This window comes from Manis pentadactyla, chromosome 11 (genome assembly GCF_030020395.1).
Source record: "Manis pentadactyla isolate mManPen7 chromosome 11, mManPen7.hap1, whole genome shotgun sequence".
NCBI classification, from domain to species: Eukaryota; Metazoa; Chordata; class Mammalia; order Pholidota; family Manidae; genus Manis; species Manis pentadactyla.
The window spans coordinates 114,876,572-115,935,149 of NC_080029.1; the positions used below are offsets into that span (position 1 = coordinate 114,876,572).

At 42.9% G+C, this 1,058,578-nt stretch overlaps 8 protein-coding genes, 3 long non-coding RNA genes, 1 other non-coding gene and 1 pseudogene across 38 annotated transcripts; 7 read left to right on the forward strand and 6 right to left on the reverse strand.

Moving 5' to 3' along the window:
* Nucleotides 1-46,076: 46,076 nt before the first annotated feature.
* On the reverse strand, nt 46,077-350,452 carry AAGAB (alpha and gamma adaptin binding protein). Of its 7 annotated transcripts, none has more exons than XM_057488917.1 (10): nt 350,267-350,451; nt 335,977-336,167; nt 335,735-335,858; nt 335,321-335,410; nt 332,338-332,421; nt 310,888-310,970; nt 309,970-310,069; nt 305,837-305,941; nt 305,310-305,372; nt 302,411-304,686 (listed from the first exon to the last, which is right to left on the reverse strand). In XM_057488917.1, the coding sequence occupies exons 1-10, from the start codon at nt 350,337-350,339 to the stop codon at nt 304,637-304,639; spliced, it is 963 nt and encodes a 320-aa protein (XP_057344900.1). In that variant the 5' UTR covers nt 350,340-350,451; the 3' UTR covers nt 302,411-304,636. The 7 variants fall into 7 exon arrangements, with proteins under 7 accessions (XP_057344901.1, XP_057344900.1, XP_036788145.2 ...); XM_036932250.2 differs by having other exon boundaries at nt 305,323-305,372; nt 309,970-310,066; nt 350,267-350,448; XM_036932249.2 differs by having other exon boundaries at nt 305,323-305,372; nt 350,267-350,446.
* Nucleotides 186,123-331,333, forward strand: SMAD3 (SMAD family member 3). Of its 3 annotated transcripts, none has more exons than XM_057488915.1 (9): nt 186,123-186,854; nt 272,686-272,879; nt 273,049-273,180; nt 274,518-274,592; nt 277,480-277,530; nt 286,949-287,161; nt 289,149-289,286; nt 291,738-291,882; nt 331,156-331,333. In XM_057488915.1, the coding sequence occupies exons 1-9, from the start codon at nt 186,649-186,651 to the stop codon at nt 331,316-331,318; spliced, it is 1,317 nt and encodes a 438-aa protein (XP_057344898.1). In that variant the 5' UTR covers nt 186,123-186,648; the 3' UTR covers nt 331,319-331,333. The 3 variants fall into 3 exon arrangements, with proteins under 3 accessions (XP_057344898.1, XP_057344899.1, XP_036788150.1); XM_057488916.1 differs by lacking the exon at nt 331,156-331,333 and adding an exon at nt 292,899-292,959 and having other exon boundaries at nt 186,128-186,854; XM_036932255.2 differs by lacking the exon at nt 331,156-331,333 and adding an exon at nt 294,354-298,867 and having other exon boundaries at nt 186,131-186,854.
* Nucleotides 340,407-344,021, reverse strand: LOC118935701 (deoxynucleotidyltransferase terminal-interacting protein 1-like). Its single transcript, XM_057488919.1, has one exon. The coding sequence runs from the start codon at nt 341,401-341,403 to the stop codon at nt 340,450-340,452; it is 954 nt and encodes a 317-aa protein (XP_057344902.1). The 5' UTR covers nt 341,404-344,021; the 3' UTR covers nt 340,407-340,449.
* Nucleotides 350,453-350,583: 131 nt separating the features above from the next.
* Nucleotides 350,584-583,739, forward strand: IQCH (IQ motif containing H). The gene is made up of 21 exons (XM_036932248.2): nt 350,584-350,653; nt 358,193-358,315; nt 360,064-360,158; nt 368,083-368,200; nt 429,514-429,634; nt 438,660-438,788; nt 459,209-459,285; nt 461,113-461,151; nt 479,723-480,274; nt 480,975-481,041; nt 491,359-491,442; nt 495,276-495,451; nt 500,796-501,068; nt 505,752-505,943; nt 521,533-521,653; nt 525,264-525,550; nt 556,471-556,641; nt 565,342-565,464; nt 571,732-571,793; nt 576,555-576,663; nt 583,265-583,739. Exons 1-21 carry the CDS (start codon nt 350,603-350,605, stop codon nt 583,364-583,366), a joined length of 3,072 nt encoding a protein of 1,023 aa, XP_036788143.2. The 5' UTR covers nt 350,584-350,602; the 3' UTR covers nt 583,367-583,739.
* LOC118935699 (tyrosine-protein kinase Lyn-like) lies at nt 385,386-386,841 on the reverse strand (annotated as a pseudogene).
* LOC118935702 (uncharacterized) lies at nt 393,282-460,124 on the reverse strand. Its single transcript, XR_005033960.2, has 4 exons — nt 460,033-460,124; nt 420,080-420,395; nt 396,315-396,381; nt 393,282-394,101 (listed from the first exon to the last, which is right to left on the reverse strand). It is a non-coding gene; the product is annotated as an uncharacterized LOC118935702 (long non-coding RNA).
* Nucleotides 583,740-601,523: 17,784 nt separating the features above from the next.
* On the forward strand, nt 601,524-606,900 carry C11H15orf61 (chromosome 11 C15orf61 homolog). 2 transcript variants are annotated; one of them, XM_036932355.2, is made up of 2 exons: nt 601,524-602,119; nt 606,678-606,900. In XM_036932355.2, the coding sequence occupies exons 1-2, from the start codon at nt 601,670-601,672 to the stop codon at nt 606,759-606,761; spliced, it is 534 nt and encodes a 177-aa protein (XP_036788250.1). In that variant the 5' UTR covers nt 601,524-601,669; the 3' UTR covers nt 606,762-606,900. The 2 variants fall into 2 exon arrangements, with proteins under 2 accessions (XP_036788250.1, XP_036788251.1); XM_036932356.2 differs by having other exon boundaries at nt 601,545-602,015.
* Nucleotides 606,901-618,550: 11,650 nt separating this feature from the next.
* MAP2K5 (mitogen-activated protein kinase kinase 5) lies at nt 618,551-876,183 on the forward strand. 15 transcript variants are annotated; one of them, XM_036932260.2, is made up of 24 exons: nt 618,557-619,267; nt 624,918-624,966; nt 646,209-646,276; nt 659,976-660,045; nt 663,726-663,766; nt 664,747-664,814; nt 670,891-670,939; nt 677,775-677,839; nt 706,441-706,480; nt 717,314-717,382; nt 717,475-717,556; nt 734,365-734,426; nt 740,052-740,100; nt 743,351-743,410; nt 763,933-764,006; nt 764,968-765,018; nt 776,183-776,254; nt 796,576-796,605; nt 807,719-807,784; nt 814,912-814,938; nt 815,250-815,282; nt 836,653-836,714; nt 839,704-839,749; nt 875,776-876,183. In XM_036932260.2, exons 1-24 carry the CDS (start codon nt 619,133-619,135, stop codon nt 875,878-875,880), a joined length of 1,473 nt encoding a protein of 490 aa, XP_036788155.1. In that variant the 5' UTR covers nt 618,557-619,132; the 3' UTR covers nt 875,881-876,183. The 15 variants fall into 15 exon arrangements, with proteins under 15 accessions (XP_057344903.1, XP_036788166.1, XP_036788169.1 ...); XM_036932271.2 differs by lacking the exon at nt 836,653-836,714 and having other exon boundaries at nt 618,552-619,267; XM_036932262.2 differs by lacking the exon at nt 807,719-807,784 and having other exon boundaries at nt 618,559-619,267.
* On the forward strand, nt 771,592-772,840 carry LOC118935705 (PRELI domain containing protein 3B-like). Its single transcript, XM_057488921.1, has one exon. It carries the CDS (start codon nt 771,599-771,601, stop codon nt 772,181-772,183), a length of 585 nt encoding a protein of 194 aa, XP_057344904.1. The 5' UTR covers nt 771,592-771,598; the 3' UTR covers nt 772,184-772,840.
* An 18,052-nt stretch (nt 876,184-894,235) lies between the features above and the next one.
* SKOR1 (SKI family transcriptional corepressor 1) lies at nt 894,236-904,214 on the forward strand. 2 transcript variants are annotated; one of them, XM_057488922.1, is made up of 8 exons: nt 894,236-896,432; nt 897,530-897,620; nt 898,536-898,643; nt 899,111-899,227; nt 900,592-900,666; nt 900,912-900,986; nt 901,499-901,564; nt 902,070-904,214. In XM_057488922.1, exons 1-8 carry the CDS (start codon nt 894,237-894,239, stop codon nt 902,162-902,164), a joined length of 2,823 nt encoding a protein of 940 aa, XP_057344905.1. In that variant the 5' UTR covers nt 894,236; the 3' UTR covers nt 902,165-904,214. The 2 variants fall into 2 exon arrangements, with proteins under 2 accessions (XP_057344905.1, XP_036788272.2); XM_036932377.2 differs by having other exon boundaries at nt 899,156-899,227.
* Nucleotides 904,215-907,577: 3,363 nt separating this feature from the next.
* Nucleotides 907,578-907,684, reverse strand: LOC118935788 (U6 spliceosomal RNA). Its single transcript, XR_005033999.1, has one exon. It is a non-coding gene; the product is annotated as a U6 spliceosomal RNA (small nuclear RNA).
* A 301-nt stretch (nt 907,685-907,985) lies between these two features.
* On the forward strand, nt 907,986-920,522 carry LOC130679619 (uncharacterized). Of its 3 annotated transcripts, none has more exons than XR_008992647.1 (4): nt 907,986-908,188; nt 912,281-913,494; nt 918,346-918,954; nt 919,390-920,522. It is a non-coding gene; the product is annotated as an uncharacterized LOC130679619 (long non-coding RNA). The 3 variants fall into 3 exon arrangements; XR_008992646.1 differs by lacking the exon at nt 919,390-920,522 and having other exon boundaries at nt 912,281-912,417; nt 913,444-913,494; nt 918,346-919,109; XR_008992645.1 differs by lacking the exon at nt 919,390-920,522 and having other exon boundaries at nt 918,346-919,109.
* Nucleotides 920,523-934,626: 14,104 nt separating this feature from the next.
* On the reverse strand, nt 934,627-938,231 carry LOC118935753 (uncharacterized). Its single transcript, XR_005033979.2, has 4 exons — nt 937,911-938,231; nt 937,612-937,661; nt 937,415-937,453; nt 934,627-934,991 (listed from the first exon to the last, which is right to left on the reverse strand). It is a non-coding gene; the product is annotated as an uncharacterized LOC118935753 (long non-coding RNA).
* Nucleotides 938,232-1,058,578: the final 120,347 nt, after the last annotated feature.

The window sequence follows — 1,058,578 nt, forward strand, 5'->3', positions numbered from 1 at the left end:
GACCCACATGAGCCAATCAGTATCTTCTACAGAGCATTTGGACTCAGAACAAAAGACTTCAGCTAAAGCTGGCTGTCTTCACATCCAAAGGCCACGTCAAAACACAAGCTGCTGACAGCCATGCTTTCCCCCACTGACGGGAAGGGCAGATGGAGCCAGGCAGGGGCTGTAAGCAGAGGCCGAGGAGACAGCGGAGAAGAGCAGGGCAGGAGGCCGAGGGGGCCCACTTGAGCACCCACGGGGCTCTCAGCCCCGGCGCCACCCTTGCCTGAGGCCAGCTGGGTCCTGCTCTGGGATGGCAGGGAATACTCCAGGCCCCCTTTCAATAACTTCCACAGCCCCCCACCCCCAACACTTTCTTTTCCTTGCTATGCCTAGTTCAGGTGAGTTTCTATCACAACTAAAATAATCCCACCTGTTTTAAAGGAAAACACAGTGAGATCTATTTTTATGTGACTGTCTACTTACTGAGCCAGCAGCCTCACCTTCCTTATTTCATTAAATCCTGATGATAACTCCAAAATGTGGGAATTATTATCATTTCCATTTGTCATTGGCTGGGTTCGCCTGCTGAGTAGCCATGCAGGACAAAGCTGACACCTGGGATAAGCTTGGCTCCCATCCCCACCAACAGTGGGTGATTGTCCTTGTAGGGTCACACGGAGAGAGAAGTCCCAACACTGGCCAGGCCATGGAAGCCATAGGGCCCCATAGGGGAAATAGCGGGGGACCTGGCAGCTCCAGGATCATCAGTAAAGCCTCTCAGGTATAGTATAGGCATGGCTGTGTGCGGGCAAGTGGGCTCTCCAGAGGCAGAGACCAGCTGCTTTTGACCTTTGAAAGGCTTTTAAAGTTCATTCATTTGAATTCTATGAATGTATAGTTTTCAAAAGAAATGGGATCATACTGTGTGACGTACATCATTTGTTTTTCCACTAGATAGATTATGGACATCCTTCCACTTGAATAGAGTTCTATGTCATCCTTGTTAATAGTCGCCCAAAGTCCACAGAATGTACAGCTCAAAGAAAACTCAGGACTGGTTTCATTGTGACTGTAGATACAAGAATTCAAAGTGAAATATTAGCAGAAGAAATCCAGCACTACACTGAATTAAAAGAATAATACTTCCTACCACAATAGTTCATTTCAGGAATGCAAGGATGGCTGATACTGAGGATTCTAGCAAGTGTTCATTACATTGACAGACAGTGGGGGGAAGCCATGTAATTCTCTCCATAAATAGAAGAAAAGATCTGCATGCGATTAGAAGGAATCCTAAACATGGTTAGAAGTACTCACCAAACCCCAACAGCAAGCAGAGGGAGAGACGTATTAAAGGCATCCTCATTAAAGCCCAGGGTGCACAGGGCTCCAGGGGCCAGCAGCATGGTTATTATTCCATGTTGTCCCAACTAGGTGCCCAGGTACAGCGAAGGTGAGTGGGGCCCAAGGGCAGTGCTGAGAAGAGCTGGTGCATAAAGAGGGTTGACCTGGGTGACTGGCGAGAGAAGGGAAGATACCCAGGCCACCCAGTGCATGGGACTGTGGAGCTATGGGACGATAGGGGCTGCAGGGGCTGGAACTTGTGTTCTTGATCTTCCACCCAGTGACCACTTAGGTCCCGGTAGCTAAGAGACCTGGGAGGCCCCCTTGGGAGAAGCCCACTCTTCCCAGTCCTTTTCCTCCCTGGGTCCTTCAAGCACAGGTGAAGTTGCTGACACTTCTGGGGCAGGCTTGAGTGGGGAGTGGCAGAGAGAACAGGCAGTAACCATGGGCCTGCGCCTTCCCTACTCAGGCTGTAGCACATTAAATGAAAGCAGCGGCGTGGACAACAAGGTGATCCCATTTTTGTAAAAAATGTCATTTATATGTGTGTATTCACATGGGGGAAAATCCAGAAAGATACACACCAAAAGGTTAACCAAAGTGATCTCCAGGTAATGGAATCCTAGTGGGTTTCTTTTGGCTCTTCTGTATTTTCGAATTTTTCTGTAATTATTGTGCACTGTGGAGAGGCAGCATAGTGCAGTGGTTAATAAGTCAGAATGGGGTTACATCCTAGCTGCATTACGTTGCGGGGACTGTTGTAGGGAAGGTGGGCAGGTCACTTGTCCTCTCTGAATGTCAGGCGGTTTATCTGCAAGAGGAAGCCGAGGTGAACATTAAGAGCCTAGTGCACTGCAGTAGGAAATCTGGCAGACCCCAGCCAGTAAGTAGATTTAAAATCACTAGTAACGGGGCCTGAGAAGCACACAGCCCTAAGGGTCCCAACGAAAACATTGAACCTGATTCTAGTCATGAGGAAAAATCAGACAAATTGAATAGAATGCAAATGTCTGGCCTGGATTTTTAGAATTGCCAATGGCATGAAAGGAATAAATAAAGAAAAAATCTGGAGAACTATTTTAGATTAAAGGAGATGGAAAAGGGTGATCCCTGTTTGGGGCCTGGGTAGGGTTGGGAAGCACGAAAGGACATGATTGAGACAGCTGGGCAAGTTTGCATATGGATAGTACGTTAGATAACAGTATGGCAATATTAAATTTCCTGAGTGTCATCACTGTATAGGGATTCTGTGGGCAATGCCCTCACTCTTAAGAGATAGTTGCTGAAATACTTAGGGGAAAATGCTATGATGTCTGCAACAACTCTCTACTGGTTCAGAGACAAAGTAAATGCAGCAAAAATCAAATTAAATTAAAATAAATGCCCAGCAGAGGGGAGATCTCAATAATCGCCAGTCACTGCTCCACGGTCCTAGAGATGCCTCTGCCCGCCTCCTTCCTAGAGGGCCCCTCTTCCTTCCATCCCTTCCCGGAGCCCCCTTTCCCAAAGGAGGTGTATGCGGGGAGGGCTGTGGTAGAGTAGCAGGGATCAGACCACGCCCACCTCCTTGAAATAAGAGGCCTCCCCAGACTGACTCTCCAAACCGCTTCATCCCCACCTCCCTCCATCCATGCACTGTGGATCTTCATGCATTATATACACGTGCCACGGGCTGTCACTCCTCCAGTTTGCTCACATAGTTCCCTGGCCCCAGCACACCATCCTTTCCTTTCCTTTCCTGTCAGTAAAATCCAACTTACCTTTCAAAGAAAGCCCCCTAAGTGCTCAGAGACCTACCTCTCTCCTAGCCCAAGGAAGGAGAATCCTTTCCTGGGATGACCAGGTGTTGTTATTCCATTCTGCAATGCCCTAGCCTTTCTGTCTCCTCCATGAGCCTGGGAGCTCCAGTTCACAAATATCAGGTCACAACCACTCCTGTATCTCTAGGCAAAACTGAGTGCCTGAGCCATAGTAGACACTACACATTTTTTAAAAATTGAAGTATAGCTGATATACAGTATTATATTAGCTTCAGGTGTACAACATAGTATACCTGATTCAATAATCATATACATTGAAATTGCTCAACATGGTAAGTGTAGTTACTGTCTGTCACCATACAAAGTTATTACAATATTATTTACTATGTTTCTCTGCTATACTTCTCATCCCATAATATTTATTTCATAAGAGGAATTTTGTGCCTCTTTATCCCCTTCACCTTGTTCACCTCCCCATCCCTGCCCCTCTGGTAACCACCAGTTTGTTCTTTGTATTTATGAGTCTATTTCTCTTTTGTATGTTTTGTTTTCTAGATTCCATATGTAAGTGAAATCATATGATATTTGTGTCTGGCTTATTTCACTTAGCATAATACCCTCTAGGTCCATCCATGTTGTTGCAAGTAGCAAGATCTCATTCTTTTTTATGGCTGAGTAGTATTTCATTGTATATATGTATCATAGCTTCTTTATCTGTTTATCTGTCCGTGGACACTTAGGTCGCTTCCATATTTTGACTATTGTAAATAATGCTGAAGTAAACATAGGGGTGCCTATATCTTTCTGAATTAGTATTTTCATTTTCTTTAGATAAATACCCATAAGTGGAATTACTGGGTCATAGTTCCATTTTTAATTTTCTGAGGAATCTCCACATTGTTTACCACAGTGGCTACACCAATTTACATTCCCACCAACAGTGTAGGAGGATTCCCTTTTCTCCACATCCTCACCAATACTTGTTATTTCTTGTCTTTTTGACACTAGCCATTCTGACTGGTATGAGGTGACATCTCACTGTGGTTTTGATTTGCATTTCCCTGATGATTAGTCATGTGTCTGTTGGCCATCTGTATGTCTTCTTTGGAAAAATGTCTATTCAGTTCCTCTTCCCATTTTTTAATTGGGTTATTAGTTTTGTGATCATTGATTTGTATGAGTTCTTTATACATACTGGATATTAACCCCTTACTGGATATATCATTTGCACATATCTTCTCCCACTCAGTAGGTTGTCTTTTTGTTTTGCTGATGGTTTCCTTTGCTGTGCAAAAGCATTTTAGCTTGATATAGTTCCATTTTTATTTTTTCTCTTGTTTCCCTAGCCTGGGAAGACCTGTCCAGAAAAAAATTGCTAAAGCCAATGTTTAAGACTTTCCTGCCTATGTTTCTATGAGGCGTTTTATGACTTCAGGTCTTAATTTAGATCTTCAATCTACTTTGAGTTTATTTTTGTGTATGGTATAAAAAAGTGGTCTAGTTTCATTCTTTTGCATATAGCTGTCCAGTTTTTCCAAGACCATTTATTGAAGAGACTGTCTTTTCCCCATTGTTAATTCTTGCCTCCTTTGTCATAGATTAATTAATTATCTATATAAGCAGGGGTTTATTTCTGGGCTATCTATTCTGATCCATTGATCTGTTTATATTTGGTGAGCACCATACTGTTTCAATTACTGTAGCTTTGTAGTATAGTTTTAAATCTGGGACTGTTTTATCTCCAGCTTTGTTACTCTTTCTCAAGATTGCTTTGGTTATTTGGGGTCTTCTGTGGTTCTACACAAATTTTAAGATTATTTGTTCTAGCTCTGTGAAAAATGCTATTGGTATTTTGATAGGGACTTCATTCAATCTGTAGATTACTTTGGGTAGTATGGACATTTTAGAAATATTAATTCTTACAATTCATGAGCATGATATATCTTTCCTTCCTTTTACTAATTTTGGGTGTTGTTTGTTCTTTTTATAGTTACTTTAGGTATAAGATTATAGATTATTTGAGATTTTTCTTGTCTCTTGAGGTAGGCCTGTGTTGGTATAAGATTCATTCTTAGAACTGCTTTTGCTGGGTCCTAAAGATTTTAAACTGTTGTGTTTTTCTTTTCATTGTTTCCTGGTACTTTTCAATTCCCTCTGTGATTTCTTCATTGACCTATTGGTTGCTTAGTAGCACATTGTTTAGCCTCCATGTATTTGGTTTTTCTCCAGTTTTATTTTTTTTTGTAATTGATTTCTAGTGCCATACTGTTGGGGTCAGAAAAGATGCTTAATATGAGTTCAATCTTCTTAAATTTATTGAGACTTTTTTTGTGGCCTAACATTTGATTCATCCTGGACAATGTTCCATATGCCTTGAAAAGAAGGTGTATCTACACATGTTTACTGACAAAAGTTCAGATGCCAGTAAAAATCTGTTACCATTTTGGAGACTAGTTGAATACACATTGGTATATTCATTAACAGACTGCTGTGCCAGGGTCAAATGGATGTCGTGGATTGGTTTGGAATAATCCAATATATAACAATAAGTGAAAGACGCCAGGTGCACTCCTCTGAATGCAGTAAGCTACTGTTTGTGTAAGAAAAAAGGTATAACTACTTGTACTGGCAACGCTTGCCTCAGGGGAAGGGAAGAGGGGGCTACGGAATTATGGAGGAAGTGACAGTTTTTGAGTTTGTGCTGTGTGCATGTGAACATATTTAACAAATCATGTGATTTATATTTATAATAAAGTGTCTACTATTTTGGGGAAGTTGAAGAAACCCCAGAAATTGGGTGCTGAGGAAAGAGGGGAGAAGCAGGTGAGCCTTACCCCCGGAGCAGAAGAGAGGCTGGGCTGCCTGCCTGTGGCCCCTGACAGCAGAGGGGTGCAGCAGCTTCCCAGAATCCTTGGTGCATCTCCCACTTATGTGATATCCCATCCTCTGGGCCCTGCAGCTTATGTTATCTGCTTCCATGGCTTTGCCAGGCTTGTCTTCCCTGGAATTATCCTGCTTCTTCACATGCTCGGTCCTACTCAGCTGCCCAGGCCCCACTCAGTCCCTGCCTCTGCCCTGGCATTCCCGTGGCTCCTAGCCAGAGGCCTCCCTCATGCCATCTTGCTCCCTCAGCCTTCAGGGTTTGCTCCGAAGGACTCAGAGCTGAATAGGCCCAACTATGAGAGGAGGAGAAGCCAAGAAGGGCATCCAGAGAATTTGGGCCCCACTGGCCTGTCTCAGGCCCAAAACCTCTGCTCATTCCTGGTGCTGGGACAAAGGGCTGGCTGCCCCAAGCCTACATTCCCAAGGACCACCCAAGGAGCAGTGGAAATGCTGTTCCTCCTGGGACCCCTTTGCATGGGGAAGGGACTGGAACATACATAATAGGATGCATGTGTTAAAGAAAAAAGTTATTCTGACACTTGTTAAAAAGGTTAAAACAGTAAATAAGGAAGACTTTAGTCAGGACTCTCATGCTAGATGTTAAAACTATTGCAATGAGTACAAACATTGGGCTCCACTTTGGATATAGTGAGGATAGCTGGGGATTTGCAGTCAACAAGCAGAATAAGGGGATCAGTGGGTAGAAAATACTGAAAGGAAATAAAGGTGGGAGATTCTCACCCAACTGACTGAGCAGGATTTTTGCTAAAACTGGGCTAGGCAGGTCAAAGGCAGGGCCCAAAGATGTGGCTCAAAAGAGAGTTCATAGGAACTTGTCTGGAGTTTGGTAAAGGAAAGAGTCTTTGTTATGTCACGGGATCATGGAAATTCCCTTTTGCAGGTGCAGAAATGGAGGCTCAGAGCAGTCGCTCTTCACCTGAGGTCTGCTTTAGTCCACCTCAGCCCCAGGGGGCTCAGGCCCAAAGTTCCTGCTGTATCTGCCCATTGCCCACAGGCTATGGGTGAAAAGACCTGGGCTCTGGCCCTGATGTTGCCTCCAACCCATTGCTGTGTGACGCCGGTTAAATCTGGCCCATCTCTGGGCCTTTCTATATGACCCAAGAACAAAGCCACCGCCGTCCTCTGGCCAAGACAGTGGAGCTCAGGGGAGCTGGGTGGTCCAGCCTGGGATTGGCAAGGCAGTAATTAGCTGAGAGCTCCTCAGGAATGTTAAGTACCCAGTGCTGGAATGCAGCTCCTGCTGGCTACAAGTAACCCCCCACTATTAGACAGACCCTGCGGTGAAGATAAAAATCAGGGTGGGCAGGCACAGGGGAATGTGTCTCAGGAGCCCCCTACCAGGCCACACCTTTCTCTGGCTTCTCCCAGGATCCCCCTCCTTTTACCGCTCTCTCAATCAGAGGGCTGTGCTCAGAACAAGGCCTTGCAGGTGTGGTGGGGAGTTGCTAAAGTAACCCCCAGTGATCCCTGCATCCTGGTATCCATGCCCTGTGTAATCCCCTCCTCCAAGGTGGGTAGGCTTAGTGACTGCTTCTAACAAAGAGGATACAGCAAAAGTGATGGAATGTCACTTTTGATATTAGGTTACAAAAAGACCATGGCTTTCCTCTTGGGCACCCTTGTGCTCTCACTGAGTGAAGCCAGCTGCCATATTGCTAGCTGCCCAATTGTGAGGCCCATGGGCAGGACTCGAGGGAGGACTTTGGCCAACAGCCAGTGAGGCCAGCAAGGCCAGTGGGGAACTGAGGTCTGCAGCCCAGCAACCCACGAGGCACCAAACCCTGCCAGCAAGCACGTGAGTGTGCTTGGATGCAGATCCGTCCCTGGTCAAGCTCAGATGACTGCAGTCCTGGCTGACAGCTTGATTGCAACCTATGAGAGACCCCGGGGCAGAGGGCCAGCTAGGCCACGCTCAGGCAGGCTCCTGACTCACAGAAACTGTATGGTGATAAGTGTGGGTTGTTTTAAGTCGCTAACTTTTGGGGCAGTTTGTTGCACAGTGATGTAATACGGCACATACCAATCAAGTGCCTACAGTGTGCCTAGTCCCTTTCCTGTCATTCTTGCCCCTGCCACACCTGGGAGGTCAGCCTAGTTCATAGATGTGGAGAGAGAGACTCAGGAGTTTCTCTTACTTGCCCAAGGTCATCGGGCTGGGAGCCGGGACACTGGAATGCAAGCCCAAGTCCAGGCTTTTTAACCACAAACCCTATTGGAAGACAGGGCATTGCTACCTCAGGCTCAACAAGGCTCTTTCACCTTCCTCCTTCTGCTCGAGCTTCCTAGTCAGGTAGATATTATGACTTTATTGGCCGGACGAGGAAACTGAGGCCCAGGCGGGAGATCGACTTGTTTAAAGTCCTTCAGAATGCTAGTTGCAAAGACTTGATTGGAACCCAGGTCCCTGAGTCAGGGTTCAGGATCTTTATTTAGCACACACTAGGCTCCCTTCCCCAGGCAGTCCTGCTCACATAGAATCCCATGGGGTGGGGATTCGAAGAAGACAGACATTAGTGATTCTCAGCCTGGTTTCCTTGGCTCAGAACTGGGTAAGCACCCTTTGGGAGGGTGCTTTGCCTTCTATTCTTTGGGGTCTGAGACCTTGAGTCTGGGCCCAGCCCCTATAGACCCTAAATGGTCTTGGGGTCAAGAAAGGGAGTTCATCCTCGGATCCCAGGAGGACACAGCCTGACCATCCTCAGACATCCCATGTGGCGGAGCCACGAGTCCCGGCCAGGCCAGGGTGGGCAAAGGGTCTCCTCCATGTGGTGGGCCAAGACATATTTGGGGCTGTGCTGCCTCCACCTCTTGTTGGGACCTGGGACTGTTGGATTTGGGGGGCTTGGGCCCAGACAGAAGGATGGAAACATACACAATCTCACAGAGGCCTCACCAATCCAGTCCCAGTGCACTGAAACCCGCATCCTTCTCAGGCTGCAGAGAGGCTGTGTCTGGGCGGTACTGCATGGTTCCTGCAGGAACCTCTTCTAGGCTGGGACACCCAAGGGCGTCCACATTTCAGTCACCAGAATGCTTTAGAGGGAGAACAGCTCTCTCCAAAGAAGGCATCATTCCCTGCTTCAAGGCTGAGGCCCCAGTCCCAGCAGTTGGGTTGGGGGATCATGGACTGTCTAAGCCAGGAAGGAGCTTGGGGACCATCTGGCTCACTTCAAGCTCTCAGGGCCAACTCCACCAGTTTACACCTAAAAGCAGAGGTCTGGGGAGGATACCCAATTTCCCCAAAGTCACAGAGCCAGGTCCAGGGTTAGAACCAAGAGTTTCTGACTCTCAGCCCAGTGTGCAGGGCCGTAGGCCAGTGCTTCTAAGCTTCACCTTGTATCAGAATCATCTGGAGAGCTTGTAAAACAGACAGCAGGGCTCCACCCTGGAATTTTCTGATTCTGTAGGCCTGGGTGGGGCCTAAGAATTTGCATTTCTCCCAAGTTCTAGGCAGTGCCGAGGCTGCAGGTGGAGGACCACACTTTGAGAACCAGTACACTAGGCTGTCTGACTCCTAGATGTCTCCTGATGGTCCCCCAAAGTGCGGACCAAGGGCAATTTGCAGACTCCCTGGGTGGCTGTCTAGGCACCATCTCCTTTAGGGAGTCGGGAGTGGTTGGAGAACCACAAAGGGCAGTGCCCTGTCTTGTTCATCTCTGTCGCAGTTTGCCAAGAAGCGCCCATATTCGCTGACCCATAAAACCCATGGAGAGAAATGATACACTCCAATTTTATAAGGAAACATTTTTGAAAAAAAAATTGATTTCCTTTTATCATAACCATACTGAAAGTATTTAATTTTGTTCAGGTAAATCAAATATTACATGCAACAATATTTCTGTTAAGAGCACTACCAACGGGATGTCACTGAGAAGTGAAAGGGTTATCTCGACGATGATGTTTTCTGTTTCCATACCTGGCCACTAGGAGCTGGTTTTAGCCATGACTGCATTTTAACCTTTTGCACAAGAGCTTCTGTCCTTACAGGTGATGCTTTGGATATTGGGTGATTGGTGGATCTATCGATAGGGACATAGATTCATATGTGGGTGTAGATCTGGATACAGATACAGCTGCAGCTAGAGATGAAGGTGTAGAAGTGATGTTCCCTAGGGAAAAAGAGTATGTTCCCACCCTTCTCTTCCCTCTGCTCAGAAATGTGGATAAGAGCCAACTTGGACACATCAGGATGGCAGACCAACAAAGAGGAAGGGGCCTGGGTGCCTGGACAACCCTGTGGAGTGGGGTCACCGTTCCAGTCCTGGACTGTCTGCCTCTGGGTGGTCATAGGAGGGAGAAGTAAACTCCACTCTGCCCTGGCGCTGACCAATGTGTCAGACACACACGTCCCCCAGCAGACAGCAGGCTTCTTAAGGGTGGGCAGAGAGCCTTCCTCTTTCTCCCCAGAGCTCTGAGAACAGGGCCTCGCTTGTTTCAGTTCTGGTTCTGCCCTTTATTGGCAGGTGACTGGGGCAAATGACCATTTCTATAAAATGGGACTAAGAAACATTGTCACAAGATTGCCATCAAGTTTAGTGGGATATTGTGTGGAAAACACTTAGCCTTGTGCTGGCACATAACAGGAGCTAAATCATTGGCGGCTGTTATCAGCTATTAGTTTCAGAAATCAGATCCTGTCCCGTCCCACCCTGCTTTAATCATTGCTCCCTATTTCCCTTAAGATAAAGTCTAAACTCTCTACCATGACCTGTAAAACACTTTATGCTAATCCTGTCTACCTCCCTAGTCTTATCACTCATGTTTTGAACAACACAGCCGGATGGAGTAACTGTGGCCTCTCATCTTTCCCAGGGAGTTTTCCTAAGGTTGAAGTGAAAGACAAGCAATTTGCTAAGTCCAAATGACCCCTGAAAAATCCCTTCAACTGCCCGTAGGTACAGTGCCTAGACCTAGTACCTCTCAGTAAGTCCAGAAAGATTTTCCTCCAGTGTAGAAACAGATGGCTACATCTCCAGTTGACATAGTACCTGGCTTGTGTTTTGGGGCCTCATGGACCAAAAAGATGTGTCTTTAATCAGCGGAGTCACATTCGGAATTAAAAGTTCATGTGATGCTTCTCTACTGTACTTTCAGTCCTTGTAACAAGTGCTGTCCTCTTACCTCCAAGCCTTTGCCCATGCTGTTCCTTCTACCCCCAATGCTCTTCCTGCCTCCCCCGCCCCCTCACTTGGCCTGGCCAATCCTTATTCCTCTCTCGGGCTTCTGTGCAGGTGCCACTTCCAGGAGAAGCCTTCCCTGACTCCCTCCCACCCCCAGTCCTTGGGGGGAGTATATTCCCCGGGGACTCCATGCTGGTGCAGCCATGCCCCCACCGTGTATTACTGTGGGGATGCCCGTGGCCTGGGCAGCACTGGTGCGCAGGGGGCGTCCAGTAAGTGCTTGGAATGAGTGGTCCCAAAAGGAACCCTGGAAACGGTCAGGGATGCCCTTGCTGCCATCAGCTGGCATTCTGGGAGGGCAGGCAGGGGACAGGGGCACTGGGGGGCCCCTCTTTCCCCTTCCTCCCCGCAGACCCTTCTCCTGCCCAACAGGGCGCCACCGGCCTGTCCCACACCCTCTCTGCCGCCTGCCCAGTGACCTAATTATTGTTTTTTCTTCCAGCCCCGCGGAGGGGAAAACAGAAATTCCTGGTGGATGACACAGGCCCGGCGGCCGCCTGAGAGCCGAGCGCCGACCGGCCGGGCCGGCTTCGCCCGCCGCGAACCCGCCGCCCGCCCCGCCACTGGGGCCGCGGAACCGGTCATCAGGCTAAGTACAGGGGGGCGGCGGGCGGGCGGCCCGGGAAATTGCCGGTTCCCGCTGAGCCGCGGGGCCTGCGGGCGCCCCGAGTCTGGGGGTCCGGGGGGGGTGCGGGCCGGGGTCCGGGGAGCCTGGGGGTCACGAGCGGCCCATTGCCACTGGGCGGCCCCTGCTGGGGAAGGAGCCGGGCCGCGGGCCGCTCGGGCGGCGGGAGGCGCCGGGCGCGGGGCGGGGCGGGGACTCCCAGCGCTGGGCCCAGGGCGCGGCCCGCGGAGCGAGGCCAGGGCCCCGCACCGCCCGGAATCGCTGCCAGGGCCCGAGGGTGGGGTGGGGGTAGGGGTGGGGGCGGCGGTGGCCTGACCCCCGCCAGGGGGTCCCCTGTCCCCACCCTGCCCCACTCAGAAGGAGCACTGGGTTTCTAGCCAGACCTCGTGGGGGGTCGCGTGCCCCACTCTGATGGACCGCTTAGTCTGCTCCTCACCGTCTGTGGACCCTTGATGCTGGAGGGAGCCTCAGTTTCCCCATCCGTGAAATGGGTTAGCAACAGCTATGGCTGAAATGAGATGTGCGTGACCCTCCTCTCCTTCACGCTCAGCACATAGGGGCTGCTCTGTTTTCTTGCACTTACTCAGCAAAATGACACTCAGTCATGCCTCTGTCAACAAATACTGATTACACTCCTACTATGTGCCAGGCACAAGGTTAGGCTTTGGGGTTATAGTGATGGATATGACAGATAAAATCTAACATTCTCCGGGTGGACAGACAGTAACCACAAGATATTACAGTGTACACACTGTACAGAAGTGCACACATCCCACAAGATAGTGCTTCAGATGGTAATAGGTGTTGGGGTGTGTGTGGAAATTAAATGGTAAGGGGAAAAGGCATTGCAGCAAGAGGAGGGGTCGTTCTATGTGAGACTCACTGGTCCTGGAAGGCAAGTCTCCAAAGTGTCCTTCATCTGAGACCTGACTGAAGTGTGTCAGTGAGCAAGGCAATTTTCCAGGGGAAGGCTTGTGGACAAAGCAGACAGTGGGTGCAAAGGCCCTGGATCTGCTCCACCACCCTGTGCTGGCAGAAATAATGTCTCCAGCTCCTGGGCTACTGAAGCACAAGGTCACCTTTTCTTCACCAGTCCTCGGGCAGGAAGCATGAAGAGCAGATGTGGGGTCAGACAAACCTGATGGTAAATTCTGGCCCTGTTACTCACCAGCTGTGTGACCTTGCACAAGTCACTTAATCTCTCTGGGTGGTAGCTCTTACATCTGTCAAATGAGGAGAACAATGGTTTGCTCCTTATAGGTTTGTGGGAGGCTTCAGTGAGGTGACACTGGCACGTTGCAAGCCCAGACTCAGGCATATTTATGTGCTCAGATGAATGGTCTTTGGATCCTTGGGAAGACCTCAGTTTATTTTTCTGAAAATTAGGTCTACCTCTAACTTGGAGTGAAAAGTGGGCTTACCTTTTTCCCACTTTGGTGGTGACAGGGACACCAGTAGTAGAACTGTGAGCAGCTCAGACAAACTGGAAGGTGGTTCCTAGCTGGGGTCCGGCACTGGTCACCCTCTGGAACTCAGAGCCCCATCAGTAGGAAGAGAGAGAGGCAGCTGAACACAGCTCCCACCTGGACTGTCCAAGTCTCAGTCGGGCATTCAGTGAGGTTCAGAAAGGAGACCTCCAGCAAGCCCAGATCAGGACAAAGCCGTGACCTTGGCAAAGTTCACATTTCATGTCTTCATTGCCTTCCTTCAATTCCCTCTCCCTGCCTCCCTGGGTAAGCTTGCCCTTCCTTGGGCAAGGACAGGAGGTCATTCACTTCACTCACAGTCACGGGAGGATTTCAGTCCTTGCAGACAGTTCTAGCACACTACCTCATTTGACACAGGGGGATTCTGAAGCCCAGAGAGGATAGGACTTTGCCAGAGAACACACAACAGTCCTGAATTATGAAAATGTACACCAGCAGATCTTTGATCTAGGGCTGTTTCTTTATTGTACTTCGTGGCCAAGTTCTACCCATTTTACAGAAGGAAGAAACCGAGGCCCAAAGACTTAATGTGAGTCAGTAAAGGCTATCACCCCTGTTCCACACATTGAAGGTGGAGCAGCACACCAGACGGCCTTCTGGAGCTCACATTCTAGGGTGGAGACAGGCAATAAACTCTTGGACACAAACCAGTAGGTCAGATGGAGTTGAAAGGTGAGGGGTGGTGTGTGATAGGGATGCTCTTTTAGACTGGGTAATGGAGCAGTAGGCCACAACCAAGGGGAGTGTGCCCCGTGGAAGTGTGTGGCGGGAGACTGCTGAGAGAGGCGGCCCAAGGTGCAGAGATGGCGAGGCAGGAAAAGGCTTGGCATTTTCAGGGACTAGCAAGGAAGACAGTGGGGTGGGAGGAAGTGGGGAGTGAGGGGGAGGACAAGGAACTGGAGAGTAGAGGGGTGGCTGTGCACGCCCCTTGTGGCCCCAGAGTTGCCCCACTTATTCTGTGTCTGCCTCTGCTGGAGCTGTACCCTCCCAAGGTGGCCAGACATCTGAGGAGTGAATTACAGAGCAGGCTGTCAGAGTCACCCCACTGTTTCCCTCTTTTTAGGCTCCCTCCACCTTTGTACCCCCTTCACCTGTTCTAAAAAGCAGGATTAAAAAGATCACAAGAAAGCTGACCTCCCCTGAAAGCAATTTGCAGCCAGAAATTTATGGATTCCAGACCAGGCTCCACTACTTAGCAGGAGCTGGGGTGAGCTACTTACACTCTCTGAACCTCTGTCTCCATATCTGCAAAACAGGGCTGAACATACTCACTCCTCAACAGCTGTGAAAGCAGGTGTATGCCCACCCTCTGACAGCAGGTACACTCCTCGGTGCATGAGCCAGGGAAATGAATTCGCGGCTCCAAAAGGCACTGACAGGTGTTCCTAGGGGTTGGTCCTAACAGCCCCCAAATGGAATCAGTTCTGATGTCCACTCGCGGAAGATTAGCTAAATAAGCCGTGGTGTCCACGTGCAATGGAATGCACACATCAGCACAAGCAAACTACTGGCAGGGGCAACAACATGGAGGAATCTGACCTTTCGTGAGTGAAAGAAGCCAGGCACAAAGATAGGTCTGTATGTATTATTTCATTAGTAAGAAGTTCAAGAACAGGTAAAGCGAATCTATGGTGAGAGAGGCCAGGATAGCAGTTACCCTTGTTGGGTGCTGACTGGGAGGGGGCTTGAGGGATCTTCTGGCATGTCAGACGTGTTTTATATCATAATCTAGTTGTTGTCACATGGGTTTATGTGCATGTCAGAGTTCACTGGACTTGAGTTCCATGAATAATACATGGGTGCGTGTCGTGCTTTATGTAATGTTTCAATTAAAAGGCACAAAGGAACCCCCCGCACTGCCTAGACAGCTGGAGCAGAGTAAGTGAGAGCAAGAACGCCAGCATGCCTCCTTGCAGTGGGCGCCTGCGGAGGTTCCTTGCTTCCCCAGTGGCTCCCTGAGGACCCAGGAGTGCCCGCTAGCCCCCAGGCCCCTGCCTGCGTGTCCCACCTGGAGCGAGCATCACCTGCGGTCAGATGACACTTCGCTGTTAGAACTGAGGGATGGCACGGGACTGGGCTGTTTTTTCTTTTTATTCCTTGATTATTTTTTTCTGTTGCTTTGTTTCATGATGAGAAAATTATAGCCTTTATCATGATTGAATGTGGCAACTAGCCGGAGCGCAGGTCCCTAGGCCTGGTGTGTGGTGGAGACCTGGATTGGGGGACACGCAGCTTTCCAGGCCTGGGACCTATGAGATGGCATGGAGAGTACCCACTCCCCTTGCAGATGGGCAAGATTCCCCAGAGAGGGGCTTGAGGACCCCAGGTTCACCTACCAATGGAGTGGCAGAGACCTGACCCCCGATACCTCTCATTGGCCCACATCCAAATGCCCCCGGGATCAATTGGCTGGGGACGCCTTTACCACCTCCACCCTTCCACCCTGTCTCAGAGCCCAGAGAGGGGAGTGACTGCCCCACGACCACACAGGAAGCCTACAGCAGAGCCAGGCAAAGCCCTGGGCGGAGGGGCAGGCGGGAGGCTGAAGGCCTGGGCCACCAGTTGGTCTTGCCCCTCGTGCCCATGGGAGCAAGGTCACTCCTGAGCAGAGGCTGGGATGTCTGCTCTGCAGAGGAGGAGCATCTACAGTGTTAATGGAGGGAGTATGTTATGATCAACTCACGTGGGGGCAGGAGTGGGCTTTCCCACTAGGAGCTGTGCGCGGTGAGCCCCATCGTCTCAGCCCCTCCCATCTCAGGGCCACAGTCTAGGACCCACCTCCCCGTTGTGCCACTCTTTTCTTGCTTCCCATAAAAATACCCAGACTGTCCCTGCTTTCAACCTGAGTGATCTTGGCCTGACTCCTGCTGTAACTAGGTGTGTGGCGGGGTGTCCTGGGGGAGAAATTCCAGCGGTGAAGGTGACCCAGCCCTGGACCAGCTGCAGGACTGGTCTGCTCTCCCTCCTCACCTGCCTTCCGGTGTCAGGGTCAATGTCACCTCCGTGGCCTCTGCCCCCGCCCGACCCTGTCTCAGAGCCTGTGCTGCCCCTTTACCGCCCCCATGGCCCCCTCACAGTTCTCTCTCCACGGGAGGGACCGCTGCAGCCACCGGTCCCCACAAGACTGTAAGCCCCTCGAGGGCAGGAACTGTGTCTGTTCTCTTTGCCGCTGGGCCCCTGGTGCCCGAAAGAGTTGTAACAATACATCTTAGAGAGATGAACAGATGATGATGAGTAAGAAATGCTCTGGCGGGGAGGCAGACAGTGTGTGTGGAAGGGCCAGGGCGGGGCGGGTTGGTTCTAGGGCGTGTGTGCTGTGGCAGGACCACTTGGGCTGAGCCTGTGTGGTGGCAGCCCCTTCAGGGGAGCTGGCTGGACGGCGGGCGGGGCAGGGGGGCCTGGAAATGGAGGCCCTTCCCTTATGAGCTGCAGACCTGACTGTGAAACTCGGTGGTGTCCCTGTGTGGGCAGAGCAGCTCCTGGGTCCACAGAAGCAGGAATGGAGCCCCACTCAGCACAGGGCTCCACGCAGAGCCGGGGAAGACATTCCTCCTCCTTAGGGAAGGGAGGCAGCCCAGGCCTTCTCCCTCCAGACACTGTGGCCCTGGCCTGGGACTTTCCCTTTGGGTATCTATCCCCAAGAGTCCCTAGAGAGCCTCCAGCCCAGCCCCCAGAGAGGGCCAGAGGCCTGCCCTTGGTCACACAGCAGGGACAGGACTCCCTGCAGCCCTGGGGTACCTGGCTCCCATGCTCTACTGAGTGTAAGGGCCTTATTCAGGTTGGTCATCCCAGGACAGATAGCCTTAGCCTTGGGTCCCACACTTCCTCTGGTTAAAGTGGGAGCCCAGTGTCCCCATGCAGTCCTGGGGAGCGGGGCTACTGCCCTCAAGGGCACCTTCTCTGGTAATGCCTGCAGCCCTGTCTCCTCACCTGAACTATGCTCAGTGTACATGGGGCCTGGCTCCAGAAATCCTATCCTCTGGGCCTTGGCAACCCCACAGCAGACTGGACCATTCCCAGGGCAGGGCCTGTGCCTCCTTCTCAGACTGGAGACTCCTTGCTCACGGGTACCTCAGGTCTCAGCTCTCTAGCCCTTTGGCACTGAGTCTCATTTCAGAACCCCCAACACCCCCAAGAATGAGCAGGTACCCCCATATACACCTCCTTCTCCAGCCTCTCTGTAGGCTGGGGGTGCAGGCCTGGGTCAGGTCAGGGCGGGTTCATCCTTCAGCCCCTGGGAGCTTCCTGGAACTCCTGTGCTCGCAGACCATGTCTGTTTGTGCCTGTGTCCCCTGTGCCCCTGATAGAGCCTGACATAGAGTGGGCTCTTGTGACATGAAAGAGGTGACTCAGGGTATCATTCAAGGGGCTCTAGGAAGAGAATCCAGGCCCCCTAGTCCCCATCCCCCCAACTTCCCAGGACCCACAGTCTGAAATTCCACGGAGGGGGGCACATTCCTTGACAGTCTCTTCATGGGAATAACTCAGAGGGTTAGTTTACTCTGCTCGTAGGCCCAGAGGCCTCACGAACTTCTGAGAGTCAGACTGCAGATATGGGTGGGAAGGGGTCTGCCAGCCTGCTCCTCAGCCTCTGGTGGAGCAGTGCTGAGACCCCAGAGAAGGGGGTGACCTCTGGAGACAGTCTTGGGCTGCGGGGGCCCTTGGGGCCGGCGGGAACAGTGAGGCCTGTCTGGAAGGAAGCCTCTGACAGACGCTTTATCAGGCCCTGTCGCCTGCGTTATCTGTGGCTTCTCAGCAAAGAAGGAGCCACAGTCCTCAGCCGTGCTCAGACCACTCCAGGCTTGGAACAAAGCAGCCGAGTCAGCTGGCCGCCCCATGGCTCTGCCGTCAGCCCCGTGGCTCACGTGGGCTGTTCAGCGGGGCGGCTAGCCCAGCCCGGCGACTGCCCGTCTGCTGGGACTCCCCCGCCGAGTCCTTGCCGCCACAGGGACCACCTCCCTGGGGCCTGTCTGCAGAATGGGGTGGGGCGCTGGGTCACCCCAGCCCCTCCAGGGCCCTGCTGAAATGTCAGCCACAAAGGAAGGGACACAGAGGGGCCTGTCCGGGAACAAGGGCCAAGTGTTGGCGTGGGATGATGGCCGGGGCTGGGCTGGTCAAATGTTTACTTGGAATGGTTCAAGTGGGCACCCTCAGGCCACGGGGGCAGCCAGGCGCCTGGCATGGGGCCCTCTGCCCACCACCACAGAGTACTACAAGGATTCAGAGCCACCCCACATGGGCCAGAATCCAAAGGCACCTAGAGGGGGCTGACAGACCCCCGAGGTCTTTGGCATCGTTATCCCCTCCTAGTCCCTGCCCACTAGGGGGAGAGCTGGGAGGGCAGATTCAGCCTTTCATTCTGGAAGCACCTGCTTCTTTGTCTTCCTGCAGAGCTACCATGAATGGTTGGGCAGGTTGTACACTGCAAAAGGACACCTTGCCACTGAAACAACTGGACCTGGATCCTTGCTACTGGGCAAGGGGCCCCAGAGAATGCTTTTTTGCAAGGGTCTGCTAAGAAGGGGTACCTTTGTGTACTAGGCACTGGGGATGTTAAGATGGCAACATGGTTCCTTTGTAGTAGCTCATACTCCGTTAGGAGTAGGGTTGCCATATATATGAAAACGGCTTGAATTTCAGATAAACAGCAAATAATTTTTTCTTTATTGAAGTACAATTATTCCCATACAATATTGCAATGTGTAAGTTTCATGAGGGTTGGACGAGCTCTGGTCAAATCCAACTCCCGCCAACACACCTCAGCGCATGGGACCCTAGGGGTCATGGAGGAAACGTGGGAGCCAGAAGAGTCCAGTGTGCCTGGAGAGAGTCCAGTGTGCCAAGCGGTACCGGGAGAGGTGGAGTGTGGACTTGGAGGCTGGGTGCTCTGAGCGAGATGGGGCGGCTGCAGGGTTTGAGCAGGGCCTCCCTCGGTGTGACAGGCTCCCTCTGGTGGCCGCGTCGAGAACAGGCTGGAGGAGCCGAGCTGAAGCAGGCGAGCCTGCGAGGTTATTGCAGCCATCCAGGCGGAGGACCAGGACGCTGAGCGTGCAGCCGGGAGAATCGGCTGATTCTAGACGGCAGAACTTTTTGTTATGGAAAACGTCAAACTGTGCAAAAGTAGGATAATTCAAGGAACTCCCACGTCCCCATCACCCACTTCAACCCCCATCAGCTCATGGCCAGTTTTGTTTCACAGAAACGTTTTGCCCCAGCTGGATTATTTTGAACTAAATCCCAGATATCATATTATTTCATCCATAAATATGCCAGTATGTATCGCTAAAAGATAAGACATATTTTGAAGCAGCAGCCAAAGTCTTTGAGCTCCAAGACCTCAAGCAGCTATTAAGAGAGAGGGGCCCCTGTCCCCACAAAGCCCATTGCTGTGCAGTTCCTCCCTGTTTTAGGATGATTTCTCCTAACACTTCCCAGTTTTTCCTCCCCTGGGATGGGTCTCCGGCAGCCCCCTCCCTCCACTCCGGGCTATATGCTTTCCCGGTGAGCTGCTCCTCAGGCTGGGGTCTCGGGACCCGGCTGCCCTGACTCGCCAGGAAGCTCTGCCTTCCCCGCAGACCTCGCAGAAGCCGCTCCTCTCTCTGGGCCCCCTGATAACAGGACTGCCCAGTGTCTGGCCCCAAGGCTCCCTAGGCCCTCAGAGGTGATTGCGCCCTGGCGACTTGGGAAATGCAGGCGCCCCAGGTGCAGGTGAGGGAGCCACGTGGGAAGTCACAGGGCGAGTCACAAGGACACAGAGTGGCAGCAAACCCCAGTGAAAGCAGGGAGGCTCTTTGCTTTCCCGAAGGCCACCCTTCTAGGAGGCAGCGCTCTGCCTCTAATGTAGTGGGGGACTTTGGTAAGGTCCCTTCCCCTCTCCGGGCCTCAGAAAGGAAGCAGTTGGTCATGCAGGCTTCTGCCTTCTCCCCTCTCCTTTCCATTCTGTCCCCGTGAAGCCCTGGGATGGGTAGAGCTGACGGACAAAGCCGGAGAGGCTGCTGGGAACATGCTAACTTCTGAGCCATGACGTGGGCCTAGTATCCCCAGAAGAGGAAGGCTGGGTACAGAGAAGTAAAGACACTTGACCAGGGCCCCCTCGTTTGTAGGCAGCGCAACCAGGACTGGAGTCCAAGGCCAAATGCTCAGCGTTGGTGCCCTGGTGCCCGCATGGTCTTTGAGGCCCTACCCCAGGGCAGGGTCCTGCTCAGCAGGCCCGATTCCGCCAACACAATCCAGGCTCCAGGCGTTCTGTCACCTCGGAGCCTCCTGAAGCCTGGAGCTCCCCCCGTGGCCCTGGGAGGCTGGTTCGCCTGCCCATTCAGCTCACTTTCTCTCCGTGAGGCCTTCCCGAGGGCTGGGCTCAGTGAGCACCGGGCACCCCAACACATTTCCCTCGCTGAATTCTCACAGTAACTGAGCGAGGTGCTGTGCCTGTTTTACAGATATGGACACTGATGCTCAGAGAGGTGCAGTGACCTTCCCAAGGCCACACAGCTCTGCAGCGGTGGACACAGGCATGAAACCAGAGTTCTCTGATTCCAGGTGCTCCTTCCACTACATTGCAGGAATTGGAAGACAGCAGTAACATGTCTAATGACCCAATGCCGTTTTGGTTGTCCTGGCTTCAGCATTCATTTTTGCAAATAACTCCTTTGTATCATTTCACCTTTGTGATCACCCTTGATCTTTCTGATAACCATGGAAGGCCGGTATGACGAACATTCTTCTGCTTTTATGGGTGAAGTGCCCTAGGTGCCCCTGGGCAGACTTTAGAAACTTCCCTAGTCTTCTCTAAGGCTTGAGTCACTCGGTTAAGCAGCCCGGAGATGCTTGCGTTCTTCCAGCGCCCCCTACAGCCCATCAGGGACATCGAATCGCTTGGCCCGATTATTTAAAAAGTTTTTCTTGAAAAGTTTTCTTTCCCTTTTTAACCTATTACCTCCCTCAAGTTTGCGTATCTGGGCCTTCCTCTCACAAGTCTGGATCCACCTTCTCCCTCCCTGTTTCACATATTTAGCAATAGTTAAAACATGTTAGTAACTTTGTCTTCAAGAAACTAGGATAATTGTAGAGGCTTAAGAAACAGGGGAGGTTGTTAAGCTGAGAACAAGAATGAGTTGGGTTTGCACCAACCTCGGGGGACTCTTTGGAGTGAGGTCTGTGTCTCCCCATCAGATTAGACTAGGAGTCCTCCAGGGAAGAGACTGTGAGATCTCCCCCCCGGGTGGGGGGGACCCCACCAATGACTCAGGGGAGTGGTGGGGACTGCGTTCTGGGCTCAGCAGTTGTCACTTCAAATGGCTTATTTTGTTTCATTGCCCTACTCCCCCACAATGACCAAATATTTCTGAAGCAAATCCCAGATGTCTTATCATTCATAAATATTTGATATTATCGCTAAAAGATAAGAATTCTTTTCCAAAAAAAGCACACTGCCCTTACCACACTTAGAATGTGTGCCATATCACACTTACTGTCATCAAATATTTAGCCAGTGCTCACATTTCCCTGATTGTCTCCTGAATGTCATTTTTTTTTTTTACAACTTGCTTGAGTCAGGATGAAATAAAGTCCACACACTGTGACTGGTATATGTGTCTTTAAGGTACTTTGCTTGGAAATCATTTGGAATAGTTTTTCTCTTTGTGATTCGATCACTAACTCAACACAGATTTATTTGCTTCATTTTGCTTTGGTTTTTATGAATTTATTTAAAAATTTAAAATGTTATTTATGGTTCCAAAGTCTATCATACAAAATATATTCAGGAAGGTCTAACTTTTTATTTGTGTTCCCTTTACCCAACTCCCCTCCTCCCTATAATTGTTAATTTTTTAAAAATCATGCATTCTCCTTACATTATACATGTATGCTATATACAATACATACACGTATACACATATTTGGATCCCTCCCTCCTCTTCTTAGATAAAGGTTAGCATACAATCATGCTTTCCTCCACCTTGCGTCATCCATCCTACCGTCTTCCCCACAGCCATCTGTCCAGATCTCCCCACAGCGGTCTGTCCAGATCTTCCTTGTTCATTACAGCCGAGTCCTGCATTGCACTGATAACCCCAGGCCCCTGTTGATGGACATTTTCCTTGTTTCCAGTCTTTTGCTGATACAAATAGAGTTGTGATAAAAAGCCTTGTGCTTCCATCTTTTAGTACACCTGCCGGCAGAGATTCCCAGCAATAGGGTTCCTGAGTCACGGGTTGAATAAACAGGGAATTTTGCCAGCTTCTGTCAAATTCTCCTGCAAAGGGATCGCACCAATATGCATTCCCATCGGCTACCAGGGAGACCCCACAGCCTCCCCGGCAGAATGCATCGCCAAACTTTTGGATTTTTACCAATCTGACAGGTAGGAAATGATACCTCCAGTAGTTGCAATTTGCATTTCTTTTGTTTGAATGATGTTGATCATATTTCCCATGGTTGGGGCTAGTTGCATTTCTTTATCTGTGAATTGTTTGGTAACAGTTTTAGCCCATTTTTCTAGAAGGTTGCTGTTTTTTTTCCCTCTCTTAGAAGTTCTTTATAAATTAGAGACCTGAGTCCCTTGTCTGTGATAAAAGGTCAGATATTTTCCCAGCTGGTCATTTGTCATATTTGTTTGTTGATTCATTCATTTTTTTTTTCTCCGTCTCAAGCCACAGGACTCTGGGGATACCCAGTTGTGAACAGGGTGGCCCTGAGGGACTGAGCCACCAGGTGCCCAAGATAGATTCACCGATCCTGGACTCCTCCCCCTCAGCTCCCCCCTGCCCTGTCCTGTCTGTCCCCAGCCCCCTCTCCTGCCGCCCAGACACTACCCTTCTGCATCCCGCCCTGCTCAGGCCCTCAGCGTCTCCCAGTGTGGGCTCAGTGAGGGCCAGAGATGAGCTGACTATCTCTGTCTCCCCCACTTCCCGCACACCTGACACCTGTGGGTGAGGGAGGGAATGAATAGATGGAGGAATCATGGCAGGGTAAGGCAGCCTCTGAGCTTGGGAAGCCCAGTGACAGGGACACTTCGGGAGCAAGGCGTCTTTCCTCCTCACATTCTCTTCAGACGTAAATGGGGTCAGAACTGGTACTCTTAAATTGCTAACACAACATATATGATGGCTGCTTCATTTTGCGATTTAAAAGAATGCCTGCTTATTGTAGAAGATGGGGAAATTACAGAGAGCTACAAAGAAGGAAATAGAAAAAACCTGTTGCCCTGAGTAAACAGTTGTGAACATTTTGGTGTATGTTCATTCAACATTCTTTTTTTTTTCATATTTTTTTTTTATATATTTTATTTTACATATACATGCACCCCACCTTAACATTATAACCTATTTCCTCATGGCATTAAACTTCAGCATATCATCATGATTTTAAGTGATCTTGTAAAATGCCACAAAATGGGTATATCACATCTTACCACAGCCTCTCTGTCCCTCTGTTTCCTCATCTGTAAAATGGAGATAAGAGCGTCCTTCCTAAATTCCTTATAAGGGGTTCTTGTGGTTATATGCATGGTAAGCACTCATTGAGGGTTAGACATTGTCGTTAGTATTATTACTATTATGTCTTAATTGTTGATATTTAAATTCTAATTTTATTCTATTGCAAATAATGAACCTCTCTACTCAGGGGAGTTTTGTAGGGGGACATCAGAAAGGGTGCTGTACCCCAACCCCCAAACTAAGTTCAACAGTGACAAAGTGAGCAAGGTGTGCTGGAGAGACCCCTGGGCTGAGAGTTAGGACAGCAGGCATTTGCCCTGGGAAGGCTGGCAGAGGGCCGTCCAGGCAGGCGGGGCAGCATGGGGAACCTGAGGGCCCGGGCCTTCTCATGTGCTTGGCTGGGCAGCAATTCTTGTCCCTTCTTATCAATGGGGCAATTGTGGCCCAGGAAAGGAAAGCGGCTTGTCTGATGGCAGGGGTGAGAACCAGCTTTGCATCTCCTGACTCCCTGACCAGTGCTCCAAACCTGCCCACGGGCCATCCCACTCTCCCATAAACCATCTGTGTGCTTGATGGGAGGAGCAGGAGGTGAAGCAGAGGAGCGGGGAGGAGGGGGAATTGGGGGCTCATGGACGCCGCACGTCTGTGAGGCCCTGCCTACCCAAGCCTCAGCTGCCTGCAGGGCAACCTAAAGGGTCCCAGGAGGTCGGGACCAGACTCAGCTCTGTTGGTCTCCAAGTCTTCTCCCTGAGGTTCCCCAAATACAGACCCTCAGGCTGGTGACTGGCAGGTCTCCCAAGGCCCCACCCTAACCTCCCAGCCCTTCAGTCCACACAAAGGCTGGAAAACCAAGGGTCTATTCCAAGTTACCATCCACAACACATAATTGGGCTATAGCCTGCCCTGTGTTTATTTTTTAAAAGGAGTGTGACCATGACATCCAGTGCTTCTGCTGTGAGGAAGGAGCCTGAGGAGAAGCAGGAAGGGGTTGGGGGCTTGAGCAGCATGGGGGCTTCGGGCCTTAAAGGCCAGGCCAGCCTGAGACACAGGCACTGAGAAGCAAAATTTGAGGGCTCTTGAAAGTTCTCCAAAATCTCCGCTGCTGCCTATTACAATTCAAGTTCCACCATTAAAACGGATTCTGTAGTATCTCAAAGGCTTTCTAAGCATAAAAAAATGCAAATTAATGATTCTTGGAAGGGGACACCTGCACCTTTTATGGTCTGAGCTCTAGAGCACTGTCTGCAATGGCAGGCTCCTTGCTGCACCAGTCCAAACGCTTCTGTGTAATTCTCTCTTCCACGTACTGTGGAGCTCCCCCTGCCCCGATGTTTACGTAAGATAGTCTGAGGAACAGGAGACGGCAGCCCCACAGTGCTGCAAGGTCCACACTCCTGGCCTTGTGAATGAATGTTCTACTAACAGGAACCGACATTCTCCGAAGGGCTGTTGTAAGTCAGACGTCAGAGTCAAACATCTGGGTGGAAAGGGATCTCAGAGGAGTCGATGCCATTCCTCTTGTGGGGGCAGAAAGAGTGGGGAGGGACTCAGCCATAATGGCTGGTGGCAGAGCTTGGACTAGAGCACAGGTTTGATTCCAGTCCCAATTCTTGGGGGCCATTTTGTGCCCCTCCATCAAAGAAGAGCGAGGAGACATTTGGAAGCAGCTGTTGGGAGCAGGGGCAGGCTCTGAGCCAGGCACCGGGGTGCTGATGACGGACTCCCCACCCTTGAGAGGTTTCCACGGGATGTGATCAGGAGCAGGGACTCATCTGAATCAGGGTGGGTGGAGGGCTGGCAAGGGTCTATCCAGAGAGCTTTGGAGAACAGGATGGAGAGAGAAACATTGGAAAGTTTCCAGAAGGAATTACATGGGAGTTTGAAGGGTGAATGGGACCGCGTTACCAGGAGAGGCAGAGGAGGTGTGTTCCAGGGATGGGGAGAGGCAAGGGCACAGTCCTGGGAAAAAGAGGCAGGTTTCTCCTGCTCCCAGGCTGCGGTGAGCTCCCGGGGCTGTAGCCAGAACCCTAGGGTCCAGTGCAGATCTCCTCCCACCTCAGAGCCCAACGATAGAATCTATAACCTTCAGTGGGCATCTCCATTTACACAGAGATTTGTTGGACACGGTGGATTTTAATCTAAAGGAACAATCCTCTAACAGGGGAGAGGCAGGCATCGTGACAGACGGCGAGGAAACCCTTTCTGGAGCAGTGGTGGGGTAAGTGCTGTGTGTGCTGGCATGGGGACAGGGTGGGTGACTCTGTCTTACTTGTGTTGACTTTCAAATTGCAGTTTAAGAGCCATGCTCTCGTGTCCAGCTGCTGAGGTGACCACTGCCTCCTCCCTCATCTTGACCACGTCACCCTGCTCTCTGGGCCTCAGTTTCCCCACATGTAAGGAGGCAGCTGACTCCGTGACTATGGCCTGGGGCCTGTCTTAATTAAGCCCAGGCTCTTGTTCTCACGTTGCCTGGATGGGAGAGGCGCCCTCTGGTGGCCGACAGGGGACAGGCTTGGCTTGCTCACACATTGAGAGCATTCTTCCTCTGTTCAAAATCTCATTCCTGTCGCTCCTCTGTTGAACAGCGTAAATATCAAACTCCTGGCCAGGGCATTTAGGGCTCTCCAGAAACGGATGCCTGCTTGTTACCAATGGCCCTATGGCCTCATTCTTCATTCTTGTCCTTTCCTATTCCACACCAGGCAAACTATTTGATCCTTTCCCATCTCCTAGCCTCTGCTCTTGCTGTTTCTTTTCCCCAGTGTCCTACCCTTTCCTTTAGTCTCTATAGCATCTTTCAAGACAGTTAAATACCATTTCCTCCAGGAAGACTTCCAGGATTTTTCCACTTGGGTCCAAGATCTCCTTACTCTGAACTTCCAGCTAACTTTGTCTACAGATGTCTCTTGGAACACAGAGAGTTCATGTTTACCCACGTAACTCCCTTCCCTGAGGACTGGCTCCAGGTCTGCTTTGTATCTGAGTCTTTCCAAAGGCGGAGCCCTCACCGCTGGCATCTGGGCTGAGCAGCCGGGCGGTAACTCCCGCTCTTCCCGTCTACCTCCGCTGAGCCAGCAGGGGCTGCCCTTGTGAAAGGAGGTCTGGCAGTAGATGAGAAGGACATGAGCTTTAGCCCAGCCAGATTCCTATTGAACTCTGCCCCTCAGCAGGCATAGACCTGCCCAGCACACAGGCTCCAGCTGCTGAGCTGAGTGTGAGAGGCTGGTCTCTGGGTGCCCAGAATAAAGGGCCAGAGTGAGTTCACTGCCCAGCTCATTCCTTTAGGGACAAAAATAAATAGCTGCAGCCCTAACAGTAGTATATCTCTGGCTATTTGTAGAAGTCTGCTATTGTCAGCTCTTTCTGCTCTGTAACATGAAATTCTCACACAGCCCATTTATAGATGAGAACACGGGATCAGAGAGGCTAAGTAACTTGCTTAAGGTCACACAGCGCTCTGTGGGAATGCTCAAATGCAGTCCCTCTTTCCAAGCATCTCCAAATCCTGTGCAGTTTCTGGAATACTCTGCTATCACTGTGCCTTGCACATAGTAGATGCTTGATGAATTCCTGGATAATAAAACACAGACATAAATATATATATAGAATATATAACTAGCCCTTTCCCTTAGTATTCCAGTCTGCCTCAGGCATAAGTGGGGAGAGTCTCAGAGCTGGGACTGTCTGAGAGGAAAAGGTTCCGGGTGCTGAAGGGGGAGGTGTGCCCAGGTCACAGGACCGGAGGGTGCATTTCCTCAGTTTGGGTGTTAGGGAGTAATGGACACTGGGCTTGGTGAGCACTGGCATCTGCTGGTCCACTGTTCCAGTTGATGTGTGGCTCACAAATGTCCCATAACTTCAGGAGCTAGAGTCTGGCTGCAGGGTAAGGACCTGGAATTAATCCAGTTTCTCTGAGAAGCAGACACCAAGGCAGGGTTAGATGTGCAGGAGGTTGATTAGAGGACGTCTGTGAGGGGAAAGGAGGAGAGAGCTGTGCAGGCTGAGGGAGCCTCAGACCAGGATGCTGATCTGAGCAGGGGGAAGGGGGCAGGTGGGGAAGGAAGGCAGGCTGAGGGGGAGCATTTTTGACTATAGCGCAGTTCTAAGGAAGTTCGGCAGGGCTAATGGGGAGTCTGGCCAAGGAGCCTGTCAGAGGGGTTCCTGCCTCCCCTGGGAACGGCCCTCCTTTATATTCCTGCTGTGATCAGTCACTGACTTGTGGGAAGGGGGGCTTCTGCAGGCCCAGGACGCAGTGGTGTGCTTAACGGAAGAGCAGGGTTGTGGCTGTTGGCGAGGAAGCCCTTTCTGAAGTAGTGGTGGTGTGAACGCTGTGAGTGCTGGTGTGGCTGGGGGAGGGCCTGGCCTCTTTCTCAGTCTTCATTCTGCTAATTTCAACCTGTAGCTAGTTTAAGAACCATGTGCTCATGTCTGGTTGTGGAAGTGGCCACTCCCTCACTCTGTCCTCTTGACCATCGTCACCCCACTCTCTCAGCCTCAGTTTCCCCACGTGTAAAATAAGAGGCGGACTTCCTTGTCTTTAAGACCCAGAGCCCAGTCGCTGAAGCCATTGGTTAATCATGCTCCCCAGTGACAGATTCGCGAGGGGTACTTTTGTGGCCACCACGGGCCACCGGCATCTCAGGACCTCCTCTCAGGGAGCCCCGCGGGCAATGGGCGTTGGTGGAGGAGGTGGGGTAGTGTGAGGTGTAGGGGGCACTTTCTTGCTGAATGTGTCCTCTCAGCGTGACACACCATCACGAGTCCAGGAGCTGGGCTCTCGCCTTTCTCAGTGCTGGGGTGTGCGCACTGCCTGGCCCCGAGGAGTGTCTTGGCCGGCCTCCCCGCGCGAAAGGCTGTGTCTCCCCGAAAGGCTGACCTCTGCTGGCCGGGACAGGCACTATGCCTGCACGATGGCTGCCACCCCAGGGCAGGAACATGGGGATCCGTCTTCCCATTAGCCTGGAAGCTCCTGGTAGGTAGAGACCATTGTAGTTAAACAGGCCGGGCTCTGGTCCTGGGTTTGGGTCTGGCTCTGCTACTACTTCCAGCAAGTTCCTTCCTCTTCCAGCCTCAGTTTCCTCATCTGTACAGTGGGTGGTATCACACTGGGCTGGTGGGCAATAAGCTGTGTGATATGGAGGTTTGGGGCTCAACTTTCAAGCTGACTTGAATCCAGCTTGTCCAGTGACTGGCTGTGTGACTTTGCTCAAGGTAATCTTTGGAACCTCAATTTCCCCATTTATAAAAGAGGTAAAAGAAGAACTTCTCTTTTGCTTCCAAAAGAGCATGTTAAGAGTTCATTCGCAGAATGCACAGAGAGCTCTGAGGGCAGCGTCTGGCGCCACATCCTTGTGATGGGGCTGTGCTGTGCGACACGCCGCTCGGCACCCTCATTCCTCTTTCCTCTGCCTGCTCCCGCCCACCCAGTGCGGCTCCTGGCTAAATGGGCCAAGTAGTGGCCAATGTCTGGCCCACACTGGGGACTTAGCCACACATGAAGACGGGCAATGCGTTGCAGAACTGCCTGGGTGGCCTCAGCCTCACCCATTCAGCGTTATGAGCGTGCCCTGCCTGGCAGGTGAGCCCCCGCCTGAGGGGTTCCCAGGCACTTCCATGCAGGGTGGGGCGTGTCCTGCCGGGTCACTGTAGGCCTGCGCGGAACCTGCCTCAGTGCCTGGATATCTGGATTTCAGTTCAGTCTTTGCTTTACTACTCACTCCTTATGTGTCCCCCCAAACTAAATCAAGATGCCGTGAGCTGCGGAGGGAGGAGACTCATAGGAGAAGTGAGAGGAGAGAATCGTCCCCTAGTTAGGTCTGGGATCCAAGCATGAAGAGGCGATGGGCCCTGGCGCAGCCAAGGGGGTGGGAGGAGCCAGGACCTCCTTGGGTCCAGACAGGTACTGGGGTGGAATCAAAGTCGCCCAGTGGGCCCAGGCCATGAAGATGGGCCTGATGTGGCCTCACAGAGCCCCCAGGAGCAGCAGAAGGCCCCTGGGTGAGCAAGAGGGTTTCCCTCCGCAGGAGTGGGGTGAACTCAGCAGCATGTTTCTGATGTGCCCAAGAGTGTGGCACAGAGGGCAGGACCTGGAGAGGCTGAGGTGGAGGCCCTGTGTGGTCAATGGGCACCAATGTCCTATGTCCAGACATCTCAGAGGAGGACAGCAAGACAGATGACTAAGGACTAGATTTTCCTACTGCTCCCCCGCCACCTTAGTACTACATATTCCCCACCCCCACCCAAGAATTGAGAAGTAGCCCTGCCTGAAATTCAGTGACCTCCATCCAAGTGAAATAGGGCTCAAAATAGAAATACAGTCCAGTTAAAAAGGGAAAGTTCTATTTCTCATATACCTCAGTTTGTAGTCTGAGATTCATACCTGCTACTCACGAATAAAGGGGACATCATACAGGTTCATACAGGTGAGAAAAGGTGGCTTTCAAAGAGACTTAAGCTAACATTAGTCTTTACATCTGCAATACTGGATAACAAAACTTCAACAGACCTATTAGGGAAGAGATTTGTGATCCAAGAGTCTTCATCCAGCCAAGATACCACTAATTATTTCAGGGCATCTTGGGGTCACATGAAACCTGAACAAAATACTCAGACCAAATAAAAACTGGATTAGAAGGGAGATCACAAGATAGAGGATGAAAAAGTGTACAGGAAACAAGAGAAAGGAATGGCTATAGTTAAATCTAGATGAACGATGACTTAATCATTTGTAGTCTTAAGTAGGGATTCTTGAAACAAAGAAAGCCACGGTGTAAGGGAAACGACTATTTAAGAGTCAGAAATGAAAGAATTGAAGTTTGCATTATCCCCAGTATGGTAGCCACTAATCATATCTGGTTCCTTGTGCTTAAATTAATTAAAGTTAAATAAAATCAAATATTCAGTTCCTCTGTTGCCTTAGCCACTTTTCAAGTGTTCAGGGGCTACGCATGGCTAGTGACTACTATATTGGGCAAAGCAGATATAGAACATTTCCATCATTGCAGAAAGTTCTTTTGGACAGCACTGGTCTAAGTTATCAGCATACCCATGGGAGAAAAAGGACATTTTAGAGAGTAGAAAATAAAAGTATTCTAAGATCTTCCAAAATGATAGAAGAGAAAGAAACAAGCAAAACCAGCAGCAAAATTGAAAAGCAGAGTTGAATTTCTCAATAAGCAAGTGATGATGGCTGGTGGTGATAGGATTTGAAATAAGGAATACAGAAAAGCTTGACCAAGCCAAGAGAGGAAAGGGATAAAGAGGGAGAAAATTTTAATCAGGAGCAAATATGCACTTAAGCAGGAAAAATAGAAGTTCATTAGCTGTCACAATAAGCGTGATCAGGATGACCTCCCTATTAGAAGTCAAAGACATCATTTCCAGTAAATCTCTGCTGAAATATCCCCTGGGACAGATCACCTGAACTGCTGGATATCTTAAAAAATATTTTTTTAACAACATAGCTTATATGACAGAAAATAAGGGAAATGTCAGTGTTCAGAGGCATCAAGAAATACTGAGTCCATTGAGCCAGCATTTCCCCAAAGGTTATCTGCCTCTGGTGACCCAAAGTCTGGGTTTAACAGGCAACACAGTTCTGGGCACAGAAGATAATTCCTGAGGCCCAGTCAAGGTGGAAATAGGTTAGAAGACCGCAGCATAAAGCTAGGATCCCGGAGTGCTAGTTAACTAGGGGAGAAGAGTGCAGAAATTTGTCTATCACTTCACTGGAGTTGGAGCACAGGAAAGAAGGGTCTTCCCTGAGAATTTCTAGGACAAGCCCAATTTCAAATGCGTGTGGTGCCAGAATTTATCCCGCCTGTACTTCCCCCTTTGCTTCTGTCCTCAAAACACAACACAAAACAAAACAAAATAACAACAACAAAACTAAACATGCAGTTCAAAGTGCTCCCCAGATGTCTGATGAAGCGGTTGCAGATGCTCCCTGGAGGAACACCCTTTATATCTAGGCTTCAAAGAATTCTCACAGACAAACTTCCAAGGAACAGGAGGTCATGTTGAAAAAAAAATCATTAAGCAGAAGAGGAAATAAGCTACATGAAGTGAGAGTCAGCAGAAACAATATCGCTGAATCAGACCGATGAGTAGAGATATTGGAATTATCTGTTATAGAAGTTAAAATAACTATGTGTGGTTTGCTTAAAGAAATTGAATAAGTGATGGAATGTATGACATAAGAATGAGAGTATCAAAAGTGATCAGATGAATTTGAAAAAGAACCAGATAGAATTTCTAGAAATAATAATTAGAATGGAAATTAAATCCAATGGATGAGGACTGGTTCTAGGAAAAATGGAGTAAACACATTCTATCTTGTCTCCTACTGAATGTGATTATAAACCCTGTATGGAACGTATGGACCAGCTTACCTGAGGACTTGAAAAGTAACTAGTAGCCGATAGATTGGGGAAGGAAATAAGAATTTGAAGTACAACTGAACTGGGATCAATTTCTCATTTCTTTCCCTTCCAGTTTTGCCTGGCCTGGAATTAAAAACAGCCTGAAACTGGAAGGACACACCAAGTGCAGGTAGAAAGAGATAGAAAAGAGCAGATAGAGCTCTCTTGCTGGTCTGAAGAGCAGGAAAGAAGCTCCTAAGGATCAGAGGGAGTGGGAAGCATTTTTTCTTTGCCTCCTTCATCTCCCATCCCAGCCTCCAGGCAATCTTGCACCAGTGATAGGTGGCAATAGTGGTTTGAACATGAGCCAAGTAGGTTAAACATTTTTGAGGGAAAGAAAGTCTGTCTACCAGAAGATCTGTGAACACAAAAGCATGGGCAAATTCTTGTTGCTTTTTTTCCCTTCCCTATCTTCCCATTGCTTAACCCCAGACTCAGATGCACTCATAAGGAGTGCATAGCAGAGCTGGCAAATTAAAGCCCTGGGCTGGGAGACTGGGGAGGAAGGCCCCAGGGAGCCAGAAAGTGTTGGAGGTAATTGTGGAGAGGAGAGAGGAAGAGAAGAGAGCCATCTCATAAATGTGTGTAAGAACTTCTGGAATCACCTCCAAACTGTGGTTGCATGAATCTGATCCTTAAGAGAGTCTGAAAGGTTTTAAGAACTGAACTATGAGGCAGACTGCAACCCAGATCTCAGACAGGCCACTGGTGTTGCACATGCAGGACAAATTTGAATAGCCCTGCAAAAAGCTTTGAAAAACTGGACTGATATTGGAGCCAGAGCCCATAGAAAGTGAGTTGAAACTTACAGCCTGAACCTAGCCTAGGCTTACTGTCTGTTAATATTTATATTTTTAAAAATCAACATTCTCTTTACTACTTAAACAAAACCCAGAGTTGGATAACATGATGTGCAAAATGTCCAGGAAATAATCTAAAATGACTTGGTGTATGAAGAACTAGAAAAATCTCATTGCACAGTAAAAAGGCAATCAATAGATGTCAATCCTGAGAGAACATGGAAATTGAAATTATCAAAACTTTAAAGTGCCTATTATAACGCTAAGAAGTAAGGGTGAACATTGTGGCAATGAATAAAAAGAAAGTCCCAGTGAAGAAATAGAAGACATAAAGAAGAAACGTGGAAATCATAGAACTGAAAAATACAATTACCAAATTTTTAAAATAACTGGATGGTCTCAATAGCAGAATGGAGAACACAGAGGGAAGAGTCAGTGAACTTGAAGACAGACCCACAGAAGTTATCCAGTCTGAACAATGGGGAGAAAAAAGATTTAAAAAATTGAACAGAATCTCAGGAACCTGTGGGATAACACCAAAGTACTGAACATTCATGTCACCACAGTCCTAGAAGAAGTGGAGAAAGAATACGGCTCAGGAAATAATAACTGAAAAATAATGGCTAAAAGCTTCCCAAATTTACAAGTTTAGGAAATTCAGCAAACTTCAAACAAGATTAACTCAAAGAAATCACCTCCCTGAAGCATGATAATCAAGTGTCTTTAAATTAAAGACAAAGAAAAAACTCTTGAAAGTAGTCAGAGAAAAAGCACATTATCTATAGGAGAACATTTGTTTGAATGACTGTCAATATCTCAGAAATCATGGAAGCTAAACGGAGGTGAAACTGTTTTTGAGGCCCTGAAAGAAAAGAACTGACAATCCAGAGTTCTATATGTAGTGAAAATATCCTTTAGGAATAAAGGAGAAATAAAAATATCCTCAGATGAAGGAAAATTTAGAGACTGTTGCCAGCACATCTGTTTTAAAATAAATACTAAGTTCTTCAGATGGAAGGGAGATGATATCATAGGAAAACTTGGAACAACAGGAATGAAGGACAAACAGCAGAAATGGTAAGCATCTGGGTAAATAGACTCTTCATCTTTTTTTGAGTTATCTAAAATATGATTGACAGTTGAAAGCAAAAATAATGACGTTGTTTGATGAGGTTTTTAATGTGATATGATATGTAAGACAGTTATAATATAAAGGAAGGAGAATAAAGGGATTTATATGATGGTAAGATTTCTAAATTTTATATAAGGGGGTAAATATTTGCTCCAAATAGACAGTGAAAAGCTAAGATATGTATACTGCAATCACAAAAAAAAATTATCAACAAGATAGAGTAAAAAATAAAGTAGGTAAACTGAAAGAAGCTTAAATAACTCAAAAGAAAGAATGAAAGGGGGAAACAGGAACAAAAAACACAGTGCAAACAGAAAATAGATAGTCAAATGTGATTTAAATCCAAATGTGTCAATAATTACATTAAATATAAATGTATTAAATATACCAATTACAAGACAGAAATGGTCAAAATAGATGAAAAGAAAACAAACTATGTTGCCTATAATTATGCTGATATAATTAATGATAGGTTAAAAGACTAAGAGACACTAAAAACCATTGAAGAGTACTCTTTAAGTGGGCAAATTTATGATATGTGAATTATACTTCAATAAAACTGTTAAAAAAGATTAAGATACACTGTGTAAACACCAATCCAAAGAAAACTGGGGTGGCTATATTAATATCAGACAAAATAGACCAGAGTAAAGAAAAGGATAAAGGGACACACATATAACAATAAGAGGGCCAGTTAACCAAGAAGACATAAAAATCCTAAGTGTGTATGCACCTAATAACAAATATGTGTAGCAAAAACTGACTAAACTAAAAGGAGAAATGGAATACTCCACAAAAAATTATGGTTGGAGACTTCCACAGTCCTCTCTCAGTAATTAATATAACAAGTAAATAGGAAAAAGCAAGGATACAGAAGAACTAAGCCATAAACCAACTGGATTCAATTGCCGTTTATAGAGCATTCCATCAAAAACCAGCAGAAACAAATTCTTTCCAAGTGTGCAAAGAACCTGCACTAAGAAAGAGCAGATCTTGAGTCCTAAAACAAGTCTTAGTAATTTTAAAGTAATTGAAATCGTGCAAAGTATGTTATTTGATCACAAGGAAACTAGAAATTTATAGCAGAGAATACTGGAAAATCTTTAATCATACTGAACATAAAAAACACACTTCAAATAATTTATGGGTCAAAAGGAAGGTCTTATGGGAAATCAGAAAATATTCTGAACTGAATAAAAATAAAACATACCAAAATTTATGAGATACAGCTTGAGCAAGGCTCAGAGGGAAACTGATAGCATTAAGTGGTTGTGATAGAAAGGAAGAAAGATCTCACATCAACATCTAAGCTTTCACCTTCAGAAACTCAAAAGAGAGAAGAAATATAAACCCAAAGCCAGCAGAAAGAAGGAAATAATAAAAATAAGAGCAAAATTCAATGAAATTGAAAACAAGAAAACAGTAGAGAAAGATAAATGAAACAAAAGCTGATTCTTTGAAAAGATGAATAAAATTATTAACATCTAGGAAGACTGTCTAAGAAAAAAAAAAAGACACACGTTACCAATATCAGGAATGATAGGTGAGTTATTACCACAGACCTTACACACATTAGCAGGCTAAAGGGAATAATAATATGAACAGCTCTACAAAATGAATTGACAACTTAGATAAAACAAATTCCTTAAAAGCTGCAATTACCAAAACTCATCCAAAAGAACTAGATAACCTGAAGAGTCCTCATTTATTAAAGAATTTGAATTTATAGTTAAAAACCATCTGAAAAAGAAAGCTGCAGACCCAGATTTCACTAGAAAATTTCTACCAACTGTTTAAAGAAGAAATCAAACCAATCTTTTGACATTTAATGTCTTACAGAAAATTTCATTTTATGAGGCTAACTTTATCCTGATTTCCTAGTTCATTTTGTGAGGCTAACTTTATCCTGATACCAAAACCAGGTACAGATAGTACTACAAAACTAGACAAAGAAAACTACAGATCAATATCCCTCATGAACAAAATCCTTGACAAAATGTATCCAGCAATATATAAAAAATAAGGGAGTCTTGTCTCAGAAACGCAAAGCATTGAAGATAAATCAATGTAAGCCACTATATTAACAAACCAAAGATGAAATTCTCATGAACATATCAAGGAATGCAGAAAAGCATTTAACTAAATTCAACATCCATTCATGGACATTCATGAAATAGTCTCATAACATCCACAAAACTCTCATAAACTAGGAACAGAGAACTTCCTTAACCCGATAAAGAGCATATAAAAAAAAAAACACCCTATATCATACCTAGAGGTTAATACCGAACGCTTTCTCCCTAAGACCAAGAACAAGGATGTTCATTCTCCCCATTCCTGTTCAACCTTGTCTTGAATGTCATAGTGCATTAAGGCAAGACAAATAAATAAAAGGCATACAAGTTGGAAAGGAAGATATAAAACCATCCCTATTTGCAGATAACATGATTCTATGTAGAAAACCTCAAGGAATCTACAAAAAATTTAAAGCTTGTAAGATAATTTAACAATGATACAGGTTACAAGGTTAGCATACAAAAATCAATTATATGTCTACATACTAGCAATGAACAATTAGAAACTGAGGTTTAAAAATGATATTTGCAATAGCACCAAAAAATGATGTAATTGGGTATAAATCTTACAAAATACTTGCAGAATCTGTGCTGAAAATAATAAAACACTGAGGACAGAAATCAAAGGAGATTAAAATAAGCAGGGACAGATGTAAGATGTCAATGATCCCCAAACAGATCTATAAACAACACAATTCCAAAAAAAATTAAATGCTGGCAGATTTTTTTGTAGATAGATACGAGTTGATTTTAATATTTATATGGAACTCAACTAACCAAAATAATTTTGGGAAAGAATGAAATCGGAAGACTCAGTTACCCAAATTTAACACTCAATTTAGAGCTAAAATTGACCACATTATGAGACACCATAAAAATCACGTCCAAACACATTTTGAATAATTTGTATCATGCAAATTACTAAGAAAACACTTCCTGAACATACTGTAATAAAGTAAGAAATCAGTAACAAAAAGACTTTAAAATTTAAACATTTGGAAATTGGTAAGTTCAGTTATAGACAACTTGTGGATCAAAGAAAAATTAGAAAATACTTAGAACTGAAGGCTAATGAAAATATTACCTACTAAAATGTGTGAGATGCAGCTAAAGTGATACTTAAAGAGAAATTTGTAGCCATAAGTGCTTATATTAGGAAGAAAGGCTGAACACTACGAGCTAAGTAACCTATTTAAGAAGTTAGGAAAGGAATAGCAGAATAAATAGAAGAGGAAGAAAAGACCAGAACAAAAAGTAAATGAAGTAGAAACTAACACAATAAAGAGGACCAGTGAAGACAAAATTAGGTAGTTGGTTTATTTTAAGTTACTGATAAAATTAACAAATTTTGTTTCAGGTTTCTGGAGGATAATGGCAACCACCAATATCTTAACATCTCCATATAGCCTCCAAAAACCATAAAGACCCCCAAGAAGAATTAAATAATCTTGCAGCCTAATAAACTTCTGTATATGTGAAAGAAGGGAAAGAAAATGTTTGAAACCAACAGAGCCACCTCCTGAGCCTATGCTAGGGCAGAGGTGGGGGACATTGCAAGGGAAAGGGGAGACTGCATCGGCCAGTGGGGGCGGAGCTCAGACCAAACAATTCCCAGGAGGTAAGAGTCTCACCCTGAGCAAGGTCACCCTTAAGGGTCAGACTGCTGTCTATTGGGGGATTGAAAAAAGGGGCTTAAGAATGTGGAACCAAATGTTGCAATCTTATAAGGCACCATTTTTTGTGGGAGAGTCCTAGGAGAAGGAGGTGGGGTAGCACGTTCTGGGCAGAGGGGGTATGGGTATATTAAATGTAACGTGACATGACATGACATGACATAACATAAAATAATATAATACAGCACAGGACAAGAGTTTGTGTAAGAAGAAGCACAAACCTTTGAGGGCAAGATGGCGGAAGCAAGTGGCCAAGTAATGTGAGAGAGATAGGGGCCAGGTCTCAGGTCTCAGGGCGACAAGCCAGTCTGTCTAGAATAGCAGTGGGAACCCACTGAAAAGTTTGAAACAGAGGCATGATGGGAATGATGTATTAAAAAGATCATTCTGACTGCTCTGGGGAGAATGACTCGGTGCTGGGAGGGCAGACAAGAAGGGATGTGGGCAAATCAGGTCAGCAGTGTGGCTTTGGGTATGTCACCGAATTTCTCTGAGCCTTAATCTCTCACCTGTGAAAGTGGGATAATAATGCTAATCACAAGACTGTTATGAGGATAAGATGAAATCAAAGGTACAAAATGCCTGGCACAGAAGAGAAAGTGCAAAATCTGCGGCACTGTTTTAATATTTTACTTTATCTTAGACAATGTAAAGTCTCTAAAAAAACAGTTGATGGTGTCTTGTTTTCCTCTTCTCTCCCTCCATCCCTCCTTGGGACTTCTGCTTCCCACTGCACTTCAAGAATGTCTGTGGTGGGAACTGAATGTGACTGGCGTTTCAGTACAACCAAGTCATGGCCTGGATCAGAAAGACAAGTGGAAAGCGTGAGGGCACATGACCCAGATAAGAGCAGGATCCTTGGGGGTCCCATGATTCCCAGAACTGTGTCCCAGATCTGAGCGCTGCTTCTCCTTGCCGCTGGTTGAGAAAACATTGCCTGGAGACAAGGGATGGGTCACCACACTGGACTGTGTATGTGCTTCCCCAGGGCTCCATCGAATTCCTCTGCACTGAACTCAGTTGGAAAGGAGAGATTTGGATGCTGACACAGTTAGGAATGATGCTCTGGGAGATTTCCCCAACAGCAATGTATACAAATGAGAGTTAAATTTCCTTCCTTTGAAGAAAAGAAATATAGAGACAGGCAATCCAGTTCTGCTGCAGTGGGTCCTTAACGCTGTCAGGGGCCCAGAATCTTTCCTTTTCTCAGTCATTCATGGTCTGAGTTGGCTGCTCTGCCTCTCGCTGCAAACCTGCAGTCCCGGGAGGGGAAGGTCCAGGTGTGTGGTGGCTGAGCCTGCCTCGTTTACAGGGGCTTTCCTGGAAATCTCAAGCAACAATCTGCCCTTCAATCTCACCGACTGTGTCACATGGCCACCATGGGAAGGGTGCAAGGGAGGCTGGGAAATACTCTACAAGGGCGCCATAAATGTTCCCAGTTAGGGTCCTGAGGTGGTGTCAAGACTGCATGGGCAGAGGCTGGCAGGTTCCTCTGGGTAATTTTGGGACTATTGTCTCAGTGGACAGTGGTCACTATGGAGGACACATTTTCCTTTCTAGAATGTCTGGCTATATGGACATGAAGAGCAGCTTCCAGTCACAGAGCTGCAGTCATCAATGTCAGATGGGCCATCAGTAGAGAGAAGAGCTGTCTGGGGGAGGAGTCACTGAGGCCCTGCAGCAGTTGTGTACTGACTGTACCAGGGCCACCAGTCAGTGCCCACTGAGGGCGTAGCCACAGCCCCTAAGGAAAATGCCTGTGTGTTGCAGGCTAACTCATTCTGTCCCAAGTGACTTGGTGCCACCATTTGCCCCTAGACTGGACTAAAGGCTGGCCCAAGCCACAGGCTTGCCACCCTCCCATGCCCTCGCTCAGAAAATGACCTAGCCATTCAGATGGCCTGGTTCAGGAACTTTGCCTGTGTGCAAAGAACTTTCACATAGGAGCAAAACCACAGGAAGGAGACACCCGGGGAATGTTCTGCCGCTGGGTGCCTGGGCTTGTCCTCGATTCCACGTGGTCTCTTAGCCTGGCCCTGGGGGCTTCAGCTCAGACCTCCATGAGCTTCCTTTGTAGCTCTTGGTGGAGTCATGCCCGTCACAAAGTCCCCTGACAGGGGCTCTGCTCTTTGCAACCTCACATACTGACCCTCAGCAATTTTAAATCAAGGTCAAGTGCTTCATATAGAAATTCAGTTATTTCAATAATGGACTCAAAGCCAAGCTTTTGGGAGTTCATCCTGGTGGGGGTGAAACGTCTGACACTGCTGGACACATTCTCGCAAATTCATTTACAAAGTTCAGCATTGAAAATAGAATTATTTGTGCTTGCAAATATGAATATAAATTTTAGCAGAACACAGCAGCATGGCAAAAAACAATATTCATATCCAATTAGGAAATTCATGGAGCAGAAACAAACTTGAAATTGGTGGTGGTGCCCATATAATTGAAAATTGGGCTAAAACAAGCTGTGATGGTATATCAATTGAAACAGAAATTGTAGTTATTTGTATGTACACTTGCACACACACACACACACATATACATACATACAGAAAGTGTAACTACATTACAATGTTTTCATGGCAAACTGACATTTAATATACAACGTTTCAATAGGGCAGCAAAGCCCAGACTAAGTTGTGGGCAGAAAGGCATCTGCCTCAGGTGCAAAGTTTAAGGGGCCACCAAAAGTGCAGTGACCAAGATAAATAATCTTCTAATGCAGCATTTAAAAAATAAGAACTAAAGCAAAAAATTTTGTCCTTGGTGAACAAAATATCAAATTTTACATAAAGGCAGGATAAACAATATTGATTTTTCTTTTTGCCTCAGTCACCTGTCCGAGTAGGCACAGCCCTGCCTCACAGTGTGTCTTCTCCTTTTGCTCTCTGACATCAGCCAAAGTTTTCAAATGTTTGAGCCTCTGAAGAATTACTTTGCAAGCCATCTTAAGTGTTCACAATGGATTTGAATATTCTGTAAATGCATCCTCGAAATTTTGTTCAAAAACAACTGAAAATCTTTCATCAGAGCGTTCAACAAGTGTGCCCAAATAAACTATAATGTTTGAAACTTCTATTAAATTTTAGGTATTTTAAACAAAGCTTTTAGCAAATTTCAGTTATTTTACACTGGACAACTGCTAAGTTCACCCTTCAAAAGCAAAGGAGTTGCTGAACACAGTAATGAGAGCTCAAAGGGGGGCCAAGATTTAACTTAAAAATTCTATGCTTTTTCTCTGGAATGTTTTGGTTTGTGCAAAGAGTATTTTGATGGAGCTCCTACTTGTAATTGGGCAAATCTACGTTTTGTGCTTGGATTGAAGGCAGACAGAAGACTTATGGTCTGCAGCATGTACAACTGGCAAAATATTTTTTTTAAGTTACAAAGTCAACTTAGGTGATGAGATTTATTTTCTCATAATCCTTGTTAAAGAAAGGTACTCTAAATGGAGGTTTAAAAGATGCTACTGGTAAAAATATTTAGGCTGAAATAGTTAACTCTTCCTATCTAAAGAAATTAGAATCAAGAATATCCTCCATGTTGCCTCTGCAGTTAAACTATATTCCCATTAAAAATATTGTGATCTACAGAGAAGAGTCTATGAAAGGTGGCAACGATTTCCATTTTATCAATCATAAGATGTAATTTTGAAGATGATTTCTAGGCAATTCTTTGAGGGGGGTGGGGGGAAGACCAAATTAAAAAAACAAAACATTCTTTGGAAAAACACCATTAGAAATAGATAGGGCTAAGCAACTGATTAAAGTACATAAATATCTAGCAAAAGTATCATTCATTGCAAGTTACTTATAAGGCTCTGATGATAGATGCAGAAAGGCTTTAAAACTTTTTAAAGTAAGCTTTTAGTTTTAGAAGAACTTCCTATTTACAGAAAAGTTGCAAAGGTCGTACAGAGAGCTTCCCTGTGCTCCCTACCCAGCTTCCTCCGTCAGCCTGCCCCACTGGTTATAATTCATGAACCAGTATTGACACATTCTTATTAACTGAAGTTCATAGTTCATTCAGATTCACTCGTTTTTACTTACTGTCTTTCTTTTTCTTTTCCAGGATCCTATCCAGGATATCACCGTACCTGTCATTGTTATGTCTCCTTGGGCTCCTCTTGGTTGTGACAATTTCTCAGACTTCTCTGGTGTTTGATGACCTTGGTAGTTTTGAGTGCTGGTCAGGTGTACCTCTCTACTGAGCTTTGCTGGTTTTCTCGTGATTAGACTGGGACTAGAGTTTTGGGGAGGAAGACCACAGAGGCTAAGTGCATTCTCATCATACCAGAGAAAAGGTACATACTTGTCAACGTAACTTAGCACTGTTGATGTTCGCCTTGACCACCTGGATGAGGCAGTGCCTGTCAGGAGTCCCACTAGTAAGGCACTCTTTATCCCCTTCCCGTTCTGTACTCAGGAAGGAAGTCACTATGCACGGCCCACACTTAAGGCTTGGGGACTTGAGCTCCCCCTTCCTTGAAAGAGGGATATCTACACAAATTATTTAGAATTCTTTTGCACCAGAGATTTGCCTTGCATCTCTCAAAGATTCCTTTTCTCTGTTTTGTTTACTTCTTATTCTGGCATTTTGTCAGGTTTTTTCTTTGGGAAAACCTCTTCATTTTGTCTGGCTCTCTGTGTCTGTTCCTATGTATTAGGTAAGCCAGCTATGTCTCCTGGTCTTACATAGTAAGCAGCCTATGGTGCCAGTAGCAAATACCCCTGGTCACCAGAACCAGGGGCTCCAGGAGGGTCCCTGTGTAGGCTGCCTGCCCTCCTGTTGTGGCTGGGCCACAACCTCTGTGAGTGCCCTGGTGCATGGGGCTGGGCCTGTGCCCAGCGGTCAGCAATGACTGGCTGCACCTGTTGTGGGTGCACTGGCTGACAGAGCTGGCTCCTGTGTTGCTAGTCACAAGCATGGCTTCAGACACTGCAAGTGTGCTGGTGGGCAGGCCCAGTCCTCAGCCCGGCTGTCAGTGATGGTTGGCTACGACTTCTGTGGGCGCCGGTGGGGAGGGAGGGCTTACCCCGGCAGCCTGCGGCAGGGGACACCTGGCTACATCTACTGCAGGCATGCTGGGAGGCGGGGCCAGCTCCTGCCCGGTGGGTGGCTTGGGTGCAGTGAGTCTACAAGGGAGCTCTGGGGTGGGGCGGGTGCTACTGGCACCTTAGATGGAGCATGTCCCAACTGGTTCCCACAGGGCTAGACAGCTGGGCTGAGGAAGGGCAAGAAAAATGGTGCTCCCCATACCTTGTCCCCTGAAGAAAGCTCCTGCAGGTCCCCCCCACCTCTGGTGCACCCGAAGTTAGTCAGTAAATCTCCTTTATGTGTAACCCCAGCACTTAAACTGTTACTTCTGTGCCAGGTCCCAGACTGAGTGACACAGCAGAGACCTGGCCTCCCACTGCCCTGCAGCTCTCCCAGAGGTAAGCCCTGCTGATTTTCAAAGCCAGATGTTGTGGGGGCTCATCCTCCTGGTGCAGGTTCCCGGGGCTCGGCTTGCCTGGCATGGGGCTTGGCCCCCTCACTCTGGTGCAGCCTTCCTCCCGCTGTGGGTTGACATGCAAAGGTCGGGGCAGGGAGGGGAGAGCTGGGTCCCAACCACATATGCTTTTGTCCTTCTCAGGGTGGCCTTCTGCTGATGTCGTCCGCTGCGGAGGCTCTGTCCTGCAGTCTGCAGGTCATTTCAGAGTGCGTTACATCACACGTCGTTGCTGCCTCAGTGTGTCTGTGGGAGGAAGTGACCACAGGAGCCTCCTACCCTGCCATCTTCCCAGAAGCCTCAGCAATTGTATTCTAAATACTAATTTATTTGATTTTAAGGAAGGAAGATTAGGTGTCAAGATCTCCAGCCTCACACTTAACCCATACCCTTGGAAGACGGGGACCACACCCCCAGGACTGTGGGCCACGGCCTGAAGAGGATGAGACACGTTACCGAGGGTTCTGGGGCGACCCCCGTAGGTTCAGCGAGCCCCGAGCAGCCTTCTGGCAGGTCACAGTCCCTGCAGGAGCCCGTCAAGTGCAGCCCTAGAAGGCCCTGAGAGATCAAGTTCAGCTCTCCAAACTTAGAGAAGAGGAGCTGAGGCCCAGAGGCACCTCAGGGTCACACAGCCCTGCCCCCAAGCACCAGCAGGCCTCCCCAAAGCCTCCATGACACCGAAAAACTTACCCTGAAACCGACAAGGCACAGCTCCAAACCTGGGCCCCGTTTCCCTCCCTCCCCAGGACACAGCGGATGTGGGAGGAGAACTCCCGGGGGGGCCAGGCTGACGGGCAGGAATGGCTCTCTGTCGCAGTCTCACCCCAGCGAGGCAGTGTGGGTGACCTCTAGGGCCTGCACCCAACTCCCAGCAACTCTGTTCACTTGCTGCAGGACCTTGGGCAAGTCGCTTACCCTCTCTGCCCTTCAGATGCCGTATCCTTAAACATGGGCAGCAAGAAGACGCCCCTCGAGGGGCTGGCACAAGGGTTAAAGGCTATAATGTGCATGAAGGGTTACCATGCTGATGTGGAAGGCAAGCAGCACAGAAATTATAGCTGCTCTTACTTTTTCATTATTACTAATAAATTACTAATTATTTATCACTAATAAATGCTTTCCAAGGGGCACCTCGGTTTTGAAAATAAGTGGTGCAATCATGAAGGCAGATGGATTTACAATTTATAAAACCCCCAAACTCAGCCAAGCAAAGAGGAAGGCTTGTGGTGGCCAGAAAGGTGACCAGGTAGGTCCGGGCGAAGACACACAGTGAAGCGGGTTTGTTGGGGAAGCCCATTAAAGAGCAATTGAATGGAGTGATTGTTGTGGGTGGCCTGGGCCCGCCTTCCCCACCCCAACCATTCATGTCTTCAGCAGAGGCTCTGGGCACTGCCTGGCCCCACCGCGAGATCCCCTCCCTCCCTTCTACCCTGGTCCCGGCTGGGAGGGAAGAGGCCACCTTGCTGGTTGGCTGTAAAGGGAGGTCTTGAGGAGACAGGGGCAGATGGCAGCTGCATGCATGGAGTGCCGTGAGCATGGACGAGCCTTAGTTACCCAAGGCCCAGCTCTGTAGGCTCCACACACACCCACACACGCACACGCCCTCCCTCTCTCTACATGTGTTCCCGTGTAATCACGCTAGCATGTGTGGTAGGCAGAATGATGGCTCCCAAACATGTCCACATCCTAATCACAGGCCTGTGAATATGTCACCTTACATGGGACTTTACAGATGTGTTTAAGGATTATGAGATGGAGAGATTATCCAGGATTATCCAGCTGGATCCAATATAACCACGGGGGTCTCTATAAAGGAGAGAGGGAGACAGGAGAGAGAGATTTGATGCTGGCTTTGGAGATGGAAGAAGAGACCACAAGCCAAGGGGTGCAACAGCCTCTGGAAGTGGTAAAGGACAGGGAAACAGATGGTCCTCTAGATAGCCTCTCGAAGGACGCAGCCCTGCCAACCCATTCTGGATTTCCGACCTCCAGAACTGTAAAATAAAACAAATCTGGTGTTGGGGTAGCCACACTGGTTTAAGCTATTAAAAGTTTTAATGCACCTCTGTGTATTCAGCTCCAGATCGAGAAACAGAACATTGCCAGCACCCTCAAACCACATGGCACTCACATGTCACCCTCTTGATTTTTGCCTCATCCACCTACCACTACATGACGCTTTTGGGACTTTTCTTACACTTTACATTTCTCTTTAAATATTTACACCATTACTTAACTGCATGTATTTGAAAAGAAACTTTTAATCACTTTGTTGGAAGTTAAACACCATTATTTAAAGCCATTATTTATGGTATTTTATTTGAAGTCAAGTATAAAAATAATTGTTTCTGAATTTCAGCTAGACCCTGTGAACCTAGGAGCTGCTCTTTCTAGGGGAATTAGGGGGATTTGAGAGGCATTAAGGACTGACTCCCACCAAGCCCAGGCTTTCACTTGTATCCATCATAAAGACTGGAGTATTAATGAAAAAGAACTTTAGATAATGCTATTTAATGCCAAGTCGGCATCCACTGCCACACTTATGTCCCAGGCCACCAGCATTTATCCCATACCTTCTAAAACAATGGGGGGCTTATTTCTGACTCTTAGCAGACTGGCTTGAAACTCATTAGCTGTGCTAACACCCATGTGCTGACTTAACCTCTTAGCCATGTGTGTTCACCAGAAAAGGATGAAAACAGTCTATTCTTTACTCATGGTAATCATGTTGTACAGCATTGCTGGGAACACTGAATTTGCAAATACAGAGCCATTATTCCCAGGAACATACAGGGTTAGGTTTCTGAGAGCCTCTGATCACGTTGTCATCAATTAATCAATACATAACTTTGTTTTAGGTGTCTTTCTGTTTAGACACCTTGTTTATGCTATCGATTCATTGACAAAAGGAAGCTTCTCCGTCTCACCAGTTTTCTCCGGAAGGGCACCGCAGCCTTGTGGCATTTAGGAACACTTAGGCAGCACTTCACCCAGCAGCTGCTGTCAACAGAAATCACCAACCAAAAGCACAAAAATGCAAAAAGCATGGCACTGAAGAGACCACGTGAAGGACGCTTGTTCACAGTGTGAGCTGACTTAAGCATGCAGAGGGTCACCTTCCTGGACTTTCGCCGGGAGCCGGTGAGCAGGGCCACCCAGATTTTTGCCACCCTGTGCAAATCTGCAACGACCTAGAAAGAATGGTGAGTATTGCTTGGGAGTTAAATTCCACTGGGTAGGCCGATTCCCAAATACACAGCCAGTGGGCAATGAGGATCCACCTCCCTGAGGTCACACCGACCTCCCTGGGTTGTCACAGTGGTTAACAAGGCAGGGGGCAGAAGCCCTCCAGCAGCTGCCCCTTTGCGGGGCCTCAATCTGGAGTCCTTATGGCTGTTGCTCTGCTGCCCACTGGTTCTGTGACTGGAGCAGTGAGGTACGCACCTGAAAATGGGGTGTGGTGAGGCCGAGGGCCAGGGCGGATAGGGAGGGGCCCAGCACCAAGCTGGCACACAGAGCCTTTGTCGAATCTGAGATAAATTTCCTGCAGCACCTTTAGTTCAATCCTCCGGAGCCCCATGAATAAGCCCACTCCTGTGCCAGGGGTGGCGGAGGACATGGAGGAAAGCGGGGTGGGCTGTGCCCCGACAGTGAGGGCCTCTTCCTCCCCATCCCAGTGCTGGCAGGTTGGGCCCAGGTGGAAAGCTGGGCACAAATGTAGGGTTTTATGTTTAGGATAAAAGGGAGGCAGGGAGGTTTGCAGAGCAGGACGGTGATCAGGATGGAGTGGGTGTTCAGAAGGCAGCTTGGTGGTAACTTGGTCGAGGGGGCCAGAAACAAGGTTGGTGGAGGCGGTGGGCGGTGAAGGTCAAGAGAAGGTAGGTGCTGAGGCCTCTCAGGTCTTTCGAAGCTGGTATTTCTCCCCGCAGTGGCTGCTGCTTACACCAGAGCCCCCAACAGGGGCGGGAACGGTGAGCACTAGGGCCCTGCTCCTCGCCCCGGGGCTTCACCAGCCAAAGCTGCAAGCGCCAGGCTTCCCAGCACTCAGCAACCACTCCTCTGTGAGCTAAAGTTTTCATTAAGAAAAATGGTCGCTGAAGAGCAGTGGCTGGGTGGTTTCACCAGCACTGTGTGGGAGATGAATGAGCCAGACACAGAGGTGTGACGGTGCCTCCCTCCTGGGTATCCAGCTGGGGCAGTGCACGGCCCGCACACACGCATGCCTGCCTAACGCCCAGGGCGCAATGCGTGCGCCACCTATGTCAGCATGGGCAGATGGACGGGTAATGCACGACACACCCGGGAATGCCATGTGCCACACCCACAGGCTGACACATGGCACTGCATAACCAGGGCTTGCGAATCACGCAGCCAGTTGACATTCCAGCTTTACAACTTACTAGACAAGTTACTAAACTTTCCCAAGCCTCAGTTTTCTCATCTGTAAAATGGAGGCTAGTGAAAGAACATTGGTCAGATGTCTTTTGAGGGGGCTGAACGGATCACCCATGTGTAGTGCTTAGCGTGGGTGCCGGCACTGGATTCCTGCTCCATCGCTGTCAGCTATGTTACTTCTCCTTGTTGACGGTGAGGACCTACTCCTTACAGACAGATCCGGATGCCTCCTTCTCAAACTCCTTACTCTGACTGCCACCCCTTCACAACCTCTATGTGAAAAAAGGCTTAAGGTGAGGGCCTTAAGGTTATCTGAGCAGCTTTTGACCACTTACCTGAAAATTGTGCCCAGTGGACTGTTCGTGTCTCACTTTGGTAATGGTATGTCTGTCATTTTAGAGGCTCAGTAAAAGCTTCCTATTATAAAATCCTGCAGAGAGAGGAGAAAGAAACAGGGCTGAGAAATGAAGGAGAAGTGTCTGGAGGGGGATCTGCTTCTGGTTTCAGCCCTTCCTGAGGCACGTCCTTGGGCCCCTCCTAAACCACATTCAGGGCCTTCCAGCAATTCCCCTTTTTGATTTAACAGCTTTAGTTGGATTCTGTTACTTGCAGCCCAGAGCCTGGTGAATGAGATGTGGCTCCTTCCCTCCTGGAACTCAGTCCAGGGCAAGCAGGCCGTGACAGGCCCCTGGGGGAAGTGCTCGGGTGGGGAGACACACAGAGCCAAGCTTGGGTGGAGGGCAAAGGCCCCTGTCCGAGGGAGTGACCTCTGAGGTTAGGGAGGCGGGAGGGGACAGCAGCCAGTGCAGGGGACCCAGTGCATCAGGCACCTCAGAGATAGCCTGGCGTATTTCATACATCAACATCCATATTTGCGTCTTGATATCATCAGCAATCCCTGCTTCTTGGAGGGCTTCTGTCTAACTCTGAGGGGAAAGATATTTTCCCAGCCTGGGTCAAAACACCTTTGACTGAAATCAGTCAAAGAGAGAAATAAAGTGGGGGAAACCTGTTTATTGCTTACAAACCGTTGTCCACTTCTGCTTGCCCATGTCTCTCATGACTCGACTGCAAAAAGGGGCCCCACCCAACCTCTCAGGTCCAGATATGCCCTTGCTGCCCTTTGTCATTAACTATTGCTTTGGAGATGCACTAAGGCCAGGCAAGAGATTCTGGAAATGTTGCAATTTTACCCACAGGTTCACAGCCCTATGCATTTCCCCCCGCATGGTCATGGTGGGGAAGGGGCTGTGACCCCCCCACTCCCAGGGTGGAGACCAAGGCTCAGACGTCCATACCTTTTCCTTCCAGCAGATTCTAAGAAATACTCAGAGCCTAGAACCCTGGGTTGAAGTGATGCTGGAACATCTATCTGAGGCTGTGGAGAGAAGGGGAGGAGGCATCTGTGTCCTCCACGGAGGCGTTGAGGACCAAGGGCACCCAGTTCTGGAGGCAGTAAGTGGGAAGGCTTCCTGACTTGGGGGCTCAAGGGAGGCCTGGGTATTGACATAGGGAGCAGGCAGCTTGTGCCTGAGTACAGGGCAGAGCTGGGCCTGCAGGGCATTGATGGGGGGTTCCTGGTGGAGCCTTTCTGGGCACTGAAGGTCTCTGGTTGGATGCATTGCACTGGGGTTTGAGGAAGTCACAGGGGGCTTAGGGGAGCCCTGATGGCCTGCTGCATTTCCCTGTGCACTTGACCCTAACCTAAATACATTTTGTTATCTACATCTTAAAGAGACAGAGATGAAAAGGGAGAAAGTGACATGCCAGGCACTGTGCCAGGTGCATAGAACCATCTCATTTCATTCTTTCAATCATCCCATGAGGCAAGTATTCTTATGCTCATTTCCCAGATGAAGAAATCAAGACTCAGAGAGGTGATGCCACATGCCCGAGGTCACACAGGTGGTAAGTGGCCACGGAGCCACATGTTGTGGTGAAACTACTCTAGCTTGGCCCTCATCGTGGCAGCAGACCTCCTGTCTGAAACAGGCTTTGCTGCAGGGGGGAGCAGAGCGCCCGGAGCAGCCAGGAGAGGCGTCAGCAGGCCCACTAAGTACTCACGAGCTCATCATCTGGCACAGCCCTGGTATGATCAGCCTCTCTCTTCCCCACTTCCCTTCCTAGCTCTGCTCTTCACAATTTATTCACTCTTAGTTTACACACACTCCTAACAAAGGGCGTAGTGGAAAGATCATCGATCCATCAGAGGTCCTGAGGCAAGTCATTAGTATCTCTCTGTGTCTCTTGCCCTATCTGGAAAATTGAGACAAAAATAAGTGCTTTGGGACTGGGGTTTCCTTTAGGTCAGAGCATCTTAAAGCCTGGTGTCCTTCACAGAATGACATTTTAACACACTTAATTCCACAGTACAAGAGCATGTGAAAGAAGAGAAGATAACCTCTTATAGGTCTGCAGGATAGCATCTCTTAAAAAAAACAACTATGTGTAGAACTGAAAATTTATAAAATACCTCCCTTTAACTTAATTTTTTCCCCTGTAAACTGGGAAAGTCTCACTATACGATGTCACAGGCAGGACACCGAGGACCGGCTCATCTGCAGGTGCCGGTCTGAGACCTCCTGGGCTGGAAATGCAACACTAGTGCTCTCGCCCTGCCTGCGCATCCCCTTGCTGTATGGCTTTGGTAAGTCACTTACCTGCTCTGGGCTTCTGTTTCTCCCTGTGCACTGAGGGGTGAAGGTGGACTAGAGATCATCTGAGGTCCTTTTTAGTTCCAACCTTCAAAGATGGACTTGATTCCTGCATGTCAGTGTCACATTCAGGATCCTCCTGGACCAGGGTCAGATGAGAGCCATCCTTCCCTCCAGCTGCCCATCTGTGGCTCTGCTCCCGCTCCACGGGAAACCATACATGGAGCTCTTGGGCCAATTGGAAAGGCTACACCTTCCCCTCACTGGAGAAACCTTCTCCCCAGTCCAGGGCCTCAAGCCCCTAAACAATTGTCTAAGGGGGATCCAGGCTATTAAAATAATTTACATAGTAATTAACAAGGTTCCATTAGCTGATTCCTGGAGTCAGAACGCTCTGCCTCCCTTTCCCTTTAGGGGTCTGTGGTCCCAGGCTGGGACTGGGTTTGGCTGGTGGAGCAGAGAGGGGAGGAATTTTCCACGTTCACGTGTCTCAGCTCCGCATCCAGGGAAGAGAAACAATGGCTGTGCGAGGGCGCCAGCTGGGTGGGTAATGAGGTCTGGGGCAAAGAGATGTCTCGTGAGCCCTTGGGGCCTAAAACCCCAGGAAGAAAGGCAACTGAGTCTTGTGTCAGTTCAGCCCAGGGCCTAGTGCCTCCATGAGCTCCTCTTTCAAGATGACACGAAATTTCTCACGTTCTTCTGGGCCTCCTGTCCACAGATTATATGACCATAATAAGGTGCAAAGCTACACTGGCGATCACCTTTCAGCCTCTCAGCAACCCTGGGAGGGAGATGTTATGCTTTCCATTGTGGGATGAGGGACTGGAAGCCCAGAGAGGTGATGAGACTTTCCCAGGGTCACACAGCCTGGAAGTGGCAGAGTGGAACTAAAACTGGATCCTCAGACACAGTCCAGCTCGTCCTGCTTGGCCAGTGGTTTCCAGACAGCTCTGTGGAGGCCCAGGGGACTCTAGAGTGGTTTGCCTCAAGGAGAAGGGGTCATTGAGAGGACTGGCAACTCCATCCCCAACTGCCCCCCTCCTCCCTTCAACCAGGGCAATTATTTACATGTTGGACCTCTAGGCAGGATTTTTTTTGGATGCCACAACTAGAAAAGCTTTTAAAACCACTGACTTCTCCAAAATCGTCCCAAGAAGGGACCTGTTACAGGACCACTTGATTCTCCAAGGGAACTCTGAGGCTCTGGTCTGGGGTCCTGTACCCCCGGCCCTTGGCTTCTCCATCGGGCTCCCTAAAGGTTAAGCCTAGGAGCCCCTGCCTGCCCACGCCCCTCTGGTTCCCCCTTCTCCCCACAAGCCTGGCCAGTGGGTGCCTTTCTCGCTTGCTGTGCCCCCTACCCTGCCAGCAGCCTTCTCCCTCCTCCGGAGGGGTTTCTCTCTGCCTCTATTGTCTCTATGAGTGACCAAGGGGAGGGACAACACAGGTGGAAAAACGACAGTGATTCTGGGGACTGAACAAAGTTTGAGTGATTTTCCAATACTTACTCAATAAATATTTATAGAGCTATAAAAGCCAGCATCTGAGGACAAAAAGGTAAGCAAGCCTGCGCTTGGAGAGCTTATGGGAAGCTGTGACATAGCAGAGGTACGTCAGGTAGTTCGGCCGCAGTGGCTCCCCACAGGCGACACACCGCGCCCAGCGGGTTCCAGACCCGCAGAGGGGCAGGGGAGGGGGGGCTCCGGGCGAGGACGGAAGGCGGAGCTACTCCGAAGGGGAGGGGCACTGCCCAGCTGGGGGTGGGGGGCACGTTCTGCTAGAGTGACCCATGGGGAGGGCGGAGGCCGAGCAGAGGGCTTAGGTTTGGTCACAAAGTAGGGGGGGTCCTGGGGAGCTGAGGGAGGGGGCCGCCCCGACTCTGCGGTTCTCTCCACAGGCCCTCGTCCTCGGGGCCCCTTGGTCTGCGGTAGGGACCCACAGGGACCCGTAGCCCAGGAACAACCCCGTGTGGGTGCCCTCACCTCTGTGCTCTCCCTGAACCCGGGCCTCACCTGCTAGGCCTTGCTCCTGGCTGGAGGCAGGGCCTCTGGGGCTGAGCGGCTGCCTTCCCAAGACCTGGGGAAGAGGCGGGGAGAGTTGCAGCTCCCCAGACGGCAGCTTCTCCTCTGGGGCCTCAGTCACTCCTTCTGACAGTAATGGGGTGTCGCAGATGCTGGCTAAAGCTCCTTCCAGGCTGGAGTCCTTCACACACAAGGAAAGTATTTTCATCTGGCTCCTCCCAGAAGTGGAGCCTGAGACAGGATTTGAGAGCCAGTAGTTTGTTTGGGAGGTGACCTCGGGAAGCAGCCTGGGGATGGGGGAGGGGAGGGAGAGGAGCAGAGAATCCCCAAGGGCACCCGGGAGGCTGGGTGACACATGCCTTCGAGCTGTCCTGTCGGAGGGGCAGGAAGAGGGCCTCCATCCCCCAGCTTCTGCCTGTCTTTTGAGGAGGACTGCTCCTGGGGCCACGAACTCCCCCGCACTTCTACAACCTACGGGGCAGCACCCTCCTGCAGCCAGGGAAGGTCTTCAGGCAGAGGGTGGCACAGGCTTGCCGTCAGAAGCCATTGGCAGGAGGGCGACGGTGTGTACCAGCAGTCCTTCCACAGGGAGGTTGGCCGGGCATGGACAGTGATTCTTCAGAGAATAGACCCAAAGGGATGGAAGTGACTTTTTTCCCCTGGGTCACACTGCAAGTTAGCACCAGCTGAACCAAGAAGCCAAGCCTCTGGACTCACCACCCAGGGCTCTTTCTGCACCCGCCCCCTCCCATCCCCTACTTCCATGCGAGCAGGTCCCCAGATCCTCCTTGCCCCTCCTCCCTCGCATGGTTTAGTTACTACTTTGGTAGCAGATATAGACGCACCTTGATAAACACCAAATGGCTTAAGAGCATGAGACTTTGAGGCCTCCACTGAAAAAGACCTCATCATCTCCATCTTGACACCCCAGCCACTGATCCAGTGTCCAACACATAGTAGGGCCCCGACACACAAAGGGTGAACTGATGTTCTGGCCATTTGCTATGTGGCTTGGGGCAGTTCCTATGCCCTTTTGGCCCTCAGTTTCCTCGTTTAAAAAGTAGGCATGTGATGTCCTCCGGCTGTCATATCAGATACTCAGCATGAGGCATGGCACTGAGTAGTTGCTCAACAAATGCTTGCACCAATGGAGAACATTTGGAAAACTGCACAAGGCTCTCACCCAGAGGGAGGAGCAGTCACAGCAGTTAGGTTGGTGGCTAGGAGGCACTGTGAGGCAAAAGATCCATCCTGCCCCTTCGGGTCTGAGGTCGGGTAGCCACTCAGCACCCCCAACGCACCCCCCACCCCTCACCACACATTCCCGCGTCCCTGAAGCTCATGAGTTAGGCTTTCTGCCTCCTGTGATTTCTCAGCTCCCTGCCAGCCAAGCTGTTTTGCAGACCCAAGTTGGTAATGACAGATTCTTCTCCCCTGGCCCTCCACTGGTGAAACCACGGAAAGTATTTGAAACATGCAGCCTGGGAATGTGCAGGCTTCCATTCGCCTGGCATGGCAGAGGCCAACCGCCCCTCGGCCAGCGCTTCTGACTAAGATTTGTGTGGCTCAGGTTTCCCAGGAGCTTGTCAGCTCGGTTTTTCAACAGCATTTATACCTCTCTTTATGCCTTCAGAAAATTAACCCTAAAGCAGGTTCTGAATCCTACAGACCCTGGAGGCATGGAGCTCTCCCACTTAGAAGTGTGGTTTGGGATATGCCTGGCTTGGGGGGCGGAATATGCTGCTCATCAGCGTTCCTTGGGCCCAGGCAGCTGGAGTCAGAGAATTCTCCCTGAAAGGGATGCCCGGAGGTCTTCCATATCTTCTGCCTCAAGAAAGATTTGGTTAATGCGCTCCAGACCTCTGCAACTTTGATGAAATGTCCTCCGTGGAAGTGAAGGAAGGGAGGGAGAATGGAGAGACCACAGACTCTGGGCCTAGATGTCCATTGTCCAACTGCTTCCACTTGGTTTCACCCATCTGTAAAATGGCAATTTTAACCCACCTCTGGGTTATTGTGAGGTTTAAGGGCAGTGTATAAAAGCACAATGCCTGGGCACAGTACAGCACAGAGGAAACAATAGTTTCCTCTCTTCCTTGTTTCTTGGTCCCTGAGTCTATTATCTCCTCACAAAGTTGTGTGGCAAATGAATAAATGAAGGTCTTTATACATCTAAACACCTTCTGCTCTCAACGATCCCCTTCTTCTCCTCACAAGTCAACAGTTCAAAGCCATGAGACAGATATTTACTGAGCATCAACACTGGCGTGATGGATCTTTTACTTGTGAAACGTGACTCTGTACAAAGAGCAGAGCTGGGCCTCCCTGAAGCTCAGGCCCCTGCCCCGCTGTAAGGGATTTTCTGGTCCAGTGAGGGAACAGGGAAATGACAGAGTGGATAGAATGTTGTCTTCTGAGGAATGTTCGGGATGATTTTGTTCCCTTGTTTTGCAAGTACTCAGTCACTCCTGCAGTAAGTGTTCACTGAGGGAAGAGGGCCAGGCCACTGCTTACCACTGATGGTGGTTCTGGGGGCTTTTAAAGCAAGCCCTTTCCATTTCACATCCTTCTACTTGCTGTGAAGTCACAAACGGAAGTGCTTTGGACACTGAAGGGCGTGAGGTTACCTCTGCCTTGAAAATCCTTCCCACCTCACCCTCTGGAGAATACACAACCCAGCCCAGAGAAGGTGGGCACCCTTTCTCTGAGGTGCCTTCCCTGACCCCCTGAGTCTGCTCCTTCTCTGAGCCCCTCAGCACTTTAGTCATAATGGGGGTTCTGCCCCTCTGTCCCCCCAGCACTGCGTGTGGTGGGGACTGTTTCCAAGCCCGCTTCTGAGGAGACAGAACACGAGAGTTGCGCACCAAAAGGGAAAACAGAGTGCTTGCATTGGGCTCCCTAAAAGGAGAGCCGGAGACTGAGATGTGGGTGTGTGTGTTTGCTGGGGAGTGTCCTCGGGGGAAGAGAGTTAGGGGAGCTGGATGGGGCAGCAGGGATGCGGTCTCCGCTGGAGCCCAGCCTCAGCCTGGTCCACAGGGGGCTCTGGAGGGGGCTCTGTGCCTCAGATCATGACCTGACCCTCTTCAGTCAAGGGGGCCAGGCCCTGAACCCCTGAGTCCCCTAGTCTGACATCAGAGGACAGGCAGGGTAAGCTCCCGGGTGAGGAGACTCTGCTTTAGCCAAAGGCAAGTCTCTGAGGAAGAGGGTGGCTGTGAACTGTAGCCACCAACACTCAGAGCAGCAGGGGACACGTGCCCCAGCCGTGGGTGAGCGAGGCCCCCATGAGGGTGGGGCCCCCACAGCATCCCCTGAGCAGGGGCAAGGGAGAATCAGGAAGGAGCAGCCCTCTCTCCTCCAGCTGTTTTCCAAGATGGCATACGTGTTCTGCGTGTTTGTCCTCTGTCCCTCTGTCTTTTGTAAAAGGACTCGCAGGCAGAGACAAAAGCTACATGCGTATGGTGCAGGGGTAGGGCCTGGGTCCCTGAGAGGCCTGCAAGGGGGAGGGGGCTCCGGCCCTTCACCACTCCTCTCACAGAGTGCCTGCCTCCTTGTCTGCACCAGGGAACCAACCTACTCCCCACATCCGGGGCCAGCAAGGTTCTGCATCCTCTGGGTGCTCGTGCGGGACCACAGGCCCAGCTGGCTGGGAGGATGGCTTTGCCTTCCTGAGCCTTACAAGCAGGGGCTTCATCTAATTTTGATTTTCCAAGTGCTTCTCTCAGTGCCTTGGCATTTAATAGGTGCCTAATAAGTATTATTAAGTAAGTAAAATAATAAATCCCTTAATTTTTCTATGAGGTCAGGGAAAGGGTCAAGACCCCTCTGATTTCACTATTGGCCAAGGGTGCACTGTGTCCAGGTAAGGCCTGGGCTGTCCCTGCTTTTCCCACCCCAGCACCCCCACTTCCACCAGGGCTGAAGCCCCGCTTGGTCCCACATGCATCCTGCATGCAGGCCTCAGGCGAGGGTGGCCAGTGGGACCGGCCAGGACGGGGAGCTCCCGCTGGCCTGGTGCACCGGCGCCTCGGCCGTAATTTATATGAAATGTGACTCCATCACTCAAAGCCTGTGCCTGGCCTTAGTCGGGGCAGGTACTGATGATACAGGCTCATTTATGCAAGATTATCCTTTTATCACATTTCCAGACTCATTTATGAGGCTCATGTTTCCCCCCGAGGGCGTCATCAAGCAAGTTAAGTTGTACTATTTCCCTCCCGCAGAGAACTGGCGGGAGCCTCCCTCGTTGACGGATGAGGCCCGCTGCCTTTGCCAAATAGGGTCGGCGTGATGGATCTTTTACTTGTGAATATTATAGCTGGAAATTAGCATGTTTATTGAGGTAGAATGTGTTTGTTTACATTCCACTACCCATGGCATTACCTCTTATGACCTGACTTATTTAGTTGAGGATAAGCACAAATGATCCGCATTTTGGCACCCACAAAAAATTAATGAACTTCCAGATATAGAAGTCAGCCTTAAGTAAACACACCAGTGGGGTGGGTGGGGGCTGGGAAGGGCTCGAGGGGTTTGGGTGGTGAGCAAGGTGGATTGCCTGGTACTTCAGGCTGACCTGCAAGGGGCAGGAGGGTGGGAGGTGGAGGAAGGGCCGGGGCTGGGGGGTCAGGGGATTAGACATCCTGTGCAGTCCACAGGCCAGCACCCAGCCGTCTCTTGAGTGGAGGCGACTATGGTTGATGGAGGAGGGAGAAGAGGAGAGAGGGAGGGCACCATGACTGCGAGCAATTTTCTCAGGGATCCTCCTGGACAATCTCCGTGTCTTGATCCAGGAGTGAGAAGAATAGTCCAGGGCTGCAGATGGAGGTGGGTGAGGGGAGATGCTTCGGCAAGGATGCTGAGGACCCAGGTGAGTGGTGATGGGCCCAGAAGGGCCAGGTCAGCCCCTGGAGCCCGTCCTCTCCTGACACTTTCCCCTACAGCAGCTTTGAAACCCAGCTTCTCTCTCCATTTCTGGTTTGTTGGGAGGCAGCTTAACCTGGGGTAAAACACTCACTGACCCAACATCCTCGTGTTTTAGAAGAAGAATACTAGGTTCAGAGAAGAGGAAGGACTTGGCCAGTGTCCAGGAGGCAGAGGGAAACTAGAACCCTGGCTCCTGGGGCCCCTGCTGCCTGGTACTTTAGGCTGACCTGCAAGGGGCAGGAGGGTGGGAGGCTGGCCCATGTCTGCCTGAGGCCGGCCTTCTGAGAAGGTACAGAAGTGAATCCTCCAGGGCGCTGCTGCAGGGACCCAGGAGTGCTTTGTGCCCTTTGCCTGGCCAGTGGAGGCCTGAAATTGCGTCCTTAAAACAAAGTACTTCTGTAGTGTATTCCTTCAAAGAGCAGATTCCCCTGGGAAGCGGCCTGGGTCTTGGTCACTGCCATCTCAGAGGGCGGGAGCAACTTTCAGGTAGTGAGGGAAGCACTAGAGCTCAAGGTTGAGGGTCGAACCCCAGGAATAGCTAGACTGAGAGACAGAGGAGCAAATCTTCCCCTGCATACATTTTTCCAGTGAACAGACCCATTCTCGCTGCCACCAACTCTGCCATGAAGATGGGGGGGCCCCTAGACCTGGGTTCTCCTTTGAGTCCACCTTGTGCTAGCTCTGAGAGCTTTGCGAACTGGGGCACCTCATTCAATGCCTGTGGTCTCCACTTGATCAGCTAGAATACGGAGACAGGGGGATTCCAACACCCTCCCCTCAGTGTTGCTGTGAGATTAGAAGAGGAAAGCCCCTCATGTGCTTGGTGCCTCGGAGGCACTGGGGACGTGTCCACGAACGAGCGGACATTCGCATTATTAATCTCCTTCCCAGATGAGGTGCTGCAACTTGCCCTGACTTTCCGACAAGGGAGACCTGGTGGAGGCGATCGACAGGGACAGGGGAGGGAGACCATTTCCCTACACACTCTGCACCCCTTTCCCTCTTTGGGTCCCGACATGGACCTGTGGGCCTGTCCCCTGGAGCCTGAAGAAGGTGGAGCAGAACACAGTGAGGAGCCACAACTGGATTTGCATCCATTTCAGCCACAAATCTCCTGGGCATCTGGGGAAGCCCAGCAGTTCTAAGACCTCAGTCTCCTGATCTGTGAAATGGAGCCAATCACTGGAACCTGGAAGTAACCAGGCTCTCATCCATCTTGTCCCCAAATCACCCACTGCCCAGCACAGTGCCTGGCATACAAGTAGTGTTCAGCGGTGGCTAGATGATGGACTAATACCCTGGACACTGTAGATTAGGGTTCAGAAAACTTTTTCTAAAGGTTCAGGTAGCAAATATTTTAAGTTTTAGGAGCCATACAATCTCTGTTGCAACTACTTACCACTGCCCTTGTGCAAAAGCAGCCAGAGACAAGATGGAAACAAATGAGTGTGTCTGTGGTCCAAGAAGACTTTACTTTTAAGTCAAGTTGTAGCTGGATTTAGCCACAGCGGTTTAGTTTCTGTGCAGTGAGGCCATGGCAGTTTTGAACTCAGATAGGTGGGCTCATAACCCAGCACCTTCACTCTTTAGCTGTGTGGCCTTAGACAAGTGACTTAACCTCTCTGAGCCTCCACTTCCTCTTCTGTAAAATGGAGAACAGTGACTTGTACATTTTTGGGATTTCCTCCAACGTGCCTACAGAGCTGGGCTCAGAGAAGGAGCTCAGGAAAGACTTGCAGATTGCTTCAGAACACTAGTCTCTGACAATAGTAACAACCCCTGGTGAGTGGGCTGCACTTTTCAAAGTACAGTGCATTTCACACGCGTCTCATTTCCTTACCCCATCTCCTATGAATAGGTACAGTATTGTTATTATCCCTATTTTACAGATGAGAACCAAAGACAGAAAGATTTAGAGACTCTCCAAAGACTGTCTTAGCCCATTCGGGCTGCTATGGCAAAACACCATAGACTATGTGGCTTATGAACAATAGAAATTTGCTTTCTAGTCCAGGCTCAAGGCACCAGCCAATTTGGTGTCTGGTAAGATCTGCTTCTGCATAGATGACTGTCTTTTTACAGGAACTTCATATGGTGGAAAAGGTGAGGGAGCTCCCTTGGGCCCTTTTTGTAAGGGCACTAATCCCACCTATCAGGGCTCTGTCCTCAAGCCCCCATCACCTCCCAAAGGCCCCCACCTCCTAGTACCGGCACACTTGGTGTTAGGTTTCCACAAGTGAATTCTGGAGGGACACAAGCATTCAGTCTACGGCAGTCACCCCATCAGTAGGGGAGAGGTCAGGGATTAAAACCAGACACGTCAGCAGCAAACCTTCTCATTTTTCACCACACCCAAGCTGTCAGCTGTCCCCGGTCTGTCTACGCCTGCCACGGCCATGAACAAATGCACTGGCTCTACAGATGCTTGGGAAGTGTGTAGATCGGGGGCTTAATTTCTCTGCGAGGAGAAGCTACTTCTTAGCCTCAAGTTTTGAGACTTAACAGGGTAGCAATACAGGGATCTTGGCTCTGTAGTGATGATCCTGAGGCGGGTGAGCAGACGGGGCTGGAGTCGGGGTGGGAGTGGGGTGACATCGCTGTAGGCTGAAGGATCCCTCCTGGTGCACAAGGGATGGACAGGCATTTCTTACCAGCTCAGAGATCAAGCTTTAATATTCTGATAGAGCAGGAAGCTCTGCCTCAGTCCGGGATAGCGTTTGGGAGCAAGTAACTAAGACCCAAAAGGCTAAGGCTTAACAGAAACAGGAACAAAACCAAACCAAACATAAAAGGTGATGTCTGTTTTTCCCTCATGTACTATGTATTATGAAATCCAGGGTGGTCTGGGCTGGGGCGATAACTCCCAGATGTCATCAAAGTCTCTGGCATCTTCTATCTTTCTGCTCAGCCAAGTGGCTCTGCAAGTGGCTTCCACCCCCAAGGTTACCTCATGGTCACAAGATGGCCACTGGAGCTCCAGACATTAGGATCACATTCTCGATGGAAGAAAGAAGGAAGTGGGGAGATTAGAATGGGTCCCAGAAAGCTAGGTTGGCTCCCTTTTAAAAAGCAAATTCCTGGGAACTCCACCCAAGGAAGGAACAAGTTTGGCTTTTGTTTCATTAGGGTGGACCAACTTCAGTCTCTGCCTCCTTACCCTCATTGGCCAGGTGAGTAAATTAAGGCCCAGGGAAGAAAGCAACTTGCCCAAGATGGCACAGAAAGTTAGGGACATAACTGAGACCAGACCCCAAGATTTCTGACTTCAAAGCAGATGCTCCTTCCACTGTCCCTACTGCTTTACTCTGTGACTACACATCTGGCCAGATACTGAAGCTATTAGTATTTATTAAGCATTAACGGTGTGCCAGATACTATGCTAATGGCTTTCCAGCCTTGTTCCATTTAACCTGGTGCTGGCCATTCGAGGTAGGCATTACTATCATTCCCATTTTACAGAGGAAGAAGCCGAGGCCCAGTTAAGTGAGGTGACTGCTTCAGGTCAGAGAGCTCCTAACAGTTGGAGTGGGCTTGAAACCTAGGTTCCCAACCTGGGCTGTGAGCACTCGAGTGCCTGTGATTAATATGACCTGGGTACATCGCCAGTGGGCCGCTGAGCCAAGGTGGGTCTCTCAGCGACCCTGTACCTGCAAGAACGCCTCTAAACTGCCCCCGTAGTCAGGCAGCAAGCCTTCCACAGACCGAGGGGGCTCCCAGCATCCCACCCACCTGGCCAGGCTCCCTCTCTGAGGCTCCTCATTCCAGCCAATTACTCCTAATGGAGTGATATGAAATGTAACTAACTCGGGGAAATATCTGTATACTTTAATTAAATCAGTTCGCAATTAGCCATCTGAGTAATGAGGCTAAGGTGTTTTATCTCCCTGTGAGCCGGCGGGCCAGGGGAGCCCAAGGCAGAGGGGTTTTGTGCAAATAGCATGCACCCAGTGACAGACTCCTCAGGGGTAGGGAGGCAGGTGCAGGAAGCCCCAGGAGAGGATTTGGCCCAAATTTACTACGATTAAATAAATACAGCACCTCAGAGAGGAGCTACTAATTTGTGGGACTAAATTTTTAATGGCTATAGCCTGTTCTTCTTATTAAAGAAATAGTTAGGGTCTTTAACCAAACACCTTAAGGCAAAGTGCTAAAATTGCACATGTCCACTATGTGACCCCGAAGTCCCCAGACATGGTAAATGCCTGGCTAGGCAGGCTGGCCACTGTCCAGCAATAGGCTCCCTAAAGGCCCCCAGCTGGCAGGGACAGGACCAGGGTGGGGGGGTGAGGCATTTGCTTTGGGTGCAAATTTAAGTGGGTGCCGAAGTATTTGGCAACCAAATATTTTAACACAATGTATTTTTTTTGTGTGTGTGAGGGCATCTCTCATATTTATTGATCAAATGGTTGTTAACAACAATAAAATTCTGTATAGGGGAGTCAGTGCTCAATGCACAATCATTAATCCACCCCAAGCCTAATTTTCGTCAGTCTCCAATCTTCTGAAGCATAACGAACAAGTTCTTACATGGAGAACAAATTCTTACATAGTGAATAAATTACATGGTGAACAGTACAAGGGCAGTCATCACAGAAACTTTTGGTTTTGCTCATGCATTATGAACTATAAACAGTCAGTTCAAATATGAATACTCATTTGATTTTTATACTTGATTTATATGTGGAACACAATGTATTTTTAAAAAATCAAAATCAATGCAAAAAATAATTGAGAAACAAAATCTAAAAATTTTACATGAAGACTGCGTCAGTGACAATGCCATGCCAGGGTGAACCATATTGGAATCTGAAGCAAAAGGAAAAAAATCAGTAATACTGACCTGTCTTTACCTAAAATTTTTATATTTTGTTCCTCAGGGACTTTATTAATTTGGATTTTTAAAAACACTGCATTAAAGTACTATGTATCTTGATTACTGCATTTTTTGGCCCCCCCTTGGGTTCCCATGGCTGAGTGCCTCCCTGGCTCTGCCCGTGGGGTTGTCTCTTAGAGTCTGTGTTCCCCTTGGTAAAATGACCATCGTGTTTGCCCCTCCAGGCGCCAGCTGGGTTCTTAGGGGCACTAAGCAGCAGACTTTACGGTGGCACTTGGAACCCTAGACCATGAAAGCAGAGAGCAGTCTCATGATTGCTCCAGTGAGACCCAGAGAGCAGAAGCAACTGGCTTGAGGTCACACAGCAGGTTTGTGTCAGAGCTAGACTTGAGCTGGGTTCTCCTGCTTCCCAACAAGGCTTGTATTCAGTAGAGGAGAGACCTCTGGGCTTTTCAAATGACCTAGGGTGAAAGACATTGAAGGCAGAGCCACTCTCCCTGAGGGGAGTCCCCAGTAAAATGACCCAGGTGGAGGGCGCAGACTGGCTGACGCGGCCCCCACACAGGACCCTCTGCTCTCTCCTAGTGACTGATGCAGAGGTGAGACTTAACAGCCACCGATCTGGTTCTGGCCATGAAGACGTAGCAGAAATCATTGGGCAGGGCTAATGCGGACAAGCTCAGCGGATGCCCCTTGGCCCTTTGCACCTGTTCCTCTTCCCCCTTCATGTCTTGAGGGTGCCCCCTGTGCCTGGAGGTGAGCAGCTTCCTCATGACCTTGAGGACAAAAGCCACATGCTAAGGATGGTGGAGCAGAAAGAGAAGAAGAGCCTGGGCCCCAGGGCCCCTTTAACCCTCTGTCCTGGCCCTGGGCTGCGTGCCCCACCCCTTTTCCAGTGAGTTAAATTAATGCGCTCGTCTCAAGCCACAATTAGCTGGATTTTCTAATGCTCACAGCTTGAATGTGATCCTTGAAGTGCCAGTACCCACGGCGGAAAGAGCAACTTTTGGAGAAATCAGTTGGTATTCACATGACTCACTCCTTGCTTCATTCAGGCCTTTCTCCCTGTCACCTCCTCAGAGAAGCCTTCCCTGACCACCCTATCTAAATAGGAGCTCTCATCATGCTCCATTCCTTTTCCCTGCATGATTTTTTTCTGGTTCTTGTTAATCACTGCCTGATGTTATGTTACATAATTATTTGTTACTTCCTCCTCCACCCTTCTGTCTTGTCTCATGGCTGCATCCACAGTGCCTAGAAGAGTAGTTAGCTGGCATATAGTAGACCCTCAATACATATTGTTGAATGAATGGACATATTCTGAGCCAGTTGGGCTCTGAGCATTTGCTTCTGTTACTGACATCTGCAAGCTCTCTGTGACCCCTGGAATTAGAATTTTTGCTTCCTCTATGCCTCAGGCTTTCAGTACTGAGCTGTGAAGTCTCATTATTTACTCCTCTGCTTTCCTGCAATGGATATCGCTGGACACCCAAATCCCAACCAGCCTGCCCATGGGCTCTGCCGCTGCCAGCCCTGGCTCATTGGACACCCACCCTGCCCAGGCCTGGTGGGGACTGGGCACTCTCTTCCCCGGACATCCTTCTCCATCCTCATTCTCAGTATCATCATCCTTGTGGGGTCCCAGGTGGTGATGACACTGTGTGACGCTGTGCAAGAACCCCCGGCTCTCCCGTTGATAATACATCAAAAGCCATTACCTCCTGGTTCTGATTTCCAAGATGGGAGCCTGCCTCTAAGAAAACAGAATGAATGGGTTTGGTGTGCCAGACTCCATTAACTGGCTACCCGAACTAATCAACAGCAGGAATTCAAGGAAATTGCTGGAGCAAATTGAGAAACCAGATTATTTGGGTCTCTTGATTGAGATTGGAAGAATAATTGTTTGAGGGTTCCATTTAATAAGCTTTGTTTACTAAGCCCAGATCCTGTTTTGATATTTCTGCCTTATTATTGGGGGCATGGCTGCACTAAAATTAATAATTTTGATGTTGTTGCTGATAGGGACCTCAGAGCTCACCCACCCAAATCATTTCATTTTGTAGATGGAGAAAATGAGGCCCAGAGAGGGAAAGGTGGACCCCCAGGCTCTCCAGGGATTAGAAACTCCCAGGCAGGGTGCTTCTACTTCTGAGAACACCAGCGAGAGGTTTAAGGAGCCCCAGAGGGTATCATTCTGATTTGGGCCATCAGTGCCTCCTGAAGGAGTTCAAAGAAACGCATCTCATCAGTTAAGGAAATACTTGGATAAATATGATGGGAGGACAAATATGATGTCATTGTCTCCAAGTACCCCGTTGGAAGGTAAAAACGGCCGCCACCTGGGTACCCCTTCTGCCAAGGAGCCATCTTTTCCTTGTAGTCACTGAGGGTGCCATGGAGCCAGAGAATGACAGAGAATTGCTGCCTGTGAGGGACCATCTGGAGAACCTTCCGTTAGGCCTGGAGAGGGGCTGGAATTGCCCAGTTCTCCAGCAGCCAGAGTAGAGTCCGGGTCCCCAGAGCTCCCAGTTAGGGTACCGTTCCCAGCTCCACCGCCCGTCCCCTGGGATGTCGATTCGGGAGGCAGCGAGGGCAGACCCAGATGGCTGTCCCCGAGGATGCCCTCAGGTCCTTGGGGGGACCGGGGAACACGGTATGCAATAGACAGACAGGCGGGGAACCAGAAGACACACAAAGACCATGGCTACGTGTGGTCAGGGAGGTTTCCTCGGGGAGAAAGGGAGGCTGCATCTGACGACAGAGCAGAATCTAGTGAACAGAGGGGTTTTGTTGTCAGTGGGAAGCCAGTGGGTGCATGGGAGGCTTTTGGAGGAAATCTATTCCTTCTACACAGTTTTTTTGGAGCCCTTATTATATGCCAGGTTCCCTACTTATGCCATTAATTTTAATCCTCACAACAACCCTATGGAAGAGGCAGTAGTTTTACTTCCATTTGGCCATTAGGGAAAGAGGTGCTGAGAAGTTAATATGCCCAGGCTCAAACAGAAAGTGGTAGAGAAAGAATTTGAACCCAGGAGTGGCTTTCTCCTTCCGTTATCAGATATGCCAATTATTTATAACTGGAACATTGGGAATGTACTGTCACAGACAGGTTTGTGGGTGGGCTCACAGGAAAGCGGTGCAGGGTGCCAAAGATACCAGGGCCCCCATTACAGATGGGCCCTGGCTCCCATTTTCCCGTGAAAGCTCTTCCAGGATTCATAGAAAGCTTCCTGACCCCTCCAATCATTCTATGCATTTATTCTTTGACACATAAGACCAGCACCTTCTCTGCTTTCACGTGCTATAGTAGATATTGGAGATATAAAAGTAAATAGGATGTGTTCCCCTCCTTCAAAGGGCTATCGAGCAGGGACTAGATCTGTCCATTTTCTTCTGTAGCTCAAACCATTACTCATATCAAGTGCCTGCATTGTCCCGACCTCCTTGGTCACACATCCCAGGGTCCTTAGTGGGTCTAGTGTCACCTCTATCCCACACTTGCATTAATACCATCTCAGCTGGCATTGGTACTTTTAGCAGCTGTACCCTATCTTTAGTTAGGAATCAGTTTAGAGATTATTAAAACCTCAGGGATTTTAAACAAGAACCTGCTGTCAAGTATCCCCCATCCTATGCTCAGCCAATTGATCCTTTGAATTTAAATGGGAAACTACATTTTTTTTTGTCTGTTAAATTTCACCTTATTGCACCCAGCCTCTTTTTTTTTTTTTGGCTCTAAATACTTTCCAACATATATTTTGTCACTCAATAGCTTCTACAGTGCCTGGAAATAAGAAATGCCTGTTTGAGAGTCTCATTCAGGCAGCAAAAAGCAGAATAGAACAGAGATAACAATGGGCCTTACAATATTTTGCCAGTGACCTCCTTCCAGTCAGTTGTTCCATATTGCTTATGTGGGGTTGATTAACCATCTGTGAATCTGTGTATTTAAACTCTCATCTTCCCCATCTCTCCATTTTGTTCACAGGCTAACAAGAGAGACTTTGAAAATGTTATGAAGAAATCAAAATGCATTCTATCTAAAGCATCCTGTCAGAAGGGAAACCAAGTGAGTTTGCTATGACTTTTCTTGGTGACTCCCCACTAATTCCTAGAAGTCACTATTTCTTTTTTTTTTTCTTTCTAGCTGCTGATAAACTTGGAGGATACTATCAGTTACAAAAGAAAGTTCTACAAAGGGAGGCAACAACCTTGCAGGTCAAGGATGACATGATTCTGTCGCAGCAGCAGATGCAGGAGGAGGTGCAGACATGAAAGAAATAGCAAAGGAAGCTTCATCAGGAAGGGTGTGCCAGGAACAAAGCCACATGACAGAGCAATTTAAAAATCAAATTTTGAGAAGAGAGTAGAAACAGAATGAGCTGGAACATTAGATCTGACCTCAGGATCGAGGCCATGGGAGAACATGCCCACTCAGTACTGCTAGGGATCAAGTATGCAGCCCTGCATTAGAGGCAGGTTATACCCAAGAAGACCTCACCCAGTACTGGTTCTTCTGGTAGCTAAAGGTCTGAGAGGGAACATGAAAAGCAGCCGGAGCTGTGGGGCATATTTAGGAGCTGTTATACTTGCAGTCACCGGAAGGACTTGGCTTTTTAAAACCCAGGTGCCTCCTAAAGTCCTGGTTAATTGCCACCCAGGCATGGTGCCTGCAAATCCCGGTACAACCACAGGGGGGCAAGGGAAGCTGGAATTTGCCATAATTGATATAGGTTGGGTTTTTTTCAAAACATGCCACCTGGTGGTTACTATTGGAATAACAGGACCAATGTTAAGGCTAAGCTTCGGCAAGGATAACACTGCCCATAGGATAAACCACTCAACTTGCAAGAAATTGTGCCAACTTGCTTTTCAGCTTGTAAAGTCACATAGCTATACACAATTCCAGGTGGTGAAAAAAACACTTGTGGAGGGGAAACAAAGAAAATTTAAAAGAAAGAAATTTAATAGTATTTGTGTGTAGGGGGGTGAGTGGAGGGGATTCTCCAGATAAGACAGAAGACAAGAGGGGGAAGGATAAGAAGGAAATGAAAATGGACAAACTCCATGAAATTGGAGGAGTTCATGATCTATGCCTCAGACCCAGCTAATCCTGTCACTCTTAGGGGCCTCCCTCACTTTACCATTTAATTTAATTCCACAGGCCTGTATTGAGCATAGACGTGCTTTGCAGGAGGTAGGCAGTCCTGAGAGATCAGAAGGAGCTGTTCTTACCTCTTCAATAAGTTACCCAGAGAGTTTGGCTCCTGAATTCTGAGACATGCTTGGGGTCTTGGGGAAGATGTCTTCCTACGGTATGCAGTCTTTAAAAATTTTTGTAAATTATGGTAAAATGCACAGAACATAAAATGTACTACCTTAGCCATTTTCAAGTGTATAGCTTAGCAGTATTTAGTCCATTCACATTGCTGTGCAGCCGTCACCACCATCCATCTCTAGACTCTTCTCATGTTCATTAAATACTAGCCCCGCATTGTTCCTCTCCTCCCAGCCCCTGGCAACCACCATTGTAATTTGTGTCCCTATGAATTTGACTATTCTAGGTACAGTGTTTGTCTTCTTTGTGGCTGACTTACCTCCCTTAGTATAATATGCTCAAGGTTCATCTATATTGTAGCATGTGTCACATTCCCTTCCTTTTTAAGGCTGAATAATATTCCATTCTATATATGTGCCACATTTTGCGTATTCATTCATCTCTTCTGGACACTTGGGTAGCTTCCACCTCAGCTCTTGAAAATAATGATGCTGTGAACCTGGCTGTGTAAATACCTGCTGAGTCCCTGCTTTCACTTTTTTGGAGTATATACCCAGAAATGAAGTTGCTGGATTATGTGATAACTCTTATTTTTAATTTTTTGAGGAACTGCCATACTGTTTCCACAGCCTTGTTTGTAATGTTTCCACGTTCTTGTGAGGAAATGCCACCAGGGACTAGAGCATAGAAGAACCTGAACTTCCTTGGTGGACTGGAGGAGGTAGGAGCCCAGAGAGTGAGTTGAGGAGCACAGCTACTCGTCTTGACCCTGGGGGAGTTCGGGGTCCATACTGAGGACTCATCAGATATGTAAGGAGATTCAAGCTTAAGTACTGAGGAAAGACTCACAAAACCTGTCCTCACAGACCTCGCCTTGTTGGAGAGAGCTTCCTCGTGGTGCTAAAGGGGCAGTGCAGCTCACTCCTGCTGTTATCCGATGCCACCTGCAGGGGGCAGCCTGGCACAGAGGCAAGTGAAGCTTTGGGATCCACGCTCTGGGTTTAAGTCCTGGGTGCCTGTGGTCCTATGACTTTGGATGTGTTCTCTAGTTTCTTTGAGACCCATGCCTTAGTCCACAAGGCGGGTGATGATCATGTCAGCTCTTACTGCTGTCAAGACGACATGACATGGAAGTGGTACAGTGGCACTGCGAACATAGGGGTTCCATGGATGTTCCCTTTCTTGCTTCCTTTCGGGTCCTTTTTCAATTATTGACTTTGGTCACGTGCCTTCAGAGCTCTCTCTCCAAACTGCCCAGTGGTCTTCGGGGATTGTTGTCACCAACGGTGACACCACCACTGATTATTTCCAGTTGGATTCTTGGTCCACAATCAGCTTAGACATCGTTTTCTTGGGCCCCCTAATCTGATGGCTGATCAGGGGGCAGGGATGAACCACTCCCTCTCCGAGCCAATTGCAAGGCTCGTATTCTCGGCTGCAGATCTCCTCCGGCTGCAGACTCTGTGAGGGGAGGTGTCCTGCCCAGGTGAGCCCAGCGGGCCCGTCCCGGCCTTGTCTGGCCTTTGTTAGATTGTGTTCCAACCTTAACGTTACTTAACTGAAGAGGACTTTGGGATGTTTGTGTGTGGATGAGTGTGCGTGTGTATGTGAGTCTGTGTGTTAATAGCAATTTGTGATAGATGCCTTTGGCGCCCACACATTCAATAACACCCACACTCACAAAAAAAAGAAGGGGGAGGGGAGTGGTTTTTATGGGAGATAACATAACTGCTTGCAATTTGGCTATTCATTGTATCTTTGGCATTTTATGTACTGCATTAGCGGAGGCAATTTCATGCATATGGATATAATGCATTAAGTGGAGGCATTTAAATATAGTGAAACTAATTTTATGATGATTAGTTGAAGGAAAACATTGCATTCGTATCATCTATATAGAAGCCAATTTGCATGAAAATGCCCAAAGTTGCTATGCCAACATTTTCTGTGCTGCTGGTCGGGGTCGTCTCCGAGTCAAGACTTTGTATTAAAAATCGGTCTCCAGTGCCCATGTCTTTTAATTCATTGCAAGCTGTAGGCCATTTGCTCACAAAGCGCTCGCAGTAAAACAAATGAATAGCTAAAATACTCATTTGCATGATTCCCATTCGAAAACGATTCCCCTGAAATTAAAAAAGCGTGTTACTCGGTTGTGAAGATGGATGGGCCAGTGAGGCGGGCAATTAATATTTTCGGCGTTCTCTTTAAAGCCCTCCCAAGACTGAGAACAGCACATGCCAGACAAATTGGGCCCCACAACAGTTTCAGGGCCTCGGCGGCAGCAGCTTGCTTCCACTGTCTCCCCTTTATTGTCTCACTTACATTATGCAGTAATTAAAACTATTTACCATTCCTACTTATCCGCCATCTGCTACCGCGGAAGGTTCCTCTTCTTTAGAAAGCCTTCTTAAAGAGCAGCAAGAAGAGGGGAAGGCTTGGCACTCACTGCAGGAAGGGGCTGCAGAGGCCCTTTCCCCTCCCCTGGCCATGTCCACCTGTCCCTCTATGAAGGGAGTGATGGAAGACGCCGTGTGTGTGGTGCTAGGTTTCTGAGCAACGTGGTTGTATATAGTGGGAGTGTTAGAGCACAGCTTCCTTCATCTCTTGGGGAGTCTTGGTTTAGATGTGGGGTGATCCATATGTCTAGGGGGAGCCTAGGCCTGCATCCTCTCATAAGTAATGACCAAAAAGGGTCTGGGCACTTGGGCCATGCAGTTGGAATCTAAACACAGCCACCCACTACAGTTGTACAAGTCGTTTATTGCACAAGTGTGCCCAGCCCAGGGGGTTGTAAAGGCTGAAGTCCATCCTGTGATCCATGTGCTAACCTGGCATCCTCTGAGGCCTAAGAGTGTGCCTTCTTTTAATTCACACTCAGGAAAAGCTAGGCCACCTAGCTGTGGCCTCCTCTGAGAGAAGCCATTTTTGAAAGTAACCAGTTGCTACCATTTTTGTGTGGCAACTGATGCCTTCAAGGCTGTTCAACCATGGGACCCGGCCTTGCACAGGCTTAGCATTTGTTGGCAGAGGCTGACCTAGGATGTTCAAAGAGCAGCGTTGTCTGTGAACATCTCCATTTCCTCCTGGGTCCAGCCCCAAAATAAGAGGAAAATGCAGCAGGAAATGGGGACTAACTCTCTCACCAGGACAAAGGGGGTACATTCTAGAGCCTACAGACTTACAGACGAGGTATGCTCCGGCAGAACAGGGCCTGCATGGAGAATGCTTTCTGCTGCTGCTTTTCAGAGCCCACCCCAGTGCTGGGCACACAGCCGGTTTCCCAAAGTACTTGTTGAATTCTTTCAATAACGGAGCTTTCAATCTTGCTGTCACTGCCCCGTTCACCCAACTTCATCCAACAGACTCTAAGCTCATGCCTCACCTTCTCATTTTATTGGTCTTTTTCTGGTACTTAGCCAAAGGGTATGGATCTGCTTTGAACGGAGCCCCTTGGCGGGACCCTTCTGGCTCCATTCCTCACTGGAGGGCTTGAGGCCATGCTGGCCGGCCCTCGGCCTGAAACACCCCTCCCCGGTATTATCATCTCTGGCAACTTCCCTCTGCTTCTTCACCCTCCTAGCCCCCGGGACCTTGCTTGCCCGGGTCCACAGGGACAGCTCTCTTGGCCTCAATTCACTTGCATGGCTTTGAGTTGGTTCGTAGCCTAGCCGTCACACCTCCATCCCCAGGTGGCTCTGGGACCTCCTGGCACTGGCAGATGAGAGAGGATGCCTGGCTGTTCCTAAGGGAGATGTTTTACTGAAGAAGTTGGTTCAGGTTCCACACAGGAAAGGTCAGTTTCAAACAGGAGCTTTGTCCAACACTAGTTGGATTGTCTCTGGAGTTAGTGAGTCTCACGTCATGGCCACTGAAGATGTGATGGCATCTGGGAGTCACACATCAGAATCTCCACCCCCGGCACAAAGGCCCTTGCCAGGCACTGAGAGCTCTCCTGCTGCCTAGACTGACTAGAGATTCAGTCTCACTAACGGGGCAAAGAAGGAAGGTTAGTGGACAGTGTGGGTTATATAATTAAAATAAGGGAATACACATGTGGGAATAAAGCAAGCCTTAACTTAAAGCACAGTTCTGTCTAGGGCTTGGCCACAGTCAGGAAGGGAGCACGGGGTGCCTTCCGGGGCCTTTCACATGCTATCCACCAGCAGCTGTTTATATAACCAACAGCAAGCCTGCTTCCTACCCATAGCCACCCTCCACCTGGGCTCCTTCAGACTGACCAGAGATGACCAGCATGCTGGAAAGGATGCTGACCTTGGTCATAGCCCTGGGTTGGACTCTCCCTCTGCCATCCATTGTCTGACCCTATGGCAGTCATCAAGTCTCTTTGCTAGTCTTGGTTTTCTCATCCATTAAATGGGGTTTCATGTTTGTCTGTCTTGAGATAGGTTGTCTTGGGGCCATTAGTTAATATATACATCACGTTTCAGGGCCCAGTTTGCATCCCCAGAGCAGAGGTGTGCCCTCCTGGAACAAAAGGGAACATCTTTGCACCCCAAGAGCAGCCCTGCAGGTGTAAGCAGTTGAGATATCAGTGATTCTTACTTGCCCCTGAGCATAGTCCAGCCCTGCAATTCAGTGTGAGGTGCTTGAAAAAACTGTGCCCAGCCTTGCTGAGGAAGGACAATGTGATTATCCCTACATCTAACATGGCTGAGCACCCACTCTGTGCCAGGCCTTGTGCTAGGCCCTTCATGCGAGTGGCCTCCCTCCACTCTACTCACTCATGGTCCTACCGGTGGATAAACTAGGGCTCAGAGGATCCATGTTGAGTCCAAGAGTCCTGCTCTTTCTAACTTGCTGTGTGACCTCGGGCAGGTCACTTGTTCTGTCTGAGCCTCTATTGCCTCATTTACACCCCACATCTGCTCTAGTACCCCCCTGCGTGCACACACACTGCTTTTCAAAACATCAGTTGGCACTAGGCAGCATCTCCCGGCAAATTGTTATAATTATTATTGTGAAGCTTTGTTATTAAGAGTGAGTGAGAGAGAAGCATTCCTAGTCCCTGAAGAAGACATTAGTCAAAGTAAACCAGGAAGCTGGACTGGAAGGGAGGGAGGAAAAGGGCAGAAAATGCAAAATCAACCCCACGGAAACCTTCACCTTGGAGGGATTGGCTAGAGGCAAAGAAGGGGAGAAAGCCAACTACCCACTTAGTAACCACCACTAAAGATCAATACTGGACCAAAATAGAATCCCACGTAAGAAATGATGTGGCTTCACAGCCCCAGAAAAAAAAAATTTAACATACAGAAGCCATTTAAAGCAGAAAAAATATTTGTATGTAAAAGCAAATATTTTAGGTAGGAGTTGAATACCAAATGATTTTGGGTCTCTGTGGGGAGTAATGAGGCATAGCAAACACACAATTCTATATGCATGTGATATTATCATCGCACGCCTCGGAAAGCTTTTAAATCACAGAAATGCAGTTAGGGACCATTGTACAAAATAAACATCCCACTTGGTGTCTTGCCTGCCCTAAGTTCCTTGATCTAGAGCAGCCCTGCCAGATTTTTACAGCCCCGTAAATTAACGTGGTGCTGATTTGATTGAGCTAAATTAATAAGACTTGTGCTTTGCAGCAAAATAACTATTACAGTATGTTGTGGGGACGCACTGCCGATAAGGAAATTGCTGCCTTTAACAATCCCACTGAAGTTTCATGGAGGATTTCAAAACCGATTTTAATTAAAACAAAAGCCGATGTGTGGCAATAATGTGGGTGTTAAGGAGAGAAAATGCAAAATGCCTTTTAAAATCCATTTAAATATGTCTTAAGGACTGGATGATCGATGTGGTGAAAGCCAGCGGCTGACACTGCGCTGGTGCACGGCCTGTGCTCCCTGCCTCTGCGACACTGGCTCCCGGGGCCCACCCAGCAGGCCTCTGCGCTGGCTCACGACTTCCGGGTGAGAGGTCATCCTCAAGTCGGGGCTCCGTGGAGGAAGACCTCCTTCTCAGGAGCTTCCTCCGTCCCAAGGACTGTGATGAACCCCGTTCTCCTGGCCGCTCGAGGGTGGAGCAGAGGCGGGCAGGCCCACAGCCCCCAGGCCTGGCACCAGCCTCGAGAAACAGGCTTCCCCAGCAACTTGCCCACCTGTGACCAGCTCCCTGGCTGCTGCCAGTGCTCAAGGCAGCCTCTGGGAGCCCCGTGGGGCGGAGGATTTAAATAGAAACAGCAGGAGCATGATAGCAAGATTGCAAGTGCCCTGAGGAAACCCGGGCAGAGTGGTCAGGCCAGGGCCCTGCAGACAGGGCCGTGGGCAGAGAACTAGGCCTGGCTGCTGGGGCCGGCTCAGGAGGCTCAGAGCCAGAGCCACTGTGGGCCTTGGGGCCAGAGGGGGCCCTGAATCAGGCAGGGAGTGTGACTGGGGCAGGGGTAGCCCTGCGAGTTTGGTTGGTTCATCTGCGAGACCCGCTCTAAGCCTCCACCTTCAGCCTCCTTAGTTTCCACAGCTGTAAAATGGGAATTGTGATAGAACTGACTTCACAGAGCTGCTGTGGGGATTAAATGAGGTCGGTGCCTGGTGCACAGAGGCTTCAAAATGTTAGTTATTGATATAGAAAAAAACAGGAACAACAAGACTGCCTTCCTTTTTGGGTGTCATGTTTTAGATCAGAGACAATTAGCCCATAGCTGAGGTCCTGCTATACACAAACAACACTAACACAAAGACCAGACACAGATATTTTGATGCCCTGTATGTCCCGGTTGCTGTTCTGAGTGACTTTTTCCTATGCACTGTCTCATCAGTCCTCACAACAGCTGGTGAAGGGAAGCAGCCAAGTCACACAATATAGTAAGTAGTGCAGCTGGGATTCGAACTAGACCTGGGTGACCCCGAAACCCTGCTTTGAACCACTAGGTCTGCGGCCTTTAAAAAAAACATACATTTTTCCACATGACCCAGTGCATACACACACACACACACACACACACTTACAACTAAAGCTTCACAAATAATACCGTTATTATATATGATGCATATAATGTTTTTATTCTATTTCCTTTGTAAAAGAAATTGCCCATGACTCACTAGATTTTTTGCAAACGATTCTTGCGACTCAACCATCAGTTTGGAAAATGCGGAGACTTTCTATGTGTCATCTCCTCTGACCATCCCACCTGCCCTGGGGGTGGGGAGTGGTGTGCCCATCTCACAGGTAAGGAACTGAGATTCCGGAAAGAGTGACTTGGCTCATGATTGCTCAGTGTCTCAGCCGTCCCTCAGCCCCTCCCCTACACCACCTGCTCCACTGGGGCAGCACCACATCTGCCCGGTTCCCTCCTAGTGTCCCTCTACTTCCTGGCATGGAGTAGCCGTCCCTCCCCCAGTAACTATTATTCGCTGACCAAGTGAGTAAGTGATGGGGCCAGTGCACCAGTTCCGGCCCCTCAGCCAGTGCTCAGCCCACCAGGCCTGCTCCAGGGTTCTCTCTGGCCCCTCCGTGAGGAGGGGTTCTCCTTGTGCCTCACAAAGGCAGGGCTGGCTTGGCATCACAGACCTCCACCAGGGCAAGGCTCCGGCTGAGAGGACTAAAACTACTTTCAGGGAGAGAGGAAGGGATGGGCTGTCCCAGGGGACCACTGCAGGGGGACCCACGGCCCACCACCAGGGGAGCCTCGAAGGAGGAGGTTGTGGCCATTCAGAAGAGACAGAAAGGGACGTTCATGGGAGAGCAAAGGGAGAGGTGGGACGTGGTTGGTCTCTAGGAGCCTGAGGGAAGGGGGGTCAGGTCCACATCCTCGAGGGATGGAGGCTGAGGTGTCCTCACGGGCTGATGAGGAGACAGTTACGAGGCGGAAGCTGCAGACCACATGGGACTCTGCCCTGGACACGGAGGGAACTGGGTCTGCCCGTCCGCTCTGCTGGCCCAGGGCCTGGGACTGAGCTGTGGGATCTTAACAAAGCCAATGAGGGTCCTACGGATCCAGACAGCAGCCAGGTCTGGTGAGAGGCCGGGGCAGAGGCTGGAGGGAGAGTGGGACTGAGGAAGCGAGCTTACACGCCCTGAATGTCAGGAGTGGTGGGGAGGGCACATCAGAGCCATGTCGCAGAAGACCCTGCGGAGGAAGACGGAGAGGAAGGTGGACAGGAAGAAGACAAGGCTCCCTAGGAGAACGTCCGGTCCTGCAGGCCCGAGGGTCCTTCCTCACAGGGGGACCGCCACCTCCCTTTACCTGGGGACACCAGTCTCTTGGCTATTACGTCCTTCACTTTTCTCTTGAAGGGGCCACTCTGTCCCATTGTAGAAGCTTCCATTTGCCCAAGCACCAATGTGGAGGGGACTCCAAAGGGATGAACCAGCATGGACAGCTGAGTCCCCACCCCCAACAATAAGGTAAGGGTACTTCATCCACGCCCTGACTACACCATGGCTGCCTCATTCCATGGGCCTCAAGATAACTTCCTTCCCCAAACGTGCTCACAGCAACTGGGCTGTGCGGTCCAGGGTCATTCATTCCCTCCCACTCATCTCAGAGCAGAATGATGAATCTTGCCACTTTGGAGCCAGAATACCTGAGGCTTCTTCCTGTCTGGCTGGACGTGGGCAGGTTATTTCAGTGCTCTGAGCCTATTTTACCCATTTATAAAATGGGATAATAATAGTACTTAGAGGGCTGTCCTGAGGAGCAAATGAAGCCATGCAGGTGAAGAGATGGCACCTGGTAGGCACTGACAAGAGGTGGAATAATTGTTTTGTGCTATCTTCATCCCTCACAACGCTAGAGTAGGCAGTTGGTAAGACATAAGCAGGAGAAAGGGGTCACCCCATCAAGGGGTCACTCCCAAGAAGACTTTTCCCTGGCCAGCCCCTAAGCCCTCCTTAGTTCCCAGTTCCACAGTCAAGGACACCTAGATTGTCAAGGGCCCAGGACCACAGGGGCTTCCTTGACTTCAGGACATGAACAAGGTCTGAAGACTTTGTCCGAAAGTAACCCCACCTCATTAAAATAACATCTAAATATAATTAGCAGTGTGGTTTTTGGTGTTGCTGTGGACTTCACTTACGTACTTCTGGGTAAAGTTCCTGCTCACTGAGAAAAAGGTTATGTAACCTACAACTGTCAATCAACCTGTCAGTCAAAGGACATAAGACACAGGGCAGGACTTCCTGCCATCTTGCGAATAATTAAAGCCCACCTAACCCTAATAGCGGGGCTGCTTCACTTTCCAGACAGCGCGTTCTCCTGTCTTAAGAGTGTACTTTTCACTTTAACCCCATACATGCCTCGCTGCTTTTTCTTGCTATCTGGTCTCTTGACTGAACTCTTTCCTTTGAGAAGACAAGAATCAGAGGGACACAGTAACACAGTCACTGAACAGCGACTTGTAATGTCCGCGCTGTGGGGTGAGAGGAGGGGCGCTGGGGTAAGACCTGAGGAGGCCCAGCGCCTGCCTTCCAGGAGCTGAGGGTCCAGGGAGGCCGACAGAAGGTGGAAGTTGGAGAAGCCCTGCCCCGGGCCACTGCTCACACAGCTGGGTTTCCTTACAGCGGTGTGACCTGCAGGGACAGTCATGGGCAGGGGACTTGACCAGCACCCGTGGCGTCCTGCTGAATAGCTCTCATTTTCTGCTTTCCGCTGTGTTCTGGAGACTTTGAGACTCAAACTCAAAATGTCAGCCCCCAGATTCAGAGCCTCCCCTAAGAAGCCACAAAACAAAGCTCCCAATCCCCTGCTTGCGACTGGCACCCATTCCCTGCTCCAGAGCAGCAGAGCAGAAGGACCTCTGGGCACAGCAGGCCAGCTCTTCTCTCTTTAGGAGACCGAGGTCTGCCGGGGATTGGCTGGCTCAGGTGCTGCAGGGGATGCACTGAGACCTTGGACAGGAGAGACCGGGCTGAACTGGTCTCTCAACTCCCAGGCTGGGGGCTCTCTTCCCCCCTTCACAGCTCCCTGCAGTGGGTTGAGAGGCAGGAGCCTTCCTGACCAGGCGCACTCACTCTCCCCCGAGCTCTTAGGCCAGCCACTGATTGGATGTTTCTTTTCTGCTCCCTGATTTTATCTTTAAATCACCTTCTTTCCTCCTTTCATCTGAAGTTTTTGTCATCTACCTCCTTGTTTCTTAGCCCACATTCCTATTTGGACCCCCTTTATCCATTCTTTCATTTCTTTTTTTTGCACTTTAAGCAATTTATTATCATTTTTACTTTTTCAAATTGGAGCCACTCTTTCAATTGCTCCAAGTGAATCCCTCTCACATGATTTTAGATTTTTATTTCCCAGATTCTGAGAGCTTATTTTTTAAAGATGCAGTTGGTTTTATTATTCATAAACTCACCATTTTCAAATCTTGAATTCCTTTGAATACCTTTTTTAAATTTATCCTCTTATTCTCATTCTTCATTTTGACCTTTTATAATCTCTTATCCTACTTTGACTTGATTCTTTGCTGTCTCCATCTCTTGCTCCCTTTTTGTAGCCCTCTTTGCCTGGGGATGGGTGTTCATGCCAGGAAGCAAGATGAATGAACGCAAGAGAGTCACAGTGAGGAAGGTCCACACCTGGGACCGGTTGGAGCCTTGGCCCTCCGCTGTCTTTGTAGCTGTCAATCTTGCATGTCCACTCAAGGAGGGGGCTTCAAATCCTTCACAGTCAACTCGGTGTGGTCACAGGACTGGTTCATTGGAAGCAAGTTGCCTCCTGGCCATTCTCATCAACTGAACCTCAAGGAGAGCTGCACCTCTTAAAATCCACCCTTGTTCATTGTATCAAGGCCATGGATCTTGAGCAACCCTGCCAAGGGCATGATGCTTGTTGGGGGTGCCTCCTGATATGGATCGATCTCCCACTTCTTTCCCCCTCCCTGACCCCAGTCCATCGTCTCGCACGCTGACCGCTGCAACAGCCTCCAGATGGCTCCATCCAAACCTCCTCTGACTGTGTCCAACACTCTTCACGCAGCCATGGCCATCTTTCTCGGAGTGACATCCATGTCATCCTCCTGAGGTCAGGAGACTCAGGACCATCCTCCACGGAGGACATGAATAATAGCTCAGGGGCGTGGGTAGGGCCCGTATTCAGTGGGCAAGGGGCCCTGGTCATCCTCAGCAGGAACTTTTGACCAACAGCCACCACTCCATCACCCCTACCACCCATTGGATTGTATCATCCCACTTCCTGTTATGGTTTCTCTAATTGAGAAAACGTGCTAACCTAAGGTTGTGGAAAAAAGCATACAGCAGATTCTGTTTTCAGTAATATGACAAGTTGGGATATTTAGATAAATCCTCATGGAAGAAACAACTAGAAATGCTGAATAAAATGAAAAATATTTTCTTAAGAGCATAAAAATCTGACAAGATAGTAAGAAGTTACAAGGCTGAAAGCTAAGTGAAAGTGGGAATTCTGAGGGCACTGAGGCTACCTGGGCTCTGTCGGCATTTGTACAACCAGCAAACTTAAGCTTCAGTTTCAATATTGCTGAGGGACTTAGGGGAGAGAAAATAAAATCCAGGGCTCAGCAAAGATGGGGAATTTAATAGGATGCCCTCCCTCATGAAGGTGAGACTCCAAAGGGAAATGCTTAGGGTATGTGTGACCCAGAAGGAAGACTGCCTCACTCATCCCACACCCAGGGACTGCAAGAAAAGTTACCTTGGGTCTGAGCACAGTAGTATAGGGAGTAGGGGTGGGGATGCATTCATGAAAAATGGATTTGTAGTCCAAATCCACATCACTTGAATGGTCAGAATGACTGTAGCCATGAATTTAAAGTAGTCTTGCACTAGTAATGTCTTTAAGTTACCTGGCAGAAGTAAACACTGGCCTTTTCATTGCAGACCTCCAAGAATTACCAAAAATAATTTTCCAAGGCTAAATGAACAACCCAGACAAAAAAGAAGCAAGTACAGAAGGAAGTAAGGCTCTGAGAATGAGAACCTGAAAAAAAAGTTTGCAGAAACAGATATGCAAGATTTCAGACACTGAAACCATCAGATACAAGATATAAAACAATGACGTTTACTATTTGAAAGGAGTAAAAAGACAAGGATGCTGAGGATGATAATATCTGCAGGAAATAGGGAAATGTTAAAAAAAGAAAGAGACTTAAAGTCTAAAAAAAGAAGGAAATAATAGATTAAGAAATGAATAAGAGAAGAGTTGAAGTAAACACTCAATGGATGTGTATAATTGCAGATTATAATTATATGTGCAGCTTAGACATTGCTGAAGAGAGAGTCAGTGAACTAGATAAATGTAGCAGAGAAATGAAGATGGGGAATATGAAAGAGAAGAGATATGGGAGACAAACTGAAAAGATCTAGAATATATCAAATCAAAGTTCCAAAAGCAGAAGAGTAAGAGAATGTGGCAGAGTCAGTAATTCAGGAAATAATGACTAAGAATTTCCAGACCTGAAGGAAGATATTGATCCTTAGTATTAAGAAGCTCAAAAAATCCTATGAAGGTCAAATATGTGAAATTCACATGTGGATGCTTCAAAGAAGTTGTAGAATATGAAGGACAAAGAGAAGAATTTCAGAGCTGCTAGAGAAGGGGAAAAACAGGTTACAATCTATTCAAAAGAAAAAAAATCTAGATTAGCAGCTGACTTTCAACGGCAATCATAGGAGCCAGAAGATAGTAAAAATATTTTAGCATTTGTTGTTTAAAAATAAGCACTGACCTAGAATTCTGTAGTCAATGAAAACGTCTTTGAAGAACAAAGTAAAATTAAGGCTTTTTGAACAAAAAAGAAAATTGCCATTAGCAGTGTATCACAAAAGGCAATGTCAAAGGTTGTACTACAGGTAGAAAGAAAGTGATCCCAGAAATGAGGAACTGAAGTGTACAAACAGATAAAGAGCACAGAAACTGGTAACTACATAGACTAAATAAACATTAACTTCTTAAAGCTATAATAATTGTGTTATGTGTGATTAAAAGAAAAGACAAAATATGAAACAACAATATTTAAGTCAGGGATCAAATGGATTGAAAGCATTCTAAGGCCCTAGTATAGACCCGAAGGAAAGTAAAGATATTAATTAATGTTAGCTATTGATAATGTTTGAATACATGTTGTTGTAATATCTAGGTTAACTATTGATATGTTCAGAGAATATACCTTTTGAACTAATTGAAGGAGCTTTTCTATGTGGTCAAAATATTCCATTAACCCAAAAAAGACAAGAAAGGAGAGTAAAAGAAACATAGAACCAGTGGAGCACATAGAAATCACAAAACAATGTAGTAGTAATAAATCCAAATCTATCAAAAATTATATATGCAAATACTTACCAAACGTTTGTATAGCTATATTCATATCAAACAGTATAGTCTTTAAGGCAATAAAAATTATTAAATATAAAGAAGTCCTTTTGTACAACCAAAAAAAAAAAAAAGCAAAATATAGCTACATGCAAAAACATGGATGAAATGTACACACATGATGAGTGAAAGAAGCAAGACACTAAAGAATCATTACCGTATGATTCCTCTAACATAAAATCCAGAAAACAGTGACTCCCAACTGGTGGTACAATTATAAAGAAAGGAGAGAAAATACAAATCACAGAAGTCAGGTTACATCTTAAGGGCAGTTGTAATCAGCAAGGGGCACAGAGGAGTTCTGGGGTGCTGATGAAGTTTCGGTCTAGTAATTTGGGTGGTAATTGCTCAGGTGTTCATTTTATAATTATACTTTACATTGTATATGTATATTTAATGCATGCATGATTTATTTCACAGCTGAAAACAGTTGGACATTCTGGGTCCTAGATCCTTTTCCATCTTGCAGTATCCATAAGTGCCTTGATATTCCTCCCGTCAGGAGATGGGCACCAGTTCTCCTCCCCTTGAATATGGACTGGACTCAGTGACTTGTTTCTTTTAAATAGAATAAAGTGGAAGCGACTTCAGAGACCAGGCTACAAAAGGCACTGTAAATTCCTCCCTGTTTTCTCTTGGATCTTTTGCCCTGGGGGAAGCCATGTTGTGAGGACACTCAATCAACCTATGAAGAGGCTCATGTGATGAGGAACTTAGGCCTTCAGCCAGCAGTTAAGCGAATAAGCCTTCTTGGAAGCAGATCCTCCAGCTGTAGTCAAGACTCAGATGGCAACAGCTCCTGCCACAATCCTGACTACAACCACATCAGAGACGCTGAGAGAGAACCGCCCAGCTAAACTGCTTCCAAATTCATGTCACACAGACGCTGTGAGTCAGGAAATATTTGTAGTTTAAAGTAGTTGAGTTTTGGGGTAATTTGTTACATGGCAAGAGGTAATAAATACCTGTCACTAATTGTCTGTGTGGCCAGATGGCATTTCCTCTCTGGGCCTCAGTTTTCTCAACTGTATAGTGGAGAAGATGGACTCTATTATGAATGGCAAATAGATGTCATCTTGCCATAGAACTGCCGATCGATTAGAGGGATTTGGACACTGCGCCTGAGACCAGGGTAACAGTGCAGCAACTGACTGGAGGAGAGAGGAAAGTGGCGGCTCAGTTAACGTGTGTATCTTCCTTACATTGAAGGATACTTAATGCATGGAGGGAAATACCATCTCCATTTCTTCCCCTGAGTAGATCTAACTCTTTTGGAAGCCCAAGCTCTTCAGCACATCAGTGATAGCAGCAGCCAGTCTCCTGCTAACACAATGCCTTCTGTCCTCAGAGCGTCCTCATGCCTGAAATCCCTCAACTTGGAAGCCCTGGCCAGGGCTCTGGAGATGAACTTGGGTTCAAATCCTGTCACTTACTAGTTATGTGATTACTTACTTACTTCGGCAACTTACCTCATTTCTCTAAGCCATGGCTTCCTCACCTATAAAGTGGCAAGCTCTCTAAGGATTGGAAGGAACTCCTGGCAACTTGTCAATCCATTGTCAGGAGTCATTGGCTCATACACCAAGGGCCCATCCTTGAGCTAGTGGTGTTTAGAGGGATATAGAGAAGTAGTCTAGGGTTCCTTCCCTCAAGGAAATTTGCTGTCTATTTGAGGAGACAAGTCTTGGACACATGCTACAATCAGAGAGCCTTTCAAGCCAGGACAAGTGCAGTGTTGAATGGTCTGCTGTGACTGTGCACCTCTCGTAGCTCTCAGATGGGCTCCCCAGACCAGGAGCACCAATGTCACGTGGGCACATGTCAGAAATTCAGACCTGTGGACTCTACACTAGGGGTGGGGCCTGCGAACTGTGTTGTGACCAGCCCTGTCCATGATTCTGATGCACATTCAAGTTCGAGAACCTCTCTTTTAGGAATTCAGGGGCCAGAGGCACTGGGAGAGGCCTATCAAGGATCTGGAATTTTAATTGTAAAGAGTGGTGAGAATTGGGATAGACAGAAGAAAGGGTGAGTGGGCAAAGGCAAGGAGATGGGACAACTTGGCGTGTGTTGGGCCCCATGTGGAAACCAGATGATGGAATGGAGTTCAGATGTGGGGAAGATCAGGAGCTAGGGTCAGAGAGGGAGGGCCAAGCAAGGAGGATGGCCTTGATGAGCAGGCCCCAGGGGGGTCACTGCAGGTTTTTGAGTAGGACAGTGAAACTGTCTGTCACCTCTTTAAGACCCACAGGCTAGAGTCCTTCCCTAGGTCTCACTGGGCTCTTAATGCAGAGGAGTGTCTCCATTCATCAGCGTCCCCTAAAGCCAGGGAGGCCCTGCTATGAGGCGAGGAGGCTGTAAGGCAGAAGGGAGGCCAGTAGCAGCTGCACGGCCTCTCTCCTGCAGGGGACCTCTGAGCCCCACCTAACCCTGGCCTTGTGCAGGTACTGAATTATGAATGGAGGTTACCCGGAAATAATTGCAAACATTATTGCCCCCCACACATGTGTCCTCTACGGGGCTGTGGCAATAGATTTTTTGCTTTAACTCTCTGGGTGGTTATAAATTAGAGCTTTCACATTAACAGTGGGCCAGCGAAGCTGGGGAGAGGGAATCCTGTTTGGAGGCCCTAAAAGGGACAGACCCCTCAACTGTGTGTGTTGGTTACCCTCAACTTTTCCTTCCGTTTGATCTATTCCACCCATCCCTATTAAATAACTAATTATTTAACATCTTTTAGAGCTTTGTTATATATTAGAACAGGCAGGACACAAATGAGTGCTTTTAATAATATAAAAGCCCATTAGCTTCATTTACTGTTAATGTTAAAATAAACATGAGGCAATTTAGATATACTATTCCAATTTCACGGAAACTTTGATGTTTTTCTTCTCTAGTCACATAATTAAGGGAAAAACTACTAATGATATTAAGTTTGTACAGTGTTAATGACAGAAACAGGCACAAGCTGAAATTGCAGCCATTAATATGAAAAAATAAAATATTTAACAGGGGAGATAGATGAGTGCAATTTTAATAAACCAAAATGAAGAAAATTAATTTTAGAAAGTTCCACAGTCTTTCACATACTACCATTACACAAGCTGTCTAATGTATTATTTTTGTGGTCTGGATTATTTATCGATGGTCCAGAGGAACACCCTGGTTTTTGCGTATTGTTCTCCGATGATGAAGATTTTCCCTTTATTTGTTTAATTCTCTTCCTTTTCCCTTTGCTCTACTGCCATTCCCCAGATGGAAATAGTTTTATTTACAGTGTGTGCTTTGACAGGTGGCCCTTACTAACAACCTGTAGGTGAGACGCAAGGGGTGGCGTAGTATAACCCACCGAGAGTCTAGCAGCGTCTGCCCACTGCCAGGGGCGGGGTGGTTACAGGGGCTGAAATGTTGGGGTTGCCTCACACGTGACAATTGGCTCCAGAAGAAGGAGCCCCTATGCTTGGGGGAGGACAGCCACTACTCTGTTTCCAGCTTTGCTCTCTGGGTCTGGATCTTGCCACTTGTAGTGGATTGAATAGTGTCACCCCAAAATCCAAGTCTACCTGGGACCTATTTGGAAATAGAGTCTTTGTAGATGTAATTAAGCGAAGGATTGAGATGAAATCACACTGGATGAGGCCCTACATCCAATGAAAGTGTCCTTGTAAAGGCAGAAAAGACACCTAGAGAGGAGAAGGCCAGGAGCAGACAGAGGTAGCGACTGGCATGATGTTGCCATATGTCAAGAAGTGGGTGGGGCCAACAGCCGGAAGAGAGGAGGGATTCTCCCCTAGAGCGTGCAGAGGAGGTGTGGCTGTGGTGACACCTTGATTTAGAACTGTAAGAGAATCCGTTTCTGTCGTTGTAAGCCATGAAGTATGTGGTTGGTCGTCACAAGGGGCTGGGACACCAACACGCCGCTGAAGAGCAACACCTCGGCAACAGGCGTGTCTGACCTGGGCCAGGAAGGCCATGAGACGGTTCGGGGCCAGGGGAGAGCAGCAGGAGGCCGGAAGGCCACCGAGTGAGGACACGGGACCAGAGGAAGGGAAGTCCAGGCGGACGGCGGACCTGGCACCTGCAGCAAATGCCCCATAAGCCACAGACCCTGGCGACAAGAAGCCATCAACATGGACTGGCCCAGAGAGTCATGGAGGAGTCCTGGGGCCCGGAGGAGCTAGTAGGCAGGCACCGGAGGCAGTGACCCGGGCCCAGGGAGGTAAGGCACGGAGCCTGGCTCCACCTGGGGGGCATAGGGTGGACCTGGGCGTTTGGGAGCCAGTCCGAAGCCCTTTTGTCCGATGAGCAGCGTGTGAGCTGATGCCCGGTACCGAGGGCTTCCGGAATGTGAGGCATCAGTGCTCTGCACAGACCCTCCCGCTAAGTCTTCACCAGGATCCGGGGAGATAAAAATGTTTTAATAGCCCCATGTTGTAGATGAGGAACTGGAGGCTAAGAGAGGTGAACGAGGGCCTGAAACGGCACAGTGAGTGAAGCTCAGGAGTTGGAATCTGAGCCAAGGAGGGGGTCCCCGCCCCCCACCACCCCACGAGCCGCCTCAGCTCCACCTCATCAGTGAGTCCCGACGAGGCTGCCCCGCGCTGGGCTCTGGGCGGCGAGGAAGACAAGCGGTGGCCACACAAATGCTGGACCAGTAACACGAAGGCCGCTCAGAAGCGGCTTCCCACGGAGACCTTTATTTTCCTTCATGACAGGAGATCTGAGGTAGGGCAGCTCCATGGCTTTTTACTTCAGTGGCTTAGCCTGTTTTCCAGGATTTAGGCTCCTTCCATCCTTATCAGGATTACGCTCCTGCCTCCGCTTCAAACCCACCCTCTTCACTCTGCGAACAGGGCTGGAGTTGCACAAGCCCTTCTGCGTTGCCAGCCTCTCACTGGCATGGTCGGCCCACCGCGGGTGCAGAGGGAGACCGTCGGGCTGGAAGAGGGCTCCCAGTCGGTACCTCCAGTAAGGCCTTCCACCCCTCCCGCCCCGTGGGGGGCCCCGCCTCCGGGCCCCAGGCCCACGTGCAGCAAGCCCCCTTCCCACCCCTTCTCACCGTGGGCTCTGAGCTCCAGGCAGCCCTCTATGTGGGTGCACACGATCCCGACCTCTTCCCTCCCATCCCCCAGCCCCTAAAGTGCTGTCTGCCGCCTGCAGCCACTACCTCCCTTTTTACCCTTTCAGTTACCTAGTTAATAATCTTCGTTAACAATTGGTAATAACAAGTTCTACTGTTAACGTAACTAGTATGGTTCCTGCTCCTGCCTGGGCCCTGCCTGAAAACACTTCTTTCTGCCGCACATCCCCAACGTGTCACTGATGTCGCGGCTCGTGGTCACAGGGTCGCTGCAGCAATTCCAGCTGACAAATGTTGATGACCAAGCCCAGAGGCAGAAAAGGACCTCTTTCCTTTTGTCCCAGTCCCATGTAATTTATTATTTATTTATTGTATTATTATTATTATCTTTGGTATCATTAATCTACAATTACATGAAGAACATTGTTTACTAGACTCCCCCCATCACCAAGTTCTCCCCACAAACCCCATTACAGTCACTGTCCATCAGTGTAAGATGCTGTAGAATCACTACTTGTCTTCTCTGTGTTGCACAGCCCTCCCCTTGCCCCCACCACCACATTATACATGCTAATCGTAAGGCCCCCTTTCTTTCCCGCCCCCCTTGTCCCTCCCTTCCCACCCATCCTCCCCAGTCCCTTTTGCTTGGTAACTGTTAGTCCATTCTTGGGTTCTGTGACTCTGCTGCTGTTTTGTTCCTTCAGTTTTTCTTTGTTCTTATACTCCACATATGAGTGAAATCATTTGGTACTTGTCTCTCTGCCTGGCTTATTTCACTGGCATAATGTCCTCCAGCTCCATCCATGTTGTTGCAAATGGTAGGATTTGTTTTCTTCTTATGGCTGAATAATATTCCATTGTGTATATGTACCACCTCTTCTTTATCCATTCATCTACTGATGGACACTTAGGTTGCTTCCAATTCTTGGCTATTGTACATAGCGCTGCGATAAACATAGGGGTGCATCTGTCTTTTTCAAACTGCCAGTCCTGTGTCTTTTGAAGCACAAAGAAATACTCCCGCAAGTTCCTCTCGCAAACATCTCATATTTTATTGGCCAAAAGTAGATCACATGATTCCCTCCTCAGCCAATACCTGGTGAGGGAAGTGGGACGCTGTGATTGGGTAGACTCGTCAGGCTCCCTCCCACTGGGGCACGGGCCGTCTCCTGACCTGGCAGTAGGGGCGTTCGCTGAACAAAATTGGGGTCCTGCGAACAAAGAAGGGGGATGGGTCCAGTCAGCGGTGACTGCCCCACTCTCCCGCCCTCCAGCAGAAGCCCGCAGTTAGGTCTGGGAGTTGGGTGCCGACCTGGGGAAGGGAGGCCTCGAGAGCCCGTGGGGTGTGAACTGAAGCTGAAGCATGGGGTGGACTTTACCAGGGGGCAGGGAAGGCAGGACTATTCCAGCGAAAGCTGTGGCCTGAGCAGCAGCCTAGGGTGGTGAGAATGTGGCACCGCTGGCAACAAAGGCGTTGGGTGTGATTTGAGCAGAGGGGGACCCGGCAGCCGGAGGGGCGTGGCCTTCCAGGTCAGCAGGAGTGCAGCAGGGAGGGCCTCGCCGGGTACGTGGGGGCCAAGGGTGTGCGGCCACAGTGTCTGCCTCAGGGTGGGAGGGGGTGGAGCCAGGCCTGTGGTGTGGAAGAGGGGCCTGGGGAAGGGGCGAGCCCTGGTGGCAGGAACCGCAGCTCCCACCTCTGGCGCTAGGGGGCTTCCTTCCTCCCTGCCCTTTGTTGATACCGGTGAACAGAAACCAAAGTGAAAAATACAGGCCCTGTCCCCAAGGAGCTCACAGCTTAGGTTTTTCTTTTTTTCCCCCCAATTGTGGTAAAATATACATAACATAAAATGTATCATTTTAACCACTTTCAAGTGTACAGTTCAATGGCATTTGTCACAACCATCACCACCATCCATCTCCAGAACTTTCTCATCTTCCCCAGCAGAAATTCTCTAAGTGTCAAACACCAGCTCCCCATTGCCCCTTCCTCCTGGCCCCTGATAATCAACATTATACTTTCTGACTTGATGTATTTGACTATTCTATGTACCTCCTATAAATGGAATCATAGAGTATTTGTCCTTTCGTGATGGCTTATTTCACTTACCATAATGTCTTTAAGGTCCATCCATGTTGCAGCAGGTGTCAGGATGTCATTTCCTCTTAAGGCTGAACAATATTCCATCGTATGTATATACCACATTCTGTTTATCCACTCGTCTGTCAGTGGACACTTAGGTTGCCCCCACCTTTTGGCTATTGTGAATAATGTACATGGGTATACAAATATGTATTTGAGCCCCTGCTTTCAATTCTTTGGGGCATATACCCAGAAGTGTAATTTCTGGATCATATGATAATTATATATGTAATTTTTTGAAGAACCACCATACTGTTCTCCACAGCAGTTGCACCATTTTAACATTCCCAAGAACCGTGCGCACGAGTTCCGATCTCTGCATCTCACCAACATTTGTTTTGTTTTTTTGACAGTAGGTACCCTAATGGGGTGAAGTGGTACAGCTTAGCTGTTCAGCCAGTGCAAAGCCATGGGAAAATTAACCTTTAGTAATACAGTGGAAACATCAACAACCATAATGGGGAGGCAGGTGCCTTGAAGAGAGGGGAAAATAGGAGTGTGTGAGGAGTGAAGGATGCCTTCTAGGCAGAGGACATGTCCTGCGGGAGGGGAGCCTGGCCTTGGATACCACCTGGGGAAAGACTGAGGGAGCGGGGATGGGTCGTGGGTGTTGTGGCCCAATGGGGAAGGCCATGAACTCGCAGGTGGGGCCTGTCCCACCGAATAGCATCCCCACCTCACCCTGGCCCAGCTTGCACCCTTTCTGGGGTCTCATCGTTCTTGGCCCCTCCCCATACCTCTTCTTTCTCCCTCTTCTCTAGTGCATAGCCCAGAATTTGCACACACTAGGACCTGAATGAGTGTTTGCCGGAGGAAGAAAGGATGGGTAGAAGGATGGTTGTGAGCCCTCCTGCTGAACAGAGAAGGAAACTGAAAAGGGAGTGAATCTCATTCCACAGAATTGCTGCCCAGGCCGGGTTTCCATGCTGCACAGCGACAGCACCCCAAACCCACTGCCTCTGTCAGCCCCCTCCTTCCTTGGCCGTGCCGGCTGATTGTGGCTTCTCAAAGGAAAGTCCCCATGCAGAGAGGATGCTAGGATTTTCCCCATGCCAAGACATTGCAGGAAATAACTACAGGAATTCACTTAATTAATTAATAACAGGAAATGATTGAGTCAATGACTTTCACTTGCATGTATTATGTAACTGCTCCTGAGTGCATATGAGCCTGTGGGGAAGCCAGGGTGAGGTGCCCCAGCAGCTGGGATGGTGGGCACAGGTACCTGTCTCCTCCATTCTGCTGTCCGTACCTGGAGAGCAGGACTTCACTGGTGTCACCAAGGCATTTCAGCTGTCATGTATAACAAAGTGGCTGCAGTGTGGCCAACAATTGCCAAGATTAATCTGCAAGCTGAAGGGAAAGGCATTAACCAATTCAGCTGTCGGTCAATCCAGCATAATGAACATCCCAAGGTGTCTTGTTACTAGCACACTGTTGCTGCCTTTACTTGGTACTATTTACATTTTTCTTAAACCAATTATCGAGTAGGAATGCTTCCACAAACACAGGTCTGGGGAAGGCTTAGTGTCCTTCTATCAGTGAAGGGCTCAAAGTCTCATAGATCTGAACCATTTGGTGGTTTTGAAGACGTGTCCACCTCTGCTAGTGATATGTTCTTGTTGAGCTATGGTGAGGAGGTGGGCCAAGCTGATTTTAGGATGTAACAGTGACAACACGGGCGAAGAGGAGATGAGAGGCGTGATGGCAGAGGTACCTAGCTGATGCGTCCGAAGACCAGCTTCTCTTTCAGGCTGTTGCCAACCCAGAGAAAGTCACGTCACCCACTTTGGTCTCAGGTTCTAGTGGATGGGTCAGTGCCCCAGTGAACATCCCCGGGAAGTACTGTGTCGCTATGTACTTGCTGTTCCCCACACCAAGCTTTCTCAGCCTTGATGCTGTTAGTGTTTGGGGCTGGTTAATCCTTTGTGTGAGGGGCTGTCCTGTGAACGGGAAGACATTTAGCAGCATCCTTGGACCCCAGATGCCAGCAGCCCCTTCCTCCCCTCCTCACCCAGATGTGACAACCAAAAATGTCTCCAGACCTTGTCAAATGTCCCTGGGAGCAAAATTGCTGTGCTGAGAACCACTGATCTATACAGGAGTGTGTGGGCTCTGCGTGTGGCCCTCACTCATTTCTCAGCCATGAAGCATCTCCCTGTGCCAGGTGCCAGGAATCAAAGTTGCATCCTTCACAGTGCTTCTCATGGTGTTCACAGCGTAACCGTGGAGGCAAGTCATCAGGGCGACGGCGGTGGAAGAGCCTGGGGTGCTCTGGGAACTGAGAAGGGGGCTGGGATGAGAAGGGAAGGGCGCTGAGCCAGGCTGAGTCTTGGTGACAGAGACCCGCCTAACGTGAAGTGAGATGGTGTCCAGCTCCTGTCCTAAAGCCTTCCATGATGCCCAACACTAGGTCACCTCCTTTGATTTGACGCATTTGAGGCCCCAGTTAAAATTGAAGAATATGTTCTGGAATCATGGGCAATAGACTCTTGTCCGTCATTAGCATCTTGGGCCGGGCTAGTTCAGTGGGACAAGCTGCCGCTTGCTGGCATCCTTCCAGGCTTAGCTGAATGGCCACCTGCTCCGTGAACTTCCTTGGACAGTTTACTAAAAGTGGTCTCCTTCTCATCTCCTACAGCCTCGAGGAATTGAGACCCGTAAGGTATGGAGAGAGTGGTGGAGAGCAAGACTTGCACCATCTGTAGTGCTTGGAAGGGGCGTCCCAGGTAGGACAGCGCACTGGGGACTGAGTCCTAAGTGGCCAGACACAGGAAGTCTGGCTTTGGGGAGCTGGGGCCTGGGGACCAGGAGGAAAGAGGAGAGAAAGGTGTCTAGTCTAAGCTGCATCTTCCCAACAGTGTTTCTCTTGCTGGTCCTGATGGTACCTGCAGGCTTCAAATGCATGCTTGATTCAGTTGTCATTCTTGAAAATGTGGCCTGTGGGCCAGAAGCACTGGCATCAAGCAAATGCAGACTTGAGGGCCCAATGCTAGACCTAGTTAATGTGTATCTGCATGTGAACAAGATCCCCAAGGATTGACCTGTGCTATCAAGTTTGAGGAACACTGTTCTAGAAAATAAGAAATCCATATTTATGTAGGGAGGCCATTTATGTGACTCCCCCTGTGCTAGACATTGGGGAGGACATAAAGTGGGGCAGCTGCTTCTCCCCATGGTTTTCCCTGCTGGCCGGAAGCCAAGAGTCCTACAGCCTTCTCCCCTGGCACCCCACCATCTGAAGGGTGAAGTCCTTGGCCCATCACTCAAAACCCTTGGCAATCAAAACCTCACACCCCTTTCTAGACCCTTCCTCCAGGATTCCCCTCTGGGTGCCCTGGGCCCTTGCCAAATGAAACAAGCAATTTCCCAGTACACACACCTTGCCTTCCAGACTCCAAGTCTCTGTCCAAGTGGCCCCTGTGCTTGTAAGGCACCTCCCTGAGTCTGAATCTTGCAGTGCCCACTCAAGGGACACCTTTTCCTGGAAGCCCATCCTAGCACCCCTGCCAAAGTGAGCCCTATCTCCTGTGATCTCTCCCAGCCCATTGCCTGCCCCCCTTTAAGGACTAAGTTCTGTCTCCCCTGTGCTTAGCCATTTCCGTGGCCTAGATCCATGGCAAGACTGAAACTGCCTGAATGCAGGAAACAAGCGCAATCATGCTCTCGGAGCATGGCCAGAGGAGAGCTCAGTGACAGTTTGTCCACCTACCGACTGACTAGGGACAGAGGCAGGGGATATCTGGCCCAGTGACCCAGTGAGGGGACCAAGTGGGTGTAAGAAAGGGGAGAATGGAAACTGACACTTACTGAGTATTAACTACTTATTGAGCACATCACATGTTATCCAACTTCATCTAGGTTTGAACTTGTAACCTCCTTTACAAATAAGCAGTATAGCTCAAGAGATGTTAAGCCACTTACCTAAGGTCACACAGATAGTAAGAGGCTGAGCTGGACTTAAAAAAATCTGTCTCTGAAGTCCATGTTTATTTACTGTGCTGTGAATTGCTATCGGGGAACCCAAACTTCTGGTTCTGTTATGTAAGTCAGTGTCAAGTAAAGATTTGTTGAGCTGAAGATCATTTTTAGGTCATCTGGTCCAGCCACTCAGTTTTACTGATGTAAACTGAAGTCCACGGAGCAGAGAAATGACTTATCAAGGTTGTGGCAGAGCCAGGACCAGACCCCAGGTCTGGGTAATCTCAAGGCCCAGACCCCTTCCCCTGCTCCAGACCCAGGGGAGCGAGAAAGCCCATGGGCCTGGGTAGTCAGGAGGCCATTCCAGAGGGAAGAGCCCTCGACTGGGTGGGGAAGAAGGGAAGGAAGTTTTACTGGGCATCTACTTCATGCCAGGCAGTAAACACATGCCATCTCATTTAATCCTTGCAATGACTGTTTGGAGTTTATGATGTTAAGCAAAACTGTGAAAGTCTTTGAAATGCAAAAAACAGATTATTGCAAGTCTTGAATAGTGTGCCTTTCTGGGAAAGCTGTACATTTTATTGTCTTTCAGGTGTTTTATAACCATACAAGTTGTAGAAAACCGATATCGAGAGGCAAATAAATTTTGTCTGTTGGAATGCAAATAACTATTGTCCCGACACTATTGACTGGTTTTGCAACTATTTGTAATTCATTTCAGATTGTCTATATGTGTGCTCTTTGAATTCTTTGAGCCAGTTTTTAACACTTTACTGCGCCCCTTTTTAATGAGTGGGTTAAATAACATCTTTTTGATACTTGCGTATCTTTATATTTGCATTAAAGTGGTTATTCTACATTTTAAGTATTATCCTTTAACATAGATAATTGTTAAAAACAAGACAACAGGCCCCAAGTGGAGTTGCTTATGCTGGGCCCCATGCCACCAAATGGAGACTGAATCGCAGTTTTGGCGGCCCGGAAATGAATTTACACTGGTGGATCAGGAATCACCTACTCAGCACTAGTTGTGTGATCCTCCTGATAGACCCCCTGCCCTCTCCTTGAGGAAAATGATCTCGCTACAACCAATCAGCATTTTGCCCAGTATGACTTCCTGTCCCTGCTCCCTTCTGCCTATAAAAGTCTGTCATTTTGTACAGCTCCCTGGAGCTCCTTTCTTTCGCTACATGGGATGCTGCCCGATCGATGAATCATTGATTAAAGCCATAAGATCTTGTTGAATTTTGTTTTTTAACATGACAAAACTTCAGATTTAATGCTCTGCCCTGGCTCACAGCTTGTAAGAACTACAGTTTAATTGCAAACCTTATATTCTTTCCCTACCCACATCCCCAACTTACATCCTTCCTTCTTACAGCTCCTGGTTTGCAAGGCATACAGCTGTGTGGTCCCCTTAACTTCTCGGGGCTTCAGTGTCCTCAGTTCTCACGTGAGGATCTGAAAGCTTCCCTGCTTCTCTCAATTAGTCAGTAGAGTCGTGGATATGGAAGCTCCATGAGAAAAGTGAAAGCCCCATGCACACGTAGCATTGATAAAGGAGGCCCATGGTGCTGTGGACTTGGGGTTATAAGATCCGAGGGCAAATTCCGGCTCCACCACCTGGCAGCCTGTGACCTTTTTCAAATCCCTCACTCCCGTCTTGGAGTCTCAATCCCCTCAGCTGTCTAACGGGCTTGCCTTGCCTGCCTCGGAGATACAGTAAGGATACAGGGAGATAATGGATGCACAGGGCATCACAGAGCAGTTACACTTCAGTGTGGTTATGTCTGTGCTCGTCACTGTCCTCACGCCAGCCAGGGTAGAAGGGTGGTCTGGGCAAGGAGCTCCTGGCCCCTCTCCTGACCTACTTCCCAGGGGACAAACCAGGGCCGCTGAGAGCAGGAGCTCCTGCCTCAGGCTGTCTGCCCCTCACCCTGCTCTCTACATCCCTCAGCCAAGCCAGCAGCAGTTGTCAAGCCCACCTTCATCCAGAGGCACTTTCCCAGCAGTCTTGGTGCAGGGACACGTCTTCCCAGGCCCTACAGACACACGCTGAGCCAGTGCAGGTGTTCCACGATCATGTCATTCACAAAACTCCGGCTTCTGCTCATATCTACTTCCCACTTACTTATAGCTACTGGATGATTCTGGAGCCCCGCCCAACCTGGGCGCTTCCCCAGGATAACTTTAAACCAGGTGTGAGTTTATTTAAGCTCACCCAGCTGAGGAGGTGTGGGGTTCCCACTTGGTGCTGGTATGAAAAGCACACGGAGGGCCTGGTTTCACCAATCCCCCCACCCCCACGCCAGGAAGGAACATTGTAGAGCCTCAGGGTCAAAGGCAGGCAAGAGAATATGAAGGCCAAAGAGCTCCAAATCCAGGTGCTAGGTCATCAGAATCACCTGGGAGCTTTTAAAAATCCAGATTTGAGGACCTAAACCCCCTAAATCAGAATCTGAAAGGGCAAGCCGTGGCAAGGCTTATGTTGAAAATCTCCCCAGGGATTTTGGGTGCCCAGCAGCCTGGTTTGGAAGCCACTCTTCTAAAACAACCTTCTTTCCCTGAACAAGGAAGAGCCCATAACACAGAGGTGTTAAGTGTCGAGGTCACTCAGGCCTGCAGCCACTTGTGGGTCCGTTGTTCCAAAGGGATAGCTGCTTAAGGGGTTGGCATTTTCTTGGAGTGCAACTGCTTGCAGGAGCTGCTGCAGGGGGTAGAGGGATGGGGAAGGAGGTCTTTGCTGCATTCCAGAACAGATCTGGCTGTGAACAAACGAGAAAGAGCTTTAGCGTAAGCCCAGCTGAATGGATAATTAAACAGATAGCAAAATGGAATGCAGCCCCACACACCTCCTGGGAGCTGGCTGGGGGAGATAATATGCTTTCCTGTCGTCAGAAGGCACAGGAGGAAAAACAACTGGGCCTGGCCGTTGGCCATTTAACAATATTGCTTTTGTAAACAAGTTGAAAAATCCAATAACTGTAAAACTTATGGCATGTCCTTTAAAAGCGTATCGCCGTTTTTGCCATAAATGGGTGAGCATTTCCGACTGAAGGTGTTCTAATTAAACAGTCCACATCCCCAGGGCAGCGAGGTCATCCTTCAGAAGGAGGGTCTAATCCCTTTTGATGGTCTCAGGACCAGAGGGAGGGGGGTGAGCTTAGGGGAGGTGCCGCCATGGAAGGTTTTTCTTTTGTTGGTGATCGTGCTGTATCATAGCTAAATAACTCTCCTCCTTCTCCCTGTAGTCTCCAAGTAGAGGTACCCCTAAAGAACAATCCAGCTCAAACTCCAAGAAGCAAACACTTAACATGGAACCACAGCAATGAGTGCCCGCCAGGGGCGCCTCATAGAGGCCATAGGGAAGAAGGAAGGACTGTTTAATTCATCCACAAAACAACCTTTTGGTGGTGGAGGCAACACGACAGTACAAAGTCCAGGTCACAGTGTTGACGGGGAGAGAACACACGTGCTGTAAAGGAAACCAAGGGGAGAGAGCCACGTGGGGCATCAGTGGAACGGAGAGTGCAGGCTGCGTGCTTTGGGGGCCGGGAGTCTTCGTGGAGCAACCACAGAAACTCAGCACTGAATGGGATTCCAAAGGCCATTGGCTCCACCAGCCAGCGCCCACTTTCTACCACTCCCTGCCCCGTCTACCCGGAGCTGAGCCAGACTCGACCTTACGGGTCAGGGGCACAGGCCTCGGCAGGACTGTCACTGCGAGTTCAAGCGTCCCAGGGCCACCCTCACGCTTACCAGCTGGCTACTAATTCGGGAGTTCCCACAGCCATCTTCAGGTTGGTAATATGCTAGAAAGACTCACCGAGCTCAGGGAAAAGCTACATTTAGGAGTACAGTTTTTTTTTTAATTGTGGTAAAATAAGCAGAACATAAAATTTGCCATCTTAATAATTTTTAAGGGTACGGCACAGTAGTGTTAAGTTACATTCACACTGTTGTGCGACCAATCCCCGTACCCATTCAACAACAACTCCCCATTTTTCCCTTCCCCCAGCTCCTGGCAACCACCCTCCACTTTCAGTGTCTATGGATTTGACTGCCCTAGACACCTCATGTAAGTGGAATCATACAGTGTTCTTTTCTATAATTATAGTTTTATTATAGCAAGTTGTTACACATCTGAATCAGCCAAAGGGGAGACACAGAGGGTGAGGCCTGGGAGGGTTCCAGGTGTGCAGCTGCTGTCTTCCTCGGGGATACGTCACCCTCAGCATCAGAGGTTGACAAACTCAAAGCACATTGCCATCAAGGGCAGCTTCCCTGCTCGGTGTCTAGAGTTTTTAGTGAGGCTTCGTTACTCAGGCATGACTGATTGATTCATTGGTCCCGTGATTGAATTCAACCTCCGGCCAGCCCCTCCCCCACAAGGCTGATATCACGTGATTGAAAGTCCCAACCCTCTAATCACATGGTTGGTCTTCAGATATAGCCAGTCCCTGAGTCGTCTCATTAGCATAAATTATGGAAAGACCCACATGAGTCCCCTTATTAGCATAAACCGTCAGGTGTGGGTGGGACCCCTGTCACTCAGGAACTTCCCAGGGATTAGAAATTACCTCCCAGGGGACAAAGGTCACCCGAATTCTTTCTTACACACCCTCCCAACATGGTTGCCCTTATCCCACCACTCCCATGGCTTTCCCAGAAGACTACTGATCTTTCCACTGGTGAATATCCTGGGGACCCAGTTCTGGGCCTGGTCTGATCTCTGTTTGGGCTCGGGGGAGTCACTTAACTATTCTGTGCTACATGCAGTTCCATGAGTGAAGGGATGTTTGTCTTGCTGAAAACGAATTCCCAGGCCTGGAACAGTGCCTGTCATGCCCATAATAGGTGTTCAATCAAATGTCCTTTGGTTGAATGAAGGAGTGAATGAACATACTTCCATCACTTTGCTTCCACCATGAGGACTGTTGCAGAGGCTGATGTGTGGGGCCCCTGGGGAGCTGTGAGGCACTAGGCGGAGCTGAGGGGCAGTAACTCATACTCTTCCCACAGCTGTGGTTGTGGCCGGGCTGGCCCCTCCCAGGTAACGGGCAGCCCTGCCAGGATCATGCTTTGATTCAGGCAACTGTGAAGGGGAAGATGGCTGGGTCTTGTAATCCTCACAGGGAGCCCAGGGGTCTTTTTCTAAAAGCTCATCAGGACCCACTGCCTCAGTCCAGTTTCCAAAAAGGCCTTAGTTTCCTGGAGAAAGGGTGGGAAAAAACAACCTGCATTTTCTCTTAAAGGACAAGAAACAATAGGAAAACATGTTGCCGCCAGATATTTGCCAGGACTTTTTGTGTCAGTTACCCACTCAGGCCTCTATTTGGCAGATGAGGACAGTGCAGCTCAGAGGTCAAGACACTGCAGCCATGAGGTAGCCAGTGGGAGGGCAGGTGTGGCTGTAGGGCCTGCCCCTCCAAGGGCCTGGGCTGGGCGGGGGTGAGCAGACGCTCTGTAGCCCGTTGCAGAGCAGTCCCCCAAAGGTATGTCCATGCCCAGGAACCTGTGAATGTGACCTTATTTTTAAAAATGGCTTTGCAGGTTGTAATTAAGTCAAAGATCCTAGGATGAGGTCATCCTGCATTGTCCAGGTGGTCCAGAAATGCAATCACAGGTGTCCTTTTAAGAGATGCAGAGGAGACACAGGGAGAAGAAGAAAAGGCCATGGGATGACAGAGGCAGAGCTGGGAGTGAGGCAGCCACAAGCCAGGAACGCCTGGGGCCACTGGAAGGTGAAAGAGCAGGGATGGGTCTCCCCTCCAGCTTTCAGAGGTGTTTGGCTGGTCAGCACCTTCACTTTAGGCTTCTGTTCTCCAGAAAGGTGAGAGAATACATTTCTGTTGTTTTAAGCCACCAGTTTGTAGTAATTTGTTACAGTAGCCACAGGAAACTAATTTGAACACCCTAAACTGTGCACCACACTCACTGTGGTCTCCCCTCCTCAGGTAGGACTAGGAGGGAAACCGAGGCAGGCCGCCAGGCAGAAGGGACAGTGAGAGACGATAGCAGGTGGAGCTGTCAGTCTAGCCCACAGCCTTCTTCTTCCTGGTGGGGGAAGGCCCAGCCTCTGGTGTCCGCCTCCCCTGTGCAGTCCCACGCAGAGGGAAGAGGCTGCCTCCTGAGTAGTCTAAGCCAGTCACAGTAAGCGTCATCTCCTCTTCCAGTGATTGGATAAGGGGTGGGCAGGTGACCTGTCCTGGCCATGAGATGTGAGAGGAAGGGTTTCCTGGATTCTTACAAGGGATGTAAGGAACCAGACAGTCCCTCATTTTCTCCTGGACCTGTGGCGGTGGATGGAGCCCTGGTGGCTACTTTGTGACCCTGAGGACAGTAAGCTGGCTCACTGAGGATGGCTGAGGACAAAAGGAGAAAGGAGAGTACCTGGCTCCTACAGTGTCTGGTAGCTGACCAGCCAGCCCTGGAGCTGCCCTGCCCACATCGATTCCTTCTTGTTGAGATTTCTGCATGCACAGCCCAAGTATCTCCACTCAGTTTTCAAATGTTTTTTTGTTTTTGTTTTTTTACCAAATCTTATAGTGAAAACATTTTACTTTGGAACCCAGTACACACAGTCATGTAGGGAACTGACACTACTCAGAAGGTAGTATGTGCGACACATTCTGAAATATTCTATGTTATTCTTTTTTTTTTAATCGCTGGTAACAATCTAGTAAACTGATTTCATGACCCACCAATGGTCATAACACTCAACTTGGAAAACACTCTCCTGCAAATACAGAAACAGATGCCAAAGAGAGAGAATTAAAGGAAGCAAAACATCCCCCAAACCCTGCCTCAGACGCTGAGATGTTACTTTCCTTTCTCCTTTTGCCCTCAGCCATCCTCTGAGCTGCCCTCATGATCACAGGGGGGCTGCTAGGGCTCCATCCACCTCTACAGGTCCAGGAGAGAAAGAGGGACTGCCTGGTCCCCTACATCCCTTGTCACAGATGTCACAGAGGTGGCCTGGGAATAAAGAAAGAGGGATGGAGAGGGAGAAGCAGGGAGAGAGATGGACAGGAAGAGCCAAACAGACAGAGCTGCTCACCCACTGACACTCATGTGACACCCCAAGCAGGGCAGAGAGGAGACAAGTGAAACCAAGGAGAGAACATAGAAGCCTAGGGAGAGGGCAGGGCACTGGAGAGAGGCAGGGAATTAAAACTGAGATGCAGGGACAGAAACACGCACGGGCAGGGAAATGGGGATCCTAAGGCTGAGGTTCAAAGAGACACATCCCAGCCAGAGCAGCGGAGGACGGAGCTGGACCTGGGCAAGAGCAGTGGTCTTGGGGGGCAGAGGCCAGGTTCTGGGCTGGGATCGGCCACTGACTGGCTGTGTGGCCGTGACTGAGTCATGTGGCCTCTCGTGGCCTCTGCTTCCTTCCCTGAGAAATGGGGTAATAATCTCTTCCACACAAGCACGCAGAAAGTGTAGTGGGCCTTTCTGGTCTCTGAAGAGCTCTTCTCAAGGACCCCTGCCCCTGATGGGATGCAAAGTTTTAACTGCCACCCACCCAAGGTATCCCCAGTGTCCCTCCCCCACTCCTCTGCCCAAAGGAGGGAAACCCATTTCCCTGGGAACAGCTGTGTTTCCTCAACAAACAAATGTTCCCTTAAACCGTTTCTGAGGAAGAGCGAATGGTAATGAGCGAACATCTGGCCCATCGGCACACTTTCGTTTTTGGCAGCTCCGGAGCCCGCCAAGTGACTATTCCCTAATGTTCACCGCGTCCCGGCACCTGCTATTCCCAATCAGGCTTGTACCAGTGCGCCTCAATTAGGAGCAGATGCGAGGCTGAGCCAACGAGGAGGGAGAAAGCCCCTCCCTGGCATATCCCTCTGCTCAGCTCGAAACCCAGAGAGGTGGTCTGAGAAGAGCAGCGGCACCGGCTTCTGCCTTTGCCTGCCCTTCCCTTCCTTCACTCCCTCTCCTTGGAGCTCCCAGGCGCCCGAGCTGCAGCCTTTGGGGATACAGCTCTGAACGGCACATCCTTGCCCTCGAGTTGCCCACAGGCTCCTAGACAGACACACTTCCTTCTTATAATACAGGGCTTGGCAAATTTGTTTAGTAAAGGGCCAGACGGTAGATACTTGGCTTTGCAGGCGATATGATCTCTGTCACAACTATTTATTCTGCAGTCATAGCACAAACACAGCCATGCGCAATACATAAATGCACAAGCAGAGCTGTGTTCTAGTAAAGTGTTGTTTGTAAAAATAGTGGCAGGCTGGGTTTAGCCCATGTGTCAAAATTTGCTGACCCCTGCTACACTAGAAAACCCTAAATCGAGGTAGTTACATCTTGGGGCGTCTGCGTTAAGTGTCCCTCCCACGCACTGTATTACATGAGTCCTACCTGCCCTCTCCCCAGCCGCTGAGGGCACAACCAATTGGATCAGAGTGACACCTGACCCAAGCTGGGCCATTCCAAGTCTCCCCCAGTGTAAAAATTGGGCTAAGAGGGGGAGTTTGCATCCAGAGCTGATTTCACTGGGGGCTGAAGCATGGCGTCTTCCTTCTGTCCCCTGGACAGAGAAGCAGAAAAGGCCCATCTGCAGAGCATGCAGATGATGGAGAGAGGCTGTCTGGGTTCCCAGGGCCCTTCCAGACTCTGTCCTGTCCTTTCCTGAGCCACATCCCAGCCCTGTGTTCCCCCAACCCCCCTGGATCCTTATTAAAAGGTCTGCTTTTCTGTTTATGCCGGTTCAACTTGGTACCCAGCTCAACTAACCAAAAAGGCATTCTGAACCACTTTCCACCTCTGTGCACCATTCATAAAACTATTTGGGATTTGTGCCAGGGCTTGATCGTGCAGGTATGGACCTTGCCCATCAGCAGCTGATGGGTCACATGCCTGTAGGGTAGGTGGACATCCTGTTCCGCATGCTGGCATAGCCTGCAGTGCACTGCTAAGGAGCACATCACTGGCCAAGGAGCAAGGGGTGGGGAGTAAGAGGAGGGAGAATGTGAGGGCCTTGCCAGGGGCCAGGCCACGTGTACGCTTTGGAGAATGAATTGACTTTCACTGGGCAAGAAAATAAGGAGAGGTGGTCTGAGTGTAGAGCAGCATTTTCCAAGTAAGTTTCATAGAACATCATTCCCAGGAGGGGTTGTATGGTACCCATCCTTGCTTGCCCATAGACCCCCAATTCCATCCAGCTGATAAATGTGCCCCTTAAAACTGCTCAGTCTTCCAGGCTCCCTTGCAGCTAGGGCCGTTATGAGACATACTTCTGGTCAATGAGAAGTAAGCAGAAGTCTGCAGGGGGAGCTTGCAGGTTATAAAAGTTCAGGCTCATCTTTGCTCTTTCTGTTTCTCCTTCTTTCTCCCTAGAATGTAACTGTGGTGTCTGAAAGGGCTGCAGTCATTCTGCAGCTATGCGAATGGCAGCTACATGTGAAGGATGGAAGAGTAGGAGGCTCGAAGGGGTCTGGGTTCCCAGCGCCAGGTCTGAGCCACGCCATCAGCCCTGGACTGCCTATTTTTATACTGGTTCCTGGCCACTAACAGGGGGCTAGTGGGCGTTAGTTCTCTCACTTGCAGCTCAACATGTTTGTAACTAATGAAATGTTTTGTGACGAAAGGAGAGTGTTGACCAAATGTTTGGGCATATGATTTCCATAGTCAGAAATTCACAAAATACATTTGATTATTAAGACTGTGAGAAATCTTAATGTAAAGACAACTGTTGAACCCAATGTTTCCCAAAACGCTTGTCTACCAACAGTCTCCCCAGCTCTTTCCAAGACACCAGTGGGCATCCCATGCATCATACTCTGGAGAAGAAGCCATAGAAGGAAGAGTATGGGCTTTGGAGTCAAGGAAGATCTGTGTTAAGTGCTGTGGGCTTCACCTCTCTGAACCTGAAATTTCTACTGCACACAGTGAGGGAGGGTCACAGAGATGAAAGATAACCCCATAATGCACCTGAGTCTGGACCTAGTTCCTCGTCAGTCATCAGCGATTCTCATTAACTACTGATTATGTTTGCAAAGAATGTGGTGTCAGAGACAGAAGACCTTGGCCGGAGTAATGGTTCCTCCACCTCCTTCTGTGACCCTGTGGAAGTGACTTCACTTCCCGGAGGCCCCATGTTCTGAACGATGGCATGGAGGTTATAGGGTCCACTTCAGCTGGAGGAGGTAAGTCAAACAGCCTGGCACAGACAGAATGCTCACCTGCCATCAGAGGTGTGGCTGAGCCAGCCATGTCCCCAGAGCTCACCTACCCCTGCGGGGCAGCTGTACCCCCACTCCCTGCAGAAGACTACACACCCGAGCATTTTAGCATAGGAAGAGCGTTCACATAGGAAGTCTGGCAGGATTGCTTTTGTATTTTTTTTTTTCATTGTGTCAGTTGTCTGCTGGCCTCCCAACCCACCTGTCCATCTTCCTCACAGAGCGCCCTCACTGAGCCCCTCTGGGACTTCCCAGGGTAGCCCCCGAGCTGCAGCCCACTCTCGCCGTCTCCCCCAAGTCTGCAGGTTCAGCGACCTTCCCAGCCTTTGCCTGTACAGGTGCCCCAAATCACAAGGCCCAGGTGAGTTGGGGGTGCCTGGAGGGGCCAAGTGGGGCCTTGGAGAAATCACTGCCCTCCGAGCCTCAGTTTCCCCCTCTTTAAAAGGAGAGGTTTGCCATGTCTGGTCTTGAAAATGGAGATGAGAAGACGATCAGACTTGCCTCACACGGCTGTGAGGAAGATTATGTGAGCAAAATCTGTGAACGTGTTTCTAAGTGACAACATGCTGTATTTATTGGTCACAATCATGTATCTTTTGTCTTCCCAGCTTCTCTTTTGAGGCCTTTCCTTGTCCTTAGGTACCCTCAGAACTTCACTTTCTATTTAACGTTTATTTCATGCTAACTGCCAACAGCTGCTTTCCCTACACACTCCCTCGAGTGCTACCAGACTCCCCTTGGCCCTGAGCATCTTCTGTGGCTCCCGCCGGGCCTTCCCTTGCAGGAACCGGCCCCCTTCCCCACGGGCAGCATTTCCAGTCTTGCCTTCCTCTGCAAGCCTTCTCCCCCACCGTAGCGCTTTTTCTTTATTTAACAATACTTGGTCCTTTGTGTCTACCACGCTGCTGGCTGTGCTCCTGGGGCCGCTGCAACCCCGCCTGCAGGCTGGCGAGGCAGGCACCATCTCGCTCATCGCAGGCAGCAACACAAATCCAGAGCTTACAAAGAACCATGCCCACGGGTGCCCAGCTGGCCAGCGACCGGGGCCAGGCTCAGATGTGGATCTTTCTCTCCTGCTCCTGGCACTTTCCACCGCACCCAGGCTGCCCCTCTTGGGCCTTTAGGATGAGGTTCTCTTTCCAAGTGGCTAATTCCCTGGGGGGAAGTGGAGGGGGAGTTTGGGAGAAGGGAGGGGCTGGCATGAGAAAGGGGTGGTGGTCTTTGACTTTTCCCTGGGAAGAGAGAGCCCAAGGCCACACGAGCACACCTCTGAGCAGCTCTGAGAAGGCAGCGCCCAGACCCGAGGGAGGGAGCCTGCTCCACGGTGGGCCAGCCCTGGGTGGGCGCCCCCCTGCTCCATCCCTCCTGTCCAGGCTCCCTCCTCTCCGAACCTCCTTGTGACCCTCTGGGCAGCAGCATGGAAGGCCCTTTCAGGAACAGGCAGAAGGTGGAGGAGAGAGCACAGGAAAGAAAGAAGAGAAGGATCCTTGCCCAGGGTCCCATGGAAGCCCACCTTTCCCCAGCTCCCTGCCTCTCCTTTCCCCGCTGAATGTTAGAGGCAAACGGCTCCCTCAGGAGGCCACTGTGGCCGGCCACATTCTCACCACCACACATCCCCAGGCCACCTGCTTTGGCTGCAGGCCCTGGACACGAGGGGCCAGCAGGCTGCCCTGTGTCTGTGTCATGTATTAGGGGCTAGGCAGGCAGCAGGGACAGATGGTTGCAGCAGATACGTGCAGCATCCTAAGAGCCTGGTCCCCTCTTTGAGAAACTCACCAGGTTTCTGTGATTGGCCCAGGGTCTCCTCTACACTTGGGTCTAAGAAATGTCACAGGTCTTCACTTTACAAAATCAAGCTCAACCCGAATCCACAGGCCTCCTCTCCCCTGTTCATAAGGGGCATTTTTGTGTATTTCTACAGTTCCCTACCTCCCACTCCCCTCTTGGATCAGACAGGAAGTCTGGTCACATGGTATCTAGGGACACAGGGCAGGGCCTGGCCTGCAGTCTTGGCTGTGGCCGTGCACATTGCCACTGGCCTTTGCTCTGCAGACGACTGTGCAGGGCTTGGTCTCTCTCCTCTGTCCCTTGCATCACGGGACTTCTGCTGAGCGCTCCGCTCTGCTGGCTGCCCCCAAAGCCACCAAAGATCCCTGTCCATTCCCCATAAGCCCCTTCACCAGCCCATCAAAGCCTTACAGAGGGGAGCAGACGCAGGACCCATCCTTGGTCCGTGCAACCCTCTCATCTCTCCAAGCAGAGCATGGTACCCATCCATCCCTTCCAGCTGCTGTGTTACCATCTCTCTGACCCTCAAGACATTCCTGTCCCCCAGGTTCTCCCCCTGCCCCATGGGAAAAGCCAGATGCAGCCTCAGGATGGACCCACCTGGTGACAGCCCCCAAAACATGCAAAGGCTGTCACCCTGCCTGCCTCTCCTCACCCTGGAACTCAAAGGCCTGTCTCCTCTTCCTAGGGAGCGGGAGAGAGATGATTTCATTCTCTTTCACCACAAAAATATGATATTGAATTTTTTTTTTCAATAAATCACTGGTAACCTAAGGGCTTAGGCCCTTTGGACCCACCTACCTGCCCAGACTCCTGATTATGCAGAGGGAACCATTTCTTGTTAGCCAGCCAGGTGCCCAGCCACCCAAGACAGGCTTAGCGCTCAACTCAGATTGGAATTTGCTCCCTGTCCTTTGCTAAGGAAGACATTGAAGTGAGTTTGCACCCATTACTCCTCCTACAGTGTCACGTCCCAAGTGAAAGGGTGGGAGGAAATCAAAGGCTTAGAATCCTGAGGGCTTTCAAAAATCCTGCAAGAAGCAAGCTCACAGTTGGCAAGCGGCCATATAATGCATCCTCCACTTGGTAGACTATCTATACATGGGGTGACCAAGTGAGCTGTAAGAAAGAGGGGTCATTAACAATTATGCTGGTGACAGGTGTAAATCAGGCTTTTCCAGGGCAGTCTGGGACACGTGGTCACCCCAGTAACTGAGAACTGGGACCTGTTATTTTTATCTCATAGCTCCTAGGAAAGTCTGGCTAAGTTTCCTGGGCTCCAAAGCAGAAATGAAGAGAGTGAGCCGGAGAAGAGGGAGGTGATGTGCCCAAGGCCGGGCAGATGGTCGGCGGCAGCCTCCAGCCTTCCAGCTGGGCTCTGTCTGTCCTCTACAGCCCTTGTCCCTGGCCGGCCCCTCGCGTCACAGGTCCGTGCCTCCCCTGTCTGCCTAGGGGACCTCCAAGGGGTTCAGTTCTCAGGGTGAAAGAGGGACACTCCTGGAACTCTGAAGGCAGAGGACACAGGTATCTTTACGGTGTAGGTGAGGAGAAACCCTGGCCCGAGGCAGGGGCCCGGGCGAGACAGGGAACAGCAACAAAACCCAGACTACCGGGAGCCTAGTGCTGCACTGCGCCATAAGCACCACAAGAGGGCGCCATCATACCAACAAAGACCGATGCCTTAAAAAGTTCTAAAGCTACAGTGCTAAGAAAGGACTTTGATTTTTGTTACTTGTTTGATTGTTTTAAGGTTGTTTTTTTTAAACAATGTCATACATAAAGAAAAGTTGCAAGTGCAGTGCAGGTAGTTTTTCCCTGAGCTATTAAGTTGCTGAAATGATTCCCCAAGTTCACCAGATTCTTTAGTGTGTATTTCCTATAAACAAGGACATACTCCAGCCCCACTCCAGCCCTCAAAAAGCAGAAAATTAATGTTGAAACATCTTGCCACCTTATCTGCAGCTGCCTTTCATGTTTTGCCAATTTCCTTCTGATGTTCTTTGTAACAAAAGTATCTGGATCAGAAACTTGCTTGCACTTGGTTTTGTCAAATCTCTTTCATCTCCTTCTAGAACAGTCCCTCTGTCTTTCTTTGACTTTTAGGACCCCCACACTGTTGGAGGATGTCCCTGGCTTTGGAGTTTTCTGTTTCTTATGAGCAGACTTGGGTCCTGCATCTTTGGCCTGAACTTCTCAGTACTGTTCTATGGCGCTGGCTTGTACTTCCAGGTGAGGCATGATTTCCACTTGTGTTGTTCCTGATGCTGTTCATGTCGATCACTTGATTCGGGTGGTCTCAGCCAGACTTCTCCATTGCAACTGATAATTTTGCCCTCTGTAATGCTCAGTATTTTGTGGGAGGTACTTTGACATCATGGAACTATCCTGTTCGATTTATTTGTTGATTTATTCATGAGAATAGACTCATGGTTTTTTATTTTACTCAATGGGTTATAATCTGTTACCAACACTATATAATTTGGTGCTCAAATTGTTTCACATTTGCCTATTGGGAGCCCGTTCAGGGTGGCCCCTGTGTCCCTTTGACACATCCAAATCATTCTACTCCCTTGCTTTCTGGCACCACAAGATGTTTGGGCTCAATTTGTACTTTCTCTGCCCCCGTTCTGGAATCAGTCATTTCTCCGGGCAGCCCTGGTTCCCAAAATGAAGACTTGTATTTAGAAACCAATTGTATTTTGGGCTGTAGGTGTGATTGTTGCTGTTGGGGTGCTGCGTGCCCCGGGCCTCCCAGTGATTAGACCTAGGGAATATACATGTGTTTATACATACTTACATGGTCATATCAATACATACATGTGCATATATGTCTATCTACTTATCTTGAAAACCAAGAGCTGAACCTGAGCCTTCCAGTTCCAGTCATCACCACAGTTCCATCTAGTTCTCTCCTTTTCTGGACTTGTAACTCACTTTTCTGAGCGAGGAACCTGTCTCCTACTTATCTGATCAATCCTGTATGAGATCTATGCCCATCTAATCTCCACGTCTGACACCACCCTTCTAGGACGCCCCCTCACCCCGCACAGGCTCTGACCCCTCTCTCTGGGCCACCCCAGTGCCCCTCCCCAAGAGGGCACCTGCTATGCGGCCCCGTCTAATGGCTTTTGAACCGATGGGAAGAGGAAAGGGACAGAAGAACAAAGAGGAAAAGCGGAAAAGCTTTTTTATCTAATTAGCTGTTTTTTAAAGCAGTATTCTGCTCTTATTTCATGATCTTATTTCATAATCTCACATTATATATTTTTGAGGATATTAATGACAGCTTTTGCTTGTTTGTTTTATAATTTCTTCTCCCTGCAGAGTGTGATTCCTCCAAATTGCTTTTTTATTTGTTTGGTAGATTGAGAGCTTTTCCTGTTAGAGGCCCTCTTTGGCTGTCTGGGCATCCCTGGTCCAGGCTCACGTGGCCTGGTGAGGGGTACCCAGAGAACCAGAAGCTCTGAGAGGGTGGGGGTGGGGGCTTGCCAACCGTGAGAGCTCCCATGGGGTGAGATGCCTGTGCCATTTAGTTGGGGTACTCCTGATGTCAGGATCTGTAGGCCACTCTTCTTGAGCTGCTCTGCCTGGAGGGGGACACCTGGCCGCCAGGGCTCAGGGGACTGAGTCAGAGCAGAGGGCCAGGGTGGGGTGGTACTGGCATATACTCATTCAGCAATCCAGAGCGGAATGTACCCCTGTCCTCAGCTCTTACTGGTGCCCACCCATCAGGAGACCCTCTTACGTAACCTCCTCCAGAAAATAACCCCTAATCTTTTTTGGGAGGTTGAGGAATGGACACCTAGGTATTCAGAAAGGGAGAGAAGCTGGGTCTGTCTTTTGCTTAAACAGACTTTCTGTCACTCCCTCTTTTAGCCCCTGTCTTCACTGCCTTCTCCGGGGTTCCAGAGCCTACCCTTCCTGAGCCTTCTAAAGGTTCTGCAGTGTAAGCCAGGCAGGCTCTTGACCTTTCCCACGACTGTGCTGGGATTCCATTTTCTTGGGTTTCTATCTTGCAGTATTTTGTTGCCGTTGTTTCTTCTCCTGTCCTCCCAATCTTTATACTTTGTAAAAAGTCACCCTTTCCAGGTTGTTTTTTGGTTAAGACTGAGGAGGCAGAAAAGGAGACCTGGTGTCTCTTCTGCCACCTTGACTCATTCCACTGTCTGGCTGCTGTGACCCACTGACTTTTTGGTTATCATTTGTGTCATCCCAGCTCCCCCTGTGAACTGTGACATTCTAGCCAGACATCTGGGCAGATATGTCTTTTCTGCAAAGGATACGGCTAAGAGGGGTATGTGCCACCTTGCCTTCCATGATTCACTCAACACTCCACAAATTAGAGTGACCGCAAGGGCCTATTGACCTCATGCTGCCCGAGAGATCTTTCAGCCCGCTGCTCCTCGACTCCAGGCAGCCCCTTTGAGGAACAGCATGGTGCTGAAGATGGGCTCGCCTTTGGGGTGGTCAAGAATGCATTCAGGTCCAAGACCAGCTGCCCCCTTGTATGCCCTTGGGTAGGATTCCACCTGCCGTATGTGCCAGTGTAAGAGGAGAATGAGTACCCCTCTCCTTCTGCTCCCACATGTTTTTCAGCACCTATGTGGTTGGGGCCATGTGACTAGTCCCAGCTGATGACTTATGGGCAAAAACGATATGTGTAATTTTTTAGCTTGATCACGTAATCACTGATGCAGGACCCTCCAGAGCCCTCCTCCCTCTGCTGCAGGGGTCCGTAAATAGTGTTTCAGAGTGGTGGCTGCTCTTTCACTTGGGGGTCTCAGAGTGAGAACAGGGATGACACGGAACAGAAGTTCCAGCCAACTGCAAAGTCGTAAGACACAAACCTGGTATGAGCCATGGAGAGAAGAGGAGCTCTTTGTCATTGCAGCATAACCCAGCTTCCCTGACTGATGTATCCCCTAGAGCTGTTGAGGACTCAGTGGCAACACATGTGAATGTGCACGGGGCTCTGCCTGGCAGTCAACAGGTACTCACAGAAATGTGAACTCTTTGGTGGCTCATGGAGATCTGAGAGAGTGTGTGATGCAGGCAGCCTCGTCCACATCCAGACATAAGAGTCAAAGGTCACTAAGGGGGTCAACAGAGCCACCTTAGGAATAAATGAATGCATATTTATTCATCTCCCAACTCACTGCTGGGATCAACTGATGTGCACTGACCAGCTACTGTGTATGGCAAGACCAGAGCTCATGATCAAGGACAGGGAGTCACAGTCTGGTTGTGATCACGGACACAGGGACCATCTCATGAAATGAGGCAAGTGACAGGAGGACAGAGTAGTAGTTCTGATACTTTTGGGTGCTGGGCCCCTTGGGGACTCCATGAGAGCTGTGGGACTCCTTTCGGGGAAATTGCACACGAGCATCTGTGCACACACCCACATTTTTGCATCACTTTCAGAGGGGGTTCCAGGCCCAGGTTAAAGTGCTGAGCCCAGGGAAGCACAGAGAGCTGTGCAGCCGCAGGGCACCTGGAAATGTGGCTTTGGGGAAGGCTTGCTTCAGAAGCCATTGGAGCTGAGTGGCCATGAAGCCTGGGTCTCTGCCCCCAGGAGCTCACACTCTGCGAAGGGGGGAGAAAACCCAGCACCAGGTAAAAAGCAGCAGCATCTGGGAACCTTGGTTCTGGTTTGGGTTTTGGGGAGAATTCAGGGATGACAGCTAAGCGGGGATGGCACGTGGGGGTAGATTGCCTCGTGATCAGTCTGAAAAGCCCAAGTCTCCGTGTGGTCACCTTATGGACCTAGTGGCTGCCGCTAACCCCACTCCACGAGGCCAGAAACATAGGCCCAGAAAGGGGAGCAATTTTCTCAATTCATTTCAATTGGACGAAGCTTCCCTGATTGGCTCCTGTGTGCCCAGCGCGGGGGCAGGTGCTGGGGTGTCTGAGCATCACTGGGGACCAGAGGTGTAAATGCTAAACCAGCGGCAGGGATGAGGGTGGGAGCGGGAGTGCCGGTGTTCTCGCGGTGGGTGGGGTGGGCGGTGCTGAGATGCTCCGGCCCTGAACCCACCAGTGTATGAGTCCCTCCGGGAGGAGGCAGGTTTATGGAGGGAGTCTCTGGGCAGAGGGAAGGTGCTTCTGGCAGGATCCATGGCTGGGTATGGGCAAGAGAGGGCACATAGGACACAGGACGGACTGTGGGGACCCCTGGGCATCAGAGGCTCAGTCCCCACAGTGGGAGGGAAGGGGCTGTGGAGGCCAGGGTGTGCGGCGGGCATGGTTCGGGGACCTGGAGTTCTTGGGCAGGGTGCCCCCACCAGCCCCTCAGCCAAGGGTGCGGCCCTGGGGCTCTCAGTTGCTTCTCTTTCCCATTCATGTGGTCTGGTTGCCTCTGCAATGCCTCTTCCCACCTGAGATCACATCTTGTTGTCTATCTTCCTGGCCTGATTGTGAGCAGAGCACGAGGACCTGGAATTAAGCCCAGGCTCCAGCACTGGACTCCGGGCCTTGGTTTCTTCACTATAAAATGAGGATAATACAAGCCCTTGCCCTGTCTGTATACACTGGAGTCCTGTAAAGCTCAAATGTGAACATGGGTATGAGAGGCCCTTCCAAATTTGGCAGTCCTGTGAGAATGCAAGTTTGTTTCGAAGTTGAATCTTACCTTTCCCAGGGAGCTAGACAGAGCAGGTCATTGTATCCCCATTTTAAAGATGAGGAAAGTGAGGCACAGAGAGGTTAAATGGCCTGCCCAAGGTCCCTCAGGCAGTGAGTGGCAGAACAGGGTCATCCTGTGAATCTGACACTAGTCTCTGTTCACCAAATCAATTCTCTACAAAGCCCCATGAAAAAAAAATCCCTCTGAATTCCACTCTACTAGAAAGACTTCAGCCCTTGGGGTCCACAGTTATGGGGGCACACGAGCAGGTAAGGTGACATTGCCCAGAAGTACGAATTGGAGGCTGTGACTCTATCCATCCTGACACACGAGTTCAGGGACAGAGTGAAGCCCACGAGGTGCTGGAGCTGGCATCTGAGACAGTGTGGTGGACACAGTTAACTTGGCTGCACATTCCAGCAGGGTCAGGCCCTTGCTGATCATGAAATGGGACTTGCCCTCAATTCCATGTGCCAAGGAGCCAGTGACTCATGGCACCCTTGGTCTGTGGTTATTAAATATGTCATCCCTCCATATGCTCCCCAAACTCAGCCACCTGTGACTAAGCCTGCCTTAGTCAACAAGCAAGTCAACAAGCTGGGGACATTTGGTGGGTGAAAGCTGTCGAGGATATTGGGGGGCTGTGGGTTTTCTCTGGCACAGGAGCTGGGTGACTAAGGGAGGCACACATAACCATAGGAACAATCCCTCCTACTTATGCAGTCTTGATAGTCTTCGGAACATTTTTGTACACGTGATCTTGTTGATTCCTGCAGTCATCTATAAGCTAGGCAGGGCAGCACCATTCACCCTGTGGTTTAAGAAGGCAGAGATAGCAAACGGGTTGCATCCAAGCCACTCCTTCCTATTCCCTTGCTCAGGGCAGACATCATTAATCAATCATATCATTCTTGCTTTCCACTTGGGAATCTTTACCCCTGCAGCCCTTCAGGCAGCCACTACCAAAATCGATTGAGGATTGCCACCCCTTCTGTAGTGGGTGGAAGGCAATCACCTAATCAGTGGGGTGACCTGGGGCGATTCTTGTCAGAATTTTCATGTGAAAAACAGGAAGATGGACAAGAACTCCTACATGTCTGTGGAATGCTCTGTCGACAAGTCCCATCTCATCCTTCTCTGCCCTCTTCAACACCATTGTAGCTCTGTCTCTCGTTTCTTCTGCATGGACCACTTGACGGTCTCCTCTCAGGGCTCTAGCACATCGTGGAAACTTGCCAGCATGCTCTCCCCAAAGTTCTCTGCTCAAGAACTTCCAGAGGCTCTCCACAGCCTTCCCAAGGTAGCCCATTGGCACAGTGTCCATGATCTGGCCTTGTGCTCATCTCCAAGCTCAATTCCCAGATGTCTCTCCACCCACCTTATGTTCCAGCCAAAGTGAATGCTTGCTTGACCCTGTTTGTGGTCCATGCTATCCCACCACCGGGTCTTTGACTGTACGGTTCCCTCACCTGAGGGGCCTTCCCTCACCCCCATGCCCCACATCTACTTCTCAAAGCCTTTTTTGTCTTCAAGGGCCATCTTAGCAAATGCTGCCCTCTCCTTGACAGCCTCACAGACTCCCCACAGTAGGTGGTGCTTGCACATGTATGCTCTCTCTCCTGTAAATGTCAGTGTACGATTTCTCTTTTTCTCTTTCCACATGCCTACCTCTCCCCTCCCTCAACCTTCTGACTGACTTAGGAAATTCCAGGTGACTCACAGCCAGCACCATGTGCGAGCAGGAATGTGATATGGTCTATCCCCCTTCCTTCCATAAAGGATAAAATTCAGGACAGAGGCGTTTTCTGAAACCTACTGTGTGCAAGGTGCTGAGGGGGCCACCTGGCAGGGGCCAAGACACCCATAGGCCTCTGTCCCTGTGCTCAAGCTGCTTCTGCTCTGTGGACTGCACTTCTACTCCCCCATGACCCCATCTAGATCCTCCCAGCTCAGCGCCACCTCCTCTGAGAAGGCTTCCCTGACTGCCCCACCTGGAAGGGACCTCTGTCTGCAGACTCCATTAGCCCCTCAGTTGTGCCTCTCATGGAGTCTTCAGCTACCCGACCTCCCCTGAAGTCACTGTGTTCGGATAGCACGGCCCCTCCTAGTTCAGGGAGGTCTTTGAGGTCAGGGTCTGTTTTTGAGCCTCCCTGACACCCCTGAGGTTAGACATACTGACAGACAGGTACCCACAAAAGATCTGTTGCTCCGAACAAACAGCAAGCATCCATCATTAAGCAGAGACTTAGGGGAATAAGTCTCGAGATGCCCTTTTCTGAGAGGCTATCTAACCCTTACCCCACATACTGAGGGAAAAGGCCTGGGAAAGCAAATTGGACCTCAGGGAGCAACTGAGAAAGATTTTGGCACCCTCTCCTGCCCCGGCTGCTCGAATACCTTCATGATGAATTCAAGGGAGTGAAAATAAAAATCCAAACCCTGCTTGAGTTATTTCTAGGCCTGGAGCCAGCTGTCTGGGCTTCCCCACAACTGCCCCACACCTGTGATAACCGAAGGGCCTCAGGCCGTTCCACCTGGAGTAGGGAGGTTCTGAAGAGGCCAGCCGGGTCGGGACAGCTGTGTGGGCCTGTGCAGGGAAGACGCAGCTCCGGGTCCGAATCCTGGCTGTGTCACTTACTAGCTGGGACAGCAGGTAAGTGGCTTAGTCTCTCTGAGTCTCTAGTCCCTTGCTTTTAAACAGAGCTAGTAATCACAAAAAGACAAATATTGTATGATTCATTTACATGAGGTGCCTAGAGTATAAACGCATAGCCCAAGTGGAGGGTGGCTGCCGGGAGCTGGGAGGAGCGGGTGGGGGGCTGTGGTGTCCTGGGCAGAGGCTCAGCCTGGCCGGAAGACAGGAGCTCTGGAGCTTGGGTGCACGATGTGAATGTAGTTAACGCTATTGAGCCGTACACTTAAAAATGGTTAAGATGGTAAATTTACTTTACGTGTATTTTAACACCATTAAATTGTTTTTAATCTAAAAAAAATGGAGCTAGTAAGAGGGTTTGCCTTCTGGGTTGTTGTGGGAACTAAATGATTTCTTCCATCACTGTCTACTGTGTGTGATGTGGAAAGACACTCAGTACACCCGGCCCTCCCTCCCCAGCCTGGCCCTGAGCGGGGAGGTCCCCATGGCTGTGGCTGCCCGGCTGCGGGCAGGGCGTGGGCCGGCGGGCTTCTCAGCAGGAGCGGTGAGCACGCAGAGGCCAGGTGGCCAAGTGCAGCATGCAGGTGGCCTCCGATTCCCTGTTAGCCAAGGGTTTGGGTGGTTGTAGAGCCCATTGTGCTTGCTCGTGTCCTGGGCACTGTGCCCCGGCACCCACACCCCATACAGACCAGGTCACCAGCTCCACACCTGCCTCCTGCCTTGGCGCCAAGGCCCTGACCTGCAGGAGCTTTTGGTCCGTCGTCAAGGCAGACGACAACTGCGGCATTTTACTGTTTTATGTTGTCGTCTCAGGCCCCTGGGAGCCTTGGGCGGGCGGGCGGCCTGGGAGGGGTGCAGAATGGAAGCGGGGCTAGAGGCCTGCCAGCCCTCCGCCTCTGCCAGAGGCTTTCTTCCTCTGCTCGGGCTGCAGGACCCCTTTTGGGGTCCTTGGGTGGTGATGACAGTGCAGGGAAGTGCTTGGAACACCGCAACCCCTCAACCAGTGGTGATCTGTAGACATTGTGAGTACTGAATGGCGTGTGCATAGTTTGTTTTGAGAGAAAAGGATGGGAGTTGGGGGGACGAGGGCGTGCCCCAACCTCAGGGGCTGGCCCCTTCCTGGGTTGAGGTGCCTTCCCAAGCTGGGACCCCTGCAAAGCAGGTCTAGGGGCCAGAGACCCAGCTCCCTACAGCCCCTGGGGAGCCCCCAAAGGACCTGGGTGGGGAGGCACCCCAGCCCCTGAATCTCCCGCCCAGGATGCTCTCTCTCTTTAGCGCAAGGAGAGTGCCCTTCGGCCCTCTGCCCACATGGTCTCTGGCTCTGCCTACCCTGCCAGATGCAGCCGGCAAGCTCGCCCCATTTCCTCTGTCCTGGGGAGTTCCCTCAACCATAGGCAGTTCTCAGGAAAGAGGAACATCTGAAGCTTGTCAGTAAGCAATTTAGATGTGACAAATTCCCAGGAACAATACTGAAAAGCCCATCCCAGGACAGCCCAGGTCTCACCGGACAGGTGAGGGTGGAGCGCACCGGGGCAGTCAATTCTCCACCTCCTGTGAACCTTCCAGGAGAGGAATCCAGGACGCTGTGGCCGGGTGAGGTTGTGGTTCAAGTGAGCCTGGGAGCCAGGACGAGCCCTGGTACTTTCCCATTTGCTGATGACAGTGATAATTGTACAGCCACCACAATAAGCATAATAATAAAAAGGAGCTAATATTCTAATATTTACTGTGCATTTGCTGTGGGTTACAGCACTGTTCTAAGGCACAGGAAACTTGAGCTCAGAGAAGCGAAACAAAAGCCAGAAAGCTGGCGAATGGAGGCTCGGGTTTCTGGAGCCCACCTCAGCGCCTCTACAGACCCAGCAGACACAGGATCTGAACCTCCTGCTCACATGCTTCTTGTGCGCGTCAAACGAGTCAGTGTGTGCAGAGGCACTCAGGACCCTGTAAACGGAGTTATTAAGATTAGTAACAGTCTCCCTCTCTAGGTAATCTGAGAACCAAACACATAACCAACCCCTTTTTCTTCAAGAGTAGTCAGCGGGGTCACACCTTTCCAGAGGAGGCCAAGGAAGAGGCTGGTTTCAATGAGAACAGTTCCAGAGCAGAAGACACAGGCTGAGCTGAGACCAGTCTGGACTCACTGAAACCGTCAGCATGGCTTTAGTTTGGGCATAACTGGTTTGATCCAGTTAGATTTAGCCAGAATCTGTTTTCTGGCTTACTCAGATCCAATCAGATCATGTTAGAACCAGTTTTTACCCTGACCTGAGATTAGCTAGAACTGGCTTATTCTGGTTAGAACTGATCTGAGGCTGTTGTGACTGGTCTGAAGTAGCCAAACCCTGTCTGGCATGGTCATAACCCCTGGTTCTGGTTTTCCCAGAGCAGCTTCAAGAACATGTGAGAGGTTGGGCGCAGCAGGATGAGAGGTGGGGACGTGGAAGGGCAGGTGGGGGCAGTGAGAGGCAGGCCTGGCTCTGCGTGGGGAGGGCCTGGAGGGCCAAGCTGGAGAGCACATGACGTCGTGGCCATCCTCACACCACGCACAACCCTCCAGACTGCTGCACTGACCACATGCCCGGGAATCAATCAGCCTCCCCCCCAGTGATTAATGGGAGGGAAGTTTTCATCACTTGTTCTGGGTAAATCGTTGCATATGGAAGCACATCTTTGATTTTATGAGTTCTCACTGGAGCGTGAAATTTCTTGGAGGAAGTTCCCTGAGGAATGTGGAGCCCCTGCAGGCCCCCCAGGTCCCCAACAACACACATATCCTGTTCTTTGCTTCTTCCTTGCCTCCTCCTTCCTCCTCTGCCTGCCAACTTTGTCTCTCCAGGAGTGTCCATTGCATCTTCCCAGGCCAAAGGGCTCCCAGGGCCCAGCAGTAAGGAGGGAGGAGGGCAGGTGGAGGCCGTGTTCACCAAACCCATGGCCGATTGTGCTTTGTAGACAACAGTGTGACGGAGGAGGGAGAGTTGGCCAGAGCACAGAGACGAGCTTGTCACTTTCCAGAACCACATATCATCCACAGAGCCCAGGCCAACCCTGGACAGGGAGGTGGACCACCTAAGGGGTTTCCTACAGAAGCAAGTCCACAAAGCCATGGGTGGCTCCAGATATGAGCACAAAGTAGACAGAAGCTCTAGGGGAGATCCTTCATAATGCACATTAGGCTAGACCCTTATTTTTCCCAGAGGCTCTGAGTGGGAGGGATTGCTCCAGGCCACACAACCAGGGCAAGGAGCTATTTCAGCTCCCAGTCTAGAGCACGGCCTCCCTCACTAGGTGATGTCTGCCCTTAGGACTGTCCCATCCACCCTGTACATACCTGGAGCACCAGCCCGACACCTCTTGAAGCCCCCCTGGGCATCCGGGGTCTTGGACCACCACAGTGTTTAAGAGCGCAGTCCCTGCAGGCTCTGGAGCCAAACAGAACTGGGTTTGAGTCTGTGACCCTGCTGTACTGGCTGAGCAGCCTTGGGCTAGAATCTTTCCCTCTTGAGCCATAGTTTACTTGTCCACAAAACAGGGATAATACTAGAAGTCAGCTTGTAGGACTGTTGGGAATTTTAAATTAACATAATATATGCAAAGTTCTTGGGGCTGAGTACTTCTGTTCTGCCTGTCCCCCCAGTGTAGCTGTAAGAATCCAGAGATGTGAAAATGCTTTGAAAACTAACTCTCCTGGTAAACACAGAGATGACTGCCCACTTCCTGCTCCGGGATGCTGCTAGGAGTGTGGTCAGTGGTCAGTGGTCAGATGGCCTCCAACCGTCAGCTCCTTCAGCTGGTCTCATCCGAGGTCATGCCCTCCCCAGGGCAGCCTGCAGCCAAGGACTGAACAAGGCAGGGGCATAAAGAAAGCCATGTGGGTCCACCATGGGCTCTGGCTGAGGCTTCGTCATCAGACCTACAGCCGGGTTGATCCCTTATAACATCTTGCACCCCACCTTCACCTCTGATGGCTTTCAGGGAACCCAAGCTGCAAAAGCTACATAATAAAAAGGTTTGCCTTGCTAAAATGACTGTCCTTGTTACACAGAGAAGGCAACCCCAGGGCCTGAAGCACCCATCCCTGAAAAATGGGCCCTTTAACACCTGGCTCAGATTCCTAGACATCTGGAAATACAGTTCAGTTTAGATAGAGGCTCTCCAAGAAAGTTTTGTTAGCAAGGAGGGAAAAAGGAAATGCAGGATGGAGGGTGAGAAGAGCTTCGTGCCCTGGATCCCACCTCTTTCTAGAAGGCCCCTGTGAGTGGGAGTGTTTCATGTACAGCAATGACAGTGGTCCCCCAAGGCCGCTGATCAAACCACCGACCTCTGCTGGCGGCCACAGAGTTTTCACAATTCATGGCAAAATTAGAAAAGTTGGGATGATGCATTGAATCTTAGGGAAGTGATTATGCTGATCATAAGTTTTTGCTGTTAACATGATGACTTACTGCTGATAATAGTTTGTTTTCTTTAATGTCTTTACTTGACAAAAGAACAAACAAAGGAAGTTCTGCACCCTGAAAATCTAGGTCTGGGGCCCAGTGACAGGTCCCAAATCACCCCAAGTAGGCTCCTCATGTGCTGTTGGCTGAGAAGCCTGACACCAGAGGAGGAAGAGGAGACTGCTGACCTCGGCCTGGTGGACAAAGTGGGGCCCTGGGCCCTGGCCACGTCTGGGGCAGCCGACGGCTTGCTGACTGCCCTTCTTGGGACCTCCACCCCTGTGTAGATTGAGCTGTAGGTCTGCGAGTGACCTTCTGACTCTAAGGAGCCCAGGGTGGAGAAGTCAAGGAGGAGGGGCTGCTAACGACCAGCAGCCTTAGGTGCCTGCCCCTCAGCTGTCTTCCTCGGTCCCACCAAAGAAGCAAAGAGAGCCAGTGTGGGTCAGCAGCACCCCCTGGATGAGCCTTGAGGCCCCCATCATCACTCCTGGACTAATTGCCATCCCACCCGCCCACCAGGTGCCCGCGCATGTGTCCCCAGCTCTGGGGCCTCTATTAACGACATGTTGCAGCAGCTTTACGAAGCGTGGCTTGGAACAATTTTACACCTCATTTGATTTATGTTCCGGGACTCGCTCCTCTCTCAGAGGCTCCCTCCCTCTGGAGAGCTGGCATGTGTCATCCGCTCTGGCTTTCCTGCACTCCCACAGAGCCAGCCCTGCGCCAGGAGGGGCCAGCCTCAGACCCTAGGTCTTGAGCAAACAGTGTCTATGATCTGGTATTTCCTCCTGGGCTTTCTCTCGAGGTGATGTCCAAGCCGGGACGTCTGACTGAGAGAATCCCCGAGCAGGAAAAGTCCTTGGGAATTGGTCACGAACGCCTCATCTTGCATAGGGGAAATGGAGCATCCCCTCCGGGCTTTCAAGGCCCTTCTGAGGGTCCCACGGCCAGTCTGTGGCAGGCGCCCGCCTCCCCCCTTGGCAGTCTGCACAGGGAGTCACCAGGTCAGCTGTGAGCTGTCCTTCCTGGCAGCAGGACCTGCTGGGCTGGATTCTGTCCAGGCAGTAAACCTTGACCTAGGCTGAGGAATGGAAAGCTAACAGATCATTTGGTCCACCTGCCTTTTTACAGAGGGAGGGCAAGGAGGCTCAGACACAGAGAGAGATTCCCTGCAGGCGCACAGACAGTAGGGCGCTGAGTCGGGGCTAGACTAGGCTTCACAACTGCAGGATTTCATCACCTTCTCCGTAAGAGGCAAGATCATTTCTACAACCACATCGTCTCATTCATTCCCTTTTGAATGAATGCTCCCAGGAGCCATGCTTGGTGTTTGGCTTAGAGGATGTGAGGATGGACCAGACAGTGAGGCACCCAGGCTATCAGAGCCCCCAGCGTGGTGAGGCTGTGAAGACAACATGTTGGCCTCAGCAGTGGACGCCCTCTCTTTGTTTGGAGAATTCCCCTCCTAGTGAATCTTGGTTGCAGGCCAAGCCCACCTCCCATTAGAGAAGCTGGCGAGGCCAGCAACCCACCATTCCAGCCTCCCCTGAGGTACGTGACTGCGGTTTGGCCAATGAGACGTCCCTGTCCCAGTTTGAAGTCAAGCTGGTGCCACAAGGAAAGGGTCAAAGGTATTCTCTGTGGCCACAGGGCTGGGGCAGGTGTGGTAAGATCTGCTCCGGGGCAGAGGCCGTGCCAATGGCATTGGTGGTGCCCCTCAACTGGTTCTGGAGCTCCATGTTTCCTGCTGAGTTCCTTGGCAGTGATGCCCCAGGCCAGGTGGAGGGCATGGGAGGCTCTTAGTGTCCCTAAAAAATAAGCTTTTTATTTTTAGAAATTTACAAACACACACTAAAGTAGAGAGAATAGTGCAAAGAAGCCCCATGTGCCTGTCCCCAAGCTTCAACACCCAGGAGTCACCGTCCTGCCATTCTTATTCACCTCCCCTCCTGTAGACCCCCACAGACATTTTTTTTCTCAAAAAAATCTTAGGAGGTTATTTTTCAGTTTTTAGATTTACAGAAGAATTTGAGTAGATAGTACTAAGAGTTCCCATATACCCGTCCCATACCTAGTGTCCCCTACTATTAACCCCTTACATTAGTATGGTGCATGTATTACAAGTCATGAACAAATACTGATACATTACTATGAACTAAAGCCCAAACTGTATCGGTTTCCTTTGTTTTTACCTAAAGCCTTTTTCCCGTCCCAGGATCCCATCCAGGGTACCACATTACATATAGTTGTCCTGTCTCCTTAGGCTTCTGGGGACTATGATAGTTTCCCAGGCTTCCTTTGTTTTTGACGGTCTTGACAGCTTTGCGGAGTACCGAGCAGGTATATTGCAGGTGCCCCACTACTGGAAGTTTGCTGTTTTTCTCATGATTAGACCAGGGTGGTGGGCATGGGGGAGGAAGATCCCAGAAGTAATAACCTATTTCATCACTCCATATTAAGGGTACTATAATAACGTCGTATAATCAATGTATGTATATTTGGTCTGGCCCCCAGTTCCTGGTACCAAGCTCCAAAGACCCTTGTAATTTCCTGAGTGATAGGAGTGTTGTTTGTCACAATATTCAGTCTTGAGTCCCTGCTTCCTGACACAAGGGCTTTAAGACCCTTGGAATCTCCTGGGTGATAAGAGCGTCTTGTGTATGCAATGACTAATGAGGTGGCTGGGCGCTGGGGGCCCCTGCATAGCTTTGGGATGGGGGCGGCCGCCAGACAGACCAAGCCCTGATTGCACTGGTCTTTCAGCCCTACCCCACCTCCATCCTCTGGGATGGGGAGGGGGCTGGGGACTGGGGACTGGGGATTGTCTCAATAACTAAGCTCCACGAGGATAGAAGTTCCTTAACAGGAGACCTTGCCCTGTGTCTCTGTTGGCTTGTATCCTTTATGGTGTCCTTTATGAAACTGGTAAACGTTAAGTGTTCTCCGTAGTGCTGTGCGCCGCTCTAGCAAATTAATAGAACCTAATGGGGAGGTCGTGGGAACCTCCACTCTGTAGCCCCCGGTAGGTCAGAAGCACAGGTAACTGCCTGGGGCTTGCGACTGGCCTGTGGAGTGGTGGGTGGAGGGCGGTGCTGTAGGTTGGAGCCCTTAACTGGGAATCTGGTGCTGTCTCCGGGCAGATAGCATCAGAGTTGAGGCGAGCTCTCCGACCCCCTGCTGGTGTTCCAGAATTGCTTGGTGGTAAGTGTGTGTGGGAAGACCCCCTCCCACACACTTACACACACTGGAATTGGGTTCGGGAACCTGAATGGAGTTATACGACTGTTACTGCTGTGTGTGATGTTGTTACTGTTATACATATATGTAGGGAAAAAAATACACCATTGCATTTGGTATTGGAAGAGTGGGAATAACAAGCCATTATAGCAAATTATTGAGCCTGAGGAGAGGATCATGGGAACCCTTGATTGATAGCCAAGTCAGACAGAAGTGCGGGTGAGCTTGACTCCCACTATCTGCAGCTGGCGTCTGAGGTGGGGCAGTCTTGTGGGACTGAGCTCTTAACTTGTGGGTTCATGTTAACTCTGGGTAGTGTCAGAATTGAATTAAATTGTAGGACACCCTTTTGGCGTCCACAGAAATTTAAGAACTTTGTGGTGTGGATGACACTCACATTTGATGTCAGATGTGCCGTGAGCAGAGAAACAGTTTTTCTCTCAGACTTCCCTTGTTTTTGATGTCTAGACAGTTTTGGGGAGCGCTGGTCGGGCATATAGGAGGATGCCCCTCTAAGGGAATTTGTCTACCGCTGTTCTCATGATGAAGGCGTACGGCTTCCAGGGAGGAAGGTCACAGCAGGGCGGTGCTGTGCTCGTCACACCGTACTAAGGGCTGAGGTTCGTTTGGTTTCTCCATGGCGGAGTTACTCATGTTACTGCCTTTCTGTGCTGTGCTCTTTGGAAGGAAGTCACTACGCACAGCCACACCTAGAGAGTGAGGAGCGGTGGGTGTCCCCCTCCTCTAGGGCGCAGATCTGCATAATGTATTTTAAAGCAACTTCCAGACATTCTGTCATTTCAGTCATAAATACTTCAGTATAAATCTTGAACAGATATAGACTTTAAAACCACGCCAACAGCTCCATTGCCACCCTGCCACCCAGCCCCACCAGCAAGGATTCTCTAATATCACTTAATATGTTCAGTTTTCCCTAATTGTCTGAAAATGTATTTCTATGGTTTATTCAGATCAGAATCCAAACAGTATCGACCCATGGTATTTGGCTAAAACAGTTTTCAATGTCTGTCCATCTATAAAAGATGTCCTCCCCTTTTTCATTTCTGTTTTTTTTTTTTCTTTTCTTTTTTTTGCCTGTTTCTTGAAGAATTAGGGTCAGTTCTCCTAGAGAACTGTCTCCCTTCTGGTCTTGGCTGATCGCTGTCTCATGGTTTTATTTAACATGTCTGCTGGCCTCTGCATTTCCTGGAAACTGGTTGTTTGCCTCAGAGGCCCTGTCAGCCTCAGGGTCATCACCTTGGCAGACTGCCTCAGAGGTGGCCCTTCACGTCAGGGCACATGAATGTCTGGACATCCTCCTTTCATTGGCTGGCTGAGATTGATCAGGGGTTAACATGTTGTCAACATTTCTCATGCCTTTAGCAACTGCTACTGATGGATACCTAGACCAATAGCCTCTTGATAAGTCCCTTTCCTTCTTCAAGAAAGATCTGTTCCTGTTGCTTGCAACTTAGAACTCTGATGGGTAAATCCTGGGTGTCCAGGCTGGTGTTTCTTAACTCAACCTGGCAAATGCCTAAGTAAGTGTCTACCCCTGAGATGGGCATAACATGGGATTTAAGAGGGAGGACTTTGGATCCAGACCTGGCTGAGATGAGGTGCCTCGTCTACCACCAACTGGCTGTATGCTCTGGGCAACTTTCCTGTTTCCTAATGTGAAACCTGGCGATGCTGCTGATGACAGCACTGCCTCACTCATAAGCTTACAATCAGAACTGAAGTAGTTAGTATATGCTGAGCCCTTAGAACAGAGCCTAGCATGCAGGAAACATTTAATAATTGTTATTGATATTACAATAATACTGATAATTTTTAATTTTAGTTTATTTCCTAGTTCTCTCCTATTCCTATCCTACAACCTCTCCTTGGGTAAATTTCACCCCTTCCCATGTCTTTGGCTATCTTCCATTAAATACCTCAATGCCAAGAACTAACTTACTGAAAGATACACCACTGATATAATAGCTTTGTTTTGTTTTATTAAAGGGGGGGCAATCTACAGTAAATGTAAACACTGACTGTAAAGACATATATCTCAATGTCAGAATTGTTAAAATGGGAAGTGGCTGGAATTTGTGCTCAGCGCTGAGAAAATGTGAAATATTCTGACAAGATCCTGAGCCACACTAACCAAAACAACCCTGTACCCTGAGGTTAACAGAGTTCGGGTTATGGCCCTCCTCCATACAGGGCTTGATTTTCATGTCTCTGAGCCCGAAGGAGAAGGACACGTGAAGAGGAGCCCCGGCTGTGTGCCAGGTGCTCTGGGTGTTGGAAACTGGACGCTACCAGGACAGAGAGGCAGATTTGCCCCTGCCATCCTCGGGGAGCATTCCCTGCTGGGAAAAGAGCTCTCTCCTCAGTAAAGGGTGTCGGTAGACATGGTCTCTGGCTTGGGACCTCCAAGATGAAGCTGAGAACAGCCCAATGAGTCACTGAGTGGCCGTTCCCAGATACAAATCTGAGGGATTTGGGCACTTTCTATAACAGAGTTTGCTGCACTGTAATCGGTATTAGGGGTCTCTTTAGGACCCCTACTGTAAGAGCGTGCAGAGAGAAATCTGTGGGTAAGGGATGGGAAGCCATACTGGGACAGCTGGTGGCCACCCTCCAAAACTGTGGGTCTGCTCAGCGTCTACAGGATGGCAGGGAAGGCAAGTCCTCCCAGTGTGAGAACTTTGAACAGGGCACCTAGACGTCTATCTTGCCTGGAAGGAAATACAGCTAGAGATTTGGTTCTATGTCCATTCATGGACACGACTAATGGTTTGGTCAGGGGCTTTGAAGGAACACAATTGGAAATTTGATGACAAGGAGGTCTAAGAGGTATTTGGAGGGACCCCTCCAAATAGGCTCAGAGATGAAGACATTTATGTCGCAAATTAGTGCTCATCAAAGAGGATTTCAGCACAGCATGATCTTAACAATATGGTTGACAAAGATGACCCATTCTGTCTATGTCAATGGGCTCACAAACACAGTGTGGATGGAGGTTTTGCATGGGCCCAGCAACATGGACTTCCACTCACCGAGACCAGTCTGGCTACAGTCACTGCTGAATAACCAACCTGCCTACTAACAGCAGAGACCAACACAGAGCCCCCCAAATGGCACCACTCTCCAGAAAGTCAATTATATTGGGCCACATTTTGGAAACGCTTTTTACCCCCACTGAAATAGATGGGCATTCTGGGTCTGGGTTGTTTTCCCTGTCCACAGTGCTCCTGCCCACATCGCCCACATCACTGTCCATGGACTTATGGTATATCTTATTTACTGTCATGGTATTTCACACAGCATTGCTTCTGACCAGGGAACTCATTTCACAGTTAATGAAGTGCATCAGTGGGCTTGTGCTCATAGAAGTCACTATTCCTACCATATATCCCCCTCATTCTAAAGCATCAACCTAACAGAACAAGGGGAATGGCCCATTTGGAGGCCTGGATTTGGAGTCAGACAAACCACGGTATGAATTCTGCCTCTGTCAAGTAGATGTGTGTATTCGGTAAGCTGGAGCTTTGTTTCCAGATAAAGCAGAATGCACATAAAAAATTTGGTAGTTATTATCATCGCTCTTAATGAATAATTATAGGTGTTCCCAAAGAGTTCACATCGTAGATGTTCATCACAGTGTTGTTTATAGTAGTACACTAATTGTGTACACGAATCCTCCACTAATTGAGGGTTATTTAAAAATTACAAAACAGTTGCACAAAATACTATATAGTTTTTACTAAGTGGTTTAGAGGAGTACTTAATCAAATGGAGAGGTAGTCATGATACACTGGTAGGTGAAAAAAGCCAATTATAAAATAGTATTTATTGTATGATGTCATTTTAGTGTTTTTTAAAAGATATATATTATGCATAAAACTATGCTTGAATGATATAAAATATAATGGACATAGTTGTTCTCTTTGGGAAGTGGGATATTAGGTGATTTTCATTTTCTCCTTTTGCTTGTCCGTATTTTTCAAATTTGTTTTAATGACTATATATGACACTTATAGTGTTAAAAAAGGTAAAATCCCCCCAAAACTGATGTTATTAATATAGAGAGTGAAGGGAGGGATGAGGTGAGCTCTGTGCCCTATCCCAGGCAGGCTTAGCCTACATCTGGCAAGAGACTGTAAGGAGATTTCAGCCACATCATTTCTATGACCTCCAGATCATGGCCCTTTCTTGGCATGACCCCATCCCTACCCTAGCGGCTCCTAGGATGGTGGGCCTATAATGGCATGGAGAGAATTCCCTAACCCTACCCACTGATAGGATGGGAGAAGGTCACAGCAGCGGCCTCCATGACCAAGACCAGATACGCCACAGTCAGGGCATCTGACAAAACTGTGGCTGACTGGGAGAAACCAGCCGGACCCAACACCCGGGGCCTGCGTCTGTTGGCAAAGGTTCACAAAGACACTGGACTTTAGTCTGGCAGATTGAAAATATTTTTCAGTGGAGCCCCAGTATTTGACTGGAGAAACAATAATATTCCTTCTCTGGATGTCAAACATCCGGATAAATAGAAGCCTTTTTTTCCACTTTCCCTCTTCCCTGATGTTACAAAGGATGCTCTGACATAGGTTTTTGGAAGGGACTCACCTCACCAGGGTGAGGGCCAACTTGAGCCACAGGGAGTGCTTATTTTTAAATGGAGAGGGAAATATGTGGCCCATCACAGGTTTGCTCAAAGGGCCTGGCTTCCTCAGGAGAGAGGGTGTGGGCTAATAGGACCTGCCTTCTCCAGCATGGAGGACTGGGAATGTGTGGTGGGTGTCCAAGCCCCTTCCCTGGCAACAGGCTGGGACAGGGCAAGGGCTGGCGAGGAGCCTGGCAGGGAGAGCGTATCCCCCCCCAAGCAGGAGTTGTGGGTGCAACGGGAGTCAGGGGTAGAGAGGGAGGTGGAGGGCAGACATTAGTGGAAGAGCTCCCATTATTTTCACTGAACTGGAACCCAAGAACCACCAACCCACAGAAGGCCGATCTCACCGAGTACCTGGATAAATCCAGGGCATTTGGCTAAACCCAGAAGTTAAATGAAGGCATTCCTAACAACTATTCCCCTAAATATAACTGGCATTTGGGGGATCCACTGGAGAATTCATGGGAAAGAAGGTAGAGTGGAATATAATCCTAAACCCTTCTCAAGTTGGAAAATGAATCATGAAACCCTTTCTAATTCCATGGGTTCCATCGAGCACCTCCATTCATCCAGTGACCCTGAGCTGGGGTTTCTGCCATCTAACACACTGCCTGTGTCTACATTACAGGCACAGCCTGCTTCCTGACACACGGCTGCTCTGCCTGAATATCTGGACCCTTCACCTGGACCAGGGAAGAAATACCTCTTTCCAACACTTCATCCTGATCTGGCTCATCTTGAGCCAATGGGCAGCTCTGTGGGCCAACCCCTGACTTGCCTTTCCCTCTGATGGGACATGGTGGCCTTGCCCAGCTGGTGTTATACCTTCCCTCTGTAATAATCATACCTTCACAGGAAGACCCAGCATACACACAGGAAGACTCACTAACATACCCTTCGATCACAGATGCGCAGTGAAGACTCAGCTACTTTGACTTGATAGGATAAACTTGAGTCTCTTCACCAGGGATCTTGGAAAACCCAGTCCAGGGCCTGCCTGTTCATAAGGACCAGGTTCAGCCCAAGCCCTGGTAATGCCCGGAAATCCTGACTCCTTTGCCAAGGCTCCGTCACTGAACCCTGCTGATTGCATTGCCAGTCTGTCCTGTGTTCTCCACCTTCACCGCCGCTCTCTGGCTAAGCCGTCTCTGTCTCTTTGCTACCTAGCCTCCTTCCCCTTTCTGCTCTGGCCTCCATCAGCCCGACAGCACTTGCCCTGGTCCGCCATCACACGCCGTACAGCTGGGCTCTGCGCCCAATGGCCCTGCCCGCTGCCCGCTGCCTACAGCTCATCTGCATGCAGATCCTGTGGATCAGAGCTGCCCACGGCGGCCTTGGCTCTGCTTCTCTCTGCGCCCACCACTTCCCTGCATTAGGAACGACCCCAATACTGTTCCTACTGCCTGCCACACCTTTCCCTCACTGGGCTGGCTCGTTGTTACTCTTTATCCATCAAATCCAAGCTTCAGAGAGGCTTTGTCTGACCATCCGAGCCAAGGAAGTCCCTCGTGGCATTCTCCTCCTTCCGTCCTGGCACACAGCGTACTTTAAAGTGGATGTCTAAGTGGCCATCCTTTGTTTAATATGTCTTGACCACTAGACCATGTGCTCTATTAGGGCAAAAGCCATGTCTGCATTGTTCATCCCTATGTGATATCACCCACGTCATAGATGCTCAGAAATATTTCCTTAGTGAGTGAGTAGATAAAGGAAAGAGAGAGACCAGGGTGCAATAGGCAGGGGCACCAGGAGGCAGTGGGATTTAATGTCAAGAAGATGCACCCTGAGGTCAGACAATCCTTGACTGGTACTTGGGCTCAATGGCATTCTACCTGTGTGACCTTGGGCAAAGTCCTTAACCTTATTAAGCCTCAGATTCCTCATCAGTACAATAACAGTTATAATGATTTCCTTGCTAGGTGGTTTTGAAAATTAAAGGTAAAGTATTTAGAGAGTCTGACCCAATGCCTGGGGTAATAAACAGGTCTATTCATTTACTGAAAGACATGTTGATACAGTGGGCCAGACCTGCGCTGGGGCCTGGGGGCTACATGGGCCCTGTACTCAAGGAGGGTGCCATTTAGAGGCTCTATAAATTGCAGCTATTCATAGTAATAGTACTATTGCTACTACTACTAATAATAAACAAGATGTTAGGAAATTCTCTAGCCGGAGTGAATGAGCCAAGCCCCATGGAAGCCTGCCTCAGAAAACCAGGAGACGAGAGAAGGGAACAGGGTGTGAAGAAAAAATACAGGAGCGAGTGTGTAGTTTACTATAAATTGTCCTTTGATCTTCCTTTCATGGTTGGCTTAGATTTTCCATTTAACTGAATTCAAGAATTCTATGACTAAAGTATTCATTCACTGAATGGATATTTATATGTAGGCTGCTTTCAGGAGGGAGAGGTTCAGGAGTGAATTTGACACAGTCTGCCCTCAAGAGGCTTACAGGGGAACAAAATACACACAGAAATCCTATCACAAGGCAGACTTGAAAGAGATACAGGTGACGGGTAATGGGGATTCTGAGACAGGGGCAATAGGCTTCATGGAGTGGTGCCATTTGAATGAACTTAAGGACACAGGAGAGAGAGGGAAAGAATGTGACATAGGGAGAGAAGTGTGGGATATGGAGTCAGGGGACCTGTTTCCAAATCCGGCTTACAATTTGCACCTAGAAAAGTCAGAGTTTCTCTGAGCCTCTGTTTTCTCATCTGTGAAATAGAGATAATAATACCTCTGCATTGTTGTGATATTTTGTGGTCAGTTCACACACACACACTCAGGTTTCCTGGGAAATGTCAGAGACATGGGGGGAGAAATACCCTCACCACTGCCCTCCCTCTGCAATGGAAAGGGAGCCTCCCCAGGCCCGAAGGACGCGTGGCTAATGATAGTGGATGGTGACCTCGCTGATGGCAGTGGTGCCCCAGCCTGCCTGGCTCACTGCTCCACACCTTCCACGTACTCCACCTGAGATAGGAGTGGACATCCCCCAGTCCCAAACCACTCCCATTCAGGATTTTCAGGAACCCTCAGCTGGGCCCGGCATCTGAACCAGGGTGAGCCAGGAGCCCAACTGCTAGAGATGCCAGTGGGCTGAAGCCTGGCTAGCTGATCACCCAACCCACTTCCTCTGCTTCCTGGGCTCCTAGGAAGCCTCCATCCTTGTAGCTGGGCAAGACCATGCAACATAGTTCGAATTGATGAAAAGTGATAGGCGTGTGCTCTTTCCAGGCCTGACGAATAAAACCCTTCCCCACTCTTTCCCTTGGTCAGCCAACGGCGATCCCCCAGCGTGGCCTTAGCAGCCACCCACCAAAGTCTCTGCGTGGAAATGATGCCCCCACATCACCAGCCCTGAACCCCGATCTAGAACTCCCCTAGACTGAGATAAAGCACGAAGTAAACTCCCTTCATGAATGTCCGCGATAGGTGTGGGTTTCTTTCTCACGGCAGTGATAATACCTAACTAATAGAGCAGAGGAGGGGTGTCCCGGCGGAGGGGGACCGAAGCAGGAGGGGCCAAGCCTCAGAGAAGGCACCATGTGGTGGCCGAGGTGCCTACATACCAAAGGCAAGGTCTGTGGGGTGTCAGTGGGTCTGAGGGTTAGGAGCTGGGCAGAGGGAGGTCGGAATGGAGGGAGACGGGGCCCGGGGCTGTCAGAGGCAGTGCGGCTGTGCCCAGCCTGTCCTCCCGAGCGGAGCTGGCTGGAAGGTCGTGGCCATTGCCCTGCAGCTGGGTGCCTCATGCCTGCCTACCATCCACCCTCTAGGCACGGCCCAGCGACTAGGACCCCACGTCATTCCCTTGGGCCCTGACCGCTAGGCGCTCTGCAGCCGGACGGTCCAACCTGTTCTACACGTGAGGGAAAGCAGACTGAGAAAAATGAAGGGGCTAATTCATAAAGCCCAAATAGATCTTCCCACCTGGTCCTGGCCAGGGAGCACAGTTTCCAGCAAAATCCTGCCTCTTTAATGCCCTGGCCAGAGCTCCCCTTAAAGGACTGCTTCTCTCTCCCCACCCCCCTCTTCTGGCAAGCTAGATTTCCAAGCCTGGCCATTGAGAATTAAAAGGAGCTGGTTTCTTCTGGTCCCAAAGCAAAACAAACTGGTTAGTTTTCTGTCAGTCCCAAGGCAGCTCCTCACTGCCCTGGGGCCAAGCAGACACTGGCCAGTCTGTGTGCAGGGTTGAGGCTGCAGCACCCACCGGTCGGTAATGACTTCTCGGAGGGAGCTGGCCTCGGCTCAGACCGCCCCGGGGTGGGGGGAGAGGAAGCTGAGGACAACACTGTGCTTCTCGTAAAGGTCCCGTTCTAAAAATAAAGGCACAGCTTAGTGAGTCTCTGCAGGGATGCTTGTTCGAATGGACAGGTTTATTAGTTAGTCTGGGTTCTCCAAAAGAACAGAATTAATAGGAGATATATGTGAGTGGGGGGGGGGGCAGGGGAGTGTATCTATATGAACTAATAGGAGATATATATGTGTTTATCTATAAATATCTATACACACACTTACATACATTAGTAATTGGCTCATGGTTATGGAAGCTGAGGAGTCCCAAGATTTTCAGTCAACAAACTGGAGACCCCGGAGAGACTATCGTATATTTTAAGTGTGACTCCAAATCTCTAAGAACCAGGAGAGCCAAAGGTGTAAGCTCCAGTCTGATCTGAGTCTGAAGACAGGAGAAAACCGATGCCCAGCTTAAAGGCAGGCAGAGAGATGGAATTCTCCCTTACCCTGCCTTTATGTTCTCTTCAGGGCTCGGCTGGATTGAGTGAAGTCCACCCACTTTGGGGAGGGCAATCTGCTTTGCTTAATCTACTGATTCAAGTGTTCATCTCAACCAGGAACACCACACAGACACACCCAGAATAATGTTTAACTAAATGTCTGGGCACCCCATGGCCTGGTCCAGTTGATGCGTAAAATTAACATCACAAGAAGGATGGGGGGCCATGAAGTTCCTGAGTAAGGCAGCTAGACTAAGGAAAGAGGGCGAAGTAAGCTTTCTCCTTACAAGACCAGCATCCCACTGACAAAGCTTTCAATTCATGACACATTTGTTAGGATAAGGAAGGTCCTGAGGACTGAAAACTAGTCTCAAGTCTAGTTAAACAATAAAGAGAATTTTTTGGTTCTTGTACATGAAAATTTCAAAAGTGTGAGCTTCAGGCAAGGCTTGATCTAGTGGCTCCAAGGATCCTGTTTGTTTCTTTCTCCTCTGCCTTCTATGGACTCATTGGGTTGTCACAATTATCAAGAAAATAATATAGAATGTTTAGTTAAATTTCAATTTCAGATTAACAATCTTTTTTTATTTTTATGCCTCATGCAGTATTTGGGACATATTTATACTAAAAATTATTGTTTAACTGAAATTCAAATTTCACAGCTCTCTGTATTTTTCTGACAATCATATCCTGAGACTAATGCACATTCTGTCTCTTTCTTTCTTTCTCTCTGGTCACTCCTATAGATGAGAGAGAGTAGTTCTTTCCAGTAAACCCCTCCTTATATCTCCTTGGGCTGAAATGCCTATTTTTGAACCAGTTTCTGTGGCTGGGGAATTAGATGGACTGATTGGCTTGGTAAGGAGGCCAGAGGCCTTTTGGGGAAGGAGAAGAGGGAGAACAGATGCTTGGGGGGCATCCAATAGATGTCCTACAGTGGACTGTGCAGGATCACAGAATCCAAGCACCTCAAGGCTATAAAGGTCACTCAGTCCAGTCTGTGGTACAATGCTTGAGTCTCCCTTGTGATATCCTGGTCTTTGTGTTCTTATCTCTACTGTAGGGATCTCACATACTTCCAAGGGGCTGATTCCCTCTTTGGTCATTCTGACTGTTGACTCTAGCTGAAATTGTTTGGTTTTTATTGTACCTTCCATTCATTGGATCCTGAGCTCACCAGAGGTTATCTATACAGCAGTTTTCAAAACCTAGTCTGGACGAATAAGCACCTGTCTTACACCAGGTGCTGGGCTATGTGCTCTTACATTGTTCATCCCATTTCATCCTCCCAGCATCCTGTGAAATAAGCTAGTTCCTTTTGGTAGGCACAGAAACTTGGAAGTTAAGCCACTTGCCCCGATTACCCAGCTGGCGGCAGAGCTGAATTTGAGCACACAGCAGTCCTGAAGTCCTGCCCACTCGCTGCTCCACCACGGAGAGGAAGCAACCACCTTTCAAATATGTGACGGCAGTGTCCCAGCTCCCTTGCTCTCTAGGGACCTTCAGTCCTTACAGTTGGTGTCCCAGATGGAACATGCTGCTCAGATGGGGTCAAGGGTCAAAGAATTGTGGAGGAGGAGAAGAAAGTGGCCCACAGAGCTTCTTATGCACATCACCCATCAGTCGATCTCATTCACTGGTCAATGGAAGTTGAGCACCTGGTATGTGCAGACAGCACGTGAGGCACTGAGAATGAAGAGAGAGTGTGCAAGAGGGTGAGAAGATGCAGTCTACAGCTCATGGCCAAGAAGGGGAATAGATGTGGAAGCAGGAGTTACAGTAAAATGGGAGATATATATATTTGTATATCGTACAATGCTAGGGGCCCAATGATGGGGAAATCGTGGGGAAAGGGCGCTCCAGTCAGGAAGAACAGCCTGAGCAAAGCCCAGTGCTGAGTTCCCACACCCAGAGGATTAACGGAGCACCGAGATGTGAAGGTGCTTGGTTGAAAGACTCCATGCACATGGACCAGTGGAATTCTATTAACATGAAGGATCTTGGCTTCTCAAGGCACCCCTAGCCTGGGCCTTCTTTCCTGAAACCCCAAATTTTTTCTGCAGAAAATAGTCTCTCCATACATCTCAACAAATGAGTGATTCATTCCCATAGAGGAGACTCATTTTTGGTGTTTGAAAACATCATAAACGGGCAAAGGACACAGGCAGTTCACACAAAAGGAAATTTGACTAGTAAACAGACATGAGGAAACACAGTCAACCTGGCCAGTAATCAAAGAAATGCAAATGAAAACAACTGAGGCGCACATTTCCACCCATTAAATCAACAGCCAAAACAAAAAGGGTTAGATGATTATATTCCATTCTAGTGAGGTCTGGAAGAAAGTAATAGCTCCGATATTGCTGGAAGCCGGACCAGCTGCATGATATGCAGGGCCCTGTGCAAACAGAAAATGCAGGGCCTCTTATTCAAAAATTATCAAGAATTTCAAGACAGCAACCACAGAATATTAAACTCAACATGGGGTGCTTCTGAGTTCTCCTTGAGGGATGTGTAATGAGTCCAGCCCTGCTTCAGGAGAGGAGGCGTCCCTTCTGCCTAAAGGCAATCCCTTCACCTGTGTTTGGGACCTCATCTCCTACCTGATCAGGGACCTTATTATCAGTTGTCACTTCTCTCTTGGAGTTCACCCTCTTCCTCTCAACCCAAGTTTTCCCATCAGCATTCAACAAACACACAAGTCCTCCCTTCTGAAAACACAAAACAAAACAAAACCCTCCCTCAAACTCCCACTCCACCTTCTCCAGCTATCCTCCCATGTCCTGTCTCAGCCACACTTCTTGAAAGGGCTGTACAGACATGCCATCCCCATGTCCTTATTTCCCATTTATTTCTGCCCCCTGGTCGTCTCTCCATCATAACAGTTCTTGCCAAGGTCACCACTGATCTAAACCTATGTGCTGGGACTTCACGGCAGTATTCGACATTGGCAACCACTCCCTTTCCTGGAACATTCTTCCCCTGGCTTCGGTGACATCGTGTCCTCCTGGTTTCCCTCCGGTATCTCTTTCAGCCTTCTTAGCCAGCCAGCCTCCACCTGGCCGTGAGAGCGGGAGTCCCTCGCCCACCTGGCTCACACTCTGTTCACCCTCAACCCTTCTCCTTGGGCAAACTCGTCCTTGCCTGTGGCTTTAGGTACCATCCGTATTCTGATGACTCAGAAGTTCACGGCTCTAACCCAGCATCCGGGTCTTATTTTCAGACCGCAGTCCAGCTGGGTTGACAGCTCCTCTCGCCTATCTCAAAGACCACTTGAGCGCTGTATGTACAGAACCACGCCGGTGCTGGTCCTCTTCCACCGTTCCCTCCATCAGTGAATGGCACCATGATTTCCCCTGTTTCTTACACCAGAACTCCCTCAGTTCTTCACATTCCTTTCTCCTTCCTCTTCCCCCACACATCGTAATCAAAGCTACTATGAAGTCTTGTCCATTTTACCTTCTCAGTATTTCCTAAGTGTGTCTGCTTGTCTCTATTTCTATCCCTGCTCTCATTATCTAAGCAACTATCATGTTTCGTCTTGACCGATGCAACAACTGCTCTTTGGTACCTCAGACCCCTTCTCAGACTCCCTTCCCCTACATACTGCAGCCAGAGTGAGGTTTTCAAAACATGCATCCAGTTCCAGAGGGTCGCACTGGGGCTACCCCATTCAGGATAAAGATTGACACCTTTCTTGTGGCCCTCAGGTCCTGCCTGGTCTTTCCCCAGGTTCCTCCAGCTCTTGGAACCCCAGCTGTTGTGGTCTTCTGACCTCTGCCAGAAAATGTTTGCACATGCTGCTCCCTCTGCCTGCAATGCTGTTCTTTCCTTCCCTTTGGTCTAATGAGCTCCTAGCCATCCTTAACTCCCCAGTTCAATCACTTTTTCCTTAGGAAATCCTTCCATTAACCATCAGGCAATTAGGGTTCCACCACAAAATACTTTTATAGCTCGATGTCTCTCTCTCCTTAGTAATGCTTAGCATGGCTATAATTTTATCCATCTGTGCGATGACCTGAGTCTCTCTCCAATGACGGAGGAGGGCCTATGAGTATAGATAGTATGTTCTTCCTCACCATTGGAATCCTAATAGTTAATCAATGTCTGGCAAGAAGGAAATGCTCAATAAATATTTGGTGAATAACTTTTAACAATATAGTTTGAGAGCTATGGAAATGTTCATATGTTCTGATCCAATAGTCCTTCTTCCTGGAATTTGTCCCAGAAAGTAATCCAAAAAATAAAAAGAAAGAGAATGTTTTTTATGTGAAATCATTAACCACAATTTTTTTCTAGTAGAACATTTTTTAAAAACCTAGAAATGTCCAGCAACAGGGAAAATGTTAAAGAGTGGAAGATCCACAAAGTAAACAACGCAGTCATTTAAAAACAATTATGAAGACAAAGTAGCAATATGGAACACAATTTACCATATTACAATTGTTTTTTAAAAGCTGAATGCAAAATTAGAGTTTTACAACTATGTAAAAATGTTTTATGCATGCAGACAAGTACCAGATGGGAAAGGAAAAATAAATGAGTTGGTTTGTCAAAAAAAGTAGATCATGATTGAATTTTCCATTTTGTTTTGACTTCTCTTAGTGCAGTTATATTGTTGTTGTTTTTTTTTGGTAGGTTGGGAACTTTAATTTTTTTTAATTTTTAAAATTTTGGTATCATTAATGTACAATTACATGAGCAACATTATGGTTACTAGACTCCCCCCATTATCAAGTCCCCACCACATACCCCATTACAGTCACTGTCCATCAGTGTAGTAAGATGCTATAGAATCACTACTTGTCTTCTCTGTGTTGTGCTGCCTTCCCCATGCCCCCCGCCCCCACATTTTGTGTGCTAATCGTAATGCCCCCTTTCCCCCTTATCCCTCCCTTTCCACCCATCCTCTCCAGTCCCTTTCCCTTTGGTAACTGTTAGTCCACTCTTGGGTTCTGTGAGTCTGCTGCTGTTTTGTTCCTTCAGTTTTTCTTTGTTCTTATACTCCACAGATGGGTGAAATCATTCGATACTTGTCTTTCTCTGCCTGGCTTATTTCACTGAGCATAATGCCCTCTAGCTCCATCCATGTTGTTGCAAATGGTAGGATTTGTTTTCTTCTTATGGCTGAATAATATTCCATTGTGTATATGTACTACATCTTTTTTATCCATTCATCTACTGATGGACACTTAGGTTACTTCCATTTCTTGGCTATTGTAATAGTGCCACGATAAACATGGGGGTGCATCTGTCTTTTTCAAACTGGGCTCCGGCATTCTTAGGGTAAATTCCTAGGAGTGGAATTCCTGGGTCAAATTAGTTATATTGCTTTTGCTCAAATGATACTTTAATGTATTCTGAGTTTCATCTAGCTATCACAGGTTGAAGAAACCAGTCATGTTAAGCTAAAGCTCCATCAAAGTACAAATGCCTAATAAATAATGTTATTTTAGAATGGCTTTATTAACCACTTTTGAAATAGATTCCATGATAATTATATCCTATGTTTATAGTATTTAATGAATATTCATGTACATGTCTTTTTGTGCACATATATTTTTGTTTACCTTGAGTAAATACCTAGGAATGGGATAGGTGGACTATATGGTTGGGATATATTTAACTTTTTCTTCCCCACTTCACTGTGAGCCAGTTTTATTTATTTTTAAAACCATTTCATGTTTTAAATAATAGTTGTATATTTTTAAGGTGTGTAGTTACCATTTTTGTGTGTGTGGTGAGAAACCTGAAATCTACTCTCTTGGTAATACAGTATTCCAGTATTCAATACAGTATTATTAACTGTAGTCACCATGTTATACATCAGATCTCTAGACTTATTCATCCTACTTAACTGCATCTCTGTACCCTTTGATCAATATCTCCTCATGTCCCCTACCTCCACTGGTAACTGCCATTCTACCTTCTGCTTCTATGAGTTTGAATTTTTTGGAGTTCACATATAATGTGATCATGCAGTATTTCTCTTTCCTTGTCTGACTTATTTCACTTAGTATAATGTCCTCTAGGTTCATTCATGTTGTTGCAAATGACAGAATCTCCTTATTTTTAAGGATGAGTAATATTCCATTGTGTGTTTATATCATCTCCTCACATAGTTACCATATTTTCATGAAGAGAGAAATATATATATGTATATATATACCTGACATATACACACCCACAAGGATGACTACAATAAAAAAGATGGATAATAACAAGTGTTGGGGAGGACATGGGGAAAGTGTACCTCTTATGCATTGCTGGTAGAAATGTAAAATTATGCAGCTGCTTTGGAAAACATTTTGGCAGTTCTTCAAAAAGTTAAACATGGAGCTATCATATGACCCAAGAATTCTATTCCCAGGTATTAACCCAAGAGAAATGAAAACATACATCCACACAAAATTTGTACATGAATGCTCATAGCTGTATTATTCATAATCACCCCAAAGTGGAAACAACCCCAAAGTCCATCAGTGATGAAGAGATAAGTAAAACATGGTACATCTGTGCAATAGAACATTATTTGGAAATAAAAAGAAATGAAGTACTGAAACATGCTACAAGGATGAACCTTGAAAACATTATATTAAGTGAAAGAAACCAGTAGTAAACAACCATATGTTGTCAAATTCCATTTATAGCAAATGTCCAAAATGGGCAAATCTGTGGAGACAGAAAATGGATTAGTGGTTGCTGAGGGCTGGACATTGAGTGGTAGTGGTGGGGAATGGGGAATGATAGCTAATAGGTATGGCATTTCTTTTAGGAGGGATGAAAATGTTCTATAATTAGATTGTGGTGATAGTTGTACAACTGTGAATATACTAAAAACCTTTGAGTTGTACACTTTAGGTATGTGAATTATATGACGTGTAAATTATATCTCAATTAGACTGTTGAAAAAATCAATTGACTGTGTATGTGTGGGTCTACTTCTGGGCTCTCTCTTCTGTTCTTAATACCAGTGCCACACTCTCTTGATTATTGTATCTTTATAGATTTGGAAACTGACTAGTGTAATTTCAACAACTTTCTTCTTCTTTTATAAAATTATTTGGGCTTTTATGGGTCTTTTCTAGAATTAGTTTGTCATTTCCTACAAAAAAACCAACTGTGATTTTGACTGGAATAGCATTGAATCTATAGCTCAACTTTGGGAGAATTAACACCTTAATAGTATTGAGTCTTCTGATCCATGAAGATATATAATCTCCATTTGTGTAGGTCATCTTTAATTTTTCTATGCAATATTATGTAATTTCCAGTATATATATCTTGTACATCTTTTATCAAATTTGTCCCTAAGTATATCTTATTTTTGATAACACACAACGTTTGGAAGAATTATATCAACAGAAATACTGTTGATTTAGAATGAAAAGAGGCCCTTTGGGCTCTTCAAATTCTATGAGCAGAAAGCAGGCTGACAAAACTACTTAGCTGCAAATATGTGCTTATTTTCATTAAAGGATATTTTTGTTTTTTTTAAATTATAACTTCCAGTCATTTATTGCTATATATAAAAATACAATGATCAAAAATATTTATTTTGTTAATTTCCTAAATTCACTTCTTTGTTCTAGTAGCTTTTCTGTAGGTTTCTTATAATTTTCTACTTAGATAATTGTGTCATCTAGCAAATTAAAAGAGTTTTATTTCTTCCTTTTCAATCTGTATGCATTTTATTCCCTTTTCTTGCCTTATTGCATTAGCTAGAACTTCCACTTCAGTGGTGAATAGAAGTGGTGAGGATGCACATCCCTGCCTCATTCCAGGTCTTAGGGGAATGAATGCATTCAGTATTTCATCATTATGGTCCCCAAGATGGCTCCAGTGATCCTCACTTACTGGTATTCATGTCCTTCCTAATGTTTGTGTGTAGGAAGGTCTATGTGACCAATGGAATAATGAGGGAGTGACAGTGTGTGAATTCAGAGACTAGATAATAAAAAGCTTCTGTCTTGGTCCCTCTCTTCAAAATTATTTTGGGGTAAGCCAGATGCTATACCAAGCCATAAAAGTGTTGGTGAGCATGTGAGAAAAGTGGAACTATCATGCAGTGTTGTTGGAAATGTCAAATTGTGCCATACGAGATGCCATACCTAGAGAAAGGCACATGTGGCAAGGAACTGTGGCCTACTGACAACAGCCAATGAGCTCAACTTGAGCCTTTAGCTAATAGCCATGTGAAAGATGCCACAGAAGTGACACCTCCATCCCCAGTCATGTCTTTGTGACTGTAGCCCTAAGCAAATTGACTGCAACCTCAGTGAAGATCCTGAGCCAGAATCACCCAACTATAAAACAACTGCAGACTCCTGACTGTCAGACACTGCATGCAATAATAAAGCTTTGTTGTTTAAGCTGATAAGTTTCCAGATACTTTGTTACAAAGCAGTAGATAACTGATACAGATTTTGGTGTCTGGAAGTGAGCTGCTATAAAACAACAACTTAAAATTTCAGAGTATTTTGGGAATCAAACAATGGGGAGGAGATGAGAGGACTCTGAGGTGACTACTGGTGAAGGCTTCAGGGAAAGTGAGGAGCATGTTCTTGGAAATTGGAGGGAGGGGGACTCGTGACATGTACTTGGAGAAGTTTAGCGACACTGGTACCTGCAGTTATATGCAAAGTAGAAAATGTACCCCATGAACTGGGTGACTGGACTAAGAAGATTTCCACCCACACTGTTGAAGGTGCTGCCTGGTTCCTTGCTGCCTATGATAAAATGCTAGAGGAGAGAAAGAAGCTATAGGAAAGGCTGTTGTTTTTGTTTAAATGGAGACAGGATTTGCTGTTTATAGATTCCCACCTCTCCTGATAACAACAATGCTAAAATTAAGAAATGGCTTCTAAGCAAAGATCAAATTCAGGGATCTCTCAGGGTACCATGGTCTAAAGATGAAGCTGAGGGAGGGTATGGCTGTGAAATCCCTTGTTAACACTTCAGAAAGAGCAAAGGTGGTACACAAAAGCACTGTTCTATCACACAGTACCTTGAAAGATTTTAGAGGTGTGACTGGCTAGAAGTGAGACATTCAATGGGACAAGATTCTGGAGGCAGACAGTTGAATAAGGTGTCAAGTGACACCAAGAGGGGTGTGTGGATTAGGTAAAATGTCCAGGGACTCCCATGAGAGTAGAGTTTGTGGTAAGAAACAGGGACTTTGGTTTAAATCACAGTTTTGCCACTTACTGGCCTTGTGACCCTAGGCAAAATACTTTGTCCCTCAGTTTCCTTGACAGTAAGATGGACATCACAGCACATCCTTTATGGAGTTGTTGTGAGGGCTAAATGGCTTATGTGAGCACCTAGAACAATGACTGATACAGAGAGGGATCCGTAAGTGACAGTTGTCATTATTATTCGGAAAGGTGAAAAAGCCTACATTTCTTGTAGAAAAGCTGGATGTGGCCTAGGTTGTACTGTGTAGGCAGCAAAAGGAACTGTAGCTTTAATTTGCTGTCACAGGCCACAGAAACTACTACAGGCTACCTAGACAGAGCGTTAACCCAGAGCAAATGTGGGACTAGGTCCTAGAGCTGTTAAAGCATGAGACAAACAAGTGACACAAAGAGCTGAGGAGTGACAAGGAGAGAGTGACTGCTATGGTCTGAATACACTCAGATACTCAGAGCTAGAGGGGCTTTTTATGAGCTCGCCCAAAATCATGACTGTTGTCAGAAGCTGCAGTTTCTTCCAGGGGAAATAACACAGCCAGTGGTGGCTTGGTTAGACGTAGCCCAAAGGAACCCACGGTTTCCTAGTGCCCGTAGCATAGAAGTGGGCCTCAGCACCCCCTGCCTTCTCATACCAGTCTGGGCAAGGATTGCTAAAAAATGGCTGCTACCTACTGGCCGAGAAAGGATGAAATAATAGTAAATGTTAATATAAATGTTTATATTTTTAGCTAATATTTATTAAGCACTTACTACATGCTAGTCATAATTAGGATACACCAGCTTAGGCCAATAAAAATGACAATTTCATATAGGTGGACATAATAAATTTCTTTATGTAATCACGATAGAACTCTATGAAGTATATACTATTATTATCCTCATTTTACAGTTGAGGAGACTGAGGCACAGAGAGCTAGTGACTTATCCAAGAGCACAAAGCTGGTAAGTGATGGAGCCAGTTTATAAATCCAAGGGATCTGACTCCAGAGCCCGTGCTTGTGAATCCCTTTTCTAGACACTGACATGGCCGTGCCCACAGTCTTAGGGGACTGGCCCTTGCACCCCACTCTGACCCCCAGCGTCAGGGAACCAGCTTCCCTCAGAGAATTATATCAGTCGCAAACGTCCTGGGGCCTTATCAGAAAGAGAGCACGCTGGAAAGGCCCTGCTGTCTCCTGCCGGAGGGGCTTTGAGACAATGGAAAAGCACATGGGCACCAAGCATCACGGTGGGGACAATGTGCTTCTCCAAACACCAGCCACCAGAATAACAAACACCTCTGGCTTACACAGCACCAAAGTCTAAATATTGAACTAGAGCATCCGTACCTCGCCACGTGTGGTGATGTTTTGGGGTCAAAAGATGGCGGTTGCTATTATCTAGATTCCCCAGAGGGAAGATCTCAGGCTGTTTCTGCAAGACTTCTGCCGCCTCTCGAGAGCCTGCAGTCTGAAAGAGGGTTTGTTTGATGTGAGACAGACTGGGGGACCCCCAACATCCCACTGGGATCTTTACTGGCCTATAGAAAAACAAGAAAATCAGGACAACGTGGGGAATTTTTCCTAAAGCAAAAAGCATTCCATTTAAAGAATCCTTTTTAAGACGCCTGGCTTCCTTTTCACGGTTCCTGTGCCCTCTGTGCTACTCCTTCCTCCTCTCTGTACTCACCAGCTTCCTCTTCTAGGGCATGCTCTGCATTGCACAAGACCCCAGTAGTGGCTTCTCCAGAACCACTGTTTCATGACTTTTCAGTCTCAATTTCCATTGCTAACTTCTCCTTTATCTCAATATTTCTTTGCTACATTCTCTGGAAAGAATATAATTGCCTAACATGCCTCCTTTATAGCAAACCTGTCCCACGTTCCTGGCCAGATGATAAGACAGCTGCCTCTAGGCCAGGTTGTCAGTTGGCTGCCATGGGCTCAAACACAGCTGTCCTTCGAGCAGGTGGTCGTAGTGGATCAGTTCCCCTTGGAAGGGATTTAAAAGGCAGGTCCTCTGCTTGACATGGCTGGCACAAAAGTCCAGTTTGGAGGTTTTGCACCAAAACTGGATCTGCATTCGTCAGTCTTGGAAGGTGTCAAAGTCAGGGCTTGGGAAGGTGCACCTGAGATGCATGGGATACCAGAGCAGAGTCAGGCTCTGGCCTAAGTAGCCAAGGGGCAGACCAAATGGGCAGCAGTCAGCCCAAGGGGGTGTTTGCTGAAGCAGAGAGGAAGACACAGATTGAGATGTGTTTTGGAAGAAAATCAGTAAGCCTTAGTGAAAATTAATATAGGATGAACAAGAGGGAGGCTAGGTGGTAGCATCATTCACTGAGAAAACACACAGGAAAATGGTTTTGAGAGAAGAAGAAGAAATGGCCAGTTCCATCCTCACACATGGAAGCATGAGACATCCTGCTAGATTTACCACCACGAAGTTGGCTGTCAAGTGTGAAGTTTAGGAAAGAAGTCTGGGTTGGGAGGATAGACATGAGAAGAGTCTTCAGCATGTTGGTGGCTGAATCCATGAAGTGGATTATATGACCCTGGGAGAAGTGGAGCGCATGATTGACACTTGACAAATGCTTGCTGGAAGAACGAGTGAATGAACGAGCAAATGAATGAATGACCTGTCCAAGCTTGGTGTTTGACTTCTTCCCAAGTGACAAAGCCACTCACTGAGACCCTGCGCTATGACAAAGCAGAATGGTGAATGGAAGGACTATGGGCTTTGAAGGCAATACTTGCGAGGTCTAAAACTTACCAGTGTGTGCCTTTGGGGTTCACCCTTAACCTCTGGCAGCCTTCTCCTCATCTCCGAATGGATGTAATGATATTTACCACATCAGGCTATAGTGAGTATTAAACAGGATGGCAAGAATAGAGTTCCAAGCCCAGGATTTGGCATGTCTAGTAGGCATTCAACAGCAGTTAGACTCCTGCCTCCCCCTGAGGCGAGATTTGAGATACTGGAGAGCGTTGTGGGTAGGAGCATAACAGACTCTGAGGATGTCGTACTCCTAGCCAGTGGCCTCTCAAAAGGACCCACTGACTGTGTAAATAATCTCATGTGGAGCTAATGTCAAGAGTCTAAATTTGAGGCCTGGCCCCAGCAGCCCCCCTGCTCCTCACCCTCTCTGTGACAGGCCACACTCATTCATGTGGTCTTACTCCCCACTGTGTATTCCCCTCTTGCAGGACTCCCACAAGTCCCTGGGGTGGGCTCAGGGTAAGCCCATCCAGGGGTGATAGGCCTGGGGATGGGCCTACCCTCAGCCCATCCCCTGCCTATAGCTATCCATGCACCTGCCACACTCCATCTGAATGCACCGTTTCCAAGTCATTGAACCCTTCCCAGAAGACAAGAGCTCCCATTCTGGCATGCATACCAGAGCTACAGAGTTAGAAAACACACAGGAATGGGTGTTACCTTGATTTAATATCAAACATTCAATACTTGGACATTAGTTTACTTCATATAAAGGTTACAGAACCCTATTGGGAGAAATAAAAGATGAAAATTAATGGAGAGCACCTCCACTCCAGGCCAGAAAATTAGAAATAGCAAAGGCAACATTTTTTTCCCTTGAATTCTATATAGATTTAATGTGCTACCTATCAAGGCTCCTAAGGGATACTTTATAAGAGCTTGAAAAGTCTATAGTGATATTGAGTTACCAGATTAAATGGTTCAAAAGGCTAAAGCTTTTTAAAAAGCTTTTAAAGGGTCTGATAGTAATTAACCTACAAGATTTCATAACATATTACAAAGTGACAATTATCCAAACCATATGGTAACAATGGAAAAAAATGATCACTGGAAGGGATTAAATGATCCAAAATTAATTCAGTATATAATAAAACTGTAAACCCAACAATGAGGAAAGTAATTACTATATGATAAATATTTTGGTGGCAACTATAATTAATATGGAAAAGTTACACCTTATGCCATTTTCTGCAACAAATGACAAATGAGATTTTATGCATGTTGGAAAAACAAACCTTAGAAAAGACAAGAAAGTGCAATTCCACATTTATCATATTGGACAAGAATCTGTCACCAGAGACAAAAAAGATTTTCAAATTAAACTTTGGTTGAATAAAATACGGTATAATCACAAGAGGAAAATCACAACCTGGAAAGAATAAACCACTAGTACATCTAAAATATATTAATTTTTGCTTTTTCACAAAAAAGCTAAAATCAGTGCACAGATTCCACTAAGTAAGCAACAAAAAAGATGAACAGTTTATACAGGATGTACATATGGTAAATCAAAACATGAAAAGGTACATGACTCCACCAGAAATGAGAGAAAAGCAAACAAACCAGTTCTAAGGTATTAGCACATGTTGATCAAACCTGTCAAAATAATTAAATGGCAAAAATCCCATCCTGGTAGAGCTGTGGGCCACAGGCGTACAGAGAAGTGGGGAGCAGTGACTTGGGAGCCAGACAGCTGGATAAAATCCTGGCTCCATGATGTGCCGCTCCTGAGACCGTCAACAAGGTGATAATCACGCTGTCTTGCTTTCCTTGTCTGTCAAATGAGATTTAAATGAGTCAATATATATAAAGTGCTGGGAGCAGTGCCTAGTACACGGTGAGTGCTGCTTATGTGGTAGCTATTATTATTTAGGTGCTGGGGTGGGATTCTCTCAATTGTAATAGAAAAGGCATGGACTTGGGAGCTAAAAGGTCATTCATTCCACAGATCTTTACCAAATGCCAGAAGCAGGTGCAAATCCAGTTCTGTTCATTATTAGTGATGTTATTTTGTGAAAATTGCTTAGCAATACTGAATCTCAGTTTCCTCCATCTGTAAAACAGAATAATAAAATCTACTGCTTCATCTGGTTTAAGGTGTGATCAGATACTACACAATAAAGTACCTATGGTGGGTGGCATGTAAAAGTCCTAAATGCATTCTTAGATGGCTCACTCCTTCCCCTAGAACTTCAATCCAGTGCAAGTGCCCTTATCTGTAGTTGTGGAATTTGTTCTCAGTTGCCTGCCAGCTTGGCCAGATTAAGACCTTCAGATGGCCCCAGGCCCTGAAAACTCCTGATGCCGCCTACCTCCAAAATATGTAAATCAAAATAACATCACTGATCCATAAAATCAAAGTTAGTGTTTTTATATGCCACAAAACTTACTTGTGTGCTGCAAACATAATCACTTATTTCTGTATTTTTTCCTCTCATTCTTGCTTACATTTTTTGGTCCCCATTTGCTATTGGCCTTTTTTGGGTGGTTTAGCCAGCCTACCAGGTGATCCTCGCCTGCTGCCAAATCGTCCCCACGTGGGCACTATGACGATCTCAGAGTTCTCCCTCCCCAGGCGTGTTTGCATTTTAGGTGGTGGGGAGCAGGAGTTTCTGGGGACTGCAAGTCTGACGCAGAAGGGGCTCTCAGTAAATATTTGCGGAATGGATACATGAACCAGCTCAGAAAGGTGGAATTTTAGCTGCTGGGGGAGGCAGAGGGGAAGGCTTTCTTTGATGGAGATGCAGTGATTCGGGATCTTCAGATCACACTAGGTAGGTGCAGGGCTGATATGCAGATATTTAACAGGTAGAGCAGCACTAGTACTGATTGTTGGCCTGGAGACCCCTCCTGGGCTCAACATCACCTCTTTGCTTGTGGGCAGTGGGAAGCCCAGGGGTCCCGAAGGGAGGGGGTAGGGAGAGAGGGGCTCTGGGGCTGCAGGCAACTGCTATTCACCAACAGGTTATGAAAGCACTTCAGTATTCCAACAACCAGCCGGCCATCAGCCCGGGTTAGGAGGTTGCATGGGAATGAAGAGACTTCTGTCATTTCCCATCTATAAAACAAAAAAGTCAGGTTTACTAATCCTTCAGATCCACTGCAGCTCTGACAGCCTGTGATTTTAACATGGCGATAGAAAGACCTAATTCAAACCCCAGCTGTTATTTACAATGTGACTTGGGTCCAAATCAATTAACTTCTCTGAACCTCTACTTTTCATTGATTTAACAAATATTTACCACTTTTTATGTGCCAGTTCCCAGGAATGCACTGGTGAACAAGCCCTAGTCCTTGCCATCCTGGAATTCACTGTCTACTTAGGACTCCTTGGATGCAAGTGACAGAAACCCACTCGGGCCAGCTTAGGCAAGAACGGTGTGCATCATCAGAATGTAGGCAAGCCTGGGGACCCCAGAGGGGAAAGCAGTCCGACTGGAACACCACCAGCCACTCTGCTGCTCTCAACCTACCTGCTGCGTCATTCATTCTCTGCCTCCCCTCCCTCCCCCACCTCCTTCCAAACTTTATTCTTACAGTCCTCAGTTGTCTATGACTTTCAAGACATCCCAATTCCAAATTCTAGAGAAATAGAATCTGAGTGGCTCAACTTGGGTCATGAATCCATTCTTAATTCATGGCCTGAGAGACTGGCTCATGTGCGTGGGAGAGAGCGTTTTGGGTCCCAGAGAAGGGGGGCTTGTGGATCCTGGTATCCGCTCCCCAGCCTCACAGGGTAGCTGTGAAGATTAAAGCAGATTCTATGGAAAGCGGCCTGTATGGAGCCTGGCAGATGCAGACAGAGCACTGTGTTGCCAGGCCGTGTCTGTGGCTGGTGCTTGACTCTGAGGGAGGATTACAGGTAATGTCTTTCATGTCTCCAGTTGCTTTATGCCCATTTTTTCCAGTTACTTCCTCCCTTTGCCTTGATCATGGGCTCCCCCTGGCTGAGGTGACTTAGTATGTTAGCTGGGCACACATGCGCCCAGGCTGGCCAGCACTCACGGCCCAACGCCCGCCCCGCACCCGTGGTGGGCGCCTGATGTGCTAAACGAGTGATTGGTCTATGGCTGGGGAAAGGGGAGTCTTTGGATCTGTCTCCTTTTCAGTGAGGTCTTTCCCCTTTTGCTTAATATCCAAGGGACCGGGAGCTCAGCAACTCTTAAGAGTTAGAGGGAGGGACCAAGGACCAGGTTCAAGCCCTCCCACCCCAAGTCTAATTTGATGGCTATCATTGAGCCGCTGACGTCACCTCTCTGGGCCTCAGTTTCCCCCTTGGCAAATCCACATGGACACAACGGCGGTGAGAGGGCTGGTCGAGGGCAAAGATGGGAAAGGCCTTCGACAAGACCACCGCGGCCCTCCCCACCTTCCCCAGTAGGCTCTTGCTGAGCAGGCCCCTGCGGGCCAGAGGGGAAGAGCCAGAGGCCTTCCGCCCATCTGCTCCGCGCCGTCGGGAGCCCCTTTGCCGCTGGCCCGCAACCGATGACTTCACCGGCTGTGTGGTTGAAATCCGAGCCCTCTCGCTAGGGGCTGAGCAGGAAGTTTTCTCCTGCGGTGGGAGCTTTTGTTCTGCAAGCCTTGATCCTTAGGCAGAGGCATTTCCAGCCCGCTGACGTCAGCCCCAACTCCAGCCCAAGCCCATCCGACCTGCAGTGGGGCTGAGAAAGGCCTGCCAGCAGGTCTGAAGGTGCAGGATTTCAGGCACCTTCTTCCCACATTAACTATCTGCACCCTGGGTCAGCTCCCATTCCGTCCTCTCAGGAGAAAAGCCCTGGAGAAGCTCATTCATGCTGAAAGTAGATAGAAAGGCAGGTGGAAAGTAGTCCAGCCACTTACCGTTAGCTGACTGCCTGGGGCTGGGCATTTGATCTCACTGGGACTCAATTTCCTCATCTATAAAATGGGAATAATATTGCCTCATATTCGTGGCAGGGAGTATTAAACATAAAACATTAAAAACTGTTCAATACATGGTAAATGCTCAGTAAAGATGAGCAACACGTTTTATTGTTGCTATCTCTCCAGCGAAGAGGAAATGAGCTGTGTGAGGCACCAAGGAAAGGGTCCAGCTCAAAAACAGAAGCCCCCCTTGCGAAGAGATAATCATGCTTTTCAGCTGCAGGAACCCAGCTGTGCTTTCCTTCTGAGAGTCACAAGCCTCCACAAAGGTGACTTACTAGTTTCCTAGCAGTCTTAACAATAGCACTGAATGCCTCACAGTTCTGGAGTCTGGGAGTCTGAAATCAAGGTGTCTTCAGAGTTAGTTCCTACCATGGCTGGGAGGGAAGCCTCTCTGCTTGGCTTGGGGATGGCCGCCTTCTCCCTGTGTCTGGTCACAGTCTTTTTTCCACACATCTGTGTCCACATCTCTTCTTATCAGGGCAGCAGTCATATTGGATTAGGGCTCTACCTCAAAGACCTCATTTTAACCTGATTATCTCTGCAAAGACCCTATCTCCAAATAAGGTGACATTCTGAGGTATTGGTGGTTAGTTAGGACTTCAACATATAAATTTGGGGGACACAATTCAGTCCATGATAATGACTGAGGGGGAGAGAACAATGCTTAACTGAAAGGTATCAAATCTTTTAATGCCACAACAGAGAGAGAATTTGGAGCCGGAAGGACTTCTTGAAGTCTGTCAAACCTACGTGGAATGAGGCTCTTAATTCTAATAATGCAAAATCTTAAAAGCATCAGAACCTAGTTGTGGAGCCCAGATAGTTAAATTGCTTATTTTCTGCTCTAAACTTCCTCCTACCCATTCCTATTTTCATCTGCCAAAATTACATGTGAAATTCAAGATCCCCCACAGAGCTATGCCATCCCTGATTCCCTTGGCAGTGGAGTTAGGTAGAAGGAGCCCTGGATAGGGAGTTGATGGACTTAAATTCCAGTTCAGGCACTCTCTGTGAGCCCTGTGGCATATGACCTCTGCTCTCTGAGCCCCAGTCTCCTCAGTTATAAGCTGTGAGTGTGTGCATGTGTGTGTGCACTGGTAGGGAACCGGTGGCAGAGGGGTCAGACTCTGCGACTCAAACTGAAGCGACACGGAACAAAACTGGTACATCTTTGAGTGTCAGTTTCACATGTAAGTAAGAAATTTAGAATGTAATTTTAAGACTCCAAAACACACACAAGTACGTGACAGAGTAGAATGCAAAATGACATGATTTTTAAGCTAAAACATGAGGCTTTAGAGGAACTAAAGAAACACTGCGCTTGTGATGGCTGCTCTGCACTCCACTTTGACCCTGATCCCTGTGGTGTGAGCTCTTTCCTGTGTGCCAGTAAGGGTTCTTCATTGGAAAGTTTTCAGACTCTTTGGACTAGGTGTTGGCAAAAATATTCCAGTTCAGAGCCCATGGAGCTCTGGATCTGAACTCCCTCCAGCTCACTAAGAACCCCTTTCATTCATCACCTGGTTCAAGCCATCTCTTCGCTGTGCCTGCACGGGCCAAGCCAGGAGGAGAGGTCTGTGCCAAATCAGAAAGGACGCGGCAGGGAGAAGAGGTGCACAGATGGCGGGTGGGGTAGCAGAGGAAGTGGAATTAACCACTGGAGGAAGCAGACTCTGGCAGCTTTGCGGGGAAATATCTCGGGGCTTCCCCCATCTTCCAGTTCCTCTGATGGCCAAAACGGCAGGAATTTGAAAGTGAGAGTCTGCCGTTCCCCCAGGCTCCAGCCCTTCCTCTCCTTCACTGCGTCGCCCCTTGAAGGTGGTGTCTGTACTCACCTCCCACTCATTTTTCCACCACTGTATTCTAGCTTCTGCCCCCAGCACCCGCCTGGACTTGTTCTCCATAAGGTCCTGAGCGGCTTTTTTCTGCTAACAACAGGTAGTCCTCCCCCGCCCTCAACCCACAGTCCTCCTGGCTGGACGCTCTGGCTTGGGGGTCCCTCACTGCCCTTGGCTTTCCTCCTTCCTCCCCAGCTGCTCCTCAGTCACCCCTGCAGCTATTCCTCTCTCTGGCTGCTCCTCCTGCACACCCTCCCTGCGCCACCTCACCTGCTCCGGCAGTTCAAGCTCTGTCGTTACAATGATGGCAGAAGCCTCTGGTCTCCTTGTCAGGCCCAGAGTTCTCCCTGGAGCTTCAGGTTTGGCCACTTGGCTTCCCCCTGATATCCCACAGCCTTTAACTCGGCAGGCTCGTACGGAGTCACCGCGTTGTCCTGGACCCTGTCCTTCCACCTGTGTCCCAAAGCACTGAAGCCAGCCTGGGGGCTACTCAGGGCCCATCCCTCCCCCCCTGTCCTCCTCTCATCTGTAGATAATTTCTTAGCTTCCATCTCATCCTCCTAACCAGACGTAACTCTACAAGGTCAGGGTTTGCAAATTGCACCTCTCCACAAGCTGTGCAGGGCTTGGCTCAGCGGGGCACACAGTAGGACTTCAGTAAATATGTGTGACTTGTTCCTTAAGGGAAGTTAGGGTCAGGTTCTGGCCTTTTCTTCAACTTTCTGAGAAGAACCACCAACAGGGGCCAAGGGGGTGATCCAAAGACCTGGGATTTTGTCCTTGTTCTGTCACTATCTGTGTGACTCTGGGAAAGCCACAACCTGTCACTTAGCCTCAGTTTCCATGCAGTAAAATGGAGCCTGGAGGAGTGGATTCCTTCTCAGGGAGGGAAGGCCAACAGGGGGCACAGGTCCCTCACAAGGTAGCATGTGGTGGCAGGAACATGCTGGAAATAGGACAGATAGTCCTGCTCTGTCTTGAACCAAACCAATCACCCGAATCACCAAGCTCAAGAGGCAGGACAAAGGTGAGGCCCTGTGATAGATTCATAAAGAATAACTAGGAAACAGCCCAGGACTTAGGATCAGAACACAAAGGAATCTAGCCCCTCATCCACACTGTCTCTCCGTGCCAGACTTTTGTCACCTGCGCAGGTGACTGTCCTGTGTGGTTAGCCAGCTAATTAACCCATCTCCACCCCTGCTTTGTAGTCCATGAGCAAGGATTGGCTTTATCAAACCGGCTTGCAAGCCGAGCTGAGAGGAGTTTATTTCCCCGGGTCCAGCTGATTCCAGATGACCTAGTAAATGGAATTTTTCAAACTAAAAACTGAGGATCTGTGTGCAGATCCCCCTGGGAGACCTGACAGGAGCAGCCACCTGGAGTCCCCCTCCTAGATGCATCTCAGACTCCACACCTGGCACTGTCCAGCTCAGCTCCGCTAGGCAGGTTTGGCAGGGAATGGCCCCGGCTGCACTGCAGTGGCTCTCGAGGAGGAGGGGGATCTTTGGCAACACCTGCAGACACTTGGGTTGTCACAGCTTGGGTGGGGGTGGCGGTGCCACTGGCACCTACTGGGTAGAGCCCGGGATGCTGCCACACATTCCACAGTGCCCAGAAGGGCCCCACAGTGAAGAGTTAGCTAAATTATCTGTCCCAATACATCAATAGTGCCAAGTCTGAGAAACCTTACTATCAAGTCAGACTGCTTGCTTCACAGCCCAGCTCTACCTGGAACAACTCACCTACTTTCCATGTGCCTGAGTTTTCTCAGCTTTAAAATGAGGATAGTATTTCTATCTATGCACAGAGTCGTTGCAAAGAATAAATGACCTAAGTCATGTAAAGCACTTGGAGCTATACTTGCTATACAATAAAGCACTCAAGAAAGCCTGGCTATTGCTGTGTTTATCTGTGGGATGATACGGGGCTTAGCTGTGCTGCTTTGGATGCAGTGTCGGTGCCAGTCTTTTCAGATAATAACGCATCTTGTCATCACAAGTGGCGGAATCAGGAAGTCCCACGTCACCATGGGGACTTGGCCTCTGGCAGATGCACCGTGCGTCCCTGTGCTCTACTCGCTGATTTCAGGGCCACTGAGCAGTGCCTCTGAGACCTCCTGGGGCAACGACCCTGGGCCGTGCCTGGATGGGTTTAGCGGCCTCCTGGCCTGCCTCTCCGGACCCAGATCCCGAAGCTGCTGGCCCCCTCGTGGCAGAGTCCCAGGCAGCTCCGACTCAGCTTTGGCCGGCGGACCGGGTCTGGGCTCCCTGCTGGTCTCTGCCTGGCACTCTGGCCCCAGCTCGCCCCAGTATGGATGCTGGCCGCGTGAGAGGCAGCCTCGCTGGCTTTCTGTCCAGCAAGGAAGGCCACTCGCAAAAACTGGGGAGTGACACATTTCTGTTTTTCTAGTTTTCAGCCATACCTCACCTATACCTGGAATCTTCAAAACACCCAACAAACAGAAGTAGCTGTGTTGGAAGTTGGCGAGAATAAAGACAGGAGAGAAGCACTTTAAAATGTTGAATTATAAACATATCTAGCCACTTGAGATATATATATATATATATATATATGTATATAAAGCATTGTGGTAAAGGGTACTGGTTACCAAAATATAATCGTCTCCCCCCACCAAACATGCTTTAATTATTTAGGAAGAGGGGTTGGTAGGGGGAACAGGGAGAGAGAAGGAGAATATTTAAAAATCTAGAATTTGTATAAAAGGAACACCAACCCTTTCATGGGAGAATTATCTAGCCTCTCCTTTTAAGGAAAAATTTCTATCTTCAAAAGGAAGAGATTAAAATGTTCTAGCACTTAGGGAGCAATCAGCCTTAAAAATGATCCCAGAGGAACTTGCTCCCGGAGTCTTGCGGTTGGAGGGGTCAGCCGGCGTTCTCCCAAGCCAACGGCAGCTCTGAAGTGCTGGGCAGTCAAGCTTAAGGAGCAAGACATAGTCCTGCTCCAAACCTGCTCCTCTGTTCAGCAGACAGACAGGAGGGTGACTGGGCCTGCCACCCCTGCGGTCATAAAAGACTGGCCTGTTCCGTGCAAACTGACTGTTCCTCTCTTTAGGAAATTGGGCATTTGAAGAAGCTCCTCTCACCCCATTGGATTCTGATGATGGGCTAAGTGCCCATTTTCTCACTAGTGGGCCATTAGCATGATGTTCGAGATTCAGTCATCCACTGCATGATAAACCGATGCTCTGTTTTATCAAACTGGGCTCTCAGAAGAGCTGTGAGAGAGAAGAAGCTGCCACTTTCCCTGGGAGATCATGCCTTGAAGACCCCAAGATCTTGGCCTTTGTGGGGTCAGGAGCTTGGAACAGGGGCTGGCTCTCTTGACTCTAGGATAACAGTACTAAAGACCTCTTTGTTAATCTACTACCTCATTCATTCAGGGAATATTTATTGAACATCCACTAAGTGCCCACAGGCGTTATTCTGGGCACTGGGGTTATAGCGGAAAACAAAACAGAAGCCCTGCCCCCATGGAGATAATATTTTAGTGGAGGGAGGAGGCAAGTTGTGTGGGGAAGAGGTGATGCCATCTTAGGGAGTTCTTGGAAGACCTCACTGAGATGCTGCTGTTTGAACCAAGACCTGAGAGGCGAGGGGGTGCTGAGTAGGCACCAGGGGAAGGAGTGCTCGAGGCAAAGCAAACCACCAGTGCAACGGCCCTGAGGTGGGCGAGAGCCTGGTGTATTTTCAAAACCAGGGGTGGAACAGGGCAGACATAGGAGATCAGATCAGAGGAGTTGGAGGGGCAGATCATGCAGGGCCTCCTGGGCCAGTGCAAACAAGCCCTTTGGATTCATTTCCAACTGAGACGGGAAGCCACTAGAGAGTGTTAGGCAGAAGAATGACACCCCAAATTTTATAAAAGACTGTTAGCACATTTCTCAATTGTATTATTAACCCATCTTATAGGTGGGGAAACTGAGGTTCAGAAAGGTTAAGAGAGTTGCACACAAGCACACAGCATGAGCTGCCAAGACTCTAAGTCCAAGTCCTCTCCCTTCCAGTCCAGGGTTCTTTACATTCTCATGTGTACTTTGCAAATGTGCTGACCTCTGCTCCAGCCTGAGGAGCTGGAGAGGGACAGACAGGGCTGGCTCTTCTTGCATCTGACTCGCTGGGCGCCCGTTCTACAGCATCATTTGAGAGCATGTATGGAAACTGCTCTGGAAATGATCAAGTGTTGCACATATGGCAAGTGGTATAGACACTTATTAAGAAGCTCTTAATGATCCCTCCTAAACCCAGTGCCTGACAGTCTTCCATTTGAGCACTGGCTTGAGCATTGCTGGTAGCTGTTACTCATCTAAGAAGGTTCTAGAGCAAGCTGCTCATATGTGAGTCTGTTGGTTCCATCTATAGGCCATCTTGCCCCAGTTCACAGACCAGGCAGCCTGTGTAATGAAGCACTTACACAGCTGGCTATCGGGTTACCCTTTCTATTGGGCCGCCCAGCACTGTACCTGGCACGCAGAAAGGGCCACATGCCTGTCAGTCACCTTAAGCACTGAGCCTTGCCCTCGTGTGTGAGCCCCAGCTGCTGGCCTCGCTGCTGCGTCAGCCTTCTTATCCTGTGAGGGCTGGGGGCTGCCCGCAGAGCCGCCCCGGCTCAAGGCCGCTGGATCCTGCTGTAAGTAAACAGCCAGCCTCAGCAAATCCAGGGAACAGTCCCGTGTAAGGAGTGTGAAGAGCACAGCCATAGTTTGGGTCTGAAGCCCAATTTTGCTTGTTTTCTAGCTCGCTGGGGGGTGGGGTGGGGGTGGCAGCAGCGGGCCCAGTGGAGGGAAACCCCCATCCGCCCTGAAGAGATTGCTCACCTTTCATTGCAGGTCAGCTTCTCATAATATCATCCCCAGAAGGGTTTTTCTCCCCCATGTGGATTTCATAGAGGGTAGATGGACTTAACACTTGCAGCCACGAACAGCCAGAGTTTTGGAGGCCTTCAGTACCCCCAGCCCATCCCCTCAAAGCAAAAAAACAAGATAGGGAGAAGCAAAATTAGAAGGAAAGAAAGACTAAAAGTTGAACAAAACCACTCACGAATAGCCTGGAAGAAAAAAGGACTGCACCGTATCATGGCAATTGTGGACAGTTTGGCAGCTGAGCCAGTGATGACTCATTCCTGGGCTCTGGTTGCGTAATCCTCCCCAGCCCAGGCAGGAGAATGAAACTAGGAAACTAATGCAGTGACATTTAGTAGCAAAAAGGAAGCCCACACAACATTTGTGCAAGGCCATCCAAAAATAGCGGGCTCCTCCAGGCTTGGGTTTGGAAACTATGCATTTCGCTTGCAATGCCTGAGCCGTGGCACATTTTTCTTAGACCACCCACACCCTAATTCAGTTCATTTCAATTCAGCAAATATTTATTGCAGGCCTACTGTGTGCCAAGCAATGTGCTAAGGATTTGGAAGTGGGAAATCCAGGGAGGAGGGAGATACTATAAGGAAAACATGAAATGAAGAATGGGTTTTGGAGCCAGAGAGCGATGGAGTCAATCCCCAGCGTGGTCCCTTAGTAGCTCTGAACCTTGGTTTCCTTCATGATGTGGGGATAGCAATGCCCACCTCATTAAATTGTGTAAGGGTTAAATGAGATAAGATATTTAAGTTCTCAGCATGCCGGTTAGCACACAGTAGGGCTTCACCTTATAGCAGCCACTCCTGCACACTCTGGAAGCATGTATGTATGTGCACGTGGACCCTGCAGGACCGAAAGTGCCACTGGAGAAGCACAGAGTCGTACAGGGCCTGGTCAGGGAGATTGGGAGGTCCAGTAAGGAGGAAAAGGCCTTTGAAATGAGGCTTGACTCATTTCAGCTGAACTAAACTGCCAGCCTGAAGAGTGGCAGATATTTCCTCAGTGCTTACTAGGTGTCAGGCCTGGTACCAGGCCCTGAGGACAAAAAGACAAAGGAAAGAAAACCATCTTTGCTTGTAGGTATGTGGCTTGAGCAAATTGTTGGGCCATCCAGTGCCTTAGTTTCCTATAAAACAGCAGGTGCAAGTAGTGGCTCACTTAGAGGATTGTTGTAAAACATAATAATGCTTACCATGCACTTAGCATAGTGCCTAGTGAATAAGAAGAGGTCGATAAAGGTAAGCTACCCCCATCATTATCATCACCACCCTACCAGCATCCTCACCACCATCATCACCATCACACATCATAGAAGAGAGTGGGGTGCAGCAACCTCCAGGAGCAGAGGGGAACGTGGGGAATCAGGGAAGGCCAGAGAAAGGAAGTGAGTTTTAAAGGACATGTAAGTTTGCCAGGAGGATTCTGGAAGGAAGAAGTGTTCCAGGCACTGGGGATGATATGAGAAAAAAACATGAATGTGCAGGAGATAAATGTTGAGGAAACAGGAAACGACTTGGGCAGAAAGTCAGGCTGAGAGGCTGACATGAACAGGGAGAGGGAGGACAAGTGGGAAGGGGTTGAAAATCCTTCCTTTCTCCGAGCTTTCCAAGGGCTTTCCTAGCACATGTCAGGCAGTCAGGAAGCCCCAGGCCTGGATGTACGCACTGGCTCCCTCTGAGAGCCTTTGCCTTCTCTCGACTTCTTTCCAGGAGATGTCGGACACAGGCTTCCTGAGAATGCAGTCATGGTTGCTGTCACATTTTTATTGAGAATACTATCCCTTAAGTTGCTCAGAGCTCTTTGCATACAGAAACCTCAAGACAAATTCATCTTAGAATTCAGCCAGGAAAAAGTATTGATAAAAATGATTTCTACCTTTTATTGGGAGTTTACAATATGTCAGGCTCTGTACAAACTGCTTTACATGTATCAGCTCATTTCATTCTCCCAACCGTATGAAGTAGGCACCATTATTTGTCCTGTTTTCACACATAGAGGAACTGAATCACAAAGAGGTTAGCTGATTTGCCAAAGCAACATAACTAATAAATGGCAGAGCCAGGATTCAAATCCTGGGAGTCAGGCTCCAGAGCTCGTTTTCTTCATTCCTTTGTAACAATGGAAAGCTTTTCTCCTTTTCGTGTTTCTGTTTTCACCTTGGCTACCAGGAGCCTCAGTTAAGTTGTGTAATAAAGTGTAGTACCTTCCTTTAGCCCAGATTTCCTGCCATAATTATTATTTTTTCCCTTTAAGGCCCTCCAGCCTCCAGATTCAAGCAACCAACCCAGGTTTTCTTCCCCCTATACTCCCTTTTGTAATTTGTGTTTTGGCTACTGTGGACTCCTCACTTTTTCCAGACTTGTTTTGCATTATTATCCCTCCATGCCTTTGCTCATGCCAGGCCTCCTACCTGGGATAACTTTCTTTCTTTTAATGACATGGAAATTTTATAATCTAGTGAGTGCAAAGGGTAGTTACAAAACTATCTGTATAGAAATACAATAAGCTCCCATCTTTAGTAAATAACAGTCAAACATACATATGAAAACAACCCTGGAGAGTCATGCATTAAAATAACATTATTTATATCTGAATGGTAGGATAACAAAATAGCTAATTAATTTTGTTTCCTTGATGATCTCTACTTTCTGAATGTTCACAGAAAATATGTATCTGTATAGTGAATTGTTATTTTTGAGGAAATTATAAGTTAAATGTTTATTTTTAATTTAAAATTTTTAAATTGATAACTATTTCAACCATTTGTAAGTGTACAGCTCTGTGGCATTAGGCATATTCACATTGTTGTGCAACCACCTGGGATGACTTTCTAATCTCACTCTCAGCTTAGCCACACACACTTTCTTCCCAGGGCCAGAGCTATTTTCTCCTTCCGTTTAAACCTTTCCCCATCTCTCCCCCCTCCACCACTAGGAATGATGGCTCCTTCATCTCCGCTTCCTCATTTCAGGGGCCTCTGCGTGTCACACATATCATCCTGCAGTAGTGGCCAGATGAGCAGGCTCTAGTCTTCATGTCCTATATTTGACACCTGTTAGCTGTGTAACCTGAGGCAAGTCACTTAGCCTATCTGTGCCTCAGTTTCCTCACCTTTGAAAAACAGACATTATTAGTTCCAATTCACAGATGAGGAAATCAAAGTTAATAAAGCTTAAGATGTTTGCCCAAGATCCCGAACCTGGTAATTGGTGGAGCCCATTTAAAGCACGTGGTCTGGCACTAGGGTACAAACGCGGGGTCTCTACCTCCCTAAATAATAAAGTACTGCTGTTTATTAGTCAGTTCTTATGTGGCAGACTCTAAGATAGGCATTTGATGTGATAACACATTTAATCCTGACAAATAGCCTTATAAGAAAGGTTATTATCCCATTTTACAGATGCAGAAACCGAGGCCCAGAAAGGTGAAGTCATTCGCCTAAGTCCCTCAGCAGAGCCAGGATTTGGTGACTATAAAGAATGCCTTCTTTTTTCACCATACTATACAAAAATGGTTGATTTCTAAAGTGTATAGCTGAGGACTAAAATGATGAGTCAAATTTTACTGAGGACAGAGAAGGCAAGGTTTTAAAGCATTCAAAGAAAGGGGTTCAGTGAGGACTTGAGAGTACGGGGAAGCCTTCACAGAAGAGGTGAGGCTATCTGAGCCCTGAAAACTGGCAGTGGAGGACCTGTCCTACCCTGAGCCACTGGGGGTGAGGCTGGGGGTGCCTGTGAGCAGTCAGCTCCTAGTTAAGACTAGGTGAGGCCGTAATAGGGTCAGGGCCTGGATCTACTACCTAGGACAGGCGGCTGATGGCCAAGGCCCAGCCAGAGATGGCCAGTGTTAAAGCTGAGCTCCATCCAGGAGATGCCAAATTAGAGCAAGGAGGACCCTAGGGTCCAGAAGCACACCTACCAGGTGTTGACCAGGCAGTCAGGTGTGCAACTGGGGAGTGTGGGAAGATCCCATAGCTGACTCTCAGGGGGTCTCCCTCTGATAGTCACAAAGCCCCTCTCTGGAAAGCCACGGCCCTCACCCCTGTGAGCACCCCTCTGCCAGCCTTTATGGCTCTTATTTGCCACAGGGTGAGGTAGAAGGAAGGATTCCAGGGCTAATGATGGGTTACCACATCCAGTGCCTAGCTCCAGTAGAGAGACTGCAAGATGGAGCTAGAGGGGACAAAGGAGGCAGGGAGTCCAGAACTGGGACGGGGCAGCACTCCGGGGGGCAGCTGTTTATTTACAATCGAGTCCTTCCCGGGAAGTCAGCGTCATGTCTTCTGAGAGCCAGTTCTCCAGGCCCTGCCTGTCCAAGCCTCGCTGGTGTTGCTCTGGTTATGTGCTGGTAATGTCACTGTCCTTCTGAGGACATGCTTGGTGACTCGGGGTTTGCCTGGCCTTCCCACTTGCCAGGCTTTCTTTCTCTTCCGGTGTGCCTGCACTGGGCTCCACGTATGTTCGCTCTACAACTGGCATTGCCGTTTTGCCTTCTTTTTCCAAAGGGAAGGGGGACGATCATGAGTGACTACTTCTGCCATTCTTTGAGCCTTACACTGTCAGGACCGGCCTCGACCGATTCTTACGACCATCCTTCGAAGCAGACATGATTATTAACCACTTTACAGATAAGGAAGCATCGGTCACACAGCTGAGCACTGGCTGAGCTGGGATTTGAGCCCAGGCAAGCCTGCCTGATTCCAAATCTATTGCTCCAGAGTTTTCTCTGGGGGTTGTGGGAAGCGGAGGGGAGGCACTGTCTTTACTGGTTTAATCCTGTGACACCCACACTTGTGATCTACCACATCATTCCCTATATACTTGAAGCCATGAAATTTACCAAACCTAGAGATGTAGAGAAGCTAAAAAACAGATGAACACAATGCCATGTGGTGATGGGACTCTGAGAGGATATCTGGTCCAGGTTGAGGGGAGGCTTTTAGAGGTTACATGAGGGATGGGACAGCTAAGCAGAACCACAGGATACGTAAGAGCTGCTCAAGAACATGGAAAGCTATTTAGGCAGAGATGAGAGTCTGTGTAAAGGTCTGGAGGTGTGTACTAGAGCCTTTTAAGAGACACACTTGTGGTTTAGTATGGGTGGCCCTGGGGAGTGGTAGGACATGAAGCTGGTGGAGATAGTAGGGTCCTTTTAAGGAATTTCAACTTTGTCATGAAGCAATAGGAAGCCACTGAAGGATTTCAAACACAAGGGTGATGAGGTCGGACTCATGACATATAGGTTATGTTTGAGTTGAGCTCTGCTCTCTCAACTTTTGAAAAAGCAGCTGTGACACTGTGGACAGCACGTGGAGCTCTGGTGCTTCATTCTGAATGTGACCTTAGGCAAGTCACTTCCTCTCTTGGGACTCAAGTTTTCCTCATCTATAAAAACTGAAGAAGACCAGATGGTCAGTGGGACCCTTTCCAGCTCTCACATTCTAAGAAACAAACAAATAAAAAAGAAACCTCCAGGGGAGACAATGAGGTTATGAAATCTCTTTCTGGCTTTCTTATTCCTCTTGTGTACTTTACAGAACCAAGAAGGCTGTTAGATATGAATCTGGAGTTCAGGAGAGAGATCAGGTGAAAGAGAAAAATCTGGGAGCCTTTGGAATAGATAGTTGAGACCATGGGGCTAGATGAGACGTCCTGGGGAGTGACTGCTGTCATTTTACTCAGCCTTCTTAAGTAGATAATAAGTGAACCTTCTTCATAGGATTGTCATGGGAATAAAATAAAATGGTGTTGAAGACCTCAGATCTGTGGCCAGGTCCAAGGGGAACATGTCTAGCAGGGAAACAGCAAGCTCTCTGCAGTCGGAGCAAGGAAACCGTCAGGGTGTAGCTGGAGCAAGGGCCTGGGTTTTATCTTGATGGGGCTGGTATGTCCAGACCTCCCTCTAGCTGGGTGCTGGCTATCTGGAGTACTCATCAGTAAGACAGCCTAGATTAAAGGATCAGGGTCCAGAGGGCACCTGGGAATCTGATGTCTGCAGAGATGGCGACCCCACTCTAAGGGGGTGGAGTTAGGTTTTACCAATAATGACCTGTGTGCACTCTCTCTTCCCAAGTCTCCGTTGCTGCCAACCATCACCCTCCCTTCCCGACTGCCTACCCTTCGGTAACAGCAAAATAACAGGCGCCAGGCACCTAAACCCGTCAGGCTAAGCACCTGCCATTCATCATCCCATTTCATCCCCACAACAGTCCAGTGAGGAAAGTTATCTTGTTACCCATTTCTGAGAAGAGGGGTAAGGTGGCAACACTCACTCTCTAGGTCACCTCCTCCAGTCCGTCTCATGGCTTAATGTATCACCTATACTGAGGGCCCCCATATTTCTCTTTCCAATCAGACCTCTCTTCTGAACCCCAGGCTCATATTTCCAGCTGCTTTCTGAGAAGTCCCACTTCAGTGTCCAACAGGAACTATAAAATATGTCCAAAACGGAACTCCTGATCTTGACTCTGTCGCAACCTGTCACCCTCCCCTTCCCCATCTCCGCTAATGGCAACTCCATCCTTCTAGCTGTTCAGGTAAAGGATGTAGGCATCGCCCTTGAGTCCTCTGTGGCTCGCAGACCCCTTATCCCTCAACCTCCCTCCCCTCGCTGCGAGGCCCAGGCGTGCTGCTTCAAAGGAGTGGCCCACGTAGGCAGAGGGCAGGGGCAGAGCCTTCCGGGAAGACGGGAAAGGGAAGCCACGAAGGGAGGTTTCTCTTCCCTCGGGGCCGCAGGAACCACCGATGCTACAACGAATACAGACAGACACGGCGGGGCAGGCGGCTGCACGCCTTTACGCAGTCGTCTCCCTGGGGAAAATCCATGCGGGGCCCTAGAGCAGCAGCACCCTAATGGAAGGACGCCCAAAAGAGGGAGAATCAGAGAAATCGAGAAGGAAGAACAAACTAAGAGAAAAAAACGCCCGGCCCGCGCAGCTGTTTTCCGCAGACGAAGCGCTCACTCAGGCAAAGGCCGCGCGGTGCGGCGGCCCGGGGACCGCTCTGCCCCGGGCATGCGCACTCAGGGGCGCCCGCCCGCCGCACGGCCCGCGCAGCACCTGCGCCACCTGCGCGCCCTGGGGTGTGTGTCCCGTGCCTGGCCGGTCGTGGAGAGGCCCCGCACATTCCTTGACTCTGGGGGCTCCCTAAGTGCAGCGTCAGGCCTGGTTGCACAGATGGCTTTGCTGCATGTGATGAATAGCCATCTGCTGGCTGGGGACCCTGAACCCTCCGGCCTCTTGGCGGGAGAGGGTGCCTCTTTCTGTCCTCCAGACCCAAAAGGGCAGAGGGCTTACTTTCTTCTCCCCTCGGTGGAACAGAAATGTGCATGCAAAGCCAGGGGAAAGGCTCAGCTTGCAAGTTGGGCCACGTGGATTCAGGTACCACTCCTGTCTCTCACTTGCTGTGTGACCTTAGACAGTTACTCTCCATCTCAGATCACGAACTTTAAAGCAAGCCGTGGTAGATGAGATGAATTCTACCTTTCCTCGAGGCCAGGGCTTGTGTCTTATTGTTTCCCGTGGTCCTTGAATTGAGAGGAGGGAGAGTACATTCAGTTTAAGAGTGATTGTCTCTGTTGTAATGTGTTCCCGTTGGTGTGTGTGTATGTGTGTTATTTGAACCAGATGTTCTCGTTCCATGTGCAAAGTTATAAATGGCCCCCATTGTCCAGCTGGGGACACAGAGCAGAGGTTTCCCACAGCTGCCAAATGTGTCTTAAGGTTCAGTTAAACCCCAAGCCCAAGAGACCAAACCACAGCCCTCTTGGCTAAAGTAAAGCTGCCTCTGAGTTCTACTTCCTGAAAACTTGCCTGCACCTTTGAGGAGGGATGATGTCCCAGATTTGTGTATTTGCCCAAACCAGCTCATGAGAATGGTTGAGCCTCAAGGTCAAGGCCTGGGAGAGTGAAGAGAAGCTGTGTGGGAGTCCGCTGGGACTTCAGGGAGGAGGCCATTCTACAGATAAGGTCTGCTGGGGCAGGTGGGGTGGAGGAAAGAGCTTTTCAGAGCTTTCGGTGGAAGCCATCTGAAAAACAGTGCACCTCCCAGCCTCAGCTGCAACTGCCATTTGTAAGTGCCTCTCCAGTGCCAGGCATTGTCCACTATGAAGGGTGCCGTTGAGCTCGTGGCTGTGGGCAAAGAGGGGCTCGGCACAGCTGGATCCTCCTGAGAAGCATACAGAAGGCCTCTGAGAATTGTCTGCAAGAGAGGTTCAAATAAGTTCAATAGTTTCCCAAGGTCACACAGCTGGTGAAGGAGTCAGCCCAGCAGGGATTAGAACTCTCTGCTTTCAGAGCCCATGATTTTCCCACAATACCACAGACCAGGGTCTAGTTAGGACTGTGGTTTGCCAAGGAACTTAGGGCCTATCACCTAACCTCTCTCTGGAGGTGACTCGGTTTCTTATCTGAGCAGGGGCATGAGGAAGATATCTGCCTGCTTCCTGCCAGGGATGTCTGAGGAACTAGGCAGAAGAATCACAGGAATGGGGGAGGTGCTCACAGCATAAGAGCATGAGTAGGGCAAAGGATGGGGTGGGGTGCGTGCAGCCCGCTGGGAGCAGAGACTGAAAGTGGAATGGGGGGGCCCTGCCTGATGGGAGACTCTGGGAGGCCAGGCTGCCCCCCTTACTTCTCTCCTCCCCTCCCCTAGGCCACAGGGCTCCCTACCCAGCCTTCCCTCAGATCTGATCACACCAACACCTGGTTTGCATCAACAGTTCCTGGCTACTGAAGGGAGCCTCTCACAGAGATTTACCTCTCCCTATTACATAGGGTTTTATAGTTTACCAAGTATTTCCAATCATTTTTTATTTTGCTCACCTCCTTGAGGTGAGCAAAAAAACATTATTATCTCAACTTTAGAGCCACGTGGAAGGGACCCTACAGACCTCATCCCAGCCCACTCCCTTTATAGAGGCAAATAATGAGGCCCAGAGAGGGGAAGCCACTTGCCCAAGGCCACACAGGTAATGAATAGTAGAGCCAGGATGAGAAATGACTCTTCCAGCTCAGGGGTGCTGTTCTTGCTGATACAGTATTTGACCCAGGGTGTCCAGACCCCTACAATGTCCCTTGGAAGTCGCCGTTTAAAACAAATCCCCTTAACAGTGTTTCTCCCAACATCTGTCTTTTCCTTGTGAAAGTCAAGTGAACGTTAGGCAAGAAAATGATGATGCCACAATTCTGACCCGTCTTCCTCAGTTGGATTTTGTGACAGATGGAGGCTTGATGGATGGGGAGGGAGGGATGCAGTGGCAGCAGGCCTTCAGTTCCCATGGTGCCCTGCAGCCACAAGGTCAGGGATGGTTGACCCGGGTCCTTCTCATTCTCCATCTCTCCATTCCCTTCTCTCTTCCTGGCCTGAGGTTACGGATGACCACACTACTCCTCTGTGGCCTGCAAGAACGCTCTTCAACAGGGATCCATTTAATCACAATCGGAGGGCAGAAAAAGTGGACTCAGAAATTGTTTTAATAAGTAGAAGCCACAAAGAAGACTGAAACACATTGACTTTTATCAACAGATCCTCCATTACCCAGGAAATTTCACTACCCTGTGTCACCCACTCCCTGAGCTTTCTGCTTAAGAGAGTATTGACTGAGACATACATTTTCAAAGTCTGGCCTCAGAGGAGTGAAAGGAGAAAAATCCAAATAATTCAGAAACGCAAGAGACTTTGCTAAAGTTTTGCTCCCTCTGATAGATTTTGGAGGGATGCCGGAAAAAAACAAATTAATTAAGGTAGTAACAGGCCAAGGTCCAGCCTGAAGCAAAAGTTTTGTGGATGAGCTATATAAATGTTAAGCATCTAAGGGTTTATTTTATGGGGAAAGCCCAGCAGTATTTTAACAGCAGCTCAAACAGGTACTGTTATAATTCTATCATATGCACCAGACCAGCGTAGCAGCTGGGTCTTGGTTCCCAGCAAGGACACTGTGTCCTTGCTGTCTGACCCATTTGAGAAATTCCTCTTGTATTTTGCAATTTGAAATCTTTAATAACTCACTCCCTTCCTTTCTCTCTCTCCTACCCCTTGCCCAATAAATTAGCCAGATATGTGAATAGACTTCATAACCATCTCATCAGATCAATGCTGTGTCAGAGATATTAACTACTGCCTTTTGGAGGAAGTAGGCAACCATCTCGAGCTCAATTTTCCTCCCCAGTGTGATCTTTAGTATTCAATGGCTCCCTATTTCTTAGGAAAAAGCTTAGACTTCTTTGCATGACATTTCAGGTCCTCTAAACTGAGACTCAAGTTATCTTTCCAGCTTCTTTGCCAACAACTCCATGTCATGTATCACGTGCCCCAGCCAACCTACCTTGTTTTTGGCCTTTGCTGTCTTCCCATCTATTTACTCAAATTCTCCCCAAAACATACGAGGGCCAGAGAAACAGATACTCATTCTCATTGAAATCTTCCTTTTCCTTCCCCGGGCCGCAGTGATATTTCCCTGCTTCAACAGTGATGCTAATGTTCTTGGCCACTTTTTTTACCTTTCGTATTACAAGTATGACCAATTTAATCCATCATCTGCATATACTTTTTCCTTCAACCACCTAGTAAAAATAATGAATTTTCCGAATGAATGGATGCATGAGTGGATGGCTGGATGAATTTGCAATTAGCCCTTCACAAATACGCCATGGCAAGGCAGGAGCAGAATGATTTGCTAAAGGGTTTATCGTTCCATACACAGAAAGGTAGTCATAACAATCTGTGACCTGAAGGTTAGCTCATGTAACAGGCCAGCTTCATTAGGGGTTGTTAGCACATCAAAGCAGTGTTTATTGAGCCTGGAAAAGTGACCAATTGTGCTTAGGTTCCTCAAACTTCTCCAGAGCTAGGTGATAACATCTGCTTTCTTTTCAAGAGAAAAATAGTTTCCTTTCCCTGAACACACAATATCTTTGTTCCTCTGTTAACTAAGATGTCAAGCTGCCTTGAGTTATTTAAAGAGACAGAAAATGTCTTTGTTCCTTGGTGATATTCCCCCTGGATCCCTTTCACAATAAACAGCTTCACCATTATAAGATGTATTTGCTTACTTTTAAAAGGCACCACTCTATCCATCTCACTCCATTTTCTGAGTGCTATCTTTATGTGGAATTGCTCTGGCCCCTGTAAAGTCATTTCTGTGGATATCACACTTCTTTAATGTTGATGTGGAAAGACCCCAAGCTTCATGTCCCTCTCCCTGGGGAAGAAACTAACACCAACCCCTTCCTTTTTTTTAAGGGCTAATCACTCCACTTTGCAAACATGCCATTTAAGCCCCAGTAGTTGAACGAAAGGATGCGGCTGCTTTGCTGAAATCAGATAAACAGGGTGGCTGCCCTGGTTACCACAGCGACAACAGCACACATTTTCCAGGATAAAGAGGGCCACATCTGGGAGCCTCAGACCCTTGCCTCTCCCCTCTTGCTGAGGCCTTTTGTTTTCTGTTCAAATAGGAGTGGAAGAATAGTTTCTACTTCTGACTTCCGACTTTGGAGATCCTCAGTGGAGGAGCAGAGGGGAGGGAGCCCTGAACTACAGTGGGTCTGGGCTAGTGGGCAGGGAACTGGGCTGGAGGCTTTGATGGCCATGAGCAAACCACCTCCACCTCTCTGGGCCTCAGTTTCCCCAGTTATAAAATGAGGGAGGTTCATTAATTGCTTTGGTTTGGGTTTCCCCAGAAGCTAACCTTGAGTCAAGGATTTAAATTTAAGTAGTTCATTTGAGAGGCGATTCCCAGAAACTGGGGTCAAGGGGTGTGGAAGTGAGACAGAGGGGGAAGGGAGCCAATACATGCCATGCTGTTGGGCAGGTCATCACCATGGGCACCTGGGGCTCAGGCCTGGTGGAGACTCTGGAGAGAGTGTGGGAGCACCCCTTGGAGTCACCCTGCCTATGGGGTGAAGACCTGGGGATTTAGTCACCAGGTCCTCATCCTTTGTTACTAGAGGGCTGTTCCCAGGAGCACTGGCTCTTGGGCACTTTGGGCTTTGCCCCGTGTACTCGCAGGCACCCTTCAGTGTGGGCGTGAGTGCTGAGCAGGTAGCAGGAGGGCACTGACTGCACCTGCTGTGATCATTCATCTTTAAGTCTCCTCCAGCCCTAAAAAGTTGCAAGTGTACCCTTGAGCATGTAGGTGAATTTAGGGCCTCGGGATGATGTGCAAAACAAAAGGACCACATCTTCTGTGCTCAATGACCACCCCCTGGCTCCTTCCCCCTCCTCTAGACTGTGCCCAGGGGCTGGCACCAGAGTTTATCTCTCACTATTCAGAATGGCAAGTTCATCCCCTGGCCAGAGGAGAAGGTGGTATTCTTAGAGACTCCATCCCACCTTCCCCTCCCATTGCATGCAGATAATTGACCCACTGTCCCACCCCAGCTTCCAAAGCTGTCCATAGTCTGGTTCCAAGATATCTGATTTTCCTTCATTTTCCAATAGAAACTCTCATTGCTGTCAGGCTTTCTCCCTCCCCACTTCTGAAGAGGCCATTCCTACAAATACCCCGAGCATCTTTCACCTAATGCATCCTTCCTAATTCAGGCCCCAACTTAAATTTCACCTCCTTCAGCAAGTGCTTCATGACCACCCTTGGGGTAGAACTCTCTCTCTTCTCGGGGCATCTGCTGCCTGTGACAGTTACCTAACTGTCACACAAGTCTCTGGCATTTTTTAGAGACATGCCTCAAACAGAAATATGCCTGATCTTTCTATTGCTTGGCTACTTATCTTCCAGTGCCTAGCAAGTATTGCAGAGATAGGAAAGAAAGAGTGTGACAATTAATTCAGTTCAGCAAGTATTTATTGAGCACCTGAGTATACAAATGCCATGCAAGGAACAATAGGGTCACTGAAAGATAAATAAGATGCCATCGTGACCCTGCAGGATTTGAGAGTCCAAGTTGTCCTAGGTAATAGAATGTCAGAATTTGTAAGGATGGCCTTTGGAGATCACCAAGTCCGAGTCCCTTCCTTCACAGATGAGGAATCACAGAAGAAAGATGACTTGCCTAGAGTCACATTGCTAATGAATAATGTGAATGTATTTACTCACAGTAGAGGGTCCTAGACTTTCTCTCTTACCGTTCGTGCAAGTTCAGAAACAATCTTCTTTTTTGCCTTTGTCTTTTCTTCCACCTTGAAGGAAAATGAAATTTAAGGGCTTCTCTTTATGAAGAGAAGGGGCAAAGAGTAGAAATATCAGTTATGTAATAATCATTTCCCTTAATCATGCAGCCATTGGAACAGAAAGATGATTAAGTTAAACACTGCATATTTTTCCCCCTACGGTCCCCCTAATTGGTTCTGCCACTGTAATTGATTTGATGGGTTATTTTTACTCAGACTGAGCTGGGTTCCTCTGCTGGCTTGTAGATTTGCTACTGTTCCCAGAGTCCAGGGCGCAGTTGTCCAGATGCCCAGATGTGGGCTGGTTTCCGCTTGAGGAGGAGAGCAGAGGTCCCCAGCCTGACCTGGGAGAGAACTGAGCTTTTGGTGTGCAAGAGTGAGTGTGTTTAGAGAGTGACCCAGGGAGAAAGGATAGAGAATCTCAATGTAATGCTTCATGGGATCAAATTGGGAAGGAGCTAGGAAAAATTTTAACATGACATGAAACTATGTTAAGAACTTTATTTTGAGGACAGAGGGAGTCTTGCATGGCTCAGGGCAGAGAAGTGGGGGAAAATACTTTGCCTAAGGGGCCTTCTACACTTCTTGTCTATTCCAAGCAGCCACCTCTTCCCACCCCTGCAAACTGCTTCCCAGAGCACATAGAGCCAGCATTCTCTGGTGGCCTGCAGCACTGGCCACCTGCAGATGCCTCTCCACATCTGCACATGGCTCAGTGCCTCCCCCGTGTGCAGGCTCTGAGTGGAGAGTGAGTTAGCAAATACTTGAAATCCCATGGGAGGTCTTCAGAAGTGAGAGGGGACCCTTGAGAGGGAATCCAGAGGCCATGGAGAAGGGCCATTTCAGTGGCCATGTGTGACCTTGGGTACCACCTAACCTTTGAAGCTCAGAGTTCTAATCATCTTTTAACATGGGTAACTATAGTTCATCCCAGCCCCTCACTAGGTTGTAGTAGAGTAATGACAAGCAATAATTACTGAGCACATACAATGTACCAAGCTCTGGACTAAGTGTTTCCCACATATGATCACATGCCGTCTTCACAAGGCAATGGGGAAGGTCCTATTATTATTATTATTTTTCCTTACAGATAAGGAAACCGAGATTCAGAGATATTAAATAACTCTTCTGTGGGCACACAGCTCACAAGCATGGCGCTCAGGCAAACTAAGCCCAGCCCTGGTCTCTTAGCACTGTAATACTCCATTCAGTATTCTATGCCAGAAAAAAAAACCCAAAAAGTCCTGAAACTCCTGAATGTACAGAAGCTGTGGAGCAGAGTAAAGTGAGACTGTTACCAGTCTCAGAGTAGCAGAATGCTGTGGAAAGGACGTGGAAAATGCAGCTCCACCACTTGCCAGTCTTCTTACCCCTGGAGCATCCCTCCTCATCCATCTGCTCACGCAGTTTGTTCTCATGAGTGTGAGACAGCCCATGAAAGCATCTAGCACAGGGCCTAGTATGTACACAGGGAACACCCAATAAATGGCAGCTCCTTTCCTCCCTTTAATCAGCGGGCTGAGCCCATAGAACATCCACGTCCCCCCAGCTCTCCCGGAAAGGGGAATTTCTCCTGTGCATTCAACTTGGAGCCACGGGTGTGTGACTCTCCAAAGCAGGGAATGAGTGATGGCAGCAGCTCACGCAACCCTTGCTCAGCAGCGCACAGTGGTCTGAGCAAGGCCCTCACGGCCGCAGCTGCTGCTGTCCTGGCCACATAGCCTCTAGGACGGCCGGGGAGGCCCACGCTGGAGGAGGCTAAGGAAGTGAGGTCACAGCCTCTGACAGCCGTTCGGAAGTTGGGAGAGGCCTGCCAGCGCCTGCCAGTCCCGGGGCCTTCTCGAAGTATTTGTTTCATGGTTCGACTGGAATTTCAGGCAGGAATGTTCAGCAGACTGCAGTGGGGCGAGTGTAAATTCCAGAGGCTGAGGCAACATTTCACAGGGGAGTTTTTTCCTTGTCAGCCTCCGAGGCCCAGCAAGGCCCTCCTGGGAGTGGGAGGCACTTCTTGAGCCTGGAACAAGGCCAAGACTGCCTGGGAAGCAGCTTCTCCCACGGGCCAGGGCAAATAGTGGGTGCACCTCGTATGTGCCTGGCACTTTTACACAGATGTAACCATTTTACGGTTCCAGCTGGATTCGACATGCAGACAGAAGTCAACTTTGCTTCTTTTTCTCTGTTCTTTTTAGACTGCTCTCCTTCCCATCCCTAAATAAAATCTCAGGCAGGCCCTTTCAGGCTTCAGGACAGTCTTGCCTCAGTACGTGGAAAATCTAGTGTAGTTTAATATCAAAATTCCACGCTCTGATCTAATTAAAGCTATTCTCCTCTGTAGTTGGCTTTCTTCACTCCGCCTCTGCCCCACTGGCTGCGGCTTTGGCCCCTGAAGGGCAGGCACAGGGTCAAGGCGAGGCGAAGGGGCGGGAAAGGCCCCCCAACACCGGGAAGGTGTGGTGTTGCTCGGGCATCCGTACCGGTGGTGGTGGTGCCCTGCTGTGGGCCATGCCTCTCTCCCCTCCACTACATCCCACCCACCCAGCCCAGGGCTTTCCCCGGAGCACCGCTCTGTTAGGGTCGCTTCCCACTTCCACGCGTGGTCTACAGTGGAAGGGACCCCAATCTGGCTTCTGGTGGCCTTGCAACAGTGGGATGCTCCCTCCCAGAAGGGCTCCTCTCTCCCTGTCCAACCAGCCTCTCACCTTCAGATTACCAGGCATGCATCCGATATCAGTCCCTGGGTTCCCCAAGTCCCGAGCTCACATATCAGTCTCTCTGAGGGTCCTCCTGAAGCGCCTCCGCCCTTCTCCTGCATGTCCAGGGAATGTGACACACTTGCAACTCTCTTCCAAGCATTTCTCACAACTGTCCTCTTTCAACTCCTTTTTGTTACCGTGGAGGTGCTGGCACAATATTCCACGATCTCTTCGCTTGTCCTGCACAGATGGCCCAGGCCCTTTATGACGTGGTGGTTCCTGGCACCTCTTGTATTATTTCAGGCCTTTGGGGTGTCAGCTGAGATAAAAATAGCACCTCGTTAGGAGAGTTCCCCAGTGTCATGATCGTGATGTGGGCACTCTGTGTTTTGAGTACTGTATATCTGCATTTACTGCCACTATACAGACAGCCAGGGCGCATTACTTCATAGCTATTCCCATCTTATAAAAGGAATACCTGAGACTCAGAGAAGGTAAGTGACTATCCCCAGTCACAGAGCTTGTCTGTAGTGAGTTAGGGTTTGAACCTGGATTCCCAAGTCCATCCTGTTTCCACAGCACGAGTGCTGGCCCTCTCCCTTCTGCCCTGTCCTGTCCAGAATCCTCCACTCTAGCCACAGCCTCCTGTGCTTTCTCACTGTCTGGCCTGTGCTCCTGGAATGGCCCTGCTCCAGCCTGTATTCTTTAAGATCCAATAAAGATTTCATCTTCTCCATGACGCTGCTCCAGGTAATGTCTCCCTCCCTCATAAGAAATTCTTCAGAATGTAGTACTTATCCCAAACTTAGTAATTTCCATTCATACACATCTTTTCGTTTTATAAGTTGTTAACCAATGTATCACTTGCACTTAGTACAGAAATCTTAAGCAAACAGCTTGATGAATTTTACAAACACACATGCCTGTGAACCACCACTTGGATCAAGATAGAGGTCATTTCCATGCCTCCAGAAAGTTCCCTCCTGCCCCTTCACCATGACTATCTCCCCAAAGTACCACTAGTCTGACCTCCATCACATAGGTTAGTTTTGCCAGCTTTTGACCTCCATATGAATGATACATAGTATATCCTGTTTTACATCAGGCTTACTTCACCTACAGGACTCATCTATAAGATTGTTGAAAATAGCAGTAGTTCATTCTTTTTTACTGCTATATAGTATTATATGAATATACCAAAATGTTTCCATTCCACTGAGGATGGATGATTGGATTTTTTCCAGTTGGAGATGTTATGAATATAGAAGTGTTCTTGCACATGTCTTTAATGAGCCTAGTCTCATTTCTGTTGGGAATATAACCAGGAATCAAGTTTCTGGGGGATGCTGACACACTTTCAGTAGTGGATGCTGTCAGTTTTCCAAAGGTTGCGCCAATTTACATTCCCTCCAGTGATTTACTGGGGCTCTGGTTGACCCACATCCTTGGTAATACTTGGTGGTGTCAGTCTCAAATTTTGGCCATCCTGATGGGAGTATAAGTGGTATGATATTATATTTTAGTTTGCATTTTCCTGATAATTAAGGATGTTGACCACCTTCTTACATGCTTAGTGGCCTTTGGATATCCTCCTGTTCAATTGATTGCTCAAGTTTGATTTTTTTTCTAAATTGAATTATCTTTTTCTTATTGACTTGTTGGGAGTTTGTTACATATTTTGGATAATATCAGATATTTGTCCTGAACATAACTTCCTACTCTCTGTATTATTTTTACATATCTCTTCATTGTCTCTTTTATTGAATAGCTTTTAATTTTAATGAAGTCCAGCTTATCAATTTTTTCCACTTCTATTGTTTTTTATGATTAGTTCTTTTTGTACCCTGTTTAAGAAATCTTTGCCTAACCCCAGGTCAGTAAGACATTCCCCTGTGTTTTCCTATAGAAGCTTTATTATATCTCATGCCAATCTTTATATTCTAACTACATGTAATATGTCACTAAGCATACACAATATCGCTTTGTATATTTTTAGACTGTATACAAATAATATATAATAACATAGTACTAACTGGCGAGTGCTGACGTGTACTGAAACTTGGTTTTTGCACTCAACAGTGCATTTTTGAGATTAATCTTTGTTGATATGTGTAGCTCTCATTTACTTTCACCAGAGCCAAGTTAATTACACTGTGTCCATACAATACTATCTGCTTACCCTTGTTCCTGCTGATGGACATTTGGTCATTTCCAGTGCTCATCAGCACAAGTAATGCTTCTGTGAAGGCTTGTGCAGGTGCCTGCTTGTGTAAGAGGGTCTGTGGGATGCATACCTCCCAGAGGAGGCTGTGGTTTTAGAGTTGGAGAAGCTCAGCCCTGAGAGGAGGTGCCTCAGGGCTGCTGGAACAGGACTGGGGAGACAGATGGGCAGGTGGATGCAGTGGGGGTGCAGGGTAGTCCTGGCTCTGCCCCCCACCCGTTTTAGCCAGAGCAGATTTATGTTATGACCTGGGGTTCTGTTTAACTCTGTATTTGACAACTGGGTTCTGCTTTTTTAAAAAAAAAAAGTCTGAAAACAAGAAATTGAGCCAGGGCATTGTTCACCAGTGTTATAGGAACAATCGTACTGCGTCAACTGAGCAAAGGTGAGTGATTCTCCTTTCAGCCCAAACCAGTCTGCTCCTCCCCTACTGTGCACTGTTATCACGGTCCACCCTTCTTTGTCTTTTCTCCAGCTCACCTCTTTATTTCTGTGTCCTCACTGTCAGGCCCAGTAAGCATTTGTGGACGGGCTCATTGATGAATAACCTTTGAATAACTTGGCACCAGAGTCATCTCATATCTACACATTTCAAACAGTTCCCCAAACACTTTCAATCTATCCTCCCCTCCGAACCAGCCAGTCAGAGCCTTGAGGGGTACGCAGTGGGGGAGTGACTATTCCCACCTCACAGAGGAGAATACAAAGGCTCAGGGAGGGACCTGAGGTCACATGACTGGTGGGTGGCAGATTCGGGACTTGGATGCATGCCCTTGAAGCTCGGCACTGTGCCCATTCCACTGTGTGGCCTGGAAACACAGCTTCATCCCAACATTAATTTTTAACTAACCTGTGCATGCATTGCCCTCTGTAGTTTACAATGTGCTTTCCCTTACAGGGTCTCTTTCAAGCCCCACTACCCTTCTGTGGGGAAGATGCTATTATTTTTAACCCCCAGACCACCTCTCTTCAAAGAGGGGGAAACTTGTGCTAGGGGGTGGAGGTGCCTCACCCAAGGCCACACAACTGGCGAGTGACAGCTGTTCTCAGCATCCAGCTCTCAGCTTCTCCACCTGCCAAGCCCCACCTTTACTCCCTGCAGCAGGACCCAGCCACATCTGGGGGCAGGTGGGCTCTTCAGCAGCCCTCCAGGTCCCCCCCAGGAGCCTGAAGGCCTGGCCCTCCCAGGCAGCCCGGGAAGCAGGGCTGGCTCTGCAGTGCTGAGTGGCTCCACCCAGGAGGCCTGGGGTTGTTTTCCTTATCTAAATAAACTCTGCACCAACATGGCCACATTACTCACAAGTAAGTTATTTGCTATAGCATAGCCCAGGGATGGGGAAGTTAGTTCACACTGGAATTGTATCTTAACCTGGTAAAATGAATGGGGAAGTAAAGTTTTGACCCAGTTCAGTAAAATCCAAAAATTAATTTCCTGGCACCTCACGCTCCATCTCAAGTCGGGGGGGGGACACTTTTGCCCGGGTCAGTGAGTCCCACTGGAGGTCAGGCAGAACCCACCTGAGCCTGGTGAAGCGAGTGAGTGGGCTCCAAGCAGCCAGGGACTCTCTCTCCCATAGCCTGTCTCTCCCCACTGGACCCTCCTGAGGAACGGGAAGATGCCCATGAGGGCAGGGAGCTGTGTTTTATCCTCAGGCCTTATATAAAATGAGTGCTTGAATCAAAACCTGGATCTCTCCCCACACTTGGCTAAATTTGTTCAGCTTCTGGAGTTGGACCTCTCCTAGGAAGGCCCTGGGATCAGAGAAGGAGTTTAAGGAGCTGCTAAGTAAATGAGGATATACATAAATCAGCTCAGTGCCTGGCATCTGGCATCGTGCAGCGGATGTTATTGCTATCGTGCAGGGAGTAGGGACTCAGGTGGGTGCTGGGAAGCGAGATGATGCTAAAAGCAGTGGATCCTGGCCCACCACCTTGTAGCTTTTCAAAGGCTTTCATGTCCACTCTCTCAGGTGTGTTTATTGTGTCATTTTATAGGTGAGGGCCTACCTCTCAGAGAAGCTCTGTGATGTGCTTGAGGTGGCAATGGGGACTCAACCATGAGCCACGGAAATTGGGGTTTACATTGCCAGAGGACTCTTGGACATAAGATCTCAATGGCATTCCTGGCAGAGCTAGAAGGGGAGACTTAGCCCCTGACCCCTGGATCAGCATGGCTTGGTTTCAGAGGAAGGTTTCTAGGAGGCCACCTCCTGTCCCTGGACATGATGGGGTTGGTCCCTACTGCGCATGGCATCTGCCCGGGGCTCTGCAACTGCAGTGCCTGGGCATGTGGTCACAGGGATCCCTTGCTCCTCTTTATCACCTTGAGATGACAGAATGGAGCTTGGAGAGGCTGTGTGGGCCTCGCTCTGAAGACCTTGTCTGCTCCCCTCTGCACGCCTACAGGGACTGCCACTAGGACAGGGCTGGGAAAAGACTGAGACGCCCTGAGAGATTCAGCCTCCTCAAATGAAATTCAAACAAAAACAGTTCTAAGTGTTCAATTCTAACACTGAAAAAGTGCCACCTATCCATGTGTGCCGAACTCAAAATAGATTCCTTCTAGAGATTCCAACTGCAAAATCCTGGATAAATGCAAGGAAGCTGAACTTCTCTCCTTGGGCAGAGAGTGGGATGGGATGGGGGTGGCTTTGCTGTTGGCCTAAGCTCCTACTTGTTCTGCCTCTTGGGTTGCCTGGTCTGCCAAGGGGGCCTTGGGCATAATAGGGGCTCAGCCCATGACTTCTAAATTGAATGAGGTGTGAGCACTTCCCAGAAGAGCACTGAGTCCAATCAGTACTGTGTTGGGGTGTGGGCCCAGCCTGTGCCAGCCCGCATGCATGCACATGTATGAACACACACACACACACACACACACACACACACACAGAGAATGTGCATGGGCTCAGCAACCTTCCTTAGTTCCAGTCTGAAAGGACAGCACAAAACAACACCTTGTTCCCTCTCATAAGTAATATCTGTGTTTGGAGTCTCCACATCTGGCCAGGTGTAGACTGACCTCTGATGCTGACGGATCCATATGGACAGGTTTCCCATAGAAGGCTCAGTTCCTAACCTTGAACCAAAAGGCTGGAATACTGGGCCTGGAACCCCACACTTCACAGAAGATGACATAGAGGGATTTTAGATTTTCCTGCTGCAGTCCTAACAGATGCATTGTATGGGTAACACATTCTTACATAAAACTGGCCTAGATCTGCTTAAAAAATAACAGCATTGGCAAAAATGAACTTAATGAATGCACAACACACCACAAAATCACAGAAAGTGGGGTTTGAATTTGAAGGCGAGGGTATCATTGTATGTTAGATATCAAGCTGAGGTAATATGGCCTCAGTTGGAAAAATCTGAGTAGAGGAGAGAGAATTATGAAAATATGAGTCCATGTCAGCTGCACCCTACAGAGCTAAGCTTCAAGGACGGAGGGTGTTCATTTGTTAGTGTGCATGTGCATTCATTTTACATTCATTGATTCAAATATTGAGGACTGCTTTGTGTCAAGTACCATCCTGGACACTTAGTGACATTCATTAGATAGACGAGTTCCTGCTCTATCTTTCCATGTCAGTGGGAACAGAACTCCTTTTTTCTGGCTCCTGAATTAAATGGCATGCTATTCAACAGCAGGAGAATTCTCTGGTGGCATTTCTCCTATAAAATGCCCTGAACGAGTGTGGCAATGGATGCCAGGGCAATGGGCCCCACAGGCTGACCAACGAAAGTGAAACGGTGGTCATGGCACCCCCGGTGGGCCCTGGACTTCCTTTCTTTCTGCCACCTCTTCTCCTCCCCTTCTCCCCTGCGCTCCCTGGGTGGCCTTGGCAGGATCAGGCGCTGAGAATTGAGCTGTTGATGAAAGCTGACAAGAACTTGTAGTGCCGCTCTCCCACAGTCATTTGCATCCAGTTAGGGGATTCCCGAAGACCAGAGGAATGTGTCTCCGTCGTGGAATTAGAAGGGGAGAGCTGGGAGAGTCTCAACAGCAAACAGGCTTCAACTACAAGAATGATAAGATTCCAAGGCAGGAAGGAATCCAGTATCTGTTTGCAATGTCTGCCATTTGTAACGCAAAGGAGGGTCCTTGAGTCCTGTATTTATAGTACCCAAGGCCGGCCCAAACCTTCATTTCACAGGCGAGAAAGCTGAGACCGGGCGTGTCAATAACTTGCAAGAAAGCAGCAGGCGCATGGGTAGAACCAGACCCTCCAGATGCCGGGCCTCCAGCCAGTCAGCTCTCCTGCCACTGAGCCAGGCTCCAAGCACTTCAGGGGAACTTCTTCCCCAAGCTCCTCTGCATCTGTGAGTGAGGTCTGGGAGCTGGGAGCTGGGGATCACCCTGTACCCTGCCTGCCCTCTGTTTCTTTTGGCCCCGGTCATTTCCTAGTAACTATTTGAGGACAATAAAATACGGTGCAACTAAAGCTAAATCCAAACCAGAAACAGCAGGAGGTCCAGGTTTCCTGGATCTTAGCAACTGGCACCTCAAACCAATCTTCTCATAAATCCTTCCCTGCCTACCATGTGGAATAGGCTTTCTGACATCCCTTAACCCACTGGCCAAATGAGCACTCGGCCGAGAGCCTGCAGTGTGAGTCAAGATGCCACATGTGAGCTATGAGACCTTCAGCACATCACTTAATCTTTCTGGGCCTCTGTTTTCTAATTACTAATAATTCATCCAGCAAACATTTATTGGGTACCTTCGATGTCCCTGGGCATAGGTGTTGGGGATAGAAAAAGGAGACAAGGTCCTTGACTTTTAAAATCTAGTATAATGAATGGGTTAGTTAAATAAACAAATAAATGCACAAATGGGTTCTGGGTATTAGCACAGAACAGGGGGGAGTGGGGGCTTAGTCCTACCCTGGGGGTCAGAGGAGAAAAGTCTTCATGAAGGGGGTGATGTCTGATCCTCGTCTTGGATGAGGAGGAGGTGTTTGTTGAAAGTGGTGTGGAGACTGAAGGGGTGGGAAGGACACAGAAGGCAAGAAGGAATAACATGAGCAAAGGCAGGCGGCATGAAAGAATCAGTAACATTTGCAGTTAGCCTGAGAGAAGATGTGATGTGGGCACTGCCAGAGAGATAAGGCCAAGATAGGCCAGCCAGTGCCCTCCATCCCTTGGAAGGACCTTGGACTCTTGTTCTCTAGACCTGTGTTCTCCACAGGGTAGCCACTGGCCGCTGTGGCTACTGAGCACTTCAAATGTGGCCCATCCAGATTGAGATGGAAGTGTAAGACACATACCAGAGATCAAAGACTTTGTACAAAAACAAATGTAAAAACAGAGATGATTTCTATGCTGATTACATGTTGACATGATACTCTGGTAGATAAATAAAATATATTACTAAGCTTAACTTTACCTGTTTCTTTTTTCTTTTATTTAACGCAGCCTCAAGAAAAATTAAAATTACTTATGTCACTCTCATTATATGTCTATGAAAAGTGCTGTTGTAGACACTGGCAAATCATTGAAGGCATTTACTAAAAAGCAGGGGAGATGCAGATTCGATGTGTGCAGAATGCTCACCCTGGCAGCCAGTAGAGAAGGGAGACAATTAGAAAATTATTGTAATAATCTGTGATAAACAATGATAGGAGTCTGAATTAGGTTGGAGGCTGGGTGTTGGGAAGTAGATTCTACAAGGTTTGAAGACAGATTGGATGTTGGGGGAGAGAGGAGTAAGAGTCTCTAGGTTGCTGGTTGGGTGGCTGTGGACCACAGTGGTGCCCTGCAGGAAGGAGTGCCGAGAAGGGGCTCCATGAGGGGCTGCCGAGTTCACTAACTTGAGATGATTGCGGGCATTGAATGTCCGGTTTGAGCCTGGAGCGCTGGAGAAGAGTTTGGGCTGGAAACTTTGATTTTAGTTTATCAAGAGTAGATGAGACTCGAGGGGGAGTACGATCACCCAGGAAGAGGATGTAAAAGAAAAGAGGCAAGTGCTTGGCTTCAGGAAACAAACACCTAAGAGAGGGCAGGGAAAGAGGTCTGAAAAATACATGTTTTTTTCTGTCTGCCAACACCCTATGACCCCTTACCCTCTGCAACTCTATGCTCCATGCTGAGAGGTCTTTTAGCAGGGACATTTTTTCATTGGTTGATTTCAGAAGAAAACAAAAAAGCCATGGCTAAAGCTCAGCTTTCTGTTCCCCTTGAATGGAGCAATGATGACTAGGTGAGGATAAAAGAATCTGTCCAGCTGCAACCTCACTTCACAAAGCCAGTGTGGTGAGGCCCCGCTGGTGCAGTAGCTTTTCAGGGGGCCATTTGGTAACGGCATCCAACGTAGCAATTCTCCTTCTAGGGACTTATTCTGAGAAAATAATCTGGGATGTACACAAATGCTATGTGCAGAAGGCAGCACTTTCTATAATACCAAATAAAATTGGGAGCAACCTAAATGTCCAATTGTGGGAAACTGGTTTAATAAACTGTGATAGAGCCATGTGACAGAAGGCTCTACAGTCATTCAAAATGAAGTAGTAAATGTATATTTATTGACACAGAAAGATGTTCACAATACGTTCAATGAAAAAGCAGGTGACTGCAGTATAATTATCTCTAGTTAGTCGGTGTTCGTCTTCCTCATGGTTAAAGCCACGGGCTGTGTAGCAGGCTGCCTGACCGTCCGAGTAAGGTCACTCACTGCTGTCACCTCCCCATGCCTCAGTGTCCTCTTCTGGAATGGGGATGATGATAACAGCCACAGGCAGTTATACAAACTGAGTTCATCTAATCTGTGTAAAGTGTGTAAAGTGCTTAGAACAGGGCCTAACAATCCCAAGACCTCAACATGTGTTTGTCTTTATTATTATGTTAAAAATATCTTTATTGAGATAAAATTTGGCTATCACTCAACTTAAAAATGAGCAGATCAGTACTGTTGTACAATCAGCACCATCATCGATTTTACAACATTTTCATTAGTCCAGAAAGGAACTCTGTACCCACTGGCCATCACACCCCACCTCTACCCCTCCCCCAACCCCTGGCAACCCTGCCTTTACCCCTCCTCCCCCCAGCCCCTGACAACCAGCAATTTACTTTCTATCTCTAGTGATTGGTCTATTCTGGGCATTTCATAGACATATGTGGCCTTTGTGACTTGTTCTGCCACTTAGCATTATGATCCCAAAGTGCCGCAGTGCAGGTCGGTACTTCATTTCTTTCTTATTATCCGTATTATTATAACTTTTAAAACATTTTCCTACAGTGAAAGCACTTCATTTTTGTAACAAAATAACCAACCAAAGTCCGCTATCTTGAAGCTGGTGTCCCTCCCCATGGTTAGGTTGAGTTGCTTGGGAGAAGGGTTATTTCATAAACCCTTGTTTCTTTAAAGGTTATTTCATCCCTTCGATGTCTGAGTTAACCACAGGACGTTTGTTTCCAGATGCTGGGTTGATACAAGGGGCAGAGTATTCTAGATGTGTGTGTGCTTTTGAGAGGTGAGGACTCTGCCTCTCCCTTTACACACCCAGGGCCTGACTACTGGGGAGCACTCACAGGCCCCCTGGAGCCCCAGCCACTTTCTCAGACCTGGGCAGACGGTCCAAAGAGCCAAAACTTGTTCCCTTCCACCCTCTAGGAACCACATTCCTTATGCTGGTGAGGCCTGACTTCACTTCCCTTCTACACATTGTTTTCTTTCTTTTTTTTAAAAAGCTTTTTCTAAGTTGAGGTATAATTTTGACACATATATTCCATTCATTTTTAATGTAAAAATAGCATGCCAATATATTGAAAATAATCTAAAGACATATAATCTCACTGGCTTTATAGAACTATATTTTCAATTTGGCACACCACTGTGAGGTGGCTGTCCATATACATATGTGCTTTTAAACATACATGCAATTATAATGAACCAACAATTTTCCAACCACTATTTTTTGGGTCCACACTGTAAACTGAACCTGGATTGAGGGAGACCCTGGCTTGAGCCAAAGCTGTGTTTGTGACTCTTATTATCCCAGAAAATTGGAAAGGGAAAACTCAGTGACCTCTACAAACATACATACACAGAAGATACAAACACAAAAACACATGAACCCAGGGAGAATACTCACACAACATATACCCACTGGACTTAAATATATAGGCCTGGACACTAAAATCAAGTGTGATTTGAACAGACAGGCAGAGGCCTGGGCAGACAGAGGTATCACTCACACACACACACACACACACACACACACACACACACACACACACACACACACACACACACACACACACACACCTGAATCTCAATAGCACCTGGGTATACAGAGGGAGTGACCACACCAGGACATACACAGTGGTAAACACACAACATATACCCACTGGACTTAAATATATAGGCCTGGACACTAAAATCAAGTGTGATTTGAACAGACAGGCAGAGGCCTGGGCAGACAGAGGTATCACTCACACACACACACACACACACACACACACACACACACACACACACACACACACACACACACACACACACACACACACACACACACACACACACACACACACACACACACACACACACACACACACCTGAATCTCAATAGCACCTGGGTATACAGAGGGAGTGACCACACCAGGACATACACAGTGGTAAAATCAAACACACACACAGCCATAACCTACCAGGCTCCTCTCCTGGCCCCCACCTCCCAGACCTGCAATTTCTGAATGGGGTAGGAGCTGTTTGAGTGGGAACTCAAAAGAACTCTGTGAACCCTGCCCTGGTTTCCAGTATCTGCAGGCCCTTCCTGTCCTGCCCCACAGCCCTGGCTGGGGCTGGCCTGCACATAGCTGCAGGGGGCTGTGCCAAACCTGAAGCCCAGTCCTCTGCCCCAGTTCTCCCCGTGTCAGACCTGGTCCCTCAAAGTCACTTCCATGGACACTGCCTGCACTCGGCTCCTACAGTCACAGCCCCCTTCTCCTGGGGACACTGTCGACAAGACCAGGAACCCTGGTGGGGCCTCCAGGGACAGAGGAGCCAATGCTGGGCTGGCAGTCAGGGATCAGCAGTCCGATTCAGAGAGCAGCGGCTGAATTGCCTGCATCTCTGGCTCCCGCTCTGCCGAGCAGTCACAGTAACAACCCTCTTGTGGGGAACTTGGGAGCGTCAGATAAGACCCCATCCTGAAGTCCCCAGCTCAGAGCCCGGCTTACAGCAGACCCACAAATGGCATTAGTCCCTTGACCTCAGTTCTCTAAGATCTCAGAGGGGACACACCTGAGCCTGGGGTTGCTGGGGCTTGCCAAGAGGCAGGCAACCTCCTGTTTTCAATAACTTTTAGTTCTCCAAATGTGAGGTATCATGATCCCTGGGCTGGAAGGTGCTGGAAACCAAAGGCTGTCTTTTGAGCAAACCAGAGAACCATCAGTATATGGACTCACCATATCCATGTGTTGTGCCCTTTGCACAATTGCAGCTCTGGAGCGGAGGGTGAGGCCATCACACTCCCCATCACACCCTACCTCATCTTTACAGATCCCTGATTTCCCTGACCGATTCTCCCCTTTACCTCTTGCACTCCCACCCTCAAATGCCTATTCTACTGTGCTTAATGCATATTTTTTTCCTGTGTATTTTCTATGGTAAAATACACATAATAAAATGTGCCTTTAAGCCATTTTTAAGTGTATGGTTCTGTGACATTAAGTATATTCACACTGCTATACAACCATCACCACCTTCCACCTCCAGAGCTTTTCATCTTCTCCAGTGAAACTCCACACCCATGAACCACTACTTCCCCATTCCCTCTCCCCCAACCCCTGGCAACCAGCATTCTACTTTCTGGCTCTGAGTTTGGCTTCCCAGGTGCTTCATGTAAGTGGAGTCATACAGTATTTGTATTTTTTGACTGGCTTTCGTTCACTTAGCACAGTGTCTTTAAGATTCATCCACAGGTTGAAGATTCGCTCATCACAACATTCATTGATCACATGTGGTAGCATGAGACAGAATTTCCTTCTTTTTTAAGGCTGAGTATTTAATTGTGTATATATGCCACATTTTGTTTATCCTTCATCCATCAATAGATAGAGTTGTTTCCACCTTTTGGCTCTCATGAATAATGCTGCTCTACACATGGGTGTACAAATACAGATCTGAGTCCCTGCTTTCTTTTCTTTTGGGTAAATACCCGGAAGTAGAATTGCTGGATCGAGTGGTAATTTCATTTCATTTTTTTAGACACCGCCATCCTGTTTTCCACAGTGGCTGCATCATTTTGTATGCTCGCCAGCAAAGCACAAGGGTTCTAATTTCTCCACATCTTCTCCAACACTTATTTTCTGTTTTTTCTTCGATAATAGCCATGCGAATGGGTGTGAAGTAGTTCAGTGTGTATCTTTTTGTATGACTTCTTCCAAAATGTATATAGTTGTTTTATATACATGTCATTTTTTTTAACATAGGTAACATGTTATTTATTTTATTCTCTGTGTTACTGTTTTCGCTTGGAACTGTTTTTAAGATCCCTCCATTTGTTCATGTACACAGAACTCATTGCTTCTGCCTTTTGCTTAGTACTCTATAGTGAGCAGCAACCACGTTCATATATGTTGAAAATACACATGAGGCAGGCTCATGACATGGGTTATTTGATTCCTTACAGCATTACTAAGAGGTAGGTGTTATTATTATTCCCATTGTATGGATGAGGAAACTGACACACAGCGGTTAGAGGATTTGCCCAAAGCCACACAGCTGAAGTGGTAGAGCTAGAGGTCTAAGCCCACGCAGCCTGGTGCCACGGCAGAGCTCATGTGTGTGAGGTGCTGCACAGAGCTACAGGCAGAGGCACTCTTGACAGTTCTAGCCCTGACTAGATCCTGTCTTATCCCCACAGTGCAATCACCTCCCTTCAACAGATGACACCTTATGTCTGTGTAAAATGAAGACAGAACAATTTTAACACTCTTTTTAGATTCACCACTTGTTGATTAAACACCCTTTAGCTAATGGAAAAATAATCAGAACTGAAGTCATATGTTTGTTACTATCCAGTATTCCACCTGGGAGCCACTCCAAACACACGAAAACTCTTTGGCAAGTCCGTTTGTGAGGCAATTCCCTGATAGGATTACAGCCTCTGCCTCCAGCCCCATCCCACGTCTCTTGAACTTTGCACTTACCCTGATGAAAAATTAACTGGGCTAATGTTTCCCTTCCAAGGACGACCTCCGCAAAAGCCAGCCTGGCTGGGCTCCAGGAGACCAAGCACCAGAAGAGAGTTCCTATCCATCCAGAGCCACCTGCCCATTCACCGCCCAGAGCCAAGGGAGCAGGCAGGGGCTTCTCGGCACCGGAGGAATCCATTCCTCAGCCCTCCGCACTGCTCTGTGAAACTGGGCTAATTCTCTCAACTCCTCTTATGAGAAACTGAGGCCAGAGGAGCAAGAACTAGCCCCGAAATGGCACTTGTTGGACTCACATGTGGGTCCAGCCTGTTTTTCTGCGTGCCCAGCCGTCCACGTCCCGTGGGTGCTGGTAGATGAAGGAAGTGCAGGAAAGCATGTTCAGCTATGCTAACTAGCTGCTGAGTAACTACTTCCTCTGCTTAGGAAAATGAGAGGGCTGCACAAAGGGGCCTCCCAATGCCACAACTTTGGAGGGCTAGCTACTGCCAGGCCCCCGCCACTACATTGAATCCTCAGATCTCTCTCAAACTCTTAACCTCCCCAGAGCAAATTCTCCCTTTACCAGATATCCTTTCCACCTGTGTGAAATGAGGGGCTAGTGCTGGAGGAGAACAATTTTAATGCTCTTTCTATTCACCACTTTGCACAGTAAGAACTCTTCACTTCATTCTTGCAGCTGAGAGAAGAGATACTCAGTAAGGTGAAGGGAGGGCGAGAGCCAGGACTGAAAGCCAGGTCAGTCACGGATGCAGCTTGAGGCCCTTTCACTTGACCTGACTGCCTGTCAACAACAGTTGGACCTGCTTGATGTTCAGGTTAAATCGAATGTTTTACTGGGAGATGATGACCATGATGGCCCCTTTCTCCCAGGCACCCCCTACCCCACCTTGGTGCTTCTCTAGGCAGTCTACTCCTTAAGGCTAGGGGCCTTCACAGTTCATTTCAGCGTTCACAGAAATGAACAAGAGGGTTGCAACACGGAGTGGGGGGTGGGGGGGTGCTCCATAGGTCCATGTCTAACTGAACTGAGCCCCCTCATCCACACCGTTCTGCACGGCACTAGCAGTGGCCCCAAGGTGTGGTTCCAGCCCTTCCTGCACTTGACTGCAAAACTTTTCACATCAGATTTCCACAGTCACCTTAGGAGGTTGGGAGGAAAGCTATTTCTAGCCCCATTTTATAGGTGAGTAAACATTTCTTGTAGTGTCACAATAGTGCACCTGTGTAAAGAACAGTTGTTTTGCAAAGAGCTCTATGAATGATGTCATCTTTGCCTTCTGCAACTCTGTAAGGCAGTTAGTGGGCTCAGTGGCAAGAATGTGGACAGGCCTTACAGAGCATTAGGTTCAAATCCCAAATCCCAGCTCTGCTGCCTAAATCCTAAGTATCACAGTCTCTCTGCACTTCAGATGCCATACTGCGAGTGGGAGGTATAGGGACATCTACCTCAAGGGTCGCCATGAAGATTAAATCAGAGGGCAGTAGTTGAGTTACCTGGAACAAAGAAAGACATCAATAAATGTTGATTGCTTTCCTTTCTTCTCCTTTTTGATGAGGGCTGGGAAGATGGGAGTGAAACCCAAAACTACAGTGGCTGTGGGCTAGCAGGAGAACCAGTCAGGAACCCACCAGGTCTGTTAAGCCCTAGTTAGGGTTCAAAGATTTTCCTTTAAAGTCCAAGCAGGTAGGGAGTTAGAAGGAGGGGAGGGCAAAGAGCACCACCCCCCGCAGCAGCAGCCGACAAGCCTGTGAGAGGCCATCAGTCTCCACAAGGCAGAGACCCCTGCAGCTTCTGGGCTGACTTTGTGGATTGGGCCACACCTCACAGGGCTTTGTAACTCCCCACACAACTCCAGGCAGCTTTATGGTTTGCAGATAACTTCTTTCTCACCACTGGGGTTTTCCTGCTGTTAAAAACAAACAAAGGCCTTAGACATCCAAGTGAGAATCAGGTGGAGCAGGGGAAGCAGGAGAAAGGCCCTGGGGCCTGGGGTAACTCTTGAAAGCAGCTGAGGGGTTTGTGGGCAAATGCCCCCAAATTCTGCTGGTGGAGAGAAAATCCCCAGAGCTCCCCAGTATCCTGGTTTCTTTGCTCCCCCCCGAGGCTAACTTTGAATACATGAAGTTCCTGAGCAGCTTTTTGCTCCCCTTTTTGTTGAGTTCACAGCTTTGGAAACAAAGCTCTTTCTCCTTCGATGTATTGGTCCTCGAACTGCGGGTTTTTCTGAGTGGTAAGATTCCAAACACCCTGTAATGTAATTTCCTCCCCCCAAAGATAAATTTTAAAGCGCCGCCATTCATTCCTTCATGAATTCAACAGATGTCTTTGAAACCCATTTTCTGCTGGGCCCTTGATTCACAAGACCCAAGGGACCCCTGGCTCCAGCTATCCAGGGAGTCACTGGGGTCCCCAAATCTCCACCTCTGAGAGCCCACTTCTCCCCCTCCCCCCTAACTCCCTACTTCCACAGAGTCCCGGGGCTCTCGGATGGCCGGTGTGATCTCCCCGATGAGAGATTTCAAAAAAAGAAAAATCAGCTCCAGGGTGGCCGGCGCGTCCCAGGCTCCTGACCCGCATTAGCGCTCGCGCGTCCAAGTGCGCACCCCGACTTCCTGGGCCTTGGCCTTCGGTGCGGCCATTCTCGGACCCGAGTGCTCCCAGGGGTGCACCGCCAGCCGTTGGCCGGACGGTGCTCATTCGCTGCGAATCTAACCTCTCGGGCCCGCCACTCCGACTGAGCTTCCAGAGCGTGGGTTCCGAGAGAGGACGCACGGCCCAAGCCCAGCCCTGCCGCTTGGGGCCCCTCTCGCCGCTTCTTTCCCACGACTTCCTCCCGGCGCCCGCCGGCCTTCGGGTCGGGGCCGCGCGGGGTCCTGCGCGTTGCAGTCAGGGCCGCCGCGGTCCCCGGTCGCCCACGTGGGCGTGCTCAGCGCCGGCGGGGGAAGGCCGGGCGCCCTCCCGGAGGCCGGGGGCCGGCAGGGCGCCCGGGGGAGGAGGCGGCGGGGCGCGGGGGAGGAGGCGGGGAGCCCCGGCGGCAAGGGGGCGGTGACAGCGCTTGGAAAGGAGGCTGCACGCGGATTTGCATGAAACACAGACTGGCAGCGGGCGGGAGCGGGAGCGGGAGCGCGGCGCACGCCCCGGGCCAGCCCAGCGCGCGAGCGAGCGAGCGAGCGAGTGTGCCGGGAAGGAGGAGGGCGGCGGGGAGGCGAGGCTGCTGGGGCGGAGGGATCTGCGCATCAAAGCGAACGGGGCGAGCAAAGTTTGGCTGGGGGTTGGCCTTTCCTTCCTGGAGGCGGCACCCAAACAGCTACCCCGTGCGGAAACCCAAACTTTCTTCTGCCACTCCGAGTCTCGCGGCCGCCGCCTCCGACCCGCGCCCGGGGCCTCTCCTGCCCCGCGCCGCTGCTGTCCGCCCGCTCGCCTCCCCGCCGTCCTTCTTCCCGCCGTGGGAGCTGCTCGGGGCGCAGGGCGGCGCGCCGAGCCCCGCAGGCTGCAGCGCCGCGGCCCGGCCCGGAGCACCGGCAAGTTCCCCGAGAGTTGAGGCGAAGTTTGGGTGGCCGCGGCCGGCTCCGGAGGAGCTCCCCTCTGCGCCCCCGGCATCCCGCCGAGCCCAGCCTCGCCGGGGGCGCCCCTCGCCGCCCGCGCGCCCTACCCAGCCATGTCGTCCATCCTGCCCTTCACGCCCCCGATCGTGAAGCGTCTGCTGGGCTGGAAGAAGGGCGAGCAGAACGGGCAGGAGGAGAAGTGGTGTGAGAAGGCGGTCAAGAGTTTGGTCAAGAAGCTCAAGAAGACAGGGCAGCTGGACGAGCTGGAGAAGGCCATCACCACGCAGAACGTCAACACCAAGTGCATCACCATCCCCAGGTGGGCGCCCCGGCGACCCCGGGGGCGCGGTGGGGCCGACCGTGCGGGGTTGGAGCGGGCGTGAGCGTGTGTGTGTGTGTGTGTGTGTGTGTACGTACCGGGGGACCGGGAGCGCGGACCCGCAGGCGTAGGGGGACCCCGAACAAAACCTCTGAATTTGCAAAGATTCAGAGCCCGGGGCTTCCACGCGGGACTCTCACTTCCAGACCGCACATTGGCTTTTCACCTCCGGGCAAGTGGGGTGCCTCTGGCAGTGGCCGCCCCCACTCCGGCGAGCTGCGGGCTAGAAGTTGAGGCCCGCTTTGTTCGGCTCCGCCGGCCGGAGCCCCTCCTCCGCCGCCGCCTCCCGCCCCCGCGGCCCGCGCTCGTGGAGGTGGTGGTGTCTCTCCCTTTCTTTCTTCAGTCCTGCCTCTCCACTTCTTTCCTCCTCAGCAGGAATGCAGTCCGTACAGCTGGGACTGTGGGTGAGGAGCGGGAGCCTCGTGATTGACAGATTCCTTCTTCCTTCTCTCTTTGCCTTCGGGATTAGCATTTTTATCGAGTATTTTTAGACTCGCTTGTGCCAGTCTCCCGCCCCCTCCGCACACACGCACTTTAGTTGCAGAGCAATGCTCTGACTTTCAAATGAGAGACAAGTGGCAGAGAGTAGGGGCCTCTCCCCCGCCTTCGTCACAGTATTTTGGTCTTTTGGTCTGAGATTGCGGGTAGGTGCTGAGAAGAGGGAGCTTGGAGCTGATGAGATAACAAAGCGCACCCCAAAGTGGGCCTCGCATCGGTGCTCGCATTCCTGCAGAGCCCTCCTTCCCAAAGCGCTTTGCCATCTGTCTGGACCGCCTTTATGCTCCACATCGCGCTAGCTAGGTCAGGCGGGAGCTCACAGATGGCTGATAGAAAGGGTCAGTGACTTCTCTCCACTTCCCTGGGCCTTTTCTTAGCTTAGACACCCCTTGCTGGGAATTGGTGTGTGTGGGGGGGTGGGGGAGAACCTTGGCCTCCTGTCTTCAACTCAGTCCCCTTTAAAGTTTGATTGTACTCCAAGGCAATGTGTGGTGGGGGGTGACTTTGGGGTCCCAGGCCTCAGAGAAAGGAGTAGAGGGTTTCCAGGGCCTGAGCCCCGCACAGATTGTCATCCTTGCTCCTGGGCCAGGAGCGGACTCCATCCTTGGCCACCTGCTTGGGGCAGCTGTATGGGGGCTGCCAGCCGTGTCAGGCAGGCACAAAGCAACATCTGTCCACAGGAACCCAGGGCAGGCCTCCTCTGGAAATAAATGCCACATATGGTGGGAGTGCTGACTTAAAAAATAATTTTTTTTTTTTTGGTGACTGGGCGGATCCAGTCACTAAAGGGAGAGAGAAGGCAGTGTGCTGTCTGGGAAGTAAGTGTGCTCTGGGTGTGTGATCAGGAGCCAGAGTTGACTTCAGAGGAGGTGGTGTGTTGTAATGATTGGTGAGCCCTGGATTGTGGTCCCAGCTCTGGTTCTTAATTCGTATTTATTCTGTTGTTTGTAGGGGAGGGGGGTGGTGAATGAGCGATATACTTATGCTGCTTGGGGAGGTGTTTGCAAAACCTGCCTTTTTTCTTGCCTGGGCGCACTGAGGACTAGTGCTTTATGCCTTGAAATAGAAAAAAAAATGGCACCAATTATAAAACAAGTAGCTGTATAAAGTGTTTTACAGTGTTCAAAGTACTTTCACATGGTTTTAATGAGATCAAGAAAGAAACTCCTGGAAACTGGACAGGGCCGGTAGGCTTAATAGAGAGGCAGTTAGTCTCATTTTTGAAGTTTGCAAAGCTTTGGAGGAGAGAGATGTAAGGACTTGACATGGTAGAGGTGGGGTTGCGAGCCCACGGGTTCCTTTTCCTAGCGGCCGAGCTGAGCTGCTCTTTGCGTTGACGGGTCTGAAGGCGTCCTTCGCTGACTGCTAGAGCACTGTTAGCCGGTGTGGGGAGCAGGCTGTGGGTCTTTGCTGGTAAGGTGGCTATGGCTACTGTTCAGTCTTTGTGCTGCTGACAGCTTGGAGGAAAGGTCTTGCTTTGCCTTGCCTTGGTAGGAGTTTGCCCTCTGGGGAAGCAGACCTCTGGCTGGCTTTTTCCTCTTCCAAATCCCCCAAGGCCAGAAGCATATGAATGCTTTCAATGTTTTTGAGAGTTCAAGTTAACTTGCCCTTGGCCTTCTCATGACTCTCCTAGGCGTGGGGCATCTCCGACCTGCCCGGAAAGGGCCTACTGCTAAGGCGGATTTTTTTTCACCTTTTCTCAGTGAGGGAAGCCCAGTTGTTTGGGTGGATCCAGACAAAATGGATTTCCATCCCTGGGTCTTGTGCCCACGCCTCTGGGTCACCTTGTCTCCCGTGGCAACAGCTGCTAGTGTTTGGGTCGTGGGCAGAAAACTAAAGGCCACATCTTGGGGATGTGGCTAGCTGGCCTCATGCTAGTGATATCAGTGTGCTTGTTAAGCCCCATAGATTGTGGGGTTGCTTGTCAAATTGCTCTCTCCACACTGCCTTTTATAACAAGGAAATGTTTAACCTAGTCGTCCCACTGCATGAGGGTGGGGGTGGGGTGGGCACTGGGTGCTTAAAAGTACTTTGCAAGCACTGGACCTTGGGGTTTAAGGAGCCCTCAGTCTAAGGAGATTTTGACATGCATGTTTTGGCCAATACCTAATCATAAGCAGCAACAGCCCCATTTGGCAATTATAGCTGTATACTGGGGCGTTCCAGACCACATACCTCTTCTCTGTTACACCAGCTCTAACCTGTCTCAGTGATCAGGAGAGATGGAGTGCTACAGGCTCACTGATAATCAAGAATGTAAAAAAGGCGGGTGGCCAGGAAACGGTAAGAGTTTGATTCGGGATACACCAACCGAGGGGCTGTCAGGAGACTCCGAGGCCTGGCAGGATGGGCAGAACTTAGACTTAGAACTCATACAGCATCTTGCTTGTCACCTGCTTGAGTACCTGAGTAAAGCTGCAGGTATCTTCCTGACCAGTTTATAAGAATGAAGTCACAGCATTTTGCCACAGAGGGGCAGAGAAGGTGTGTGCATCCTCTGTCAGTAATGAGGAGCCAGGCACACTTAAAAATGGTTGTTCTGATGGACGCTGATAACCTGTGCTTCTACCTGTGGGATCTGTGCCGTGGCCCAGTTGTTGGGAGCTGGGCCAAGCTAAAGGCCTGGTTTGTTTGGAAGGGAGTCTGAGCTTTCTTGTGTCAAAGCCCCAAGTCCAGAGGAAAATGGGTGATTGAACCACATGCCAGGTCTGACACACGTTGTCTCCTCCCTCTCCATGCATGTGTTCTTTTAACACGGCCTCTTCCCCTTACCTTCCTGGCCTTTGCCAGCCTATCTCAATTTAGGGAGAAAGGGAAAAGACCCTCAGCTTTAACACTCCTTCCTCCGACTCCGGGGACCTATCTATTACCAAGCCTGCAGGAGTGGCCTCTTCACTACCCTCTCGATCTCAGCATCTCCCAGCTTCCCACCTCTCTGATGCTGCTCAGAGTCCCATTCTTGTGTGGCCCATTGGAAGCAAGCCCACTCCCAGCTGCCAGGAAGGTGGCCGGCCCATCCTCTCTTTTCTCTTGTTAATCCTGATTAGGGAGTTCCACACAGGGCCTGGGAAGAGAAGGGACCTACAGACACTGGTAGCTGATGGTGGAGCTGGCTTAGATCTGTGGTAGAACCTAGGAGCCACTTGATGTTCCCTTGACGTTTGGGACCTTGGAGCTTGCTGCTTGCACCTTGGGGTTGAATGTTTGGGCCCGTGCATGTTGCAGACAGTGCCTTGCTCACAATTCCTAATCACATAGTATAGGGTTGGATTTTGTTGACTCATTGATATTCATTGGCCCCTTCTCATGTCTGAGTCAGTATTCCAGGCAATGGGGAGATAAATTTGAGATGGCTTCTGCCTGTGAGGACCTTACACTGCAGTAAGGGAAACATTACTAGGGCATTATTTTCATGTCTAATTGCTGTTTCTTTCTTATTTCCAGTCATCAGAGGAAATGTGAGCTCTGGTGTATTTGGGGGAGGTGGGACTATGATGTTCCGTTTAAATATTGTAAAAGTCACTATGTTAGAAAATAGGATAATGGCAGCAATTTCTTTTCTCCAGAAAAAGCACAGAATTCAGGTCCTGGGTCTTGCCATTTTAATATTTGGATGGATTTAGGAGTTCACTTTATGTCTCAGAGCCTTTATGTTTGCACCTGTAAAATCAAGATTACCTTCCACCTTATGTCTGCACCTGTGGAACTGTAAAATCAAGAGAGGCTGTCAGATATGTATTATGTTTAGCCTTCTGTATGTATCATTCATTCATTAGGACACTATTCAATCATTTATTAAATATCTACTATGATGAGTAAGGCAGGGCACCTGTTCTCAAGGGGCTGTCTGTCCAGAGCAGGAGACAGACTTGCCCAAAGATACAGAGCATGAGCTGCAACCAGGGAATGTACAAAGTGCCCAGGGGCATGGCGGACAGATGGTTAATTCTGTGGGAGGAGGAGACGGGTTGGTGTGAGGTGGAAAAATAAAACGAGGACAGGAGTTATTATCTGAAGGAAGTTTCTGGACCACAGTATGATCATTTGAACTTTTGGGTATGAGGTGATAGTTGCCTATAAGAATGAGGACATCTTTACCTTCTACCTTTTACTAGAGCACTGCTAGGAATTTACCTTAGAGCCTGCACCCAAGGACCAGTGACCTGTGTACAGTATTTACCCCACCATAAAACGTTCTTGCTTTGAAGTAAAAAGTAATTTAGTATTGCAAACCTGAAATTCAAGTTCCCTCAGTGGGAACAGTGACTTTGGATATATTAGCTCAGTATAACAGAGTGCTGATAAAAAGTAGACAACTTGAAAATGATTGTGGATACTTAGAGTTTCAGAGCTTTGGTGTGATCTAGCATTTCATTTCTCTGGTTAACACTTGCTGAAAATAAATCCTATAAGCCTGAGTTTCTGATTGGACCTAAGAGCTATGAATAATATATGTTTAAAAGTTATTGCAAGGACGTAAAGTTCTATTTTTATTTTTTTATTAAGATGTCATTGATATACACCCTTATGAAGGTTTCACAAGAAAAACAATGTGGTTACTACATTCACCCATATTATCGAGTCCCACCCATACTCCATTGCAGTCACTGTCCCTCAGTATAGTACGATGCCACAGAGTCACTACTTGAAGGACATAAAAATTTAAATGACAATTCTAATGACAGAAAAAAATGAATATGGTAGACATTTAGTTCTGATGAGAAATGCAAGAAGTTGATGAAATTGAGAGAATCTGATTCAAGCTTATCATAGGAATCCAACTAAAATGAGTTTTTGAGAAATAAATATTGGTTTAATAATGTAAACTTGTAATTGCTGTATTATTTTAATGGAAATAAAATTAACACTATTTAATGGACTTGAGCAACCATTAATTTTCAGTTGTTAATTTATTAGGGGATTTTAATGCCCGTTGATGCACAATACAGCCATTATTCTGCGTGAGCTCTTTTATGAAATAAACAGGACCAAGCACTGCTGGCTTTCAAAATTGAAATCAGACTTTATTACCATTACCTTATTCTCCCACCTTTTTTATCCACCTCTCTTCCATCCTCCCATCAGTGCAGTAAAGTTCTCCAAGCTGGAATGCAGCATTCTCAATCAACAAGGCTCATGAGTTAGTCCCAAGTAACATTTGTCCTTGTCTCCTTTGATGTACTGACCTATTTAAAGAAAAAAATGAACTCTGTCCTCTTTCCCAAATCCATCTCTGATAGTATTGGTTGGCTGGGAAGGGAACTGCCCAGAAAGGATGCTCATGAAGGCAGCCTGCTGAGCACCCAGGGGCTGGGAGGTTTACAAGCCTTTGGCAGACAGTGAGTAGCTGGTGCAGTGGGGGATGGGACTGACTCCTCCCTAAGGAGGGCAGGGTTCGTCTACTGACCACCGACGGGTCCCTGGGCTGCGGAGCCTTCAAGCACAGTGGTTCCTGGAAACAGTCGGAACTATATTAACTCCACCCCACAGAAATTTGGTTTCTAATTTTATCCTATTCCAGGTTGTAGAACAAAGATCTCAAAAGAACTGCCAGGTTCATGTTTATGCTCCCTTCAGCACACCTACCTGAAGCCAAACCGTGTGCTAGGTGTCAGGGACAAGACAGTCAACGAGGTAGTCACCCACCCCACCCTCTTGTAGCTTCTAGTCTACTGGCTGCCAACACGGATTCTTTGGAGTTGTAATAGTAGTATATGTGTTCACATAGTTAATTTGTAATACTGCTTTGTTGGTGCCAGAGTGCCCCAGCTCTGAAGTTTATTGACTCCTGACAAAGGTTGTTTGTGTGTGTACGTGCGTGTGTGTGTATGTAACATTAGTCTTTGTTTTGACATAATTAACAAATCTGTGGCACAAGCCGCACTCTTGCCGTTGATTATCTGAGGCCTCTCCTGTAAACCACAGCCTGCCGCGGTGGCACACTGCTGCAGAATGTTTTGACAGAGAGATTCAGTTTAAAATGAAAACACACTAGAAGCCTATTAATTAAGAACTTTGGCTAATTCTGGACTAGGCTAAAGTTTGTTTAGCAGGCCTTTCTTTTCTCTTAAATGCTGTCAAAGAAAACTTTAGTTATAAACAAGGTTTTTGGGGTCATTTGGGAGGCAGGAGTCAGCAGACCTGGATAAGTTCTAAACTTAGCTCTGTTTCTGATTAGCTGTGTAGCCTGGGGCAAGTCACTTAACCTCTCTGGGCCTCAGATATTCTCAACTGGAAAGTAGATGAGATAAGCTTTATTGGAGGGCCTTTCTAACTCTAAAGTGGTTTTCATGCAAGCATTTTTAGAAGCTCCCAGTTGCCCATGTCCAGTTGATCAAGGAATCACAGATCTTTTTAACTATTAATGTCCTAAGACCCTATCAGCCTGTGCCAATTGACATATGTAAATGAATATATAAAACCAATTCAGTCATTTATTTTGGTCATTTTGTCTCTGTCTGTTTCTTGCCTCTCCCTTACGCTGTGGGTCTCGTTCAGTGAATTTAACTACAAAGGGATATAAAAATAACTAAATACTAGGATAAAGATGCGGAGGTTGTGTGTCTTGAGATGCAATGAACAATTTTTCTTCCTTTGTTGCTATTTTTGGATATTCTCAGAGTAGGAAGTTTACTTAAACTAATGACCACAAATGCCTAAAAATGGTTAAATGTAAGAAGTAGGCATTACAGATGATACCTGTGGAAAATGTTTGCTCATATGTCAGAGTTTACCCGGGAAGCTTCCTTTATTTATTTTCAAGCATCTATATAAAGCAAGGCTATCCTTTATTGCATAAGCATGCACCTTTTGTTGGACAGCATGGAGGTTACAAGTTTAAACTCCAGCTAGAAAATGAAAAGTATTTCCCCCAATAGTCCTTTTTCTGTAGCATATGGTTCTCCCTGCTTGCCTCTGGCCAGTTTTTCTCCTGAATGTTTGCTGGGAGTTTAGGACTGGACTATTGTTTAAGAAACACTGTGTAAGGGTTTGCCTTTGAAACCTACAGAATTATAAATCTGGTTGCTTTTGCAGCAAAGTGTTGCATCACAAACTGCCAAGCCAAGTTGTAGCTCTGAGGTGTCACCATTTTTTTTTTTTTCTTTTAGACTGGACTTTTGAAAATAGTAATGCTTTTTGGGTGTGTGTTTTTTAAAGGTCTGTTTTTACGCTGTCACAGCTCAAAATGCCAAAAGGCATTTTTTCCTTAAAAAATCACCTCTGGGCTAAGCCCAAATGTGGAGTAATGGATCCAGAAAGGACTTTTTGAGTAGTTACAAGTGGCCTAAAGCAGTCGCTGATGATGGAAACTGGGTTTTTCCTTTAGCTTCGAATCTTTCCCGCTGTACACCTTCTCTCACCCTCATTGAATTCAGACTGGAGGTGAGCCTTATTTCTCTGTGTGCGTGGGAGGGCAGGGTGGATTGCTTTGTTCTGCTACCCCTTTAAATTTTGTGTGTAGATGTTTATCTCTACTTAAACAGATTCTCAAAATAAAACCTGGGAGCAGGGGCAGGGGGCACGGGTAGACAGGAAGAACTTGGAAGCAAAGGCCTCGAGGGGTCTGACAGAGCTGGGTTGGAGTCTGACAGTTGCCAGCCACGTGGCAACCTTGGGCACATTTGCTTCCGTTATTGAGCCCTTGTTTCCTCATCTGTGAAATGGGAATGGGGCCCCCACCTCACATGAATCAACCCAAATGAGGTAAGATAGATCCAGCACTTGGTCAATATCTGCAGGTGCACCTACAGCATATAGTAGGTGCTCAGTAAACACTCCATTGACCTTTTCAAGGGGGAACTGTGACTGATGGTGTTGATCAGTTCCAGTAGGGCACCCCGCCCCGCCCCCCACCCCCACCCCATCTGTTGCCCTCAGAGCTCACCATTTGGAGAACCTCAGTTTATGTAGTAACAATCTACCTCCAAAGCATGCACACCAAGAGCACACAGCCATGCCCCTAGTGGATTTAGGGCTTGGCAGCCTATTGAAAGAGAACCAGCTCATACTCCTAAGTGGTTCTGCCCTCCCCCCACCTTCTCTATTGTCATTTTAAAAATTGTTTGGCTGACTAAAAATAATAGTATTGAAAACAAACTTTGGTGAATCAGTGCTCCTGGGGCGGGGGATGGGTAAGATCCCAAAGAAGAAATACTGTGACTCATGTGCCTGTCACCGATAGCCTGCCCGTAAGTGTGTGGAAGTGCATGATGTCTATTGTTGCTGGTCTTTTTTTGAGGCCTGGTTGGAAAGCAGTTCCTGCTCTAAGTACCACCTCACCAGTTAGCTTGGCTGTCAAGGGAAAATGGTCAACACCAGAAACCCATGGCTCTGAAATGACCTGGCCATGAGTAATGGTGCCCGTGGCCCTCTTAGGTGTGTACAGGAGAGGACTTCATGCTTAGAGAACATGCTTGGGCCCTCCTGGACGTGCTCCTTCTCATGGTGCAGAGCTGTCGGGCCAAAGGATGGGCCATCTAGAGCCTGCGCCATCTCCTTCCAGACCACACTCTGGGCCTTGATCCTGTGGTTCCTTGCCCCAGGAGTCTCGGGCCTGCTTCTCAGTCCCATGCGGGCCTCTTCCCCAGGCCTATCTGCCTAAGGAAGGGTGAACTGTGGCAGCCATGGCCAATGTGTACCTGTGGGGGGCCTGAGGGCTGACAAGGTGTTCCAGGCAGGGGAATGGAGGAATAGGATGGATTTCAGATTTGTGGTGTCTGCATGGGTGTGCATGGAGCCCCTGTAAGCATGCAATGTTGCTGGGGGTGGCCTGGGATTTGGGACCAGCACTTCCTGATTATCACATTCCATTATGAAACCAAAGGGAAACCAAGGGGTCAGAGAACTCTAAATTCAAACCTGGCCTTCCAGGGTGTATTAAAGTATTTGTGAAGGTAGGAGGAAAGAACATATTCTATTTATTAGTTTGTGACTTTGATTTCTGTCTTTAAATGTGACATATGGTATGTGGGCCTTCATATGTACTCTTGCTGGCAGACCCACCCATGGTAGGGGCAGGCCTGTTTGTAGCATCATCCTCTCAGTTGGGTAGCCACAACTGAGGCCCAGCCCAGGTGGTGCCTTTATATGGACAGAGTTGCGGGGACTTCCTCAGGGGCTGACTTCCCTCACCTTGAACCCACGCAGCTCAGGCAGAAAGTGATAGGTATCGCAGTTGTCTATCTAAAGAGTAGAGCAGAGAGCTGTCCAGCTAGTAGCACATTTGTTTGTTGGGTACATTTATTGGGCACTGACTGTGTGCTTGGGGCCTCCGGGGTGCAGAGATGTAGAGATGAAGTTCTATCTCTGAACTGCACAGAGGCAAAAAGGGACACAGTGACCACAATTACAGTGGGCTCACAGAGAAGACAGTTTAGTGAAAGTCAAGCACAGTGTGGATTGGGAGCCCAGAGAGAATGCACTCTTTCCAGGGGATTCAGAAGGCTTCACAGAGGAGGTGGAATCCCGAGGATGGACAGGAGTATGGGAGTGAGGTGAAGGCTACATGGAGCCCTGGCCAGATGGAGTGTGGAAGGACCTGGTGTCTGGGGCAGGCAGGGCGGCTCAGGGTGGCCAGAGGGGAATCGGAAAAGGATGTCGCCAAGGGCTTCAGGCGGCCAAACTTGGTGTTTTGTGAGCGCCCAGGAGGTTTTAAAGTAGGGAAGTGGCACGGCTAAAGCCACCGATCTGTGCGTGTTTCATTTCCTCCCCCACCCCGTAGCTGGTAGCAGCAGGTTTTCTGCTTGAATTATCCAGGTCAGAGTCATAATCCCTTACACCACCATGTGGACAGCTTTAGGCTATGTCTGGACCAGGGTGAAAATAGTGTTTTGTTGGCCATCAGGAGAGAAGACGAGTTGTACAGCCAGGAGAGCTCTGGGAGCCCAAGTGTTCAGGTAATTAGCCGGTGAGTCATGCCGGCCTCTTGACATGGATTCCCTGGGAAATTAAGCCGAGTGTTGCCTGGCTCCGTGCAGATACCTGGTCTCCCCGAGCACAGGCCTGGAGATCAGGTCTTGGCCTCTCTCTGGGTCTTCCCAGCGCCTGGCACAGTGCCTTTATGTGGAATGTCTCTGGACAGTGTTTTTAATTCCTTCATTGATGATCATCTAGGCCAGACTTTCCAATTCCAGAGCACACTGCAATCAGCCAAAATACCTAAGCTCTCTATTGCAGACTCATAGAATACTATAAGTGTATTAAAAACACATTATATTCTTTAATAAGGGAGTAAAGAGGTCTGTGTAAGTCAGTGTTGTTCATTTATTTTATTACCAAGAGCAAACAAATCATGTTAACCTTTGAGGGATTAGATACAATTTACCTTATCTGGTTAGAATAAGCTTTTTTTGTTGTTAATTTAAGTTTATAGGTTTTTAGAAGACAAAGTTATATGTCCATGGACTGATTCTAGTTCGTGGACCATTTTTGAAGACACTGACAGAGACCTGTTTCTGAAGGGGCAGCATGCGTCAGTGGAAGGCTCTGGTTTACATTCAGGAGATCCATGTTCAAATCCCTGCTCCTCCACTTACTGCTTTAGTGACTCCTGCCTTGTCAGTAAAATGGGAGAAATGATACCTCCCTTGGTAGGATTATTGAAGTTATTTACTTAGATGAGCTATGCATTCAAAGCACTTTGCACACTGTAAAGTATTATACAGTGTCACCTATTATTTCTTTATGAACCGCAACTCTCTAGTATGCTAAAAACCCTTTCTGACACAGGTGGGATTAAGGCTCACAGGTTCATACCCAGATTTTTGTACAGACCTTAGAGAAAACCATAAATGGTGCACAAAATTCAACAGGAATATGAACTCAGCATGCGTGCTCTGGGGCCTGGGGCCAGAAGCCCAGGTGAGATGATGGTCTTGGTCTTGACCCAGGGTTTGGGTCAGCTGTGTGGACCTGTGGCCAATCACCTAAGCTCTCTCACCCAGCGGTGCTCTTGGTATGTGCCGTATGGACTGACTACCAACTGTAGGCCAGACACCAGGGCAGGCCATGGCTTACCTGATTATTGCTACCCATTGGCAGTACTCTGGGAAGGATGAGTTAGCATGTTTACGGAGGAGGGGCCTGAGGCTCTGGGCGTGTCAGCAGCAAAACAGGAATCCGAAGTCAGGTCTCTGGTTCCTGACCCCGGTTGTCTCTGCCCTCTGCGAGAAAGGACTACCCTTCTCATCCTCGCGCGAAAGTCCATGGACTCACTTAGGTGAGTTGCTTTAGGTCTCACGATAGGAGCTGGGGCTGGATTTGCCTCCAGTGCTCTACCCCTTCTGGAATCTAGGGTGACTGTATAATTTATTGAACAAAAAGGCATTTTTAAGGGTGAAAAGGGTCAGTGCTATTATTAATTATGGTCAGAAAGTGGGCATAAACCTGGACTGTGCAGGCAAACCTGAGTAAATAGACACGCTGCCTTTGTGCCACTGACCTCGATACCTGACCATGGTAACCAGGACGATTAGATCAGCCAGTCTATGTGCCGCCGCTAAAGTGTGAGGGCTGCTGAATCATGCTACTGTAAGGGAAGTGACCTGCCTAAGGTCACTCAGCAAGTTGGCAACATGGTAATTTGAAACTGGATGAGACTTTAGAGATAATCTAACTTAGTGAAGTTAGCCTTCAAGCTTACTTAACTGGGAACATTGGCTCTGCTGATGGCTGCTCTGGAGGAAAGAGGAGAGAGGTGGGGGGTGGAGGTGGGATGCGTCGGGGACTGCTGGGGTGAGAGTGAGAGCATGGTAGGGCATTCACCTGGCTTTAGAATGTCTACATCCTCATCAGGCCTTGTCCCTGTGAAATCCAGGAGATGCCACCAGACCCGGTGCAACTTTGGTGAAGTTTTATGGCCAGGAGCAGAGACTTTTTCTGTGAGCTGACCTCTCCTACCCCCTGCTCCATTTTAGCTGAGGCCTCAAAGATACTATGGGCCTGGAGTTGGTGGAAGTTTAGTGGATAATTCTTCTGCTGAAGAATTTTGGAAGGCATTGAGGAAGGAATTAAAAATAACAGCAAGCATGCCTTTTCTTTCTCTTTGATTGTGGTCAATGCATGGAATGTGCCTGGACCGCTGTGGAGCACGTGGCCCCGAATAACCCCCTTTGCCCATGGAATTCTGTAGACAACATGGAAAGGCTTTGAGCTGTTTCACTCCTGCTTGATGTTCTCAGAATCTGTTTCTGTGCTTGCCCAAGCCTCAGCCTTCTTCTCTTGCCCCAAATAATTTGTTGAAAGTCTGGAGAAGGGCTTGAGTCCTCTGTATTATAACTAAACTGTTGCCGTGGTTGAGGCCCACTCTGAGGAGCTCCAAGGAGAGCAGCAGGAGTGACAAAGAGGACCAGTTACAGGCTGAGAAAAGCGAAATGTAAATTCAAGCTGGACTTGACACTTGTGTGGAAAACTTCAGCTGACACTGCGGTGCGTTGGTCGTTGTCCTTTGTGGCTGTGCCGTGTCTTATAAATAGAACAAAATGCATTCCCCACCCCGTCCTTTTTTTTTTTTCGCCCCGCAGACACAAGGAAGCATGTGTGTGGATGAGTATGAACAGGCAGTATTAATTATTTATGTTCCAGTTCATCAGAGAGTCATCGTGGGAAGTGGGCCCTGGGCTTCATGGAACTCTCTAGGCCATCTTGTGGGTAAGACTGGAATCTGCTTTTGTGTCTCTTGAGTTTCAGCTCTTCTGCCCCTTACCACCCTGTCCTCTGCAGCGGAGGCCATGGGTCCCTCATGCCTGGATGCTGCAGTGAGCCCTTGGCCCCTTCCCTCTCTGATCCATGTCATAGGCTGTATCAGGGGCCAGGCTTACTGTATTAGGATGCTTGTGGCTGCAAGCAACCTGAAAACTCAACTAACAGCTTCAACACTGTGGCGGTGTGTGGTCTTCCCTAGGAAATCGAGGCAGGGAGGTTTCAGGCATCAGCAAGGACTCGGGAGCCCTCCATCTTTCGCTCTGCTATCTTCAGCCTAATGGCTTTTGTCTTCAAACTTGACACCTCCTGGTCTAGCGACTGGGCATAGATGCCCTTGGCATTGCTCTCTTTACATAGCTGAATCCAGGGGGCATAAAAGGCTGCTTCTCTAGGAAGAAAACCTTGCCCAAATGCCTCCTGGTACCTCATTGGCCAGTGTTGTGTCACATGCAGTCAATGGCAGAAATAATGGGTAATAAACCTCTTGAAGTCAAGGACCGAGGGTATTTTCTTTGACTCATTATGGTACTTAGTACTGTGTTAGGCACTTAGTAAATTTCAGTTAATACTTGTGGATTGTTGTTTTTCCTTCTCCTCCTAGTAGACTCCTGAATGCTTTCTGATGTCTTACTAATTTCTTAGGTTATGGTAGTAAGCCATGCAGAGACCAGTTTCTGCCCTCATGGAGCTTATAGTCCAGACAAGATGGAGAAACAGTTATGTAACTGTGTTCAGACCATCTGACAGGGTGGCGTGGACCATTCCTCCAGGGCTTCATTGGAAAGGGTGTGAAATTGGGGCTCAGGGAGACAACTCCAAGTATGACTCCCAGAGGAGACCCTCAGAGTGTCCAAAAGCCAGGCCAGAGGACAACATATTTTACAACCCAAGCCAGGTCCTTTCAGGCAGTTCACATTTCTGTCTCCACATCTCCACCAGTCTTGTTTTCCTATTGACAAAATGAAGATAAAATAAAACACATAGTATTTTATCCAGCTAGAGCTGGAGTATGGTGTGGAGGCGGGGTAGGGAGCTAAGAGCCTTCTGCCCCTAGGGGAAATTTTCTAAAGGTTCTTGCGGTATTCTAGCTTCAAAACCATGTGCCGTTTAATTGAATGTTTTGTGTCTTTGTGCATTTCACTGGCTTTGAATTGGCTGGAAACTTTCTCTGAAGGCACATAGAGGAAGAAGCAAGAATTTTATAAATGTTTAGTGGTCAAAAACACAGTGCTGGCCAGTTTATGTAGTTTTTGTTGTTTTCTGATGGAATGGGGAATACCCGGGCGTTTTCCTATCACCATCAGCTAATAACTGGCTTCAGGTCTGCAAATGCTTTTTCATTCCAATTCTGAGAAAACATAGCCTGTCCAAAGCCCCATGTTTTATTTCCCCATTGACCTAGGAGCTGGGATTGCTCGGGACCCTGGGGAACATCTCAAAACGAATTAAAGATGTTTGAGGTTGCCTGTTTTTCTTTCTTGATTGAAAGAATTAGTTTTTGCTTTTATTAAAAAAAAAAAATCTATCACCACTGCTAATCAAGGAGGTGGGCGTTGGGGGGATTGCAAACTTCAGGAAACACATGACTTGTCTCCCTGCTCTCCTCGTGGGGTTCCCCACAGACAGGCACCTTTGAGCATAGGCCTGGAATCTAAGAAACTACTTGCCTTGAAAATTCTTGAGTTCCCTGGAGTAATGGCCAGGTGAGCCTGGGCGTGAAACCAAACTAAGTTGGCCCAGTGTAAGGCTGGTTGTGTTTGAGTAGCTTCAGTTGAAGCTGAAGTTAATGGCCCAAGTTCACCACTCACGGAGGGAGAGTCAGCATGTGGGGAGACGGAGGCCCTGAAAGCCATTCCAGGGTGCCCCCAGCCCTTTGTTTAACCACGGCTGTGGACCAGTGGTCTCAGATGTTTACCATCGCCTGTTTATAAGAGGGAAGTGTGGTCATATTTCTATCTCTTGTGGGCTGCACGGTTGCCTTACTGGGGCTCATGTGGGAAGTGGTTACCATTGGGAGGAGGTGAAATAACAGTGCTCACAAAGGGACTTTGATCCAAGAATCTCTCAATGTCATCTTTAGGCCACTATGTATTTTATTTTATTTTTGCCTGTTGGCCTCAACTTCAGTGATGAGAAAATCGAACCACACGCTGGACCTTGCTCTACGCAGCTGGCCTGACTCAGAACCGCAACTCCTCTCCTCCTCCCCCTGGCTGTCCTTGTGGGGTCGGCGTCCTCACCTGTAGTTCTCCTTGGAGACCCTCAGCTCCAGCTGCTCAGTGGACATCCATGCCCAAACATCCCAGCAACCCTGGAACTGACCTGGAGCCATTCCTTCTGTCTTGCCAATGGGTTTCAGCTCCAGGCAAGTTCGCTATGGATTCAATGTGACCAAAGAAAATTGACAGCAGAATGCTCTTTGGGGTGAAAGGGTTATACCCAACTTTATTTCCAGGTGGCAGGTCAGTCACTAGAATCCTATTCACTTAGAGCAAGTCTGTATGCAGCAAGCTGGTCTCTGCCTTTGGGCCACTATGTCTGCACAGCCGTCCTCTGGGCCTCTCTGCCTGCACAGCTGTCCCACACAGCCATCCTCTGGGCCTCTGTCCTCACCGCTGCCACCACTCCAGCCTCTGCTCTGCAATCCTGCATCCTTGTAGCCCTGCCACCGTGTCGTGCTCAGAGCACTTGGTGGAGCTCTTTTTATAGAGTCAACAGCCATGTATTGCCCACAGGTGTGCAGTGAGCTAGTCAACCAGGGCCAGGTGAGAATCCTGGCCACAGGAACTCTCATTTTATCCACACTTCCCATCTTTCCCCTCCCCCCCACCCCCGGGCCTCAGCGTCATCGTTACCCAATGAGGCTGAGCCCTCTTGGTCACTCTGGAGCCAATCTGGAGACTGGCTTTATGACTCTGGGAAAGTCCTCTTGGCCTCTCTGGCTATCACTCTTTGCATCTACAAAAGGACAAGCTTGAGAGAATCTCAAACGTCTACATCAGCTCCAGTATTTCACAAGACCTCTCTGTGCTCTCTTCCTTAGCTTCTTGCCTTTTGCTGTTTTCTTGATGCATGTATTTTTCCAGGGGACACATCTATATTTTCATATGACGTGGCCCTTCTTAGTGATCTTGTTTAATTCATCAGGTATTTACTGAGCATCTCTAGAGGTGGTGGTGGTGCAGCTCTGGTCCAGGAGTGGCAAATACACTCTGGGTTTGGACAGTCATACATACTCCTGCCCTCCTGGCGCTTCCAGGCTTGTGTTGACATGAGGCTAACCTGATGAGAGTCTATTCCCTATTCCCGGGCTAGGGAAATCAGCCTGCCGGCAAAGAGGAGCTCTTCCTGAAGCTCAGCGCACACGCTTCCCGTGCTTTTCGGCACCAGCTGCATTCCAGCCGTGGTGCTGTAAAAATAACAGGAAGGAAGGGAAACGTGTTCACAGGTTGGTTAGAGATTTTGAAACCAACAATCAGTTCTCTCTTATCCGCAAGAAACCAGAACCCACTTGCTGGCTTTTGATCTCTCAGACCCACAGCCCGACAGAATGCCCTTTCAAAACCGGGGTAGATTTTCTTTGCTAATGGCTTTTTCCATTAACTGCAGCCAGCCAAGTATATTCTTTGAGGATTACGAGTTAACCAGCACGCTCAGGGATCTTCAAGAGAAGCACCATCTTTGCCTTCAGTTGTTTTTTGGCCAGTGAGGAGACAGAAGCTTCCAGAGACAAGCAATCGGGGGATGGCTGCTGAAAGCATACAATAAGGAAGCAATGAGCTTTCCTTTGACGTTGCTTTTGTCGGAAGTCTGCTACCAGAGGGGCTTCTCTGTGGTGTGCAAAAGAGAGCCCCAGAGGTGGAACGCCTGGCTCATTGTGAACCAGCTTCGTGACCTTGGATGAGTCGCTTTGCCACCCCAGCCCCTGGTTTTCCTCTACAAACCAGAAGCGTTGGCTTAGCAGGATTGTGAAGTTTCTTCCGCTTTTAAGAAATTCTAATTCTTGAGCTTGCATTCAAAGAAATGACTGTTTCTCATTTGGATAGTTTTGGATCATTGTACAGACATTCCAGGGGCTAGAGATTGGGGCTCCCAGAAGACAGGATGGAAAGAGGTTCAAGGTGAGCTGCGGCAGCTGGGTCTCCTGCTTCGTAGTGGTTCACATTTGGTTGTTGTGTTCCCCATAGAAGGTTCTCCATCTTGGCTGCTTATAAAAATTCTGATGCCCAGACTACACCTCAAACAAATTAATTGAGAATTTCTGCAGGTACGGCCTGGGAATCAGTTTTGAAGTTTTCCAGGTGATTCTGGTGTGTAAGCAAGATTGAGAATCACAGCCCTAAATCTTATGTAGAGCTGTGGTCCAGTGTTACAGGCACCTGTTTTGAGGGAAAGTGATAGTGGTTGGCTTAAAAAACATAAAAAGCACATGCACCACAGAAAGGTTCTAGCGTCCTGAAGTGTGTTGGTTTGGTGGTCACAGCTGCTGCTGGCGAGCAGTAGGCCTGAGGGTTGGAGCCCTAGTTCTCCTGTATCTCTGGGTCGGTGGTTTCTCAACATCTCTGAAGTTGTGGGACCATCTGTTGGTTATTTCAGCTCAGGAAACTCAGAGCACTAAGTGGGAGTGGAGAGGGCAGGGGTGGGGCAGGAATGGATTAAACAGGCCATTACACACACCCACACTTTTTCGTGACACTTGAGAGGCTTCAGCCAACGCTGGCATGCCCTGGTGTCAGATCCTTGGCAATGTCCGTGGGTTCTAGGGGCTGTGGAGGCATGCATGCCGTTCAGGGTCCCTGCCTTTGCGTGACAGTGTCCTGCCACCTCGTCAGCTGTAGCATCTAAACACTCCTGTTTGCACCCCGTTGTTCGTGGTTCCCTACAGGGAATTCATCCCTACAGCCTGAGAAATCTGATGGGGCACAGTTGTCTGGGTTAAACGTTAATGGAAAAGCCAACCTGGGAAAGGGCAGCTGAATTCGAATACCTCTTTCAGGTGGAGGGGAGGGCATATTGTGGTGGTGGCAGGGAGGCCAAGGTGAATACTAAGATTGGTGTGAAATGAGCTGCTGGAGGAAAGAGAGTTAGATCAGGAGAGCAGGTGGTTGGGGATGCGGGGTTTGAGGAGCTTTTTTTTTTTTCTTTCATATATTTTTAGAATTTTGGTATCATTAATATACAATCACATGAGCAACATTGTGATTACTAGATTCCCCCCATTATCAAGTCCCCACCACATTCCCCATTCCAGTCACTGTCTATCACGTAGTAAGATGCTAGAGCCACTACTTCTCTTCTCTGTGCTCTACTGCCTTCCCGGTGCCCCACCCCCCATGTTATCTGTGCTAATCAAAATGCCCATTATTTCCCTTCTCCCTCCCTTTCCACCCATCCCCTCCAGTCCCTTTCCCTTTGGCAACTGTCAGTCCATTCTTGGGTTCTGTGAGTCTGCTGCTGTTTTGTTCCTTCAGTTTTTGCTTTGTTCTTAGATTCTACAGAGGAGTGAAATCATTTGATACTTGTCTTTCTCAGCCTGGCTTATTTCACTGAGCATAATACCCTCTAGCTCCATCCATGTTGTTGCAAATGGTAGGATTTGTTTTCTTCTTATGGCTGAATAATATTCCATTGTGTATATGTACCACCTCTTCCATTCATCTACTGATGGACACGTAGGTTGCTTCCATTTCTTGGCTATTGTAAATAATCCTGTGATAAACATAGAGGTGCATATGTCTTTTTCAAACTGGGCTCCTGCATTCTTAGGGTAAATTCCTAGGAGTGGAATTCCTGGGTCAAATGGTATTTCTATTTTGAGTTTTTTGAGGAACCTCCATACTGCTTTCCATGATGGTTGAACTAGTTTACATTCCCACCAGTAGTGTAGGAGGGTTCCCCTTTCTTTGCATTTGCGCCAGCATTTGTTGTTCCTGGTCTTTTCGATGTTGGCCATCCTAACTGGTGTGAGGTGATATCTCATTGTGGTTTTAATTTGCATTTTCTGATAATTAGTGATGTGGAGCATCTTTTCACATGCCTGTTGGCCATCTGAATTTCTTCTTTGGAGAAGTGTCTGTTCAGATCCTCTGCTCATTTTTTAATCGGGTTATTGGCTTTTTGTTTGTTGAGGCATGTGAGTTCTTTATATATTTTGGATGTTAATCCTTTGTTAGATATGTCATTTACAAATATATTCTCCCATACTGTAGGATGCCTTTTTGTTCTACTGGTGGTGTCCTTTGCTATACAGAAGCTTTTTTAGCATGATGTAGTCCCATTTGTTCATTTTTGATTTTCCCTTGCCCGAGGAGATGTATCCAGGAAAAAGTTGCTCATGTTTGTATTTAAGAGATTTTTGCCTATGTTTTCTTCTAAGAGTTTTATGGTTTCATGACTTACATTCAGGTCTTTGATCCATTTTCAGTTTACTTTTATGTATGGGGTTAGACAGTGATCCAGTTTCATTCTCTTGCATGTAGCTGTCCAGTTTTGCCAACACCAGTTGTTGAAAAGGCTGTCATTTCCCCATTGTATATCCATGGCTCCTTTATCATATATTAATTGACCATATATGCTTGGGTTTATATCTAGGCTCTCTAGTCTGTTCCATTGGTCTGTGGGTCTGTTATTGTGCCAGTACCAAATTGTCTGGATTACTATGGGCTTTGTAGTAGAGCTTGAAGTCAGGGAGCATAATCTCCCCCGCTTTATTCTTCCTTCTCAGGATTGCTTTGGCTATTTGGCATCTTCTATGGTTCCATATGAATTTTAGAACTATTTGCTCTAGTTCGTTGATTGAGGAGCTTTTAAAATAACAAGGTTTGAGATGCAGGTGTAGACATACACATCAGGTGTAGGTTGCTATTTTTGAGACAAATGAGGAATCCCTCAGTCAAATATTTATGAAGCAGAGCAAGACACTCAGAGAAATGGAACATGGCCCCTTTCCTCAAGAGCTTACAATCTTACTGGGGGGTTGAATATATAAGTGTGGGACCATAGTAATAAAGGCCTTCTGTGGTCACATTGAGTGCCTGGGGGTTCAGAAGTGGGGGCAATGGAGAGTGGGATGGGGCAAACGCATCAAGGCATGTGGGCCTGAGCTTGAAAAAGGGAGACACACCACCCTGCTGGAACTGTGTGTATCTTCCCCTTGTGACATGGTGCTGAGTATCTTTGGGGGGCAGCCCTGGTGGGCATCCCATTGCTAGCAGGAATGAGTTGATTTTCTTTCCCCCATCAAAATTCTCTGCTTTCAGCAGTAAATTTTCCTCTTGCTTTCCTCTTTTCCTTCAAGGGAGAGGTGGTCTTTGCCAGACCCCTGCTTTGATGATTACCATCTGCGTACCTTAATTTCCTGCATAGTTTCAATTGGAAAGTCTTTTCTCTCTGGACCCAGAAATAGCATGTAATATGTCCTTGGTTCCAGTAGCTGCCCGGCACCCTCTCAGCAGTGGCTGCATCTCAGGTATGGATGGAAATGATTATCTGTGCATCAGAAAACTCAAGTTCGTCTTGTGAGCAAGTTACGTGATCATCAGTAAATGCAGGACTGGCTTTGTTAGACCCTGGCTGTGGCCGAGGCTGTTATTTCTCTGTGGGTAATTATTCCAGGCTTCATGGTCATGAGCTGAGTGTAATCAGGGGCAGATAAGAAAGCCATATATAGAGCAAAGTACATATTTCTTAAGGTGGGCGGCAGAGGCATTATATATATATGCATGTGTGTGTGTTTGTGTTTAAAAAAAGAACTGTATTTTCTGGGCAGGAGAACTTAAGTTTCCAGTAAACATCTCCCTCCCTTTTTACTTTACCTTTTAATTTTGTCTTTATGGTCTCTGTGCTTTGAAATTGTTTTGCTGTAATGCCAGCCCTGCCTGAAAGAGGCAGAGCAAGCCAGTCCCTTTGGAAGCCGTGGTTTAGATGAGGAGAGTTCTTAGAGTTACTGTGGCCCAGTTGATGAACAGCTCAGACATGATTACTCAAGCCTCATCTAGAAGAATAAAAATAGAATCCTGGAGCCTGAGTGGGGAGGGGATATGCATTTATTATTTGTGCCCCATTATCACAGGAGGAATCATCTGTGTGTAATTCTGACCTGGAGTTTCTCTGTTCCCCGTTTGCCTGTGTTGATGCCTCTGCTCTGGAAGTCAGAAAGGCCTGGCAGCCCCAACACTGGAACTAGTTCTTGGAGGCTGGGCACACACAAGGGGTGGACGGGCCTCTCCCTGTAGACTTGATGGAGCACGCCATTCCTCTTTCTGAGTTTTGTGAGCCGCAGGGAAGTGAGGTGGAGTGGGCAGGGCCCGGGGAAGCCCACCTAGGAGCACTGGGGCAGAGAGGGAGGCTGAGGCAGGTGGAGGGCACTGGTGGGTGAAAACTTGTGGAAGAGAGGGAGGTGAGCAGGGAAAGCTGGGGAGAAAACCCCACAGAAACAGCAGAGCTGTCTGGGGCCTTTTTGGTGGTGGTGGGCCTGCAGGGGAGGAAACACAGTGGCATTTTGGGGGATTTTCATGCCCCTCTGGGTTCAGTGCTTCTAGGAAGGCTATTTCAGAAACCCCCCTCTGAATGGAGGGAGCGGCCACTCTGCGGGGACAGGGAAGGGAAGCGGCTTCCTGCAGCGGCTCCCCCAGGCAGCCCCTGGGAGCTCGTGGCCTGGGCAGAGGCCGCCTCTCTCTGGACTAACAGAGCCCAGTGAACCGAGAAGGAGGGCCCTTCCCCAGGGCCCCTCAGCCTGCCAACCTGCAGCGTCCCCAGGAGACCCCAGGTGAAGCACTGACAGGAGGCTGGCAATCCTGAGGGGAGCACTCCCAGCAGCTCTCTCTTGCAAAGTGGGCCTTTTTCAGGGGAGGGGCTGGCTGCTTGGAGCTGTGCTGGGGAAGCCAGGCCTGGAGACCCCAGAAGGATGAGGGAGGCCCACCAAACGCCTGAACTCACTGCCGCCTTCACGTCAGCTCCGCCTGCCAGGCGACTGCTGCTACCTTGCTGCTGTTTTAGCCGATTAGCCTTGTTCCCTTTAGGCCTCTTGGTGATGTTTGGAAAACAAGCCAGATTTCCTTCTTTCTGAGAACCCCTTCAACCTCATGGTGGGATGACAGGTAGCATACTTTATGGTTTGGAGAGCAGTTTCCCATTGTTCTATCTTCACAGCGGCCCTGAGAGGAGGCCAGGGAGGTGGTCTCATCCCTATTTTGCAGGTTGTAGGTGACGAGGGACACTTTATGTGTGAGTGGAGAAGCAGGTACTGAGGCCATCCCTCCAGTTCTTTGGCAGAGTAGTTCTTGTACTCCACTGTTGCCTCAGCAATAAATGAATGTGAATGTGTGTGAGCGTGCGTGCATGCGCGCACGCTCATGCGTGTACTCAGTATATCCCTCAGAAGATAATGGATTCTTTTCAACAATTCTTTCTGTCACTGGGAAAGGGAGCACCACCGTCGTGACCTGTAAAGTTTACAAAGCATTGTCACGTACATGATTTCATTTATCTCCCTGACAATCCTTGGAAGTAGATTCTAGTCCACTTGAGAAAATGGAGACCTGGAGATGCAGAGTGACATGGCCCAGGGCACCGGCTGGTCAGTGGCCCAGTGGTAAGTGGGTAGCACTGGCTGGATGCTGTGGATGGGGGGACACAAGAGTCCAGTGGGGCGGTCGGTGGTGTGACCAGTGGTCAGAGGAATGGGATTTTGTTGTTCTTGCCTCTGAAGCCACACAGGTCCTGGTGCCAGAGTGTGGTCCTCTGAGGGCCTGCTCATGTGTGCCCTGCCCCAGATGGATGCCAGGGCCCGTGTGTAAGGAGGAGGCACAGCGAGGTCAAATGAAGGTCCACCCTGAGGGAATGGTGACAGGTGTGAGGATTAGAAGAAATGATGGGCACGATGTTCCCCAGGTGTTGTGTCTTCTGGAGCTTTGGAGAAGGAAGTGTGACAAATTGGCTCTGGAGCCAGTACCTGAGGTGTGCAGTCTCAGAGTTAACGACCAGCACTTAGTAGGTTGACAAGCAAACTTTGAATCTTGGACTGAGAGTTCCATATCTGTAGTCAAGCTTCTCCTCATCCTGCTTTTCTTAGGGTAGTGAGCAACAAGCTTGTCATCCTGTCTCTCGTTCTTGTCTGGCCCCTCGAAGTGGGAAGAACCTTGCTCCCAGCCCAGGACCCCTGGCTTTGCAAGCTGACTGTGGACTCCTGGGCTTATCACTTAGCCATTCTGAGTTGCTGTTCCCCTATCTGCAGAATCCCCACATTGCCTCCTCGATGACCATGGTGCAGGTCAGGTGGGTGACAGACACGGAATCTACCTTGAAAGTTAGTGGGCCTCATGGATAGAAAGCCTTTAGGGTCCACATCTCAGCTGGGCCAGGCTTGCCAACCCTATAAACCTCTCCTTCGCCTCGTGCAGGAGGTACTTAATGTGAGTTCGTCAGTGAGGGCGGACATCCGAGCATATCACTGTCCTGACCACAACTTCTAGGGAGACACCAGGCCAGGGGTCAGCCGGGGGTCTTCTGTGCGTCCCTCTCTCTCTCAATCCTCCCAGCAATCCCTCCAAGTAAGAGAGTCTCACAAAAAGTCACCAAGGCCCGGGTGCTTAAGAGGAAGGATGTGAGCAAACCCGGGACTGAGGGGACAGGCAGAGGCCTGCTCTGCCTCCGAGCCACCCGTGGAGGTCTGCTGCTTAGAGGGGGAAGAGGAACTGAGTGGCCGTTCCTGCTGACTTAGGGTGATCTGTTGGGCCACAAGTGTTGTGTGTAGGTGAACTAGACTAGCCGATCAGAGATGGTTGGGAAGCTGGTTACCTGAGGGAAAGAAAGGCAGCTAGTCATTCCTATCTGCCTGCCTCTGGCAGCGCCTGAGAGCAGACTGACCGGCGGGAGGACCACCTACCAATCCACTGCAAATTCTGATGCCTTTCCCCCTTAACGGAGGCTCAGAGAAGTCAGATGGCTTACCTGACACGATACAGGAAGGGAACTTGAGCCCAGGTTGTGTCATTCCTGCTCCAGGGCTCTTTGTGTGACACCAAGGTGCTCCCCAGACCCAAGCGTGGCCAGCACTTTGCAGTTCTCTGAACCTTCTCCTGCCAGTCCCGCAGGAGGTCCTCAGCGCAGAGTGGACTGTGGTGTCGCAAGCCCAGAGAAGTCTGTCTGAGCCTTGGGCAGGTCAGAACACGTGTCATCCTCCAGCCAACAGATGTCATCCTATTGTTTGGGTTGCGACTAGAAGTGACGTCAAGATGGGAGGTGCAGCCCTGGGAGGAGAGCAGCTGTTGCTCCCATTCACCCTGCATGTGGGGGTCAGCAGTGTCATCATCCCATTTGGTGGCTCCTCCTGGGCAGGGCTGAGGGCATTTATCTGGTCACCTTCTAAAGTAGACTCAGCACAAAATAATCTTATTTATTGTTTAAGCTCTGCTCAAAATTGCTACCCTGAGGAGAAGGCTGTGGCAGGGCAGCGCGCGTGTGATACCATGTAGCTCCAGGCCTGCTGGGACAGGTCCCGGTGACTGTACAGAACTGTGTCGGGGGCAGGACTTGGGCTTTAAATTCAATAAATACCTCTTATTTCTAATGTAGCCAGGCTGGTCAGAGGATCATAATTACCTGAGATCTGCTTTGCAGGTACATAGGGTAACACATGGGGCTGCACTCACCCAGGGAAGATGTGGCCACATGTATTTACAAGTGTCTCAAGGGAGCCTTTGCCAGTCGGGTTGCAGCCGACTTGATGTGTACCAGAACTTTTGGAGTCAGAGTTGCTCCTTTTCTGCTTTCCTGGACTTAAATGTGCTTGAGTTTTAATCTAGCTCCACTCCCCAGCCTCTGGATGGTTGGCAGAGCTGTATGGAGGGGTGTTGAGAAAACTGCTCTGTGTGTCTCCTCTACTCTTAATACTCAGTGAATCCTTCTGACACTTCTGGTCATTGTGTGTGTGTGTACGTGTATGTGTGCACACTTGATTTCCCCACACCAAGCAATTCTCAGAGTCTGTGGACACCAGCTGAATGGTCTACAACTTAACTTGATTCTGAGACTACCTACCCAGAGATAACATCAGGCTAAGGGCTCAGACCCACAAGACTGCCTTCCACCCCACCATCACCACTGCAGATGCCAGTTCCAAGTCCAGGTTTCACCTGTGCTTCTGACCGACAGGCTCGATCAGAGGATCCCAATACCCCCCTAAAGTTCAATTAATTTGCTAGAGTGGCTCACAGAACTCAGGAAAACATTTTACTGGTTTATTATAAAAGGATGTAACTCAGGAACAGCCAGATGGAAGAGGTGCATGGGGCAAGGTATGTGGAAAGGAGCTCTGAGCTTCGATGCCCTCGCTGGACATAGAGCTCTCCCTGTAACCGCGCATTCTCACCAACCTGCAAGCTCTCTGAACCCCGTTTGGGTTTTTATGGAGGCTTCATTACTTAGGCATGATTGATTAGCTATTGGTGAATGACTCAACTCCAGCCCCTCTCCCCTTCCCAAAGATAGGTGCAGAGATGGGGTGCTGTGGTTGAAAGTTCCAACCTTCCAATCGTATGGTTGGTTTCCCTGACAACCAGCCCTCCATCCTTAGGGACTTTCCAAAAGTTCCCTCACTTACCTAAACTAAACTCAGGTGTGGTTGAAAGGGGTTTGTTACAAATAACAAAAGATACGCATTTCACCTTTATTGCCCTGGAGCTGTTTCAGGAACTGGGAACAAAACTAAAAATAGTAAAAGATGGACCAAGAACTATGGACAAAGACAAAATATATATTTATTATAAATCTCAGTATCACAAGGAGCCTCGGCGGGGTGGTGATAAGTACAGTGAGGTCTGCCTGTGCTGGCTGCCAAGTCTTGGGCAAATCACATTCCTTCTCTGAGCCTTAGTTTCTCCAGCAGTTAAATGGGGATAATGGTACCCATCTCTAAGGGTAGTTGTGAGATTGAGCTAATGCAGGTACAAAGCTTGGCTCAGTGTTGGTCGTCTTGCTAAGAGCTGGTACGTGATTGGCCCTTTCTTCCCTTCCCTTGGCGTTAAAAGGTGGCTGGTTGCTCACCTAACCTGCTTTACTGTGTTGACAAAGGAGCTGTCACACAGTGTGGTAGCCTCAGGAAAGTTTAAAAATGCTGGTGAAGTCCCTGGGGAGTAAGCATTTTAATCCCGATCCTTGTTGTGTTTTGGTATTGGAGCCTTGAGCCAATGTTTCTTAGACCCTGGGCCTCTCACTGTGGGGACTTGAGCTAATTTGGCATCAGACCAAGCAGCCAGCAAAGGAAAAGACAGCTGTGGGAGTGTGTGTTGAACTTGTGCTTGACACATCCAGGCCAGCTTCATGGGCACGTGGCATGTGCACTCACAGAGCCCTGCACTCAGGGAGGGCCCTGTGCTTGGCTTCATGTCTGTTGTCTGTATCTGGAAATTCTTAATTTTCTTTGAGTGAGTGTTTTGTATGTGAAGTCCGGTGAGACCGTGGAGCATGTGTATAGTAGAAGCGATACACACATTGTTCCTTTTCTGTCCTGACAGGCCTGACACTTTCCATTTGAACCAGAACTTGTTTTGGATGAGAAAGAAGGTGATGTCACTCTTAAGAAACATCGATGGCCAAGGAATCCTATGATATGCCTTCTTAATTGTGTTCTTTCCCCATGTTAGCCAGCCACTCACACTGAAAATGACAACATACAAGGAAAAGATGAGCCAGAGTGCCTTTTTCTTTCAGCTCTTTGTTACTCGTCAGTAAGCAGGTGGACAGTATTGGTAGAATGTGTGAACATCAAGAAGTAAAACAGTTGAGGTCGTTTTATGCCCTGTCGTTTTAGCTCTGCTAAGTTACACGTGCATACGTGTGTCCAAGCTACAAAATGCAAACTGTGTAGTTTTGGTGATTTCACATACTAGTTAAATGCACTCATGTTTGTATTTAAAGTTGGCATTGTGCCATATAAACATGAATGGCACAATCCATGCTAATCATTTATAACTTTTCTTTTTCTTTTCTTAGAATCATATTAAGTAGCAAAAAGCACCATCAAAAGTCAAGAAAGAGACTGTGGAAGGAATGGGAAATGTATTTTAATACCGTTAATGGTAACTTTTTCCTGCGTTTTACCCAAAGGGCTTCACATTTTCATTTTGTCCTGGGCCCCACAAATTAGAGAGTCAGCTCTGGCTGGCATCTAGGGCCTGGAGGTCTCAGGCTGGTCTTGTACACGCCGGCTGTTCCCTAGATCCCTGGGCTTCTCCCACTGTGTTCTGGGTCACAGAGCCGAGGAACAAGGATGGACCTGTGAGCGCTGACACTTGCTCTGAAAGATTTCAGGCTGTTCCAGGAGGCGGTGGGTCCACTGATAGCACAGTTGAGGAACTTGAAGCTGCAGACATACCCTTGTTGCAGGTGATTTGGGGCCTACTGTACATTCACTCTTGTGAATTTTTGAGCAGCCGAATGCAGAGGCATGAGCCAACATGGGAGGAGAGATCCCTACTCTGGTTTGGTCTCCTTGGGCAAGTCATTTTCTTCCAGGATCAGTTCCCTCAGCAGGTGAGCCTCAGTTGTGGTGTAGTTGTTAAGAGTGTGAGCTACTTGCAGGCTCCATTCTTGGGTCAGATCTGGTCTCTACCTCCTACATATGTATTGTACCTTGGGCAGGTTGTTTTATTAGAGCCTTGGTTTCCCCATCTGTAAAATGGGGATAATAGTAACTACCTCATAGGGTATTAAATCAGTGTAGGGGAAGGAGTTAACATCGGGTTTGGTACATGGTGTTGAATAAATGGTAGCAGTGGTTGGGGCCCTGGGGGAGGAACTAATCCCTAGAGACGCTAGGACCAAAGTAGTATCATTTGGAAACCCCAGCTGTCAGACTTCCAAGCACTCTTCCCACTGTGTTTTAAAAGTTACTGAAATGAGAGAAATATTATGGTGCTTGGGTCCCTGTCTTCTCACCCTCTGTCACCCTCAGTCATGTAACCTTTGACCGTCCCTTCCCTTCCCTTCCAAGCCTGACTTCTTTCACCTGTAAGATGGAATGGTGATGGGTCTGCTTGCCTCACAGAACGAGGCCCAGTTGAGATGACACATGTAAAAATCTTTCTAAAACTTAAATCCAAGGTGCCATGTTAGGAGGAACTCTATGGTGAGTCTTCAGAACTGATTTCAATCTTGCTCACTCTGGTCTGAGAGGCTGAGGGCCGGTGACTTTGCGTGGGCCTCGGTTCTCCATTTGTGAGATCGGAGCCCATGACTTGGATGTAGCATGAATTCCCCCATGAGCAGGTTAAAATGGAAGGAGAGAGGGAGGGGGAGGGAGAGGGAAAGAAGGAAAGAAAACCAGCAGAGTTTGGCATTGTCCCCTAACTGGAACCGCAATCGCAGGTCTCAGGGTCTCAGGAAGGGGTGCAGCCCAGCCCTGCGGCTGAGAACCATCAGATGTTGGGAAGAGACAGGCCTGAGTTACCGTGGCAGGGGTTCCTCACCACCCCCTGCCTCCTGAGCCCCAGGAGCTTGTTACTCCCTGGCTAACAGCTTGGCAGCACAGAGGCAAACCACAGAGTACATTTGAGGCCCAGATTGGCTCATTTCGAGGGTGGGGCCACATTTTTCTCCTGCCACAGTGAGCTAATTAAAGAAAACAGGCTTTGGGAGTTGGGAGAGAACTGGCCCCAGAGCACTGGGGAGGATGGCCTGGTTGTGGAGGCCTCCACTGCCCCGGAAGACAGGTGGGAGCAGGCTTCTGGGTCCCATGCACCCCCCAGTGACGCTGTGAGGATCCACTGCTGCTTAACTGGGAGACCTGGTTGGGGAGGACTTCACCAGGATGGGAAGGGCATCTTGGTTTGTAAGGGGCCAGTGTGGAAGATGTTCAAGCTACTCAAGAGGATGGGACAATGTTGGGAAGTGCTTCACAGTGTGGAGTTTTGTCCAAGATTGTAGACAGGGCCTCTGTCCTAGGAGTTCTGCAAGTGGTGATAATTCACCTCCCTGTAGACCAGCCTTAGGGAAAGTGGGAGCAACTTCTGTGTTCCCCAAGAGTGAACCAATACTCAGAGAGGCGGCCTAAGCTTGTTCAGAGTCTCAGAGCTAGAAGGGGAAGAAGGACTGAGGACCTCTGCCTCTGGATTGAGCGTGCTAATTATGTGGAGGGGAGAGCAGACATCAGGTGCTAATGTCCTGCGGCGGCCACCGTCCTCCAGGAGTGGCGTCCACCTCTGGCAGCTGCATACTGTTTTATGGACAAAGTACATTGCTGAAACACTGATTGTGTAAATTGAATTATCGTTTTAAGCATGCCAGGAAAACCATTTAAAGGAATCCTGTTGTGAGTCATTTTGAAAAATGACAAATTACACTACAATGATTTTCTGTTTTGGTAGATTTCATGTGGCAAGATGGCTTAAAAGTGGGGTCCCGCTGGTTTTTCTAGCTTAGGATTTTTTGTACTGCATGAAGATGGTGCTGGGAAGGGGTTCACACCTGCTGGAGACCTGGGGGAGGGTATAGTGTGGGTGTAGAATGTTTTGGTTCATATATTCAGGGAAATTGGGACCTAGGTGAGACCTCAGGCCGCCCCCAGACCAAGGATTCCCAAGTGAGATGTGATGATGCACCACTCAGAGGCACGCTTCAGGGGATTTTTATTAGAGGTGATAATGACAGTGGTAATGAAACCAGTGCTAATTGAGCACTCACTGTGTTCCCTGGACCTTACATAGATTATCTTGTGTAATTATTACTAATAATTAATAGTACTCAAGTTTGTGAATGATTTATTTACCAGTTAATTCAAAGGCATATTCCTCTAATACAATGGAATATTTTTCAGCCAAGAAGTGAAGTGCATGCCTCAACATGGATGAACCTTAAAAACATAATGCCAAGTGAAAGAAGCCAGACACCAAAGGCCTTGTATTGTATGATTCCAGTTACGTGAAATATCTGGAATAAGCAAATCCATAGAAAGCAGATGAGTTGTTACCAGGGGTCAAGGAGACAGAATGGAGAGCGACTGCTTAGTGGGAACAGGGTTTCCTTTGGGAGCGGTGAAAATGTTCAGGAACAAAATCAATGTAATTGGTTGCACAGCATTGTGCGTAAATTAAATACACTGAAGTGTACCGATTAAAATGGTTAAAATGGTACATTTTTGTTACGTTTATTTTAGCACAATATATATTTTAAGAAGCATGTTCCTCTCATGGTGTCCCTCTCACTGAGCTGAGTTCTGGCACACTTGTGGTGAATGGGAGACAAAAAGAAGGGGTCATTTTTGTGGGCACCGAGGCTGAAGCAAGTCTGGGGCTTTCCCAGGCTCTACCTTTACCCAGGAAGGGCTAGTGACTTACGCAAGGGCACAGAGCAAGGCACTGGAGTTGAGACTTGAGTTCTAGCCTTTTCACTTTCCCTTAGGAAAATCACAGTGGAAAAATGGTTTGTTTGATTGTTGGTTTTCTTTTTTTTAAGCTCCTTTATGTCATTGGGTACATTCTGGGCTGCAGAGGTTCAGCTGTGTTCCACTGGCTGTTTTGTGCCTTCCTTGGGCACCTGGGGCATCTGTCCCACGCTGTTGGAACAGCCCCTGGATTAACTCAGCTGTCAGGAGGCCCTGGGGCTGTTTGGTGGAAATAGCCAAAGACGTGGGCTGAGTCCCTGTGCGTGTGTCTAGAACAATTCCAGTTGTGCTACTCAATTTCGACATTTAGCAAAAGGAACCAATTATGTGTAAACACATAGGTTTGGTGTTTGATGGGAGACTTACCACATGACACTGCTTCTTCTTTTCTTTTTGCCTGTGAACATCTGACACTACAGGAAATAAGGAACTTTCCAGTACCTAATCTGTGCTCACTCTACTTTCAAACCCTCTTGGCCCCAGCACAGGGTAAATGAAACTGAAGCTTATAGTAATATTTATGTATGGGAGTCAATGAGCTGTTTAAATGCTTGGATGTCAGAAAAGGCTTCAAGTTGAGCAAGCACCCGAGCTCTCCCCTCCTCTGGCCACGGAGCAGGGTGGCCTGCCTTCTCCCGCAAGTGAAGCTCTAGCACACTGTCCTGGCTGGTGTGGTGCAGTGATGGCGACGCCATTTAAGAGGCGGAGCTGTAATCGAATTAAATCTATTTAATCCTGAGGAGAAGGTACATTGCGTTTCAGAATCTTGGAAGTTTAGTTATAGTCTTGGTGAGATCCATGGACAAGGCCTGAGTTTTATCATTAGCAACATGGCCTTAGCAGAGTGGCCTAGAGTTTCTAAGTTGTGGCTTCCTGACCCTGAAATGGGAATGACGTCCCGGCCCGGCCTAGGTCACGGAGTGGGCCTGAGCATCTGTGAGATGGGGGGTGTTCAGCTGTGCGGGTGGCCATCAGGCTGTCACTGAGGTGTTTTCCGAAACCGAAGGCCGGCAGGGACGGGGAGAAAGAATGAACCAACACAAACTGGGCTGTGTTGGGACTTGGGGGGCAGAATGTGCCTTTTTTTCAGGGGCGCCTCAGCTGCGGGAAGCACAACTTGGAATGCACAGGTATTTATTCCTGCTGTCCAATCAGCAGGGTTGCGAGGCACCTGCGCTAAGGCAGTGTGAGTAAAACCCAGTTCCTGCCCTTCAGGGGGTCACCGTCTGTGTTTCCACCGGTCACCTCAAGGCCCCATGTCGAGAGTGAGTGCGACTGACCTGAGGAATCCTCCAGGCTTTTCAAATCAGAGTCCTGGGGGAAATGCTGCAAGACAGCGACAGCGAGTGAGTGAATGTGTTGAGAGGGAGAAAAAAGCCGGGAGAGCAGGGTGAGTCAGATTTACCCAGTTTTTTCCCTTTTGAAACTCTTTAGGCTCAGACGCACAGTAAACCAGGCACTTGCTCAGAAATGTGCGAAAACCACTTAAAATGTGTGACATGTGGCCCTTTTCAAAGGATGCCTGACACACCCGGTCTCTTGAGCAGAAATGGATCTGTGAATGTTCAGCTCTTTGCTCATCTGCAGGAATTCTGTGATTGCCCAAGTGCTCGCTCGGGGCCAGCCCGGGCTGCCGTGTGTGTGGTGTGTAGACACAGGCTGTGTGGGATGGAATCAGTGCCCTGGAGAATTCTGTTCAGCAGGTGGAATTCTGAACTTCTTGGTGGTCCAGGTTGGTCTGCTTCAGGCAGTGGCCTAGAAGGGGCTGGGAAGAACTGGACACCCACATTTCTGTAGGCAGCATATGTGGTCCCCTTAGCTTGGTAGTTAAAATCCTCCAGAGCCGACCTTGTTGTGGTTGTACCTTCTGTATGGGTCGGCTTCTCCTACCAGATGGGGTCCTCATAACCTCTCCCCAGCCTGCTGTGCCTGCACCCTTGCCTCGTGTTGGTCCACCTTTACCTTTTGCAGCATGCATTCCCAGACTCCTCTGTACCTTTCTGTCTCTAAAACCCAGAATGAGTTCTGCCTCCTCTGTTGCGTTTTCCTTGACTATCCCAGCTTACTCTGACCACCTCCCCTTTCTCTCAGTGGTCCTCTGAATCACTTTCGGGGTCTGGCACATCGTACATATTCAATAAGTATTCTTGAAAGTGTTACTATGGCCCTTGTCCATGATAGGTAACTTGTCTGTGTGTCATTCATCCACCCAGGTATGGTTGCCGACTTCCCTTGCACAGGAGCCATGTATTAGGCTTGTCTTTTAAGTCCTCCCCTCACTTCCCACCACCCTGTGGACGAGGAGTCTTCCAAGACCTAGGCATGTTTCCCTGCTGCATGTGGCTTCCCACAGGCATGCAGCCCCCTTGGGACTCACTTTATGTCACACAAAGTGCTGGTGGTGAGGTCTACACTGCCTGTATTCAGGCTGCCTTGGTGATCAGGAGAGAATGAGAGTTGGGAGAAAGTTTGGGAAGCCACAGGCATGAGTGATGAATGGTCGTGGAACTCTGATGTAATGGCCAGTGAGCTGTGAGCTGACAGTAATGCTGTTCTCGCTGGGGCCTCAGGGTGGTAGAGAGCTTGCATATGCCACTGACCTGGAGCGCAGGAGCCCTGAGTTCCACTCGCCCTCCCTGAGGTTTCCTTAGCTTGACTACCTTTTCCAGTGGTGACACTGGTGGTGATGGAGCCGTGAGGGGCGGGAGTGGCCGGTGGGGACTTCCCACTCCTGTGTGGCTGGAACAATGAAGAAGGCTCCTTCCAGCCATGAGTGCCTCTGGGCTGGCCATTGCAGCTTTGGTGTCCCCTGGAGTGATCACCCTGGACCTCTTCCTTTGTGACTAGCTTATCGCTAGATCTCCATAAACACTTGCTCTGACTGATGGGAGGAGCTGTTTGTGTTATCGAGGGTCGCAGAATCATTTCACCTTTTCCAGAGGGGTTGACATTTATGGGTATTTGGGGGTGATGGCACCAAAGGAGAGGCAGGAAACCTGGAGAAAGGAAAGGGGCCGGTAGCTCAGAAAGTATGTGTATCAGGCCCCTACTTTCAAAAGTGCCTGCCTCCACCGGTTTTGTGGTGCTGGTGTTCAAAGGCAGGAAGATAGATAAGATCGGGTTTCAGGATTTTCACCCTCCCCCAATTTTTGCCTGCTGAGAGCTTTTACAGGGCAGGCAGGCAGGGACTGGCTCTTTTTTCCGTTTGTAACCCCCGTGTCTAGCACAGTGCTGCATATCTGAGCACACTCACTGAGCATTTGAATGAATGACTCCCTGTTCTCCCCCTGGCAGCAGGGTATCAGGGTATACATAAAGTCATGCTCATTTGATGGGTTAAGAAATACTAGCAGGTCTGATTACAAAAGAAGATGGGGTTTTAGGAAGAAGGGATTGCCCTTTGAAGCTGTCCCCTGTATCTCCATCCTTCTGTATTTTGTGGTCACCCCTCAATATTTCTGAATTCAGAAGCATCTGTGACTGCAAAGGAAGTGGAGGCCCTCTTGTCCTTGGTTCCTAGGAGGGGCTTGATTGTGTTTTACACATAGTAAGTGACTGAAAATTCGTACTAACTGTGGGCAGTGCCCTTTATCCTGTTGATTTCCATCAGTCCCTTCTGTTTGGGCAGGTGTGGTAGGTAGATAACCTTGGTTAAGGGACTTGGCACGAATCGCCAAGCTGACAACAGATTGCTGGATTTGTGCTATCTTGCTATCTTGTTTCCTTGGTGGTTATTGTACACAAGAAAGTACTTCCCCTGTGGGCTTCTCTTTACTGAGACCTTTGGGCATAAATTCATGAACTGCATTGCATGAGTGAAACCCTGTCTGTTAAGACCTGGGGTCTTGCTGAAAGCTTCCTCTCAGAGCCTACCCTCCCCATGTCCTCAGGAGACTTCCTGCGGTCTCCTGAGACCCAGTTCTCTCCCCCGACTTTGGGTGCTTGCTACCTGCTTCTCATCTGAGAGTTGCTGGGAGATGTGCAGACTTCTTCGAGAGTCTGGTCTCGTGGGTGTCCCGGTGGCTGCTTTTCTGGTCTGCTTCCTGTTTTCTCGCAGGGGCCTCGGTGTCAAGCTGCCCACTGCTCCGTCTCACCTGAGCCCTGCTGCCTATGATGCTCTATAGGAGCCCAGAGAGCAAGCCCTTGTCTGGAGTTTTTGTCTCAGCTCTGCTCTTTGACCTTGGGCAAACTGCTTGACTTCTTGGATCCTCAATTTGATTCTTGGAAAACAACCATGTTGGCCAAGGTGCTCTCTGAAGTTCCTGCCATCTGTGTCCTTCCTGTCTCTGTCCTGCAGTGGGAACTCCAGCTGGAGGGGCAAGCTGGGTAAGGTCATGGCCGCTCCTCTGTGGCCACAGTGAGGATCCTGAGCCCTGCCCTGTAGGCAGTGAGTCCGGGATGCTCAGAAGCCACTGGGGTGGAAGGCTAGTGAGTGGTGTTATTCAGGCCTGTGGAATGCCCAGGTATGGCTGAGCTGGGGCAGGGCTGCTGAGAGGCTGTGGCTGTAACTGTGGGCAGAATTTCATAGCCTGGAAGAATGGCTACTGTATATACCGGTGATAAATATTACTCACCCTGGCAGCAGAAGGAGTTTTCCTGTGCTGCATTTTTGACACTTCCAGAAAAGGGAAAGCCTTCCTCCCTGATGGGGCACAGGAGGGAAAAATCGGAATGTGTCTCTGGGCCCAGGTGCCAGGAAATGCTCTTACCCTGATGCCCTGGCTGGAGGTCCCATGAGATTTGCAACTGCCAGCAGCCCATCTCTTGCTGAAGCAGAGGGTCTGGGAATGCCCCGTTCGACATCCCTGCTGGGCCACCTCTCTGGGCCTTGCTTGACTGAACATGTCCCGAATCTATGTTTTGATCTGCCCTGCACCCCAAAACCATCCCGGCCATCTGCTCCTCCTCCTGTTGTCCCTTTCCCAGTGAAAGGACCACCATCCCCAAGTTGCCTGAGTCAGACTCCAGGATATCATCGTGTCCCCTTCACCTCCCTCTCTGCCACCATCTGGTCCATCACCAAGCCCCTGTCAGAGCTGCCTCTAGAACATCTGTGTCCATCTGTTCCCATCTTGACAATGGCTTCCTCATCCAAATCAGGGTCTCTCTGACTTAGCCTTCTTCCTGGCTGGGCTCTAAGCCTGCACACACCTCTTTGCCAGGCCCATTCTCCACTGGCAGCCAGATTGATCTCTAAAAAATGGTCATCTTTTTTTTTTTCTATTTAAATTAAACTTTATTTTGAGATAACTATAGACACACATGTACTTTTAGAAATAAGAGGTCTTGTGTACCCTTTACCCAGTTTCCCCCAATGGTAACAGTTTACAAAACTGTAGTACAATATCACAGACAGTATACCAATATTGATACAGTCAAGATACAGAACATTTCCATCACTACAAAGACCCCTTATGTTGCCCGTTTTATAGCCACACCCACTTTCCTTCTGTCCCCACTCTTTCCCTAACCTCTAGTAACCACTGACTGTAAGCTTGTCATAAAAAATGGTCATCTTAACATCTGCTGAAAACCATTCAGGGGCTTCCTGCTGCCTCGACGGCTGAGGGTCCAAATCCCTAACAAGCCTCCAGGATCTGGCCCTAGCCTGCCTGTCCACCTTCTACCCCCAGTTGGGCTCTCATCACCATGCCAGCCTTCTTATAGTTCCTTCCTCAGGGCCTTTGCACATGCTGTTGCTTCTGCCTGGAATGCTGTTCCCCAGTTTCCATCTGGCTAGTGAGTCAGATCTCAGCTCAACTGTCATCTCCTAAGAGGGCCCTCCTTGATTTCTCCCTCCATTTTAATGATTTCCCTGATACACCCTCTCATAGCACCCAGTTTTTTCCTTCAGAGACCTCGACAGCGCAGCGTGTAGTTAGAATTCTGTTTGTGTGGTTGGTTACTGTCTGTCTTCCCCTCGAAGGCAGGGGCCGTCTGTTTTGTTCTCCACTCTGCCTGGGGCCTAGGACTGAGGAGTTCAGTAAGTATTTGCAGGCTTGAATTTTTTGTGCAGGACATGTCTGTTTGTGCCTCCATTGCCCTGGCACCCTATCCCAAGGTCTGTCCCCTACTCTCCAGTCCCCATGAGCACTGACTCTTCCTGGCCTCTGGCCTCAGAATGTATCAGTCCCACATCACAGTCTTTTGCAAGGTGATACTTCATCTGATTACTTAACTCACACTAAGGTGTTAAAGGTGCTAATGACATAGTGTTTATAACCTTGGGGATGCAAAATGATGGTATCGAAACATATTCCCTGGGGGTTTAAAACTCTTCAGTAACTTCCCAGTGAGTCCAAGTAGTCCGTTATCCTTAGCCAGGTTGACAGGACCATCTCTGCCCAATTTGGCTTCTGCCTACTTCTCCGGCCTTAGGCCCCCAAGCCTGAGTCACCTCCCTGTCCCACCCAGCACCCAGCACAGTCCCTGGCATGGGAAGGCCCTCAATAAATGTTTACTGTGTGAATTTGAAAGAAGTAGATTTTAATGACTCATAATTTAACACAGCTTGTGTAATTAGTCAGACTTTGGGCCTTGGATGCCAGAGGAATGACAAACGGAATTTCAGGCACAGTGACCATGGTAGTGCCTGGAGACCAGGAGAGGGGTGGCTTTATTTGGGTAGAGCGGGGTGGCCTTACAGAGCCCCTAAATCCAGCTTTCTCCCCACCCGCCGCACCAGTCACACCACGAAAGAAGCCATTCCTTCTACCCGGGATGAGATTCATCAACTCTTTGCTTTCCAAGGTGCCAGGGGAGGGGAGAGCCTTGTGGCCACAGCCTCCTGCTTGGCTGGTGCAGTTTGTGGTCATCTGCAGGTTGAGGCCAATGAAGTAGCACAGGACTGAAAACAATCCCTAACAGGAGAGTGGTTTCCCAGGCCCCTCGCTCCCCTCTGAACCCTGTCGAGGTCACATTGGTTTGCACCACCCAGTCATGGCCCGTCTGGCTGTCGTTGTGGCCCCGCCTGGGCCTCCCCTCTAATCCCTGCCCCTGCCCCCCACCAGCCCCTGCCTTGTGGATGTGGCCTGAGGAAGCAGGAACAAGGAGGGAGCCATGGGTGCAAAGAGGGCACCCGCTGTGAGTAAAGGTACATGGGCGGTTTTGGCTTACTTTAGTTTGGGAAGGGAGGATTATCTGGGGTGGGAGGCTTGCGTGGCACTGCTACCTGGTATGGAAAGTCGCCCCTCCCCCGCCCGGGTGGCTGAGCCTCCAGGGCACTCCCACTGTCTCCCCCTTCACCCCCTTGGATCTGCCCTTCCTCTGTGCCCACAGCGATCTTGCTGAAAGAGGAGTTGCCCTGGCACCTCCCTGCTTAGAACCCGGCCCTCCTCCCAGTGCCTCCGGGGGAATTCCACTTGTCCCGTGGGGCCTGTGCCAGGCCTGTGTACTGTTCACTCAGCCTCGCCCTGGGCGGCCCCGGCAAGGAGCTTTCCAATCTGGCAGCTGAAGATGCTGTGAGGTTGCATGTTTGCTGCTAATCCACATGCACACTGGCATTGTCTGTGGCGTAAATAATTTCAAGAACTGCCCTCGTGGGAGACGTCTTTGAAAATCATTAGAATTCAAAATGACTGGCTCCTTACCCATAAAGGTGCAGAATAACCACTCTGACTTGGGGCCTGAACACCTTCCCCACCTGCCCCAGGAGAGTCCTTGCCTCCTTGCTTTGTGCTGAGCCTGGAATGTTCCAAATCTATTCAACTAGCTTCCTCCAAAATATAATTCCATTCTTGATCTCCAGGAAATAGCTTTCGGGCACCCTTCTCCTTCCAGCCACTGTGAAGTGTTCTTCCCCTGAGTCGCCACAGCTGCTGAGCACGCCTAGTTCTTAGCACGCACCGCATGTCAAAATAATCTGTTCTGGGCCTCCCCTTTCAGTCCCAGACAGTGAAACCTCCAAGGCAGGCAGGCGCTCTGTGGAGCCAGTCTCGGGGTCCGAGGCTGGCAGGGTGCTGACAGCCGGGCACTCAGTGTGCCTCACTCATCTGGACCACAGGATGGCCCCTGCCTTGTGGCGTGAGTGCTGGGCTGCACTGGTTGTAAACTGAGCTTTTGGTCCTTGCATGTGTCTTATGGTGTATGACTTCATATATTGAAATAAAACAGCTGTATTTTATTTTCATTTTCAAAGAAAAAATAGTGGAAATCTAGAGATTTCACTGATCCGAGGTTAAGATAAATTATGCAGGTCAAAGAGCTGTTACTTACTTTGAATGTTACAAAAATCAGGCCTTGTTTGACATAGATTTATTTTCATGGCTTGGGCCTTATCTCACAATTGGGGTCTCCTCGAAGGCAGGGGGCCCAGTTCATGCTCACGTTTATGTCCTCTGAACCTACCACAGTGCCTGATAAAGTGGTCACCTAATGAATACTTTGCAGATGAATGCATGGGGTGAGTGTACTCTTTGGAATTTTTAGAGCTTGGTGATTAGACAATTCCCATGGCTTGTTAATTTGTAAGACATGATTCCCATTGTAAATTCTTTGTGTGTGGGAATGTGTTTGGGGGGACTGCTTGCCTGGACTGAAACGTGCTTTGTGGTAGTTTGAAATATTGAGTCATTTTGCTCTGACTGAGGCAGGGTGACATTGTGCAAGTTACTGTAACCCCCTGGAACTGTTGACCCTCACTTGTACAATGGGTGGGAGGTGGGAGCTGACCACGCGGCTCTCATGCTGCACGTGTAATTCTCATATTGTCCTCTGGTGACTAGACATGGACTGTGTCCCCGAGGGTTCATGCACAGAGCTGGAATTCTCCCCAGTTTCTTTGACTGCTTTCCAGTGGGTGGAATGCCTGGTTTCTCAGTAGCAGAGAGAAATGGTAATGTGGGGTTAGGAAAGCAAGCCCAGAGCCATTGAATAATTAAAACACACATGCACACAAAGAAAGAAAAGCGAGAGGGAGAGAAAGACGCTTAATGGACAGGGGATGAGTAAAACCCAATGGACTGAGAAAACCCCAGAGCTGAACTTCACATGACCCCGCGTGCTGCCTGCAGTTGCAACACCCGCGTGCCCCCTGCACACTGCCGGCCTCTCAGTGATGTCAGCAGGCCTCGGCCCCACAGGAAGCAGGGCTGCCATCAGCCTGGTGGAGCATGCAAAGCCTGCGCCCCCTCCACGGCCCAGTTCCTACCCACCTGTGTCTCCAGATAACAAGAAGCTAGTCGGAGTAGGGAACCAAGCCTGTGCTTCTCAGAAAACAAACCCAGCCCATTAGTGATGTCCATGCAAGACAAAGAGGACCAAGAAGGCTCTTTAGGGGTTCTCCGCTGGAAATCAGGTTTCCTTTAGGGATGGCATTACCTTGTGCATTCCGAGCTCTTCTAGGTCATCAGTTGCTGAATGGATCAATGACCTCATTCATTGCTTGGGTGTGTATTGGTGAGACTCTGGGGGTATATGAATAAATAAGACATTGTCTCTGCCCTTGGACTTCTGTGCTGTTGGGAGATGAGACTAATACATATGTAAAGGTCTAAGGGCTCAAATCAAGGATCCATGGAGCACTCCAGGAGTCACCGCCTCTGCCAGGGGAAGCAAGGCCAGGAAGTACCGAGCTGATTTCCCATGACTCCAGGCCCATAGCAGGATGTGTCAGACAATCTGGATTTAGAGGAGGGTGGTTTTGGAAAAACAGAAGTGTACATACATGAACAGAACGAGATGGTGAGACGGTGTGGTGGGGGAGGGAGGGGGTGACAGGATGCTGACAGGACTTCAGGCTGTCCCTCTCCCTGGGTGACGGTATTCACCTTACATGTTGCTCTGAGGCTTGAAGGACACAGCAAGAGGGAAGACGGTAGTGTTCCTTATTATTAGTTCAGCCCCTCTGCCCTGGGCTCATTGAGCATCTGTGGTGCATAGACCCAAGCGAGCTGTCCCTGCCCTTGAGCTCTCTGGGTTCAGAGGGGAGGTATACTATACAGCGATCGTGTAGGCCTAATTAAATTATTACATAATAGTTAGCTGTATATGATCAACCTCTTCTCTAAGTCTTCTGTATTTTGGGATTTACATAAAAATTACAGGTAACAAAGTTCCTCACCCAGATATCTGTAACATTAGCATCTTACATTACCATGGTACATTTGTCAAAACGTGAGAAACCAGCATCAGTACATTACTGTGAATGCAATCCCAGACTTTATTTACTCAAACTTAAAAAAAACCCAGCCTTATTAGCATATAATTCATCTACCATAAAATGCACCTTTTAAAGGTATATGATTAGTGATTTTTAGTATGATTTCTGCAACTATCACTACTATCTAATTTTAGAATATATGCATCATCCCCAAAATAAACCCCATACCCTTTAGCAGCCATTCCCCATCTACCCCCCCATCCTGCTCCAGCTCTGGAAACTTAATCAACTTTTTTGTCTCTATAGATTTGTCTCTTTTGGACATTTCATATAAATGGAGTCATGTAATTTGTGATCTTTATGATTGTCTTCTTTCACTTAGCATATTTTTTCAAGGTTCATGTAGCATGTATCAGTATCTCATTCCTTTTTATGGCCAAATAATATTCTGTGTGGCTGCATCACATTCTGTTTATCCATTTATCAGTTGGTGGCCATTTGGGCTGTTACCAACTTTTTGGTATGAATAATGCTGCTGTGAACATATGTGTAAGTTTCTGTGTGGTCATATGTCTTCATTTCTCTTGGGTAGATATCTAGTTGTAGAATTACTGGGTCATTTATTAAAAAGTTAAAGACATTATGTTTAACTGTTTGAGATATTGCAAAGTTCTCTTCCAAAGTAGCTGTACCATATTACAGTTCCACCAGCAATGTATAAGGTTTACAGTTCTCCAACACTTGTTATTGTCTTTTATTTTAGCCACCCTACTGGGTGTGAAGTAGTATCTTTATGGTTTTGGTTTGAATTTCTGTAACGGCTAATGATATTGAGCATCTTTTCATGTGCTTATTGGACTTCTGTATATCTCCTTTAGTGAAATATCTAGTCACATACTTTGCCCATATTTTAATTGGATTGTCTTTGTATTGCTGAGTTGTAAGCATTCCTTATATATTCTGGATAAAAGCTCCCTTACCAGATACATAGCTAGCAAATATTTTCTCTCTTTCTGTGAGTGCTCTCACTTTCATGATGGTGTCCTTTGAAGAACAAAAGTTTTTAATTCTGATAAAGCTAAATATATTTTTTACTTTTGTTGCTCTTGGTTTTGGTGTCATATCTAAGAAACAGTTGTCTAACCCAAGGTCACGAAGATTTACTCCCTTGTTTTCTTCTAAGAGTTTTATAATTTTAGCTCTTTGATCTTTGATCAATTTGGATTTAATTTTTGTATATGATATGAAGTAGGGGTACAATTTCGTTCTTTTGCATATGGATATCCAGTTATCCAAGCACTATTTGAAAAGATGAATCTTTCACCATTGAATTGTCTTAGCGTCCTTGTCAAAAATCAACAACCATAAATATAGGAGTTTTCTTCTGGACTCTCAGTTCTATTCCATTGATCTATATGTCCATCCTCATGCCAGTGTTGATTACTGTAGTCTTGTGGTATTAATCAACTCCTTAAATGCATTGTTTCATCAGCTACCTTGTTCCAAAAATGAGTTTTGGTAACTCTCAGAGGTATAGTATAAAAAGGATAAACAAGGAAATAAGGAAAAGGAGGGAAAAAGGATAGGGAAGCAAGATGAGATCAAGGGTAATGTGAGTACATAGTATTTCATATTAAAATTTTGTGAGATTGTTGATTGACCTCTAAATTTGACTCTGAGCTCCTTCCTAGCAGCAAAAGGTGAAAGAAATGTGACCTTTGCCATGCACGACACTAGTGTCCATAAGATTCAGAAACAAAACGTTTTGTAGAGAAAAACCCAGTATTTTCAGTGACTGCAACGCAAGAGACTTTCTCCTGTGGGTCCTAGGAACCAGAGCTTCTTAAGCACATATGTATTTCCTTTGTGTTAGCTCTGCCTTTTTAATAGCTCTTTGAAGGCAGGAGCTGTGTCTGTCTTCCCTCACATCCCATTGTATAGTACCTAGAGGAGGACAGGGAGGTGCTTAAAAAATCTTGATTGAATTTTTTGCAATTCAGAGTGTTTATTACATCCTTTCATGTCATCTCTATCACCAACTTGAATTAGCCAGGACTAATTTGGAGGTCAAGAAGTGGCAGTGGTTGCCCTTTCTTGGTGGCATCTTAGAAGCCGTTTCTTGAGTTCAGCTTCCTGAGAGCTGGCTGAACAGTGGAAGATGGTTCTGGAAGATGGCAGTGACTTTGGAGAGGAAGGAAGCAGCGAAGCTTCACCAGCCTGGAGCCCACCTATCCTTCCACCTCCTCCCTGCTGGAGGGTCCTTCTTGCTTGTTTACTCTCCCCTACATGCCTTCCAACTTCCCTGTCTGATGGAAAAATCCAGCATGTGTGAGGGAGGTCCTGGCCCACACTGGACATTTTCTCATAGAATTGGGGCCACTGCCACCTCTGGTTGTGCTTGGCACAGGGACAGCCACTCTACAGAAAGGCCCACCCAGATAGGCTCCCTTCCTGAGGGGCAAGGAGCAAGCCACCTTAGCTGAGGACATGCGCCACGTTGGGTGGCCCTCTCCATCCCATTGCCAATAAAGGCCTTTACTGTTTTTGATAGCAACTTTTTTTTTTTTTCACATAGATTTGAACAATCTCTGGTGGAGGTTCTCATTATTCCACAGTTTACAGATGAGGATTGGAGGCTTAGAGAGTGTAAGACTTTGCTCTAAGTTGTGCAGCTAGTGACATGTAAAGCTATGACTCCAGCCCATGGAATCCTGACTTTGACTCCATTTTCTCCTTCCTTTTCTACCTGCTGGCCCCCAGTCTTTATCTAACTTGGGAGGTGTGAGAGGCCAGAACTCTTTCTGCCCTTGGGCACCTTTGGACAGGTAAGGGCAGTTTCCTTTAAAGTCACTTTTGCATCCATGCAGGAGGCCATCAACAAGCAGCCTCCCAGGGGTCACGCTCTGCACCACTGGCCCTGTGCCAGGAGCCTTGTAATAATATAATAATACAGACGTCTGACTACTGCCTATAGCTTACAAAGAATGTTCCATACCCGCTGTCTCATTTGAACCTGGCCCTAGCCCTGTGAAGAAGGCAGGGTGGGTGCTGCTAACCCCATTGCATAGGGACACAGACTTGCCCAGGGTCACTAGATGGTTAGCTGTAGTCTTAGACACCAGGTATCTGACTCCTGGCCCAGTGCTCTGTCTCAGCCTGTGTGTATCAAGTTGCACTAACAAGCTTAGGACTCCTGGAACTGCAGCTGCCGTGCGTGCCTCCAGGAACGCCTTAGCACTTCATTGTCTACATGACGAGACCATAGGAAAGTCCTTCCTCCCACGGAAGTGAAGTCTCCCCCACAGCCACGGATTTCTTTGTATCCTTCCAGCACCTGGCTGGCTGTGTTCTCAGAACAGAGCAGGCAGACTAGAACCAAATGCAGACAGAATGTGGCCTCCCTCCAGAATCTGCTGATGGAAAGCGATGCTCAACAACAAAACCAGGTTGTTTGGGCTCCACCTTGGAGGTCATCCAGTGGCCGTTTCCAGCTGCTTGGCTCTCCAGATCTGCTGTATGCTCAGAGGTGTGCTGGTTGCCCAAGAATCCAGTAACAACCAAAAAAATCCATGGCCCCCTTTGGGGCACTTTTGCCATATCTTCACTGTGCCCCCACTCCGGGTGAGAGACATAGGTCCTCTGAGCCACAGTTTCCTCATCAGTAAAATGTGGGTGAGGATGTCTGGCTAGCCTCCCTCCTGGAGTGATGGTGTAGCTGAACTCAGATTCAATGGCCTGAACTCTTTCGTCCATTCACTCAGCTTATTTTACTGACAGCTCACACTCTGCCAGGCTCTTAATCCAGTAGTAAACAGCAACAGCACCTGCCTCGAAGAGATGCTTGTAGTCTGGGGAACCCAACAATCACAAATGTCACATTACAGACCATGGGGGCCGTGAATGAAGATGACAGGGAGCCTGAGAACTGTAGACAGAGACCTGATTCTATTCAGGGAAGGTGTGGTAGTGTGGGAAGGCTTCTCCGAGGAAGTGACATTTGAGCTGAAGCCTAAAGATGTGAGTAGGAATCACCAGGAGGAGAGGTGGGTGATGAGTGGCCTGGGCAGAAGGAAAAGCAAGTACAGAAGCCCTGAGGTGGGAAGAATGTTTAGCCACAGAGGGAAGTCCTCCTGGATGACGGTGCACATTGCTCTCAGCATCTCCTATTCAGTTTATTTCTGCAGGTCTTTTTGGAGCAACTCCTAAGGTGCCACGTTCATGAGCAGGTACCTGGAGCAGCCCCCAGATAAATCAGGACATGATGGTTGGTGTGAGGGCCTTGAAGGCACACACCTGCTGGACACATCTCCATAGCCACAGTGCTGGGCACAGAATAGGCAGAAAGCCCGTTGGACACATTGCTTTAGGATGTGGATCTGGACCCAGCCATGCAAAGCAGCTTAGAAATCTTCTCCACAGACTAACCATGTGGCCTCAGGCAAGGGACCTGAGCGTTTGCATCTCGGATCCATCCTGGTACCTGGGGATAATGGTAGTACACATCTTCTGAGGTGTGTGGACATTGCCGTGGTCATGACGGTTCCGTGCTAAGCAAGTGCCTGGCTGGAGAAGCACCTGGTAAGGGGAGCGGCTGTGATTATTATAATTATTATTATTAACAGTCCTGCAATTCGTCTTGAAAGTAAGTGCCATGGGAAGTCAGAGAAGAAGAAGTGAATGGCTCTGGGAGTGCTCCTTGAGCCTGTGGGAGTTGGGTGTCCAGAAAGGAGGACGGCCCTAGGTAGAAGTCCCGGAGTAGAGTCAGGAGACCTGAGCAGCAGGGAGTGAGGATGACCCTTGGTGTCTTTGTCCAAGGATATCCATGAGGCATGGAGGAAATGGATGTTCAGTGAGCTGGGCAGGTGGCTTTTCAACTGTGGGGATACTGACCCAGCTAGCTTTCTGTATCATGGCCATGGAAAAATCTTGAGAGTGGAGATAATAGCATGTCCCATTTGGAAGACAAAGGTCAAGAGGTGAGAAAAATGGATAAATGCAATGTTCATCTCAAAAAGTAGTATATTGCTTGGAAATCCCCATGCTTACTTCCTCCAGGAAGCCATTCTGGGCTACTCCACCCAGTGCTCCTGGGCACTCCATCTCCCCAGCCCCGGAACACAGACTGGGTGATTGTCATTGCCTCCCCATTTGGAGGGTTGGCTCCTTGAGGTCTGGGACCATAGCTGGCCTGTCTAGCCAAGTAATTGGGAAGAATAGAAATACATTTTGTAATGCATAAAGTTCAGGGAGGCTTCCCAGGCTGAAAATGCTGGCTAGGATATAAACTCAGGTCTTTTACCCCAAATCCAGGTGCTTTTTCACCACACTCGCCCCACTCAGGTGGTGACCTTGGGTTCTACTAGACCATGAGGGACTGGGTGGCACAGTTTTCTCCAGTCAGATCAGGAAGGAAGAAGAAAGCCACTGTCAGAACCAGCAGGGGCCTCAGACCTCCTAAGTCCAACTCCTTCATCTTACAGAGGAGGAAGCCGTAGACCCCAAAGCAGAAGTGGTGGTGAGGCCAGCCCTCAGGTTCAGGCCCCATGAAGCCCGCACTGCAGAGTGGCAGTCCCTTTTTGATCTTTAGGAAGTTACCAGGTCTTCAAGTAGGGTTTCAGCAGGTGGTGCCGAGCGTGAGACTCTGGTGGGTGTGAGGATGGGCCCCTTCCTGCTGGGAAGCCCTGTAAGCTCAGGCCAAGGAGATGTGGTTTGTCAAGCACAGATTTGCAGACTTTGTTCAGAGGCCCTTGTGAGCTTAGAAATGCCTGCCAACCTGATCCAGCAGGGATGTCTTAGAGATGGCATAAAAAGCAAGTGATAGTAAGCACAATGTATAGCTAGTCTCTGGTCAGAACTCCTTAGTAACAGCCTGAAATTAATTTTTTCAGCCTTCCTGGGGGGGATGCTGCCCACATGGCTGACACAGTGATGGGGGCGTCGAATGCACAGGAGGGTGAGAGAGCATCTAACATGGCACCCAGTGTGCGAGCTGCAGGGCAAACTCCTCTTTAGAATGTTCTTTGTGAGGATCAGTGTAATGCGAAACTAAGGTATTCTCTGATAGTGAGTGGCAGTTCTTGTTTGCTTGATTTCTGGTGGTCTTTGATATGTGACAAGCAGGTACTATCCCATCTTTGAGTATGGGGGGAGGTCTGGGGCCAGCAAATTCTGATCCCAAAGCTGTGTCACTTTTATACCAGACCAAAATCTTAGGGGGAAAAGATCTATTTGTTACAAAAAGCTCTGGAAAGAACTCTGCTTGGAAAATGCCTTTCTCTAGGAGGTTTTCATCAAGTGTAGGATGCAAGTCACCAGTTTACAACAGCCAGGTAGGGCTTTGTGCTCTCTCAGCATGATGTGGCAGGCCCAACCCTGACTGTCTCATGGGGTGAAAATGCGGGTTTCCTGAGCTGTCTTTTAGGACACAGCCCAAATGCTGACTTCTCAGTGGTGCCTTTCTCGGGAGCCCCAGCCAGGTGAGGTCTGCCCTTTCTCTGAGATTCTATAGCTTTTCATCATTGTCCCCCTTGGGTCCAAAGATCCGCATCTCCATTTGTGCCTAGCACAGAGCCATGTACAAATTAAATGCCGGTGTGTACCAACAAACCTTATGGAGTCCCTGCTCTGTGAGATGGAAACCAGGCCACCAGGCGGATGAGTGTGGAGTTCAGATCCACATTTGTGAGTTGTTATCATGTGGAAGAGGCCAGGTTGGGGAGTGTGTGAGGGTGGAGAAAGGTCCAGACCTGCAGCTGAGCAACAGCTATATTAAAGGGGTTGGCGGAGAGAAGCAAGATGGTGCACAGTGACACTGAAGCTGAGAGTGACAAGACCCTTTCAGAGGGGAGAGGGAGCAGCAGGGCCAGATGTTGCAGAGAATCCAGGGTGGTAAGGCGTGAAAAGCATGTGTTTGGGATTTTGTAAGGGGGAAGTCACTAGGGACTTTAGTAAGGGTGGTCTTGGCTGAAGCCCACGTGGTGAGTCCCACAGTGAATGGCAGGTCCATGGAGAAGTGGACATGGAGGGCCTGGGGGGCATTGCGTCATTTGTGAGGGAAGGAGAGCCACAGGATAGGAGATGGAGAGGAGCCTGTGTTAAGGGATGGGGGTTGGGGGCGGGAATGGGGTAGAGGGAAGAGCCTTGAGTACTAAATGGAATTGTTTATTAAGTACATACAACTCAGCCGGGGTTCCATGTATCTCAGACTTGCCAAAGACATCCATAAATTTAGACCAATACATACTCAGGGGAACAGGGCAAACAGATTATTTTGTAAGAAGTTTATAGTCCAAAGGTAAAATTGCCTAAGAGAGCTTCTGAAAGTAAAAGTCAAGGCAAATTGGTATTCAAGTGAAGTAACACAGGTTGGTTTTTTCTAGTAATTTCAAAGGGTAAAGACTTTTGGATTTAGTAAGCCTCTTGCATTACACTAGGAATGGGGTTTTTTTGTTTGTTTTTTTAACTTTGCTTCTTTTTGCTTACTACTAGCCATGAGTCCCTGGAGTACCCTGGAGTAGTAGCCTTCTGGAAGAAAGGAAAAGAGCATGGGGCAGATCTGCCCTGAGCTCCTTAATGTGACAGTGAGGCATGTGTCAAGAGCCTCTGGCAGTCCAGCCACGGCTTGGAGCTGGACAGGTGTCAAGAACAACAGGTCTTTAATCATTCCATGTTGTCTCTTTGGATCAATGTGTGAGTGGTTTTAGAGGCCCCCGTCTGTGTATCAAACTCACTCTAAAGGTCTAAGGCATGGCCTCTGTCCTGGTGACATTAGTATTGGAGAGCAAGGCCTGGCAAAATGTCCACATTTAGGATGGCTCACATCACAGGGCTAAGACTAGTACCTGCCAACAGGGTGGAATAGAAAGGGTAGGTAGGTGGGCTGAGAGGAGGCGGGAGGCTCTGTGGCATGGGGCTGCCTGGGAGTGCTGCTGGGTGGGGTGGGATTCCCATTTTGGGCAGGCCTCTTTATCTTACAGGTCAGGAATCAGGCCTGGAAAGGTTAAGTGGATTTCTTAGGCCCTGTGCTGGCTCTAGGACTTCACCTCAGACCTCCCTTTAAAGAAAGTGTATTTTGCTATTGCAAAAGGGCCTTGAACCCCCACCTGATAGGTTGGAGCTCTGTCTCCCATGTTTTCAGGCAAGACATGATTGTATCTATAACACAGTTAATTATATTTAAGAACTTTCGGGTCTTTGTGCAGCGGGGCCTTGCCAGTTCCTGCAGCCCCGCCCCCTGGGTCTTGGCCGAGGGGTGGGAGGGCAGCTTGCTGGCCAGCCCCACTGAGCCACACCCTGGCGTGGAGCCTGGTGGGGATTTCCACGAGGCCCGTGTTGTCTTCTCCTCGTTTCCTGTCGGCTCTGACGCGGGCTGGCTGCCAGTGAGCACCGGTGGGCACCCCCGACCCGGGCTGCTGCTGGCCTGCCCTCCCCGTGAACCCAGGTGCTGTGGGCAGATCCCCCTGACCCCCGTGCTTGTTTCCCCTGCAGGTGTGCCTGTGGGCCCTGTCAGGCTGGGGGCTGGGTGGGCAGCTCCTTGGGGGCCCCTGGGAGGCTGCAGGCGGGCCTGGAGGCGGTTACCCATTGGGATGGGAGGTTTTGTTGAGAAATAAAAGCCTGTTCACAGGGCAGTTTGTACTGGGCATTTAGGGTTATAAAAACCCGGCGTGGCCTCAAACGGCTCTCGTTATCTGCTGACAAGAACATTTGCAGAGAAAACAAAACAGCAGACTTTCAGCCCTTCAGTTTACACATATAAGGGAATGATTCCAACAGCATATCTGATTTCTTTAGGTCTTTCTAAAATGTCTATAGATGTCTTTATCTGTCCACTTCTAGTGCCTCCATTCCTTTTGTGAGGATACTCTGCTTAAAAAAAAAAATCTCCACTGATAGGCCTTCTACATCTTCACGTATTTTTCCTCCGGGACTTACCATGCTAGACAGTTTACAAATCTTACCTTACTGAGTTCTTTACCCCTACAGTAAGGCTGTATTGTAAACACCTGTGGCTGTTCACATTTCAGGTAGTTCCAACTAAATACAATTTAGAATTCAGGTCCTCAGTCACACTAGTCACATTTCAGATTCTCGGTGGTTACCTGTGGCTGTGGCGACCACATCAGACAACATGGAGGAGGAGATTTTCGTCATTATGGATAATTCTAGCATTGGCCCGAGGTCTGAACTTCGTAGATGAAGAAACTGAGTCTCACAGAGGTTAAATTGACGTCACCACATATAGTCAGTAAATGGCAGAGCTGGAGTTTTAACCCAGATCTGCCGCCTTCCAGAGCCTCTCTATCTTTTTTATTTTTTGTCAAAGCATGTTTGTTATAAATATTTCTGTATGTCCATATACTAATCCTTTGTTGAATGAGCAAATGAGATATTTTCATTTTACAAAAAAGAAAAATGAAGGCTTTGCCTTTAATTTTTCCCTCATTGAGAAGAGAGATTGGTGTGCGGGCTCCGGGGTCATCAGGTAGCCTGGGGCTGCTGTGGGGGCCTCTTTCCTGCGCCTCCCCTGGGCCCCATCCAGCGGCGGTGGCCGCGTGCTGTCGGTGTTCTCGCCAGAGTTGGGGACCGAGGGAGCTTCCCTCACAGTAATCCTCTGACTTATTTCCTATTTGAAGATTTGTGGATGTTGGTGATCTCTTGGTTTTGTTTTTATTTATGATTGTTATTATTATTGCCTTTTGTTAGAGCCAAAAGAAGTCTCAGGAACTATATTCTCATTTCATAACCAAATCTACAAGGCCCAGAATGGTGAGCGGACTCTGGGGTCATGCCGCTAGCTTGGAGCTGAGCTGAGCTGGCTCTTGAACTTTTTGTTTTCAAGCCATGGTTCATCTGATCATCTTAAGAAAGTAGTCACTCCAGGGACACAAAAATTTTCTTGTAGAGAGAAAAACACTGCAGTGATGTTCCCTGTGGCCTGAGACAGCGCCGTGGGATGGAAAAGAAGGAGGCTTAGGGTTGTATGGATCAGCGTTTAAATCCTGGGCCTGCCACTCAGAAGTTATGGGGGTTTAGGCAAGGACTTAAGCTTTCTGAGCCTCAGTTTCTTCATCTGTAAAATAGGGGTAAAATATCTCACTGGATTTGTTTTAAAGATTAAGTCGCAACATGTGTAAGAGCTTTGCAGTTCCTGGCATACTGTAAATGCTCATTGAATGGTAGCCATTGATATCATGGCAGTATTATCACCTCCCTCCTGGACTCTAATTTTATTTTGGCACATAAGGCACCCAGATATGCTGGATGCCACAGAACTGGAGAAAGGATAAGCTTACTTTGAAACACTCTTTTATTTACATTCCCAAATGATATGCTCAGTGTTTATCAGCAACCCTTGGACTTCTTTGCAAGGTGGAAGACCTCTAAGTTTAAGGTGATGTGTCCAGCTGCTAATCTGGAAAGGCATAATATATACATCCCCGAGTGTCCAGGAAGTCCAGAAACAGAGGGAAAATAGTATATACAGTTTTCTGTTGAGATACTGTGTAGAATAAGACCGAAACAAATCACTAGGAAATAGGTTGTCATAGATTTTATTTTAAGGCTTTTTTTGCTTCTTTGAAAGATGACGTGCTGGTGGCTGTCCTGTGGTATGTGGGTGACATACCCAACTGTCCACTTACACAGCTTGCTACTCTGCAGAGAGAATTCACTTCAGCAACAGGGCCCGGCGGGCTGGAGGGATCCTCTGTCTTTAGAAAAAGGATCTTGTTGTCTTTAGAGAAAGTGGGTAGGAGAGTAGACAAATACTTTCTGGAAATGTTTTCATAGGGAACTGGGAAAAGAAGAGGTTTCTGGTTCTCTTTGGTTAATGAGAATATTTGTAAATCAGAGTGCCTCATTCTCCAGTCACAGTTGATCAGGGCCTCACTTGGGACCATGTTTGAATAGAAATTAAACATGGCTGAAGGCGAAGTTTCCACTCTTCATTTCAGCTTTAAAAGGTAGACCTCTAGGTGTGACCTTAGAGCACCTTGAAAAGCCTCGCAGTGCTATGTCCAAATGAGGGTGCATCCAGAGGGGTTGCAAGGAAAGGTGTGACACCAGAGATGGCCAGAAGATGGCCTTGATCTTGGTGAATTTACCTGGGAGCAGGGCCTGGCCTTACCTGTTCAGAAACCTCATTTTGTCAGGCCCGGAGTCAGAACTGCTGGTTCCCACTAGCAGGACGCTGAATCAAAGCCACTAGTTATTTGTTGAGAAGTATAACCACTGTGAGGTTATAACCAGGGCGTTTTCTCCTTGTGGGCACCCCACCCAGGAAGCCAAAAGGTCAGAGGTGTGGGTGGGTCAGGATAAGGGGAAGCAAATGCTTTGAGTGGCCTGGGGCCCCGGTGGCTGGGCACAGGTCCGTGTACAGGACAGCGCTTGCACGGGCACCCCTTGTTCCCCCCACACCTCTGAGCCTTGCAGCTTCTACTGCTGACGACCCACCTCCCTGCTTTAGGGATTAAGACCTGCTCCCATCTGTGTACAGAGAGCCTGTCTGAGGTGGCAGGGCCCACCTCTGCCTAGATCCACGATACCTCCTACTGAGATCTCCCTGCAGGGCGTCTGCTCTTCTTCTCCAGGTCCCACGGATCGTGCGGATCCTTGATCTCACTGTTACTGAAGGAGCCAGAGATCAGTCCTGGGACCTGGCCCCAAGCCCACTCCTCCAGCCCACCCTGGATTAAGGCAGTAGGGACAGGATGATATAAATTAACCACTTTTTCTACTTCCTTAGGCCTTTTCATTTTACTAGCTCAACAGAGACATCTGCAATGGCTTGCATCCAGAGTGCGTGGTATTTATTTTTGATTTGAAATATGAAAAGCATTTTTTTAAAGACAACTGACTCTCTTGAGTCACGCCCAGGGGAGCCAACGGCCTGAAATGCGAGCTGGTGCTTTGCTGGAGGAGGGTAACAGGGGAGGCTGCTGCCAACTTAGCTAGCACTGGGGTTAGATCACTGCTGGGGTGAAGGGCGCTGACCATAAGAGCAACATGTGGGCTAGAGCCGCTGGCGGCGGGGTGATTTACTGCAGCCGCTCGCCTAACCAGGAACCCCACACACTGGCTTCCCACAGGATGGGACGACTGCATGGAAACCCACACACGGGCCCATGTTGGGCAACTGCACTTGAGTAAGACTTATCTTGTTAGGCGGGGGTTGCGTGTGGGGGTCACTGAGCCGCTGTACATTTGATGGGCCTCCGGTGGGTCCCTAGGGGGCTGCTTGGTTTTCTTCTATTGCTCAGTCCGCTTTTACCAGCAGTGTGGTTTAAGAATATACCTAACTTCTGTTTGTTCAGCCCTTTACAGTTCACCTCCGCGGCCTTCTGTGAGTCTCAGCACCACGCTGCAAGGTGCCCAGGTGTCATGGTGCTCATGTTACGGATGAGAGATTGTGATTCTCGTCCACTATTGCTTCGTGAGTGGGGGAGCACCGTGCCTGGGTCCTAGCCTGGGTCTGGGACGTCTGCCTCCAGTCTCCAGCCCACAACTACAGATGCAGATTTCCCAGCTTCTCCCTGGACTTTAACAGAACCACTGGGGTGCAGTATGAGAATATGCATTTTAAAGATGCTTCACAGTGGTTCTTAAGGATCTTCACACTAAAGTGGCCTAGTGGCTGGCCCTGCTTCCGTCACCCATCTCAAACGTTAACCCTGTATTCTCCACTGAAATTACCTTAATTTTGTACTGTGTGTTTAGGGCCAGTTTTCTCATATGGAATGCCAGCTCCAAGGACAGGGACCTTCCCTGTCCTGACCCTGGTTGTATCCCCCTGCCCTTTGTCCTGGTGCCTTGAACACTGCCTGGTGTACAGTAGGCCCTCAGTAAATCTTTGTTGGGCAACTCAGTATCTTCCTCAGCTCTATGGTTCCTGTGAGAGTAGATGCTAGTGTCTGGCAGGTTTGGTTTAAGTTTCTCTTCTGTGTAACTTTGCGCAAATGGTGTGGCCTTAGAGAGTCTTAGTTTCTTCACACACGGAATAGGGCAGCAGTCTGCCTCCCTTACAGCTTCCTGGTGAGGACCAGATAAACTCCCCAGCAGGCACACATGCTCGGGGCTTTCCTGCACAGGCGGCGTCCAGCAGAGGTGAGCTCCTGCTGCGCCTCCCCAGTGTCTTGGCGTGAGCGGCAGGCTCATCATGGCTAGGTTTTTCCACTGCCTTCACATGGGACCTATTTAGCTCACAGGCAGACAAGGTGTAGGGCCAAACTCTGTGCCACGGGCTAAACACTGGCCACCTTGGGACTCAAGTCAAGACCAGACACCAGGATAAACCTAGGTGCCCAAACCAAGGGTGCGCACCAGAGCCAGGCTCATGAATGGATGAATAAATATTTACCCTGTCTGAGGTCAAATGTGAACCGTCTACCAAGCATTTTGTTTTTTTTTTTTCTGTCTTCTCCCTCCCTGCCTGCTGTCCCTCCCCCTTTTAAAAAAGGAACCTGACAGGTTGAGAGGTTAAGTGACTGGCTTGACACAACCAACCACTGGAATGTCTTCCAGTCTTGTCTGAATCCTGTTCTGCAGGGCGTCCTCCTCCCTGAAGCCTTCCCCGATTGACTGGCCTGCCGACCTTGCCCTTCACCGAACTCTACCTGCAGGCAGCCTTCTACCTGAGCTCAGACAGCTTAGATGAAAGAGGATCATTCACTCGTGCTGCCTCCTTCCTCCCCTGTGCAGACAAATCTCATCTGGCAAGTTGTGTACTCCTGTTCTTTCATTATTCATGTCGTTTGTACCCTGTCTTGTAAGCTCCTTCAGATGCAGGGCGCTGTCTTTTGTTTCTTTTTAGGTTTGTCTGTACACCCATCTCCTCACCTGCCCTTCCTACAACACACACTCATCCAGCCCGTTCTGTATCCAGCTCAGGGCCTTAACCCCCCAGGATGCTAAAGGAGTCTGTGCCTAAGCTTAGAGAGGATGGCCCGAGCCCAGGGCACAGCGTGGGCTGGGAGTGTCAGGGAGGCGGTTTTCAGTGGAGTCAGGAGGAGCTGAGCCTCTGAAATTTGGGAATATGCAGACTTGCCAATGAGTGCCGCAGAAAAAATATCAGGCCCTCGGGGTGCCCCAGCTCTTTATTTCCAGGTTCCTGCCTGCACCCTGTCCAGGAGGTTCAACAAAATAGAATTCACCTTCCCTATCACACAGCCCTTTTAAAGTATGACTAATTCTGAGTTCACTGAGCCTGAGCCAGACATGGATATGGCTGTGCATGGACTCCATTCTGTGGTGTGTCATTTCTGACTTGCTGGGAAATCCTTTAATGGTGGTGCGGGGTGGGGATGGGAAGCAGAGCATCGCTGAGCTGGAGTTCTTCTAGGATGTGTACAATTTAGAGGCCCTGTGCGAACAAGGAACGTGCACTACGTGCTTTGTTCCCGGGCAGTGGAGAGGAGCCTGGACCTGAGTGAGAGTGGCCTGGGTTCGGATCCCAGCTGTTGCACCTGACTGTCTAGTAGCCTTAGGCAAATCACTCAACCTTTATTGAGCCTCCATTTCCTTGTAAAATGTGGGGCATTTTTCACGTAAAATGCAGGGAGTGAAATTTACTTCATGGGTTGTCCTAAGAATTGAATGAATTGGTGCATACTTTTACCCACTGATATGGTTCCTGGCGCCATGACTACTTGATCATGTCTAAGAATCTTAAGATTTATTCCTAAGATCCCTAAAAGTTATTTTAGTGTGCACTGTGTATTAAGTGCTATGGGAGCTAAAAAAAAAGAGCTGATGGGTCCTTTCTCCAAAACGGGATTGTAGTCTACAGGGAGAGACTTATGCCCACAGCAATAACTCTGGATTGTTTAGCATTAGTATCCTAGAGTAGTCTGATAGAAATATAATGCAAGTTATATATGCAATTTGAAATCTTCTGGACACATTAAAATGAAAAAAAAAAGGTGAAATTAATGTTCAATAATGTTTTTTAACACAGTATATCAAAAATCATTTCAGCAAGATTAATGAGATATTTTATGTGCTTTAAAAAATCATAGGACATCTTCGAAATGTGTTCTCTAAACTTGCAGCATATCTCATTCTGGACTGTCCACATTTCACGTGCCCAAGAGCCACATGTGTCTGGTAGCTGCTGTAAGGGGCAGCACAGCTCTGGGGTGTATTTGTTAGTCAGCTAACGTCACCTGCACTTTAGAAGGGAAAGATGGTGACACCGAAGTGTGACTTGGTTCCATTCCACAGCCGCTAAGGAGCTGAGTAGGGCTGGAGCTCGGGTCTTCTCTTCACTATGGAGCAGGGAAACACATTTGCTGAGTGTCTGCTGTGTCTCAGGCCCTGGGCTTAGATGCTCTACCTTTGTTTTTCCATTGAACCCCCACAGTAGCCTTATGCGGTGGACGGATATCATGAGCATTGCACAAATGAGGTAAAAGAGGCTCAGAGAGGCCAAGTGATTTATCCAAGGCCACAGAAGGAGGTGGAGTTGGAATTCAGACCCAAGGCCTGCTGCCTCCAGAGCCTCCCATGCACCTGTCCTCTTTTCTTGACACAGAAAGAGAATTTGCACACAGCCTGGTATTCAAGGGAGCTCCAGGGCAGCGTGGCTGGCCTGTTCAACAAGGGCTTCAGGACATCGGTTCAGAAAGCCTGTGCCTGCTTTTGCTGAGGTTGATATGTGTGTTAAAACAGCATTCTTTCTACTCACAGATTCTGTCTGAAAAGGCAGACTCTTCAGTCCTTGGGGGGCAGGACTGGTGATAGCTAGTGGGGGCTCTGTGGTTGTGGGTGGGGAGCTGGGGATGGGCCACAGTTGTAGAGACCTGTGAGCTGGGGCCTGCTCCCATACCAGCTGAGAATGCCATATACTTCAGGAGCCTCCAAGTAGCAAAGACTTTTTTGCTTGGGGAACCCCCAAGAATTTAGGGAGCCTGGGATTGAACAGATTCTTGAATGCGGGCATGCATTCATGTAGTCACTCACTGGTTCACCAAATATTTATTGAATATGTGCTTCTTGCAGGAATTAGTGGGTGTTACCTTGTCTTGCACGATGAAACCTTTCACCTCTGAGGATCTACTCACTGGCATGGTTGAGCCTCACGGCAGCCCTCTGCAACACCCTCTGCCCCATTTCACAGTGCAGGAAGTTGAGGCCCAGAGAGTGCAGACCTCTTGCAAGAGGTCAGATGGCTACTGAATGGAAGATACGAGACCTCAGAACTAAGGTGTTTTGATCCTTTTGTCCATCTGTCTGTCTAGCCAGCAGCCAGTCACTGAGCTCCTGGTTGCCAGGCACTGAGCTACATTCTCAGATTTTTGTTTTTGTTTTCAATGTGCTTGTTTTGTTTTATTTTTAAGGGCAATCACAATACTAGTGGTTGTTGAATAGTGGCTGATGCCTGTTGCATGCCAGGCACTGGGGATTCCTCCCAGTCCTCTTGTAAAGAGGAGAAAACTCAAGTGCGGAGACATGTTACCTCTGGAGGGTGCATGGCTTGGGTGGGGCAGGGATACCAGTCCCGGCCTCCGTCCAGAGCTCTGCCCTAGCTTCTGCCCCCACTGCCTCTCTGTCTGGGGTCCAGTGCTGGTCCCCAAGGGAAGCCCAGCTTGCTGGCACCTCCTTATTGTGCCCTGTCTGGCCTTTAGTTTTGATAGCTGTAATGTGGGGCAGTCCACCCTTCTCTGAAATCGGCCTGCCCTGCTGAGAATGCTGTATAAACAAGAGAGAAAGACCAAGCGTGTGCACCAATCAGGGTATCTTTGTGTTCCTCCTGTCTGCTCCTCTTCCCTCATTGCTCAGGACAAGCTCTGGGTGTGGTCCCCCCTAGGTTGGGAGCACCCTGGAGCAGTCCTGTTCCACGGAACCAACAGCGTGAGCAGACCTGCAGAGAGCCCAGTCCAAACCGAGGGCCAGCTGAGAGGTCCTACATCTTAGAGACATGGGCCTTCATGGGAGGAAGGTGTCATGGAGGATAACTAGCAAACCATTTACTTATGGGGGGAACTGAGTCCTAGAGCAATCAGCTATTTCAACTTTGCCTCGTAGGTCCCTGAGAGTGATGGCATCTCCCTGTCTGAGCAGCAGGTTTCCATGCTGGGAACCTCAGCCTGGCCCTCTCAGTACTTTACAGGAAGTGGACGCTGAGAATTACATGCTTGGGTGAATGACTCTGTCCTCACCACCACGGCCCAGGGGGCTTTGAGAGGAACAGTGTCACTGTTCAGCCCTTTTCTGAGCTGGAAAATCACACTGAGAAGGTACATTCACACTGTGTGGTGGTTGGCCCCCTTGGGCATCGCATGCCTTTCCATAGGCAAGATGGAGTCAGACCAGAATTGGACACCCTGTGCTTTTTGGGAGGGTGCAGGGGCCAGGACTCCGAGGCCCAACCGTCCGACCCAAGAAGCAGGGTTCCTGAGGCTTGGCAATAGGAGGAATTCTGGGGAAAAGAGCCCTGGGTAGAAGGCCTGGGTTCTGGTCATTCCCCGTGCATCTATTAGCTGCCTGACGTGGGGCACAGCACTGTCTCTGAGCTTCCGTTTCCATGCTGGGGAAGATGAACTCACAAACAGGCCTGGGCCGCTGCCTTTGCAGAACTGCTGCGTGAATCCAGTGAGGCTCTAGGCTTCCCCGTACTGAATAACCAGGAAGTGTGACCTCAGGGTGAGACAGGCCTTTTTTTTAAATCATCAGTGAGCTGCTGACACCCCCCGTTCATCACTGTAAGGCAGCGTCATTGTATTTTCTCTCATTGTTTTCTCTCCTGATAAACTACTACTTGAATTGAGCAGAAATCAGCCTCCTTGTGACTTCTGCTCCACCCTTTAGGACAGCCCACCAGTAAGTCTTCTGTCCTCTGGGACATTGTGCCTGGTCACTTGGACTCCTCCCTGCAGAGCATCATTTGGTCTTCTTCTGACCCGTGTTCTGCCCCTCCTTACCCTCCTGATGACTCCCTTTAAATACTTGCCCAACTTGTTTATGGCCCATCCAGGGTCACACCCGGGACAGGATGAAGTAGCCCAGCCAAAGGAGCAATGACCATGACCCCCCGGGTGCAGGGTCTCTGCTTCCTCTCCAGGCAGGTCGCCGTGACAGTCTGACTTTCTGGAAGGGTGAACTTGATGGAATTTGCTGAGCTGCTGGTAGGAATGGGAAAAGCCCTCCCGGACCTCTAATCTGTCTTCTTGCCAGAGGAAAACCATGTCCCATTCCGCCCATTTGAGTACTTGCAGGCTTATAGCTGTAATCTTCCACACTGTGACCTAAGTTTGCCCCAGATGCCAATATTATATCACTGTTTTTTCAGAAAAAAACTTAATTGGAATTTTTAATGCATTTTGGGGGGTGGGCTGTGTTTCTGTTTGCCTCTAAAAACAATGAGAAGGAAAACAAAGTATGATCTTATTGCCAGGAATTATGCAGCCAAATCTGAAATTAATTTACAAAGTCATTAGTATTTTCCACTTGCGAACCCAAAAATGAATGTAAGTGCAGTTCCTTGTAATTAACTACAAATTAGAAAAGGGTTGGGAGAACTTTTCAGGGACTGATACATAAAACTCTCGCAGAAGCAGATGGGTAGAGGGGGCGGGGGGGCGGGCACCCAAGAGTTGCTTTGGTTTTCACTCAAGTCTGTGATTTTGGGAAAGGTTCAAATATTCCCCAGAAGAGAGCACTTTCCCAACAATTTAAAAACTGGCAGGGACTTTTGGAATGATCTGTTCTAACCTCCTCATTTTCTGAATGAGGTAAATGAGAGATTCAGAGAGGGGAAGCGACTTGCCCAAAGTCACACAGCCAGGAAGGCTAGAGCTGGGGCCAGAGCCCCACGGCAAGGCTGGGGCCGCCACTGTCTGTCTCCCCGGTGCTGGTCTGCTTGAGCTTCTCCCGGCAGCACTTGAGATGTGCTCATGGCTGAAGCAATGCTCCTTGTTAGAGTCAAGGTAATGGAGCTATCCGGTCAGGCAGCCACTGCCACGCACGCGGGGCTCAGACGTGCTGGTGGAAAGGAGAACGCGGCAGTTTCCCCCTGCCTTTAGGGAGTCTGGCTATTCCCAAAGCTCAGTCCAAGCCAGGGCCCGGCACTGCCTGTTCAAACTGCTGCTCTGAGAGGGAAATCAGCCTGTGGTTAATTAGTAGTGAATGTGTGTCAGTGTGGAGATGTTTGTGGCAGGATCTCTGCCTGCAACTCCCTAAGCTCAGACGCACTGGGGCTTTAAGATGCCATTGAGTGGAGGTCAGAGGCCTTTTGAAGTACTGTTCCCCATCCATTCGAGGTGAAGGCCTGTGATGTCATCACTTCTGCAGTGTGTGTGTGAAGGCCTGTGATGTCATCACTTCTGCAGTGTGTGTGTGTGTGTGTGTGTGTGTGTGTGTGACACAGACCCTGAACTGGCTGAGCAGCTCTAAGCAAAGCCCTGCTGAATCTGTTGCTCTTCTTGCTAACAGGTTGTTTTAAAGGGCTGGGAGGGACCTTTCTTTTGAGTTGCACAGCTCTCTTTCCTGGGTGGACACTTAACCCCACCCCAGGCTCTTGGGCTTCAGTTCCTTCCCCTCTGACCCCCCAGTTCTGTGGTGGTCACAACTCCTGCTCTCAACCTGAAGTTCAGGTATTCAGAAAAACTGTATTTGCACAGAGTTGTCAAGGACTGTTATACTGATGGTAAATATTGTGTAAGCGGCTATGCCAGGCCCCGTTCTAAGCGCTATTAGGTGTGTTTTAGCACCTGCCACTCACAGCAACCACATGAGAAGGGGCAGTGATGTCTTCATCTTACAGACAAGGAAACTGAGGTTTAAAGAGGGGAAGTTTAATAAGCCCGATGGGGAGAAGATCAGAACCTGAGCTGTCTGCCTTTCAGAACCTCCCAGTGTCCTGCTCAGAGGAGCAGGTGTCACTGGCCTGGGAGAGTGGTGTGGAACCTGAGGAGGTGTCGGGGACAGGACAGCCTAGTTTGGGAACAGCAGGAGATGAGATGGCAGGAGATGAGAAAGGCTGCCTTGGGGAAGGTTCCTTGTCTGTCCCAGGGATGGGCAATCCGGGCTCTGGCAACGTGAAGTTAAGATGGGCCTCAGTGAGGCCCAGCCTGCCTCTCTCAGCTCCCCCGACTGGCTGCATGACTTTGGACCATGGCTCTGCCTCTTGGAAGCTCAGTTTCTTGCTCTGGGAGAAGAAGGGGTTGTAACACCCTTCTTCATAGTTAAGATGAGAGAGCTGATACCGGAAACTTCTTGAAAAGTGCCTGGTACCAAGTAGGCCCTCTCTAAATAATAGTTTTCATTTTCTCTTCCACTCATTTGCATTTTTTAAAAAAGAATAACTCTTTTTTCCTATGATAACAAAAATTTTAGAAGACAGAGACAAGTTAATATGTTGCTGTATATGCTCTCAGGCCAAGAATTTCCCATGTGTTTACATACCAAAGGACTTTGAACTTTGATTTTCTCAGCTGGCCTGTGCTGATGCAGACACCCTCTCCAAGACGCCAGGGGCAGTTCCCTGCCTAGGTCTGTTGTTGTTGGGGCCTTGTGTGTGTGTTTTCGGTGCATGACAAAAATGTGAAACCTAGAAGTCACGGGTAAATTATAACTTGCCCACAGACCTTCCCTTGGAGTTAGCAAAGGTTCATATTAATCTGTATTCACTTCAGATATCTGTAATGTCTTACTTCTTTGCTAAGAAAAAAATTAAAAGATGGCTGGTGTCGTCCGGTTTGCCCCTGCATTCTTCTCCCTCCCTCCTCCCAGGTATTTACCCTTGAAATCGGTGTGTGTCCTTCCTGGCCAGGATTTTGTAGCACATTGTTTGTAAAGCCAAATAACCCCATCGGAATGTGTTTGAACCACCAAAGCAGATGATCAGCATTTGGGAAAAGGAGCCTGAACACCCAAGGCCAGGGGAGAAACCTCAGAGAGAGAACAAATCCACCTGCTCCCAAACTGAAGTTCTGAAAATCATAAATCCGTTGCCTTTGACTTAGCACTTGACCCCACCCCATGCTTAACTGCAAATGCAAGCTTGTAGCACCTTCAGCTCCCAGGGTCATCTGGCCCTTTCATGTGAGTAAATAGATTCCGGACTCAGTGTTCTTAGAGCAAGTGTTTTGGCCTTTTTCTTTGATCACAACTGTACTGTAAGTAAAGGTTAAACTCACTCATGCCTACCCTACCTCCACACCCACCCAAAAGCAAGCTTTTGTTTGCCTCCTTGCCTGCAGTTGGTACCGATTTTAGCTTCTGCCACTCGGGAATTTTCTTTCATGCCATTATTTCCATCACGTCCAATTTTCCTGGGTAAAACTTTGCATACCCGAGTTATTGGATTTTTTTTCATCAACTTTTTAGTCAGTGACTTCCATGTCCTGCAGTTTTAGCTGCTTTCCATTTTATGTAGTTAGTGTTGAACTTTTTTCTCCAAGGTTTTCTTCCATCCTGAGTTGATTTTGCATTTATTTTTTTCAATGTTGCCAAGAAGATGGGACTCTTCCATCCACTTATTTTCAACAAATGTTGAAGGTGTGTGATTTTAGCCATTGCAGTTTGGGGTTGATTCTTTCTCTCAAGTCTAATTTGTCTTGGTAATCTAGCCCGGATGCTGTGGAGATCAGAATGGCAGGTCAAAATGTCTTGCTTGTTTCTTAAAGAGTCTGGAACAAATTTGTAAACTATTATTCTCCCTTTGGGTTTCTCCTTTCTGAGTGTTGCCAATGCTTTCCTTTTAGTGACAGAGAAAATGGGAGCTATTAGAGGTCAGACTTCTCCAAGGGAGGGCCAAGTTATCTCCATTGTCAGATTCCAGGCTTTCTGCCCTATGACCTCCCAAATTCACAAACACTTAGTGCCTGCACCCTGGGCCAGTGTCACAAAGGGCAGCAGCAGGATGGTACCCTAAGAAGCATAGTGGATGGGATGTCAGAAGCCCCACACTGGGGACAAGTCCCCTGTCCTCTCTGGAATGGCCTCTCCATCAGTCCACGGGTTTGCTGGCCAGAGTTCTGGCTTTATCCTGCTCTGGGTGGGGACACGGATGCTTGGGGTGTTAGGAAGCCTCTGTTCCTGTAGGAAACCCCCTGCGTGGGTGGAGCAGAGCATTGCTCATGGCCCTCTGCTCAGTCCCAGACCCTGGGATCTTGCTCCCCCGCATGACATCAGGGCCAAGCCTGCCATTGCAGCAGAATGTGCGGAGAGAGCAGGGGGAGCCTGCTGGCGAGCATTGCTATTTGTTCTTTTCAATCATGGCTGTGCTGAGTGGCTCCCTGGGACAATTGCACCCAGGGGAAGCGAAGTCATCTGTGTAAGTAAACATCCACCTCCCCTCGAAGGAAGAGCCTCTGCTTGGCCTCTCCAGGCAGCTGGAATGCTGCTGCTCTGTGGGGCAGAGCATTTTTTTGTTCCTCCGTCTGTCCTTCCTTTGATTTCTAGCTGTCTCCTTCAATTAGGCCTGTGACTTTTCAGATGGCTGCTTGTATATATACAAGTCATGTCAGCTTCATAATTTGTGTTTGTCTAGATCAATAAGAACGGCCCTGGCCAAAGGCCAGTTGAGAATTTATATATACCCCTCAACCCCTCCCTTCCCTACAAGATGTGAAAACTCCACCCCATTAACCCTCCAAACCAAAGCTGGTAGTTGACTTGATCAGGGAAGATGTAAAATACAATTTCTTTTGATGTGTTTTTTGTTTAATTTGATCAGTGTTTAAGCAACTGTAGCTGATTCCCTGCCCACGTTTCAAAGCAGACCCTTCACTGTGCCTATTCACAAAATTACCTTTGAGAGACTGAAGTGTTGGGAATCCATTTAGACACAGATTGTGCCTTAAATTAGCTCTCCATTGCCCGATAAAATGGGCTTGGACTTCTCTGAGGCTGCTACCAAAGGAAACTTAAAAACAGATTCTGGCTGCAGCAATTCTTGTGTGATGTGCTCACTTTGGAAAAGAAGAAGGTTAGGGATTTAAGTTCACATGGACCTCAAGGTTTTTAAGAACCAGATTTTCTTCTATCTGCTCACAGGGGAAAGAATAAGCCTCAGATGCCCTGTGCTATCCAGTTACGTCAGGCTTTCTCATAAAATGTCAAGACAACACTCCTGGGCTTCCTGCCTTGCCCTCCCCCCTTGCACACTGTCTGCTCCCGCCAGATTGTTCCTGGGGGAGAAGGCCGGTCTGTTGCCCTCCCCCTCACTGAGATCATTCCCTCCCTGGCCTTCAACCCATTAAAGACCAGGAAGGGAATCCTTTGATCTGAGGTTCGGTGCAGAGCTGCTGTGTCGGCCTAGGTGCAGGGCAGGTGCCTTAGGACATCCTTAAGAGGGCAGCAGCCCCAGGGTCCTGGAGCTGCCCGGGTGTCGGCAGTTGGTGTGGAAAGCAGCTCATTTCTCCTGCAGCCCTTCCCAAGGCGGTGCCTCTCCATGGCTCCTGTCTAAAGTGGGGTGTGGCCCCAGATTTGCTAAAAGGCCCCTGAGAAGGTGGGTAAACAGATTTTTTTTTTTAATCCTGACCCATCTTCACTCAGTTAAAGGTTTGGGAAGTCGGCCTGAAGGCGTGGGTAGAATCTGTGCTTCTGGCTCTGACAAGTGAATGTGTTTGATCCAAGTAGGTGGAAGGTTCTGGAAGAGGCAATAAGCACAAATTGATGACTTCACTCACCCTAAGGGCTGCCATCCTCTCTCCTTCCCCAGCCCCCACCACAAGCTGGGAGAAAGGTGCGGAGGCCTTTGTTTTCCCTTTCTCTTCAGGTAAGAGAAACAGTGCTCGGCCAGGGAGGATTGGTTATCCCTTTTCTCTCCGCACCTCTGCCTGCCCCGGCCGTGCTGTGTAGTCCTGGCCATCTCTCCCTCGCTTCCCCTGGCACTCGGTTCTGCAGGCTGCATGAGCTCCGCAGGGTGTTTCGAAGGCAGCCTTCGTGGAATGGACTCTGCCAGAAGTTTGCAGTCTTCAGCTTGGGAAGCTATGGAGAGAGCAAGTGGCCTTCCCTCTGAGGGCTTTGGGTACAGAATCCTTGGAGTGAGCCAGGCGGGTCTAGGGCTGGCAGAGGCTCAGGTGACCATGCACCATGTCACCTAAACTGGGACTCTGAGAGGGAAAGGGGCTGCCGTTAATAATGACCCCAGGACAAGAGGTGTGACTTGAAGTGCCAAATGGACATGGGGTTGCCCTACAAAGGCCAGTCCATGGTCCCTTCAGGTTCCGCTCTGTCTTGTAAGGAGTGCTGCATCCCCAGTGGGAAGCGCAGGCCGGAGTTGCGAGCTCAGATGCTCACAGGGACAGGCGGCGCGCGGGAAGTGGGGCCCGGTGAACGAGGACAAAGCAGGACTGAGGTGTCTTTCCCAATCTAAAGGAGCACTGGCGACTGAGCCTCAGCCAGTGGCCAAGTATCGCCAGACCTGATTTTTTTTCAAGAGAAGCCAAAGATCTAGATTTACATATGAAATCTTCCAGCTTTTAAAAGTTGGCAACTCATTTAAAACTTTGAAAAGCACTGTGTAGGCCAAGCACAACATCTGTGGGCCGCTGCCTGTTTTCGACCTCCGGCCCAGACCAATTAATTGGTGGCTGTCTTCTGTGTCTCCGAATTCCGGCAATGGGAAGTTTCTACGGAAGTTGCCCGGCTTGACCACACGAGTGAGGTGGGGAAGAGGAGAGAGGAGCTTGACTTGGCTTCTGTTGAGCGTTCATTTGCACCATAAATATTTATTGAGCACCTGTTATGTTCAAAGCACTCTCTCTGTCATGCCGTCACGTGTTGGGATGAGCTGAGTCTTACTCATGCTGGTGGATGCGTGATATCATGAACTGCTGTGGTTCTGTGCCTTTCAACTGGGATTATAACCGGGTTGGATGCAGTGGGAGGAATCTTGGGGGATATGGAAGGGGTGTACCTGGGGTCTAGTTCTCAGACCCTGAAAAGTTCACTGGATGGCAGCTTAACACCTCATCTGAGAGAAGACCTGGGATGAGGAAGCCGGAACCCAGGGAGCCCAACCAGGGACACTTAGTTCTGCAGGGTCTCTGAGGGTCCCTACTAGGACTGGGAGGCAGAAGTCACTTTGGAGCAAACTGGATTCCTCTCCGTACACGGCAGAGCTTTCTAGTAGAGCTCTGTATTCTGTGGTTGTTGGGTTAAGTGACCTCTAAGCTAGACTTTCATATCCAGAAAGTCTGCTACCTTGAGGCTGCCTCCTGTACACCTACTAGACTCCTAGGCCTTACACCCTTTCTGGCTCTTAGCTGTTATTTCTGATGGGCTCCCAGCAGGTCCTGGCGTATTTGTCCCCTCCGGTAGCTGAACTTGCTGTTAGGTGCCCCAGAAAAGCCTGTACAGCTCTGATTAAAACAGACTCAGTTCATCTGGGGTTTTGGAGGAGGAATAGCATACTTAGTCTGCCCTTGATGCTGTGAAACGTCACATTTCAGGTCTCCTGCGGCATGGATTTTAAATTGGGGGCAATAATACTTACCCACAGGGTAGTTTGAGGCAACTAAGACACCAGAGAGCTTAAGTAACTCGCTCAGGCCCACACAGCGGGATCGGGTAGACGGCTTCCCCTGCTCTTACGCATTCTGCTGAACTGTTTGTTTCTTCGTTTTTGTTCGTGTGCTCATTCTTCTGTGTATCTTTTCTTTCCCGGATTGTTTCAGGACTATCAGCATTCAAATGTTGAGTAGTTAGGTCTTTTCCCCCCCGTGTACTTGGCTACAAGTAGGAATTCATCACCATCTGTGAACGTTTACTGAGCCTCCATGGTTTGCGTGGAATTGTACTAGAAACGACCCGGGGCTGGGCTGGCAATAAACTAGGTCTTTATGCAGAACTTTTGAGGACATATCACCAACGGGTTGGAAAGAATTTCCTTCAGGAATGGCAGCCCTCTATTTTTCACCTTGTTAATGTTGCCCCCCACCTTTGCTTCCCCCTAGTGTCAATCTTAAGTGCGTTAAGTGCTTTTTCTGCTCAGTGTCCTAGATAGGAGCGTTCCAAACAATGTCCCTGATAAGCATCCCTCCCACCCTCAAATCTCAGGCTCCTTGATGGACAGAGATTTGACGACTGGTTTGTTTTGGAATAGGAGGAGTCTGGTGGGCTGAGTGACTGTAGAGGCTGCTGGCATCTGAAAAACATAAGAAAAACATGGTGCTAAACAACCATGAAGCTGTAGTAACCTCAAAATTTAAAGGAGATTCAAAAAAAAAAGCCCTCACAAAATAGTCCTGTGATGCTTGTGAAGAGGCCCATGTGGTTCATGGGCCATGAGCCTGTATGCAGGACAGAGGTAGGCATCCAGCACCTAGCAGTTCACTCCTCGGTTTGAACACTGTGCTCATTTTCCCTGGCACGTGCCCTTACTCAGTGCAACATTCCTGGCTAGACCAGACCTCCAGGCAGAAGAGCCAGCCCTCCGTGCTCTAGCCCCGGCACCACTGAGCAAGGGGTGGGGGCCCCTGTGTATAATTCATTCTGCAATGCTGACTTGAAATTTGGTGACCCACTTTGGGATGCTTTGCCCTTCAGGGTTTTTCACTGATGACCAGTTGTTAGGAGAAGTGTCAGCCCAGGAGTATTTTTCACATCAGGTAAGGGGCTGCACGAATAGCTAAACAGTTAAAGACATTACTGTAGCAGATAGGCCAGAACTACTTTTTCAGTGGAATCTTTAGTGTGTATATTTGTCACACTTTTTTAGAACATAATTATGCAGCCCATTCGTGTTTCAGTATTGGCTCTTTTCAGAGTTTGTCATGCAATGAGCAGAGGAAGACATTTTTGATACAGTCGGTTGGAGCAACTTTTGCTTTGCTTGCTTTGCTACATTTTACAATCAGGCTTCAGATAACTTTCCCATCAGAGTTTAGGGAGTGGTTTGTTTGCTTTAACATTTGTATTGAGGTATAATTGACATACAATAAATGGCACATATTGAAAATGTAGAATTTTGATGAGTTTGACATGTATACACCCATGAAACTCTCACCACCAGCAAGATAATGAACATGTCCACCACCCCCATTTCCTCCTGCCCCGTGATTATCACCCTCCTGTTTGCTGCCTCCTCCTCCTGACCCTGTCTGCAGACAGTCCCTGATCTGCTTTCTGTCACTATACATTAGTTTGAATTCCCTAAAATTTTATATTAATGGGATCATACAGGATGTACTCTCTTTTTTGTGGGGGGTGGGTCTGGTTTCTTTCACATAACATCATTATTTTCAGATTCTTCATGTTTTTGCATGTTGCAATCATGAATTCCTTTTTATGGCTGGGTAATATTTCATTGTTGGATATAAACAGGAGTTTTGATCTTAATGTCTTAATAAGCAAAGAAATTAAGTAAGCTCAGAGTATCAGAAGCAAGTGATCCATGTAAAATTATGTTAATGGGGAATGTGTACACTTGTGCTTTCCTCTTTGTTATAAGTTTCTTATGGAGAAGTATTTTCTTTAAACAGGCTTTGAAAGAGCAAATGTTTGTATAGAACTCATTTGGCCCTGAATTTTCACTTAATCAAGTAACTCAGTGAGGTACTTAGTGATGTGGTACTTGCAGAGCACAGAAGAACTTTGTTTCACAGCCAGCAGTTGATTTGCCCACAAGGTTCTGTCAGCAGGAAGGGCACCACATACTACACGTGATGGAGCTGTGGTACTTTTAGACCCGGAGCTAAACCATCTTTGCAACAACGTTGAAGTCCTGCCTTCCACAGTCTTCTCGAGGCCTGGCCCTGTTTCCCAGCTGTGCAGGATATGACAGCAGATAAGCCTTTTGCTGCCCTGGAGTCTTCTGTGGCCAGGCGTGGGGATGTAATCTCAGGCTGCAGTTTCTGCAGTTTTGGGGTTCCTGTTCAGAGCATAGCGTGATGGGGGGCGGAGTGCAGGCAGGAAGTTAGCCTTGTGGATTCCCTCAGCCTCACAAAGCCACGCACAAGGTGGTGGCTGGAGTTTTACCAAACCTAGTTTTGTTGCTGGCATTTGGACAGTCCCCAGCAGGAGCCAGAACCCAGTGGTGTTACTGGGAAGTCGGAAATGTGCTCCTTTTGTCATTGTTCAGTGAAACTCCCCTGAAAGAGGTCTCCTGTGTGTGAGAAAAACCAGCAAGCCTCTGATTAATTAATAGTCACAGATTGTCAGAGAAGCAACCTCAGACATTTCTGGTGCAACCTGCCCATTTTACAGATGAGGACTGAGGTTCAGAGAGTGGGAGTAACTCACACACAGTCATGAATAGCAGAACTGGGACTTGGAAAACCCAGGCCACTGCTTTAGACCTTCAGTCTCATGATCTGTGAGGGTAAGAGTTTCAAGAAGACTTGACCAAATCTGGTAGGCTTGGGAAAAAAGTTGTTAATCTCTCGAACTGTGTTCACAGCTGCTTGTGCCATTAAAAAAAAAAGGCAACATAACGTGTGCTTGGATAATGTTTCTAGAATGTTCTCACATCTCACAAGGTCCTGACCTGGGCACCAACTTGTTCCAGGAAGACCTTAAAAATCCAGGGGTGGATGATCAGCAAGCAGCCATGGTGGGCAGTGTTTCCTGGCTCGTGGAAGAAAGGTGATGGGTGATTCCTTACACTGGTGTAGCACCATCTCTCATGTGAGCCCTTGACAGTCTTCCCAGATACACTCTTCTTCCTGGCGAGGGAACTGGCCCAGGGAAACCTTGCCTAAGGTCTCCCAGGTGGCAGAGAGAGGAGCCAGGTCTCAGTTTCCAGTCTCATCTTGTCTCTTCCATGTCCCCCTTCAAGGCAAGTGGGTGTGCAGGGCAACAGCATGACACAATGGGAAGGCCTCGGCTCTTGTGCGTGGAATTCAGAGTTTCACTCTGCTCTCCTGCTTGCTGTGTGACCACCTGGAACAATCTTAACCTCTCTGAACTTCATTGTCATCTTTCGGAAAATGGGGCCCTGTTCTATAGGATTAAAGTATATAAAGTATTTAGCAAAGAACCTGCTTATAGGAAGCAACTGGTTGATGTGACCTATTTAATGATGGTGAGGCAGGGAGGGGAAAAGCTATTTATGAAAAGAGTCTGTAAAGCAAAAATTAGGGGAGTTTTGAACAAGCTGTAGGTGCCCTTGGCTCTGTTCTTGCACCCAGAATCATAGCTGTCTGGTCTATTAGTCTGGGATCCTTTGCAAAGTTAAGAAAACTGAGGTACTCACCAAGTGCCTTGCAGATAGTAGGCCCTGAATAAACAGACTGGCCGACCAAGTGCTCTTCCTGCTTGGAGCAGCAAAGTGAGCCTGCGCACATCCCACACACTGTATGAATGAAACAGGATACAATCCTGGAAGAGACCAGATTTCAGACCCAGGGCAGGTAGTTGGTCCATGGAGGGGAGGTCTGGCTGGCGTGGCTGCACCGGCACCAGCTTCCAGAACAGTGCAAGAGTGAGTAGGGCAGGCGGGGACCTTTCTCTCTGATGCCATCTCAAGTCCTGCCCACCCATTGCCCCACGGGGTTTATTTTTTTTAGTAATTGGCGTCCTGGGAAGGAGAGAGAATGGGCCCATTCCCTCTGCCAGGAGAGCCCACAGCCACTGGTCTCACATTCAGACATTTTCAGGGGCTTGGGGGCAGCGGTACTTCAGTGGAGAGGAGTACTCCTTGCGTCTCTCCCCCTGCTTCCGCCTGATGGAGGGAACAGGGAACACGGGGATGCTTCATGGAGGGTAATTCAGGGGCCTGATCTCGCCCGTGCGTGGAGCGGCACCCTGGTCACAGCGAGGCAGAGCTTGAGGGCGCCCTGTTGTGGGGTAAGAGGACCTGGGAACCTTCCTTCCTGCTCCTCCAGGCCCCTCCCGCTGCCCTGCTCCTTCCAAGGAGGCTGTTTGAGAAGTCAGTGATTCACTTCCCGTCTTCCGTCCTTGTTTAATGTTCCCTCCATTGTTAGCAAACAATCCAGGCCCCAGTGGCAAGGGGTGCCCGCCGCCTGGCGATGAGGGAGGAGAGAGCCGGAACTGTTTACGGCCCAGCCGGAGAAGGCCCAGGCTCACTTGAAATACAGGCCGAAAGGGCACTGCGGCCCCCCAGCTGGCTGCTTGGGGGCTGGGAAGGGCCAGGGTGCCATTCCCCTTCACAGAAACCTCTCTGGGCTTCCTGCTCTTCGTGGGAGTCCCTGCGCTTTCTTGCGGTGTTAGCTTCTTTGTTAGCCCACAGCTGGGTTTTCCCTTTTGGGTCACAGTTCTGGGATCATGGATTCCTGGCGTAGAGAAAAGAACACCGGCATCCATTCAGAAGGATCCCTGGGTAGTCGCTTCTGTGTCCTCCTGTGTGGGAATACAAGAGCGGGGGATGAAATGGCTGGTTTTTGGAGCCCCCTTCCCCCAGCTCCAAAGCCCTCTGGTTCCTAAGCCTGGAATATACCACAAGAGGTCATCTGTGTTCACTCCTGGTTCCGGGTCAGGTTCCGCCAAAGCCAACCGCAGACGGGGAGCCGTGTGTGAGCCCTGTCATTCACCGCATGGCCTCCGATCTCTGAGGTCAGCAGTTCTGCACGCTCCCTCACCTTTCTGGTTGGAAGCTACCTTCTTTCTCAGGGAGTTATCTGGTACCAATTAATTTTCTTCATATCATGTCACAGCTGTGACTTGCCACTGTTTTGCTGAGATTACTGTTAGATTTGGGGTTTGATTTGTAGAAAGAGTCCAGGTTCTGAAGTTTCTGTCTAACCCTCTCTATTCCATTTATAGTAGGGAAGAAAGGAATTTTTGTTAGTAGTCCCCATTCTTGATCATGTATTTTCTCTGCTCCTATTGATGATTCAAGTTTGTTTTCTCAAAGGCCCTATATGCTTAAATGCAGTAAAGGAATGGCAGCAGAAACACTGCCGCTTTTAAGGTACTTTCACTGAAAATTAGCATATTCACGGGCATGTGGAATGTCAGTTCTAGAAGGCAAGGAGACACTAGAGGTGGGTTGGCTCCATCATTTTATAGATGGGATGACCCCTACCTACAGACCCCCCTCCCCATTGTTCAGCATCGCCGCCAGTGTGAAGAGCACAGACACCCCAGTGTCTGCATGCTTTCTCTTTGGGTAAATCCAATGCTGATAAAAAATCTCCACTCAACAACTATATGTTGAGCAAATTTATTATAAAGCCTTCTATCTAATGCCTACCTACAACCCTAGCCATAGATGACTTTGCCTTTCTCTCTGGTCTGGCAAGTAAAGTGGGCAGGACCTCTTCATTCAAAACCATTTTAGTTTTCTGCACTTCCACTGGCTGCTTTAGCCCCACTAACTTGCACCTGTGCCTGTCATTCCCTTGCGGTTTGTACTTGCACCTCTCAAGACCAGATGATTGCTTGAAGAGCAGTCCTGGTATTTGGTCTCTGGCAGGAACGAGCGTCTGTGGTCCCTTTGCTGTAAGGCTTGATTGATGCCGTCATGGGTTCATAGAGCTGGAGTGCACCTGAGGGTTTTTTTGTTTCCTCCATCTTCTGACTGTTGATGCCCAGAGGAATAATTCCACTATCATGACCTACTTGTGAGCAAATGTAATATGCAAGCCCTGTGCTCCATATAAGGTACAGAGAAAGTTGAGTTTGGTCTTCTTGCCCTCAAGGAGCTCCTATCTTAGCTGGGAAGGGAAGCCAGAAACACAGGGAAGTTATTTAATAGCACCAGACCTTTGGTGCTAAGTGACGCTGAGTGTAGGATAGCAGAGACTTTTAAGACTTTGAGGAGGAAGGACTGAGAGAGGTTATTCTGCAGGAAGAGCCATAGATGGGACAGTTTTTGAGCTAGAGGCATAGATGGGCCTCCCATAGGGCTGATGCAAGCCTCCAGACACACATATCTGCATGCCACCACTGGCTGAAGATCTCTGGCTTGGAGGTGCAGAAGCCCATGCTCTCATGCTATGGCTGCGATGTGTTACCTTTGCTGCTTGAGTGACTTAAGCAGTTTGAATTTCTGTACCTGTAAATCAGGCCTCAGAACATCTGTCTGCTTTCTGGGAAGTAAGAGTCTAATGAGGTGGTGAGCGGGCGCTACTGGGAATCTTGGCGAGGCCTGGGTGGGCTGGGCATGGGAGAGAGTTGTAAGTGACTGGGACCCCGGGGAGGGAGCCTCACCTGGAAGCCTTCCTGTGCTCCTGCTTGGAGCTGCTTTGGGATGCAGCTTTTAGCCAAAGGCCATTTAGTTGATGAGGCCAGCTTACGCAGCAGGCTGTTACCACCCTGAGTTGCAAGTGTCTGCCTGGCTTCTCTGAAGTCCTCCCTTCTTGTTTATTTGGAATTCCTATCTTCCTGCCCATAGGGGTTCTTTGCTGTCTTAGGTGAAATTGCCCCCAATGAATCAGAACCTTTTGTTTAGGACAATAGGAAGTCTGTCCCCTTAGACTGAAAGGAATGTTAATTGGCTGCTTAACTGTCCTGAGGATACCGGTGCCCAGAATATACAGGACATCCATTCTTTGTTACCCGTTAGATGGAAAGTGCTTATGTAAGCTTGTAAAGCTTTGGTCCAGAAGGAAGCAGTGTATTTGTGACATGTTAGAGATTGGTGTCCTGCAAATAAATGCCCTATTTCTGCACACAAAGTTAGCTGTTTAACTTCATGGTCCTAAACTCACTTTTTCTAGAAATGTGGTTATTTCCCACCTCTCACTTACTTCCAGCTCCCCCCTGGTGGCTGAACTGAAAGGTTTGAGGATTCTAAAGGCTTTGGGGCCTATTTTAAAAATAGGGAAAGAGTTGTAAATGTGGTTAAGACTGAAATTCCCGGATGTTCCTGTTCCAGCTTCTATTCTGTGGTGTTTCACTAGGAATTGTAAAATTGGCGCTTGAGGGAGCCATGCCCAGAAGCTGCCCCTCTCAGTTCAGGAGTCAGTGAGCTGCCCAGCTCGCCCTTTGCATGCGCTGCAACACTTGTGACATTGTTTTATCTCTCTGTGACTCATAATTAAGGAAGTCAAAACTGTGCAATTAACACAAAAACCTCCTGATTTGCCCTCTTCACCTCCGCCTCCCCCAGACTCTCCTAGTCACGAATCCTCGCCTGCCAGTTTCTGTAAGTCTTTGAAAACTGATTTGTTTTGATAGGGCAAGGCAGCCAGTTATCATCCTCGCCTGGTTCCACTTGTTTAACCCCAAAAGTCTGTGAGAATCTTCTCCAAAGAAAAGAAGGGAAACCTCCCCCCACCCCCCAAACGTGCAGACTGCCCACAGGAAGTGATTCACGGTGCTGCCTTGAGGCAAACCTGATGGGGCAGGAGGTGGGAGGCTGGGAACCGGGTCTGGGAAAAGACTGCCCCAGCGAGGATACTCAGACCTTCATGGCTTCTGCTTTGTGGAAGAAAGTGAAAAACAGAATGACTAAGAGTCCTGTAATAGGAATTGTTTGTGTAGTGAAGTGAGCTAATATTGAAGCTCGTTGGCAGATAAGACAAGAGAAAGAGCAGTTGTCAGGGGAGGTGATTGTTCAGTGCCCTGCCCTTTTTATTTTTTTAAGAGAGCAAATCTATTTCCCAGTCTTAAGGCATTCATTAAGCAGAAGGTTGAGATCTGTATTTCAGTTCCCCTTTGTCACTTCTAAGCCCCGGTTTTCTCTTCTGCTGAGCAAAGCGTTTAAGTACAGAGAATTATCCACCAGTCTCCAAAAGGGCTGCTTCTTTTCTTCTTACCTTTCCCTTCAAAGTTGGACTTCAGAGGCTAGTAAATCTCTTTCTCTAACTGGCCATTTTAGTCCCTCCCCCACCCCCATGGAGCTTCACATTGTCATAAGACAGAGGAATCCTTTCTGCCCTATGGGCTTCAGCCTGACATTTTATTTTTTCTCCCAGATTGAAAATACAAATTATTCTGTTTCCCAAAAGCAGTTTGGAAACCGCCTCCAAGTGTCGGCCATGTGGAGAGGCCTGCTGCACAGCAGGACCACAGGAGGCCGAATCACCCAGGAGAATGGGAAGAGGTAGCTAAACACACCTGGATTCCTGACTGTGTTTCAAATTCCCTGTGTTTTAGGAGGTGAGATTTGGCAGTGGGGCTGTAATAAGAGCTGGGGTGAAGTGTGCTTTTTGCCTTAAGCCCATCAGAACATTGCCAATGGCTGTGAGTATCTGAAGTTTCCCCAAGCGATCACTTTAAAAACAAACAAATAAATAAATGATCTTCAGGCTTAATTGCATTCCCAGTGAATGTTAACTGTCGGAGTGAAATGGCCATCCAGAAAGTTCTGCGAAGCCTGGAAACTCTTCTTTCCCCTTCCTCCTGTAACCAGAGACCAATCCGGGTCTTGGTCCTGTAGGCATCTTTTCTTTGTACCTGGAAACCTCTGTGATCCTGCCGACACCCCAGAAAAAGCAATCCCCATCAAGCTGGTGCTTGAAAACAAAAACAGTCTGTGAAAACCAAAGCTGTTAAGTAGAAAGCTTTCAGAGGACCCCTCCTCGTCCCCTGCTCCCTTTCCTTGCTCCCCCTCATCCTCATCCTTCCCTGCCCAGCCCTCCTCAGATTCAACTACCTTCTTTGCACAGGGGAAGGTAAGGGCCAAGGCCAATAATCTCACCAGAGCCTAAGGAGAATCTCGGATGATTCTAACACAGTGAACACTGTATTTTACGGTCATGGGGAACCAGTTTAGGGGTGGAACATCCAGGTTCAAGGCTGGGCACTGCTTCTGGCTGTTCTGGGCAACTTTGGGCAAGTCACCCAACGTCACATGAATCTTTCACCTATAAAGTGGGAGCAAGGAGACCAGCGCTGCAGGGTCCCTGCATCCAGTAAGATACTGAGTGAGAAGTGCCGGGTAAGCGTCTGCTCTGAGGTATAAATTGCTGCTGTTTTGCCTGACCTGTGCCCACCCCCAGAGCATTTCCTTATCCTGTAGGTTCTCAAGGGGCACCAGGCAGTGAACTTGCCCTTTAGGGAACCTTTGGCAATAGCTGGAGACATTTTTGGTTGTCACAGCTAGGTGTGGGGGTGCTATTGGCAGTGGGTAGAAACCAGGGTTGCTGCTAAACACCCTGTGATACACAGGGCAGCCACCCCCTAAACAAAGGATCACTGGCCCCAAAGGTTGGGTGAGCTGAGGTTGAGAAACAGTGGGACTCACCTTACTCATAGGCTGATGTTGAAACGTTCTCAGTGTCCATGTGCTTTACAGATGATTATAACTAAGCTGAACTTTCTCCATAAATCGGCCTCTTTGTTTTCTAGAAGTACTTACTCTGTGCCCACCCTGGCCCCTTGGGCAGAAGGCAGCTCTGAGGTCCAGGTGATCTTCATGTGTTTTCTGTGGGGTCCAGCCCCCTGCAGAGGACAGGGCAAGGTGATCCTTGGCTTCCTCCTTCAAGGGACCTGAGAAAACTAGCCTGGGGAGGAGTACTTAAACACAGTGGGGAGGAGGGAAGGGGAGGCAAGCTGTTGCTCTGGAGCTTGGGGCCTTCAGCCCAGGGTGTTATTGGGTGCCCCCCTAATTTGGCAGCCTTAAGCACCAGATATATCCATATGGCAAGTTCAGATGGGAATTGAATTGTTCTTGGTGGAAGTGGTTCAGTGACTAGTGTCAAGGGTTGTGAAATCCCATTTTCAGCTCCTCACAGACCAGTCTGAATGGGAACATGAAAAAGTGTGCTTGGCATACTTACAGAACTTGCCGAAAAACTGGGCTAAAGCAGGGGCTTGGTCACTGTGGCAGAGTTTACAGTGGAAACCTCAATTATCCAGAGCCAAGACCCCTCCACAAACTTCACCTAGCCAGATTGCTTCATTGTGGCTCCAAAAGACAAGACCACGCTGATGCTGGAAGCGGTGCTGTTCATTTAAACTCCAACCATCAAAGGAAACCTTGAAAGTATCTGGGAATAGTATATTCAGTGTGCAGCTCCATCTCTTTTTGTTCGTAACCTTTTATTTTGATAACAATTTCCAACCTCAGAAAGTTACAGTGATAGAACAGGAATGACATCCTTTAACCAGAGTCACCAATTGCTTCGTCCCATTTTTTTAAAAAACATTTGTCATCCTGAAGAGGGAGACTTTCAGGCAACTTAAGATTCGATACAACAAAGAAAAAATTGTGTTTGTACTGGACGGACCAGGCAGGAAAGTGGACTCACATACATCTTAGAGACGTCACACAGTGGGGCAGCAGCTGGGAAGCTGCCTTCTCCCTCTGCCTTTGCTGGGTGACCTTGAGGAGCTTAATCCATCAATCTGTTTCCTCAGCCACACAAAGGGAAGGGATTAGACAAGATGCCTGAAAGATTCCTGAGTACCAGCTGCCTAGTTCTCCCGGGTGGGTTGTCCTTTGGTTAGCCGGCACTTCCGCTCACCAGGGTACTCTGCTCCCTGAATGTTAGGCCTCTCTGGGTTGTCACCTGCAGCTCAGAGACTTAACACATAAACCCCAGGCGGCTCAGCCCGGACCAGAGGATGCTTTGGTTTTGGCTGTGTTTACCGAAGGGAAAGGAGCCAGGGCGAACCCCCAAATCAGATGCCTCTCTTAGCAGGGGTGTTTTCAGGGTTTTTATGATGCTTCTCAGTCAGATCACTGTCCTGGGCTTTGGACATGGAAGAGAGAAAGGCGCATTCTGAGACTTGGGTTTTAAGGAACAGCAGAGGGCGGGAGGGATCTCAGAGCAGACCACTGTCACTCCAAGGCCAAGTGGAACCCCTGCAAGGCGTCTTTTCAAGAGTTTTTCTGCCGCCTTAGAAAGTCTGCTGAGTGAGCACCCAACCCAGATTTGAAGTCACTCAGGCCTTGCTTTTATTTTGAACCAGAACAAAAAGGAAAAAGAAAACCCACATACAATGCAAAGAGCCCGAAGAATGGACTCTAGAGATGTTATTGCAGGTGAGTGAACCCAGGGAGAGAGCGGGCTAGCTGGCTTGTTATCGAAGGGAGAGAGGTGAGGTCTCATTCCGCAAGTGTGTGGGGGGCGGGGGGTGCATTCAACGTGCAGGTGGACGGATCCGCTGCAGCATCTGTTCTGGGAAGTATGCGTTTGAGTGAGGGTTTGTGGTTTTAACTGGCACCCCCTAGCTGGAAACAACCCCTTTTCCTTACACAGCAGGTATTGTTGGGGGAGGGGGCGGGTTGGAGGGAAGTAAAGTTACAGAACAAATTGAGTTGAAAGGGATGCCAGAGGTTTGGTTTTTGAGTTCTAGTGTAATACTTTGGGCCCCTTCAAAAAAAATCAACATTAGTTGAGTATTTGGGGTAAGTTCACATTTTATGCAAATCAACTCTGAAAGCCTAAAGGTAGATTCTCCATAAATGAAAACGAAGTCCTTTTGCAAAGGTTTAGTCCTATCTAGGTATTGTATTCAAGGTCAGAAAACAGCATGATGCCCCACTTACAGTCAGGGAAAAGAGTGAGTCGCCGAGCCTGGCTTCATCTCGTAGCCACCCTGGTCTCAGCGGAGTCCGATGACCTCATGGGGTAGGAACTTCTGCCACTGTCGTTACGATTGCCCAGCTGGCCCGTCGAAAAGGAAAGCTTGTCTCTGAAATAAGCTACAAAGTTTAGTGATGCGTGTGTCAAATGACATACAGTGTTTAAAAATTTACTTTCTGTTCACTTCTGTGGCTCAGGGAGCTGGGGCAGCATGGGTGTTCAGTGAACTATTTGATGACTGACAGGAGGTTAGTTTCCTTGGCAGGGGTGCCGCCTGGATAGCAGAAAAAAACACTGTTTACTCTCCTCCTCGTCTCAGCACTGGTCTGGGTTTGAATTCCGGCCCTGCCTCTAGAAGTTAGATGACCCTGGGCAAGCCCCTTCAGTGCTCTGAGCTAGGTGCAGGCAGGGTGTGCCAGGGTTTTGCTGTTTCTGTGTTCCCACATAGTAGCAACGTGTCTGCCCCATCTGGAGAGTATGTGCTTTGCTCCCGATCTTCTTCCCAACCCCCAGTGGGTTGAAATACCAGAGTCCAAACCCACTGGTATTTCACATCAGCCCCAGACGGCCGTGGGCAGCAGACCACTGATAACGGAGGATGTGCGTGGCACGAGGCAGACTGCTGTGTGATCCTAGGAGGGGATCCTGGCCTCTCTGACGTACTGGGTGCAGTGAGACAGGACCTTTACAAGGTCTGCTTACTTACCCACACAGCGCTGCCCTCTCCCCTCAGGGATCACCTGGCAGGCCCCGCCTCACTGCCAGCTTGGGACCCTGGCACGCCCGCATCTTGGCTGCGGCTCCCACCATTTTGGAACACTTCACAGGTCCCACTTGGAGCCAATGGGAGGAAACCTAATTTCCTGCTCCAGGAAATGGCTCGGCTGGTGAAGAATATATTTAAAGATTAAACCCTCTGTCAGAGAGGCTTGAGAGGGTATTCTGGAGGAAGACTTGGAGGTCTCTTGTCAGGAGGCTGCTGGGTATGGGAAGAGATCTCAGTCACAGACGGGGAGGGCCCCAAAGGCAAGTCCCTGGGACTGTGCGCTTTGCCCCAGCAGCTGGGAGCGGGCTGTGAAGAAGGGCTGGATTTGGGGGGAAGGGTGGGTCGTAAATAGACCCTTTTCTGCAACCAAACATGTTTATGGTAACATCAGCTCAGAATTAAGACCTTTTTACCGAATTTACTGAAAATGGGCTGGGTGCCCTGTAAAGTTTAGGAGGGTGTGTACTGGACACATTGGCTAAATTAAATCCAGCAGCTGAAACTCCCAATTCACTATTCTTACTTTGGTAAGCATTGGTGTGTATTTTGAGTGGAACAGAGGGGAAAAGAAGGAATACTACCAGACTAAACCAAGAGGAGGGGTCACCAGCGCATAAGAGGTGAATGGGATGCCCTCCTGTCATGGGGTTGGGAACTGTATGGACCAGATTTCTGGAAAATACTGCCAGGCCAGACTGGTGGTCACATGCTGGAGAGCTGGGGAGCGTGACCATCTCTCTACCACCACAGCCCAGCCTGGCAGCTAGGGGAGCTGGCCTGTAGCCGCAGCCCGGTACAGACAGTTGTGTGATCCTGGGAGGGGAGCCCAGCCTCTCTGACATACTGGGGACTGTGAGCCAGGACCTTCAGGAGGTCTGCCTCGTAGACCCATGCAGCATTGCCCTGGGGCTGCTGTGAGGTAAAGAACACAGAAGCCTTTCAAAAATTAGAAGCACCAGACCAACTGAGGCTTCATTGTGGCCCACCTGGCTGTGCGCCCAGCTGCCAAAGCAGGAGGGCAGGCTGGTGTTTTGAGCTCCTGTTGTGTACCTTACCTTGCCAGGTATCGTCATTGTAATGGACAATAACGACAGTAGATAGCTGCCATTTATTGTATTCTAACCATAGGCCGAAGGCTTTCTGCACAAAATATCAGTTTGTCCTCCCAACAGTTGAACAAAGGGGCTTATATTTCAGGTGAAAGAAAACTTAAGACCATGACATTAAGCAATTTGATCAAGTTTGTACAGTTATCGAGCACAGAGTCCGTATTTGAATCCAGGCATATCCAAGTTCAAAACCCCGATGCTCTTGTCTTTTTATCTTCTTGGATTGCATCGCACATATGTAAAGTGTACAATTTGGTGCGTTTTGACATACGTATACACCTGTGAGGCCACCACTACCATATAGATCATAAACATAACCTTTGCCCCTTGATAAGCCCCCACACCCCACCCTCCACACCCACCATCCCCAGGCAATCACTGATCAGCTCTGTGTCATTCTAGATAAGTTTGCCTTTTTCCTGTGAATTAGTCTATGATTTTACATAAACAGAGTCATGCCTGGCTTCTTCTACTCAGCATGATTATTTTTCATTTAATCCATGTCATTGTGTGTATCAGTCAGTCATTTTTTATTGCTGAGCAGCCTTCTCTTTGGGTATATCATGTTTTGTTTATCCCTTTGCCTGTTGACAAACATGGAGCGGTTTCCACTTTAGGGCTATTACAAATAAGCTGCTATGAAAATTCATGCATCAGTCTTTGCACGGGACAGATGCCTTCATTTCTCTTGGGTAAGGACTTAGGAGTGAAACGGATCCTGTAGTAGGTGTATGTTTTGAACTTTTTAAGAAACTTTCAAACTGTTTTCCAAAGTAGTTGCACCCTTTTTTTACACTGCCACCAGCAATGCGTGAAGTTTTAGTTGTTCTGTATCCCTCCAGAATGTGGCACAGTCTTTTTTATTGTAGCCATTCTAATAATCATGTAGTGGTATCTTGTTTTAATTTGCACTTCTCTAATGTCTAGTGATGGTAAGCATCTTTTCATGTGCTCATTTGCCATCTTTAAATCTTTTGGGGTAGTGTCTGTTTAAGTTGTTAGCCTGTTTTCTTGTTTTTTTTTTAAATAGTTGTTTGTTTTTATAATATTGAGTTCTCAGAGTTCCTGATAAATTCTGGAAACAGGTCCTTTATTAGATACTTACTTTGCAAATATTTTCTCCAATTTGTGGCTTTTCTTTTTCTCTTAACAGTGTCTTCCAAAGACCAGAAGCCTAAATTTTGATGAAGTCCAGTTTATCAACTTTATTTTTTAATGGAATATGCTTCTGATGTGGTATCTAAGCAATGCTTGCCTTTCCCAAGGTCACAGGGAGTCTCTCCTATGTTTTCTTCTAGAAGTTATACAGTTTTAGGCTTTATATTATGACCCACTTCAGTTAATTTTTGTATAGGGTGCAAGGTGTAGATTGAAGTTCATTTTCTTGCATTCGGATATCTGTTTGTTCCAGTACTATTTGTTGAAAAGACTGTGCTTTCTCTACTAAACTGTCTTTGGACCTTGGTCGAAAATCCGCTATTCATATATATTTGACTATTTCTGGACTTCATTAGGTTCCTTGATCTGTTTATCAGGCTTTTCGCCCCTACCACACTGCCTTGATTGTTAAAAATTTAATTGATTGTTCACTTTTGTAGTCTGAAAACTCAAGAAGTGTCTCTTAAATTTGTAATATATATTATTTTTTTTATTGCCAAGAGTTTTTTTTTTAATAGTCTGTAAATGTTTCCTGTTTCAGGATTGTAATAGCTTGTCTCTCTCAGAGCAGTTTTTGCTTTATTTTGTTTATAAGTTTTCTCTGCTCTGCATTGTCTCAGATTTCTGTCCCTCCCCCCCAACCCCCAACACACACACACACACATTATTTCTGTCTCTCTACCTCCTATCAGAGGCTTTCTTTAAATGACTGGGGATTCAGGCTGTGTATTCATGCTGTGAGTGAGGTGGTAAAAAGCTGACAGAATGCTTTATGTATGGGCACACATGGAAGGGGCTTGTTGGCTGGTGGGCTTCCCTGTAAGATGGGAAGGCAAGAACAGGGCCGTTTTGTCGGGGGTCCCCAAATGTTTGTATAGCAGGTCTTTTCTTGTGCTGGGCTGTTTAATTTCTCCACAAGACAGACCGAGGGTACGGGCCTGCCGTTCACTGTCCTGGGTACCCAGTGAGCAAGGGAACTTTGACAAAATCTTGTTTGCAGCCCTCGTCTGACCCCACCCCGAGCTGTGCCCTGGGGAACCCCTCTAGACCCAGGTGCTCCAGTTCATTTTCTGCGGAGAGCGAACACGTCTGTCTCCCAGGGCTGAGGGTGTCCTGCCTGCAGGGGCTTGGGGAGGGGAGTTGGGATCTTCCTGCCTCCTCTGCAGACTTCCCACCTGCCCTCTTGTTCACAGCCTCATCTTGAGGAGTGTGGTGCCTCTGACACCTGAGTGTCTCCCAGGTTCTGGGGCACAAATGGGAGCACTGTTGTTGTGAACTTCCTGACAGGTGCTTCGTTGCTGCTAAGTCTGTTCCCTTTGGCCATCTGCTTTCCACCTGTTTGCTCTGTGGTCCTGCTCATTACCGTGAGCAGGACAGAGATAAACACATCCATTCAGTTCCTTGTATTTGAGCAGAGGATGATGCTTCTTGCCTCCCTCTCCCCCCCCACGTCACCCCTCCCCAATACCCCTCCTCCATGTACCCCCCATGCCCCTTCTCCTCCTCCTTCCTCCCTGCTCCTTCCTCTGTGCCCAGACAGGAGGCCGCATGTAACACAGAAATCGGGGGATGAGGAGTCAGGAAACTGAAGTGCTCTACACGCAGATGGGGTTCACCTCCTGTCCTACTTTACCACCTCCTCAACTCTCCCCACCTGCTACAAACACCCCTAACGACCACATCACAAACCGCCTCACCTCAGAGCTTCACGTCTCCCGTGGCTGTCCCGTTCCTGCCCCCCGGACACACACACCACGCCGTTTTCCCTTACATGGCCCTGAGCAGGTGTGAGGCCTCGAGGGCCACTCCCCACCTCTGTCGAGGGAGGTGCCTGGCCCGGGCAGCCTGGTTCTGGAGTTCAGGCTGTTGGGGCTGTGTATGACTGTCCCCCCTCATCCGGAGTGCCCAGTGCCCTGTCCCCTCCGCCTGCCTTCCCTAAGGCTCAGGCCTGTCACTCATTCTCCTCTGCTCTTGGCCCCTTGGACTCGGAGACCCTTGTCTCACGCCGTCCACCGCCACTGTCCCTCTGAGCCAGGTGGGGCCCCCTCCACAGTCCATCCCTCCCTGCTGTTGGCCTGAGCTGTTCTCCAGGGCCCCCCTTGCAGTGGCAGCTGCAGACGCCCAGCTGGCCCTCTGCTGGGGCTTTCGTCACGCTCGAGGGAACGTGGCCACCTCCTGGTCGGTGGGCATTCCATGGCTTTGCAAGAGAACAGGAAGGGATAGCTGGATAATTCCTTCGCCACTCATCACTCCCCACCCACCCTCTCTCCCTCCTCAACGCCAGGACTCACCCAGTTATCCGGGGCAAAGCTCTGGAGGGTGGCTTTGGCCCCGTGGAGTGATGACACTCATCAGCTGATGCTTCGGAAAGCACTTTCAAGTGGCCACTGAGCTGTGGGAGGACAGGGGTGGGAGAATGTTCCCATTTCACAGATGAAGTGACTGAGGGCCCCAGAGACCCTGTGACTTGCCCCGTGTCTTACAGAGGAGAGTAGAACCCCATCCTGACCTCAGGACTCACCTCCGCCAGTCTTCCTTCTGTACCCAGGCCTGGTAATTACTGTTTTTTGGCTGTGGGGGTTCCTTGGTCTGGGGCCCCACAGGAGGGAGGTAATTACATCCTTCAAAGATGCCCTTAGTCAGCAGCTCCCCAGTCAGTCCCTGTGCCCAAGCCCAGCTCTGACCTTTGTCTGTCCTTCCCCATCTCCAGCCCACTGGGGACTTTGATTGGCTTCCTTTGTTTCTCTCTCTGGTTGGTGCTTCTGGCTGCATCTGGCTCGCACTCCCTCCGTCCCACTCAGAGTGCCTGTAAATTCTGTTTATTCAGGCAAATGAGCCCTTAGTTATACAGGGCCAGGAAGGGGGAGCTTGCAAACGCCGCTCTGCCAGCCCTGCCCAGCTTTTAGAAAAGTTGGGCCCACTGACTGGTGGGACGCTAGGATGGGCCTTCATGTAGGCGGAGCACTACCGCCACTGGGTCCTCCTCATTCATGAGCACCTGTCTCAGTCACTCTGAGTCCCCACCCCCACCACCCCAGTCTGCTTTCCACGCAGCCAGCCGGAATTATCACGAGGCCTGTCTCCTTTGCGCACACACATGCTATGCTCAGCCCTCTTAAACATCTCAGGCTTCCTATGGCTTTTAGAAAAAAAGGTGGAACCTCTTACCATGACTTCCAAGGCTCTACAGAGTCAACCCTGCCCACTCCCCTAGTCTCGTCTTGCACCCACTTCTCTCTCTCCTTCTGCCCTTCCCAGGGCCTTTGCATATGCTCTTTCTCTACTTGGAGTGCCCTCCTCCCATGCCCCCCTGGCCCATTTAGTTCTTACTTATCCTTCAGACTTTCTGGTCAGCCACCACTGCAGAGATGCCCTGTCCAGCCCTTCAGCAAAGCAAGGTCCACACTCATGGTCATATACTCGTGGTTGCCGGCACTTTTCCTTCAGAATACTTGCACAGTTTGTCACTGTGGTTGTCTATGATTATGTGATTGATGCTGGTCTTGCCCACTGGACTGGAAGCTCCATGGCAGCATGGGCCACTCTGTGGTCTGCTTTACTTTCCCCCACCACAGTGTCCCTAGTACCACGCATAGTAAGTTAGAGCTCATTCAGTATTTGTCAAATAAGGATGATACTGGATGTCATCCAAAATCTCACGTCCCTTCAGAACCTCCCACCTCCCCTTCTCACTCTTGGCCAAGGGTGCTTCTTGCGCCCCTGGGCCCCTGGCTGTGTGTCCTATAGCACTGTGCCAACGTTTTTTTCATATAGATTGCCTGGTGATCTTCTAAAGAGGAAGGTTCTGATTTAGTAGGCTGAGGTAGACTCCAAGATTCTGCCTTTTTAACAAGCTTCCATGGATCCATGCTGCTGGTCCAGGGACCACACATTGGCCTGGCCTGAGAGGTGGGGGCGCCAGGTCACAGCTGCTCAGAGGCTAAGTCACCACAGAAGGCATTGTTTGCACCGGGCACTGTCATTTTTGGTGCATTTGGCCCAGCCAGGCTGAGGACTGTTGCAGAACTAATCCAGATATGGTCGCAGGCTCGGCTCCTGCTCAGCTTGCATGCCACCCCTTGGACCTTAGCTCTGAACTAGGAGAGAGCTGTGGGTGGTGACCCCTGGGTCAACCTGTGAATGACCCTCACACTGAAAGGGATTCCCAGATTCCCTTTGGTTTCCCTCCTTCCCTCATCACAAGTACCAGCTTAAAGAAGGAGGGTTTTTTCTTGTTTCCTGATGTGTGGGGGCGGACCTGGGTGAGTGTCCAGGGCTGTCAGAGCCAGCCTGTGTGCCTGTTGCCTTCTCAGTGTCACCGTGGCCCTTGCATTCATAACTAAGGAACTCTGATTTCCTTGCTTAGCCCTGTTCCCCTCTGCACGTCTCCACCTGACTGACTCACGGATCTTTTCAGAGCACGATTCAAGTGCCAGTCCTGTCATCTGGGGACAGTGGGCTGGGGGGTTGGAGAGCTTGCTCCAGGGCCTGGTAGGTTCCAGGGGGGTGCCCTCAGTCTTCCTTGGTGGGCCCCTGAGTTCTCTCCGGGGCCCCTGTCCAGCACTGACAGTTGGTGATTCTCCCGTGTCCTGGCTCTCCGTCCCGGAAGAAGTGAGGGGAGGGGAGAGCTGTCTGAGCCCCTGCCAGCAGGCGCCCTGGGAGCAGCAGCAGGCTGAGCTTCGGGAAGGCAAGCCAAGCCCCCTTTGCTGTCTCTCCTTGCCCCATGCCTCCTGGCAGGTCCCTGGATGGCCGGCTGCAGGTGTCCCACCGGAAGGGGCTCCCCCATGTCATCTACTGCCGCCTATGGCGATGGCCCGACCTGCACAGCCACCACGAGCTTCGCGCCATGGAGCTGTGTGAGTTCGCCTTTAACATGAAGAAGGACGAGGTCTGCGTGAACCCCTACCACTACCAGAGGGTGGAGACCCCAGGTACCTGCCGCTGCGCACAGGCCCTGCAGCTGCCCGCACTGCCTTCCCCTCCCCCCGCACCTGCCTCCTCTTCCCAAGGGAGGGTCTGCCGTGCCTCTGGGGGTGCGAGGGCCTTGGGGCCAGCCTGGCGGGGACGCTGACCTGCCTCTGCTCTGTCTCCTCCGGACAGTTCTGCCTCCTGTGTTGGTGCCCCGCCACACGGAGATCCCGGCCGAGTTCCCCCCGCTGGACGACTACAGCCACTCCATCCCTGAAAACACTAACTTCCCTGCGGGCATTGAGCCCCAGAGCAATATTCCAGGTAGGCCCATGGGCCGTGCGGGCTGGCCAGGGGCCGGGCACCCGGCAGCCCAAGCCTGGTCCCTCAGCCCGGTCCCTGTCGCCGCCTCCCCGTGCACAGCGCTGGCCCCCGACTCCGAACCGCATCCCTGTTGGGAGAGGACCCGTGGCCTTGGCTCCCTCTCACTAGTGATGCTTTTCTTGGCACCGAGGAGCGGCGGCGTGACCCTTCCGCCGGGCCTCGGTGCAGTCATTTATTTTGGAAGCGGAAATAGCAACCCTGTGTTTCTCTCACCGCCCTCGCGGCCGCCGGGACTGGAGCCTAGGCAGGATCCCGGACGGCCTGGGGGCTGCAGAGGAGGTGGGGGAGCCGAGGGCTGGGCGGCGAGCGCAGAGAACTGGCCCTGTAAGTAAGCCCGGTGAGGGTAGGACCTGGGCGGGGTTAGGCCCCGCTGGGATTTCACTGCCCCGGGAGAAGGGGCTCCACTGTCAAGAGTGCAGATGTTTTTAGAGGCCCCTCATTTATATGCAAATAATGTGTGAATCACCAGTGCTCTGGCGTCCAGGAAAACTGCTTGGCAGCCCTTGGGCCGGTCGCAGCGGCAGGGGCTGGGGCTGCCTGGGCAGTGATCGCGCTGCGTTCCTTTCAGAATGTTCTTTGGATAAGCCTCTCACCCTGAGTGTACGGCCCTGAGGTTGACCACAGGCCTGTGCCCAGGGCTCAGAGTGTAAAGAGAGACCCATTGTACAGGTCTGGCCTTTTCAGATCCCTCCCGGGTGGCGCAGGTGTCTAGGGGGCAGGTCTCCCACCTTGTTCATTCAGCACACCTTAGAGCTAAGCTGGGGTGGAGGGGGGCTCATTCAGAGAAACAGATCACAGTCTCTGCTGTCACTGAACTTGCAACCCCCTTGGCCAGCTGAAGAGGTGTCATCTCCTAAAGAGATGCCCAACAGATCTGCACAAGTGTAGACAACAGAGGCAGAGGGCGGTTTGAGGTGGTCGGCCTTCAGCAGAGAGTGGATGAGACTGAGGCAGCTCTACAGCCTCCCTGGAGGGGTGGGAGGAAACCTGACCTTGAAGGACGGGAGAAGTTAGCCTGGCAGAGGCTCTCTGAGCAGGTCTTTCAGACCTGGGAGTTGGGATGGCGGGGATGAAGGTGATGATCGGGTGGGGAGCCTGGAGGTGGAAGGGCATAGGGACAGCAGGGTGCAGGAGCTGGCGCCCTTGCTCTGAGGCGCAGGGTTCCTGTAGCACCTGCTACAGGTGCAATCGGCTTAATTTGTGCCGAGTTTGCAGAGGGGTTGCAAGAGCCAAACCACGGATGCCATTTAATGAACCTCCTTCCTTCTGATCCCCAGAAACTCCACCCCCTGGCTACCTGAGTGAAGATGGAGAGACCAGCGACCACCAGATGAACCACAGCATGGACGCAGGTCAGGTGTCTCAGGGATGTGCTCTTAATCAGGACCGAATGCCTTCTCCCTCCCTCCCTGCCTCCCTCCCTCCCCCCCTCCAGTATTTATAGAGCAGCCGCTATGTGCCAGGCACTGTGGCAGGTGCTGAGGATCAGGAGGAGCCTGAGGTTCTCACAGCTTCTGGGGCAGACTGACAAGACACCCAGCAGCTACCGTGCCATCTCACTTCCACCCTGATGGAAGGTGCGTCAGGGGCACAAGGCAGGGCCCCTAACCCAGCCTGGGGAGGTGGCAGTGTTGGTTTCTTTTGAGCTGAGTCTCGGAGGTGTGTGGGTGTTGGCCAGGCCATCAGGGCAGGCCGGGGGGTGTGCCAGGCATGGTCAGGAGAGCCTGTTGCAATCTGGGGACCCTGAGAGCTCAGGGTGGCTGGAGCACACTCCTCCAGAGTGGGGGACAGGAGGCCCTGTCACTCACGGCTTCAGTGTGGCTGGGGGCTGATGGGGAGCATCTGTGCCTCCAAGAGAGTTTGCTGGCAGTGGGGTGGAGGGTGGGCTCGCGCCCCTGAAATAGCTCAGGAGTCTGAATGGAGGGAAGGTCTTTACCAATGGCCAGTGGAGGCCCCTGAAGCATCAACTGTGTAGTGTCCGAATGGGATGGATATGTTCCTGCCAAGAGGGACCCAGCCTGGTTTGTCTCTAGCCACGTCTCCAAATGTTCCCGTGTTACTTGTTATGGGACCAAATTGGCTGCAAACCAGCAGCTTCGTGCACCGAACCCCAGCTGCCACATAGGCTATATACTGTGCTGTGCATGGCTGGGTGAGGAGGAGGAGGGAGCCAAGCAGAGGCCCTGGTCCGTGGAAGGCGGGCATGCCCTGTACTCACACAGACGCTAGATGCAGTGGAGAGCAGGAGCCACCTGGCCTTGCACACAGCCCAAGAGAGTGTGCAGTTCCTGAAAGGTTGAAAGAGACGTGCCTGTTATTATAAATGTAGTTGCCTGACACCTAGCCCGGGTGTTGTGTGGCACTAGTGGGTTTAGCACATACCTTGCAAACACACACCCCTAGATACGTGGCTGGCGGTGTGAACCCAGCCGGGATGCATTGAAGACCTGCCAGTATTCGATGCCAAGTGACCACTGCGAGCCTGCAGCCATTAAATTCTGGCATGGGAAGTGGCCAGCTAAGCCAGCAGCTCTCTGGATGTTGTATTTCTTCTCACTTCTCACTCTTCCCTCCTTGCTGCTCTTCATGTTTGTAGAACCATTACTGTTATAAAGAGAATGAAGAAGAGGGCCTGTGTGTGGGATGAGCAGCCACCTTTTCTCCCTCTCAGCTCTCGATTCCTCCCCCTCCTCTCTCTCTTTTCTGCCCATTTTCTCTCTCCTCTCTCTTCACTTCTCCTCCCATCAGCCTACTTGCAGAGCCCTGCTGAGTATATTAGTGATTTACCCAGTGGACACTGGCTTTGTGGACCCCAGCCAGCCAGTGGATGTCTGGGTGGGGTCTCCCATTTATTCAGTTCTTCACTCAAAGTTGTGCATTTGGAAACCTGTCTAATTGCTTATAGACTTGGCTTTCCTGTCAGTTGTGTCTCAGTTGGGGTGCAAGGATCACCTTGTCTAGCCGTGTGTCTCCCCTGACACGCAGACGTTCCCTTCAGACCAGTGAGAAGGCCCCACCACCTTCCTGAGTCTTCATGATTGGACCACCACAAAATAAGAAACCAGCATTTATTGAGTGCCTACTATGTACCAGTCATGGTTTAGGCATTTTTGTATTTCCACAAATCACACAGAAGATGGCATTATCCCCATTTTTACCTCAAAGAGGTCAAACCACTTCATCAAAGTCCCATAGCTAACACACGCTGGCATGTCTGGGCCCCATGGCTGAACTGGAGGCCCTGCTTCCTACCCAGGACTCTTCTACAGCCCTTGGTAGGTGGCAGCTAGGGGACAGAAGGAGATCTAGGGCTCATCCCTGGCCCTCAGGGAGCCTACAGCAGAGCTGGGGCGCAGGAGCAGACCACCACCAACAGCTCCGGGCAGCATGTGCCTGGCGCCCGGCCGTGAGGACTGACCACTAGCTTGCGGCTGGAACTGGCCTTAAGGGGCTGTTAGTGAATGAATAATTCCCCATGGCCCGTGGGTGCAGGGACAATGGAGGGAGAAACCCAGTGCCTCCCTGCAGAAAGGCAGCTGCTTGGGTTTTTGGAAGGCTGGTGCCGTGTGGGTTTTTCTTTCCCTCGCTTCAGGGACTGCGGGGTGGAGAGGGAAGGGAAGGGAGTAGGAGGAACTGGGTGGGCTTGGACATGTTTCCACGGGCAGCATCATGTCTTGCACAAAATGTCAGTCGGTCACCAAGTTGTGGGATTTCTGAGGCAGCTTGGTGAGTCTCCAGAAACCTGGCAAAGGGCTGGACTGGTGTTCCCAGGTGCCTGAGCCACTGAGAGCTGTAACTGGTGAGGTCCGGGCAGCCACAGGCCCCACTTCTGTGGGAGGAGGCTCTTTGCTGCCTGAGTCTCTGGGCAGCTGGGGAGAGGGCCTTCCCCGCCCCTCATTTTCCTGGGAGCAGGGTTACCGGGGCGGGTCAGCGTACCCTAGCTGGGAACTCGGCAGCCCTGTGCAGTGGGTCTTGGTCAGGATCACCATACCATCGAGTCATGGAAGAGACCTCTGAGAACATCCACTCATCCATTCATTCCGCAGATGGAGAACCAGGGCCCTGGCAGGGAAGGACAGGCGGCACACGGGTTAGGCCTTCTCCTGGGCTGTGGAGGCTTGGCTCAGGGTTTTCTTGCTGCTGTGCTGAGCTGCTCCAACTTGATGCAGGTGCTCGGTGATATGGCTCTCTGGGCCAAGAATCTTTCATGAAGGCTCACAACTGTGTCTCACCTCACAGGTTCTCCAAACCTATCCCCGAATCCGATGTCCCCAGCACACAATAACTTGGGTAAGTATCTCTGCCTCCACCTGACTGCAGCCCCTGCTAGCTGCAGCCCTGGCTGGTGGCCGGTGTGGGGAAAGGGGACCTGAGGATGAGACTCCTCCCGCACCTCCCACCACCATCGGCCCAGCTCCGCCTGTCAGGTTTCTGGTTACAGTGATCCTGGGGTCACCCACCGAAAGGGAAACCTGAGAACAGTAGTGGCAGGAAAGGCAGCCACATGCCGGGTTTGTATTTCTCCTGGGTGCCAGTTAGACATGAGTGAATGAAAATCCCCCAAACCTTGTGTTCAGGAGGTGAGGGGCTGTGGTCAGCCCAGCATACCTGTGTGGTTCGAAGCAAGGCCATGGGCAGCAGTATGGACTCCAGCCCCCCCGACTTTGGTAGACTTGTTCCAGATATGCTTACTTCAATTTTATCTGTGCATTTCATCTTAACAATTATGTACTTTTTATTTGAAACAGCAACAGAGAAGGAATCAGAAAAAAAAAAAAAGGCACAGTTGCCCTTAATCTCCGTGTCCTGACACACTGTTTTTGTTCTGTCACGGTCCTTCTGATGTCTGGGGATCGGGCATGTATATCTGGGCCTTGCCAACTGAGATCAGAGTGTATATCCATTTTCTCATTCTTCTCCTTTATGCTGTTTTGTAAACACACTTCCATATTTAGATCCTCATTTATTATCCTGCATTTATCGCATGCTGTTTCGGAGCAGCTGGACCTTCGTTGCCATGACCATCCCTCAGTTGTTGGATTTCTGGGTCAGTTTTTCGGAAATTTGCTTTTCTATTCCAGGAGTGGCCTTCAGCTCCAGCGTGGGGCCTGCAGAAGGGCTCAAAGCAAATGAAATCTCCATTCAGTTTCTATTGAGGGGTATTTTTTTATGTGCTGCTTTGGTCGTTTTTAGAAAAATGTGGGTTTGATTTTGTTTCTGCTTTTATTGCTGAGGCTCAACTTGTGGCTCAGGGAAAGGAAGAGTTAACATCAGGGCTTGTTGTATCAGAGCGGGTTGGCCTGGCCCTTGTTCCCGGTCCTGGACAGATAGCCTCAGGTGAAGACAGTTGTCATTTGGAACATGAGGAGATGCCTGAAAAACCTTTAGCACAGGCTGAGGAGTGGGCAGTGTGGAACGGGGCTTGGGCGCGTCTGTCCTCACATCTTTGTAAAATAGCGCTGTGAGTGTTGAGCTTTGCTAAGGGAAGGTCAAATTCCCGATGTGAGGGACCGGTGGAGTCATTAAAAACAAACTCTGAAGGCTAGAAGCTGCACTGACATTTGAGAAGTTAAAGGCTATGATTGTGATTTGACTCTGAGCTTTTAGGTGGTTTAGATTTAATTTCTGAGCCATGTTACCCCACCACAGCCAGGGCCACACTCCCAGGCACCGAACTTTAGAGCAGGCACCTGCCTTTGAGGCCCCACTGCCTGACCCAGGGGTTCGGACCAGAAGCTGGTGGCTTGCCCGGACTGTGCCTCTAGATTGTGTGCACAAAGGAAGGCAGGCTGGTTCTTGCCCTTGGACCCCAGGCAAAGGGCCCTGTTGACACAGTTCTCCCTTCCCTGCTGACTCGCTCCTCAGACCCCTCATCTGAGGGTGGGGAATTAGGTTATTTCTTCCAAAGGAAGGAACAGCCCATGAGCCTGGGGGGCAGAGCGTGGGTGTCACTCTGCTGGGAAGATCTGAATGGGGGAACGAGTCAGGGTTGGGACTCACGGTGAGACACGGGCGCTGACAGGCCTGGCTTCCTGTCCACTTGATGAGCCCTGGCACCCCCGCCTTCAGCCGTCAGAACTGCTGGCTTCATCCCTACCCATAGCATCTCCTAGGCTCCTGGCATCAGAGCTGTAAGGAGACAAGATGCTGGTGGTGATGACGGTAAACATTTCTTGAGCTATTTATTGACTGAGTGTTGTTCAGAGCGCTTCATGTGCTTTAACCTGATCTTCATAACAACTGTGTCAGGGAGGGGTAAGTAAGTTTCCCTTTTACAGGTTAGGCAACCAAGGAACAAACTGGTTAACTAGTTCGGCACAAGGCACACAGCTAGTAAACGGAGAAGCTGGCTCTGAACTCGAGCCTTCAGGCCCCAGGGCATGTGCTTGCTCCATAGGCATCAGGACACAGCCTTGCTGGCCCTAGACCCACTTCCCATGCCCCCATCTCAGGCGAGGAAGGCTCAAGAAAGGCATTTACTAACTTAGAGTTGGGTATGTCAGGTCAAAGGCCCAGCGTCTCCTACGGCCACTGGGTGGGAACCCTGCCTGCTTGCCTGTTTCTTCCTTACTCACTCACTTCCTGCCTGATGCTGTGTGCCAGGAGGTCAGGGATTCGAAGACGAATCACAGACCCTGCCATCAAGGTGCTTCAGGACTTATTGGAGTAAATAAGGCAGGAGTACAAATAATTCTAAAACAAGAGGTAGGCACAGTGGAAGTACCCCGAGGGCTCAAGAGGAGGCAGTGATGACATTCTGGGGGGTGCAGGGTGGGGGCGTGCATCCAGGCTTGCCAGTGTCTCCTACATATTCATTCAGTCAGGCAGCTTTGCTAAGTCCCTAGCGTGTATTGATGCTGGGGGTCCAGAGCTGGGGAGACACAGGCATTCACAGTCTGGTGGAGTGGCAGCTGGGGGTGTCTGTGTCCACCTGTATGTGTTGTGCCTGGTGCCCACAGAGCGAGCACAGGGGAGGAGCTGAATAAGCCAGGGAGAGAAGTGCTGGATGGGGTGGGAAGACCTCACAGTTGCAGTGACGTGTGTGAGCTCAACCCTGAAGGACAAGTAGGCAGAGAAGAAGGGAAGGACATTGCAGATGGAGGGAATGGCTTGAAAGGGCAGGGTGGGCTCTGAGGGCAGTTGGCGTTGGGTTACTCGGCAGGTCGGGAGGGACAAGGGCGATGATGAGGGGGCTGGTGGGCTCTGGAAAAAAGAGCCTGAAGGCTGCGTGGTTTGGCCCTTCTTGTCTACAGAATACAGCCATTGGCGGGTTTTGAGTTGGGAGTGCAGGGTTATCTGATGACAGCTTCATAAAAATTAATATGACCACTGTGTGGAATTTAAATTCTAGGGGAAACAACTGGAGGCCAGAAAGCCCGCTTGGAAGCTGTTGCACCGAAGGAGGCTGCAATGAGTGCTTTAGAGAAATGCAGCGCGGCTGGGAGACGCGTCTGCACATCAGGGGCCTGAATCCGGGTTCCTTGGCCGGCTTTGACTGGGAAGAGGCCTGCTACCCGAGCAGGACACCCAGGAGCCGGGACGGGTTTGGGTTAGGAGGTGACAGTGAGCTGCCTTTGCTTCACGGTGTCCAGGATGCAGCTGCCTAGTCGGGAGGGAGGCCGCGGCTGCACGTGCAGATTTGGAAGCCATTAGCGTGTGGGACAGCCTTTCCCCAAGTGGGGTCTGAGAGCATTTTGCATCGAATGAGCTTGGGAAGCCTGTGCTGTACCCGCTCCTGGGGCCTCCAGGGCACGCTCATGGTAACGCTGTTGGAGCCAGCACTTTGCTGATGGAACACTTTTCTTTCCCAGCCCCATTCACCACCCCTCGTTCTCGTTCTCGAAGCACTGACAAAGGTTGGGCACAAGTCGTGGCATGGAGGAATTCAGTGGGGAGGGAGGCCCAGTTCAAGAGGGAAGGAGGGCCAGAGACAGACCGATGGGGCCGCCAGCCCGGGGCAGAGGCTGAGGGCCAGGTGGAGGCTGGGCCTGGGCGCTGAAGGACCGCACGCCGGGGGCAGGTCCTGCAGAGACGCAAAATGAGACTTGAGGAGCTCTTGGGTTTGGCCTCTGGGTTCAAGGGCATCCCTTAGGGAGCAGCTGTGGGTGAGGTGGGGGCTGAAGTTGGTCAGCAGCGGGGGAAGGGCAGCGGAAAGTTGGGGGAGTGGAGGCTCTGCCTCGACGTTCTTCATGGCTGGTGTGTCCTAGTGGTGGGACGGCAACAGGCACACAGCAAGTTCTTCCCAGAGAAGATGGGGCGTCTGATTACTTCTTGTAGGGAAATTATTACACAAAAAGAAATGGAGTGCAGGACATCTGGCTCCTTCCTCATTTCCTCCCCACTCCAGGCAAAAGACTGAGCCTCCTGCCACAGTAAAGCTACTTCTGGGGCCTCGTCCAGAGCCCAGATGGGTGAGGGAGAGCCAGCTCAGCTTCTCGCCAGAGGCAGGCTCTGGGGAGACCCAGGGCCTTTGTTTTGCAGGGAAGGGATGCAAGCAGGTGATGTTCCTGTTATTACGCAACGCAATGGGCTAGTGAGTCACCTGGAATTTCCTAAGCATTTAAGTCAGAAGGATTGGGGCAAATGGGAGGAGGAGAGAGGTGGAGAGAGAGGAAAAAGATAACAAGCTGGATCCTGCTGGTGAGTAAGTTGTTCTCTGCTTCAGCGTGAGACATTTTGGGAGGGGCCTTGACCGAGGGAAGTGAGGAGGTACCAGGAGTGCCCTGGGGCAGCCTCTGGGCTGGAGTTGAAGGACGTGATGGTTTTCCGGAGTGCCTAGGGACAGGCAGCACCTTTCTGTCCTGCCAGGAGAGAGGGGCAGGGGGTGGCAGGGCAGTGGGAAGACCCCTGACCCCTGAGAAAGGGCGGAGTCAGGGTCACAGGCCCGACTTGGTTCCAGCATCTCCATGCTGCTGCACAAGACTTTTCCCAAGGCCTGGGCAGGCTCTAGTCTCCCGTAAGCTTGGGCAGTTACAGGCATCCTACTGGCAGGAAGTCGGTGCCATCTGTACCCTGACCCTCCTGAGGGTCCGGCTCTCCAACTTTGCCACTGTTCTTGGTTGGGGTAGACTGGCCCTAGGCTGAAAGAACAGAGCTTCTTTCTGTGTACACTGTGGTTTATTGTCTAATACTTAATGAGATAGGTTGAAATTGATGCCCCGGAACACAGCTGGCTTGGGCCCGAAGGAACTAACCCTCAGGTGCACAGGTGGATCAGACACAAGGGGCCGATTCTGCATGCGGGGTGAGGGAATGTTTCACAGCCACCTAGCTGAGTCCTGAAGGTTGAGTGTGTGCAGGTGAGGGAGACACGGGCAGCCCAGGCAGTGGGAACAGCAAGGACTGAGGTGTGGCAGTGTGAAGACACATGGGGACTGGTGTGGGGTGTCTCCCTGGTTGAAGCAGAGCTGCCTTCCACGGGAGAGGGGGGACAGAGGAAGGCAGCTCATTCCTGTTTTGACCTTTAGCCTTGCAGCCTCTATGCTCCAGCCTTTGCCTGTGCCCTGCTTTCGATTTATGGTAGAAAGTTAATCCCCACTCTGGCCTCTCCCCTTTCCTTTACCGGATTTGGATTCTTGCACATGGTTTTAATAGGCATCCTTAATCCAAGTGTTGCCTTCTGGGTTTTACTCTGTTTTCTTTTCCTTAAACAAAATAGAAAGTCTATGCCAGCTTGGAATAGGGTTCAACACTGCAGCCAGCCAATGCGTTAGGCTGGCAGGGGGCCAGTCATGAATTAAATGCTCCATGCCCCTCAAGAAGTCTGGCCGACACCATACCAGCAGCAGCAGGGGGCTGCGAATGGCTGGAGCTGGTGGTTCCTGTGTCACTGACACCTCTGCTCCAGGAAGGGTGATTAGCCGCGACGCAGCAGTCAGCCAGGAGCAGGGCTGTCTGATGGGAAGGTCCTGGGCACGCTCTGTCGTCTGCCATACCAGTTGTACCTAGTCCTTGGCCCCAGAGAAGCAAAACCCCTCTCCCGGGGGGGCAGGGCGTCTCTGCCCTGGAGAGCTATTCTCCCAGAGGAGCCTTTGAATGGCATGTCTTCAGGACCTTTTCAAGACACAACTTTATGAGAAATTGCTTCTGCATTTGTTGGGAAACTCTTGATATTAAGGCTGGCTAGCTGCTTGGCTGGCTTGATTGATGTGGGAGGAGAGGTTGCTACCTGACAGGTTTCTTTAAAGATTTAGTGCCAGGACAAGCTTTGATTCCCCTGCAGAACTAGTAAGCATTTTCTGTCCATAACCAGAGCCATATAGCATATGATGCTCCCATTTTGCCTTGTCTGCTAGGAAGCTCAGAGCCAAGCTGAGTACTCTTTCAGTAGCCATCTCCTCATTGTTAACTTGTTTATAGACTTCTCCTCTCCAGGGTCCTGATTTTTTGTTATTCTTACAATTAACCATGGTTTGGATAAGTCTTTCGGAGGGAAAGAAATGAGAGCTTATGTGCAGTTTAAAACTAAAATGCCATCAAGGCAGACCCCACAGATGGTGGCCATGCCTTTTGGTCTGCGTACGGCTGCTCGTGCAGAGGCCCTTGGGGAAGCAGCCCCCGGTGATGGGAGGGAGCAAGGTGCAAGGCGGGGCTGGCTTCCAGTTGTTTGCAGAGGACAGTAAATTCATGACTATGGGTGCTGCTCCTGTTCCTTCCTGCTTCTGAGCACCAAACAGCTCGTCCAAACAGCACTTTCTGATATGGCAGCCTTCAGATTTCACCTTGGGCTGGCTGCACTGCTCCCTCCAACTAGCATCTTTTTAATTATGTGTCAGGTCCTGCGTCTGGTGTTTTCCACCACGCTGTCCAGCGTGTGTGTCTTTGAGTGGCAGGGATGTTTGGTTAGGGGCTCAGATCTTCTTGGGAGGGCCTTTTGGCCTAGGACCCCAGCTTCACTCTGATTCTATGATGCCTTGAAGTTCCCACTTTCCCAAGCACGGTTCTGGTACAAACCATGTTACCCAACAGGTGGCCTTCAGATTTTCTTCTTTTGATGGGTAGATGGTGTTCCTAGGAGCCTAGGTCTCTCTCTTCTGCTTGGACTAAACTTAGATGGTGCTGGACAAGGCTTCCTAATTTGAGAATAAGGACTCTGTTCTGTTCTTCACTTTGCAGGGGAAGCCAGGGACAGGCCAGATCAGCCATGCCTGCCTCTTCAGGCTGACCCATGCCAAAAGCACAGTGACCTAGGTGGTCTGTCTTAGATGTCTTCTAGTGCACTGCAGTCATTGTTCAGACTAGGAGCTGAGATCAGAGAGGGAGGTCATGTTCCCAAGGTCACACAGCAAGGTCAGCAGATCTGCCCCTGGGCAGCGGCGGCCAGCAGCCCTTCCCCAGTACCTCTTGGCTCTGACATGTTGCCTGACCACATTGAATACTTGGATTGCACTTGGATTTCTGGAGGGTTTTTTTTTTTTTTTTAAAGGTTTCCAAAGCAACATAGCTCACATTTTAGTGACCACATTGTTTAGAATATAGCTTATCTCATTGGAATGTCATAGCATCGAGCAGAGCCAGAGCCGGATGTGGCTGACACGGCTCAACCCAACCTCAGGGACACGGGCCCTGGGCCATGGTCGCTCCTGCCCTGTCACTCCACCTTTCCCGTGAGAAGGAGCTCAGAACCCCTGCCTTCCCTCGTCCTCCCTGGCTCCGCCCTGGGAAGTGGGCGCAGGGGGAAGGAAGCTTTGTCGCTCTTGCAGTGGCGGTCAGGACGGGAGCAGGAGGTTCTCAAGTTACTGTAATTGTTCACACCATTTATTGAGTGCTCGAGGAGTGCCCTGCGCCTCATACGAATGATCTCAGCCCAGCCACAAGTAGCATCCAGTGGTACAGAACAGAAGATTCTCCACTCGGGCGGCTGGGGGTGGGGGGCGTGGAAGCTGACAGCCGGAGCTGAGCTGGCTGCCCGCAGTCGCACAGCTGGTCTGCGCCTGCGCAGAGAGTGAACCCCGGTCCCTCTGGCTCTGCAGCTCGTGCCCCAGGACCTGGTTAAGCATCTCGTGCAGTGATTTTCAACCAGGAGATATTTTGCCATGCGGCAATGTCTGGAGACATTTTTTACTGTCCCAGCTTGGAAGGGTGAGATGGATACGCGCTCCTGGCTTCTAGTGGGTGGAGGCCCAGGGGGCTGTTAAATATCCTGTCTTGTCCAGAGTCCATCTGCCATCAAAGAATTATCTGGCCCCAAATGTCAGTGATGCCAAGGTCGAGGTGTCCTAACCCTCCAGCCGACGTTTTTTGGGTCTGTTGAGTGCAGGGGGGCTCCCAGTCTGCGCCTTCTCCCACGTGGGGCGGCCATCTCTTACCCTTCAAAGGGATCAGGGATCGGAGGCACAGACCCCAGCAGGAGGTCAGGGCCCTGTGCCCTGCAGGGGGCTCCCAGGCCTCTCCCAGAACAGCTTCTGATTCTTCCCTCTTGGGCTTTACACACTTTCAGAGGTCTGGTGAGCAGAGGTGGCTGGTGGGTTCTGGTTGCAAGAAGTTGCCTGGTAGGCAGTGAGCAGGAGTCGCGGGCTAGCGCTAAGACGTGGCCTGCCGAGCCCTTCCCGGCCGTCTCCCCGGCTCCCAGAGGGATGCCGCCAAAGTAACCAGTGGCCCCACATAAGAGCCAGAGAGAGTGATCCAGGCTGGAGGTGCGAGACGGAGGAATGAGAATAAGCAGACGACCCCCTGATTCTCCAGCCAACCAGTGATTCTCAAGTAGGCAGTAAGCAAGCTGCAGCAGAAGTCCGCTTCCAGCCGGGGCGGGAGCAGTGCAGTGCAGAGGTACAGCCGGGGGCGCTGGGCAGAGTGCTGGGGGTCCTGGTAGGGTGCTGTGGCCCTGATGCCAGTGAGGGTGACGAGGGCCTGGCCCAGGGCTCAGAGCGCCAGCCTGCTGAGGTGAGAGGGGATGCACGACGACGGGGTGGGGGGGGGGTGTCGGGAGCCTGGAATGGCTGCAGGTGACAGACGGCCAGGGGAGTCACAGGAAAGGTGATGTGGGATCACGGGAGGAGAAACCTCTATTTCAGGGGTTCCCAACTCTTATGAGAAAGAGAACCGACCCCTCAAAGATGGCAGTTTTGCTTTGAGGAGCCCTTGGTTGAGGCTACAAACTGACCACTAGGACAAATTCAGAATTTGCTTTAGATGAGTCGGTCTCTGCCACCTCAGTAGCATCTGGACACGTTTGGAAGACAATCTGTAATAAGAGACGTGGTCCCATGTGGTCACTGCGCTGGCCTTGTCATTTTTCAGGCTTGGACTCTGCTGCTCGGCAGGTCAGGAGTTTGCCTCCGACCAGGCAGAGCCCAAAGCTGAGCGTCTTTTTCAGGGCTGAGGTCAGCATGGGCTCCTTAGGGGACCTTGGTGAGGCCAGGAGGGGGCCGTGTAGGTAGGGCAGCCCTGGTCGGTGCCTGACCCTCCTCAGGGTTGGCCCAGCACCTCTTTGAAGACTGCTTCAACCCAAGGCCAGCCAGGTGGCCAGGGCCTCGATGAGCTAAAGCTACAGGAGAAGTGGTGAGGCTGGTGGAACGCCTCTCCCAGCACCTGTGTATTTTGTCCCATTGGATTCTGCAAGGTCCAGACCATAAAAGGCATGAGGGCAGGGGGACAATAATATCCTCTGAGAGGTAAAGACACTGTCTTCTGGAGCAGCCAGGGGGCCCCACAGAGGAGCCTGAGGCTTGGGGCCTCCCTGATCCAGGGCCCTGGCCTGTCTCCTCAGACCTGCAGCCCGTCACCTACTGCGAGCCGGCCTTCTGGTGCTCCATCTCCTACTACGAGCTGAACCAGCGCGTCGGGGAGACGTTCCATGCCTCGCAGCCGTCTATGACAGTGGACGGCTTCACGGACCCCTCCAACTCGGAGCGCTTCTGCCTCGGGCTGCTCTCCAACGTCAACAGGAACGCGGCCGTGGAGCTCACGCGGAGGCACATCGGTAAGGGGCCACGTTTCCCCAGCGCAGCCTCTGCACAGAACCCGCCGGCCAGCCTGCCGGGAACTGGGGAGAGGACTCACTCCCCTGCCCCCACCCCAAACTCGGTTTGCCTTGTGGAGAGGCCAGATGGGTAAGAGCTCAGGTTGCTTGGTCATTTCCACTCAGAGGCACAGATCATCTCTGAAAATTTGAAAGCCACAGAGGAAAACATTTCATTTAAGGGGACAAGAGAGGGAAACCTATGAGAAAGGCAACGTACGCAATTCTCTTAGCAAAAATACTGTGAAAGTCCTGACAGGTGGATAAGGAGGTGGTGAGTCTTGGAGGAGATCCTTTATATGTTCATTTCCTAGATGATCATTCTAGGAAACTTAGAAAAGATAGAAGGACGAGAATTGCCTGATGCCAGACAGCACAGTGCTAACATTCAAACAGCCAGAACGCAGTGAAAGCTCACTTAGTTAAGGGAAGATGAAACTGTTGTCTGTGTTACTTGGTTTGCTCATTAAATTACCGTGCTAAGGACACTCACAATTTTGCCATCCAAAGTTACCTAGCAGGGCCATAGTGGTAGTGTAGAGGGGAATTCTCAGACACTGTCTGGAGGTCGGTCCAGGGGCTCCTGGGCGGACCCTGGGTGGGCAGCAGGGGGCCTGGGCCCACATGAAACAGAATACTGCTGCTCCTGCCTGTCTTGGGTGTTCATAGATTTCACCCAAGAATTTTTAAGAAGTTTGTAAGCCGTGGGTCTGGGCTGGTAATGCTCATTTCCCAGGGAATAGCCTGATGCCCAGGGAGGAACAGAAGCCGCTCAGGGAGTGTGACACAGTTGGTGACCCACAGCCCCCTGCCGCTGAGCTCATGTCCTTCCCAGCCTCCCCATTTGTTTTACTTTAAGAAAAAAATGCTGATCCTAGGTGGCATGCACAGGTGTTTACTTAATCTCTTTATATTTGAAAAAGTATTTCAAAAATGACCAAAACAATCTTTGGTAATTTTATTTCTGTCGACCTGGGTTTTCCCACCTCCACCTCTGCCTGCTGCTCTTGACCACGTGATGCAGCGGCCCCTCCATGCGGAGCCTGGGCCGGCCAGCACCCTGAAAGCCATGACACACCAAGTCCTATAGCACCGAACCGAGAGAGAGATGGGGAGCAGGGAGGGGTGGGGCGGCAGTGGGGCGAGGAGACGGGGAACCCCAGTGGCCTGCGGGTTGCTCACCGGGTTTCCATTGCACTTAATGTCATGTCCGTGACCTCTGGATCCATCTTCCAGCCCTCTGGGCTGCCTCCCCAAAACTGGGAACAGAGACCTTCCAGGCAGAAGCCAACATCTCCTGGCTGAGCAGAGAATTCATTGTCAAGAGCATTTATGTAACTGCTTGAATTGCAGAGCCAATTTAAAAATAATTTCTGTCCATCTGGAGTGTATTGAAGAGATGAAGGAAAAGTGAATGATGTAAACCTATGGAGAGTTTTAGAAAAAAGCATGCAGGGGAGAGAGGGCCAGGGGGTGGCATTCAGGCATCCCTGCAGCGAGGGCCTGGGGGGTCTGCTGCCTCAGGGGGAGCAGGTCACTGAATGGATTTCCGAACAGTGGGGCGGGAAGGGGCCTAGCAGAACAGTGACAGCTGCCGCTCATCAGGAGCTTACTGTGCGTCTCCCAACAACCCTGGGGGGCTGTCATCCCCATCTCAGACTGACTGCAGCCCAGCCGAGGCCCAGCGGCAGAGGCCGTCCCTGAGATCCACCCGGTGCTCCTTCCTCACCCCTGCTGCCTCCCCAGCTTCAGGAGGCCAGCATCACCCGTCAGTTCCCCTGGCCGGGTTTAGGCTTAGGCCTGGGTCCCGTTCGCCTGGTGAAGCTGGCAAGGCAGCAGTCACTTGGAGCATCAGCTGCCGCTTGGCTCCTTTGCTAGCCTCAGCCGGCCCCGGGGCCATCGTGTGTGGGCCAGAGGCCCTGCTCCAGCCTGACCCGCATCTCCGCAGGGCGAGGCGTGCGGCTATACTACATCGGAGGGGAGGTGTTTGCGGAGTGCCTCAGCGACAGCGCTATCTTCGTCCAGTCCCCCAACTGTAACCAGCGCTATGGCTGGCACCCGGCCACGGTCTGCAAGATCCCACCAGGTAACCCGCCCCTGCCTTGGAGGCTGCTCTCCGCGGCGCATGCCTGTGGTGCAGGAGAGGTCTCTTCTTTCTTACCTTTTCTCCTCACCCGCGTCTGCGCTGCCAACCTGGAGGTGCTGTGCCTGGGTTTTCTCTGTGCCCAGCTGGAGCAGATACTGCCGAGCATGAGACAGATCTGCCGATGCCCTGTGTGTACCTGCTCTCTGCCCTGTGTGCAGAGATGCTCAGGCAGTTTCCCTCTGTCCTGCCACAAACACCCACAGCATGCAGGCCACTGAGCAGGGTGCTGTGGGGGCACGGAGGGGTGCGTGAAGCCCTGTCCCCACAGACCTTACAGACCCCCTGGCGTACAAGACAAAGGCACAAAATGGGCTTAATACAAGAAAAATTGCCAAGCACTCAGGAAACAGCACAGATAAGGTGCTCTCGGATGTTGGAGGGGGGAGCTCATTTAAGTGTCGGGATGGATCAGGGAAGGCTGCGTGGAGGAACAGGCATTTGGGCTTTGAAGGATGCGTATGTATTAAGCACAGGGTGGTGGTAGGGTGAGGACCATGAGGGTGTTCCAAGCAAAGGCCTAGAGGTGACAGAGGGCAGAGCATGTCTGGGTGGCACTTTGGCTGCAGGAGAGGCTGTGTGAACAGCAGGGGAAATGTTTAGAAAGCGTGACGGGACTATGACGTGAGACAGTTGTGCTTTTAATCCAGGAAACTGCTAGAGGTTTTCTGAACGGGGCTGATATATCCCACCTGTACTCCAAGAAGGGGTGTCAGGCTGTGTTCCAGCGGGTGGCTCGGACAGGGCCAGGCCTGGGCAGCAGGACCAGGCAGGAGGCTGATCCCATCGAAGGCCTGTTTACTTAGAAAACGGAGGCAGAGGGCCTGAGCCAAAGCCCACTTCTCACCCGCACACAGCCCCTGGGCCTGCAGCCGCAGCGTGCAGACTGTGACTGACGGACAGAGCGGGTGGCTGAGTCTGGCTGCTGCCTCTGGTGCACATGGAGCATGTCTTTCCTGCCTGCTAAGTAGCAGATGACAGTGGAGCTGTGGGGCCAGGGGCAGGGTCAACTTAAGAATGTAGAAAGTGTGAAATGGTAACAGTGCTGTGCGTTTCCAGAGCACTGTGTGGTTGCATTTACAAAGTACATTTTTATCTTTGATCTCGCGTTGTCCTCACCAGTTATTCTGGCTCTTCAGGTGAGGCAGTGCGTTGAGGAAACAAGTTCAGAGAGGTTAAGCACCTGCTCAAGAACACACAGTATGTGGCCGAGCCAGGATGAGCTGAGGACTGGATGACTCCCAAGTCTAGGGCATCCCTGCTCCTCAGCTCCTCGGGGGGCCAGAGCCCACTTTCTGCCCTGCTTTGCCACACTTACCCCCTTGGAGAAAACGAGAAGATGAAGCTCAGTTGCATTCTTGGCACTGTGCCCCTGTTCTCGGTGAGGGCTGAGCTGGCTCTGCTGGTGTCTGTGGGTTCCTGGGCTGTCAGGGCTGGGGGCACCTCTGAGGCCAGTCTGTCATGTTAAAGGAGAGATGGGCTTGTGAAGAGAAAGTGACCAGCCCAGAGTCACACAGCAAGATGAGGAGCCCAGCGCTGGATTAGGAGTTCCTTAATAAATGTCACCTCGGCTCACCTTCTGGGCATTTCCAACATATGCTTTTGTCTTTATTTTTCTGGTTGGCACATTCTTGGCACGTGAGTGGTGGGACTTCAAACAAGAGATTTACTGTAAACTTTATTTGTGCCTGTCTCTGGTTTTACTGCCTTGGAGAGTTAGACACACACCTTCCCTTTGCTGCAGATGTCGTCCCAACCAAGCCTTGTGCCCAGAGGCGAAAATATGGCCCAGATCTCTCGCTCCCTTTTGGCCTCAGCACGAGGGGATGGATGCATCAGAGCAGCCTGGGTGGAAGGTGCCCTGGGACCCTCTGCCAAGCTTCCTGTTGGGATGGCAGGCCAAGTAGACTTTGGGCTGGCCTGTCCTAGCCAGCAGGCCCTCTGAGGGCTCCTGGTCCACCAAGTAGTCAGCCACACTCCACACAGCTGTGCGCATGCTGGCTTGGGTCCTTTCTCTGTTCCCTGGAGTCCACTTTGGCCCCTTTGCCCAGGGCAAGGCCCACCTCTCCATCTCCCTTGTTCTTGGTAGCCCGCTTTGCAGTCTTCCCCGGCATTCCCATAGCTCTGGGAGCTGGAGCTTACAGGCCAGTGTTGAATTCTTCCCCCGTCACCTATGTCAGCTGCAACTCCCCATTGAAGTGACGGCCCCTCCAGGGCAGGGACCAAGCACAGTGCTGAGCATGGGCTATGTGGCTAATGCAGGGAATGACCGTGTGCCACTTCAGCTGTGTGTGTTACTCTGGTCTGGGTGAGCGAGGGCGGCTCTTGTCAGGAGGGGAGCACCGGACGCGTGTGCTCCTCATCCCACAAGCACTGCTTTGGTTTTGTTGGCAGGATGCAACCTGAAGATCTTCAACAACCAGGAGTTTGCCGCCCTCCTGGCTCAATCTGTCAACCAGGGCTTCGAGGCCGTCTACCAGCTGACGCGCATGTGCACCATTCGCATGAGCTTCGTCAAAGGCTGGGGAGCAGAATACAGGTCAGGCCCGGTGCTGCGTATCACAGGGGCCCACCTGCAGAGTGGGGGGGTCCTCTGAGCTGAGCTAGGCTAACCCTTGCCCCAGAGAGCAGAGACCAGGGGCGAGAGAGGCCACGGCAGGACAGGAGGGGCAAGGCACACTAGATAGGTCGGTCCAGTGCTTCAGTTTCTCAAGAGCCATAAACACATGTTCCATTTCATCCTCACCCCAACCCTGGGCGGGGACGCTGGCATCATCTCTGCTGTACGGACAAAGGAACTAATGCCCCGGGCAGGGAAATGACTCGCCTGAAGTCACAGTGTCAGTGGAAAAGCTGAGCCCCGAGCCCTGTCCTCTAGGCTGCTGCTTTGTTGTTCCTCTCGGACAGGTGGCTTTTGGGCCCCCCTCTCCAGGGAGGTTAAGTCTTTACCTCATTGTTCCTTCCCTCCTCTCAGGCTCCATCTGAGACCTGGGGGACCCTGAAGATCCAGGTTATTAAAACTGAGAAGCAAGGAAGGGTGGAGGAGATTCAGGTAGTCATGAGGAAGCAAAGCTTACTTGTTCAGGAAAGAAATGATTTTTTTTTTCAGCATTTCAGGTATTGATTTAAACAAGGCACTAGGCGGGGTCTACCTGGCCTGCTCTGGTGAATGTCTCAGCCCGTTCTGGTTTGGGTTCAGAAAATCCAGCCCCTTTTCTTCCCACACCTGGCCAGGAGTTTCCCAAGAGGTAGGGCTGTGTGTGCCCCTCTGCTCCACACCCCCCCCCCACCGGCCCCCAGCTACCGCAGCCGATGCAGGGGTGCCCACACGTCAGCCGGAGCATCTCGCAAGTGACTCTCCCCTTCTTCTCATTTTTCCAGATGTTTGGAATCCATTTTGTTTTGCAGTCATTCTGCACCCAGGCCAAACCCATTTCATTATTGGCTCTGGGCCACCGTTTATAATGAAATCCAGATGAGCATGACTTATGGAAAGTCAGATTCTCATTAGAGGATTTCACTCTGTAAAATCTTCTTTTATTTACCGTATTTTAGCTGCTGTTCCCTGTGTCTGCCACCACCCCCATGCCAGGGAACATAGCGCCTTGGTCTGCGGGGTCTCTAAACGCCGGGTAAGTGACCAGTTGAGCAGGCAAACTGGTCAGACCTCCGCAGCTGGGACGGTCTGAGGGAGCTGAACGCAGGCCCAGGGGCCCAGCCCAAGAGACTTTATAGCCCACCTTTCAGCCCTGGCTGAAATCATTCAGAGGACAAGAGGGAAAGGTTAGAAAATTAATTTTTTTAAGTGAGGAAGGGAAATACTTAAAGATGGACCCCAACGGAAAAGAGCCAGTGGAAGGTCTGTTTGCCCTTCTTACCCTCAGAGCACAGTCCGCACAACCGCACTCAGGCGCCCAAGGCCCGCACACCCATTTCCAACCCTCCGCTTGGGAAATGTGCGGGCCCAGCAAGGAGGCGGCCCTCCACCTGACCCAGCACTGCAGCCCTCCAGCTCCCGGTGCTGGGAAGGGGCCCCTGGTGGCAGAAGCCTTTCTGGGGACACCCTATCACCACACAGGACATCCCGCCGCACTCCCGGTCCTGTGCAGCCCACCTCGTCACGGCCACCTGGCAGCCCCACGCAGCAGTCTAACAGGAGGGTGCGGCTCCTTCCCAGAACCGTCCTGCCCTCCGCCTGCCTTTGGGGCCAAGGAGAGTAAGGTTTCATCCCTCTGTCTGTGAGGTGGCCGAAAGCAGGGCCCAGGGCCCAGGCCCCAGGCCTCTCACCTCCAGCTGGCACCAGCACCTCCGGCCTCAGCAGATAGCCTTTGCTCAGTGGAGGCCTTTGGGAGCTCGCCTGGGAGCTGCGTCATCAACCAGCCTGAATTTAGACAAAGTGCTTTGGGGAAAAGAAACGTGTGGTGTGCCTTGGTTTTTTCCAGTAATTGTTCCGTGGCTCACTCTGCTCGTAAGATTTTCCAAAATAAGGCCATAGATGGGAATTATATCAGCACATGGGGAACTGATGGCATGTGGATTCTGTCGGTGCTTTGTAAAAAACACCCCTCAATCAGACAGATGCACGTCATCGTGGCCTGCTGGGGCTGCGTCGGAGTCTGGAGATGGGGAAGCCCTAGGTGCCCATTCAGGACTGACGGGATCCAGGGAGACTTCCGCTCAGGCTCGAAGTTCTCCATTGGGAGGCCTGTCATGGAAACTGGTAGACTTTGGGGTACCCTGGAATTGCCTTATATATTTAACTCTTTAAGTGCCACCTCTTTCCTTGTCAAGAGAACCTGATGTACTCAAAGTTCTTCCCGGTGGGAGATGGTTGACCTGGTAGTTTCAGCAAGTTATTAGCACCTCCTTGAGGGTTGGGTCTGGCAAGGCAGGACACATCTGTGGCTCTAGGAAAGACTGTCACCAAAGCAGGACAAGGTGTTCTGTCTTGGATGCATCCTTCTGGACATTTTTTAAGTCCCCCACCCCAACCTTTCCTGTTTTTTACAGGAGACAGACAGTGACCAGCACCCCCTGCTGGATTGAGCTGCACCTGAATGGGCCTTTGCAGTGGCTTGACAAGGTCCTCACCCAGATGGGCTCCCCAAGCATCCGCTGCTCCAGTGTGTCTTAGAGACATTGGGTGTGAAGGGGGAGGGTAAGGAGGGTGGGCTTGGGGGAGATGGCCGTCTAGGAAGTGGAGAAAATTGAAACTCAACTCACTATTGTCAAGAAGAAATTTTTCTCCCTCAACCAAAGCGGCACCAACCTGTTTTCCAAAACACAGAGGCAAACCCAGAGATGGATTTTATGAACAGCTGCATCTGCAGAACACATTTTCCCTTTGCATTTGAAGGGCAAGAAATGGGCTTCTACTCTGGAGGCTTGAGCACACAGGTAGCATTTTACCACCTGCCCCTTCCCCCAACCCTCTTCTTTTTAAATGACAGCAATCTAGGATGTCACCACCCAACAGGAAACGGGCCTCTGTTCAGGACTGGAGTGTGGACTTCACCTTGGGTATTCTTCATAGCGGAGAGCCTGCAGGCGAATGAACAAACCTCATGCCCTGGCCTCTGGCACTTTGGACAAATGCCTCTTCAGCTGAGCACTCCCGAGCGCCAGGTGCTGGCAGACCCTGCATCCGGGAGCCGGACTGACCTGGGGTGGGGAGGGGCTTGTCTGTCTCCTCCCCTCTCAGAGCACACTGATTGGTGTGTGTTCTGAACACGCATGCAGGGCCAGTGAGAGAAGTTGATGAGACACCTCTTTAAAAAAATAACCTTTAAATTTGTCCTCTCACTTTGAATAGTTGGAAGCATCTGCTGAGACTCAGTGTGTATCAATGTATAGTTCATATTATCACGTTAATCTCAAAGAGATCTGAATTACGTGATGATCACGTGAAGCAAGAGGCAGTTGTCGCATGATGGCATTTGGGCTAAGGCAGCACTACATGCGTGGGTCTCCAGTCATCCTGAGAGCTCACCCCATACTCTCATGCATTCGGCTGTACTGGTTTATGTAGTCAGTTGCATTAATTAAATGAACTTTATCATATGCTCCTGTAGATGTTCCGTATTTTAAAAAGGCATCCTGAGTTGGTACATTGACTAGGAAAACAGATGCAACCCAGCAACTTCTCTCCCAAGGTGAGCTTTTCCAGGCTTTCTTGAGAAGACACCTGCCAGCACTTTTGGAGACTGAAATTAACAGAAGCGTATTCACCAGAAGGGAGAAAAATCTCAGGCCAACATAGGCAAATGAAAAGGGCTATTAAATTTTTTTTTACCCCTTTGAAAATTGCAGGCTTGGTGCCAGGAGGTCTGTCATCCTTTCCCTGGGATGCAAGATTATCGAGCTCATGGTGGAGGATCCTCAGTGACAAGTACAGCAGTTATGCTGTGTAATAAGTACCGCTCCCAGTGGCAATTAGTGAGACAACGATTATAAATTATTTCAACTGGAAAACAAAAAGCCCACTTCTGTTGCTGGCCTTCTGCAGAATACAGCAGGCAGAGCTACCACGGGGCATTGGTACTTTGTTCTTTGTTGCTGTTTTTCTATGAGATGAATTACCCTGTTTTTTCTTGCATGGATGTCTACCAGGAAAAATAAAGGGATTTCCTATGGAAGTCCTGTCTTATTCTAGGTGACGAGGAGGAAAGTATAAGCTTTTGGTAGGTATAAGCCTCAACTGTGATGACATCTCTGATGCTCTGTGACACTGGGGCTTCCTGGTGCCTCGCCTGCGGGATCCTACACCTCTGAGGCTCAAGCCTTGAGGTGTCCGAATAGGCAAGCTGCTCTCCAAGCCTCCCAAGGACACGGGAAGGAATGGGAGGAGCACCTCACCAGACCTGTGCTATTCTCACAGGGCAGTTGACAGAGAACCCAGACAATGCAACACCCCTCTCCACCCGAGGGTCAAATGCTGCTGGTCAGAAATTTGTGCCAGGTGTGAAATGATTTGTGGACCGCTGCTTACAGATACAGAGAACTGTCTGAACCTCCTGACGTGCACTCATGCTTCCAGTCAGGTCTGAGACTCATTGTATGAATACTTCATTTTGGCCTCTGCTGGAAATGCCACCTCCCGCCAAGCCCTGGGCAGCGGCTTCTGAGGGCTTGCAGTCTCCACCTGCTACCTGACCCCCAGCACAGCTTCTATGGCACCAGCTGTCCACAGGTACTTGGTCATGCTGGGCTACACGTGGACAGCGTTATGGAGCCCTCAAGGCTCAGAGCGGAAGGCTGCTTCTGGGAGGCATGAAGTGTTTTGTGTTTTCCCAGAAGCTACCTACTTGGTCCTTCTTCTCTACAGACTACAGTGCTGGAGACGTGTGAGGACATGTTGGTAAGCCCACCTTTGGCAGCACTGAAAATAAGTTTGGCAGTACCTGGATGTTAGGACTTGGTGCTGTTACCATCATGGGAGCTACGCAGGTGCTCTGGGGGCATGTGTAATAGTAGTGTCTTTCCTCTAAGTCACAAAAGTAGATTTAGTTTTAAAATCCTGTTGTATGAATGGCATTTATACATTAAAAAACCCTTTTACAGGACAGTTGAAAGAGGCAAGAGGAAATAAGGACAGTTCCAGAGGGGTGGCAGTACCTGGTGGCCAGCAGCACCAGCTGCATTTGTCTGGGGTGCACCCTGTGCGTTGCTCCTCTGCGCTGGGCTCCCCGCCACGTCACCTCTACCCTGTGGCTTGTGCCGACACTGACCTGAGGGTAGCCGGCACTGGGCAGAGGTCCGCGGCCTCAGCGACTCTCCCGGGAGCCGACTTCTATTCTCTTCCTCCCAGTCTGAACTTTATTTAGTAACTTAGATCGTTGCGATGCTAATGTCGGTAGCTGCCCCAGCAGGTTCGGTTTCGGGCCTGGGCTGGAACATCATCTCCGCGGGCCACCTTCTTGGCAGGCTGTAGACCTGACATTTCGGGACAAGCCTAGAGGCAGGAGCGGGGACTTTGACTCTCCTCTCCTAATTTAGGAAGAGCACACATGAGGGCAAGGCTGCTGGCAGACTTTTCCATTGTCCTTATGTTGTCTGTGTTGTATCTTTTTATTGACCGTGGTGATTATTTTTTTTTAATCATTGTTAATGTATTGGAATGAGCTGTCACATGTAGGTCGCGCTTGGTTTTTGTTTTTCTCCACCTCCCCTTGACATCCTAGGGTTTGGATATATTCCAGAGCGAAATGTTTTACTCAAACCACATTAGGTGGCTTTCTTTTGAGTGGCGTGTGCGTGTCCTGCATATACGTGAGGAGGCTGGGGAGAAGGCAGATGCGATTCCCTCCTCAGCCCCAAGCTGCCCGCACTGAGGCTCCGTAGCAGCCTCCTCCGGGCTGGCACGCACATCAGGCCCCTCTCCACCGTTCTTAGGAGGAGGGTTCTGCAGACCGCCCATGGGACTGTTTACCAAGGGGGGTCACCAGGAGCAGGAGAGGGCCCGGGTTTTGTTCTGGACCCTATGTCTTATTGTATGACTTTAAGTGGCAGAGTTGGGTGTTTTCCCAAAAGTTACATGAGGTCCCCACTTTAGAAGAAAACCTCAACACAGCTAAGTTGTGCCATCTTTCTGTGTGACATAAGTGGTCCCTTCTAGAGCCCCTTGAAGTTACAGCCTTCACGATGTATATCACCCTTTTAAGGAGTCATCAGCTGCTTCTCAGTGGGGTGGGCAGGCAGAAACATACACAAGAGGACATGGATGAAACAGGATGAAGCATCCCTGATGGAAGGGTGTCTGTCAGCAGGGAAATGATATACTGGCAACTTTTCAGAAACACAGCTATCACAAAAAAACTCACCTATTGTGTAAACTGGATTGAGAAATTGATTTTTTTTAAATGCTGAAGTAATGTACACACCCAAGCATTCTGGTGTTTTTATATTTATGTAATAATTTCTTAAAACCATTTAAGACTGGCAACTATTTAATTTTTTGAAGAAAGTTGGAAAGGTCTTTCCTCCCAAGGACAGTGGCTGGGAGTTGCTGGGGCACAGCCACCTCTGAATGGCGGCGGAGGGTGCAGCTGACTTTCTGGCTCAGCATCCAGAAAGCCCAACCCAGGCTGGCCACGCAAGGGGCAGCACGCAAAACCAGGCAGCTCCGAGTCAGACGGAGGCCCTCCCCTGGCTCCTTGGAAGCCGGCCCTCCGCCTTCCCAGGGCTGAGCGGTACTCAGAGCGCAGAGCCCCTGCCTACCTCCAGGGGGCCGCCCCTCACCCACTGTGGCCGCCGGGCTGTCCCGTCTGCGCTCTGGCCTCAGGATGTCTGCGTCGGGGACAGGATGTGTAGGCTGCTGATGACCTTCACTCCTCAGCCAGCCTGACCTTTTCATACCTTTGTAAAAAGCATGTATGTATTTATAGTGTTCTAGAAATTTTTCTAACTTTTGTATCTTAAGAGCAGAGCACCCGTCTAAGCATTGTACCCCTATTGTTTAAGATTTGTGTCCTCTCTCTCCCTTGTAAGTGCCCTTCTAATAAACTTTCCAGTGAAAAGCTCCTGCACTCCGAGCTCAGTCTTGATGATTTACAAGCAACCCAGCAAGGTCCCGGGGGCTTCAGAGAAGGTCTCTAAGCCCAGATGCCCTTTGACCAAGGGTGTGCCAGGCCACCTCCTGCCAGGCCTCACGTGTAGCCAGGTGCACTTCCTTGCTCTCAAGCCAATGTGCAGAGCCAGCAGGGCCCCCAGGTCAGCTGAGCGGACGTCTCAGAGCCAGTGCCTTGCTCCCCACATCGAAGCACCACACAAGTCCCCATCCACATGGTCTCTGCTTGTCATTCTGCACTCACCTCCCCTGTGTTTGCAGGCCTTTGGCAAATGACTGGATGCTACCAGCCTCATCTTCCCACAGGCCTGGAGGTAGTTTTAGATTCATAAATAAGTAGGTTTCCACACTTTCAGATGGCTCTGTCAGTGCCCGTGACCATTTTAAAACTCCCAATGCAAAATGCTTCAAACTACCTTCCTTGGCTGAACCGTACACTGACCCCAGACGATCGAATTAAGAAAAAGGATGATTAAAATGAAATGCAGCATCTGGCGGAGGCGGAGGAGGATGTAATGGGGCTGGAGTAAGCCTTCAGAAGGAAGAGTGCTGTGGAAGTGGCCCAGCTAAGGGCCTCGCCAGAGCCCAGGTGCTCCTGCGCCGGCAGGGAGGCAGCTGTCACAGCACGGGCCCTGCGGGCCTCTACGGGTAGCCTCCCAAGTGCATCCAGTCCCTACCTTTGTGATTTCCATTTGGGCAGTTCTGCCCTCTGGCCCCCAACAACTTACCCCATGTTTTATCTAGTCTGTATTTCTCAGCAAATGACTCAAGTTCGTACTCCTCCAACCCAGTCTGTTCCTTGGGCTCCACGTCTTTAAGTGCCAGCTGCCTGTTAAACGTGATCTACCGTGTCACACCTCCCAAAGCGAACCGTCTTCCACCATCGCCCGAGCCGGCTCCCTTTCCTGACCTCCAGCTGTCAGCCTCCCGCGCTCCCACTCCTGAGCGTCCTGCTGCACTTCTGTTCCTTGCTCTCCGTCACCTCCACTACAGCTGCCCGTTCATCAAACGTCCCCTTTGGGAAAGCCCTACTTCCTGAGCCCCAGTCCTGCTTGGCCCCCTCACGCAGTCTCCTGCTCCTCCTGAGATGGTGTTCCCAGACCGCCGCATGCACTCCTGACATTCCTCCCCGAGCCATGATCCACCCGCATGACTTCAAACCACAGACACTGATGACTTCCAAATCGTATTTATAGCCCAGACATCAATCCCAACCTTCAACATTTCCAACAGACTGCTGGCTACTGGTACACAGAGTTGCCACACATACCTCAAACTCACAACTGAAAACACAGAAATCATTGCCCTTGTTAAAACATCTCCCTCTCCTCTGGCCTGCAGCCCCACGTTTGCCACCCTACAGCCAGAAGTCGCGGTCACCATCACTCCCTCCTCCCACACCCAATGGGTCCTATCTCTCCCTCTCTGCCAGTGCTTCAGGCCCTCTAGCACTTGGATATCTTCTTCACCATATTAGCTGCAGCTTTCCTGAAAATGCATGACCCACCCTGCCCAGGGGCCGACCCAACCGGAGACGCTCCTCAGTCCACAGCCCAAAGGCTGAGTGACGTCTTCTGCTGGGGCTCCCATTGGAGCACCCCTGCTCAAGGTGTGCTTGTGTGCTCCCCACAGCAGTGCCACCGGTCACAGCACTCTGTGCACCCCACCCAGCAGGCTATCTTTTGTGGCCCATCCTGCTCGCTCCCTTCCCCCGAGGTGGGCAGCGAGTGCCTGAAGAAGAGAACCCACATACTTGAGTCTGCAGCCTCTGCCACACCTGGTACCGTCTGGCCCCAAGAAGGCCCCCTGTCAGTGTTGGTTGGACCCTGAATTCTTGTTTCAGCTCTCACCAGAGTACAGGAAGAAGGTACAGTTGCTTTTTCTAAACTTTAAGTTTGAGGCCTTCTAACTTCACCGTTTATGGCTTCCTAAGAATTCCCTGGCCTGGCAGGGCTGGGGCAGACCTTGTCTTTGAGCTTCAGACAAATAATTTCCTCTCCTAGATTATGCTGCTGCTTCCGTGACGATCCTGCCCCAGGCCTCAGGTAACCCACATTTGTGTAGCATTAAGCCACCCGGTTGACAGGAGAAAGGGGAGAGGCAGTGTCACATCCTTCACAGGAGAGAACCAGGGAGGCTGGTTGTGCACGCCTCTAGGTGACCCGCTTAGGCCTCCCAGATTTGTAGTCGCGGGACGACAGCATTTGAGCCTATCAACAGATACACACAGATATAAAAGGGTTTTTGAGGCAAAAAACTATTTTTCTTTTCAAGCCTGTGTTCCAAAGATGCAGTAATGACCATCAGGTCCAGGATTTGAATCAATACTTTTCCAACAGGGAACAAAGCAGAACTGTAAATCATTAAGAGCTGCAGCGGGGCTCGGCGGCACCCCAACAAAAGGCCCAACTGTGCTATTACCTCTCCTTAAATTCTTCATTCTGCAAACCACAGAGAAACACCTCAGAACCCAGCAAGACACTTCCTGTACTAGCGCTGCAACACAAACCCTTAACGCTGAATGAAGATGTCTCCATTAAGAGCAACACTTGTGATGTTACACCAGGCATGGGTAAGGCCCCAAATAAGGAACTTCGAGAATTTCTGAGGCCCTTTCTGCAAGAGCTTCCATTCCAAAGGTGTGAGCATGGATGACTAAACTAAACCCCAAGCAGAGTCAAAGCCAAAACTAGAACCTTGCCCTGCACAGTTGGCATGTTCCTTTTTTGAGACATACGAATTACGGGAAAATTACTAGAGTGTTATTTACCAACCAACCCCATCCTAAAGGTGGTACACATGATCAGATTTTCATTTTCTCTACCTACTGTCTAATAAGATTTGGCATTTAACAATACAATGTTATACCTAAATTGTCTTATCTATTTTAACATCTCGGGGGGTAACGGGAAACTCTTAACCCTTTACAGCATTCTCTGGAACCCTGTCTCCATCCATCGGTACCTTCAATGAATCAGAACCTCTGACCACACTTAGACACGTGTTTGCTAAATTTAGCTTTGCATCAGCAAACGCTCAAGCTCAGAATAGCTTACGGAGCTCTCATCTTACCCTTAGTGCTTCTTCTAAGACTGTTTTCCCGAGGGAGGCCAAGGGGCATTCCACGTGCTCTCCCGATGGCCATTGTTAAGACACTGGCCTAAGGTTAAAGCCACGGCAGAAATGTTCATCCCCACCTCTCGACAGTGGGAACATGAAGTTAGCCGTATATCACATTTCGTGCGTCACAAGCAGTTTGCAGTCGTGGCCTGACGTGCTCTATGGTCCTTGAACCACATCCCATATTACTCAGCCATCTAAGTCTAGCTTCCCTGAATCTCCAGCTTCTCTGAATTAGACGTGGCCAAGTTCTATAAATAGAGAGCAAGCAAACTGGTTCTGTCAATCTTCTCATACTCTGGCAGGATCACATATTTTAAAATTATAAAAATATCTATGTCTTCATCACTCTAAAATTATTACATAACACATGGTTTTCTCGGGGGGAAAAAAAAATGTTTATTTTTGTCTCTCCCTACCAGCACTCATGGACCTTCAAACTTTGGGATCATATTCATCAAACTATCAAATCCAAATCCAAACGAAAAGTAAGGTTTTACTATGTGCCAGACACGGTGCTATGCAAATTGAGAAACGTTTAAGAGGGAAAAAAGCCAAGGCTCTCGTTTGAAATCCCAGATGGACAGTCCGTAATAACTTGGGGTGGCATGTACACAGGTCACTTTAGATAGACGGCAGCACTTACTGCACTATTACCTCATGATCACACTTCTTAAAACATGACTCTTCAGCAGATACCACTGGATATTTTTAGCTCACAAGTCCCCTAGAAGGGGCCTATATCCTAAACTCTAAGACTAAGGTCCTGAAAGTATGAGCTGATGTTATCCGTATGTGTGATGGATTCCAGAATAGTGAGTTTGACAAAGTCTTAGACTGTTCACTATGCCTGATGCAGTGAAGGAAGGCCTCCCCCTCACACATCCCGCTAAAAAGCACCGTGACAACACACATTAGACTTTATCAATAAATCACATTTTAATCACCTGACTTCGTTTAGCTCACAAAATCAAGTTCACAGCTTCTTCTAGTCTGTTTTTCCTAACCGTATGACCTAATTTTCTGAAACCTTTCATGGCTTAAGAAAAACATGTTCTATCTTTCATTTTACAACCCCAGAGCCAACTTTCCTTACATTCCTAATCAATGGCTTATATAGTCACCTCAAAGAAACACTGATGGGACAAATTAGTCTCAAAGACCTTCAGAATAGTTTAAAAAAAAAAAAAAAGGAGGTTAAGAAAAAGTCACCAAAGAGAACTTCCAAGGTACCCTGGAATGGCTCTTCTTGAACGTTCCAGCCACTGAAACCTTCCCTCCTGTGGCCACCCCGGCCTGCTTCCTGGAGCATTCCACTCAGTCTGCCATCCGTTTCAGGGTCAGCAGTCCTTAGATGCTGGTGGCAAGGAGGGGCCTGAAACTCGTTTCTTCTAGTGACCTAGGCCTACCCTAGCAGCCCTCAGCCCCGTGCCACGTTAGAGCCGTGGCAATGACTACCACAGTGAAGGCTAATGACAGGCACTAGCAAGTGTCTACAAAAAGAGAAAGAAGGAATTTTATGTGCTGTTATTTCCCACTCTTCCTTTGGAAACTTTCATGATCAGTTCCCCTGGGGCTCACCTACCTCAGCCCAGGAAGTAACTCAGGGCACTAAGGGATTGGCTGCCTGACATCTCACAGCCTGTCCCACCTTGCCCTCTCCTCAGTGGTACTACTTTGGCAGTGATCTGTTTGGCTTTCAGAGAGAAAACGTGCCTTGTTCTGAGGGTACAGAGTATGACACAGCACAGCTCTGACATCTCAAGCAGCGGGGGAAATGCTAAGGAAGAAGAAGAGTTTCTTCATGGAAACACTAACACACAGATCTCAGTATGCACCCACGTAGCGTTTCCGTGGCTCACCCGGGGAATTCTTTGTTTCTCTCTCTCTACCCCCAACCCCAACAACTTCATGGAGGGGTTTGTTTTATTCCTATCAGAGTGGAAACCTTTGCCTCATTTATTATAGTCTAAAAATTCACACTGCCTGCTCAATGCATTAATCATGAGCTCAGACACCACTTTAAATGAAATGCCCAGAGCCTTTCTTAGCTGGAGACTAACCCGAGGGCCACCGACTTTGGCCCCACCAGTACACATCCAATGGGTCGCTGCTTCTCTTCCTCCCTCAGAAGCATCAAAACTCAGAACAGCAAGCTCCTTGGAAGCAGAAAACCCAGACCACCAGAGAAGGCGGCCCGAGTGCTCGATCTGAGGCAGCACAGTGTGAGTGTGGGGAAGGCCACACCAGAGGCTGACCAGGAGTGGCGGGGTGGTTTCCTTCTTGAACAGGCAAAGCCCACAGCCCTCTGAGCCTCATCACACTCCTGTCCCTGGAACAAAGAGGTGTACTTGGAAAGTTCTCCCTCCTTACTGTCCTTTTACTCTTCACTCCCTTATAACTGAGGAAGGAAAGATTCCTCCTTAACCCCCTACTAAAAACTAAAATTAAGAGGATCCTATATAAACAAGTCGGGAGGGCAACATGATGATGGGAAGCTCAGCCGAAGTCCAAAAACAATTGAGAAGGGAAGTGTCTCAGGTAGAGTGAGCCTCTTTGTTAAGCCCTAGTATGAATGATTTAGTGCTCCTCATCAGATGAAAGGCCTTCAATTTCCTCTCTGTCTCCCCCGATTGCCATCCAGAACGCTTTGGCCACCTGTGGAAAGGAGCATGCGAGAAATTTTAGGCAACAGCTAAATTTCATGCCATACTTTGAACTGATTAAGACCTAAAATTCTGTAGCTTACCCTCCAGCCCTCTGGCAACATATACGGAAACCCTTGGATACCCTGACCCAGGACTTCTGCTCCTAGAAATTTATGCTGAGGATACAATCAGAGTTGTATACAAAGGTGATGTGTAAGGATATGCACAGTTTCACCATTTACACAAGCAAAAGATAAATGTGACCTAAATGTCAAAAAGGGACCTGGATAAATTATTTTCATACAGTGGAATACCATAAACCATATATGTTTCCTGCCAAGAACATCTGTTGCTTTGGTAATAACGAAACAAAACAATGCAAAATAACTAAGAGTTTTCCAGCCCAACAGTTAGGAAGGCAAACACCCTGAGTCTCAATGAAAGTTTCACATCACTCAACACACATTTGAAAAATCTTGGTTTGACTGCAACACCTATGTTACTACTGTTCAAATATTTAATTAGTTATAAGTTAATATCTAATGAAAAGTTCACACTAAGTCACTTTAGAAGTCAACAAGTGTGATACATGATTTTGACAACCTGGACCTTTTGTAGGCCCTCAGTAAATACCTGATTGTCTCACCTTCTCTGCATGCAATTTTCTTTGCTCGTGAGGAAGCGTCGCGGCCTTGTCTAGAAGGAAAATATATCTTAAGAAATTCATCTAAGAGCATGGAAGAGTCTCGAGTGTACGGTGGTTCTAACACTAGAAAATGGGAGATGGGTTTCCAAGACGTATGTTTATGGTGTGGTCAATACAGTTGTTAGGAATTTTAAGTCTTCCAAATTTTCCAGATGGGAATGATGTGGGTAAATTGGTAGGGATCTTACTGATTCCAAGTTAATGAGACACAATGAAAGAAACAGAGGCAAGAAAAAAATGGGAAAGAAAGAGGAAAGAGAATAAAGAAACAGGAAATTTTTCCCCAGGGAATTTTTACCAAGAGAGGCCGGCACAGTCCCCCTGTAGCTAAGTTTCTCAAGGACAGCTGAGAGCAGACCATGGAATCCAATCAGCAGTTACAAAATAATATCCTACTGCATAAAATAGAGGAGCATCAATATGGGAATATGTCAAACACAATGGATCTGGTTACCTTTCATTTCCTTTAACTTTGAAAACAGTCTTTCAAAATTCTCCAAATCTCCTCCACCAGTAGTAAGACTGGCTAATTCTTGAATATCCAGATCTAACACAGGATCTGAAATAAGGATTCATCAAATTATTTGTGCACATTTCTTACATATGTGCTAAGTACACAAAATCCTAAGGCAACCGATCCTAGCTTTGCTGAAAGTCCCTGTGAATGAGTGCCCACTGGGCACAGACTTCACAGCTCCTGAGGCTTCGCCCTGCACGGCTGCCAGGGGACCTTCACAAGTGAACAGTAACTTATTTCATCCTCACAGCACTGAAATGAGGCAAGGAACACTGTTTCCACTTTAGAGATGAGAAAACTAGAGCTCTGAGTTGAAGTGACCTTGGATTCAGACTTGGGTGTTTCCAATTCTAAAGTCCACACTCTCCACTAAGGTCACCGATTCAACAATAAATGACTGAAATTTATAGCATATTTTACTGTAACACAAATATTTTCACATCTATTACAACCACTACATAAGGTGGTTAGGACAGGTATCAATGTCCACAATTGACACACAAAGAGACTTGGATTTTAAAAGGGACTCATTTAAAATTAGAGCTGTTCTGAGGTAGAGCCAGTTTAAAAGTCCTATTTTCTCGCTACAAATCTTTTACTATTTCTACCTCAGCACGTAGCCTGTCAAAGTTTTTTTTTTTTAATCATAATCTTTATTCATTCTCCACTCCAGGCTGACCACTTCTAGGACATCTTCCCTGGCGTCTCAGCTCACAGGCCTTCTTCCTTAGAATCCACCCACACTTAGTGTTTATAGAATTGTCCTGGCACTGCCATGTGCTACTCTGTGTTCTGACATCTCTCCACCACTACTATAATAAATAGGCTACAGCAAGAGAGAGTATTTTGTGTCTGCACCATTGACTGCTTTAATTTACATGATTCCATTTCATTTTTGCAAACAGAGTTGTGAGAAAAGATTTGTTACCTCTGTTTTACAGAAGGGGGAACTAAGGCCCATGGAGACTAAATAATTTATTCAAGGTCATCTCATTTCTAGTGAGAGAGCCATGGTTTTGAATCCAGTTGTCCAGGACTCTAAGCCCATGACTTTAGCCATTACATTACACGGCCTGTCTCTTCATTTTGACTGTAAGTCATTTGAAGACAAGGATGGTAACTTATAATTCCTTCCATTTACTTCAATCCTATAGAGATAATTTGGTATGAAAAATGCATTTTGGTTAACAAATTTGCTTTAGCTCAATGGGCAAGTCATGTAGGCAGTTGGTATATGGGACTAGAGATAAAAATTCTTGATTTATCTGTGTGTAACTGAATGGTGGATGTCCAGAAAATCACTTTGTGCCTAAAAATAAAATGTGGAAGAGAAAGTTAGATGGAACACTAAGAAACAGCAATATTTAAAGGCTGGGTAAAGGAAGGTCATCTACCAAAGAAAGAGAAGGAATAGCTAGAGAAGTAGGAAGGAAACCAGGAGATGTGTTGCGCGAGTTAAGAAAAAATGTTTCAAAAAGGGATTGATCCATAATATTGAATGTTGCCGAGATGTCGTGATGAGGACTGGAAAATATCTATTAGATTAGTGGCACGGAGGTTGCTGGTGAGCTGTTCCAGTGGCCAATGGTGGCAAACGCTCTGTGATCATGAGTTGAGGAGTGAATAGGAGGTGAAAAATGTAAGTAAGTTCAGTAAAGAGAAAAGGAGGGAGATGTGGGCTGAGGAAGTATTTTTCTTCTTGTTCATTTGGTTTAGCCTTTTTTTAATTTTATTTTATAGCCCTACGAAATTTTAAGCCCTACAAAAAAGTTGCAAAAATAGTAGAGAGTTCCAATATGCCCTTCACCCACTTTCTCCTAGTGTTAACATCTTACATAACCATGGTGTAATTGTAAATGTCAAGAAGGTAATGGTGCAGTGCTATTAACTAAGGTACAGACCTCATCCCAACGTCATCAGTTTTCCCACTAATATAGCCTGTTCCGGGGTCCTACACGGCATTTAGCTGTCACATCTCCTTAGCCTTCTCCAATCTGTGACAGCTCCTTAGTCTCCTCGTCTCTCATGACTGACACTTTTAAAGAGTACTGGTTAGTTACTCTGTATAATGTCCCTCAAGTTGGGTTTTTTGATGTTCTCTCATTAGATCGGGGTTATGAACCTTTGATGAGAATCCCACAGACGGGATGTGCCCTAGTGCACCACACAGTGGGAGGTCAGGTGATGCTGACCATCACTTGGCTAAAGTGGTCTCTGCTGGGTTTCTCCAGTGGTAAGCTACTATTTTCCCCTTTGTAATAAATAAATACATACCTTGGAAGAGGTACTTTTAGACTATGCAAATGTCATGTTTCTTCTCAAACTTTCATCTAATAATTTAAACATCTGTCAGTGGATCTGCCCAGCAGCAACTATTACTTTGATGTGTGCCTAATGATGATTTTCTATTTCCCGCATTCCTTCTATATTTATTAAATGGAATTCTTCTCTAAGAAGGAGCAGCCCTTTCTGTCCCAGTTAATTATTTACTCAACTGATTTTAGTATAGACTCATGGATATTTATTTATTCAATGGATGAGATAGCCCAATACTATATTAATTTAATTTACCAGTCACATTGTTCCAGCATTAGCCCACTGGAAGGTCTTTCAGGTTGGTTCCTGTGCCCTTTCAACATGTCCCATTCTTGGTGTATTTCCTTACTTTCTGGTCCCATGAGATGTTCTAGGTTCATTCATCCTGCTTTTCTCCTGCCCCGGCCCTGGAATCAACCACTTCTCCGAGTAGCCCTGGATCCTTTTATTGGAGAACGGTATTTAGAAACAAAGGTCTAAATGCTAAGTGTGTCCACTGCTGCTGGAGTATTGTTGCTTCTAGGCTCTTCTCCGTGGATAGAGCTAGGAAATATTTATATTGTATACAAACACATGCATATGTATATGTGTATTTATTTTTCTATCAATTTAACTGTATTTTTAAAAAGCAAGAGTCCATACTGATACCTTCAGTTCTAGTCCAGTACCAAAGGATTCATCCCAGCCTTCTCCTTTCCTTACTCATAATTTCTTTCTCTGACAGCAAGTAATGTAGCCCTCATTCTATTTTTTTTCAGCCCTGATATACATAAAATACATGTAATTTCAGAACTTCTAACCCATACCCCTGTGTGAATCAAGTTTATTAAGTAGAGTTCACTATTTCTTTCAGTTCTTTCTGTTTTTAACCTTATGGTATCCAGTCAGAACACTGTATTCCCAAGTTTCTTAGATTAGTTCTTGTCTTCCCCACCTCCTTCAGCGTGGTTAATAGTTTATTTTCATGGCAGGTTTAAAAGCCAATAGGAAGGATTTAATTGAGAGGACAAGAGCTTACATATAATTTTTTCTTCTTAATATGTTTCTATAATCAATCACTTGAGTTTTCTATATGGATTACCTTATAATCAGAAAAAAAGTTTTAAAAATTATTACTGCGCATGGGCCCTCTGTGGCATAAATAGAAAGTAGAGATGTCAGTAGTTCCTCAGTAAGAGAACACTGTTACTGTCAACTGAGCTTCCTGGCTTTTTGGCTTTTGGACAGAAGAGTGGATTCTAGTTTCAGTCCCAGGACCTTCTTATCAGATGCTCTTGGACAAGCTTTTTAAACTGCTCTAAGCCTCAGCTTCATCTCCACAAAATAACTTCTCTGCCAAGCTTCATTACCAAACAAGAAAATGAATACAAAAGAACTTTAAAAGGATGTGAAAGGGCTTCTAAAGTTGTATTATTCTTGCTACCATCAATTCTGACAACTGTTAAATACTATGAAAAATCTGTGGAATATGAAGATACAAAACTGTTTCACCACCAAGTTCTGTCTTTGCTAAGATGATCTGAATCCAGATCCTGATTAAGAGAATCAGAGAGAAAATAGTACCCACACTGGCTATGTAGTTATTCTCTCTTCTTTTTCTGACAGCCATCCACAAGACTCACATTCATTTGGTGTATACTACACTATCAATTTTCATCCTCTATCCATGTTTAAAATCAATTTAGTTTGACTTATGCCCCACACTTATTCCAAGTTCCAGAGAGCTGTCTCTTGGCAGCCAAGGAGGAACTTACCCACAGTGCTATCAACCTGAGTATCTGTTGTGTTAGATGCACCACCCCGGTGATCCAAGAGGCATTCAGTCCTATCTGCTGCTGGCAAACGGGGCTGCTGTTGAAGAATATACACACAGGCAGTAACTTAATAGTAGGCTATTCCAGAACTAAAGCCAAAAAGGTTCACAGTTACTCCCTGGTGGGCTTTAGAGAAGTAGTAATAGGAGCGAGAGACAAGGAAAGACAGAAGAAGAATCAATGTCATAAAAAAATTAGAAGCTCAAAAATTCAGTAGGAGTATTTTACCCCAAGGAAAAACTAGAACGTGCTTTGATTTTGCTGTGGGTTTTTAAGCATGCTTTTTGTGTTTTAAGATCCATGGTTTATTCAAAATGTGACAATGAACACAGTCATAGTACAAAGAGTTCAGAGAATGGTGGAAAAGATGCCTGGAAAGACAACATGGTGCTGTGCCATCTGCTCTTGGTTCCAGCACATTCACCGAGGTAAGCCTGGATGAAGTCCTGAGGCCAGAGAGTTGAAATCAGCCTGTGAAGCTCACTGAGGGTAGGGACCTTGCCTCGGATTTGTACAGGGCTTTGTACCCAAGAAGTACAGAAAAAGAATCAATTTTATTTTATATTTAAAGATCTGGAGGCAACTTTATGCCTCAGAGAAATGCTAGCACATTTTTAAAAGCACTCAAGCAAAGAAAACACGGAACAAGCCTGCACTGAAGCATCCTGGCAGGGCTTACTAGTCAACTAGCCTTCTCCCAGCAGGTACAAGAGGGCTGCTTTAGAGCCTCCTGTTAAAGTATTTTCTGCTGCCTCTTAAGTGGAGGGGAGAAAAAGACAGATAAAGTGGTGTAAACATTCATAATGACAAGAAGAAATAACAGCCAAAGCAGAGAGAAGATCCAGGAAAAATCTTTACCTCTGAGTGACAGCTCTCTGCCGCCCCAGCACCACGGTGTGCTCCGGCCAGTGAGCTGAGAAGGCTAAAGCCTTGGTTCCTATCTAAAAAGAAAAAAAAGTCACTGAAATCTGTTGTTTACATTTAAAATTGTTAAAATGAAACAATGGCTGGTTCCTCATTATAAAAATTCTAACTATAAAAAAGTTACTACCAATTACCGTACTCTCTTGACTGTGAATCAGTTTTGACCCTCACAGTGCATTAGTCCAGGTCAAACGTAACGGCAGGGCCCTTATGACAAACAAAAGGCTGCACGGTGGTTCTGTTTGCAAAGGTTAACAGCACTCATGTTTTAATAGTCACTATGAACTAACATTCCAGTGTTTTAAACCATCAAAACCATTTTTTAAAAATCAACACCAAGGCATTATCAGGTGAAGAGGCACATGCACGATTTTAAAAATAAAGCTCTAAGTTTGATCCAGACAGACCTTTTGCAGTTAAGGCTTCCAGTACTCTCAATGCTTGCATCACCAATGGAGGACAAATCTGCAGAACATCTAGAACTGATGGAAATAGAAGCACCAGCCTTGCTTAGACAATGCTCCCCAGAATCACTAGCCATCAAGGACCCTACCTCAGACTGACTTAAGCAGAAACTCTGGGACAGCGGCCAAGGAATCTGAACTTTTAGCAAATATTCCAAGGGAGCAGGATCAGAGAAGTTTGAAACAAAACAAAAGCAACACTGCCTTAGAGCAGAACACAAAACCCACGATCCAAGAGTTTAGGAGTATAGAACCCAAAGAACTCTAAAAAAGGCGACTTCCTCCCACCACACCTTTCCTCTCCCTATTCCTTCCCTGAACCCATTCTCAGTTCTCTTTAAACCACCCACAAACTTCCTCCATCCTCCCCCGTGCCAGGTGCAACCTGCTGTCAGACAGTCACACAGAGAGGTATTAAAGAAAGAAACACTTGTAGTTTCCGCCCTCCTTGGGGACATCTGCTTTTCAAACTGGGATGAAGCTCCTCTCTCACACGCTAGGTGTAGGCCTGCAGCTTTGCCCAGCCTGACCACCCACCATGTGGGCAGTCACCTCACCTCTAACTACTGCACTTGCTTATGCTTTTACGGCTACAAAATGCTGGGCAGCACTAAGAGCGTGCGGCTGCCCTGTGCTCTGCTGCTCCACACCCCCACAGTGACAGCAGGGCCACAGGTGCACATGCACTCCTGGAGCCCCTGTCACCTCCTCACCCAACTTGCTCACTCTGCTAGAACTCCCTGGGCCAAATGCTGGGGTGTGCCCCACCCAGAACCAGGCACCAAGTTTCATGAAGGCAGGCAGTGGAGCCTGAGAGGCAGGGAGAAGCAGACCCATGTGTTGTCCCACCCTGATAGTTTCACAGAGCCTGGAGGTGTTTATTTAAATGCCAGCACAACTCTTTCTTTTTGGCCAATGCGATAATAGATTTTAAAGCAGTTGTATGCAGCTGTGCAATACTAGACAGGTATTTTACATGTTATTAGGATACATGAGAGCTCTTATAAGGTATTTTAGGCTCTTTGTACAAAAGGCCTAATCTGAGAGAGCCCTCACTTCTATTACACAAAAGAACTTGGACTTGGGGTAACTTTCAAATCCAATTCACAAATCTCTCCATATTCCAATTCTACAACTTACGGTTTTCCTCTGTTGGGCATTACCTAAACTTGGCAGGCCAGACTGCAATCCATAAAGAATAATGCAATACAGTGTTAGTTTAGGCATGTTATTAGACCCAAATTGTCTATTTAGAACACCTTATTCTTTACAGTGGCTGCCTCCTTGGAGGGAATCTAGAATGGAGAGGAGTTAGAAGCCAGACCTGTCACCACAGACCATAAACCTCTTCTGTGTGCCTGCTGGCTTTTTTGTTCTATGTTTACCTATCAAAGAGATTTTAATTTAATGATTATATGCTGTGTATATGTTATCACAACAGAAAAAACCTGAGTGCCCCAATTCTGATAATGGATAAAATGATGCAAAAGAATAGTGGAAAGAGAACTGGGCTAGTGGGCAGAAAGCCTGGATTTCATTCCTGGCTCTGCCTACCAGCGAGACCTTGGACAAATTGATCAATCTGTGTGCCTCAATTTTCTGATCTGTAAAACAAGACAGTTGCTACACGTGGATCCTTTTTCCTCTAGAGGTTTGTGGTTTTATGAAATAAAGAGGAATTCTTTAGCCTCTCTTGACAGTAACTTTGCATTAGTTGGGCTTAGGTATTTTTAACAATGACCTAGTAGAGCAAAAAACAAGAACCTGAAATTTCAGAACCTTTCTAAGTTCAAAGACAACTATTAAGGGTTTCAGATAATAAGCTGGACGGACTTCAGCTCAGTGTTCTCTTATAAACAGTGAAGAATTTAGTCAACTAATGAGTGCTCACTAGTTCCACTGCTTATGTTTTAAGGGAGTTAGAGACGTAAATTTTCACAATTAGAAGAACAATTCATTTTTGCTTATCCAAAGCAGACTGCTCGCACATTTGAGTTGCTCAAAAAACTTGTATATTTTATATACCTACGGTTTTAAAGAAACTCTCAGTTTTGCTGAGTTCAATGTTTTAACAAAATTCTGCCCATGTGCAACCACTGTAGACCATTCTTCTCATAGAAAAGAATTACATAAATTGTTTGCTTGCCAGATTTTTCTCCCCAAGATTCAGGGCATGGAAATGTCATCCCTATTCCAAGGGATTTATTCCTTTAGCAGGTAGTTGTTGAAATTGGCTTTAGCATCTCTGGTTTTAATGACACCACAAAATATTAGACTAGGAAGGGATAATTATCCACCTACTTAACTGATTCTTCTGCAACATCAGAGCTGCAGAAAGGGGAAGTTGTTAAGTGGTGTAAAATAAATTATTCTGGAAGGCATAGTAAGTATTTTAGACTCTGGTCCTAAAAACATCTAATTCTGTTTCGGCAGACTAGCAAATTGGCACCAGTATAAAAACAGATAAAAATGATAGTATCATGAAAAACATCTAGTGGCGCTGGTCAGCATAGAATTCTTCTAGGAAGTGTCAGAAACAAAACTACAGCCTTTTCAAAGATTTGAAATGGGAATTTTCAAGCCTTGGGGAGGAGCTTATATTTATGTATTTATTTTTTAATATAAGAAGTTTCAAGAAAATGGAATACATGAAATTGTGTATTTCTTTACAAACCCAAAGGCACATTATTATAGAAACATAAAATGCATTTCACACAGCAATTTTTACTTTCATTAGAGGGGACATTTAGAGAATTAAAAACCTAGACAGAAAAGGAACTTCTGTATGGGCAAAGGGGAAAAGGAGTTCTTAAAAAAGTGTTTTTTTCTGTCTACTTTTTCTGCTCATCTCCCACTCCTCCACTATGTTATCAAGGCAATATAACAAGCATAGGAGTTTGAAGAGAGAGAAAAGCATGGATTTGAATCCTAGTTCTACGACTTAACGTGTGGTCTTACACAAATTAGGCCCTCTCCGTACTTCAGTTTCTACATTTGTGCAGTGGGTATAACAATACTTACCTTGCACAGCTATCGTAAAGGTTAATAACAATAGCTAACACATACTGAGTCCTCAAGATGTGCAAGGTAACATCCTAAGTACTGGGCACACAATGCTTCTTTAATCCTCACAACCAAAATATAATATGCCTTTTACACACAAACAGAAGTCAACATATATCTTCTTTACATTATTCTCTTTTACACAGGATTTATTATTCTCTTCTACAGAGTAAACTATAACTCAGAAAGACTAAGTTACTTGTCCAAAGTGACATAGTTAGAACCTGAATTTGAAATCCAGAACTGACTCTAAATTCCATACTCTTTCCAATAAGCCCAGAAGTAACACGTAAAGAGTTGTCAGTCAACATCTGATATACAAATACTGCATATGACACAAATGTGGGTCAAAGGCAGAAAGACGTCTTTTTATTCACATACTTAAGCTCTCTTTTGTCAGTATTCCTTCATTATATCCTTGGCTGAGACTGATTTTTAACTGAACTGAGATGAACAGTTCAGGACTGAATAATGAATCATAATGCCACTTCACTGCCATTCATCAGCTGATCCTAGCCCAGCCCCTCAAACCCCTGGAAGCAATGGTCACATAAAACTAGTGGCAGACAGGCGGTTAGGCCCCCCTGCACCTTTACTGACCCTCAAATGCAAGTAGACAAGGGTTTCTCCATCTCAGCCCTACTGACATTTGAGGTTGGGTAATTCTTTGGGCGGGTGTGTGTGTGTCGGGGGAGCGGGGAGGGAAGAGAGTCCCATGCATCCCTGGCCTCCACCTACCGCACGCCTATAGCACTACCAAATGTCCCGGGAAGTGGGTGGGTGGCGGGTGTGTATGTGTGCAAAATCGCTTCCAATTAAGAATCACTGGTATAGATCTACTAATTAGATGGGAAAATTTTGGCTAAAATTCTCAGGTTTTACCTCATTTCTTGAAAAGATTTTTCAATGAAAAAAGAGAATAAGAACATTTGAGATTCGCTCTTTGCCTCGTATCAGCATTAGAAATATCTTCCCCTAATCTGAGAACTTCTCTAGCTGATTTGAGCTCATTTTTGTTTCTCCCTCAGTCCCATTTGCCTTTGTTGTCCTTACAGTTCAATCAGCCCAAGAGAGAACATGTAGTATAAATACTTGTCGAGTCTGCCTGCTATCCTAAACTGTATCATCAACTCTGAGCAGACAGACAACAGCCAAGGGTGCTTCTGCACCCCCAGCTCCCAGCACAGCGCGGGACATGCGGCGGGGGCTGGAACACCTGCTGACAGCCCGATAACATCGGCAGACGGGGGCCGCGAGCAGCAGGTGAAGTTCTTACTTCAAATTTACATACGCTGCTCATGGGATTAAGAATTTCCACGACCACACCCCCAAAGTGCTCCCATAATGACCTGATGTATTTTCTGTGTTCATATTTCAGCTTTTATTCCGCTAAAGCAGCAGTTACTTGGCATATCTTAACAAGTTCAAGGTCTCCCCATATTCCAAATTCTCTGTACATCCTCTTCCTCTCCCCACAAAATATTTTCTTTTCCACCCATGTGATGAACATGACCAAACTTACAATAACCACAGGATATATTAACCTACATAGAGAAGCTGTGCCTATTTTTGGTATTTTTTAATTACACCATACTATTTGCATAAAAACTCCTTCTCAGCAAGTACTCCATCAGAAATGATTTCACTAGTATTAGGGAAATAAGCCTGCTCATTTACATCACATTCCACTTCTGCCTGACAAATTTAAACAAATGTTTTCAAAATCACAAAGAATTGGAAGAACTGATATATTCTCTTGAGCTAAACTACTGCTTGAAAAGGACAAAACTGAGTACGTTATTAAAAACAGCGCTTATTTAGAGAAATGGGCTTACGCACTGTTTCCGGCTCCAACATTGGCTTTGGATTCAGGAAAGCGGATCCGTACTCTCCCTCTGACACCTGGGCCACCTGCTCGCAAGTCAAGAACTGTTTCTGCCAATACTTGAATACATAATGGTAACATGACCAGAAAGTAATCAGGCCATGTTTTTTCCCTTTTCCTGATTGTAAACAGTATGTTCATTATTGAAAATTTAGAGAAAATAGGAAAGTATAAAGAAGAAAAGTCACCAAAGATGCCAATTAGTACTTTGGTATATGTCCTCCTTTGCACACACACATATACACACTAATTCTCAGTAAACAGAACTAAGCTCAGAATGAGCTTTTTGAAAAGGAAACAGTTGCAAAGGAAGCTTTACACTAATTTCAATAATGGTTCCAAAGTCCTATCTCCGGGGCGTGATGCACACTCTTGGAAATCCTAAAGGGAATTTTCAGAATCAAGAAAAAAAAAATCAATCAGAACCAAGTGTGGGAATAGTGAGAGCAAAAGATGACTTTTCTTACGTGGTTTAAAATGTTCTGCAAGGTGGCCATGAGGATGCCTTCAGTGCCACCGAGGCAATTCATCTGAAGGGACTCCCCACCATTCAGTTACTTACGGACAACTTTGAAGGTGATTTATTTTTTAAAACAAAGTCTCATCATTTTACTCATACAATTAATTCCCTTTCATCCTAACTGTTCATAATTCCCTCTTTCCCTTTTTCTCTTACAACAGTCTTCCTCCAAATTATGCCATCTGCTCATACACACACACACACACACACAGAAATCACTAATGCAATAATAAAAATGAGTCATAGGAAATATATATTTGGTCATTCATATGACCAAATATATATTTCCCAGGTATATTTGGTCTTTATCCACAGATCCTGTAAATACTGCAGTCTTAAAGGTGAAATGGGTGTTTTGTCATGTTAATGAGAGATTTTTGGACCCCCACCCAAGGGCGGGGGCTGGAGGCTGAAATCAGCCAATGGCCAATAATTTAGTCAATCATGACTAAGCAATGAAACCCTCATGCAAACCCCTGAGAAGAGCTTAGAGCTTTTGCTCTGCTCAGTTGGATCCTGCTCCTAAGCGGGGGAGACATTCTATGCTTGGGGAACCAGAACACCTCCACGTGCCACCAAGCAGGCCCCGAGCTCCACGAGGATAGAGCCTCCTTTTTTGGGACCTTGCCCTGTGTATCTCTTGATCTGGCTGTTAACTTGTATCCTTTATGGTGTCCTTTATTAAACTGGTAATTCGGTTTTCCTGAGCTCTGTGAGCCGCTCTAGCAAACTAACTGAACCTAAGGGGAGGTCGTGGGAACCTCCACTCTAGGTCAGAAGCACGGGGAGCTGCCTGGGGCTTGTGATGAGCATCTGGAGTGGGGGTGGAGGGCAGTCTTGTAGGATGGAGCCCTTAACTGGAGGAATCTGGTGCTGTCTCCCGGCAGATAGCATCAGTATTGAGTTCTCCAGCACCCTGCGGGTGTTCCAGAATTGCTTGGAGTTATGTGTGGGAAGACCCCCTCCCACATACTTACAGACATTGGAATCGGGTCTGGGAACCCAAATGGAGTCACACTACTATTACTTCTGTGTATAATATAATATTATATATATATATATATATATATATATAGGAAAAAACTACACCAGAGCAACTATATACCTTAATTTTATTTTTGACAACATTCACAGACAACTATAAGAGATTTTTCAAATCAAGTTTTCAGATCTACAGTATCAGGCACTGGGACAAAAGAGGAACAACTCACTTTTGACCCAAAGAACTCAGTTTCATATAATGTACTGTTGGCATAATTCTACTCTATCCCAGAGATTACATGTGCCAATTCCCCAAAATTACTTAGAGACGGACTCTACTAGAATCTTCTTTATTAACCATTCTTATTCTCACTGATTTGATATTGTTTTGTTTTCTACAACACTGAAATTTATTTAATCATTTTTTACCCTCTTAAAAAATTTTTTTTTACATTAAAGGCATTAACCATCTACTTTCTCAGGAGAGTAGCCCAGGTGTCAGGAAGCCAGGGAGACCTTGTGTTTGTGGCGTTCATTTCCTGCCACTGGTCTGCACGTTAGTTGCACATGATTCCTTAAACTGGAACCTGGTACTTCTGCCATGGTATCTTGTGACCAGGTAATTTCACAGGAACGTACATTATTAATAGCAACTCCATTTATGATGGGAATATAGAAAACTACCATATGAGTTGTTCTTTCTATTATTAAAACTCCACTTAATCCTTACCCACCTGCATCCCTGTGAGGCAGGGCAGGGACAGGGGACAAGCATCATGATTAACTTCTCCTGCCTATGATGAAAAATGCCAAGCTATAAATAGCATAGTAAGATCAGGAGGGACACCATCTTAAGGCTAAGATTCCATTTTAAAAAGCAGAGAGTTGAGAAGTAAAATTCCTAACATGTTCTCTGGTAGTCAGACAATAACCCAATAGCCCACCTTAAGGCAGGGCAGGCAGCCTTACCTGGTATGTCGCCACTTGAGGGTAACCACTATCTTGGAGAAGAACAGGATAAACAAATCCCTTGTGTTGGGTTTATTTAGCAGAATTAGCTGGAGGACTGATAATAAAGGAAAGGAGACATGGTGTCTCTCACCAGAGATAAGCACCTGGAGACCACAAGTCAAGCCTACGCCCAACAACCCCCACTCTGTCCTCTGCCCCATTCTTGAAAGCCTTAAAAGACAGAATCCCCAAACTCTCAGAGCGCCTCCTCTCTGAGGACACCCGTGCTTTCCTCCCTTTAAGTGCATACTTTCAAATAAAGCTTTCTCACTGCTCAGATTATTGCGGTTTGTCTCTTTGCTATTTCATTTTATTTCCAAGTCTTCAGTCTGTCTCTGCTTTACTCCTAGTGAGTAGGAAGGGTCTGCTAAGAGCTCAGATTTGGACCTGCATGTTTCTGTCACCTGGGTGACCTGGACGGAACTGCCGCTGTACAATCTGCTCTTAGTAGCCTGCCTGAACATCTCCTTTCTTTGGGAAGGTCTCAGAACATAATCTCACTCCATCCTGTGCTCCATGGCTCCCCCAAATCCTGGAGTGGTAGGGGCTGGTTCCCATGCCGTGCAGATCCAAGCAGACACAGGATGCCAGGTGACCCTGGCTTCAGGAGTTGGCAAGGGAATCTGTCCTAGGCCAAGGACGTTCCCTCTTTCCCTCCCTCTGCACCGTCCTGCTCTCTGCTGCCTGCCAGGGAGCTGCCATTCCCCGCTGCTCCCGCTTTAAATTCCTTCCTTACCTACACTCGTCTGACCTGCTCAAGAATTCTTTCTTGCCCAGAGTCAAGAACCCTCCCCATCCAGGTTGAGGTTTCTCCTAGTGCTGCACCTCATGCGCAGGGACAGACCTCCCCAGACGCAGCTGCCCGGCAACAACTGGAGGTTAAACTATAATAGGTGAACTGAAAGTAAAGTCTCAATTGAAATGCAATCTCTGCAATTATTGTTTACCACTGGGGGATCAAAGTCACAGCTCTGTAAAATTTGTTTAGTCTAATCTCTCCTTCACTGACTAGAAATAGCAGAAGATGACAGCTTTTCCCCTTCTGCCCCGCACTCTGGTGGTGGTCGTAAAAGACCCACCGCAAACCCAGGAGCCACGAGTACAGACCGAACTCCCCATAGTCCTCGGCCCTACTCGGTGACAAAGGCTGGGATGAGCACCCTGGGCAACATTAAACTGACAATTTAAACAAGCACACTGTGTATAATGCTATTCTTCCCACACGAAACAGTAAGTGACAACTCCACCTGGAAAACAAAACAAAACGCCTCAGGTGTCTCCTGTCTTCTTCTCCTTGCCCTTAAAACCAAGTCTCATTTACCGGATGCCTCCTAAGATGTCAGACACAGTTCTGAGTCTGACGCCTAAATCATCTCCGGATAATAAAGTACTTTGCACCGTACGTAGGCTTTCTGATGCAGCTGAGAAATGGAAAGAGAAAGTAGTCTTACCGGAGACCAAAGGGGGGACCAATCTTAAAAATGTGTCACATTTGCCACAGAGAACTGACCCACAGTTTCTCCTTTCATGATGATAATAAGGGGATTACCAAATTATAAAAGATAGACCCAAATGGAAGGTCTCCACAGCCCTATGTCTGCCTCTGACAGGGGTGGAGGGTAACTCAGATAGGCAGCTGAGATTTTACCCACATCCCTTTCACATGAGCCACGCCAGCCTTTAAGGGAAGGCAGAGACAGCACAGCAGAAGTTACACAGTGAGCTGACTGACATGACGATGCCCGCAGCACACACCCGTCGCAAGGGCAGACGCCGCTTCATTGCGGGGCCATCTGACGGCTCCTCTTTAATGTCTACAGTGGAAACTAACTTCCCTAGACGTCTGACCTTTACAATGAATACAACGATACCTGGGGATTTCCTCTGAGGCAGAGGTTAGTGCAGACAACCAGGTCCTTCAGCTCGGTGTTTCTCAACCATTTTCATCATGGCCCTTAAAGGAAACTTCGGTTTCCTTCTCTATTGATAACCAGCACCTTTGATACCAGATGTGTGGGTATTTCCCACACCAAGCGCTTCTCCAGCTCACAGAGCATAGCACCTGGGTGTCCTACCACTTAACTCCACTTTGATGCGAACTGCCCATAGTTAGCGGAGACCCCCACGCTCAGGGCTCAGTCTCGCAAGGCTGCCCACCCACCCCCACCCCCACTTAAGACGCGAAGACACCAACGGCACGTCTCCGGTTCTCCTGTACTTCCGACCAGCTGACTACAAATTGGGGGTTCCCACGACCCCCTCCTCAAGTTTGATAATTTGTTAGAATGGCTCACCGAACTCAGAAAAACAGTTTCCTTACTACATTACCAATTTATTATAAAAGAATATAACTCGAACAGTCAGATGGAAGAGCATCCGCACGCACCACCCTCCCGACACTCCGCTCTGTTCACCGACCTGGAACCTCTCCGAACTCCACTGCGAAGCGTTTTCACGGAGGGTCCATTACACGGGCATGGCCGGTGAAATGGTCGGCCACCGATGATTAAATCGGCCCCCAGCCCTTCTCCCATCAGGGGCTAGGGCTGAATGTTTTGACCAATCACGTGGTTGGTTTCCCTGACAACCAGCCCCCCATCCTTAGGGGCTTTGCAAAAGTCACTTTATCAACATGAACTCAGGTGTGGTTGAAAGGGGCTTGTTACTGAGTAACAACAGATGCTTCTTTCACCTTATTGCTTTCATCTGGAGCTGTTTCAGAAGCCAGCAAAAACCCAAATATGTATTCCATTAGGATCTCTGAGCCAGGAACTAAGAACAAAGACACGCTCCCTCAGGGGCATTTTAGACATTTTTTTCCTAATCATGACACACCCTCCCCACTGAATATCACAAGTATACTATATATATATGTTTACATATTATATGTACATCTGTGCTTTATACAAAGAGAGTAATTTTTTGTGCCTTCCCCCCAAGAATCAATTTTCACCCCTTTGGGGGCAATAATGCCCCATTAAGAATGCATGATTTTGCTTATGAAACAAAATATTGCTAGAGCCAAGAATATAAAACTAGGTTATTATAAATTAACCCAGAAATATGTGTCTATATCAGTAAGATTTTTAATCTCCTTCTAGAATAATAATTTGCCTACAACTGTAGTACTGTAATTTAACCTGTCTTGCTTTTACAACCTGAAATTAAGTAATAAAAACACATTAACTGAGCACCTATTATGTACAAATAAGGGTCTTAAACTGAAGATATAGTCTGTTGTAACCCTAAGTAAAATAATTCAAAATAAACTATCTTCATTCACAGGTAATGTGTGAGTATTTATTATATTAACTATCCAGGAGCTTTATCTGTATTTTGAATTGACTGCAGAACAATGGGATAGTCTGTATCAACACCACTTTAGACAGCCTTTTAAAAAGGATTTAAAGCATAATAAGCAAAAAAGTCCAGTACCTCAGATATGATCATTACTTTGTCTCACTGAAATCTTACTCATGCCAAGCCCCTAGGCTCAGGGGGTTCTGTAGGGAATGAACTCATCTGGCTATGCTAATAGTTTCCATGTAGCCTGGGCTCTGTGTTCATTTCTGACACCCGCCAATAATGTAAATCAACACACAATAATGGAAAAACACCCAACACTCCTGGTCAGAGGTCTTGCCCTCAGGTCCCACCTTAGAGAGTGACTATGTCAACGTGGCCAAGTCACCTCTCCTCCCTGAGGGTTCATTTTCCCATCTGTGAAAGGAAGATATCATACCATATACATGCATGAAGATTCTACATTCCAAATGCCACCTGGCTAATTCACATACACCATCATGCCAAACAGACTAATGCCCCTTATTAATTTCTATAAAACTCAAAAACATGTAATCTGAGGCAACCCAACAAGCACAAGATTTGGTAGAGAAAATATTGTATAGAAAAATATTGGGAAGAAAAACATGATTGCACTCCAAGATAATAGTCTTAAAAGTTTAAGCCAAGTACCTGCCTATTTGAATTAGGTACAACTATCATTCATGATAATCTGGTGTAACCGTTTTTTGAACCATTTCTAGTTTCTGCCTAGATCACCTCTTAGTGTAATGTACTCCATAAACTACTTCCTGCTATGTTCAATAATGCCTTCATTTTATTTATAATCAGTAACCATTTTAAGCTTTAGGGAATGTCCCTAAGTTACAGCAGTCTGAGATTTGGGAAATCAAGTCCATGTTTATCCTGCATATACACCCTATACTACAGATTCCAATTAAATCCCTTCTCAGGTTTGGTATTTCCAAACTTATTACATTAGACAATCTCCATACTTTTCATGCCCTTGATCACTTCAGTCGCCCCGAGCTAAATATTTTCCAATTCCACGGAACTTTCTTCACCTCTTCGGAAGACTAGGACATGATGAAAATGAAAGCCACAGTTAAGAGGAAGAAGCAAGAAAATACATCACTGAGAATTTTCACCAGTGTTTTCAGCTCTATGACACAAATGAAAATAAATATCTTTTCCTGAAACTATCAGTATAAAAGGTATCCCATCTGCTGAGAATTAACAGGACAATTTTTTGATTTATAATACTTCTAGGGTTGCTTCACAAGGTACTGGGGTACCTGTTATTTGAAGCATTCAACCAAAAAGGGTAGATGATCATCTAGTAAGTATGCTATAGAAGTCATTCCCTGCATTGGACAAAACAGACTAGCTCAAAATTTCCTAACTTTTCTATTCCAGTGTAGTTGAGAGAGACATCATCCTATCAACCAACTGCAGTATTGACTTACTAGTTAAAGTAATTGGTAACAGGAGCCGGACAAATGTTTGCAGAGGCTGTGTGTAGCATTTGATACGCACTCCCCTACCCTCAGTGGGCCTCAGTTGAGAATCACTCGATTAAATTACTCCTAAAATCTCCATTGAATATAAAAGCCTACTGATATTATCACACAGACTATCTTTATTTGAAGTCAAGTATCTAAGATCATCATCCAAGAGACCCCTCAGGCCTCCCCCCCTCATTTCTATTTTAATTACTGGGTCACTGTTATCTTCTCCAATACTACTACTGTCTGGATTCTTACCAAGTTCAATATACATATAGATGATTCTTCCAATAATCTGATTCTCGGTTCATTCAATTTCTACTTTACTAATGTTGTCGTCTACCCTACTTCAGCCATGGAGTCCCATAGTCATATCCTAAAACCTTATTATTACCATTAACTACAACCTCTCCATAATCTCAATTTCATGCACCCCACTCTCTGACCACCACCTATCTTTCCGACTCCTTCCCTCCCCATGGTACCTCAACCCAATCCTTTAACTCCACTGGAACTTCAAAACTACCACCTTTTCACTGACCCTCTCCCCATGGATTTTCTCTCCCCCTTTCTTATCTAGCTCAGATTCCATGATCAATCATTACAATTATTCTCATATGTACCCCATCTAATACCTTGCCCACATTTCCTGCTGTGAGACCCTTGCTCGGTAAAAGCACAACTAACTACTCATGCTTGCACCCATATCGCTTGAGACGGCAGGAGAAAACACACGCGTGCGCAAGTGCGCGCACACACGCGGCCTGGCTTCACTTTAAATTTATCATACCGATTTCAACTCCATCCTTTCACGCTATATGGCAAGTCGTACTTTATATACATTCCTTGGTTCACCTCCTCTCTCACTTGCCTAGCTTTCACATTTTCTTCTCTCTCCTCAAATCCTAACATTACCTCCCTCCTTCTACCCTCTCAGCTGACAGCCGGACTTCCTATTGATTGAAGAGATGGAAATCAGAAGAAACCTCCAGTTTTCCACACCACATCTCCGCACCCAGGAGCATGTGCACCCACATGCTTCCTGCCTGCCTCTTTCCACGTATCTACTCTCCTCCTACCCAAAGCCAATTGCTCCACTTGTGCCCTAGAGCCCATCCCCCTCGCCCTCGCCAGGACTTCCCTGCAGCACTTCTTCCTTCTCTCCCCTGCTTCATCGGTTTTTGCCCTCTACTGGATCTTTTCCTTCAACCTATGAACATGCTGCTCTTGTTCTCGACCTAGAGAAACGATAAAATACTCAACCACACTCTTCTCACTAGGTCCCACCTACTTCTCTGCTCCCTCTTCCTGTAAAAATTTTTCAAGAGTGGTTTATAGTAGCCATTTCCACTTTCTGTCCTCCCAATCTTTCTAAAGGTTCTCTCTTCAAGATCCCTAATGACCCCCACATTGCTAAATCCAAAGGTCAACGCTCAGTTCTCATCTTTCTTGACCTCTCGGCGGCATTTGGCATAGCTGATTCCACTTTTGCTTCTGGGACTCTACACTCTTGGTTTCCTACCTTAGGGACCCTTCTTTCTCATTCTCCTCTCTGGGTTCCTTCTCTTGTCCCTATCTTCTTGATGCTGGAATGTCTCTGGGCTGAGTCCTTGGTCCTCTTTGTTTACTACCCTTACTCCCTTGTTGATATCATCCAGGCTCAAGGTTTTAAATGCCGTGCATACACCTTTCTCTTCCCAAAACTCACACATCTATCCAACTGACTACTTGACATCTCCACTCAAAGCCTGGTAGTCTCAGTCCATCTCAGAGTTAACATGTCCAAAACGGAATCAGACAGTAATTAGTATTACTGCCCTTCAAAGACCACTTGATCTGCAGCTTCCTCACTACAGCTGATGACAACCTGTCCGTCAAAATGCTCAGCCCGAATCCCGGAGTCCTCCTTGATTGCTCTGATTATCTCATACTGCACATCCAAACCGTCAGGAAATCATGCTGTCCCTACCTCAACTGTACCCAGAATTTGACCTTTTCTTACCCCTTCTACTACTGCAACTCTGATCTGAACCATCACTCTCCTCACCTGCCGTTTTTCTCACACAGCAGGCAGACTGATCCTTTTAGACCTTAAGTCAGATCACATCACTCTTCTACTCAACACCCTGCCAGAGCTTGCCAGTTGACGGCGAGTAGATGTGAGAGCTACTCCGACGGCCTACAAAGCCCTAAACAATCTGGTCTCCATCCTCTCTGTCCTCACCGCTCCTCAGCCACAGTGCCTTCTTGATACCCTTCAAACACATCGGGTGCACTTACACCCCCAGGGCCTCTGTGGCAGTGCTCCCTGTGCCTGCTCTGCTCTTCTCCCGGAGAGCCACGGGGTGAAATTCCTCACTGCCTTCCTCAAATGTCAAGCTCTCAAGATTCACCCTATTTAATACTGCTATCTACCCAGCAATCTCACTGCCCCCACCCTGCTTTATTTATTTTTTTCAATATCACTTATCATCTTCTAGCACACTGTGCAACCTACTGATTACATGTATTGTCCACTGACTACTGCCTCCCACTAGAATAAAAACTCTACAAAGACAGAAATTTTCATTCATTTTCTTCATAGATGTATCCTGAGCACACAAGACCAATGCCTGGCACACAGTACATACTCAAAAAATACATTTTTTTCAATGAGTGAATGCACACTTGAAACCAGATCTTGAACTGCAGTCCAGAGAGAGACTTAAGGTCAACAGAAGAAAAACTCAAATGGCCCAGATACCCCTAGGGTCTCAATTATGCCTACATAATTAGCTTCTTATACAAGGCTGCATCATTTCTTTCAGCTCTCAAGGCAGGCCATCTAATACAAGCACTGGCGATCCTGGCATGACCCCAGCCCCTACTAGACAGGCGCCCAGAAGAATGGAGAGCAGCGCCCTCCCTCTTCACCTTTGCCATGAGGTAATTAGGCTGGCATGGCTCTGTCTCCTTCCTCGTGGCTTTGTAAGTCAGAGGGAGTGACCTGGGGATGCTACATGATTTAGGAATGGGAGAAAAAGTCAGAGGGCTAATGCACCTTTTAGTTTACTCCCATAGATTAAACAAAGACTCTTGTAAGTTATAACTTAAGTGACTATCATTTATGTCAGTGATTCTCAACCAGGGCTGTAAATTTGAATTCCTGAGACACTTAAAATATACTGTAGCCACCTCTCTCTTCTGAGATAAATGGTCTGAATGAGGCCCAGACGCACAAGTTGGAAAAGCTTCCCAGGTGATTCAAACGTGCAGCCAGAGCCGGGAGCCATGGATGGTGATCAACCTCATTTTGCAGATTAAAAATAAAGCCCAGACAGAACTAAACCTAAGGTCACATTGCTGACTGGCAGTATTAAGACTGGAAACTGTCACCTGATTCTTTAGAGAAACAGCAGTAAAGTAGAAATCCCAATTCAATATAATAATTCATAAGGCTACATGTTATAATAGGTACATGCATAAGACTTCAAAATTATAAAGATCTAAGTTTGAATCAGGGCTTTGATAGTTAACAGCTAATATTACGGATTCTCAAACTTTACTGCATATTTTAATTACCTGGGGATAATTACCCTGAGATTTAAAATATCTCTATGCCCAGGCCTCACCCCACACAATTCATTCAGAAGCTCTGGGAGTGCAATTCAGGCATCAGTACATCTTAAAGTTCACAGTGTGCAAACGAGTCTGAGAACTGAGAAGTTATATGACCTTGGAGAAATCACTTGACCTCTTTAAGCCTAACTCATATGGCTACTGTGATTAGATAACGTACGTACATAAGCAGCTACTATTAGTATGATTACCAGCACACTTCCTTCTAGTGCCACCACCCCTTCTACCATTACTATCAACAGTAGTGGTCCTATTTCCTAATTCTCTTCCTTCTTCCCTTTCTTCTTATTGAGGTATCATTCACACATCATAACATTCACCTTTTTTAAAGTGTAAAATACAGAGGTTTTTAGTACATTCACAAAGTTTTGTAATTATCACCACTAATTCCATAAAATTTTCATCATCCCAAAAAGAAATCCTGTACCCATTAGTAACCCCTCCTCTCAGCCCCTGGTAACCACTAATCTATTTTCTGTCTCTATGAATTTAACTATTCTGGACATATCATGTAACTGGATTCATAAAATATGTGGCCTTTGTATCTGGTTTTTTTTTTGGTCACTCAGTATGATTTGATGTTCATGTTGTACATGCATCCACGCTTCTTTTCTTCTCATGGATGAATAATACTCCACTGTATGGATATACCAACTTCTGTTTTCAGCAGTGGCCTCCATCTTTTGGCTATTACACATAATGCTGCTGGGAATATTTGTGTACAGGTTTTTGGGGCAGACATATGTTTTCAGTTCTCCTGGTTGTAACACCTCTGAGTGGAATTGCTGGGTTCATATGGTTTTATTTTTTGAACAATTAATACTATTCCAAAGTGGCAGCAGGACCATTTTACATTCATACCAGCCATGTACAAGGGTTCTAATTTCCTCATATCCTCACCAACATTTGTCTCTTTTTGATGACAGCTAACCTAGGGGGTGTGAAGTGGTATCACACTGTGGTAGTGACTTCCCTGATGATTAACAGTGTTCCAGCATCTTTTCATGTGCTTATGGCCATTTGTGTGTCTTCCTTGGAAAAATGTCTATTCAAGTCCTTTTCCATTTTTAATCTGGGTTTTGTCTTTTATTATTGAGTTACAAGATACTATAATTCATCCTACATACTTGATCCTTATCAGATATATGGTTTACAAATATTTTCTCCTATTCTGAGAGTTATCTCTAAGCTCTCGAGTATCCTTTGAAGTACAAAAGTTTTTAATTTTGATAAAGTTCAATTTACCTACCTTTTCTTTGGTTGTTTGTGTATTATTAACTCTTAAGGAAGAGAGTAGAGGAAAAAAGTTATTAGGCTATCTTATAACCAGGTACGTCGTTCCAGACTTGTAATAAGCAAAGAATTGAGCTGGCCACTCACTTGAAGCATGAATTCCCATTTAGGAAACACATCTACTTTACCTTGGTGGAGAGGAGCAAGGAAGTTACTCATTTCTAAGTTTTTAATTACCTAGATTTTCAGATTAAGTATTGGCCTTTGAAGGCCAAGTGGCCAATAAACTGTAAAGAAATAAAACCCTGATCAGATTTGTACCTTTTCAGGGCTATTTGCCATAATGGCTAAATTCTCATAGTCCTTGCTGGAACTGGAATTGTTTTTTTCAGACTGAGCATAAGAGTTTCAAACTAGTATTTCCCTGAATTGGTACCAAATTAAAGACTAGTTCCATTACCCCTTGAAAAATACGAAATAGGTAATAGTCACAAATAATCAGTTGGGATTTTGTAACTTGTAACAATCCCAAAGAGTAATTGTGATTACAGTAATTTTTCTGATGAAAACTAGTTGTCAATAGTGTCCTGAAAGTGAGAGGTGGCATTGGTCTACACTGGCCTCATATTCATATGCCGTTTACTGCATTACATATTATCAGTTTCTGCCACAGGAGTCCACTTCTAAGTTGTCCAGTTCCATTACTTCTTCCCTCCATACACATTTTTAAGTTTTTTTCCTCCCATTGGCTGCCACAATCATATGACCCTTCCCCCTGTAAAGAAGGCTGTGTTCTTGCAATAACCCAACTAGGTCACGAAATACTCTTTTTACATATTTCTGGGTTAGAATTGATAATATTTTTATTGAAATCATGGTTTCTGTGTTCATGAATAAGATGGCCTCAATAATATTCTTTACTGATACTATCTTTAGAGGTCTAGATGTTAAACAAGCCTTTGCATAAAAATTTATTACTTGATTAAATAACTGGTTGAATTTACAGTAAAAAAAAAAAGAGAGAGAATACCTCCAATATCTTTACTTTGTCAAGCAACTTTTCGATTTAAAAAATGCTTTGGTTTAAAAAGCTTTGAATGGTAATACAACAGTGTGAATGTATTTAATTCCTCTGAACTAGAAATGGTTAAAATGGTAAATTTTATAATTTTATGTGATGTATATTTAACCACAATTTTTAAAAACTAAAGACAAAATGGGGGAAATGAAAGAGAAAAAGAAGTAGAGAAGATGGAGGACTACCCCCACCCCACCCCACCTCAAAAAAAACGAAATACTCCAATTCTGGGGACATAATGGCAATGGTACTGTATTTTCATATCTTCTCCTCTGAGACAGAAGATAGTTAATTTCCTTCATACCACAGAGTTCAGGCTCCTCTTAAACATGGAAGTAAGCTAGTGGCAATATTTTAGTTTTTGGTTAATGGCAAACCAACAGACCAATACAGTAGAGAAAAGAAGAAAGCAAAGATACTCCAGGGCAAAGAAGCATGAAAAATCCACAATGTGCCTTTGCTTTGCAGTTTTCTTAAGACTATTGTTTAGTGTCTAAAACAAGTAGAATGGCATTTTTTTCAGAAAATATCTCTGACCATAATTTCAAAGTAATAAAGTATGTTTAGTCCAGCTTCTAAATTTTATAGCCATAAACGTAAAGTAGAAGGCAGTACTTCTTTAATACATGAACTTGGGGGACAGATTTTTTCAAAAAGTGATTGATGCCAAATAACTTTTTCTGAAAATAGTTCTCATAAATATAACAAGCACCACTGAATACAACCTTATTCCAAATTAATTCAGTTTATGTACTATACTGTAAACGTATATTTATAGTGAAGACAGACTATAGCAATGCCTCACTATCATAAATGCTCAAGGATTTGCTGAATGAAATGAATGAATGAATGAATGAATAAAAAGGTCCAAGCCTCAAAAGTTTGTTTGGGTAACAAGGAGATGACAACAAAGGTTAAAATCTCTTTATTTATTCTAGATCAGGGCCTTATTTCAATTACTACTGCAACAGAATAAAATGTAGTATCTTTGCATTCAAGAAACAGACACATTAGACGACTCCTGGAGAGAACAGAGAGGAGAAGGATGGAGGACCTCACTGTGCTAGAAGGGGCTCCCCTGATGGCGACATAGGCCATCAGATGGGGGCAAGCTCAAAGGCCCCGATCTCACTTAACGCTCACGTGTTGACCAAAAATTGAGATGAAATATTCTTCCATAAAACTAATCTTCCACTTGACCTCCAGGAAAGCTGGGGTGTAAGCTGGCTGTAAATAAGACTTCTCTCATCCCCTTTTATAGTGTTTCACGTAGCACAGAATACTTGTTGAGGCAGCCAAGTGCTACAAGAGAGAAAAACACTTCCCAGGCAGCACTTCCTGAAGAACTGGACTGTGTTACAGGTTGAACTGTGTCCTCCATCCCAAAACTCCTGTGTTGAAGTTTTAACCCCCAGTACCTCAGAATGTTATCTTACTTGCAGATCTAATTAGTTAAGGTGAAGTCATACAGGAGTAGGATGGGCCCTTAATTCAATATGACTACAGTCCTTTTAATAAAGAAGAAATCTGAACACACACAGGTACACCAGGAGAAAGCCACGTGAAGAATGGAGTTCTCTGGAACAAGCCAAAGAACTACCAGAAGCTACGAGACAGCTGGACCAGATCCTTCTCTCGCACCCTCAGCACCTTCAGAGGGACGTGCACCTGCTGACATCTAGATTTCAGACTTCTGGCATCTAGAACTGTGAAACAATAAATGCCTATTGTCCTAAGCTTCCAGTTTGTTGTGTACTTTGTTACTGCAGCCTCAGCAAATGGATAGATAAGAGGCAAGTGCGCACCAACTACCCTACCACTTCAGAATGCATTTCAGATCCAGCCTTCCACCCACGGCCACTGGCATGACATCGGCCCAGGTCCCAGCATGTCACTCTTGAACTGCAGCCACAGCTGCCTGGTCTCCCAGACTCAGGCCCTAACTCCATTTGCTTCAACTGCCAAACCCAGCTGCACATCACCATGACTTTAACCTTTCAAAGATGACAATTTTTTTCTCTGCATCACTCTCATGTTAAAAAATCTTTACCAACTCACCAATTGCTATAGGAAAAAGCTCAGATTCTCCTGCCTGGCATTCAGGTCTCTCTCTTCCACGCTAGCACCTGCTGGCTGAGATTCTCCTAGTGACCCTGGAACATTCAACTATTATTCTTGATGCCATGCTTCCTTCTCTGCTTGTCACTCTCTGCCTTCACAACCCAAATCTTGACCACCCCGTGAAAACTACTGTCAAGACCTGCTTGAACGTTGATGCCCTAGCTTTAGACTCATGCCCACAGCAAAGGCCAGATATCTGACCTCTGTGCATTTACAGCTTGGGTCAGTCATTCCGCACTCATCATACTGCCTTGCATGGATACCTAACATTTTAAAAGTGCACACTTTAATTCCACAGCTGGACGGTGAACACTTTAAAGATAGGGTCCATGTTTAACAATTTTAGAGGTATTTCTCAAAGCCAAAGACAATGGTAGGCATATTACAGGCAAGCCCTAAATTTTTATTGAATTAATGACTAAGCATAGATTAAAAATTCTTAGAAATGTTACTTTGGGCTCTTTTTTAAACTGGGGATTTAAAATTGAACAAATCTACAGATTTCATATAACCCTAATGGTTCTGCATATATCCAAATAATTTAAAATTTGCAAGGAACAGGGAAAAAAACTCTTTAGGACTTTTAGTCTCAAATTACTTACCGTTCTTCATCACTACGTTGGACCAGACATTGGCATTCAAGGCTTGAACAATTCTCTTTACTCCTGTAGATTCTGGGAAGTCATCTAATCAGGGAGGGTAAACACATATATTTATCTACACACTTATTCATACATACATATATCCCCAAAGCTGTATTTTTAAATAGTAGTGGCTTAATAATCTTGCCTATTTAGTCATTACTTTATATTGTAACTTACGTAATAAGTAAAAAAATAAAGCAAATACAGAACTTAAAGCTCCTGATTAAGAGTATTCTAGAAACTTAAACAATGAAATAAACACACAATATAAAAGGTTATATAATAAAGTCATCCCTATTACCTCACCAATGGAAGCCACTCATTCTCCTGAAAATGTTAGTTTCCATTAATTACACAATCCCGTTATAGTACTGGAAATACCAATCTTGGTTGTTATATATATAGAGAGAATGAGTTTCCTAAAGACAAGAATGATGGTCCTTTTAGTGTGCTATAAAATCCTGTAAATGCCCTATCTTCTCTTGCAACCACAAAATAATAATCATTGTTTATAACAGACATCTAGGGAATAACTTATCGATAGTTAAAGTGTGATAAGTGAAGTTACTATAGCCATAGGTGTACGAGACAGGCAAAGCATCATTAAAAATGAAAAGCCAACAGCTTAGTTTAGTTTGGTACGGGTCGTGTCCTGCTTCTGGAACTACTCAAAATAAGAGACGGTAATCCCAGTTAGCATGCCAATAATAAGGTGGTATTCTTAGCTACACTGTAGATACAAGCGTGTGCCAAGGAAAGGGAGACTGTTTATACCTCCTTATGGAAATAATGGCAGAATTAGTCTTCATGTGGTTGAAAACAAAGGTCTTAAGAATTTACAGAGCACAGTTTAACGTAAAACATATCTCTAGTGGTCTGCCTTGGCCCTGGACAGTTTAACAGGGAGAGAGAAAATCAAAAGTCAGAAAATCTCAATCTGAACCTAGGCTCTGTAATTTATTAGCTATTTGATCAAGGACAAACCACTTATGTTATTCTTGAAGTGAGGATGACACCAGCGTGCACATCTCTCCTGGGAAAGAGGCTCTGGGATTAATGATTTACTGGTCTATCCTTCCCCTCTAGACTGGATACTCCTTGAAGGCAGGAATCACGTGAGACTGAGTTTATTATTCCCACAGTTAACATGGTGCCTGAAAGACAGCAGGCACTCAGTCACTGATGCACTGGATCAATCAATTAAGGAATACCAACCTACCAACCTAAGAGAAATATGGTGAGGATTAAACTGAAAATCAAAGATGAGTGTATCACCCTCAATGTTCAAATGAAGAAATACAAGTCATGCTTATCTCAACTATGAATGATTCGATTCTTGAAAGAATAACTAACACTTCAGATGATATAACCAGGAACCAAAAATATGGTCTGAAATAAAGAATTAGAACCAATAAGATGGAATTTAATATAAACAAGCATTAAGTATCACCCTGGTGTTTGAATAATACATGCAAATAAAGGATGAGGGCTTGGGAACAGTTTTATTTTAAAATTCTGGAAGATTTTACTTACTTTACCTGAAGATGATATGTCAAAAATCTATTTTAAGATTAAGATGAGTTAATACAAGAACATTGTTCAGACAAGGAACAAGAAGTATGGAGGTATAATGAGCAGACGTTCCAAAATGAAAATAGATTTAAATAAATGACTCAAATGCTGACTCTCTGAACAGGAAGATGAGAAAATTCTAGTGCCAGAAATAAACAATTACACACATGCTCACATACACAAAATGAGACACAAGTTTTAAGAGACCTAGAAACACATGGAGAAACTATACTTGTTAATTTTTAATATTCTTTAAAAAGTACAGGGAGAAAAAACAGACCTTTTATTTCATTTTTGTCCTCTTTTTCTCTGGCAGGGTTTTATTCCCAAATGTAACATTTTGGAAAAATTCTATATAAGCCAGAACGTAGGAAAATATTTCCTAATTCCTTTTTTTAAAAAAAGAATACAGATTTCAAGTAATGATTACTTATATCCTATCTATGTACTTTAATTCATATGGTTGCCCCTATTCAGAATGGCTTTTGTAGTAACTGGCATCTTCTCAATGCCACCCCCTGCCAGTCCTCTAGTTACAAGTCCAGTAGCTTCTCCATTTCTTCCCCCTGGAACAGTTGACATGTGAGAGTTCACAGTGCCAATGCACTCTTTGAACTTCTTAACAGAAATAATCTCTCCCTTCTCTGATATACTATAGCACTAACATGTATTGTAGCAATATTTATGAAATGTCATTTGGTAATTCAATTATTTGCATACATGTTTTATTTCTTGTACCAGATTATAAGGTTTTAGTAAGCCAAAACCCATCTTATCTTGGCAGAGCCCCCAGCAGGTAGCACAGGTGTACTTGGAAGAAGATGAGAAGAGGAATGAGGAGGGGAAAACAGGGAGAGGGTGAGAAAGAGCAGGTCCAGAATATAGAAAAAGGCAGGTAAATGCAGAGCCACCCTAGAGGGAGCATTCTAGGCCTAGATTCGGTTTCAAAGGTCCAAAAGACATACAATCAGGACTGACATGCCCCCTAGAGTTCCTGGGAATTCAGGATTAGGTTACCAGGAATTCAAAATAAGGAACATAAATTTTAACTATTTATGATTATATGTCAAACCTTCCCTGTTTGGTAGTGAAGAAAGGATAAGAGATTGGGGAAATGACTAAGATTTAAGGTAGAAATTCTCTACCATTATCCATTAAGAAAAACATTTCAAAAGTCCTAAAATGAGTGATGAAACCAAAAAAATGAATTATTAATAGACCACATCAATGGATCTTGCACAAATCTTTTCAAACAACTGGGAAAAAAAATGTTTTTTGAATTTCACTTTGATATTTCTTCCCTGAATTAAAATAATCTCTTATATCTGAATCCAAATGCCATGTTTTTTCCTGACACACAAATACTCACCGTCCTCTTCAGGCAACTCTTCTGGACTAAGTTCTACCAATTCAAAGCCATGTTTGATACACCATTCTTGAGCTTTTTGCCGGCTTACACCTAAAGTAAAATGAAAAAGAATCTTTATATGCAAAAATAAAATAAAACATGACTATTGCCACAATACGTTCCACACATCTCAAGGTATTACCCTTAATATCCATGTTATCCCAAGGGCATCCGAAATAAAGTAACTTAAAGAAAATGATTTCTCAAACCCGAAGTGTTCACTTTTTAAAAATAAAATGTTAAAATGTAAATATTACAAGATTCCAAAGGGAAATAGCTGAAAATAGTTTTGTAAAGTATGAAAGCTCCGAGGTGTACTGTTCTAAGTTAAGGAAACAAATGTGTTCTGTTTACCAAGGAGGGACAAACATGTACCAAATACCGGGCACTGGAGCGCCTCACCATTCTCAGACACTCTATCGCAGACCAAGATCATCACCTCAGGTAACCATGCTTCTGCCAGTGGGAGCCATGCGGAAACACTATCAAGACCAGACTTCTAGAAAGGGAAGAACAAACATGAAAAAACAGAAAAAGAGGCACTAACAGAAAATGCAGGGTGTAAGAGAAGCACAAAATAATTTCTTACTCAAAGTCCATGGAATGTACAATCATACCTGAGTGCTGTCAAAGTAAACCACAAATGCTTGGACAGACTCTGCAATCTCTGCCGTGATGAGAAATTTGTTTGGCACCACACATAGATTGATGTCTGCTGAATAGTACTTATTATCAATGGTCCAGGGATAAAATCGCACAGCATCATTGGCAGTCACTTCCACAGTAAGATCTTCTGTCCCAAGGATATCTAAGTAAATGGCATTACCATGGAAGGTGTAAAACCAATATACTCAAGTCAATTTTCTCAGTAAGATACCAGATTAAAATGGTACTTTGCTTCTCTTTCTGCAAGGATTTCAAAGGGCCTCCCATTTATTAGGGTATTTTCTTCTCTGCTCATTTGACTGTAAAAGTAAGGATAACATAACAACTCACTGGCTCTTTTTTTAAGAACACAAAAATTGTAACTACATTAGACAGTAGTAGAGAACGAAATAGCCATCTCACCAAATGCCCAGAAAAGAGCAAGCAGTAGGGAGAGAACAACAGCTTCATTTGTTTTATTGCTTACATACTTATGGAAGATAGACGATCACAAGAATCTCCAAGAATTTGTAACTATTTTGCACTTAACGCAAGTTAAAAGGAAGACTGCATGCAGTAAGGCTAAGCCATTAATAAAATAGAAGAGCTATACATATTCTTTGGGCTAAATGCTTACACATCAATTCAACTAATGAAGTAAAAGAATGGACACTTTATCAGGACCCCAATTCCACTCATATTCTGCCTTGTTCAGGTTCTTTGAAACCAACTCAAATTCTTGTCTGACAAAGACACCTCTGGCAAATTTGAAATATATAATAGACAAGCAAGCTAAATGATTGGGAATATAACTAAATCTTCCAAAAAACCCCCTGCAGAATGGGTATAACTAATGAAATTCTTACAATAAAAACCAACTCCATGATGAACAAATAGAGTTGTGGTCATGGAGCCATTAAAGCATTTTGATTCCATAATGTCATATAATGTTTAGAACTGGAAGAGACACTAGAAATTGTTTAACCCAAACTCACATCTCTCACCCATAACCTACAACCTCCATTTTATTCAGATGTGGAAAATGAATTCAGGGAAGTAAAATAACATACCTTTAATTGGGATATTATATGAATATAGAGCAAAATGACCACAAATTCCTTTATAATGCATACTGAGATATAAAAAATATCTCAAACTCACAATTAGCAGGGCACAGAAAACTAGAAGTTAAATTTTAAATTTCAGAGCTAAGATTATATATTTGAAACACTGCCACAATTTGTGCTCAACAAAAAAATATGGGTAAATTATTTAGTCCAAACGATTGTTAGGAATAATGTATAATAATACATAAAGCATGTGTGTGCATATGTGCATTATTTTCATTGGTAAATTTTCATCATGTGGTTATTAGGAGAAACTTGGTCTGCTAAAAATGAAACCTTTTTAATAAAAAGACCCTAAATTTAAAATAAATTTAAGACTTTACCTTTAACATAGGCAGACTTTGAAATTAACTCTCAAATTTTTTCAAAACCAGAATTGTTACTCTTAAATTAACAGATGGTCTGTGCTAATATGTGAAAGCTTACCTTGTCTTTTTAAGAAATCAACAGTTCTTTCTGCTTAATTTCTACCTAAAGTTATAATCTTTCATTAATTATCAATCAATTCCATAGGAACCAGCTGTGTCCCTCATGCAGCATTATGACAAGTTCAGGTAAGAAATAAGTGGGAAAAACAGATTAAGTTATTAAAATCAAAGATTCTGTTTTCATGTAAATGTCCCACAGAATAAAACCTCCTACATCAAAGTCTGTGCTGCAAAGTTAATATTCCAAACTTCAAGCAGGTGGCATGGCAATAGGCCAATAAAAGCACATATGGAAGAAAGCAAATTAAACCAAGGAGAGTAGCAAAAAATGTATACACTGTTTTTTTTAAAGGGTAGGAGGAGCCACCAGATGGAATCTCTCTTCATTCACAGGTAGTTTTTTAAAATAACAAGTTGATTATCTTTTTAAAGGGGGAAAGCACAAAGAGCAAAACAATGAATCCACTGGGTAAGGGGGAAGGCACAAGGCACAGGGACCAGCACGCCACCATTGCCACAGTTCTTGATGTTTCCTGAACTGGCTGTACTGTTAGAAATTGGAATAAAATTTGGGCTGTGCTTTACTGAAATCAGCATCTTCAAACAACATGAAAAAAATAAAATCAATTAAAATATACTTACTAACTACAATTTAACATATTGGGATCCATTAAGAGTGGTTCATTTTATTGATCAGCGTTTACAATACAAGAGAGCAAACCAAAGCATATTACTCAGAGCTCTTAAGAATTCAATTTTATACTGTCTTTGATTTTCAGATGATTAAGGTATTTACTTAACATGAAAAGAAACTTTTTTCTCTTTTCTCTAAACCTAGATGAGAACAGAACCAATAAATTGGAAAATGAATTTCATCTTTCAGTGTTTTAGTAGTTGGGATGTTTCTTTTATATAATTCTTCGTGCTGCCTAAAATAATTTGACAGCTCAATTTACTTACCAGACTTTTTAACATTTTATGTCCAATCAGATATTTTCATTGAGGCTGCATATGGGCTTTATTATCACATCTGTGCCATATTAGAACTAGAGAGAATAGTAAAGACTGTCTGATTCCAGTTATGATCAATATCATAATGTAAAGTTTAATTTAAAAAATGTAAATGTGTATGCTGAATTAGCTTTTCCCCTTCAGCTTTCCTGGTTTGGTTTCAAATGTTTAACAAGTTTATTCTTTTCCAAAATAAAACAAGTCATTCGAACACTTGTACACATGGCTAAGTTTCTGGAGATCAGCTGGTACAATTCATTAATTTCACAGATGAGAAAATTGAGGGCCAGGAAAAAGAAGCCACTTGCCTAAGGGCAGCAGTGCCTAAAACCAGCAAAGCCTAGAACCTAAAAAAAGTCACCAGCATTTCTCCTGCTGCACTGTGATGCAGGACACACCGTGACATTTGGCATCTGAGCTAGATCACACTCAAGTGTGTAGTGGTCACAAGCCAAAACTAACCTATGGAACTACAGTATCCTCTGACCTTTTAAGAAAACCAAAAATAACAGCCAAAACAAGAGCACTCGTAAGACTGTGGCACAATTAACCCATCAGAAAACTGTCTATGGGTTTCAGGTATTTACTTGTCAAAAGTGAGTCATAGTGATCTCGTGGTGTTTTTTTTTTTTTTTGCCAGACAGATTTCCTAGAAAAATCTGCAGTGGTCTCCCTTCTTTGCCCTTCACTAAACTGAATTTTGACGTTATCAAAGTGACACACCAATAAAATCGAGAGCAGCTTCTCTCTCCTCCTGGTGGCCGTCGGCCTGTCTCACTCTCTGTTGGCAGCCACCTGGTGGAGCTGTCATACATCATTTTTTAAGAGACAAATTCTAGGTGATTAATTGCCAGGTCTGTTACTACGAACTTTGTTTCATGGCTTAAAATAGTTAATTTGTAGTGTTTTCAGATGACAAGTTAAATGTCAATCCAGTTCCAGTAGCAAGTATAAACTTTTCTGCCAGTTTTAAGTGCAAGTATTAATCTCCTTCCCTGTTTGAGAAACTGTTTTACATAAGGACCAATCCTCCAGCAACCCCTATTTACTTGTCACTCTCTTGATGAACTTATTTCCTCTGTAGTCCCAAAGGGCAAGTCAGCGAAAAGACTCCAGAGAGCGGAAGAAAGCTGGAGCCAAGCAGGCACTTGAGCTCAGTAACCCTACGACTCCCTCCCCCTGCTCCCCGGCTATCCTACAGTTCCCTCCCTCGGAAAAGGTGTAAGTTTGGTAAGCCAAAGTAAAGAAAGGCGGCACCTAGCTTTTTATGGTTCAGAATCAGCAAGAGGTGATAATATTCTTTAGCAGGAACCAGGAAGCCAACTGCAGCGCCAAGGTGAATTCCCCGACCACCACAAACACGCGCTCATATTTTGTCTCTCACTCACTCACACACACACGTTTGACACACATTTCCCTTACCTTACTTCCTCACCTATCCACTCCAGCCCCCCTCCTCCCCCGCAAAAACACACACACAAGTGCATTATAAACTAAACACACTGATAACTGTTTCGGATTACTCCTATCTCCTCCAGTAGAATTAAAGACACTTTTTTTTTTCTCCACTTATTCAAGTTTTCTTTTATTCCTTTCAACAAATTACTTTTAGGCTTTTTTTTTTTTTTTACCATCTGTGTTTCTGTTGCAAACTATTTACAAACTATCTTATCCCAATAACTTTACCAAAGTATAACTACATGCCAGTCTGGGGGTGCTCTGCAGTGAGTCACTACAAACTAGCCCAGGCACAGCTTAATGCTGCTGAGATCGTCTAGGAGCAGTCCCAGCTGTGGTATGAGGGCCGTGGAGGGTTGCTGCCAAGTGTCCCCAGGGGAGTGGGCTTCAGGTCTGTGAAGATGCTCCAACAGCACGATGCTCATTCTCTGCGTAGTGTCTCCATGTATTTTTTCATTTTCTCAACTATCCAGGAGGGTAGGACAAAGGACTTCAGCTCCTCTAACTTCAGGTCCGGGCACCCTTTGTAGTCATCGCTGGCAGCGAGGTCCTGGATGTCCTCCTCGACGAGGAGGCAGGCCATCTTCCCCTCTGTTGCCAGCATGTGATGCTGCCCAACCAGCCAGTGCTTGTCCTGAGGGTCAGCTGCATACTTAAAGAGGTATGGGTGCTTGATGTAGATTCTCCCTCTGGTGCCCCCCATCCCCAGGGCCTTGTTGACTTGAGATCCCAACACAAAGGTGGTAGATTCATTCAGCCGAGCTGGGTCCCACTTGGGGCCTTCTCTGGGATTTGGTTCACAGGATTTTGGTTTCCGTACCTTGCCGGCAGCTGCCTGGTCATTTGAGATCATGTGTCCAAGAGGCCGTTCCTTCCTCTTTTTGGGAATGGGGCTTTCGCGACGGGCACATTCCTCTTCTGCCTGCCTGGCACGCTTTATTCCTGGAAGCTCAGGGATCGATCTGGGCATTACTTTTTCTCTACCAGGAAACAGTACTTTAGCCCGTTCTAGGCAGTTCCGACAGGCCTCCTGGATCAGCTCCTCTGCATCCACGTCTTCGCCGACATTTTCTCGCACGTTCAGTGCTCCCTTCTGGAAGAACTTCATGTACTTGTTGAAGACAGTCTGGATGTCCTTATTGATGCTAGGCTGCAAGACAGCTCGGAGGAGGTCCATGGAGATGGAAGGGTCTGTGAAGCTTGTGGTGATCTGTGGGCGATGGCCCCTTCGCGGCACCTGCCGGTGCTTTATCATTACATTCCAGGGGTTCTTGGGAGCCAGCTGCCCCGCTGCGTCCGCGTCTCCCAGCTCGGGGCCGCCCCGCTCAGCCCCGCCGGGTCCCCGCGGCTGCTCGACGTCGCCAGTGGCCTCCATGGCGCCCCAGTCACCGCAACCTCGGTCCGACTCTGCCACCGGCCGGGAAGTGGCCCCGTGACATCACAGAAGCTCTCAGCTCGCGGACACAGAAGCATGACGCCGCGCGCTGAGTTACCACGGGAACCAAACTGCTACATGTCCGGGGTTCTCGGACGCCCGGAGATGCGCGTGAGCTGGGGTGGGAGAAGGGCTCGGGTGCCGCGGAGCCACAGCTCTGGTGCGTCACCCCGTTCGCTCAGGTCTGCTCTTTCTCCAGGTGTGTGCGGTCTGGCGCCGTCCTCTTTCCTGCTGCTCTCTCAGGATTAGTTGCGCCTATTAAATTTTCTAATTGTATCCAGTTTTAGGAGGAAGCCTCTGTCTCTCCTCTCACGCTGCCATCTTTGGGCCACTTTTAATACAAGTAGAATTAATGTACCCTTAACTAATCATGACGTCCTTTGTGAAGAGAAGCTGTCCAATGGTTAAATCGTATTTTCTATGCCCTGAGAGAAGGCACAGTTGCCACCTCAATTCAAGATGCTCCTTTCAGAAATCAGCACTCTTCTAAGAACCCGGTTGGTTTTAGTCTTTCTCACAGAACCAAAGCTGCCTTTACAGCCAGGTCTCATATCCTACCACCCCAGATCCGAGTGTCCTTCATGGTACCCCGTCTTCCAGGGACCCCTGTTCCTCTCCCTTCCCTCTGTGATGGCAACAGAGCACAGACCTGGGGTCAGGCCCACCTGCCTTTGATCAGTGGCCCTCTATGAGAATGACAGAGAAACCTCTCTGTGTCTCATTTCCTCACCTACAAACAGGGGACAAAAATACTCAAATGGCTTCTCAAAGATTAAATGAAACAATGTCTACGAAAGCACAGGCCGCCACTGGGCACAGAGCAGGACCCAGGTTGCGTTCACGTCTTCCTTCCTAGTTCAGTTTTCTGTATAGGTGACAGCACTCTTGACCAGAGGGTAAGTTAGAGACGCATAAGCAAAGAAAGCAACATGACAATTACAAAATAAACACCTCCTCTAGGCTGCTCTGGCCACTCCCTTCCCAAAATATGCCTTCTCAGTTTTTTCTTTTCCATTGTTAAGGCACAGATAGAGACAGAAGAGAAAGCAAGTAGGGAAATTACAGGAGGCAGCAGAGTCTTGACATCAGCTGAAGGGGAAAGTAGCCATTATGAAAGAAAAGAACTGAGCAAAATGTGATTCAGGAAACAGTAAGAAAGCCAGGGTTTTCATTAACCAGCAGGGAAAGAAAAAAAGAGATCTTTAAAAATCATAATGGCTCTATATTGTTGCAACAAGTTACAATTTCATATCCACAACTGCATGAGGATATCACACAAGGTGGGTGCTGCTTGGTCAAATACTTTGCAATAGTTGCTAAGAAATTATTGCCCAAGCAGTAGGAGCGGATCATCCTGCTGCAATGCAAAGGGCCTTCGCAGCCTGTGTGGCATTTAAAGATTAAAACTGTGCGACATTAGAGTTGGGACAAACTCTGGGAAATTCTTATCTGTGACTCTCTGAGGAATCACCCTGCAGCCTCCTGGTGCAGGTATGAGCAGCCTTTGCTTCAGTCGATGCCGTCACAGGGGCAGCCTTAAGCTGCTGAGGGAAGAATCACTGGATCAGGTCAAAGTCACATACCACTTGCCTTAGCAAGAGTACAGCAATTTCAGTTTGCTTGCGACACTTTTCCTCACACACTCCTATCTCCAGTCACGCTCTAAATTCATATTTCCACATGCTTTAGGGCTTTTTATATCACAGTGGAAAAGTTTTAAAAGTTGAAGCACAGGAAATCTAACTCAGTGCTTCTCCTTTTCTTCAAGTTTACTTTCTCCCAACAGCCATCTGGAACTGATCACCACCGCTTCACCTTAAAATAACTGGGAGAGAAGGGGATACATGGCCTCTGCTTGCCCTTAGAAGACCTCACAATGCAGGGAGAGACAAAGATGCACAGAAGAACAGAAAGAAGCTTGCAGAAAGGGTAGAGAGAATATGGAGAAGTGTTTTAAGGAGAACAAGGAGAACCATCAGCCTCTGATTTTACAGGCTGCATGCAAAGACCACTTTATCCATCCCAGTGGCACAGCTGATGGTAACTCCTATTCATATGAGGGGAAGGAGACGTCTTTGACTTTCATTACTATTACTTATTTGAAACCACAGTTCTAGACACACATCTAAAGTAGTAGCTCTTTATGTGGAGGTGATTTGGGCCCACAGGGGACATGCATGTCAACATCTGGGGACATCTTTTGTTGTCACAAGTGGGGAGATGCTACCAGCATGTAGTGGACAAAGGCCAGGACCAACTGCTGAACGTCCTGCAGCAGATGGGCAGCCCCAAGCACCAGCAGGGCTCAGGCGGAGAAAACCTCATCTACAAGCAAAGGAACTTGGGGAACTGACTTCGCTCAGTTCTAGAATATAAGTTCTGGAATGCAAACTTCATTTTATTCTCCCTCACAGAACTGAAACTAGGCTTTAGAGACAGGCAGCATAACCCCCCAACCCAGACACAAATGTCTTCTTTTCATTTGTATCTGACAAACTCTCTCTGAAGTGTCTTGTTTAATTATTTTAACTACACAAATTACTTGAAAATACCTTATGAATGGTGGTTTTCTGGAAGAAAGCATACATAAACCTTAATAGGAAAATTATATTCAAATGATAATTTTTCATAAATAAATAAATAATGAGTAATACAACTTCAATAAAGATGCAAAGTAATACAACTTTAATAAAAAATGCCAATGTCTGCTCAAGATGACAACAGTATCCACAGAAGGTACTAACTTACTCTGAAAGAAGATAAACATGTCTGTGATGAATATTCCAAACCAGAATAAGACTGATGAACATTTACTCTGTAGCCCCTTATATTACTTTCAATATATATTCAAATATTGAAAATAAGTTTGGTTCATTGAAAAACATCATAAAACTAACAGATCCAACGTCCCACTATCCAAAAGGTTTCAAGAAAGTTAAAATTATGATTGGGTAACACATGGTCGAAAGATCATGGAAAAAGATAACGACAATAAACTGGACTTAATCAAAAGTTCAAACTTTTGCATTTCAAAAGATAACATCAAGAAAACAAAAAGAAAGCCACAGGACAGGAAAAATACTTGCACATTACATATATGATAAAGGACTTGTAACCAGAATATACAAAGTACTTTTACAACTCATTAATAAGATGACAAAAAATCCAATTTAAAAATGGGCAAAAGATATGAACAGACACTTCACCAAAGAAGACGGATGAATGGACCATTTGCACATGAAAAGATTTTCAACATCGTTAATTATTAGGGAAGTACAAAGCAAAACCACAAGGAGATACTACTTTAAACCCACTAGAATGGCTATCATCAAGAATACAGACAATAACAAATATTGAAGATGAGAAACTGGAGACCCCATGCATTGCTGATGGGAATGTAAAATGGTGCGACCACTCTGGAAAATAGTTTGGCAGTTTCTTAACAGTATAATAATTTCTTAGAATGTCCATAATAGCTTTATTTATAACAGTCAAAAAGTGAAAAAAACGAAATGTCCACCAACTAATGAATGGATAAACAAAATATGGTATATCATATAACAGAATATGAAGTACAGGCTGTAATATGCATGAATCTCAAAAACATGCCAAATAAAAGAAGCCAGACCCAGGAGACCACATATTATATGATTCCTTTTGAATAAAATGTCCAGAAAAGGCAAATCTATAAAGATAAAAAGTACATTATAGTGACTGCCTAGAACTGAGGGTGGGTAAGGGGAGCAACCAGAAAAAGGGGTAATATTTCCTTCCAGGATGATAGAAATGTCCCGTACTTACAACAGGTGAACTTTATGCTATTTAAATTACACCCCAATAAATCTAAAAAATCGTGAAAGCTGGAAGATAATGCCCTCATTTTACTGATTCCTCATGAGGTGAGGCACATGTTTTAGATACTTAGAACAAGGATGGTAGGATGGCACGTGTAAAGACACGATGTAAATATCTGTGGAAGGAAAAGTTCATTTGCTTCAAGTCAAATAGCTAGGAAGAAAGTAGTAACTGCTCAACTCACAAAAAAATTTCCCCCACAAGAACACTGAACAACCCCAGCAGAATTCAGACAGAATGGCAATTTCTTGTGTCAGCATAACAGTGCTGCTTATTACCAAATGATCATACATTTTCTGAACGTACTGACTTTGATCCAAGCACGATAATACTTTTCCCCCACTGTGTGTAGAACCAGCTTTCAGTCTGTGTGGAAAATTGAACCCTAAATAGGTAACTTGTTACTGAACCTAAAACATCATAAAGGTCCTTTAAGAGTTTCAAAACTGTCCTCTCTGCCTTAATGTACGTCAGTCTTGCTTTCTGGATGGGTAATTATTAGAGATGTGTTTGTGGCATCTGCGTGCACTGGCTCCAATGTAAACACAATGTCATGTCCAGATCATCAAACACTTGGAATTACATAATCCAATCAAAGGCGGAGTAGTCCGACCATAACAAAACAAGCAACTTTGCTTAAGCGAAAATCGTAACTTATTCCCAGAGTAAAACAAAAGGATCCATTTCGAGTACCTCAAGCAGCTATTAGAAAAATGCAAATTAGAAGCCCCAAGTGCTTAAGCCTGTTCTGTTGCTACAGGATGTGAGCTAAACTGTGCAGCATTAGCCCCTACTTTTGAAATAAGGATGTTTTCCTTAGTAAATTACTTTGAAATCTCTTTGTAAGCATAGGGGGTCTGACAGACCTAGAAATAAACTCCCACTCATGCAGAATGAATGTTTCCCAAATAAGCAGTGTCATAAATAATGGCTGGCTTTGCTTGTGTAACCCCAAAGTCTAGTTTACCCACCATATAATTGAAGTATCTGGTCTGCAGTTTAGAAACCTGAGGACCAGAGGATTGTTTATACTGGTAAGTGCATTTTATGGTAAATTCAGTATAAGTGCATATACTGGTAAGTTTGATTTCTGCTCCAAACTGCTCCAAAAGTGGAGTGTGTACAGCAACCTTATAATGGGGCTAGATTCTTCAGTTTTCAAAAAATAAACATACACACACACATACACACACAGAATAAGAATGCCAGAGGTAAGAAGCATTATATAATCTAACGTGAAAATAAGTAACATGAAAACATAGAATCTTACATCTAGAAGGGATTAGAGATGATCTGGGACAACTTTTTATTTTAATGTTAATCCTACAGAGTATGATTGACTAAGAAATAATATATCTCTACTTTGAGTTCACTCAATTGAGAAAATAAAAATCCAGGCACTGTTAAGGACTATCAGACATCCATAATGCTCCTTTCAGATATAGGTCTTCTGGGCAAAGGTATTTTTTTCTTCACTCAGAACTAGGACTTCAACCATCCTAAATGGAAATGCAAACATATTTTAAAACCTTCTTTTAGGGGTTAATCTTCTCTATCATTTCTTACACCAATGCACCATCTTAAATTTAAATGATTCTGACTGCTAAGGAATTATAGCAACCCATTCACACATACAAATCCTGAATGTGAAAAGATGCTTCAGAACATACGAGTCACCTAGCACTTCCAAGTCACTGTTTTTTCATTTATAAAATGAAGAGAACCTGACTTCATGACTTCACGGGGATACAAGAACCAAACTAAACAATGTGAAAACAAAATACGGTATATCATACAACAGAATATGGGAAGAGTACTGATATACATACAAATGCTTGCTATGATTCTAAGATCTGCAGATTCCCACTAAGGGAATCTTGCTCCAAATGTTCAGATGTAGAGCCTGAATGGCTTATAGTTGCTGTGCTGGCATTACGCACTTTAAAACCAGGCAAGTCTCCAGGGACTTTTCTTTCTCAAGTTCTTTCTAGGAAAGTACAATAGATGTTAAACTTAGGTATCTACCTGCATTTGAATATTTTCACAAGGAGCACATCCATTCACTACCTCCCTCTTGAGGGCGGGAAGAATACCTAATAATCAGTTTAGCTGAGTGGCTGGCACAAAGACGAGCTCTATGCTTAATATCCAGAATAAAAGTAAAATGTTCACATAAATATATGTCAGGTGGAATGAGGCCCTGGAGGACAGACACTTACTGTCACACTGCATACAGCCTTAAACAAGCTTCTCAAGTGTCCTGAACTTTCATTTCCCTTTACAAGTCTACACTGTCTATAGTGCCCCTTTTATATGTCAGACATCCCCCCAGAATATAGTAAACAAGGCCTCTGAGTGATGAAATGATAAAAAAAGTTTCTCAAAAAATCCATGCATACACTTTATCTACAGCAGAGGCCTACTTTTTTTATTTCATGTATATTTATAGCAAACTTTGTTGTTTGGCTATGAAATATTTCCCACCATTGGTTAAAAGCAGTAAAATTTATCAGATGTCAAAGGAAAGAGAAACTGGAGAAATCCTAAATGTTCCTCTTCCGGATGCATGGAATGAAACTGAACCAAAGGTAGATTAGATTCAATTCAAAATCATACTATGGCCTGGTAACACCAAAAACTTGGCAAAAGTCATTCATTACTGGAGTCTCCATCCCTTATGCCAAAATTAGACTCCGTTCATAATTCAATTTTTAATTATAGTAAAACAATGAGCTGTTTTTGTTTTTTTTGAACTGAATTGTTCAGCAAATACTGCATTCTATTGTTATCTACTGTTTCCCTACTCATTAACCTGGGAAGAAATGATAGCACCCTCTTTTATAGTTCACTTTTTCTTACTCAAGTAATCTCTCTGCTAACTGCTTCTTTCACAGAGGAAAGGTCATCTAATTTTAACCAACATTAATGTTGGCTTTTGAATGATCTAAAAGGCATTTCACATATAGAAATAAAGTTAATAATTTTACAGAATTTCACCTCCAATGATGCTAATATACTTTCTAAAAAAGTACAGTGTTACTATTTGCCATCTATTGGTACTCAGCTCCTTCATGTCTGCCAATTCTGATCCTTAAAGCAGAAGCTAGAGTACCATAGCTTCAGAATACTTAAGTATTTCTGAGATTGGCTTTGAAAGGGCTCTTATTTCAATAATGGAAATCCAAATGCCTGTAAGTATTTTGGAAAGTTAAATATACCAAGAGTCTTATGAATCCATCTTATGAATCTGGAGCCAATTCTGGTATGTTCACAAATTCTGATATATTGCTCTATGTACTATAGGATGGAAACTAATTTATGCTGTAATGTTAAAGGAAAATAATAGGAAAAAATTATATATGAAATACTATACAAGAAAAATAAAAACATGTTTATATATAGTCACTTATATATATACTTAAAAATATAAAAATATTTTAAATTCTTACATATAAAAGTAAAAAGTTATTTATTAACTATCAAGATAAAAATTACATGTGAAATGTAACTACAATTTTTTTAAAAACCTGTGTGTTGAAAGAAAGACTGGAAGGAAATGTACAGAAATGTTAACTGTAATTGTGTTTGTGTCATGAGACCATGACTGACATTTTCTTGTCTCCATATGCTAAATCTTACTTAATGAGTATGCACTGTACTTTTATGAAACAATTTTTTAAGAATGAGGGAAATAAATGGAAAGGAGCGCTGTTCAAGAGAAGAGAAAATGGCAATAATTAGAGCAGTTAGTTACCACTTAGTAAGTGCTCTAATTAAATTTTTACCCTCCCAAGAAACTTTTGGAGTGATCACAAATGATAACTTATGATTAGTTATAAATAAATTATAAATTATAGAATATTCATACTAGAGGGACATCCTGCCTAATTCTGTCATTTGACAGACACAGGAAAAAAATACTTGTACGATGCCTTACAATTCATAAAGTGCTTTCAAAATGTCCTATCACTTGTCCTTAGAATAATCCTGTAATATAGGTTCATATGCACCATTTTAAGGATTAGGAAACTGCAGGTTAGAGAGATAAGACGCTTTAATAATAATATCTACCATTTACTGAATGTTTGCTATGTGCCAGCCAAGCTGAGCACAACCATCGTGTGAAAATCATTTTACAGCTAAGATAACTGAAGGGCAGAGGTTAATTGTGCTATCGTATAGCTGAGAGTCACTGCTCTGAGCCCAAGCCACGCATTTAAAACAGGAGTCTTGAGTTATAATCAACTTCAGAGTCCTTTATTGGAAGAGATGAGCCTCTGACCCAGTCCTATGCTGTTTCTACGATACTGGTCTCCTCGCCTACATTTTTTTTTTTAAGTTACTTAGTTTGCCACTATGAAGCTCCGCAGAGGCAAGGACTAGGCCCAGAAATAACCCAAAACTAATACTGGTGGAGAGCCTATGCCTCAGGAGGAAGGCAAGGCGGTTATACGCGTCACTACAGAGTGGAGGGAACAAGGCTAATAAGTCTTAATATTTACTTCAAGGGGAGGCCAAGAGGAAACATACTCTGTACTTCAGGAGAAGGAATAGCAACAAAAATCACAATTCCTGCACCTTACACCCGACGAAACTCCGTACAATTTCCAGGGAGCCCTTGAGTACTTTGCAAACGATTCCCGCAACAACCTGCGGGCTGGGCGGGGTACAGTCAGTCCCACTTTACAGAAAAAGCTGTACGAAATGCAACAGTGAGCCGGGTAAGCAGAAAAGCTACGAATGTAAGAGCTAAGGGGGAGACCCCTGCGGGAACTAGGCACCTCGACCCTGTCTGAGCGGCACCCGAGGGGCCTCAGGCCCCCCGCCAAGTGGAGGAAGAGCCCGGGCCCCGCGGCGGGACAAAGGCCCAGAGGGAGGCTGTGGTCCTGAGGCTGCCGCCGACGAGACGAGGAGGCTTGGAGGTCGGTCCAGGAGCCTCGCCACTTACGTTGCACCAGTCGGTCTGCGGAGAAGGTGGACGAGCAGCTAGTGACAAGAGCACAGGGGACGCCCGCGGCCATAGCTGCGCTGGCGAGCCAGGTGGGTCGGGAGCCGCTTCCGCCTTGGGCTGCACCACAGCCACCAGCGCGCGGGGGGAAACACGCCAGGACGGGCGCGTTCTCGGAAGGAACGGCTACCCTGACTCCTCCCTCGCCCCCTCTTCCGCTGCCGGCGTAGAACAGGCCTGGCTGCGCGTGGTGTTGCCATGGGGACGGCCGCGCTAGTAGGTTTCCGCAACTGCCGCGCTCCGCTCAGCCGGCGGTAGCCCTCCCTGGCCCTGGCCATGGCACGGGAGGCTGAAAACCACGACCCCATCGGATCCATCTTAATCCAGGTGGGAAAAGGGGCCTCTGCCCAGATAAGACGCTTCTGAATAAGGCCCGGCAGCGTCCATCTGCTTGCGCCCAGCCATTTGGAGCGCCGCCCCCAGACCGCTTCCAACTCGAGAGCGGCACAGCCTCTCGCCTCCCAAATGTGGCGACCAGCCTCACACGTCTCTGATGCCTTATCCTGGAGATTGCGCTCCAGAGGCACGACCATTCTGCCCCCGGTTAAACTCCAAGACAGTACACCCCACCCGGGAACCTTTGCTTAGGAAAAATCCATCTTATACTGGGGCACCATTTAAAAATACTACGTTCTGAAAATTTTGAACCAACGATTTGGTGGTGTGGGGGAAATACAAATCAGACATATTGAGGAGGTGATAAGAAATTGGGGGAGAAATAGAAATATATGAGCTGCTTTTCTTAAGCACCCAAATTATTTGGATCTTCAAGTCGCTTGCAAATAAGTCCTGGGGGTGTAATGTACAGCATGGTGACTGCAGTTAATAATACTGTTTTGTATAATTGAAAGTTGCTAAGAGATCTTAAAAATTCTTAGCATGCACGCAGAAAATTATAACTGTGGTGTGGATGTTTACTAGATTTGTGATCATTTTGCAATATATACAAATAACGAACCATTATGTTGTATGCCTGAAACTAATAAAATGTTATGTGTCAGTTATATCTCAATAAAAAAAAAGTCCCTTGCTTGGGACACACACAGGAAAATATATTAAAGATAAACTGGACTGCAAACCAAGTTCAAGTTTTGAACATAAAAGTGAGAGATTGAAAAACTCAGGGAAGTAACTTTTTCTAACCTAAGGGGAAAATATCCAGAAAGCCTGAACTTTTCCAGTGTAATTCAGTTTACACTTAGATTTCTCTGAAATGGTAAAAGCATTTTGTTGTTTTTCCAAATTAACGTAATTTTAAAACATTTGCACATATATCACCACTTTTAACTCTTTTAGCTCCATGTGACCAAGGCTTGAAGTCATTTGCCTAAGGTCACTCCATTAGGACTCTCACTCAAATCTGTCATGGGTTTAATTTTTCTTTCTGCCAGCATTTTGGTCTCTTACCTGCCATCTGGGAGATACTTCTTTAAATGCACCTTTTCCAAAATACAAACCGCTAAAGTCACCAGTTTCATAGACTTCCCCATTATGAATCATGGCCTAATTTTACCTCACCTTTTATTATCTTCTTTCACCAACACCCTAGGAAGAGTTTAGCCAAACTGCAAAGACTGAGGGAACCGTCCCCACAAGACTGCCCTCACTCCACCCACAGTTTAGGAGTCCCCACAACCACCCTATCTTTAGACCAGCAGCTGTCTACAAATTTGGGGGCCCTGATCCCCCACCTTAGTTGACTTCCTAGAGTGACTCACAGACCTCAGGAGAGCTCTATGGTTACCATTACAGTGTTATTATTGCAAAGGGACATAAATTAAAATCAGCCAAGGGAAGAGAGGCATAGGGCAGAGTCTAGGAGGGGTATAATGGGGCTTCCAATCATCCTTTGTCCATGAAATCATGGATGGCATTACCTCCTCCTAGCCACGATGTGTGACAATGTGCATGGAGTATTGCCAACGAGCGAAGCTTACAGGAGACTTTGGTGTCCAGAGATTTTACTGGGGCTTGATCACACACTGGCCAGTGGGTGAACTTTCTTCTTCAGCCCTTCCCAGAGGTCAGACTAATGCTTTCAGTCTCCAGTTCTTCTAGAGATTGGGACTGATACAGCATGATTCAAAGCCCCCATCATAAATCACATTGTCAGACAAGTGGCTAAAGCCGGAGCAAAGACACTCCTTCCAAACAGGACACTTCAGGGGGTTGAAGATTGCCTCATGGTACAGACCTCACTTTGGTAAGGTTGATTCTTACTACACATACCCCCTCTAAATCCAGGGCCCATTTTTACAGATTCCAAACAATTGAAACACTAGCAGCCACTGCTGCTTAGAAACAGCTGTTCTTCTCCACAGTATACTTCATGTTGACTACAGAAACAATTAAGTTTCTCTTTAGCTTCCTCTATTTCTTCATACCTGGAACATCTTTAAGAAGGAGACCAGAATCTGGAGAGAATTCTCACATTAATTTCACACTTTCCCTTGAGATTATTCTATTTCCCAAGGCTGCTCCCTGTGTGGTTTGGAATAGTGTCGAATACTGTATTGACTGAAAAGCCAGAAGGCTTTTCACTTTAAAGTGGGATCCTGAGGGAGCTGTTTGGTCAACCTAGAATACAACATTACAATATCAATGTGTTATCACTGAATTGTCAAGTGGAACAGAAGAGCAGTGAACAGTCATATCCATGCTGATCAGCACCCCCATTTGCTTAAAAGGGTTATTCTGGACACACAAAGTAGAGGGCTATATAGATAAGGAGAGTCTACCAGTTAACCTGATTACTGAGGCTGATCACTAGATGCAGTGTAAAATTCTCCCTAGTAATATTTACGGAATATGTATGCTAGGAAATGCGGAAGACCTTCCCTACTTCCCCACTGAGTCCCGAGTGTGAGCACACAGCACCACTCTGGGACATGCAACCTGGAGTCCACTTCTGCCTGGGGCTGTGATTTATTTCTTTCAAACAGGTTACCAATAAGCAGTACATCTAGTCAAAAGAACCCTTGGTTGGGAGTTGGAGTACTGAGGTCTGACCCTGGCAATGACATTCTTCCAGATGAGTAACTGGGCTAGTCCCTTCACCTCTCTGGGCCAGTTTCCACCTCCAGCTCTGAATTGTCCCAATTTCCCCAAAGCTACCTAATTTCTCTTTGTTGTAAAGTGGACTTCTTTTCCTATTAGCCTAGGCCATGAGATTAATTATATATTAATGTTATATATATTATATATGTAGATAGATATATATAATACATATAGTTACCAGACATAATGTGCTGTATATTGTGTGTGTGTGTGTGTGTGTGTGTGTGTATAGTTGCCAGGAAAGCAGAGGGACCTCAAATCTCTACTTGCTTCACCCCAATATGGTACATAATTCTATGCCTCAATCAGATACATTAAGCAACTCTTTAGATCAGTGGTTCTCATCTGAGCACTTGTTAGAAACGCAAATTCTCAGACTCCACTCCAGACCTATTAATCAGAAGCTCTTGGGTGGGGCCCAGCAATCTGTTTTTTTACAAGCCTTTCAGAAACCTCTGGTGCACAATTAAGATTGAGAGCTACTAATTTAGATCATATTGTAAAATATATACTGTAATACATGGTTTCAAAGAAAAATCACAACAATCAAAGCTTACATAGTATTTACCAACTATCATGCATGGTTCTAAATACTTTATATATTTTAACTCATTTAACCCTTACAACAAGGCTATCAGATAACTACTATTATTTCATGTATATGAAAGATGAGTGTTGTAGATAGATCCATATACATACAGTCTTAGACCTTTCAATCTGTCAATCCTGGTATAAAAAGCAAGCCTTCCTGCCCCTTTTTGCTCCTGTAGATATTTCAATTTGGCCTTTTTCACTGAATTTTCACCAACCTGTAGCTTTGTCTATTTACGAACATACATTTGTAGATATTGTAGATACTGTGCATGTACTCGTTAATGGTTAGGGATGAAGGCTCTGGATTCAGACTGCTTGGATTTGAAGAGTTCTACCAACTAGCCAGCTGTGTTACCTTGCACAGGTTACTTAACCACTTTAAACTTCAAATTCGTTCAAATATAAAATGAAAATAATATGAACTCTCTCTTAGGAATCTTATAAGGATCAAAATATAGGATAACCCTCAATAGATGTTACTTATGATTAGATCTGTCCTCTTACCCTTAATATTACTTAGTTTTGTGTACATTTCTATCTTTTCAAGATTAGCCTGCTTTTTACTCTAAGTTGCTGGGGAAAAAGGAAAAATTAATTTTAACCTGCCTTGTTAACCAGGACTACTCCATTCCTAACTAGAACTTTATGGGTGTTGCTAACACTGGCATGGCAAACACTGTGTGTATACCTTGTTTCCCTATTACAAGCTGATTTTTAGATATCCCATTTTACCTAGTACAGGACGGGGCCTATTGATCCCAGATGATTAGATTATGAACTGCTCATTGATTTGGTCTCCAATAACTTACATTCTGTTCAAAAATAAATAGAGCTGGACTAACATTTCCTATTATTTAGAAAACACAACATGGTACAAATTAATATTTCAATAGAAGTAATATTTTGATTAAATGTCTATAAGGAAAAAAATCTTTAAATACAAATAAACAGTGCTCCATAATTATAAGCTCTTTGTGTAACTTACTATGAAAACATGTGTCTTGCATGTTTGGATTTTTCAGGATAGTTCTGATTGTGAATATTCTATCCCATTGGCCGATCATGTATCAAAGCCCATGTTTTCATTTTGGGTTGAGGCAACATGATTACTACCTCCACCCAGATTCTAGTAGGCAGCATTTTGTTAACCACTTTTTCCACTTTCAAGTCTATAATTCAGACTTTTTACAATTTTAGGTGGCTCTTTCCTCAATCAGAATAGCGAGACTTTATATAGGGGTAACAATCTTCATTAATTAAAATAGTAGCCAACTTTTATTGACAGCCAGATACTGTGCTTAGAGCTTTAGATTATCTCAAGTCCTAACAACAACTTTATTAGGTAGGTATTATTTTTGGCCCCAGTTTACAGAAGAAGAAACTAAAATACAAGGTGGTAAAGTAACCTATCCAAGGTGAATCCAGTGTGCATTAACCCTTAAACAGGTTATGGCATTTTCGTGAAACAATGTTGAAGTGCAATGATGTTTCTGGGATGCTTCCTAAATGCTTTTATTTAGTTAGTAACTCTTAGAAGCTTTGTTTTTATACTTTATTAATAATAATGCAGTATCTTTTTAATATATCTCTGTGAATGCTTGCTTAACCCAACTATTAAACATATGTCTGTGTGACAAGGGTTACCTAGTCTTGTGATCAAAATTAGCTTTTTAATTAGTTTTGGAAATCATATTTCAAAAATCCAACAGTTGTATGTTAACATTAACCTTGGAAATAGGGGAGCTGATTGACAGCTTGATATTCTCACTGTCTTATCAATCCTTCTGTCTGGCTTGCCAGGAGCGTACCACATAAAATGAATGGGGAAGTGATGAGAATAGTTCAGCCAAACTCAATCTCTAGCAGAGATGAGTAAAATGGAATTATGAGACTTTTTGACAATATGGAATTTGGTTGCATGACTCTTAAATTCTAGAGCAAATCTTTGCTGCATTAAATCTTTCAAGAGCTTCTTATTAAGCAGCCCTGCCCCCAAGCTGTCAAAATAATAATCTTCCTCCAAGTAAGAAATATAGGGAAAGCAATGTACTTGGTGATCACAGAGATGAAGGGTGACACGTAAAATTTCAATATGGGAGATTGGATCTATTTCAAGAAAGAACAGAGATTTAGAACTCAATCTCTTTTCCTGCCCTAGTTTGGGAACCATTGTACAGTACTTGTCTCTATTGCAATTATACAAAGAGATGTGTGGTTATTAAGAGGAGAGAAGAAAATATCTGTCAAGAAAAGTAAAAAGCTCTTGAGAAAGATTGAGAAAACAGTCCAAATCAATGAACATTTACTAAGTGCCAGTTATGTGCAAGGAGGTTCAATGGGTTTTACAGTTCAAGAGAGAAGAATTAACATTTCTTCAATGCCCTACTACGTGGTTGGTCCTGAACAAAGCACTTTGCATACTTTAACTAATTTTATTCCTGCCCCTATTCTGAAACTTAGCTCTTATCCCCATTTTACAGATGAGCATACTGAGGCTCTAAAAAGCTAAGTAACGTTGTCAAGCTCAGTTTAATAAAGAAGGAAATAGTATTCTAGTCATATTTATCTGGATCCAAAGCTATGTTCATTCATTTTCCCAAACATTACTTCCCTTTCATTCAACAATTCTATGAAGTAGAGTAATTCTTTTTTTTTTCTTAGTAAAAAACAGGAGAAAATGGAACATCGTGTAATTTGTGATAGAACAAGGAATAACGTTCATCTGCCTTTACTGAGTTCTAAGTACCAGACCTTTTATCTCATGACTCTAGGAAGAAATATGATTGTCCACACAAAGCAGATAAAGAAACCAGGCCTTCAGTTCCCTGATAAGTAATCCAGGGCAGTTTTCACTCCCTCCAGCAGTTGACAGGCGAAATTACGAAATTACACACGAAGCTACAAATACTTCAAATACTTGAGCTAGAGGAAGGAAATGCATTCAAAGGACAAACCAAAAACTGTGGGCCTGGAAGTGGGGCTTGCCCTTGAACTGCCTCTTTGTACTTTCCAAATATCTTTAGACAAGAGATTGTAAATCAGCTTACAGCAGTAATTTGGACAGTCGAAAGGAGTTCTTCTCATCCTCAGTGTCTGCAAGGAAACAGTAGGTGTGTTCGAATTTCAATCTGTGAGCCCTGAAGGCTTTACATGACAATTTGTGCATAGTACAAATGACCAGATGTGTCTGCCAAACTGTGAAGCCCATCAGTGAAAAGATGCAAATTTTGATCTTTTGAATACTTGGCTGTGTGGGAATATTGACAAGTAATCGATAACATAGACTGGATCAATGTGGAAGCCCAGTTAGACTAACAGAGAAAAGGTAAACTGTTTCCAAATGCCTTTAGCAACCCAGTCTGCAGATTGTTATTGGTGTGACTATTGCTGAAACAGGTGGTGGGTTCATAAATTTGCATAACAAAATGATTTCCTTGTGGCAGCAGCTCATACAATAATTGGTGCCATCTGTATTTATCTGTTGAAGTTTGGTTTCTAATATGAATGCAGAGAATCTTGTGCTGTCTAATTTCATAGTGCCCATTTTATTCTCAGGGTGCTTGACACTGGAGAGATGTTCATTATCTCCCAGGAAAATACAAACTGAAGGAAAATGTTGAAGTAACAACATATGTTGCTTTTTTCTTCATGGATCATTTTCATTTCGGACTACGTAAAACAAAATCAAGGCCACACAGCTACAGAACTGCTTCTCCAGACCAGTAAATGGAGAAGATCCAGCTAGAATGAAAAACCAACATTTTCTGCCAACATATTGACAGAATCCCCTTTGAAAGGCACTGCTTTCACTAGAACCTCTCTTAACTGGAAGTTTTCTATTTTCTTACCTCATAACCAATTAATAGAAATCAGGGTTTGGCACAAACTTCTCACTATCTCTGACTCAACTGCCTTACCACCTAAGAAAGCAGAAGCCATTTGAGTTGCCGTTTTTTCTTGGATCTGTTTCTAATGGGGATAGGAAAAAAAATAGAAAATAGCTTGAATGATCAGTTTTTCAGAATCTGAAAGACAACCATGGAACATTCCGATAGAGAATATCTCAGAACCATAAAGATAGACCTTTTTAATGAACACCATAAAATCAACTTAATTGTCTCTAGCACTTGAAGCAAATTGCAAACCTTTAAAACATATGTTTTAGGTGGACTATGTGTGTATCCTTTCAATATTTAATGTTTTTTATACCTACAGGTCCAGGAAGACCTTTATCAATTAAAGGAGAAATTAACAACATTCCTGCTTGGGGAAAAAAAAGAGACTTTGGACATTCAGAATCTTGAAACAGCAATCAGAAGGACTGAAATGGGATTAAGAGTAAGTAGAGCTTTTGATGTAAAATAAAATTCTGGCAGGAGACAAAGATTCTTCTAGAAGAAGAGAACTGTGGTGCTTCCAGGACTGTGTACAGAGGTGGACTTGGGTGGGTCACCAGCTTTCTCATTCCGTTCCTTTGTTAAAAATGATCATTAACTGATGGATTGATTTACATCCTGTCACATTCTACAAAGAATTTAAGGTACTGGTAATGTAAGATTATGCAGGAACAACACCTAAAATAGGGTTTGATAAAAAGAATTTAGAATTTTAAAAATAATTGCTATTTACTTATGTTTATTTACATATACCAATATGACCGACAAAAAAGGATTCGTACCAACACACTGCAGAGAGCTTCTATCAGAGTCACTGGGATTATAAAAAATAAGAGTTTACTTTTCTCCAATGGCTCAAGTATTTTGAGAATAGACATATTTGTAATATTGTAATCCAGTGGGTAAAACTAAAGACCTTGTGGATAAAATGAGAGTTCCTGTGGCCAGGATTCTCACCTGGCCGTGGTTGACTAACTCACTGCACACCTGCATGGCTGTTGACTCTATAAAAAGAGCTCCGTCCAGTGCTCTGCGTGTGACACGGTGGCAGGGCTGCAAGGCTGCAGGAGAGCAGAGCAGAGGCTGGAGTGGTGGCAGCACCGAGGACAGAGCCCAGAGGACGGCTAGTACAGACGACTGTGCAGGCAGAGAGGCCCAGAGGACGGCTGTGTAGGATGACTGTGCAGAAGCCCAGAGGACGGCTGTGTGGGACAGCTATGCAGAGAGGCCCAGAGGACGGCTGTGCCGACAGAGAGGCCCAGAGGCAGAGACTGGCTTGCTGCATGCAGACTCGCTCTGAGTGAATGGGATTTTAGTGACTGACCTGCCACCTGGAAATAAAGTTGGGTATAACCTTTTCACCCCGAGAATGTTTTGCTGTAGATTTCTTTGGTCACACTGAATCCATAGCAAACTTTCCTGGGGCTGAAACCCATTGGCAAGACAGACCTACACCAATTTTGAACAGAGAAATAAACTAGATAGGGACTTCATCATTACAGATGGATCTAAGGGCAGGGGAGAATCCAAACTTGAGGCCAGGATAATATTATTTTATAAAATAAGGATCTATTAGCACATGGGTTCAAATAAGGACCATCTTCCAACTTCTAGACCCCTAAGTGTTGGTGTCCCTGTTCTTGCTTCAGACTTTCTCTCTACCCTGTTAGCAGCTACATAGCCCAGCCCCTGAGCTGCAGGAGATGTGGTATATTTCGTTGCCTCATCAGACTAGCACACCATTGCCCTATATTACCTGATGGTGGGAGAGTTGGGCCCAGCTGGAGTCTTTGGGTCGGCCATTTTTAATTATCTGTAACCTGAAGGCCAGATTCTTTCCTCAGATGCTTGCTTGTACTCCATGTAAGAGAAAGACATTACTCCATGTCTGTATTGCCTAGTAAAGTTTACCTGGCTAAGCAATTTACTGACTTTCATGCATAGTTTCATTTGTGAAGAGTGCTACAGGTCACTCAAGCTTTGAGTCTCAATTGTTTATTATGCTTTTCCAGATAAAGCAATGTGGCCTTGAGATGCCTAATGACACCTTAGGCATGTAATAAACACATAGCATGTTGTGTCTTTTGGCTTAATTACACGATTCAGAGTGCTAACCTAATGAAATGGAGTAAATTAGCTAAGTATCTTAAGTCCACTATAATGACCTAAACTTTAACTTTTCTGTAACAGATTCACATTGAGAAGTATTTAAATGTTGTAAACCATCATGCGTTAACGACTCCTGTTAATGATGATGACTTATATTCTCCTCATGCTTCCAAATGGTAAGTAAAATAGCCATTTTAGGGTCCAAAATACATACAAGAAAAAAATAACTTTTCTCACTCAGGTGAGATGTCTGTAAAAACAAAATTTTCTTGGATTTGTTCCTATTCATTCTACTAATTCAGTGGAAGTTTTGTACAAGTTGATGACAGAATTTGGACTTTAATAAAATTTATTCTGGGTTACTTTTATTGTGTTCTAATGCTTGACACCATGACAATTATTTCAGGGTCTTAGTTCTGGTGTTAATCTTTCTTTCTGTTTAGTATAGGGTATCCAAAATTCAACTCCAAAAGGAAATATTTTAATACAAATCAGTTTTTATGCTGTTCAGATCACACGGTACTTTCTCTCTAGTTCTTAGCATGTCATATGCGCTCTATTGTAAAGATGATTTGGGTATCCAGGTAAACAAAACTAAACTAAAACTTGCTTGAAATATTCATTATATAATACAGCCTAAGAGATGATTTATTGAAATTAGAATCAAGTTAAAAAGAAATGATCTTGCCTCACTTTAGACCTTCTTGCATACAGGCCTCCTGAATTTGATTAAGGTTACAAACCCTATGGCCCTATTTACATTGTAAATATATAGCAAGCATAAGTAATAATATCAGACTGTGAGGTCAAGTTCCAGAAATAGTGCACAAGGAAGCATGGACATCCAGTGACTCAGTGCTGGGGGACAGCACCAAGTCCCAGCACTCAGTGGTGGGGAGCAGAGCCTTGGGTGTACATTGTACATGTCTCCTTTCCTCCCCATGAAGGTAGTGCCGCAGATATCCATCATTCTTCCCTAGTTTGACTGGTTTTTAGTCATTTATATAGTGGGTTTTGAAACTTGAGAATAAAAATAAGACCTGAAAACAGGTAAATACATATAATCGTTTAGACTAAGGAATCTGTAGGGAAAATAATAAAAGATATTCCTGAAGAACAGAACTTTGGAGGTTACTTTCCCAACTTGTATTGATTCCTAGTTCAAAATCAAGAATGCCCCACAGGGCAAAGTGGGAGGCCTCCATAGATGGCAGCCAGGAGATCTGTAGTAGGTGGAGAAAGTGTGTGGCCGAAGGGTGGAGCACACAAACAGCAAGTAAGAAGGCTTCCGAGTGGAGGAGATGGGGAAACTGGACAGAAGAGATCAACTCTAATGAAAGTTCTGTCCTGTCTCCAGCTTTCTCTTTGTCTGTCACCTTGGCAAAGAACAGAGTCTGCCGCAGAGACAGAGAACCAAACAGCAAGGTTCTGGCAGAGACCTTTTCTTATACAGTTCTTCTCCCTTGCCAAGGAGTGTCCTTGCCCCTTATTAGGATCTGGAAAAGTAAAGGAAGGCACCAACTGGGGGGTGGAGATGCCTCCCAGAAGTGGCCCTTGGATACTTTCTTTCCTATTCAACACAATAATATAAACCAGCCCTCCTATGAGGAAGATGGGAACCTGGCAAGTTTGTGTGAGCCCTACAAGCCTAGGGGAGCACCCCGTCATAGCCGTAAATGTGTGCTGCCGAAGTGGCCTGCGATTTGAAAAGGCAGCGAGATGAGCCAAGGCCAAAAATGGGAAAGAAGCCCAAACTGGGTCTTCAAAGTAAGCAGGGCTGAGGCAGGCCCTAGGAGTCAAGAGTGTGGGCCACAGGGAGTGGCTCAGGGAGGAAAAGCAGCAGCCGCCATAAATGGAAATGGCAAACAGAAGACCCAGATGATCAGGGACAATTGCCCTTGACTGACATGTTCCCGGGTAGATAGTCACACCTGGTTCTCCACTTACAAGGTGTCCCAAGGGACTGTCATAAACAGACTTTGCTTCAGTCTGCTATGGCCTGCTGGGAGATTATATGCAAAGCAGAGCCCAGAATTCCCTTAGTTCTCATGCCTGGAAAGAGCAGGTCTGGCATTTTCCTTCTTAGTTTCCATGACAGAGTCCTTACTCTGTCACTGATGACGTGGCTCCCTGAGGAACAAGTTGCTTAGTTTCAACACAGATCAGGTTAGAGGAGGAGACTTAGCATCATGGACGTTTTGAGCAGGGACAGAAGCTGGATCTGACCTTTTATCCCACATGGTGCCCAAAGAATTTGGACACGCCCCCACCATGTGTATGTGTGTGTGTGTGTGTGTTTATTTATAAATTATATACTTATCATATAAAGTGAATACATTATAAAATACACCACGTTAGAAATGTTTAAATGACATAAAGATGAAATAGTTATTTTTTTTTCTTTATTAACAGCACAGGACTTCTTTCCCTTGCTATGAAAGGTTATTAATTATAATACTCTGGGTGCTTAATCTTGTGAATGATGACGGCTTTATGCTGGCCATAGCTAATATTGGAAACTACCCTACACTTAGCTGAGATTCCATTTTGATGCTCGTTGGATGTTAGTCCGTATTTCAGCTAGTCTTCTGGATAATTTTAAGGTTCGGAGGAGTGTTTTTGGCTGGCCCTTTGTAAATCTGATTGGTTCATCATCACTTTCCCTTTCTAACCCAGCTGAAGAAAAGCTCGTGCAGGGAGTGAAAGTGTCAGTTTGGCCATTTTCTTGTTTTACATGGATGCTTGTTACTATTTATCTTCAAAATATAGGGTGGCTTTGTGCAGGAATTTTTAAAGACACCTGTCCATTTGTTTAAGGTTGTTTGTTCAAAACTAAATAATATAACCTGCAAACCCTCTTCATGAGGAAACCGAAGCACCTTGTAACGCTCTGTACCAGTGCCGACCCCACTGTTCCTGCCTCGCCGTGGGGCCTCTGCCCTCAGGAGGTCTCCAGAATGGCAGGTGACTTGACCACGTGACAGATCCAGTGACAAGCTGACTGTTAAGCAGTAGCATGAAAGAACGTATTTTTATTTCTTATTTCATATACTTTTGTTTTTTGTAAATAGGAGTTCTTATATTCTTTTCATACAACCAATGACATTGTCTTATGTATCACCTAAGATGTGGGCATTTGAGAGACCACAGGCCTAGAGTGAAGGTTCTTAAGTTTTGGTTTGCAAACCTCTTTCACTGGACCGCACATCGGGTCCTGGAATTCATATTGCTGTGAACAGTTGGACTGTGTCTTCCCCAAGGATTGAACCAGGAGGGGTACCTCGCAGTCAGGCTGGAAGGACTGCCAGCGTCTGCTAAAACTGGGTGTGATGGAGTGTCACAGGCCAAAAGTCCAGCACAGTCACTCTTTCTGAGAGGGGAAAGCATATAATAAGGACTGTAGATCTCTGCTGTTCCTTTGACAGCAGAGCACAGTTCCCCTGCATAACTGAGAACCGCCATTGCTCAGCTCTACTGGGCTTCATTCTATCTCTGGAAGCCTGGGACATCGGAAGAGTTCATTCCAAATGACTACTCTCCCTGGATACCTTTAAAAATGATTTAGAGCAGATTAGATACAATACTCGTCATCCTTGTTTTCATCAATTTCATCATCAATGTTTTCGTAACACTTGACAGCTTGCAAAGGACTTTTTTTAACCTACAAGGCTGATATTCACTTTTTTCTTTTTAAAGATGGGCAAAGTGAGGATCACACCAGTCCCAGGTCCCACAGGTTGCCGATGGTGAGGCCCAGATTCAAGGCTAGTCAGATGTGTGCAATCTAGCCCTCTTCTCCTACAGCACAGCTGCCTGAACATCAGGAAACTGAATTTTCACAAAAGATGGGTTTCCTTTTAAGCAAGTGTTGTTAAAGGGAAAATCTGGTAGTTTTGTCCAGTACAGACAAAAACCAGTAGGTACACAAAGTGATAATAATGGTGCCAGCAAATACAAAAGATTTTCTGAGCATTCAGAAAGCAATGATAAGGATGTTATCAAAAATGGAGTATTTCTCCAAAGACCTCAAAGTGCTTTTGTATTGTTTTCAAAATAGGTTTCACTATTACCCCCACTTTGGCAATGGTTCTTCTATGTTGGAGTGCAGTTCTTCCTCTGAACATTGCGGGCTTCCACAGATTTTATTGCTTGTGATATCTGCTCACACTGTTCTTAACGACCACGCTTTGCTTATTGATACTAGGAGGGTGACTGCCATCTGTACCGACACTATCAGAACAGCACAGAAATCTCCATTTTATATGCTGTTGTGCTGGTGTCAGAGGGTCAAAAAAAAAACAAGAACAAAGCAAATAAATAATAGTGAGAAACAGTGAGAGAAAAAGAAGAGGTTCCTGTTAATGGTGAGTGTAGATCGGAAGGTACATTCCATTCAGTTTTTGAAGCACCTTGGAGTCCATCTAACTCTGAGTTTTACAAAGCAGGCCACAAATCCAACTTGTCTAGAAGGTGACTACATTCTAGTCACAGGGAGAGAGGAAGCACAGGTAACAACATGTTAATTAACACTTGGTACCCTATGTGAAGGGTCTTTGGGTGCTCACTATGTTTTCAATCTTTCTGTGGGTTTGAAATCTTTTAAGGCAAACAAAAATGTTTTAAAAAAGAAAGAATACCTGGGAAAATATTTGCAATAGACATGACACAAAAATTGCTCACATTCTTGAATACAAAGAGCTCCTGCCCACCCCCACAGCCAAAAACCTTGACTTAGACAAAAGGACATCAGCAGACTACTCAGAGCTGTAGAGATGCAAATAACCAGTGAATATGTGAAAAATATTTTAATCTCCCTTAGAAACCAGAGAAATGCAAATTAAACAATAAATTACAATCTTTTTCTTTAAAAATTAGCAAAATAGATTATTTAAACCACCCTAACACTCAGTGTTGATGAGGACAGGCAGGATGGGCATACTTTTATGCTGTGAGTGGAGGTGTTAAGTTGGTGCCAAGTTCTTAAAGGCAACTTTCAACATGTGTGAAATTTTAAAAATTGCTATTTTTTAATTTAGCAGTTGTACTTCTAGGAATTTATCCTAGGAAATAAGAAGAGGCACACATGAATCTCTGTATAAGTTTGTTCATTTCAGTGTTGTATCTAATAGCAGTAAATTTGGAACTACTTCAAATGTTAACAATAAAAGAATGATTAAATCCCTAATGCATCTATACATGTATTATATAGCTATTAAAACTGATATTGTCCAAGAAATTTTAATGACATGGAAAAATTCTCACAGAATATGTTGAGGGGAAAAGCAGGATCAAAACTGTATCTTAATTCAAATTTACTTCTAAATACATAATCCGCAGAGGTAAAAAGGATTCATAAGAAATACACTTAGAGAGTTTCACTTCTAGGAAGATGGTGTAGACACACTTTCCCTTATTCTTTCTGATAAATACAATTAAAAACCCCAGACATTATAAAAACACACTTAAGAAGACTTTGAAAGTTGGAGAGGAGGCAGCCTCACTGCGGACCTCAGGACCCAAGGAAGGATATGTGGGTGAGGTCTCTGGAGTTTCTTTACGTCTCGTTTATTCCCTATCTGTCCTACATCATTTTCCCCATCTCTGAAGAACTGCTTTTAACATTTCTTGCAAGATAGATCCTTGGCAAACAATTCTCCTACTTTTTGTTTGTCTGAGGGTGTCTTTATTTCCTCTACTTTTAAAGGATAATTTCCCTGGTTATGGAATTCCAGGTTGGTAAGTTTTTTCTTTCCACACTTAAAATATTTCACTCCACTCTCCTTTTTCTTGCATAGTTTATGAAGAAAAGTCCAATATAATTCTTATCTTTGTTCTTCTAGGTAAGTTTTTCTTCCTCTGTTTCAAGATTTCTTCTTTGCCTTTGTCTCTCTATATTTTGAATATGATATGCCTACATATAGGTTTTTGGCATTTATCCTGCTTGGTTTCTGGCATTATTCCTGGATCTGTGGTTTAGTTTCTGTCATTAATTTTGGAAAATTCTGTCTTTATCACTCAAATATTTCTTCTTCTTTTTTCTGATATTACTATTATGTGTATTTTATACCTTTTATAATTGTCCCACAGTTCCTGTATATTCTGTTCCATTTATTCTTCTTTCTCTTTGTATTTCAGTTTTGAAGTTTATATTGACATTTCTTTGAGCTCATTGATTCTTTCCTTGACTGTGTCCAGTCTATTATTCAGCCCATCAAAGGCATTCTTCCTATCTTACTGTGTTTTTTTTTATTTCTAGAATTTCCTCTTGATTCTCTTTTAAGGTTTCAATCTCTCTGTTTCATTACCCATCTGTCCTTCCTTACATGTTGTCCACTTTTTCTGTTAGAGGCCTTAGCATATTTACCATGGTTATTGCAAGTTCCTGATCTAATAATTCCAAAATCTCTATCATATCTGAATTGGATTCTGATGCTTCGTTTGTCTCTTCAGACTTTGTGTGTGTGTGTGTGTATTTTAGCATGCCGTGTCATTTTTTGTTGAAAGCTGAATATGATGTATTAGGTCATAGGAACTGAGGTAAGTAAGCCTTTACTGTGAGGTATGTAGGAGTTATTCCAGGCATTACCCTTTGTTTACTGTTTGCTTCAATTTCTTCAGCTGTCTTTGTTTTTGACTCCCCTGTTGTCTTTGGGTTTCCTAGAAACTCCTTCCTAAATAGAGTCTCAGCTTTGCAGTTCTTTCATCTGTAACCCTCTGTTATACAGAGGCTCTGCAGATTAGTGTGTGTTGAGGGTAGGCATTCAATGATCCTATGATTAGGTCCTTTTAGTGGGTCTGTGGCCCTAGACTGTTACTTTCATAAGATTTTTCTCAATATTTTCCCCCTCTTAGTGAGACAGAAAGACTAGAGGGGGCTGGAGTTAGCTAATTTCTTCTTCAAGTCAGAAAAGGCTTTGGTAAAATAGTTTTTCTTGAAAGCTAGACTTTATTACAGACAGAACAAAGAACAAAACTCTCTGGAAGTATTTTGAAATGGTTTCTTTTCCTTTCCCCCTGCTGGAAGCAGGAGGGGATTTTTCTCTGATCTTCACAGTGAGAACATGGTGGGGTTCCAAGAGGTAAAACTCCTGAACATAAGGTTCCCCCCCAAGACTTGGCCCCTCAGAGTCTTTAACTCTCAAGCTAATCCATACTGAGCCTCCAGCAATTTGTTGATTAGAGTGTGGAGTTCTTCCAGCCAGCACTGGCTCCTGCAGCTGGCTCTGCTCGAGGTTTTCTCTGCCTCTCTCCAGTTTGCAGGGCAGCAGTTCTCCTGTGATCTCAATTCCCTGACGTACCTAAGAAGAACTGGTTTTGGGTTTTACAGCTTCCTCTTGCTGTGAGGATGAGAGCGATGACTTCCAAGCTCTGTGCATGTTGGAACAAAACCAGAAGTTCACAAATTGCTTTTCAGTGATAATTTTACAAGAGTGAGCATTGTAATAGAGTCAAGAGATTGAGTCATTGGTGGTTGAATTGAACTGATTTTAATTATTGATGATTTTAAAGAACTGGACCATTTTAGACCAGAAAATCTAAGACATACATTATACACATATAGGCATTCTTGCTTTATTTGTTTTTCCATTGTTTTTCCACAGAACTGTCCACTCCTTAATAAGAAAGACCTTTAACCACCTTCAATCCTTAAGTCTTTTCAATTATATAAAATAGAAAAAGTTTAAAGAATGCAGGTGTGAACTGCTTAGGGGCTAGCATTCTCAATATGTTTAACATTGGCTGTCCTGTGATTTGATTTTATTAAATTCAAAATGCTGTATTTTACTTTTCTTTACCAAGAAATGTTTCACAGTGTAGTAATTCTGTCAGTGGTGAGTCCTATAAGCTCAGCCAGACATACAGCTTCTTATTCGTGCTATAATTGTCATGATCAGACTTGGAGGTTCTCATGTTTAATAAACAACTGCAGTTTTCTAGTGATAACATGCTAAAGTTGGTCTAATTTATTGTAATTACCAACAGGATATTTCCAATAAAGTGTAATTTGGCTAGAAAACACTGCTTTTCAGTTACAATTTGTGAAGCTTTTAAGATAGCAACTTCGATTTTAAATTCTTCTTTTTTTTTTTTTTTACTTAGGTTACTTCCGGCCGTAATTGATCAGAAATCATTTATTTTCCCTCTAGAATCTGAGGGTAAACTTTCGCAACCCCAAAGACAACACAGTTCATTTGCACATGCCTTTCCAAGATTGAAGGTAGGAAGAGAGACACCCATAGAGACAGGAGGTGGATTACTGGCTCCCAGAAGCTGGGAGGAGGGGAAAGCAGGAGTGTCTCCTAATGGGTGTCAGGTGTCTTTGGAGGATGATGACAACGTTCGGGAATTAGACAGTACAGATGGGTGCACGACTCTGTGATTCTACTAAGGACCATTGAATTGTACACAGGAAAAAGGTGAATTTAAGGTGTATGAATTATATCTCAGTAAAACCATTAGAAAAAAATTAGGAGTGTAAGAAATTTGCTCTACTTTGGAAACTAATATTATGATAACTACACCTCAATAAAAAAATTCACGTTAAAAATTTCTTTTTAAAAGGTAGGAAATTTGCTCTGTGTTGTAAATGAGAAAATATGTTATTATTGCTTCAGATATGTTAATGGCATGGTCAATTTCTACACTAAAAGAGCTTTCTTCGGAAAGGAAAATAAATAAAAACCGAATGCCTTTAAATTTTTTAACAGAGCCCTAGATGTAAAGTTTCCAGGTTGCAAGGAATAGAGCTCAAGCTGTCTCTGACTGCCTCCACTGGGTGTTCTTTCACCCAGTGTTGATTCCTGTTCCCTCCCTGACTCCCCAGAAACGATAGCTCACCTCTTTGGGTACCTACTGCTGTCCATGTTTTGGGAATGCTACTTTGCTTAACCTTCAAAACAATCCTGAGAGAGGTGTTAGTATTATCTTCATTTTATTGATGAAGAAGCCAAGATTCAGAAATGTTCAATAAAATGCCCAAGAGAACTCAGCTAGTAAGAGTTAGAGGCAGGATTGTGAATCTGGAAATGTAGGGAGGACCCAGAGCTATGCCCTTAACCACTGTGGTACCCTTTTTTAAACAATAGATTTATTGAGCTTTAATTTATATACCATAAAAATCCATAAAATCCACCCTCTTAAAGTGTTCATTAGGTGTTTTTTTAGGATAGCCACAGAGTTGTACCACCATCACATGGTACCCTTTATGCAATTGTTTGTATTACCCTATATTTTTCCTTTATCACACTTGCCACAATTTTTAACTAGTACTGTGTTGTATGCATTTTGTAAATGTCTGTCTCCCACTAGGTAAGCTTTGTGAAGGCAGAATCTGTGTCAGTTTATTCATTGCTAAATAATGCCAAGGAGTCTCAATAAATGTTGGGTGGATGAGTAAATGAAACCACCATAGCGCTCTCTGAGGGTGTCCTCATCCCCATATAGAATATCAGCCCAGGCTCCTCTGCACTCCCAGAGCAGCCTGCTCCTACCTTCTCTGCACTTGCTACATTGGGTTCTGTCAGCCACTAACTAACTGTGTGCCAAGGGCTGTTAGAGGCACCCTGGGATGAACATCAGACCAGGTCTCTGGCTCTCATAGAACCTACATTCTAGAGGGGAGACAGACCACCGATGAGAAAATAACACATAATTTTAAAAGCTTTCATTAAAATAGAACAGAACGCTGTGGTCAAGGGAGCTTCAACCTCTTGTCTTCCTTACGATTAAGTCACTGCTTCAGTTAAATTACTTTTATTTTTTTGCCAAGAATCTCAGGAGGGCCTCAACTGGTCCACAAGTGGAAGACTGCAGATCTCTGGCTTGTAAGGTCAATGAAATAAAACATCTGAAATTAAGGCTATTTTAGAATGTATAGTTGCTGTTATTATTTGAAAGAAAAATAAAACTATGGCCAGAAACTTATTTTTCCCAAAGAGTTTTGGATCCTGGCAAATGACTATAAAGATGAGGCTCTTATGCACTGAGTATAACCCTGGAATTCTTTGAAATACTGTGAGCAGGGGTGAGCTTCACTTAGAAAGGCACATGGACTATTTCCCACCCTGACTTTCCCTCCAGGGCCTGGATCCCTATCACTGTTTTATTTCTAATATCAGTGACATCTGCTTAAAAATGCATAACTGCTGACACAAAAGATAGCCCTCATTTTGCACTGGAAAGTCAATGACAAACAGTGCTGTTTTGCCAGCTGTTCCTGCAAGCCCACTACACCAACCTAAAAGCGTGTATTATTAAGTAGTTGTGAAATCCTACTGGGATATTACCACCTTTAATTGCCCACTGCCAACCTGCTAAGCAAGGTAAACCCCAGTTGCTTCTTTAAGCTCTCTTTTTCCAAAGAGTTTTTGAAATTCATTTCACCTCAAAAAAAGTTAAATGATAAACAATTAGGAGTTGCTCAATTATAACTAAGAATCATGATTAAGAGTTGTTTCTTAATCTTCTTTTACACCTGAAAAAGTCATATTCTGATGGCTTTTCCTTATAATATTTCTTAGCTCCAAATCAACACTGGCCAAACCCCTCTTTGGAGCACCTTGGGCTATAGGCACACACGTACTCATAACGGTCAAGGAAAGGTTTTGAAATAAAAACAACAAAAGATAAGGAAGAGAGAGGAAGAGAAGATGAAAAAGTTTATAGGCCAAGAGAGTATTTGATTTTCTTGTTGTGTCTAGCAAGCTAAGTCTGAAGGCAATTTCAAAATGGAAATTCCTAAACTCTTTAGATCAAAGGATCTGCTTAGAAGCATGAGACAGTTGGTATGTTTGTGGAGCAGGGAAAATAAACCCTTCTCATTGCTTGAGATTTATTCCCTTTATTAATTCTATAAAATGGATGCTTTATTAATCAAACAAAATATTGTGATCTAATATGATGCAGCAATGTGCAACATCTATGTCTAAAGTGAGAAGAATCTTTCATTTTGTGAATTTGGATCTAATTGAGAAAGCAATTTTCAAAATGTGATCAAAATAAAGTTTTGAGAGTTTTTGACATTATGAGGAATAATATGGTGAGAAATCAGAGAAGGAAAAAGAACAAGTGAATGTTACTTGGCAGATTTTCACTGTGAGTTATACGTCATTGGGTGGTGCACGGCATTGGGTGGGAAATTTTGCTGACGAGATGGTAGTTGAATTTACAGAAGAGAGGGGAGAATGTCTAGAATGAGCTCTGTCTTCTCATTAGAACGGGAGCTCCATGACAGCAGCAACTTAAAGAACATATTTTCCCCTCTTCTATGGTTTTTAAAAAAACATTTTGTTATGAAAATATTTAAACACACCAAAAACACTATATGAATATAACCTTTTCTCCTTTATCTAGATTTCACAATTGTTACCATTTTTGATCCATGTATTTTCTCCTAGTGTTTTAAAATTTAAACCTAATGACATTTCATCCCTTAATGCTTTAAAGTGCATCTTTTGAAATGAATGTGTTCTGATTTACTCACAATACCACTGCCACACCTAAAAAACATTAACAATAATTCTTGAATGTAATAAATAGTCAGTTCATACTCAGATTTCCCCAATTATTCCCCAAGTGGCTCTTACTCATTTTTTATGCAACCCTAGATATGCTAAGATTTATCCATTGTATTTCATTGTTTTATTTCTTAAATCTCTGTTAATCTAAAGGAGAGAAACTCTGTTTAGTTCACTGCTGTAACCAGTACCTAGGCAGTACCCGGCCTGGAGTGAACTCTCTGTAGATAACAATATAATGGTTAGAAGTACAGGTTCACATCCACCACTTACTCCCTGGACCTTGGCAAGTCACTTAACCTCTCTGCGCTTGGGGTTCCTCATCTGCAAAATAGGCATGATGACAGAACCCGCCTCATAGAGCTGTTGTAAAGATGAATGAGTTAGTGTATATACATGTTTATAACAGTGCCCCATGCATGGTGAGTACTATATGTGTTAATTCATATTATTTGTTGATGAATACTGACCAGTCTCGATATGCACCGAATATGTGCCAGACACTATCTTAGGCATCAGCCCGACTTCTCTGCTCTTGTGGAGCTTACATTCTCGCTGGGGTGGGGTAGTCATTAGGAAAGCAAAAGCTGATTTGGGAAGTGTATATATAGTGTATTAGTGGGTAAGAGAAAAGCTGCGGAAGGAACATAGGGGTGTTGGGATGGTCTCACTGGACAGCTGACACTTGAGCCAAGATCTGCTGGACGTGGAGGCCCAGTCATTTGGCTGGAGGAAGTGCTCCAGGCAGAGGGAATCAGATATGTAAGACCCTGGATTAGCAGGATGAACAGCAAGGAGGCTGGAGAGGAGCGTGCAAGGGGAGAGAGGTGGGGAGAGTAGGAGGGGCCAAGAGCTGGTGGGCCACTGTGAGGCCTGCAGGGATTACTCCGAGTGAGATGGGCGTCAGTGGAGGCTTTTCACCAGAGGACCAGTATGACCTGATTTGCCATTTGAAAGGGTCACTCTGGCTGCCATGTTGAGAATATGTAGAAGGGCAAGGGCAGGAGCAGGGAGGCCTGTGGTAGCCATGGCGATGTAGGCACACCTCATCCTCACAGCATTTTGAGGGAAGGAATCATAATTTTTTTATTAAGGTATTATTGATATACACTCTTAATGAAGGTTTCACATGAAAAAACAATGTGGTTGCTACACTCACCCATATTATCAAGTCCCCCCCACCCATACCCCATTGTAGCCACTGTCCATCAGTGTAGTAAGATGCCACAGAGTCACTATTTGCCAAGGGAAGGAGTCATTACTGTTCCATTTTACAGATGAGGAAATTGAAGATGAGAGATGCTCGTAATTTAAAGCTAAGAAATGGCAGACTGGGATTCGACCTCAGGTCTATTTGACCACAAAGTTCTGTTTTTTTCTTACCACTATTAAAAATACAAAAACTTGAGCTTCCGTCCTCTGTTTGCCACAAGGAAATTTATAACAGAAGAAAAATAAGCAGAACAAATTCCTGATTTGGTCCCCAAATGGCCCTAACTATCTCCAGAATTATCCTCAGCTATGTCCCTCTAAACTTTCCCAGAGAAATGTCTCAACACAGTACTCCTGATAAAAATGACCTTTTTCCTTTGATTTGTTGCAGTAATACTAATGTGACAATTTTGAATCCATATTAGAATCATTTCTAATACATTATGATACTCTATTTTATGCAATACTGATTTACTATAATTGGTTACCATTCAATTGGCTTACATGGACCTCTTAAAAAGGTTTATACTTTACAGTGTACATAAGTTACACATAATGGAACAGATGATTAACTGTGGTATTTGGAGCTATTTCTACAAAAAATGGGCATCAAAAATTGACCCTTAGACTGTATCTTCTAATAATGTTGTTTCTATGAGAAGATTCAATTAGCCACATATTTGTGACTTAGCACCTTTCCCAGGAACATCAACTACTTACTGCAATGGCAGAGACTGCACAGATCTTACCACACAGTATTCCATGGTTCAGTAACATTTCAAAGGGGGGGATCCCCAATTTCTTATGCCTTTCTTGCTGGCTTACTAGGACATGGTAACTTCTGTGCATGCAGGAGAACTGGGCACTGACTCATGCGAATAGTCTGCAGGGAAGGAAGGGAAGTCATAGAGTTTGCAGTGGGCACCTGTGCCACAGGAATTGGACAGAATGTCACCTCTGGCACATACTACTGCTGTAAGCTGAGGATTAGGTCACTGCGGCATGTGGTAAGAATAGCACAAACATAGTAAAACTAAAAAATGCCTTTCATCACTGGTATGCTATTTCATTTCCTCAAATATTTTAATTTTAATGCCAGTCTAGGCTAGGTGCTAGAGATGGAAATCCCAGTGCTGTTGGAGCTCACAGTCTGTAGGCAGACATCCTACAGACTGTGTGGTGAGTACTGTAAATTAGGTAGGAAAGAAATGCTCTGGTAGGGCTGGTGGGGTGGGGTATGCCTAATGCCTGGCCTTTAGTGTTACCAGTAAGTACATCTCTAAAATCTGTTACGACTACAGCAGTCTCTGACCTCCCCTTCCGAGTCTGCCAGCTCACATAGGTTGCTCTTCCAATTTTTTTCAACAATACAAGGACCTTCAATCCATTGACTTCTCATTATTTCACGATGTATCACTTTGTCTTTCTAACTGTTTTCCTCCTTAGCTAGATTAGATTGCAGGATTACGGCAGAAATTGTCAGTTCCCTATCCAATATCCATTCCCCCATCTGCATTACTAACTGTGACTTTGTTCAGGATGGCATGATGCCCAGAAGATGCCTCATTTCTGAGCCTTCCTTGCAGCTAAGTATGACTGTGTGTCCCAGTTCTGACCAGTGAGCACTGAGCAGCAGTCTACTGGGGGTTGGTTCTAGGAAATGTTTTGCTTTCTTGATAAAAGGGTATCATCACAAATGTCACGTCCCTTTTCCCTTCTGTCCTTTCCCCTTTCTTCCTACCTTGAACACAGACATGACAACTGGAGTTGCCAGAATCATCCTGCAACCATGAAATGACAGGCACAATGATGAAAAGCCACACTCTAAGGATGAGAGAGCAGAAAGGGGGAAAGGGACTGGATCTCAGTGGCTTTTCCGAGTGGCTGGTTTTTAGCTAGATCTACGGCTGCCCAATATAAAGAACACCTTTTCCAGCTTCCCTTGCAGCTAGACATAGCTATATAACCAAGTACTGACTAATAAAATGTAAGGGAGGTCTTATGGGTGGTTTTCTGGAAACTTTCTCAAAAGATAGCTAGCTTACACTCTTTGACCCTTTTCTTTCCCTTCCTCTATTCTGCTGCCTGAAATGAGGCTGTGATGGCTGGAACTCCAGCAGTCATTTTAGACTAGAAGGAGGCAGCCCATATGTTTGGGACAGTAATATACTGATCTAAAAGAAGCCTGGTCCCTAGCAACATCATGGACTTCCAGACCAACCCTGAACAGTCTATCTCTGCACTTTGTATACATGAAAGGAATAAATATTATCTTATTTAAGTAATATTCTTCCAGTTTTCAGTCACATACAAACTTAGGACTAATCTTCCCATTATCAAATACATCCATTTTTCTATGTCTGGATTTATATCTTATGTCTTTTCCCTTATCATAATGGAAAATGTGTCCCATTTTAAAGGACAGCCTCTTTTTAAGGCCTTTGCTTTACAGTTATCCTCTCTCACTGCTATCATCCCAAGATCTTTGCATGACTAGCTCCGGTTTTTTCAATCAGGTCCTAGTATTATCTGTTACCTCCTCAGAGTTTGTCTGACTACCATATCTCAGGTAGCCTCCAATTGTTCCTCTATCCCATTAACATAGTATCGTTTGTAATAGAGTACTTATGGCAATCTGAAATTACTTATACATCTGTTTACATGGTTACTATCTCATTTTTTATATTCTTTCAAAAATTCAGATCCACTTGGGCAGGGACTTCATCTTTCTTGCTAGGCTCTAAGAGGCTCTCAGTAAATGTTGAGATGAATGAATTTTGTTAGGAGCAGAGAAGGAGAGATGGAGGATAGGGGAGGTCACCCAGAGGAGGTTGCACGTGCTCCAAGTTCAAATTTGAGTAAAAGTATGCCCAGAAGACACCAATGAGGGGAGAAGACGACGTTCCCAGAAAAGGGAGCAGCATGCTCACTCACAGAGGTGGAGAGAACATGTGTGTGAGACTGGCCGGTCAGTCAGATGACGGAGCAGTCATGAGCAACTGGCAGGAGAGGGGCTGGACAGTAGGAAGGGGCCGGATCATGCCGCCCTAAGGGGAACTACTTGAGAATATTAAAGTGATCAGAGACATTTCAATTAGTGGTCAGGGGGTCAGTCATCCTGGAGGTCATGCTGAGGATGGACTGGAGGTAAGGAGACCCTCTGAGGGGCCATTACGAGGTCAGTGAAATAATGAAGGCACAGACCAAAGCAGTCCCTGTGGACTGGAGAGAGTCAAGGGTCTGGTAAACAGACAGGAAGTTGAATCAGGAGTGTACCAACTAACATTTCTTTTATAATGTGATAGCATTTAATGGTAGAAAGAGGCTTTGACATCACAGACATAAATCAAATCCTGTCTCTCCACTTTGGGTTGTCCCACATTAACCAATGATCCTCAGTGCTAAAGTAGGGATAATATCACAGGCTCCTTCTTGTCATTTTAAGGAGTGAAGTCAATCAGTTGGATTGTGACAATGCCTGTCGTTTAGGTGCCTGGCACAAAACAGAAGCTGAATATTTGTTAGCCTTCTTCCCCAACCTTTTGATTATTCAACAATTCAACTACAGAAATCAGAAAATAGGACAGGCACATCTGAATAGAAGTAGTTAAGTCTTACAGTTTTGTGAACCTGAGGCAGTTATGCAGCAGCTGGGCTCTTGAGAAGCAGCTCGGAGTTAAGTGGTGCTGTGGACGGTGATCCTCTAGCACTAGCAGGGGGCTGTAGAAGGGATATCAAAGACCATGGGATGTTAGACTTGAAATAACAAGCTAATGAATAATTACATTTTAATTACACTTTAATTTTAAGTATGACCTTTTGCTAAGAAAATCTATCTGCTAATAGACATAAAAATAGAATGAAATTCATGTAGCCATCACCCAGTGTTAACAGTTACCATAGTTTTACCATTCTTATTTCATCTACTCCCTTCACATGTTTTGGTGACTGTCTTTTAAAGCAAATCCCAGACATAACCCTTAAACACTTAAGACAAGGACTTTTTAAAAACAGTTAAGTATGAGCACGCCTAACAAATTCAACAATGCATTATAATTATATAAGTCCTGGTCTGTGTTCAGTTTGCCCAATTGTCTTAACAGCGTTTTTCTGTTTGTTTGAATCGGGATGTGAACATTTCATTTTTATATATCTATAAAAACTTCCCTAATTAAAAAAAAATGCCACTTACCAGTTGAAGAAACCAGGTTATTTGTCATAGGTTTCTCCTCACCGTCTGAATTTGGCTGATTACAATCTCATAGTATCAATGTTTTTCTCTGTCCCTAGTGTTTCTTGTAAAATAGTAGTTTTATCTAGAAGCTTGATCAGATTCAGGTGACATCCTTTTGGTAGGAATATTTCATAGGTGAGGCTATGTACTTCCTTTCAGGAGGCAATTTCTTTTTCCTCTTTTTATTTTTATTTTTTATTAAGGTGTCATTGACATATACTCTTATGAAGGTTTCACATGAAAAATATTGTGGTTACTACATTCACCCATATTATCAAGTCCCCCCCCACAACCCATTGCAGTCACTGTCCATCACCATAGTAAGATGCCTCAGAGTCACTACTTGTCTTCTCTGTGCTACACTGTCCTCCCCATGACCCCCCACACCATGTGTACTAATCATAATACTACTCAATTCCCTTCTCCCACGCCTCCCCTTTGGTAACTGCTACTTCCTTCTTGGAGTCTGTGAGTCTGCTGCTGTTTTGTTCCTTCAGTTTTTCTGTTGTTAAACTCCACAAATGAGGGACATCATTTGGTACTTGTCTTTCTCCCCCTGGCTTATTTCACTGAGCATAATACCCTCTAGCTCCATCCATGTTGTTGCAAATGGTTAGGATTTGTTTTCTTCTTATGGCTGAATAATATTCCATTGTGTGTATGTACCACATCTTCTTTATCCATTCATCTACTGATGGACACTTAGGTTGCTTCCATATCTTGGCTATGGTAAACAATGCTGCGATAAACATAGGAGTGCGTATGTCTTTTGGAATCTGGTATCTTGTTTTCTTTGGGTAAATTCCTAGGAGTGGAATTCCCAGGTCAAATGGTATTTCTATTTTTAGTTTTATGAGGAACCTCCATATTGCTTTCCACAATGGTTGAACTAATTTACCTTCCCACCAGCAGTATAGGAGGGTTCCCCTTTTTCTGCATCCTTGCCAGCATTTGTTGTTCCTAGTCTTTCGATGTTGGCCATCCTAACTGGTGTAAGGTGCTATCTCATTGTGGTTTTAATTTGCATTTCCCTGATAATTAGCGATGTGGAGCATCTTTTCATGTGCCTGTTGACCATCTGAATTTCTTTTTTGGAGAATTATCTGTTCATATCCTTAACCCATTTTTTAATTGGGTTATTTGCTTTTTGGGTGTTGAGGCGTGTGAGTTCTTCATATATTTTGGATATTAACCCCTTGTCGGATATGTCGTTTTTGAATATATTCTCCCATACTGTAGGGTGCCTTTTTGTTCTACCGATGGTGTCCTTCACTGTACAGAAGCTTTTTAGCTTGATGTAGGCCCATTTGTTCATTTTTGCTTTTGTTTCCCTTGCCCAAGGAGATGTGTTCAGGAAAAAGTTGCTCATGTTTATGTTCAAGAGATTTTTGCCTATATTTTCTTCTAAGAGTTTTATGGTTTCATGACTTACATTCAGATCTTTGATTCATTTTGAGTTTACTTTTGTGTATGGAGTTAGACAGTAATCCAGTTTCATTCTCTTACATGTAGCTGTCCAGTTTTGCCAACATCAGTTGTTGAAGAGGCTGTCATTTCCCCATTGTATGTCCATGGCTCCTTTATCATATATTAATTGACCATATATGCCTGGGTTTATATCTGGGCTCTCTAGTCTGTTTCATTAATCTATGGACCTGTTCTTGTGCCAGTATCAAATTGCCTTGTTTACTGTGGCTTTGTAGTAGAGCTTGAAGTGAGGGAGCATAATCCCCCCTGCTTTATTGTTCCTTCTCAGGATTGCTTTGGCTATTTGGGATCTTTTGTGGTTCCATATGAATTTTAGAACTATTTGCTCTAGTTTTGTTGAAGAATGCTGTTGGTATTTTGATAGGGATTGCATTGAATCTGTAGATTGCTCTAGGCAGGATGGCCATTTTGACAATATTAATTCTTCCTATCCATGAGCACAGGATGTATATCCATTTATTGGTGACTTCTTTCATTTCTCTCATGAGTATCTTGTAGTTTCCAGGGTATAGGTCTTTCACCTCCTTGGTTAGGTTTATTCCTAAGTATTTTGTTCTTTTGGATGCAATTGTGAGTGGAATTATTTTCCTGATTTCTCTTTCTGCTACTTCATCATTAGTATATAGGGATGCAATAGATTTCTGTGTGTTGATTTTGTATCCTGCAACTTTGCTGAATTCAGTTATTAGTTCTAGTAGTTTTGGGGTGGATTATTTTGGGTTTTTTATGTGCAATATCATGTCATCTGCAAACAGGACAGTTTAACTTCTTCGTTACCAATCTGGATGCCTTTTATTTCTTTGTGTTGTCTGATTGCCATGGCTAGGACCTCCAGTACTCTGTTGAATAAAAGTGGGGCTGGTGGGCATCCTTGTCTTGTTCCCAATCTTAAAAGAAAAGCTTTCAGCTTTTCACTGTTAAGTATAATGTCGGCTGTGGGTTTGTCATATGTGGCTTTTATTATGTTGAGGTACTTGCCCTCTATACCCATTTTGTTGAGAGTTTTTATCATGAATGGATGTTGGATTTTTGTCAAATGCTTTTTCAGCATCTCCGGAGATGATCATGTAAGTTTTGTACTTCATTTTTTTGATGTGGTGAATGATGTTGATGGATTTTTGAATATTGTATCATCCTTGCTTCCCTGGAATAAATTGTACTTGATCATGATGGATGACCTTTTTGATGTATTTTTGAATGAAGTTTAATAATATTTTGTTGATTATTTTTGCAGCTATGTTCATCAGGGATATTGTTCTGTAATTTTCTTTTTTTGTGGTGTCTTTGCCTGGTTTTGGTGTTAGAGTGATGCTGGCCTCATGGAATAAGTTTGGAAGCGTTCTCTCCTCTTCCACTGTTTGGAAAAATTTAAGGACGATGGGTATTAGATCTTCACTAAATGTTTGATAAAATTCAGTGGTGAGGCCATCTGGTACAATGGTTTTGTTCTTAGGTAGTTTTTTTTATTACCAATTCAATTTTGTTGCTGGTAATTGGTCTGTTCAGATTTTCTGTTTCTTCCTGGGTCAGCCTTGGAAGGTTGTATTTTTCTAGAAATTTGTCCATTTCTTCTAGGTTATCCAGTTTGTTAGCATATACTTTTTCATAGTATTCTCTAATAATTCTTTGTATTTCTATGTTGTCTGTAGTGATTTTTCCTTTCTTATTTCTGATTCTGTTTATGTGTGTAGAGTCTCTTTTTTTCTTGATAAGTCTGGCTAGGGGTTTATCTATTTTGTTTATTTTCTGAAAGAACCAGCTCCTGCTTTCATTGATTTGTTCTATTGTTTTATTCTTCTTGATATTATTTATTTATGCTTTGATCTTTATTATGTCTTTCTATTGGCTTTGGGCCTCATTTGTTCTTCTTTTTCCAGTTTCATTATTTGTGAGTTTAGACTGTTCATATGGGATTGTTGTTCTTTCCTGAGGTAGGTCTGTATTGCGATATACTTCCCTCTTAGCATGGCCTTTGCTGTTTCCCACAGAGTTTGCAGTGTTGAGTTATTGTTTTCAATCATCTTCATATATTGTTTGATCTCTGTTTTAATTTGGTCATTGATCCATTGATTATTTAGGAGCATGCTGTTAAGTATCCATGTGTTTGTGGGCTTTTTCATTTTCTTTGCATAATTTATTTCTAGTTTCATACCTTTGAGGTCTGAGAAGCTGGTTGGTACAATTGCAGTCCCTCTGAAATTGTACCTTCTGAATTAAGGCTCTTTTTGTGGCCTAGTATATGATCTATTCTTGAAAATGTTCCATGTGCACTTGAGAAGAATGTGTATCCTGATGCTTTTGGGTGGAGTCTTCTGTAGATGTCTGTTAGGTCCATGTGTTCTAATGTGTCGTTCAGTGCCTTTGTCTCCTTACTTATTTTCTGCCTGGTTGATCTGTCCTTTGGAGTAAGTGGTGTGATGAAGTTTCCTAAAATGAATGCATTGCATTCCATTTCCCCCTTTAATTCTGTTGGTATTTGTTGTATATATTTAGGTGCTCCTATGTTGGTACGTAGATATTTATAATGGTTATATATCCTCTTGTTGGACTGACCCTTTTATCATTATGTAATGTCCTTCTTTGTCTCTTGTTACTTTCTTTGTTTTGAAGTTTTTTTGGTCTGATACAAGTACTGCAACTCCTGCTTTTTTCTTCCTATTACTTGCATGAAATATGTTTTTCCATCACTTCACTTTTACTCTGGGTATGTCTTTGGGTTTGAAGTGAGTCTCTTGTAGGCAGCATATAGATGTGTCTTGTTTTTTTATCCATTCTGTAACTCTGTGTCTTTTGATTGGTGCATTCAGTCCATTTACATTTAGGGTAATTATCGGTAGTTATGTACTTTTTGTCATTGCAGGTTTTAGACTCGTAGTTACCAAAGGTTCAAGGATAGTTTCTTTACTATCTAACAATCTAACTTAACTTACCTAGTATGCTATTTGAAACACAATCTAAAGCTTCTTTTTTCCCCCTCCCTTCCTTTTCTTCCTCCTCCATTCTTTATATATTTATTAGGTATCATATTCTGTACTCTTTGTCTATCCCTTGACTGACTTTAGGGGTAGTTGATTTAATTTTGCAGCTTAGTAATTAATTGGTCTACTTTATTTACTGTGGTTTTATTTCCTCTGGTGGCAGCTATTTAGCCTTAGGAACACTTCCATCTATACCAGTCCCTCCAAAATACAGTGTAAAGATGGTTTGTGGGAAGTAAATTCTCTCAGCTTTTGCTTATCTGAAAATTGTTTAATCCCTCCTTCAATTTTAAATTATAATCTTTCCAGATAGAGTATTCTTGGTTCAAGGCACTTCTGCTTCATTGCATTACATATATCATGCCACCCCCTTCTGGCCTGTAAGGTTTCTGCTGAGAAGCCTGATGACAGCCTGATGGGGTTTCCCTTTGTTATGTGGTCTTTTTTCTCTCTCTGGCTGCTTTTAATACTCTCCTTATCCTTGATCTTCGCCATTTTAATCATTATATGTCTTGGTGTTGTCTTCCTTGGGTCCCTTGTGTTGGGAGATCTGGACACCTCCATGGCCTGAGAGACTATCTCCTTCCCCAGACTGGGGAAGTTTTCAGAAATTATCTCCCGAAAGACACTTTCTATCCCTTTTTCTCTCTCTTCTTCTTCTGGTACCCCTATAATGCAAATATTTTTCCGTTTGGATTGGTCACACAGTTCTCTCAATATTTTCATTCCTATAAATCCTTTTATCTCTCTGTGCCTCAGCTTCTTTGTATTCCTTTTCTCTAATTTCTATTTCATTTACCATCTCTCCTACTTCATCTAATCTGCTTTTAAATCCCTCCACTGTATGTTTCATTTCGGATACTGTATTTTTAAGTTTCTATCTCTTTTTTGAATTCCTCCCTGAGGTCTTCAATATTTTTCTGTAACTCCATGAGCAAGTTTATGATTTTTATTTTGAAATCTCTTTCAGGAAGATTGGTGAGTTTCAGTTTCACTTGGGCCTCTTTCTGGTGTTTGTGGGATTTTGGGTTGAACCAGGTTCCTTTGACATTTCATATTTGTAGGTAGTGCCCTCTAGTGCCCAGAAGCTCTACTCTCTGTAGCTGCTCAGCCCTTGGAGCAATGGCGGGGGTCGCAGGCCAAGGGCGCTGGTGCCTGCTGGGAAGAAAGAGCTCTTTCCTGCTTCCCGGCTGCAGTGCATGCCTCTACTGCCAGGGCCAGTGGGCCAAGTGTTCAGGGAGGAGCCTCTATGCTATGTCCTTTTAGCTGCTATAGGCCAGCCACTCTCTGGCTGGCCTGGCACAATGGCAGGGGCAACAGGTTTGCGATCCGGTGCCAGCCAGGAGGAAGGAGCAGCAGGTTGCATGTTGTGGTTGGGGGCCTCAGAGCTGTTACCAGCCAGGGTGATGCAGCCCCTCCAGAAAGTTCCCAATGTGCTGGGCTGAGAGTGCTGGAGCAACTTTGTCCACCTGTCCTTTCTCCTGAGCAGCAAGCTCTGTGCAATCTTTGTCCCTTTATCAGCCCTCTCACTGTTGGGAAGTCTCTCAGAATGCCCACCTTTCTTTTGTCCCAGAGCAGCCAGTTGTGCGTGCCTGTTCTCCACAAGAAGCTGGAATCTCAGTGTCTCCAGGTATTCTGCCTACCTTAGCCTTCCAACCCCACTAATCTCCAGAGCACCATGTAATGTTGTTTCATGCTCCCAGAGCAGATATCCAGGGCTGGGTGTTCAGCAGTCCTAGGCCTCCGCCCCCTTCCTGCTCCATTTCTCTTCCTCCCGCCTGTGAGCTGGGGTCGGGGAAGGGCTTGGGTCCTACCAGATCATGATTTTGGTACTTTACCCTTTTCTGTGAGGTCTGCTCTTTTCCCCAAATGTAGGCAGACTGTCACAGCATTCTTTCCTGTTGCTCTTTCGAGATTAGTCATATTGCTATATTTTCATCATATATGTGGTTTTGGGAGGAGGTTTCTGTCTCACCTCTCACACCACCATCTTTAAGCCAAACCTCTTATTTTTCCTCTTTTAACAATAAGATTGATCAGGGAGTCTGGGTATTACCAGCTCAATCTATCCTTTATATAAAGTTCCCTACAACCTTTCACCTAATGGTATTTAAGTAAACATGAATGGTTGCTAATCCATTATTTTATTAGAGTTATAAAAGCACCATTTTGAAACCCCTATCATTCTTTCTGCATTATTAACTTCTATAGAGAACTTTCCCATGCCAACTCTTTGGCCAATCTGAAAAATAGATTTTCAGGAAAAGCAAAATAAGTGCTTGATTCTTTTTTTTAATTTATCTACTATCAGATTTATCAATGTTATTAGTTTTTTGTGGGAGGAAGGAGAAAATATTAAGAACTCATAAATTTTTATATATTTGAAGTCTTTCAATCCATTGCAGTCATTACTTTTTGGCCATTAGGCTCCTGAGTAGTACTTTATCATTTACAAGACAGTTAATGTACATTAGTCATTCAAAACTCACAAACCACTGTGTGAAGGTAGGTAGTATTACCCAGCTTTACAAATGAGAAATCTAGGTCATAGGACTGGAACCAGGACTTGGTGCCAATCGTTCTTTTCCATGAAATATAATAGTGGTTGAAAGAAACAGAGTGTTGAAAGGGACTGAATTTTTTTTTCTCGCTTTGAGATTAAACAGCAGATGCCTTTAACCAGTGGGAATATTATATTAAGCAAAATACCCTTTAGAAGGCATTACTTGTAGCAAACACTGTTGAGAATTGTGTTATGCTGAACATACTGTAACTTAGTAAATAGCCTTTCTCAACTTTGTTTGTGAAGCATTTCAATTTTGATTACTCTGTGTGGGATCTACTGCTCAGATGTATGTCATTTAATGGTCTGCCCATGTCTGTGGAGCTGGCGTTACACACTGCCTAGTGTTTTTAATTCAGAACTTTTTCTAAAAGAAATCTTAGCCTCTTATGTTCAAACCCTAGTTTTAATAGCATAAGCTATTTCCCTCTTATATAGCTTTGTGGGCATAGTAATAAAATAAATACCACAAAATCACTGATGAGATGAAAATTGAGCTCCCTGCTTCTGTGCAGCCATGTAGGTAAAACAGTAATTGGCTCTGATAATAACTTTTGTTCTTACAAACCAAAGTCTAAATGAGAGTCACATTTGATATATCTTCTTGTAATTACTATCAAAAGGAGAGAATACAAAGTTTAGATTGTTTAGTGACTCAAGATAGATTAAATAAATTGCTGTCTTTTCTTGACCAATTTAAGAAAAATTTCTGAAATTATTTCTGATATTTATCTTACTGTTAGTAAAAAATGTTAATCTTCCAGAGCATGCTTCTCTGCTCAATGGAATGATCTTGTTTTTTCAATCTACAATTGTTTTTCTTGAAAAAATCTTATCATAAGCTGATAATGCAGCTGTGCTTTTAAGTATTTTTCTTTACATCTCCATAGATGATTTGTAAGAAAAATTTAGGTTATGAATGTATTTGGTAGTGATGTTCAGAGAAACCATTTTATATGTTAATATTATTTAAATGTAGACTCCTTTAATATTTTTGTTTGTTTTTTCACTTTTGTAAATGAGTTTATTAGTTCTGCTACTATTTGGGATTTATGGAGATGACCTCTGAACCTTTGAGTCTCACATTGAATTGTAAACGAGAGGCCAACGTTGGGTGCCTTCCAGATAGAACTGGTGTTTCCTTCTCAGAAGACTATATCCCGATGTTGGTCTAGCAAAGCCAGACGGCCAGCTGGGAGCCGTCCAGGCCGCTAACCGATGGGCGTCAGCTTATGAGAAGGGAACACTTTTCCACGTAGAAAGCGCTCTTCCTGAGTAATCTGGCCTCATTTGCAGGAAGGAGGCAGAGACGGTAGACGGCAGCACATGAAACATCTCGTGCGACCAGCGACCGCTATTTTTAGCCCCTCAGGGGGGCCGCCATACCTGCCCATGGCCCCGAGCCCTCTGCCCTAAGGCTGCTGCTGTTACTGCCCTTCCGTGGCCGTGTAGAAATCACGCAGGACGCTCTGCAAGTAATCGAACGTGGGCCTCTCTTCTGCCTTCTCTTCCCAGCACATTTTCATGATGTCGTAGACTCATCCGGGCAGCTCTCCATGCGGGGCATCCTGCAGCCCTGGGACAGGGTGGTCATCACGTCGGCATTAGTTCTCCCTGGGTAGGGAATTTTCCCATAGGTGACGATTTCATACAGGAGAACTCCAAAGGGCCACACATCAGACTTAATAGTGAAACATCTGAAGTTGATGGCCTCTGGAGCCGTCCACTTACAGGGGAATTTGGTACCTTCTCTTGCTGTGTACTCGTTATCTTCAATTACTCGAGCAAGGCCAAATCTGCACTTTTGCACATGAGTGACTCTGAGACCAAGACATTAGCTGCTCATAGGTCTCGGTGAATGTAGTTCTCTCAGTGTACGCCATTCTCTCTGCGATCTGGGCAGAAAGTCACTTAGCTTTGGAAGTGGCACTTTGCCCCCTTTGCCATGCTTCAGGAACTCCAGCAAACTGCCCTTGGCCATGTACTCGATGATGATATGGATGGGCTCCTCTTTGGTGACCACGGCGGACAGCTTCGCCAGCTTGTCCTGTCGAAGGGTCTTCCTGAGGTTTGCCTCTTCCAGGAATGCTTGCACTGACATAGTGCCTGGTTTCAGGGTTTTTACAGCCACTTGGGTACTATTGTTATAGTCACCCATCCAGACTTCCCCAAACTGTCCAGCACCCAGCCTTCTCACCAACTTAAACATGCCCAGGTATCTTTATCCCACGACTTTTGTGGTTTGGGACTGAAACATGCCTTCTCCAGTCTTCTGCCCAAGCCATCTGACTGCTTTTCGTAATGCTTAATCATGTCACTAATACGAGGAAGTGTGATGCGTGGTGGGATGTAATACCTCCCATTGTCCAGACTTCTAATTTTGCAGTGTTAATAACATCACCATGCACAGGGTCCTAATCTCCGACATGTAGAGAAGAGCTTCCTTTTAGTGTTTCACTTTCTCTGATGAGAACAGATCCAGCGCTGTTCCCTGGGGCCAGAGCTGCCTTCCTGCATCTTTCCTGGTTATATACCTGAAAAACCACTCTTCTGTTTCCAAGGTGTGGCTTTGCCTACATAGTTGCTGGGGATGAAGCCCTCTCTCTTTGTCGAAAGGGAGTTAGCTTTCCACCGCTCTTCATGCTTCTCCAGCACCGTCATCCTCCCTCCTTTCTTGAAAGACAAGTCGTGGATGGATGCCATCATAGGGGTGCAAGGCTACCACACTGTCTCCTTGCTCCTCTGGATCTTTAGTTTGAAACCTCTGTCCTGGTAAAAACTGAGATTCTGGAACAGGTTGAGTCTTCAAATCTATTCCATCATCATTCGGATTGTCTTTCCTTTTTGATTTTATACATCCCATATTTCCTGATCAGCCGTTAAAATGGTACTGTATAAAGGAGGAGCCGGGCACCAGCCCGGGCCGCACGCATGGCACGCGCTGCACCCCTCCCGCTGAGCTGCCCCGGGGGAGGAGCCCCAGCGGCCCCACCCTCCTTTAATATGTTTTGAAAAGGAAAATTAAATCATATGTGCTACATATTATTTTGGTATACACACGTTTTGGTTCCACAATAGTGAATTTTAGAATATTAGTAATCTTAAGGGACCTTTCCCATTGCCTTCGAAGTCAACTAATTAAGAACTGATATTACAACCTATCATTTCTGTTGTTTCTTATTTACATTTTATTTCCAGAAATTTCTATGTTCAATACCACAGAAATGTAAAAATGGGCAGAAAACAAGTGGATTTTAATGCCAGTTTTAACAACGATTCTGTATCTGATTATTTCCTCCTATGCTAGTCCTATAACCTCACAAAGTTGATGGAGCATAATAAAACTCAGAAAATTGCTATGGTTCACTGAGCCAATGATCCCAGAATTAAAAAGTTCTAACAAAGCTTAGACATGATAGCTGAAGGTATTACCATCAATTATAGCCAGAATACACATTTTAAAAACACCCTAATTACAGAAACTACATCCAGTCAATATAATACATATTAGCAATATCCCAATCCTTGGAAGAAGGGAAATTATTCTAAAAGTTTAATTAAGAAGGAAAAAATTATGTTCGGGTAAAAAATTAAGTCCCAATAAAAGAGGCACTCAGCTTCCACGAGAAAACCCCAGACTAGGGTTTGCTGGAGTGTGGGTGTCTCGCCTCAGGGGGATTGCCTCCAGCAAGTTCACTCTGGATTCGGTGAAAACAAGTAACAACAACAGAACTTGGGGGCAAAAGGTTGTATAACAAGCTTTATTCTCATGGTGGCAGGTAGAGTGCTGGAATCACATCTGCCTCTGGAAAGTTCACAATAAATCTCCATCTTTGCCTCCTGGCCAAGCACTGGGTGGAGCTCGTATACAGTAACACCTCACAATGAAGGCTCATTGCCTACCCAGTAGGCCAATTATATCATCAAGTAGTTTAGGGTCAGGTGAGGATCCTAGCCATAGGAACTTCCATTTTCTCCTCTAATGTGTTACTGTGGGGAAGTTGGGGCTCCTATGGCCAGGATCGTCACTGAACTTAAACCACCTGATGATGTAACGGGCCTGTTGCTAGGCTACCGCTTCCACACCTTTAGGCAATAAGCTATTATTGTGCTATAGAGAGAGCTGGGCCCAGTGTTCTGGGTGGAGGCAGAGACACGGTGCTCGACCTACGGCCCAGAGAACAAGCCTGGTAATAAACCCTTTCACCCTAAAGAACGTTTTGCTGTCAATTTCTTTGGTCACATTGAATCCATAGCGAACTTGCCCAGGGCTGAAACCCATTGGCAAGACAGTTTACCTACAGAAGAAAAGCCATTTGTAATTAGGCACTACATTGTTTTTGTAACTACAAAAACTTCAAGGAGAAGGGAGTAGATGTCTTATTTGCAACCTGTGTCCCTGCATGGGTTAAATAAAGTAGACAGTTGAGAGCAGTTATTTGAAGATTCAGTGTCTTGCCAATGGGTTTCAGCCCTGGGCAAGTTTGCTATGGATTCAATGTGACCAAAGAAACGGACAGCAAAACGTTCTTTGGGGTGAAAGGGTTTATTACCCGGCTTGTTCTCCTGGCCTTAGGTCGAGCACTAGCATCCCTACCTCTGCCCAGAGCACTGGGCCGAGCTCTCTATATAGAGCAGTAATAGCTTATTGCCTAAAGGTGTGGAAGCGGTAGCCTAGCAACAGGCCCGTTACATCATCAGGTGGTTTAAGTTCAGTGACGATCCTGGCCATAGGAACCCCAGCTTCCCCACATTTGGTTTAAAAACTGCTATTAAAAATATTGAAGGAAAGTTTGGAGCTTATGTTAAGAAATAACTTATCTAGAAGCATACATTCTGCAGGTATTTTTGTAGTCTTCCCTTTCACTTTGACCTTAGGCACAGCCCGTTTATGAATCCTTAAAACCAAAGAAAGACCTAGATCATGAACTCATCTGTCTGGCCCCTACAGCCATTTTAACAATTGCATGAGATCACCCTCAGACTAAGATACTCAACCGAAAGGATATCAGGTTTTTTTAGTTGCTCACAACACTCCTTTTTAAAAAGTTACAGAGGCTACATATTTTATGATTCCATTTATATAAAATGTCCAGGATGGGCACATCTAGGAGACAGAAAGTAGGTAAGGAGTTGCCAGGGGCTGGAAGGAGGAGGGAAAAGCAAGTGTTGTTGATGGGTGTGACGCTTCTTTGTGGGGCGCTGAAAGTGTTCTGGAATAAGGCAGGGATGATAGATGCGCAACCTGTGAAAATGCTAAAAGCCCCTGAATCGCACACTTTCAAAGGGGTGAACTTTATAGTATGTGAACTATATCACAATTTTGTAAAGTCACAAGACTTCATAAACTGTTGATAATATCATATAGCATTAAGTGTCAACTTTCAGCATCAGATCATAGTTGCCTGCATTTTGCAAATAAAGAAAATGATTTCCAAGAGGGGAAGTGACTTACCCAAGGTTACACACGAGCAGTCCAGGGTACAGCAGGACTAGAACATCGGTCTGGATGCATCTCCAAATGGCCCTTTGTATCCCCACTGTGCTGCCTAGTCTGGTGGTTTATATTTAAGCACCTCATTGGTAACTAATTTGAATTATTTAAAATGAGGAACACGTGATTCGAATGAGCTGCTTTTTTCTAAGCATACATTTTTTCTAGATATAGCAAAATCTTGTGAAGGAGTAAATAAATTTGTAGCAGTAAATTAGCAAGTCCAAATTGAGATTTACCTGGAAGTGTCCCTTGAGGAAAGTGGCCACATTAACAGACCAAGGGAGCCCTCTACCTGTGTATTTGTAGTATAGATTTCACTGGCAAAATCCTTGACCTGGAAAGCTAAAAATAAATCAAGGCTAGAGCATACCAGTCCTTTGTCCACCTTGTTTGACTTCCAGCCTTATTTTTGAGAAAAATGAATGTGTCTGAGGATGTATTTGTACGAGCAATAGGGTACATGAAGGAAAATCTGTGGAAAGTTCTTTTTCTGTAAATAAAAGAGACCAATTAGCAATCTAAATAAAAAACCAAATACATATATAGTTTTAATAAGAATTACATTAAAATCATTATTTTTCAAATAACTTTACACTCCTCTGAGAATTTAAAATGTTAGTAAGCATTTTAGTTCATCCAGCATGAAAGTTTCATTGTTTCTTTGTTTCAGCGAAAGATAGGGTTGAATGTAAAAATCATGCAGGATCCTGAAAACATCCACCACAGATCTGCTGTAAATGAGACCTATGGAACCAGCTTGCCATATATTAATCAGAGAAAAACATGTGTAAGTAATGAGTTGTTTTAATGAGCTTCTAATTTCTTTAAAAAAATCAAGTCATTAGTAGAAATGTGAAATATAATGTAGATTTTGGTAAAGATTTTGGGTCCTTTTGTCCTTAGAGTTTTTTTGGAGATGAAAGGGGGTGGCTTTCATTCTGTTTATAATTAGACATGATTTTAGAAAGTAAGCCTATTTTTAAAAGATCTGTTTGTAGGTCATTCAAATTTCTCTATTTTCCTTGATGTTCTTAAGTAATCTAGTATCGTGATTTTAACAAGGATGAAATGATTTAACAACAAAAAGACTTAATAAAGAAATTTTAAATATTTTTTTCGACATTAGGCTTACCAAGAGAAAAATCAAAAGAAAACAACAGCACAGGATCAGCTTCAATGGTGTGTGCTCATGCAATACCCAAAATTTAAGAATATTACTGTAAATCTGAGGCAACCGGGGGTTAATCTTTTATGTCTGCGACATGATGAGAAGGAAAACAAACATGATGAGAGGAAAAGCAAACTCCTAGACCGAGACAGGCAGTAAGGGATCTCATAATCTGTGCCTGTTTTTGCTGTTGACTTCCTGTTAAGTGTCCCAAGGCAAGGATTGTACTCTCTCTGTGTTGTGGGGTTTTCTTAGGAGGATTAAGTGCTAATTGGGGGATTCGTTTGAGATCATTTCTAATACTGGAAACAATTACTGAGGTGACATTTATATATTTTTCAGTACATTTTTTTAACCTTTGGCTTCTCTCAAAAGCTCTTAAATGTATACTTTGGTAAAATCAAAACTAAAAGATTAATTTTAGAATTAAACTGCAAAACCATTTCTGACCAGCATAATAGTCTCTTAATCTTCCGAATTTCCTACATAGACATTTTCAACTGCCTACTTCATTCACGTTCACCATGAAATGTATTTCTAGTTTCTTTATATGTACTTCATGTTATTCTAACAGGTTTGGTTTAAGAGCACTTTATCATGGAAACACTTTATAGCCTAAGAAATAACCAGAAAGTTAGATATTTTTATTTCTGCTAAAACTTTATTTAAAATGTCAATGTGAATAATGTGAAAGGCGTTTTATCTGCTTCCCATGAGCCCAAGGCCCTTGAAATAAAAATATTATTTCTCTGGCTATCCAGACAAGCTGATTTCTCTTTTGTTGTTGGTTTTCCCCTTCAATCTAGAGTTAATATTGGCTTAGCTGGTGGAGTGGGGAAGCTTTGTAGCCTAAGGCCACTGCTGCATTTCATGCAAACTTTTTCTGATGAGTATTGAAGTTTGAAAAGGCATATGTCTAGATTTAGAGAGGATTATGCTTTGCTTTAATGAATCAGAGTGAAGATTCAGGCATAAATAGGAATTCAAAATAATACCCAAAATGCTGGGCAGAATCTTAGTTGTTGATTAGATTTTTTTCTAATTCCCAAATAGGATGCATGCCTTAGATGTTATGCTCATGTACTTTGAACACAGAAGATTTGGGAAAGCAGTTTACGTTGTATGACCTGTAGATAATGTATATTCACTTATTGTACTGAAGATCCTTTTCCCCCATAAAACTTGACTCCATAAAAATCTGCACCAGAGCACTTTAAAATCTATGTACATTAGCTACATTTTGTGCAAAGTGACTAGTGGCATTTCCATCGAAATAGTTGATTCTATCAGTTAATGTTGTTATATGTATATATGATGGTACTAACAGAAAAACAGTATTTTCATTTTGAATTTATAGAACAGGAGCATTGTGCCAAAAGTCCTATGAGAGAAATACTCAGGTGATTGGTTTTAAACAATCACATAGAGCATTTGGGAATAAACACAGCTGTGATTTACCACTTATAAAAATGTTTTTGAAAGCGCTTACCTAAACTGAAGCAACGTCTTGCGTTGTGATGTATGGTTAATTAGAAAAGCACCATCAAGGCTAATCCCTTTCTAAAACTAAACACTCAACAGGGATTATTATTTGGCTGCCGAGGGCCATGTGTTTCCTTACTTCTTATGAAACTTGAACAGCTTGTCAAAAGCCTGTAAATACTGTTAGACATTTTTGACAGAGCATTTTTGAATATTTAGCTAATTTGCATTATTAGATCCTAGAAAATGGTGTTTTCTCCATTTCATGAAGTGTATCCTTCCTGATAAAAGGGGCTTGATGCAAAGGTTTTTTAATGCATTGAAAACACACACCCCACAAAACTGCCTTCAGAATTTTATCTCCTGTAACTTTGTTAGGTAAAATCAATTTACAAAAAAGTATTAATAGTGAAACGAGGATCTTTCCAATATCCTACATCTTCCAAATTAAAAAAAAACCTCTTTTATCTTTTTTGAGTACAGCCATAGAGGTATGGGGAGAGAATAGGAAATCTCTAATAGTGTTCATACTTACTGACATGTAGTTCCAGTTACACTTTTTAATGTAACACTTAAAAGATGCACAGAAAATTTGACTCTGATTTATTTCTTTTTAATAAAAAGGGTTTCTTAACAGGCTTGAAACATGTATCTGTTAACATGAATTTTAAAAGAACGATTATGAATGCATAACAAAATAGCCAAACAAAACATTGCTTTGAAATGCTGCACAAATAACTCTGATTATAACCATTATGACCTAGAAAAGAATCATAAAACCATTTTTCTTTTTGGCAACATACGAGTTGCTGTAGAATTATACCAGTTCTTTGGTCCCACTTTCCAAATAAATAAATATATAATGCAATGTAAACTTAGAGTCTTTTATTTATTCATGAGGTTGAATTTAATACTATTATGATTTCTAGATTTTATGAGTCATATGTTATGCAGTGTTTTTTACCAACTTAGTTGGGTAGCAACCACACTTCACAAATCATAGTTTCATTCTTCACTGTTTCACTTGGGGTGTACATAGTAATCTCTCTCACTGAAAGGACATTCATCTCTGCAGTGATAAAGTAATGGAAAGTGAGGCAATTGTGTTAATGTCAAATGATTAGAAGAAGCACCAGAAGTAAGAGGTGGGGGTATGGGGGGAGGGGGGGCGAAGGATGATTTCGAAACATGATTGTGTTTTAAGCCCATGCATATGGCCACAATTACAGTCACAACATAATTTGGCAACGGTAGCAAAATTAGATTTAAACAAATTGATGTTACACTGCAGTAATTCAGAATGAGCTTGTTGCATTTATAAACCATAACAAGAAGCAGAGTGAATTAATAAACCCTTCTTGTCACTAAACATAGAAAAGGGAATAATTGCTGAGATGGAGTTAACTTAACAGATGACTATAGTCAGCATCCTTTCAGCCTAGATGTGGGAAAGTGAAGGTCACCCCCATCTCAGATGACAAAGAGGGAACATTTTGTTGGTAAACAAATTAATCTCTTGAAAGGTCGCCATTTGTTGTAAGTTTTTATCCAGTTCTTGTCATCTGGAATCAGAGATTGACTGTCATTTCACCAGGCGGGGTGCAGTCGGAAGAGACAAAGCTGCTTCTGTACATATCAGCATTCCTTGACAAAACTCAGTGCCTGATTGTGATGCTATGGGCTGCTGGTTTACAGCTGTCTCCGGACAAGAAGGGAGGCCCACCCCTGAATTCCAATAAGATGGGCCTGCATAGTCCGCCTGCTGTAAGCTGGCCCTCTGCCCACAAGTAAAATGTATTGTTGTTCAAGCCAGCAATTATCTCTTTTACTTCCGTCTGTGCTGCTTCTGTTCCTTTTTTCCAAAAACAGATGTGGATATTCACTTGAGTTCTGCATCTATTCTCTCTCACACCTGCCGGGGCAGAATTCTGACAGAGGTAGAGTTTGAGGGAGCCAGCAGACAACAATCAGATGTAATTTCCTTGAGAGCAGTTTAAAAAAAAAATGTTGACTTTTCTGGAAATGTGGAGTCAGCATCTTGGTTCCCCACCCCCTTTTCCCAGGAGCACTTGGTAAATTAAATTAGTTGAACAAAAGGAAATAGCTCCAAAGACATCCAGAATTGCCATATCCTATTTATGACACACAGTCATTACCCAAGGACTGCGATGGCATTTGCAATGTCCCCACTTCTGTCAGGAAAGAGAGCTTTCTCTTCAGGTTGCTTAGAAAGAGTTTTCAGGAAAACAGTGACTTTTCACGTTCTTTCTACCTATGAAATGCATTCCCCAAAACAGCGGTAGTGGTGGTGGTGTATCACCTTTGCGTGTTGCTGCTATTCAGAATTTCAGTTAGTTATTGGTTTGGAGTGCTGGAAAAGCTGAAGACAGTGATGTGACAGCTGTCATTAGCTGTGTCCGGCACACTCTCTCACACACACACAAGCCATTACTCTGGGAGTGGGGAGAGGCCACCAGAGGCTATACCCACGTCAGATAACATTCATAAAAAATCTAGCTCTAGTGAGTTCTCGATCTTGAGAATGGTGTGTTTCTTGAGTTTCTGTGCTGAGATCCTTGCACGTGTTCCCAGACTAGCTTCCGCTGAACTCCAATCACTCTGTAGCTCTGAGCAAAGTGATTCTGGGTCAGCCTCCCTGGTGCAAATTCTTACCAGGTGGGGGACCTCCTAGAAACAGCCTCTATTTCCTCATGTGTAAAATGTCCACAATAAGAGTATCTTACAGGATTGTATTTAGATTTAAATGAGATAATTCAAAGCACTTAACAAAGGTCCTGATACAAATGAGTGCTCTGAAAATATTAGTTATGACTGTGAGCGGTTTTCACGTATTGTATTGTACCATGTTTTGTACTGTCAATTAAAAATTTACATTATCATAGGGGTTGAGGGAGAGAACCAACACACTACTGAGGTTCCTCCCACGATCCTATTTAAGATTCCATGTAATGGTGCCTTTTTTCCCACACTGATATGAGGACAGGGGTAGTTTCCTTTGTCTGTGTTTCAAATCTTCCACCACACTGAGCAGGGTTTTGCACATCATAGGTACTCAGGAGAGAACAGATGGGGCTCCTCACCCATGCAGTCTCCTCACTGAAGCTATGTAATCTGGTGCTGAATCTAGAAGTGAAGGAGTGACCTTGCTGGCCCCAGTAGGCCTGGTTTCACAGGGCTCCTTCCATGGGGCCACCGGGGGAGCTGACCTAGTGAAACACCCTTGCTCCTGGCTTCCTGGACAGCCTTGCCACCAACTAGCTGTTTCCAGGGGCAAGTTATTCTTCCTCGCTTGTTTTCACTGTCCTGGCTTATGAAGTGGGGAGGCGAAATGGGAGGCAGAAGGGTCTGAAGTCAGGTAGGCCAGAGCCAGGGTCCTATCTGCCATTTTCCAGTTTTGTAACCCCTAGCAAGCAAATTCCATCTCAAGTTCTCAGTTTTTTCCTCTGTAAATTCAGGATAATGGCGCCTACTAGGGACAAAGTTGCTATGGGGGTTATAGAAAATATATTAACATTTCTGGCTCATAATAGGTGCCAGGTCTTTCTGAAAAATGATATTAAATCTTAATATTAAAAATTTCATACTTTCTTCTTCCTTTTTCACACCCACACTGCCAGAAGAAGATCTGATTTGGCTCTTTTCATATTCCAGGATAAATGAATGATAAGACTTCATGTGTGAGTTTTCAAATTGTTACATTCAGGGAGGCTGTAAGCATTTAATTCTTATTTCATTGTATGATAACTATTTAAACTCTTGTAAAGTGTAACAAAGAACAATATGTACAATTTAAGTCAGATACCATATTTTAATCCATTAGGTACCAACAACAGGTTTGTGCTGTTACTCATTACACAGGGTATATACTGGTCATCTTTTGAAATTTGGATCTGCTCATATATCCTCTAATAATCATACAAAGAAACAAAAGTGAAAATTAAATGAGCTAATAAATGTCACGGTCTTAAAGCAATGCCTGGCCCCTAGTAGGCATTAAGTAAATGTTAACCAATATTAGTATTGCTATGTATGTATGCTACCATACAGTAAAAACCAGGCAAGTTCTCTGGTGCGTATGCTCAGCTGTACAATTACAATAACATATGTTGCATTGTGATAATATAGCATTACAGGTTGTTTCATTGCTCATTTTAAGTTTGGGTCTGTTTTTACCTGATTTGAACTGTGCTGAACAATCTTCATTTTGCAGTTCAAGGTTGCAACATTATTTTGTTTACAACTGCAGATAAAAGATCAGAAATAAAGCGTATAAAAATTTGGCCTCCACATGGGAAATAAAATTAGATTGTTTTAAAATTGAGGGAATATCTAAAAAGAAGGGTGCTGAGATATCGGAAAAGAAACTGAAATGGGACATGATGGAACATCCTAAAAATTACATGACACATTTCAAAAGTATCTCAGGTCATTCAATCTTTCAATAATAATAGCATTTATTAACTGTGCCAGACACTGTGCTAAGTGCTTTATGTACATTATATAATAATACCTACTAAAAAGATGCTATTTTTATAACCATTTCACACATGAAGAGATTGAGACTAAGATTAAGCTACTTTGCAAACGTTATGAAGTAAGTGGAGTCAGGTTTCAAATTCTTTAGGAAATCTATTGGTCAAATCTCCCTAAACTCAGTACTTACCAACTAATACTTAATTACTAAGGGATATGAGCAGTTGTTCAATATTGTTATTAATTCTATTTTGAAACAAAACTTTCCTACTATTCATTAAAGCTTCTGGGTCCTTTAAAACTGAAGAAAATCCTGAGATCTTAAGTATCATAACCATAAATTAGCTATTTGAAATTACTTATCTACGTATGTCAAGATTTTCTCCATCTTGTGCAGGCAAAATAAGATACAGAAATGAATTGTATGGTGTGATGGATGGGACTGCAGTTATTACCTGTAGCTCTTGGTTTGCCTTCATCAAAACAGCCTTATTATTTACAGAGTTGATTTGTATATAAATATGTAAAAAATACAGCTAACATATATTATTTGTGTATATATAATTCAGCTTATAAAATCATACTAAATTGTTATAAAATTTGCCTTCATTTACATGTCAGCCTTCTATTTAAAGTTGCATTTGAAAACAGATTCTCCTGCTGAAAATAAATTTGAAAATCTTTGGCATCGAGTGTTACCTCTCCCATGGGTTTTTGCTTTTTAACAAGAGTAAATCCTCTATTTAATTAAACCAAAGGAGTTAGACTCTATTAAGGGATTTCAAGCCTGAGTGGACAGGGAGAAGAGAGATTTGGGGGATGCGGGGAGAGAGCCTTTGCACTACCCTGGAAGCATCCCAGGTCAGCAACCACCTGCTAACTAGCTAGCCCAGCTCCCCAAGGGGGTCCAATGCCTTTGCACTTTGTAACCTGGGCTTTGTATTTGAGCTTTGGTACTTCTTTTACTTTGTACTAAGATGTTGTGTTTCTAACCTCATAATTCCACTTTGAAGAGCCAAAATTTAGGTAGTTGGAGGAGCCACAGTCAGTTGTAGAATAGGTTTAAGACACAAGAAGAGGTCTATGGATAGAACTGTATTACAGTATAATTGGTTTCCAGTGGATATTATTTTATACACTCATAAAAAGCTTCATCAGACTGCCAAAAGGGCCCATGACCCCCCCAAATTCAGAACTCCCTGTGATAGATCTTTGCTTTCACACAAATACCCAGTGAGGAGCAAAATATGTATCAGAACAGAGAAGTACCTTAGAAACTATGTATTATTTATGGATGAAAGATCTGCTTCTCTTAGTTGATGGTACAGGAAACCTTGCAAGAGGTGGGCACATTAGACTGCCACTCCAAATTTCATAAGAATTACATTTTCATAAATGAAAATATGAAACACTTTCCTCTATCATTGCTTTTCTATTGCAAGGAGGAAAATGGAGCAGCTACAAAAGAGGTAGTACTTGCAATATTATAGTAACTGTTCTGTTACAAGGAAACTGAGGAAAAATACTACAGCAGGTAGTACAACACCATTAGCACAAGAGAAATGGGCCTAAGAGAATTGTTTTTACCATGGCCTAGGTTAATTATCTACTGAGAGGTACTTGAGATGAATAAATACTATTGCTGTGTTCTCCCATATTCTAACCCATTGTACCTTAACTGTACTTGAATACAAGTATACGTTCCTCAAATTTTAAAACCTCTTTGGTAGAATAGAAATAAGTGCCCACAGACTAGAGTGATTTACCCTGTATTCTCCTTAAAAGCATAGCCTGTGAGTCAGAATGTGTAACATAAGCCCAGAAGACAGTTATTTGGAGGAGATCCCTCTCATTAGGCTGTAAAATTGGGCCACTATGCCACCAAATTATCCAATGCATGTAGTCTTTTGATTTCCATCTCTATCTTCAAAGAGAGCCTGAATAAGTTGTTTATGGTTGGCAACTAAGAGGTCTGGAAGCAGCCACGCACTCTTTAGTGGGAAGAACCATAGCTGGAGACAAGAGTCAGAGGACTTGGGTGCTAATCTGGCCTTTGATGCTGCCATAAGCCATGGTAGCATAAAACTCAGTCTCTACAGACTGAGATTTCTCATCTGTGTACTGAGGAGACAAATTGGCTTATTCACAGCCATTGTCGGGGCCACAGCCCTGATTGTGTGACTCCTAGATCAAAGCTCCTTTGGGGCCTTGTGCAACCACCCGTCTCTCAGGGGAGGCAAAGTAGTGATCGATGTACTGATGGTTGGAGGCAAGCCTTAAGCTGGGCCTGAGGAGCTGACAGGCATGGCTGAAGGGAGAGGTGGCATTAGGCAATGGGAGCAATTCAAGCAAAGGCAAAGGGTAATGAGAGGATTGCAGGGTGGTTTCAAGCTTTGCCTCATCATCTTGAATTTTTTTATAAAGGGAAAGCCACAAGATGTGGTTGGATGTGCAGAGCCAATTGATGGATGGCCTTGAATGGGCCACTAAAATCTAATTATGTGATCTCAGTCTAGAGCATAAAAAGAAGGACTGAATGCAGTTCCTGAAATTAGATCACTTCTCCAGATGCTCTGACTGAAAGGCAGCTGTAGAATTCTGAATGATCGCTCTCCCTTGATGTCCTCATTGGTTATTAAACTTAATTTGCTCTCCCTTTGGTTCTAAAGATTTCTTGAATAGCATTATCTCTGAACTGTTAGATGTTCATGAAACTGCCTAATTAGAGTTCTACAGGCAGCACTCCTCCCTGACAACTGCATACAACTCTGTCCTTTTCATATGAATGACCACTCAGTGCTGGCCATTCTAGCTGGATGGCTGAGATTTCCTCTTAACCTCTTACTTTCTGTCTGAATGCTGATCCACTGCGACCTCAGATTCTGCTGTAACCCCATGCCAAATCCCCAAGTGTCCCCTCTCCCTCCAACATTATTAAAAAGCAGGACTTGGGGCAAAAGTTGTGGAGACGGAAGAGAAGGATAGAGCATAGGAGTGGTTGACCCATCTGCCCCACGCCTCCCGCCGACCCCACACCACTGCTTTCCTCATGGCCCATTACCAGCCTCAACACTGGACAGTAGGAGCCCCCTGCCCAGTCTCACCCTCTCACCCACTCCCTGCGGTCCCATTTGCTCATAGAAAGAAATGCCCAGGAGACTACCTTAATCTGAATTTTTTGAAAAATGGGTGTGCTTCCAAACCGATCTAGTTATGCTAAATGGGTGGAAAAAAGGTAAAGTGGCATTCATGGGATGGGCATTTTTTTCCTGACTTTTTCCCTCTTTTGCAAGAAATAAAAACCCTAGGAAAATGTCAAAAGTGTTCTTATTCAGAACAGGAGTCACAAAAGTAAGTCCTCTGGGGTTAGGCAGGTAGCATCTGAGTGAAATAATGCAGAGTAAGAGCAGGTCTACATCACCAGAACACAGAACTGAGACAGGACCCTCTCTGCAGAAGACAGCCACCCCAGCCGTAGCCCTATGTCTGAGTTTTTATTTTTTTTAAGTAGGGAAATACATATTAATACTGTTGGTGAAAACTCCTGGTTTTTAAATGTTTGCTCAAATAATGAAAAAACAAAACAAAAAAACTTTGTGTAGTTCAAAGAAACTGCAGACTATACCTGTCTTGTAGGTCAGTAATTTACAGCTTAGAGCCACCTCCAGTATTATTTTGGTGAAACCCAGGATATGACCCTTGTTTGACTTTATAGGATTAGAGATCTGATTTTGTCAGAGTTGATCAATCTCTTGGGTGCAGCTGAACTCACAAGAGACTGATGTACAGATGGAACACCACTTTATTTACTCTAGAGAGCTAGAAGGGTCAAACAGACCTGAATGTTCAAGTCAGCTTGGTCTGATGAGCAGACTGTATACTTACTAGAAAGTTAACACAGAGATCCCGGTTAGACGGCTGCTCAGCAAACAGGGAAAGTGACTAAGGGTAATTCGTTGGACCGTCTTCACGGTGAGCAGCATCACACATTTATAGGCTGATGTGTCCGTCTGTGAAGCTACTCCTGTCAAAGGGATAGGAATATATCCCTGTGAAGGGAGTGCTTTATGGACACGGAGAAATTCTGACTCTCTGAATCAACTTTTTAAAATAGTTACTATCCGCCTGGACTTGACGATGTGAGTTAGTTATGTTTGTACTTTGCTCAGCCTCTAAATCCATGACCCCATTTATCCCAGTGAAATAAGTGCTATCATCCCCATCTTGCTAATAAAGAAACAGGCTGAGAGAAACTGAGTTACTTGCTCCAGCTATACAATTAGTAAACGTTAGAGCCCAGATTCAAGTCCAGGCCCACCTAATATCACAGCCTCCGTTCTTAGCCACCGCCTTCCTGTTCACCACTCACCTTCGGCTGACATCTGGTTTCTTTGATAACACTGATTACACTGCATTCTATTTGGGGCCTGGGTCTTTGAAATTAAGTTATACATGGAGCTGACCTCATTGACCATGTACATATTTTTCTACTTTACCATTCAGAGTTAGGAACAGAAATAGGGGAACACATCTCTTCATCACTACCTTATACTTCCTTTCTAAGTAATTGTGCTGCCCAGAGCAGGAGAGAAACCCTGGTGGGAAGAGACAGGATGGATACGAGGAGAACAAGGAAGAGAAGAGACGAGGTGTCAAGGAACCAGTCTATAATGAAGTCTCCTCAGGGGATTTCTTGGTGAGATACTCTGTTTCCCTCATCGCCACATGTTTCTCAAGCCACTAGAGCCACTTGGAGCCAAGGAATTCTCCTCTCGCTGGTGAGAGGCCCAGGTGTGTCTAGTAATTCAGTTCAATTGTCCTGATCTTATGAATGTCTCATGTGAGCTTGCCTGGGACCTAACCACCTTGTTTAAGATGTGCCTAAGAAAACACTCTTCTAAGTTTCAAAATACCCTTTGTCATCTAATTTAAAAGGGCTGATCCTTGTAGAAAGTTATCAGGAACAGTTGTAGAGTGAAAACAGACTCTCACTCAAGAGAAGTAGTTGACCACCAAGGAAATATTATCCCAACATCCCTTTCTACACCCACTTACAGATGTACTCAACACAGAATATTGCCTTAATATAACTGTAATTTAGGGGGAATGAGGATTGACTCTTTCAGCAAAAGATTTTCAAAAAACTGTAACCCTCTCATTCTGGAATTATTGTTTGACCTAAACATTGAAATCTCTGGGAAAGTACCTGCCAAGATCTTTCTACAGTCCTGGGTTTACTATTCCAGTTACCTTTAGTTTTAAGTGTAAGACCTAGACCTAAATGGAAAAGAAGATAAGTCCCCCACAATTTCCATTTTTTAATCTTGAACACTTGCAGGACACCTCACTGTACTTTTGCCTGAGGCTGCATTTTAAGCTGAAATATATTATCTGCTCAGGAAACTGCATGTTAAGCAGTAGCTAGCATTTCTGAGTGCTTCTCTATGGTGGCCATGAGGGTAAGTACAATATACACAGATTACCTCATGTAATTTTCACAGTGACCCTACAAGTTAAGTACTATCACTACTTTCATTTTATGTTTGGGGAAACTGAGGCAAAAGTGGTTAAATAACTTGCCTAAAGTCGTATAGTGAAAAGTCAATGGGTCATAGTTCAAACTCAGCTGGTCTGCCTTCCAAGTCGGCACTCTTAATCCTTATTCTATGCTACGTCCAGGTAGCCTTGAGACTGGTGATTTTGACCTGCACTGTCAAGGTAGATCTGGGATGCAGCCAAAAACTGCTTCCTTGATAACCAAGAATTTGATGAAGAAATTTCTCTGCCATAGTTTGGAAACGGAAGTAAAAGATCACTTAGGAAGAGACTACATAAATTCAAGGATTAGTACAAGAAGAGCTGCTATTTTTCTCCCCCGGCTTTATTGAGATATAATTGCCATATGATATTGTCTAAGTTTATGGTATACAATGTGATGATTTGATACACATATATATTGTGAAATGATTACCACCTCCATCACCTCACATAATTAACTTTTGTGTGAGTGTGTGTGTGGTGAGAACATTTAAGATCTACTCTAGAGCTAGTAGTACTAAGATGAAAACTTTCCCCAATTAGATTGCAAACCCCTTTGAGGGCAGGGACCTCTAACATCAGGCATGGTGCCCAATCTGGTCAGAATCCAATATAAATTTATTGTTGATATGTGTGCATGTGGCAAATGACTTAATAACAACTTTGTAAGGATCTGTGTGATTGGGGGCAATCATCATTGCATGCTTCCCTAATCATCATTGCATGCTTCCAAGGCTTTTACATGTTATGCTTTGAATTTACTGAGCAACATCAAAGAACTGTTGAATAAATAAAAATATATATTCCTGAGAAGGAAAAATGACTATGATAAGAATGCCAGGTCTTCCCAAATTAATACTGATAGCTAATACATTTCCAGTCAAAATTCTTGTCGGTTTTATTTGGTTTGTGTGGAATATTAACTCTTTTCAACTTTCCACTGTTCATCAGCTTGAAAAATAAATGGGTAAAGGCCTTTTTTTTTCCTGAAGAAGATTAATGAAGGTGAATTTTTCATATTATTAACACATATGATTAAAATAACTATAATGGCATCCTATGGGTAGAAAAATTAACAGACAGATCAACGGTTTAAAAAATCAGTATAGATATTGACTTTAGTATATGAAATGACTTAGAATGTAATAAAGGTGACACTCCAGGTCAGTGGGAGAGAGAACGTATGTTAGATGAGCTGTGCTAAGTCATTTGACCAATAATTTGGGAAAAAAGCATTAAGTTAAATCTTAACCTTACATCTTATACCAAAGAAAACTCCAGATGGATGAAATTGAAGCAAAATATAAGAAAACCATAGAAAGAGAACTATTTTTCAAGTTAGTCAAAGGAAGTTTTTTTTAAACACCATAACCTCATACAATATCAACAATCCCCATTATAAGAAAAATCTGTTTGTATTGGGCTCCAGTCCTGGTTCTGTCACTAACTTCTATGTGATTTTTGAGAAAACCATGTCACTCTTTGAGCCTTCCTTAGTTTCTTCATTTGTGAATTTAGGGCATTGGATCAAATCATCTCTCAGATCTCTTCTAGTTCTGATAATCCATAATTCTGATTCTGATCAAAATTTATTTCCTTTTGTTCCTTTCCTTTCCCATTTATGACTGCCAATGTATACAAAATCAAAAAACAGACCAGGTGAAATTCACAGAAGGTATTGATATTTTTCATTTTTTCCATTTATGCATTTACGCCAGTGTTTGTTGAGTACCTTTTATGTAACTGACCCTGTCCTAACAACTTTTATGTGCTAACACTTTCAATACTCAGAGCACGTCAGAGAGATTTTTCTCCCATTTTACAGATAAGAAACTCAGGATGATAGAGGTTAAGTTATATGACCAAGTCATATAATTAATATGTGACTCAACTCAGATTTTGACCCGGTATTTTCTTCTGATGGTCTGATCCAGAGTCTAGGAAAATTATTCCAAGAGAATTGTGTAAAAAGGACAAACTCTTATACACACACACACACACACACACACACACACTGATAATATTCCCTACAAATCATCTTTTCTCTACTAAATGAATAATGTGGTTTTTAGTGGACTTAATTTGTATTGCAAGTTAATTCCTTCACTGACTTAAACAAACATACCTCAACTGGAAGCACTCCTAGTTTCCTTTAAGGTTTGCTTAGGCATCTCTTCTGCAGACTTTACTGATACAGCATAGAAATTATGGCAAAGCCCAGTGGAGTCATTGAAGTAAAAGTCTCAGCACTGCTCAGGAAAGGATGCCAAATTAAATAAAAAGAGCCCCAGCAGTTCCACAGCTGTGTTGCCAACCCAGCTGCTGGTATGAGGTAAATGAGGACCTAACTTCATTTCACTTGTGACCCTAGCCGGTATTTAAACAAAAATGTCTAGAGACTGGCACAATGTTTGATAATAAAGGAATGACTAGCAATAGTAAAAATAATTAAAATAAATTATAAACTCATTCACAAAGTCTTAGATCTCAACGGAAAGGATGGCCATTTAAACTATTTCCTGTCATGTGGTCCCTGGTGAAGTTAGAGGCAGTAGATTCTATGTAAGCATCAATTTGTAATATGTAACCTTAACTTGACATAAGAAAAGTCAAATAGAAGGCAGAGGTATTCCAGTAATTTTCCTTTCCATATCTTGTAGCAATGTTTGAGTGGTGGGATGGTATAATATTCACCAATACACAGAAATCTCAAGTGTAAGCAACTCCATCATTTTTTTCTTGTATGATATTGTCTTGCCAATGGGTTTCAGCACCCCCAACATTCACTATGGATTCAATGTGACCAAAGAAATGACAGTAGAATATTCTTGGGCTGAAAGGGTTATAACCCAACTTTATTTCCACAGTGGCAGGTCAGTCACTAGAATCCTGTCCACTCAGAGCGAGTCTGCAGGCAGCAAGCCGGTCTCTGCCTCTGGGCCTCTCTGCCTGCACAGCCGTCCCAGTCTCTGTCCTCAGTGCTGCCACCACTCCTGTCTCCGCTCTGCTCTCCTGCAGCCGTGCCACCATGTCACCCAGAGCACTGGGTGGAGCTCTTTATATAGAGTCAATAACAATGTACTGCCCACATGTGTGTAGTGAGCTAGCCAGCCAGGGCCAGGTGAGAATCCTGGCTACAGGAACCTTCAGTTTATCTACAGATAGGTAATAAATGCATAGGTGAAATGCCAGTCCTTTATTATTCTCTAGTGATTACTTTTCCAGAATTTTAAGATTTCTATGGGACTGCTACAAATAAATGCTATTAAATAAAGAAAAAAATAGCAACATGAAACAATTAGATTCTGTCAGTCTGAATCCATCAGAAAATCCCAAGTGTTTCCTTTGAAGAGAAGTTTTAGGTAAAATCAAGTCATTAGTCATCTTTTAGCTTTGCAGAATGGCTTAATATTAACAAATACAACAATTATAGTTGTTAGCTATGTATTAATCCTTTGATCAAGTTTCTTCCAAAATGTATTCCAAAGAATACTGGTTCCTTGGAAAGTTAATAGGTATTCCATGAAAAGAGAATTTTGTGGTTCCACCCATAAAATTGGGAAACATGATGTTAAAGAGAGTCAGAATGATTTTTATACCATTAGGCCACCTGGAATCACTAACCCACTCCACTTTTTAAAATGTGATATGATGCACAGGGCCTGTGAGGTGCAGATGGTCATACCTCAGACATCTACACATTCAAAATAATACTTCTTGTGGAATCTTTCCCATGGTCATCTTTGGGGAAAATTGAAATTCCTATGGCCAGGATCCTCACCAGAACCCAACTACTTTATGATGTAATTGGCTGAATGCTAGGCTACTATTCCACGCCCATAGGCAATAAGCTATTATTGACTGAGTCATTGTATAAAGCTCTTGGCAGAGACAGAGATGAAGGAGGATTACAGACCTGCAGTCTGTTGGATGCAGGAGTAATTCTAGTGCTCAGCCTATCACTGGGAGAAGAAAGCCCAGCAACAAACCCTTTTACCCCAAGAATGTTCCATTGTCATTCCTCAATCTCACTGAATCTATAGTGAACTTTCCCAGGGCTGAAACCCATTGGCAAGCATCATCTCTACTAACCATGCTCTCTGGGTCTGTTCACAATCCCATAGTCACTTCTGCTATTAACTACCCTTTTATCACCTAAGACCCCTTCCAGTTCTAAAAACTGTAACCCCCTGTATCACTTTTGCTTTCTCTCTCCCTCCTTCTTTCTTTGTCTAAACCCCACCTTGACTTTATTTCTGCTATTGGCAATTTCTCTTCTTGATCACTCTTGCTGGGGTTTATCAATTTTATTAATCTTTTCTAAGAATCACTTTGGCTTTGTTAATTTTCTCTATTATTTGTTTCCTGTTTCATGATTTCTCCTCTTACCTTTTTAATTCCCTTCTTTCTACTTTCTTTGCTTTTTTTTTTTTTTTTTTTTTTAATAATTATTTTTTTTATTGAAGGGTAGTTGACACACAGTATTACATTACATGAGTTTCAAGTGTACAACACATTGGTAGAACATTTATATACATAATTCTAGGTTCCAGCTATCACCCTACCAGGCTGTTACAATATCTTGACTATATTCCTTATGCTATACATTACATCCCGGTTACTAATTTATTTTACCATTGGAAGTCTGTCCTTTTTTTTTTTTTTTTTTGTGAGGGTATCTCTCATATTTATTGATCAAATGGTTGTTAACGACAATAAAATTCTGTATAGGGGAGTCAATGCTCAATGCACAATCATTATTCCACCACAAGCCTAATTTTTGTCAGTCTCCAATCTTCTGAGGCATAACAAACAAGTTTTTACATGTAGAACAAATTCTTACATAATGAATAAGTTACATAGTGAACAGTACAAGGGCAGTCATCACAGAAACTTTCGGTTTTGCTCATGCATTATGAACTATAAACAGTCAGTTCAAATATGAATACTCATTTGGTTTTTATACTTGATTTATATGTGGATACCACATTTCTCTCTTTATTATTATTATTTTTAATAAAATGCTGAAGTGGTAGGTAGATACAAGATAAAGGTAGAAAACATAGTTTAGTGTTGTAAGAGAGCACATGTAGATGATCAGGTGTGTGCCTGTAGACTATGTGTTAATCCAAGCTAGACCAGGGCAATAAAACATCCACGTATGCAGAAGATTTCTCTCAGAACGGGGGGGTGAGGTTCTAAGCCTCACCTCTGTTGATCCCCAATTTCTCACCTGATGGCCCCACTGCGACTGTGCCTGTCTTAGGTTGTTCCTCCCTTGAGGAATCTTACCCGTCTCTGGCTAACCAGTCATCTTCCGGGGCCATACAGGGAAATGTGAAGTTGGTAAGTGAGAGAGAAGCCTTATTGTTTGAAAAAGTTAGCTTTTTACTTCTTTGCATATTTATGCCCTGTGGCTTCTATGCCCAGCATTTGTCTTGAGGTATCTTTACCACTTGGAAGAATTATGATACTCGGTAAATTTGATATGAGGCACGAATTCTATTTAAGGGTTGTAATTAGGAAGGAAGAAGAAAAGCTATAGAAGTAGCAGGCGGAAGAAAACATGGGAAGATTGATTATTTCTTTGATATATCTTCTTGTAGAGTAACTTCAGCATGTATAGGTTTTAAGCTACTACTTAAATTGCACACACACATTAACATAATAGGAGTATAGTTACATAACCAAAGCATATCTGTAATTACCAGCCATCTGCAGTGAAACCAAGAAAACCAGTTAGGCACCTTAGGCATTTGTGAAAACTTATCTATGATATGGTGGATATTGTCCAAATGAACTTGAACAGTCTGAGAGAAATCAGACAAATTAAAACAACCCATTCCTGGGGACTGTTCACATGCCATATGTTCTTTTAACAATAAATAGTTTGTAGTTGTAAGACTTTGGAGCGCTACAATTTGCACTTCTCCAAATTCTTGGTTGAGTTCCAACAGTATAGATCCAGTCCAATTTTGTTGTTTTACTGTATGCACAGGCCAGCTTAGATATCTCCATCCTCATTCACATGGCAAGTCCAGGAACTGGTGGGATGAGTGCATCTACAGCTGTAGCAGTGCGTGGATCTTTGTTGGGGTTTTTTGATGATCATCTTCTGGCATGAGTCTTCCAGAGGGTGCAGATGTTGGAAGTTCTTTTTCATATCGTATCTTAGTTCATTTTCGGGGTAGCCCAATTAGGCTTTGATCCTCTGTATAAACACAAACAGACCCTTTGCCTACACTTTTATATGCCCTTTATACCCTTGTGTAGAACTCGTTGGAGGTTACCACACAGGAACTGCCCTTTTTTTTTTTTTGCTATCACTAATCTACACTTACCTGACGAATATTATGTTTACTAGGCTCTCCCCTATACCAGGTCTCCCCTATAAACCCCTTTACAGTCACTGTCCATCAGCATAGCAAAATGTTGTAGAATCACTACTTGCCTTCTCTGTGTTGTACAGCCCTCCCTTTTCTCCTACCCCCCCATGCATGTTAATCTTAATACCCCCCTACTTCTCCCCCCTCTTATCCCTCCCTACCCACCCATCCTCCCCAGTCCCTTTCCCTTTGGTACCTGTTAGTCCATTCTTGAGTTCTGTGATTCTGCTGCTGTTTTGTTCCTTCAGTTTTTCCTTTGTTCTTATATTCCACAGATAAGTGAAATCATTTGGTATTTCTCTTTCTCCGCTTGGCTTGTTTCACTGAGCATAATACCCTCCAGCTCCATCCATGTTGCTGCAAATGATTGGATTTGCCCTTTTCTTATAGCTGAGTAGTATTCCATTGTGTATATGTACCACATCTTCTTTATCCATTCATCTATTGATGGACATTTAGGTTGCTTCCAATTCTTGGCTATTGTAAATAGTGCTGCAATAAACATAGGGGTGCATCTGTCTTTCTCAAACTTGATTGCTGCATTCTTAGGGTAAATTCCTAGGAGTGCAATTCCTGGGTCAAATGGTAAGTCTGTTTTGAGCATTTTGATGTACCTCCATACTGCTTTCCACAATGGTTGAACTAACTTACATTCCCACCAGCAGTGTAGGAGGGTTCCCCTTTCTCCACAGCCTCGCCAACATTTGTTGTTGTTTGTCTTTTGGATGGCAGCCATCCTTACTGGTGTGAGGTGATACCTCATTGTAGTTTTAATTTGCATTTCTCTGATAATTAGCGATGTGGAGCATCTTTTCATGTGTCTGTTGGCCATCTGTATTTCTTTTTTGGAGAACTGTCTGTTCAGTTCCTCTGCCCATTTTTTAATTGGGTTATTTGTTTTTTGTTTGTTGAGGCGTGAGAGCTCCTTATATATTCTGGACGTCAAGCCTTTATCGGATGTGTCATTTTCAAATATATTCTCCCATACTGTAGGGATCCTTCTTGTTCTATTGATGGTGTCTTTTGCTGTACAGAAGCTTTTCAGCTTAATATAGTCCCACTTACTCATTTTTGCTGTTGTTTTCCTTGCCCGGGGAGATATGTTCAAGAAGAGGTCACTCATGTTTATGTCTAAGAGGTTTTCGCCTATGTTTTCTTCCAGGAGTTTAATGGTTTCATGGCTTACATTCAGGTCTTTGATCCATTTTGAGTTTACTTTTGTATATGGGGTTAGACAATGGTCCAGTTTCATTCTCCTACATGTAGCTGTCCAGTTTTGCCAGCACCACCTGTTGAAGAGACTGTCATTTCGCCATTGTATGTCCATGGCTCCTTTATCAAATATTAATTGACCATATATGTCTGGGTTAATGTCTGGATTCTCTAGTCTGTTCCATTGGTCTGTGGCTCTGCTCTTGTGCCAGTACCAAATTGTCTTGATTACTATGGCTTTATAGTAGAGCTTGAAGTTGGGGAGTGAGATCCCCCCTACTTTATTCTTCTTTCTCAGGATTGCTTTGGCTATTCGGGGTCTTTGGTGTTTCCATATGAATTTTTGAATTATTTGTTCCAGTTCATTGAAGAATGTTGCTGGTAGTTTCATAGGGATTGCATCAAATCTGTATATTGCTTTGGGCAGGATGGCCATTTTAACGATATTAATTCTTCCTAGCCACGAGCATGGGATGAGTTTCCATCTGTTAGTGTCCCCTTTAATTTCTCTTAAGAGTGACTTGTAGTTTTCAGAGTATAAGTCTTTCACTTCTTTGGTTAGGTTTATTCCTAGGTATTTTATTTTTTTTGATGCAATTGTGAATGGAGTTGTTTTCCTGATTTCTCTCTCTGTTGGTTCATTGTTAGTATATAGGAAAGCCACAGATTTCTGTGTGTTGATTTTGTATCCTGCAACTTTGCTGTATTCCGATATCAGTTCTAGTAGTTTTGGGGTGGAGTCTTTAGGGTTTTTTATGTACAGTATCATGTCATCTGCAAATAGTGACAGTTTAACTTCTTCTTTACCAATCTGGATTCCTTGTATTTCTTTATTTTGTCTGATTGCCGTGGCTAGGACCTCCAGTACTATGTTAAATAACAGTGGAGAGAGTGGGCATCCCTGTCTAGTTCCCGATCTCAGAGGAAATGCTTTCAGCTTCTCGCTGTTCAATATAATGTTGGCTGTGGGTTTATCATAGATGGCCTTTATTATGTTGAGGTACTTGCCCTCTATTCCCATTTTGCTGAGAGTTTTTAACATGAATGGATGTTGAACTTTGTCAAATGCTTTTTCAGCATCTATGGAGATGATCATGTGGTTTTTGTCTTTCTTTTTGTTGATGTGGTGGATGATGTTGATGGACTTTCGAATGTTGTACCATCCTTGCATCCCTGGAATGAATCCCACTTGGTCATGGTGTATGATCCTTTTGATGTATTTTTAAATTCGGTTTGCTAATATTCTGTTGAGTATTTTTGCATCTACGTTCATCAGGGATATTGGTCTGTAGTTTTCTTTTTTGGTGGGGTCTTTGCCTGGTTTTGGTATTAGGGTGATGTTAGCTTCATAGAATGAGTTTGGGAGTATCCCCTCCTCCTCTATTTTTTGGAAGACTTTAAGGAGAATGGGTATTATGTCTTCCCTGTATGTCTGATAAAATTCCGAGGTAAATCCATCTGGCCCGGGGGTTTTGTTCTTTGGTAGTTTTTTGATTACCTCTTCAATTTCATTGCTGGTAATTGGTCTGTTTAGATTTTCTGTTTCTTCCTGGGTCAATCTTGGAAGGTTATATTTTTCTAGGAAGTTGTCCATTTCTCCTAGGTTTCCCAGCTTGTTAGCATATAGGTTTTCATAGTATTCTCCAATAATTCTTTGCATTTCCGTGGGGTCCGTCGTGATATTTCCTTTCTCGTTTCTGATACTGTTGATTTGTGTTGACTCTCTTTTCTTCTTAATAAGTCTGGCTAGAGGCTTATCTATTTTGTTTATTTTCTCGAAGAACCAGCTCTTGGTTTCATTGATTTTTGCTATTGTTTTATTCTTCTCAATTTTATTTATTTCTTCTCTGATCTTTATTATGTCCCTCCTTCTGCTGACCTTAGGCCTCATCTGTTCTTCTTTTTCCAATTTCGATAATTGTGACATTAGACCATTCATTTGGGATTGCTCTTCCTTTTTTAAATATGCTTGGATTGCTATATACTTTCCTCTTAAGACTGCTTTTGCTGTGTCCCACAGAAGTTGGGGCTTAGTGTTGTTGTTGTCATTTGTTTCCATATATTGCTGGATCTCCATTTTGATTTGGTCATTGATCCATTGATTATTTAGGAGCGTGTTGTTAAGCCTCCATGTGTTCGTGAGCCTCTTTGCTTTCTTTGTACAGTTTATTTCTAGTTTTATGCCTTTGTGGTCTGAAAAGTTGGTTGGTAGGATTTCAATCTTTTGGAATTTTCTGAGGCTCTTTTTGTGGCCTAGTATGTGGTCTATTCTGGAGAATGTTCCATGTGCACTTGAGAAGAATGTATATCCCGCTGCTTTTGGATGTAGAGTTCTATAGATGTCTATTAGGTCCATCTGCTCTACTGTGTTGTTCAGTGCTTCCGTGTCCTTACTTATTTTCTGCCCGGTGGATCTATCCTTTGGGGTGAGTGGTGTGTTGAAGTCTCCTAGAATGAATGCATTGCAGTCTATATCCCCCTTTAGTTCTGTTAGTATTTGTTTCACATATGCTGGTGCTCCTGTGTTGGGTGCATATATATTTAGAATGGTTATATCCTCTTGTTTGACTGAGCCCTTTATCATTATGTAGTGTCCTTCTTTATCTCTTGTTACTTTCTTTGTTTTGAAGTCTATTTTGTCTGATATTAGTACTGCAACCCCTGCTTTCTTCTCACTGTTGTTTGCTTGAAATATGTTTTTCCATCCCTTGACTTTTAGTCTGTACATGTCTTTGGGTTTGAGGTGAGTTTCTTGTAAGCAGCATATAGATGGGTCTTGCTTTTTTATCCATTCTATTACTCTGTGTCTTTTGATTGGTGCATTCAACCCATTAACATTTAGGGTGACTATTGAAAGATATGTACTTATTGCCATTGCAGGCTTTAAATTCGTGGTTACCAAAGGTTCAAGGTTAGCCTCTTTAGTATCTTACTGCCTAACTTAGCTCGCTTATTGAGCTGTTATATACACTGTCTGGAGATTCTTTTCTTCTCTCCCTTCTTGTTCCTCCTCCTCGATTCTTCATATGTTGGGTGTTTTGTGCTGTGCTCTTTCTAGGAGTGCTCCCATCTAGAGCAGTCCCTGTAAGATGTTCTGTAGAGGTGGTTTGTGGAAAGCAAATTCCCTCAGCTTTTGTTTGTCTGGGAATTGTTTAATCCCACCGTCATATTTGAATGATAGTCGTGCTGGATACAGTATCCTTGGTTCAAGGCCCTTCTGTTTCATTGTATTAAATATATCATGCCATTCTCTTCTGGCCTGTAGGGTTTCTGTTGAGAAATCTGACGTTAGCCTGATGGGTTTCCCTTTATAGGTGACCTTTTTCTCTCTAGCTGCCTTTAACACTCTTTCCTTGTCCTTGATCTTTGCCATTTTAATTATTATGTGTCTTGGTGTTGCCCTTCTTGGATCCTTTCTGTTGGGGGTTCTGTGTATTTCCGTGGTCTGTTTGATTACTTCCTCCCCCAGTGTGGGGAAGTTTTCAGCAATTATTTCTTCTAAGATACTTTCCATCTCTTTGCCTCTCTCTTCTTCTTCTGGGACCCCTATAATACGGATATTGCTCCTTTTGGATTGGTCACACAGTTCTCTTAATATTGTTTCATTCCTGGAGATCCTTTTGTCTCTCTCTATGTCAGCTTCCATGCGTTCCTGTTCTCTGATTTCAATTCCATCAATGGCCTCTTGCATTCTATCCATTCTGCTTATAAACCCTTCCAGAGTTTGTTTCATTTCTGCGATCTCCTTTCTGGCATCTGTGATCTCTTTCCGGACTTCATCCCATTTTTCTTGCGTATTTCTCTGCATCTCTGTCAGCATGTTTATGATTCTTATTTTGAATTCTTTGTCAGGAAGACTGGTTAGGTCTGTCTCCTTCTCTGGTGTTGTCTCTGTGATCTTTGTCTGCCTGTAGCTTTGCCTTTTCATGGTGATAGGAATAGTCTGCAGAACTGGGACGAGTGACGGCTGGAAGGACTTCCTTTCTTGTTGGTTTGTGGCCCTCCTCTCCTGGGAGAACAGCGGCCTCTAGTGGCTTGTGCTGCGCAGCTGCGCGCAGACAGGGTTTCTGCTTCCTGCCCGGCTGCTATGGAGTTAATCTCCGCTGTTGCTGTGGGCGTGGCCTGGCTCGGGCAGCTACTCCAAAATGGTGGAGTCACGTTGGAGCAGGAGCTGCTGGGAGGCTATTTATCTCTGTAAGGGGCCTCCCTGCTCCCTGCAGCCCAGGGGTTAGGGTGCCCAGAGGTCCCGGATTCCCTACCTCTGGATTAAGTGGCCCGCCCTGCCCCTTTAAGACTTCCAAAAAGCACCCGCCAAAACAAAACAACGACCACAAAAAAAAACAAGAAAAAAAATTTTTTTAATTAAAAAAAAAAAATTTTTTTATTTAAAAAAAAAAAGGTGGTCGTTCGTTTTTCTTTATTCTCCGGTGCCAGCCTCAGGCCTCTGCTCACCGGTCTTTCTGCCCTGTTTCCCTAATATTGGGGTCCCTGTCCCTTTAAGACTTCCAAACAGCGCTCGCCAAAACAAAGCAGCAAAAAAGCAAAAAAAAAAAAATGGTCGCGCGCTTTTCTTATGTCCTCTGTCGCCCAGCCTCCAGTGCCTGCTCACTGTTCTTGCTGCCCTGTTTTCCCAGTATCGAGGGCCCTACACTCTGGCCCGGATGGCTGGGGCTGGGTGTTCGGCAGCCCTGGGCTCCGTCTCCCTCCCGCTCTGCCTGCTCTTCTCCCGCCGGGAGCTGGGGGGAGGGGCGCTCGGCTCCCGCGGGGCCGGGGCTTGTATCTTACCCCCTTCGCGAGGCGCTGGGTTCTCTCAGGTGTGGATGTGGTCTGGATATTGTCCTGTGTCCTCTGGTCTTTATTCTAGGAAGGGTTGTCTTTGTTATATTTTCATAGATATATGTTGTTTTGGGAGGAGATTTCCGCTGCTCTACTCACGCCGCCATCTTCCGCCCCACCCCCAACTTTCTTTGCTTTTATGTTACTCTTCTTTTTTTTAAGTTTTTTAAGGGAGAACCTTCAATGATCTTTTTTCTTTCCTAAGCATTTAGCTTTTAGATTGACAAATTTAGACTGACAAATTTCCTCCTAAATAGTGTTTTAGTTGTATCCCACAATTTTGATATGTTGCATTTTTTTTTTAGCATTCAGTTCAAAATTCCCCTAGTGACTTTTTTTCTTTGACTGGTGAGTTATTTAGAAGTCTGTTGTTTAACTTCCAAATATTTGGGGATTTTTTTTTTTTTTTTAGTTTTCTCATCCTTTTTGAATCCTAATATAATTCCGTTAGAGTCAGAGAACATGCTCTGTTAAGATTTAAATCTTTCAAAACTTATTTTATGGCACAGGACATAATTTATTTTGGTGAATGTTTCGTATCCATTCAAAAAGGACATATATCCTACAGTTGTTGGTCATAATGTTCTACAAATATCCATTAGGTCAAAGTGGCTGATGATAATGTTCAGTTCTTCTATATCCTTATTGATTTTTAAAATCTGTTTGTTCTACAAATTACTGAGAGGGGATTTTAAAATCTTCAACTCTGAATTTACAGATTTTTTTCCTTATTCAATGCTTTAAATTACCATTGTTTCTGATGAGAAATCAGCCACCATTTGGTTCACTGATCGCCTGTATGTGATGGGTCTTTTCTGTTTTTTCTTTTTTTTTCTGGCTGCTTTCAAATTTGTCTCTTTGTCTTTGGCCTCCAGAGGTTTGATTATGATGTGTCCATGTGTGGTTTTGTTTGTGTTTATCTTACCCATTGAGCTTCTAGAATCTGTAAGGTTATGTTTTCTAGAAGATTGGAGGACAGTTTGACCATTATTTCTTTATATATTTTCCTCCTCGTTTCTCTCCCTCCTCTCTTTCTGGGACTTCAGTTACAGACAAATTATACATGATATTGTCCCATAGGTCACTAAGGATCTATTCTTCTTAAAATATTTTTTCTTTCTGTTCTTCAAATTAGATAATATCTACTGATCTCTCTTCAAGTTCACTACCCTTTCTTCTGCACACTCCAATCTGCTGTCAAGCTTATCCAACAAGCTTTTCATTTCAGATATTTTATTTTTCAGTTCTAGAATTTCTATTTGGTTCTTTTTTATATAGGTTTCATTTCTCCATTTTCCATCTGCTAATTCACTATGATCAGATTTTCTTTTAAGGTCTTTAAAATAATAACAACTTTAAAGGCTTCATCTGCTAATACCCTCTGGATCATCTTGATGTCTATTTCTTTATTTTTTTAAGCTACTTTACTAAGATATGATTACCATATAAAAAAGTATACATATTTAATGTATGTGACTTGTTAAGTTTGGAGATAAATACACATCCATGAACCAGCACCACACAAACTATAAACCTATTACCTGCAGGGTCTGTTTCTATTGATGAATATTTCTCTTGTGTGGATAACACTTTCCTGTTTCTTTGTATATATAGTAACTTTCTTTTATTACAGATATTATAAATGACGTGTTGCAGAGACTCTGAATTCTGTTACCTTCTTCTCTAATGTGTTGATTCTTGTTCAAGTAGGCAATTAATTTGGTTAGACTCAAATTCCAAATTCTATCCTTGGTGGGTGGCAGCTGAAATCTCTGCTCAGTCTTTGTTAAATTGTTAAAGTTGCATCTTTGCTGGCTCCTTAGAATCTCTTCCATATATGTGAAGCTCAATGGTGAGCCAAGGATTTGTATGGCATTTGTTTGCAAATTTTGGATCCCTGCCTTACAATTTCATCCTTTCTGGGCTTCCCCCTCATTTTTAGCCTTTATGACAGTCCTGAACTTGGTCCTCTTCTTTCTCTACCCAGTAAGATTCTGCCTTTCCCCTGCATCTCATGGACTGCGAAGCACTTCCAGGCCAGAGGTCATAGACACATCAATCTCAACTTTCCAGTTCTCTTCTTTCAAGATCAACTCCTCTTTAGCCTTGGCCTGCTTATCAATTTATCTCAATACTTCCAAATAGTTGTTTTTCTTAAAATATTTTATATAAAATATTTATATAGAATTAATAATTGTTATCTTCAGGAGGGTTAGTCTACTATAAGCTACTCCACTATTATTACCATAAGAGTAACTAGGCCATTATTTAGTCTTGTTCCATTACATGATCTTTATCAGAAAATAAAATATTTGCTATTAATATTTCTATGTTACTTGTTCCTTAATAAATCTTAAGCATTTATATTTTTAAAAACGTTCATTTGTTCTGTTCCTTCTTCAAATGGGATAATAAGAACTAGATGAGTTTTGAATTATGTAATGCCTTCAGGATACTATACAAAAATACTTACAGTATATGTTGTAATAAGTGAAAAATAACCCATAGGAGGTCAGAGGAACAATAGATCAAAGGCGACTGAGGTTACCTTTAAGCTAATTGTTAAAAGGTGATAGAATTTAATAGCCAGAGGTGAGAGAACATTCTAAAAACGTTATAAGCAATGCCAAAAAGTGAGAGAGGTTGAAGGTTCATTCAAGACTTATTGGTTATATCTTAAGTATAATTTATAACTCAAAATCAACACTTAAAAGTTCATGATGTGGACGTACTACTACACAACATATGGGTAAATCTCACACCAATTTTGAAAGAAGAAAGCCAGATACAAAGATGCATACTGTAATAATCCATTTACGTAAAGTAAAAACACAGAAAAATAATAGCTGGTAATAGAATTCAAAGTAGTGGTTGTCTTCGGGTTGTAGTTGTGACTGGGAGGGGACATGAGAGGGGCTTCTGGGGTACTTGTAATGCTCTACTTTTTGTTCTAGATTCTGGTTACCCAGAGTGTCCACTTTGTGAAAACGTATCAACTGACAGCCTTATCATTTATGCCTTTTCAAAAATGAACATTATACTTCAATAACATATTTATGTTAAAAAAATGCAATTTCTGATGAAAAAACCTTATACTGTGCATTTCCTCATTTAACTCATTAATGCCTCACAATGGCCTTATGGAAGATCAGTGATGCTGAATGTTTATGTGGAATTAGATTATATAAATTTGGAGCACCATGATGTAAAATAATAATAATAAACTATTGCTTTATACACAAAATTGCCCAAATTTTCAAAATGAAATAAAATTTCATTTTTTTTCAAAACTGATGCAGTCTCAGTGAATTTAAGATATATTTATGCTGAAGTTTCCACAGAGAGGCACTACTTGAGTAAATAAAAACACCCTGTATTGTTTAGGATATAAGTTTAGCACATGTAACAAATGACAGTAGATTAAACACGACAGTAATGTTCTCTTTGTGTCACAGTTCGAGCATAAGCAGCTTGTGGCTGATGTGGCAGCTCTGCAATGTCAGGTGCCTGTGCACTTTCATTTTACTGCTACGTCCTCCTGAACAGGTGGTTTTCCATCTTGTGATCTAAGATGACTGCTATGCTCCCACTATCATGTCTGTATTCCAACAGAATCATTACAATTACTATACCACTGGCCAGAATCTTGTCACAAAGACATATGAAGCTATAAGGGAGGCTGGGAAATGTAGTTTCTGGCTGCATAGCACACTGAAAGTCAGCCAGCAGTCTCTGCATTCGTAGAACTCTGTTGGGTTGTCTTGAATTATATGGGTTCCGAGTTATGAAATGTCTCTAGGAACAGATCCCTTACATAACATTCAACTGCGCCATCAATAAGAACATCCCTATTTCATAGGCGATAAAACTGAGTCTCAGAGAAGTTAAATGACTAGGCACATTACTAGTTAAATGACAGAGCTAGGACTCAAATCCAGCTTTCCAAAGGATCTTTGCTTTTGTGTTACAGATGCCTCTCCGGGCAGCTTTTCTTCTTGCTGCAAGAATGCTGGTAATCCTTAGTCTGAGAGAAAGGAGTAAATTCACTCCTACTGTGTCTGATTTTAATGGCACTGGGAAAGCAGAGGGAAAGGGGAGAGAGTGGTAAGGCCTTTCTGTGAGGACATAGGAGTAGAGCAGGCGATCAGAGCTGTATTTGGCTCTAAATGTTCAAGAACTCAGGAAGCAAGAAAATATAGTAAAAAGCACTGGGCCATGAAGCAGTTATGTGCATTTTTAGTTCTGCCTCTGAATGGAAAGGCTTTTCAACTGTGCACCCTAACTATTTTCTCTTCCAGAGATTTAGTTTCCCTATCCATAATATGGGGAGGAGGGTTGGGGCAAGGTTGCAGAATATGGTCATGTGAGCTTAAATTCACTATGCAGAAGATTATGGAACAGAGTAGAGGGTCACAGCATGGCTCCAATCCTCATCTGTCTCTCTACCACTCGAAAACACTACTAGTAAATTATCAAAATATTGGGATCTCAGATATACTACAAAATCTGGAGGGAAAGCGATCAAGCAGTCACCCTTATCTTTTTTCTCTTCTGACAAGGGGACTTGGAAGAAACAAGTGAAATTATAATGTAAATAATGTGTCTGATTCTCCTGAGAGAAGTGAAATCGTTAGGATTCCACTGAAATGTTCCATGCCCTGGAGTTGGGAGTAGGGAGAGATGGTCTCATTCTCAACTGGGTAGAGCAAACCCTTATATAGTATGTTCATCAAAATCTTAGGAGAGAGAGAAGAACCTACATATTTTAAAAAGACTACATGCATTCTAAAACAGAAGTTCCCCCACCCAAACCCTCTGGTAAGAGAAACGCAGAGAAAACCCAGAATACCCAGTTCTCATGGGTTGTCAGGAAAGAAAACACACTGGTACCAGGAAATGGTGGAGGAGATACTATATAAGAGCAAGTAGAATGTCTAGGCAGAGCTGCCCAAAGATGAAGAAAGGGAAAAGAAATGATATGGTTACTATACTGATTTATTATATAAATGTCAGTGTTGAACCCACAGCTAACAAAAGAGAAGGAGTGGAGGAATAAGGGAGAAACATGGGCTGCAAAAGACAAAGCCTAACATAGAAAAGATATAACTTAAGGAACAGAGGAATTTTCTCACAATTTCTTCACATAGTAGCACAGCTTAATAGGAACATAAATTAAGTAAAACTAGAGCTCAACCATGAAATGATGAAATAGCAGAATGAGATAAAACGGGAGGTTGCAGATAAATTGAATACCAAAATACTTTATGAAACTAATAAATAAACTATAAATAGAAAGAACAGAACAGACACTGCTAAATATTGAAATATTGACATGGAGAAAAGAATGTAAGCATAGTAAATGCAGAGGAAAAGATACAGAAAACTAATTAGAAGCTAACAGATATGCATATTAATTTGTTATAGGCTAAGCAGTTGTAACAAAAAAATCCAAAAGTATAACTCCTTGAACAAATTAGTTTATTTCTTACTCACAAAACAATCCACAGGTGAGAAGCCCAAGCATGGCAGGATAGCTGTGATCCACAACGTTATCCAAAATATGGTTCCTTCTCTCTGGATGTTCCATTATCTCATAACTGGCTCCCCACACCCATGTTTCAGCCCATGAGGATAAAGATTGTCCAGGACAAGCACACCAAAGAGATGGCCCAGAAGTCACTCATATCACTTCACACATCTTATTGATCTGAATTTAGTCACATGTCCATATTTAGCCACAGGGGACATTGGGAAATGTAGTCTGTACCTGGATAGCCATATGCTCAGCTAAAATTCAGGGTGTCATATTCTAAAAGGAACCAGGAGAGAACAAATATTTAGGTACTACAATATGAGAGATAAAGATGAGCCAACATTTAATGACAATTGGTGTCCCTAAAACAGAACCCAGAAAATGAAAGAGAAGATATATCCAGTCATATAATGTAAGAATATTCTCCAGAAGGGAAGAAAGAACTAAATCTGCAGGTGGAAAGATAATACTGAATCCCAGGAAATTTGGGTTTAGAAAATTTATTATAAAGATATCTCTTAGTTAAATACCTGAACTTCAAAGACAAAGAATGCTTCCAAGATCCAGACAAGAAGAAAAATCACCCATAAGAGGTAAAATATTAGGCTAGCTAGCATCAGATTTTACAGTATTAATTGTACAAGACAGTGGTGCTGTAAGTCCTAGCCATGGCAATCAGACAATACAAAAAGATAAAAGTTATACAAATTGGCAAGGAAGAAGTAAAATTCAATATTTGCAGATGATATGATATTATACATAGAAAACCCTGAAGACTTCACCAAAAAACTATCAGAACGAATAACTGGATTCAGCAAAGTTTCAGGATACAAAATTAAGACACAGAAATCTGTTGCATCCCTATACACTAACAACAAACTAGCAGAAAGAGAAATCAGGAAAACAACTCCATTTACAATTACATCAAAATAATAACATACCTAGGAATAAACCTAACCAAGGAGGTGAAAGACCTTTACTCTGAAAACAATAAGACACTCATGAGAGAAATTAAAGAAGACACAAATAAATGGAAGTCTATCCTGTGCTTATGGATAAGAAGAATTAATATTGTCAAAATGCCTATTCTGCCCAAAGCAATTTACAGATTCAGTGCAATCCCTATCAAAATACCAACGGCATTTTTCAATGAAAACTAGATCAAAAAGTTCTAAAATTCATATGGAACCACAAAAGACCCTGAATAGCTGAGCAATCCTGAGAAACAAGAACAAAGCTGGGGGGATTACGCTCCTTGACTTCAGGCTATACTACAAAGCTACAGTAATCAAAACAATATGGTACTGGCATAAGAACAGACTCATAGATCAATGGAACAGAATAGGGAGTCTATATATAAACCCATGCATATATGGTCAATTAATATATGATAAAAGAGTCATGAATATACAGTGGGGAAAAGACAGCTTCTTCAATAGCTGGTATTGGGAAAATTGGACAGCTACATGCAAGAGAGTGAAAATGGATTACTGCTTAACTTCATACACAAAAGTAAACTCAAAATGGATCAAAGACCTGAATGTAAGTCATGAAACCATAAAACTCTTAGAAGAAAACATAGGAAAAATCTGTTTAAAAAATGAGCAATTTTCTTCCTGGACACATCTCCTTGGGCAAGGGAAACAAAATAAAAATGAACAAGTGAGACTACATCAAACTAAAAAGCTTCTGTAGAGCAAAGGACACCATCAGCAGAACAGAAAGGCATCCTGCAGTATGGGAGAATATATCCATAAATGACTCATCTCATAAGGAGTTAATATCCAAAATATATAAAGAACTCATACACCTCATCCAAAAAACAAATAATCCAATAAAAAATGGGCCGAGGACCTGAACACACACTTCTCCAAAGAAGAAATTCAGATGGCCAACAGACACATGAAAAGATGCTCCACATCACTAATCATCATGGAAAAGCAAACCAAAACCACAATGAGATATCACCTCACACCTATGAGAACGGCCAGTATCCGAAAGACAAAAAATAACAAGTGTTGGTGAGGATGTGGAGAAATGGGACCCACCTACACAGTTTATGGGCATGTAGATTGGTACAATCACTATGGAAAGCAGTAAGGAAGTTCCTCAAACTAAAAATAGATAGATGATTTGACCCACTAATTCCACTCCTAGGAATTTACTTGAAGAAAACAAAATCCATGATTCAAAAAGATATGTGCACCCCGTTTATCACCACATTATTTACAGTAGCCAAGATATGGAAGCAACCTAAGTATCTGTCAAAAGATGAATGGATAAAGAAGATGTGGTACATATACACAGTGGAAAATTATTCAGCCATAAAAACGGAAATCCTGCCATTTGCAACAAACATGGATGGATCTAGAGAGTATTATGCTCAGTGAAATAAGCCAGGCAGAGAAAGACAAATATGATATCACTTATTTGTGAAATATTTTAAAAAGGCAAAACAGAATGAACAAAATAGCAGTAGACTCATAGACACTGAGAAGTGACTAGTGGTTACCATTGGGGAAGGACTGGGCTGGGTAGGTGAGGAGGGTGAGGGGGATGAAGGGGCACAACAATTCTCAATCATAATATAAGTTGGTCATGGAGATAGCAGTACAGCATGGAGACTATAGTCAATGCTTCTATAACACCTTTCTATGTTGACAGATAGTAACCACACTAGAGAGGGTGAGAATTTAATAATATGGGGAGCTGGAGAAACACTGTGTTGTATGTATGAAACAAGTGTAAGATTGTATATCAATGATACTTCAATTAAAAAAAAAAAAGAAGAAAAAAATGGTGCCATGCCTACAAAGTTTTAAGAAAAGAAAAGATGACCACAGATATAATTCAGGCATAATGGCTCAGGGAAGTAAAATACCCATGAAGGCTTGTTGGAAAAAACTGCTTGATAACCGAAGCAAGGCAATGAAGAAACCATCGAAACAAAGACTCAAATGTAAAGAAGCCATAATAAAGGGCTGTTGGTGAGAATTGGATCCATTTACACGTAGAACTAATGCTAAATAATCATAGCAATTATGGTTTCAAAACAATATGAATTTTATATATCTGGACAATGTAAAAATAGTAATATAATCAAGTTATTAGGTGTTGAGAGAGAGGAGATGGGAGTAGCCAGAGAGTTCTCATGGTCTCATCTTTTGGGGATAAGTTATTAAAAATAAAAGCATGATAAAAACAAGTTGTTTTTCAGAATCCCGTTTATTTAATCATGGAGCAAGGTTCTACAAACTACTGCCTGAGGGATGACCACCTGTTTTTGTAAATAAAGTTTTACTAGAACACGGCTTCACCTGTTTGTTTACATATTGCCTATGCTACATTCCAGCTGTAACAACAGACCTGAACTGCCTAAAATATTTACTACCTAGCCCTTTAAGATAAAATTGCCAACCCTTTTAGAAGGATATTTCTTAATTCACAGGAATCTTTTGGTAAAGAAATATTTATTTGAGATTCAAAAATTTGTTGGGCTTAATTCAAGCTTTCCCCCTCCCATTACATTCATGTCAAATTAAGTTTACTAATGTGATATAAATCCTACCTTTACAAAATGATCTACCAATCATTCCAAAGATGTCAGGGATAATGGATCACCTAATGGTATTTGGCATGGTTTCTTAAACTTTCATTTTTGTGTTTTTCTGCATTAAATGGAACCTTTATAATGAGCATATATCACTTTTACTAGAATAATAAAATAGAATAGTTTTTCTATTTGAAAACTCTGGAAGCAAATACACCAAGATATTAACAATGATTAATTATGGCTGACAGGAATATGATTGCTGTTTTCTTCTTTAAGCTTTTCTGTAATTTTAAAGTTTGGGAAAAATGTAAGCTATTATAGAAGGTTTAGACAAGAAGTGACAGAGTTCTGGAAATAGTAAAGAAGTACCAGATAAAAGGGACATATGATACTTTTATAAGATGATACTCCATATTATATCATACAAACTACAAAGCATGGTTTCAGCATAAAGTATGAAGTATGACATAAAGGAGAAGTCAGAAGTGGATAATAATTGGCTTCTGTTAAGCAATCAGCACATTCATTAAACTGTTTTCTTTAATTTGCATTAATCTTAACATATTATTGGTCCCATCCCCCTCTCTACTCTCCTGATGCACACACCATACTCCAGCCACACAGAGCTCCTCACCTTCAATGAATTCTTCAGGCATTTGCATGCTATTTTGCTTTGTTGCCACCATTCTTTCTACCTATAATTGCATCCTCTCCTCTGCATGATATAATTTAATGCTTCTTTTAAGATGCAATTTAAATATCACTTACTGCAGTGCATCTCAACCTTGGCTGCATATCCAAATCACCTAGGGAGCATTATAAAAATCCTGAGGCCCAGGCTCCAGCACCGCTATTCTGATTTAACTGCTCAGGGTTGGAGCCCAGGCAGTAGTATTTTTAAAAAGCTCCCTGAGTAATTCTAATATATGGCAGGGTTGAGAGTTGTTGCAAAACCTTCAGCAGTACCCACAAGCAGAGCTAATTACACCCTGTTCTGCACTCCCATAGCCCTTAGCTTTTCCATTGCTCATGAAATTTAATGCTTACTGTATTAAAGTTAGTGTTACATAGTAAGTGCTCAGTAAATGCTGAAGGTTCTTATGTTCCTTCTCCCTCCAATCAAGCATAGGCGGAAGTGGTTATTCTCACCATGGGAACTGGACAGCACAGTGAGCTGATGTTTCACATCCAGTGACACTGTCTGCCTGCTGGATTTATTTTGCAAATTTGCCAGGATGTCACTTAACAAACCAATATCCCTGATGAACATAGATGCAAAAATACTCAACAAAATATTAGCAAACCGAATTCAAAAAGATCATCCAGCATGATCAAGTAGAATTTATTCCAGGGATGCAAGGATGGTACAATATTCAAAAATCCATCAACATCATCCACCAAATCAACAAAAAGAAGGACAAAAAACATATGATCATCTCCATAGATGCTGAAAAAGCATTCGACAAAATTCAACATCCATTCAAGATAAAAACTCTCAACAAAATGGGTAAAGAGGGCAAGTACCTCAACATAATAAAGACCATATATGACAAAACCACAGCCAGCATCATACGTAACAGTGAGAAGCTGAAAACTTTTCCTTTAAGACAAGGAACAAGACAAGGATGCCCACTCTCCCCACTTTTATTCAACATAGTTCTGGAGGTCCTAGCCATGGAAATCAGACAACACAAAGAAATAAAAGGCATCCAGATTGGTAAGGAAGGGGTTAAACTGTCCCTGTTTGCAGATGACATGATATTGTACATAAAAAACCATAAAGAACCCACTCCAAAATGACTAGATCTAATATCTAAATTCAGCAAAGTTGCAGGATACAAAATTAATACACAGAAATCTGTTGCATTCCTAAACACTAATGATGAACTAGCAGAAAGAGAAATCAGAAAAACAATTCCATTCGCAATTGAATCAAAAAGAATAAAATACCTAGGAATAAACCTAACCAAGGAACTGAAAGACCTATACTCTGAAAACTATAAGACACTCATGAGAGGAATTAAAGAAGATACCAATAAATGGAAACATATCCCGTGCTCATGGATAGGAAGAATTAATATTGTCAAAATGGCCATCCTGCCTAAAGCAATCTACAGATTCAATGTAATCCCACCAAAACACCAACAGCATTCTTCAACAAACTAGAGCAAATAGTTCTAAAGTTCATATGGAACTACAAAAGACCCTGAATAGCCAAAGCAATCCTGAGAAGGAAGAATATAACAGGGGAGATTATGCTTCCTGACTTCAAACTCTACTACAAAGCCACAATAATCAAGACAATTTGGTACTGGCACAAGAACAGACCCATAGACCAATGGAACAGACTAGAGAGCCCAGATATAAACCCAAGCATATATGGTCAATTAATATATGTAAAGGAGCCATGGACATACAATGGGGAAATGACAGCCTCTTCAACAGCTGGTGTTGGCAAAACTGGACAGCTACATGCAAGAGAATGAAACTGGATTATTGTCTAACCCCATACACAAAAGTAAACTCAAAATGGATCAAAAACTCAAAGTTTCAAAGTCATGAAACTATAAAACTCTTAGAAGAAAACATAGGCAAAAATCTCTTGAATAGAAACACAAGCAACTTTTTCCTGAACGCATCTCCTTCAGGCAAGGAAAACAAAAGCAAAAATGAACACATGGGACTACATCAAGCTAAAAAGCTTCTTCTGTACAGCAAAAGACACCATCAGCAGAACAAAAAGGCATCCTAAGGTATGGGAGAATATATTTGTAAATGACATATCTAACAAGTGTTCACATCCAAAATATATAAAGAACTCACACGCCTCAACACCCAGAAAGCAAACAACCCGACTAAAAAATGGGCGGAGGATATGAACAGATACTTCTCCAAAGAAGAAATTCAGATGGCCAACAGGCACATGAAAAGATGCTCCACATTGTTAATTATCAGTGAAATGCAAATTAAAACCACAATGAGGTACCACCTCACACCAGTTAGGATGGCCAACATTGAAAAGACTAGGAACAACAAATGCTGGTGAGGATGTGGAGAAAGGGGAACCCTCCTACACTGTGGGTGGGAATGTAAATTAGTTCAATCATTAGGGAAAGCAATATGGAGGTTTTTCAAAAAACTATAAACAGAAATACCATTTGATCTGGGAACTCCACTCCTAAGGAATTTACTGAAAGAAAACAAGTTCTCAGATTCAAAAAGACATATGCACCCCTATGTTTATCGCAGCACTATTTGCAATGGCCAAGATATGGAAGCAACCTAAGTGTCCATCAGTAGATGAATGGATAAAGAAGAGGTGGTACATATACACAATGGAATACTATTCAGCCATAAGAAAGAAACAAATCCTACCATTTGCAGCAACATGGATGGTACTTGAGGGTATTATGCTCAGTGAAATAAGTTAGGCAGAGAAAGACAAATACCAAATGATTTCATTCATTTGTGGAGTATAACAACGAAGCAAAACTGAAGCAACAAAACAGTAGCAGACTCACAGACTCCAAGAAGGGACTAGTGGTTGCCAAAGGGGAGGGGGGAGGGGTGGGGGAGGGTGGGTGGGAGGGAGGGAGGAGGGGATCGAGGGGTATTATATTATGATTGGCACACATGGTGTGGGGGGGATCATGAGGAAGACTGTGTAGCACAGAGAAGACAAGTAGTGACTCTGTGGCATCTTACTACACTGATGGACAGTGACTGCAATGGGGTATGGGGGGATCTTGGTAATATGGGTGATTGTAGTAACCACATTGTTTTTCATGTGAAACCTTCATAAGAGTGTTTATCAGTGATACCGTAACAAAAAAAGAAAAAAAATTGCCAGGCCGTCAGCTCCCAAGTCTAGCCCTCTGCTCCAGGCCCCAACACAGGCACGTTCTCGCACACACCTCCCCCTGCCTGTTCTGCATAGCCCTTGGGTCTGGCTTTTATACTGCTGAGAGTGATGCAGTTTAAAGAATTAAAGAAACCAGCATTATGAATGTGCTGACTGCCAGACAGAATCCAAATACACCTGCCTTCCACCCTGTCCTTTGTGTCATACTTTACATTGCATTTTATGTCAGATCCTGCTACTTAGCTTTCAAGAGCAGGTTGTCAGGTGCACTTTGTCAAAGGCTTTTAGAAAATCCAGATAAACAATGCTGTGTGTCCTGAAACTGCCAGACCTATATTTCACATCTTCACTGTGCTTGATGATGTTATTTAAGTTGAATGTTTCTTTCTTCCCCAATTTACCTTTCCTCCCTGGCCCTGCTATTGGTCAGACAAGGGGTGCCTCTTCCATTTTTGATAATTAAATCTCCTTAGCTATGCATACGCCATGTCTGGAGTTCAGTACACTGGATGATTATCTCAGCCTCCCTGATTAGGAGGAGAGCCTGGAAGCTGCTTATGTCTGGAGGTGAGGTGGAGAGAAGAGAGCTGAAGATGAGGGAGAGACCAAGACAGGTCAGCAAGACCGAAGCTCCCTAAGAACACCACGTGCATCCGAGCTGCTCTCTCATCCAGGCAAGGCCCATAGCACTCCCCTTAACGCTTCTGACTCACCTGGGAGGAAACAGACTGAACTTACAGTCTACTCTTTCCAGTTAAAAGCCCTACTTAGAGTCATCTTTAACTGTCCTCACGAAACATCATCAAAGCACTCATTGTTAACAGGATGGTGGCAGTTTGTAGTTTGCCTAGGACACCACAACTTGGCAGTGAGGCCCCTACCAACTTTGTTCACATAGACATTTCTCAGCCAATAGATATTTATTCTGTAAAGTGATTTTTCTCCTCCAAGTCTTGATGAAACTTTCCTCTTCTTTTTCCTTAAGTTCACCATGACCTTAAGCAATAAGGTCTGCTAAAACTGAGTCCAATGGCAAATTTCACTAGCGTAAAATCAGATAGGTCTTAAAGTTGAATAATCTGTTTACATCTGGCATACTGTGTGACCTGAAACAAATCTGCATACCTTTCTGTCTTAATTCTTTATTAAATAGCAAACCGTTACCTAGTTCCTTTCCCTTTGAAACTTATGCAAATTAATTAATGTTTGGAAAATGACTTGAAAATTTAAATCAGTCTAAGAATACCAAACAACTGCATCTTCCCTGCTGAGATGGCCCAGGTAATTCATAACCTTCTATAATAAAGGTAAAAATAGTGTACTCGGGCTATACAATTTAAATGTGATTTGTATGCAATACGTATAATCTTTAAAAATCTAGAAAGCATTTCATGGAAACAATTCATATTTCATAACTATAACAAAAGCATTTAATGACTTTAGGAAAAGTAATCATCTACTATACTGATCAAGATGTCATGTCTTTAACCATTTCTAAGACCAGCAAGAGTCTACTCAGTACTCATCTTTAACCTGTTAATGTTGACTGAGATAGTTATCTTTAAATTCTCTCCATTTTTTTCTTCCCCTCAAAACTCTACTATATATTTCCTGGGAAACTTGCCTGTACAAACTTTGCTGTATTCAAAACCGTTTCTGTCAAGATTTAGCACTTTTATATTACAAGTCATTAAAACTGAACAAAATCTTAACAGTTCCTTTATTAACTACTATAGCAACTTTGCATAGTGGAAATCACAACATGTTAATTGGATTTAATTAACTATTTTAAATTACATAAACTCCTGACAGTAGACAATAGCACAGGGTATGCATGAGCTATAAAATTGGAGCTGATAATGCTGCTTTATTAAAACTTAATGAAACTATTCATAATCTTACTTATTGTTTATAAAAAGAAAACTGTGTTCATCTTGAAAGCAAAAATGTCTGCTGAAAATAAATTTTTGATCATTCAGGTGAAGATTCACAAGTTAATAAAAGGGTCTACCATATCCAACCTCGTGGTTCTGCCAGCTTCTCATCGCACAAATCCCTATTTCACGCCCATGCCAGTCTTACAAGTGGGTGCCAGTAAAGGTTAGTGATTCAATAACCATTTTATATGTTTAGGAATGTAAGGGAAGGAGCATTGAGATGGGATTGGGGGCCTGAGTTTGAAATCAGACTCAACCATGAATGCCCCTAGGAGACCACAGACAAGTCAAGTCCTTGCTCTGGCCTGAGTTCCCTCTTCTGTAAATCAGAAGGTTGGACTATACAATCACTAGGGTCTCTTCCATCTCTAAAATCCATCATTCTATGGATTTAGTATTCACTTAGATGTTAGTGTTATTACATATTAAAATTACTATTGTGTTGAAGTGATATTATTAGAATGTTCCAAGCAGATAGTTTCTGAGGCTATTCTGGTCACCTTAAAGATTTTATTTTAATACGTATTATGCAAAAATATGAAGGCAAAGTTCATGTAATTAGCACTTAAACTATGCATATCTTAGTGTAAACTATAGTGTTTGTGAAACCAGTGGGTTTCTAGTTTTTAAGTAAAAGGTCCTATCACCTTTATCTCAGTCTCCCCAGTACCTAGAACCATATTTAGCATTTGAGATACTAAGTGTTGATTGAATGAATGGGTAAGCAAATAAGCAAATGAATGACCAAGGACTGAGTGTCATAAAAGTACAGCCCTCTTTACATCTCCCTGCTACTTAGTTTAATTGGCTGAAGTGCTAAAGAAGCCCAAGTGGATTCCCTTTTGTATCTCAAATATAACCAAGTGAGATGGTCTTTAATTATTCCTACCTCACTTTCTATCTATTGTCTGGACTGTTTTGGACCTAAAGGTGATTCTCAGGGGTTCTCCTGGCACCTGGAGTTTAAAGTCGTCCATCCTGTAGCTCCTGAATCCTCCATCTGCTATACCTGTGGAGGTATAGCAAAACCCACGCAGCATTGTAAGTCTCCTAATTTGTGAAGCTTCCCACAGTTGTAATTATTACTTTCCTAGTTCTGAAACACTAATTGTTCAGAAATCTTTGCAACATATGCTTTTAGTTGGTTTACATAATATTTACTCCCTGGGCATGCTGAATAACTCCAACAGCATTTCTACTTCTTGCTTTAGTACCATCTTGTGTTCTCCTTGGATCAAATTAGGATGAATGAAATAGTGAATGAATGAATCAATCAATTCTTGCTTTTAGCAATAGACACACACACAAAAAAATTGCTGCAAAACAAAGATAAACCTACAACGGTGGCAACTTGGTCCAGAAAAAAAATCACGTTTTCATCCTTCAGTTACCCACCACACATGGCCTACCATAACATTTACAATTAATCAAACAATTAATCAATATATATTTAATGAGTACTTGCCATATGGCTGGTACTGCACAAGGTAATATGAATATCAGGAAAGCATGAGCCTCAGAAATGTAGGTACATTGTCTAGATTTGTACATGTTTCTGATCCTCTTACCTGTCATTTAAGCCTCACCTCAGGTCTACCCAAGTCCAGCAGGAGGTAAAAGAATATCAACATCCAGAAAAGACATTGTTTTGGTAAATGCAGGGCAAACCTTCCTATTTTTTCTTGAATTATCTTCCTACATCCAAAACAGAAAGCATCCTTTAACTCCAGGGAAAGAAAATCCCAGGGAAAAATACCTCTAAAACCGAAATCAGTCAAAGGGAGAAATAAAGTTTAATACCCGTTTATTGCTTACAAACTGCAGTCCAGGGCCATCTCCCTTTACTGCTCCAGCAGAAGCAAACCAGCCCTCTCCCTAACCTTTCAGGTTCTGATAAGCCCTCAGTGGTTTAGGTAATTATCCATTAATATGGAGATGAACTACTGTATCCACCCCTGAGGAACACCTGTTGATATGCAGATGCACTAAAGCCAGGCAAGATATTCTGGAAATATTAAAATTTAACCCACACGTCTTTTTTTTTTCTAATGGTTATGAATACAAGTTTCATAGTATACAAGCTAAATTTTCAATTCAGGCTCTGTGTGACCTCAGCAAGTTGCTCTCTGATCTTCAAAAATAAAAATAAAACAAAACAAAACAAAACTCTAAAGTCCATAAATAAGGCATGCCTGACCTGGCCCTCACCTCCACTCTTATCTCAGCTTTTTCTCTGCTCAACAGCAGAAAGGGTCCAGTCTCTGCTCCTTCTCAGGCCAAGCACATTTTCATATCAGGCCTTCACAAGTGGCTGTGAAAGTCACTTCCTCACACATCTGTCTTTCTCTTTCATAGATGATTACAGCTTGTAATTATATATTCATTTGTGAATTTCTTTAACATCTTCCCCAGTACTAGAGGCTCCATGAGTTCTCTCTGGTTCTCCACTGCATCCCAGCCCCCAGAACAATTCCTGACACATGCTAGGCACTTATACTCGCTGAATGAATGACAGAATGGATGAACTTCTAATTCCTAATCCGGTCAACAGGGAAGTAAGAGTGTTATAAAAATTTAATGAGAGAATGTTGTTAAGGGATAATTTTCAAAAACAGGCAAAATCTTGACTCATATAAAATGAACAGATATTAGAGATTTTACTTATTTAACCCATCAATTAAAAGAGAGAATATCAAAGCTGCCAGAACTGGCTTAAAAGAAAATCCAAAGAACATCCAAAATATATAAAGAACTCACACACCTCAACACCCAAAAAGCAAATAACCTTATTTAAAAAAATGGGCAGAGGATATGAACAGACATTTCTCTAAAGAAGAAATTCAGATGGCCAACAGGCACATGAAAAGAGATGCTCCACATCACTAATTATCAGGGAAATGAAAATTAAAATCACAATGAGATATCACCTCACACCAGTTAGGATGGCCAGCATAGAAAAGATGAGGAACAAATGCTGGTGAGGATGCAGAGAAAGGGGAACCCTCCTACACTGCTGGTGGGCATGTAAACCAGTTCAGCCATTGTGGAAAGCAGTCAACCTAAGTGTCCATCAGTAGATGAATGGATAAAGAAGAGGTGGTACATATACACAATGGAATATTATTCAGCCATAAGAAGAAAACAAATCCTACCTTTGCAACAACATGGATGGAGCTAGAGGGTATTATGCTCAGTGAAATAAGCCAGGCAGAGAAAGACAAGTACCAAATGATTTCACTCACCTGTGGAGCATAAGTACAAAGCAAAAACTGAAGCAACAAAACAGCAGCAGACTCACAGAACCCAAGAATGGACTAACAGTTACCAAGGGAAAGGGACTGGGGAGGGTGGGTGGGAAGGGAGGGAGAAGGGGACAAAACGGCATTACTATTAGCACACATAACATAGGCGGGGTGCGGGCAAGGCAGTATAGCACAGAGAATTCAAGTAGTGACTCTATAGCATCTTACTATGCTGATGGACAGTGACTGTAATGGGGTATGTGGTGGGGACTTGATAATGGGGGGAGTCTAGTAACCACAATGTTGCTCATGTAATTATATATTACTGATACCAAAAAAAAAAAAAGTAATGATCACTACCTAAAAAAAAAGAGAGAGAGAGAGAACTCAAAAGAACACACATTTGTAGATCAGGAATATTGAAATAAATTTGCAAATAGGTGCAAAATTGGCTTTTCTGTGGGAAGGAGAGGTGTCCCTTCACCAAACAGAATTTATTTTCATGTCTATTGATAAGAATTATTTACATTATTATTGGTTTTTCATAGTCTTAATTTTAGTTTTCCACATCCTTAGTCTACAGAATTGTAAAATAGCCTAGCCAAAAACTAGGTTCAGATAATCCCTGGAAGCTCCAGGATTCCATTAGAAAGATAACCAGTAATCTCTTTTGTGTATTCCAAAACTTGAAAAAAAAAAACCTTTCCACAGTCTTCTCCCATTTTTCTCAAAATGATCACCCCCACCAAAAAAAAAAAAAAAATCACAAAATAAGGCTGGTCTCATTAGGTTTGAGCTGATTATTTTCATAGGTGCAGTGAGAATGTTGATTTACCATATAGGCCATCTTAAGTTTGTTTTAATGAAAGTATTCATAATTTCCTCATAAGGAATCTCAGATTGAATTTTTAAAAGCCTTTGTTATTTGCTATCTTGAGGCTAGGAAATCAAGCCCAAGAAAATCCTTCCACCACTTTTCAACTACAGGATTTATAGACCTGGGTAAATTCCTCTTTTCAAGAGAGACTAACCAAAAACAAAGGTGATAATAGGGTCAGATAATCTTCAGAAGTTTCAGCATTTTGATGAAAAGATACCCGATAATCCCCTTCACTTATTCCCAAACCTTAACTTTTCCTACCAATGGTTAATGTACACACATGTGTTTGCTTAATATTAAGTGAGTTGCTTCCATCAGAACTAAAGCAAGAGTTAAAATCATTTTTATATTCTTTGGGATTCTCCAAGAATGAAACTGACTCTAGTAATAAAAATATACTGAATAAAAGGAGCTTTGTTTTTCATATCTGCAAAACAGGCATAGTTCCTGGAAATGAGATTTGATATTTATAGGTGGAAAGTATTTATGGGGACAAAGAATAAGTCTTAATATTTTTAAGTAGTTAGATCTAGTGTTATAAAAACTACAACTTGCAGCACAAATTTTAAAAAGGGCTTGAAGAGTTGTACTCTAGATCCACATTTCTTAAGTTTAAGAGTAAAAAGACTGATCTAGAGTGCTTACTTAAAATGTAGATCACTGGGCCCCAATTATAGTGCTTTACACAGTTCAGGACACATAAATATTTCCTGGAGGCTTCAATAAAACAGGCTCCCAGGCCTTGACCTCAGAAATTTGGACAGGTCTTGGATTGGGCCCCAAATCTCCATTTTTAAATAAGAAAGTCTCCGTCCAAATGATTCTGCTGTAGGTAAACTGGATATTTCTCTTTGGAGTTATTGCTTGGAATCATTGTTCTCTTTGGAATCAGTGATCATCCTCCTATTCTTTTTTTAAAATTTACTTCTTTTAATTTTGGTATCATTAATATACAATCACATGAGCAACATTGCGGTTACTAGATTCCCCCCATTATCAAGTCCCCACCACATACCCCATTACAGTCATTGTCCATCAGCGTAGTAAGATGCTATAGAGTCACTACTTGTCTTCTCTGGCTATAGTGCCTTCCCCGTGCCCCACCTCCCCACATTATGTGTGCTAGTCATATTGCCCCTTAATCCCATTATCACTCCCTTCCCCACCACCCTCCCCAGTCCCTTTCCCTTTGGCAACTGTTAGTCCATTTTGGGTTCTGTTCCTTCAGTTTTTGCTTTGTTCTTATGCTCCACAGATGAGTGAAATAATTTGGTACTTGTCTTTCTCTGCCTAGCTTATTTCACTGAGCGAAAAACCCTCTACCTCATGTCATGTTGTTGCAAATGGTAGGATTTGTTTTCTTCTTATGGCTGAATAATATTCCATTCCCAGATGTACCACTTCTTTATCCATTCATCTACTGATGGACACTTAGGTTGCTTCCATTTCTTGGCTATTGTAAATAGTGCTGCGATAAACATAGGGAGGCATGTGTCTTTTTCAAACTGAGATCCTGCATTCTTAGGGTAAATTCCTAGGAGTGGAATTCCTGGGTCGAATGGTATTTCTATTTTTAGTTTTTTAAGGAACCTCCATATGGCTTTCTACAATGGTTGGACTATTTTACATTCCCACCAGCACTGTAGGAGGGTTCCCCTTTCTCCACATCTTTGCCAGCATTTGTTGTTTCGAGGCTTTTCTATGTTGACCAACCTAACTGGTGTGAGGTGATATCTGATTGTGGTTTTAATTTGCATTTCCCTGATAATTAGCATTGTAAAGCATCTTTTCATGAGCCTGTTGGCCATCTGAATTTCTTCTTTGGAGAAGTGTCTGTTCAGATCTGCCCATTTTTCATCAGGTTATTTGCTTTTTGGGTGTTGAGGCATGTGAGTTCTTTATATATTTTGGATGTTAACCCCTTGTCAGATATGTCATTTACAAATATATTCTCCCATACTGTAGGATGTCTTTTTGTTCTGCTGATGGTGTCCTTTGCCCTACAGAAGTTTTTAGCATGGTGTAGTTCCATTTGTTCATTTTTTATTTTGTTTCCCTTGCCCAAGGAGATGCATTCAGGAAAAAGTTGCTCATGTTTATATTCAAGAGATTTTTGCCTGTTTTCTTCTAAGAGTTTTATAGTTTCATGACTTACATTCAGGTCTTTGATCCATTTTGAGTTTACTTTTGTGTATGGGGTTAGACAATAATCCAGCTTCATATTTTTGCATGTAGCTGCCCAGTTTTGCTTACACCAGCTGTTGAAGAGGCTGTCATTTCCCCATTGTATGCCCATGGCTCCTTTATCATATATTAATTGACCGTATATGCTTGGGTTTATATCTGGGCTCTCTAGTCTGTTCCATTGGTCTATGGGTCTGTTCTTGTGCCAGTACCAAATTGTCTTGATTATTGTGGCTTTGTAGTAGAGCTTGAATTCGGTGAGAGTAATGCCCCCTGCTTTATTCTTCCTTCTCAGGATTGCTTTGGCTATTCAGGGTCTTTTGTGGTTCCATATGGATTTTAGAACTATATGCTCTGGTTTGTTGAAGAATGCAGTTGGTGCTTTGATAGGGATTGCATTGAATCTTTAGATTGCTTTAGGCAGGATGGCCATTTTGACAATATTAATTCTTCCTATCCATGAGCACAGGATATGTTTCCATTTATTGGTATCTTCTTTAATTCCTCTCATGAGTGTCTTGTAGTTTTCAGAGTATAGGTCTTTCAGTTCCTTGGTTAGGTTTATTCCTAGGTATTTTATTCTTTTTGATTCAATTATGAATGGAATTGTTTTTCTGATTTCCTGCTAGTTCATCATTAGTGTTTAGGAATGCAACAGATTTCTGTGTATTAATTTTGTATCCTGCAACTTTGCTGAATTCAGATATTAGATCTAGTCATTTTGGAGTGGATTCTTTATGGTTTTTTATATACAATACCATGTCATCTGAAACAGGGACAGTTTAACTTCTTCCTTGTCAATTTGGATTCCTTTATTTCTTTGTGTTGTCTGATTGCCATGGCTAGGACCTCCAGAGCTATGTTGAGTAAAAGTGGGGAGAGTGGGCATCCCTGTCTTGTGTCCCGAACTTAAAGGAAAAGCTTTCAGCTTCTCACTTTAAGTATAATGTTGGCTGTGGATTTGTTATATATGGCCTTTATTATGTTGAGATACTTGCCCTCTATACCCATTTTGTTGAGAGTTGTTATCATGGATGGGTGTTGAAGTTTGTCGAATGCTTTTCAGCATTTATGGAGATGATCATGTGGTTTTTGTCCTTCTTTTTGTTGATGTGGTGGATGATGTCAATTGATTTTCGAATGTTGTACCATCCTTGCATCCCTGGAATAAATCCTACTTGATCATAATGGATGATCTTTTTGATGGATTTTTTAATTCGGTGTGCTAATATTTTGTTGCGTATTTTTGCATCTATGTTCATCAGGGATATTGGTCTGTAATTTTCTTTTTTTGTGGTGTCTTTGCCTGGTTTTGTTATTAGAGTGATGCTGGCCTTGTAGAATGAGTTTGGAAGTATTTCCTCCTCTTCTACTTTTTGGAAAACTTTAAGGACGATGGGTATTAGGTCTTCACTAAATGTTTGATAATTCAGCGGTGAAATCATCTGGTCCAGGGGTTTTGTTCTTAGTTAGTTTTTGATTACCAGTTCAATTTCCTTGCTAGTAATTGGTCTGTTCAGATTTTCTGTTTCTTTCTGGGTCAGCCTTGAAACGTATTTTTCTAGAATGTTTTCCATTTCTTCTAGGTTATCCAATTTGTTAGTATACAATTTTTCACAGTATTCTCTAATAATTCTTTGTATTTCTGTGGTGTCCATAGTGATTTTTCCTTTCTTATTTCTGATTCTGTTTATGTGTGTAGACTCTCTTTTTTTCTTAATATGTCTCACTAGGGGTTTATCTATGTTGTTTATATTCTCGAAGAATGAGCTCCTGCTTTCATTGATTCTATCTATTGTTTTATTCTTCTTGATTTTATTTATTTCTGCTCTAATCTTTATTCTGTCTCTCTTTCTACTGACTTTGGGCCTCATTTGTTCTTCTTTTTCTAGTGTCATTAGTCATCCTCTTACTGTTAATCTTTATTAACAATATAATATAGTCAGGGAGGCTATGAGGCAAATGGAAACAATATTTGTCCCTCTTAGAATGTGTGCCAACTTCTTCAATTTAGTCCAGCTTGGCACACAGTTTGCATACAAAGACTTCACTGAGACCCAGTTCTTTACCTTCCTTGCTATTCTATGAAAGCAACAAGAAGCTTAGGCTCTATCACAAGTTATATCCAGTACTCCCTGAGTTTTGGGAGTTTCTGTCTTCAGTACAATAGATCCACCTTAATGAAAGCTTTGTCCCTCACAGAGGCTTTGTACAATTGTTCATTTATTCATTAATTCATTTGTTTGTTTATTTAACAATGTCTCTTGTCCGTTAAAAAGTCTTGGCACAAGTCATGTTGACCCAGTTTTAGTTCCAGGAATTGTAAGTTGGTTGCATTTTTACTAACCATGTTGCCCAGTTACACAAAATAACCTATTTTGGCATATGTATATATATATATATCTTCAGTGATATGAGAGATTTCTAAAAATAACTTTCTTTTATAAACTATGAGTAACTATAGCAACAGGGGCATGGTTTCAAGCACACATATTTTCTTTCTTTCAGAACAGAGTCTTAGTTATTAAGGCTGTGTACCTGATTTCTCCAAATTTGAAAAAGATAACAGTATTATCAATAACTGAAAATGTTATTAAGTATTAAGAAGTTTTAGTTGCACTGAAACTCTTTCTACCTCAAAATGAAATAATCTTAACAAGTTTATTTCATAATACCACTGTGGGAAATGATATTTTTTCTTAGGTTAGGATATTAGGCTTAAATTAACACATACTATAGCTATATTTTCCTGCAAAGGATTAAAGCACTCTTACAGATAAGATGATTGAATAGAGTAAGTTAACACTTTTGAAATGTATAGGGGTCAGACTTTGTGGAAACGCTTGGAGTTAAACTCATATTCTTCTAACCTTCCTTTTCAGGGATTTTAGGTATGATAGAACGAGGGTTGATTCCACCAACAGCAAGGATTACCTTTCAGAATCCGCCCATTATACCCAGAGCAGCTCCTCTGCATAATTTTGATGAAGCGCAGAAGATTCCAACTGCTGGTAAGACAGTCTTGCCTATAAGCTTAGTTGGGGATACACAGATTACCCCCACAAAAATCTCGTCTTCTAGTATCCAACTTTTGTCTTCAATAATAGGACAAGACAAGATGATTCCGAGTTTTACTTTACTGAGTCAAGTAACTTTAGTCTCTTTGTAAACTACCTACTCAACGCCTGTGTTCTCTATATGTTAGAAGGTTGGTATTTTCAAGGGGTTTGCAGCTTGGTTGGGAAAACAAGATAGATATAATAAAGATAAATAACAATACAAACCAGCGTAGAATAAAATCCAAGTGAATGTTTAAGTGTTATAGGTGTTCAGATGAATGATTGCTGAGAGGGGTGAGATAACAGAAGACTGCAAAGAGGAGGTTGGATGAAACAGGGTGCTTGAGGAAAGCACTGACCTGGGCCCTTACTAACTAGCTGCAGAACTTCAAGCAAAAGCCATTTACTTTCTCTGGGCCTCAGCTTTCCCAGCTATGAAATGAACAGTTTTGGCTAAATTATTCATCTGCTCAACAAATATTGGTGAATGCTTGCTTCAGTCAAGGAAGCATAAAGGTGCCAGGGATCCAACAGAGAATGTCAGACAACATCTCTGCTCACATGGTGCTTACCTTCTAGTGGAAGATACAGGTAATAAGCAGGTAAGTAAATGGTAATGTGAACTAGTGATAAGCACTAGAAATATTTTTAAAGTGGATTAGAGGGTGATAAGGAGGAAGCTACCTTGCTTGTGAGGAAAGGGTCAGGGAATGCTTCTCAGAAGATGTATGAGGCTTGAGTTAGGCTCCAAATGAAAAGAAGGATCCAGTCGTGTAAATATCTTGGGGCAAGCATTCCAGACATAGCACAGCATAGGTATAAAGGCCCTGTTGACTAAGGAGGGAATGAGCAAGAAGGCTACAGTGGCTGGAGGGCCAAGGGCCCAGGAGAGGGAGGGAGGAGAGGAGGCTAGAGAAATAGAGAAGGATGATATGATGTAGCCTAGAGCAGAGACAGTGAGTTATCCTCAATATTCATTCTTCCCTTCTTCCATAGTGATGGAGTGGTGGGTAGGCATATGTCAACTTAGCTAAAGACAACACTTCCCAGCCTTCCTTAAGTGTGCCACACGACAAGCTTCTGGACATGATGACATAAGCAGAAGTATAAAGGGAAACTTCCAGGCTGTCCTATTAAGAGGAGAGGAGCATGGCCTCCCTTTTCCTTTCCCTTCTCTGGCTGGCCGGGATGCAGATGTGATGAGCAAGCACTTTGGAGCCAGAGCTGGAACTCCTTGCTGAATCTGGCAAAGCTGCCCTGCTAACCCCAGACTATCTTCCTTTTAACTATCATGTGAGAAAGAAATAAACTCTTGATTTATTTAAAACACTCCATATATTTTAGAATCTTTCTTTTTAAACATCTTAGATTGTAGCAGAACCAGCATGGCAGCCGTTCACACATGATGAGGAGTTGGACTTAATCCTAATTACAATGAGAACCTACTGAAAGGTTCAAACAGAAGGATAAGGTGAACTGATTTATGGTTTAATCAGACTATTCTGACTGCTTTACAGATAATGAATCATAGGGGAGCATGACTGGAAGCAAGAACACTAGTTAAAAGGCTATTGTGGTAAACCAGGTGAGAGACGATGGTGGATTTGAGGAGAAGGGTATCAGTGGATATGATTTAGTAGGTATTGCCAGTTTTCCAACATGGTTATGCTGATTTATTTCTTACTATCAGTATATGAGAATTCCAGATAATACATCTCTTTGTCAGCACTTGGTTTCAGGGTTTCTTTGTTTTTTTCCAACCCAGTGAGTGTATTGTGGCATCTCTTTGCAGTTATAATTTCCATTCCCTAATGACCAATGAGGTTGAGCAGTGTTTTTTTTGATACATGGGTTGGTCATTTGAGTATTTTCTTTTGTAAAATGGTTTACAACTGCAACCTATTTTTTTTAATGGGTTGTCTTTCTTTTTTTAAAGTTATTTGTAGGAATTATCTATATATTCTGGGTGGTAATCTTTCATCAGTCATATGTATTGCAAATAATTTTTCTCACTCTAGCTTGGCATCTCATTCTCCTACTGGCATCTTTTCTTTAGATTAAACTTTATATTTTGAGATAATTATAGATTTGCATGAAGTTGTAAGAAATAATATAGAGAGATACCCCTTGCACTCTTAACCCACTTTTCCCCAAAGTAATATATTGCAGAACTAGAGTACATCACAGCTGGGGTAGTGACACAGCCAAGGTACCGAACATTTCCTTCAGCGGGAGGATTCCTCAGGTGGTTCTTTCACAGCCACGCCCTCTTCCCTCTCACCCCCACACCTCTTTAACCCTGGCAACCATTAATCTCTCCTCCATTTCTATAATTTTGTCATTTCAAGTATGTGAGATAAATGGAATCACATAGCGCATAACCTTTTGGGTTTGGCTTTTTTCACTCAGCATAATTCTCTGGAGATTTGTCCAGGTTGTTGCTTATATCAGCAGTTTGTTCCTTGTTATTGCTGACTAGTATTCCATGATTTGAATGTACTATTTTTAAACCATTCACCTGTTGAAGGACATATCAGTTGTTTCCAGTCTTTGGCTACTATGAATATAAAGCTGCTATAAACATTTGTGTACAGGTTTTTGTATGAACACATTTTCATTTCTTTAAGGAAAGTGCCCTGGAGGGTAATTGTTGGCTTTCATATACTTGCATGCTTTTTTCCTCCACATTTAGAACCACATCAAACAGTATTATAATTTTAATTTTTGTTTCAATTATCAAATATAATTTAGAAAACTCAAGGGTAACAGGAAAGTCTATTGTTTGTAACCATATTTTTACTTATCATGTTCTTTCTTTCTTATGTTCCAAGATTCCTTCTTTTACCATTTCCTTTCAATTTAGAAAATTTTCCTTAGCCATTTTTTTATGTTTGGTATTCTAGTGACAAATTATCTTCATTTATTTTCATCTTAGAATGTCCTGATTTCACCTTTGTTCCCAAAGGATATTTTCACTAGATACAGGGTTCTGTTCGGACAGTTTGTTTTCTATTGGCACTTAAAAACAAGTTGTGCCATTTCCTGTTGGACTCTGTGGTTTCTGATGAGAAATCTACTGTCATTTGAATTGTTTTTCCCCTGTAGGTAAGGTGTTGTTTTTCTCTTGCTGCTTAAAATATTTTTCTGTCTTTAATTATGTCTTCATTAAGTTTTTTGCCTGTTTATTCTAACAATTGCTAATGGAGGTAGGTTTAAGTCTCAAAACAATGATTGCAAACATATCTATTTCTCTTTGTTTTTTAGTGCCATTAGTTTTTTCTTCAAATCACACATATCTTTAATGTACTCCTTTACATAAAGAAATATATTTTCCCACCAAAAAGTAAAATTAAGTGCACATTGGTTTTAAGCAGGGTAAGCACCCTTTTTCTGTAATGGGCCAGATAGGAAATATTTTACACATTGTATGCCACATACAGTTTCTGAACATTTTCTTGTTTTTTTCTTTGTTCTGCAATACTTAAAAATGTCATAAAAACTTATTAGGTTAATGACCATACCAATACAGGCCACAGGCTAGATTTAAACTATAGATCATAGTTTACAAACCCCTGGCTTTAAGTATTAAAGCTTAATGTGTTGCAATACTTTTACCAAGAGCCAAATAAAATTAAAATCAATAGGTCTATTTGCACACCTACTATATGCATAGTTTCCAACACTTTATACTTTGCATTTTCAACATTATGGATTATCTCTGAGCTCCTTTAATGTGAAATTGTTTTTCTGGCATCACATCCTCTGGAGCATGTTTATCCTTTCATCACAACCATCAGAAAGAAAACACCAGTTCCAGATGGTATCCCTGGTGAATTCTGCCATATAATGAAGAAAGAAATATTACCAATTTTACACAAATTCTTCCAGAAAATAGAATAGAAGGAAACGCTCCTCAGATCACTTAATGAAGCCAGCATCATCCTGATACCAGAACCAAAGATAGAAGACAAGAAAAATGAGAAAAGGCAAGAAGACAAGAAAACCACAGTCTGATATTTTGCATGAAAACAGACGCAAAAATTCTCCACAAAGTATCAGTAAATTGAATCTCACAATGTAAAACAGAATAATACATTATGACCACATAGGGTTACCTTAAGAATTCAGAACTGTTTCAATATTTAAAAATCAACTGATGTAAGTCATCATATCAAAGTCTGAAGAAGAAAAATCGTATGACCATCTCATTCAGTAAAAATAAGTTAAATTTGACTTCCATTTGTTTTAAAAACCCCAAGCAAACTAGAAATATAAGAAACTTCCTCAGCCTGCTGTAGGCCATCTACAGCTAAAACGATACTCAACAGTGAAAGATCAATGACTTTCTGCCTAAAATTGGGAACAAGTAAAGGATGTTCAGTCTCACCACATGTATTCAACCTTGTATTGAAGGTCTAAGCCAACGTAATGAGGTAAGAGAAAAAAACAAAGGTATGCAGGTAGAAAAAGAAAACTGTCTCTCTTTGTAAATAGCATGATTATGACATAGAAAATCTGAAAGATTCTACCAAAAAAACCCCTAACAGAATGAAAAAGGGAGTTTAGCATAGTTTCAAGATGTAAAGTTAATATACAAAAATTATTTGCTATATACCAAAAACAATTAGAAATTGAATTTTAAAAAGCAATACCAGAGGGGCAGAAGATGGCGGCGTGAGTAGAGCAGCGGAAATCTCCTCCCAAAACAACATATATCTATGAAAATATAACAAAGACAACCCTTCCTAGAATAAAGACCAGAGGACACAGGACAATATCCAGACCACATCCGCACCTGAGAGAACCCAGCGCCTCGCGAAGGGGGTAAGATACAAGCCCCGGCCCCGCGGGAGCCGAGCGCCCCTCCCCCCAGCTCCCGGCGGGAGAAGAGCAGGCAGAGCGGGAGGGAGACGGAGCCCAGGACTGCCGAGCACCCAGCCCCCGCCATCCGGGCCAGAGTGCAGGGCCCTCGATACTGGGAAAACAGGGCAGCAAGAACAGTGAGCAGGCACTGGAGGCTGGGCGCCAGAGGACATAAGAAAAGCGCGCGACCATTTTTTTTTGCTTTTTTGCTGTTTTGTTTTGGCGAGCGCTTTTTGGAAGTCTTAAAGGGATAGGGACCCCAATACTAGGGAAACAGGGCAGCAAGACCGGTGAGCAGAGGCCCGAGGCTGGCACCGGAGAATAAAGAAAAACGAGCGGCCACCTTTTTTTTTTTTTTTTTTTTAATTAAAAACTTTTTTTTTTTCTTTTTTTTTTGGTGGGCGTTGTTTTGTTTTGGCGGGTGCTTTTTGGAAGTCTTAAAGGGGCAGGGCAGGTCACTTAATCCAGAGGTAGGGAATCCGGGATCTCTGGGCACCCTAACCCCTGGGCTGCAGGGAGCAGGGAGGCCCCTTATAGAGATAAATAGCCTCCCAGCAGCTCCTGCTCCAGCGCAACTCCACCACTTTGGAGTAGCTGCCCGAGCCAGGCCACGCCCACAGCAACAGCGGAGATTAACTCCATAGCAGCCGGGCAGGAAGCAGAAACCCTGTCTGCGCGCAGCTGCGCAGCACAAGCCACAAGAGGGCGCTGTTCTCCCAGGAGAGGAGGGCCACAAACCAACAAGAAGGGAAGTTCTTCCAGCCGTCACTCGTCCCAGCTCTGCAAACTATTCCTATCACCATGAAAAGGCAAAGCTACAGGCAGACAAAGATCACAGAGACAACACCAGAGAAGGAGACAGACCTAACCAGTCTTCCTGAAAAAGAATTCAAAATAAGAATCATAAACATGCTGACAGAGATGCAGAGAAATACGCAAGAGAAATGGGATGAAGTCCGGAAGGAGATCACAGATGCCAGAAAGGAGATCGCAGAAATGAAACAAACTCTGGAAGGGTTTATAAGCAGAATGGATAGGATGCAAGAGGCCATTGATGGAATTGAAATCAGAGAACAGGAACGCATAGAAGCTGACATAGAGAGAGACAAAAGGATCTCCAGGAATGAAACAATATTAAGAGAACTGTGTGACCAATCCAAAAGGAACAATATCCGTATTATAGGGGTCCCAGAAGAAGAAGAGAGAGGAAAAGAGATGGAAAGTATCTTAGAAGAAATAACTGCTGAAAACTTCCCCACACTGGGGGAGGAAGTAATTGAACAGACCACGGAAATACACAGAACCCCCAACAGAAAGGATCCAAGAAGGGCAACACCAAGACACATAATAATTAAAATGGCAAAGATCAAGGACAAGGAAAGAGTGTTAAAGGTAGCTAGAGAGAAAAAGGTCACCTATAAAGGGAAACCCATCAGGCTAACGTCAGATTTCTCAACAGAAACCCTACAGGCCAGAAGAGAATGGCATGATATATTTAATACAATGAAACAGAAGGGCCTTGAACCAAGGATACTGTATCCAGCACGACTATCATTCAAATATGACGGTGGGATTAAACAATTCCCAGACAAACAAAAGCTGAGGGAATTTGCTTTCCACAAACCACCTCTACAGAACATCTTACAGGGACTGCTCTAGATGGGAGCACTCCTAGAAAGAGCACAGCACAAAACACCCAACATATGAAGAATCGAGGAGGAGGAACAAGAAGGGAGAGAAGAAAAGAATCTCCAGACAGTGTATATAACAGCTCAATAAGTGAGCTAAGTTAGGCAGTAAGATACTAAAGAGGCTAACCTTGAACCTTTGGTAACCACGAATTTAAAGCCTGCAATGGCAATAAGTACCTATCTTTCAATAGTCACCCTAAATGTTAATGGGTTGAATGCACCAATCAAAAGACACAGAGTAACAGAATGGATAAAAAAGCAAGACCCATCTATATGCTGCTTACAAGAAACTCACCTCAAACCCAAAGACATGTACAGACTAAAAGTCAAGGGATGGAAGAACATATTTCAAGCAAACAACAGTGAGAAGAAAGCAGGGGTTGCAGTACTAATATCAGACAAAATAGACTTCAAAACAAAGAAAGTAACAAGAGATAAAGAAGGACACTACATAATGATAAAGGGCTCAGTCAAACAAGAGGATATAACCATTCTAAATATATATGCACCCAACACAGGAGCACCAGCATATGTGAAACAAATACTAACAGAACTAAAGGGGGATATAGACTGCAATGCATTCATTCTAGGAGACTTCAACACACCACTCACCCCAAAGGATAGATCCACTGGGCAGAAAATAAGTAAGGACACAGAAGCACTGAACAACACAGTAGAGCAGATGGACCTAATAGACATCTATAGAACTCTACATCCAAAAGCAGCGGGATATACATTCTTCTCAAGTGCACATGGAACATTCTCCAGAATAGACCACATACTAGGCCACAAAAAGAGCCTCAGAAAATTCCAAAAGATTGAAATCCTACCAACCAACTTTTCAGACCACAAAGGCATAAAACTAGAAATAAACTGTACAAAGAAAGCAAAGAGGCTCACAAACACATGGAGGCTTAACAACACGCTCCTAAATAATCAATGGATCAATGACCAAATCAAAATGGAGATCCAGCAATATATGGAAACAAATGACAACAACAACACTAAGCCCCAACTTCTGTGGGACACAGCAAAAGCAGTCTTAAGAGGAAAGTATATAGCAATCCAAGCATATTTAAAAAAGGAAGAGCAATCCCAAATGAATGGTCTAATGTCACAACTATCGAAATTGGAAAAAGAAGAACAGATGAGGCCTAAGGTCAGCAGAAGGAGGGACATAATAAAGATCAGAGAAGAAATAAATAAAATTGAGAAGAATAAAACAATAGCAAAAATCAATGAAACCAAGAGCTGGTTCTTCGAGAAAATAAACAAAATAGATAAGCCTCTAGCCAGACTTATTAAGAAGAAAAGAGAGTCAACACAAATCAACAGTATCAGAAACGAGAAAGGAAAAATCACGACGGACCCCACGGAAATGCAAAGAATTATTGGAGAATACTATGAAAACCTATATGCTAACAAGCTGGGAAACCTAGGAGAAATGGACAACTTCCTAGAAAAATATAACCTTCCAAGATTGACCCAGGAAGAAACAGAAAATCTAAACAGACCAATTACCAGCAACGAAATTGAAGAGGTAATCAAAAAACTACCAAAGAACAAAACCCCCGGGCCAGATGGATTTACCTCGGAATTTTATCAGACATACAGGGAAGACATAATACCTATTCTCCTTAAAGTTTTCCAAAAAATAGAGGAGGAGGGGATACTCCCAAACTCATTCTATGAAGCTAACATCACCCTAATACCAAAACCAGGCAAAGACACCACCAAAAAAGAAAACTACAGACCAATATCCCTGATGAACGTAGATGCAAAAATACTCAACAAAATATTAGCAAACCGAATTCAAAAATACATCAAAAGGATCATACACCATGACCAAGTGGGATTCATCCCAGGGATGCAAGGATGGTACAACATTCGAAAGTCCATCAACATCATCCACCACATCAACAAAAAGAAAGACAAAAACCACATGATCATCTCCATAGATGCTGAAAAAGCATTTGACAAAGTTCAACATCCATTCATGTTAAAAACTCTCAGCAAAATGGGAATAGAGGGCAAGTACCTCAACATAATAAAGGCCATCTATGATAAACCCACAGCCAACATTATATTGAACAGCGAGAAGCTGAAAGCATTTCCTCTGAGATCGGGAACTAGACAGGGATGCCCACTCTCTCCACTGTTATTTAACATAGTACTGGAGGTCCTAGCCACGGCAATCAGACAAAACAAAGAAATACAAGGAATCCAGATTGGTAAAGAAGAAGTTAAACTGTCACTATTTGCACATGACATGATACTGTACATAAAAAACCCTAAAGACTCCACCCCAAAACTACTAGAACTGTTATTGGAATACAGCAAAGTTGCAGGATACAAAATCAACACACAGAAATCTGTGGCTTTCCTATATACTAACAATGAACCAACAGAAAGAGAAATCAGGAAAACAACTCCATTCACAATTGCATCAAAAAAAATAAAATACCTAGGAATAAACCTAACCAAAGAAGTGAAAGACTTATACTCTGAAAACTACAAGTCACTCTTAAGAGAAATTAAAGGGGACACTAACAGATGGAAACTCATCCCATGCTCGTGGCTAGGAAGAATTAATATCGTTAAAATGGCCATCCTGCCCAAAGCAATATACAGATTTGATGCAATCCCTATGAAACTACCAGCAACATTCTTCAATGAACTGGAACAAATAATTCAAAAATTCATATGGAAACACCAAAGACCCCGAATAGCCAAAGCAATCCTGAGAAAGAAGAATAAAGTAGGGGGGATCTCACTCCCCAACTTCAAGCTCTACTATAAAGCCATAGTAATCAAGACAATTTGGTACTGGCACAAGAACAGAGCCACAGACGAATGGAACAGACTAGACAATCCAGACATTAACCCAGACATATATGGTCAATTAATATTTGATAAAGGAGCCATGGACATACAATGGCGAAATGACAGTCTCTTCAACAGGTGGTGCTGGCAAAACTGGACAGCTACATGTAGGAGAATGAAACTGGACCATTGTCTAACCCCATATACAAAAGTAAACTCAAAATGGATCAAAGACCTGAATGTAAGCCATGAAACCATTAAACTCTTGGAAGAAAACATAGACAAAAACCTCTTAGACATAAACATGAGTGACCTCTTCTTGAACATATCTCCCCGGGCAAGGAAAACAACAGCAAAAATGAGTAAGTGGGACTATATTAAGCTGAAAAGCTTCTGTACAGCAAAAGACACCATCAATAGAACAAGAAGGATCCCTACAGTATGGGAGAATATATTTGAAAATGACACATCCGATAAAGGCTTGACGTCCAGAATATATAAGGAGCTCACACGCCTGAACAAACAAAAAACAAATAACCCAATTAAAAAATGGGCAGAGGAACTGAACAGACAGTTCTCCAAAAAAGAAATACAGATGGCCAACAGACACATGAAAAGATGCTCCACATCGCTAATTATCAGAGAAATGCAAATTAAAACTACAATGAGGTATCACCTCACACCAGTAAGGATGGCTGCCATCCAAAAGACAAACAACAACAAATGTTGGCGAGGCTGTGGAGAAAGGGGAACCCTCCTACACTGCTGGTGGGAATGTAAGTTAGTTCAACCATTGTGGAAAGCAGTAAGGAGGTACATCAAAATGCTCAAAACAGACATACCATTTGACCCAGGAATTGCACTCCTAGGAATTTACCCTAAGAACACAGCAGTCAAGTTTGAGAAAGACAGATGCACCCCTATGTTTATTGCAGCACTATTTACAATAGCCAAGAATTGGAAGCAACCTAAATGTCCATCAATAGATGACTGGATAAAGAAGATGTGGTACATATACACAATGGAATACTACTCAGCCATAAGAAAAGGGCAAATCCAATCATTTGCAGCAACATGGATGGAGCTGGAGGGTATTATGCTCAGTGAAACAAGCCAAGCGGAGAAAGAGAAATACCAAATGATTTCACTTATCTGTGGAATATAAGAACAAAGGAAAAACTGAAGGAACAAAACAGCAGCAGAATCACAGAACTCAAGAATGGACTAACAGGTACCAAAGGGAAAGGGACTGGGGAGGATGGGTGGGTAGGGAGGGATAAGGGGGGGAGAAGTAGGGGGGTACTAAGATTAGCATGCATTGGGGGTTAGGAGAAAAGGGAGGGCTGTACAACACAGAGAAGGCAAGTAGTGATTCTACAACATTTTGCTATGCTGATGGACAGTGACTGTAAAGGGGTTTATAGGGGAGACCTGGTATAGGGGAGAGCCTAGTAAACATAATATTCGTCATGTAAGTGTAGATTAGTGATACCAAAAACAAAGCAAAAAAAAAAAAAAGGCAGTTCCTGTGTGGTAACCTCCAACGAGTTCTACACAAGGGTATAAAGGGCATATAAAAGTGTAGGCAAAGGGTCTGTTTGTGTTTATACAGAGGATCAAAGCCTAATTGGGCTACCCCGAAAATGAACTAAGATACGATATGAAAAAGAACTTCCAACATCTGCACTCTCTGGAAGACTCATGCCAGAAGATGATCATCAAAAAACCCCAACAAAGATCCATGCACTGCTACAGCTGTAGATGCACTCATCCCACCAGCTCCTGGACTTGCCATGGGAATGAGGAAGGAGATATCTAAGCTGGCCTGTGCATACAGTAAAACAACAAATTTGATTAGATCTATACTGTTGGAACTCAACCAAGAATTTGGAGAAGTGCAAATTGTAGCACTCCAAAATCTTATAACTACAGACTATTTACTGTTAAAAGAACATATGGCATGTGAACAGTCCCCAGGAATGGGTTGTTTTAATTTGTCTGATTTCTCTCAGACTGTTCAAGTTCAGTTGGAGAATATCCACCATATCATAGATAAGTTTTCACAAATGCCTAAGGTGCCTAACTGGTTTTCTTGGTTTCACTGGAGATGGCTGGTAATTACAGATATGCTTTGGTTATGTAACTATACTCCTATTATGTTAATGTGTGTGCGCAATTTACGTAGTAGCTTAAAACCTATATATGCTGAAGTTACTCTACAAGAAGATATGTCAAAGAAATAATCAATCTTCCCATGTTTTCTTCCGCCTGCTACTTCTATAGCTTTTCTTCTTCCTTCCTAATTACAACCCTTAAATAGAATTCGTGCCTCATATCAAATTTACCGAGTATCATAATTCTTCCAAGTGGTAAAAATACCTCAAGACAAATGCTGGGCATAGAAGCCACAGGGCATAAATCTGCAAAGAAGTAAAAAGCTAACCATTTCAAACAATAAGGCTTCTCTCTCACTTACCAACTTCACATTTCCCTGTATGGCCCCGGATGACTGGTTAGCCAGAGACGGGTAAGATTCCTCAAGGGAGGAACAACCTAAGACAGGCACAGTCGCAGGGGGGCCATCAGGCGAGAAATTGGGGATCAACAGAGGTGAGGCTTAGAACCTCACCCCCCCTGTTCTGAGAGAAATCTTCTGCATCTGTGGATGTTTTATTGCCCTTAACTAGCTCGGATTAACACATAGTCTACAGGCACACACCTGATCATCTACATTTGCTCTCTTACAACACTAAACTATGTTTTCTACCTTTATCTTGTATCTACCTACCACTTCAGCATTTTATTAAAAATAATAATAATAAAGAGAGAAATGTGGTATCCACATATAAATCAAGTATAAAAACCAAATGAGTATTCATATGTGAACTGTTTAGAGTTCATAATGCATGAGCAAAACCGAAAGTTTCTGTGATGACTGCCCTTGTACTGTTCACTATGTAACTTACTCATTATGTAAGAATTTGTTCTCCATGTAAGAACTTGTTTGTTATGCCTCAGAAGATTGGAGACTGACGAAAATTAGGCTTGGGGTGGATTAATGATTGTGCATTGAGCATTGACTCCCCTATACAGAATTTTATTGTCGTTAACAACCATTTGATCAATAAATATGAGAGATTCCCTCACAAAAAAAAAAAAAAAAAAAAAAAAAAAGGACAGACTTCCAATGGTAAAATAAATAAGTAACCGGGATGTAATGTATAGCATAAGGAATATAGTCAAGATATTGTAACAGCTTGGTAGGGTGATAGCTGGAATCTAGAATTATGTATATAAATGTTCTACCACTGTGTTGAACACTTAAAACTAATGTAATGTAATACTGTGCGTCAACTACCCTTCAATAAAAAATAATTATTTAAAAAAAAAAAAAAAGCAATACCATTAAAATAACAACAAAAAATGAAATACCCAGGCATAAAAAAAAGCAAGATTTCTATGCTGAACTTTAAAATGCTGAAATGCTAATAAAAATAATTCAAAGAAGACCTAAGTAAATGTAAAGGTAAGCCATGTTCATGGATTAAAAGATTTAGTATTGTTATGATGTTAACTCTCCCAAAATTTTCTATAAATTCAATGTAATCCAAATCAAGATCAGTAGAATTTTTTTTGCAAAAAATTGACAAGTCAGTTCTAAAATTTGTATAGAAAGGCAAAGATGGTACTTCTATAGCTAAAATAACTTTGAAAAAGAAAAACATCCTTAGAGGACTCATAATCTGAGTTACTATAAAGCTATAGTTGTCAGGAAAGTGAGGCATTGGCAAAAGGATGAACACAGAGATCAACAGAATAGAACAGGGAGTTCAGGACCAGACTGACACATACATGGGCAACTGATTTTCAACAAGGGTGTGCAAAGACAATTAAATGGACAAAGGATAGTCTTTTCAACAAATGGTGCTAAAACAGATATTTATAGAAACTTCACTTATGACTCGCAGCATATACAAAAATTTACTCAAAATGGATCATATAACTAAATAGAAAGCCTAAAATTATAAAATTTTTAGAAGAAAATGAAGAAGAAATTTTGTTTTGCTGGGTTAGACAAAGATTTCTTAGAAACCACACCAAAAGCACAACCCATAAGAGCAAAAAATTAATTAATATATTGGACTTCATCAAAATGTTAAACTTCTACTCTTGGAAGACAGTGTTAAGAAAATGAAGAGAAAAGCTACAGATTGGGAGTTAATATTTCAGAATGCATACTTGATAAAGAATTTTTATCCAGAATAGTAAAAAACCTAAAAACTCAATAACAAAATAAGCAACCCAATAACATAATGGACAAAAGATTTGAACAGGCATTTTATCAAAGAAGATATATGGATGGTAAATAGATATATGAAAGCATGCTTAACACCACCAGTCACTAGGGAAATACAAATTAAAACACATCTTAATGAATTTAAGATGATTGAAATCCTATCAAACTTGTTTTCCAACCATATGGTATGAAACTAGAAATCAGTTACAAGAAAAAAGCTAGAAAATTCACAAATATGTGCAGATTAGACAACATGCTTCTGAACAACTGGTGAGTCAAAGAAGAAATCAAAGGGAAATTAAAAATATCTTGAGACAAGTGAAAATGGAAACACAACATACCAAAACTTATGAGAGGCAACATAGGCAGTTCTAAGAGGGAAGTTTATAGCAATAAATACCTACATTAAGAAAACAGAAAGGTTTCAACCTAACTTTATACCACAAATAACTATAAAAAGAAGAACAAACTAAGCCCAAATTTAGGAGGAAGAAATAGTGAGGATCAGGGTGGAGAAATGAAATAGAGAGTAGAAAGACAAGAGAAAATAGCAATGAAACAAAAAGCTAGTTTTTTGAAAAGATAAACAAAATTGACAAACCTCCAACTAGACAAATTAAGGAAAAAAGAAAGACGATTCAAATAAATAAAACCTGAAATAAAAGAGGAGACATTATAACTGATAACACAGACATACCAAGGATCATAAGAAAGTACTACAATTACACACCAAAATATTAGATAACATAACCTAGGAGAAATGGATAAATTCCTAGAAACATAAATCTACTGAGTCTGAATCACGAAGAAATAGAAAATTTGAGGAGGCCAATTATTAGTAAGGAGACTAACTCAATAACCAAAAACATCTCAACAAAGAACATTCCCAAACTAGATGGCTTCACTGGTGGATTCTACCAAGCATTTAAAGAAAAATTAACACTAACCCTTCTCAAATTCTTCCAAAGAGGAGGGAACACTTCCCAGTTCATTTTAAGAGGCCAGCATTACCTTCACACCAAAGTCAGACAAGAACACTGCAAGAAAAGAAAAATTATAGGCCAATATCTGTAATGAAGATAAATGCAAAAATCTTCAACAAATATTAGCAAACTGAAATCACTAACACATTAAAATGATCATACACCATGATCCAGTGAGATTTATTCCTGGGATGTAAAGATGGTTCAACATATGCAAATCAATATATGCAATACAATACACCACATTAACAAAATGAAGGATAAAAATCATATGATAATCTCAATACATGTAAAAAAACATTTGACAAAATTCAACATCCTCTCATGATTGTTTAAAAACTCTCAAGGAATTATTTAGAAAAATTCTTCAACATAATAAAGGCCCACAGCTAACATTTACACTCAATAATGGAAAGCTAAAAGCTTTTCCTCTAAGATCAAGAATAAGACAAGGATGCCCACTCTTGCCACATTTATTCAACATAGTTCCGGAGTCTTAGCCAGAACATTAGGCAAGAAAAAGAAATAAAAGGCATCTAAGTCAGAAAGGAAGAAGTAAAATTGTCTCTGCATATGATATATACAGAAAACCCTAAAGATGCCGCCAAAAAGGCAGTTAGAACTAGCAGATGAAATCAGTGAAGCCGCAGGATAAAAAATTAATATACAAAACTCAGTTGTGTTTCTATATACTAATAATGAACTATCAGAAAGAGAAATTAAGAAAAAAATTCCATTTACAATAGCATCAAAAATAATAAAATACTTAGGAATAAGTTTAACCAAAGAGGTGAAATATCTGTACACTGAAAATTACAAAACAATGATGAAAGAAAATAAAGAAGACACAGATAAATGGAAGATTTGAATGTTCATAGATTAAAATTAATATTGTTCAAACGGCCATACTACACAACCAATCTACAGACTCAATGTATCCTATTAAAATTCCAAGGACATTTTTCACAGAAATAGAAAAAGCAATCCTAATATATGCATGGAAGCACAAGAGACCCTGACTAGGGAGAGCGATCTTGAGAAAGGTCTTGGGAAGGATCAAAGCTGGAGGCCTCACACTTCCTGATCCAAGTTATATTACAAAGCTATAGTAATCAAAAGTATGTTAACTGGCATAAAAACAGACACATAGATCAATGGAACAAAACAGAGACCCCAGAAATCCTTTAATGGTAAATTAATTTTCAACAAAAGATCCAATAATACACAATGGAAAGAGGATAATCTCTTCAATAAATGGCTTTCGGAAAACTGGACAGCCACATTAAAAATAATGAAACTGTATCATTACCTTATACTATACACAGAAATCAACTCAAAATGGATTAAAGACTTGAGCCTAAGACCTGAAACCATAAAACTCTTAGAGGAAAGCATAGAGGGTAAGGTCTTGGCAATGATTTTTTGGAATTAACACCAAAAGCAGGGGGAACAGAAACAAAAATTAACACGTGAGCCTACATCAAACTGAAAAGCTTCTATACAGTATAGGAAACCAACAACAAAATGAGAGGGCAACTTGCGGAATGAGAGAACATATTTGCAAACCACATGTCTGACAGAGGATTACTATTCAAAATATATAAGAAACTCATACAACTCAATAGCAAAAAGCCCCAGGTAATCCAATTAAAAATGGGCTAAGGACCTAACTAGATTTTTTTCCAGAGAAGACAAATAAATGGCCAACAGGGACATGAAAAGGTACTCAATGCCACCAATCATCAGGGAAATGCAAATCAGAACCACAATGAGCTATCACCTTACACCTGTCAGAATGGCTGCTATCAAAAAATACAAGAGATAAATGCTCGTGAGGATGTGGAGGAAAGGGAATCGTTGTGCACTGTTTGGGGAGTATAAACTGGTACAGCCACTAGGGAAAACTGTATGGCGTTTCCTCGAGAAAGTAAAAAAAATAAAAATAAAAATGCAATGCAGCAAACATACACATACATACATATACAAGTATTATTCAGCCTTAAAAAGATGAACCATGTTGTTGGGCATTATGTGAGTGAAATAAGCCAGAGAAAGAAAGACTAAAACTGCATGGTATCGCTTATATGTGGAATCTAAACAAAAAATGTCAAACTCACAGAAACAGAGAGTAGTAAAGTCATTCCAAGGTTGAAGGATTGAGGGAAAATAGGGAGAGGTTAATAAAAGGGTATAATAAACTTTTAGCTGTAGGATGAAAAATATCTGAAGATCTAATGTAAAACGTGGTGACTACAGTTGGTAACACAGTATTGTATAACTGAAGTTTATTAAGAAACTAAAATTTAAATGTTCTCACTGATTTTAAAAGAATATGTGAGATGGATGTGTTATTTAGCTAGAGGGAAGGAATCTTTTCATAATGTATACGCATATCAAATCACCACAATGTACACTTTAAATATCTTACAATTTAATTAGTCAATTATACCCCAATAATGCTGAAATTAAAAAAAAGAGAAGGTACAAATAAAGAACACTAAAATGAAAGAAGACAGATACTATAGATACAACAGAATTTTTTAAAAATCATAGTATGGTAACTTTACACCCATCATTTTTTAAAATGAGATAAAAATTTTCCTAGAAAAATCTAAGTTGCCAAAATTAACTCAACAAAAAATAGAAACTTAAAGAAACACCACCTTTAGATAATGTGAATTGGTAGTCAAAAGTATTTCTCTGTCTCAAGCATAGGAATGGACATAGGCACATATGCACCAACACACACAAAAATATACCAGAGGAAAAAAGCCTCAAGCCTTTTTTAAGGCAGGCTTTATCAACCTTACAGGGTCAGGTAATTCTTATTTTAAACTATTTCACGGAAGAAGAAAAGAAGGAATGTTTACCAACTCATTTTACAAAGTTATATAACTTCCGCACCAAAATTGGACAAGGAAAGTGCAAAAACACATATAGGTAGGTAGATAGATAAATCAATCTCAGGAACATAGAGGCAAGCGTTCTAAATAAAAGTTAGTGTATGTTTTCTGCATTCATCATGATCAAGGAAGAATGCTTTTTCAACATGAGAAAAATCTAATGATGTAATTCACCATGTATTAACAGATTCAAAACAAAAACCCCATGATCATCTCAATATACACCAAAATTTAAAAATCATGCAATACAATTCAACATTAATAATAAGGAAAAAAACTGGGCAGTTTAGAAGTAGAAGAGAATTTTCTGAACCTGATTATTGTCTTCAATCAAAACCCCAGAGCAAACAATATGCTTAGTAGGGAAACTTCAGGAGCATTTTATTTCTCCATTAAAAGCATTGACAGTTCAAGGGTGACCACTATTGCCACCATTATTAAAAACCTTGGTCCTTGAGGCCTCAGCACATGTGACTGCAAATATGAGAAAACACAACTACCAATGGCTTAAACAATGAGGAGTTCATTTGCCTCACACATAAGAAATCAGCAAGAAGGCAGTCCAGGGCTGGTGGTTCTCTTTCTTCTTTGCCTTCCTTAGCATGTTTGGTTTTACCCTCTTGTTTGCCACCTCATGGCTCTAAGACCACTTCTGTAGATCTGGGTCTTAACTTACACATTCCAGGCAGGAGGAAGGGAAAATAGTGATGCCAGTCCCTGGATGGACTTCCCCTTACATCTCACTGGTCACATGGCCACTGTTGGCTATAAGGAATGCTGGGAAAGTAAACGTCCAGGGATAGGGTTAGGGTTAGGATTTGGGACATACATATACTACTTAGTATGGTAAGTTATGCTTGGTCTAATCTATTCATGAAAATTCTGTCCTTTGTTGGATATTAAATATATTTAGTATTTGGGGCATACTTATACTAAAACATTTGTTCTTTATCAAAAATTAGAATTTAACTGTGTCTTTATTTTTTTAATTTGCTAAATCTGGCAATCCTACGAGCTGGCATATTGTATCTTGAAAAAATGGGGGTTTACAATTAGCAAGAAAGAGAGGGAGATGGCCACTTGGCAAGCACCAGTAACTACCACAGAAGCATATAGGTGTGTCCAGAAAGACAAATTCTTTTTTTTCCCAACATTAACTCTGGCAAAATTTATCAAACAGACTTTTCCAGAGGGAAAATGGAGTAGCAAAATTGGCAGTACCATAAATCATAGTTTTGTCAAAGAGCAGACACATTCTTCTAATGCACATGTCCCATAAAATCCAAGGCTATATGAAGTTATACTTTAGTGACAGAATTTCTGCATGTAACTAAGAAAAATGTAAGACATTTTTCTGAGATACCATTAACAATGGATTATCCATGTGAAATCATAAATCTTTTAACTCTTAATCCTACCAAATTTCATTAAAATTTTACCAAAATCCTTTATTATGCCTACTTGAAAACTTATCAGCTGCTATTTTGTTTCAATGTGGGAATTCAGCCACAAATCTCACTTGTCTGCAGGAACCAGAAATTTTAACAGAAAGTGTATGGAGACTGCAGACAATAGGAATAATAGGCTTTCCAGGTGAATCTCTGAATTCAAAGCAGCCTGAGTGCAGGGTGTGGACTGGCCTTCAGAGGTGGGGGAGCGAAGCCCAAGTGAACACAGAACAAAAGAACAGAGCAGAACACAGCGGTCAAGGCAAAGACTTGTTTGTAGGCTAAAACGGAGTCTTCAAACACTACAGCCAAGGGCTCAGACTTGGGGAAGGTGAAGGGCAGCTTCAGAGTCAGGGAGGATCCTGGGAGCCAGGGAAATTGGAAAGGTGGGAAAACTGGGTTGGTCAGATGCAACAAATCCCTTTCATGAAGGTGAGTTTTAGTGACAAGACTCTGGAATTCTTGGCACTTTTAAAGAAACGGCTGAAGAGATTCCTTGCAGCCACCTTGAGGCATTATGAGAACAGACTCCTCAAGGTGGGATTCTAAATTGAACACTGATAAGCTGTATTCGATCAATATCTGTCAATTCTCTCGAAAACTGTCACTATGGAACTGACAGAAAAGGGGTGAACTAAGAAGCAAGTTGAAAGAAGCCTCAGATCCTTGACCCAGTTAACGATTTAAATTATTTTTGTTCTCCTTCTTGGAAAGAGTAGTGTAATGATGTTTCTCCCCTGAGAATGTTAGACGGGCTGTTTGTAAAAGGCAGTTTGTTTGGTTTCCAAGGGACAAGAGAGATATGATTTCTCTCCCAACTGTTGTCCATCTTATGAGCCTACCCACTTAGGGGTGACACGTGTTCTCCAAAAGTTGTTGTTTACAGATGTAATTAATTTCAAATATAACATATACAGTGTTTTCCTCTTATAATTTCCCCCAAGCCATTTAAATTCTTTAGAATCATCTTTTTTAGAGACTACACAATGGAATAGTCCATATGTAGTTATATTTATTTATCTATTAAATGAACTTGGGAATAGGGCCATTTAAGAAATCTCATGGCAAAACATTTTATAAGACAAATAGTATTACTCTTTCACTTGCTTGCTTTCAAAATTTTCATCTAGGCAGTTTGCAGAAGGCGAGCTGCCCTTCTATCCTGATGGAGCTGCTGCCTTCCCATGTTTTTGGCTTTCCTTTTGAAGTCAACGATTACAATGTTTCATTGAATTGATATATGGAAGGTGATAGTGAACAGTCAGTGGGTGACAGCCATTTGGCTTTCAAGATGCAAAGATAGCAACAGGGCAATGACTCAGCCTCTTTCTGGAAGAGGTAACGTTGCACCACCTCATCCACAGCCCCTTTCACCGCTACGCCTCAGAGACCACAGCCGATTCCAGAAGTGAAGTTCTCTCCCAAGAAACAGAGATCAAAGGTACTCATATTTCTAACTAACAAGAAAAAATTGTTCTTATTTACAATATTCTCAGTGAGATTTTTGGTAATGCTTTATAGAATTCATACCTTTACCTAGAAATAAATATTATTTCAGCTGCAGCTAGGATGCATTTGATTTTAGAAGGGGGGATTGTTATACAGGTAAACTCTATCATGAGATTATCAGTGGGGTCTAAAAAGATTCAGTCACATTGCATTATTGTGACACTAATAAATGATTGGGCCAACCTAGGCTGCTAGCTGGTCAAGAGTCCAGGAGTGCAGAATGCAAAAGCTATTGCTTTATATCCAAATCTAAGTTGCCTAGGGTATGTTATTGTGAGGTTTTGCTGTGTTTCATTTGTCTGTAAGCATAGGATAAAAAAGCAAGCTCTCCAATTTTGCAAGGGTGTCTTAATGAGGAAGGGGAAGGAATTCGGTCTTCTCTACCATGATGACTTCACAGGACAGCATAATCCATCCTCATGGAGATTGCCCCGGTTTAAAGGTGCTGGACTTCCGTAGCTTGCTTTCTTATGTTTATGAGCCGCAGACAGACTTGTGATAATTGAAACTTTTCACCATAGAAAGGAGACAGCTGGCAGGTCTTTTTCTGAGCTTACTCTATGTGACCAACACTTACAGCTGCTCCCATTAAAGAAAAAAAGAAAGAAAGAAAGAAAGAGAAATTGAAATGAGGCAGGAAAGAAATTAATCCTACTGTGTCTACAAAGTAGACTGTTACCTGTTCTTCCTAGACCTTCATCTTTTAACGCCAAATCTTCCTCAAGATGTTGTCACTCTATGTGCAGCACTGGTGGGCTGTTTCCCCTTAAGAGATTTCCAAGCTGTTTATGGAGCAGCATGTCATGTGACACTCCAGTTGCCATGGCAAATATTTGTGTTTCATGGAAAATGTGGGGAAAAAAAAAAAATCAATGTAAATGGCGGCCAAATCCCAAGACAGACAGGCCTTCAGGCTAGTGTTTGGCCTGCACTGTGATTGTTTCAAATTCAGCTGTTTAACAGGCTGTGCTAAGGCCATGGGCTAACGTGCATAATGGGAACAGGCGGGGGCACCTGTTTTGATTCTCACCATGTTTGAGCTCTCAGGTCCCACAGTGTTATAGATAACAGATCTACAGGTAATACAAACATGACTAGAGTTTAAGCAGTAAGTGGCCTATCTCAAAAAAATGTTTTAAAAACAATGACATTTTCTGAGTACTAATTATCCCTGCCCTTAATTTCCTCTCTGTTGACTTCACAAAGCTCTCTTTCCCCCACTGCTGGAAGCCATAATATTTAAAGACTCTTTCCTGTGGTCCTGAGCTAGTACATTTCTGAATTGAGTCTTTAGTGGCAAATGTAATTATTCTTATATTCTGTGAAAAGTGTCCTCGCATGGAAATTAAAAGGCTAAGTAAAAGAAAGACTAATAGAGCCCAAACCGACTTTGGATCAGGATCCCGCATGAGGCAATGTGGTGCCACACAGAGAAGTCCTTTCTTGTCAACTTTTCTCTAAGTGTCCCCTGCAAATGGGACTTGGCATCTGATTATAGTTGTTCTGTAAATATTTACTTTGTGAAACTCTTTCTTCAAAGCACACAGGGCTCTTGGCAAGCAGAGCGTCATTGTCTGGGGTGTGAAAGGGCTCTCTAATTATTAGCTCCTGCCTGCGTGGAACGAGGGAACAGGCTGGCCCAGCGGGGGAAGCTGGGGGGAAGTGTGTGGTGGGGGGAGACTCTGTGCCTTCTATTTGTTTTGTAGAATTGCCCATGAGAGTCATTTTGATTTAAACTGTGTCTCATTCTTCTTTGTAGGGGAAAGGCAAAAGGTCAAGAGGACATCCAGATAGGAAGGTCTGTAATTTGTGTTACTAGTTGAAATTTGGGGTCTGTCACCTGATGTCCCTTCCTCTTGCTGCAAGACAATAGTGTGGGAGGCGGGTTTGACAGCTGGAGGTGGTAACAAAAGTTCTTTTGCTCTTCTTTCATAAAAGAAATCAGATCGTGTTTTCAGGAAAAGAACTACGGTTCATTTAAAGTGAACCCCCCCTTTTTTTTGCCCTCTGTTGGAGCTGAATTACTGCTCAGGCTTCAGTCCAAAAAAGTGATTTAGTGTACTCAAAATTTGGCTGAATCTCACTGATCTTCAACTTTAAGATTTTCATTTTTTAAAAGTACACTTAAAATGGAATAAAATGTGAAAAGAACTTCATTTGTCGAGCCTGTGCTTACATGTGTGCATGGGTGCTTGTGGGCATTCAGACATCCATGCACATACACACACTGTATATGTGATGTCATAGGTAAGGATGTGGGATTTAGAGTTATGCTACCTAAAACAAATAAGGCGACAAAAAAGTTGGAGAAACAAAGTAGTTCCCACAAAGGCAGGTAAGTCAGCAAAGAACATTTCACAGAGTCTTGCAGGAGCAGGAAAAATTCTGAACTTTAAGCAGGAAAGAGCTGGATTCTCTTCTTACTAACAGAGGAATTTTGAGCAAGTCACTTAAATTCTCTGTGCCTCACTTTTCTCCTCTGACAAATGAGCGTAATCCCTACTTTCTCTGGGGGATGCTGTGAAGTTTGATGGTTTGATGATGTGTGTGGAAGTGCCCTGGAACTATAAAGCACTTGTTATCAGAATGCACTTGTCTTTTTTTAAGAGCATCTTCTATGTCTCCCTTTCTCAGCAATCTTTCTAAGAATTTCAGAGGGAGCTTAGTCACCCCTTTGCAAGGAAAAAGAGTCCATCTTTTGGATCTCCTGCCGAGCTGTGACTAGACAATGCTGTATTTACAGCAATGACTGTATACAGTCCTTATACCTAGACAAATTGTTCCTAGATAAACTAATCAATGCAATTAGATCATTCCTCCAGCTACCCTTGACTTCTTGCTGTGAGGAAATTGTAAGTTGCTTCTGCACTTTAAAAATAGGATGTGCTTTAAGAACACTAAGGCGAGAGGGGGGCGGAAGATGGCGGCGTGAGTAGAGCAGCGGAAATCTCCTCCCAAAACAACATATATCTATGAAAATATAACAAAGACAACCCTTCCTAGAATAAAGACCAGAGGACACAGGACAATATCCAGACCACATCCACACCTGAGAGAACCCAGCGCCTCGCGAAGGGGGTAAGATACAAGCCCCGGCCCCGCGGGAGCCGAGCGCCCCTCCCCCCAGCTCCCGGCGGGAGAAGAGCAGGCAGAGCGGGAGGGAGACGGAGCCCAGGGCTGCCGAACACCCAGCCCCAGCCATCCGGGCCAGAGTGCAGGGCCCTCGATACTGGGAAAACAGGGCAGCAAGAACAGTGAGCAGGCACTGGCGGCTGGGCAACAGAGGACATAAGAAAAGCGCGCGACCATTTTTTTTTTGCTTTTTTTGCTGCTTTGTTTTGGCGAGCGCTTTTTGGAAGTCTTAAAGGGACAGGGACCCCAATACTAGGGAAACAGGGCAGAAAGACCGGTGAGCAGAGGCCTGAGGCTGGCACCGGAGAATAAAGAAAAACGAACGACCACCTTTTTTTTTTTAATTAAAAATTTTTTTTTTTTTAATTAAAAAAAATTTTTTTTCTTGTTTTTTTTTGTGGTCGTTGTTTTGTTTTGGCGGGTGCTTTTTGGAAGTCTTAAAGGGGCAGGGCGGGCCACTTAATCCAGAGGTAGGGAATCCGGGATCTCTGGGCACCCTAACCCCTGGGCTGCAGGGAGCAGGGAGGCCCCTTACGGAGATAAATAGCCTCCCAGCAGCTCCTGCTCCAACGCGACTCCACCATTTTGGAGTAGCTGCCCGAGCCAGGCCACGCCCACAGCAACAGCGGAGATTAACTCCACAGCAGCCGGGCAGGAAGCAGAAACCCTGTCTGCGCGCAGCTGCGCAGCACAAGCCACTAGAGGCCGCTGTTCTCCCAGGAGAGGAGGGCCACAAACCAACAAGAAAGGAAGTCCTTCCAGCCGTCACTCGTCCCAGTTCTGCAGACTATTCCTATCACCATGAAAAGGCAAAGCTACAGGCAGACAAAGATCACAGAGACAACACCAGAGAAGGAGACAGACCTAACCAGTCTTCCTGAAAAAGAATTCAAAATAAGAATCATAAACATGCTGACAGAGATGCAGAGAAATACGCAAGAAAAATGGGATGAAGTCCGGAAAGAGATCACAGATGCCAGAAAGGAGATCGCAGAAATGAAACAAACTCTGGAAGGGTTTATAAGCAGAATGGATAGAATGCAAGAGGCCATTGATGGAATTGAAATCAGAGAACAGGAACGCATGGAAGCTGACATAGAGAGAGACAAAAGGATCTCCAGGAATGAAACAATATTAAGAGAACTGTGTGACCAATCTAAAAGGAGCAATATCCGTATTATAGGGGTCCCAGAAGAAGAAGAGAGAGGCAAAGAGATGGAAAGTATCTTAGAAGAAATAATTGCTGAAAACTTCCCCACACTGGGGGAGGAAGTAATCAAACAGACCACGGAAATACACAGAACCCCCAACAGAAAGGATCCAAGAAGGACAACACCAAGACACATAATAATTAAAATGGCAAAGATCAAGGACAAGGAAAGAGTGTTAAAGGCAGCTAGAGAGAAAAAGGTCACCTATAAAGGGAAACCCATCAGGCTAACGTCAGATTTCTCAACAGAAACCCTACAGGCCAGAAGAGAATGGCATGATATATTTAATACAATGAAACAGAAGGGCCTTGAACCAAGGATACTGTATCCAGCACGACTATCATTCAAATATGACGGTGGGATTAAACAATTCCCAGACAAACAAAAGCTGAGGGAATTTGCTTTCCACAAACCACCTCTACAGAACATCTTACAGGGACTGCTCTAGATGGGAGCACTCCTAGAAAGAGCACAGCACAAAACACCCAACATATGAAGAATCGAGGAGGAGGAACAAGAAGGGAGAGAAGAAAAGAATCTCCAGACAGTGTATATAACAGCTCAATAAGCGAGCTAAGTTAGGCAGTAAGATACTAAAGAGGCTAACCTTGAACCTTTGGTAACCACGAATTTAAAGCCTGCAATGGCAATAAGTACATATCTTTCAATAGTCACCCTAAATGTTAATGGGTTGAATGCACCAATCAAAAGACACAGAGTAACAGAATGGATAAAAAAGCAAGACCCATCTATATGCTGCTTACAAGAAACTCACCTCAAACCCAAAGACATGTACAGACTAAAAGTCAAGGGATGGAAAAACATATTTCAAGCAAACAACAGTGAGAAGAAAGCAGGGGTTGCAGTACTAATATCAGACAAAATAGACTTCAAAACAAAGAAAGTAACAAGAGATAAAGAAGGACACTACATAATGATAAAGGGCTCAGTCAAACAAGAGGATATAACCATTCTAAATATATATGCACCCAACACAGGAGCACCAGCATATGTGAAACAAATACTAACAGAACTAAAGGGGGATATAGACTGCAATGCATTCATTCTAGGAGACTTCAACACACCACTCACCCCAAAGGATAGATCCACTGGGCAGAAAATAAGTAAGGACACGGAAGCACTGAACAACACAGTAGAGCAGATGGACCTAATAGACATCTATAGAACTCTACATCCAAAAGCAGCGGGATATACATTCTTCTCAAGTGCACATGGAACATTCTCCAGAATAGACCACATACTAGGCCACAAAAAGAGCCTCAGAAAATTCCAAAAGATTGAAATCCTACCAACCAACTTTTCAGACCACAAAGGCATAAAACTAGAAATAAACTGTACAAAGAAAGCAAAGAGGCTCACAAACACATGGAGGCTTAACAACACGCTCCTAAATAATCAATGGATCAATGACCAAATCAAAATGGAGATCCAGCAATATATGGAAACAAATGACAACAACAACACTAAGCCCCAACTTCTGTGGGACACAGCAAAAGCAGTCTTAAGAGGAAAGTATATAGCAATCCAAGCATATTTAAAAAAGGAAGAGCAATCCCAAATGAATGGTCTAATGTCACAATTATCGAAATTGGAAAAAGAAGAACAGATGAGGCCTAAGGTCAGCAGAAGGAGGGACATAATAAAGATCAGAGAAGAAATAAATAAAATTGAGAAGAATAAAACAATAGCAAAAATCAATGAAACCAAGAGCTGGTTCTTCGAGAAAATAAACAAAATAGATAAGCCTCTAGCCAGACTTATTAAGAAGAAAAGAGAGTCAACACAAATCAACAGTATCAGAAACGAGAAAGGAAAAATCACGACGGACCCCACGGAAATGCAAAGAATTATTGGAGAATACTATGAAAACCTATATGCTAACAAGCTGGGAAACCTAGGAGAAATGGACAACTTCCTAGAAAAATATAACCTTCCAAGATTGACCCAGGAAGAAACAGAAAATCTAAACAGACCAATTACCAGCAACGAAATTGAAGAGGTAATCAAAAAACTACCAAAGAACAAAACCCCCGGGCCAGATGGATTTACCTCGGAATTTTATCAGACATACAGGGAAGACATAATACCCATTCTCCTTAAAGTTTTCCAAAAAATAGAGGAGGAGGGGATACTCCCAAACTCATTCTATGAAGCTAACATCACCCTAATACCAAAACCAGGCAAAGACCCCACCAAAAAAGAAAACTACAGACCAATATCCCTGATGAACGTAGATGCAAAAATACTCAACAAAATATTAGCAAACCGAATTCAAAAATACATCAAAAGGATCATACACCATGACCAAGTGGGATTCATTCCAGGGATGCAAGGATGGTACAACATTCGAAAGTCCATCAACATCATCCACCACATCAACAAAAAGAAAGACAAAAACCACATGATCATCTCCATAGATGCTGAAAAAGCATTTGACAAAGTTCAACATCCATTCATGTTAAAAACTCTCAGCAAAATGGGAATAGAGGGCAAGTACCTCAACATAATAAAGGCCATCTATGATAAACCCACAGCCAACATTATATTGAACAGCGAGAAGCTGAAAGCATTTCCTCTGAGATCGGGAACTAGACAGGGATGCCCACTCTCTCCACTGTTATTTAACATAGTACTGGAGGTCCTAGCCACGGCAATCAGACAAAATAAAGAAATACAAGGAATCCAGATTGGTAAAGAAGAAGTTAAACTGTCACTATTTGCAGATGACATGATACTGTACATAAAAAACCCTAAAGACTCCACCCCAAAACTACTAGAACTGATATCGGAATACAGCAAAGTTGCAGGATACAAAATCAACACACAGAAATCTGTGGCTTTCCTATATACTAACAATGAACCAACAGAGAGAGAAATCAGGAAAACAACTCCATTCACAATTGCATCAAAAAAAATAAAATACCTAGGAATAAACCTAACCAAAGAAGTGAAAGACTTATACTCTGAAAACTACAAGTCACTCTTAAGAGAAATTAAAGGGGACACTAACAGATGTAAACTCATCCCATGCTCGTGGCTAGGAAGAATTAATATCGTTAAAATGGCCATCCTGCCCAAAGCAATATACAGATTTGATGCAATCCCTATGAAACTACCAGCAACATTCTTCAATGAACTGGAACAAATAATTCAAAAATTCATATGGAAACACCAAAGACCCCGAATAGCCAAAGCAATCCTGAGAAAGAAGAATAAAGTAGGGGGGATCTCACTCCCCAACTTCAAGCTCTACTATAAAGCCATAGTAATCAAGACAATTTGGTACTGGCACAAGAACAGAGCCACAGACGAATGGAACAGACTAGAGAATCCAGACATTAACCCAGACATATATGGTCAATTAATATTTGATAAAGGAGCCATGGACATACAATGGCGAAATGACAGTCTCTTCAACAGGTGGTGCTGGCAAAACTGGACAGCTACATGTAGGAGAATGAAACTGGACCATTGTCTAACCCCATATACAAAAGTAAACTCAAAATGGATCAAAGACCTGAATGTAAGCCATGAAACCATTAAACTCCTGGAAGAAAACATAGGCGAAAACCTCTTAGACATAAACATGAGTGACCTCTTCTTGAACATATCTCCCCGGGCAAGGAAAACAACAGCAAAAATGAATAAGTGGGACTATATTAAGCTGAAAAGCTTCTGTACAGCAAAAGACACCATCAATAGAACAAGAAGGATCCCTACAGTATGGGAGAATATATTTGAAAATGACACATCCGATAAAGGCTTGACGTCCAGAATATATAAGGAGCTCTCACGCCTCAACAAACAAAAAACAAATAACCCAATTAAAAAATGGGCAGAGGAACTGAACAGACAGTTCTCCAAAAAAGAAATACAGATGGCCAACAGACACATGAAAAGATGCTCCACATCGCTAATTATCAGAGAAATGCAAATTAAAACTACAATGAGGTATCACCTCACACCAGTAAGGATGGCTGCCATCCAAAAGACAAACAACAACAAATGTTGGCGAGGCTGTGGAGAAAGGGGAACCCTCCTACACTGCTGGTGGGAATGTAAGTTAGTTCAACTATTGTGGAAAGCAGTATGGAGGTACATCAAAATGCTCAAAACAGACTTACCATTTGACCCAGGAATTGCACTCCTAGGAATTTACCCTAAGAATGCAGCAATCAAGTTTGAGAAAGACAGATGCACCCCTATGTTTATTGCAGCACTATTTACAATAGCCAAGAATTGGAAGCAACCTAAATGTCCATCAATAGATGAATGGATAAAGAAGATGTGGTACATATACACAATGGAATACTACTCAGCTATAAGAAAAGGTCAAATCCAATCATTTGCAGCAACATGGATGGAGCTGGAGGGTATTATGCTCAGTGAAACAAGCCAAGCGGAGAAAGAGAAATACCAAATGATTTCACTTATCTGTGGAATATAAGAACAAAGGAAAAACTGAAGGAACAAAACAGCAGCAGAATCACAGAACTCAAGAATGGACTAACAGGTACCAAAGGGAAAGGGACTGGGGAGGATGGGTGGGTAGGGAGGGATAAGGGGGGGAGAAGTAGGGGGTTATTAAGATTAACATGCATGGGGGGGTAGGAGAAAAGGGAGGGCTGTACAACACAGAGAAGGCAAGTAGTGATTCTACAACATATTGCTATGCTGATGGACAGTGACTGTAAAGGGGTTTATAGGGGAGACCTGGTATAGGGGAGAGCCTAGTAAACATAATATTCGTCATGTAAGTGTAGATTAGTGATAGCAAAAAAAAAAAGGGCAGTTCCTGTGTGGTAACCTCCAACGAGTTCTACACAAGGGTATAAAGGGCATATAAAAGTGTAGGCAAAGGGTCTGTTTGTGTTTATACAGAGGATCAAAGCCTAATAGGGCTACCCCGAAAATGAACTAAGATACGATATGAAAAGAACTTCCAACATCTGCACCCTCTGGAAGACTCATGCCAGAAGATGATCATCAAAAAACCCCAACAAAGATCCACGCACTGCTACAGCTGTAGATGCACTCATCCCACCAGTTCCTGGACCTGCCATGGGAATAAGGAAGGAGATATCTAAGCTGGCCTGTGCATACAGTAAAACAACAAAATTGGACTGGATCTATACTGTTGGAACTCAACCAAGAATTTGGAGAAGTGCAAATTGTAGCACTCCAAAGTCTTACAACTACAAACTATTTATTGTTAAAAGAACATATGGCATGTGAACAGTCCCCAGGAATGGGTTGTTTTAATTTGTCTGATTTCTCTCAGACTGTTCAAGTTCATTTGGACAATATCCACCATATCATAGATAAGTTTTCACAAATGCCTAAGGTGCCTAACTGGTTTTCTTGGTTTCACTGCAGATGGCTGGTAATTACAGATATTCTTTGGTTATGTAACTATACTCCTATTATGTTAATGTGTGTGTGCAATTTAAGTAGTAGCTTAAAACCTATACATGCTGAAGTTACTCTACAAGAAAATATATCAAAGAAATAATCAATCTTCCCATGTTTTCTTCTGCCTGCTACTTCTATAGCTTTTCTTCTTCCTTCCTAATTACAACCCTTAAATAGAATTCGTGCCTCATATCAAATTTACCGAGTATCATAATTCTTCCAAGTGGTAAAGATACCTCAAGACAAATGCTGGGCACAGAAGCCACAGGGCATAAATATGCAAAGAAGTAAAAAGCTAACTTTTTCAAACAATAAGGCTTCTCTCTCACTTACCAACTTCACATTTCCCTGTATGGCCCCGGAAGATGACTGGTTAGCCAGAGACGGGTAAGATTCCTCAAGGGAGGAACAACCTAAGACAGGCACAGTCGCAGGGGGGCCATCAGGTGAGAAATTGGGGATCAACAGAGGTGAGGCTTAGAACCTCACCCCCCCGTTCTGAGAGAAATCTTCTGCATACGTGGATGTTTTATTGCCCTGGTCTAGCTTGGATTAACACATAGTCTACAGGCACACACCTGATCATCTACATGTGCTCTCTTACAACACTAAACTATGTTTTCTACCTTTATCTTGTATCTACCTACCACTTCAGCATTTTATTAAAAATAATAATAATAAAGAGAGAAATGTGGTATCCACATATAAATCAAGTATAAAAACCAAATCAGTATTCATATTTGAACTGACTGTTTATAGTTCATAACGCATGAGCAAAACCGAAAGTTTCTGTGATGACTGCCCTTGTACTGTTCACTATGTAACTTATTCATTATGTAAGAATTTGTTCTACATGTAAAAACTTGTTTGTTATGCCTCAGAAGATTGGAGACTGACAAAAATTAGGCTTGGGGTGGAATAATGATTGTGCATTGAGCATTGACTCCCCTATACAGAATTTTATTGTCGTTAACAACCATTTGATCAATAAATATGAGAGATGCCCTCACAAAAAAAAAAAAAAAAAAAAAAAAAAAAAGGACAGACTTCCAATGGTAAAATAAATTAGTAACCGGGATGTAATGTATAGCATAAGGAATATAGTCAAGATATTGTAACAGCCTGGTAGGGTGATAGCTGGAACCTAGAATTATGTATATAAATGTTCTACAACTGTGTTGTACACTTGAAACTCATGTAATGTAATACTGTGTGTCAACTACCCTTCAATAAAAAATAATTATTATAAAAAAAAAAAAAAAAAAAAAAAAAAAAAAAAAAGAACACTAAGGCATTATTTTTCTGGAATATTTGTAATAGCTAATGTTGATGGAGCATGTTCCTAGAGCATGGCACGAAGGCACCTTCCATACCCACGCACAGCAATCCCAGAACCTCTGTACTGTCACTATCCCCAGACCCACACAGCTGGTAAGGGGGTGTGAAGGATCCAGATGAAAAAGGGAGGCTCCAAGTTGGTGCCCTCTCCACATCTGAGGTTCTGAACTCTCCTACACGGGCTAGTTTTCCAAATACTACTACACTAGCAGCTAACACGTACTGTGTGCTTGCTCCGTTCCTATGCTTTACGTGCATTATCTCACTTCACTACTATGAAGTAGGTACTATGAGTATCCCCATTTTACTGGGAGGACCTGGATACATTCAGCTAGTGACAGAGAGCCGGAATACAAAGCTGGACTGTGTTACTGCCAAAGCTCCAAAGTATTAAAAAATTTTTTTAAAATCTCAATTAATTTTGATGAAAGTCGATCTTAAAGATATTATCTCTCTGCCACCCTTATGTAATTTAACATTTTCTCTATCCAATATCATGTATGCAGAGAACCAATTACTGGGGTCTTTTTTGTTTCTGTCAATGTCAGGACAGGGGGTCGTCACCTCGGCTGTCATGTCTGCTTTTATTGGCTCTGACTTTAAGAGCCTTCTGTCTCCTAGATCATTAACCAAATAACCAAAACTCAAGAAGCTGAATGATAAATCTGAGCCAGCCAGGCTCTGCACAAGGACCCAAGGAATAAAATAATAAACTACAGTAGAGTTTGTACCAGTCACAAGAACTTTATTTTCGGGAAATCTAGTTTAAACGTTTAGAGTGACAAAATTGCCTCTCAGCAAGTAAAGCTTTTCATTCTCTCAAGGCAAGCATGTTAACTATGTGAAGATCTCCCTAATTTTAATTAAAATCTTGATAATAAAAATCTATTTTTATGGGCAAAATAAGCAAACATAAATTCCTTGGACATAAGGGTTCAGATTAAATTCATGAGTGTGTTTTGCTTCTGGGAATGGGGAAGAGAGGAATGAACTAAAAACGAATATAGAGAGGATTTGAATTATACTGAGTATGTTATTTCTTTTATTTAAATACATATATAAAAAATTTAATATCTTTATAAATTTCACAGTATGTTATAATTATAAATACATAAAATGTAATTAAAAATTTTTTAATATGTATTTTTTGTCTTCTTTGCTTCAGATATATATCTGTATTATCTAACATTAGGAGTTTACAGCATAACATAATTCATCCTCATGGAGATTCCCTCAGTCTGAAGGTGCTGGACTACTGTAACTTACTTTCTTATGTTTATGAGCCACATGCAGACATATAGATACACATGTTTGTGTGTGTGGGGGGTGTATATAAATATACAATATATAATATGTATGAAGCAAAGACAAAAGATAATGTCCATGGTAGTTTTTTTATATTACTGTCTATGCTTTACTGTATTTTCAAACCTTTTTCCAAATTAAAGAAGAAAAAAATAAAAGAAAAATCTCATTTGCTAAGCCATACCTCTGTTGTACAATTTCCTTTGGTATAGAAAGAATAGGTTTGGGTGATAATGTTTTAATATCAATTTTGGGGTCTTGCTTCTCTTATGCATCCTGTTATATTGTCACTTTCTTCAGTATTTTCCCAGCATATTCTCTTGACCCTTTTGTTAGAAAAGTCTGATTATTTTACAGGTGAGTCAGCTGAACTATTTTAATCAGGGAACATGTATGACATTGAACATGTCTATGCCCCTATCCAGTCTCATTTCCCCTTTCTGTAGAAGGAGGGAATGAGACCAGATCAGTGTATTTAGGTGCTTCCATATCCCCTCCTATGCTGACCCCAACACCCCCCAGGGAGAGCAGGGAAGCCCAGGTTCCCAACAGGTGTGGCCCTAAGCCCTTCACACCCATATCTTATCTCTTTTACCATCAAATTATATTGTTTTTGAACAAAGTGCTCCAGGCTTAAAAATGCGTACTTTGAAAACCACTGGTGATATCCAGCAGCAGTTTTGGCGTTACCATGTTATATCTAGTTACAGAATAAGCCTATTTCTTCAAGAGTGAAGAGTGCTTCCCTGGTAGGTTTTGGGCTTCCAGCACAATCCAGTCTCCTTTCTTGCCGCGCCCTAGAAGTTAAAGAGACAAGCAACCTGAAGATAGAAGATGCGACCCAAAAGGAAGTCTGAGGCTATTTTTTTCTCATTAAACTCACTTTCTCTCACGAAACCTCATTTAATTTCTCATCTTGAAGGAAGAAAAGTGGAGACAAATCCAAAAACAGAAGAAAAACTGTGGAATCTTTTAAAACTGTTTTCCATTTCCTCTAATTCATTACAAATTACCACCTTCACCTACCCATTTTTGGCATGAAACCTCCAAAGTGAATTAAGATTACACGGTTTTATTTACACAACAGGTTTTGCTTGCAGGAAGCAACTGACAAGAAGATATTTATAAAATTGTCTTTACTTTCTTCATAGTGTCACCTAACTGTATGTACATTTTTATTGCATATGATTAACAATTCTACTTATATACACCAGAGAAAAGGTTATCAGTAAGTCACAAAATAATCTCTACTTCTTGACTTTATCTCCTTCATTTATCAAATTATGACCTGAATATTCATAGAAAATTTGGAAAGTTCAGAAATGAGAAAAAAAGCCTAAATAGGCAAGAGAAACCACCACTCTTTAGTATTATTGAAACTCCAGGAATTTATCATAAGCCTTTACATATATGATTTAGAACTATAAAATATTTTAGAAAAGCTATATAACATTCTGTCTTGAAGATATACCATAATTTTCTTAGCCATTATCCTGTTGTTTGACATTAGATGATAAATAGCAAATTTTGAGCTATTGTAATTATTAACAAAAAATTAAATCATTTCTCATTTTTCTCTGTTATTAATAAAACTGCCATGAACATCTTTCATATTTGTACATACATCTTTGTATTTAGTCTACTTTTTAGTAGTAGAATTCCTTGGTCAGAATTCCCATCTTCAGATCCAAGTAGCCAAATTTTTTATTAGGGCTCCAAAATTCAAGCTATGAGTTGGCAAATACCTTGCATGATCATAAAACAGCTTTGTGCTGTAAATCCAGCCCAAGTGGCTCTCAGGTTAAATTTTGTTATTCCTTCATTTATTCATTCATGCCTTCAGCTGATCTCTATGGGCCTTTACCATGGGCCAAGCAGTGCACTAGGCACTGTGAACACTGCAGTGAAAAAAAACAACCAAGTCTCCGTCCTCCTGGAACTTATATTCAAGCAAGGGAGGCAGATGTTCATATAATGTCAGGTAGTCACAAATGCCATGAATTAAAGCGGAATATATAGGTTTAAAGGGGGAGTGTTACAAGACTTTTGCCAGTATTCTTTAGTGATCTGTGATCCACAGACTTGCTATACACACATTTTCCTCAGGAAAATTGTAATGTCAAGTTTTACTTTGGTGAGAATAGAGGTCCTTTTGAGGCCTACTCTTTTTCCTTTACCCAGAGAAAAAGATGATGTGCCTTTTCTCAGAAATCTAGGAGACTGGGCTGTTTTTTATTTCCATCCTGTCAGTTCCCTGTACATATTCCCAGCAGGTTTCACCCATCCATCATAAATGTCCCAAGTGGTCCTTAACTATGTCACGTTCTCTCAGAAAACACAAGGAGAGTAGCAGAAAAGATGAAATCAATGCAGCAGTAAAATGAAATGTGTCTCTAGAAGAGGAAATTTCATATTTTGCTGAAAATATATTCCATCTATTTAAAAAATCTTCCTGATTTTGTTCTGTTTGATCTTCAACTGGAATTTGATCCATTGACTGTGTTTGTCCCATAAAAATACATCTAGGAATGGGGATTTTTTTTCCTCCTCAGGAAGTGTTTCAGAGTTCTGGAAGAGTCATTTGAATAAAGATACCTTTAAAAGCAATTGTAGAAATTATCCCTAGAAAATTGCTGCTAATCCAAGTGACCTTTACACTCATTTCTCTTCCTTTATATGTCTCTGCTCAATGAGTTCTCCATTTTTGCCTTTTATCCTCTTTATAAAGGTTAAGGGCTCTGACTTTCCCTTTTAATTGACACGGCTTTTGCAATTTCTAGGTCCTATGAACTGAGAAATGTTTGGTTGATTTACAAACCCTAAACTGCTCAGAATATCACTCTTTGGGGTCCTTTCTCCATGACTGCCTTTACACAGTGTTGGATTAGGCAGCTGTTCCTCTCCTGTGGTGTGTCAGTTGCTAGAAAGAGCTTCCTATCTAAAAATTAGGAAGAAATTAGAAAAGAAAAAAAAAAAGTCCCTGGGTCTCTTTCCTGGTACGTGAAGTGATGCCATGGGAGGTGTGGCCTCTGGTTCTATGGCTTTACCAGCTCCGGGAGTTTGTTAAATGGCAGATACTGCTGGAGGGGTCACAATTTAAGTCAGAGAGACACAGGGTGTCAAAAGGGAAGGACCCTAAGTGACCTCCTAATGGAAACTGAAACCCCACGAGGGAAGGGATTTCCCAAGGCCACATAGGAAGATGGTAACAGTTAGATCCCAGGTCTTCCTGTTTCAAACGCAGTCACTTTCCCACTATGCTATACAGTTCATTAGTATGTGTGTATGGGTTAGTTTAACAGATTGCTTTCCAAATAAGAAAGAAACAGCAGACCAAAGCCAGATTGGCTCTGTGGTAAGAGATGGTAAAAGGAAGGTTGAGCAAGGCGAGCACAGCTTGGTAAGGGAAGTTCTGCACAGTTAGGGCTGTGAGCACTGGAGGTGTGGGGAATGGCAACTAGCTGTGTGATCTTGGGCAAGTCTCTTAACCTCTCTGAGTCTCGATTTCCTCCTCTATGGTAATAACCAGTGGACCACAGGTACTATGAAATGTTCTTTACACGTATTGTGATCATCACAGCAACTCTACAGGGTTATCTCATTATTATAGACGAGAAACGTTCAGGCTTAGAGAGGATGTTGTCTCAGTCAGCTTAGGCTGCTGTAACAAAATACCCTAGACTGGGTGGCGTAAGCAACACACATTTATTTCTCATGGTTCTGGAGCCTGTAAGTATGAGATCAGGTTGCCAGTATAGTTAGGTTCTGGTGAGGGGCGTCTTCCTGGTTTGCAAATGGCTACTTTCTTGCTGTGTCTTCACATGGTAGAGAGAGAGAAGTCATCACTCTTGTGTCTCTTCTTATAAGGGCACTAATCTCATGATGGCTCCATCCTCATGACCTAATTACTTCTCAAAGGCCCCACCTCCAAACACTATCATAATGGGGACTAAGGATTCAGTACATGAATACTGTGGAGACATTCAGATGGAAACTTGCCAAGAGTACATTGTAGATAGTGGCAGAGCTTGGACTTGAACCCAGGTTAGTCAGACTTCAGGGCCAAGGCTCACTTCCCTGAACCCATAAGAGCCTATTGAGTCAAAAAGGCAAGTCCAGTGATCTTCAAGATCCCTCAAGCTCTAAAATTCAGGACTGCAATTATGCAGAATCCCTGAACCTGATAAGGTCAGCTACTCTCTCTGAATAGTTTATATCTTTCAAACAGTTCTAGCAAGCTGAGGCCCTGACGTCTATTCTGTACAAAGCTTAACTAACACATTGCAGACACTCAACAAACATTAAAGAACAGGCCAGACAAATGGCACCCCTAGTCGTGAGAGAATAAATAGGATTTTGTCTCTGAGGGGCATTTCACTCACTCGGAATCTAAGCTTTCACTTAGAGCCATAATGGTAGGAAGAACTTTTTCTCACAATAGAATGCTATTTGCTAATGGGTTTGTTTGAACATTTGAGAAACTAAACATCAGCTTATAGATTCAGAAGTAATGTAGTCTATCCTTCTAAGAAGCAAATGATTCTCTGAAGATGACATCCACGTTGGACCATCCAAATACTTGACCGTTTACCACCAGGAGATCTTGATTAGAGCCAATTTAGGGAACCTCAACTACATCCACATACTGTCCAATGTATGAAAAGAATATTTTTTCATAAAGACTTTCAGCTCAGAAACACATGCCTTTTTTTCTGAAGTCTGTGTTTGTGGCAGTTATTTCTAAACCCTAGAAGGTAATGCTGGGCTTGTCTTTTTTGCTTCGCATTGGCTCACTAACATATGTAGACATCATGCTGCTCTCCTGTTTTTTGTTTTAGACTTGGAATTTTCCCTAAATAACTGCTCCAGGAACTTTCAAAGTTACCTAATTAGTGATTACACTTTGCAAATGAAGAAGAACATTTCCCAGCTAGTTGAGTCGGCTTAGTTAGAGCAGGATGCTAATAATTAGGCCGTGGCCACAGCTTGGGCTCTGTGTCGCCCAATTAGTAGTGAGTTCAGGCATTTTCCGAGGTGTGGCCGGGGTCCCAGGAAAGACTGGGTAAGAATGGAGGTGGTGTAACACAGTGCTGTCCTCAATAGAAGGAAACAAGGTGGCTATTAAGTCAGTAGCATTTCATTGGGAGTACAGCATATCTTAAAAAAGAAAGGAGGGAGGGAGGAAGGAAGGAAGGAAGGAAGAAAATAATAGTAGACAAGTTCATGGAGATTAATAGGAAAGGAAGAGTAACAGGAGGAACCCGACCCTGAAGCAGGGCCTGACCTTTCATCAGGGCTCTTATTCCTAGCAGGCTTCCAAGCAGCTTTGTCTTTTACCTGCTCAATGGATCTCACAATGCTGATGCACTGCTTTAATTTGGGAAGCCTTTCTCTTGAGAGACATGTCTTTTCTTGCTCTAAGTCTGAAGTGCTCCCAGGTGTGGCATTCTCCATGACGGATGTACTACGGTTATGCTTTAGCTGACTCCAAACCCATAGCTTCCCTGTGCCTGAGCGGTCGGTCTATTTGATGTCCACGAGTGTGTTTCCTTTGAGAGCAGGTCTTTACTGGAATATCATCCAAGAAGGTAGGGAGGTGTAATCCCTTTGTTCTAAAACAGCCGCTGTGAAATCCTGTAACCCTACGCCCCTCCCAGGGCTAGTCTTTCAAAAGGTCTTAAATGCATTTGCTGATATATGGAAATACCTCAGACCTATCCCATGAGCAGGCGCTTTCTGAGAGAGATCTAAGAGTCGTCTCTTTTCAAAAACTTCTCCCATTTTCAACAATGTTCCCAATTCCACAGGACTCTGTAAAGATAAAGAATTTCAAAAATATTTTAATATTTCCAAGGAGACCACTTTCTCTGGCAAACCCTCCATTATAACTCTGCTTTTTAGGAGTCTCAGGGTCTTCTTGACAGCATCAAACATGTGACTGGCAGGACGAGTTAGATCCATTCGTGTTCCTCTGTTGTTATTTTCTGTGTCTGTTATTCTCACTGAGGAAGTGCTGTCATTCTTCTCTGAGTTCTAACCTTGCTGCCACCACAACCCGTTCTTGAAGGAAGGCGGAAATGAGCCACAGGCCATTTTTGTTGGAACATGTGCCCCTTGTCTCCCTGCCAGCAGTGACGTCTGCTAAGGAAAGCATGACCTCTCTAACTCTCTCCTGCCCATCCAAGAAGGAATGTGTTTCCCTCTTCCAAACAGTTTGCACTCTTGGTGCGCTGATTCGATCAGAAAGGGCTGGAGTCTTGGTGAGAAAGCCTTTTCCATCCTATGCCCACAACAACTCGAAAGTTCAAAGTATACACAAAAGCTCACTGTTTAAGTCTGCTTCTAAAGTTCAAGGAAATTCCCATTTTCAGACTTTACACATGTTCTTCAGCATTTTCCTTGAGATGATAGTCTAATTATTCCACTGCCTGGAACCCAAGAAAATAAAAAGAATTTGGAGCGTTTTTCCCCTTGTGTTTGCTTATTTTGCTTTTATTGTGAATACATCTCCTGGCTTGCTTTTTCTTAAATAACTTTCTGTCTTGAATTTGTGAATTCAAATCAGTTTTCATTTGTTTAGCAAAGACAAAACATGACCAATCTACCAATACTCAACACAGCGCTGTGTTGTAATAGTTCCTGATAAATAACTGGGCCTTTTTTTCCTTTGAGTTCTGTGAAAACTCTTCAAAATGCAGAAAGCAGGATAATCCTACAACTTGATAAAAATGGGTTTATACATCTGAAAACGGTGACATATTGAAGACAATTTGTTCCTTAAATCCTTCAGCAAGAAGCAATCAGCAGTCAGCTGACACATGCCCGGCCTACAGAGGAGGAGGCAGGGCCTGACACATGTAGGCTCCTTCACCCACCAGGCCATCAGGAACACCTAGATCATGCACCGAGTGTCTATTTTCTTGGTGCAGCAGGATTCAGTACTGAAATGTAATGGTTTCACAGTGGACATAGACACAATAAAACTTCCTTCTCTTTTTTCTTTTTTCTTTAGAGGGGCTGGTGCATGACATTCATTGCTGCTGTCATCCAAACCCCTTCTAATTTTATTTTTAAATTGCATTAATTCAGTTTTTTTATACAGAAAAGTATAAAGAAGAAAAAAAAGACTGCCCATAATCCCATTCTCAGAGAACCCTCTTGACACTTAAAAATAAATATTGCATGTTGTTGTGACTTAAAAATTCAATTAGTATAGATAGCAACAAAATGAAAACCAAATGCTTCCTTGGTTTTATTTATTATGAGATTTCAGATTGTACCTACTTGGGGACAGCTTCAGCTATGTCCCTAAGAAGACACCAGATTTAAGTATAAAGGAACACATGTCAGAGAAATCTAGAAGTGGCAAGGGTGATAACAATACAACATAATGCTCCCTGTAAAAATCACTCCTGGATATTAAGAGAAGCTGGCAGAAGAACTCTAAAATGCTAAAAAGTGACGACCTGTTAGAAAGTCAGAATAGACAAGGCCGCTTTGAGGAGCGTATTTAAAGTTATCATGAAGACTGCAAAGAAAGGTTTCACCCTGATTTTCAGGATTGGTGAATAACTTTTTGAGTAAGAAAGCAGTGACATGCTTCCATCCATGTGTGTGTAAAAAATAACTCAGAGATAACAGGGTCAGCTGACCATATCAAAGTGAACTAAATGCACAACTTTTATTAGATCAGTTTCCTTGAGCATTTTTATAACATCTTCATAAAAATAATAATAGCTTTGAGTGACCTCTAAGATATTCTTCTGGTAATATGTTTCATGATATATACTGGCCAAACTTGTGAATAACAACATGTATGTATTTATAAGTCAAAACTAGGATCCCTGTCTTCCTAGCATTGTGTAGTAAATGATAATGTGGTAAGTGTGTCTTGACCACTCATTTAGAGCACAATTACATTTCATCTCTGACCACATTTTCCTTCCACAGGCTGTGAAAGTCATAACACCTTCTAGAGCTCAGAAATCACCAGGGGATTATGACTTTTTAATTTATAATGGTGTCATAAACAAGACAGCCTCAGACTTCTTAGCATTCAAGGAACATTTTAGTTCATCCTGGGGAAGTATTTCTTCTCTCTTGGAAGACATCGAAAAGCTTCTCAGGGACTATGCAATACCAGAAGTCAAAATAAAAGGGAACCGTTTGGTAGCCTTCCTTCCAGAGTTTGAGCTGAAGAATAAACTTACCAGATACGACCTTTCCTCGGTGTTAGAGAATCCGCTTCACATCCAAATGATGTTGAGTCTTCCGGGGCAAAGGTACAAGGGCCAAGATGGAAAGGCAGAGGCTGCCAGAAAGATCCAGGCCACGTGGAAATGTTACAAAACAAGAAAGGTCTTCCTTGCTCATTGCCAGCAGAAGTGGGCGTCAGGTGTGATTGCCATTGCGTGGCTCTTACATTGCCATAAGACCCGACTGAAGAAGATCCTGAAGGAATCACGTGAAAGACACTTGGAGAATTTCCGTATTCGAGCCAAGGTACACAGTGCTGCCAGCTGTTCAGGCAGACCGCTTTTTCTAAACATTTCTTGCATGAGCAGGTGGCAATAAGTTGTCTCTTTATCTTGCCGTTCTCTCTCCAACCACCTCCTCTTCAGCCTCCCTCACCTTCTATTCCCCTCGTGTATGATGCACAAACCCTACATACGCTTGTACATCATATTTTAGCCCTAATTGGGAATCTGGTCTTTGTGCTGCAAAATCTATTGCAATTTTTCTGTAGGAAAAAAGTCCCTTCGCTTTGACTGTGGTAGTTCTGTCAGAAAAATCAATGTTTTAACTGCACCACCTTTTCTCCCTATATATACCTTCTGGCACTTTAATTTGCTAGGAAAAAAAAAAATCCTCTCTTGTCTACATTGCTGTCACCACTTTGTCAGAAAGTATTTAAGTTTGCAGACAGCCTTTTAATTAGTGCTCACAATTTCATTTATGTTTGCTTTCTCTTTTTTTCATTCATATTCTGTTAATTAAGTGAGCTGCCTCTAATCTTCCCCTGCCAGTAGCATCATGTAGCCACCTAATTAAATTAATTGGGGAAGATGTTTTAAGTATGTAATTAAATCAATTAATATAATTTATGCCTGGCTTAACTGTACAGTGGAAAAACAGCTGAAGTTTGACTAGATGAATCCACTACAGCTTCCTGTCACTGATCAATGCTCTTCTTGATTTTTAGCATCTGGCAGCCAACTGGAATCGCATCAGGACCTCCAGGAGGACTATTATCCATATCCCATCATTAGGTATAACACTTTTGCCTGCAAATCTATCAGCAACCTCTATTACCCACCACATTATGGCTCCTTGATTGAGTTCAAGGAAGGCCCCTTGTTTTATTCAAATTGGTCTCGGCAGGAAAATGTTCTCGACATGATGAGAGTAATAACACAGGGCCCTCGCTCGAAACGGCGTTTAATTTGGGGATTAAGCAAATAAAGTCATTATGTGGGGGCTGCTATTCAGTAGAGAGGTGATTTGCTGTAATTCGCTTTCATCTGTATGAAATGAACTAAAAAGTTGTATTTTTTCCCCCTGAAATAACAGATAATGTTTTCGATCTCCTTTAATGATAGAAGAACACAGGCTTGCCTGCGTTGTTGCTGTTACGCCAATAAGCCAGGATATTGCTTGTACACTGTTTTTAATCAAATGTGCAGTCAAAATGATAAGCTACATTCTCTGAAATTATTTAGTTCTAATTACGAGCAGATGGGATGCTTTATTTGCACCTAGGGCGCCTGAGCAAAAGGAAATGCTGTGTGAACAAGAATAATTAAGAAGTTGAATAGTGTTTTTTGCGCTTAAATAATCTGCAGTTTCATGTTAATTAGCACTAATGTAATTATTTAATTACATTTATGAATTGGGGAACTTAAAAGCTGTTGTCTGCAACACAGTGGTAAAGTAGGTATGCCAAAATGATGTTGGGAATTTCAGAAACCTGCTTTGGAAGTTCTTTTAAAACATGAGCTGCTGTCAAAATGTTTGGGATTTGTTTGCTTGCTTGTTTTGTTTTGTTTTGCTTTTAATCTGCGTAGTGTGTTAAATTTCCTTGGTGAAACCAGATTTCCCAAACTGACTTGGTAGACTTTTGACAAACAGCAGAACTCACTGAATCTTCATAGAGCAATGCATTAAGTGATCTCTTGTAACAGAATTCTGGATTGCAGTTTATTTGTGCTACTGTTTATGTGTTTGCATATTTACTTGTAGTGTAGAACATAACACTTTTAAACAGTAATATGAAAAGCAAAAGGAAAAAATGAAAATCATTATATAAATACCAGTTAGATTGCATTTTAAATTAGTAAAATATTACTGGTAATTAAGTAATGCAAACTTTCCTAAATTCTAGAGTACGTATATCTAAGTATTTATAGAAAAGTTGAGAAAATACTTTAGTTGTACAGAGCCTGTTCATTTTGTTCTTTTTTTCATGGCTCACAGAAGAAATTAGTTCCTTCTTAGGATGTAAGTGAGGAAATACAGATCTGGATTTCACTCTAAGTAAGGCTTTTGTTTTGGTGGGACTACTTTTGCACACAAAATTAGTTCACACACAGAAATTGCACTTGTAATTGATTGCAGCCAGAGAGGCTAATTGCAGACCCAATTAACTGACTCTAGTCCTTAGAATAAGGTACCTTTTGCTTCTGCAACTAATTGTGGGGAAATTTTGTTTTGCCTCCTTTATTTTATTCAAAACTAGAAATAGAAACAAGACCCATACTTTGCAGTGTTAACAAACACAAAGGTATTATAGACAATTTCCACAAACTCCTTCCCTCTTATAACCCCTATCTCAGACCCTTTAAAACCCTATATAGTCAGCCCTACTCTGATAGAAAGGAGCCTCCCAAGAGGTAAAATTTTGAAAGTAATGATTAGTAATCTAAACAGGGTAATAAAAAATAACTTGAAACAAAAATGTCTTAAAATTCCAAAAGAGCTTGCTGAATATAAATTAAATAGAAAAATAACCTGGCCAGACACTAGAATTAGTAAGCAATATTTTAAATCTGATATTAAAACTAGTTTTCTTCTACATTACACTTACTCAGTTTAAATAAATACCTAATAGATCTGAAAGTCTTCCCTATCGCAGTAATTTTTGTTTGTTAACAGTGCAGTAACCCATTTGTTTTAAACTGAAGTATCGTTGATATACAATCTTATGTTGGTTTCAAATGTACAACACAGTGGTTCAACAGTTACCCATATAATTAAGTCCTCACCCCCTCTAGTGTGGTTACTATCTATCAACATAGAAAGATGTTACAGAATCCACAATAACCCATTTTAAAGGAAATATTGCTAATCATTTATTTTCTAAGAGATAAGAATAAACTCAGATATTTTTCTCAACTGAGCATTTAAAAAGCCCAATTACACATTTTCACAAGAGAATAATACTTGGACTTTGAAATAGTATTTGTTTTTACAATCTATGCTTTACATTTCATAAAATGATTTGTGGAAGGTAAATTAAGTTTAAGGAACACTGAACTATCATCTCGTACCTATTCTACAGACAACATTCTCAAAACATACCTTTCTTTAAAAAAATGATTATGGTACCTTTGTGTGTGTGTGTGTGTGTGTGTGTGTGTGTGTGTGTGTGTGTGTGTACCACTTCCCCTGGGAATACCTGAGGACGATTTCAGCTACTTACAATGTGGCTGCTTTGTCTCTTGCACCTTTTCCTACACAACTCAAGAAAAAAGAAGTGGATGAAAATGAAGCCAATTTTTTCTTTAAATGTGTGCATGCCCAAATGTATTCAATACAGTCATTTTGCTTCCAGAGTTGAGAGGGACTCATAATCAAAATCAGTTGATAGGCATGTAAGGTTCAGGTAGGCATTTAATACAAGTTGAAGTCTTTCCATAAAGAAAGACTTTCTCTTTCCATAAAGAATTTGGGATCAATTCTGGCATATAATCAGCCCTAGAAATAACTGCACTATGCCATTAGCTAACTGGGGATGCACTGACTTGTCTGAATCCTAAAAATGAAGGATTAGTAGCTGATAACTGCATAATAACTGCGTAATATATTATAGTTGAAGGCATTTGGTTATTTATATGGTTTCGCACACACAGGAGTAATTGCATCCTCCAAACCCACGGCCACAGAAAGGATACCCGTTCAGTCATGTTTTTGACCACAGAATATTTATCACGTATTTTTTAATCTAGGGCTTGGTAAAATGAACATTGAGACATTTATACACTACAGAGTAACCTCTTTGAAAAGAGTTCTAAAATTTGATTGACTGTTACATATTTTGGGTAGCATTTCTAGATGCAACAAAAAGTTTTAGCTAGTCAGCTAACAGGAAAGGTGGGATCTATTGATCAATTGTCCAAAGAAACTGATCAGCCTTGTAATTTTGTAAGATGATAAACTCATCCTTTCCAGAGTATATAGGCTGATCTCTTGATTGGATATTGCATATTTTTAATCATTTTTATTAATGTAATATAATTATAACAAAATAATCTACTATGGTTCATAGCAAGAATAGACTACTAGGCTCTATTTTAAGCAAAATCTATCAGTCAAATAAGAAAGAACTGCAACAAAGAATCCTAATTCCTCTAAAAAAAAAAATCAAAGACCTAAATAAAACATGCAAACTAATTCTGCCTTCAGTTTCTTTGGCCAAGTTATTTTCTCCACTTGTAATTTAACCCCTGTGCTTCTTTATTACAGTGCATCATTTTAGTGCTACACTTAAACTCAGTGGCATTTTTAAATATAGTGACATTAAATAAGATATGCCAAGTACAGGGCTCTTATGCTCCAAGCAGGTATATAAGGTACTGCCAGCCAATTAAACCCCCAGTGATGACTTTCCTCTCTCACTTCTCTTCCTCCTTGAAAATAAAAATAGGGAACCTACTGAGGTGGGATTTTTCTCTTTTCTCTATGTAATCTTTTATTTCCTTGCCAACTGATTTAATGGTTAAAAGAAATGTATATAGTTTAGCTTTTACCCCCACCCCCACACACACCCTGTGCATTATTTCAGCAAATTACCCTTGGGGCTAACACAATGAGTGGTCTCCAAGATACTCCTCTCTGTAAAATTGTAGATCCTGTTATTGTAAGGTTCATGAAAAACAGCATTTTTCTGCTGCTCTGTACTGTCAGAAAAGCCTAAAAAATTAAAAAAAAACAAAAAAGCTTACTTTTGTGTACAACTGACCATCCGCAAATGCTCATGAGAGAGTAGCTTCCTCACTCCACTCTCTTCCACCAGAAGATAAGAACTCCTCCATTTGTGAACAGGGGCAGGGTAGGCGAGGACCACAGCCAAGAGTGTTTTATCTGAAATCACATTTTTGCTGTGCCTCCAAGCACATCAGCACCTTTCTACTTTCTTGTTGTTGAGCTGACAATTCAAAGACATCATAGACTGTTCCTTCCCCCTCAGGGCTAGGAAATCAGGACTTTCAATCAAATCTTCACAGTTTTCATCACGTATTTTGGCAAGTAGTTCCGGAATCCACAGGTTAGCAGTGGGGTTGCCACACTAGATCCTCGAAACAAATGTACTGCCAAGGGCTCCCAGACAGCAGTTGCCAGAAATACCTAGCTCTTTTGGAACAATGTACACTTAAATTTTCAAATTTATCCCTAGCTCAAATTAAAATGAAAACGTATTTGTATTCATCCATGTTGTCTTCATCCAAGTACTCCATACCAACATTCATTTACTGGTTAGACCATAGTTGGCCCTATGATACTGTAATATTGAACTACCAGTAGGTCTTGAGTTATTTGATGCTGTACCATGAAATACCAAAGTGGCATTGAACAGGAAATCAAATGACACCAGTTCATGAGCTTTTCATGAAATGAATTAATACTAAGATATGCTCTAAAAAGAGTCTTGACAAATACGAAGATAAAATCTTTGCCCTCTCCTTTATTCTCATAAAAAAAAGTGTTAAAGTGTTTGTTTAGCAGTTCTCAAGCTTATACTTGTAAAAACCATCAAGGCCCTGGACAAGTGTTGGTTTATGTGGGTCCTATCTGTCAATATTTACCATGTTAGAAACTAAAACTGAGAAACTTGTAAAATATTTAATTAATTTTAAAGTAGCAATAATAAACCCATTACCAAAGCTAACCTAAAAACCATATTTTTATTTTTAAAAAACTTTTTTTTCTAAAACAAAAAAAAATTTCGCGTAAAGAGTGGCATTGGTTAGCAAGTTTGCAAATCTCTTGATGGAATATAATTGGATTCTCATATCTATTAGTGCATCCAGTCTGTTGCAAAATATTGTTTTGGTTGAAATACATGAATAACACCTGGCCCTACACGGATAAGTATTTGGAAAAGAGAAGAATACTTTATATATTTTATAGTCTTTTCAGAAAATTGGATATATTCTCGTTTGACTTTATACCAAAACTCAGCAGTGCTCATTTTTGTGTTTGTTATGATGTGGAATCTGAAATCATATCAATAAACTTCCTGTACTTTGTGAGAAGTTAAGACTGAAAAAGGCAAAGATCATCTTAGTATTATTTTGAAAAGAGTTTTGACCTTCCAGACCCCTGGGAAGGGGCTGTGGTCCCCAGACCGTGCTCTGAGAACCACCGTCTTGGTTGCGCTGTGTCAGCCACTGGCAAGCCTAACAAGAGGAAGTCTCCCCTTGTTGAAGGGAAGGCCTTTCCAACCACACAGAGTCCATTTGGCCAATTAGGTTTGAGAATGTTTTCAAAACTCACCAAGGATTTGAGCACCTCCTGCGTTTTGTGTCCTCATGATAAGATCCCCTAATCTCTCTCAGTAGCCCCCAAAACACAACTCTCAGTTTTATTGTCATCAATCTGGCACCGGATAAACTGTGTAAACGACCCAGATAACCTCTCTCTCACTATAACCTTATCTATTATCTCAGTATCCTGTGTATTCACACTTGTACAAGTAATTAAAACCTGACAACCAGAATGTCTGTCTAGATCACATTTCTCTAGATGACTGCGATATGCTGATGTGCAATCATCTGTGAAGTATGTCACATGTTCTCCTAAATTTTTACTATTAGAGTACCAAGGTTGTAGGCTAATAGCTAACTATTTTATGAATTGGAGCAACTCAAGATTATCTCTATAATAATGTGACTCTTTCTTAGCTTGCATCCGGGGTGCTTTCTTGAGTGGAAGACAAAGGGATGGAGTTATTGCTATTGCTACTGTAACCCTGTGCATGCCCCTAAGAGTGTGTGATGCATTTGAATATCATGTGTTGCAAGAATGGGAAAAAGGTTGAGAACTACTGCTCCAGTCCATCGAACCGAGGAATGGATGACTATCATCTCAGGCCAGGGTGACCAATGAATGGCAACTACTTGGTAAATGGAAGTCTTTTGTCAACCCTTTCTGTGTCTTAGGTACCATTATAAGGACAGGGACTTGGAGACAAGAAACTAGGAGTCAACCACAGGGTAATAATCAGGGTGTTCAAGAATCCACAATTCCACGGCCATAGCGGGGCCTGTCACAGAGGCACCCCCAGTCCCAAGGAGGCAGAGTCACTGAGCACAGCCTTGCTCACGTTCTTGGGTTTCTGTGGTTGCTGGGAAGACAAAGCCAGTGCTGGCAGAGCTGATTTCCTGGGTGCAAAGAGGCAATTAGCATCATCTGGTGGGCGTTTGTGTGGGAGTGGGGATACAACGGGGAGGGAGAAACCATAACTAGTCATCATTGAGGAACATCCTTGATTCAACAGAAGACTAAATGTAGTTGAATAACTTCAGAGAGGCATCTCTCAGGTGTCTCTCTTTGATATGTAGCAGAGAAATGATGAAACTCTATCAAATTAGGAATATTTTGCAGGTGATGAGGATGGCCTAGGAAAGAGGCTGTGTTCCTTTCTTTGGTGATAAGCAAGAGAGAGTGCCCCTTTATGCCAGTGCTGTTTCATTCTATGCAGTTGAGGTCCTAGAAAAAGCTGCAAATCCCATTTACCATTCTCTGAATCCCCCAGAAGTTCTCCAGATCAGAGAATCCAATTTTATAAGAGGTGAAAGGAGGGGTGGGAGTGCTGAGAACACAGGGGAGACAGGGCTAGGAATTTAAAGGACAGATTCTTCAAGTAGGGTCTTCAGACACATTCCATTCATTCACTCAACTGGGGATAGCCCGCTATTCCTGCTCTAATGGAGCTTACAGTCTGGCTACAGGAACCAGAGCGGTGCAGGGGAGAGGAGAGACAATCAACCAACAAGGGAACAGGCAAGCAAACATGTAGCAGCAGAAATGAAAAAAGCATAGCAAAGAAAGGGTGCAAGAGAATGACAATGAGGGGTGACTGAGAGCTATCTTAGAAAAGGCTTCGCTGATGGTAAGTAGGGCCTATCAGCTGATTTGCTAGAAGAATTGCATTTGGATAGCTCAAGTAACTCAGTGCACGGAACAAAAAAAATTGCCCTATGTTTAAATGAGGTGCCTTTTGATAATTTCAGCCTAGCTCAGGAAAGAAAAAATAGTAATAGCAACAGAACACTTATTGAGTGCTTATTATGAGCTCTTAGGAGGGATCCAGGCCTCCCTCATCTTTCATTTAGAGGAGAGAGAGGAACAGAATGTCTGAGGGTGATATGTACCAGGAGTGAGGGAAGGAAGGCCATCATGTTAGTTTTCTATTGCTCTCTAAGAAGTTAACACAAGCTTAGTGGCTTAAAACAATACAAATTTATTACCTTACAGTAATAATTCTGATGTTCAGAAGTCCAAAATGAGCTAAAATCAAGGTGTTGGCAGGCCTGCATTCCTTTCTGGCAGGAGGCTCTAGGGAAGAACCTGTTTCTCCATCCTTTCCAGCTTCTAGAAGCCATCCACAAAGGAATGAGCAAGGGAAGTCCTGGGCAGCCCCCTCCATCTTCAAAGCCAGCAACAGTGCATCTTTCCCTGCCTTTCTTTTACAGACACACCTTCTCTAAACCCTATTCCTCTGCCTCCCTCTTCCATTAAGGGCCCTTGTGATAACATTGGGTCCATCCGGATAACCCAGGATAATCTCCTTATTTTAAGGGAAGCTGATTAGCAACCTTACTTCCACTTGCAATTTTATTTCCCCTTTGCCACGTAACCTGATGTAGTCACAGGTTCCAGGGATTAGGACACAGACATCTTTGGAGGACCATTATTCTACCTACCCCAACAACTGAAAATAAGTGAGAAAGAGGCAAGGGTTCTTTGTCCCTTCTGGAGTTCTCTGCTCGCTCTTTAAGAGTCTTGCCTTTTCTCTTTCTTTATGTAACCACATTTGTCACAAGAGCTAAATGCAGCATCTGAACTGTAATTTTTAGGTTTATGTGATCTTGGACAAGAGAAAAGAGATGTGCCCCGAATTTCCTTATTGAAGTTGGTGGTCTCTCAAAACTCCCCAGTGTTTCTAGCCTGACCTTCACAGTATCCATGTCTTGGTAGATTATATTCCAAAGTGTGATGTTTCATTGACACTGATGAATGCCCCAAAGCCACAGCACCCTTGTTGATAGTTGCCTGGTTAAGTTGCTATTGTATCTAACATATGCTGCTACCACTGATGAGATCTTTTCACCGAGGTGTCAGCACACATACTTTGTGGATGTACAAAACATATGAATAAATCTGACTTTTAAGAAAAAATGCACTCAGCTTCTGCTCTGCTGATGGCAATGGACACTAAACTGTACCTTGTCCGCGTAGAACGGCTTCTTGCTTATCTCTTTGCAGAATCTGCTGCTGTTACGGGTTTTGGAAGTGCACAAATCCCATAACATTAGAAGACCTTATGTTTACACAGCACTTTACAGTTTACAAAATGTTTTCATATCTATTACTTCATACGGTCCTCTGTAACAGTGTTCTGAGATTAACAGACAGTTCTTTAAAATGGGTGTGTTTCTAGGGTTAATAGAGTAACCAGTTCCACCATAATTCTGGGTAGCCTATATATATCCTTGATCAGTCGTAAGAGAGGTACCAAAGTAATTTGTTGGAAAACTAACCTCAAGCACTTGATTGAAACACAGACTTAACTCACTCACATGCTGCATATGCATCAACAAAGTGATCAGACATCCTTTATATTTTAAATTGGGCATCATCTTAATGAGACATCTCACACTGCCTTTTATCTTTACTTTTGAAAGGAAATGCATTCATGAAATGTTCTCAGGCACTCTTTTTAATCATACTGTATTCTTTAAGCATTTTTCCTGCCTTCTTAGAGTCTTGATATATGTTATTTGCAGTACATCTTTGTAAATATTTATCTGAATATAGATAGAATTATGCATGTGCAAAATCCCAAGAATTACAATATTGCAACCACATAACAAGATGACATTGCTTGTAGCTGTCTATATTACTTTTTAGAGGTGGAATGATTCCCCAAATTATTTTAGAAAATAGTAATTTTTCAAAAAAAAACCAATTCAAACAACCCATTTGTCCTTCTGCCTTTTTAGTTCTTAAGTTCATCTGCATAAAGCAAAAGGGAGACTTTAAGATGAATTGTAAACTCATTTAATTTCCAGACATTGTCTAGTTTTTAAACACCAACTTCAAAGCAAAGAGCCAATTATCAGAGTTCATTTGATCTCAAGCCCTGTTGCTGGAATTGCTATAGTTTTCCTTCTACTGAAGAGGAAATCTGTGTCACATCTCAAAGATGTAATATTTAAAATCACTTTATCTATAGCAGTTTAACTTGAAACATGTGTTTGGGCTCACTAACCACAAGGAGGCATTGAAGCATCTCTTCAAAATGTGAAAAGCAATTTTACTTTTAAAAAAATGTGCCACCTACAGTTGCTGAATTTCATATAAGCAATTATACCTGCTAGTGAGTATGCACGCCTTTGAAGTTCATGTTTGGATCCACTTTTTTTTTTTTTAACCCTTGAAATAGCAACAGGAAGTGTTGCTGAGATTGTTTTTTGTGTAGAAGATTTGTGGACAGTAGTAATCCACACGTGTTTTCCTTCTGTTGTTTCCAGTGGACATGAAGGCAAACTGCAGGACTTTTTATTAGTACTGACAAAGTAATTGCATCAACCTATATAGCCTTTTAAAGGTTATAAAAAAAAAAATTTAAAGTTCTTTTGACTGTGTGAGCAGAAGCATATTTCTTCAGCATTTAGAATTACTTAACTACATGTTACGGAGAGCAAGGGAGTCTCTGAAATCTGTGTGTCAGTTCAGAATGATTCTGGGACACATCTTCAAAATGTCACATAGGAAGCATATGTTCAAAAAGCCAAAATAGTTTTCTTTTTTTAACCAGAGCATAATTTTCTTATATGCTGTTTTGAAAATTCAGGTTAAATGTCAGAAGATTTCCCCATGTTTTTATAAATCTGATTCCCAGTAGCTTTGCTGGTATTGCCCATCTTCCAGAATAACGCTTAATCCCCTGAGAAGCGAGGACCGCATTCTTGGGAATTACACTGTTTGTGCAACATGCTTCAGAGAAAATCTTTCCTGGAACTGTGCCATTCTGCCATACTGACTTGCTCTTTCTGAGTTTTGACACCTTGTTTGCCTTTTAGGATATTCTGAGCCCATACGACAAAATATTGCCGACTTCAACACACAGCAGAACATGCAGCTGGGGAGGCTGTGTGACATCTTAGGTACCGTAAATACTTTTACACAATTGACTCTTTGGAATGTTTAGCAGTGGATGTTGATAAAATGTTTATTTTTTGCTTATTTTTTTCCTCTACGGGGAAAAGCTTGTATTTCTAATCTACTTGCAGGGCAATTGAATGTTTTAAGGAACAGATTTATAATGAAGTCAACTTGAATTTAAAAATGACATTTTTAACCAACTTACTTGGGGTAGCCTTCTAAATTCTCTTCGCTGCAGGTTTGGACAAGGATGTCTCTCCTTTGCTCCAAATCCTCTTCATTTACTCCATGCAGGAGTGAAGTCAGCATGTTGTATTTGTGTCAATACTGCCGATTATATTATCTGGGGAATGAGTGCCAGGTGGTATCAGAAATGAAGAGCATTGTGTTTTCATTAGAAGAATAAGAGGGAAATGAAGACAGATTTTTTAAAGGAGCTTTTACTTAAATACATCTAGTTAGAAAACAGGAGGTGCCTGGAGGGAATGCTTAGAAATACAGACCTTAAGTGATAGACACATCTTTGTAAAAGGCAAGTTCTGTTACTGGTTTGGTTAGTTCTCACTCAAACACCAACCTGGGGCTGGGAGAAGGGGATACAAGAATGTGAAGGCTTGGGTTGATACGGGCTGAGGCCGGGGTTCAGGTTACACTTAAAAAATAAAGCTTGCAAAGGCTAAGCAATTGAATAAACGGATTGAATCCATTTAGGAGGTACTAACCAAAAATTCAGGGTTAAACAAAAACTAGGTTTTTATTAGTTACCAAATAACATCATCTTTGTTTTGTTAAAATATAATTGCTTTGGCCCTTATTTAAGCAAAACAAGGAAGAATTTTAAATTATCAAGGACCAACTTAGCTGGCTCCCTGGAATGACATACTTTACATGATTCATATATATTTCAGCATCATTATTATTTTATAAATGCCATTCGGTAACAAAAATACATCAGTACTAGAAATTTACAGTGTCCTAAAATAATAATAGTGTAATTGCTTTAATCTATTATCCAGGCACTAATATTGTTTTTCAGCATTACAAAAGATTTTTTTAATGACTTGAGATTGATTTGTTAGTGCTGAGCTATTTCAACTAAAAACCTGACTGGGTGGAAAGCACTGAAGTGCAGCAGAGGGCAGACTTTGCTCTAATTTATTTGAATTAATTTTTTTCTTCAGCTTTTTATATACCCTTCTATATATAGTACTAACTACCACCAAAGATTCTCATTATCAGAAGAGACTTGAAAGTATTAGGCTTCTATTTTAAACAGCTCAATAATTCAGTCTGTGCCCACCTGCAATGGAAAATTGTACTAACAGGAACATGTCTGATAAGTACGAGCCAAATGCCTTTTGTTGGTACATGATCTTCATGACAAAACAATGTAATCCTAAAACGTCTCCAAGAGGAGTAATGAAAGCTTAAAAATAGTAGTTAAAAGATAGAAAAAGTACTTACCTGTGAAATAAAAATGTGAAGAAACTAGGAAAATTAGTAATAATTTTGTGGAAGAATAAATGATTACTTTTGTATTCCATTAATCCCTAGGAAAGGAATTATTCTGCTTACTCAGGGGAAACAAAGACAATCTGATCATGTTGGTAAGACTTGTCATTCAAATATTGGCTATGGAGTCAGGGTGTCAGGTGGAGACTCCAATGGCTAGTATTTTCAATTTCTACATGAGTTTGGCAAGAGAATGCTTGCTAGCATTCTAAGCAATTTTCTTATTAATTCCCTTCCAAAATTACCTTATAAATTAATTTTGAGCATTTGTAGATTCAAAACCAAACCATATAATACTGGATATTAGTGTTTGTGATATGTATTCCTTTGCCAGAAATGCATAGGAATGGTAAAATTAGCAGTGTGATTTGTCATTTAAACCTAGAAATTTATCCCTCTAAAATTTTTCTTTTGCTTGTCTTTTTTCTTCGTTTTTGTGTCCTTTTTTTATATTTAAAAACTTGTTGGTTTTTAAAAGTACTAGTTTGGTAAAACACTAGTCCCTTTTTGAAAACACAAGACTAGGGATAACTAATTTGATCGTTCTGCAATTGGATACAGGTTATTCAACTACCATCTCCTCAGTTGGTTTATTTTGAAGTTTATGTGGCAATCTGGTTTCAAAATTAAATAGGTGCCACTTAAATATTTGCATTTATGGAGCACCTTCTCTGGGCCTAGCCCCAGCCCAGTTCAGAGGAGAGTGCTTCTAGATACAAGATGCTCGTTCCGGAGGGGAAGATTTCTCCTACAGGCCTTGGTTCTCACTAATTGTGTAAGACTTTCCACTTCCTGAATCTCTCCATTCTCCTAGATCTCTTCAGTCAACCCACAAGTATTTATCAAGTGGCTCCTGCATACTCCACATTGAACCAGGGCTTGGGGAACATAGGAAGGAGTACACACACCTTGCCTTTAAGGAATTTGGAGAGACAAGATTAATAGATTCAAAACACTAGGATGAAGAGCAGAAGACAGTGCATCATATTAAATCTTGAGGCACAGATTAAAAGGAGCAGGCGCTGAGGGCAGAGTGGGGAGTCGCTACTGGCTGGCCCAGTCAGGGCCATGTATCTGAAGTGTTTGTTGAGCATCTGTTATGTGCTGTATATATATTCTGTACCAGGTGCTTTATATATATTCTTTCATTTAAAACTCTCCAAAACTCCATGCCCCAGGCGATTTTATTGCCCATTTTACAGATAAAGAAACCAGTGCTTAGAAAGGTTAAATAATGTGCCCAGGGTCACTGAGCAGCTGAGCTAGAATGTAATCCATCTACGCTCTTTATTCTCTACAACTGAATTGAGGAGTCTTAAAATCTTCTCTTGGCCCTATCTGACCAAGTAAAGATTTTATAACACTCCCTCCTCGAACTTCCCTGAGCACCTGGCCTGCATGCTTCACTGTGTGCCCACTACTCTCCACCATGTTTTACAACTGTGTGTGCATGGGAAATGTGCCTCTTGGGCAGCATCTCAGTTGCTGTGATTCCTGTATTTCTCTCCATGCCTAGCCAACTGCTTTGCCCTACTGATCAGTCAGTTATTTTATGAATGAATGACTCCATTGGCTGCTGACTTCCTGCGTATACTCCCTAAAATATTTTGCAGCATGGAGTAGGTAATATCTCACTTTTCCATTTAGATGAGATATTTAATTAGGATTTTTTTCTATGTACATAGTAAGAAGCACATCTTAAGCAGGAGAACAGTTAAATTAAGACAGTGTTTCCTCTAAACCAAGAATCACTAAATGTCCTATTTAAGTAATATACTCCTCTTTGGGAATGGAGCAGGGAAAAGGGTGGCCTCCTGAAATAATCGTTGCTATGGTCATGATCAGACCATTATTTGGACAGGATGCTTCCTGAATTGGCCCTGCCAAGTCCAAGCAGAATAAGAAATTGCAATTTCATCAGCTTTGAAAAGTTAATAGCTCTGTTTTATAATTTACTGAAGTTAATGGGATTCATTTTTAAAGCAGTATGCAATTCCCATTGATGTTAATGGTAGTTCTGGGGCTAAATCCCTATGTATCATTTGAAAGTACACTTCCATGGTACCTCACAGTCCTCCTTTTGAGAGAATTACATTGTCTAATTTTTGGGCGGTGGTGTTATTTATTTTTTCTTTAAAGAAATGTTAAGGTGTAAAAAAGCCAGTTATATTATTAAGATCTCTATAAAAGTGATCTAAATTAAATTCAGTGTGGCTTTTGGATATGCTCTTTATTTTAAACTGTGCAACATCAATCCAGCGCCGGAGTTCATAATGTCATTTACCTTTACACCCGTAATTAATGTTGTGCCTGTTGTTTTTAGATGCCAATGTAAACGTCATCTACATCTGCTCCCATCAAATGAATGACGAGTTACTGCTATATTACAATAAAATATTGAGTCTACAGGCAGCTGTCAAAACGGGGAATGTTGAGGACAGAAGTGACCTGCAGGACAGGTTCAAAATTATCACCCCTGAAGCTATAAACATCTTCACTGTGAGTTTGTCTTCTAATTACTACGGCTTCAGGGATGCAGTAAAATTAAATTGGAAATTTTATAACTTGCAACGCTCCGGTACACATCAGTGAAATATTATTGCAAGTTTAACAGCTTTACTGATTAGACGACTAGTTGGACTGTAGGAAATAAATATCCCAGTTTAACTTTCAGACTTAGTTGAGCTCCCCTTGGCCAGTTTCTCTGTAGCAGAAGCCTAATTGCAGTTATTGGTGTTACCATCAAGTAGGTGAATTTATAACATCAATAGTTCCTTTTTTGAAATTTGGTGTGGAGGACACCAAGGCAGAGAAAGGCTAGGCCTGCCCATGGTCACAAAGCTAGTTAGGAACAGAATCTAGACCAAGGCCTGCTTTTTTATTTCTATGCTGGTATCCCTTGTTACTACACAGGTTTTCCTCCAGGAAATTTGGCCAGATTCACTCTATCACATGGTTCATAATAAACAAGGTTCTGATTTTTTTTAACTGGTTCTGATTTTTAAGGAATGGAACGAATTCTGAGTAGGACGCCATCCCTAGACAAGAGCTTTTGGGAAATTCATGGAACCACAAGGGCAGCATTGATTAGGGCAGTGTAAGAGATGGCTTGAAATAAATTTATATTTTAATAAGAATTTAAATTTTCCATGTTAACCAACATTTTAATACCTAATTTAATACCTAACACCTAATTTAATAACCGATAGTTTAATACCAGTTTTGAGGAGACAGTTTTCTTTTATACTTAAGAGTGAATTTTCCGGTAAAGGCACCTCTCTCCTTTCACAGCAGGATGCAGCAAAGGCAACTCTCTATTAGCAGAGAAACTGGTTGCATGCTTTATGCAGGAAGTACGTATGTGTTGACTTACTGTCCATTAACTCTTCAGAGGCACCATGATTTGACACAGAAATGCCCTGCTGGGGCCAGGGAGGGTTGCTATACCATTTCTACTTTGCTGGTATATTCAATGAATTGTCCTCAAGTCTTACTCTCTTCTACCAAGAGGAAGATTTTATTTTTCCTTAACTGGATACTTCAGTATTCTCCCCCAGACTCTCTGCCTGGCTCTGTCCCAGTGGCCTGCTTGACTGTGGAAGGGGAGGGCAAGGTAGGCGCAGGGTAAGCAACAGAAAGGACGGGACAAATCCTCACCACTTACCTACATTCCTAGGGCCCTCTCAATAGCCTCCATCCTGTAAGGATGGCTTTGGTGCTTCCTGGCTGTCCCCTGCCTCAGTGGTGGACTTACTTACTGTGGATATGAGGAAGCAAGGAAGAAAAAACCTATCATTAGTATGTAGCTAATTTTCCTGATTTTTCTAGCTAGCAACTGGAGCTAATGCCCAATAGCTGCTAAAAAGGGTTTCTGTGCATCCGAAATGCCCACATGCATTGAAGAGGCACGGAGTAGGGAAGGGACACTTGGGAGAAGGAACGTGACTGAAGAACTAACATTTATCAAATGCTTAGCACACATTTTCTGATTTTATCCTCAGAACAATGCAGCGAGATAGAAATGATCAGTCCCCTTCTGTGCATGAGGAAACATTTTCTAGTCCAAAGTTACTATGGGGCCAGAGTGTGAACCAAAATCTCTTTGACCCCAGAACACAGTGCGAATTGGAATGACTGCTTTGCTCCCGGAGGACCTTGTGGCCCTGGGCAAGCCCCTTTTCCCCCTGGTCCTCTGTTCTTCATCTTTAAAATGAGGTGAAGGGCTAGATAATTTCAAGGTCCTTTCCAGCTCTATAATCCTACTTCCTGAGAAATGTACCCCTGCCAGTCCACGCTCCAACTTCCAAGCAGGAGATGGGCAATTAGCACTCACAGATGCACTGAGTTGTAACCACAGTGTAGGTTTGTATCTCTGTGAGTATAGATAAGTAGGGAATATTTTAAGTACTTAATACTTCTCCTCATAGTTGAAGTTCAAATTACTGGAATAATTAATCACTCATAGACAATCAACCTTTTTAAAATATAAGAATTGACCTCTCACTTTCAAATCAGATCCTCTTCATGTTTAATTATTGCTTTATTTCTTTTTAATGGGTTTGAGAGATTGTGTCAGTGTGATTTTCATTCAAATGGATAGCTTTGAGTTTTTTTTAAAGCATGCCAAAAATCTGTTTGCACATCTCTCCAAGTTACTTTACAGTGCTTGAATTTGTAATGGTAAAAATGCTGTTATAAAGTCATCACGTCTATTTTTAAACATTTTAATGTTTATGAAGACATCCTAAACAACTACTTCTTGTCTCAGGTCAAAAAAAATTTAGTAGTGGTGATAAATGTAGCTGTAATATTATGGAATTAGGAACATTTTAGATTTTTGTCATCTGTGTTAATCCACTGCCTGGATTTGATGATACTGATTTTCTCTAAATGGTAATACAAGACTCGCCATCAGTAATGTGTCCTCTGCCGTCACTCATATTTAAGTCTTTATTAAGCACGTACTGAACACAGTACTATGGTACCACCTTGTCTGAAGAATAAGGCATGCCCACAGATGACTATAATGCAGAATCGGGTAGAGTACTTGCAAGTAGAGATAAGCAACTCTAATAAAGACAGGCTTGCTCAGAACTTTAACATTAGCTTCTATCGCTGCATCTGCCATCCCCTCCTCACACCTCATAAATTGACCAGACCTTTACTACTCAATCTGTAAACCTGGAAGAGACAGTGGCAGCCGTGGTGTGACACCTGAGTTTAAATCCTGCCTCTGCTGCTTACTGTGTGAACTTGGGCAAATCACTTGAGGCTCAGTTTCTTCATCTCGAGAAGAGGGACTGTTCATTGGCACAGTGCTGTATAGATCAATGAGAGAATACACGGCAGAAATGCTTGACCTCATGAACTGAACGTGAGAGGACCATCACCTTGAAACACTCTTCTAGATAACCTGAAAAACCCACCATGCACATTGTGACTCAAGTCACTAATTCTCCTAGACATTTCAGTTTTTCTACATTTCCTCTTTGGAATCATTCATGGGGAAAGGAAGGGAGTGAAACGAAGAGGACAGTGATCCACCAGACAAGAAACAAAGTCACAAGATGCTGTTAGCAACCATTGTCTAATGGACCACTGGGTTTCCTAGAACTGCATTATCAGAAATGGGTTTTGAAAATGGATTTAAATTATGGTAGGAAAGGCATATTGCATAGATCTAAGGAGCCTCAAATAGAACACTTAAGGAGGAAAGGCCCAGTAGGGTAAATCATATAAATCCTTTTTTCAGAGGCTCTATTTTTCATCTCTTTTGTATTGAGGCAAAAGATTCATAGCATAAAATTTACCGTTTTAACAACTTTAAATGTATACAGTTCAGTGGCATTAAGTACATTCACATTTGTTGTGCAATTACCACATCATAGATTTTCAAAACTTTTTCAATGTCCCATGCAGAAACTGTATCCATTACCCAGTAAGTCCAGAAGAGCTCTGGTTTTAAAAGGAAGGTTATTTCAGAGCTGGAAGGACCCTAGAGACTTCTAGTCAACTCCTCATTTGAATATGGGGAATTGAGGCTCAGAAAGGTCGAGTTTTCTGCATCAACTTGCAAAGTACAGATTCAGGACTAATCCGGGGGCTCTCCTCAGTCTCTCTTCCTTACTCAGCAGTTCTGCCTTCTAACAATTTGCAGACTGGGGCTGCTGCTAGTCCCAGAAACAGATGAGCGGCGTTTCTCCACATTTTTATGCCTGTTGAGTAGATACTTTAGACTAGAATTGGGGGAATAGGTGCTAGTCTACAAACTCCCTTGAACTCCCTTGAGAGTCTGGCATCTTGCATAATATTGTTTGCATGACATTTTAATGACTTTGTTTTACAGATAATTTTCTCTGTAATAATGATTACTACCATTTATTGAGTATCAACTCAATGCCGTACATTATAATAGGGATTTTACATTCATGATCTTATTTGACCCTTACAGCAATCAAGCAAATGGGCATTTTTATTCCCATTTAATGGATGGACAAACTTAGGCTCAGGGAGTCTAAGTGGCTTACCAAGTTCAGGTTGCTTATAAGTGATAGAGCTGGATTCAAAGCAGAAGTATGTGACTCCTAAGCCCCAGCACTTTCTCGTGTGCCACCTTCTTTCCCAGAGGAATTGAGTGCAATCTTGAATTGTCATATGCCATCCTTGACTATTGTCTTTATCATGCCCTTTCCCACTTGATAAAATCCTATCCACACTTCAAAATTCACCTCAACCCCAGCCTCTTTCATAAAAACAACACCAGCCAACATCCACTGCTTATTATGTCCGAGGCACTATTGTAAGTACTTTACATGCATTATCTCATTTAATCCTCACAACATCCCTATGAGACGGGTACTATTATTATAACAGTCACTTTACAGATGAGGAAACTGAGGCCCAAGGAGAAGGAGCAGTTTGCCTTTCCAGCTCTTCCCACCAGCATGTGGTCTCTGCCTTCCTCCTCCATGCCTCCAGGCCCTTTGCAGATCTTTCTGGCTCTTCTCTGCCTTATATTCATTACGCATTAACTGCACTCACTTGTGTCCCCACTCTTTGAATGCAGAGACATGGTTATATTAGCTTTGTTGTGTGCTGACTATCTGGCCCTGCCCTCTGCCCCTAGTAGACACGACAGAAATATTTATTTAATTGAATGAGTAGTCACATGTATTGCTGAGCTGGATCTAAATAGCCAAAAATAAAATAAAATAAATTTTCCATTGGAAAATACATTTGAGTCTTGCTCACATTTTCAAATAGTTTTCATTTGTGAATTCTCTCCCAAGTGTTGGCTAAGAACCACAATAATCATTGTAAAAGTACATATTTTCTGAAATGGACTTTGGTGTAGAACTTCGGGAAGAAAGTTATCAAGTCAAATGCCTTTTTCCTACTGAATGATTTAAAAAGATGCCAGATTAGGAGTCCTGTACAGTGAAGAATACTATGGGGCTTTTTTTCTTCTTCATTTTTTGTATTGATTTTCCAGACGCTTTAGTGTTAAACCATGCCAAAAGTGTTGCAGAGATGAATCACTATTATCCAAAGGCCGCCAGCTTCTTTTCCTTCTGACAGAAGGATAATTCCACGTGGATCAAATAAATACAGATGTGTAGTAATTAGTTCTATTCCCAGTGAGCCTATTTCCAACACACTAAAGATGTGAGCGATTATGGAGCCTCACCCCAACAGCTTTTATCAATTTAAACTGCTAAACAACAGGATAGGTCATAACCCAGCCTGCTATTAATAATGCATTTATTGTGTGCAACATTATAAATTAGGCATATGGACTAGAAAAAGAACACCTTGTAACTCGAATAATATGATCTCCCTCCAGAAGCATCACATGTGCCTGGCCACTCACCTGATGTACAGCCCCAAGGCAATCAAAAGAATAAAAAATCTCATCCGAGGAAAAGAGGCCTACATTGTCAGCGGGCTCCTCCACAGAGATGATTTGGCTGTGGCGGATATGTTAGACATACCTATCCTGGGCCCGGAACCTGGCCTAGCTCATCTTTATAGCACCAAGTCGGGAAGTAAACTGGTCTTTAACAGCGCCAAGGTGCCAGTCCCTCCAGGAATATATGACATCTACAGTCACCAGCAGGTATGTGGGGTGGACAAGTGAGGCTCTGTTTGAATATCTCATATCCCTTTGACCACGTGGGCACATCAGGTCTTCTGGAGCCAACCCTACCCAATGAAGAATATGTGGAATACTTCAGTTGACTTGATGGGATCTACTTTAGGCCTTCATGTTTCAAAGTATTTTCCTATTGGCCTTACAGAAGTTCCTAAAATTCCCCAAATATTTACTCATTTGGATTGACATTGAAGGCCCTATTAATGTACTAATCAGTTATCATTTGTTACCTTAACATAGAATATTTCATCATCCTATTAGCTAGTCAGTCATTTAACACTACCCCCAAAAATGGGAGAGTCAATTTTGGCTAAGAGGAGCAGGTTTGGAAAGCTCCAAGGAGTGAGGCTTTCTGCAGAGTCAGACTGCAGAGGGCCTACAGCAGAAGGCTGCAGACATCCTTGGCTCTGTGAAAAGTCCTTTGACTCATCAGGAAGGGGCCATAAAGGGAGAAGGGAAAACCCAGGAAAGGGGAGTGAAATGGCTCCAGGAAGCAATCTAGCTGCTGGTGGGTTTTTGCCTTAGACCAGGTCTATGGATAAGAATTCTTCCAACAGATAGACAGGGCTTTAACTATTTTGGAAACAATAATATTAATCATTAGAAGTGATCTCTGAGTTAGCTCAGGCAAATGTTCTCTCATTTAACTGCTCTCTTTTTCACTATAAAGAAAAAGAATACAAATGGCTGTTTAACATTTCTTAACCTCTGTTTCAGTACATCTCTTGACATACACAATCGATCCCAGACACCCATTCCTTGGGAAACTAAAGAACCATGTACAATGAAGCAGTTTGTAAGGGACAGTATTTAGGGAGTCTCCTTCTTCTCTCAGTTGCCTGATCATGATGCTCTGTACTTCATAGCCACTGAGCCCCAAAATCAAGCCTATCAACAAATTCTACTTTTCAGAGACTACTTTGAAGATACTATTAACTTTTTTAATTGTCTTAAAATGTTTCAGTCTTACTAGAATGTTCTTGGACAATACATGGGTTCATGAAGGAAGTTGCTCTTAAAGGTGGCAGAATCTAGAAAAGGCACAGGCAATTTTAACAGCAGTAGAAGAGCAAGGCTCCCCCTAAATTGGTGTGTCCCTTCCATTGTCATTAGCGTCTACTGGAATTTGAAGATAACAAGTAGATTGCTTGACTCTGCTTCCCACTAGAATACTCAGCTGACAAACTTATTACATGTGAAATCCATTTTAAAATTATATAACTCCACATAGGTACATTACAGTAAACAATCTTCAAAACTTTGAAATGTAGGGCAATATTTATATTAAGTCTTGCTTTCATCTTCACTGATGAGAACTCAGGCAATCTTTGCTTTGAAATATTTTAGGACTTTATATGTTGATTGTGGCTAAAAATGCAGACACATTTAATGCAGTAAAACCTCCCAATAATGCTGGCATTCAGAAGTAGGATTAAACCCTCCCCATAGACAAACTGGATTTGAGGGATGTCATTTCACCAGTGGCATGTGCAAACTGTATCATAATAAACCAAGTATAAATGACTGCTACTCTACTTGTTTGGAAAACATACATCTGAGGTCATCAAGAATTGAAGTACTCCATTGAGATTTTTCCAGACATGACTACCCTACCTAATCTAGCTGAGTGTATCAGTGTTTTGCATTTGCAGTTGGTGATGAATCAATAACTTTGACTTTTTACCTATGTGCATCATAAACTTAAAGCTGGTAAAAGAAAGCTGTGATTATTTTAATTTAAGTTAATAAATATTCCTGACTATAAGTTGGATGTTAGCAGTAGACATTTTTCTACTTCTGCTGTATGCCAGTATAGGATGAGTAGCAGTTCAAAATATATTGCATCTTTTGAACAGATAGACTCAAATAGAAAATGATGAATGTTTGGAAATAGCAGAAAGTCATTTGGTTTATGATTAAGTAATTTATTTATTTTGTAAACCTAGCATGAGCCCAGTGTGCATTTCCTGCTTTGATCCGTAAAGTAAACATGCAAGTTCTCTTTCTGGCATGTGCTCCATATGAAATATTGACAGCTTTGGTTAAATAATCAAAAGTGGCGATGCTATTTTAAAGCACTGTTCAATTTTCACTTAAAGATAGCACATAATTCTTTCCAGTGGTGCAGCCTTTACAATACTATTGATCCTTTTCATTACTGTAGGGGATCCATCAACAGACTCCCATTTATAGGATTCTCAGAAGCAACAAATAATAGGATTTGGAAGAAACAGATAATAATTCTGTTAGTGGTTGAAACCTCCACATATACCACATATCTTAATATACAATGAATAAGGCTGCGCCAGAACACCTTTCCTTATACTAGTGAATGAGTTTTATTGGATATTAACAGGCCAAAGACCATTTCTACTTCTGCAAAGTGGCATCATAGGATAGCAAAATATGATTAACTATAGAATCTATCTTCTCAACACAACACTAGAGAAAGAAGGGACATAACTCTGAAAGGTACATTTAAAAAATGTCCTAGGCTGTACTCATAGCCATATGGTGTATAGACCAGAGTACTTGTCATTTAAACACCCAAATTATTCACAGACACTACTTGATAATTAGGGAGCTAAGACAATTCAATTTCCACCATAATTGAATACCCCATGGTTGCATGGGGCTTCCAGCGATCTCAAGTATACCCATTTTGGTATCACTTCCACATTGCTGTGTAACATAACATCCCCAGGAAGATCTACTGGAAAGACACACTCAAGAGAACAGACTGTGCCTTTAATCAAAATAATTTTAATCTTCCAGTGCAGACTCCAACAGAATTATATCTTGAGTCCTTTCACACTCTTTAGTTAAAAAATAAAAATAAAAGATCCCTTTGGTGAGCAAAAATTCACCACAAGAGGAGTGTTGTCAAGATTCCCTTAACTGCCAAAGACCGTAGCCAAAGGCAGCATGGGGTAGGCTCAGGGGAGGGGGTGCTCTCAGATTGTTTTGTTTCTTTCTGGGAAGTTCAGGCTGGGAAGTTTAGACTGGAAAGTCTGAAGAGAAGACCAAACCAAACCATCATTTTGCAATCTAATGAGCTGTTTTTCTCCAATATTCTGCTAAAACAGTATTACTTATAATTGTAATTACTTATTACTTATATTCTTGCTATAGACTTTTGTCTAATTTGAATATATCCCAAATGGCTTATTGACTGTAAGGAAAATTGCTTCTCTTGCTTCTCTCCTGACTTCCTTCTGTGCCTCACCCTCCTCACCCGCCACTCTGCAGGCTGGGCTAGGCAGCTCAGGGGAAAGGAAGGTGCTTGGCTGTTGCAGTCAGAACACCCTGCATGCCTCCGCTGCTCTGCCGCTCAGAGCTGTGTGGTTGTGGACAAGTTGTTTAAATTAGCTGAGTCTCAGTTACACATATATATATATGTTTAAAAATAAATGAATATAATAAGAACAAAGAAAAAACTGAAGGAAAACAGCAGCAGACTCACAGAATCCAAGAATGGACTAACAGTTACCAAAGGGAAAGGAACTGGGGAGGGTGGGTGGGTAGGGAGGGATAAGGGGGAAAAGGGGGCATTATGATTAGCAGACATAATGTGGGGGGGGGTGCACGGGGAGGGCTGTACAACACAGAGAAGACAAGGAGTGATTTGATAGCATCTTACTACGCTGATGGACAGTGACTGTAATGGGGTATGTGGGGAGGACTTGATAACGGGGGGAGTATAGTAACCATAATGTTGCTCATGTAAGTGTACATTAATGATACCAAAATAAAAATAAATAAATAAGAGTGTGTGTATATATATATATGTATGTATATATAATATAAAACCTACCTCACAGGTTTTGGAAGTACTAAATGAGAAAACTCAAGAAAAGAGCTTAGTCAAAGCCTGGCTTTGAACACTCCTACTGAGCGTTCAATAATATTAGATATTGTTATCATTGTGATAGTGGAACTTGAATTTCTATCCCTTAAACTTCCATGTGATTGAACCCAGTTCTTGAGGAAATACCATTTCAAATAAAATGTAGGATAGGTGTGTGTATTCCAGGCACACTGCTTTCACAAATGTTTTATCTCTTTTATTTGTTTTGTTCAAAAATTATATATATAATATATACCATATGATGATACACTTGGCCAATGACCTTCCAAACAAATATACTTTATGTATGTTAATGAGGAAAATATTAAATGTATTGTAGGTTTTGACATTTAAAAGCTCAGCCATGCTTCAAGCCGTTAAAGTTTTCAAGTCTGTAACTCTTCATAGGCTTGAAACTACTAAAAAAAAATCATTTGAAGAATCAATAAGTAAACACATAATTCTCTAAAAAAGAAAGGAAACAATACCCAGATTCAATTACAGATATTCAAGAATTCTTCCTCTTGCCTTCCAAAACCAGCAGAATGATAATTCCAGAATTTCTCATAAATAAGACTATACTTTAAACATGGCTTTAAACCATTCCCATTGGTTAGTCGTTTCTTCACATCAGATATACACCTTAAAACTTCTAATCTGTCTTAATAACTAGAAGACAACTGACTGAGCAGACCCTTTGAAATAAAGACACCTGAGAAGTACAGCAACTAAGTTACTATATTAAGAAGGAATCTAGGAAACTGGCCCTATTAAATGTTGCTGTGTCTTTGGCCCTACAGATGATAGAACAGTTGAGTCAGCTAGTTGCTGATCACCTGAAAATCCAACGCTGGCTCATTAAAATGGACTATGAGTTTGGAGGAAATGGGACAGCATTTTGTGACATTCCTTCCCACCTAAAGTGCTACAAGTGGGCCCTAAAGGAGAGACGCAGATATGGCCCTGAGGACTGGAGCAAGAAATGGGCACAAGTGAGTGTTCAGTAGTGACATAAACCCACAGTCTGTAAGAGATGAAGCAAAGGCCCAGCCAGGCGAAAGGACTTTCTCGTAGATTCGGCTGTGTCACTTGCCAGCAGTGAGGACTTAGGGAAGCCATTTTGACTTTCTGGGGCTTAGTCCTTACATGGGGACTAAGTCCTTAAAGGCTTTAATAAATCCTTAAAGTGAGTGGGGTTGCTCAGGTTATTTTAAATGTCCCTTCTTTGGGCCCTAAAAAGTCTTTATTCATGTCTTCAAATTGATTATGATAATTAGGAAGTAATTTTTTTTAGCATATTCAAATAACATTACAATTATCATCATTTGTTCCAAGTGAGTCTTGATCATATGCTTCTAACAACTGTTGTTATTAAGTTAGCTGTATTTTATTACGGGAGGGAATTCCATTAGTGAATGGTTGTCACCTGGAAGCTAATGTATAATAGCTTTCTGTCAGCAGTCATATGTTTTTGAAGACAATTGAAGGAAATTTATGTAACTGCTGGTCCCTGTGAGATGTTGAAAAAAATAATACATCCCACAGAAAATCTCCCGGCATCAGATAAATAATAGGTAAGAAGTCTTAGCATATGAGTGGACATGTATAGATTTTTCCAGGTATGTTAGTGGAAGGATGAATTGTACAACTTCATAGTCTGTTCAAAACTTCCTTGGTAATTAATTTTATGTGGCTTAATATCTTATTAAACCCACCATTCTAAGAGCTGCCTCACTATGCATCCAGATGCCTACACTTGCCGGGCTTCTCTTAATCCCAAATCTCTGTTTTGACTGACCTACTGATGAAAGCATAACTGCTTAAGAAAATTCAGATGGAAATTCCCTTAACTGATTGCTTCCCTACCGACATACAGAGTGGTGGGCTGTGCGGTGATTTGCATCTGCTTTGAGCATCCCACTACAGAAGTATATGAATCAAAACACAAGTGATAGAAAGGGAGGGGCATGTAAGAGAGAAGACATTATTCTTGTGAAAGTGAAATGACGAATAAATCTGGAGAACAGTCAGAAGAGAGAGTTCTCTCTGACAAATGTTGCTGTTTTTCCCATGATCTATTCTGGGATTTTCTTCCCCCTCTGTCAGTGAATGGACTAAATGCAGTACCTGTCATGGCCAGCTTTTTACATATTATTTAAAGGATACCAAAGTGAATTACTCTTCTAGAAAAAAATAAAACAAGGAAAATGTATTTAATTTTGAGGCCCATGGAGGTTTCTCTTGTGTTCTCTTTGAACTGGAATTTATTTCACATTGTATAGGATTTTGTTTTTAAAGCAAAACTGTTGAGATGAAACCACAGGAAGTATGACTTTTTTATTTAAAGAATTGAAATGTTAGTGTGCAAAGTATTTGCTGGTTTCATGTCTCAAACCAGTAAGTTTTAAAGAATTCTCCTGATACTAGACTGATAAATTTGAAAAATTTGACTTTAAGTTTAAAAAACATTAAAAACACTAATATTTGGCTGAATTGTGCTTAGAAGCCTTATTATTCATTATTTAATTTATGCTATTTTAAACTATATCATTTTATATCATTACCAAAATACATTTGGCATTGTTACTGTTATTAAATGTGAAACTCTTGAATAACTAATCTAAATCATTTTTTAAATTTAACAAGGGAAAAGTACTCAGAAAGCTTTTTATACTCTGAAACCCGTGTTCAGCCATGATGTGGTTAGAAGCCAATGATAAAAATAATACATAATTTTTTTTTCATAGGAGACTATTGACATTCTTTTGCCTTCAAAGTGAAATCATATTCAGAGTGGAAGTGAATTGCAATCTCCATTGAGTGTAGCTATTGAGAATTTAGGATTAAAATTATCCTTTGTTCCAGAAGACCATTGTAATGGTGCACATTTAGACATCAAAGCATTACTTTATGAGCACAGGCATGTTTTAAGGTCCTATTACAGTTGGAAGACCTGTTTCTTTTGATAATGAAGATGTTGTGTCATCAAGCCTAGCCTGGCACATACAAAACATATGCTGACAGGTTATTAAAAATTTCAGCTTCTTGATGAAAGACTATCCTGCAGGCTAAGAGTCCAGAGAAAGACTCCATTCTGGGAGAATTATTAGAAATGAGAATATGACTGTAAGCACTAAATTATGTTAATACTTACAAATAGCATCATTTGCATAGCAGTTTATGACACGATACCAAGATTTTTCTCATTGGCATTTTGTAGGCAAAAGATTAAAAACAGTGCTGTTTATGGGAGTTGGAACCGTTGTGAGATTCTCTTGCATCTTACGCAGATACTGGTTTTAGATGTAGGCATGATTCAGTGTAGACTCAAGGATCTAATCTAAAGACCATCTTTTTTTCTCCCTATCTACTTTAGAACCAGTTATTGGACTAGTTATAGTTGAGACTTGAAACAAAGTCACAGACTCAACACATGCCAAAAAACTGTGGTCACATTTTAAAACTCAGTATAGACGTGTAAGTGATTTTAGGAAAAGCATGTTACCTGATGGCCACAACGAAAACAGAGCACAATTCTCATTTTTTTTCATGGTGGCTTGGTACCAGCCTTAGTCTGTTCATCCTACCAGCTAACAAAACTTACTTCCCCCAACAGGTGCCAGTAAACCAGGGTCACTTAAGTACTCAATGCTAACAGTGCTTTAGTAGTGAACGCTACCATGTAATATTGCCATTTTACCCCTTTGCAAGGTTTAATGAATCCACACATTTGCATACACTCCAAATTCCCCACTCCCCGGTCAGGGATATTTATTTTCATTTAGTAGGAATAAAGGTTTAGGCAAAGCAAGGCATGCTTGTTGGGGGAGAAGCTTTCTGGACACTCTCACCTAAAACTATGTAGGGAGACTCAGGCAGACATTTGCCGTGGCAGCAGCTCTTGGGGCTCTCTTTTTTTTTTTATCGGGTAAATCTTCCCTCCCTCATTCCTGGGAGACTGGCTAGCAATGCTACTGCTGGGGACACTGCTTTGCAAGAGAAGATCTTTACGGAACAGTTCCTCTGTATAAAGAGCTAAGGCATTTTACTTTTGGGTTTCTCTTTGCAGCCCTCCTTCAGACCTGTTTCCCTGGATAGAAAATGTAGGATGTGGAGGTCTTGGCGTTTCAATTTTCCCACTTACAATAAAAAGGAAAAAAAGGAGATTGAATGGGTTCTTGAATGCTACTATGTAATTTTGCTATTTTAGTACTTTGCAAGGGTAGTTTTATGTTTACCTGTGCTTTGTTAGACATTCGAAACTAATTTGGGGATCACCAAGAGAAAAAGTTATATGTAGACATGTTTACTTAAAACTAGTACAAGGTACCCAAGCCTAGAAAAAGTAGGATAAACCACAGTAGTTGTTCTGCTTCCTTGTGGAACAAAGTCAGCAAACAAAATACATGATTACAAAAGAAAACTGTCAGTCAGTCCATGCCTTAGAACTCTCTCTTCTCCATTGGAAGACCTCCATCCATTCAGATGGCCCTGTACTTGGGTCAGAGGGGCCACCATAGGATGGCTAAGTTTGGTGGCCTGTGTGGGATTTAGTGCATATTAGGTGACCCAAAGAACCATTACCCTGCAACCACATGATAGTTAGAAAAGTTGAAATATAATATACCAAAATTAAAGAAATATTTAACCAAATAAGCACATAATCACTTTTCCCAAACATAATTGCTACCATTTTGGTGTATTTTCCAAATGTGTTATAGTTTATTTCTTATAGCTACAATATCAGTATACACGCTATTTTAATGCCAGATCTTAAACATTCTCCATGTTTACATATAGTAATCACAGTTAATGGCTGTATAATAATCCCTGTATGATAACTGATTTATTGTAACATTAAACCGTTCAACTGAGTTGGAAATTCAGGGTTTTGGTTTTTTGATGGTAGTGCAGAGAGAGGGATGAAGGGACAAAAGATGAAGGAAAGATTTGCTTGTTTTTATTTTTAGTTTTTGTACATACATCTTTTTGCTTCTGTTGAACTATTTCCCTAAGAGAATGATCCCTGGGCAGAATATTTTATGGCTCTGGTTACATATTGCCACAATACTTTCTGAGAAGGTACTAGCAATTCCCAAAACTTCTAGAGAGAATAAGCACCCTACTTTTACCAGCCCCTTATCAGCACTGGATATAATGAACTATTTGTACTTTATGTTAGATATAAAAATGCATCTTAAAATTACAATTATTTAATTACCAGCAAGGGATCCTTTTTTCATGTCCTTATTTGTTATTTGTATTTTATATCAAAAACAAAACATCTTGGTATTGAGAGAAAATCTAGGTATTCTACATTAAGGAAAAATCTAAGGTATCATTTTTTCCCTTAATGATTAAACTACATATATAAATGGTTATTCATTTGTTTTTTTATATATGCTTATTTTTTTATCTTAAAATCTTGACTTCTTAGACTATCTTTATGTACTTAGTAGTTGCCAGAATACTGAAGTACTTTGTAGATCCATGAATATGCTGCTACGGTCTTGACATTTCCCTGTATTTCTTAATAATAATAAACATAGAATACCTGCTGAATACAGGCATTTCAGCACTATACATGAATGGTCTCACTCAATCTCAGAAAAATCCTGAGGTTTTTACTCATTCACTTCCATACCACTTTAATCAGGAACTTATTATTATTCTGTTTACAAGTGGAGAAACTGATGCTTTGGAAGTTAAGGGATTTGCCCACGTTCATGTAACGAATAAACGATCATACCTAGCTTGGAACCCACATCCTCTCCTGGCCCAGTGCACTTGCCACACCAAGCTACATGCATTTAGAAAAGACCCCTGTTTGAAATCCTGTAGCAATGTTCTTCCTTAGGTGCTGGCTATTGGGACCGGACCTGGGCCCTTGTGGCAGGTTTTCTGCTTTCTACAGAGATTTGTGGGAAACACAACAATCCCTGAAATACAGCAGTCGTGGCACGCAAATTTCTTCCCTTTCCTGGCTGACGGGAACTGCCGTCCTATTTCCAAAAGGCAGCAGGCTGGACGATGGGAGGGACGTCAGCACACACCCCTCAGAGAGGCAGAGGGGGAGCCCTGTCCAGCTGTTCCCAGGTTTCAGCTTTCACGACCCAGCTGGCTCACATACCTACTTATGTTTGGGTGTTGAGGGTGAATTTTAGACATCATTTTTTGATCATTCATCGGGCAGCAAACTTTCAATGCCTTTCTCAACTTATAATTCATTTCAGTGAGCTGTAAATTCTCACAGAGCTTAGTCTATCTCACAATCAGATGTGGCATTAAAAATGTGGTGAATATTTAAAACCCTGGTTTTTGGATAAGCAATCACATTATTTCAGTGGGTTTTTTTTTTTTATCAGTGTTTTGTTCCAGGTGGGGGTGGTATACTCCCTTTTAAGTAGAATGAGCGTGAGAACAGGCTAGTCTGAATAACTGAACATTCAGGATAAGTAGAGGTCGTCGGGCTTCCTGGCGCTCCACAACCAAAACACACCGAAGTTACTAGGGAAGAATCATGGGCAAATCACTTAAACTCTCCAAGTCTCTATCTCTTCATCTGTAAAGAGGAATAATATTAGTACCTGCCCCATGGAGAGGCGGTAGGATTTAGGGAGCTAACCCTTGTGAATTGGTTAGCAGTGTAGTTAGCACATAAAAAGCCTTCAAAAAATGCTATTATTATTATTATTACTAAAAAATAGCATTGCAATTAAATTGCAGGTAACCGCAAATAACTATATACCATTTGATCTTTCTTTGATGATTTGGAAGGTCCTTTAGCATCTGGTAGGCTTCGAGAATGTTGTTCTATGCATCAATTATCATTATATAGGACGGTGGCTATTGCTGAAGATACAAAATATTGACCCAGTTGTGCCTACCCAGTAATTTAACCAGATAATGTCTTTAACAAGAGCAAACCTTGACAGTGACCTGGTTTCTTATCATTTGAAAATAGAAAATAGTTCCACTTATTTGAACTCCCTACATGTTGAATAAAGAGGCATTGACCTGATAAAGCAGATTATTTTGACCATGAGATTGAGACCTGGTTGCTTCATTTATTGGTCCCAGTTGGCGTCTTTTCTAGTGAGCAGCACGTCACCACAATCATTGGAAAATCTTTAATTGTTTACATACTTTTCCTTACCTCTGAAAATGACTTAGAATGTTTTCTTCCAGTTCAATGATTATTTTCAGGAAGCTGCCAGGGTTGGGTCTGAGGTCCTTCTCTGTGCCTGAGGAGGACAACAGGAGAAGGAAAATTGCCTCCCCGAGTTAAATGAAAGCCAGGTCCCCCTTCCAAGGACCTATAATAACCAGCTATACAAGCTGTTGGTTTGTGTGTCCTATTGATTTAATATGCTTCTAATCAGTACATAAAGCTATGGGCCTGCAGTGTTAATTTTTCATATGCTTACAAAGTACCCTTTGATTTTCTGTCACACGTTAATTACAGCGTTTCGCCATTAAATAGGAAGCTTTGTGTAAACTAATTACTAGGTAATCATTGTCTACTGCAAGCGTGCTGTTTGTACCTTTTATTTTATTCTAAAAATGCACAGATCTCACAGTCTGGAAACACTCTACCTTCCAGCCATTAGCTCTCACTAATTCATAGCATTATTGTGGTGAGAGTGTAGGAGTTGTAATTGTTGTGGTATCAGAGCTGTTAATTACCGGAGTAAACAGTTGAAATGGTGCCAAGGTCTATTGTACAAGGCAGAGAAAAGGAGGTTTAAATGTTACTCCCGCCATCTGGGGACTAGGGGAGAGGCAAATACTTGAGAACAGCAGCGAGGCGCTCTCGCCGCCTCAGCTCCAGGGTTGGCGGCCATATGGATGCAGAATATTTTGAATCAATTGAATTTAACTGCCAGTGTTTCGCAATAACAGCGTGGAAGGAAGGAATAAAGCAAAAGATGAGAGGAACGAGAATTGGTTAGTGTTTTCACATCCAGGAAGTTCCCCGTTGGAGTTCTTTTGGAAATATCTGCTTTGCTGAACACCACAGAGCTGGCACGGGTATTTGGAACGGATTCAGAATGAGTTCTACTCTCCTCTACCGGGGACGGTGCCATTTGCTTCTGGTCGTCTGTCCTCCGTGCCCCTCGGTGAGACAGGGATGCCCTTGAGAAGACTCGGACGGTCGCGTGCTTGTGCCAGATCAAAGAAAAATCCTCATTTTTGGAATTCAATGATTTATTACCCCGGTGCATTAATGATCGTGGTGGCGGACAAAGAAAACGACGATAAATATATAAAGCTTTTACATTTGCCTCAAGTATATACATTTGTACATGTGGAAATATCAAGAAGGTAGAATTCTTCACTCTGATTAAGCAAATGCTTTCCCATTCCTTTTTGTATAAAATAAAATACCAACTCTGCTGACAGTCTCTCATTTCTTCCCAGGCTCGCCCCCTCCCCGACTGCTTGAATGAGCCATCAAGTCCAAGAGCCGTATGGGTTATCTTTTGTTTTTATTTTAAAATTGAAGAGTTTTTTCAGCATACGCAACTGTCCTGAACCACAGTATTTCTCTAACTGGAAAGAGAAATTACTACCAGTAATAATAATTACGGCTAGTTCCACTAAGGGTTGATTTTTAAAGAATGGTTTAAAGAATGCTTTAAAATACTGCGTAGCCTTTAAGACAGTCATGGGTATTCCCTTGATGTCACGCATATTTACTATAACTTCCTTAAACCCGTTTTCCAATATTAAAAATATTTTTTAAAATTCTGCCACTTACTGCTGTAACTAATTTTTAATATTATTCCCAAAACATGAACAGATTCTTCTTTTTTTAAACCACCCTGGATTATTTATTTTTAATTGTTCCTTTAGCAGATGTTGCAGTCATTCAGGGTGTAGCGTAAACAATTCCTTTAAAGAGAGAGCTCACAGTCTGCCACATACAACATGAACCAAGGACAGTGTTTGTTGAGCTTTTATGATGGCAGTTTGGGCCTGAGGGACAAATTTCCCTGCTTTTGTGTATGTGCAAAACTTCAATTAAGAATTTCAAAAATGCCTAATCTTTGTCTGTTGAAAGCCCCAGCATGCAGTGCGTCAGGGTGAGCCAGAAAGGAAACTGTGGCCCCCTGCTGTGAGGGGGAAAAGGGAACAGCAGTTTAAGTGCCGAGAAGTTGAAAGGGAATGAACCTTTCTAGTGTTTCTCGTTGGGGCAAAGCAGTTGTGCTGAGCTTCAGAACGGAGGCATAACATATGTGCCTCAGTTGGACAAAACGCTTCTGAAGTCAAATCAACTGCTAGGCCTGCATGTTGGTGTAAGGTGGAGGCCTAGATAATGAGGGACAGACTCCTCCAGAAGCAGCGAGTGGATAATGCTACATAAGTATGGAATTATATACCGCATTTTCACCATTCTGTTTAATGAGAGCTGCCACCGCAGCGAATCACTTGCCACACAGCCGAAATGGGCCATTAGCTATCAAGGGAAAATTGTCTTTGCCGCTTTCAGCAGATGGAGCAAATATTTTACAAAGCAATTTTACATACCAAAAACATTTGTGTGCCTTGGTAATGTTGGCTGTTTTACATTATGTTACCTTCTACAGCAGCATAATTTTCCATCTCATCGAAGGCAAAGTTGGCATTTTTGATTTTTAAATTCTCAATTAACAATTAAACATGGAGTATTAAGGCAGTCCTTAAACTTTAAGTAGGTGTGGGAAGTAGTTTATGACTTGCTGAAGACATTTCCATTTTTTCTTCATCTTCTCAGCATATTTTTACACTCTAAGGAGGGATTATTTCTAATGATCTTAATGGAAAGGAATGAGTGAAAACTTCACTAGTGATCGCAGAATGAGAGTAACCAAAGCACAGAGTGGGCAGAGCATTTGCTGGCTTCAAACGTCAGCAGGGATTGTGGGTACATGGTTTGTCCCACCCATTTGTATCGATTTTAAATGTGTTAGCTTCAAGTAACAAAAAATCCAACTCAAAATGGCTTTACAAATGAAGAGAATTTGTTATCTCAGCTATCTGGAAGTCCAAATATTGGTCTGGCTTCAAACAAGGCTTAATCCAGTGGCTCAGGAACACCAAGGACCCAGTTACTTTCCATCTCTCCTCTGCCTGCTCCATCCTAAGCCTGGCTGTCCTCAGAACTGCAAGATGGGCGCCAGCAGCTCCTAGAGCCCGACTGTGGTCAAGGCAAGAGGAACAAAGAACAACTCTAGTGGTTGGTAGCATTCTCAGAAGATCATGAAGCTTCTTTCTCAGAAGGCCCTGGTAAAGGCTTCCTAATATTTGATTGGCCTGACTGGGTCATGTGCCCAAAATGAACCAATCCCTGTGGCCAAGATATGGCTTTGCTAAACTAGGGGTCCACCCTAGTTGGAGCTGAGGAGTCACTCTCAAATCAACTTGTACAGTTGACCCTGTGAATTGCACAGGTCCACTTACACATGGATTTTTTTCGATAAATATATTGGAAAGCTTTTCGGAGATTTGCTTTTTTGGAATTTTTTCCTTTCCCTAACTTACTTTATTGTAAGAATATAGTATATAATATATATAACAAAAAAATAGATGTTAGTTGACTGTTATCAGTAAGGCTTCTTGCCAACAGTAGGCTATTATGAAGTCAAGTTTTGAGGGAGTCAACAGTTTACGTGGATTTTCAACTGCACAGGGGTTTGGTGTCCCAAGTCCCACGTTGCTCAAGGGTCAACTACAGCTAAGGAAGGGGTAGGGGAAGTTCCCGAAAGGAAGTCTGGGGCATCATTACCCTGAACAAAGGGACAAAGATGATCAGCAGCCAACATCAGATGACCGCTCTACCATTTTTTCATAAATTGGACAACACAGACTTAACATCACAAGTGAATGACCTAATCTAACCCAACTGGCCTTTCATGCCCACAGATGGCAGTTACAGACAAAAACCCCACTGCACTATGGCATACTGGTAGCAACTGGATTTGAACCTCAGTTTGTTACTTCCTGGCTGTATGACATGAAATGGGAATGATATATCTACCTCAGAGAGTGCCTTTGAGATAGTAAATATAAAATCCCTGGCACAAAGCCTGTAACATGCTGAACTTTTAGTAAGTGAGGGCTATTATTTTACCTAAAAAATAACTACAATGATAAGATGTCTCCTGTGCAAAGCAAAGCAACCTTTCTAAATTCACCCTCAAATTTGGAATTGCTCACTTCTCTCCATCTCTGTACCACTAGCCAATTCAAATCTTGATCACCTTTCATGGTATCCCATACTTTACCCTCTGACAGAGGCAAGCAGGGGTGGTAGAGAGGACTCACCCAGGAGTCAGAGGCAGCCGCAGAGCGCCTGCACTCTTCACTGTATGAGTTGGGAAGGCCCATTCCCTCTCCTGTTCCAGTAGGCATCTGACTTGGATGGCCATTTGGGCCCTTTCAGCACTGACAGTCTGGCTTAGTTTCTTAGGCCCATGGTCTTGCCTTTTTAACCTTATACCACCTCCGTCAGAAGGGATATCAGAAGCCTCTGTAAAGCAGAACCACCTAGGTAGTTCCTTGGTTTCTCTTTTGAACACCACCAAACAAGGTCTGATATGAGAGACTGGAGGTGATTAGCCAACAGGTTATTTTACTTAATTCACCACTGTAGATACAGCAAAGACGCTTCTAAAATAAAATAAGTTTTGGTGGGATTAGTATTTACAGCATTCTAATTTGTCTTCCATCTTCCTCCTCTCCTCTTCTCCCCAACACACACACACACACACACACACACACAATTTACCTGGGAAAGTTAACTCTGAGTTTGAAGTAGCTTTAGTCATTGAGGGCATTAGTAAACTGTTATGCTAGCGGCTTCCCCTGTGATATCCTGAATTTCCTTCAGTCAAATATCTCTTCCTTTAAAGTTACACTTTCTTGATAGAAAACGAGAAAGCTGAGAGTCAAGGCTCATGCTTGACAGACAAGAACCTCTAGGATGCACTGGTCAGGCCGGTAGAGGCCAGAGGCACTCTGCAGATATCTCGGAACCTCCCAAGGTCGTAGCTACTGCTGGTGCCCTCTGGGGGGTAAATTCCGGCCCCGGAGAAAGAGTGACAAGCCTGTGCAATGGCAAAGACGGGACTGACGTCTCTCCTAGACGCAGACTGCTCTAGAGCTATAGCCCCACAGAGACCGGCAGCTAATGTGCACTGCGAGAGCCAGTACGACCATGATGGAAGGAAAATCTGGAATTCCGGGTTTTCTCACAAAGTAAAGTGGATTTTTCTAATGTGCTTTCATCATCTACAAGGCATATACTTTCTGTGCTCCATCCCCAGGGTTGTTATCACAGAATGACCTGCTCCATGTGGACAGTAGGATCTCTGAAACGCTGACCTAACAGTCCACCCCCTTGATGTGACTCACTGAAAAGGAACTTTTTAACTACTTATTTCATGAGTTAGTAAGGTAGAACAGATGCCTCCCACAGCCCCTTTGCCAGCTTAAAAAGGACATTCTATTATACATACACTTTAATATAATGTAAATACACACACACACACACACACACACACACTTTGGGAAGGTGAAGACGGGGGTAAGAAAGTACACTAGCAATAATTCCCCCAATTCCATCGTTTTTGTCTTCTGTCACTTGAAAATCACCCAATAACAGAGTCTGACAACTCAGTGAGTGATAGTTCACAAGCCTCCAGGTGCCTCTGCTTCCCACTTGTAAAGCAGAAGACACAACACTGTGCTAGTATATTTCAGAGTGTGACTATCAGGACCTAACGAGACAATGAATGTGAGCCTGCCGTGACAGAGAAAGTAGGTTACAACTTCAAATCTGATGATTCACACGAACTGAGGGGTTTGTCTGGCATGGTTGTGTGTGTGTGTGCATACTCAAGTTTATTCCCAACAGAGTAAGCCTGAACAGCCCTTACCAGCACCTGCCCTTAACGTTGTAGTAATTGTGTTTGAATTTTGCGAAATAATAATCACTAGAGAAGAGAAACTACCCCCAAAACTGAGGAGTTGCATCTGACATCAATAGGTCCTTTGAGGCCATTGAGTCCTTGTTGCTACTAAGGAAAAGGGTATTCTTAGTTGCCCACATCACGGCTGTGATGAGTCCTTTGCACCTAAATCTGAGTTCTGGCCTCATTTACCTTCACCAGCAGCTCCTAAGTCCCTGGCAGAAACTGTTGCTGAGGGTGGTTTGGGGAAGGGCACCAGGGAGAATGAAACACTTACATAAAGTCAGTCTGCTGCCCTTTTCTGAATGTATAAACTGCAGGTCCTGCTTTTTGTGGGGGTGAGGGGACAATTCTCTGTTCATTGGTATTAGAGTCATTCTAAGTATAATCCTTTAATTTCCCATCAGATGCTTTCAAAATAAAGAAATAAATTGAACAGTTAATAACCCCCTTATTCCTTTCCATATATTTTTCTTAGAGTTAACTAGGACCCCAAGCTGTGTCTATGTGCCCCAGCATCCCCCAGTGAACATCATCCCCCCAGGGCCTTCAGCTGTGTACTTCTCATGATGGGACCTGATTCATCCTCCTCATTCCTGCAGCAAACTTTCCTCTAGGAAATGTACCCCCTTGCTGGGGCTTTGCGCACAGTGCCACTGCTGTGCGTCAGGGCGGAAGGGCTGGCTGGCTAAGCAGAGGCAGTGCCAGCAGCCTGCTGCAGCATCCAGACGCCTCACACAAGTTGCAGCCTTCCAGATGAATTATTGGCCCTCTCACAGCATGTTGCATCTAAGGTGACACCTCATCAGTGTCACCTCATTTATATTCCCAATGCCCCCCAGAGGCAGGGAATCCCACAAAGTCCACCACGAATTGGTGGTTCTTAAGTGGACATCCCCCAGGTTCCCGAGCAGCAAGGAAGGGTCCTGTTAAGGGGTTCATGTTGTCTCTCACCTGTCAGTTCTGCTGTTCGGTGTTGGGTCCCTGTGTTTATCGCTGCCATGATTCATTCCACAAACATTTAATGTTCCCTGGGCAAAGCACCGAGGAGACTGACCTCAAAACCTCCAACCACCCCATTAAGGGCTCCCAGGTTGCTGGAGAGCCCTGAAAAAGGAGCCCAACAGGGTGGTGGAGAAGGCTTCCTGGAGGAGGTGTGATTGGGACTAACTAAGAGTGAGAGAGAGTCATCCAGGGGAGGAAGAGGAGGAAGGCAGGCAGAGAAAAGAGATGGAGCCAGGGCAATTTGGGGTGAGGCTGGAGCTGGAAAGGAGAGAAGTGAGGTACGCAGGACTCAGAGGCCAGAAACAGAGGCCTTGTTTGTGTGTTGTGCTGAGGAGTTTCAACTTGATTCTCAAGTTGTTGGAGATCTAGTTTCAAGTTTTAGAGGGCAAGGCTAAGTGCCCCCCTATTCCTTCACTGCCTGCTTTCCATCTGTACCCCCCTAAAACACACAAACACAGAATTCCCCTAGTTCAGTTATGTAAAAGGCCTAACATTCTATAATTTTTTTTCAATTATTTTTATCATGGTAAGATAGAAATAAAGTTTACCATTTTTAAGCATACAGTTTAGTGGTGTTAAATAAGTTCATAATGTAGTACAAATACATCCCTCTCCATAACTCCTTTCGTCTTGTAAAACTGAATCTTTGTACCCATTAAACACTAACTCCCCAGCCCCCCACCAGCCCCTGACACCCCCCATTCTATCTGTCTCCATGATTTTGATACTCAGTATTTGTAATTTTATGATACATGGCTGAGTGAATGAAGAAGTGAATTATGTCTCTGGACTGTCTTGATGTGACCAGGCACCTAGGAAATCACTGGGGTAGATGGCTTAACATTTTTCAGAAGCAGAACAGAAAAATCCCTTTACTCAAGGCAGAACAAAAAATAAGTCTCCCATGTCTGGGGAGAAGGCCCAGCCTGTGAGGCTTCCTTCCTCGGCACTCAGTTTTCCCAAGCAGGGTGGCAACTGACGGCCGTGCTTCATCGTCCCAGCTTTGTGGCACTTCGTGGATCACAGACAACTGGTCTTCTTTGATAGAGTAGAATAGTTTTAACTGAAACAAGTATAAAACTGAAAGAAAAATGAGTATGGAGGACAGTACTCAAAGAGGGAACAAAGAGGGGGCGCCTGCTGTTGGAACTCACATTCTGTATGTGTATTATTTAAATGCAGGGCTTTGGAGAGAAGAGATAACTTACAGTAAAGAGCAGAGCCGTCTTCCCCAGCCATGCTTCACACACCTTCCCCCGCTGTGCAGCCTTCGTCCTGAATGCGTGGGCAAGGGCACTCTCCCTTTGTCATGGCATTTTTGTTTTGTATGTTAAACACTTACTAAGCTAACTAACGAGACTCTCCCACCAGAACTTTCTGGATATTCAGAAATTACTCAGATTATTTAGACCTGCCTAGAGTACACTCTGAGATGTTTGTGTACTAGTGTAGATTTTCAAAGGGCACTGGACCAAGAATGAACCAGATGTTCCAAGGAGCTGCGGTAGGGGGAGGACAGTCACTTTTAATTGTTGGGGAAATTGGAAATAAATTGAGTAAACAGATTACTTCTAAGATTCCTCTCAGCCTCATTCACCAAAGCTGATTCTTTGCTGATTCTTACAAATCACTGAGTGTTCATTCATGGGTTTAGAAGTTCCCCAGGAATCCAAAGCAAGCCTGAGTTTTTCGTGTCAGTGTCCCACATTTGAACATGAATACTGCCTGCCAAATGGTTCTGTAACTAGCACCCTACTCTTATTTTTGGCAGAAATGAAATCTGAAAAGGTGGCTTCTATTTGAAAATTTCTAGGTAGTCTAAGACTATAAAAAAAAATGGCCCTGGCATACTTAGGCTCTTTATATCAAAAAGCCAGGCCTCTTATTCCTTAGAGGGTTTCCTAGTGTTTTCATTTTGACAGGAGGCTCTGTAGTCTGGGGTTGTTTATGATGATCGGGGGCCAGCCCCATGTCTAGGCTGTGACCTAGGAGGGAATGTCAGGCAGCCGAAGCCAGCAGCCTCCCCACCTCGCACCTCCAAGCTGCTCACACTTAAATCCCACCTGCACAGCATTAGCAGGTATTGCTCCCATGGTTATAGAATGTGGAGGCCCCCAGCAAGGGGGAAACGCAGTTTGAAGAGATGGAGGTACCGAAGAAAGACCCTGCCAACTCCACAATTTCTCCCAGGGTCAGCCCTGGGAGGGTCATAGAATAAAAAGCATTCTGGTCAGAAGGATCTTAGGGAAAAGGTGGTTAACCCCACATTTTACAGAAGGGCCAACTGAGGCCCTGAGTGGGGAGGCACGTTGCCCAAGGACACTCCGCTGGTCAGCCTGCAGCGGGTCTAAAGCCAGTGTTTCCCAGCACCCAGACAGAAGGCTGCCTTCTGGAGAAAACAGGCACGATCAGCAACGGTATTTAAGGGGCCAAATCACTTTGAAAAATGAAAACTGAAATGACTGGAGAAATAAGAGAAAAATTTCAAAATGGCTTTCTGACTCTGGGTAAACAGTAACCACATTTTTTTTGCCTGTTGGAGGCCTGGTTTTTAATCACTCCACAAGCAGTTTTCATTTCTGTAGTAAAATTGCTTGTGGTTCTATTTAATTTGTTTCTGCAGGAGCCAGCTTTGGTGAGGATCTCCGAGGAGCTGGCGGGCATTTTAGCACAGCACGCACAGCCAGTCAATGAGAAACGGTTCCCGACGTGGAGGAAATTCCTCCAAACATTTCTCAGTCAAGGTAAATAAGACTGTAAAGTTTCTATTGAGGGTTAGTCTGCAAACCTTGAATTCTAGTTTTAGGTCAAACTGGGGCCAATTTAAATGCTTTGCATCTCTTGTGTTGGTTAGAAAAGTGTCCCGACAAGCAGACGTTTTTTTTCTCTTTTAAACTGCTTAAATATTTAACTTGCACTCAGCCTCTGAAGTAAATAGGAGCTGAGCACACCAAGCCTGGCATGCAGAGTTCAAGACTCCAGCCCTTTTCTTGCACTACAAACTTCTCCTGAGGAATGGGGCTTTGGAATCAGATGACCTGCTCTGGTTCTCATCCGTGACCTTGAGCAAGGTTCTTAAGTTCACAGGGTTGTTGGGAAGATTCGATAAAACGGATATGGAAGTCTCTACCACAGAGCCTGACTCAAAATAGGTCTTCAGTAAATGTTAGTTTCTCCTACCATTTTCTAGGAGAGAAGAAATGGTTTCACCTCCATCTGAAGGTAGAATTTCTAAATAAGAGCCCTTTACTATCCTTTCAGCCTCTTCCTCCTACTCGTCTTCATTTTCTAAGGACATTAGGAGGCCCATGGATGAGGGAGTGAATGCAACAAAGGATGCTTATGCCCAGTTGCAGAGATCCCCGTGGGAATGTCACGGAAGAACACCCATGAAGTGCCCCTCACTTTCTAGGAGGTTACAGTATAAGGCAGATATTTTTATATGCTTGCATAAATTATGATACAAAATGATAAGAAACATCTTTCCTATTCACTGCTGTCAAGTAATAATAATTATTATATTAACATTAATATATAATACAATAAAGTTGTATCAGATTATAGCAGTAGTGATAGCACCATATCTTGCACAGTGAAGATAACATAATAAGCACTGTGCTTCTTATGTGCCAGACACTATTCTTAAGTATACATATATTAATTTATTTAATCCACCTAACAATCCGATGAGGTGGGTACCATTATCACCTTCATTTTATAGAGGGGGAAATTGAGATACAAAAGATTAAGTAACTTGCCCCAAATCAGTCTGTTAATACATAGTGGAGCCAGTGAAGGACTACTTCTGTGTTGCTTCAGGTATCTTTTGTAGAATCAGTGGGTATATTTACCAAGGAACACATTTTACCTCAGTGTATGAGAGAGCATCAGAAAGACAGAGCTGTTGGTTGTTGAAATACACTGGGAGGGCAGCGTGGGGTGGGAGGGGTAGTGAACACTCGGTTATTAAATGATTTAAGCAAGGGGTTGGATGGTCAGCCATCTAACAAGAGTGCTGCGAGGGGATTCCTGCCTGGGGCAAGGAGAAGGGGGGATGCTGCATGGTCTCCACTGTCCTCTCAAATCTAAAATTCTCAGAATCTATGCATTCCCACCCACTGACAGAAAAGTAAAACTAACAGAAATAACCCGCATGCATAAAATGGAGAATATAAGGTACCTACAACAAAAAATGATCCAGAATGAGAAATTCTTTTTAAGTTACAAGGGGAAGACAATGAACATCTCCGGCTTCATCTGGGACAGGATGTTATGGACCTTCCAGATTGTCTGAGGTCAGCCTGAGAAACCTTCCTATAATCTATTTATTTCTGTGTAAACTTCATAGCTTAGAGCAGGTTTTCCCAGCCACTATCCTCCCTGAGCTGTATGACCACAAACTCAGGCTTTGCGTTGACCACCTGTTCCTCTCTATCCTTCCTTCCTTTCTCTCAGCCATGTTGTAAACACAGTGCCTATTTTGGGAAGCAGGACAAGCTTCCTAAGCCAATTTTACAGATGAAGAAGCAAACTCAAAGCTAGGCAACAGCTAGGGCAAAATCACACGACAAACACGTGGGGAATGGGAACAGGGTTAGACCCTACGATGTTAGCACGTCTTAAAAATCTGGCTCTAGCAAGTCACGTGTTTTCAAACCTCTGCCTGGCTCTGAGCCCAGGACATGCAACAGGACTTGCATAAGTGACCATGCCAGGCCATTCCCCCAGGCTTCTTAACTCTAAGGCCACCGTCTCCCACCAACTTGCACCGCTGCCTGTTTCATTTCAATTCTGCTCTTTCAAGCGTGCTTACGGCCACAAAATGTGCTACAGATTTGATTTCTACGTTGCCACAGGATCATATCAAAGGCAACACGCTTTTTTAAAAGAGAATTTAATTGTTTTGAGAGGGAAGATATTAACAGTGAGAAGACTATAGTCATGATGAGATGACGGTACAAATAAGTTATTTGGAAGGAAAACGTGAATGTAGTCTGTAAGTATAAAAGGTAACATGTTTCCACTGAAGTGCTATCTTTTAAAATAGAGGTGGCAGTTAAAGCCAGTTAACTGAATCAGGAAGACGCAGCAGGCTGTTGATTTTGTGGATTTTGTTGTTCCGTTGCATTTGCCCTGCCAACTCTCCAGCAACTGGTATTAAGGTACAGCACATGCTGGTAGGCCTCATCTGAAGAAAAGCGGATCTCAAACTAACCGAACAGATAAGTCAGTTTTCCTTCTGAAACTCAGGTTTCTTTAGGGCCAGCTCCAACCAAATGGATAGATATTTGAGGAAAGTACCTTTTGTATAAAGTAACAGATGGCTGCATTTGAGAACTGCTAAAATCTCAGGATTTAACCATATATGCTGTTCAAAGCCTGTGGGCAGAGGTCACCTCCCAGCAAATTTGTGAAATACATGCCAAGTTTAGCTTAATACTGTCAGGCTCCAGAGACTGTTCTGTCTCAGGAGTGCTTAGTTGTTCTTACTTTTACATTATGTTACCTAATTCTTTATAAATGGTTTATTTTTTAAATGTCCTATGAAAGGGATATATAGTAAGATCTCTGTTAGACCTAGAAAGAGAAAACCGGACCATGTAACTTTTGTGGACACCACTGAGTTAATTCACAAAATTAGTCAGGGCTAATATTGTTGTTGTGATTGAGCATCAAATTCATTCACCTCTATGATTTTTGTTATTCAAAGCAAAAGATAATGTGTGATAAATTATAAAGCTGCCATTATCAGTAAGGAGGGGGCATGCCTGTTCCTTAAGAATGGCAGCATCTCCTGGCTCCATATTTTAATAAGAGTTTTACGATTGGCTTTGTATATATGATCATTTTGACCTAATGGTCAGTATTCTCTTATGCCTGATAAAAAGCCTAGCCTGTCAAAACTTCAGAAAGTAGTGAAGTTGAACAGAAAGAACACTGATCATCAAAGTACAAACTGTGGAATATGGGCAGTTAATTCCCCCTAAGGAGTTAGCCTAAAGTTCTTAGGTTCGTTGTTTATATAATGAATGGACATAGACTTGATGATCCTTACAGGGCCTTCCTAATTATGATCAGAATCAAAACCAACAGTCATTGAGTTGTACTATGTGCCAAACATTGAGCTAAATGCTACAGACACAGTATCTCTAAGATTCACAACAATCTGCTGAGGTAGGTTTTATTATGCCAGTTTCACAGATAAGGAAAAAGAAGTTCAGAGAATTGAAGCTACCTGCCCCGAGTCTCACAAGGCATGGCAGATGCGGCATCTGAGCCCAAGCCCATCTGCAGAAGCCTGGGCTCTCCTCCTGGGAGTCAGTCCTTTCATCTACTACGTGCTTTCCCCACCAGGAGGCGTGGTTGAAGCATACCCACCTGCAGAAAGTGTCACCAACCTGACAGTGGACATGCTGATAGAGCCCAACGGAGAAGTCAGGGTGCTGTCAACAGGGGACCAGTTTCATGCTGACGGCCCCTTCATCTCCTCTGGTACCACCATGCCTCAGACCTCCGTGGATCCCCAAGTTCTCAATTCTTTATGCCTCCAAATTGGAAATGCTTGTAAAATGAGAAATGTGGTTGGTTACTTTTCTATAGACCTGGTGACTTTTATTGATCCAAGCACCATGGAGCAGCAGGTAAGTTGTCTTTATGCCACATGAAATGCTAAAATATTTTAAGATTCCATTCCATCCACATGTGTGCAACAGGGAATATCAGGGAGCTTCTTAGGTTCACTGCTCCTCAGATGAGCTGAATGGTGAATTCGGCATTTATATATATGATCCATGCCAGTCCATGTGAAACCAGATTTTATGTCTGGAAATACAGGACCAGGGTCTCCTTATTGGGGTGCAGTGACATTTAAATGACTGCAACTCATCCTGCATAGCTCTGTCAGTTGGGCCTGAATTCCACCCTTGAGTGATCTGCCTGTGTCTTATCATGAGAATATTTTATGCCATCCAGGAATTGAACTTGTCTAGAATTTGTGCTTCAATAGCACATCAATCACTAGGAAGGAGTTAAAACTCCCTGTTTCTGTTCCTTTTCTTAGCAGTAGTTCACTAGCAACTTCAGTAGGCAAATAAATATTCCATAAATATAAAAAGGTCTAAGTAATAAAATATTGAACATCACATGCCCCCACCAAGCTTACAAAAGTAAGTGGCACCAAACCCACCTCCAGTCCTGTGTCACTGCTCGCCAACCCTCCTTACACGGCCCTCCCTACATCTGGGGCTTTGAATCCTTTCCATATCTTTCCACTTGTACTGCACAGGACATACCCACAAATACTATACAGTTTCATTCTGCATATTTTTAAACTTTTTATAGATAACACCCTATATGTTATTATTTTACAACATGCTTTTATTATTCAGTATATCATCTGTGAGATTCTTTGTATGAACATGTGCAGCTCTCATGTATAATATTCTAGATAAATAATTTTTAGCCTTTTTTGCTTTGCTCCTCCCACCACAATTATAATATTTAAATTCACTACTTTGTCATAGACCAGTTTTTAAAATGCTCAGTTCCTCTTCTGTTAGTGCTGGGTGACCAGACTTCTGTCTAAAAGGGTGAAATGGCCTCCTGCCCTCCTTCTCCTGATATCCTCCGCCCATCCAACATTGTAAATATACTTTAGCTATTTTGTATTCATTATTCTCAGTTTTACAATTCTCCATTCTAGTCAGATGATGGTTTCAAAGTGAGAGTTTATGTTTTAGGCAGTATTCAGCTTGTTATAATCATTTTCCATTTGCTTTCCTGGGCCCTCCATCCGTTTCACATTCCTTTCTCAGGCCTGCACATTTAAGAAAGAAAAGGACCAACTGAAGGGCATTCAGAAATCTGTGTGGAATGGAGGAAGGACAGAAATAGTGCCTCTGGTGAAGGAGCTGGTAGCACTGCAAAGGGGGAGGAAAAGCAAAAGAGGTCGCCCTCCTCAAATGTTTGTCAGAAGTGAAAAAATCCGTGATCCTGAAGGCGGTAGGGAAGACGGAACTGCTGGGACAGTTGAATCGTGGTTTTTATTTGATGGAGTTTGTTACAGGGAAAACTGCGCACAGCAGTGAGGAATCTTCTCCGAACACAGAACTGGTCCTGGGCTTCCTACCCTTCCAGGCCTGGGATACAGGGCCCACCCTTGGCTTGACAGGTCCCATGGGCCTTGCCAGTCTTCACACCCTAACTGCCAGCCCTTTTCTCTTTTCCAGCCACACTGACCTGTCTTAGTTTCCCCTTACTCATCACTACTTCTAGCACAGGGCCTTCACACATGCTGCCCCTGTGCTTGATACGCTCTTGCCTCTTCTTTTTTATCTAGTTAACTTCCTTCCTATCCATCATATTTCAGCTCAAGCCACACTTTCTCAGGGAAACCTCCCCTGATCTCCCTGACAAAGTTAAATTCCCCTGTTCCAGTTCTCATTATCTCATGCCTCTCATTCATACCACTTACCTTAGTTACAGTTTAAAACTTATTTCCATAATTATCTGATTAAAGCTATCTTCCTTTGTAGATTATAAGCTCCCTAAGCAGATGTACTGTCTCTTCTTGTTCCCTGCTCAATTCTCAGCACTATCTCTGCCCTGGCACAAAGTTCAGGAAATATTTATTGAGAGAAAGAATGAATGATCAAGAGAAGTAGTCTAACAGACGCTGGAGGGTGGTGCAAGGCTTTTAGAGAAGGAGCTCAGACATCAGTGGATGGATGGGGTAAATAAATATTAACCCAAAGATTCTCTGATTTTATCATACTATGATTTCTCTTTGTTCCTTCCTACTAGTATTTGAGTATATGGCCCTTTGTGTTACAACTGTCAATAGAACATTGTAGGAAGTTCTTAGGGAGCACACCAAAGGGTGTTTCTACATTGGCAAGGGAAGTATGTTAACTCTGTGGAGGGTGTGTGTGTGTATATGTGTGTGTGTGTACACATATATATATTGCAAAATCACTGGCATGTTCTCTAGGCATTTTGCAAGTAACATCATTTCAGAAAGCATTTTAATTTCTTTTCTGGTTATCATGCTTTGTGGTGCCAGTGAAGAGACTGGCATATCATCAACCTCTCATTTTTGCCAATCTAACTGGGAGAAAATTGTTTTCTTCTCTTCAATATTTCTTTATTAGTGATGATGAACATCTTTTCATTTGTTTTTTGGCTATTTATAGATCTTGTCTTAATTGCCTTTATCCTGTCTTTTGACTCTCTCAAATTGGACAATAATGCTAATGTTGATTTATAGAAGCTCTTTATATATAAGGAACTCTTATCCTTTAACTGTTATTATGCATGTTGCAGATATCTTCTCCCAGATTGTCATATATAGCTTTTCTTTTTTCCTGCCATGTTTCTCCATCCACAAAATCACTATTTTTTCCCTTTGTAATTGATAGTAATATTTTGTGGAAAGATATTCCAAGAATATACCAATGTCTTATTCCTCACCAAATTTCCACCTGCCAAATAGCATCCATTGCCAACTTTCTCCTGAGTCAGCCACCACTATGATATTGGTAGTTTCCTATTTCTATCATGCTTTCTACATTTATTAGTTGGTAATCTGCTGCAAGGAAGAGTTTTTCCTTCTCCATCTTTCATTTATATATGCATGCATTTATGTATTCACTCCAGTTTGAACCCAGGAGTTTCTATTCTCTTCAGTCAGTTGTATTTTGATAATTTCATCATTTTGATGCTAACTTGTCCCAGACTTGACACTAGTGGGAGACCCTTCAGGGCGGCCTTTGTGTCCTTTTGATGTGCCTTCATAATTCTTTGAGCATTGTCTTACTTTCTAGCACAATGAAGCATTCATTCCATGTTCATCTTATACTTTCCCTCCCCCAGACCTAGGATCAGCCCAAAAGCCCTGGGTCCTTTTAATGGGAGATGCTATTAAGACTGGGGCTGTCTGCTTTCCTTGCTACTGGACTGTCATTGCTTCTGGTCTTTCTCAGTGGGCAGAGCTAGGAAATATATGGGTTTTATATATATATATATACACACACACACACACACACACACTACACACAAAGCATATATATAGATAGATAGGCATATATATATACAAATCTATATATATATACATATATGTGATATATGCACATGCATGCATCTATAACTATTTATATGTCTATCACTGTATATATTTTAAAACCTTGTATCCCTGCCAATATCTCTAATTCCAATCTAACACCTCAAGAGTCTTTCTAGACTTGCCTTTTTTCACACTTAAAAATGAACAAGTAATGACTCTATAGCATCTTACTATGCTGATAGACAGTGACTGCAATGGGATGGAGGGTGGGGGACTTGATAATAGGAGTGAATGTTGAAACCACAATGTTGCTCATATGAAACCTTCATAAGATTGTATATCAATGATACCTTAATTTTAAAAATAAATATAAATAAACACCTTCTCCAACAAGGAGAAACCTAAGTTTCTTCATCCTCGATATATTTACTTATTTTCTCAGTCCATATATTTATTTGTTCACTGTAACCAGTCTCCCGACCAGCCCTGCTGTCTTCACCTGCCACATTCGTGCCCACCCTGTGCCTCCTGAACTTGGATACTGAAGCCTGTCCTTTGTGTTTTGAGATCATTTTTACTCAGTTGTGTTTTGTGCATTTCTGCCACCAGGCTTCACAGCATCTCTCCCTCTTGGAATACAGTCTTTCTTACTTGCTTCATCATAACTAAGACTTCAAAGAGTTAAATCTAGCTCATTTCTTAAATTATTATATTACCTTGAGTTTGTCATTTTCTCTCATCTTCAGTTTCCTCAGCTATACAATGAGTAGATTAGCTTATCTGACTTTTGAGAAACTGTCCAGTTAAAAATTATTTATTTCAAATTAATATTTTCATAATACTTATTTCTTATAGTCAACTTTTAATCATAATAGTTAAGAATTTAACTTTTAGAAATATCACAAGAAAATAATCACACAGATTTATGTACACATACATTAATTACAACATTATTAAGGATAGCAGAAATTTCCAATGGCTAAATTCCAGTAAGAGAGAATTTGTTAAGCAAATTATGACAGACCAATATAAATGAATGTTATGAAAACAGTAAAACTCAAATTTTTAAATATTTAATAGGAAACTGTTCATAGAACAATGGAAGGGTAAAACACAGATTAAAAACAATATATGCAATATGATAACAGTTTTATAAAAAGAAAAAACACATACATATTCAGAACAAAAAGAACCCAAAGAAATGTAGGGTTTATATTTGGGAACATCAGGCAGAACACACGGTCTTTGGGGAAAGGGCCAGCCCCTGGGAACTGGAGCTGGCAGGAGCATAGCAGTCCTGCCAGAGGCCTGATGTTCAAGATTTCCGTTCCCTAGGAATGTGGAAGTTCCAGGCTTTCAGAGACTCCATGCTGTAGTTGTAGATGTGGTCCTCCCACATGAAGATAAGGGGAGGGGCCCTGCCCCGTATTACCATGGAGGCCCCAACACTTAAGGAGCAGCAAAAGCTATTCCCATACCTTAATGGGTCCTGCAACCAGGGCCCTAATGGGCAGTGTCTACTGGGCTCCAAGAGGGCAGGAAACACTTTCCAAAGGCTTCAGATTCAGAGAGAGCCTGACATGGTCATTGAACAGCCTTCCGAGGGCCTACTCTGGCCCTATCTAAGATGCTGAGGGAACAGAGAAAAACAAACTATGTTCCCTGTCACGAGGGAGTCCACTTCACATCCATCATCCAATTTTATCTGATACACATGCACACAACTGTTGTGTATTCTTATTGGTTCCTAGACATAAATTTTGTCTCTGTGAGATGTGTAAATCCTCGAGAAAATGCAACTGGAACTTGCATTTTTTACATATCCATGATGTCATCTTTTAACCTCTCTCTAAAGCAATGATAGCTGCATGGCAGTTAGCTGATTTGGTGGGCTCCTGGGACTTCTGGAATAGCTGGATTTGTTGAGCTTACTTATTCACTTCTGGGAAATTGTAAAAGAAAGAACTAGTGTTTATTGAGCATCTATTATGTAGAAGCCATTATGGTAGGTGCTAGAAGGCTGCACAAGAAGATACAACAGAAGTGGAGATGCCTGCCCTTAGGGAGTTCCCAATCTTGTTGGAGAGATAGACTTGAGAAATGAATTACAAGAAAAGGCTTAAGTGACAACTACATAGAACAATAAAAGAGACATCAAAAAGGTAATGTTGGTGTAACTGCCTTCTGTTTGGAGCAATGAAGAAACGTTTTTACAGAGTAGGTGGGCTTTGAACTGAAAGAGAATTAGGATTTGAAGGAAAGCGAAAAAGATTGTATTCCATGAGGGAAAGATGCTGTGAAGGCTGGGGGTGGAAATGCACAAAACACATCTGGGTAAAAATGATTATCTAGTCAGACAGACATCCGATTTGCCCCATAAAAATATGCATTTGTATATAATTTTCTAGTTCCTTTTCTTTATATTAAGGTCGCTAAACAGATAGATTGGCAAAGATGCTTTCTGTTAAAATTCCTGGTTAGAAACTTCTTTGTTTTCATATAATTGTGAACTTTTGAAATAACTATCTCTGTTATGAGCATTGATAGTTACTACTTTTTTAAAAAAAGGAATAGAAATCCAATCTTTACGATAAGGAGTTTAGATGGAAAACAGCTGCAGGTGACTAGGGACGGGACCTTCCTGCATATAAAAGGTAGTTATAAAAAGGAAATGAAACTTGTTACAAATTTTGAGGACACATAAAGATGGAGACACTGATATATATCAGAGAATATCCCATTTGTTTTGGAAACTGTTTCTAATAATTTCGAAACATAAATATATCTGCCTAGAATAAAGATACACCCGAAACTATTTTCACTGTGATAGGTAATGGGTTCTGCCCCCAGTCTATCCACTAGCCAGTTGTGATGCTTTGGACAACTCACTGGACCTTGCTGAGCCTCGCTTTTTCATTGACAAATGGTGAATTCCCACACTCCTTCCCACAGGATGTTCTGAGAGGCTGGGCAGATATAAGGTGCTGTTCTTATTAAATCAAATGGCATAATCACATGTAAAGATGTCACCCGAGCCCGCAGCAGGTTCTCAAACTGTGAGTGGAATCTGAATTGAATTAGCATTATTTTTAAAAGTCAGTGAGCATTACCATCATCTCAAAGTGATATATAAGCATCAACAGTGAATATATTTATTTCAGTGAGTGGAAAAACCAAGGTCTACAGAAATATCATAACTCCTTCTTATTCATTGCTGTATACCTAGCACCGTGGCTAGCATATAATAGATCCACAATAAATATTTATTAAATGAATGACTGAATACTTCTCTCTGAGTTCCCCTCTAGTATTCGCATTTGCAAGATCTCCCTATCTCTGTTTTCAAGGTAAACAAGGTATTCACCAAAGGACCGCAGTAAGATTTACTTTTTCTCTTTAGGGAAGGTATTTTATTTATATATAAGAAGGTTAACAGTGTATATGTAAATTAAAATTTAATAGGTCTTTGGTATAAAGAGGAAGTGCCTATTATTCAGTGTTTTTAAATGCTATAATAGGCACATGGTTAATCACAAGTTAATACTAGCGGAGGAAAAATAGATCCCAAAGGGTTTTGAAGCATTAAAGTAAAAGACCTGTCCCTTTAAAAAGGTCTTATCTTTGTGTCAATGAAAACAGACCTGTAATATACAAGTAATAATAATAAGGATGGTGATGATGATAGCTTTTACAATAAACACAAATAATGACAATACATTTTACAGTGCAAATTACAATTCTGTTTCTTAACACCAAAAGAGCAGGTAAACTAATGGCCAACTTCGTTACATAGAATATTACCATATGTGACTGTCCTTAAACATTGCATTAACCCCCTTACATTGTAAACTTTAACCTTCACAAAGAGTGAACCCATGCCAAAACATCAGCTCTTGGGTAGAACCTTGGTTGCCTACCTATAATAGACTCCATTCCTCTGCTTACATCCAGTTGTCCTACCAGGACTTCTTCAGATGCCTGCTCTCCTAACAGAGATCCTTGCTTTCTTTCAGATGAAACCCAGATACTTCTCCCTGGACTCTGAAGTCTTTAACTAACTTGAATCACTAGAAACACTGCGAGGGCAGGGCAAATCTGAGCACTCACACTGCATGCGGCACTTTTCAGGAGGTACCACATTTCTGCAGGACTCAGGAGGGCAGCAGGTAGAAAGAAAGGAAAAGGCTCCCTGCTAATTCTAAGAAGGACCAGACGATTCTCCACATACAGGTGTTTATACCTTGCCCACCAGCAGCACAAAACCAAAGTTGAGTGGCCCTTCCCTACTTCCCGCTGTCACCTGTGGTCAAGACATTTTGTGTGACAAATTTTCCCTTTTCCGAGTTGTCCTTAACATTCATTTTAATTTAATTTTACCTACACCACAATGTTGAGGTGACAAAGTACAGGGTAACTGGCTCTAGGCCTTACCTATTTCAAAACAGCCCTGAAACCACCCCCCTTCCATCATGTGGTACTAATTGTTTTCCTCATTGATCAAATCCAAAGTACTCTCCAGGACAAGCAAGTTTGGTGGCTCCCTTGGTCAAAAAATGCATTCCCACCCTGCCTCCCACATGCCACCTGCACTCACTCCTATGGCTTGCCTCTCCCTTCTTTTCTGTCTGTACACAACTTTCCTCCTCTCAAAACATGTTTCAAAATCTACATCCTCGTGGAAACTACCTGAATTAATCCTCCTTCAATGCCTCTTCATTCCCTAGCCTCTCAGAGCTGAGATATAGGGTTGATGGTCAGAGTAATTATTAATGATAATATTAACTACTGACTGAATTTTTGTCATGTGCCAGACACACTGTCCTGTATTTTACATGTAGTATTCCTAATACTAAAACCCTGAGAGTAGGTATACTTATCATCCCTAACTTACAAATGAGTAAATTGAGGCTAGAGTGATGTGTTCAACATCATACAGATACTCAGTGATAAATCCAGGATTCAAATCATGACTTAGCTGGCTGACAAGCCCGTGATCTTGTTCTCACAGCAGATACTCACCGTGGTAGTGCACTGAATTGATGGTGATTTCCTTTGTAAGTCTCTCCCCTGTCCTAAACCACCATCACCGGAAAAAAAAAAATGTATGTTTCTCTTGTATTTCCTCAATATGCTTGTTGAATTGAGTTGAACAGCTTAAAGCCAGAAAACACATTTCCTATTTTTTAAAATATATTCCATCCTTGTGCTCTGCACATAAGGTAATCATTAAATGTTAATGACTAAGCAAAATGGAATAAAATCAGCGTTGTAGTAGGCATTTTTAAGCTTTAAGAGTTTAAATGAGCAAGCCCATACCCAGCACCACAGCTGGGAGCACCATATTGCCATTAAGCCAGAAGGTGGATTCACGGGATGGGAACATTTGAAAACAGACACCACAAGAATGGTTAAATCAGTTTTCTAAACCACTTTCTACAAGTAGCTACTGCTTCCCCCCGCCCCCATAATAATTTCACAATGATTAGCCTGCTAGGTAAGAAATCCCAGGTGAAAACCTGGGTGTCAAGAAGTTTAGAATGACACTAAGTATTGGGCTAAGGTAAGAAGCAATGTGGACAATAGACAGAGTCATTCCAATCTAGCCAGTTAAAAATGGAAGAGAACCACCAACAGATTTCTATTATGGGCTTCATCTTCCAGGATAAATACCTTTGTTCTTATCATTAAATTGATTAAATGCAATCTCACATCCCAACACATATGAATATCAATCTGTATTTGATGAGGAATAGTGTCTTATGCTACCAATTTCTGCTTCCTTTGCTTTCTTTGCACATAGCACAAAATTTTCTACTTTTTTCCAAAACCTTACTATGTAGCTTTTTAGCTTAATTAAATATATTGGCAATTACTGACACCATCTGTCTTCATAGAAAAAGAGCAAGAAGTGACACAAAAGACTGGGGTTCTGAAAGGAATATTTAGCAAACAAACCCTCCTAGATCCACTGTAGTGATATTTACTTTTAGGAGTTCTTACATTATTTTAAGTTATTTATGTGTTTTAGAAGTAACGAATTTGAGCTATACTTAAAATGTGGTGGCTTTGCTATGATTTTCTAAAAAGAAAATATCAAGTAATCCATTGCCTTTTCAGTAAAACAAAAACTTAAACATGCCATTGAACATCTGTTAGTAGTACAGTCTAACACAGCACTTAAAATCCTTTAAAATCCCTGAAAACCTTATAAAGTTACATGAATCTTTTGCATAAATAGAACTGCTTTAACAATATGTATATTCCCTTAAACATATATTTTGCTTTCTTAAATATAAAACTCATTGTGTTGTCTATTGTTCCAAGCCCTTACGAATAAATAAATGCAATGTCTTCACTTCTTGAGGGAGCCTGTCTTCTCCTATCATGCCATATTCCCAGCCTACTCTAGAGCACCTACTTATTTATGTATGTTTTTTAATATATTTCAACCTATCCACAAATATTTAAATATGTAAATGATGTCAAACCAACCCACTAAAACTTGTTCAGGCTAAGTTAGGAAGCAACATAAAATACAAGTCCAAATAAATCAATAAAATCCAGAGAATTTTATTCTCTGAGAAGGTAGGCAGGAAATACAAAGGAATTATAGACAAGAGTCATATACAGGCTTCAAGAAGAGCATGGAATTGGCAATTACCACCAAGGAGGACAACTGGGTTCTCCTGCAGCAATTCCCTGAACTAGAAGAGGAGGTTTTGAACCCCATGTGCAGCAACTAAGTGCCATCCCCTGTGTAAATAGAAGTGTGCAAGAGGAGAGGACATCTGTAAAGAGGCTCAATATAAAGAAGACAATTTTCAAGACTTCTGGCAAGAAAGATGGTGGAATAGGAAAGCAAGGAGGAAACCTCCTCCCACATATACTACATACACACCAAGGAAGCAACTTTAGCAGAAACAACTAATCCTGAAAACAACCTGAAGACTGCAAAATAGAAACCATCTACACCTGGTGAAGAAGAAAATACTACACAGAAAAAGGTAAAGTGTCAGAGCCACTATCAAGTGAAACCCAAGTGCTTCTCCCATGCCAGTCCAAGTGGGAGGCAGAGGAACACAGCAGGGAGCAGACAGTGTTCAGGAACTCTGCACACCTGGCCCTGGAGATCTGCTCTGAGAACTTGAGGCCACATTGCACTGCACTTTGGTTATTAACAGGGCTGGACACCAGGGAGCGTCAGAGCACTCTGGGAGGCTGAGACTCCTGCCATTTGTGGAGGATAGGCACACTCCATCAGCCCTGCTGAGATCCAACACAGAATTGGTGGTGAGATTTATCAGCAGCAGGAAGGGTGCCAGAGGGGCAGGGGCTGGATGGAGCTCTCTCCAGAGGAGAAAGGGCAGGTGGACAACACTGCCCCAGCCCTTCCTTAGCCCAACTGGTTGGATGCTTTTGGGATCTGGCACCAAACGCTCCATCCCCCTCACTAGCAGCTCAGCCCTGAGGTACTTCTCTGTGTACTTGCCCATCTACCCAGCCCAGCAGTGATCAGACTTTACTGGCCAGCAGGTGGAGGGAGACTTTGCTGCCTGCCAAGCAGAAGGATTCTTGCCCAGCTCCCAGTCTCCCTCAGCCTAACTGGGGAAATGCCTGCAAGAGCCAGCTCCAAACACTCCTTCTTCCTTACCAGTGGCCCAGCCCAGCCCAACACTCCTCTGTGCACCCACCACCATGTGCATCTGCCACCCTCACCCTGTTGGCCCAGCAGTACTGCCATCACTGCCTGGAAGGCAGTGGACACCCCACCCACAACGATCCCAGGAGAAGTGCCTCTGCACGGCCCACAGAGGGCCTCTGCTGACAGACACCAACCACTGCTAGCAGACAGGCAGAAAGGTGGCCCTGCCCAACGGCCCACCAACAGCACTGTGGCTCTACCACAAAGGAGAACCAGGCACAGGTGACCAAAGAGTCTTGAGTTTCTGGGCACCAGGGGATGCCTTCTTCATGAAGCCATTATTCTCTAGATCAGGAGGCACAGTGGATCTACCTAATACAAAGGAAGAAACACAGAAACCCAGACAAAATGAGGAAGCAGAGGAATATGTTCCAAACAAAATAATAGGATGGCTAAATGAAACAGGGATCATCAATATTCTTGATAAAGATTTCAAAGTAGCAGTCATAAATATGCTCACCGATCTGTGAAAATATTGACAATCTCAGGGAGAACTTCAAAAAAGGGACAGGAGATTTGAAAAAGAGCCACTCAGAGCTGAAGAATACAGTAACTGAAATGAAATACACAATTCATTTGGGAGGGAATGAATAATAGATTGCTGCAAGTAGAGGAGACAATCAATGAGATGGAAATAGGGAACAGGAAACAACAAAGCTGAGAAACAGAATAAAGAATCTCTAGAAACAAGAGGCTGCTAAGAGAGCTATGTGACAACTCCAAACTAAACAGTATTCACATAATAGGGGAACCAGAAGGAGAAGAGAGAGACAGAGGAGTAGAAAGTCTCTTTGAAGAAATAATTTCTGAAAACTTCCCCAATCTAGGGAGGGAAAGAGACATCCAGGTCTGGAAGCACAAAGAGCCCCTAACAAAAGGTACCACAAGAAGACAACACCAAGAAAAATAATTAGAATGACAAAGATTAAGGATAAAGAGAGGGTTTTGAAAGCAGCTAGAGAGAGGCAAAAATTACCTATAAGGGCAACCCTATAAGGCTATCAGAAGATTTCTCAGCAGAAATTTTACAGGCCAGAAGAGAGTGGCATGAAATATTTAATGTGTTGAAACAGAAGGACCTTCAACCAGGAATCCTCTACCCAGCAGGGTTATTATTCAGAATTGAAGGAGAGATTAAAAGTTTCCCAGATAAACAAAAGTAAAAGAATTCACCACCACTAAACCAACCTTACGGGAAATGTTAATGGGACTTCTGTAGATGGAAATATTCTTAATCCTACATATTTTCCATCAGTGAAAATAAACTCATAGTAAAGGTATTAGACCAATTACTAACTAAGCAAGTTTGAAGTTAAAAAAGTACTAAAATCAACTATATACAAAATCAGTTCAGGGATACACAAAAATGCAGATTTTGACATCTCATACATCAAGTGTGGAGGAGGAAGAAGAATAAAAAAGAAGAATCAAACACTTTTAGATTGTGTTTAAAAAAGTGACCAAATACAGACTGTCATATATTTAGGAAACTACCTATGAACCTTACAGTAACCACAAGCCTAAAGCCTATAATAGATACACAGAAAAATTTAAAAAGGGAAATTCAACAATAAATAAAACCATCATATTACAAGAAAAGAATATAAAAGAGGAAGAAAGCATCAGAGAGAAACTACCAAATCAAACAGAAAACAATTAATAAAATTGCAATAAGTACATACTTATCAATAACTACCTTAAATGTAAATGGACTGAATGCACCAATCAAAAGACATAGGGTGGCAGATGGATAACGAAACAAGATTGACCCATTTGTATGCTGCCTACAAGAGAGACTCATTTCAGACTTAAAGACATAGACTGGAAGTGAAGAGATGGAAAAGATATTTCATGCAAATAATAGAAAAAAGCAGGAGTAGCAGTACCTAAATCAGATGCAATAGATTTCAAAACAAAGAAAGTAACAAGAGACAAAGAAGGACATTACATAATGAATCAGTGCAACAATAGGATATAACAATGATAAATATCCATGCCAACATAGAAGCACCTAAATATGTAAAACAAATACTAACAGAATTAAAGGGAGACGTAGACAGCAGTACAATCATTTTAGGGGACTTCAAAACTCCACTTACATCAGTAGGCAGATCAACTAGAGAAAACAAATAAGGAAACAGAGGCACTGAACAAAACACTACATCAAATGGACTTAATAGATATCTACAGAACATTCCACCCAAAAGCAGCAAGATACACATTTTTCTCAAGTGCACATAGGTGTTCTCCAGAATAGATACATATGAAGACACAAAAAGAGCCTCAATAAATTCAAAGATTTAAATTGTACCAAACATCTTTTCAGATCACAATGGTATGAACCTAGAAATAAATTACATGAAGAAAACAAAAAAAAATCCCACAAACATGGAGGCTAAACAACATGCCTTTAAACAATCAATGGATCAATGAACAAATCACAGAAGAAATCAAGCAATACATGGAGATAAATGAAAACAAAAATACAACAGTTCAAAACATGTGGATGGCACAAAAACAGTTCTAAGGGGGAAGTACGTAGCATTACAGGCCAAACTCAAGAAACAAGAACAATCCTGAATAAACAGTCTAAACTCACAACTAAAGAAACTAGAAAAAGAAGAACAAATGAAGCCCAAAGTTAGTTGAAGGAAGGAGGGATCAGAGGAGTATCAGAGCAGAAATAAATAAAATAGAGAATAATAAAACAATAGAATAAAATCAATGAGAGATTCAAGATGGCGGCATGAGAGGTGAGACAGAGAATTCCTCCCAAAACCACATATAGTGTGAAAATACAGTTAATACAACTACCCCTAAAACAGCAACAGGAAAGAAGGCTGCACCAGACTGCATACAGACCTCACGAACAGAGCAGACCTTACAAAACAGGGTAACATACGAAAACCTTGATCCGGCAGGACCCGAGCCCTTCCCCTACCTCAGCTCACTGGTAGGAGGAAGAGAAACAGAGTGGGGAGGGGTTGGAAGCTTAAGACTGCTGAACACCCAGCCCTGGAGGTCTGCTTTGGAGCACAGACCTACATTGTGTGGTGCTCTGGAGGTTGGTGGGGTTGGGGAGCTGGGACAGGTGGAGTGCTTGAGAGACTGAGATTCCGGCCATTTGCTGAGGATGGGGATCCACATCTGTTCACTCTGGGACAAAGGAAAGGCCGGCGGTCTGAGAGGCTTTCTAGCAGTGAGAGGGCTGCTGAAGGGACAGGGTTTGCACAGAGCTTGCTACGCGGGAGAAGGGATAGGTGGACAAGGTTGTCTGGGTGCACTATGCCCAGCAGGTTGGGGACTTTGAGGAGCTTCAGGCGCTCCATCCCCCTGGCTGCCTACTCAGCTCCAAGGCCCCCCACTGTGACATGCAGCCTGCTGCGCCTTCCTCCTGGCCTGCTGGCATCTGCTCACAAACCGGCAGTCACTGAGCTGGCATCAGGCCAGCCAGAGGGAGGCCTCACCTACAACAGCTGGAGATGCCAAGCACAGAGACTTGTACCTCTGTGCTTGGCCCACTGGCTCTGGTACTGGAGACAGGCATTGCAGCTGGGAATCAGGAAACAGCTCTTTCCTCCCCCCAGGCACCAGCTCTGCTCCCCTACGACCCCCAACATCACTCTATGGGCTGAGCAGCTCCAGAGACTAGAGCTTCTGGGCAGTAGAGGGCGCCACATACAAATATGAAACGTCAAAGAAACCTGGTTCAGACCAAAATCTCACAAACCCCAGAAAAAGGGCCAAATGAAACTAAACTCACCAATCTTCCTGAAAGAGAGTTTAAAATAAAAATCATAAACATGCTTATGGAGGTACAGCATAAACATACTCAGGGACGAATTTAAGAAAGAGATTCAATCATTAAGAAATTCCATATCTGAAATAAAACATACAATGGAGTAATTTAAAAACAGATTAGATGTAGTAGAAGAGGCGGTAAATGGAATAGAAATTAGAGAACAGGAATACAAAGAAGCTGAGGCACAGAGAGAAAAAAGAATCTCTAAGAATGAAAGAATATTGAGAGAACTGTGTGACCAATCCAAATGGAACAATGTCTGCTTTATAGGGGTACCAGAAGAAGAGAAAAAGGGATAGAAAGTGTCTTTGAGGAGGTAATTGCTGAAAACTTCCCCAATCTTGGGAAGGAGATAGTCTCTCAAGCCATGAGGGGCACAGATCTCCCAACACAAGGGACCCAAGAAAGACAACATCGAAACATAATAATTAAAATGGCAAAGATCAAAGATAAAGACAGACTTTAAAAAGCAGCTAGAGAGAGAAAAAAGATCACATACAAAGGAAAACCCATCAGGCTATCATCAGACTTCTCAACAGAAACCTTACAGGCCAGAAGGGAGTGGCATGATGTATTTAATGCCATGAAGCAGAAGGGCCTGGAACCAAGAATACTCTACCTGGCAAGGTTATCATTTAAATTTGAAGGAGGGATTAAACAATTTTCAGATAAGCAAAAGCTGAGAGAATTTACCTCCCACAAACCACCTCTACAGTGTATTTGGGAGGGACTGCTATAGATGGAAGTATTCCTAAGGCTGAATAGATGTCATCAGGGGAAATAAAACCACAGCAAAATAGAACAATTAATTACTAAGCAGATCCAAAATCAAATCAACTACCGCCAAAGTCAATCAAGGGATAGACAAAGAGTACAGAATATGATACTTAATATTTAAAGAATGGAGGAGGAAGGAGGTAAAAAAAAGAACCTTTAGCTTGTAGCACATATAATGTAGGGGGGGTGGGACACAGGGAAGGCAGTATATCACAGAGAAGACAAGTGGTGATTCTATAGCATCTTACTACACTGATGGAAAGTGACTGTAATGGGGTATGTGGTGGGGACTTGATAATGGGGGAGTCTAGTAACCATAATGTTGTTCATGTAATTGTACATTAATGATAGAAAAAAAAAACTTCCTGTAAAAAAAAAATTCAATGAAACCAAGAGCTGGTTTTTTGAGAAGATAAACAAAATAGACAAACCCCTAGCCAGACTTACAAAGAAAAAAAGAGAGCGGACACACAAAAAAAATCAGAAACAAAAAAGGAATAGTTACAGCTGACACCACAGAAATACAAAGAATTATTAGAAAATTCCATGAAAAATTATATGCCAATAAATTGGACAACCTAAAAGAAATGGACAAATTCCTAGAAAAGTACAGCCTTCCAAGAGTAACCCAGGAAGAAGCAGAAAATCTGAACAGACCAATTACCAGCAATGAAATTGAATTGGTAACCAAAAAACTCCCAACAAACAAAAGTTCAGGACCAGATGGCTTTACAGCTGAACACTACCAAACATTTAAAGAAGAGCTAATACCCATCCTTCTTAAAATATTCAAAAAATTAGAAGAGGAGGGAGTACTTCCAAACTCATTCTATGAGCTCAGCATCACTTTAATACTAAAACCAGACAAAAACACTACGAAAAAAATTATAGACCAATATCCCTGATGAACATAGATGCAAAAATCCTCAACAAAAATACTAGAAAACCAAGTTCAAAAGTACATCAAAAGGATCATCCAACATGACCAAATGGGATTTATTCCAGGGCTGCAAGGATGGTACAATATTCATAAATTAATCAATGTGATACACCACATTAACTAAAAAAAAGGAATAAAAACCATATGATAATCTCAATAGATGCTGAAAAAGCATTTGACAAAATTCAACATCCATTCATGATTAAAACCCCCAACAAATTGGGTATAGACAGAACATACCTCAACATAAGGCCATATACAACAAACCCACAGCCAACGTAACACTCAGTGGCAAAAAGCTGAAAGTGTTTCTTAAGATCAGGAACAAGACAAGGATGTCCACTCTCACCACTTAAATTCATAGTACTGGAGGTCCTAGCCATGGCAATCAGACAAGACAGAGATAAAACACATCCAAATAAACCCTAAAGACTCCATCAAAAAACTATTAGAATAACTGGATTCAGCAAAGTTCAGGATACAAAATTAATACACAGAAATCTGATGGATTCCTACATACTAACAGGGAACTAGCAGAAAGAGAAATCAGGTTAATAATTCCATTTACAATTGCTGCAAGAAGAATAAAATACTGAGGAATAAACCTAACCAAGGAGGTGATAGATCTGTACTCTGAACACTATATGACACTGATGAGAGAAATTAAAGAAGACACAAATAAATAGAAATATATCCCATGCTCATGGGCAGAAAGAATTAATATTGTTAAAATGGCCATCCTGTCCAAATTTACAGATTCAATTCAATCCCTATCAAAATACCAACAGCATTTTTCAATGAACTAGAGCAAATAATCCTGAAATTCATGTGGGGCCACAAAATACCTCAAATAGCCAAAGCAATTCTGAGAAAGAAGAACAAAGCTGGGGAGATTATGCTCCCTGAATTCAAGCTCTATTACAAAGCTATAGCAATCAAAACAGTATGGTACTGGCACAAGAACAGGCCTGAAGATCAACGAAACAGAATAAAGAGCCAAGATATAAACCCATGCATATATGGTCAATTAATATGTGATAAAGGATCCATGAATATAAAATGAAAAAGACAGTCTCTTCAATAAATGGTATTGGGAAAACTGGACAGCTACATGCAAGAGAAGGAAACTGGATTGCTGCCTAACTCCATACACAAAAGTAAACTCATAATGGATTAAAGAACTAAATGTAAGACATGAAACCATAAAACTCTTGGAAGAAATCATAGGCAAAAATCTCTTGAACAGAAGCATAAGTAATATTTTTCCAGCCACATCAAAATTGAACAAGTAGGACTACATCATACTAAAAAGCTTCTATATAGCAACGGACACCATCAACAAAACAAAAAGTCAACCTACAGTATGGGAGAATATATTCCTAAATGATTCATCAGATAAGAGGTTAACATCCAAAATATATAAAGAACTCATATGACTCAACACCAAAAAAACAAATAACCCAATTAAAAATTGGGCAGAGGACCTGAACAGATATTTTTCTGAAGAAGAAATACAGTTGGCCAACAGGCACATGAAAAGATCCTCTACATCACTAATCATCAAAGAAATGCAATCAAAACTACAATGAGATATCACCTCACACCAGTTAGAATGACCACTATCCAAAAGACAAGAAATAACAAGTGTTGACAAGGATGTGGAGAAAAGGGGACCCTCCTACACTGTTGGTGGGAATGTAAATTGGTGCAAGCACTGTGGAAAGCAGTAAGGAGGTTCCTCAAAAAACTAAAAATAGAAATACCATATGAACAGATAATTCCACGTCTGGTAATTCACACTAAGAAAACAAAATCCCTGATTCAAAAAGATATATGTACCCTTATGTTTATTGCTGCATTATTTACAATATACCCAAGATATGGAAGCAACCAAAATGTCTATCAACAGATGAGTGGATAAATAGGACCTAGTATATATATACACAATGGAATATTATTCAGCCATAAAAAAGAAAGAAATCCTCCCATTTGCAATAACATGGATGGACCTAAAGGATATTAAGCCAAGTGGAATAAGCCAGGCAGAGAAAGACAAATGCCATATGATTTCACTTACATGTGGAATCTAACAACAAAACAAAATGAACAAAATAGCAAAATAGCAGTAGGCTCATAGACACTGAGAAGTGACTGGCAGTTACCATAGGGCAGAGGTTGGAGTGGATGGGTGGGGCAGGTGAGAAGGATAAAGAGGCACAAAAATTCTCAATCATAATATAAGTTGGTCACAGGGATGGCAGTACAGCATGGAGAATACGGCCAGTGATTCTGCAACATCTTCCTATGTTGACAGATAGTAACTGCACTAGTTGGGGTAAAGATTTACTAATGTGGGTAACTGTTGAACCACTGTGTTGTATACTTGAAACTAATATATGATTGTATATCAACTATTCTTCAATTTTTTTTGAAGTTACCCATGAAAAAAATAAAAATAAAAATAAAGAAGACAATTTTTAAAGAAATAACTATCAAAGTTATATTCATCGTAAAGATTTATGGTATACCAAAGAATAAGCTCTCTCAGATTTGGGGGGGAAAACATCTGTGTATGCATTTTGTATTTTTTTATTCACTTGTTGATAAAGGTAATATGACGAAAGTAATAAAGACTGTATAAAATGCATTATCAAATAAAAGTAGAACTAAAACTAAGAATTCATACTCATCTGCCATGATTTACAAGCCTTCCAGTCATTCTCCTGAGAGTAAGGAATATATCAAGTAACTGCATTGGATCTTAGAAGAGATGGGCAGAGGAGGAAGGAAAAGAGGAAGGAAAAAAGGAAATACTAACCTTAACAGTTTCTGCATTTGCTACAAATTGAACCTAAGGGACAAATGGTGTCATGGGGGGTCAGTCAGTTAAAAGTAGCCTCTGGGGTGAAGTTTAGGCGGACAGAGGCCTGACGTAGCAGCAGATCCCTGACAGGTAAGCCAGGGCTGAGGGACACTTACTTATTCAGGTGAAACTGCAGTGTGATTTCCAGCCAGCAGCTCCCCAGCTGGAATTTTCCCAGGGCCCTAAGTCTACACCCATACATTTCTGGAAAGTGCCACGGACTTGAACTGATCAAAAAGGAACCTTAGCTTTTTGCCTGCAATGAAGGACAATATTTCTTTGCCTTTTATACAGCTCTTTTATTATAGGCTCTCAAAGTGCTTTACAAATAATGGGGAAGGTGAGGCAGAAACGTGGTAAGTGACTTGCCCAAAGTCTCACAGTAAATCACAGGCCTTCCTCTGACTTCAGAACCACCTGGTAATCGGAGGAGCTTCTAGATGTGACTGCTGGCACCACAGAGCTCACTCTTCATTCCACCAGGCATTTGTTTCCCTTTGCCAGGCGGGGAGTAATCTCCAAGAGAAGGCACAGGAGAAAAACATAGATCTCAGAGTTAGGCAACCCTGGATCTTAATTCTAGCCCTGCTGCTTAGCTATGGAACTTGGGCACATTTCTGGCTTCTTTGAACCTCCACTTTAACTTCTATAAAATGGGGATGTTCATATCTACCTCACAAGGTGATTGGGAGGATGACATGAGAAAATACCTAAGTGCATTGTACATAATAGGCCCTTATATACATTAATTTCCCTTTTTACTTCTCCACATCTACCTTCCTAGTCTTTCTTCCATGAGGTCAAATAGGCAGCTTTTTAAATATTGCTGCCATCAAAAAAGATGGCATTTTGGCTTGATAGGGTGCTGAATCTTTCCAACACCAGAGTCTATATACAACAAAGGCAAACTTGTGTAATCCACATTCACCTCTCAGATAGTCAAATCCAAAGGTTCCATTATGACAAACGTGTTACCTGGCACTCAGCCCTCTCCTGTCACCAAATTAGTCAGGATTTAATAGATTATTGGATTAACTTGATGGGGATGAGGAAATTTCCATAGAAGGCATAGGGCTTGGGAGGAGCCTTGAGCCACAGAAGGCAGGCTGAGGCGCTGGGAAGCCCCTGGAAGGAGCAACAGGAGGGAAGGAGGGAAGTGGGAGTGTTTAGAACAAAGCTTTTGTGTGTCATCTGCCCACTTGTCCAACCAGCCCTGACTCTCTTCTGGATTTGATCACGTCCAACCCCACTCAGTTCAGGAGCTGATACAAAATGAAAGGCTGTGGTTGGGAGTAGGAGGAAGTGTACTCCCTTTTAGAAAAATGACACTGTATCCTCTGAGCAAATGAAGTCTTTTTGATAGCTGCCAATATATTATCCCTTCCAGCCCATGGCTGCTTATTGAGCCCCAAGTATTAACCCTTGTTAGGCACTAGTTTGCTTTAGTGTATGTAGCAGATATTTTTTTACCCACATATGGAAAGCTTTTTAAGGTATAGACTTGATGAATACCTAGAATCAATTCAGAGGCAGTTTAGAAAGGGGTTTATAACAAGCTCCTTCATTCAATCATTATTTACATATTCAATTAGATTCAAACAAGTAACCATTCAAATATTGTAGGTGCTCTTCCAAGAATGGGTCTCCTGGAGGTTAGGTTGTGTGTGTGTGCATGTGTGTATAACAGCTTTATTGAGGTATTGCACATGCCATAAAATTCACCTTTTGAAGTGTACACTGCAGTGGTTTTAATATTATTTACAGTTTACACAACCACCACCATTCTCCAATTTCCCAAAAAACAAACTCTGAACCCAACAGAAATCATTTCCCACAACCTTTTCCACCCAGCCACTGGAAACCATTTGCTGTTTCTCTGGATTACCCTATTCTGGACATTTCATATAAAGGGGATCATACAATAGGTGATCCTTTGTGACTAGGTTCTTTCACTCAATGTAATGTTTTCGAGATTCATCAGTGTTGTAGCATATATCAGTGCTTCATTCCTTTTAATGGCTGAACAATATTCCACTGTGTGACTATACCACTTTTTGTTTATTCATTAGTTGATGGACATTTGGATTGTTTCCACTTTTTTACTATTATGAATAATGTTACTGTGAACATGTACAAGTTTTGTATGAACATATGTTTTCATTTCTCCTGGTTAGGTACCCAGGAGTAGAATTGGTAAGTCATATGTAACTGAAAGTTTAACTTTTTGAGCAACAGCCAATTGTTTTTTAAAATGGTCGCACCATTTTACGATCTTGCAAGCAATGTACGAGGGTTCCAATTTCTCCATATCCTTGCCAACACTTGTTATCTTCTCTTTTATTTCAGCCGTCCTTGTGGGTTTGAAGGGGTAGCTCTCCCATCAAAGGGAAGATTATTTTCCCTTATGTTTTTTAATTGAATCAGCCAGCAGATTTATAGTGCACACTTATCAGGAGTCCTGTGTTAGATATTGTGCAGGATGCACATATGAATAAAAGAAGTTCTTGCCCTCGGTCCGATTCTCCTCTCTTGGAATTTGCCAGATGTAAACAAACTTGCCTTGGACTTGAAATCAAGACGCTCTGATTTCTGACCTGAACTCTGCTCCTGACCAGGTCTTTTCCCCTCTTGCAGCCTCGTGCCTAGGGTTTGAGAAGACTGGACCAGACCAACTCCAAAGCCATAGCTCTGACAGCCAGTGTTTCTTGCCTATATATTCTGCAGCTAAGGATATTTTTTATAAAAACTTCTGACTTACTGGAGCTGTCAAGGAAACAGAGAAGGAAAGGCAGAGTCTGCTGCCAACTCATGGCCTTGATAGGAACAGAGCTGGGTGCTCATCTTCATCTCATTTTGCACAAGAGTCTTTCACACCCACAAAGACTGGGCACAGGAATCCTTCCCAATGGGAGCTATAGAGCAGGAGCTTTATGCTTTAAAGATTCACATATAAGCCTTTTGGAGATTATTTGTAGTAACTTGAAAGGAACTTCTCAACTAAGCAAATCATTCACCAGCCTTGACATTTATGGTGTGAAAATTAAAGAAGGAGAATAACTATCTGCAGCATAAGGTTATTACGTTGAATTGCTGTGGACAAAGCATATACAATTACTAGTCCTAGAAACGTGTAATAGCTTATGAAAATTAAGTTTTCATGCTTATTATAGTTTATGCTTAATGTCAAAATAAGAAAATGAGCTTCCAAAATTCATGATAAAAAAGTAAGGCAATACTTAAAGAAAAAGAAATGAGTATGTAATTCTGTACCTTAAGAATACAAATAATATCAGGCCATCAGTCTTAAAAGTAATAGAGGGAGGATCACAAATATATAGAATTAGTGGGAGAAACTTGGAAATGGAAGCAGAAAAAGCAAAAGCATATTAAAAATTTTGTGATTTTTTTAAACAGAAGTGAAAAAACATCAATAGAGTTGCTGCTGATACATGTTTAAATTTCAATGTTTTCCATTTGGGATCCCCAAATTAATGTTTAATGTAATTCCTGAACACCCTGAAAGAACTTCCAAAGTCACAGAGAAGCTTCTGGCACTACAGAGAGATTGGGCTATTAATGCTACCTTAGATGTCATGAAAAGATCTGGACCAGGAGTCAGGAAACGTGGGCTTTGATCCCAGCTCTTTCCCTAATTGAGGATTTTGAGCAAGTCAGTTCATCTCCCAGAGTCCTCAGCCTTAAAAGGAGGTGGGGGTGAAGGTCCTTTTAGGTCTGTTGGACAGAGCTGTTCAAGACCTCTCTGGGACTTGAGTATTTTTAGTTTTAGAGATTCTGTCACCCACATCATATCAGATGTATTATAATGCACTCTCATGGAATATGATTTAGACATAACTACATAAAAGTTGTGTTGCACTTAACTGATGTCAGTTTTGTTTATTTAAAAAAAAAAACGTGTTATTTTGCAGTTTTCTTTACATATTTGGGACCCAGTGACTTTTCTCCCCACCCCCGCAGAAGCCAAACATTTTGAAGGCCTTTGCAGATCACAGAGGCCCTAGGCATGGTGGACTACCAGGACCTGAGTGCTAAGTGGCAGGGCCCAGATTTTTTGCTCCTTCTGGCCCACAGGCTCCAAAGGCCCGGTAGAAGGCAACATCCAGGGTGGGTGGTAGAGAAAAATGCATGCTCTAGTTGCTCAGAGACAGCCTCATGGAGCTGATTTAAATCATGCCCAGAAGGATAAACAAGATTAATAGAGACAAAGGGGAACCGCTCCAAGATGCATACTAAGAGTCTCAGTGGCTGATCAGGGCCAAGGTTGACGGCCCCAAACAAGGGCAACAGCAGTTAGTCTCTCCAAGCGACTGTGCCATCCTAGCATCCGCCACCAGGTGGCAACATGCCAAGAGGCTGCAGTCCCCTCTGCTGCATTGATTTTTTAATGTAATACAAACAATTCTTCCCAAATATCATAATCACATTAATATTCTTCTGAATGGAAATTCTTCAAGTGCAGTGTACCAACTTCTTTGGAATTAATATGAAGTATGTTGTTTACCACAACTAAGAGCTCAGTGTTTTCTGGTGATGATCAAAATGGGAAGAGATGTGACTTCGTACTACCTAAGAGAGTATGTTCTCTGTATGCTGGCTGGGATTCCAAAGCCTGTTTTCAAACAGCATCTGAGAAGAGATAAATGTGCTCCCCATTTTGAGAAGCAGGCTAGAACAGTGAAATCGGCACCAAGCAAGTGAGTTCTTACACCTGCCCCAGACCCTTCCTTGTTCTGGCAGTCCCACGCAGAAGAAGTCAGGATCCAAACAGATTTGTGACTGCCGGACCTCACAATAATAATCCCACACAGTATCTTCTCTAGTCACTGGATCCTCACAAAAGCCCTCAGAGGTAGAGACCATCACAGAGAGGAATGTCTTAACAGAAAAGGAAACTGAAGCCCAGAGAGAAAAAGGAAGTTAAGATCACACAGACAGTGAGTAGCAAGGCCATCACCCCCAGCAAGGTCCTGTACGTTGGCACAGTGCTCTTCCCATTCTAGCAAAGCTACCTGCCTCCCTCAAGGCATAGGCCTCGCCATTCCCCAGTATCCTCAAGTTGTTGTCGCCTCTTTTCCCCACCAAGCCCCTATCCTTCTCAACCATATTTCATCTCAGCCTTAACAGAGTGGATGTTCCCTAATGAAGGCCTCACCTCCTATAGATCTTGCCTCTCCCCAACCAAGGAGAGCTTCCAGGCAAAGGTTCAAAAGTGACACCAGAGGAAAAGATGCCTGCCTACCAGGCACTCGTTTTTCTCTATCCCTACAGCCCAGCCAAGCCCATCCTCTGATTTTATAGCTGAGAGAAAAAGAAAAGCTACCTGATCTTGTTCCATTCACTAGGACATCATTCAGCAAAGGCATCTCAAACTTAATATATCCAAACCTGAAATCTTGATTTTACCCTCTTTAAACTAAATCAGTCTGCCCCACTTCGTCCACGGCAATTCTATCCTTCCATTTTTTTCAGGGTTAAAGTCTTGGGGGTATCCTTGACTCCTCGTTCTTTCATACCCACATCCAACCCATCAGTGGATCTTAGAAGTTCTAGTTTTGAGATGTCTCTATACTACGGCTGCTTCTCCCGTCCTCTACTTTTCCATCCCGTCCAGCCACCATCGTCCCTCACCCAGATCACTGCAGTAGCTTCCTAACTGGCCTTCCTGCTGCCATCCTTGACCCCCTCATGTTCACTTCTCTGCACCACACCAGCGCGGCCCTTTAGCAATACGTTAAACCGTGTCACTCCTCTGCTCAGTACCTTTCAATGGATCCCCAACCTCCACAGTCGTCAGTAGGAAATAAGCCCCTGAATCTGTATTTAGCCAAACCAGTAAGAACAGGACAAACTTTGGCTTATTCGTGACTGTACTGCCCAGAAAGCAGAGCAGCTGGGCAGGTGATCTGGCCTCTATACTGAGTGTGGCTGAGGGTTTGGTGTCACTCTAGAAAAAATTAAGCGATCCAATCGTGGATTTCCTGTGAGATCAGGAGTATGAATAAACACACGAGCATGGGTAGGGAGGTGGTACACACACCCCTCGTCCAAGACAGGCTGCTGAGAAGTGTGCCGTTTATCACACTCTGCCCTAAAGGCCGGATGCCATCATGTGGTGGGTGAATTCTCAGTGCTGCATGTCCCAGTTGTCTTAGTTGGATTATCCGCCTTTTAAAAAATTCTCTACGAGGTGAGAAATCATCACAATTTCCAGTTAGCCTCATCTTGAGGCAACTGAGGGAGGGTCTAGCATTTCCAGTGCCTGGTCAAGCAAAGTACAGCCCAGCGAGGTGACTGGCCGAGGATCAGGAACACTCATCAGGCTCTGGCACCAAGAGTGGGGACTTCAGCAGGTCACTTTCCTGTCTGGAGCCTCAAGTTCTGCTCTTTACAGAAAAAAAGGTGATGATGAAAAAGAAGAAAAAAATCTAGAGATGGGTGTGGAAACGTCATGGATTCTTAAAAGCTCTGGAATTCTATGATTCTTCAACAAATCTTATTTGATCTAAAAATTAGTCTCTTGGTCCTATACCTATCCTGATGCTCAAAAGGAAGATTGGCAAGACCAAACTCTTGCTCTGGAACTTTACTGCACTTGGAGACACTCACAGAACACAGGGTCTGAGCACATCTGCCCACACCTGCCTGCTCTGCCGCCCGTCCATCCTGCCTGTCACAGGAATGAGGCAGAAGCAACAGGGCTGAACAGGAGGCCTCCATCTGCCCGGAACACCCAAGGCATAAAGGACTCGATGCTGGGCCTCTCTCCCATACCTCCGCAGACAGAAGTGTGTTATTACCTTTTCATCTCAAAGCTTGCAGCCCAGACAGGATCCAGAGCCTCAGAACAGAACAATTCTGGGCCGGCTTGCCTCTGCCTGACCCTGTCTTTCAGTTCTCACATGCTCGTTTGCAGGTCGGTGAGGTTGTTGCAGTTTCTTGCTTTGCCTTCCGCCTTGTGTTCTGCCTACCCCAGGCCTCCCAGGGCAGCTGCAGTGAGCACAGCATCGCTCATGGTGCCCGTGAAAACAGTGGAGAGCTGGAGCCCTTGCAGGACTTCTTCCTTCCACCCGTGCTGGACCTGCCCCTGCCCCTTGCTGAAGCTGCAATGCACTTTTTGCAACAAATCCAGTAGAAATAGAATGTAAGCCACAAATGTAAGCCACATGTGTATAATTTTTCATTTTCTAGTAGCCTCATATAAAAAGGTAACTTAAAAAGATGAATATAATTTTAATAATGTGTTTAACCTAAATAATCAAAATATTATTATCATTTCAACATGTAATTAGTACAAAATATTATGAGATATTTCATATTCCTTTTCCCTCTTCAGTCTTCAAACTCTGGTGTGTATTTTGTATTTATAGCACATCTCAGTTTGAACCAGCCACATTGCAAGTGTTCAATATGTGCTAGTGGCTACTATATAAGATAGTACAGATCTAGGATATACACGAACGTTTATATATAACTGCACTTACCATAATTCTACTAATATCAACAAGTGACTGTTAATATTTTGTTATATTTTCATCTAGTCTTTTCTATGTATATCTGCAAAGCCAAAGTCATATTGTCCTTTATCTTTCTCTTGTTGTTTTATGTATCTTCCTACCTCATCAAAACTCATTTTCAATTCAGCAAAATTAATCATAATCATCATCTTTATAATACCACAGACTATCACATCACTTGGATATGTCATCATCTTTTTGAATGATGCCTAAACATTGGACAGCAGCAGTTTTTCAATATTACAAGTAATGCTGAGATTAATATTTTTGTGTTGCTTGTGCTTCTTAAGGCCTTGATGTAAATCTCCCTAGTATTCTAGCCACTTTTAACAAAATGATTTTTAGACATCATCAATCAAACAACTATCAACAAGTAATTTATGACCAGGAGCCGAGACACCTTGGTTTCTCATTCCACACCTTTGGTACCTGGCTCTGTAACCGAGGGCAAACTGCTTCGCTTCTCACACCACAGTTGCTTCATTTATAAAGTAAACTGATTGTTTTAGATGATTTTCCAGGGTCTTTCCAGCGCTAACCTTCAGTGATGTTTTCCCCTCACCCTCACATCTAATCAGTTAACCTGTCAAGCTGGTCACCGCAAGTCCTTCAAGTTATGTCAAAGCCACCTCCTAAACGTTGGACACCCACCCACCTCTCTCCCTCTCCACTCACAGGGCCGTTGTATAGGCTGCCATCATCACTCATCTAAATTGTGATGGGAGTATCCAGTGCAGAGAGAGATTAGGTTCTAAAGTTAACATCAAAGTCCAAAATCAAGAATAGGATGTGTGTGTGTGAAAGCATGGGACTGGTTCAGAAGAGATGCTCAATGAATATTGATTGCATCTGGATCTGAAACCAGCTTCAAGAGATCCACCTAGATTCTATCCTGAAAGACTGCAGAGGAGTTCACAGTCAAGCATCAGAAGTACTAATGTGGCCTACTGCAAGTCAAGCCATACCCCAGACACTGGGTGCTGTGGGAAAAACAGAGATTCAGCAGTTTCCCCTAAAGGGCTGACAGTCTAGAGGGGGCAGGAGACCCTGTATACAAAACAGGCATGCCTCAGGCGGAGTCTTCCATGGAAAAACCAGATGGAGAACAGAACAATTATCTGAGCAATCCAGGCAAGCCTGCTGTTGAGGAAAAGACTTGAAGAAATTTTTTCTGCCATGTCTTCTGAGAGCCAAGAGGTTAGGGCAGTCTAGGGAAGCAGAAGTACTTTGGCTCTGTAAAGCTGCTTTTTGATCTCAGTATCTTCATCAGTCAAGTGGAGACAGAGTAATACCAACCTTGCCCAAATCTAACCACCTACTCAATTCAGTTGTTGTGAGGTTGAACACAATGATTATAAATAAGGAAAACAGTTACTAAATGAGGCAACCGAATAGCTACATAAGCAACTGAAAATGTGTATCATACAATCCTCCTCCTCTTACAGGAAATATTTAGCAATCATAAATAACATTTGTATTGAGCTTTATCATTTGTAAGACAATTTTACGTGCATTTATTTTATTTGTTTTTAAAATCCTATGTGGTAAGTATTATCATCCACTCCTTTTACACTTCAGGATACTGAGATTGAGGGAGCTTAAAGAGCTTGTTCAAGTTTATACTATTTGAGAAGGCCGGATTTAGGCTCTCCGACTCCTAGGTTCTCCCTCTTTCCCCTACAATGTGCTGTCTTCCCATTAAAGTCCTTATCACCAAAACATTAATATTATTAACATAAATATTAATATTTTCATATACATTTCCCTTTGATCAAGGACCCTGAAACATTAAAATAGAAGCTCTGGAAAAAAAAAAAAAAGCCTGACATACAAGAGAAGCAAGTTTACTTTTCTGTTCTGAGGAAAAAAGTAGCTGTTGCCATCTGATTTGCATTTTATGCCATACAGCAGGAAACATTTAAGTTGACAAATAGGATATTTACAATTGCAACAGATACTTGGCAGTTAGCTTTTAACAATTGTTGCAAATGTGATTTATTTGCTATTATAAAAGGGCATTACTGTGCGAATATGACTCCTGAAATTAGCTTCAGTTTAGCAAGGGGCCTGGACAGCTTGACCTCTTAATATCCTTATAATGATGGTCTTTACATTCAATGCTTACTCAAGTCACTCTCTGCTAGATTTGTTTGAGAGGAGTCCACTCTAGGGCAGATATATTATATAATTTAACATACAGAGTTAGTGTGTGGGGTGCAGGTAGTCCTTCTAAGAGGAAAAAAATGTTTAATCAAGTCTTCATGAAAACATGTTTGTTTCCAACTTCCTACAGTGAAAATGCATTACTGTTAATTACAGCACACTCCAGAAATACAGTACTTCATGTTTTCTCCACAAGACATTTCCAAGGCATGGATTATATTGAACAAGAACATATTTTGATCCTCTGCAACTTCAGCTTTTAATTTGACTGGGAAACTGGTACAGGGCCCAGTATTGGTGCCATCTCCTCCAGCAAGGAATAGGAAGAGGGTGGACTTCAAGCCAGATGGAACTGGATTCAGATACTAGCACCACTACTGAGTGTATTTGTGCACACCCCTCTGAAACTCTGTTTCTTCATTTATGACAAGGGGCTGTTACTTTTTAGGTTGTTATAAAGATCTGAGATGTTTTTGAAGCACGTGGCACATTACAGGTACTTAATACATGGAACCAGTCATGTTTGCATTGCCTGTCGAAGCTCAAATGTCACCTTCTCCAAGATGCAGCCCTAACTTCACTAGACAAACTCAGTCTGTCCTTTCTTTCTGCTTTCAGTCATTCTTTGTCCCATCACTTCATTATATCATGTAGCACATTGTGTTGTAATTGGCTGAATATGAATGTATCTGTCCTCCCATTCTAGATGGCAGGATCTGCGCCTATTTACCTCTGACTCTCCAGTGACTAGCACAATAGCTTTGAACTCACCTTCACCAGCCTTGAGCATTGAATTGAGGAGGATTCTGGGGTGCTTCTGGATTCATTGTGGAGGAGGGGGGTGCCAAGGACAATTAAAGATGGTCTGCCACAGGAGAAGGAAGGGGTAGCACGTGACCCACTTTTGCCATTCCCAGTTTAGTACATAGTAGATGCTCAGTAAATATGTCAAAGGAATAAATGGACACTACTCAGTTAATTAGTAGCTTACAGTAACTTATTGCTTACAATATTTATCTACTATATATCTACTTCTCAAAGCATTTTAATTTTTGTCACATCATTGTGTTCTTCTAATAACCCTGTGATTCAGATAGGATAGGGGTTAGTTATCACTGTGTCTCAGAGGAGGGCATGGGGACACTGGAGTGGTAGAGTGAATTCCCTGTACCCTCAGGGTGAAATAGTTAGAGCGAAGACTTGCAGGCCAATCATAGGTTTCCCTGAAGTATCCTACTGAGATGCCCAGAGAGGCTGGCACTGGTTTTTTAAAAATCAAGACAGATGCCCTTTTCTCATATTCACTCTTCCCCCGCCATCTGCTCCTCTGTAGTTACTATCCTCTGAGGCTTCTGTCCAGTCTCATTTTCTCAGTGGAAAACATTGCACCGACCACCTTAGAATGGCAAACCACAGGCAGGAAAATCAAATTCCACACGAGCCCTTTGGAACTGGCCATCTCCAGTAGATTATCATGGCTGGGTGTTTTCATTTTTATAACTTCCTACAAGAGCCTTTGATTTTCTGATTAGAAACAGGCTGGAGGCTCCATCCTTCAGGTGAATGAAGTAGAAACAGAAGCACAAATATTGACTCTGTTAAGTCACATGCACACTGGTTTAGTTGGGTCTGTTGTGGTTTTGGGATGTTCAGGGCCGGTTGGGTTTCTCTCCCAGTTGCTGATCTCACCCTCACTTCTATGGTTCCTGTTTTAATCAGGTGTGGGCAACAGGCCTTAAGGTCTCATACAGTGACCAGCTGGCCCTGACTCAGCTCACCTTATACCTGACCAACGGCCATCTGGATTGCAGTCTGAGCACCCTTGAAGTGCCCCACTTTGTTTCCAAGAAAGAGACGAAAATGAGCTGCCTTAAGGCCCCATCAATGCCGGTAAGCAAGGAACAGCTGCCTCCTGACTCTCCTTGGTGCCCAGCAATACGCAATTGCTACTTCCGGAGCCCTGGCTCTGTGCCAGGCTCTTTGAGTCCAGAGAGATGGAAGAACCTCAGGCAAGTCATTTAACCTCTCCGAAGTGGGTTTCTGGAATTCAAACTCATTGGTCGCAGGGAAGGGGAAAAGCCTTCCAGAAAGCGAAACACCATGTGGGGAGGTGAAAGAGTTTGGGGTTCTCCAGGGGGAGAACTGGGGGCTCCCCTCAGGTTCATCTCACCTCACTTCCCTGACCAAGTACACCTACACCTACCACTTTAATTACCAGTAATTTCTTTTAAAAAACCCACATTTTTCTAGCCCCAATCTCTTTTTTGAGCTTCAGACTCCTAGATCCAATATGCTACAGAATCTCTGTTTGGAGTTCTCAGGGTCAAATGATCCCAGCCTGCACTAGACATGTGTCCTCCTCCATACTTCCTCTTGGTGGGTCGGACAGGAGGCCGATCTGACAGCCCGTCCCCACGCTGCTGGGCAGCAAGCTTATGTTGATGCTAGCTGCCAGAATGCCTCAGTCCTGACCTTTCCTCTCCCTCCACAAAGATACTGCCTTTGTTTCCACTCTCACTGGCTCACACTAGCATTACCATTGCTCTCCCCCAAAAGTCCCTGCCTCCCATCCCTCCCCTCAGCCTGACCATACACACAGTCAAGGTGGTCAAGGTGAAAAGCAAATCTGAGCTTGTTGCTCCCCAACTTAGGATTTTGAAATGACTCCTGTTGTCTTCAGGAAAATCTCACCTTCCCAGCGAGGTGATGAGGTCCTCGTGATCTACCTGCTTCTGTGTCCCTAGCCTCCCATCTCATCAGTAGCCCCATGGCTAGGGTGGCTGGGGTCAGCAGTGCTGGGGCTTGTTGAGGTTTACCAACCTTAGAACCCAGGTAATCTCTGTGGTGTAGTGGTCTGAGTTGACCGTGGGGGAGAACAAAGGTCAAGAGGACCAGATGGCCCTCAGTGTAGGTGGATATGAGAGCTGACTGGGCGGCCTGGCCCCAAATGCTCTGACAGCTGCCAGAAGTTTCTTCTACTTCTCCTGCAAGTGGGATTTTTGCCTATGAAGCTCTACTTGAGATCGAAATAATCAAACAGATAAAAGAAGAATTCTAGTGGTTAACAGGACCCCCCACCCCCCAGAGCCCTAAGATACCTTTTTAGAGAAATACCTCCTGCCTCTCTGCTGAGCTGGTTTGGGTCTGGAGACACATCTGGATTTAAAAACCCCTGTTTGACTCTCCCCAGCGTCCCTGCAGTCACCTTTCTTGGCAGGAACCTAGTGTACATCAGAAAGAGTAGCCTGGAGAAGGTGCCAGATGACTTGGGAGACTCAGGCAGCAGCCTCCTTCTCCTCCTCAGTCCTGCCCTGGGACGTACCCTTGCTCACAGGAAGCCCCTTGATCTTCTTGCTTTTTAAAAAGAGAAACAGAGCTGAACTGGGAAGGAGAAACAGACCCCTTTTAATTAAGTCCCGGGACTTGCTAATAATCTCCCAGGTTGAACCCCTACCCCCACCCCCACCCCATGGCCTCCATCCTCACCAAAGGGACCTACAGGACCCTAAATTCAACGCTAGAGGAGGTTCAGCAGTAGAACTTGAGCCCTTCTGGCTTAACAAACCTAACTCCAGGCCATTTCCGAAAGGAAGCTGGAAACTGAGTTAGTATTCAACACAAGACTTCCAAAGACAATTTGCTGCATTTAAGTATGTTGCTTCAGAAGGCTGTAAGCAGAAGTACTTTAAATTAGAGGCACTCTCCCATCTCCCATTTTTCCCATCTTGCCTATAGGTTTCAATCCTAGCTACAGGCAACACACAGGAATTCCACTGTGATCAAGAGTCTTAAACACTTTTAGGAATTGCCGGTACTCAAAAGGCAGGCATTATGATCTCCAATAACTCAAATGTCTCTACAGTCACTAAAGAAAAGCTATGCAGATTTTCTAATGAAGGGATAAATTGAAAGTGCTTTTGATTTCAGAAAGGTGAGTGGGCGTTCTCACCCTGGTGCCACCATGCAGGTGCACACAGGCGCATGCTCCCATGCATGTGTACTCGCATGATAAGCGATTTTTAAAAGCAGCATGCACACTTACACACACAATACAACTTACAACCAAACTGAAGCTTCCCAAACAAGTGTGAACAGACTGTGAGCCTATCAGCTTATGGTCAGTTGACAGCCCACTTTGAAGACTGAGGAAAAAGGAAAGGCACAGATGAAATCACAATCATGAGGGCACATTCAGAATGCCCCTAAAATGCTTCCAGTTCAGGCCTACGCCTTTAAAATAATACACTATGCCTGGGGAAAGCAAAAACTTATCTGGCCTCTAAGAAGAGCTGCTGTCCCATATCAGAAACAGGTGACAAAGTACTGTCATTTAGACCCTGTTAGACCAGGTGTGTGGGCCTCTGACCCAGTGTTGTCCAAAAATAACCACTTGAAGGCAGAAACAAGGTCAGATGAGATGCAGACGTGCATGCTTGGGAAATGAAAAGGAGTCACCTATTGACTTTTTAACTTTTAATTAATGTTCTATCGGCATGGGCACAAATTGTCACCCTTCTCTATAGGTTTTACTCCACCTCTCTCTTTGTGGCCCTTCCGCAGTACAGTTGGTGAGCAGCCAAAAGGGACCATCTTTGCCAACATCTTAAAACAACCCAAGTCATTTATAAGCATTTTAACAGCACATGATCTGTAATGAATGATTAAGTAAAACCTTTTGTGTTAAATTATGATGTTAATAATGATTCTGTCTGCTGTAATTTATTATGAATTCTCAAATGCTTCGGGTTTGATTTTGATAGAATGCACCAACAACGGAGTTCATGCGATGACTTTATTTTTAGAACTCCTCTTTGAAGGCACACATTTCCCTGCTACTGCTGCTACTGTAATTATGTACAAAACCAATCACTCATTAGAGTTAGGATACATTATCTTCTAGACAGATGAGGCTAAATAAGCAACACATTAATAATTCAGAGAGCAGTTCATTATGCACGTGGATGCCTGCTTCGTAACTGAAATAAGAACCTCATCAGCCTCTGCCAACCCTTAAACAATAGTTCTGTGTTATTGCAACCACAGTCAAGTTTACGCTTGTTAAACTGCTACTTGGATTATTTTATCAAACATTCATTTATTTGTGGTCCCTTACTGCCGAGAACAGATTTTGGAAGCTCCTTTTTTAAGTTAATGATTTGAGCAATGGCTGTTATTAATTCTCAGAATATTATAAACATGATTAATTTTCAGGCAGAGATTTATTGCATAAGGATTTCAACTATGTCAACTGAAATGCATCACTGTCAAAACAAGTATCATGGCGAAAATAGAAATGTTCCACACTTCAAGTGCTGGTGCTCGGAACTAAATCAATTTAAATTGTGGCTGAAGCAAAATTATATTCTCCAGTGAAAAGGACTATTTCGAGCTTCCTTTATTTGGCTCGAAGCATTCTTGTTAGATCGTGATTTAGAAAGGTAGTTTAATAAGACTAGACTTCTACCAATAATATTTTGTCTTCTTTTTTTTTTTTTTCCTCTTCTACTAGAAAAGCCTAACCTCTGAAATTTCCACACATTCGAAATGTGCTCAGTGGGAATCTGGTCTGAAAGTCAGGGATCATAAATTCTGATCCTCTCTGCCTCAGTTTCCTCATTTGTAAAAATAAGAGAGGGCTAAATGACCCCCAAGGTCTCTTGAGATATTTAATTTTGGAGGGCCTATAGAGCAGGGCCCTGTACCAAGCCTGGCCCAGGCAGTCTCATATCCGTTGGGGTGCTGAGGGGGCCAGCTCCCAAAGGCGACATAAGAAAGGCCTATCCCTCCATACTTCAGCCTCCCATTAAGTCTTTTTCTGGCAAAAATCTTTTAGAAAGGAGCAAAATTGTTTGGCAGGTCATATCCTATGTCCTTATCAACCATCACCTTAGCTATCAGTTAATACTTTCAGCAAGAAGCAATTAGAAGTAAATTCAGCAGGTATTTTCTCAACCTACTTTGTGCCAGGCACTCTACTAAGCACAGAGTATATAAGGATGTGTGACAGAGAGTTAATCGAAAGACACAGATAGAACAGCAGATAAATATAATACATATAAAAATATAATAGTAACATCCAAACTGTATTGAGCCTTTACTGCACACCAGATACTTTAAGTGTTTTACGTGAATCTTTCAACCCGATATATTAGGTGGGTGCTCTTATTATGCTCATTCTTAGATAGGAAGACTGAGGTTAAGAGATGTCAAACAACTTACAGAAGGTCACTCAGCAAGCAAGTGTGGAAGCCAGGATTTAGGCCCAGGCCTGTCAGACTTTAAAGCCTGTGTGTCTGACCATTGTGCTATTCAACCTGCGTTGTGTTGGCTAACAGTCAATGATGTGACCCAGAGCAAAGCATAAGCTCATCCCTGAAGAAATCTCTGGTTGAGACAACAGAGAAAGCTCTTCAAAGGAGGCTTCATCTCCCTCCGTGATGAGGTTGTGTTTAAGCATACTGCCTTCATCCACTGGCTTCTAATCTGCTCTGAACTAGGCTGAAACTCAGTGAGCACTGAATGGGCCAGATGATGGTAGAGGGCTCTTCTGATGCTGTAAAATCCATTAAGGTCGTGATTTCCCTGGCAAACCTAATTGGATTTTATAGCATCAGAAGAAAGTCAATTACCCAAGTCAACCTTTTAAAAAATGATGTTTTCTGTAAACATAATGCATTATACTCTAAATAGACGTGTGTTTAAATAAGCCCCATGATAACCCCAATAAAACAAGGATTATCATACCCATTGTATAGATTAGGAGACTGAGCTCATGCAAAATTAAGTGAGCTGTTGAAGGTCATAAAGTTAAGTGAGTAGCAATGGCTAATTTGTAGTAAATTTGTAGTAATTTGTAGTAATTTGTAGTAAATTCAGCAAGTCTTCTGGTTCAAGTCCCTTTCTGATGAAAAGGTTTATTGGTTGGTTGGTCAGTTTTTATTTTAAATAATTTACCATATTCATGAAATTATTTAGTTTAACAGATGATATTAAAACTAATCTTCTTTGAGTGCTTACTCTGCCAGACACTGTTGCAGGGTCTTTGCCTATTCATCTAATCCTCATGACAACACTGTCATCTATGCTACTGGGCTGGATAAAAGACAACCATCAACTAGTGATAGTTTTTTCCTATAGAAACTGTAGAGCTGGTTAAATCTTTGAAAAGTAGGTGTATCATGTATAGTCATCTTTATTAGCATTATTATAACACATTTTATTAAGGTCTTAATGTCAGCCAGGAATTTCACCATGCAATAGAGATAGAAAGACATTTGACAAAGTCCCTATCTTCAAGGAACTGAAAAGAAATATAAAATAGCACGTATACAAGGAAAATCCACAAGGCCTCATTTAAATGCCATTTGATTGATGGCCCCTCAGCATGCTGCTGGAGTGGCACCTGAGGATGGCTGGGACAGGAGCTGCTTTACTAAGACAGAGCTTGGTCTGGCCTTACAGACTAGGGCAGCCACTAAGAGGGGAGGGGAGGGAGCCCTCTCCCAGAAGAAAGGCCAGAGGCCAGAGAGAACCCAGGGCTGTTAGGAGGTGGTAACGAACTACCTGGGCCGGGGCAGAGAATTTGGGAATAGGGGTAAGTGGTGATAGTAGTCCACTGAGCAAGGCTGGGAGACTGCCTGCCAAGCCAGGTATCTGGATTTCATCTCTAAGGCGAAGAGGAAACACTAAGGACTTCTGAGCTTTGACCCACCTATGTTTGGGAAACAATCAATCTGGTGGTAATGCCCAGAATCTCAGGTACCAGGGGGGTTGGAACAGCCTGGGAAACTATATTTAGTATAGGTCCAAAATGTTCCAGGCCCTATAGATACTTTCAAAAAAAACAGCAACATTAGTAGCAGCCATTTATCAGGTGGCAGGTGCTCTGCTAGATGCTTATTTGTCAAAGGGCAGAGAAGTTAAATGACATGTTCAGGATCACACATATAGTACGTAACCTAGTCAGGTTTGAACCTCAGTCTTTCTGACTGCACATAATCCTTCCACCACAGAATTCTGCTTGCACCCCGACCTCCCAAGTAGGAAGGAGAAGCAGCTCCCCAGCCCATAAAGGTCTCGGCTAGGACGATAATGGTAATGGAAAGGCAAACACAGCTTGGAAACACATACCAAATATCCTACCTTTTGTTTCAGATTCTTTATGAATCACAAGCCCACATCTGGGAGGGGGAATCTCGGTCTGTCTCCATATGGAGGAAAGAACCTCAGCACAGCCTGTCCTTACTTGCTCTCTGCTAGTACTAGACAGTGAGGCCTTTCGCCATGCTCTGGAGCCAGGATAAATAGCACTGAGCTGGATCCTGCTATCAGATGCCTGCCTACCTCTCTCCCTCGCTGACTGGGGCCTGATCTTGGGTTTGCTAGTTTGTGTACTATGGCAACATAAGACAAGTTTACAAGACAAAAATAACCTTGGAATTATCTTGTGAATTCATGGCAATTACCATGCAATTACATGCTCAGTAACCACAATGGAATTCTGGAGTATTTACAGTTCACTTCCATAGACAGAAGCTCAGGCTTCTGGGCCTTCACTGTGAGGGCAGGAGCCTGGTATAGTTTGGCACGGCAGGACGAGCAGGCCTGGTAGTCACGCTCCTCCAAACCGACTAAACAGCTGAGCCAGAACTTCTCTTAGCTGGTTCTTGTTACCTCACCAATAATTCCTGCCAAGTCCACCAGAGCTATACTGTCCTCCAAAAGATATCCTCTGGGGACAAGGTCTGGAATGACTGCTCTGAGATACCATTTTCTAGGCATGGTGTGACTGAGCTCTGTGCTTTGTGAATCATCCACTTCTAACCCAAAGCACTCAATGACTGGAAGTTGCCTCAATTACATCCTTTGAAGAGTCTCTTAAGTCACAGGAAAGTGCTATGCACTTACTTATTTCATGTATCCAGTCTTTCTTTCATTTAAGAAACACTGAATGCCCATTCTGCACTAGCATAATGTCCAGCCTGAGGATTCAGAGACCAAACAGTGCCTGACTTCACAAAACTCCCGGATATATAAGCAGACAGCCAGAGGAACAACTCGATAAGTCAGGGCAATAACAAAGTACAGCTGTGAGGCATATTAGAGTCAAATAGATTTTCTTTTGTAAAAATAGCATTCTCAATGGCTACAAATGGGACAATACTAATAGAGGTGCACAACTCAAGATGCATTAGCCTATGGGAGCCTAGGGACTCTGCTAGCATGGGAAGAACAGACTTCATTAATAGTACTGCCAATGTGACCATCAGATGCAGTACTTTATGTAAGGTGTTGAAGGAAAAGATAATATATGTGGGGAAAACATGTCACAAAAGGTGAACATGAAATCCGAGTGTGTGTGTTATACATGCAGCAAAGGGATGGTCATATTCTGCTGGGCACTCAGTGAGCCCCAGTCCCCTGTGCAGAGACAGAGAGGCTTGAGGTTCAAAGCAGTCAAAGCAGGTGTTTATGATCCTTGCATTCAGCTGTGCACCGACAGCACCACCTTTTCCTTCCCCTCTTCCAAGTCACTGCACAAGAGCAGGTACCTGGCTGCCAGCACCTGAGGGTCCCCAAAGTTCAAAATATGGGCCAGACACTTTCATTTTCTATGCACTAAAGTTGGCCATGGCCCTATACACCATTCTCCAAATTTCCAGGTATCTAAAGACAAACATAGCTAACAGCCAAAGGCAAATCTTACAAAGGACATGCTACAAAAATACCAGGATCTAATACTTTCTTTGACACATAATAAATTGTAAATGTTTTTAGGAAATATTATCATTGAAATACTTTAGGCCTACTGTAACAGTCTCTTTTGGGTAGCTCCCACTAATAGGTAAGCAAGATAAAGAACAGCAGTTTCCCAAACAAAGAAGGCAGTTGGAATAAAAATTTTAACATTGGTCCTCTCAAGGAGGTGGGCCATGCTTAGTGACTTGCTTCCAAGGACAGTATGGTAAGGGGGAAAAGAATCTTTATAGTGAGAAGCCTGGTAAAAACTACCTTAGCCAGGAGATGAAGACTGGCATCGTCAGTGATAAGTCATGTTGATATATGTACCCTTGATTTAAAGTGATGAAAATGTCTTTATTCCTATGTAGTCCTCCTCTCCAAAACATATGACCCAAGTCTAGTCATGAGAAAAACATCAGACAGACCGAGATTGAGGGGCAGTCTACAAAATACCTGATTGGTACTCCTCAAAAGTGTCAAGATTATCAAAAATAAGGGAAGTCTGAGAAGCTGCCAGAGCCCACAAGAACCTAAGGAGACATACAACCAAATACAGTGTGATTTCCTGGAAGAGATCTTGGAACAGAAAAAGGGTTTTAGGAAAACACTAATGAAACCCAAATAGAGTATGTAGTTAAGTTAATAGTAGTGAGGCAATTTGGTTCCTTAGTTTTAGCAAACATACCTTATCAATGTTAAACATTAACAATAGGGGAACTGGATGTACAGTATACAGGAACTTTCTGTATTATCTTCATGATTTTCCTGTTCATCTATAACTCTTCTAAAATTAAAAGTTTACCTAAATATTTTGTAAAGAGTCGTACACTCGGGTGTGGTCTTTTCCAGGTGCTGGCAACCAGTCGCTATGCAGTGATGACCACCCAACTGAGGCACAACGATCTCTCGGTGGTTTTCCACTACGTTTTTCTTCAGATGTGTAAGGCCCATGGAATTGGCTATAACATTGAGGTATGAAGGGTGACAGCTGGCCAAGGCTGGACAAAATACAGGCCTCTGGGTGACTGAGGCAGCTAATAATCTGATGCCCCTTTAAATAGATATTCTTTAAAATTTTTTAAAGTTTGACATGTTTAGAGGAAGGCTGAATGCTGCTGGAAGAACAGAGTGGCGGCTCCAAGGGAGCAGCTCTTGTTTCTGGGAAGCGTAGCGCTGTCCTCAAACTTGTGCACTCACCTTGGAAAAGCAAAAGTCCTGTAGCTCACCAGACTTTGGAGGCATTTTAGGCACCATCTCTTGGTTCTGAAACATGCCCTGAGCTCCCTGACCCACTCAAAGCTGCTTATCAATAAATACCCTCTGTCTTAGTTTGCTTGGGCTGCCGTAACAAAACACCACAGTTGTGTGGCTTAAACAACAGAAATTTATTTCTCACTGTTCTAGAGGCTGGAAAATCCATGGATAAGGTGCCAGCCAATTCAGTTCCTGGTGAGAGCTCTCTCACTGGCTTGCAGACAACTGCCTTCTTGCTGTGTCCTAACATGGCAGAGAAAAGAAGAGATCTCTGGTGTCTCTGTAACCTGCAATCCACTAATTGTACTGGAACAGGGCTCCACCTTTATGACCTCATTTAACCTTAATCATCTTCTGAGAGGTCCTGTTTCCAGTTCAACCACACTGGGGGGCTTAAGACTTCAACATATGAAGGTGCGGGGGACAAGCGATTCAGTCCGTGGCATCTTTCTACATACATACAGTGATTTATTTCTAGGAAGAATCCTCATTAAAAAAAAAAAAAATCCCCATTCTTGGTAAATTTCCAGTGATATTGATGACCCCTGCCCAGCTGCTCCATCCTTAAAGTAGATGCATGGGGGCCAATGGGACGTGATATCTCCCACCTAAACTAGACCATCTTTTTTGTGCCTAGAGACTCATGTTACTCTGAGAAATAGTTCCATGTATTTTTCACTTTGATTCAGATTTGCAGATTTCTGACATTGATGGGTATTTTAAGACCTACGTGACCCATACTTGTGGAAGACCCATCCCATATAACATCACACATATTAGAAGACACTCACTGCTCACAGTAAATGTAATTCATAGATAATGGCATAAGAATTGAGCAATAACCAAATGATCAAGTGTTTTGCGAATATTCAGCTCTACATTTATTAATTGTTATTTTTTATACTTGAGAACAAATATAATTTTTCTGGGGTCAAATCTTTTTATGGGCCCTTGAAAAGCATATAGGCCTTAGGCATAAAACCAACAGAGAATGAATGACCCGACTGACACTTGGCAATCCCCACTGCCCCGTCAGAGTGCATAAAGCCCTTTGGTTAGATTGGTTCATGCTATTTGCAAACACACATAATGGAGCTCATTGTCCCTTGCAAATTACATTAAGATTGGTAAAATATAGAAAGAATGAAAAAGCCAGATTGAACTGGCTTACCTGAAATTAATTATTGCATCTGTTCAACACAATCCCTTTGGAATTAGATAGTTTTTAGTCCCAAACTGATCAGACTGAAACATTTCCATGTACCAGAAAGTAGCTAAATCTAGCTCTAGCTTTATTTGAATACATTTATTTTATATTATTCTAAATATCGAAGCAGAACAAACTCTGTGAATAGGCATATTTGGCAGGGAAAGTCTTCTGCCCAAAAGAAAATGTGTTCTGTAACTTTCTATTGACTAAAATTATTAGAGATCTATTTCTTTGATGAAAGGCTTTGTACTGGATTGAAGTTCTAGTACTCCCAGGAAAAGTAAAGCACCAAATTTTATAAGTTACTTACCCCTTTGTGGCTCTGAGTTGATCAGATTCATTTCTAAGGACAAATTTTAGTACAGGAAACAGAGTGCCATGGCCCGGGGGAAAGGGTGATGTTGCAGGGCGGGGGAGTCCCACTAGGGTGAGGAGGACGACAGGAGGGGATGGCAGCGCCGCAGACACGTCCAGCATGATTCCATGGGCTCGGCCTCTGGCTCGCCGTCGTGAGTGCTACACGACTCATGAAAGGATGAGAGATGAAAGGGGAAGAGAAATACGGATCGGGGCGATGGAGTGATGAGACGATGTGAAGAAAAAGGTAACAGAAGAGGGATGATAAAGTCCATTAAAGAGACTGAATGAATCCATTAAAAAGGTCGGGTGTGGGGGGATAAGAGATAAACAGAAAAAGAGCAAAAAATAAACAGAAGCACAAGAAGAGACAGAGAAAAGAAAAAAGAGAGTACTAAAAATCTGACATGAGAAAAAGGAGTCATGTGACTATGGAAAATTTGGAAATTCTCCAGCAGTATCCTTCCTCTAGTCTCCCTGAGATGGGTTCTCATCTTCCCGGAGCCCAAGGTCCAGCTCCAGTCAAAACTGTTCACTTGTTCTCTGATTGCCTTTTCTTGGAGGGGCAGGTGATGAGCCAGAGTTTACAGAGCACCTACTAAGTGTTGGTCACTGAGTAGTTACTTCACTACTCTATTACTTCATTAGCTCTTTAATTTTCCTATCTCTCCTATAACAAGCTCTTATTTCTACCATATCAAACTGAGGAACTTAGGCTCAAAGGGTTTAAGCACTTTCCCAAGATCACACAGCCAGGTATTTTGTGGAACTGACATCTGAATCCATAATTGTCCATAAAATCAAACATGATTATCCTACACCAAGGTGTCCCCTACGCACCTTTCCCATGAAGGATTATTTATAGTTCTAGACTATTATTACCAACCTGATCCAAGAACTCTGGGAACCATTTCAAATAAAATACCCCGTTCATCCATTATGTATTCTTCAGTGGAAGAACCAGACTTCCCAGCAGCAACCAGGACTACCTCTACCTTAAAAAAAAAAAGCCTGTGTTTAACAATTTCTCTAAGCTTTTATTGCCTCTTTGGGTTATGCTGATTCTGAAATGAAGACCAGTGTAACTTCTGCTACCTGCTCCCTTTCTTGGTCAAACTTAATGTGGGTGCTCTTTCCAGAAAAAGAAGCAACATCAATAATACATCATTGTCAATGCTACCCAAAGAGGAACCCTCAAAAGTCCTCATTCTCGGCATTACATTTTTCTTCCATTGTCACAGAATTTCAAGTGATGTTTTCTGCCCAAAATCTAGGGGGGGAAAAAAGGGAAATGAGATCACACTATGAGTTTATTATTCCTTGCTGAATACTGAAAAGAAGCATTACTGAGTTTGTAAGCAACTTGGTGGGTCTCATTCCTGGTATTTCTGTAATGCCCCAGAATACCCCCACTGATCTCCTAATGAAAAGAAGTTCTAACGAAAGCCATATGGAAGCAAGCGTCCTGTTTACTGCTTGACAGTGTGGGGCAGGGCTGGTCTCGAACACACACAGGCGGTTTGCCATGGTCTTAAGTAGCTCTGTGACTGCCAGCAATCATTTCCTCAGGCCGGGGTATTGCCATGGTGGCAATCTTAGGGCTATTCACAGATATTCTGATCTCCTCTTTCCAGGCAAGCACATAACAGAATTATACTTCCTCGGCCCTCACCCTGAAGTCAGGTATGCCTTGTAACTTGTTTGGGCCTGTGAAATATGAGCAGAGTGGTATGTGTCCTTTCTAGGAGAAGCTTTTAAGAGCCATTTCACCTTTTCTTCTTTCCTGGCTTGGAAATCACAGGAGCACATTGAGACGGAGCCTCCCTCCGCCTGGGCTCCTCAGCGAACCAACAGTGACCAGAGGACCACGCCAACCCGTGGGAGAAATGGAATAGGAGCAAGAACCACTTCTGTGTTAGATAAACAACTAAGAATTTTTTTAAAAATCTCTGCAATATAACCTAGCCTACATAATTGATTCAGAAATTAGTGTCAAGAAAAGAATGCTCCCCAAACAGAAAACGAATATTATCATTTCAACATGTAATCAGTATAAAGACTATTGAGATATTTTATGTTTTTTTGTACTAAGGTTTTGAAAGCTACAGTGCATCTAATTTGGACTACCACCATTTCAAATTCCCAGTAGCCCCCTGTGGCTATTGGTTGCCACATTGAACAGCATGGCAAGGAACTCAGGACTCCTTGCAGATCAACTAGTCAGTGGTTCTCAACCCAGCTGCCCAGGAGAATGACTTGAATGAGAAGTTTTTAAAAGCACAGATGCCCAGGAAGGACTGGGATCCGCATGAGGCACCTGAGGCACTTACCCAGAGCACAGAATTTAGGGAGCACAAAAAAGTACTCAGTAACAAAGATGAACCATGTTATAACGCAATATTTTGAAAATCAAAATTAATGCAAAAAATCCATGATGAACAAAATATCAAAATTTTAAATAAAAACATAGTTTTTCCTTTTCCTCAGGCTCCAATATTGTTTGGCACCGGCGCTGTACTCAGAGCCCAGTCTAGACCAAATCAAACAGCATTTCTGGAGGCAGGACCCAGGCAGTACATTTTTAAAGCACTCAGGTGATTCTAATATGCAGCCAGCATTGACAGCCAATGTTCTGGCCCAATGTCTATCCTAATACCCAAATTTCTTGATAAAATGGGGAGTTAGTGGGTAGGCATGTAATTTCTTTTACCAAATCTCCAAAAAATAGTTTTCTCTTTTAGACTTCTAGTGATGAGTTCACAACTTTACAAATCATGCGGCAGTCATTTCCACTACTGGACAACTCCAGTGTTAACTTTTATTATTTGGAGATAGTTTTCAAAAAAAGGATAAAATCATGCTTCTTGTACAGATGCAAAAATAAACACAGATAAAGATTTTATCTAACAGAGAAGAATCGGACAGATGTTATAACAAGTACAAAAATGAATCCAAAAGAAACAAACATCTTAATAGATCAGGAATATTGAAATGAATATGCAAATGGAGGCAAAACTGGTTTTTCCATAAGGGGAGCAGGGAAAGGAAAATCCACTGAATCTCTACCAAATTGGACAGACTTTGCTTGTCTCTCAGTCACTTTCACCTACAATTTACAGAGCTGTCATATCTCCCACTGAATCAAGGCAATAGGGTATGCCATACACATGCATAGTTTTCCACTGATGTACAAATTATTTTCCACACAACAAATTGCTTCCCTATATTTCTTTACCCTTTGCTTTTAGGACAGTGGTTCTCAATTTTTGATATGTGTGAGAATCACCCACAGAGTGAGCTAAAAGGCAAATTCCCTCCCAAGGATCCTTGGATTATACCCATGAAAACACCTTTTTTAACAGGCACACTAGATGATTCTGATGCAGTTGTTGTGAGGATCATAATTCAAAAAACACTGTCCTAGACAAGAAATAACAAATGTTGATGAGGATGTGGAGAAAAGGAAACCCAGGTATACTATGGGAGGGAACGTAAATTGGCTCAGCCCTATGGAAAAGCTTGTAATTTTCAAAAAATTAAAAGTACAACTGCCATGTGATCCAGCAATCCCACTTCTGAGTATATATCTGAAGGAAACCAAATCACTATCTCAAAGTGATTATCTGTACTCCCATGTTTAATGCAGAATTGTTTACAATAGCCAAGACATGGAAACGACCTAAGTGTCCATCAATGGATGAATGGACAAAGATGGTATATGTACACATACACACACACACACACACACACTGGAATATTATTCAGCCATAAGAAAAGCCTGCCATTTGTGACAACATGGAACCTGAAGGTAATATGCAAAGTGAGATGTACCAGACAAAGACAAATAACTGTATGATATCACTTACATACAGAATCTAAAAATCAAACTCATGGCAACAGAGATTCAAATGGTGGTTATTAGGGACTGGGATTGGAGGAATTGTAGAGATACTGTTAAAGGGTACAAACTTGCAACTAATAAGTTGTGGGAATCTAATGCACAACATAGTGATTGGTGTCAACAATACTGTTATAGACTTCAAAATTGCTAAGAGACTAGATCTTAAATGTTCTCACTACAAAAAAGAAATAATTATGTGATGTGATAGAGGTGTTAGCTAAAGCTACAGTGGTAATCATACTGCAATATATGAATAAATCAAATTAACACTGTGCACACCTTAAACTTATACAATGTTATATATGAATTATATCTCCATGAAAAATAACAACACAGTCCTAGAACATATCTGTTTCATATTCGGGAGATAACATTTTCCAATGTGCTTCTCACCAATCCTTGAACGCAGCTCTAGATTTCAATTCAAATCAGTCTTAGAGGTCTTTGTGCAGTACATTTTTTTACTTTGTTTCTAAGATAATATGCTATTTCTTTTCTCCCCATTTGAATTCTATAGGACAGACAAGGAACTGTTTTTATATTATATGAACACCTGAAGAGAAACAAGTTGGGAATGTTGTGAGTATGAAGTGTGTCTCTAAGATGTAATAAGCTAAGAAAATAGATTATGACAATCAACAAAAATGACACTTCTCATGCATTTTAATCAGCACACTGATTTATTGGAAGTCTATCTTTTGTTTTATTTAGGTCTTCAAGTATTTCGTAAAATGACTTCAGATGTGTCAGTGGAGGTTCACAAATATAATTGATTAATTATCCAAAATTGATGGGTAAGAGGCTAGTTTCAACAACACATTACACTCAGACACAATACACATACAAGGCACAACAAATCTGACTGATGAGGAACCAGCTCAAATGACCTGCTTGTGGAAGGGCAGTTGTCATTCTGGCATGCTGAGAAAAGTGCGCCAGTGACTCGACAAGGTGCTCCTCCAAGAAACAGGGTCTGTAGCCCTTCATCGGCTCTGGTTTCAGCCCTGATGCCACCTTCTTAATATGCATGGATGCTGAGAAAAGTCCTGCTGGCAGCACTCAGGAGGCTTCCGTTTCCTGCAAATTTCCTCTCCAGGGGATTTTGGAGAACTAGCAAATCTGTCTTCTGATCTAAGGTTCATACTTCAGAGCCATAGTCTTGAATTGCATCTTTTTTTATCTTAGCATATGGTTATTTGATACCTTTAAGCCATCCTAACTTACTGGGAAATTATTTCTGCCCTATATTTCTCTTCTTATAACACAACAGTGTAAACATTGTGGCCTCTCATTGAAAGACACACACACACTAAGATCTGGTTTCATGAAAAAGTGACTAAATAAGGGCCAGTTCCTCTACAACCATCAATGTCTTGAGCAACCTCAGTTCTATCCAGGTGCTTCAGTCCCATGGAAACTGGTCCCAAGAAGTGCACACTAAAACAGGCGAAGATGAGCATGGCACCAGTCCCTATTCCCCTTTTCAGAGCACAGACTTTTGTTTCACCAGAGCATTATCATTTATAACAGGCCATCATCAGTGCCGGGATACTCACCCTCACTGAGCCCTTTGAATTTATACAAATGTTGTGGATTCCTTCCATTTGGAAGTAGAATGTGGCTACAATTTATAATCTCGTGTTTACCATTTTGAATGTTTCTCTTCACCAGGCAGGGGAAGAGGCTAGCTGCTTGAGTCCCCTCCAGTCCCAACTGTTCTCCAAGGTCCCATAAACATGCAAAGCTTACTGGGTCATGTTAAGAGAGACACTTCACTATTCATTTTACACTCCCTTCCCCAACCTTTTGTTAAACTGCCAGATAGCAACAGAAATGAGACCTCAATCCATAACATCCTGACAAGCATACATTCATCTTATCTGCCCAAACGTGGACATCCAGGATGCTAACAGACCAAGGACACCTCTGCACATGTGCAGGGAAGGAAGGAGCTGCCCTTTCCTCCTCAGTGATGTGCTGTTTTTCAGCTCCCTTCCTGCCCTACTGCTACCTACCAGAAAATTCAAGAACATTTAATCAACTGTGCCAGGCATAGTTCCAGATGTTAGGCATACAGCAGTGAGCCGAAAGAGAAGTCCCGGCCCTTGTGAAGCTGACACTGTGGTGAGGTAGACAGTAAAAAAGTAAATGAGTAAATACGGTCTAGCACGTCAACTGCTGATAAGCCAGGAAAGGGGAATAGCAACTTGCTGGTAACCAGAATACCAGAAATGAAATATTTCCTGTTCCACTCTCTCCAAACTTGTCACTTTGATGCCAGTCCTTGGCAGGACAGAGGCTACCACGCAATTACTGGGATGGGGAGAAACAAGCAGTCAACTGGACTTAAAGCTGGCAAGACATGGGATATAAAATTTGTATTTTCCAGAGTTATGAGTCCAATTAGGTAGGTAAAGTTGAAGGTCCAAGTACATTCCTAAGCTCAGGAATTCTGACAAATGGATTAGGTAAGTATACTAGAAATCAGAGCAGACACACGGACTCTGTCTTACCAGGCACTAGCTGGCATGAAAGGTAACCTGCGTGGGACACACAAACCCTCATGCACTTGGGATGAGGCTCAGAAGGGCGAGCTCCTCCAGGTGAGGAAAGAGCAGCCGGGCAAGCCAAATGCACAGAGTTCAGATACCTGGAGTCACCCCAAGAAGCAGCCAGCTTGCATCATCAGGAAAGTTCCAATTACCAAGAGTGAAAGGACGACCTGAGGAATAGATGGGGGGAGCACAACCATAGGAATCAAAAAGGAGGCCACTTTTAGAGACCCAGCATGAAGAAAGCCTGCCAGCAGGTGACAGAGCCCAGCAGAGGCCGACACATAGGAACAGGACATATGTCCTAGAATGGACAGGATGAGACAGGGATAGTGTTAACAGGGCAGAGGCACAGTTCCTGAGCTATGGGCCACTGGAAGGTCTATCCAAGTGGGTACTGGACATAGAGGAGCCAGGCAACAGGAAAACCATTACAGAATTTAGGAAACAGAGAGGCAACTGGTTCGTGAAAAAGGAAACTGCCAATCATCAAACTGACCAAGCAGCAAGGTTGATTTGATACTGAAACCTAACAAATGAATAATTAGACTGGTAACCAAGAGGAACTTGCCCAGCTGTCTCTACACCTGCCCCTGAGATTTCAGGCAAGGATGTCTTGACCTGCAGGTTAGTGCTGGTAGTAGAAACAGTCATATTAGTGTACTTTCTACATGGTTATTGCTATTTAGACATGTTAAAGAAAGGGCATAGTTGACATGGGCCTCCTGAAAGGCTCGAGAATATTGTCTACAGTCTTTTGTCCCTTCTTTCTCATCCCTTACTGTAGTCATAGAACCAGAGAAGGTTAGAGCAAGGAAGGACCTTAGGGGTTAATTGACCCTCACAGCAGAGAAAGGAAAAATAAGGCTTAAGAAAGAGGAAATGATTTGGCATGGTTACACAGGAGGTTGTGTTTCCTGATCCTGAATCTACTGTTCTTTTCATTATACCACAATGTCTATTCTGTGAGGCCACCTTATGTAGGGAACCCTATTGTGGAATATAGGGATTCTCAGCTTATTGTGAGACACATCACTACTTGTGCAAGTTTGTGCCAAGTTTTTTTGCCAATGGGTTTCAGCCCCAGGCAAGCTCACTATGGATTCAGTGAGACCGAGGAATGACAATGGAACGTTCTTGGGGTGAAAGGGTTTATTACCCAGCCTTGTTCTCCAGGTGATAGGTCAAGCACTAGAATTACATCTGCATCCAATAGGCTGCGGGTCTGTAATCTTCCGTCTCTGCCTCCACCCAGAGCCCTGGGCAGAGCTCTTTATGTCGTGACTCAGTCAGTAAAAGCGTATTGCCTATGGGTGTGGGAGCAGTAGCCTAGCAGTAGGCCTATTACATCATCAAGTAGTTTAGATTCAGGTGAGGATCCTGGCCATAGGAAATTCCATTTTCCCCACAGGGTCTCAATCTTTAGTATATATAAGAATCACTTGGGGGTTTTAGTAAAACTATAGATTCTAGGATCCCAAACCCAAAGATACTGATTTTTTTTTATCTTGGATGGAGTTTAGGAATCTGCTGTTTTAAGAAGTACCTGGGGGTATAATACATACTGACCCTGTGGCAAAAAAAATCAAATAATTTTTTTAAGTTATTGACTCTAAAAGTTACTGTTTTATTCTCTTAACAAAAAGAGATACTAATGTTCATTAGCTATTAGGGGTAGAGTGGGCAGTCCTTGGATTTGGGGAATATAACTCAAAAGATTTGGAAGCACTTGTCTAGTCCATCCAATTCCTTCATTACAGAGCAAAAAGAAATTAAGACCCAGATTTCTTAAGTAACTTCCCCCAAAGACACAGTCAGTGGCAGAACAGAGAGCCCTGGTCTCTTGTCTCAGGCCCTGGGAAGTTTGCTGCTCCACCGTGACCCAAGGGAAGACCTGAAAGGCTCGAAGGCAGTCATTCCAAAAGGGTCCAAGCCTTAGACTCCAGGGTGACTTATCTATGGGTAACAACTGTGAAAGAAATAATCTCAAAGTTCTTTGCAGCTGCCTTATGGGGCCGCTCTATAGGTTCACCCCCTCAGGACAGAACAATTCTTAAAAATTAATCCATTCATTTAATCTATTTTTTCCTTTGATCAAGTTTACAAAATAACTAGAAAATATACCTTGGTTGGAGTGTTATTTTCAAGTTAAAACTTACAACAATATAGTTGTTTTGGGAATGTTCAACAACCATAGTACAATTCTATACAATGGTTTGCAAGTTGTTTCTGAAATCTTCTTAAAGTGTATGTTCAGCTTTATAAAGATGGCTGTTGATGAATGGGGCATATTCTTTCTTGAACAATATTGATAAGGCATACTCATAAGTAGCAGGAATCACTTATATATATATATATATATATATGAAATAGAAAATAAACCCCAGAGACAAGTCTCCAGAATACTAAGGTGCAAACATCTCTGTAGACAAGGAAACTGTTAGGCATGAATTACACTTAGCAACAGTTCTCTTACACTAATTGAAACAATTTAAAAAATGAGCTAATAGTACTGTCCTAGCTCAGTGGTAGCCTTTTGCTAGGAATAACTGAACCTATTTGTATATTCTGCTAAGTTGATTAATAAAAAATATTTATTACACAAATCCTTTTTGTTGACAAGTTAAAATGGAGCCTCATCTTTCATATCTCCCTGAAGATTGCCACCTTGTGAGATTGAAAATACTCATTAAATTCTATCACCAGACAGCACAAATGAGAGGGTGATTGTTTTTAAGCATGTGAGGGGAATCATTGGTAAACTCATTTGTTTGGATATCATTAACAGAACAATCGGTGAGGATCTCCAGGGGGTCCTCATGACCTTTGCTCGCAATCTCTTCATCATCCATCAAGAAATATCAGCACCTAATATGCAAGGCGAGACCAATTTTAAGGTGAGGTGTTAATTAACTAACGATCCTGGTTAATTTCTATACAAGGGCTGAAAATACCTCATGCTGTATTGTAAACAAGTGCTAAACCATTTTTTTTCTTTATTGTAAGCAGTAGATATTTTACAATGTGCAGGGTCAATATTGTAAGGTTCCCACTAAATCTGTTAGTTAAATTTAATAGTTTGAATTTTTTTCTTTGAAATATAGTAGACTTGTTTTAAATTGCTGCCATTTCCAAACCCAACTTTACAAGACAATAGGGCTTTCTGATGTTAGAGGTGAAGCAGAAGTATCACAATGGAACCAAAAGTGAGACTGTCAACTGAAAATCCTGCACCTAATCTATCTATACTTCAGATAATGCAATGTCTAGCTAGGGATTTCTGAGGAGCCCATGTTTCTAGAGCCAGAGAAATTCTGAGACTCCAAGGAAGACAATGTGTGGTAGGGAAAAGCAGATGAAAACCTCAGTCTATACAGAGGCCATTTATTCTACCTTGCTTCTCCAAAGTAGAGATGTTTATCACTAATTTTTAAGTTTCTAAATGGCCTTTAGATATGTTGGTCCATGAAATCCACTTGTACGTAATTGACTAGAAGCTCAAAGAAACCCTAGAAAACAGGAGCAAGGTCGGCAGGCAAGTTTTTGTAACACCAGTCAAACAGAAATGACCACTTGGTATTGATCACCAAAGTCTGCAACTGGTTCCCAGTCTAGGCCTTCATCATGTTTGCATGGGTCAGGTAACTCAGAGGACTCGATCAAAAACCACATGTGAATTTTCTCTTAAATGGAAAACCCAACAAAAGCTTGATAATCATGTAATTTTTTAACATGTTTTTTCCTTGAGCTAGGGCCTGGGCTCTCTAGTAACAGTATTAATGATGATAATGCTTTATTTACTCTTCACTATGATTTTATGAGCTGGAAGAATGACCATTGCTTTTCCTACAACATGATTGAGAACAGTCAATAAAAAAAGGTCTGGTGTTATTTACATCAACTTTCACTGGTCCTGAAGGATCTATGCTCTCCATTTATATTCTAAGTTCCTGCCAGCTAGCATCATTTCACCAGTTGCTGCCTGTCTTGCCAATGGGTTTCAGCCCCGGGCAAGTTCACTATGGATTCAGTGTGACCAAAGAAAATGACAGCAAAACATTATTTGGGTGAAAGAGTTATACCCAACTTTATTCTCACAGTGGCAAGTCAATCACTAGAACCTCATTCACTCAGCAAGTCTGCATGCAGCAAGCCAGTCTCTGCCTCTGGGCCTCTCTGCCCACAGAGCCATCCTCTGGGCCTCTCTGCCTGCACAGTCGTCCCACACAGCCGTCCTCTGGGCCTCTGTCCTTGACGCTGCCACCACTCCAACCTCTGCTCTGCTCTCCTGCAGCCTTGCAGCCATGCCACCATGTTGCACAGAGCACTGGGCAGAGCTCTTTATATAGAGTCAATAGCAATGTATTGCCCACGTGTGTGTAGTGAGCTAGCCGACCAGGGCCAGGTGAGAATCCTGGCCGCAGGAACTTTCATTTTATCTACACTGCCATGTGCAAAATTCTGAGCTTCCCAGCATGTGGTCAGTTTGGGTCCAAATATAGCTGTGTTGCCAGTGGGTTTCAGCCCTGGGCAAGTTCACTCTTGATTTGGTGAGACTAACAAATGACAATGGAACCTTCTTGGGGTGAAAGGGTTTATACCCGACTTTATTCCCACAGTGGCAGCTCAAGTACTAGAATCCTGTCCACCTCAGAGTGAGTCTGCATGCAGCAAGCCAGTCTCTGCCTCTGAGCCTCTCTGCCCCTGCAGCTTGTCTCAGTCTCTGTCCTTGGCACTCCCACCACTCTAGCGTCTGCTCTTCTTCAGCTGTGCAACCCAGAGCACTGGGCAGAGCTCTTTATATAGAGTAAATAACAACGTACTGCCCACATGTGTGTAGTGAGAAAGCTGACCAGGACCAGATGAGAATCCTGGCCATAGGAACTTCCATTTTCTCTACAATGGCTAATAATCAGAATCAGGTGGTGCTATGGACTGAATTGTGTCCTCCCAAAATTCACATGTTGAAACCCTAACCCCCAATGTGATGGTATATAGAGAAGGAGGCTTTGGGAGGTAATTATATTTAAAGGAGATCATGAGGGTGGGGTCCTCATGATGTGACTAGTGCCCTTTTAAGAGAAGAGAGAGCTTGTTTGCTTGCTAGCTCTCTTCCCCACTATGTGAGGACACAGCAAGAAGATGTCTGTGTGTAAGCTCAGAAGAGAGCTCTTACTAGGAACTAAATCAGCTAACACCTTGACCTTGGACTTTTGTGAGAAACAAATTTCTGTTGCTTAAGCCATCCAATCCATGGTATTTTGTTATAGCATCTTAGGCACACTAAGACAGATGACTTATGACCAAAACCACACAGACTTAGTAGACTCCAAGCTTGGACTTGACACTGGCAGAGCCAACTAATTTTGACAAAATAAAGGTTATTTCTCTGGCCTTTGTCTAACTTTCAAAATCATCAAAAGTCAGATGTTCTCAAGCAGCATTTAAAATACCTCATGGTTTTTAGTCTTCTCAGGTGAATAATTGTTTTCTTGATTTTTTAACTCTTGCTAGACGATCCATAGGTAAAAACTTTAAGTCTCAACAAAATAGGAATAATAACAAAAACTTGAAAAGTGGAATGAATTCATTTTTGGTAGTATTTTCTATTATCATAGTGAAATTCTAATAAGTATTTCAGTTTGTAAACAAGGATTTACCAGCAATGTAATGGCTAAATGAAAAGGTGATTTTAACAAAAAAGGCATTTTATATAACAGCATTTACATAAAAAAGGATTTAGCAGAAAAGGCATTTAACAAAAATCTAACACCCTTTCTTGATTGAAAAAAAAAAAACAAAAACATTCAAACAAACTAGGAATAAAAGCTTAACCTCCTCAACCTGATAAGGGCATCTAGGAAGAACTCACAGCTAACATCATAGTTAATGGTGTAAGACTGGAAACTTTACCCCTAAGATCATGAGCAAGAAGACAAGGATGTCTTTTCCTGTCTTCTCACAGCTTATATTCATCATCGTACTGGAGGTTCTAAGCCAAGGCAGTTAGGTAAGAAAAACAAATAAAAGGCATCCAGATTGGAAAGAAAGAAGTAAAACTATCTCTGTTCACAGATGACATAATCTTGTATAAAGTCCCAAGGAACTCAGAAACAATCTATGGGTCCTGATAAATTCAGCAAGTCTGCAAGACCCAAAGTCAATATACCAACATTAATTGTATTACTATATATTACCAGTGAACAATCCAAAAATATAAAAAAATTCTTACAATAGCATCAAAAAGAATACAATACTAAGGAATAAATTCAACAGAAGTACAAGATCTGTCCATAAAAGAAAGAAGATACAAATAAATGTAAAGATACTCTGTGTTCATGTAATGGAAGACTTAATATTGTTAAGGTGTTAATGCTACCCAAACTGATCTACAGATTCAATGAATTCCTATCAAAATTGCAGCTGGCTTTGTTGCAGAAATTTACAGGATGATCCTAAATTTAATGTGGAAATGCAAGGGTTCCAGAATAGTCAAAATGATCTTGAAAAAGAACAAAGTTGTAGGTCTCACACTTCTTGATTTTAAAACTTACTACAAAGCTACAGTAATCAAGACATATGGTACTGGCATAAGAATAAACACAGATCAGTGGAATAGAATTAGGAGTTCAGAATAAACCTATGTATTTTTAGTAAATTGATTTTCAACAAGAGCCAAAACAGTTCAATGGGAAAAGAATAGTCTTTTTAACAAATGGTGCTGGGACAAGTGGATATCCACATACAAATGAATTAAGTTGCACCTCTACTCTACAGCATATACAATAATAAGGTAAAAGGAATCAAAGACTGAAATGTAAAAGCTAAAACTATAAAAATCTTCAAATAAAACATGTATAACAACTCAGCTGATAAGGGGTTAACATCCACAATATATAAAGAACACATACACCTCAACACCCAAATAACAAATAACCTGATTAAAAAATGGGTGGAGGACCTGAACAGACATTCCTCCAAAGAAGAAATACAAATGGCCAACAGGCACTGTGAAAAGATATTATGAAAAGCTGCTCCACATCACTAATCATCAGAGAAACGCAAATTAAAACCACAATGAAATATCACCTCACACCAGTTAAAATGGCCACTATCCAAAGATAAGAAACAACAAATGCTGGTGAGGATGAGGAGAAATGGGAACCCTCCTACACTTTTGGTGGGAATGTAAATTGGTGCAGCTACGGAGGAAAGCACTATGGAGGTTCCTCAAAAAACTAAAAACAAAAATACCATTTGACCCAGTAATCCCACTCCTAGGAATTTACCTGAAGAAAACAAAATCTCTGATTTGAAAAGATATATACACGCCTATGTTTATCACTGCACTATTTACAATCATCAAGATATGGAAGCAACCTAAGTGTCCATCAACAGATGGATAGATAAGGGAGATGTGGTACATATACACCATGGAATATTATTAAGCCATAAAAAGAAAAGAAATCCTGCCATTGCAACATGATGGATCTAGAGGGTATTATGCTTAGTGAAATAAGCCAGGTGGAGAAAAACAAATACTATATGATTTCATTTATTTGTGGAATATAAAACAATGCATAACAGAAGGAACAAAACAGCATTAGGTTCATAGACACTGAGAAATGACTAGTGGTTACCAGGAGGGAGGGGCTGGGGTGAGTGCCAAGGGAGGGGGAAGGGGGTAAAGGGGCATAATGATTCCCAATCACAATATAAGTATCACAAGGACTGTTGAACCACTGTGATGTATATTTGAAACCAACATAAGATTGCATATTCACGAGACTCTAATTAAAAAAAAATAGGTATAAATCTTTAGGACCTTATGGTTAGCAATGGTTTCTTAGATATGATAAAGTACAAGCAAACAAAGTAAAAATAGTAAGCTGGACTTCATCAAAATAAAAACTTTTGTGCATCAAAGGATACTATGAAGGAAGTGAAAAACAACTTACAGAATGGGAGCAAATATTTGCAAATCATATATCTGATAAGGCTTTAGTGTTCTCAGTATATAAAATACTCTTACAACTCAACAACAGGGAGACAAATAACCCAATGAAAGAGTGAGAAAGGATTTGAATAGACATTTTTTCAAAGAAGATACACAAATGACCAATAAGCACATGAAGAAATGCCCAACATTGTTAGCATTAGGGAAATGCATATAAAAACCACATTTAAGATACCATTTCCCTCCTAAATGGCTATAATAAAAGAGAAGACAATAACAAGTGTTGCCAAGGATATGGAGAAACAGGAACCCCTATATATTGAGGTAGGAATGTAAAATGGTGTCACTGTGTGTCCAGTTTCAAAGTTCCTCAAAAAGTTAAACATAAAATTTTCATATGACCCCGCAATTCCATGCCTAGGTACATACATATGAGTATTGAAAATACATGTTCACACAAAAACATGTACATTAATGTTCATGAAGTGTTATTCATACTAGCCAAAACGTAGAAACAACCCAAATGTCCATCAACTGATTAATAGGTGAATTCCATTATATTACATGGATAATATTCCATACAATGGGAAAACATAGGTTTAAATCTTCATGGCCTTGTGGTTGGCAGTGGTTTGTTAGATGATACCTAAAGTGCAAGCAACCAAAGCAAAAACAGATAATAGATAAAATGGAGTACTACTCAACCGTAAAAGAAAGTTCTGACCCATGCTACAACATGGATGAACCTTGAAAGCATTATACTAAGTAAAAGAAGCCAAACACAAAAGGCCACATATTATATGATTCCATTTATATGAAATGTTCAGAATAGGCAAATCCAGAGAGACAGAAAGTAGATTAGTGGTTGGCAGAGCAAGAGGAGGGAAATGGGGAATGGCTGCTAATGAACATGAAGTTTATATAAGGAGTGATGAAAATGTACTTGAATTACATAGTAGTTATGCTTGCTTGTGAATATACAAACACTGCTTAATTGTATAATTTAAAAGTGCTAATTTTATGTTTGTGAACTCTACTTCAATAAAAAAATAAATAAAATAAAATGGAAAAGTGCCTTTTTTTCCTCCAGAAACCGATGTAAATCAATACTCTCATCAGTCTATTAGCCCTCACTTTAATGTGACTAGACTAGTGCTTCTCAAATTATCTGTAGTGAAGGACCTGTTTGTTCTTTTTGGACCTATCCGAGATCAATACTTTTGTAGAATACAATGAAAATGAATTAGAAAAATGAAATGAAAAAATTAAAGACATATAAAACAGAAGCTATTTTTCATTATTAGATTCAAGAGACATAAAAATTTCTATAAATGTGTCCATGTTCTTATCAATTTTTTCATTCATTTCAACAATTGTGATAACCAACAATTTGTAGATAGATGCTGGCTGGCGGAGCACACTGAGTAGAACTGGTCTAAATCACACTCAACTTCAAAAAGAAAGAAATAATTGGAGGACTCGGGGTAAGAGCTGTAAGAGGTCTTTAAGTAACAAATATTATTTTTATTGTTCATTTACAGACTACCATTGATGATATTGAAGCCATTCTAAGGGTAACAGAGAAAAACAAAATGAGATTTGAAGAAGAGCTACAGTCCAAAGATGACAAAAAAAACCTCTAAACCTGATAAATGAGTGATCCTGGAATACTTTACTAATTTTGGATTCCAATCTGCAGCCAAAAAAAAAAGCAACATTCTCTTTGCTGTTAGGAATGAAGGGAGGTGGGGAGTGAGTTTGCTTTGTCTGTTAGGAGAAACATCAGAACGAATTACAATGTTCTCTTTTAAAAACTGTTTATTAAGTGATCTTATTTTACTTATTAAAACTTGAGAGCATTACTCTCTTCCCCTCTCCAAACTGAGGAAGAAATGATCTAACCAAAAAGTTATAAGTCTTACTGATATCACTTCTGCATCTACCTCTTCATAAACTTCAGGACTATGGAGCTTTTTGTGTTCTATGTTTTATGAAGTTTTCTCCTATTTCTAATAGTAATTCGTTTTCTGCTTTTGAAAAATTAAATAAAGGCTTACTCACTGTTGGCAAAACACAATTGTCTTTTTTTTTCCTCCAAGAAAATTACATTTATACAGATTTTCTTGTAATGACTCTTTTATCATTCATTGCATTTTTATTGTACCAAGCCACTACTGTTTCTTGTTGCCATTTTTCAGAAAGTAAGGTAAGCCAACATCTAGTTAACTGAAGCACCAGAACTTATCTAGGTGGCAGTTATCTGCTCTTAGTTTAAAATAGAGTATAACTCCAGCCCTCTAGCTTGACTAAACATTGTATCCTCTAGTTCTCCTTTAATACAGCAGTAGAATTTTACAAGCTTAATTCAACAGTGCCTTTTAAAGGGCAAATTGTTAAAATTATGCAGTAACGCTAACTCTCAGTTCCCAATTGCTCAAAATATTCCTACATCATTCAGCTCTACCAGACAGTAAAATACAAGTTGCAACACCAAAATCACATAGTTGTTTTAAAGAATAGTCTTAATATCTTTAAAAAGATGCAAATGTGTTGGGGAAAGGGTGGATTTTTTTTACCTACGGAATTTCAAAATTTTTTTTAACTAGGCCTGAGCCACAGGCTTGAGTTTCTGCAGTAAAATTAACATTTTTGTATGTGTCAGCTTTTGTTTTGCTGTAGTTGGAAATACATTAATTAGCCAGGTTTCCTGCCTGTGCTAGGTACAATGATGACCTCTTTGTCTTGCCAGATTGTTCTAATCCATATGAGGGGCCCATTGTCCAGACACTTGACGGATAGGAAGTACTACATGCCCATTAGAGTCTCGCCTCAATTGAAGCCAGAGCAACATAAGGTCCAAGAGACTCATTAGTTCACTGGCACAATCGTGTCCTGAGAGTAAATGAAACCCTCTGTCTCCTTATGGCTCTCATCTGCTCTGGACTTTAAAAGAAAATTGTCTCTGTTTTGTTCAGCACAGCAGTGGATCTTTCACACGGTGAGAAACCCCTCTTAACGGTACAAAACTGTTAAATCTACTGGGGAAGTTTTGTATGTGAATTTTGATTAGCACTCTTGAGCCTCAAGCTGCTGGCAAGGGTAAAATGAATTCACTCCCCTGTACCTTTTTTTTTTAATCCACGATTGGTTTCTCAAACAATGCCGTTTCCCTCTTTGCATCCGTCATTAACATACACCACAGAATGCCTGATTGCAAATTTAGGCCTTATATTCAGATTCAGGTCTCACCAGAAAGTGATTGGGAGTAAGGTTTTCTATCTTAAAACCTACATCTTCAAAATGAAACGAGAAAAATTGGTATAATAAAACAATCACTTCAAGTAATTAAGTAGAAGAAGCCAGAGGACCAGATTAAATTAGTGAAATGTTTTAATTACAGAACATTTAAAAAGAAGCATAGTCTATTATCTTTTAGCACATATATGTAGCAAAGATACTGTGCTATTGGTAAACTAAGGAACTTTGAAAAAAAAATCATATGCATCAAAACAATGTTTATCCTAAAAATAAATTAATCAAGACGAATTATTGAACTTTCACTCTTCTAAATAGGAAACGGAAATCTTTGTCTATATAGGATTTTTTGAAAATGATGTGACTTTTTTCAGGAAGTTTTTGGCAGAAGCATACACTTAACACTGGAGTTATAAGAGAAATGACCTAGTGCTTAATATTTTGTAAGAGAAATGACCTATTTGCTTATTGTTGTTCACAGTGGTTTGGGAAGCAAGTTGTAGTAACCATGTGGATGATGAGTATCTCCCTTTACATATTACCTATTTTATAATGATTTTTAAGAAGACAAACAGATGACATTTAAAGACAAACTGTGCTATCTACTTACCTACCTCCCACTACTTACATTTATCTTTTACTGAACATTTATTATAGGCTAGGTGTTGTACACTATACTAGAGCTTTATATACATTATTTCATTGCATCTTTCCCAAACCCCATGTGAGTAGGTACTACAAAGGCTGTCCTCATTTCACATATGAGGAAACTGAGATTTAGTGAGGATGTCTCAACCCATGTCTTAGGCTAAATGAAAAGAAATTTGAAGTTTGCACTCTTCTACCAGAAATTCTAGCATGTTGTGTGAAGTAGAAAGCTCAGTTTCACTTGTCCCAGATCATACAGGGGAGTTACTCTTTTATAACAAATTCTTCTGGTAACTTAAAAAGTACAGGACAGTCTAACTTACACATGCCACCTGTTAATAAAATCAGCTTTGCACAACTGACAGCATCATGAAGCATCACAGCCATGTGATCAAAGAAACCAGGAGAAGAGAAAGTGGTGTCAGTGGAATTCTCCTGTGGTGATGGATCTGTAGACTTTGGTGGAGGATTGATAATGAGAAGGGGCAGGAGTGTTCTGAAGCTGGGAAGCCATAGCCCCCAGTTTTGTTTGAAAGATGGGCATGAAGTCAAGAAACTGAGGAAGGGTTAAGAAAGGAATTCTAAGAGGTAGAGTAACCTGGAAGGAGTTTGGGGGCCATTACCTCAGCTCTATTACCCTAAGAACTGCAAGGAATCTGTTTTTCAAGTAGAAAAATAGGTATTTTATCATAAGTAATATATTAGTAACCACCTGATAGTTTTAACAATTAACAATCATTTGTATTCATCTGGCACCTTTCTTGTAAAAAGCTCAATGCACTTTACATTTGTTATCTTATTAATTTCCAACACTGTCCCTGTGGGGAAAGTAATAGGTATTTTAACATTTAAATGTTTATCTTTCAAAATTTCTCAAGCATACATTAATTATATTTCCAAAAATGTAAATGTTCATTAGTTTTATTGTACTGTTCCTCTGGCTTAGATATGCATAACAAATTTGCTCAACTCTATAAATGTACTAATCATGGTAAATCTTACTTAGAAAACTGTAAGTTGCCAAGATAACGTGAGGGTGGACGTATGGGAGGGAGGAAGTATTTGACTTGGCATTTCTCACCAGAAGAAGTTTAGGTCAACCCACTGCAGCTGCAGATGAAATGTGTTGTGGCTCTTCTGTATCTCCTGTATCTCATTCTTTACAAAAGGGGTGTCAGGGGAGGAGAAGGACTGTATCTAAAAGCCTGAGGCAGATGGAGCTACTGTTTATATGAATGATTTCATCAACATGGAACAGAACCTGATGCACTGTATCAGGGGTTACATCCCAAAGAGCCACAGAATATTAAAGGCAAGAAACTTGTTTCCTCAGCCCTCCCTCTCTCTGAGCTGGTCATACATTCCTGTTTTCTAACTAGAAAAATGGCAGATAGTAAGTATTACCTGCTCCTTATGGGACCAGTAGAGATTAATGGCCAATGTTGAGAGTGTTTCAAAGATAATGTGTTCTACATAAATGGTTAAGTATTGTTATTACATTGCAACTTCAAATGGAAGTTCTAACTTTGAAATGTGATTATACACTTTCCAAAAAAACCCTTCATAACCACATACATTGGTTTATTTTTCACTCTAACAGTCTAATGTATGATTGTGAAACTTTATTGCACTTGATGGAGGGTCCTGGCTTTTATTAGTTTTAAACTGCTGGTTTCTGAGGTATTTATGTAAATGAGGGAAAGATACCAAAACAGTAAATAATAAGCATGTCCCTGCTGTTTAAAAATCTGTTGGCAAAAACAACTTTTGTTTTGTTATAAGAAGACCCTAAACATAGCACAGAAAAATATGGCTTTGGCATCTCTGCATAAAACAGTGTTTTTGGCTTGGGGCTTTTTGATGGAGCTTGTCCCCCCTCCAAGCATTTCTTTACCATTCTATAAATATTTTGCTTCACTTTCACAGTTGGCACCATATATATCATACATGTGTTCTTCGATGTGTGTATATATGGAGAAATGAGAAAAATGCTATATTTTAAGATTTTTTTATTTAACAAAAATGTTATAAAGTATACCAGATGGCTAATTATAGCTCCCGGAAACAAAAGCCACACCCGAATTTATTGCATTCGTCTCATAAGGAATGTTATGATGAAATCATGGTCCCATAAACTGGATAACAAAGCAGCAGACCTTCCGATAGCTGCAAAATAAATTTCAAATTCGAATTTTGGTTCATTTAAAGATTCATGCTGCTTTGCTTTCCAGCAGAAGACACAAAATATTAGATTTGTAATCATTGAAAAAAGTCAAAATTATCTAGCAACACATTATTTCCAGATTCCCTTTATGATGTCTTTCTACTCATTTTCTTGTTTTGTTTTTCTAAGTTGAGTATCTATAGCCACGTTCCTATGCCAAAAAATTAGATCATTTGCAGCAGTGGTGAAAAATCAGAAATGTTTACAGGTTCAACAGTAGAATATTACCAAATTATGGAATAGCTATATAAATAACATCTATACAGCCATTAAGAAAATCATGTTAGTATACCTACTATATGATTCAGCCATTGTACTCCTAAGCATTTAACCAAGAGAAAAGAAAGCATATGTCTACACATAGACTTATACAGAAATATTCATAGCAGCATCATTTGTAATAGCCAAAAACTGGAGACAACCCAAATGTCCACAAATTGTGGGAGTATCTTTATAGTGGAATACTACTCAGCAAGGAAAAACAACACACTGTTGATAAACTCAAAGACATGGATGAATCTATCAAGACAAGAGTACATATCCATCTACATAACACTCAAATACAAACTATAGTGACAAAAAGCCGATCAGTGGTTGCCTGGTAGTGGGAAGTGTGGGGTGGGAGGTAAGGAGGACCAGGAGGATTACAAAGGAGCAAACGGAAAATTCTAGGGGTGATGGATAGCTTCACCATGTTGACTGGAAAATGGTCTCTTGGATGTACACATACGTCACAGCTTATCAAATTGTGTACCTTAAATATGTTCAGTGTTTGGGGGTCAATTATACCTCAAAAAGCTGTATTTTTAAAGCATGTATTAGGAAAATATGTTAGAAGTAAATGAAATTATACATAATTGTTATTAAATAATGAAGCATATTTTAAAACAGCATGAAAAGTATGACTCCAGTTATTTTCTTAAATGCTTATATATTTGTGTGTGTGTGTGTGTGTGCACAAACGTGCATACACACACACACACACAAAAGACAACAAGGATAACCTCCAAAATGTTAACAGTGAGTACTTCTTAGTGGTGGAGTTTTCTCCTTTCTGTATTTTCTATTTTACAATGAACCTGTTTTTAATTAGTGGGGCAAGTAAAGTAAAAATCTAATTTTGGGAAGGTTGGGAAAGAAAAATATATGAATGTCTTCATTGTAAGTTGTGCCATCCAAAGTGATAATGAACTTGGGGACGTGGCCTGGGAATGTCATAACCACCTCTACGGTCCAAGCTCCCAAAGCTGCCACCAGACACTAGTGCCTTATTTCCAAACAACATGTAGTGAATGTTTTATTCTAAGCTTAATATCCTTAGTCTGAATATTCTAGAATTCACACCAGACCATGGCTTAAGTGCCATATCTACTTGTGCAAAAAGAGATACATAAAAGGGTATATGCTTCTGCTTACCTGCAGACATTTGGAGGGACAAATAGTGATTAGGTGGCATTTATAGTTTCTCTAAATGGGTAAGGGTATCTAAATGGGTAATGGATATATATATATATAAAACACATCTGCATTAGATTTGAATAGGTTTTAGTTTCAGCTTTTTCCTTAATGGACAAGTAATAGCTCCTCTCTAGGGCTCAGTTTGCTGGTATGTAAAATAAGAGAGTGGACTGATAAATTTAAGTTTCCTCCTTAAATTGATATTTAAGTTATTGCCTCTAACAATTTATGATTCTATGCACAATCATCAAAGTATCAAAAGGGAAAAACTGTATATATCACATAAGGAGGTGATTTCTTCTTCCATTTATTGGAGATAATGGAGGAATATATTTTGTAACTTTGTACAGCCTCTTAAGCTCCCCCATCTAATATCCAAAAGGGGTGTGACTATAAATGGTTACCAAATACTTTATAATGTTAAAATAGTTTGTTGGGATGCAGCTTTCTCTAAGAAGGACTCATTTTGACTGAAGAGAGTAGCAAGCCAAATATATCCTTTAGACCAGCATCGTGTTTTCATTTTTTGGGTTTTCACGTTCTTACACTAAACTCTTAGGTATTGTGAATAAACTAATTAACATAATAAATAAATGGTGTGATTAAATTATATAAAATTCTAAAAATAATTTTATAAATATAGAAATCTTTATAAAAATAAGATAACATGATTAATTAATTAAAGTAATGGAAACATTTTATTTTGAATGCATTTTTATCTGAATTGATATAATGCATGCCTTCTGTACCAGAAGCTCTCGGTGCAAATAGATGGGATAGAAATAAGAATAAAAGCTTTAAATGTGATTTTTGTCTCTGTATAAACCAGAACATATCTCCTTTTTATATCTGCTTTGCAAAGGGGTCAGGATGGATAGCTGGAATGCTGTCTCTGAGCTTTTCTTTAATTTGTACCTGGACCCAAGAAGAAATGGATAATGTGTCTTATAACACTTCATTTTGCTATGCAGCATTTGTAGTCCCTAGTGAACTCATAAGTGAGATATAAAATGGTGAAAGTAGTTTTACTGGGCACCTTTAATCCCATATTTTAAAGACCTCCTAAAACACACTGTTTCCTGGGCCACATCTACAAGGGGCATGTATAGCCTTTCTAGGACATCCAAGTGGGAAGGCTTCAGTAAGGGGCTGGAAGTAGGATGATTCTCTGTCCCTTCATGAAGTCCCTCCTGATGGTTATAGCTAAAACACTTCTTTAAACTTCACTACCAGAGCAGAAATCTCTCTGCTTCCTAAATTCTCACTACCAACTCATAGATTCTTATAAATGATGCAAGCTTTTAAAACTACTTAGGAACATTTTTTTTGTAAGATTAGTTTGTCTTTCAAAGTAGAAAGATTGCCTTCTACAGTATACCTGTAGAGTTTTTAATTTTTTTTCTTACATAATCATGTGCTCATGATAAGAAAAAACAAACAGGATCACAAAACTTCTTGAAAAAACAAATAAAAAAATAAAAAACAAAACTTTTGAAAAACAGGGAAGCACAAGGAAGAAATTTAAAAATCAACATTTTATCACCCAGAGACAACAATTATCAAGATTTTGGGGTATATCTGCTATTACTCCTACCTAGGGTCTTTGCACTTACCATTCTTTCTGCTAACACACTCTTCTCCTAGTAGTTTGCCTGGCTCACTCACTTGCTGCATTCAGTCTGCTCAACTGTCACTAGACCAGAGTGGCCTTCTGTGACCATCCTCCATAATGTAGCACCACCCTTACTCCCTATGCTTTATTTTTCTTCCAAGAACTTAACAATATGTGGTATTACAGAATAGATTTATTTTTTATTATTTATCTCACCCAGTGGATTGTAAGTGTAAAGATATAGCCCCAGCTCCTAGAACAATACTATTCAGTAGTAAGAGCTGCTCAATTAGTACATGTATTTTATTTGCTCTTGTATTAAGCATATATTGAGTTCCTATTATATAGTCTTTATTTTTATGTATATAATTTTTTAATACAGATTGTGTTTTTCACTTAGCAATAAATTATGAAGACACATCAGTAATGCTTACCTTGTGCAATTTTATTAATGGCATAAAGGATGTTACTAATCCCCTATTGCTAGATCAGTACTTGGGCATTTTGATGTACCTTCAAACATGGATCATATTAATGTCAACCAGGTAAGACAGTTATTAATCATATTAACAATGCCTTATATTCATATGATACTTTATAGTTTACAAACTGTTTTCATATCTCATTTAATCCACACAATAAACTCAAGAAAACAGCAGAAATGCAGGGACATTAAATAATTTCCCTAAAATAATTAACCCAGTAATTGGGAGTCCAGATTCAAAGCGAGGTCTATCTGTGTCTGCAGCCTAGGCTTCTCGCTGTACCTCATTGTCCCTGGTTGAAGCCTTCATTTTACAGATGAGTGATCCATGCTTAGAGAAGGGGGTACTGTTGTGCCTAAAGTCACATAGCTTCTTGAAGAAAGAATACACATAGAGTAGAACTCGGGACTTCTGACTCCCTGTGCCAAAGCTCTCTCAGCTACGCTATCTTTCAACTACCTGCTGGTTCAATAAATTAGAAAAAAAAATCCTAAATTACTGCATAGATAAAATAGGGACCAATACATGCTGTTACACTTCTCTGAAGATTGCACAGTATATTTGCTTGGCGCTGCAAAGTGCCAACCTGATGACACTTCAATCCTGAGCTTATTTGATGTGGTTGGGAAGCAAATGAGATTCCAGTGCCCCTGTTGCGCATAGGTGCTCAATGAGCATTTCCCACATGGTGGGGAAGTGCCCTATATTTACAGTATTTGATCCAGTTTAACAGCAAGATCTAATGTTAAAATTAGCCTTGTAAAAGTTTTCACCCTAGTTCACATAAAAAACAAGATTCTCAGATTATGACTAGCAATTTTTCATGAGTTGATTTATCTGAATAAAACCTATAAGGTTTTGAACCATTAAACATTCAATTTAGAAAAAAAATCTTACTGTACAGAAGAATAAACTGAGAAATGGAACAGATTTTTTTCTTGTAATAATTATGAGCAATATCTCAAACTCAGCATCCCTAGACCATTGAGCTGTGTAGGATGAATGTGCTAATTAATCAATTACTACCCAACAATGTACCCTGTTTATTTACTGAAATGCACCAGAAATGTATGCAGAACTGGTAATTATTAATCATCTTCAGTAACAAATATGACTCAAGTTCACCTTCATATAATTAATAGAGCATGTAGTTAGCTTTAACATCTTGCTTTATTAGAAATAGCAGCAAGGAATTAGAAAAAAGAGCTGAACCACAAGTTGTGGTTCACTGAAATGCTGGCTTGGACTAAATGTGCCCATTATCCATAGCAGCAATAATACTCATACCCATCCAAATTATGGCCAGGTGCTCTCTCCATTAAAACCCAAATTTTTAAAACTGAACTTTTAAATTTGAATAAAATTTAGACTTAGAAAAAAGTTATAAAAACAGTCCAAAGAATTCCTATATACTCAGGTACCCAAATAAAATCCAAGTTTTAAAGCTAGCTTGCTTAGAGTTGGGATTTTTGTTGGTGGTGCCCAAACTTCTTAGCATGTAGCTCTCAATTTTAAAGATATTTCCAATATATATAGCAATAGTTATTTTACAACAAATTTTGCAAGTGACCTTGTTTTGAAAATCTTTTTTATTTTTTTAATCATCACGTAGGCCCCAAAATTTCCTTTGACCCAGACATACTTCTGGGCTACATAGACCGTATTTTGGATCTAGAATGCTATTTCCTATGTTCTAACTAATTGTGCAACATCTAAGGGATTTAAAAGTGTGTCAGCTACGTTTACATCTGAGTCTGGCATCAGTGACTTTTCAACTGTGGTCAAAAAAACACGGGGTTTTGAGTTCTGCAATGAAAGTTCAAATTCCAGGTCTACCAACAGCCTGCTTTCTAACTTCGGACGTTTCCTTAACTTGAAAATTATGTAACTGAAACCCTGCTTTGGAGTGTTGTTTAAATGAAATTGTAAGTGTTAACTTCCTAGCTTGAATAAACACTCAGTAACTGGTAGATATTATATTGATATCATTACCCTCTGTGGCTGCTTTTTAGCTTAAGAAGCTGAAATGTGCACACCTTTGTGTACATAAATAAAAGTTGTTTCATACAATGGAAACTGCAAATGTAGATTAACATTTTTAAAAGTTTTCTCCTGAAGGGAAAAAATTGGATAAAAATTAATGTTATTGTACAGTAAATTAAAAACCTGTCCCATCAGACATACCAGTGGAATGTCACTCTAGAAACCGAAACTGACAAACCATAAATCAGTGGGCGGACTACTGTATTTCTATTATAAAATGATTCAAGGCCCCTTTAAATGGAGAGCCCCCTTAGGGCATCTCGGTATTTGTTTATAGATCATTAACTACTTGACAGTGAGACTGGGGGTGGGGGCTGGGGGTCCTATAAAGACAGCTGAAGTGCTAAGAGCCACTGTCAGTTGAAGATCATCAATAAAGCCAAAACATCTTTGCAATTAAGTATGAAAACATGATTTGTACTAAGAAATTTGATATGCTTCGCACGAATATATCTGTTAGAAAAACAAAGTTTCCCATACCTATGACCCATGTGACAAGGTGAATTTTCTCGGTTATGTTTTCAAATGCTTCCCCAAAAACTGACTACATCTTATGAGGATCTGTAATATTGAAGACATGCCCATAAAATGGATCGTGTTATTAGCATAAATTACTGTCTGGTTTCAAAAGCCCAGTCTCCTTGTACTGGATTCTGGCATCCACAGCAGGAGAAAGAAATGGAAATGTTTCATAATAAAAAGCTCACTGAAATGTAAGAAGCCAGAATTTTGATTCTTGATTGTGGTATATGATCATGGATAAGCTTCTTACCTATTCTATAGTTAATAACTGCTCTACCAAATTAAAATTTTAATTAAATTAAAACCACTGATCCTACATATTATAATTTTCTTTCTAATATCCCTCATACGCATTAATTGTATATACTTTACCCACTTCTTTTTCATTTAGTCAAGAAGTAGGATACCTACCATATGCCAAGTACTGTTCTAGGTGCGGGGATCACAAAGGTTAACAAAACAGACATACATCCCCGGCCTCAGAAAGTTTGCATCCCAGTGGGGAAAGAACTTGAGAGCAGTTCGGACACAAGATGCTTTTGGATGATATCTCTGTTCCCACTATGTTCACAGAAAAATGTTTTACCTGAGTAATTTTTGCCACTCTTTGTAATAGCAGCCCCAGCTGCCAGCCTACTCCTTGGGGGCTTTCAGAACATCAATCAGTTGCACAGAAGAACTCAAGAAGATCTAGATACGAACATAATAGCTCCTTCCTTTTCTAATGACTTCTGCCTTAACTCAGTATTTCCATGAGGATAATTTTGCATAAAGCCAATGTGTATTGTCCTTGCCAAGCAGACCCAAGGATACAGGAACAGAGCAGCAAGCACTTTGCCTCTAGTGGGAGAATTAATAAGCATTCATCCAGCTGCAGGGATAACTCACACCAGCTCCTCTGGTGCTGAGCTTGGCTTAGACGGCACTGAGCCATTAAGCAGATTTGGGTTCCTAGGAGACCTGGGTTGGTAGCTCTTTGGGGTATCTGTTAAGTTCCAAAGTATTCTGGAATAGGAATCAGGGCAGTACCATCTTCAGAAGTTCTTAAGATTCAAACTGGAAATTAAATGACATCCTAAATGTAAATATTCCTATCCCTTTTTCATAATTCCTTTATTTTTTACCAACATAACATATACACCTTATAGGTATCTTGCCTGTAATTCTCCTTCTGAGAACAGCAGTGAATTAAAATCTACATATCTACCCTACTTTCTTTTAAATCACACTATTAGAAATATGCGAGTAAATCAGGATCTCACAGAAGGTTGTGAACATCAGAATAAATATTCTGTATACCTAACAAGGTCACATTTGAGTCATGTCCACTATATATGATCTCTGAACATATTTCTTAATAAACATCAATAACAGAATGAGTTAATATATAATACTACCTGCAGAAGTCATTGTCTTTTTCAAACTTTTTTTGAAGTATAATACATATACAGAAAGGTGCGTGTGGGTAAAATTGTAACATTTCCAGAGTATCTCGCCTGGCTTTAGTGCATTTGCATATCCTCAGGGGTGGAGAGAAGTTCATCTCCATGTCAATGGGTAATGAATTTACCTGGGCAACCAAGGGCGTGTCTGAACCTGCGAGGTTAAGGGGACGGGGCTGGCTTGCTTCCTTGCTGTCTTCTTCCAGAGCAGAGGAGAAAGACGGTCCAGGACTGCAGTTTGTGAGCAATAAACGGGTTTTAAACTTTATTTCTCCCTTTGACTGATTTCGGTTTTTAGAAGCATTTTGCCGCAGGATTTCCTCTCCCCAGACTAACATCTGGTGCAGTCACTATGATTCCTCTGAACCCGAAATCTGTCTTAATGGATACGACCTTTGGGAGGGCCGCCCCAAGAAATGATGGGGAGAAGTGGCGCTTGCACCAAGGCACATGTGTCTACACACACGTGGTCGTGGAGGCACCACCACCGCTGCTGGCCGTGCTGACCCCGGCCTGTGGTCTGAGCCTAAGGCTACTGCTTCTGCCACTGCTTCTCCTTATGCTGCCGGCTGGAGCCCAGTCACAACTATGGAAAGGAGCAGAGATCTGGTACATCTTGACAGAGAAGCAACTGGCTGCTGTGTACCACACCTTGTTGGCTACGGAGCCCATTGCTGGAAAAGCTCCAACCAAGGTAATAACCACCTACCTATCCCATTGTGGGGTGGTTGAGAGACTGGACCCAAAGGCCACAGAGTGGTGTGGCACAGACACCTACTGTATATCATGTGACTGGCCATTTGGCTTTGGCATCCCCAGGGAATGGTGAAGTAGACGCATTGGCCCAGGTGTGCTGGCTAGAAGGAAAGCCTGCCTCTGATGCGGCCAAATGGCTACATCAGCGTTTGTTGCATGTGTGGCAAAAGACAATGTGGGCTTGTAGCCTGTAGGTGGGGCTTGCCACTGACCTTTGAAGAAGTCAGCTGAGCCTGGAAGGGGTGCCCTGCACGTTGTACAGATCAGCAAACCACCAAGAGGGGCCTAGAGCATCTCTTTGCAGCCTATGGCCTGTCACAGGTGACTGAAAGCGATCAAGGCACCCACTTTACTAGACATGCATTACAAGAATGGGTGCAGCAATTAGGAATAAAGTGGAAATTGCACATACCATATAATCCTAGTGGGGCAGGCATGATAAAGAGGTACAATAGTTTGTTGAAATCTGGCCTGAAGTCGGACACCAATAGTCTACGGGGTTGGTCAGTTCACCTATGGACAGTGCTGCGGCGTTTGAATGAGAAGCCACATAAAGGAGCTTTGAGCCCTGTGGATATGCTCACACACCTTGCTGCCTCTCCTATACAATTGTACATCCAAACCAAAGAAGAGCTATTAAAGCCAGGATATAGACACTGTTGAATGGACCTGGCCCTGGACATTTTGACACATGGACCAGCGATGGCTGGTTCTTCTGGCACCTTGAGGAAAAGGCCTGGAAACTGGCCTCCTGTGTATGCCTGGAATAACAGCAAAGTGACCCCCCAAAACTATGGTTATTTGCTTCTACAGTCCTTGTGTCCTGGATGCGCCCCCTGCCTGCAGCTGCTACGTGATGGCTGGAATGGATGAGCTTTGGACTTAATCTGCATGGGACTTTGAACCTAGCTGAATCCTCTGGCTTGAGAATTATCATGATTGTGTTGCTGTTGTCAAGGAAAAAATGCTCAAAGACAGGCTTGACTTTGTCTAATGTTTGGTAAGAGCAATCTAGCATCGTTGTTAGGAATGAGTAAACAAGTGTAGAAACATTTTGTGCTTAGTGATTGTGCTGTGAAGTACATTTACTTAATCTGCATAGGCTGAATCCTCTGGCTTGAGGATTATCAAGATTTTATTGCTGTTGCTATTGGATGTTATTAGATCGGTTGGAAGAGGGGGAATGAGTAAATTGTAAGGTTAGATTTCTGGAGGGGTGGCCTGTGGGTAAAATTGTAATTTATCCAGAATATCTCACCTGGCTTTAATATATGTGCATCAACAGGAGCTCAAGGGTGGAGAGAAGTATGGCTTTAGTGGATTTGCATAATTCCGCAGGGGAGGAGAGAAGTTTATTTCCATATCAATGGGTAATTACCTGGGCAACGGAGGGCTTATCTGTACCTGAGAGGTGAGGGGAGGGCCAGTTTTGCCTCTGCTGGAGTAGGAGAGAGAGATGGGCGGGACTGCCATTTGTAAGCAATAAACGGGTTTTAAACTTTATTTCTCCCTTTGACTGATTTTGGTTTTTAGAGGTACTTGGCCTCTGGATTTCCTTTCCCCGGACTTACACCAGTGTGACTATACTTGGGGATAGGACCGATGAGGAAATGACAAAGGTTAAATAAGGTCATATGGGTGGGACCCTAATCCAATTGAACTCATGCTCACATCAGAAGAGGAAGAAGACATCAGAACTAGCTCTGTCTGCTATGGAAGGACACAGCAAGAACCTGCAAGCCTCAAAGAGAACTCTCACCAAAGCCCTATCGGCTGGCACCTTGATCTTGGACTTCCCAGTCCCCAGAACCGTGAGAAATAAATTTCTGCTGTTTGGGTACCCAGTTTGTGGTACTTTGTTGCGGCAGCCTGAGCACACATACAAGTACATATCTAAGAGTGGCAGGGCCCAGTCATAAAGTATGCTATATTCAGCTTTAACATATATTCCAAAACAGTTGCCAACAGCATATAAAAGTTCTAATTGCTGCATATCTTCACCAACACTGAGTGCTTTCCCTCTTTTCTACTTTAGCCACTCTGTGGGTGTGAAATGGTATTGCTTTGTGGTTTTAGTAACGTTTCTTGTATGACTATTGAAATTGAACATTTTTTCCACATCTGAACATCTGGATGTTCTCTTGTGAAGGAGAGTATTTTGTCCACCTTTCTATTGGATTGTCTTTTTAAATGATTTGTTCTAGATACCAAATGCTTTGTCAGATATATGTATTGTAAATATTTCTACTCTGTGAATACCGTTTCACTCTCTTAATAAACAGAAATGAACATAAATTCTTAATTTTAATATATTCCAATTTATCAACGTTGTAGAATTCATTTTCAACATGTCCTGAACATCTGCAATGACCTACATGCCTTTAAAACAAAAACAAGAAGACTAAATCCCTTCTATGAGCAGCATGATATATCCATGCACATGCTAAATGCTGTATACAGTATCACTACAGTTTTTTTTTAAGGGATTCCTTCTAAGGTATACACTATTTCTCCATGCTTTGGAAAAATAAGTTTTCATATATTTAACGCATTTAATTCTTAATTACTGGATACAATGGTTTTTTAAACATTGACTTACGCTTTTGAAGGCCAACTTCCAAGTCCCTTCATTTCATAACTGAAGAACTGCAACTGAAAAGAAAAGCATCTGATCTAAGTTGTGAGTTTTTTGAGAAATAATCTTATTTCAGTTATGGAAGTGGCACTGTGTAATCTTCAAGTCAGAAAAGATTTAGAAGGCATGTTCTCCAGCTTTAGGTTAGGGTAATATTTCATCCAAATACTCTTGAACACTTCAGTATGGTCCACCATCTATCTGCTCTCTTTGGAGGGACTTCCTACCTTAGAATAGAAAAGAGAGGAAGATAGCCAAAACCCCTTGCATTTGGGAAACGCTCATCCCAAGAAAGCATGTTCCAACAGAACTCCTTCAGTTTTCAGGACTTTTCCCAGCCTTCATGAGAGAATACAGTGAAATCTATTTAAATATTGTTCTTCATCAGTGGTTTTTGCCTTATAGTCACAGAACCTAGAGTTTCTCAGACATATTTCAGAGGTTCCACAAATCTTTGATCTAAAATTCATTTTTTCAAAATAGACTTTTATATTGCCAAGAGATACAATGCCAGGATTTAACACACTGCAAATTGCCCACACATTAATTTGAGGTTGTCATTTCAATGTAGATCTCAGAATTAATCTCCTGCCATCTTTGTAACTGAAGCATATGCCCAAGATTTTTAATTGAATCATTTAAAAGTGAGTCTTGTTTGTATCATCTTTTTTGGAGGGATCAGGATTTTCTTGACAGTATATAATTAAAACAGAAGAATGAGAAATAAACTGTCCTGAGGCTGCTATAACTGCAACTGTTGTCTCCATAACTCAGAACTTCAACAGTTTTTTTAGCATAGAACAGCAGGGTCAAGAGCCCAGTGGCACTGGGGCCAGCCATGGCATCTTTACCAGACTAGTTCTTATTGGTCTTATCTACGTCTTTGCTGTCCAGACTCCTCTGGTTTCAAACCTACCATTTTCTGAGCTTGATTCCTATTTATTATGTTAGCTACCCAATTTCCTGCCAATAAAACACTTGTCTGCTAAAACAAACAAAAAATCCCAAGGTAACAACAAACCAACTGCCTTGTTTCGTTCTTTATTTACCTATAAAATTAATGTTAAAAATTTGAACTTACAAAATGTTGTAAAACACAAGTTTTCACCTGTTTTCTATGTTGGGGTTCTGTGACAGATTTTGTTTGAAAAAAAGGGCTCTTTAAAATTGAATTTGAAAATCTCAGTTACTTGAATCACCTCCCTGACTTGGGTCTTAGCCTCTCTCCAGCCACTTCTATGCAAATCTAACCACATCACTCTTCCAACTAAAATCTTTTTTAAAAATTTATCTAATAGGCAATCCTATCACGTAAAGTTCAAGTTATTTGCGTGACTACATGGTCACTCGATTCAGCATGTGGTAGCAAGTGTTCAGTCAATAATTGTTGAACAAATCTAAAATTGGAGAACGTTAAGAACTAGCTACACTATCTTACATCCCTTTTAATTTCAACAATAGTAGTAATTGTTATATGGTGTTTATGTTACCAGCTGAGATGCTTTTCCCCCCAGGATGTTATCTTGGAGACGACGAAGAATGAAGCCAGCAGCCAGGAACAGAGGAACTAGCAAAGCTCTTTTACTGAATGAAAAAGGAGAGCTCCTACTACTGAAGAGCGCTTCCAAGGAAAGATGCCATTTGGGATAAGGCGTCTGGGGTTTATATTGCCTCCTGAGAAGAGGAAGTCCCACCCTTCCCGGACCAAATAGAGACCTGAAGTGATGACATCACAACCCACTCTTGATTGGCTGAAAGTATAATACTTCATTTGCATAGGCATAACCAATCAGAGCTGAAGTCTGTCTAAATGTACTTTCAAATGGCTGAGTTGGATTAGAACTTTTTGAAACTTAAAAGGGTCTTGAAGCTTCTTGAAACTTACAAGGGCCTTGTACTCCCTCCGTGTGTGTTCCTCTATCACCTGACTCACTTACACATAATTATCTAATTTACAGTTTTCCAGACCCACCATCTATGTGTGGTTTCCCCAAACAAAATGGGTTTTAGAACAAGTGAGAGGAAATGTTTTTCTAGAAAGCAGGTGTATGTAAATTATTACCTCAAGGGGCTGCAAATTTGGGAAAAGGTTTTCCTAAAGTAATAAATTGATAATGGAAGACTGAGGGTTATGAAGATTTATAACTAAAAGACTCCTCCTGAGGCATTCACCAGGCTCTTTAGGAGGGAGGTGGTGGGGCGCATCTGGGACCTACACAGAGTTGTGGGACTTAAAAAACAAAACAAAACAAAAAAAACTTTTATTTTGAAACATTTAGGACTTTAACCAGTTAGAGTTCAGTCCTAAACATAAAGGTGCTCACCTACGTTACAAAGCAATGCAAAAATGGGGACTCGCCTTTTAACTCAATTCCCTGAGGCACACTTTCTCAAGTGTTTGCTCAACACCAACTAAGGATTTCACTTGAACCTAGGGCTTGGAAGAGATCGGGATTTGAGCTCTGTCACTCACTAAGGCGGTTATTTGGTTAATTTTTCCTCACTGATTTTTCCTTAATCAATCCAAATTGATTAAGACCTCCGAATCCTCTTTCCCGCCCTCCGTACTGCCTCGGGATTACTAACGGTCATCTGTGACTATTTAACTACCTCTTCAGCGTCGTGCCCCTCAGTCCCCGCGCCGGTCACTCCTCCCGCCCCTCAGCTCCCCGCCCCTCCCTCCGCGGGACCTTCCTGCGCAAGCGCCGCCGCTCCCCGGGACCCCTGGCGCACTCGCGCGGCGCCGCTGGGCGTCCCCGCCGCTGGCCCCGGGGAGCGGGTGCGCGCTCGCGCTCCTGAGGCCCCGCCCTCAGCTGCGCGTGCCCCCACGGCGGCCGCGGGGCGGGGGACGCGGGCGAGGCCGGCCATGGAGGCCGTGCGGAGGGTTCATGAGGCCGCGCTCCGCCTGCTGCTGTTCCGGCCCTGGGCTTCGGGCGCCGCCTCCCGCCCGAAGCCCCGCGCCTCGGAGGTGCTGACGCTGCACCTGGTGCAGCGGCGCCTGCCGCACTGGACGTCCTTCTGTGTGCCCTACAGCGCTGTCCGCAACGACCAGTTCGGCCTTTCGCACTTCAACTGGCCCGTGCAGGGAGCCAACTACCACGTCTTGCGCACCGGCTGCTTCCCCTTCATCAAGTACCACTGCTCCAAGGCCCCCTGGCAGGACCTGGCCCGGCAGGACCGGTTCTTCACGGCGCTCAAGATCGTCAACCTGGGTGAGTGGCCCGGGTCGGTGAAGCACGTCCCGCCGACGATGGATCACTGTTTGCAAAGCACGCTGACAAACGTTCTCGCTCAGAGGCCGAGACCCCGGGCTAAGGTCAGACCGCGTCAGCTCCAGGGGAGCCCTGCTTCGGCCTTGCTCTGGCTCGCCCGGGCGCAAGCTCTTGCCGCTGCTGCCTGGGTTCCCAGATTCTGTCCCCGCGTCCCACCCACACGGCAGCCCTATAGGACTGGTCTTCGCTCTGGTCTTTGTATTATTCCCCACCCAGCAGGTGATTGTCAGGCTTGTTGCTTCAGAGTCGTTCCCGGAAAGTGGGGGTCCTCCACAGGCCTGTCCTGAGGGACCACACAGTATCACCCCTGGGGAGGGGGCACCCAGCCTCCCTCCCTGCAGCTCTTAACTGGGAGGACCCCTACCCTGGGCGGTAAGGGCGGTGTAATGTAAGGAAACGTACGCACTGTAAGGTGGCTCTGAAGTTAAATGTCTTACTGCATCGCAGGATTCTTTGCCATGAACATCGCTTTTTTGGTGCGTTCATATGAAAAAAACTGGAATTACTTTCTTTGATTTCTTTATGTGAAATCCCAGCAAGTTGGTTTTACTGAAAGCACCAAAGGTTTTCACCAGTCATACTTAGCTTCCTCAGGTGCTAGTCCCAAAAGATATTTAAAAGACTCCGCCTCTTTGGTATTTCTTTTTATGGGAATATTCTGATTCGGAGAGTATTTACTCTTGCTGAATATTCATTTTCTTTTGGTTAATGACAGAAGAGGCATAAGCATTGACATAAGCGTATCTTTTTTATAAGTCAGTGAAAAGTAGACCTCAAGAAGTTTTGAACCTATTAATAGTGTCTATCAAATTAATCCAGATTTCAGTATTTCAAAATCCGGATGTTGGATCTGGACCATGTTACCTAGTTTTTATAAACCAGAATTAAAGCTAAACCCCTGTGTAGCTGGGTTAGTATTGTGTAATCAAACAGCTCATTAAATTTAAATATGGTAAATGTATATTTGCTTACAATAATACATATGTCAGTCATGGGATTTTTGAGCCATTGCTCCACTGGGACTGCCCTGGGTTCAATCGAATAAAGAAAAGATTATTTAACAATGTGTAATTATTTTAAAATATGTCTTATTTGGATGAAGGACCATATAGAGTATGCCCACCAATTCTGAGATTGATTCGAAGTTGAAAGATGAGGTGACTTAACAAAATACAATTCAAAATTAATTTGGAAAGACTGGAGTGATGACCAGATTCAAGAAGTTTATTTTGGCATTTTCAGAATCAGAATCATTCTTCCCAAATGTAAAGAGTCATACGTTAGGAAAAGTGTAGCTGGAGGATTATAGATAAACCATGAGCTGAATGCTTTTTTTAAAAAAGTCTTCAACTTTTAAAACCTAACACTTTAAGAACACTTTAATGATTAAGCCCTTCTATTCTAAATACAGATACAAAGAAATCCAAAGAGAAATTGAAATTGGATACCCAGAACATTCTCACACAGAAAAGTAAAACCTTTGAGGGAAGAAATGACAGCTGTAGCTTTTATATACAAAAGAGAAAGGTGAAGAGTGATTTAATGGTTTTTTGGAATTTCTAAATATCCTGCTTAAATGGGAGTAAGAGTTAAGTTAAAAAGGAAAACTTTCTGCTCAAGCATGCTTTAAATACAAATTGGCTTATACTGATAAAGTGAATTATTTTCTGGACTTTTTAAAGAGTTGTATATTTATCAATTTGGTAGTGTTAATTTTGTATTTTTGTCTTAAGATAGAGGATTATATAATAGGATTATTATCTATTCTGTGATGTACAGTTGCCCTCTGGATCAGTAAGTACATAATGTGTTAATAAAAATACTTGAGGTTTTATTCCTCTTCTTCCTTTCCAAATTAGTAATTATCAGAGTAGTTAATTTTTTTTCATTTTGTAAATAATAAAGATTGGTCTTTAACCCATTTGTTCCCTTTCTCCTCCGCCTTCCCCCCTCAATGGAAGCTGACATTTTACTGATGGTTTATCAGTCCGGTATCCTGCTGAGAAGTAGATTGAGATTTAAGAAAAGCAACTTACCATTGGAATGAATGGGTAATCGGAGACTTGCTACGAAATTCTAATTTTTTTTAAGTGCTTAATTTGACAATGGTTTACCTACTGTTCAGCTGACTCAAAATGAATTTTTATGCAAAGAACTGACTTTTTGTTCATTTTGATGTTATATATTTCAGTCTGGAAAAAGTGTAATTTGTCATGGAATATTATAGACTTTAAAGCATATGTGCTGTAAAGAAAATTATGGTTTTTTTATATGATAATTATGTGAGTTGCAAATCTTCCCATTTAGTGTATTAGCCTGACTATATTAGACAGCAGATAAAAAAGAAATCTAGGATTTCTGACTTGTCTATCACAACTCCATCCCCTGTCAAACAACATTATTAATAATGGTTTCGTAGTTGTTTCTTAGTGAGGGATAATGTAGTTATTGTTAAGCTAGGGATCTTTGATTGGTCCTCCATTTTAGCTGAAAAAATATTGACCATTATTTGTGTAATTTTTTTTTAAGGTATCAGTATTTTAACTGAAAACTGATCAACATTATACAACAAAATTTTCGGTGTCACCAGCCATTCCTTAAATTTATATCCTTAGCAATGATTTTTAAAAAGGCTTACTTTATGTATTTTACTCTCAGTATATTTAGACAGTATATTCTAGAAACAACAATTTCCAAAAGACCATTAAATCACTCTTCAGCTTTCTCTTTTGTATAAAAAAACTACAGCTGTCATTTCTTTGCACAAAGGTTTTACTTTTCTTTGTGAGAATGTTCTGGGTATCCTGCTTCTCTTTGGATTTCTTTATATCTGTATTTAGAAGAGAAGAACTTAATCATTAAGGTGTTCTTAAAGTGTTAGGTTTTAAATGATGAAAACTTTTTTTAAAAAGCATTAAAAAAATTTTCTAGAACCAGTTTTTATTTCCTCAGTCCATTGATTTTCAGCTTTTGAAGTTGTTGGTCCTGTATTTTAAATTTATTTTCTATTTGAGCTGCTCCCTCTCTTTACTTACTTCTGCTTGTCTTATTCTTGTCCTTGTCCACTTTCCCATCCATGCCCCACTTGCCTTTTTTTTTGGTAAAATGATTTATAGATGGCTTTAAGATGCTAGTTTTTGTGGATTTTTTTGTGACATTCCCTTGAGGCATTTAGATTATTTTGGGTATTACTAAGGCAAAGAAAGCAATATACTGTAAAAGATTTCATAGGAGTTCCAGGGAACCCTCTGATAGTGACAGTCTGTGACCCAGTATATTCCTAAAAATAGAGACGTGCCAGCCTGAATGGGCATTTTGCCTCTGCTCACTGCCAGCTAGTGATGCCTCTCTTGATTAATCTTTGGCATCACAGTGGTTGGAATGCAGCTTCAGGGAATAAGCACAAGTAGTCCAGTGTACTTATACACTACTAAAGAGCGTAACACAGCAAGTATACTCTTGCAGAAAAACAAGAAAAAATTTAGTAGTTTCAGTACTGTGCATGTGATTTCCCTATTAACTAGAAACGAAGTGATTTTTCCGAGTGTACAGCTCTTCTTTAAAATCGTCATGTTCTGTCCAACTCCTACATGGGAGCAAAAAAAAAATGTAATACTTGTGTAGAACTTAGAATATTTGCTATTGGTTCATTTACCTGTGGGGTTTTTTTTCTTTATTTTTTTATTTTGGTATCATTAATCTACAATTACATGAGGAACATTATGTTTACTTACCTGTGGTTTTATACATATGTTTTCAATATGTTCATAGTCATTGATTTTAAACAAGTGCCTTAAAAAAGATAGGATCTGTGAAAGTTTGTTTTGTGTCCAGTATAGTGTCCTATGCATATGATGCTTAATCCATATCTCTGGTAGTATGTTTAGTTTCATGTATCACAAATGGCAGCTAATCTCTAATATAACAGCAAAATCTTATCAAATGGAGATTTCCAAAGGAATAACATGTTGGAGTTTACTATATACCTATTTCAAATAGGTTCAAACAAGATTGACTTCAAATCAGTTGTAAAAATACTAAAGGGAGTGTTTCTTTCTCATGCCTGTTATTATTTTAAAGTCTTCCTTATCATTTGTTTTTTGCCCTAGGTTTTAAAGAGAGCTGTTTGACCCAGTTTCTTTTAAGATCTACAAAAAATTATTTTAATTATCAGTGTCATGACTAACTTGAAGTACAATAAAGTTGACCTAATAATTTAAGCTCAAGGCCAATAATCAGGATCATCTATAACTAAATTAATGAATATTCTGTTTCTTATTTGTAAAATGAATAGAAATTATTTCATAATTACTTGAAGGTAATGAATTAGTGCCTGTAAAGTGCTTTGAATTAAACTTTTAACCAGCCTTATCTATGGTTTTAAAGATCCAGATTCATTCAGTTGTTACCATGTTCCACAAACATAGATGAAATTGAGCTCTTAGATTATCAGAACCAGTGTTTACTCATATTTTTATATTTTTTATAACTTTATAAATATTTGACATTGCTGAAGAGTGCTATATAAGTTGTACCATGACAAATATATGGGTGCAAGATTAATAATTATTGATATTCATAAATAACTTATTTGTTTTCTAGGCATTCCAACTTTATTATATGGACTTGGCTCCTGGTTGTTTGCTAGAGTCACAGAGACTGTGCATACCAGTTATGGACCAATAACAGTTTATTTTCTAAATAAAGAAGATGAAGGTGCCCTGTATTGAAAGTATGCATTGGAGACATAAATATCAGTGGATTTTCTCTTGTGTGTATGTGCAATATTTATTTCTGATCCTTTAAAATAAAACTTTTGCTAACACCTTTTTCTTTTTAGATGTCTGGTTCTTTAAGATGAATCATTGCCCTCAAGAGGCAAAGCTTTTCATGTATCGTTATAGATTGTATACTCTGTTTAGCCAATGGGAACTACAAATACATGAAGCTTATACCAGTTTTTTTCTTAGAACTAGGTTGAACTACAGATAAAAAATGATTGTACCATATATAGATTCTACAGTTAGGTATTAACAATTTAAATTGACTCTTTGACAAAGAAATATAGACACCCACACAAAGAAGGAAGGGGAAAAATCTTTATAACATTGGAAAAAGTAGGAGAGGATTTTACGATAAATGGCAGAGATAATATAATATCACTGGCAAATCCAAAATTGGAAATTCTAATTGCAATCTGAAATTTAAACCATTTAGCTGCTAGGATTTTAAGTGGAAATGTTTTAAAAGTTCTTGTGTCATTTACCTGGCTGAGCAGTCTGGGTGTAGTGTTGAAACTTCTTACTGTCTAGAACATCCAATGGCATATCACCTTTTTTTTTTAATGTAATAATAACTCTGGTTAATGTAAATGTAGCAAGATGAATGAAATTAAGACTTATTAAAAGTTAAGAAGGCATGATGATAAACAATCATGATCTAGAAAGACCCAGAAAAATTAATTTGGTAACTGTTTATAAAAGCAATTAGCTGAAATGGTATATATCCATAGACTTATTGGCAATGGGAAGTGGACTGAAATTTAAAGACCTGAAGGCAATTTTGTGTTAGAATTTTATTAAGTTAATTGCATTTTTGAAAGCAAAGTCATTAAAAAAATTTATCCTTGGGGGTACTTAAAAAATACCCAGATGAATGGTAAATTTCAGAAATTTGGAGTAATTTAGGGAGAACTAAGTAGAACTACTTAATTTCTAAACCAATGGGTGTTTAAGATTTATGATCTCTCCCATAATTACAAACGTACATTATGTATCATTTTATGTTAATGTGTTGCTGATACTCTGCGGCATTTACACATTTTTGTAGCAAAACATTTTATAAAATTCAATCTAACCAACATTTGGGTGCTAACTTCTGGCAACTCAGTAGAGAAAGTGAGTGGAAGCAACTAGATGAAAGCACTAGAAAATGAAGTAATACAAACTGGCTTTGTGAAAGGTAGTCATTTTAAATGCGCTACAGAGAGTGAACTGTTCTTCAAATATATGTAGTGTTCACTTGTCTAAAAGCAATTCTAAATAGCACTTTAATCAAAGAAGTACTTATGCCAATATATTTAGTCCACAAGAATACACTTGACACTAGTTAAATGAATGGCTTACACTAAGGAGATAGCGTTACATTAAGCTTCATTAATAATAAAACTGACTATTAGCATTTTGCAAGGAAGGCTAGAACTGATTTCCTTTGTAATGGGCAAAGTTAAATAACTATAGCTCATAAGTTTTAAGTCAAATACTGCTCATTCATTGCTGCTGGTCTTGTCAATACTTGCTGTGAAGGTTTGGCCCCAACACAAGGCTGATAAAATGGTTTTTAATTACCAGACTATAAACACAGCTTTTCAGTAGAGTTGCACTTCTTTTCATACTGGCCTGTTTGATTTCTGATAATTTGTGCTGCTGACTCTGCTTACCTGTTTTTCAATAGCTACAATCAGCGTGACTTCTTGTCCATATGGTGATAGGTAAGTCTCCTTGGAGAAGATCTTTGACAAACTACCCTATTGATTTCTGTAATTCTCTGCTGCTTGCAGCATTAAATAGAGCCTTGATTTCTCGTCTGATGTGCTCACTGTGTAACAATTAAGCAAATGTAATATTTTCTTGTATTACATGAAAATCAATAGACCTCTTGCTCTCATAGAGTTGATCATGATGAAGGATGAACTCAACAATGGCTAAGGGCATGGTTCAAATATTAAAATACAATTCATTGGATTTATTAAGTCTGGTAGTGAACCTTTTAGTCTGAAAAATGGTCCCCATTGAACAATAATGGTTTAAGTTTTTTCTTTAAAGTTGGATATTACATCAAAGCACTGTGGCCTAAAAGGCATAAAGTATAAATGTTGGAAGTCAGGAAATTGATTGTATTTTTAGTATCAGTGCCGTCTTACTTTTTGACCTCAGGCTAACAACTACCCCTTTGTGTCTTAGTTTTTTCCACCTGTAAGCTGAGACCAACAAAACAAGAAACCTTTCTACCTAATAGGATCATGAATATGCTTGCAAGCAAATGTCAGTTTTATATCAGTAAAAGCTATTTTGTAACCATTCTTCTGTTCCACGGATTTCATTAATAAAAGGATTTTTAAAAATTAAATGAGAAGAAAGGAGGAGGCACACTGAAGGTATTTTGTGTGATTGTGTCTCATGCTGATCATGCCTGAGGGGGCAAGCAGGGTTCTGTGTGGACCCTGCCCTTGTAGAGATGAGTTTTCTTGGTTGCTAACAATCAAAGACAGCTTTTCTATCAATACATCTTTAATGGGATTTTGTCTTTAAAGTAATCCAGGCAAAACTATTTTTAATGAAGATGTGTTTTTATAAAGTTTTGCATCTCTTCTATTGTTACTTCTATACAAATCAATTATCAAGTATTGGAAGAAATTTCTAGTTGAAGTTCTTAGTTCCTGTGAACCACCATAAAGATGTAGGAAGAGAGCTGGGAGCATGAAAGAGGTTGCTCATACAAAAATCCCTGGTTTCTCAGTACTAATGCCTTAGCAAACTGTACAGGTAGTCATCAATTCTTTCATCACATATTTCATTACTGGATATTTTGCTAATTGTTGACTTCAGTAAAAATTGAAACATTTTTAACAAAAGCCATATGTACTTTTTAAATGTACATTTTATTTCATGTCATTTATATTCACTTAAAACAGTAAGCCCAGAACATCTATAATACTTCATCAAATATCTCTTACCTCTTTTAAAGAATGAATGATGTTTAAATGAGTGGGGTGACATAAACACAAGGATCTTGGTTTCATTTCATTTAAAAGCTAATGTAGGTAACAGAAACCTTATCCTAAAGCTAGTGGATCAGGTGTCTACTTTTTTTCAGCACTTACCATTCATACAGAAATGACATTTGGGGGCATCTTAACCTAAACAAGTACTTAGCATTACATCTCACCTGGGTCAACAGTCTAGGGTATCAGAGTTAAACTGTGTTACTGTAAATTAATGGAAAATGTAACTGCACTTTGCTGAAAGATCAATGTCCAATAAAGGCTGCACAATCAAATCTCATTGCAATGATTGAGGTCTTTAATTGCCTTTCAAAGATAAGGTGGTAATCAACACAGCTTTAACTGATCTTTTTTACTAGTTCAATTACATGCTAATGACTAGTGCCAAGTCAGAATCTTTAACTACTTATACTTATTAAATCTTACGTTAGTAATGAAAAATTACTTTTGCTGCACAATCGATAGAACACACATCTTAATTACTGTATTTCACTTTTATACCATTATATGTGCTTGACAAATGTTTCACAAGAGCTTTCCCAACAATAAGACGTGTTATTAGTGGTGACCACAGTCCAGAGTTCTAATATAAATGAAATCAGATGTTGAGAAAATTTTTTTTCTTCAAGTGGAAATGTGGTTAAAATAGTTTCCACTGACACAGCGTGGTCATCCAGTTGCTTCTAGAACTCTGTTATATTAATTGTGAGCACATTAACACAACTGGGTAAAATAGATCTAGATTATTTGTAGTGTGTTTCTGAAAGTTCTGTTACCTTTCTAGTAAACAGACGATGATTTCCTATAAAACCTATAAAATTCACCTATTTTGGGAAAGGATGAAAGTAAAGGCAAACAAGGAAAAATACAGATAAATTGGACTTCATCAAAATAAAAAGTTTTTGTGTTTCAAAGGACATTATCAAGGAAATGAAAACTGACAGAATGGAAGAAATTATTTGCAAATCATACATCTGATAAGAGACTTGCAGCTAGAATATATAAAGAATCCTTGTAACTCAACAACAATTGAAATTACAGATTTAAACATTTCTCCACAGAAGTCATACAAATGGCTACTAGGCACATAAAAAGATGTTAGGGAAATGCAAATCAAAACCATGAGGTACTACTTCATACACACTAGGATTGCTATCATCACAAAGAGAATGTAAGTTGTCAAGGATATAGAGAAATTGGAACCCTCATATATGGCTAATGGCAATGTAAAATGGTAAGGCCATTTTGGAAAAGTTTAGCAGTTCCTCAAAATATTAAACATGTAGTTACCATATGATCCAGCAAGTCTATTCAAGATATACACTCTTAAGAGAACTGAAAACATATTCACACCAAAATATGCAAATGTTCGTAACAGCATTATTCATTCTAGCCAAAAAGTGGAAACAACTCAATATCCATCAGTTGATGAATGGGTAAATAAAATGTGGCATATTCACAATTATGAATTATTTGGCTAAAAAAGGGGAGTGAAGTACTGATACATGCAACATGAACCTTGAAAACATGCTAAGTGAAAGAAACCAGTCATAAAAGACCACGTATTTTTCAATGTATATGAAATGTCCAGAATGGGCAAATCTATAGACAAAGTAGACTAGTGATTGCCTAGGGCTGGTGAGGTGGGGAGGAAATGGGGAGGAACGGCTAATGGGCATGGGTTTCTTTTTGGGGTGATGAAACTTTTAAAATTGTAGTGAAGGTTGTACAATCCTATGACTACTCAAACCACTGAACTATACACTTTAAGCGGAAGAAGTGTATGGCATGTGAATTTTTTCTAAATTGTTAAAAGATTAGTAAAGGGGGCAGCGGAAATCAATTCATGTTTAATGGCTATAGAGTTTCAGATTTGCAAGATGAAAAGAGTTCTGGAGATAGATGGTATTGGTGATTGCACAATAATGTGAGTGTACTTAATACCAGTAAACTGTACACCAAAAAAATGGTTGACACAGTAAATTTGTGTTATGTGAATTTTAGCACAAAGAAACAATTTCTAAAAACAAAGGGTTCAATATAACTGATAAAGGCAAACTGCATGATTTCTAGAGTAAACAATTGAGCTAAGAAAAATTAGAGATAAGTAAAAACATGTTAATTTAGCATTTTCTATGTTGCAATCCACAGAATTTAAAAAATTTTAGTTATGAATTTATAAGCCTAGCTTTAAGAAGATGAAATCCCATTTGGGATCGTTTTTAGTAGCATTAAGAAAAGGGTATACTTGTATAACTGAAATTAATATTATTGTACATTAATTGTTCTTCAATGTTAAAAAGATAAGTAAGTAAATAAATAAAAGCCAGAAATAATGCACTTAAAAAGAAAAGACAAGTATGTACTCGATTTGAAATTGTTTAAGATAAGACCAAAGAAAAGCATGTAAAATGCTAGTAAATGAAAATAACCTCTTTTAGATCCTAGTTGCTGGATAAAGAATATCAGCTACTGCTAGGATAAGGTTTTATATAGTATTGCTTATAGCTATTTTAGTTGCACTTATATCATTTTAAATACAGTTTATGAACATTGTACTATTTCATTATATTATTAATTTATTTTTGGTGATATTTATAGTAGCAATTTAAAAGCTGTAAAACTTCAGAAAAAGTAGCTGAAACAGGAATTTTGATAAACAAAAGCTTTGCGTTTTTAAAAGCAAATCATGGAAGCTGTCCTTCTTAAAGAAGATTTGCAGTTTTGTTGTTGATGATAGACTTATGAACCTTATAAACTCCGTATATTTTAGTTAACCTAAATACATAAATCTATTTGAATTCATTTTATGAAAAGAGATATGTTATTAGATATATGATCATTATATGCTTTAGTGATTCATGGACCTTGTTACATACATGCTTTGTAATGTATGAATTATTTAGTAAGAAAAATCACAATAATTTTGTTGTTACTCAAAAATTTATGGGTTGGCAGAAACAATTATGCAGCCCCCGAAGCTGGTATGTTAAGGTAACATCATTAACACTATGTAGTATGATTTTTTTAGTAGTTGACATAACCTTTACTGCTTCTGCTAGAATGTCAGTAATTTTACAACAATCTGTCTGTAAACAGAATTTATTAACCATAAAATGATTCATTTTACTCTATTTTCATACAGATGCATAATTTAAAATCAGACCTAAAAAGTTATCTACCCAAGCCTTAAAGGAAGAACAAAAACATACAAAATGAAAATCAATACCCTAATAAATTGTATGTTTAAAACTCCATTTAATGAAAGTGGATGTTTTTATTTTTAAAAATGTGTATGTTTAAGAACTGAATGAAAATAATTCATGAAGGTAGATTAATTATTTTGTAACCGTTCTTTACGCATGGTGTTAAGGCCCTTACTGTGACATGAAGCCAAAATTGTAGCTTCTTATGCTTTCAAGTCTCCAAATTTACAAAATGAAGGAACCAAGAATTTGGAAGCTGAATAAAAATCGAAAGAGTCACTTACATTTAGAAATCACTAGTCATTCATTCATCCTACAAATACTTTTGCAATGACCACCTTGAAAGTAGATTTTAGTAATTTTATCTGTCAACAAAACCTAGCAGTTCTGAATCTACATACAGGATCCATTCAAACCATATTGTAAAAGACTGTTTCTGTACACAGCTGGATGAGAACCATGTTACTAATTTTGTGTTTCCATTATTTGCTCATATAAGGAATTTGCTTTGTGTGGAATGAATATGGAATGATTCAAATTAAAAAGAAAATGTGCCTCCATCTTTAAGAGCTTTAGGAAAGGACACTAATTGGAGATAATATGGATCTTGGCAACAAGTTTTGAAATATCTCAGATGTAATCAACTAACATTGTTTTACGTATTTTGAAAAATAAAAGATTGGAATATTGCATTATCCTTTTGAGGCATTTCAGAAGTGCCTTCCATTTCTCATACAGAAGTTTTGCTATATTAAAGACAATGATGTGTAGAAGTAAATGAAGTGAAACATTAAACAGGAAACACTAGGATCAGTTAGATTTACGCTTTTTAAACAGAACTAGAAACAATCCGTTAACTTGGAGACAAGAAGAATTTTTGAGTTGGGAAAAAACTGGAATGGGTTACCTCTTAAGGCAGTGAGTCCTATTGTTGAATATGTTCAGAAAAGCTGTATGGTAATTCCCTAGGTAGGTATGAAGAGAATCCTTGAATTGGGCGGAGGATTAGATTGGTAATTTTTTTAAGTTTCCCCTAAGTCTGAAATTTTATCATCTTTCTTGCATGCCTATTCCCAATCATGCTATTTAGTTTGGTATTTATTTCTATTCCACTACGTAATACAAAGAACCTTGTTTTGAACATAAAAAACATGGTTTAAGTTCTTGCTGTATCATTGCTGGTTGAATAACTGAGAAAAATTAGAGCTTTCTAAATCTTAGTGTCTTCATATATACAATAAAGGGTTTATTTAACACTTACATAGCATTTATTTGTGCCAGGTCTTAGACTAAACACTTTACACACATATTAACCCACTCAGTCCTCTCAAAACAATCCTATGACTTAGACTCTATTTTTATGCCCATTTTTTAGCTATGGAAACCAGGAAGTCTTACCCAAGATCACACATGGTTAAGTGTTTTTCAGATCCCTACAGTCTGTCTACAGAGTCCATTTTCTTAACTGTTACTCTATACTTTCCTACAATGAATGAAATAGTTCTGTCAGATAACCAATGTGGAAGTACTCTGCAAACTGTAAAGTGCCACAAAAATATAAGATATATTTTGTTAGTTAGTATAAAGAAAATAATATAAGTAGGTTTAAACAATGCATAAAGCTTAAATAACTTACAGGAACACCAGCCTACTCTACCTAAAGGAAAATATATTATGTAGAAATTAAATCGAATGACATTTAAAATTAATGAGTTAATTTCAGAGCATCTGAAACCTATAGCACCAGGCACATAGTAGGTGCTCAATGAATATCTGTTGCATTGTCATTTCCGCTTCTGCCTGAGTGCTGGAACTGGCTCCACTATTCTTTTCCATTCCTGCAAAAACAGGAGGGAGCACTTTCCTGTCAGGCTTTCAGGGGGTTTGTCTCTGATCATTTTTGCCCATGCCTCTTCATATTCTTTTTTTTTTAAAACTAATCGGTATTAAGCAACATGAGGAAAATGTTTATGTTTCTTGTTTAATTGAGGTTATTGTAAATTATCTTTTGAAAGCTAAAATTTCCAAGACATTATTGCTAGTTTATAGAAACAGAAGTTCAAAAAAAACTTTTTTAATTTTGGAAGAATTTTAGATTTACAGGAAAGTTTCAAAGATAGTACAGAGAGCTCCCATTTACCACTCCCAGACTTCTCCTGATGTTAGCATCTCACATAATCATTGTACGTATGCCGGAACTAAAAAGTCAACATTAGTACGTTATTACTCAAAGCTCCGGGCTTTGATTTCATCAGTTTTTCATTCCTGTTCTTTTCTATTCCAGGATTCTATTGAGGATCTGTAGTCTTCTCAGGTTTCCTGATAGTTTCTTTTTGTTTTTTTTAACCTTGACAGTTTTAAGAAGTACTTCTCAGGTATTTTGTAGAATATTCCTCAATTTGGGTTTGTCTGATGTTTTTTGCATGATTAGATTGGGGTTATGAGTTTTGAGAAGAAGAGCACAGAAGACAAGTTCCCTTCTTATTGCATCATATTAGAGAGTACATGATACTAACATGACTTATCACTGGTAATGTTAACCTTGACCACTTGGTTAGGATGGTGTCTGCCAGGATGCTCCAATGGAAAATTACTGTTTTCATCCTCTAGTTTTATCATGTTCTTTTGAATCAAAATTAAACAATTATTTGAGAGTTCTATGTGAGAGCTTACACTAGGCACTGAAGGAGACAAGTGGAATTCATGAACAAAGGAGGCAATCTGTATCTGTTAGAAAATTTGCAGTTCAGTGGGAGTCTATCATGGTTGTTGTCTCAGTTTTGAGGGTGGTGGTGATGGAAAAGCAAAGGAACAAGTAAGGCTCAAGACAGGCAGGAGATGCACATGGTAGTCATATTCCTATTCTTCAATCCATTTTGTCTTCAAAATACATACATTTCTTCAGTAGATCTTATTAAAGTGCTTTCTGTGTGACAGACACTATTTTAGGTACTAGGGACCAGGCAATGAATAAAAACTCATACAGTTCCTCTCCTCATGAAGTTACAGTCTAGTGGGGAAACAAACAAATGAGTAACACATATGATATGTTAGGTAGTGGTAAGTGCCAGGAGAAAAACTAGGGAAGGAGACTGGGAAATATGCACACCTGTATGTTTGTATATATGGATAGACTGAGTTTGGGGCTGGTTTGCAATCTTCAGTAGTATGCTAAGGGAATGTGTGCTAAGCTAGAATGTGACATTTTATGTCAAGAACTGCAGAATGTGAGGGAGTGAGCCATGTGGATGCTAGGGTAAGAGCAATCCAAGCAGAGGAAATGGCAAATCCCCCTGAGGTGGGATGCCTGATGTGTTCAAGGAACAGGGAGGAGGCTGGTGTGGATGAGGGAGAATGGTAGGAGATGAGGTTTGAGAGTTCAGAAAGTGTGGAGGGCAGAACATGCAGTTTTATAGATCAAGAAAGGAATGTGGCTTTTAACCTGTGCAAGTTAGGAAGCCATGTGGAGAATTTTAACCAAAGAAGTGACTTGATCTAATCATGGCAATTGGGTTGAGAATAGATTGTTGGTAGTAGGGGCAAGAATGGAAACAGATAAGGAGAGAAATATAATGGTAGTTTGGACTGGGGTAAGGTTCTGGGTTAAAATTCAAGATTGAGAGCAAGGTAAAAAGAGATGAAAGAAAACCTCTCATAATTTATAATAGTAAAATGTAATTTGCTTCATTAAAAAATAACTTTATAACAACAAAAAGATAAATAATCCAACTTAAAAATGGGCAAAGGACTTGAACAGACAATTCCCAAAGAATGTATACAAATGGCCAACAGGTACATGAAAAGATGCTCAACATCGCTAATCACCAGGGGAATGCAAATCAAAACCACAATGAGATATCACCTCATAGCCAGTAGAATAGCTACCATCAAAAATAGAGAAAATAACAAGTGTTGGTGAAGATGTGGAGAAATTGGAACCTTTCGACACTGGAGGTGGGAATGTAAAATGGTGTAGCCATTATAGAAAACAGTATGGAGGGTTCCTCAAAAAATTAAAATAAAATTACCATATGACCCAGCAATTCCACTTCTGGGTACATACATACCCAAAAAGAATTCAAAATACAAATTGAGTTGGTTTTCCCTGTAGTACTATAAGCCATTTTAATAAATCATAGGTTCATAGAAACTCTCTAATTTTGCAGTCTATTTTCTTGATAATAGGAAATGGACTTTCAATAAAAAGTACCTTGGGACCTTAGGCAAACGGTTTGTTTTTCACAGGAGAAATGCAGGTGGAAAGAGGCAGTTTCTAGGGTTAATCTGGAGGATCTCACTAAAGGATTTTCTACTTAAGCTATTAATTTACAGTAACTGAAAAGAGATAATTTATCTCCTACAACGGACTTCCAAATTAAATATAAATGTAACTCAGGAAGAGAAAAATATGCAGAAAATTTTTCGTATCATACTGAAACACACCAGCATTTATTTTTACTCTTGTATTAATCAACTGTCTGTTAGAAGAGAAAGTGACACACGTCTGCACCACCGAGTTTATACAAAATGAAGCCCCCAAAAGTAAAGCGATATGTGCACCTTCATTAGAAAAAGAGGACGAACCTTCACGCCGAAAATAGTAAACAAACTTCTGTACAGGCATCAGAGATCAACATCACGCACTTTAACATCCGAGGTTAACAAGGCATTTAAAAATAACCAAGGGTTTTTGCTACTGCCTGCGACATCACCTATTACGTAAACATTGCTATGTAGTTCATTTATGAACTAGACCGGATATTTTTTGCAACGGTTCAAGAGATGATACCACAATCGCAGCTGTCACCAGACACTAAAACTCTTCGTTGAATCTCTTCACTGCTGCTTTCGAGTAAGGGGCTGTTTACTGTTTCAGGACAATCGTGGGATAAAGGACCTCCCTGAAACATTCATATACGCTTTGCTAATGTGGGAGGAAGAGGACGATCCTCTGGATCTGTGACTTGGGAGAAGGAAAAGACAACTGTTTTTTGAATTCTTGCCTTGCTCTTGCTGATCTGGCGCAGAACCGCCCCGTGAACATTGAGCTCACAAGGCTTGAGAACGTAGGGTAAAGGAGAACTGCAGGTGTCTTTCTGGGGTTTCTGTAAGGGCAAACAGAAAGCAATTTTAAGCTATCAATTGGCTTTTTGGCCGACTATAGCCCTAGTTCAAATTTCCTCCTACGTTTGTTAGATTTTTACTTTAAAGAGGGTCTGAAAAGGAAAGGGCCGTCATTCGTTTGCCACAGGCGATCACTTGGCGACAGGGGTCCCGAGGGAGGGTAGCCCAGCCGGTCTCTCCATTCTGGTCTGGGAGTCGCGCGCCGGCTCCTCCGGCCCCGCCCTTCGCGGCGTGGGGGCGGGTCCGGCCGGGAGCTGCCCTCTTCCAACATGGCGCCGCGGGAGGCGGGTCCTGCTCGCCGGGTCCCGGGGTTCCGGCGCCGTGCGTTTTGGTTCCGGAGTAACAGTGCCCTCGCCACCGGCTTCCTCCTCCCGACGCAGCCGCTGCTACCGCCACCGCCGCCGAAACGCGCGGCCTCGAACGGCCCGGTCTGGAGCCCGCGCGCGCCGCGCTGTCCTGCTCGGGGTGGGGCACAGCACTCGCGCCCTGACGCTTGGGCAGAGGGCCCCCCTGGCTTTCTTGAGGTCTGGTGGTCCCGGGGCTCCTTCCTCACGGCCCCGGACTGAGTCCCCTCCAGTCGGAGACCCTCTAAAGTCCACTAAGGAGGAGTGAACACCTGCCGCTGTTATCTCCCTAAAACAGGATCATCTCTATGCCGTCTCCTCACACCCACGCAGACAGCAGAGCTTCACGATCCTGATTTGCCCTCTTTCCCAAATCTAGAACCTTCTGACCTTCGCTAGTTCCTACTGGCTCCTGCCCCTTGCCTGGTCCACCCTCGCGGACAGAAATCCCTGCGGGCCCCTTCCTGACCACCCTCCTCTCTTCACTGCTCCCCACCCTCAGCCCTTTCCCCTCGATCCCCTCGTCTTCTCTTGGAACCCTGCCTAACCAGGGGACAGTGGGTACCTCCTACCCAGGATGTGAGCCCCTTTTAACCTGTAATGCTGTGGCTGGCCTTTGGCCCCTTCCATGCCATGGAGAACCAGATGCTGGTGATTCGCATCAAGATTCCAAATAGTGGTGCGGTGGACTGGACAGTGCACTCCGGGCCGCAGTTACTCTTCAGGGATGTGCTGGTGAGTGGTAATCTCAGTGTCCAAATCCCAGCGAGGGCACAGAGATTTGTGGGGTAGGCAGCACCTTGCCCACTGAATCTTAACCTGGTGGCCTGACTTAGTGGCAGTGGCCATTGCTGGCCTCTCTTGGGGGTAGTCTTATTGTTTCAACCGCAAGCATTGATTAATTGCACGGACAGAAATCTGGCAAATGTGCAGGGCCCTGGGGAAATAGACATGAATCAGGTTGCACTCCTGCCCTCAAGGAGCTCACAGCCTGGACTGGGACACACAGAAGCAAGCAATGGGATGCAAAAAACTGAGTGTAGAAAAGATTTTTTTCCCCAGTTCCTCTTGGAAAGTCCCTGGCCGTATTCCAGTCATGTCTGTCTGAGTTCCCTGAACTTGGTGTCTACTGGAGAAAGGGAAACAAGGCAACTTTAACTGACCATGTTTCAGCAAACCTAAGGTGTCATTGGTTTTAAGATAATATTTTATGTACCACTAAGAAAGAGAAAATGCTGCCCATGAAACTGACACACCACACATTATGCAAAAATAGCCCAATTTCAGAGACAGTAAAATAAGGGGGAAATGCGCATCTTAGAATCAATGATGTGTAATTACTTACTCAGAATGTAGTTCAAATAAAATCATAGAATGTAAGAAGAGCCTAGTATAACCTTGCAGGTGACCTGGGAAGCCCATTTTTGCAGGTAGTTACTGAGGTGCAATGAGGTGAAATGGCCTTTCCAAAACCATGTTGCTCCTGAGTGGGAGAATCAGTATCAGAACTCAGATTTCTTTACTTTTACTTAGTATTTTTTTTCCTACATGCTACAGTGCCACTCCTCATATTTTAACATACGTTTGAGATAGAGTGCATCATGCCCATTTTATAAATTGAATAATTGAGGTATCAAAGGCAGAACGGACTACCCAGAACGATGCTACAGGTACCAGATTGATAGTGAAACTTAGCTGCAAGATGTAGTGGGGCTGGGTGAAGGTTCCTGGTAGGTGGGAGATCTGTGATGTGATTTTTGATTGTCATAGGTTACTCAATCAAAATTTGATTCCTGTACTTCACTTTGAGTTCTGGATGTTACTGACCACCCAGACCATTACAGATGTTCAGATGTGGAGGGCTAGCAAGAGCCAGCAGCCTCCAATCTTGTACCCAAATGCCATCCTTCTCTTTGCTTCTGGAGTTCTCCACATTGTCACATGTACATAGATTTCCTCTCATGACAAAGGCCACACTCCTTAGCATGGTTCCCTGGGTCTTCTTGATTGGCTTGTGCCTGCCTGGCCCCAGCTTCAGCTCTCACCATGCCCCGTTGGGTAATGAGCATACTGTGCACCAGGAATATAGAATTAACCTTGAGCTCTCCCAGGTGCCCAGGCTGTCTCCACTTGGCCCCTTTCTTCAGCTGGTCAACTGCTACCAACCCAGCTTCACTTTTCCTCCAAGTTAGTTTTGGTTATGTGACCCTTTTCTCTGTTCCCACAACTTCATTCTGGAAAAGCAGACAAGTTTTGTCATAATTTTGTCTATCTCCTCCACTCAGTGGTAAGCTTTTGGAAGAGGTGGGTATCTCTGTTTCCCTCTGTTTCTGGTGCTTCATAGGACCCTGAAATACTGTTTAATGAGGGAGCTTAAAGAGGATGCATGCAGTTATAGCTTTGTGGACAACATACTAGGTTTTGTATCGAAGAAATGTGCAAGCAGTCCCACTAAATGGGCAAGTTACTCTACGTCTCTGAGCCTCAGTTTCCTTACTTGTAAAACAGGGATAATGACACCTGCCTCTAAAACCTGTGAACATTAAATGTCTGTGATGAGAAAGACATGAGCTTTCTTTCACTTTACTCATGTGAGATAACAGAAGGTAATATTTAAAGTAGATTTAAAACACAAACTCTGGGGCTGCACTGCCTGGGTTTAAATTGCAAGCCCTGCTATACTCACTTGGGGAAGTGTGTTCCGTGTCTCAGTTTCTTCATCTGTAAATAAAAAAAAAAACACAAAAAAAACTGGGGTAGTGGATAAAAATAGTGTCTACCTCATAGAGTTGTGGGGAAGAATTGATACATATAAAGCACTTAGAACAATCAGAAACATAGTAAGTGCTCTGTGAGTATCATTTTTATAGCATAAGAGAGGGCCTGGTTTTTCTGTTTCCCAGGCATCTCTCAGTTATACTTTGGCTCAAGGCTGCCTGGCCTTAAAAGTAGCCTTGGCACAAATGGTCCTACCATCTAGAGCTCCGTGTGCTTTGTGTCCTGACACGTGCATGCTCAGGTAAGCCCAGGTAGAGCATGTTTTGTCAGGAAAGCCTGAAAAAAGGCTCATGGCAATGGGTGTTGTGCTAATCCTAGTGCTTCTTCTAGCAAGTTCTGCAAGTCCAGGTACGGGAGGACTCCTGCCATCTCTTCTCCAGGGTCACCTCATTTCTTCATCAAGAAATTGGCAGAGTCCAACAGAAACATCAGCATCTGTGGCCTGGAATCTTAAAATTTAAAGCCAATTGAAATTTGGATGCCTCCGCTTCACCTAATATAACTCTCCTCACCCCAGTTTTCAAATGAGGCAACATAAACCCTGGAAGGGGAAAACGCTGAAGCCACCCAGCTAGGTTTTGGTGGAACCAGACATGGAAGCCAGTTGCAGTTGGGAGTCACCAAGTCAACTGTAACCGATAGTGTTTTGGACCCAGAGGCAGTAGTTGAGGGCTCCAGTCACAGCTCCATCAAACAGCTGGAAGACCCGGAGCGAGTTACTCAGCCTCTCTGGGCTGGTGCTTTGACTGAATAATTAGGGACTGATGGCTGCAGTGTGAGGTAGGCCTAGCTGGTCCTCAAGGGCAGAGGCGCTTGGGTTATCTGTTTTTCAGCTTTCTGTATTTCCCCTCTTCTTGCAGACGTAGTCTCCAGTTGGGGGAAAATTATGCAGGAGAGCTCAGTCAGTGGTAAGAAAAAATGTACCCCTTTCCCTCTTGTTTAAATTCTGTCTCCCAAGTCCCAGCTCAGATTTCCCCTCATCTGTAAAATTGGTCTAAACTGAGCTTGTGGCTTTTTCCTGCCTCTTGCATTAGCAAATACTATTTGTCATTTATGTCTTTTATTTGGCTCTTATCATACTGTAAGTCCTCTGTATTGTTTGTCTTTTAAGTTTCTCGTTATCTCTGGGACCAGATTATAATCTTCCTAGATCTTACCCTTCTAGAGCCTAGGCTCCTGGCATGCTGTCGATGCTTCAGGATTTTGGTCTGTCTGATGTTTGGCTGATTTATTAAAAGCAAGAAGAAGAAAAGGGTCAAAAAATTATCACCATCAAGATACATAAACTTGTTTTATTTTGAACCTTTTTTAGGTTAGGTAAATATTACATTGAGAATAAGATAGGGTTGCTTTGAAATACATCACTTAAAACAAAACTGAAAGATAAACATCAAAATCATTAAACGTGCGCTGCTTAGAAATGACCAGTATATATTGACTAATTTGTATACTTTTTGCCCCATTGCCATTATGATAGTCCCACTTTATTTGCTTTAGCAAAACAAGATGGTTGTTGTATCCCCATGATTCTCATGAACAAGTTCGTTTTTTCTTTCTCTTTTTCCCCACATTAAGATGTAGAGTCTCTGTGGCCCTTGTTTATGTTGATGGACAAAGAATGCTGTTGCTGCCCAGCAGGAGTTTTAGCTAGTTACCAGAAGTGGCTGTTTGATGGGGTCTGCTGTTCCTAAGTAGGAACGATCCTAAATTAGTTTGCTAAATGCTGTAGAGTTCACATCTCAAGACTGAAGTGATCTGAGTTCCCTGGAAGTCACCAGTGATAACCTAGACTTGGAGGATTGGGGTGGAGGCCCCACTCCTTTTCTGTTTGTTTATTTACCAATCAATACTAGCTAGAAACGGTCCTCAATAGATGCTGTGGGAGGATGATGTAAAAGTGAAGGAATGACCATCCTCCACTGATTGCTAGATGCTTGGGGTTTCATTATGAGATATGCTTTATAATGTTCCAGTAATCAGTGACTGGTTTTATGTATTTAACAGATACTAATGTGGCACTTACTATGTGCTAGACGTTTTTCTAAGCACTTTACAAATACGAACTCAGTTTAGCCCTACGAGGTAGGTACAGTTATGGTCTCATTTTACACAGCGGGAAAACAGGCACAGAGATTGATCATTCAGCTACCAAGCAACAGAGACCCATGGTCCAACCATAGCAGTTTGGCTCCAGTCCATATGCTTAGGCTTTATACCGGTCACCTGGATTATATGAGTTTATTCCATACTTGTTCTAGTTTCCACTTACCTTGTCTACCTACAAGTGTGTAGAAAGAATTTTTATAACACTAAAATTTTTTTACAAATACTTCCTCCCGGTTGATGTTTCATTTGCTTACAGTCAGAAGGAAAAATAATCTTGGCTCTGATGAGTGAGGGTTGCCTAAGATAGTTCCCCTTGATCAATTTGATATGCACAGATTTATTTTTGAAAAAATAAAAACCAAAAAAAACACTGTAGAGGCAAGGCTATTATGCAAATTTCCACTGCAGCACAAGCTTCTAAAAAACTGCCTTTAGAAGGAAGTTGCAGCCTCCACTCTAAGTGCCCCCCTGCATGGAAGGGCTGTGGGCCTCCTGCTGAGAAATACTGCAGGCGGCGTTGTGAGCCGGCTGCCAGGTGCCAGTCTTGGCAGCACCCAGGAGGGATGTTGTGACGGAGCTCCCTGAGAGCAATGAGGTTTGCAGGCCATTTGGGTTGGGGTGGACGTAATGGAGGGTCACTTTTCCCAGAACTATTTCTCGAAGGTGTTCTGTGCCTCCAGTTAAGCTGTCTCTGTGGGTTTTCAAGTGTTAAGAATTTTCTAAGTTCATTTAAACACTGATGTCAGATTATATGCACTTTTAAAATCTTTTTCATAGGCTGGATTAACTCTATTCCAGTATCATTAAATGTTTTCCAGTTGCTTAAGAGTAAACGTTGATAAAAATTGTTTGTATTAAAGGTAGCATTATAGATTTATATCATCATCATCATCATCATGGGAGCTTGTTTTTTGCTAGGTACAGATTAGGAACTACATTTGTCAAGTATCTACAATATGCTAGGCTAGTTTATATTTGTTACATTATCTAATTTAATTTTTCCATTACATCTGTAAGTATTACTAGACCCATATTGGAGGATAATCAAATTGAGGCTCAGAGAGGTTAAGTAAATTTGTTCCCAGTCACACACCTAGTAAATGCACAGCTGAGATTTAAGCCCACGCCAGTCTGACTCCCAAACCCTTTATCCTTTCTACTGGCAGTGCATTCCACAGCCGCCCGTCCGTCGAAGAACCCAGTTGTTGTGTCTTTTTTGTAATTACACAACAGTGCATTTGTATCACTGTTGAATCCAGAGTGGAAGATTATGTTATTAATATAGAGTAGAAAGACTTTGTAAAGATTTTCCTCCCTGGAATAGAGATTTAAATTCTAGGTTTACATTGCTGGGCTAAGTGTGATTATGAGCTGATGTTTTTATAGTTTATGCCAACATTTCAAAAACCTCTCCCAGGTTCTCATATTTCCTCTAGGATTTGCCACATGTTAGCAATAAAAAAGATGGCTAATTGTGTTTCTTTATTCTTTCTTTGTTTAGGATGTGATAGGCCAGGTTCTGCCCGAAGCAACAACCACGGCATTTGAATGTAAGTCTGGCTTGTATACTTAGTTGACTGTGTCTTTCTGCAGTAATTTTTCAAAGGGTTTATGGGTTGCATTACTTTAGAAACTGACAAAAAAGATTATTTATGATCATCATATGGTACATTTAAATATTCATAAATTAATGCAAGTTTAATGATGATACTGAACCCAGTAATATTTTCTTATTTAATCATATCTTGGGTGTGCATATTTCTATAATACAGTCTTAATTACCAACATGACCTTTATCTGCTCTTGCTCCTCACTGTAATAATATTGTGGGACAAAAGGAAACGTGTAAACTACCTGTAGGCCAGTGATTATTGATTAAGAGGTTTAATCCATTGCTGCTTCAAAACAGCAACAGAGTAGTGCTTTCAAGTGAGCATTTACATGGAATAATTCTGTTTTTGTAGTACTTGGCATGGGTGCTGCATGATGATGATAGCATCACTTCAGGTCTTAAGTCCTTCGGCCAGATGCACCCCCCTCCCCACCAAACCTTTTGGCTTGGGACCAGGGTGTACTAGAAAACTGGTTTTTATCTGAGCCAGGTCGTTGCAGGGGAGGTCGGGGTCTGAGTAATGTTAAGATAAGTGTATGAGAGTTTGCTCAGTAGTACAGGCGCCATAGTGTTGTGAAGGATAAAATAAGGATTTGTGACTGTGGTTCTTACCTTTTTTTTTGAAGATGAGGGCCACTTTTCCCTGTATGAAATGTATGGTTTTTCCACATGATGGTATACTTTTGTTTGTGTTTTTCTAAGCAAGTGGTTAATAACAGAGTACAATATCCTTTCTTTTATTTATGGAGGACAGTTTGGCAGTACTAACAAAATATAAAATGTGTAAAACCTTTGATTTGGCAGATTTCCTTTTAGGAAGCTGTCCAACAGAAATACCTACACGTGTTGAATACCCTTCAAACAAAGTGTTCATTATAGAATTATTTTTAGTAGCAACAAAAAATTTGAAGTAAGCTAAATAACTACAATAGTGGATTAATAAATTATTTATCCATAATCTGAAGTATTAAACAGCATCTAAAAAGAATGAGCTAGAATTTTGTGCATTGACATTGCTGAATCAACAAATAATATGTATGGTATGATCCCGTTTTGTAAAATATCTAATCCCACTTCCTCCCAACTTCATGCATGTATTGAAAGACAAGGGTGTGAAGAGTACCCATTACGATGCTTTCCGGGGGCTTCCCCTGCAAAGTGGACCTGAGGGCTGGAGTGGAGAAATGGTTCGCTGAATGAGCACACTTTTTTACTTTATATATTTCTCCATTGTTTCAGTATTTTTCAACAGCCATTACATGCTTTTAAAACTACTTGAGTAGAACCCTCAAAAAAATTCGTGTTTTATTAACGATACTGGACTCTGTACTGTTGAAAGTTAATACATATATCTGAAGTACATATTAGTGTTGTAAGCTCTTCAGACCCCTTGGGTTACTCCTTGGGGTGCCAGGGATGTCATGGCAGTCTGGTAGTTCACATTTGGCATACTTACTGTTGTCAGGTGCTGTGCTAAGAGCGTTCCATAGTTTATCTCATTTAATTTAATCTTCATAAGGTCCCCACAAAGTACTTTGAAGGACTGTCATTAGCTCTGTTTTAGTTGAGCAAAAGACATCTCTAAGCAACTCAGAGTCTCACAGCTAGTAAGTGATAAAGTAAACTTTCTGGAGTAGACTGCAGAAGTACTACTGCAACCTTAACCACTATTAAGACTTGTTCTGAGACTTGTCATAATTCTTGAAATCTTCTATTCTGATTGTTCGTAAGTGTGGCAAAAAAGAAGCCTGTTTTGTACTCTGCTCTTGCTTCCTGGGTTCCCCAAAGTGGCTCAATGTACCTGTGTCCCATTGGCTTCCAAAATTAGGGTTCATAGTAATAATAATACTGATGGCTTTAGCTATCACTTATTGGTGGTCTGCTCTGTGCCAGGCAATGTGCTGGATGATTTACCTAGATAGTTGCTAATCTTTACAACTCTGTGAAGTAGGAAAATTAAACCTGTGAGGCAACTGAAGCTCAGATACATGAAACGATTGCCAAAAGTGATTAGCTAGGAAGTCGTGGAGCGCAGATTCACACAGTACTTTTTGGCTGTAAAACTTGCATTCTTTATAACCAAGTATATTGAAAGCCTGTTAAGTGTATTAAGTATGGTTTATGTGGTTGATGGGTTTATGGTTTATGGTTATGATGAAACATCTTCTGAATAAATAAAACTTTAATCAAAGAAATATTTATGGCAATATATTTAATACTGAGAAGTGTACCTAGCACTAACAGAATAAATGTTTGAACTTCTAGGTTTAAGTTCTTAGATCTTACTCCTTCTTTTCCCCACACAAAGGCAGCAGCTCTATATCTGTTTCTGGACCAGTTTTAGGTGAAAAAAATAAAAACAGAAACACATAAAGACAAAATAATGGCAGTCCTTTGTTTCTTTTGCTTAGATTACCATATACTTTTAAGACTTAAAATCCTAGGCTGGCTTACTTAGTGATTGCTTTAGGGTGACCTTATTTTCTGAACCAAAGATCTGAGTTAATAAATTTGTGTATAAGGAATAGTTGGAAAGATGCAGTTAATAAGTTTGTTTACTGACATTTTTAGCTATTTCAGTAGTTGTAGGTATGATAAACAACTCCTGAGTAAATAAAAGTTTAATCAAAGGTGTATTTATGGTAATATATTTAATACTGAAAGGTATACCTAACACTAATTGATTTTTTATACAAAACATGGTATTATATTTAGTGACATGAGGCAACAAAAGAAAGGGCACCATCAAATTTACCTGTTTTACGTCAATGTAGAGAAAAAAAGAGAGTTGAGTAAGTGGAAGAGGGGAAAGATAGTTCTTCAGTTCTGAGAAATGCCATCTCTTCGGACAAACCTCTGATCCTCCAGATGTGGTCAATCTGTCTGTGCACCTTTACTTGAGCAGGTAACCCGTTGGGCCTGCCCTCTGGTTGGATGAGTGCATGTTTCCCTTCCTCACTAGATTTCTTACGTCTTGGTGACAGGTCTATGTTTTATTTCACTCTTGTTCTCGTCTTAGTACTTGGCTTATTGCCACATAACAACCCTTGTTGAAATGTTATATGTGTTCATATTCAAATAAAAATTAGAAAATTCACGTGACCTAAAGCTAAGTAAGTAATTTGCTTTTTTCCATTATTTGTGCTGTTGCTAAGGCACAGTCTATAAATGGTTGGAGGTGGACAATTCAGGCTCCAAATCAAATTCCGGCACTTGACTGGGCACCCTGTCCCAAGGGGCAAAGATCTGCAGTGCTCTATTTTTTCTGATTTCTGTTCCTGGGAATAGTGTTTCCAAGGTGATTAGGGCTGGATGAGGGGAGGGAGGTCCATTTGTGCTAACTTCACCTCTTGGACTGATGGCCTTAAACCTCTACTCTTCTTACCTCATTTAGGTCCTTTCTGCCTTATAACTAGAGCACAAACGAGAGCACTTTTCCCTATCTAGTGATTGATTTTTTTTTAAATTGTGACACTACAGATGATCTTTTAAAAAAATTTAAGCAGCATAAAAATAAAAAGTCCCCATTTCCCCTATTCACTATTAACAATTTCTTCAGTGTCTTCACAGAATTTTGCTGTTAACAATTTCTTCTTTTTCCTTACAGATGTTTTCTTCCTACATAATATATACTATACCACAGCTAGTTTCCCCAGCCCCTACTTAGTAGTGGTGTACAGTGTGCACAAATCAACATCATTCTTTTGGGTGACTACATTCTTCTAAATTTTATGGCTAGGCTTAATTTATTGAACCTATTGATGGACCAGTTTTAAGTTTGTTACCAGTTTTTTGGTATTAGGACCAAAAGCTGCAGTTAACAGCATTGTCTTAAATCTTTCCACATTGTGGAAATATATTGTAGGATAAATTCCCTGGAGTTGGAACTACTGGGACAAAAATACCCCTATTTTACATTTTAATAGCTATTACCATGTTGCTGCCAAAGGGTTGAACCAGTTTACCCTCCCACCAACAGTGTTTGAGAATGCCATTTTTCCCTGCCCTCACCAACTCTGGGTATTTTTTTAATTAGCAGACTTTTTTAGTAAATGTCAGTTTGATAGGTGACAAAGATTATTATTATTTTTTCCTCCAGTTACAAATGAGCTTGAGCATCTTCTCATTTATATTTTGGTCATTTTGTATTTCATTTCTGTGACCTACTTGTCACTTTCGCTCATTTTTCTATTAGGTTATTTATCTTTTTCTAATTGATTTAAGAGATTTCCAATAGTAAGAATATTGGCCTTTTGCCCTATACGTTATAAATATTTTCGTTTGATCTCCTGCTTTCCTTTCAGCTTGTTGTAGTCTTTCTTTCTCTTTTTTTTTTTCCATGCAGAAGTTTAAAGTTTTGACATGGTTAGATTTATCATATTTTCCTGTGTGTGTCTTATGGATTTATGTCATTGTGCTTAGAAGAGTCTCCTACATTGGAGGGTATTGAAAAAACATTCATCCATATTCTTTTCTTTTCTCCTTTACTGGAGGTAAACATGCACACACACATTGGGTATGTACATAAATATGTATGTTTATAGGTGTGTTAGAGTGTGGTTTGTTGTTTTGGTAAACAGTGTGCATTTTTATTACAAAGGCCAGAAGGATTTTTTTTTTGTAATTGTACCATTTTCAGTTTATTTTGGTGAAAGAAGGAGTTAGGTGGGGAATCCAACTTTATTTTTCAAGCAGACAGACCAGTTGACTCCATACCAGTTACTGAATAATTTGTCTTTTCCCAGACGTGAGAACACTTCTGAGATGAAGCTAAATTCCATAACCATAAAAAATGTTTATGTCTGCATGTATGTGCCCTATGTATGCTGTAAGAGCTAGACATTCATATAGGCCCCCAAACCCCTGCTGCTTCTCACAGTTTCATTAACAGATTAATGAGTACACCAACATATAAGGTGATGAAAATCAACGGTGCCCACTAAGGAGTTTCCTGTGTGTGTATCGGTCACATGTGTTCCTGTCTGAATTGTCTCTAGGTAAGTTACTGCTGTAAGATGACTATTGGGCTGGTGTTGCTGGACAAGAAAACCTTATGGTGACTTGAAAGATGCATTTCAAGTCTATATAGACAAATGCTGACTTCTACCTGTAAATAACATATGGCCCTCTTTTCCATGACACTCTGACTTGACATATTTTGGTCCATAGCCTTCATAAGTATCTTTTTTTTTTTTTTTATTTTTTTATTTTTTTATTTTTTTATTTTTTTTTTATTTTTTTTTTATTTTTAATAATTATTTTTTATTGAAGGGTAGTTGACACACAGTATTACATTACATGAGTTTCAAGTGTACAACACAGTGGTAGAACATTTATATACATAATTCTAGGTTCCAGCTATCACCCTACCAGGCTGTTACAATATCTTGACTATATTCCTTATGCTATACATTACATCCCGGTTACTAATTTATTTTACCATTGGAAGTCTGTCCTTTTTTTTTTTTTTTTTGTGAGGGCATCTCTCATATTGATCAAATGGTTGTTAACGACAATAAAATTCTGTATAGGGGAGTCAATGCTCAATGCACAATCATTATTCCACCCCAAGCCTAATTTTTGTCAGTCTCCAATCTTCTGAGGCATAACAAACAAGTTTTTACATGTAGAACAAATTCTTACATAATGAATAAGTTACATAGTGAACAGTACAAGGGCAGTCATCACAGAAACTTTCGGTTTTGCTCATGCATTATGAACTATAAACAGTCAGTTCAAATATGAATACTCATTTGGTTTTTATACTTGATTTATATGTGGATACCACATTTCTCTCTTTATTATTATTATTTTTAATAAAATGCTGAAGTGGTAGGTAGATACAAGATAAAGGTAGAAAACATAGTTTAGTGTTGTAAGAGAGCACATGTAGATGATCAGGTGTGTGCCTGTAGACTATGTGTTAATCCAAGCTAGACCAGGGCAATAAAACATCCACGTATGCAGAAGATTTCTCTCAGAACAGGGGGGGTGAGGTTCTAAGCCTCACCTCTGTTGATCCCCAATTTCTCACCTGATGGCCCCCCTGCGACTGTGCCTGTCTTAGGTTGTTCCTCCCTTGAGGAATCTTACCCGTCTCTGGCTAACCAGTCATCTTCCGGGGCCATACAGGGAAATGTGAAGTTGGTAAGTGAGAGAGAAGCCTTATTGTTTGAAAAAGTTAGCTTTTTACTTCTTTGCATATTTATGCCCTGTGGCTTCTATGCCCAGCATTTGTCTTGAGGTATCTTTACCACTTGGAAGAATTATGATACTCGGTAAATTTGATATGAGGCACGAATTCTATTTAAGGGTTGTAATTAGGAAGGAAGAAGAAAAGCTATAGAAGTAGCAGGCGGAAGAAAACATGGGAAGATTGATTATTTCTTTGATATATCTTCTTGTACAGTAACCAGCATGTACAGGTTTTAAGCTACTACTTAAATTGCACACACACATTAACATAATAGGAGTATAGTTACATAACCAAAGCATATCTGTAATTACCAGCCATCTGCAGTGAAACCAAGAAAACCAGTTAGGCACCTTAGGCATTTGTGAAAACTTATCTATGATATGGTGGATATTGTCCAAATGAACTTGAACAGTCTGAGAGAAATCAGACAAATTAAAACAACCCATTCCTGGGGACTGTTCACATGCCATATGTTCTTTTAACAATAAATAGTTTGTAGTTGTAAGACTTTGGAGCGCTACAATTTACACTTCTCCAAATTCTTGGTTGAGTTCCAACAGTATAGATCCAGTCCAATTTTGTTGTTTTACTGTATGCACAGGCCAGCTTAGATATCTCCTTCTTCATTCCCATGGCAAGTCCAGGAACTGGTGGGATGAGTGCATCTACAGCTGTAGCAGTGCGTGGATCTTTGTTGGGGTTTTTTGATGATCATCTTCTGGCATGAGTCTTCCAGAGGGTGCAGATGTTGGAAGTTCTTTTTCATATCGTATCTTAGTTCATTTTCGGGGTAGCCCAATTAGGCTTTGATCCTCTGTATAAACACAAACAGACCCTTTGCCTACACTTTTATATGCCCTTTATACCCTTGCATAAGTATCTTTACACTTGATCAAGCCATGCATCTGAGTTTTGGCTCACAGAATATGATTATAGGATAAATTTTTATTTTACTTCTATCTTCTTTCAACCATGACCATTTCTATTTATTTATTTATCAAGGTATCATTGATACACACTCTTAGGAAGGTTTCACAAGAAAAACAATGTGGTTACTACATTCACCCGTATTATTGAGTCCCCCCAATACCCCATTACAGTCACTGTCCATCAGTGTAGTAAGATGCCACAGAGTCCCTATTTGTCTTCTCTGTGCTACACTGTCTTCCCCGTGGCTCTCCCACACCATGTGTGCCAATCATTATACCCCTCAATCCTCTTCTCCCTCCCTCCTCACCCCTCCCGTTTGGTAACTGGTAGTCCCTTTTTGGAGTCTGTGAGTCTGCTGCTATTTTGTTCCTTCAGTTTTGCTTCATTGTTATACTCCACAAATGAGGAAAATCTTTGATATTTGTCTTTCTCTGCCTGACTTATTTCACTGAGCATAATACCCTCTAGCTCCATCCATGTTTCAACCATGACCATTTTACACTCACTTCCCATTGAATAGAATCCTGGAAGATTATTTTGGGTGGAAATGTTAAAACCACTACATTGTATCCCATTTTATTTATTTATTTATTTATTTATTTTTTTAATTAATTATTTTTTATTGAGGGGTAGTTGACGCACAGTATTACATTACATTAGTTTCAAGTGTACAACACAGTGGTAGAACATTTATATACATAATTCTAGGTTCCAGCTATCACCCTACCAAGCTGTTACAATATCTTGACTATATTCCTTATGCTATACATTACATCCCGGTTACTTATTTATTTTACCATTGGAAGTCTGTCCTTTTTTTTTTTTTTTTGTGAGGGCATCTCTCATATTTATTGATTAAATGGTTGTTAACGACAATAAAATTCTGTATAGGGGAGTCAATGCTCAATGCACAATCATTAATCCACCCCAAGCCTAATTTTCGTCAGTCTCCAATCTTCTGAGGCATAACAAACAAGTTCTTACATGGAGAACAAATTCTTACATAATGAATAAGTTACATAGTGAACAGTACAAGGGGAGTCATCACAGAATCTTTTGGTTTTGCTCATGCATTATGAACTCTAAACAGTTCAAATATGAATACTCATTTGGTTTTTATACTTGATTTATATGTGGATACCACATTTCTCTCTTTATTATTATTATTTTTAATAAAATGCTGAAGTGGTAGGTAGATACAAGATAAAGGTAGAAAACATAGTTTAGTGTTGTAAGAGAGCAGATGTAGATGATCAGGTGTGTGCCTGTAGACTATGTGTTAATCCAAGCTAGACCAGGGCAATAAAACATCCACGTATGCAGAAGATTTCTCTCAGAACAGGGGGCTGAGGTTCTAAGCCTCACCTCTGTTGATCCCCAATTTCTCACCTGATGGCCCCCCTGCAACTGTGCCTGTCTTAGGTTGTTCCTCCCTTGAGGAATCTTACCCGTCTCTGGCTAACCAGTCATCTTCCGGGGCCATACAGGGAAATGTGAAGTTGGTAAGTGAGAGGGAAGCCTTATTGTTTGAAAAGGTTAGCTTTTTACTTCTTTGCATATTTATGCCCTGTGGCTTCTATGCCCAGCATTTGTCTTGAGGTATCTTTACCACTTGGAGGAGTTATGATACTCGGTAAATTTGATATGAGGCACGAATTCTATTTAAGGGTTGTAATTAGGAAGGAAGAAGAAAAGCTATAGAAGTAGCAGGCGGAAGAAAACATGGGAAGATTGATTATTTCTTTGACATATCTTCTTGTAGAGTAACTTCAGCATATATAGGTTTTAAGCTACTACTTAAATTGCGCACACACATTAATATAATAGGAGTATAGTTACATAACCAAAGCATATCTGTAATTACCAGCCATCTCCAGTGAAACCAAAAAAACCATTAAGGCACCTTAGGCATTTGTGAAAACTTATCTATGATATAGTGGATATTGTCCAACTGAACTTGAACAGTCTGAGAGAAATCAGACAAATTAAAACAACCCATTCCTGGGCACTGTTCACATGCCATATGTTCTTTTAACAGTAAATAGTCTGTAGTTGTAAGACTTTGGAGCGCTACAATTTGCACTTCTCCAAATTCTTGGTTGAGTTCCAACAGTATAGATCCAGTCAAATTTGTTGTTTTACTGTATGCACAGGCCAGCTTAGATATCTCCTTCCGCATTCCCATGGCAAGTCCAGGAACTGGTGGGATGAGTGCATCTACAGCTGTAGCAGTGCGTGGATCTTTGTTGGGGTTTTTTGATGATCATCTTCTGGCATGAGTCTTCCAGAGAGTGCAGATGTTGGAAGTTCTTTTTCATATCGTATCTTAGTTCATTTTCGGGGTAGCCCAATTAGGCTTTGATCCTCTGTATAAACACAAACAGACCCTTTGCCTACACTTTTATATGCCCTTTATACCCTTGTGTAGAACTCGTTGGAGGTTACCACACAGGAACTGCCCTTTCTTTTTTTTTTTTTTTTTTGCTTTGTTTTTGCTATCACTAATCTACACTTACATGACGAATATTATGTTTACTAGGCTCTCCCCTATACCAGGTCCCCCCTATAAACCCCTTTACAGTCACTGTCCATCAGCATAGCAAAATGTTGTAGAATCACTACTTGCCTTCTCTGTGTTGTACAGCCCTCCCTTTTCTCCTACCCCCCCATGCATGTTAATCTTAATACCCCCCTACTTCTCCCCCCCTTATCCCTCCCTACCCACCCATCCTCCCCAGTCCCTTTCCCTTTGGTACCTGTTAGTCCATTCTTGAGTTCTGTGATTCTGGTGCTGTTTTGTTCCTTCAGTTTTTCCTTTGTTCTTATATTCCACAGATAAGTGAAATCATTTGGTATTTCTCTTTCTCCACTTGGCTTGTTTCACTGAGCATAATACCCTCCAGCTCCATCCATGTTGCTGCAAATGATTGGATTTGCCCTTTTCTTATGGCTGAGTAGTATTCCATTGTGTATATGTACCACATCTTCTTTATCCATTCATCTATTGATGGACATTTAGGTTGCTTCCAATTCTTGGCTATTGTAAATAGTGCTGCAATAAACATAGGGGTGCATCTGTCTTTCTCAAACTTGATTGCTGCGTTCTTAGGGTAAATTCCTAGGAGTGCAATTCCTGGGTCAAATGGTAAGTCTGTTTTGAGCATTTTGATGTACCTCCATACTGCTTTCCACAATGGTTGAACTAGTTTACATTCCCACCAGCAGTGTAGGAGGGTTCCCCTTTCTCCACAGCCTCGCCAACATTTGTTGTTGTTTGTCTTTTGGATGGCAGCCATCCTTACTGGTGTGAGGTGATACCTCATTGTAGTTTTAATTTGCATTTCTCTGATAATTAGCGATGTGGAGCATCTTTTCATGTGTCTGTTGGCCATCTGTATTTCTTTTTTGGAGAACTGTCTGTTCAGTTCCTCTGCCCATTTTTTAATTGGGTTATTTGTTTTTTGTTTGTTGAGGCGTGTGAGCTCCTTATATATTCTGGACGTCAAGCCTTTATCGGATGTGTCATTTTCAAATATATTCTCCCATACTGTAGGGATCCTTTTTGTTCTATTGATGGTGTCTTTTGCTGTACAGAAGCTTTTCAGCTTAATATAGTCCCACTTACTCATTTTTGCTGTTGTTTTCCTTGCTCGGGGAGATATGTTCAAGAAGAGGTCACTCATGTTTATGTCTAAGAGGTTTTCGCCTATGTTTTCTTCCAAGAGTTTAATGGTTTCATGGCTTACATTCAGGTCTTTGATCCATTTTGAGTTTACTTTTGTATATGGGGTTAGACAATGGTCCAGTTTCATTCTCCTACATGTAGCTGTCCAGTTTTGCCAGCACCACCTGTTGAAGAGACTGTCATTTCGCCATTGTATGTCCATGGCTCCTTTATCAAATATTAATTGACCATATATGTCTGGGTTAATGTCTGGATTCTCTAGTCTGTTCCATTGGTCTGTGGCTCTGCTCTTGTGCCAGTACCAAATTGTCTTGATTACTATGGCTTTATAGTAGAGCTTGAAGTTGGGGAGTGAGATCCCCCCTACTTTATTCTTCTTTCTCAGGATTGCTTTGGCTATTCGGGGTCTTTGGTGTTTCCATATGAATTTTTGAATTATTTGTTCCAGTTCACTGAAGAATGTTGCTGGTAGTTTCATAGGGATTGCATCAAATCTGTATATTGCTTTGGGCAGGATGGCCATTTTAACGATATTAATTCTTCCTAGCCACGAGCATGGGATGAGTTTCCATCTGTTAGTGTCCCCTTTAATTTCTCTTAAGAGTGACTTGTAGTTTTCAGAGTATAAGTCTTTCACTTCTTTGGTTAGGTTTATTCCTAGGTATTTTATTTTTTTTGATGCAATTGTGAATGGAGTTGTTTTCCTGATTTCTCTTTCTGTTGGTTCATTGTTAGTATATAGGAAAGCCACAGATTTCTGTGTGTTGATTTTGTATCCTGCAACTTTGCTGTATTCCGATATCAGTTCTAGTAGTTTTGGGGTGGAGTCTTTAGGGTTTTTTATGTACAGTATCATGTCATCTGCAAATACTGACAGTTTAACTTCTTCTTTACCAATCTGGATTCCTTGTATTTCTTTATTTTGTCTGATTGCCATGGCTAGGACCTCCAGTACTATGTTAAATAACAGTGGAGAGAGTGGGCATCCCTGTCTAGTTCCCGATCTCAGAGGAAATGCTTTCAGCTTCTCGCTGTTCAATATAATGTTGGCTGTGGGTTTCTCATAGATGGCCTTTATTATGTTGAGGTACTTGCCCTCTATTCCCATTTTGCTGAGAGTTTTTAACATGAATGGATGTTGAACTTTGTCAAATGCTTTTTCAGCATCTATGGAGATGATCATGTGGTTTTTGTCTTTCTTTTTGTTGATGTGGTGGATGATGTTGATGGACTTTCGAATGTTGTACCATCCTTGCATCCCTGGGATGAATCCCACTTGGTCATGGTGTATGATCCTTTTGATGTATTTTTGAATTCGGTTTGCTAATATTTTGTTGAGTATTTTTGCATCTACGTTCATCAGGGATATTGGTCTGTAGTTTTCTTTTTTGGTGGGGTCTTTGCCTGGTTTTGGTATTAGGGTGATGTTAGCTTCATAGAATGAGTTTGGGAGTATCCCCTCCTCCTCTATTTTTTGGAAAACTTTAAGGAGAATGGGTATTATGTCTTCCCTGTATGTCTGATAAAATTCCGAGGTAAATCCATCTGGCCCGGGGGTTTTGTTCTTTGGTAGTTTTTTGATTACCGCTTCAATTTCGTTGCTGGTAATTGGTCTGTTTAGATTTTCTGTTTCTTCCTGGGTCAATCTTGGAAGGTTATATTTTTCTAGGAAGTTGTCCATTTCTCCTAGGTTTCCCAGCTTGTTAGCATATAGGTTTTCATAGTATTCTCCAATAATTCTTTGCATTTCCGTGGGGTCCGTCGTGATTTTTCCTTTCTCGTTTCTGATACTGTTGATTTGTGTTGACTCTCTTTTCTTCTTAATAAGTCTGGCTAGAGGCTTATCTATTTTGTTTATTTTCTCGAAGAACCAGCTCTTGGTTTCATTGATTTTTGCTATTGTTTTATTCTTCTCAATTTTATTTATTTCTTCTCTGATCTTTATTATGTCCCTCCTTCTGCTGACCTTAGGCCTCATCTGTTCTTCTTTTTCCAATTTCGATAATTGTGACATTAGACCATTCATTTGGGATTGCTCTTCCTTTTTTAAATATGCTTGGATTGCTATATACTTTCCTCTTAAGACTGCTTTTGCTGTGTCCCACAGAAGTTGGGGCTTAGTGTTGTTGTTGTCATTTGTTTCCATATATTGCTGGATCTCCATTTTGATTTGGTCATTGATCCATTGATTATTTAGGAGCGTGTTGTTAAGCCTCCATGTGTTTGTGAGCCTCTTTGCTTTCTTTGTACAGTTTATTTCTAGTTTTATGCCTTTGTGGTCTGAAAAGTTGGTTGGTAGGATGTCAATCTTTTGGAATTTTCTGAGGCTCTTTTTGTGGCCTAGTATGTGGTCTATTCTGGAGAATGTTCCATGTGCACTTGAGAAGAATGTATATCCCGCTGCTTTTGGATGTAGAGTTCTATAGATGTCTATTAGGTCCATCTGCTCTACTGTGTTGTTCAGTGCTTCCGTGTCCTTACTTATTTTCTGCCCAGTGGATCTATCCTTTGGGGTGAGTGGTGTGTTGAAGTCTCCTAGAATGAATGCATTGCAGTCTATATCCCCCTTTAGTTCTGTTAGTATTTGTTTCACATATGCTGGTGCTCCTGTGTTGGGTGCATATATATTTAGAATGGTTATATCCTCGTGTTTGACTGAGCCCTTTATCATTATGTAGTGTCCTTCTTTATCTCTTGTTACTTTCTTTGTTTTGAAGTCTATTTTGTCTGATATTAGTACTGCAACCCCTGCTTTCTTCTCACTGTTGTTTGCTTGAAATATGTTTTTCCATCCCTTGACTTTTAGTCTGTACATGTCTTTGGGTTTGAGGTGAGTTTCTTGTAAGCAGCATATAGATGGGTCTTGCTTTTTTATCCATTCTGTTACTCTGTGTCTTTTGATTGGTGCATTCAACCCATTAACATTTTGGGTGACTATTGAAAGATATGTACTTATTGCCATTGCAGGCTTTAAATTCGTGGTTACCAAAGGTTCAAGGTTAGCCTCTTTAGTATCTTACTTCCTAACTTAGCTCGCTTATTGAGCTGTTATATACACTATCTGGAGATTCTTTTCTTCTCTCCCTTCTTGTTCCTCCTCCTCAATTCTTCATATGTTGGGTGTTTTGTGCTGTGCTCTTTCTAGGAGTGCTCCCATCTAGAGCAGTCCCTGTAAGATGTTCTGTAGAGGTGGTTTGTGGAAAGCAAATTCCCTCAGCTTTTGTTTGTCTGGGAATTGTTTAATCCCACTGTCATATTTGAATGATAGTCGTGCTGGATACAGTATCCTTGGTTCAAGGCCCTTCTGTTTCATTGTATTAAATATATCATGCCATTCTCTTCTGGCCTGTAGGGTTTCTGTTGAGAAATCTGACGTTAGCCTGATGGGTTTCCCTTTATAGGTGACCTTTTTCTCTCTAGCTGCCTTTAACACTCTTTCCTTGTCCTTGATCTTTGCCATTTTAATTATTATGTGTCTTGGTGTTGCCCTTCTTGGATCCTTTCTGTTGGGAGTTCTGTGTATTTCCGTGGTCTGTTCGATTACTTCCTCCCCCAGTGTGTGGAAGTTTTCAGCAATTATTTCTTCTAAGATACTTTCCATCTCTTCTCCTCTCTCTTCTTCTTCTGGGACCCTTATAATACGGATATTGTTCCTTTTGTATTGGTCACACAGTTCTCTTAATATTGTTTCATTCCTGGAGATCCTTTTGTCTCTCTCTATGTCAGCTTCTATGCGTTCCTGTTCTCTGATTTCAATTCCATCAATGGCCTCTTGCATTCTATCCATTCTGCTTATAAACCCTTCCAGAGTTTGTTTCATTTCTGCGATCTCCTTTCTGGCATCTGTGATCTCCTTCCGGACTTCATCCCATTTCTCTTGCGTATTTCTCTGCATCTCTGTCAGCATGTTTATGATTCTTATTTTGAATTCTTTTTCAGGGAGACTGGTTAGGTCTGTCTCCTTCTCTGGTGTTGTCTCTGTGATCTTTTCTTCCTGTAGCTTTGCCTTTTCATGATGATAGGAATAGACTGCAGAACTGGGACGAGTGACGGCTGGAAGAACTTCCCTTCTTGTTGGTTTGTGGCCCTCCTCTCCTGGGAGAACAGCGGCCTCTAGTGGCTTGTGCTGCGCAGCTGCTCGCAGACAGGGTTTCTGCTTCCTGCCCGGCTGCTATGGAGTTAATCTCCGCTGTTGCTGTGGGCGTGGCCTGGCTCGGGCAGCTACTCCAAAATGGTGGAGTCGCGTTGGAGCAGGAGCGGCTGGGAGGCTATTTATCTCCGTAAGGGGCCTCCCTGCTCCCTGCAGCCCAGGGGTTAGGGTGCCCAGAGATCCCGGATTCCCTACCTCTGGATTAAGTGACCCGCCCTGCCCCTTTAAGACTTCCAAAAAGCACCCGCCAAAACAAAACAAGGCCCACCAAAAAAAAAAAAGAAAAAAAAAATTTTTTTTAATTAAAAAAAAAAAAAAAAAAGGGTGGTCGTTCGTTTTTCTTTATTCTGTGGTGCCAGCCTCAGGCCTCTGCTCACCGGTCTTTCTGCCCTGTTTCCCTAGTATTGGGGGCCCTATCCCTTTAAGACTTCCAAAAAGCGCTCGCCAAAAAAAACAGCAAAAAAGCAAAAAAAAAATGGTCGCGCGCTTTTCTTATGTCCTCTGTCGCCCAGCCTCCAGTGCCTGCTCACTGTTCTTGCTGCCCTGTTTCCCTAGCATCCAGGGCCCCCTGCCCACGCACTGTGTCTGCGCTCTGGCCCGGATGACTGGGGCTGGGTGTTCGGCAGCCCTGGGCTCCGTCTCCCTCCCGCTCTGCCTGCTCTTCTCCCGCTGGGAGCTGGGGGGAGGGGCGCTCGGCTCCCGCGGGGCCGGGGCTTGTATCTTACCCCCTTCGCGAGGCGCTGGGTTCTCTCAGGTGCGGATGTGGTCTGGATATTGTCCTGTGTCCTCTGGTCTTTATTCTAGGAAGGGTTGTCTTTGTTATATTTTCATAGATATATGTTGTTTTGGGAGGAGATTTCCGCTGCTCTACTCACGCCGCCATCTTCTGCCCCTCCTCTGTATCCCATTTTAAATCTGACATAATATGATCATTTAAAGCAAAATTGCAATTACATAAGCCATAAATTCTTATGCATATAGAAAACAGCTATAAATGATTACTGGAGAAACACCTGTAAGAGAGATACCCTCATGTCCAAATAGCAAAGACAATCTATTGATGTCTTTCTAACCTCTGCAGTTATGTTTTCATTTCTTTTGTCTTGCTCTGGAAAAATGCCTTTGCTGTAGTTTTAATTGATTCTCACCTGGCACTGAAGGAATGTGACAAATGATATATAATATATTGCCTTAGCTTTCTGTTACTCATTTGTAGAAGCTAGACTGTTTCTCTCGAAAGCCCACTTGAGTCGGTGCAGCAGGTGCTGTTTGGCTGCGAGCACCTGAGTGTCTGCCGTTTGCTCGGCAGGCACTGTGCTTGCCATTCTGACCACCCCTTAGCTGGGGCTGCCTCTGTGCCTCTACTGGGCCTTTATGTTCCTCCTCTTGGTTTCTCTTTTGGATTGCATTGTAGCTTCAAATAAAATCGCTAACAACATATGGCCTGTTATGATTCTCTCTTCCCAAACTCTGCCATTTTGTATATTTGTGACACACTGCAGATTTTGTGAAGATTGCTTCATAATATTTGTTTACCATCTGCCTCACTCTATTTGGTATCTTGCTTGGATTTTTTTCCTCCATTTTAAGTGACATTAACAAAATCCAGCCAGTACATAGACTTTCTGGTTCTACTTTTGCTTCCCTAATGTGCTGGAAAATCATATTACTATGCTCCAGGCAACTAGAGAAGCCTGGAATTCTCATTGTGAACCAGTGTATCAGATCTATTGCACCTCCCCACCCCCTTTGGTCATATCTAGTAATGTTTTTTTTGGTCAGATGGCAAAGAACTTCCATGTATAAGACAAAAAGAGCTCAAATCATTTTTTCTACTTCTTTCTACTTAGTACCACTACTTTCTAATGTTCTTCACCAAAATATTTATGCCTTTGAAACTCTGCCATTTTCATGTTTATGATTTATAGTTCCCTTTAGTGTACATTTTACAGCTAATCCAGTTGCATAGGCAATTAACCAGAGTTTTTGCTTAAATGGGCTGTGTGTGTCTGACTTTTTAACAGAAAATTATTTTAAGTTATTGTCATACTAAATTGCTTGGTATGATTTCTACTTGTTATGCTTCACTAACTGCTCATACCTGTGAATTTATTGTCTTTATTTTTAAAATTTTTCTCAGCTTTATTGAGAACATGATTGAGATATGATTGAAATATAACATTGTCTAAGTTTAAGGTGTAAAACAAGCTGGTTTGATACAGTTATATGTTGCAAAATGATTACCACCATAACAATAGCTAATACTTCCTTCCCATCACATAATTACCATTTCTTTTTTGTAGTGAGAGCATTTAAGATTTACTCTCTTAGCAACATTCAAGTGTGTAATACAGTATCATGAACTATGATTACCATGCTGTGTGTTAGATGCCCAGACCTTATTATACGTGTAACTGGAAGTTTGTGTCTTTTGACAAGTATCTCCCTATTTCTCTCCTTCCCCCACTCCCTCCCACCCCTGCCAGCTTCTCATAATCACTCTCTATTTCTTTAAGTTTGGCTTTTTTAGATTCCACATATGTGATATCGTATGGTATTTGTCTTTGTCTGTTTAAATGATCTCACTTGGCATAATGTCCTCAGGGCTTATCCAAGTTGTCACAAACAGCAGGCGGTCTTTTTCATGGCTGAATAATATTCCTGTGTGTGTGTAAACATCCCCCCGCTACACACACACACATATCACATTTTATTTATCCATTCATCTGTTGATGGACTCTTAGGTTGTTTCCATATATTGACTGCTGTGAAAAATGCTGCAGCAAGCATGGGAGTGCAGATATCTCTGTAAGGTCCTGATTTCAGTTCCTTTGGATACATACCCAGACGTGGGATTGATGAATTCTATAGTAGTTGTATCTTTAATTTTGGGGGGAACCTCCATACTGTTTTCCATAATATATCCATTGGCTGTACCAGTTTACATTGCCACCAGTGGTGCACAAGGGTTCTCATTTCTCCACATCCTCACGAGCACTTGTTTTTTTGTCTTCTTAATGACAGCCATTCTGACAGGTGTGAGGCGATATCTCATTGTGGTTTTGATTTTCATTTCCCTGGTGACTTGTGATGTGAAATATGTTTTCATGTAGCTATTGGCCATTTGTATGTCTTCTTTGGAATTCATTGTCTTTATAGAGAAGTGTAGTCTAATTTTAAATGTCAAGGCCAGTATCTTGCTCTTGGACTGCCATTCAGGGTTAGATAGTTTGGATTTTGCATTTTAGCCAGAATCATCCATCTTCTTATAGGTGTGGTTGTTTTTCCAACTCAGTCTCCTTTTTGACAAGAAAAGGAATCTTCATTAAAACTACCATTTACAAATAAAGAGTGAATCAGTCCCTCAAAGAGCAATTGGTAAAGAAAACCAATACCTACATAAAATAGTGTATTATTAATCCATAAGAACTGTCAATCACTCTGTCATGTAAGCATGATTTTATCCCCAGACTTTATTAGAACACCCCCCTTTCAACTTACCTGAGATCTTTCTTTTGGAGTGAGACCCCTTCTAGGACAGCTCCGACCTCTTAACCGCGAGGTTGGCTGCTCTGGCCCTTGGCTTGTGTTCTGTCCACATAAAGCAAACTGCCCTTGGAGTGTTTAATGGCTGTTTTTTATGGAACTGCCAGGTGAGAAGTTATTCTGGTTATTGTCTTCCTTGCAGTTTTTTGCTAAAATATTCCCTCAGAAATTTCATAGAATTCTAGAATTCCAGAATCTTTTGTTTTATGTAGTTTTGAAGTTGAAGGTTCAAGCACTGGCTTTCAGAACTCCTAGAGAACTCTTAGCTTAGAGTACTCTATTGTTCCTGATTTAGAGAGACTGCAATTTTAAGTGATTTTTCTGGAATCTGTGCCCTCTCTTTACAAATTATAAAAAGGTTTTCACCTTTTTTACTAAACTCCAAGCATTTCCACATACCATGTGAACAATGCCTTATTGAGGTCTTGTGTGTATTGAAATTTGAATGTAAGCAGGCCCTTTGTAACCACCATCTTTTTAGCTAGCTGTGGTATAGAAATGAGATTTACAAAAAGCTACTTTGTTCAGGCTGGGAATTTTACCAGATTCAAGACTTTATCAAGAGCAAATCATTATAGCTCACATCTAAACAAAGAATTTGACTTGGTTCTACAACAAAAATGTAGAGTGCTTTCATGTGTGGTAATATGTAACATTGTGTCCCTTTATACTTTATCTGTGTTTTCCCTTTTGTTTCCTGCAATTGTAAGAAAACTTTTTGACTTTACCTAGGAAGTACCAGTTTCTAGAACCCAGGTAGGAACTTCCTATGTTTCTGAAACTAGAATGGTATTTCTACCCTAATTGGGCTTTATAGATTATGTACCTTAAAAAGAAAGAGCCAAAGAAAGTGCTAGACTCCTTTTTAGTCCTTTATATATGTAACAGCCCTAGGAATGTGCCTTCTTTGTAACTGAAAGTGACCACTATGTGCCTTTCACACTGAAAATAGGTAGCTTTTTATAGCATAATACCAGTAGTGACTCTCAGCACCTCCTAGCTATGTAGATATTTAAACAGTGTGGCTTGATGATACTGATTCATATCAGGAGTGAACAAGCATCTAGGATCCAGAAACAAATGCTTTGGGGAGAAAACCCCAGAAGAGCTGTTGGCTTGGTCACTGAGCAGGACTGGCTCAAGCGCTGGTTTGCTTCATGCCGTCAGATTGCTAGTGGCTGCTGAGGAAAAAAAAGAAGTAGCATTTTGCTCTCAAATAGGCTAACTAGGAGAGATCACAAGCTCCCTCTTAGGGTTACACGGCCTGGTCTCTGAGCAGGAGGATATCCTGCACCGGTCGGGAGGGAGGGCCCACTGAGGTGTGCTGGGTGAAGACACATGGGCTGAACCGAACTCTCCCTTCTTTTTTCAGTGAAGAGTTCCCAGAGAATATCATGTCAGCTTATTCAGTTCCTGAGGAGATATTTGTCTGTTTCTCTAGGCCTGGGATCAGGTTCTCTGCATCTGGTCAACTCAGCAATTAGATACCCAAGAGTGACCAAAAAATAATAACAACACCGTTAACAAGCTCATCAGGCATCCAGATGAGAGGGAGCCCGCCCCTTCTAGCTGTCCCCTGGGGGGCTGTGTCCTGCTTCCAGCAATACTGCTATTAACTCAAAATACTTTTGACATTTTTCTTTCATCTGTATATTTAGAGTCTACCACACAGGCTGTTCTCCCATTGATTTTTGTCTTTTGAAGGATAAAGTACTAGCTAAATATTTAGAAATAGCCAAAAGTCATTCTGAGCCCTGCCTGGCAGAGAGTGTAGGATCAGGCAGACAGTTCCATTTTGGGTCAAAAATGAGATCTGATATTTTCATGTGATCTTCAGTTTCTTAAAACAGTTTTTGAAGAGTTATTTCAAAGCTATTTTGAATAAAAGAAGCATCATTCTAATAAGGATATTGTCTATGGATATGACTACTTTGATGATACACTTATTCAAACATACACATTCTGGTTATGTTGTTTGTTAAATCTTATTATCCTCTAGTTTTAAGACTGTTAAATTATTTCAGAATAGCATGGATGGCCACTTGAAGCTTACTTTGGTCAGAGAGTGCCCAATATAAATGAAACTGCTGAGAAAGAGAAAGAGCTACTAGATAGGATGGGATATGGGGAGGACTGTATTAGAATTGCTTTGCACTAGGTGTCCGCATTGTAGGGTTACTGTTGGGTTTTTAAGAAGGTACTGGGTTTGAAGCATAAATCATGGTGCCTTGTGTATAGTAGTGGTGATTAGTAAGTGTTAGCCATTTTTATCATGCTACTGTGACCTGACACATTGCCTGGGAGAGAGGAAGAAGCGAGAGGTGGATAGGGTGCTGTGTGGGAAAGGAAAAAAGTGCTGATAGAATAAGACTGGCCTCTTTCTCTAAATCAAACCTGTTTAGTTATACTTAACTTAGATACATGTCATGAATGACATAAGAAATATTTTAATTTTCAGCTGTTCTTGAAATTTTGTCTGTTGAGATTCTGGTTGTACTCTATAAACAAAAAGGAAAAGAAAAACAAACCAATAACCTCAAAATCCCCAAAATACGGTGTTGAGGATTTGGATATCAAGCTGTAAAAACCAATTGTATGACTGCCAGCTGACATGGTTTTGCTCATTTAAAAAATGCAAATTTTATCATTTGCATTTTGTTGCTTTTTAAACAGATGAAGATGAAGATGGTGATCGAATTACAGTGAGAAGTGATGAAGAAATGAAGGCAATGCTGTCATATGTAAGTGTATTATAAATGAGGACTGCTTTTAAAATGTTAATGTAATTAAGGATGCTGTTTCTTGCCATAGTGAAGACATAAAAGTAAATCACAGTTACCATAACATTTTCTACATAATATATATAAGGTTTCAAAGATCCCTTACATGAAAGTTAAGGGCATTCTTTTCAAAAGACACTGATCATATCATGAACGTTAAGAATTATGCATCTTAATGACTTTTGCATTAGGTATGGTGCAGACTAAATGCACTTTCAATTTCCTGTATTTTTTATGCAGTACTTAAAGTAACGGCTCATTAAAAATGAACCCCTAGGCTCTAAAAAATTTTTCAAAATCTACTTTCAAGTGGAGATCTCTTCACCCTTCCGTACAGAGTATAGTTATAATGTAGCTGTAGGCTTAATGCGGATACATGACTTAAAGATGAACTCTCAGTTGTTTTATGTACCAACCACTCTCCTGCTCCCATCCCAGAATGAACTACAGGGTTACTTACCGAATCAGAGTGACTTGAATGTATCCTGAAATTACTATTCTTTTATGTTTCAAATTTCAGTGACAGTTTGTATTAACATCTGTCTTAGTACTGAAGTACATAAACAAGAGAAAAGGGTACATTTCTAAAACTTTAATACTTAGCTTAAAAAATTCAGCTATGATGAAGAGGCATAGTTTGCCTGAGCCTGATTATGCTTTCCTCTTATTTTGTTTTACTTCTTATTTTAAAAATTTATCTGTGTTTGTAATCTGTTTATAAATCCTTTTCTAGTGGTCTGGTGCAAAGAGCATGAGACTGGAAGTCAGGAGACCACCGCTCTCCTCTGGCATCGCGGCCTTAGGCAAATCGCTTAACCTTTCAGTGTTATAGTTGCCTCATCTGTCAATTGTGGATAGTAATACTTGTCCTTTCTACTGCACAGGGTCATTGTAATGCTCAAATGGGATAATAGATGTGAAAGCCCTTTTGAAAAGTTAGAAGTTCTATACAAATGCAAAGTGGTATTATGGTGGAAATAGTGGAACCAGGGTCCTTGCCTTCCAGGGAGACTGATCTTAGCTCATAGTTAAGTTGTAGGTTTTTGATAGACCACAACTTCAACCAGGATGTTTCATTGTAATGAAAACTAAAATATCTGTATGGGTTTTTGCCAATAGTTTTAATTTAGGATAGGAGGGAAGAGAATAAGAAGGATGGCATGATTAACAGAGCATTGCATTCACACCAGCACGGAGTAGGAAAAGTCAATTTCCCATTGACTTCCCATTAACTTATTTGAGAGTCTTTGTGCACTGAGAATTTAGAGCAGGGCTCATCAGAACCTTGAAAGGCCGAGTAGGATTGTCTGCTGAAAGGTCCAGCACTAGATAGATTGGCCTGCTCTCCTGAGAATGTGACATGTGTCTGTTTAGAAAACACACACACACCAGAAGGGTTCTAGTTTTTTTCACGTATATCCATTGCTGAGAGTACATTACTGACATCAGTGTGCTTTCATTATGTCTCTGACACAGCCGCACACATAGGTGTGTTTTTGAAAATATACTTTCGGGAAGGTCTGAAAAATTGTGCTTTTTGGGAAATACTACTGCATGTGATCATAGTGACAATAATCATTTCTATTTCTAAGTGTCTACTATGTATTAGATGCTTAAGGTATTTAATTTTATTTGGTTTTAATAATCTCTCTGTGAGGTAGATACTATCATCCCTGTTTTTAGATGAGGAAGCTATGGCTAAGAGACATTTTCAAGGTTTTAGAGCTAGTGTGAATGTGAACATGGAATTTAAGTTAATCTTCTTATGCCAAGTCCAAGATCCTTTACTCTTTACACTTTCTCTCCCATCCACCTCTTTGCACATTAGTATTGGAAATTTATCTTTATCATCACCATTATTAAATTCTGAATGATTTGAATTTATATAATACTTCAGTTGAGATATATGTAGTATATATTCCTTATGATTTTTATTTATTTTCTCAAAAGCAATGTTTATTTTTGTATTGTAGGAAAAATTAGAGTTATGTGATTGTTCTTAAATTAAAAGTTCCTTGACATTTTCTTGAAAGGCACTTTTTACCCTGAAAAGGAATCATCAAGATGATTGATCCCCAAATATGTGGATTTCTTGAATTAACCAGTTTTCACTTTTAGACTGGGGAAGCGACATTGGTGTAGTAACATTTAATTTTGCCAAATAAAAACATTACTAAAATAAATGAACTAATAAAATTATCAACTGTTAACAATTATTAACAAAGAAAAATAAAGATTGAAACAGTGGGTGGTACTGTTGCTCAGGAGAAGGGGGTTCCCTGCTCCAAGCAGGTTCACTATGAATTTGTTGAGACCGAATAACAACTCTGTCAAAAAGCTCAAACAAGATTAGTTGGCTGTCATTTTGATCTGTCTTGGTTCTTATGGTTGAAATTGTCTTGGGTTTCTAGTTTTGCCATAAAGAAAACTATCGGGACCTAATCTCACAGTAGATTTTGGTTGATAGTCCTCACTTGCCAACATATTATTAAAAACGTACATTGATCTTTATTTTTAAGTTTAATTTGATGCAGAAAATTTTTGAATCCAGGATTTGGGTGGTGGCACAGGGAAGATATAGATGACAGCATATTTACTTTAAAAAAAATAGCTTAATTTTTCATGTGGAATTCAATAAATTTGTAGTCACCATAGTATTTGTTTAAAAGCCATATGAGGAAAGCAAAATTGAGATATTTTCACCCTAAATCCTTTAATCATTCTTTTCCATTGTTGATAAAGGTTAAATGAATAAATAGCCTGGATCTCAGCATTAAAAAAAAAATTGTAATGTCTGAGTTTAAACTTGCAGAAATACTTTTTTCCCCTTACATGCAAGTATTTTCTGGCTTAGAGCCAACAGAAGCATAAGTTTTTATCAGTAATTTAAATAGATTTTTGTATTAGACCTGAAAATGTTGCCTTTTTAATTGAAAACTTATCAATTATTTAAATTGCTAGCAGCCTTAGGCTGTTAATTTTATGTGCGCTATAATAATGGCATACATTGGTTTTTGATACATGTGACACATGGAATATCGCATTGTAGTAAGGATTTGTCATGACAATAGGTTGTTGTGTGCTGTTAAATAATAACCATTATATTAAACTAAAGTCTGTTGTCATACATTAGTACCATTTTATGTAAGTTATTTAGAAGTTGTATTCTTTTCTTCATTAGATATATTTTTAAGAGATAATGAGAAGAAAACAAAGCTATAATAAATTGTCTTTTAAGAAAATGTAAAGTAATTTGGTCTCCAAGGAGATATTTAATGTATTGAGAGAATTCAGCAGCCAAGTGTTATTATAGCACCATTGTGATAGCTTTCTGCGTTTTGTTATGAGTTTGTGTTAATCAACAATCTGTTTTTATAGCGTAGTTTCTTGTAAGTTATGTTGTTAGAATATTCCACTTCTGGGAGCATGGCTTTTCCTCTGACACTATTGTATCTTTTTAATTCCTCCATAAAGTATTTTTTTAATTAGAACTTGAAATGTTTTATTAGGAAAAAAAATACACCCAAACCTACATATTCTGAAAACTAAATACCTGATCATTGCTAATTATTTAAAGGACCCTGTTAAATATTCCCTTAACATAGTTTAAATTTGTTTTTGTTTTTATTTTCCCCTCTCATTTTCTAGAAAGACTGAAGATAATATGCTGCTTTTCTCCTATGTTTAAATTTTTTTTTGTTTTTGTTTTCCCCTCTCATTTTCTAGAAAGACTGAAGATAATATGCTGCTTTTCTCCTTCCATCTTTTTGTTGTCTGATAGTGCTGGCTTCATTTCCTTACAGCATCAGACATTGCTGGGCTTTGTTTATTGATGCATCAGAAGCTTTATCATCGAGACCCAGTTATAGGAAGGGGTTATTTTAATGTTAACCTGTGCTTTTGGGTGACCTTTCATTAAGAAACTCAGCAGTACATCTTGCTTTTGTAAATGGATTCATACTTGTTTCTGCTAAATCCTGTGTTGAGTAAAGGATTTATTACACCTGGTTCTCTCAACACTGACAGGCTTATATTATGAGTGGAGCACAGTATTAAAAAGAATAATAATTTTCGTCATTTTGCCTGTTCTCTCTCTTTATACCATTTTCCACATTGCCAGAAGAGTATGGGATGAGTTTAACTGTAATACTGCCCATTATGTCAGAGACCTTGTGTTTTAGTGGAGTATAAGTATTCCCTTTGGTATACTTCCCCATGGTTTACCTTGTTAGACATTGGGTACCACGAGGGAAAATACTTTTTGACCTCTGGAGCACCTTGTAAATTGGGTTATGATTAGCTTTATCCTAGTGTGCATAACTTAGAGATTGCCTCTAAAATCACAGTTATTCAGAATTGGAAGGGAGCCTTAGAGATCTTATTGAATGGTTTCATTTTCTAGATAACGAAACTGAGGCCCAGTAAGATCAGATTCAGTTGTAGGTCACATGGCTAATGAATGGGAAGGCTTAGGCACAGACCCAGGTCTTTTGACTGGGCTCTTGACTCCTGATGTTTTAGGTGATGTTTTTGCATCTGTTGAGGTCCTGCTGAGGAAGCTTTGCAAATACTACTTTGTCTCTGATAACAAAAAATAATGCTTTCTACTGGAATGTTTGCATAACTGAGTTTAAACAGGACTGTAAAAAATACTCTGTGGGCTTTTGAAGTTTTAAAGATTTTGTCCTTATCTACATGACTGAGTTTTACTATAAAATTTGTTTTTAGGAGTTGGGCATATAACAGCCTCAGGGCCTTTGCTGTTACGAAGTTTTATTCAAAGAGCAAAGAGGTTGGAAGCTCATTTTCCACATGGTGCTTTTAAATACGCTCCATATTAAGGAGGTTCTACTTTGAACTCACTTCATATGTGGCAAAATAGCTCCGTCTTCAGTGAGTTGTTAGCCCCCTAATTCAATGCAATCACTAGAACTACTGATAATACAGTCTATTCTCCTGGCAGGGTAAAAAGAGTGAGAAAGGAAAACTGAATGATATAAATATATAGTTTTGGAAATTATTCAGTTTTTTTCACTCAGATAATGACATGCTCTAAGCTGTAAGTAGTTTTTGTTGTATTTTGTTTTCTTATCCTAGTCAAAGAATCAAACTTTTTTTCAGAGGAAGATTGTTTTAATTTCCCTCTCTTGTTGTCTGGGGCATTTGGATGCCCTTGAAATAGTGATAAGAATGTAGCAGACCCTTATTTAGCCCCTGTTGTGAAATATCTTGGGGCATCTCTACTAGCAGGGAGCAGAAGCATACTGCTATTTGCGTAGAAGAAATTTGCATCAGAACTAAGGGTTTATTATGCAGTTCAGGGAAGCAAAGGAAAAGATGAACACAAGCAGGCCTCAGCGAGGGTACCACCAGAGCACTCGGGTGCTTTGGACAGCCAATATTTTGTCAACGTGACTATGCTCCCAGGTCAGCTCCATGTCTGGGGGGGGTTCAGTGTAGCCGGTAGGTTGGTGCCTCTGTTGAGGCCGCTGGCGTGAGGGGGTCAGAGCCGTGTAGTACATCAGTTAGCCCCTAGGAGCTGCTCTTCAAAGGAGATGGGGCTGTGAGGGAACCATGGGCCTCTGCCAGGATTGTTGTGGGGCATAACTGAGACGTCAGGCCTTGTTGGCAGCTGATAGTGAACCTCTGTTCTCTTGGGGCCAGTTTTAATGGAAACAAGAAGGGTATCTTCTGCATATATTGGAAAGGTGAATGTAAATTTGCTCCAATACAGTGACACTGGAGTAAATTATCACGCTCAGAAATATAGTATGTCCAAATTTCAAAACAGGTTATTTTTCTCTAAATCTGCTTCTCTGTTACTTATACGTTCTTTACTCATTCCTCACTGCCTTTTTATTCATTTTTTGACAGCACTGAAGTAGATACTATCATCCCTGGTTCCCAAGTAATGTGGATACCGATCAAGCACCATCAGAACTAGTTAAATAAAACAGTTTATAAAGGAATATCCCATTTGACCTCCTCTCTGCACGGCCTGATGGTCCTGCTTTATTTAAGCGCATGTTCCCTGAAGCTACTACAGTAGTGCCCCTTATCCACAGGGGATACATTCCAAGACCCCAGTGAATGTCCGAGACTGAGGATAGTATGAAATCCTATATATGCTATGTTTTTTCCTACACATAGACACCTATGATAAAGTTTAATTTATTAATTAGGCATAGTAAGAGATTAATAGGTTTTATTATTAGAGAACTAACAATAAAATAGAACGATTGTTAACAATATAATAAAGATTATGTGAATATGGTCTCTCTCTTGAAATATCTTATTGTACTGTACTCACCTTCCTACACGATGAGATGAAGTGAAGGAAGGATGTAGGCACTGTGATGTAGCATTATGCTACTTTGGACCTTCTGATGATATGTCACGGGAAGGACCATCTGCTTCCAGATTGAGGTTGACCATGGGGAACGGAAACCATGGAAAGCAAAACCGTGGATAAGTGGGAACCACTGTACTTAAGCTTTTCCTAGTTTAGCAGTATACTGAATTGCTGCAGCCTAGAAATCAGGTGACAGGTCCCAAACTGACCATGGTGGTGATTCTGAAAGCTTTAGCATAAAGGATCCTACAGGTTTTGGACTCATTGCTAAAAACAAACTTATACTCCTTCTGCAAATTACCTTAAATTTAGTCAAGTTGAATTTCATCTGTCATTTTCTGCAAAAACCACTAAGGCCATCTAGGGCTTCCTAACATTCTTTACAGTTTCATTATCCAAAGCAAATAGTGCTGTCATTAAACTTTGCCAACTTACTGTCTTTTTCACTTCTGTCCAATAACATTAGTGTATAAACAGGCCCCAGCATTGTTTTCTGTTGACCTTTTCACTGGAAAACTTTTCATTGTGATTTTCTTTCTCATCATCTAATCAATCCATGACCACATGTGGACCCTTGGTCTAGCATCACTTGAGGAAGAGCATATGCACATTGTAGTTACCACAAGGCAGGGGTAATGAGTTATTGGGGAGCGGAGGACCCGAAGCCAGGTAAGTAAATATAGTTATTAATTTGGCATTCAAAATAGATTAGCTTCATACTTTATTTTTGATGACTGGAGCAGTTATGTGCGCCCTAAGAGGTCAGGGTCCTAGAGGGAAAGCCTCCTAATGAAAAGTGTAAGGAATAATTGAAAGACAGTATAACTGATGACACATCTGAATAGTGTTGTAATTGAATTTGTAGCCATTTGACAAGAGTTAAGATTGTTGGGTTCTTCACTGGGAAAACTAATAAATTAACTATAGACTGCAAATAGTTGTTTCGTTTATTGATTATTGCTGTAATTACTGATTGAGCTACATGTAATAGGGTATGCTTGTAATATTGACGAAGCAGGAATTTGAAAATTGTAATATTAGTAGGGAAAAAACCACCATGCTTACTTCTCATAAGTTGAAATACTGTGCTAATTACATTGTCTGTTAGAAGGCATGTTAAGGAGAGGTTTAGGAAACTGTCCTATTGTAAATATGTAGAAAAGTAATAATAAACCTGATTTGATATGATTTGATATGTATGACTTGCACCGAGCAAGTTAGAAGCTTTGACTAAAGAGTAGTTACCATGTCTGCCTCCTTCCTTTAAACATTTGTGGAGCACCTATAACGTAAAAGGCACAGTGCTAGGTACTGGAGGGCAGTAGTTTCTTAGGTTTTGAGGGAAATAAGCCTTTTTGAAAATGTGAGGAAAGTTGTTTATTCTTTTTCCAGAAAATTCACACAGTGCAACATTTTATATTTAATTTCAGAAATCTAAAGTCTTGCCTAAGGCCGTCATAGACCCCAGGTTAATACCTCTCCCAAAAGAAATAACAGAATACACAAGACATGGTCCCTCCTCCATAAAAGAAACACAGTGTTCCTTATAGTATCCTTGTACTTATTTTATTATTTATAATAGTGTAGTAATTGAGGAAAGAGGAGGGGATATTTACTCAGCCTTGATAAACATTGAGTTAAATTCTACCTCTGTACTTTGTCTAAAAATTTCAGTGATCTTGTTTAGTGGTTTCTCTGTCACCCTATTGTTATGAACATTTTTTTTCTATGTACTGTTGCTTGGAAGTGGGAAATACATAGCACTGTACCTTATTTCAAGATTGTTTTCAAGTACTTAATAAGGTTTCCCACATACCAGCTCCTTTGATCTTTCCAACACCTTTATGAGGTGAGCAAGGCCTGTATATTTCCCATTTTTATAGTTGAGGATACTGAGGCACAAGCAAATTGCATGCCTTTATCAAGGTCACACAGTTAGTAAATGTAGAGGTCACTCACTCACGGATTTGCTCACTTATTCTTACAGTCAGTTTTTCATGCAGTAAATATTTATTTATAGGATAGCAACTATTTGGCCAAGTGCTCTGCCAGGTGGTGGAGGTGCAGTGAACATATAGTTAGTTCATTCCTTGGAGGGGCTTGTGTTTCAGTCAGGGAGTTTAACAAAAATGGAAACAGTGTTCAGTCCAGGAAGAGAAGAAAAACTCATAGTAACCCGGCAGAATGATAAATGCTATCATAGGCTTAAACTTTAGTTGCTCTGGGGACCTGATCCAGCTTTGGGGACAGAGAAAGCTTCCCGGAGAGGGTGGTGGCTAGGCGGTTGTAAACTGTGTCAAGGGGACTGGGAAAGGTGTTTTGGGCTGAGAGAACAGAGTGTTCAGAGGCTCAGCTGAAAGGACGCCTGGTGCATTCCAGAGGAGCTAGCTGTGGTGCAATGCGGTATGGAAAGTGAGGGAAGGACAGTATGAGAGGCGGTTGGGAAGGAAGGTGCCTAGAACATAGATGACCCCAGCTTGAGGGAGTTGAGAAGTGGGAAAGATGTAGCATCAGTAAGACTGACAATTGATGGAATGTGAAGAAGAAAGAGAGAGATGGTTTGGATTCCTTCCAGATACCTGGTTTGGGAAACAAGGTCATTGTGATGTCATTCACTGAGAGTGAACCCAGGTGCTGGAAGACAGGTCTAGGGCAGGAGGGAGAGGGACCTGTTGAATTTAGGGGCCTCTGGACAACCATTTGGGAATGTTCTGAATCTTAGGAGAGAAATCTGGACTGGAAATAAAGATTTGTGATTCATCAGCTCCTCATTAGTCTCGATGACTCCTCTGGTAATTGAAACCTTTGAAGTGGCTGGAGTTAACTCAAGGAGAGTATAAAATAAGAAGAGAAGGTTGATGAAAAACCATGGGGAACTCCAGCATTTAAAGGAAGGTTGGGGAAAGAATCACTTACAGAAAGCTGAGTAGAGTGGTTGGAGAGGTAGGAGGAAAACCAAGAGGGGGTCACCAAAGAAAAAGGGGGAGGCCAGCACAGGTATCTGTGCACTGTGCTGTGCCATGTGCCATGACCCCATCTCTAAAATCTTAGGAAATGTGACCTAACCTGCATGGGGTAGGAATGAAGAAGCCAAGCTCTCTACCTGCTCAGCCGCCTACCCGGTAGCCTGGTTTGTTTAGATACATGTTCGGAGGCATGAGAAATGTGAGATAGCTTACCTTTGGACACGTAAATAGTAAACATACACTGAATGCTCTGAGTGCATGGTCTAGAAGAAAGAAGTATTTTTCTTGGCTCACTGGTAGTTTGCTTCATCTGTAAAATTGGGGTGATGATACTCCCAGAATAGGCTAGGGTTGTGAGAAATTAAATGAATAAATATGAGTATTGAGCCAACCACAAAATAGGTATTCAATAAGTGGTAGTCATTTCTGTGTTTGTGTCTTTCTCTTTTTTCTGTCTTTTTTAATGAAGCACTCGTGCCTTGTAAAGTTAAACTGTGCTGTTTTGATACTCAAGTTCTTTGCGACAGATTTCCTTGAAGAAACAAATGTTGTAATTATTGATTGAATTGTGCTGTTAGAATTAGAATTAGGTTCATAAGAAATAGGAACACTATTTGATAAACTTGCAAACAAAACAAGCCAGATATTGTACTTGCTATCCCCTTGTTGAATCTGGCTCTCTGTTTCAAATTAATTAGATCTTTGGATAACTATGCTAAACTTTGTCACATCCTTATTAAAATTGTTTAAGGATTTTGAAGAACATCTCAGAGGGACTCAAACTAATCTGAGTCTGGTACTGGAGATTCCATTAGCAATCACAAAACTGATTAATCTTTTACTCAGTTAGCTTATTGATTATTGCAGCAATTACTGCATGTAACGGATTCTTCAAGGAATACCAGCAGAAAATGCATTTATAACTGCTGCTGATACATTCAGTTTGAGTTCAGTATTTTGTGCTTTGTATATGTAACTTTTTGTATTTTTAAATGCTGAAACACTTCTACTCGGTGCTGTGCTTAATATTGTTTCAGAATTAGGAGGTTCACTTTTTAATTCCTTAACTACTAGTCATTCATTTCAGTTTACCAGGTGCCTTCACTAATTCTATTGCTGCAGTTTAATTTCGAGTGTTTTAATAGAGTAGATATCTTTACTCTCATTTGGAGGAAACTAAGATTCAGTGAGGTTAATTGGCTTCCTGAAGTCTACATTGATAGATAAAAATCAGGATTGGACCCCATTTCAATCAAATATTTATCAAACACCTACTTATGCAGGGCTTTGTATTAAGAGTAATAAATGCCAGTATAGGGTTATAGAGAGAAAGTTCAGGAAGTTAATTTTGATAACTTCAAATTAAGGCTCCTTTAATGTTATGGTGGTCACTTGGTTACTTTTCTGCCCAAGTCATGTAAGTATCTTGGCCTACAAGATTTAGGTTTTGTTTGTTTTTTCCATTTTTTTTTTTGACTAGTAGAAGTCTTGTCTTTGTCACCATTGTTTATTTTATCACTTTTCAGAACAAAATTGGAAAGAATCTCTTTAAAGGGAGAATATATAAAAACCTGAGAGAGGATCAAGATCTAACATCTTGCTTTTCAGCTTATTAAGTGCTGTCTAATCTGTTTTCTCCTCTGAATCTCACAGTAATCCTGTGAGTAGATACCATCTTCATTTTACAAATGACTAAACTGAGGCACAATGAGACTATGTTCAGTAGTGGGACTTCTAGGTATGAGTCCACTAATTCCTCCAAGTGCCTTGCTTGTCTCACTGGGCATCAGGCCTTGTGGCCGATCAGGACTGCTCTGTGCCAGGAGGTGGCATGTGTGGCCCTGCATTTTATCTTTGTCCCTTAGGGAATGCCACATAAGCAGTAGCCTGAGCTTGTAGGCAAGGTGCCTCATTGGCGGCCACCTGGCCCTCACAAGCCTTGCTCCTCAGCGGTGACTTGCCTAGAGTGGGCCCACATCACAGGTTTAACTACCACCCTTTATAGTTTGTCCTAGATAGTAAATTACTTTGCTATGTGGAACACAAGATTCTCTGTTAATACAAACACAGATCAGATCCAGTATTTCAGCAGGAGAAAATGTTCATTGGATTTGGAAGAATTGTAGAAAACAAAAAACAAATCCTAACTATTTGCATTAAAGAAACTGGCAAATGGCATATTTAATATCATCATTCTGACCATGTTAGTCATAGTACAAAGAGATGTTTATAGATTACTAAAAAATTCTTACAGTGATTACAAACTGTGTATAGTTTGGCAGTTGATTTGGCACAGATCTGAAATGAACGGGAAGCCATTTTTGTTTATTTATTTTGTGAGGTAAATAAATAAAGTTGGAAAACAGGTCAATTTCATGCATGCAAGGTTTTATAGTAGGAAAAAAATGCATTGCACCTGTTCTGACCCTTTACATTTGAGGTTATTTGTTTTCAAACTTGACCCCAAGCACTAGTTTCAGGCAAGCCTATAATTAGTTAGGTAAAGCATAAGGATATTTTATTTGTTTTGATTTCTAGGACTGGGGTAAAGTAGTAACTGAAATTACCAATCTAGTGTACATAGCAGTTAATTAAAGAAAAGCATTAACTGTAGGAGGATACCACCACTGTTGTTGTCTTGTATCAGTATAAAAAGGCAGTAATTTTTTTGACAGCCACTGATTGGAAAGTTGCTTGCAGCCCTTCAGAAGCAAGGGAGTACATGCTGCGGATCAATAACCGGCCAATTTCCCATTAAAAAGAATACCTGAGCAATGTTCCAAATAGCCGGTGGCATCTTAATTTTCCATGGAAACCTCAAATACTTGTGTGCTGAGGACAAGTCATTTTCGGACAATTTTTCCAGACTACTTGTTAACAGTTATTGCTGTCCCAAAAGGTTGACAGCCTACATGATTGATATTTCATTTACTTGTCATCACTGTTTGAGTAATGGCGAGCAGTATATTTCTGTGGTTTTAAGAAATATAGTCTCCTGAAAGACATTCACCTTAGTATGTGCTCCAGAGAGTGTGTCACACGTGTTTATGCTGTATGTATGTAAGTTTTTACACCCATAGAAAGAAAGGATCAGTTTCCTTTACAGTTTGAAAGCCCTTAGAGAGCAGGGTACACTTATATCAGCCCATAGCTATGAAAAAAATTCACCTTCACTTTGTCTTTAGGGCAGAGAGCCTTAGACTTGTTAACTTGTGATTCCCAAGATGATGTAGAATTTTAGAGCTCCCCTTCATTTCCAAGGAAACAAGCTTAATCTTGTAATAACTTTCATATACATGAAAGTAATAGGAAGATATCTGTCTGTATCTTCTAAAAAAAACTTTTTTAGAATGTCAGCAATTAAGGATTATTAAGGAAGAACTTCCTGAAAAATGTGGTAGTTAAATAATGCATGTTATGTGCTTAATATAGAAACAACAGAGATTAAAGGGAAGTTTTACTCTGCTACAGCCCCTCAAAACACAAAATCAGAAGTTTTCATTATTGATATTTTTCCACCAAGAACATCACTTTGTTGTTTGTCAAGTGTTAAAAGATGTGAGGACACAGGAGCTATCTCCCCGTTGGGTGGGTATAGGCTAACCAGTTAACATATTTAGGAAAATGGGCATCAGACCACACTACAAGCTAGTGCATGAATTTGTGTTTATGAAGGGTTATGAAGCCTTTATCACTTGGAACTTCATTTTTTTTGTGTTCAGAATTTTAAAGTGAAATTTGGTCTATACTAAAGTGTTTGTAAGACTGAAACAAAAGGTATGTTTGCTTGAAACTGGACTGCCTTTTTATCATATTAAAATCCTGTCATCTTTGGATGGATCAGATCTTGTTTGCTCTTTCCACACTCTCTATGATTTAGATATCTGTGATCTGTGCATTTTATGAAATTTGAATCATATTTGGCTATGTAACTGGCATTTAGGTCCAAGCTGAACATGAGGTGTGTCTTCATTTTGCTTTGCAAAGTCCAGGGAAAGAGAACAAGAGGCAATTTGAGAAATTTCCACTAAAATGCTTTTTGTGTCATTTTTAATACATATATTATTTTCAGAGTATTTTTAGAGGTAAACTACTAATCTAAAGCCTTAATCAACAAATTTACTTTTAAAGATAAATGACAATGTGGGGGATAACACTATACTGGACTTCAATCCAGAATATTCACTGTAGTCATTTTGATGTGCAAATAGGGAGAAATATTCTGGAGGCTAATATGTGTATGCCAGCAATTTACAAAAGTACTATGAATTAAACAGCCCATAAGTGTCTGTTCCAGTAGTCATACATTACTGAGTAATCTCTTTCTATAATCTCTTTGCAGTATTATTCCACAGTAATGGAACAGCAAGTAAATGGACAGTTAATAGAGCCTCTGCAGATATTTCCAAGAGGTAATGTTGAACAAATTCTAATCAACAATGATTATTTCTGTAAACTGTTTCATCAACAGTTATGTTTTCCAAAGGTTTAAATGCATATAACATGATGTTTAGCTCTTAATTTGAAAGAACAAAAGAAGTATTCATTATCGTGGGTATTGCAAGCTATATTATAGTTATGGCAGATAAAATATCTAATTTACTAGAGTAAATTAAACTAACTAGATTGTTTTTTGTTTTTGAAGTACATACTTACATTCGCTTAAAGAACTCTTTGGGGGTCCACATGGTTTCTAAACCAAGGCAAATGAATGACTTTAATTTTGGATGTTTATAAATCATGGCTCATGTTGGGAGCCAAAGCTGCTGTTGAGGAGAAAGCTCTCAGCTAGTACAGAAGCTAAGATTTACTGAGGGGTTTTAGGAGAGAAATTTTGGCAGAATGTTTGGTATTTGTATTTTGGGGGTGGCATTTCTAAATAATGGAAAGTCCTTATGAATGGGAATTTAATTATTAAGTCTCCAAAAACATGAGCCGATAAGGGTGAGTCTTGGTGAATCACCCAGTCAAATAATTCTGCTTTTCCCCTTAAGGTTTATCAGTGCTGTCCTTGTATCAGATATGATTGTTCAACTATATCTAAACGTTCCCTCAAATTGGAATAATGTTCAAATATAACAGTTTAATTGTATCAACCATTAAGCCTTTCACCCATCGTACAGTGCCTCACTTGGAATCCATGTTTTCTAACTGATGGGACAGATAAGGAAATTTTCTAAGTAACTCTTCTAGAAAAAGCTGAAATAATTTAAACTTATCTTCACTAACTGATACTGTACAAATAATCATGGTATAGGTCTTCCATTTAAACATTCTAGATTCCATTACCTGTTAACTCTCTGAAGTTTGAATGGCTCTATTAACCAGTAGACTTTTATTTGCACTGATGAAGTATCCCAAGGCAGCTGACTCAGCCTGACACAAGAAGGTCTGGGCTCAGGCATTAATGTGGGCAGCGGGGTTGGGAGTACTTAGTGCATTATTAACAATGACTTTTTAGAGCTAAATAAGTAAAAATTGGTCCATTGATAGAGTGTCTGAAATGGATTGTGATTAATCCACTTCTGTTGGATTAAAGACTAAAAACTAAGACAGAAAAATAAAAGAAAAAGAAATGTTGCATTTCTGTATATTAGGCCAGTAACAAGGATGAAGATTATTTCCCAATTTTTCAATGACTGGAGAATTTGGGCAAATTTCAAAATTGTTTTTCTACAAGGAGTATTTTTTTACCAGCTGAAGATTTTCATTAATTGCTTCCCTACCTGCTGTTACTCCTCTGTTGTTGTAGCAAACTCTAGCACACAGTATCCTGGAAAATTATAATCCCAAAGCTGTGGGCGTTTTTTTGTTTTTCAATAAAATATTTAGTTATTTTCATCCAAAATCTGTTTGTTTTATTTTGTGAGCAGTCTTTTTCAGTCGTATTGTTCATACCATTGTGTCCCTCCCATGATAATAACAACCATTTTTAGACATCTGCTGTATCAGACACTAATATTGCTTTAAGTGTTAATCATTTCTAATTCTCCCAACAGTTCTGCCTATTAGGAATTACTGCTTCTATTGTATAGGTGAGATTATTCAGGTTCAGAGAGGTTAAGTAACTTAAAGTCACACAGCTTATAAGTGGCTAATACACCCTTTGAGATTTGTTTAAATTATAATTTCCTTAAAGTGGAAGGGTATAAGTTAAAATATTAGTGGAATGTGCAGGGGGGTAATTTGGAGGGGTTGGTAAGAGAGTGAAGAAAAGTATGTTATAAGGGGAAGAAAGTTAAAAGAAGAAAATAAATGAGATAGTCACATGTAATCCTAGCACAGAACTTTTTAGACTCCAGTAAACTACTAAATTTAGTTCTTCTTAACCAAATTAAATTTTTTAAAATAGGAGTTTCAGTCTCCCTATCTCTATGATTATTTTGTGAGCTATTTTACAGCTTTTTTTAGTGTTTGTTGTCTTTTGCTTTTTGCTTAGTTATCTACATCTCACATAGGCAAGAAATCAGGCAAACCTTCACAGTTAGGATACAGACATATTAGTCTATTAACTGGGTCTATCTATGTGGTTAGAGGCCTTCAGACCTTAGATTTTGTGGTCAGGCCCCATGTTGAAAAGAATCTAGACTGATCAAGTGAGAAAGACAGGAGAAAACAATTCTGTTCCAACGTCAGACAGTCTCTTCATTTCCAAGTAAGGCAGTTGCCCGGACGGTGATTCCCAGTTCACAGCTAAGTCTTTTCTGTAGATAAAAATATATTAAGACTTTATAAGTATGAAAATATACTAGCTTTATAGTAACTTCTGACTCTGTAACTTTAGGAAATATGAGATTACTGGGTTTTCTGAATATTGTTTAGATTTCCAGTCATAAAGGTTTGAGAAGCCAATTAAGAAATGAGGCAGACGTTAAAGAGGTAAGAGTTGATGCCTGCCTTTAATTCCTTTGTTGGCTACTTTCTTATTAAATGAAGTTTATGGATGCACCGGGTGCTTCAGTGCAAATACTCTGAAGTGTTCTGTGAGAAAGTATTAATGGTCCCTTAAGGACTAGGCATCAAATGTATGTGACTGTTGTTTTGTTCAAGAGGTTAATTTCCATTTCAAGAAAAGAAGATTTGGGTTTTAATGCATTTTAGAAAAACAAATAAAAATCCTTCATTAAGGTTTAGATATATTTTTTTTCTTAGGAAAAGAACAAAATAAATTAGAGTATACTCGAAATATATAAAATTAAAGCAGCTGATTCGCTTTGTAATTATTACCTACATCTTATTATTAAAGAGCTCTACTTGTTGTGAGAAACAGGGAAAATATACACACCTCTGAGAGAGGAGCAAAAGAAATCAAATTCATCCTACCCCAAACAATCAATCAAAATTGATGGCCCCTTAACATATAATATGTGAGGCACTGTAGTTTTCAGATGGAAGCGGCCTGTAACACGGGCAGGATGCTTTTGTATTCTTAACATTTGGTGAAGAAGCATTTGCTGAATTGGATAAGATTAGCCTGTAACTGAGGATGGTGTCAGGAAATTAATATTTTTTTTTTCCTGGCACTTCTTTATCTTTAGATTTAGCAGATATCAGGATTTGCAAGAAATGGAGCAAAAGTGGTGGTATCTTTGTATTTTAATAAATTTGACTGCTTATTGCTGTGCAAATTAGTATTCAAACTTGAATATTCCATCTTAGAACCGCTAACAATCTTTTTGGCATTATAAGATCCTCCTTTCATGCCCCCCACCCCCCAAAACCCCAGCTATTTTCAAAGTAGTTTAAATGATAGTAGACGTACAATGTAACAGAGTGAGGAAAGATTGCAGAAATTTGAATTATGAAAGGAATCTAATCATTTTAGCTCAGTTAACATGATTTTTATATGTTTTAAACAGAGATTGGAATTTATATGAGGTGGTGTCAGAAAGCCCTTTGCATTTATAAATGCTCACTCCTGCAAGTTAAAAACCCTGGTTCATAATTCCCACTTTGGGTCTTGGGAGCCACTTTTCAATCATTTCTCTCTGCTAATTTTGGTGTCACCCTCATTTCTTTTTAAACGATTCATTTTGAGCAAATTTGTAAATGGCCCTGATGTGTTCTACAATTTAGTCAATTACTGTTTCAGCCTGCAAGCCTCCTGGGGAACGGAACATACATGGCCTGAAGGTACGAATTTCAATAATTGTTTCAGTAAAGTTAGATGGATTTGTAATGCTGTGTTCCACTTATTGAAATGTCAAATAAAACTGCACTTTCTCAAGCTCTGACAAGCTATCCTTTTTTATTTTTTAAATGGGATGTGGAGGGGGATTCATCTATAGTATTTGCTCAATATGCGTATGTTTGGAAACAAGGGGTTTTGTGCCATATTTCTTATTATTTGACATTCTTTTGTTGGCCTTTTTCTTCAGATGACCCTGAATACTGGTCTCTACAAAGATTTATTTGAGTGAAAATACAGACTTCATTTCAGTGATTAATTAAGCACATAAGCATATTGCACACAGACAACCCCCCTCTTCTTTTGACATATTTATGCTAGAAACATATATCTATTTAATGTCTTTTCATTGTTCTGTGTCTTTTGAATTCTGGATTTCTGCTCTAGGCTTTACATTTGAAAGAAAAGCTGGCTATTATATTTGACTCAAGCATTTTATAATTAATTACTTGGGCCTCATTTTTCAGTGAATGAGAAACATCTACAGTGTTCTGCTTTTGGTTTTTAGAACTGGAAGGATATGGCCACTCAAGGTTCACTACTCTCGCCCCTGGATGTATTCTTCATGTACTTTCTGGAACATATTGTTTCTGTCTATGAAAGAAAACAAAATAGTGAATTGAATTTTTTTCTGAAATTAAATTCACTTCTAGGCAGTGAACTGACATTTTCTCTTGCTTATCCCTACTTTTTTTTTTTTAGCACTTGTTTAAATATTTAAATAATGACAGGCACAGCATATTATGTAATATACAGGTTGTACAGTTGTATAACCTATATACCGAATAGACTCCAACCGTGGATCTGTCTAGCAACAAGCTAATTAACCTTCATAGTGAAATGAGAAATCTGTGGCAAATTTTAGGTTAATTAGAACTGTGTCCTCAGAACACAAGACTGATCAAGATTCTTTCTTTACTTGTAGGTGAACACCCGGGCTGGACCCTCTCAACACGGCAGCCCAGCAGTCTCTGATTCACTTCCAAGTACTAGGTGAGAGCAGGGAGTAAAGTTGCCCATAGCATGATTATCTACAAAGCTGGGGTGGAGGAGAGGCTTGTGGGATGACACCTCTTTTCTAAAAGACTTAAAAAATATGTGTATGTGGCTAAGAAGAAATTTGACCAGATAGGTAACCCTAGTTACTGTTGACTGAAGAGAAAGAACCTCATAGAGAAAGACGAAATTTGACATGTTAAACTACTAATTTTGCTCCGTGGAATGGTTTTCTCAGTCTCCAAATTATACAGAAAATTCAGTGGCTTTGACTATTTCATGCCATGATGATCTGGCGTGTAAATTATATAATGCTTACTGTTTTTTCTTGCTTGTCCATCTTTTGACAGTGTCGTTATTCACTGACATCTTCACTAGGAAAAGGCAAGGGAAGAGTAAAGTGGTGAAATTTAAATTGGCCACGTTGCTCATTTTTTATCTTTGGTGGTACAGGAGATTGAAGCTGTGATGAAAGGAATATAACTTTCATTAATTCATGCTAACATTGCCTCACACTGGGATGAGGATACTAAAAACTTGAGCCTTTTCAAAGTATTCTGACAGGCCTGAAAACTTATTTCCAGACTGTCATGGTCCTCGAGTAGAAGGAACAACCTGCTCTAGCTGATAGAATTCTAGGTCACTTTGGGTATACATTCAGTTATTCAGCCAGTAAACATCATGCTACTATACTTAAGATGCCACTATGAAGGTGACTGCTTAGTGTGTACGTATTCACCGTGGTGGCTGAAAAGCCAGCATTGAGCCAGAAAACCCTTCCATTCTGCGTGCAGGTTTTTCTGGGTTTAGGGCTGTAACCAGTATTTGCACAGTCCTTTATCATCTGAGATACAGTTGAGGCTTCTGTGTTCCTTTCCATACCCTCCTTCCCTCCTTACCCCAGAGTCTTGGCTCTTCTGCCAAGGGGCTTTACTGTAGGTAATTTGAAGTCTGTCTCTCTGACTCTCTTTACTCTCCTGTCCTCTCCCCAGAAATCACTTCCTTAAATGTTATTATATCTACCCACCAGCTTTCCTGCTATGAACACACTACCTTTAAAGTGTGCTTCCTTCTTAAATGATTTATTCTGTCTTAAAATAAGTTAGTCTGGTTATTCAGTGGATTATCTCTCTTGTGGTCACAAGGGTAGTTCTTCTAGTTCTCATTCAAGGGGTTGACTAAAACTTGAGCCTTTTCAAAGTATTCTGACAGGCCTTACGTGGCAGGTGATATGTTGCAGCTTCTCTTCATGCTTGCTGGGTGTGTGAGCCGTGGCCCAACAGACTGGAGGCTCAGGGACCTAGAGTCACTTGTTATACTCAGCTCAAAGGAGGCAGGGGATTTAATTTTTACCACTACTTCCAGAAGAGATGTTATTCAGACAGACTCACCATGAGCCTTGAGGAAAAACAAGGACTTTGCCTGGTGTTTTAGATCATATATCATCATGGTATAAAAAGCAGGATAGAGCTGAAAAAGATGGTAAGGCAGAGAAGACGGAGGTTAACTCTTGTCAGTATTCTCAGATTTGGTTTTAACACCATGAGTGAATTAGCTTGGCGTTTAAAAAATTATCATGTATATTCATAGAATATTATAAAATCTTCAGTCTCTGGACAGAAATTCAGGGACTATCTGATGTAGTGGTTCTCAGCCCTTTGTCGCAGCATCCTCCCTCGGACATGACAGCCTTGCAAATAGTAATGGCAGTTTGCTCTGGTAGTGATTTCTGTTTTGGAAGGAATACAATTTGACAGGTGATTTTAATATGCCAGCCTAGGTTGGCCATGTTCTGTGCCCCATACTGATGACTAATCAAAAGTATTTATTGAGTGCCCCCTGTTTATTAGGTGCTGTCCTATGCACTAAGAATACAGTCATCCTTATCCCCTGGAGCTTGCTATCTAATGGTCACAAAGGCAGAAAACAAATAAGCAAATATATGAACAGTTATGGGAAATAAGTGTTATAGGAAAACAAGCAGGTTTTGATGAAAGAGAACACTAATCAGGAAAATGTTTAGATTTAGATACCTGCTCAGGGAAGACGCAGGAGAGAGTGACATTCCATCTAGCCTGAAGGACAAGAAGGACCTAGGCCTACCAACCGCCAAAGAAGGGCATTTCAGAGGGAGGAGAGAGCGTAAAGGCCCTGGGGTAGAAAAGGAGCTCAGCGCGATCCTAAGCAGGCGAGTTCAGCTGGAGCACAAGGAGGGATGCTGGGTGATCAGAGAGAAGGAGGTAGCCGGGGGCCACACGGTGCAGGGCCTCGTGTTTGGATTTTCCTTTCGGTGTATCGGCAAGCCGTTAGCTTTCAGCAGGAGACTGCCGTGGCCGCTCTGAATTTATAAAAAACTTGATGCCTGTGATGTGGAGAAAGAGTGGGAGAAATACCAATCTGATCTTGTTCTATTTTGGTGTTTGATTCCCCGCTCCTTTCCAAATGGTCATCCAGGGTCTTCCTGAACATTCCTTGTGGCAGGAATGAACTCTACTGGCCAAGGCAGCCCCGTCCATTGTCATGTAGCTGTATCTTAGGTGGTTGTTTCTTGAGCGGAGACTTGTCTCCTTTTAACACACACTCATAGAGATTTAGTTTAGTGCTCAGAACAGGGCTGTTCCCTCTTCTAGGTGTTAGCTCTTCCAGTTGTCTTCCCTCCAAACATACCTCTTCTGGATTTCCTGTCTCAGTAAAATCTCCCCTATCCACCCAGTTGCTAATTCCAGATGACTTCCCAGTCACCCTTCACTGCCTCCTAGGCCTCCCTCAGCCCCACGTCCAGTCAGTCCCTCATTAATCGGTTCTGCCTTCCAAAGCTGTCTGGGGTCCGTCTCTGTGCCAGCAATGCCAGCACCCCTGTGGCTAAAAAGATAGTTCAGGCACCCTAGGTCACAACTACAGCCTCCTAATAGATTCCTCCCTCCAGTCTTGCCCATTGCAGTCCCTCCACATTGAAGCCAGAGTGATCTTACTAATGCCAGTTGTGAGCCCATCACTGCCCCCTTTTCAACCCATCACCACTCCTTAAAACTTTCAGGACAAAGTGTAACCTGCACAGCAAATGAGCACTGGCCTTTCACATGTGCGTCCTCTGTGCACTCCAGCCTGCTGGCCTGCCAGTCCTCTTCTTCCTACCTGGCATTCCAGCTTTGCTGATGAACTCATTATCTTTAGGAGGAAAAGGAAAAACCCTTAATGTCTCCTCTCACGCTGAGCTTTCACATCTGCTGCTGCCTCTTTCCTGCTTTCCTCCTCTTTTAATCCCCTCCAGTTTGACTAACTTTGGTCATCTTTGAGGAACAAAGCTGCTGTCTTCTGAAAACTGTCCCTGATTATTACCCACCTCCCAGTCTACAGCAGGTACCCCTTCTATGAATTTTCATAACCCCCTGTGCTTGCTTTACTACTACTGTATGTAGTCACTTCTGTCCCCCAGTAGATTCTGTACTCTTTGAGGGCAGTGACTGTGGTATATTCATTATTGAATTCCCACTTCCCAGCATGATGCTTGGCACATAGGAGATAGTCAGTAATGCTTGAATAAATGAGTGGCTGAAAGGATTTATATTCCCTTTAAGTCTCGTGTCTGGATTAAATTCTCCCAACTCGTTCAGCGTTTCTGATAGGAAATTCTTTCTAGTCTCCTCACTCTTTTACTCGTCTTTGGATGTCTTATTGTCCCTCTTAACGTGTTATAACCAGGTAGCAGTTGTGTCACATTGAAATTTTAAACTGTTTTTATTTTAAGAGTGATTTTCAGATAACTCAAGTCACTGTGACCACACAATTAAACAAAGTACTGAGTAGACTTAACCACAAAGAAATTGCAGGGATCTTTTTTTTAAACTAGACCAAATTGGTAGCCAGATATTGGCATAATGAATGAAATCAGCTTTTTCCTCTTGTATTGTCAAAGCATGAATTGATCTTTGCCTTAGGTAGATGACTGTTTATTAAACTGAGTTTACTAATCCACATTGTGTTCGTAGGCCATAATTACTGAATTCAAGTCCCTCTGCCCAAGACAAGGTCTTTCCCAAACATCTTGGCTTTCTCTTTCTATAAAATCAGGATGATTACACTTTCCATCTATCTACCTCTGGTGTTAGGAAGATTGATGAAACTGTATTAAGGAATTACGTTCCAGTTCTTGGATGAAAGGTGTTTGTAAATGCAATGAATCAAAATGTTATTATTTCAAGTTGTATGACATAATGGAAGATCTGTGGAGAAATGTTACCTGGGCATTTTTTGGTTATTTCTGTTTTTATAATAATTGCAACTATTAAATTGGGAATCATCTATAAGAACACAAGGATTTAAATGTCTCCCAGGGAAAAAAAGTATGTGCATGTGTAAGGGAGACATACTTTGAGCAAAAAGACTGACTTTGAGCAAGTCCTGAACCTTACGTTCTTTTATAAATTTAGGATAAATTTAGGATAATTACCCTGGGATATACCCAGAGTACAGTTATAAGGATTAAGTCAGGATAAATAATAGCATTTAGCGTGGTGCCTGGTGCATGATCTTCGCTCATAAATGGTAGCTGCTATTTTTAACTGGGTTGATTTTAGAGTCTGTTTTTTGGTGTGTGCTTCAGCTTTTCTCCCAATGTACAAAATTCTTAAGTGTATGAATTCTTAGACCTGGGAGGACGTTGTCAAGGTTTAGAACCCTTGGTTGAGGGCACATTTTTTAAAATTTGGGGGAAGTAGGGATTCCATAGTCTGCATTTGAGAATAGCACATGTTTTAGAAGTATTTAAAAAGAAAAATAATTATAACTTGAAATGGTGAGTGTGGGCAAACTTGAAGGCTGAGATCTTTCTCAAATACAACTTTATTGAAGGTACCAGATAAATGTATTTGTATGTGTATGTGACCACCGTGTAATAAATAACTGCCAGAACAATGACCGCCATTTATTGAACACACAGCATATGCCAGGTCACTGGGCTAGGTTCAAGGATGAGAAGGAAATAGGTTATATGGAGGTGAGAAAGGTGTGGCCTGTGTTCTCAGGGAGCCCGGGTGTGGTGGGAAGGAAGACATCTACATGGATAACGAGCGAGCACAAGGGAAGAGCATTAATTTGGTAGATAGGTAGAGGATTAGAGTAGATAAAGAATAGAGAAAGCAAGCATTAAATTTCTGATTAGAACATTGATGGGAGGAGGTGCTATTTTATATACCACTCTACTAACTGGATGGATGTGTCAGGGATAACTCATTGTAAAGCTGAAAGGACTTCAGAGTGTCCCTTGGCTACTTTCCCTAAACTCACCCACATAAATGTTTATGTAGCCATATGAAAAGAATATTGTCATATTCTTTTCATAAATAACTCTGCCAGCTTGGTCTTATGCCTATAGGACAGGAAGGGAAAGAAAAAGCAGCTGATATTTATTTGACACCTACTGTGTGCAAGACATAGTATTAGAGCTTTTTGTAATATTTAATGTTTTTGATTACCCTATAAAGTTGGTATTTCCCCCATTTTATAGAAAAGCGACACTGAGATTCAGAGACGCTATGTAATTTGTCCCAGACCACACAGCTAGTGAGTATCAGGACTTACTTCTACTACATACTTGCATCCCAGGAAACTGAATTGTAACTCTTAACTATAGTAAAAGATCACTACTTAAACTATTTTATCTTTTGAAGTTCTGTAGTCTTTGTTTGTTGTGAACACTGTAAGTGTGCACTGTTAAGTACTTTGTATTGAGCAGATGAGAGAGTCCATATAAAATAGCCACCAAAAGGCTACCCAAAGGCAACAGAATAACCAAAAAAAGGTCATTGAAGAAGTCTGTGAAACAGTCTAGCTTTATTTTGACTGCAGGGCTCTTTATTGCTTTAGATTACTGATGGGGTTTCAGTCTTTTTATTGATAAATTTGCCATTTAGCCAGTTAATTTTGAGAAGATTTTATACAGGGAGAAGGATGTAAAGAGTATAATCCATGTCTGCACCTAAAACAAAACAAGGTGTATTTTAATCTGGAACTTTTCAGTGGTGTTCAAAGGTATCAGTGATCTTGCCATAAAAAATATGTCTTCCCTTTTCAGCTTAAAGAAGTCTTCTGCTGAACTGAAAAAAATATTAGCCAATGGCCAGGTAGGTATCATTGCATATTAAGATTTTCACATAATAGTAACATTAATGTCCAGTTTTTATAACCATGAACTTAATAAACATAAAGAGTCTGTGAATTTCTTCTTGTCATAAATGAATTACACGGCTTAATTTGATTGGCAGAACAATTTGCAGCACATTTTTCAAACTGTGCTAATGGGTTTTGCTCCCAGCAGATTGAAGTACTGTGCACACACCCTGCTGCCATCTCAGTTTAAAAAAAGTTAATCAGTTCTGAACAAGTGTGTCAACCCATGGGTTGTTGAAATGGCCGTGCATCCTGAGGTGACTGTTTCTTTCATTATCTTTGGGGAGGAAAGGAAAAACTGTTGCTTTCTTACCTTAGCTCCTTCTTTGTCCTGAAACGAACGCTGGCTTTTTAGGGTAACCAGAGTAGCAGCAGACCTCTGACTTTTAAAATGTCTGGGCTTGAAGAGCCCGTGGTTTGCCTGGTTGACTGGCCATCTAAACCTGAATGACCTAACCCAGCCAGTGAAGGACAAACAGGCCTGCAGGCCAGTTATTTCTCACTAATTTTGATTCAAGTAAGTGGAGACATCTGAAATAGTATAGTGCTTTTAAACATACACTGGTAAATTAAGCTACCTACAGGGTCCTCAATTCTTCAATAGCAACATAAATGTGTTTTAATGTTTGTTATAGAGGAAGCCCTTTGATAGCCTTGGAGGCAGGCGCCTGTCCATTGCGATCAAGCCTGCCTATTAGGCTCTATTGACTGAGACATCTGTGTCACTGCAAATAAAAGACTCTTATTGATTTTCTTAACTGCTGTTCACTTCCCGTCCATGTTTCGAAGGCTGAGATCTTAATTATCTCAGATGCTTATTCAGTGCCTTCACACGCTGACCTCTCCAAGCCTCATTGGCATTTCATGAATCAAGCACTTGTAGTGGAGCATGTCAAGAAGACAAAGCTGGGTCCTCATGCTTGTCCTTTAGTATCACCTGTAACTTTGTGGCCTGATAGATGTGCATGCCTTAAAACTGGGACTTTATGGGTAGTGCTTCTGGAAGCCTTATTTAGCGCACAATCCCTTGAATACAGTAAAAAAAAAAAGTAAGTTGATCTGGTTCTGACATTTGATTGTCATAAGGGTGTGTAGCTTCTAGTCCTTAAATATTCTGTATTCAGCTGAAGAGAATCTGGTGGTGTATGTATAATCTTGATGGTCTCCAAATTTTAGGTAATTTTATCTAAGACTCTCAACTTTAAGCAGCCAAAGGTTTGTTTAGATTGAGGTCCACATGTATGTCCCTCTAGTGCCTAAAATGTGTTCAGAATCAGTATGAAATAAAACCTGACTAAAAGCAGAAATATTGAGGCTAGAATATTTATGTATCTTCAACATGTTTGTATTCTAGTTACTAGTTGTAATTTACGTATGAGTCACTTATGCTCTTCACCTAGAAGATATATATTTCAAAATTGACGTCAGTTAAGAAGCTTTAACTACATTTATTCAACCCAGCCAATGGAAAATAACATCATAGATTCCTCTTTCAAAGATGAAAAACAGTTTATTTCCACTGAGAAAGATAAACATTTTGAAATGTTCCTAATGTTTTGACAACAAACCTAGTACATAAATATCTTGGTGGTCTCAGTTATGAGGTTCTCCGCGGTGGAAGACTGTCATGGATTTTTGACTCTTAAGTATTGTTTATTGCTTTCCTTTAGGAATGTGATAGTGCCACATGAAACAGTATTTTCTTTCTTTTAAAGTTTAACCCTTATAATATTTACTTTCATTCACAAAAACAAAACAGAACAAAGCAAAAACCCCTCACCTTTGGAAGTCCTTAAAATACTTCCTTCTTCTATTAATTCATGACTTCCTTGGTGGTATAGGGTAACTAAAGAGTGAGCGAGGTTGCATTGCAGTGAGGTAATGTGCACAGTTGTAGGGTCAATAAATTTCTGGGCTGAACACTGACACCACTTGATGTGGAAGATGTAAGTCACATTTAACGATACTTTAACACTTGAGCATAGTTTTTTATTTTAGTGGTTTATGCTGTCAAGCATTAATAATGATTTGCCTTTCCACTAGCCTCCACTTAGATTTAATAAGGAATTCATATTAATCATTAAAAGAAAGGGACATGATTCTTCAAGATAATCAAATATTGACAGGTTAGAAATAGCTTTCTGCCTGGGTTCATTGATATAGGTTATGTGATATAAATATTTATTTCTTTTCTGTCACTCAGAGTAAATGCCACCAATTGATTCAACATTGATATAGTGTCAACAGTTCATAAGAAACATTTGACTGGCTTGTGTTTTCCGATTAGTCTCTGCTCTATAAAGTGGGATTTACTAAATCTCTCCAATTGTCTGCTCATAGAGTGTGACTGCTTTCTGAAACCATTATTGCTTCAATTTGTAAAGCAAAGGTCTAGTGATAGGACTAGTTTCTGTCAGACCTTTACATACAAAATAAGGATTAATTGAGCATTTTTATTTTAATGATTTATAAGCGATAGATACTGATTCTTTTAACTTAGGCAGACAATAAGCAATATTTTCTTTGCTGGTCCGTAATTGAATTCCATTTCATTTTCCCCATTACTTTCATTAATATATTTAATCAAGCACTTTTTTAAAAGTTTAACATTTAGTGTTTGAAATGGAGACATTGTTTTTCTGTTATTGCTTTATGATAGAAGATTCCTTTTCTTCCAGCTCAACAGAAAACAAATCACAAGGTATTTCTGGCAGGTTTTATTGAGAGCTATAAATCAGAGATAAAACAACTGCTGTGTTTTCTGGAAGTGTTTTTCCCACTTCAGGTTTGGTGTGGTATCATCTGTTTAACACTGGCCCTTGATTTGAAACTGATTAGAAATGGCCCAGTGGTCAATTTAAAGGGTTAAAAAACTAGTTATTCCAAGGATGTATGATTTTGACCTTTGCTTCTTTAAAGTTGTTTTTCCTTTTTTTGTGTGTTTTGGATTTTGTAGGAAAGGGTGACAATATTTTCCTATTCTTGATAAATTAAGTATAGATGTACTGAGAAATTACAGATCTAGAACTAATTCTGATCTGCTGCTGCATGTTTTATTATTTTGAGATCTTCAGATGCCTTTAGAAAAACTTGCTGTGTTTGGGGAACAAAAAAAGGAGAAAGAAAAATAGGTATTCTACTATAAAATTAACTTTAAAAACCCTATTATCCCTAGTTTGTAAAACCCTTAGATTCTTATGGCTCATCTTAGATCCCATGTGAATCTGAAACATGAGACTGTGTATGTCAGTCTAAACTACATGACCCTCTCCTCCCCCCCCACAGACGTAAGCTTTCTGTGTGTGGATTGTCATGTCTGTGCTCCTCACAGCCCCTCTCTGCCTTCCAGCGGGAACAGAGCCCAGTGCCAGCCATTTCTCCCTGGTCGCTTGCCCTCTTGGCCATTGACACACAGTTTTAACTCTTGTGACTTTTTCTTCCTCCTCCCTCACATCTTTTTTCTGCCTTTTAAATGTTTTTGTTTTTTTAGTCAAAACAAGGAAACCGAGCTGTATTTTAAAATTATCTAGTATCTTTATTAAGTAATAACCTTATCTCACCTCTTTTCTATCTAAAGAGCTGTGTGATTTCTAAAACATTTCTCTTCTTAAAAACAAATGCCATAGGTGATGAAATTGCTTTTAACTGATGAGTGCCCTTCAGTTGCTTGCTTCCTTTTCTGAGGGCCGGTGACCAGTAATGGAGAGGATGTCAGCTGCTGAGGTACAGCACTGAGCAGACAATACTGAAAGACTGAGCTCTAGCCTTGATGGTTCTTATTGACTAGTTATGTGACCTAAGTGGATTGAGCTACATGCTTAACATGCTGTAAAATTCTATGATTTCTATAATGCTTGATCCTAATTGTAATACTTAAATGTTGGGCCCCGTAGGCTTATAAATCCCACTTTTGTATCATAATGAGCACTGCTCTGTGCTTCCTTTGGAAAAGTTGAATTAATGCTTACCTAAAGCAAGAAGACAAAAGTGTTATTAGCTGGTTGTTGATACCTTTAATGTTTTTTCCATATTTAAGATCAATTAAAGTAACCCATTTTAATCAGAGAAAGGATATTCTCAAAATGTTGTTTGTCATCAATTCCTGAGCTTGGCTCTAATAGTTTTCCTTTTTAACACTTTTTTTTTTACATGAATAATGCTTATGTACTATATACAAATTAGAAAACCCAAATAAACAAAAAGCAAAAGGATCTGATGTTTTTTAATATAAAAATCTATCAGTCGGTTAGTTCATAGGCTGGGCAAAGATCTGTAAAACTTAAACATTGTAGAAATACTTTAACCATTTTTTTAAATGGATGTCTTTTTAAGTGACATGGTTCAAGAACTTGTTCTTCAGAGTCACTTTTATCTTTATGAGAATCTTATTACAGTCTCCCTCATTGTCTGGGGGATTCCAAATTTCCGTCCTTGTATTTACTGACACAGTGCCTCCCACGCACATGCATACAAAGCAGCCCATGCCCCAGGGCTGTCAGCCCATCCCCTGTTTTGGATGCCTACCACTCCTGGTTAGGTTGGAGCACTGGGAATGCTAGTTAGGTGGCTACTTCACTTCTCTTTCTAATCTCATGGGTTAGAAATACAGAGACTGTGATGTCAGGACTGATGATTAAGGCTGCTCAGTGACATGAGCCTTCACATCTACTCCTCAGCCTTCTCTCCTTCCAAAAAAAATCAACCCCAAATCAAGCCCACTTTAAAGTTCCTGGGTCTGTTCCAGAGTATTATTGAAATGTGTAATACCAACATGTCTTGGTATGTGTATTTTTCTGAGAGGAAATTAGTGGTCCTTTTACCTGGAAGGCCCTGTCGAGTGGTGGAGGGGATACAGTCACAGATTGTTACATCCTGCTTACCCTGAAATCTCAGTGCCACTAATGAAGAATTTGGACTTGAGTGAGTGAAATTCTTCTCTCCTAGAAATTTACTTCAAGGCACTTCAAGTGCAGCTTTTTGGGCAAGTTAATAGTACAAATTACTTGTGAGAGTCATGTTTTGACTACCTTGAGAAATGTTTTAAAGGAATCACCCTATTTGTATCCACCAGTAGATCTGCTATTTACATACTTTCCCTTATGCCCATTGATCAAAGTAAACCCAATACCAGCTGTTGATTCAGCACCTCAAGTTACTTTGTGTGCTGCTTTTCTTCCTGCTGTTTTAATATTTGTCATTTGGTTCACAGTAATGAAGTTTCCTTAATACCATGTCTTTTTATGTACGTTAAAAATTTTTTTTTCTGCTTTAGTCATGTGAAAGTAGTGAAGAATAGAGTTTCCATCAAATAGGAAAATAGCTGCCAGTTTTTCTGACTTGTCTGTCATTTTACCTCTGAACCTAAATATAGTAATTAGCTAATTGCAAATTGCATCAATCAGGTAGTACTACAATTAAACTGGGTACTGAATTGGCCTTTACACATTAATCTGTCAATATTCTTTTAGGGTTTGGCAAAACAGCTTGGAAAGGAAGCTGTTTTTTCTGTTACCTACGCTGTTTTCCTAATTATCACAGTTCTCTGAAGCTTCAAGCTCAGAAATGTATAGAAGAAAAATATTTCCCTTGATAAATGGAGCTTTGCTTTCTTCAACTGGTGGAAGTTTAGAGTACAGCAAAATATTTAAAGCCTTACTATAATGGTCTGAAAGCAAACTATTTTTTTTTCAAGGTGATATTGAATTAAAAACTCCATCCATTTTCTGCCCATGCAAGGCAGTGCAATTCCCTGGTAATTGATTTTTTTTTTCCAAGGCTTACTATGGCTTTACTGAAGCTTTAGTTATGTGGAAAATAACGCCTTTATTGAATCCACTTAGTGAGTAAAGAGTTGGCAGTTAATTTTTAAGCAACTGGACCAGTGGGTAGAAAACTACAGAATGCAACAAAAATTATCTGACCAGTCTTAAATTCATTTGAGAAATAATTATTTAGGGGGTTCTTTAAAACTACAAAACATTGTTTTGTGGACATTAGAATAATTCACTACTATTCACAATACAAAAGAGAATAGTATTTGTGGTATAATAGTTTATAGAATCTTGGGAAATGTGCATGCTGTTTTATATATTAAATTTTGAAAATGACTTTCGTTTATAAGAATCACATGCTTGTATGTTTTTCCTCTCTGTATTATAATATTTGACTATATGTGCGTTTTAACATATACTATTTGGCACTTTTCCATCAGCATAATGTGATTTCTACCCAGTTACTGCTGTGTGCTAATTTACCATTTCCAAAGAAATGCTGTATCTCCTCTTGGAGAATTATTCACGTTATTCAGTTAGTTTGTTTAATGTTAATCATAGCGTCACCTGAGGAGTTACCGGGGGCTTATTTATTTACAAATTATACATTAGATTACTAAGTGTGTGTGTGTGTGTGTGTGTGGGTGTGTTGTCTTCCCAAGTTTGACTTTGGCTGTGTGCAGTGCTATCTGGCATTGGTTATGTGTAGTACTGTGTTCTTACTGGTATCTCTGACCTGACCCTTCTGTGCTATGTTATATCATTCCATTTTGACACCTTTTATCAAACTTTAATGAAATGACCCAGGCAAACAAATTGTCATTAAACTTTCCATCACTTTGTCCCTTGGTATCGTCTTTTATAAATTGGACAGCAAATGTTGTATTGATCTTCTCGTTCTTGCAGCTGAACTTGAAATGACCCAGGCTGCTCGTTGTTTATGGCCCAGAGTTGCTTTTCCTTGACATTTCCATCCACAGCATGACACCCTTTTTGTTTTTCTTTCTTTCTTGTGGAGATGAATGAACAAGACATACGGTATCGAGACACTCTTGGTCATGGCAATGGAGGCACAGTCTACAAGTGAGTAGTCAATTTTGTTTAAACTTTTTATCCAGTTTTGCCAAATGTGGGTATCCAAGTTCTCTGTGGCAAACATTTTTAAATGACTACCAGTGCTTAGATTTTATTTCCATTTCCACATTTGACTCCAAAATTCTGCAAGGCATCTATTTTCTCAGGAATTGCTTGGAAAAGTGCATTTATATTGCCTTTTTAATATTTCTGAGTCTGCATCTCTCCTGGGTGAGCAGTTAATAGTCCACCATTAGCAAGTGTACCTTTAACTGGCCTGAAGTTTAATGCATTTTTTTCCCTCACCCTTTAACACCATTTTTTTTTTTTAACTTGCTAGCATCCTATGATAGTCCCCTGCCTGTTTACAGCTATGCCCAGTGGAAGACAGACCTTATAAATACCATTGCTTTGCCCTGTGTCAACCCTATAAGTTATTAAAAAGCCTTCTACCTGTTGTATTTCCTTCTCTCCTCACCCTACTTCCCCTGAGAGAATTTCTACACATTGATGAATATGTTAAGTTATAAAATTCTCCCAAATTCCAGTTGCACTGATCTTACCCTAAAGGAGTGTTCATTTTCATATTAAAAAATGCTAACCATAAAAAATAGTTCTCTCGACAGGGAAGTCTTTCTCATGTAGTAGTGTGAAGTTTAAACTACATAATGTGATATCTGGTACTTAATAGTCTGCAATGGTGTATGAAAAATATTCTACTAGGAATTAAAAAATCCATACTCTGTAAGAAAGCCCTGAGGGAGTAATAAAGCTTTCCTCCAGAGAGCTGTTTTCCATATATACACTAACCCTGCGTCACATTGTGATTGTGTTTTTACCTTAGCTATTTTAAAATATATATATATTTTTTTATTTTTTAAATATTTTTAAAATAATAAAATAATTTATTTTTTAATTGGTTCTTAATGTTCTCAGAACTTTAAATTCTTACTAACCCCCATGAATATAGATAAAAATTGCCCTGTTGTCCTATGACCATGAAGAGTCACGTCCTGAAATCCCCAGACAACCCTACACATAGATGCAGCCTGGCGTAGAGTTAGATTTCTCGGGGTTAGAAGCTCCTGAAGAGTCCTCTGATCCAGTCACCCACCCAGGGCTTCAGCCTTCTCTGTAGGGAGGGCTAGGGTGTGAGTCCTCTCTCCTAACTATAGTCCTTTAGGACCTATGTCCACATGTTTGGATTATTTTTTCCTACAGATGAGTAACTACTATGAAGAGTTGGTCTGAAAGTTCAGCGCTTCCACTGTAATTTAGAGAATTAAATAACAACATATTTCTTAGAGGATCCCTGGGCCTTGCCCTCAAAATGTCTGAAGCCTAATATGTCTCGTGAGTTCGCGGCTACCAGTGCCCCTCCCCGCGTCACACTAGCGCTCCTTCCCATGCAGCCCCCAGCACTACATAAGTAGCATCTCTTCATCTTAGGCTTTTCCTCCTTACTCTTATCTGACTTGATTTTTACCCTGTTCTGAAGGTTCTTGGGTTTAGGTGCCCATAGAAAGGAAATAAGGAACACCAATTTGCTTCTCTTGAGTTCCCTCTAGGGAGCAGTTTTTAAAGCCTCAACCTGTCTTTTTTTAATGCTTTTATGCTAATAGCCAGATATAATAAAATCAGAAAGATTTCCAGAAACCCATTGAATTCCCTTTATTGGCTTCAAATGGAATCCAAAAGCGTTCCTTAGCCTACTTCTTATTTGTGTTATGTCACCAAATGTTTAATGTTCAAGCATGTTTGTATTTTTAAATCAAAGTCCTGTTGTGATTTACTGTCCTGCTTTATTCTAGAAGGGAGGAAACAAAAGACCACCAGATCCCAACATAAAATTTTTATTAGAAATAATAGCCCAGATGTTAAAATTTCAATATTTATTTTAAAACATAGGATTATTTGAAAAGGTGAGGGTAAGTCAGGAAAGTAGAAATAGCATGCCCATCCACCAAGGAAAAATTACCACATGAAATCACGTTAATGTTGCTTTCTTAACTATTATTTTTAATTGTGGTAAAATACACATAAAATTTACCATCCTAACTATTTTTAAGCCTACAATTCAATGACATTAAGTATATTCACACTGTTGTGCAACACCATCCATCTCCAGAACTCTTCTCATCTTGCAAAACTGAAGCCCTGTACCCATTAAACAATAACTCCCTGTTCACTTGGGTGGTGTTAACTAAGAAACAGGGATAGACATTCTCCTCTTTTTAGGGCCACGGTATCCAAGGGAACATCCTCCCACACATCCTTAGCACAGTTCTTTAATTTGCGGGAATGCTGCAGAGACATTAGCAATTTACCCTAAGAGTTCATTTAGCTACCATTGCTAGTGCTCAATATGCATGTTGTAAGATTTAATGTTTTCAACAGTGGTTGTTTATGGAGGGTGAGTAGCAGTATCATGACCATTTTAGTACTTTATTTTATATAGTAGATTTCTTATAAAAAGCAGACATTTCATTTATCTTATTACTTAGGTGATTCTTAAGAGGAGAGTCTGTGAAGATACCAAATTACATAACCACTTGTCATTGATCATTGGCCTTCATTTCTGCTTGGCCTTCAGTTTGTGGTGTTCTTACATCCCTGGCTTTTATTTCAACACAAAGAGATGGTATAATCATCAAGAAATGAGAATCCACTTTACTAAAGTCTCTATAAAACTGTTTGATGTGTTATGATTGACTTTTTCCTATACTAAATTTACCTTAATGGTGTTGACTATAAAAACTGTGATTTTTTCAGACAAAATGATTACATTACAGGCTATGCTACATAAACTAGATGAAGAAAATATTGGAAAATCTGCTCATTGGTAACAAAACTGCCTAATGGGCCTATTTAATTTTTTTCTTATAAACTGTAATAAAGTTAATAAATGCCAAGCAAAAGTTTAATATTTCAGTCTTATTTGCTCCACTTGATAGGATATTGTGAATTTCTAGGGATATGATATTGTGTGTAGCTGCAATCTATATTGTTTAATAGTTTATCGCATTTTCATTCTTTTTTTTTTTTTTTTTTCCCCCTGGATAATTATTTTTTATTGAAGGGTAGTTGACACACAGTATTACATTAGTTTCAGGTGTACAACACAGTGATTCAACATTTATATACATGATAATTCTAGGTACCAGCTATCACCATACCAAGTTGTTACAATATTTTGACTATATTCCTTATGCTATACATTACATCCCGGTTACTTATTTATTTTACAATTGGAAGTGTGTTTTTATATATATATATATATATACATATATATATATATATATATATATATATATACATACATATATATATATATATTTGTGTGTGTGTGTGTGAGGGCATCTCTCATATTTATTGATCAAATGGTTGTTAACAACAATAAAATTCTGTATAGGGGGGTCAGTGCTCAATGCACAATCATTAATCTACCCAAGCCTAATTTTCGTCAGTCTCCAATCTTCTGATGCATAACAAACAAGTTCTTACATGGAGAACAAATTCTTACATAGTGAATAAGTTACATGGTGAACATTACAGGGGCAGTCATCACAGAAGCTTTCGGTTTTGTTCATGTATTATGAACTATAAACAGTCAGTTCAAATATGAATATTCATTTGATTTTTATACTTGATTTATATGTGGATACCACATTTCTCTCTTCATTATTATTATTTTTAATAAAATGCTGAAGTGGTAGGTAGATACGAGATAAAGGTAGAAAACATAGTTTAGTGTTGTAAGAGAGCAAATGTAGATTATCAGGTGTGTGCCTGTAGACTATGTGTTAATCCAAGCTAGACAAGGGCAATAAAACATCCACGTATGCAGAAGATTTCTCTCAGAACAGGAGGGGGGAGGTTCTAAGCCTCACCTCTGTTGATCCCCATTTTCTCACCTGATGGCCCCCCTGCGACTGTGCCTGTCTTAGGTCGTTCCTCCCTTGAGGAATCTTACCCGTCTCTGGCTAACCAGTCATCTTCCGGGGCCATACAGGGAAATGTTAAGTTGGTAAGTGAGAGAGAAGCCTTATTGTTTGAAAAGGTTAGCTTTTTACTTCTTTGCATATTTATGCCCTGTGGCTTCTATGCCCAGCATTTGTCTTGAGGTTTCCTTACCACTTGGAAGAATTATGATACTCGGTAAATTCGATATGTGGCACGAATTCTATTTAAGGGTTGTAATTAGGTAGGAAGAAGAAAAGCTATAGAAGTAGCAGGCGGAAGAAAACCTGGGAAGATTGATTATTTCTTTGACATATCTTCTTGTAGAGTAACTTCAGCATGGATAGGTTTTAAACTACTAATTAAATTGTGCACACACATTAACATAATAGGAGTACAGTTATGTAACCAAAGCATACCTGTAATTACCAGTCATCTCCAGTGAAACCAAGAAAACCAGTTAGGCACCTTAGGCATTTGTGAAAACTTATCTATGATATGGTGGATATTGTCCAACTGAACTTGAACAGTCTGAGAGAATTCAGATAAATTAAAACAACCCAATTCTGGGGACTGTTCACATCCCATATGTTCTTTTAACAGTAAATAGTCTGTGGTTGTAAGATTTTGGAGCACTACAATTTGCACTTCTCCTAATTCTTGGTTGAGTTCCAACAGTATAGATCTAATCAAATTTGTTGTTTTACTGTATGCACAGGCCAGCTTAGATATCTCCTTCATTCCCATGGCAAGTCCAGGAATTGGTGGGATGAGTGCATCTACACCTGTGGCAGTGCGTGGATCTTTGTTGGGGTTTTTTTGCTGATCATCTTCTGACATGAGTCTTCCCAAGAGTGCTGATGTTGGAAGTTCTTTTTCATATCGTATCTTAGTTCATTTTCGGGGTAGCCAAATTAGGCTTTGATCCTCTGTATAAACACAAACAGGCCCTTTGCCTACACTTTTATATACCCTTTATACCCTTGTGTAGAACTCATTGGAGGTCACCACACAGGAACTGCTTTTTTTTTTTTTATCATTAATCTACACTTACATGACGAATACTTTGTTTACTAGGCTCTCCCCTATACCAGGTCCCCCCTATATACCCCTTTACAGTCACTGTCCATCAGCGTAGCAAAATGTTGTAGAATCACTACTTGTCTTCTCTGTGTTGTACAGCCCTCCCTTTTCTCCTACCCCCCATGCATGCTAATCTTAATACCCCCCTACTTCTCCCCCCCCTTATCCCTCCCTACCCACCCATCCTCCCCAGTCCTTTTCCCTTTGGTACCTGTTAGTCCATTCTTGAGTTCTGTGATTTTGCTGCTGTTTTGTTCCTTCAGTTTTTCCTTTGTTCTTATACTCCACAGATGAGTGAAATCATTTGGTATTTCTCTTTCTCTGCTTGGCTTGTTTCACTGAGCATAATACCCTCCAGCTCCATCCATGTTGCTGCAAATGGTAGGATTTGCCCTTTTCTTATGGCCGAGTAGTATTCCATTGTGTATATGTACCACATCTTCTTTATCCATTCATCTATAGATGGACATTTAGGTTGCTTCCAATTCTTGGCTATTGTAAATAGTGCTGCGATAAACATAGGGGTGCACTGGTCTTTCTCATACTTGATTGCTGCATTCTTAGGGTAAATTCCTAGGAGTGCAATTCCTGGGTCAAATGGTATGACTGTTTTGAGCATTTTGATGTACCTCCATACTGCTTTCCACAATGGTTGAACTAATTTACATTCCCACCAGCAGTGTAGGAGGGTTCCCCTTTCTCCACAGCCTCGCCAACCACATTTTCATTCTTTAAGTCTAGATGTTCTCCCCTTTACACAATATGAAATTCTGGGCCCAGACATTTGAACCAAATAGTAGTGTGCATTACGTGTATAGTCCTTTGCTGAGCTATTCTCTGTATTATGATAGTGACCTAGGCAAGTAATTTTAAGTTGGATTTACTTGGATTACTAATTTGGGTAAAATGAATCACAGAGGAAACATCTTAGACTAAAATATAGCCCAAGTCTAGGCAATAATTTAGGAAAAGGAATTGAATGCACTTCATTATCCATTTCCCAAAGTGCTACAAGTTGCTAAAAAAATATATCAGCAAGGACACATATTCTATTCCCCTCTGAGAGATTAACAATGAATTTCAAAAACTGAGAAAGTAAAGGACAGTGTATGTTGTGGTTAAGTATGGGGGGCTCTGAGTTTGAATCCTGAATCTTCTAGTAACTAGCTGTGAGACTGTGAAAGTTATAGTATGTCTTCTGCTTCAGTTTCCCCAGGTGTAAAATGGGGATAATAATTGTATGTCATGAGATTGCTGTGAAGTTAAATAAGATGTTCTATAGAAAAGGCTTAGCAATGTGACTGACACTAAATGTTAGCTACTGGTAAAAGTAATACTAAAAGCAGAAAAATCATTAAGCCCTCTGCTTCCTATGCTTACTTAGCCATGGGACTCTTCTTTTGAGGAACTTTCTGCAAACATCTCACCGAATTAGAATTGTGTTTAATTAACTTTAAAATTCAGTACTGGATTATGATACATTATACTTCTATTTCTTGACAGATGGTTTATTATATCGTACATATAATGGATTTTTTTTAAGTTTCAAAGTGTTTTCTCTATTATTGTAATTTATTTTCAAACTGCTCTAGATCAGCTGATAAAATGTTAAGTCTATTTTCTGAGGGGAAAAAGCTGGGGCTCACAGTCATGTGGCCATTCAGTGGCAAATCCAGAACTCTGCACAGCGTCTCTCTCCTTCACTACGTTTCCCCCACACAGTGTTGCTTCTCAAGGACAGGCAGAGTCCATTGTGCTTCCTTGTATTTTCTAGTGTACCCAGCACAGTCCTAAGGACAGAATAGATGCTTTGTGATTGTTGGCTGAAATGAGAGTGAGGCAAATGGGGTTTTTTTCCAAGCAGGTTTTAGTAGGGCTCTTTAATTGGATCCTCCCCATTTCTAGCTAGTTTTAGAGCCTGCATTATTTAGAGGCTGCATAATTGTTTTAGAACTTTCACCTAGAAGAATAGGAATTTCAAAACTAAGGGCATATATTTGAGTGATTAATTTTTTCTTTCAAATGCTTAAACTTTGAGTACTTAGCATCCATTAACCCAACATACTAGTTACTGTCCCCTTTTCTTGGATAGTATATCACATTGGAAAGTAAGTAATTAACAAACCCGTTACTTTGGAAACATTCTGTGATAGTAAAGGCCAGTCACTCAGGTTCTGCCAAGATGCCTTCACTCCAAGCACTGTTCAATGGAGTCACTTAAGTTTTGTGTCCAGAAGTAAAGTAATATTTAACAATTAGGACTTAACGTTGTGCTAAGAAGTCAGTTATCCAACAGGCACTTAAGGATCATCTTTTAATTATTTTTTTCCTAGTGCAAATAATTCAGGCTAAGACTGAGATTCTCAGCTTTTTGGCCATGTAGTCTAGTCTCTAGGTATTTGAAAATTAATGAATTTTCTGTCTCTATCTGCTTCCTACAGTACATTAAGAGTCTAACCTGGATTTGGGGTACAGTTTTCTCAGTGATAAGATGGTTAGAATATATATTGCCTATACAGTGTTTTGAGGATTGGATATATACCATTATTTAAGAATTAATTTATCTATATCTAGAGACAGCAAGAAGAGGTAAGGGATAATAATTTTCAGAGGTGTCAGTGTCTCCTTCTTTCTGTTGTATCTATTTTACGAGATATTTGTTGGGCTGTAGGGTGAGGATGGGTCTCAGATCATGTGTACTATTGAGTTGTATTTTGTCCTTATAATATCTGTACAGGCTGACTTAAACCCAACATTTGTATTTTTGGAGCTGGAATTATATCAGTCATTACAGTAACATGATTTATTTCATGAAAATTAGAAGCTCTGGTGGTCAGTTATATAAAATGAGAAAATACATGAATTGTTGTCTAATTAAATGCTGCTTAATAAACTAAACATTTCAAAACATGGGATTTCTGAGGGGAAAACATAATAAAAAGAGTTCCTGATTAAAATATTTGGAACTACATAATATCCAGAAAACTTTCACTTCCTCTTTCACCAGCCCACCCGAAGGAGCGCAGTAGGTCTGACCATCTGCATCAGTGACCCACTCCCTTATATTTTTTCCCTGTAGTGCATCTTATAAATTAAGAGTAGTTTCTAAACGGTTTTGATATTGACCCAAGAGCTAGGGTGATTGTTTGACTTATTTTAACTTTAAATTTCCAATGAAATGAAGACTTTTCCTCACAGCCAAGATCATATTTTAAACAAGCAAACAAGACATCATCTTAATGCAAAATTAAATACTTGTATATGGCTGGATTGCATTAAAGTATCATGTGACAAGCAAGGATATTAATATTTTCAGAAAATCAATGAGTATTTGTCAAATAAAATTAATTATGTATGTTTCCCTCCCTCCCTCAGCATTCCCCACTATAGGTTTGTTTCATACAATAATGTATATTGTATTGATTAGAATCTAAGGAATGAACCTGAGCTGGTGATTCTCTATATGTTTTCCACCTTTACGTCCCCCTGCACATTCCTATGACTTCACACATGCTCATATCCATTATGGCAAAGATGGATTATTGGCATTCAGCCAACATGACAGGATGTTACAGGTCGCTGAGCAGAGATTTTCAGACTCTGTTTCCACCCGAATTAACTATTATTGAAATAGTTTATTGAGATTGAAGTATTGATCATTTTCTGCTAACCTTGGCTTAAGGGAAAGAAGAGGAGGCGGAGGTGTTTTTAAAAGACACTAAATTTCATTTTAAAATATCTCATTTATTTAGCCTTTTTTTCTTCCTATTTTATAGCCCCTGTTATTTTATTGCTTTGAAAAGGGTATGTTGGCTTTATTTTTATGACAGTATAATTATACTTCAGAAATGTACTTGATTACAATGGGTAACAAAATTGTTCTAGTATATTGGTTTGGCCAATATTGCTATACAAACAACTTTTCAGTCAATTGAGTCTGGTAAAAATCAATACGTTATGGTAATATTTCAAGTAAGAATTTGCTGAATCGAAGTATTTCAACACCATCTCCTTTCAGGGAAAAATAGTTTCGAAGTGGCAAGACTTCTTCCTGATACTTATTTTAATAAAGATGCTTTCTTTATAAAGAAACTTAAAGTCCCCAGCTGAAATGGTTTTGAATAGATAAACATTAGCACACTTGTGTTTTTACAGGTGGATAAGATCTAGTTTCCATTTGAAATCTATTCTCTGGCTGTATTCGGAGAGTATAACGTCCAGGGTGACCTCATCTTGCAGTATGTCACTTCTGGATTCATTTCTTCAGTTCTGGGTACTGATTTACAGAGAGGAGTGGACAGTTCAGAGATCACCCCAAAGAGCCCAGAGAGTAGTAACGGTTCTGGGAACTGTGCCTGTCCAATCTTCCCTCATTTGTCTGTGGGACAGTCATGCTCTGAGTGTGTGCTGGTTTGAGGGGACTGTGCTGGCTGTTGGGGACAGCCTGGTTCTCAGCAGACTTTGTTCAAGTGAATGGAGAAGCTGCATGCACAGGTAAGTGCAGGACTTCACTGTCTAGGCTGCGTGTCTGTGTGTGCAGTATACAGCACAGAGCCTGAGGAAGGAGTGATGAGCTTAGCTCCTTCCTCAGGGAGAATCGGGAAAGGCCTCAGGGAGGAACTAGTGTCTGAGCTGAGGAGTGGTCAGAGGGATTGGCTAGCTTTTATCTGAGGAAGACAGAATTCAGGGGTTCCATGATGGCTGACAGAGTCTGAAGGACACTCCTGCAGACAGAGGGACAGGTTTGCATTAAAGGCTGGCCTCAAATTTCTTGTCTTGAACGTCTCTAGGACAGTCTGCCTCTGGTTACAGTGAATGAGGTAGTCTTCTTCCTGCTCTTCCCACTGGACTGTCCTCCTTGTGGGTAATCTGAGCGGGCGCCTCTGCAGGGCCCAGCACTGTGCCTTTTGTACTGTGGTCTCTCAGTCAGTGCCTTAGGGGTTAACCTCAGAGGCAGGCTCTTCACAGTCTAAGGCTGGATCAGGCAGCTGGAGGAGAAGTGAACCCTCCTACTTAAGCAGAGCTATACAGCTAAGAACCACTGAGACAAAAATTCCCACTTGACTGGACATGAGATGACTGCAGAGGTTACTCCCAGGTCTAAAGTTCCATAACTGAATTCGGCATTCAGCTACTGTAGATATCTTATGCCAGGGGTTGCTTGGTTTTTTTTCTTTCACATTTCATCTTATTGTATATTCATTGAACAAGTACTGTCATTCTGTTGCCAAGGACTGTTCTAAGCAGTTTGATCCAGTGGTGAACACGACAGAAAAGCACCCTCTGCTCCGAAGCTCTAAGTGGGCCAGAGGGACAGTGATCAAGGAAGTAAATACTGAAGTAAGGTGACATCAGACCTTGCAGGTGCTTGAAGAATGTAAAGTAGGTGCTTTGCAAGGCTTATCTGAGGAGGTGATATTTGAGCTGAGACCCAGCGGACAGACAGGAAGGAGCCAGGCATGGGAAATTTGGGGAGAAGAGCCTTCCAGGTAGAAGAAACCCTCTGGCAAGAGCCCTAAGATGGGCGTGAATGTGTTATGTCCAGGTGAGTGTGACAAGTGCAGTAAGCCTGGGGAAGAGCAAAGAGATGGGCAGGGATTGGATCTTGTAGACCTTGCTAAGTAGGTCCTTGCTGAGAAAGCAGGGTTAGTATGGTTACACCCTTTTTACCAGTGAGAACGACAAACCTTAGGAATGGTTAATTGGGATTTGACCCAAAGTTAAATCAAGACTGGAACTCAGTATCAAAGCACTGAGTTGTATGCCTTAAATATATACAATTTTTATGTCAATTATACCTTAGTTAGGCTGAAAAAAAAAAAGACTAGAACTGATGTGTTTTGACACCTAGATCAGTATTTAGGACTACTTCTCAAGCCAGGGTTTTTCTATTTGCCATTCACTCTTTGAGTTCCCTTACTTTTGACCCAAATATTTTTGGATATAAGATACAAATTAATATATATTTCTGAAAGTCACTGATGTACAATCTCTAACTGTTCATTCTAGAGGCTTTTTAATAGATATTAAAACAACTGTTCTTGGCTGATAGAATCATTATAACATAACTTGTTATTTGTTCTATCCTTTGGGTCTCTTTACTTATCAAAAACTTAGAATTTAATAATTGAATCCCTACATTAATTGTATAGTTATGCTAGTGGAGGTAGTACATTTCTTGATTTATAAGACACATTAATTTTTTAAGCTATTTTATAGTATCTGATGGGCTAGAAAATTGAAGTCTCTTGGCTGGCATATAACAGAAGCAAATATTTGTATACCATAGCATTTAGGGTATTTACTCAAATTGCTCTTTTGGAAAATAATTCACTAGAAAGTCCAAAAGGCATTAAGTATGTATAACTTTCTGCCAATTTTTTTTTTTTTCCCATTGCTGTGTTGTTGGTTACTTTGATATAAGAGACCGTGTTTCTGTTGAATTGGCACTTTACTGGAGTGAAATCTGTTTGGTTCTGATTTGTGCACTAACACTGAATCAGAGGAGCAGATTACTAAATTAGAAGGGGAAATAGCGATAGAGACTTAGGCTGTGGGTATGAAGCATAATGTTTAAACATTAATTTGCTTTTTAAGTGTGACTTTGTATCATGCTATCCTCTTAACCCTCAAATTTCCACACTTGAACGTGTCAGTATTGCAAAAGAAAGAAGGAAGGAATGTACAGTGTAAGGGCTAAAAGCAGAGTTCATGGTTTTTGTTTTAATTCAAATAAGGAAATGCAAAATGTTCATGCAAAATTAGAACTTGCTTTAGGGCACAATCAATACGGCATTTTAACAAGCTTAGTGTATTTGGAAAATATGTGTTGTGTAAGATTCTCAAGCATTCTGATTCTGTTACGACTGCTAACTGTAGCAGCAAAATGTAACAACATACTTAGTCAATAAACATAAAACTGATTAAACAATAACTAAAATTTTCAGGAAAATTATCTAAAACCTGTGAATAAAATATATTTTTACATTGTCTCAGTGACAAAATGTATATAGCCAGTGAAATTTTATAGTGGTAGAGAAAAATAATACATAGGACAAAATTACAGAATGAATTTTTACTGCAAACACATGTACTGGGTTACTTTTCTGTACATCACTTACTTCTTGTTCCTTTCAGCTTTTTGCGAAGGTAATTCTTGGCGATGCAGAGTACAGCAGCTGGGGTAACTGACCGAAAGGGCCAATGAGAAGCTTCCAAGCTTCCCTGAAAGCCCAGGTGAAATATTTGAAGGCCCTACTGACCTCTGTGCACCCAAAATGCAAGAGGAGCTCAGCATCCTAGTGGTTGCATTTCCTTTTCCAAACTAGGCCACCGTCACATGCCAGGGCTTATCCCAGCAGCATTGGAAGGTAGCTGAGTAACGTAGGCATCACTTGACCTATGAGGAAACGGAAGCACCAAAATGAATGGATTTCCCTGAGAATTTAAAGCAAGACAGGGAGAGAACCATCATCAAAACTCATACTTTATTATTTCTTTGTGTCCCTTCCTGTTAAATAATTACATTTTGGTTCTCTGAGGAATTAAAGTAAGCAGACTATGTGCAGGCCTAAGAAGTGCTGCTTGCATGTTCTACCAAATATTCTGCAGTTGTACTTGTTGTTTTTTGCATCAGGTACCTGTACCTTATAGATGAATAAACAGCTGTCTTCCTTCTTCCCTCCTTCCCTGGAACTTGTAGTCTTAGACGTAACTGGTTAATCCAACGTTAGAAATGTTAATGCTCATCTTTTTACTTCAATCACTTCAGCACATGATTCTCCAGAAATTTTATCTGTGTTTTTCATTGCCCATGGTTTTGTGAGTGCATTTGTGTATGTATTTTAATCATGTTTGGAATATTACTGATGTATTTGGATGGGGATCTTTACAAAGCAGTTTTTTTTTCCTTCCACACAGACCCCTCTCCCTTTCTCCTCCCATTAATCTTACTTTAAAAATACATGTGATGTCTTTAAACCTTAATCTCCTGAATGGACCGGAGAATAACACTTTCTCCTCACTAATCTCAAAGGATTTTGTGAAACAAAATGTTGCTTTATGTTTAAAGCCAGTATTCTAATACAGTTAATATATTTTTGGGAGTCACTGAAGAGATCTCAAAAAGAACGTGGTCAAATTCAGTTTAGAATTCAAACACTCCCCTTTTGTTGTCGAAAACATGGCTATTCAACATAGACATACTGTGCCACGTGCAGGGAAGTCATTCAAATTTCTTACTGGGCTTAAAGATGTCTGCCCCTGGTGGGTGGAAGGTATGTTGGTAGTGTGAGTGGTCAGTCTTTATGTTAAAGGAAAAAGTCCTTCCTGGTTTGTTTTGACCCTAGTCATGCTATGCCTGTTTCGTGAAGTCTGTTATGCACAAAAGTGCACAAAATGAAGATAAAGTGCCTCTCTCCAGCCTGACAAAAGCCATTCCTTTGCAGAATGGTAGCTGCAGTGAAAGTAAATAAATGAATGGACAGCAATCACAGCCTAGTTGATGAAACTGTTCAATTAAAGCACAGGCATTTACATGGTGTAATTTCCCTAAATTGCCAATGAGCCCCTTTAGACACAACCAGTGTTCAAATTGATTTCAGCATTGATTTTGGCTGAAGCTGATAAATTTCTGCTTGTTAGTTAAAGTAATTTTGCAGAAGACTTTGTACTGCAGTATTGAAGTGTTCATTTAGCTGATGGTTAAAAGAGGAGTTATTTACAGAGGCCTCTACTGTTGTTCTGAGATGGGACAATTCCCCAATCATCTTTTACTTTTAATTTTTTAGGCTTCAGTGTACCAATCAATAGGTGATTGAAACTGATTAAAACTTATCCAACCAGCTGCCTGTGGCAGTTTAATTAGAAGCTGGATGATTCTTAAATTAAAGTTGTCTTGTTTTCATTGCATAGCAATCTTCCAGAAGAGTAGGGGCCTAACAGTGCTGAAAACTTAGTTTTGCTTTTGTTAAGGTATCTCAGAAACGTTAAATCACTCAATAGCTATTCCTAAGGCAACTAAAAAATGTGTTCAGAGGCTTTTGCCTTTATAGAGATTAGAAGTAATAATGTAGTTACTTGCTAGCCAAGGAAATTTTTTTTGCAGGCAAAGGAATAACCAGTAGTATATTATGTGAAAGAACATCTGTTTCTGATGTATCTTACTTCATAAGCAAGATGAATGCTTGAGCTTATTTTTTGAATACTGCAGTACAGGATGAAACTAGCCATCTTGATAGCCTGTGCATCTCCCCTGCTGAAAACCATCACCTTTGAATTTGTATTTTTTATTCTGTTTTGAGGTCTTGATTAAAATCAGTCTCCAATGAATGAAAAACAGATGTTGTCATAAGTACATCTTGACTTTCCAATAGTGTGGTTGACAGGGTTATACAAGAGAGATTTTTGCTTTGGGAAGATTCCCCATACTCATTTTCTTTAGTGAGGGACAATTTCTTGAGATTTTAATGGAAATGGGTTAATATTTCTGTCATAGGGGACATATTACATCTGGTACTATGGGAAAGAAGGGAATAAATGGCTCACTTTTCAGAGGTGCATTTACTCTTTGACCCACTAGGGTACTGTTTAGTGTTCTAGGAGAGGTAATTTAGTAAATTGTACCCCAGTGGCCTGAAAAAGTTAATGCAACTCTGAAAAGTGAGTCATTCAATCGATTTTCCCTATTGCTTTTTAAAAATCAACACTGACCATATCCAGAGACAACTGGAATAAAACGGTCTAGAAACAACCAGTTTATGTTCACACAGGCTTATTGAGACATGCATTGAATTTGACTTCAAGGGACTTGAATCCACATCCCACTTCAGTGCTTATCAGATAAGAATTTCAAAGCAGTTATTAACTTCATCAAGCGTCAGTTTCCTCATCTGTAGAGAGGGGATAAGAATCCTTAGAAATTTTTGTGCAAATCAGATAGCTTCCCTATATAAAAAGCATTTTATAAACTATAAAGAACAATGGAATATTAATTACTAGTAGAAGTTGTTCAAAATAGCCAATTTTGTATCTGATTTTGGAAAGTAATTTATTGTTAGCTTTCCACCAAGAAACTGTGAGCAGGTTGTAATCAAGCCATTTTAGGACAGAAGTTTCCTAGCTAGTTAAGCCTCAAGAAATTCCTATTTTTCCCCACATGTATTACCTAACTACTTCATTTCTTTGATTCTCATCCTTAGGCTTTATATCTCCTGCCTCTCTGTTTTGCCCATTATGTTCTTTCAGAACCTTTGGTCAAGAGATCACTATGACTGTAGCTTCCTTGATCTCAAAGGTATTTAGGCCATATATTAAAAGACATTACTCTAGTTGATGTTGAGAGTGCTAAAGGCTTGAAGCAGGCCACATCAACTTATGGAAGAAATATGGAGGCAGTGATGACCACATTAATTTTGAAGCAGGTGTGGGAATAAAGTGTATCTAACCAGTAAATGAAAAGAAGAAATGATAAAATGTAGGGTTACAGTAGCTTCTCTCTGATTGGAACTTACCCTAGCCCTGCCAAGTTCTCCATATTGTGTCAGGTGATATACCCTATGGATGATAAGCATCTTGAAAGAGTTGTTAATATCTGTGGCCTAATAATGTGTTTGATTTGATATTTAAACAATCTGGGGGGGGGCCTGTTGCTTAACCACAAATTATTTTGCAGCCAGTAGTCAAGCATCTGTAATGGGTTTTTAGGCAGAAGGAAGATTGGCATACACTACTGTTTGAACTAGCACAGTTTACATAAATGCTTTTTACAACTGCTGTTGTTTGGATTTTCTATTTTAACAGCTAGAGCCTGGCTAATGTGTTTGTCTACTATGGAGGGCAACAACTGTCAGTGTTGATTTCCCTGAAACTATTAGACTTTTTTTTCCTGTAGATGGCTATTTTGGTATGTGACATGTTGGTAAAACCCACACCCAAAGAAGCCTACCAAGAGAAGAGATCTCTAAAAAGATCAAGCAATAAAACAAATTTTTCATTAACCGAACCACTGGTTTACACTTTGTTACTGAAAACCTGTCATTCTGTTAAAACATCCAGGATTTTAAGAAATTAATCTCACAGGATAACAAACATTTTTTGTTTTGTTTATGGATGTATGTATATATTCATATGCATTAATGCGCTTGAGTTTTAGAAGGCAAGTAAAATATTTTACTTGTTTGGAATTGGCTTCAGAGTTGTTCAGCCTTATAATCTTTTCGAATAATGCAATACAATCAACTCTCCAGTTCCTCAGCTTAAATAGGAAACTCAAAGTGTATCACCTAATGCAGGAATCTCTTAGCAGTGCATTTAGTCCTTTAATTTACATTGCTTCCTTTCTTTTTGTTGCAGTTTTCTTTTGTGACAAGAATAAAGTCTTAGAAATAGAAAAACTTCCAAAGTAGTGAAATGCTTCCATTTGTTATTCTAAATTTATGTAAAATCAGAGTTACTTCTTTAAAAATTTTGATCAATAAATAAAATGTCATGTAAAGAGCAAGGAGACGGCATCTGTAAATATGGAAGCCAGTGATGTATCATTAGCTTTAACGGATACTATTTTTTTGATAAGGAGGTAAATTTAATAATTAAATCTGAGTATGGCCAACTCTTAGCTTTCTATGCTAATGAGAATCGAGTTGCATAGATAATTAAAATGGGTAACTAATCAAAAATCTCATTTAAGACAACCGTTTGTCTCCTCCTAATCAAACTTTTTGTTGTAATGAATGAAATCTCATTTTTCTCTTTCACTTTGTCTCCTTTCCTCCGTCCTGCCTCTGATGGACACCCTAGGAATCTCTATGTTATTCAGAGAACTGAGAAGCAGGGATTCCAGGGTATCCCACGAGCTGTGAAATCTTTGCCTGAAAACAACACCCAATTTTATCCTTCAGGAAAGCCATTACTATATATTGAAAGAAAGCTAATAGCAACAAACTTGTTTGTAATTTTTATTATTTTAAAATAGTCTAGCTTACCTTCTTTCTTGCCCCCTGCCTATCCTCTTAAGAGATCCAGGGAGCAAAATAAATAAACATCATGCTCTTTCCATCCCTTTCTAATTATTGATTATTTCTTAAGCCAAACACTAACTATTGTTTTCACCATTTTAGGGATCTTTTCTTAGGTTTCCCATTCACTGGAAGAATTTTCTAGCAATTGATAACACTCTATAAAAATTTACAGTAATTGTGTCCTGCTTTTCACTTACATTCTCTGAAGTATGTTATGTGAGAAGTACAACTTAAGTCAGTGGTATTTTCTCTGCAAGGTGTGTGAAAGAATTGTCCTGCCCTTTCACAAGACAGTGGCAGTACTCTCATTTCAGTGTTCTTGTTTTGCCATTGTGATAAAATGCTGTCAGGCATGCAGTAACTCTTAAGATTCTTGCTCCAAGAGGCAAAAAAGGAAAGGTATTTCCCTACTTATTTTGATGACCATTTTGCTAACAAATTGACATTTATAACATACAATATGGTCAGTTATACTGAAATATGAAATATTTACAGTCGGATCATACATCAGCCTTCTTAATTGTATCCTGTCTCACAATCATTAGAGAACACAGATATGCCTTCTTATAAATTCTTTCTGCTTGTTATTTAAAACAATTTGATTAGAATGTGTTCGAAAAGTAATATGCAGAATAGGGCCATAGAAATTAGATGCCTGCTTTAATTGTATGAGATTTTACAAGCTTTGTCAGAAAATATATGATCAGCTCTAGGTTATTTATTTTGTGAGCAGGAGTCAGCTGGGACGATTCATATTTTTGGTTCTCCTAGAATTTGAAATTCTAAGCATAAATAATTTCAGTAAACACTGTAAAATACAGATGCAGTTGATCTTATGCATGACATAAATTTGTGTGGGAGTCCAGATGTTGGATTGTGAACACAGGTTGTTGTACCCTTATGTCCTGTGTGAATATAGGACTTTTTAACATTTTATTTTCAATTTTTTCTTTTCCATACTCACTTTAAAAATTCTTTTAGAAATCCATTTCATTCTTTGGACTGATGTATTGTTTAATAAATTCTCATTAGAATTTAGATGAAGGAGGACACCTAGCCCTTTATATACTGTACTAGATTCATCTTTAAGATTTTAGAGAGCAGATCAGAGAGTTGATTGCATTTCTCTGTACGCTTTGCTTTTGAAATCACTCACATGTCTTTTTGAATAACTACTCTGTGGAAAGAACTGCAGTTGGCAGTATGAGAGAGAATACAACGCCAACATTCAGGGCCTTGGGGACACCATTCTCTGGGTTTTATTGCTGGCTTACTGTCTGCACCTTTCTTCACCTCCTTTACTTTTGTTTTCTTGTCATCTTTCTGACTTCTGAATTTGGAGCCTTAGATCCAGTCCTAAGACCACTTTTCTATTTAATTTAATTCCTAAGAGATCTTTTGTAGTCCCATGGCTTCACATACTGTCTACATATTGATGAAGTCCAAATGTATATCTCTAGCCCTATCCTCTTTCCTAACTTCAGACTCATATCTAAATACCAGTTGGACGTCTTTTAGGCATTTCAGAATTACCCAAAATGGAACTCCTGATTTCTCTGAAACCTTTTCCTTCTACAATTTTTCTAGTCTCAGTAAATGGAAATGCTATTCTGCAAGCTGCTTGTAACCAAAACTTTGCAGTCATTCTTGATCCTTTTTTTCTCAGACCCTCCACCAAGCTTACCTCAAATCTTGTTGGCTCTTCCTAAGAAGCCAGCCACTTCTTAGCAATCTTTTCCTACCACACTATCCCAAGCAGCTGTTATCTCTAGCTAGGATTATTGCAGTAGTCTTATAGCTACTCACCCAGTTTCTGTCCTTCCTTTCCTACAATATGTTCTCTCCATCCAGAAGCCAAAACGATCTTTATAAAATATAAGCTCTCTCCTCTCCCATCATGGATTCTCATATCACTCAGAACAATAGAATAGAGCCCTTACGGTGGCCTAAATGGTCTTCCCATTCACTTTCTGACCTCATATCCCACAACTAGCTTTCTTACTTATTCCACTTCCACACACATGTCAAACACACACTTCTGTCTTAGGGCCTTTGAACTTCACATTTCCAATGCCTGGAGTCCTCTTCTTCTGGGTATCTAACTGGTGTGCTCCCTTATTGCTCAAATGTAACCTGATGAGAGAGGCATTCCCTGACCTCCTCTCTACCCTAATATAAAAGAACATGCCCCTAATCTTGGTTGTTCTCTATTCCTTACCTTTGTTCTTTTTAACTGTACTTCTACTACCTGACATACTCTATATTTTTTTATTATATTCTGTCTTCCCTCACTAGAAAGTAAACCCCATGAAAACAGAGGCTTTGTCTGGTTTATTCTCAGCCCCATCCACAGCGCCCAGCGTAGTGTTTGGCAATTGGAGATGTGCATTAAGTATTTATTAATTATACAAATTAAGTCTCTAAGAGAAGAGTATGTCATATGCTGTGGTAGAAGTTGGGGATACAGCAGTGAACAAAGTGGACCTGGCCCTTGCCCTTGAAACTTACAATAAAGTAGGGTAAGACATAGATCCTATATTAAGAATTTACTATATAGTTGTAACTAGAGTTTACAATATAGTTAAAGCATAACCTAGTAAAGTTGAATAACAATTTTGAAAAATAAATAACAGCAATATATGAAGTATCATAAGACATTAGAGTAGTTAATGCCAATGGATAACTTTAACCACATAGATCACAGGGTAGGGAATCTGATAGGTAGAATTTTATTATGTCCTTTTACTGAATTCTGTGTTTAACATTCACACTATCCTGAAGCAAACTTGTTTCAAACCATTCTCTGTGTGTACTCTGTGTATACTGGAAAGAACACAAGGATTGAATTGAGATAGACCCAGATTTGAATCCTATATCTGCCATTAATGAACTCTTATTACTCTGAGTGAGTTTCTTAATACCTTGATATCTCTGAGTCTGTTCTATTATTATCTATAAAATGTGGCTTATGATATATACCATAGGCAAGTTAGAATAATTCTGTAGACCCTTAGAAATGGTTAGCTCTCCCTGTTCCCTCATCCTTTCTCCCTTCTCCTGACTACCTCATTTATTAACTCCTAAATATTTGAGCATCTACTATGATAAAGTATTTGCTAGGTACTGTGTATGCATTGTTGAATGAAGTAAATGTGAACTCTGCCCTTGTGGACCTAAAAAGTACAAGATTATATAGTCTAAGGCTTACTAGTTAAGGATCCTTTATTTCTGTTAACAAATACTAAAATTCTCCTATTAGCTAGCTTGAAATTTTAGATTCATCCTCCTCATGCCCATGTTTCATAAATTCTGTCTGGCCGAAGTCTTTATGTCTGTTTCACCTTTTCCATACCCACAATTACTACCTAAGTTCATAACATCACCTCTTGTGTAGACTACAGCAATAACTTTTAAGTTCTTTTTGCTCCAATTTCCCCTCCTTTTTAGTAGTATTGTGGTGATACATAGCCAGAGAAGGATTTTAAAGTTAAGTTCTGATCATATTCTTTCTCTGTCCAAAAACCTTCAGTGGCCTTGTATTGGCCAAGAAAATTTGGCATAGAAAACTTTCAATAACAATAATAAAAGCTGAAAACAATGGTATCCTCAAAAGACGGAGAGAAAATGATAGTTAAACTACCATTCAAGGGTAAGGACAAAATAAATACATCTTCAGAAATGAATATAAAAGAGAGTGTGTGTGTGTGTGTGTGTGGTCAGAGAAAAAAAAGATAGGGGAGGGCAGAGAATTAATTTTTTACTGAGAGAAGTACTTTAGATAGAAATAAGTTGAATCCAGAAAGGAATAAAAAGAAAGGAAAAACGGTGACCATTTAGATAAACCTGATTATGTAAAATAGCAATAGTAGTGATTAACTTAGGATATCAAAATGAAATCATATAAAAAGACTGGACAAAGTAATGTAAGATGAGAGGGGCTGATTAGAATTAGAGCATTCTAAGATTTTTATATTACTTGAGAGAAGAATAGAGATAGCTTTATTAAGTCAGATATGGTTGTCAAAATTTACATGGACAACAGGGATAAAGAATGGACTGTATAACTTCAAAACAAACAGAACAAGAGGTGAATAATCTAATACAGTAGAGGCAGAAGAGGTGTAAAGTAAATGAATAAGGTTGTAGGAATAAATGTATCAGTAATTACAATAAATATAAATAGACTGATATTTACAGTTAGATTGGTTAGATTGAACTTCTAAAAATACAGCTATGTGCTACTTCAGGATGCATTCCTAAAATATAAAGACAGGAGACAAGTTGAAAGGAAAAGGGTGGGGAAAAGGTACCAGGCAAAAAGTAATCAAAAGAAAGCTTGTGGTTATATTAATATAAGACAAAAGAGACTTTAGGGCAAAAACAATTAGGAATAGAATGGACTGCTATATATGACAGAATAAAAAGACTGTGAATAAATAGCAGTCCTAAAAATGTATATAACTAATAATATAACCTTAAAATATATAAAGCAAAAAAATGATATAATTAAAAGGAAAATTTGATAAATCCACAGTCATAGCGGGAGAATGTCTTTCAATAATCAGTGAATCAATCAGATCAAAATTAGTTAAGGTTATAGAAGATTTTAACATAATTAACTGGCTGGCCACACGATCATATGTAGAATTCTTTAATCAGATTGAGAATACACATTATTTTCAGATATAGAAAATTTAATTTTGAAAAAGTGGTTATTAGGGCACAAAACAAGTGTCAAAGTCTGTAATATACAGATCACTTTTTCTGATGACAGGTAGTTTAGAAATCAACAATCAGTTAATTCTCTCATACATCCTCCCATACACTTGGAAATTAAAATGCACACAGCTGAGTAACTTATGGGTCATATAATACATCATAATGGAATAAAAATGTTTAAAACTCAACAATAAAAAACAGTTTTTGAAAACTCAGTCAGTCATACCTTAAAGATAATTTTTTGTATTCACATTAGAAAAGGATAACTGGATATTAAAAGGCTTAGTTAGCATCTAACTCAAGAAGTTGTTTTTGTTTTTATTTTTTAATGGAAGGGGTTAAACCCAAAGAAAGTGGAAGGAAAGACATACTAAAGAAAAAAAAAAGTTAAAGTTCAGGAAACAATTCAAGAAAACCAATAGTTGGTTCCTTGGAAAACTTGATTGAATATAACAGAGAGAAGACACAAATAACAAAATTAGGATTAAAAGGGCATAATTCTAGGAAACAGTAGGTCCTTTAAAAGTAAGAGGATATAATAAGTAACTTCATGACAATAAGTTTGAAAACCAAAGGGACAGTTTCCTAGGAAAATATTTAACTGTTCATAAGAAAAAAAACAGACTTACAGCAATTAATGTCATTTATTCATTCATTCATTCAACAAATATTTATAAAATGTGACTAGTAGAGTTTTAGGCACTGGAGATGCAGTAGTGAGCAAAATAATGGAAGTCCTCGTTTTCATAAAGCTTGCTTTCTTGTGGTGGGCGATAGATAAGGCATTAATAAACTTTGTTAGGTGTTGATGAATTCTCTGAAGTATAAAGAAAGAGAATGGGCTGTTCTATGTAAGACAGTCAAAGACATAACGTTGCATGTGAAGGAGGTGATGGAGCAAAGCAAGCGGATGTTGGAGGAAGAGTGGTCTGGGTCCGGGCCCGAGGGGCGTGTGCAAAGGGCATGAGGCAGGGAGGATTTTTGATGGAGGAGAGCGAGTATTGTGGATAAGGGAGATTGGCAGAAGCAGAGATCAGTGAGGTAACCTTGGGCCAGATCCTGAAATCCTTGTAAGGACTTTTGATTCAGCAGTTAGAAACCTGTGCAAAAAGGGAAGATGATGTTAATAACTTCTACTCATGTATATGTCAGTTATATCGATAAAGCTGCGGAAAAAACTCCTATTCATAAGTTGCGGAATTAATTAAATTCATGTATAACTTCTTTGTAAAACACTATCCAAGTGATAGTTTTTTTGTTTTTTGTTTTTATCCAGAAGTAATAATCACTTGCTGAAAATATAAGTATGGAGCATCAACCATGAGCCAGGACTTGTGCAAAGTGTAACGAATACAAAGATGTGGTACTCTTCTCTGTCCAGTATGGAGACAGACATACACAACAATTTCTCTGCAGTGTGCTAGGGGTTATAATACAGAGATTAAAATCTGATGACTAGTAGAGGCCTCAAATTTTTATCGTCTGTGAAGATTTATATTAAAACAAGGTATGTGGGGTTTTTTGTAGGGTAGCTTATATTTTCCTGTTAGCCCAAGGAGAATGGAAAATTAGATTTCTCATTTAGCAGCAGTGATTGTCACACAGTGTTTCTGCTGAGATGAACACCTGAATGTGGCACTTACCATACCTATCTGGGAGATAATAAACATGGTAAGAAATCTAGAATTTGAATCATGGTATAGCCGTAGCATTTCAGATGCTTAATTCTTTGTCTTCAAAGTTAGTTCAATATGAAGTAAATAGTACTTGATTTTCTTAATAAAATATGTATTGCAGGCTTTTGCCAGTCTTCCTTCTTCAAAAAGGCTTTATTAGCTTCATTTGTACAGCACAGAGCCTGACTCATAAAGCATAGAGAGAACTCTTGCTTTTTCAGACTTTTAGCTGGTTTTACTCCTAAAAAAACTAGGTACCCTGAAAATTTCCTATATTCCTAACATTGAAGTCATGCTTACTGTGTGCCAGGCTCTCTCCTCAGTGCTTTACCTATGTTACCTCATTGCATCCTCACAATTCTGTAAGGCAGGGACAAATTTCCTTTTCAGATTTGAGATAGAGCTGAGACACAGTAAGGTTTACTAACAGTACAGCCTCGCATTGAAAAGTAGCACAGCTGCAATCAGAACCCTGACAGTGAGTCTGCCTATACCTTTCACTCTCCTGCCTCCCGTGATAGATTGGCAGTGATTGTCGAATGCTTCCTTGACTGGAAACATTCCAATGTGATAGTCCTTAGTCTGATTGAAATAGGTCAGGACCTTTGTTAATTTTGAATTGTGAGTTTCTCTGCCCTAGAATGCACTTAAGAAAACTTAAACATCAGCACTTAATTCCTTTAGGTCCTAAAATACATACATTACGCCCCAGTTCCGGTCTCAGCTTTGCCATTAACTAATGTGGGAGCTTGGACAAGTTTCTCCACCTGGCTTTGGGTGTTTCCAATGTAAAAGGAGGGGATTAGATTAGAAAATTCTCTATATTACCTACTAGCTCAGTAATTATCTGACTCTGTACTCTACCAAAATAATACCAACTTTTTTGTCTAGTCATCTAGAACTTGTTTTTCCCAATGAAAAAAGAAAGTGTGGATTCTAAAGTGTTCTTCTATTTTGCTAGTCTCCTTGTTACTTTAAATACTCAAAAAAATTACACCAGGCTACTAGCTTTTGCCATCCTTAACTGTATATGTCATGTTCTCAATTTTAATGGCTGGGACTCTTCCCAGAAGGTCTATGCTGGTCACCAGCAAAATGGAACACTCAAGACTCAAGGACGTCTCATGAAAATGCTTCCTCCGTGTGCTTGGAAATCAGTAGTTACTGTGGCAACAACAGACTGATTTGAAGTGTTAGCTGTTAATTAAAACAATGCAGAGGTGTACAGTCCTTAGGTGTAACCAGAGTCTGCATGCAAACTTCATTAGTCACTTTACAGTTAATGTATTGAGGAAGGTCAAGACAATTGAGATGCAGTACCCACTGAAAGTAAACAAATCCCTTTTCTCCAGGTAGAATGCCATTTGCAAAGTTAAGGGACACACTCGACTCCTGCCTGGCCATGCCTTTGTCATTCACTTCTCCCTGATGATTAAATGTTAAATTGGTACTGTCATTGCACTGTAAACCAAACCACACAGCGTCTTTATTGCTCGAAATCTAACCCAAACTTCCACGGATGAATTAGCGTGCGTCATGATTAAATCATCAAGCCTCCCCCTTTTAATTCACTTGGAAATAGGAGACCTTTCTTTTGAAAAGACATCAGCTTTCTTGACAAGCTAATTAAGTTGCCAACCTGTCCAGTATGTCATCTATCTTAGATTAACTTCTAATCATCTGTTGGTCTCAAAAGTCCAGGTGTTGCTTGCTGTCCAAAGTAACAACACTGTTCTTTTTACAACCTTTAAATCCTTGTGTGTATGCATTCAACTATTTACCTTCATATTTTAGTCCTTGGTGATTGATTTTAATATACAGTATTTTAAAAAGTTGAAATTAGAAGAGTCTGTGGTATATAAGGGAAAAATACTCTTTCAGATTCTACATGTTACCTATATTATATAGAATAAAGTTACTGTATTCAAATTTCGTTTCATGTTAACTTTGTCCAACAACTTCTCTGTCAGGCATTGAGAAAAATACAGTGTAAGTCTTTATATACCAATTTAATATATGAGTTCAGATATATCATTAATCAAATCATGAACTGAAATGTAGTTTCACACTGTGAAAGTCTGATACTAACATAGATAATAAAGTAAGTGGTAATTTGTTTTAAAACCAGTGTAATATAGGGCTCTACCTATAAAATGTAGATCATTTTATACAAAGTATAAATTTTTAAAAATAATTTAGGTTTTATAAATAATATTTCTGTGTACTAGAGAGGTTAATATTTAAATAAAGTTTTCAGACACTACAGATTAAACAGCTCTTAGGTAAAGTAAACAACTGCCACCTAATTTTTATAATATCACCTTTCCTTTAAGTGATACATGCTTTAATTTCTCTATAATTAATACTTTTATTGAAGTATCGTTGATACACAATGTTACATTAGTTTCAAGTATACAACTCAGTAGTCAACAGTTACCCACATTATTAAATCCTCACTCCAACTAATAGTTACTATCTGTCAACATAGAAATATGTTACAGAATCATTGGCTATTTTCTCCATGCTATACTACCTTCCCCTGACCAGCTTATATTGTGACTAAGAATTTTTGTGCCCATTTATCCCTCTCACCCTTCCCACCCACCTTAGTCCCTCCCCCATAGTTGTCATCAGTCACTTCTCAGTGTCTATGAATCTACTGCTATTTTGTTCATTTTGTTTTGTTCTGTTTTTAGATTCCACATGTAAATGAAATCATATGGTATTTGTCTTTTCCATCAGGCTTCATGTTATTGCAAATGACAGGATTTCTTTCATTTTATGGCTGAATAATAATAGTCTATTGTGTATGTGTACCACATCTTCGTTGTCCATTCACCTATCAGTGGACACTTTTAATTCCTTCCATATCTTGGCCATTGTAGATAGTGCAGCATTAAACATAGGGGTGCGTATATCTTTTTGAATCAGGATTTTGTTTTCTTAAGGTAAATTCCTGGGAATTACTGGGTCGTATGGTTTCTATTTTTAAGTTTTTGAGGAACCTCCATACTGCTTTCCACAGTGGCTGCACCAACTTACATTCCCATTGTAGGAGGGTTCCCTTTTCTCCACATCTTTGCTAACACTTGTTATTTCTTGTCTTTTGGTAGTGACCATTCTAACTAGTTGGGGCTGATATCTTAGTGTGGTTTTGATTTGCATTTCCATGATGATTAACAGTGTAGAGCATCTTTTCATGTGCCTTTTGACCATCTGTGTTTCTACTTTGAAGAAATGTCTGTTGAGGTCCTCCACCCATTTTTTAATCAAGTCTTTTAATTTATTTTTTTGGCATTGAGGCATATGAGTCCTTTATGTATTTTGGATGTTAACCCCTTTTCAGACAAATTGTTCACAGATAATATTCTCCCATACTGTATGTCGCCTTTTTGTTTTTCTGATGGTGTCCTTTGTTGTACAGAAAGTTTTTAGTTTGATGTAGTCCCACTTGTTCATATTTTATTTTGTTTCCCTTGTCTAGGGAGATATGTCCAAAGAAAATTGCTTATGTTTATGTTTAAGAGATTTTTGCCTATGTTTTCTTCTCAAAATTTTATGGTTTCTTGTCTTACATTTAGGTCTTTAAAATGAATTGTTAAAACAAAGGCTAAGTTTACCTTCCATAATTGGCTTGACCTTTATCCACTCAAGTAGGAAAAGCAGAATGAATTTCTTAGAACGCTTATAGACATGGATATATGTATACGTACATGCACACATTTTTTTTTGAGTATTATCTGAATTTGTAACATTTTGTCTATGAAAAGTTACAAGTACTTGTAGATTCTTAATAACTAAACCGTTCTACAAGTCAGTCACTTAAAAACCACTTATGATTGCACAGCGCTGTAAATTTACTAAAAATCATTGCATTGTACATTTAAGCAAGTGAATTTTGTCACATATAATTACCCCTCAATAAAACTTTTAAACATTTGTCAGAGCAACCACACAGATACTTCTATCAAAAACAACAGAAAATGAAGTCCTCATTTTGATAATAGAATATGTGTTTTGTCTTTAAGAAATGAGCAGTTTTTACTAATAAGTTACTACCAAGCAAATATTGGGAGCCTGGTAAATATATCTGGCAACTTAAGGTAGGTGAGGATGGGGAGTTTCTGAGAATCTAACTACCACTCCCCACCGTCTTCCCCACCCTACTCATATCCTAAGACTAGCTGGGTGAGAGGAAGAGCATTCAGTCATGCCTTATGTACAAGATTTTAGTTCTTCCAAACGAATTTGTTTCTTTATGCTTTTATGGACTTGCAATAACGGTGCTTGTTTATGTTATGTAGTTCGTTTTGAAATTTTTGTATGAGGCAAATTGTTTCTGGATAATGGTGAGAATGTGCAGTCCTTACAGTATGTGAAAGGCCACATTTCATTTAGACACAAAAGGTCTTCATGAGAGGTGAAGGTATTTTATTTCTGCAAACCTTATTCTCTTGCACTTTTTCATAAATGAATGTATTCATATTCCTTGATTTAAATTGTGGTTATTTTTATTGTATCTGATCATTTGGGCTCATCTCTTTTCTAAAGGTTTTTTAATATTGAGAGATGCCACCTTTAGGAAAAAAACCACATATGTGAGCCCGACAACTCTGATTTGTCATATGAATTTATATCTTAGGTCATAGCACATGCCATGTGTTTTCAGATTATTTTGATAAAATGTAGGGATATAGTTTATCTGTATATAATGGAAATAAAAAGAAAAGGAAAACCTCCTCTTTTATATGGCTCTGTATAGTGCATATCAAAGGGCTGTAGAAGACCTCCCACACGCAGTGACAGGTATAAGGGATCTAGAGCCAGAAGACCTGGGTTTGAAGTCTATTTCTGCCACTTACTTTGTGCCATTGGGAAAACTGCTTCACTTCTCTGTGCTTCAAAGTTCTTGTCTATGAAAGGAAGATAACAATACCAGCATTACCTCAGAGGGTTATTTTAAGGTAGTGTTTAATGAATCACTGTGTAAACCATTAAGTGCAATAGAAATAATAATTACTAATGTTATTAGTGTTCTCTGAAAAAATCATCCATCCCATTGCTGCAGGTATGTTCAGATACACATTTATGTGCTTTATCATTTTGTAGGTTGTTTAATGATCCCAGGTGATACTGTTATTTTTTCTTCCTGTAGAGCCTATCATGTCCCAAGTGGGAAAATATTAGCTGTAAAGGTAAGTGCTGGATAATTTTAAGAACTTGTTGATGTTCACTGCTTTCTCTTCCCCTTACTAGCTTGAGTATTGTCAAAGAGGAGAGGAAATGGTTTAGGGTTTGGATGATAGGTAGTGGGAGCTATGGTCCTGTCTGACAGGAGGTTCCTGAAGGTACTTTAAGTATGCCTCAGAAGAGTCCGTTGTAAGCTCCTTGCACTGTGAGTCTTCTAATGATTGTCACCTACACTTCTTTCTGTGTTCCCTGCTTCGTGGCATCATCATTTTCCTGGCCTTACAACTCAAAACTTGAGTAGTTATTCACTCCTTTTTTTCCTTTACCTGCCACATCTTGTAAATTACCATATCCTATCAGAAATCTTCCCTGCAGTGTGTCCATTTGTCACTTTCTGTTCTCATCCTCATTGCCTTAGCCTTCTGTCAGGCTCATATACCTCCTATCTGGACTTCTATAATAACTTGCTCACTGTACTTGTCATCTTTTCCTTCTCCCGTGCACCTTTTACTCTGCCTCAAGAGTTGAGACGTTGAATCACAGATCTGACCTCGTCCTTGTCTTGGCACTCTCCTCCCCTCACTCCCCAATAGGGTACAACAAGAAGCCTCAGACATGTGCCTTGACAGCATCCTGAAATACCCCAGCACCGTGCCTACCAATAGAGTTAAGCTGCACATGATTCAGGGATGTTCTAGGCATTTATTTAACATGCTCCCCACTTGTTTCCATCCTGTTTGTAATCCATACCCTCAGTCCTGCCATCTCTCTTTGGATTTAATCTCTGGCACTGGTTGTTGATGCTTGATCTCCCTATAATTTTATCTCAGATTTCCCTAATCGACTCTCTTCAATTGTTACTCTGACTAAACCACCTCAAGTTCAACCCCACAGAACCCCACTTCCAACACTGGGCTGTAAGCTAACAAGCTGGTCAGGCTGTCTGCAGATTGGTCCTCTGCTTTACCTGTCTGTGACTTCTCATCGTGCTTTTTATCTCCAGACTTCAGGGCCTTAATATTGAAAGCATTTATTTTTTGAGCGACTACTATATGCCAGGTTTTGTGCTAGATGCTACGTAACTGTTATCTTTATGCTTTGAAACTACAAATAAGCCTGTGTATTTTAAATTGGAGGAAACTGAGACTCAGAAAACTGAATTGTTCAAGGTAACACAGTTGGAGGACTAGGGCTAGGATTTAAAACAAAATCCATCTGACTCCAAAGCACATGTCCTTGGCTACCCCATGCAGTCTTTATACAAGTTATTACCATTGCTCATCCCTCTGATTTTCATCCTTCCTTTCAGGGTTCATCTCCTGCAAGATGCCTTCTTAGCTATCTATCCCCAGGTAGAATTCAGTCTCTGTCCCTAACACTTGCATAGTGTATATTTCTGCATTTTTTATCTAGGAAACTAAGAATCAGAAAAATGAATTTACAATTAGTTTTACCTTTTAGGAAGGTTAAACCAAATATAAGATTCAGGTATTCTGACTACTAGAGCGATCGAGCGTGCATCCATACCACACCTGTTACAGCACCTAGAATATGTTATGTGGCATTATCAAGTCTAGTTTTAATAACTTAAATAGGTTTTGGTGAGGAGATATGAGAGAGCTCCTTCCCTCCAACGTAACTAGGTTCACTGAAAGACACCTTAGAGATCATCTGTTGTAGCCCAACATTTTACAGAGGAATAACCTGAGGTCTGGAGAGTTCCCAGGATAGGTTCTGTGGAGGCCAGACTACATCCAGTGTTTTTCTGAGTTTACTGAGTACAACTCCATTGTGCCACCTGAGCACTGGCTTGTCTTTTCTATACCTGCTGAGCCCCTTCTTTTCTCAGATGATACTTTCAACAAGAGCATTATTTTCCTGTCCATTGAGTTATTTGTTCCTTTAATGTGTCAAAACTTAGATTGTTGCCATTGATAAACTGAAATGTAGCCGTCCCTCCAAGAGAGGGAAGCACTGCTATAAATCACCAAAAACCTTATTATTTGGCCTTGTATAAGTACATTACAAGTTTTCATAATTTTATACATTTTGAATTATGTTTAACCTAAGCCAATACTAAAATTCTTGTGCATTACTATTTAGTTGAGTATAGCAGGGAGCTAATAGCTATTTCTGGAAAGGATTAAAAACAATTTTTAAAAAGAACATATTTAAAGAAGTGCTGTGAAAATAGAGACTTTCAGTAAATGAAGTCATTTTTCACTAGACCTGACTATACAACTGAGCTTTAGAGGAAGGCCTGTATTGTCGTCACTTTGCATCCCTAGATTCTATGAAATCACATGCTAGATGCTTAAAATGAAATAATAAATGAATAATTTAAGAGTAAGTATGATTATTGTGTTTAAACTTCTGTTGAGCCCTGAACTTCATGGTGGCCAAAGCAAAAACCATGTAGCTTATATAATAGTTATAATCTAACAGAGAGAAATGTACCATTTCTCCAAAAGAGGCAGTTTTTCACTCAGTCTTGAACTTGTATTAGTTTCCAAATATTTGGAGATTTTCCAGGTACCCTCTGGTATTGATTTCACATTTAAATCCACTGTGATCAGAGAACATACTTTGAATAATTGGAATTATTTTAAGTTTATTGAGATTTGTTTGATGAACCAAAATATGAATTATCTTGGTAGGTGTTCCCTGTGCACATGAAGACTGTATAGTCCATTGAATAGATGTTGAATAAATATCAATTAGATCAAATTGGCTGATAGCATGGTTCAAAATTTTCATATCTTTTCTGATTTTTATCTACTCATTCTATCAATTATTGAAAGACAGGTGTTGAAATCTCCAGCAGTAATTGTGAATTTGTCTATTTTTTCCCTACGTATTTTTGGATGATCTATTAGGTGCATTTAGGATTGTATGTCTCCTTGATGAATCGGCCCCTTTATCATGCATTTAAAAAGTGATCTTTATCCATGGTAGTGTTCCTTTGCTCTGAAATCCACATTGTCTGATGCTAATATGAGCTACTGTACCTTTATTTTGACTAGTGTTAGATGGCATAGACTTTTACTTTTAACCTATTGTGTCTTTATATTTGAGATGGATTTCTTGTAGGCAGCACATAGTTGGGTTTTGTATTTTAGTTCTGATAATGTTTGCTTTTTAATGGTAGTATTCAGACCATTAACATTTCACACGATTATTGATATGGCTGGATTCAGTTCTGTCATCTTACTCTTTGTTTTGTATTTGTTCTGTCTGTAAGTTCTTTTTTTCTTTTTAGCAGTTGTTTTAGAGTTTATAGTATACATCTTTAACTTACCAGAGTCTGCTATCAAGTAATATTGTACCACTTTACCTACAGTATGAGGACTTTACATAGTATACTTTAATTTCCTCATCCTGACCTTCACTGTTACTATGATGCATTTCACTTTCTAATTATGTTTCAAACCACAAAATATATTGTTACTATTTTTGTTTTAGATGTCTTTTGAAGACATTTAAAAAATAAGAAAAGATTTGTATTTACCCATTTTCTCACCAGTTCCAGTGTTCTACCATTTTTCTTATGTCTGAAAGACTCACTTTTTTCACATTTCTTATAGTATGTGAGTCTTCTGGTAATGAATTCTTTCACCCTTTTCATATCTGAAAAGTATATGTTTGACTTTAATTTTTTAAAGATATTTTCCCAGTTAGAGAATTCTAGGTTGGTAGCTCTATTCTTTCAGGATTTTAAAGATTCTATTTCACTATCTCCTGGCTTACATTGTTTCCAATGAAAAGTATACTGTCATTTTAAATCTTTATTCCTCTGCACATTAGAACTGACTTCTTCTCTGGCTGCTTTTAAGATTTTTTTTCTTTATCACTAGTCTTAAGCAGTTCAATTATAATGAGCTTTTATGTAATTTTCTTCCTGACTCATTTACTTAGAATTTGTTGAGATTCTTGCATCTCTAGTTTTACCCTTCATTAAATTTGGAAAAATTTTAGCTATTAGTTCTTCAGGAATCCCACAGCTCTTTGGGTACTTAAATTGTATACATATTAGGTCACTTGAAGTTGTCCCACAGCAAAATGATGTTTGGTTGTTTGTGTTGGCCTTTTTTCTCTCCATTGTTTCATTTTTGGATGAAATATTTCATAATTCTGTTTTCAGATATTTAAGTTTTGATCTTTTCATCTGCATTGTCTAATCTGCTATTACTCTTGTCCAGTATATTTTTCATATCAGACATTGTAATTTTTATCCCTACAAGTTTACACTTCTTTTTAACATTTTCCATGTCTCTATTTAACATGCTCAACCTTCTACCTTCTTGGATATATGGAATACAGTTTTGTAACATATGGAATAGAATTAACTGAATTAATGGTTTGTCTATTAAATCTATCATATGTGTCATTTGGGGGTCAGTTTTGACTGCTTTTTCTCCTCATTCTGGTGTATCTTATTGGATGCCAGTCATTGCCATAGGTGCTAGATATTTTTGCATTCCTATAAATATTCTTTGACTTTATTCTGAGATACTGTTTAGTGATTTTGAGACAGTTTGCTCCTTTTAAGACTTGCTTTTAAGCTTTATTAGACGGGGCCAACTCAGTGGTCAGTATAGAACCAATTTTCCCCACTTGTCTGAAGCAGTAGGCTTCTGAATACCCTACCTGGTACCTGGCAATTACAATTGACCCTTGCACAACATGGATTTGAATGCACAAGTCATTGAATATATGCATTTTTTTCCAAAAAATATATATTGAAAGATTTTTTTGGAGATTGGTGATAATTTGAAAAATATTTCTTTTCTCTGGCTTATTTTATTGTAAGAATATAGTATATAATATGCAAAATAAGTGTTCATTGACTGTTTATTTTATTGGTAAGGCTTCTTTCTGGTCAACAATGCGATATTAATAGTTAAGTTTTTGGGGAGTCAAAAGTTATATGTGGATTTTTGACTGTGCAGGACCTCAGCACCCCTGACCCCTGCATTGTTTGAAAAAACAAGTCATCTGCACAAGGTTTTCCACCCAGGCTGGTGGGAACACAAACTCTTCCTGCCTCATGTGAGCCCTGCAGTGTTTCTTCTAGGACTTTCTGGTGGTTCTTTCTCCTCAGGTAATCTTCTAACATCCACGCGCTGATGCCTTCTCAGCTGAAGCCCCCAGGACCCCATTGGCATAGCTCTGGAGCGCTCTCCCTTTGGTTCTTGGCCAGTGAACACTAACTGCTTTGGCCTCCTCAGACTCCTAGTTCTGTCTCCTCAGACTGGGAAGATGGCTGAGCTCTACCTGCCTTCCCCTTCCTGCACAGGCAACCAGGATACTCTCATTGTGAAATGAACAGCATAAGCTCCTCTTACTTGCTTCCCATCTCTCAGGGATCACTGTCCTAGTTTAGCTAATGTCTGCTGTCTGGAATCTTGTTTGTTTGTTTTAGTGTCTCTTCCTTTCTTGCCACCACTCTTATCCAGATGTTTGTTTTTGTCTCTTGTCAGATATGTTGACCAGCTTTTAAAGTATTCTCTCAGAAACAGAAGCTACCATATATTGATCACTTACATTGTGCTAAGCCCTTTATGTGCATTTTCCTCATTTAATGCTCACAGTGGTTACCACTATTGATCGCCACTTAAAGATGCAGAAGCCGAGGCCCAGAGAAGTTTAACAGCTTGTCCAAGGTCCCTCAGCTAATAAGTAATGGAACCAGGATTTGAACCCAGGCAGGTCTGGCCCCAGGTCCATGCTCTTAACATCTGTTCTACATTGCCATTCACTACCCTCAGACTTGGCTTCCTAAAGCATAGTCCTGGTCACATTTCTTCCTCTCTCAGAAGTCTTCAAGGCTCTATATTCTCAAACTAAAAACTCAAACTCTGTGGGATGGCACCCAAGGTCTTGCACAGTATGTCATCAGCCTGCTTTTGTACATTATCTTACATGTTTGAGTTCTATGCTGCTTTTACATTGAGCTCATTTCCTTACCTGAACCCAGGCACTTTCTTACTTCAACACTTTGATTCACATATTTCTTATTAGAATGCCTTCACCCATTGTCTCCACCTATCAAAATCCTTAACACTCTTAAAGGGTCGTCTCGAAAGCCTGCTCCCCCATTGAACTCACTTGGATAAATCTTGTCACATATGGTATATCTCTCACTCACTCACTTTATCCTTTGAGCCTCTCTAGAATTCTCTGTATATGCTTCTTACGGGTGTTAATCACATACTGCCTTGTACTGTGCTGAGTATACATGTTCATTTCTCATGTTATATTGAAATCTCTTTGTAAATGGGGAACAGATCTTATTTATTTTTTTGTCTTATTTACTGAATCATGCAGAACCTTGCATATAGGACTATGTGTAATGACTAGATGTTCAATACATAATTTATTGAATGACCGACTGAATAAATTTTGTTCTTTTGTTGTTCAGTTTATTCATTGTTTTTTTAAAGTAGCATCTTCAAAGCAGATTCAGTTCATATACAGAATATCCCATAGTGTTCTTTGTATGGACCATTGCTCTCACCCAGAGTATTTCTTAGCTTTTTTTATATTAAAGGGTGAATTGAAAGGTTAAGAGTTAGAAGTGCATTTGATCTTTTCCTGACCCTCTCCTGACTTTTGTGTGACTTCAAGCATGTCACTTGAACCTTTCAGTGACCTCAACTGTAAAATGGGGCTTCCTGGTGTCACAGAAATATTGTGAAGAGCAGCAAATCACAGTCCTTGTCTAAACAGAATCACCTGCAGGACTCTGATGCCTGCATAGAATAATGAGGGGAATTTAAGTTCCCAAGCAAGTGATCAGTTGGGCCCACACTTTGAATGTCTGTGGGAGCAATTATAGAACAGTCCTTGAAAAATTTGTTACTTTTCTCTTTCTCAATGTAATTTTTTAGACAAAAAAAACCCCATGTTGTAATGTTTACCTTTTCAGACTTCAGAAGTTGTAAAACATCACCTTAGATATTTTATAAAGCATGTTGAATTTGGGAAAAAATAGAAGTACCTTGAATTTTTAATTTATACCACTGAATTTAGAAAAATTTCTGCCTCAAAGAGAATATTTTGAAAACGATGCTGAACATAGGTTCACAATAACTATTTGATAATAATTGTAGGTAACTCATGAAATGTGTTTCTAACTAGCTTTTTGTGGGGGGAGTATTGTAGGTAAACAAGACAGTTGCAAACAAGTAGAGCAGAAAACAAATAAAAATATTATTAGTCATCATGCAGATAGAACCATTTTATACCTATTCTATAAAATCTTTCAAAGAGTAGACCTTAATAGGTCTCCTAGCTTTTTTTATTTCCTAATTGGGAAAAATCCATCTAACAGGCTATTTCTTAGCATTGTGTGTAGCGTGTGCTGATTATCATTCTTTGACGCTTTGCGTTTCTGCTGCTTTTAAACTAGCATTTAAATGGACCATTTGATTAATCATTTGTATACTGACTGTAATCCTCCCAAATTTCCTTTCTGAGTTGTACATACTGTAAAAGACAATTATGTCGCCACAGATTAAATAAGTGAATTAAAACAGAATAGTGGCTTAATTTGACCTGTGATTTTGCTCTCCTTCCCTTTAGTGGAGTGTGTGCCACTCCAGCAAATAAATGAAGTCATCCGTGACAGCTTGTGATGAATTGCCGTATTTATACTGTATATTTTAATAGCCTCACACTAATTTAAATTGAGCACAGAGTAAATTATAATTCAGTCACTTGACTGCTTATATTTAACTTGACAACCTATCCTTATTTGTCCTGGAGGGGTAGGGGAGAGCAGCGGAAACACACTCGGGTATTTTAGTTTCTCACTTAACCCTTTCTCCATGAAATGCTTCATGTTCAAGTTCTCTCCAGTATGTAAAATTTAACTCTTCCTAAGGAGAAAAGAAAATAATAGTGAAGACTCAGGAGTTGATACTTTCCTTGTACCTCAGAAAGAAAATTCGTTTTTGCCATGCTTTTTTTCCATTGCTTTCACATAAGGAATTGGACTTAAGTTTAGCAGCTTAAAAGCTCACTCACAGGAATGCCCAGGGGAAGGAGAATTAACCTTCCACCTAGAGCGCCAAGTCTCCCAGAAAATAGAAGAGCATTTCAGTATACTTATTTTAAGGTGGATTTTACTTTCCCTCTCAAGGCCCCAGAAATTACTATATTCACTTTTGCACCATTATAGCAATGGCCAGTATTCTGAACTATAGCAAATACCAAGAACGATGAAGACCTGTTAGAATGCAATGGATTGGCTCCACAAATACGGTATTATTTGCTGCATTTTAGGTCAGTGTGGCGCTTCTATTTTGGCATTTATGTCTTTGGTTTTAAATTCCATTTTAGAAATCAAGTAATTTTCTTCCTTCCCATCCAGAAACAGCTTCTTATTTAGAGAACTATGGTTGTAAGGAACACCTTACTTAAATCCCACATCATTTAACGGGTACTACTCTGAGTAAGACTCTGTACTGGGTGCAGGGGAAGGGGGTGGGAGAAAGATGCACAGGACTCAGTGTTTGCCCTTGAGAGGCTTCTAACTTATTCTTTAGGCTTCTGGGTTCTTTTTTGGATATGAGGCATGAATGCTAAGGCGAATGTGATAAGGAGAAATGTTAAGGGACAGAACTAAATGCTGATGGAGGGCTCTGGGGCTGGCTTCATGGACATGGTAGCAATTCAAGCTGGGTCTAAAAGATAGAAAAGGTTTTGTGATTAGTGATTGTGGGGCAGAGTGCGGAAGCACGCCCTAGTCGGAGGGAATAACAGGAGCAGAGGCTGGAAGTGGGGGAGAGCACAGGACGTGTATAGACAGGCAAAAATCTGGTTTCATATGAGAATTGGGTTTGTGATGGGGTGTAGTGGGAGAAGGAGTTAAGAGTAACAAGTTGGAGCTAGATTGTGGAAGAATCCTTTGAATGTCATGGACGAGTTTTTTTGTTTTTGTTTTTTCTTTATGCTAGGCCATGGACCAATTAAAGTTCATGATACAGGTCATGATATATTTACTGCCAGTAATTTGGTGTTAATTGCAAGGTGTCTGCTAGCCATGTGGAATCATGTCATTTCTAGATCAGGGGCTTAGAGATGCAGTATGTGTTAGTAGTCATACTAAGCACTGATAAATGGCATTTTTGAAACCTTAAATAAGTGGTTCTTAACCTTACTGTGGGTCAGAAATCATCTGCGGGGTTTCAAAAAGATGAGAAAATATGGGCCCAATCCCAGTGATTCTGTTTCCATTATTCTGGGGTAAAGGTCTGTGCATCAAGATTTGTGTAAAGTGCCCCCTATGTATTACATGCAAGTACCTTTATATAAAGGTAATCATAATGTGAAGCCAGGGCGGGTTGAGAACCACTGCTTTAAGGTAAATAATAACTTCATTCCCTTTAGCAAAGTTTTTTAGGGTGAGAGATTCCCTGTATTTGACATAGTGGTGTGAATAGCTCTAATATTTTATGACATATAATTGAAATGCCACCAGATGAATTAATTTCGTTGCTAAGTTTTATACAGGGACAAAAATGTAAGTGAATATTGTTGGCAAATGACTGTTGAGCGGAAGAAATATCTAAATGTTTCTTGGCAGTATTACACTTGCAATCTTGTTTAGTGAGAGCTTTTATAAATAACCCTAAAGCAAACTTTTGATAGAAACTGGCTATGCCTTTTTTCCTCACTTTCCCCTTCCCCAAATGGATGTCAGTGCTATAAAATGTGTGTTTTAGAATTGTCCTGTTCTTTCCTTGCTTGGTCAGCAGTTTGCAATTCATAATTTGTATCTTTTTTCTTCATTATAATTATATATATTCTTTAGTTGTAATACAAAATGTAGTTCATTATTGGGGGGAATATAATTACACTGTCAAGGTAATCCTGAATGTTAAATTTTTATCTAGAAGTGTCTAGCATCAGAAACTCTGCCACAAATCTTCAAAACTGTCTTCCGACAATTTTATCCTTATCACTCTTTTTAAAGTAAAAACAATTTACTTTGAAACAGCTTCATTGAAATGCTGAGCAAAATTTGAACACTTGATGATCTTTCTTAAAAAATAAGTGTTTGAAATAGAGTTTATTCTAGGTACGTTTGTAAATAAACTATTTTACATTACTGTGTTAGCAATCTGACTCAGTGGCTGCTATTTGAAGGAAAACCATAAACCATCAGGACATCTTGAAAAATCTATGTTCCTGGGAGTCCAGGGGGCGCCTGACATTGCCAGGCTGCATGGCTTCTCAGAACCTTGGTGTTCTCCTCTAAAAGGAGGGAATTAGGTGAAATAATTTCTGAAGTTCATTCAAGCTCCAACATTTTGTAACAGTATTAGCAAAGAAATATTACCCAACTGGAAGAGCATAAAAGACATGTTTTTAAAACTCCTTCTTTCTCTCATAACTAAAAATCCTACTTTGAATGTCATTTTTACTCATCATCCTCTCTGCTTATCGCCTAGCATCTGAATTACAAGACAATTCTTTTTTAATGGTTTCAGGGTCACTCCTATCTTCCTCTTCTGAAAATAACCAGTGTGGCCAAAATAGGGGGTATAAATTAAGGGTGTTATAACTTAACTGACTTTTAAAGCCATTAATACTGACCTTTGAGACCTGGTTTTTTTCTTGGTCCCATCAATCACTTCTGTACCACCTCCCCCAATACAAAGGGTTAGACAGATGTGGATACAGTTTGTATTACTGGGGGCTCTATTGGTGGAGAGGAGAAAGGGGGAATTAAAAGAAGAAACCTTATTTTTTAGTTTTTATATTGCATAGTAAGTATAGCTATATCTAATTTCAAGGCAAATAATGTGTGAATGTTTCTTTTCTATATTTAGGTCATACTACTAGATATCACACTGGAACTTCAGAAGCAAATTATGTCTGAATTGGAAATTCTTTACAAGGTAATTTTTTCTCAGTCATTTCTCCTTATAAAGTATCCCCATGGTATTGGCTTGCAGGTTTTTTGACTACTTTTGTCCTTTTTTTGTTACAGTGTGATTCATCATATATCATAGGGTTTTATGGTGCATTTTTTGTAGAAAACAGGATTTCAATATGTACAGAATTCATGGATGGTGAGTTTTCCCTTTTATACTTTAAAATGATTTGATAAGAGTGCTTTAAAACCTGGTTCTGATATAGATGTCAAGTAGAACTAAAAATAATTAAAATACACTAATAATTACCTCTTTTATATTCTATCATCTTAGTGTTAGGGGTTCCTGATGTTAAATATTTGCAGGCTGAGCTATAATTTCAAGAATGTAATTTCATTTACTTTTATTGAAAATTTAAATAGAACAGATTAAATGGTAGTCTAATCGGTGGTTTGATATTTGATTCTTCCAAACAGTCTGTTTTTACTTGCAAAACAGATGTTCTGTTCTTTTAATGTTTCAATAGCCAAAACAGATTTTCTTTTAAACGAATCTATTAACCCAGTGTCCTGTGTCTTTTAGAAAGAAATCAGTTCTTAATTGCAAGATAAAAAGTTGTTTTTCAACACAGCTGTTTAGCCAAGATGTGTTTAGTTTTCTTTGACTCTAGCCCTTTCCTTGCTTCTGTACTTTTCATTCATTTCTATTTTGGTCACTCTTTCTCGATCTGAGTATTACGGCAAATGCATATTTCTTGGTACCCTATCAGTGAAATTTTGTCATCGTTGAAATTTACCTATTTTACATATTCATGTTTTTCAATGTCTAGCCATTTAAACTCAACATTTTTTTAATATACATATTCATTTTGGGGATACTTCGAAAATGACTAAAGCTCTGCCCCAGAAGACTTTTTAATAAAACAACATTTGTACCTTGATATACTATAATAGTGTGTTGTAATATGATTTTAATTAGTTATAGTAGATGTCAAGAATTAAAAGTCTTAAAACCATATGGGTAGTATGACAATTACTATTCAAGGAGACTAGTAAAAGTGGGTTCATAGAGCCAATACATGTTATTATTTTATGACTTTTCATCATTCTTTTTTGACTTCCTCAATTTTTTAGTTACATTAAAAATTTTATTTATTGAGATGGCATATTCATAATATTCACCCTTTCAATGTGTACAATTCAGTATTTTTTCATATATTCACAAAGTTGTGCAACCACTACCACTAATTGTATAACATTTTTATCACCTCACAATCTCCGTGCCCATTAGAAGTCACTCCCTGCTTGATCTCCCCCTGACAACTGCTGATCCACTTTCTGTATCTGTGGACTTCGCTATTTGGGATACTGCTTACAAATGGAATCATATATGGTCACTGCGTCTAGCTTCTTTCACTTAGTATAATCTTCTCAATGTTCATCCATATGGTGGATTTATTAGTACTTCATTCCTTCTTATGACTAATAACCAATTGTATAGATACAACACATTTTACTCATTCATCAGTTGATGGACATTTGAGATGTTTCTACTTTGGGGCTGTTATGAATGATACTGCTCTATGTTTGTATACAAATTATTTTTGTGGATGTATTTTTCAGTTCCCTTAATATATATCTAGGAGTGAGATAGCTGGGTCACATGATGATTCTGTATTTAACTTTCTGAGGACCTGCTGAATTGTTCCATTCCATTTTATACCAGTTTTCATTCATAGCTACAATGTATGAGAGTTCCAATTTTTACACATCTTTGCCAACACTTGTTACTGTGTCTTTTTTATTATAGTCTGGTGGGTATGAAGTGGTTCTCATTTCAGTTTTGATTTAGATATCCTAATGACTAAGGATGTTGACCGTCTTTTCATGTGCTTGTTGGCCATTTGTATATCTTCTTTGAAGAAATGTATATTAAAGTTATTCTGTCTATTTTTTAAATGGGTTATTTGTATGTTGTTGAGTTATAGTTTTTTTTCTATATTCTGGATTCTAGGTTCCACCAGATGTAGAATTTGCAAGTATTTTCTCTCATTCTGTGGGCTATCTTTTCACTTTCCTGATAGTGTCCTTTAAAACACAAAAGTTTTTAAATTTGTTGAAGCTCAATTCATCTATTTTTTCTTTGGCTGTTTTTGCTTTAGATGTCATAATTAAGAAACCATTGTTTAATCCACAGTCATGAAAATTTACACCTATTTGCTTCTAAGAGTTTTATGGTTTTCACCCTTACATTTAAATCTTTGCTCCATTTTGAGTTAATTTTTGTATATGGTGTTACAGAGAGTCCAAATTCATTCTTTTGCAAGTGGTTATCCAGTTGTCCCAGCACCATTTGTTAAAAATATTACTCTTTTCCAATGCATTTCCTTGGGACTTTTGTCAAAAATGACCATCAAATATAATTCAGGACTCTTAGTTCTGTGTCTCTTCTTGTGGCAGTACCATACTGTACTTGCTTACTTTTACTTAGTTATTCTAGATGATTATAGCTTTATACTAAGTTTTGACAAGTGTGATTACTCAAACTTTATTCTTTTTCAAGATTATTTTGGACTTTCTGGATTCCTTGCATTTCCGTATGAATTTTAGAATCAGTTTGTCAATTTCTGCAAAAAACAACTGGGGTTTTGGTATAGATTGCATTGTATTTGTAGATCCATTTAGGGAATACTGCCATTGTAACAATAGTAAGTCTTCTACTTCATGAAAACAGGATGTCTTTCCAATTATTTAGATCCTCTTTAATTTTTTTCAGTGATATAGTTTTCAGAATTCAAGTTTTGCAATTCTTTTGTTAAATTCATTCCTAAGTATTTTATATTTTTGGTGATGTTGTAAATTGAACTCAATTTCTATTTTTTGATTATTCATTGCTAGCGTATGGAAGTATAAATGATTTTCATGTACTGATTTTGTATGCTGCTACCTTGCTAATAAGCTCATTTCTTAACTCTAATAGGATTTTGTACATGCCTTAGGGTTTTCTATGTAAGAGATCATATCATCTGCAAGAGGTTTTACTTCTTACTTTCCAATCTGGATGCCTTATATTTCTTTTTCTTGCTTAAACACCATCGCTAGAACCTTCAGTCCAGTGTTGAATAGAAGTGGTGAGCAGACATTTTCTTTTTGCTCTAATCTTAGAAGGAAAGCTCTCAGTCTTTCACCATTAAGTTTAATATAGCTGCAGGTTTTTGAAAATGTCCTTTATCAGGTTATAGAAGTTCCTTTCTCTTCCAAATTTGTTGAGTATTTTTGTCATGAAACAGCATTAGATCTTGTCAGATATTTTCTCTGTTTCTTTTGAAAGGATCATGTGTATTTTGTCCTCCATAATATGGCGTAGTGCATTAATTGATTTTTGTATGTTGAACAAATCTTGTATTCCTGGGATAATTCCACTTGGTGATGATATATAATCCTTTTTATATGTTGCTAGATTCAGTTTGCTAGTATTTTGTTGAACATTTTTGCATCCATGTTCTTAAGACATATTGGTCTATAGTTTTTTTATTTTTTATCTTTTATTAAGGTATGATTGATATACATTCTTATGAAGGTTTCACATGAAAAAACAATGTGGTTACTACATTTACCCATATTATCAAGTCCCCACCCATACCCCAATGCAGTCACTGTCCATCAGTGCAGCAAGATGCCACAGATCCACTATGTGCCTTCTCTGTGCTATACTGTTCTCCCTGTGATCCCCCACACCATGTGTACTAAACATAATACCCCTCAGTCCCCTTCTCCCTCCCTCCCCACCCTCCCTCCCACACCCCTCCCCTTTGGTAACCATTAGTTCATTCTTAAGAGTCTCTGAGTCTGCTGCCATTTTGTTCCTTCAGTTTTGCCTCATTGTTATACTCCACAAATGAGGGAAATCATTTGGCATTTGTCTTACCCTGCCTGGCTTATTTCACTGAGCATAATGTCCTCCAGCTCCATCCATGTTGTTGCAAATGGTGGGATTTGTTTCTTTTCTTATGGCTGAATAATATTCCATTGTGTATATGTACCACATCTTCTTTATCCATTCATCTACTGATGTACACTTAGGTTGCTTCCATATCTTGGCTATTGTAAAAAGTGCTGCGATAAACATAGGGGTGCATATGTCCTTTTGAATCTGAGAAGTTGTGTTCTTTGGGTAAATTCCAAGGAGTGAGATTCTCAGATCAAATGGTATTTCTATTTTTAGTTTTTTTGAGGAACCTCCATATTGCTTTCCACAATGGTTGAACTAGCTTACATTCCCACCAGCAGTGTAGGAGGGTTCCCCTTTCTCCACATCCTTGCCACCATTGGTTGCTCTTAGTCTTTTCGATGCTGGCCATCCTTACTGGTGTGAGGTGATATCTCATTGTGGTTTTTTTAAAATTTGCATTTCCCTGATGATTAGTGATGTGAAGCATCTTTTCATATGTCTGTTGGCCATCTGAATTTCTTCTTTGAAGAACTGTCTCTTCATATCCTCTGCCCATTTATTAATTGGGTTATTTGCCTTTTGGGTGTTGAGGCGTGTAAGTTCTTAATATATTTTGGATGTTAACCCCTTGTCAGATATGTCATTTACAAATATAGTCTCCCATACTGTAGGATGACTTTTTGTTCTGTTGATGCTGTCCTTTGCCGTACAGAAACTTTTTAGTTTGATGTAGTCCCATGAGTTCATTTTTGCTTTGTTTCCCTTGCTCGAGGAGATGCATTCAGGAAGAAGTTGCTCATGCTTATATTCAGGAGATGTTTGCCTATGTTGTCTTCTAGAGTTGTATGGTTTCATGACTTACATTCAAGTCTTTGATCCATTTCAACTTTACTTTTGTTATTGGGGTTAAACAATAATCCAGTTTCATTCTCTTGCTTGTAGCTGTAGAGTTTTGCCAGCACCAACTGTTGAAGAGGCTGTCATGGCTCCTTTATCATATATTAATTGACCATATATGGTTGGGTTTATATCAGGGCTCTCTAGTCTGTTCCATTGGTCTATGGATCTGTTCTTGTGCCAGTAACAAATTGTCTTGATTACTGTGGGCTTTGTAGTAGAGCTTGAAGTTGGGGAGCATAATCCCCCCTGCTTTATCCTTCCTTCTCAGGATTGCTTTGGCTATTCGGGGTCTTTTGTGGTTTCTTATGAATTTTAGGATGATTTTCTCTAGTTTGTTGAAGAATGCTGTTGGTATTTTGATAGGAATTGCATTGAATCTATAGACTGCTTTAGGCAGGATGGCCATTTTGACAATATTAATTCTTCCTATCCATGAGCACGGGATGTGTTTCCATTTATTGGTACATTCTTTAATTTCTCTCATGAGTGTCTTGTAGTTTTCATGGTATAGGTCTTTCACTTCCTTGGTTAGGTTTATTCCTTAGGTATTTTATTCTTTTTGATGCAACTGTGAATGGAATTGCTTTCCTGTTTTCTCTTTCTGCTAGTTCACTGTTACTGTATAGGAATGCCACAGATTTCTGTGTATTAATTTTGTATCCTGCAACTTTGCTGAATTCAGATATTAGATCTAGTAGTTTTAGAGTGAATTCTTTAGGTTTTTTTATGTACAATATCATGTCATCTGCAAACATGGAGAGTTTAACTTCTTCCTTGCCAGTCTGGATGCCTTTTATTTATTTTTGTTGTCTGATTGCTGTGGCTAGGACCTTCAGCACTATGTTGAATAGAAGTGGGGAGAGTGGGCGTCCTTGTCTTGTTCCTGATCTTAAAGGAAAAGCTTTCAGCTTCTTGATGTTAAGTGTAATATTGGCTGTGGGTTTGTCATATATGGCCTTTATTATGTTGAGATACTTGCCCTCTATACCCATTTTGTTGAGAGTTTTTATCATGAATGGATGTTGAATTTTGTCAAATGCTTTTTCAGCATCTATGGAGATGATCATGTGGTTTTTGTCCTCCTTTTTGTTGATGTGGTGGATGATGTTGATGGATTTTCGAATGTTGTACCATCCTTGCACCCCTGGCATAAATTCTACTTGATCATGATGGATGATCTTTTTGATGTATTTTTGAACTCGGTTTGCTAATATTTTGTTGAGTATTTTTGCATCAATGTTCATCAGGGATATTGGTCTGTAATTTTCTTTTTTTGTGATGTCTTTGCCTGGTTTTGGTATTAGAGTGATGCTGGCCTCATAGAATAAGTTTGGAAGTATTCCCTTTTCTTCTACTCTTTAGAAAACTTTAGGAGGATGGGTATTAGGTCTTCACTAAATGTTTGATAAAATTCAGTGGTGAATCCATCTGGTTCAGGAGTTTTGTTTTTAGATAGTTTTTGATTACCAGTTCAATTTCATTGCTGGTAATTGGTCTATTCAGATTTTCTGTTTCTTCCTTGGTCAGCCTTGGAAGATTGTGTTTTTGTAGAAAGTCGTCCATTTCTTCTAGGTTATCCAGTTTGTTAGCATATAATTTTTCATAGTATTCTCTAATAATTCTTTGTATTTCTGTGGTGTCTGTAGTGATTTTTCCTTTCTCATTTCTGATTCTGTTTATGTGTGTAGACTGTTTTTTTCTTGATAAGTCTGGCTAGGGATTTATCTATTTTGTTTATTTTCTCAAAAAACCAGCTCTTTCATTGATTCTTTCTATTGTTTTATTCTTCTCAATTTTATTTATTTCTGCTCTAATCTTTATTATGTCCCTCTTTTTACTGACTTTGGGCCTCATTTGTTCTTCTTTTTCATTAATTGTGAGTTTAGACTCCTTATATGGCATTGTTCTTTTTTCCTGAGGTAGGCCTGCATTGCAATATACTTTCCTCTTAGCACAGTGTTCACTGCATCCCACAGATTTTGAGGTGTTGAATTATTGTTGTTATTTGTCTCCATATATTGCTTGATCTCTGTTTTTATTTGGTCATTGATCCATTGGTTATTTAGAAGCATGTTGTGAAGCCTCCATGTGTTTGTGGGATTTTTCATGTTCTTTGCGTAATTTATTTCTAGTTTCATACCTTTGTGGTCTAAGAAACTGGTTGGTACAATATCGATCTTTTTGAATTTACTAAAGCTCTTTTTGTGGCCTAGTATGTGATCTGTTCTTGAAAATGTTCCATGGGCACTTGAGAAGAATGTGTATTCTGATGCTTTTGGGTGTAGAGTTCTGTAAATGTCTGTCAGGTCCATCTGTTCTAATGTGTTGTTCAGTGCCTCTGTGTCCTTACTTATTTTCTGTCTGGTTGATCTGTCCTTCAGAGTGAGTGGAGTGTTGAAGTCTCCTAGAATGAATGCATTGCATTCTATTTCCCTTTTAATTCAGTTAGTATTTGTTTCACATGTGTAGGTGCTCCTGTGTTGGGAGCATAGTATTTATAATGGTTATGTCTTCTTGTTGGATTGACCCCTTTATCATTATGTAATGTCCTTCTTCATCTCTTATGACTTTCTTTGTTTTGAAGTCTATTTTGTCTGATACAAGTACTGCAACTCCTGCTTTTTTCTCTCTATTAGGTGCATGAAATATCTTTTTCCATCCCTTCACTTTTAGTCTGTCTATGTCTTTGGGTTTAAAGTGAGTCTCTTGTAGGCAGCATATAGATGGGTCTTGTTTTTTTATCTATTCAGTGACTCTATGTCTTTTCTATGTCTTTTGATTGGTGCATTCAGTCCATTTACATTTAGGGTGATTATCGATAGGTTGTACTTATTGCCATTGTAGACTTTAGATTCATGGTTACCAAAGGTTCAAGGTTAACTTCCTTACTATCTAATAGTCTAAATTAATTCACTTGATATGCTAATACAAACATAATCCAAAGGTTATTTTCTTTTTCTCCTCCTTTTCTTCCTCCTCCATTCTTTATATATTAGGTATCATACTCTGTACTCATTGTCATCCCTTGATTGACTTTGGGGATAGTTAATTTAATTTTTCATTTGCTTAGTAATTAGCTGTTCTACTTTCTTTACTGTGGTCTTATTACCTCTGGTCACAGCTATTAACCTTAGGAACACTTCCCTCTATAGCAGTCCCTCCAAAATAGACTGTAGAGACGGTTTGTGGGAGGTAAATTCTCTCAGTTTTTGCTTTTCTGGAAATTGTTTAATCCCTCCTTCAAATTTAAATGATAGTCTTGCCGGATAAAGTAATATTGTTTTCTTTTCTTGTAATGTCATTGTCTGGCTTTGGTATCAGAATAACTGTGTCCTCAAAGAATGAGTTGGAAAGTGTTCCCTCCTCTTTCACCTTTTGGAAGAGTTTGTGAAAGATTGATATTAATTTTTCTTTAAACATTTGGTAGAATTCACCATTGAAGACACCTGTTCCTAGGATTTTCTTTGTGAGGATATTTCATGATCAAGTGCCATCTTGCCTCCCATCAGAAGTCCAAGCACTTCTGCCCACTGCATCTTTCTATCACAGTTCAAGGAAAACACAATGCAGTAAAGCACTGGATTGAACAATACTTTAGTCACATAAAAAAGGAGACCAAGCAAGACCAGCTTTAGTGATAAGTGTCAGTTCCCTGGCCAGCAGCAGGTCCTTCATGGAAGCCTATGCAGGTCAGTTGGCCTGCACATACTCCTCTTACACTGCAGCAATAGGATCCTCCTTGGAGACAGAAATGCTGAAAGCTGGGAGCATATCTGAGGACCACTGACTCACATGCTTAACACTGAGCCTGAAGCAGGGAAAGATATTCCAAAGCAAAGAGATAAGCCCAGCACAGCCTATGTGGGTTCTTTATCTCTTGGTAAACAAATATTTCAGGCCCAAGGCTCATTCTTAAGTGGCCAAGCAGTGTTTGAAGGACTGTGTACATAAAACCATCTTTCTCAACAGTTTTTTTTAACTGTGGTATAATACATATATAACTTTCCATATTAACCCTTTTTAAGTGTACAGCTCATCAGCATTAAGTACATTCACATTGCTGTGCAACCACCACCACTATCTGTATCCAATACTCTTTTTGTCTTGCAAAACTGAAACTCTATACCCATTAAACAATTACTTCCCATTGTCTCCTATCCCCAAACCTGGGCAACCAACATTTGTCTTTCTATCTGTATGAATTGGAATATTCTAGATACCTCATTTAAGTTGAATTAATAGTATTTGTCTTTTGAGCACTGGCATTTTCACTTTGCATGATATGTCCTCAGGGTTCATCCATGTTGTAGCATGTGTCAGAATTATCTTCCTTTTTAAGGTGAATAATGTTTGTGAGTAGTTTTTTGCTTACCAATATCTTTACTAATTTTAGATGGTTATAGGTTTATTCAGAATTTCTATTTCTTCTTGAGTCAGTTTTAATAGTTTGTGGCTTTCTAGAAACTTGTCCATTCTGATGTTAGGTGCATATCGGTTTATGATTGCTTTATCTTCTTGATGGGTTGACTCTTTTATCATTATAAAATGTGTATTTCTACAGTCCCAATATTGGTCTAAAAGTCTGTTGTCTCTGACATTAGTAGAGTCATTCCAGCTTCCTGTTGATTACTATATGCTTGTTACATTTTTCCCATTGTTTACTTTCAGCCTTTTTGGGTCTTCAAATCTAAAGTGCATCTTTTATAAAGAACGTATAGTTGAGTCATTTTTTAATCCACTCTGCCCATTTCTTTTAATTAGAGTCTTTAATTCATGTATATTTAATGTAATTACTAACAAGGTAGGATTTATATTTGCTAATTTAATACTTGCTTTCTATAAGTATTGTGTCTTTTATGTTCTCCTATTGCTCCATTACTGCTTTCTTTTATGATAGATATTTTCTGATCTACTGTTTAAATTTTCTGTGGTTTCTTTTACTATGTTTTTTGAGTTATATTCTTGGTTTTCCTAGAGATTACAATTAACATCTTAATTTGGGACAGCTTAGTTCAGATTAATACCAACTTCTTTTCTATAGTGTACAAAAATTGTTTTGCTGTATAGCTCCATTCCTATGCCTTAGTTTGAGATGTTATTGTCATGTAAGTTACATCCTTATATGCTGTGTGCTCATCAACACAGATTTATTATTGCATTATGCAGTTATTTTTTAAATCAGGAGGGAAAGAATTACAAACAAAAAATGCATTTATCCTGTCTTTTATATTTTCCTATCCTGTAAGTTTTACCCGTATTCTTTATTTCTTCATGTGAAATTGAATTATTCTCTAGTAACTTCAATCTGAAGTTCCTTCAATCTGCAGGACTCTCTTTTATTTCTTGAAGGGTAGGTCATCTAGTGCCTCAGTTTTTGTTCATTTGAAAATGTCTTAATTTCTCCGTTATTTTTTGTAGGATAGTTTTACTAGATATAGAATTTGGGGGGACAGTCTTTTTCTGTCAGCTGTTTGGATATGCCATCCTGTTGCCTCTGATCTTAATGGTTTCTGATGAATAGTCAACAGTTAATCTTTTTGAGAGTTCCTTATAATAGATGTCTCACTTTTCTTGCTGCTTTCAAGATTTTCTTTTGTCTTTGTGGACAATTTCATAATGTGTCTAGGTGTGGGTTACTTTGAATTTCTTCTTCTTGGAGTTTATTAAGCTTCTTGGATGTGTAGATTAATGGTTTCATAAAATTTGGGAAATGTTTGGCCATTATTTCTTCAGATATTCTTTCAGCCTCTTTCCTTCTCTCTTTTACTTCTCCCATTATGCATGTGTTGGTGTGCTTGGTAGTGTCTTACAGGTCTCTGAGAATGTGTTCATTTTTCTTTGTTCTCTTTTCCTTCTGTTTGTCAGACTGGATAATCTCAATTAAACTATCTTCACATTCCCTGATTCTTCTGCTTGCACAAATATGCAAATATGTGCTGGTGAATTTTTCATTTCAGTTGTCCTTTGCAGCCCCAGAATTTCTGTATAAAAATGTATGTGTGTGTGTGTGTGTGTGTGTGTGTGTGTGTATCAGTGGGTAGATAGCATATAATTTGTCTCTTTATTGATATTCTTTCTTTGGAGAGACATCATCCTGATGCCTTAGTTCCTTGCTCATGGTTTCCTTTAATACATGGATGTATTTAAAATAACTAATTAAAGCTTTTTTTCAGTGAGTCTAACATCTGAGCTTTTTAAGGGACAATTTCTATTGATTGGCTTTTATTCCTGTATATGGTCCATAACTTTATTGTTTCTTTACCTGTCTCATTTTTTGTTGTTGAAAACTGGACATTTTAAATGATTTAATGTGTTAACTCAGGGTATCAGATGCTCCCTCATCCCCAGGGTTTGTTATTGTTTTATGCTTGTTTGGTGACTTTTCTGAACTATTTTGAAATGTTCGTGTCTTCAGTGTACAGCTACCGAAGCCTCCTGTCAATTAGCTTACTGGTCAGCTCATAATTGGACAGATATTTCCTTACATACCCGGAACTAATAAGTCTCCCATTCTTTGCTGAGGGGCACTGTGTGTTTGCAGCTCAGCCAGACAGCTGATAACTGCCTTGGTCTTTGCTTCCTGCATGTACAGAGCCTTATATTCAGCCCAGGTAGCTGCTTAAAGCCTCCTTGGGGCCTTCCTGAGCATGCATGCAGCATTGTGCAGGCACGTATTTTAGACTCCCAAGAACATGTCAGAGCTTTTCAAAGCCTCTGTGAACATCGTATTCTCCAGCTTTTCTTTTTCAGTATTTTCGGTTATCCTATTCTTTACTCTAACTATTATCCACTGCTGCAGTCAGTCACAAGGTTAATCAATTGCCTCTAACTGTTTTCAGTGAATGCTGCTAAGGAAAAGGTTTTTTTGTACTAGGCAACCTCCAAGTCAGGTTGAATAAAGACAGCATTGCGAGTGGGGTCTTCCAAGGAACCACCAGACAGGTCAAAAATGAAACTTTTCGAAGAAAGTGGATTTGAGAGAGCACTGACGCAGTCCTGCCTGTCACGTGTCTCTCAGGCTTCTGGTGTTCACTGGGAATGCAGGCTGCTGGTTTTCAGAGGTGCAGTGGGACTGGGGAGAATGGTGGTGGGAATAGGGCAAGTTAAAATGTCACAAAGCTTACTGTTCTTGACAAGTTTCAGACATTGTCTTGAATAAATAATTTTGGTTTACTGCAATCCTGTGACTAATTTCCAGAGTTCTGAAAAAGTGATTTTGACAATTTTTGCCTGTTTCTACATTGCTTTTGTGGAGAAGAGAATTTTCAGAGGTCTTTAGTGTGCCATTTTTACTGATGTCACCTTCTAGTTATATTTTTAATACTTTTAATCCTTACCTTAAAATATTCACTTTACAGCCTATATTTAGCTCTCTTTTTTGAGACCCCTCACCTTCTAGACTTGAGCTGCCTAAATTCCTTCTTTTGCCACCACTTGGCTGCTTCTGTATTGTCTTGCCAATGCGTTTCAGCCCTGGGTGAGGTCACTATGAATTCAGTGAGACCGAGGAATGACAATGGAAGATTCTTGGAGTGAAAGCATTTATACCCAACTTTATTCCCATGGTGGTGCGTCAATCACTAGAATGCCGTCCACTCCGAGGGTGTCTGCCTGCAGCAAGCCTGTCTCTGCCTCTGGGCCTCTCTGCCCCTGCAGCCGTCTCAGCCTCTATCCTTGGCTCTGCCTCCACTCCAGTCTCTGCTCTCCTGCAGCCATGCCACCGTGTCACCCAGAGCAGTGGGTGGAACTCTTTATATAGAGTCAACAAGAACGTATTGCCCACATGTAGAGTGAGCCAGCCAACCAGGGCCTGGTGAGAATCCTGGCCACAGGAGCCTTCACTTTATGCACACCTTTACTCTTTGTTAACTGGTCCCAGAACAGTGAGATTTCCCACTTCTTAAGTTTTGTTCTCCTCTTTCCATCTTCTCTGCTATTTCTCACATCAGTTATTCTAAAATTTTATTGCCATGCCTCAGCTCTGACCTACTTCTTTCTTAATCAAAGATAGCATAGACGTCAAGTATGAGCTCTCACAATTCCTCACGCTCCACCTATAGCTTAACCTCAGTTCATCCACCTAATACACCTTTCACCTGAAGAGCTGATGAAGGGCAATCCCTCCACATGTGCATCCACTTGATTGAATTTTCTCCCTCAGTCACCCTCTCCCATAAGGACCTTCACTCTCTCTGTAATAAAGCAAAATGTACCAAAAAAATATAGAGACCAAAAACGATGTACCACCCTCTATCATTCCTACTTTCCCTTCCCCATTACAGTTAAACTTCTTGACAACTTTCTCCCAACCCTACTACTATTCCTTTAGTGTAGATTCTTATTATCTATTTTAATCTCATATTAGTTATTTATTTCCAAATACTTATTGCACACTTTCTTACAGTGTTCTAAACCTGGGAGTACAACAGAGAACAAGTCCTAATCCTGTCATTATGGGGCTTAAATTCTAAAAGGAGAAACAGAAAGAAACATACAACACACTCTCAGAGAGGGATGTATCTAGTTAGAATATAAAGCAGGGTAAATGATAACAAATAGAGGAGCTGCTAGATTGGATGGTCAGGGATAGCTGTCTTATGGAGTGTCATTCTTAGGCAGAGTCTTCAGTGCCAATGAGCCAGCTCAGAGAAGGTCGTGGGGAAGATCTTCAAAGCAGAAGGAGTATCAAGTGTAAGTGCTCCAAGGTTGGAGCAGGCTTGGTAAAATCATGACCCCGCAAGAGAGCCAGAGTGACTAGTGAGTAGTGATGAGAAGACCTGGGCCAGACAGGTATCCAGAAGCTAAAATATGTAAGCCTTGTACAACATGGTAAAGAATATGTGTTTCAGTTTGAATTTAAAAGAATGCCATTGGAAGGATTCACGTACAAGAGTGATGTGATATGCCTTCTTTTTAAGACCAAACTACATCACTCAGAGCACCCAAATGTAGAGGAGGCTAAGAGAGCTTAACTCTTAAATTTTTGCTTGTGGCTCCAGATTTCAATTTTGTTAGTATTAATAATAATCATGGTCATTTTAAGCAAAATATTGTAATAGATATGACAGTAATGTTGCTTCTCATTCATTTATTATATACTTCTGTTTATCCTTCATGCAAGATACTGCTTTATGTTTTAGCCCTGTGTTATGTAAGCACAGACCTTACCAATGAGTCCTTTTGGTTTCGTTACATGAAGATGATAGTCCTAATTCATCAAACAAACGCATAGTTGTTTGGCAGTTGAGAAGGACTCTTTGCTAATCTAGTAACACTCTTCCTCCTGGTTCCCGTGGTGGACAGTGACATGCACCAGAACGACTAGCTAAGGATGATCTGAGGACAGAGAACACAGGGAAGTGACAGGTCACAGAGAGCAAACCAGTGACCTTGGAGTCATGAGCAAAATATTCAAACCAACTGTGCTACAGATAAATGAGTTTCTCAATTCCTTGAATACCAACATCTCAGATAAAGTTACTCTCTCTGAGTATGTGTCACAGTAATAAGGCGCAGTGCAACTTCTTAAACTGTAAAAAGTTCACACATGATTCTCGAGCTATGAGATGTTATGGGGAAAACACTTAGATCATTGCAGTTCTGAAGTTTAGAGGCTCAGATCTTGCCTGAGCTCTACAGTCAATTGACTCATGGCTGTGGCTGAAACACTCACCTCTCTGGCACTCGGTTTCCTCCACCTGTCAAATAAAGTCATTGGACTAATCTTTAATGTCCCTCCAGCACGAATATTTAATGATTTGATGAGTCTTAAGAAATGCCTTCTGAGCACAGGCCTCTAAGATAGAAATGATAGTAAAACTCAGTAAAAATTAAACTGAAAATCCTCTGCCATTTTTAGCCTGCTAAGAATTATTGGATTGCACACAGAGAACTCAACAGGTTTAATAGGAACTCTTTGGTTCTGAGTGGATCTGCCACATCATTTTTTTGCCTCAGACAGTTATCTGTAACGGTTATGTCAAGGACAGGATGAATCTGTAACAGCACAAATCCAGCTATGTGAAGATTTACCCATATGGGTGGCAAAGGAGAGTGGCATATAACTGAGATTAAGTGGATTATTTACAAAAACAAGTGAACTGCCTCAAAACAGGATTCTTTTTTTGGCTTGTTTTACCCATAATGGTAGTAATGACGTCTTTGCCTTTTTGAGTTAGCTTGTTGACTGTTGTCCATTTAGCTAATTAAGCCCTGATTTATATCCTTTGTAAAAATAAATCTTAGAACTTCTTACTAGTACATGTGAATGAGTTTGTACCGCCTGGTTTTGAGCCACTGAAGCTGTTCATTTCATGAGGAATTGCCCAATAAATTGCATTTTGTCTGGATTCTAAATCCCAACATGTAAAGCTTGAGCTTCTTGAGACTGTTCGTCCTTTAGCTGCCAGTTCATCTGAAAGATCAATGAGAACATGAAATGTTTTTTTCTACCATATTTTTACTTTTATTGTTATCTACGATAAAAGTGCTGTTTTAGTGAATAAGGATGGCTCAGCTCATCGCAGAAGTATCTTTGTTTCATTTTCTTTCTGGTAGTATCCAGAGCTAGAGCATAAGGCTTAGTCACAATGTGGTTTTCCAGCTTCTAATCAGAATCTGGAAGCTATAAGCCAAAGTTACCTGAAGAAGTGATCATTTTTCTGCTTTAAAAAGGATGAATACTAATGCCAATAGCTTTATATTTATGTCACCTGTATAATACTTGTTTTACAAGGAAAAATATTTTTTCTCTGATACTCAGCTTTAGGAAAACTTGGCACATAAAAATATTCATATTTGCAAAACATCTGCATTTTTAAAGAGTAAATGTACCACATTAATATCTTACGAGGCACTTATAAATCATCCAATAGTAAAGTGGTTAAATATGAATTTTTTCCTCTAATAAAACAAATGATTTCTTCAATATCCTGGCTAATTTCCTTTGTAGAACTGGAAGACTGTCATGTTAACTTGACTCAAAGGGAGCTTATTGCATATTGCTAAATAGTTCTCACATAATCATATTAATACGAATAAAGTAGTGGTTCTTTGCATATCTTCCTGAAATTCTTATTTTACTTGCGTAAGATTAAAAATTTAACAAGTATACCCAAATTTATACTTCCAAATAAATGAATATTGGTTCTTTTAAAAGAGTTACCTAGGAAAGTTGTGCAATTGTTTCAGTGACGTTACTGTTGCACCAAATGGTCTGCCTGGCCTTCTTGGGAACTGCTTCCAGAGGAACTGTACCTGTCTGGTGAAACGCATGGTGGTTTTCATTCATTCATTTATTTATTTATCCAACAGTTACTTATTGAGTATCTACTATCTGCTAGTTGTACTAATTTCTAAGTTGATGAAAATTAAGAACAAACAATATAGCCCCTGCCTTTATTATGTTCACAGTCAGTTGGTTTTGGTTTTTTGAAATTGCCAAAAGCTGAATTTGGTAAAGGTGAAGGATGTCAGTGAATAAATTTTAGTGAAAGATGTTATGACTTAAGGAGGTTATTTGTTTTTTTTTACCCCGTGAAGTGGCTTTCAAGATGGTATCAAAGGGAATTTCCCCCCATCCCCCAAAACCATTTTGAATTAAGATAGTATCTTTGGAATAGATTGATTGCTTGTCTTGGTACCTAATTTGCAGGGTAATATTCATTTAGATATATACTAACATTACTATTTTACTTTATCAGTTTTTAATGTATATTTTGGAGCTTTTATTTACCAGCTATTGTTTGGTTGATGTGAAGATTCAAAGATAGGGTCCTGGTTTACATTTGAAAAAATTGTTGCACAAGGGAGATACCTAAATGTGATTGTCCTATTGATCTTTGGTTTTGTGTATGTATTTAAGCTTACATGAAGTACAGATTCCTAGCCTGCCAGTGCCTAGTTGTCTTTTCTTCAGTTTTTACATATATGTGATTATACACTTGGGAATGAAATAGAGGTATCTGGCTATGCTTCATCTGGAATTATGATTATGTCATAAATAAAATTGGACCAAAAAACAGTTTTACCCTAGAAATCCAATACATAATGGAAAAAAAGAAAAATACATTCTCATGATGAATGCACAGAGGAGGGGGCCCAGTACACTGATCTAGTAGTTTCATTGTAGTAACACAACATATTTGTCTCTCCAGGGGGATCTTTAGATGTATATAGAAAAATTCCAGAGAATGTTCTTGGAAGAATTGCAGTAGCGGTGAGTATATGACTTCAACCTTTTGAAATCTGAGTGATCTAATCTTTCTAGTCAAATCTTATTCTCCTTATAACAGTATGTTTTTTCTTTTTCTTCAATCCCTATTGACTGCCAGGCCCTTCTCATCTCTCTTTTCTTACCATTTTTGTCCTTTCTTCTTTTCATAGACCAACCCTCAATAACAACGTGGTCACATGGCGTCCTTCAGGCTTATGGGTGCTCTAACCCATTCTAGTTTCATGTGTTTGGAGGGACCTCCATGTTCTTGTTAACCAGTAAAAGTTCCACGTTGTACAAAAAGCAAACTGTTTGGGAGGTATTTTGTACTTATAGCTATATGATTAGGAAATACTTATAAAGTCTAAATTATTAAAATAAAACTGTAAGAAATACTACTTTATTCTTAAGGATTTTTGCAGACTTTTTGTATTTTTGGTTGGTTTTTAATTTTTTCAGCAACTTTATCTAGGAATTTATTCCCTTTGTGATTAAAAGCAGTTTTCCTACTTTATGTATTCACAAATAAACTGATGAAATGTATCAACTAAATTAACATGACAACTAAATTAACATAAGCTCCAGATCTCAAATTTGGAATAATGTTGGCTAAACAGTGTCTAAGAGAAGTCATGGGGTGGTGTAATAGTAAACAGTTGCTAAACTAAAGGCACGCTGATAACTTAAGCAATTTAATGCAGAACAAAGTGATTATAGCATGTACCATTTAATTAAATGGCTGATTTTCACATTCATTATACATCAAACTGACAGCTCAAATCCTTTAATCCAACATGGACACTTATTTAGTTGTAGTTCATTGTAATTCACAGCTTTCCTTTTTTCTTTCTAATTATTAGTGTGAACTGCCCAGGGTGATGAGAACTTTCCTTTCTGATGCTATTGCTGCTAAGTAGCTTCTAATCTCCATGTTTAGGTAGGTTAGTTTAGTATGAAATTTGAGTACTTAAATCACTATTTTAGATGAAAATAAAAATGTTTCATTTCCTCTTTTAATCTCAGGGGGGAATGAATGCTTTGTGGCTTTTGGCAGTTCTTGGCTCTAAAGTTTAATAACACGTATAATAAAGGGCGAGAAAAGGCAAGGATACCAATTGAAAAAGAAAAAAGTATATGAGTTCTATATACTCAATTATCTATTGAACTTGGCTAAAATAGGAATCTTTCTTTAGTAGAGAAGCGTGTTCCTCCTGGACTTCGTAAATCTTATGTCTGTCTTGTGTAGGGCATCCGCACAAGGCCATTGGTCTTTTCAATTCTGTTGGCGTAGGAAGCCTGTGAAGGAAGTATGGAATCAGCAAAAAAGACAAATAATAATCCAGCTTCAAACACAGGGCTTACCTATTGGGTAATTGAAAATATGACAAAAATTATTTTAGTGAAAGGGCATTTAAAATAACTGCTAGCCCAAACTGTTGTTTACATTTACCCTTACATTTTTTAAAGTTGTGTGGTTTTTTTCCTAAATGTGCCCAATTTCTCCAGCTTTTATGGCTAAAGTGATAGCGATGAAAACTGCCTGTGGCCAGAGTAGAAGAAATGCTTTTGATAATTTTGCTCTTCGTTTTGCCGCTTTCTATAAACTCCACTGGGGCCTAACTTGTATAATGCCTCCAAAGTGTATTTTTTTATATAATGTGAATAGGCTACAAACTTGGATGATCGTCTATTGCAGGTGACAAAACACCAGTGGAAGGATTTTACCAATGAAAACAAGAGTAGCAGATTGGTGGGTTTAGGTCATGGTTTGCAAAGCAAACGTTAGCACAGCCTGAGTGGGTTCCCAGGATCCTTGGGGATCTCTCCTCTTGTGTTCTGATGACAGCATGGATGCCATTCCCTTGAGTTCCTCAGTGAGGCCAAGAGAACACATCCGTGTTGTTGCCAAGTCAGAAGCCACAGAATCAGAAGACAGGAGGGCAACAGGTGTATGCTGAGTACTTCCTTGTGCTAGTCATTGATACATGTTTTACATACAAATGTATCATTTAATTGTCACAGCAAACTCTGTAAAAGTGTAGATTATGGACATATTTTATACACATACAAGTCAAGGTTTAGAGACATTAAATAACTTGCCCAGAGTTATCTCTGAAACTAGCTGGTGATAATTTGAACCCAGGGCTGTTTGACTTCTGACCCCATTCTCTTTTTGCTTAGAAAATGAGAAAAGAGAAGAGGATAGACTGAAAGAGACATCAGGGTTAAAAAGAAAAAAGAGAAGTATGGCGTAACACCTACAACTGGTTCACATTCTTTTCATGGCCTAGAACCATCTTAGGCATCTCTCCTTTGCCAAATTAACTTATTTTCCAGATGCTAATAATCTGGCATGCTTTTATGGTATTATGCAGGTCCAAAGAGCAAGGTTCATTACTGGATGGACCCCTGTCAGCTTTTCTCATTTGTTGTTCAGGTTTTCTCTTGTAGGATGTATGGCAAGAGAATATTTTCCCAGAAAAAGATATCCACATAAACTGGCTGATTTCAGCCTTCCAACTTGCTCAGTGATTTTCAACCACTTCCCACTTGAATGTGGTGTCCTATAAAGAGGAATGCCTTTGTGGCTTTCCCTGCCATCTAACACATTTTATTTTCCCTCTCGTTGCTGAAGCAGAGACACTGTGTACTGTATTTTGAGTGCTAATGGTGATTGAAGTTGTCCCTGAAAGGATGTGCACTTGACATGTCAAGGAGTGAGTGATTGACAGCCGATATACGTACTTTTAGTGTCAAGGCTTTGTCAAAGCATTGGTGTGAAACCTAGCCTACTGAATGCCAATAATGCCCTCTAGATTTTCAATGGAAAGATTTCTACCTACCTGTACACTGATTCTTACGTGCTTCTATAGGAAAATGTAATCTATTTTGACTAAGAAGAATAATATTTTCTTTTATAATCTCTAACAAAATTTATATTAGCAAGTATCATAAAAATCAGTATTACTTTTTTCCTGCCTGATCATCTGAATATAATGAATTGCTTTCCTCTCATGTATATTCTGATTATTCATTTTCTGTGGAACCAGTTTTCAGTGGTGAGCTATCTTTAGTGGAAAGTTTTTGTAATATGCAACTAAGCTTATTATAAGTTGAGAAGTTTAACCAGAACTCAGAAGATGATTACTTCCATTCTAAATAAGATCACCTCATCCTACTACTAAAAAAGAACATTGTTTTCATTAACAGTGTTATTTTTTATAAGCACTTAAGAAAATATTTTTAAAAAATAAATAAAAATTAGAAAAAGAAAATATTTTTATCTTGTCTCCTCCTTCTGTGTTATCATTACTGCTATTTTGATATTCTCTTTTTTTTTACCATCTTACTGTCCAGAACACATGTGTTTTACTGTAGTGCCACTTATTCTAAACCCTGGAAGAAACCATTTGCTATAAAAATGTATTCTGTTCTCTAAAATAGACCAGAAATTTGTAGAATTGATCATACTGCTTTAGCAAATCTTTCAGGAGTGCATTCCACTCTGAGTGAACAATTAAAATAAGTTAACCTCTGCTCAGCATTAATTGATACAGATCTTATCTTCTCCTAGATCTTTAGTATTTGGAGATTGGGTTTCTTCCTTTGCATTTCTGTGTTTAATATTGGTCTTAGTCTTTCTTGATCAACTGAAATCCTTGCATATTTAGCCCCAACCGTCTTTTCATCATTTTCAATATATGTAAATCACTCAGTTACTTTTCATAATAGTAAGTTTTCTTCCTACTCACCTCAAATTTTCTATAATGTTAAGTACTTTCAAAGTCTTGTAAATTTTAAGTAATAGTAGTGGTTTATTCATTGTATCTGATACCTAATTATGAACAGCCAACCTTGAAACTGGCAAGTTCACACACTCATGTGCATACAGGGTCAGTGGATGTAAATAAAAATATGTACATCTCCTTTTTTTAAAATTTATTAAGGTATCATTGATATACAATCTTATGCTCAGGTTTCACATGAGCAACATTGTGGTTACTACATTCCCCCCTATTATCAAGTCCCCACCACATACACCATTACAGTCACTGTCCATCAGCATAGTAAGATGCTGTAGAGTCACTACTTGTCCTCTCTGTGCTATACTGCCTTCCCCGTGCCCCCCCATGTTATGTGTGCTAATCATAATGCCCCTTAATCCCCTTCTCCCTCCCTTCCCACCCACCCTCCCCAGTCCCTTTCCCTTTGGTAACTGTTAGTCCATTCTTGGGTTCTGTGAGTCTGTTTTGTTCCTTCAGTTTTTGCTTTGTGGTTATACTCTGCAGATGAGTGAAATCATTTGGTATGTATGTCTCCTTTTACAACAACTTCTATAAAAAGATTTTTAAAGCTTTTAATGATTAAATTTCTCACCTAGAAGATAGCACTTTACTTAAAGATTTGGTAATATCTTTTTTTCAGTATCTTACTTAACTAGTTATTCTGAACTGAAGCTGATATTTCAGAAATCTAGATCTAATTCAGATGTTTGTTTTCACTGTATCGCCTTGACTTGCCCTTTCAATCTTGTCTGCATAGCTGCATACATATGCTCGCACCAGCCAGACTGGCTTATAAAGATCATTATCTTTATATATTTCTTCTTTCCTTCCCTAATTCCACTTAAAACCTTTCTTTGGAAACTTTTCATTTTTAGATAATTTTAAACTTACAGAAAAGTTGAGAGAATAATACAAAGAATTCCCACAGGTGCTTCACTTAGATTCCCCAGCTGTCAGTTAGCCACATTTGGTTGCATGCGTTAAGACCCTTTACGCCTAAATACTTCAGGTGTATATTTCCTAAGGACAAGGACATTCTCTTATCACTGTATACTGGTCAAAATCAGGAAACAAGCATTAATCAAAACTCTTATGTAACTGTTCTTATTCAGATTTTGCAGGTTGTCCTATATTACCATTTGTAGACAAAAAGAAAAAAAAATTCTGATCTAAAATCCAGCCTAGGAATATACATTGCATTTAGTTGTCATGTCTCTTTAGCTAGAAAAGCATGTTAGTGTTTCTTTGTCTTTCATGACCTTGATATTTTTAGAGGCCTGCCCCAGCACTTTGAAGTATAGATTTTTCCTTTGGCCTGAACACCTTCTCTTCTTTACATCAGTTGAATCTTTTACTCAGGGCCCAGCGCCTTGGTAAATCCTTCCTGACTACTGCGGGAAAAGTAATCTTTATTCCTCTTATTACCTTCATTTCTTAACTTTTTAAAATATCTGATCATAACTGTCATGACTTTGAAAAAAATTTCACATACAGAAGCATAGAAAAATAAAAAGTGAATGCCTTTGTCCCTTTTTCCTGTCCTCCTCTCCACCGACAACACCAAGAACTTAGGAGCCGTACTTCCAGGTCATTTGACACACACATACAGATTTCTTTCGCTAATCATACGTTATCTTCAGAACTTGTAAGCACATTGAAGAAAGGGACTTGGCAGTTTTTACATTTGGTGGTCTCACAGCATCTGACACAGAAACTTGAGATGTTTAATAAATGCTTATTGGCTGACAGAATTTTGAAGGAAGAATTATGGTTGATATGATTATATGCTTAAATGTGGAAAATTCCTTACAAAAAACATCATTGTACTGTTTTTCTTAATTAGGTTGTTAAAGGCCTTACCTATTTGTGGAGTTTGAAGATTTTACACAGAGGTATGTACTGAATCTACAAGCTCCAACTTAATTTGGGGTGGGGTGGGGACCTCTCCAGGTACCTTGATGTTTAAAGTGAGTAAATGATCTGATGTTTCAGCCAGCTGATATATTGAATAGTCAAAAGATGGCTGCTTTGTAAATGTTAGTTTTCTTATTTTCTCCATCAACTGCTCTGATTTTGATTATGAATTTGGTATTGTATTTTTGTGAGTATGTTTACCAAATTTAGAAAGGTATTTCGTAGTATTTGAAAAAGACAGGATCTTGTTATTCTTAACTCTGGTTTATGTAAAACCTTCACTTTCTGTACAATTAGATCCCTTCCTTTTATTAACATTTCAGGTATTATACAGTTACTTAAGAGATTGCTTCACATACCTTGTAGGTGAAACTTTATATAAGAAGTTGGTGAATGCATGAGAAATTCATCTTTTAGCCTATTAACAGAACACATGAGAAGAATAATCTAACTATTGAATGTTATAACAGAAATTTCCCTTTGCATTATTTCATGTCCCAAAATGTGTGAATCCATTTGGAGCAAATTATTAAGTGAGAAACATTATAAAAAAACAACTTAAGGGCCTACTGTTACTAACAGTACTATTATATTTACACATCTGCTCACCCTAGCTTTATGTACATTTGGGGAATGCAACAGCATACGCATTAGATACAATTAAAGGAAAGGTTTTTTTTTTAAGGTATAAGCTATGAGGAGGAAACAACTGATGTCTTCAATTGTAGTATCACATCTGTCACAAAGGGCTATTTTTTGTTGTGTTTTTAATATCCTAGTGATTTTAAATTTCTTCTAAAATCCTTCCTCTTTTGAAGAGAATGTATAGACTTTGACAAGTAAAACTTTCAGTTCAGTTCTTGAAGGTATTTATGCTGATTAAATGGATTATAAACCAAATTTTTCTTTAAAGCCAGTGCACTCTATTTTTAGAGTATAGTTTCATGCAAAATGCGGATAGATACCGGGAGAGGAGCTGAGTTGTACTGGAATTACTCTTCCTGGGAATAAATAAGCATATAAATACATCTGGTGAGAAAAAAGTGGAGTGTTTTCACTGCCAAGGTTAAGAGAGAACGACATGCTTTGACTTATGTTGCTTCCATTCTCTGTATTCCTCCCTCCCCATACTCAACTAACCCAAACAAGTGGTTGTAGCCATTTTAGTAGTCATTAACACAATGGTCAGTTCTTGTCATTTTATTGATTTTTATGGATGTCTGCTATCTATTTGACAAGGGAACTCAAGCAATCATCAATCTCAACAGCAGTTTTCATTAAGAGGGCCTTGCCGTGGAAATGCAGATGTTGTGATTAAAGTGATCCTTAGGATCCTCCTGTGCTTTGGGTACAGTTCTGGAGTATAATGAGTTTCACTAGCTGTTACTTTCTGTGAGGAATCTTCATGGCACCAAGAACCATAGTGGTTACGGAAATACTATTAGTTATTCTGCAGTCATCTTTGTTTTTCTTCTTTAAAAACCATTCGTTTTAGTTTCACTCTTTGTTTTGGGAAAGTAATGGAATTTTTCATTTGAAATGGAATCTCGATAGATGTGTTTCAAGCAAATTGGTGACTGGACCTAAAAATAAAGTCTGCAGTGTTTGTCAGATTCCCAGTACGACCACCCACAGCCACCCGGGGCATGTGCGGTTGACTAGAGCCTCTCAGGGGCAGGCAGGCCCTTCCTTGCTCTGGATGCATCTTGGGCTAAGAAGGTTCTTTGAGGGGTGACTTTCAAAGGCCTTAGTGGTTTGGCTGATTGAAGACATAGAACTTTCTAAGAAGAATCCTGAGCCCGTACCCCCCTTCTCAGTCTGTGCTGGCCTGCAGAATGCCGGCCATGAAATGCCACTCACTCTGGAAAGAAGTTCCCTGTGAGGAGCTGGATGGGGCAGAGGCAACAGGCCGACAAACGCTCTCAGGGGATTTCAGTTTTCAGTAAATACCAGTGAGGGGATGTGCTTCTGCACCTAACTGGATGGCAAGACTAATGAATTACAGTGCAAGTGAATGGATATTCCCCAGTAATTATGGGTACTCAACTAAAGAAATAATATGCTGTGGCAATATACTTCATTAAATATATTTATATATTTAGCTTTTGAGTTTCCTAGTAACTCATGGAACCTTTTACTGTCTGAACTTAAAAGCATGTGTTTTTATTGAAGAGTGGAAGAAACCAGGTGTCCCTAAAGACTTTTGTAAAGCAGAGTAATGAGAAATTTACTCTGGATCGAGTAGTCGTTACCTTAGTATTTGAGAGGTTTTGTCCATATTTAATAACTTGGATTTCATAAAAATAAGATTAAAGATGCTATTTTATTTACCAAAAAGCTATTTAATTTTCTCCTTGATTAAAAAATTATAGCTTTTTAGATCTGTTCAATCAGGCAATTAAAGATCAGAGCTTTTAAGTTCAGCTGAGGCAATTAAATAGGTAATATACTTGTTTATTCGCTCTTGCTATGTAAGCTCATTGCTGTACCTTCTCGAAAGCACATATACTCATTTTTACTTTCTCTAAATGAATGATGATGAGAATTCTCACTGAATATGTCTCACATTGTCAAATCAAAGACTGGTCCTTCTGCAGAAGGGGGAGCCTGGTACCCACATAGTGGGAAGCAGAGCGACAAGAAGATGCATCTACGCTTCTTACTCCTTTGTCTTGTTCTAAGCACCTATGTACTCTGATCATCATTTGCTTCCCTACCAAATGCTGCTCATAAAAACTAGGGGCTTGTATTAGTAAACACACATTTTTAAAGATTAAAAAAATGGAGCTATATTCAGTTACCTAATAAGAAAAGAGAAAAAAAACATTTCTCACAATTAAATGGCTTCCTTGGAATACAGTGGTCCTGGATTTTTAGCTACTTAAGTACATATATATTTTTTAATTATATTTTTTATAATTTAAATTATGTATATTAGAAAATTTACAAGGCATAATTAATGACTTCCAAACAAGCTGTTGAAAACCATATCTTTCCTCTAGTGTATATCCAGTGAGGACTGTAGAGTAGAATGAAATATGAGCAACAGGCAGTGACCAACCGCCCATCCCCATGAGGTGTGTTAATCTGGTACAGGTTAGTTTATTTGACAGTGTATATTGTCAACTAGAAATTTTTTTAGAAAGTCAGGTACAACTGTTGCCATTCACAGTGGATCATCGAATATTATACTAAGGCTTTACTGTTGTTCATTTTGTTCTTTTTAAGATTTGATTGAGATGATATATGTGAAAGTACTTCATAAACTATCAAATGCTAATAATGCAGGTATGTTTTTACTATATAACAATGAGTTAATCATTTTATCCAGTTAATAATATATACCACACTAATAATGCAGATATGGTTTTGTTATATAACAGTGAATTAATCACTTTATCCCATTAAAAAGCATATGCCACTTCAAAATCAAGCCAGGGAGAGAGTTTATTATACTTTATATTACTGGGTCAAAAATGATAAGAATCTTTTCTCTAAGAAAATCATGTGGTGTCACATGAGGACATAACTATGAAAAATGTTTGAAGGTTCCACCACAATCAACTACAGTGGAAAAATTATGTTTATTGAAAAGCATACACCCTGTAAGCATGTAGTGACTGGGTAAAAACAAAGAAAATGAACAGTGAGAAAGTCTGTTAGGCCAGATCCGACATTACAGCAAACATTGCAGCCTAACTTCAAAACATACATCGCCACTAATGAGGTGAGAGCCCTGCATATTAATAAAGCTGCAGCTCCAGTCGCAGCCATCATTACCCACATCAAACGTAAATACAAGATTAACACCTATGCCATTTCTTTGGAAGATGTGAGAATGCCCTGGCAGTAACTGCTCTCTCTTTCCCTGAGGATAAAAAATAGAAATGGAAAGGTAATAAGATTAGAACTTAGATTAAGAAAATAAAATTGGCCATCAGGCTGGGGCAATCTTACACAGATGGACAAGTTTATAAAAAGGAAAAACCTAGGTACTTGGTGTCCCAGAACATTTTTTTAATATATAAACCTGGTTTTAGCTTCATTTATTTTCTTTAATAGGAGAGCTTTTTAATATTTTAAATTATAAAATTATATGTTTTATGTATTTTACATATTTTTTAAATTTATATTATTCTGAAGGAAAATGCTGCCCAGATAAGATTTTTGTTTAGAGAAATTAAGTCCTGTGGTTTTGACATGTGTATCAGAAATTTTATTTTCTACCCCAGTTTTACTGTTTTATAAATCTGGCCTCAAACAGATCTTCCAGTTAGTGCAACCCTCGATGCCAAAGCCAGTGTTGTTAGTTTGTTCATTCAGCATCTATTTATTTTATACCTACAGATGTTCCAGGCACTGGTCTCAGTACTTGGAATACATTAATATATAAAACAAGAGTCCTGCACTCGTGGAATTTGTATTCTAGCAGGAATGTGGCAAGGTTGGGAAACAGTCCGTAAATAATAAACATAATAAAAAAGTAAATATAGATTGTGTTAGAAAATGGTAATATGGCAAAAAGAAAAAGTAGATTAAGCTTGGGGGAGACAAAGGGTAGGTTGCGTTGTTCATCAGGTAGGCCTTGTAGAGAGGATAAAATTGGAACAAAGGCTTGAAGGAGAAGAGGAGCTACTCAAGTGGTTGTATGGGGGAGCAGTTAAAGCAGAAGATGCCAGGTGGGATGTGCCTGGAGTGTTCATGGAACAGCACGGAGGCTAGTGTACCTGCAGCTGAGGATAGAAGTAGGATAGAATCAGCTGTTAGAAGCTGTTGCAGTAATCCAGGTAAGTTACAGAGGCTCAGATCAGGGAGACAGTTGTGAAGATAGGGAGAAGTGGCCAGATGATTCTAGATATATATGTATATATATAATTAAGGCATCATAGATATATAATCTTTTTTTAAATTTATTTTTATTATGATATCATTAATATATAATCACATGAGCAGCATTGTGGTTACTAGATTCCCCGCATTATCAAGTCTCCTCCACATACCATTGCAGTCACTGTCCATCAGCATAGTAAGATGCTATAGAGTCACTACTTGTCTTCTATGTACTATACTGCCTTCCCCATGATCCCCCTATATTATGTGTGCTAATCATAATGCCCCTTAATCCCCTTCTCCCTTCCTCCCTGCCCCCTTTCCCTTTGGTAACCACTAGTCCCTTCTTGGAGTCTGTGAGTCTGCTGCTGTTTTGTTCCTTCAGTTTTTGCTTTGTTGTTATACTCCACAAATGAGTGAAATCATTTGGTACTTGTCTTTCTCTACCTTGCGTATTTCAGTAAGCATAATACCCTCTAGCTCCATCCATGTTGTTGCAAATGGTAGGATTTGTTTTCTTCTTTTGGCTGAATAATATTCCATTGTGTATATGTACCACCTCTTCTTTATCCATTCACCTACTGATGGACACTTAGGTTGCTTCCATGTCTTGGCTATTGTAAATAGTGCTGCAATAAACATAGGAGTGCATATGTCTATTTTAATTTGTGATCTTGTTTTCTTTGGATCAATTCCTAGGAGCGGAATTCCTGGGTCAAATGGTATTTCTATTTTTAGTTTTTTGAGGAACCTTCATATTGCTTTCCACAATGGTTGAACTAATTTACATTCCCCCCAACAGTGTAGGAGGGTTCCCCCTTCTCTGTATCCTCACCAGCATTTGTTGTTCCTTGTCTTTTGGATGTTGGCCATCCTAACTGGTGTGAGGTGATATCTCACTGTGGTTTCACTTTGCATTTCCTTGATGATTAGCAGTGTGGAACATCTTTTCATGTGCCTGTTGACCATATGAATTTCTTCTTTGGAGAAGTGTCTGTTCAGATCCTCTGCCCATTTTCTGGATACATTTTAAGTATAAAGTCAATAGAATTTCCTGACGGATTGCTCATGAGTTTTAAGAGGAAGTGCAGAGTCAAGGTTGCTTCAACTTTCATCAGTAGATTAGTGTGCTAAAAAATGTTTCCTGCAACTTTTTTCCTGCTCAAAGAGAGCCCTTCACTAAAATTAAAGAAAAAATGACAATATTAAGTGGTGACAAGAATACAGAGCAACTGGAACTCTCAGCCATTGCTGGTAGCAATATAAAATGGTGCAGCCACTTTGGAAAACAGTTTGGCACTTCCCTGCAACATGATCCAGCATTCCCACTCCTAATGACTTTATTCATAATAGCCCCAAACCAGAATCCATCCAGATGTCTTTCAGTGGTTGTACATCCATACACTAGAATGCCACTCAACAGTAATAGGGAACGAGCTACTGATACATGCAAATGACATGAATGAGTATCACATACTTTATGCTGAGTGAAAGAAGCCAAATTCAAAGGTCTACCTATTACTTATTGGACTTATATGACATTCCGGAAAAGACAAAACTGTAAGGATGGAAAATATGTCAGTGGTTGCCAAAGGGTAGAGGAAGGGTTGCCAGTTCTACCAAGGTGAATTTTCCAGTTCTTTCAAGGACCTTATAAAGCCATAAGGGAATTTTGGGGAGTATTGGAGATGGTCTGTATTTTGATTTGGGTGGTTTATACCACTGTGCACGTTTGTTAGAACACATAGACCTGTACATCTAGAAGGGGTGACTCTTACATAAACTATACGTCAGTATATCAGACTAAAGAAAGGAGCGGGGAGAGAGAAAGAAGGCCCTCTCTTACTTAACAGTGCAGTAGAAGCTGTACTTAAGAAAGAAGTTTCCCCTGCGAGGAGGACAAACCATTCTTTCAAAGGTTCTTTGTGATTCTGTCATTATCACTGTATTTCATGGTTCCTGAAAAATCCTACCTAGGTTTCATCTGTCAACACGGGTTGGGAAAAAAAAAATCCCTCATGATTTAAAGGACATTTGCATTGTCAGAAAGCAAAAGAGAGGGAGAGAGAAAGAGAGAAACTTAGAAGTTGCTATTGTCATTGACCAGCAATTTGGAGCATCTGGAAATGGGACAAAATTCTGTCTCCTTATGCCGTCTTTTTCCTCAAAAATTATTAAAGAATTTCAGTTGCACAGCATTGACTTGGCCTGACTTGGACAATTGAAAAAGCTTGCTTTTCTAAAAAGGAATAACGTTGTATTTGAATTCCCAGTTCAGTCACTCCGACTGATTGTCTCATGTGTGATCCTGGAAAGGAAGGTCACTCCTGCTCTCTGGGCCTCAGTTTCCTCATATATACAGGGAAGGGGTAGCTAGATGAATTTTGCAGTTCTTTCAAGGACCAGGACTCTGGATCAGTGATAAATGACTAAAGGAAGTAGGACCAGTTGGCAAGGTAAGAGAGCAAAAGGCAAATCTGAGAGCTATGTTGGAGAAGAAAGAAAAGACTGAAAATCCCTGACAGTAGATTTTGCTATGAAAATAATAACAGTAATAGTTATAATAATGAATATTTATTACACACTAACTCCGGAGCAGGCACTGTTCTAAGCTCTTAACATAAACTATTTTGTGTTTCTTCACAGTGGGGAATTCTGGGAAATCCGAAATATTTTAGAACTGAAGATGAGGGACTGAAATACGAACAAATAATTGAGAATTAAAGCAATGTAGCTTAGCTAAGAAAGTGGTTGCTTTCTGTACCACACTGATGTAATCAAATCAAAAGACATCTCTAAGGGAAAAGAGTTCTTTAATGATAAGGTATATTGAAAATATTATTAACAGAGTTATAAAAAGGTCACAACTTGGATTGAAAGCAAGGCCATTGTTTTTTTTAAATCTTATTTTGAAATCACTGTAGATCTATAGGAAGTTGCCAAAAAAAGTACAAGAAGGCTTGTACTTGCAAGGGCATCCTTTTTAATGGAGGAATTAGAAAGATAATTGGAAGCTGATAATGCAAAAGAGTGTAGGCATATAAATGTTATATATATATATATATATATATATATATATATATATATATATTTGCTAATATCTTTCAAATGAGATTAGTGTAAATTTTAAGATTTAAAAAATATTATAAAAGTATTTGTGTTACATCCCAGAATTATTACATTTATTAAATGAGAGAAGAGGTATGTGATGGTAAAGGTAAAACCCTTGAATTTCTTAGGAAAGAAATTTTGATGTCAGGGTGGTAGTGTTAAAAGAATACCTTGGTCTGGAATTTGTGCAAAAATAAATAAGGGAATGATCATTTGCCAGATAAAGTGATTCTTAGAGAATAAAATTGTTGGAAAGCATTGCTATCAATAGAAAACTAACCTGGTTAATTTTAAATAATTTATGAAGAAATGTAATGGGCAAAATACTTTTCTAACCACCTCTTTTGCAGAGATTTATATAGCTTGTGCTTACTCATAGGTTATAGTGAGTTTTTAAATAATCTGAGCATTTTTTTGCTATCTGGAGTACCAGACACATTTTTTAAAAGAACTGGTTAGTGTTTGAGCAGCGCAGGCCATTTTAACAGGAATCATTCCCTGTTGGTTTTATGTGGCAAGATGAGGTGATGAGAGAGCTAAGGTGTGGGGGCCTCTTCCTTGAGCTTTGTGACTGTTCAGTCAAATATGTCTGGAAGTGAGCATTTATGTTAAAGCAGTTGCTAGTGATGGGATCCCCAATTACTCTTTGGCTTCTATTTTTCAATCCTTTAAAAATTATCCTAAATATTAATCACATGCCAATGCTGTAGTACATCATGACTCAAGAACATTAGTATTTTTGAAAAAAAACAGTCCATTAACTGAGGTAAACAAACTAATTTAATGACTCTGAGTTGTTGGTTTTTCTCCAACTCTGACTATGCACACAAATCAACATCTCTAGAAATTAAGCCTCCTTCGGCACATTGGTCACTCATTCTTTTTGCCTTGGGTAATCACTGGGGATTCCTGTATTGGTGGTAATGATTTTCAGAAGACAAGAAACCCCATGTAGCAGTACTTTGAAGTGTTCTTTTAAAAGAATATGTATCTAGAATATATACAAAATTGTCAAAACTCAACTGTAAAAAAACAAACAATTGAGTTTGAAAATGAGCAAAAGATATTAAGAGACATTCTACTGAAGAGAATATAAAAATGGCAGATAACCACATGAAAGGATGTTCAACATCATTAGCCATTAGAGAAATGCAAAATAATACCACAGTGAGATACTACTGCACACCTACTGGAATGACTATGATAAAAAAGTGTAGCGATAGCACCAAATGCTGGTGAGAATGCAGAGAACTCAGATCACTGATATACTGCTGATACGAATATAAAATGATACATTGCACCTCCACTGGAAAACAGTTTGGCATTTCTTAAAAACCTAAACATGCAACTGCCATACTACCCAGCAGTATGAGCATTTATCCCAGAGGAGTGGAGACTTAGGTTCACACAAAAACCTGCATGTAAATGGTTATAGCAGCTTTATTCATAACAGCCAAAACCTGGGAACAATGCAGATATCCTTCAGTGAATGAATAGACAAGCTGTAGTACATACATACTATAAATACTAGTTGACAATAAAAAAGAATGAACTACAATTGACCCTTGAACAGTGTGGGGGTTAGGGGCACAAACCCTCTGCATAGGCAAAAATCCACATATAACTTTGACTTCCCAAAAACTTAAAAAAGAAATAGCCTACTGTTGCCTGGAAGCCTTAACCAAGAACATAAAGTCAATGAATACACATTTTGTATGTTTTATGTATTACATACAGTATTCTTAAAATTAGAGAAAAGAAAATGTTTTTTCAAATTGTTGCAAATCTCCAAAAATATTTCCCTGTAGGAAAATAGCCACATAAAAGTCCACCCCCATATTTCAAACCCATGTTGTTCAGGGTCAACAGTATTGATGTACAATACCTGATTGAATCTCCAGAGAATTATTCTGAGTGGAAAAAGCCAGTCACAAAAGTTACATACTATATGATTCCATTTTTAAAACATTCTTGAAATGACAAAATTATAGACATGAAGAGCAGATTAGTGGTTTCCAGGGACTAAGAAAAGGATGCAGGGACTGGGAGGGAAGTGGGTGTGTCTACAGAAAGGTGTGATGGACACATTCTCTGTCTTCACTGTCTCACTGTCAATGCCTGTTTGTGATATTGTGCTAGTCTTAAAGGACATTACCACTGGGAGAAAATGGATAAAGGGTATACAGGATGGCTTTGTATTATTTCTTAAAACCACATGTGAGTCTACAATTTTCCCAAAAAGCTTAATTAAAGAAGAATATGTGATTTTTCTATAGCATCTATATTTGGGGGGGTCTACTTATTTAGAGAGAGTTGTCCTGGACTGTATTTCTTTCTCCTGAGCATCTGTGGTAGGATTTATCACCGGCAGAGTTATCCCTATTAGGATACCTCAAGAGGGTGAGGGAAATGACCAGGTAGACCCAGCCCTCTCTCCCTTCCTGAAAATAAGTATCAGTGGAAGCCTTAGAGGAGAGAGGAAAAGAGCTCAGGTACCACAGAGGGAAGGAGCACAAGTGGGAGAGTCACTTGTCACATCCTCTAGATCATTCTGTCTTGCTGGGGATGAGGGTTGAAAGCAGATTATGTGACCGTGGTGTGTTCTGACTCAGGTCTTTCTTTATGGTACCCTAAAGTGAGCTCCTCACCACTCTGGTTAGCCCCACAGGTGGCTTTCTCTCTTAGGCAAACCATGAAATTTAGGAGCTCATTAGAGAAAGAGGAAGAATACCAATATATGATGGTTATTTCTGCTCACAGAGGTTGGAGGCCACAGTTTTATGCCAATACATATTTATAAGTTGAAAAATTAAATCATAACTTTCTGGGAGTAATGTTTTTCCTCCTACAATTTTTTCTAGGAGAAAAAATTACACTATGGTTTTATTTAAATTGGAAGTTGTCCTTTATTCCCCTTTCTAGTTTTAAAGTAAGAAAGTTATCCTCAGATAAAACATTCTGCCAAAATGTTTAGCAGTTAGAAGGCCCTCCAGACCTGCTATTTTCTCCAAAGACATGGTTTAAAGTGATGAGCACTATGGAAATCAAATCTATTCTTTTGCTGTTGGAGGACAAGTTCCTTCTAGATTTGGTATAATAGTAATAACAATTATTACTAATACTAGCATTCATTGAGTGCCTTCTGTATACTACTATATTAGATCTTTTGTGTTTATCATTTCCTTTAAGCTTCTGCTAAGCTTGCAAGGAAAGTATCGTTGTACCCCCCTTTTTACACGAGGAAACCAAAGGCTCAAAAAGACCAAGTAACTTGGTCACAAGAAAGGCAAACAGTAGCACTGTGTCTGGCACAAAATAGCTATTGTTACAGTTCAGATAACTACCTCTCAAGAGAAGCATCAAGAGTATAGTTAAAATCTTCCCCAGACTTCCCTATATCTATTTTTCTGGGAGAAGTGGAAAAATATTAAATAAAACATCTCAAGATCAGCCAGCTATTCAGTACCAAAGCTAGGATAATAATCCAGCCCATAAATTCAGATGGGATTTATCTTATATAAATATAATGCAGTTTGTTAAGGCTTAAGAGGTTTGGAGACTCTAGTTGTGAGGGCTTGGGCAAGTAATTTCATTAATCTGAGCCTCAGTTTACTTATCTATAAAATGGGGTTGATGATAGTACCTGTCCTCCAGGATTGTAATGAGAATTAAATGAGTTAATAATGCATTGATAATAATGCATTTAGCCCAGTGCTTGACATTTAGTAAGTGCCAAAGAAGTGTTATCTGCTATGATCTTTATTTTCTTTAGAACAGTTTACAGAGTTGGTCTTACGGACATGCTGCTCCAATTCATGTCTGCAATCAAAATTATCTTACATTTAGTTATGTATTTAACGTAGAATTTTATTGTTTTCTTTCCTTTTTTACTGAAAATCTTTTGTAGTCAGTAGGAGTCTTATACTTGGTGGCTTCTTAAACTTTGTGGGCAAGGAGGTTGTTCCCAGAAATTTGTTCCTCCATACCTGATGTTCCCATTCACTGATGACAATATGCACATATTGCCAGTAGGAATCTAAAAATCCAGCACGTTAGAAGGGAACCTCTCTTACTTACTATGAGAGGATTTAGGGAAGGCAGGACTGAGAAGCCCAGGCCTTTTTGCCCATGGTAGAAGCCTTGTAAATGCTGCGTGTCTCCTGCCTTTCTTGTACGTGGAGGGAAACCATGTTTGTTGCCTCCATTCTGAACTGAATCATGACACTCTAGATAATAACTGCCACTTAAGATGGCTAATTATGCTACTTAGTTTTATTTAAGGCTTTGCAAGAATATTTCGATGACCTACCCTTTATTATGTGATGGAGTGATTAGAATAACTTTTATATCACATTGTGGTTTTCTCTTAAGTGTGTTCCTGTTGTGCACAGATGAATTTGCAATGCAGAACGTCAGCATAGTCTGTATTTAATTGTACCTGCTGTTCTCATTCATTAGAATGCAGTTCCCAAGAAATAACTAGATAGATATATTAGTTATTGTCTTTTCATAAGACAGTTAAACATAATGAAAGAAGGTTGTGGAAGCACCCTGGCACAGAGCTAGAAGTTACAGAAGTGGAGACCTGCTAACGTCCTCTGGCTCCTGGTAAACTGACAGTGGCCTTCTGCCATTTGAGCAAAACAGTGTAATTGCTTTGCAGAGGGGAAAAGTTTGAGAAGTTTATTTCTCTTTCTATTATCATCCCACAGTAGAGCCACATGGCCATATTTTAAAAATGAACTCATGTTTACTTAAGAATTGAATCATGCCTATTTCTAAAAGTATTCAATGAGGCTTATACATGAAATCACAGAGTGAATTAAATATTTCAAGTAGAAAACAAAACAGAGACCAAAAGGGAGTGAAGAGGGAGATATTACCAGCATCTGATACAAAACAGATCGCACCAAAACAAGAATCCGCAGTTTGCATGGTTTTCCTCTTTCCTTTCACATATAGTAGTAGTGTGTACAAAGTCACAATTTTCTTTGGCACAACCTTCCAGGAAATGGACGTACAGGTCTCTGTACAAAGCACATTGGGTAACTCTAACTGTAGTTTTGTGAAAGAGCTTTCATGTCTTTTGAACCGGCCCCTCAGCATCCAGCCATATCCTAACTATTGGTAGCCTCCCACTCTGACCCCCGATTGTGTTGGGGGTGGGGCGGGGCAGGGGGCGGAGGAGCCTTTTGTGAAGAGCTGCAGAAAGCACAAGCTCTTGTGCGTTCGGGCCTTTATTAGCCAGCGTCAGCTTGATGCTGTTTATGTGGATTGTTTAATGGCTAATTGATGCCGCACGTGTAAAGATACAGTTTCCTGCATGAGGCAGTTATGGGTGGCAACATGGGTTGTCTCAACATGATACCAATTTCCACAGTCAATTTGGTCAATTCAGTGGGAAAAAAAAAGAGTCCTGAAAATCAGTCAGAGCAGTTACTGGAGGTTATTGAGGAAACTATGGTGGGCTGACCAAATTTTTCATGTACATAGCCTTGCTCATTTGGGGAAATACTATTCAATACGCAGAAATGACATTTAAAAATTTGTATGTCTAAATATTTATAATCACAATCAGACCTTCGAGTGCATACCACTTTTGAGAGGGAATAACCGTTTTACATTGTCATATAATATATGGTCAGTGTGATTAACTAGTATTTTATATTATGCTGTAAATAGAGGAGAAAGGTAACCACAGTGACCACAAAGCAGCAAAGAAAAACTATGGGAAAGTTAGTAAGCCAGATTGTGTTTCAAGGCTGATCTTTTAAACATCATAAAATCCACCCATTTTAAATGTATGATTTGGGGATTTTTAATAAGTTATAGAATTGTGTGTCAACTCCCATAATTCAGATAGAACATTTCTATCTCCCCAAAAAAGAGTCCTCATATCCATTTGCAGTCAGTCAACCCCCAGCCCTAGCCAACCACTAATCTATTTTCTGATTTCATAAATTTGCCTTTTCTAGACATTTTATATGAACAAAATCATACAACGTGAAATCTTTTCTGTTCACTTCTTTCACTTAGTATAATGTTTTTGGGGTTCATCCATGTTGTGCCATATGTCAGCAGTCCATTCCTTTTTTTTTGCTATATAAGATTCCATTGTATGGATGTTGCACATTTGTCCATCCATTTACTAGTTAGAGAGATATATGGATTATATCCAGTTTGGAATTATTATGAATACTGCCTTTCATATGCAAGTCTTTATTGGGTTCTGTTTTCATTTCTTTTGAGTAAATATCTGGGGGAGGTTAGTATCTTTCTTTAAATGTTTGTAATCACAGTGAATCACGTTGTCTAGTACAAATCAGTCTTGAGAAGAAGTAACCATTTTACTATTGGCACATAGTACATGATCAGTGTAATTAACTGATGTTTCATACTTTGTTAAAGGTAGAATGGGAAAGTGACCACAAAGACATGTGGCAAGTTTATATTTAATTTTTAAAGATACTTTGAGGCTGATTTTTATTCAATTATTGTCTCCTGTAGAAAACCACCTACTTTTATCTTCTGCATGACATGAGACCCTATTTGTAAATTGTTCCATTCTTCCCACTCCCTGATATTTCTCTAATAATTTTCTATTATTAGAGAAAAGCACTTCAAATTATTAAACAGAACTGCATCATAACTACCTATTATCTACATGCTGCAACTCATATATGCATTACATCATCATTAAAAAGCCCAGCTAACTGTGAAACCTCATGGAAGGAGTGAGAAAATATTGTGACAGGAGACACATGTTGTGATTGGATAATTGTTAATTCTTTTGTGATCCCACCTGAACAGCCATTGCCACTCTAGAAGAAGCTTGCCTTCAGGTAGAACTCATATAATGAAAGTGAACTTTATTTATTAGCACTTGAGTCTGGTCCAGTATATTAGTTTATCCGCATCCTGACTTTTCAAGGTGAGAGTCATTGTCATTACCAATTCTACAAAGCAATACTTCCAGTATTTATAAAGCATTTAAGTTTACACAATGTTTCTCCCTTTCATTTTATTCATTCAGCTATTCATTGAGTTCTAGCTCTGTGACAGGCACTGCCAAGCACAGCCACAATTCTCATAACAACCTTGTTGGTATAGGAGGATCAGCCATCAGCCATGATCTTGTATAGCTCACACACTAACATGCACACACAATTGCATACTTTTTTCTGTTTCATCTCTGAGAGGATTTAACCAACAATAATCTGTGCTGACTCCTATAAAAGCCTATCTGCATAAAATAACTAAATTTTTTTCTAAAACGAAAGAAGATTAAAAAATACCTGATATTAAAAACAGGTCCCTTTGCATTGTACCTTTATCTTACTTTCTCCAGTATGATTTGACCTCTTGACTAAGATAGATTAAAACCAAACCTCAAATTAGAGAACACCAAAACATGATATTTCATATGTAATGCAAAGGGGTTAGAGTTAATTTGGTATTTCACTAAAAGGTTATGTTTTACATTAAACAAAGCTGATTTCTTTTTAGTAATACAAAAAGGACCTAAAATTCTAGGATTCTACACACCTCCTTTGTGTTTCCTTTGAGAAATGGCTCAGTTAAAATCAATGCCCTACTATGCATTTAAGCTCCTTTGCCTTCAATAAAACTAATTGATAAACCCTAATAATTAATGGCCTGATTAAACCAAAATGACTTACATCTGCCCTGATGATTGTCATTTATAATCAGTCACTTTAATGACTCATCTTTTCTATGCATTGCTTACAGAGGAAAGGCTATGATGTTTTTAAGTGAGCTGAATGAAAAGCTGTATGCTTTAAATTGCTGTTTGTTTTCCATAACTTGAGATTACATTAAAATAAACATAGATATAACTACCTCCTTAAAAGTAAATGTTCTGCCTAATCTGTTGTGCTCTTGTTTATGACTTGGAGTAAAGTTGAAAAACAAACAAAAAAATCATTTCCGTACTTCTGGAGTTCCTCTTGAGAGCTGTAGAATTTACATGCTTTAAATGAAAACTTGGAAATATTAAGTTCAGTGGCTATATATTAATATTGTTGATACTTCAGATATAAGGTGAAATATTTTATTTGCATAAAGTGAAACAAATCAGAGGACCTATCTATCCTCATTCCAATATTCAAGAGATTCCGTTTGCTTCAAATTCTCCCACATACATTAAGATTTAGCCTAAGTAAAGTCCTTATATTATGTATATCCCATCTATTTTGAAAAAGGATTTGAGGCAGCTTACCATACAAGGTCAAAACAATGAATATCAGACAAAAACCAGAATTTTAAAAGAAAGGGATATTTCCACTTCTGCCCAGAAAGGAATCACTGCTATGTGACTTGCCCTGCATTGAAAACAACTAGGAAACTAGACAAAATTTATGAAACATATGTTTTCAGACATTAGATAACAAGCAGTGGAGGACTGTGATCCTTGAGAGAAAGGGAACAGATGAGGTGAGCCCTATAATTACCCAAGCTTGCTGCCTGGAGACAATTTCTTGACTGCAGCGTAGGAGGAGAGACCCAAGCAGTGCCCAAAGGTCTTAAGGAGCTGAACAGAGTTTGGAGATCAAGAAGAAGGTCCAAATGTCTAGAATTTATGGGGCAGAGAGGAAAGAGCTATGTAGAAAAAGAACTCAAGAAATTGTTTAGGAGTCTCTTTAAATCTTTGGCCAAATATCAACCTCTGCATTCATAAGGTGAAGTCTTACAAAGCTAGATAAAGAACGGTCTGGGAAATAATAGTTCTGGGTAACTATAAGCTAAATAATTCCCAATGCTTACACAAGGTTGGGAATTTTTAAAACTCCAGAATGCCAGAGTTAAAATACCTTATTGAGTACATTAGAGCATTCAAGAGAGACTATAGAAGGGCCACACTTTCAAAGTAGGGGTTACTCTAGGCTCTCTATAAATAAAATCTAAAATAAGACTCAGAATGATCTGGCTGCCTGCAAGTAAGTTAGCTGTCTGCCAGTATCAAGACCAGTGCTTTTTAAAGGATTGCAATAAAATTGAGCACTTAACAACACAAGATTCACAATATCTGGCATCTAAATTAAAATTACTAGGTGAACAAAGAATTTTTCTGATAGTGGATGAAAGACCATAAATAGGAGAAAAATCAATCAATAGAAACAGAACATTCCCAGATGATAGACTTAGCAGGCAAGGACTTTAGAACAGTTAAAAATATTGTAAGTATACTCAAGGTTTTAAAGGAAAAGGTGGGCATTAGGAGAAGTGAAATGGAAGACATAAGAAAGAACCAACTGGGGCATCTAGAGATGAAAAGTAAAATGTCTGAAATAAAATTTTCACTTAGTGGAATTAATAGTGGATTAACAGTAGGTTAGACACCACAAGAGAAATGATTGTTGATCTTGATGTTAGAGATATAGAAATAATCCAAAATCACTACAAAGAAAAGAGAGACTTAAAAACAAAATTAGCCACAGCCTCAGTGACCTTTGAGACTATATCAAGAAGTCTAGGGTAATATATGTAACTGGAGTCTCAGGAGGAAGAAGGGGAACAACAAATAATTTGAAGAAATTGCAGTTCTAAATATTTCAAATTTGATGAAACTAATAAACACACAGATCTAAGAAGCTCAACAAGCCCTAACTTGGACAAACATAAAACCATACCAAGTACATCAAAATTAAAAATTCAAAACCAGTGATTTTTTTAGTATCTTTAAATATTCAGAGAAAACAAAATACATTCAGTAGAGAGGAGCAAAAATGACAGTAGCTTCCTTGTCCAAAGCTATGAAAGCAAGAGGACAATGGAAATGTATCTTTAAAATTGTGTATGGATTTGGGGGAGCTCTGTCAATTCAGAATTCTATGTTCAATAAATGTATTTTTCAAATATAACAACTGAAGACTTTTCCAGGCAAACAGAGCAGGGAAAATTCATTGCCAATTGACCAACATTGTAAAAAAATGTTAAAAGAAGTTATTTAGGCAGAGGGGAAATTATGCCAAATGGATGGTTAAATCTACACAAAGGAATAAATAGCACCAGAAATGTTAAACATGAATATGTATAATAAGACTTTTTTCTCACTTTTAAATTCTTTAGAAGATCATTATTTAGAGCAAAAATAAAGACAATATATTATGATGCTTATATGTAGAGAAAAGATATGTTAACAGTAGCACAAAGGATGGGAGGAAGAAAATGGGAATATATTGTTGCAAGGGTCTTCATTATAAGTGAAACACCCTAATAGTATTTGACAGCAGACTGTGAAAAGTTAAAGAAACATACTGTAAACCCTTGAACAGCCATTTAAAAAGCTTCAAACAGGGGCTGACAAGCTTTGCCACATAGCCTAAATTTGGCTCACTGCCTGTTTTTGTAAACAAAATTTATTGGAACATAGCCATGCCCATTCATTTATGTATTGCCTGTGATTGCTTTTGCACCACAGCGGCAAAATTGAGTAGTTACAATAAAAACATAAGGCCCTCAAAGCCTGAAATATGGTCCTTTACAGAAAAATTTGCCAACCTTTGCCTTAGAAGCCCATAGTAGAAATCAGTGAATGCTAAAAAGAACCCAGCTAACCCAAAAGAAGTCAAAAAAAGAAGAAAAAAGGAACAAAGAACAGATGGGACAAATAGTAAGATGTTGGAGCTGAACCCACTCATATCAATAACTACATTAAATGTAAATGGTGTAAATACTCCAATTAAAAGCACAAATTGTCAGACTGGTTGAAAAAGCAAGACTCAACTGTGTATATTGTCTGCAAGATACCCACTTTAAAAATTAATGACAGAGATATACCATCCAAACACTAATCATCAAACTGCTTAAAGCAAAAATTATAACAGCATATTATGGGATTTATAATATATGTAGAAAAGATAAAACTAATCTTTAACAACAGAAACCAGTCACTGGTTGCCAGAGGTCAGGTGGAGTTGACTGTAAAGGGACACAAGGAACTCTGGGGGATGATACAAATGTTTCATACCTTGCTTCTGGTGTGTTACATGGGTAAACACATTTGTCAAGTCTTCAAACTGTATGTTCAAAATGACTGCAATAAAACTGATTTTTTTAATGAATAAAATTGATTTAAAAAAATAAAATAAAACAAGAGAGGAAATTTCTCTTCAGATATTCTGAACTTCATTTAGTTAAATCAGAAGGAAATACAGTTTATGCAGTCTTGTCTAAATGCTTACCAGGCTATATTAGTTTGGTTTCTAATTCAGTATATCTGAGGTGGAACCCCAAAAGTTTTTTGTTTTAATTTGTACATCCTGGCTTGGGAGCTGTTTAGTTACATAACTCTCATTGTTTTTATTGTAGGAAGCTTGCCAATTGTTCAGTAAGAAAATCCCATTTAGAATATACATAAGCAATGCTGTTCTCCTGAAATCTCATGTGCAGTATTTTTGGTCAAAGAATATACCAACAGGTCCTGGTCTGCGCTCTCCTGAAGGGCAGAGACAGGATCCTACTCATGTTTCTCTTTACAGCACCTACTGTCTTATCTGGCACCCATTAAGGTGTTCATAGATATTTGTTGAATGAGGACTTTTGAGTGACTATCAATTCTTCTCAGAATGGAAAATGCCATTTAGAAATGTATTCATTAATAGTGAAATATATGCTGAAGTTTATGCCATTAAATGGGAAAAGATGCAGCTCCTTCTCAGACCAAATTCATGGTTCCCTGATTGAGCATGTTTGCCCATCTGTTTAGTAGAGATATCATTCATTCACCAGTTCAACAAACGTTTCTAGTCTGTACCTGGCACCATGCTAGATATAGTAGTGAACAAAAACAGATCAAGTCTTGCATTCATGGAGGTTCCATTCAAGAAGGGAGGACTGAGAAGGAACAGATTCACATGTACAGATAAAGTGTGTTGATGGCGCTGTTAAGAACACTGAAAGAAGGAAGAAGAAAAGGGAGTATCTGGGGTAGGCAGGAATTGCTGTTCATGCTGGGTGACCAGGGAAGGCTTCTGTTACATTCGAGCAGAAATCTAACAGAAATGAAGGGGCAAACCATGCAAATATATGGGAACAGAGTATTGCACGGATATGGAACCACAAATCAGGAGCCTGGTTGGCAAGGGGCCCGCGAGCTGAAGCAAAGCAGGCAGGGGGAGGAACAGGAAGGATGAGAGCAGAGGTAGCAGGGGGCTGGCTCAGAGACGGCCTTACAGACCCATCATGAGGACTGCATTTTGCATGAAGTTGGGGAGCCCTGGGAGTGACGTGGTCTGATTTAGGTTTTAAAAGGATCACTTTAGCTGCTGTGTTCAGTGCAGACTATAGTAGCGCAAGCATAAAAATAGACCAACCAGCTCAGTAGAGCCTTCTTAAGGAATGTGTGCATATAAGTCTGGCAAAAATGCCTCCTCATAAACGTTAAGTTGTTTTTATACTTCTCCTTATTGGGCTTCAGGAATTATCTCCTTTCAGCTATATAGCTGGGTAGCTTAAATTTGCTGCAGTAGCAACAGAAATTTTTTCCTAAATGTAAGAAAATACACCACTTTTTGGTGTATGACAGCTTGGTTGATTACCAATGGATAATTTAAATACCTTATATTTATAGAGTCTTTGACAGTTCAAAAGCAATTTTACGTTCATTATCTCATCTAATCCTCACAATTATTTAAGACTGACAGAGTGGCTATTATTATCTTCCTATAAAGGTGAAAACTAAAATGTCATGTGTCTTATCCAGAGTCACATGTCAACTTTGTGGCAGGGCCAAAAAGATTAAAAGCACAGATCATCTGTCTCCTAGCCTAAATCCAATGATTTTGTTTAAAGGGGTCTGTTACGTTCAAATGATGTCTCAAGATATTGCTGCTGGGAAGAGAGGCACTTATATTAGCAAATTTAGAATATTGTTTAAAAATCCATTAACCAGTGAACGAGATACTATTGTCGGAGGGGATACATACAAAGATGTGTGAAGCCTGTACCACCCTGTGAACTTAATAATTGGGGTGGTGATGCTTACAACAGTAAATAAATAGCTGCTAGTAAGATTGTCACCTGCTCAATTCCAAACAAATGCTACAGACAGTAAATGCTTAAGTTCAAAGGAAGCAGTGACTGTGGTGGCCTGAGTAGTCAGAGCAACCTGAAGGCAGAGTGCTTGACTTGAAGAATGGGCAGGATTCAGTCAGAAAGTCACAAGGAAGAATTTCTAAACCTGCCAGTAAGAGGGAGAGGAGAACACAGCATAAACAAAGGCTTGGTGTTGGGACGTTTTGTTTTTTGTTTTGTTTGAGACAATAATTAAAACCGTCTAGTTGGAATACAAAGGTTGGTTTGAGGATGACTAGATGTTTACTGCTTTCATATAGAAAATATTCCTGAAAACTAGCCTGAGAGGTGAATGTGTGAAAGTCATACTGTAGACTTACATGTAAGTTCAAAAAGATGTTGGAGAGCTGAAAAATGCCATAGGGTTCTTATTTATACTTTGCTTTTTAAGAGTATAAGCTAGCAATTTTGTTGCTTTATTCTCTCTCTATTGAGCTACTTAAATAAAAAGTGTTACCTAATTAAAACTAAACATTTGTTAATTTTAGCAAACCTCATGGCTTCCAGGCACTCCTTCCAACTCTAAATATTTGTTCATTTGTTCTCTATCTTATGTTGTGGCTTAAGAGTGGTTTAAGGATGTCAATAGATACAAGAGCAGATCGTCCAAAGGAAAAATATTTGAAGGTTCTATAATGAGAATTGGATTGGGGAAATAAGACCAGCCTAAGTAGAGCCTAACATTTCTTTCAGTTCAGCAAACATTTATCAAATGCCTACTGTGGCTGTCTATTGTGCCAATATTATTGGGATAACTTTGGAAGCACAACCCTATTCTTAAGTTCACATTTGGGTTGGCCGGGCAGATCAGGGAATATTTTACTTCCTCCTCAATGAAAGAAATGATGTAGTGAAAGTGGTATATTTAATATGATGTTGGTATAAGATTTATATTGAAATTGGGGGAAACTGGAGGCAGAGACCAGTTGGTGAAAGAGATTCCACCTGCCTAGGCCTACTAACCTGTATTCAGAGAGCCTCCCTCAAGGAAGTACATAGTGTGTCTTGTCTGAAAGATGTGCTAGGCAGACATGTTCTGTGGCTAGCCCCTGATCACTGCAACAGAATCATCAACAGAAAATAACTACATGCTTATGGTTACCAGTCATTTATTCTCCCATCCTTTCAACAAATACTTGCTAAACACTTACTATGTGCCTGGCACTTATCTGGGGGCTGGGGATGTTGTAGTCAATAGAAAAGACAAAGTCCCTGCCTTCATGAAGTTTACCTTCTAGTGTCAGACAGGCAATGTCAGAAGAGCACATGTCTTAGTAAGTGCCTGGCACTTCACCTGTTATGTGGTAAGTAGGGCTCAGTAAGTGTTGGTTACTGAGAATGAACTTAAAATTTGAATTAAGTACCTACTCTTGGCAAGTACTTTGTTGGGGTGTACTTTTGCAGGGTGGAAAGTCAGAGTGAGATTAACTCACACTTTTTTTTTACTGTTACATAAAAAATTATGAGTCTCCATAAACACTGAGAAGGGAAGGGACTAGTGGTTACCAAAGGGGAAGGGCTGTGCGGGTAGGTGGGGAGGGAGAAGGGGATTCGAGGGATACTACACATCGCAGTCACAACATAGGTAGGTCACGGGGAAGTCAGTACAGCACAGAGAATACAATTAATGACTCTATAACATTTTATATTAAGGTATCATTGATATACAGTCTTATTCTGTAACATCTTACTACGTTGATAAACTGTGAACACAGTAGAGGGGGTGAGGATTTGGTAATATGGGTGAATATTGAACCACTATTTTGTGTATGTGAAACCATCATAAGATTGTTTATCAATGATACTTTAATAAAAAATAATTCTAAAAATTATGAGTCTTTTGTTCACTTTGGGGGTAATTAGGGCTATCTGCTGTATGAAATATAACAAGTTGTCTGTTCCAGACCACTTTTGCCATTGAAGATGAGACATTGAGCAGGTGCTGCTCTGAACCATCAAAAGTGGTGTGCTCTTGTCTTGCTCGGAGGCTTTTTGTGGGCTCCCTGAATTCCTGAAATGGCTCATTGTCGTTGCTGACGATGCTGCACAGAGACCCTTTGTGTCATTATTTAGCAACTGACTGCCTTGGCAAAAACTACGTCAATTCTTTTGTTAACTTTAACAGCGGTCAAAAAGGACGTATGGGAATTGAAGGTAAATGAAACAAAGACTGATAAGTGCACACACGCACCCATCTTTTAGATCAGTTTCTGAGTATTATCTGAAATAACATTTGTTACATGCATCAAGAAATGAGCAGTACTGCATTTGTTTTCTCATTGTCAACCTACGAGTGATGTTTTCCCTCGTTGGCTTCCCTTTGGCCTCGCTGCTTCTTAGATGGGAGGAGTTTCACATTGAGAGCAAAGCTAAAGCTTTTTGTGCAAATTTTTTACAAGAAGATCACATTTTCTTATTTACCTACTTTTCCTGAAAGCCTGGGGATAGGATGATGGGTGTATTTACTTTTGTTGGAAGTCAAGATTTTATTTTACTTTCCTTGAAATAAACCCTTGCTTCCATAGAAACCAGAAATAGTTGGAAGTGAAGTTAGGACCTTACATTTTGCCTCCAGATAAAATGCTTTGCATTAAATTTGTGATTAGAATTCCGGTTGAACAGATGATGTCATTTCTGCAATATGGTATGGGTGTTTGGGTGCATGTGTGTGTGTGTGTGTGCTCATGCATGCACACAAGCATGCATGCTTTTTTTTTGGAACTAGCGCTATAGATATGGAATTAGTTACGTGGACTTTTCTGGTCCCTTTTTAGATGTGAAGCCTTCCAATATGCTAGTAAACACGAGAGGACAGGTCAAGCTGTGTGACTTTGGAGTTAGCACTCAGGTAGGTCTCTTTTCCTCCCAGTCTGCTCTCCTTTCTGAAACCTCCACTTTTTATTTTCAGTCCACTCTTTGGATTGAAAAACCACCTAGCTGCCCGACAAACAGAACTCCGCATCTTCTTTTCGTCTAGGAGCATGTTATTCATTTTTAATCTCTGAGCGAGTTTGCTTCATCAGAATATGATTGTTCATTGTTTAGTGACAGTAAAAACTGCTGATATTGTAATTACTACTTACGAATAGCAAACTTCATTGATATGCAGCTTTGATATGAAAGCGTTTTGGCCAGACAAAAGGGAGGGCAGAGTGGGAGCTGTGCCTGGGGAGCCCAACTGGCCCACAATAAAAATTAATATTGGGAGCAACAATGGTGGAGGGCCATTACAATGTGCAGCACAAATTTTAATTAATTTCCATTTTGGGCCTCCCCTGAGAACCCCGGTGATAGTGACCCACGAGCATGCTGTGATGTTGATTTGAATTTCAGCCACCTTTACTCCCAGCCAAACATGAGGACCAAAGCGGAGGTCATCATTGTATTATGAGTTGTCAAAGTCTGTTATCCCTCCAGCGAATTCAGTGTTCGTTTCATTCTAGTAATGCATGGGGCTTCATTCACATCTTGAACCATCTGACTAAAAAATGAGTGTGTTCAAATTCTACTTCAAATTGACTTTTTATATCAGGCGGGTTTGGGGTACTAACGCGTTAAGCATCCTGCTTAAGTGAATTGTTTAAGGTTATCTGCTATAAACTGTAATGCTGTGCTTGTTTAAATTGGAAATTACATTCAAAAGAAAAGAGATTTAATCATTTTTAATGCCTTTGTAAATAAATTTGTTCCTTTTACATAATTTTTAGTTGATTTATAGAAATGATGATTGTAGGTTAAATGAGGAATAATTGCCCATTTTATTTCCACATTATCTTTATATTGTTCTAACAGACTGTTTTGTCTCATAGCTGGTGAATTCTATAGCCAAGACGTATGTTGGAACAAATGCTTATATGGCGGTAAGTAAACTTATGCAAAAACAACATTTAAAACCAACATCTTTATGTACTTGGTAATGTCTAATTCTTGAATTAATTCCACAGCTTTAGCCTAACAGATCATAAATTATAAAGTCAATTCAGTCATGATCTGATTTTTAAATCTGTCTAAAAGACATTAAATTTATACCCGAGCTACTAACTTATCTGACTCTGTTGACTTAACTGATTGGCTCAAGTATAAAATCGCTGAGTTTTGAAGTTTAATCTTACAGAAAAATTGCACCTTATAGCATATTGGCTACTTTGCCACATTGCTTATTTAATTAACCCTCAACTACACCAAAATGTCAGTCAATAAGACTGGTTGTTTCTTCCGAGAATACAAACATGCTTTGTCACCAGGTTAAAATTACATTATTGATGTGACCAACACTTACTTACGGTTTTCTGAATATAAGGGTTTAACAGGCAGTTCTCTTTAGAACTTGTACAGCCGTTTTGTCATTTACTTGTTGGGTTCATGCCTATTATAAGATAACGTACTTAGTTCCACTGAAATAAATTTACCAGGGATGAAAAGTAGAAGCATAGAAGTGTTTCAAAAACAATGTAGACTTGGCTTTGACCTTTTTCTTTTTTCTTCCTTTAAGTAAGGCAAGTTATTTATGTTGAAAATGCTTTTGTTTATTGGTTTCCACAATCCCTTTTAAGAGTACAGGGTAGGGGAAGACACGCAGGAAGCTTATCTGGTATCATTTTGAAGCTAAGTTTTGTTTTTTTAACTTTGGTTAAGGTTACTTCTTTTAATGAGGGTTCTAGATTTATTCAGGTAGCCCATTTCACTTCCACTAGTCTTTATAGGAAGTTAAATGATGTTAGCATGGATAGACTCTTGGATCTTATTCTCATTATTTTTGTTCATATATTATCTTGATAAAAAGATACTAATATGGATAGAACCTCGGATCTTATTCTCAGAACAGTACAAAGCATTTTTTTCATTGAAGTATACCAGAATAATTTTTGTCTTGCATTTTTTTAAAGAAAATTCATTCTTTCTCATTTTTCTAGGAAGTATGGGGGAAAAAATTAATCTCTGAAGTCATCATATCTGTTTTTATAAAACTTAATCACCCTGTTGGCTCTACCAAATTAGCTGAGATTGGTGAGCCACCTTTATAATTAACAAAACCCTGCTAAATATTACAGTTTCAGTCTTGGAAAGAGTATGGAACACAGTGATTAAAAAAACAAAACAAAAAACTTCTCAACTACCATGTTCTTAGTAGCTAGTAGCTTTAAATTGCTCTAATAATTAAATTGCATTATGTTTGAATGTACAAATCCAGATTACAGTTGTCTTTCCCAGGTGTACATTAAAGAAATTACTTTTTCTTGTTTTTGTTTATGGATGAATATGATGCTTCCATCTGTTAATTGAATATATGAGGATAAAATTATGAAACGTTAGCTCAGATTGGCAAAGCTAAAATTGCTTTCTTTCCTGGGTGAATGACTCCTAGTCATCAGCTTTATAGTTCAAGCTGTTAAAAGCACAAGATACCTAAGAAGCAAAGAGTGATAGTCTGATAGTGAGCTTCTCTCAATTCAGCAGGTTCTCATTGGCCACATACTTACCTGACTGGTATGAGATCAAAGGCTGGGAGTGGAGGAAGATGGAAATAATATTTATTATTTTGTTATAGGTTTTTAATCCCTGCCTGACATACCTGGTATTGCATTATAGTATCACAACCAGGGTGAACTGGGTGAAGAGTACACAAAACTTCCCTGTATATATTTTTTTCAACCTTCTGTGAATCCATAAGTATTTCAAAATAAAAAATTATGCAAGAAAAGTAAGTGTTATCGGAATGTGGCCACGCCCATTTATTTATATATTATCTGTGACTGCTTTCGCACTACAGTGGCAGAGTGGAGTAGTTGTGACAATTGCAGCAGAGACCAGATGGCCCTCAAAGGGAAAAATATTTCCTATCTGGCCCTTTACAGAAGAGGTTTGGCAGCCTCTGGTCTATGCCAGAGAAAGCTATATCTGAAACTGAGTACCTTCAATTAATCAACCATTATTTACTGAGCACCTTCCAGGCTGTTAGCCAGGCACAGTGGAACCCCTCTGTTTGTTATATATGGCCACATTATGTGTGCTATAATAAAGACTTAATATGTACCAAACATACATTTAGAGAATAAAAAGCCATACAAACGTGTATAAATTTGGTGTTTCAAGAAGTATGTGAAAAGGGCGTTGATAAAAGAGATCACTGTGGAAGGATGGGCAAAGACTGAGAAGGTAATGTGACATGGTGGGGGTGGGGAGATGGGGTAGAGGACAAATAATAAATTGTGGAATAGAGGTCATTTGATGTCATATCCTCATTTTACACCCATTCCTATCACTTAATGGTGACAATAACAGTAAAAACTAACAGTCAGCACCATGTGGCAGTCACCCTTTTAAACTGTTACATATATTAACACTTACAACAATCCTACAATGTAGGTAATATTATTCTAGTTTTCCAGATGAAGAAACTGAGAAGTTAAGTGACTTACCCAAGTTCATACAGCTAATAAGAAGCAGAGTCAGGATTCAGACCTTCGTAATCAGCCTCCAGAGACCAAACTCTTAACTGCTCTGCTTCTCATTATGTCCAGTTTGTGTCTCTTCCAACCTAGATTTGATCTTCAAGGGGCAGGATTACTCTGTTCATTCTCTGTATCCAGTCCTTCATAGTTCTACTAAATGAATGGATTACTATACAAAAGCAGCATTCCAAAAATGACTTAATCATAAGCAGCATTTAACTTTTCATATTAAGAATACCTTACTTGCATTATAAGAAATGGAAGTCCCCAAATTACTCAAATGCAGTCACCTACTCAAATGTTGAAAAGAAAAGACATATCCCTGCATGTGCAGACAGTCTCACTTCATTCTCCTATAATCCAAAGTATAAGGTACATGAAAATTATAATTAGGAAAAAGACAGGTGTTTCTAAGATCCTGTCATAAAAAAACAAAACAAACAAAAAAGGTAAGACTAAGTTGGAAAGTCATCTGGTCCAGCCTCCTCATTGACCCATGAGTACACTGAGGCCCAGAAAGTGCAGTGGCGTGTCCAGGGAGACATTACATGGGCAAATAATGAGGATCCATAGACATTTGAATCCAAAGCAAGAACGATTTTCAACTACATTTTTTAAAATTAAAGTATTATTGACATACAATCTTAGGAAGGTTTCACATGAACAACATTGTGGTTTCCACATTCACCCATATTATCAAGTTCTTACCCACCCCCATTGCAGTCACTGTCCATCAGCGTACTGAGATGCTGTAGAGTCATTCCTTGTCTTCTCCATGCTGTACTGCCTTCCCTGTGACCTACCTATTTTGTGATTGCTAATTATAGTGCCCTTTAGTCCCCATTTTCAACTACCTTTTAAAATAATCCCACCCAGAAATATTACAAAAGGGGTTCAGAAGCCTTTGGGGGCTTATATTAAATTAAACCATTTCTCAGAAATTCTAATTACTAAAAATTTAAAGACAGAAGTCCCTAAAACCTTACCCCACAACTCATTGTGATTTGCGTATTATAAAGTTTTAACCAAATATAAAAGTTCAACATTATTAATGAATAACTAAAGTTAACTGAAGTTTTGAAATTAAAAAAAAAAATCTTACCCAAATACTTGTCCTTTGGAATCAGTAAGCCAATCTAAACGACTATTCTTAACTACTGAACATTTTTTTTCTACTTGGACTATTCCTATCCTTGTAAATTTTCTTTACCTAGAATAAAACCTATACAGATGACATGATCCGACTCAGTTGGCCATGCTCGCGCAGTGACGGTAATGACAGTGGTAAGGACTGAAAGGAGGCCCACCTTTACTGAGCATTCTCGTGTGATGTGTACTGGGGCAAGCACACTACATGGATTCATTTAATTTTCACACAACCTTGGGGCCTATATAGTATTAGTATTATCTTCATTTTACAGATAAGGAAACCAAAGGTGAGGTAACTTTAACCCAGGGTGTCAGAGTTGGCCAACTTGTGAGAGTCAAGATATAATTAGGAGGCCAGTTTCTAGTTTCTGGTAATGGAAGGTCAGGTTATCTGGACCAGCTCTTCTGCTGAAAAATGCTCGTTAAAATCCTTTTAAAACCATCTCAAATGCACTGAAGAGCTAAAAAGACAATGGGGAATTCCCAGGACAATTTTCAGATGGACAACAGAGGGGAAAGCAGAAAGTCAGAGCACCAAAGCCACTTCTTCCTGAGGGCATTTGCCCGAACCACAGCTGTGACCGGTTTGGGGGGTGCCCCCCGGGCAGAGGATCTCAGAGGAGATCTTCCCATATCGTGCTGGAAGCCTGAAGGGCTCATCCTCAGTGTGAGGGCAAATCTACTGCTGTTCCTCCTCACCCAGTACCAGAAAATAGAAGAGAAGCCTTCTCGGAGCCAAGCAGAGAAGCAGGAGAAAGAGGAAAAGCAGTGGCCATAGACCAACTCTGCACAGATTTGCACCCTGGGTATTTGTATACATGATCTGAGTTGGAAGAGGAGCCTCATGCTAAGAACTTGGTTTGAAATGGGCACATCCACCTTAGGCCTCAGAGAACCTCTCCACGTATTTTTTCAAGAGCAAAACCCAGAAAGTCAAAGAAAACCAGGCACACAAGGAAACAAAGCAACATGAGAAAGAACAACAGGAATACACAGGCATACAGACTTCAGACCACAAATTTTAAAAGTGGCATAGTAGATTGGAGAAAGTCTCAAACAAAACAACTAAGTAAAAATTAAAAATCACTATTAGGTAGCATATTGGACATAGCAGAAGAGAGAATCAGTGAACTAGAAGATAGAGCAGTCTGACTCCAGACCCCTTATTTAACCAGTGTGCTCTAATACCCAAACCAGGATCTTGCCAACTTAAAAAAAAAAAAATCCCCAACATTTGTGGTATGTATTTTGATTAAAAAACTAACCTAAAGTATTTGTACATACTTTATGAATTTTCTGAGTAGCCTAACCCTGAGCAAAAATTGTTTATCAGAAGAGATGAGGGATATATGTCAGTATCTTCCTGCTTTTGACAAGTAAACCCTGGGGTATTTATTGTTTGTAAATAGAGACTATTTTAGAAAGAGTTAACAAAATTTGGGTCCTGGGTAAATGCCAAGTCACAGAAGATTGCTGGACAGAGTGAATCATTGTAGTCAGCTTGTAGTCACTGTTCTTTAAGATCCTTGATAAACTCTGATTTTTATATCATCACCACTCCTTATTGTACTTATTTAAAAACAGACCAGGGATTTTCCCCCCTACACTTAAACCTCAGTGCAGAAGTGCTTCAGACAAGAGTCATGTTTTTCCTATTAGCTTTCCACACTGGTGATAGCTGTCATGTCAGAAAATAACCCAGCTTTTAATTGTAAAATGTCCATCACAGATCTTCTGTCAAAGGTGTGGTACCTGGTGGTTGGTTTGCTTTGTTTTAGAGGGGAGAAGACAGGGCAGGCCACCATAGCTTCCAGTGTGAGAACAGATTTGAATTGTGCAGCCTCAGGCCATCAAGTCCTGGCTTCATAAATTCAGAATGTATTGGAGCCTATCTTGTGCCTGTGTCAGTTTCAGGGGCCTGGGCTCATTTCCCAGTCCCTGTCTACTATAGCCATTCTTTAGGATGGTCCCTTAGAGTTGGCTATCTGTTTTTTGCTCAGCAGTTGTGTTTAAGCACTGCATCACGAAAGTAATTTCATTTTGTTAGCTTATTGCAAGAATGATTTCTCCAATGAGAGATTGTCAGAATCTTGGCCTTAAAGAGTTCTCTTATTTGCCATCTGATGTCTGTGACCACTATCATTTTTCTGTTTTTTCTTTTTTAACTTAATCTTTCTATGCTTTATTTTCAGCTGACAGTTTGCATTTGTTTTGGTAGTTCACTGGGCAAATGTTACAGAAAGAAGGTATTTAATCTTATTGTTGGTCCTGCCAAAATATTTTGTATGTGGGTTCACTTTTGCTTGTTTGTTTGTTTGCTACTCTGGATGACGTAGTATGTATTAACTGTCAGCGACTGGAATGAAGAAAGAGAGAGCAAGAAAGAAGAGACAGGGGGAAAGGCAACACTTGGTTATTTCTTTAACAATTCTAGAGGATTTTAGCATTTTCATGTTTGCTAGAAGTTCTTGATGGACATGAATAGCAATAATATGTGAGGAAGTTATATTAGTAGACCACTCCAGGGAACTGAATTATTAGTTCATGCTTTAAACCGTATGTGCACTAAATGTGTATCACATCCCTTTAGTCTGCACACAGCACACACCAGTTGTGTGCCAGACATTTTACTAGGTCTGAGGTGAATAAGACTCTTTGATTCTTAGGAGAAGTACACTAGCAAACAGATGATTACAACACTGTGCAATAAATTAATATTAAATTAATATTAAAGATAGGACCAGGCGGCGCGTGCGCTGCGCGGCCGGCCGGGAGGCTGGGGCTCGGGGCAGGGGCGTGTGCGGCCTCTGCTTCATTGTGCCCTAGGGCCGCCGGCATCATGAAGATCCGGACTTCGGAGCACGTCTTTGACCACCCATGGGAAACTGTTACAACATCTGCAATGCAGAAATACCCAAACCCTATGAACCCAAGTGTGGTTGGAGTTGATGTACTGGACAGACATATAGATCCCTCTGGAAAGTTGCACAGCCATAGACTTCTCAGCACAGAGTGGGGACTGCCTTCCATTGTGAAATCTCTTATTGGTGCAGCAAGAACCAAAACATATGTGCAAGAACATTCTGTCGTTGATCCTGTAGAGAAAACAATGGAACTGAAATCTACTAATATTTCATTTACAAATATGGTTTCAGTAGATGAGAGACTTACATACAAACCATATTCTCAGGACCCAGAAAAAACTGTTTTGACTCAAGAAGCCATAATTACTGTGAAAGGAGTCAGTCTCAGCAGTTACCTTGAAGGACTGATGGCAAGTACGATGTCTTCAAATGCTAATAAAGGCCAAGAAGCAATGGAGTGGGTAATACGTAAACTAAATGCTGAGCTTGAGGAATTGACCGCTTCGGCAAGAGGGAGCACGAGGACACCAATGGCGGCAGCAGCATTTGTAGAAAAATGATCAAAAAAGAAGTTGGTCTACAACACCCGACCCCCCTGGGTCTCTACAAACTAGCAATATATTTATTTGTTATTTAAAAAATAAAACCATAGGTAGTTTTTTTTTTAATAAGCTGAAAAGGCTATGTGACTTTTCATCACTACAAAGAGATGCAGGGTTTCTGAGGAAAAGGGATCACTGAAATTGGCATTGTTTGAAATAACTTAGTTTTGAAGAATCTGACATTTATATGAATATTTAACAATTTTTGAAAAGTTCTTGGAAATTGGTATTGGCTTATTAAATCTCCTTAAGGTAGAATTTTAAAGCTTTTCGTGCTTTGGAACGCTACCTGGCTTTGGACCAACCCTGAACAAAGCAGAGCCATCTCTTAAATGTACACAGTTGCCTTGCTGCAGTAAATGTCAGGTGATTGCATGAGGGAACTCACTTGAAAAGGAGATACTGTATAGTTTTAAAAGATCTTAATTTGTATAGAATAACTTGCTGTGCTATAAACCACCATTGAAAACCACAGTGTTTGAATTTGGTACCTAAATGACATTTTTGGAGTGAAAATTATCACTAGAATAATACATGACTCCTACAAAAATGTGATTATTAAGAGTACTGTATTGATTTGCCAAAGTTTTGTAACTTAGTAAAAGTATTACCTTCCTTGGGTTTGTACTTTATGACTTAGTATGCTATACCGTGGGCTGGTTGTTAACTGAAAAAATTAAATCACTACCTAATTTTGCAGCACTCTTAAACAGAAGAACAGCTGTTCACATCTTTCAGCATTTCAAATTTGCCTAACTTATAAATTGCCATGTGTCAAAATCATGGTTCTGTAATTGCCAAAGCATGATATGTCAGGTTATTTGAATATACTTTGTGAAGTAATTGTGACCACAAAACATCTTTTTTCACATGAAGAGCTGTACATCATTTGAAATCACTCACGTGATGTCTTGATCTGAAGCTTAACTCCCAGGTACTTAATTTTGAATAATACAGTGCCAGAGCCAAGGGTGGGGGTGGGGGGAAGGAAAAATAGGAAAAAAGGGCATTGACCTAAACTAACCACTGCATGGATTGCTTTGCAGCTTGTATTTCTGGGAAGTCCTTATTTTGAATGCTGAGGGATAGCTGCAGTCAGAAAAACAGTCCAGTTAATGTTAATGTATTTTGCTCATCTTTTGTAACAGGCAGTTATCAACCAGTAAATAATATTCTTGATACTTGCAGTTGTTGGATAGAGTATTTTTAAAGGTGATTAGCTCTTGCCTTTATTTTACAGTGCTTAGCGTGATAAACTTCTAGTCGTTTCCTATAAAAGAAACCAATTAATATATGTATATAAACTACAGAAATAGCCTACCAAACTATTTTTAAAATCAGTGTTTTTCTACTTAAATTGTTTAGCTTAAAGACTTTTTAGGATATTTGTAAAAGCAAGTTAAATCCAATAAGGTTTTTGATTAGTTTTTGTAACTGGAGATGGGTTTTACAATTGAAATTTCAGCTGAACAAAACATTGCTAAATATTTGATTTTTAAAAGTTGCCTTGTATGATTTCTGTAAATTATCCTTGTTCTGAAAAAGGTGTAAAATGCCCTAATGATAAAAAAGATTTCTAAACAACAAAAAAAAATAGAACCAACATTTTAAGAAAGTACAGAGATAGGAATTCATAATTCTGCCTGAGGAGTAGAGGGTAGTTTCACCAAAAAAAAAAGGTGGCCCTTCATCAGAGCCTATAAAAGAAAAGTTCACTAAGCAGAGAAGAGGAAGGTAGCCCATTGCCTCAGCAGGGAACACGGAAATGTTTGGTGACTAGAGCTGAGTGTACCGAAGAATCACCCAGAGCAATTATTTTTTAAATGCAGATCCCCAGGGCCACCCCCCGAGGTTCTGTTTCAGGAGGTTCATTTGTAATGAGCACCTCTAGCGGTTCTTTGATGGCTGGTCCAGGACTGCATTTTAAGAAATACTGACCAGGTCAAGACTAATGCTTGGCTGTTACGACTGCTAGTTCTGGGGGCGGTTTGACACACTGGAAAGAACCTTCATTTTGCAGAAAGGCATACCTGGGTTTTGAATATGTTTAATACAAAGCCGCACATTTTACATTTGTAAAATAAGGTCATAATATCACACTTAGCAAGGTGGTTATGAAGTGTGGGGGATGCAGAGTGTCTAGCCCAGTGTCTGGTACATACGAGGTGGTTATTAAATGATAGCTATTATCTCCTTAGGTAGTGGGTGCAAACTAAACCTCTCTGTGCCTCCTTTTTCCTCTTCTGTTAAAAGGGGTTTCTAATAGTACCAATCTGATATGAGTGTTTGTGAATCTGAAATGAGATATGCATGAAAAGCACTTAATGCCAGGCACATGGAAATTATTCAGTAAATGAACACGATGATGATCTTGGTAGTGGTGGTGGGGGTCATCATCATGGAGTCCCGCAACTGGCCCGTTCCGAAAGAAGACATCCTAGTACCTGTTGGAGTATCTAGACTTAGATAACAAGTTCATTCATGTATGAACAAGAAACTTCAGAAATGATGGTGTGGGGATTAGAACACATAGAAGGAGAAGTATTAGGGGTTTGGAATAACCATGTCCATGTCCACTAGCAGCTGGGAGAAATGGTCCCATGACACTTGGCCTTTGGAAAGAATTATTCTTGGTAGGAAGGGTTTTACAAATACAGAAATAAATAAAGGAAGGAAAATAAGACAATCTATCCTCCTACCTCAGGATAGGACTTTATGTAATTTTATGGGAAGTGGTCCAAGGAGAAGGCAGTAAGTACACTGAGGTAACCTGGTAGGTGGGAGCAAGAAGTCGGTTACAAAGTTCTGGGTCCCAGCTAAGCCAGCTCCCCACGATGTGGGACTGTGCCAACTTACCTGAGGGCATCTGGCCCACATCTTCCACACCTCTGGTCAATCCCCTGCTGGCGAGTGGTAGATGCCCACTTCCTCCATATGCCCACTTTTCTAGACTGACCCTGACTCTGCATACTCTAAGAGCTCCCGTGGGAGCTCCTGAAGGATGATGGCTTCCAGAACTCCAGGGATGGTACAAAGAATAGAATGTCCTAGAGCCAAGAGATGTGGGTTATCCCAGCCTGGCTGCAACTAGCTTAATAACCTTGAGCAACCATTCCACCTTTGTGAGAACTTGGTTTTTTGCATTCATATGTTCCTATGTTCATTCAAAAGACTTCTGTTAAGTACCCTACTGATGCCAAATCCTGAAGGGTCACAGAGACTAGGCAGCACCCACTTGAGTATGAGATGACTTCTGTTGAAACAGGATGTTCCTGTAGTGGCTTTCTAGACCAGGTATTTGCTACACATCTTGAATGGAGGACTAAGAGTCACAAAATGGACCTTTCAAACTATTCCTTGGTTCATATCAAAAGAAATTCTGATAAATGGAGTAAAACATTGAACAAGAGGTCAATCTGGGCAAAGGAAATATAAATGTCCTTTACACTAGTTTTAATCTCTCAACTTTCCTACAAGATGAAATTCTTTCCAAATGAAAAGTCAAAAATTAAAAATAGAATCCCTAAGTGATCCAGACCTATCTCTCAGAGTGCAAATAAGTGGTAATATTATATAATGTGTAATTTCTCATTCTACAACTTTTGGAGGGAGAGGATCTGAGTTCAAGTCTCAGCTCATTTACTAGTTTAGGACCTTGCATAAATTATTTCCCTTGTTTGAACCTCCATTTTTTCCATCTGTAAAGTAGAGGTAATAAAATTTTCCTCACAGGGACTTTGTGAGGATTCAGTGAGATTTTATATATATATATATAACCTTTATAATTCCTATATATTATCTACATAATATACACTCACACACACATAAAACATTGTTTTCTCTTCATCAAGTGCTATGCACATGTTAATGGCTCCCTGCCTCGGTTGAGCCCAGGGTAGTGTATGTTTCCCAGAGTAGCTTACATCAACTCAGGAGCTCCCTTCTGTTTTCTTACAGCCTGAAAGAATTTCAGGGGAGCAATATGGAATCCATTCTGATGTCTGGAGCTTAGGAATCTCTTTCATGGAGGTATGTTATTGTTTGCAAATGGATGTTTCTATGTATATTGTTACTGATATGTTCTGACAGGAAGAATGGAGATCTCGAAAAAAAAATTTCAATCTCCAGTGTGTTATGAAGACCAGTTAAATCCACATCTTTAAGAATCTGCATTATTAACATGCTCCCTGGGTGATCCTTATGCACACTAAATCTGAAGAACCTGTGTGCTAAAAGAGAGAGTCTAAAAAAATTCTGTGTGATGTCAGTCTTGTTGGAATGCATGTAACTTCCAAAGGTGATTACTTTAAAGAGTACAGCGCTGCTCATTTGGATGTATAAGTTCTGTATGTTTATTTGGAGAGAAAAAAGCCATCTTGTTTCAATATAGTCACATTACAAGTTGGAGGGTGGGGCGTGAAATGATTTGGGAAAGAATAAGGGATATGTATTTAGCACAGCTTTAATGTCTTAACTCTTCATAGCTGTATTTAGAATGGACTTTATCTTAGTCTGCCACATATAGCCCCACCAGAACTCTGTGCTAAGGTTTCCGTGCAAATGACCATTAACTATAAGGAAATGCATACAATTTATGTTAGAAGAGAATCTGGCTCAGCATTACAGTAGCATAGAATCTGGATACTCACCAGTACTTCAAGAATTGTTTCTCACACAGATTGGTTCAGATAAAGGAAGACTTTTTAAAAACTAGAAAGGACTCCTTAAATAAAATCATGAATAACAGTCACAAATGTTACCACCTTTTTTGGGTCATACACTTTTTCTGTAATCTTCATCACACATGAGTGCAGTTGAATTTGTAAGCAACTATATCTATATCTGAAGACTATAGAAAGAAAGCAAAAATAAAGTATTCAGTGTTTATTAAGCCATATTCTGCTGTCTGTTCATCAAAGGAACTGTGAGAGGAAATACAATATGTACGCATCAGTTGAAGGTTGGCAGTAGTGATGGGCATGCTCAGAACTGAGTCTCCCAACAGAACCTTGAAGGGCTTGTTCAGGTAATCTGTCTCAGTGGATACTTGTGCTTTTAACTCGTGGGACTCAGGTCTTGCTGTTGTGTGATTTTCCTTGGCATACTACAAATCACTGTCATTTGAATGTATAATAAATGACCAGATACAGTGCAGAACATTTGAGAAGTTACTTGGTGTGGAGATAATAATCCTAGATTAGGAATGAAAGATAGATTGCAGTTCCAACTTTGCTACTAGTTTTCTAGGCGACACTGTGCAAGCCACTGTCCCTCATGGGGCCTCAGTTTCTTCATCTGTAAAATAATGATCTCTGAGTCTCTTTCCAGACTAATATTCTGTGACTCTCAGCAGTCTGCTTTTGTCTCTCCTTGACTTTCTGCAACAATGTCAGAGTTAAGTGACTTAGACAGTAATATACACTAACATGGCATAATATGCAGAGGCATAGCAATACTGTAAGAGAGCATAACTAATAGACTTAATCACATATAAATATTCACCATTCATTCCTTCCACATTCATTTTTTTGTGCATATATTGAGCTCCCACTCTGCCTGCTAGATAGACAATGAGAATATAGTCTTGATTCTCATGGAGTGGCATTTGGTAAGGAATGGGGCATGAGGAGAACAGAAAACAGAAGGATAACTAAATATGTAATTTGTCAGGTGGTGGTAAGTCCTATGGAGAAAAATAAAACAGAGTAGTCCTTTCTGATAAAATAACCTAACAGCAGAGTCTTGAATGATGTGAAAGAAGGGAGCTGTCAGGCAATAGCAAATGCAAAGGCAGTAAGCTGAGTGTGTTTGGCATATTTAAGGAAAGCAGAGAGTGCCAAGGTGACTGGGTGAAGTCACCAAGGGAAATCTGAGAAAACATACATCCAGAGCGGGAACAGAGCCCAGAGCACATACAGGCTTGCAGGCCGTGGTAAGGACTTCACATTTTATTCTAAGAGTAATTGATCTGAATTACATTTTCAAAGAATCACTGGGTGCTCTGTGGAGCACAGACTGTAGAAGGGCAAGCATGGAAACAGGGAGATGAATTAAGATAGGTAGGTCGATAGATGAATGCTCAATAAACAGAACGTATTTATATTGCATGTTGAAATATATATCTGCCAGTATTTGGGGCACTAGGGATGTAACAATTTATCAGACTCTGTACTATAAGGAGGGAGGTAGCCATTGATGAATTCGGGGTTTTGTTGATCATATTCATTTGTCCTGGAGGTAAACTATTGAGTAGTCTCCGGAAAAGTGAAGAAAACAGACTTCCTGAATTTTAAGATTGAGGAGGCCTGAGGTACAGGCAACTCTGCGTGAAGGCGTCAGCCTTGAGCGTGGGACACGTGAGGCGTCAGCCTTGAGCGTGGGACACCTGTGTGACAGAAAGAATGTGTTGGCTCCTGTGGTGAAGTGGACAGTAACAGAGGACCTAATGGACCAGAGTGAGAGCCAGATCGGCTTACACATTTTGATGGTCCCTGTGTTGTAAAATGGATGGTGAGGAGTGGATACTAAATTAGAAAGAGGAGATACTGTTACAGGATGTAAAGTGCAGTCTGATCATCATCAGAAAGGTTGTTGAGCACCTCTCTGTGCATGGTACACAATGAGATGCTTGCAAAAGGAGCTGTGTGATTGCAGCCCCTGTCTTCTAGGAGCTTATGATCCACCAGATAAGCAAATGATAACAGGTGACCAGACACAACTGGTAGACCGCTAAGTCACCAGAGAGCAGAGCAAGGAAGGCCTCTGAGGCCCAGATGTGTGACAAAGTCTTCAGTAAAGATGTTCGTGGAGCCCCCTCAGCCACAGGGGAGGGGAGGGGCAGGGAGGGATTGACAGTTGAGCTGGGTTGGTCTTTTTTTTTTTTTAATTGACGTATGGTTGATACACATATTGGTTTCAGGTATACAACACAATGGTTCACCAGTGATCTGGGTGGGTCTTGAAGGGAGTTTGCCAGTGGGAGAAAGAAGGGGAAGAGGACGGAGCCCCTCCCAGGCCCAGCAAACTCGGAGGTGGATCTCTGTGAACACTTCGGAACAGATGGGACATCAGAGTACGCGGGCTTTCACCCGGGCCATTTCATTTCCTGCTTGTGTGCGGACCTTCTTCAAAGTGTTCGGAAGCAATTTGTTCCCTTAGGGTACTGGTGGTAAGGGAACAAATGGGGAAAAAAATAGAAGAAACTGAGCAAAGGAACTTCCTTGAAATTACACAAGAATCAAATAGAGACAAAATATGAGCTAAAGTTTTCCATCCTTTCTACCTCTGCCTGACATGACACATTCCCACTCCAATCCCGTAAACTCAGTCCAGCCCTGAGGTTTGGTGATGCAAGAATCAGACGGTTGCCTTCATTGTTTTAAACTCCTGAAATAATGAGGTTCCGTCTTGCAGCCTTCTTCTTACTGCCCCTTGCCTTGTTAATATGCTGTCACACAGTCCCCATGGGGAGTCATAACAAGGCCTCTTGCCACAGTCTTTCATAAAAGATGATGCTACATGCCACTAAAATGTGCCATTAAAAAAAGTCACAGGCAGGTACATTTGTGCCTTAAGCAAGGAATCTTTAATATCCATCTCTTATCCAGGGACAGAACTGCCCTCCTCTCCTCTCAGTTCAGCATCCCTGTGTTTATAGGATAAAAGGGGCCCCTCCCAGGATTCTGTCAGCTGCCTGTTGTATTTGAAGTTGACAGAAGTAACATAAAGGTGGAAATTACCCTTACAAAGAGAAAAAATGAGATTACGCAGCCTGACAAGAGCACAGCAGTTTTACTAGAAAAGAAGAATTTGGTCCCTTTCTTATGTTTTTGTTTATGGTTTCCAACTCAGATCTTTGAAAGTGTTGTGGTTCTGCTCGTGTGGATTATTTATGGAACCAAATAAAGGTCCTTGCCATACATGGGGTTTGCGTGGGCTCGCTGTGTAATGGGAAAAAACCCATGTTAAATTGCATTTCTTCCAAACTCCATGACCGGAATCAGCATGGAAATGCAGAAACAAGAGAATGGGGAAAAAAAAGTAAGACCCACCAATGTGGGTACAAAATCCCTTAATTAGGACAAACTGGGAGGATTAATCCTGTTGCCAGAATATTTGTTCGACTCTTCTAGAAAACTGCAGTGACTCAGGTCATTTGGGTGCATTGTAGGACTCCTCACCCTGGGAGTTGCCATTGAAGACTTCGGGGTATAACTTTAAAATGAAAATGAGTTTGGTATGCAATAAAGGCTTTATTTTACCAAGTTTGATTATTTTATTTACTCCTTAGAGGTGGGGAGTACCTAACACATTTTAGGGCACAATTTCTTCATTTCACAGGCAGCTCTTCTCCCAGAGAAGGGCTTGAGGAGAGAGTCCCACTGCTGTTTTTCACTAACTCGTTTCCCCATTTATGTTCTTGTGTCATTTGAGTCACAGCAGGCTTGCAGAAGCCAGGTATTAAGAAGTCCCTTCTTGAGTCAAAAAAACAATCTACACCCTCCCCTGGGCTTGCCATTTGCAGTACCCAGGATGATGAAGGCACCGGGCCAGTCCCGTAATGTTCTTAGTCTCACTCAGTATGCTCTACAAGTATCTCTTCTGGCTTATTTTATCTGGCGGGTTATTACAAATCTTATCGTGGTTGGTGGTGACTAATCTTCTGACAGGGTCTTCTGCAGGCGCCAGACTGAAAGCCCCATCTTTAGCATGTGCGTCTTGCTCTTTTCACTTGAGTCCTCATGCTTTCTGCCTTTGTTTACATCCTCTGTCTGTCAGTCTCTGGAGTCCGCAACATAGAACAGTCTGGCTCAAAATGCTTGGTTAATTGGAGTGTCATCTAGTCCTCTGAGACCCCTCTTCAACATGATCACTGTTTTATTGAAGTGGTTTGAATAATGTGTTAAATGATGAAAGCAAGGTCCATGGCTTAGAAAAATGTCTCTGGATAGGTGAAGAACATATTCAGAAAGCCACACAAGGTCATTCTCATCAAACTAACACTGTCGTTTGAAGATCTTTATGGGTTCTGTTCTTTGTGACAGAGTTTTTCTTGTGAGTTTGAAAATTACCTTTACAAAGGTAAAAACACATCCATGGACTATGATGCTCTTCACTCTACATGAAGTACCATTTTTCGTCATCCCCCCAAAATACAATTTAAATACTCATCCTTCATGATGCCAACTCTGATCTCTTAGCTGAAAGTAATATCTTCTTCTGACCTTCATCTACATCTTCCACGTGGCATGTGCGTTTTCCACTTTGTATTGTAATAATTCACAGGATCCATCATAGTTCCTTATGATAGGATCCAAATCTGATTCTCTCAAAATCTCCTACACTCTCTAGCACCAGTTCCACTGTCCTAGCGGAAATCTTTCTGGCTCAGTTTTTTCATACTTTTGTAATGGCTTTAAAGCAATTTCTGGAAAGATCAGAGTTTAAAATTTGATGGAGCCTTTAACCTAAGTCCCCATAAGTTTTGCTAAACAGATCACACATGTTTTGCGTGTGAAGAAAGGCTTTCTGTTTGCCCAAGTGTCAGACCTAGGTTCAAATTCTGCCTCTGCCAGTATAAACTATGAATCCTTTAGATAAATCACTTAAACTCTCTGGGACTCAGTCTCCTGTAGATCGAAGCTGTACTTCAGAGCTCTGGACAAAGGTAGCAATGAGAAAAGGAAGCTATTATCCCCTGTCTTTAAAAGGTACTGCCTTTTGAAATGTTTATATTTGGTTCAGAAAGTAATTTGGATAAAGCGTAGAACACCGACTTTAGCTTCCACTCTTTCCTCAAACCCCTCCCACCAAAAACAATAAAGGGATTCTTTTTTAAAAAATTTTATTTAGATACCATTAATGTACAATTACTTGAACAACATTATGGTTACTAGACTCTCCCCTATTATCAAGTCCCCCCCACATACCCCATTACAGTCACTGTCCCTCAGCGTAGTAAGATGCTATAGAATCATTAAAGGGATTCTTTTAAGTCATAATAACCATAAAGGGAAAGAGAAAGGAGACAACAGCAACTAAATTGTGGATGTGGGAAGCAGATGGACAACAGTAAACAACTTAGCAGAGCTGAGAATGCTGAAATCCTAAGCTAGCAGTAAGAAAGGAAGAACACCCTGATTTCCTGCAAAACACCCAAAAGCTCAGGAATTGGTGGTCCCAACACCTGGAACTAGGAGTAGAGATGGGACCAGAGGGAAGAGAGTTGTTTCAAAGTCAAGAAGCAGTTAAGCTGTTTGACCTCCAGATTCTTTCCCTAATTCAGCCTGGGCAGACAGTTGCCACTCCCCAACCATAACACAAGACTGGGCAGACGTTTAATGGGAGAGAACAGAGTAAGTGATTTCTGGCACTTTAGAAAACTGCATTCCATTACTGAGTACAGAGGCATTAAGTGAAAGTTAAATTTTAAATGTTGAGACCTCCCAGCCTTCTTACCACACCCTGTTCCTAGGACTCTGGCAGCCAAGATTACCTTTCAGACAGGAGATTGGAAGAGACTTTCTCTAGACAGATCTGACCAAGGAGTCTTAAAGATCCAGGCATCAAGCATTCCCCAGGGAAACAGCCCAGCTAGATCATGTTATCTCAGTCTACAGGCTCCACCAGTAAGCACAGTGTTCCCAGTCAGATTTTTAGTGCCTTACTCTTAGCAAGACATTTGAGGAAGACCTTTAAGGTGAGAACAGAGACCTAAAATATCTGTAAAAAGCAACTTGGAGGGCCTTAGAAACTATGCCAGAGAGAAAAATTCAAATGAACTTCGATAGTATTCTCAGAGGTATAAGAGAAAATATTGCATCCAGGAAACAAGAACAGGCTGCCTGTAACAAAGGAACTTAAGAGAACAGCAACAGTAACAAGTAGGAAATGAAAATTAGAGAACCAGGTCAGGAAGTCGAACATGTGAAAAACAAAAGTTTTAGGAAGAACAGAGAAAACAAGGGAAGGAAATCACCAAAGAAAATGTTTTCATTTTAATATTTGCATGTGAAAGAAATATTTATGTGTCATTTGAGATTCTCTCTAGATAAAAAACAAAAATAAAACCTGAAGTTTTTTTAAATGACATATGTCAATACTTTCACCCAGAGAAAGTGTGAGTTTTCTTGGGAAATAGTAAATTTTTTAATTTTCTGTAGGCAGCTGTAATAGAATTTTTTCCAAGGAAAATTTAGCATAAAAAGTACAAATAGTTTTATGTAACTACCTTGTGTTATAGAAATGTTAACAGCTGTGAACACATCCCATTTAAAAATTTTTCCTTTATGTATTGTTTAATGGATGCCAGATAAGACTTATTAGATAGAAGAAAATGATGTGTGATCTTTTACATTTACAAGCAAATACATAAAGCTACGTGAAATGAAAATGAAAGTACAGTTGGCCCTTGAACAACATAGGTTTGAACTGCACAGGTCCACTTATATGTGATTTTTTTCAATAAATATATTGGAAAATTTTTTGTAGATTTGTGACACTTTGAAAAAACATTTTCTTTTCTTTAGCTTAATTTATTAATACATGTAACATACAGCTTATGTGTTAATCAACTGTTTATGTTATCAGTATGGCTTCCAGTCAACAATAGGCTATTAGTAATTCAGTTTTGGGGGAGTCAAAACTCATATGTGGATTTTTGACTTCACGGGGAGGTCAGTGCCCCTAACTCCCATGTTGTTCAAGCATCGGCTGTACTGAAAAAATGGCATGGATCACTCAGCCCAGAACCCTTGAAAGAAGCTTCTAGAGAAGTTTGTTGAAAAGCATGTAATTTACTTTCTATGATGTCATCATTTTCAGACTCAAGCGCTGTCATTCTAATTCCAAAACTGTTAAAATGCTCAGACTTTGGGTTGACCACATGTGTTGGCACTTCTACTTAGAAGCACTGTAATCATGGACAAAGCATTTTGGCATTCCAAGTATCAGTCTCTTATCTTTCAAATGAAGATAACATTAGAATTCATTCCTCAAATATTTATCAAGCACCTTTTTTTTTTATGTGCCACTTTACTAAATTCTGTGGGTACATTGATAAATAACATAGGCATGTTCTCTTTCTTCACTGAACCTACAGTGTAAGGAGGGAGGCAGGCAGTAAACAATAGTAGTGAACACTTATATTTCTTGAAAATAAGCACTTTTCAGTATTCTAGGCTCTTTTATAAACACTTTAATTTAACAATTACAACCCGTAAAGTTACTTTGAGAAGTAAGTGTCTCTTATATATATAACATCCTCATCAACATACTCAGTGTTTACCAGGTGATAAGAATAGTAAGGCATTATCTAGACTTGGCTCCTGCCTATAAATATACAGAAGAACCCCTTCCCTCCTCTCCCTATAAAAAAGCACTCAGACACACAGCTGTCTCTAGTGGTCTAGGGCTGCGGCTTTCCCTGTCTGCCTTTCTAGCCCTTGCTGATTATGAACCTGGTCTGAGGGATGATGGGTGGCTCTGGATGTCCTGGGAGCAGCTGCCATCAGCTTCTCTAGACCATAAAAACTTGGTGTGCTCCGCTTAAATACTGATACTTCCTCCTCCTCTTTTTTATAATTACTGTGAAGAACATGAATGGGAGTTGAATCTTATTGTAATATGTTCAGCCTGCTGCTCCATCTAGTGAAACATCTTACCTGTTGATCAGAAGTTTCTACCATAAAGCATCAGAAGGCAAAAGGGTCAAAGCTGAAGGGTCCAAACACCAAGGAAATTTCAATGAAAGACTGTATAGGAAAGTGGGCAAGAATGTGGTTCTGGAGTCTTTGTCATGCGCCTCCTTCCCTTCCACTGAAGAATGTTGTGGAAAAGAGCATGTAACAGTTTCTGTCATTCATTCCCCTGCACTTATTCCCCTTTCTGTAATTCTGTCTTAACTAGATTTTTTTCATTGTCATTTTTTTTCCTAAGACTTACTGCAAAAAGGAGCTGTTAGAATGACCTTTAGGAGATGATGGATTGACTGGTTCAGTCCTTTGCAAGGTTTGTGAAGGGATCCAGCTGTCTCAGATTACCATGCCTAAATGTGCATTTTCCAAGGTTGTCAGTGATTGCAGTGAGTGTGAAACTGGCAGACAAAGTGAAGGGTTTCCCACTGAATGAGGCATTGTTGAGCTCGCTTTGTGCTCTGAGCTATCGTGAACAACCATGAGATTGACAAAACAAGATGGAACAGGTGCTAGCAGTCCCAGCTAAGCATTTTATTATTTTGATGGATTTCAGACTAATTTTAAGTTTTTCCAATAGCACATGTCCAAATTGTATATGCACGTGCGTGCACGCACACATACACACACACTCACACAGAATTTGGACTTTTAAAAAGCCATTCAGTCAACAGAGTCTTGATATGAAGAGTAAAGAAATAAAGAGAAGACAAAACAAGCATTTGACAACTCACATTCAGATGTTTGAAGGACTGTCAGTAAAGAGGCAAGCTGCTGCTTTATAACTGGCAGGCTGAACTTTCTGAAGCTAACAGAAAAAAACAAAGCCCATGGTTTTCTGTTCAATATAAGAAAGAATTTTTGTGTCATACTCACTTTTTTTTAATTAATAAAGTATCATTGATATACAATCTTATAAGGGTTTCACATGAACAACATTGTGGTTTCCACATTCACCCATATTATCAAGTTCTCACCCCCCCACCCCCATTGCAGTCACTGTCCCATCAGCATAAGATGCTATAGAGTCATTACTTGTCCTCTACATGTTATACTGCCCATGGGTGAATTTTTTAATGGATAGATTCCCTACATCCTTCCTACTCAACAGTGGAATTGTTGCCTTTAGGGATAAAAATGCCCTATACCTTGGGGGCATTTAAATAGTGACTGAATAACCACTTGACTCCAGTTTTAAAGAAATGCTTTGTGGAAGAGACATGTCTAAGGTTAGACAAGTGCAGTCATTTATCTGTTAGTCACTCAGAATATTTTTGCGAAGTGCTTCTTATGTGGCAGACACTGTGTTAAGTCAGTGGGGACATTGCTGTGAGTGAAACTGAGGAAATCCCTGCTTTCGTGGAGCCTACATCTTCATGAGAGGTGCTTAACAATAGTAACTTGTTAGGCAGAAACAAATAGTATTATATGGTAAGAGCGACTGAGAGAGGTGGGCTAATTTTGAGTGGAGCTCTAAGAGGTAAGAAGGAACCAGTCTTCTAGTGACATCTGTCAACTCTAAAATGCTACAGTGTGATAATTTGGGGAACCATTGCTACTACCTTTGAGCTATCGAGTAAAAGCCACTGCTCCTATATTTCTATCAATACTCAATCCAGTGACCTGGAATTGGCCTTTTAAATCCTCTCAAAGATCCTATGGACCATATTACATACTTTGGTTCTGAACTGGATAATAATAACTTTAACATTTTATAGCATTTGTTTAGAGAATTCTTTTACTTATCTTGTATTTAGAAACTAAAATGATTTTAAACTGGAGAGAGACCGTAGGACTTGTTACATCAGATCCTTCCTCCTAACGTGAGAAGCTTGGACCCAGAGAAGGGAGGGAATGTGCCCAGTCCCGGCACACAGCTAGTACTGTGCAGAAGAGGGCTGGAACCTAGGACTGCTGACATGAAGGCTCATGTTCCTTCCTCTATTCCTCGTTGTCGGTGTCTTGCTCAGGGTCATGTTAACAAGAGTCATGGCGTAACACTGTGTACTTCATAAAACCATTTGATACTCATTAGCTCATTTAAACTTCTCTACACTGTGATGGAAAATGACTGAAAAGCCAGTCATTTGAGGAACCCAAAATTGTTTCACCATCTAAGCATCAAAAAGACCCCATTTTGCCAATAAGGAAACTGAGATCCAGAGAAATTAAAAGGCTCTTCTGGAAACGTTAAGTGACTAGACCAGGCAGCAGCAGCCAAGTGTCCTGGCTCTGGATTAAAGTCTGCTTCCTCCATTGTGCTGAAGAAAAGAAGTAGATCATGTAGTTTGAAAAAAAGAAGAGATAAATGGTAAGTGTAAATAAGCAGGAAGTTAGATAAAGGAAAAGGCTGGTTTGTGACTCTGCTCATCGGTCAAGACTGCTTGTCGCAGGATTGCTACTTACACGATCCCCGCAGCTGGTTCTGTTTTACCAATACCTCAAAGTGTACATTGCTGTTTGTTTTTCAGAAACCAACACCTCGGTTTTGTTTTGTTTTTTAAGAAACACAAATATGAACCTAATCTCCTTTATGTCTACTATCGTAGAAAGTGGGTGGGTGGGAATTCCCTGTAATCAGTGAGCATTTATGTAATGCTGCCCTTGCTGGCACTAAGGATACAAACTTTGCCCTCAGGAGCTCCTTGACTGGGAGGGAGAAAGATAAGTAAAAGTGCAGTGGGAGCACCTAGGGTGGGGCAGATGAGAGGGAGGGCTGACCCCAGGGTGAGGGAAGGCATTCCAGGAATCTGTCACTCTTAATGAACTAACCAACATAGTGGCTTAAAATAATAACCATTTATTTACTCAGGATTCTGTGAGTCAGGAACCCTTGCAGGGCTCGGCCTTTCCATGTAGTACCACAGGGGCCTCAGGTGAGGGTGCAGTCAGATGGCTAAGGACGGAAGATGCAAGATGACTCTTATCTACGTGCATGATATCTTGGGGGAATGGCCCTTTCCTCCCTCTCCTTCTCTGTGTCTGTCTGTCTGTCTGTCTGTCTGTCTGTCTCTCTCCAGAGCAGCAACGAAAACATGGAGGCCAGAAGTATGAGAATACTACCTGATTAAGACTCACTCCCTTGACTTTAAAATGTCCAGAAATAGAAGTGTAGATTAGGTTGACCTCCATGTGCTATACCCCAGCGCTGATGTTTTCTCAGATATACACACAGCTGCATGACTCCAGTGAGCAGTTTGGAAATGGAGACAACACAACGATTAAAATGGTTAATGAATTAAGCACGAGATGGATAGGTGGTGGTGGGGTCAGTTAACTCCAGTCTTTTCCCTTATTACAATTCTTAGTCTTTAATAAGAAATAAGCCATCTAAATACTCACAATGCTTAAATATGTGAAAGTGATTGTCCTGAGCAGTGATATGTAACAGGGCCTTGTCAGTTCAGACTGAACCCGTAATACTGAAGAGTTTGTATACTGTGTTCATTAAAGTACTGTAGCGTAGAACAGGAAAGCCATGTACCACTGGGGTAACCAGGCTCTAAGACACATCTTCAGGGGGGTTATAATCAACAAATGTTTATTATCAGCTTACTACAAAATACTGTATCTGGTGTCATGGGGAACATACAAAGCTTATGACTTAAGAGTTTGCCCTTAAACCAGGTAGGATGTGATACACTGCTCATTAAATGGTATGGACAGGGAGTGATAGGGATTTTGTCCTCAAATTTTTCTTTCAGGATTAGCTCCCAACAAAAGAGGAGAAATAATTTGAACCAAGCCCTAAAAGGATAGGTAACTTGGGGATCCATCTGTTCATCTTTTCTACCATCTCACATGCCACATAGGAAAATTACCTTCAGTATATTGCATTTTGAATTGTGCAAAAATTTGAAGAACATTCATTCTTCTATTAGAAAAGTAAAATGTTTGCTTTTATCCATCATGACTGAACTCTGTCTCTCTTTAGTGTCTCACAGAATTTCCTCTCAGTGCACAGACACCATCAAAAGAGACTTCTGCATTTGTTTTTAAGTGACTTTTAGAGATTTAGTTATATACCCAGGTATTTTAATTAGCATTGCCCTAACCAGAGCTAGTGATGGAAATCAACTTGGAACAATTAGAGTGTCTTCAAAGCTACGGAAGTGGGTCTCTTTAAATGAAGGGGTTTTTTCCTTTATTTTTTTAAATTTTTAAAAATTTTTTTATTCTTTTTTTTTTTAAGTCAGTTAGCTGTCTAATATTTACTATGGCCAAGTTGAAATTATATATTGCATTTAAACCACAGTATTCAATCAAAAAATTACTCAGTTTTTGCTCTAATGTAGTATAGACAGATATATGTATATATGTATACACACACACACAGATACACAATGCATATATATATATATATATATATACGCACACACACACACATATACACACTTTTTTGAGGAAAAAAAAACGGTACAAGTGAAATAGCATTATAGGAGAGGAAGGAGAATTATGTGTTTGGGGACAACAAGGTTAGAAAGACCAAGCAACATTTAAAGATTCAAAACAATAGCGTTTAGCATGAAATCTACGTTTTATCATCCTTACCCAGCCATCAGGATGAAGAAAGGCAGTGTCCAGCTGTAGCAGTAGTTTGGTAGCAAGAGAATTAGAAGTAAAGGTACTAGTGCCTGAGGGGTGGGTCATGAATTAATAATTGCTGTGTGGCGGATGAACCCCGTCAGAAGAGCTGAAAATGAGGAAGTTGCCTTGCAGAGCGCTATCAATCACTCAGTGACCATAACTTCCAGTAATTAGTGTATTTTATGGGCCTTTGCTTCAGTGGCTCGAAAGCACATATGCTCCAGTCACAGCTAAACTTTGCCGGAGTAATATTCCAGGATGATTTATCCTCTTGCTGCACTGGGATATAACCCTATATTAGGTGAAGATTGTGAACTAAGCTGCAATAAAGTGTAAGTTTAGGTACAGTTTGCCCAGGTTGAGACCTCAATGTATCATGCTTTTCAGCATTTGTGGTTAGGCTACAGCAAGCAATCATTTTTAACAATGAAACAAATAAAGCAATTAAAGGAACTGCATTAGGATATTGTACTTGTGAATTACTGTTGCCCTCTCCCCATTTAAGTGTCCCGTGTAATAAGCCCATTTCTAATTAAAAAAAAAAAACACTCTATTAGAAACATTTATTTGTAATGCTGACTTTTCTCTATTACTATTAGGAATCTGTGGGGTAGAATTCAGGACCTTCTAAATGATGGAGAAGTGCTTGATTTATTTCTTTGTGCTGCTGGATTTGGGCTCCTTAAGTTAAAATAAATTGACTTTTTATCAGTGGACTCTGGTGAGGATGAGGAGTTCTTTTTAAATATTGGCACATGTTAAGCATTCCTGATGGGAACCTCACATTTAGGCTCTTTGAGCACAAAGAAAACATGTTATTTGTGAGCTCTCAGGAGCACTTGGCCCTCTTTTGTGCAGGTGTAATGAGTTATTTGCCATGGCTCACCCAGTGCACTGGGTGTCTCCAGGGCCTTTGCACAGGGTCCTTTGCCACTGCGGAAACATCTGTAGAGCCCAGAGTTCCTGGTACTTTAACAAGCTTTGCCTCCAACCTACTTTATGACCTTGGGCAAATTAATTAAGCTTCTGGTGCCTCCGCTGGGCCATAATTCTGCTTGTGTTAAAAAAAAAATCCTTAAGAGTTTATAGGAAAGTGTTAGGAGAAAAGAAGTATAAATTGAATAGGGAAAAGATATGCATGGTTCCACAGTATTCTTTTTAGAGTGAAATGTTTCGACACCACTTTTAATGATGATGTCCTTAAATTTCCTTAAGTAGGCCCCAGCGATAAGCTAATTTCACCAAACATGGGTGGAAAGGTATACACGGATTGATGTTTTCGTTACATTTATTATCCCATCTTTAATTTGCAATGCATTATAATTTCATACAAGTTAAAACAATAATAGTAAAACAGACTGTCTTTAATTAAAGTGAATTAGGTTTTGGTTTTAATATATTTGATGTAGTGAGAACTGATAACGTGGAGGGTCCCAAAGGTTATTAGGGCATATTTCTGTTGGGCCTGATGGTGTTAGTAATAACCCGCTTCCTCATAGTTCTAGACGTGAACAAATATGTCACTTCATCAGTCTCTGTTACTCGCACTTATGCCCCTCCACAGGGGTTGCAGATTCCACAAGTTATCAGCTAATGGCGTTATACATTAAAAATTGAAGCTTTCCTCACTCCCAGGCCTTTCAAGGCTTTGTTCTTAAGCCCCAGACACTTCGGAGTGCAGCTGCAAACTATAGGCAGAAGATTAAATTAATTTGTAACTCTTTTTTTGGGGGCCTGCATTACTAAATCCTCCACATTTAATTGAAACCCTACTTCAAGACTCTTTGTGTTTCTGTGTTCTTTGTTGTCAGTTTAACCTCCGAAGCACTTTAACACTGGTAAATTGCTGTTATATCCTTTGGATTGTTTTTAAGCCATTCAGTAAGAGGACAGTGAAATTGATACATGGAAAGAAAAGTAAAATCTTAGGGTAGATTCTGAGGTATTTAATATTTATTACGGTTCTTCACCAGCGTAGTTTTGGATGATTTAAACTCTCTAGGACTGTGTAAATTGGTCTTGGGATGAAATCTCACCTAGGGAATTTTATGTAATCCAGTAGTTAAGTCTGATTTTTTTAAGGTTTTCCTGTGTCTGAATGTGCCAAAGCGGCTGCTGCATTTCTATAAAATGAAGGTTTAACTGCAGTATACAATCTAAATGCAAAATCCTTAGAAGGAAATTTAATTGTGTAAAATGTGCACAAGGTAATTAAGAACAAATTTTAGGACATTTCAGACAATAAAGTCCTCCTTCAGCTAGATCACTGGCTATATTGAGAATACTTATTTTTCAGTTTGCAGCTCTGCTGAGAAACAGACTATGCCTAAATTAATTTTAAAAATCCAGTGCTCTTCAGCATAACTAAATTTGAAACTGCTCCCCACATTGTTGATATTCTAAGTAGGAGATTTGAGCGCCAAAAACATATCCTGAATTTGTGTCTGGCACATCCTCTTTCTCATTTATGACTTCATAACAGTAATTAGTCTGATTACCAACAGAAGCCTTTTTTTTTTTTTTGCTTCATAAATATCTTCTAACTTTTGGTTAAAATACCAAGATTTCTTTCATGCAATTGTGCATCTGGCAATGGTTAGGCTCATATCCACACACATGCATTTGTTATTTAAATTGTAAAATCTAACATATTCAAATGCTGCCAACCCCCGAGTATTTCATAGATTATGGTTGGACAAATCAAAGATCAGTAAGAGGACACTAAAGAACAGTCCTAGTTTTACAGTGAAATATTAGTGGTTCGCTGTTATTTTAAATATATTCCCAATTGGTAAGTGTTTTCAGAGCACCCTCTTTCTGCCTTTTACATAGTAAATCTCCCACAACTAACATAGTAGCACTTTGCTGCATCTTAAGTATTTGGAATTTAAAATGTACCTTTTTATTTAACATTAAATAGAATCCTCTCCCTCTCCCATCTCTGTCTCCACCCCCCCCAAAATAAATAAAGCTTTTCCAAATCTTTTACAATGTGAGCTGCTCCCCTCTCGGGAATGAAAAGGATGTGACAGTCGTTTGATGAATTGTTGGCACTTATGTGCATCCACATTTTTCAGTGTACTCTTTTTTTAACTGGACTTAAGCTGCCTATATTTAAATGCTTCTCTTTTGTAAAGATGATAAAGAGAGCAAAGATTTCTATTGGCTTAGCCCTAATCTGTTTGCTTTGTTGTGATTCTTTTTTCTTCACTTTAACTGTTAACCTATTTATAAATCTAAATCTACATACAAAGGTCATTGGTTGGCTGAACTTAAACCATTTTACTCAGTAAATTTAATTAAGAAAATACAGTGCAACTCATAAGCAAATGAGTTTTTTCCTAGTTTTAAACCAAACCACCCTCTTGAGCGCTGATTGCCTTGCCCGACCCCTGGTGATACAGAAACAGGCAAAATTAAAAAGGACATTAAAGCTTCATTAAATCTGAAACACATTTAGTACAGTGACATATCTGCAGGCCATTTCAGAGAAGATTACATACTCTCTTTTGTAAGTTTCCTAATTTATAATACCTTGACAATAAAAACCAGGGAAATGCAAGTAGATTAATAGACCAGTAGGGGTAAAAGATACAGAATGGCCCCAGGTCCATCTGTCTTTGAAATATTCACTCATAGCATATGTGCTCCCTCTTCCCCGTAAGGGCTCAGTGTTTATTTTGACTTCTGACAGCCTCTCGAAGAACTTGTTCTTCCTTGCAGCCTTATCTGCTAAGAGTCCTTTTCCTTTTTTACCTTCTCCTAATTGAACTTGATAAAAGGGTTCTAGGGCCTGGTTATATATTTCCTTCTGTTTTGCCACAAGACAAATACTATGGAATAAAAACACCGCAGCTGCATTAAACCTAAAAGACAGGGATATACGTGGAAGGTAGCTCCCTCTGCCAGGGCCTTAAAATGACTGCTTTTGGTGCCAGACTAATAGTGCTACTGCCGGTTTTCACTGGTGAAGAGTTGGGATCCTTGGTCTGCTGCTGGAGCAGCCCAGTGGTGACGCGGGAGAGTGGAAGTGATTGCTGGACTGCTGTGGTCAGGGCCAAGGCGCCACTCTCTGTCCTCTGACTCAAAGAGGTCAGACCTGCAAGATGCCTGAGAAGCAGTTCTCCCGGGAATGTAGTTGACAAGTGGGACTGAGATTCCACAGGATGTCAAGAAAGTACCCACAAAACAAACCAGTCCCAAGAATGACGAGCTCACCAGTGCCAAGGAGAGCGGTGAAGAGAGGCTCCCAGCTGACCAGCCTGCATGACTCGCTCTCTTCTCTTGCAGGACAATGTCTTGCAGAGTAAACGAATGACGCAGCCAGCCTTACTCCCTGTGCCAGGCATGACGGAGGACACCAAGTAGATGAGTGCCCCTTCCCAAGTAGGCTGTTACCAGGCCTCTTCATAGAACAGTGATGACTTGAAAATGTGAGGCTTTGTGTTTTGAAGTGGGAAGAATTCACATTTTTCACATTATCCCACTCTTTTTTAAGCCTTCCACTTATACTTGCTTAGTTCTTTAAAGTACAGGAACCAGTGTCCATTGTTGGCACATGCCAGCTAGTTTAGATTTTAACTTTATGTGTGGTGATCAAGCATGGACAGCATTCTTCCATAGTCTCCAATGACATGTTCACCGTGTACTGGAGCGAATGGCACAGCACCTGTAGAAGGGCTTGAAACACAATGTTCTAAATGTTATGTAGTAGTTTTTAAGCTGTTAGCTTTTTTAGATGAACGATCCTCCTCTTGGTAGTTTTCTAACTCCAAATGAAGGAATATGCAAAACTCATAAGCCACAGATCAGTTTGATGACAGGCAACAGCTTTTGATGAGCTGTCACTGCCTGTCAGTAAAGAATGGTGCAAATGCCTAGTGCCCCCATCACTCCCGTAGTAAACCACAGTGACTTCTCCTGATCAGTGTGCACATTCTCATTGGCCAGCACTGTATTTACAAAATCTAAGGCAGATTGATGGTCTGTATTGTGTAGGAGTGGAGTAAACGCAGTGGAGAGCCAAGTGCCTCGCTTTCCTATTTAATAACAGTATATAGACAACAACCATAATCACATAAAGGTGTGAAAACGAGTTTGGTTATCTTCATTACTCTCTCTTTCACCACATCTTGCAATGTTTTTGCTATTTATACTTGAGGGATTAATGATATTCACCAAATGAAATAATGATAGCATAACTTTGTATCTTGAAAATCAGTGACTTCTGAATATATAAGAAATGAGTACAGGTAATAAAACTTACAAGGTATTCCAATAAAAACATACATCCAAATGAGTGTTGGCCCTTTCAAAGTAATCACCTTACTTGATCATATAGTTTATTCCTATTCCATTGCTTTTCTTCAAAATTGTTTTAGAACTTTGAAAGTTAACCTCAGCACCTTCATGTCTATCCTTAGTAAGGAACAAAGTTTATTCTTTGAAGGTGGCTTTGGGTTTTGGTAATAACCCACAGGCCATTCAAACCTTAGTCAACAGATAATTTACATGATCAAAAAGGTGAGGGGTATAATTTTAAGTTCAAGGTAAAATGCAATTCTAATAAAATGAAGTAGGTGTTCTTCTGTTACTTGAAATGATTCTCAACACAATTCCAAAAGAGCAGCTCAGAAAATGTTTGAGCAGGGTTAGTGCCTTTGAAAAGAATGCACAACTTCAAAGTCTAGAAAAGTGTAATACACTGGAAAGAACAGTGGATTAAGTGGCCAGTCTTGGGATCAGTCCCTAGACTCCTACTGATTAACTGTTTGGGAACCTCTTCAGTGGGACTCAGGTTCTAATCTGTAGAGTAGATTGATCTTCTCCCAGATCCATTCTAGCTTCATAGTTCCCTAATATAGCAATTTCTACTTTGAGAGTGGTTACAAATACAGGTGACCCTGAACAATGGCAGGTGGTTTGAACTATGTAGGTCCACTTACAGGCAGATTTTTCTTCAACAAATATATTAGGAAATCTTTTGGAGGTCCGCGACAATTTGAAAAACATCATGGATGAAACTCATAGCCTAGAAATACTGACAAAATAAAAGTCATGTATATCATGAATACATAAATCATGTAGATACTAGTCTATTTTATCATTTACTGTCATAAAATCAACAGTAGGCTATTAGTAGCTAAGTTTTAGGGAGTCAAAAGTTACACATGAATTTTCAGCTGTGCCAGGGGGTGGGGGGAGTCGTCAGCACCCCTAATCCCCACATTGTCCAAGGGTCAACTGTACATGTAAAAGATTCCGGCCTGAGGATGGGCTACATTATGAGGTTGTAAAATTTTTCCATTATTTTCTTTAAATAAGTTCTGGTATGTTTGGTAAACAGGATCCTGTCACCCTATATCCGCTCTCTTCCTGGTTGAATCATTTTGTTTTTAGAGGTAAGAATCCAAAGACCAAAATGAAGTGACTGGGCTGGAAACCCATAGCAGTTTAAAATCAAGCAAAATGAGAAGCTCTCTAAGCATTCACTTTACCAATTTCAGACATAGATCTATAGTTCTTGAAACAGCCATTTTCCCACTAGTAGTAGCTCTTTTCTTCTAACTGTGGACAGAAAGTGAATGAGAAAAACTAGCAAATGATAAAATAGATGAAAATGTTGGCAAAATTTTCTATTTCATGTGGCCCATTTCCCATTTCCTACAAACCCTGCCTATGTATTTGTAACTGAAAACTCGACAGAGCTGTAGGCTAGAAATGACAAATTTCCTATAGTTTTACACCATTGTCTAGAAGAAACTGTCACACACATGTATATGTGAATAATGCCTATATAGCTGAAAATATTCCTGAGAGAAACCATGTAATGGTAATGTTTAGTTGTTGAAATTAGAATGTTTTATCAAGGATGCAACATTGTCCATTGAAAATGTCCATTCTAAATACAACTCTTAATGTAATTACAGCAATAGTTCAGTTCGTGTATTCGAGATTGTGAGCTTTTTTATGTTTGCCAGATACAGTTCTGAAATTTAGTACTTGTCTGTCTTAAGGAGATCTGCCCTGCATGCAAATCTATAACTAGACAAATATTATTTCCTTTCCCAGCTTGCTCTTGGGAGGTTTCCATATCCTCAGGTAAGATTGTTCATTACTGCCGTTTGCCACTGTGACATTCATTCCTATGTATGAAGGTGCAGGGAGCAATTGTGAACATTTGAGCCACATACAAATAAATCTGTCCTGTTAAATTGAAAAGTGGTATCTTAAAGGAGTCATTTACAAGTCTCTATTGATTTTTTATTTTTTTAAACTCCAGATTTTTTCCCTCTTTGTTAAAGGTTGAAAGCCATCCTTGTGCTCTTCCTTTGTGTGACACTGGGGCTGCGTCTCCTTCTCCGAGCCCAGTACCATGTGCTCGCACGGAGGCTGGGGGAGAGGTGCAGCCTTTTCTTGATACACTATTTGAGCTTTTGGATTCGATTACAGTTATTTGTGTTAAAGGACTGAGATGAAGGATGAAAATACCTAATCTAGGTCATTACTTTTGCTAAGCAGATAGGCCCCCAATTTTATGGGGGCGTGATTTTGAACAATACTCGTTTTTAAAATTTTGCCCCTTCTATGTACATTTCTAAGAAAAGAAACTGTCCATTATATTACCATTGCTGATGATAATCTTTATAATTTCTTTAAGATTTTTATTTGTAAGGGTGCTAGCACTTAAAATATAAACCTGTTTTGTGCTTTGGAAATGATTCCCCAGTGTGTGGGGGAAAAGTGAAATGTCTAGAGGGATGAAAAATGAGTGGTTTGACTGTTTTCCTCTGGTTGCTGCTCACTGTTTTTCTGGCATCTTGGTCTGTACAGGCCAGAGTGCCTGGAGGCATGTCTGATTTAAAGGTGGTGTTGGTCTCTGCTCTTTAAGCATCTATTAACTTGCTATTATTATGCAAATAAGTGTTGTATTACACATACTAATTTATGCATGGTTAGATTATGCAGATGCATCACAAACATGGTTATTGAATAATAGGATGGGGCTCATTCTCTCTACCATCTTTATAAACGGTTTTAAGCAAATTCTCCTGGTACCCATGTGGACATTTAAAGACTCTTCACTCACTGAAATGTCTCTTTTGTGTCCTTTTTCTTTTACAGTTAAAGCCATCAGATAAGTGGAAGAGAAATCGTCCAAGTTGTTAGGGTCAAACTATTAGTCTCATTTTTCAAATTTGTAGGCGTCTTTGTTTAAAATAATCCTTTCCTTAAAGACAAAATCTGAAATGTGATCACTTGGCTGGCATTTACTGAGGTTCTAGTGTATATACCCTTGCTGCTTAGCTCTAGGTAGCTCATCAAATTAAAATCACATTTTCAGAATTTATAGCTCATTAGAATATTCATCTTGGTAAACCCTTTATTCTGTCAGTAATTTTTAAACAATTCACTGTTTGGCCAACTTATGAGATCCCCTAAAATTTTTAAATCAAGAGGAGAGACCCTGTACAATATATATCTCTCAACAAGTCTTAGTAGAAAATTTATAAGCCACCTAATAAAAATGCCACAGATTGAGAATGTAGCTATATTCTTGAGATTCCTAATGTATAGAGTAATTAATCAGTGAGATTTGGTAGGTGGTAAGTTTTAAGAAAGGGGTTGCCATTGAGTTTGACAAATGAAGCATTTGAAGGCTCTGGTCAAATTTAGGAAGCGGCTTTGTACCTTTGTTTTCTTGAATGTTTAAGTATAAGTTTACGTGATCAGTCAAGTGGAAATTGGAAAATTCTAATGTGCCGAACTCCCTAGTTAGCAATAACTTTTATGCCAGAATCGGAGGAAAAAACTGTATACCTTATATAATTATAGAATACAGTCACCAAATTGGGTCTTTTATTTCAAATAATAGAAGCAGCCTTGATGTCATCAGACCTGTCTCCTGGATCTTTCAGCAGAAGTTGGTGTGTTTCATTGGTAGAATCAGTAATGACTTTTGGTGAAACTGGCATTTATTTTATAGGCTTTGTACTATAAGACTGAAGACTGGGAAAGGATACTTTATAAATTCCTTTCCTGCCCCTCCCTTTTGCCTTCAAAGCACATGAAAAAAAAATGTTTATTTTTATAGTATTACAGAGACTGAATTATGAAATAATACCTTCTTTTTGGCCCATATTATCTCAGTTGAACCCAATCACTCTATGAAATAGCATCCCCGCATAAACTGGGCAAACAGAATGGCTGATTTGCTCACTGTTGGACTATAGCTGCTTTGGTTCCATTGACTCCCAAGTGGAGAGACTCATAGACTTTCAGGATTAGAAAGGATCTCACACATCATCGTATCAAACCTCCCTACAGATCTCTTAGAGCAACATCCACACTCTGCTTGAGCACCTCTGGTGACAGGAAACTCACTATGCTCAAGCAGCCATAGAGTTAAAGCAATGTTCTGTTTTCCGAGCGGAGGGCTTCCTCATCTCAGTTGTCACCCACTGCCCTGGGTGTGCCTTTAGCACATAAGAGACTTTCACTTATCCTTATGATCACGTAGTTTTGCATCCCTTCTGTACCCAGGGCTGGGACAGTTACCAGGACGCTGCTGCTCTGAACTCAAAGTCAAGTCAGGGCACCAGATCTGAGCTGTCTTCGCTAATAGCTAGTTAAGAATACTGGCCTACTGAAAGGAGCTCTGGAGTAGGATGAAAAGATGAGCATTAGAACCCAGCTCTGCCACTAAGTCTCATAGGTCTTAATTCTTGCTTTGTAACTCTTTGAGGCCTGTTTCCACCTAAGATGAGGATCCTGATACCTGTCTTTCCTGTCTAATTTAATTAGAGGAAATATGCAGATCAAATGAGGTTAGGGGTGTAAAAACTGCTTGGAAAAGTACAAAGGGCCACCCCCCTGGCTGTGATGTTGGGCTGTAGCACAAAACAGAATTTCTCATCATCAGCCAAAGGTTGCAAAAGGATGTGCTCGGCCAACCACCAGCTATACCTGGAGCAGAGCGTAAAATGAGCAGAGGGGAAAGCAGGGAGAGGCCAGCTTCGACAGTGTCCTTCCGCCAGCCCAGCATCAGTGCTGCTGACAGTGTCATTAGCAGCGCCTCTCCCTGCCGGTGACGCAGCGCGTATCCAGTGGGGACGCAGATGAGGGAAGAGTGTTGGGAGGGTATTAGGGAGAGTCAGTGGCCTGGGACCAACATAAAGGTTACAGGACCAGATCTTTGTTGAGATACTCATTCTGTATGAATGTCATTGCTTTGAGGGTTGGGTTTTTATTTGGTATTTGGAAGTACTGTCTATTTTCCTTTTGGCCTGGAAGTTATACAGCCTCCATTGGCATGCAGTTTAGGACTCTATAGAAAAAAAAGGTTAGGAGCCACTATAAATGCCCATTATAGAACAACAGTGATTTCTTGGACTCATCTAGCACCTTTCCCACATCAACCCCCAGAGCCGTCCCTGTCAGCTGACTCCGGCTGTGCCTCTCTCCTGCAGGGACTGGCCTTCCTGCCTCCAGGTGAGAGGCGGGCCCCTTGCCTCAGGGGTGAACGGGTACCCTTAGGTCTAGGACTTGTAGGCAGCTAAACTGGGTGACTGCTTATGTGTACTCTGAATTTGCTTGGCTGTTTGTACCCTGCCCTTCCTCCCACTTAGCCCCACCAGGCCCTTCTCCTGGCTTGCCTTCTCTGCCCTAGAGAGGCCTCTTGCACCGATGAGAAATGCACATCGGAGGCTTGTGCCATTGTAGACGGTGACAACACCATTCCCTAGAGCCCTTTTGCTTTTCTTACCGTGTATTCAGCAGAGTGCCAGGAGGATCAGGAGGGCCCCGGAGCTCTCACTGACCCCAGTGTCACTAGATTATGGGTGCCTGTGAAGCATTTTCTGCAAGAGGATAATGACAAGTTATGTTTTTAAACATCTTGCAAACAGATAGTATCTCAATTTCTTGAACAATTTAGCTTTAATAGTAATCTGGAAAGATGTGCAGGTCTGGACAAGGACTGGAGCTATATATAGTTAATCATGTAGATCCAAATTCAGTTGACTTAAAAAACATGATGGTGGGCAATGGTTTGTTTAATGACACCATAATTTAGCAAAAATGATAAAGATTACCTGCTAAAAATTGTCACCCTTCATTCAAACTTTACAATAGTGTCCTTTATTAGGGTGATAGTAAATCCATTAAGGAGACTTCTCAGAAAATGTGCCAGCTCTGGTATTTGGAAATTCGGTCAAGATGCCACAGGAAAGTGAAGATAATACAGACAGAAATGTATTTAACGTACTTTTGCATGTGTAAAAATATTGTTCTTCATTTGGCTACAATTCCTGATCTTGGTTAATAAATTACATCAAAATGACCTGAAGTTAAAAAAAGGAAAAAAAATCTGAGCAAATAGTGCCCCTGGTATTGTAAAGCTTTGAATGTTTTCACACCCCATTAATTTATTACTTCTCTTTCTTCATCTTTAAATTTCATTTTTTTTTTCAAAAATTCCGACTCCCCGCTGCTGCAGTGATTTTCATCTTGTTGTTAATTTTCCCTGCTCCATATGGAGCTCCAGACATTTCACCTGGAGGCTGTACTAGATTTTGTTGTAGTGATCGTACTTCCGGAGGCCAAAACTGTCATTTAGGGTTCCTGGTGCATCTGTCTGCGCCAGGCTTTTCACTGGCATGGGAGAGTGTGAATAACAAATTGGATGCACCTGAGATTCAGATGATTAGTGTGTTTTGTGAATCTCCACGACTTGTAAGCAGATAGCTCTGGGGGGGTTGGGGGTAGGGCTAAACAGTGACTGTGGGTGAATCTGTACTCACACCTTACATTTAGGGCTTTGCAGGGGAAGTGCAAACATCCTAGGCAGTCTGAGTGCAGAGAGAGTAACAAATATTTCATCCTGCCTTGTCATTGATTAGAAAAGAGCCTTTAATTTCATTTCACCCCATGTTGTGATTAATTTGCATTCTTTGTCAGAAGTTAATGGAGTTTTTTATGGTTCACTCTGAAATCCTTGAAGACATCAGACTTGATCTGATGTTTATACAACCGCCAGCGGAATTTTTTCGTTTGATTGATGGCAAGCTTGATGTTATTCCAAACGGCTTTTTAAGCTGTTTTTAAGAATTATTTGAATAAAATGCAAGGAAGATATTGTTGTAACGATCAAGATTATCTGTTAAAAATCTGTTTCAAATAAAGAAGATGATAAGTAGTAAAAAGGATCAAAAACATGAGGTACAGTGAATAATGATGTTATTTGTTTAAAATATATAAAAATGGCATTCAAGTAAATTATTGCAGTATGTAGAGATTACTTTTACTGAAAAAAATATACCATCATCTGGCCAAACAGAATAAGGCTAAGGTGAAAGGAAAGTCTGGGTCTTCAGGATTAAAAACCTTTACTACCAAATTGGCTAATTCTCATTTATTCTGCCAGTTTTTGCCACCAATGTACAAAATAGAGATCTACTGTTCTTAACTCAATGAGACAAGGTCTGTCAGGCCTGTTCGCTGAACAAAATGATGACGTATTACTTGTCTCAATAAAGAGGCATTCTTAAATCCCAGTTCAAGTTAAACATAAATGGATAATAGAGAATTTTAAGTGAAAGCCATGCCTTCTTAATAGTATAACGACTGGCCTTTTTCATGAGATAGTACAGAAATGAAAATATCCTGTTGTTAAAAGCAAAGCACCCAAGTTGTTCGTGGGTAAGAGAAATGTGTGTCCACTCTCTATACACTATATATCGAAGTAAGAAGGGAGCTGTAGGTGGCGTTTGCTCAGAACCCCCTGCTACTAACCAAGCAAATGCGTTTTGATCACTGATACCATTTGTTTGATTTGGGGGTTCTGCCTTGCTTCAGCAGATTCTTGACTTGCTGTAATTGCTGCTAGTAGAACTTACTCATAGGTCAAAAAGCTACTTATCTGAGCACTTTCATTTAAAACAGATTAATTTATTTGCTGTATCTGAAAGTTTGTTCAATAATTGGGTGGTTTTAATTGAAGTTACTGCTTTCTGATCCTTGTATTAACATGATCTAAGGTCCTTTTTATTATATGCAATCCATATTATTGACCAAATATGCCATTTTCATTTAAACATAAGCAACCTGTCAAGGAGAAAATATTTTGTTTAACTTGACTTGGAAACTTGCTATTTTTATGTGTTTTTTTAATTGACAGACTGTCTTTTAAACATTCATTTATTTTGTAGTAATAAATTGTGCTCTAGATAGAGTATTTGTCTCATAATGGAGCAGAAAGCATATGCTCCTGAAACTATTTGGAAATATTAGATACTTTTCAAAAGCTAATGCTGAAATACTAGAGTTGTTACCCCTAATTTTATTCATGTTTCAAAAGCCTTTGACTATATTGTTACTAATCCTAATTTTAATAATTTAATATTGTTTTGTATTCGATGTTAAATTTAGTCATCAATATTATTACCTTATTTCTGTATTAATATAATGATCATGCCCAAACATACCTACAAAGTTTGACTCCTTTGAGAGGAGGTATTTAGAATTATCCTTTGTTGCATGAACTTTTTGAAGTTCAGAACACCAAGGATTAGTAAATTATAAGTATCGAATTTTTTGTGTGAGGTCTCTAATCAAAGAAAAAAAATGGCAGTTGGTAATTCCTCCAAACTTCAAGTACTCACCTTTAATTGTCAAGAGTGTAAAAGAGCAATATGCTTGCAATTTTTTTTCCCGAACAGATTTCTAGCCTATGTTTTTTAATTCATTGTTTTCATCCTCACTGTTTAGGATACAGACATTTAAAATATACTGATACTTCAAGCCATAATATCAGATTTTATGTTCCATAAAATGCAGAGGTGAAATTTAAATGATAAGAAGATGTTCACTCATACACATTTGCTTCTTCCCAGGAATTTGTTAATTGCCCATGTCAAATTCTTCTCCCAATATCTCTCTCATATTATCAAGAGGTCTCATAATTTTATTTGCTTAGCCTATGCTAAAGACAGGAGGTGGTTTCCTAGCATGTCTTTAAAATAAAGCAGAAATGGAAGAGAAAGAATCCCCAAAATGTGGATAGTTTAGAAATGTGGAATTTTCCATTAAAGATAAAATTGTTTGTTAATACCTCAAATGAGGTATATATGTAATTAGCCAAGGAGGCTAGTGATTCCTGCCTTTTCTGAAAGCATTAACCATATGTTGGTTTACTTTTATAGCACCTTCTAAACTACTGCATGACATACATCTCAATTCATTTCAACATGTATTTATCATTGAGCACCTACTCAGTCCTGGCCCTGTGCTAATAAGCACTGGGAGTAAAGAAATGAAGCAGATATGATCTCTAAGAGTCCAGTCTCATAGAAAGAAAAATATAAAACAAACAAATGGCCGCTGATGTAAAAGGAGCCCTGCAGGAGGTGGTAGCCTGGCCTCAAGAGGAAGAGGTCAGCTCACTTCAGGAATTCATAACGGTTTCACAGAGTAGAGGATGCTTGAGCTGAGGCTCTGATGCTAAAAGGAAGGGAAAGCATTTTCCGGGCTTTCTAGTCAAAAGGAGATTCATCTGGTAAAAGTAAAAAGGTCTACAGCCACTTGTGTGTCGCGTCCTTCTAGTACTTTAATTCCATTGGGCACCACTACTATGTTACTTTCATTTCCCTAACAGTTTAGGAATTCCCTTAGGTAGCTTTTAAAGCAACACTGGAAGGAAAGTAAGAAAGCGGAGGGAGGAGTGGGAGAGGAGACAGGCGGTGTGCCAGGATGGCACAGTGTAGCAGAGACCAGGTAATGGAATTGGGGTGAGAATTTCATGAATCCCTTTAAGATGATAGAGCCAGTCTGAGGTTGGTAATCATTACATTTTAAGATCTCACCCGAAGGTCAATCGACCCTTGCGTTTGAGGGGTTCCCTACCACCCTCTATGAATTTGACTTAGCATATCATAGGACATTTTCTAGACTGCTGGGGGTGGGGGAAGAGGAGCTATTGTGATCAAATGAGCTAATACCTAAGAGAGCACTTTGACAAATATAAGGCAATAAACAAGAATGAGGTAATATTAGTATTATTTATATTTCCAGAAAGTACTTTGGGGATTTACCTATGTAACTCTGAAAATATATGACCGTGTCTTACATCTCACACCAGGTAGGACTAAAATGAATTACTTTCCTGATCCCACAAGAGCCCTTCCTTTACAGTCTTTCTTTTTTGAGTTATAATTTATCATTCACAATCATAATATATAGTATTATATATAGAATCTAGTCATTTTTAGTTCAGTAACTGGGGACTGTGATTCTTTTGCAATGTTTAAATAACCGGTTTAGCCCAGAAATAGAATTGAAGTCTAAAGTAATCACCTTGGTGCGCAGTCCGGCTTGCAGGCAGCAAACGGCCGTCCTCTCTTCCTCTGAGCTTTGCGGCCTGGGAGGCCTTCCGCTTTCCCCCCTTTGGCTTTATCGGTGCTGTCTGCTACTTCAGGCAATCATGGAATTTCAGGATGTGAAGAGATCTTACAATTATCCATTCCAACTGTTTTATTTTATAGAAGAGGAAATGGGGGTCCATAGCCATTAAGTGACTCACTCACAATTACCAGACATTTGGCAGCAGGGTCAGACTGGTTCTAGAGGAGTGGGTGGGAGAGACAGTGAGATAAAGTTCCCAGAGACTATGAGCTCATGTGGCCATCCCCTGTTTTACATACCATCCGCTCAAGTACTGCCTCCAACTGGTGTGTCTGCAGAGATGGAAGTTACTGTCCCAGGATGCTCCATGCCTGCCGGGTAATTGCTGATGGACATGGATCCCTGGGGGGAGAGTGGTCCTCCACAGGAGTAGTAACAACAGACAGAGACATCAACTTTTATTGTGCTCCAGTGTTTTACTTAACGCTATTCATTATAGAAAAGTTGGGTAGATTTGGGGCTCGAGGCTCATTGGCATCCAAGCTAAAAAGGGGGCAGAACTGGCCAAGCTTTGTTTGAGCACAGATTACTTTCTAGACGTTTAACAGTTCTGGATTAATGCCTGGGGGGTTTGGGAATTCTTCCTCAACTAAAATGCTAATGATACTAAGAACCCAGCTTTCCTTAGTGCCAATAAAACAGACAAGCTGAGTTCATTGGACAATCAATAAATGAGTTGCCTAAAAAGAGCAAAGAGCTGATTTGATTTAGGCCTGGAGGTTGCCGGGACGCACCAGATGAATAAAGGAGCCCAGGGACGTCTAGGAGATAGGAAAGGAGGCCGTTGTCTGTGTATGCATAGAGCCAAGGTGTCATCTCCAGGGAATTGTGGGAGACTGAGAAAACCAGTCAGATTCAAGTGTGGACTCTATTATGCCATGCACCGTCATGGTCTGCAGATGGTGACTGCCGGGGGAGATGGAGGAAAAGCTTGGGAACAGAATAGTATGAGGAAAGGAACTCAGAGAAGGACAGAAAGACCACTGAGGCTAATGAAGCTTGTCTTGTTTTCTGTTCAGAAACAGGCTTCAGAGAGCACCTTCCTGGGCATGAGGAGACCTTGACTGTAGCCATAGTTCTAGTTTAGTCAAATACAGTAAACAAAGGAAAGTTCCCAGCCAGAGGCCTCCCTCTAGGCCCTGCTTTTTGGACAGCCCTATGCCTCCTTGGTAACCAGGCACTGGAAATGCGCAACGTCTCAGGGCAGAGGAGGCCAGGAGGCAGCAAATGACACACCAACACCTGACAAATCACATCACTGGCAGTGTCTGGCTTCTGCCCAGGCACACACAGAGCTAGCCTGAGTTCCGGTCCTGGCTTTTCTTGTTAGTTGTTCGACTTTCTTTTCAGACCTCAGTTTCCTCAACTGGAAAATAATGGAGGGTCATAGGTCAGTGACTCGCAGAATTATGGAAAGACGGGACATGGAGTAGGTGGGAATCTACTCCCAGACACATACACACAAGCATGCACACACAAACCTGAGGGCAGTTCTGCTTTTATCAGTGAAGTTTTTAAATGTTCCTAAGTAATACCTTGTATGAACTAAGAGTTCATTTGGTAAACAGAGTCTGAAAAATGCTAGGCTAGGTAAATTCTGTAGCCTCCTTTCATCTAATGTGAGCACTTTCCTCCTCTTTTCCACACCCTCCGCTGCCTTTTTCATCACCGTCGCCCAGGTCCTCTCTCTTGGAATTTATTGAAAACTGATTTTACCTGTATCAAAATATGAGAGGTATGAACAAAACCTCTGAAATGGAAGTCAAATTTTGTTCAGTTCATGTATGTCCATGATTCCTTTTCTTTAAATCTATTTTGGATTTCATTTATAGTCAAGCCAGTAAGACGCATGTTAATTAACATGGTGTGCCTATATTTGAATATCTTTCTAATCCCAAATGAACCGTGTATTGGAAGCAATTACACCTTATCTCAAAGTCTCAGTGGGTCAAATAATGTTGTCAAATATATTGTGGTTTAAAAAAAATGTAGTGATTTGGAGTCTCAGCCCACAAAGAAAATCTCCCTTGCAATTCCTGAAAACATCACTTTTGGAGGAGAAGCTGTCTTAGAAATCTACAGCACCCTGAATGCAGCAAATTGTATTTTACTGAAATAATCAAATGACATTTAGAGGAAGGTACAAGCCCTGTACTTAAGTCTTAGCTCTGCCACTCTGTTTCAGGGACATTAAATAAGTCATTTCATTTTGTGGACCGGCAACTGTGTATTACCCATCTTCCAAATCCTAGAATCTAGTATAGTGGTGAGAGAGTGAGTACTTGATAAACATATATGAATTGATGAATTAATGATTTAGTCTAACTTTACTATTTTACATATTGTCATAGCAGATTTTAGATCAGCAGGAACTAAGAATTAATACACATCCTTAAGCTTTAAATTACTAATTTTGTCTCCTTTGTTTTCTTCTGTGTCCATACTCCCATTCTACCTTGCCAGCATTGATACCTGGAGGACAAAAGTTTCCAAGGAGATGTAATAGTTCCAAGGAGATATATGAGGGTTCTCATGTAAGAAAAGACATGGGGTTTGTACTGTCAAAAGGTTAGAACTGGAACAGGAGGTAGAATAGATGGAAGACGTAAGCTTTCCATCACTCTGTGCATTCAGACAGAGCCCAGTCAGCAGTGGTGTAATGATGGGATTCAAGAGATTAGGGTTGGGGAGCCAGGTCAGAGCATAGAAAACCTTTAAGACCCCAAGAATCTGTGACTGCTTCTCTGTTGGGCAGGCCTCTCCTCAGCCATCAAATGAAAGACTGGTGCCATTTCTGTCTGTTGCAGGGGAGAAACATCAGGTAGGAACTTCAGATTTGTCTAGATTCTGTAATTGGTTGAATCATCCACTCATTTTGGCTCTCAAATATTCTTGTCAGCATGAAACACATAAGAGATAGAGGAGTAGGGGAAGGAATAATTCTTTTTCAGCCCAAGATTTATCTATTTCTCTGTTTCTCTCACTGAGTCAGTCATGTGACATGGTTATCAAAAATGTGACTGTACTTGTATCTCCATAAGTTTCTACTGAGTAGTGTAGTGTGCAGAACAAGGTGGTGTAAGCCAGTCTGACCAGGGTATGTGTCCAGGTGTGGGGGTTATACTCCATGAGGGGTATACACACACAGTCAGAGAAAGGTGACTACAGTGGTGGAGAATATGAAATCATGCCTGCAGCCTTTCACACAGCTTTCTAGTTCAGGTAACAGAAAACCCAACAAAATTTATTGAATTCATTGAATTGCATGGCCAAAAAGCCAAATATTCCTGGTTTTAGGTAGAACTTGATTCAACGAATCTCTTTTGACACTACTCTTAATAGGCTTCTCCCCTCAGACCAAGAATGGCTGTTGGAAATCCTGGAGCGACTTGCTTCCCGGTTTAGAAGGGAAGAGCAAGTCTCTTCCCCACAGGCAACCGGAAGCCTTGGGCATCAGTTTGATTGGACTGGTTCACTCCCTGAGCCTAGGGATGTAGACGATGTAAACTAACTAGTTTAAGCCTGAACCGCATACCCCACCCTAAAGGTAGGGGTGAAGTCATCTTCCCATGAGGCCCATGGGCTGCTTGGGAGCAGGGGACTGTTGACTGTTGTTAGAGTGTCATTACTAATAGAAGGAGAGGCTAGAGGGCAACCAATCATAGCAAATCATCACAGGGAAAAACAAGGGTTCCATTCAGAAAGAAAACATTACGGAGACTTGACAACTCTTCAGATATGTGAAGAGCTTGTCACTAGACTTAATCACTGCAGCTCCAGACCATGGGCACATCTTATAGGAAGACATATTTGGACTCAAGAAAGAACTTTTTAACAATTTAAGCTACCCAAGAGAGAATCATTGGAATCCCATCACTGGAAGTCTTTTAGCAAAGACAAGATGCCTGTCTGTCAGGAATATTACAAAGTGAATTTCTACATGGAGCAAGGAATTGGATTAGGTGAACTCTAACATTATTCTGGATTCTGTGATGCAGAGGATTTAAGCTAACAGAGAAACAAAACTAAATGAAGCAAACTCCAGAAAAACCCTTTCCGACTTGTTTGGCACATTAAAAAAACTTTTGCTACAGCAGATTTATTGACCATAACAAATGGAAAGGTCTTTCAAGCAGGCCTTTCTCAGAAAAAGCAACATTTTCCCACATACATACATGACTGATATTCTTAAACTAAAATCTGAAATAAGACCACTCTTTTTTGGAACAAAGAAAAAAGTTGGATACAGCAAATGTTTAAAGTCTTTGAAAAGAAAGTGCTTAATGAACTGGACTTAGACCTTGTACCATTAGGAAAAAGGTTAACTTTACAATTATTTTGAATTGCATTTCTAAGCCCCTGTTTCTCTCACAAAACTCAAGTCTAAATATTAAAACTTATATTTACCCAGAAGATGATTTACTCTTGCTTCTCCACACCTAAGTGGGTAGGACACGAGCTATGTCAATTTTAAATACACAAGGGATAAAAGAGTACAGACTGGCAGTCAGGTCCTTTTTTCCCTGTTCCCTGACTGGCAGACCCAGCAAATGAATAATGTTGCCCCGTACCTTGCTGCTCCAGCTGTTGTGTTTTGTGTGAAAATGCATTGTCCTTGATCCTCAGGAAGCAGAGCCAAGTGATCTAATTTATGGCTGTGATGATTTTCTATCTGGTCCCATCTGAGCTGAGCCTTCCTCTAGGCATCTTAGGGCCTTTCTGTCGTCCCCCCGCCCCCTCCCCAAGCTGTTTGTTAAAATTCAGGGATATCTAGTTTTGGCTTTTCAAAACTGGTCACTCCTAAATGCAGCGCCCCAGTTTGAGATGTGGAGCAAAGCAAGTGCCAGTGGGTGGGTCTCTAGGGGGAAAAATGGTGACTTACACCCTCCTAAGTAGCTTCTTGCTAAATCCTCTTATGACTTGTTTTTGTTTTAAATCATTTAGTTTTGTTTAAATGAGTCTTATGAGTTATTTTTTTGTCTTGGCTAATAGATATGCTAATAGACTCACAGGCCTGGTGAGAACTTGGACAGGGACAGAGGCTGAAGAACAGGAGAGAGAGAATGGCACAAGTGAATTACACTTGTTAATTTTATATTATTAGTAATAATATACATTATCCATTTATTTTGTCTCCTAACACATTCAGTATCTAAAAATATCAGTTTGTCAGAATTCCCATTTGTCATTAGCCAGAGTGAATTTTGTTCTATTCCTTTTTTTTAAACAGTCCTTTGTTCGGGAACTCTTATATTAAAGTAGTGGTACTAAACAATCTGTGTTCAGTTTGTGGTCATATGAAAATGATTTTTCTGTTCTCTCATCAAAGGACTTTTGAGATTTGGGCACTTTGTCTTTGCAAATTGTAATGAATTGGAGGTATATGCCCCGAAGTTTTAGCACCCAGCACAGTGCCAGATAAAATTAGATTGAATGCCAGAACCAGTTCTCCCTTGGATAGAAAAAAATATCACAGGACCTGAATGGGAAGCTCTGCCTTGGAGGCATCTTGGGGCTCCTCTAGCTCATCCTTTCTCTTTGTAGACAAGAACCCTGAGCCCAGTGGAGGAAGGGAGCTTCTGAGGCCATGGGAATCTGACCAGAATTCCAGGGGTCTTTCTGACTCAAAAGTTTATGTATCTTCTCCACACCAGACAGCCTGCTGAGTCAGCAGTCAATTCTAGGCCAAGTTCTCTCTACGACCTTGGGAATTGCTCCGCTCTAAGCCTCTGTTACCCCAACAGCAAAATGAGCAAATTGCAGTAGATCATCTCTGAGGTCTCTTCCATTTAAAAAATTCTTTGGGTCATTGTTCTTCATTTAGAATATGAAAGTCTCCGTTTACCATAATTCCTGTCTATATTGAGCCAGGATTATAGCTTAATTCATCTGATTCGAAAAGAGAGTCTTTGCAAGTAGCTACAGTTCCTAAAATTTGAATTTTTAAAAAAGAATAAGAGTTCAACATTGAAAGATAGAATGTGATGCCAGTTATAGCATGTACATGTACACACAGAAAGCAGCACAAAAACTGGATATTCTTTAAAAATTCCAACCATGTGATTTAGTTGTTGATTTAGCTGTAGATTTCTTTTTTCTATTTAAGAGAAAATAACACAAGCTGGAAAAGCAGTAAATATGTAAAGAGAAAATTTGTCAACTGCGATTGGAAGATCTGACCTAGGCCACACATAAATCTCTCAGACAAGAGCTAGAGGGCAAGCCATAATTTCAGAGAGTAAAAGAGAAAATGAAAGCAATAGTTGGTGTCTTCTCTAAGTTACATAGGTGGATTCACTTTAGTTTTCTGATTGCTTCTGAATATAATGTAAAAGGGCTGGTAACAAAGTCTGTTTTACCCCCATAGGTAAAAAGTATCTCTGCAGAGATAGAGGCATAATGTGAGACTTCCAGAGCTGCTTTTCATCCCCAGAGGCCTTACCTAAATAGCTGAGGCCCCACAAGCAAACTTTTTCAGCGGCAGCGTCCTTTCCAGGATCGTTTTCCAAAGTCCTAAGTCATGTTAAGGATCTTTCCTAATGGCCAACTGTGTGGTGCTTGCAAGGAAAGTCATGGTAACTGTGACTGCAGTAATACCCCAAGACCTAACTGGCACTTAGGCCTGCCTGTTAGGAAGTTACTCTTTCCCCTATAAACGTGGAAGGATCTGTCTGGCTTCAGAATGAAGCAGTTACTGTCTGTTAGTGTGGCTTAAAGTCTTGTGTCCAAGAGCTGGTGAAAGAAAAAAAGCTGTGCCCAGAAGAGGGAAGAGGTTCACCTAATTAGTATATCAAATGCTGCCAGTTCTAGAGACTGGTTAGCAAAATCTATGACTGGAACAATTATTGTTCCGTTATCGTCCCAAAGTACTAGTTAAATACAGAAAACTCAACATAAGCAAAATGTACAAGCAGGAATGTGGACTTGGACAAGTTAGTTATAAACAGCATTTCATATGTTGTGAGACGCAGGCAATATATCAACCCTAACAATATTATTGTGTTCCTCTGAACTCTCCTCTCACAGCTAAGCATTTGGAAGGCAGACCCAGAATAAAGAAAGGCATTCACGAAGCTAACATTTTATATCGAGTACCCTTAGTACCACTTCTAATGTGCTATAAAACCAGGGGCTTCACTTTTTCATGAACTGTGTGCAAAAGCAGAGGCAATGACTAGAGGTTGACTTTGTTTGGGTCTGGTTTTATGGTGGCTACAGCTGTACAGTAATGTGATCTTGAAAAAGGTAAACAACAAAGAGTTTAGCAGTGAAAAATATGCCTAATATAAATACAGTCGAGTACATGGCAGTTCAGAATTTGAAAAATATGACTGTGGTATTAAATTTTCTAGTGGAATTAACAGAAGAACAGAATATAGCCTTTAAGGCAATATATCTGAGACAGAGAAAGGAGAGAATACATCTAATTCCATTCTCTGTGTGGCATTTGTATAAAAAGAAGCACAGTAGCTTTATTTAATTGAGAAAATGAATCAATTACAATGATGTTGCATCATCAAATTCTTGTGAAATAGAAGATATAAGTCACCACATTGTCTAACAGCGTTAAAAAGTAATTGAGTATCTTAAGCATTTTGAATCAATTTCAGGTACTGGCAATGCTACCTTAATTCAAAATTTATGAAGATGATTTCATATAATATGTTGCTATCAAAACTGTGTAATAAAACCTGGCAACAGTGTCTCCCTTTAAAAACCTGGGCAGAACAGTAGAGTTATAAGATCATAAAAAAGACTTTGATATTGGCTGTTTCTCCCTTTCTTGTAGTAAAGAGCAAGCATTAAAATCATAAAACTTTAACTTGTCTTAAACCATGCTTTTAACCCATAGAATAGGGCAAAGTGGAGACCTTCTCTACCACCTCAGTTTACAAGGAAATTTTCTCCCCTCAGTTCATCTGGTTCACACAACTCATATGTAACTGGGAACCGTGTCTCACTGCCCATTCCTGAATTCATTTTTGAAACATCTCACTTAGAATGTTTGCTGCGTGTTCTCCTTAGAGAATTCTGTAATCCCCCCCCCGACTGTTGGCAATTGGTGAAACCATTCTCTTCGGTGTCAAAAATGGATTTATAATTCTTTGTTCATTACAAGTAACACTCCTGTCGAAGTAGAGATATCTTACTAAGAAGTGGGGGTGGGGTGTCGTATCCGTGTATATTTAATAAAAGCAAACACCAAAGGTATCTCATGTAAGAGAAGTTACCTGGGCTTCTCAAGATGTTTTTAAAGGTTGTATGGCCTGCTACTGAGATCCTTAACCACTCCAAGGTGGTCGTGAATAGCTCTTTCTTCCTTTTTAATGTAAATCTTTACCAGCAGAACCTCATGCAGAGGCACTAGAGAAATAAGAGCAGTAATTCAGGACGACATTAAGTAAGAACTCTCAAAGGAGACTACAAGCCAGTCAACCTGGGACAGAGGTTTCCCAGAGCGGTGACTGGGGCAGGGGTGATAAGACTAGAGCAGGGCTGAGTGGGTGCCATGTCCAGCTAAGATAATAAATGGGAAACAGCTCTTCTTAGAACACTCACGTACCAGGTGAAAGGGTCTGCTGACAAGCCGTAACGATGCAAAAGAAATGCAAAAAAACATAGCTTCTGCCCTTGTGAAGCTTACAGTCCAGTTGAGAAGACCCCACCTGCCAAAATGGATAATGTGTCCACTTTACCATGCTAAATATAAATATATGCAGATGAAGTTTGTGTTTAAGTAATGCTGCCAGTGTAGGCAGATGTAATGCAGATGCGATGCTGGAGAGAAAGGGGCACGGAAGAAGCCCCAGCACACCACCGCCTGCTCCCGCGGCTCTGGGCCTGCTGCATCTTCTGGAGGCCCAGTTTTCCCATCAGAAAACAGAGATGATCATCCCTGTGGTGGTTGTGCAGATCAAATATGTGTGAAAGAACTTTTAAAAGCACCATTAAAAACATATAACTGTGACTGTCCAGCTGGTTGGAGCTCTGTTATCCCAGCAAACAACTGACCTGTCGAGAGTTGCATTTGGTTCCTGAAATTTTCCTTAGGAAATTTAGTACCTGGGACTCCATTTTCATTGAGTTTATAACAATTGCAGTTATTGGGGGTGGGGGGGCATTGGTTTATATACTTTATTATATATATGTATGTATAATAAATGTATGTTAATTACAGTACTTTAATTACTAAGTGGTTGTGTTACTAATTTGGGATCACATATTAGTAACTTTCCAAAAGGTATGGTTTATTGTGTTAGATGGATGTAGCCTGCCTTCAAAATGTTGGTCAGGAATAGGCATTCTGACTTGACTCTGCTTGTATTCCCTGAAAAACAGTATAAAAGTTGCATTAATTTGATTTTCCCAGAGAGCATTGCTGCCCTGGAAACAGGCTGAAGGAACTTTGAAAAAGGTGGAGCCTTCACCCCACTCCTGAGTGAGAGGCAAATACTTCAACCACATAATTAAAGTTTTCTTCACAAAATAGGGGATTGTGAGCAGACGCTGGCAGGAATCCAAAATTCTAATTTCTGACTATGATTTAATTTCAATTTTAAATAAATCGGTTTTTAATTTAAAAAGAGTGAGCTTCATAACATTAGCAATGATTGCAACATTAAGCCCAGTGTTCACAATCTAGCAATATAAAACATTATTTATATCTGAATCGTAAACAGCCTTTTGAAATGGATTATGGTTTTTCTCCCTATTCTAATACAACCTGGAGGGTACTAAAAAGTGTTGTGTGAAATTAACATTCTGCTGACTTTCGCCTATAAATGAGAAGCGAGCTATTAACATTTGTGTATTTTCATTATGTAAATTGTGTTAACACATGCCCACAAATTGCCACCAGCAATGCAATAATTTTCTCTCAGTGATCATAATGTGTCCAAGTGAGTCATTTTGATTATGACATGCTAATTACATATTGCCTTTTTTCAGATTCAGAAAAACCAGGGATCTTTAATGGTAAGCTTTATGAGTTCAGAAAAAAATTCACTTTTCTTTTTCCTGATGGCTGCTTCCTTTGCATGCTTGAATGCCTTGTTTTAAACTTAGCAAATTGCATTTTGAAGAAAATGCAAACCTTTAACTGCCTGTATTAGATTAGGTACCATTAGAAATAATAGAACATCCTGAGCATCAATGTTTTTATAAGAGTTTGCTGTTGTTGATTAATCTTGCTATATTTTATTGCATTAATGATTTTTTCTTTCCACTCCACTGTAAAGATATTGCATAGAGGCTAATACTTTTTCCTCTCTTCTTTCCCGTTGCAGCCTCTCCAGCTTCTGCAGTGCATTGTTGATGAGGTGAGGCATCGTCTTATGTGCTTTCACTCCTAAAGTCATTCCTAATGGTGTGGAAAGCTTATATTTTGTTTCCTAATGAAGCACAATGCCCAACATCCTCAGAGCAAGTTGTGTGGTTTGGCTCTGAGCTGTGTTACGTGAACTGGCCTTGTCCTGAATCCTGCTCTTCTGAATCTGGCCAGGAATCCCTGCCAAAACAGACTGCCCCACAGGCTGGTCCTTAAGGGATATCAGAAAGCCTAAAGACAAAACATGATAATACTAATTCACCCTCTCCCTGGCCAGATGGGGATGGAGCTGGAAATTAAAGCAGTGTCATTTTTTTTCCATAACATATTTAAAGTCATTCAGTAGACAGGGGTCAGAGTTGAAAGCAGATACGAGCTGGATAAAATTTGTCTTCTTTGCTTTATGTACCCAAAGCATATCAGGATGATAAAAATGTTCAAAAGCTCTAGGTCAGCAGTTCAGCTTTAATTCTCTAATTAGGCATTTTCCCCAGAATATACTCCTAACTTCTGCTTTTTACTGGAATTCTTACATTTTAAGTCATCCTACCTCTGACCATCCTTATCCATCAAGTACCACTGTCCCTTTGCCTTCATGGAGTTAATCTACCTGCATTTCTTTTTCAGTCAACTTTTTCCACTTCTTTTTCTGACTTTAAAGTCTTTTTGCTGTAAATTAGCACACCACAGGCTTATAGTACACTAGGCTCTCAATTAAGAAATGACATTTTTTAAAAACTGAGTTTTTCTGGACTTGGGCTTGCCTACTAAGAATGCTTATTTTTTAACCTTTACTTTTACAATATTTAAAACACTTGTAATGAAGATGATAAATGATTCAGACAGGAAAGTGTGAAAGAAAACGAATCATAATTCATAATTATTCCTCTCAATTAAATATCTGTATAACCAGTTATGAGATTTGGGGGAAAAAATAAAGATCCTCCTAGGAAAACACACACACATATCACAGTAATGCTAAGAATGGGGCTCTTGCATCCTTAATGGTTGCACCAGTCAGTCCATATATCCCCTGCAAGCCATAAACCATGTTAGTGCAAAAATGAAGCCATCGTCCTGAAATAAATGGAGGCCCCATTATCTCCAATATCAGACATGGCTCCTGGATCTAATAGCTCATCGATATCTTCTGTCATCCTAGATTCCAGAAACATCCTATCCCCATCAGAAGCCTCCCAATTAAACTGATTTTCCTGAGATCCCCCTCCAGGATTGCTTAGGGAAGTGCCCAAGGACACTTGGCCTACCCAGTCAAAGGCACAGCCTGCCTGACCGCCTGGCCTTTCCTTCTCTTGGTCTGCCAGGCTCCTGGACCTCAGAACATTCAGGTACAGATCCTCCTCACCAATAACATATGTATTGCTGGAGAGCCAGTTTGAAGGTTTTCTGGATCAAGTAGATATTTTCATTATTATTTCAACAGCTGTGATTGCTGTTAGAGTTAAAATATTTTACTTGTTTGATTTGGGCATAATCCTGAGACTTGAAATTATCATAGGGATTCATATCCCTGTTTGTGCACCAAAAAAAAAAAAAATAATAAGAAATTATCATAGAGAGATGTTCTAAGAAGGAAAGATCTGTGTGATGAAGGACAATGGCATGTAACTTAAATGGTATGTTCTTCTTCCTAGCATTTTTTCCTCAGTTGAGAGAATAATGTAACTTAGACACCCATTCCCACTTACTCTAAAAACATATTAAATACCTTCTTTATGGAAACAGGAATTCACTTGTCTTTACTAAAACAAACATAAGTTAATCTTGGAACTGAGCTGATGTTCAATAATACGTATTAGGAAAGAATTAGCCAGATGACCTACCTTAGGCAAGGTGCATCAGAGCTTCTAAGAAAGAAAGGGTCAGTGGGGTCCCTTAATTGGTGCTTTTCCTGTGTTTGTCAGAGTTCCTCAAAGGGTGGTCTGAGTAGTAACTGCATCAGGATTACCTAAGGCTTTGGTTAAAAACCAGATTCTGGGATCCAGCTAATTGCATTAGACTTTCTAGGGGCAGAGCCCAGGAATCTACATTTTCCTAGCTTCCCAGGTAACTCTTTACACATGAAAGTTTGAGAACCTCTTTTCTAATGGCTTTTTAGGGCTATGACTTCCTTTTTAGATCCCAGAGGGCAATTAACTGTCTTTATTTGCATCTGACTTTTAGGGCTTCTCTTCCTGAGTGACTATAACCAGCCAGGATTTGAGCCATATTATCCCTTAGGCAAGGAATATATCCCATTGTGAAATGAATCTCCAATAATAGTATGCACTGTTCCTGTCAGAGAAATGTCAAATCAAGAAGTACTACCCTTAAGGGAGAGTAATTCAAACAGGATGGATGGATTTGGACTCATGCATAAAACAGCTAAGCAAAGCCCAGGGTAACATACTTCATTATGTGGCTGCCACTTGACCTTCTGGCATGGCCTGGCAAAGAGTGAAGAAGTAATTAAACAAGACCAAGTGGGCAGGAGCCAGGTCTAGAGTGGCCAGACGTGAACGTGTGAACCAGTCTGGGAGTCAGGAGGTGGAATCATGGGGTACAGCCAGAGTCAGCCACCAGATTTCCAAATAGAAGACACCAGAAGTTAAAGAGAGGACTAAGAATCATGAACATGAAACTTGGACCACAGATCAGGAACTGGAAGGGTAGCCAAGGTAACAGGAGAATCATACTCCAAGCAGAAATCTGGGCATTCTAGATTAATTTTGGTAGGGGGAGTTTATCTGGTTTGGAGCTGGCTAACTCAGGATATGAATGATCATTTAAAGATACCATCTGATGCCTCAGAATTACTTCTCTCTGAACTTCTTACTTTAAAACTCTTACGTAATCAGGCCCCGTCCAGGTCCCTGAATACCTGAGTTACCAAGTACTTTGATTCATTGTAAGTAATGGGTGTCTATGCCATAATGCCTCAGCCACCTGATATCTTCCGGGAATAAGATGGCCCTGTTGTCTAGATAACTGAGAATTATTGCTTTGAGTTCTGACATCAATGTGAAATGTGCATTTTTAGAAAGAAATGTTCCTTAAATGTATTTGGTCTTGCCAGCCTGTTGACAAACTATAGTGAATATCATTTAACCTTTTCTTGATGACTCAGGTCCTGGTTTTCAACATGGTACTGAACCAAAATTTGATGTATTAATGCCTTGTAGGGCTACAAAATTGTTCTTTGGCTGAATTTTACCAACCCTTTTGCCTGTGGTTTGGCCTTCGCACTCGGTGATACGCTTGGGTTCCTAGAGGCTATCACGCCATTGCTTCCAGGCTAAATAGCCTGACGTGGCTGTACTCTTCTGCTTGTTGCTTTCCTGTGTTCGCTTCTGTGATCACCTCCGGTTTCTTTAGTCACTCTTCATTCTTGTCAGTGATCTGACCATCTGTCTTCAGTCTTTGTATTCATGATTGTGACCCTAAAAAACTAAAAATAAAACTAAGAGATATCAAATAAAATTAAATAGCCAAGTGGTATGTGTAAGGCCAAACAAGCTCATCTAAGGGGAGAGAGAGGCTTGTACCCCCCTCTTTAATGAAGTAAAATGGGTGGGCTTATGTTCATTCATTCAGTGGATAGTTGTCAAAAGGTCCCACTATGTATGCCTGCCCAAGTTGAATAGGCCATGGGCAGGACAGGCCCCAGGCCTACAGAGTATTGGGCTTCTAGGCAAGGCACTCAGGCCAACTGCAGACCAAGTCTGTGAGGGGAGAAAAGCAGGAACACAGTCCCACATCCTGAGCCAGTACAATGTGCTGGGACTCAAGAAGCTACATAGCCATCTAGCACTCTCCCCAAGGCCTAGGCTTCCAACTTGGCTGGCAGCTAAGGGCTGGCCACAGTGGTGGTATGGCAAATGGAAATAAACAGTGATGTCTGCATCACCAAATCCATGGCTGGCTGGAATCAACTAATAAAAGCCATCAGTGGCTTGAGGTGCTGGGAATTGCAAAGATTAAATGGGGATCTCACCTTGAGACTGCCCCCAGGTAGTCCACAGCTTTGGAAAAGATATGGACACGGAAATGAATAATTATAGTTCAGTGTAGGGTGCATACTACAGAACCCAGAGACAGGAGGAGGTTTTGTTCTGGGGGTAGATTAGGAAAGCCTCCCCCACCTGTGAGAGGTGACATTTAAGCTGAAAGGATGAGGAGGAGTTTCCCAGGTCAAGAAGGGAAAAAAGTAAATATCCGACTGAAGGGCTTGCATCTTTCATGTGAATCATTTTTAGTTCGCAGATGTGTTTCAGAATGTTTAGGTTGTCTAAACTATGACAACCAGAAAAATGTATTATTACTCTTTGTATATATAAGTTTCAAACATATCACAGCTAAAAATAAATTCCTATCTAACATCTGTAAGTGCTCAGCAGGACAATCAGCAAATCCCTGATTTATACTTCTGTTTACTTATTCATTATACTAGTAAAAAGTGAATTTATTTGAGTCATGTTTTATGCCTGATCACAAGTATCTTCTACATGAAAGTGTTGATTTCTTAGTAAGAACTACAAGATTCGCAAAATACCAGAATTTATATTCTGAAATATAAGTGCAAACTTTCAGTGTTCAGTAGTGGCCTACAATTGGGCCAGGTATGAAGACAAACAATGGGCTTGATTTTAAGATACTAGCTGAATAGTTCTGAGATACATTGATCATACTTTCCTGCTGTGGATAGAAAGGTAAAAGGATTTGGTCTTAGGAATAGCATGACATAGCACTCTATGTAGAACATCTGGGTGGGTCTGATGGAGAGTTTATCTCTTCTGCTTATTCTAAAAGACTTCCTGAAGAAGATGAGCATAGGCAGGGTTTTGCTAGAGGACAGTGGTGTATTCAGAGTATGGAAATCAAATGGACAGCTTGGCCAAGGAACCAAGGTGTAGAAAACAGAAGTAATGAATAACAGAAGGAAATTTGGAAAAGTCAGAAACATGTGAAAACAATGTATGCCAGTGGGACAAAGAAGAAATCACAAGGGAAATTAGAAAATACTTTAGATGAGAAAAATGAAAACACAGCATACCAAAACTTACAAAATGCAGCAGATGCAGTGCTCAGAGAGAAATTTTTAGCTATAAATGCCTGCATTTAAAAGGAAGAAAGATCTCAAATCAATAACCTCATCTTCTACCTTAAGAAACTAGAAAGAGAAGAATGAACCATACTCAATGCAAGCAGGAGGGAGGAATTAATAAGAGTGGAAATAAATGAAATACAGAATAGAAAAACAGTAAGAGAAAATAGGTTGGTTCTTCAAAAAGATTAACAAAATTGATAAACCTTTAGCTAGACTGGCCATAAAAAGAGGTAGAAAGAGAGAAGGCTTAAATGGCTAAAGTCAGGAATGAAACCTGGCACTTTACTATCAAACTTACAGAAATAAAAAGGATTATAAGGGAATGCTATGAGCAATTATATGCCAACAAATTCAGTAACCTAGATGAAATGGACAATTTCCTAGAAAAATACAAACTACCAATATTTGAGAAGAAATACAGAATCTCAGTAGACTTATAACAAGGAAGTAAAATTTTTTAAAACTTTCCCACAACCATATTAGGGCTTCATAGGTGAATTCTACTAAATGTTTAAAGATTAAACATCAGTACCTCTCAAACTTTTCCTAAAAATAGAAGAAGAGAGAACACTTCCTAACCTCTCCTTTGAGGCCAGAAATACCCTTATGCCAGAGCCAGAGACTTGATGAGAAAAGAAAACTACAGACCCATTTTCCTTATCAATATAGATGCAAAAAGTCCTTAAAAAAAAAAATCCAGCAGTACATAACAATAATAATAAACATGACTGAATGGGATTTATCCCAGAAATGCAGGGCTGGCCCAATGAAAACTAATCAATCAGTGTAATATGCCACATTTATAGAATAATGAATGAAAATCCCATAATCATCTCAGTAGACACAGAAAAAAACATTTAACAAAACCTAACACCCTTTCATGATTAAAACACTCAACAAACTTGGAAGAGACGGGGATTTTGACAACCTGATAAAGAATACCTAAAACCCTACAGCTAACATACTTAATGGCAAAAGACCGAAAGGTGTCCCCACTAAGATTAGGAAAAGATAAGGATGTCCACTCTCATCACTTCCATTCAACATTGTACTGGAGGCACTACCCAGAGAAATTAGTCAAGAAAAAGAAAAAGCATCCAGGTTGAAGAAGAAGTAAAACTGTATTTATAGATAACATGATATTGTATATAGAATACCCTAGAAGATCCACACACACAATTGATAAACAAGTTCAACAAGGTTATAGGATACAAAATCACACAAAAATCGGTTCTATTCTGTTCACTGGTAATCCAAAGTGAACAATCCAAAAATGAAATTAAGAAAACAATTCTAGTTAAAATGGCATCAAAAAGAATAAAATACTTAGGAATAAATTTAACAAAAGAAGTGGGAAACTTTACACTGAAAACTATAAAACATCACTGAAAGAAGTTAAAGACCTAAATAACTGGAAAGACATCCCATATTCATGGAATGGAAGACATAATACTGTTAAGATAGCATTACTCCCCAAATTGATGTGTAGATTGAGTGCAATCCCTGTCAAAATGCCGGTGAGTTTTTTGAAGAAATGGATGAGCTGATCACAAAATTCATATGGAAATGCAATGGACTAGAATAGCTAAAACAATCTAGGGGGAGAGGAGAACAAATTGGAGAATTTATACTTCCTGATTCAAAATTCCACAGTTAGAATACTCAAGGTAGTGTGATAACAGGCTTAAGGATAAACATGGGATAGAATTGAGAGCCCAGAAATAATCCTGTATGGCCACGGTCAGTTGTTTTCCAGAAGATACCAAGACCATTCAGTGGTGAAAGAATCGTCTTTTTAACAAATGATGCTGGACAGCTGGATGTCCACATGGAAAAGAATGAATTTGAACCCCTTCAATACATCTTATACAAGAATTAACTCAAGAGATGAAAGACCTAAATATAAGAGCTGAAACTATGAAACTCCTAACAGGAAACATACGTATAAATTTTTGTGACCGTAGATTTATGTAACAATTTCTTAGATACGACACCAAGAGCATAAGCAAGAAGAAAAAAAGTTGAACTTCATCAAAATTTGAAATGTTTGTGGTCAGAGGACACCATCCAGAAAGTGGAAACACTGCAACAATACCAGTGTTCAGGCCAATAGGCAGGTGAAGCCCTGGCAAGCCACAGCTCTGAGAAGGGGGCCTTTGTGCCCAGTGCGGGAGGAGGGACAGATGCTGCTTGCCCTGTAAGGACTGTAGCTGGGAAAGGGAGTGGCAGCAACGCCACACTGGGGACGGGGGGAAGGACAGCGGGAAAGAAGTGTCCAGCTGAGTAATAGGCGGGAAGAGGAGGGCAGGTGTTCCGTGGGGTCTGGCCTGGGGTGCTCAATAATGCTGAGGAGTGAAGTGGGCTTGCTTAAGATGGGAACAGACTCTCTTGGCTGGGGGAAAATAAACAGCCCATCATTACAAAATTCCATTTATAAAAGTCTGTGCCTTCTATGAGTTCTTATGACTGTATTTAATCATAAAATTCAATGGAGACACAAGAGATGGAGACACTGTTTACTTATCTGCCTGGCTGGCATATGCACATCGTTAGAGTGGTACTGAAAAGTGTCGTTACGAATGCGGATGGTCATCCATCCCTCCAAACACATGAACTCACAAGAGTCCTCACATGGACTACACTTAGATGTGGCTCTTCTGATGTTTTTTAGAAATGCCAGCAAACTTGTCCAGTGCTGGAAGGAAACAGCATTTGATGCCAGCCCCCACCTGGCAGCTCAGTAGAGGATGGGGATTAATCACACAGCTAGACACTTCTGCATGAACCAGGCAAACCAAGAGGCAGCTGACGTCTCTGCCCTAGAGGAGGGTGACTCGTCAAGAAGGGGGTGAGAAGATTGAGGACTGGGAAAGGGGGACAAAAGGAGAGAAGAGTCTGTTGTAAAAGTCTTGTTTTCAAACGTCTTGAGCTTTTCTTCTCTGCCTCGTTTCTCCTACCACTCTATCCCCACAGAATTATCTTTTTAAAAATAAGTGTCTCAACCTCTCTGACTTCCCTGGGATCACTCTGCCCGTAGGGTAATATTAAACATCTTGGCATGACATTCTAGATTCTCACCCATATTTTTATTAGCCTCACTTGGGGTCAGTCATCAGTCTTCAGAATTCCCTCAAACTTCATACCTATGGACGTGTTCTTGCCCCTACTCGAACCACCTCCTCCCCTTTTTCACCTCATCAGAATGCCTAAGCATCTGCCAAGCCCCAGCTCAAATATCACCTCCTCTCTGAAGCTGTCACTGTTAGCTTCCCAGGCAGAATTCAGCATAACACCGGTTACAAGCTTTATTATAGTTTTTATCATACTGAATCAAATTTAGTTGATGAGTTTATCTCCTGCTAGATCATGAAGTCACCCAGCACAGGGATTTATTCCAGCACCTATTGGAGATCATGACCCAAGCAGAAGCTCAGTAAATCCTCTTTGAAGTAAATTAAAATATGGGTTTTTCTGGCAGGGCTAGTCCTGCAGAAAATGGAATATTTTTCTCTTTTCTTCTATTGAGGCCCTTCCTCCGTAGCTGAAAAAGACCGCTGTCCTGTAACAGCAATTAAGTACAGAAGCCATCAGAGAGAATCTCATTTGTTTCCTTTTTTTCTATGGAAAAGTTTTTATTGAAATAAATTAATGTAACATAAAATTCATCCTTTTAACGTACACAACTCAGTTCCAGAACAATCCCAACACTCCACAAAGAAACAGCACCTGTTAACAGTCACTCCCCATTCCTCTCTGCCCTCCAATCCCTGGCAGCCACTAACTGATCTACTTTTGTCTCTCTGGGTTTCCCTGTTGTGGACATTTCCTATAAACTGAACCAAACAGTATCAGGCTTTCTGTGTTAATATTTCATTTAACATAGTGTTTTCAAGGTACTTCCATGTTGTAGCATTTTTCAGTACTTGATTCATATTTATGGCTGAATGATACTCCATTGTATAGATACACCACATTTTGTTTATTTATTCATGAGCTGATGAACATTGGGGCTGTTTCCACTTTTTGGCTATGAACATTTGTGTGCAAGTATGTAGGTGGACGTGTTTTCAGTTCTCTTGGTTACATACCTAGGAGTGGAATTGCTGGGTCATGTGAAAATTCTATTTAACATTTTGATGAACTTCCAAACCGTTAACAGCACTGCACCATGTTACATTCCCACCAACAACTTAGGAGGGTTGAAATTTCTACACATCCTCGCTAACACTTGTTATTTTGTTTTTTTTATTATTATTATAGTTATCTTAATGGATGTGAACTAGTCTTTCAGTGTAGTTTTGATTTTCATTTCTCTTAGGATTAATGATATTGAGCATATTTTCATGTGTTTATTGGCTATTTGAATATCTTCTTTGGAGAAATGTCTATTCAAATTGTTTATTTTTAAATCAGGCTGTCTTTTTATTATTGACTTTAAAGAATTCTTTATATATTCTGGGTACTAGACTCTAAATATTTTCTCCTTGTGTGGCTTGTCTTTTCATTGTCTTAATGGTGTCCTTTGACATGCACAAGTTTTAGTTCTTATTTTTGGACTTTGAAACCTTTGTGGTTTGATCAGAGGGTGGGAAGTTTAGACCTCCGCCTTTATCCCACCCCACCCCCACCCACCCTCCACCTTAATCCCCACCCACCCTACCCCCATGAAAGTCCTTAGAGTTCCACAGATTATAATTTGAAAACCATTGATTATGACCCAATCAGTGATTCTGTAAACCTGTATTAATCCCAGAGCTGTGTGCTGGGGCTAAAGAATGAATAAGATGCAGCAGCCACCACTGAAGAGTTTCTCCTCTAGTCAGGGAGGCAGACCAGTAAACAGTCACATATGAATAGATCACTTAAAACTAAATTGCAGGTAGTATAAGTGGTGTGAGACTTGATGGCCTGAGTTCTCAGAGGAGCACAGTGACTGTCACTTTAACCACTCACATAAAGGGGTATTTACGATTAGGTATCTAATGATGTTTACAGCTATATAAATTCTGTAATAAAAGTGTGGATGGGGTGCTAGGCAGACACTGAGGAGAGAGCTGATGATGGAGATGATGACATAGCAGAGGGCTCCACAGAGAAGGGAGGCCGAAGGGCCAGAGGCACCAGCGCCCAAGGGCCTGAAACCCCTGCAGGAGTTCAGTATGGCTGCCGTGCTTGGCAGGTTATTAAGAGATGCAGCAGGGGCCACATTTCAAAGGGTCTTTTACACACATTTGTAGAAATGGTAGGCAGCTGGAGCTAAAAGAATTTTAAGCAGGAGATCAACAGAACCAGATTTGTGTTTTAGGAAAATCACTGACAAGGCTGTAGAAGACGAACTGGAAGGACAGTTAGGAAGCTATAGTTGTGACCAGAAATTATGAGACCTTTAATTAGGACAGCTTTGGCATGTTTGAAGGGCATTTAGGAAATAGCATAAACTGAAGTTGATGAGTAATTGGATTTGAGGATGCTGGGAAGGTAGGGAGGGCCAGGGATGAAGCACCCTGCTCGGGCAGGTAGTCCCTCAGTAAAAAAAAGTATGTTCGTCGGAAGACAATTAGCATTCTGTTCATATGACAGCACCAAGCACATCATTCAAAAACCATAAGAATTCCTGTTCTAGACCCAATTATAAGAAGCTCATCAACTAGACCCTGTAAACTCCTGGGCTTTTCACTTCTGTCTCCCTAGGACTGCACATAATAGTAGTCATCCCTAGTAATCACTACCAGTCACTCGTAAATATTTGTTGAATGAAATTCATGCATAATTATAAGGACTTATTACTTGTTTTTCAAGACCTCAAAAGCAAATCCAAAAAGCAAGAGAAGGTATATGATGAGGAGGTACTCACTTATATATGCATGGTCCTTTATCAAAATTCAGAAGTGTAGCCTAAACCTTTATGGTTTATAAAATGTTTCCCCAATGTTTTCCCATAGAAACATCTTGCTTTCCCATAACACCCCATTTTACAGATGAGGAAACTGAGTGACAAAGGGGAGAGTTCTTTCTACTATACTTTAATTGACCTTAATAGAAGTAAAAAGTGACAGCTGAACATTTTGGCATCAAAGAAAGAGATTATTTTAAAAGCTATAAAAGAAGACAACTTAGAAAGCATTGCAAACATGCCCCATGGGCATAAGTATATTGCAACACTGTTTAGTTTCACTGTGTGTAAGAATGACTCCAGGTCTTTAAGAAAGAATTGAATTCTATTCTGCATATTCTGTTTAAGTTGAAGGGAGGACTTGACTCCTTTTAGAAAGATTTATATATATACAAGTTATATATAAAGGTTTGTCTCTTAAACCTCTCTTATCTTAAAAAATTCATTCATGCCAAATCACTCATTCCTGGACAGGTTAACTGAGGGCTGATTAACAGAGAAGCTACTGGGTTATGAACATAACAGGTTCTCTGAGGGTGGGGAGAGGGGGCCAGAGAATGCTTGCCTAATAATACCTGTCTGGAATTCAAAAAGTGGTATTAGCCAACTCCAGAGGGAATACTATCTATTCATTTTTTGACTGGGAGGCTTTGCTATAATTCTGGATTCTGAAGGTAGCAAAAAGTAAAAGGAACATCCCCCATCTCACCTGCTCCCAGCATCTTAGAGATGGTCTGTTCTTTCACAACACACAACTGCAGGTAATTTGAAGTGAAACAGGACTGACTGGCCTGAGCTCTCCAGTGACCTGCACAGGCCCAGAGTTTCTGACCATAGTGACTAACGCTCACCACTCACGTAAATGGTATTGATGATGAGGGATTTCATCATGTTTGTAACTTGTATGAGTTAATGACTGAGGCATTAGAAACTTGGTAAGTTAATACAAGTAGATACACAATAGTCCTGTCCTCCAGCGATATTGTTAACTAGACCTGTTAACTAGATATTGTTGGGAATATATAATTGAAAGCCTGAAAACTGATATTCCTCTTTTATGTAAGGCAACCTTTAGAAATCTGATACCTCCTTTGAAAAGTCCACTATGTTTAAATTAATGCAGTTTGGCTGGTTTGAAGATTGAAAATAGGTTAGCATTAAGGCCACGATTCCTTTAGTAATTACTTTTTCTATTGGTAATAACTGTTTCTTTAGAAATGACATTAACATTCTACCAAAACATAGCAGTAATCCAAAAGTTAATGTTCTGTTCATTTATAATTATATTTAATTCATATTTATGAGTTGTTGAGAGGAAGGAGAAACAAAGATGTTGAATTTAAAAAATGAAACAGAAGAGTTTAAAAGCAAAATTTTTCCCGATAGTCTTAAGGATGTACAGTTACTTCAAGTGGGAAAAATTATTTTTTTAAATACATAGGTATATAAAATCAGATTTTATTAGCTTCTGCTGAAAAAATATACATTTTTATTATTTCCTAGTGGCTGAATTCATTGAATAGACTTTCTTCATTTCTTCTTTTTTACTAACCAGAATACGAGCATAACCATCCTGTGATTTTGATTTCAATAAGTATATTTAGATTTGGGAGGTTTTAACTGGAGAAAATTGTGCATATTTCGGCAGCCATTGAACAGGTAGCTTTGTGTTGTTTCTTTGAGTTGTCCGTGAAGCCTGATGCATTATTAATGAATTAATTTCTTGGTTGTGGAAGCGTGTGAATAGTGTTCTCTGAATGGGCAGTTGCCTGGTGGGGCCAGTTTTGGCTGCTGTCATTTAACATGTGTTGCTCTATTGTGAAGTCTTATCCAGCCGCAGGACAACGCTCATTTAATCCACCATGATGGGCCCTACACACCCTGAACCCAACTTGGTTGCCAAGGTCAGTTACCCAGCAGCTCGGGCTGGGACACTGCTCTGCCTCACTGCCGAGTTGCTGTAATCATTTTGCCTGCCGTTAATTTTCCCTAAACCAGGGAAAACTCATATGTGAGCCGGGCAAATGTTCTCAAAAGAGATTCCAAACTGGTCGGCTGGGGTGTTGCCTCCATTCCAGAATGAAGGCAGCATTCCAGGGAGTTCAAGTTATTTCCTTTCTCCTGGAAATGGAAGCGTCTGGGCCCGCGAGATCCCTGATGTTCTGAGGTCCAGAGTAGCAGATGGCATTATGATTTTCCAAATCCTGATGAACATTCTAACTGAACTTGTTCATTTCACAGTATGTAGTTCTGTTTTTTTCATTTCCTCCCCCTTCCTCCCTCCCTGTCTCCCTCTCTTTGTTCCTCTCATATTGACTAATTTTAAACTGATGTGTATCTCCTTTAGCCAGTTTTAAATTTCCTTCTCTCTGTTTTATTGTATGGGACCAGGTATAACACAGTTCCACATACAGTCCTCAGCCCTTGAGTCACAGCTCATGTAGCCTGTGCATTTGTTTATAAAAATGTGTAAGCAGATAACCAGCAACACCCCTGCTCCATGCAGCCGCTGCAAGTTCTCTTTCTTCCCTGATCTGTAGCTTGCAGTGCAGGTGGCAAATGACAGTAATTATTTTCACTAACAGTCGAGTGAACATTCAGGAGGGTGTACAGCGTGGCTGTGTGGACTTTGGATTTCAGTGACTTCTCAGAGTCTGACTTGATAGTGTTACGGCTTGTTGATTTTTCAGGACATGGACCTGCCAGGTTCTTGCCCTTGAACAGTGTGTAGATGTAGTTAAGATGTTTCAGGGTTAACTCCTTACCTATGAAAAGAGGAATAATTCCTTTCAATTAGGAACCTCTTAGGGGTTCTTTTTCTCTCCTGGATTTTCCTCTTTTGTTTTTGTTTAATATACTTTATGATCTACCATTCATCTGAGATTGCTTTTAATCTGCACACAGAACTGGGTGAAATGCCAGTCAATATATTAACATTGTAATTTAGGGCCTGGAGCAAACATGTGTAGTTGGACTTTTCCTGAGGAAAAAAAAAATTGCCCTTACCAGTGTATGAAATTCAAGCACTATATAGGGACAAGGTAAAACCACAGGTAGGAATTGCTGAATAATTACCTTTAGACCAGCCTGAGCAGGAGGCTTCCCACGAGGGTGAGCTCATTTAATGGTTCCTAAAATTCAATCTTGTGGATGTCAATGGTCATGCTTGATTATTTGCTGCACTGTTTTATGAAAAAGCAATAGAAATGCATTGGGAGGCTACAGAGAGAGGACAATAAAGGGTTTTACTTTTGTAAATGAAATCCCTTTGGAACGGGACAAGCATGTTTTTTGCTGTTCTGCCTATGCCATTGAAAAAAGAGGTATATTTGGATACCAGTGGGTATGTGTGTGTGTGTGCTGTTCATATTATTTAGGCTTCTCTAAATAATACTGTGCACTATAGCTTATGACCAACAAGAGACCTCAAAGAAAAAAAGAAAAAGGTGTTTGTTGGCTTTGGAAAGGAAGCAATTGCAAATACACTTTAAAAGATTAATCCATTTTCCAGTTCTCTACCTACTACTTTCAAGGAATTTTACAAAACAACAAGATCTTAGCCATCTGTTTAGAAAATCTTTTAAGTAAATGTAAATCTTTTAAATGACAAAAACAATTGACAGACTAAATGAAGGGTTAGTTTTGATATCAATGACAAGGTTTTTTCCTCTTTTATCCCAACACTGAAACACATTTAGAAGATAAAGGAAATGGGAAAAATCCTTACAATGTGCAATTTCAGTTACTTGGAAACTGACCGCTTTAGACCTGTTTGTTATTATTTTGTGTTTTTTATAAGCCTTCTGTTTGTAATGTTCATCTGGCTATCAGCTGGCTTTTCCTTGATTTAAGGGTTTATGGGTTAAGGTGGGTGTTTCAGTAGCGAAAATTCAGGCCTTTGCCCCTGGTTTCAAATTCACCTGAGACAAGTTAAATGAGCTGCTACTGTCAGCCTGGACCCAGTGAACAACAGACCTTCACACCAGAATGCCCGCACATGTAATTTGTCACATCTGGCAACCCAGAGTGTGGTTGACCCAGTGTGGAAATTGAATCACCTTTCACTTTCCCTGACGTGGAGTGGGATAAGTAAAAGGAGGGCTTTCTTTTCCGATGTCCATCTGCAGGCCTTCCTAAGTTCAAAGCCTCATTTCTACCCCAGTGCTGTCCCTCACAACACCCCAAGGATTAGGTCAGTTCTGCCTGCATTATAAAATCAAAAATACAAATAATTGTATTGTAGATACAAATACAAATACTGATTGTGTCCTCACAGAGTGGCCACGCTTTTAAATAAAAATTTTTTTTTTACCAAACATTGACTGAATTTGTACGAATCTAATATGCAATTACAGTCCACTCATACCTTAAACTGAGCTGTCTCATTCTCTGACTGACCAGGAGCCCCTGTCCATCAGTTTCCTGCCCTTCTGTCTCTGAAAACATATGACTGCCTTTTTTTCCTTGGCTACAGTCTGTGATAGCAGAAACTTAGAGATGTGAACCCTGAGTACCTTCCAAATATTAGAACTGAGCTAATTTCCCAGAATCTGTCATTGATTACACTGTGAACAGGTAGATTTTTGGTTTGTAGACAGCTTCTGTGGAGATCTCTAAAGGTAGGGGTCCAGTTTTTTTTTTTTACTTTGTTATTTGGCTTTTTGTGGGGTTTTTTTGTACCAGACAAACTGGGTTTCCTCCCCAGTTGAGAGCAGATTTGTCCTGTGGGTTCTACCAGTTGCCTCACAAAGACCCTATTTTAAGGCAGTGAGCAGTGGAGGATCAAAAGCCAGTTTGCAGCCTACCCAGGCAAATTACTGTTGTGCCTGATGTGAATCCACTGGAACCCCAAACAACCCTTGATCCCAGCACTGCAGATAGAAGTGGAGCAGTCTAAGAGCTGTGGCAGTTAGTGTGAACCCCACCGTGTAGGCCAGGCCAGAGGAGCAGTAGGCTTGAATTAGAAGATGTGTATTTTTAAATGTTAGAGAATAACTCTCAATACTGGTCAGACCCCAGGTGAATCTCTGATGTTAACCATCTTTTGGCTTGATGGCTTGACACTGTGAAGTCTAGAAATAGGCTGTTAAAAAATTGTTGAAAGGCTTGTCATATTTTAACTTGCCAGGCTTAATCTAACCACATTACAACTGACCTTAGAATTCACCGGTATGGCCAGCACCTTGACATTTTTGAGAAGTCGTCCTTCTGTCCTCCTTGTTTTACTGCCATTAAGTAAAAACTCTTGGTTTGAAGGAATGTCTGCTTCGCACAAAGAGAAGGAAAGAGGACACAGATTAAGATGTTCAAGGTCCCTCCCCCACCAAGTGCTCCCTGCAAGTGAGGAGGAAGCAGGTCGGGGAGCAAAGAAGGCCCATCGCGGCCCTCAGGGCTCCCACACTCTGTCCCGCGCACTCTCCTTTATGAGTTCGTGTGCCAGCCACACTCGGTGCCCCACAGTGCAGCCTGGTGCCCAGCCTCAGCACTCTTACTTGGCCATTTCCTCCATCTTGCAGGGCTGTTTGTGAGGGTGCACATCTTATCCTCCTGAACATTACACAGTTTCTTTGAGGATAATGAATTAAATGTCAGTTGTCCCACAGTGCCAGGCTCAGTGCCTTTGACATGGCAGGTGGTCAAGAAAATTGTTGAATGGATGAGCCAATTAATAAGTAATGATGATTGTATCATCTTATATAGCATTTTATGTCTATGCCCTGTCAATGTCTGAATTAACCATGTCCTTGTCAAGTTCCATTGTCATCTGTAATTATGAGTTAAAGGTCAAATTGAATCCTCAGTTTTACTTTTTGAAGCAAAAGTCCCTTCAGTTTTTTCCAGTTGAGTAGTTATGCCAGTTTTTCCTTTATATAAAGCAAAAAATCTGGACCTCATGAGAGTTTTTAAAAAAAGATTCTCAAATCTTTTCCTTTTTAAACTTTCTATTTTAACACCTATTTTAATTTAATCTAATCTATTTTAGATTCACAGGCAGTTGTAAGAAATAATACAGAGCCCCTGTATACCTTTCACCCAGTTTCCCCTAATAGTAACAGCTTGTATTACAGTAACACAACCAAGAAATTGACATTGATACAATCCACTGAATTTATTCAGATTCTATCAGTTTTACATGTACTCCTGTGTGTGTGTGTGTGTGTAAATGTTAATGACATGATTCCTTTCAAAGTCAAGAAACATCATAGTGGTAAAAATCTGTCTTTAGAAATAATGATCTCTCTTTTAAGTAAGTTATTTCAGAAGCATTGCTTTGTTTATGTTTTCTGTGCTTGGTGGATCCAACTTACCTGCCTGCTCTCAGGGTCACAAAATGTACTTCCTGGCACACTTACTTTGCAAGTTAACTAGCAGCAGGCTGTGGCTGGAATTGGACCTCCTTCTCCCTCCTCCTTCCACCATCTCTTTGGGTGTGCAGGTACACACACACACACACACACACACACACACAGTCACACGCCCTCAGATTTTCTGCTGCTTGCCTTTTTTTATGCCTGAGTACCTTGCTGACAAGTGCTAATAACAAAATACCCAGAGAGAGTCCAGTTGAAGTTAGCATACATTATACATTCTGAACTTGTCCTTTTGCTCATAGATTGTGCATAATTAATAATTAAACAGTTTCACTTGTAATGGGTTGACCTTCGTGAACTGTTCATTATTCACAAGGCAAAGGCATCAGTCAAACTTTTTTCCCATTGTCCTTCGCTCTTCTCCCGCATACCGCATGCTGGTGTTCCAGTTGTTTAGCAAAAGGGGCTGACCAGGTAGTTACTGAAACCTCTGAGACTGGGAGACTGTCCTTCCTGATGACCGGAATTGCTTGCTGAAATGGTCGATGACAGCTGTTTGTATCTAACAGTTGCCTGCACAGTAGCAGCAGCCAGTTTGTGTCCCTTTAGCAGGACTCTAAAGTTGATCTGGGACTAGAATCTCAGGTTAAGGCTTTGGTTGAGGTTGTGTCCACTGTTTTGTTCTGTTCCTCCATGCTTATAGTTCAACAGAAAAGCAGCCTCAAAAAAGCCCTTAAGGTGAAGTATGGCCCTGAGGGTTTTAAAGAGAGAGACTTCTACTAACAATTTGGAGCTGATTTCAGCCAGTCCTGAGAGTTACTAGTGTAACTGTTTCTCCAATTCACGTTTATACTTTTGAAATGTATTTCTTCATCTTCCCTGCACCTGTATTTCACAGAGAACATCTTTGGTAAGGAGCAGCAACTGCTTTTCTAGATCCGTGGAACCCGTTGGCATGGGCCTCGGGCTCCCTCTGACCCGCGGCGACTGGCCGCTTCCCCTGCCTGAGCGCTGCAGTGACGCAGGGGTACCTGTGCTGTGAGCCTCCGCCCTCCTTCACGCTGGTTTGCGTTAGATCCCCACATGGGCGGGTGCCTGGAGGCGTTTCCCATCCTGATCTAAACCAACTTCTAATTTTACTTGCTTACACAGGAGAAAAGTATCCTTTGAGATCCTCCAGTGTGGCGGACACTGTCAAGTCTGTGCATTTGCTTTCCTTTGGAGCTTTCATAGCCTGTGTGCTTTTGTGGAGTTGGGGGCTGTCCAGGGGCTCCTTTGCCCTGTGATTGTGTGTGGTGCTCTGACCACCCCACCCCTAGTCACTCTTCTGTATCTCAGAAAATTCTCCCCTGAGGCATGCGAGAGACATGGATTTTCCAGTGAAAATAAAAATCTGGCATTATGCATGCGAGATTAGAATATCCCCCTGCATCTTTGATGAGTGGTTCTTTCCAGGCACCACTGAGATGAGAACCCACTCTCTGTGGTTCTGCAAAGTCGACTTGGGCCGGCATTTTCACAAGTGAAATAAATTATTCATGAGTACCACCCAGTGTTCCTTAGTTTTATGTTATGAGGAACTTCACAGGCTATAATATCAGGTCTTAAATAAAATTAACTGCCCATGCGAAGATGTCACATTTTCTTGTTCTGTTTTTCATCCATGTTAAAATGACATCTTCATCAAGTTGCCTAGTCTTTAATTCATTAATTTACTCTTGGTATCATACTTTGAAATGAGGCCCACATTAGCCTCATGTTTTATACCAGGATCTTTGTAAAAAAACCACTCCAGAATTTTAACCATCTTGGTAAATATTCAGCCGCATTGAGACAGTAGGCTTTTATTTTCCTAAATATTGCATTTTAAAGCAGCTGCTACTCAGACACTTCAATACTACAGCCTCCAAAAAAATTTCAGAAACAAAAAGGCTTAGAGGACTACCTACCTGATCAGGGTCCGTAGTATTTGTACCTCAGACTTTGAACTATCTTTTTACTAATAGTTTTTGAGAGAGTAAAATGTCATTTCTTGAATTGGGCCTTGTAGAATCTTGCAGGCTTGGTGATATATGTGGCTTTCCTAAAACAGGCCAAGCTGAAATTGATATCATGTTTTATTTTTGCTCTTCAAACCAATGGGACTTCTGTGACCATTTTATGGTACCTTTATCGAGGACTTATGTTATTGTGTGCCTTGTTTCTTCTGAGCGGGCTAATTCATTGCCCCCCCTCTTCTCATGGCCTCTCTATGTAATGCCTGCATGTAATCCTTTGAACTTGGCAAGATTTTATTTCACTCCCATTTTCCTTTCCTCTTGGAAGCCTTTCTCTACTACTCTTAAGAATTATAAGTTTATGATTTACTAAGCTTCCCCTCATCTGGATGAATAGAATAAATTCAAAGAAGATAGATATGCAAAAAACTAAGAAACATTTTGTTCACATTCCTTTTAACCTCTTCAGATTTTCTTTTTTTGTTTCTTTTTGTTTGTTTGTTTGTTTTGTCTGCTTTGACCCTCTCAGTTCCTTTGGCTTGAATTGTATTTTCCAGCAGTTTCCAATTGTTTGAATTGGAAACAAAGCCTTAATAAGAGTTCTAGTTAATTTTCTGCCTTGTAATTACCGATCTCATTTTTCTGATAATTGGCCACAGCAATTATATGTATATTTACTAATCACATAGGAGGCTGTGCACTTGTATCTATCTGCCACCATTGATAATGACACACATACTGCAGAGGTGCTTTTATCATCTTCTTTTTTCCACTACATCAAAGCTATTTCCTCTCGTTCTCAATAATGAATACATGCATGCATTTGACACAGTTGTGTGCTAGAGAAATTGTTTGGCTCCCACCAAATGCTGCGTGCTCTGAGTTTCTTGCCTGCAGCGCTGGAAGGTTGTATGTAATGATATATTGCTCATCCAAATGGCCAAAGCACTCCAAAGCACAGTGAGATTAAAATAAGTCATTCCTTTGTTAATTTAAATAGGTGCATGTATCATACTTTGCAGGGCACTATGTGTAGGGACGTCAGGGAGGAAAAAAGCTGCCGAAAGGTATTTTTAATAGCAAATGAGAATAGATGAGAATGGAGTCATTTGCAGCTGCCTACTTTATGTGGCTCTCTTGTTCCAACTGTAGGTCTAATGAGATGACTGTTAAAGTACTCTGCAGTGTAATTTCATTACATCCTGAGCCGTTACACTATAAACACAGTGGAGCTCTCTGTCATTCTTGGAAAAACTCCTAAATTCTTAAAGCCTTCCTTTGCAAACGATAATGGGGTCTGCTCCCTGTGTTACACAGTGGTTGCCCGTTTGTTGCCATGTGGTTTTCTGCTCTTTTGAGTGACTCCCACCTCCGCCCCAGTTCTGTTTAGTGGTCAGGGTGGGAGTTTTTCACTGTGTCCTCAATTCACTGGCTTTCTCATATGGTGAGTTTGCCTAGACTGGCAGATAGGCTGAAACCCCTTTTCCTGTAAACAGCTTCCCCTACAAAAGCCTTCCTATTAAAGTAAAAAAAATAATAATAATAATCTGACCCAGATGATTCAGTTAAGGGCACCCAGTTAAGAGCAGCTGACTATACAAATAAATGTAAATAAAAAGGAAAGTGTAAATAAATAGCAAATCCAGTAAAAGAAACAAAGGTCAACACAAGAATAATTTCACAGCTTTGTTAATTACAAGACCATTTGTGTGTTACTTAAATAATCATTAATTTCTCATTTACACTTTTGTACCTTCTTTCCTACCCTGTGGCTGTCATTGTCCTTTTTTCACCTCCCCTCCCTCTTTGCTCTCATGTTTCTCACCATTGTAAAATGTGTGTGGCTTTAAATTTGGCATTTTTACATGAACCAGTGGAAGAGAGTTTAGACAGTCTTTCTAATTGGATGAGGCCTTGTTATTGTCCTTCCCACGTGGCGGTGAATCCTTGCTAACAGTACGTTCATCCTATACTGCTTTTGAGGAGCGGGGAGAATATAAAGAAAGAAAAGGAATTGTTGTGACTTTTGGTGACTTGTCTTTCCTCTATCCCAGGATTCGCCTGTCCTTCCGGTTGGAGAGTTCTCCGAGCCATTTGTACATTTCATCACTCAGTGGTGAGCGGTTTGCAAACATGCCATGCCCTCAACGTAAATGATACATGCCATTAACTCGGTGGCTCCACAGACCTTGCGGCTCTCCCTGCTTCCTTTTGGAGACAGGAGGGACTTTGGGGCCTTGGGCAGATGGGGCAGCAAAGCTAAAGAAACTGTTTAAATTATGTAAACATTATTTACACAAAGGGTCATAAATGTACTTCAGCGGCTTTTTCCTGTTTTAATAAACTGAGAGGCTACTTCTTTGAGCACAGATACCGTTGTTATACAATTTTTAAGAAATACACAATTTTATAGCCCCTATTGAACTGACATATGAAGCTTATTTTTATTAATGTAACCTCAAGTTACCCATAAAACTGTCAGTCACCTAATGGAAGCAGCACACTTTATTAATTTATCAGATTTTCAGTAAATATCTTTGGTTATATTTTAAGCATAATACTGGTGTCCCATTTCAATGAATTTTGATGTTTGAAAGACTGTGAAAACATGGTTCCATTCGGTCCACTTGAACCATTAAGAACTAAGAGGAACCATAGGATTTAGGTCAAAGGGACCTTCAGAGTCGCTAGGCAACCCTTGTCATTCACACCTGAGGAAACAGGCATTTTTCTGCCATGGTTTCTTTTCCAGCCATGTGCCTTTTTCTTCCCATTAGAAAGGTTTTTCCTTTATTATCCCTTTCCCAGCAGCCATCTCTCCCCCATTCAGCAGCGTCCTGTGGCCTTGGAAAGCCCAGGGGCCCCACTGCCCTCCTGCTACCTGCTCCCTCACCCCAGTGTGGAAAGAGGGAGACAGGAGGAAATTGGGCATAGGAGCAGCCCCCCCAAAGCAGGAGACAGAACAGACTAGAAACTGTTCTGGACGTTTGGGAACTCCTTCATAACCACCTCCATTTCTCTCCCTCCTTCACCAAATTCCTCCTCCTTTCACCGCCCTTCCAGAACCACGTCCACTGGCGGGACATGAACCCTTGGTTCCCAGGCTGCCACGCAATGGTGCCATCAGGGGTCCTTGCTACACTGGAACAGTTGTCCCCTCTTCCCTTCCTTCCCCCACCATGATCCATCTGATGATTACACTAAAGTGAAACTAAGACATATTCCTTAATATAAATGTCAAGCTTTATCACCTTTTTTGACTAAGTGTAATATGTTACCTATTAATAAAACTGTCTCATACAGTTTATATTCCATAGAAAAATATATGGGGAAGAGATTTCTTTACCCCCACTTTTAAAATTTTATTAACACTTGTTTCTATTTAAAATACTTATGTACTTTTCTGTAGCTTTTAAAAACTGTTTTTACTCTGCAAACATATTATTTCCAAAGCGTGCCCTGTTGGGAAAAAACATACATCGTGGTTGAGCACTGGAATCCTGAGCTCATTAATAGTATTAGAGCTATTATCCAGAAGCATGTATTAATTTCTCTTAATTTTCTTTACATGGGATTCCTAGAAACATGCAGAAGCACATCATGGGAATGTGCCCCATTTTAAAATGCAGAAATTGAAAAATAAGCCATGCCATTCATTCCTAAGCTGCCTGGGGTGCTGTGTTTGGGCCTCACACACTCCGGAGATGTTGGATTGTAGGGGACCACCTCGGCTTATCCTGCCATGTGCTCTCAGACCAACCTGGGGGTGGGACCGGGTCTCGGCAGACAGGGAGAAAAGCAGATAAGGCTTTGCCTTCCTCCTGACCAAAAAATGAATCAGCTGTTATATGAAAGTTCTATGGAAACAGAGGGAGGGGTAACCTGTGTTGAAATTTCCGCAGATGTCAAGCTGAAACAGAAATGATAGTGGGTAATAGCCTTGTTTTCCCAAGAGATACAGCCACTTTGGAATGTCAGATTAGGACTGTTACCAACTCCACTGGCGAGACAGCTTGAATTACTTGCTAATGGATGCAGTATTTGAGAGGTGCATATGGTTATTTATAGAGAAGGCAAATAAATGTCCTTGATGTCATTAAGGTTCATAACTATGGTTCTTGTTTACCAAATGATCATTCAATTTCTCTACTTCAAAAAAAAAATACTGTCAACAAATGCAGAGGTTATATAAAGGATCTGCTTACTAGAGGTTGCTTCGTGTAAAGAAAAAGCATCTGTGTGACTTTCCAAGTAATAGATGAAGCAATCTCTTTTCATGACTTCATCCCACAGACACTCTGAGTTTAGTACAGACACAGCCACCAAATAGGTGGCTACCCACAGCCACCTCAGTTCTATGTGCAGGGGCTTCATCACATAGCTAAGTACATGCTACATGCTACATGCTAAGTACATGCTACAGCTACTAATTATACCTATTACATGGAAGACAAGAAATATTCTGCATGAGGAATGTGATTCTTTAAGCAGCTTAAACAAACTTTAACTTTCCCACAGCTGTTTAATGATTATCAACTTGTATTGTGGTCAAAATAAATGAAAGCAAAAATAATGTAATAGCCCATTTGTAATTTTATAGGATTATCTAGATCCCTGACCTCTTTTATACATTGCTTGTCATTTGGAGTAATAGTGAAGGAATGAGATCTTTTCTCATTTGACCTGATAGTCATGTTTCCTTTCTTACTGTCTTATCCCAATTACCAAAAAAAAAAAGTGTATAGTTCCCTAAATTTAAGTTAGAAATAAACTGATAATCGAGTCAGGAAGAGAATATTGTCACTTCTTTCCACATTAGTTTCAAAGGTAGACTGAGGATAAATTTAAATTCTTTCTTTATCCATATTGCAAAAGTAACTCCAATGAAAAAAAAAAAACTTCATGTTCTGATTCATGCAATCCCCCAAAATCTGGTTAAAGGCCAAAATAAAAGAAAGGGAATATATGCCAATACTTTGGCCAAGAATTTGAACGTGATGAATTTTGAAAAACATTCAGATTCCAGGGGAAATAGTCAGTGGTGGAAATTATAGCACAAATTTACAAGTGATATAAATAATATGAGGGGTTTTTTTCTCTTACAGCATGAGAAAACAGCCAAAAGAAAGGCCAGCACCTGAAGAACTGATGGTAAGTGAATTTTTTTAGTTTACATCAAGGTTCTCCAGTTATATATCTATGCTTAACATTCTGTTAAAGGACCAGAATGGAACTGAAAACGTCCATAGGCTCTAGAGAGACAACATTATTTACAGCATTATTGGGTAGGTGTACTTGAAGCTCATAACCTCAAATAATAGTTTTCACTTTTTAAAACCCCACCATCATTTTAAAACTTACTGTATAACTCTTTTCATTGGCCTCACACTGGAGGGTCACAGGTCCATCTGGGTTACTCCTTGTCCTCATTTGCTATTACAGCCTCTCAGTAACAGAGATGATAGTCAGTGTACTAAGTTTGCAGTGCAATCCTACATGAAGATCTGAATGTGGTGTGGAGTCCTCTTGGATTCGTGTAGAATGAAATTAGATTGGCTGCAAAAGATCAAGTTAATGTGAATCTTTGGTCTTTTCTCAGAAAGAGCCAGCCACAGGCTGCTGGTGCTGTGTTCTCAGCTCCAGGACTGCTTTCTTTGATTGCAAATGACAGTTTTAGTCAAGCAGGGAGAGGAGCAGAAACACTTCCTTACAATTCCCAAATGGTCATTTATTTTGGCAGATTGCACAAGCTGTTAGAATAATGTTAGGATCGAGCATTAGTAAATAGTAATTATAGTCTACTCTTTCTAACGTTTTGTATACCATGTATAGCTTTACATTATTGCAGTCACAGAAAATTCCAACCAATTTCTTGTCACCGCTTTAAACAATAAGCATTTTACAGATACTAGTTTTCATCCTCTGTATTCCATTCTAATAAACACACTAAGCACCCAACCCTCTTCTGTATAATACACATTTCATCCTGAAATATAAAACAACAGTACTCCTCCCTTTTGCATCTAAGTGTTTGCCAGGAAGGTGGTTTCCCTCTTCCTCTTACCCCTGGAGCAAAATCTCAGTTGTCAGGGTAGTTTCAACTTAAAGTTCACCTCTAAAACCTCTACAGTTTATAACCACGCAGGTTTCATGTCTGGAATCAACTGGTCTTTTGGTGGGAGGAGCAGGGGTTCCCTTTGATGGTTGGGAAATTCTTGCAGTTAGTCACGTTTGAGAAAACTTGGAACAGGTTCTAGAGATGGAGACTCCATTTACCTTGTACATTATTATGCTATGGCTGGATAGCTCAGCTATTAAAACAAAGAAATAGGGTTTCATAAAACATATCTGTTTGTAAATGCATGTTTCAGTGCTGCAATGAGTTGGCCACTTATAAATAAAGCATCTGCAGATCGTACGTACACCCATAAATACATATGGATGTATGCCTTGGTAAGGATCACAACTCCAGGGTGGCAAGTCATAAAGATAAGGCTAAAGGGTGGGTGAGTATTCTCAGTGCCTTGGAAGTCTGTGTGCGCGCGCAGGTGGGCAGAGAGACAAGGGATAGCGCATTTTGGTTTCGATACATCTCTTTAACTATATACCCTTGTGTGTACTGTGCCACATTTTAAATTAATAAATATCAATAAAATACAATGAAAAATTTAGTCACAGGAAGCACCTTCCCGTACTTAATTTAACATTCTTTCTAGTACTGTTCACGGTTTGATTTAAATGAATTCATTCCCTTAGGTATAACAATAGTGAAGCACCCCATGGTTATGGACCGGCCCAGTGAGGGGGCAGGAAACAGCGGAGTGTGTGCGAGGCTCCTGTGGCCAGGAGGTTTGAGCCCTGCCTACTTTGGGCCAAAATATGAGACCCAATAGGGAGTGGGAGAGCCAGTGGGCTGTCCCTGGCCTGAGGAACCTGTCACATCCCAGGGACCCAATCTCAAGGAACCAGTCTCTTTATTCCTTCCAGCATATTAATGGCTTTAATTTTTCCTTTTCCCTCTCTGCTTACAACCTATTTGATGGTGCTCCCATCTGGAAGCCGAGAGCGTCCTCTGGAATGCGTGAACTGTAGAGCCCATTTGTCACTGTGGGTGAGGGCCTGCCTTTCACAAAAAAAAGCAGTTTATCTCCCAAGCGCAGTTAACTCCAGCAGGCAGGAGTACCGGCGTGGTCTGCCCAGCTGGGGCCGCACCAGCTGTGAGGCCTGCAGGATTGAGGCTTCCCTATAGGCCTGCATTTTCCAAATCAAAGGAAGAAAATCAGGGATGGGATCAGTGGAAATACTGAGAGTTAGCTGTTCACCATCAGGGAGCTCTCAAATGAAGAGCATGTGGCCACTGGTGAACCCAAGCCCCAGCCTGAGTAATCAGAGAAGAGGGGCTGGCCACGCACATAGTGGGCACCCAAGCAAAATCCTTTTATTTGGTGGGGTCACCTTATCTCCAGAATACCCAGGTCTTAAATCATCATCTTTGCAATTTTTGCCTTGTCAGTCTTTAAGATGAAATATAAAAAACTCCAGTTTAGACTCTTGAGGTCATTAAAATCCTAGTGTTCAGAACTTATTTTGTTGTTGAGCTATTTCAGTCTCTATTTGTGTGGTTGTTCCTAAGATGGTTATCAGTTTTTATGTTCTAAGTGGAAGTATTTTAAAGCTGGACCAAGAAATTGCCTTAACACTTAAATTTTGGGGAGGCCAGGGTCTGCATGAGCCAGTACACTTCTCTGGCATATACTCTTTAAACTACATAAATAATTCTCTCTAAAGTTTAATCATCAGCATCCACATCATCTTGGGAAATCTCAGAACCAGGTACACAGTTGAATTCAGCAGATATTTATAGACCGTTATGTGCAGAGTCCTGTGCTAGACTCAGCAGCAGAGAGAAGGAAGAGTAAGCCACAGGCATGCAGCCCTGCAGGGGATACAGCAAGTAACTAGGTAAAGTCACTGCTATAAAAGAAGGGCAGAGTTCTGTGGGGATCCTTTTGGGGGAGATGGGGAGAAGCTACATGGAGAAGGTAGCATTTGAAGAGGACCTTTGGAGGATGGATTGGATTTAATAGAGAGTTTTCAAGGGGACGTTTCAGGCAAAGGAAACAGGTTGGGCAAAGCCTGAGGGTGTAGGGATCCCAGACCTCTTCAGAGCAGTGTGAAACCTCTAGTGCCTGCTATAGAAATCCCTTTGGTACTGGCCTCATGAAGTCCCAAACCCACAAAGGTGGAGTTCAAATAGGCAACACATTCACCCCTAGCTGGGCAACCTGTTAAGAAATTCCATTTCTTATAGAAGGAACCCTAGTGTCCAGGCCTGAGAATGTTGACCTGACATAGAAGCAGCTCACCGCTATACACATAAGCCTTTTTTATTGTGTGAACCTCCCGTTCAAGTGCAGGAAAGTCCTTCATCCTTGGGGAAGACTGACCTTTCTTCAGTTCTTTAGGAACTGAAAAATTGCAAAAACCAGAAGTCAGCTTTAAAAGCAACAAAGGAGAAGCCATGCAGGCAGCCAAGAACATTCGGCATGCCAACACAACCAGACAGGAACTCACACACACTCCTGCTCGGAGGATACCGATTTCACTATCAAAACACCCGTTTTGAGTTCTTTCAAATCACAGCAAAGACCTATGTCAGTGCCGCCCCAGCTCTGTGACCTAGGACCGAAACACTTAGGAAGAAGTTTCCAGGTTGCCGAAACTGTGGAGGTGGCAGACAGAATGTCCTGCAGGCTTCAGACAACCAAGCAAGGACGTCAGGGCTTTAAGGGCGGAGGGGGGGGGGGGGGAGCGGGGGCGGGGCCGGGGGGGGTGTGAATGGGCTGCAGCTTCTGTCAGTCACAAAGGATTGGTGAGACAGCAGCAAGACGAGAACATGAAAATGCAAAGATGGTGGAGAAATTTTCTCAAAATGTTAATAATCAGATTGAGCTATTGTATAAATCAGGAGTCAGCTTTAAACCCAATAAAATAAAGTAAAAACATAAAAATCAGACCCCTAAACTCAGGGATGAAAGAGACAGCCTGAGATTGAGACGGAGCCGTTCAAGTCTGGCTTTGCTATTCAAATATATGTTTAAGTATTTTTAAATAAAAGGGATAATGGTGAGAAACATTATTGAATAGACCGTTTACTTGTGTAAACCACAGAGAATTCCTGGAGCAGAAATCATCTTCTCAGGCTCCTGTGCAGCTCGGGTCTGCCCATGACTTGGCAAGGAAGGCCTCCGCACGTCCCTTCCCTTGTCAGCCCCCGCCCACCCCCTCCCCACTCCTGTGTCTTCCTCTGCAAAAGGAAGGGGATGGACTAGATCAGCAGTCTACAGCCTAGAGCCTGTGGCTTCAGGAAGTCTGTTAGAGCCCCTGAAATTACGTCCAAAATCATGTATGCATGCAGGGATTTGCATTTTTTTGTGTGAAAAGAGGAATTCATGGCTGTCATTCGTCTTTCAAAGGGGACCGTGACCCTGAATGATTGTTAAACTCCCTCGCTACCTTCCCATTCTGTTAGTGCTGTGCAGCCAGGACCAGACAAGCAGCTCCAGAGGGAGGCATTCACTCAGAGGGTGCTTGCTGGGAGTGGGGGAGGGGAGGGAAAGGCCCTCCCCCTGGGACTCAGCAGGGCTTCCCACCAGCTGTCAGGCAGCCCTTTAACCTCCCAGCCTATCCTGAATGTGGGCCTTGACTCCAGCAGGGAGGGTGCAGGCTGCGGGCACCTCTGCAGTTACAGTTTGGGTTCAGAGTGCTGCAGATCCTTCTATGCATTTAGAGTATTTCCAGAAGCTTTCCATGTCTAAGCTCTATTTAATGGAATCTATGCATAGGAAGTAATCAGGTCAGAAGCAGCAGCATCCCGGTTTGAGATCAATCGCTGGCTAATACTTTATCTAGGCCACTTTATTATCTCATGCTGATCCGACTCCCATTCTCCTCCTCCTTTGTAGTGTGCACTTCGGCTGTGGTAAAAGTACGGATCACATACATATTAAAAACATATACCCATTCTATCTGTATGTAAATGCGTGAGGCACAGCTGGATATTGCAGAGGAGTTTGATTTACTAATAGTTATTATCTGTTCTAGCTGTTCAGTGGCAGAGAGAATTTCAGAGAAACAAGCTGGCGCAGAAATTGTCTTTATGCTATTACTATACTGCTTTAGTAATTGTTTAAAAACATGGGTTTTCTCCTTAGGTTCTAATAATGCCTGCTATTTTGTGCATTTCCTTGTACATTCCAGAGCAGGGCTTCCTCGTTTAGCATTTCCTCAGGTTTGGTTTTCGATTCAGGCCCCTAAGAAGAAACACAGGACTGCAGTTTGCAATTGAAATTTGACATTTTGCTTAGGAGGCAAGTAAATAGTGGCCCTGGAAATACAGGAAGCAGGTGTGGGTGTTGGGGAAGGGGTGTCAGTTATGATCAAAATAGTGCTTTTAGGTTTAGATTTTTTTTCCCTTCATCTAAAGCACGGCAGCTGCAAACTTGAAGGCCTCTCGTTTCTCAGAGAAGGCTTCATGTATAAGCGGTGGTATTGTTTGGGGGCTAATAAACACCAAACTGCTCCAGAAAAATCTGTTTAAACCTTTAATTACTTGCAAAGAGATGTTAACTTGTTTAACTCCTCTAAATTAAATTTTCACTGGTAGCTTTTCTGCTTATCCAAATCTGCCTCTAATTACATTTTCAGATTGTTTGGTTGGTCTCTTGGTTAATCAAGGTATGTGATAAATTGGGCATCTGCATGGTTCCTTTTAAAAACTAGGGAAATCACCACATTAGATTTTTGTCTCCAGCACTCAAAATTCCAGTGTAGCTTTTAGGTGTACACCACGTGGCTTTGCTTACCATTTTTAGAACCCAACCTTTGATCACTGTGAACGGCAAAATGCACTGGACAATTAAAGAGACAATTTGCAGGCTATTGCAATAGGGAGGATGTGTATTAATATGGGCTGTCTCCAAGAAAAGGGAGGGGCCGAGGTTTTAGCGGCAGGTGAACAAGGAAGTCCTTGGCCAGGCTTGAGGAAGTTGCAGAAGGGACAAGGAAGGGATGGAAAAGGGTCTTTGTGAGAGCAGGGTTGTCCTTTGTGGCTAACAGAGTGGGGCGATTTCTCCCCTGTTGCTTTCCGGAAGCACAGGGCTCTCGTAAAGTTCAGCCTTATCACCACATTCTACTGAATGGATCAGAGATGAGTTTCAGTTTATTTTGATCCAGGGCTTACGTGTGTCTTAAACACAAATAGGAGGAAGGGCTTATTTCAGCAGACCCCTCGCATAGTGCTCATGCACCACTCTGCTTGCAATCTAAGCTTTTAAGGTATTAGTACCGATTTAATAAGCAATTCTGAACTTGGTTGTAGTTCACTACATTTAGCTATTGCCTGTGTCATACAGACTATGTTTTAAAAGAGACCCTTGGGGCCAGATTCATGTGTGTCTGGCCACCCGTTCTTGCAGTCATCATTTTTGCTTTTGGTTATTCATTTGGAGGTGCAAATCAGCTCATTAGCTAAGGCACCCAGAATTTGCAGGGAGAAACCCTGGTTGGGGTTGTAACTTCACCTAAAATCCCCTTCCATCACAAAAAGCACCACAGAAACCTTGGACAACCATGTAATGATTTTTTTTTTAAGTTCCAAAGGCCATTAAAATCATCTGTTTGTGTCTGCTTATAAATAGGAATCCACTAGTAAGAAGTTGATTTTAGCTTTTTAATTGCACGTAATTACAATAGCAGAACCACTGTCTGGATGCTGGAGATCGCACTAAATCAGACAGCTTTAATTTGAATTTTTGATGACACGTTAACACTTCAGCAAGAACAGAGAGATTATAACCCCAGAAAACAAGCTTTGTTTTTCCATAGACATGACTGCTTAATCTTTTCACAAGACTTTAGCAGAGAAATATATATGTGTGAGTGTTTATATACATGCACATAGCAAGAGAGATACAGATAGATAAAATCTGTCACTCCTTGCTCATGCTGATCTAACAGCTTTAATTTCCCAGTTAAGGATAACTTTTTTCCTCTATCAGTCAAGTCAGATCTCTTAATGTGGTGACGATTTGCCTGTTGAAGATTGCAGCTTTTTGAACTCCTGCCTGCAATGCTTCTTTCTTGTTTTACTGGGCTGACTGTCATCTTCCCAGCAACGTGGTTCAAGGCGCAATGAGGCTATGTAGCCGTGACCGCCAGAGTAGTTTGGTCATCTTGGATGCAGTCAAGTGGCTATGTTGGGCTGCCCGTTAGTGGCAGGCCACACACAGCGGGCCAGGCCAGGTCCTTGAAGTACATGAGTTCCTCACGTGACACCACTCAGCTCATCAGCAGGTTCTGTTATTCGGGCAGTGGCCTCAGCTCCCAGTGCCCTCCTCTCCTGTCTTTGAAGGTCTCCATCCTCCTCCAGTGGCTTTTAGCCATGCTTTCCCTCCGCAGTGCTTACTATCTTCGCTGGAGCGCTCCAAAATGTATTGCCCCTAACTTGGAACAGTACATAAATTACGTATTCTTCTTGTTTGCACAAGTTGGTCTGTGTAGTACAATGGTTCTGAACCCCTGCAACTTACGAGAATCATCTGAGTGGGTTAAAAAGAGAAAGAAAGAAAAAAGCCTGAATTCGAACCAAGATCAAGAAAACTCTGGCATTTGGTCAGGGAGCAAGTGCTGTTTTATTTTTTTAAAGCTCTCCAGATGATTATAAGGAGCAGCCAGAGGTGAAACTCACTGGTTTAATGCCTTTTGTGTCCAACTAGAGTGTAAGTTCCTTGAAGGAGGATCATGATCTTATAACTCAGTGCCTAGCTTGGTCCTATGCTGCCGTCATTCAGGCAAGGTCTCTGATCTAATTAAAAGAGAAATCACTATGGATTACTCTTTGCATGTGCCACTCTCTCTAGTCTAATTCGATAAATCACTGTACGAGACATTGAACAGATAAGCAAAACATGTCCATTGTTCTCCAAGTTTTCACACAGTAAAGTTGAGTGAGGAAACTGACCCGGAACAAGCAATCCCTGGACATTGTGATATAAAGTCAGTCTAAATTAGAATGTCTGTCCTGGAACACATGGTATGGGCAGAGGTTTTTGTTTGACTCCCTGCTATGAGGGGTCATCTGGGTAAAATAATTTGGTGCTAAAATAAAGGAATTTCTAGGATGTTGCAGTGTTTATAGGGATAATATTCAAGGCATTTAACAACCGGGACAGGATGGGCGAGACCTATCAGAATGAGCACCAGGGTTTGGCCATCCCACCCCGGAAGTAGAGGAAGAGCAAGAAAGTGTTAAGCAGGTGTTGCTCGGCAGCACTTGTGATCTTTGGCCCGTGTTCTGACCACCTGAGAATCACATTGACAGTGAATTCCAATCAGAACGTCATCAGGGCCAAGACAAGAGGAGATCACCTGGCCAGCACTGTTTTTCCTTGGTTAGACTGATGTCAAGAGACCCATGTCTTTATCCACGTACCAAGCTGCATGCCACCCCGCCCCCAGCTCTCGGGAATAATGGGTTAAGTGGAAAAAGAGCAGAGACATTTAGCCATTTGGGGGGGAAATATAAAAGGATCTTGAAGCCTGGTCTCGGTGATTTGGGAATTGCTGTTGAAGGCAGCGAATTTGTTTGCCTGTGAGTGCCCTCCAATAAATAGATGCAATTCTTATCAATAATTAATGAGTCTAACCAGGAATTTCAAGGTCTGGAAAAATATTAGGAGCCTCCTATTTACAGTTGTAACCAGCTGGATTTGTTCAATGGATTGTTTGCTTTTTAATTTGTAGCAGTTTTAAGAGACCTTTGGGGTTTGGGAGTCTTGTGGTTTCAGTGAGGCTTTTTGTAGATACCTAGTTATTTCGGGGGCCAATTCTACCTGCAGGTGATTTGAGGTTTGGTTGGCCTTTCAGAGACATTTGGGCCTTCTGTCCTCTATTTAATTTTCAAGATAAGAATTAAACATTAGGCCTTGGTCTACCGAGAGACATTCGGTTGAGCGTGGACTAGTTTCTTTCCAGTACCCTGGTTTACCGTTTCTCTGTTCTCTCAATATAAATGGTCGCTGATTCTGAAGTAGAGTAGGTACCATTCGTTTATTCGTGCAAAGGTTCCCTGAACACAAATAAAAATGGAATTTTCAAATGTAACCCGATTAACTCTTAATTGTATACCAATACCCTGTGTGTCTCAGCTCCCTCAGAAGACCTCTGAATGGGCCTGCATCTCTTTTTAAACTTGGGGGGAGGAGGGATTCAATTAATAGCAGGACATTCTAATTGTGGGATTGGTGTGGAGTTGACAAAAAATTTGTGTAAGGAGGGTACATTTTTCCACTTAAGAGGGCTGTGCGAAACATTTTTAATTGGATTTTCATGGTGATTGACAGCATTTGATTATGACAGTAACTTTATTTGGCTGGACTGCTTTAGCCTCTTGTTCAGGTTTTTCCATCAAAGCTCCTTTTTATCCTGCGAATCCCCAGTGGAGCAGCAGTCATTGTGGAAGAGCCTTTTAGCACCTTTGTTGTAGGCGTCCCTGCTGATGATTGGGCCCAGCTGGTAGTAGATAAGAAAATGCTCCTTTCACAAAGAGGCAGTGTCTCCCGCCTCTGCGGTTTCAATAATTTTAAGAGCCCCCCAAACCTGTTGAGGATTAGAAGTAGCTTTAGATGTGAAATGAGTGTTAAGTATTAGTAATCGGGAGATTAGGGCCCCAGGGACAATGAGAGATAAACAACTGCAATTAAGGCAAATCTGCCGATGTAAACAAAATTTAGCAGAAACAGATGCCCTAACCATTTTGGGGGATTGATTTGAGGGCACAGAGGAATCGATTTTTGTCTTGTTTACACTTTCAGACCCCTGCGATATACTGAAAGGCTAAATATCTCATACAGCCTGATTTTAGTTAATTTTTTTCCAGCGCCTCACAGTAGGCGCCTGTCTTCTCGCAGTGACCAGGCCTGAGTTTATTCAGCATTCACAGGGAGCAGCTAATTGTCTATGAAGGGCCCCCGTGTTTAAATGGGCTTGACAGGAATTTAAATTTTGTTTCAATCAACCCCTGTGCTCACAGCCTGCTCCAGTTTCTAATTTTTAAATTAAACATGATTTTTTTTAAGCCATAGCTTTGCCTCTGGAATACTCTCACTCTGACTCTCTGAAGGCAAATGAGCAGCCCTGGAATGCTGGGGGATGTAAGGCCCGAGGCACCCGCCCCAGGCTGCAAAGTTCTTTGTCCAGGAGGAGCTTCTCTGAACCCTGCCAGGGAGGTCAGCAGGGCTTGGCTAGGCCCATCGTCCTCCCTGCCTTTGGAAATGGCCCCCTTTCCAGCTCTCCTGTGCAGGCAGCAGGGCCACATCATCTGGAAAGTGGGTTAAGCACCAGAGGAAGGCATAAGGATAGCTTTTAGAGAGCTGGCTAAATTATAACCCACTGCACGTCTGGTACAGATTTGTATTTCAGACATCTTTTCTATACATGTGAGGTCAGAAAGAACCTGCTTTGGGCATACAAACGCACATGTCAGCATGCACGCACCATTTTCTTGGATGAGTGTCTGCTCTGTGCAAAGCATCCTGCCTGATACTGAGCAAGCAGAATGTCAGCCAGAGTCCTGACCTCAGCCAGCTTACAGGCGAGCAAGGAAGATGTAAACAACCCAGCACAGGATCGAATGTGCGAATCGCCAAGAGCCCCCTCACCCATTCCTGCCCCCCTCCACCTGCCCCTCCAACCTCACAGCCCGCCTTACATGCACCCTGCGCTCTGACCTTCTCAGGCCCCCTGCACAAAGTCTCATGTGGCCATGACTTTGTGCTGTTTCCTCATGTCCACACAGTGAGTTCCTGTGGTTTCAGTCATTTTAAGAGCCCCTAAACCTGTTGAGATTAGAAGAAGCTTTAGATGTAAAATGAGTCTTAGCTGGCACAGCCTCCAGGAAGCTTTCTCAGGCCTGCTTCTGTAGGGTTGATGAATTCCTATTGTACTGCATGTCATCCTTCCTCCTGGCAAGTATCTCTGTTAGTGCACTTTTCACACTTTGTGGCAGTAATTTGCTTACATAACTGGCAACAGTCCATGAACAAGACCCCCAGTTCTTGGAGGACCAGTTCCTGTCTTACTGTCTGTCTTGTGTCCTCAGCACCTCTCCTAGTCCCTAGCCCCAAGTAGAATGCTCAGTAAATAGTCATGGAATTGAAATGAAATCAATTAAGTCGGATGAATTCTGAAGAAGGCAGCAAGATTTCTTCCAGCGAGGGTTTTCTGGGGAGGCTTTATGAATGGGGTAACAAGCCAAGCCTCACAGAACATTTGGGTATTTATGGGAATATATAACTTTCTGCACACAATGTGAAACACATTTTAGATCATAAGGAAAAGTATCAGACCCTCTAACATCCACACTAGCCAAAATCCATACAGCTTATTTTCCCAGAATTTACTTGAAAGAAATTGGAGTAACAGTTGCATGCAACTTGGAGCTGCAGATAAATTCAGAAAGACTTCTGTTCTTTAACCTTAAAAAAAAATAAATTTATTAAAGAGAGAAATTAAACATGATATTTGTTAAACTCATGAGTTTACAGAGTTCTTTCATATAAGTTATCTCATTTAACTTTCATACAAACACTATAAGGATTATTCTTATTCCCATTTTATGGATGCATTAAACTGGGGCTCAGAGAAGCTAATTAACTAAACCTGGAGTCATACAGCCAGGAAGAACACAGGCCCATTCTACACTAAATCAAAGCTGTATCTCTTGGTGCATAGTGGGCAGGGGTTGATATTGTGGTTATGAGAATTTCAGCTAAGTTAAACTATTTCTTGCAATCAAAAATGAAACTAAATACAAACACTCCACAAAGAACCAGGCTTTCAGCAGTTTGTGCTTATGAAGCCAAGATGCCCCTCCGGGATGATTGCTCAACTAATTCCCATTGGTACCCTCTACCTTGGCTGCATCGCACATGTGCAGAGCCATGGTTAAGGCAGAGAGCTCCTGAGTAGACACAGCGGCAGGAGCCTGGGTGATGCTCGTACCACAGTGCAGACAAGCCAAACGGGGAGAGAAAGTGATCACCAGCAGTTTGCCCTGGTCTGTTAGTTGGTTACCTGAGGGGAAGCTGTGAGAATTTGTGGGTTACTGTTTTTTGGTTTTGTCAACCTGCAGCAAAAACTGAGGGTGTAATGTGTTCTGCAGTTTATCTGGCCACAAAATTTCTCTCCTTTCTAGTGCTACTATCATGGTCATAGACATGAGCAACTTGCAATTGGTGCTGTTCCTCAACTGTGGGAGAAACTTCTTTTAACTAAGTAAGCTTTTCTGAGCACATTCTATGTGCAGAGTATACTGCTAGGTGCTATAGCAGAGTGCTACTCAAATACACCCCACAGACTAGTGGTAGCATCTGAACTATTTCTTAAACACAAGGTAAAGAGTTTGTGCTAGAATATAAGTCAAGCTTGTCTGAAAGCATTATGTTTAATTCCTTTGATACCTGTTTATAGCAAAACCTTCTCAGTGAAGGAAGCTGTGTGTTGATTTACATTGTGGCATAGCTCCTGATCTCATTGCAAACCCCTAGTAAGCCGTCCTCAGGCCACCTACCTGAACTGCACAGCTACAGTGAACATGGAGGCTGATCAGACACTAATCTTGCCCTCCAGCAGCTTATAGTGTGATGAGGAAGGGAGGCTTTTATTTAACCATTGCATCCCCTGCAGCTGGCATGATATAGGGCAACAAGAAGCTAGCTAGTCAGTAATCTGTGTTGAACAGATGATCAAAAAGAACTAAATGAAAAGGCAACCTACTGAACGGGAAAAAACATTTGCAAACCTGTATCTAATAAGGGGTTAATATCCAAAATATATAAGAACTCATACAACTCAGTAGCAAAAAAAACAAAAATCCAATTGAAAAATGGGAAAAGGACCTAAATAGACATTTTTCTGAAGAAGATTCATGACAGGCCAATACGTACATAAAAAAGGTGCTCACTATCACTAACCATAAGAGAAATGCACATCAAAACTACAGTGAGATATCATCTCATGCCTGTTGGAATGGCTGTCATCAAAAAGATAACAAATGGCCAGTGGATGTAGAAAAAAGGAAACGCTTATGCACTGTTAGTGGGAATGTAAACTAGTGCAGCCACTATGGAAAACAGTATGGAGGTTCCTCAAGAAATTAAAAGTAGAATTACTGTATGATCTAGCTATTCTACTTCTGGGAATATATCTGAAGGAAATGAAAACACTATGTTGAATAGGTATCTGCACTTCCATGTTCGTAGCAGCATTATTTACAGTAGCCAAGATATGGAAACAGCTTAAGTATCATCAATAAATGAATGGACAAAGAAGTGGTGGTATATATATACACAATGGAATATTATTTAGCCATTAAAAAAAAGTCTTGCCATGAGCAGCAACATGGATGGACCTTGAGGGCATTACACTAAATGAAAAAAATAAGACAAAAAGATGAATACTGTTTGATCTCACTTATATGCGGGATCTTAAAAAAAAATAGACTCAGATAAAAGACTTGTGGTTATCAGAGGCAGTGGGTAACAGGAGTGGGGATTAGATGAAGGTGGTGAAGGTAGTTAAAAGCTACAAACTTCCAGTTATAAAATAAATATTAGGGCTATAATGTACAACATGATGACCATAGTTCACACACTGCTATATGGTTTATTTTAAAGTTCTTAAGAGGGTAAATCCTAGTTCTCATCACAAGGAGGTAAACTTTTTTTTTTCTTTTCCTTTTCTTTTGTATCTAAATGAGATGATAGATGTTAACTAATCCTATTGTGGTTTATCATTTCACAGTATATCTGAGTCATTATGCTGCACACATAAAACTTAGACACAGTGCTGTATTTCAATTATATCTCAGTGAAACTGGAGAAGAAACAAAGAACTATGTGAAATAGAGGCCAAACTGGTGAGTGCCTTAGGAGACAGGTGAACAAAGTAGTCAGGTCACACAGAATAGGGAGCCAGATGGAGACCAGGGCCCATCAGGAAAACAGCAGGGACACAGAGGCTGGGAAGAGGCCCATAGGTATCCGTGACCATCATGTTCATCCAGGAATAGGAGCAGCAGGTGCACAGGCAGGGAGCCGTGACCTTGCTCACTTCTGTGACCATGACAGTGGAACAGGAAGGGGGACAAGCTGTAAGGACACGCCCTGTCCTCATGTGTGACATCTGGAGAGGCTCAAGATGGGCTCTGGATCTTGAAAATGTGTCTTACCATGAATGTGAAGACAAGAACAACATGGTAGCCTGTAAAGAGTGGTGATCTGGGTGTCAGAAGATACAAGTGTAGGCTCTGTCTCTGAGTAACTGCAATTAACAATTACTTACCTTATGTGAGCCTCAGCCTCTTCATGTATAAAATGGGAGTCATGATACCAACTTTGAAGGGTTTTCTAAGTAAGAGTTTATGAAAGTATGTTTGTAAACTGTGAAGTGCTGGGCATATGTGGAACACTAAGTCGTTGAGCCTCTTTGGATCATGATTTTCTCATCTGTCTGATATTCCTGGGCATTTCCAACCAGTAGCCTCGTCGCAGACAAATGTGTTTAATGGAGCTTAATGTCACTTAGAACAAAGTTTATGTATGTTGGATGTCTGCAGTTTGTGTCCAATAAATTGCTAGTTTCTTAAGGGTGGACAGACCTCTGTGGGTTTCCTCCCCAGGCATTAAAAAGCCTTAACACTTGTGTCTATTCTGTATTGTGATATAATGAGTTATAGGAAATAACATATTTGGTCATGCATTTGACCAAATATTTCTCAGGTATATTTGGTCTTCATCCACAGTTCCTAAAAGCATTGCAGTCTTAAAGGTGATATGGGTGTTTTGTGATGTTAACAAGAGACTTTTGGACCCCACCCAAGGCGGGGGGCTCGAGGTTGAATCAGCCAGTGGCCACTGATTTAGACATGACTCTGCAACGAGCCCTCACAGAAACCCCTGAGAAGAGCTTATAGCTTTCTGCTCTCTTGGACCCTGCTTCTCAGTCAGAGAGAGTTTCTATGCTTGGGGAACCAGAACACCTCCATGTGCCACCGAGCAAGCCCTGAGCTCCATGAGGATAGAGGCTCCTTCATTTGGGACCTTGCCCTGTGTATCTCTGTTAACTTGCATCCTTTATAGTATCCTTTATTAAACTGGTAAACGTTAAGTGTTTTCCTGAGTCCTGTGAGCTGCTCTAGCAAACTAATCGAACCTAAGGAGGAGGTCGTGGGAACCTCCACTCTGTAGCCCCCAGTAGGTCAGAAGCCCCAGGAGCAGCCTGGGGCTTGTGACCAGTGTCTGGAGTGGGGGGTGGAGGGCAGCCTCGTAGGACGGAGCCCTTAACCTGGGGAGTCTGGGGCTATCTCCAGGCAGATAGTGTCAGAATTGAGTTCTCCAACACCCCGCTGGTGTTCGAGAATTGCTTGGAGTTATGTGTGGGAAGACACCCTCCCACATACTTACACACATTGGAATCAGGTCCGGGAACCCAAACGGAGCTATACTACTATTACTGTTGTGTATTATACTATTATGTTGTTGTATGTGAAAGAACAAACACATCTCACTATTATCAGTAAAATGTAATGAGCATCTTACTGGAGGGAATTATTGTGAAACAGTCGGCTAATCCCCAAGTATTTGTTGTCTGTGTCTGCAAGGTGCTACTGTAGGTTCAAAAAGAATGTAAGAAACATCCATGTCCCAAAGAGCAGACTAGACACACCCACAGGAGGCTTTAAAGAAGGCAGGATGGGCTGTGTGCTGCTGGCTTGCACGGTGTGAATGCTCAGGGAGGGCAACCGAGGGGCTCAGCGGTCAGCAAGGCAGCTCATCTCCAGCTGTACCTACAGGATTCAGAATTTGTCTGATTACAGGAATTTGAAAGTGGTGAATCAGCAGAGAGCCATCTTCTCCCATCCCCCCACCCCTCCTTTACCAGCTGCTCTACTTCAGGCATGTCACTGACCCTCTCTCCGCCCCAGGTTCCTTACTATAGGAATGGGGTCTCACAAAGCAGGCAAGTTACGTGAGAGAAAATTACTTGACACATACCCCATGGTGTCTGGGATCAAATAAGTGCTCAGTAAATGGTGACCGTTGTTGTTATCATCATCACCGCTAATAACAAGAGGGAAGGTATTTCGGGAAAAAGAAGCAGCACCAGCTGAGACTGGAGGAAACTGGATAGTGAGAAACCCTCTCTGGCCAAAGCAGAGGAGACGGTGGAGATGAAGTGAGCAGAGTTAGCTGCGCGGGCTGGGCCAGATCTGGGAGCGTGCTGCACACCGGCGAGGAGTGCGGGCCAGGAACCTGGTGCTGGGTCTTCAGCAGGGCAGTGGCTGGGTGAGGCTCCACCACTGGCAAATGGGGCCCACAGGACTGATCTCTGCCGGTTCTACCTGGACCAGCCTCTCTGGCTGGAACTGATTTATGAACATTCTAACCCTCTGGCCCTTTCTGAAATTCTGTGAAGGTCTCCAGCCAAAAGGATAGGAAACCGAGTGCAGAGCCTGTAGCTTCTTGGCAACATGTCATTTGTCTCTCTTTACATCTTCCTTTCAGCGTCCTTTCTGTCACTACCAGGGAAAATCATTAGTATGCTAATCTACCTAGCCATCATTGTAACACTGACCTTCGCTAACCTGCCTTTGCAATTTCAGGAACTATGTCTGACTTCTCTAAAAGTAACCTTAAATTGTAGTCTTGTAAGAATTCCAGAGCTGTATCCTACACTCCTTCTTCTAATGAGGTTATGACCAAATGCTCATTATAATTGCTTTAGACTCCTTTTAATTTTCAAGCTTATTAATCATAAGAAGAGTTATTTAAAATTGCATAAATTAATCTTAGATTAAAAGCCCATCAAAGCCTCGAAACAATTAAGAATAAGTAGGATTTCCCTGGGGCAGCAAGTTTTATTTTAATATTGTAGTCAGGTGGATATCAGAACCTTGAAGTATGGTAGTGATTAATGTATGCAAAATTTAAATGAGATTTTTTAAATGGCAAATCTAAATCACATATTGACCTAACGGTAGGCTTTAACTGCATTGTCTGTCATATATTTAAACTGTTTACTAATCAACATTTTAATTACAGCATGTGCTGGCGGGCCGTAGGACAAATAAAATCTAGCATTTTAAAATGTTGCTCTAAAGCCTATTATCCAAAAATCACAAGACTCTTATTGGGAAGCATGGATGACTGAGAAAAAAGAGAGCCAACTTTCCGCAGCAATGGAGAGATGTGTCACAGACGGTCCTGAGGTGTGGGGTGCATGGATACTTCCAGGCCCTTGCTCTCACCTTGTGATTCTGCTGGTCTGAGGCAGCTCCCTCTCCATGAAACTGCCCCTGGGTTTCCTTTGAAGTTGGTTCATGTTTCATTAGGGAAATACTTCCCTTCATGTGTTTGCGCCCTAGTTGCCGAGCGTTATTTACTTGAACAGTGTATAGCCCTGGGGTCCCTAAGCCCCCTCTCTTTTTGTGGTATAAAGATATTTCCAAAATTTTGACTCGACCTTGGCCAAAGTCAGCAGCCTTTTGTCTTGCCTTCCCCCCTGTATCTTCTATCACTGCCGCATTGGGCAAGCTGTCCCCCCAGGAAGGTGGCAACGGGCTGCATCTCTATGGGGAAAGAATTTCTCTTTTTTTGCAAATAATGTTTCATTACTGAAGATAGATGGGTAAGCAGGTCATCTTTAACAAATTATTTCACCCTGAAAAACTGCAGTTCCCGCTACATGGAGAGGGAATAACGGTGACAAACTGACTGTTTCTGCTTTTGTGAAAATCAGACAAGATGAAGCACATCAAGCACTTAGCATTTTGGTTATAAAATAAGACGTTGCCCAGTATGTGCTCCTGCCCTCAACATTTGTTTTCTAAAACTAGTTTTTAAATTATAGTTAAAAATTTAAATAGTACAGAAAGATGTACCATAAAAAGTCAGTGTCTTAGGGCTCCCAGCCCCACTCTGCAGAGTTAAGCACTGTTAATAGTAGCTTGAGTCTCCATCTAGAATTTTTAATGCTCTTGTTCTACACTTTCCTTTTTCATTTAATACATCTTTGAGATCTTCCCATGTCATACAAAGTACCCATTCTTTTTAATGGCTGCATGGTATTCCATAATATGGATGTACCATATTTATTTAAGCAAAACTCTGTTGTAGAACATTTTGACCATTTCTGGATCTTTGCTATTAAGACAGTGACCGTTTCTATCTGAATACATCTTTGTACACTGGATATGGGAATGCCAGTCCCCCCTCACCCCTTCTGGTGCTCTATTATCAGACTTTAATCTCTGTCAGTCTGATCACTGGTGAACGGTATCTAGCTGTTGTTTTAAATTGCTCTTTTATTAAGTGTGAAGCTGAATACTTTCATATGCCATTGGCCATTTGTAGTTCTTTCACATACTTTACCATTTTTCCTTTGGATAGGTTGTCTCTTCCTTCATCTTTTTGACCCTTGATTTCCCCATCAGAAAACAAGGAAAGTAGATTCACAATCTCCAAGGTCCCTTCTGCCCCTCTAGTCTGTGGGCCAAGCCCGAGGGTACTGTGGGTGGCTTTATGCTACCAGAGGTGCCTGTCTGCTTGTGACCCTGCCGAGCCAGCCTTGAGGTTACATAGCCAGTAGCTGGGGATCAACTGCAGGAGGCTTATTTTCTTCTTTTGTTCAGTTTTGTGTCTTCCTCTCTTAAGAAAGCAGGCTTGGAAATTATCAGACAGAGCTGGGATTGAACTTCCTTTATAAGCTGCCTGTAGACGTCAGGAATATTTATTTTCTCTATTTGTTTTAAGCCTGGGAAGACTGTGTGGTTTTCTCACCACTGTCCTGATGGAGCCCTGACCAGCAAGCGTGCAATGCCCCTAGCCCTAATGTGCCATTAATGATAGGTTAATGTACAGTATAATGTTTTTGGGACTACGGGTTCATTACACTTCTGAGTGTGAGGTCTTTCCACAGAGTGCCCAAGGTCCCATTGCATTATATCATGCAATAAAAATACCCTTTTCATATCACACACTAATAAACTGTATTTGAAATGCTGTCTGAGGACACTGCCGTCTTGTCTATAGGCTGTGCTCAAGTGCAACAGTTGGGAGGCCTATTTTCCATTTCATGTTTTAGTTACACAGAATTCTGGACCCAGGAAAGTCTGCTCATTCTTGTTTTAAATGGGGGAGTGAGCTGGGTCTTGGGGTCTGAGGCTCAGAGAAAGGGCTTCTCAGTGAGTGGTGAGGGTCCTTAATACATGGAGAGCAAGGCCCCGAATAGTCTACTACCCATCCACCCCCACATGTGCAGCTGTCAGGAGAACTGGTCTAGTGTCTTGCCCGCTTAGCACTGAACCTCTGTCAGATGTTCTAAAAGTTTCCTTAGGAAAGAAGTAGCACAAGTGCTGTCAAGTTCGGGCCACTGATAGGCACAACCACAGAACTGTCCCCATGGTAAGCTCCCCGCTAGGAAGTCCACACACAGCCTTCCTGTGAGGTCGATGCTCTTCTTATTTCATGGAAGACAGAGTTCACAGAGCTGGGGGAAAGCCGCACTGTTGAGTGTGAGGTCCCCAGGCTCCCAGGAAGCCGGGGAGAATCACCTGCCGCTGCAGAAAGCCCTCACACCGAGCTTGGGTCACCCGAGAGGGAGGTGCAGCCGGGCTGGGGCAGGCAGCCTCTTCCCGAAGCACATGGTCTTGGCGCCCCTGGTAGTTTACTCGTAGCTTCCTGTGAGTTGGTATAATCAGATGGTTCTCCTCTCAGCAGTTAGCTGGCACAGAGATGATTGTGAAGCTTGGGACCCTGGGGAAAGGAGGCTCTTCTACATCAAGGAGGAGGAGGGCAGCAAATGTAGGGAAGGGGCACAGACTGGGACTGGAGGGCTTTGAGTCCCCTACTTCATGCTTTTATCCAGGGCAGACAGTGGCGCCTGTACTTCGGGGAGGGGGTGGAGGTGGGGGTGTTTCTACCAGTTAGAGATGTGGGGAGACCGTAACACATGAGGCCCAAGACCCTGGGTCAAGCTGGCCTGAGGCTTCAGCCTCTAGCACAGTCCTTACAGCCTCACAGCTCTGGCGTCCTTGTAAACAGATGAGTAGCCACTTGCGGCGGGGCTGGAGAGGGTATGAAATGATGTACACGGCACAGGGTAGGTGCTCACGACTGCCAGCTATTATGTTGCTGTTATTACCGTCTTACAGTTAAAGGCACAGGCTTTGGAGCTGATGCCCAGTTGAATTCCCAGTTCTCCCGAGCCGAATCACTTAACTCTGAATCTAGTTTTCGAATCTGCAACTTGGAGATAATAACATTAATGCTGGGGTGGTTGTGATGCTGGAATTACATGGCGAGCATGAGAGCACTTTAGAATGAAAAAACCCAAACCCAAGTGCTGTTATCCCTAAATACATACTTTTTTTCTCTCCAAATCAACATATTCAAATTGGATTGCCTTTGAATAAATAAAAAAATTTTTATAATAAATTTTTTAAAACCTCACTGCAAAGCCCATAAGGCAGCTGTTAAAAAGATGCACTGATCTGTCCCCCTTGCCATCAAGGAGCATGTGGCGACAGAAATGTAGACCTACAGTGGCACAAAGCATGTGAGAGGGCAGTCGCATTGAAATGTCTTCATAAGAGCAGGGCAGTGGGGTAGAGACAGCGTCTGCGCTCGCCTGAGCTGAGGAGAACCAGCACCTACCCGAGGGGGAAGAGGGGGAAAGTGTTGCTGAAAACAATGGTTGAAAGATGGAAGGACCGTGTTGAAGGATTAGTTGGTGGGGGGAGCCAAAGGATGGAAAGAAAAAATCAGAGGTTGCTGAATTGTCCTGCAAAAGGCAGAACCTTCTGGCTCTAGGCAAAGTCCCCTTAATTGTTAGGAGAAGAGTATTTAAGTTTCAAGGATAATTAGTTTTTCCTTTAAGGAAAAGTTATAGAGTTGAACTAAACCTTTTGTTTTGAGATGTGGGGACTTTAGAGCACTTACATGAACCTCTCAGGGGTTAAATCTGTCTGTAGAGCTCCCAGGACTTGAAAAATGTTACCCTGTATCAAGAAAACCAGAAGTGACAGGTTCATTTAAAAAGCCTGGTTTGTCATTGTTTATCTAATTTTCAGAGTTGACACACAAAATTAGACCAGCTGACACTCACTCTCTGACCGTCTCCCTGGCTCATTTCCCTGGTCCTTTCCTACCTGACCTTTGCAAGTACGAAATGCTCCAAACCCCAAAATATAAAACTTCCCACTGAGTTTCCAAGTTGCCCTGCATTCATTCCAAGATTCTGTCATAGGATGTCATCCCTAATGTTATTAAAAACACAAGATGAGGTTATAAATCTGCTGTGAGGTATATTTTTCCCCTCCACTTTGACCATAAATCTTAGAAGTAATCAAACTCTCTGCAGCGGAAGCCAAGATAAACTTGGGCCCTGAGTGGCCCCATATGTCCTTACTGAATTCGTAGGGTCTGAGGGCTCCTCTGCCCCATGACATCACACGGCTGCAGAAAGGCATCTGGGCCCGGGAAGAGCTTTTACCATGTTTAATACTGACGTTCTGAAACTCGTAGGGAGGCACGTCTTTTATTCAGCACCATTGATGAATGAGCTGCTCCACGTCAGGCAATTATCCACATAACTGAAGCTTATTCTTTATAAAGTCAAACTTTAAAATAAGATGATAGGCAAGAGGTTATCTTAAGTGTATTTAACGTGTCCTTATCCTCTTAAACAGATGATGTGCGTCAGGGTTTACTTTCTTAAAAATTTCTCTTTGATCATCATTATAAACACTGTCTATTTGCTGAGCCTTACTACACCAGCGTCTCCTGGTATTAACATGTGTAGGGCCATTTGCCCCTGTACTGGCCGATCCCCAAGCTGGTTTTATTTTGTTATAGGGTGTTGCTGATAGATGTCGTCTTACTGCTGTACTTACTCTCCTAACAGCCCTCCCGTTTTCCTCTTCCATTTGGCTCTTTTGTACTTTAGATTCAGAAACCAGGTACTAAGCTTATTAGCATTAGGCATAAAATACACCAAAATTACCTTGAATAGAGGCTTGAGGGACTGGCTAAGAATAAGTGCTCAAGTTTTAGTTTAAATTCCAGATTCTTCTTCTTAGATAAGGGTGTCAAATTATAGTGACTTGTCAGTATGTACAGTGCCACTACAATGAACAACAGCCTGTTTTGCTAACCTGGAAACATACTTCTTGATAACATGGCATATAAACGTCCAAGTTTGAAATAATATGACCACTTGGGTCTTGAACCAATAATTAGCATAGACTTCAAGTTGGTGAAGTTATTTTCTCAGGGGACCAGAGCAACCATGGATGTACCAAGGGCAGTCCTTCGGCTCTAAAGATGTAAACCAGATAGAAACCCAGGCACGTGGAAGCCTCTACATATGTTCAATAATAAATGTGATTAAATTAAAGCTCCTTTGTAAACTAGAGCATAACTACCAACAGAAGCAAGCTTGCGTCTCAGTAGCTGCCCTTAACAGTGAAAGCAGACTTGAGTCAGCCGGGGAGGCGGCCAACTTATTTGTGACCAGTTGAAGTGTGTCCCCTCAGTCATTCACTGTGCGCATGACCAACGACACCACCTCAGAAAACAGGCCCCATGTTCACCACCACAGAAAACAACCATTTCAGGCTTCCGTACATTTCATTTTCTTCAACATTACCTTGCAAACCACAGTAAATCAATAATGGGATAGTTAAGTACCACAGGTTCTTTGTGTTTTGTTTTAGAAAATATTGCTCAAGGCTAAAAGTGGGTTCTGTTGATGATTTTTATTTGCTGCTGGGACGCACAATGATCGGAATTTTCAAATGGTTTGCTTCCTTTTAGTGGATTTCCTTAAAAGGGGGGGGGGCGGGGTGCAGTTTCGAATGGAAAATGTTGGCTGCTGATAGCAGAAACTCCAGAGGAAGTGGCGGTTTTCAATCCTGTGTTCCATAGACTAGGCCTGGTAGCTTCAGCCTTTAATGGGTCTAATTTCAAATTTCCCAAAAAGGCTCCCTGAGCCAGTCCCTGGGCTCCCCACACTCACCCCAGCAGGAGCCCATTACATAGAATTGAGTGAGGCTCAGTTAACTCAGGGGCATTGAAAACAGTAAAAAAGATGGCACTTCAGTTAAAAGTTATTTACCCCAAATTTTGACAACTATGGTGTCCAGCGGTTTTCTTCTTTTTTTTTGTTGATTTGATAGCATCAAAATATTTCTTCTTTAGCTTCAGTTTTCATGTGAATTTTTGTTTCTTAAACTAAAAAAGCTGTTACTAAAACAGGTTTTAAAAAGTAGTAGCCCTTGCCTCACTGGATGCTTCCTGAAGTAAGAAGAGACAATGGATATGAGGTGCTTTGAAAGTTAAAGTGTGATACATGCCTCAATACCTGTGACTCACCTGCCAGGAGTGACTTTTCCTCAGTGCTGCTTGGCCTCTCTGTCTCTCTGTCTCTCTGTCTGTCTCTCTCTCTCTCTCTGTCTCTCTCCTCTCTCTCTCTCACACACACACACACACACACACACACACACAGTCTCTCTCTGCTGCTGAGTCATCACTCTGCATTTTCAAATACGTTGGCTCTGTCTTGCCAATGGGTTTCAGCCCTGGACAAGTTCACTATTCAGTGTGACCAAAGAAATGACAGTAGAACGTTCTTGGGGTGAAAGGGTTATCCCCAACTTTATTCCCACAGTGGCAGATCAATCACTAGACTCTCGTCCACTAAGGGCAAGCCTGCATGCAGCAAGCCGGTCTCTGCCTCTGGGCCTCTCTACCCCCATAGCTGCCTCAGCCTCTGTCCTCAGCACTGCCACCACTCCAGCCTCTGCTCTGCTCTCCTGCAGCCGTGCCGCCGTGATGTCCAGAGCACTGGGCGGAGCTCTTTATATAGAGTTAATAACAGTGTATTGCCCACTCATGTGTAGTGAGCTAGCCATCCAGGGCCAGCTGAGAATCCTGGCCACAGGAACCTTCACTTTCTCCACAGCTTTATATCCTTCATATGGTGTGGCCTTACTCTTAGATTTTTGCTGGATTTGTGGTTATATATCCTTTTGTCATTTCTGATGATGTTTGCTTGTCTTCTCTTTACTGATTTTGTCAGAGGTTAGTCTATTCATCTTTTAAAAGAACCAGTATGTTACTGAATTGATCATCTCTTTGCCATCTTTCCATTTCCTTTGTGTTCTTCGTTACTTGCTGTTGTATGTTTTCTTTGGATTTACTTGTTGTTCTGTTTATAATCTATTGTACACTTAGCTCATATATTTCCAAGCTTTCCCCACATATCCATGTAAAGCTATACATTGCCTTCTAAGTATTACTTTGGCTGCATCCCACAAATATTTATAGGTATCATTTTCTTTGATGTTTCCAATTTCAAGTAGGATTTCTTTTTTGACCTGTGAACTATTTAGAAGTATTTTTTATTGGCAAATACTCAGGTGTTTTGTTATGTTGTGATTGTTGCCCACTTTTCGTGCCCCGTGGTCAGGGAGCGTGGCGGTACAGGTCAGATCTTGGCTGTTTGACGAGACTCCCTACTACACGATCAACCGTTTTTTTTTCTGGTGTTCTCCTTTTGCTTGAAGGGAATGCGTATTCTTCAACTTGAAGATGCTATTCTGTTTATGTCTTGTAGATCAAACTTGTTAACTCTGTTAGTCAAATATTCTGTGGCCTTACTGATTCTCGACCTCTTTTATCTATCAACTGCTTAGAGAGCTGTGTTAGTATCTCCCCCAGTGTGGTTGCGTCTCTTTCTCCTTGCACTTCCTTCGGTGTTAGATACCTGTGTCAGAATGTTACATCTTCATTTCAAAGCATTTCTTTCATCTTTATGTGATGTCATCTCTAATTGATTTTGCTGTACTGTTTACTTTTGCCTAATATTAATATACCTCCGCTGCCTTCTTTTGTCCAGTATTTGTGCTGTTTACTATCCCTGTGCTTTCATCATTTCTGTGTTCTTTTGTTTTAAGTGAATTTGCATTTTGTTGTTGGTTTTTAATTTTTATCTAAGATTCTCTTTTAATTGGTTAATCACTTATATTTAGTTCTTATTGATATACCTGAACTTTTCCTGCTCTCCTATTTTGTACTTTCTCTCTACATTAGTTTTTCTACTTCTTTTTTTCTCCTTTCTCCACTCTATAGGGTTAATTTTTTTTTTTTTGCCTTTTATGCTTTCCATTGGTTTAGAGATTATATTCTGTTTTTAGCCTCTTACTGATTATCCCTAAATTTTTAACTTAATTTAGCAAGGCCGAAGGTTAACCACTAATTACACCTCCTCTGGAACAACGCTCAGCCTTAGGCTTAATCTCTTCCCCTCATATTAGATGGAATTAACTTGAGCTGCATGTGATAAAAAACAAGCAGCAGCTTAAATAAGACAGCAGGGTATTTCCCACTCACTACAAGAAGGTAGGAAGTAGGGTGCCCAGACTAGTTTGGCAGCTCCTTTCACCTTAACCAGCCAAGGGGCATTTGAGCTCCAGCCAGCTGGAATGATAAAGAGCCGTAAGCTTGCCGCTTCTTTTAAGGACAGTTCTAGGGATTGGCACACAGCACGTGTAGTCACATGGCATTGACCAAAACTAGCTGCAAGGGAGGCAGGGCATGCAGTTGCCTGGCTGGTGAGTGTTCCTCATTAAAATCAGGCCTCATATCACTAAGGAGGAAGAGAGGCAACTAGCGGTCTCTGCTACACCCCTTCTCCCCCTAGACCTAAGGACCTTAAGAGTATCTATCAGTCCTTCCTCTTACGTGTCATCACAGTCTAGGATTTCATGCCCATTTTGTTTTTAGATTGTGAAAAGTGTTCACTCTGGTTGTCATTTCATATAATCACCGCTTGTTCAGATGCATCCGTGTGTTTGCCAGTTACTTGTTCCTCGTTGCTGTTGCACCTTACTTCCTCCTCGGGGGTTCCTTTTCCTTTGGGAAGTACACCAAGAGTTCTGTCAGGGAGGGTCTATGAATGGTAAAACTGTCTTCTTTTTGTTCTAGGATTGTCTTCACTTTGCCCTAAGGACTCTTGGTTGCTTAGAAGTTCAGATGACAGTTTGTCCAAGAGCCTTGAAGGTTTTCTGTTTTCCCCTGGCTTCTGCTCTTGCTGGTGAGAACCTGCTGACTGCCGACTGGCTGCCTTGTGTTGGCACTGTGTCTTTCTCTCTGGTTGCTTTAACATCTCTGTTCTTGGTATTCTGCAGTTTCCCTACAATTTGCCTAATGATAGATTTCATTACATTTATTGTACTTGGAGATCTTTGTGATTTTCGAATCTGAGAATTCACATCTTTCATCAGTTCTCAAAACTTTCTGCTGTTGTCCCTTTGTATTCTGCCCTTACACCATGTGTTTAGCCTCTGGGGCCTCTCCTCTTGAGCTTTGTCTTTCACATTTAAAAAAGTTATTTTAATCAGTCTGCTATGATTTACTCAGACCGTTCTTCTAGCTTCCTGAGTCTCTCAAGCTGAGCTGTACCCAGTCTGCCGTCCAGCTCAGCCACACAGCTTCTTTTTTTTTTCCCAGTGACTATGTTTTATTTCTGTAAGTGACAGTTGATTCTTTTCTGTGTCTCTCTGTTCTCTTTTCATGATGTCTTGTTCTAAGAATTTCTTAGTGTTTCAATTTCTTCTTTTATGTCTGTTAATCTTTTCAAATGTACATTATTTTTTACATTGTCTTACCAATTATTTTTCTATGATCTCATCTCCGAGAACTCTAATCTTCCTATGTGTTGTGTCTGCTGACTCTTGTCTGCGTGAGTTGTTTCTTCACACGTTTTGGAATTTTTACTGTAAGCCATACTGAGTGGGGTTCATTATTGTGGGAATTCCTGAATTTCAGAAGTATTGCCTCAGGATGGTTTTTCATATGCTTCTGAGAACACTTCAGAGCACCACTAGTTCAAGGTCAGTGTTAGATTAGTCTTATCAGCCTGGGGTTCTCAGACCACAGAGGTGGCCCATTGGGCCCCAAACTGCACAAAGCTCAACCTTGTTTTTGTATTTCTTGGGTGACTCTCCTCAGAGCCACCTTATCATCCCCTTTGCTGATGGGAGGACTTTTTCTACTCATCCATTCTGTGATCTCAGCTGAGTTTGGGGTTGCAGGGTCGGCTCCCCTCATGGACCTTGTCTCTTGTTTCCACTTAGTTCACCCTTTGGAAGTCCTACATTCTGGGAACCAGTAGCTTTCCTTAGGGCCACAGGATTTCCACTCACAATTCTGATTTTGAGTTCCCGCTTCATTTTTAACACTTAAGGATTTTCCTTCTTTCTTCTGAATTCAGCTGTGCTTCTTAAAAATGTCCCCTTTTATCTGGCACACTAGGACTTGGCAGAGGGAGGGCTTGTGGGCCGTTTCAGTCTCCCATCATCTCTCCTTTCACTCACTGTCAGGGCCACTCGATTCTGTTTAGTTCAGCGCACTTGGCCCCCACTCTGTGCCAGAGATTGTGCTGGTTCTCCTTGCCTCTTCCCACCGTCTGTCCACTCACATGCCCACATTTGTACACACACGCATGAGCACAGGCACCCACACACAGCCAGGTCTCAAAACCCAAACATCGGCTCTCAGCAGGTAAGAGAAGAGAGGGCACTGTGAGCACCATGTCTTTAAACATGCACAACCGTCGCCCCAGAAGACAAACTGAACACGCGGACTCCTGTAACTCGGCCACATCCACTGCTTGGCCGAGCTGCAGGGTCAGCCCCTCAGGCAAGAGTCCTCAGCATTACTGGATTGAGGCCCCCACTCCCCCTCTAGCACCTCTGGTCCTGACTCCTCTGGGTATTGGCTCAGCCTGAGACTACCTGGGTGAGGCAGCATCCTCCCTGTCTCTCCCTGACGTCCTGAGCTCCCTGCCAGGGCAACTACCCTAGTCCCCTTAAATGGGCCAGAGGCACCATTCTCTCACACCCATGGGTCAGCTCTCTCTAACACAGACTCATGAGTGCTGGCAGCCCCCCACAGCCTTCTGGAGTCATCCTGTGCCCCCCTCTCCACAACACACTACACTAGTCCTGTAAGCACAGTCCCTAGAATGACTCACGGAGACCCTGGGAAACATCTTGTTCTGTTGAAGGGCCATTTTCTGACCAATTACTCTGTGTAGGAATGAGGAGATCTGCTCAGATGTAAGGTGGAGAGTTTCTTGACCTCGTCAGGTGCCGGTGTATAGTCTAGGATGGTTAGAAGTAAGCAGTTTGCTGCTCATAATTGAATATTTGGGAAGAAACATCTATTTTTGTAGCAACTGTGAAGAATATAAACTCAGGAAGGTTGATTGAAATGGCATGTCACAGCTGCAAACCATTTCTGAGATATTAGAAGAAATGAAGGGCTGGAAGGGACACCCCACCCCACCGCCTTGGGAGGGAAAAGCTTTAGAAATCGGGCTGAGAAAGCACATTCTCAGCACAGATGCCTTGTCTCAGAAAGCTCTACACCCATGGCATTTGCCAGGTGGGCTAGGATAGGTGGGCAGGCAGATTCCATGCTATCTGCACAGAGACAAGTTTCCCGTGCTCATCTCACTGCCCTGCCCTCAGACGTGATCTCTATGGAGGAATAACCACCCCTCTCTCTGCCCAGCATGTGTCTGCAAAGCCCTGTCTGCAGACAGGCAATCTTATTTGGTCCTCACAACCCACTCTGGGAGAAGAAAGAACCTCATTATTTGGTGGGGGTAAAGAGGCCAATAAACAGCCTCCCCATGTTCAAAACCAGATGAGAAATAAGACTTAGGAAATGATGGGAAAGAAGTATCGGCTTCACTTCTATGAAGATCTAGAATGAAGTACGTGCCTACTTGTGTGGCCCGAGCAGCCTTTCTGGGAGTTTACCACTGAGTCCAAGTCCCAGTCAGCGGTGAATGACCACAGGCCTCCTGGAAGGTGACCACGAGAGGGCGGGCCGGGGTGCCTGAGACCCCAGGCCGCAGACCTCTGAGCCCAGCCTGCACAGTCCTCCCTCCCTGGGAACAGGGCTCTGGGTCCTAGTAGCAGCACCAGGGGAACAGAAGACCCCTGTAGCGGTTTCTCCTTTTTAGGTGAGGTGGTTGTGGTCCCTCCCAAGCCCTCCCAAGTCCTGGGATGGCAGAAGGTTTGCAGACTCTCAGTCCAGGGCTCCTTGCATTACCCAGCATGGGGACAGAGAGAAGAACTGATTTTTGCGGTGCCCCAGCTTTTCCTGGTTGAGTTACTCGTGGGGACTCCCACTCCAGCCTCAATCCCAGCCACCTCCTCCGCCGACTCCCCCTGAAAGGAGTGAGGTGACCCCAACGGTGATGATGATTTACTCTCTCGTGTAATTAATATTACAGAGGCTGCCTGTGGCTCTGCCACTTGTCAGCAGTTTAGAAGACATTGGACATCTGTGCATCTTTCCTTAAGTCACTTAACTTCTCTAATCTGAAGTTATCTCCTAGATAAGTAGGGATTCGATTGGTGGGTATGAATCTTTAGCAGTGGAATGCTTTTTATTTGAAATTAATGCAGAACCTCCATAGTAATGTAGAAGCAATGTAGTGTTTGGTGTTTTTTTTTTGCAGGAACATGTTGGTGTTCATTGTAGATACTTCCTTATAAAGTCATCCATGAGACTTCTCTTGAAGGACACACAAATCTGAGAGCTGAGGTGATAGGTGACAGTTAGAATCCTGTCTCACCATCAGCATTCAGCTTATCTCTGTATTTGCTCAGTAGCACAAAATCAAGGAAATCCTGACTCACCCAGTTATCTCTCAGCTTAGGTGCCTGTTAAACCCATATAGAAGCTTAAAAAAAGGATTAGCAGACAGGTTTTATTTCAAAGTTTAGTCACTAACAGTAACTAACAATTGTTCATATGAATTACTAACGATAAACCTGTGCATCAGACAAGAGGCACTCAGAGCTCGCGGGAACTGACACCGTCGGGAATACAGAGTAGCCTTGACCCACAGCCCTCTTCCCGGGCGTCACGCGAGGGACCGCTGGGCAGACCGGCTTCGGGGGCTTGGTGCACCTGGCTCCAGCGTGGCGCCCACAGGTTTTATATGTACATACAGTGTGAGAGGACACCCCCAGCCAGGTTTTTTCAAATGACCAGTGTGCCTCAGCAGCCCTCCTAGTTGTCAACCCAGATTCAAGAAGTTCAGTGACACGTACAGATCTAAAGTGCAGACTGGCTTTACTCCAAGAGCTGTACAGAGGTTTATGTCACAACACGGGGGCACAGATCCCCAGTATTCAGTATAACATTTTGAGTTGACATAAATGAGGATGTATGGGTTTTTTTTTAGTAAGAGTTTTACAAATACAATTAAAAGTATTTCTTAACAATTTGAATCAAACATATGTAGAAGCCCAAACACACCTCATGCCCTACAGTTCTGCCAGTCCCTGAGGTCCCTTCCAGTCCCTCCGTTCCTCTTATTACTGCTGAGGAGGGGCTGAAGTGTCACCTCTGCCATTAGGGCTGGCAACCTAAAGGATGTGCGGAGAGCCTGCGAGCAAGGCTTGCAGGCCCAGCAAGGGCACATGATGTGACAGGCTGTGTACTGACATCGGGCCCCTGTCAGCCTCTCCGATCACCTCTTACGGACACCACCTAATTTTAGGATCAGCCCTGCCAGCTCACTTGGGCAGCTTTTGGGCTCTTATTTATTTGGGACTTGGCCAGGCAGGCCTGCTTGCTTAAATGGGCTTTTGGGTCCTGGGCATTCTCCCCTGTGCTGTGTCTGGTGGGAGAGGAGGTGCTTGGGGCTCACCCTGAGGAAGGGGAGTCCTGTGGTCCAGAGAGCCTCTTAGAGGTCCTAGCACAGCCTTCCCCCTAGACCTGCCTACCCCCAGCCCACGGTGCTTGTCAGCCAAGCGTCAGGCTCCCAGGGAAATGCCGTATCTTGCCAGTCAGTCCAACTGACTTTTCTTAGCACTACTATGTGATTAGTATTGCTCTACCCCCGAGGGGCATCCAGTCTGCTGGCAGGATAAGATGGGCTCAAGTGACAAAAGCACACGGCAGAACAACTGTGTGCTCTGGGAGGTCACCAAGAAGGTATGTGCAGTTCTGTCTGGGAGAGATGGCGTCTGTTAGGAGGAAACATGAAGAAAGACTCTGTAGAGGTGAGTCTTAGGTCTGGGTGCAGTCTGCCTCTGGGCATCCTGTTTCTGATTGCTCTTTCCATCCTTACCTCCAGGGTCTAGTCTGTAGCCCTGGAAAATGTCTTCCAGGCCCTGGGACTCCATTTCCCTGCTCCATCAGAGTCTAGACCCGAAGAGAAGGACTGGAGATTCAGGGAAACGGGGCTTATCAGGTAGACCACCAGCTCCTGCTCCGAGGGCAGCCGCCCTGCAGGATGGGTGCCACCCACCTCCGGCCCTGACACTGAGACAGGACAGCATACTGGCTGAGGGCTTGTTCAAGCTCTGTGACCTTGGACCACAGGTTCCTTAATATTTCTGCTTTAGTTTCCTCATCTGTAAAATGGGGATACTGATCATACTCAATAGAGTTGCTGACTATTAAATAAATGATTTGATTAGAAGTACCTGACATGATTTTGAACAGGGAGAACACAGATAATGCCTTTTTGCCACCATGACTTCAGTTTACCAGTTAAAAATCACCTATACTATACAAGATGCTGTCTTTAAAAAGTAGAAATTTTAGAACTCCCAACCTCAGGGAGCACAGGAGTTGGGCTCCTCCATAGCAGAAGAGAGTCCTGGATTCAAACCCTAACTCTGCAGCTCCCACCCACGGTGCTGGGCTTGGGACACCCACTTCCTGCCCTGCAGTGGGTGCTGTAACCCAGGGCAGAGTGTGGACCACAGAGGAGGGACTCAGGCATGTCCTGCTGCTCATCAGCAGAAACGCATCTCATCATCACAGTGAGAGGAGTGGGGACAAATGAGGACCATTATTATAGAAGGAGAGTCAAATGCTAGTGAAACCCTGGACGCTATTACCCAGAGGAGGGAGAGTACACAGCTACAACTCCTCGTCCCGAGGTACTGGGTTTCCACTGACACGCTTCATTGCTAGCACACTTTCTTCTCAGCCCCACTGTGGGGCGTCCACACTGGGTGACGCCAGCCATCCCTGTTGTTGACCTGCCTCTCTGTCTCCCCCGTGTCCCACTTTTGGATCCAACCCACCTCTTGCAATCCCATCCTCTTCCCTTCATTATGCCTCCATCTTCTGTGGCGAAGTTTGTAGACCATAATACTTCAACCCTCGCCGATTTAATTGTTGCAATTGGCCCTGAGAGAATCCAGGAAATGAGGGTGGTTCCCAGTGCCTGGTGATGAGGCCGCAAGATCACTCAGCAGCTCCCGCCTGGCGCGCACCCTGCCAGCCTCTGCTGAGCACTGCCAACACTCTCTGTACAGACAGAGGCCTGGGTGCCTGGGGCAGTCACCTTGGGTGGGGATGTGTTGACAGGCTGCACGTGGGTGTCCTGGACCACACCACACCCCAGCTGCTCCCTGCAGCACGATGGGGCTGCGAGAGCTTGTCCTTGCCCGGATTCCTCTGCCTGGGAGGGGTGTGCACTTCATCCTGACGCTGCAGCGGGGCTGGAAGAGAACTCAGGAGGGGCCCAAGAGGCCGGCTCTGTGGTCGCAGAGGCAGGAGAGCGCTTGATCCTGAGCATGGCATTCGGAGTCAGGAGACTCATGTTGTGGGTCCAGCCCAGCCACTCGCCTCAATGATCTCAGATCTGTTTGCTCTTCTGGAAGGTGGGCATGCAAGAGCTGTGTGCGCCTCCAGAGTGACTCAGTGGGAAGATAAGGACAGAAGCCCTTGGCAAGTGCCTGGCACACAGCACTCTGTCCATGGTGCTGGGCTCAGTATCCATCTCCAGGTATCTGGCCTTGCCAGGACTCCCTGAACATTTGGCCGGGTCAGCATCTGCTCAAGCCTGTCCGGAGCCACTTAGGAACCCAGGCACCTTGGGGTGGCTAAGTGATTTTCATGCTTTCCCCAGAGCCGTTTGTCAGATTTTGTTCACCCTTGCGGCTCAGTAGGAGTACCTGCGTCCTTCATGTCACCGCGCTGGAGAAGTGTCAGTTCCACTCTAGGCAGGAAGGGGAAGACACCCTGCCAGGGTCACAGGGAACGCAGTCCGGCCCAGAGAGTACACCGCAGAAGACCCGAGTTCAGGCCTAGACCTTCTTTTCCCTGGGCCTCAGTCCCCTCTTCTGCAAAATGGGGCGACGGTCTACTTCCCCTGCTTCCCACACGGGGCTGGTGGGAGGGGGAAGAGTCAGCTAAGGGTGACTTGCTACAGGGACAGAGCACTCTCCTAGTGTGTCCAGGGACAGCGCTGACAGAGGCCAGGACCCGGGCTGGTTCAAGCTCAGAGCTTCAGTCCCACCTCTGGCTGGGCAGGCCTGGATCACGTGGCAGAAATAAGGCAAGGAGGGATCGCAGGGTGGATGCTGATCCTCCCGCCTCTGTCCACTGCAGGTGAGCCTGGGCAGTCGGTCTAGATCACAGACTTGTGATCCAGCCACAGTTCTGGGAGGCAAGCAGGCCGGCCACAAGGCTGCAGCCTCTGTTTCCTCACCTGTAAGTGGAGATTATAGTGCCCACCTGTGTGACTTCGTGCCTGTACCCCAGACTGGGGGGTGTTTATGGCCCCTGTAGGCAGAGACGCTGCCTGGCCCGGGTAGCAGGGCCCCCTGGGTCTCCCCGCTGTTTGGACAGCCTTCTGCCTGCTCTGCTTCCCTCTGCAGCTCTCTGCATGCTCACTGCTCCCACGTGGCGGCCACGCTGCCAGCAGCCCCCAAGGTCACAAGCCAGAGCACTGGACGCCTAGAGACTGGGGGCTCCCCTTATGTCTGTCCCTCTCCCTTCTCTCTCTCTCTCTCTCTGTGATTCCCCCTTGGGTTCCTTCCAAACCAGTCAGCGGAAGCTGGGGACAAGACCCCACGTCTGCATCGCCCCCCTCGGGTGGCGTGAAGCTTCAGGGAGACAGGAGATGGGGTCACCTCCCAGCCACAGAGGGCAGGAAGGGAGCACAGTCTCCCCCGGAGCGGTGGGTGCCGACCCTCTCTTCCCACCGCCCTCCTTCTCACCTTCCAGGACACTGGGGCAGAGAGCTTCCCGGCGGCGCCGCCAGCCTGCCCCGGCCGGAGGAATGCCGCCCCTCTCCCCTCTGCAGTTCCGCTCTGCCTGCTCCCGAACAGATGATAATGGAGATGGAGCATATGGGCCCCAAAGTCACCGGGCCTTCTGGGAAAGTGACACTGCTACCCCAGGCTCGGGGGGAGGGGGACCACTGGCTCCTGAGCACAGCTTCTCCCTTTGTTCTTCACAAGGGCGCAAGGTTACCCATCCTGAAAATGAAGTGTGCACGCTCTGACTTGAGGAAGAATTTCTCCTATGGAGGCAGCACTTTGCAGGTGTAGGGGAGGCACACACCTGGGGTCGGAACATATGGGAACTGAGATAGGGCCCCTCCTGCCTCGGCGCCTACCCAGGCCTGTGCTGCCAGCAGGACACCCACCCAACCTGGCCACCAACTCCCCTGCCCCTGCGCATGTGTCGGGAGCCCCCCCAGAGTGCCACAGGCCAATCACAGGTGGCGCCCAGCCTGGCTCCAGGCCTGGCTCCGTGATGGCGTGAGCGAGTCTCTGCCTGGGGCTGGGTGCCCTTGGCACCTCCTGGGCTGAGTTTCCTCCCCCACTGCACCTCTGACAGTATTCTCTACACCCAAGCCACACCCTGCAGGACAAACCGGGAAAGCTGGGGAGAGGAACACAGCATCAGGCCTGGGGAGGAAGCCTGGCCAGTCTCCCTTCCTGTTCCCAGGACATCTCAGGTCTGACAAAGCAGCCCCTTTCCCTCCCCTGGCCTCATCCTCAACTGTTCCCGCAGACCCTGGGATTGGGGCACCCAGGGCATCCGGGCCTCAGGCCGATATCCCTCCGGGCCATGTGAGGAGCCCATTTCTAGGCAGCTCGGAGCTGCACGCATGCGGCCAGGGAATGGCCGTCCCCCAGGACTGCAGGTCAAGACTGGGATGTATTGGGAAAGCAGCCCTGAGAGCCCAGCTCAGGCCAGTGGGGAGGCAGAGGGTCCCAGGAAGGGCCCAGAAAGCAGCAGGAGGGAGTGGGGGAGCTGTAGCCAGTGGAGACAGGGAGAAGGAGCTAGGGGGAAGGGAAGGCAGCAGGCAGTCCCCCCTCTCTCGCCCACCATGGCCCCCCGAGTCTCAGCCTACAAAGCTGTTAGTCGAGGAGGAAGCCACCAGGTGTGCATTCCTTTGCAGAGAAGCCACTTGGTGAGGAGGGGGCAAGAGAATGATTCTGTTTTCCTTTCACCTTTGACCTATGGCCACGATGACCGTATGGCTGCCCCTGCTTTTTTCTGACCTGCCCGGGATGTTCCCAGGAGGCCCTAAGACTGTGAGTGTGAATCCTGATCCTTCAGAACAGCGGGGGAAGGAGTGGACTAAATATAACCTGGCCTGCCTGTGGGCGAAGTAGGCAGAGGCAGCACCGGCCCCTCGCAGTCCAGCTCAGCCCCCGCCTCACCAGGGACCAGGACACGTCTGCACACACCCGCACATCCCTCCTTCCCTGACGGGGGTGCCTTGCCTTCCCTCCACTCTTGGATTGTGACTGACTCTAGAGGCTTTAGACGAAGAAAACTAGAAGGGACTGACAGAGCCCCCAACAAGCGGACTCTCTGGTCTCCGGGCAGCAGCGGGACTAGGCTGGCCTGGAACGCTGGCAGCTCGGGAGCCAGGCGCGCCGGAGGGATGCAGGGCCGGGGGGCCGGGCAGTGTGGAGTCCAGACAGGCCTTCTCCCCGGGGAGCTTGCAGGCTGGTGGGAATTCCAGGAGAAGGTGGCAGAGCACCAGGCAGGCTCTGAGGGGCGCAGTGAGCGCTCCAGACAGGATGCCCCTCTTGCGCCCTGGACCTCAGTCATCCAGCTGTGAGATGGGATCGACAGCCGCCCTCCTCGCCTCCCAGGGCTTCTGGGGAGAAGACAGAAGGTCCAGGCCAAGACGGGCCTTGGAAAGTGCGACGCAGTACGAAGTCCGGGGGTCGACTGCCTATCACAGCCTTCTCCTCTTCCCCACAGGGCCACCCATTCATCGTGCAGTTCAATGACGGAAACGCCACCGTGCTGTCCATGTGGGTGTGCAGGGCGCTGGAGGAGAGGCGGAGCCAGCAGGGTCCCCCGTGAGGCCTCGGGGCACTGACGGCCCAGAACTGGTCACCAAGGGGAAACCCGCCTGTTGTACCCCCTTTCTGTTTGCTGTCTGCGCCAGAAGAGCTTTGCTGGGCCCAGGCTGCCCTGCTCTCAGCTGCCACCCTGCCAGCAGATGGCCTTGCCTAGGGCGGCCTCTGGGGCGTCCAGCCCCTGCTGGGGCATGCCCCCCCCACTCCAACCTGGACGCACCGACTGAGGGTGGGTGGAGGCGTGGGACGTCAACAATGGAGGCTCCCGCATCACTGATGAGAATAAAAGTAGTGCTGCTTTGTGGCCCCCATGCCCTGAGGGTTGTATTGTGCAGGGAGTCCATTACCCACCTGAGGCCGGGGCAGGGCGGGAGCCCCACCTTGGCAAGGATGGGTGGCAGTGCCAACCCCTGTGCCCGGAGCTGTCTTTCCCCAGGTGCCTCCCGACATTCTGTGACAAGGCCTGCAGCCCAGCCCATTTGATAAATGAAAAATGAAGGCGTGGAGGTCCCTGAACCAAGTCCATGGCAAGGAATAGCGGAGCCAGCACAAGAGCCGGGGCCTGGGACTCCCATCTTGGGCTTCTTGCTGGACTTGGGTTTGTCCCACACCTGAGGGCCGGGCTGTGCCGGGAGCAGGAGACCAGGAGCCGGTGAAAGGGCCCTGGGCCACTCTGAGAGCCCCTTCCTCTTCCTCGCACCCCCCACGGCTCCTCTGCAGCAGGCCACCCCACACCGGCCTTGACCCCAAAGCTCACTCACCTCAGGCCGCCCACAGCCTCGTCTCAGGTAACCCTCTCAGTCACCCACCAGGTAAGTGTGGTAACCCCCATTTTACAGCCAAGGCACTGAGAGAGGCTCAGGTTTCCACTTGGAGATCTAAGTACTCCTGCCACATCCGAAAGCAATACTGATGCCATGCGCACACCCAGAACCCTCTCCACCACTTCCCCAGCCCAGTAAATGGCATCTCTGTCCTCCCAGTGCCCAAGCTGAGATGCCAGGACTCAGCCTTGTTCCTGTCTTTCACACCCCACATCCAGCCCACCTGGGTGTCTCCTGTAGTCTTTGCCTTCAAAATGCACGGATTCCACCACTTCCCGTCTTCCTCCGGGGCCCTACTCATGGACCCCGGCAACAGCCTCCCACCAGGCTCCTGCTCCCTCCCTGCCCCCTGCAGTCTACTCCCCACCACTGCCAAAGGGAGCCAGGTGAAACAAGGCAGACCGTGGCCTGCCCCTGTTGAGAGACTCCTCGGCTCCCAGTCATTCAGAGGGCAAGTCAAAGACCCAGCAATGGCCTGTATGACCCTGCCATCTGCCCCCTTCATCTCTGACCTCAACTCCCACCACCCCCAACTCTCACTCTCCTCCAGCACCGTGGCCTCCTCACTGATGCTTGAACAGAGTGCCACCCACTCGGGCACAGACACATCTGGCTGCCCCCAAAGGTTCATGCTCCCTCCGTAGTGGAGGGCTGCTGCCGGGAAGCCACTGCTCAGCCTGGCGTGATGTCTCCCGGACTCCCTTGCATTTCATGGGGGCCATGTGACTAGTGCTCGTCACTGGAATGAGAGCAGAGCTTATGTTGCTTCCTGGCCAAGAAGCCTAAGATGCAGAAGTGCCTTCCTCGCTGTGCCTTCAACACTCTCCTACCAAAGGCAAATGACTGCGGTGGCGGGGCTGGAAGGGCCAAAGGAACAGCTGCCGTGGACCGTTAGATGAGCTTGAACTAAACTACTTTGTTGCTGCGTCACTGGTAGCGAGTGTTAGACCAGCTAACGCAGACCTTGGTTCTGGGGGTGGCAGCAGGCTTCCCCATGTGTCCCCATGGCTCACTTCTGCACCCTTCAGATGTCGGTTCAAGTGGCATCTCTGAGTCCTGAGCTGACCACTCTTCAGAACCACACCTGCTTCCTGGCACCCAGGTTGCCCTTCCCTGCACCATTTTCCTCCATTGCATTTGTTACTGTGCAACAAATAACTAATTTTGCCATTTATTTTATCTTCTGTCTCCTTGCTTCCGATCTCACACACACACACACACACACACACACACACACCAAACCATGTACACTCCACATGGGCAGAGGTTCTGGTCTGTTTTCTTCACGTGGTATCCCCAGTGCCAAGAACAGAGCCAGGCCTAGCAGGTGCCCAATAAATGTCTGTTGGCTGAATGGCCAAGTGGCGGGGCTGACTCCCAGCCCACTGAAGGGACCACCCTGTGCACAGAGCATCATTTTGTTTTCTCAGCCAGGATTGGAGCCATCATAATTTTATTAACACTTGTTTCCAGGCGGCACAGGCGTGCAGCTGCCCCTGGGCATGGGACAAAGTGCTCATCTCCTTCGTGAGCACCTGCTGTTCCCTGCGTTCAGGAAGGTCTCAGAATTGCAGCCCAGGCCATCAGGGCTGTGCTCGGAGCAGGGATGCTACAACAAACACATGCTGTGGGCGTTCCAAGGAAGAGGCGCTCAGTGACCGGGAAAGCTCAGGGGCTCCCCAGGGGGGCCTAACCGCCCCAGAATGTGAACCAGCCACCGCTCAGACTTAACACTGACCCTTGCTTTGAGAAGATGCTCCCAGCAAGGCTGTCTGTCATCTCCACACCCTAACCCAGGGGAGGTGGGGGAAAGGCCTCCTTCATAGGCGCATTCAGTCTTCACAACGATCCCATGGCATAGGTGGTGGTATTAATCTGCCATTTTACAAATAGAGAAACTGAAGCACAGAGAGGCCAAAGGACTTGCCCAAGGTCACCCAGCAAGCAGGTAGGCCCCCTTAGCCACACCTGCAGAGCCAGCAACCCCAGCACTGCACACGTGCCTGTTAGCACACACATGCGGGCCCCGCATCTGTCCAGCACGGAGTTTGCGCACAATGTGCAAAGACACTAGCAGTACCTTTGCACGTGGGTGCAGGGATCTGCCCTATGACACGCCCTCGGGGGATGGCCGCACACCCCTCAGGCACTGTGAAACCCTGCACTGGAGGCCGTGGTGAAGCCCTGGCCTGGAGACCAGCTTCCACGTGACCTTGGACGGAGCTTGTCTCCGTTGGAGCCTGTTTCCTCGTCAATACAGGCAGGGCTTCTCTCACTGAGTCCTGGAGCTCCTCCCAGCCCTGATGTTCCAGAGACGGGGTTCTCACCCTCTGGGGCCACGGACCCCCTGAGTATCCCACAAAAGGGACCGACCCTGGCCCCAGATTAACAGGCACCCACGGGCATACACAGGGGTTTGTTCACAAGTAGGGTCCATGCAGCCCCAGGCACCCACTCACTCATGGACCCCAGGTGGAGGGTTCCTGCTTTGGGGTTGCCCCCAAGGTCTAAGTTTCCCTCCATTCAAAGTCTTAGGCACCCCTCTGGCTGGAGGGCAGGGCACTCTTTGGCCTGTTGAGGCTCAGTCGCTTCTTGTTGCCCTTGGCATCACCAGGCCAAGCTGCCTTTGCCCTCAGGTCATGGGAGGGCTGAGATCTGGAACACGGGGGCAGGAGGGAGCCCTTCCCCCTGCCCCAAATGCCACCCCCCTTACCTTACCCTGCCCAGGCAGCCTACTCCCACTCTTCCCATCAGGCCCCTCTCAGATGGAATCTCCTCTTGGAAGCTTCTTTGTTCTCTGGGTACAGACTGTGCACCCCCCAGGGCAGGGGTGTGTCTGACTCATCTCCCCCCAGGACCTGGCCAGGGCTGGCACACGGAAGGTACCCCGAGGTGTGCGAGGGCAGCAGGGAGGGCTGGCAGTGTGGAGGGTGGGAGCACACAGGCCCAAGGCCCTGGCGGCAGCTCTGTCTCCCCAGGGCTTGTCACTGTCCTGTTCTGGCTTCTGGCTCCAGCCCACAGTGACACCCATTTGCCTTCTAACCAGAGCCTTCTGGAGATCAGACCCCCATGGGATTCAGCCTCAGCCTCTCAGTCCTTCAGGGAGCCTGTAGGGGAGCATTTCTGGGACAGGAGGGTCCCTGTGAAGTGCCCAGGTCACACTACAAAGCAGATGCCACCCTGGCTTAAAGGCAAGGAGGCCTCCTGGCACTTGGCCCACTGCTCCTTCCTGCTTCTGTGCCCTCAGACTTCCCATCTGGGGATTCAAGTTTACAGGATCCCAAGGCTTTGGAGATCCTCCAAAAAGGCAGGGAACAGAAAGGAAGGGTGGGACTGTTGTTCTCAAAGTGCTTAGACACATCCTTGGGGCTCAGAGCCCCCGTCTTGGGGCCCAGCCCAGTTTGGAGGTGGGCAGGCCAGTGCAAGGTAGGCTAAGTGCTACAACCCAGCTGAGAGAAGCTGTAGGCACCCTGTCTAGAGGCCAAGGACCTGGGCCTTGTGCTTGAGCTGATCAGACCATCACCTTTTGGGAAGGCAGATCTTTCCCGACCTCTGCATACTCAGGGCTGAAGGCCAGAGTGTGACTTTAAAGTGAGGCCCCCAAGGTGGTGCCAGGCATGCAGGCTGGCAGCCCCCACAGGCCCCTTCCATCACCCGGGTCAGTCAGAAGGGGGTGGACAGCCGCCTCTGCATGGGCTGGCGGAGCCTGGAGAGGACCGTGAGGCGGCCTCAAGGACATCTTCCATCCCCACAGGCTGCTGCCCAAATTCCCCGCCAGAGCATCAGCCTTTAGCTAAGCCTGGGCTCTGTCAGGATGGGTGCCTCTGTTCTCAGTCAGCATACAGGAAGATGGGGAGAACATGGAACCCCGAGTCCTGGCATGGAGGAGGAAGGCGATGCCAGGCAAGCCCACAGAAGGCTGTGGAACAAGGGGAGTAGGAGAGTATGAAGGGAGCAGTGCCTGCAGCTCACGGTGGCGCAGGAAGCCGGCAGTGTTCTGACTCCATAGAGGAGCTGGTGACCCCCGAGACTGTACCCAGGCCAGGTCCCAACTTCTACACTAATGAGTCAGGGTGTTTTCACTTCACACAGCCAGAAACGCTCAATCTGAGGGCAGGTGCGAGGCTGAGGGCAGCGTCGGCTCCAAGAGGCCTTGGTGAAGGAAGTGTGGGAAGGGGTCGGTGGGGAACCCAGGCAGCTGGACGCAGTGAATAGCTCAGGAAGTAGCCCCTGAGCCTGGTACTCTGTGGGGCCAGCTGCCGGCCCAGGGTGCGGGAGAGCAGAAGGAAAGGGGAGGAAGCCAGCCCTCAGTGGCAGGGCTGAGTTTCAGTGGCACTTCCTGGCTTTGAATCCTTACTGTTAGGGCTCCTTTCTGGTCGGCAGAAACTGTGTCCTTGATCCCCCAGAGATGCTCATAAACTAGTGGGCAGGCAGGTGGGGAGGGGCTGCCGGGGAGTGGGGCCCCTCGGGGGTGGCCAGGTGGAGCTGCAGCCAGCCTGGGGGAGCGCAAGCCACTGCGATGGCTTACAACGTGGGGCTGGGGCACCAGCAGAGCCCAGGCCTCGGAATGACGAATTTTCTGCTGAACATCTACAAATATTTGCTGTGACTTTGGACAGAGTCTGGAAAAGACTCTGTTTCCTCCCTTGGCGGTATCATTTGTCTTGTTTTGAAGCCACGAGATTGCAGGCGCGAACTTACAGACCAAAGTTTGTCTTAATTGCCGTGGTGTCACCACCTCGCTGGCAGATAACAGCACAATGAACGAGTCGATGGGGCTGAGCCCTCCAGGTCCTTCTTCTAAAGTGAGACAAATTTCCCTCCTTTGAGCCCAACGGTCCATCGGCAGCTCTGTCATTTATTTATCTCCCTAACAGTTTGCATTAACTTGCAAGGGATAAAAAGTCTCTCCTGCTGCAGACTTAGTTAAAGGCATCCAGTTGGGAAAGTCAGGCTGTGCGGCTGGACACTCCTAAGAATTTCTTTTTATTTTTCCTTCCCTTCTTTTAGGTTGGGGGTAGTAGGGAGAGCAATGAGGGTGCACGCGGGGCAAATCAGTGAGGGCGGCAGGATGGAAAAGGAGCATCGCGGGTACCCAGAGTTCCAATGTCCAGCTCACTAGTTCTGAGAAAGAGAAAACATAGTGCTGTTTGCGTTGTCAGCTGGGCATGGCAAGCTGCCTTCATGCTCACTTCACTTGGTCCTGCCAGCACCCCTACAGGGGCGGGAACATGACTCCACCTCTGTCCCCCACTCCGTGTCACCATCACAAGGCCCATCCTCTGCTCTGAATGAGCCCAGCCCTCTCTGCCTCCCAGCCATTGCACAGGCTGTTCCCTCTGTCCGGACACCCTGCCTCCTGCCCAGCTCCTGCTCACACTCCAAAGCTCTGCTGAAATGCAGGTCCTCTGGGGAGCCCTGCACTCGGCCTACCTGTGGCCCCAGGGCCCTGTCACCGCCTAGCCTCGCTGTGTTGCCCTTCTCTGCTCTCTTACACTGTCCATCTTCCTCATTCCGGTGACAGCCGAAGGCAGGCAGGAGCCAGGGCAGCACCCGACACTCAGGAGATGCTAGAGAATTCATGATTAAATAAATGCAGGGGGCGGGTGGGGCTCCAGAAAACTCAATGACCTGGCCTCTGCTCTCCCGCCCCCTGGAAGCAAGCCCCCAGTGGCTGCTGTGGAGTGATGGAGTGGAGGGGCTCTTCGGTGTCCTCTCTACTGTTCTGTACTTTTCTAATGTAACACGATGAACATGTATTATTTTTATAATAAATATAATTTCCTTTAAAAATAGTTTTAAATCTTTTGGTCAGCAAGGCATTGGAAGAGGCAACATCCAACATGAATCTCTGATGCCCAAATTGAGCCCTTCTCCTCCCCACCCCCTCCAGCCTCCTCGTCCTGTTTTTGGCAGTCCTGGCAGGAAGGCAGGGGAATGTAGCAATGAAAGGCATGGGCTTGGAGTCACACAGACCTGGGCCCGAGTCCCAGCTCCTCCACTGATTCGCTGTGTGACCCCAGGCAGGTTGCCTGCCTTCCCTGGGCCTCAGTTTCCTCATTGGTAAAATGGGGAAATGCAGTACCCACCTCATGGTTTGTTGGTATTGGTGTTATTACTAAATCATCCTCGCTGCTGTCCATGACATGCACAAAACACTTCCAAAGGGCTGGTTTCCTCCGCCCTCCTCCTGCCAGGACAGCAGTGCCTCTTACAGACCCACACACAGCTACTCCTCAGTCCCTGTGACACCCCCGTTTTTCACCTGCCTTTTGCCTTCCTGGTCTGGAGGAGGACAAAGGATGAGGACGTAAGATGAGCCACCTCCAGTGAGGGCCGCTGTGTATCTGGGTTGAGGTCCTGGCATGGGCATTCTGGCTCTAAAAGCAGTGCCTCTGGGTGATCTCACTGCCCCTGACCAGTATGATCCTCAGCCCACATCTAGGTCTGCCTCAGTTTCCCCAGGAGGTCTGTGCGGCTCAATGCAATAGCTCCAGGCTCAGCCTTAGCCACAACCAGTGGGGGTGAAGCTCTGTATTCCAGACAGGGGCTCAGGTGGCTGAGGTGGGGACAGAGCACTTCCTAGTCTGGGGGGAAAGGCGGGGCGTGCACACGCTCCCACTCATACACTGCCCATCATCAGGGTTCCCCAATGCACCCCAGCTTCTGAGGGCCTCTTCTCTTTAGAGACGTCTGTAGTAGGCAGATTACAACATCCCCCCAAAGATGTTCACATCCTAATACCCAGAAACCATAAATAAGTTACGTAGCAAAGGGGAACTAGAGTTGTAGGTGGAATTAAGGTTGCTAATCAGATGGCCTTAAACTAAGATTATCCTGGATTATCCCTGTCACCCCAGTGTAATCTCAGTCCTTGAAAGTGGACGAGAGAGGCAGAAGCAGAGAGATTTGACGAGGCTGTGCTGCAGGCTTGGAAGATGGAGGAAGGAGTCAGGAGCCCAGGGATGCAGGCTTCTCGGAGCAGGAAAAGGCCAGAAAGCAGACCCTCCCTAGAGCCTCCAGAAGGAAGGAAGCCCTGATCATGCCCGGATGTTAACTCAGGGAAACCTACTCCCAACTTCTGACCTCTGGAATTATGAAATAATAAAGTTGTGCTGTTTTAAAACAGGGTGGTAATCTGTTATAGCACCAGTAGGAAACAAAACAAGGTCTCCTCTTCATTTCCCAGCCTGGGCTGTTTCAAATGCCTTTGGAACAAACCCTTCCCTGTTTACCTCCCTTTACAGTTTACAAAGCCTGAGGCCCAGGCCCCTGTTGCAGCTGCCTCCCCGCTGACCAGCCTGCACCCCTGCACCCCCTCTGTCCCAGCACCACCACTTCCATTCTTCAGAGCCAGGCTCCCTCTGGCCTCCAGCTCCACTCCGCACTGCTGCCCTTCCCCAGAGCTAAGCCTCTTTGAGCCCTGGAGGCTGGGCCCTGAAGACCACCCTGGGTACAGCTGGGGTGGACCCCTCCAGAGCCTCTGTATCCTCAGCAATGCCCGGCACAGGCCCTGGAGACACTGTTCATTCATCAGTCCTCCTTAAAGCGCCCCGTGTGGCAGCGGCTGGAACACAGCAGGGACCAAGGCAAGCTAGTCCCTGTCCCTGTGCTCCGGAGCTCACATTCCAGCAGGGGAGACAGACAAGAAAGGGTACCTTAATTTCAGGTGCAGACAGTTGCTGTGAAGAAGCATGAAAAGCAGGGCCAAGGGATAGAGTGACAGGATTAGGGCTGGGGTGGCAACAGTTGTGTTGAGAGGAGGGTCTTTTTCCTAATTTCCATTGATACCAGCCAAGGAAACTTGAGACCCCATTGTGTGCCATGCTGGGACCTTGACATAGTTCCTCACAGTTAATTCCCCCAACAATCCTGTGATGCCAGTGTGCCCATTTTACAGTAAAGGAAGACGAAGTTTGGAGAGGTGAAGTGATTTGCCCAAGGCCACACAGCCAGGAAGTAGTAACCCTAAGATTCAAACCCAGGTCTGCCTGAAGCAAATGCTGTTACCTCAGCAATAGCTGCCTCCCCGTCAGATGCAGGCTATGTTCTTGTAGGAGTTTCACTCGAATAAGAGAGACATAACACCCCATAGTCACTCCATCCCAGGCCAGTGTTGTAAAAGAAGAGGCATGTGCCGCATACATGGGAAGGCAGAAGAAAGAAGCGAATTGTCAGTGGGGGAGGGTGACAGAGGAAAGCCTCGACAGTATGAGCTGCAGCACGACTGGTTCCTGGTTCCTGAGCAGTTACACAGAGCTTCCATTTGTATCTGCAGAGGGAGGAGGCTAAGGTGGGCCCCCTCTTTGGGGAGGCTCCATCTCTCCTGAGAAAGAAGGATAATCATTTCTCCAGATCAGAAAAGCCAGTGGGATGGCAGGATAATTTAATGGGGAAAGAGTAATCTTTTCAACAAGTGGTGCTGGGACAACTAGGTATCCATATGCAAAAGAATGGAGTTGGATCCCTACCTCACATCATACACAAAAAATTAACTCCAAATGGATCCTTGACCTAAGTGTAAGAGCTAAAAATAAAAAGTTCTTAGAAGAAAATACAAGAGTAAATCTTGTGATTTGGATTAAGCAAAGCCTTCTTAGTTATGACACCAAAGGCGCAAACAGCAAAAATTAAATAAATTGGACATCATTAAAATTAACAACTTCTGTGCTCCAAAGGACACCATTAAGAAAGTGAAAAGGCAACTCATATAACAGGGGAAGATATTTGTAATTCATCTGTTTGATAAGGGACTTGTACCTCGAATATATATAGAACTCTTTCAACTCAATAATAAAAATACAAATAACCCAATTGAAGAAGTGGGCAAAGGAGAATAAACATTTCTCCAGAGAATATGCACAAATGACTAATAAGCACATAAAAAGATGCTCTAAGTCATTTAGTTATCAGAAATGTGAGTCAAAACTATGAGATACTATTTCACACCCATTAGAATGTTATAGTCATAATAAGACAGATAATAACAAGTGTTGTCAAGGATGTAGAGAAATTGGAACCCTCATACATTGCTGGTGGGAATGTAAAATGGTACAGTGCTTTGAAAAAAAGTCTAGCAGTTCCTTAAAAAATGTTAGAGTTACCACGTGACCCAGCAAGTCAACACCTAGATTTATACCCAAGAGAAATTAAAGCATACAGCCACAGAGAAACTTGCACATGAACGTTCATAGCAGCATCATTCATAATAGCCAAAAAATGAAAACAACCCAAACATCCATCAATAAATGAATATGCAAAATGTGGTATATCCATGCAATAGAATATTATTTGACAATGGAAAGAAATGAAGTAGTGACACATACTACAACATGTGTATGAACCTTAAAAACATTATGCTAAGTGAAAGAAGCCAATCACAAAGACCATATATTATATGATTCCTATTATATAAAATGCCCAGAATAGACAAAGCTATAGGGACAAACATAGTGGTTGCTTAGGCCTGGGGAGGGTGGGGAGAGGAGGGTGAGATGGGTGTGGGATTTCTCTTTGGAGTAATGAGAATGTTCTAAAAGTGATAGTGGTGATGGCTGCATAGCTCCTTGAATATATTTTAAAAAACACTGAATTGTATACTTTAAATAGGTGAATTACATGGCATGTGAATTATATCTCAATAAAGCCCTACATGTCCCAGCAAGTAGACTGGACCCTACCAGTGTTCAGGGAGCTGTCCAGTAGTGATGGGAGTCTGACGGGAAGGGGGATCTCCCATGTGCTAAGCACCAACTCTGTTCTATCTCCTTTGTGCAGGACTGGGACCAGGGGAAGGATTTTTAGGACCAGAAAGTGAATGATTCCTTAAATTTTGCATCCTATGTGCCTCACTCTAGTCCCAAACCTGGCTGTATGCCGTATTACCCAGCACCTTATTTAATCAGCATGACATCCCTGTAAGACCCATTGGACTACTTTACAGATGCAGGTTTGGAGATCCAAACAGAGCAGAACTGGGATTTGAACCCAGGTCTTGCTGAATCCAGAGTCTGTTCTCTTTCCAGACTTCCCCTACCAACTTGAGTTGGGGGGCCCTGGGAAGGAAGCCCCTGACAACCAGGGAGAGCTCAGCTAGCCTGCCAGCTGCTCCACCTGCCTGCCAGGGCCCATCTCCACCTTCTGAGAGAACAAGCTTTTGGAGGCTCTGCCTGAGAAGCCTTGCCTGGATCTGTGCAGAAGATGGGAATCCCAAGACTTTCTAGACATCACTGGAGAACACAGAACCTTCTATCTTGAGGAACCAGATTGGTCACTAGGCACAAAGGGCACCATTCAGTCACTATGGCCAGCAAGTCAGCTGGGACCTGGGCTGGAGCTCACAGTCCTCACACTCAAATACACTTACTCATGCATTCAGCAAACATGTTGAGCACTACTGAGTGCTACGCCTTGTTCTAGGCCCTGAAGATTATGGGCCAACAGCACACATTCCGGTGGGAGAGACAGAAAACAAAAACAAATTTTATCAGGAAATATTAACCAGTGAACAAGCCAATGATAAAAGTAAAACAGCCTGAAGCAAAGAGAGATGAGGCAAGCAGGCGGGCTTAGAGGAGGCCCTGTGCAGTGTCCGGGGGAGGCCTCTGACGTTTCTGAATGGCAGGCTTTCTGGAGAAGTCAAGGCACAGTCTGTGGGGCAGAAGTCTCTAGATGTCACTGAATTTTCATAGTGTGTTTCCTTGGGTTGGCAGGACATTCCCAAGTGCCTACAAAGTATCCCCTGTGCTAAAGACCTTGGAAAGAGACTTGTGGCTAAGCTGGGTCTAACAAGAGGGGACGCCCTTGGGGGGGGGGCAGGTGCAACTGGGATATGGGCAGGGACCCAAACTGGGGCTTTGAGGGTGGGAGGGACTCTGGGGATAGCTGAGCTACTCGCCCACACTCTTCGCTAAACACCTTTGCTCAGTCCTTAGGGGCTTCTGTGTCTGGTTGGGGCAGAGTCTGGTCCTGGGCTCCAGTCCCTCCCAGCCTAACTTGCTTCCCACATGCAGAGAGAGCCCCGATTGCACAGAGCTGGGCCCCACTCCCTCAAACCATTCATTCCAGGGTCTCCTGGCTCTGGCCCTCCCCCCAGGCTTAAGTGACCTACACTCCCGCAGGGCCCCACCCCCACCGCCTCAGGGCTGGAGGAGAAAGATGTTCATTGCAGGGCTCTTGGGCCTCCGTGGATCAATCCTTCACTCCTGCGAAGGCTGGTCAGTGTGCCCATCCTACGGAAGCAGATATTGAGGCCACGTCAAGGTCCATGATCCCTCAAATGATCAGTAGAAGAACTGGATCAGGGCTTGACTTCTCTCGCTCCTTTTGATGTTCCCAGGAGCAGGGAATTCTCCGCGGGGAGAATCGATTGCCTGGCCTCTGATCACGGAGAACCCGGTCCAGGCAGCAGGAACCGGGACTGTGAGGCCTCTGGCAGGTGTCAGCCCTCCAGGAGTCCTGAGCACCTGGGGGCAGGCTCTGTGGCCCTACGTTCCCACCGTCTCCCCTTAACTCTCCGGCTGCGGCCCAGAAGGCCCCGCCCAGCCACCCGCACTTGCTTGGGTCTATCTGGCCTTCGGATTAATATCCAAATATTAAGTAAACAATAAATTAGCAAAACTACAAGAAAATTTTACAGCCCTTTGCATTTGGCAATCATTGAGTGTTAATTAGAAATTCATTACAATTAAAACCCTGCCTAAACAGGGCCTGCGCGCCTTAATTACATCTGATTTTTAATTCAGAATACGTGTTTACACAGTAAGCGCTACGTACCCCATGATTATCCCCAATCCTCTTTATACTGTACTAATTATGTAAATTAAACCTAATTAACTGACGAAAACTGCCGTTAATTCAACTGGTAAAAGATATGTGCTTGCGGAGGAGGCGCGGCCACACAACCCCAGCCCGAGCAGAAGCCGGAATGGGCTCGGGGCGGCCAGCCGCATGGACGCGACGCCGGGGACGCGGAGGCAGCGCGGACCCCGCCAGGGGTTTGAGGGGAGCACGTGACGCGGAGTGCGGCCCTCCGACCCTGATGCAAACCGCAGTGGATAAAGAAGAGAGAGTCCACGCTAATGGGGGGTCAGGAAGGCCGAGGGCACCGACTCCCCAGAGCCCCCCAGGCTCTTAGTCAGGACTCAGAGTCCCTTCTGAGGAGGGCTCCCACCCTTTGCCATCTGAGTCTGAGTTCAAGTCCCAGCGGCCTGAACCTGAGCAAGTGCTTGGCTTAGCTAGGCCTTTTTCCTCCGCACAGAGGGATGGGAGGGCGGGAATAAAAGCTCTCCGTGAGCTGCGCAGCGCTACAACTGCTGAACTTGGCTACACCAAGTACGGTCCTCCCTGCAACATGCCTTGCACGTTTGGGGGCTGGAAGATCAGCCTGCGTTTCTTACTGACCGGGGAACTTGGATGGGTTGGCTTCCACCGCCTGACACCCAGTTCCCTGCCTGTGAAATGGGAATAAATGGTCCCTACTTATTCCCAAGGCCGTTGTGAGAACAGGCACTGCAAACTAAAATGCAGTTCTCAGTGATACCAAACACCTGGACCCTGGTCCAGAGCAGAGCCCAGGCCCAACCCCTTAAGACCCGCTCCCGAGAGACCCCTACAGCTCAAGCGAGCGGAGGTGCCCCCCAGCTTCTCTCCAAGCGCCATTAATCTTTCTCCTGCTCAGACCTGGGTGAGAGAGTCTACTGGGTGGGCGAGGCAGGGCGCAGGCGCAGGGAGCTGTCCTCAGTTTGGTGCTGAAAGGTAGAGGCGACCCTGCACGCCCAGGGTGCTATAACCCGGGAAGTGGAAGTGAACTTTCGTCTGAGAAGTCCCCAGGGTCCCGCGGCCAGGCTTCAGGGGACGCCCTGGAACTGGCCCGGAGGTGTTGTTGGGCCTCGCAGTACAATGGAGGGGGGACCCTGCCCATCCACTTTCCACTCCCACCCTCCACCACCTCCAGGCCGTTCTGACTCCGAGATCCTTGTCACTACCACACCGAATTCTAGGATGCCTTTTGAAAAATCATTAGGAGGCCAAGAATAATTACCTAACGGATTGTAATTATGGGGTGGGGGAGGCAGGGCAAAGGGAGGAGGGATGAGCAGGTGCAGACGAGCTAGCTCTTGTACTGGGACAGAAAATAGGTCCTTGTCTTCTGGGGGTGTAGAGTGGCAGAGAGTGGGACAGAGGCAGAGCCTGGAAAGGACACGCCAGTGGGGGCCAATGTCAGAAAGAAAAGGGCTGAACAGGCTCTGGGGGTGGGGGAGTGGAGAGAAAGTCTGGGAGATCCAATAGAGAGAAACACGGTTAACAGGGAGGTAAAAGAGCAAAGACCCGCTCTAGAAGAGACTCCGCAGAGACAGGCCCTCGAACTTGGGGGTAGTTTGTGAAGCCTCAGAGAATGTTAGCTGAGGAGAAAGGAAGGTTTTGTCCTGGCGCCCTCTTTCTGCGAGGGCTAGGCCTGGGAGATCCGCTCGCACCTCCAGGGGCTTTTCCCAGGGTCCCTGAGATCGGAGAGGCAAGAAAAGCGAGAGGGGAGAAGGGGAGACGAACCCCAGAAAAGCCGGAATGCTGGAGAGGAGAGGGCCTATAACCCGGAGAGGGAGGGGAAACGAGGGGCGAGGGCGAGGGCTACCGGGAGCCGCTGGCCGCGGAAGATTTATGGTGCCGTCCGGGTTACAAGGACAGGCTGCGCTCGCGGCTCCTGCCTACGTCGGTAGCCGGTAGCCGCTGTGGCCGCTGCACACCCTGCCCGGGCGGCCAGCCGCGCCCCGGGCCATCCCTGCCATTATTAACTTGTGTTTGATTAGGGTAATTGTTCAAACTTGGGCCGGACAGTATGATTAATTACAGTTTAATTAACGTGTCCATTAAGGACACTTAATGCCACGGGGGGAAGGGGCGAGAGAAAGGGCGCCCGGTGTCTGCAGAGAGGGAGGGGGGGTGCGACTGGGTAACTCAGTGAGGTAGAGACGGAGATTGAAAGGGAGAACACGGGAACCCGAAGTGAGTAGTGAGGTAAAGACAGAAACCGTCAGGGAGAGAGGGGTGGAGAGATGGAGCTTTGGAAAAAGAGAAGATGCCGAGGCCCGACTGCCAGCTTCAGGGGGGCTAGAGGAGACCACAGGGAAACTGAGTTAACAGGAGAGCTAGGGAGCGGTTCAACAGTCAGTCAGAGAGTAGTTGACCCCGGGAATCTCCCGGCGACGACTTGGTCCCTGCCCTAGGCCCACTGGTGTTCCAATGGGGAGGCATTCAAGGCCTGGGGACCTCCCCAACCCAGCTCCCGTGTCCACTGCTCAGTGAGGGAGGCGGAACGCCCCTCCATCCCAGGCGCTCCAGTGCCTGACGCCTCCCATCCGAGTCAGAAGCGGAGGGGGACTTGGTTCCCCCCCTTTTCCAGCTGTCACCGCTCCCCACCCCCGACCCGCGCCCACACCCACACACGCACCCTAGCTAGCCTCTGCTCCGGCAGCTGCAACCCGACTCGCTCTCCAGGGCCACTCTCGGGCTCCACCTCCTCCGCCCTGGCCCGAAAGTGCGGCACCCCTCTCTTCCCCCGTCCTCCTGAAGGGTCCGCCCTGGCTCTTCCTCCTGGCCTTGGCCCCCTGGGCCCTCCCCATTCCGTTCTTGGTAGCAAACTTTGCGGTCCTGGGCCCCTTCTCCCTCCTGGCCCCTTTGGCAAGCTTGGGCCGCAGGTGCCCGGGGCAGGGCGCAGGTGTGCGGCTGCTTACCTGGGGCGCGCAGGCCCGGGGGCTGCGGGGAGGCGGCGGGCTCGGCGCGTGGCCCGCGGGCCAGCGGACCCCGGGAGGGCGCGAGTGTCTGCGCGGCCGGTGGGTGTGGCGCCCCGGCTGGCAGCTGTCAGGCGCACCCGCCCCGTGCCGGCCCCGCCACTCGCTGTGACCGCGCCGTTCCCATTGCCGCGCCATGCGCTCCAGGCTTCGGCCTCCGCTCCGGGCCCGTCCGGGGCCTCGGGGACAGTGGCACAGGGCACACGTCTTCGCGCCCGGGACCCTGGCGCCCCGCGACTGCTGAGAGCGGGGGCCGCGCGGGAGGGGCCGCGGGGCCGCGGGTGTGAGCGCGGGGAGCCCGGGAGCGCGGCTGTGCGCGCGCGCGGGGAGGGGCCGCGCCGTCACCCGGAGAGCCCGGCGGATCCCGGACTCCCGCCCGCCGCTCCGCCCGCCGCTCACCTCCGCTCACCGCTCGCCCGGCTCCAGCCGCCGCCGCACGGTGAGTACCCGCGTCCGGTCGCCTGCCGCCCGGCGCCCTAACCCCACAGCTTTTTTCGTTTAGTTCCGATTTAGGTTCTTGCGGCTTAAAAAAAAAAATCATACCTAACGACTCTACCGCCTCACTCCCACCGCTGCCGGCCTTCCGCCTCGTCGCCCTCTCCAAGCTCACCCCTCCAGCCCTAGGAGCCGGCGAGGGCTCCCAAGCCTCCCTGGCCGCGGCTCCTTGTAGCTGTTAACAGTCCATCGCCCGGGCTTTCCGCTCTGGCCCTAGAAATTCGGTTCCTTTCCTAGGGCCCTCCTTCTCCTGACTCTGGGGCCCGGAGCCCTCTTCTCGCGCTCGGGAAAACCCCTCGGGGACTTCAGACCCTCCGCCTGGGGAGGACTTGCTGCGCTCGGAGCGCTCCCTTCACTGCATGCGGGCAGGGCACACTCGCCGATTTCGGAAAACCGAGAAGACATCGTCATCTCCAGGAGCCGCGTCGCCCCCAGCCGCCCCCCCCCCCAGCCCGCCTGGGAGCTCTTCAAGGGGGCGCGGGGCTTGTCTTGCTGACCTCTCGGCCGGGGAGTTCGGATAGTGCTTTTGCCTCCTCAAATGTTACAAGGGACTTCAGTGAGAAAGGAGGGTCAACTTGTTTCAATTCTATCCGCGGAGATAAAGATGAAACAGACAGATAACAGATAAATAGCTTGATACTTGAAGAAGGTATGAAGACAGATGGGAGAAAGAGGAGCGAACTGGGAGAGACAGACAGCTCAGGGGGCAGATAAGATCGACAGATGAGGGGCACGTACACAAGCAGGGAGGGAGAGAGGCAGACAGGAGATCCCAGCCTCCTCGATAAAGGCTTTTCACCTCGGATCCCCTGTCCCGCTGGAGCTGTCCCTCTGAAAACGGATTGGCTGTCCCGGTGGGGTTTAGGGAAGGCGCCCTCAGGGTCGGGCTGCCTGGGCCTCAGGAGTGCCTGCAGCTATAGGCCGGGTGGGAGCCTCCCGTGTCTGAGCACAGTTGCTGGGCCGGGAGACCTAGAGGGCCCCAAGCATCAGTCCCGGGGTCTTCTCTCTCCGTTGAGTTCTGCAGGCGCTGCTGCCTCGGCCAGAGAGCAAAGCGCGGGACCAGTAGTAACTTTTGACCCAGAGTGTGATGATGGCTTCCAAGACCAGTCAGGATTCCTCTCAGCCCATGTGAGCTGGGACAGGCGGGCATGAAGGGTACTCAGAGAGAAGATGCCCCCCAAAGAGGAAGCCCAGAGCCAGGAGAAACTACATTTGACCTGAGCAACGAAAGGCATATGCGAAGGAGGAAAACGTAGGGAGTGGGAGGTTAGAAACGAAGGAAAAGTGGTTCCTGAGAAACTTCCTTGAGAACCTCTCCGTCCCACACACTGACCCGGACGCAAACCAGCTTTGGTCTGGAACGCAGCTAAATATGCCGAAAATATGGTTAGGAATTGCATGACCCTGGTACCCCTGATGGCTGGAAAGAAAACTGTTTATATTTCCATCCAGAATCTTTCTGCTCAACGAACGCGGGGCTCCGGGAGTGAGACAAGAAGCTCGGCTTTGTGGAAACCGGTGCTGTTTTCTTGGGAAGCCAGCTCGGCAAGGAGCTGGGTGCGGAGGGGGCCTCCCTGGGGCCGGGCGCGCGCGGCGTGCTTTGGAGAGTCCAGTTCAGCACCGCGAACAGCGGTCGCCTCAGCCTCTTCCCCCTCCCTCACCGCCCCATACTCCTCTTTCTCCTTTCCGTCTGCACCCCCCCCGCCCCCTGCTGTCTGGAGACTGGCAGTGACCGCCCTTCCCCCTCCCTACTCCTCCTGCGCTGCCCCCTCCCGCCGCCCGCCCGCGTGCATGCGCGACTGAGCAGAGGGGCAGCTTGTCCCCGAAGTCCGGGCTTCTGGACCCGGGCGGGTAGGGCAGGCTGAGAGGGTGGCCAAAGGCTCTCGGAACTGGGCGCTGGGAAGCCTGGGTTCGACAATGGCTTTGCTGTGTGGCCTTGGGCAAGTCACTCTCCGTCTCTGGGCCCCGCTTCCTCCCCAGTCGCAAAACGGAACTGAGTTCCTAGCAGCAGGGGCATTCCTGAGGTCTCGATTACCCGCCTCCTCCTTCCCCGAACCCCGGGGGCTTTTGTTCTGGCGCCAGCACGCGTCTGAATAACAAAGGCGCCAGTCCAGGGGGCGAATGAGCTTGGACTCCCCGTGGCCAAGTTTTCCCCGCGCCCCACTCGGCGCGCCCCGTTGGGCGGGCCCGAACCGCGGTAGCGCTGAAAATGGCTCATCTGCTCTCTACTTTCTCTGTTTCGCAGGAGCGGCGGCATGGAGGCTCTCACCACTCAGCTGGGGCCGGGGCGCGAGGGCAACTCCTCACCCAACTCAAAGCAGGAGCTCCAACCCTATTCGGGCTCCAACGCTCTCAAACCCAACCAGGTGGGCGAGACGTCGCTGTACGGGGTGCCTATCGTGTCTCTGGTCATCGACGGCCAGGAGCGCCTGTGCCTGGCTCAGATCTCCAACACCCTCCTCAAGAACTACAGCTACAATGAGATACACAACCGCCGGGTGGCCCTGGGCATCACGTGCGTGCAGTGCACGCCGGTGCAGCTAGAGATTCTGCGTCGGGCCGGGGCCATGCCCATCTCGTCGCGTCGCTGTGGCATGATCACGAAGCGCGAGGCCGAACGCCTGTGCAAGTCGTTCTTGGGCGAGCACAAACCTCCCAAGCTACCCGAGAACTTCGCGTTCGATGTGGTGCACGAGTGTGCGTGGGGCTCGCGTGGCAGCTTCATCCCCGCGCGTTACAACAGCTCGCGTGCCAAGTGCATCAAGTGCGGCTACTGCAGCATGTACTTCTCGCCTAACAAGTTCATCTTCCACTCACACCGCACACCCGACGCCAAGTATACGCAGCCCGACGCCGCCAACTTCAATTCCTGGCGCCGTCACCTCAAACTCAGTGATAAGTCGGCCACAGACGAATTAAGCCACGCTTGGGAGGACGTCAAGGCCATGTTCAATGGCGGCACGCGCAAGCGGACCTTCTCGCTGCAAGGAGGCGGCGGCGGCGGCTCGAACGGAGGGTCTGGTGGGCCGGGGAAGGGTGGTGCTGGTGGCGGCGGCGGCCCAGGGTGTGGCGCGGAGATGGCGCCAGGCCCGCCACCCCACAAAAGCCTGCGCTGTGGCGAAGATGAGGCCACTGGGCCTCCGGGGGCGCCTCCTCCCCATCCGCAGAGGGGACTTGGTCTGCCAGCGGGAGCCGGCGGCCCCGCGGGCCCCGGAGCGCCTGGTGGCGGAGCCGGCGTGCGTAGCTACCCAGTGATTCCAGTTCCTAGTAAGGGGTTTGGCCTCTTGCAGAAACTGCCCCCGCCTCTCTTCCCTCATCCCTACGGCTTCCCCACGGCCTTCGGTCTCTGCCCCAAAAAGGACGACCCCGTGCTCGGCGCGGGTGAACCCAAGGGTGGCCCAGGCACGGGGAGCAGTGGGGGCGCGGGCACTGGCGGAGGCGCGGGTGTCCCAGGAACAGGTCACTTGCCCCCGGGGGCCGGGGCTGGCCCGGGCGGCGGCGCCATGTTCTGGGGTCACCAACCCTCCGGGGCAGCCAAGGACGCAGCGGCCGTGGCTGCAGCTGCCGCCGCAGCCACTGTGTACCCGACGTTTCCCATGTTCTGGCCGGCGGCGGGCAGCCTCCCCGTGCCGCCCTATCCAGCTGCGCAGAGCCAAGCCAAGGCCGTGGCGGCCGCTGTAGCGGCAGCGGCGGCGGCGGCGGCGGCGGCCGCTGGTGGCAGCGGCCCCGAGTCCCTAGACGGTGCCGAGCCGACCAAGGAAGGCAGCCTGGGCGCAGAAGAGCGCTGTCCGAGCGCGCTGTCTCGCGGGCCGCTGGACGAGGACTGCACGGACGACGCGCTGCCGCCTCCGCTGGCCCCGTTGCCCCCGCCGCCGCCGCCACCCGCACGCAAAGGCTCCTACGTCTCGGCCTTCCGGCCTGTGGTCAAGGACGCCGAGAGTATCGCCAAGCTCTATGGTAGCGCCCGGGACGCGTACGGCGCCGGGTCCGCTCGTGGGCCAGGACCCAACGCGGGGTCCGGAGGCGGCTACGTGAGCCCGGACTTTCTGAGCGAGGGCAGTTCCAGCTACCACTCCGCCTCACCGGACGTGGACACTGCGGACGAACCCGAGGTGGACGTGGAGTCCAACCGCTTCCCCGACGACGAGGGCGCCCCGGATGAGGCGGAGCACGGCGTGCCCAGCGCTCCCAGCACCGGAGGCGGCCCAGACGGCGAGCAGCCCGCAGGGCCCCCGTCTACCACCTCCTCGGGCGCTGACGGTGCCACAGACTCTCCCGACGGCGGCAGCCCTCGCCCCCGGCGCCGCCCGGGGCTACCCCCAGCCAGCCGGCCCGCCTTTGGGGACCCAGCGGCCGACGACCTAGTGAGGAGACCCGAGAGGAGCCCGCCGAGCAGCGGCTATGAGCTGCGAGAGCCTTGCGGGCCTCTGGGGGGCCCCGCGCCAGCTAAGGTGAGCTCGGCGCCTACCAGGCTGGTGGCGCCTCCCTTCTTACTCTTTGGGCACCTAGGGGATGTGGAGGCAGGCCCTGGGCGGGTAGGACCCGGAAAATGTGTTCTGAGCGGACGTTCGAGCAGCAGTTCCAGTTCCTCTGCGTAGGCCCAGCTCTGGGAGCTCCGTGGAGCTGGGCGTATTGACCGGGACCTCTTGAGGCGGTGGTGGGGAGGCCTAAGAAATGGGTGTGCTGCGTTTTTGTTGATGTGAGTGGGGAGGGGATGCAGAGACTGTCAGTCACGCAGAGAAAGAGAGAAAGCGAAGAGATTTGGAGGAAGAAAGCGGAGGAGAGAAAAGGACCCAAAGACAGAAAAAAGCGCTCGCAAGACCGGGTCTGGAGCACAACCACGGGATGAGGATCGGAGCCCCGGGGGAAACGAATGGATAAGGAGAGAAGAGGGCGGCCTCTTCCCCAGCTGGGCTCCAGCAGTAAGGGGTCGCAGGAATGTACCTCCACCCCGATTCATAGTTTCCCAAGTCTCTTCGAACTTCCGCTTTGGGAACAGCAGTGTTCGTTAATAGGAAGCTGTGGAGACGGAGTGCGGGGTGAGAGAGGGGCTCTCAGGTTGCCGGGCCGCGCTTTTGGTACGGGGTACGCAGCTAAGCCGGAATTACTGACCATTTAAAAGTGGGTGCGCACACCTGTACGTTTCCATTGAGTCCATTAAAATATGAGTCATTAGCCGGATACGAAAAGCGTCATTAATGTCGGGTATGTGGCGCGGGCGGGGGGGAAGATGCCGAAAATGAGTTGAGCGAAAAGACTGGGGGTGGGTGGAGGGATGGCTTTGAGTGGCCCTTGGCTTGAAAGCCGCTTTTTATTCCGGATAATTTTCTCGAGGGCGCAAATAATTACTCAAAATCTACAACTGTGCTGCAGCGTCGGAGGGCGCAGGGCTGCGCCGTGTGCGTCACAGCCGCCCAGGAGGCTCCGGGGGCGCGGGTAGCGGATCTCCGCCACCACCCAACCCCCCAGCCTTGCTCGTACGCCCTGGCGCGGAGATGGGCGACCCCAGGCGCCCGCCCTAACCGCCTGTCATTTTCGGCCGCGGCAGGTGTACGCGCCAGAGCGGGACGAGCACGTGAAGAGCGCGGCGGCGGCGCTGGGGCCCGCGACCTCCTACCTCTGCACCCCCGAGGCCCACGGTAACGCCCCCAGCCCCCTGCCGAGTTCGCGGGCCGGTGTGAGGCGGGGACCGCAGGCAGAGGGCCGGGGCCAGGGGAGGCCTCCGAGGGACGGGGAGAGGAGAAAGAGACTGAGAAAGCGAGAGAAACGGGGGGGGGGGGGGGAGAAAAATAATGAAAGAGAAGGGAAACTAAGCGAGAACTCCCAACAACTTCCAATGTTTGGCTGCTTAACAGTAAACTGCCCTCCTCACCACACATACACGCGCTCACGTGCACCACAAATACTGGGTGAAAACCTAAACATCACTCCTGGCACCCCCTTCAAGTTTTCTCATTTACTCAGCAAGTGTTTTTGGCTGAGAGTTCCCCCGTGGTCAGACCCGGGCGGCGAGTGGGGACGCTTGCTCGCGCGGTTGGGTGGTACCCCTGAAGCGCCTCTGCAGCTGCGGCACAACGCGGGAGGAGCCCCCGCATATGAGCGCGGGATCCAGGGGTTCATAGATAAGGGCTGAGGGCCTCGGAAATCTGGGCAGGCTGAGTCCATGATGTCTCGCCACCACCACCACCCCGTGGGCCGCAGCCTGGGCCACGTTCTCTGGGGGAGCTGCGCAGGCGGACCGAGCGGCCACGCGCGCCCGCGGTGTCCCAGTATCTGCGCGCGATGTAGGTCGCCCGTCCCTGGTGAGCTCCGCCGTTCGTCTTGTTCTTTTCCGAGGGGCTGGAGAGGGGGCCCGGGGCTCGAGGTGGGCGGAGCGCGCGCGGGGAGGAGGGCCGGCCCAAAGCCTGGGGGTGCGAGCCCAGGCACACAGCCGGGAACCATCGGCGGCCACAACGCTTTTAATTAGGGCTCTGGCGCCCCGACGGTGGCAGCTCTGGCCGTATCGGGGTCACGGCTGTTTGGCTCTCCTTGAAACTCAGTTTATTGCCTTTAAGAACCAGATAAGGAAGACAATCACTCGACCGCCGATGATTTGGAAACGAGGAAATCCTATCCAGACCAAAGGAGTATCTCCCAACCAAGTCCTGCAAATACAGACCGAGGTGAGCCCCAGGACCCTCGCGCACGACCCCCCACGCGGGTGCTGGGGCCCAGGTCGCCCAGGTTCCCACCCGCTTTGGCTTGCGATCAAGTGTGAGCGGCTGCCGGCTCCCTTGTGCGGCTGATAGATACATATTTAAACAGCGCGCGTGCGGGTGCAGACCAGGTTTCCTGAGTTGCTCCTTCCTGGTGGGTTTTGGGCCTCTTCCGGGTAAGGGAAGGGGGCGGGCATACTAGAAGGAAATGAGGGACACCATCATCCATACGAAACAGGTCAAAGGGCACTTCCCACCCTAAAATGGCCTATCTTCTCTGGGTCACTCTCTAAAATGATAGTTACACTCCTGAAAGGATGGCTTGAAAGGTAGGTAGTACTGGAGGCCTCTAATTGTCTCTTCTAAAGGCAGAGGGCCTGGAGTAGGTCCCTGACTTAGAAAATTCCCGCAAACCTCAGCTCTCCCCTCCCAAGGCTTCTTCCAGGACAGAACTCTGCTTACCTGCCCTCGTTTCCCAGGTGAAGATGGGCTTACCCTGGATGTCACTGGAACTCAGCTTGTGGAGAAAGATATCGAGAACTTGGCCAGAGGTGAGGTTAAATCTGTGAAATTGGGGTACACTGCGCCTGGGGGAGATTGAGCCTTTCTTGTAGAGGGGTGTTATTCCCACAGGAGTAAGTGTGAGATAGAGAATCAGTTTCAGTGGGTAAAAAGTATAATCCCCTGGACACATTATACTGGCACAAAGGTGTGTGTGCATAGTGGGTGGGGAGAGTGAAACAAACTCTCCAAGAGGTTCACTGGAGTTTGGGTTCCCAAAGCTTGGCCTGTCTGATTAGTGAGAAAGAAATGAATAATGATCCTCAGAACTTGATGCATGTGAACAGCAGACAGGCAGTCTGGGTCTCCCAACCTTGCTGGAAAAACATGACTTTTTCTTAATAGCAAGATTGCAAGGAGGCACTCAATTTAGGAAAGTCTGAGAGTTTATTTTTTTTCCTGGAATTAATGCATGACCGTCTTACCCCACCCTAAATGTGGTGAAGATGGAGCTTGGTTTTAGCATGGAATCCTGGGGTTGCTGCTTAGCCTGCAAGGGGAGAGTGTGGCTTGAGGAGTAGAGGAAGGGAGCCTTTAACTGCACTTTGCTCCTCTGCCTCCCGTTCTTGTGTTTTCTCAGCAGCTACTAGGGGCAGGATTTCTCAGCTTTCCCTGGAGGAGGACCCACATACCAATAGCTCTGTAGTCAGGGCAGCTCCCTGCTACCCTTTTGGAGCTGGTTTCTGACGGCACTAATGGGGCTTTCCACACCCACCTGCTCTCCCACCTCAAACCAGCCCAGGGATGGGCATGGAAACTGGTGTGGGGAGGCAGAGAAGCACTGGTGGTCTTCCACTCTTCCCAGTTACAGATTTTATAGGATGTGCAATTACATTAAAAATCATTGGTGCTTTATATGAGGGTTGTTAGCATGGATCTGGAGTTCTGGAACCTCCTGAAATTGTAAACTGTTGTGAGTACATGTATTTTTCCAGGGTAGGGGCCAAGACTCTAACCAGATTCCCCCTGCTCTGTACTTTTGAAGGAAGGGATTAGGTCTGTCATTTGAAGGGATAAATCAAGTCTTTCTGCACCAGCCTCTAAGGTTAGGGAGTTAGGAAAACTTACAGCAGATGCCATACCGGTTAGTGCCTGGAGCCAGGGCCTAGAAGTTCAACATTTGTTCTACCTCCCTGAATTCGATTCTTCTGGGCAACCTTTCTCCTAATCTTTTTCCTTCACCCAAATCTTTTGGTTGCAAATGGTAAACAGAGCTGAGTGTCTGTACCTCCCTGCCCCACCTTCCCCAGCTCCCATCTCAGGGCTGTCAGTCAGGGCATGACCTGCAGGACCTTTGGGGCCCTTGAGTCCTGCACACCCTACTTCTTTACCTCCCTTTTTCTCCCCTTCACAGACGAATTGCAAAAACTGCTCCTGGAGCAAATGGATCTCCGCAAAAAACTGGAGCGAGAATTTCAGAGTCTCAAAGGTACCCCCATCCAGACCCACCCCACCCCACCCCACCCCACCTCATCTCCAGAGCCTTCTGGCACACCCCAGGCTGGCTCTGGGGACCCCAACGCAGGCAGCTGCGCCCCTGTGGGAGCCACTGTTCCCTTCTTTTCTGGGATTCCCCGCTAGGCCAGAGACTGATGGGGTGGAGGTGGGGTGGGGAGTGGGGAAATGGGGCTGAGGGAGGGGCTGTGCGTAACAGCTCTCAATCAATTTGCACAGATAATTTTCAGGATCAAATGAAGAGGGAATTGGCTTATCGAGAAGAAATGGTGCAACAGCTGCAAATTGTCAGAGGTAAGACGGGAGTGAGGTGAGTGCCTGCATGGGCCTTAACTGCCTCTCGTCTGGCAGGAGCTGCAATGTTGGCTCAGCCATTTGGATTTAAATTGAAGGTAATTTAACAATTATTTTTTTTATTTAATATCCTTTGTATACTCTGATTAGCCTCAGAATGGCAAGCGAGCCCAGCAAACGGCTTGCAGGCATCATTACATGGAGTGATTGAACTTCTTATCGCGGCAATTTCCATGGTTTCTAAATTAAAAATCGAGGCGTAAAATTACCTGGGAAGTAATGCCTAAGTTTGCTTTAATTTTGGTTAGATCCGTCTGCCTTTAAGCGCCATCCCAGGCCATTTCCTCCCTCCGTCAGGCTGCAGTTCGAAGCGCTGACACCCCCTCCCTCAGTTCCTTGGACTCATTTCTGCGAGGGGCTGAGCGCTGAGGAAAGGGTGAGGCCCAGGCTGTGACCCCGGCTGGCTGGAGAGTGGTCTCATTTCCTTACCGGTCCCTCCCTATGTCTTCCAGACACTCTGTGTAACGAACTTGACCAAGAGCGGAAGGCGCGCTATGCCATCCAGCAGAAATTAAAAGGTGCGATGCTGGGGGAACAAAGATAGGGGAAGGGTGCCAGGAGCTGGCTATGCCGGCATATGGATGGACGGATGGATGAATGAATGAGTGAGAATGTTGGGGCTAGTGAAAGAGGAAGGCCAGGTCTATGTGGATCAGAAGCTGAAAGGAGGGAAATGAGAGTTGATTGTAATGGGGAAATGACTCTAGAACAGTGGGATGGGGGAAAGAGACCCTTGAGCTATGGGCATTGGGAAATCTGCCTGAGGTCCAAATCTGGCCTTGGGCAGATCACCCTCCCTCTTCCTGTGCCTCAGTTTCCTCTTCTATAAAATGGAACTATTGAACAAGAGCAGGGGTTGTGAATCACCAGGATCTCTCTCCTGCCCTCCTACCTTCCTCTGATCCTCTTGCTTGAGAACCCATGCGCCCAAATGGGGTGGGTGAGACTCCGGCGGGCATTTAGGGGGCAAGGGAGGCCAGGCAGGCGAGGCGCCCAACGTGGCCCGCCCGACTGTCTCTCCAGAAGCCCATGACGCCCTGCACCACTTCTCCTGCAAGATGCTGACGCCCCGTCATTGCACCGGCAACTGCTCCTTCAAGCCCCCGCTGTTGCCCTAGGGCCGGCCCGGCTGCGCCCACGCGCCCTCAAGCCATGCTGCTCTCTTCCTGTAAATACCCACGGCCGCGGCGGCCCAGAGCGAGGAACAAGCCATTCGGACCGGACCGTTGTAAATACAGCTTTCCTCCCGTCCGCCCTCCTCCCGGGCACCACAAGCCCATGGCCCCGCCTCTGTTTCCAACTGTAAATAACCATCTCGCCCTACGGTTGAACTCCCGGGCATCGGACCTCAAGGGGTTAACTGGACCGAAGGGGGTAAGAAAGGGGAGAGAGAGTCTCTCCACACACTGTGCCCCCACCTCCCTACAGCCTCGGACCCCTAATTTGAATACAATGTAGCAACTTCGCTGGCGCTGACCCCCAGCCCCAACCCCGCTCCCCTATCCCGTCCACTTCTGAAACTTGTTCCTAACGACAGTGGCTATGTGCAATGGATATAAATGTACTGTGAGTCTCCTGGTTCAGTATTGGGTTCACTTTAATTTATTTATGTTGTTTACGTTATTTTGCTCTCTTTTGTACTTACTTCCAGTCCCCTTCTGCATTCCCTTTTGGGTTTTGCTTTGCCTATTTTTGTTGTAACCTGTTAATATAACAGCACTTTATAAAGGGCGACAACTGACTCACAAGATGGAGACCACCTTGAGCCTGTTTGGGAAACCACTCTGTATCAGTGACTTTTGTTTTTAATAATAAAAAGAAATTCTATCACTTCCTGGGGCTGTGGAGGTGGGAGTGAGACAGGTGGGAAAGGAGGCTGCGCAGAGAGACCTGCTGAGGGTTGCGCAACAATTGGGGCATGGGGACCACAGCGCCAGTTCTGGGGCGCCTGCTGAGAATTGCGCCCGCTCAGGTAGGTAGCAGCTGGCACCCTGACCTATGCCCCGGCCCTTCAGACATACCCAGCTTGCCCCACGGGCCATCCCCTCCTCATTTCTAGCACCGTCGCCTGGGCCTCTGCCCAGGGAACGACGTCTATGGCTTGGTCCTTGACGCCGTGTTGCCTGAACGCTTCCCTGTGTGGTCCCTAGGGGCCGAGAGTTATTCGTGCCTACCCCACTGGGGAAGTCGTCCCCAGGCCCTCGGAGAAGGGACGCTGTTTTCCTGACAATTTGCACGGCACCCTTCCCAGAATGCCAAGTTCAACCAGAATTGCTAGAAGGCGCGGGCATCACCCGCCTTGCCCTGGAGCACTGGGGCACGGGGGAGGCGAGGTATTTTTGATGGACCTCGGCCGGCAGGCCTGGAAAGGAAGGGCGTGACTCAGCGCTGGTGCTCAGATGCTCTCCCGCCTGCCCCGCCGCTACCCGACCGAAGGTTTTTATGTTCCGTCCAGTTTAGTTCGAGCGAGTTTGTGGATGTGAAGGAGCCCAAGAAGAAAGGTGAGGCCGCTGCAGTCCAGGGCGCCCCCACGGGGTTGTGCGGGAAGAGTGTGTTCCCCGGCGGCGGTGGTAGAGGCCTCACATTGCCGCAGGCCTCGCGACGGCCTCTTTCCGCAGCGCATCTGCTGGTCCGGCTACAGATAAAGGAGGGAAACGGCGGCGCCTCTTTTGGAGGGGGAAGAGAGAGTGTCTGGAGTGGGAAATCTCGCCGTACCGGGAATCAATCAGCTCTGGCTTTCAGTTTTACCCCCCTGGGCTGACTAGTAGGGGTGCTGTGTCGCGCCCTTTATTATTCCTAGGCCAATGTTCTGGCCTATGTAAAATAATATTCAGGCCTCGCTTTCCGGTGCGCATGGAAGCTTCTCTGGAAGGGAAGCAGACCGCAGGGTAGCGGTCCTCCGCCAGGACCAGCGCCTCGACGACCCGCTCCTTCCACAAGGCTCTCACTGCGCGTCTTGGGAGGGCCTGGGGGGCCCCAGGCGGAGACGCTGGAGGGTGCTCCGGCCGGGAAGTTTCATGGTGGGTGGTCTGGAGGGCTCGAGGCGGGGCCGGCGGGCTGGGGGCGTGTTCTGGACCGCCCCAAAGGGGCCCCAGCCGGAGACCGCTGCGCGGTGAAGGCAGGAAGCCAGTCCCCAGAGCATCCTGAGCTAGGGCTTGCAGCCCTCAAGTCCTGGGATACTGCGAGGGCCAGACACAGAGAGGATATGAGAGACTGGTGAGGGCGCCAGGTGAACGGTGACGCTTCACCAAGGGTTAAAGTCACCACAGGGCGCGCGATCTCCCTGCCGGAACCCTCTGAGAAGCAGGACCATTTCCTCTGGGTGAAACCAACTAAGTCAGTTCTCCACTGTACCACTGGTGAAACGGGTCCAGAGAGGGAGTGACTTGCGTCCGCACAGCGTGCCAGGAACTAGCGGAGCTGGGACCCGGCGGGCAGCGCAGGTGTGAGAGTGCACGCACCTTTGCCCCTCCGCGCAGCCGCACCTCTGCAAGCCGCATTTCCTTTTCTGTAAAATGGAAATAACAGTTAGTACTCAGGCACGAAGTTCCGTGGCTGCGACCCACACAGAGGAACCTAACATATTCCTTTCCACCTTTCCTTTCCGAATTCCCCAAAGCGGAGCAAAAAGCCGTAGGCAGCTGGGGTCCACCGGAAAGGGCGCCCCATCTGGACAGGAATCTCTGAAGATTGGAGGTGTAGGCGGATCCGACCCAGAAAGCTCTATGGCAAAAATCCTATTGGGCTCTGCGTCCCTTCAGAAGTGGTTTGTTCCCCCCCCCCCCAAATGTTAATAACCAAACGATTGGTATGGATGTAATTATCAATAATTATACGAATTATTGCTGATTGCGGTGCTCGTAGCTACTTTAATTAGTTTACCAGATTCTAATTAAGTTAAATGAAACATTAATAGGGAAAATATGCTTTAAAAAAAAAACAGGATGTTTTTTTGTCTGTTTCTTACCACAATGTTGCCACCTTGTGACAGATTTCAAGCATTGCAGTCAATGTACGAAGGCCCCAGACTAGTCACTGCCTTGTCTTAGAAAAAGAGGGGTTCGAGGAATAGGGAACGGGCTGTGGGGCACAGAATGTCCTCCCGCCTGCTCTTTTGAGGTGTTTGATTCCACACTCCTTACCCCCGCTGTGCCCATAAGAGGTGTTGGAAGGTAAAAAGGGTAAATAAAGTCTTGGAGGGCAAAGAACCAGGTAAACATGCCCCTTAGACCTGAAACTTCTTTTCCGGCACAGGAACTCCGGACTCTTCATAGAGGGATGCGGTGGGAGAGGTGGTCTTTATTCTCTCCCGTCCCAGCAAATCCAGAATGAGAAGCTGAGCGAAGCTGGAAGCAGCATCAGGTTGCTTGATTTTTTTTTTTTTTCATTCGCTGGGAAGAAATCTCCACCTCCATTTGCTCTGCAAATCAGAGTAACCTGTCAGCAAAAGACACCAGGAAGACCCTTGGATTCCTGGGACTAACCTCCGTGTTCCTGTGGCTCTTGGTTCCTGAGGCTAACAGGGCACTCGTTTCTCTGAATTATTCTTGATTCTGTGTGTCTGTTTCACACATCTTGCTCTTCCTTGTGTTTTCCAACACAAAGCCCAGTCAACAGATGTCTAGACAAATGCTTTCCAACTTTGTGGTTCATCTGGGTGCTGGAAATGTCTGAGGAAAGGAATCCCTAGATGTTGTGGACAACAGCTATTGAGAAACAAATTCATTTGCATAATGTTAATTAAGCAAAGGCTTGGGGCCCAGAGGATCCTTCATCAATAGGATTAGTTTGGGGGGCAGGTATCAGTTAAGTGATTGCCAACCTATAACAGGAAAACTTTCTTCCTCTTCCAATTGTGTCCCAAGAAGGGCCCTCACTGGGCACATATCTATCCATCTATTCCCAGCTGCTCTGATCTAAAGTAAGCCTTGATCTTTTCCAAAAATTCGACTCCTGTCCTTGAAATCAGAATAAAAACAAAAGCAGACCTGGATTTGTATGCTCTTTCCATTAATTCTAAACAGCTTTATCTCCCAATCTCATTTAAAAGCACAAACTCTATAGCTAGATTTCCTGGGTCACAATTTTCTCTTCACTAGTTGTGTGACATTGGACAATTTGTTGAATCTCTCTGTGCCTCAGTTTTCTCATCTAACACATAAGGCGGGGAAAAGGATGCCTACTTCATAGAACTGTGCAGAGCCAGGAACTCAGCCAGGTCTCTGGCTTTTCAAGACTGGGAATTGCATGTCTTTCCTAATTTCTGCTTTCAGACAATGGTCATGCCAAGAAGAACGACAAAGCTTCTTTAGAAGGAGAGAGAGTCACACCAACACTTGGTCTTTTCCTTATTTGACATCCCAAAAGGAGACATTTAAAACTACTCACCCAATAGCCCAAGTAGCCTCCAAAGAACCAGGCATCTCTGGGAGAAGAAGGAAAAACCAGTTTGTCCTGTAACTCCATGCATTAGAGGCCCTAAGCCAAAGAAAAGACGCAACGAGAGGTCCCACAGACCCCTGTTACCAGGAAAGGATCATTTCACCTCCACTTAAGGGAGCAGAAATGGATCCCTGATGGAACGCTGCTCGGCAGCTCCTAGCACCCGCGGGGAGAGGACCCGCCGCTGCCCTGGGGTGGCTGTGGAGCTCAGCCACTGCCTGCCCTCCCTAACTACAGAGAGCATAGAGCCTGGGAGCTGAACGGCCGCTGGAGGCAGACGGACTGGGCTTCCAGCCGCTGCAGAGACCGGCAGGAGGAATACGTGTATACTCCGGTACCAGAAAAGCATATGCACCAATATTTTTCTCCTGGAAATAAACTAGTATTTCAAAACACATTGACAAAGTCATCACGGGAAATCTGAACTTTGTTGGCCTTTTTTTTTTTTCTCTCTTCTCTTACTAATTAGGACTTTGCGTTTTGCGACTGAATTATCTGGGGGCAGAGCCCCGCATCTTTTCAGTGTCTATGCCTCTAAAGATCTTACCAGGCCTTGCCTCACGCCCAGGTTGCTTTACTTCCTGGTGTCTTCTGTAAAATAAAACGTGACAATAATACCCACAAGGCAGGGCTGTCAGGAATATTAAAATGACATATTGGTGAAGCCCCTGGCACATGGTAGGTGCTCAATAAGGAGTGGGCTTTTTTTTTTTTAAGTATTCCAAGGCAGCATGAGGGCTCAGTCTTGCTGCAAGTTCCTGTCTTAGTACACCTTTCGTTTATCGTAGCACTGAAGTCCTGTTATGTTTTGGACCTGAAATGGATCAACTTTGGCAAGGCCGTTTCCTTAAGTGTAAGGTACTGTACAACTCAGGATAGTGAGAAGGAAGCAGAGTCAACATGGAAAAGATCTAAAACTGGGGACTGGAGGACTACATATAAAAAGCACAGCAAAGAGATGAATCTAACCACACCCTGCATCCTTATTCCATCTTCGGGTTTAGCTTCCTTTGTTTCAAAAGATATAACCCGTAGTTAGTATCCGCTGGCACACTTGATGCAAACTGTGTGCGGGGTAGACACAAATGCAAAAATATGGAACGCTTCACGAATTTGCGTGTCATCCTTGCGCAGGGGCCATGCTAATCTTCTCTGTATCGTTCCAATTTTAGTATATGTGCCGCCGAAGCAAGCACGATAGTAAAGTTTTCACATTAAATATATAAGGGCAAAAATTTCAAAGCTTTAACAGTTACGGTGATTATGCCGTCCCCCTTTTAAATATTCCAAAATACTCAGGAAGTCATGACCTCTGTGTTACACATACTGTAATTGAATCTTTGTGATTACGGCCGGGCTAAATCTAATTGCTAAGTTTCTTACATTGTATATGCAAATAAAGGGACCATGGGAAATTGGCCCTCTGCCCGCGCGACCTCTGCGCGCTTCCCCGGCAACGCCAGCAGTCACGCTCGGTCACGTGGCGCGCGCCGCCTGAGCGCCTCCCCTACGCGGACAAAGGTGGGCGAGGAGGGCTTCGGCCTGGGCTCCTCGCTGGGCTCCGCGCGGGGGAACGCGGCAGCACAGTGGCCCCAGCAACAAGGTGGGGCGTGTACGCGTCGGGAGTGGAGTGTTGAGGCGAGGAGTCATGGTGTCTATGAGGATAACACAGAAGCCCCGTCAGGGACCCCGAAACAGCTGTGAGCCGCTTTCCCCGCGCCGGGGCCCGTGACCCGAGCGCGGGCCAAGCTACGGTTCCTGAACGGGGCTGAACCACCTCGCGGCGGGCTAGGGCGCGTCGCCGCTTTCCCGAGGGTTGTCAGGTCCCGCGCCTGCACTTGAAGCCAAGGGGAAGAGAGAGGGTGTCCATTTGGGGGCCCAGGCTTTACAAAGTGTGACTTGTAGGTGGTGGCAATCTGGGAAAGGTCACCACCGTTTGCTCTAGCGCCGGGCCAGGCAATTAACTTGATTGATGCTCTTTCCCCCAATTTGCAGGTTAGAAAACTGAGGCTCCAGTTGGTTAAACTATCGAGGCCAGTAGTGAACAAAGTTGGGGTTTGGATCCAAATTTGGTTTCAAAGACTGATCTTTTCCCCTTCACGGTGGAACTCGGAAAAGATTTGAGGCCAGGAGTGCTGCCTACTCTTTCCTTTACTTAGACAATACTCCCAAGACCTTAGCAGCTCAGACTTTCCTTCCTGCATTTAGTCCTTCACCAAATAGCGTCAGCGCTGGGGCTGCAGGGTGAGCAAGTGGCTAGCGTTGCTGTGGTCCTGGCTGTTCCGTGCCAGCAAGCAGGCCAGGCAAATATGGAGGAGCATTCTCAGTGCAAAGACGGACTAGAAAGGAAGAACATGGGGGACAGAGAGTGACTAGCATGAAGGCCACTTAAGTGGGTGGGCAGGAGAGGAGGGGACATTTGAGCTGTCACTTGGTTCAGATGCAGCCCTGCAAGGACAGGACAGAGAGTTAGTTCAAGGCAGAGGAAGACTTTCGAGCCACCAAGGTCAGCTTCACCCATCTGGGCCAGTCCTTCAGGGGAGGCCACTGTGGAGGTAGGTAGTGCTCCAGGCTTTGCTCTGGCTCAGTGCTGTGAGCCTGCCTGGGCACAGCCAGTGAGCACCTGGCTTAGCCTTAGGGGACTTTGGAGCCCTTTCCCCCCACCTGTGTTCAGTAAAATGGCAATTAAGTGTAGGCTGTCCAGCTTCTCATCTGACCTCTCTCTAAATAAGCAGTAAGCAAACACAAACCTCAGAATGCTAATATGGTCTTAATTGAGCAACAAGAGCTAATTTGGGCAATGATGTTTCCCTCAGATTTACAAAAGGGAATTGCAAATAACCAAAAGGCATATTAGCATTGATGGGAGATAATGCTAATCTTCAATTAGCATCTATGTCTTTATTCATTTATTTAGAAAACCTTTTCGACACAGTCAATGTGCGCACACGTCACGGTGACAGGTGCATCTTGTGGGTTCCATAGCTGCCTTATTGCAGAAACCAGCAGGCATGGACCAGGTTATTCATTTCTGGTTACAGAAGCATGTGTTATTTTGAGTGAGGAGTGGGGTTTTTTGCTTGTTGATATTTTCTTATTGAGCAATTGTGGTACAGAGGAGAGAGAGCTAGTTCCCATCCTCCCTGCGCCTGTCTTTGTAACCTTGGCCAACTCCCTTGACCTCTCTGGTTCTGTTTTATCTTCTGCAAGGTGAGAAAAACTGCTCTAGATATAATCTTTAACATCTCTTTCAGCTTTGACATACTGTGATTTTTGTAACTGAGTACTGAAGGATGTTTTTGAGATTATAGTTAGCAAGATGTAAAAATTCAATACTATTTTTGTTTTCTACTTTAGAAGGGTGGAGAATGCTGGTCATTCTTTGGGATGTGACTAGCATGAAGGCCACTCAATTGGGTGGGCAGGAAAGGAGGGGACATTTGAGTTGTCACTTGGTACAGATGCAGCCTGTGAGGACAGGGCAGAGAGTCAGTCTGCAGGGGCTGTTGTGGACCTAGGGTTTGGGCCCTGCTGAACCATGCCACTTGCCCAGCATGGAGAAAGGAGGAAGGGGGAGAGAGGCAGGGATGGATTGAATGTGGCATGAAGCTGGAGGAGAGGAGAAACATGGAGGGACTCAGTAAGGGGAGAGCCACAGGGATCATGCCCCTACTGCCTCCAAGGGAACAGACATGAAGGCGAGGAGGCTGATGGGTGCCAGAGAGGACTGGCACTGGTTAGCAGTCTCAGAGCTGCGGTGGAAGGCCAGTTCCTGCTCGCCATCAGAGCTTTGGCTTCTCTCCATTCTGCAGACCTGAGGTGGCCCAAGTCTCAACAGTCTTCCATTAATGCCCTGGGTTGCAGAACTCCAAGAGATGAGGAGCGGTCCCCCAGTTCTGTCTGAGGTGGAACTTCCTACCACCCTGAGTGGGAGAGAACAGAGCCAGCTTTAATTTGATTTTTTTTAATTGAGGAAAATTGGTATATAACACCATATTAGTTTTAGATGTACAAGATAATAACTTGATCTTTGTATACACTACAAGTGATCACCACAATCACAAGTCTAGTTACCAACATCACTATACAGTTGATTCCCTTCACCCATTTCATCCACCCATCCAACCTCCTTCCCATCAGATAACCAGAATCTATTTTCAATATCTGTGAGTTTTGTTTTATTTATTTGTTTTTTTTATATTCCACATATAAGTAAAATCATATTGTCTGTCTTTGTCTGACATTTCACTTAGCACAATACCGTTTAGGACCATCCATGCTGTCCCAAATGGCAAGTTTTATTTCTTTTTTATGACTGAGTACTATTTCATTGTGTGTGTGAGTGTGGGTGTGAGTGAGTATGTGTGTATGTGCGTGCGTGCACGTATACTACATCTTTATCCATTCATCCATTGATAGATGCTTAGGTTGTTTCCATGCCTTGGCTATTGCAAGTAATGTTGCAGTGAATATAGGGGTGCATATGTCTTTTAATTAGTGTTTTTGATTTCTTTGGATACCTAGAAATGAAACTACTGGATCATATGGTATTTCTATTTTTAATTTTTTGAGGAACCTCCATACTTTTTTCCACAGTGGCTGTGCCAAGTCCCACCAACAGTGTAGGAGGGTTCCCTTTTCTCCACATCCTTGCCAACACTTGTTATTCTTGTCTTTTTGATAACAGACATTCTGACTGGTGTGAGGTAATATCTCATTGTGGTTTTGATTTGCATTTCCTTGATGGTTGATGATGGCGAAGCTTTTTTCATGTTCCTGTTTGGCCATCCATATGTTTTCTTGGGGAAAATGTCTACTTAGATCCTCTGCCCATTTTTTAATTGGATTTTTTTTTTTTTGCTATTGAGTTGTATGGGTTCTTTATATATTTTGGACATTAATCCCTTATCGGATATATGATTTGCAAATATTTTCATTTGATTTTGAACAATGAAGAAATGGACTATTTCATATGGAAAAAAATGTCAGTGAAAACATGAGACTTTAGGGTTCCTACAGTTATAGTATTTGCCCTACAGCCAGAGAGGCTTGAGTGTTTTCATTATCATTTCATTTGAAGTGAGAAGGGATTCCCATCAGCCCCACCAGAGGGAGGAAGACGCAGGGATGTGCAGAGAAGCAGCTATGGCCATCTCTACACCGGGAACCCTGGGGATGAATGGCATTAGTGGCCTTGGGAGGTGTTACCGGGATTGTAGGGCAGCGATCGCTGAGTTCACAGGCCTGACCCAGAAGCTCGCAAAGCCCTAGATCTAGAGAATGGATGGAGGAGGCCTGGCTGGGGAGGAGGAGCTGCTTGAAGCCCTTTGAGCAGCTCATGCTCTGACTTAAGCCTTGTTCTTGTAAGATCTCTTTCGAAGTATACTCTCCGACCTAATCACCTCAGTGTAAATGAGTTTTTCCTTGCCTTCCAGCAAAGGAAGCTGGGGAGGTGGGGGCAGGAAAAAGAGGGTCTGTGTCCCCACAGCGCAGATGGTGGCCTGTGTGAAGAGGCAGGGTCAGCTGTGGCCAGTGGACCTGCCAGTGGGAGTTTCTTCTTCCAAGCCTCCCAGCCCTGTGGGCCTGGAGCTCCTGCCCTTCTGTTTGGCCCCTGCTGTGGTTAAGTCAGTTCTAATCCATCCCAGATGCCAGACCTCAATGGCGCCCTCTGATCCTGCCACTTCCCCTGCCTGCATTTGGAGAGGGGGCCACAGCTCAGGCCACACCTTTCACTATCCCCCAGATTTGTTCCCAGAACTTCTTAAATATCTGGCTATTTCCTCCACCTGTAGGATGGCGATTCTGCTACCTGCTTAGCAGAACCATTTAAAGAGCAAATGCAGGGTTGGTGTGGAAGGCTCCAGCACATTCGATGGGCTGATTGATGTGAAGTGTTTACAGTAGGCCCTGGGAATGTCGGAAGGACGTGGTAGGTATAAATACTACATACATATCCACTTCCTTACTCTCTTTTCTTCTTTCCTTAGTTTTACAAGTATCTGGATGAAACAAACTTTAAAAAGTGAGAACAGCTCCTTGGTTTTTTTTTGGCAGGGGGGGACTGTTTCTTAGCCACTATGAAATTTTTTTGTAGTAGCTCTTTTTCTTAGCATTTCCCACCCTCTTCTCTGCTGTGACGGGGGACTGTTTTCAGCCAGAGGTCTTTAATTGTTTGGGCTTGAGTTACTGAGGGCCCGAGCTAAAATGCAGTTATGGTGCTGGAAGGGACACCACGTAGACTCACTAACTGCTGATCCCTCAGCTTAATGTGAATCCTTGCCCTTTACCATCAGCACAGGGTCTTCTGATGTCTTACTTCATTTTAATGTCTCTGAGAGAGAAGCACAAAAGAGCCCGTTATTCCTGTTTTAGTGATGGCGATATCCTAGGCTGAGAGAGGTAAGGCGACACAGCTGATCAGTGACAGTGGGATTTGCTCGTGGGTCTCTCCGATTCCCGGGGCTAACTTCGCACCCAGATGGCGTATGGGAGTACAGTTTGAGGAGCTCTGGGAAGCTCGCTCTGAAATCTCTGATGCCTTAAATCCTGCCATTGATGCATCATTGTTTTGAGCTGGTGCTACCTTAAGAATTCACTGTGATTTAGTTCAAGACCCTTGTCTCTGGCAATCCCAGGGTGGCCTAAGAACAAGGTGCTCTGAAAGAGGGTACAAAAAGAATCGCCAATCCAGGTACAAAGCCTGCCAGCCTCTCTGTGGCCCTGTCGGGTTCTCTCTGTGCAGCTGCAAGCTGGGAGGAGAGTGACACCGCCACCAAATGCTCGCCGCCCTGGAGTCCAGACATCACTCACCTGCCAGCTTACACTGATAGAAGCTGCGATATAGCAGAAATTGCAATGGCTTTGAGCCAAGAGGGGCAGTATTCACATCCCAGCCATGAGCCTCAGTTTCCTCATTTCTAAAATGGAAGTAATGATTTCCCTACTTGCTTCACAGGGTTGTGAGGCCCAGTGAGAAGTCCCACTGCCAAGTGCTGTACAGCAAAAGGTAGGAATGTTGTCTTGTCAGGCACCCGTTGTCACATCAGGCAGTTAAGTGCTCCCCTTACCCGGTGAGCGAGGCATGTATGCATCAGGAACAGTCCTGCAAATTATGAGCACCAAGATGAACCATCACATTGTATTAATATTTTCACACCACTTAACTCTCATTAAAATGTACTTTGCTGAATTTAATATGTGATTTCAAATGACACAACATATTAAGTGCTTAATATACTAGAAATTATGAAACTCTTATAGTGGATGCCATATGAAATAATTAGACTGAATTAAACTTAGCAGCCAAGTGAAGGAAAGACTTCAACTTACAATGTCTTAAAGTAGCTTAACCCACCACTGTAATCCCCAAAATAAATGTCCAGAAATTATGATCTTTAAATAAAAATGGAAACTTAATCTGTACTTATACCCAGCTCTTTGGGGATGTGGTGGTGTGGAGTGTCGTTGCCTTGGGGAAGTGAGGGGCCTGGACCTACCCCAGGGCAGGGTGTCCACTTCCCCTGGGGCCTGGCTAGAGGATGACTCAAGTGGCTTGAGTAAGATGGAGGGCCTTCTGCTGAGCTGACAGATTGGTCTTCCCTGCCCCAAAATAGCCTATTGACAAAAATAAAATAATAACAAACACCCTTTATTTAACATTTGTTGAGTGCTTCCTTTATGCCAGGCATTTTCTCATTTGATCCTCATAATACATCTATGTTATAAGCCACTGTTTTTAGATGAGGAAACTGAGGCTCAGAAAGTTTCTATGACTCATCCAAGGCCTTACAACCAGAATCCAGTGTTCACCCCTGCAGCACACATGGTCTCCTTGTTAGGGCACGTGTGAGTGTGTGCATGTACATACATACACCACTTCCTATTTTAATAAGGATTCAGTGACTAAACACATAACCTGCTACCTGACAGTGACTTATGACCTATATCTTTATCACATTCCAGTCTTGGGGAGTAGGGACCATGACCTGAGAGTCTCGCGTTGAACAGGAGGTAGCCTAACTTACACAGGATGTTCTCTGTTGAGTATTTGCTGCTAAATTAATTATAATAATGAGTATCTTGATATATATCTATGAATAGTTATTATAAACGACAACTTTTTATAAAGACAGGAATACTTTCTATCATAGGGAATACCAATTTCTTAGCTGTTTAAGACATCATGTCTCAATTATTTGTATCAGCATGAAAATACTGATCCAATGGGCTGTTTGAAAAATATACATTTGGGTGTGGAGATTTAAATATATTATCATTTATTGACCAGCAAAAGTGATCTTAATGGAGGTGGGAAAACTTGGCTCAAGCAAACACATGTTCATAATGAACAGAAACATGTATTAGGATTAGGTTCAGCCTTATATAATAGAAAACCAAACAACAGTGGCCTTAAGATGACAGAGGTTAATTTCTCTCCTGCATGAAACTAGCTGTCTTTCAGGGTCGGGTCTGGTGTCCCCAGTGTGTCACAGAGCCAGCTTTAGTTCAGGATGGCTGCTGGAGCCCCCAGTTCCAGGCTTCAGAAAGCAGGGAGGTGGGAAAGACACCTTACTGCCCTGTGAGATCTGTAACTAAGAAAATATTCCCTTACCTTTAGCGGGAACCCCCCCCCCACCCCCTCCCTGTTTCCTGGGGCTGAATCTGCCAGCCCCGTCCCCAGCCTGGGACTGAGAAAATACCCACAGCTCACCCTTCTGATCTTTAGCAACATTTCACCTTAATGTAATGTCAGAGTCCTCTGAGTCCTCAGAGCCGGGGTCTCCTGCATGATGACCCCTCATCCGGGGCCGTTGCTTTCCCTGGACCTGTAAAAATGTGACCCAGTCATCCGGCCCTCCCCACACCCCTGCCACGCCTCATAGCCTCCCTGCCTCAGGGGAGGGGGCCTTCTCCTCAGCGGCTTGGCTCTCCTGGGTGACCCCGGCTGTGAATGCGGACAGCGCTGGGCGTGGGGGCATAGGGCATCCTCCCTTTATAGCTGACCGTTGTGGATGCCGAGTGTGGCCCTGCAGACTCACCAGGAAGGATGCCGAGCGTGGCCCTGCAGACTCACTCACCAGGAAGCCTTCTCTCATTCCTCCATCGGCTTTTGCGGCTCCCTCCTCCCTGGTCTTGTCACCTGGCACCTGTGTTTAGCCTAATTTTTTTCTGCCTTGTATTAGAGTTAGCTGCTTACTTGCTTGCGCCTCCTGCTCCCCTCCCCAGCCTGTACCCGCTTCCCCAGGGCAAGGGGCCAGACTTTATTCCTTCTTGTTTTCCTAGCATGTAGCACAGCACCTGATGTTCAATAGACACATTTTTTTAAAAAAGCTTCTCCTATTAAAAATGACACATAATAGAATTTTAGAGTTAAGATGGCATTAGGCCAAACTTCTTTGATATACCATCTCCCAAATTCCCAATCTGAGAGCTAATTAAGACATAGAAAAACATAGAAACTCAGAACCTTTCAGAAAAAGTGGCAAATTGTTGGCAGGAGTCTGGGAGGAATTTTCTCTAATGGGCAGAGTGGCACAGTCAGTGGCTCATGCATGCCTTGCTCTGTGAACTGACCCAGAACCTCCAGGGAGGAAGCATGTAGGAGGAAGGATTCACCCCTACCCACTGTGCAGGGTTGTTCCCACAAGAAAGTATCAGCACCTCCTATCCTGCAGGCCTGGCTTTCTGAGGCAGCCACTTCTGTCCACCCTCTGCCCTTCTGTTAGACCCCATCTGCCCATGTTCATCCGGAGACAAAACTCAGCACCTGTGAGCAGGGAGCAGCATGGGCGTGGCCGGGGGGCCTCCGGGAGGCGAGCTGGCCTGCTGTGTGGACGCTGCAGGTGCGAGGAGTGTGGTTTATTTAGCTGCACCATATATACAGGAATGTGGATGCGTTGTAATAATTAAATTGCATTAACCTGGTTGGAATGTCTTTGACTTTCCAAAAGGGGAGTGTAATGCATTTCTATTTATTCTGGCTTTTGATGTTTTGGTTTGTGCTTTGTCATGTTTCCTTTATGTTTTGCCTTCTGTGATATGCATAATGATTTATTTGTTTTTATCTTCTGTGATTTGGAAAGTTTACAGCCTACTGTTTTAATTCTGTCAACACCTACAAGATTGTGGAAAACTTCCTTAAACCTACATTTCTCTATCAGATTCCCAATAAATCTATAAATTTTGCCTCCTTGTCAAGCTAAGGTGAGGAACTTTCCAGCTCCCTCCCAAAGGTAGTGAAAATCATTCATAGCTCCACCTTCCAGAGATAATCTCTGTTAAAGAGTTTGGTATATGTTCCTATAGATTTTTCTGTAGACATTGTAGCATATATTATTATTACTGTAAACTGGGATCATACTATCCATTTTTAAAAAATTTTTTATTGTGAACAAATTCAATGTATGGCAAAGTAGAAAGAATAATAACAGCTACATCTATGCATCCGCTGCATAGATGCAACAGTTACTAACAATTTAACAGTTTGCCTTATTTATTTCCCTTTTATTTCTTTTGGTATCATTAATCTACAGTTACATGAGCAACATTATGTTTACTAGACTCCCCCCATCGTCAAGTCCCCCCAACAAACCCCATTAGTCACTGTCCGTCAGCGTAGTAAGATGCTGTAGAGTCACTACTTGTCTCCTCTGTGTTGCACAGCCCTCCCCGTGACCCCCCACCCCGACATTATGTCTGCTAATCGTAATGCCTCCATTTTGTTTTTTAACTTGCTCAGTGGGGTGCATTCCCTTTCTACCCAACTTCTGTAAATGATCTGGGGGTGTTTCCTCCTGGCAATCAAGAGTAGCCTGACCTCTTGGACCCGACACACCCATTGGTGATTGTATGATGCCTTTATCCTTGGATAGCAAACCAGCTGTGTAGGGTATTCTTTGGTCACAACCTTTCGCAGTACAACAACCCTTTGAAGTAAGTAGTGGTGGTGTTCCCATTTTAAAGATGAGGAAATTGAGGGAGTCTGGAAACTTGGGAGGTTAGGTAACTTGCCCAACTAATAAATGGTGAAGCAGTAGCCAAAACTCAGGCCAACTCCCTTGCTTCCCTGTGTCATGGGAGAAACATTGGAAAGGAAGTCCTGGGACCCCCTTCTGAAAAATCATCCCCACTGCTGATCCAAGCCCTCAAAATCAGTTCCTCCAAGAAACATTTACTGAACCCCCTGTGTCCCGGGCCCTGAGGATAAGACATGGCCAAGTGTTTAAGTAACTGACCAGCTCGGATGAGCTGGCAGGGATAGAGGCGAGAAGGAGGGTGCCATGGGAGCCCAAGGAGGGGCGCTGGTGGTGGGAGGGTTAGGAGGTGCTTCCAGGTGGAGGTGGTAGCCAACTTGAGTCTCAAGGGATGGGAAGAGCTGGCCTGGTAAAGGGGTTGATGGGATGGCAAGGGCAGCCAGGGCAGAAGAACAGCCTGAGCAGAAGTCTAAAAGAAATACCGGAGAAGCACAGCGCAGGCCCTCGTTCTGGCACTGCTGGCTCCCTGTCTCCAGTGCCCCACCCCATCTCCTCCCCCCATTACCAGAAAGCCATTTTGTTCAACAGGGAGGTAGGCTCCGTTGGTTGTCGGAGGTGGGTATCTGAACATGCCAGTCAGAGCCCACTTTTCTCCAGGATGTTTGGACTTGGGTCAGTTTGTCTGTCCACAAGGCCTAATGGTGTAAGATGCAGCCCAGAGCAGGTCATGGCAGTAGTGTGCAGGGGGTGTCAGGAGAGTGAGAAGACCACGCTGTGGGAAGTCTGAGCAGTGGGTCTACACATCACTGAAGTCCAGCCATGTGCCCAGCATGGGGTTCCGTGACATATGCCAGGTCTTCTTAATGCATTTCTCATTTTTTCAGATTGTCCAAGTTGGGTTTCTGTCACCTGTAGCTGGAGATCACTGTGTGGCACAGTTCCTGAGTTGGACTCAGGAGAGGGTCATTCACACTGACTCAGGATGACAACAGGAAGCTGTCTGGTTCATTTACCAGGAGAAAGTCAGCTGCTCACTGACTCAGGCATGATTGCTTGTGCCCCTTTCCCTGGAGAAAAACCACCTGGGAACCTGCTTGATAAACAGGCCCCAGTGCTAGCAGCGGTTTAAAAAAATCTTTTTAATTGAAATATAGTTGAAATACAATATTATGTTGGTTTCAGGTGCACTATGTGGTGATACGACAGTTATTTACATTGCTAAATGCTCACCATGGTAAGTGTAGTTACCATCTATCAACACACAGATTTTACAATACTATTGACTATCTTTCCTATGCTGTACTTTCATTCCCATGACTGGTTTATTTTATAATTGGAATTTTGTACCCCTTTATCCCCTTCCCTGTTTTTTATGTCTCCCTACCCTCCTCCCCTGTGGCAACACCAGTCTGTTCTCTGTGTTTATGAGTCTGTTTCTGCCAGCAGGGATCTTCATGGCTGGTGACATCAAGCTAGGATTGCCCAGGCAATTGGTAAACTATTTCTGTTAAGGGCCAGATAACTTTTTAGGCTTTGTGGTCTCAGTGGCCATTATTCACCTCTGCACTGCAGTGGAAAAAAACCAGACAATACATAAATGAATGAGCATAGTCATGTTCCAATAAAACTCTATTTATAGACATTGAAATTTGAATTTTATGTAGTTTCTATGTGTCTATATTACTCTTCTTTTGATTTTTTCAACGATTTAAGAATATAAAAGTCATTCTTAGCTCTCAGACCAAGCACAAACAGGCAGTGAGATTCAGATGTGGCCAACCACTGGCACAGGGCATGTGCCCTTATGCCAGGAAGGAGGATGGTTGTCAAAGGGGCCAGACACTGGGGCTTGTCAGCTGGCCAGGGACACTACTGGAGCCCCAGCCCACGCTTACCACACTGGACCCCTTTTCTCTCTGGCCATTCAGACCACCCTCTTCAGTCCACACCCTCCTGCAGATGAAGCTCAGGACCTATGAGTGGGCTTAAGTGCCTAATAACACAACCAGCCTGGCTTTCCACACTGCAGGCTCAGACCTGCTTGGTGCGGCTGCTCCTGACACTTCCCAGGGCAGCTGTCCTGCCCCCAGTCCTGTGAGAGGCACATCGTTTAAGCCCACAATGGAGGGGCCAAGGTGAGCCTTCTGCCAGAGGCCAGGCAGGGCATTGGCCCGCTGCGGTCAGTGATTCGGGGCCTGGCTTGTAAACAGGAGCGGTCTTAAAACACCCAGAGAAAGCTGCTGTTAATGGTGGACTCTGTGGCTGGAGACTGAGTAGATCAGGAGCTGAGGTGGCTGCAGGCGGCCAGGTGCCAGTTAAAGTCACAAGGGAGTAGAGACTGTGGTGAGAAAGAAAGGTGGGTGGGAAAATATAACAGACTGGGTGCCCTGGAGCCAGACACACAGCTGACTAAGAGGTAAACACAGCAGCTGAATCCCAGAACTGCCCAGTTGCTGGCCGTTCTTGAGGCTTGGCTAGGGTCTTCACTGTGTCTTCCTAACCTCCCCCACCTTACCTGGGGTATTCTGGGTGATCCCACATTTCTTTGGTATACTCTCCCATACCCAAAGCTGTGACTGAAGCAGGTCATTTCTGCTGCTGGCTGGGTACATTCCTTGCACATGACCTTCTGATTTTAATCTCAGATCTTGAAACATCAGGTGGGGTCTCCTTGCTGTCTTGGTATCTGTAGGTTGGAATCTTGCCTCAGCCACTAAAACTCACAGATGGATGACCTGGGCCTCACTTTCCTCACCTCTTTAATAGCCATCCTGAAGCACACTCCGTTTTTTAGGACAGTGTTGAATGTTATCTGAGTCCTATGCTCCTGAAAGGCAGTGATGGTTAAGAAATTCTCCTACTGCTTTAAGTTCTGGGGAAACAGCTAACTGCAAAGGACCACCTTGCTCTAGTATATTCTAAGAAAAACTCATCTCCATCCTTTCTTACTATTCCCATAAGACTTGTGGATGACTCCCTTGTTTACTTGCCTCTTTAAAACCCCAGGCTTCCTTCCTTTTCTTTGAGATGTTCCTCCTTCATGAATATTTTCTCTATTGCAACAGCCTAAATAAAATGTCCTTCATTGCCTGGCTCCTTTTGCTTTCACAAGCGTCCATTAGCTGGGGTATTGGAGTCCTAGGTTCCAGTCCTGGATCCCCCAGGCCTGACTTTCCCTCCCGGTTGGAAGCTCGCCACTGGACCCTCGCTTTCAGGATCTGTGAGTTGTGACTCAGCCCCCAATCCCTGCACCCGGAGGTGGGGCCAGGCAAGGAGCCTGTAATTCTGCATGCTGCCACCAGAGGGCGGCTGCTCCGCGGAGGAAGGCCCTCGCCTCTCCCCGGGCTATACCTCCTGCAGAGCCTTTCAAGTGCACTTTGGACGTGAACGCCACGCCCCGTTTTCAGCCCTCCTGCACTTTCCGCATCTCAGTCTAGTGCTTTCCCCTGCCCGCTCCGCTGCACTCCAGGTGCCTCCTTCATGCTCATGCACGCAGGGGAGTCCTCCACGGCCGAATTCCGTTACAGTGAGCTGGAGAGGGGCTCAAAGTCGGCTGGAGACTCTCGGCCTCCAGCGCGTGTCTGGTCGTAAGCCTTCTTCTGTGGCCCTCTGACCCCCTTCTCCACTTGAGAGAAGTTGAGGAATCCCTGGGGCAGCCGGGAAATGGGAAGGAGAGGCAGAAGGAAGGAGCCCTGAGAAGATTGTTTTGGGCGCTGCACTTTTCCAGTCACATCTTGGAGCATCAGAATGTCCCCTTAAAGTGAGCGACACAAGAACTGTTACCCCATCTGAAAGGTGGGAAAACAGGCTCCCAAAGAGAAAAAGTGATTAGCCTTCAGTCGCACAGCATGTAAATGGCAGAATTAGAGTCAGAACTCAGTACTCTGGGCCCCAAATTTGGAGCCCTTAGGTGGGTGATGTACAGCCAGAGATGATTCACCACTTGGCAAAGGGGCCCTAGGCATCTCTTGGGGGCAAAACTTAAAATGCAACCGCTTAAAGGACTCACATTGAGGCGTTTTATGTGTTGACACAGTAAGATGATCACTTTGTAGATAGAATGTCTACATACACATTTTCAAAGCAAATAGAAGGGCCAAACTGCCCACCCTGGTGCCCTGGTGTTGGGAATGGCAGTAGTGGCAGGAGGATTTTCATTTTCTCTGTATTGTCCAAATCATTTCTTACTAGCATATGAACCAGAAAGAATGATTCAGTATTTCTGTGACAAAAAAAGTAATGCCTCCTCCTTAAGGAACTGGAGAATACAAAAGAGAATGAAGAAAAAAAATTCCTCAGGAACGTTCCTTCCCCACACCCCCATAGATATTGATGTTTTTCTTTCTAACTGTTCATGAACAACATTAACTGTACAGGAATGCTCTGAAGATTGAGGGAGAGAATGTATAGAATAGCTAACATTCCAGAGTGTTAGCTATTTTTATATATATAACATAATCATCACCATACTATATACATGTTTATATGCTGCTGTTTTCATTTATAGCATTGCTTCACGAAGTTTCCCATGTCAACTGTTCTTTTAAATCCTATTTTTAGTGATTGCCCATAATTTCATTATATTTAAGTACTGTGCAATTTATTTAACCCATCCCCTATTGTGGATCCTTTAGATTGTTTCCAATTTTTTTCCTTTAATTTTTAAATTTTGATATCATTAATGTACAATTACTTGAACAACATTATGGTTAGTAGACTCCCCCCATTATCAAGTCCCCCCCACATACCCCATTACAGTCAATGTCCATCAGCGTAGTAAGATGCTATAGAGTAATTACTTGTCTTCTCTGTATATACTGCCCTCCCCATGCCCCCTCCCCCACATTATGTGTGCTAATAGTAATTCCCCATTTTCCCCCTTATCCCTCCCTTCCCAACCACCCTCCCCGGTCTCTTTCCCTTTGGCAACTGTTAGTCCATTCTTGGGTTCTGTGAGTCGGCTGCTGTTTTGTTCCTTCAGTTCTTGCTTTGTTGTTACACTCCACAGATAAGTGAAATCATTTGATACTTGTCTGTCTCTGCCTTGCTTATTTCCCTGAGCATAATACCCTCTAGCTCCATCCATGTTGTTGCAAATGGTAGGATTTATTTTCTTCTTATGACTGAATAATATTCCATTGTGTATATGTACCACATCTCCTTTATCCATTCATCTACTGATGGACACTTAGGTTGCTTCCATTTCTTGGCTATTGTAAATAGTGCCGTGATAAACATTGGGGTGCATATGTCTTTTTTAAACCGGGCTGCTGCATTCTTAGGGTAAATTCCTAGGAGTGGAATTCCTGGGTCAAATGGTATTTCTATTTTTAGTTCTTTGAGGAGCCTCCATACTGCTTTCCACAATGGTTGAACTAATTTACATTCCCACCAGCAGTGTAGGAGGGTTCCCCTTTCTCCACATCCTGGCCAACATTTGTTGTTGTTTGTCTTTTGGATGTCGGCCATCCTAACTGGTGTGAGATGATATCTCATTGTGGTTTTAATTTTCATTTCTCTGATGATTAGCGATGTGGAGCATCTTTTCATGTGCCTGTTGGCCATCTGAATTTCTTCTTTGGAGAACTGTCTGTTCAGCTCCTCTGCCCATTTTTTAATTGGCTTATTTGATTTTTGTTTGTTGAGGTGTGAGAGCTCTTTATATAATTTGGATGTCAACCCCTTATCAGATATGTCATTTATGAATATATTCTCCCATACTGTAGGATGTCTTTTTATTCCACTGATGGTATCCTTTGCTGTACAGGAGTTTTTTAGCTTGATATAGTCCCACTTGTTCATTTTTGCTTTTGTTTCCCTTGCCTGGGGAGATATATTCATGAAGAAGTTGCTCATGTTTATGTCCAAGAGATTTTTGCCTATATTTTTTTCTAAGAGTTTTATGGGTTCATGACTTACATTCAGGTCTTTGATCCATTTTGAGTTTACTTTTGTGTATGGGGTTAGACAATAATCCAGTTTCATTCTCTTACATGTGTCTGTCCAGTTTTGCCAACACCAGCTGTTGAAGAGGCTATCATTTCCCCATTGTATATCCATGACTCCTTTATCGTATATTAATTGACCATATATGGTTGGGTTTATATCAGGGCTCTCTAGTCTGTTCCACTGGTCTATGGGTCTGTTCTTGTGCCAGTACCAAATTGTCTTGATTACTGTGGCTTTGTAGTAGAGCTTGAAGTCAGGAAGCATAATTCCCCCTGCTTTATTCTTCCTTTTCAGGATTGCTTTGGCTATTTGGGGTCTTTTGTCATTCCATATGAATTTTAGAACTATTTGCTTTAGTTCATTGAAGAATGCTGTACATATTTTGATAGGGATTGCATTGAATCTGTAGATTGCTTCAGGCAGGATGGCCATTTTGACAATATTAATTCTTCCTAGCCAAGAGCATGGGATAAATTTCCATTTATTACTGTCCTCTTTAATTTCTCTTAAGAGTGTCCTGTAGTTTTCAGGGTATAGGTCTTTCACTTCCTTGGTTAGGTTTAGTCCTAAGTATTTTATTCTTTTTGATGCAATTGTGAATGAAATTGTTTTCCTGATTTCTCTCTCCGCTAGTTCATCATTAGTGTATAGGAATGCCACAGATTTCTGTGTATTAATTTTGTATCCCACAACTTTGCTGAATTCAGATATTAGATCTAGTAGTTTTGGAGTGGATTCTTTAGGGTTTTTTATGTACAATATCATGTCATCTGCAAACAGGGACAGTTTGACTTCTTCCTTGCCTATCTGGATGCCTTTTATTTCTTTGTTTTGTCTGATTGCTGTGGCTAGGACCTCCAGTACTGTGTTGAATAACAGTGGGGAGAGTGGGCATCCCTGTCTTGTTCCTGATCTTAAAGGAAAAGCTTTCAGCTTCTTGCTGTTCAGTATGATGTTGGCTGTGGGTTTGTCATATATGGCCTTTATTATGTTGAGGTACTTGCCCTCTATACCCATTTTGTTGAGAGTTTTTATCACGAATGGATGTTGAATTTTGTCAAATGCTTTTTCAGCATCTATGGAGATGATCATGTGGTTTTTGTCCTTTTTGTTGATGTGGTGGATGATGTTGATGGATTTTCGAATGTTGTACCATCCTTGCAACTCTGGGATGAATCCCAGATTGTTTCCAATTTTTACTGTTAAAATAACAGTGAGGTTAATGTCTTTAAACGTCTCTCCCTGTCAGCATTTCTGATTGCTTCTTTAGATGGATTTCTAGAGGTAGGATTACTGGGACAAAGGGTGAAAATATTTTTCAGGCTTTTGATTCAGGTTACCAAATTGTTTCCCAGAAAGATCTTGCCAACTTACACTCCCACCAGCAGTCTGTAAGAATGCCTGTCCCACTGCACACAAAAGAGGATTTTTGGGGTTTGGGTGAGATTTGATTATGTAGTTGGGCTGAGAAGGAGCCTTGTGGAGAGGGACAGTTTAAATTTTAGGAGATAGAGGGGATGTCTAATGGAGTGAGGTCCCTGGGAGAAAGGAAGTGGGGTTTGGAGTACATGTATAGGAATTACCTTGGACTTGAGAAGGGTGACCTCATTTTCTGAGACTGCTGAAAGAGGTATCATTGAATGTGGGCATACAGTCACTGTAAGTAGGTAGTTGAGATTCCAGAGAGCTGTCCCTAAGAGTCCCCAGGAAAGTAGAAGGCTGAGTCATTTATTCACAGATGCCACGTGATGGACTTGAGAGGAATGCCACCCTTTTACTTAAGGAGAGGAAGAGGATTGACAGTCCCCATAAAGTGGACAACCTTGTTTGTGGTGGCACCATTCTTAAGGACTGTGTGTACTTTCTTTACAGTATGCAGCCACATGGGAAAAGAAAAAGTTGTATACTTATTAAACTAAATTCTTCAAAATGTGGTAAACAGTAGAAAACAATGGGGCTGGAGGTGTGTGAAAAGTTTACAAACTTATGGAGTTGGACTGAACTTTCAAGGGACGGTCAATTCCTAGCTTATATAAGTTTTTCCAGAAAATTAGGAAAGAGCAAAAGCTGTCCAGATCATTTTATGAAACAAGTGTAATCTTGATTCCAAAATCAGTAAAGACAAAGCAATAAATGAAAAGAATAGGCTCATTTCACCTATGATGTAGACATAAAAGTCCAAAGTAAAATATCAATTAACTAATCAGTTAATATATAACCCAGTTATATATTTTAAAAAATACATTTCCATCAGGTAGGGTTTATCCCAGGAACTCCAAGTTGACTCTAATCAGAAATCACCTCATTAATGAAGGATAAAAATCATATGATTATTTCAGTTGAAGAAGAATAAGCATTTGATAAGTTAATCACCTGTTTATGATAATAACTTAACAAACTGGATATAGGAAAGGCATCCTCAGCTTGGTAAAGGTAATAGAGCAAAAACTTAGAGCAAACATTACACTTAATGAAGATACTTTAAGTGCATTCCATTTAAGATCTGGATAAATAAGGAATCCAACTACACTGCTACCATTTAATATATATACTAATGGAATTTCTAGAGAAAGTTATTAGAGAAGAAAGAATAAGAGATATAGGATTGGAAGAGAAATAAACATATCATTGTATAAAGGTAGCATTTTAATTTGACTTGAAAAACAAAGAGAATCAACAGATAAACTTTAAAAATGATCAAGAGAATGCTTCAAAATCACTAGATATAGGATTAACCTAAAAAAAGTCCATAACTTTTCTCCTCACTAGTGGTAACAAACTTCTATTCGCAATTTTAAGAAGCATGCATAATGGATCTAGAAATGAACTTAACCAAGAATATACAAGAAACCTATACAGACAGCTTTAAAACTCTAATAAGAGATATAGAAATTAACATGAATATATGGAGGGAAATTTTATGCTCTTGGATGGAAATGACTGGATATGATGCGAGAGTCAGTTCTTTATGAATTAATCTATATCTGCAATGAAATCCCAATAAAAATTCGGGTGTATTTTCCAGGAACTTGGTAATAAATTCATTCTATAATTTCTGTGGATGAACAGGACTAAGTCAACCTGACAAAAGAAGAGTAAAGAAAAGCATGCAACAAAGCCACATAAAAAGCCAGACAGCAACACTGTTTTGGCAAAAAACAGGCCAACAGATAGTGGAACAGAATGGAAAATTCAAAAGTCAGACCATGAGTATATGAGTGGGAGGCACTGCAAGTCAATGAAGAAGGGGCAGCTTCAACCAGCTTAGTCTATGAAGAAAATAAAACAGGATCCCTGCCTGACACCAAATAAAAGTGCACATTCTAAATTACAAAAGACAAATGTGCAAAATAAAGCTCTAAAGTTAATAGGAGAAAATATAAGAGAGTATCTTTGGGACCTGGATTGGGAGAGAGACTCCTTATATAAAACTTCAAAGAACAAAAGCAGTTCCCTTTATCTAGTACATCATGTCTCATTTTCAACAAAAAGTCACAACATGTACTCAAAAGCACAAAACAAAGTTTGAAGAGAGAGAGCAAGTGCCAGAACCAGACTCAGATCTTGCAGAGATGTTGGAATTTTCAGGCTAGGTTTAAAAATAACTATGATTAACATGCTGAGGGCACTGATGGATAAAGTAGCATGCAAGAACAGATGGGTAATATAAGCAGAGAGATAGAATTTATAAGAATGAATCCAAAAGAAATGGCTATAGATAAAAAATACTGCGGCAGAAATGAAGAATGCCTTTGATATTCTCCTTAGTGGGCTGGACATGGCTGGGGAAAGAATCTCTGAGCGTGAGGACATATCAGTAGAAACTCCCAAAACTGAAAAGCAAAGAGGAAAATGACTAGGAAAAAAATGAAGAAGATAGCTGAGGACTATAGAGCAAATGCAAAAGGTGTGACATACACATAATGGGAATACTAAAGAATGAGAGGAAGGAATAGAAGGAATATTTGAAGTAATAATGACTGAGAATTTCCCACAATTAATGTCAGACACCAAAACACAGGTCCTGGAAGTTTAAGAAAACATCATGCAGGATAAATGCCAAGAAAACCAGAAAAACAGAAAAAGCGAAACAAAAACCCAAAAAACTACACCTAGTCATGTCATATGCAAACTGCAGAAAGTCAAAGATAAAGAAAAATTCTTGAAAGAATACGAGGGAAAAAACACTACCTATAGAGGAGCAAAGGTGATTACATTCAGCTTCTCAAGCAAGTAAGAAAAGAGTGAGTGAAATATTTCAAGTGTTGAGAGAAAAATCCCCGCTAATTTAGAATTTTGTATCCTGAGAAATTATCCTTCAAAAGTGAAACAAATACTTTCTCAGACAAACAAAAGTTGAGGGGATTTGTTGCCAGTAAACCTGCTTGCAAGAAATGTTCAAAGTAGTTTTAGAATTATTAGGTCTGCAACTTGGAGCTGCATAAAGAAAGGAAGAGCACTGGAGAAGGAGTAAGTGAAGGTAAGGTGAAAACTTTTATTTATTTTTCTTATTCTTGATGTGACATGCAGCGGTTTATTCAAAATAATAATAACAGCAATGTATTCAGTGATCATACCTTGTGTAGAAGTGAAAGGAATGACAGCAGTGACACAGGCATGGGGGAGAAGAATTAAGAAAACTTGGTTATTGTAAGGTACATGCAGTACCAATAAAGTAGTACAGTGTTTTTTGAAAGTGGACTTGAATTAGTTGTAAATATAGATAGAAAGCTCTAGGGAAACCATTAAAAAATGTAAAAAAAGCAAAACTGATACACTAAGAAAAGAGAGAAAATGAAGACATATAAAATGCTCATTTAATACCCCAAAAGGGAAAGAGTGAAAGACTAAAACAGGAAAAAAGAACAGAGGTAACATACAGAAAACAGTAATGGTAGATACTGAGCCAGTATATCAATAATCATTTTAAAGGCCAATAATCTAAATATGTGAAGCAGAAGACAGATTGTCAAGAGTGGATAAAAAAAACACGACCCAATTATGTTGTCTACAAGAAACCCACTTGAAATATAAAGACACATACAGATTAAAAGGAAAGGGTTAGAGAAAGATACACCGTGATCACACTAATCAAGAGAAAGCTGGAGCAGCTATACTAATTTCAGACAGAGAAGTTATCAGGGATAAAGACAGGCTTATGTTACAATAAGGACTGATTCTCCAAGAAGACATAACACTCCTTAAGGTGTATGTGCCCAATAATAGAGCATCATTGCATATGAGGCAAAACTGACAACTGCAATAAGAAATAGATGAATCCACTAGCATTGTTGGACACCTCATTCCTCTGTCAGAAATGGAAGATCCACCAGGCAGAAAATCGGTAATGACATAGTTGAACTAATAACAGGACCATCAATAAGTGGATATAATTGGCATCTATGGACTATTTCATCCAACCACTGCAGAATACATTTCTCAAGCCCATACAGAATATTCATCAAAATAGGTCACATTTGGGCCATAAAACACATCTTAACAAACTTAAAAAATAGAAATCATACAATGTCTGCTTTCAAACCACAATGGAATTAAACTAGAGATCATTAACAAAGATAGCTGGGAAATCCCAAGATACTTGGTCATTAAACAAACCTTTCTAAGTGACGCATGGGTCAAAGAAGAAGTCTCAAGAGAAATTTAAAAATATTTGGAATTAAATAAAAATGAAAAGTTGTAGAACACAGTGAAAACAGTGCTCAGAGAATAATTTAGTAGCATTTGATGCGTGTATTAGAAAAGAAGAAAGACCTAAGATCAATGATCTCAACTTCCACTAGACAAAGAAGAGCAAATTAAATCTAAAGTAAGCAAAAGGTAGCAGATCCTATAGAAAAATGGTCTAAGTTTATCAACAGGCAATTTATAAAAGTGGTAATCCAAATAGGCATATGAAGAGAATTATCAATAATTAAAATAATCTGTAATCAGAGAAGTTCAAATGAAGGCAACAATGAAATACCACCTTACCCCATCAGACCTGCAAAAATCAGAAAGCTGGGAAATGCCAAGTATTGGCAGGTATGTGGAGTTGTGGACTCCTTCCTGTGCCGTGGTGGGTGAGGGTGGGGGTGGGGAGGGTACAGAACAGTCAGCCTTTCTGGAGAGCAGTGTGGCACTACTCTGGGGTGTAGTGAATTTGTCTATACAAATACAGACCAATTCGATTTACGCATAGTCTAGGACCCAGCAAATCAACTCCTGGGTGGATATACCAAACAAATGACCACACGGTCCCTCAGGGGATGTGAATTAGAATGTTCACTGCTGTGTCAACTCTGACAATGGACACTCATAGACAACCGGTTGTCCATTTGCAGAGGAGATGGGTGAAAGGTGGAAGATGCACACAATGGGGTACCAGGCAGCAGTTAGAGAAGCAAGGGATGGATGCATATGTTGTAATGTTAATGGACCTTAAACATAGTGCTGAATGACAAAAATAAGAAGAACGAGATAAATATCTCAATACCATTCATATCAATTAAAATACATGCACATATTTTTGTAATTTACTGTATACATGTTTTTATCAATTAAAAAAATGCATATGGGGCTGGGTGGAGGGATAATAGGCAGACCCAAGAGGATTTTTAGGGCAGTGAAAATACTCTGCATGATACCATAAAGATCAATACGTGTCATTATACATTTATCCAAACCCGCAGCGCTTAGAGCACACCAAGAGTGAACCCTAATGTGAACTATGGACTTAGGTGATTACAGTGTGTCAGTGTTGGCACATCAAGTTTTAACAAATGTATCCTCTAGTGGAGGGTGTTGTAAATGGGGGAGGCTCTGTGTGTGGGGGGCAGGGGGTCTATGGGAAATTTCCGTACCTACCTCTTACTTAATTTTGCTGTGAACCTAAAACTGCTCAAAGAAAATAAAATATTTTTTTAATGTTTTTAAAAGTAAAATTTAAAGAATGAATACACACAAAACTTGAATTGTCCACCTAAAACAGTTCAATTTCTAGAAGAAAAATGTAGGAGAAAATCTTTAATTTTGGGTTGGGCAAAGATTTTTAGGCTAAAACACAAACACAAAAGAAAAAATCGACACATTCAGTGTCATCAAAATTAAAAACATCTGCTTTTTAAAAGACACTTAAGAAAATGAAAAGGCAAGCCATGGAGAAATATTTGCAAAACACACATATGAAAAAGGATTTTGTGCCAGTCATCAATTTATTGCAGCTCAGCTCCAAGTCCATCCTTCTCTGCCTGCTCCGTGATCATGGAGGTGGGCTGGACAGGTATTTCACCTGTGACTTACGTTATGCCAGTGGAGGATGCAGGAGGAAGGAATTCTCTTCCTGTTTCCCTTGTCCTGCAGAGCACAGGTGTGCCTGCCCTAGCTTCCTGTATGGCCCCACTTTCTCCATTCCCTGGCTCCTGCAGAAGACAGTGCCCCTAGCTCCCAGTTCTGGTAGCGCAGGGCACCTAACAGTGCCCAGCTGCTAGAAACTTGCCTCAGCACCTTCTCAAAGTGGTGTGCCACTGGCAAGTGAACATAACTGAACTGCTTCCCCCAGTACCCCTCGGGTGATTATCCCCCAAGTTCCAGGGTATGACATCTCCCTGTGGACAGCATCGCCAGTCCTCCAAAGCACAGATTTCCCGTGTCCACTGGTGGGCCCCCTCAGTGTCCTCCACCACCCAGTGAGTCGTGCTGTGCTCTTTGCAACGAGTTTGGAGCTCCTCCTCAGACACTGGATTTCAGCCCTGCCAGCAGTGGCTGTCCCTGCATTTGCTATTCCTGAATTCATCAGTTACCTCTTATAAATCAGTTCCCTATTACTCCAGTCTCTGGTTAATAATACTTCTGACTGGACCTTGACTAATACCAATTTATATCCAGAATGTCTAAAGAAACCTCACAACTCAATAATAAATAAAACAAACAACCCACTCAAAAAATGAACAAAATATTTAAACAGACACTTCACCAAATAAGATATATGGATGGCAGATAAGCACATAAAAAGATTCTCAATAGGATAAGTCATTAAGAATTGCAGATTAAAACCAAATACTACTACATCACAAAATGGCCCAAATCAAAAAATCTGACAGACCAGCGATCGTTGAGAATGCAACATGACTGGGGCTCTCACGCGTTGCTGGTGCAGATGCAGAATGGTTCCTCACTTTGGCAATTTCATATAAAGTTATACACTTAATGAATATATCTCATTATTTTAATTTGTAATTCCTTAATGACAAATCATGTTGAGCATCTTTTAATATTCTTTTTTGCCATCTGTTTATCTTCTTGGTGAGTTGTCTGTTTAGATGTTCTGCCCATTTTGAACTTGGGTTGTCTGCTTTTTTACTGTTAAGAGTTCTTTGGGTATTTTGTAAACATCATCTCTCAGTCTGTGACTTTTTCCTTTTTTCAACAGTGTCTTTTACAGAGCATAAGTTTTAAATTTTATTAAAGTCCAACCAATCAGGTTTTTTTCATGAATCAGGCTTTTTGATGTTGTATCTAAAAATTGATTGCTAAACCCCAAGTGGCCCTCCTTGTCTCCCTCTAGTTTTATCATTTTGTATTTTACATTTGGGTCTGTGACCAATTTTGAGTTAATTTTTGTGAAAGGAGGAAGGTCTTTCTTTTTTTTGCATGTGGACATCCCATTGTTTATCATTTTGTATTTTACATTTGGGTCTGTGACCAATTTTGAGTTAATTTTTGTGAAAGGAGGAAGGTCTTTTCTTTTTTTTGCATGTGGACATCCCATTGTTCCAGCACTATTAGTCGGAAAGACTATCCTTTTCCCTTGAATTGCCTTTGTTCCATTGCCAAACAGCAGTTGACTAATACTGAATGTAAATTTTACTCCAGTAAAATTGACTCAAGAAAAATCATGCATTCCAAATCAAAATGTCTTTTTCATGTACTTCAAACACAGTGGAATGACCACTAGCATATACGGATGGCATACGATGTGGCTATAAAGGACAGTGAATGAATGGATGAATAGAAACAGGTGAGGCACCTTGCACAGACCATAAATGGTAATTTTGGCAGACTGCTGTTTGCTGCTAAGCCTTCTCTCCTTCTTCCTGGGACCTGGGCAACTCAAGGCAGAAAGAACATTTCCAAGACACCAGCCCCTGGCTACTTGTGACCCCAAGACTGAGTTCTCACCAAAAGGATGTGAGAAGTGATTGTGCAATTTCCAATTTCCTGTTCTTAAAGACACTTGCTTTGTACTCTGTACGCTTTGCCTTCCTGCTCGTCAGCAGTGGTCACAACTAGAGCAGCCTTAAAAACCGTATACTGAAGATAGCAGAGCTGCCTTGTTTGTGTGGGTCCCTCCATGACTTTGTGGAGCAGAGCATAACATGGAGGAGGTAAGACCATCTTCCTGGAAGGTGAGACTGAGCATCACCTTGTGTGGGACCTGCTGAAGCGGCGATCAAACAGTGCTGAGTGAGATCAAGAACTATTCTGTCCTGACAAACAGCCCTGCCCACCCACTCCTCCCATGATCTTCATTCTTAATTATGGCTGTGACAGTGGTGTTTGGCCTGGTGTCCTAGAGGCCCATCAGTCTATTCTGGAACAGTCTGCATTGGCATTTGTGACATTCTCTGGCCCCAAAGGGTACATATCCAAGTTCTGGTTGTGGTACAAAAGTTGAAAGTGAGTGGCACCCTCCTACACACCCCCTCTACCAGCACATATGCACATTACACATACGTTAACTCCTGGGCACATGAAGGAGAGGAGGGCAGCCTTGAAGGAGTGAGGGATTAGCAAGAACATGCTGCTAACACAGGAAGGTCCATACTTAATCATTACATTTTGGCATTTATCACCATCACTATGCAAAACTGAGAAGTGCCACGGTTGCATTTATAACTCACACGAAGTTCGGGTTAAATGTTTGCATTATGTGTTCTTTTGAACCTTTTTGCAGCATTTTGTTTGGCACGTGATTGATCTTTTTTACCCAAACTGTGAGTCTTTGTCTTCTAATAGGGGCTTTAACTCATTTACATGTATTGTTTACATTATGTATTTTGTTTTTGGTAATCTTATGATTCATGCTTGTTTATGACTCTAATTACTTTTTTCCTGCTTTTTTGTTATACAGACTGTTTTGCTTGCTTTTATCTTGCTGTAATTTGGAAGATAGATATCCTATTTTCTAGTTCTACTAGTATTTACTTTTTTTTTCCAGGTGTGTTTGTGTGTGTGTGTGTGTGTATATATATATATATATATATATATATATATATATATATACATTTTTTAAATTAAAGTGTCATTGATATACAATCTTATGAAGGTTTCACATGAACAACATTGTGGTTTCAACATCCACCCGTATTATCAAGTCCTCACCCCGTCCCCCCTTTGCAGTCACTATCAGCGTAGTAAAAGAGTCATTACTTGTCTTCTCTGGGCTGTACTGTCTTCCCCGTGACCTACCTTTATTGTGACCACTAATTACAGTGCCCCTAAATCCCCTTCTTCCCTTCCTATCCACCCTTCCCAACCTCTTCCCTTTGGTAACTGCTAGTCCCTTCTTGGAGTCTGTGACTCTGCTATTGTTTTGTTCCTTCAGTTTTGCTTTGTTGTTATACTACTATTTACATTTTTAAGGATATATTTTTTGTTTCAGAAGGACCCACATATCTTTATTACCAAGCCTATTCAAAGCCTCACAAAATTTCAGGTTTCTTCTAAGAAATGTATTTATTTGTATATGTACCTTAGCAAGTTGCATCCAAATGAGAAGATACAGATTTTTTTCTTTCTTGGCTTGGGGTAGCCTGGTAAGGATCTCGGACTTGGTGCAAAATAAACATGTAATTTATGACACACACTGATATTCAGAAGTCCGCTTTTGATCTTCAGAGATCCTTTTGAATTGCAGTTGATCTTATTGTTAGTTTTATTAGCATTGATAATGTTGTGACTTTTCTCAGCTTTTTTTTTTTACCCCAATGACATACAGGGTGAATGATATTCATGTACAAGGCACATTTTCCTGGACATAAGTCTTTTTTGAGGAATACTACCTTTTGTAGAGAAGTAAAATAAATAACCCCTCATACATTTTTTGGCATGGTATTTATAAAAGCATTTCATAAACATATGGATAGTAAAATCAGCTCTTTAAAAAACTTTTTAAAACCTTGTCACTTTATAAGGAAAATGATATAAATAGAAGCAACTTAGTTTTTAAAATATGAAGCTTTATTTAAATTAAAATTTATCTTTTAACAAAATTTATTTTTCCCACGTCTTCACAGCATAGGTAATATAAGGAAGGTAACAAGTATGCACTTGCAGAATAAACAAGTTAATCTTACTTTACTATTTAAAATTATAACAGAAGTCACACATGCATGCCCAAGTGATTTAAGATCATGACAAACTGTGCTCGCAGCGTTAGTTGGTTCTGATTTGGGCGTCGTCCTTGACAGGTGGTTCCTAATAGAAATGCCCCTCGGGTCACGCTCTTTCCTGTGCCTCTACATGTGGCTGCAGTCTTCGCCCTGCATTCATCTCCCGTGCTTCTTCCCTAGTAAGAATTTGTCTATGGGTAAAATTAAGAAAAAAATGAAAGTTAAGTATGAGAAACACAACTCAGAGGCACCAAGATTATAGATAATCCCCACAGCTATTTGTGGTACCACTGTCAGGGGTAATCATTACTAGTGGAGGCCGAGATAAACTGGGTGGCATGTGCCCTTTCGGGCAGCTCACTGCACCAGCTGCGTCTCTGCTTCTCAAGAAAGCACACCGTAAACCAAGGGAGTGAGAGCGCTCTATTATATCTGAATGCACTCTGAGTTTTCAAGATCAGTTTGTCAGTTAAGTAATTAATTAATTTCAAATGAGGACATTTTCCAGGCAAAGAAATAGTGTGAATTTAAGACAAAGAAAAATATCCTCTCCCTTAGCTTAAGACAGAAAACATTAGAGAGAATTAAAGCTGAGACAATTAGGTCTCTTTAAGTAAAACAAAACAACACTCCCCAAAAACCCCAACTCGCCAAAAAACATTTATTAAAGAATAGCATACATATGCTAATAGATTTATAATGAATAAATATTTTTCACAATTCGGTTCTGAACCACCACTTGTGATTAATTTCTTGGGCAACTTTGCCTCTGATGATAACATAAGGTGTTGCAATGATGACTGCTGGATACTATCATTAAATTCATGAATGAACCAGTCAGTGTTTTTTGAGTGCTTGATGTCAGATGTTATTTCAACACTTTGTTGAATAGATAAATGCCAACAATTCAAAGTTCAGAAATATAAGACTATAAATGAAACGTGTGTCTCTTGCTCATCCCTGTCCTCTGATCACTCATGACTTCTTCTTGGAGAAGCAGCCCTGGCTACAGTTTCTTGTATGTCCTCCCAGAGATATCCTATGCAGTCAGTGAATTTTCAAGGTACAGATATATACCAGGGTGCTTAAAACAGAAAGGCCACTATCCTGGCTCAACCGAGTAGGAGTTTTCATTTCTTATTAATGAGAAGTCTGGAGGCAGGCAGGCAGTCAAGGTCACACTGCCATCACAGTCAAGGTCACGCTGTCATCAAAGTCCAGGCTACCTGCCACCTTCTGCTCTGTCCGACTTCATGTGTGGTTTTTGCTTTCTTGCTCATCATCTCAAAAGCACACGTTGACTGCTTCACCTCCACTCACACATTTGCATTTCAGAAGTCAAGGAGGAGGAAGGAAAAGGGAAAAGTGATGTCCTATTAAAGCAAAAACCCTCCCTGGGGCCTTCCGCTGTCTTCTATTTATATCTCTGGCCAGAGTGGCGTCACATGGCCACTTGGAAAGAACCTGGGAAGTGGAAGATTTTATCTGGGCCCACTGTCACTCTCAACAAATGTCTCCTAGTAAAGAAGAGCCACAAATAATTGCATACTGTTTCCGTCAATCCCGCTTGCTTCTTTCACTTATCTCTGTGATTCAGCATGTTTTTCCTTCTCAGAATACAGACTTGCAATTTCAGATTCATTTATTTATTTTTATCCATCTAACAAATAAAAATGTGTTGCTCACTTAGGGGCAAAGACTGCCTTCCAATATCTGTTTCTGCAGTTTTTAGAACCACTGATTTTTAGATGGACACAAGGCCCCTCAGATTAAGGTGAAATTTCCAGGCATCCTTTCAGTAAGGTGTGCCATAGACTTAAGTTCAGGCCTATGGGATGACAGCCCAAGTGGTATGTACCACTTCCAGGCCCTGCCTCTGAAGCAAACACATGCGCCTTCTTCCTGCTTTATCCCTTCCTGTCTAGCTATAGACTCCGTGATGCTCCCTCATGCAAATGAGATGCTTCATGTAACAGCAGCTAAATCTACATCCTACCTAATACCTTCATGAATGTGCCAGACACTGCACAAGGGGAAGAGTATACAAAAAAATGATAAAATTAACTTCTTGCCTTCTGGGAGCTCAAAGTCTCCTTCTGGGGAAGCCTTATAGGGAATAAATACCTTTGAAGTTAAGTGGTCAGTGCTGTGGTGGGGCTAATGACCTTTGGAGCCCAGGAGATGAGGCAGTCTCCCATGCCCTCATCTATCCATTCCCGCAGCTCTCTGGCTGTGTGTTTACATGTATCCATTTACCTGCTTATCCACAGATCAATTCATCTGTCATCTACCCATTCAGTCTTCTGTATAGCCATCCATCTCTCACATAGCTCGTGAGGACCCGGCTGTTATTTTTTTGTAGAGTTATGCAGGATGCATTCTGATGTATTTTTCTAGGAATCAAGCCACTCAGAATGGCACCTGTTATCACAATTTTAACAGATGACAGGTACCAAGAACATCACACACATACAGTATCATCATGAATTTCATATTCAAATAAAAAAATATATGTTCCTTTGTGAACATTCCTAGATTTTCCCAGATAATAAAAATTATATATTCACTAGTCTTTTTCAAGCAGCTCCCCACCCCCCTTTCCCAGCCACTGTACCTGAGTCAGATGTGGTGACAGTCCACACCACAGCCGACCCTGGAAAATGCAGGAAGACAGGAGGGACAAATCCATTTGCTGTAGTCATTTGTGATGCTATAAAATGAAGGGCCACCCCCAGCTGTGTGTTCCCCATAATCTCGAGGGCTAGGGTGAGGTGGGGTGACTAGCAAAGGAAGCCAGCAGGCTTTACTCACTTCCTGGGAATGGGGCTCATTCTCTTTCTCACTTAGGCCACTTCAACAAACTAAAAAAAAAAAAAGTTCTTTTAACAATAAAGAGAAAACCAAGGATACAGATTACAGCAAGAACACAGTCAAAGCATAGAATTTGCTGTTTCATTTAGTGAGAAAATACAGCTGTTAAGAAATAAAATAGCTCACATATTGAACCCTTTTAAGAAGTACTAAATGTTATTTATCAAAAATGCTGTGAATTTATTTGGCTCAAAATATTAAATACCAAACTTCAAACAAATCAGTTTCACAGAACTGACCTGCCGTCTGTTGAGATTCTGGGTGGAGATGCTTCCATGGACACCAGGCAGCTGGGCTCCAGGCAGCAGCACACCCCGGAGGGAGCAGCAGCTCCCCAGCTGGTGTCAGGTGTCATCTGAGGCTCCTGACACTCTCCAAAACTCCTCGGATTACCAGGCAAAGTGGCCCGTGACAACATTTGGAAAAGGAAGTGCTCCCAGGCTAGCCTCTATTATCAGTTCTGGAGGATTCTGTCTCCCTATAAAATACTACAACAGGAGGCAACAGCCAGCCCTTGGTGGGCTCTGGCTTCCAGATGAATGAGTTCCACCTCCTAGAACGTGAGTGACCTCTCAGTGCCTGGATTCCCTCACCCTTAGAATGGAAATAATAATAGTAGCACTGACTTCGTAGGGTGTTGTGGGAATTATAGCTCTCAATTGGTGATAACTATCATTACTTAGTATTAATTATTATTAGTGCTTCCTCAGAATTGTTGCATGAATTGCAGTAAGTCCAAATAAACAGATTTTAAGGGCCTCTTGAAACTGGCAGTGGGGAGGCAGTATCTGTAGAGGTTAAGGTGGAACTTCTAGGCCTGACTGCCTGGGTTTGCATCCAGCATGGCCACTTAGGAGCTGTGTGCCCTAGGGCAAGTTACTTAACCCCCCTGTGCTTCCCTTTCCTCATCTTTAAAACAAAAATAATCATAGTGCACGTTTCACTACCTGGCAGGAGGCCGAGCCAGAGCATCTGCACGGTCCAAAGGACCTGGGCCAGTGAGGGAATATTATTCTACTAATAGGATAATTATGTTTTTATATTAACAGCACCTACCTCAAAGGGTCGTTCTGAGGAATGGGCATTTGTAGAGCGTTTTACAACAGTGCCTGGCAATAACTATGTGCCATGACTATAATCCCCATTTTGTAGTGAGGGAATTGAGGCCCAGACGTGTTAAGAGACCTGACCTCAGGGACCTGCAGCTTGTCTGGTGCTGGAATCCAGGGGTTCTGTCGGGTGCCCCGCGGCTGCCCAGCCTGAGAACCAGACACCCACCCCCGCCCTCACTCTCCTGGCAGGAAGGCACCCTGAGAATGGAAAGCTGGCCTCCCTCCAAGTCCCAGGGGCCCTGGAGGCCTGGAGCCCTGCCCCGCTCCACCCTCCCCCACCCCGGGAACAAAGTACACTCGCTGGCCACCCGGGAACATTCCAGCCCACTGCAGGCGGGCGGCCGCGCCCCCAGAGCTGCCCTGGACGTCTGCGCCCGAGCCAAGCCCCCGGAGCCCCTCCCGGTCCCCAGCTCCCGCGCCAGCCGGGTGTGCAGACGCAGTTGCACCGGAGGAATTCTCTTTTCTAACCTCCCGGCCTCAAAACTGAATAGGCTGAAGGACGCGGTGGGTGGCGTTTGCCCGGCAAGCTCCAGTGAAAACGGCCTTCCAGCTCCCTTGCCGGCCCTGGCCCGGGCGACCCCACGGCCTGGCTGTACCCCTTTTTAAGAAAGTAACGCACGCTTTTGTTAAGAAAATATGGGCAAGAAGAAGCAGGAGAAAGGTCTCCACCAATGCTACCACTCTTGAGACAACTACTGTTAATTTTGGTTATGTACTTGCAGACTCTGCTGTGCACAAAGACACACAAATACATATTGACGTGAAAGGGATCATGCTATTACGCTGTTTTTAAGTTAACAGATTTTTTTAGTTTTAGGTTTGCAGAAAATTAAGGAGATAGTGCGGAGTTCCCACATACCCTCGTCCCCACCCTCACAGATTTCCCTACTACTAGCATCTGGCCTTAGTGCGGTGCCTTTGTTAAAAGTGATGGATGGATATTACCATTATTAACTAAAGATCATAGCTTAATTAAGGTTCACTCTTAGCTCTGTAAAGCTCAAAGTTTTGATAAATGCATAACGTCATGTACCCACCATGACTGTATCATACAGAACAGAACAGTTTCAATGCCCTGAAATCCCACGCTTCACCTATTCATCCCTCCCTCTGGGTCTGGTGCAACCACTCATCTTTTTACTGCCTCTCTAGTTTTGTCTTTTCCAGAATATAGTTGGAGACATACAGTCAGTATGGAAGTCACACTAATGTATAGGAAGTACCCTTTTCGGGCTGGCTTCTTTCAAGTTCCTTCATGTCTTTTCATGCATTAATAGCTCATTTCTTTTTATTGCTGAATGGTATTCTACTGTATGAATGTGCCACAGTTTGTTTATCCATTCACCTTTGGAAGGACATCTTGATTGCCTCCAGTTTTTGGCAGTTATGAATAAGGCTGTACTGTTTCCTAGCTTGCTTATTTTCAGTGGTATAAATATAGATATATATCCTCATTTCAATGGCTATGTAAGATTCTCTCTTAGCCCCTGTTTAAACAGCCCCTAATGTTGAACATATAGATTGTTGTCTCTGATTCTGACCGCATAAACCTGTCCCTGCCAGTTGGTCTACACTTGACAGTATCTTGTAGTTAAGGGTTGGCTGCCTGGGTCTTGTGTTCAAATCCCAGACACTTACTTACTGGGTGACCCAAGGAGGAGCTCAGGGAACAATAGGAAATGGCTGAAGATGAAGTTGAAGCGTAGATGTGGACCAGTTTATGAGAACTTTCTAATTTAAAAGAACCCTGAAAGTGGCCGTGCAACCTGGGGAGGCAGGGACAAGAGCACCCATCCTGTGCACCTGTTATGGGCCAGGCTCCATACTGGGCTGTTCACACAGTGTTGTATTTGATTTTTCCAACACCTTACTTCAGTTGAGAAACTGAGGCTTGAGTTTTAATTCAGGGGCAGAGGGAAGCCACTGAAGGGTTTTCAACAAGGAAGTAGCATGGCTAGGTTGATATGGTAGCAAGAACCACCTGGTTACTCTGGGCGAGCAGGTTTTCAAGGGAGGAACAGAGGGGCCAGTGGAGAGGCTGCTGCAGTAAGCCAGGTGAGAGAGGGAGAGTGGAGATGTGGCCGGAGTGCTGCCAGTGGGCGCTGAGAGAGAGCCGGAGCCATCCGAACCGTTTGAGACTGAGAGGAGATGTTGATGGATTGGGTCGGGAAGAGGCGGAAGGAAGCTGGTATATGCTCATTTTAAATGGCCCAAGCAATTTAGGAAAGTGAAAAGAAGAAACAATTTAAAATCCTCTGAGCAACTTTCCAGAGAGAACTACTATGGGGAAAATGGAGTGCCTCTGGCCAGGATCCTCACCTGACCCTAAACTGCTTGATGATGTAACTGGTCTGCTGCTAGGCTACTGCTTTCACACCCGTGGGTAATGAGCTATTACTGACTGAGTCACTATATAAAGAGCTCTGCCCAGTGCTCTGGGCAGAGGCAGAGACAGAGGTGGATTACGGATTGGGAGACTGCTAGATGCAGACGTGATCCTAGCGCTTGACCTGCCACTGAGAAGAAAGCCAGGTTTAAACCCTTTTATCCCAAGAACATTCCGTTGTCATTCCTCGGTCTTACCGAATCCATAGCAAACCTGCCCTGGGCTGAAACCCTCAGGTGAGACAACTACTTTTAACTTTTATTGGAACACCCTTCCAGATATCTTTCTACATCCAAACAGAATAACTGAGAGAACTTTTCAGTTGTGAAAAACAAAGATCCACTCAAACATATGTAAGCAGGATCTTGTGAGGAGTCTGCCTTTTTGAAGACCTGGGAGTAGTAAGCAATGCCCAGAACTCAGCTAGCTCCCTTTTCTCTCCAGGGCTCACTTCTGGTCCTTTCTGCTTCTCTCTCTGCCTGCTCTGGTCTTCTCTTTCTTCTGGCTGACTGACCTTGGTGTGCATGTGCCTGCCACGGCGGCCTTCCCCGATTTTGTATCACTCCTCCCAATTCAAGCGTCTGTTAAGGACGAGCTGATGTCACTCAGCTACAGATCCCATTTTCTGGGAGAGAGAAGGGGGTTCAGTGCTCTAGTGATGAGATGGTCCGTCCTTTGCAACGTGGAGGGAGGCCATGGGTACAAAGGCAGGTAGGATGTTTGGTGGTGGGAAGGTGAGGTAGTGCCTCTTATTGCTGCTTTTATCTCAAGGAAATGAGTGAGGTTATTAGCTGAGAAGCTAAGAGTGGAGGGGGATGGGTATGGGAGGTTTCCTAGAAGATGAGAGGAGAGGAAATTCATGTCTGAAAGCAGGATATGAATTTATGAGGATTAGTGTCAATGGCCCACTTGAGGTTTGTGGTCACAAATTTAAAGGGAGATGAATGGGCACAGTTGTGTTTTCCTCCAGCCACATCAAGCTGCTTAGGTGTGGGAGTGAGTACAGGGAATTAGCATTTCCCGTTTTTCAGGCCAATATGATGAAGAAGAGAGGGGCAAGGAGTGGTTAGAGTGATGGAATTGAAAGGAAGAAGTGAGAGAGGTGAGCCAAATGATGGGTAGTGAGAGAACTGGGGAGTCTCTTTGGGGTTGAAGAATTATTTGAGTTCCAAACACACGAGCAGGGATGGCCAAAGAGTGGGGTGCTGGAAACAGTGGTTTTTGAAATCAGTGAAAGCAACCTTGATGACAGTAGGGCGTGACCATAGCGGTGAGAGTGGGACGTTATGTGGAGGGCAAGACAGCTGGAAGTAAAGAAGTCAGGAACCGGGCCTCCAGGGGTTCTTACCTGGTGGTATCCACACCCCTTGTGGTCTGTCCACATTCAGCAGGGCTGACCTGTGTGGCAAATGCCTGTGTACGACTTCTGAGGCTAGGTTATACAAGGCATTGAGGCTTCTGCCTTGACCCCTCTTAGGGGAAGCCAGCCACCACATCATGAGGACGCTCAGGGGGCCCATGTGGTGAGGACCAAACAGTGAAAACTTGCCTGGCGTGTCTGTGAACCACCCTGGAAGCCAGTCCTCCTGCCCCAGTCACGTCTTTGGATGACGGCAGCAGAGCTGGTCCACCGAGTGCAGCAGCATCAGAGCCTCTGAGCCAGAATCGCTGGTCTAAGGTGCTCCTAAATTCCTGACCCACAGAAACTGTGAGATAATAAATGCTTATTGTTTTAAGTTTTGCAGTAATTTGTTACACAATAATAGGCAAGTAATACAGACTCTGTAAAGCTAGGGTGTTGTATGAGTCTCTGATGGATGTTGATTGAAGTCCTGAAGATGGTGAGGTATTAATGGTGGAGAGGCTGAGAGCCGAGCTCTAACATCTTCAGCAGGTGAGGGAGAGGAGCCGGGAAGCCACTGGAAGGCTTCAACAAGAACACTGGCAGATGTAGGCTGAAGGCACAAGCTTCAGGGGCACAGAGGTTTTGTAGAGAAAAGGAAGGACAATTAGTCTAGAAAAGGCAAAGGAGAGCAAGGAGGGCTCCTACCCCGCCTCCAGGCCTGAGGCGTGATGGGAGAAATGCCAGCTGCTATGTGAGAGGGCTGCAGGGAAAGCCGTGTGCCCAGGCAGAACCCGCCTGCGGCGAAAGTGAGGAGGAGTGAATGAGCGGAGGAGAGTGTGGGGGTTCAGGGTGCATTGAGGAGCGCAGGCCATGAGTTCTAGGATCACAGGGTAAGAATGGGGGAAGCAGGCAGAGTGAGAAATTGGATTAGATTCAGGGATATACCCAAGAGCCTGGGAGATGGTGGATGACCATCAGTGGATGTTGAATTTTATTCTTAAAATTGAAAATCTATCATATGACTGTATGATTCTTCTCCTTTATTCTATTCACATGGTAAGTTTCAATGATTAATTTCAAATGTATACAAATACTACATTCTTGGAATAACACAAACTTCTAGGACGTATTCTCTTTTGTATATATTGTTGAATTAATAACAACTTGTAACAACTAATAACAATACTTTTGCTGTTTTGTTTAGACTTTTTTGCATCTGTATGCATTCGTGAGATGGGCTTGTATTTTGCTTTCTTCTAATATCGTTGTTAGGCTTTAGTAACAAGGTTATGCTGGCCTCATAATTTGAGTTTGTTTCCTTTTTTTTCCTCTGGAAGAATATATGTAATTGTAGTATTTTCTTTTCTTAAGTATTTATTAGAATTTGCAGTGAAGCCATCTTGGACCCGAATTTTCTTTGTTGGAAGATTTAAATCATAAATTCAATTTCTATAATAGATACAGTACTATTTAAGTTCTCTGTTTCTTCTTTGGTTGGTTTTTGTAGGCTGTAGTTTTCCAGGAACTTATTCTACTCTCTGAAATTTTCAGTTTATTTGAAGACATCAGGTTATTTATAATCTTATTATCTTTATAATGTCTACAATATCTGTAGCAATGTCCTTTTTTTGTTCCTAATATTGGTAATTTATTGTTTCTCTCTTTTCTTTTTATTTTTGAGAGGGCATCTCTCAAATTTATTGATCAAATGATTGTTAACAACAATAAAATTCTGTATAGGGGACTCAATGCACAATCATTAATCAATCCCAAGCCTAATTATCAACAGTCTCCAATCTTCTGAAGCATAACGAACAAGTTCTTACATAGTGAATAAGTTCTTACATGGTGAACAGTGCAAGGGCAGTCATCACAGAAACTTTCAGTTTTGATCACTCATTTGAACTATAAACAATCAGGTCAAATATGAATATTTGTTTGATTTTTATACTTGATTTATATGTGAATCCCACATTTCTCCCTTATTATTATTATTATTATTATTATGTTTCTCTCTTTTCTTTATCAATCTTCCTAAGGGCTTTTACATCTTATTCATGTTTTCACAGAACAGTCTTTTGACTTCAATCATCCTTTGTATTTATATTTGTTTTGGTGGCATTAATGTGGGCTCTTATCTTGATGGATTCCTTCATACTTTTTAAAATTAATTTGTTGAGACATAGAGTTACCATATGACCCAGCATCCTACTTATAAATATACCCAAGAGAAATGGAAACATATGTGCATGCAAAAACCTGTCCATGAATGTTCATAGCAGCATTATGCATAATAGCCAAAAAGCAGAAACATTCCACATGTCACCAACTGATAAATGCAAAACAAAATGTGGTATACCCATACTGATTTAGCTTGCTGCCATAACAAAATGGTACAGACTGGGTGGCTCAAACCACAGAAATGGACTGTCGTCACAGTTCTGGAGCCTGGCAGTCCAGGAGCAAGGTTTGGCTGGTTTGATTTCTCTTGAGCCTCTCTCCTCGACTTGCAGTGGGAGGTTTTCTTGCTGTGTCCTCACATGGCCTTTTCTTTCTTCATGGACATCCCTGGTGTCTCTTTCTTTGCTTATAAGGACACCAATTTTATTGGATTAGGGCCCTATTCTTATGACCTCATTTAACCTTAATTACCCCTTAAAGGCTGTATCTCCAAATAGAGTCACATTGAGGGTCAGGGGCTCAACATGTGAATTTGAGGGAAGGGGACACAATTTTGTCCATAACAAAATTGTTGCATATTTGTTAACTTTCATTGCTGTATAGATTTTCTTTGTGTGAATATACTGTATTTTGTTTATCCATGCTACTGTGGATAGGCCTTTGGCTAGTTACCAATTTGAGGTTATTATGAATAATGCTCCTATGAACATTCTATGTCTATTAGGTCAACATTTAACATTTCTGTTGGATATATACCTAAGAATTGCTGGGTCTATTAAGTATCCTTATTTTCAGATTTATTAGATAGTGACAAACAGTTTTCCTATAGACTTAATTTACACTCTTACCAGTGGCTAATGAGAGTTCTGTTTGCTCTACATCTTTGCCGACACTTGGCAAAGATAACTGATTCTTTTTCTTTTTTTTTTAGCCAATTCTAGAGGTAGTGTGGAATATCTTATGATTTTAATCTGTAGTTCCTTCATGACTAATGGAGTGCCTTTTCTGTGCTTAATGGCCACTGGAAAATGATTTATTGTAAAATACTTGCTCATTTCCCGTCATTTTGTTATATTCAGAGATTGGCTGAATTTAGACATATTCCTTTTGTACCCTCTGAGACACAAAATGCCAATAAGAACTCTTCTGTCTGCTGACAAGAGGCTATGGAGAAGCTCTCTGGGGAGAATGCCCTGAACAGCTGGCAAGTGGGACTGATGCTGATAGCCCTGGGGGGCTACAACGGGTCCTAATGAGACCAAACACTCTGGACTGGGCTTTGCATGGGAGTGGGAGATGCAAATGCTTGGCTACTATAAAGTAACTGGAACTGAAGATACTGCACCAATTTGGACCTTTGAGTCACATTTCTTCAAACCAAGGAACATGCTTCATAGCCCATAATGTCTAACAATGGGCAGAGAGAGCTCTCCTTCAGGGTACTAGTTTGATAGAGAATTGGAAATGGCAGTTACAATACTGGTTGTCTGAAATACGAGGGGATATAGCCCTGGCTTATGTGTCTCCATGAGTGTGTGCTTGTATGCAGGGGTGCCAAGGCAGTGTCCCCACCAGAGAGATTCCTCTGCTTTTTTGGTGGATTTGGGGGTGGGAGGATGCAGCCTGACTTTACAGTTCTTTCTATGGGGAGAAGATAATGATGTCACTGTACTTGTTTTTCCTTCCCACAGCACCTAGATTTCTTTTTCTACCTGAGGTGGTGGTCATAGGAACAGGGCTGCAACTGCGAGTACCAGAGAAGGGATGATTCCTAAGGGGGAAATTGTAACTGTAGTTTGAGGCCTTTATGCCAGAATTCCTAAGGGCCTGATAGAGCAGGCTGTGCCCTGATCCCATGGGCAGAATCAGGGGTCCCAGTGAATGCAGCTCTACTGCCTCGTGGTAGAAAAAGCCCACTAGTTCTGTACCCGTGTGACCCTGTCCTAGACGGATGAGAGCGGACTGAGGGAGGCACTTGCCAGACTAGTTCTGCTGCCTGTGATCTAGACCAGTACAGTGGCTGTACCCATCGTCCCTTTGGAATTAGGGATCCCTGTATCTAGTACACCTTTGGAGAAATTTAGGTTTAAGTGGAGAGAAAGAACAGTAGCTGAGGGTAAAGGAATGAATGAATGAGTGCTGCAATAACTATTACATTAGCACCTTGAAAGAGGCTCATTTATGTCTTTTAGCTCATTTATGTCTTTTAGCTCATTTATGCCAGCTATCTGAAGGGTTCAGCCATATATGGCTGAGACCACTCCTGGTTTCAGAACCTGTCAGGATGGAATAGAAACCTGCAAATCTGAGTGACCTTGGCCTGGGACACATTTTGGTTGTCTGATATGATAACCAACTAGACTAATATGTACTGTCTTTACTTCTGTTTTTCACATTATATCTACCAGAATGTGGTAATAATATAACATTGGCATTGTTGGCAAGATTATAGTATTGATATTGATGGCCCAATTTTGGGAAAATCGAGTTAAAAGCCTCCTTCACGGGCTCCTCTAAATGTTAGGCATATTCTTTTGGACTATTGCTGTATATGTTATATACATGTTATACCAAATGTAGATGCGCAGACAGGGTGTATCATTTTGTTATAAAGGAACCATGGCCAAAGACAGGGAATAGCCTGTGTTTATATGAAACATTTTGTGCAAATGACCTGATTAAAAAATGGGCAGAGGCTCTGAACAGACACTTCTCCAAAGAAGAAATTCAGATGGCCACAGGCACATGAAAAAATGCTCCACAACCCTAATTATCAGGGAAATACAAATTAAAACCACAATAAGATATCACCTCACACCAATTAGGATGGCCAACATAGAAAAGACTAGGGACCACAAATGCTGGCAAAGATACAGAGAAAGGGGAACCCTCCTACACTGCTGGTGGGAATGTAAACTAGTTCAACCATTGTGGAAAGCAATATGGAGGTTCCTCAAAAAACTCAAAATAGAAATACCATTTGACCCAGGAATTCCACTCTTAGGAATTTACCCAAAGAAAGCAAGATCTCAGATTCAAAAAGACATATGCACCCCTATGTTTATTGCAGCACTATTTACAATAGCCAAGATATGGAAGCAACCTAAGTGCCCATCAGTAGAAGAATGGATAAAGAAGAGGTGGTACATATACGCAGTGGAATGCTATTCATCCATAAGAAAGAAAGAAATCCTACCATTTGCAACATGGATGGAGCTGGAGGATATTATGCTCAGTGAAATAAGTCAGGCAGAGAAAGACAAATACCAAATGATTTCACTCATTTGTGGAGCATAACAACAAAGCAAAACTGAAGGAACAAAATAGCAGTAGACTCACAGACTCCAAGAAGGGACTAGTGGCTACCAAAGGGGAGGGGTGTGGGAGGGCGTGTAGGAGGAAGGGAGGGAGAAGGGGACTGAGGGGTATTATGATTGGCACACATGTTGTGTGGGGGTCACGGGGAAGATGGTGTTGCACAGAGAAAACAAATAGGGACTCTGTGGCATCTTACTACACTGGTGGACAGTGACTGCAATGAGGTATGGGGGGGACTTGATAGTAGGGGTGAATGTAGTAACCACATTGTTTTTCTTGTGAGACCTTCATAAGAGTGTGTATCACTGATACCTTAATAAAAAAAAAGGTAAAAAAAAATAAAAAAGAAACAATTTGTCTGGTCTTTGTCCTAGGTTCTTGGAACGGTTTCTGAAGCTCTTGGATGTCCCGAGTGATCAGTGTCTTATTCGTGAGCCCTTGGATCACACCTGAATTTACGCGAACGATGCACCTCATGCTCAGCCCTTCAGAGCTTCAGGACGGTGCTGATCGGAGCAGTGTTATATCAGCTTGACCTCCCAACCTTCCGGTAGAGGGTGGGGCCTGAACACTGAGTTTAGTCCTGTGGTCAGTGATTCAGTCAAGTGTGCCTGTGTAATGAAACCCCATCAAAACCTTGAGACACTGCAACTCTTGTGGAGCTTCCCGGCTGGTGACACCCTGACGTGCCAGGAGAGTGATATGCCCTGATTCCATGAGGACAGGGCACAGAAACCCTGTGTTCGGGAGCCTCCCAAACCTTGCCCTGTGTGTTTCTTCATTTGACTGCTCTTTTATAATAGAACTGCAATCATTAGTGCTTTCCTGAGTTCTGTGAGTCATTTTAGTGAAATACTGAACTGAGGGAGTCCTGGGAACCCTCCAATTTGTAGCCAGTTGGTAGGAAGTGAGGTGACTTCAGGCCCCCCAAAGTGTGGCTGGTGTCTGAAGTCAGAACAGCCTTGCTGGGAACTGACTGTGCCCTTAAGGTGGAGTCTGATGCCAGCTCCAGGTGGTCACCATCAGAATTTCACTGCAGTGCACCAGCTGGTGTCAGAATAGACTCCAGTCCTTATCTCTAGTCCCAAGAGGCTGTCACATATTCTGCTCAGCATTTCAGCCGCTCCACTGCCCCTTATGGTCTCATCTGAAAGGCAACACTAAATACTGAGCTTATCTCTCTGGGTTTCCTTTTTCTGTCCCTATAATTTTTCATGACTTTGTTAGATCGTCAGTCCTCCAATCAGATGTTTTTCAAATTCTGTCCCTATTTTCTAACTGTCCTCGGTTTGGTCAGCATTAACCAGTCTACCACTAATTGAAACATAAACCCCTGTTTGTGCAGATTATCTTTCCTTGATTTTTACTGTGGTTAAATATGCATTAACATAAAATGTATCATTTAAACCATTCTAACATACAATTCAATAGCATTTGCTACCTTTTCAAGGTTGAACAATCATCACCACTACCTAGTTCCAGAACATTCTCGTCACTTCAAGAGGAAACCCCACATCCATTCCCCCTCCCCAACCCTTGGCCACCACTAATCTGCTTCCTGCCTCTGTGGATTTGCCTATTCTGGACATTTCACGTATGTGGCCAATATCTGGCATCTATCGTTTAGCATGCTTTCAAGGTCATACATTTTTATATGTGATGTTTTCCTTGTGTTCTAAATATGCAGTTACTGGTTTCCTCTTTGACTCAGGAGGCATTTAGGAGACTCTTTTCTAATTTTTGTTCTATTTTTATTATTCATTGTCAGTTTTGGCATACTAAAGTCAGACAGTGGGACTGATTCTATTTCCATTTATTGGTAAATCATTTTTTTTGTGGCCTATCGTACTACTGGATTTTGTAAATGTCTTATGGGGGCTTGAAAATAAGATATAGTTTCTGTATTCAGGATGTACACATAGATACACTCTATATATCTAGTTACCTGTCTAGCCAGTTAGTTATCTATCATCAATCTTCTTAAATATATTATTAAAAATCTCAGAATCATAACTTACTTTTTGTCTATCTGGTTTGTCAAGATCTGAGAGAGGTGAAGTAAAGTACCTTATTACAGTTTTATTTCCACATTTATTTCAGTATTGTGTTCTGTAAGCTAATGTTTACAACTTTTATATTTTTATTTTATATATTTCAATGCTATTATTTATTATAATGTTTATTTACTTGAGTTTTGCTGCTATGGACATAACTCTTGCCTCCTTTTTGTCTGTATTTACCTGCAACGTTGGTAATATTCCTGGTTTCTGAAATACGTTTGTTTTAGGTATCTCTTGATAATATATAACTGGCTTTCATTTTCTTTTAAAAAGTGACTTTGTATTAATTTTATCCACCCAGTGACAGAAAGGCTTAGTCTGCTTCTGTCCTGCTTTGTGTTCTGCTTTTATGCATCTGTGTGGTTCCTGTTTGGTGCTTTCTGGCAATTTGGAAGGTACTAAGACTGTTTTCAGTTCTACTGGTGTTTACCTTTGTGATTTTAAATACCATGTTTAATCAATACTTTTCAATCTAGCATCTTCAGAAAAGAAACAGTGTCATTTACTCTCTCCTAAGAAAATTATGAACATTGGTGCTTTCAACAATCTCCCTTGCAGCTGCTGTGGAAAATGGTATTTAAAAAATTAAAAAAAGAATTACAGTATGATCTAGTAAGCCCACTTCTGGGTATATAACCAACAGAAGTAAGTAAAAGCAGGGATCAGAACAGATCTTTGTACATCTATGTTGATAGCAGCGCTATTCAGAAATAGCCAAAAGATAGAGAACCCAGATGTCCCAAATCAACAGATGAATGAATGGGCAAAGAAAATGTGAGACAGATATGCAAAAGAATGATATTCAGCACTAAAAATGAAGGAAATTCTGAGACATGGATGCATTTGAAGACATGCTAAATGAAAGAAGCCAATCACAAAAGGACGCATACGTATGATTCCTCTGCTACGGGATTTCTAATGTAGTCAGATGCGCAGAGACAGAAAGTAGAATGGTGGTTGCCAGGAGCTGGGTAGGCGGAATGGGGAGTTAGTGTTTAATGGGTGCAGTGTTTCATCTGGGAAGCTGAAATGGTTCCGGAGATGAAGGTGGTGATGGCTGCACAACAATGTGAATGTGTTTAATGCCAAGAAATTGTACATTTAAAAATGGTTAAAATGTTGAATTTTATGTTATGTGATTTCACCACAATAAAAACAAACATTAATCTCTTTTTCCTTCTACTCCCTCCCATTCCTGTTTTAATGACAATTTCGGGATTTTTTTCCTCCTATGACCTATTATCAATAATTAACGACAAAGCACTTAGTAGGTTTTTTTCCTCCACAGCTATAACAATTGTGTTTTCCTAGTTAACATAATCATTACAGCTATACATGCTTAACTATATGTTTACATAGATAGAATGCTTCCCATCAGTCATTTATATATGTCAGTTTCCTCCTATGTAAATTCTTAATTTGGATTCATCTTTTGGCTGTTTATCATGTCTTCCGTAGAGTGAGAGATTCCTGATGATAGAAAGAATCAGCCCAAAGGCTAGAGGGCCCCTGCGGCCTGGGGCTGGGAACAGCTTCCCAGGTGGGTTGCCGGCTCTGGGGTGCAGCCCCATCCCTTTCGACTTCCCTCAACTCTTGCCTGCACCTTATCAGTGTCCCTTCCTCAGCTCTCCTCAATCACCCAGCTTCTATTTCCAGCCTCCCACCCCTTCTTCCCTCCACGGGGCCCCTTGCCCCCTGTCCCCTGGCTCGCTCTCTCTTCTCCATCCCCCCAGTCCTGCCCCTCCCTGTTCTCTTTCTTCCTCCTTTCTTGTTCTCCATTTTGGAGGGAGGTGACAGGAAGTATGTAGGTTAGCATATCATACTCTTCATCTGGTCTGTGGCTGCGCTTGTCCCTGGGTGGCCAAGAACACAGTATTCCTTCTTTCTGAACTGCTTGGGATTCTGGCTGATTTTCAGAATGTGCAGCCCATCTCTCAGCCTCTCAGAAGCCCCACCCTTGCCGGCAGCCCCAGAGCTCACAGCTCTGCCCTGTGCTTTTGTCCTTATAGACAGCCCGATCACTGCCTAGTCTGACATCTAGGGAGGGCGGGTGGGACGAAGTCTGTTACTTCGGGGTCTACAGGGAGCATCAGCCAGCCCAGGCCGACACACGATGAGTCGCGTTTTTACTGCTTCCCCAATCCTTGTGTGCAGATTTTATTGTGCTAGGAGTTTCAAATGTAATAAACAAGGAGGGAAAAAAAATGTTTTAAGTCACTCTGGCTAAAGACTCCAGCCGAACAAAATCCTTAACAGACCCTTGTAAGTCCTGTTGCTGAGGAGTATCTGTCCAACAGACCTGGAACAGTTTTAAAAAGGAGGAATGGGGGTTTGGTTAACATTAAAGAAACACAAAGATTTTTCATTTGGCTCTGGGAAGACCAGAGCCACAGAAGGAACACGAAAAGAAAGAAGGGATTGAGCATTTTTGCAAACAAATGATAAAACTGCCTTTTAAAGAAGTGGAGGGGGTAGGGTACCCCTTGTCCAAACAAGACTTTTGCCAGGGTAGGAAATCATTTCTGCAATTGTTTACAATGCTCAGGCAGCCCGTCCAAAGTCAACATGGCCTGGGAGCGTTGCCCTGGAGCCTCCTGCTCTTTGCCAGCCGCCTGCCAGCTCGGGCGCAGCTATTTCTGGGACTTAGTTCCCTCCCTTGAAAAACAAACTGTGGCCCTCACTCTCATCCCCAATAGAACCCCCAAGTTTTTGCAGCCTTAATCATGTTTTCCAGAAGAGTTGTCCAACTGGGGGCCTGGATGCCAAGTGTTGAGTTTGGGGGAGCCCGGTCGGGGTGGGATGGGCCTTTCATTTGCAAGGTGCCAAGGTGGGAATTTCCATTGTACAGCTAAGATGGCTTCACCTGGGCTCCATGGAAACCTATTCTGTCTTCAAAGAGAAGACCCTGACTAAAAATGTCCTGAAACGTGTGCCCCTACCTATAGTTTGTTCCACAAATCCAAAGCAAAGTTTGCTTTTACTAAAAAGCGCCCTGATTTGATTAGCAGTAATAATAACCCTTTACATCTGGATACCACGTTTGTGTAGAAAAAGACTTTCACTTCTGTTATCTTATTTGATCTCTACCATGAGAAAGGCACTACTAATCTCATTTAGTTAATCCAGCTCTTTGTTTCCTTGTTTTGTGTTAATAACACAGTCACATGGTTTGAAAATTTTAAAGTGAAATAAAGTCTCTCACTCTGTGGCGCATCCTCCCTGTCTCTGCCTGCCCATAAGTAACCACCGCTGTTCATTTCTTGTGTATCTCTCCAGAGACACATATGTGACTAAGTTGGAGTGGTGCAAGGACACAGAACTGCGCTGAGACAGACCAGTTCTGCCTCTGCCTCTAAACTGCCGTGTGACACTGTATATGCCATCTTCCCTCTCTGGACCTCACTTGTGTCAGCTGTGAAAATGGGGATACTAAAAGCTAACATTCGTTAGGCTTCGGTGTGTCTGCCACTGTGTTAAGCATTTCCACATGTCCTAGTTGAACCAATCTCACCACAACCTTATAAGGAGACATTATTAATCCCATTTATCAATGACAAAACTAAGGCAAAGAGAAATTAAACAACTTGCCCAGATCATAGCTAATTAGAGGGAGAACCTGAATTTTATAAAACTAGGTAGTCTAACAAAAGAATGCATAGCCACTTAAACCAAAACTGTGCTAATGTACTGGCGCTCATTGATGATATTGATGATACTGACAATACTAAAAGAGGGCTTAAGGCCAGAGGCTGGCCCTCCTGGGGCCAAAGTTTCCTCCCCAGTCAGATATCTACCATCCTGTGTCCATTTCCTGTGAAGCTCTAGCCAGGCAGCTCTGACTCACTCAGCCCCGTTTAGATGGGACGGTGAGCAGCTGGCAAAGAGCAGGAGACGTGGGGCAAGGCTCAGGCATGCACCCTTATGTCAGCCCAATGTCTCCCTCTCTGTCCCTCCAGAGCATCAGGATGACTCCTTAAAAACAACATTTTTAAATTTGTATCAGAAGTGGTAATGCACATAATTTAAAAGTCAACTAGTATTCAGAAGCTTATAACAATAAGACAGTATTCCAGAACGACCACTTTGAACCCTTTTGGCTACTTCTTTGTGTATTTATCTACATTATTGTAAATCAGAGGTTTACTTTTTCTGTAAACGACAAACTTTTCCTGTAAAGGGCCACATAGTAAATGTGGGCCATTCAGTCTTTTTTTTTTACTAATTCTCTTTGTAGCCGACAGAAAGTAGCCACAGTCAACAGGCAAACAAATGGGTGTGGGCATGTGCTAATACAACTTCATTTACAAAACCAGATTCATTTACAAACATGGACTTGGCCTATGAGACGTGGTTTATTGTTACCTGTTCTAATTGCTTAAACTTCTATTTTTTAATTTTCTTAATTTGTAATTTTAGGCATTACCCATTACTTTTCTTTTACAGGTGATAAGAATTCACCTTTCTTAAACAACTCCCCTCTCTGCAGTTGTTTATCCTCATAAGTCATCCTAATAGTGTGATTATAAGTTAAATAAATATTTAATGTTTGTATTATTAAGACTGAGTAAATACTGTTGTCTGCTGAGTCAAACCGTATACCAAGTGACATTTCCCTTCTCACACACCTTTTGTTTTTACCTGGAGTTGATAACTCCCTCATTCCTTTTTTTTCTATTATTTTTTTATTTACATACTTTCTTTGACCTTCAATGCTTCTCCCAGACAATTTTCTACGTGGCTAAACAGATAGTGTATGGGTGCCTTTAAAAAATGCCCAGTGCCCTTGTTGTACTGGAGCTTCCCTTACAGCCCTCCTCTCCTGCTCCAGCGCGGACTGTGTGCTCCCTAGGCCTGAACTCAGCTCTCCTCCTGACTGTCTTTCTCTTAGGAAGAGAGGAGAAATGCACTTGATTTGCTTTCTGTATTGACCCCCTTTTTCCCAGATCCCATGTCTTCTTCTCTGACTTGCTTCCTCATTTTGCTGGAGACGATCCCTTAGTAGCTCCTGCGAAAGGAAACCTGGGAGATGAAATTTTGAAAGTTGATATATATGAAACTATCCTTACCATCACTCTTGAATGATAATTTTGCAGGGTGCAGAATTCTAGACTGGAAATTGTTTCTTTTTCTTAATCTTTTGAAGCATACAGGTTGCTAGAAGCCTGATACTTTTTTGATTCTTAAGTCTTTCTATACAATCTCTTTTTTCTTCTCTAGAAGTTTTTATGCTCTTCACTCTATTCTTAAGGTTCTGAAATTTCAACATGATATGACTTGGCAAGACCTAATGCAATTATTAACATTTTGTGCATGGTTCTCCGTAGACTCTTCCAGTTTAGACATTCATGTCCTTCAGGTCTTAGAAATTTTCTGAAATATTTCTTTCATAATTTCTTCCTCTCCGTTTTCTCTTTTCTTTCTTTCTGAAACTCCAATTCATTTTTAGACCTCTTGGATTAACCCCTTAATTTTTTTCCTGTTTTGTGCCTTCATCTTTTTAATTTACTTCTGGAGGATCTTGTATAATATCCTAGATTATATCTTACAACCCAATCATGTTTACTCTAGCTACCATACTTTTAATTTCTCAAAGCTCTATCTCGTTTTCTGTTGCTCCTTACAGCACTGTATTCTTTTTACAGATTCACAGTATCTTCTCTTACTCTTCTGAGGATATTACGTTATGGGTGGGACCTTTTCATTTGTCAGTTTTTTTCTGCTCCCTGCATTGTCCCTGTTTCATCCAAGTTCTATTTACTGTTTGTTTCAATCATCTTTAATGTTGGAGGCTTTCCTCAACTTACTCATAATTCTTGTCTATTTTTGCTAAAGAGAAAATCTCTGGAAGTTCTTTATGGAAGTTCTGTAATCACAGAGTAGGTTGTCACCTACTCTGTGGAGAGTATTTTTTGGAGGAAACCCGTAAGTGTCATTATCAACCAAGTATATTATTTTTAGCCTCCTATTCACCTTCTGCATTAGCTGGTGCCCCCAGTTACTGAGCCTTTCTGCAGGGTGAACTGGCTTGCTTCTCATGGTATCACCAATGTACAGTCTCTTAAGAGGTTAGCTTCTCCTACTCTGATAAGACAGACTGGATCCCTCTGTCAGCTTTTCATCCTCCTGACTGGTTGATATCTCTGTTCCCCTGTTGTTTCCATTCTTGTACTCTTGTTCTTGTGTACTTAAGAGTTTTTCTTACTGCAATGCCCCCCTACATGGTCTGTGGGCTTGCATCCTTGTCCCTTTACAGTCTATTTGTCCACAACAAGTAAGACGGTCTGTGGGTAAAATTGTTATATTTCCAGAATATCTCGCCTGGCTTTAGTGCCTACTCAGGGGTGGAGAGAAGTATGGCTTTAGTACATCTGCATATCAATAGGCATTCTTAGGGGTGGAGAGAAGTCATCTCCATATCAATGGGTAATTACCTGGGCAACCAAGGGCTTATCTGAACCTTAAGGGGAGAGCTGTTTGGCTTCTGCTGGAGCAGGAGAGAGAAATGGCCCGGACTGCAGTTTGTAAGCAATAAATGGGCTTTAAACTTTATTTCTCCCTTTAACTGATTTCGGTTTTAGAGGTATTTTGCCCCAGGATTTCCTCTCCCCAGACTTACAGGGTCCTTTAAATATGTAAGTCAAAATACCAGAATGTGGACATTCCACAGGATCCTGTCCTAACCTCTTTGATGTGAAAATATGATGAAAAGGGAGCAGGGAACAGGATGAGAGACTGCCCTGGATTTAGATATTTAGGAGACTTACTGAAAAATACAATGTGTGATCCTGAGATAAACAAACCCACTGCAAAAAGATATTGTGGAAAAATTGGAAAAATTTGAATACAGGTATGAAATAATCATTAATTTTGTTAGGAATGAGCGTGTGGTATCCTGGTTATGTAGGGTTTATTTTCTAGTGATGCATATTTAATTATTACAAAATGTCATGAAGGTTTGAAATTTTGTTTTCAAAAACTTAGCAAAAAACTAAAAACCAAAGCAGATGAAGCAAACATGGCAACATGTTAATAATTGTGAAATCCATAGGATATTTATACATTATCTTACTTTTCCTACTTTTACATGTGTTTGATATTTTTTACAGGCTACTCAAGACTTTTCATGGCTTCCCCACTCCTTAAAGTAAAACCCAAAGCTCTTACTGTGACCTTCATGGCCCTGTGAGATCTGGCCCCAGCTGTCCTGGGATCTCAGCGCCTGCTGCTGTCCCCTGTTCTCAGGGTCTCAGTCACACTAGCCTCCTCACTGTTCTTATCAAGCCCATCACTGCTGCCTCAGGGCCATTGCATTTACTGTGACCTGCCTGGCGTACCCTTCCCACAGCCCCATAGTCCATGGGCCACCCTGTTGCCTCGTTCAGGACTCTGCTTCAAAGCCAGCCAACTGGGAAGACCTTTCCTGACTCTTTGTCTAAAATAACATTTCCCCTCTTCCCTACAGCATTTCCTATTCTCCTTTCCCTGCTTTTGTTTCTTCACAGCATTTATTATAACCTGACTTTTTTTTTTTTTTGGTGGTAAAATGTACATAACATGAAATTTACCATTTTAAAGTGTATAATTTGGTGCATTAAGCACCTTCACATTGTTGTGTAATGATCACCACCATCCATTCCCAGAATGTTTTCTTTCATCTTCCCCAGTTGAAGCTCTATACCCATTAAACTCTCAGTTCACCCCTCCCCCAGCCCCTGGCAATCACTATTCTACTTTCTGTCTCTATGAATCTGACTACTCATATAAATGGAATCACATAATATTTGTCTTTTTGTGTCTGTCTTCTTTCATTCAGCATAATATCTTCAAGGTTCATCATTGATGTAGCATATGTCAGAATTTCATATCACCTGCTATTTAATATACCATTTGTTCATTTGCTTATTATCATTATTGTCTTCCCTCCCATCCATTACCCTAGAAGATAAAGTCCGTGGGGGCAAGAACTTTGTTTAATTTGTTCATCTAAAGCAATGAATGGGTACAAAATAAACTTCAATAAATATTTGTTGGGTAGCTTGCCTCCCATTGGGGCAATTTCCTTTTTCTGCATAGAGCTGGCTTTCTCTGAGCATGACTTGTCCATTCAGCAAGCATTTTTAGCTCCCACTGTGCTGAGCATTCTGGGAGTCAGAGAGGTACAACAGTGAAACCAATACAGCAGGGAAGGTAAGAGTGATGGAGTGGAAATCTGTTTTCATGTTTGTTTCTGTCCAACATTTACTCCCCCTTTTCTGATAATAGCAATGGGATTTCCTTTGGGGAGAATCCTTCCCTACTCTCGTATGCAGTTTTGAGGGATTCATCTCATCCTCTGGTTTCCAGCAAACACAAGCAACCCAGGCCTGCCAATAAGACCCAGACTTAGGACTTTTATTGCAACCCTGGGGAAAGAAATGCAGCTATTCCAGTGAGACTGTAGAACAGGGAGAATTTTAGCCTGGAGTTACGATGACCCTCTGCATTGAGAGCTTATGTGTGAGAATGAAGACAACATAGAAAAGCAGAGTTAAGAGTTGGACAGAAGGAAACTGAATCCTGATATTGTTTGAGCTCCTGAACCCTGCCATGCCTGAAGGCAAAGATCCACTTCTTGGAATTTTCAGCTTTGTGAGCCAATGAATTCTCAGGCTTTACCCCTCACTTGTTGATTAGTCTTACTTTGTTTTGAATTGGATTTTTATTGCCTGCTACCAAAATATTCTTGACCAATATAAGGGAAATGGAAAAATGGAAAGTGGGTAGCAAGAAGCTGCTTGTGGGGTTAGGAAACTCAGAGCTGCTGTCTAGGAAAAGGTTGAAGGACCTGGATATTCACTCTTAGGAAGAGAAGCCTCTGGGAGACAGACTATACCTTTAGATATGTAAAGAGCTGAGACATGGGAAAGGAATCAGATTTGCTTTAGATAATGCAAGAGGGAATACCAGGGGCAGCAGATAAATATTTTCCAGAAAAAGATGTCAGTTGAGTTGAAAGAAAAATGTTGAGGCCTCCTGTGCATCCTAGAGGTACCGTAGTAACTTGGAAGGTAATAAGCCCCAGGGTGGGATGTATACAGTGAGAAAAAAGGGTAGCCCTCCATGGGTACCATTCTAGAAAACCCTTCGGGTCCCTCTAGTCTGGAAATGGGGACCCTCCTGGGCTGACTGATTTAGGCAGAGGATAAGTCTGTCACATGAAGGCTTAAACACATAGCCCTTCCTCCCCACCATCAACGACCCAGAAGTTAATTACAAGATTGCCCAAAACCACAGTGGACAAGGACTGAAAGTCATGTTGGTCCACAGGTTGCAAGAGAAGTGGGCTTTTCCAAAGATTTTGAGAAAAGTGGGGATTTTTGTTCTATTTGATTAGCTTTTTCTGTAAAACAATGTCTGGAACCAAAACATATGCTTTGGCTTTGTTAAGATTTAATGTGACAAGTTTTGGTCACAGTCCTGGAGAGTTTCTGGATAACAACTGCAGCATAGTCCTGAAAAAAATAAAATGCTTCCAACAGGCTGCTTGCCTTGGCCACACTATTCCCACTGCAATGTTAGAGGTCTAAGAAGAGGCCTCAAACCCTCACCTGCCTGTCTTCTGTGGTCCCTCAGACCTCGCTTTTGGACCAGCAACAATTTTCAGAAGGTATTTTGGATAAGAAGAAAAGCTATAGTCACAAAGAAAATATGTCAGTCTAGGATGTTTATGGCATGGCAGCAAAAGTTTGGGCTTTGGACTCAGACAAAGCTGGGTTTAAATTCTGCATCTGCTTTGCATGAGTACATTCAACTTTCCAGAGTCTCAATTTCCTCATTTATAAAAGGAGGGGAATGGTACTTTCTTAACGGGGTATTTTGAGAATTAAAGATGATGCTATTTAGGTGCTCAGTATAGAGGATGGTTGGTATGAAAGAATGAAAAAATATAGAAGTAATGTTTGCTAGACCAAAGGACCTTCAAAACCCGAAGGTGGCTCTTAAATGGTTGATTTTCAGGTACAAGGAGAGGCTAGAAAGGAAGAGAAAGAGAGTTATTGTCAAGGAAAGTATGAAGAATAGTTAGGGATTCTCAAAGTTTTGACATTTGGGGATATTCTGCTAGTTACCCAGCCAAATCCATCTCCCTTCCTTCCTGAGTGCATAGCTGGATTATATTTCCCAGCTCTCCTTGCAGTTAAGGGTGGCCATGTGGCCAAATTCTCTCCAGTAGAATGTGAGTGGTGATGATATGTGACATCTGGGGGCTCAGGCCTTAAGCTCAGGGACATGTCTCCTCTTTTCCCTTCCCACCACTGCAACTCAGATGTGGAGGCAAAACCAGTTTCCATCGGGCAGATCAAAAATGGGCTCAGAGATGACAGAGCAGCAAGTTGGAAGGAACCTGGGGCTTGACAGCCTGTGCGCAGCAGAGCTGCCAGGCACCATGGACTGTTATGCGAGAGAACAATAAACTCCCTTGCTCTCTATGCCATGGTTTTATCAGATCTCTTTGTTATTGCTGCTGAGCCTTGACCTACTATTGGGTATAGACCATCATGGGTAGGGCATGCATTTCTCAAAGTCGGTGTCCATTTATTAAACAATAAATGATTAATGGTACAGTAGAAAGAGCCCTAGATATGAAGTTTAGAAATTTGGCTGCTTAATGAAAATAATTAATATTTTGTGTTTTCACTATAGTTGGCAAAGATTCCTCTCTGAGACTTAGTTGCCTCTTCTGTAAAATGGCAACCACAGAAGTATGAGGAGTGTGAGAATTTCAAATGTCTCACCGTGTCCTGGGCAATGGAGGGCACTAGATGTGCTCTGTGTCGGCTGAGGGGCGAGGTGGGGCCATCTGAGAGGAGCCAGGGAACAAAGTCTGCCGCCTGGTCTCCTGGACCGCTTGAGAAGCAAGAGGTCAGCAGTGGAATGTACTCCTAGCCAACTAACTATAAAAATATGCAGCACTGTAGATATGAGAGTCTATATAATATGTCATGTGACAAAGAACAATTCCTGAAGAGGAGGGTTGCATTGAAATGACAGCCATGGCAGTCATGAGGCCACCTTCTGAGATAAATGCTGGGGTTTGGCTTTAAATGCCAACATCCTTAGCTAATCTGAGTAATGCATGAGCAGGAAGAATTTGGTGGCTGGGAGCCCAAGTGGAGTTGTATAAAGAGCTCCTGAGAGCCACTAGTAACCTCCAAGCAGCAGGCCCAAGTGCATGATGGGAAATGTACTTTTTTTTTTTTTTTAGATAATTATTTTTTATTGAAGGGTATAAATAGATTTATCAGATCTGGGGGGAGAGGGCTGGGTGTGGGGGCTCAGGCCTTGTCAAGAGGCAGGCTGCTCAGGGGCCTCTGGCAGGGTCTCCACCACATCGCAGGCGGTTTTTGTCTCTGGGTTCGTTTGTTCTGGGAAAGGTGGGCTCCTTCCAAGACAGGAGTCCTGGATTGAAAGGTCTACCATCCTCTCACGAAAGAGGCCAGAAGGGGCACAGCCAGAAAGTTAGGGGAAAGATTCTTTTTTTCCCCCTGTGGAGAAGGACACAGCCTCTTACCTCTGACGTGATGACCGTGTGATTTTTTTTGAGCTGGAAAGCCCTTCTAGAGGTCGTCCGATCCATTCCCCCCCTCTCCATGGCCATCCCCAGCTCTCATTCCAGTTGAGGACACGGAGGCCGGGGAAACAGTTCCCAAGGGCACGGAGTGAGTTTGGGTCCTTGGAGCTCATCTCCTCCAGTCCAAACCACCCCACTGGTCCCCACCCCGTTACTCCGCAGACATGGGCACTGAGGCACAGAGAAAGTGACAAACTTGATCTCAGGGCCAAAGGGGAAGAAGGAGCCTGGTTCCCTGGTCCAAATCCAGGGGATTTTGACCACCACAGTTCAACATCTTTCCAGCCGAGAGTGACGACTGTCAAAGGTTCCTCCCTTATTCCAGGTCCCTGGGTCTCTCTGCTGCTCTTAGCAGCTGGGGAAGGGGTTCTTGCCCGACAGGGCGTGTTCTGCTGCCCACACTGGGTCTGATGTCTGCCCTTGAACCCGTCAGCTTGTGGCCAGGAGGCAGCACAACTGCAGGTGATGGCAGCTCCCTCCATAAGCAAGTAGATGGAGCTAAGGGGAGGTTATTGCCAGTAGAAGGGGACACGGAGCAGACAGTTCCCGTGGGCGAATATTGCTGCCTCTGTGGCCTTGAGTCTTCCCATGTTTAAAATGGGGGCAGTAATTGTGCCCACAGCAAAGAGCAAATGAAGAGTAAATAGCATGATATATGTAGTTTGCTTTCCATAAGCATCTCATACATACTAGTTTCCTTCTCCCTTTGTTTTTTCAGGAGTATTTCTAAAATTGGAAGCTCTCTCCTATACCAAATATGGTAAAGAGAAAGTGAAAATTTGGCCTGAAAACTCCAGTTGGAAGAAGGGGAATGACATGATTGATTTCTTAATGTTAAGGTCTCTCTGGCAGCTGGTGGAATATGGTGAGGAAAGTAGGTAGGGCTGGAAGCAGGGGTAATGGTTAGGAAGCTCTTCTAATAGTCAAGTTAAAAGATACCTGCAGTTTGGTGCAGGGAAGCAGGAATGAAGATGGAGAGAGAAAATGGGAGATCAGATTGGAGATCTTCTGGCAACATTCTTATACTCAGAATATCCAGATATTCTGATAGTAGAGTTGGCATCACTTGGATGTGGGAAATACGAGGCAGGGACAAATCAATATGCGCTCCTCAGTTTGGGGCTTAACGAATTGCTTTCTTAAAAATTTTATCTTCATTTTTCTTTTTCCTGCATGGCTTATTGACTAACTCTTTTTTATTCTCTTAAGAATTATAAGTCCAGGGAACATAAATCCTGGGGCAAAAATACCTCTAAAAACTAAAATCAGTCAAAGGGAGAAATAAAGTTTAAAATCCGTTTATTGCTCACAAGCTGCAGTCCCAGGGCTTCTCTCTTTCCTGCTCCCGCAGAAGCAAAACCAGCCCTTCCCTCACCTCCCAGGTACAGATAAGCCCTCCTGGCCCAGGTAATTGCCCATTGATATGGAGATGAACTTCTCTCCACCCTAGAGGAATGATGCAAATGCACTAAAGCCTTACTTCTTTCCACCTCTCAATGCCTATTGATATGCAGATGTACTAAAGCCAGGTGAGATATTCTGCAAATATTACAGTTTTACCCACAAGACTAAATTGTGCTTCATTTGAAAGAGCCTATGTGATCAATTGCTATTCCTTGCGACACTTATGTAAATAATCAGGCCAAGTGGGTTTTTTTTGTAAATATTAACTTTTTTATTATTATTATTAAGGTATCCTTGATATACAATCTTATGAAGAATTCACATGAGCAACATTGTGGTTACAACATTCACCCCTATTATCAAGTCCCCCCGCCCCCCGCCACCCCATTGCAGTTACTGTCCATCAGCATAGTAAGATGCTATAGAGTCACTACTTGTCTTCTCTGTGCTGTGCTGCCTTCCCCGTGACCTTCCTACATTATGTGTGCTAATTATAATGCCCCTTAATCCCCTTCTCCCTACCTCCCCAGCTGTAGGTAAAATTGTAATATTTCCAGAATATCTCACCTGGCTTTAGTGCATCCTCAGGGGTAGAGAGAAGTATGGCTTTGGTGCATCTGCATATCAATAGGTGTGACCCAAGGGTGGAGAAAGGTTCATCTCCATATCACTGGGTAATTACCTGAGCAAAGGGAGTGGGGGGGGGGGGCGGGGGAGGGCTTATCTGAACCCTGAGAGGTTAAGGGGAGGGCTGGTTGGCTTCTGCTGGAGCAGGAGAGAGAAATGGCCCCAGACTGCAGTTTGTAAGCAATAAATGGGTTTTAAATTTTATTTTTCCCTTTGACTGATTTCAGTTTTAGAGGTATTTTGCCCCGGGATTTCCTTTCCTCTGACTTACACCAGCCCCTTCCCTTTGGTAACCACTAGTCCCTTCTTGAGTCTGTGAGTCTGCTCCTGTTTTGTTCCTTCAGTTTTGCTTTGTTGTCATACTCCACAAATGAGTGAAATCATTTGGTACTTATCTTTCTCTGCCTGGCTTATTTCACTGAGCATAATACCCTCTAGCTCCATCCATGTTGTTGCAAATGGTAGGATTTGTTTTCTTCTTATGGCTGAATAATATTCCATTGTGTATATGTACCACATCTTCTTTATCCATTTATCTACTGATAGACACTTAAGTTGCTTCCATATCTTAGGCCAAGTGTTTTGAAGCTAAACTTATTTTACAAACTAGTCTTAGTAGAGTTACCCTTAATAAAAATGAGAGTAATTTTACAGAGAAAAGAATTATATTTCAATGGTATACCTGTATGGGTATTAAATTCTAATGCTGGTCATTGTGAAACGGATTGGATCCTGAATTCTGGTTTCCTCAAAATATCTGGCTATGACTCTCCAAACATTTCCAGTTTTCTCCCATCATTTCACTACTATTACTAGTCCCCATATTCAGGCCATACATTCTTAATCTCCTGGTCAAGTTTGTTTCCTCCAGATTATGGAAAATACAGATGTGACCCACACCGGGATTTCAACCCATCCCTCACACTGATGATGATGCACATCAGCAACCCCACAACCTAGCTTCATTGTCCTTTCATGTGCCCTTGTCCATCTCAGCCCCTGCTCAGATGACTCCATGACTCCTCCTCTCCCTGACAGACACAAGGAGCTGAAGGTCCCATAGGCAGGGTCAGCACCCCAAGGATGACCGACACCCACTGAGGGTAGAAATGTTATAGCAGGTGGGTAGCCAGACAATGAGCAGAGTTGGGGACTTTGGCTGGTGTTTACATTCAGTTAGATGTTTGTTTATACTCTAAATATTCCATGTAAACTCTTCTGGAGGGATGTAGGGAGGGAGGGCATAGATACTGGACCTGCCAAAACTGACTGGTTCCAGCATGGAGAAGTTGGCCTTGACTTCACCTTAAAGTACGTTATATGCTCATTAGCAAACTAAAAATCACACCCCTTGGCACCAGGATAGTTCCAACTGAGCAGACCATCTAAGGACAAAAGGAGGATGTCACCCTAGTTCCCAGAAATCCCCTCCCTATTCCAAGAAAACCCTACCAAACCCAATGAATATTCGACCTCTGCTTCAACTCTAGCTATAAGACCACCCACCCAAGCCACCCCCCATGCGGCTCACCTCTGGAGCAGGCCCGCACTCCCTCCTTGCGTGTGTGCTTTGCTTTATTAAACTAGGCTTTGCTTGTTTAAAAAAAATACACACACACACACACACACACACATACACATAGTGCTTATATCTTTATTTTGTATCATGTGAAAGTGTTGACTATTCAAAAATAAAAGGTATACAGTGAAAATTCTCCCTCCCCCAACCACCAGGTCTCCTCCCTGGAAGCAACCCAAATTATGAATTTAATGTCTATCATTCCATGGATATTTTATGCATATAGAGACAAATATATATGTGTATATATATATATATGGATACACATATATACAGATGACACACGCACACGTGTACACTTATATAAGTATATTCCCCCCCTTTTTCTTTTTTACAAATAATAACATTATACACATTTTGTTGCACCTTGATTTTCTTTTTAAGAATACATTTGGAAGGTTATTCCTGTCTTAATTATCTGTTGTTGTATAACAAATTACCCCCACAACTTAGCGGCTGTGACAACATTTATATCTCAGTTTCCTTAGTCAGGAACCTGGCCACTGCTTAACTGGGTCCCCTGCTCACGGCCTCTCAGAGGCCGTCATCAAGGCGTCAGCAGGGTTTGCTGTCGTTTCAAGGCTGCACTGGGACCCGATGCCAGGCTTCCCCATGAGGGGGTTGGTGGGATTCCGCTCCTGGGCTGCTGTGGGAGCCGGGGGCCTAGTGCCTGTCAGGTCCTGGCCACGTGGGCCTCCCCAGCATCGCAGCGTTCTTTGGCACAGTGAGCCAGCTGGTAAGGACGAGAGCGCAAGTACCTCGAAGTCCCGGGCTTTTAGAGCCTCATCCCAGAAGGGACATCCATCACTTTTGCTGTATTCTAGTTGTCAGAGGAAGGCATTAGTCCATCTGCCTCCCACCCCGCCCCACCCAGCACACACATGCGCACACGCAAGGAGGGATCACACGGGTCACGGGGAGGTATTTCCGGAGGTGGACCACCACCCTCCAGCAGTACATAATGAAACGCACGCTGGGTCGGGTTCAGCCTTCCATCATAGGGATGGGCTCTTGTCCCTTTAACCAGGGCTCCATGGGTAGGTTGGCGAGTCAACGTCTTTTACGCACCCTGGCTGGGAAGGGGTCTTGGGTATATGGTGCATGTAGCTGGCACTCAGCTAATTCTGTGCTTTTTTGGGGGTGTGAAGGGTAGGTTAAACCTGAAGTTTTCCAGATTCTGTCTTAATCAAGTGGGTAGTGCATGATAAACCACTGGTTGTTCTTCATGGGTGATTTGAACGGATGTTTTGGAAGATTTTTGGAATTCCAATCTAGAGGACTGTGGAAAGCACAGCAGGACATGATATGACCTGGAAAAGAGACTCTGAAAAGGGCCTGGATCAGGCTGTGCTGAACATACATTGTTTATACACAGCATCCTGGACTGGAGTGAGCATGGGACATTTTATGTTTCTATAATCGTCCTGCTATTTGCAAAGAGCAAGACCACAGCCTTAGGCAGGGGGTAAATCCCACCGAAGGAAAGTTCCCAGTGCTAGGTCATCCTGGGTGGGAGACTGTCCCAGGACAGAAATTGAGGGCTCAGGGTGTGGGCCTTGGGAATGACAGGAGGTTTGTTCTCTCTCTCCCTCTCTTTCTCTCTCTCTCTGTTGTAAGGAAGCTCAGTCTGTCCTATGAAGGGTGACATGCTCCAAGCCACCCTAGAGGTGGAGCTAAGCTGGAACCTGCCACGTGGGGCAAGCGGAGCTGGACAGGTAGGTAGGTGGCCCTGTGAGATTACTTGGGTACTGGCCTGGATCTTTGGGTCCTGAGAAAAACTACATTGATCAAGATTGAGTATTTCTCTGTGTCTTAACCTTCTTCCATGGCCCATTAGTTTGTCAGCTCCTGCTGGAAGCTGGGCCTGGTTTCTGTTAAGTATGATGCTTTGATAAAAGGGACCCCACCTTCTTGAGGCTGAGTGGCTAAGAGGAGGTCAGAGTGGTGGGCTCAGTGGTTGCAGCCACCCAGAGAGGATGGCCATGTCCAGAATCCACAGACGGTGTGCGGACCTACTGAGGAGAAGAATATAAAGGGCAAGCTGGCAAGTGTTACTCAGCACTGAGTTGCTCTCCAAAATATCCCTACAGGACTTGACTTTCCAGTAGGGATCAAAATAAATTGTAATTTGAGTCTTTAATGGAGATAAGACAGTTTATTATCATTGGCTGGGAAGCCTGAGCATAGCCATTCTATTAGATGTTGCAGTAGTAAAGAATAGATAATACTAACAATCTAGTGTGTCAACACTTTAATAGAACTTTCCATTTTTCACAAAGCATTTTTATGTGTGCCCATCTCTAGTTGATCCTCAATCATATAAGACATGTAGGACAGGCATTAAATTAATTCTTCTTATTAGTTACCAGGATGAACCATATGAAACTGCCATATTTATGGGTCAGATGTAGTTAAATGTCAACAATTCATGAGTCAGCCTAATATTAATTATATAAATATAACTACAGTTATTATAAGTAACAACAATAATAAGTATCTTTTTAAAAAAAATGTGAGGTACCTGGCATATTGCTAAGGTCTTAGCACATGTCGTCTCGTTCAGGTCTCACAAGAACTTGATGAGACAGGTACTACAGTGGATAAAGCAGTAGTCCTCTTGGGTCCCCCTTCGGGACCCACCCACCGTTCCCAGCAGCTGGGGTGTTGGCTACTGGTGTCTCACAGCTGCCTCCGCCCAAGGTGAGGCCCAGTCTCTGAGGGCAGCCTTCAGCCAATGGCTGACTAATGTGGGAATGTGAGGCCTGGCCTCCTTGCCTCCGTTTGGGACCCTTTGAAGAACCATGTCAGCTCAGAGCTCCCGGTAGGATCAGCTGAGGTCTCAGTTACACTGCCCTGGGATCAGCTTCTCCCTCTTCCCAAGCCTGTCCTCTCACTTCCTTACAGGTGTACCTCCGAAGAGCACTGCCTTGTAACCCTTCCGCAGACAGCTGTCCATCTCAGAGTCTGCTTTCAGGGAGCCCACATCCAGACGTTTGGTGCCCTAAATGATCCTAGGAAGCAGAGATGGGAATTTGTCAGCCAGCTGTCAGTGAAGACCCCGTCGCTGGTACAGAAGTAAGGTTAGTCCTGGCATGCTAGTAAAGGTTCCTGACTGTTAAAACTTGCTGCTGGTGGACTGGGGTGGGATGGGGTGGAGGATTCACACTGCCTGGTGCAATGTCTCTGGCCACTGGGGCGAAGTCATGAATATAAGGACTATGGGAATGAATGACTGTTGCTGAGCCCATTAATTGGCTAGGGAGGGGTAATGACAGTCTCAAGGGAGAAATCACCAAGGCAAAAGGCAAAAGCCAGAGGGCCTCCTGAGCATCATTTAAGGAAATACTCATGCAAAGGGAGAACCAGACCTAGGACGTAACGGTCAGATCACACATGGCTTCAAAGGAGGCAGGTCTGCAGGATAATGCTTGTCTCCCCTGGAGCCTACCTCCACCTCCTTCCTGACTAGCTGACGGGCAAGAGCCAAACTGCTGAAGAAGCTACAGGATCTGGCTACTACATTCAGGCAGGAAGTGGGCACAGAACTGAATCCTGAAGGGGCCAGATCAAGAGAACAGGAAGGTAAAGTTGGATAAGAGCCAGTGTTGATATGGAAGTAGTCTCCCATGATACAGGATATAACAGCCCGGCAAGAAACCCCAGCGGTGATGCTAACACACTTTTAAAGATGGATTTTAGAACCTTAGGAAAAGCCATGTTCCACGTGAAGTGAAGTAGAACTGTTAGAACTCTCATGGCAGAGAGTGGAGGAAGAAATCGAAAGATCCACGGAAGTGGGCATGCTAGAGTGTTTATAGAACACAAGCCGGAAAACCCACCAGCCAGCCCAGTTCTGCGGGAGGCCCTGGAGAACACAATCAAAGCAATGAGGAATGAGGTGGGGGCAGGGTGCCAGCTCTACTGGCAGTAGGAGATGCTGTTACAGAACTGGGCTCCCTGGTATCCACGGGGATTAGAGAATCCCAAAATAATAGCGGTCTGGGGGTGGTGCTTAACTTTTAGAACCCTGGTGGGAGCAATTATTGCAATAAGCAGCCAAATCAGAGTTGCAGGAAGGGCCTGACCCACAGAGGGAGATGGAGATGGTTAATAGAACACAGTGTTCCTAGAAGCAAGATAGGTGGGTGGCCAACAGCATATTGCTTAATTTAGACAATCAAAGGAAATCAAGGATGGATGATCAGGGGGCTGAAGGCAGCCACCCCCCAGTGAAATGTCATGATTCCTTCATCCCATTTCTGGACCTGAGCCACTGACTGAGGCCCTGCAGCATCTTGGCAAATGCACTCAGTAGTACTTTTCCCAGACCCTTTTCAAAAAGAACCCATGGCCATTTACTTGTGTAGGTGAACATGCTAGAGGGGGAATAGCAGGGGCTTTGAAGCATCGGAGGCCACAGGGTCTGAAATGACGCTGATAGCGGTTGACCCAAGCCGCCACGATGACCCAGTATGGGGGTGAGGTGCTAACGGAGCCCTGCCCTTGCTGGGCCCACTGTGGTTATACCCCTGCTCCGGGGTGTGTAACTGGAGTGAGTGTCCTTGGTAGTTGGTAGAACCCCAACATCGGTTCCCTGGCCCATAGCACGAGAGCTAGAATAGTAAGGAAAGCCAACTGAGGTCTCAAAAATGACTCTTTCCCTGCCCAAGGTAGTAAATCAAATACAAGACTGTATCCCAGGGGGAATGGCAGAAACTAGCATCACCCTCAAAGATGAAAGAGTGTGGGGATGGTGGTATCTGTCATGGTCCCATTTAACTTGCCAGTCTGGCCCCTATAAAAACTAGACAAAATGGCTAATGAGAGTAAAGTGCCACAAACCTAACCAGTAGCAGCCCCTAAGTATGGGGCTAAGTACATTGTCTCCTCCGCAGAGGAGTTGTGGTAAGTATGTTATCTTTGCTGGCGATGTCAACAGGGCCTCCACTTCATAGTGCATGGCCATCGATCTTTTTACTGCCTCCTTTTCTTTCCCACCAGAAAGGAGCAGCAGAAGCAGTTGGCATTCACATTCAGACACCAGGGTAGGTTGCGTCTTGCACCAGGATCGGGGAAACTCTCCTGCCTTCTATTGTGATGTAGTCTGAAGGCACCCAGGCCCTGTGGTCATTCCAGAGCATCGCACCAGTGCACCATGTCACCATGTCACTGACATCATGTTAGTGAGGCCAAATGAGCAAGAAGTGACAGGTGTGATGCCTTCACTCTAGAGGGTGGGAAATAAATCCTAGATTTAGGGCCCAGATACATCAGTGAAGTGTACCGAGGGCCAGTGACCTGGGAACAGCCTCTCCAAAGTAGAGACTGTAAAGAACAAATGGTGGGACAGTGCCTGCACAGGTGAGTCTGAGCTTGCTTGAGACTGTCTTCCACAGTGCAGCTCACGTTGCAGGAAAGTTGAATAGATGCGACACAGGGCACTAGAGGTGTCTATTAAATCCCACTTTACAGATGGGGCAACTAAGTCCCAGAGAGGGTAAATAAATTGCCCAAAAAAACAGTGCTGGCAAGTGGTGGATCGAGAATTAAAACCTAGGTCTGTCTGACTTCAAGGCCCATATTCCTTAGTACCTATGTCAAATAACAAAGGAGCTTGGACACAGAGAAAGCAAGTGGCCTCTTGTCGCATATTGGGTTCCCTGGGAAGCAGGCTCTGAGACAGATGGTGTGCATGGAGCTTATTGGGAAGTGGTCTTGGGAGCAGCACCCCAGGGCAGTGAAGAAGGCAGGACTGGGCAGAGAGAGAGGCTGGGCTGCGAGGCATCCCTGCAAAGGCCTCAGATAACCCCGTAGGTGACTCTGAAGCTTGGTGGCTCTGCAGAGCAAGAGCGGGCCAGCCCTTTATATTCCTGCATGGAGGTAGTCCTTGGGCCGCCCCAGGAAGAGAAGGTCACCTTGAGAAAGGTGACCTTTTCGGCCAAGTGCAATTCCCCCAGGGGACTTAGCTGAGAGCCCTCAGCCTCCACCACTTCCGGGTGCTGGGGAGAACACCACTCCTGCCCTGGAGGAGGATCTGGGGGATGCACACAGCCTCCACCACACCCCTCCAGGTCCCTGCAGCTACTGGCTGAGCAGGAACACAGATGGAGGTCCTCTGGCTCCAAACCTAACACACTTAGCCCTGTTTTTCCAGCTCTATCACATGTTCCATCAACTGCATCTCAGGATGCAGGGCCCAGACCATGGACTCCAGCTGGGCATCTTTGATTGGAAAGAACAGAAACCCACTCAAACACACTCAAATCAGAAGGAAGGGGTGGTGTTAACTAGGAAGAAATCTCACTGGCAAATGAGAAGGGAGAAGAAATTGCATTCGTTCATAGAAATGTATGGTGTGCTTTCCATAGTCCAAGCTCTGCTCTGAGTGCGGGGAACGGAGAAGAAGGTAGACAGAGGCCCTGCCTTGTTGGGCTTCCTTTCTCCACAGGACAACCGAAGCGCTGGTCCAACGGGGCACCAGGCCTACTCGCCTTTGGAGAAGCAAAATACTCTCACCATAAAGAGCCTAAAGGAAAGTGACACTCCGTTGATTTCTGATCTGATTATCTACCATATATAAGCAAATGAGGAAGGAAGGGTTGGTAACAGTTCCCCGGAATGGGGGAGTAAAGGGGAACTTTACTTTTCTTTCTCTCCCTCCCTCCCCCTTCTCCCCTTCCTCACCTCCCCCCCCTTCCCCTCCTTTCTCCTTCCATCGCCCTCCCCTCCCTTCCTTCTGCCCCTTCCCGACCTGCCGGGTGTGCTCTGGGTGGAGCTGCCCTGCACACAGCCTGGGGCTCAGCCGCCCCTGCTGCCCCCCAGCTCCTGTCTCAGGTCCGGAGAGGCAGTTGGAGTTTCTCTGCCTGTCTGTTCCGTGGCCCTAGGGACTCCCCCTGCTGCTGATGGAGAAGGGGAAGCAGGTGCCTGGAGATTCCGTAGAATGAGGCACATGTTTGGGAGTTCGGGGAAGTGAGAGAGTCATTTTACAGACTTTAATTTCTTCCTGTGTATAGTCCTGCAATACTCGAACTTTTTATAACGTGTGATCCGTACATTGCATGTCTAGCTGTTGCTGGTGTGAATCCCCTTTTTTTTTCCTTCCTCCCTTTCTTTTCCTTCCTCCCTTTCTTTTCCTTCCTTCCTTCCTTCCTTCCTTCCTTCCTTCCTTCCTTCCTTCCTTTCCTTCCTTTCCTTCCTTTCCTTCCTTTCCTTCCTTTCCTTCCTTTCCTTCCTTTCCTTCCTTTCCTTCCTTTCCTTCCTTTCCTTCCTTTCCTTCCTTTCCTTCCTTTCCTTCCTTTCCTTCCTTTCCTTCCTTTCCTTCCTTCCTTTCTCTTTCTTTCTTTCTTTCTTTCTCTGTTACAGGAAGTAGACTCTGACTGCCAAACCAGGCCTGCTCAAGACTTCTCAAGAGTAAAGACCTCTAGGCCAGCACTGCCTGTGGCCAAATTGTGAAGGTGGTCAGGCTGCCCGCAGGAGCCCAGGCCTCTCTCAGTTCTCCCTTTGTAGCCACATTCCCTCCCCTCTCTCACTGAGACCCACTCCCTCGAATGGTTCTGGTCCTGATATGGGTCATCCTGTTGAGGACATAGGTCTGTCTTTCCCCTGGGACCATCACGCCTTTTGCTGGTATTTCTGCTCGTGGTGGGAGGTTCTGCATCCTGAAACAGGGGCACTTGGCAGCAGCTGGTGATGTGGTGGCTGGTGATGTGGTGACTGGTGATGGCAGGCTCTTCCTAGGGATGGCCTGTGAGTGCCCTGGAGAGAGCTAGGCTGGCTTTGCAGACACTGCGGGGTCTCCAGTGCATAGCTATGAATCGCTCCTGTCCAGCATTCAATGCCTACTTTTCTGACTGCCAGCACCACAATTTTGCTTTAGTAATTGACCCCCTTTCCCTTGATACGGTTTTGGTGGTGCTGTGGGACCAATCCAGACACTCTCTCTTAGGAAGCTGAATCTTGAGCAGATGATACAAAAAAACCAGAACATTTTTGGGGCCAATTCATCCCAGTTTTGGTGGCTACCCTCTGGAGCCTGCATCTCTGGAACTGCCTCTCTACCGGATCTGGAGCCTGGGGCTTCCTTCAGCTTTCCCTTCAGTTGTCTGTTGCTTCTTATCGTCCAATAAAGTACTTTCTGAGAAACTTACCTAGGGTAGGTTTCTGTTGCTTACCACCTAAGACCTCTGATGAATAGCACAACCATGCCACCTGGCTCTTTCAAGCCCCTATTTCCTTCCCAAACAGAGATTTGGGCTTTTCAGTTTGTGAGTATGTGTGTGTGGTCTTGCTAACTCTGGCTGTGTTTTTTTATGTGGATGTGATGTGGGCAGTGGTTAACCAGGCTAGGTTGGGGGTTAGGAGCTAAGAGAGGTGGTGGTGCCAGCCAGAGTCACACCCCAGTTCCTGGGCCATGCTGGCATTTTGGGATTGCACTGCCTCCAACGAGCCTGTGGCAGGCACAGGCAGGGCATGAAGCCCCAAGCTGAGCACACTGTGTCTTCTGGGAGCTTCAGTCTGAAGATTTTATGGGGTGGGGAGGCATGGTTTTTTAAATTTTAAATTAAATACATATATATCTTGGGATAGAATATATGAATCTGCAGGAATTTTTTATGAGAACACAAGTGTATTCTAAGAAATTTCCTATTGGCAGAAAGCCAATTCCATATGCACATCTAAACCCTTGGCAGTATACTTTCCTCTCTGCCAGCTATAATGAGTTCTTTGGTAGAAATTTAGAGAAACACAGGCCAGTGGGGTTGGGAGCTTTGATTAAACTATCCAGATGGTTCTAATCCAGGTCCCTCACTCTATCTACCTTCAGATTCTACCTTTGGTGGAACATCAAAAAGATACCTACCTTTTGGGTTGAGCCAGAAGTGGGGGCCCCTTAGAGTCCTGTTATCCCTCACATAGACCCTAATTACTGCTACCTAGTCAAAAATGGGCAACCTTGTTAAAAACCATTCACCAAGGGAGACAGCCTCTTCTTCGATAGGTAAGTGCAGGAAGTTTTAAATCAGTGTGGTGAATCTCATGATGGAGAATGCTGTTAGGAAAGACAAATCTCTCTTTTATTGTGCTTAAGATTCTAAATATATGGATTCCTATCTTGTTCTGGGTGTTTCCCATATTTTTTTTAATTGAAGTGTAGTTGATACACAATCTTACACTAGTTTCAAGTATACAACACAGTGGTTCACCAGTTACCGACATTATTAAATCCTTACCCCAACTAGTGCAGTTACTCTGTCAACACAGAAAGATGTTACAGAATCATTGGCTATATTCTCCACGCTGTACTATCATCCACAAGGCCAACTTATATTATGATTGAGAATTTTTGTGCCCCTTTATCTTACTCACCCCTCCCACCCATCCCAGCCCCTCCCTCATGGTAACCACCAGTCACTTCTCAGTGTCTGTGAGTCTACTGCTATTTTGTTCATTTTATTTTTTTTTGCTTTTAGATTCCACAAATAAGTGAAATCATATGGCATTTGTCTTTCCCCACCAGGCTTATTTCACTGAGCATAATACCCTCTAGGACCATCCATGTTGTTGCAAATGGCAGGCTTTCTTTCTTTGTTATGGCTGCATAATATTCCATTGTGTATATGTACCCTATCTTCTTTATCCATTCATCTGTTGATGGACATTTTTGGTTGCTTCCATATCTTGGCTATTGTAAATAATGTGGCAATAAACATAGGGGTGTGTATATCTTTTCAAATCAGGGATTTTGCTTTCTTTGGGTAAATTCCTAAAAGTGGAATTACTGGGTCCTATGGTATTTCTACTTTTAGTTTTTTGAGGAACCTCCATACTGCTTTCCACAGTGGCTGCACCAATTTACATTCTCACCAACAGTGTAGGAGGGTTCCCTTTTCTCTAGATCTTTGCCAACACTTGTTATTTCTTGTCTCTTGGATAGTGGTATTCTGACTGGTGTGAGGTGATAGCTCATTGGGGTGGGCCTTTCCCATACTTAATCATAACGGCATTAGACCCCTGGTATAGATGAAGGTGCTGGGGCTCGGCAGCGTTGAGTAACACAAGGTCATACATCTAATTAGGTCATCTTCTTGTATATTATTCTTGTTCCAGTTCCCTTTTTGAGATGGCACTCATGCCTTGAATGAGGAACACATTTAGTCCTCAAAACTTTAGCCTCAATGGGTTTATTGTCTGCTGCCTTCCTCCTAATGGGGAGGCCTCTGTTCACCAAGAGGGCTGGGGATGCTGGAGAGAGGCAGAGAGAGAGGAGGAGGGGGCCTGAAGACAGTTCCCCCCAGTGTCCTGTAGAGGTTAATATTGTGGGCTTTGCAGAAGAAAAAAACAAATCCTACTATTCGCAACAACATGGATGGAGCTAGAGGGTATTATGCTCAGTGAAATAAGCCAGGTGGAGACAGACAAGTATCAAATGATCTCACTCATATGTGGAGTATAAGAACAAAAGAAAACTGAAGGATCAAAACAGCAGCAGAAGCACAGAACCCAAGAATGGACTAATAGTTACCAAAGGGAAAGGGACTGGGGAGGAAGGGTGGGAAGGGAGGGATAAGGGGGGAGGGAAAGAAAGGGGGCATTACGATTAGCATGTATAGTGTGTGGGGAGCACGGGGAGGGCTGTGCAACACAGAGAAGACAAGCAGTGATTTTACAGCATCTTACTATGTTGATGGACAGTGACTGTGAACGGGGATGTGGGGGGGACTTGGTGAAGGGGGGAGCCTAGTAAACATAATGTCCTTCATGTAATTGTATATTAATGATACCAAAAAAAAAAAAATATCGTGGGCTTTGAAGACAAACAGGACTGGCTTTTAGACTGCTCACCTTCTCATTGTGTAGTCAAGAGGAAAGGGGCACAGGGTACAGAGGGAGGGAAGTCCACCACCACTATAAAGCCATAGACTACAGAGGCCACAGCTGCACTCAGAACCAACTCTATTCCTGGTGTCTTTACAAAGAATAGCAGCTGCTATACCTCCCACAACATGTGATCCGGTGTTCTGCAGAATGCTGCCAATTGCAGAGAAGCTGATGGCAAAGGGGCTGTGGATGGGCCTGGCATCCTACTGCCTGGCCACTTGTTCTCATGACCTCAGCCTGACCGAAAGCGTCTACCCTGCAGGCACTCCTGCCTCTTGGCTGACACCACGGGCATGGGTGCGCAGCCTGGAGCCATGGCTGCAGGATACCCTCCTGACTCCTGCTTGGAGTCTATGGTAGTGACTGCTCCTTGCTGAGGTCCCTTTTGTGGTGAGAGTATTGTCTCCACTCTAAGCTTTTCTGGGAAATCTGTGCAGCAGGGGCTGGCAACGCTCAGGCCTGAGAAGGGCTCAGGCCCCTGGGGCAGATGTCCCTTATAGCCAGGCCCTGAGCAGTCTGACCCCAAACATGGAACCCTTGCAGCTGGGGATCACGGTACCCTCAACACAGAGGAGCCAGAATCAGTGACTCTATTGCTAACTTAAAGGTTCTTTTTTTTAAACTTCCTTTCCATTACATGTTTCTTTTAAGGAAAGAAATTCCACTGTGCACTGTAACACTGACCCCTCTTACGCTGTGCAGAGAGTCCTACTGGGGCATATTCAGGCCCATATCTAGCACACTAGCTAGAGTGCCTGCTGCTGGAGGCACGGGGCCCTGTATTAGATCCGTGGGTGCCTCCACCTGGAAAGGCCCCTGGAGATGGTCCAGTTCAGCCCAGAAAGGGGAAGGAGCTTGCCCGAGAGCCCATGGCTGGGCAGGGGCGCCCGGTGGCGCAAGCACAGCTGTGTCTGTGCTTGTAACTGCTGCCTGACCGCTGCCAGCAAAGGCCTTGACCACAGCTGACCCTCAGAATGTTTGTGACGAACGACTGGTTGAAGGACTGAACAGACCAAGCAGACCTTGGACTCTGTTCTCTTCTCAGGAGGTCACGCCTTGACCTTGCCTCGCCTCTCAAGAGCTGCTTTGACTGTGACTCGAGGCCAGACCAACTGCCCAGATGGCAGCTAAGCCCCTCGTGCTGTCTCCTGTGACCTCACCAGGGGGGCTACATCTTGGCGTCCCCATCGCCTAAGAAGCCCCGTCCCCACAGAAGCCTTCGCTGAGAAGATGCACAGACGAAGTTGCCTGGTGAATGGATTCGTCGAAAGGGTGTGTAGATGGGATGCTCTGCCCTTCTGGCTGTTTCTCTGCTTGGAGAGCATGGAGGCGGCTGGATCCCCCTAAAGCACACCCGAAGATAAGAGTTTGGTAGTAATTACTTATTTGGGAGATAAACCCAGGAATTCAAGGTGAGTAGTGGGGAAGTGAGCCAGAGAAGGCAGGAAAGACACACCTTTATGAAGGATATTGATGAACAGTTCATTCCTCTGGGCAAATGGGACTCAGTTCCAACAGAGACCTCTGATGGGCCGGGAAGCTGTTATCTATGAACAGCCGTTCCAGTGGGGGTGAGGTGTACATCGGGGGCTGTTGATTTTCTACGCTTTCGGCCTGTTTCATGAGCCTGCTGCTTGAGAAAGCCCACGGATAGAGAGAAGCAGGCTTTGAGATAGAAAGCCTGCGAATGCAGGAACTGTCTACCACAGCTGTAGATGGCCTGCAGGGCGGGCCACAGGGATATGGGTGGGACACCGGCAGTGTCCGCTGGAGCGGTGTCACACTGCCATCCCTACTCCCTCACAGGCAGCCCTGGCTGTCTGCAGGTGCAGCGGGTCCAGAAGGCAGGAAAGCTATCTGATGGGCTCAGCCTTAGTCTGTGACCCTGCACATCGCAGCCAGACAGCCGTCTCCCTGCAAATAGTTCCAGAATGCCCTGTTGGGTTGATGGTCCCAGCTGCTCTGAGGGGCTGGTGGATCATGAAGGTAAAACACTCCCTCCTCTCACGTCGCTGTGAGTCTCCAAGCGGAGGAAGTCAGGTACCAACACACCCTGGAGGCGAACTGTCAACTGGCCGGGGTGTCAGTGTCTGTCACTAACTCACTGGGGGACCTGAACACATCACCTGGCCACTCTGGGCCTTGGATGGTTCGTCTAATAAAAATAATGATATTCTATATATAATGAATTAATAGTATTAAGTGTGTTAAGTCATTTTTGGCCGCAAGGCATTTTGTAGTTTACAAATTGTGTTCACTGGTGTGGACTCTCATCAGTCCCCTATAGAGTTGAAGCAGGTATTTTTAACTTTATTTTTGAGTTGAAACTGAGGTCTAGAGAGGGCTTGTGATTTTCTTAAGATGACACAGCTAAAAGTGTCAGCACAGATCTCTATGGTGCTCTTTAGGTAACATGAGCCCTTCTTCAGACCAGTCTTTTGTGAATTATGGTGAAGAAAATGGAGACAGGATCGCATGGTGAATGACATGATGACTTTGATGCGGAGTGACCTTTAAAACATTTTTGGAACCTTGGTGGAAACATTGGTTTCTCCATTCATTCATTTAATCGTGCACCTGCACAGCATGTGAAGGTACACAGGTGCATGGGGGATACAGAGAGGAATCAGCCCTGAGAAATTCACAGTTTGTAGGAAGACAGACATTGAGACACAACCATAACAGAATGTTGCTTATTTATTCTTTTAATTTGTGAAAGCTTTTCACTTTTCCAAAAGCCCTCATGAGAAAAACAAATACTCATAAGTAGACCTCCTAGGGAGGTGGGGGTCATACATGGGCTGGGGGTGGGGGTTTGAGCACAAATTTCAGCAATGCACAATTGTGTTGAGGGTCATGTGTGCATGTGTGTGTGTGTGTGTGTGTGCATATGTGTTTGGGGTGTGGGAGTGTGCCTGAGAGCCGTCACCAAGATCAGAACCCCTCCCACCACATTCCCCATCCCGTCTCCCAGTCACAGAAACTTTGTAATCACATCCAGCCTGGGACTTAACCAAACACAGCATTCCACCACCCTCTGCAACCTCTTTGTTTGATCTTCCCCTTGGAGACGCAGGTCACGGGGAAGAGAGGGGGGAGGAGGCAAACCGCAGGGGGCGTGTGGGGCGCTTCCTCTGAGTCGTCCTTTAATTCAGCAACAGCACTTAAGATGCCGATTCCCAAGGCCTCCTGAGTTAACGTTACCCCACATTAAAGGAGTTCAGTCACAGAACCCCAGAGCAGGGGCCACTGGGGAGGTCACTAGTCCAGCCCACAGGGTTTACAGAGCCCAGAAAGAGGTGGTGACTTCTTTGATGTCACACAGCAAAGGGGAAAGTTTTGCTTAAGGTAGCCACTCAGTAAGCATGATTTCAGAAGCCATGGCTAGAGACTTCCACTTCAGAGGCCTCCCCACCACTTTCTGATGACATCCAAGCAGCCCAGCAGAGGAGCCAGTCTTGTATTCCACCCTCAGAGATCAGCCTAACAAGCAAAAGCACCAGGGGAGAGGCGTGGTAATGGGAACTCATTTATACTAGGGCATAGATGATTGATATCATGATTTTGACACCAAGAGGTTTAGGAAGGGGGGCAGCGGGAAGGAGATCAGAGAGGCCCTGGGTCCTGAAAACATGAGGTGGCAGGCTCAGCCTGGAGGGAGAAGGGCAAAGAGCCGGGAGACTTAAAGCACTAAAAGGAGACTTACGGGCTGCACTGCAGGCCCCAGGTCCTGTGCCTGACTGTTTCTTTCCTCTGGGAAGAAAGCCGTGAGCTTTCTAAAGTGTCAAATCATTCTTCGAGGCTAATCCCGTTGCCTTCTAGAGAGAACGTGTTTGAGATTTATTTTCAAACTGCATCTAAAGGTATCTGCAGGGTCATTCATTTCAGCTACTGGGTTTGGTGGAGGCCTCTGCTTAACACACACAGCGACGCTTCCTTCCTGCAGCCCTGTGGGAAATGAGGTATTTCTCAGGGTGAGGTTTCTGTTTTGTTTCTGTTTTGTTTTTTAATAATTTAAGCTCCCTGCTTTATGTATTTAATCTCTTCATATTTTTTAATATGAAAATAGTTCTAAGGGCATTTTACATCCTCTGAGTGTGTTGCAATTGTTGTTTATAATTTAAATTTAATTTTATCTTTTTCTTTCTTTTAGTGTTTTTAATTACTTAAGAAATACATACTCATTGTAAAGGATTCAAAAAATAGAAAAGTATCTGAACTAAAAAGTAAGCATCACTTTATTGCTTTCTACTGCTGGAGATAGCCACTGTTAGTATGTTAGTAATTTTTTTTCTTTTCTTTTTAACATAAGAGGGATTATATGCTATATCATCGGTTCTCAAAGGGTGGCCTTATGAATTCCTGACGGTCTCTGAGACCATTTCAGAAGGTCCACAAAGCAAAAGCTTTTTTTTTTATAATAGCACTAAGACATTCCTTGCTTTTCTCACAGTGTTGACGTGCACTGATGTTACAGAAAGCAAAAGTGGGTAAAATGCTAGTGTCTTAGATCAAGGTGGTGGTACTAGGCTGAACCAGTGGTCTTTGCATCCTTCAGTACCACACACCCAGAATAACAGAAATGCCAGTTTCCTTAAGAATATCCTGATGAAACAGTTCAGACTATTAATTTTACTGAATCTCAACCCTGGAGTACCTGTCTTTTGAAAATTCTGTATGAGATGAGAAGTACCGATAAGACATTGGGCTGCCTCCCGGTGCACCATGCCGTCTGGGGCAGGAGCGCTAGGCGCTGATTGACTTTGCAAACTGAATCAACTGTTTTTTTTTTGATGGAACACCATTTTTACTTGAAATAATGACAAACAGGTAGTTTGGTTCAGATCTGGGAATTTTTTCAGACATTTTCTCAAAGATGAGTAAAATGAGCCTGTCGTTTCAAGGAAACTGACTTTTTATTACTAATGATGAAATTCAAACTTTCAAGAAAAAAGAATGACTTTTAATTGGAAAGGGGGTTCTGCACTACATCAGCAGTTCTAAAAGGGTGCTCTATGACTTAGATTTGTCATTGTAAGCTGGACAGTTTCCCAACACTTAAAGACTTTAGTGATGAGAATGGTGGTAGTATTAACAAATGTGATTTTTGATATTGTTAATAAAAATGGTCAGTATTAGAAAGATCAACATGACTCAGTGAACCAATATTTTTTAAATGACCAATACACAATGTTACAAAAAATGGGAATGGGTAAAAGGATCGTTCAAAGTAGAAGACAGACCAATGGATTTTAATGTAAAAGAATACAAAAAGTTCATTGATGTGGTTTCAGAATTACTACTAACCTTTGAGAAATCACCACTTGCTGAATTTTGGTGAACTACCTAAGAAGAATATCCACAATCTGAGAAGGCTATTAAAATACTCCTCCGTTTTCCAACTACATTGGTGTATGAGGCTGGATTTTCTCCCTGTACTTCAACCAAAACAACGTATCACAACAGATTGAATGCAGACGCCGAGAGGAGAATCCAGCTGTCTTCCATTAAGCCAGATATTAAATATGCAGAAATGTGAGACAGTACCAGCCTTCTTACTAAATTGTGTTTTGATATAGTTCATTTTCATGAAAAGGATGTGACTTATGTAAACATGTCGTGAGTTTATTATTAGTAGTACTTTAAATAAGTACATTTTTAATGTCTTAGTTTTCATTTCTTATATGGTAAATACCAACAGACATAACCTACATATATAAAAGTTCTTTGGGGTTCTCATTAATTTATGAGAGCATTATGAGACCTAAAAGGTTGAGAATTGCTGCTCTACACATTGTTCTGTACTTGATCATTATTGCACATCATTAAACATGGGTCTACCTCAGTCCTTTTAGCTATTGCGTACTTTTTTTTTGCTATTCCTTGGCTTTTTAAAAAAAATTAAACTGTCATTGATATGCAATCTTATGCTGGTTTCAAATATACAGCACAGTGGTTCAACAGTTACCCATATTATTAAATCCTCACCCCCTCTAGTAGTACACCCTTTTTTAATAATTTAGTTAACCACTCCCCTACTGATGGACATTTAGATTGGTAATTTTTCATTACTATTTGAAACGAACAATGAATGTTCTTGGTGCTTATAGCTTACACATGTTTGCAAGTATTTTTGTAAGAAAAATTCCTAGAAGAATCATTGAATCAAAGACAATGTACATTCAAAAAATTAATAGACACTTCCAAATTATATTCTAGATTGTATCATTTTAAACTTCTATCACTTTCTTCTCTTCTGAAGTCCAATATTTTGTTTTTTTCTTTCCCTTATTTGTGATTATTTTGCCTCAGGAGGAGTTGGTGTGGGCTTGCAATGAAAGCCAGAAAGAAGGATAAATAAACAAAACTAGGTAAGGGGCAGGACTGTGTGTGCAGGAGGTCAGGACATTATACTACTAAAAGTCTAGATAAATGGGAGATACGTAGCTAAGCACTAAATTTTGCCCTGCCCTACCAGGTACTGTACCTGAGACAAAAAAGAAATATTGTGGTTTGTATATCTTGCCTTTTCTTGCAAGATGATCTTTCATTACAAGATATCAACAAGCACCCAAAGCGAGAGAGATCTATTCTTTTCTTTTCTTCTTTTTATTATGTGCAAAGTACACAGAGAAGCTTCATTATTGTTTTTCCCTTTTCATCAGTCTTCCTCCATGCCCCTACTTCATGATTAAAACACTGGTTCTCAACTCTACTTGCACATAATTAGTATTACCTTGGAAGCTTTTCAAAATGTCAGTGCCTAAGCCCCACCCCCAGAACAACGGAGTCTAGATCTCTAGAGGTAGGGCTAAGCATGTACAGTTTTTTTTTATTAAGGTGTCAGTGATATACAATCTTATGATGGTTTCACATGAGCAACATTGTGGTTTCAACAGTCACCCATATTATCAAGTCCCCCCCACCCCATTGTAGTCATTGTCCATCAGTGTAGAAAGATGCTATAGAGTCATTACTTGTCTTCTCCGTGCTATACTGCCTTCCCTGTGGCCTACCCATATTGTGAGTGTTCATTATAATACCCCTCAGTCCCCTTCTCCCTCCCTCCCCACCCACCCCTTTCCTTTGGTAACCGCTAGTCCCTTCTTGGAGTCTGTGACTCTGCTGCTGTTTTGCTCCTTCAGTTTTGCTTTGTTGTTATACTCTACAAATGAATGAAATCATTTGGTATTTGTCTTACCCTGCCTGGTTTATTTCACTGAGCATAATACCCTCCAGCTCCATCCATGTTGTTGCAAATGGTAGGATTTGTTTTCTTCTTATGGCTGAATAATAGTCCATTGCATATATGTACCACAGAGAGAGATCTATTCTTAGATTTTTTTCCCCCTTTTTATCTTTAAATTTTTTCATTTATTATGTTTATTCTATTTTATTGAGTAGCCAATACATTTGGTATCAAAATCTAAATATTATTGAAAAGTACACTCTGAGAAGTCTCAGTTTCATGTCATCCCCATCCAAGAGGTGCACATACTAGCCACAGAAGGCTATTTAAATTAAAATTAATAAAATTAAAATTTAATTCCTTGATTGAACTAACCACATTTCAAGTGCTCAGTAGCTACATGTGGCTAATGGCTACTATGTTGGATAGAGTAGATTATTTCCCTTATTGTAGAAAGTTCTTTTGGAGAGCACTGCTTATGAAGATCTTCCTCACTCCTTTTTACAGCTAAATAGTATTCCACTCTGTGGTTGTAACATAGTTTATGATACCAGTTCCACGTTGTTAGACATTTGCATTGTTTGCACTATTTTTGCTGTCATAAATGTGCCCTATTATTACATGAAGCTTTTTTGAAGTTGCTTTTTTAAAAAATGTTATGTACAAAGAGCTAGCGTTGTTTTTTTCACTGGGTAAATATTTTCAATGATCCATTCAAGAAGGATCACTTAGTTCAACTTGCTTGAGTCTTGTATCCTCCATGTACTGACAGAAACACTGGTGGCATATAATGAGGCAGTATTTCCAGAGCAGACTGTGCCATTTGAGCAGATGCAGCAAGGGTGAGAAACCTGGTGAAATTTCTGTGGGTGGCTCCATAATGCTGGTGGTGACCCATTTCACTTAGAAGATTGCAAGGAGGCAAAAGGCACATGGATTTTTATAGAAGGGGCTCCGTAGTAACGAAAGTCATGGTGAGATAAGGCTATCACCCAAGAGAGTGATTCCTCTGCATGGTCGAAACACTACTTTCATGGGTCTATTCATCCAGGTCTGGAAATGCTTAGGCCCAAGTCACATTAGCCACACTCATAAGACACTGATGGGCGTCCAAAACTGGCAATTAATTGATATTCAATAGAGGTAATTCTTTAGATTTAGTGAAATCCTCACGCCTCTGGCCTAGGAAGGACACTGCCTTCCGAGAAGGCTTCTCCCACCCAGGGGAAATGGATCATCCTGATAGATATTTCAGGCAGACTGGACAGGTTCCTGTCTCCAAACCAAGTATGCCTCTCCTTTGATCAGATAAGTTGTGTCCACTGGGTCCATCATTCTCTGCCTAGTATTATCCTTCTGGGCTATTTTTTCATAGATGCCTTGGAAACTAGCCCCCTTCTGTTAACATGCTGTTTGCTGAGTCAGAGCACAGTGTGCTTGGAGGTTTTACCTTTCCTGCTGATGGTCAATTTTCAGTGTAGTTTCAAGTCTCCCCCAAACTTTGATATTGTTGTTAATTTTAGTTTAAATAACCATATATAGCCAGCCGCTCTCCTATTGGACAGTGCTCCTCAATACATCGGTATCAGATGATCTGCAGGATAGACTGTTAAGTGAAAAAGCAAGACGTAGGAAGTGAGACCAGTGTATAGAGAATGTTGCTTTTTGTGAATGAAAGGGAGAGAAATAGAAAATAGAGTTATATTTGCATGAATTTGCACAAAACCACTGATAGGATAAATCAGAATGGTTACCTCTTGACAGAGGGGACGGAGTGGATGGGAATGGAATGAATCTGACCCTCAGGAAGAGTTGGCTACAGATCGACCAGCAGCAAATGAGACAGTCCCCAAAAGACACCAGTAACTACCGGAACCAGTCAGACCCTCTCTTTTGGGGAGTTTGAACGTGAGTCTCAAGAGGACATCTCATGCTGAGGAAGCTGGGGAGGACGCAGAAGCCTGCAATGTGCAGAGAGGAGGCAGCGAGCAGAAGCCCCGCGGTGGAGTAAGTCCGTAAGAATAATAGTGGCCGAGGCCCAGAGAAGCTCTGTCAGCCAATGGTGGAGCCCTGGAGTCAGGGGCAGCAGATGCCAGGGGCTGTTGGGCAGTGCTCCAGGCAGCAGAGCTGCAGGACCCTCTGAACCGCGTTCTGTTTCCTTCAGGGGTTTTTAAGGAGAGAGAGTTGGGCCGGGTAGGTGCTCCTGTGTACCTGGTTGCCTGGGCTGTTTTTGTTTGTTTGTTTAGGAAGGTAAACTACGGAGAGGTAAGGAACTTAGACTTGCTTTACCCAAAGCTTCTTTACTTTCTTGATTTTTAAAAATTTAAGCATTTGATCTATGGAGCCTGGAATATATGTTAAAATTCACTCAAGAGGAGACATACTTTTGAGCTGAGGTCCTATTTTCCAATTTCTTTTCCTTTTGCTTTGGGTTTGGCAGGAGGTTTTTACATTGCTTTCCAGGTGCAGGGACCAGCTACTATGTTGTACTTGTAGAGAATGCAATGGGTTTTTTAAAAAATTAAATGAAATTCCTTTCCAAGATGCTGTTGGCTTTAAAATCCTTATTCAGAGTATCAGCTAGCACACTTTTAGATGATCAGTTCAAGGTCATGGGATTCCTTTGCCTCCCCATCTCTGCCTTCTCAAGCCTTCGGCTCCCCACCTTCCCAGCTGCTTTCGCTGCCCTCTCAGGCTCTCTCGGCTCCCCAGCTCTTTCCTTTCTCTGTGTTCTTCTAACACGACGCAATACTGCCCAGCACCAGACATGATCACACCGCGTTAATAGAGAAGGAACCCAAAGTGTTGGTGTGAAGGGCAGAGCGGGGGCTCAGGGAGGACGTTTCACCGCCGACTGTCTCTGGGGAGTGGATGGGGAACATAGTTACAGGCCCAGCAAAGCCACAAAGGGAAGGCATTCTAAACAACCCAAAAAGAAATCCAGAATCATAAAGGAAAAAGGAACACATCTGACTACATAAAATATTCAGAACTTCAGAATGGCTAAACGTACCATAAATAAAGTCAGAAGGCAAATAGGTGGAGAAAAACACTTGTAATACATGTAACAGACAGAAGTTAAATCTCCTCCTCTACAAAGAGTACTCTATGATGTAATAAAAAGTATGAAGAGCCCAATAATAAAATGGGCCAAGGTTTGAATGGGCAATTCACAGAGGAGAAAACGCACCATCCAAAAGACATAGGATGATGCCTGACCTTACTTCGATCAGAGAAACGCAACACAAAACAATGAAGTGCTGTTTTTTTGCCCATCAGATTGGAAAAACTGAAGAGAACCAGCTGTACCCATACATTGTTCATGACATAGTAAGTGAAAAAAGCAAGGTGAAAAATTAGATAGACTGATTCCATTTCTGTACTTTAAAAAAGCATGAAGAGAGAGAATCAATGAGCAGGTCCATTTAAACTTGAAAAGAGTAAAGAAGGATACACAGCAAAAGTAGAAAGTGTGGTCTTGTGAGTCTTTGTGTAGTTCTTTCCTTTTAAGCACATTTGGGGGTATGTGTGGTTTTGCTTTATATGTTTTCACTAATTTTCAAACAAATTGTAAACGATGATACCAGGATGAAATGCAGTACCATTGAAAGGGTACAATGACATGTTTGTGATCTAGGCTATTTTGCTTTAGGCGCCGTACTAGGGCATTTCCACGTGTTAATTTGTTTTATCCTCCCAGCCCTCTATGGAAGGTACTCTTCGAACCATTTTGCAGGTGAAGAAAGTGGAATTTAAGAGCTGAAGTGTGTGAATTGTCCACACATTCTGACCATGGTCATGACTTACAGGCATTTCCAAGAAAAGGTGTGCTTAACATAGGTAATACCCAGGTTGTTATAAATAAGACTGTATTTAAAGCCTCCAGTCTGATGAACCCCCTTTGAAGCACATGAATAGTTTTCAAAAGCTGGGACTCAAATGTATCCTGCCTCAGCTGAGGTCAAGTCCCCCTCCTTTTGACTTTCGATGTCCTGCCTTTCAAGCATGACCATATTTCAGCCAGGGGACCCCGGTGAGGGCGGAGTGAGAGTAGGGGTTTGAAGTCCCAGACACTAGAAGGCGACTTTACCTCCCACCCACCCCGTCCTGGATTGAGCAAAACCACATGCTAGTCCAGGTATGGCAACTGCCCACATTTTCAACAACACTTCCAACTCTTCCTCCCCATCATTCTCAGGACATATCCCCAGCTGGGAAATTCTCCGAAGCCCCCTTCCACAAAGCTGGCAGCCCTTGCCCAGGGCTGTGGTAATGACACCAGATCTCTGGAGCATCTAAACCTCCTCTGCTAAGCTTGTGTGTAGGGGAGGGCGTGCTGGCTTTCTGTGCTGGGGATGCGGAAGAGGGGGGTGTCTGTGTAGGGCCAAAGCTGCCAGGAGGAGTTGGAACCAGGGGAGCAGGTGACATCCAGATGGGAGGGGTTAAAGAGAAGAGAAAAGCCAGTAGTTCTGAAGTGAGTCTGTGTGTATCATTAAAAAAGGGGGAGTGGGGAGGGTTCTGGAGCCAACAACCACCCCAGGGAATAAGGTAGTCTGGAAAATACAATACTATGAGAGAGATAGCTAAATGCCTGAGACAGGCCCTGGGTTTGTGCTTAAATGATCCCAGTGTGTGTTTGTGTGAGGGGTGGAGTCTTCCAAGTTCTGATGACTTGGTTCAAGTATCAGGTCATCTATCCCACCGTTTCAATCTCCCCACCTTCTAGCTGATGAATCTTCCCTCCTCCCTGACTCCAGTCCCCAGTGCAGGCTACTATACCAGCTTTGCAGGCAGATGGGCAGATTGGCTGACCTCATGCAGTCCTGCCTACCCAGTCAGGGTAGGCAGCCCTCCTCAGCTCTGCCCAGGGGCCTTTGGAGAGTCCTGTGGCCTTCAACTTTTTTTTATTGCAACCGTCACTAAGAAACGCATGTTGTATCACAGGTACATAGGTATGCACCGGCATACACAGCTTTGTGCTAGCACGAGCATGCACACATGCACACACACACACACACACAAACTCAAACAGAAGTTTCAACAAACAGTACTTAAGACTTACCCTAATAATCAATGATGTGCTCTGATTGTTTTCCATTCTATTCTTTTCTTTTTCATATTTCAAAATGTTTATAACTGCTCACAACTCACTCAATCAATTTCAAGGCCAATGGAGTAAGATCGGCAGTTTGAAACACACTCAAGACAACTGAATTATGCTGCTACTTTGGAGAGAATACCTGTTTGCCACAGCCAAGTGTACTATAGGAGAAACTAGCATGAAGGGCAAGTTGTGGTCCAAGGCCATCTCTTGACCCCTCATTGGTGAGAGAGTCTCAGCCACCATAGGGCTGATTGTATTGAGTCAGATGATGAAAGGGATGATTGTAGTTCTAGAATAAAAATGAAATTAATCATTAAGGGCTTTCTGTGTGCCCGGCATTGTTCTAAGCACTTTACTCCCGATGAATGCATTTAATCCTCACACACCACCATGCCACATGTAGTATTATTAATCCTCAATGGACAAACAGTTTGAGAACTTAACCTCCAGAAAATAGCTAACAGGTATGGATGTAGGAGTCAAAGCCCGGAAGACTGGCTCCAGAGCCCCCAACTCTTAAGCACCTCACCTATGTCCTCCCTACTCAGACATTCTCAGGCCCATCACTACTGGTTAATTTTGCCATCCTTTCAAAGAATGCAGTCCAGTACTGAGCTCGGCAGGCTCTGAAGCCCACTGCGGACTTAGACTCCAGCTGCAACTCTGACGTGATCACCAACCCAGGCCCCTTTAATCCTGGTAGGCTCAGCAGGGCATTACTTCAACACCCATTTACTGAGCCCCTCAAACTCTGATCAGGATTGGAAGTCATCTCAGAAACTACCCAGATGCTTTGGGACTTTCTATGGGATAAGATGGGCATACAAATGCCCATTGTCCAGGGACTTCCAGATACAGAGCTTCAGGTAACAGAGTTTCTACATAAGCTCATACTTGAACAAAATAGTTTTGCTGTTGAACCAAGTTTGTTGTATGGAGAGGTAAGCAAAAATTTTAGGGAGCTTTGGAAAATAATTCTTTGGATATTTTATTATTTTGGTAAAATACACACAATGTAAAATTTACCATTAGTGACATTTAGTACATTCACAATGTTGTACACTATTCACCACTATCTTACTGCCAGAGCATTTTCATCAACCCAACAGGGAACTTCAATCATTCCCCATTACCTTCTCTCCTCAGCCCATAGCAAGCACTGATCTACTTTTTGTGTTGATGGACTTGCCTATTCTGGATATTTCATATAAATTAAATCATACAATACATGGCCTTTTGTTTCTGGCTTCTTTCACTTGGTATAATGTTTTCAAGGTTCATCTATGTTGTATTATATATCAGTACTTCATTCCTTTTTATGGATGAATAATATTCCATTGTACAGCTATACCACTATTCATTTTTCCATTTGTCAGTTGATAGACATTTGAACTGTTTCTCCCTTTTGGCTTTTGTGAATAATACTGCTATGAACAGTTGAGTACAAGTTTTTGCTTGAATACCTATTTTCAATTCTTTGGGGTATATACCCAGGAGTGGAATGGTTGGATCATGTGTTTAAGTTATTGAAGAACCACTGTAGTGTTTTCTATAGTGGCTGCACCATTTGTACTCCCACCCGGCAATGTAAGGGGTCTGATTTTTCCATATCCTTGTCAATACTTGTTATTTTTTATTTTTAAAAAACTATAGCTATCCTACTAGGTATGAAGTAGTGTGGTTGTGATTTACATTTCCCTAATGACTAGTGATACTGAGCATTTTTTTTATGTTCTTATTAGCCATTGTATATTTTCTTTAGAGAAATTTCTATCAAGTCCTTTGCCCAACTTTTAATGGGGTTGTTTGTCTTTTGTTGATAAGTTGTAGGAGTTTGTAATATATTCTGGACACAAGTCCTTTATCAGGTATATGATTTGCAAATATTTTGTCTCATGGTGTGGGTTGTCACCTGGATTGGTGACTATCTTGATAGCATCTTTAGTTTTTAGTCTAAGAATTTTTAGTATTGATAAAGGCCAATTTATCCATTTTTTAAAATTCCTTGTACTTTTGTTATTTAAAAAAAAGAACACTGCCAAATCTGAGTTCAAGGAACCCCTATGTGTTCTAAGATTTTTATGGTTTTAGCTCTCACCTTTAGGTCTTTGATTCATTTTGAGCTAATTTTTTAATGTGGTGTGAGGTAGGGTTCAAACTTCACTCATTTGCGTATATATATTCAGTTTTCTCACCACATTTGTTGGAGAGACTCTTTCCCCATTGAATAATCTTCACATCCTTTGAAAATCAATTGATAGTAGATGTATGGGTTTATTCATGGATTGTCTTTTGTTGATAAGTTGTAGGAGTTTGTAATATTCCATTGATCTATACTTCTATCCTTATGCCAGTTCCACACTGTTTTGATTGCAGCTTTGTAGTAAGTTTTGAAATCAGGAAAGGTGAGTCCTCCAACTTAGTTCTTGTTCAAGATTGTTTTGGCTGCTTGCAGTCCCTTGCAATCCCATATGAATTTAATGATCACCTTGTCCATTTCTACAAAAAAGCCCTTGGGGTTTTGACTGGAATGGCATTGAATCCAGATTGCTTTGCATAGTATTGCCATCTTAAATATTAAATCTTCAAATCCATGAACCTGAAATTTTTTTCTATTTATTTAGATCTTTTTTTTTCTTTCAGCAATGTTTATAGTATACATATTGCATGCATGTCCTCAGTTAAATTTATTCCTAAATTTTAAAAAAATTAGTGGTTTTGGGGATAGTTTTAGATTTACAGAAAAACTGAGCAGGAAGTGCAGAGTTCCAACATAACCTCATATTTTATTCCTTTTGATGGTATGAATGGAATTGTTTTCTTAATTTGCTTTGGATTGTTAATTGCTAGTGTATAGAAATACAGCTGATTTTTGTGCACTGATCTTATACCCTGTAAATTGCTGAGTTTACTTGTTAGCTGGAATTACTCTTAATACTTGACCTTTGCTCTAGTCTATATACCTTCTCCCACCTGCATCTAATTGTTGAAGAAACAGAGTAGCTGGTACCTGCCCAAGGTCCTGCTGCCCCTTACGGCTGAGTTTTGGCCCACCTTAGAGATGGCCTTTCTGAAAGGAAAGGAGCGACACACAGCAGCAATTCACCGGAGAATTCCGCTTTATTAGGGAAAGGTGCTGGGTTATATAGGAAGGGGCATGGGGTGATTGAGGTGTCACTTCTACAGGGCTGGTGGCTATTGGCTAGGTGCTGGGATTAGGGGGGCGAGGGGTGATTGGGCTTCAGGTGGCGCCGGCGGGAACCGAGGACCCTGAAGAGAAGCAGGAGGTTCGCATTCTTATGGGTGGGGGCCCTTCACTTTCAGTACTCAGAACGCAAGCTCACTCCCTTAATTGAACCTGGGACTTTTCAGAGTAATTTGCAGGCGCAAATTCCAGTGAGCTCCCTCTACAAAACCTCCTGTCCCTCCCTTCCAACTCCCCGATCTCCTCTCCCCTCAGGTTTGCCCCCCGTTTAACCATTATCATGAGCCCAGTTGGACTCTCAGCCCAACCCTGGCCCCCAGCTCTGGCTGCTTGGTCTAGAGGAGATAATTTGTGATAAATTAAACCCCAGGACCCTTTACCCTGACTCCAGTTGGAGCAGAGAACCGCAGGGGGCACCCACCTGCTCTGCTACCTGGGACTCCCCAGCAACCCTGGTCTCCCCAGCACCAATGAGACCATTTCAGGCCTCCCAGAGCTCTGCACAGGCTGCCCTGGCAAGGTCAGACCCTCTGCCTGCAACACGCCTGCCAGGAAAACAGGCAAATTCAGCATGCACACCAGGATTATTTTAGGAGTTTAGGGGCCCCTGTTTGGAATCTGGTTTCCTAGCTCACAAAAGGCAGCCCTAATACTAGAACTCCTATCTAGTTCTAGAGAAACTGGGGGCAGAGAGAGGGGTGGGAATTCGGCCTGGAGTTTGAGTGGGTGGGGAGGGAGGGGGAAGGAGGAACCTCAGCCTCAGGGCCCCGCCCGGTTGCCTAGGTGATGGGAGGGGGGTTGGGCAGCAGGAAGGGAGAGAAGGGGCTGAGTGGGCTGAGTTAATCCAAGCGGCTTAGATCTTAGCACCATGTGGTAGCAGCCACCGCTGCTTCTGCTCCCAGTAGCTCAGCCCGTGCTGGGGGAGGCGGGGGCAGGGGGCGGGGGCGGGGCGAGCTTGGGGGACTCTTTCCCACCCTTTTACCGTGGTACCCAATGTTCTGCCATGCTTGGAGAAATAAAATGTCAGCCCTGGAAAAAGGTCTGTGAAACCTCCTGGCCCAGTGGTTTTCAAGCAGGTTTGTAGCAATAGATCCTTATTCCAAAGGAAATCTTACCCAGAACCCCAATATGCAAAACAGACCAGAAGGAGCTGCTCGCCCCACTCCACCCTACCCAGGACAGTAGGGCTGCAGCACACACAACATGAAAATCTCTGGTCTGAACCCAGACCCTCAGGGTACACGTGGGAAAGCTGAGATCCCCAGGTGGCCAGTGACTTGCTCAGGGACAACCAGCAGATGAGTTTGTAGCAGAACCAGAATGAGAACCTGCCTCCCCAGCGCCGTAACAGAGCCAGCAAAAAGCAGCAGAACTGTTGAGGTAACAGAGCACAGAATCTGGAATTTCCAGATTTGCTGGGACAACACAACTCCCTCATTTGACCAAATAGGAAATGGAGGCCCAGAGAAGGGGCACTGACTTGTTCGTGCAGTGGTCCTAAGAGGTAGTAATATTCCCTTAGAAAGAAGATTTGAACATTTGGCTTTTTGGCTAGCTCAGGCAGTCTTTGATGAAATCCTGCGGGCCAGATGGCACAGGGGGAGGAGCACTAGACTGGGAGTTCCATCCCCCTTTGTTACAGACCAGCCCCATGACCTTGGGAGATTTATTTTAAAGAGCCAAAGGATCATCCCCTGGTCTGTAAGAAGTCCAGAAGAGTAATAGGATTAAGTGGTGCTTCAGAGTATTTTATATTGTTTCTAAATGTCAAGGCCTCCTTTAGGGGGAAGAGGAGAAAGCACACTGTTCTTTACAGATTGAATTTAACAGTGGATTTTTAAAAGGGCCTTTATTTTTCTTTTCAGATTTTCATGGCTAATTACAAATTAACACATGGCCATTCCAGAAAACGTCTAAATATAGGAAAAAAAGAAAACAAATAATAAAATCACCCATAAACACATCACCCAGCACAACCATTGTCCAACATCGTTGTACATTTCCTTTCAGTGTTTTTTCTATGCTTTTTTTCCTTGTATAGAGTATATCATATTGCAATTTAAAAAAATGATTTTGTTTAATGATTAACAAAACAGTTTTCTTTTCTGGGTATGTCATGTCTGGCTATTAAGAAAAATCACAAAGCACACCAAATGCAAAAACTGCGATTTGAAGAGACAAAGCAAGCATGAGAACCAGAACATGGCAAGGATGTTGGAATTCTCAGACTGGATATTTAAAATAACTGTGATTAATATGCAGAAGTTTCTAATGGATACAATAGAAAGCATGGAAGAACAGATGGGTAATGTAAGTAGAGAAATGGAAATCCTAGGAAAGAAGCAAAAAGAAATACTAAAGATAAAAGCACTCTAACAGAAATGAAGAATGCCTTTGATGGGCTTACTAGTAAACCGGACATGGCAAAGGAAAGAATCTCTGAGCTAGAGGACATGTCAGTAGAATCCTCGAAACCAACAAAGCAAACAGAACAAAGACTGAAAAAAAAAACCGTAACAGAATATTGAAGGACTGTGAAAAACTACACAAAGTTTAATATATACATGTAATGGGACTATCGGGAGGAAAAGAAAGAGAGAAAGGAACAGAGTAAATATTTCAAACAATAATGAATGAAAATTTCCCCCAATTAATGCCAGATACCAAACCACAGATTCAGGAAGCTCAGAGAACGAAAGCAGGATAAAAACCAAAAAAACCTATATCTTAGAATATCATTTTCAAATTACAGAGATTCAAAGATAAAGTCCTGCAAGAATCCAGAGGAAAAAAACACCTTCCTTATAGATCAATAAAGATAAGAATTATACCCAATTTCTCCTCAGAAACCAAGAAAGCAAGAAAAGAGTGAAGTAAAATATTTAAAGTGTTGAGAGAAAAAAAACTGGCCATCTAGAATTCTGTACCCTGCAAAATTATCCTTCAGAAGTGAAAGAGAAGCACTCTCTCAGATAAATAAAAATTGAGGGAATTTGTTGCCAGTAGACCTGCCTTGCAAGAAATTTTAAAAGTTCTCTAGAGAGAAGGAAAATAATAATAATAAATCATCTACATAAAGAAAAGAAGAACATTGAAGAAAGAATAAGTGAAGGTAAAATAAAACTTCTATTTTTTATTCTTAATTGATTTAACAGATAATAGTTTGCTCAAAATAGCCACAATGTATTTGATTATGTGTGCTTATATTTATATCATATATATATATTTATATGTATGTTGAGAGATGAATCAGAAATGGACAGATCCACCAGGCAGCAAATCAGTAAGGACATAGTCAAATTCAACACCATCAATCAATTGGGTGTAATTAACATTATAGACTACTTCATCCAACAACAGTAGAATAAACATTTTTCTCAAGTTTATATGGAACATTCACCAAGAAAATAAGATGAGTAGCTTTCCTTCCTTTACTTTCTGTCAGTTTATATAAGATAGGAATTCTGTATCTTATATAAAAAGGTTCCCTTGTAATAGAACTCCCATAGGAACACATGGACCAGTACCTTCTTTGTGGATAGATCTTAGACTATCATTTCAATTTCTTTTATGGTTGATAATTTATATTTTCCTGTTTCCATTTCATCTGGGTTTTGTATTTATTTGCATAATGTTGTTTAGTAGTTTTTTAATAAATTTAACATCTCTTCTGAGTCAGTAGTTTGTAGTTTGACCATTTTGTTCACCTATATATAACGTTAATTTGCACTCTTCTTGTTTCAAGTTTGAAAAAGTTTGTCTAAGTGTTTTCGAGGAATCATTTTTATTAATTTTTTCCTATTTCAGTGCTTCCTACTTCAGTATTACCTTCCTTTATTCTACTTTCTTTATATTTTGTAGGGTTTTTTCCAATTTATTTTTAATCAGAAGCTGGCCTATGTTGAATAGTGTCCCTCAAAATTAATGTCCACCCAGGACCTCTATAAATGTGACCTTATTTGGAAATAGTATCTTAACAGATGTGATCAAGTTAAGGTGAGGTCATAGTGAATTAGGATGGACCCTAAATCAAATATGGCTGGTGTCCCTATAAGAAAAGAGAGATTTGAACCCAGAGGCAGTTACACGAGGAAAATGCCATGTGATGATGGAGGCAGTGAGTAGAGCGATAAGCAGCTGTAAGCCAAGTCTTACCAGCGATTGCCAGTGATCACCAAAAGCTAACAAGGGGCAAGGAAGGATTCTTCCCTAGAGCCTTTGGAGAGAGCATAGCCCTGTCAACACCTTTATTTCAGCCTTCTATCCTCTAGAACTGTAAGACAAAAAATTTCTGTCGTTTTAAACCACTCAGTTTGAGGTACTTTGTTATGGTTGCCCTTACACAAAAGCTAAGTTTGTTTATCATTACACTTTTTTGTTTTATAATAAGTGCATGTAATTCTATGTATTTCCCAAAAACTACTTTGCATCCCAAAGCAGATTTCATTGAATTCTAATTTTATTATGATTTTTTTCTTTAACACATTATTTAGACCTTTGCTTTAAAATTTCCAGATGTATAGCATTTCTAGGGTTTTTTATTTTGTTTTTGACACCTAATTTATTTCTGTGTCATCAGCGTTTTGTATTACATCAATTAAAAAGTTTTTGGATACTTCCTGTGTAGCCTAATACGTAAGTCAATTTTGGTAAAGGTTCTATTTGTGTTTGAAAAGAAAGTACATTCTCTGTTGGGTTCAGAATTTTACATGTATCCATTAGATGTACAAGTTGTTAATTACTGTATTAAAGAGTAGCTAACTGACAAACAAACCTGTTTCCACCTTCTTCCTGGGTATACAACTAGGCTACGTTTCTTGACCTTTCCAGCATTTAAGGGGCCTTGTGACTGAATTTCAGCCAGTAGATTGTGATCTGAAGCTATGTGTCACTTTCAGGACCAACTCACATGTAATTCTCCATTCCCTCTATTACCATGACTGCTTGGCTGGGTCTCAATACTCAGGTAACCTTGCAGTCACATTTGGAAGCTGGCAGAGTATTGATAAACTTGAATCCTTGAATTACTGTATGGAGCAGAGATCCTTCATCAATACCCCATGGCCAAAGACTGGTCTTTACATGAAAGAAAAATACACCTCTGTGGTTACTCCTGATATTTAAGGGTTTAGTTGTTACAGGCTAATGTGACTTAAACTAATACACTTTTCTCTCAGGTAGTCCATATCTTTATACTTTCTGTCTTACTAATTTGTCAGAGATACGTGTTAAAGTCTCTCAATATAAATATAGATTTATAAATTTCACTTTGTAATTCTGTGAAATCTTGCTGTATATTGCATAGCTATGTTGTTAGGTGCATGCAACTCACAAGTGTTATAATTTCTTGGCAAAGAAGTTATATTTCTTTTATCAATCTGAAAAATGTTTTTGCCAATTATTTGCCAGGTATTTTTTCTTTTTTGATTTTCAACTTTCCTGTTTAATTTTTTAAAATTTTATTTTGGTATCATTAATCTACAATTACATGAGGAACATTATGTTTACTAGGTTCCCCCCTTCACCAAGCCCCCCTACAATGCCTATTACAGTCACTGTCCATCAGCGTAGTAAGATGCTGTAGACTCACTACTTGTCTTCTCTGTGTTGCACAGCCCTCCCCGGGCCTCCGCCCACATTATACATGCTAATTGTAATGCCCCCTTTCTTCCTGCCCCCCCTTATCCCTCCCTTCCCACCCATCCTTCCCAGTCCCTTTCTCTTTGGTGACTGTTAGTCCATTCTTGGGTTCTGTGAATCTGCTGTTCATTCAGTTTTTTCTTTGTTCTTATACTCCACATATGAGTGAAAAATCATTTGGTACTTGTCTTTCTCCACCTGGCTTATTTCACTGAGCATAATACCCTCTAGCTCCATCCATGTTGTTGCAAATGGTAGGATTTGTTTTCTTCTTATGGCGGAATAATAGTCCATTGTGTATATGTACCACATCTTCTTTATCCATTCATCTACTGATGGACACTTAGGTTGCTTCCATTTCTTGGTTATTGTAAATAGTGCTGTGATAAACATAGGGGTGCATCTGTCTTTTTCAAACTGGGCTGCTGCATTCTTAGGGTAAATTCCTAGGAGCGTAATTCCTGGGTCAAACAGTATTTCTATTTTGAACTTCCTGAGGAACCTCCATACTGCTTTCTACAATGGTTGAACTAGTTTACATTCCCACCAGCAGTGTAGGAGGGTTCCCCTTTCTCCACAACCTCGTCACAAACCTGTTGTTGTTTATCTTTTGGATGGTGGCAATCCTTACTGGTGTGAGGTGATATCTCATTGTGGTTTTAATTTGCATTTCTCTGATGACTAGCGATGTGGAGCATCTTTTCATGTGTCTGTTAGCCATCTGAATTTCTTCTTTGGAAAACTGTCTGTTCAGCTCCTCTGCCTAATTTTTAATTGGCTTATTTGCTTTTTGTTTGTTGAGGTGCGTGAGCTCTATATATTTTAGATGTCAACCCTTTATTGGATCTGTCATTTATGAATATATTCTCCCATACTGTAGGATGTCTTTTTGTTCTATTGATGGTGTCCTTTGCTGTACAGAAGCTTTTCAGCTTGATATAATCCTGCTTGTTCATTTTTGCTTTTGTTTCCCTTGCCCAGGGAGATATGTTCATGAAGAAGTCACTCATGTTTATGTCCAAGAGATTTTTGCCTATGTTTTTTTTTCCTGTTTAATTTTTAAAATTGTATTTTCTATACAATGTATAACTGTATTTTTTAAAATTCAAAATGAAAACTATCTTTTAATAGATGAGTTTAACCATTCACACTTTCTATAATTACTCATCTTCTTGCACTTGTTCCTGACTTTCTTGTTTGTATTTTCTACTTTTATGCTTTCTCTGAGTTTCTTTTATTTATTTTTCCTTACTCTCTTGGACTTTTTTGGAATCATTGTTTAATCTATTCAATTTTTTCACCTACTGATAAGAAAATTGCATATTCTATTCAGGAATTCTGGTCAACATTCTTTTTTATTGTGGTAAAAATGTATGTACATAAAGTAAAGTTTACCATTTTAACCATTATTAAATGGATAGTTCCGTGGCATCATGTACATTCACATGTTGTGCAATCATCACTCTCCTCCATCTCCAGAACTTTCATCTTCTCCAGCTGAAACTCTGTACCCATTTAACATGACTTTTGCATCCCCTTTCCCATAGCTCCTAGAAATCAACATTTACTTTCTATTTCTATGAATTTAACTACTCTAGGTACTTCATATAATTGAAATTACACAATATTTGTCTTTTTGTGCCTGGCTTATTTCACTTAGCATAATATCTTCAAATTTCATCCATGTTTTAACATGTTTCAGAATTTACTTTTTTTAGACTGAATTATATTCTATTGTAACACTCATTTTTTATAGTAGCTTTATTGAGATATAATTCATGTACCATAAAATCCACCCTTTTCAAGCATATAACAATGTTTCTGGCATATTCATAGAGTTGTCCAACTATCAACACTGTTTAATTTCAGAACATTTTCATCATCCCTGAAAGAAATCCCATAACAATTAGCAGTCACTCTCCATTCTTCCCTACCCCTTTCCCCTAGCAACTATTAATCTATGTCCTCTCTTTATGGTTTTGCTTCTTCTGGACATTTCATGTAAGTGAAATCATATAATATTTGGCCTTTTGGGTCTGACTTCTTTCATTTAGCATAATGTTTTCAAGGTTTATGCATGTTGTACATATCAGTAATTCATTTCTTTTATGGTTGAATAAAATTCTACTATATGAATATGCCACATTTTGTTTATCTGTTCATCAGCTGATTGACATCTGAGTTGTTTCCACTTCTTAGCTATTATGAATAATGCTGCTGTGAACATTTGTGTGCAGGTTTTTTTGTGGACATATGTTTTCAATCCTTTAGGGTCTATACCAGGAGAGCAATTGTTAGATCATATAGTAACTCAATATCTAATACTTTGAGGAAATGTCAAACTGTTTCCTAAAGTGTCTGTACCATTTTACAATTCCATCAGCAATGTATGAGGGTTCTAATTTCTCCACACACTTATTATTATTTATCTTATTATAGCCATCCTAGTGAGTGTGAGGTGGTTTTGATTTGCATTTCTCTAATGACTAGTGATGATTGTTGAACTTCTTTTCATGTGTTTATTAACATTGATTTTTAACACATATATGCAAATATGTGAAATTTTAGTTCCAGGTTGTTATTTTATAACTTTTTAGGGAAGTCCTTAAGATTTCTTGAGTTTTTGTTCACCTTTGGTTTTGTATGACCCTTTGGATTTGGTTTTTTCTTTAACTGGAGGAGAAGATCTAATTGTTTTTTGTTTTGTTTTGTTTTCAGAAAGGATCTGGAAAGGAGGAGGTGAGTCAACTTTCTGAGTATGTTTTTATCTGAAGATATATCTGTTTCATCCTCACGTTTAAATAACAATTAGCTATTAAATAATAAATTTAAATTTTCCTATTTTTAGTATTTTGAAGATGTTGAACTAATGTTGGCAAAAAAATCTGATTTCATTCTTTTGTGGTAAGTAAATCTGAATTTTTCTAACAGCATTTAATTCAGAATTTCTTATTTATCCTTGATGTTCTGAAATTTCACTATGAGTCCAGATATGGATTAAAAATTATCTTATTGGTACCTGGTAGACCTTTTCAATCTGAAGACTTAACCTTTTTTTTTTCATTCTGAAAAATCTCTGGTTATCATTTCTTTAAATATTGTTCCTCTCTATTATCTCTATCCTATATTTCTGAAAATCTTACTAGGTAGATATTGGCACTTCTGAACCTATCCCCCTATCTTTACATTTTCTTTTGACCATCCATCTCTATTACTTTTGTTGCCTTTTAAAAGATTTCCTAGATCTCATCTTCCAGTTCCCTGATTCACTCTTTAACTGTGTTCATTCTATTAGCCCATCTATTTTTTAGTTTCAATAATTACATCTTTTATAAAAAATTTCTAATCGTTTCTTTTTTTTGCAACCAGCTATTCCTGTTTCTTGAATGATATACTCTTCTTTATCTGTCTGAGGATTTAAAATTACACTTATTTTTAAATCTAATTCTGATTACCCTATTAACTGTTTCCTCAGACGTGTATTTATCTTTTTGTTGGGTTTGTGATTTCTTCTTTACAATATTGCACATCTCAAGCGTTTGGTGAGTCTCAACACTGTGTGCATTTTTGCAGTTGCAGTGTTTTGTTAGGCTGATGGCTGCCTCTGGTTAAGCACTTTGCTTATAGGAAATGGCAAAACAGCTGCTGGAATTTATACTCCATACTATTTTGATGGACAAGACCTGCTGCTGGGTGGGAACTTCAGCAGCTGGTCTTCTAGGCTTGGATGTTTCTCATTCCTTCCAGACTTTGACAGCACTCAGGACATGGCCGTTTCTCGTTAATCCAAGTCCTTACCCTCAAGGCTTTTACACACAGGGTACGTGGAGAAACCAGAGTCAATAGGCTTGGCTGCTCCTGCTATTGTTCCCAATGAATTCCCCTCTCAGTTTCCTCTGGACCCTCTTATTTCCAGTTCTTTCCCATCACTTCTGGACATGGAACATTTTGGAGCTGCTCTCTCCTTTCAGGAGAGTCACTGCAGTTGCTGCTCTTGCTCCTTTCTTCTCTAACCCAGTCCTGTCTGCTTTCAGTCTCACAGAGATTCCTCACACTTTTGGACTACAGAGAAAGCCCATACTTGTTTTTGAACATGAATCTCATCACCCCATCTTTTCTAGGGTTGGACGTGGACTCAGTCTGCCATGTATAAAAAATTCTGTATTTTTCCACTTAATATGGTATTAAAAACATATTTTCAGATATATGAGTATATGTGTTTCCCAGCTGTAATTGCTGACAGGGCCCAGAGGCAATGACATTTTAATAGCAAGGACTGTGCTTATTGCCCAAATCTTGGTTTCTAAATACTATTATCTACTAAAAATAACCAAAGCTTCTTTGGAGAAGTAACTAGGTCTAGGACTGAGACATGGACAGTACAAGAGAAGCCTGGAACATCTTGTTGCATAAAACAGTATGGAAGTACCCCCCCCTCCACCCCAGCAAATGGTGGAGTTAATAACAAAAGGACACAGGAGTCTGTTGAAGGGGCTCCCCATGGCTCAATCTGGGATAATTTGAGCATGAAAATAAATAATAATACATAGAACAAACATAAACAAGAATCCATGCTGATGTGAAAATAAATAAATAAATAAATGAGAAAGAAGGGGAAGCTGTTCCTTAGAGTAATTCCTACAACTAGTAGATGAAGAAGGATTGATGGAACCAGATAACTACCATTTGGCAACCACCACAGTAATAACTGTCAAACAAGAATGAACAATGCTAAATCTAGGGGGAAAAATTGAGCAAGATACAGGATACTTACATTGTCTCAAAGCATCTCCCCACAAGATGCTTATTAGCTATAAAGGGAAAAGTAGTACGTTTATAGCAGGGAAATCTGACAGCCACCAACTTAATCAAGTGATCAAAGTTAATACACCATCACTTCCCTTATTTCTGACAAAAATGCATAACCATGAATCTAATCATGAGGAAACATCAGACAAACCCAGAATGAGGGCCATTCTTCAAAATAACTTCCCTTTACTGTTGCAAGGTACCAAAATAACAAAGGCCACGAAAAGAATGAGAAACTGTTGCAGATTACAGGAGACTAAAAAGATATGACAACTAAATGCAATGGAGGATCTTAGATTATATCCTCGATCAGAAGAAACACATTTTCCCCTTTGCTGTAAAGGATATTACTGGTGAAATGTTTTTGTCCTGGATTAATTAATAGTGTCCTATCATTATCAATTTTGATTATTGTTATGTAAAAGATTTTGTTTTTAGAAAAAACACACCAGAGTATTTAGAGATAAACAAACTAACACACACACATGCACACACACATTTTTATACCATTAAAAACTCTTCCATGAACATCCACTGTAGGGCCTGTATAACTCCACTGACTGGGTTCATTGTAATTTACTTAATCATAACCTTCATGTTGGGCATTTTTATAATTTCCAATTTTTCCCAGTAATAAATATTACTGAAGTGAATACTCTTGTATTTAATATTCTGCTCACATTTCAGATTTCTTCCTTTGGATAATTCCATAGAAATGTTAGTTACTCTCTGGTGGGTATGATCATTTTAAGATTTTCTTAACACATACTTGATTCATATGAATTGGAATAACCCAATCATTTTCATGCATATTCTCATTCTTTTAAAAGTTTTGCTAATTTGAGGGGGAAGAGAGCAATCATATTTCATATTGTTTAATTGGCATTTCCTTAATCACTGGAGAGGATTTTTTTTTTCCCCCAAAGAATAGAGGATTTTGTGTTCCTAGTTCCTGAAGGGATTTGTGACAGTCACACATTCCTCTTGGGACTGAGAATAGCAAAGCTGTTGTAACTTCTAAGAAGTAATAAATAGTGATTACCATACTTCAGCATTGCCATCAAATCACTTGTGACACTACCCCAGTACCACACAGGATTGAACTGACAATTTATTTAGACTCCTACAAGGAGGGAACACAGTACCTCCAGAGAAGGGTAAAGAGCAGGAGACAAGGGGAAGTAATTTTCTTGTCTGTTTGTTTACTTACTCCCTTTTTCCCTGATCACATCTTCCTCCCCCCTCCTGAATATATGTATGTATATATACTATATTGTGTATATTACATGAAATGTGTGTTTAATGTAATGTTATGTGTTATCATTAATAACATAATCCACGATAATATAATGTAAGCATGACTTTGCCAGGCATCAAGAGGATTCAGAGATATAAGGCCAGGTGTCTTTCTTCTGGGGCATATGCTCTTGTGAAGGCAACAAGATATGGGCTTCCTGAATCCAAAGCAAGGGCACTAAGCTTAGCTCCATCCTTGTGTTGCCCACTCATCAGAGCTCTGCCTTTTCTTCAAAATGCTCCTTGCTTTTCTTCCTCAGGGTCTTGCTATGTGTGGAGTTCCCTTCACTTAGAGCTCCTCATCTAACCTGATCATCCTTCAAGGCCCACTCAGAAGACACCTATTCCAAGAAGCCTTTTCCAATCCCCACTTTAGATGCAACAGCATCTGAGCTCTCTGCACTCTCCACCTCTCCCATGGCACTCGGCACTTTAGATGTGGCACTTCAGCTTTTATTGAACTTATCCTATGTCCTCAACTGGGCTGTGAGCTCTTGAAGAGCTCCTCTTGGAAGAGAAGAGAAGGCCCTCCATGAACATCAGGATAAGTGAATGAATGAATGAATGAATTGGTTTCACAGTTATCCCACATCATCTGCAATGCACATAGTGTGTGTACAGGGCAGACTGTGTTTGTTTATCCCCTCTCAGTGAGTGCACCCAGAGTGGTTTGTGGGTGAGCTCCCAAAGGGAAAGCAGGAACTGGGCATGTGAATGTGCAAAGGGACCTGGACTGGAAATCAAGAAGAAGCCTGGGTTTCTATCCCAGACCTGCTACAACCCAGTTGTGTGAACTTGGAAGTTCCTTTCTTCCTCTTGGGCCTTCACATACTCATCTGTAGAATGGGGTGTGGGGGGGTGTCCAAGGACTTTTCCTTCATACACATTCACCTTTCTGGCACAAAATGGGTCAATTGCCCTGCAAGCTCCTGAAAGCCCTTGGTGCTCAGAGACGAAACCAGGAAAGAAAAAGTAGTTGGAAGCTAGTGGAGGAACATGAGCTCTCTGTTTTCTTGAAGGCTGTGGAGTTTCAATGGAGATATTTCCCATATGATACCTTTTCTCTGTTAGAGTTCATAAATTATTTCACTTATATATGTGTGTGTACACATGGCCTGTCTTAAAAAGTAATCACGAATATGAAGGGCAACCCCAGGCATAGCCCAGAAGATTACCTGTCCAAATATAGAAATGAGTCCATTTTCTATGGGAATATATACAGGAAAGGGCAGAAAACTTTGCACACCGAACTGGTGATAATGGTTTCCTCTGGGGAGGCAGAGAGGGTGCTGGAGTCAGGGGTTCCAAAAGGACTTTAGCCTGACCATCAGTGTGCAATATTTTTTATGTGGAGAATGTATCCGGGTATTATTTGAATAATCAAAAATTAACTAATACTAATAAATTAAAACACCCAGGTGTATGTAATGCTGCACTGCCATAATTTTGGGTCTTGCTACCTATATATCTGTTAATTTTTATTTTCCCATCTCTCTGTTCCTCTCTCTCTCTCTCTCTATTGTCTACCTAAATATGAGGATAGGAAATCATTAAATTTCTACATGGGATCCAACGTTCAAATTATTAATATCATTTAAGTTCAGCAAGGGATTGGTGAAATAAAGCTGCTTCAGTTCACAACAATATTCTGCAAGCATTAAAACTCCTATCTCTTCAGAGTATATATTTTCATGGAAAAGAAGCAGATTAAGTGGAAAAAAGAATCAAGAATCTAAACTTTCCAGTGAAGGGCAAACTTAAAAAAGAACAATAACATGGAGAATGCAGTCCGGGAGGAGAAGATGGCAGACATACTCACTAAAGAGGTCATGTGTTTGCTGGGACTGGGCACAAAATGTGCTTGAGCTTCCTGGCAGCCAGGGAGGGGAAGGGAAAGCAATTCCTTCCATAATGCTTCTTATCAGAAAGAAATGCATACCAATTATGCAGAGGGGGAAATCCTGCAATGAAGTTCTCAAAATAATTTCATGTAAGTATCCTTATTATTGGTCCCACGAGGAAACTGAGGCTCAGAATGATTTAGTAACTTGTCTAATATCCCATAGCCAGTAAGTGATATGGCAGGAAATTGAATAGTGTTTTCCCATTTATTATCTTGCTTAATCCTTGCAAAAGCAACACGAAGTAGGTGTTATTCTCCTTGTTTAGAGATAAGGCTCCCAAATGGTGCTGTGCCCAGTGGAACAGAAGGAAAAAGAACTAAGATTCAGACTCATGTCTTAGGACTCCAGCTCCAGTAGGTCATGAAGGATCTCTGCAGCACCTCCTCTCCCCCAAAAATGCCCTATCCCCACCAAAGAGCTATCCCCAAACACCCCACTGTTTGCTATTCGGTAGACACATGGTTCTTTTCACCTATAATTCCCTTTACTGTAATGCTCTTCCACCTCTGCACTTTTAGAAAAGTCTTATTCTTCAACATCTATATTAAATTTCACCCCTTCTTGTTCTCCCTGGTATTCATGATCATGATTTCATTTAAGCATGCATCAGGACATAATAGAATTTTATATTTACAAATCTATTGTCATCTCTAGAGTTTGAATTCCATAAGAGTCTGCATTTTATCTAAGTCATCTTTATATGTCCTGAATTTGGCATTGTGCCTGGCACAAAGGAAGTGTTCAATGAATATTTCATGAATGGATGTATAATATCTATAAACCGGTCCTCGTTCTGAGGGGCAGAGGAAATATGATGACATATGACAGTGAGCCTATCCCAGAATAATTTATAACTTTATCGAAAACGTCAGAAACGATACCCATGAAACTATTAGGGAACAAAATATATGCAGTCAGATGCCAAGCAGTATGGTTTAAAATTCCATATTGATGAGGAAAAGAGGGGTGAGATCTTTGTGGGCAAGGGTGCCAGAGGAGGCTTAGGGACCTGAACTGGTCTTGGGCATGGAATAAAGCCCTCTAGTTGGTGGGTGCCAAATACTTTCTCCACAGCAATATTAGTGGGTTAAATAAGTGAAAGATAAGCTGAGCCTCTGATACATTGATAGGCAAATAAATCTCCATGGGATCATGGAATCTTAGGCTTTTTAAACTAGCAAGAATGATAATAAAAATTGTTCTGCCAAACCAAAGGAGAAAGAGAGGCCCAGAGAAATCAACTTCTGTTCATTTCAACCAATGTTCCTTTTGTAAAATTTAATTTGTTAGAAGTTCCATGTATTTTTAAATGTTTAAAGTACCTTAATGCATGATTAGAATTTTAATAATTAATAACCTTAATATCTATGACTGAGAGTTAAAATTTGATAAGCTATTTAATTTCTAAACCTGACACCTCTATTTTCTCACAAAGTGAAATGGGATTACTTGCAGAACCGACATGACCTCCTTGGTTTGTCACTGATGGTCATAATTTTCTCCTCCTCAATGTGCAGATGAGACATTTCTTGAAACACTTTATACTTGTCTAGGGTTTCTAAACCTGTGATAGTAATTGCTTTTGTTCTTATACTAACACATGTTGTCCTATAAAAATATAAAGCTCTTTAAGTGCCATGACATATTTAATGATATGAAGCAGAAGGGTGTCAAACCAAGAATACTCTACCCAGCAAGGTCATCATTTAAATTTGAAGGAGGGATTAAACAATAAACAAAAGCTGAGAGAATTTACCTCCCACAAACCACCTCTACAGTGCATTCTGGAGGGACTGCTATAGATGGAAGTATTCCTAAGGCTAAACAGATGTCACCAGGGGAAATAAAACCACAGCAAAATAGAACAATTAATTACTAAGCAGATGCAAAAGCAAACCAACTACCCCCAAAGTCAATCAAGGGATAGCTAAAGAGTACAAATTATGATAGCTAACATATAAAGAATGGAGAAGGAAGAAAAAGGAGGAAAAAAAAGAACCTTTAGGTTGTGTTTGTAATAGCATACAAAGTGAGTTAAATTAGACTGTTAGATAGTAAGGGAATTACCCTTGAACCTTTGATAACCACGAATCTAAAGCCTGTATTGGCAACAAGTACATACCTATCGATAATCACCCTAAATGTAAATGGTCTGAATGCACCAATCAAAAGACATAGAGTCACTGAATGGATAAAAAAACAAGACCCATCTTTATGCTGCCTATAAGAGACTCATTTCAAACCCAAAGACATACACAGACTGAAAGTAAAGGATGGAAAAAGATATTTCATGCAACTAATAGGGAGAAAAAAGCAGGAGTTGCAGTACTTGTATCAGACAAATTAGACTTCAAAACAAAGAAAGTAACAAGAGACAAAGGACATTACATAATGATAAAGGGGTCAGTCCAACAAGAGGATATAACTATTATAAATATCTAAGCACCCAACACAGGAGCACCTACATATGTGAAACAAATACTAACATAATTAAAGGGGGAAATAGAATGCAATGCACTCATTTTAGGAGACTTCAACACAGCACTCACTCCAAAGGACAGATCAACCAGACAGAAAATAAGTAAGGAAACAGAGGCACTGAACAACATATTAGAACAGATGGACCTAGTGGACATCTACAGAACACTTCATCCAAAAGCAACAAGATACACATTCTTCTCAAGTGAACATGGAACATTTTCCAGAATAGATCATATACTAGGCCACAAAAAGAGCCTCAGTCAATTCAAAAAGATTGAAATTGTACCAACCAGCTTCTCAGATCACAAGGGTATAAAACTAGAAATAAATTACACAAAGAAAATGAAAAAGCTCACAAACACATGGAGGCTTAATAACATGCTCCTAAATCATCAATGGATCATGACCAAATAAAAAGAGGGATCAAGTAATATATGGAGACAAATGACAACAATAATTCAACACCTCAAAATCTGTGGGATGCAGCAAAGGCCGTGCTAAGAGGGAAGTATACTGCAATACAGGCCTGCCTCAGGAAAGAAGAACAATCCCAAATGAACAGTCTAAACTCACAATTAATGAAACTAGAAAAGGAAGAACAAATGAGGCCTAAAGTCAGTAGAAGGAGGGACATAATAAAGATTAGAGCAGAAATAAATAAAATCAAGAAGAATAAAACAATAGAAAGAATCAATGAAAGCAAGAGCTGGTTCTTCAAGAAAATAAACATAATAGATAAACCCCTAGCCAGACTTATCAAGAAAAAAAGAGAGTCTACACACATAAACAGAATCAGAAATGAGAAAGGAAAAATCACTACGAACACTACAGAAATACAAAAAATTATTAGAGAATACTATGAAAAATTATATGCTAACAAACTGGATAACTTAGAAGAAATGGACAACTTTCTAGAAAAATACAACCTTCCAAGGCTGACCCAGGAAGAAACAGAAAATCTGAATAGACCAATTATCAGCAAAGAAATTGAATTTGTAATAAAAAAACTACCTAAGAACAAAACTCCTAAACCAGATGGTTTCACTGCTGAATATTATCAAACATTTAGTGAAAACCTAATACCCATCCTCCTTAAAGTTTTCCAAAAAGTAGAAGAGGAGGGAATACTCCCAAACTCATTCTACGAGGCCAACATCACTCTAATACCAAAACCAGGCAAAGACACCACAAAAAAAGAAAATTACAAACCAATATCCCTGATGAACATAGATGCAAAAATACTCAACAAAATATTAGCTAACTGAATTCAAAAATACATCAAAAAGATCATCCATCATGATCAAGTGGGATTCATGCCAGGGATGCAAGGATCGTACAACATTCGAAAGTCCATCAACATCATCCACTACATCAACAAAAAGAAGGACAAAAACCACATGATCATCTCCACAGATGCTGAAAAAAGCATTTGACAAAATTCAACATCCATTCATGTTAAAAACTCTCAACAAAAATGGGTACAGAGGAAGAGTACCTCAACACAATAAAGGCCATATATGATAAACCCACAGCCAACATCATACTGAACAGTGAGAGGCTGAAAGCATTTCCTTTAAGATTGGGAACAAGACAAGGATGCCCACTCTCCCCACTTTTATTCAACATAGTTCTGGAGGTCCTCGCCATGGCAATCAGACAACACAAAGAAATGAAAGGCATCCAGATTGGTAAGGAAGAAGTCAAACTGTCACTATTTGCAGATGACATGATGTTGCATATAAAAACCCTAAAGAATCCACTCCAAAACTACTAGATCTAATATTTGAATTCAGCAAAGTTGCAGGATACAAAATTAATACATGGAAATCTGTTGCATTCCTATATACTAACGATGAACTAGCAGAAAGAGAAATCAGGAAAACAATTCCATTCACAATTGCATCAAAAAGAATAAAACACCTAGGAATAAACCTAACCAAGGGACTGAAAGACCTATACTCTGAAAACTACAAGGCACTCATGAGAGAGAAATTAAAGAAGATACCAATAAATGGAAACACATCCTGTGCTCATGGATAGGAAGAATTAATATTGTCGAAATGGCCATACTGCCTAAAGCAATCTACAGTTTCATTACAATCCCTATCAAAATACCAAAAGCATTCTTCAATGAACTAGAGCAAATAGTTCTAAAATTCATATGTAACCACAAAAGATTCCGAATAGCCAAAGCAATCCTGAGAAGGAAGAATAAAGCAGGAGTAATTAGTGCTCCCTGACTTCAAGCTCTACTACAAAGCCACAGTAATCAAGACAATTTGGTACTGGCACAAGAACAGATCCACAGACCAGTGGAACAGACTAGAGAGCCCAGATATAAACCCAAGCATATATGGTCAATGAATATACGATAAAGGAGCCATGGATATACAATGGGGAAATGACAGCCTCTTCAACAACTGGTGTTAGCAAAACTGGACAGCTACATGTAAAAGAATGAAACAGGATTATTGTCTAACCCCACACACACAAAAGTAAACTCAAAATGGATCAAAGACCTGAATGTTAGTCATGAAACTATAAAACTCTTAGGAAAAAACATAGGCAAAAATCTCTTGGACATAAACATGAGCAACTTCTTCATTAATATATCTGCCCGGGCAAGGAAAACAAAAGCAAAAATGAACAAGTGGGACTACATCAAACTAAAAAGCTTCTGTACAGCAAAGGACACCATCAGTAGAACAAAAAGGCATCCTACAGTATGGGAGAATATATTTGTAAATGACATATCTGTCAAGGAGTTAACATCCAAAATACATAAAGAACTCACATGCCTCAACACCCAAAAAGCAAATAACCTTATTAAGAAGTGGGTGGAGGATCTGAACAGACAGTTCTCCAAAGAAGAAAATCAGATGGCCAAGAGGCACATGAAAAGATGCTCCACATCCTTAATCATCAGAGAAATGCAAATTAAAACCACAAGGAGATATCACCTCACATCAGTTAGGATGGCCAACATCCAAAAGACAAACAACAACAAATGCTGGCGAGGATGTGGAGAAAGGGGAACCCTCTTACACTGCTGGTGGGAATGTAAACTAGTTCAACCATTGTGGAAAACAGTACAGAAGTTCCTCAAAAAACTCAAAATAGAAATACCATTTGACCCAGGAATTCCACTCCTAGGAATTTACCCTAAGAATGCAGGATCCCAGTTTCAAAAAGGCATATGCACCCCTATGTTTATCGCAGCACTATTACAATAGCCAAGAAATGGAAACAACCTAAGTGTCCATCAATAGATGAATGGATAAAGAAGATGTGGTACATATACACAATGGAATATTATTCAGCCATAAGAAGAAAACAAATCCTACCATTTGCAACAACTTGGATGGAGCTAGAGGGTATTATGCTCAGTGAAATAAGCCAGGCAGAGAAAGACAAATACCAAATGATTTCACTCATCTGTGGAGTAAGAACAAAGCAAAAACAGAAGGAACAAAACAGCAGCAGACTCACAGACTCCAAGAATGGACTAACAGTTACCAAAGGGAAAGGGATGGGGGAGGGTGGGTGGGAAGGGAGGGATAAGGGGGAAAAAGGGGCATCATGATCAGTATGTATAATGTAGGTGGGGGAACACGGGGAAGGCATATAACATAGAGAAGACAAGTAAGTGATTCTATAGCATCTCACTACACTGATAGACAGTGACTGTAATGTGGTGGGGATTTGATAATAGGGGGAGTCTAGTAACCATAATGTTCATGTAATTGTACATTAATGATAGCAAAATTAAAAAAAAGAAACAATATCCTTTTTTGTGAAAGAAACAGACAACAGTGTATAATATTACCTTTTTAAACTATAGCCTTACCTTTGGAAAATACATCTTGAAAAAAAGAAACAAAACAAAGCAAAACATAAAGCCCTTCTTGTGAAGAGTGGGAAACTCTTATGGGTGCTTACCAAGACCCTGAGAGTAAAGACATCCTCTGTAATGAGCGGGGTCCCAACAAGAAGTAGAATGCCCCCCAGACGGTTCTAATGAAGACACCTGATAGAAGGAGCTACTTGTGAGCAGAGAGAGGAGCCACCACGGGCTGTTGGGGCACTCAGAGACTGGCACCTGAGAGAATAAGGATGCTGTTACCGCCCTTAGGCCTGAAGTGACGAGAGGAATAAATAGTGTTGCTTGCGCCCCATATGAGCTTGACCTGGAGAAAGGGACGGCTTTTGTGTGTGACTTGGGCTGCAGCTATGGATGGGGGCAGCCACTGCCAAAGACAGGCCATCACAGCAGGGAGATAGAAGGAAAGAAAAAGATCTGGCCCCTATCTCTTCCTGTCCCCAATCTCCTGCCAGCTAGAAGTGAACCTGCAACCCCAGAGGCAGACCTTGGGGCATGGGGTAGGGCACAGAGTAGATCTGGGGAGGGTGTGTGTGTTGTCAGGGATCTACGGTGGCTATGCCATCAGCCACTCTGAAGCAACCTTTTGTAGGAGATGAAAAGTGCTGAGTGCACCCAGGATTCTAGCCACAGGGCTTTGGATGTCATTCCTGGGAGGCAGAACTGGAATGTGATTTCAGCTGAGGAACTTGGCTGAAAATTGATTGCATTGTATCCAATCTGGGAGTTATAAGAAGTTTCAGCAAAGAGTATGGACAGTTGGAGTAAGAGGACTCAGAGAACAGAATTTGGCCGCGTATTTCAACACTGCCAGGGGAGACGGTAGCTCACCATAAGTCCCCCCTCAAGCCTGCTCCCAAAGGGGGATGCATGCATCAGACAGTCACAGCTCAGTAATGCCTGCCATGAAGGCCCCTTGCTCCCTCCCGTGGCTCTGAATCCAGACTCCCCAAATAGCCCTGTGTTTAGCATTTGACTCCCCATATAGCTTACCTGTAGGGAGAGAATGTGCTGATCGGCCCATAGAGTTCTGATTCTCCTGACCGTTAAAACCCATTGTAAATTAATCATTTGGCCTCTGCTATATGTGATGAACTTGGGAATTCTGAATCAAGGTCCCCTTTACAGCTCCATAACAATTTTCACCTCCATTTCCAGGGCCAAGTCACACCCAGATTCAAAAACTAAGTGTCTGAAGCTGTAGTGTGGAGGACCAGGTTCTGGGGTGAGGGCCTTGCTTCTCTGGACAACAGCCAACCTCCCCAGAACACATCTTCACTTCAGACAGCTGGGATGAGCTGCTGGCAATCCATACTCCATCTACCTTTTCAATACTTGTTCTGATTAGACTTTAGAACCCAACGCTGACAGAGGGCTGTAACATCAGCCATTCCACTCCCCCTTTTTTTAATCAGAGAAGAAGGCAATCCCAGAAATAAGGAATAAGCACATTTTGATGGCTCACCTCAAATCCTTTATCATAATAGGAAGGATCACCGTGAATGGATGGATGGAGACAGATTGCGTGCATGGATGACGCATGGATGCGTGGATGTATGAATGGTGCTGTGGCCAGAGCTGCTCCTCAATACACACTCTGTGGCAGTTGTGGCCAGGTTCTCTGTGTCACCACTGCAGCCGTGATGGATATTTCCGTGCATACTGACAATGTTCTATTTCAGGCATCTCACCCCTTTTTCTGCCCCAAGTCTTCCACCTACCCTGCAGCTCACCTCAAGGACAGGGCAGCCTTGAAGTACATAGAAGTCAATACCCCAAGGGGTAACCTTTTGCCATGGAGGATGAAAATCAGGGCTTAAATGCCTCAGCCTCCCATCCTTCAGAAGAACAATTCTGAGATGCAGTCTACGTGATTCCTCAGAGGTTTGCCAGCAGAACTGAAGCCCGTGTGTCCACAGCAGTAACCCACTAACACTCTTTATTGGGTTTCCCCTTCCCTACCTCACTCTGCCCATTCCCTCCCTCCTGCTTCCTGGGATCATCTCCCAAAAAAACTACCTGCACCGAGTCCTTGTCTCAGGCTCTGCTTTCAGGAGAACACAATTTAAGACACTGGTCAAACTAGTTTACTTCTCTTCCCCTGGGAGAAGGATGCAATGCTGCTATGTATTCATACATTTATGCAATCCTTTCCAGATGATAAATTTAAGGTTCAGAATGATTAAGTAACTTTCCCAAATTCACAAGAAAATAAGTACAATTGCTGTGCTGGGTGGATACCAACTCACAGGACAATTCCCAGTTATGTACCTTCAGAATCTCACAGATAGAAGTACTCTTAGAATCATCTAATGCAGCATTCTTAAACTATTATTACCTTCCCAAGAGCCTTTTTTAGACATTTTTCCCCCTAATCACTGCCACCAGGAAATTTTAATACCACAGATATATTGACTATCCATGTATGTACTTGTGTGCATGCTGTGTGTGTGTGCATGTTGCTTGGCTAGATATTCTTTCAGATTTTGCTGACATTTTTTCTTTTCAGCACGACATAACTATTGATGGATTGAATAATTTATTAGAATGAACGAGCAAAACATAAACTATTTTTACTTAATTCTCAAAGCCCAAGTCACACACAAAAGCACTGAGAAGTAAGCATAAACAACACCCACAGGGCCACTAATGGCAGCCCATAGGCACGCATGAGCCATCCCTCATGAAAGGACTTTCTGATGGAGCAAGTGATGAAGAGAAAGTCCTCCATCACAGCCATCTATCTGCCATAGCTTTAAAGCACTGATCTTACATGCATTTTGCATGTCTTCAATGAACTTAACATCAATGCTGTTTCTTTTTTTGTGCTGTTCTTTTGATACTGAAGAAAACACAATGAGAGAAATAAATTAAACACTAAGGAATGAGATTCTTGCCTGATAAGGTTGAGCTTTGGAAGGCCATAAACCACTGAAATATCTAAGATTTTTTTTTTTTTTCTTCCCAAGAACCAACCTTCACTCACTTGAGTGTGAAGAGAATTCATGAGTTAGCAATATCATCACTTTATACATTAGAGGGACGCTGAGTAATCACATGATATGACCAGGCAGGGCTAGAATAAAAACCAGCTCTTCTGATTCTGAGTCCAGAACCCATTCTCTATTACTCAGGAACCTGGCTCACCAACCAATGTGAATTGGGCCTGGGTTCAGCCAGTCTTGGTGCTCCCTGGCCCTCAATTTATATTGAAAAAAAGATCTTCATTTTGCTGTGGAGTGTACTGTGATTATTAAACTTCATTACAATTGCTTCCCAACCCAATTTCCACTGGGGCATATAAAAGCAGAGAGCTAGTTATATGATAGTAATTACCTGGAAATTATATGTTTATTGGTTTTTCCACTAGTGGATACTACTATTTTTGAACTTCTCATTGTTCTACTCAGTGACAGGAGTCACACTGTCTCTACACTAAATGTTCCCTCCAATCTCATGATTAGCAGACTTTTTAAATGGAGCCACTGCCGGCAGCATGGAAAGCCTCCAGGGTAGGGAAGGGAGCACGTTGACTCAGTCCAGGCAGGAGGCACCCGGAAGTCTCCATTGCGCACGTTCACATGCACCTCACTTCTCAACAGGAGCCCTTAATAATAAAGTGCTCAACATCCTCTGGTCTAAATGAAGCACATTCCTGTCTTTGCCCTCGAATACTGGGAATAGTATCCAATAGGAAGGGGCCTCATCTGCCACTGGATATATTTATCTAACCTTCAATTATGTGCCTTGGTTAATTGTCTCTTTTCTACAAGTTCTTACGACAGAGATCCTGAGCTTCGCCTGTAATTATAGTGAGGAAATAGATCTATGAGCTTTTAAGAGGGAAGCCTAAACTGGGTCAAAGCACTGAAGGTGGAAGGTCATGGAGCAAGGGTCGAACCTGGCTTTATTCTGATCATCTGGTTTCCTGGGGCCTTCAGAGCTTTCTGCCACTTGAGGACTCTTGCCTGAAATCCCACCATCAGCACCTCATCCTATCGGTATTATTATTACAGTTAAGATTGAGAGCATCTGCAGGAGGATTTTACAGGTTACAAAGTGCTTGTATGTGAAGTGCCTCGCTTATCTTCTGTACAAATGCTGGGAGCAGTTAGGTGACTTGGCCACACTCACCCAGCCATTAAAATGCATCTCCTTATCCCTCCAGAAGGGCCATGGGGCAAGCTGCCTCCAGCCCTGTTTGTGCTTCGGTGCGGGTAAAAAGCCCACTTAGAGCTCTGGTAGCTCTGTTTGTGACTTTTCTTCACAGTAGGATCTCAGCACTTAGCACAAGCCTCGACACATGATTGGACCCAGGAAATGTTTATGAAGAGTGAATGCGTGCACCTAATGGAGAAATTTATGAGATTATTGTTAAGTGTGGGTCCTCTCCCAAGGCAATAGGTTCTCACCTCCATGCCTTTGCTAATTAGGCCTGCTTGGAACACCCCCCTGCTTTTCTAAATGTGGCCAGTGGCTTTGGCATGAATTCTACTAACTTAGGGACCCTCTCAAGGCCACTGCCCACAGGACCCCTTCATTTCGTATACTCTGCCAGCTCTTCTCCCCCAAATCACCACTCCACTCAGCCTTAATATGAGGTTGGAAACCAATTAATCACCTGCCCAAGCACCTCATTTACTAGATTAAGAAACAGATCTACAGAGGTAAACAGCCTTGCCCAAACCCCAGACAACCCAGTGAGTCAATGGCAGCATCGAAACCAGAATCCAGGTCTTTAGATTAGGTGTCCAGCATCCTTCCCATTACACCAAGGGGAGGAAATAGGCTTCATTACAACTGTCGGCTTTGCCCAAGCTGTGGTGGCTGCCAGGAGTGATGGATTGAGAAGGCTGGTGAGGGAGTAGTCTGGCTCGGTGGGAGGGAGAGTGTGCTGCGATTTTTCATCCCATCTACCCGGCTGTGGGACGGAGCAGTGTGTGGGATGGTAGAGTGGCTCACGTTGCAACATTTGGGACCTCCTGTTAACCTGACCCGGACCCTCCACTGCAGCTAATGTTAGCTGCCCCTTCACTCCCCCAAGTCTTAGTTATTCAGGGCAGCTCCCTTCTGCTCACCCTGAAAAGAGCAGCGCAGTGTGCAGGCCAGTCCCAGGACCAGGTCAGAACCTCTTTCCTGCTGGCTTAGCGATAAGGAGATGGTGTAACCTGCCCTTCCCCAATCTTGCTCCACCCCTAGAGATGGTTTCAGAGCTTTGACCATATGCTTGTATGGTTAGAAGAGCAACCTTTAAGAGCCAACTGGCTCAGTAATGGCATTTTTAAATTACCACAGCCAAGGAAGCCTATTTGAAAGGAGGAAGGGGGTTGAGGAAGAGATAAGCAAGATGTCAATAATAAAGTGCAGTACCCACTCCACGGAGAGAGAAGCAGGTCTACAAATTAGGGGACAAGTAGGAAAATGTTTCTCTTCTTTGTGGGCTTGGAAGAGTGGTTGCAAATACAGATGCCTATAGGGACAGCACAGATAATACAAATGAGTGAGTCAGCCTGGGTGCAGGGCACCCGGAAGCGGTGGTGACTGTGGCTAACAGAGAGAGCACGCCCGGCCTAAAGGAGTTCAAATCCTCAAACACTTCTGAAAACACAGCACTGGCCAAATAGTAGATGTTTTCAGACTTCATTTAGCTTTAGGGCTTTAGACGGAAAACTCCGCACATTAAAGACTGATGCGTGTGTATCCCATCTAACAGTTAACCACTGCTTAATGAGAAATATAAAGATGCAAACCTGTTACTCACAGGGTGGTGGGAGTGGGGGTGGTGGGGAGGATCAAACAGAGCCCGGTGAGGTGTTCCCCAACCTCTCTGACTATTTTATAGGTGGGGAATATTTTGGGGTGAGATTAAGCCCTGGATTTGAAGGTGGGGTTTCCTAAAAAGTGGGAGCAGATTTGCAAGCAGAGTGGAAAGATTTGCCAGTCGGATGCTCATGGCAGAAGTAAAAAGGAGGAAGACTTCTCAGAGAAGTATGAAACTGGGGCACAGGGTTAGGGATTGGCAAGGCCCCAGCTAGGGCTGAGCTGTGTAGCGTGGCAGCCCTGGGGGCTTGAGGTACCCACACACATACCTGGGGTGAAGTGTTTAACTTCCTGCTGCTCTCTCTCAGTCTGTGGGGAAAAGATCTTACTTAGCATGCATGTTTAACATTTTTTCCATTGCTGCATTGAGATTCCCCCTAGGTAACCTACCCACCCCCACCCCGCCCCAGTTTAGCCTGTGGAGAATAAAGGGAGGGAGCAGGAGGGTAAGGGTGGCCTGCCCTTCCCAGTGGAGAAAGCAGCTTGTTCTCCAGGTGCTGATGAACAAGGTTCCAGGAGGCCCGTCAGGGGCGAGCGCATGGTGCTGGAAGGTTCTCGCCATGCAAACCCCCTGCTTTCTAATACACAGTGGAGGACTGTAGCCCCCCAAGGGGCGAAGCCCCTGAAGCTTGGAGCAGCTCAGCTCAAGCAGCCGGCCTCATCTCTGCCCTAATCTTCAGAAGGAACCAGAGATAATAAATGCTGGCTCCCTCCCAGAAGGGCTGGGGGACTCAGTGCAGTGGAAACTAAAATCCTGGGGAAAATAGAAAATGCTATAAATGCAAAATATTATTATGAACCCTCTCTCCCCACACACTTTTCACCTTCAGGAGATGTTGTCTTGAAGGCCCAGTCAGAATGATTTGCGTTATAAGATTATTAAACTCAACTGACCTGACAAGCAAACACTGGGAGGAACTCCAGGCCCCTGGAAACAGCAGCTCTCGCATTGTTGTGGCGTCTCTTCCCTGGGAGGGGAGGGCAGGTGAGCCAGTGGGAAGCGCATGCACTGGGGCCTCTGGCAAGTCTGGGCTTGAACCTCAGCTTCACAAATGGTGGGCCTCACCCTCTCTGACCCTGTCTCCTCCCCAGCAGGGGAAATGACGACTTTTTTTTCACCGGGCTGCTGTGAGGCTGGGTGAAATAGTCCTTCAGAGTCCCTGGGACTTTCAGCAACAAAAGTGGTATAACAAGCGAATTTATACACAGAAGGAAGGACGAAGGTCTGTTGGATTCTCGGATGGTGTTTGTGCTTTGGGTATAATTCAGCTCTTTCCCCAAGGGACAGACCAGGGACAAATGGGCTGTGTCCCCAGTAAGACAGCGTTCTTTCAATATAACGATGAATTGTTTGCACAAGGGGCCTGTCAAAACAGCCTCTCCAGCAGTTATGGTCTCTGCTGCCCTTGAGAGCCTGAGAGGTCAAAGGTCAAGGCCCGGAGACATGGTCCTATTCCAGGATTTGGGTCAGTGGGGTTGCTCACTCCTGGGTCCTGCTGACATCTGCACTCCCCTGGGCACTCCTTGCAGCAAAGCTTCCCTGCGACAGGAGCCAGGGAAGCAACTGTAGCAAACACCTTGCGCCTGTCCCCCAATGGCTTGTTCTCTGAGACACAGAAAAAAGCACAGCGACCCCCAACAGTTAGGCCTACCTAGGAGGGCAGTGAGAGGTCCTGAGTACTGGAGGGCTCAGCACCACTTCTCATGATGGAAGAGTCCACTCTGTCTACAGGATAAAGTCCTCTTTGTCTATAGAATAAAGTGACTGGAGCCTGCACCCGGGGTTCCCTCAAATGGCTCAAGCCCACTGGCCCAGCCTCGTCGTTAGCCATGACCCCTCATTGCATCCTTAACACTCAAACTTGGCTCATCCGCCCCACATCACGCCCCTGGCAAGCACGTAAGAGCAATCGGAAGAGAAGCAGACCTAGCATGTGGCTCCAACCTGGAGGCTCCTGTGGGCCATCCTGCTTCCATAGATCTGGGGCTCTGTGTGCCCACAGTGGGAGCTGCTGCCAAGACCTTTGTCTCGTTCACTGTAGGACTTCCTGGCTCTGGACTTTGGTTTTCTGCATGGATCCTAGAGTTGGTTCAATCTTCTAGTTTTGGTGGCCCAAGTATCTGTGATAGGGAATTCCCTGCCCCAGATTCTCAGGCCCTCACTCAGTTTTCCATCTTCAAGGGAGGAGTCAGGCCGCTCCTTTTATACTCCCCACCTTTTTGTTCTGTAACTTATCATTTTGTCTTATAATTATTTGTCTTCATGACTGATCCCCTCCCTGGGCCGTCAGTGATTTGAGGGCAGAACTATGGCAGAGTGGGTATCAAAACATATTTCATAAGTGAATGCATGAATACATTATGATCAGTTTCTTATGATATTTAATATAAAGAATTTTAGTGCAATGAATTACATAGAAAATCATTTTTTATCATCCATGACTTCCATTTCAAGCTTCCAAAGAGGGAGGAAACAGAATCTCTGCCTCTGTGGCCCTGCCTGGAGTCAAGGGAGTATTTTAATTCTTTTCCTTGTATTTTTCTGATGCAGTAATTTCTTTTGGACTTGTCCACCTTGGTTCCTAGTTTGGATTTGGATTAAGGCTGTTGCGTAGTTATGCATTTTGAACTTCTTAAATTGGTGATGGCTCATTGCTATTGCTTCACATTTCATCTGTTCTGTTTCCTCATTTATTGCTTCTATAGGTTATGAGCTGGGATAACAACATCAAGATAGAATCACCCCAAGCCATTTGCAGCTCTGGGAAGCTGGTACAGGGCTGTCAGAAACTGGCTGGGTGCCACTGAGAGCAGGAAATGTTCTTCCATGTTGCCAACCTTATCAAGCTTCCTACCAGTTCCCTGCCAAAATTTTAGGAAAATGATGATATACTCCCCTGGAGCTATCCTGTATGTTTCTATAGGTGGGGTGTCTTTCAACAGGTATTTGACTCTAAATACCTCTCATGTTTTTTCAGTGGATTAAGTCTGTAACCTGAGCTCCATATTGTGAAATACTGACACAGATATTAATCACTGGGCATAGTTGAGATATCACCGTCATCAGCATCAGCCAGTCACACTAACTGCAGGTTTATAGCATATGGAATCCCGTTCAGGATATGTTCATGAACAAATAATGCTCTTTTTGTGGGAAGGAGCAGAAAGAATGAGAAAAGCTTATGAAAAGCTGGTAGGTAATCATGATTCTGTTCTTTTAAATATTTACTCTCTATCTCTTAGATGCCAATTCAGATAACAGCTCAGTTCAGATGAGTCCATTTAGTTGTACATGTGTGGTGTTTTTCTCATTTGGTGGAATTTCATATTCTTAAGTGTTGAGAAGAAGTAGTATGTGTTTATTCAATCAATTGATTGTCCATTAGCGATGCTTACAGAGCACTGTCCATGTACTCAGGCCTGTGTTTGGAAGGATACCGAGGAATAAGGCATTGTTTCTCCTTTCATGGATTTAGGGTCTAATCAGATAGCCCCGGTTTCAAATCCTAGTCCTGTAGCTGCGCAGCAAAATGAAACTTTAGCAAGTGCTGTCATCTCTGAGCTTCTGTTTCTGTTGGTATGGGGGTGATGATAGCACCTACCTCACAGGGCTGCAGTAGAAATGGAAGGAAATGTCAGACGGAATTTCCTGTTTTGCAGGGTGCATCTACCAGTGTTGACTTCCTTCTCTTCCCTTAGTCTTCAGCCTGAGGAAGCTCCAGGAAAGAGCAGCCCTAGCAGCCCTCTGTGAGGCCTTACTCTCAAGGCCAAAGGCCGTGGTGGCTGGCTCGATGCTGAGGCTGCAAACGGCTACCTGCTGGCCAAAGCCACCCTCAGACCCTACCCACTGGTCCTATGTGAGATTAAAAAAATTGAATCCATGGCCAATGTTCAAATATTAGAGGCTATCTGTAAAATATGGAATTGGGAGATTCTCTTGAATATCAGAAGATCCTGGCCTTTGACACACATTCAGAAGCTACTGACCAAAAGTTATTTCTTTGGATGGATCAAGGACTCTCCTGATTGCTTGCGACTTGCCATGGAGAGACAGCTGCGCTGAAAGGACCCCATTTAGTTCATTGGAATTCAAAGCTTGAGTCAAAGAATCAATCCAAGAGTGATGAGCTAGAGCAGCACCAGCCCTAAGAGGATCCCCCAGAAGGGTAAAGGCTTAGGTCACTCACCTAACAAATATTATTCCTGAGCCCTTTGATGTGCAAGGTGCCGTACCAGCTACAAGAGAAAAAACATTTGCTGAGAAGCTACGATGTGTCAGACTCCAACATGAGGCTGCATCCACTGGACAGTCCCTACAACAAACAACTACCCAGTTCAGTGTGTCAACAACATCAAGGTTGAGAAACCCTGAATTATAGGCATTAGTGTGGATGAATCTCACAGATACAATGCTGAGTGCAGAAAGTAAGCTGCAGAAGAATACGTATAGTATAATACTGTTTTTAAAAAGTTCAAAGGCAAGATAACAAAAAGAATATATTGCCTAGGGACTCACACATATATAGTAAAATTATTGTGAAAGCAAGAGCAATAGCAACAACAAAAAAATCAGTTTCCCTGGTGGAAAGGCTGAGGGGTGGGCTTTAGGGAGGAATGTTACAGCTCTTAGAGTGGGAGATGGGTTTCTGCTTATTTTGCTTTTATGGTTCACAACTTACATACACATTACATATATTCTTTTGTAAGTATCAAATACTTCCAAGTTAAATGAATATATATTTAAAATATTTTTTAAGATATATTTTTGTGTGTTTTTAAAAGAATATACACCACCTTGTTTATAGTGGTAGGTGTGGGGACTGAGTTAGTCGGGGACTTGCTCCTTCTTTTCTGATGTTTTTTATCTTCATGATGCATATGCACATTTTGTATTGAGAAGACAACAGTAAGAAAGAAACAAGGAACGAACATATTGGAGTCCTTTCATTTACAAGGGCCTTGCTTTAAAATCTCAGGTATAATCTAAGTACTACTCTCATAATTCATAGATTCTAAGATACCACCAATTACAAAATATACCATCATTTTACATATCACTAAGAATGAAAAAAACATGCTGCCATATAAATTGTGACCCATTTATCATTTAGACTTTTTATTTTATACTTATTGAAAGAGCTTTCTCAGACATTTATTGCATATCACTCCTAAGTAAAAAGGGAAACATGGACAAATAAACCAGTTAATGTACTCCTAAAACATCTTCCATTCCAAGGCCAGCTCTTCTAGATCACTTTTCAACCAAGAGTAGTTGGTACCTGTTTCCACACCATCTGTGCTCCCTGCCCCCACGAGCATTAGGGATGCAGCATTTCCCCAACGAGTGCTCCATGACTGTCTTTAGGATATTATCCCACCCCCTTGCCTCCCATTCTGGTAGCTGATCTTACCAGAAGGTGTCAACAGATATCAGCAAGCAGGACTCCTGTTCCTTACCCAAATGGTTGTTAATTGGTTTGTTGATGGACACATTGACAGTTTGCAGCAGTCCAGTCACACAGCAGGAAACAATAACCAAGTTCACGTATGCCTGGGCATTAATCAATTTCACCCCTGACCACTATCTGGCCAATAGCAATGGTAAGATGCCATTGATTATGATAGATGTTCCAATTTCAGAAATGTTAGGTGAAAATGATGTGCATATTAGACGTGCATTAATTATAGAAAACCTACCTCCCCCCTGAAATGCATCTGTGACCAAAAGTAGAAAATAATTAAGTAAAAAAAAAGGTAAAGAAGTAAGTGACTGCAGGCAGGTCACAGACCTTCAAGGTCTTTCAAAAACAGTGGTTTATCAAGAACCAGTGTTGGGAGCACCCTCCCTGCATACAGGCAATAAGGGGGTGGGATTACCTCTTGGGAATTTATAAACAAAAATAAAACCTCCTTAGAATCCCTTTGTTTTTTATTATCACAATGTACTGTCAATTCTAAACAATGTCAATGATAAAATAATCCTTGAAAAAAGTATTTTGTTGGTCTAAGCTCTACCTGATTGCAGTAGTTACTGTTTTAATTGTAAGTAAAATAAATAATCAAATGCTTGAAATTGGTATTATGATTACATATCACTTAATAATCATTGTTTTCTAAGTGGAAATTAATTCAGAGCAGGTCCTAGATCTACAGGTGCCCCTCCCCCATCACGCACACAAGCAGACTCAGCAACACGCGTTCTGTTCAAAATCGATCTTGGTACACTTTGGACCCAATTCACATCTCCAACCCTTGCGGTACTACATCTTCCTACGTTTAAACAGTATATTTGCAACAAATAAGACAGCATGATGATTGTAAGAACTTGAGTTACTTCAATTCTCTCATTCTGTATGACCATGTGGAGTTTCTATTTGTGTTTCAAACGTAAAACATCGAAACACTGTAAGATGTATAAGATGGAATATTTTTAAGTCATAAGTAGAAATTTCAGCTCACACGTGAAGTATTCTAAAGATTTTGAATAACATTTTGTATTTTAAATGTATTCATCTTTCAAATGCTTCTACAAAAATGAAAAAACAAATCAAGAAAACTAATGATATTATTCATTGCTCTAACACATTAATAAGTAGATATGTTTTCCTTTTTAAAAAAAGACACATTTATGTAATTAAGAAATATTGCTCAGTTTTTCCCCTTTTTGTATTGTAATATTTACCTGTTTTCCCTGACATATGTACATATGAAATTAAATAAAATTTTTACTGACTGCATTTTTCCTTTTCATTAATATTATTTTTAAAATTCAATTATTATTGTGATTGAAAAGAATTTTTTCATGCAGAGGTGGGGAGTGTTAAAAAATGATTAAAACTGCCACAGCCCAGAGGAGCCTAATGATACCTGACTACTGAATGCAGTGTGGTTTCAGAGATGGGAATGTGGAGCAGAAAAAAAGACTTAAGATAAAAACTGAGGAAATCTGAGTGAAGTAGAAATTTTAATAATAACTTACCAATATTGGCTCGGCATTTGCAACAAGTCTACTATGCAAATGTAAAATAATAACAGTGGAAACTGTCTGTTGAATATATGGGAACTCTCCATTTCTGTAAATCTAAAACAGTTTTAAAATGCAAAGTTTACTAAAAAAAATTTAAAAACCAGCTCCAGAAACTAAATGTTGGGGACACCGTCACTTAAAGATAACCGAAACCTCAGTTTTGGACTCTACCAATCCCGGAGGTCTGCTCTGCTCCCTGCCAGGGTCTGTTTGTCTTCATGCCTCCCTTGTCGTTCCCCAAGTCCCTGGAGCTCTAGGCCATAACCCTTTGAGCTTATGATAAGGAAAAATTCTGAAATGTTCTAAATGAAGTGACATAAGGGACAGAGAATGAGGGAGAGAGACAAGGGAAGATCATTAGTCAATAGCTGCGGGCTGTAGCTAACCAGAAACTCCACGTTCCTAGATGAAGTCATTTCAACAGTCATCTAGAAGGGCCCCAGAACCACCGCATGCCCCTTGCGCGTGACCAGTGTCTGCCCATCATCAACAATCAACCTGAGCTTTCTCTGTGGCCTAACCACCGATCACCAGACTTTTCCCACTTCATGTTAGCTCATCTTCCTTATCCACAGCCAATGTGAATTTAAAGAACTTTCTTTCCTTGAGACCCCCTCATAAATGTGCCCTGTTTCTGGAGTCTGGTGGATAAGTTGTTTCTATGAACTGGCCTTGCTGCTGGGGAAGCAGAAACTTCCTGTCCCAGGACTCAGTCCTTATTCTGGCTGCATCTGCAAAAGCTCAGTAAACTGTTTTATTTCAAAGATCTGTCAGTCTCTAGTTTTTGATTTATCACTTGTGTGTTTCGAGAAGCCCTGTTGACCCGCAAGACCATTGCAGGGGGTCTCTCATTATTATTTTACAGTAATACCAAGACATCATGTGCTTTTTCCCCTAAGCTGACATTGGCACTGATGGTGCAAAAGCAATGGTAGGTAAAATTGCTGGCACCTTACCATGAATTAAGGCAAACTGTGCTGGCTTGTTGCATTCTTCACCACTGTGCACTCTCAGTTTAAAAAACAAAACAAAACCAGATTCACTTAAGAATGTCCTTAATGAAGCAGGAAAAGTATTAATTGTATTAAATCTTGACCCTTGAGTACATGTCTTTTCAGTACTATTCTATATGATGAAATGGAAAATATGACTAAAGCAACTTCCTCTAAAAGCTGAAAAACAGCAATTGTCTTAAAGAGAATCATTTGTGCAATTGTCTTGAGTGGCAAACTGAATTCACTGCTTTTTTCCTGAAACACCATTTCTACTTGAAAGAACTCAAGACTGACGAAGTGTGCTTATTCAGACTTGAATATTTGACAGATATTCTCTTAAATATAAACAAAGTGACCCAGTCACTTCAAGGAAAATAACTGATAGTATTTGTTACCAAGGACAAAATTCAAGTTTTTAATTGAAAACTAGAATTTTAGAAAACCTGGATTTGCCTTTGGGAATCACCAGCTCTCTAATACTTAAAGATTTTTCTGATGAGATTAGTGGTGATATTAACAAATGTGACTTTTTGATGTTATATAATGAACTATGGCAATACTGGGAAGATCTGTATAACTCAGTAAGCCAGTATTTTCCCAAAGACCAAAGCATAATGTTACAAAATCATCCATGAGTAAAATGATCCATTCAAAGTACACGAATTTTAATGTAATAACATGGGAAAAGTTTATGGATGTGGTTTCATAATCCACATGGCAACTAACCTGGAAGTATTTACCACTTAATGAATTTTAGAATGGTAGCAAAGAGTAATCTCCAGGATTATCTGGAAAGTCTATTAAAATACTACCCCTTGTACATCTACATGCCTGTGTGAAGTTGGATTTTCTACATGTATTTCAACCAAAACAACATGTCACAACAGATTGAATGCAGAAGCACGTAAGAGAATCCAGCTATCTTCTATTGGCTAGACATCAAAGATATTTGCAAAAATCTAAAACCAGGCCATTCTCACCATTTTGTGTGTGTGTGGAAAATAGTTATTTTTCATAAACTATGTTATTTATGTTAACATGTAATGAGTTTTTTATTGTTATTTTTAAAAGAATTAAAAAATTTTAATATTCTTCGTTTTAATTTTAACATTGTAAATGTCAACAGATATAGACAGATATAGCCCATGTAAACAAAAGTTCTTCAGATTCTTGATAATTTTTAAGAGTATAAAGGGATCCTGAGACCAGATGGTTTGAGAACAGTTGCTGTGGTCAAAGACAGATCTATTTCCCTCATCTTCTCTCCCATTTTGGTCTCTGGAAGAGTTCCATTTATTGAGTACCTACTATGGGCAAGCACTCGTTTCCTTCTCGTTTATAGGTAGGATGGAAGGGTTATGGAATTCACATGGTTTGGCATCCCAGCCTTTGACTGCTGGTCTCTACTTTCAGTTAATGTCTAAGTAGATCTTCTCCAAATTATTTTCCTCCTCCTCCTTTCCTTGTATTTACTTTGTATTTCGTTTAATATGCATTATTGAACACCATTTAATAATAAATAAAATTAACTAATTTTTATCAAACACCCAGAAACTATATATTATAGAGTTAGTTATCTTATTTAATCCTTTATTAACCCTTTGAGGCAGATATTATTTTTACTTTACAAGTAAAAAACTAAAGGTTAAATGAGGGAAGTAAGTGATACAGTTCACATAGGAAGCAAGTGATAGCGTCAAGACATGACCCCAGGCCTAGTAGGCTGCAGACCTGGTGGGTTTAGCCCCTATCTTGCGCAACTGTGCTTGGGAGGGATATGAACAGATTGATAAGATATATTCTCTGTTGTTTAGGAGCTTATAGGCTCGTGGAAAAGATTAAACAATTTTGTGAACATTTAAAACACTTTCTATTCTGTCTTGTTCAAGAGAAAAATCTTTATGAAAAGAGCTTTAATGTTTTGTATTCATTTACTGCCTGATTCTGCCAAGGGCTTGGGAACATTAGTAACCTGTGAGGATTGACCAGGTACTGAGCAGAGCATGGAGAGAGGCAGAAAAAGCAAAAATAGGCCTTGTACTCCCAGAGCTTTCCAATTAATGTGTATTGGGGTGGGGTGGGAGGTGGTGGAGGAACTGAGAAATAGCTACACTATTGGGAAGAATGAAGCAAGTTCAATAAAAGCCTCTTAAAGTGATGACAGAGATTACCAGATGGAGAGAGCACACTGGGGCGACTAGGGAAGACGTCTTGGAAGAGGTGGCGCGTGAAGGGTAGGATGATTTAAGGCAGGGAGAGATGGTAGGAGATGGGAAGTCTAGGTGGGCAGGAGCGTGTGTGCAATTGCCGAAGCTTGGCTTCTCTGGACACAGACAATGAGACGAAGAGTATTAGAATCAACGTCTATATAAAGAAGGGAGAGAAAGCGGGACTGGATAGAGGAAGAAGTGAAAGTGTAGTGCAGGCTTGCAAAACCTCAGTCAACTGAGTGTGGACTCTGCAGGGAGTAGTAGCCGACAGAGCTGTCCCAGAGAGGCTGCAACGGGCAGGCCTTTAAACCCCCATCTCACTTGGTCTCACTGTAGGGTAGCTATAGGCTGTCCTGGGGCATGACCTTGGGTGAGGTGACTCTTCAGCTGAGGTCAAGTTGCTGAGTGAAGGTGACTTGATCCGAGCTCTCCTTTGGGAAGAATAACCCAGTTTGCCAGGCAGATTCAAGGCCAAAGGGGTAAATCCATCCTTGGGTTGTTTATCCAGCTCCTGTTCCCTAGGAATGGCCCTGACCTTTCTACATGGAAATTGTTGCTCCATCACAGGCTGGCACTACTGGACCCTGTCTCTAGAACACAGTTGAGTGGTCCAAGGGTGGGGGCCTGACTTGGTAGGCTAATCAGAGTCTTTTGCATGAGAATCTGGAATTGAGCCTGGATGATTCTAGTCACTGTCAGGTCTGATCTCTTGAAAGCAGATGCAGAACTCCGGCTGTGGATCAATGGCCATGGTTTCCACCTTGAGGTCTGAGAACAGGAGAAAGACGTACAGATTAAAAACACTGAGAAGTGCACAGAAAGAGGCCACTCAAAGAGTCTTTTCTTGTCCCGGACTGTAGCATTTTTTTGAGGTTTTGTAGTAATCAGTATAATCTTTCAATGACTCTTCCCTTCCAGGCTTTTATTATTATCTCTATTTTACCAAAAGTCCTAATTGGGAGACCAGTTAGGAGCTATTACACTAAGGAGCTGGGAGAGTCTTCACAAAGGGCCCAGTAAAGGCAACGGAAAGGATTAGTTTGAGAAACATTTAGTTTGGCAGCAAATTAAAGGTGAAGAAGGCAAAAAAGGGAGAAAAGTGAAGAGTTCTGGTGCCTTTGTGAATGGGAGGATGGCAGACTCAGAAACCAAAACAGGAAGTCGGACAGAGCTGGCCTGGAAGTGGGAGGGGCTTGACGATTCCAGTGGGGCTTGGGCTGCTGGGTGCTCCCTCAGGCCTTCCTCCTGGCTGAACAATACTAATAAACAATCTTCTTCCCTCTAGGACAAGCACAGGCTCCCTGCTCTCCCCTGCCCCGACTTTTTCATAATTCCATTCTTGTGTATCTAATCATCTAGCCCAAGGAAAGATCCCATAGTCTTTGCAACCTGAGTCTTCAATTCCATTCACTCATTTATTCAATCATTTATTCCCAGGACATTCCACGAGAATTTGTAGAATAACTACTGTGTACTGGATACTGGGATACAAAGATGATGAAGGAAATGTCCCTGGATCACATTCTAACAGGACACATAAACCAGCTATGGTAGAGTAATGCACAAGGATGGAAAAGTGCACAAATCATAAATGTACAGCTTGATGAATTTTCACAGAGCGAATGCAACCGTGCAGCCAAGAGCCTAAATCAGGAAACAGAATAAGCGCAGCATCCCAGAACCCCGTTTGGTCACTACCCCTTCCAAAGACACGGATACATTTTCAAAAGCCCCTTCTAGCAGTGGCTGGAAAGATGGGTAGGAGGGGTTGAAAGTGAAGATGGAGAAATTTGTTAGAGGGCAAAGGCAGTAGTCCATGCACGAGAGGTGGTGAGGCCTGACCGGAAGTGGTGATGGCAGAAAAGGGGAGGAAGGGTCAGATTGGAAGAATCGTAAATGTGATAGAATTGACAATGTCCCCTCTGCAGGAATTCACAATGTACGCTGACTCCTCAAGGCAACTGTGAACTGACCTTGAGATGGCTTGCCTTGCAATTTAAAAGTGCCCAAGACCTGGTTAAGTATAAGCGAATGCCTCCACCCTCAAAGGGAGTTGCATCTCGAAGCTCTGTGGCCTTTCAAGGGAGGGTTGCTTTGGTCAGCTTCCTGGACTGCTTGAAAACAAGAAGAAACAAACTGGACCTTGTAATAACAGACTCCAGATACTTCCAGAGGATCTTCAGCCTACAAGAGTCTTTTACCAGATAGCAACTGCTCACTGGGGCACACTGGCTCTGAGTCAAGCTGCTTAATTTCACAAACACCCACACAGTATTATATGGGGGAAAAAATTTTAAAGCAGTAAAAAAAAGAACCTGGATAATTGCTATACATGTTTCTGCAATCCTGACACAGTAAAAACTTGCCTGTAAACACCTTCCTTGAAGAATTGGTTAATAAGATGTATGTATAATACAGGCCACAGGAAATCGTTTATCCCACAAAGGTTTTTAAAATGGGCCATTGATGCTTCTTGTGAGCCTGTGCTGAGGGTAGAAGATTGGAGAAAATAAAGCCACAACTTTCTAAAGATGTGGGGTGGAGGGGGCTTATGTGAAATAGAAATGTGCCCTAGCCCCAGCTGTTTCATCAGCAAAATGAAGGCATTGGTGAGACCTGTGTGTTTTTTATTTCGACTTATGGAGGTGGGTCCGTGGACCTCACTGGGCACCGCATCTCCCCTGCTTTAACTAGAGCTTCTCTGTCTCACCTATTAAATATGGGGTTTCTATAGAAGATTTCATTTGAAAAAAGGGATTGCAGAACTAAAATAGAGTTGGTAAACCGTGGGATCAGATGACCTCCAAGGCCCCTTAAAGCTCTAAAATTCTAGGAATCCATGTAACATAAGCCTAACTTGTGAAAAGTGCTGAAGATACAAGGATTTTAAAAAGCACGATTTCTAACCATAGAAATCCTCCGGTACAGGGTATGCATGTGAGTATGTGGGCAGGTATGGGATGAAACAACATATATAATATTAACCATAGTAACATGATAAGGCCTAAAATGGAGGTATGAATCAAGTGTCTGTGAGATGATTTTGAACATTTTTTTAGAGTGGGTGACGTAAGTGTTAAATGAAGAATAGGAGCTCACCAGGTATAGAAAGTGGGGAGGAAGTATTAGGCAGAGAGGTCATCATGAGCAAAGTTATGGGGGCCACAGAGGCCTCCAGGTGGGGGAACTACAGGTAGTTCATTATGTTCCCTGCAAACCTCAGAAGAGAGGCTAGAAGAGGCCAAGAGGGATGCTAAGGACCCAACTGAATAGAGGAGAGACACTCCTCCCAAACTCCAGCTTCAGTGAGTGCTTTGTGGGTTGATGTTGGAATCTGCAAGTATGTGACCAACTAACAATACTATCGTTTACTCATTGACCACAGCACTCCCTCCTTCTATTATTTTGCAATTCCACACAGTTAAGTAAGAGCAATGTGTTGATAAGATGGTGAGCAAGTCTACAGCAAAAACCTAGAAACGGGAGATTGTAGCTACCTGCACTGGCAGTGCTCACCCTATACTTGCCTGGGGAAAAGGAGATTCCGGGCCCAGGGATTTGACCTGCTCAGACCAGGCAAGGGCCAGGATTCTCATCTATGCCAAATGGATTGCTTTAGGCTGCCAGGCCTGGTGCCCTTCAGCCAACAGAACTTTGAGTTGAGCTCTAAAACTAATTCCTCTGGAAGGAAGTCTTCCAGGGTTAAGAAGGTAGGTAGTTTCCCTAAGACAAGGGACTGAGTATTCAGAGGTAGGGAGCCCATGGATGGTGAACTCCTGGGCACTCACTGGCACACTGTGCCCCAAATTGAGGGTGGCTGTAGGGTGGGCCCAGGGAAGCCAGACCCCAAGGCACTGTGGCATGGAAGTCTAGAGGAAAGAAAGACCTTTGGGACCTGCTTGAATAGGATGGAACAGAGCTGCCTCACACGTTGGATAAAAAACATCAGCATAATCAAGGTGGACCTAGAGTGGCTTTCCCCACACTGGCTGGCCTTTTTAGCCTTCTGGGATTCTTGTACAATTCTAGGAAAGAAAGCCCTAAAAAATAAGCCACTCCCCTGGAAAATGGATGTTCAAAGTCAATTGAATTTGATTTAGAAAGATAATTAGATGTTTCCAGCACCCAAATATTGTGGTGCAAATGCTTGCCACTATAATGGCTTTTCAGTGGGTGTGAAGACACGACCAGACCTGTATTTTGGAAAGATCACCCTGGTAATTGCAAGAGGGTGTGCTTGAGGAGAGACTGACTGTGGTCAGACCAGTGAAGATGCCATTGCAGTGGGCCTGGGGAGGGGGTGACAGAGCAAGGCCAGTAGAAATGGAGATATGCACTGGGTTTGGGAAACGTTCTGAGGCAGAATTGAGTGATCTTTGGCAGCCAGGTAAAAATAATACATGCAAGAGTGGGTAGATAAGGATGACACTAAAGCAGGAATTTGTAACTTGGCTGTACATCAGAATCACCTGGAACCTTTGAAGCCTCCCTTCCCACAATACCCAGGCTACACCTCGGACCAATTAAGCCTGAATCTCTGCTGTGGTACCCAGCACAGGTATGTTTGAATGTGGCCAAGGCTGAGAACCACTGCTCTAAGAGTTACAACTTGGTAAACAGTGAATCGGGGTAGCATTGAATGAGATGGGGAACAAATAGTTCTTTGTGGTTAGTAAAATAGGTGGAGAAGGGGGAGGAAGAGCAAGTTCAGGCAGAAAATAACGAGTTTGATTTGGAATGTTCCGACTGCAGTTACTGGCCTGATGTCCTGAAGGAGGTGCCTTGAGAGCAGGAGCATGGGGTCGGGCGGACCCTTGGAAAGGGTGGGGCATCAGTTTTTCTGAAGAAAGGATGGGTAATTTAGAAAAGCTTCCATGGGGAACGAGAAAGTTCTGAGTCAGGGAGAGCAATAACAAAAGCAATGTCTCTCATTGCTCCGCTCCTTCCTACTTCCCTCTACCCTCCTCTCTGGGCTTCCTAGCCCAGGGCCCTGTGGCTTTTCTGTTTCCTGCTTCCTGAGCAATTACTTCTGTGACTGACGTTCACTCCGCTTGGAGCTCTATCAGCCATAAACACCCTGCTGCCAACAGATACGCAAGCAGGTGCCTGTATGTATACAATGGGCAATGTTAAGGTCAGGTGAGAATCCTGGCCATAAAATTTCCATTTTCCCTACACACAACCATTATTAAAATTGAATTACACAAATTTGGATATTTTTAAGTATATTAAAAACAAATAATAAATATTCATTCAATACTCAGCATTTCCTAATAATTTTACTATATGTTACTATTATCAATGCTCTTGGGTGATTTACATTTATTATACACTACTGTGCATTTTTCCTAACTGCATTTGTTGACTTCACATCGATAGGTTGAAATTGGCCATGAATAGAGCATTTACGCCTTGGAAATTGGCAAATGCTGTGAATTTGGGTACCCCCTAATACACAATGCTGTTGTTAAACAGTTACCAGCACATCACTGATCTTAATCTATCCATAATTATCTTTGACAACATCTTAGCACCATGGTATCCTCTGGACAAAGCCAAAGAATTGTAAGAGTTAAATGTAGCAATGAAGTGAAAAAACCATCACACCACAAACCTGCAGGCCCAGCTCTACCAGCAGTGCCTGTAATGTCTCCTGTCCTCAAATTCCTATCACAATTTATATTTACCACAGTGTAGCCTGTGTGTTGATTATGAGTCTTTTGACTAATGGATTAAACCAAATGGGTAGTAGAATTAATGTAATTGGTGATTACAAATTGTTAATGGAAACCAATTTGTGCAAACTTAGTCAAACAGGGGGGCTTTACTTTGAGAATACAGGTGCTTCTCATGGGCTCCCCATAAGTAGCCAAGTTTCAGAAAAGAACTGGAATGCTCTCAGAACTTCCTTGTTAAAAAGGAAAACACAGGCCCAACATGGTGTTACTTCAGTTAGGCCATGTCACCAAACCAGAGCCTAATACTTCAACCTAATTATAGTTTCAGTCTCCCCCAGAAACTTGTCAGTCAGGAATTTTCTGGCCATCATTGATAAGATCATCTGTCACATGAGCTCTCTCCATCTTTCCTAAAAGATGAGGTCATCGCCAACATAAGACCTCTGCTCTTTACCCCTGAAAGAAAGTGACCTGGTTTGAAACAACCCCTTCTTTTCTTTTGCTAATAACTTTCCCCACCTTCTTGTCTAAAAAAAATCCTCCTATTTTGTGCAATTCCTCAGAGTATCTCTTTTCCTCCTAGAGGGATGCTGCCTGATTCGTGGATCACTTAAGAAAGCCCATTAGATCTTCAAATTTACTTGGTTGAATTTTGTTTTTTTTAACACACTCATTTTTCATCCTCACCTTCTTTCCTTTTTTCTAACTGTATTCTGGCTTTCTTTGCTCCACAGGCCATGTGGCAGAAATTCCCACTCCCAGATCCTGAGTTACAAGTCCTGTCTATAAACCAGTCACACAGAAAATAGACCCTCTCAGCCTTGATTCTAGATTCCCAGGGAAGGATCTTATTGGCACAGCTTGCTCCAGATGCCCAGTCCTGGACTTATCAGTCAAAGTTTCTTCTATAACACAAAGCTAAGGGAGATATGGAAGCCAGACAGAGAAAAAGTCTACATCTCTATGTCCCTTTTTTCTTTAGGAAGAAATGCATCATTTGTGCCCAAAGACCAGCCATCCAAAACTTTATAGGAGACCTCATTGTCCGTACTCCAGCCTAAGATAAAACCAAGATGTCACATATCTGGGCCATCTCTGGCAGAGAGACGAACATCTCCTGAGGGCATCAGGCAAACAAAGTACATTAGCCTAAGTATCAATTTGTAATTTTAATGGCACAACTGCTTGTCATGGTGTTGCAGGATACATTTTATTCTAGCACTGTTTGCTGTAAGACTAAATTTCCCTTATCATTCACTGTGAAATGATTTGTCTGATCAGTCTAGTCAATGTTTAGGGCAGTTGTTGGTTAGGGCTTGGCTGACCTCTTAGTTCATCAACTTCTCACTGACCAGCTTGAGGTACAGGAGAGCAGAGCGTAAATCTATGGACTTAAGCAGAAACCAAGGTTAAGATTGGGAATCATACACTGTTTATCTTCCAGTGTTAGACTATAAACTACAGGACGGTCTGCAATCTAGACTCTTTATTATTTTGGCCATTCTGTAGTTCCTGACATCAGGTCTCACACATACTGGACCTTGATACTTTTTAAAGAAAAGTTTGTAATTCCTATACTGTATGAAACACAGAACACCTCTCAGCTTTGAGTCATGGTAAACAATAAGAATTTACTACACAGTTTATTCTGTTCCCACACTGGTTAAGGAAGAGTGTATTATGTTTACTAATTACTCAGCAAATGTTTCTGGAGAACTTTCCTAAGCACCATTCGAAAGAACTATCAAGCCCTTCAAGGAGGAACTTAAGATCTGCTAGTGGGTGGTTGGTGACTATGTTATATTTAAGCTATATTTGGGTGACCAATTTTCAGGAAATTCAATTATAATAAGATATAATGGGCACTAAAACTACTGGGGTCATAAATCAATCTATCTTTAGTGACTCAGAAGTTATATTTGTACCTCCCTTCATTTAGAGATACTCAAATATTAAGTTTCTAATATGTGTGAAGCCTTATTCTGGACCTTGGAAATACAGTGATAGAAAAGACATGGCCCCATCCCCCAGAAACTTGCTAGTTTAGTTAGAGAGGGGCTCTGAAGGGGAAAAGAAGAGAAGGGGACTGATGGGCAGGGGAATGGGACAATTTTGGCATTAAGGGGGCAGTGTGTGCATGTCAGAACTGACCAGAGAATGGGGTGTGTCACCCAGACATTTGTGTGGGCAATGGTCCAGAAAGGTGCTCCAAAGGAGGTGACATCATGCATTCAGACCAGATGACCAATAGGAATTTGCAAAAGGAAAGTGGGGAGGGGAGGGTGAGCAAGATGTTCCAGAAAAGGGGCCCAGGCTGAGGTACCAGTGAGCTTAGCCTCCAGCAACAGATCGGCCCTGGAAGGTCCAGCAGGGTCTCAGGGCTGTGGTTGTTACTGTGAAAGGGCCAGTTGTTACCTTCCTTCCTAATAGTATTCGGAAACCCAGGCACTTGGATAGCCCAGTTTATTTCATCTCCCTTACTTTATCTCATGCTCACCAGGGACCCACTGAGGTAGGTATTGCAGCTCCATTTCACAGACTAGGAACCTGAGGCCAAGCATTGTCACAAGGCTCAGCCAGTCTTAGGGAGTCTGGGGTATGCCAGCCAGAGTTCCTTCACTCCCCAGAGCTGCCCCAAAAGGGAGTCTACCTCAAAGGGCATCTGATATACCTTCATGCCTCTGGGCAAAAGGGTATCATTGCTCCTCAGGGAGTTAATGGAGGTATTAAGGCACCAAATTTCTGCAATCTTGCTGGGTAATTGAGCACATGGATGCTGAAGCCGACAGACCTGACCTTAAATACCAGCTCTGCCACACACTAGCAGCTGTATGAATTTGGGCAAGTTACTTAATGACTCTGAGGCCATCCTGCTGAGACTTGACCTAAGTTCTTCCCCATTTCACCAGCAGGGGTGGTGCCACACATCTCCAGAGTCTCACCCAGTGCCAAGATAGGGGTGGGTGGCAATGTGCTCATTATCAGAACTGTAGTACCACTGAGACAACCATCGGCCCTGCCCACTGTTCCCTTCGGGCCCCGCAATTCTGTGTAACCTTTGGGCCACACTGTGGATTTGGGCCTCTTCTCTGAGTTTGCTTGTCGTCACCCAGCCTACACGCAGCCAGCAGCCACCCCTCCCTGGAGACTTGCTATCCTCCAGGAAGCAGAACCAGGCTCCCTGTTGATCAAAGACCCCCACCCCCATCCCCCCACCCAAGAAACTCTATTTTTGACCCTAAACACCGTCTATTACCTTCTTCACTTCTTTCCTTTGCAAGTGCTCTAATTTTCCCCAATTTCCTTGGGTTTGGGGAAAATAAAAGCCAGAAAGCTTTGCCTATTTCTGCCTTCTGCTCTGCCTCAGAACTTTCTCAAGATTTCATAGTTCAGAGCTCACCCTCTGTTTCAGTGGGAAGGATGGGGAGGAACAAATAAGGGATGAGGTGTTGGAGTGGGGGGGACAACATATTAATATCTCAAAACACGTAATGCAGTTATACAGACAAAAGACGACTGAGGTCACTGAGCCATAGAAGTAGGGTGGAGATAGAGGGAGTTGGATTCAAGAGATGTGTAGAAGAAGAAAACATTAATTGTTGCCAATCAACTCAATGTGGAGTCATGGAATGCATGTCTGAAGTAGCACTATGATCCAGGTCAATCAAACAATGTAATCAACAGTTGTCATTTTAGGTTGACCTTCAGTTACTTGAAAGTAAATTAGTTGATTCATCATCTCTCCAGAGCACTGCATGATGAATACCTGAGGGTTTATCCTGTGATTTCTTTCGTGTATGTTTAAAATTCTGCATACTAACATTTAAAAAAATTAAGTAAATAAATCCATTTTAAGAGCAACATTTTATGATCCCAACTTTTCTATTATGACAAATATTTGAAGTCATAGTTCAGACTCAGTGTAACACTTCCTTCCACTAGTTAGATGTTCTCCACATCCCTTAGTTCTGATGTAATGAATTGTGGGAACTTAAAAACGTCTCTAGCCACTGAATGAAACATGCACCTAAGAAAGTGAAATGAGGGGAAAAAACAAAAATGGTAAGGAGTCACGTCTGTATTTTCTTAAGAGGTGAAACTAAGACCAAAAAGGGGGCCAGGAGATGATTAGAGCATGAGTGTACTTGGCTGTACCCTCAGCATCGTGGGTGAATGGGGAGACAAAGAGAGCCATGGCCTGAGGGGATGGAGAAAATGACCCTGCCATCAGACTGGCCCCCAGGGGACCGGCAGCATTCCAGGACGGGGTCCAGAGGGGCATGTCGTACTCGGAGTCAGACAGGCGGAAGAACCTTTGTTCCGGGTCATCAGTTGACTCAGAACAAGACTGAAGCCAGAAGTTGAGGGTTTCGAGAACATTGGCCAGTTCCTCAAAGGGAAAGACTGACAAATGTGGACAGAGTGTCCTGGCCACACGGTCCCAGGGTCATGGCAGGAACTGGAAAGACAATGAGGATGCAAGGCGGATGGAAGTCCAACTGAGTGTGGTCCTGAGGCTCTTTCTGGTTGGAAGGAAGAGAGGCAACCCAGGTTACTTCAACTGATTTTAAGGATTCATTGAAAAGTGATTTGACCTCTTTCTACTTTGCTTCTCTCTCTTTAACCATAGCTCCTGATGGCTGCATGGTTTTTCTGGGACTTGGTGTCTGCTACCACATGGCTTTTGTTCCCTGTCTCTCTGATAATCTCTAGGCTTCTGTCTACTGTCTGCTTCCCCCTCTGTCTTAGGATGAACTCCCTAGGAAAAAGAATCTGAGGTGGATATTTGTGTCCAGAAAGTTTATTGGGGAGACTCTCAGGATCAATACCTGCGAGGAGTGTGGGGTGGGGAGAAGTTGGACTGTGATGTAGTTGCAGCAAAGGCCTCAGCCAGTCCCACTGGGAATCCTGGAGCTGGGTGCCCTTTCAGAGTTGCTTCAAACTGCGACAGTGGGGTGAGGCCTTTGAACTCTCACCAGGCATTAGGTGGTGGCTGCTCCTGGGGAAGGGGTGTGACTTGGCTGAGAGCAATTCTGGAAGAAGGACTCAGCTGTGGGTTGTCAACATCCAGTAAAGCCAGCAGCAGGGGGAACGAGCATGTCAGTTCTGCAGGGGGATGTGCTGGCACATCACGGCATTCCCTACGTCTTCTCTCTGTCCCCTAAATAGCAGCCCTGGTGCATCCACTGTCTGTTTATCAGTGTTCTTATACCTGACACCCTACAGACTTTCCTGTCTATGAAGATAGCTACCATCAGCTTGGGCCTGATGCTCCATTTAATCAGTTAGGGGGTAAGTTGCACAGCTACCTGACTCAGAGCAAGACAGCCTTCTCAGAAGAGTCTGTAAGAATGGCATCATTACTCCCAGTAAGACAGGTGTTGGGGAATGTGTAACAAGTATCTGGAGACTCCAGTGAGGTTGTAGAAGTTCACTTAATCCCAAACCCTCCTGCTAGAAGGATCTGTGGCTGCTAGTCCTCTCTCTTCCATGGTCACACGGAACCTGTGTGATGTTGAAGTTGCACTTAGTGGACTAAATGGTCTCTAGCTGAGAGGGCCTAAGGAAGAGTTCTAACTCCACAGCTTACTAATTTTAAGCAAGTCATCAGTCCATGCTTAGTCAGCAAATATTTAGTCAGCACCTATGTGCCAAGAACTGTACCTAGCAATGGTGAGTCCCTCTCTGGGATTCCTGTTCTTCTTTGCAAAATGAGGGTGTTAGAGTAGATGATCTCAATGGATTAAAATGGTAGCCATATTTTCAGAAATAGAAATCCAAGATATGCTTTCTGCCAATGCCAGATGATTTGATATTCAGCATGCCCCCAGAAAATCCGGGATGTATGAACTCTTCACGCCTCCCACCCTTGTTCCCTCAGTCATGCCACATAGAACGACTTGATCCTCAGAACCAGGGGTAGAGGCTATATAACTTATATAGTCTCCTATCTTTAAAATGATTACGTGTTCACCCTTATTTTTTTAATTCTTTAGAATTTAAGTGGTCCGAGTTTAAATAGTCTTGGACACATTCCTCAAACACCCTTATTTAAACAAAGCCAGCCATGGTGACTACACAGCCAGGTTTTTCCAACCCCTGGAGACTATAACAATTTTATTTTAGCGCCAAGCATCCCTCCTTCCTAAGTGTTTTGCATTTCAATAGTCTTTCGGAGGTTGGCCAGAGACAGAATTTTGTACCAGGCACTCCTCAGCAGTTATGGCAGATCTGTTATATGAAGCCACTAGCTTCTCCTTAATCACTTGCACCCCTTCCCCTTGGCCCCAGAGCCCCAGAGCCAGAGCTGCATGGTGGGGAGTGAGAGAGACAAGGACCAGAAGCCTGGTACGTGAGTGGTCAGCACCAAGAAGGCCCTGTCCTGAGTGCTGTTAATCAAGGAAAGAGATAATCAAAGAGATAATCAAGGAAAGGGGAGGAAGATTAAAATTCAGTGTGTTTACTTTATATTAGGCACTTGCATACATAAAAACAATAATTCAATCAATCATCATCATCATAACAATGATAAGGGCTTTGAAGTACTCACTGTATTTTAGCACAGTGCTTAATGCTTTGTGTTTTATTTCACTCACTCATTCAACATATCTGTTTTAGCATCCACTAGGTAGTAAGTGTTGGGAGACATTCAGTGAACAAAAATCCCTACCCTGGAGGAGATTTTATTCTGGTGGGAAAAACAGGCCCATGTACATGATAAACGAGTCAATTAGGCAGAGTATTAGAAGGTGAGAATTACTATGGAAAAGAAGAGAGCTGGCTCAGCTGGATCAGGAGTGCCCATCTTCAGGAGGCACAGAGGGGACTTACATATTAAACAGGTGGTCCAGGTAGTCATCCCTGGGGAGATGATGTTTGTGCTGAGATTCAGCTGAAGGAGATGAAGGAATGAGTTGTGCAGACACATGGGGAAGAGCATTCCAAAATGAAGGAACAGCCAAGGCGAAGGTCCTGAGGCCAAGTGTAGCTGGTGTCTGAATAACAGGAAGGTCAGAATGACTGAAAAGGAGAAGGCAAGATAATGAAGGGTCTGATTCTGAAGGGCCTTTGTCTTTTACTGTGAGTGAGTCAGAAGCCACGAGTGTTTGTGGTTTGTTTTGCTATCTGTGTTTTAGAGCAGGGGTTGGTAAACTTTGTCCCTGAAGTACCAGGTAGTAAATAGCTTAGGCTTTGCTGGCCTGTCTTCTCAGTTGCAACAATGCAACATGCTGCCACTGTACAAAAATAACCATAGACAATGCATAAACATGAGAGTTCAGCTGTGCTCCAATTTTATTTATCTACACTGTTTGAATTTCATATAATTTTCATGTGTCACAAAATATTATTCCTCTTGTGATTTTTTTTCCCCCACAACCATTTGAAAATGTGAAAACCATCCTGGGCTTACAGGCTGTACTTGGCCTGTGAGCCATAGTTTGTTAAGCCTCACTTTAAAGGAATGACACGATCTAATTGAGCTTCCAGCAGAGCTCCCTGGCTGCTGTGCTGAGAAGACGCTGGAGGAGAAGCACAGAGACATGAGGACACCGTTGCAGTCAACTGGGGAGAGATGATTATTTTTGGACCAGTGGGGTCACAGCGATTGCATTCTCATTTTATCCTTCATCCAACCTTTGAAATGGGAACCATAATGATCGTTCATATACAAAGGAGTATTTCAGATTCAGAGGTAGAGTGACTTACCTAAGCACACAGAGCAACAAGCGACAGAGCTTGGATAGGAAGCCTAGTACAATCCCAAACCCCTTGTTCTCAATAATCATACTGCTAGAGCCATGTCATGTGTCCCTTATCATCCCAAAGTGCAGATGAGGACACCGAGACTCCAAGAAGTCAAGAAGCTTGCCCAAGATCAATTAGGTCTTAGTGACTCCACAGCTATTACAACTATTATTCTTATCACTAACCTAGACTAATTCTCAAACTGAAATGGCATTCCTGCCCACAAGGGGCTTCTATCCTAGCTGGAAAGATTCTTATATAATGAGTGCCTCTGAGGTGCCAACAAAGTGCTTAGGGCATTCAGAGGAGTTAGAGTGACACTGACCTGGAGTGAAAGGGGGACATTGAGAGAAAGGTTGCTGTTTGCCATACAGACCTTAAAGAGTAGCTAGCTAGCGCTTGGGCTGTTCTTACTGCATCACTAATTGGTTCTTCTCAAGGCTATTTTGTTTGAAATTACAGACCAGTATCCCTGATGAACATATATGCAAAAATACTCAACAAAATATTAGCAAACAAAATTCAAAATACATCAAAAAGATGATCCATCATGATCAAGTCAGATTTATTCCAGAGATGCAAGAATGGTACAGTATTGGAAAATCCATCAACATCATCTACCACATCAGCAAAAAGAAGTCCTAAAACCACATGATCATCTCCATAGATGCTGAAAAAGCATTCGACAAAATTCAACATCCATTCATGATAAAAACTCTCAATAAAATGGGTATAGAGGGCAAGTACCTCAACATAATAAAGGCCATATATGACAAACTGACAGCCAGTATTATACTCAACAGCAAGAAGATGAAAGCTTTTCCTTTAAGATTGGGAACAAGACAAGGATGCCCACTCTCTCCATTTTTATTCAGCATAGATCTGGAGGTCCTAGCCCTGGCAATCAGACAACACAAAGAAATAAAAGGCATCCAGATTGGCAAGGAAAAAGTTAAACTGTCACTGTTTGTAGATGACATGATATTGTACATAAAAAACCCTAAAGAACCCACTGTAAAACTACTAGATCTAGTATCTGAATTCAAAAAAGTTTCAGGATACAAAATTAATACAGGGAAATCTGTTGCATTCCTATACACTAATGATGAACTAGCAGAAAGAGACATCAGGAAAACAATTCCATTAACAATTGCATCAAAAAGAATTAAATACCTAGGAATAAACCTAACCAAGGAAGTGGAAGACATATACCAGGAAAACTAAAAGACACTCATGAGAGAAATTAAAGAAGATACCAATAAATGGAAACACATCCTGTGCTCATGGATTGGAAGAATAAATATTGTCAAAATGGCCATACTGCCTAAAGTAATCTACAGATTCAATGCAATCTCTATCAAAATACCAACAGCATTCTTCAACGAACTAGAGAAAATCATTCTAAAATTCATATTGAACCACAAAGACCCCAAATAGACAAAGCAATCCTGAGAAGGAAGAATAAAGCAGGGGTAATTATGCTCCCTGACTTCAAGCTCTACTACAAAGCCATAGTAATCAAGACAATTTGGTATTGGCACAAGAACAGAGCCATCGATCAATGGAACAGACTAGAGAGCCCAGATATAAACCCAAGCATATATGGCCAATTAATATATGATAAAGGAGCCATGGACATACAATGGGGAAATGACAGCCTCTTCAACAACTGGTATTGGCAAAACTGGACAGCTACGTGCAAGAGAGTGAAACTAGATTATTGTCTAACTCCACACACAAAAGTAAACTCAAAATGGATCAAAGACCTGAATGTAAGTCATGAAACCATAAAACTCTTAGAAGAAAACACAGGCAAAAATCTCTTGAATATAAACATGAGCAACTTTTCCCTGAACGCATCTCCTCAGGCAAGGGAAACAAAATAAAAAATGAACAAGTGGGACTACATCAAGCTAAAAATCTACTGTACAGCAAGGAATACCATCAGTAGAACAAAAAGGCATCCTACAGTATGGGAGAATATATTCATAAATGACATATCTGACAAGGGGTTAACATCCAAAATATATTAAAAACTCACATGCCTCAATACCCAAAAAGCAAACAGCCCTATATCAATGGTGCCTTAACAAAAAAAAAGGTTAAAAAAAAGCTGTTTTGTTTGTATTGTGCTTGTTGTACGGCATTGGGAAAAGGCAGTAATTTAGGAATTGTGTTTTTTTCTCTGTAGCTGAAGAGTCGCATGAGAAAAAGCAGTGAGGCCCATAAAGAGTATCTCAACAATATATGCATATAACTTTTTTCTTAAAAGAGACAAGGAAATAAGATTTTAAAAATTAAAACTACTCAAAATCCCTTTCTCTGAGATAACCACTCTTTAATATATCAGATGATAACTGTGCACATGTATAACTATACCTTCTGAAAATTGGATTATGGGACATATTTTTTATAATGGGATTTTCCTACTGAGCATATTTTGAACATTTCCCCTACATGACTAAATGTGGAAACATAACTCTATGAAATCTTAATGGTTGCAAAGTAGTCTATTATTCAATTACTCAATAAATATCAATTGAGCACCTACTATGGGAGTGGTACTATCCTGGATTCTTGGGACACATCAAGTAATAAAGACTCCCCTCCTCATGTAACTGACATTTTAGCTCTAGGAGATAGGCATTTAAAAAAGAAAGATAATAAACAAATAAATGTAGGGCCTTGTAGGCCATTGTAAGGGGTTTTATTTTTACTGTGAGTGATATGGAGAACCATTGCATTGCCCATGTGTGAATATATAATTTATCCAACCAATCCAGGCATTGGTTGGACATTTAGGTTATTTCCAATATTTTGCCATTATAAAGAACATATTTTTATATATGGATAAAATCATATGCTAGACACATGTTTTGTTTATTGGATTTTGGATATTTTAATCATAAAGGTAATACATTCTAACTGTGACAAGGCAAACAATATACAGATATGTACAAAAAATTTAATACCCCCCTCACTATCCTCTCAATTTCACCCTTCTGAGGTAATTAAAGTAAATTAGTCAGGAAAACAGAAAATACACGGATATTTTAAGAGAGATAATTTAATCTAGACTGGGGTTGGCACACTAAAGTTCACTGGCCAAATTCCGCCCACTGTCTATTTTTGTAAATAAAGTTTTATTGGAACACTGTCATGCTCATCCATTTCTGTATTGTCAATGGCTGTTTTCATGCTACAACAACAGAGTTGAGTGATTCTGACAGACACCATATGGCCCGCATGACCTCAAATACTCACTGGTCTTTTACAGTAGAAGTTTGCAAACCCCTGATGTAGGGGATTGGGGCAATAGGCAGAATAATAGTACCCAAAGACGTCCACATCCTGATCTCCAGAACCTGTCAACATTATATTACTTTACATGGCTAAAGGGACTTTGTAGGTGTGATTACTTGAAGCCTCTTGAGATTATCTATGTGGGTTCAATATAATCACAAGGGTCCTTACAAGGGATTAAGGGAGGCAAGAGAGTCAGAAAGAGATTTGCAGATGCTACCCTACTGTCTTTGAACGCAGAGGAAGGGGCCATGGACTTCTGACCTCCAGAACTGTAACATAATAAATTTCTGTTGTTTGAAATCATCAGGTTTGTGGAAATGTTACAGTAGCAATAGCAAGCTAGCGCAACTGACTTATCAGGTATTGGAGGTCTGAGAAGGCAAAAATGGGCACTGAGATAACAGAGAAGCTGCAAGAGGTGGCTCCTAGCCCTTGAGCTGGGGAAGAAAGGGAACTGGCCTGGGTGGTTTGAACCCAGAAGCTTGGAGAAGGAACTAGGACCCAGACTCTGAGGTAGGGGCACTGGAGTGTGGGTGCTCTGTGGGGCTACCATGAAGCTCATTCTGGGGATATGGAAAATGCTGGAAACGGGAACCAGGTATTGCTGCCACAGTGAAAAGTTACTGGGGATATTCTGACAGGAACAGAAAGCCCTCAGGAAGTAAATAGGAAGTTCCCTCTCCAGCCTCCCAGCACCCCATATTACCAGTGCATAACAGGCAGCAGCTGGTCAAGCAGAAATATGGTTTGTGAGGTCTCAGCCAGGCATCACAAAGCAGAATTTTAAAGTTGCTCTGGACTCGAGACAATAGCCTAATAACAAGCACACAATGTTAGCAATTTGTCTCTATCATTACACACTTTTCTCTATGCTTATACAAAGACATAGCGACATTTATTACAGGCTTTTCCCCTTTCTTAGTAAAAATGTGGTCGTGTTATACAGGTTACTCGGAAACATACTTGTTTCATTAAGTGATACATCATGCACATCTTTCCATGTAGGCATACTAGAGCTAACTCATTTTTAAAAACTGCTCAGTAATATCTCATGGAAATACCTAAATTTATCCAATCATTCCCAGTCTCAGTGATTGGTTCGGGGTTGGTGTGTGACTCAGTCTAGTCCGGTTCCCACCTACAGCTCAGCGTGTGGTCAAACCCATCCACACCACATGCCTGAGAAACTGAGGAGGTCAATTCCCCCAAAAGAAAATCTAGGTGCTTTTGGCAGAGGAAGGAAAAAGAATGCTGGCGAAGGAAATAACAAACGTCCACCACAACTTTCGCATGCCCTTTTTCTATTGTTTCTATTAGGTTTTGTTTTCACTTTATGGATGGTTTTGAGTATACCTAATGTTAATTTTTATATGTACTGCAAATATTTCTTCCGGCATGTAATTTCTTTATAATGTCTTTTACCATACAAATGTTAAACTTAGATGTAGTCTGATGTAACTTTCTTTTACTTTATGGCTTATGGATTTCACTTCTTGCTTAATGTTTTTCTCCTACAAAGATAAGCATACTGGTCATTATACTGGTCAGGTAGGTTAGGGATGCTATGGTAAGAAAAAAAAACATTCTAAAATTTCAGAGCAAAAAGTATTTCTTGCTTATACTCCCTGGCGGGTTCACAGTAGGCTCTTCTTGTTCAGGGACCCAGGCTGATGGGGGCTGTATCTCATGGTGTATTTCTACAATCACCAAGACAGAGAGAAGAAGAGTGAATGATGAGTGTGCACCTGACTCTTAAAGCTTCTGACCCAAATGACATACATGATTTCCTTTCACATTTTATTGACTAAATTCAGTGACATGGTTAGGATTAATTTCAAATGGTATAGGGAAGTACAATCCTACCATGTGCTTAGAAAAAGAGAACCAAAATACTTGTAAACAGCATGGACTACTATAGAGATCTTCCTTGACTTATGTTCCTATAAACCCACCACAAGTTGAAAATATCTTAAATTGAAAATGCATTTAATACACGTAACCTATTTGAATGCCATAGCTTAGCCTACCTTAAATGTACTCAGAACCCTTACATTAGCCTACAGTTGGATACAGCCTATCCAACACAAAGCCTACTTTATAATAAAGTGTTGAATACCTCATTTAATTTATAGAATAGTGTACTGAAAGTAAGAAGCAGAATGATTGTATGGGTATAGAATGGCTGTCAGTTGTTTACCCTTATATCATGTGGCTGACCCTGAGCTACACAGTTTGCTGCTGAGGCCCAGCATCACAAGAGTATTATAGCACATATTGCTAGCCCAGGAAAAGATAAAAATTCAAAAATCAAAGCCTGGTTTGTACTGAATGTGTATTGCTTTTGTACCACAGTAAAATTGAAAAATCATGTTGAACCATCACTAAGTCAAAGACTATCTGTACTCCAAATTTCTGGTCAGCCAATGCCTTCTCCACAATTGAAATATCCTCACTCATTTTTTCTGAAGAGAGTCAGCCCCAAAGTCCCATTCTGGCTGGACTTTTATTCTGACACCTTAATCAATTCAGAGGTTTTCAAAATGAATGTGAGAGCAATAGCCTTGATTAGCCCGTGCCATAAGGCGGAGTTTCCATAGTTTTATCTTTTATCTAATTTGTAATGAGAAGCAAGTTGATCTTCCAACTCTGCAAATCTCTAAACTTCTGGACTCTTTCTTTTGCCTTCATTCCTACTTGCAAACCAGCTGGTTCCTCTTTGTCTCTGTCTGTTTCTCTCTCTAATACCTTGTTAAATACAGCCAACGAACACCATCAACTTTATGCTTTCTAATTGCTTCCTTTAGAGCTACAAGTTCATCATCTACCTTGCAAGTAATTTCAGGCAACAGCTTTACAAAATGTTTCACCATTGTGTAACATGGCTCACCAACCTTGTCACTGCCAGTGATACTTTTTTAAGGTTTCTGTTCTGGCAGCATCTCATATTAGGGATCAGTGAAGGTAAGGCAGGTTTTGGTGTAGTAACGACCCACAAAATCGCAATCATTCAAAACAAATAAAAATTTATTTCTTGCGGGCATAGAAGCCACAGGCCATCTGCAAAGAAGTAAAAAGCTAACCTTTTCAAAGAATATTGCTTTTCTCTCACTTACCAACTTTACATTTCCCTGTATGGCCCTGGAAGAAGGCTGGTTAGCCAGAGATGGGTAAGATTCCTCAAGGGAGGAACAACCTAAGACAGGCACAGTCGCGGGGGGGCCATCAGGTGAGAAATTGGGGATCAACAGAGGTGAGGCTTAGAACCTCACCCCCCCCTGTTTTGAGAGAAATCTTCTGCATCCGTGAATGTTTTGTTGCCCTTGTCTAGCTTGGATTAATACTTAGTCTATAGGCACACACCTGATCATCTACATTTGCCCTCTTACAGCACTAAATTATGTTTTCTACCTTTATCTTGTATCTACCTACCACTTCAGCATTTCATTAAAAAAAAAAATAAGGGAGAAATGTGGGATTCACATATAAATCAAGTATAAAAATCAAATGAATAATCGTATCTGACTTGATTGTTTATAGTTCATGATGCGTGATCAAAACGGAAAGTTTCTGTGATATGACTGCCCTTGCACTGTTCACCATGTAAGAACTTATTCACTATGTAAGAACTTGTTCACCATGTAAGAACTTGTTCGTTATGCTTCAGAAGATTGGAGACTGTTGAGAACTAGGCTTGGGGTTGATTAATGATTGTGCACTGAGTCCCCTATACAGAATTTTATTGTTGTTAACAACTGTTTGATCAATAAATATGAGAGATGCCCTCTCAAAAAAAAAATTTATTTCTTGCCTATGTCCAGTGTGGATCAACAGGGGAACCTGCTTATTGAAGTCACTCAGAAACCTTAGCTGACAGGAGCTCTATTTAAACATATTAATTCCACAATTGTCACAGCAAGGAGGGGGGATATGGCACAGATCCATGTCTCTCCCTAGAACTGACACATTTTCCTTCTCCCAACACTTTCTTATTCAAAGCAAATCACACAAGTATGCCTAACTTCAAAAGGTGTGGGAAATTGTTCATCTTAACAGATTCACAGAAAAAAGTACCTGGGGTATTTGTGAGCTAAATGGCTCTCAGACATAATTTTGTTTTGAGGATTTATTGCAGTGAAATACACTGTAGGCAACAATAACAGCCTTTCATTATCCATATCCCTGGATCTACTTTTTTAACTTCAAATAAGACTTCTGATACTCTATTTTTATGGTTGTGATGGTAGGCCACCATATTCTGAGCCCATCTTCAAATAACACATAATTTTGCTTTAATGCTGAATAAAAATACCTATCCTTATGAGTTCCTTCCACTAAGCCACACTTATACAAAATAAGTTATAATTGGGATATTTCCTTATTCTAGCCTACCTTCCTTTCTATATTTTATTCTGCAATTCTCTTAAAGGCTGAAAACCATGGTTAATAATGCAAGAAGGTCAATTCAGAAAAATTTTAAATGTTTTCATTCAAAGTTTTGTTTGTATTTTTATTCAAAATAAAAATGAGCTTAATTTAGCTCACTAAAATAAAGGATATATTCTTAAAATTATGATCTGCTTTGCAAAAGAGAAAGAAAATCGAACTGTTGTTTAGCAACTAAAAGATATTCATATAAATATCTGAGCGTATTTGAGAAATCACAACAAGAGGCAGCTTTTTTAACCTTTCATTCTGAAATTAGATCCTAGGCCTGTCTTGGAACTAGGCTCCTTCCCAAAATGCAGTCTTTTTTATCATTGGTTGAAAATGCCCTGACAGAAAATATGTTGAATTAAATGTTAAAGATGGCTGCTGTAAACTCCTTGTCTGTGAAGAAACAGACAAGACAGCAGAATAGTAAGCAAAGAAGACATTCATTCATTCAACTAGTATTCACTGAATTCCTGTTATATGTCAGGCCCTGTTTAAAGTGTAGAAGGTACAGTGGAAAATGAGGCAGACATGAACTCTGAGCTCCTGGAGCTTACTGTTAGGTATGGGTCACCAAGCAGACAAACAAATGAATAAAATAATTATACACTGTGATAAATACAATGAAAAAGATCAACGAGAGATGATGCGTCAGTCAGGATTCTTGATTGCAAGCAAGGAAATCCATTTAAGTTTAAAAAAGAAAAAAGAGTAAACTTATTGGAAGATAATTGGGAACTGTTAGGAATGCAGGGAGACTGGAAGACTGGACTTAGAAAGTGAACTAGAACTCTGAGAGATCTAGCAACTGGGTAGCAGGAACCCTGAGGAGGCTGTGCTGCAGAAAGTTGTGCTTGCTAGCTCTTTGCCCTTGTGTCCTTTGGTCTCCATAGAGACCCAGGGGACCAACAGTGAGATTTTGCTTTATTGGCCTTGGTTCACACACCTGTCATCTGGCTGAACCATGAAGCTGTTACCCTCAGCTTCTGGCCTCCATGCTGGGTTGCTAGCTCTGGGCACTCCCCTCCCACCAAAACTCCCACAGTTGGGAATTTCCCCCAGGAGGTCTATTATAATGGTGGTGACAGAGGTGGGTCTGCCAAAAATAGGGTAAATATTGATGATAGGTGAAATAAACTCTACAACATGCTATCTTTAGTTAAGAAGGCATCTCAGAGAAAGTAACATTTAAGTTGAGCCATGCCTATCCCTTTATTCCTCCCAAATTTGACGCATAATGGTTTTAATGAGTGTTTCCCTGATGACTGACAAAGTTGAGCATCTTTTCATAAACCTATTGGCCATTTGCAATATGCTTTCTAGTGAAGCGCCAGTTGAAGTCTCGTCTGTTTGCCCTATTGGGTTGTCTGCTTTTTATTTTGTTAATGGATTTGAAAGAGTTTATAAACTTCTAATATAACATTCTAGATGCTCTCTTTTGAAATACATATATTTCAACTATCTTCTCCCAGTATTCACTTGCCTTTTCTTCCTCTTAATAGTGTCGTAGGATGAAAGGAAGTTTTTCATTTTAATATACTCCAATATACTTATATTTTCCTTTGCGGCACTCTTTGTATCATATTCAAGAAATCTCTGCCTACCTGGAAGGCATGAAGATATTCTTCTATGTTAACTTACAAAAGATTTATTAGTTATTTTGCATTTTGTATTTAGATTTATACTATATGTGGAGTTGCCATCTACGTATGATTTGATGTAGAGAAAAGATTCATTCCTTGCTAAGTGATATCCAACTGACCTATGTCTTTTATTGAAAAACTCATGCTTTCCTCAAGTGTCTCTGAGGTATTTTTCTGTTTCTTTGTTTATTTATCTATCCTTGTACCGATATTACAACCATTGATATTAATCATTCTAAGTTGATAATATGTCCTAATGTTTTAGGTTGTTCCCTTTGAGACTGCAGTTACTATTCCTGAATCATTGCATTTCTATAAATATTGGAATCAGCTTATCAATATCTACAACAAATCTACTATGATTTTGATTGTAGTTACACTGAATATATTCCAATTAAATATATGACAATTTGAGAAGAACTGATATCTTTACAATATTGAGTATTCAAATTTATGAAAAGAGTGTAAGCCCTCTGTTTATTCAGGTCCTCTTTAATTTCAGCAAAAGTTTTAAAAGGTAGAGGCCTTTTTAAAAAGATGAGCTCCAAGATATTTTTTATTATTCAAGAATGTAATTTTAATTGGCATCTTTTTCCAAAGTACATTTAATATTTTATTGCTGACATACAGAAATATAATCGATTTTTGTTAGCTTACCTTGCATCCAGTGAACTTGATAAATTCATTAATTCTAATAGCTAATAATTTTTCTACAAATTCTTTTAGATAATTTCCATGAACAATCATGTTCCCTACGAATGACAGTTTTATCACATCCTTTCTAATCTGATATTTTCTTCTACTTACCTTATCATCTTTCTCATTGTCATTATCAAAAAGAATATTTCCAGTATTTTACCATTAACTGTTTTCTGAAGGTTTTTGGTAGATACTTACTATTATATTACGGAGCTTCTTTCTATTACTAGTTTATTTAAGTTAGTATCATGAGTAGGTATAAAATTTTTATTAAATGCTTTTTCTGCATCTATCAGCATAATCATATGATTTTTTCATTTTTTGTGATTTGTTAATATGGTGAGTTAAAATGTTTGGTTTGCAGGAAATAGGTGAAGGGGATTAAGAGGTACAAGCTTCCAGTTATAAAATAAATAAGTCATAGGGATGAAAGATACCACATTGGGAATATAATTAATAATATTGTTAATAGCTTTCTATGGTGACACATGGTAACTACTCTAGTGAACATTTAACAATGTATATAAATATTAAATCACTATGTTGTACAACTGAAACTAATACAGTATTATATGTTAACTATACTTCAGTTTAAAACAAATAAATTAATTTTTAAAAAGGCTGTTTTTTTAAATGTTAAACAACTGTGTTCCTAGAATAAATCCCTCTTGGTTCTTTTTTTTAATGCTTTTACATATTGTTGGATTCAGTTTGCTAATATTTTGCTTAAGATGTTTGCCCTTATGGGACTGAGAGAAAATTGTCTATACTTTTCCCTTCTTATAATATCTTTGTCAGATTTTGGTTTCAAGGTCCTGGCCTCATAAAGAGTTGAGTATGTTATATCTTTTCCTACTCATTGGAAGACTTTGTAAAAGACTAATTACTATTTCTACCTTAATTGTCTGGAAAATTTACTAGTAAAATCATTTGTGTCTGGACTTTTTCTTTAAAGAAGGTTTTAAATAATGATTCAATTTCTTTAACTGATGTAAGACTATTCTTATTTTTTATTTCTTCTTGAATCAGTTTTGGTAAATTATATGTTTCATGGAATTTGTTCATTTCATTTAAGTTATTAGCTGTGTTGGAATCAGTCTGTGCATACTATCCTTTTATTATCTTTTTTAGTGTCTGTAGGATTTGTAGTGATCCTTTGTTCGTTTGTGATAATGATAGTTTATCTTTTTATTTTTCTTGATCAGTCTTATTGGGAGTAGTCAATTTTGTTAAAATTTTTAAATAACCAACTTTGGCTTTGCTAATCTTCTCTTTTATAAATTTGCTATAAATTTTTCTGATCTAATTTTTATTATTTCCTTACTGCTAGCTTTACTTTGATTTGCTGTTCTCCTAATAACTTCCTGAGATGGAAATTATATCATTGATTTTCAACCTTTTAATTTTTCTAAAATTAGCATATATGGCTATACATTTCTAAGTTTGTTTTATTGTTATCTTTTATTGTGGTAAATTATATAACACAAAAGTTGCTCTTAAGAGTTAAATAAATTCAACAAAATTGTGAAATAAAAAACAAACACAAAAATCAGTTGTGTCTCTATACATTAGCAGTAAACAATTTAAAAAGGAAATTAAGAAAATAATTTCATTTATAATAGTATCAAAAGAATAAAATCCTTAGGAATAAATTTAACTAAGTGACTCAGAAGTGGTATTGGTCTATCGTTTTCTTTTGTTGTAGTGTTTTTGACTTCAGTATTAGACTAAAGCTGGTCTCATAGAATGAGTTAGGGACTATTACCCTCTCTTCAATTTTTTAGAAGAGTTTCAGTAGGTTTGGTGTTAATTCTTCTTTAAATGTTTGGTAGAAGTCACCAGTGAAGTTGTCTGGTCCTAGAATTTTTTGTGGGGAGGAATTTTTATTACTGATTAAATCTCCTTACTTGTTATAGGTCTATTCAGATTCTGTATTTCTTCATAAGTTTGGTAGATTGTGTCTTTCTAGGAATTTGTCCATTTCATCGAGGTTATACAACTGGTTGTATACAATTGGAGTACAGTTGTTTATAGTATTCTCTTACAATCATTTTAATTTTCTTGAAGTTGATGGTAATTATTCCTGATTCTATTTCTGATTTTAGTAATTTGAGTCTTCTCTCCTTTTTTCCTTAGTCAATCTAGCTAAAGATTTGTCAATTATTTTGATTTCACAGAGCCAGCTTTTGGTCTTGCTGATTTTCTCTGTTGTTTTTCTTCTATTTCATTTACCTCCACTCTAATTTTTATTATTTTTTCTCTGTGGCTATCTTTGAATTTAGTTTCCTTTTCTTTTTCCAGTTCCTTAATGCTTACAATTGGATTATTGACTTGAGATCTTTCTCCTTTTTTAAATATAGGCCTTTTCACCTATAAATTTCCTTCTGAGCATTGCTTTCATTTGTACCTCATAAGTTTCAGTATATTGTGTTTTATTTACATTTGTCACAAGGTATTTTCTAATTTCTCCTGTGGTTCCATCTTTGATCCATTGGCTGTTTATGGATATGTTGTTTAATTTCTACATTTTTGTGCATTTTCTAGTTTTCCTTCTGTTATTGATTTCTAGTTTCATTCCATTGTGGTTAGAAAATTTATTTTGCATTATTTCAATATTTTTGAGTTTATTAAGACTCATTTTGTGACCTAACATAGAGTCTGTCCTGGAGAGGGTTTCATGTGTAATTGCTTCATATATTTTGAGGCTCTGTTATTAGGTACATGTATGTTTATGTGTGCTATATTTTCTTTATGGATTTAACCTTTATCAATATAAATGTGAATGGATTAAACTCCCCAATTAAAAGACATATTGGCATAATGGATTTTTAAAAATATTTTATCGATATATAATGTCCTTATTTGTGTCTTATAAACTTTTTTTTATTTAAAATATATTTTGTCTGGTAATAATATAACCACCCCAGCTCCTTTAGCTACTACTTGCATGGAATATTTTTTCTCATCCTTTTATTTTCAAACTCCTCATGTCTTTTTATCTAAAGAGTGTCTCTTATAGATAGTATTCAAATGGATTGTTTTCAAGTCTACTCTCACAATCTCTGTCAGATTTAATTGGAGAGTTTAATCTATTTACATTTAAAATAATTACTGTTAAGAAAGGGCAGGGCTTCCTTCTGCCACTTAACTATTTATTTTCTGTAAGATTTATCTACTTTTCTTTCCTCCATTCCACCATTACCACCTTTTTAAAAATATCTGGTTGATATTTTTTTGGAGTGTTAGTGTGATCCCCTTCTTTCCTTTTGTGTATATATTTTAGTGATTTTTCCAACTTTATGTGAATAGTATCAACTAAATTTCAATAAATGCAATCAGCTCTTATACATTTATGTCCCTCCCCTCTTATATTGTTATTGTCACAGATTATGTATTTATACATTGTATACCCATTAACATAGATTTTGTAGTTACTGTTTTGTGCATTTGTCTTTTAAATCATATAGGAAAAAAGGGGAAGAGCTACAAACCAGAAGTACAGTAATACTGACTTTTATATTTACCTATGTTGTTACCTTTACCAGGATTCTTTATATCTTCACATGGCTTCAAGTTACTGTTTACTGTCCTTTCATTTTAGCCTAAAAGATTCCCTTTAGCATTTCTTCTAGGGCAGGTTTATTAGTAACAAATTTTCTTGTCTCTTAGCCTTATCTCTTAGCTGCCTACTCTGCCATTAAGCTGATGTCCCTCTCCCCCCAACATTTTGATATATTGTTGTATATCAGCATATATATACATATATATATCAAAATATATGTACATTTATCTACATACTTTTATATGTAGATTCAAAGGAGATTGTAAATAAATGTACAGGGAATTCCCATGTATTCTTCTCCCAGTCTCCCCCAAGTTAAAATGTATGGAGCTATAGTACAATATCAAAACAAAGAAATTAACATTGGTAAGAACCATCCTCTCTGTGATAAAGTGAAAGTTCCTGTGGCCAGGATTCTCATCTGGCCCTGGTTGGCTAACTCACTACACACATGTGGGCAATACATTGTTATTTACTCTATATAAAAGAGCTCTGCACAACACGGTGGCATGGCTGCAAGGCTGCAGGAGAGTAGAGATGAGACTGGAGTGATGGCAGCACCGAGGACAGAGATTGAGATGGCTGTGGGCATGGAGAGGCCCAGAGGCAAAGACTGGCTTGCTGCATACAGACTTGCTCTGAGTGGATAGGATTCTAGTGATTGACCTGCCACCGTGGAAATGAAGTTGGGTATAATCCTTTCACCCCAAGAACATTCTACTGTCATTTTTTTGGTCACATTGAATCCATAGTGAACCTGCCCAGGGCTGAAACCCATTGGCAAGACAGTCTCCCTTCATCCATAATCCCCTGGCAACCACTAGTCTGTTCTCCATATCTTTATATGTTTTTATTAATGTTACATAAATGGAATCAGTTAATGAGCTTCCCTTTGGAATTGTTTTTCTTCTACTTAGCATAATTTCCATGAGGTTTATTCAAATTGTGTGTATCAATAGTTTGTTCTTATTAAAAAATTGTTGAGTAGCATTCCATGGTATGGATGTATCACTGTTTAGCCATTTACTCATTAAAGAACATTTGAATAGTTTCCATTTTGGGGACTCTTATCAATAAAGCTGCTATGAACATTCTTGTACAACATCTTGAGCAAAAATAAGTCTTTGTTTCTGTGGGATAAATGCCCAACAATGCAATTACTGTGTTGTATGGTAAATACATTTTTAGTTTTCAAAGGAACTGCCAAACTATTTTCCAAAGTGGCCATACGATTCCTACCAACAATGAAAGTGTGATCTATATCTAATAAAACTATGCCTGACCCAAGGTCATAGAGGTTTACTTCTAAGCTTTAAGAGTTTTATAGTTTTAACTGATATTTAGGTCTATGATTAATTTTGATTCAGTTTTTATGTGTGTGTGTGTGGGACTACAATAGTTTTGGGGTCCCACAAAAAAACTTAAAGTCAGAAGAAAAAAAATCATTACATTCTGCTTGGATTGCATTATACCAGTGCAGATGTAAAATAATTAGTTTGATGCTAACTCCAGGAGCTAGTAAGCTCAGACCCCACTTCAGACACCAGTCTCCAGTCCCTTGGGCCACTCATACTTCTAAGTTTAAGGATTCCTATAATCCCCACCTTAGGTTCAATAATTCACTGCAACAACTCACAGTACTCAGGAAAACACTTTATTTATGTTTAACAGTTTATTTATTATAAAGGAAACAATTCAGAAACAGCCAAATGAAAGAGATACATAGGTCAAGGTATTGGTGGTGCAGAGCTTCTATGACTTCTCTGCGCACCCCACCCCCAGTTCTTCGTGTATTCACCAACCTTCCTCTAATCATGTTTAGTCTTTCTAGTGACCACTCCCATCCTGCAGTTACCTAGGAGCCCTACCCTGATTCATCTTATTAGCATAAACTCAAGTGCAGTGGGAAGGGACTCATTATGAATAGCAAAAGACAATCTTAACACTTGGGAAATTTCTAGGGTTTTGGAAGTTCTGTGCCATGGACCAGGGGCAAAGTCAAATCATATTTTTTATTATTCCACAGTCCCTAGAAGGCAAAAGTGCCAAGGCACACAAAAGTCAAAATGTGGTCCTGTCAGTTGGGTAGCCTTCCCAGCAGTCCATTTGTGAAACTATGGCAGCTTGGAGTAGGGTGATGATAGTGGAGATCCAGTGAAATGGACAGGCTTGGAGTATGTTTAGAGGCAGAGTTAGCTGGACTGCCTGATAGATTAGTTGTAAGAGGTGAATGTGTGGGGAAAATGGAAGTTCTTATGGCCAAGATCCTCACCTGACCCTAAATTACTTGATGATGTAATTTGGCTTACTGTTTGGCTAATGCTTCCACATCCGTTAACAAGTAGGTTATTATTGACTAAGCCATTATATAAAGAGCTCCACCCAGTGGGTGGAGGCAGAGACAGGTGGGTTAGTGAGCTGCAGACTGCTGGATGCAGACATGATTCTAGTGCTTGACTTACTGCCTGGAGAATAAAGCTGGATATAAACCTTTTTACCCCAAGAACATTCCCTTATCATTTCTTGGTCTCATCAAATCCATAGTGAACTTGCCCAGGGCTGAAACCCTCAGGCAAGACAGAATGAAAGAGAAGAAGTAGATTTCCAGATTTTTGGCTTTAACAACTGGGTGGATGATGGTGCCATCCATTGAGAATTCTGAGAAAAGAGCAGGACTGGGGATAAAATCAAGACTCTCTTTGACATGATGAGTTTGAGATGACTATGAGATATGAAACAGAGATTTTAAGTAATCAGTTGGATTTGTGAATCTGGGTTTTGGTGAAGAGGTCTGGGCTGGTCAGAAATTTGAAAGTCCTAAGTTTATAGACTTAAAGTTAAGGAGCTGATGAGTTCACCTGGGAGAGTAGAAAAGGCAAGAGAGTAAGGACTGAGCCCGGGGGCACTACAACATTTAAAGATTGAGCCAAAGAGGAGAAATCAGCAAAAAATTTTGAAAAGAGGCCCAGGGAGGGAACTGGAAAATCAGGACAATGAAATAGTGAGGGAAATTCAGGGGGTAAAGTGATTCAAAAGAAAGGAAGCTTGTCAACTGTTTGCAGTCTGCTGAGACATTAATTTAGATTGGCAAGAATAGAGAATTGGCAATTGGCTTTGAAAATAGGATGTCATTAGTATCTAGATAAGTGATCTTGATGAGGGAAGTCAAAGCTGGTTCAGAGCAGGCTATGAAGTGAAGGGGAAGTGAGCAAGTGGCAACAGGCACTGTAAAGAGATCTTGAAAAACCTTCCTGAGAACTTAAACAGTGAAGAGAGCAAAGAAGGCAGTTCTGGAGGCAGTATTTGAGTCGAGGGAGGCTTGTTTAGATGGGAGGAACTTCAGTATGTTTTTTGGCTTATAGTGGTAAGCTAATAAAGAGGGGAAAAGTAATGATGCTGGAGGGGGAGGCGATTGTAGGAGTAAAATTCTTAGTGTGGGAGGGAAAGGAATCCAGGTCACTGACCTTCACAGGCACAGGGGAACTTCATAGTAACCCATGTTACTATGCCTTTAAGAGTAATTTTTATAGTGAAAAGGGAATTCATGTCTGATATTTTAAAATTTTTTCTATGATGTACGAGGCAAAGTTGAACAACTGAAAATGGGGGATGGGGAGGAGGCATAGAAAGCTTTCAGCAGAGGAAAATGTGTTCTTTTAAAACACATCTAGTTAAAGTCAATTTGGATTAAGTCTTCCCAGGATAAAGTAAGTCTCCCAGCCTCCTTTTCTCTCACTGGACCTTTAGCTCTTTTCTGGTACTCACCACCATTTGTATCTTTATT

Bases quoted from the DNA above. Each gene is read 5' to 3' on its own strand.
- SMAD3 (XM_057488915.1), top strand. From the start codon at position 186,649: ATGTCGTCCATCCTGCCCTTCACGCCCCCGATCGTGAAGCGTCTGCTG. The intron at 186,855-272,685 runs GTGGGCGCCCCG...GCCTCCTGGCAG, and splicing joins AAGTGCATCACCATCCCCAG to GTCCCTGGATGGCCGGCTGC. The intron at 289,287-291,737 runs GTAACCCGCCCC...TTTTGTTGGCAG, and splicing joins GGTCTGCAAGATCCCACCAG to GATGCAACCTGAAGATCTTC.
- LOC118935701 (XM_057488919.1), bottom strand. From the start codon at position 341,403: ATGGAGGCCACTGGCGACGTCGAGCAGCCGCGGGGACCCGGCGGGGCT.
- AAGAB (XM_036932249.2), bottom strand. From the start codon at position 350,339: ATGGCCGCGGGCGTCCCCTGTGCTCTTGTCACTAGCTGCTCGTCCACC. The intron at 335,859-335,976 runs GTATGATTGTAC...TTCCCTTTCTAG, and splicing joins TTTACTTTGACAGCACTCAG to AAGTCTGGTCTTGATAGTGT. The intron at 305,373-305,836 runs GTAACCAGATCC...TTTTCCTTCTAG, and splicing joins AAAGTTAAAGGAAATGAAAG to ACAAGGCCGCGACGCTTCCT.
- IQCH (XM_036932248.2), top strand. From the start codon at position 350,603: ATGGCACGGGAGGCTGAAAACCACGACCCCATCGGATCCATCTTAATC. The intron at 505,944-521,532 runs GTGAGTGTTCAG...TTGTTTCTGCAG, and splicing joins GGAGCAAGAAATGGGCACAA to GAGCCAGCTTTGGTGAGGAT. The intron at 565,465-571,731 runs GTATGAAGGGTG...TGAATTCTATAG, and splicing joins GAATTGGCTATAACATTGAG to GACAGACAAGGAACTGTTTT.
- C11H15orf61 (XM_036932355.2), top strand. From the start codon at position 601,670: ATGGAGGCCGTGCGGAGGGTTCATGAGGCCGCGCTCCGCCTGCTGCTG. The intron at 602,120-606,677 runs GTCAGACCGCGT...TTTGTTTTCTAG, and splicing joins GGCCGAGACCCCGGGCTAAG to GCATTCCAACTTTATTATAT.
- MAP2K5 (XM_036932260.2), top strand. From the start codon at position 619,133: ATGCTGTGGCTGGCCTTTGGCCCCTTCCATGCCATGGAGAACCAGATG. The intron at 740,101-743,350 runs GTATGTACTGAA...GTTCTTTTTAAG, and splicing joins TTTGAAGATTTTACACAGAG to ATTTGATTGAGATGATATAT. The intron at 814,939-815,249 runs GTAAGCTTTATG...TTCCCGTTGCAG, and splicing joins AAAACCAGGGATCTTTAATG to CCTCTCCAGCTTCTGCAGTG.
- LOC118935705 (XM_057488921.1), top strand. From the start codon at position 771,599: ATGAAGATCCGGACTTCGGAGCACGTCTTTGACCACCCATGGGAAACT.
- SKOR1 (XM_057488922.1), top strand. From the start codon at position 894,237: ATGGAGGCTCTCACCACTCAGCTGGGGCCGGGGCGCGAGGGCAACTCC. The intron at 900,667-900,911 runs GTACCCCCATCC...CAATTTGCACAG, and splicing joins AGAATTTCAGAGTCTCAAAG to ATAATTTTCAGGATCAAATG. The intron at 901,565-902,069 runs GTGCGATGCTGG...CTGTCTCTCCAG, and splicing joins CATCCAGCAGAAATTAAAAG to AAGCCCATGACGCCCTGCAC.